This window comes from Canis aureus, chromosome 22, assembly GCF_053574225.1.
Source record: "Canis aureus isolate CA01 chromosome 22, VMU_Caureus_v.1.0, whole genome shotgun sequence".
Classification (NCBI taxonomy): Eukaryota; Metazoa; Chordata; class Mammalia; order Carnivora; family Canidae; genus Canis; species Canis aureus.
Window position 1 is genome coordinate 3,690,276 of NC_135632.1, and position 1,153,433 is coordinate 4,843,708.

The 1,153,433-nt window shown below is 37.6% G+C and overlaps 5 protein-coding genes, 5 long non-coding RNA genes and 2 pseudogenes across 29 annotated transcripts; 8 read left to right on the forward strand and 4 right to left on the reverse strand.

The window, feature by feature from the left end:
- Nucleotides 1–12,953: 12,953 nt before the first annotated feature.
- Nucleotides 12,954–40,887, forward strand: LOC144294277 (uncharacterized). Its single transcript, XM_077866071.1, has 3 exons — nt 12,954–13,202; nt 29,690–29,822; nt 40,689–40,887. The coding sequence occupies exons 1-3, from the start codon at nt 13,125–13,127 to the stop codon at nt 40,811–40,813; spliced, it is 336 nt and encodes a 111-aa protein (XP_077722197.1). The 5' UTR covers nt 12,954–13,124; the 3' UTR covers nt 40,814–40,887.
- Nucleotides 40,888–77,415: 36,528 nt separating this feature from the next.
- On the reverse strand, nt 77,416–447,699 carry LOC144293670 (uncharacterized). 3 transcript variants are annotated; one of them, XM_077864645.1, is made up of 14 exons: nt 447,058–447,699; nt 446,089–446,190; nt 445,310–445,402; nt 439,867–439,956; nt 327,563–327,733; nt 194,798–194,895; nt 152,403–152,441; nt 134,723–134,834; nt 114,674–114,742; nt 97,922–98,073; nt 97,403–97,492; nt 86,632–86,784; nt 78,136–78,265; nt 77,416–77,805 (listed from the first exon to the last, which is right to left on the reverse strand). In XM_077864645.1, exons 5-8 carry the CDS (start codon nt 327,709–327,711, stop codon nt 134,809–134,811), a joined length of 312 nt encoding a protein of 103 aa, XP_077720771.1. In that variant the 5' UTR covers nt 327,712–327,733; nt 439,867–439,956; nt 445,310–445,402; nt 446,089–446,190; nt 447,058–447,699; the 3' UTR covers nt 77,416–77,805; nt 78,136–78,265; nt 86,632–86,784; nt 97,403–97,492; nt 97,922–98,073; nt 114,674–114,742; nt 134,723–134,808. The 3 variants fall into 3 exon arrangements, with proteins under 3 accessions (XP_077720771.1, XP_077720772.1, XP_077720773.1); XM_077864646.1 differs by lacking the exon at nt 114,674–114,742; XM_077864647.1 differs by lacking the exons at nt 114,674–114,742; nt 134,723–134,834.
- LOC144293671 (uncharacterized) lies at nt 271,269–359,416 on the forward strand. 2 transcript variants are annotated; one of them, XR_013360889.1, is made up of 4 exons: nt 271,269–271,373; nt 334,361–334,496; nt 358,737–358,815; nt 359,335–359,416. It is a non-coding gene; the product is annotated as an uncharacterized LOC144293671 (long non-coding RNA). The 2 variants fall into 2 exon arrangements; XR_013360890.1 differs by lacking the exons at nt 358,737–358,815; nt 359,335–359,416 and adding an exon at nt 349,156–349,237.
- GPR149 (G protein-coupled receptor 149) lies at nt 368,545–433,893 on the forward strand. The gene is made up of 4 exons (XM_077864644.1): nt 368,545–370,149; nt 371,085–371,277; nt 376,158–376,615; nt 432,041–433,893. Exons 1-4 carry the CDS (start codon nt 369,187–369,189, stop codon nt 432,614–432,616), a joined length of 2,190 nt encoding a protein of 729 aa, XP_077720770.1. The 5' UTR covers nt 368,545–369,186; the 3' UTR covers nt 432,617–433,893.
- Nucleotides 435,277–498,870, forward strand: DHX36 (DEAH-box helicase 36). Of its 4 annotated transcripts, none has more exons than XM_077864642.1 (27): nt 435,277–435,375; nt 439,269–439,400; nt 446,998–447,100; nt 454,660–454,784; nt 455,497–455,728; nt 458,810–458,848; nt 460,803–460,973; nt 462,751–462,830; nt 463,554–463,628; nt 463,774–463,940; nt 465,325–465,406; nt 469,256–469,396; nt 469,632–469,734; nt 470,099–470,186; nt 473,469–473,524; nt 475,746–475,810; nt 476,533–476,676; nt 478,535–478,652; nt 479,400–479,498; nt 487,210–487,383; nt 487,549–487,635; nt 488,548–488,631; nt 491,617–491,716; nt 491,818–491,908; nt 493,976–494,096; nt 494,992–495,144; nt 495,548–498,870. In XM_077864642.1, the coding sequence occupies exons 3-27, from the start codon at nt 447,020–447,022 to the stop codon at nt 495,731–495,733; spliced, it is 2,862 nt and encodes a 953-aa protein (XP_077720768.1). In that variant the 5' UTR covers nt 435,277–435,375; nt 439,269–439,400; nt 446,998–447,019; the 3' UTR covers nt 495,734–498,870. The 4 variants fall into 4 exon arrangements, with proteins under 4 accessions (XP_077720768.1, XP_077720767.1, XP_077720766.1 ...); XM_077864641.1 differs by having other exon boundaries at nt 447,006–447,100; XM_077864640.1 differs by lacking the exon at nt 439,269–439,400 and having other exon boundaries at nt 435,321–435,375; nt 447,006–447,100.
- Nucleotides 498,871–502,398: 3,528 nt separating this feature from the next.
- On the reverse strand, nt 502,399–614,805 carry ARHGEF26 (Rho guanine nucleotide exchange factor 26). Its single transcript, XM_077864535.1, has 16 exons — nt 614,452–614,805; nt 613,906–614,361; nt 612,006–612,045; nt 608,081–608,226; nt 586,382–586,438; nt 585,061–585,221; nt 550,931–551,083; nt 547,325–547,454; nt 543,633–543,707; nt 535,558–535,647; nt 528,507–528,661; nt 512,590–512,799; nt 506,183–506,250; nt 504,836–504,940; nt 504,180–504,364; nt 502,399–503,410 (listed from the first exon to the last, which is right to left on the reverse strand). The coding sequence occupies exons 1-15, from the start codon at nt 614,803–614,805 to the stop codon at nt 504,222–504,224; spliced, it is 2,343 nt and encodes a 780-aa protein (XP_077720661.1). The 3' UTR covers nt 502,399–503,410; nt 504,180–504,221.
- Nucleotides 614,806–653,164: 38,359 nt separating this feature from the next.
- On the forward strand, nt 653,165–669,430 carry LOC144293673 (uncharacterized). Of its 7 annotated transcripts, none has more exons than XR_013360896.1 (6): nt 653,165–653,404; nt 655,104–655,331; nt 659,691–659,862; nt 660,688–660,769; nt 661,489–661,572; nt 662,360–669,430. It is a non-coding gene; the product is annotated as an uncharacterized LOC144293673 (long non-coding RNA). The 7 variants fall into 7 exon arrangements; XR_013360894.1 differs by having other exon boundaries at nt 660,688–661,572; nt 662,360–662,557; nt 668,395–669,413; XR_013360895.1 differs by lacking the exon at nt 653,165–653,404 and adding exons at nt 654,435–654,547; nt 654,836–654,907 and having other exon boundaries at nt 654,980–655,331; nt 660,688–661,572.
- A 90,493-nt stretch (nt 669,431–759,923) lies between these two features.
- LOC144293674 (uncharacterized) lies at nt 759,924–973,346 on the forward strand. Of its 8 annotated transcripts, none has more exons than XR_013360903.1 (6): nt 761,461–761,545; nt 766,120–766,223; nt 768,283–768,385; nt 774,764–774,873; nt 936,636–936,680; nt 972,806–973,346. It is a non-coding gene; the product is annotated as an uncharacterized LOC144293674 (long non-coding RNA). The 8 variants fall into 8 exon arrangements; XR_013360899.1 differs by having other exon boundaries at nt 768,283–768,345; XR_013360901.1 differs by lacking the exon at nt 972,806–973,346 and adding an exon at nt 946,393–946,875 and having other exon boundaries at nt 768,283–768,345.
- Nucleotides 829,658–830,568, forward strand: LOC144294278 (centriolar and ciliogenesis-associated protein HYLS1-like; annotated as a pseudogene).
- LOC144293675 (uncharacterized) lies at nt 832,169–882,154 on the reverse strand. Its single transcript, XR_013360909.1, has 3 exons — nt 881,843–882,154; nt 859,156–859,314; nt 832,169–833,273 (listed from the first exon to the last, which is right to left on the reverse strand). It is a non-coding gene; the product is annotated as an uncharacterized LOC144293675 (long non-coding RNA).
- Nucleotides 937,167–937,266, reverse strand: LOC144294454 (U6 spliceosomal RNA; annotated as a pseudogene).
- A 50,427-nt stretch (nt 973,347–1,023,773) lies between the features above and the next one.
- On the forward strand, nt 1,023,774–1,073,107 carry LOC144294280 (uncharacterized). Its single transcript, XR_013361706.1, has 4 exons — nt 1,023,774–1,023,889; nt 1,066,566–1,066,601; nt 1,072,069–1,072,130; nt 1,072,880–1,073,107. It is a non-coding gene; the product is annotated as an uncharacterized LOC144294280 (long non-coding RNA).
- Nucleotides 1,073,108–1,153,433: the final 80,326 nt, after the last annotated feature.

Below are 1,153,433 nucleotides of genomic sequence, written 5' to 3' on the forward strand. Positions count from 1 at the left end.
TCTGATTGTAGAAAGAATGGACATAAAGTTTAATAGAAAATCCTCTCTTGTTTGCTATTGATGATGTGAGGAGTTATCAGTGAACCTTCAACCATCAGTGGAACTACAACGGTGGTATTACTGAGTGATTGGATTATGAGTGATTTTTCATCTTTGCTTCTTTGTGCTTCTATTTTCATAAGAAAAATGAGGTGAGAGTAGTCAATGAGTCAGTAGATTAATCAATAATACATGTGGGAAAAGGATACTGTTTTGAGAATTTGGGGAAATAGAATAAAAATACCTTCACTTAACTCCTAGGGGTTGCTTTTGTCCATTATGTTCTGAGCCTTTTCTGCTCAGAAGTTAGATTTTTCTTTTCCTGAAGCAGCTCTTTCTGCCCATCCATGGATCTCATCAGCACAATCTGTAGGATTTATACACAGCTGGCTTTCCCCGTTTTTACTTTTGAATGGGTAGATTATTTCTTTCCAGCAGTTCTGTTTTTTTTTTTTTTTCTGATTGACCCAAAATGGGTGCAGATGTGGTAAGCACATGCTAAAAGTTGTTGAATATTATTTTCACCCCAAAGAAAGGCCTGACATAAGCAGTTTCGGATTGTGTGAATTCTTGATTTCACAGTGGCCTTCCAACACTGGCTCTGTTGCCAGTGATAACAGAAACCAGGGAGAGACCTTGGGAGGTAAACCACAGATTTACTTAGTTTCCAAGAATTGATGACCTCATCTGTTCCATGGTGTGTGATTTTGTGAAACGCAGAGGTGTCAAATGAAGTTTTGCTTTTCAGAATTGGTGCTGGGGGCTCAATCACAATGGATGGTATTTTCCCTATATTTTTTTCCTTTATTTTTCAGGGCATACTTACAGATGCCAACTTCTCTTATTTGCTTATTTACACCAAAGATAGTCTCTTTGTGCCAATTCCAAATTCCAAATTTTTTATTTGGTTCTAATACCTTTCTGTTAGCTGCATGGTATATTGAAGAAACATCAAACTAGGAGTTGAAAATCTTTTTTCTTCTTGTGTGTGAAATGAATATATATTGCAAATATGTAATTTCTGAAAAATAGGATAATGTACCTTCTACCCAACACAATCTTATTGTGTTAATCTTATTGCTCCTAAAGTGTTTTTTAATACTTATGGAAACATGTCGTGAAATAGCATCAGTGTGACTACATATTTTTTTCTTTTTTGGTCTGGAGACGAAAATTATACATTCCAGAGGTTCTCAGAGAGAAAGCTTTCATGTTCCCACAGATGACTTTTTTTTTTTTTTTTTTTTTTACCTGAGGAAATTAATAGCTTCCTTCTTGATAGGAGATAGTCAAGGAATTGATTGAATTAGTATACTTCTTTATTGTCTAAACATCCAAGAGCCAGATTAATGCACTCATTCATTCACTTCTTTAACAAAAATGTATTGAGTACGTACCAGGTACTTTGCCAGAAATCAGGGACACAGTGACATTCAGAGAAACAGTTCCTGCAGCCTAGTGTGGAGATGGTCAAATAAGCAATTGCCATAAGACATTGGAGAAACCCCTGAACCTAGATTTGGGGGTCAGGAAAGAGATTTTGAGAGGAAAAGGGATCTAAAACACAAGGAGGTGTTATCCAGAGTTTTGCACTGTTGGGAAAGGACAAGTGACAGGGTGTGCACGTGTTTGTACGTGAAGGAAAAGGAGAAAAGAAGGGACCGGGGAGCATTAGATAGTTAATTGCTTAAGTCTACATTTGGAATGAATTAAAATAACAATAAAAGCTGGTGGAAACTTACTCCATGATCATCATTAGGGTCTTACAAGCTTACTGGCTAGTTCCAAGGTTTGCTTTCTTGGAACGTATAAAGAGAATTTAATAAATTTCCCCTTAAGGGGAGGAGAAAGTTAATAGACCACTAAAAGGGCCTAATTTACCTCCCAGGATTAGATTACTCAGAGTTAAAATAGGGCAATTAAGATGCAGAAGCCATGTTTAAAAAGCTAGGAAGTATACTCAGTGCAACGCTAAAAGGGCCGAGTCCTTCAGAAGGCACTACAGTTTGTTCAATGTACTGAAGCTTTAATTTCTCAAGAACCTCACACCTTGGTTTCAGCTAAAAAGAAAATGAAGCAAGTCATACTGATTCTGTTTTTCATTGTCAGATGCAGTCTTCCCTGTATTAGATTGTTTGGTTTCACTATTGCAAGGATCAAATTCATGCTGTAAGAGGAAAATCAAATGATCTTTCTGAAATATGTCTTGGATTTCTTTTACCAGCTCCAAATGAATGAGTCATAATGATTCCATATGACGGAGCCACGTTCTAAGCTCAACTGCTAGCCCTGAGATAATCCCTCCTGATTATTTGGCCTATTTTCCTAACTTTTCATTTGAACCGCCATGCAATGTCATTTCTTATCCATCTGAGAGTCCAGTGGACCTCTTGGTGGAGCTGGTTCTGGATGCCACGATGCTCCTTTAACTTTTTGTAGAGAGATCCAATCCAGTTTCTAAACACACCTGGTCTGGGAGGGGTTTGAAATTCTGCAAGTTCTTTAAGATGCTTAAATTTCAATTCAAGGACTGGGGCATGCATTAATTTAAATTATTTAAAAGACAGTGGACGCTTCAAGTGGTCCTTCAAACTTGGGATTTATTCGTTCATTTAAGACCGATTCACTGAACATCTATGACACACCTAGCACTGTGGCTGAAAGTCTAGACATACTGATTCTGAGTCAGGATTTCAGTATTAATGACACAAATTCTACTGATCTGTCAAACACGGCAGGGACCATCCTAATCCTGGCTCTGCCACTCAGTAGCTTTGTGACCTTCAACAGACCTCTTCTCTGTGAACTTCAGTTGTCACAGTCTTCAACTGTGCTCAACAACATTCACATTTACCAGTAGATTGGAAAAGACTGGAGGCGACAAGCTGAGCAGAGGAGGAGCTGCTTTGTGAGCTCTGGCTTCTCACTGTTCACCTGCCAGGTACTACCTTCCAGGACCAGCCGACCCACGGGGCCGCCACGGACAATCTCCTCAGGAGTCACTTCACGAACTCCTACTTTTACATCAGGCCTGACCTTTAACAGGACTTCCTCCAGAAGCCTTTCTTGACATCCTCTGTGGCTCTACACCCCCAGGAGGCATTTGTATGGGCCCTGCACTACCTCTGTCATAGCCCTTACCATGATTTATCATGACGGATGTTTCATCTGTCGTCTATCTCTCTGCTGGAGTCGAAGCTTTAGGAAGGCAGGTCATGTATCTGCTCTGCTTTGTGTTATAGCCTTAGTGTTTAACACAGTCCATTTATCATTGTCGAGTGAATGAATGAATGAATGAATGACTGTATCCTTCCTTACAGGCTGGCTAAAGAGGCATTTGCAAAGGAGACCAGAAGGGAGCACACTTGGTCCATATTGGTTGCCATGCGCTAGGACACCTGCAGTTTAATTGTAAGGCTTATGACCATGTTATGGGACAAGAGGTAATGGTATTTTGATCCCTGTCTTCTGCAGACAATGAGGGTCAGAGAGTCGTCACAGTGTTTGCTCTCCCAGAAAGTAGGAGGCCCAAAATTAGAACTCAGCTCAGTTTGATGCCAAGCGCTCTGTTCTTTCCATTAAATCACAGCATTTCTTAGCACTGAGAAACTCTTTTGGAACTTGCAGCAATGGTAACCGGGATGAAGGCCACCTGGAATTTGATCTTCGTGGGTGCTTTCTCATATAGTTTATTTTTCATTTCTATCTGCTGCTTTGCTCTTATCAAATAAAGATAAACAGCAGCTGCTACTGTGCTGTTGATTGGGATTTCTATTTGAAAATGAAATCTTGGGCATCTGTTCTTTCCTGTTATATTTTATTATGGAAAAAAATCTATTTTTTAAATTTTTTTTTCAAGAGGTAATGCATGTCTATGGTAAAAATGTAAGCAATACAAAAAGTCATTTCTTTTTTTTAAACACATGATAGCATACTGTGCTTATCTCTGTATACTTTGCTTTTGTCAGTGAATAATATATCTTCAAGATTATTCCATATTGGTTCATAAAAATACATACTTCACTGTTTTAATGATTGCATATAATTTCATCTTATTTGTAACACATAACTGGTAGGTGTAATAATATGATAAACACAAAAAGTACGCCAACATCAGAGGTTGTGCTATTTACCTGGTGAGCTTGAGACTGTTATTTTCGTGAACGCAGGTTAAATCAAACAATATGACTGATAAAAATAGAGTAGAAAAGTACAGTTTATTTTTATATTGAAAAAAATAAAAATATTTAAAAAATTCCATTCTTTTTATTGTTAACCATTATGGTCAAGTATCACTTAGAGTCCCAGAGTTTTAGAAACAAGAATCATATTAGGGGTGATTTAATACTGTGGTTTTAAAGAAATGAGGGTGTATGTGTGTGTGTACATTTTTCTTAAAAAGTAAGCTTATACAGAGGCAAAATCGTGATTGTTTGTTGAGCACATGCTTTGGGCCTGGAACAACATCATCATCATCATCATTATCTTATTGCTCACAACAATCTTAGAGAGGGGTACCATTATCATACTTATTTTATAGGTGGGAGGCAGAAATGCAAATTCTGATTCTAAATCCTATGCTTATAACTGTCACACACCATTTTGTCTACCAGCTACAAAATGACTCAATTCCAGAAATGGTCTCCATGGCTACCCACTTAGCCCCCAAATTCAACCTTGAAGTTCCCCGAAGGGGCTCCTCCAAATCTTTAAGGATTTTTCAGAACATTTTTTTCTAATACTGTTCATTATTATTTTTTTATTACTTTCAGAGGTAGAATTTAGTGATTCAGCCATTGAATATAACACTCAGTGCTGTTATATCACATGCCTTCCTTAATGGCCATCACTCAACTATCCCTTCCATCCTCCTTCCCCTTAGCAAACCTCAGTTTGTTTCCTAGAGTTCAGCATTTCTTATGGTTTGTCTCTCTCTCAATTTTCACCTTATTTTATTTTTCCTCCCCTTCAGTTATGTTCATCTGTTTTGTTTCTTAAATTCCACATATGAGTGAGAACATATGGTATTTGTCAGAACATGTATTTAAAATCCTCACAGAATCTGTGCCATAATTAATAATCAGCCGCTACTCATTGGTATGGCTGTACCAGTTTTAAAAATATTAAAATATTTTTGAATGGTCACTAAATAATCCCACAGGAACCCAGCCACTCCCTGAGACATGCTGGTTGTTATGGTCTGATTTGTGTCCTCCCCCCAAATTTATATGTTGAAGTCCCAACCCCCTATCCAGGATCTCAGAGTGTTTAACTATGTTTGGAGATAAAGTCTTTGAAGAGGTGATTAAGTTAAAATGGGGTCATTAGAGTAAGGCCCTAATCCCATCTAATGGAAGTCTTTATGAGAAGAGGAAGAGATACCAGGGCTCTTTTCTCCGGCTCCATGCATGCACAAAGGAAAGGCCGTGTGAGGACACAGTGAGAAGACTTGCCATCTGCAAAGCAAGGAGGGAAGCCCCAGAAGCAATCAAATGCATTGACACCTTGACCTTGATCTCCAACCTCCCAGAACTGTGAGAAAATAACCAACTCTTGTTTTAGGCACCCAGTCTGTGTATTGTGTTAATGGCAGTTTGAGCAGACTAACACACTGGTCCTGCTCATAATTTGGAGACTAGAGTCAATGCCCGGCAACCAGCAGAGGGCCTTCCCAAGGGAACTTGATCTGGTTGGTTAATCCATGTAACTGTGCCCTCCCTAGGAATAGATATTTTGCTTGTTTGCAACAAACAATGCTACCATGAGTTATCTTGTACATATGTCTGTATGCTCATTGTATTTTAGTATTCGTTTCCAGAAATGAAATTGCTGGGTTGGGTAATTTCAGACATAAACTACATGTATTTTAACATTCTTCGTAAAATACTTAAAAACTTTTCTCTGGGCAAAGCTGCATTGTGGAAGACACTAGCGTATTGGTTGAGCTTGTTCTGGCTTCCTGACATTCACAGCTACCTTGCCTTTGAAGAAAGAGTTTCAAAGTAGGAAGTCTTTCAAATGCATTAGGGAGAAAGAGTTTGATATAATCCACCGCCTGATAAATGAAACCCAAAGCCACAAAGGGAGGAAGTGTCTAAGCAGCTCTGACAATGGCTTTGGGTGTGAGCAAGGCCACAGAGCACCATCGCTGAGAATAGAGGCTTAAAATGATGCCTTTTTCCCTTGGGCGTCCTTTGCCCACAAAACTTATCCATGATGACAGTTTACATTATATTCATTCCTTCAGGAATAATTACTGTGCCTCCATGTGGAAGTTTTTTCATTCCAAAGAAGCAGGATCATCCATCATATCAATGTGATATGGTTTTGCCAGATGCCAGATGAATTAGCAAATGGTATTCAATACACACATTCATCAATTCTGACTAGTGCTTAAATAAAATCATAAGGATATAGCTTTGGAAAATACTAGTGGGCTTTCAACATATTTGAAAACACTGTCCAGACAGATAGATGGTTCTTTTAGTCCCTGGAAAAAAATTTAGAATTAAAATAGCTTTTGTCAAAAAACTGGCTCTTCTTGAATTTAAATTGAAAACGGCCAGAGCCAGAAATTCTCCAATGGGAGTGTACACCAACATCACCTGGAGGGTTTGTTAAAACACAGATTACTGCGCCACACCCCCAAATTTTACACTCAATAAGTAGAGAGCGGGACCGTGGTTCTGCATTTCTAATAAATTGTCAGATTACGCTGATGCTCCTGGTCACACTTTCAGGTTTGTTATTCTCGAGGAGCCTTTTACAAAATTTAAGTCACATATGAATCACCTAGGGATCTTTTTAAAATGCAGATTCAGAGACAGCAGGGGCTCAAAATTCTGCATTTTGACAAGCTCCCCGATAATGCTGATGCGCCTGGTTTGCCGATCACACTTAGGGAATCAAATTTCTATACAACCTATAGCACATTTTAATTGTCTGACAGTTTGGGAGGTTTCTGATGAAAAGATAAAGGTAATTAAAGGAATGTTTGAACTTCACCCAGTTTCTCTGTTAAATGTGAAAGAATGTTTTGAAACTGATTGCCAGGCCTTTTACTATAACTTGGCTCATGATCCTCTCACGCAGGAAACATACTCAGTTTGACCCATTCTTGCCACTTCCCAATATTGCTGAGGCCTACTTTGATTGATTTTCAACTATATGTCAACAAACAGAAACCGGGCATGGAATGTTTTTGGTCCTTGAGACCACATGGAATGTGGTTAGAAACTAAGGTTTAGAATAAGGTCTCCTAAGACACAAAGCCCAAGACAAGTGTGCTACTTCCTCTCTCTCTCTCTCTCTCTCTCTGTCTCTCTCTCCTTGCTTAGGAGAGGCAGGATGGTGGAGACAGATTTAAAGACTGTGAAAGGGAGAGAGGGAGATACTTGATGGTGACCGTTTTCTTTTTTTTTTTTTTTTTTTTAGTAGGCACACAGTGAGAGAGAGAGGCAGAGACATAGGCAGAGGGAGAAGCAGGCTCCATGCACCGGGAGCCCGACGTGGGATTTGATCCCGGGTCTCCAGGATCGCGCCCTGGGCCAAAGGCAGGCGCCAAACCGCTGCGCCACCCAGGGATCCCCTGGTGACCGTTTTCTAGGAGTAAAGAGTGGACTTGCTGGAAGCTAGTGCTCCAGTGTGGGGCAATTTCCCATAGACCTAATGTCTCCAGCTGAGGTCTTTGAATTAAGAAAGTAGAGGTCTCTCAGTTTCTCAATCTCAACGCAAAGTCTCCAGGAAGGATGCTAGACTTTAGTCGTTGGATTCCAGGACCCATCCTCTGTCCCATGCTTCACATACAGGTTATATTCTGGGGAATTTGCATTGCAGAACCACAGACTCTTAGAGTTGAGAAGAACTTGAAGAGTTATCCGAGGCTTTTTCTCCTCTGAGACTGCTTCTTCACTCATAAAACTCACAAGAGATAGGTTTACAACCCATCTATCTCCAAGGTAACATTTGCTAGATATCAGAACATTTCATCCAAAATTATATCAGAACATTATACATCCAAAATCTGGGGATGTTCCGACTCATATTAGGACATCTAGGAAGTTTGATAAGCATGGACTCAGTTACTGCTGAAGGAGATGAGAGATTTTATGAAACATTTCACCCAAATGTAGAAGAATCTGAGAAGAAACTTGTTCCACTATTATTTTTGCAACCCCTAGCTCTGGATTCTCTGAGCTGGTGTTAGATTCAAGCGCTCTATCTTTTACAGCAGGCCTCCTTCTCAGACTGCATGTCACTGGCTTTGGTTTGGAAAATATAGTACATAACTAGCAAGTTCACTTTTCTGGGGGTTGACATCTCCTTGTCCCCAGAGTGTCTCTCTCTGGCCTGATGGATCCTGTCTGTCCCCCTGTCCTGGATCCAGTTTCTATGTTGACACCCCCACTCTCCTTGAGGCCCTTCAGACTCCGAATCAAACACTTGGGAAGCTTTCTGAGCCCCACGCATCTATGAGCCACAATTTGTGTGGGTTCAGAAAGGTTAGCCCAGAGTGTTGCAAGGAATAAAATACAGATTCTGTTTTTTAACTTTTTTTTTATTACTTTTAAGCATCATCAGTAAATTGCTTCACCTCTTATGACTTAAAACAGACCATCAAGACTTAAAAAATTCACAGCCATTCCTCAAATCTGAGTTCCTGAAGGTCTCCTGTCTGTATTATCTTTTCCAAAACTATATAATCAAGCTGTGTAACCAACTGTGTAACTGAACTCTAAGCAAATATTAAGATATGTTCAAGCTTAATATTTTCTGCGGTGTATAATAAAAACATAATTATTCATTGTTTAATCATTCATTAATGGATCATTTATTCAATGAGCACTTATGTTATTCTGTACCCACAATGTTAGATACAGGGAACACAAAAACCAATGAGGCATGGTCTCGCCCCTGATGGAACTCACTGTCTGGGAGGGGGGAGGTAGGCATTAGTTTCTTCATTCATTCATTCATTCATTCATTCCAAGAATATTATTGAATTTCTATCATGTTCCAGTCACTGTTCTAAGCACCGAGGAGCTTACATTTTAATGACAGGGGCTGGGGGCACGGGAAGGAAGGAGACAGACAATAAAAAAGTGAACAAATGAGATCACATTGGGTAAAAAAATAATCATAAAAAAATAACAACAACAACAAAGGAACAAACAAAAAAAATTTTAAGACAAGGTAATGGGACAGAGTGGTCAGAGAAGGCGTTGCTTACCAGGTGATAATAACAATGAGATTTGAAAGACGAGGTCTTGCAATGGTCTGGAGGAAGAACATGGCAGGTGGAAAGAATCAGTGGTAGAAAGGTTTGGAGTCCAGGAGAAACCCTATATGTTCCAGAGAACAAAGTCCAGGAGAGTCATGACTCAATAAGGTAGTGGGAGGAGCTAAGATAGCATAGATGGTCTCGGAAAGACGGGCCTGCCTAACACTGAGGAGGTCACGGCAGTCTTCACAGGCGAGATGGCTTTCACAAATTCTTTAAGGGTGGGAGCCTGTGGTGGCTCACCTGGGATAGTTCTGGGACTCTTGCCTGAGGAGATTGAAGCAATGAGTGGGTAGGGAGCTGGGTGGAGAGGGAACATGGTAGCTGGGGCCACACAGTCGGAAAGCTTCTTAAAATTTTATGCATTCCCATAAATGATAATGTCCCAGACAACTTACATGCCTAAAGATACTGCTTTCTAATGATTTTCCGTAATTAGATATACTTTGGCTCTGTCCTTTTCTGAGTGATCACAAATTCCAACTTAGAAAGTCTTCACTAATGAAATCTTCATACAGTCATACCGTGTTGTCAAGGCAGTTGCGATCTACGCCAAAAAAGCTTTTTCTTATCATGAAAAAAAATCTATCTTTAAAAAAACATGTGTGTATATGTTGTGTATTATTTTTTTTTCTTTTTAACGGAGATATTTAGGGATAAAGAAAAATAGTGAATTTAGTCACCTTGATTAGTCCTTCCTGATAAGGACTGTGGGTTTTCTAAAAATGCTATCTCCCTTGTGGCTGGAAAAAATTTAATGACATTAATGCTTAAAAATAAAAAGGGGTTTAATGCAATACAAGATTAAATAGCAGAAGTATTTGTATGGAAGTGTGTGTGTGTGTGTGTGTGTGTCTGTGTGTGTGTGTGGGGGGGAATTCCAATATTTTAAGACAACAAATGATCCAGGTGTGCCCGTGGGTTTGAGTACCACCATCGCCTCGGGATGTTACTATTCCTCTTCTTTCAGGTTCTCAGCACATCTGGGGCTTTATGGATAAAAATGACATGTAATGGAGCTCATTTTAGCATCACCCTAAACCATCTGATGCATTCAAACCTCTCTTCCATAGTCTGAGAACAATGTGATTCTGGGTTTTAAAATCCCTCTTGAGTCTATTCCTGCCTTTCTGAGTGAGACCAACAATGAAGCTGGTGTTGTCCTCCCCGAGCTGCCCAGCACAGGTGAGGGCTTTGTGAAATAGGTTTCATAATTCCTGACACATACATTCATCTATGCATTCATCTACGCTTCCTTGCATCCCTGGGCAGCCCTCCCTCCCCCCCATCCCGAAAACTTTATTTTTAACTAAGAGGATTGCAAAGCTTGGTATTTTCGAGAATTGTGGTAGTGTTTGTGGTCTTAAAAAAATAAATTACATTCTTATGCATAAGCTAAGGTTAGGAAAGCATGTAATATTTTCTCTCATGTTTTATCTTTTAATAGAAAGATTATAATAATAGCACTTTAAATTCAACTCAGATAGCAGTTTTTTAACCAATTTTTTAGGAACCGTATTTCTCGTTCTATCTTTTCGGTACACATTTGAATTACTTTTAAACTTCCAAGTACACCACGTTCCCCAGAGGTTGCCTTCATGGAGGATGGAGCATTTTCCAGTTAACCCTGCTTAGTGGCTGAAATTGCTCAATTTGTTTAAGATTGCACCTGAATTAATGCAGTGAGTGAATTACCTATTACTTTTTAAAATTCAAGACACTGTGCAACCTTTTCAGTTATTCAGGGCCAGCATGAAAGCATAAGTGGAGTGAATGATGTGACATATAATTTGAAGAGAGATGCTAAGAGACACTCCTTTCCATTCCCTACCCCTTTCTCTCTCCTCAGGGCCCCAAATCTCTCTATTAGAAGGACTTTGGGCCTGGAAGTATGAGAATAGAATGCAAATACCTATGTTAAAGAGTTAAATGCAAAGCAATGATTAATCTCTGACTTCTCTGTGGAAATGTAGTCCTCATGTTACTTGGCAAGAACTTGGTGGGGAGGGATCACATTGGCAAGTGTTTTATTTATTAGAATAGTAGAGGGCAGGGGCACCTGGGTAGCTCAGTGGTTGAGCATCTGCCTTTGGCTCAAGGCATGATCCTGGGGTCCTGGGATTGGACTCCCTGTGGGGAGCCTGATTCTCCCTCTGCCTGTGTCTCTGCCCCCTCTCTCGGTGTCTCTCATGAATAAATACATAAAATCTTAAAAAAGAAAAGAACAGTAGAGGACATACAAGTCCTAATTTTCTTACCCTTTTTTAAAAATCCAGAATGTATGTGAAGAACTGGGGAGCTGTAGAGGGAAAAAAGGATTGTGTAAGTAAGTGGCAGAGAGATGAGGGCTCCTCATGTGCCTGTTTGACTCAATTCTTCCAGAAACTCTTTCCATCTCTGCACACTCATTCCATTTTTCAGATTTGCCCTTTCCGACCTCCACCCAGCCTCTTAATGGAATTCTCTCCGTCTGCAAGTCTGCTTGTTTCCAGAACTCTTCTCCAACAGTGATTCCCTTCCTCCTCTCTTGATTCCTGAAGTGCATCCCCTCTACCTCCACAGCACAATGTGTGCCTCTCTTGCAGTCAGCTTTTCTTACAGGGATTTTTTGGTTCTCTCTCTCTCTCTCTCTCTCTCTCTCTCTCTCCAGGTTGTGAGCTCTTCAATGGCTGAGACGAAGGGTCCTTTTTTCTCTGGAGGACCTGGCCTAGTTAGTCAATAAACGGAGAATAAATGCATTTCCGTGCGGCTCTTGTGTGCTTCCCCACTTGTTTATGCCCTATATTAGATGATAAACATTGCGGGATCAACTTCCATTTCAATACCTTTAATTTTTTTTTTTTGGTTTTTTAGTCATTACTACTTTTTTTTTTTTTTCACTCTGAGTTCCTCACAATCCTTATAAAATGGAAACCACATATATAAAGTCTAATTCTGTATTTATCACTGTCCTCCAGCCCTCTGGTCAACCTGACGGCTGTTCCCTGCTTGACAGAAGAAGAGCAGCTATCGGTCGGGTTGAAAACCTCCACCTCCTGACCTCTCTCACTTGCTAGGTTTTGCTTCCCTCTTCCACATGAGACTCCTTCTTCACCACGCTACTTTGCATTTCATTTGTTGTGTGTCCTCTGAGAGATTGTTTCATCATGCTTCTCTTCTTTTCTGTATCTCTTGGACCACTCCAGTGAATGCTCTGGCCAGCATGTAAATATACGCAAGTCTTTTTCAGTAAAAAACTCATAAGCACATGTTCTTATATCTCTGTTCTTCCTTCATCTTTATTCAATAAAATAATAATCATTACTCACAATCCGAATCTCAGTTTTCATTTACTCCTGACAAATGTCATTGCCAAAGTGAAGGCTCGTTTTGGTCTTCAATCTTACTTTTATCCTTGCTGCATTTGACTATAGGGAGCATAGTCAAATTTCTGAAACTTTCTGCTTTTCCAACTTCCCGATTTTCACTTACATCTCCAGCCAGTCCCTTGAGCTGACTCTCTGAGCCACTCTTTTTCCATTTGCTGCCTCAACGCTGATATTTTCCAAGGCCCTGCTCTTGGCTTGCTTCTCTTCTCACTTTGCACATTCTCCAAGGGTAATTTCTTCATACACATGACATCCACTCCCAGCTGTGCTGAAGGACTCTCAAATATCTATGCTCATCCAGATTAAACTCAGCAGGTGCCCAGTCTGGAGCTCAGGAGTCATCTCAAGTTTTTCCTTTTTTGTTGTCCTACAGCTAAGCTGACGCCGAATAGCTTCTTTCTCCCTGCTTTCTCCAAAAGAGAAAAGAGGGGATCGGGATGAAGAGAAGTTTTTCTCTTGTGGAAGAAACACGGCCAGAGATTGGGTTCAGGAGCACCATGTTTGACCTTGCCTTGGTGAGCATAGTGTACGTGAGTGAGGTCTTTTCAGGATGTGTTCTTCCCTTCAAGGGCTGAGTGACAGCTCCCAGGAAGCCTCCTTATAGCCATATGTCTCCTCTCCTATCTCCTCTGTCTCACTCTCATACCTTCTCCCTATCGTACCTTTTCTTCCTTTGCCTCCTTCCCTCTCCATACATGTGACTTTCTTCACATTGGAGAAAACATTGCATATTTGAATGGACTAGAGATAGAAGGTCTTTCATCCTGCTTTTATTGTAGATTTTTAAGATTGAACTTACTTGGTAAGAGGAACTCCTCAGGGAAACAGATGGTTCATCAAACCTCTGCTGGCTTTTGAGTCAACATCTCTAGACAGAAATAAAGGGGGTCATTTTTATCTTGCTTCATCCTCTGTGTATATATATTTTTTCTTCTAGGAATCATAGTGGGGAGGTAGGTAGCCAAAAACAGGAGTCAATTATCCATGGACCTCTAGTCAATATAATTTTTTTTAAAGATTTTATTTATTTATTCATGAGAAACACAGAGAGAGAGAGAGACAGAGACAGAGACATAGGCAGAGGGAGAAGCAGGCTCCATGCACCGGGAGCCTGACATGGGACTCGATCCTGGATCTCCAGGATCACACCCTGGGCCAAAGGCAGGCGCCAAACTACTGAGCCACCAGGGATCCCAAGTCAATATAATTTTAATGTGAGCACGTCTCTCTTTACCAGCAACCACCACTTGTTTTGATTCCATCTCCTAACTATCCCAACAGTCGTCTATGATCACGGTTCTTTATGGCCCTCGTATCAAGAGGCTCAGTCTATTTCTCTATTCCTTGAATTGGGCCAGACTTGTGACTTGCTTCAGCTCGTAGAACAAGGCAGAGAGTGTGTGCATCCTGACACAGGGTTTCGAGGGGACTCACACATGTCTTCTCAGTTTCTTGGAACCCTGCCTCCACCACATGCGCAACTCTTAGCCAGCCTGTTAGAGGATAGGAAATGACGGGGGTCAGAGAGGAGGTCACCAGAGCCACCTTGGATGAGCCAGCTCTCAGCTGCCAGCTGGCTGAGATACGTGCATGCATAGGCCCACCGAGATGGCAGTCTGGCCCCAGTCAGCAGAATCCCAGCTAAGATCAGACCAAACTGATGACCTTCAGACTCATAAACTAATTTCTCAACCTCAGCACAACTGATGTTTTGGGCTGGCAGATTCTTGGGGTGTGTTCTGTGATGGATGGTTAGCAGCATCCCGGGCCTCTACTCACCAACAGCAGTAGCACTGTGATAACCAGAAATATCTCCAGACACTGCCAAATGTCCCCTGATGGTGCTGGTGGGGGACACACTCCCCCCAACACACACCACAATTAAGAAACAGTGAGCTAAATCAATAGTGGTTGCTCTAAACCTCGAAGTTTTGTGGGATAGTTTGTTATATAGAAAAGCTAATTGGGCAGCCTGGGTGGCTCAGCACTTTAGTGCCTGCCTTCGGCCCAGGGTATAATCCTGGAGTCCTGGGATCGAGTTCCGCGTTGGGCTCCCAGCATGGAGCCTGCTTCTCCCTCTGCCTGTGTCTCTGCCTCTCTGTCTCTCTGTTTCTCATGAATAAATAAATAAAATATTTAAAAAAATAAAAGAAAAGCTAATACAATCCCTATTTTTCTAGTACCAGTGCCGTTATCTTAGGTCAGGTCCCTATAACCTTTGCCTAGATCACTGCCAGTTGCCTCATCAGGCCTCCTACTTCCTGTGGTTTGTTCCTTTAATCCATCCCACACATTTCCACCAGTAGTTAAACAAATAAACATACAAACACAAATCTGATCATATCATGTCATCCTTAAATAAACTTTACTGGTGCCTCATTGCCTACATGGTACAAATCCAAACTCCTGGCAGAAAAGTCCTTCATCATCTGGTCTCCCTGCTACGAATCTGATTTCCCATCTCTCCCATACACAACTTGTGTCAGTGTCAACACTATTTGCACGCTCTGGAACGTGTCTTATCTTTTCATGCTTTTGTACCTGAAAGTTAACTTCAAATAATTCAGATCCTGCTTTCTACTACCTGTATTCTGAAGGCTTTCATATATATATATATATGTATATATACAGCTAATTGCTTCCTGCTAGATTCTTGCTTTTTTTTTTTATAACAAATCTTGGAGTTATGCACAAATATACAAATATACATGTATAATTACTACACACATGCACTTACATAGAAAATAGGGTGAGATTGGAATTCAAATTCCAACATTTTCACTTTTGTGGAAGTTTGTGGGCACTCTTAAAACTTATTAACTTTATGACTCTTCAGAATATATCCTATTATAGCAGATATTTGTTTTATTAGATATTCATTGTGCTATTTTTATCTTGACTTGGTAAAAACAATCCAAATTCTTTTTAGAAAATTACCTTTCTTCCCTAGTGTTCACGACTAATACAGCAATCAATCAGGATATCTTGACCCTCTCTAGCTAAGGGATGGGAGTGTGACTTAAACTAAGGCCAATCAGTGGTCACCTCCAGGATGATGACTATTGAGCAGAATGAAGTAAAATTCTAAAAATTGGTTAGGGCTTTGGGGTGCCTGTATAGCTCAGTTAGTTAAGCATCTGCTTTCAACTCAGGTCATGATCTCAGGGTCCTGGGATCAAGCCCTGCATGGGACTCCTCCATCAGGATCCCTGTTCACTGGGGCACTGGGGAGTCTGCTTCTCTCTCTCTCTGCCCTGCTCCTGCTCTCTCTCAAATAAATAAATCACCTTTTATAAAAATTGGTTGAAGCTTCCTTATCCTGTGATGGCTGACTGACTCCTACATCTTGGTCTAGTTCCTAATGCCTTAATTCCTGTTGTTTTTAAGCCTAGTGCATGTTTTTCTTTGGTTTTGTAACTATCTGTGATCCTTTCAAAAAATTCTTTTTTCTGCTTTTCTTATTTGGAGTTGTTTTCTATTGCTTGCAGCCTAACAACCCTAAATGATATCCCAGGTTGCCTAATTTATTTTTCCCACAATAGAAAAATAATAATTAAAGCATAAATACAGCAAAAATGAATAACTACAATCAATGTGTCTTTTATGACCTTAGATACATTGATAAAGCTTCCATTGCTTTTCAAATGAAGATTAGATTTTATTTCTTTGAAGTACATCCCAAACATAGATTTATTGTAAGCTATCTGAACCTTTCTTGGTCCAAGGAAAAGTTGGGCTGCCACGAAATCAATAATTCAATAGTACAGACATCATTGGGTCTAGACGTTCCTGACTATGACATGCTAGATGTTTGGGATGTATTACATTCAGATTATTTAAGTTCAATATATCCAAGCTAAATCTCATTATTTGGCATTTTGTATGGAGTATTTTCCCTTGAGTTTTTTTTGAATAATGACAGTAACGTCATTTTCTTAAGGACTTGGAAAGATAGTACTGACATTCATTCAGAGGTATAACAACTTAGTATTAGTGTTTCCCTTTCACCAACTGTTATACAGTTGACATCTCTGTGACTTTTTTTTTCTCTGTGACTTTTTGGAAGAGAAAATTGCAACTCACTTTTTTAATACATGAACTTAGTCCTTAATACATTCTTTTTTTTTTTTTTTCTATTGGAGGAAGCTCCTTGGAAGCCTATTTCCAATAATACATAATTGCCCTAACTAGTTCTTATATTTATTTTAAAATAATAATATTGAATTAATTTGCAAATGTTTAATAATATATATCTTTGAGTAAATCCGTGTGGATTTTCCCCAAGCCAGTCCATTTAGAATTTATTATATCTTTGCTTTATACATATGGCATATAAGTATATATACATATATATTTACATGCTGCAAGTATTTATAAGCTTTATTATAAATCAGGAAGTTTAAAAAGGGTTTTTTTTTTTTTTATATTGTATGTTACTTCTGTTTTAAACTCCCCACATACAAATAGAAACAATACTATGAGTTTTCTTCCTCCGGCCTACAATGAGACTCCACAGGACTTGCTCAGGGTTTTGAGAGACCCAAGGATGTCCTCTTAAAGTAGTTATTAGTGCTATTCTCCTAAAGTTTCCTGTTATCTCCTGTTCTGGGTACATGGGGTTATTGCTTCTCATTTCCACTGTGGCTCGGTGGGACTATGTGATTGATTTTGGTTAATAATTTTTATGCAGAAGTAATGTATGTTACTTATGGGAAAATCACTTAATTGCCAACACAAGAACTTTTACTATTCTCTTTCCCCCTGGCATGTTTGAGGGCAGGACACTCATCAGGATGTGTGGTATGATGGGTGCTCTATGACTGTATACTATGAGCAGAGTAGGTGCATATGTAGATTGAACACGCACCAAAAACTTGAGTATTTTAAACCAATAAGATTTTGTTGTTTTTGCAGCATAATGTGGCTTTTCCTGCTTGATACACCTCTCCATTTCTGGAGAGACATTCTCCTGGAATCTCTACCTTTTCTTCTAATGATAAACTGTATTGGACAAGCAAAAAGAAAAGCTGAAGCTCTGTCTCTTTTGCCAACATCTAGAGCTTTTATCTTGGCCTTCCATAAATTTTTTTGCACACACACACATCCTTCCTGCTTCTCTCTCTACCCGCTTCCCCAGACCCATAAAGCTCCTGAAAGCTTGGAAATGCCTTAGGTAAATTCCCATCACACAACCTCCACTCCCAAAAGGTAGAATGGGAGGAAAAAAAATCTGCCCCTAACGTCTACCACATTTCTTTTTATCTTTTAAAATTCTTTCTTTTCACCAAATGAAGTTTCTAATACTTCAATCTGTTTTATATCTTTTTGCAAAAGGAAAAGAGGGAATAGCATTTGCTATCTTTTCTGACCCCTAGATTTAATAAAGAGTCTTGCTCTTTCCCTCAGTCTTTACATTTCTGTCATTGTTTGCTTTATCTTGCTGCCTGCCATGTCCTCATTCTGGAGAACGCTTAAGCAAAATGTGGATGAGGACACAACACATGGTTTCCCTAACATTTTCTTCTTCCAGCATGCCCTTCTTCATGCCCTGATTTAGAAAAATTTGCTCTTAGAACTGGTGGTTACATTGAGACTGTTCTGATTGCATTTATGAGATTTGGAGAGCGATAACCTTCAAGTCTTGTGATTCTAGAGGGGTTATACATCTGCAAGTTGACAAGAGGACTAAGAAATGTTCATTCTTCTATTCCTTCTATTTAGCTTGAGCTTAGTGGTCCAATAGAGACCAGTGAAAGTAGGAATAGAAGGGAAGGGTAGGTCTTGGGTCACAGGTAGTGAATGAAGGAGAAAACAGTACACAATCTGCAGTTTCATACTTTCTACGGCTATAGTGGGACAACTGAGATGTTTTTATTATGAAAATTCGGGTTGAAGCCTTTAAAAAAAAACACAACACTGATTCTGGGGAAAAGTAAATTTCTTCAGGATGTATTATTTTTTCCTTTATAGCTTCTTAAATTTTTTTTAATCTATTGCTTTTTACAGAAAACCAGTCTTTTTTTTTTTTTTTTTTTTAAGATTTATTTATTTGAGAGAGTGAGAGAGCATGAGCTGGGAGGGGGGAGTAGAGGGAGAGGGAGAGAGAGAATCTGAAGCAGGCTCCCTGCAGAGCTCAGAGTCTGATGCAGGAATGGATCCCATGACTACTTGAGCCCAAATCAAGAGTCAAAGGCTTAACTGACTTCACAAGCCCAGGCGCCCTGGGTTTTTTATTGGCCTTTTTTGGAAAAGGATGGCATATAAATAAAATTAAATGGTTCATGTATCTCTAATTTACTCAAACTGCTGGGAATGTTCTGTAGGAAAGCATTCTGAGACTCTGGTTTGACTCAGTGGTGACTGACTAGCCAGGACAGCCAAAGATTTGGGTGATCTAAATGTGTCATCCTTGTTCTAGAAAGTACCTGAGGGATAATGTTTTATATTCTTCTACATCAAGGAAGAAATGTTCTCTGTTCTCAAAATACAATTATCTATTTTCCACTTTAACACCTCTAGAGAAAGAGTTAAATTAGACATTTTTGCAGGTTTTTTTTTTTTTTTAGTCTAGAACTTCAGAAAGTTGAGCTAGAGGCAGCATTGTGTAGTAGAGCATCTTTGAAGCTTTCTCTGGAGAGTTTTTGTTTGCCTGTTTGTTTTTATTAAAATCTCACACAGATCTCCAGTACAAAACAGGCAATAGTGGAACTATTTGGTTTAAAGAGGAAACAATGATCTAAGACCCAAATTCCCTAGACCCCTCCCTCTTGCCCTTTGGCACACTTAACACTTAAGGATCTACCGGGCTTTATCAAATGCAGTTGGAAGCTCCAAAAGTGACCTGTGAGCCAGATAAGCTTGAATTCAAATACTTTGCTTGCTTCCAACTATGTTAAAGCTCGGACAACTTGTTAGCCCATCAATGTCCTGTTTTATCAAATAAATAGAGATAATAGCCCTTCGTTTTTGAAATTCTTGAGATTGAATTGAGACGGAGAATGTGAAAGATGCTCAACAACGATGATTTGTATATCTTCTGCTTGAAACTAAATCCAATGTAATGTACCTAATTCTTTAAAACAATGGTTAAAAGTAATTTCTTGTCATTATCCTTCAAATATTTGTAGATTGCTATGGATTTTCCTTCATTTTTTCTTTGTTGCTTCAATCTGCTCTAATTTTGTGCTTTCTTTTATTGTTGATACTATTCATTCATCTGGCGAAACTGTATAAAATATCTTCCCTTTTATTTTATATTTACTACATTCCCATCAATGGTAATATCTTACTTTTGGTAATTCAAATAACCAATACCACCAATAATCAATGTCAGTCTTAGAATTACACTGTTGGATATAATTTAGTTGGCTTTTTCATAAATGATGTCCAACATATCTTCTATAATTGCCTAATGTGTATTTCAGTAATTTTCCTCTTCTTAAATTATTTGCTTAGAACTTTTATATATATGCTACTTTCATGAATCTCAAGGTTATACATTGTTATATCATGTGTATGTATGTTCTTGATATGAAGAAAGGATCAGTGAAAATATAAAATTATCCCTTAAAGTATTTTCTCCTCACAAAATTAGCTCAAAGGTATAATTTTCAAAATTAGCTCAATGAGTAATGGGATGCTATTTGTGAAGCCTGCCTGTTTGCTTTTCCCTCTACTCTTTAGACTTAACTATTGTAAGATGCTTTTTCTTCTTTATCTTTCCATCTTTAAGCCCATTGTTGGCACCTTTGCCATAGTCATTAACTATTGCAGGTTTTTAAAATGTTGGGCATCATTCTGATTTTGCAATATTTGTTATGAGCCAATGCCTATTTCCTGCTTTCCAGTAAACTTTCTTCTCTAATTGTTTTTGCTCAAATGTTAAGCAATGTGGAAAATAGATTCTGTGAAGAAGGTTAACAGTTCCTAGACTGATTAAAAAAAAATTATGGTGCTATTTATTTATGGACTTTCAAAATACTGACTTTCATGGGACTAACCCTTGAAAAAGTCCCATCTATGTAAAAATGAGACAGACTGGAACAGAATTTATTGTAAAGAACTAAAAAAAAAAGTCTATCTTTTTCATTAAGTCATAGTTTATTTTAAACTGAGTTCCCCGCCTAATGAAAGCACAATCTTTGATGCTTTTTGTTTATTATAACTTCTCATCAAAAGGGAATACATAAATGTGAGAGATTTGGAATGACTTTGTTGGCCAATGTAAGATAAAATACCCTCTATACATAATGAAGAAACAGTAAGACTTTAACAAAAAAATCCAGCTTCTAAAATGACCAGGGAAAATAGGATGAGAAGAAAAAAAAAAAAAAAAAACTTAGCTTAGGGCAAAATTATGAGAGTGAAAAGATCTACAACGAAAAATTTTTAGCAACCAAAATCAAGTTTACATTCCGGACCCATTAGCTAAATCTAGAAAGGAACTTGACATTCAAATGAGGAGCTGCTTGAAGAGTTTAGACAACCAACCTTCTCTGAGTAGATATTTAGATAAAAGAAAATTAATGAGCATGTTTTACCCCCCCCCAAAAATTCTCTTTGACATAGATTTTATTTTTTGTTTTTTATTTTTTTGACATAGATTTTAATGGGAGAAATGTATGCTCTAGAAAAGTAGACTAAAGGAAAACAGCTGGAATTCTTGTAGGTTATACCTGAGGTGCCTGAAGGAAGCCTTAATATAGTTTGCTAACTGTTGCCAAAGTGTTACCAACAGGTCTCCGCATCTTTGAACTAAAACACACCAAGTTTATTAAGGAAACTCAAAGTAAGATCCAAGCTGGCACGGCGTTTCCAGGCCATGTGATCCAATGAATTAAACTTCAGTCATCACTTCCTAAACAAAGGGGAGCTGAGGTTCTCCTGTGGGCAAAGCTTCCCCCTCTCAATGCTCAGGGCTGCCTTTGAAAGGCCCTGTGATGGGGCCCAAGGGAGTTTTGATTAGAGAATCACAGGAAATGTTTTTTCCACCTTCCAATAAAATTCAAGGTTTTTATAATAGGACCATTCAGGCTTTCTAGAACTGTTTTTGCTTTAATAACTTATTTTGTATGGTGGTGTAAATAATTCACAGTGTAGAATGAAAAAGGAATGTGCGTGTGTAAAACTATTTGCAAGGAACTTGTATTAGTAATTGTAGCCTTTTAAAAATCTCTCTGTGATGTAGTAGAGATGAGTCACTTAGCTGAACATTTTTATGTTGCTTAAATAAGGAGGGAGCTGTTTACAAAATCATCCTGACAGGAAAAAAGTCCTGTGGTTGACGACCTTTCACTTAGCAAAACACACATTGGCATTTTACTACCATATTGGAAAACGTCTGAGAAAGTCTCTCTGTGTACTTTTAAAGTTATTATCTTTATTTCACAGGCGAAATTTTAAAAAGTCTTCTACCTATGTGTATTAATATTTCATATTTAAATATAACCTATTTAAATATTTGTTACAAACCGGTCTTGGAATCAGGAGACCAGTTTGAAAAAAAACAAAAAACAAAAACAAACAAAAAAACCCCCAAACAAACAAGCAAACAAAATCCCTTTTAAGCTTGTGGCTTTCACCAGTACTTTTGTTATGTAGGAACTTTAACTCTTTTATGAATTTTAAAAATCTGTATATGAAGCCATTTAATAATCGAGTTGTAGGTTTTCTTTTTCTTTTTTTTTTTAAGGTTTCTTTTTAGATTAGAAAAAATTAAGTCAACTCTACACTAAGAAACTATGGTGTGTCACGGATACCAGAAAGATGATGGTCTACAAAATTTGGATCCCATACCCCAAATCAATAAAATATTTTGAGCCCACAGGATTACTATACATTTATTTCTTTACGTACATTATAAAATATACATATAAAGTAAGGTGAAAGTATGATATACACATAAAACAGCATTTTCTTAAAGTTGAGTGAATGCAATTACTATAGATTGGAAAAGTTAAGAGAAATTTAGTGTAGAAGTTCTGGCACAGTTCCAGAAAGCCCCTCGAGGCAGGTTGGGGTGGGGGGTGGCACACATTGCCCAGCTTTTGTGGCTTAACGGGTGAAACATGGCAGGGGCAGGTAGGCGCTCCCCCACCCAAAGGGGGGCCCTCCACACTCACTCGAATCAGAGTCCCTTGTGTGTTTTTTAAAAATACTGATACCCTGGTTCTAATTCTGGGGATTTGGCTTCAATTAGTTTAATGGGGGAAAGGACTAGGTTTTGCTATTTAAAAATCTCCCCAGGATTTTTGTATGTCTGGAGTTGTTGAATCACTATGCAGTGAACCTGAAACTAATGTAACGCTGCATGTCAACTATATTTCAATTAGGGGAAAATAAAAAAAAGACAACTTTCTAGTTCCTTTATGGTAAAGAAGGTAAGAGAAAGGGGCCTGTGGGTGGCTCAGTCCATTAAGCCTCTGCCTTTGGTTGAGGTCATGATCTCAGGGTCCTGGGATGTATCCCCACATCTCATGGGACTCCCAGCTTCTCCTTCTCCCTCTGCCCCTCCCCTCCACTCATGTGGGCTCTCTCTTTCTCTCTTTCTCTCTCTCTCATAAATAAATAAAACCTTAAAAAAAAAAAGATGTCAAGAGAAGCATAGTTTACACAAACAATGTATATAAGAAAGAACTGGTTTAGGAAATGGAGAAACAAGCCACTGTCCAATAAATAAGACAAAATAAATCTTCCCAGGAGAAGTCAGTGTACAGCTGGGGGTGAGAATTACCACCCGAGACCCAGGACAGCTCCCCTCTCCTTGTGTGGGCTTCAGTGGATGTTCCCAGCAGGAAGCGGCTGCGGTTCCCAGCCCAGGGCCTGGTGGGACACCGCAGTGGCCGAGGGGACAGGATGGAGGCACCGATGTGCATAGTCTCTGGTGACTGCACTGTCCTGGGAAGGGGTTGGTTTGAATCAAGGGAAGCAATAGCCATGCCCCCCAAGATCACAGCCAGGGGCTGTCATGCAGCAGGGGAGGTGAGGGCCGGACTGGCTTCAGAGCTCAGCTGGGCCCGCAGGAGAATGTTCCAGGGCCTGAGATCCTGAGTGAGCAGGTGGGAGCAAGGACTACCCATCGCAGCTTCAGTGAATGTCATTCCCATGTCATTAAGCCCCCGCCAGCCCAGGGAAACTCAGGTTACAGCATTAATATTGAAACAATAACCAGCTTCTACTGAGAGCTTCACGATTGACAAAGCTCTTTTGTATATATTATGTTACTCGATCCACGCTCCATCCCTGGGAGGTACCAGGGTAAATGCTCTTAGTTCCATTTTATAAAAGAAAATAATGAAGTTCAGAAATGTTAAATATTTGCCTGAGGTCATACAATACTAAAGGGCAGAGCTAGAACTCCAACCTGGGTCTCTCAGCGCTCAACCCTTTTTTTTTTTTTTTCTTTTTCACCGTGACTCCAACTGGTAGAAAATGCTGGGTTGATGCACAGATGAGAATTCCAGTGAATTTGTGTGCTTATCGATTTCCTTAGAAATGGGATAAACCTCTCTCCAGGCTTGCCAGTGTTGCTCTTTGCCGTAGCCAAAGCTAATGTTTAGCCACATCGGTTGTTAAAGTGCTGGAAGGCCTCTTGCTTGTTTAGTAGAGACTGTCCTGAACCCCCTAACTCTTTGCCACCACAACCCGGGCAACCCCAGTTTTTCCTCAGGAATCCCTTGGATCTCTCAATGATCCAACAGTGAAGGGGTTAGTACCTGGCAAAGCGAAGGTACCCCTGGCTCTGGCTCGGTGTTCAAAAACCAGAATGAGTGCCTGGGCTGTGCAATCTGGGGTTGTTAAATTTTAGAAATATTACCCCTCCCCGTAGGCATCCACTTGCAAATTCAGGTGTTTCATCTGCAAATTGGTTTCATTGATAATGATGGGGTTTAGGGAATGAATCAGCAAAGCATTGATCCCTCCCTCCTCCATCCAACAATTCGTTTAATCTATGATCGAGTTTTTAGATTCTGTCTCCTTAAAAATCTCTCTGTGTGTTTCTTTACAAGATTTTCACCACCTCTCACTTAGATTTGCTAAATAGTCCATCCTTTATCTACCCTCCCCACCCCTCCCCAAGTTTGTTCTCAAGCTGCCTCCAGTTAGCTGTAAAATTCGAATCTGATGGTGTCCCTATTCTTTTAGACACTATCAAACGCTGCCCTTTACCAATTGAAGTTTTTAACACTTTATCAACATATAACAGTGTTTGTCAGGTGTACAGTATTTTTTTTTTTTTGTATTACATTGTGAATTTTATTTTCCAATTTTGGTCAATAAAAAAGAAAATAATAAGCTTAACCAATCAAAAGAAGTACCAACAAAAGACATTCACATACACGAAAGGTATAAACAGTGTAGACTCATTTCCAGTTGATTGAATTCTACTTTCACATTTAAAATACAAAATACATCTTAATTTGTTAGGAAATGACCACGTTTAGCATCAGGAAAGGAGCTTTAACTTTAGCTTTTGATCATGACTTCAATATCTTGTCAAAAGAAATTTCATGGAAACTCTATGTATGTATCACTGTCAATTAATAAAAGATTAATTTTGAAAAATAACCAGTGATTTGACACACATGTACTTTGCAATATGATTACCACAATGAGGGTTAGTTGTCACCTCCATCACCTCACCTGATTACCTCTTTGTGTGTGGGTGTGGTGATAACATCTAAGATCTGCTTCTCAGCAACTTTCATGTATCCAACACGGTACGTTAACTATAGTCACCGCGCCACGTATTAGATTCCCAGAACTGATTCATCTAATAACTGAAAGTTTGTACTCTTTGACCCATTCTTCCCTAATTCTCTCATCCTCCAGCCCCTAGCAACCACCATTCTGCTCGGTTTCAGAGTTCACCAAAATCTGATACAAGACGCCCTACTCCGGTCATGCTCACTTCTGCAGCTTCATAGGTCACTGGACATAATTCTTGTGCTCACGTCACAGTGAAACACCCTGAGCTCTCCAGCTGATATACCTATAAACGTCAGCTGGCAGGTACCGCTCAATGGTTTTCAAAGCAGTAGGAATCCTGAATCTAAATTTGTATGCCAACTCCCAAACGAGAACTGTGTATCTGCATGCTGCAGTTGATGGCTTATTTGGAGCTGGATAATCTGCAAGAATGGAGACATCATTTTCAGGAAAGGACTAATATTGAGTGAGTTCTGGGAGGTTTCTTTTTCATGTAGAGATGGATTTTATTTATCTATTTTATTTTATATTTTTATATATTTATTTTATTTTATTTTATTTCGTGGAGAGGGATTTTAAGCATCACTTGGATATTTAAATAGTTAGAAACACATTAATGTCAGCCATTAGTTGGGAATAAGCCTGTGTTATAACTTGCCTTTTCTTTTTTTCTTGCCAGAGTCTAGTCTAGGCAAATGGAATTTGAAAAGGGGCTCCACTCACCAAGATTCTGTGAAAAGCCACACAAGTAGAGGAATATAAATTTTAAATTTATAATTTAAAAATAAAACCATTTTCCCATCTCTCAAATGATGTGAGGAATTCCTATTTTAGAAATCAAAAAAAGAAAAACCCCCTCAATTTATAAGTGCTTGGCTAAACATGTAAGTCTCCTAAGCATTTTATGGTTTGTTTTTGATACTCTTTAATTGCTAAGATGTAAACTAGGACATTTCAATAGTCTCTTCACTATTTACCCTAGTTTATAACCTTGAAAGAAACAGATTGTCCCAGAGCATTTTTAGTTGGGTTGATATGTGTGGAATCTTTGCCTTAATGGATTTCAGGGTTAGGGGTGATGCTCCAGATCTCTTGTAGAAGAGGCAATAAGCATTTCTAGTGTTTTATCCACAGTTCAGGGAATCAAGACGTGCTCAGTTCCAACCCTTCTACTCTTTGCACTGAAATAACCACATAGCCTCTCTTACCCTTGAAGTGCAAACAAGGAATTATATGCCAAGTGCCATATAAGGCCATGTGAAGTAGTACGTATATGCAAGAAGCGTGTACATTTAAACATAATTAGGGCGCCTGGGTGGCTCCGTTGGTTAAATGTCTACCTTCGCCTCAGGTCATGATCCCAGGGTCCTGGGATGGAGCCCCACATCGGGCTCCCTGCTCAGTGGGGAGCCTGCTTCTCCCTCTACCCCTCCCCTTGCTAGTACTCTCTCTCTCTCTCTTTCTGAAAAATAAATAAATAACAATCTTTAAAAAAAATAAACACACATAAAGTTTCACAGTTCATACAACATGGCTTTTAATGTCTAGTCAGAACAGGAATGAAGAAACACTGAATAATAAAACAACTCTCTCTATATAAAAATATATATTTATTTATTTACTTTTTAAATTAAAAAGCATAACCATATTTTGTTGAAGTTCTTCACAGTTTGCTGGAGGTAGAGTTCAAAGGGAGTTTTGTTAGAAACTTGGGCAAGGTGAGAGTGGCTTTTTAGTGCACAGGATTCCCATGTTGGGATAGGCCTGGGTTTCCTGTGCTAACTTGCGTATCTGCTCAACGCTGATGCACAAATCACCTTTACTTAGTAGTATGGTTTCGGAGCTCTCCCAGGGCTTCTAAATTAAAAGAAAAATTAGGTCAAAAGACCTGACAGGTTTGTATGCACTTGTGTGTGTGTGTGTGTGTGTGACTTGATTTACACAGAGCATCGGTGTTAAATCACATTCATTCGTAATCTGGCGAGCAATGTCAATGAGAAGAAATAAGGTTATATGAAGTTGGGACTATTTTGAAAATTCCAGGACGTCTGGAAATTTTGTGAAATGTTATCTCAACCCTTTGACAATTCTCGTCCAGGCTTCCGATCATGTCGTTGCTGGTTCTCTCCACCTAACGGTATATGAAGATCCTTCCTTCCCTTTCTTGAAGGTCCCTTCTCTCCTTTTAGAGTTTGATAGTATCAACCGGGAACCAATATAGGAACCTAGCAGGCAAAGTGTATCCGCTCCCTCTATTATTGAAACTTTATTGGAAATACTGACATCCTTTGGTATGAGAGAGAGAAATATCCCCACAGCCACAAATTGTAATGTCTGGTTCAGTTCTAATTTAAAAATACTGGAATTGGCAAAGAAAGGACATTTTCTACTAGCAGTTCTAACTCCAGCCATGCTCTACATCTCACGCTGTGTTTTCCAGAAGCACTGTAGGTTGGATATAGCACAGGTAGGAGTCCTGGTTCTGCTTTTGATGCTTGCTTGAATGCTGCGCCATCCTTGGTAACTTCTCCAAGCCTCAGTGTTCTCATTTGTCAAATAAGAGTAAAAGCGTGCGCCCAGCTCCCTTTCAGGTCAGTGGAGAGGTTTCCCGAGAGAGCATGGACACAGAAGCACTTCCATAGCAGAGGACATCGCAGTTCCACTGAGGAACCAGCAGGAGGCACGGTCCAGGCCTTGGCAAGAACATGGAGTCTTTGCACCCTTGCCTTTGCACCCTTGCCTTGTCACACTCACAGCTTCTTTTGGAATTTGAGTCTGAACCATTTCTATCTCTTTTCACGAGAGCAGGAGCCTCATTCCAGCCTCTGGCTTTGAGAAGTGAGAATTTCCATTGGCTTCTTGCATGAAATATTGTTGGGCCCCCCTTCTCAGCATGGCTAAACCCATGGCTGCTGTTGCCTGTTGGCTTTGTCCCTGCTTTTTTGCTTTATGTTTCTGTCCAATAAAAATGCTTATCTTGTTTTGGAGATGGGCTATGTTTTTGTTGTTGTTGTCTCTGTTACCAATATGCGTATGTGTTCGGAGTAGAGAGTGTGCACCAAAGCCTGAAATTATGCAGCCAACTTGGCTGGAATGAAGCATTCCTTGGTGCCAATGTTTTATAAATTGTACATAAGGTTCAGTCAGTTATAAGACATCATATTGTTGGGTTTAAGAAAGAAAACCTAAAGTTCATCTTTTTCTGAACTCCACCTGGCATCACTGAGAGTATTTGACAGTTCAATGATGAAATCACTTTTAGAGTAGGAAAGGTCAGTAACACTCAAAGCGTGGTTTATGAACTCTGCTGGTCCACAAGCTGCTACTGGTCCAGGGCAAGATAAGTTCAGAAAGTTACAGAAAGTGACAGTAAGCACCGGGAAACATTTAAAGCATTTGACAAAGTAATTTTCGATTTGTTGTATCTAATAACTTAAAGAATAAGCTTAGGGGAACATGGGTGGCTCAGTGGTTGAGCGTCTGCCTTTTGCTCAGATCATGATCCTGGTGTCCTGGAATTGAGTCCCACATCGGGCTCCCCATGGGGAGCCTGCTTCTCCCTCTACCTATGTCTCTGCCTCTCTCTCTGTGTCTCTCATGAGTAAATAAATAAAATCTTAAAAAAAATAAAAGAATTAGTTTATATTTTTTTCTTCTTAATTTCACTTTTTTGAACTTTACAAAATACTTATAATGGCTTAGAAATTAGTAAAATTAGGCCCTTTACCACGGATAGTTTAAGAAGTACTGGTTTCTGCTGTTACTGATGCTTATCATATTTTCATCAATTTAATTCATGCTATTATTTTATAGCTCACAAAAGAAGAAAACAATGCAGCCAATTAAGCTGTACACAATCTTTCTAGATCACTTAGATTTTTTATTTTATATTTATTGGAAGATCTCTTTAAGACTTTTAACATAATTTAAAAAATCATTTATGACTCTAATTTAGGTATAAAAAGGAAAATATGAATGCAATAAATTAATGAAGATTTTTTTTTAACTTCTTCACATTCAGAGACCAATGTTTCTGACTCACTCTTCAACTTAGAGTTACTGATGTCTGTGTTTTTCTACACCATATTGCCCTCTGGGTTTTCGGAAATGTTGAGGACATGGAATTTCTTTAAAGATTTTTAAAATATAATTTGTAGGTTTTTTTTTTTTTTTTGGTAGGGTTTTCTTAAAAATGCCTAAACTACTGATCTTATTAGAAAGTGTCAATAGACAGTTGCATGTATTTCAGGAAGGAACCATCATAACGATTCATACTTGTGTCATCTTTTCTTAGGTTTATAAAGCATTTGATTGTTGCATTGCAAGAAAAAATGGAATCGTGAATATCCCTTCAAAGATGAACATCTGCCTCTTTAGTACCAAATGTATATTCAACTGCTGTGTCTCCATGCCTTCCTGTACACACGGTAACCTTGGGGGTTTTAATGCTGAGTTATACTGTAATCTTTTAAAAGACATTCAAAAAGACAGTTAAACTGAACATATATGGTATCAACCAGGCATGTAGGTCAACTGAAGTGATGAGAATATGAAAGCTGAAGCTGAGCCCTAGATGCTCAGGGGAGACCTGGCTGACTTGACTGTGGTTTATGGTCATATATTGTAAAATGCATCCTAATATCATAGAAGATAAGATGTGAAAACAATGTGTCTTTAAATTGATGAAATATGGTAATTCGGAATTAATAACTGTTAAGAATGATCTGTTATTTTACCTGAATAACTTAAAGACACATAAATTCCTAATTAATATTCCTAGGGGAAGCTCTAAGCATATTTAACTCATCTAAATTAAATTCTTTGAATTTAAAGGAGTATCTGTATGTCGACTGCAACATTCCATTGACTACTTCAACTGGCCAACTACAGAGTTTACTAAATATCTAAGTGGTTTAGTTTACTGAGTTATTTACTCCAGAGATGGAGTGTGTCTAGCACTCCATAACAAACATTCAGCACTTAATTGTGTGTATGGTATTAATCATAGCAACCTTTGAAGTTAGGTAAGTATTGGTTTCCCCATTCCCCAGCTACACTTTTCTGTAAGAATAGTCAACAAGGGCACAGACAGGTAAGCAGATTGTGGGGCCAGGACTCAAACAGGTAGTATATTTGGCTCAAAGGTCCAAAGCCTGAGGTTTTCTTAAATTACACTGTACACCTCAACAGGTGAAGTTATTTCGGCTATATCTGTAGTTCTCAAAAGAGCCTGTAGTTGATTAAAAAAAAAAAAAAAAAAAAAAAACACGCAAAACAATCCCTTAAAACTTTCCAGATCTTGAAAGCACATAATGGGGGGGAAAAAACAACTCTAAATTTAAACAAACCAACCGACTGGGCTCGCTTGACAAGGTCTTGAATATGTGTGGAACCGGTTGAAGAAAATGTAGTCCATTTAGAGCCTTTATCAAATCTTAATAAATGCCTTTGGCAAACAAACACAATCAGAACAAAAACTACTTTCCAGTACCACTGGAAGGAAAAAATGTTGGCAGAGACTATGGAAATGTGGTGACTAGTAATTATTCAGTTGAAGGGGAATATAAACTGGGACTTACATAGAATTTGGATGCCAAGCAAAACTATTACAATGAAATTATAGGAGACCCAATGTAAGCCAAAACTATTCAGGCTATAGTGTTTCTCCACTATTGTAAATACAAAGGTGAAACTGAATCACCAAGGAGAACAAAGCAGATAATGATACCAGCTATTTCTCAGGATGAAATTCTAATAAAAACGAAACTGAGTTTGTTAAAACTCAGTTGTCGAAGTAGACCCATTTCCTCTTGTTGGAGGATTTAAATAATAAACTTTTCCTTACCCAAAATACAGCATATAAAAATATCCATTGGCTAAATATGAATGAATTTTAGACTTCTCTGAAGGTGTTTATTTAAGAAATACAGTGTATAAACATAATTAAACAACAGGGATTTTACATGTTTTAAAAGGAAGCAGTTATATTTCACAGAAAATTTGGATTCCCATGAGTTAAATGGCTTTCCAGATCATTGTTTGATTAGGAGGTTGGGTTCCAAGAAACTTGATAAGGTAGGCAATGGCTAAGTATAGATTAATAAAATTGAATTAAAAATGAATTAAAAAAATTGGAATGATGACATAAATCAATACCAAAGATTTTATTTTACCAATTTGTTTAAACTAAGACACAAATTCACTTACGTTGGTACTACTTTTTTTTTTTTTTTTTAAATCGTGTATCATTTAGAAAACAACACAGTGGGAAATTAGAAAACTATCCACTTTGGCTAAGAGATAATATTACAACTTTTATTTGTATTTTAAAATATTCAAATTAAATTTATATATACATATTATGTATCATGTTTAAATAAAAAACTAAGACATTACCCTTTATTAATTTTTGAAACCTTTATTGGTCTGAGTCCTCACTTGGTCAAGGTATTAAGGTTGGGAGATGTTTTCTTCCCAAAGGATGAATTCCACCCTATGATGGTTAATTTTATGTGTTTTTTTGGCTAGGCTAATGTGCTAGATATTTACACATGTACACACACTGACACACACACATACGCACATCTATATCCTGTTGGTTCTGTTTTTCCTGATCCAATTAGATATAACCAGCCTGTTGTAGAAGTTCGATTATCAGGAAGTCTATTTGTAAAATGAATTTACGTTAATGATGAATCTTGCCCTAAGTATATATAGGCTGGGAAATAATAATTCATGATTTTAAAAAATTACTTCTATAGTCTGTAAATAAATAGTGGGGATACATACAAAATATATTTTAATGAAATGGATGGTTATTCCAAAAAGTCTGGAGAATAATTCCAAATAACTGTCAAATGGAGTGATTATTTTTAAAAAGTTGACTGGTAAAACCAAATATGTTAAAATTAATTTTTGCTATTTGAACTTAGAATAGTGGTCACTCTTAGAGGGGGTAGGTAGTGAAAGGTGCAAGAGGGGCTTCTAGTGCTGGTGAGATTTTGTTTCTTGATCTGGGTTTGGGTACATGGGTGTGTTTAGTGCATGAGAATTTATTGAGCTGTGTGAACAGCTTACTTTATCTTTGGTAAATTTCATTAAAAAATTAATAAAAAATGGCCTCAAACCTGGAAAATGTATCCCTTTACAAGTTCTAAGAGCAGATTAAGGCTAACTTTGTATATATACCAATTTTGACTATAAAAGAGAACACAGAGAGCAATTACTTTTAACCATCAAGGATATATTGGCTAGGACTTCATATTGCTTGGAAATTTTGCATCAGTGTTCGTGAGGGATATTAGTATGCAATTTTCCGGAGTGTCTTTTCAGAATTTGGTTTGAGGGTCGTGCTGACATCATATAATGAATTGAGGAGTGTTTCTTTCTCTTCAACTTTCTCAGAGACTTTGGTATTGATAATATTCCTTCCTTCAATATTTGTTAGAATTCCATTTTGTGAGAAAGTTTTTAACTATAAATTTAATCTTAAATAGATATTGGGCTATTCTAGTGATTTACTTCTTGAGCGAGGGTTAGTAAACATTTCATGATTTTTTTCATCTAAGGTGAATTTATTGGCATAAAGTTGTTTATAATATTCCTTTTTTATCCTTTTAGTGTCTGTAGGATGTGTAGTGATGTCACTCTCTCTCATTTCTGATGTCTTCACTTTGCTTCTCTTGATCAGTTAGTCTGGCTACAAATTTTTCAGTTTTGTTGATCTTCTTAAAGAATTAGTTTTTTTTTTTAATTTCATTGATTTTCTCTACTGTTTTTCTGTTCGTTTTATCCATGTTTGCTTTGATCATTTCCTTTATTTTGATTAAGTTGAGTTACTTTGCTTTTTTCTAGTTTTTTTTTTTTTTGTTTGTTTCTTAATGTATAAATTGAAATTATTAATTTGAGGCCTTTTTTTTTTTTTCAAATATAGTCATTGCTGCTATATTTTTTCCCTAAGTACTGTATCCCATATTTTCATTCAGTTCAAAATATTTTCTGATTTCAAAATTTCTTCTTTGACTCTTGGGTTATCCAGAAGTATATTATTTATTTTCCAAATATTTGGGATTTTTTAATATATCTTTCTAATTCTACTACTGCTACTACTACTACTACTAACACTAACACTGATCTAATTTAATCCCATCAAGGTTATACAACATTTTTTGGTATAACATGAATCTCTTCAGATAAATAAAGCTTGTTTTATGGCTTTGACTATAGTTTATTTTAGCAAATGTTTAATTTGCACTTGAAAAATGTGCATTTTGTTGTTTATAGGTGGAATGTTCTATAATTTCCAATTAGATCAAATTGGTTGATAGTGTTATTCATCTCCCGCATCCTTATTGGTTTTATGTCTTCTCATTATATCAACTATTATGGTTGATATGTTGAGATCTCCAACTATAATTGTGGATTTGTTTATTTTTCTTTGCATATTTATCAGTCTTGTTTCATGTAACTTAAAGCTTTTATGAGATGCAAAAAAATTATAATTCAAGGTTCTTTGAATGAATGGAGTCCCTTATCATTTATTAAATAACACTTCTTATCCCTGGTAAACTTCTTTGCTTTAAAACCTATATTAGCTGATATTATTTAATTTTAGTGATCAGTGCTAAGCTGGTATATATTTTTTCCCATCTTTTAACTTTTGGTCTAGTTCTGTTTTTATATTTAAAGTGGTTGTCTTCTAAGAAGCATATATTTGTGTCTAGATTTTTCTTAAATCCAATTTCTATCCTTTAATTAGATATCTAATAATTAACTATTAGATATTAGATAGATATAGATATTAGATATCAGATAACTAATAATTAATGTGGTTATTGATATTGTTGAGTGTAACTACCATCTTGTCATTTGTTTTCTATATTCCCATATGTTCTTTGTTCTTCTTAATTGCCTTTTCTGACTTCTTTCAGATTAGTATTTTTTATTATTTCATTTTACCTTTTTTTATTGGTTTGCTAGGTATAACTCTGGTGTGTATGCATGTGTGTATGTATACATATTTAGGGTTGTTTAAGGTTCAAAGTATACATATTTAACTTACCACAGTTTGCCCTAAGTTATATACTACTTCATATATACTATAAGAGCCTCACAACAGTATATTTTCATATCTCTCCTCCTGGCCTTTGTGATATTGTTGTCATACAGTTTATTTCTACATATGTTATATACCCCACACAATACACTATTATTTTTTCTTAAGCTTTCTTTAAGCAGTCCCATGTTATTGGGATACTTACACTCATCCGGGTAAGCATCTGCCTTCAGCTCAGATCATGATCCCAGGGTCCTGGGTTGGAGCCCTGCATTGGGCTCTCTGCTCAGGGGGGAACCTGCTTCTTCTTCTTGCTCTGCTCCTCCCCACATACTCATACTCTCCCTCAAATGATTAAAATCTTAAAAAGAAAAAAAAATCTTAAAAAGAATAGTTTGTTATCTTTTAAAGACATTTAAATAATAAGATAGAAAGTCTTTCCAATTACTTTTTCTGTTTTTACTCTTTCTAGTGTTTTTCATTTCTTTGCATGGACTCATATTTTCATCTGGTGTCATTTTCTTTCTACTTAAAAGACTACTTTTAATATAGTCTTAGAGTAGAAAGTCTACTAGCAATAAATTCTTTCATCTTTTTAAGTCTGAAAAAGTCTTTATTTTACTTTTGTTTTGAAAGATATTTTTCTTGGGTAAAAAAATTTAAATTGGCAGATTTTTAAAAAGTTCACTCTCTATAGTCTATAGTGTCTTCTTAATTCCTACCACACCAATTCAAATTTTCTTTTTTTTTTTTCAATTCAAATTTCCATGCTTAAATTTTAAGGCTTATCTTATGAACTTAATTGATTGTCCCACTATTGCTTAAAAATAATCTTCAAATCCAGGCATGCTATTCTCCTTCTTTGTCCAATGTTTATTCTCCTCCTCTTTTCTGTCATATTACGCCCATTTTAAGTTTCTGTCTTTATCATTCTTCAAGTTCTATTAAAAGCTTAAAGTTGGGGTGCTTGGGTGGCTCAGTTGGTTAAGTGTTTAACTCTTGATTTCAGCTCAGGTCATGATCTCAGGGTCATGAGATCAAGCCTTGCATTGCGCTCCATGTTGGGCATGGGGCCTGCTTAAGATTCTCTCCCTCTTGGGGGCACCTGGGTGGCTCAGTGATGAGTGTCTGCCTTTGGCTCAGGTCATGATCCCAGGATGTTGGGATCAAGTCCTGCATAAGACTCCGTGTGGAGAGCCTACTTCTCCTCCTGTCTATGTCTCTGCCTCTCTGTGTAGCTCTCATGAATAAATAAATTATATAAACATATTTTAAAGTCTCCTCCTTAAAAAAAAAGAATCCCTCTTCCTTTGCCCCTCCCCCTTGCTCACATGCACATGTATGTGTGCATGCACATACACACATACTCTCTTAAAAAAAACCTAAAGTTTACCTTTGGCTTACCTTCCCCAAGAAGCCTTTTTTTGCTAGTTATTTTGATTTATTTTTTATCACAACATATTTTTTAAAGATTTATTTATTTGAGAGAGAAAAAGTGTGCACAAATGAAGGGGTAGGGACAGAAGGAAAGAGAGAGAGAGAATCTCAAGGAGACTCCTCAGTGAGCATGAAGACCAATGCAGGGCTCAATTTCAAGACCTTGAGATCATGATCTGAGCCAAAATCAGGCGTTGGATGCTTAACCAACTAAGCCACCCAGGTGCCCTTTACAATCTTTTTTTTACAGCTCTTGGACTATCAAAATTTTTTGTTCTTAATTATATAGTACAGCTTTTTATTGTTCATGGTCTTATCTTGCCTATTTGATGAATGCTATTTGAGAAAAATGAGTAATTTGTACTGTTTATACCCTCTGTACCAATCCTCTCCTATGCTCTCTGCCCCTCTCAGTTTTGTAGGTGTTTTTAAAAGACTTGATTAACAAGGGACTAAATAATACACTGAACTGCACATATATTAACTTTGGGAAAGTGAGAGTAATTTATTAACAAAGTCAGGAGTTGTACCAGAAAGTCCAATTTCCTAAACTCTAACCCCAGCAAAAGATACACATTCCAAATAGGAGCATTGAGCTTTGGAGGGAAAAAATTGCAATTTCAAAAATCGTGGTCTAGTTTTTGGTTTTCATGATTCTTATAATTGTTCAAAAGCAATGAGACTAACTTTCCAGCAGGGATTGTGACACTCATTTGGCCGAAACATTCTTCACATGCAGATGAAGATGTGTTATTAGTAACAATATGGGCTATATTAGACCCCCTTGGGTCTCTTACCAAATTAATTTCATGAGAGGAAGACAGAAGTCTGAAATATTGACAATTGTATTATGTCCTCAATTTCCAGTTTTAGAAATAGTATTCCTTTCTAGCTCTAGGTGTTCCAAATTAATGTTATGTGCATTCATACCAAGGCTTGCACGCATATTTACAAATTGAATAGGTAAGAATTATAATAAAGTGACCATTTTGGATTTTCTAGGCATCATTTTAGTTTTCTAGCTATAACCTCTAGCCCATAAACAAAGACCTCCTAGTAACAACCAAAATATTTATGAATACATTAAAATTTATCATCAACATCAGTTGACACATTTAGACATTTTTGCTCTCAATTTAGCATTGACAATCAGTTCTTCTGCATTTATATGAATAGTTTTCTGATTCAACTCATGTACCTATCAAACTACTACATTAAAAATCCTAACATAATGACTCATGCTAAAAAAGAAACTGGGTTTACACCAATTTATTTGAGCTATCTTTAGTATATAGACACTGCACTGTAATATATGAGACATGCATTTCCCCCTCTGCATGAGGTCAGAGGTGTTAAAAATAGAACAAGGGAAGGACCCAACCCATTATGTCAAAAAAACAGGATTTTATTCACGATTGTCCAGAGATTTATACATTTATGTTCATATTTTATGTGGAAGGTTCCTCTGCAGATAGCATGTAGTTAGTGCTCATATAGCCTGAGTTGCTCCACTGAAAAATGCTTAAATATATTTGGGAAATCTTTCATACTAAGTATCTTTCTTGGAGATTCTTAGTGAATATTTATACATTAAGAATTTTAGATGTCTGCATAAAAGGAAGCTTGTTTTAAAAAGCATTTATTTAACTTGGCATTTTTGAAATATCTCAGTGAGTATAGGCTACAACTCTATGTGCCCTAAGTTCAGTATTTTACAGGGCTAGCTGTGGGAAACCCTGAGCTAGCATATTTATTGGATTATTTATTTCTTATCAAATAAATACCAGGAATTAATTCCCTTTTATCCTAACCTGAACACATGGGAAATATGTGGATAAGTTAGTGCAGGGCTTTCCAGTGTATGGCATGTGCTTCACCTGTGTTCTGTCTGTTGGAATAATTAGTCATCTCCTTCAATACGTCAGATTACTCACTCTACCACACATCTCTTGAAATTTCTGCCTAATGCCTTTTTTTCCTAGAACTCATGCTCACAGCAGCAGCAGGTGCCTACTAGTTACATTTGTCCTACATGATGGTAATTTCTAGCAGAGTTGATTAGATCAGAAGGGAGCATCTGACCCAACCTGGACTTGTCCATTTCTTTCTTTCTTTTCTTTTCTTTTTTTTTTTTTTTAAGATTTATTTATTCATGAAAGACACAGAGAGAGAGAGAGAGAGAGAGGCAGAGACATAGGCAGACGGAGAAGCAGGCCCCCCACAGGGAGTCCGATGTGGGACTCGATCCCATGACCCCAGGGTCACAACCTGAGCCAAAGGCAGTCGCTCAACCGCTGAGCCACCCAGGCGTCCCTGGACTTGTCCATTTCTTATGAGAGTTAGGAATTAGGTTCTAAGAGGGACAGTTAGTCTCTGTGTGAGGCTGGAACTGTATCATGGTCACAGTATGTTATGTGAATGGAGTAGAGAAAGCCAGTATTGAGAAGGGTGGAGAAAAAGACTCTTCACATTGCTGCCCTTTGGTTTTAAAATACAATATCTGGGATCCCTGGGTGGCGCAGCGGTTTAGCGCCTGCCTTTGGCCCAGGGCGCGATCCTGGAGACCCGGGATCGAATCCCACGTCGGGCTCCCGGTGCATGGAGCCTGCTTCTCCCTCTGCCTGTGTCTCTGCCTCTCTCTCTCTCTGTGACTATCATAAATAAATAAAAATTAAAAAAAATTTAAAAAATAAAAATAAATAAAAAAAAAAATAAAATACAATATCTATGTAACCGTGCATCTATCTATGCATCTAAATATCTATTATCTCTCAAACTTCTCTCTCCCTATCTATCTGAAATGCCTACATATTAATCAACGCTTCATTCATTCATACATTTTTAAATTTTTTATGGTAAAGTTAACTCAAGTTGTTTAATATTTCTTACTTCTCCAAACCACGACATCACATAACTTATACCCTGTTCCTTTTAATCTCAGTTTAGAAATACAAATTAATCCAACATTTCCAATCATGTTCACATTTACTCAATTCTCACTAAATTTTTGAAGTGTTTTCTGTGTCACTCTTTAGGAAAGATCCTTAACTACTTTTAGCTTCCTGAAATGTGACCAGTTAATACGCCTGAGAGCATGTTCATATTTATTCTTATTCATATTTATTCTTTATTATGAGGTGAGCATAAGGCTGGAGTAGCTATAATGCTTTGCCAGAAATCTTTTTGTTAAGGCAGATACAAGAAGACTAAGGTGTCAAAAACAATGAAGGGTCAAAGATTTTATCACCTGCAAAGTAAAAAATTAGTCTTCACAGTTTCATAAATGCTAGTAGAAGACACAAGACTCCTAAGTCTGAGACAAAAGATTTTATTACAGTAGTATCAGAAGCCAGAGTATCAAAATTATTTTGTGCCAGTCCTCTGAGCCCTGATTCCCACAGGATAACTTGAAGAAGGTCAAGTGATACCGCACACATAGTGGATTGCATTGTCCGAGAAAAATCTTGAGCTTAGAGAAACCGTATATAATGGGCAATAAGCATGCCTGTTTTTAACTCTACAGGGAAACTCTATCCCTATCTTCCAAGGCTATTTGCTCTGCAAATATCCACGATAGGGCACCTGGGTAGCTCAGTCGGTTAAGTGTCTGCCTTTGGCTCAGGTCAGGATCTCAGAGTCCTGGGATCCAGCCCGGTGTCAGGTTCCCTGCTCAGTGGGGAGTCTGCTTCTCATTCCCTCTCCCTCTGGAACCCTGTCCCCAACTCCTGCTCTCTCCCTCAAGCACTCTGTCTGTCTCTCTTAAATAAATAACTAAAATATTAAAAAAAATATATCCATGATAGTCCAGAACCAAGGAAATCTTTGCTTATAGGAGTGTAAAATCATGAAACACCGTGAATTGTCTTTAACAGGGAGAATATTGGTTTGAAATTTCTTCTTTGAAATCAAGTCTTAAAAAAAAAAAAAAAAAAAGAAATCAAGTCTTATAGAATAAACAGACAGATCAATGGGACAAAAACAGATTCTTCCCTATGGAAGGATCGAGTTGGTTTTTACTGCCTGAATGAAAATGTTATTTGCTGTTATTTTTGCAATGCAATTCTGACACTGACTACCCAGAGTTAGTATGGAATTCCCAGGTTAAGGACAGAGTTCTCCATGGTTCTCTCCTCATTTACATACCAGGCACAGGCTCCAGTGTCCTTAGGTTACCTGCACTTCTGACCTACTACAAATTCCTGGGTTCCCACAGTCCCCTCAAGTGCAGTAATTCAATAGAATGACTCACAGAACACAGTCAAGCACTATACTTATGATTACAGCTTTATGATAAAGTATATAAATGAGTACCAGCCGAAGGGAGCAGTGCATAGGGCAAAGTCTGGCAGGTTCCTAAATGTGAAGCTTCCATGTCTTTAGAACACGTCACTCTTTTGACACATCAGTGTACAATAACCAACCAGGGATGTTTACCCAAGCTTCAGGTGACCAGAGTTGTTTTTTACTGGGTTTTCATTAGACAAAAATGGTTGATTGAATCACCCATCACTCCTCCTTTCTCAGAGGTTGGCAGATTGAGTTGGTATCATGTGGCTCAGAGCCCCAACCCTCTAATTACATGGTTGGTCTTTCTGGCATGACCAGCTCCCATCCTGAAGCTAACTAGGAGTCCTCCTTGAGTCACTTGTTTTGCATAACTCAAGTGTCATCCGGGGTCCATCATGAATAACAAAGACATTTTTATCACTCAGGAAACTCCAAGGGATTTACAGCTCTCTCCTAGGAATCAAAGATCAGATAAATTCTTCATTATATAACAGTTTCTTACTTATTTTCCCAGATACGTACTGCAATAATTTTGTAAGGCAGAAGAAGAGAAAGAAGAAGAAGAAGAAGGAGGAGGAGAAGGAGAAGAAGAAGAAGAAGAAAAAGAGGAAGGAGGGGGAGGAGGAGAAAATAATATAGAAAGAAAGGGAAGAAGGAAGAAAAGACTATAGATTGGCATTGTAATAAACTAATAAATAATTTGATAAAGAATACATGACTTTCCAATTATTTATTTTTCCAACCGGAAAAATGATGTCTCTATGCCACGCTCTCTGATAGTTTTTTTCTCCAATCGTTTCCTCAAATAGATCTGACTTTTCTAATCAAGGCATTTTGTATTTTTATTATTATTATAAATTATATTGTTATTTGATTTTCCTATTATTAACATATGGGGTTATTATTAGCTGAGTATATATCTGTATCTAGGCATTTGAATTGCTTAGTTATTTATTTATAATAATTTTTAAGGAATTCTTTTTTTCTGTTTCCTATCCTTGTGCACAGTAAGAATTTCAGGAACAACATTGAGTAAAAACGGGTGATAGCGAACCTCCCATTTTCTTTGTGGTTTTTACGGGCATTCTGCCAAAATTTTGTCATTTTATCCGTCATGTGATTTTGCTTTCATCCATTTTACATTTTGATCCTCTGCGTGACATTTCAGTTAATGACTTCTGCTCCATGGACGGTCTCAATAGAAGCACTTACCTTAACAGTATTTTGGGTAGATTATTTTTTATTATGATGGACCGCTCTACACACAGCAGGACGTTTAGCATACAAAATAACAATGGTGCCCCTCTGATAACCTGTGACAACCTCCAAAGTTTCCACACATCCTCACTGGTCCCCAAAGAAGCAGTACTACCGCTTTTTTGAAAATACCTGCTTTAGAAAATGTAAAAAGGCCAAGGCCAACCCATGTTCTAGGCCCATGAGAAAATTCTCCTACCCTGGCATCACCACATGCTGTAAAGGGCAAATGGATCTTGAATAAGAAATGTTCTAAGGTTTGCTATATCATTAGGAGGATATTGAAAGTTCTGGCATCCAGATTTCAAAATTTTTGAGTTGGAAAGACTGTGACCCTTTAGGGAATTACCTCTGTTCAGATGCATCGTCTGTCCACCACTGGGAGCATCCAGAGCACACTCTTTCCTCCTGCTTCTACCCTCAGCCTGGCTTCACTCTCCACTTTGGGAGGAAGCTCCATGGCCCCAGACCATGGAAGGTACAATTCAGATGCCTCACGGTGTTAGAGGCAAAAAGACATTTGAGGAATGAAGGTTTCAACAGTGCCAATTTATTTCCTTCCTCCAAATCAACGTGTTTCTGTTTTCCCTGAGTTGAGGACAACTGGAGGGGTCTCAGCCTGGTTCAAGGGGTTGAATGTGCCAGCAGTAGAATGCATCATGTGTTTTTATCAGCTCAATTCCTCAGCTGAGTAAGAAACACTAGTTTCTTGCAAATGATTGGCCTTTTAAATTAAATTTTATTTTATTTTACTTTTATTTTCTGGTCTGAATGTGATCTCTGCCCTGTATTATTTTTATATTTCACTTTAATAGCATTGGGAAGAAACCTTTCTTCCCCTTGACCCATCTTAGATTCATTGACCAAGGCCTAGCAAATAAGACTGATAAAAGACAGATAAACAAGAGAAAAACAGAGGCTGATGAACACGTACATTGCACATACACATGGGAATACTCAGGGGTGAGTGAGTGACTTAAAGGGGTGCTTAGAATTTGAGCTCCTACACCCTCTTAGCAAAAGAAAAATAAATTTTTAGAGAAATGACATGACAAAGGAAAAGGACTGTATTTTCACAATGGCACATGTGGGAAGGTAAACGTGTAGGGAACTAATGGAAAATAGGGCTAGTTAGTAGGATTCCTTATGTAGGTTCCTCTGGTGCCCTCTCTGGGCTGATAAGCATCTAGAGCTAGTCTTTGGGGATTAACTTTCCATCCTCTGGCAGACAGGAGAGGGGCATCTTTGCAAATTTATGTTCTGCTTTTAGGCAAATGGAAGAGGACAGAGAGCTTTTCTTCTATCTGCTTCTTTTCAATTGCCTTCAGCTCACAATAATCTGTATGCCAGAGTGGCATATTTTGGGTGGCATAATGTTTTATCCTTAATAGGAAATTGAAAGAGAAATTCAAGTTTTTATGTTATCGTATTCAAAGAAACACACTCTGCTTTTTTGCTTATATGGCAAGATGTATTTATTTATTCATTCATGTAAGAAATATTGGTCAAATACCTACTGTGTGTATCAATCATTTTCAGGGGAGCTGGATTCCCAACTCTGAAGCTACTCCCTTGGGGATTGATTACCTAAGAACGAATCTGCTAAGATAGAGTGAGATGGGCTTCATGTGTTGATTTTTAAAAATACATTTGTTCAACATTTTGACTAAGGCCGTGTTTAGTAGAATACCTCATGCTGCATGAATAAAAGCAAGTTATTATGACAATCTTTGCTGTTGGAACTGACAGCATTGGACTTAGGGATACAATGAGTAAACATAAGAATTATTATGCTGGTATCATTGCTAACCTGACATATTTTAAAGCATATTATTGTTAAGGTATATCTTATGTGCCAGAAAATTATGTTTTTGCTAGGACAGACATATCTCTAATGACTGAAGGATATTGAGTCTGTGTGCTGAAGGCCTAAGTCAAATATTTAAAATTTATCTTTAAACAAAGCCCATCCGGGATCCCTGGGTGGCGCAGCGGTTTAGCGCCTGCCTTTGGCCCAGGGCGCGATCCTGGAGACCTGGGATCGAATCCCATGTCGGGCTCCCGGTGCATGGAGCCTGCTTCTCCCTCTGCCTGTGTCTCTGCCTCTCTCTCTCTCTCTCTCTGTGTGACTATCATAAATAAATAAAAAGTTAAAAAAAAAAAAAAAAAAAACAAAGCCCATCAGTTGGCACCTTTAGTAAATTATTTATTTTTTAAATGTGGGATAAGGACTCTGGCTTCCCAGGCCTTCTTCAGAAAGCTAAAACCAAAAAGAAAAAAAAAAAAAAAGAGCTAAAACCATTTTTTTTTTCCTCCAGTGATATTTGTCCCCTAAGAATTACATTTTAATATTTTGTTGGGTATTTTTTTTTCCTGGCTCTATTTAAATGTTTAGTTCCCAATGAAACTTTTAAAAATTATATTTTGATTTTAATTGTCATCTTTTTATTTTAATAGGATGTCATGCTCATTGTCTTTTGATTTTTTTTCCCCACCCCAACACTGCTTATTAATTCTACTTGTTCGCTTTGGTACATCCAGTGAATCAGTATTGATACAAGAAATGTCTTGTTTTAGTTCCACTCGGAGATCTCAGCCCTGAATCTTGTGCTCTTGAACATGGAAACACCGCAAAGATAATTAAGAGACACTGTAGCTTAGTGCTTGTGAGTCTAGCTCCAGAGTCGGACTCCCTTGGGTTGAAGTGACTATTCTCTCCAACTGTAAGCTCGTTTCCACATTTGGGTTTCCACATCTGAGAAATGGAATTTATAGTAAAACTCAGCTCACAGTCTTCTTGGGAAGATTAAACGTGTTAAAATATATGAAGTGTTGAAAGCAGTAGCTGACTCACAGTAAATGCTATGTAAATGTTTACTATTACATAGCTTTGAATTCAGTTTTATCTTTTCCCTTGATATACTTTGAATTATTTCCTTGTATCTTGACTTGCATTTTGCGCAGTCATTCTGTGTGCTAGGACAGTTAGTTAAAAAAAAAAAAAAAATCACAGTTTTGTTAGGAAAGATCAGCATCTATGGAACTACCATAATACATTTTAAAGTTCTGCAATGTCAGGAGATACTAGAGAGACTCTCTTTAAATATCACAAACATTTTTTTTTTCTCATACAAGTTCGAGAATGAAACCTCCAGTCATAGAAATCTAAGTTCCTTAGGAAGAGGTGGTGTTTTCTCCTCAGACTGTTGCCTATGAATGATTGTTATGGAATTCTACTTTCCAAATCGGGGAAGTGCCTAGTTTCTGGCTAGATGTCCAACACATCCTGTGGGTGAACTGGCTGTAAATCTCTCCAATATTGTGTATTCCAGTGATTTCTACAGGGTCATCCTCCTAGGGCACAGTAGCTGATGAGTGTTTCTCTGTGAGACCCTTAACTGTTTCTCCCACACCAATGATCACCTTTAAATACATTTGCACTATGAAAACATTTTCTGTGTATCTGTGATAGAATATAGGCAAGATTGGGTTTTTGAACTAAGGAAGAAAAAAATTTATGGAAGAAGGTCTTCAGGACAAAAAGGTTCTTGAGGGATACTTGGGGAGAGTTGAATTCCATTACTTTATTATGTTTTTTTTCAAGGGCATTACCACGGCCAAGATATGAAATAACCAGGAGGAATATTACTGAGGTGATGACAAACTTTTCCAGTAATAGCTACAAATGATATCATTTTCTTCCAAACCAAACTATTGCAATATTTTTAAAGGGAGGCCTAGTAACATCGTAATATCTAAAGGAAAATAAAAAGGTAGAGAGGCACCCTCCCTAGTAACTGATTGCACCCCAGAGACCATAGGAAATTGAAAGCTTTCTAGATAAGTGGTTTAAGGTGAGATATTTCAGATGCGGAAAGAATGTTGAGGTGTCTGGTAACGAAAACACATTGAAATAGTGATACGTAATTAGAGTTTTGAAATTTCAAGTATCCCCTAACATTCATTCAGTTAAAAGTAAGAAACATTTACAATTATAAAAGAATAAAAAGACATTAAGTCGAAACAAGAATTTATTTGGATTAGAGTTATAACATGATGAGACATTTTCAGGCTGAAGAATATGAAAACACAATTGATTTCATAATTAAACTACAAATACTTGCAATATACTACTGTGCGTTAGAACTGTTTTTAATCAATGATAACATTGATATTTTTATGGGAATTAAGGAGCTATTGGATGCTAATTCTGACTTCCAAAGTAGAGTTAAAAGAACCGTGTCTAACACAGCTTTGAACACTTTAACTCTTATCATCAATAACTGATAGGTAAACATTTTCCAAAGGCTTTGCAACCACACGATTTGGGGAAAAATACGGCTTTGACTATAATTAGACAGAAAAGGTTTGTCCAAATCAGGTGTAATAGAGTCTGTATAATGAATTTCTTTATCAATGTGATGACTGGCTTCTGCTGCCAAAAGGATGTAAAATCAGTTATGCCACATACTATGCTTGTCCCTGCTGGAAGGGGCTAAAGCAATGGATCTTTTCTTTTCTGGGTCTTTATTTAAATTCCAGTCAGTTAACACACAGTGTAATATTAATTTCGGGTGTATAGTACAGTGATTCAGCACTTGCATACAACTCCCCATGCTCATCCCAAGTGCCCTCCTAATCCCCATCCCCTCCTTCACCCATCCCCCCACCCCTCCTCTCTGGTGACCATCAGTTTGTTCTCTAGAGTTAAGGGTCTGTTTCTTGGTTTAACTGTCTTTTTTTTTTTATCCCCATTATATTCATTTGTTTTTGTTCTTAAATTCCACATATGAGTGAAATGATATGGTGTTTATCTTTCACCGACTGATTTAACTTAGCATAGGACTCTCTCACGCCATCCACATGGATTTCAAGCAGTGGAATTCTTGGCTCCATATCCATTGAGGAGTGTGTTTTTCCCTGACAAAGGTGTCTCCTGGCCAGAACAGCAGTGATAGGCGACAGTTAAGGGAAGCACAGAGGAGCAGCCTGGGTGTCCTCTGGCAGCCCCTCAGCTCTCGGGCCACGGGACCTATAAGCCATGGGACCCATGAAACAACCCCATGCACAGAGCGGTAGAAAAGAGAACGAATGCTGAGCCTCATGGCTTTTTCACTTCCAGAACTGCAAATGGCTTCATGTAACTACAATAAGCATTTGAATTTGTATCAATTTAATGTTGCAAACATAAAACACACACACACGCGCACACACACACACACACACACACTCCCCTATTGGGTTTAGAGTCTCCTCATACCCTACTCTATTAAATTACTGATTATATCTTAATAGTATTGATTTGTTTAAATCTTTTAGCCTCCAGTTTAATCATTCAAAATCTACACTATCTTTTCTTATTAACATATACAATTGTTTTAATCTAATTTTCTCTTCACTTATGCAGTTCATTTCGTTTTCTTTCATAACTTTTGTTTTCACTCCATTGTGTTTATTTTTATTCTGGTTTCTTATTTTGTCTTTTATCTGGTAGTATCTTCTTTCAGCTTACTTAATTTGAACAATGCTAGCTAATGTATTACGTCTCTTCCCTTTAAACATCTTTTATTACTCTCCCAGTTTATTAAATTATAGATAGGAAACATGGCTCATGCTATAAAGTTAATTTGTGCCTCAAGAAGAAAGCTGATGGCTTTTGTCTATGTCGCCTCGGCTTTTTCAACATAGCCTATCAAAGTGACCCCCCAAAAAACTGGTAAATGAATTCAATAGTGAAACTGAATTTCACTTATAGTAAGTATTCAGTTCAACTTTAGGCTTCAAATTTGGGGATAAATATGAAATTTTTCGTAGTGAAATTTTCCTATAAATTCTGCCCAGTGACTTCATGCCTTTATATATTCCATACTGAGGGCTTGTTGGAGCATGTTTTATATATTTGAATTTTGCTTTCATGTGTTAATTTATTTTTAAAATTTAGATATAGTTGACTTGCAACATGTATTAGTTTCAGGTGCACAACACAATAATTTGATATTTGTATATATTGTAAAATGATCACAGTGAGTGTAGTTAACATCCATCACCATACATAGTTAGGCAATTTTTTCTTGTGATGAGAATCATGTGTTTATTTTGGAACTGAGGGAACAATGTACAGGAATGTACAGGGTATCTTTTGCAGCTTTCAAAAATCAACTAATCACAAACAATAGTCATGCAATAGCTTTTTCTAATTGAGGCCCTATTTGTCCTTTCATAATCGACTTTTCATTCTCAATGTACAACGTGAACAAGTTTGTTCATGAGGCTGTAGGGAACTCACCAATGTCAACAGAAGAACTGAACGAAACCCAAAGCAAAAGTGCAAAATAAATGTAAAAAACTACACATTAAGAACTAGAATTTGGTTGGAACCCAATGAGAACTGACACAAAATTTTCATCTATTCATATATAATGAATTTTGCAGATGCTAGTTAATGATTTTCACTTCTGCATTTTTCACAAGCCCTGGAATTCATCAGATCTGGAAGCAAATGTTTCAACAGTTCCCAGAGAATTTCTGGCCTACCCATATCCAGGAAGTTATGGGAGTCTCATGAGGAATCCTGTTCTTGTAATAGTTATGGTCCATTTTGCAAGCTCTAAAGAGTTGAATTGGGGTCAGCAGCAGTCACTATTTATTTGTTACTCACCAAGTACCAGACACTGTGCTAAGCACTTTTTATGTATCATGCCTTTTATGTCTTACAACAGCTCTATTAAATAGGTATTATTTCTCCATTTTCTAAGGAGAACTCTGAAACTCAGTTAACTTACCTCAAGGTCATATAGCCAGTAAGTGGCAGAAATGGGACTGGAATTCAGGTCCTAAATGCTATATTCCTTTTTTTTTTTTTTTTTTTTAAGATTTGTTTGTTTGTTAGAGAGAGAGAGAGAGACAGACAGACAGAGTGCTTGAGCATGGGGGGTGGGCCGAGGGAGAGAGAGAGAGAATCTCAAGCAGACTCCCCACCTAGTAAAGAGCCTGACTCAGGGGCTTAATCTAATGACTTCTGAGATTCTGACCTGAGCTGAAATAAAAAGTTGGCCACTCACCATATTGAGCCACCCAGGTGCCCCAAGGCTACATTAACTACCAGTTAACACTGCCCCCAATAAGTACAGCAAAATTCTGAATACTTAAACTCTAAGAAGAATCTTTAATGGGGGAAAAACTGAGAGTTTTCCTCTAAGGCCAGGAATAAGACAGGAATGTCCAGTCTCACCACTTCTATTCAACATAATACTGGAAGTCCTAGCCACAGCAATCAGACAATAAAAAGTAAAATAAAATAAAGCAAAATAAAATAAAATAAAATAAAAGGCATCCAAATTGGTAAGGAAGATGTAAAACTTTCACTATTTGCAGATGACATGATACTTATGTAGAAAACCCAAAAGACTCCACCAAAAAACAACTAGAGCTGATAAATGAATGAATAAATAAATCATGTGAAGTCACAGGATACAAAGTCAATCTACAGAAATCTGTTACATTTCAATGCGTCAATAATGAAGTAACAGAAAGAGAACTCAAGAATCAATTCCATTTATAATTGCACCAAAAATAATGAGATACCTGCAAATAAACTTAACTAACCAAAGAAGTGAAAGATCTACACTTGGAAAACTATAAAACACTGATGAAAGAAATTGAAGATAAGACAAAGAAATGGAAAGACGTTGCATGTTCATAGATTAGAACACATTGTCAAAATGTCTATACTACCCAGAGAATTCTGCACATTTAATGTAATCTCTTTACAAATACAACAGCATCTTTCACAGAACTAAAACAAACAATCCTAAAGTTTGTATGGAACCACAAAAGACCCCAAACAGCCAAAATTATCTTGAAAAAGAAAAGAAAAGCTAGAGGCATCATCACAATTCTGGACTTCAAGCTTCATTACAAAGCTGTGATCATCAAGACAGTATGGTACTGGCACAAAAACAGACACATAGATTGATGGAACAGAATAGAAAACCCAGAAATAAACCCACAGCTATATGGTCAATTAATCGTCAACAAAGCAGGAAAGAATAACCAGTAGGAAAAAGATAGTCTCTTTAACGAATGCTGCTGGGAAAACTGGACAGCAACATGCAAAAGAAAGAAACTGGACCACTTTCTTACACCGTCCATAAAAATAAATTCAAAATGGATGAAGAACTTTTATTTATTTTCTATTTTATTTTATTTTTAAATTTGTTTTTATTGAAGTTCGATTTGCCAACATATTAAATATGAATCTGAAACCATAAAAACCCTAAGACACAGGCAGTAACTTCTTTGACATTGGCCATAACAACTTTTTTTCTAGATACATCTCCTCAGGCAAGGGAAATAAAAGCAAAAATAAACTATTGGGATGACATCACAATAAAAAGCTTCTGCACAGCAAAGGAATCAACAAAACTAAAAGACAACCTACTGATTGGGAGAAGATATTTGCAAATGATGTATCCAATAAAGGGTAAGTATCCAAAATAGATAAAGAATTTATAAAACTCAACACCCCAAACCCAAATAATCCAATTAAAAAATGGGCAGAAGACATGAACAGACATTCCTCCAAAGAAGACATACAGACGGCCATTAGACACATGGAAAGATGCCCAACATCATTTATCATCAGGGAAAGCAAATCAAAACTACAATGAGATATCACTTTGCACCTAACAGAATGATTAAAATCAACAACACAAGAAACAACAGGTGTTGGCGAGGATGTGGAGAAAAAGAAATACTAGTGCACTGTTGGTAGAAATGCAAACTGTTGGTAGGTGCAGCCACTGTGGAAAACAGTATGGAGGTTCCTCAAAAAGTTAAAAGTAGAAGTATCCTATGATCCAGCAACTGCACTAATGGCTATTTATCCGAAGAATACAAAAACACTAATTCAAAGGAGTACACGCACCCCTATGTTTACGACAGCATTATTTGCAATAGCCAAGATATGGAAGCAGCTTAAGAGTCCATCGATTAGTGAATATACACAATGATACTGTGCATATACACAGTGGACTATTACTCAGCCATAAAAAAGAATGAAATCTTGCCATTTGCAATTACATGGATGGGGCTAGAGAGTATAATGCTAAGTGAAATAGGTCATTTTAATGTTTTTATTTAAGAAAAGTTTGAAGAAAATATAAGATTTCAGTCATATGTGGAATTTAAGAAACAAAACAAATGAGCAAAGGGGAAAAAAAGAGAGAGAGACAAACCAAGAAACAGACTTTTGACTATAGAGAACAAATTGATGATTACCAAAGGGGTGCGGGGAAATGGATAGAATAGGTGAAGCGGATTAAGGAGTGCCTTTTTTTATAACATTTTAAAAAAATTTTAAGTAAACTCCACATCATGTCATCATGATGAACACGGGGTGATGTATCGAGTTGTTGAATCACTATATTGTACACCTGAAAGTGATATAGCACTGTATGTTAACTAAATGGAATTAAAATAAAAACTTAAGCCAAAAGAAAAAAAACACCAACAACCTTGAGAAGAGCAGGCATATAAAATTGTTGCATGTTTTCAGGTTAACTTTGAATTGTTTGGGAGATAAGCAGATGGATTTGGAAACAGTTCTCCATTATCATTACTGTGATCCTATCAGCATCATTGAAAATGTAGTGACATATGGTACCATATTAAGATTTATGGGCCAAACCAGCCTAGAAGCCATAGTTACCATGGCAAATGACATACCATATCAGGTGATAAAGCCAAAAATTTCAATCTGTAAAAATTAGATAGGTGTAATTTCTTAAAACTCCATAAATCATAAGAAGTTAATCACATGCATAACTTTCCTTTTAGAACTCCAGGTTTGCCCTGGCTTAAGCATCCTCAGGGGTTTAGCTCCTCTACCTTGACCTTTCCCTTCCTCCTTTGTTGTCAGTCCCTTCCCTTCTCTTTTAATGACGATTTGCACAAGAAACTCTACTTAAATAAAAACATTAAATGTTACTATAATTCTCATTAAAATATCTGAATTCATAAATAGAACCAAAATATTTTCTGTGTGAAAATCTTGGATTCAAGGACAGGGTAGAAATTCCGTTAGCCTCTGGTTTTCACCTCATGATTACTAAATCCTAAAGCATTCTTTCTTACATCTCTGAAATAAGAAATGATCTCTTTTATTTAGGTCTTTGTTTCTTCATCTGGGCATAACTTTAACTTTCACTCACTCTTCCTGCAGCTGCACTGGCTTTCTACAAAGCCGCTCCTTCCATCTCATAATGGTCACGTCTAAGTAGGACCATTTCCCTCGTCCTCCTTTGGAGGGTTGGCCTTGGAGCTTCTCTCTCAAATAGCATAGTTCATTGTCATTCAACCACCATTTATTGAGCTCTTCTCTATGCCAGGCAGCGTGTTGAGTGCTGGCTGGGGTATAAATATAGGAAGACGAGTGTCCTTTCCTAGGGAACTTACAGTCAGCAGATGCGCTTTTCCTATCTGACTCTTATTTTCTGGTTCCCACAGTCCATCCAAACCGAATTTTCCTCCTGGTCACCCTGTCTGCTTGGTTATCCTTAGTTAAACCTCGAGACATTAGTTGACAGCAATGTCTGAATATCTGAAGGGAGTTTCTACCACAGTCTTCTGTGGTTTCCCTGGAAACTTCCTTCTCAGAACTTCTGCTGCTTTCAGCAACATCCTAACTCGGCCTCTCTGGCCAGCAGGCTCCATGATGGCTTTCGTGGTACGTTGCTGACACCCATGTTAGAGCATTCTCGTTCATGGAAGGAAGCAGATAATGAACAGTAAGTTAACATTCTATCAGGGGAAGCTTTGCTACTTTTCTGCCTGAGAGCTGACGAATTTCTATCTTTTTAATGGGCAGGTAGTAGTGAAGCATGAAAGTCCTGGAGTCAGGTTGCGTAGGTTCGAATGCTAACCTTGACCACCCCTACCTGTGACCTTGAGCCACTTATTTAAACTCTCTGGGCCTCACTCTCCTTTTCTGTTAAATTGGATTTTAGATAGTGCCTACCTGTCAGGGTTGCTGGTAGGATTAAACGAGATCCAGCATATAATGGATTTAGAAGAGCTCAGGTAAAATGCTAAATACATTATCTATTATTAAAAAGGATTCACATTCTTTCATGGCTTCAGTGAAGATTGATGTGAAATTGGCTTAGGATTTGCTATAGTCCCCTGTATCAAGATCCCCAGATAATTATAACGCACGAAGAAAGTTCTAATGATTTGATCTAATATTTCCACTTGGGAGATGTATCCTAAGGAAATAATTTAAGATGCAGACAAACATAGCACAGAAATATTCACTACTTCAATTATTTCAAAGAGCATAAAGCCACCTCTAGATGTATCTTTCCCTTATATATGAATATATATTGATGTACTAGTAAAAATTATATTAAAATATATATTGAACATATATACTTAATATGTAAAATATTTATTAAAGATATACATATATAAATGTATTTAAATATATATTAAATGCATTAAATATATACATTAAAATATATTGAATTTGCTGACATATATATTTAAATATGTAATTAATTAGAAAATTTTTCTTGAATTTCAATGAATGTTTATTATTTTATCTACTAATATAACATCAGTTACTTTTTATTTAATAGATATTCATCAAAACTCTCCATATAAATGTTTTCTGTTGAATGGAAATGATCCTAACATTAGTGAAGAAAACAGACTAGAAAATTGTATACATAGTACAGGCACAACTCTGAAAAACAGAGCAAATTTACTTGAGCTTTTGGAGGTAAGACTTTGGGTGATCTCTACATTTATCTATATCTAAATCAATATTTTTTTCTGCACTGAGCCTGTTAATTCATAATCTTAATGAAAAAATATATTTTTTAAGTGGACATGGACAACATAGTAGTTTTATAAAATACTCCCTGCAAATGGAAATCCAGTGGGAATTTTAATTTTTGTAAATGCTTTGGGGATTCTAAAATGTCTGAACAAGGGGACTGTCTGTTTTTAATAATGTGCCTCACTTAGTAGAAGGCTTTGTACTCTGTGAACGTTTGTATTATGAGTTTTGACATACCAACAGACTGGTTGATGAAATCTTTAAAGGTTTAAATTTTAGTAGTTAAGCAGAGCAAATGAAAAAATTATGAGTTCTTTAATACATATATATGAGTCTTTTTCTGATTCCTCCTTTCTTTTTCTTTCTTTCTTTTTTGTTTAATGAGGCTACTGTGTCTGATAAAAATCAGCACACTACATTATGTGAGTTTTTATAGACCTAGAAGCAGATAGATGTAAGGGGACAAAGAAAGAGAAGCCTTGAAGGACAAGGAAGGAAAATATGAAGAGGCCATCAGAAGCTAAAGTAAAAGCTCCAAGAGTGGTCCCTGGCAGCATCCAGGACAGGTGGAAGTTGTACAGCTTCCAAGACCCCAGGATATTTCCTTGGAGAGTGACAGGGGTAGATTTCTGCAGCTGGATCTAGAAAGGAGGTGAAACTTAGTTGGGCTGCCCCTACAACAGCTTCCCAATCTTAAAGTCATTGGCCTTGTCATCACCATTCGCCAAGATGAGGCTCTAAGACAGCGCCTGAATATTCTGGAACAGATCCAAGTGGGTAGAATCAGAAGATGGTTAAGAAGCTGCAGAACCATTGCTGGCTGTAATTTTACCCAGTGCCCAGAGCCTTATCTTGGTTTCTCCCCTTCCTTCCAGGAGTAGAGACTGTCATGTTCAGAGGACTGGTTTCCTGGGGCCACTCAACTGTGATGTGAAACCACAGCACTCTCACAAAGTTCTCTCGTCCACCACTCTCATTTTCTGTGCTGAAGCTTGAGCCCTCACCTAGGAGTCATGAGAAGAGCTGTTGTTTAAAGAAAAACAGAGCTGTAGCAGAAAACCTCCAGTTTTGGCAGGAAAAAAAACCACAAAGATATTCAGCAAAGATAGTTGAGTTCTGTAGAGACTTTGGTGTGGTTCGAATCCTTTGCCCTATTTGTGAACATCTTTTTCTTTACTGCTCTTTGTTCATGACCGTCATCATCATCATCTGCTGTGATGCTCGACAAAATGCTTTCATGTGCACTATTCCATTTAATCTTCACAGGAACCCTATAAAAATTATTATCTTTGTAGAGATGAGGAAACCAAAACTCAGAGATAAGTGATTTTTCCAGAAAGCTACTCAAATTTGTGTTTTCTGACCCTCGTTCATCCATTTGGTTCTAGAATTGACATGCCTTATCATGTCAACTGTCCCAAATGACAAAATCCTGGGGCTGACTTTGCTCACACTCAGGTGTGTCCCAAAAGCTTCTTTTGGCCACCTTGGTATTCTATTTATAGATGCTTATAACATGCGGGAGTCTGAGTGGGATAGGAAGGACTCTGACAGAGAGCTGTTGCTTGCGTCTGGGACATTATTTTAATCTATTTCCACTATACTAAAGTGGCAGACCGTTGGCAATATTGTACCCTTAAGACTTTCTTGATATAGTCCCCATAAACACACAGTTTTTTCCAGTGCTTACTTTTGGTAGTAAAAAAAGGAAAAAAAAAATGTTATTTTAGGCCCAGAAGCAAAGACTAAGAAGGTTATGGGCACAAAATGCATTGTCACAGTTCTCCAAATCTTCATAGACCCAGTAAACATTTCCAGTCCCAGAGCCCATGTTGGCTCTCGACAAAGAACTCCAAGCCCTGTTTATAACTTAAAAAGAACTCCTTTACCCAGATAACACCTTGGTGTCAGACTCTGAAAAAACAGAGCTGTCAAGTGTCAACATTTAGTGGAGAGGGGTCAAATTAGCATTTCCTCCTGAGAATTTTCTCTAGCTTTTTCTGTTACTGGCTCTGGCACTCAAAGAAAGGCAGAGCTGTTTATTATTCCCTAGACCTGGATGAGAAAGGACTCAACTGTTGCTCTCAGAGGATGGCAAAACTACTCGATGGCAAACGTGCAGGGGAGGTGAACACTCCCAACTCTGGCAGGATCTCATTTTTTTCCTGTCTGTGTTGGCTTGTTCAGTACAATACAACAAATCTTAGAAGGTTGTAAAAAGGGGTTAGTGAAATTATATCAGTTTGAGTCTCACTGAAACACATTTTTATAGGATTTCATGTTTTTAATTCAAATATTTATTGAGCACCTACTCTGCGTAAGGCACTGTGGGAGGTAAAAAAGATGACTTAATCAATCATATTATTCCTTCCCTACACCTACCTCAAGACCAAGTACTAAGCTGTAACCTGAGGGCTAAGATTTAAACAGAAAATACATGAATTAAAGTGATATTGCATAGCTCTGCTGAACTAAAGCAAAGGTGGAGATTCAGGGAAAGACAGGAATGAGGAGTCCAGGTGGTAGGAAAGGGAGGGCAGTCTTTTCCATCCTAAAAGTAAACACCTCTATAGACTTTAGGTCTTTGCATTTTGACTCATGATTTAAAGTCCTTCAAAGGAGAACCCAACTGGTTTAGCCTGCGTCATGGGCCTACCACTTGACTATAGCCATTTGGATACATGATCTCAGCCCACACATCAATGAAGTGGGAACACACTCAGAGGGGATGAGAATGCATCACCCAATCGAGAGAAACAAATGCAGACAACCAAACCCAACAAACATACATTATGCATGACAAGACACAAAAAGGCCTTTCATGTCTAGGTTCTGGAACTTTTTTAAAAGGGGAATTCTTACTTTAGGTTATTTCCAGAAGGATTAACTCTCTTCTGCTCCCCGATTCCTCTCATTTGCCCTGGTGTCGGCTCAGGAGGAATCCGGAAATGCATGTCCACAAACGCGTTGCTGATGTGTAGTAGTAAATTAGGCGGACTGCGGATGAGTAAGCCACAGGATCCTTAAACAAGTCATGCTTTTGGCTTTGTGGTCTTCTAAGAATTCATTTGCTTTTTATCTGTGCATCTGTGCTGAATTGTGTAGTTTTTCTAAGTAATTTTTTTTCCCTTTAATTCAGAAAAGTGTGTTCCCTCACCTCGGGGTCCTCATTCTTTTGGGCAGTATGATGGCTACATCATTCAACATCTTTAAGCCTAATTTTTCTCACTTACCAAATAGGCAATAGGCCAATATAAGTAAAATGATCTCTTCTGGTCTATATACTTCCACAGACAGACAAGTCCTTACCTTCCTTCATGAACCTTAGTCAGATTGGCTCAGGGGAAAAAATAATTGAGAGTCGGTCAAGTTTAACTCTGGTGCTTACCCTCTATACCTTTTGTTTTCCTGTTAGTTTTTTGTTTTGTTTTGTTTTCCTGTTCTTCATGCCCATTTCCACATTACCCATTTTCCCCCTGAGTGAGCTCAGTAATACAAAAAGTGAATGGACACATATTTTAGGAGAGTAAGTCTTAGGAATACAGACATTACGTCCTGAATCCCACTTTTTTTTCTCAGGTTGCTCAAATCTCACTGTAATTCCAAGACCCATAGTTGTGATTTGGCTTTCAACTATGAGAAAATGGACTTCTCCACTGAAGCTGTGAATCAGATGATCTCAAGATTTGTATAGTTGGCTGCTTCCACATTCTGAGGATTTAGTCACTTATTTCTCAGCAAGAAGAGGGATTCCAGAGTGGTTCACATCATGTAGTACAAACCACATCTGATTATGTGACACATCATGAATTTGACTCCCTAGGCAAATCAAGATTCCATATAGTATTACATTCATTTTTTTATGACCCATAGAAATTTTTCTTCCTTTGTAAATTTAAATAGAATGGTTTTTTAAAATCCTTAGGCAAGTCCTGGTGGTTCCTAAACATTTGCTATTCCTTGCCTTTTTGTCTTGAGAAAGAATGGGAAACCCCTGCTCTTTTATTCTTGGATGCACCTCCAAATCCTTGTTGCTCACTTAATGTCCTATCACTTGTGTGGCTGATTGGGTTTCTAAACCTAAAACCAAAAGCTTCATTTTTGGAGTGAAATCATTTCTCCAAATCTCTAGGTATCTCTGGCAAGCAACAGAATTTCCCCCAGAGTAGTATTTTATAATATTTATGATGATTGATAACAAATCATGACTAGGACAGTATCTCTAGATTTATCTGGCTTCAGTGAATTTAAAATAATTGTTTGTTTAAATATACTAGCATCCAACATCTGTATTAATTTGCTTTTGTTGATAGTGTAAGATTCTAACACACCTAGGAGGACCAAAAGCAAAACCTCTTATAAACTTTTCATAACCATGTATATTGATGAGCTAGGCCTGGGAGAAATATTAATAGTAACTTTTGAGAAAATACTCTCTAAAAAATTTATTATATTAAGAAATAAATAAAATAAAAATAAAAAACTTACCAAATTGAAATAATTTCAAATTTTATTTTAAAAAAATTTTTAAATATTTTTTATTTACTCATTTGATGACAGGGAGCAAGAGATCTCAAGTAGGGGGGTTAGCAGAGGGACAGGGAAAAGCAGGCTCCCCACTGAACAGGGAGGGCTGTATCCCAGGACCCTGAGACCATGATCCAAGCTGAAGGGAGATGCTTAACCGACTGAGCCACCCAGGTGCCCTAGTAATTTTGAATTTTAAAAAGTGTAATAGAAATAGTAAAAGGAAAACTTATATTATCCTTTTATGCAGGTTCACCTCTTGTTACTGTCTTATCTCATTGACTTTATCATTCGTCATCTGCTCTCTCATTGAGTACCTACTCTTTTGCCATGGTCTTTATCTGCTTGCTATTTCTAATCTTACCCTAGATATGGATTATATTGCATAAGGTGCAATATCATCTATATCTAAGATATAAGGGAACTAGGCTTTAAAAGATAAAGTGGACGTGTGATTTTTTTGCCTCTTCACCTTAAAAGTATGTCCTCATTTTCCATTGGAGAACTTGTATTCTCCATCCACGTGGTTCAGATGGTTGGCTCCTTCCCTGGCTCTATGGCATTCCTGTTCCGGGCTTAGCAAATGAGGGCAGGGCATCCCTTTTGCTGCAGCAATTGGTTCAGAGATGGGCATATGACCCAACTCAGGTAAATTACAACCAATCAGCATTAGCCTCAGGACATTTTTCTGGAACACATGGGAATGCAGTTCTTTTCCCCTTGGAGTTGTTAAGCTATCAAATGTGAATTTGGAGCTGTTAGGAATCTTTCTCTCCCACCTTGAGGAGAGATATCCTGAGACTGAGAATAAAGCCAACAGAGAGGAAAGGAGGACTGACAAAGAGAGCTAGATATTTCCAGAATCAATATTTACAAGGTAGTCAGCCCTGAAAGCCAACAATTTTCCTTTTCACTCAAACCAGGTTGATTTCGGATTGTGTCACTTGCCACTCAAAACATTCTGACTGAATAAGAAGCTATGAACTTCTCCAAGATTATGAGACTATTAATTATTAGGATCTGGGATTTGAACTCAGTTCTATTTTAGGACAGACTATTCCCTCTTTCAAGTAGAGAATATGTCTTTCAATTGCTACTGAGAGCTGAGGAATAAGGAGGAGAGAATTGCACACATGCAACTTTTTAAGAAGTATTATTTCAGGAAACCAGTTTGTTTTCCAACATGTCTGGCACATGTCCCTGCAGAATATCATGCTCATTGTAAAATTCACTGAAGAAAGAAGTAGAAATCAGAATAATTCCTGTGTAACAGTTATAAATTAATGAGGGGGGAGACATAAAAGTCATAAAAAGTAAAACAGGAAAAAAGACAAATCGAGTAGTTTGATCGTTTTAAAATGAATGAAAAATTACTGAAAATTTTCTGTCTGAAGTAAAAAGTCAAAGGCCATATCATACCCTCAAATCATTATTCATCTCTAGTATTTCCAACACTATCTGAAGAGTGACTGGCCTCAGATCCTTTCGGTACATAATACTAGAGTTATCTTAGCTCTCTCTTTCTTGACTCTATTAAAATGTCCTTAAATAACTTCTGATGGTTCTGTTTCTAGAACATAATTTTGTCTTTAATATCTTCATGAGCTGAGGCATTTAAAATCAAGCCAGGACTGCTGCAGTAATATATTTGCCATACTTGTAGTTTCAGACTGTGGGACTTTGTCACCTAAGAATGTACTAAACTAGGTTGTTTTTTTTTTTTTTTTTTTTTTTTTTTTTTAGCTGTGGGCCTGTATCCACAAGTACATCATAGAATTAATTTAGTAGGACATGACCAGTATTTATTTTTAAATGGAATGGAATGGAATAGAATAAAAAAAAAAAACAGGAGTGTTGCAAGGATCGGTTTTGCAATGGAACAATTTCAAGTAGATATGGGGATGAGTATTGATATAGGCATCGAATTAGATCTGGGTAATAATGGGAATGTGTATGTGTGTATGTGGGTACTGAGTTGTCATAAAGAATATATTTCTTTCAGTGGGTTTGAATGTTTGAATGCCAACGAACTGAGCGGTAATCAATCAAATCAATCAAAGAGAATATATTAGCAAAGTGTCTAGCTTGTGCAGACATTGCTGTAGGAGTCATCATTGTAAAATACAAATTTGCTTTTGCACAAGTCTCACTAGGAAAATTACAGCTGAATACAAATTTGCATAAGTTCTAAGCACTTTCAAATGTGCTTCAAAGTTGGCCACCAGATGATACTTTCTGTGAAATAATCTTTATCTGTCATTACCCTCTGAACATTGCTTCTTTCTTCTTCTCTGCCAAGTGACAACACTACTTCCATTCAGAATCTCTTTCAAAATATATCATCTCCACAAAACAATGGGGAACTTTGTCCTTGGAGAAAATTAGCTTATACCTTATTTAACCAAAATATTTTTTACTTATTACTAAAACAGAACATGTTTATTGTAGAAAATACAGAGGAAAATGAGTAGAAAGAAAGAAAGAAAGAAAGAAAGAAAGAAAGAAAGGGAAAATCATCCATAATGATCTAGAAGTATCCATTATTATCATTTTGGGTAGTTAGAAATTTTTCATTTTAAGATATTGAAAGGGGAAATCATCATATTTCCCTTTAATTTTTCCTTAAAGCTTAAATAAAATATAAACAATATGGGCACAAATATTTGATAACTAAACGATTATTATCACTTTGAGACTTAAGTACTAGAACAGGGATTTCATCATGATTACCTGTGATTAAAAGGCTTTTATAAGAATTGATGTAACTTACTATGTTTCACTGATCGAGTCAATTTTGCTTTAATTCAGAAAAGCTGATTTTTGAGTGTGACAATAATGTTTTGGCTTGGCGAAAATACGATACACACAGTGGTTAAACCTGGTGATGGGTTGAAAAATTCATGAAAACAAAACGTGGGAAATGGTGGACTAAATCCTTTAGAGAAAAACAGGATTGGACTTGTAAATCTAGTTCAAGTTTCTACAGTCTTCCCTCTCATCTCTGCTAACTATCCTTCCAAATAAATTAATGAGAAAGTTAGCAAGAGTAACAAGAGTTTTTTCTTTAATGTTTATGTATTTTCATTCCCTTACTTGAATATCATGGGAAGTAAATCTGAGTTTATGAATATTTAATTTCACGGTCTAGTTTACAGTCTCATCCCCGTGTCTTGTCCCCACACTTTGGGCCACATTTGAGCTTCCTTTCACGTCAAATGGTGCTTTGCCCCGAGGCAGAGAACTGATGGGTTTTAGGAACAGAATGAGGATTTTTCCCCACTGGGAATAAGTAAAGGAAAAGAAAGTTAGCTTTTGTCGAAGAAAGCAAAAAAGTCTGTCTAGAAGTTAGAATAAAAAATAAAACTTTTTCAGAAATCTTTGTTATTTGATGTAGAAACCAAGGCAATGTTTGAAGTTAACAATTTGGCAGTTTTTATTCAATGCCTTCCAGAAACAGTAGTATCTATCTGTAAGCAGCAGTGTCCTGGGGTCTCTGTGGTCTTCTCTAAAAGTCTTTCCTTATCACAGGTCATGAAAACTTGTGATGGGAATTTGACAAAACACTCAGTGTTTAAGAAATTAAGATTTCTTTCCTGGGGGAAAAGATTTTTTTAAAAGTACTGCATATTTCAGCAAATATGACCTTTAGGGAACTGGAAAATCACCAAAGAAGTGGAAAGAAAATCATTCTGCTACATCCCTCTAGGAAAGATCTGTAAAAATAGAGGCCAGAGCCAGCTTTTGATTGATTTTCTACCAAAACTAACAAAAGCAAAAAAATCAACTACCTTAGATGGAGGACGGAGGTTAGTATCCTATGCTTACAGTCCACCTTGTTTTCCATGGACTTTGCATGAGATACATTGCATTTCATCTCAGGCAAGTCATTTGCCCTGTAAGTCCTGCCTGACTATCCTCTTGAAGGCAGCATCTGTTGAGCTGAACTATTTGAAATTGCTTGTAATAGGTAGTAGGCACTTTAGATATGTTATTGCTTTACTCCCTACAATTCTGCTTTGAGGTGAGCGCCACTACCCACAGGAAGCTGATGAGAAAGGAGGTCAGAGGGCAATGTAATTTGCCTAAACAAGGGTCACTTAGCTTGTCTGTGTTGGAGTTGGGGTTCAGATAAGGTCTGACTCTCACAACAGTGATGAGCTCATCAGGAAATAAAAGTTATAAAGACATTCCTGAAATGTTTTCTCAGAGGTTCAAAATTAAAAGTGATTCACTAAATGTGTTAAGGTGGAAAGGGGATCTCTTCTTCCTGAAAGAAACAGGAAAAATGGGGAAAGCTAAATGTAGAAGATCAAAATTAATTACTGCAATGAAGAACGAAGTCAACTGTGTACAACGCACAATACACCTGGGGCAGAATAAAAGCAGTGATTTGCCTTTTAATGAAGAATGGCAAGATGTAGTATATAAATGCAATGGTATTTCGGAATAAAAAAGGAAATTTAGAAACTCAAGGGAACACAGACTGCCGCTTTTTTAAGTTTTGGAATTCTTTATTGTCAAGTGTTAGAACACTTTAATAGTGTCTGACCAATCAGACCCAAATTATGATTCTAGGACTTTATTTTTGATCAGCTGTGGGAAATGAGTGCATGAAATGAATTTTCTGAGTTCATTTACAGGCTGGATAGGCAAGAAACTTTGAAACTTAAATCAGTCTTAGATTAATTACAATAATAGACAGACTGGGCTGGGATTAGTGTCATTTGCCTTGGAGCAAAATTTAGGGGGGCACGAAGAGACTCAATAATTAAAATAATATTTTAAAAATAAATTAAAAACAAAAAATCCATGATGTACAACATTAAAATTTTAAATAAAGATGAGCTATTGTTTGTGTTTTACTATCTTGTATTATTGTATGACTGGAATAGTTGTTTCCAATCAGCCCATCGTTCCCAGCCAGTGTGGCCCTCATAGCACCTGCCAGGTGTGTGGATGAGGATGGACAATGGTGTGTGAACAATATTTTGATTGTAGAACTTTTTCCACATGGTTTAAACTATAAGGGGATATTTTGATAAATACAGATGCACACATATTTTTACTTTTTTCTTTTCTTTTTTTTCCCCACATATAGTTTTTTTTTTCTTTTGCCTCACCCCCAACATGGCTCTCTGCCTAGCACTGATCATTGAGTTCTAAGCAGTTGACAATTCAGAATTCCTCTACTCACATTTAGGTTTGAAGATAGTCGTGTTCAATGTTCTAGGGATTTGCTTCAGACAAGCTAGAGTTTATTTCATGGGACTCTAAAGGAATTAATTTCCCTATCAGCATTTGGAATGGATAGTACAGTAATGTATAGTGTATTTCTCCTCTGAGCACATAGATATATGCCCAATCCTAGCATAGTGCTTGACATGAATTAGCTGCCCAGTACATGTTAGTTCTCTGAGCTTGCAAAATCCCACAGGTGGAAAGAATATTGGGGCTTTAATTGAGAAGTAATAGTAGTAATAAATAGTAATCATTACATCCTTTTTTTGGCTGGTCTTATCTTTCAAGGCAAGGAAGACCTGGGTCCCATCTCTCGAAACCAAAATTAATTATAACCAAATATCTGTTCCCTAGCTCCTTTCCTCTACAGGCAAAAACTAATGAAAGACACAGCATCTAGGTTTCTACGAGATTATGACTTATCTCACTGTGTGAAACTCCTTGAGGTCATGTTCGGTGTCTTCACTATCATACAGTCTTTGGATAAATACCCATTAAGTGCTATGACTCTGAATTGCAGCAATAGCCTGACTACTAACTTGTGGCTTATTTTTGCCAGGTTTCAGAGGATGGTGGCTTTCACGTGCCTGGCTGGTATCTGTCTGGTGAAGCATAATGCTTCGTGTGAGGATTATCAAAAGCACCTGGAGAAAGCCAAGTCCCCAGGAAACTCAGCCTGCACTGTGCTGTGTGGGCTCCCAGGGAGAGACTAAAAATATTCCTAGGCAATATTACTTGTTGTTTGGTTAGAAGGGTTTGAGGTAGCCTGGATCCCTTACCTACATGGTGAAGATCTTTTTCCTGCATCCAATATCAGATTTAGAGAAAAATGAAAACTTGTGTATTACAGAAAAGCCCAGAAATAGAGTGAAGAGCAAGGTGTGATGCAATTTTTTTTTGAGTGGAATATTAGCAACTTACCATGCTGGGAGCTTAAAGATCTACAAATAAATTCTGAGTTTCTGGTACCCCCCAATTGTCCCCAGTTTGCAGATTTACCAATGTTGTGAAAAAAAAAAAACACAATCCAAAAGTATAATAATGATGATGAAAATTTTAATCTCATTATCAGGCTGATAGGCCATAGATTAGGGGATAGGAAATTTCAGGGGTCATAAGCAACAATCTTGAGTATGTATAGTCTTAGAAACAAGTCAAGGAAAAAGCAATCTAGATTAAGTAATGGAGAATGTTTTCTCATATTTACCTTCTGGTTTTAAGGGCAGCCCAAGGAAATATGCCTAAAGGAACTCCTTGAGGATTCACAACGATGGTTATTTGTACATGCCCCCCTCCCAAACACGCAACTAGCCTGTGAAAAAAACAAAAGTCAACCACATGATGCTGCTTAAAACCTAGTGAGTTGTTATGCATACAAGTATGTATTTAATATTTTTGAAGTTAGATTTTGATATTGGTTAGGCTTATATGCAAACCTCCTATTCAGTAATAACGTTATATGCTTTTGAGTTTTGCTTAGTAGAGAAATGTATATATATTTTTCTCCAGATCAAAAGACTTTTTTCCCTCTTACTATGTGGTCATTAATAACCCTGCTAAATTTAAAATGTATTCATTGATTCACAATGTGCATTTAAATGATGAATCTCTTACTGTTGTTTTCCCAAGATATCCAAAATCTGAAATGAAATACCATCTTGTCTTCTTGCCAAAGAACAAAACACAACCAAAACAACCCCTCAAAACAAAACCCAAACAAAAACCCAACTGTAAACCTTATAAAATAGTGTTAGTTATATAGGATAAAAATTTGGCCATGTATTATTGATTTTACAGAGGTAGTCTTGAAGAGTATAAAGCTGGCTTAGAGTGTCCTAACATAAAGTTATTAGAGGAAATATTTTTGGTGCCTTGAGCACAGAACAATTTGACCTGGATCTCGAAAGCCATAGAGCCTAGTTTAAAAGTGATAGGTAGTGGCTGAGCTGGTATTACTGCTGCTCTAAAGGGAAAAAGAATTTTAGTAGCATTTCGCACTTGAAGTCCATTGATTGAAATGGAAGGAGGGTCTGTGAGAGAAACTATAAAAGCTAAGGATCAGTCGCATTTTCTTTCAGTCTAGTTGGCTGATGCAGTAATAGGTCAAACACTTTAATGTACAGCATTTGAAAATAGAAACTTCTAGGACTCCCTGACCCTCTCAGTGTATTCCCAATAGAGATGTCTATGTTGTGATTCCAGCAGGAGAGACACGGTTGGTGTACTCAGGCCCATGCGTTGCTCAATGAGAGAAGAGAAATCTCTGGCTTTCACGTGTTTTTAATGAAGTCTCTGACAATCTCGACACTTAGTTTGGTTTTCAGCTGGACATTGAGAGGTTGTTAACTTCCCAGATCAATTTAAGTCATGTTAAAAATACTCTGGTATGCGTGGTTGGTTAACTGCAGGTGTTTGGCTGTGAACGTTGAGGAAGCACAAATATGCAGCTAGAACATTGTGGTGATATGACTGGTGTATAATGATGGGAGCGGAAGCTCAGAGAAAACATCGTTTATTACCAATTTATTTCCTTTTCAGAAGTGTCTCTGTGATGCCAAACATCTGGACGGAAAGCAAGAAGGCTTTGAGAATTCTTTGCAAAGATTGTTTTTCTCACCCATCCATCCATCCATCCATTCATTCATTCAAAAAAACATTTATCAGGTATGTATTGTAGACTCTCCAAAGAGCTTAGTAGGGGAGGAAGCTATGCACACATCGTAATATTATTATAGAACTTAGAAAGAAATTGGAGAGTGCCACAGGAGAAATGCAAATAGACTATTACACCTGAGCAGACTAGTTATCTAGAGGTGGGAAACTCAGGAACGCCTTCTGGAGGAGACAGCATTGAGCTGAACTTTAAAGTGGATGTTTTCATTCTAATCAGAATTTAGGCTACGTAATAGACTTTTGATTTTGATTGCAAAGTGTAGAAAACACAACTACAACCTGACTTAACCTACTGAGGAGGGCACAATCCATTCGAGTAGGATGGTTCTCATTCAAGCCACATGACTGGAATACAGTAGGAGCATTTTCTGTGAGATTGAGATGCTTGCTCCAGAACGTGAGGAGAGATCGGCCTATAAAGCTGGTATTTATTAAACAATAGTGTAAGATGTGAGGTTGTAAAGGCAGGTGCATCTGTAAATGTCAGAAGAGAGAAGAAAAAGAGGTAGAGAGTAGGAGGGCAAGGGAAGATATAAAGGACTTGGATTTTGATCATGACAGTGAAGTTAAAAGAGCTGGATATGTATTCTAGATCCTCGATGTGTGTGTGTGTGTGTTTATATGTGTGTATATAAAAATATATAAATGTTTTAGTGATTTCAATACCTCCATTTTCACATGGTCATCTTTTCTGTGTCTTTGTGGACAATGATTTTAAGGCCAGCTGCTTGTGGACTCTCAAGGAATGAACGAACCCATCACATGAATATACTCTCTTATCCTCTGTAGGTAAATCCTTAAGACACAGCATAATCCACTTTCAAAAAGAACCAATTTTGGTTAAATGTTTTAATTTTTTTCCTTGGCGCATCTGACCCTTAAGAATTCAGATAACTAACTCAATGTTTAGGAAATGTTTCTCCTCTAATCAAAAACAAAGGAGCTAAAAGAAACATGTATTTTAAGGAAAATTTAATTATATAATTTTGGATTACCAACAGTTCCTTACACACACACACATGTTGTTTTGTAAAAACTGGAAAGAACTCCTTGAGCATTTTGTCTTAAGAATAGGAAGTTCTATTTTGCCAAGTATAAGGGAATGTAGATGCCAAGAGTTTCAAGTTTTTCTTAAAATTAAGTTACAACTCATATTTGAGGAAATTTGCCAAAAACCTGGCAAAATGTCATCATTGGGAAATGAAAGCAGCTTATCACTGATGGATTCCTTGGTACCTAACAAAATAATCAAAAGGGCGATACAGCAAATGCAGATGGAGACCTGGTTCTTCAAGACTGGCAGCTAAGCCATAATGATCTCCGAAAAAAAAATTCTCACAAATTGGGGGAAATTTTTTTTTTAATGTAACCTTTCATCAAAACTCTGCAATCATAACCACTAGCTTACATTTCTTCAGTGCCAGGTGCTTTGATAAGGGCTTTGTAAACTTAATTCAAGGTAATTCTATCAACAGCAGTAGGAGGTGGGTGTATTGTCACAATCACGTCACTGGTGAGAACTCTGAGGAGCAGAGATGTTAGGTAACTTCCCTAGTTCATATGGCCAGTAAGAAGTGGGTCTGGGATTTGAACCCCAGGATCTGCTGTCAGGGCCAGGCTTCCATCTGGTTATTATGATGTGTACTGCTAGAATATAAATGTATATTTTCTAAGGAAAGAGCATGAATACTAGTGATCACTGAACCTCGCTCTGGTGAAAGGGATTTTTGGTATTCCACTGGTTCAATGTGGAAAGTTCAGTAGATTAAATTATGGAAAATTTTCTTAATTCTAATTTATTACCCTTATACCTGTACTACTGAGTATTTTCTGCATTCCTGACTGCTTTAAATAAACAAAAGCTAAGGGTTTTCTTTCCATTAAAACAAAAACAAAAACAAAAACATGCGCATCAGGGCACCTGGGTGGCTCAGTCTGTTAAGCATCTGCCTTCGGCTCAGGTCAGGATCCCAGGGTCCTGGGATCAAGTCCTGCGTCGGGCTCCCGGCTCAGCGAAGAGCCTGCTTCTTCCCTCCCTCTTCTCTCTGCCCCTCCCCTGATTGTGTTCTCTCTCTCTCTTGCTCTGCTGTCTCTCCTGTTGCTTAGAGCTGCAGAAAATTTATGGGTTCCAAGTAACTTAGAAGGTTAAAGCCTCATCTTCCCCTGTAGCATCACCTTCTTAGGAAATTAAATTTTGGCTAATTACCAGGCTGGAGGAGTCCCCCGACCCTGCCACAAATGTCACTTATTTATTGGATGTGTTACTTATTACATCAATAAAACTGTAGGACTTAATTACTCTTGCTCTTTTCTAAATATAAAGAGAATTTGTTGACTTGAGCAGGTGTTCATGAGAGAGGGTAGATGTTTGAAGTGAACTGGGTCATCTCATATGCCACTTGAAAAATTGGCCTGAATTTCAAGGATGCATTAGAAATTTCGCTGTGTAGTGTCTGAGTCCCCGTAACCAGGAGCTCTCCAACTCCGAAGGGCATTAAGTGCATGACTTGAAAATGCTGAAGTCTACTTGGTGTCCGTCAGCCCTCGTTTCACCTAGTCCTGTCCCTGCCAGTTGCTGATGGAGGCTGGGATGCCAGACCGCAGAATCGAGGAGCTGTCACCTTGACAAAGTATCGCTCGTTCTCCTTCCTCCATCAAATGGGGGGCTTAGTCAAGCCTGATTTCTATACATAGAATTGTGACTTCTCTAAATTGCTGCTGCCTTTCTGACACCAGGAAAAACCCAGCCTTGTTTCTGATGTTTCTCACTGCATTCCAGGAGGATTACCAGCTCCTGCATCTGGCACACTGACTTTCTTGGTTCCACACCCTCCACTCTTGGTCACCCCTCATACACAGGTGACCTCTAACTAATAATAATGAACCCATTCTCCCTGTGACTTGGTGATTAACCGCCAGGTCTTCCCCGGGAAGAGTTTGGAGGAGGAGGAACCATGACCTTTGTCTTCACATTTCCCTCACTCCATATCGCTCTCTGCCTCAGTTTCATCTTCTGCAACATCAGGACAATAGGCACAGTCATCCATAGTACTTGATGTGTTTACGGTTGCCTGGGGGGTTGATGTATTAATATTTTAAGTACTTTGGGGTTGAATAGCCTCCCTTTCTCTAACTAGACAGGTCAGTGAGATAATGCTGAATGCCTTCCCAGTGCTCCTGTCTCTGAAATGCTCTAGTTAGTGAGGCTCACATGAGTTAACGCAGGGCCTGGCGCTAGCAGACTGTTGCTGGTGGTTGTTATGAACAGTCTTGGTAGTATTTTTATTGCCCTGGCTTGAGCTCAGTCAAAAAAGGCATGTGGCCAGTTTCCAGCGACAGTTCATGGTAGCCTACAGTCAACAACAGCCTGTTTGAGAGGAAGAACTCAAATATACTCATTCGATAATTTTCATGATATCCACCATGTGCCAGGCACTGTGTTGTCCGGTGACAACTCCCATGACCTAATAAAGTCAGAGGAGCTGTGTTAAAAAAAAAAAATAACTGAAAGTGTCACAAAGATACATCCAGAAAATAATGTGACGCGTGCCTAGGAACTCGGTCAATGGTATTTTCTTGTCTACCATGGTTGAAGCAAAGATCCTTTCCCCAACAGAACTCCTGCCCTTGTAGCCGACAACATTTTTTGTTCTCTTCTCTGCTCTTTCTCGTCCTGGCTTCCCATAGACAACCTCAGTGTCTCACTTGCGTAGGGCCATTTGATCATTTCTCAGACATGGTGAACAGTTATGCTAAGTTCTTCTGACCTTCTGTATCACAGTTCTTGACTCTCCTGTTGGTTCTCTAAGTCAATTCAGTCTAATGGATTTGTTTGGTGTTTAACCCGTGTTGGGTATTGAGGTAAAAAGTGACTATTAAGCTGTTGTTGTCCTTTGAGGACCATTATAATTCCACATGGAGGAGACAAACTCCAAAGTAGGGCATCTCACTATGCTACGGCGAGCCTGAGTCCACAGGGTACCACGGCGCCCATTGATGTTACAGCTTTGCCTCCACCCCCTGTTTCTCATCACGGCTCGTACCACCCATTATGTGAAAACACGGTGTTCCTGACTCACAGTCTGTAGGAGTTGTACTCTGAGTTTTATATTCTGTTTTTTTCCAGTACTGGTAATGGGGTTGTCCTGAATCATTTATTTATACTCTCTTGGCCAGTTTATTTTGACATATGACATATATTTACTGATGGAGAAAACACATGTAGTTGTGAGTGTGGTGCAATGTTTTTCCTTTGGAAATAGAAACAAGGGAGACGTCATGTAGGTTTTCCTAGCTGAATAGTTATCTTGATGTCCTTCGGCGGACCCAGAGTACTTCTGCATTATCCCTTCTGTGTGTGTACGTGTGCACACATACATGTTGTGAAGGATGGAAAGAGTATGATAACATCTATTCAATGTACTTATTTGAATAGTATTTGGGGTAAAGGAAAAACGTGGCACATCACTAATTTGGACCCTTTGACATGTTTATTGCCAGATTCACTTCTCTGGACTAAGCATCTATATTTTCATTAATCCTTAGTGTTTGCTATAAAATAATTTCTTATTCCGTGCATTTTAAAATCAATCTGGATCTAGGCTCAGTCAACATTTCCTATAGTGCAGGAATTGCTTTCACTTTATTGATTTTTGCATGGCTTGCTGAATTCTGGAATAACTTTTATTTCCTTACGTTTATTGTGCTTGTATTTCTGGCTGGGGAAGCAGCCCCACTGCCAGGCTCGGGTCTCCTCCCAGTGCTTCTGATCCCTCCTTTACTTTTTCTCCATCAGTCTCTGCCCTCTTATTCTTTCCCATTTGGTTCATGCTGTTTATTCCGTCTGGAATGTCCTCTCTCCCTCTTCCCTTTTCTCTGCCTAGAGAACTTCTCCTCTCTCAAGGCCCATCTGACATGTTGTCCACTCGAGATGCCCTCTCCACCATTCCCACAAGTGTGGGGGCTCCTGCCCTGGGTTTCCACTGCATCCTATACCAACCGTGGATGTGTGCAACCCCCATAACTCAGTACTTTAATGACTCATTTTTGTTCGTTTGTGATCTTTTTTTTTAATCAACAAAAGTTGAACTCCATTTGGAGGAGGAACACAGCGTCTGCCGTATACAGGACTCAACTATGAACCAAATGAATAAACTTTACAGTAATATATAAAGAAATATCAAGAAGAGTATTATGTGGCTCTTTATTCATAACCACACTCAACTGTGTCAATCATTGATTAGTCCTTCTTCGGGCTCACTCACTCTTCTTTAATATTGATCTCCATCTTTCTTTCATGCATTTGCTTTTAGTATTGCAAAGCATTAGTACTTGATGTGTTTACAGTTGCCTGGTGGTTTGATGTATTAATATTTTAAGTACTTTTGGGTTGAATAGCCTCCCTTTCTCTAAACTAGACGCATCCGTGAGATAATGCTGAATGCCTTCCCAGTGCTCCTGTCTCTGAAATGCTCTAGTTGTTCTTCCCTTATTGGAACTCCTTCAAAGGCAGAAGGGGTTTTTTTTTGTTATTATATTAATTAAAGAATGATTTTGAATCATGTTTTCCTACCTTCATGGTTCCATATTTTTTTTTGTGACCAAAAATGAATAAAGATAAGGACACTTAATTTTTCTTAATCATCCTAAGCTTCATGATCCCCTTTTTCCAGTCAGAGCAAAAATGGTCGCCCAAGTTGTGCGTCTCACTGTACCAACTCCTCCTGCATGATGGCAAAAACTTCTGGACATTGAAGGGGCTTCATGTACTCTGTCATTATTTTTAAAGCTAGATCTTGTCAGACACCTGCTTTTTGTTCACAAAGAAGCACTGCCATTTTCTACTGAATGTAATAAGGGCAGAAAATGCCCCTCCAAAAAAAAACATAAAACAAACTTTTTTTTTTACATATGCTGAGAGAGAATGTAGTGTTAAAAAAGATTTCCTTTTGTGATAAATCAAACTCTAATTCATGAATTTTTAAAATTATCCCTTTCTGCTGTGGACATGAATTTCTAAAGTGTGTGTGTATGTGTGTGTGTGTGTGTAGACATTAATTATTGACAGAGTTGGAGTAGAACAAGTCACGGCAAAATATTCCTTTTAATCATAATTTATATATCCACGTCTCCTTCCTCTTTCTAATCTTGTTTCCTTATTATTTCAATGGTTTCTACCTTTACTACTAATGCATGAATATGTCTTTGCCAAATCATCTTTTTACTTGAAACGAGAAAGCTGTGAAATACAAACACACTATCAAGTTAATAATAATAAGCTAATATTTATTGAACACTTATCATGTAACAGGCACTCTAGTAGGGATTTCTCATTTTGGTCATGAATTACCATCAAAATGGAAACACTAAATGAAAATACTTAAAAACAAAATAGAAGCAATACATTTATAAGCCATAGGCATACCCTGATAATTTCTTTTGTGTTTATATAAGCACAGCCCTCATTCTGTACTTGATCTTCAGTTACCACAGACAAATTAATCTCCCTCTTTACTTGCCTTCATTTCAGTCAGAGAGCATTAAGGAAATATTTAGTATTTCTGGGATACCATGCCAAACAGACATTCTTAGTGTATCAGTGCCCCATACACCTTCAGGGAAGTTGTGAATATTTACGAGAAATTAGACCTAGAAAAAAAAAATTAGGTTGGTTTCTCACCCTACTTGTTTATTTACTCACCCTACTTGTTAACTATTTTAACTCTGAAAATGGGCAGTACTTTTTTTTATTTATAGTTTTAAAATTTTCCAGTATAGTTAACATACAGTTATATACTAGTTTCAGGTGTATAATATAGTGACTCAGCAATTATATACATTTCTCAGTGCTCATCATGATAAATGTACTCTTAATCGCCATCACCTATTTCACCCATCCTCCCCCTGCCTCCCCTCTGGTAACCACCAGTCTGTCCACTATAGTTAAGAGTCTATTTTTTTTATTTGTCTCCTTTTTGTTGTTCATGTGTTTTGCTTCTTAAGTTCCACACCAAAGTGAAATTATATGGTATTTGCCTTTCTCTGACTTATTTCACTTAGCATTATATCTTCTAGATCCATCCATGTTGCTGCAAATGGTAAGATTTCATTCTTTTTTATGGCTGAGTAATATTCTATTATGTATAAATACCACTTCTTTATCCATTCATCTATGGATGGGACACTGGGGTTGCTGCCATAGGTTGAATATTGGGAATAATGCTGCAGTCAACATAGGGGTACTTATATCTTTTCAAATTAGTGTTTTTGTATTCTTTGGATAAATACCAGGTGGACTTACTGGATCATAGAGTAATTCTTTTTTTGATTTTTTTGGAGGAAACTCCACACTGTTTTCCGTAGTAGCTACACCAGTTTGCTTTCCCACCAGCAGCTCATGAAGATTCCTTGTTCATCCACATCCTCACCAACACTTGTTGTTTCTTATATTTTTGATGTTAGCCATTCTGGCAGTTGTGAGGTGATACCTCATGGTAATATTGACTCTGATGATGAGTGATGTTGAGCATCTTTTCATGCATCAAAATAGGCAGTATTAAATTAGTACTTTGGTGTTTCGATCAGCCTAATGTAGCAAGTTCATTATTTTTAAGTTTTTGGTAGTAAACAATAGCAAAAGAAGAAACAGAGAGAGGCAAAAATGTCTTTTCTCAAGGGATTTGAGAAACTGAAATGATCTTACACTTCTGAGGCAAACTGATTTTACAGAGCTGGAAGTGTAACCCAGGGAGACTTGATAATCTGCTAAAGTCACAGAACCAGCTAGTCATGGGGGAGGCTAAAACTCATGTCTTCTCTCTCCTTTCTTCAAGAAAGAGTTGCATAGAATATCTTTTTCTAGAATTTCTCCTTTTCCTTTTGATTTCCTTATGCCAATTATTTTATTTATCTTTATTTTATTTTTGTAGCAACATGATATATTTTATTATTTTTTCTTCTACTTCAAATTTGTCTTGTTGGTTTCTCTATACCCTATTGCTTTTTGCTTTCTTTTCTTGATTTATAAACAGTTTTATTTTCCCTTCAGGTTTTCTTGGCTTGTAACGTTTTACTGATTTTGAATACCTTCTAGTTTTTATGTTTTCAGTCAGAGACTCTGGGAAGGGGTTAGAAATTTTGGGATGTTGAACATCAATTGTCCAACTCAAATTCAGCCAAAACAACAACCAAAAGCCAATAATGAAGAAAAATGTTGTTTAGCAAAATATGTTCATAGAAGTTTTGTATTTGCTCTTTTTTTTTTTTTTTTTTTTTTTTTTCTTTGAGTGGTACAGCTGTTGCAGCTGAATCCTGTATGTTGAAATTTGGATGGTTTTCATTTTGGAAGATAGTGATAAATCTGGGAGTTGAATAGTTATTCCAATAAAAATGTTTTTTTTTAAATATTACTTACATAGGAGAGAAAATAAATATAATATTATGGGTTATTTATTGCTTTTAATTCACAATTTAGCAGTTAATTACAGCACAATCTTGTATTTATTCTCTGGCTATTTATGTTGGTTCTGTGTTTTGCGAGTGCCATAAGACCTTCCTGTGCCCAGTTTATATGCTAATTTTAAGTTTTAAATGTACTGGTATTGTGCATATGCATTTAACAAAGACATGCATCTGCTCAAATAAACTCCATTTTCTGTCTTGTCTAAATCACTTGTCAGGATCAAGTTCAAATAAGAGGGCAGAGAATGACCCATATGCCCCCTTGACTGAAGAAGTAGAAAATGTTTCTATACACAAGAGCTGAGAAGTGGTAAGATTTCCTTTATCTTTCTCTTGTTTCCCCTTGGTGGTCTCTTCTCACCTTCACCAGCGACCAGCACACGTGAGGCCCGCAATGCAGCACAGGAAGGTAGAGATAGAAAAAGAAAGGAAAAAGGGAGGTTTGGGGGAGACCTCTTATGAGCACAGGTACCTCACATTTTAATACCCATCCTCATCACCATTAAATGTAATGGTTTGTTCAAGCTGCCTTGGGAACATTTCAAAAATACAAAAACATTTAAAAGGCATTTAAAAGCCCTTCAGCTGTGTATGCATGTGTATTTAGTTATTTTGTTTGGCCCACAGAGGATTAAAGAAACCAAGGGAATGTTCGCTCATCCTATCCAACTTTGCCGTTTTGCAGCAAAGTGTCATTTTTGATCACTGGTTTAGTTAAACATGTGCATGGAGGACATAATTGTTGTTCAGGTTAATCTGAACAACATTTCCCCAAATTTCTGGCAGGATTCATGACCAGAACACAACATCCATGAAAAATTAGACTTGGCCCACAACATGTTCAGTACACAAAGGAATCCAGACAGTGAGTTTAGTAAAAATGAGGAAATGGCTCTAAAAGAAGTGTCACATATTCACCTCACGTTTGTATTCCTTTCAATGGCAGTTTTTATGGAAATTTCTTGTTTCCTGTCTACCTGCCTTTAATATGTCTTCTTCCCTCTTAATTGTTCATTCAAATCTATACTACAACTGAGTTAAAGAACTCAGTATTGAAGAGCATCTACAGGACCCAGATGGAGTAATGGATTTTTAAAAGATAAAAAAAGAACAGTACATTGCCTACTACTCCAGTCCACATTGGTTTCTCCCTTCCTTGTTCTCTGTAATATTTTAATCTGTCCCACAATATCAGTCCTGATTATCTGCTCTATTATGTTTATGCCAGTTCAAAAACAGAGTAGTAATAAAATCAAATAAGGTAAGTGTTCATGGTTATGCTTTGTAAACTATCAAGTAATGTGTAATGCATTTAAACTTATTTCATATATGACCTCTGGTTCTCAAATTATGTCATAATTATTTTTAAAATTCTCTCTTATCTAGCACCATGCTGAACAAAAGGAGGGTCTATATTATTGACTCACTTAATAATCACTGTTGTATAGTTAAAATTTTTGGAAGTTATTCTCAACCATCGAAAAGCATACTGACTCAAGGCCAATATTCTTCAAAGTGGACTCCATTAAAGCCAGATATAGTTCTGAGAGAAATGTTTAATTTGAAAGGTAAGAGTTCAGGTTAAGTTTCCTTTATTCCTAAATACATGTTTCTTTTTTCCCTTCGAATATATCAGTTAGATTTTTCCATTTGAAAATGGTAGTTATTTCTACATTGGTACATAGGTTCTAGAGGACCAAAAGACTTTGATAAAAAGAAAGCAATTAAAAATGACCAATAATATCCTTGAACAGTAATCTCCTTAAAGACAGACTCTTGGATATTATTTTTGAATTGTTTTTAGCACATAGCAAATGATGTTATAGACACTTAATTAAGGTATGTTGGATAAATGAATAGAGTTCTAATAGTAGGGGGGGGGGGTACATCTGTGACCAGCAGACCTTGGCTGTAACTATTGCTACCAGAGGAGAATTAACAGCATGAAAGGTATCTTATCATCAAATGAAAAATGGCATGAAATTCCCTTTTAATTTACGAGTCAGATGCCTGGGCTAATCACTGAGCATAAATTTGTCTATAATAAAAGGACACTTCCTATGAAAATGATTTGTTAACATTCATTTCATGATGGAGGTTTTATCGCACAATACCTAGGTTTGCTCTGATAAGGATATCCAGTTGGAATTGCTACCTTATTTATATGTTATCTTAATAATGGAAATGTGTCTAAGTTAATTGGGAAAGATAAAGCACATACAAAGTAAAGAATGAAGAAACATCAGTGATGGCAGGAAAAATCTGTAACCCGAGATAAAGGATTTCTTGATATTAAACCCAATAAAAGGAAATACACTATTGCGCAGCACTCCATCAGCTATCTTTCTATCTTCTCTGCTAAATCCAGCTCCTCCTCCTCCTCCCAAAGTTTCTACTCCTCCCCCAGCATTCTCTATTTATCCCATTTCTCACTGAAGCCACCACTACAGTTTGAGTGAAGGCCATGTTTGCAGCTATATGCAGGAGATTTCTCTTTTCACATCCATTTTCATTTCAAATTTAAAAACAGAAAATCTGAGTCACTTTAAAGTTATTTAAAGTCATTTTAAAATAACTCTTTTACCCAACTTCCTTATTTTCTTCATCATTTCATCACCTACAGAGGAACTTCTTCTTTTATTTTCTATAGAAAATTCTCTCTGAAACATGTGTTTTTTCAAACATGTATGGGAAATTTGTAGGCAAAAGACACACTTACAAGGGTTCTCCTCCCTCACAGCAGTAAAGCTAACCAAAAGAACTAATAAACGAAAGAAAGAAAGAAAGAAAGAAAGAAAGAAAGAAAGAAAGAGGCAACAAAAATGATCTATATTGACCTTATAAAGTCTTAACCTCATGCTACAAACCCAACAATTATTATCATGACACAAGTTCAATGTAACGTATAGCTTCTCAACACAGTGCCGCAAGTGCCATTTCTGCAAGTGTTGCAGAAATTAAGGTGTTGCAGAAACAAGCAAACAAATATGAAAGCCTCCAATAATATCCACCAGCTAGGGAGGCATGGACTATACACATGAACAAACTGTGGAAAAGAACAGAAAATATTTTGTCTCGAGCCAATTCTTCCATGGCAGCTAAGTCAGAATTGAGAAGAAAAGCTCTAAGCTAAGCAGCTCCTTAGTCGGGTGGGCTAAGATCTAGAAGCGGGTCTGTTGTGAAACAAACATCAGACAACAAATGACCAGATACTCAAGGACCTAAAATCAGAAGCATAAAGTGCCAGTCCGGTGGCCTTTTTTATTCACGGGAGCAAGGGAACAAACCACTTCCCAGCAACACTGTATGTGCTCTTGTGGTGCCAGATGGACTCTCAACCAGCCTGAGTTCCAGTGATTTTGAGAAAAACAGCAGGAGAAATTTCTCCTGCCTAAGTCTCCACCTTGCTTTCTTTGGTCCTCAGGAAAATGAATGATAATATGCCAACAGCACTCAGACCTCCATGTTGTTCATGAAGAGGAAAATCTGAAGGGAGTCAAGGAGATGTTTCTCACTCTATTTTAGGAAAAAGAGCAGAACATAGAGATCTGCCCCCAGTCAACAGTAAGGGACTTGTACGGGAGAAAGTATCATGTTGGTTCTGTTCATTATTCTTGGTCAATACCTCTGGCAGTACCTGGGATAGAAAGGGCTCAATAAGGATTTGATAAAAAAAAAAATTATTATTGCAGAAGGCTAAGAGTCTGGATGTTGAAATCAGATATGGTTAAGAGGCTGAGATCGGCAACTTTTTACCTTTGTGTCTCTAAACAAGTTATATGATGCTTTTTTATCTTTATAGATAAAATTCAGGTAATAATAACACCTATCTCACCGTGGGAATTAAAAGACATAATATACTTAAGGTGTTCAGCACATGACTCTGCTGCGTATTCTCCCTTTGGTCCCACCCCCCCCCCCCCCCCCCCCAGTGTGGCTCTCTAGTAACCCTATTTTCTCCTCTTACCTCTTCAAGTCTAAGGTGTGGTAAGATTTTTCCACCGTTGTTGGTCTCTGTAAGGTCTACTTACATGAAAATGTCTTCAATCTTCTGAATTGGATTTTGTTTCCCGATAGTATTTTGAGTGATACAGAGTCTAGAAAAGAGCGATAATGAGAAAGGATGAACTTCTGGTGGTAGTGGTAGACGGAGTACTCTAAGTAATGGTCATGGCAGTAGTGACCAGAGTAGTACAGCAATAAGAATAATGGTAAATTCTACTGCTGAGGGCAGAGAGACAAAATATGACAGAAAATCTGTCACAGAAAATAAATATATAGTGCCTAAAATCAATATGATATTCCCTATGGCCAGAGACATGTTTTGATAATAAGAGTTTTGCACTATCAAGAAAATTAAAGGGGCGCCTGGGTGGCCCAGTGAGTTAAGCACCAGACTCTTGACTTCTGTTCACGTCATGATATCAGGGTCATCGGATTGAGTCCTGTGTCAGGCTCCACACTAGGCATGGAACCTGCTTAAGATTCTCTCTCCTTCTCTCTCTGGCCCCTTCCCACCTCTCTTTAAAAAAAAAGAAAACATGAAATTTTTAAATACAAACAATCCAAAATTTTCATATAAAAGGTTAATTGATACACTAAAAATATCAGTACTGACAAAGAATGCAGAAAATCAATGTTGTTACAAAATATGAGAATACATTTTAAATCAGAACACCTAATTAGTAAGCTAAAAAATAAAATCAATAACAAAACTGAGAACTTAACTTTAAAAATTCTAAGGAAAAATTTTTTAAATGAGAATTGGAAAATAGATACTAGAATTGGAACACCTAGGTAGCTCAGTTGGTTAAGAATCCAACTCTTGATACCTGTTTGGGTCATGATCTCAGGGTCCTGAGATTGAGCCCCATGTCAGGCTCTCTGCTTAGTGAGGAGTCTGCTTCAATCCCTCTCCTTTTGTCCCTCTCCCTTACGTTCTTTCTCTCAAATAAATAAATAAAGCTTTAAAAATATGTATAAAAAAGATACTAGAATCCAATATATGGATAGTTGCTTTCCTGAAAAACAGAACAGAAAAAAGTATTCAAAGAAATAAAAAGAATAAAGAATAAAAATAAGGGATGCCTGAGTGATTTAGCTGTTGAGCATCTGCCTTTGGCCCAGGGGGTGACCCTGGAGTTCCTGGATCGAGTCCCACATCAGATTCCCTGCATGGAGCCTGCTTCTCTCTCTATGTCTCTCTCTCTCTCTCCGTGTCTCATGAAGAAATAATTTTTTTTTAAAGAATGGGTTAAAATGGTAAATTAAAAAAATTTTAATGAAATGGCATGATCTTTAATTCAGAAAGTCTCATTGCCCATGAAATAGAGAGAGAAAGAAAGAGATGAATCAGAGGCAGAGACAAAAGCAAGGTAGAAAAAGAGAGAGAGGTTATCCTAGTGAATTATTTATCTTCAGTCATTTAAAAAGATTATTCATAATTCAGGTAAACAAATAAGTTTACATCGGACTTCTCATTAGCAATTTTATTTATTTTTTATTTTTTTTTAATTTTTATTTATTTATGATAGTCACAGAGAGAGAGAGAGAGAGAGGGGCAGAGACACAGGCAGAGGGAGAAGCAGGCTCCATGCACCGGGAGCCCGACGTGGGATTCGATCCCGGGTCTTCAGGATCGCGCCCTGGGCCAAAGGCAGGCGCCAAATCACTGCGCCACCCAGGGATCCCTCATTAGCAATTTTAAATAAAAGAAAGCAGTAGAACAATGCTGTTAACAAGTATTGAGTATAAATTTGAGCCAAGAATTAAATACTTAATCAAGTTTTTCATATGTCAAAGTTGAGGAAAATAGACTCAAACAATAATTCAAAAAGTCCGTATGTTTCTAGTCTAAAAAATGGTGTTTTCCATTTTTTTGAATAAAAAATTTGAAGGTGTATTCTAGCCACAGACACACACACATACAAAATGCATTAAAATAAAGAATTCACAAATGGTCAAGCTAAGGAACTAAGCAAATGAATACTGGCGAGTATAAGGTAATAAAATTGCTTTATTTTTTTTTAATCCTTCAAGGTAAAAACCAATAAATATATCATTACTCTCAAGTTTATAAATGGAGATATGTATTTAAATTTTAAGTAAAGGCAACCACTAATGGAACATGCTAGAGTCTGTATCCTGCAGATGAGTAGGATAATGTGTGTGGATTTGGGGTAAGAGTTGAAGATGTTAATGACACACAGGGGTATGGAAAAACAAACCACAGATTATATAGCAAACCACAGAAAACAAAAATAAACAAAAATAAGATGGAGGATGGAAAACCAAATATAACTGCTTAGTAATAATTACAAATGCAATAGTCTTTTAAGAGAAAATGATTCTTATTCAAAGAACTAAAAATGATGTGCAATCCACAAAGAAGATACTGAAAATAAGTATTTCAGAAAGTTTGAAAATTTAAAAGAAAAAATGGTCCAAAGAAAATTAAACAGGAAACTAAGTAGGAAGAACGCTCACTTCAACAACTTGCTTATGATGTGCCTTGACGTAGTTTTCTTCATGTTTCTTCTTCCTGGGGTCCACTGAGCTTCTTGATTCTTGGCTTTGTGATTTTCATCAAATTTGGAGCTTTTTTTGGACATTATTTCATCAAATATTTTATTCTGTTTTCCCTTTTTTTTTTTCCAGGACTAACAACATGCATGTGTTAGACTGTATAAATATTGATTCACAGTTCACTGTAGTTCTAACTTTTGTTGTCTCTTTTCCTCTCCATTTCATCCTAGTAGTTTCTGTTTCCTTTTCTGCAAGGTCCTCCATCTTTTTTCCACAACATCTAATCTAGAATTGCAGAATCATTTCTCATCTCTAGAATTTTGATTTGGATATTTTTACATCCTTCATCTTCCCCTCATCATGTTCATGTTTTTCTCTACCCTCTTGAACACATGGAAAATTTTTTAAAAATATGTTTTAATGCTCTCATTTCATTTTATTATCTATGTCATTTTAGGATGTGTTCTATTGACTTCCCCCTCCTAATTATGGAGCATATTTTCTTGCCTCTTTGCATGCATATTAAGTTTTGACTGGATACTGGATATTGTTTCCTCTCTGTCTCCTATGCTGAATCTCACTCTTTTTTGGGGGTGAGGGCTTTTTTCTGGGGCTCAGTATGACTTGGAAACAATGGATCCTTTCAAATCTTGCTTTTAAGGTTTGTTAGAGCAAGTCCTGGACAGCCTTTGGTCTAGGACTTGTTTGGCCCCACCACTGAGGCAATGCTTTCATGATGAGGACTGACAAATGCTCTATGTATTAGGAGTCATTTCCATTTGGCTAGTTGGGAGCACAAACTATATTTGGTCCCATTTGAGCTCTGGGGATTGTTCTGCTTATTCCTTTCCAGTGGCTCTTTCCTAAGTCTTGGGCTGCTGTCTTATACACAGGTGCATATCAACACTGAGCCAAAAACTTGAAGGGACCCTTCAAGCAAATCTCTCAGACTCTTTCTGTGCATCTTTCTCCTTCCTGGTTCTCTGCCATGAAAATTTTATTCATCTTGGCTTTTATAAACTGTAAACTCTTTCTTCACCTCAGCAAGACTGCTGGGCTCAGAGTTGGTCTTCTTTCTGGTACAGTCCAGAAACTTGCTATAAGCTGGAGCACTCATAAGTCTAAAGTCACTTGTTTTCCTTCTCTTATAAATCACTATCCTGTGTTGTTTGTTGTTCAATGTCTGAAAACTATTGCTTCATTTTTGCATGGTTTTCTATGTGAACAATGTGGAAGACCAGTCCCCATCCCTGTTATTCCATCACGTACAGAAGCAGATGTCCTCATATTAAATTCAGACAAACTTGAATTCAAGACAGAAAGCATTACAATGGACACTTATTTTATTACCACTATAATCTGTATGAAAGTATATTTGTCTTATACTTTTTATACAGAATTAATTCTTTCAAACATCCCACTCATTTTGACTATCTACCATGTGCCAACACTTTTCTGTTATGGGCAATTTAAAAAGAGAGTCAATGTTCCTGCTCTCAAAAAGCTTCTAATGGAATGCAGAAAGATATTAATAAATAAACACTCCCAGATAAAATGATCAATAGTGAGTATTGTAGAGAGAAGTAAAATAGGGTAATGTAATAATAAGTATCTATCAGATCCAGAGATTTTTGAGGCATTGCTAATTTCAGATAAGTTATGAATAACAAGAGGGAAACTGCCATGCACAGGACAGGAAGAGAAACATTCTGGAAAGTGGGAATAGTTACGCACCCTAATATGTAAGCTTGTCTTGCCTGAGGAAGAGACAGAAGGCCAGCGTGGGTGGCGGGTGCTGGGATAAGTCACTGAGAGAAAGGCTCAGGCCACACCTATATACTTTGTGAGCTGAGTCAAAGTGTAATTCACTCCAAGCAGCATTTAGATGGAAAGCTGTTGGGAGATTTTGAGCAGAGGAACAAGGAAGTTCATTCTGACTTCCATGTGAGATTCAGGAATGGAATCAGAAGATTACTTGAGGGTTGATTTCAGTAATCCATGCAAGATAGAACTGGCTTGGGCTAAAATAGTGTTAATAGGATGAGAAGTGGATGGATTTGAAATTTGTATGGAGGTAGACTTAATAAGACTTAGTATTGAATTGGATGAGGAAACTCTTTTAATTTTTGGTTGGAGTAACTGGGTTTGTGGTCTTACCATTTACTTTTAGAGAGAAGAGTGGAAGAAAATCTAATTGGAGGATATAAGAAAAATAAGAACATAAAAAATAATGAGAAAAAGAGATACACACCAAAAGAACTTTAAGGCACTTACTGACCAAGAAAAAGGAGGAAAAATATATATAAAAAGAAAAACACACCAGGTTCTGAGTAATACAAATATGTATTTACACCATTTCAAAAGAGAATATATCTTTCAAAGACTCTTGAGATATTTATATAAATTATCTATACATTAGGCAGGAAGGGAAATGTCAACAAATCCTAACATATGGAAATAGTAGAGACCAATTTCATTGTAGTACAATAAAATTAGAAATAAACTAGGAAATTAAAATGAATAGCCAAATACTTGGAAATTTCAAAATATTTTCTAAATAATTCTTGTGTCAAAAAAGGAGCACAAAACCACAATGTAAAATATATATATATTGTTAAAAATCTACAAAAAGAGTAAAATTTCAGTCCAGCCCCACTTATATTCATGTTAAGTATCCTAAACAAAATGTTGGCAATTAGAATCCAGGAAAACAGGGGTTCCTGGGTGACTCAGTCGGTTAAGCATCTGCCTTTGGCTCAGGTCATGATCCCGGGGTCCTGGGATTCAGCTCTACATTGGGCTCCTTGCTCAGTGGGGAGCCTGCTTCTCCCTCCCCCTCTTCCTGTTGCTCCCCCTGCTTGTGCTCTCTCTCTCTCTCTCTCTGTGTCAAATAAATAAAATCTTAAAAAAAAAATCCAAGAAAACATGGAAAGTCTTAGAAATTCATGATCACAAAGATTCTTTCCAAGAATCCTAGGCAATTTATTATTAGACAATTGTTATAATGAGCACGGGAGGAAATATTTTACCCAGTGATTTCCCAAGAAGTATTTGGTAAAACTATTTATTTCTGATTTTTAAAAAAAGATTATATGGGTTATAAGTCATACACACACTCATGGTATGTATTTTATACATAAAAGTCTGTATTGGGCTTAACTGTGCATCAAGATGAGTAATTCTGGAAAATATCAAATAACTTAGGAATTTCTTCATTAAAAATGTCTTTCTTAACAATTCATAAAATGTAAAAAGCACATAGCTTTTGAGACACTGTATAAAAGAAACTTATTTAACTCTAATGGATCAACTAATAAATCTGAGACTTTTTTCTCAACACACCTATTAATACGCCCTGAAAGTTTTTTCATCATGATCAGTTTTGAATTTATGTACTAGAAAAGTTCCATTAAATTCAAAAGCACTACTGTCATGTTAGCCATTGCCATTAGATAATACAATAAAATACAATATCTTGATATAAAAAAGAGATAAGTGAAATTATCATTCTTGTAGGTAATATAATTATGGGGAATTTTCAAGAAAGCACTAAAAATTGTGATGTAAAGTAAGAGTCTAGAAAGGTAGCCAGTAACAAAATTAATCTACAAAATTGTTTTCTTTATAAACAGTAATTAATTAGAAAATATAATACAAGTAAAGATATAATTTATAGTATTAAAAAACAAAATATTAAGTTATGTAAATAATATTAAACTTAGAAATATGTAGAGCTAGTTTGAGGAAAACTCTGAAACCACCAAGGACCATAAAAGAAGACTGAAAGAGAGTTCTTAGTCCTACAGTTAAATGCTAAATATTTTTTTAAAGATATATTTATTTTAGAGAGAGAGAGTATATGAGTGGAGGGAGGGACAGAGAGAGAAAGAGAATCAGTGTTATGGAAACCTTAGTGAAATATACATTTGAAGGACGCCTGAATGGCTCAGTGATTGAGCATCTGCCTTTGGCTCAGAATGTGATCCCGGGGTCCTGGAATCGAGACCTGAGTTGGGCTCCCTGCATGGAGCCTGCTTCTCCCTCTGCCTGTGTCTCTGCCTCTCTCTGTGTGTCTCTCATGAATAAATAAATAAAATCTTGAAAAAATAAATAAAATGATTGCAGGCTTTGGTGACCTGCTAATTTCTCAACATGAAGGCCTTTTCCATAATTATTTACCTTCTGTTCCACTTTAAAATTACGTTATATAAAGAAATAAAATAAAATAAAATTGTGTTATATAGACATACCTCTTTTCCCCTAAATTTAAATATTTCACAATGTTAGTAATTATAAAAGTTATCCAAAGTATTTGTAAAAACTCCAAAACAAAACAAAAACAATTCAAAGAAGTAATGAAAATCACTCTAAATTCCATAGTTCAGGGCAAAAAACTATTAGTGAACCTGTTTCTTGACATTTTTCTTTTCATGGATATACACTCGAAATTTTATGTCAATGCACTGTTACATACTGTTTCTCTAACTTGCTTATTTTTTTATTTAACAATGTCAATAAAGATTTGCATCATCAGGGATCCCTGGGTGGCGCAGCGGTTTGGCGCCTGCCTTTGGCCCAGGGCGCGATCCTGGAGACCTGGGATCGAATCCCACGTCGGGCTCCCGGTGCATGGAGCCTGCTTCTCCCTCTGCCTGTGTCTCTGCCTCTCTCTCTCTCTCTCTCTCTGTGACTATCATGAATAAATAAATAAAATCTTTTAAAAAAAAAAAAGAAAAAAAGATTTGCATCATCAGTCTTAAGTAATGATCTCTCTTTTTAAATTGAAGTATAATTAACAGGGTTATATTAGTTTCAGGTGCAGAATATAGTAATTCAACAATTCTATGCATTCATTACTCAGTGTTTGTCACAAGTGTACTCTTAATCCCCTTCACTGACTTCACCCATTTCATTTATACTCCTGTACCTATTTCAGTTGCTTTTCTTGATAAAACAGTTCCATTGTTTCTCCCTTTTTACCAAAGTGTTTCAGAATGTAGAGAAGGAAATCAGAATTCTTTGGTTGAAGATATCAGAATGCTGGTCGTCAAAACTGACAGAGCACAACAAAGTAAAAGCACACACTCTCTTCATTTATGAGCGTTGATGTAATGCAGGATTACTTCCTTAGTTTTATGTATAGTGGTCAGATCACCAGACTAAAAGATGTCTTTACATTTAGCAAATATTCTAAATGCGGTTAGAAAAGTTGCTTAAATGTATATTTCTCTCTCTCTCTCTTTTTTAAGATTTTATTTATTTATTCATGAGAGACGTACAGAGAGAGGCAGAGACACAGGCAGAGAGAGAAGCAGGCTCCCTGTGGGGAGCCTCATGTGGGACTCAATCCCAGGACCCTGGAATCTAGTGCCCCCACTGGATTGTAGGATTTTAAGAACAGAATAAGAAGAGATAGAAGAGATAAATTTGGAACTTAGACTATTTTTTACTTTTCTCCTATTCCATTACGTCGTTCATATTGCTTCAGTTTTCTCATCTCTTCTCTGCATTTTCTGCATTTTCTGCATTTCAATATTAATCTCCTCTCCTGTGGAATGATGTCTTGCTCCCTGTTTCCTTGCTCATATTGCACTAAATGATTTGCAGCACTCCCTCGCAAAGTGCAAGCATAGGCAATGTTTATGTAGGTTAACAATGCACAAACTGGGGCACCTGGGTGGCTCATCAGTTAAGCACCTGACCCTTGATTTCGTGTCAGGTCATGATGTCAGGGTTGCAAAATCGAGCCACAGGTCCAGCTCTGCACTGGATGTGGAGACTACTTAAGATTCTCTCTCTCCTTCTCTAAAAAATAACAACAACAAAAAACAATCCACAAACAGGATGTTAGATAGAAATACCATGCATTGGAGCATGAAATATACTGATTTAAATGCTACTTTGCTGTTTTTTTTTTTTCTTCAAAACAGATCCTTACCTTTTTGACACTCTATGTTCTCCTTCTTGTTTCTGTCTAGTTCCCCAATTGCTTGCTATTTTTTCTATGGCCTGCAGACTTTCATCCAGCTCTTACACTGAGCCCAGCTCTTCTCATTCTTTCTTTCTGTTGCTGTTTCCTTCCTTTTTGCACCTGTGTGACATAATAAAACTGGAGACCTAGAGTTGTTCTGAGTAGAAAGGCTATTAGGTAAAATACAGTAGTTAATTTTTGTTTATAGTGAACACAGCACATCAAAAACGAACAACAAAGGATGAACTAAAGAAACAAGACCACACAGAGTCAATACCACTTCGCAAACAAATAGCATACACTGGAAATTTAACCAAGCAATAAATGAGTTGTGCTTATATTTTCAACCTTCTTTACCAATATTGATAGAAGAATTACCATTTTGTGGGGAGGCGAGGGGAGGGAATCTGTACAATACAGTAGTATAAACATGGGGCTGGGGGTTCTGAGGGTTGACCTCCTCCTCCTCCTGTACAGTCAGAAATCCTTGGGTAACTTTAGAGTCTCCCAAAACTTAACTACGAAGAGCTGTTGTTGACTGGAAGCCTTACTGATGACATAAACAGTTCATTAACACATATTTAACACATATTTTGTGTTACATGTACTATATACTATATTTCTACAATAAAGTAACCTACAGAAAAAATAGTGTTACTAAGAAAATCTTAAGGGAGGGTAGTGCCTGGGTGGCTCAGGTGGTTAAGCATCTACCTTTAGCTCAGGGCATGATCCTGGGGTCCCGGGATTGAGTCCAATATCCGGCTCCCTCCTCACTGTGGAGCCTGCTTCTCCCTCTTTCTCTCCCTCCCCACTGCCTGTGCTCTCTCTCTCTCAAATTAACAAATAAACAAATCTTTTTTTTTTTTAAAGAAAGTAATGGGGGAGAAAATACATTTACATAATGGTGCAGTACTTATTGAAAAAAACAACAACAACAACCTAGAAACCGTGGAGTTCAAACCCAAGGAGTTCAAACCCACAACATTCAGGGTCAACTGTAATTAGTTCTTATTTATAGTAAATCTTAATACATTGTCTCCTCCCTTAATTCCTCCCAAGTCCTGTTGATTCTCTTCCCTTAGGTGATGCCTTGAAGCATTTTGCTTCCTTCTGTCTCCCATCACCGGGTCTATAGCAGAAGCCACCCAAAGGCCTTCCTCATCTTTCATCTGGATCCCCTGCAAAATCCATTCTACACACAGTAGTCAGTTACTTTAAAGAATATATGAGCATAGTAATCCTCACCTTAAAATCCTTAAATGACCTCCAATGCTACTTAGAAAAAAATTAAAGTTGCTAAATTTAAAAATGAAAGTAGTTAACAGTGTTAAGATGTTGTATGGGCTCCTGCATGACCTGGCCTGGGCCAGCTCCCATGCCTTCCTCTCAACATTGTGTGCTTCACTCACCGACCTCCAGACTCACTGGCCAACTACTCGGTACCTCAAGGCCCACATGTTAGCTAATCTCTCTCTGTGATTCTTTTCTTCTCACTTTTCACTGGCCAACACTCATCCCTTAAGTCTTTGTTTCCTTGGGAAGGCCTTCCCTTACACCTGCGGCAGATATTGCGGTTCTCTCGTTCATCACCCCTTCCAACTTTTCTTTTGGTGCAGCCTCCTCACCACATTACTCATATCACTTTGCTGCCTGAATTTTGACTGTGATTTATGTTTACCAAATAGAAGCTCTCATGGAAGGCTTGAATTCAGAACTGAGTTGACTGGGGAGGAAATTAGGGTTTGAGGTATTTATTTTTATGAAGCAGATCTTAGTCCTGGGGATATAGTTCTGGGGTCAGCTGCAAGAATATCAGCTCTCTGATTCTGGCAGAAATAATAGCTCCTTTCATGGTCCCCATGTGTGATGTGGCTTTGCGGACCATTCATGGCAGCTCGTTGTAGGGTCTTGTAGCTGAACTCACTTATTTTGAAAGCTATTTAACATCTGCAATGAATACCTTTGTGTTTAAGCTGCCTAACACAGGTTTTGCTATCTATGGTTGGACCTTGACTGATACATGGTCCTTCCTTAATCTAAATCAGACCTCTCTGTTGTACTCTTTTATTATTTTTTTAAAAGATTTTATTTATTTATTCATGAGAGACACAGAGAGAGAGAGAGAGAGAGAGAGAGAGGCAGAGACCCAGACAGAGGGAGAAGCAGGCTCCATGCAGGGAGCCCGACGTGGGATTCGATCCCGGGACTCCAGGATCAGGCCCTGGGCTGAAGGTGGCGCTAAACCGCTGAGCCACCCGAGCTGCCCTCTCTTTTATTATATTTGACATTGTTTTAGAGTACTTGTTCTAATTTTTAATTACATATTTACTCTAATGTTGGTCTGTCTCAATTGTTAGATTCCCAACTTCACGAGAACATAGTAGTTGCTTGACACATAATTGTTGAAGAAATTAACAAAGCAAAAATATATTAAGATTTTTCTTTGCTTACTGCTTGACTACCTGCTTTCCTGAGATTTTAGAACTGTAGATATATTAGTTGTTTGGATGTAACTACTATTGGTGATTGTCCTTATTATTCATTCTGCATCCATCCAAAGTCATCTCGTATTATTTTCACCATGGCAATCCAAACTCCACTAGCAATTCCTTCTTGGATCTGATCTCATTACGACTGGGGTTAAGCTAAGTTTCCCTAACATCCACTCTTAAATATATAAGAATGCACGTTGCAGAGAAAGTTTGCAAATAGTTCAGCACAAGAAATATGAAATTTGGACAATGAGATGAAGGTATTCCTGCTATACAAAAATCTTTGGGGTTTTGATATCCAACAAGAAGAAGGGGAAAAAAAAAGTTTAGTGACAGGAAAAGAGCAGAATTATCATTGAAACATGTTTTCCTCAGTTGTATCATGTATCTTTCATATCAGACAAATTTGCACAGATGTTTTATGTTAAAGGATGAGACATATTTAGATTTAGAAAATCATCCACTATTCTATATCTCATACAAAGAAGATCAGTGGGTAGGTAGGCAAGTTGAAACAAAAGGAAATAAGGCAGCTAAAGTATGCGAAGAATGAGCTAGCGGACTCAGGCTTACCTTTCATGACTGGCACTTAGTGTTCCCATATGCAGATCTAAGTCATCTTTTGTGACCTTTGAAGAGAGCAAGCCTGCTCCTCTCCCTGGACTCCTTCTATCAGCAAATGAAATTATTCACCTAGGAACCCGGACATTAATCTAGATTCTTCTTTTTCTCATGGATTCATTCATTTCATCCCAATTTGATCAATAACCACATTTTTTAAAAATTTCCCTTTTCTTAATCTTTTTTTGCTCTACTTTATCAGTATTATTAAAAACAGATTCCTAATTGTTTTTCCATCACTTCAATTTAGAATGATATGTCTAAAATCAAAATATTATCACATTACTCCCTGCTTAAAATCCTTTAGTCGCCTCCCTTTTCAGTCAGGCAAGACACTTTATGGCCCCTTCTCATGCTTTACCACTCTCCGCCCCCATGCCCTCTTCCTACTATCTTCACTGAAATACTTTAAATTCCCAGAATGCACTGGATCCTCTCCCTAGTCCCTATCCCCCAGGCTTTTGCACATACTGCTCCACATCCCAGATACCCACTTTCCATATTTTTGCTTGGCTGACTCCAACTCATTTTACAAGATTCAGTTTATTTATTTATTTTTAAAGATTTATTTATTTATTTATTTATTTATTTGAGAGAGAGAGAGAGAGAGAGCATGGGGGTGGGGAGAAGGAAAGAATCTCAAGCAGATTCCCCCTGAGTATGAAGCCCCATGTGGGGCTCCATTGCATGACCTTGAGATCATGAGCCAAAATCAAGAGTCAGATGCTCAACTGACTGAGCCATCTAGGCACCCTCAGGATTCAGTGTAGACATTACCTCTTTAAGAACCTTTCCCAAACCTTTGTGCCTGGGTTACATTCGAACCTCATACTTCTCTAAAAATTCTATCCTCATCATAATTTATCATCTTTCTGAATTTGCCTCTTTACTTGTCTACTTTTCCATAAGGATTAGGCTTGGGCTAATATTTAAAAAATAGTAACAGTGATTTAAACAAGTTGGAGGCTTATTTTTATCTATGTAAAGGAAATTCATAAATGGACATTCTTGGGCTAGTGTGTGATAACTTCAAGGTCATCAGGTTTCTGGCCCCCTTACATCTTTCTGAACTGACATAGCACATGGTTTCCATCCCTAAGTTGCCACATGCCCAGGAGAACTCCAGCAGTTACATCTGCCTATTAGACAGCAGGAAGGAAGAGAACATAATGGATAAAAGATGAATTTAGGCTGTTTAGCTTCCTTCTACAGCACTTTCCTGGAACTCTCACATAATAACTTCACTTACTTTTTATTGGCTACCCCTAGCTACAGGGGTGACCAGGAAATGTCATCTTTTAAGAGGGCACATTGATGCTTGCCTTTACATTGTAAAGAAGAAGGTAAGGAGGGATACTGAGTAGATGGCCAGCAGTCTTTGCTACCCTGGGCTATTTCCTCTTCAAGGACAGGGACTGTCTCGTATCAACCTCAAGCCTGAGCACCACACCGCACTCTGGGTAGATGTTCAATAAGTATTTGCTGAGCCAAATACATAAGCAGTTTAGAAGTAGGTAGTATAATATTGGGCACACTAACAGACTGGATTTGTTACAGACTAGATCTCCAAAGTTTGTTTTTTGAGCTTTGTAATTACTTTTTATTTTCTAAGTACAATCTTATCCAGAATCCAATATGAAGCAATAAAAGTAGAATGCGTGGGCTGGAGTCAAGCAGCCTTTCCCTTCTAGATTCCCCAAGAAGAGCCCTGCACTGTCTTTTTGGTAGTTCGGGGCTCCAGAGATCACAATTTGAAAGCGATTGGACCCAGGATCCCACTAGCACAGGAATCTCTGAATTCCTGTGATATATGATATGATATGTTACTATCATGTCATTAGGAAATAATCACCCCAGATTGTTATCAATAAAAATCAAACCAACTCTTTTGTCCTTGACAATGATGTCACCCATTCTTGGAAAACTGAAATGCTGTATGAAAATGCTGAAGTAAGGAAAAGTGGAATTATAATGGCAAATGCAAAACAGAACTCGGTGGTTTATTTATATGGATGGAATACTGAAAAGCAAACATAGAATCCATTTTAATTTCAAGTGTGCCTGTCCCCAAGATGTAGTTCATACCCTAGTCCATCCATAAAGTTTTCATGGATATTCCCTGACCATCCACTTTTAAACTAGATGTAGAATTTGGGTGGAACTTACTTGTTAAATGCAGGTCATGGAGCCAAAGGGAGACATAGTACAGAACACTGAGGAGTAAAACTGGGATGGGGAAATCAAGTAGACAATGGAGCCCAATCATTCTTCAGATGGTCAGAGAGGTAAAAATCAGCAAGAAGTTAAATACTAGCACAAAGCCAATGATTTCGAAAGGTAAGAAAGAGAACACAAAGCAATTGTAATACAGGGGCTTTTCACAGGCTACTTGTGACCACCATTGTAACAGCTACAATTTATTTTAACTCTAACATGTGCTAGTATCTTGATGTAAATTTTACATGTTATTCTTTGTCCTCATACCAACTTTGAGGGAATGCTATTATTATCCCCATTTTTATCAACAAAGAAACTGTGGCTTAATAAAGATAAATAAATTCTTCATATCCTTTGTGGGAAAGAAGGAGCTATGAAACTGTAGTTCAGTACATCTTATTCCAGTGCTACTCTATGTTCTTTCCAACATCAAGATGTTGCTGTGATTGCTGAATTATAGTGCTTTCCGTTAGGATCTTCTCTTTCGTCAGTTTGGCTAATGGCTCTTCAGAGAGGTGCTTAAGACTGCTTCTGTAAATACAGCCTTTAGAGTGAGGACTGCAAAGCTTGGTATTTAATGGTAATTATTTCTATTTACTCTCACCTTATGAACTCAGAAGTCTGCACAAACATTGACTCACAAATGGTGAGGTAAGGGGTGCTAAACAATATTGGTATTTATTATTTTCATAGTACAGTCTATCTCCTTCCTTGATCATCTCCAAAATATGCCATTGCATTCCTATTGTAAAAATTTCCTTCCATTGCTCAGAATGGGCGCTGTCTCAGTGGGCAAAAGGACTTTCTACTGGGACTCCCTATAGGGGATTAAATTATGAATTTAAATAGTGGTTAATCGAGGAAACAAGATGCTACAGTAGTCCTTCCCCCTGCTCCCGCCCCTCTCCTCGCTTCACTCATATAGTAACTTTTCTCATCTTACATTTTCCTGTTTTCCTCATACTCTGGATCTCCACCTCCATCCATCACTGGAAACCAGGTTGAACTCAGCAGTGATTAAATCTCTGAACCATCTCATCTCAGCTAATTCATTGGTTGCTGATTGACTGAAAGGCCAGCTTTTCCCTTTTAGACTATTTCTGTAAAGTTCACCAGTGAATCATGCATCATCAAATGGCCATTGAGTCTCCTTGACAAAGAGATAGATGTTACCAACGTAGAAGCAATTGTGCTGCTTTTTCCTGGAGAAGTTGTTAGAAAGTTGTACAAAGCTTTCCACAGCTACACAGGAGGGCTACTAGAGTGGTTCAAGGTTCTAATTTATCAATTTTCTGAAATATTATTCTGGTTTGACCTCCCTCCCAGAGGAAGAATGCCTTGGGCTCTTTCTTCCCAGATGAGCACCTTTCCCAGCCTTCTGGGCTCTGAGGCCTTCAAGAGCAAGATGGTATGGGAACTAAGAAACAACTATCTCAAGATTTTTAGATTAAATAATTAGCCCAATTAATCTTATAAAGTGAATAATTTACTTTCATCTGAATTATTCAAGTGTTTTACATTCAGTAGTTTTTTTTTTTTTTTTTTTTTTTTTTGTAACTTCAATGATATGAATCATTGGTTCAAGTTATTCTGGGTGAGTAGAGATTGCCTACATTTTTAAACCTAATATATCCAACATATAAGAACAGGATTTTGAAATCCTATGCTACCTGAATTTCAAGCCCCTCTTAGGAAAAATGGAGCAAGGAGAAAAAAGGACTCATTGTTATTTTGAACAGTCCAGTCCTCACTGGATTGTTAGCATTTTTTTTTTTTTTTTTGCATATGATCAGCTAATATTTTTCCATGCCGTAATGATTTATGGTTTTAGATGTGATCATTTCTTTGGTTATCCTTACAATCTTAGCATAGTTTTGGGCATATCCATGGCACTCAGTAAAAATGTACTTTGAAACTGATTTTTAAAAATAAAATATTCTAGTGGGTGGATTAAATAAATATCAACTTCTCTTACTGACCACTAGTGATAATGGTATGATATATTCTCATGGAACACTTATAGTAGGATTTTGTTTCATGATGGACATTCTTAAACATAAGCAAATAATGGGCTATTTTAAAAGCTTCAAACACTTATGTTAAATACATCTGTTTCTTAATTGCCCTGAAAAATCCATCTCAGTCTGGGTGTTGTAAGTGGGGCTTCCCTAAATAAGCAAGAGTTCAAACTTGGCCATAAATCAGCGCAAACAGAATAAATTTAAAATGTGTCTCCCTGCCATCTTGTGATGTTCATACAGTATATGGGAGGTTCGGTGCCCCCTCCCTTAACTATTCTTTGGCTGATGGCTTTTCTTGGGAATATATTTTCCTAAAGATATCCTAAGTGTGGTTGTTTCCTTGAAAGGATGTGCACTTTTGCTGGTAAATGTTGATATAGGAAGACGATGAAAGAAATGTGAAGGACTAGAAAGGCCCCACAGTTAGCGTAGGGGAGGACAGCAGGGAGAGATTAGTGTTTGTTGAGTCCCTATTTTGGGTAAGTGCTGACACTGAACATAATTTTTATTCTGTTAGATGATATTACTGCCCATTTTATCGATGAGGGAAAATTAATTAAATTGCCTAAATTCAACTTTCTTTCAGAAAAAAAAAAAAAAAGAATTTGAAGCTAATAGATTGAAACAGAACAGTAGTAAGTCTGTTGAGAGGGACCTCTCTTCATCAGCCTATGAGCAGACTATCCAGGGCTGGATCTCTCTGGGGCAGGCATGGGCCCTACATTCTAGCTTCATCTGCCTTAATGGATGTCTAATTAACAGAGGATTATGTCTTTAGCACCATAATCAGAGAGGAAAGTTCACATACAAATACCCCTAAGAAAGGCAGCACATAGCTTTCAATTAACATTCAAATGTTAATAACAATTTAGACTACTACATTTACCAAGCACGTGTCAAGCACTTTACATATAATTTCTATTTAATTCATAATAACCTTAAAAGTGTTATTATTTCCATTTTAATATGAAGCAATTGTAACGTAAATAATTATTATGTGGAATGAAGGGCCACATCCTTGCAGACTAGTATTTGATATCTAGTCTGTATTCTTAAATGTAGTAGTACTCATGTTTCAGTATCACATGTGAAATTCAAAACAATTATTATCTGGACATTTATTGTTTGGTCGTTTTTTGTTTTTTGCCACCTGAACCCAAAGTGGTAATGTTTTTTGGTAATCTGACCCTCATCTCCTGGCTCTCAGCCCAAGTGCTCTTCAGTGGTTAACTCCATTTTCAGAAATAGAAGTTGGCCCACATTAGCCTAAAACTGGTCAGCATGCCCCAGCTTCTCGGCCACAGTTATGGGTTCAAGATAGGCATGTATGAAAATGAGGACCAATGAAACACAGAGCTAACATTCAGCCTCCTGGGGAAGAGAAACTTTCTCTATTTCCTGCAGATTTTGTATTATGAGTGTGAATTCTGGAGCTGCAGTTATTTTGTAATGATCAGAATGAGTCCAAAGCTGCTAGTGCCCACCACCTGGAGTAGGAGAATGAAGAATGGCATTCCCCCTTATGAGCTAGAAGAGAGAGATGAATCGTGATGGTCGTTTGTGTCTGAATCAAGTTGTACCAGAAAAATAGCATTGTTGAAAGATTTTGCTTTCCTTTTCTTGTTTATGGCAATTCAAATTGAGTTTCCTATTGTTTGGAAGTGAACAAATTCTGATACCTAATTTTATTCAAAAACACTCACCAGAAAAGCAATAATTAGACTAATTAACTGGTCTACACTAAAATTAAGCACTTATGTGTGTGAAAAGTCATCATAATTTGGAAAACAAAGTCTCACACAGTAAAAAATATATATAGCACATAGAATTGAAAGATTAATATCTAGACTATGTAAAAAATCTTACAAATCAAAATATGACAGGAAAAATTAATTTATATTCATAATAAAATTGGCATATATACACAATCTTTTTAGAGGATTTAAATGAAAAGTGAGTTCCTGTTAACATTCCACTTCTATTCTCAATACTCAAAGATATCCTTTTTAATCCTTTTCTCTTTGTATTATTCTAGTGGTTAAAAAAAATACATACTAACGTGTACAGGTTATATCATTAAAACTGTGTCATGATATGGGTATGCAAATGAGGCAGGATCCCTCAGTCTGGCTGTTCCATATACAACGCATAGCCCAAAGCCCATCTCCCTTTAAACATGTGGACTTAGAGATTATGGGCTTTCCCCTCGGCTGCAGGATCCTGAGTGCCCAGAGAGTAGTTTTTGTTTTCTCAATTCAGTCTTTAGCTTTTCAGTGTGATCTCCAGAAACTTGTCAAAATAATCAGTGCACTAATCTCACCCCTGCCAGTTTTCAGTGTTGCTATGGATTTGATGTCAATGGTACAACTTTTATTTTTATTTCCATGGGGCGTAGAGAAAAGAAGTAAACATATTTCCTCAGTTTTTAATTTGGAAGCTGTGGTAGGCAAAATTTTCAGATGGCCCCCAAATTCTCATCCCCTGGTGTACATGCTCCTCCTTGTTATCAGTTCAACGCGAATCTAGGTATTGTTGGCAGTGATTTTATAGATGTAAAGTCCCAAATCAGCTCACCTAGGACTGTCTGGATGGGCCTCATCTAATCACACCGGCTCTTACCATTTGAGTCTAGGGGTCAAAGATGGAGGAGGCCAGAGATCTGAAGCACAGTGATGGTGCGCCACCACTGGCCTGAAAATGGAGGGGCCATGTGGCAAGGAGTGCAGGTGATCTCCAGGAGCTGAGGGTAGACCCCAGTTGACAGTCAACAGGGATATAGGGTGCCTAGTCCTACAATCACAAGGAATGGAATTATTCAAACAACATGAATGGACTTGGAAACAGATTCTTCCTCAGAACTTCTGGAGGGCAAGTCAGCCGAGCTGATCTTGATTTCGGTGTTTAAGCCATGAACGGAAAATCTAGCCACATCATGCCTGGACCTCAGAACTGTGATGCTAATTAATGGATGTTGTTTTAAGTCACTGAGTTTGTGGCAGTTTTTACACAGCATAGAAAATGAATAAAAAGTCCAACTTCAAATATCTATCTCAAAACTGCTATACTTTTAAGAAGTTCCACCAGTATTTCTGATACCTACGAGGTTTAAGTGCTAGAACTGCACTCTGCTGTCTTTGTTTATGCTTTTTTCCTGAAAGCAAGTCTCCTGTGGAAGATTGGTTAATGAGGAAGCACCATGGCACTGGGTCAGTGTCATGATCTTTTCTCACAAGAGGACATTTCTCAGTAGCCTTAGAAACCTTGAAGTTTGAGAAAAGCTGAGAGTCCCACTCAAATAGTGAACTTTATTGGAATATTGGCACAATATTGGACAAAACTTGTGGAAACAAATATCACTGCACCATGCAGTCTATGGTATAATACCTTGCTCTTCAAAGTGTGATGTACTTGGAAGTATCTGAGAAGTACTGAATCTTAGACTTCACCCCAGACTACTGAATCAGAATCTGCATCCTAAAAAGACACCCAGAAGTTTGGTGAGCACATTTAGTTTGAGGAGTACTTCCATAATACTCTAATAAAAAAATAATTTAAAAAGCTCAGGTGGACAGTGAGGATAACTAACTCCACTTGCAAGGGCTTGTCTTATCCCTGCAGAGGCACAGGGACAGAAGTTGTTTTGTCTTAATGCCTTTTAGAAATTCACAGTAAATGGGAATTTGGGACAACAAGCCCAGATTGCTCTGAGAAATAGCAGAATTCAAATTAGACAAAATAAGACAAATATCCCAAGCAGTTGCTATAATAAACCAAAAATGTGTTTGAACTATTAAAGTTAGCTTCAGTCAGAAAGATATTAAGTGTAGTCCAAGGAAGAGATATGCTCTAGCTCTTAGAAATTAAAGTGATGTTATTGATTACTAATAGCATAATAATCATTACCTTTGGCCAGTGGGTTAACTCTGAACTTTATCCACAATAACAAAAAATGTTTGACATCTCTGTTGTCCTGCCCAACTTGTAGTAGATTTCACCTATTACGTTCCTCATAGAGTTCGACTTTTCTCCAGACTAAGAAATTATTTTGATTTGTCCTAAGGGAAAAGAATAGAGAGGAATTTTGTGAAGTGAAGAGATAGAAGGGGAAGCTGGGACATAGGTGAGCAGTAACACGATAGATCTTCAGAAGGGTAAAAATCAAGTAAGATTAAAGATATTTTACTATACGACAGATGGATTGGTGTGAGTGATTTATATATCACTTCTATACCAAAATTACTTGGAAGTTATTGAGATGAAAACTTGACGGGCTAAACACTGGTTGAACCTGAACTATCAAATTAAGTGAACTCTCATTCACTGCTTCTACCGATGGTAACTAACTCAGCCTTTCCAGATGTACTTCTCAGATCAGAAATAATTAGGGGTACATGAAAATATAATTTAGAATACTGCGAACCTGAAAAATGACTGTCCTACATCTGGAATGATGACAAGTTTCTTGAAGATAGATGCTGATATTTCTTTTGTACTCCAAATAATACCAAACGCCATAGCCTCTTTTATTTTGTTTTGTGGAAAGGTAATACAGTAGAAACATGACAGCTGAATGCTTCTTTTGAATAGATGGGCATGATGTCTACCGAGCATGCAGACATTTGACCTACTTTGGTGATTTCCTGCCATTTGTAATTCCATAGCCTGTGTACCCCACTGAATTTGGTTTGAGTCAGTGATTGGGTTACGAGTGTAGCGACATTGAGATAAACCATCTCTAAGGGAGAATATTGTGTTTTATGGTGTTCTTTGCACATGGGAATTAACTTTGCTCAGATTAGTAAAGCAGATAATCATATAACAACTTCTTTGGAGTGTAATATTGATCCTTCCCTATCTCTGCCACCGACTTTTAATATGAGAAACACTTAACTTTGGATTTCACTTTGAGTCATAGAAGTTACCAACAAAGGTAGCTGGCACAATTAAAAATTCATTTTGTATTTTTTTTTGCAATATAAGCCAAAGATTACAGTATATTATAAATTCAATTTAAGTCTTATACTAATATTAGCTGAGTTTTATATCTTCTGTTTTACATATTGGCTCCCCTAAGTCTGAAAGAAATGTTTTGTTGTGGGATAATAATGAAGGCAATGACATAATGACTTCATGACTTCCTGGAAGAAATCTTTGTGTAGGAGCTTGCTGTAATGGAAATCGGATTTTTATGCAACTTAATTAACTGTTATCTCCCTTTCTCTCCATATAGTAAAATTAAATGAAGTTTCTTCCTTAAATGATGGAAATATAGTCTCTGTAATGGAAAAGTTGGGGACATCCCCTTAATAAACGTAAAACCGCATACTTAGTTCTTATACTTTCTCAACATCTAAAAAATGTTTATTAGGACCATTTTATAGAGTTATTCAGAAAGAAGCATTTAATTTAGAAAGAAAAAAGTTAATTTCAGGGAAAAAAGGTCTGCCTTTAGATATATATAACTTGCTAGTTCATGAAAAATATGGACTATGTGTTTTTCTCCCTAAAAATTGACCTCTCAAACTACATTATCCTCACCTCAGAGTCAAATTCTTTTGTAAGCCAAAAATTTTATAAAAGAGGTGTAAGTTTTCTTTAAAAGAATCTTTGACATACCTTAGTTTAAGCAAAAAAGCAACTTAAAAACATTTTTAAAGGTAATTTTAATGATTAACAATTGTTTGGATAAAGGGCTCATTTCTCAAATCCTATTTCTGCTGGTATAATAAAACATAAAGAAATTCAGAAGGCATTATCTGTTTTAAATAATATGTTTGAACATCACATATTTTAGAACACCACGTACTGATGAGTATAATAAGGTAGGGAAATAAAATAACCACTGTAAATATTTGGAAGGAAGAAATGAAATTATCTTGTTTTGCAAATTACATCATGTTATAATTATAAATCTGAGGGACTCTAGTAAAACTAACTCATTGAATCATAAAGAAAACTAGATACATTTCTGTATGCCAGTTGACTGTATACAATGATTGATAGTTTTTCTGTATACTAGTAATAAGTACATAGAAATTAAAATTTAAGGGAGTGGGGGGAAAAAAACCCTTGTTTTAGTTTCGCAGACTTCCCTAATGTTTCCAAAACTCATCCATGTTGTTGCATGTATCAAGTCCAATCTTTCTGAGTAAAATTCCATTGTATGACTAGTCCTGTAGATTCCTTGTTCATCTATTACATTTTGATAGATACTTAGGTTTTTTCTAGTATGTATTCCTTTTTATGGTTTAATATTTTATTGTATGGATATACCTCATTTTGTTCATCTATTTTTCAGTTGTTGGACATTTGGGTTGGTTTTACTTTTTGGATATTATGAATAATGCTGCTATGTACATATGTGAACACTTTTTTTTACAAATATGTTTTCAGTGGTCTTGGGTATATTCCTAGGAATGGAATTTCTAGGTCATATGATAAATCCAGTTTCACTTTTTGAAGAACTGCTAAACTTTCCTAAAGTGGCTACACCATTTTACTGTTCCAATTTCTCCATACCTTCACCAATACTAGTTTTCCTTTATTTTTTATTTTTTTACTGTAGCCAAGTTAATGGGTATTAAGTGGCATCTCATGTGGTTTTGATTTACATTTTCTTGATTAGTGATATTAACATATTTTCCATGTGCTTATAGGACATTTGCATATATTCTTTGGGAAAATGTCTATTCAAATTCTATGCCTTTCTTCAAATTGGGTTCTCTGTATTTTATTGTTGAGCTCTAAGTGTTCTTTATATATATAGATACTAGACCCTTATCAGATATATTATTTACAAATATTTTCTCCCATTGTAGAGGTTGTCTTTTTACTTTCTCGACAGTATCTTTTAATAAATAAATGTTTTTAATTTTGATGATCAACCACTTACATTTAAAGAAATAAGATAATGAGGAAAAAGCATTTTATATTTACCCACATATTAAACACTCTAGCTCTCTTTATTTCTATGAGTAGATTTCAGTTTCTGTCTGTTAACATTTTTCTCCAGCTCTAAGATCTTCCTAATATTTTTTATTGTATAGGTCTGGTAGCGACAAGGTCCTTCAGGTTTTATTTATCTGGTAATCTAGTGGAGAGAGGTGAGATAGTTAGCTTTCCTATTTAAAATCTCTGTTTTATTTTTTATAACAAGCCTGTTTTAATATTATCAGACAATAAGAGTTTAAAAAGAGGAAACTATATTCAATTTCAACAAGGGTTGAATTTATTCTTTAAGGTGATCTTGCTCTTATTACAAATAAAAAAGATAACAGAATTTCATGTTTGGTCTTTTAATTTTTTCCAGATTAAAGTTTCATGTCCTTCTATCCACTAAAACTTAGCTATTCTTCAGCAAACCATTTATTGAAAATATTCTTTTTTTAAAGATTATTTATTTATTTAGTCATGAGAGACACAGAAAGAGAGAGGCAGAGACGTAGGCAGAGGGAGAAGCAGGCTCCATGCAGGGAGCCCAATGCAGGACTTGATCCTGGGACTCTGAAATCATGCCCTGAGCCAAAAGCAGATGCTCAACCACTGAGCCACTCAGGTGTCCCTAGAATATATTCTAAATAAGAAATTCACTAAGGTATTTCTAGAGGGGCAGATAAAGTCAAAATAGAGGAAAAAAGATTTTCAGAAAATTAGGTCATCCTGTTCTACTATTATGACTATATGGGTGGAAACATTTCAGAATAGAATCTATTTTCTAACTTAACTATTCTTTATTGTCAAATGTTCTTACATATATTCAATGATAATCATAAAAGCATGAAATAATGTTGATATTATAAAGTTACTTTCTATTCACAAATCTATAACTTTAAAGAGTAAAGTCCTACAGAGAAAAACATTGAAAGCAATATAAAAATATAGGCTCCCAGACACTTGAGAATTATTCATAATGCTACTTTACATGATGCTATCATGATGCTAATTATTCATGATGCTACCCTAAACATTCTCTGTATCTAGTCTGGAGGAAAGAGTAGACACGTAATTCAGCATTTATTATTTGAGCTATTTATAGTTCTAGGTGATCAACTGGTATTTCACAAAGTGAGCTATGTTTTGACAACTTGAGGTTCTTTATATAGATGATGAAAAATATAATTTTTAAAAGTGAGTTTAATCTATACAGGCAACTCACCAATACACTGCAATTTAGAGGAGGAATGATATTGTGAGGTGAAGGTTTGTTATGCCTATTCTCTATAACAACTGGATGATTTATTTTTTTAATAATAATTTTTTGAATATAAATCATATTCTCTAAGCAAACATACAAATAATTAAATCCCTCTACAAAATAACAGATGTTCGGTTACATTCCCATCTAATTATTACTGGTAATTATAGATAGTTTTTAAAAATTGCTTATAATTAAATATATGATCTTTGTAACATTTTATTATGTTTTATTTGGCATTGTACAATGAATATTTTCCCATGTCATTAACTATACTTAAAGCAATTTAATGACTGTCTAGTATGTCATCATGTAGTATACAATTTATTTAATTGGTTCTCTTTGATCAAACATTTATATTTTAAGACTTTTGTGACATGCTCCCAAAGTATTACTTACTATTTCATCATCAACATTTCACAAAAATAAAAGAGATTTGTTTCCTAATGGAGGCCCCAACCAAATGGGTATTATATAATTTTTTCCTACTACATTGTTATCTTTATTGAATTTAATAATTTATGTGTATTGCAATAGCTTCATAAATTCTCTTCTCTTTCTACACTTACTATCAATCAATACTCATAACAGTAAATTTAAATTTTAAACTGAAATATTTTAACAGATTTTAATTTAGATATAACTTACATACAAAATTTGCAATTTGTAGTATGTAATTCAATGGTTTTTAGCATACTCACAAGACTATATAACCGTTACCACTATCTAACTCAAGGAAATTTTCATCAGAAGTGCTTCGTATCTATTAGCAGTCACACTCCTCATTCCTTTTTCTTCCATTCTCTTGTCAATGACTAATTTAATTTCCATCTTTATGGTTTTGCCTGTTCTGGACATTTTATATAAATGGAATCAGAGAGAACGTGACTGTGCAGGAAAAAGCACATCAGGCTTAGGTTACTTTAACTGTGCACATGACCAAGAAAGGTCTATTTTCAGAACTGGCCCTTGACCAGCTCCTGAGTCTTGAGTTCTCAGCCCTTAAAATGTTCAACTGGATGACTGTTTTTGTACACCAAAGGCCTTGCACCAGGCTCTATCAGTTTGCCCCTTATATTTTATGTTAACAATGCGATTAATGTGAACGCCTGTTTTTTTGCCCTGCAGGTCTGGAGTCTGAGTAGCTGAATGTGAGTAGCCTGTGAGACTGACTCCAAGGAAAAGTCCTGGATACCCAGGCTCCTGTCAGCTTCCCTGATTGACAACACTTTGCATCTGGTGGAGCCCATTGTTGCTGTGACAATTGAGTGCATTCCAGGTGACATCACCAAGAGCATGCACCCGGAAATTTACCCCTAATCTCTTCCAGACCTTCTCACAGACACTTTTTCCTTCTTCCAGTCAGCATCCTTTGCCGTGGGAAATCATAACCATAAATATAACAGCATCTAGTTCCCAAGAGTTTTTCTAGTGAACCATCAAGTCTGAGGATGGCCTTGGGAACCATCAAAACAGGGACTTTGGCTTCTTTCATTTAGCCTCATGTTTTCAAAGTTTATCTATACCTAGCATGTATCACTACTTCATTTCTTCTTCATTGTTGAATAATATGTCACTGTATGGATATACCACATTTTGCTTATGAATTTATCTGTTAATGGACATTTGGGTTATTTCTACTCTGGGTATTATGAACAATACTACTATGAAAATTCAAACACAAGTTTTTTTCTGTGGGCTTATATTTCAGTTTTCTTTTGTATATCACTAGGAATGGAATTGCTGAGTCACCTGATAACTCTATATTTAACTTTTTGAGGAACTACCAAATTGTTTTTCAGAGTGATGCATTATTTCACATACCTACCAGTACGAGAGTTCCAATTTCTACACAACCTCATCAACCCTCATTTTCCATTTTTTTATTATAGCCATCCTAGTGGGTACGAAAAGGTATCTTGTGATTTTGATTTGCATTTCTCTAATAACTATTGATGCTAAGCATCTTTTCACGTGATTATTGGTAACTGTGTGCCTTCTTTGGAGAAATGTCTATTCAAATCCATCCTAGTGGGTACGAAAAGGTATCTTGATTTTGATTTGCATTTCTCTAATAACTATTGATGCTAAGCATCTTTTCACGTGATTATTGGTAACTGTGTGCCTTCTTTGGAGAAATGTCTATTCAAATCCTTTGTCCATCTTTTGGGTTGTCTTTTTATTGTTGAGCTGTATGAGTTCTTTATATATTCTGGATACTAGACTCTGATTATATATATGATTTATAAATATTTTCTCCCACTGAATGGCTTGTCTTTTCACTTACTAGATGGTGTCCTTAGAAGCACAAACACAAGCACAAACTTATTTTGATGGAGTTCAAAATATTTATTTTTTCTTTCGTTTTTTGTGCTTTCTATGTCATATGCAAACTATATTAAACATTCAGAAACTCCCCAAAATAATATGGCATAGAACTATGTACATAAAACAGAGATTTAACATATTTACTTATTCTGCAATACTTGTGTATTTTTTAGAAAGTAATATATGACTTAACATCTGTCTTTCCTTGCTCTTCTTTTCGGTCAGAGTAAACACAAATCCTGAGTCTGGTATGTGCCATTTCCACATAAATTATTTTAAATAATTTTATGATACAGGTAAAAATATTCACTTTATTATAGGATTATTTTATTGTTTAAAACATTTTCATAAATAGTGTCATGTACCTAGCTTTTTTTGTTTTTCTCTATAGTAATGTTTTTAAATTTTATTCATGTTCTCATGTAGATCTAATTATTCTCACCTTGGTATCACGTTCACTTACATACATACATAAGTTAATTTATTTTTTCATTTTCTACAAATGTAAGATTAGGTTGCTTTCAATTTTTTTTTGCTTTTATAAATAATGTTTTGATGTACATCTTTGTACATGCCTCTTAGTGCACAAAGGGAAACGTTTTTAATGGTATCTACCTAAAAGCAAAATTTTAGATTAAAAAATATACTTATAATAATTTTACTATAAATTACCACTCTGTTGTAATAATTTATATCCAACCAGTAAAGTATGAGTCAAGATATTTCTTACTTGTTCATCAACATTTTGTTAGAATTTATTATAAATTTATCATAAATTATAAATTTTGCCAATGAGATAGATATAATTTGGTATCTTATCAAATTATAATTTGAATTAATCTGTTTAGTAGTAATATTGGTCTTCATATGTACTGGCTACTGGATTTCCTCTTGTAAAATTTCTGTTCATATTTTTTGACCATTCTACTATTGTTTTTTTCTCCTGATAGCTTCTTATAGATTTGTTACAGTTTTTAATATATTCTGGATATTAATGCATACCAGTTGCATGAATTGCTCATACCTGCATTTTTATTTTTATGCTACCCTTTACAAAGAAAAGTTTTAAATTTTAGTTTAATTCATTAATCTTTTCCTTTATGATTTGTTTTGTGTCATGTTTTGAAACCCTTTCCTACCCCACTTTCATGAAAATATTATATTTCTCTGAAACAGAAAGATTTCATTTTATTTTGGGGTATTAATCCATCTTGATTTGAATTTTACATACCATAGGCATCAGGAAATTAATTTTATTTTTCCATAGAGAAAGTCAAGTATTCCAACTCTATTAATGAAGTAATTTATCATTATGCATCTATGCTGATATGTTATTCACTTATATAAGAAATTCTTGCATATGAATTATCTGTTTTTCCATTAAGTTATTGAATGACTTATACTAAATCTGTCCTTGGATTTTTTTATATGTTTTATTACTCTTGTGAATGCTATCTTATTTCTATTTTATTTTTAATGGGATTTGCTGTTTATAATTTTGTGCTTATTTTGCATTAAAAACTATCTATTAAAAATTTCTTCTTAAAGTATATCCTTTAATAACACTGACAGTGAGGGTCTATGAGTGGCAAATTCTTTTAATCTTTGACTGAGAATGCCCAATTTCATCCTTACCCTTGCAATATATTTTTTATCTGTATATAGAAATCTTGGCTGATAGATTTTTACCTTCAGCACTGTCAGGATATCATTCTATAATCTTTTTGGATTTTTTTCTTTTTGCTTTCAAGAGGCTGTTGCCAATCAATTTTTTTTCTTTGTTGGTAATGTAGCTTTTCTTTCTGGTAGCATTTATGTTTTTCTCTTTACCCCTTTATCTTCTTAATATACATAATTTCACTAAAATATGGTCACAGTTAATTTCTTTTTAATTATTGTACTCAGGACTTTTTAGCTCTTTCAATTTTAGGATTCATATCTTTTATTAATTGTGGAGAGTTCTCTGCCATTATTTTAAAATTATGATTTTTCACACATAGTCATTCTCTCCTTCTGAAATTTCTATTTTAATATAGTAGATCTTTTTATCCTTTATTCAATGTTTCTTTCATATTTTTCATCTCATCAACTTTCTATATTGCATCTAAGAGTAATTTCCTCAGATATTTCTCCTAATGCATTATCTCTTCAACTATTTCTAATCTTCTTTTAAACCAATCCATTAAGTATGCTGTTTTTTATTTCTGCAACTACTTTTTGGATTTCTGGAAATACTTTTTATATGTTCTCAAAATCTGTTGACTGTTTTAAAAATGTACACTATTTATCTCTTTATTTATACTACGTATTTATTACTTGTGGTTTATATTACTTTATTTATCTTCAGTTATTTTAAACATTCTTCCTTTTGAGGCCCTCAGAATATGGTTTTACGTCCTAAGTTCAAGGGATGCTAACCCTCCTATTTGTTTCTGCTGACTCTTGTTCATGGGGAATTTTTTGTGGCATGCTCATCTTCGGTAGAGACAGTTTTTCCTTTAGCAAACTCATAACATTTGAACTGTAATTTCTCTCCAGAGAATATTTTGCATTAACTTACCAGGAAATAAACTGAGAGGAGTTTATATATTGATTTATCAGCTTGGGGATTCCTCGACATTCAGCTGATACAAATTTCAACTCCCCACCAACTTGTGATGCAATAATTTTTACTTTCTATTCTACCTAGAACCCTGTAGCTTCCATGTTTCAGTGGTTAGAGATTTTTTTAAAAATTACCCTTTTTCTGAAGTCTTTAGAAAAAAAATCTCAATGTTACCACTTTCCCATTTGGGAACCCAAGGCCATATCTCTTATTCCTATTGGACATTGAAACTCCAGGCTCTGACATTAGGTCTTATGTCCATGTCCAAGTATCTCTTTACTTTGGTGACAATCCCTGAGCTTATATTACCTATTTTCAGTTTACTTGGCTTCTATCACTTGAGGATATTCCTTTCTTTCTTTTGGACTGTTCCATATATTTCAAATTTTGGTTTAATTCAGCATTTCTATGTGTTGTTATCAGAAAGGTTCAGTATTAAGTCAGTGTTAACACATTTAGTTCTAAGCAGAACAGTACTGGGAGCAAACAAAGCACCTGTAATTTCTCTATTTATAAAACTTAACTGCTTCATTGTGGGCTACTATGGTCAGTTTTCGTAAATGACACATGGACTATTTAAAACAAAGAGGAAATCTCTGTATATTAATATCAGTTTATTTAATCAAGTTTGGTAAGCTTCTCCAATTCAATTTTATAACTTCACACTTGATTTGCTAGGCTGAGAATTCTATGAAATTTCCTTAACAGTATTATTATATCTGTGTCCATTTCTCCTTGTGTTTTCAACAGCTTTTGTTTTATGCTTTATTAGTATATTTTATTGAATGCTTTCTTAGTGAAAAGTTACCGCATATGTGCAATTTATGTTTAAAACCTTAAATTAAAAAAATTTTTTTTAAAAATAAAAAAAATAAAACCTTAAATTTAAACTTAACTTATTCTAATACTCTGAGCCCTTCTTTCTTTGTATTGCATTTGTTTGGTAGATATTTAAATACCTTTAAAGACCCCAAGTCAAAACCGAGTGTGCCTCTTACAGACATAATATGGTCCATTTTTCAAATCCTAACTGATATGAACATACATTATTTGAGTATTTGCTATCATTATGGCATGGGTCTTTTGTCATCTTATTTTATGCTTAACAGGTTGACCTCTAATATTTTTCACTGCTATTTCCTTTGATATATAATTGTTATTTGTTTCAATTTCTTCACTGATAATTTAGAAAGAATATATATTTTTATTTATTTCAATAATAAGTGGATACCCGTATTTCTGAATTAGTAAATTAAAAAATCAAACAATATATAATGTTTCCCTGTACATATCTGTAGAGGTTATAGTTTAACAACTTGTATATGCCCATGAGTATTTTTCTAGTCAGATACAATTCTTTTTGAGTTAATGCTGGTAGTATATATTTTTCACCAAATTAAATAATTTCTTAATATTTCCTTCTGCATTTTATGTCTTTGTAGAGATTTTTCTTTCTTTCTTTTTTCTTGATTAGACTTCTGTAGGGGTCTATTATACTGCCTTTACTATTGTTTTACCATAAAACTCTGATTCCTAGATTTATTATTTAAGTTTACAGCTTTTCTTTTAAAAATGCATTATATTATATTCTCCTTTTATTTATGTTGCTTTATCCCTCTCGCTTTCCTTCTTTGTATGCTTGTTTTTCTAACTCCTTCAGTTCTTTATATATTTCATTAAAGGCTATAAATGCACTTCAGAATAGCTTTGTACTCAATCTCCTGAGTTTTGATAGATATCAATCTTAATGTTGGCGCAGATATTTACAGTTTTAAATTTCCTCTTTGGCTAAAGAGTCATAAAAAATGATATCTTTACCTTTTATTTAATTTGCTTATTAAAAACATCTTGTTAATTACTAGTTGTTTTTTTAAAATATTTTATTTACTTATTCATGAAAGACACAGAGACAGAGAGAGGTAGAGACACAGGCAGAGGGAGAAGCAGGCTCCCTGTGGGGTGCCAGATGTGGGACTGGATCCCTGGACCCCAGGATCATGCCCTGAGCCGAAGGCAGATGCTCAACCACTGAGCCACCCAGGTGCCCCTAATTACTAGATTATTGTGTGTGATTAAATATACAATCTGCTCACAATTTCTGTTTTGTGGAATGCATTCAAGTTTGTCAACATTTGGGGCAACCCGGGTGGCTCAGCGGTTGAGTGCCGCCTTTGGCCCAGGGCCTGATCCTGGGGACCCGGAATCGGGTCCTGAGTCAGGCTCCCTGCATGGAGCCTGCTTCTCCCTCTGCCTGTGTCTCTGCCTCTCTGTGTGTGTGTCTCTCATGAATAAATGAATAAAAATTTTTAAAAGTTTGTCAACATTTTAAGATCACCTGAAAATATTGCCTATTTTGTCAGTCTTTTTTCTACCAATCTACATTAATCGAGATTGTGTAAGTGCTTACAAAAATCAATAATGGTAGTGGCTTAACTGAAACAATAAAGTTTATTTCTTGTTCTTTCAACAGTCCAATGTGGCTATGACTAGTCTGGTAATCTGCTCGAATGATTCAGGGATCCAACTTCCTTTCACTTCCTTAGGGCACTATAACCCTACCCTTTGTGAAGCAATCTACAAATTGTTATCTGCCAGCAACAAAATAAGGAGCTTATAGCAACATATAAATCAACTGCATTACTTATCACAGTGTTTAATTCGGTCAATATATTGTTCATAGCCAGACTTTCTCAGTGAAGGAAGCAGTGCTGCTCTAGGCCCTTCCAGTGCTCTATGTGTTTTCTGTATCTTATTGTAGACCAGGAAGAGAGACAGCACAGAGAATTGTTAGGAGACTGCTTTTAGTAGTAGTTATGCCCAAAAGTGGCATTTATCATTCTGTCTACATTTCATTAATCACAACTCACGTAACCTTAGGCAACAATAAAAGAAGCTGGAAATATATGGGAAAGCCAATGCCCAAGAAAAAAAAATGATTTTTGTGAACATAGTATAGTGTCTCTGCCACAACGTTTTCTGTATTTTCTTTTCCCTGTGTTCATCATAGGAGTATCTGTAGCACTTTTTATTCCCAATCCATTATTTGTGTGTGTGTGTGTGTGTGTGTGTGTATATATATATATATATATATATATATATATACATTTCTTCATTCCTAAAACATAAAGAAGACTTTCAATTGATACTTATTTTAAGACACAATGTTGGGCTTTGTTCTTCTGTTTTCTTCATCTGACCTTGTTTTCTCAGTTTACACGTACTTTTTAAAAGACATCATTAGGTTGGTTTTCTGCCAACAGTAAATAACAGGACTAGCTATGTCCACCCTGCTGCCTTGAAGACTTTTTCCAGTTCTGATCACATGTCACACTGTTGCTGTTGGTACATTTTAGAAACAGACATGAATCAGATGCCTGGTGAGTATTATTTTCTAAAGTTTTCAACTTGTCTGAATGGTGCAAATAAAAATTTTAAATGCTAGTCTCACCCTGATTTGTATTGTTAGTCCCACTTTACACAAAATAGTGTAGTTTCCTCTAGATTTTTAGAGTTTGGGGGGTTACAAAAGATTTCTTGATTTTTTTTTCTTATAGGGCCAACAATTTTCTAGAATAGAAAAATTGTTTCATTCATTTAGACAAATGGTTTAATTTTTCCCCCTTCTAACGGCCCAATAAGAATCTTCCACAGCAACTTGAAGAACACATTTTCAAATTCATGGTTCTTAAAGAGCCACCCCAAGAATCTCCAAGCACGAAAACAAACCCATTCTATAGAATCTCTGTGATAACTCAGCTGAAAGCTAGGAATATAAACATAAAATCTAGTGGGGCGTAAAGATCTAAGGAAGCAAGTTTACTACAATTAGCCTTACAGGAGTGAGGAATTTATCTCTCAGTGAATTTTAAGCAATTGTATTTTTACTTTATGCTTGGTAGCCTATTTTGAAAAATAATTGCAATAATTTATCTAACTTGTTTTGCTGCAATGTAGTGTGTTTTAAATGGACTTGCTTTGTTTGAGCTGCTTTGTCAATATTATAGACTGGGATATCTATATTTGGGTGCCAATCACTGGGTTTTTTATTTTTTATTTTTTTTGCTGTCGTTACTTATTAATCTTAACATCACAAATGATCATGTTTTTAAGTGTCACATAGACCTATCTAATGATGTTTGGGTTTTTTAAGAACTCAAGACTATTCATAGTTATTATAAGGACTCAGTTGTCATTGGATTATCACTGTCTCTCTTATATGACCAATGTATGTTTTATTACCTTGTATTTATTTTATTTCTCATATCACTTTTTAGATGTAGCAATGATAGATTACTCAAGGTAATAGGACTGGAGTTCATTTTCTTCAGCAAGAACTTTCTAACCCTTTAGCCTTCTTTAAAAATCAACACCTTCTTTCCCATAAATACCTATCTTTGGTAGCCATGCCTTTTTATGTTCACCTCAGAAATAAGATTGGAAGGCAATTTCCTATGGTTGGTCAAATTTCTGGGTAACCATGGGATGAACAGAACTTAGTCCTATACTCCTATGGTATAGATTGTGATGACAACACATTGGTATCCAACACAATTGATCTCAGAATTGTTTTCATCTTTTTGTTTATATTGAGTATTGGTCATAGGCAAATGTTTTCTTCTTTTCATGGCTTTCTCTTTAGAGTTTTATAAATCTATGTTTGAAAGGAGTTGGGAAAATCTGCAAGACGTCGATACTAAAAAACAATGGAGCATCGTCGTATTTTGTCATTGTCATTCCTAAATTGTTTCATTTATTCTACAGCAAGACCAAGGTAGATTTTATATTAAGATGGCTTGTTTTCTCTATTTATAGCATCCTATAGCAGCTACCATAGCATTTATTATGTGGTAGATATAAAACTAAATATGTTTTTAAACTCACTTGTGGGTGAAGGATAGTCTTATTTTAGGCAGCAGTCAGTAAGTTCTGAATACTAGTTGATAGCCTCAAGGGCTCTGGGATGTGTGTGTGTGTGTGTGTGTGTGTGTGTGTGTGTGTGTATGGTGGCAGGGGCTGGGGGTAGGGGTGGGGGTGGGGGTGGGAGAGTCTGTATATCTCCGTGATTCGGTGGCCACAGGGTGTAATAGAAACAATGTTGAGTCAGCGGGACTGGGTGGCGATGCTGGGATTCTGTCTCTATCCCTTGAGCTTTGGTCTTCAACTACGACCTTGGGAGGCAGGACTAGATTGTCACTGAGGGCATTTCTACCTCTACAATCATTCAGTTTATGACAGGGCCCTGAAATATGCCATTTCCAAAGCTGGATATTTCTCAATCCAGTTCTAAATTATGATAAATGCTCTAAATTAAAATATTTATTTAAGAGAATCATGAGGTGATCTATGTATTCATTATTAAACACTGACCATTCTCTCTAATAAAGAGAGTCAGCTCTTCTAAACTGCTTCACTCAGGAAGGTTGATGATATTTCCCTGTGTAGGTGGCTGACACCTTTGGGTACTTTTGATTTTCTATTCTAACTTTACTGCATCCTAATGTTTCTGTGATACTGATGAACAATCTGGATTTCTATCTTCTTAAAGAGCTACACTGGATACTAGATGCATTATTCTTGAAACAACTTGTTCTTTTTATTAAGGCTAATCTTTGGGGTATAAATATATACATACATGCATCCTTCAGATTTGTCTTTGTAATTTCTGTTCCTCCTTCCTCTCATTGCTGGTCTCATCTTTTAAGTTTTGAAACTTTTTCTGATCCATATCCTACCTTTCAGAAACTTAAAGTAATGCAGCCATTTGTTAGATACCTATCCTATTCTTAAAGCATAACTCTGAAATATTTGCCAGTTATACCAAAAAAAGGAGACTTTAATTCATTTCACTGAAAGATACTATCTCCTTTTCTTCCTTCCTCTAGAGATATCCCTATGCTCTGATTTTTTCCTTCATCCAAGCCACCTGAGACATCCCCTTCAACTTCCCTTCCCCCTCCACTGCGCATAAGTTTTCAGGTACCAAGGTGGTAAAGAACTATCATGTGTTAACTGACAACTGTGATTAATTCATAATGACCAACCATCAGGAGAGTATGGCAAAAGATGAAAAGTTGCATTCAGGCTCCTCAGAAAGGTGACCTAAGGTAAATAATTGAATTTTGCTATAGGCAACGGATGGCTAAATGAAGGGAAAGAGGTGTGCATTCAGAGTCTAATTCTAATTCTAATTCTGCTTGAGGACCACTCACTGCAGATAGTCCAGTCTGAATGTCTTAGAAGGAATGAAGTGTTACGTGATATAATACATTACTTCCATTATCGTGCTTCCTTTGTAATATGTAAGGTCTATTTCTTGGTGAACTGAAAGATTTTAGTGATAGTACTTAATGGTATAGATACTGTAGCTTTCATCTTGTTTTCAATGATATAAATAGCACAACCTGTAATTCTAATAGAATTTGTCCACTTGTCAGGAGGATGTGTCTGACTAATGAATAAGAGTCAATTACTCTGACGGTATTTCCTCATATTGAGATACTATGACTCTAGGACAAATTTGGAGATATATTTCAACCATTATCCAAAAGGCAGTGCTTATGTGCAGATCAGGGGTCTGCAAACATTCTTTTGTACCGGGGGCTGATAGTAAATATACTTGGCTTTGTGGGCCACTTAAGAGATCTTGGTTGCATCTGATTCTTTTTTTTAACATCCTTTAAAAATGGAAAAGGTATTAGCACATGGTCCTTACAAAGTTTACCAACTTCTGCCTTAGATTGCAAACATTAAGAAATTGCCATACAAAAAAAAAAAAAAAAAAAGAAATTGCCATACATAGATCTTTATGAGCTTGCTCCCTTAGATAACAATATTCTCACTAAAATAGACTAAACTTAAATATTACAATTACAAAATTAAAATATAATCCCAAGACAATGGGATGGAAAATACAGCTATCTAATTGTTAATAAAGCTTTGATTTTTGTTCTCAATATAAGTAGGCTAAGGAGAATATATGAAAATGAAAAATGAAAAAAAAAAGCTATTTAAAAATTTTCCTATCTGGACAAGTTCAAGAACACTAGGAGTTTTAAATCACAATGGAAAAATGATCATCTTTAGTCAAACCCAATTTACTCTTTACTTGAAACTCATTGTTATATTCATATCTACACCATCTTAATACATCCATTTGCAACAAAAACAATTTATTAAAAATTCCATTCTGAGCATAAAAAACATCTAGCATATATCAAATCAACACTCAAAATGCTGATGGTCAGTGATAAGAATCAGATACCATAGAGAAGTATTCTCTTTGTAGATATCAGAGAGAGTCTTTTTATCTCGGGAAGAGAAAACAAGGGATGCTTTCAGAAATACTACAATTAGTTGGTAGAGTCCAGGTATTCATTAGATATGATCTAAACAAATAGAAATAGCTTGATTTGTAGCTGATTTTGTAATAATGTGCAATCATTCAAAATGGTGAATAAAAAGAATGCACTACTTATAAACTGAAGTTTTACATTAACTGAACACAGGTGACCAATTGGACAAAACTCACTCCTTGCCTTTTCTGAAACTCTTCCTCTTCCTATGTGGTGCTGGTATTCTGGTAAATAATTTAGTGATTCTGAAACCAAAAAGAATTATTGGTTTAAGTCTCCTCAATTCTAAGAAGGAAGGGCTTTTTTTACATCAGCAGAATGTTCATAGCAGGAGAGAAATACAATTTTCCTGTGTAGTATAAATAAAGCAAAGAAACATTTATCACTGAAGTTCTCAAACTATTTGGTGTTGGAAAGTCTGATCAATCATTTGTGTATGTGGTTTATTATTTTTGTTTTGCTTCTTTTTTCCACATATAAAAAATAAGCAACTTATAAGTAACCTGAGTGAAGAGTCAACATGAGTCACAAATACACATTCTAGAACAGAAACTGCACCGTATCATTTAAAAACTCCTGAACAGAACAGAAAATTTCTATTACCTTTTTGTGCTTCAAAGGAAACCCAGTGTACTCATATCTCAAAAGTCTTTTGGTGCAGACTTGTGTTTTAAGCAAGTGGAGCAACATTGATTGCATGTTCTCTTTTCTAAGGGAGTTTTTTTTTTTTTTTTACTAAATGCTTTTAATATTATTAATTTCTTCTCAATTATGAATTGCTCTATTTGTGAGAAATCATTCTGGGCTGAATACTAAAGCAAGTGTGTAATATGGAAAGGCAACTAAATGCATTTCAGTCTCATTGATTTTGTTTTCTTTTACTTGGCAAAGTATATTTCCATTCAATGAAATTTAATTACTCACCAATTGTGTGTGAAGTCTTGTGCTATAATAGATATATTATAGGATACCAAGACAGATCAACAATGGCCCTGGTTCTGAAAGTCCTTAGCTCTAGTGAGCATGACAATCAAGATACCCCAAACAGTGTTAAAATAGGCAGACCTATTTTTGTTTGAAATATCACAAACAAAATAAAGCTGCTTCTACCCTGATTGTTCACAGTGGCTATCTTGGTCTTGCTGTACAATGATTGAGCAGCTGTTGTCTAAATGTGTCCCTCATGGCTCTCGTTACATATGTGATGATAAGAAAGCTTACTCTTAAAATTAGTAGCTGATATACAAAGAAAAGGCAGGCACAGAGACAGATACAAAGCAAGAAAGTTGAAAACTATAAATAGTCAAGCGACTCTGAAGCCAATTATGAAAATGGAGAGTTAACAGAAATGCTTTGAAAATACTCTTAAATTTCTAAGGCAACTCATTCAATCTCCCTAAAGATTTGCTAATGTGCTAGTGCTCTGATAACAAGCTAGGTGCATAGATAAAGAAATCTGTGATTCTCTTATTTAGAAATGGTTTTCTATTCTGTAGAATGTGTAAGGTATGATTGTACATTTTGGGAGCAATTAAAGCTCTACCTCGTCATTAGAGTGAATCCATCCAGACAGAACCATAAACAGCCAGCCCAGTCCTCTGTGGGAGACGAGGATGTACACGTTTGATTAATGGTTGGTACTGATGACACCTGGAATCCGAACAGTTGGAGTCATACCTCAGGAAATGCTTCAAGGACACAAGGAAGCACCATCTGAAGCAACACAGATGCTGATAACAGAGAAATAGTTATATCCAGGATGAACACTGTGAATAAAGGAAGCAACTGAATTTAAATAGAAACCAGAGGGCAGAAAGCAGAGCAGGAAAGAGCCTAAGAAAGAACAAAAGCAGTGGGCGGGGCAAGCGGCACCTGCTCTCATGAGTCACAAGCCTCTTTCCCCTCCCTGAGGGTCTTTCTTGAGCGGGCTCCTCTTCAGTCTCCCCTCCTCCACTTGGGGCCCCCAATCATTCTCTCCTTTAACCTCTGTTCTTCCCTTATTTTAACTCCATCTCCAAGTCTTGCTCATTTAAACTTTTGTTTTTCCTGCTTGGTTTCCCCTCCCCCACCCCCATTCTTTTTTTTTTTTTTTCATGAAGGATATGACCCATATTTCTATGATTAAAAAGTTATGGATTCATTTAAAAAATGGATATTTATTTCTAGGTAATGACATTTATACTGATGACATTTTACCGAGCCAAGACTCATTTATGAAGAGGATCTATAAGTGCAAGTCCCACATGGCCACAGTGGTCACGGTAGGATTTCCGAGGAAATAGAGGTCATGGTTGCTCATCAAGCCTTATGTTCAGGTACCTTTTCTGAGGCTCGGTTTATTTGTATCTAAAGTGGCGCTGATATTGCATTTTTTTGAGGCTGGAAATTTATCTCACCGAAAGCTGAGGTTCTGAAATGACTATTTATGAAGAAATTGCTTTATATCTGTTTCTTAAGAAGTTTTTGTTCTTTTGATATGTTTTCAAAATTATGCTCTGTTGTAGCTCGGACATGTATTTCCCAGCCCTCAAAGAAGAATTTTTATCAAAAGAAAGAAAAGCACCTGACCTTGCTAACGATGGCTGCTGAGAAAACAGACAAAATAGCTATTTTATATGACTCTCAGCTGAGCCAGTGATCTGACTGTAGGAGAAAAAAGCTTGAAGCAATTTACTTCCAAATATAAAGACCGAGAAAAGTCCAGATGGATATAAACTATACTCTTAGTGAAAGATACACAACTACAAATATTCATGTTGCTGGTGAGCAGATGCATGATATAGGTGTGATTCCTTGTCAGCCTCATGAGTAAAAAAATGAGGCTTCTCTTTACAATAAATTTAGAGAGACTAAGTGTTAGTAAAGTGAAAAAGCCTTTGCTAATTGGAAGCTTTTTTGGCAAAAGAGTTAAAGCTCATAGTAAATGGAGAATTCTGGAACCAACAAGGTGGACAAGCTTCAGGAAGACTCTAGTCACTGAGCTTATGCAAGATTAGGGTCGCCCTGTTATTGTATTGATAAAGCAAAGGATTTATGAGTTTTACAACTATTTTCAGAAAGTGATGTTATCTATATTTTAATACATACATCATCGAATTTAAGTCATGGTTCATTTTCTTAGTTGACCATCAGAGGTCACGTTCACTCAGTGAATTATTATCCGTTATGACAACATACTTCAACTATAGTTACTGCATCAAGGGGAAAAAGGTTCACCTTCTAACTCCCCAAGCATTGGCTGTGCAAAACACAATCTATTTGTTTAGCCTGTTATTGACCTAACAAAAATTTGAGTTTATGCCCTAAGCATTGGGGATGCAATAATAAACAAGAAAGACACAGTTTCTTCCCTTACAGAAAGGAAGAGAGAAAATTAAATTACAATTGATCCTAAGAAGGGTAATTCATAAATATACATAATCCTGTTTGGGATGGCCTGAAAAGGGTTGTTGTTTTGGCAAAGGGTTGTAATAAAATGCAATTAAAACTTTTTAAACAAGGGAGAAGAGTGGTCAGATTTGCAATTAAGAAAGACTTTGTTGACTACAAAGTGAATGAATGATAGAGGATGACAAGAGTGAAAGAAACAATATTTTTTGTAGTTTTTCAGGTCTTTCTGTCAATAACCTGACAGGGTGGTGATTGTGGGTAAGGAGAGAAAAAAAGAGATTCAAGAACATTAAAGGCTAAATCAAGAAGCTTTGGTAATTTTCTGGATGTGAGAGGTGAAAGAAAGGAGAGGACTCAAGAATGGTATTTAGATCTAAGCGCTTGAGTAGATGATCTATTAAGGATAGTCAATAAAGAGTTAGATCTATAAACTGAAGGCCCAAATATACACAGTGGAATCACCAGCATAGAGATGGTGCTATGTAGGTTTGTCTGTGATGGGGATTAGTACTAGAAAACATCGCAAGTACTTTTGATGGGAAGAACATGGCAAATTAATAATTCCCTAGGCTTTAAATATAGCTTTTCACTTTTGTTGGTTTTCAAGAAAATCCTGCATAAGGGAATTAATTAATTTCATGGATTTGCTTAAAAAGTAATTATTTAAGAATTATGAAATTATAAAAACTATTAATTTGACTGCATGTATACCATCAATGGGAATATCAATCATATTTTAAAAGCATATTTTTTCTTATTTTTTTCCATTTTTAATTTATTTAAATACACTTTAAAACAATGCATATTATCAATCTTAGATAATTTGTCTCTAACAGGACTTCTAACTAGGAAATCACCAAGTATTCATACAAAACCACTTGTAGCCCCTACTAATTTAGGCTCTAGGGCAGGAGGGGTGAGTTCTGTAATAACCACTAAGTGGTTGATTTGGTTCATTGAAGACAGCCATGTCATAGTTATTTTAACCTGCTGGATTGAAAAGTTTCCGGGGCCATTGATGATCAAGCTATAGCTATCAACAAACTTTCAAATAAGATGGATTAATTCATTTTAGTTAATGTTATTTATCATAACATATTTATATTATGTTATTATGTTTCCCAGCATTTTCCTCTAACGCATTATCAGTTTGCTCATGATTTCCCAATGTTTATCTTTGACCCATATTTCTCTTTTGAACTCTAGGAAAATTGGGTAAGATAATATTTTGAGATAAGATTTAAGATTTTTCCTCTCAACATTTCTTAAAATTTTTGCTCTGCCAACAACGGAGTCATAGTAATTCATTACCCCAGGGAAGGGATAATGCAACAGAAAACAGAAGTAAATTTGGGGGCTTTTCCATTTCAACAGTCCGTCTCTCCAGAGAATGCAGGGAAGAACTCAGAACATAAAAAGCGGATTTGGAAAGGATATATGATCAAAGAGGACCAGTTTTCCATTCTGGAGACCAGATTGTCTCTTGGCTGGGAAAGAAAATGAATCAGAGGAGAAGCAAAGAAAGCTGAGATACTGATGGATCCCTGAGAAAGGTGTTTGTGCCTGTCTCTCTCCCATTCACCCCACTGCACCCAAGCCAGGACCAGGTCCCGAGCAGTGTCCGGAATCCTAGCATAGACAGAGCTTGTTCCTCAGATCCTCTCCAGACTTGCACTACAGTACAGTAAGACTTACTTAAAAGCAACCGTAATTAAAACAGTGAAATATTAATATACCCCAAGGATTTAGGATAAGGAGACAAAAGAACCGATACACGCACAGACACTCAAACACCGATGGAGAAATGACAGTTTCCACAATAAAACTACTAGGTCAATGAAAATATCGACATTGGGAAAATTGGGACTTCACTCCTACCTCAAACTAAAGTATCAAGTCAGGCGGCTTATTTATCTAGTTGTGAAAGTTGAAGTTTCCAAAAGACAGTCCAGGAGAATATCTACATCACCTTAAACTCAGAACAAGGAAAGATTCCTTAAACAGCATCTAAAAAGCACTAAACATAAAGCAAAATGGCACAGCTCCAATCTGAAAATGGCCTTGGCACACTCTACAAAGATCCTTCAGCTGCCTCTCAGGCCTTTTCAATTCCCTGGGCACACCGATGGCAGTCACTATGGGTAAGACATCTTCCAGAAACAATGCTGCAGCAGTTGTTGGTATAGCTTCTTTGAAGATCTCCTTATCTCATCATCCTCGTAGTTAAGGCTGACTTGGCGGGTTCAGGGACAAAGGTAAGTATCTCAAATATTTAAGGGAAAAAAAAATCTTGATGCTGCATCAAAAGAGAATTTAGGAAAGGAAAGGCTAATTTTCTGAGATCCAGGAGTCCTGTGTTCTATGCTGCCTCTGCTGCTAGCTTAGAAAATGTCAGTGTTTCTGGGCTTCGTATTCATTCCCAAGTGGAATATAATAATGTCAATTTGTGCTTGACTATTCAAAGGATGTGATAAAGATAAATGCAGTATTAAAGATCTGTGAATTTCTCATGGAAAATAAATGCCACGTAAATCCAGCAGTGCCATGATTAAAGCATGCTTTATCTTCCCTACATTTCTGGACATACAGGTTATTTACATAATCCGTCCACTCCCTAGAAGAGCTTATGCTTATATCATTTCACTTAAATTGATTGCTCTACAGAACCCCCACATATCTGTATTCAGTTTCTTGAGTAATAGAACTGCTGTAGCTCAACTATAATTTTTTGAAAAGGAAAATTCAAAAACAGTGTCTTTCCTAAACAGGTGAAATTTACATTTCAGAGAATGAAATTTGACAAAAATCCCTTAAATCATTCAATGCTGTACTGGAAGACCTCATCAGTATGATAAAGTAAGAAAAAGAAACAAAGATAAAAAGTTCAGAATTTTAGGTGGTGGGATGTTATCTATAGACAACCCAAACAAATCTATAACTAAATTATTAAAACTGATAAGTGAGTTTTACAAGTTTGGTAGACAGAAGGTCAATATCAGCAAAAAGTGAATTGTATTTTTAGTAGTAGCAGCAAACAGTTACATTTGAACAACAGTGCTTTCATAAGAGCATACAAACATGAATATTTAGGAATAAATCTCACAAATGATGTCTAAGACCTCTATCCAGAAAACTATAATCATTGCTGAGGTCAATTAACGGAGGTCAAAGTAAATAAGGTAATATGGGAAATTAAATCACTGTTTGGGGCACCTGAGTAGCTCTGACCGTTAGGCATCTGCCTTGGGCTCAGGTCATGATCTCGGGGTCCTGGGATCGAGCCCCGCATTGAGCTCCCTGCTCAGTGAGGAGTCTGCTTCTCCTTCTCCCTCTGTGCTCTTTCTTTCTCTCCCTCCTAAATAAATAAATAAATAAATATCTTTTAAAAAATCACCGTCTCAAAAAAAAGTATCTGCCCCCTAATGTTCACTGCAGCATTATTCACAATAACCAAGACATGGAGACCACCTGAGTCCATGGAGAGATAAATGGATAAGGAAGCTGTGGTGCGTGCGCGGGCACACACACACACACACACACTCACACACGCACATACACACACAGAACTATTCATCCATAAAAAAGAAGGAAATCCTTCCATTTTGTAGCAACACAGACAAAACTGGAGGGTGTTACGGCAAGTGAAATAAGACGGAGAAAGACAAACACCGTATGAATCTCAATGACATGTGGGATCTGAAGAAATCAAACTTAATAGAAGTGGAGAGTGGATTGGGGTTGTTGGGGCTGGACCGGGGGAAGTGACTGAAGGTGGAAAAAGAGTTCACACCTTGATTTTGAGGACGAATCAGTCCTGGGAATATAAGGTACAGCATGAGGACTGTAGCTGTGTCGTAGGTGCTAAGAGAGTCTATCTTAAAAGGTCTCACCACACACACACACGCACACACACACACACCTGTGTAGCTATGAGGTGATGGGCGTGTTGATGAACCTTGTTCTGGTAATGATTTTGCGATGTCTACGTGCATCAAATGTCATCCTGTACACTTTAAACTTCACGTGCTACAGTTATATCTCAATAAACCCAGAGGGACAAGTGCGTCCCTTAATGCTTTGTAGTAGTCGTGTAGGCTCCTGAACTTCAAAGTCAGCCCTCCGGGCCCAGGCGTAGTCAGATGCAGAGGTGTCGCAGCTGTCCCTGTCCTGACCCACGCACGGCCACCCGGGTGCCCCGGGGATGGAGTCTGCAGAGCAGCTAACAGGCCATCTGGGCATTGGGGCTGCATCACTGGCGGCCACACGTGCCTCAGTCTCTATCCCACTCACAGTTGGCTTTGAGCATTTCCTCCAGAAACTTCCTCTCCACTGCTGACTGCTCCAAGGCACCTTTGGCTGGCTGTGTAATGCTACTGGGTCTTCATTTTTTTTTTTTTTTTCTGCTTGTTTTGTGAAATGGCCTCAAGATTGAGGTCTCTGACTCTCCATCCCTGCTCTTGGTGCTGGAGACTCAAGAGTCTGATGCGAAGTTGCAAAATACTCCATAGTGATAGGTTTTGAGGGAGCTTAGGGCAGGGATTAAAAGGACAGTTCCAAATGGGAGTTTGGAGCCTGATTCTAATTATGAATTTGGCATCTTGCTGTTCTTGCAAAACTTCCTTTCTTTGGGTTTTGGATTTTCAGTGTGCTTTTTCTTTTCCCCCCATCAAAGCAAATTAGTGCTGTAGTGATGTCCTAGGAAGGAGACTCTGCGCACAGTGCACCCTGCAGCAATGGCAAGTGTGGCCTGTGAAACCACAGACGCTGGGGTGCTGTTGGCAAGCTGGCGGGGAGCAAGGAGCAGCAAAGTCCTCGACCCTCGCTTACAGCCAAGGGCCAAGATGTGTTGGGTTTCTATTCTCCACGTATGATTTGGTTCCTTGGGATGCTAGTGAACTAGTCATATAACAAACATACAGACAACGAATCAACACAATCCTTCTGCGGCTCATGCTGCTGTGTTGGGGGGAAAAAAGTTGTACACTGGAATTTTCAAAAACGTAATTCTGTGCCAACAACCAGCTAACGACATCAAACAGTGTTTCTCCACCTCGTGTTTTTTATCACTGAGTCACATCAGGATATATAGCAGGATGTCAACACAAAAGGCTTTCCCTCCGGGGTTTTACCCCTGACACTGATTTCTAGGGGAACCCAACAGAATGGCGTTCCACTGGCCAACTTGCAGGAGGGGTCAGGAGACATCGGAAGGAAAGAAATTTGAGGTACGCAAGCTAATTCTTTGATCAGACATACAGGCCATATGGCAACTTTGAATACAGCGGAGTGTCTCCTTGCTGGGGAGGAGTGGAAGAGAGGTGGGAAAGGGCAGGCAGCCGAAAGGACAGGCGACCCTATAAGATAAAAATGACTTTAAAGAAATTTACCTCTTTGGGGCACCTGCGTGGAGCAGTCGGGTAAGCGTCCAGCTCTTGGTTTCGACTCAGGTCATGGTCTCGGGGTTGGGGGACGGAGCCCCACGCTGGGCGCTGTGCTCAGTGTGGAGTCTGCTTCAGATACTCCCTCCCTCTCATTCTCTCTCTCTCTCTCTCTTTGAAATAAATAAATAAAATCTTAGAAAAGAGCAGACAAAAGAAAAAAAAAAGAAATTTACCTCCTTGAATGAATCACCTGGGGATGTGGGAGGGTCCTTTACCCACTTGGGGTCCCTGGGTCCCTGAGAAGAGACGACAGCACCGAGAGAAGCAGCACATGGACGAGCCGTGGGGGAGGGAGCTGGATGCAAGACCCACTGAGGCTGGGGTGCGCACGGCGGCTCCCCAGCATTACCTTAGCAGTTAGGCCAGAAAAAGGAAGAGATTGGCTCCCATCTACATGGGCAGTGTCCTGTGCATTAAAAGAAAGCCGGCCCAGAAAATTAGTGTTTGTTTCTCCTTTCCATTCCTATGTTTGGGGCCAGGCCAGTATGACCTGGGAAATGCAGATGACATAAAAATTGAAATAGTCTCTTGAGAAAAAGCAGGCATGCTCTTCAACTTTCCCTCGGCCGACAGTCCTTCATGATTCTCCATCTTCTCAGATGCCTTTTTCTTACACCTAAAACATTTCTCTGCCCCCTCCCTCTGACAAGCCGCCTAAGATAAGGCTTCCGGAGCCACCCCAACTCACCTGTCTGCTTCGCTCTCATCCTGCCCATTGCACACTTCTCTGCCCTCTCATGGGCTGTCCTCTGCTCTTTGGCCCTCACAGCCAGCCACAGGCACTTCTGCCCTGGACTGCTAACACAGTTTCCTACCTGCCACCACCATCCCCTCTTGTGTCCTCTGGAAGCCACCAGAATAAAGTCTGCAGAATGCAAATCAGATCGTGTCGCTTCTTTAACTTAACATTGCCCGTGGTTCTACAAAGGATACACTAGATTTTTAAAATTGGGAGAGATGCCTGACGGTTTTCACAGAGGTCTGTGAGCCCTCCGATACTGTACTCAAACCCTTGTCTTATGAGCATGAGGCCTGATTTTCATAGAAATAGTGTCAGTGTCTTTCTTCTCATGCCGTGACATGGCGTGGGCTCCCCTCCCAGTCAACTAAAACAGTGTAGTGTGAGGACAGGTGGCGCAGCAGGCCATGCTGAGGGTATCATCAGATCTTAGAGGCAGGTGGTCCCGGGGTTCAATTCTGGCTTGCTCACCTTGCTGGCTGATTGGACAAATGGGATAATATCCCCTCTTCTCGTTGGACTGTTTTAGACATTAAATTTAAGGACAGTGTAAGGTAACTGGGGAGTAACAGACACTCAGCAAATTGTAGGTTCTTCGCTGCCCATCTTTGGATATCCAGGGTAAAGACACTACTCTCAGCCTCCCCGGTAATAGATCCGGCCTTTATCAGTTGGCTATTTTTGTTTCAACTTATGAAAAGTCCATATCAAAGTGGCTACGTCATTTAAGGGAATATATTAGCTCACAGAGCTCAAAAGGTTTGGAGATAGAGCATGCTTCGGGTCCATTTGTAGAGGACTCCACCTCCAATTTTCTATTATATTTAGCTCTGTTCTTCCTCATGCATTGGCTTCTTCCTCAGGCTGGTCTTCCTCACAGTGATAAAGTGGTCCAGCCCTCACAACTGCACCCCCATGCCATCTAACAAGTAAGTGTCTTTGCATTCCGGAATTCCTAGCCAACATCCGAGATTCCTTCTGCTTGGATTGAGTTCCCCTCACTGTCCCCCCTGCCCCCCCCCCCCCCCAAGTCTACCTCTACTGCTGAGGCGACAATCTTTAGTCTTAAGCATCTCTTGAGCCAGTTGAATCCACAAAGGGAATTCAGGGCCATTGTGAAGAACAATAGCTACAATATTTAATAATTTAATTTCACCTCTCTCACACACAGATACGTATTACTTGATCTTAATGATTTCAAGCCATTTTTGGAAGTTCAGCAATCCCGAATCAATTTTCAGTCTACACCGGGAAGACCATTTAACACTGCTTGCTATGGTTTAGCTTCACTTCCCATGAAATTATTCACAAATCACTTTTCAAACCCAACCCAGGATTCCAAGCTGTTATCGCAAAACAAAGCCACACATGACGGACAAACATAACTGGGCAACTTTGCTTCTTCTCCTTTGCCTCCAAGTTCTGTTTTTCTCAGCTGTGGGTCTGGAAGCTTTCCAGATGCCAACGGGGCGGGGGAGTTGTAACACGGGCTTGGCCTGTGAACCTCACCACAGATTCTTCAGCAAAACGTCAAAGCAATAATGTGAGCGCGCTGGAATGCGGTGGTGGGGGGAGAGTGGCAGCTGTTCCTTAATCTTCAGTAGTATTTTCTTTGGAAAAATCAAATTAAAAAGAGAATGTGTGTCCAGAGTAGCTGGTGTGAAAACCCTTGGTTCATTTGAAGATACGAAGGAGCGTTAACTTCTCTCAGAGGCAAGGATAAATCTGTTCCTGTTGTGCTTGTACTGGAGTCAAAGGATGCAGTTACCCCGGAGGAGTTCCACCAGAAGAATGACTTACTTTAGAACTTTATGTTAAATATATTGGGGACATATGACCTTGCTTTGTTTTACTCATTCACTTATTCACTCATTCATTCCTTTCAAGAAATGTCTTCTGAATACCCCTGCTTGCCAGGCAGTGTTCTAACTCCTGAGGATACAGAATACAAGCAAATAGACTGAGTCCTTGCTCTTTTAAAGCCTGTATCCCACTGCAAGGTGGGCCAAAACAAAAACAAAAACAAGCTTTAAAATCAATTAGATAAACACAAAATATATGTCATATTGTGATAAGTGATAAGAAAAAAGTCAGCAGAGTTAATGAATACCAAGAGGCAGGGATCATTGAGGCTCCCTACCACAAGAAGGAAAACATAAAAGTAGAAGCTAGGTAAATTCACATAATGATTGACCTGGCTCATCTATGCAACATAGACTTTTAGTCTTTTTTAGAACAGTCTTTTCCTTTGCTTTACAACCATCTAAAATAAGCATGTTGGTGTTTCTTTCATCAATCGCTTTCAACATGGAGTGCCTGTTCCTTATACCATCTATTTTTATTATGAAATAAAATTTCTTCTTTTTTAAAAAAAAAAAAATTATTTATTTATGATGAGAGAGAGAGGCAGAGACCCAGGCAGAGGGAGAAGCAGGCTTCATGCAGGGAGCAGGATGTGGGACTCGATCCCAGGACCCCAGGATCATGACCTGAGCCAAAGGCAGATAGATGCTCAACTGCTGAGTCACCCAGGCGTCCCAAGAAATAAAATTTCTTTTTCCAAAGATCCTATTCAGGATTTTCTTCCTTACATGATTAATTATAATTCTACTTCAGTACAGATAGAAATATCCATTATAAGGTATTACTAAAATCCTTGCTATCTTTTCTAGAAGTACAAGGAAAACCTCAGGAAGTGCTCTCAAGAGTACTCACAAGCAAGTTTTGTGGCCTAGATGAAAAATACCTTGGACTATGCCTATGTTTAATAATCTGTATCATCAATTAATCTTTTGAAGCCACCTCTAGACCGATGAAGTTGAGTGTATTGCGGAAGTCTGTTCACCTGTCTGTATTCTTCACCAAACTGAAAGCTTCTGGAGGGCCACCCTTGTATACGCAGTGCTGGGCACACACAAGTCATCTATAAACACATGCTGAATCGGTGACCAGCAGTGGCTTCAAAGGGAACCAAAGGAAACTCTGCCAAGACAGCCATATCCAAGTAATTAGAAAAATTATTACAGTCTTTATGTGGTAACATACTTCAGGGAAGAATTCAAGGATTTATGTATCAGGTAACAGTTCCAAAGGATCTTGGATATCAGATATTAGCTCCTCCAGTTGGTCCAAAAGTAAAAATGAAGAGTTCAGTGAATATAGTCCAGAAGTTTCTCTAACGAGGGACATATGACCAGTGACTTGGCACTTGAAGGAGATTGTGAAGACATCAAGAAGATGGAGTAGAGGGCCTTCCCTCCAACTGCAGAAGCAGCATTTTAAAACGATGTTGCTCAGTGTGCTGCTCAGGTTATGGGGATTGAATGAGATTGGGTGGAGTTCCAAGACTGGGTTCCATCTAGATAGTGGTGCTTTTAAAATATTGGATGTGGGCCAAGAGAAGGAAATCATGTGTAAAGAGATTTAAGGAACTAAATAAAAGAAATGCTAGAGCAAATGTGTCAGTCCAAACAGTAGCACATTTTCTGTTCTTTCTTCCTTTGTCGTGGATCATTAGAAAAAGTTGAGGAAGGGAACCATACCTGGCGTTTAGTCTCCCAAATCCCAGATCCTATTTATTATCCTGAGATGCCATTAGCTTCTCTCAGCCTCTTGCCAGGTATTCCCTCTGCCTGTATTTCAACTTAAAAGATTGTGAGGGGGTGGATTATGGAGCTAGCAGAGATGACTATCAATGGCTAAGCTTTGCCTTGCCCTCCAACCACCACTGACCTCCGTGTCCTGCTGTGACCACCTGCCACATACAGGATTTACCCTCAGGCACACTAGTAGCTGACTAGATTAGGGCTAGAGGTTTTCTGGGTTGGTTGCTTTTTTTTTTTTTTTTTTTTCAACTTCTTTTTTTTACAAAAAACATTTTGAAGCAATCAAATGCAATATATCACAATGGTATCTATTCCGCAAGGTTTTTCCTGACCAACCACCCCAAGCTGATTCAAATGAGCCTCCTCTTTCTGCCTTTCCTGCCCTGGGTATCTCAATCCCAGTACTAACCTTGCTGCACTGTCCTCCCTGATTTACCTGCTCTTCTCCCCACTAGGGTGACCATTAGGAACCTGGCATATTAGACATGCTGGATGCCATAAGCACTTAATATTATTTGACTGAAACAGTGAAATGAGTGAATGAAAGAAATGAAGATTTAATTAAGGGCATCATCCTTTTTCATCCCTAACTCTGCTTACACACTAAGCTGAGTGGGAAAGAAGTGGATAAGTATTTCCGGACGGTCTCTCTTACTTTAACAAAATGTTGAGAAGCAACTTCTTCCAACTCCAGCACCAGGCAGGTTTTGTAGGAATGCTCGAACCCATCAGTGTGGAAGCTGTGGACGCTATTCGTATGTAATTTGCTGAACTGTTATTTTGGCAGAGATTGAATGCAAACTGACCCTCCTGAGCCAGTACAACTGTCACTGTTTATTATCTTAAAGAGGGGATTACATAGTGTTTACAGTATATAGTACTTATTGTACTATATTACATTTATAGTATTTACAAAAAGACTTTGGTGCCAGGCATGGTTTCTCTACTTAGAGTCATGTAATCTCGGTCAGATCACTTAACTGTCTGAGTTTCTCCATTTGTACAGTAGAGCTAACAACAACAACAACAACAACGAGAAATAACATCAACAAACACAGCAGCACTTGCTTTCCCCCTGTGATTTAGTTGTGAGAAATCAAGGTGAAGAAGATTGTGCAACGACTTCCTAACTCTAAAGTACAGTGCCCACCATTTCTGCCAAGAGCCTCCTTGAGGAACAAACAGAGGAAGCAAGAATCGACTGGTTGGGATGAGTCCAAGATGTGAACACTCTTTGTTTTAGGAGAGGGACTTTCCAAAATCATAGTGCTTTCATGACTCAGCAAAGAGGTCAAGTTCGAACCCTCCTTTCACATATGAATATGCCTTATCTTTATTTAATATCTCAAAATGTTGATGGGGAACAAAATCTGAGTAAACACACCAAGTGGAGCCTTATCTCCCGGGCTATTAATGAGTTTTAAGTTCCGAGCACCTCTTGAGATCTTACAAAGGCTGATAGCTCTTGAGTAAAGGGGAATGATTTCAAACAAATAATCCAAGACTACTGCCAACATTTTTTTCCTTCTTTCTATTTTTTTTTTTTTTTTACTGCCAACATTCTAAGAAAGACATTGCATATTTCTACATCACTAAATGTGTCTGCTTTAGCGTGCTATATGCTAGACTTCTACGGCAAAACTTCATAGCTCAGCATAGACACGTTCTACTGGACCACAAATATTGCTCTCTTGCTGGGGCACACTCCATCCCCACAGTGCCAGGTGTTTCTTAGAAAGGAGCCAGAAACTCTGCACTCTTTTATAGGTTTTTTTTTTTTTTTTTTTTTTTTTTCTGTTGCTTTACCATGGGCTCATTGCAAACAGCTTCTCTGGAAAGAAAAAGTAGAGTGGGATTTCCAGGAGAAGAGAAACTTGTAGCTCAAGAGAGGTGACGTATGCTGTGAAAAGTGTGTCTTGAACATATTTAGGCAATTTAAGCACCACCTTTCTTTGACTTCTCCTTTCTGAAATAGGCAAAACAAGAAAAAATGGCTTTTACTGGGGTATCTGGGTCACTCAGTCAGTTAAGTATCCAACTCTTAATCTCAACTCAGGTCTCAATCTCAGCTTAGGTCTTGACCTCAGGATTGTGAGTTCAAGCCCCATGTTGGGCTCCATGGCGGATGTGAGGCCTGCTGAAAGAAAGAAAGAAAGAAAGAAAGAAAGAAAGAAAGAAAGAAAGAAAGAAAAATGGCTCTCACTCACAAGTACTTCACTGTAAAAATCAGAGTGGGAAAAATGGATGAAGGAGGTCAAAAGTTACAAACTCCTTCTTATAACTAAACCATGAGGATATATTCTACACCATGGTGACTATAGTTAACAATACTGTATTGCATTTTTGAAAGTGGCTAAGAGAATATATCTTAAAAGTTCTCATCCCAGTAAAAAAAATCATAACTGTGTATGGTGACATTCACTAGTCTTATTGTGGTGATCATTTTGCAATATACACAAATATCTACTCATTATGTTGTATATTGTATACCTGAAACTAATATAAGGTAATATGTCAATTATTCCTCAGTTTTAAAAAAAGAGAGATTAGTTAGCTTTAGCTCATTCTTAAGATATCAGCAGCTACTGACCAGGTTCCCCTTTTTCCCAAGTCAATCATTATATGTTCTTGTAGCATTGTACCTCTTTCCTTCATAATGCTTAGCCTAGTGGTGATTTTATAGTTCAGTGTGTGATTCCTTTGTTTAAGAGCACAGGCCCTGGACCCAAACTATAAGCGTTAAAATTCTGACTCTACCACTTACAATGCTGGGTGACCAAGTGCCTTACAGCTCTATACTGCTATGTCTTTTGTTTTTATTTTAGGTTTTTAAAAAAATTTAAATTCAATTAATTAACAGATTATGTATTATTAGTTTCAGAGGTAGAGGTCAGAGAACACCAAGTGCACATTACACCACATGCCCTCTTTAATGCCCATCACCCATTACCCCATCCCCCCATCCTACTCCCCTCCAGTGACCCTCAGTTTGTTTCCTACGATTAAGAGTCTCTTATGATTTATCTCCCTCTCTGATTTCATCTTGGCTTTTTTCCCCTCTCTTCCCCTATGATCCATTATACTGTTACTTCTTCATCTGTAAAATGGGGACAATAATAATCCCTACCTCATAGAGTTGTGAGGATTAAACATGTACAGATAACATGTAGAGCCCTTCTAACAATGCCCTTCACAGAGGAAGTGCTTAATAGATGTTAACTGCTTTGTTTTGTTTTGTTGTAGCTCCACCAGGTTCAAGTTTTATGAGAGTGGGCATATCATTGCCTAACAACTGTCCTAGTGTCATAGCAAAGAACCATTTTAAGTAAACATTTGTTGAATAAATGAATAAATAAATTATTCTGTACAATTTCATCCAGGTTTACAAGTACTCCATTTTTTAGTGACTCCAGAAAATAGAGTAGAAAGGAAAATCAATTATGGTGGAGGTCAATACTAGAACACTTGACATTTGACCTCAATTACTTCTCAGATTAATACAAGGTAAAATGAATAAAATGCTAAACACGTAGTCTAAGGATAGTATTTCAAGTTAACTCAGCCTACTTGTTAATTTTGTATTATGGTTAAATAAGTCATTTGTTTTTGTTTTTGGGGAATGAGAATCATTAGAATACATATAAAATATCGATACATGTTATCTCCAGGATCTAGAACTAAAAATTTATGGAAACTTTTAAGATCTACTAAGATCTACTCTCTTAGTATTTCGAGTATGTAAAACAGTATTATTAACTGTAGTTGAAACATTAAAAGAAATAGCAGCACATGGTTCAGATTGGCATGCCCAAAACAGGCCTTGATGACTTCCCTACAAAGAGCTTTCTGGGATAACAACTGAAAGGACCATCCTTATTATCATTAAACAAAAAATTATGAGATGATTTTTTAAAACCCTTGGTTGTAACATCATCTTGAGGAGAAATAACTCTCAGATGCAAAAAATCAGAGAAAATAAGTCAATATACTAAGAACATTGTATACAATCCAAAATAAGTGATTAAAAAGTGAGCCCTCAAACAACCTCCCAAAGGATTATATCATTTTTGAAGCTTTTCCTGAAAGTATCTCCTTTACATTTTCCCATCTCTGTGAGCAAAGATGAACTGTATAGGCCCCATTTTGCTATACTGGAGGAAAGTAATAGCCAATTGGGAGATCTGGCTTTCTTGTGACATAATATTAGGTGCTCCGGGAGCACTTCCTTGAAAATAGTTTTTTTCCCATCTCATTGATGACTCTAACATTTCTTTAAAGAGAGAAAGCCTATTTATTCAATGATTGGAATGAAGGCATAAAATGCAAATAGTCTTACTGACTTCTAGTTAAAATAACATGTTGATGACTGACGCAGCCACTTGCTGAATAGGTTTTGACAGAAAACAAGAGAATGGGGAAGCATTTTGATGCAATAAAATAGATTAAATATTAGAAAGGGGAGGTTGTTGACCTCAAAGGCAAATGTCAACATAATAATCTTGGCCAAGAAAACCTCTGATTAAATCTGAAATTAAAGCCATAAATGCTCTCTGAAAATAAATTCTTGGTTGGAAAAGATCTTTTTTTTTTCCTCCTTGGATTTTCTTAGGATTTCCTTCTACTTTATTTTTAATCTACATATGGAAAATAAAACACAATATTGTTATGGTTTGTCAAAGAAAGTTCAGCTCTTTTGCTTCTACTGTTTTTGGCAGAGATGAGAGAACCTTAACAACATAAATATTTTCATTGTATTATTGAAACAACGGACAGAAATGACAAGTCATAAACGTTTATTTACTCAATTAATGAATAAATGAATGGATGGATGAGTAAAAGAATGATGAGGGAGGAAGAAGATATATAGGTTTTGGAATGGGCACAGCTTTACAAGTGAGCAGTCACAGAAAGAAGGGTACTAATTTGCAGAGAGGAATTGGCATGCAAGGACTGTACGTAAGCATTACTTATTTCATAGTTTTTTTTGGACCAATGGTGGTTTATACTGGCACAAAGGGTTCGACTTGTGCTGATACTTTTCCAGTTTACAGTTTAAGTCTAGAAATAATTTTCTATTTAAACCATTGAACTAAATAGTGGATAGATTAAGAGGATGTCAAAGCTTAGGCACACTGTGAAAGCCACATTTTCAAAGGTCACCAATTATTTCCTGATTTACAAGTTAATTCATCTTTTCTTTATTCCTATCCTCCTTGACCTTTTGCAAGAACTGACATTCTTGACTACCCCATCATTGAAGACATCTCCCGTAGTTTCTGCATCACTTACCTCTCTTGCTCCTTTTCTCCTGATGACTTCTCTTTCTAGGCTGCCCCCTAATGGTGTGTATTGCTTTAGTTTCAGTCTTCCATCCTGCTCCCTTCTATCCCTTGGAGCTTCCATTGGGCTCCAACTCCGTCAATAAATTCCTCCTGGTCAAAACCTGTATTCCATAGTTCTGACCTGCCTCCTAAACTCCTATCCCACATTTTCAACATTGGGATATGGGGATATTTCTGCCTGGAGGTTGCATTGGTGACTTACAATTAACAATGAAATTCATTATTCTCTGTGAACTGGTTGCTCCATTTGACTGCCTTTGTTTTTCTGAATGCTGCCTCCAGAAGATATGTTTGTGAGAGATAGAATAAGCTACACTGGGAGTGACCAGAATGAGGAAGCTAAATGTGGTGCTTGGGGGAGGGGGATAACTAAAAAACAAGTAGAGAAAAGAAATTTGGCCAAACCATATCTAATGTCCTAGTGATACTGGAAGTTCTAGAAGATGGTTTCAGCTTCATAGTTTTGTTTTGTTTAGGGTTTTTGGTTTTGATTTTGCGGTTTTGAGGTTTTGAGGCTTTTTGGTCCTGGGCAGGTGATCATATCTAGGGCATAGGCAGTAAGATAAGGATTTTGTCATAAGAACTGAAGTAAAAGATCAGAGTCTAAATCAAGGCAAGTTATTTAGCTTACCTGAATGCTCTTCTTATTACTTAAAAATGGGGCAACAGTTAACTCGTAGTGTTTTTTATAGGGATTAAAAATGATACACATAAAACATGTGACTCATAGTGGTGCTCAGTATGTTCTAGTTATTATTACCACTATTACTTGATTTTCCCAATTTGAACTTGAGTTGGTTTTGGTTGTTTTCTTTAGCCAACTGCCCCCTGTCTAATTGAACACTAACTCTTTCAGGTCCACCGTCTTCTTTATCATTTTTACTGAGTCCACCCCACCTAAGGGCAAGTCCTGTGGTATCAGCATTCAAATATTTTCTTTCAGTGGCATAATTCCTATTATAATAATTCCCTATCCAAATGTACTGCCATGGCTTACCTTTGTTTTCCAGATATGATCTGTTGTTATCAGCACAGCACAAAGAGCCATACACAATGTGGCCACATCCTCATTTTCCAGTCTAGCATAATCTGTCAACTCACTGTTGTATGAATCCTACTCGATCCTGTCTCTATGCCTTTTGTCACATTTCCCCCTTTTCCCAATATCTTCTCCCTTCCTCTTTAGCTCTCAAATCCTAGATAGTTTTTCCATCTTGGCTTAAATTACTCCTTCAAAAACCTTTACCAAATCACTCTAGTTCACCAGTCTCTGCCCCTGGATTTATAGCTCTTACTGTAGAAGCATTTAGTTGGCCATTAGTTATATACATAAGCCTTGTCAGTTTGTGGCCCATATTGTTAAGTACTCCTACCATCATTTGTGTCTTTCATGCCAACTATTTTAAGTTACCAACATTGTTGACTCTTTCCCTTGATTTAGGGACCCAATGAAGAACATGCTTGAAAAACTTTGAGGTCAATGTTAGATTTTTACATTTGTTATTCATTCAATATGTGTCTATTTTACAACCTAACGTGTATAAGGCACACTGCTGGCTACAAGACATAGAATGAATCAGTTATAGGTTCAAGATCTCACAGTCTAATGAGAAATATGGACAGGTAAATAATTGATTAAAATGCAGCAGAAATCCTAGAGAAGACACATAACACAAAACCAACACTATCACAGAGATCAGTTACTCACCTCTGCTTTGGTAGAAGGGAAGGCCAGAGGAATCTTCTTAAAGTAGCTAATGCTTGAGTTGCAGTGAAAGGATGAGCATGGGTTCTTCATAATAGGAGGCAGTCAGGGACAGCTTTGCAGAAATAGCAAACAAGAAAAACATGCAAAGACATGGATCTCTAAGTACAATTTTGTGTGACTGATTCATGCATAGGGTATATAGTAATGAGGTCCAGAAATAAGATCAGAGAGAAGGACCCTAAAACTAAATCATAAAGAAACTGCATATTAAGAGGCTTGGTCATTAGCTAGAAGGCAAGAGTTCAGAGGAAGAAAGCAAGGAAGGGTTTACTAAGGCCTTTCAGAGAGAAATGATTAATTTGTGTTTTAGGAAGATCACTTGGAAAAGGAGGGAGTGAGAGTCTGATGGCAAGAAGGCCCAATAGAAATCAATTTCAATAGTCCAACAAGAGGCTATGGCATTTGTGGTGCAGAGGAGCCATCAGATTCAAGGAATATTTCAGTGACAGATTAAATTTAGGAATATTTGGGCATAGGTAAAGTCATGGAATTGGGAAAATTCAGAGTGATCCAAGTTTTCTAAACAATGATAAACAATGATACCATTAGCCAAGAAAAGGAAGAGAACGCTAATAGTCCAGTGTTTCTCTTGTAATATATTTCTCTTCCACTTCTTTTAAGAGGCTATATGTAAACAGAGAAGCCAAAACCATCCAAGTGAAAAAGGTAATACTTTATGTTTTATTCACATTAATTCTTGGGAGCAATAGAAAGCAATTATCAGTTGGAAAGAACGTATTAAGCATAAAAATTTTATGAGAGTGACTTAGTATATACAGTAATTTATGATAACATTACATCCTGGCAGTTCCAGTTTTCAGTTCTCCATTCTTAATCGAGACCAAGGAACTTTATGGAATAGAAAGTAAACTTTCGAGAAAACTTCACAAATTGCTTTAAAAACATTATATCACATAATTACATATTCTCGCACTACTATTTTGAGGTTCATCGAGGTTTTCTTAGGAAAAGACCATTTGAGTCTTTTCCTAAGTAGGAAAAGACTATGATTAAAGACGACTCTATCCATGAGTAATTCTTCATGCTAAATAAGAAAAATATGTCAGCTTTAATATCTCAGATGCAGCAGAAGTTGGAAGAATTTTAATTTGTTTAGTATTAGGACTAAATAACCAAACATTTTAAAACCTGGAAATGGCCTAAAGAATTGTCTAGTTCTGCCTTTTTATTTAACAGATGAAGAAACTGAGCATTTTTTTTTTTTTGAAACTGAGCATTTTTAATGCAAGTGACATAAACAGGGCCAAAATTGGGTTTAAAGCCACTGTCTAATCCATTAAAAGTTTCTTAAATGTCAGTGTGGTAGAGTTGAAAGGGAAAACTATTTCAAATCAAAAGAAATATATTTCAGTTCCAGCTCTGACACTAGCTGTGTGGTCGGCTGCAAACCATTTAATCATTGTGACACCCAGTTTCCTTATCCATAAGACAGGAATCATATTTTTTGTTTCACAGGATAATCATGAGGAACAAATACAATGATGTTTGTAAAAACTCTTTGTGTAAACTATAAAACACTCAAAACAGATTATATTTGTAGAGTGAATATTTAGCTACAATTTAATGAAACAACCTAATATTTATTGTGTAGCCGCTCTATGCCAGAATCTTTTTTTGTATGCTATTTTATTTCATCCTTATATCAACCCTTGAAGTAAATGCTGTTTTCCAGTTCTATAGATGAAAAAGACGAGGGAGCTCAGTGAGAGTAAATAACCTTCTCTAGGTCACACAGCAGGCAGGTAGGGGAACCAGGATTGAAAGCTACATCTACTTGGTAATGACTTTACCGATGGACTTTGTGCTACTACATAATTCTGGCAGTCATGGAAAAGAAAACCACTTCCTACATTTGGGATAGCTTGGATGAAAAAGAACGAGGGCTGGGGGACAGAAAGAGACCCTGATGGACTGGAATGTGAACATGAATTTTACTCCAGGCAATAAGAGATAATCCAGGTGAGACAAGATTATATAGCAAAAGATTTTGTAATTCATGGTCCGAAGGGGAGCTAGATGAAGATTCAAGGGAACTCAATAAGGATGATAAGTTGGGCTTTTGGGTGGGTTAAAAACTGGTGTCCCTTCAAACTTTTATTCTTTAAGTAGGTGTTCGACAGTTTACAGTCCTGCGGCTGAGAGCTGTGTGGAGAAGAGAGAAAGAAGACCCCAGGCAGTGGAGATCAAATCTCTCCTCTCTTGTCCAGGAAAATGGAGAGTTTGCCACAAATGAACACATTCCTTTTAGCGAAAGAAAATCACAGAAATTAGCCAAAGCAATTTGAATTGAGATGATTGGAGGTGGAGGGGTGTGTATGTATGTGTGTGTGTGTGTGTGCGTGTGTGTGCTGTAGTGTGGAAGTATGTGTGTGAGCATCTGTGGGAGGGAATATCTGGATGAAATTCTCTCCTTTTGCCTTATTCTAAAGGTATATTACAGGTACTTTATTTTAATTTCCAGGAGAGGAGTTTGGAAAAAACACATTTTATTTTAGTATGCCACTGAAAATCCACCGTCTCTCATAGTCAAGTACTCCAACAATTTCTTATTTTACCCTTAATCTGGCTCTAGTCAAAAATTTAGTTCGATCCAAACTAGATAAAGGGAATATTGTGAAGGTTTGCAAACAGAATGGGGGTGGAAGGTGATTTTATTTAAAAAAATTCTTCAAAAATTTTAAATAAACTCAATGAAGGACATAGGGCTCAAACTCACAACCCTACGATCAAGAGTCACCTGCTCTTTCGATTGAGCCAGCCAGGCACCTATGGAAGGTGATTTTAAAGTGAAACATTGGGCAGATTATAATAAAGAGGAATGGAAGCTAAGAGCCATCCATAGGACCAATAACTAGGAAAATTTAGATTGAAAAAAACTAAACAACTCTCCCAAAGTTTAGACCAACTTCTTACTATTTTTTTTAAAGATCTTTATTTATTTATTCATGAGAGACACAGAAAGAGAGGCAGAGACACAGGCAGAGGGAGAAGCAGGCTCCATGCAGGGAGCCCAATGTGGGACTCCATCCCAGGACTCCAGGATCATGCCCTGAGCCAAAGGTAGGTGCCAAACCGCTGAGCCACCCAGGGGTCCCAGCCTACTTCTTCCTCTTACAAATAATGTAATTTTAGGTCAAATCCTTAAAAAAGTTTCATCATCTAAACCCGGGGTATTTACTTAGTGTTTTTCTCATATATGTGTGCGTGTGAGTGTTTTTCATGTATGTGCTATATATAAACATATATATGTATATATAAACATATGCTTAGTCCTTGCCCCACCCCACACACCTTTTTTGGGGGGTGAACTTTGAGAACAAAATATTCTGATAATTGAACAGCAACAGCTCACAGACAAGATGGGTTCCCTCATGTCAAGGGAGAGAAAGTCAAATCTTCACCAGGTCGAATGACCATGAGGCTGAATGACCAGTCAGTACAACCTGAGGGACCAGCTTGCACAATATTCCACAAAATTCGCAGAGAAGCCCTTGCCACACATCTTACCACGCTCTGCAGAGGCTGCCAATCGGCAGGCTGCTGCTACCAGGGAAGGTGAGCTGTATCCTCTTGTCACATGGCTCCTAAAGTTAGTTTTTGGAACGTGAGCCTGGCCAACCTCACTAAGGATGCAAAACTTGAAGGTTCTGCGTATTTAACCCCACGGCTAAACCTTCCTTCCCCTGTGGTATTTTCAGTTTGTAGCCAAATGCTGTGCCTCCCCAGTTTGCAAGCTGTAAGGCAGTAAAGCTTTCCCATGCATCTGACCAAATCTTTGCATTCCAGGCATTTGTGTTGACAGCTTTATTGAATATATTTATCACAGAGCAAGGACTAAGCACTTTGTAAACACTAACCCATTCGTTCCTCACGGCAACCCTATGGGGTAGGTACTGGTACGCATGGCGTTGTGCAGATGAGGAAACTGAAGTACAGGACGTTAGGAGGTAAAGCTAACAGGTGGCAGAGATGGGACTGGAACACTGGCTGGCTGTTTTCAGAATCCGTGTTAACCTTTCCACTATGATACTTGGCCAATTTACCGAATTACCGTGAAAATGGAGTGGAACAATTTACCTTTCCATAAGATAATTGTTTTAATAGCCTTACCTGTCACTGTCAATGTTTTGAGTTTCACAGACTGCTTTGAGGATCTGATGAAATCACTGATATATGCCAGCCTAGATATACCGAGTGTAAAAATTATTGTGCCATTTCCAAGATTTTATAGACCTCAAGAAAGTCCATTTGTGGACATCAGGTTGACAAAAAGCCTAACAAACTTGATTGGGTCGCCTAAACCTCAGTCTCTTCCAACAAGAAATAAGGCTGAAGATACAGTGATCTACTTCCCAGCTACCAATTTCAGGGCTGAGAGATACACATATTATTTAGGGATAAACTCTTATACCACTTTGGATTGCTTAACTGTGAGTTATGCCGAAACGCATATTCAAATTGGTTTTAAAGGTATAAATTCAGGGTTAAACATGGAGTTAGGGAAAAAAGCGTTTGGCCACAGTGTTTAGTCTTTGTGGAATCCAAAATACAGTATTTGAAAACTAGTCTGGAGGGGTTGGTGGCATCTAGCCATCTTGAGTTCCAAGAATCACATCTTGTCAGCTTTTGAAAATTTGCTTTTTGACCTCAATTATCTCTTCGTCCCTTCTTCATTACAATACATTGGGTGAGTCACAACATGGCGCCACTCAGGACCACATCAAGGAAAACCTTTTCCTGCAAAGTTGTGCATCCCTCCACTTTTTCTGATGCTTAAAAATTCTGAATAAGGTTCTTATGTTGTTGGAAACCCCATTGTGACTCAAGTCAACGAGTTCGACAGAGAAAACCCACTTAACAATTAACTCTGCTTTATACTAGCTGTTCACATTCTTGCCAGCAGACACAACAGCAAACCCGTACTGTTTACCACTGATTAGTAAGACCAGAAAGCGAGAAAGAAAAGGCATTGTCAACTCTGTTTTGTTGTCCAGTTGGTTGTTTCTCTGAAAAAGATGCAATTGTCTTTTAAATCAAATCCTTCCTTTTGGGACCCCTGGGTGGCTCAGCGGTTGAGCATCTGCCTTTGGCTCAGGGCGTGATCCTGGAGTCCTGTCCCGGGTTGGAGTCCCACGTCGGGCTCCCTGCATGGAGTCTACCTTTCCCTCTACCTCTGCCTCTACCTCTGCCTCTCTCATGAATAAATAAAATCTTAAAAAAAAAATCCTTACTTTTTTTTCCTACTTCATGTTGATAGGTCTAATTATAATTAATGAATAAATAAAGGACAATTGTGTAACTTAGCAATATTTGAAATTTTCTCTAGTTGATTCATGAGCAGCTGCAAAGTTACTGACAAGAATATTTTATGATTGTAAAAGCTTAAGGTGAAAAGTTATGGTGTATATAAGAAAAGCCAAAATTTCTGCTTAGTAGCCCAAAAATACTATCAAAGGAAGTTATCATTTGCATTTTAAAAAATGTATGTGAGCCACTGACGTCAGCAAGAGAAAATCTGTGTGTGTGTGTGTGTGTGTGTGTGTGTGTGTACATGTTTAAATTGGTTTAGACTAAAGCCTAGTTCTTTATTGCTCAAGACAATTTTACCTATTAAGTTTTCACTCTCCTGGTCAAACACATTCTACCAATTTCAATTCTATTTCTAAATTAGGGTTTTGCTCGGCTTGAAAAGATATTCATAAAGAACTGGTAAGTATTGATATCTATGTACCAGGAAAAGTGCAGAGACACAAATTAGCTCAACCAATAGTGGAATTTAGCAGGTTTTGTTCCAACTAAGAATTCTCAAGGAAACAATGTGAATTTAGTTAAGTTTCATGTCATACGTTCTAGTTAATCAAGACTATTGGCCAGTGATATTCAATGAGATGATATATAGAAGTACTTTTGTCCTTAGAGGGAAAAGCTGCTAAGCTGGTGGTATGATTAGAATACTTATTAAAAAAATAGGTATTTCTCACATACATCAGTATGATAGAAACAAGAATTATAAAAAAGAAAATTTGCTGGCTCAAAGAATATCTCAGATTCTCTCTCTCTCTCTTTTTTAAGATTTTATTTATTTACGAGAGAGAGAGAGACAGAGAGAGAGAGAGAGAGAGGGGCAGGCTCCCTTCAGGGAGCCCGATGTGAGACTCGATCCTGGGACCTGGGGGACCCGATCCCGGGACTCCAGGATCATACCCTGGGCCAAAGGCAGGCGCTAAGCCACTGAGCCACCAAGGGATCCCCCTAATGTAGTAGTTTAGCGCCAGCTTCAGCCCAGGTCATGATCCAGGGTCCTGGGATCGAGTCCCACGTCGGGCTCCCTGCATGGAGCCTGCTTCTCCCTCTGCCTGTGTCTCTGCCTCTCTCTCTCTGTCTCTCTCATAAATAAATAAATAAAATCTTTTTTTTTGAAGTAGATGCTTATGTTCTGCATAAAATGCAAAGCTGTTTAAAACATGTGACTTGTGGTCAACAAGTTCACAGTGTCCTTGGTAGAGATAAAGAACTCAGTCCAATTTCTTCAAACTCTGTAAAATGACTGCCTTAACGTAAATACTTTTATTTTCATTTTGTATTCACTGAAGATTAGGCATTTCAAAGTAACACAGAAATGTTATTTTCTCCATCAAATAAATAGGCAATTTAGCCAAAATCTTGTTCTCTATTCTGAAACTCTGCTTAGTATATTGTACCAGCTGAACAATGAAAGAATTCTGTTTTAAAGAAAATGAAGGAAATTTAAAAAACAATTAAAAGACTGTGGACATCAATTCTACTATGTGAAATTAAATAATGCCACATAAAAATGTTTATTCCATTATCAAAGTAAGAATATCAAATATCCTCTTGGGAATAGAGGTTAACAGTTCTTTAAGGAAAATTCTCCATTCATAACGTAAAGAAAGTATTTGGTAAGAACAATTTATTGGTAGGAAATGAGAGTTTTTTGGAAAGGTTTGTGTTTTCTAAACACGAATAACAAAGTCTTCTCTTGTTTTTCTACATTCCTACCGTAATTTTATGTAAAACCAGCTCCCTCTAGTGATGACAGTCATGTTTTTCACCAAGAAAGCAAAATGTTTTCTTGACTCTGCATATAAAACTCTTCAGAATTGAATCTCAAAATATACTCCTGAGAAGATCAAGTTTTGTTACAAAGAAGATAAAAATTCTAACAACATCCTGAGACATTCTTTAACAATCTTTCTTATTGGGACACCTGGGTGGCTCAGCAGTTGAGCGTCTGCTTTGCACTCAGGCCAGGATCCTGGTCCGAGGATCAAGTCTCGCACCGGGCTCCCTGCATGGAGCCTGCTTCTCCCTCTGCCTGTGTCTCCGCCTCTCTCTGTGTCTCTCATGAATAAATAAATGAAAATTTAAAGGAAATATTTCTGATCTTAACACTATTTCAAAAACATAGTACTATAGGGATGACCTGGTGTATCAGATGCATTTTTTTCTGTTTGCTCCTGGGAAAGGCAAGCCCAGACAACTGAATCAACTCTTTTGTATTCAATAGAAATCAATTGAGTTTTTAAAAAATCCAACAAAGAAGGTAATGATTCAAGGTAAAAATATGAATTTTAAAATGCTGATTTCTATACATAAAAACAGTCACTTAAATTTACATTTTTAACATCCAATTGCTTTGATATTCTTTGATATCATTGAGGATGAAAACTTGTATGTGTAACTTTAGCAATGTGAAACATCGGACAGCTATTGAAAAATAGACTCCTCGCTGGAACCCCTGAAGTTTGGCCTTAGTTGGTATGATGCAGACCAGCAATTGGTAACTTTTTCTGCAAAAGCAAAAAGGGCTAAATAGTAAATATATTCAGCCTTACAGGCCAGATGGTCTGCGTTGCCACCACTCACCTAAGCATAGACAACACAGAGATGCATGAGTGTAGTTATGTCCTGTTAAAAAAAATTTTAAATAATTTTCAGAAAAAGGTAAACTCTGACTCTCACATAGACATAAAAATAAGCTCACATTGTGTAGATTTGATTCTACTTATATGAGTGAACAGACAGATGTTACAAATAGTTCAAAGGGGAAAAAAGGCACCAGTTTATATAGAATAAATGAACTGACTGATTTGCAAGTGGATGAAAACATTTTTTTCTGCAAAGGAATTAGAAGTCAATCAAAACTCTGCTGGGCAAGAGAAGTCTGCATGTCTGTCAGTCACCTATAATTTACACAGAGTTGTAAATCAAGGAAAATGAGAGTCTAGAGTCTAAAGATGCACAGCATGTAGAAAATGCATAGTTTCCCAAACCACAGGAAACTCTTAAGGGTACAGAACAAACTAAAGGTTGATGATGGTATTAAAGAGGTCACTTAGGATGAGCACTGGGTGTTGTGTGTAAATGATGAATCACTGAATTCTACCCCAGAAACCAATATTGCACTGTATGCTCACTAACTAAAATTTAAATAATAAAAAGGAAAATGCATACTGTCCAATTGAACACAGTATTTTTCTATAGTTTCAATGAATTCTGTAGACACTGAAATTTTTATTTTTACATAATTTTCATGTCACAAAAAATTCATTTTTTTCACTATTAAGAAATGTAGAAATCATTCTTAGTTTACAGGTAATACAAAAACAAATCGTGGCTTGGATTTGAGTTGTGGAAAGTTTGCTGATCCCTGGACCTTTGATCTACAGTCTGCATTTTCTCAAATAGGAAAAGATAAAGTATGTCATAAAACAAGCAAAAATATAAAAGACAAACCCCACAAACAGAGTTTTGAATGCATCATCTCTCTGATCCCTTTAGGACTAATTTATAGGCAGGAGTAAGACATTTGAAAAGCAGGTTGGTAATATTTATTGTTAATTTTTAAAACATTTTGTCTGTAGGCATGTATGGTGTGTTTGTATGTGTAAGTATGCATATAGAGAAAAAAATGCAAGAAAATGACTCTTAAAAACTAATACATAAAAGAGGAAATATTTAAGTAGAAAGTAGCAGAGTAATTAGATGGTAGTAATTAGGGAAAGAAACTGGTACTTTGAAAAGGCTCAAAGGGAGTTACCAGCTCCCTGAGTTTTAAGAAAGAAAAAAGGAAGAGACAAAACATATTCACAATTAAGAAAAGAACTAAATATAAAAATACTTAATATAATTCTACATGCAATTTTATCAGAAAGATTTGAAATTCCAGAAGAAATGGCTTATTCCTAAAAGTATTAATTATAAAAATTGACTTAAGAGTAAGTAGAACTTGGTAGCCAAATTAACACAGAAAAGATATTCCAGATACTAGAAAAAGATATTCCAGATACTAGAAAAAGATGAAAAAAAATCAATCTTCAGTTGATTTTATGAAGCTAACATAGTATTAATACCAACATGTAACAAAAATAGAATGGAAAAAAACCCCAAAACTTTAGTTCAATGTCACTTGTGAGGTGTAAGTAAAAAACTTAAAAAATATATTTAAAAATACAATTCAGTAAGATTTTGAATGAATAAGACAACACTGAACTTGTGGGTTTACTATAAGGGTAGTTTAATATCAGAAATATATTAACAACAAATTAAAGCAAAAATGTATACTTAATATATTCTGAAAAATATATTTTCTACATCAAATGAAGTAAGAGAAAACTTCCTAATATGATAAAGGACATAAACCCAAACCCGAGAGCAAACTACCATTCTAAGTTTGGCATACTAAAAGTTGTCTTATTATTATTTTTTAAGATTTTATTTATTTATTTGAGGGGGAGAGAGAAAGAGAGAGAGAGAGAGCACACGCATGCACAAGTGTGTGAGCACACAAGGGGGGCAGGTGGCAAGGGAGAGGGAGAAGCAGAGTCCCCGCTGGGGCAGGAGCCTGACTCGGGGCTGGATCCCAGGACCCTGGGACCATGATCTGAGCAGAAGGCAGATGCTTAAATTGGCTGAGCTACCCAGGAGCCACTAAAACTTGTGTTTAATATCAAAAATGAATAAAGGTAGCTTCCTTTCAGTATTAGCTGTTCAACATCTTTTTTGGATATTTTTGCCAATGCATATGACAAGAATATGAAAAAAATGGACCCGAGTATTAGAAAAGACAATATAAATTCACCCTTTTTGCTGACATACTATGGTAGTTCTACCTAGAAAATTCATGAGACTATAAATAAAAATAAAACAACCAGAACTAATGAAAGAATCAAGTAACTAGAAACCAGAAACATTACAAAAACCAATATCTTTTCTTGAGTAATAGATTGGGGGAAACCACACATTCCATCTACTCCAGTGTGTGGGGGTGGGGTGGTGGGGGGAGGTTAATCTATAAAATACATTAAGAATAATTTAGAAAGAAGTAATGGTACATATGGGAGTGTGGGGGACTCTGAAATCTCAATGACATAAAACTGAAGAAAAAAAGAGAGATAGACATTTAATATTCTCCTTTTTGTAATTTATAAAACAAGTAGATAGTAAGGATATAGAAAAGCTGAACAATTGTATCAACAAAATGGACATATCTGAAACATATAAAATAGTTTACCCAAACTGAGCAGGTTATATACTTCTTTCAAGTGTACACCACCAAGATTTAGCCAACATTGATTCTTAACACAAGTCATAAAAACTTCGGAAGAACTGAAATCATAGAGTATATTCTCTGATCATAACGAATTTAAATTAGAAATCAATAAAAACATATCTTAAAAAATCTCCGAATATGACCAGATGCTTCCAAATAACACAGGGAAGTCACAGGGAAATTAGAGAAGGTTTGGTGATAGAAATTTCATGTGGTGGTACCTAAATAAGCTAAATACATATGTTATATACATGTGTTAAAACAACTGAATATGCAGATTTTATCATATCTAGATTATAACTCCATAAAGTTGATTTTTAAAAAAATACTGATGGAGGAAAACAAATTTTGTATTGTGTTAATTCTATAAAATTATGATTTCACGTTAGTAAGATGAAAATTTGGTATGCTTAAAATATAAAATATTTTCTAAGGAATACTTCTTGTGCATTTGTATACCTTTTATAAAAAGACGAAGAAAAATGGGAAGAAACACAAAGAGAAAATTCACAAAGATAATAATAATGGCCCTTAAATTTATGAAAAAAAAAAGATGCGCCTCACTTATAATTAGAAAAATGCAAAATAAAGCTTCACTGAAAATGGTTTCACATACCATTTTTACCTGTCACAGTGCCAAAACTTAAAATGTGGGATGACGCTTTCTATTTGTGAGGTTGTGGGTACTCTCATTCACTGCTGGCAGAAATTAAAACAGGTACAAATTTTTCGGAAGGGAATTTGACGATATCTAACAAAACTACGTATCATTATATTTTGATCCTGAAATTCTACTTCTAGGAATTTACCCTAAGGACACACACTTCAATAATAAGAACATATATTGGGGTGCCTGGGTGGCTCAGCGGTTGAGCGTCTGCCTTCGGCCCAGGCTGTGATCCTAAGGTCCCAGAATTGAGTCCTGTGTCATGCTCCCTGCATGGAGCCTGCTTCTCCCTCTGCCTGTGTCTCTGCCTCTCTTTCTCTCTGTGTCTCTCATGAATAAATAAAATCTTTCCAAAAAAATTAAGAACATATATACATACAAAGTTACCCCTCGTGGCACTATTTGTAATTGCAGAAGAAAGAATCTAACTGCCATATGTAGGACTGCGGCTGACCCATCCATGGCATAACCATACGATGACATACTATGCAACTATAAAGAAGAATGAGGAAGATCTCTCTGATTAGAGTGAACTGATTTAGAGTGATTTCTGGAAATATTAAGTTAAAAAAAGCAAAGTGTCAGGGAACCCATAGTTGCTACCTTTGTTTAAGAAAGACTAGGATGTAAGAATATACACACATCTGCTCCTTTGCTCAAAAAGAAACACAGGCAACACAGCCAAGAAACTGATGGGATTGGTTATCTACAGGATATAAGTGAGAAAAGAGGATAAAGAATGGAAGGATGAATGAGGTAGAAGTGATGGGGTAGCAGCACTTCGACGAGTGTAAATTTGTGCAAAGACTGAACTTTTAGAATCTTGTTTTGCAGACTAACAAAAAAGAGAAAGAGGGGGCACCTGGGCAGCTCAGTGGTTGAGCATCTGCCTTCAGCTCTGGCTGTGATCCTGGAGTCCTGGGTTCGAGTCCCACATCGGGCTCCCTGCGAGGTGCCTGCTTCTCCCTCTGCCTGTGTCTCCGCCTCTCTGTGTGTCTCTCATGGATAAATAAATAAAATCTTAAAAAAAAAGAAAGAAAAGAGGAAAAAGAAACAAAGAAAAACCGAAATACAGAATAAAAGTAAATCTATTTCAAATAAATACCATAACCACACTGAAGTGAGGCGAGTGGGAAAAGAGGTAACTTAAGTCACATTTGGAAACAGTAATTTGATTAACTTCAGACTGAAAATAAAAGAACTATAACCTAATATTGAATTCTAATTACTAGGCTTGTTCTTCACAATGTTACAAGTTAATGGGTCTGAAATTAACTAATGCATATTGTAAAATTGAGGAAATAAATGTATATAGTGGCATTAAAGTCTCCTGTTGTCAAAGGAAGGGGGAAGGCTGGAACCTTTTGTGTTGAATCAGAACTTGAGTTATCTGCATGAGTATTTTTAAAAATGATATTGATATAGACAGAAAATACAGATGCGTGTATTTTCTACTCTCTGCTCAAAGGACCTAGGTGCCATGACATCCTAGTAATGGAATGACTCCGTCAATGATAATTTCCTGATCTGGGTGACTTGTACTGAGGTTATTTAAGAGAGAGTCTTATTTATAGGAAAAGAGGCATCATGGGTACAATTTACTCTCAAAAAGGACAGAAATGTGTTTTATACGTGCATATATGTGTATATAAATACACACACACCTACGGAGAGAGAAGGGGAAAACAAGTGTGGCAACATGGTGACACTGGAACCCGACTAAAGTTATGCAGCTTTTTTTTTTTTTTGACAATTTACATTAAGTTTTCTGTAAGTATGAGAATTTTTATTTTATTTTATTTTATTTTATTTTATTTTATTTTATTTTATTTTATTTTATTTTTTATTTATTTTATTTTATTTATTTTTGGTGGGGGGAGGATATTTATTTTAAAAAGTTTTTTTAGGGCTGTCGGGTGGCTCAGTAGGTGAAGCGTCTGCCTTTGGCCCAGGCCATGATCCCAGGGTCCTGGGATCCAGCCCCATGTGGGGCTCTCTGCTCAGTGGGGAGCCTGCTTCTCCCTCTCCGCCTCCCCTCCCCTTGATCGTTCTCTCTCTCTCTCGTCTCTTTCTCAAATAAATAAATCAAAAGTCCGTTCAGTTGGAATGTTTTCAGCTGCAAACTGGTAGACACTGTCTAAAGTAGTGCACAAATAGTTTTTTTTTTAAATATCATAAACCATGCCTCCCAACTTTTGCTCAACCTTCAACTCTCCATTTAGATGTCATCACCTTAGAAATGGACAGTTCTTTCAAGAATTTCATAGCTTATTATTATTTTTTTTTATGATCTATTTATTAGAGTCAAGATCCAAAGTCCACTAATTGTCACTGGTGGATCTGTCTCAGGGCTCTTTTAAACAGGCGTTCTTTTTTCCCCTTGAATTGGGTGAAGGCGCCAACAGTAAAGGCCCCTTTGTGTTTGGTTTTTCTTCCACCAGCAAGAGCAGGGAGCAGGTCTGGCCTGCTGCATCAGAGAGAAGTTTCCAGTCACAGCTTCATGAGAAGATGCTGGAGAGACAAACTTGCCACCCACACTGGGTTTTCCTTTGCTCTGTGTAGCTCCCTGCCTGCAGGTTAGTATCTCTCATCTAGCTCTTGGCCGGCCTGCCCGTACCCCTCTCCCTTGTCACTCAAATTGAGAAAAGTCCCACATTTTCAGTGAAAATCCCCTCTCGGGCTCCCCAGGACACATACTTTCCGAACTTCAGTTGCCTGGTCCCGTCTGTGTCACAGCAGACAGCCTTCAAAGCCGGTGGCATGTGGATGGTACCTGGCTTCTACTGATGACATAGAATTTCTTCTATTTGTATCTTTCCTTGTCGCTTCAGACAAGTCTTAGAGAAAAGGAAATATGTTTTCTTTTTTTCCCAGAAATCTTATACATGGTCTTTGCTGGCCCTCTAACCAAAAAGCATGCAGTAAAGAATCCAAAATAGAATAATTGGAAAGAATTTAAGAATTTAAGAATTTAAGATTATCTCATACATTCTCTCACTTTATATAACGGAGACACCAAGTCAAGCACCTTGACTAGAGATCTTTTGCCACCTTATCCAGCTCTTTCTCTCTCTCTCTCTCTCAACACAGTAAAATATCCAAGTCCTGCTGCCGTGGGGGGCTTTTTTCTAGTCTTTATTCTTCTCTCTTCAACATTTATGAGAAACTATCACATTTTTAGGTTTTCTTACAAATAGTCCTCTTCTCAACCTGAATTAGTTTGCCAGATTTCAAGTCTAAACAGAACTTTATCATTCCAGTGTTTAATCTTTGGAAATAAATGGTTATATCATAAACATGTTCATACAACTTCAATTGTATGCAAAGCACACTGAGGCAGTCATGATATTACTCTAGATATCTAATTAGTTTCTTTTTATAAATTACATATGCTCAGATAAAAATGATTAAATGCATGGTTTTTGAAAAGGTGTGAGAAAATCCAAATCTTTTTGTCAGGGTAGCCTCATTTTCCCATTTATCTTTTCTGAGAAAGCCTATTATCTTTTATCACCCTTTTCTTCACTTGATAACGTTGAATTAGCTAATACCATATTGTCTTTATCACCTGTGCCAGGTAGTTTTATGTAATTGAAGTTGATTAATTTAACTTAAGAAAGTCCAGTTTTAAACAATGTACAATAAGCATATAACAAAATGTAAAACATATTGTAGTAAACTATAATATACTATAAAATATTCAGGGAAATTATACTTAAGTGAGGTTCAAATGCATCTTGGTAACAAGTTAATAAAAGAAAAAAATATTTTTGGTTGCACTGAATAAAAAACATGTTAAATTATGTGTTAAAATTTCTGGTATTATAATCTATTAAGCTATGTAATATATTGCTATAAAACTCTAAACTTCAGTGCTTTTACATTCAATTAAACTCACCAAAATGTCACAGGTCTAGATTAGTTACAATTGGAAATTGTCCCAACAGCATAATTTACTGCCATTGCTCACAATATCAAGTAGTGTTTTACTATATTCTTTTTTCCTTTTAAATGGAATAAACCTTATCCACTGGAAATAAAGGAGACTTTAATTAAGTAATTAACTTACTAAAGAAAAAATAATCTCCTTTCCAGGAAAAGAATTGAAGTAGAATAAAGAGACAATAAATAAAGACTAACTGAATAATTTACTAGATTTTTAAATAGTTACATTTTTTGGTCAGTGTATAATTTTCACAAAGAATTTGTATTTATATACTGAGTTAAAAGATTAATTAAAGGAAGATAACTTCTGTTGAATAGAAAGTCCCATATTAAAACCACACTTTTCCATTTCATACTGAATCTAAAGCTAACTCTCAACTATTTATGCTATTGGTATATGTTAGCAAAATTTAATTATGGTTCTTATTTAAGACACAAAGGGGTTGTTTAATTTTATTTTGCAGTTTCAACTAGTTTATTTATTTATATTTTATTGTTTTTATTTTATTTTATTTATTTTGGATTTTATTTATTTATTCATGAGACAGAGAGACAGAGAGACAGAGAGACAGAGAGAAACAGAGACACAGGTAGAGGGAGAAGCAGGCTCCATGCAGGGAGCCTGACATAGGACTTGATCCCGGGTGTCCAGGATCACGTCCTGGGCTGAAGGCGATGCTAAACCACTGAGCCACTTGAGCTGCCCAAGTTTTTATTTTAATTCCCATATGCTCAATATACAGTATTACGTTAGTTTTACATATACAATTATAGTGATTCAACGATTCCATACTATTGTAACTTTTTGAGGAGTCATTCACTTCAAAGTCTTCCACACCAATTATTTTTCCAGGATTGTTAAAATTGCAGATTAGATTGATTAATGTTGACTTCATATTCCTCTCCTTTTTCATCAGATGATAGTGATTCATGAGGAGTGAGGTGGAAGAGAGAACAGAGAACAGGAATAATAGAATTTGCTAATCAGGCCTTAAGTAATGGAAGCTTGATTGCATTTGAAAACTGACGTAATGACGGAGAAATTTTAAAAAGCTGATTTTTTTTTAAGAATGTTGAATTGGAAAATACAAAGACAGATATTCTTTCAGGCAGCTCTTAAATAGATACTTATTTTTAGCTGTAATTTTTCCTAAAAACACAACTATTTCTGATTTAAAAGTTTAGTATATGTAATACATGCTGGAGTATATAAATACATTGCCCTTTAGGGCACTTGGCCAGCCCATTAGAGATTGAATTATCTGTGATTTGCTTGCTTTCTTCTTGTTATATCAAAGGAGGGAACAGTTTCATGGTGTCTCATGCCTTTTCACAATTAATTCCAAATTAACAGAATATAGTTTATTCAGGGCAATCAACTCAAATCAACTTGATTACTGACAAAATACACTCAGAGAGAAAATGTTAAGTCAGAACTTTTATTCAAGAATAAATAAGAAATGGGAAGACACTCAGAAAAAAACAGCTTTATATTAGAATATAAATCTCCCATTCAATTTTTATATCTGGTTTAGATAGGTTTTCTTTCCCCTCCTTCTCCCACTTCTTTTCTTCATAGATCCTTTGTATAGGTTTTTTTTTAATTGATTATTTTGTAAAATATGAAAAACATAAAGGGCAATCACACACCATTTCATTTTGAAAATAGTGAACCCATCCCAGGTCTAGAAGAGTTTTTATAAATGCTGGAAAGTTCATGAGCAAATAAATAGTGCTTGAATGCCATTTTAGTATATTAACAAAAATAATACTATTTTTAAAAAAATGAACAACAGCTAATGGCAATATGAAAGCCCAGAGTGGTTTCCTATGAAATTACTGTCGATGTCATCCTCCAAATTTTCCAGTAGTAATTCTGGACTGCCAAAGAGTCATCTGCTGTGAGGCCAAAATTAAGATTAAATGGGGAAAAGTAAACCAAAGGAAAGTTTTAGAAAGCGAGAACTGGTAAGACTTTCTATAAGAGAAAGGTTCAGAACTATTAAGTTCACTGGGATTACCACCTCCAGACTCTAGAAAAAGTGTGGGTTAATCTTTAGAAAACTTAATTGAGGAAGAAAAATGAAATTTCCCAAGATTTTTTTGCTTATCACCTAAAATTCAACACACATAAATATCAATCTCATTGTCTTTCTCCCAATAATAAGTTAATGAAATGAGCCAGTAACCTATCAACTTGACAAGAAACAATGGAGTCTTTCTGGATTAATCCTTCCCCCTCATTCCTCCCATTTCTACTGACCCCATAGATCTCTTATCCATTTTACTTCCTTAACACTGTTAATATCCGTCTCGGTCTCTTCATTCCCATTGTTTTGGAGCAGGCTCTCATTGTCTGCCTGGATTATTGAAATTCCCTTCTAAATGATTTGTTTAACTTTAAGTCTCTGTACCTTGCAATCTGTTTGTCACATGGTCAGCAAAGTATCTTCCTGAAAAAGAGAAATAAGGTCATATCATTATCCTGATTAAAACATTCAACTACAACTATTTGTATAGGATATAAGGTCCTCCAATAATTGGCCATTTCCTTTCTCTCCCCAATTTCACCCTCTATTGCTTCCCCTGCTATACACACACCTTATGCTTATCATATTAAACTATTTACAGCACCATATTTACAGTCCCATCTCTCAAAAATGTTCTTTCACGTTCCCATGCATTTGCACATACTGCTCCCTGTACTTAGAATCCTTTTATCCCAACCCCTTCTAGTAAACTCCCACCTACTATTCAAGACCCATGCAAGTATTGCTTCCTCTTGGAACCCTTCCCTGGCCCTTCCTACCCCACTACATGATCCTTTGTTCTACCACTGTACCTTGAGCACATGTGTCATATTCCTATGATACTAAAATATAGTGACTTCTTTATATATTTCTCTCTTTTCCCAGACTATGGATTTCTGGAAATGATATCTTTTCATCTTTATATGTGGGTACCTTATGGCTACTCACAATGTGCATGAATGAATAAATGAATTAATAAATCAATGTTCTAATGATGCTAAGACAGAGAGGTATTTAGAAATTTGTCCAAATATACTGCATGAATCAGGGGTTGGTCCAGAAATAGATTCTGGTCCCTCCCATTCCTTTCTATTCCTCAGACGCCCAGACCATGATTCACTGTTTCATTAACAACAGAAGATGGAAAGATTTTAATTTTTCTTACATAAAATTACCCACCCTTAAGAAACTATCTACTGTGCTCCACTGTGTGGCCTTTAGGAGTAAAAATGGGTCTTGATGCTCTAGTTGCATTTTTTGGAAACGTTCTTTCATTCTAGGCACAATATGCCCAGAATAGATTCCTGTAGAACTGGTATTTGAATAAGGGAACCAAACTAAAAATGTCATAAGTAACTCAAAAGAGAATTGATGTCAACAATTAACTGTTGCCTGTTTTTCTTTTTATTCTTCTAAAATAGCAGATTAAGCATTCCTCATTCTTTCTTGCCTTGAATTAAACATTTGCCTGGATATTTTAGCTAGGATGTCCTTTGATCTTTTAATCCGGGGGCAAGGGGGAGTAGAAAGCACTTACTTAGAAGTGGTAGGTTGATATATCCTTGGGTCATTAAATATGTTTAATTTTTTTTTCACATAATGTAACTCTGCTATAAAGTAACTATGACTTGAGAAATCTTTTATTCCAAAAAAAATTTTTTTTGGACTCTCTACAGAAGCACTCAAGAAGACTTTTTCAGGGCACCTAGGTGCTTCAGTTGGTTAAGCAGCCAGCTCCTGGTTTAGGCTCAGGTCCTGATCTCAGGGTCCTAATCTTGGAGTTGGGAGATACAGCCCTGAGCTGCGGGTCTTGTGTTGCATCAGACTCCACACTCAGCGAGGAGTCTGCTTCTTCCTCTCCCTTTGCCTCTCCCCCCTACTCATGCTCACACACTTTCTCTCAAATAAACAATCTTTTTTTTTTAAGAAGCATTTAATGTGATTAATCCTGTTTTTTTAACTACATATAATGAGGCAGCAAATACATTTCTCTTTATCATGAATATAAATAAGGAAGATATCAAAAACTCATGAAAAGAGTTAAAACATTTGGGTAGGTAAAAAATTGCAATTTTGCTTCATATACACAGTGTAGTTTTTTTTTTCTTTTTCAAGTTTTTATTTAAATTTCAATTAGTTAACATACCATGTAATATTAGTTTTAGGTGTAGAATGTAGCGATTCAACACTTACATACAACAGCCAGCTCATCACAACAAGTGCAAAATTATTAGCAACTTTTATAAGCTTTATAAACCTTCATTCCCTTGTGCCTTAAGTCAGTGCATTCAAAAGAAACACACATCTCATTTTTTATAACCTTGAAAAATATTGCTATTCTTTCAATAGGTTTTCCTTTGGAAATACCACAGGAGATTAGCTAACATAGTGCACTACAAAATTTGCTAAATATCATCTGATATTCCAGATTCCCTCAAGGATTTCACTTTTGTGGCAGCTCTTTTATTGCTATCCACAAAGTCCCTTCCCTGCCATAAGTCCCTCCATCTTCTCCTTGTTCTCTGCCTTCCACCATCTGATACTCACGCCTCTAGCCCATGACCCTCTCTACGGAGTAGAACCCCCAGGAATGTGCTTTCTGTTCCTTGCTCCAATTGCTTATCATAAAAAGAACAGTTCTTCTGAAATTCAGGTGGGTAAAATTCCCCATCCTTTTAAATATCACACTGCAGAATATGATGGTTAGGTAAAAAGGAAAACAGAAAAAAAAAATGTGCTATGAAATTCACTATTGAACTATCACCCTGGATTAAAAGACTGATCTAAGACTTTGTGGAAGAAGAGAGAATCTTCCTAGTCAGAGGAAGAAATAAAACATAGCTAAGATGAGATAAGCAGAGAGGAGGTGGTCTAGGTGGGATGGACGTATGAGTAATATCACATGGATCGGGAATGAATGTGAGGCTGGGCAGACAGTTCTGATGGGTTGGAGGATTTGAGAAAGCTGGTCTTCATGGAAGACAATACTGAAAAGTTACCTGTAAACCTAGAATGCCCAAGACATCTAAAGTTCCCGGACAATTCTTCAATTCTATTATCCTTTAGGTCATAGGCAGTCATTACAGGTTTCTGTGGCCAAGTGACAGTGGAGATAATGTGATGAAAGAGGAATCGAAGAGAGGGATATCTTAAAAGTCAGGGGAATTGACACAGATATGAAATATGGAAAACCAGCTGGCAGATATGCATGGAAATGTGAAAGAAATTATTTGTCTCTCTATTCTTTTGACTTGTCTTGGTAGTTTCATCAAGAAATTATTCAGTGGACTCATTTAAATCCTTCATTTTTATAAGGACCCAAATAAAAAAAGACAAACTTGTTTATTCACTTCTTTCTCTTTGGCATTCCCATTGTACCTAAGGAAGAAAGAAGAGGCACAGGATAATTTGATAATTAAATACATATGTAATTTTTACATTTTCAAGGTTTTTTTTAATTTAGAAAAGTTGATGAAATTTTGAGGCAGACATAAATCTAAGTCATTTTTTGCTACAAAATCATTTTCATGAACATCATTTGTAATGTTGTAAAAATTGTTTAGTTCTTTGAGTATTTGTGCAATGTCTGAGAATATTCAATTTTGTTTTTTTAAATCTAAAGCTTCATAGTTCAACAGTCTGGGAATTTTGAGAAAAAATAAGTATTTATTTTCTGCATCTTTCAATTCTGCTGCATCATTCCAAAATAGGCCACAAGTACAGTGGATATCCTTAAAATACATAAGCAATTCAATAACAATTTTACTATGACAAGCACCAGTGCACATTTAAAATATTTTGACTAAAAGCCTTAGAAGGTTTTCATTCATTTTTCCCGGTATTTCCCTATAGACTCGCTGGTTTAATGACCAACAATGTAGTAATTAAACATCACTTCAGTGACATATGAAAGGGAAATATTTTGCTTTCAACTAGAAAGCATTTTATAACTCAGTCAGATGTGGGTGTATATGCATATGCAAGCATGAGTAAAGAGGAGAGAGACAGATTATGGAGAATTTTAGATTCCTTTTCAAATTAATGCCATTAAGTCCACTTATAAGAATAAAATATGGAATACCTGAAGGTGTTATGCTCAGCTGGTCACAGGAGAGTGCTACAGCACCATTAAATTACCTGCTTTAAAATAACTGAAAGAAATCGTGCACTGGAGAATGACTTAATGTGCTTGAGCGAGCTTTGCCTTGCATGGTTGATTGAAAGAAATAATAGCACACGCTGGTAGAAATTATAGGAGAATACCAAATCCACTTCATAATATCTCCAGATGTTAAGAACGGAATGATAAAGTGTGACAGAACTATCTTGTGCTATAATTATTTTAATCTTTGCAGGGCTATTATAAAAGATTTCAATTTTGTCAAATTACCCTGTGCATTTTAAAATTCCCTTTCAGCCGGCTCTTAACGTTTCCACTAAATTGTTCTACATTCATTGCAGGCAGCATCCTCTTGAGCCAGTGGGAATGCAATATGTGGACAAGATCACATTTAACAACTTTGTTCTTCCTTGAAATAAAAGCTAAATAACAGAGATATGATTCTGGTCCTTGATAATGGAAATACTTTGCAGTCAAATATTTCTTTCATAGAACCTCAATAACTTTCTGCATCACAATTCATTTTCATGACTTGAAGAAATGAACAATATATGATTCTTATTTTCTAGACAAAAACTCTAAATCACCTCAGAATCCAAAAGAATTCATGCCAGTAACTACAAGAACTGCAAGCCAGATTTTCAGACGTCTAGATTCCACTAGGGAAAATAAAGCTCCTTTGCCAAGTTTAATCATCAATTTTATAAGGATCACTTCATGATACTAAATTCACACTTGAGTGAGCCAAGTAACATCATCGAGCATGATAATTCACTAAGCACAGAGAATGCTTGGAGGGATACTATGGAGAGCCCTATGTTGGGCTCCTATGGAAATTTTGAGATATTAAGGAATATCCCCAGGACAATTAAGCCATAGACATATTCCCCAGAGCACAGACCTATTCCCCAGAGCAACTAAAAAAAAAAAAAAAAAAAAAAAAAAAACCACAGTGAGATTAAACCTACATATAATCTCAGGGATTTGGGGGCTGGGTTACTCCAGAGCAAGATCTTCAACTCTAATGGTTTTGTCCCTATGCCATATGGACTGGGGTGGTTGGGTGTAGTTTCTGCGGAGTTCTGGGTTTACTCTTAGTCCAAGCCACATCCTTTACCTTTCTTCAACTCCTATGTCAGGTTATCTCAACTTAACATCATGCTTATTAGACTAGAGATCTGAGGAGAAAGAAATATTAAATATTTTCTAGTATTTAAGAGGTTTAAAATCAAATGTAAGAGCAACTAAACTTGGTTCCAGGTTCATCCAGAAAGATTGCCAGTAAAGTCAGTGAGAAAACTCAAAACCCTATTAAATTGATTTTTTCGAATCAGCTACATTGAAATTTATAGAAAGAGCCTAAGATAATATTTTGAATGTTACATAGTCTTTAATATTTACCTAACAGTAAATATGAAGACCTAAAGTATAAAAACCAACAATACGGAAGAGTTATTTATTGAACCATTAATCTGTATGCCCCAAGCATAACTTAGAAGCATTGAAACTGTGGGACATGGAAGGGAACATGCAGGCTGGCACAAAAGATATCGTGGTGATAAAAACATCTGGAGAGTACCTCAGTGACTGGTAGGGCCTCCTTGGTCTCACATGAGACCCGGAGACTAGACAGCCCAAGCTCGAATATGTCGCCAACTCAGAGGGATAGGTACTCAGAATTAAATTTGTAGATTTAAAGAAAATGAAACAATGTTTTGTTTTGTTTTTCTTTGCACACCTGAATTTCTGTCAAGACAGGTTTAACTTTTCTTATTACTTATTACTTTTCTTATTACTCTATTTACTTCCATGGCTAACTAAACTGAGCAGCCTGTGCCACCATCTATACAAGGCGCAAGCAGTTTTTAGGGCTCTAGAAAATGAACAGTCCTATTTAGTCCTGTTCAGCACCTCAACGTCATTTCCTACAAAATACTCTTCTGGTTCTGTTTATTTCATATGGGGGCGGGGGAGGACTATCAGAGTGGCAGCAGACTCTCATTAGAAATAATGGAAATCAAGAAATAGATGTGACTCTTAACCATAGGAAGCAAACTGAAGGTTGCTGGAGGGGAGAGAGATGGAGGGATAGGGTAACAGATTGTTGGCATTAAGGAGGGCACGAGATGTAAAGAGCACTGGGTGTTATAGCCAACTAATGAATCACTGAACTCTATCTCTGAAGCTAACAATACACACTATATGTTAATTAATTGAATTTAAATTTAAAATACATAAATAAATACATAAATAAATAAGAAATAAATCTGGAGAACAAAAGCATATGTATGGCTCTTCTAGCTACAGACTCCAGTTCTGCTGTGAAGGAAAGGACAGAAAATACCCCTTATTGGACTGACCAGACTTTCATCTGCCTCTTCTCAAAAGGTAATAGCACCAAATTCACACTGGAGAGGGTAGGGAACAGAGGGGACTGCACGACATTCACATTGGGTCTCACTTGATTTTTAGTACCTCATGTGGCCCACTCGCACCCCTCCAGCTTCTGGCTACAAAGGACCCCAATCTATTCCTGCAATAGCCAATGCTCTGAAAATGACTTTTTCTCATCCCTAATCTTTCCCCAACTCTACACTCACATATCACAAAAACTATAATTTCTGCAGCACGTCTTAACTAAGTTAAGAAAGAAAGATGTAAATTAGAGTGTGGAAATGGCTTCCAAGGGTACTTGGTAAATAAAATGTTGATATTTCAAGGACTAGGGATGAGTAGCCATGGGCTAAATATCCAAGATTTTGCCTTTGGACATTAAAATAGCTTTCTGTTCTACAAAATGTCCCACCACTCAAGAGGCTTAAAATCAAATGTCCCCTTAGCTGAAAGAAAGTATGTGAAAGCCATGATTTTTGTTCCTTTTACCCCTGTCTGAGAAGGCCTTCTTTAAGTGGAAATACCCTTGGTGTTAGAGCTTAATGACACAGATTGTGGAAGGAATCTTCAGAGACACTTCAGCATAGCCTCCTTTTCTACAAGATTATGTGGACAAGTTGTTTGGGCAAAGTTAAAGCCTTTTAGTCATTTAAGTTAGCTGTTTGCCATGTACGTCCACTTACTATAGCTTAGAAGCTTACAAAACATAATTTAAAATAAATAATGATGGGTGAACTTCAAGTTTATTTGGTTATAATGCTAAATTTTCTTTACCTAAGCATGTCTCGTTCGTACATATTGAATGGATTTCCAATCAAAGCCTCAAAAATTTAAAATGTAACCGTGGACTGTGATTCTAAATCCATTGGTAAATTGATATTTTGGAACTCAGCATACATCTTTGCACAGAAACGGAAAGAAATGTTCGAGTGACTCTCCTAATTACTGTGACTCGATACATAATGAATATTCAGGATCCAACAAGGAAATTAAGGTGATGGGCCCGTATATATATCTAAAAGGAAATACAGGAGGTATAAGAGAGCAAAGAGATTAAGGATTTAAGGAACATGGGACACAATTCCAGATGTGGCCAGTAGGGATGATTTCACTAAATAAAAGCCTCGGGGTTTTTATGATAGGACAGGCCTGGGTTCATAGCACATGGGCTGGAGTGTGTTTGGTACAAACCTAGAGTTCTGGATTTAGGCATCTGATATGCCAAAGTATGAAAACCCCATGCTTTTGAGAAGAGAGAACTTATTTACAATCTGGTTCTTGTAAACTAGAGGCCACTGTAGTATCAGTTTGTGGATTCAGGGTGGGCAAACTCCTTGGATAGGGAGTTTGAATAAAGCATTGTTGAAAAAAGTACAAAATTGATGGGGCTTCACAGCAAATGCTCATGTATCAGTTAGGATTGCTTCATACCAAACTAAACACACAAATTTAAAATGGAAACCTGCCATTATACCTGCGTGCTGTGCCATATTGCTAGTTGATAAAATGAACTTATTACCAATGCACAGAAGAGTGAAAGCCTCTTCTGCAAAGGCTTATATGATTGCATCCATCTTTTTGTCTAGTTGCATTGAAAAAAATTTGTCAGAAACCAATTTATAGACTAAAATACATATTTTATAACTTCTTACAAGATCCTAAAACAAAATAGCATTTAAGTTGATCTAGTTTTCCAGGATAAGTAAATTGGCATTCGTTATAGCAAGGGTATATATGAGCTTTTAACAGGTTACTTATACCCGAGTAATGGAATAATATCTCTTCATGATGATTTTGTAGTGTAATGAGTTCTAAAAGGAGTATTAATTTTATGGTTTTCCATTTTATGTAATGTGTTAAATCTTCTGAGGTGTCAATATCTTAATGCCGAATATAGTCTTCAAGAAATCAGGATTCTATTAAAATTCTAATCAACTTCATGCAGACTTTAAACATGATTGTTTTCTCCCTTTGGAAAGCAATCCTTTGTTATTAATTGAAACCACACTTGCCCTAAGTTTCTCTTATTAAATAAAAGTATTTTCTGATAACCTAACGAACTATTTTTGTTTTACTAGTTGCTATGGGTTGAATTATGTCCCCTCAAAAATATATGTTGAAATGCTAACCCCAAATACCTCAGAAAGTGACCTTATTTCAAAATAGCGCTTTTGCAGATGTCGTGGAGATGAGGTTGTTAAGGTGAGCCCTAAATCTATCAGAATAGTGTCCTTCTAAAAGGGAAAGTTTGGGCACAAACACAGACATGCACAGAGAGAAGATACTATGAAGAGACACAGGAAACGTGTCACTTGAAGACAGAGGATTGAAATAATAGACCTATAAGCCAAGGAATGCTGAAGATGACCAAAAAACTACCAAAAGCCATGAATAGACAAGAAAAGATTCCTCTACAGATTTCAAAGAACAGCCCTGCTAACCTATACTTCTAGCATCTAAACTGCGAGACAATAAATTTCTGTTTTTTTTACGTCACTTAGCAGTACCTTGTGAAAGCAGCCCTAGGAACCTAATAACAGTAAAGTTGAGACTTTTTGTCAATGAAAGAATGTCTTTGTCCACTCTTCTTAGCAAAGATACCACCTCTGTGGATTCCTTTACTTCTGGAGAGAAGCCCAAACACAATATCCAGCTGTGAGCTGTCATCTCACCTCCCTCTGCCTTTCTGACATTTCCCCCCACAGGGTTGCAACACAAGCATATTGCCACAAAGGATCACAGAACAATCAAAATCAGGTTACCTAAAGCAACCCTAAAATAATCTTAAGAGGGCAGACATTTAATTTTCCAGAGGTCCTTGAGGACTACTTTGTGTAATATACCAAATTGATAATAAAATAATTGTGAAGAGAAAATACAAAGAAGTAACTCAAAGAAATAAATTTTACAGTTTCAAAAGTAAATAGGGTAGAGATGATTAAATGATATCTTGACCTTATCTATATTTTAGTTTTTCACATAGATAACACATTCATGTTTTAATGTATAATTAAAAAGTAATTGTAGAAGCGTGAATAGAGCTTTCGGCTTTGTTTATAATTATAATTTTTCACATTAAGATAAAGATTAATCCAAGAGAACAGTCTAACAGCAGACTGGTCACAGACAGTTATCTTAATTGGAGAAAAGAAAAATGCAAAATGTTCTCCAAGGGCCTCTGGTCATCTTTATTTGTTTCAGAAAATATCAAAACTATGTGAACTGTCTTCTTGATAACTAGGTATGTCAATGTTGAGCTATCAAGTCCTCATCTCCTCATCTGAGAGATAGGTGGGCTTCATCTCTTCTTACCACCAACCTCATGTTGCTCTTTTTCCACGCTGGGCCTGAAACAACATTCAAGGATGCATAAGTAGATTAAGGTAGAAAGGACTATTCCTTCATGAAACAGAACCAGAATTGTGCTTAGAAAATGGCTTCCTGGTATGTTTCCATGGAGCCCCTGCTGCCCACATTGAGTGAGAGACCAGGGTTTCCTGTTTATCTGATAAGAGTGGTGGCCAGGCTCACAAATACTCCCTATTCAGCTTCCATAGTTCCCTCTGGGTCTTGAACAATATCAAAACATTCATTCTGGTGGGGGGTGGGGGTAGGGGACTCTGGCATCTGTCACTGCAGGCCTAGGGCTACAGAGCAGGGGTAAGAAGAGTGATTATGTGCTTACAATGTATTAAAAGTGTCATGTCTAGGGGCACCTGGATGGCTCAGTCTGTTGAGTGGCTGACTAGATTTCAGCTCAGGTAGCAATCTCAGGGTAGTGGGATCGAACCCAGCGTGGGGCTCTGTGCCTTGCACACAGTCTGCTTATCCCTCTGCTCCTGCCCCTGCTCTTTCCTTCTCAAATAAATAAATAACATCTTTAAAAAAAATAAAAGTGGCATGTCTACTTTTCTCTCTCTCCTTTACTTTTTGTGTTTTTCATCTTTTTAACTGTAGTATAAAGCCTGAAGTCTCTGTATCGCAAACCAGGGAAGACAAAGGGAAATGGGAGTACCAGGGCCAGGATTGGATCTGACCTCTGATCAACTGGATCAGGTCAGGCGGTGAATGGTGGAACACTTACAAAGGTCAGGCATGGTGAAGAAGGAGCACAAATATACTGAACATAATTCAGGAAAATAGGTGGCTCCTAGTAGGGGGCTAAAGGTCCTCACAGACGGGCAAGGCCCAGGGTGGGATAATCTTGGGGCAGAAGCTGCCAGTTATTGTCCAGGTGTTTGTCCACAGAAAATTGGAGTTCCACGTACCAAAATTGGTTCAGGGACATAGCTCCAGACTGTGAAAAAGGAGAGCTGCCTTCCAAGGAAGACAGAATGACAAAAATTAGGGGACCAGGTAAGAAGTTCATGTCTGAAAAGTAAGACCGAAGGTCCAGGAAGAGTTGCACTTCAGGGAGGAACACAGGTCGTCATTGCTGAAGCATGTGGTTCTGAATCTGAGTCTCATCAGCACGGAGCAGTCAGCAATGGGACTTTCACCCCATGGGGTTAAGAGGTGCTAACCCCCACTGGAGATGTAAGACTGAGGTGGTTGAGACTGCCTCACTGATGACTGGTTCAACATCTCAACATCTCTATCTCTGATGAGACAGCTTGTAGGAAGATGGTCTTGGTTGAAGACTTAGAGAAGTAGAAACATGGGCAATGGGGTTGGTTTGGGGAGTGATACTACATTGAGAGGATATCTCCTGAGTTTGGATTTTTTTTTTTTTTGATATTGAAAAAATTTTCTCAGTTAAAGTTTTTCATATCATGACATTCATAAAATGCCTCTCTGGTATTAATTGTCCAGTGCATTATAAAGTGTAATGGTGGGATTTTTGCCACATTCATCCTTTCTAGATTATAGTTTTTGATACATAGGAGACTACCAGCCAAGTTTCCTCATTTCACTTTCTTATGGAACTCTTTCTGGTAAAACCTTGATGCTTGGCAGTTTAGGTCACATTTTATTTGAGCCTCCAAATAACTGTCTCCAGAATCAACATCATTACCATTCTAGACCCAGCCTCTAAACTACTCCCAAATTTGGAACTCTTTAAACAAGGATAGACTTTCAGGTTGCCATTTTGTTTTTTAAAAAAGCATTTTGATGTAACAAAATCCTGGTTAAAATTAAAATCTAGATACCACCTGCTTTGCTTGATCTATTTCCATGCCTCATAAAATTTTCTTAGTAATTTTTTTCCAATTGCCCACATAACTTTCTTGGATAAAAATTACAGACTGTATTTAAGAAAGACATTGTATCTGTATGGTATTAGGAACTATGTTGATCTATGACTGCCTTTCTTCTTCTCGTCATAGTTAGGCACCAGGAAGGCTCTACAGTATCTCCTGCTTTCTATCAACCTAGAGCACCTGTCTCCAGCTCTCATCATCCCTCACTTGAACTTGGCACTCCTGACTCATTTCCCTGCTTTCAATGTCTTTCAGTTTTAATCCACACAGATTCTGTTTACCTTTCTAAAGTAAGGTAATCTTACTTTAAAGTAAGTAAGTACATATCTGTATCGATGTTTATTTTCTTTTTAAAATATTCACTAGCTTCTGCTTATCCACAAGATCAAAAAATGTATTCCATAGTGTGGCACAAAAAACAAAAACAAAAACAAAAACAAAAACAAAAACAAAAAACAAACTCCACTTTATAGTCTAGCCTTAACCAATTTATTTTTCCTGATTGCTTCTTTCATGTTACACACTCTGGTTACATCAAAATATTGCTGTATCTCAAACTTGGTGTCCATAATTTGCTTAGATTGACTTTTCTCTCTGAGACCCCTTTATCCCTCTGTTTTTCTTGCTACAAACCCATCGGAGGGAGCCTAGATTAAATGGCACCTCCTATGGAAAGCCTGCAGTACCCTATCCCTTCCTCCCTCCCTTGCCCAAATCAAGTAATCCTTTGTGTTGTACAGCTCTCTGTGCAGATCTCTCATAGCATTCATCACATCATTTTTATTTCATACATCCCTTCCTCCACTAGACTAGTTTCTGAAGATTACGTAACATGCTTTATTTATATTTGAAAATTTCATATCTTTAAAATGTTTATGATTTTATTTATTTGAGGGAGAGAGACGGCAAGAGAGAGCACGAGCAGGGGGCAGGGAGAGGGAGAAGCAGGCTCCCTCCCCACTGAGGAGGGAGCCCAGTGACTTGGGCTCAAACCCAAGACCCTGGGATCATGAACTGAACCAAAGGCAGATGCTTAATCAACAGAGCCACCCAGGCGCCTCTGAAGATTTCATATTTAAAAGGTACTTTTAAGGTACTTACCACACCTGCTAGGTATTCAGTGTGTATTAATTAACTGAATAAAGAATAAATTCACATAAAAGTTAATGCCATGATTGTGACAGTATTAACTCTTTATCTTATTGTCATTCATATTTAAACAAATCGAGGAGGAATTTTACAAACACAGCGGTTAGGAGTTTTTGTGATCTTCTGAGCAATTTAGCAGCAACCTACAAACTGCCCTAATACATGCTTACATATGCATAATTATTCTGAAGGTCAAAACAAAGCCGAAGACATTATAATAGGTCCTCAGTAAAGGATGCCAGACATACAAAGTATATCTAGAATCATTTATGTTCTTCATTGCTTTTTGTCAATTTTTCATGTTGTTTATTTTTAAATAACCTTGAATTGGTATGTCTATGGTAACCAGAACTGTGCATAGCAAATGTTACTCATTCTCTCCTTGAATTTCAAGAAGTACTTCTCTATGACGCTAACTGCCTAAGTTATTCGATTTTCCCCCCTTTGAAAGTCTCTTTCTAAAGGGAACTTTCTAACATGGAAATTATTTCTTTTAAAACAGCAAAAATTACACAGCAGAGATTTCACATTTACAGTGGATAATCTTTTAGCTGCAATCACTCATAAGCTTCACGGTCTTATTTGTTAAATAACACCTCTTTTGATTTTTCAGTAGGTTTGGTAAAATTATCTTAATATCCTTTTTTTTTTTTTAATTGAAGTATAGTTAGGACACAATGTTACATTAGTTTCAGGTATACAACATACTGCAGTGGCATCATCTTACAGAAACAAAAGATGAAGGTGGCCTTGATTTTAAACCGTGGAGGGACACCTGGGTGGCTCAGTCGGTTAAGCATTCAAGTCTTGATTTCGGCCCAGGTCATGATCTCAGGGTTGTGAGATAAGCCCCGCATCAGGCTCTGCACTGGGCATCAAGCCTGCTTAATATTCTTTCTCCCTCTACCTTTCTTCCTCTCCCTCTCTAAAAAAATAAATAAATAAAAATAAAAAGGTGAAATGGGGATTCTTTTCATAATCTATTATGTGGACTTTCAAGCTCAAATATACCAGCCAGAATAACAAAGTTTCCAAGAAGAAATACATCTATGTGAAAATATATGTGTGCCTATGTAAATATATACGTGTTTGTGTGTACACATGCATGAAAACACGTGCACGGGAGACTCATAATTTATCACAACAGCATGTGATGTTAAGTACACTATCCACCACTTAAGAAGTAAATGATGAGTCCATTTACTGTAAAGAGAACACGGAAATTAAACAATTCTCAAAAATCTGGGGCCTACCTGAAAACAAAAACATCCTGTTGGTAATCAAGAAAGGAGCCCACCTAAAATGGTGCATTGTTGGTCGAGTTACATTTAAATGTACTCCACATCTGCTTTTACTCATTTTTCAAAGAAATCATTCCTGGAGATGGGAGAGGTTGGATTTGTGGTATTTGCTTCAGGTCACTTGGGATGGCGAGATGCTAGGTACATTTTTAAAGTTTGCTGATTTTTAAAGACTAAAGGGAATTTTCACCAGCCTCTATTTTTTCCAGCTTTAGTGACATAAAATTGGCAAATAAAATTATTTATATTTAAAGTGTGTGTGATGATTTGATATATAGACACACTGCGAAATTGTTATCACAATCAAGTTAATTAATATATCCATCACCCCCCCCCCCCGTAGTATCTGTGTGTGTGTGTGTGTGTGTGTGTGTGTGTGATGGGAATGCTTAGGATCTGCTCTCTTAGCAACTTTGAAGTATATAATAAAGCACTGTTAACTGTAGTCATCCTGTAATTACCTCCTCAGAACTTGAGGTAGTTTGTGCCCTTTGACCAGCACTTTCCCATTCCATTCCCCCTCCCACCTTCAGCCCCTGGCAACCATTATTATAATCTCTGTTTAGGAGTTTGACTCTTTTCTTATTTTATTATTCTACATGCAAATGAGATCATATAGTATGTCTTTCTCTGTCTGCCTTATTTCATTTATCCCAATGCCCTCCGGTTTCTTCTATGTTGTTGTAAATGGCAGCACTTTCTTTTTTATTTTTTTTTGACTTTCTTTTTTATGGCTGAATAATATTTTACATATATAAACATTGTATGTTAATAAATATATTTATTTTTAAAATAATATTTATATTTAATGTTTTTTATGTACTCATCTGCCAGTGGATACTTAGATTATTTCCATGATCTTGGCTATTGTGAATAATGTTACTAGTCTCATAACTGAAAACTATTAAAGTGTATCCCTGTTATTAGAACACATACAATTCATATTTTGCCTTACACACCTAATTTGCAGAGCCACTGAATTAAAGGTCCTTCTTGAAAGGTGAATTTGTTGCTTATGAGAAGACTTGCTATAATATCTATATTCCTAAGATAAATTCTAGTCAATGAAAAACATGTCATCAGCATTTGTTTTTCTCAAGGAAGAAAATGTAAAATGTCAGTCATTGTTAGTATCAAAAAAGCCTTCAAATTGTGCTCAATAAAATTGCTCTATTCTGCTAATGGAGAGACTCAACTCAGGGTAGGAAATTCAATTTCTTTAATGAAGTTTGCGGTGGAGTGCCAGTCTACCATCTAGTTGTCCCTTTTCCTTTCCTTTTTTTTTTTCTTTTCTTTCTTTTCTTCCTTTCTCTTCTTTCTCTTGCTTTCTCTTTCTTCTTCCTTACCTCCCTCCTGCCCTCCCTCCCTTCCTTTTCTTCCGTCCTTCCTCTTTCTCTTCCTCTCTCTCTCACCTCCTTCTTTTCTTTCTTAAATAATCCTATAGTACAAACAAAGATGCAATAGACATAATTAAACTCTCTTAAGAGTCAAGCTAAGTCTCTGCCTTTGGAGGCATCCATGTGAAAGAGGGGAGGATTTCAGCCCATTCTGCTTCTTATTCTGGATCTGCTTATTCTAGCCCCTGTCAGCTTGCACAGTGCAGCTGGAACCTTCAGGGGCCACCTCAGTGGTGGGAAGTGTAGGGGATCCTCTTCCTTGGTACAATGAGAGCAGTACTGCTTGTATAAAGGAGTGGTGACAAGAAGAGAAAACTGTCATCATGCCAAAGTATGCCAAATTACCACATAATATGCTGCATCTTAACTCCTTTGAGCAAAGCATAGTGATTGAAGAATTCATTAATTTGAATGTGCAGGCTAATTTACCTTAATAATAACAAGCGAAGTTTGGTGCTTTAAAAAAAGAGGAGATAAGATAGGAGGAGAGAGAGAGTGATTGCCCTTGACATCATAGCCAGTATATTATCAAATTGTTTTGTGGTGTTATTCATATTAAATATCAATTCTTCATTATTAACTTTAATATAATCAGATGCCATGTATTGTTAGAAGAAAATCATTTTTCTTCATCTGACTTTCATAGGAAGTACAGGAGACACTGCAGATTCTTAGCAGGGAGGAATCTGCAGGATAGAAGTCATCCCACCCTCTAAAAATGTATCCTTCAAAATTTTGTCACAAATGAAATAGAAAGTTCCATAGTTACATGAAGTAACACTGAGGGCTGAATGAACTAGAAACCAAATAGCCCCTGTGGCCTTGAGGTCATCATTGAACATTCTGATGTGGATACACAGTGCTCACAGAGTGCCAGGGTGGCCTGCCATCAATATTATGCCCTTTACAAATTCTAGAACGTTTCCTCCAAAAGTCCATGGAAAAGGCACACTGCAGTTTCACAGACTCCGTTGTTAATTCCTTGCAATCCTACCTTTGTAATATCAATGTGTCTGTCCTCTTTGCAATTCCTCCTCCTCTGGTCCACTTTCTCATCTCTGACCCACTAGTGCTTCCCCAGATAGGTTGGTAAAATCAAGAGACCTTGGTTTAGTAGCAAAAGATGCAGGTCTGACTTCTGGCTCCACTTCGTTCTAATTGTGTGACCTTGGAGAAGTTATTTGTTGGGCTTCTAAAATGTATTGGTGGCTTTAATTCACCTTTTCTCAATTAATCCTCACAATAACTCCACAAGCAGGTTTTTCCAGATTGGCGAGGGGGTAGGGGTAGGGATGGGGGCGGGCGGGGATCGGAAGGTCACTGATGCGAGAAATCCCACAATTTCACCAACCTAGTTAGTCAGACTAAGCCACACTGTGAACTCAGCTTCCTCAGGACTTCAAAATCTAACATTCTGCAAAGCTTCACCCTTGGTCAAACTACTTCTCAAGGCCCAACTTTAATTTTCTCATGTAGGGACTTGTGCTGATCCTGTAATTTCCCAGGTAGTAAATATGTTGTGTTAAATAGGAAACAAGATGATGTGAAAGTAGGAAGCATAAATACTCAATAAGAGTTATCGTCTCTTTCTCTATTCATCCTAAATATTCTCTTTCCTTCCTGCCCCTTGCTTATCCAATCCATTCCAAATACCATGGCTAGACTGATCACCCATCTTTTCGCATCTTTTCACCCACCTTTTCACTCATCAAAGGTGGTCTTCAGTGGCTTCCCACTAACTAGAGGATCCTGCTCAAGCTCTTTCCTATGGCATTCAGGACCCTTTACATATGGTGACAGTTATTGCCTGCCACTCTTCTCAAAAAGAACTACAAGTTCTCCTTACCTTTGGGGATGCTCCTCTTCTGTATTCAGTGCCCTTCACACTCTCAAAATCCACATCCATGTCGTTCCCTCCCCTCAATCTGAATTTCCCTAACATTTGGGTAACTGTCTTTTCTGACACTTTCATCTTCTGTCTTAAGTATTATTTCCTATAGGTGTTCTATATTTTCTATAATAGTTGGCATTCTTTGAGTACTGGTTCTACTCAGGAATTCTTTTTTAATACCACTTTACAGTTTGCTTGTTTAAACTCAATTTGCTTGAGTTTCTGCATACTAGGACTTATCCTCTGACTTGATTAAGATTTAAACTGTCGTGGAATATTTTTCCATGCTTTATAAGGCATATTACATACATATAAACATATTACAAATAATGGCCAATAGACACGTAGGCCATAATGTGACACAAATATTGAAAACCTCGATTGTGGCATGTTACATTGTAGGAATCTATTAATCTCATCCATTGTCTGGATGGTGACACTGTATTGTATGGTTTGTTGCTGATCTGCATGGCATAGCTATCTTTTGTACAGGTAAAAAAATCTTTTTTTCTGACATATTTTTAAAAATCCTCAAACTTTAATTTGTGCGTTTGAGAAAACCCTAGAAATAAAGTCAATTTCAAACATGGGATGATTCCAGAAGATTTTTTTAGAGTGTTTTCTCTGGATGGTTCTAAGTTCAGTAGACACTAGTGATTTAATAAACTGAAAAATAATGCCTTAGCTGTACATTAAATGAAAGAGAGGAAAGAAACTCAATTCTACTTTTCAATGTTCTGATCTTTCCGGACATTTATTGTGTAGTCCTGAAAGATATCTGCACATTCTATAAGAAAAAGCAATAATACTAAATTTCAGTCCCTTGAGATTAGAATTGGGCCTTAACTGCTACATTTTTCAAAAGCTGTGCATGAAGATCTTTTCTGCCTTTTGACAAAACTTAAAATCAATTCCCAAAAGGCTTGGGACATTCATATATGGAATCATATGCTATTTGCTGAGCATGCATTTCACGGTTGATGGTATTACATAGACATGACATGAGAAAGGGTAAATCCACAAGCAAGCAGTAAGGAACTTTCATTTGAGGACATGCAAAGAAGTGACTAGGACATTAGACTAGATGGATACTTAGCAAATGGTGGACTACATACTAAGTACTAAGAACAAGAGGAGTGTCTTGATTTTGGAAGGCACTACAAATAAACAATTAAGCATAGTGAAACTGAGGCACTTGTTCCTTTTGCCAGTGGTAGAAAGAGAAAATGGATGGTGTTTCAAAAAGGTTTATATGCACTTATGCATGAAAGTGTTGAAATTTGGTTGCCGAAAGAAAACATAATAAGAATAGAACTGGAACATTGGCTCTGATATCTACACTTGATATTGATGAATGCTTAGTAAATGCCTAGCACTACTTACTGTTTACCTATATTAGCTTAATTCACCCTCAATATTGAAGATAAGATTTATTATTCTCTCCATCTTATAGAGGAGGAAATGGAAGCACAGAATGGTGAGAGACTCTCCCACGGTGAGGTCTCTAGTAGTTCTCAGAGCCAGAATTAACCTCCATGTATAATAGTTGCAGGGCCATTGTAAAGAAAAAAAAAAAAAAAGATGGACGATGGGAAATAGAAAATTCAACATTTTCCTGAAGGTCAGTAGTCTTTTTTTTTCTTCTCAAGGATCTCTCCACCAAACTTGTGGTCCTTTGATATGAACTGGCCAATGTGTATGTGTATTCTTTCTTTCCATCAAGGTACAGTTGAGCTCTTTGTGTATGGGTACCAGGATAGGTGACCCCACATCTCTGAACTTGACCCACATCAATAGATGAGGATTCACCAAGCCTGCAAAATCATGCATAAAATGTAAAGATTTTCAGCTCTATCAAAACATACCCTCTGCCTCAAAAAACTAAGAGAACACAAGATATGAGAGATGGTACTGTCTATGGCATATGAATTGTCCATGTGAACAGAAGAGAAGATGAATGCAAACCCAAACACCAAAGTCAGTTTTATGTATTCTCTGTGATCCACTGATAAAGGATGCAAGGTGTTAGAGAGCAAGATGCTACAGCATCCTTTAGGGGAGCAAAGAAGAGAAGAATGCAATCCAACTTAGGTTCAAAATATCCACTCACATTGACTGATTCTGTTGAGCTCATTTCTTCATCCCTTCAGTCCTGCAACCCTTTTGAAGTTCCTCCAACATGGTTGCCTCTTTGAGAGGATAACATTAAGGTTATCTCTGAACCAATGAGCAGAACCTAGTCTGGTTATATTTTATGTTTTATTACATAAAGCTATTTGCAGAAGCTAGTCTGGTTATATTTTATGTTTTATTACATAAAGCTATTTTATAGAATTATAGTTATACTATACACTTTCCTTTGATGAGCTACCATTGGCTGATCTAGTCAGATTACGGAGTAATCACATTTGCTGCTTCTATTCCAAATGATTAGTGCTGGCTTTGTAACACAATACAGTGGTATGATCATCCTGAAACCACATTCATTATTAATCAAGGATGGTCATATGCCTGAATGACTCTATTCCAAAAGCATAAATAATCTATCAAGATTCGCCAAGGGGTGATTTTGCTTCCTCCACTGTTGGAATTATTTATTTTAAGATTTTTTAGGAGCATGCAATTTCCTTCATTTTAATAAAGATCATTTATTCTCCCTCACTAGCCACCATTTTATAAATAACCCTCCTTAATGGTTAAAAATGGATCTAACACGGCTTATCTTCTTCCTTTGTACTGAGTATTATGTGCAATTTATGTCTCTAAATGATTGAAAAATGGGAAAGAACCTCATCCGTAGGCAGACTAATCAGGAGCTGGTGTAGTGTATGTGCTTACATATACTACTGAAATGATCAAGGGGCAGATGAGATGTTGTCCATTATTATAATTGTTTTTCTGACATAGAATGAGGCTTTAATATGAATTAAAGTAAAAAAAATATTTCCCTGGTAAAATGAATATGGTCTCAACGGACTGTAATTTTGGAATGTCGGACTGAATCTACACTGTAGGGACAGATGTGGTTTCCGGCAACTACAAGTTGCTTTGCAGGCAAACTTTCCTCTTCCAGAGAAAGTGCTGTGTGATGTTCTCTGCAAGAAAGTCTTTTCAGCTAACAATTTATAAACAAAGAATAATGCAGAACCCGAGCCTCTCTAGGCATTCTAGAATCACATATCCTTTGAAGGGAAAAAGAAACTTAAGAAGATGTTTTTTTAGTGAAGAAAGGAGTTAAAATAATACAATAAAATATTTGCATAATTTTGCTTATGAAAAAAAATAGAAGCTGAAAAAAGCCAACTACTTTTAAGTCATCTGTGGAAACAACATTTGAAGTGAAACTTCTGCTCTACAAATCACTTGGGAAATGTTAGTTATTGTTTTATTTTGCTAAATTCACCATATGATTTTTTTAATAAAAAGTTTCTTGCAAAGAAAGAATTTGAACTCTATAATAACCTCATTCTCTCTTGAAATAAAAGGAAAATCAGGAGAATATTAATAACTGTAATAGCAAAAATAACATGATTTATAAAAGAAATTTTCTTGTCTAAAAAACCAAGTTAATATATAATATAAATATATAAATATATATTTATATATTAAATTATATATTTTATATAGTAAATTACATAAAAATATAAATATATATAATTAATGTTAGCATTTTTATAAGCTCCTTATGGAGGAGCTGAAGAATTGAGGTAAACCAATTATGAAGTAAAAATCTCTGCTGAATAATGCATGTGGATTAAAATATGTGAAACACTGCAAGGGGCTAATTACAAAACCTCTTTTAAAATAGTTGTATGCCTCATTACAAATGCATGTTATTCTAACATTTGGGGAAGGTCTATTCAAAAGACTTAAAACTCAATACCCTTCCAGGCCCATCACCACTAACGTAACTTTTACATTTGTTGAAAATAAGAATATTAACTTCTGCCAACTTCCCTCTAAACCAAGAAGTCCATCAGAATGATTGCAACAGGATACAACTGTCCTAAGCACAGCATATATTCACTGATGTATCAGGTCTGCAGATATTTAATTTTGTTTTTTCATATATGAACTTGGTTTCTATTTTGAGTCCTCATTTCTACCTGAAGGTAGAAAAATTCATCTAGTCACTTGTAGTAAACTACCATTCTTTTAGTCATTTAAATTTGAAACTCAGTCATGGAGGATTCTTCCTGAGGCTAATTCTCTGCTATGAGTGTATTCAGTGGTGTGAAATTAATGGGTGAGATATGCATGTCTTAGTTTTTAAACTTCCCCACACTGGAATCCATGGGGAAGCAGCATCTACCACCTGGCCTGCAGCTCACAGCCCACACCACCCCATTAGCCACTTCCCAGAGTCCCTTTCACCCTCCAGCACTGACTGTCAAATCTGGGCCACCTTTGGTCTTACCAGAAAGTCTTTGGCTGTTTAACTAGCACTTTAGGGGACTTGGACTCTTTGAGGGTGTACCCAGACCTCCATCTAGATTGCTTTTATACAGCCAGTTCTACTCTTCTACCCACCGAGGAGAAGGAAACCAAGGAGATCAAGATACTTGTTCTTTCAATGCTCAGATCCATACACTGTTTTTTATTCTTTATTTCAGTCCCAAGGAGGGGAGGGGCAGTCCCCTCCTTTGCCCTCCATACACATATATGTGTATGCCAGCATCAAACTCCTACCTTATAAGCTTGTCTTCTTCCCAGCTCAAAGGACACTTACATATTTGAAGGATAAGTTAAAAACGAGTTTTGTCGAATCCCATCACCATTCAAATCTTTTCCAGACTATTCATTTTTAATTTCTAAGGCAATAATGTGACTTCCTTTAGTTTCTGATTCTGTCTTCCTTCCAGGAGATAGAGGCTCCCATCTATGAGCTTAGATGAGAAGGATCACCAGGTGAAGATAAAGAGACAAAACAGAATGCTGCCCACCTGTATTTCACTGCATTATCATACAGCCACTGTCTGTAACTGTCAACTGTGCTAGCTTCCTTCTTCTCTAGCTGTAGAGTCAATGCTCGCCTATGGCAGTCAAATAAGGAATCAGAAACCAAGTCACTGGTGGTTAAACAATACACTGAAATTAATTCCCTAAACGGATAGAGCCCTCCAGGAAACCTCGCTCTCTCTCTTTTTTTAACGAGGCTCATTGAATCTACAAACCTGAGCTTTCACTGGGATTGGTCCCAGACCTACCCCACCACAGACTGGCTCAGACTAATGCTACCGTTACAGTTCCATATGCTGACAAGTGAGGAAGCAGAAAAATGAGCCCATCTTCAGGTCCTAGAGAAGGCTTAAATGGGGAAAGGTCACAAGCAGGCAGGGCTTCACTGAGCTGGATAGGCAGGAAATAAGATCAAATGCCATAACATTGTCTTTACCTCATCCCATTTCACTAATTGGAAAGAACCTCTCAGGATTAACAAATAAAAAAAGGTAAGAAAAGAGAAGGCCCATAATGAATGCCAGTTCCTTGATAGCCACTCAGCATTCACATATACTCTTCAGCCATATTGCAACTTACAAACTGAAACAGAAACTATGGGTTCACCTACCTAATGCAACTATCTCTTGTATCAGATACACTCATCATCTCCCAAAAAGGGAAGACCCCAAATCCCACAAGTTACTCTTTCTATCTTGAAGCAATGTGCATTCCTCTTCCAGTAAAACCATAATTCCCCTTTGATACCTTTGACTTCAAGATTATTAGATTCACAACTACCAATTCACCTTATATTATATTGTAGGGAAAGAAGAGATGATACAGATTAGTTAATATACACAAATATCATATAGAAAAGTTAACCTCATATTAAGAGAAAGTGAACCTCATTATACGTTATATAAAAATTAACTCAAAATAGATCACAGGCTTAAATGTACAATAAAAAGGATAAGACTTTTAGAAAAATAACATAGTAGAAAAAAAACTCTTTGGGATCTAAGTCTAGGCAAAGAGTTTTTAGACTTGACCCCTAAAGCATGAACCAGAGGAGGAAAAACTGAACAATTGGACCCCGTGAAAATTAAAAACATCCTATTTGCTCTGAAACACCCTATTAAAAGGACAAAAATAAAAGCTATATTCTGGGAGAAAAAATTTATAAACCACATACCTGACAAAAGACTAGTATCTCAAACTTTCAAAATATAAAGAACTCTCAAAACTCAACAGTTGAAAAAAAAGAGGAAAAAAGAAAAAAGAAAAGAAAAAGGCCAAAAGCCATGAACAGACATTTCACATAATAAAATATACAGATAGCAAGAGGGACATGACAATATATTCAACATCAATAACCAGTGGGGAAATACAAATTAAAATCATAATGAGATATCATTCTGCATTTATCAAAATGGCTAAAATAAAAAGTAGTGATAACTCCAAATTCTGTGGAGAGTGCAGAGAAACTCAATCTGTCATATATTTTTGATGAAATGGAAAATGATATAGCCACTTTGGAAGACAGTCTGGGAGTTTCCTATAAAATTAAACATGCAATTCCCATGTGACCCAGCAACTGCATTCTTGGGCACTTATCCCAGAGAAATAAAAACTTACATTCACATTCACATAATCTATACAGGACTGCTCGTAGCCCCAAAATGGAAGCAATGCAGATGTCTCTCAATAGCTGAATCATTAAAGGAACTGTGGTGAATCCATACCACAGAATATTATTCAGCTATAAAGAGGAATGAAATACTGAATTATGCAATAATTTGTATTAATTCCCAGGGAACCATGCTAAGTGAAAAAGCTACTCTCAGAAAGTCATAGAATATATCATTTCATTTATATCACATTTTTGAAATAAAATTATAAAAATGGGAGAGAGATTAGTGATTATTTCAGGAATCAGGGATAGAGGGTGGAAGAGACGTAGGTACGACTACAAAAGGGCAACATAAGGGATCTTTGTGTGATAAAAATATTCTGTATCTTGATTATATCAGTGCCAATATCCTTGCTGTGATGATACTGATGGCAAGAACATGACAAATAGAAAAAGCAACCCTTTATCTATAGCAACTATCTATTCCAGGGAAGCCAATTTACTGTTCTCTTCATTAGAGAATGGCTCAGTGCAATCAACCTGTATCAGATGATTGGCTGGTACTCCTGGGGGAATTGGTACCATACTGAAGTCTCAATACCAGACTCTGCAGTTGGCAGTAGGCACTCTGCAGAGATGTTATTCAAATTAGCCTTGGTGAAGGGAAATTCCCATAGTCTTGGCCATGCAAAATATTTATCCAAATCTTTTACTTAAAATCTACTGAGCAAGTAGATTGATCTATACTGATCTATATTCCTGATTCTCATCCATGTAATGGGTCCCCTTGTCCACCTGATTATCGAGAATCTCCTCTGCAGTGCCTGTCCCTTGCTATCCTGCTCTCCTTCTGTTGGCATTTTATTTTTTTTTATATCTGTATGTCATTTGTTTTATTTTTAAGTCACTTTCATGGCTCATCCTATTTTTATCTTGTTTTTACTCAATCTGACATTCTTAACTTTTAATAAGGAAACCTTACTCATTTGTATTATAGTGAATTACCAAAAGGAAATAAAGTAAATAAATGTAATGACAAAAAAACATGCTAACATGGTTTGCCTACCTACTATGACCAAAAATAACATCTTTGGAGGAGCCTTTAAATCATGCCTAAAGCTTACAATTTAATGACTATAGTGCATCTAAAGATAAAGCTACTGAAAAAATGCTAGTTGGTAGGTTAGTTGTTTAGTTTTGAGTTACAAAGTATAGTTATTATGATGTTTAAATAATATATTGCATATATTTAAAATGTTACAAGATAATTACAGCCCCATATTTGAGTCACCTTTGGAGTTTTCTAGTATCATTCACAAATTCATTTTCATCATCAAAAAATGAGTCAGAGAACAGATGGAATGGTTTTGCAAAACTCATTTTATGAATGAAAGTACAGAGATAAGTAAGCAGCTGGATATTTGTGGGTGAGACTCGGGAGTGAGTTCTGGGCTAAGCCTTAAGATGGGAAGTGATCAGCATTCACATGGTACTTAAAGCTGCGAAAGATGAAAGGATCATAAAGGAATGAGTGTTAGGAAGAAGGGAAGTCAAGATCTAAGCCTTGTAGGGCTGCCCAGGGGGCTCAGCTGTTTAGCGCCGCCCTCAGCCCAGGGTGTGATCCTGGAGACCCTGGATTGAGTCTCACATGGGGCTCCCTGCATGGAGCCTGCTTCTCCCTCTTCCTGTGTCTCTGCTTCTCTCTCTCTCTCTCTTTCTGTGTCTCTCATGAATAAATAAGTCAGATTAAAAAAAAAAATCTAAGCCTTGGAGCATTGCAAACAAGGACGCTGAGAAGGATCACCTATACATATAATTAGACCAGCCTCCTAGAAGGTATGTGCAGAAATGTTTCCAGGATGAGAGATCAGCTGTGGGAAGTGCTGATTTGAGGTGTGAGGATGAACCAGTGACTAACATTGGAAGTCTGTGACAAATTAGAAGGAAGAAACCTGGTTTTCTCTCTACCAAACGACTTCCTGAAGGAGACATACCCATAGCAACTACCACCCCTATATCCTTCCAGGGAAGCTAGTCACTTAATTTCAGATTATGATACATAATGACTCAACAATAATGTGATTATGACACATAATGACTCAACAATAATGTAGATAACAACTCTGCATTATTCCTCTGTGTCTAGCACTGTGTTAGGAAATTAGAAGGCATTAACTTGTCGACATAGATGTTATAACCATCAATTTGTAGTTGAAGAAATTACCTGGGTAATTGGCCTATGAAGAAACTGACATTCAGACAACTCAAAAGATTTGCCCAAGTCATTCAGTTAACAAACAATAAAGCCAAAATTTGAATTTGGCTTTTCATGATTTCAAGGCCTATGCATTCTACTATACCACAATTAAATACTGATAGAAATATGCATCTGCTCATATGCATGTGTCTTTATAGCAATACTTCCAAGGAAACAAGAAGAATGACAAAGAGGGACACTGTGGGGGGAAGTTTTATACTAGAAGAGCCAAAGCCTGAGGGAAAACCTTGTGTCTAAACCAATTAATATTGGTTACTATCCAAACAACCTGGACATTTTGCAGAAAAAAATTTATACATTTATAACCAGGTCAGGTATCCCTCCATAACATCATTAGAACTGTGCCAGTTAATTAAAGGAAGACAGTCTTACTACTTCCATTAATACACACATGCTGTGCCAATCTTCATGGATTATTAAAAATATTATTCCAACAATCATTGTCAGAAGTCTCTTGGATTCCCTTTTCTTTATTTTTTGCATCTCTATTACTGGTTTTTGATTTGTCGTTCTCATTAGGTCTTACGCATATGGCAGTCTATATTAAGTTGATGGTTGCTTAAGTTTGAACCCATTCCTTGCCTCTCTCCTTTCCATGTTTTAGATATATGATGTCGTAATTTTCATCCTTTTGTTTTGTGAATCCCTTGACTTATCTTTATAGATATACTTAATTTCACTGCTTTTCTGCTTCCTATTTTTCTTACTCTTGCTTATGATCTTTCCTTTCTACTCAGTTTTCTTTTGCATTTCTTGTAGTACCAGTTTACTGGTCATGAATTTCTTCAACTTTTTTTGTTGGAAACCCTTTAGCTTTCCTATTCTGAATTAGTTTTGCTGGATAGAGTATTCTTGGCTGAAGGTTTTTTTCTTCCAGTGCTTTAAATATGTCATGCCATTCTCTTCTGACTTGCAAAGTTTCTGCTGAAAAATTATCTGATAGCTTTTTGGGGTTTCCCTTATATGCAATCATTTTCTTTTCTCTTGATGCTTTGAAAAGTCTCTCTTTATTACTACTTTTTGCCATTTTAATTACTTTGTCTTTTGGGTGTGAGCCTCAGGTTGATTTTGTTGGGGGTTCTCTGTGCCTCCAAATCTGAATTTCTGTTTCCTTTCCCAGATCTGAGAAGTTTTCAGTTATTTTTTTCTTCAAATAAATTTTCTGCCCCCTTTCCTCTCTCTTCTCTTTATGGGATCCTTATAATGCAAATGTTATTATGCTTGATGGTTTTACTGAGTTCTTTAAGTCCATTTTCATTTATTATTGCTTTTTCCTCTCTCTTGTTCAGCTTGATTGACTTTCATTACTCTGTCCTCCCTCCAGTCACTGATCAATTCTTCTGCTTCCTCTAGTCTATTTATTCCATCTAGTGTATTTTAATTTCAGTTATTGAGTTTCTTCATCTTTGATTAGTTCTTTTTTATATTTTCTATCTCTTTATTAAACATCTCAATGAGGTCCTCTAATCTCTTCTCAAGTCCAGTATCTTATGACCATTACTTTAAATTCTCTCAGGAAAATTACTGATTTCTGTTTCATTTAGCTGTCTTGCTGTGATTTGTGCTGCTCTTTCATGGGCCTGGGGTCTGGTCCTTGTTTCATTAGTGGGTTAGTCTGGGGCCGCCTCAGGCTTGAGTTGAGTCAAACCATGCACTTGCTAGAGATGTGGTAGCACCGAAATGGTAGGTGCTTTCCCTGTGTTGTCTCCCAAGAAGCTCCATTAGTGGGTGGGGCCTGCAGTCAGACCAGATATCTGCCCCCAACTCACAGTTGGGGCTTTAGTCAGACTAGTATGTGTGGTTACCCTTTCCCCAGGGTAGGAGTCACTCTGGAGTGGTCTGGTTCCTGTCAGGGCTGCTTGCAGCCTGCCAGGCTATGGCACTGCTTTGGATGGGCTCTGGCTAAGGGCATTCTGCAAGGAACGGATCTGCAGGAGAACATGGGGGCAGGGCATGGGTTGTTGGCAAGGTTTGCACAGGTCTCCTCTGGGAAGGGACCTGGGATAGAGGCCTAGATGGAGGGGTGTGTCTCTAGGAGAACCTAGGTGACTGCTTTGTTAGCAAATTGGGTAGACCCTGTACTGGTTCCTGCAGGTGCCCGTGTATCTAGGGTGGGGAGGGAGGAGCAGGGGAAGGGGAAGGAAAGAGCATCTGCCAGTTCTTTGTTCCTAGAGAAGTCTCCAAATCTCTGCCTTTCCAGGACACACTCTGAAATTATTGAACAAATCCCCCTCCTGCACACCCTAGTCATTTTTCAAATTGCTGCTTCTATGCTGTATCTCCAAGGGCTGTTTGTTGTGTTCTATCTCCAAGGGTGGGGACTCAGTTTCCTTTCACTCTTCTGGCTCTCCCAGAGCTGAGCCACCTGAGTTTTAGAGTTCCAGGTTAAGCCCTGCTAATCCTAAGAACTCACAAAATTATGCCCCTCTGGTTTGCAAAGCCGTATATTATAGGGATTTGTTTTCCCTGTGCAAGCTCCCTAGTGTGAGAGTCTGTTGCTCTCCCCTCCCTATGTCTACAACCTCCCTCCCTCTGGTGGACAGTCTGATGGGTCCATTTAGGTTCTGGCCAGTTTTCCACACTTCCTACCCTCCTCAATGTTCCCTCTTCTATACATTTAGCTTAGAGAATATGTTCTTTGGGTCTTTGGGTCATTTTCTGGGTTATTTACACTGACGTGGGTGTTATCTGGTTGTATCCATGGGATGAGGTGAGCTTAGAGTCCTTCTACTCTGCCATCTTCCTCTCAACTCAACACATAGTTTTGGAAAGAAGTCAGCTGTTAACCTTATTGGTGTTTCCTTGGATATGATAAGACAGTTTCTCTTGCAGTTTTATTTTTTATTTATTTATTTATTTATTTATTTATTTAGATTTTATTTATTTATTTATTCATGGGAGACACAGAGAGAGAGAGAGAGAGAGAGAGAGAGAGAGACAGGCAGAAGGAGAAGGAGGCTCCTTGCAGGGGGCCCTGACACGGGACTCCATCCTAGGTCTCCAGGATCACACCCCGGGCCAAAGGCAGGCACTAAACCACTGTGCCACCCAGGGATCCCCTCTTCTGGTATTTCCACTATACATATTTTAAGGCAACCATTGAGGTTCTCTTTATTTTTCCTCTCTATTCTTTAGATTGCATAATCTTTATTTATCTATCCTCAAGTTCACAGATTTTCTTCTCTAAACTCAAATCTTCTCTTGAACCCTCTAGTGATCTTTTTATTTCAGTTATTGTGTTTTCCAAATCTAGAATTTTCATATGGTTCTTTTTAAAATAATTTTTACCATTTGACATGACATTGTCATTATATCTATCTATAATCAAACATTGTTTCCTTTAGTTTTAAACATATTTCTATAGCTTCTTTAAAGTCTTTGTCTGATAGGTACAATATTTAGACCTCTTCATAGGTAGTTTCTATTACCTGATTTTGTTTTTGAGTATGAGTCACACTGTCCTTTTTCTTTTCACATCTCATAATCTTCTGCCAAAAGCAGGAAATCTTTGATAATATATTAAAGCCACTCTGAATACTGATGCCCATCTTCCATGTTCGTTGATATTGTTTGGTTGTTTTTTAGTGACTTGACTGCACTACTTTGATGAAGTTTTTTTTCTCCAGAGTATTCGGTCTCTGACATCACTCTTTTTTTTTTTTTTAAGATTTTATTTATTTATTCATGAGAGACATAGAGAGAGAGACACACACACACAGACATAGGGAGGACCAGACTCCTTTCAGGGAGGCCGATGTGGGACTTGATCCCAGCGTCCTGGGATCGTGACCTGACCAAAAGCAGAAGATCAACCACTGAACACCCAGGCGTTCCTCTGACATCACTCTTGATGCAGTGTAATGTGGGCCCCACACGTAGTCTTCCTGAACACCAGGGCATGACTGTGGTTTTAACTTGCTTTCCTTGACTATCTCTTTCCCTGGTCTCCCCATTTAGTTTCTGATTGGTTTCCTTCACCTTTAGCCTCACCTAATTGCTAGCTAATTATTCCATTTAAAGAATAATTTTCACACAATCTCATCCAATCGAAGTCAGGAACCTTGTTAAGGGCAGGTTGTTGTCAGGAAATTTCTTTTATATATGGTTTTCAACTGATAAATGATAGATATAGATTGTTACTACTCTAGTGAATGAATGGATTTACACAATGAATACCAAAGGCTGCTAAAATCACAAAAATGGTCAACCAGAGGTGCCTGGGTTAAACGTTAAATGTCTGCCTTTCGCTCAGGTCATGATCCTGGTGTCCTGGGCTCCTTGCTCAAGGGAGACCCTGCTTTTCCCTCTCCTGTCCCCCTGCTTGTGTGCTCTCTCTCTCTCTGTCAAATAAATACATAAAATCTTAAAAAAAAAAAAACCAACCCTGTCAATTAGTTATTTTATATCTCCAGGTTGAAGAACATATCTTTCACCTTTGAATTATTCTGGTAAAAGGAGGAGGGGGCAGTCTTATTAATGTTCTAAATCTAACTATGATATTTTGGGATATATAAAGAAAAATTTGTTAAATGACACCATGAGAGTATAATTAACAAAATCCAAATGTTGGCGGTTCTAGGACAAACCATTCACTTTCTTTAAGAAATATATCAAGAAGTAGAAGAAAAGAGATGGGAAGAAAATAACCTAGAGATTATTAAAGACTTAAGAAACTTGTATCAATGAATCTTCTATACCGATTTTAGAAAACGGTAAAATAAAATGAGACACTCGTGGAAATTTTTAACACTGATTAAATGTTGTATATTGTTATGTAATTATATTTATTTTTAGGTATAATAATCTTATAGTCATCTATGTTTTTAAAAGTATTCTTATATTTAGAGATATACAATGAAATATTTAAAAATAAACAATAAGTTGTTATACAGTAACTTCAAAATGATCCAAGATGGAAAATATGTAGAGACAACAATGTAATAAAATTGGAAATGAGTTGATAATTGCAACTGGCAATGGATTAATTGATGGCTTCCTCATATTACTTTGAAATTTTTTACAATAAAAAGTTTAAAAGTAAGCAACACATATTTACCAACCATGTACTCATCACCACGTTAAGCAATGTGGAACAAGAAAATAACTACGCATTATGATTTTGAACTACAAGAACTTTTGATCTAATTCAGGTGAGAAGATTAAAGTCATAAACAGAATCAATGGAATTAAAAGTTAAGATATTTGGTGCAGACTGTAGGTATCCAGAGGGGAAGTAAATGCCAAAGGCCTGGAGAAGTTAGAAGACAAGAGATTTGAGCTGGTATTTTAAAGGATAAGACAAAGTTGAACAGAAAAAGGAACAGAGAAGAGCTTGGGCAATTTATCAGATTCTGTAAAGGTTAATAAATAAAAATCTCCTCTTACTATTTTGCTTGGGATATACTTCCCAATAATCCACCCTTGGGCTCTCAAAGGCAAACTAGAAGGTTTAAAGACTTAGAAATTCTTCCTTGAATTAATCTCTGAATATTAAATTATGGAAATTTCATCGAGTACACATAGTCCTTCTGTCATCATATTTTAAAGGTCATCTCTTATTCTCTTGAAGAGAAATTGTCTCTTCTCAGTAAAAACCAAACTGAAATACACATTTCAAATAAAAGTAAAGATGGATGTCTTCTCCTGCATATGCTATCACTTTCCAAAGGAAATCATTACACAAGTTAGCCAGGAGTTGAATACCTTAAAGAAAAGGTATCATCTGTTTTTGTTGAATGCTACGCTTCTAATTGAGCCTGGAACAGTATATGCTATAAGTAAATATTCGTCAATTCAATTCTGAGTGAAATCAAGAAGAAAAAAATAGACTCAACAGAAGAGTGAGCAAGTGATAATTCAAAAATTAATAAAAGATAAAAAGATGTTTGCTTATAACTAAGATAAGCAAAAAAGTTTGCAAATATTAAATAATTGGACAAAATATGATGAAGCAGGCACTTTCATACACAGGAATGGAGTACAAACTGAAGAGGAATTTGGCTTTGTTTATTAAAGTTAATATTCTTTTTTTAAAAATATTTTATTTACTTATTCATGAAAGATCACAGAGAGAGGCAGACACAGACAGAGAGAGAAGAAGGCCCCTTGCAGGGAGCCTGAAATGGGACTTGATCCCAGACCCCGGGGATCACGCCCTGAGCCAAAGACAGACGTTCAGCTGCTGAGCCACCCAGGTGCCCCTAAAGTTAATATTATTTTAGTACAATGAGCTATTTAGAAATTTTACTATTATACTTACACAAGAACAGAAAAATATATGTATACATAGATGTATACTGAAACATTGCGCATAATAACAAAAACTTAAAACAACCAAAATGTTGAGAATTGGTTAAATAAATTATGGAGCATAATGCAGAATTTAACAGAGAAATGTAGATCCATAAAATGGTATGAAAAAATGTCTTAGTAATACTATCAGATAAAAAGCTAGGTTCAAAAGAATAGGTATTGTAGGACATTGTTTTCTGAGACCATACACAAACTTACATATATGTAAAACATTTCTGAAGAGATATAAACTCACTTTCCAACACACATTGTGTAAGTAATATTAGGAATGTTTTATTCAAATTCTTGTGAGTTCTAGTGATTATTTGATCCTCTATAAAATGTTTTTCAAACTTACATCATGAGTAGTCTCTAAGATAGCAATCATGGTCATACTTGGTCTACTGAGTATTTTTTTAAAAATCTGAGAAGACTTTCTTTTGTCAAAACTTTTTTTTTTTTTTTTTTTAATTATCTTTAAAAAATCTACATCTTCAGACAATAGTGTTGTTTGACTGGAACCCTCTCCCCTCCAACCCTCTCCCCTACAAATTGGGTCATTAGTGACAAATGTTGACAACAATAATACTAATGCAACATTCAAAATTCCTGAATCTGAAAAAAAAAACTTTTAAATCACAATTTCAGATATTTAGAATTATTTTATTTTAAAATTATTTTAAAAACCCTAGAAGACCAATAATTTAAAATATCATTTATTTATAAGAAAGAAGGGACTATCTGATCACTACTATATACCAGGGGTAGGTTCTTCAAATTTTGTTTAAAAGTATTCATTCTGGTTAACTTCTGTTTCAATCTAGCTGCATTCTAGTATAACTGAATAACTGAAGAATCATCAGAATGTCAACTTTTGTATTCTGTGCATAAGATGAAAAACTGTAATTGTAGTGCTACCTTTCCACTAAACTGATTATAAGAAATAGTATGTTTAAGGCTAACATTCAGTACTATAAGTAATAAAAAAACATATAATGGAAACGTCATGAAGCATGTAAGGAATTCCAAATAACCAACCTGGAGTTGCCTACTTTCTGTCTATCATGTGATTTTGATAGCACTGAGTGGAATGACAAGGTCATTTTGCATCTTTATTTAGATTTTTACATTAAAAGAAAAGGTATGAACACTTCTATTCCCACTCCTCAGTGCAGCTGATCATTGATAAAATGTCACAACCTATACAATCTTTGCTGGTTTGGCAAAAACACTTTTTTTTTTTTTAACTGCCACATTGTAAAGTAAAACAAATTACATTAAAAAAATGCTTTACAGCTATTTCCTAGCTCATGCCATTTTAGTGAATTGTGTTCAATATTGTGCCTGTAGTTGTTCAGCTGTAACTTGCACAGCTAGTGCTCAGGGGACAAAGAGCTGTTTTATGAGGACCGCAGGAAGTGATGTCATGCTGGGTAAGTAGAGAGAGATTAGTCCACTCCAAAAGGGCTTTCAAATGTGAAATGAGAAGGGAAGTGGATGAATAAGACATTAACTCTACAGAGAAAACAACCTTAACAGGGAACTTAGACAAAAGTTTCTCAAAAGAAAGTGTTGAATTATGAGGGTTCACAAACAGATGCCTGAAGCAAAAAGCACCCGTCCAACCCAGAATTTGTGAGGGTCAAGGGCAGAGGTCTACCATAGTAGCTCATGGGCAACATCCGGCCTGTGGGCATGATTATGTTATATGTTTGAGTAAGTATTTAAAAATTAGATTTTGCATAAAATGCTATATTTCTAACTTCTTCTGGAAAAAAAAAATGTTCTTCAATCATAGAACGACATTTGATATAATGACATAGAATGGCACTAAAACAATGGACTGCCATTGAGTAGCAACTGCCCTCCCCCCAAAGAGAGGATACTTTCCTCCCCATTATCCATCATCCATTGTGTCTGCTCTGCTCCTAGTCCAAACGATTCCTTCCTGTAAGTTAGAAAGGGCTGCCCTTTCTCAAGATAATTTACTACTATTACCCAGAAAATTTTCTTTATAAATATACTCATCTAGAGAGATTACAAATGTGAACAGTTAACTGGACTTGCTCGAAGCACAGGCTGCACAATGGAGCGTGGAGGCGTAAGGCTGCTTCACACACTTATGGCCCCTGCTTTCAGGGGACTTACAATAACATGGGATGAAATGAACAAGACAAACCAGACCAGCACAGGATCTACTCCTTTGACACAGTCATCAGGATTAGCATCTTCCCTCTTCATTTTTTCTCCCTTCCTTTCTAATTTCCTCCCTCCCTCCCTCCCTCCATCCCTCTATTCCTCTCTCTCTCACACACACACGATGGTTTTAAAGGTTTTATTTATTTTTTATTTTTTATTTTTTTGGTTTTAAAGTGTTAAATTTGCTACCTCATTTCTTGATAATAGTTTATCTGATTATCAACAAAATATTTTTTAAAAAAAGGTAAAAATGTCATTGATCTCTAGTTCACTTACATTTGCTGAGACCAAACCAAAACATTATCTATAGTCTTCAGTGACTCAAAGATCATGAATAAATAAGTTTTCTTCTAGAAATTACTTCAGAAGCAGGAGGAGAAAAGTCTGTAAAGTATGTCCCTCTTACATAGTAACCTCAAAGATGATCGATTTTTCTCTCAATCTATCAATATGCTTTCTGAGGGTGTATGTGAGGGGATGGGAGGAAGACATTTTCCTGAAGTACATCTACCTGGACTACAGAGTACTCAAATCTTACTTTCCAAAATGTAAGAACAAGAAATAAGGTCAAAACAAAATAAGAAGAAAAAAAATTATGTCAATATCCTTTGACTTATTTGTTTTGCTTTCTTCTCTCTTCCGTCAGGTCTCGGTTAATATATAAACTCTCTGGTGAGGGTTAACGGGAACACCCAAGCTAAAGTTGACCTCCCATTTTTCTCTGTGTCATCACCCTATTTGTTTCCTTCCTAGTTCTACTATGGATATATTTGATCAATTTATTCAACTCCTTAATTGATTGCCTGCCACATCAGACATTAACCGTGAGCACTGGGAAGACCGAGGATGTAAACCTTACTGTCTACTGTGAAGACACACAAACAACCGACAGCACATACGTAAAATCATCACCCACCATGGTACAGTGTAATCCTTAGTTCATGTTTCTACGTTTCTGGCCCACTCGCCTGTGTCTACGTGTATTTTGTTTTCTACTATATCCTGGCACCAAGGACTATTCTGGTACATTCCCTGGCTGAGTGGCAGAGTGATTTAATGAACATTTTTATCTTAGTGAAATGCTATTTCTGTGATAACATAAGAGTGTGAGGCCCAGCGTATTAGTGATTACAAGTAAATATAATCTATGTGAGAGTGGTGAGGGGTTTCCACCTGACACCTCTGAGTCCGTGTAAATATTAGCTACATTATAAAAGAGGTTTTTGGAAAATAAATGAGAAAATGCTTCTACCGCTCAAACATCACCACAGCTGATACATGAGTGCTTATCTCTCCAGATCTTATTGTGTGAAATGAATATTTATAGATATTTATTTCCTTAACAAAGTGATATCGTACAGTATATGATGCTTGGAAATCTGCTTCTTAAAAAATAAATAATGTCTGCTTTGACATTTCAGTAAATATGATGAGGTTTTACTTTATTTCCCCTGAAAACATGACAGTTTGGTGAGTGCGATCCAACAGGTAATAATTCTGAGTCACAACCAAGCCAAACAAAACATTATGGGCTATGATCTGTTTGTGCAACCAAGATTTTAAAAGAGTGTAGATTTTTAAAGGGAAAAAGGGAGGAGAGGAGAGAATACACACCCACTCAAGCCAATCAGGGAGCAAACTAATGCTATTGCTATTTGATGAAAATAACCAACCCCTTGGCACTCAAGTGGCTATTATCCTAGATAGAATGTCAGTGCTAACATTTCTCCATTTGAATTGTTTAATTTGTTTACCTGTACCCTATTGTTCCAGGAAAAAAAAGAAAAAAACTTTTTTAAATGAAATATCACCATTGGTACTTCTCTACTTAAAAGATTTTCTTTTATAATTTATCCATGTGCCGTATTTCTCCAAAAGCAAAGAACTTAGGGTGGGTAACAAGGATGTATACATGTGTAAAAAAGCATAAATAGGAAAAATTATAGGTCAGAAAAGAAATAGAGTCAAGAATTAAGTTACACAACGAAATACATCCATCCGTTCTAGAAACATCATGTCAACAATGTCATTTATAAAATAAAAGAATAGAAAAATAAATACACTTTATGAATACTGTTCGACTGGGTATAAGACACGAGTCTTCTTTCCTAAAATGTTGCTCGTGTGTTTATAAACATGAAACCAGTGGGGGAAAACGGCATGTATCACTAGATTGAGTAACAGTGAAATATATTTTTGGGATGGATGACATATTAGGATCTCTTTCAAATCAAATTGCTTTCATTCTCTTTTGCACCCTGCCCTTGATTGCCTGGCCTTCCCAGAGGCTTTTCCATCCTGAGAGTTATTATTTCTCTGCAGCTATGGCCTGAAACTACCAAACTCCCCCACCTCCTTGTTTTGGAGAGCTGCCTCACAGAAGGAAAGCAGTGGCCATGCAAAAGGAGAAATTCAAAGCCTTGACCCTGCCGATCTCCCTTGCCCTGGACTCTGCTTTATCCCACTTGTTTTTGTTCTAACTTTTGATAAATCTCGGCTCTGTTACCCCTAATAATTACCAGGTGGAATGAAAGGGGCGGGGGTGGAGACTGGACTATTAAAATCCCACTAGCTTCTTGACTCTGATTGGTTGGCCCTGGTGGAAAATAGGTCTTCAAGGACCTCTCAGTATATTTTACCAGGCACAAGTAGGATGCTATAGACTGAATATTTGTGTCCCCCTCACCCCCAAACTTGTAAGTTGAATGTGATATACAGTCTTTGGGAGGTGATCAGGTTAGGAAGGTGAAGCCCTCCTTAGTGGGATTAGTGCCCTTGGAAAAGAGGTCCCAGGAATTTCCCTTGCCCCTCCTGCCACGTGAGACATCAATAAAACAGCCCTGCATGAACCAGGAAGCAGGCATTCACCTGTCGCTGAACGTGCCAGTACCTTGACCTTGGACTTCTCAGCCTCCAGAACCATGAGAAACAAGTGTTTCTTGTTTATAAGCCAACCAGTCCAGGGATTTTGTTATAACACTCTGAAGTGACTACGACACGGCAGACATTCCAGATCATTTCCTATATCTTACCTTTACTAAAAGTAAGGGAAAATTTAATACACAAAATGCTAGTCAAAGTTTATTTTCATAGTTGGTATAGATAAGAGTGTGGTTGAAACAGCAGTGAGAAGACATGTTGCATCTGTCACTTGTAAGAGTGACAGGAATGGGGAGGATAGAGGATGAGGGGGTCCTGCTCACTGTGCACTTTGATTTATTTCTAAAAAATCTGAAGCAACTCAGAGTTAATAAGATCTAACAAAGAAACAAACAAAAGGAGGAGGAAGGTAAGAGGGAAGGAAGAAAGGAACGCATGAACGAAAGAGGGAGGGAAAGAAAGAAAGAGAGAGGAAGGAGGGGCAGCTATAACATGCAGAAATGAAATATCTCTAATGTGGAAAACAAACACCATACAAAAAAGGGGCGCCTGGGGGACTCAGTGGTTGAGCATCTGCCTTTGGCTCAGATCATGATCCCAGCGTCCTGAGGTCGAGTTCCTCATCGGACTCCCGGAGGGAGCCTGCTTCTCTCTCTGCCTGTGTCTCTGCCTCTGTGTGTGTGTGTGTCTCTCATGAATAAATAAATAAAATCTATATTAAAAAAATCTCTAATATGGGAAATGGAAGGAAAAAGAGAAGCCTGTATATATTGCTTAAGTTACTGTCAGTGCTAAATTCTCATTTTTGTGATTAATTATAGTATATATAATTATAGTACACAATACATCAGCTAATCTATTATAAATTAACTTAGCATCAGAGACAGAAACTAAAAACTATTAATTATTCCTGTTCAGAATGGCAGGGCCAGGTCACAATATAAATGTGTACATTTAGGAGTGGCTTTTTACAGACCAGTATGCCAAAGATTGTGACATACATACACTCAGAATAAATCCAGTTGAATTGCAAGATTAATTAATTTCTACTACAGAGACTATTATTTTAGGCAACATTCTTAAATCTAACTCTTTTCTTCAGATTGTACTTCTTTTGTTTGTCCACATTATAAAACTCAAAAATTCAGTATGCAACTCCAACTATAAACCTTCTGAGCCAGTATAAACAAGTCTGGCAATTCAGGAGTTGCCTGAAACTCAAGAGACCTGCAGGAGCCTCTTCAACATATTTTTCCAGTCATGCAATAAACCCCAAACCTAATTCTTTTCCTCTTTCTTCTGGCAAAACAGAGAGAAGGGATGGCTTTTGCGAAAGACTCCAAATAATTAAAATAACATAGCCAGCTTGGTCTCTCGGTGCCACTAATACGTGACCGCTTTTACAAACCAAAGACATGTGGAACATAAATTTGTTTCTAGTCCAAATATTTTTTCAGCGATGTGCTAGTAAATCTTTAAGAAGGACGTGGGGAAGTGACCAGGGAGCCAATTCCTGTGTTTGCCAATTTCTGTGGAATAAGGATTCCCACCATGACTGATTCCAAACCACCAACCCTTTACATTCCACTCACCGGTGAATTATCCTCTTCACTGTTCCTTGTCCCTTCTCTACTTTGCACTCCCATCATCTCACTTTAGTCATCAGTGTTTCTCACTGAGCACTGCAACCATTCCACTCCAAATTCAGTCCCTGAACTCTCTTCATCTGTCCTCAGCAATGCAGCCAAAAATATCTTCCTCAAATGCAAAAGTTCTTGGGGAGCCTGGATGATGTGGTCAGGTAAGTACTGGACTCTTGGCTTCCTCTCAGGTCATGATCTCAGGGAGTGAGATGGAGCCCCTTGCTGGGCTCCACGTTGAGCATGGAGTCTGCTGAAGAAGTCTCCCTTTCCTCCTGTCCCTCCCTGTTGCACTCTCTCTCTCTCTCAAATAAATAAATGTTTTTTAAAAAAAAATGAAGTGCAAAGGTTTTGAAGCAATGGGATTCAGTGTCTTCAGATAAAGCCCAAAGACCTACCATAGCTATAGATGGGCCTTTTTGATTTGACCCATATCTGTATCTTATCTAGTCACCCTGATTGGCTCAAAGTTTCTTGAAAATTCCCCCTCAGGACACCTGGGTGGCTTAGTGGTTGAGCATCTGTCTTGAGCTCAGGGCCTGATCCCAGGGTCCTGGGCTGGAGTCCACAAAGGGCTCCCTGCAGGGAGCTCCCTCTGCCTGTCTCTTCCTCTCTCTGTGTCTCTCATGGATAAATGGATAAAATCTTAAAAAAACAAAACAAAACAAAACAAAAAACTCCTCATGTCTCTGTGTTTGTGTACCGTGTAGTTTATTTTGTTACTAGTGCCTTTGTTTTGGTCATTTCATACCCTCAAAACATATTTCCTTCCTCCTCATCATAGGAATTCAAGCATGTTCTGTTGGAATACTCTCCTCTCAAGCTTTACCAAAATATAATTCCTAAAACAAACTTGTGGGATGACTTAAAATCCTGTATTGTAACTATTCACATGTTTACCTTCTCATCAGACTGTGAGCTTCTTAGAGAAAGAGGCCAGGTTTATTTTTCAGCTGTAATGGAACACAGTTGAAATATTGATGTCATGTCTAAAAACTGAAAATAATGTCAGTTTTGAGAATCTATCTTTATAGTGTGTTCCCTGATAGAATGAAGATAGTAGGATTCAGTCTAAAATAAATATTCTTAAATATCTCAAATTTTGCTCTTTGCATCAACGTATGCCGTTCTTGGTAATTCCTTTAGAAAATTAAAAAAAAAAAGTGTCTGGAAATGCACATTAAATTTGCAGATGATCCTAAGCTAAGAATATATATCATCTTGGACTTATGCTCAGAATTCAAAACAACTTTAACATTTTCTTTTTTTTTATTATTATTATTTTTTTTATTATTTATGATAGTTACACAGAGAGAGAGAGAGAGAGAAAGGGGCAGAGACACAGGCAGAGGGAGAAGCAGGCTCCATGCACCGGGAGCCCGATGTGGGATTCGATCCCGGGTCTCCAGGATCACTCCCTGGGCCAAAGGCAGGTGCCAAACCGCTGTGCCACCCAGGGATCCCTCAAAACAACTTTAATAAAGAGAAATCATCAAAAATAAAACTTAGCAGGGACAAGTTTAGAGTGGCATACTTTGGGATAAAAAAATGAAATTACACAAATTGAAGAAAATAGAGGAATCATAATAAGATACATATGTACAAAAGCATTACATTTGAAAAAGCACAAGACAGCACTGTATAAACAAGAATAGAACTTTAATAATCAGTCATGTTTTGATTAATTCAACAAACGTTTCTTGACAGTCTACTCTATGCAAAGCACCAACTGGATGCTGATCATTTATGAGTTGGTACTGAGGAAGAACTATGTCCATTTAATCTACTTTTAATAGACCACACAACAGTCCTTCAAGAGATACTCCTAGATGATGAAAATGAGGAAATGCAATAAACCATATAATAAGAACTGGTCAGATGTTCACTTCTGTTTTATATCCAAATTTGGACTCAGTAACTTTAAAAGAAACGTGAACAATTTGAAGAAAGTTCAAAAGAAGTCATAGGGAACTGACAGCATAGATTTAAAGGTTAAAGCAATTACCTTAAAAAAAGAAATAAAAAAGAATCGGTATTACTTAAATGGAGAAAGAAGGATGAGAGCTGATACTAACAGAACCACAATCTTCTATCTGAAACTCTTAGAAACAAATATGTTTCAGACTTCAGAAAATTTGAGATTTTTTTTTTAAATTTGAGATTTTTTTTTTAATTTGAGATTTTTATAAGTTAATACCTGTATATTTAATATAATACATAAACCAATTCTATCCTGCAACATTCTCCAGCAAGGCCTAGGATGAGACTCCCAACACTTACATATTTCTACCGTCAAACCTATGAATTGTCTAATCAAGTGGGATAAGAAAGACTATGCATAGCTTCATGTAGGTTCAGACCAGATCAGCTTTTGCCATCAAATGAGTAACTAATAAAATTTCAGCTTTCAGAACTTTTTGGATTTCAGATTTGTCTTTGTCTTGCTGAGAGATTTGGGTTCAGGAAAGCTTTTAAGTGTTGAAAGCTTTAAGGTGGCTTATTTGTACTTATTTGTAAATGGAGTAGCTCTGAGAGACATTCTCTAAAGTGCTTCTTCAATTCAACATTAAATAAACATAGCAAGTAGGAAATATCACCTCCCAAGATCTTCTCATCTCACAATTACTTTGCATTTTCCTTACATGACACCATTTCTCCTCCCTTCTTGCCTAGAACAGTTTTTCCATCCCTCTCCCACTGACTCATTCTAAATCAGCAACTGGATCTATGAAGTGTAAACCCTTCAGAACTTGCTTTGCCCTTTCTTTTTTATCTAGGCTCCAACTACACATACATATGACAACTCCTTCCTCATTAATGGTCTGGGCTTTATAAAGTAAAGAAAATTACATGCATTTCAGGACAGGGTAAATTTTAAGTTAAGATATTTTTAATAGAAAACATGCTTTTTAAATATCCTTTTCATAAGCCAGGACTAAAATGTCTAAAGCACTTTTAAAAACATATATTTAATATTTGAGCAGACTTTCAAATCACAAAAGTTACAGTTCACCTGAAAAAGTAAATTTCCTTTTACTTCAGATTCAAAAAATACTTTGAGATTCTAAACAAGCAAACAAATTAATTAGTCATGATTTTCATGCAACCCTTAAAATTTAGCTTATGTTAGAATGTTATGTTCTACATTATGCATATATATCTATATATAATGTGTGTGTATATATATATAGTATTACAATTACAGCTGTGACCATTGTTTTTGCCATATATATGTAAAAATATGTGTTAATTTTCTTAATCACATGAAAAACAGATATTTTAAAAGTATTTTTGTTATTGTATAGATTTTTCTTTGTATCAACCATAGATTAAAAAAAAACCACAAGAAGAAATTTAACTTATTTAATCTAGTAAATATTCCATTTATAATATTTTCATTCTTCCCATTATATAACAAATATTTTGGAACTTAACATCTAGCTTACATGGTATAAAAATTTACTCACCATCGTTCTTCATCTCTTTCTTCTTTCCCGCCTTTGCTTTTGTTTTTTTCTCCAAAGGAAAAATTTCAGTGCTGACCATAAGAAGCAGTGTTTGGTCTCTGTCACAAAAAATACAAAATTTTTTAAAAAGTTAAAATGGTCTAACATTTCTTTCAGAAATCAGAGGTTTCTGATGCTGTTATTTTCAAACATATTTTTTGGTTTCTGTGATTTTTGCTACAAATAAGCTTGCATTATTTATTAGGTATTTGATACCACTTTTTTGATAAGATTCTTAAATGTGCCAAATTAGAGGCAGACAATCCAAGCCTAGGGCTGAAAAGGCATATTGATGTTATTTCATTTAGCAGAAAACAACAGATGGTTTCCCAAAGGATGTATGTGGAGATCACAGAATCAGCTTTTAATTGTGTTAATGAAAGAATCAGGAAGTGGAGGCTATATGGACAATATACACTCTTATTCATACATGTCTTAGAAATCACATTTTCATTAGGAAAACAATAATTATCTCTGGTTATTTTGTGAAAGCCGAATGCATCAAAATGATGTATATGTGAAAAGAACTGACAGCAATGTGAAATTCAGACTGCTCTCTAGGTAGCAGTCTGAAGGAGCAGAACACTGTGTTTTTGTGAAATTTCTGCCAAGAAGTCATGAGGCCAAATGACTATTTTACTTAGATTTTTCCCAACCACAGGAAGTTGAAAACTTTATTCATTTTCTAGCCCAGTCTTATACCCAACAAACCTATTTGACTTTTGAATAGATCTAAGTAGATTCCAAAATTCTCATTGTCTTCCAGTACTGTGGTAGACATTAAAATAGAATAGTTATTCATATTCAAACATTCCAATCACCTGTTGTAGAAAATGGGCGTTTTTCCTCCTTAATTGGCCTATTCATGAATAGTAATGGAAAAATCCAGTTAGGAATCCTTAAAACCTTATCCTGTGACCATGAAGTGGTTATGGCAGAAGAGAATGTTTTATTTGAAATTTTTGGGAGTGAGGAGTTTAGAGACTGGGAGGATCAGTTTCTGATTTGTAAATGTCTATAGACAATGAGAGATAAATAAAGGTGATGGTAACAATTATAAATGAGGCATGTATGTCAACAATTCATTGGTAAAACCTGTAGGACATGATATATATTGAATGTGAAGTATTGAGAGAAAATGAAGAGTTAAAGACAATGCTTAAATTAGTCCTGATCTGAATTTAACCTTTGTTACATTCCCCTTGCTCACTCAGCCCCAATCATCAAACTCTATGCCATTATACAAAAACATCAGGCACATTTGTGTTAGTGTCTTTGAACTGGCTATTTCTTCTTTTCTTCCTTCAGACATTTCCATAGCTTGTTCTTTTTATCAAGTGTTTGTTCATCTTCTCAGTGAGAACTTGCAAGACCTCCTTGTTTAATATTGCAACTATCACTAATCCCCAACATGATGATGATCAGGAATCTGATGGAGTTATAATAATTATGGGAGAATAGAAGGTAAGTTCTCTTTTGAACACATCAAAAATTTTTAAAAACGTGTTGAAGGCAGTTACAAAAATAAATCTGTAGCATAAGAAAGAGATAAAATTTAATTGTATGTTCTTAGAGGTACTCAAAATAAAGGTAATATGGCTATTAGGACTGCTGCTTCAGGGCAGGATGAAGTATTCATGCCAACTAGAAAAGCCAAGCAAATTATAAATTTTTTTTTAAGGTATCAGAGAGCCGCCAAAGCAAAAAGTCTTGGGAGAACTGAAATTCCAGGGAAAACAGAGATAAATTCAGAGGTAGACTGAGGATCTATAGTTTCCTTTTTCTCTGGGGACATTTGCTGATTCCAGGTATAAACAAAAGGCTTAGAATATGAGCACAAAGAGAGAAACTGCTGCTTAGACACAGATAAACAATCACAGTTTGGAAAGTTAAATGGGATAGAATGACAAAATTAGAGGCCCAAGAGACCTCAATGCACAGCTAATCCCCATCTCAAGACTTTGCTATATTCTGAAGATGTGCAAAGCAAAAGCTTAAAGAATTAATTCATAACTCTGAAAAGCAGAGGGGGATATTCCAATTTCTAAAAAGACAAAGTACTAAAAAAGACAAAGACACTATATTCTCAGTTAAAGGCTTATTGAAGGCCATACCAGAGGAACAGATACAGATCATAAGTAGACTGAATCTTAGCAAAACTGTACCTCAACTGCAACTTCCTGAGCTTAGTCCATAGCTGGATGAAAGTGAGCAGTTCTCTATTATATAGATATGCTTTTAAGACATAACTTTTTAAAAGCAGATTGAAGTTCACAGCAACACTGAAGGGAAGGAAAGGAAAGAGAAGGGATTTCCATATACCCTCAGTCCCCACATATGTACAAGCTTCCTCCACTATCAAAATCCCTCAACAGGGTAGTACATTTATTATACCTGATGCACCTACATTGATACATCATAATCACACAAAATCAACACTTTTGGTGTTGCACATTCTATGGGATTGGGCAAATTTATACTGACATGTATCCATTATCATGATATTATACAGATATATTATACAATATATTATATATATTTTCACTGCCCTAAAAATCCACCTATTTATTTACCCCCTACACTTATCCCCAACCACAGGCAACCATTGATCTTTTTACTGTCTCCATAGTTTGCTTTGTTTTTTTTTTTTTGAATGGCATATAGTTGGAATCATACAGTATGCACCTTTTCAGATTGGCTTCTTTCACTTAGTAATAGACATTTAAGTTTTCTTGTTTTTTCATGGCTTGATAGCTCATTTCCTTGTAGCAACGAATAATATTCCATTGTCTATAATATACCAGTTTATTTTTCCATTTATTTATCCTAGTGAAGAATATCTTGGTTACTTCTAATTTTGGCAGTTATGAATAAACTTGCTATAAATACCCATGTGCAGGTTTCTATCTGGACATAAGTTTTCAGCCCTTCTGGGTACCTACCAAGGAGTATGACTGACATGTTTTTGATAGAAACTGAAAGAATTCATTCCCAGTAAGCCTGCTTTAAAAGGAACATTAAAGAAACTTTTTTTTGGCAGAAGGAAACTGAAACAAGGATACCTAGAAAACAAGAGTATCAGGAGAATCAATGTGTGGATAAATTTAAATGAATGCCAATTATACGAAATGATTCTAGTAACATGCTGGGAAAATTAAAATATATAGAATTAAGCTTGAAGACAATTATTACTCAAAAAGTAGGCAGTGGTATATGAAACCAAAGTTTTATAAGGTTAAACATTAAATGTGGAAGTGATAAAAGGAATACCCTGTATTAGACAATCATTATCAAGGATATATCTTAAAATCCTAGAGCATAAAGTATAGAAAGAATAGCAAAATAGTGTATAACTAAGAAGTATAGAATAAAATATGGAAGAATTAAAGAGTTCTTTATCCAAGAGATGGCAAAAAATTAAAAAATATATCAAATAGATTAGTTAAAAAATAAGTTGTAAAATGGTATTTATGAGACCAGTATTACAATCAATAATATTAAATATAAATGGATTACATATTACTAGTAAAAAGTTAAGATTATCAGATTGGATTAAAAACACCTACATGCTATTTATAGGAAACACATCTTAAATATAAAACACAGAAAGAGTGTATGTAAAAGGACTGAAAAAGATATTTCTTTTTTTTCTGAAAAATATATTTCATAGAAACTCTAATCAAAAGAAAACTGACATAGTTATATTAGTATTAGAGAAATCAGTCTCAAGGGAAGAACCATTAGTAGAGATAAAAAAATAACATTTTATAAATAAAGGGGTTGATATAATCGTAAGATAGCAAAATTATAAATCTATATATATCCCATAGCATGGCTTCAAAATATATAAATTTAATTAGCAAACTGAAAAGTAGACAAATTCACAATCATAATGAAAATTTTAACACATCTTTTATGACAGCTGATAGAAAAGGCCAAAATAAATAAATGCAACAATATAGAATGTATATGAACAGTATAATTAAATCTGACCTAAATGTACACAATATAAATATTGTCTTATGCTCTGTATTGCTTAGTATTGGTCAGAGTTCTCCAGAGAAACAGAACCAATAGATTGTGTGTGTATATGTGCTATTTATATATATAAACCTATCTATAACATAGATACATATATTTTCTATTTATATAAAATTCATATATAATATCTATGTACATATAAAACAGAATTAATAGAATATGTACCAAAAGTGGTAGAATGTGTATATTCTATATTCTGTATTATACACACACACACACACGCACACAAAGTGGTTTACACAAGGAATTGGTCATGTCGTTACAGAGGTTAACAAGTCTAAAATTTGCAGGGCCAATATACACATATATACAAAGTGGTTTATATAAGGAATCGGTCATGCAATTACGGAGGTTAACAAGTCTAAAATCTACAGAGCCAATGGTCCAGTTTGAGTCCAGGGGCCTGCAGGCTTCTATAGAACTAGCAAAGCCAATGTCCCACTTTGAAACTAGACAGGAGAATTCTTTCTTCCTTGAGGGAGGCCCAGCCTTTTGTTCTCTTCAGGCCTTCAAACAGATTGGATGACGCCCACTCATATAATGGATTGTAATCTGATTTACTTACTCTATCAATTTAAAAATCTCATCCAAAAACATTTTCACAGAAACACTCAGAACATTTGACAAAAAATCTGGGCACCCTGTGGCTGAGTCAAATTGACACACAAAATTAACCATAACACATTCATTATAAAGAAATGTTCCTTGTTGTCAAATCATAATATAATCACACTAGGCTCCAGAAATAGAGAAAGAGAACACAAATTATCAATGATAGGAATGAAAAATGATCCTTTACTATAAACCCTAAAGACTTTAAGATAATAAAAATATGCCTGATGATTTGGATAAAATGAATAAATTCCTAAAAACACAAGTTTTTAAAATTAACAAAAAATAAATAGAAAATTTAAATAATACATATCTGTGAAAGAAATTGAATTTGTTAAGTTTTTCTTACAAAGAAAATCCTATTTAGACAATGTAATTAGTGAATTCTTCCAAACATGAAAAGGATAGTGACAGTAGGAATTATTCACAATCTTTCAAATAGAAACAGAGAGAAAACTTTACATAATCTTGATTCCAGAACCAGATATTATAAGCAAACTTATAGCCTCAAGGAGTCCAAGGTCTTAGAGGAGTCAGAAATAAAAAAGGAAATCAATAGAGCAGAAACATAGCAAATAAGGGGAGCAGGAGGTAAAATTGGAGAGAAATAGGGGCCAGCCATGTAGGACTCTACAGGCCCTGGAAGAAAATTCTGAAATTTATTGAAGCCAGTACTCATCAGTTCATTTATATTCAAATATTTAACCTAATTATGAGATCTCAAGTCATAATTAAACTTATCAAGGAGGGGGATCCCTGGGTGGCTCAGCGGTTTTGCACCTGCCTTTGGCCCAGGGCGTGATCCTGGAGTCCTGGGATTGAGTCCCATGTCAGGCTCCCTGCAAGGAGCCTGTTTCTCCCTCTGCCTGTGTCTCTATCTCTCATGAATAAATAAATAAAATCTTTTAAAAAAGAAATTATCAAGGAGAAGCTTCACTGAATATCACCTCAATGTGATTTGAAAGATTATTTTTTATTGAATCTTTTAAATTTTCAAGAAACTGCTCATGTCACTTTTGAAAAAAATAAAAATATAAAAGGTTTAATATTTCCATTTGGATATCATACTATACAAATTTTAATAATGAATATTTAACAATATAAAATGGTTCCTCTTAAAGGTACACATAAGTTGTATCATCAAAAAAACACAATGCTATCATCTCAAAAGCCTTATTTTATTGACTGATTTTTTTTCCCCCTCTTGGCACTGCAAATTACAAGAAAAAAAAAAAAGGTATCCAGTAAAATTTCCCTCCTTCCTTTTCTTATCTGGCACCTTCTCTTTTTGTCCTTTCCTAACTTTTTCCTTTTTTTTTTTTTCATGGAATGTATACTTGAGGTCAAGATGTAGCCAAACATACTAAAACAAAACAAAACAAAACAAAACCTTCTTTCACTTCTCAAGTATAGTCCAACTAGGATTTTTAACAAGTCAAATGAGAAGAATGTTTATCATATTAGCACATGAATATAAAGTGGTTCCAAAATTTTTGAGTAAATAGATGACTTACAAGAAAAATTCTGAAACCGCAAGCTATGTTAGCAAAATCATGTAAAATGTTTGACTATATCTGACCACAGAAGTATATTCTCTTGAAATTCCTAAAAATCAAAATCATGACTACCATCAATGAGCTATTAAAAAACCCTCAATTTCTTAACATGGAAAAAGTTTATCTCCTGTTTCACAAAGAATGGTACAGGTGAGGAGGATCTTCTACTGATTTACATTCTGAGATGTCTCAAAGTTATCTAGGCTTCTAGTTGTGTCTGCCATCTTGGGGGTCCTCGATCCTTAGGATATCAATGAGAGTATGATCATGAGGACCTTTTAGAAGTCAGGCAGGATACATCTTTCCATTCACATTCCATTGCCCAGCACTATTCATATGGCCCCATTTAAATGCAAGTGATCTGGGAAATGTCGCTTTCCTGTGTGCCCAAGAGGTGTGGTGCCCAACCATAGAAAATGGTTTGGTGATCACATAGCATTATCCTGGCACAAGCTGAAAATACATATTCAAATAAATTGATAGAATATGTAAATCTATACTGAAGGCCTCACAAATTAAATATATGACTGTTCTTATTTTTTTAAAAAAATCATACTGGGGTGCCTGGGTGGCTCAGTAGGTTAAGCACCCAACTGTTGATTTCCACTCATGTCATGACCTCTGGGTCCTGAGATCAATCAAGCCCATGTGGGGCTCTGCACTCAGCATGGAGTCGACTTGAGAATCTCTCTCCCTCTGCCCCTCTCACTGCTCACCCTCATGTGCACTCTCTCTCTAACTGAATACATAAAATCTTTTTTAAAAAAATTCAGACCATAGAAATAGGAGATAGAGTAGGGGAAGTCAAAATGAAGGGACTATACTTTGCCTGTGACTATCGGGCCACCTATATCCACAGATAAACAGAGTAAACAACAACACATCATTTATTTTGCTTCTAGGCTAATCATGTATCCAAACTGCAACTTTTACAGGCTTTTCTCTCTGGGAATATCTCAGATTGTTTTGCAAAATGGGACGAACCTTGAACAAAAGGGTACAAAAGTCTATTATCTTGCTCAAAAATAATACACACATTGGGTTTTTTCAGTAGTAAGTAGTCTTGTATTTCAAAATAACCTTTTTCTTTCAACTACATTAAAAATACACACACACACATACACACACATGCACATATATGTCTATGAATGTATGCATACACTTCTGGGAATTATGGAATACTTGAATCTGCCTTAGTTGGCTGAGAAATGAAAAGTTATCATCTCTGTGGCTCAAACAAATAAACAATGACAACAACACTAAGATCCAATGCTTGGCAAAATAATAATTTAATAGCAGGGAGTTAGCATGTAAAAAGTTAATTATTCTCTTATGAAAAACCAATTTCTCTCTGTCCTCTGCGAGGGATGTCTGGGTTAGTAATTCGAAGCACTAATTGCCTGAGTTTAGAAACTCCTGGGATTTAAAAGTGTCAGAAGGTCAAAATAGTAGGACAGGTAAGTGAAGGCTTGTTAGCATGAACTAGCAATTGGGTAAATGAAAGGATGAAAAGAAAAAATAACCCAAGGGAATGCTGAGCTAAAAGCTGGTGGCAGCAGGAGGGCTTAGAGCAAGGCGATCATTAAAAGTTCTTTGGCATTGGCTTCTTTACAAGAGCTAACAATGCTTGCTGATGACACGCTCTGTGGTCTTATCCAATTTTTTTTTTTTTTTGGTTTTGGTTTTCCTTTGGTGACACGAATTCACTGCTGGATTCACTTATACACCCAAAATTCACTTTTTCGGGCAACCCTGGTACATATTGGAAGGTACAGGCGGATGACTCTGGAAAACAGACATCTTGCCGAATACCTTTTCCTCTCTGTGCTTGACCCTTTATATCTTTCTGTTGAAACTCAGACCTGGTTTTCTTACCCATCCCTTCTCTTCTCTGTTTTCTTTTCTCTGATGTGCTCAATTTCTGAACCCACCATCTCCAGCCAGCCCGGGTAGTGCTGGATCCTTCACAGCTTCCCCAGCCCCACGGGGAACAAAGCCAAGGAACCTCCTGGAGAAGAGGCACCTCTATCAGAGTTGAGAGGCAGAAGGGACCCCTAGGTGGCTGAGAGGGTGTGTGTCTGCCTTTGGCCCAGGGCCTGATCCCAGGTTTCCAGGACCGAGTCCCACATCGGGCTCCCTGCAGGGAGCCTGCTTCTCCCTCTGCCTGTGTCTCTGCCTCTCTCTGTGTGTGTCTCTTGAATAAACAAAGTCTTAAAAAAAAAAAGTTAAAAAAAAACAAAGAGAAGGGCAGTGTTAGTAGGGAGCACTTCTGTTCTGAAGCATTGAAAACCAGCACACTTCAGGATTCGATCTGCATTTTAAATTTATCTTTTGATGTTGTTGTAAGAGTAATATGTTCATAAAAGTTAAAATAAATATAGAATGTATAAGACTTCTCTTGCATCCTCCCCAGTCAAAATAGTTTGATAGGTAGTCCTTTCCAGTACTATCCCATGCGCGTGTAGTCGTGTATATGCCATACATACACATAACCTGTGCACTCGTGTTACATTTGCAAATTGTGTTATAGTTTATGTAAAATAGAATGCACACATTTTAAGTATATGATTTAATGAGCTTTAACAGATACTCCTGAGTAACCATTACCCAGTGAAGATACAGGACCTGCCCATCATCCCAGAAAGTTCCCTCATGCTCCTTCCGAACCTATTTCAACAGCCCTAGATGTAACTAATACTCATATTTCAAAAATCTTAGATTAGTTTTGCCTCTTCCTAAGCTTTGTATACCTTTTGTTTATGATTTCCTTTGCTCAATATAATGTTTTCGGGTTTCCACCTTGTTGCAGAATATATCAGTAGTTCATTCCCTTTTTTTGCCAAGTAGTACTCCATTTTGCATGAATCCACAATTTTTTTAAGATCTTCCTATTAATGGAGATGGACATAACACTGCACTATGCAACAACTTTAATGAGTTTTTTTTTTTTTCATTTTTCCACTCAGAATTACAACCTGGACATGCTTCCCTAAATGTCCCTGCCACTCAACTGATTCTTTACTAAGACTGCATAGTCTTCCTCCATAGGGATGCACTATATATTATATACTTGATCCCCTATTTATAATTATACACTTTGAATATTAAAATAGTTTTATAAATTAAGGTTATCCTTGCAAATAGTTGCAAAAATTACCATGGTAAAGATGTGTCTAAGACACAATATGGAATGTCTAATAAATCAAGATCAAGATTGTTCTCACTTTGCAACCCCATTACCAAGATAGGATCACATTTGACAGTTTTTTAAAAAATTATAAACTAGTAATTATGAAACTATTCTTTTAAATAAGAATACGTATTCCTATGCTGGATTTATCAACTTCAAAAATATCTCTTGGCCCTCTGATGTGAAAGATGAGAATTTTAGTGTTTTTGTACTATTCTCACTTCCTTTACTTGTCTCTGCCTCTAGATTTATATTTTGGTTATGCTATTATTTTTACATTAAGCATCTTTACATCCTGTTCTACAACAATAATTAGCCCTATTCATTCTGTCTAGAATTTGGTTCTGTAAATGTACACATTTACACCTAACACAGCTAAAAGTGCTCCAAATCTATCATGATATAAATTTTATACACTCAAGAACTAAATATAAACAGGATTGAAAAAAAGAAAAAAGTGTAATATTATATCAATGAACCCCTATTAGTTAAAAGTGAATATTCCAAGTTTGGAGAGCAGAGCAATCTATTTTGTCTACTTTCATCAGGCTTTTCAAAATCTTCTTCATTGTAATCAACTAGAATTTGTATGTTATTTTAACTTTTTTGGTGGGGAGGATATTCTTGCTTTATTTTGTAGAAATGTCTCCATACAGATTATTTTTTCTTGCTAAGCATATAATTAACTTTGCGCCTTTGCAAGTTCAAAATATGAATTTGCCACGTATTTGAGAGTTTGGAATGAAGTGCTGAGAATCAGAGGTCCGATGTCCTCTATCTCATTCTGTCTCCTTCACAGGGAACTTCCCATTTCTCTCTGCATGCTTTCGGGTTTTTTTCTCCTTTACTCCCAGTGTTCTAAAATTTCCAGCACCTACTTATGTTGGGGCTTCATTCATTTGTCCTGTCTGCCACTGGTGGACTATTTTTTATCTATACTCTACTTTCTTTTTCTTTATTTAAAATATTTTTTTAGGGCACCTGGGTGGCTCAGTGGGTTAAGCGTCTGCATTCAGCTCAGGTCATGATCCAGGGGTCCTGGGATGCAGTCCACATAGGGCTCTCTGCTCAGCAGGAAGTCTGCCTCTCCCTCTACCCCTCTTCCCTGCTTGTGATAGCTCTCTGTCTCAAATAAATAAATAAAATCTTTTAAAATGATATTGATTTGAGACAGAGACAGAGATAGCAAGAGAGAGCATAAGCAGAGAGAAGAGGGAGAAGCAGACTCCTTGCTGAGCAGGAAGCCCAATGTGGGGCTCGATCCCAGGACCCCTGGATCATGACCTTAGCCAAAGGCAGATACTTAACCCCCGGAGCCCTCCGAGGTGCTCCTCTTTATTTAAAATATTGTTTCTTCTTCTTCTTCTTCTTCTTCTTCTTCTTCTTCTTCTTCTTCTTCTTCTTCTTTTTTCTCTCAGCCTCCATATCTCCTTCAAACAGATGGTAAAGTACCTGAATTGATTCCCTTAAGCCCTGTTAATGTTATATTTTCAGCCTCTGTTTTGGGTCTACATTCTGAGCAACTTTTCCTATTTATCTTCCAGATCCAGTTTAAGGCTCTGTCCATTATTTTATTCAGCTCATTCACTTTCTTTTTTAATTTCAGCAATTATGGTTCAAATGTCAATGTAGTTGTTACATGATTAGACCCTTTACAAGGATATTTTATAATATCAAAAGTTACAGGACTTACCATGTGTCAGGCATATTTTAAACATTTTGTATGTAACGACTTACTTATTCTCACAGTAACCCTAAAAAGGTTTCCATTCTTAACCCCATTTCACAGATCTGAAAACAGAAACACAGTTAAATGTCTTGTCCAAGAACATAGCTGGCTTCAGTATCCATGCTTTTAACTACTGTGCTAAACTTTCTCTCTTGGTTTAGTGCAGTAACTTCACAAATCTTTTTGAAAATACTAAATATAAATAAATATTTCATAGGGGTTTGTTGTTGTTGCTATCCAATTTCTCTTTTTTCTCCTTCAAGACTAAAACTCTTTTATATTAGCTTTTCCTAATCAGTTAATTAGGTTGAGTGCATTAATGTAAGTTTGCCATTGACTATTGATCCTAAAATATAGAATCCCCTGCCATAACCTATGGGTTCCTGGAAAGCTGGCCCCTATTTCCCTCCAGTTTGATTTCCTTTCCCCTTATGTTTAGCATGCTTTGTCCTACTAGCCTTCATATTTCTTGTTGACTCTTCTAAACCCTTCCCTCTATATACGTATTGTATCTGTTAATCTCTCTATCCAGAATACTCTTTCCCCAGTTCTTTGTTTAGCTAGCTTTTTATCATTCTTCAAGTTTTTCTGCTCAAATGCCATCTTTTCAGAAAAGATCACCCCAACCTTCTAATCCAAAGTGGACCCCATCCTGACACCCTGCTTCATTGATAATACTTCCCATAATCCATGATAAACTTGTTAATTTCTTAGCTTACCTGTTTATTTTTATGTCCTATCTAGAAAGTTATGGCAGAGACTTTGAGTGCCTTAACTACCATTTGCCATCCCATGCACTGAGCACTATGCCTGGAGCAGAGGAAGTGGTCTTGATTTGAACTTAATTTGAATTGATATAAGCATCACTGCTCAGGTAACTGGTGTTCCTACCCAACTAATTGAAACATAACAACCAACTCTCACATCAATTTGAATAGACAAGGAGAAGAACCAAGTGCAGAAGGATGGCAAAAGCGTTTTATAATTTATTGAGCCCTCTTTTACATTAAAAAAAATCCACAAAGATTTATTCTCTTATCTATAAAATCAAGCAATATGTTTTTAAAAATTATTTATTCATGAGAGACACACACACACACACAGAGAGAGAGAGAGAGAGAGGCAGAGACACAGGCAGAGGGAGAAGCAGGCTCCATGCAGGGAGCCTGACATGGGACTGGATCCCGGGTCTCCAGGGTCAGGCCCTGGGCTGAAGGCGACGCTAAACAGCTGAGCCACCCAGGGATCCTGCAATATGTTTTTTTTTTTTTAATTTTTTTTTTAATTTTTATTTATTTATGATAGTCACAGAGAGAGAGAGAGGCGCAGAGACACAGGCAGAGGGAGAAACAGGCTCCATGCACCAGGAGCCCGATGTGGGATTCGATCCCGGGTCTCCAGGATCGCGCCCTGGGCCAAAGGCAGGCGCCAAACCGCTGCGCCACCCAGGGATCCCTCTGCAATATGTTTTAACTGAAAATGCCTTACTGCAGCTGAATATTCATTGAGCATAAGTTCTATTTTTCTTTCCATTTTCTTTATGTACAGTTGTGTTTTAATTAAGGACAATATCCTACACTAGCAGCCTTTGGGATATATCTCATTGATCAAAGGTGAGAAACAAATAGGCGACATTTACAAGGACCCCAAAGCACATATGTCTTTCATGTGAAAGGAGACCAATTTAAACTCTCACAGTGTGGTGTTACTAATGGTCCTCAGCTGGGCAACCTTCTGAAAGTACAGTTTTGATTAGAATGCAATTACTTTTCTGCAAGTAATGGAGAAAGGATCGACTCATCAGAGAATACAGGAAAGGAAATACGGGGGAGGGAAGGTAAAAAGAGAGCAGCTGTTACATGAAATGTAGAAATTGGAAATATAAACCTTGAGAAAATTCTTCAGTTACTATACATAAATATTGCAGAAATATTTTCTTCAAAGCCATAGTTTGAAGGAGCTGTTTTTAAGGGCAATTTTGTTAGGGCTAATGGGTAAGCCAAATAACTTAATATCTAATATAGCCAATGAACTTTATGTATACTAAGCTAAGACAGCTTCATAATAATATGACAATATCTTTGGTTACTACTCCCAGACATCAAGCAATCAAATAAAAAAGACTCCAAACCTTCTCTTTTACATAGTCACTAATTAGTTCATAAGATAATCTTTTGTTTTTCCAAATTTCCAAAATCAAATTTCTTATCTTAATGAATGACTTCAAGTATAGAGCTGATGTCATTTTAAAAATATTGGCCAGACAGTCTCTTTTTAAAGGTTATTAGAAATCCCACTTCAACCAAAGTAGTCAGGCAAGAGTTCCTGCTCCCACAGCCCCTGAAGAAGGTAGATTTATCCCTGGGACATACTGAGCAGGAAAGGATGTGGATTTGGGCCTACCAGATCTGGCAGAGGCTGAAGATGAGGAGCCACACTGAGAATAGGGGGATGGACTGGATAGCTGCAGGCTGTAGTAAGTCCCTTTGCCATCTCCCTCCCCCATCCTCTCCAGTTGTCTTCTCTGCCTGGCTTAAGGAGTATACCAATACATACATACACATGCTCACACATGCACACACATACACACACAGGGCTGATCACTGGAAGATTCATCTCTAGAGAAACTTCACAGGTCCACAGACAAAAGACCTGTGGACTTATATACTATCCAAAGAGAACAAAGCCCAGAAGAGAAATTCAAGAGGAGAGCAACACTTAAGGCACTAATAGAAAAAAATAAAATTCAAGGAAAAAAAAAGAAGGAAGGGAGGAAATGAGGGAGAGAGGGAAACAGAAAGAGAGAAAGATGGATGGAAAGAAGGAAGAAAGGAAGATAGGAAAGAAGGATGGAAAAGAAAAAAAAGAAAGAAGGATGGAAGAAATGAAGAAAGGAAGAATGAGCAAGCCACAGAGGCAGAAGAAGCACCAGAAAAGTAAAGGTGGTTCAGTATTAAGCCAAGAAAAGAAGACATTGTCCAGTATCAAATGTTGAATAGATGTTAAACTAAATGAGAATGGAAGAATGCCTGTGGAATGTCACCACTCTTGTGTGTGTTTTGTTTTGCTACCTTCTCAAAAGCATTTTCATTAGAGTACTGTGAAGGGAAGCCAGATCGTAGAAGAAGGAATGAATGGAAAATGAGAAAAATCAGAAAAGTAACATAGGCAGTTCTTTCAATATGTTTAGCTATAAAAGAGAGGAGAAACCAGGAGGAAGGGCTGGAGGGGCTTGGGAGGGATGAAGAGTTGGAATGAATGAATGGATGGATGGTTGGTTGGTTAGTTGTATTTGCCATTTTGTTCTTAAAGAAGAGGTAGTAGCTCATCTAAGTCCTCATTAAAAAAAGAAAGGCGCAAAGAAGTTGACAAAAGAAAAGAGAGATAGGGTACCTAATGAAATTAGGTTATGGAAAGAGATAGAACCAGAGCCTGGGTGGAAAGATGAGATTGTGCAAGAGGAGGAATCCTCTTCTGATTGCACAGGAAGGGAAGAGAAATGGGAGAGTTATGGTCACAAGTAAGCTTATAGGCTTCGTAGCAGGAAGGCAAAAGGGGTCCTTTCTCAAAGTTCTCTTTTCTCTGTGAAGTAAGTGGTGAGGTGCACACTGAGCACCAGGAACAGTAAGGAAGAGATTTCAGGATAGTCAAGATGGAGAAGAAAAGCAAGAATTGCCAAAGAACTAGCAAAATTGCCAATGTTTGAGTTGCGATGTGAGACTAGATGTATTGTGTGTTCTGAAGAAGTTTCCTCATGTGATGTTTCCACAGTCCAAAGTACCACAAAGGGTGAGCAGTTTGGTGAATGTTTTTCCAGACAGATACAATGGGAAGAGAATGGGGTAAGGGGGTTGAGGTGTTCTTAAGTTTGGCGGAAATAACGAACCATAGGTCCAAGCTTCATGGGGGAGGAAACGAGTGCAGGTAGCACTGATAGGGAAATACTAACGAGCCAGTGTATCAGTGGGTAAATGAGATAGAAAAATTGGCATATTGAAAGGAAACTGAACAGAGCATGAGGATCTTAGGAAATGGCACCTCCATATGCTTAGAGATCACCCTTGATTCGCTCCCTAGTCCTATATCTACTCCGTAAGCAGTTCTCCTTAGCTCCACTACAACCAAAGTATTTCTTGAGTCTGTCCATTTTTCACCCCCCCTTTGCTGACACCTTTGTCTAATGCACAATTAGACCACTATGACATCCTGCTAACATCCAGCTCCCACTTTGTCCCCCTGGTCTCCTCTTAAGGCTGTCTCTACATAATAGCCAGCGTGACCTGTTCCAGGTTCAGTACTGCCTCACTTGCTCCCAACCACACTTTAAATAAAATCTAAATTCTTACCAGATCCTCCAAGATTCTAGATAATCTGTCCCTGCAGACCTTTCTGACTTTTGTCTTCTACCTTACTTATTACTGATGAGGAAGTCAATGAACTGAGAAGACCAAGATGCTGGATGGGTCATTCGCCTGGCATTGAAGTCACATACGTGAGGGAGGTACGATGAAATAAACAGCTTGTAAGAGGCTTGGACTTTTGTTTGATCATTCATTTTAATAAAATGATTAAATTAACTGAAAAGTAATAAAAAATATCCTGCACTGTAAACCCTTTAAAGATATGAACTACAACCTATTCATATTTCTATCTCCAGCAACTAGCACTTTGCCCGGTTGAGCAGGCAACCAGGAATTTTTGATTAGTTGAATAATTGTGTGAATGTGTAAACACAGAAGTTTATAGGATGGATGTATTAGAGTCTGTTGTTTTCACTTGCCATATACCTATCTATTCCCCCCTAATTTTGCTTTGGGGAAAACATCCCAGTCTTTCCTTCATGAAGTCTCCTTAAACCTGTCAGGGAGTTCTATCCACTCCTGGCATATGGCTCAGGAAAGCTCATCCTTGTTCTTCTTTAGGGAATTTCAATCTTGACCAGCATGATGTTGAAACTGGAAAAACTGTTGGAGCTGGTTCATGTCAATGGCAGTGCACTAAGATTTCCTCTCCTAAATACCTAAATACCTGGGACAACCTGCTTTCTTTGCCTTTTGAGAGATAGTTCTTTAATTTTTCCTTCACTATTGTGAGTTGCATCAAAGATTTATAATAATTTTTTTTTTTTTTGGCATAAGCTAAGCAGACTCATTTCCTCTTGCTTACGACCAGAGAACGCTAAGACACTGGAAATGTAACACAATTAGGAGAAAGTATATTTCTTTTAAGAATTATAGAGTTCTGCTAGGTGCAAAACAAAATATCAGAAATTCTTCTTATCAAAACATCTAAAAATTCTTTCAGAAAGAGTTGTCATCTTTACGCAACTTAAAGGGCGATAAGGAAAATTATCAAATAACTTGAATACGATAACATGAGATTAGTGTGTATAAGAGATACAGGTGAAATACCAAAGGGAATTGAGGAAAGGGATTCCTCCAGCTGGGGTAATTGTGGTAGAACCAACATTTGGTGTAGGTTTAGGACTTGGGCATGCTGACTTAGGAAAGGCACTCGGGATCAGCACAGCAATGCAGAGGGATGGGAAAGCATCAAGTATGCGCCATGGTCAGCGAGTAGATCAACTTGCTACAGCACAGGAGCCATGAAGGAGAATAATACGTAGCATACTGGAACTGAAAATCCAGGCTAGGAGAAGTCTGGCTTGGAGTCTGAAGGCAATAGGGAGCCATGCACACTCTCTGTGCAGAGTTCTCTGAAAAAGCAAGGTGTGTAAGGTCACATGTGATGTCCTGGAGCAAGGTGAGGAACAAATTAAAGAGACAAACTTTCAATGTGCTCTGATAGTTCAATCAAGGCATAATTAGTACCAGAACGAAGAAAATTTCAAATACTTTCTACTTAATTGATGCAAAGGTAAGAATCAAATAAGGCAGTGAGACCTGAACAGAAACAAGATGCTGAAACTGATATATTCCACAGCTCTGTACTGTGACCTCTAATTTTTCCGCCTTCCCTCTCCCAAGTTTCAGTTACCCATCTCCAACACACTTTCACTGGGATAAACCAGCGTTACCATAAACTGACATACCTAAAAACAAATGTCCCCTTTGATTCTCCATCCCATAAATCACTTTCCCTTCCCTTTACTCAAACTTAGAAACAGCTCCGCCTCTTTCTGTCCAGAGGTGTCTTTCTGTCCAGAGGTGAACTTCCATTCACCTTTGTATCTTATAATTTAGGAAAGACCCTTATTTGTTCATGCCTGGCTATCACTGCAGCCTTGTTCTGATAAATCTCATCGTTCCCCTTTCTCCCCACTATATAGCAAGACATCAATAAACTGCCTGAAGTTGATAAATTAATCTGGCAGACGCAATGCAGCACTCACTGCCGTACAGGCATGTTGAAAACAGTTAAAAATAATAATATTACTTCCGTGCTCAAAAAATTATAACAGATGCTACTACTTACTCCAAGTAGTAGTGAGTAACAATGACCTTTTCTCTTCTTTTTGATTTCTTACAGTCCACTATGTTACATAGGTGTGTGTTTTTGTGTATGTGGAGGAGCGTGGCTGTGGGTATATGCACACATTAACAATAGAGCCAGAGGACATAGGAGATAGAAACCCAGATTCCCTGGGGGGAAGGCCTTATTACCCAAGTAGATACCACCTTTTACCTTTTTTTTTTTTTTTTTTTTTAGATTTTATTTATTTATTCATGAGAAACACACAGAGAGAGGCAGAGACACAGGCAGAGGGAGAAGCAGGCTCCCTGCAGGGAGCCCGACGTAGGGCTCAGGGCTCCATCCCCAGGACTCTGGGGTCATGACCTGAGCCAAAAGCAGATACTCAACCGCTGAGCCACCTAGGTGTCCCCCACCTTCTACCTTTTAATTCTGAGTGCCATGATAGGTAAAGAAGGAAAGTGAAAAGGTAGCTGTTCTACTTATGTTTAGTAGTAGAAAGGGTGAGCTCTGGCAGATTAAAAACTCCTGCTTATCTGTTCATGTATTCAGCTGCTTCATCTTCAGAGGTTTCTCTTGGTCCAACCTATCCACATAATGTCCAGCTTCAATCCACACTATTCCAAAAGGACAAACCCTGTGTACGTGTACCAGTAGATGCTTAAAAAACAAACAAACAAACAAACAAACAAAAACAAAACAAAACAAAACAAAACAAAAACTGGTTTGGTCAAGTAACCGTAGATACTGACACCTGAAAATCACCAAAATACTAGAAAAGAACTAGATTCATTCACATATAAAAGAGATAGCCAAGGGTAATTTAGTGTGGTTTTGGTTTATTCTTATTTAGAGACTGACGACAAGAAGAAATAATCTCAGTGTCTCCAGTTTCAGTTAAATACTCATTGAAAAATATATTTTAAAAATGTTGTGGAATCATCTTTTAAGAATATCTTTCAGGGAACAAGGTATTTGTTTGACAGTAGGGCTGAGGTGGGGGCCTGTCTGAAGTCAGGCTGAGAGACAGGATGGGAAGAGAATGAGAGTCTTCGCAGCTCAAAGTCCTACTGTCTGACATCTTGCTGCAATCCTGTGCACTCAGGAGAGGGTTAAAATGAAATGGCAATTTTCCCAAATGTAGTAAGTTGGGAATGAACAGATTTGTGGGTATTTCACGCGGGCACTGCCTGCAATGGGCACAGGAGAATAGGATGACAAATGTGTTTGTTACAAGATAAAGAGTTTATCTGAAAGCATGAATTTAGCAATTAAGAGACTTTAAAGTATTTTCTCTCTCTTAAGTATTCTCTTTTGAATTTACTATTGATAGTCCATTTAGAGAGATATCCTTCACAAAGTCTTGCAATAGATTCTGAATAAGCTCAGGTTAGAGCCCACGGTTCATTGCTCAAATGCCTCTATGCTGGCAGTTTCTGACTTCATCGTTATTAAAAACTTGGCCTTGCTCCAAACATCTGGGCTGTCTTAGCATGAAAATAAAAGCCACAATGGAAACTGTGACTAAAGCCACTTAAATATATGTATATATATATATAAGATTTTATACTAAAGCATATGATTGTTATTTTTCATTCTTTGAGCCTTGTTCTTTTCTTATCTCATCACCAAAACATAACTCATCAGAACTACAAGGATGGACTTCGCTGCTGTTGCATTTTCTCTCGAGGAAAAACAAATAGCTCACTGTGGCTGTAGTAAACTCGATCTGCAGTGCTTTTCCATGTAGATTTATGTTTTGTGATAATGAAGCTGCTATATATTCCTCTTTCAGTCAAAATTCCTTAGAGCTAATATTCACTTATTTATTTATTCACTCAGCCAGTATTTACTGAGTATGTACTACATGCCATCATCACTGATATTCAACGACTAGAATAAATTTGTCCCAGCTCTCAAAATTATATGTAGCAGGTATTATTGAAATTCTTGACTCAGTTACGAGCAAACAGGAAGGCCAGTTTATTCTCTTGAATATATATGTTCATAAGAATTCATACATAGGGGCACCTGGGTGCTCAGTTGGTTAAGCATCTGCCTTTGGCTCATGTGGGGGTCCCAGAGTCCTGGGATGGAGTCCAGCATCAGGCTCCCTGCTGAGAGGGAAGTCTGCTTCTCCCTTTCTCGCTGCCCCTCCCCCTGCTTGCGCTCTCACTCTTTGTCTCTCTCTCTGAAATAAATAAAAAAAATCTTTTTTTTTAAATGAATTCATGTATATTTGACTGGCCTTACCTACTAGTATCCTTCATATTGTGGGGGGCTCTCAACTACTAACATCAAGGATAAGTGCTGGAGAGAGACTTTTGTTAAATCACACAAAGCTGTTACAATTGTTATGTAGATGAGGAATGGCGCTTGAGTTGCTATAAAATCATATAAAAGAAAGGAAGGGGGACCTCCTGCCCCAGGAAGTAGTTTTTAAATTAGAAGCTGAAGGATGAATAGGGTTAAGAAGGTGCAGTGCAGTGAGTTGAAGAAGAAAATCTGAGGCAGAGAGTACACCACTTACAAAAGTCCTGTGCTCAAAGGGAGTGCAGTATCTTCCAGAAACTGAAAGAAATTCAGTACAGCCGGGGACAGAATGAGAAAAAGAGATGGGGAGCACTGGAGAATCTAAGGCTGGCACATTTGCTGCTGGCTCACCGTTCTCTTCCTATGACTCCGAAGTATGGAGTCATCTGTAGCAAAGGAGAAAGTTACGTGGTTGATCAGCTGAAGTTTGTTGAGCGAGTTCTACTAATGTGACTGAAATGTGGTAGGACCATAAGAAGTGGTGAATGGCACAGGGTTGACCACTGTCCTCAAACTTTCCCCCCTTTTCCCTGAGGCAAGTTTGGAGGAGCTGGGAGTGTTACGTTTCTAATAGAAACCAAAGTTAAAATGTGTCTCAAATCACCTGCTGTCCCAGTCACATTGCATATAACACACACAGGACACCAAGTCCTCCAGCATGGTGGGTAAGAGGAGCAAACCATACCTCAAGCTTCTTCAAGGTAAGCCAAACCACCCACCAATGGTCCACTGGGCCACAAGGTTAGGCCAGCCTCCAGGGTGTCCGCACCACGGCAGCAGACATCTGAGCTCTAAGGTTACCAGCCCTTGGAGTCAGCTACTAGTATGTTTATGAATATATATTAATAAATGAACCCTTCTGTTGACCATAACTGAGTAAAGAATATCGGGAATAGCTGCCACATATAATTGTGACTAAAGAAATTACTGGGTAATTATTTGTTTAATATCTCACTTACCTGCTGAAAGACAAATTCCGCACCCACCCCCCTGGCGGGGGGACCATGTCTTTCTCATTCAACACTGTAGGCCCCCCTGTGGAATGCCTTGCATGTATCTGTCACCCAAAACTGTTCTATTTTTGTTGATAACCGATTGGTGTCATTTCCTTTGATGGGGGACAGTGAAGAAAGGGTATGTGCGGAGGGAAAGATCAGACACCTAGAGCTCAGATGAGAAATCTAGACCCTGTTGATTATTTTAGAAATGAAAACAATCTTAGACATAGAGAAAAAATATCTTTTAAATTGCCAGACATGCAGTGTAGATCACATAAAAGAGGGTTTTTCTTTTCTTTTTTTTTTTAAAGCCATAAAGCAAAGTTAGTGAATATTTTGTGACTCTACAAAAGGAGATATTCAAAAGCTTGAAATAATGTAGACTAATTTTGGTTTTCTTAATAACTCTTTTATCTGTATTTGTGATATTCTTAATCTAATGGCTCTGAAACCACTGAATTTCTTTTTTTTTTGAAACCACTGCATTTCATATGTAGTCAGATCTCTATACTTATTTCAAACTTCTAGTTATGATGTTCAATTACCATACCCTACTCTATGATAAATGCCTGTCATCATGATCTACAAAACAATCCCAAGTTCAAGACTATTCTTTGAGTTTGACTGACTTAAAATTCTTAATGTATTGAACGGGCATTTTGCTTTCACTAAGGAATTCTCCAATTTATAGCCAGAAAATCATCTCCAATTTATAGTCAGAATGTATAGTCATACTCCTCTAAGGCCCAGAAAAAGTAAAAATATAACACATAGATATGTAGCTAGTGAGTAAAAAAGCCAGGACAAAAACTACTTGGTGTTGTTCTTGTTCTACTATCAAAGTACTGCCACTGTGCTCATAACATTATAGTTTTGGATAAAATTAGATTAATTGAAAAATAAATACTTAATTCTCACCCTTCAAAGCTGCTCAAGATTTCAGACATGAAAATGTTTGTACTTTATTAATATTGCATCACACAAATGAGCATTTACAGCTTTGAAGAGCATAGCACTTCACAGCTATGCTCTTTTGGAAAATTTTTAAACCTCCTTTAAAGTTATTTACTTAAGGCACATGGCATTTTCTGCCCTTTCTTTTTGGTAAAAGATTATTTGATCCAAGGTAATGAGAAGTATCCCTCTGAGGTTCAAAAATACATTTTTCCCTCAGAGAGAGTCATACATCAGAGGCACATTTCAATATTTTAAATTGCTTGGTCAAAGAGTTTGTGCATGGTGAATATTTGCTGGTTGGCTGGCTTATTAGATTTATGGATTAATTGAAATATAAACTGAATACATTTACGATTCTAGGTAAGATTAATGAAATGAAATATGGTTGGTGATCAAATAGAAATAAACTGGCCATGGAATCTTGAATTTTGCAACTTTCACTTTTAGAAAGTGACATTTTCTTTATTTTTTAAAGTTTTTATTGAAATTCCAGTTAGTTAACATACAATGTAATATTAGTTTCAGGGGTACAATTTAGTAATTCAACACTTATATACAACATCTGGTGTTGATCACAAGTGCACTCCTTTATCCACAGCATCTATTTAACCCATCTGTCCACCCACATCCCCTCTGGTAACTATCAGTTTGTTCTCTACAGTTAAGAGTCTGTTTCTTGGTTTGCCTCTTTTTTTTTTCCTATGATTGTCTGTTTTGTTTCTTAAATTCCACATATGAATGAAATCATATGGTATTTATCTTTCTCTGACTGACTTAGTTAACTGAGTATAATACTCTCTAACTCCATCCGTGTGTTTGCAAATAGCAATATTTCATTCTTTTTTATGACTAAGTTATATTCCATTGAATATAGAGGCCACACCTTATGTATCCATTAATCAATCAATGGACATTTGTGCAAGAAATTTTAAGGGGGACTCTTAAAATTCCCCTTTAAGAAGAAGTTCAGTGGAACAATCCACAAAAACAAGGACTGAATAGATATCATGATGACACTAAACTCATATCTGTCAATAGTAACTCTGAAACGTGAATGGGCTTAATGACCCCATCAAAAGGCTCAGGGTTTCAGACTGGATAAAAAAGCAGGACCCATCTATTTGCTGTCTACAAGAGACTCATTTTAGACAGAAGGACACCTACAGCCTGAAAATAAAAGGTTGGAGAACTATTTACCATTCAAATGGTCCTCAAAAGAAAGCAGGGGTAGCCATCCTTATATCAGATAAACTAAAATTTACCCCAAAGACTGTAGTGAGAGATGAAGAGGGACACTATATCATACTTAAAGGATCTATCTAACAAGAGGACTTAACAATCCTCAATATATATGCCCCGAATGTGGGAGCTGCCAAATATATCAATCAATTATAACCAAAGTGAAGAAATACTTAGATAATAATACACTTATACTTGGTGACTTCAATCTAGCTCTTTCTATACTCAATAGGTCTTCTAAGCACAACATCTCCAAAGAAATGAGAGCTTTAAATGATACACTGGACCAGACAGATTTCACAGATATCTACAGAACTTTACATCCAAACTCAACTGAATACACATTCTTCTCAAATGCACATGGAACTTTCTCCAGAATAGACCACATACTGGGTCACAAATCGGGTCTGAACCAATACCAAAAGATTGGGATCGTCCCCTGCATATTCTCGGACCATAATGCCTTGAAATTAGAACTAAATCACAACAAGAAGTTTGGAAGGACCTCAAACACGTGGAGGTTAAGGACCATCCTGCTAAAAGATGAAAGGGTCAACCAGGAAATTAAGGAAGAATTAAAAAGATTCATGGAAACTAATGAGAATGAAGATACAACCGTTCAAAATCTTTGGGATGCAGCAAAAGCAGTCCAAAGGGGGAAATACATCGCAATACAAGCATCCATTCAAAAACTGGAAAGAACTCAAATACAAAAGCTAACCTTACACCTGAAGGAGCTAGAGAAAAAACAGCAGATAGATCCTACACCCAGCAGAAGAGAGTTAATACATATTCGAGCAGAACTCAATGAAATCGAGACCAGAAGAACTGTGGAACAGATCAACAGAACCAGGAGTTGGTTCTTTGAAAGAATTAATAAGATAGATAAGCCATTAGCCAGCCTTATTAAAAAGAAGAGAGAGAAGACTCAAATTAATAAAATCATGAATGAGAAAGGAGAGATCACTATCAACACCAAGGAAATACAAACGATTTTAAACACTTATTATGAACAGCTATACGCCAATAAATTAGGCAATCTAGACGAAATGGACGCATTCCTGGAGAGCCACAAACTACCAAAACTGGAACAGGAAGAAATAGAAAACCTGAACAGGCCAATAACCAGGGAGGAAATTGAAGCAGTCATCAAAAACCTCCCAAGACACAAAAGTCCAGGGCCAGATGGCTTCCCAGGGGAATTCTATCAAACGTTTAAAGAAGAAACCATACCTATCCTACTAAAGCTGTTTGGAAAGATAGAAAGAGATGGAGTACTTCCAAATTCGTTCTATGAGGCCAGCATCACCTTAATTCCAAAACCAGACAAAGACCCCACCAAAAAGGAGAATTACAGACCAATATCCCTGATGAACATGGATGCAAAAATTCTCAACAAGATACTAGCCAATTGGATCCAATAATACATTAAGAAAATTATTCACCATGACCAAGTAGGATTTATCCCCGGGACACAAGGCTGGTTCAGTACTCATAAAACAATCAATGTGATTCATCATATCAGCAAGAGAAAAACCAAGAACCATATGATCCTCTCATTAGATGCAGAGAAAGCATTTGACAAAATACAGCATCCATTTCTGATCAAAACTCTTCAGAGTGTAGGGATAGAGGCAACATTCCTCAAAATCTTAAAAGCCATCTACGAAAAGCCCACAGCAAATATAATTCTCAATGGGGAAGCACTGGGAGCCTTTCCCCTAAGATCAGGAACAAGACAGGGATGTCCACTCTCACCACTGCTGTTCAACATAGTACTGGAAGTCCTAGCCTCAGCAATCAGACATCAAAAAGACATTAAATGCATTCAAATTGGCAAAGAAGAAGTCAAACTCTCCCTCTTTGCCAATGACATGATACTCTACATAGAAAACCCAAAAGCCTCCACCCCAAGATTGCTAGAACTCATAGAGCAATTTGGTAGCATGGCAGGATACAAAATCAATGCCCAGAAATCACTGGCATTTCTATACACTAACAATGAGACTGAAGAAAGAGAAATTAAGGAGTCAATCCCATTTACAATTGCACCCAAAAGCATAAGATACCTAGGAATAAACCTAACCAAAGATGTAAAGGATCTATACCCTCAAAACTATAGAACACTTCTGAAAGAAATTGAGGAAGACACAAAGAGATGGAAAAATATTCCATGCTCATGGATTGGTAGAATTAATATTGTGAAAATGTCAATGTTACCCAGGGCAATTTACACATTTAATGCAATCCCTATCAAAATACCATGGACTTTCTTCAGAGAGTTAGAACAAATTATTTTAAGATTTGTGTGGAATCAGAAAAGACCCCGAATAGCCAGGGGAATTTTAAGAAAGAAAACCATATCTGGGGGCATCACGATGCCAGATTTCAGGTTGTACTACAAAGCTGTGGTCATCAAGACAGTGTGGTACTGGCACAAAAACAGACACATAGATCAATGGAACAGAATAGAGAACCCAGAAGTGGACCCTCAACTTAATGGTCAGGTAATATTCGATAAAGGAGGAAAGACTATCCATTGGAAGAAAGACAGTCTCTTCAATAAATGGTGCTGGGAAAATTGGACATCCACATGCAGAAGAATGAAACTAGACCACTCCCTTTCACCAGACACAAAGATAAACTCAAAATGGATGAAAGATCTAAGTGTGAGACAAGATTCCATCAAAATCCTAGAGAAGAACACAGGCAACACCCGTTTTGAACTCAGCCACAGTAACTTCTTGCAAGATACATCCACGAAGGCAAAAGAAACAAAAGCAAAAATGAACTATTAGGACTTCATCAAGATAAGCAGCTTTTGCACAGCAAAGGATACAGTCAACAAAACTAAAAGACAACCTACAGAATGGGAGAAGATATTTGCAAATGATGTATCAGATAAAGGGCTAGTTTCCCAGATCTATAAAGAGCTTATTAAACTCAACACCAAAGAAACAAACAATCCAATCATGAAATGGGCAAAAGACATGAACAGAAATCTCACAGAGGAAGACATAGACATGGCCAACACGCACATGAGAAAATGCTCTGCATCACTTGCCATCAGGGAAATACAAATCAAAACCACAATGAGATACCACCTCACACCAGTGAGAATGGGGAAAATTAACAAGGCAGGAAACCACAAATGTTGGAGAGGATGCGGAGAAAAGGGAACCCTCTTACACTGTTGGTGAGAATGTGAACTGGTGCAGCCACTCTGGAAAACTGTGTGGAGGTTCCTCAAAGAGTTAAAAATAGACCTGCCCTATGACCCAGCAATTGCACTGCTGGGGATTTACCCCAAAGATACAGATGCAATGAAACCCTGGGACACCTGCACCCCGATGTTTCTAGCAGCAATGTCCACAATAGCCAAACTGTGGAAGGAGCCTCGGTGTCCATCGAAAGATGAATGGATAAAGAAGATGTGGTCTATGTATACAATGGAATATTCCTCAGCCATTAGAAACGACAAATACCCACCATTTGCTTCAACGTGGATGGAAATGGAGGGAATTATGCTGAGTGAAGTGAGTCAATCGGAGAAGGACAAACATTATATGTTCTCATTCATTTGGGGAATATAAATAATAGTGAAAGGGAATAGAAGGGAAGGGAGAAGAAATGTCTGGGAAATATCAGAAAGGGGACAGAACATAAAGACTCCTAACTCTGGGAAACAAACTAGGGGTGGTGGAAGGGGACGAGGGCGGGGGGCGGGGGTGAATGGGTGATGGGCACTGAGGGGGGCACTTGACGGGATGAGCACTGGGTGTTATTCTGTATGTTGGTAAATTGAACACCAATAAAAAATAAATTTATTTAAAAAAATCAATGGACATTTGGGCTCTTTCCATAATTTGATTATTGTGGATAATGCTGCTGCAGGCATTATGGTGCATTTATCCCTTTGAATTAGAAACTTTGTATTCATTGGGTAAACACCTTGTAGTGCAATTGCTGGATCATAGGAAAATGAAAAACCATTCATTGGGTAAACACCTTGTAGTGCAATTGCTGGATCATAGGAAAATGAAAAACCATTCCCTGATCATGGGTTGGAAGAATAGTAAAAAGTCTATAAATAAGTAAATAGTCTATACTATTCTTTTACTAAAAGAATAGTAAAAAGTCAAAGCCACCTACACACCTCTTTAGAGCTTAATTTGAATTCATAATGTGGAATAATGTTTTTATTAAAGAAGTCCAGAAAGATAGTCTAAAAGCTTTATTTTGGGGCTGAAAATAATTTGTCCAAAGTTAGAATTCTAAGAATCTAACCAAACAACTTCTGAACTGTTGATACAAATAAATGCATGTGAACATGTACTGGAAAGCAACCAACACCAAGTAGTTCTGATCTTGGGTTCTAGTCTCATTTTTGCCATCAGATCATGAATGTCCCAGAAATCATTTTTTGATGATTAATTTTAATTTTTTAAAATTCTGTAATCCAAGTGTCTTACGTACTTTCTGGCACACACTAGACACACAATAAATGTTGAAGAATGAATGAATGAATGAATGAGTGAATGAATATGCTCCATATTTAACATGGAAATTTGCTTAAACCTTTTAAGATTCAAATTCTTTAAAGAAGATTAAATAATTTTAAAGGTCAGTAGGTTTGTTATTGGATCATCAGTGGGGTCATTTCTTCCTCTAAAGTTCAGTGGCCCATGTTGAATATTACTATGATGTTAAAACTACTTTCTAAATTCAAATGTAAACTTGTTAATAATAAGTTTGTCTATGTCTTCTAAATTTAGCATTTGACATTAAATGATTAAGACTCATTTGCATGTTCATAGCTATATTTGAAATTAAATAGTATTGAACATATACGTGCGTGTTAAGGGAATATTTTTCTTTATTTATTGCAGTGATGTTTTAAGATAGTTTTATTGAAGATTACAAAGATAAGTTTTAAATAAATGCAGTATAAAACTATATTTAGTTTCAATATTTGAGAACTCCAGTTTCAATTTCTGGTCAACCAGAATCAAGACAATCAGATTGAATGATAGATTTATATCATACATTTTAATATCCTTCATTCTGGAAGCAAGATATTCAATATCCTTTATAGATGACTCTTTCAAAATATTTTTTGACAATAAGACATAAACCTAACCTTGGAATAATGTTCTCTTAGGTCTTCTTCACCTTTAAAATTTTTTGAGGCTCTGCTTATCCAACTAAGCTATGAAGATTTAAAATGATTAATATTAATAGCAATTCTATTCATATTGAGTGTACATAGGAAAAAAGTTTAAATCAAAGTCTTTATAAAATGTATAGTAATATCTTGTTGATCTTAAAGACATGTATTGGTAACCTCATTGTTCAGAATATGAAAATACATTTAAAAAGCCCTTTAGCTGGTAAAATATTCCTTAAAAATATCTATCTCTCTGCATCTTATAAGGACACTTACGACTGCACTTGGATTATCTAGAATAATCTTTCCATGTTAAAATTTTTAATTTAATGACATTTTCAAAGTTCTTTTTTCCTTTTAGGGTAACATTTGCAGGTTCCAGGGATTAGAACCTGGTATCTGTGGTTTCTATCATTCAGCCTACTACAGTAAGGTAGGTGAAAATTAAATGCACAAAAATTCTTAGTGAAGTTGTCCGCATGTAATAAAAGCTAGTCACCAAACAGTAAAAATAGTTGAGTACTTACCATGCACAAGGATCTGCAGATACATCAGTGAAAAAAAAAATAAGATAGATGGATGGAATCTTTACCTTTGAGGAGTTCTCATTTTACTGGAGGAACATATAACCAAAAATAGATAGACGGATACATAGGATGGATGGATGGATGATAGATAGATAGATAGATAGATAGATAGATAGATAGATAGATAAAAGGACAGGGAAAATAAAGCAGAGCAAGGAGGCTAAAATACATCAAAGGTATGCGGAGAGGAAGGCCACACTTACAAGATGGCAATAAAGTAGATACTTGCTCACGGAAAAAAATCCATCAAAATTAGCCACTATTATTATTAGCATTCATTACAGTTGATAATTCTGTATTTATCTATATTATGATTTGTTTAACATCTCGTTCCCTAATTAAATTTCCATAAAGGCAGAACTGGATCTATTTGAGAAATCACTGCATTGCAGAGTACTTATACATAGGGGATGCTAAAAAAATATTTGTAGAATAACTGTAAAAATAACCAGATTAACAAATATTTTTATTTAAATACAAGATGACATTCTGTCAGACTTCCATTTCTGGCTCTGATTAGAGCAGCCTGAAGCAGTCTAATACTTCAACTATACGGTTAGATTTAAAACAAACAATACAACCCCACAACTGTTTGTAAAAGGAAAGCTCTGAAGAGAGGTGGTGTGTGGGAGGCCAAATCAGAGACAGAATAGAATCTCAAGAAAGGTGAACTGACATTCTTTAAGCCACTTTTCCCCTTAAGGCATTTGCCAATTGTAAGTATAGGATAAGAGAAAACAAGCAGAGGAACTACAGCCAAGAGTCAGAGGATTCATATTTGGATAACCACAAAGAAATAAAGAGATATTATGGGGGTTTTCCTACTGATACTAACCAATTCTTTGATTGCTCAACACCAACTGGTGTCCAACAATTCAGTTCAGTTCTGACACTAGTTATCTAGAGTTAGCACAGACCCTATAGGTTAAGGGTGCAGTATCACAAGACTGCTCCCACTTCAGGAAATAATAATAATAATAAGATAATTATAATAAAAATTAGATATTATATAATATAATAAAAAGATAATAAAAATAAATATTCTTACTTTTGCCCAGCTGCCTATAAGTTATAGGGTTCCCACAGCTTCATCTCAAGGTCAATAACTCACTAGAATGACTCACAGAAAGGAAAACAGTTACCTAACTTTTACTGGTTTATTATAAAAGATACAACTCAGCAACAACCAAATGGAAGAGATACATAGGGCAAGGTATGGGGGAGGATCACAGAACTTCCATGCCTTCTTCAGGTGCACGACTCTCTCAGTACCTCAAAGTACTCACCAACCTAGAAATTCTCTGAATCTCATTATTTAGGGGTTTTTATGGAGGTTTCATCACATAGGCATAATAGGTTATTAACTCAATCTTTAGTTCCTCTTCCCTTCCCAGAGGGTTGGGGCAGGGGGCTGAAATATCCATGTTTCTAATCAAATCGTTTTTCTTCTGGCAACCAGCTTCATCCTGAAGCTATCTAAGCACTCACCATGAGTCATCTCATTAGAACACAAGATAGTCCTATCACTCCAATCACTAGGAAATGCCAAGGGTTTTTGGAGATTTGTGCCAACAGGAACAAAGACCCATATCTTTCTATGACACCAGATACAAAAATTGAATTTGGGGCTCAATTTCCACTTCCAGGAATATGAAGTAGTTGGAATTTACCCTATCTCACCCACTAAAAGCTCTGGACATTATATATAAAACAAACTTTAAAAGAGTCCTATGACCATATGACACATGACTCAGCCATTCTATTCCTAGGTATTCACCCAGGGGAAGTGGCCGCATGTGCCCATACAGACTTGCACACAAATGTTCATGGCAGCTTTCTTATAATAGCTAAAATTGAAAAGAGTTCAAATGTCCATTAACATGTAAATGGAAAAATAAACTGTAGTATAGCTATACAGTGGAATAGTACTCTGCAATAAAAAAGAACACAAAGATATGAATAAATCTCAAAACAATTTTGTTGAGTGAAAAAGGCCAGAGGAAAAAATACTACACATTGCATTCCATTTATGCAAACTTTTAGAAAATGTAAATACGTAAATATGATGACAAAAATCAACAACATAGTGGTTTGGGGATTTGGAGGCAGAAAAGGATGGGAGAGAACAATTAACAAAGCAGCAAAAAGAAACTTGGATGGTTTCACAGATACATACATGTATCAAAATTATCAAATTATATACTCTGAATATGTGAAGTCTATCATACATTAATTAGACTTCGAGAAAGGTATTAAAAACCAATTCCATATTTTTCTATGTGTACATGCAACTGTAGTAAAGGGTCCACAAGCTTACACATCAGAATGGTATGGTTGGAATTGGGGTTGATAAAGTAGAGTTTTCCAGAAAAGCACATGCTTATTTTAAATATTTAAAAAAATATATAAAACAATGTAATAAATTCTATTATCCTGTGAACCCAAATTAGGAAGTGACTAAATCTACAAGATAAGCAGAGAAATAAAAGAAAATTACTTTCGGCAAAAACTTCACAGAAACAATAATACTTAGTCTGAATCTTAAAGAATATTTAGGATTCTTTGAAGAGAAACAATTGAAAGATAATAAGCAATATCAGAGAACAATGCCTGAGGGATCAGTGCTGCACAGTGGTAGGGTGTGGAGTACAGGGTGGGAGAGGTTGAGGTCTGTGCCAGCCAGGGAAGAGTTTGGGGCTTAGAAAGCAATGGAGAGCTCTTATGAGTTGATATTTTGTTTGCTTGTTTGTTTAAGATTTATTGATTTGAGAGAGAAAAAGAGCATAAGAGCAGGACTAAGGGGGCAAAGAGAGAGGGAGAGATAAAAAAATCTCCAGCAGACTCCCTGCTGAGCATGGAGCTGGAGGCAGGGCTCTATCTCACGACCTTGAGATCATGACCTGAGCCAAAATCGAGAGTCAGATGCTTAACCAACTGAGCCATCCAGGTGTCCTTAGCCCCTAAGGGTTTTAAGCAGAGGGGTGCCTGGGTGGCTCATCAGTTAAGCATTGGACTATTGATTTCTGTTCAGGGTTATTGGATCGAACCCCAAGTCTGGCTCCAAACTGGGCATGGATGGACCCTGCTTAAGATTCTCTCTTCCTCCCTCCCTCCCTCTCTTTCTTTGTTTCTAGGGGAAAAAAAAAAAAAAAAGTTTAAAAAAAGGAATTTTAAGCAGAAACATACTACAATAAAATTTGTGTGTTTAAAAAAATCACTCTGGTGGCACTATAAAAAAAAAAGATCATGATGATTTGTGTAGAAGAAGAGTTTTCTAGCTCAGGCACTGGAATGCAGAGAAAGAGATTAATTTAAAAGATCATTGAGGGACACCTGAGGGGTTTGGCAGTTAAGTTCATCTGCTTTCAGCTCAGGGCATGATCCTGGAGTTTTGGGATTGAGTCCCACATCAGGCTCCCTGCATGGAGCCTGCTTCTCCCTCTGCCTGTGTCTCTGTGTCTCTCATGAATAAATAAATGAAATCTTAAAAAAAAAAAAAAAAAAGATCATTGAAGTGTAAAAGGGGGTTTTAGGGAAACACAGAAGTTTAGGGTTTAGGTGATTGGGGAAATTATGGCACAAATACCAGAAGCAAGGAATTTTTGTTATGTTACTTTTTGTTTTATTGTTTGAGATTTAGTTTTACAGAGGTGGAGTGGTTGGTTCTAGGCAATTATAGGCACAGACATTTTTGAGATTTTTGCAATATCTATGATTGACTACAAAAGCCTAACATTTAGGGGAGAAGTTAGGTTATCAGCCAACAATATGAATGTATTAGCTGACACCAAGAGACTGGTCAGAATCATCCAAAGAAAACATGCAGAAAAAGACTAGAAATTAACTAGTTAAGGTATTTTTAAAAAAGAAAAATAAAGAAGTTGATTGAAAGGTGGGGTCGTGGCAACCAAGAATGCAGAATATATAAAGAGCATGGAGGGGTCAAGAGTTTCAGCAAAGAGAGCAGTCCAGGAGGGTGAAAAGTGAGAGGGATTATTGGAACTGGCCATTGAAAGTCACAGGTGGTGACCTTGGACAGAGTCTTACAGTGTGAGAGTGGAGACCAGATTAAGATTCTTGGGATACGATTGATTCAGTGAATATAAGTTAGGTGTTCAGATGGTCTGGAAGAGAAGAGAATGAGAGAATTAGGGTGACAGCTCGAGAGGAAGACTGGGCCAAAAAAGGAGAAGCAGTCTGTGGAAGCAGAAGTAAACACAGATGGGGGATTGATTGGAGCAAAATCTAGAAGAAAGCAGAGGATAAAAATCAAGGGCACTCGTTCTGGCCGATGAGGAGGAAGGAGGGATCCAGGAGGTTGCTGGTAAGGGAGGGAAATTGAAGAATTTAATTCTAGGTGGCTTTCTTTCCTTTCTTTTTTATAGGAGGTAAGACTATCTGTCAGGGGTGAAGACAATAAAGGTGAAATAATATGATGAAGATTTATAAGGGTTTAAAGCTGGCCTCCATGACATATGTGAAAGGCTAAATAAAACTGCATTAAAAATTATTCAGGGGCACCTGAGTGCCTCAATAGGTTAAGGTCTGCCTTTGGCTCAGGTCGTGATCCCAGGGTCCCTGGGATCGAGCCCCATGTCAGCCTCCGTTCTCAGCGGGGAGCCTGCTTCTCCCTCTCCTCCCTGCTCCTGCTCTCTCTTGCTATGTCTGCTGCTATCTCTGTCTCTCTCAAATAAATAAGTAAGTAAGTAATTGTTCAGAAACTTGCATGGCCCAGCTGGGTTTCGACGTGTGTTTATAATGGCATGCATCAGGCCCTTTAATGACTATAACCCAATTAGGTCTTATTAGTAAAAAGTGGTTCTCGGTCATGGCTACATGGTGAAATCACATGGGGGGAACTTTAGAAAGCACTTTCGCTTGGGTCATATTTCCAAATACTCTGATTTAATAGGTCTGGGGTGTGACCTGGGTATTAAGAACTTTCAAAACTCATTAGGTGATTCTGATGCGCAGCCAAGCTTGGGGAACACAGCACTAAACTCTCACATCTTTAATTCGTCATACCCAGAGCTGAATTCAAAAATGGAATGTAGTTGGGTTTAAACTAAAAAGTGAAACATGGGTCTCAAAGGTAATAATAAATACATGTTCATGAAAGAGCTTCAGAAATTGTAACATCTTTATGCTGCACGCATTCCCATTTTACAAGTTTATATTTTCAGTGCCCAGGCTTGCTGCTGTGGCAAACCAACATCAGCAAGACTGTCATAAAATCTAAGGGAATTTCTAAAACTTATCAACTACCTGACAAATAGTGGAACAGGGTGAATGATGCCAAGGCTGCATTGTTCATCTTTGAGTCACTGATTCAGCCTATACATTAACCAAAGTATCATGATTGTTCTGAGCTTTTTTTTTTTTTTCTCTCTTCTCATACTGATTTTTTAATCAAAAACAAATGCCATATATAGTTATATAGTGAGTGAGACAAGAGGAAGTTTTAGCCTGGGCTTTACAGTCCTGTCACTCAGTTTTATAGATTATACCCTTTGATTTGATAAATCTGGTAAATTGAGTCATTTTTAATAGTTTCAGGAAAAAAAGATTATAACACAAAATAATAGTTTATTAAATTGTAATAAGGAATGTGATTTTCATCTGGGCCACATTCTTGCTGGTCAATCAACTCATTATTCATTCTTCATCAGGGATGGGAACATTTCATTTATATGGAGATCACATGACTCCATCTTAAGTGTCTGGAACAAAACCAAAATTTAAAAACTCCTCTGAGCAGTCAGAACAGATTCAAGTAGACCCAGACACTAAAACTAGGGTAATTTTGTCATTGGATGGTCCCATGATCCTTCATTCAAACATATGTTTTTGGATTCAGAACACTAATTCTAATTGAAAACAACCAGTTTGAATCAAGCCATAGGTGACTAGAAATAGCAAACTGAAAGCAAAGAGGAGGGCATCCGGGGTGGCTCAGCAGTTTAGCGCCGCCTTCAGCCCAGGGCCTGATCCTGGAGACCCGGGATCCAGTCCCATGTTGGACTCCCTGCATGGAGCCTGCTTCTCCCTCTGCCTGTGTCTCTGCTTCTCTCTCTGTGTCTGTCATGAATAAATAAATAAAATCTTTAAAAAAAAAATTAAAGCAAAGAGGATTGCTAGAAGGAGTCACAACACCAAAAGCAAGAAACTGAGACGCAGAAGACTGCCTCCCACTCCTAAAAGAAGCAGACATTAAGATCTCACAAAACAGGAGTCATCTCAATTAAATACAAATGGCCTGGCATGCCTCAAGATTCTCTGAGGCCTAATAGAAACTCTGAAACAACAAAAGATTTATTTATTTTTAGATAAATAAGGAAACACGTGTGTGTGTGTATACGCATAATACACATATATGTGTGTTGAGGGCTTAAAACTACATTTCTTAATTTAGAGAACTAATATATTGGCTATATCCATCTTTGAAAATCACAGATAAATAAGTGACTAGTTTATTTTAATCATGTTATGGCAGACTAAAATCCTTGGCTCTGATAAAAGCAGATGTGGTGTCAACCTGTTAAGGCACCCTTTCTTCTGTACTCTACCAAACAAACAAACAAAACAAAACAAAAAAAATCTGCTTTGGTTTCAATCTTTTGGATCCATGAACCAAAGCATCATCCCTCTTCAACCCGAGAGACTTTTATTAGCGGTTATTATGAGCTTACATTAGTCTTAGTTCATTTTGCAGGATGAAGGGTTATCCTCTTCCAGTCTACATCAAGTCAACATCATTTATATCTTTCCAGTGAGTTAATTCCAAATCAAAATGAAAGATGAATTACTCCGAGGCAACCTCCCTGCAGTCAGTTAATGTCATCTATGGCAGATAGTATTAACTGACTTTCCTTACTACTCCACAGATTTGGAGATGCAATTTTTTTTGGGGGGGCGGGGAGGGACCTGGAAATTTTTACCTCTTAAATTTATCAGTGTTCATACAGTTATACCACCAGCATTCAATCAGTCCAAAGTGAATAGAGTAATATATGGCCACAGAAGATATTAAGTATTTATTAAGGTATTTCCTAACATCCAAAAATGCACATACTCCAGCAAGTTAAATATAAATGGATTTGTAAACTTAAGAAGATCACAAGGAACAGTTCACTTCCAAAATTGAGATCTTAGTAGCATTCAGAAAGTTTTTTTTTTTTTTTCAGATCAGAATAGGGCCCAAATGAAAAAGAGTAAAGCATATGAAAGAATTCATGAAATAAAAAGTATCAATTTCCAGAAAAATTATAGAAAAGATAAATGCCCTGGATAAAATCTGATAAACATCTTTTTAAATATATAGGTGAGCTCACAAAAAAAGGAAAATCCTGGAGGGTCAAAGGAAAACAACTCCCTGGAGAATTAGCCATCACAGGCTTGGGTTCAGATTTATAGCCCTGATTCGGTCAGTAAAGTTTAACTAGCAGAGAGTCTAATATAAAATATATTTTAAGATCAATGATACTCATAGGACTACAGGCAGAAAAAGAAATGCAACCTATCTCAGGAAAGACAGTCCCTTAATTCAAGTGAAAAGGATCTCTTACCTATAAAGTTTTGCTGAAAATGGGTTTATCCTCATCCTCCAACCAAAAAATATAATGAAATTATTACTCTGAAACAATGTGCCACACTGAGTAGCTGTTCTTACACTTATTTTCTCTATAGTCACTCAAAGTGATGAAGTTGGTTTTGTCCATGTTGCTTTCAGTTCTAAATTCCACTCACTGTTCCTTTTTCTCACTGTTCAGACATAATCATTCCATATTTATATATATATAATCTTTCCACATTTTACATATATTTTAAAATATGTTTATATATATCCATTTTAAATTTTATATATATATATATATATCCTTAAATCTTATCATGCTTGTGAAATAGAAGAAAGAAGCATGAAAAGACATAGAAATATGGCTTTTCTTTTTCTTTTTCTTTTTCTTTATTTATTTTTTGGCCTTTCTTTTAAAATCCAGGCTTACTCAATAATCAACTAAGAATGTGATTCACCTAATAAGGTAAAGGTTAAACAGTTACATAGCTCCAGAGGAAAAATAGTAAATAGGTAAGGGTAATTATCTTTTTTGAAACAACCTTTTTTTGTGTGGTTATGTCATAGAATTATCACATGTTTGGTGTGACTTCCTATACTTTCTTCATGCATATATACATAAAATGATAATGGATTAGATGTCCCAGGCTGTTGAAGGACTAGAATCTGAAAATTTTTCTCAGTTATCAGAAGAGTGGATTGCTTGCTCTATGTAGTTTAAGTTCAAAGTATATTCTACGCATTCAATTTGCTCAAACATCAGAAATCCCTACAGGGAATTCTATTTACCAAAATACATTATTTCCTGACTCTGACAAATTGGCATTCTTGCCCACAGATAATTAACTGACTAAAATCTTTCTTAAGAAGGTATATTGAAAACTTCTGGGTGGGTCAGCTACTCTTATGAATAGCAAAGATAAATTTCTGAGAACAGCAGCCCTGAATGTCCTCCAAAGCAAGAAAATTCCGTTATCTGTGAGGAGTGAGGGCTTTTGTGGTGGGTGCTCTTCACCTCCTGATTCTAAGAGTTGCCTCACAAAGACATTCCAGAGTGTTCTAAGAGGCAGGTTCACAAAAGGTTCTGTCTTCTTTTAGCACCTTCCCTGGAGAGAGAGAATCTGTTTACGGAACAGCCAACTACCTCAGTATATTTCAGAATTATGTGGGATAGAGGTCTGAGATTTAAACCCATCCTGTGAACACTTCTTTCATTTAACTTTTGCTTTTCAGGATGCTAAAAAAAAATCTTGAAGCCTTCATACATTAAGAAGACATAACAGAGACTTCTACACTTCAAACTACATGTGAAGAAAAGATTGGATATAGTTAATGAGTAAAAGGACAGATATGTGGATTTCCTGACACAGATAGCAAAACTTATGTATTTATTTATTTTTTTGCCAATTTTTAAAAAGATTTTGTTTATTATTTATCTGAGAGAGAAAGAGAGCACATACAATGTAGAGGGGGGTTGGGGGGGAGGAGGAGGAGGTGCACAGGAGAGAAAGAAGCAGGCTCTCCGCTGAGCAGGGACCTAGATCATGACCTGAGCCGAAGGCAGATGCTTAACATCTGTATTTATGTATTCACTTAGCAAACGCTTACATCATATCACTTGCCAGACATGGTGCTGAGCACTGAGGGAATCAAAGGTGAATAAGACATTGTCACCTGCTTTCGGGGAACTCACAGGTTAACGTAAAGGGAACATGGTGAATCTTCACTTGGGGTAACTGTGGTTGATTTTTCTTTTTGCTTCTCTCTGGTTTCTGCAAGAAGCAGGTTGCTTGGAACCCCTGTACTTGGTTCCAAATCTTAAGCAGTGGCTTCAGGCAACAAGTGCTTCTACAAAGTGTTGCTACTGAATGAAACATGGTCAGGATAACTTGTGCTCCATATTTTTTTAAGTCACAGGAAAGTGACACATGGTAAGAATGAAAACTTCAGCAATGATTACTTGATGCCAAAATAACTGATTTGGTACCTAAAGAGAAAGACATCATTTAGCAGTCAGTTCACTCCCAGGCTGGGAGGATGGAAGGTAGAAGGAATAATCCCAAGCCATGTATTACTCATTATGGCACTTATAGAACCACATCTATTTTTACTACATCCAAGTGTCGCCATATTTCTTTATTCCCGATAGACTGAACCTCTGAAATATGCTTCTTGCGTTCCACAGACTCTCCATATCTCAGGCCACAGTTCCAGGACCATGTCCTCATGATTCCTAACTATGCCAACTCCATAATGGTGCCACCATTTCTGTGCTCCTGCAGTATTCACAGTCTGACCACCCACCCTCAAACCCTACTTTGGGGTTGCCCATTGTGGTTTTCTAGCCATGAGAATTGCCCATTGTGCCCAATGGTTGCCCATTGTGGTATTCTCCTCTGCAGCTACCACAGCTCTGAGGAAAAAGTAGGTTCTCATTAATGCCAATTCGATTCCTTAACAGAGTTTCTAAATTATAAGTAGTAAGGAGAAAAATCTTAAATCTTATGGGAAAGATAGTTCTTCCAGGTTATGCAGTAACTTTATTAGCAAGAATTCTGATCCTAACCACCCAGTGTAATGCTGGACAACAGAAATTTAATAAAAGTTTATTTGTTGGGTCATAGATTCACAATAAGTAACAGGATGACACACAACTAAAGATGTGTGAACGCGTATATACCTAAAATCATCCTGTATCTTCAAGGCAAATCATAATTTCAGTTTGCTCGGCTTAAGTAAATCTATACCTGGGGAATTATAAGTCGCATTCAGTATACAAAAGTAAATTATTAGCATTTCCATTTAATTAGTGCATTAATATCTTACATGTCATCATAATATTTACACATAATGGGCAGTAACATAGACTAGAGAAACTGAAACCTGCTCAAGAGACTGGGTTTTTATAACATATGATAAATGAATATTTCAGCACCAAACACTAGTAGTATTTATTCTCAAAATCCAAAAAGAGAGGGTAAGGGTGAGATTGAGCAGGAAAAAGAAATTCTGATTTTGTTGGGAGTCTTTCATATTATTTCAGTTCTACCAACGAAGAAAGCAGGGTTGTATTTGTAGCTACCATCGATTCATTCTTTACTGACTTAACTTCAATCTCCTTTTTAATATTCTGACACTGACATCGTAAAGGCCACAGAAGATGAACCAGTGCCTCAAACAGGCATTTAATTTTGTATTTAAATATGTTCTGATTTCATGATCATGTTTTTATAAAGTCCACTTTTTAAAATGTTTCCATTAACATTTTTTAGCTTCTCTAATAGAACTTATCTGGTCTCTAAAAGAGTATATACAGCTTGTTCTTCCATCAGAAAAATTAAAGAAAATGTGATAATTTATTTGAGTTGGTATGTCATTAGTGTGTTTTAGAACATCAGAAAGTCTTTATTTCAAATCTTTTAAACTCGGCATCTTTTCTCTTTCAGGGAAAATATTATTCTTTATAAAGATGTTAATGTAACATGAAGTAATTTGAGGAGGCATAGCTCACTAACACTTTAACATCTAAATGTCGATCCTTTAAGAAAGATTTTGCTTAATCTTAAGTAACGTTTAAGATGACAATTCTTGCTTGGACTACCGCTTTCCACATTGAAGTCCCACCCAACTCCACCATTCAGATTTTTCTGCCTATATTTCCCAGTCTTTAATGCATCTAATATTAGCCAGAGGTATTGTTTAAACCTCATTCAGTTTTGCCACTGTGCTCCAAATACCAGTAGCTTCCTGTCTCATTCAGAATAAAGGCCAAAGTCTATGTATTTCCCTACCAGGACCATGGAGTCTTGTTGTTGCCATGACCCCTTTTGGACCTCATCTCTTACCTCTCTCTCCCTTGCCTATTTCCCTCCAACCTCTTGTTCCTTAAATATGCCTATCCCACTCTATCACAGGGTCTTGTGCTCACTACAGCCTCTGCCTAGAATGCCCTTTACTCAGATATTCGCAGTTTCGCCCTCATTTCCTTCAGGCTTCCGCTCAAATGACATCTCCTCATGAAAGTCTCTCCCCTGGCTACCATTTAAACCAGCAACACAACCTGTCAGTACTTAATCCCTGTTCCCAGCTTTATTTTTCTCCATAGCTCTTATTACTAAGTAATACCATCATAGACTTACCTGTCATTGATTATCTTCCTCCCCCACTAAAATGTGAGCTCCCCCAAAGCAAGGATTTTTTTGTCTTTTCTGTTCTCTGCTGTGCCTTCAGTACTTGTAAGAATGCCTGGATATAGCTGGAACTCAATAAATATTTGTTGTATTAATGGATTCACTGTTGTGAATAGAAACACTTATTAATACTTATGAAACTCCAGCATGCAAATGTAGCATGACATTTCTCTCTCAAATCTGTTCCCTACAAATTATATCTGCATTAAATATAACCCAGTTTTCTGTCGTTAAAGAATTAAACCATCCTAACACAATAAAAGAGTACAAATGGAGGCCGACTTGTCATATGTCTAAATATTTAAGAATTACTGAACAAGTTAAAAATGTTAATATATAATATGCCTTCCTACCTTGATAAATATACCACATAATGGCAAAATCTTCCAGCAAGATATTTTTGAAATTATTTTGAAATAAATGAAAATTCCGTTTTTTTTTTGCTTTTGTTTTGGAGTGTGTGTGTGGGGGGGGGGGGTGGTAGAAGGAGGAAAGGGAGAAGAGACTGTGTTGTTCATTTTTGCCAAGAACTGACAATTTTCCTCAAAGTGAGAATGTGAAGTGTGGGCTTTTTGAAATGTTCTGATAATCTCATCCATAAAAGCAGTACCAATTTGGTCCTAATAGAACCAAATTTGGAGTAACTTTTCACGTTGGCCCAACAGCCTTAGCTATTATTCATTGTGCAAGGAAACTGAACTGGGAACTGATACTGAAAATACTTTCACTATAATCCAGTAGATTTTGATGCCCTTCTGTCAAAATAAAATTTGAAATATGATTAAGAGAAACCAGTATGCAAGTGAAAAAGAATGAAAGAGAGATTTTTAATTCATGTGAGAGAATTATTGGTTCTTTTGGGAAATAATAAAATGTGGCCAACATGACCTAACCCAAAGGACAAATCCAGATGCAAAAGCAAGACTCCGAGATATGAATAACTCACCCAACAATATAATTCTAGGACAACTTATAAATAAGACTTAGCAGTGTGGTATAGTTGTATTTGAAAATCTTGAAATAAATATTAAAAGTAGAACTCAAAGTATTAGCTTTTACAAGGAATACAGTAATAATAACAGGAATAATTTTATATCATTTATTTTGTGTCAGGCATTGTTCTAAGTGCTTTTCATATATGAACTCAGTTAATTCTAAAAGTGATTACATTGAGAAATTGTTATCCTCAACTCAAAGCAAGGAAAACGAGCCACTTAAAGTTCAAGTCATTTGCCCAAAGTAGGGTAGTTGAAATTTGAATTTAGCCACGTGGTTCTTGAGCTCACGCTTTTACCTACTACTGCTACTTTACATTGCCTTTAGCCTAAACAATACAAACATAATTAAAATACTAATAGTACATTAGCTGTTTAAAGTGATTTATGACACACAATATGTCACTCTGCTTTCATTACTTTATTATAGACTTACAACTACTCTGTAAGTTGCACATAATCATGTTATTCCTGTGTTACATGTAAGGATTTTTTAAGGCTTTCCTTTTTGGATAAGCAAAGCAAGAAAAAATATTCCACATGTGAAGGAAAAATTAAGGATATATAGGATTAGTAAAGTAATGGGATCTCTAGTCCTAATTTCCTCAGGGCATCACCTGGATAAAGTACATATATGGCTCCCAACCAAAGGCGATTGTTCAGAGCTTGTCCTTTGTAGACTCTCAACTAGAAAACACTGTCAGCCTGAAGGAGGATTCCCCAAAGCTGTGTATATCGTTTTTATTTTCAACCAAAATGGATTCACATGAATAAAGAGAACGCCTGTCCTCCAGTGAATTCAATTTTCTCTCCTAGGTTAGTCAAATGATTAAAGTTTTAACATAAGAATTTTCAAATTAAAACAATTATTAAGTGTCATTACTCAATGGCAATGACTAACATGGATTCTGGGTTTCCTTTTTGTTAGGCTCTGTGCTAAGCACTTTAGATCATAGTTTCACTCAACTCTGGGCAATGTGAGAGAGGAAACTTTTGCAATACCCATTTAATAGATAAAGGATCCAAGTCTTAGACTTAAATGATTTCCCTGATTTACACTCTTGTATGAGCACTTGGACCCAAATCTCTCTATTAGTCCACGCTATCCTATTATCCATTAGAAAACTATCTGAGGTTGTTTGCTGTACAGCACAGTGGAAAGAATAACTACAGAAGTTACAAATTCAGAGAATAAAAAAATTAATAGTGAGCTCTTCTTATAGCAACTATAAAGAGGAAAGTACATTCTGTGGTGAGTCACTTCTCCTTATAAAGCTGTATTTAGTTAAATCATATGAAATGGCCATTTATTTAGGTCACAAATAAATAACTGGTAGTTCAATATTAATAGGACATGAAGTAAGGAGAACTGATGTTAAATTCAGTTAGCCCAAGTGTCTGGAGTGAGGAAAGTATTTCTTCAATGGTGTTGCTTTGGCCACAACATCTCTCCCTTTCTTTATGAAATAGCAAACTCACTTTTGCTTTGGGAAAACAGTTCTTCTGTTGGATACAGTCTTATGGTACATGATTTTGAGCCACACCAACCATGCATTTGATAGCACTGAAGTTGATTTTGCCCCTCTCCCCCAGCCAAAACAAAAACAAACAAAACTGTCTACATGTTTCTGCTGTAGTTACTCTAGTTCCTATCCTTTTGAAGCTTAGTTCTTAACCTCTTCTACTGCATAAGCTCTCTCATAAGCAGAACATTTTTTTCTGATTGATTTGAATCAGCTTAATTCTAGTTAATTCTGTTTCCTTCTATTAAATAAGTTTAATTCTAGCTAATTCTGATGAACAAGAATCACTTTCTGTTGCTTGCAACCAAAGTATCTTAACAGATTTTATTTAGTTAGTTACTTGTTTATTTATATATGTCACCATTTTTAAAGTTTTTATTTATTTATTTATTTATTTATTTATTTATTTTTAAATTTTTATTTATTTATGATAGTCACAGAGAGAGAGAGAGAGAGAGAGAGGCAGAGACACAGGCAGAGGGAGAAGCAGGCTCCATGCACCGGGAGCCCGACGTGGGATTCGATCCCAGGTCTCCAGGATCGCGCCCTGGGCCAAAGGCAGGCGCCAAACCGCTGCACCACCCAGGGATCCCTAAAGTTTTTATTTAAATTCCAGTCAACATACAGTGTACTATTGGTTTCAGGTATAGTGATTCAACAATTCCATGCAATATCTGGTGTTCATCACAAGTGCATTCCTTAACCCCCATCACCTATTTTATCCATTCCCCCACTGACCTCCCCTCCGGGAATTATCAGTTTGTTCTCTATTGGTAAGAGTCTATTTCTTGGTTTATTTCCTCTCTTTCTTTTTTTCCCCTTTTGTTCATTCGTTTTGTTCCTTAAATTCTACATGAGTGAGCTCACATGGTATTTGTCATTCTCTGACTAGCTTATTTCCCTTAGCATAGTACTCTCTAGCTCCAACTACATCATTGCAAATGGCAAGATTTTGTTCCTTTTTGTGGTTAAGTAATATTCCATTGCATACCTATGTCACATCTTCTTTATCCATTCATCAGTCAATGGATATTTGGGTTCTTTCCATAATTTGGCTATTGTAGGTAATGCTGCCATATACATCAGGGTGGAAGTGTCCCTTTGAATTAATATTTGTTGCATCCTTCGGGTAAATACCTAGTAGCACAATTGCTAGATCATAGTATAGTTCCATTTTTAACTTTTTGAGGAACCTCTTTACTATTTTCCAGAGTGGCTGCACCCACATTCCCACCAAAAGTGCAAGAGGGTTTCCCTTTCTTCACATCCTCTTTTAGCAAGACAAAGCTTGTAGACTAAGGGCAGTGGATGATATAGGGTTATGGTAAGGATGAAAATGAGGGTAACAAAGAAAAGGTGAGTGGAGGAGGTAACAAGTCAGTATATGATACAGGAGGTCTGAGATCATTTGGAACAGGCTAGTACAAGACTAGATGGAGCAGCACCTGGGTGGCTCAGTGGTTGAGCACCTGCCTTTGGCTCAGGGCATGATCCCGGGGTCCTGGATCGCATCCCACATCAGCCTCCACAGGAAGCCTGCTTCTCCCTCTGCCTATATTTCTGCCTCTCTGTGTCTCTCATGAATAAATAAATAAAATCTTTAAAAAAAAAGAAAACTAGGTGGATGTTAGTTCTTATTGATATTCTAGTTTTTGTGTTGGGTGAGGAGTTTTGGGGTGCTTATTTTATAATAAACAAAACAAATAAGGACTTTACATAAACTAATGATGTAAATACATCATGAAATAAGACATATTTATGTCTTATTAAGATATAATTATCTTATTTATTTATCTCTTAAATAAGACATAATTATCTTGGGGTGCCCGAATGGCTCAGTCAGTCAAGTGTCCGACTCTTGGTTTTGTTTTTTGTTTTGTTTTGTTTTGTTTTGTTTTGTTTCCGACTCTTGGTTTTAACTCAGGTCATGATCTCGCAATTGTGGGATTGAGCCCCACGTTGGACTCTATACTCAGTGTGCAGTCTGTTTCAGATTCTTTATTCACTCTTTCTCTCTCAAATAAATAAATAAATAAAATATTTTAAAAAAGGAATTATGGGGATGCCTGGGTGGCTCAGTGGTTGAGTGTCTGCCTTTGGCTCAGGGTTTGATCCTGGAGTCCCGGGATCAAGTCCCACATCGGGCTCCTTGCAGGGAGCCTGATTCTCCCTCTGCCTGTGTCTCTGCCTCTCTCTCCCTCTCTCTCTCCCTCTCTGTCTCTCATGAATAAATAAATAAAATCTTTTTTTAAAAAAGGAATTATGATTATCCTAATTTTATGCACTTCAGGTAGAAAAATATTTTTTGAAGAGGTAAAAATTTTAAAGAAAATTTTAAATTGGGAAACTACTGAAAATATAAATACAATTTGCAGTTTAACTCCAAAAACCTCTTTTAGACAAATAATTGCAGCACCTATTAAATAAGAAAAACTTAAAAGGAGTTCACTCCAAAAGCTATTTGATAACAGTCTAAATCCTAAAATAGTTTAATAGTGGAAACTTAATAAATAAATATTGAATTAAATTAGATTCTTTGAGTTTTCTTTCTGGTCTTTTCATTCTTCCAGGCATGATTCTTTGATTCAATAATGAAATGCACTCTAGCAATCATTTCAGTAGGGTCATCACCAAAAATCTCATGTTCTTCCTTTTATTTAGTTTTAAGCAAAGCATTATTTGTACACAAGCCCTATTTAGAAAAAAAATCCTATTTTAGAAAAAAAAAGTGATATGCAAATAATGCTTCTGATAGAAAGAAATGGTGAGTAGGGAATCATCTGGATAGATTCCAAATCACAATCAATATGGAATGCAATGACAAAGGCAGCCAAAGGGCAAATTTCTTCAGATACTATCTCTATTGAGCATTGACCATAATTCCAAACAAGGTCTTGACTAAAATTCTAAAGAAAATACTTAAAAAAAATATCATGTTTTATCAACTTTAAAAACTTTCACTGTCTAACAAATACACAGATATAATGTCACAGAATACTTACATCATAAATAGTCAGTAGAAGAAAAGAAATAATGTTACAAGGATCCCAAATCCCAGTATGTTTTTGGGTATATATGTAAATATTTCTATGTGATTACTTAGAGAACAATTAAAAGTAAGCTATACATCAAAGACTTAGATACATCAAACTTTAGAACTGAAAATGATACATGTGTTCTTTTAGTCTGATTCTCTCACTTCTTTATTTTAAAAATAATGGATCTGGAAACTCTGTGGATTCTATAGTTTTGCTATCATTTTAAACTATGAGGATTCTTAAGTCCAGAAGACTTAAGTAAATTGCTATGTCACATAGGTAGTTAGTGGCCAGCCTCAAAATGGAACTGAGGTCTCCTAACTAAAAGTATGATGCTCTTCTGACAAATATTTATTAAACATCAACTGTATACCAAAGGGCACAGAGACAGTAAAGAAAGAAAGATTTCCCCTGAAGAAGATAGTAAACAAGCAAATAACAGCAACAATGAAAATCAGTAATTTAAGTAATAATAAATGTTGTTAAAATGTTAAAAAGTGGAGGAAATGGTAAACAGCACCCTAGTGGAAATGAGGATTTTAAATATGGTATTCAAGGAAGGTATCTCTGAGAATTCAGGGCTGGGATATGAATCATGAAGAGGAGTCAGATGTGATAAAGTGTTGTGAATGAGGTAAATGTCAAGGGCAAAGCCATTGATCTCTCTGAACTTTGATATAAAGTATAAAATAGCATCCCAGAAGGACCTTCTTTTAACCTCCATTTGATCCTAAAACTCCGTTTCTTTCATTATACCACATCGTTTACATGTGGCTTAGTTTCTCATGAAGTCTTCCCAAAAGGGAGAGATCACCTATACATTTAACATATATGCACATAATTTTAGTTTTGTAAAGTGCCTTCAAACACATTTTTTTAAAAGATTTTATTTATTTATTCATGAGATACACAGAGAGAGGGAGAGAGAGGCAGAGACACAGGCAGAGGGAGAAGCAGGCTCCATGCAGGGAGCCCGACGTGGGACTCGATCCCGGGACCCCAGGATCATGCCCTGGGCCAAAGGCAGGCGCTAAACTGCTGAGCCACCCAGGGATCCCCTCAAACACATTATTTTATTTGATATTTACAAAAATCCTATACAATAGGGAGAAGCCCATCCCACACATGGGAAAAACCCATGATGGAATGAAATGAACATCAGTTTTGAAAATGGAGTTCAAAACCTGGTCTTACCAATAGAACTATGTTAATCCTTGGGTATATATAACTTTTAAATTCTCTGAAACTAGGTTTTTTTCATTGATTAAATAAAGTGTAGCTTTTTTTAAATAGGTTGTTGTAGTAGGAATGTAAAGATATTCTTCAAAATGTGTCTTACAAAAGGTACTGAGGAATTTTATTTTATTTTTATTATTTTATTATTTCACGTAGGCATTTATTTTTTCAATGAGAGAGAGAAAGAGACTGAGTGCACCACCTAGAAAGGGAGGGAGAGAGGGAGAGGAAGAGAGAGTATCCCGAGCAGCACAAGCCAGACACAGAGCTCAATCTCATGACCCCAAGATCATGACTCCAGCCAAAATCAAGAGTTGGACACTTAACGGACTGAACCATCTAGTGGCCTCAGGAATTTAAAGTAATGATTCTGGATAAATGCAATCTTCAGGTAAGAAATGAATGCTGGAGCCCTCAAAACTTCCAGTGGTATATTACCGTCGCACTACAGAAGTGTGTTAGAAGTTTAAATATTTGGCATTTAGAATCTCTATTCTTATCATTCTACACATTGCCTAAGAACATATAAATGAATTACATAAGGAGTCTCTAAGCTATTGAAAACCACACCTAAATTACTTCTGAGTGTCTGTTAGTTACAGCTTGGGCTTGGCTTTTTGTTGCAGTTGGTGATGGTATTGGTGATTTTTTTTTTCATTATTTTCCTTGGAGGTCAGTTTGGGTTTTTTTTTTATAACATTTTTCTTTGCCTTACTTGAGGGCCGTATAACATTTGAAAATGCAAGAAGAATGGGAGAAGTGTGACATTAACAAACCAGTGGTGTTGGTTGTTTGGATTTTGTACTAATTTAATCTCAGTCTAGAGGATTTTTTATGAAGCTAGGGAAGACTAACATGTTATAGGTAAACTAGAAAACAAATATATAGAAGTATTCTCTCTCTTATTTTCACTTAAGCTTTTATATACTCATCCAAATAGTCCAACCACCTTTCTTATCATACCGTTCTCTGAGGGAAGAAAATTATTCTGTTTTTAAGATTTAGTCAGAGTTTTGAATACCTTCAACCCAGAAATAACCCAGCTGCTCCTTGGAACCTCCCCTCAAGTGCACTCAGATTTATGCAAGAATAATCTCATAGAGAAAAATATAGAGTTTTCAAAGATAGAATGGCATTAAAAACTGTATACTTTGCCACACTTAGACACCACAGTTTATACTTTCTATGACAATTACATTATAGAGTAACTATTATACATCCTTGATCTCTGCATCAAAAGGTCAACGTTAATCTTTGGATGCCAAAATAGATGTAGAAGAGGAGAATATCAAGATGAGGTTCTAAATTTATGGAGCATCACACAAGGACGTTCCATAATCCTCACAGTCTAGAATCCATGCTGTCTATGATGAGAAAATTGAGATTCAGAAAAGATAAGCTATTCATCCAAGGCCACACAAAATGTGACAGAATCAGGATTTGATCCCCAGTCTATCCACAGGGGATTTTTCTATTACGCAAAGTCTCTCGGTTTAGAGCATCTTAAAGATTTCATAGCAACGTTGCATACATTGGCTCATCTCCGATCTAAACTGAGTTCATTTAATTTGCAATGATAAATACAGAAAGCCAAATGCTAAATAGAATCACTTCAGTCAAACCCTCCCATACTCATCATTTTCCGTTTATACTGCAATTACTCTTTAATCTCATAATTTCAGAATACAAACTCATTTGTTAGGGGGGAAAAAAGGAGTTGAGGGGGATTTATAAGCACTGATTAATTTTTCAAATATATAGCTGGAGAAGGCAAATTGCGTTCCTGCTTCCTTATTATGTTAGCTAATGCTTATCATTTCATACACATGTCAAATGCTAATTGATTAAACTTTGGAAGAGGAAGGGAAAGAACAGTATCTCACTTTGAAATATCTTTGAGAACTTCAAATTAAAATGAACATCAGATAATCGGGGGTGGAGGGAAACTCACACTCTCTTCATTTCAAACCAAGAGCTCACAAAAGATACCAATTCAAACCTCCCACCTGCTTGGCAATTTGAAAAAAAGACCAACTTACTAATACGCTCTTTTTGTTAATTCTAACATCTTGATGATAAGTGAGCACCTGTTTACTTGTTTTCAGTCAGTAATCTCTTATTTGCATCCTTTTCCACACAATGAGCCCACCACTCCAAGCAAGTTTGATGTGTGTTCATAATAAAGCTAATTAGGCAGCAGGCAGTTTGGAAGGCTTTTCTGCATAGCAAATTAGCAGTTAGGTAATTTCTCCAGAGAAGAGTGGGAGGAGCCCTGGGTCTTTTAAAATGCCAAATAGTTCATTATTGTCATCATGTCTTTTTTCCTTAACAAAGTTAACTTCTTTAAGTGCCACTGAGAGAGAGCTAAGGTCCTTTGAAAATGAATGCTGATTCCATGGTGGTGAACTCAGGATCATAGGTCCATGGCCAGAAACTAAACCAGATTTCTGAGCAACTACTTGGCAAATACATAGCATTATGTGTAATGGAGAATTGTCCGAAGTGTGAAGAGCTCAGGGTAAGTAAGCGCTCAAACCACAGAACACACAAAAGTCAATTCAAGATCCCTACTGTCTTGATTGCTTAGTGGAGGCAACACACGGACTTAATCGGAAAAACGACTACATTTCGAGGAGTGCTGAACACTCACGGCAGTCACTAAGTCTTCCAGGCCGTGAAGAAATCATTTAATGTCACAATCCATTGTTTCCATTTTCTTTTTTTACAATCACCAAAATGTTGCAGTGAAATAATGGTACTCCAGTTGCCTCAAATAATTAATATATTTCTAATGTGTCTTTCCAATAGAACAAGATTTAGCCATTAGCTTGATTAAAGGCTCTTATTAGTGCCTTCTATCAGGAACCAGAGTGTCTTCGAATGTCAGAGATTTATAAAGACCATACCTTGCAACATTCCATTTTATATCTATCTGTAACTGACTTCTTTTAATATTGCAATTTTTCTTTAATGCAGACAATTAGCTAAGAAGGCTAGTCCAAAATTAGTTCAAGTCTGAAGAATCCACCAATTTAAAGGAAAGGCAATTGTATTATACTTTAGTAACATATAATTACAACAACAAATAATAATTAAAATCTTAGGAAGAGGTTTCCAACTAGAAATCAGTTTTGCATTTATTCTCTATATAGAGTAGGTAAAAATTGATTGAAAATAGTTGTCTTAAAGAGGCTATTCTTTTTCTCCCATTCCAACTTAAAAGATAGTTACCAAAACAACAAAAAAAACCAATATGTTAATAGAAAATGTAAAGATGAATCTCATCTGAATCCAAGAAGAATTACCACAAATTCTGAATTAGTAAAAACTTAGATTTTACTATAATAAAAACCAGGTTTAATCATCTTTTCATCATTTATTGAATATTGAACACATATGAAAGCTTTTTCTGTAAATGTAGTCAATACATTAGTGGAAAAAAATAATCTGTGAATGAGGGAGACAGATAAACAATAATAATGTTGGTTAGTGCTAAGCACAAAACAAATTTAAAGAAAAAAAAAATAAGGATAGGATAGGGGAATTGAGGGCAGTCCTGGTGGCGCAGCAGTTTAGCACCACCTACAGCCCGGGGTATGATCCTGGAGACCCGGAATCGAGTCCCACGTTGGGCTCCCTGCATGGAGCCTGCTTCTCCCTCTGCCTGTGTCTCTGCCTCTCTCTCTCTCTGTGTCTCTATGAATAAATAAATAAAATCTTTAAAAAAAAAAAGAAAAAAAAAGGATAGGGGAATTGGGAGTGTTTGAAAGTTCAAATTGTAATTTGAGATGACCTGGCCAGACTAGGCCTCATACAGTAGATAATATGCAATCAGGATTTTAAGTAAGGAGGGAATCATGCTGGGTCAAGAGTTTTCTGACAGAGGGAAGGCAAATGTGAGGTCCCCAAAGTGTAAACATGCTAATAAGTTTGAACATCATCAAAGGATTAATGTGGCTAACAGCAGATTCAGCAAAGGGGAACATAGGAAGAGAAGAAGACAAAGAGGCAATTTATGGTGGGAGGACACAATCATGAAGGATTTGGAAAGGGCTCTAGTTTTTCACTCAGTGAAACAAGTGGCCAACAGGTGTAGGGGGTGAGGTGAGCAAAGGAGGGACATATTCAACACATTTCTGAAGGTATCTTCTGGCTGCTGTGTTGAGAATAGATTACAGGAAGCAGAGATTGAAACAGGGGGACCAGTTGGAGGCTATTGTGCCAAGCAAGGTAAGAGGTGACAGTAGCTTGATGCAGCAAGATGTAAGAGGGACAGGCTTCAATGACTCTCAACTTCAATCTCTTTGCCTCAAGTACTTTGTTCTCCCTATATAACAGGATTTAGTGTGTTGTATTGTCATATATCTTTTTATAATATTTCTTCCTCAATAGGCTGTGAACACCTCAAAGACAGGGACCATATCTTACTAATTTTGTACTTTCAAAGCGTAGCACTCTGCCAAGCATATGAAAGTACTCTATATACATTTGTTGAATAACCGAGTTAAAATTAATTACAATAAAACAATATTGGGTTTTTGACTTGGGGATAATTTTTTTAAATGTACTTGAGAGGCAGAAAATATATTATATATAAAAGAAGTTTCAATATTAATAAGCCAGCCAGAATTACTGAACTGTGAGATAGAAAAAAAAAATATGTATTTTGTGCCTTATCCCACTGTGAAGTAATTCACATTTAATGGTGATCTGTGGTTCTTTAATAGTATCACATATTTTCTACAAAAGTATAAAAAATTTTACATTCTTTAAATTTGGCTACTGAGGAAAGAATCCTAAACCCTTCAAAATCCTAACTGGTAAGAAAGATGATAATGTTTTCAGTAGTAATTAGTCAGGAAAGAAAGAGTTCTTTTTTTTTTTTTTTTAATGTGTTCTTTTTTTTTTTTTTAATTTTTATTTATTTATGATAGTCACACACAGAGAGAGCGAGAGAGGCAGAGACACAGGCAGAGGGAGAAGCAGGCTCCATACACTGGGAGCCTGACGTGGGATTCGATCCCGGGTCTCCAGGATCGTGCCCTGGGCCAAAGGCAGGCGCTAAACCGCTGCGCCACCCAGGGATCCCAAAAGAAAGAGTTCTTTAAAAAAAAAACCCACAGACTAAATGAATGTAGTTACATTACAGAATTGCAAATAACATATGAATGTATAGACTTATATTAGTGCTCAGGGTGCCTCTAAGCATAGGAGAAGCTATATGATCATAGACTTGTTGAGTCTATTTTGAAAAATGTTTCATGGGACCCAAAGAGTATAAAAATGCCAAAACCTTCCATCAAAAATGACTAAAAGGATGAATTGGAAAATAATGGTTTGTAATCCTTATTTATGTCCTAACAGGAATCTAGAAAAGGATATTGATTTTCCTTTTAGAATAATTCATTTCTTTTCTGATCATAAAACTAAATCACATAGTCTTTTGGCAACAAAAATATTTTTTCTATTAACATTTTGGTATACCTCTCATCTTTTTTCAATGTAAAAATTTATATTTTCTTATTTTATAGAACTAAAATCACAGTATACATAATCCCATAACATGCATTCTTTACTTATCATTATATCTGATCATTGTCCCACATCATTAAATGTTTTTGAAGACAGGTTTTACTACATTGGTGTTACCAATTTACTATTTTTTCAGTTGATCAAATATATACTGAGCACCTACCATGTGCCTGATAATACATTAAGCACAAGAGACAGACTCATGGAGTTCTTGCTCTTGCAGAGCTTACATTCAACAAACAAGGCCAATAAAGCGTGATGATGCTATAGGATGCTAATGGAAACACAGTGGATCACCTAACCTAGTCTAGGGAAATCAGGCTGCAATTAAACTGAGATATACAGGATAAATAGGAGAGTAATTAATATCTGTTGAGGGATTTCTGGATTGTTTTCCAAGCAAAGGAAAATGTGTGTATAAAGGTCTGCAATCAAGAAAAACTGTAACTTGTTCTAGGTTCTGAAAGAAGTTTGCTGTGGCAAGAGGGAAAAACAGAGTGGTTAGGAGAGGGATGTGGAGCTTGAGGATCCATGATATTTCCAAATGACAACTTCCACCAGACAGCTTAAGATGTAGGTCTCGTGTTCAATCGAGGTCACTAAACTGGAGATGAGGATTTGGGAGTCTTTATTATACCCATGGTGATTATTCACCACTCTAAAATTATGGGACTATTTTAGGAATGTAAAAATCTACTACACATGTGGTTTGTGCATTATAATAATATGTTCTAATTAGTAAATGCAAAGGTATAATTTGAATGATAAATATTTGCTATTTGAATATTGTAATGATTATTTGGGGTTGCTGTTGCTGTAACTAAAACTGGTGAATGTTAGAGAGCCTAATTTTTCTTAGATTATCAAAATGCAAGAAAAACTGAGAATACCAAAAATTTAAAACACTGAAAATTATTTTCCTCTTAGAAGTATCTTCTACCTAGATTTTATCCACAGATAGTAAACACAAACAAAGTTTATAACACATTAAAGAATGGTAAATGTTACAGAAAAAAAAAGTAAAGAAGGAGAATGGAAATATGGGGTGTGAGTGGGGTAGCAATTTTGAATAGGGTGATCAGGAAAGGCCTCATGGGAAAACTTAAGCAAAGAATCCATGTAATGGAGAGAGTAAGTCAGGTAGATATCAGGTTTCTAGAGGGAAGAAAAATCAAGGAAATCAGAGGCTAGAGCAGAGTGAGTTCAGCAAGGGGGATCATGTAGAAGATAAAGTCAGATAAGTGAAGTGCTGATGGGGGTTGGGGAATAATGTGTGGCCTCAGGGTTCATTCTAAGGACCTTGGGTTTTACTCTGAGTGAAAAGAAAGAACTGTCACAAGGCTCTGGACCAAGGAGTAATGTATCTGACTTACAACCTGCTGTGCAGAGAACAGGCCTAGGGAACCAAGCCAGGAACAAGATCAGTGAGAAGCTACTTAATAAACGGGTCAAAAGATGATACCATCTGCTCTATGATGGAGTGATGACGTTGATCATTTCCTCCACAAAAAGAAACACATCAGAGAAAAAAATTCAACTTGCCGATGCTATTACAGTCAATCATTGCTATTTGTGGTTACTTATGTTCTAGTAAGTCTACGCAAACACTAATGAGAACTGTATTAACAGGTACTCAAGCATTGCTTCTGGGGGAAAAACAGGGCTTAGGTTCCTATGAGCTTCTTTCTGGTCACAACATCTGCATCAGCTGATAAATACATAACCTTGTTTTTTTTATGTGTGTTTCTGTGTCTTTATTTAATATATGTTGTTGATTCATTAGCAATGAAGTCATAGTCAAGAGCACTAGAACTCATGCCTGAACACAGCTTATCTAACATGTATTTCATCCAGAAGGCAAATCCTGTCCTTATGCTTAGGAACCTACCCAGCACCTCAAGCACTATGCATGGGGGGGTGGGGGGGGGCACTCGAAATAGCAAAGTCAACAAAAAGAAAAAAAAATCAAGAAACACGACACAAAAAAAAGACTGAAAAGTATACCTCTGTTTACAATACGAACACTGAAATAAGAAGACGGGCATTACCTTGTTCAACCTCAGCGGAAAACATGTGCAGTGGGCAACCCAAATTTACTGCAGCTCTGAGAGGACCCACAAATGACCACAACTGCGAGTGCTGATTAATTTTAATGTGTAGGTGAATTAGCAAATACGAACTCTTCAATTAATGAAAATCAACTGTATTTCTTTGAATGTACTTCCTTAGTTCATACCACGTTTTAGAAAGATCTTAGAAACTAAAGGCATGGTATCACAATATGGTTCTGTTGTTAAAAACGGATTTTTTATTTCTATATTCATAATATTAATTATGTACTTATAATGTTCATAAATATAAAATACAACTTTACCATCCTACCCACTTGCTATGATCAGGTTTTTGTTTTCGTTTTTCCTCTTGGGATCTTTATAGCTCCACAGAAGTATTAAAAATAGAATAAAAAACAGCCAATTGTATGTATAGTTTCAAAAATTCAATCTTTCTCTTCCATGAATATTTTACTTTGTTTAGTGTTTCTGCTCAGAATAACACCCTTTGGAAAGTTGCAATATTGTTAGGAAAAGGATAGGTAGGGCTTTGGATGTGTTTCTAATTCACGTGTATAGTCAATAGCCATTCTACCCATTAAATTGGGATTTCAATTGCCTTCAAGAAAAAAAAAAAAAACTCTGTAAAAACTCATTCTCAAAACTTCCTATCAAGAAAGTGGACAATTTCCATTTTGAAGATGAGAAGTGTCTTTCTTAGAAAGAGGAAAGGTATAATTCTTTCGTTCCACTAGTCTTTCTCAAACTAAATCCTGCCCATTTTTCTTCCAGAGATGCCTCTTCCACAAATTGTTTTGACAGTTGTACCGGCACATGGATGTCTTCCACTATTCTGTTCCCACTGCCCTACATACAGTGCTGTTTGAGACCTATTTATTAATCATTTCATTTAGGTTCATCTTATATCCTTAAATATCTGAACAACCCTCAACAGGAGACAACATACCTCTCTCTCACACTCTACATTTGACATTTTGGCTAGAGGATTCTTTGTTGCGGGAGGGCTGTCCTGTGTATTGCAGGATGTTTAGCAGAATCTCTGGCCTTTCCCTATTAGGCACCAGGAGCTAACCTCCTTGCCCTAGATCCCCCCAAGTTGTAGCCACCAAAAATATCTCTAGACATTGCCCAATGTCCCTTGGAGGACAGAATCACTCCTAGTTAAGAACCACTGCTCTATATAATTTCCAATAGTCTGGAGTAGAAGTTTTAGTCAGTTTTAGATAATTCAGTCAAATTTATTCACTCAATAATTAACATACATGTGAATTAGATTCAGATATCCAGAAGGCTGCTTGCCCCTTATTGTCCACGTTCTTAAAGAAACAAAATATTCTAGGTGTTAAAAGAGCAATCACTATAAAATTAGTACAAACAAATAGCTCCCTAAGTAATAATTTTAATGTCTTTATAACAAAAGAATTTCTAAACCACTCTATCTGCATTATTATAAAGCAAAACAAGTGACATTATTAGCCTATCCGTATTAATGGTTCTTCTTCATCTGTGTGGTTTTACATAAATATCTTTGTTTTCAATCCCTGATACCCAAAGCATGGTCTAGGGACCAGAAGTTGGCATCAGCTGGGATCTGTCACAAATTCCACCCCAGACCACCACCAAATCAGAATCTTCACTTTAACATCTCCAGCAATTTGTATTCACAGTAAAGATTGAGACAGAGTATGTTAGATGAAAGCTTCTCTCCCACTACCCACTCTAAATTAGTATAATGCAACTTTTTTCCTGCCCATATAAAAAATGTTCACATTTTTATGCTAATAATGCTTTTATTTTTAATTTCCCATCCATTTGAAAATAACAAATAATTGGCTACAGCCAGTAGAAGAACACTGTTTTTGTGATAAGCACTTTGAGCATCAGCTAAGTCATATAATACGTTTACATGCAAAAGCAAAAGTCATATAATACGTTTACATGCAAAAATGACAAAATTGATGACTTAAGCTGGTATATAATCAGTATTTCAATTAAGTGGCTAAATATAGACAAAAATACTTCAGAGAATTCTTGACCCTTATTCTTCACCATTTACGTTTACGCTTTTTTCAATATAATCATGTACTACTCCCGGATATATCACTCACTGTTGTATGATTTTTGGATGTTTAAAAATACATATTTTAGATTTTGAAAAGTAGGTATGCCAGTGGTTTCTATTGCTAAATCATGTTTATATTCTGCTTAATTAGTTTTAGGGTCAATAAATAAAGTTTCAAATATAAAATCATTTTAAAGAAAAATAACTTTACTTGCATAATCTTTTCCCTTCCCTCCTGGTATTTTTACTCTCAATTTAGCAACAGTGAGCACAGTAAACATGATGTTGAAGGTTAAAGGAGAAGGGAAAATAATCAGAGCATATTTTTTTTTCCTGTTTTCTTTTCATTTATGGCCCACGCATTTTAAAGCATCCAGTGTCTTTCAATGGGACAGAAAAAAATCAGTGACAGAGTTAAAGTCTAAAGTTCCCATCCTGGGATGCCTGGGCGGCTTAATGGTTGAGCATCTGCCTTGGGTTCAGGGCATGATCCTGGGATCAAGTCCCGCATTGGGCTTCCCGCAGGGAGCCTGTTTTTCCCTCTGCCTGTCTCTCTCTCTCTCTCTCTCTCATTCTGTGTCTCTCATGAATAAATAAAATCTTTTTAAAAACAAAAAAGTTCCCATCCTTTCTTTCTTACCACTAATGTCAATAAAAACGGCTTTGCCCCAGGCTTCCCATGAACTGAAGAAGAGATAAGACAGAGATGATATGCAAATTTGAAAGGTGACCTTTTAAGGATCCTCTGCAGTCCCATTTTTGGAATTAAGAATCCAGATGTTGACGGGCCAGACGGCCGAACCACTATAGGGCCAGGAAGCCTAACAACTTTGTTTTCCTGTCCCCCCTGAACCCTCAATTAAGAAATCAAAACACAGAGGAAGTGGATGGATTGTAACGGAAGGCAGCTCCCCAGAGACAGAAGGGTAATTGCTGAGTCTTACCTGTCCTTTTATCAGTCAAAGGGGGGAAAAAAAACCCTGATTGTTCCTGCAGTTACCTATGTGTCCCTCTGCAAGGACAGTAGTCATTCCACAAAGTACTGGGAAAAGCCAAATTCCCGTCTTAAAGAAGACAGGAAAAGAAGTGATGCTTAATGATACAGAGGGAACATGGTTCTGTATTTTCTTCCCAAAGAATATACGTATTTAGAAAGTAGAAATGCACAGGGGAGGATCATGTGAATAAATACGAATGAGTTCAGCATTTGTCCCGATGTAAACATTTACATGTCTTTCGAGTGATGGGTGCAGAAAACATTGCCTCCCACGCTAGGCAGCCAGAGCTTTCCTTCTGCAGATTTACACAGGCTCCATAACCCATCATTACTCCATCTCACAATCTGATCTGACCTTTATAAGCTTTGCTTCTTCTATCATCCCTTACTCTCCCATGTCTGGCTGCCTTTATTTCACAGTTCAACATCCCACCAAACTGAACTCTTTTTGCAAATCATTAATCCTTTATCCTACCATCTACACAGCTGTGAATCGATGCATGTTTTCAAAGAATATTTCGTGAACTGAGCGTTGGCTGACTTATTAATTATAGCACCTACTAAAAGAATATGTGTGCTTCTTAGAGGTTTTGTGTGTGTCTCTAAAGTCTTCTGGTAATATGTTTCTCATGGAATGGAGAGGTTTTTTTTTTCTTTTTTTTTTTTTTTTTTTTAGAAAATACTTAAGCAGGAAAAAGAAAGACATTAAACTGAGAGAGAACATAAGAGATATGGCCATTAACTCGGCATGATGTAGATGTGCTGCCCAGAATATCCCTGGCTATGGAAAATGTCTTTCGTATTTTTTCTTCTTTGAATCCTTGTTTCTGATGACTTTGGGCTCTCACTTAGTGATAGTAATAAGTGAAAACTACCTAGAGAGGCTTTAGTTTTCTGCCCTCACATTTGGAATCCCCCAGTAATTTTTTCAACTCTTCTAAATTAAATATGTATCTCCTTCCCAAAGCAAATATTACCTTCATATAGACTAGTATTTATATTTCATTTTTTTCTACTTAATATTTTAATGTAGATGTAAAGACATAATAATGAGTTCTATCAAATCCTGGAACATTTCCTTTGGCTCCAAATTATTAAGTTCCTCAGTGGCTTGGGCCATAAAAGCTTGTACTTTTCATATATTCTAAGACTATGGGGGATTTCTGAAACTCCAGTGGGGTGAAGAAGGGGCACTGATCCCCACTTCTGTCTAGAACCACAGTTGGCACCATAGGCCTCAGCTTTCTCATCTTGAAATCAACAGGCCTGAAACTGGGTGATCTCTATGGTTCATTCTAGTTTTATTAATCTTTGATTTTTTTTAAGATTTTATTTATTTATTCATGAGGCAGAGACACAGGCAGAGGGAGAAGCAGGCTCCCTGCGGGGAGCCTGATGTGGGACTCGATCCTGGGTCTTCAGGACCACGCCCTGGGCCGAAGGCAGGCGCTAAACCGCTGAGCCACCCAGGGATCCCCTAGTCTTTGATTCTAATGACAATGGCTTTTAGATGCCACTTAAATTGAGTAAACACAAACTGTAATAATAAAAAGGCTTAAATTATAAAAACAGGTATTTGTTCAACATATCTGTTTTGTGAGAGCTTCATTAAATAGCCCAGGGCACCCCTTTTATGAAAGCACTTGTGCTTCATTTAAGGTTGCCAAATTTAGTAAATAAAAATACAGAACACTCAGTTCAGTCTGAATTTCAGATAAACAGTGAATAACTTTTTAGCATAAGTATGTTCCATGCAATATCTTAACTCAAATTTAGCTCAGAGTCCTATATTTTATCAAGTACCCTAACTACATTTTCAACCTAAAGTTTACTGTAATTGTTCGAAAATAGACAATTCTTAGCGCCTATAAAATAGTTCTTTGCCATTTTTGCCAGTGAATTGGCATAATTTTGCAGACATTATTTAAGAGCATCTAAATTCTTCTTGTGTTGTGCTCCTGACTGGTGCAGTTAATAATGAGTACAATGCCATACTAAACTTCTGTAATTTGAAATATTGCTTCAATGTGCTCCCACCTATTCAAGATAATGAGGGAGTAGTTCTGGTTACGTTGCTACTCTTCAGTGTCTATCTGTGTCTCGTATGGAATTTTCCATTTGTCAGAAGATTTTAAGTTATACACCTGACATTAGAAAGTACTTCACGACACCAAAAATGTAACAAACACATAAAAGGAAAAACCATCTGATCATCTGAACCCCATCAACACGAACAACTTCTGCTCCGTGAAAGATTGTGTAAAGAGAATGAAACGACAAGCTTCAGGTTGGAGAAAATGTTTGCAACCCATATATCTGACAAAGGCCTTGTATCGAGACTGTAGGAAGAACTCCTAAAACTCCCATTAGAAATGGGGGAAATTAAATACCATGAAGAGGAGACATAGCTGATAGGTAACATCAGCCATTAGGGAAAGGTGACGCGATGTGCTCTTTTACTGTTTTGTCTTGTTTTGAAAGTGAAAGTACATACAACATGCAAGTAACAACCATTTTAAAGTGTACACTTCGGTGGTGTTTAGTGCATTCACAGTGTTGTACAACTATCACTTCTCTCTAGTTTCAAAACCTGTTTATCACCCCGACATGACGGATAATTTTATGTATCAACTTGGCTGGGCCATGGTGCCCAGATATTTGGTCATATATTATTCCGGATGTTTCTCTAAAGGTATTTTTGGGTAAGATTAACATTTAAGACAGCCCTTTAAGCAGATTGCCTTCCATGGTGGGGGACTTCATCTAATCATTTGTTGTCCTGAATAAAACAAAAGACTGTCCTCCCTGCACAAGAGGGAGTCCTGCCAGCAGACAGCCTTCGGACTTAAACTATAGCATTGCCATATCCCAGGGTTTGGGGCCTGCTGACCCACCTTGCAGATTTTATACTTGCCAGCCTCTATAATCACATCAGCTAGTTTCTTAAAATAAATACCTTTCTGTATATATACACACATTATTCTTCTGTTTCTCTGCAGAGCTCTAACAAACCCCTGAAGAATATCTCATATGCTTTAAGTGATCATTTCCTATTCCTCCCACTCCCCCATCCCCTGGCAACCACTAATCTGCTTTCTGTTTCTATGAATTTGCCTATATTTGGTATAAAGTGAATCACATGTGCCCTTTTGTGTCTGGTTTCTGTCACTTAGCATAATGTTTTTGAGGTTCAACCAAGTTGTATCAGGTTATCAGTTCTTCATTCCTTTTTATATTAGAATAATATTCCATGACATGTATACATGACATTATTTATCCATTCATCCGTGGGTAGACATTTGAATTGTTCCTATCTTTTGGTTTTTATGAATAATGCTGCCATAGATATTTACATAGTTTCTGTGTAGACATATATTGTCATTTCCCCTGGGTACATACCTAAGAGTGGAACTGCTGTGTCGCATTGTAATCCTATATTTAATATTTCAGGAACCACCAAACTGTTTTCTACAGTTGCTGCACTATTTTATGCCCTCATCAGTAGCATCCAACAGTTCCTATTTCTCCACATCCTCATCAACACTTGTTGATTTTGTTGTCTGATTTTTGAAAATTTATTATAGCCATCCTAGTGGTGCAAAGTTATACTTCATTGTGGTTTTGATTGGCATTTCCTTAATGACAAGTGAAATTAAAGAGATTCATGTGCTTGTGGGCCATTTGTATATCTTTGAAGAAATATCAAGCCCAGTGCTCACTTGTTAAATGGTTCATTTGTCTTTTTGTTGTTGAGTTACAGGAGTTCTTTATATATTCTAGATACTAAACTCATCCCAGAGATATAATTTGCAAATATTTTCTGAGTTTTGTAGGTTATCTTTAAGTTTTCTTCTTCGGGCTCCTGGATGGCTCAGTCAGTTAAGCATGTGACTCTTGATTTCGGCTCAGGTCATGATCTTAGGGTTGTAAAACTGAGCCCTGCATTAGGCTCTTTGTAGGGCATGGAGCCTGTTTTAAATTCTCTCCCTCTCCCACTGCCCCTCCACCTCCTCCTGCTCACTCTCTCTCTCAAAAAAATTAAATAACATAAGTTTTCTTGATAGTATTATTTAAGGAACAAAAGTTTATAAAATGTATGAAGTTCAATGTATATATTTTTGTTGTCTCTACTTTTAATATCAAAAAAATCTATACCAAATCTGAGGTCATGAGGATTTATTCCTTTGTTTCATTGTAATAGTTTTATAGTTATATCTCTTAAATTTAGGTTCTTGATACATTTAAAGTAACATTTATATGTGGAACAAAGTAGGAGCCCACTCTCATTCTTTTTCATGTAGTTATTCAGTTGTCTGTCCAGTATCATTTATTAAAGAAACTATTCTTGCCCCATTGAATGGTGGTGTCACCTTTGTTGAAAATCAATTGACCCTCTGTTTGGGTTTCCTTCTGGACTCTTAGTTTTACTCTTTGATCCACATGTCTACCTTATGCCAGCACCATACTATTTTGATTACTACAGTCTTTTAGTAAGTTTCAAAATAAGGAGGCATGAGCCCTCTAACTTTGTTTTTATTTTTCAGTATTATTTTTGCTATTTTGGATCCCCTGAAATTTAATATCAGTTTGAGGATCAGCTTTTCCATTTCTGCTAAAAGATCATTGGGATTTTGGTAAAGATTGCATTGAACCTTTATTTCATTTGGGAAAGTATTGCCATATTAACAATACTCTCTTCCAATCCATAAACATGAAATATCTTTCAATTTAATTAGGTCTTCTTTAAGTTCTTTTAGCAATGCTTTGTAGTTTTCAAGGTACAAGACTTTCACCTCCTTGGTTTAAATTTATTCTTAGGTATTTTATTCTTTTGGATGCTCTATATATGGAATTGTTTTCTTAATTTTCTTTAGATTTTTTTTTGGTATATAAAACACAAATGAGTTCCATATGTTTATCTTATGTCTTTCCGCTTTGTTAAATCTGTTTATTAGCTCCAATAATTTTTTGTTCGGTTCTTTGGGATGTCCTATATAGAGAATCATGCTCCCTGTGAATAGAGGTAATTTTACTCCTTCCTTTTCGATTTAGTTACATCTATTTTTTTTTTTTTTTTTTTTGCCCAATTGCTCTGGCTAGGACTTCCAGAATGACATTGAATAACAGTAGCAAAAATGAGCATCCTTGTCTTGTTCTCGATCCATGAAAAAAAGCTTTCAGTCTTTCACCATTGGATATGATGTTAAATTGTGAGTTTTTCATAAATACCTTTATCTTGTTGAGGGAATTCCCTTCAATTCCAACTTTTTAATGCTTTTTTTTTATCATGAAAAGATGTTAGATTTGTTGAATGCTTTTTTTCTGTGTCTATTGAGATTATTCTTTTTAAAAAAAATTAAGTTAAAGTGAGATTTTTTTTTACTAACAATTATAAGCATCATCTATAATTTTGTTTTTCTTTTCTTTTCTTTTCTTTTTTTTTTTTTTAGTTCTCTTCTCACAGAAATTGATTTAGCAAGTTGCAAGTTTTACTTCAATGAATAATAATTGACCGTAAGTTTGGCAAGGAAGTCCTGAGAAATGCCTCTATTAGATCACTCTGATTTTATTGGCTTTATGTCACTATTATATAGGTCTTGATTTATCTCAAGCTACAAAAGGTTGTGGGTCTTAAACAATGAGAAATAAAAATGAAAAAAAAATCTTTACTTACAGTTTTATCTTCCTATGCAGGAACAATACTGATGTGAACAGAGCTGAGAAAATCCATCATATTTTCTTTGCATCACATATTCCTTTTTGTCTCCAGAAATGATTTCAAGGAAAAATACTTGTTTGGGGTGAATTCTCCCTTGAAGTCCCTACTGGTTTCTAGCAAATCTTGTCCAAAATCTGATGCCATCTGTTCCACAATACTTTTTCTGAGAAAAGATCAATTGAATGGGAAGGGGAAATGTCTAATACAGCAAAAAATAATAGTGATCTATGAAGATTGTAACCAGAGAGGCTTCAGCTTTCCTTTTGCTCTCCCATTTGGAAGCTCTAAGACTTTCATTCCTTGACATTTGAGAAAAGATTTAGAAGTAGAGTGCAAGTGTGCAAATTCAGAACAAGATCAAGATCACTGTCCAGGGGCAGCCCGGGTGGCTCAGCAGTTTAGTACCACCTTCAGTCCAGGGCGCGATCCTGGAGACTCAGGATCAAATCCCACATCGGGCTCCCGGTGCATGGAGCCTGCTTCTCCCTCTGCCTGTGTCTCTGCCTCTCTCGCTCTCTGTGTCTCTCATGAATAAATAAAAAAAAAAATCTTAAAAAAAAAAAAAAGATCACTGTCCAGTCAGTGCTTTCAGGATCTCCAATAGTTCCCTGTGCTTTTTCATGTACTCCCCTAACCTTCAATGCTTTTATAAAACAAGAGAAATAATCAGATTGAATGTTAATGTGACAGGTAAGTATCAGATCAGCTAGGTTGTCATTCCCTTGAAATTTCTTTCAATCTCTTTTTCATTTCTTAAAATTTTTGAAAAACCGTTTATTTCATCTTTGAGGTTATTTATTCTTTAAAGGAGAACAGAGTATGACATAAAGAACTAAATGGGTAAGATTATTCCAAGTGTCATTGAAAAAGACAGGAAATTTGGAAATGACTACTTGAAGAGGAATGAAATGTAAAACAGAGAAGGGGAAAACTACTACACACACATTCATGACAAAATGGTCAGGGATATTTTGGAGGACAGAAAATGAAAGCACTTCCTTCCCTCCTCACTCTATAAAACATCTTTACAATTATATGTCCACCATTTTGGTAATTCTGACTAACAGATATATAAGATTCTGGTAAGAAGAACTGTGATGATTAAAAGAGATGTCATTTAGTCTGTTTATAACAAAGTCCATTATCATCACTACCAGAGCTTTGGGAATAAAATAAGAACATTAGAGTGCTTTCTTCCAGTTGCCAATAGCAGACCCAAGAGGCTCTTGTTTCCACAGGGAGATAAGGGCAATTACACTATTGTTCACCATTCTCCAAAAAAAATCCCAAGTAATTTCCGGTAAGAGACTTAAAACCTATTTTCCCTCCTTAGCCATTCTACATGATAAATTCAAAGATTTTCAGAACAAGAATGTACAAGAAGCCCTAATTGTTAAAATTGGATTTTTAGCAAAGCTTTTCCATTTTTTCCGAGTGCTCAATAAGATTAAATATTCATCAGCTGAAACCAAGAAATGCCTGTAAACCCAGTGCCCTGTGTACTTTATTGTATGGAGGTTAGTGGGATTTGAAGTGTCTAATACTCAGCAGCCATTAATGAGAGCTCCAGCAGCATGCTTTAAGTCTGGGCACCTGATGCTGTATTCTGGATTAAGTAAAATCATAAAAAGAAAGAGACTTGCTCCATTGACTCCTTGTGTTATCCTTGCACTATCCAACCTATGCTGCTGCCTACTTCTCATTTCCAGCAGAATCAGTGAAAGCAGCAAAGCTCTGACTTGAGACCACTAGAACAAGCATCAGCTAAACATCATTAATAAATAAGTAGATGAAGCATGTAACAGGATCCACAATATTGGCTTTAACAATGAATGGAGTAAACCAACAACATACATAAAAAGTAATGGGATACACTGCTATTCTGTGAAGTTTTATTGTTATCATCCACAAAAACTCACTATAAAATACCCATTTTTTCATAATCACATAATCTCAATTTAAAAATATTTATATGTATAAATACAAAATAGGTGGTTTTTTTGCATTACAGAATTATTTTATTTTATTTTTGTTTCAAGCTTTTATTCAATTCTAGTTAGTTAACCTAAAGTATTAGTTTCAGAAGTAGAATTCAGTGAATCATCACTCACATAAAACACTCGGTTCTCATCACAAGTGCCCTCCTTAATACCCATCACTCATTTAGCCCATATACTGTCCATCTCCTCTCCAGCAATACTGTTCTCAATAGCTAAGAGTCTATTTTATGGTTTGCATCTTTTTTTTCCTTTCCCCTATCTTCATCTGTTTTGTTTCTTAAATTTCACATATGAGTGAAAACATAGGGTATTTGTCTTTCTCTGAATGACTTATTTCTCCTATGACAATACTCTCTAGCTCCAACCACATCATTGCAAATGGCAAGATTTCATTATTTTTTGTTTGTATCTTACTAAAATTAAGAAAAAAATCCCTCAAATACATCCAATTGATATAAGAATATGATATTCTTACAGTCTGGCAATTCTATACTACCATGTGTGATGACTCAACTCTCACACTCTATTTAAGGGCCTGCAAAACCTGAGTTTTTATTCAAGGGCCTGCAAAATCTGAGTAATATTCATACACACACACACACACACACACACACTACCCCTTTATCCATTCATCAGTTGATGGATACTTGTGCTCTTTCCATTCTTTGTCTATTGTTGATAAATGCTGCTATAAACATCATAATGTTGTTCTAAAGATTCATGGCAGCCATACTCTCAGTTTCAAAGGGGAAAAAACACTTTATTGATATTATAGAAACTTAGATTTTTATGTTTATGTTTATAGACATAAAGAAGAAAAGGGAAATCTACACATAGATTAGGACTATAGTAAGCAGTAAAGGAGAATAAGGCAAAGTTAAGTAAAATCAGATACTTAAAACATCCAACCTCTTTAGCTGGGGAAGCCCCATGAGGACAGGTGGAAGGCAGTTCTGATTCAGAGGTCTGGGTGGAGCATCCTTCCCTCTGGTGAGACTTCCAACAGACCATCCCTATAAGGGCCATATTTAAAGGGCAAGTGAAAGGGTCTGATGTTAAACATTTGTTCACCTATGTGCAGTATGGAGCGAGCTGTATTTATATATTATCAGGCCTTTACATATTAAAGGGGACTGGGCTAGGTGTGCTTGCCTCCTGTCCCAGATTCCATTCCAGGGGACAAGCCCAGATTGGAATCAGAGAGGATGTAGGCAAAATTTACAGCTCTTGGCATCCAGAGCAGAAGAGCCAATTCTGACCTGGGGGCCAGCTAATGTCAACTAACTAGGCTCCCAAGGCCATTTATGCAGCACCAGTCTCACAAACAACATCCCTCAACCTGCCTGCCTACGTTCAGGTAGTTCAGGTCGGGGTGGTCAGTTATTCACGACAAATCACAGATACCTCCAACCATATAGTACAGGTGCAATGTGTCCTTTCAAATCAGTACTTTTGTATCCTTTGGGTAAATGCCTAGTAGGGCAATTGTTGGGTTATAGTGTAGTTCCATTTTCAGCTTTTCAAGGAACCTCCATACTGTTCTCCATTTAACAAAAATAGTTTCCATCTAACAAATGGAACTTTAAAAGTTAATTAATAAAACAAAAATTAATTAAAGTTAATTAATAAACAAAATTTTAAATTAAGGCTGATATTCCAAGCCAGGTTACAAAGTCTTCCTAGAAATTTAATAGCAGTTTTCCAAAATATCACCATATTTTCCCCCAGCATTGAATATTAATGAACTCTTTAATTAATGCTGGAGCTTCATATTATAATTGCTTAACAGCTTTTTTATCTTTTTTAAAAGAAATCATTCAAAAATAAAAAGTATTCTTAAAATACCTGCCATGATTTACTCTCTTTATGACTTTGAGATATTATTATGAGCATTCTCTGTAATACGCTGATAATTTTTCAGATGGCATGGGGCATGGGATTGCATAGGCACAGCTTACTCCTCTTGCTCAATTAACTTATCTTTTGAAATTGTAATAAGACAGAGGTAGCTACAGAACCTCTACAGCAGAATCACGTGAGGCATTTTCAACAAAATTACTTAGCAAATTAAAGCAAGAGCTCCTCTTCAAAGTGATAGTTTTACCCTCTAAAATGCATTTGTCTTGGGGCACCTGGGTGGCTCAGTTGGCTAAGCATCTGCCTTCAGCTCAGGTCATTATCCTGCGGTCCATGATCCTGGGGATGGAGCCCCACACTGGGTTCCCTGCTCAGGGCAAGAGTCTACTATTCCCCGCCCTGCCCCACCCCTCCACCACATGTGCATGTTCTCTCTCAAATAAATAAATAAATGTATTTCTCTTCTGTTGTTTTCAGTGAACTTTGCCTTCACAGCATTCTAAAATATAACTAGAATCTAAATGGTTGGAAAAAATAATTGAAACTTGGAAACTGATGAAAGAGAGATTACTAAGTGTACTTTAAATACAGTATTAGCCTTGACTTTCTCTTGACTGAGCCAGATCTGTAGAGGAAGAGGTTAACTTATGGACTTTTGTCCAGTAGAGTTGAAGAATTACAAGATAATGTCCCCCACCAAAGATGGCCACATCCTAATTCCTGAAAACTGTGGATATATTATGTTATAGTAAAAGAGACTTTGAAGATGTGAAGTGAAGCATCTTGAAATGTGAAGATTAGCCTGGATTATTCAGATGGGCTCAATGCTCAAGATCCATGATACAATATCTTGATCTTCTGGAAATTTCATGTAAGTTAGATTGAACAAAACAGGTATATAAAATACTGATGTGTATATTTAATATTTTAATATACACTTGGAATCCCTGTAGAGTGTATTTCAGATGCTTCAAATTCTAATTTTTTAATCAACATTTTGTATTTATGTTTTATATTTATATTCAGTACTCCAGAGGGTTTGGGAACAGAACTGTGCTTGGCAGGGCATTGAAGCCAGAGAAATAGTGGTTATACAATTTTCTTGCCAATGAATAGATGCTTTATGATTCACTTGACATTAGCATAGTACAGTCATATTCTCAAAAAAGAAATCTAGTTGTAGGTGACTTTCTGTGTTTGACCTCATATTTTTTGTTGTAGTCTTCTAGGTCAAGTGTATATTTACAAGGGCCTCAATTATTTCAGCTGTAAGCTAAGAAAATTGAAATAATCCCCAATGTCATTTTCAGTTCTAAATTTCCACATATTTTTATTTGTTCTTGGCAACAAGAAAGTAGTCAGAAAGTTTAATGCTGTCATTCACCAACAAATTCATGCAACAAACCTTTATAATTTAGTGCCTGTTACTATGTGCCAGGCAATGTTCTAGGCACAGAGATTATGGCAATAAGCAGCAGGTTCTGTCATAGGGTTTAAGTGTTAAGTGGAGTAGGAAGACAATAGACAAATATACACAGATTAATATAACTTCTTTTAAAAAATATTTATTTATTTATTTTATGATAGACATAGAGAGAGAGAGAGAGGCAGAGACACAGGAGGAGGAAGAAGCAGGCTCCATGCTGGGAGCCCAACGCGGGACTTGATCCCGGGACTCCAGGATCACGCCCTGGGCCAAAGGCAGGCACCAAACCGCTGAGCCACCCAGAGATCCCCTAGATTAATATAACTTTAAAGTCAGGTTGCATAACTGCTACTGGAAATATTTAGCAGGATAAGAGGAAGTAAGAATATACTCCAATGTATATCAAGCATCTGTTTTTTATAGAATCAGTCATTCTTAATCTGTATTGCTTCTATAGTCTTTCAAATCTTTCATTTGTTACAGCCTGAGATTTTTATTGTTTCTTTACCTATACCAGTTCCTTGGCTCTGTGACTGTTTTTATTTTTATTTTTTATTTTATTTTTTTAAATTTTATTTATTTATTCATGAGAGACAGAGAGTGAGAGAAGCAGAGACACAGGCAGAGGGAGAAGCAGGCTCCATGCAGGGAGCCTAATGTGGGATTCGATCCTGGGTCTCCAGGATCGCGCCCTGGGCCAAAGGCAGGTGTCAAACCGCTGCGCCACCCAGGGATCCCCCTGTGACTGTTTTTAAATGGTGTTGCCACTTGAATTATTCTGAAATGTCCAACATCTTCAGAGAAACTGAGTATAATAAGTCAAAGCTAAGATTTGGGTCTCATGTATTTGAGATCCCCAAATGAATTAGATATGCAAAGTACATTCTTCTGATCAATATTATTATTGTTCCATTATTCACAGGACCGATAAGCTTCTTTCAGGCAAAAGTTGAAGGAATGTGAAGGAAATGACATAAGTAGTGTAATACTCCATGTTCTCTACAATCAAAAAATATCTGTTGTAAGTTCATGCATGAAAAGATGTAAAATCTTCTGAGGCCCAAAATAGATTCAGGAAATAAAATGAAAGAAAATAAAATGAGTGTTGCTTCAAAACATAAAGAATTTCTAACTCTGTGCTGTTAAATATGGCTATTGAGCACTCGAAATGTGGCTAATTCAAATTGAGATACACTGCTAGTATAAAATACATACCAGGTTTCAAAGACTTATTATGAAAAAAAATCCCAATGATTTTATATTGATTTCATACTGAAATGATAATATTTTGGATATGTTGGGTACATAAAATATGCTATTAAAATTAATTTTATCTTTTTGCTTACTTTTTAAAATGTGGCTAACTAGAAAATTTTAAATTAAACATAAGGCTCACATTATATTTCTACTGAATAACACAGCCTCTGGACTCTGTGGAGGATATAATCCTATTCATTAGAGGGAAAATGGATGACTTTGAGTTCACTGAGTTCATAGGGAGTCCCATGGCTTCCTCAGTATAGCTACATTTAATAAATGATTACAAATGTAAAATGCTACAAAATATAGCCAGGCTGAATATGCATGCTGAATTTAGAATGTTTTATTCAGATGCCCCTCATTTTGAAGTAATCAATGTGGGGACAATTATCCTTCCTGTCTCAGGCCTTCTGCCCCCAAAAGATGGATTTAGCATTTTAATCTTAAGACTGCTAGACATAAAAAAGACATAAATCTGAATGATTTACATAGCTGTCATGAGCTCTTTGAGGGCTTTTCCAAGATACAGAGAATAAATTTAACTGTTTTTATGTTATGTTTAGGTAAGAAAGTATAACAATGAGGTCTCTGAAAAATCGAGGACCAAAAACCTTAAAATGCACATTATATAATTATAAGAGAGCATTTAAGCTGAACAGGAAAAAGAAAAAAGATTAATAAAAATGATAATAGATTAAGGAAACTCTTCAAGCATAACAACATTCACATTAAAAAAAAAAAAATTCACATTATAGAGATCCCAGAAGGAGAAGAGAGAGGAAATAGGGCAGAATTTTTTTTTTTTTTTTTTTTTTTTAGGAAAAAATATCTGAAAACTTTCCTAATCTGAGGAAGGAAACAGAAATTCAGATCCAGGAGGCACAGAAAGCCTCAGTAAAATCAACCCAAGGAAGTCCATCTCAAGACACATAGTAATTAAATGGCAAAAATACATAGAGAATTTTAAAAGCAGTAAGACAAAAGAAAACAGCTATGTACAAGGGAAACCCCATAAGGCCATTTGCTGATTTTTTAGCAGAAACTTTGCAGGCTAGAAGAGAGTGGCATAATATATTCAGAGCTGAAAGAAAAAAAAGAAAAACAAAACCCACAACCAAGACTACTTTATCAAGCAAGGCTATCATAAGGAAAGATAGATAGTTCCCCAAACAAAAGTTAAAAGAATCCATTACCACTAAACTAGTCCTACAATAAATATTAAAGGAAGACTCTGAATGGAAAGGAAACACCATAATCAGGAGTAAGAAAAATGGAAGCATAAAATCAATAAAATTAAATGTATCTATAAAAATCAGTCAAGGGATTTACAAAACAGAAGGATGTAAAGTATGACACTATATACTAAACTTTGGAGGGAAGAGGATTAAAAATGTAGTGCTTTAAAAAAAAATGTAGTGTTTTTAGAATGGGTTCAAACTTAAGCTACCATCAACTAAATAGACTGTTATAAGCATAAGATTTTAAATATAAACCTAATGATAACCATAAATTAATAACTGGTAATAGATATGAAAAAAATAAAGAGAAAGGAATCTATCTATATCACTAAGAAAACCAGCAAACCATGAGACAAGAGAGCAAGAGAAGAAAGGAACAGAGAGGTACTACAAAAACAATCATAAAACAAATTTTTAAAACGGCAATAAGTACACACTTATCAATAATAGTTTTGAATGTAAATGGACTGAATGCTCCAATCAAAAGACATAGGGGGACAGAGTGAATTTAAAAACAACACCGGTCTATATGTCGCCTAGAGAGATTAACTTCAGACTGAAAGAAATCAACAGATTGAAAGTGAGGGGATGGAGAAACATTTATCATGCAAATGGTTGTCAAAAGAAAGCTGAAGTAGCAATATTTATACCAGAAAAAAAAGATTTTAAAACAAAGACTGTAATAAAAGACAAGGTAGGACACTATATAATAATAAAGGGGACAATCCAACAAGAAAATATCACAATTGTAAATATTTATGCACACCACATGGGAGCACCCAAATACATAAAGCAGCTAATCACAAACATAAAGAAAGAAATCAATAGTAATACAATAATTATAGAGGACTTTAACACTCTAATTACAACAGTGTATAGATTATTCAAACAGAAAATCAACAAGGAAACAGTGGTTTTGAATGACACATTGGACCAGATGAATCTGACAGATATATTTAGAACATTCCATCCTAAAACAGACAAATACACATTATTTTCAAGTGCACATGGAACATTCTCCAGAAGAGATCACATTTTAGGTCATAAAATAAGTCTCAACAAATCCAAAAAGATTGAAGTGGTACCATGCATCTTTTCTAAACACAATGTTATGAAATGAAACTAGAAAATAATCACAAGAAAAAATCTGGAAAGAACACAAATATGTGGAGGTTAAAAAAGCATGTTACATGTTATTAGCATGAATGGGTCAACCAAGAAATCAAAGAGGAAATCAAAAATAACATGGAGACAATTGAAAAGGAAAACACAACAGTCAAAAATCTTTGGGATGCAGCAGATGCTGTGCTAAGAGGGAAGCTTATAGCAATAAAGGCCTACCTCAAGAAGCAAGCAAAATCTCAGGTAAACAACCTAACCTTACACCTACAGTAGATAGAAAAAGAAGAACAAAGAAAAGCCAAGACAAGTAGAAAGAAAAAAAATACTAAAGATTAGAGTGGAAATAAAAAAAAAAAAAGAAACAAAACAAAGCAAAACCAATAGAACAGATCTATAAAACCAGGAGCTGGTTCTTTGAAAAGATCAACAAAATAGATAAACCTTTAGCCAAACTCATCAAAACAAGAGAGAGAGAAAGAGAGAGAGAGAGAGAGAGAGAGAGAGAGAGAGAGAACTCCAATAAGCAAAATCAGAAATGAAAGAAAAGAAATAACAATGGACACCACAGAAATACAAAGGATTATAAGAGAGTACTTGAAAAACTATATGCCAACAAATTGACATAAAAATGGATAAATTCCTGGAAACATTCCTAGAAACCTCTCAAAAATGAATCAGGAAGAAATAGAAATTTTGAACAGACTGATTACCAGCAATAAAATTGAATCAGTAATAAAAAACTCCCAACAAAGAAAAGTCTAGGACCAGATGGCTTCATCAGAGAATTTTACCAAATATTTAAGGAATAGTTAATACCTATTCTTCTCCAAAGACATTCTATGAAGTCAGCATTATTATCCTGATACCAAAATCAGTTAAAGACGCTACAACAAAAGAGGACTACAGACCAATATCTCTGATGAACATGAATGAAAAAAATCCTTGACAAAATATTAGCAAATCGGATCCAATAATACATTTAAAAAATCACTCACCACTATCAAATGGTTTTCATTCCTCAGATGCAAGCGTGGCCCAGTATTTGCAAAACAACCAGTGTGATACCTCACATCAATAAAAGAAGGGTGAAAACAATATGATCATTTCAATAGATGCAAAAAAAAAAAAGAAGCATTTTACATTCATTCATGTTAAAAAACCCTCAAAGTAAGTTTAGAGGGAACATACCTCAACATAAATAATAATATATGAAAAACCATAAAAATCCTAGAAAGGCGCACAGGCAGCAATTTCTCTGACATCAGCTGTAGCAACATTTTTCTAGATATATCTCCTGGGCAAGGGAAACCAAAGCAAAAATAAAATATCGGGACTACATCAAGATTAAAATCTTCTGCACAGCCAAGGAAACAATCAATCAACAACACAAAAGAAAAACCTACCGAATGGGAGAAAATATTTGCAAATGGTATATCTGAATAAGGGGTTAGTATCCAAAATGTATAGAGGATTTATACAACTAAACACCAAAAAAACTCTAATAATTCAATTAAAATGGGCTGAAGATATGAATAGTCATTTTTTTCACTGAAGACATCCAGATGGCCAACAGACACATGAAAAGATGCTCAACATAACTCGTCATCAGGGAAATGCAAATCACAACCACAATGAGACATCACCTTACACCTGTCAGAATGACTAAAATCAGAAACATAAGAAACAGCAAGTGTTGGTGAGGATGTGGAGAAAAAGGAACTCTCCTGCACTATTGTGGGGAATGCAGCAGCCACTGTGGAATACAGTATGAAGGTTCATCACAATATTAAAGATAGAATTACCATATGGTCCATTCTACTACTGGGTATTTACCCAAGGAATACAAAAACACTTATTCAAAAAGATATGTGCAGGGATCCCTGGGTGGCGCAGCGGGGGATCCCTGGGTGGCGCAGCGGTTTGGCGCCTGCCTTTGGCCCAGGGCGCAATCCTGGAGACCCGGGATCGAATCCCACGTCGGGCTCCCGGTGCATGGAGCCTGCTTCTCCCTCTGCCTGTGTCTCTGCCTCTCTCTCTCTCTCTCTGTGACTATCATAAATAAATTAAAAAAAAAAAAAAAAAAAGATATGTGCAGCATTTTTTACATGCTGTGTTTATTGCAGCATTATTTACATTACCCAAGATATGGAAGCAGCTTAAGTGTCCATCGATAGATAACCAATACAAAAGAGGTGATATATATACAATGGAATATCACTTAGTCACAAAAAATGAAATCTTGTCATTTGTAAGATGGTTGGGTGTATAGGGTATAATGCCAAGTTAAGTAAGTACAATCAAAGAAAGACAAATGCCATTCGATCTCACTCATATGTGGAATTTAAGAAACAAAACAAATGAACAGAGGAAAAAAAGAGACAAACAAACAAACAAACAAAAAAAACCCAGACTCTTAAAGATAGAGAACAAACTGATAGTTATCCAGAGGGGATGTGAAGGGGGAATGGGTGAAGTAGGTGCAGGTGATTAAGAGTACATTTATCATGATGAGCACTGGGTAACATACAGAGTTGTTGAATCTCTATGTTGTACACCTTAAATTAATATAACACTGTACATAATTATACTGGAATAAAAAAGAATGCATGTTAGTTGTCCTATTTTTATATAGATTCCAATGTACAGCTCCACTGTCCAAATGATACCCCTTTTACATATGTAGATTAAAATACTTGAGACTTTTAAATGGTCTTAGACGTCCCATTGGGAATTAGGTCAACTCCATTTCAAATACTTCCCCTTTTACTTTTTATCTCAGAACCCACTTTATTTTTCATCATGACACCCGTAACTATCTGACGGTATAATATAAATATATATATATTTACTTATTTCTTTATTGTCAATCTCCCTTTCTGGAATGTGAGCATATTGAGCCAGGGACTTGACTTTATTCACTGCTGTATGCTTCCATCAATAATAGTATCTGATGCATATTTATTTCTGAATAAATATATGCTAATCAATGAATGAACAAATAGTAATTGTATGGAAATCACTATGTTTCCTTACCCTAAATTCACTACTCTACTATGCTGGTTTACCAATCTAAGCATTCTAAAACCCACCATATTTTTAAACATTTAGAGACTGAATTAAACATCTGTCTTCTATTGCTTTTCGGAGAGTTCTCTGTGTTGGTGTGAAAACAAAACTCTCAGTATAAAAAATCAAATTATCTCCGGGCATTTTACACAAAGAAAAGGAGCTTGTAAAACAGCAAGAAAAAATAAAAATCTATTCAATTAGTTAAGAAATGTTACCGATGACCAATTTGTTTTTAAATTAAGATCAGTTTTGATACTTTTCTTGCTCTTACCTTTGTCTTGATGTTGCTTTTCAACAAACTCTTGAAAGGATCCAGGCATACCATTTTAGAGTTGATCTTCTCTTCTCTGTCCTTGCTTATGCCTAATATTAAGTACCTAAAATGTCACATATATTGTTTAATCTATTATCTCTCTTTTTAAAAAGATTTTATTTATTTATTCATGAGAGACACAGATAGATGCAGAGACACAGGAAGAGGGAGGAAAAGCAGGCTCCATGCTGAGAGCCCAATATGGGACTCAATCCTAGGACCCCAGGATCACGCCCTGAGCCAAAGGCAGATGCTCAACTGCTGAGCCACCCAGGCATCCCTTAATCTATTCTCTTAAAACCATCAGCCATTAGTAGTCATCAAAAGACTATTGTATGTGTCATCACAGGTGTTGGCTTGTGGCAAAGTGGTTTGTCATCAGAAGCTCCCCACCAGCCTGCAATGGATGCTACTAGCTAAAGGGGACACAATCTGGCTGCTTGCCATCACAACTCCTTGTCTTAGAACCTCTCAGATCATGCCAGGAATCTGGGGTAAGATATGCAAATTACTCTGATAGGACTTCTTTGATGTTTTTCCTTTCTTCCTCTTGCCTTAAGACAACAGCTTGTATTCTCTTATCTAGACCACCTTTCATATTACACCCCCACATAATAGTTATGTTTTTCTTTAAGATTATTGTGAGTTTTCCTTCTCCCCATGATAGATGGTATTAAGTATCCATAAAGAGAATAAATATTAATATTATTTTTATCTAGTCTCACCTATACATTTCTATAGAACAGTTCTAAGGAGAGTTGAAATCTCAATTCAAATCTCAATTGAAATCTCAAATATAAAAATAATATTTATCTAGTCTCACCTATACATTTCTATAGAACAATTCTAAGGAGAATTGAGATTTCAACCTTGGTCAAAATTTATTGGCTATTTTTTTAGCACTTTATGAATTTCAAAGAGAAACATTCACTCAATAAGTATTTTTGTAAATAATGTGTAGATTCTGGGGGTATAAAATGCATAAGACTGATGGTTTGGGAGAAGTTAAGTTGACAGCTTGAAGACCAGTAAGAACAATAATTGGTCCATGGAAGAAATTCCAAGTGCCTGAGCTTAGGCAGAGATAGTCAGAACAAGGTAGATTGAAGCAGGGAAGTTTTTTACACGTGGGTTGGACAGGTGATAAGAGAGGATGTAGTTGAGCATGACTCCGAGGTTTCCAAGTAGCAAGTGGTGGTTCTGTTCACTAAGATGAGAAGGGGAATGCAACAGAAGGTGTTCTCCGCAGATCCTGGGATGTCTTATCTACAATCATAGATTCACTTACCTGCTATTGATTTCAAAACCTGCATCTTTTGCCCACATTTGTATTTAATGCTTTTTTGACACATAGAAAGTCTGCTAAGGGACAGCTCCATTTAGATGTTCCACAGGAGTCTCAAGCTCAACCTTTTCAAATAAACTCACCATCTTCTCCCAAAGCCACTCATCCTCCTGCATCCTGATCTTAGGAATTCCTTTATCATTTAAAAAGTAACCAAAAATCTATTATTTCTTCTTCCCATTCATGTTCTATTTCCACTTCATCATCATATCACGTTAATTCTATCTACTATACCTTTACAATATTCCCATATTTCTCTATACCTTGTCTACCTTAGTTTACATAAATCACGTTCTTATTCTAGAATTATGCAACAATCTAATTTCCCTTCCTTCCAGCATTGCCCTATTTCATTTTGACATGCTATCCAGTCTTGCCAAGTTCATTCAGAATTATGTTCTTAAAATACGACTTTTCCTATTTAGACTGTTTATACACTCTCAATTGCTTTTAGGATAAGTTTGATCTCCTTAATATGGCCTACTGATTTCTATAAGAGGTGGCCCTAGTATACGGCTCCAGCTCTGTCTCAGCACTGCTCTCTTCCCAACGAGGCCACTTCCACTCATGCATTGCTATTAGAACCCTCTACATGACAACCACAATGAATTACCTCTATCATCCCATATACTTTAAGTGTTAAGTTAGATAAGAACTAAAAATTGTCCATGAATTTGGCAGTTTACATTACCCAGAGCAATTTTAGATTATTAATGGAGGCAGAAAGCAAAATACAGTGCCTTCAGGTATCAGGCATCAGGAGTAACAAGGAAGTGGTATCAGAAAAGTAGAAACAACTCATCAAGTTATCAAATTTTTATTGAATTGACCAGGTAGGTACCAGTTACCAGCATATGACAAAATAAGTGGGTACATGACACCAAACTGATCCTTGAAATTTAAGTATGTGTTAGCTAGAAGAAGCTGTTAAGGGTATCCCAGTTTAAATTTGGCCAAATAGTATCGCAAAAATAAAGTGTTGGAAGAAAGGATTCTGTTTACAAAGGAAGACAATTTCAAGAAATCTTGTAACAGTAGCACATAGAATATGAGAATAGAAAATAATGCAAGATGAGACCCATGAGTAGGAAAGAGTCAGACCATAGAGGGTTTTGTTTATCATGTCATGTCCTCAGATATGATTTTTTTAGCAGATAAAATGTCATGGGAAGTTTAAACAGGAAAATAAATTTCATTTCTGTTTGATCTCTGCAGGGTGGAGGTAAGCTTTCAGGGGAATAAGAACTAGAGGCAGGGAAGAAGATTAGCTATGAAGAACAGAGAGACACTGACAGAGAGAGATAGAATCAAGACTTTGATTAATCAATTAATTATTAATCCCTGAAACCACCTGGTGACCTAGATAGGACAGGCATTATTATACCACTTTTATAGGTCAGGAGGTAGAAACAACTGGTTTCTAGCAAATGTGGAAGCATAACACATTCTTCATTTAGAGTCTACTGTAATGAGAGCTGGAAAACTTGAAAATTTCATTTTTCAAGGATTTCAGTTAGAACAGCTTATATGACAATTAAGCCCAATTAGGTTGAGGTATCAGTATGAACTTGTGTTTATTTAACAGATACAGAAAAGAAGAAATAGGTTGCACAGGTTGGTACACATATATATATTACCAAGTTTGTCTACTGAGAGGGCCTAGGAGCAAGGACACACACCTATCATCCAGATCTTGATTTCTGAATACCATTCTCTGAAAAAGAAATCAGGGCTCTTTAAAAGTGAGGCAGGAAAAAAACACAAAATAAGCCTGGAGGATCTTGTGGTTCCAGGAAGTAAAGAAATGTGCTCCAGTGAGGGCACATCAAAAGGACACAGGAGCTAACCTGAAGAAGTTCCCAATGACCAAAGCTGCAATGATAGGAGAAATAAAATAATGATGATATTGGATTATAACTCATAGAATAAAATAAATATCCATGAGTCCATACCGGTAAATAGAAATAATTGAGTAAGAAAATAAATCTGAGATAGGGCCACCTCTTCCATACAGAATTCGAATTGATTTATGGAAGGAAGGGGGAAATACAAAAGTCACCATGAAGCCAACACCACAGTAATAATTGTTTCAAGCAACATCTACCAATGGATACTAAAATTAGTAGATAAAAATTTCAGAAAAAAAAGAAAACAGGATCTCAGTGTTCTCCCCTCTAAGATATTTATTAAAAAATCAAAAAGCAGCGAAAAGCAGCAACTTTAAAGTGGAGGAAGCTGGCAGACATCATCTCAACTAAGTGATCAAAGTCAATATTACCAAGGGATCTCTGGGTGGCTCAGCGGTTTAGCGCCTGCCTTGGGCCCAGGGTGTGATCCTGGAGTCCCGGGACTGAGTCCCACATCAGGCTCCCTGCATGGAGCCTGCTTCTCCCTCTGCCTGTGTCTCTACCTCTCTCTTTCTCTCTGTGTCTCTCATGAATAAACAAATAAAATCTTAAAAAGAAAAAAGTCAACATCGCCATTAAGATAGTGATGTGATTCACCGAGAAGGGCACCATCATCACTTTGGTGGTATTCTTGCCAAGGATACATCAATCTAACTATGAATAAACATTACACGAGCCCACATTGAGGGATATCCTACAAAATAACTGACCAGTACTCCTCTGTAATCTCAAAATAATGAAAGACAAGGTAACACAGGAATTGCCACAGATTGGAGGAAACTGAGGAAACCCAACAACTAAATGCAATGTAGGAAGCAGGACTGGATTATGAAACAGAAATGGAATGTTGGGGTAAAACTGGTGCATAACTGAAGCCTTAAGTTTACTTAATAGTAATCAGCAATATTAATTTACTGATTTCAATCAATGTGCTATGGTCATGTGACATGTTAACATGGGTGAGGAAATAAAGGAGCTTTAAAATTATTTTAAAGTTAATATATTTTTAAAAAGTGATGGCAGAAATATATTTTTCAAAAAAAATTTCAGACAATAATGAACTGTATCCAATATAAACCTTTCTTTAAAAAAATTCATCAATATATTGAGTTAGTTTCAGTTTTAGTTTTTGTTTTTTTTCTGTTGATCTTTCTCTGCACTGGAGCTCAAATTCATCTAAATAGGAGGCAGCCTTGTGGCTGATGCATGTTTAAATTAGCTTTCTGGGGCCATAAAAATCCTGAGAAGGCCCTTGGCATTGAAACAGGTGCTTTTACAGATTAGGCTTCTTTATAGAGAGGGATCCGGACTCAAAAGACAAATAAGTACATTTTAAAGCCATTGAACAAGTCAAATGAACAAAGAATTTAGCATCTGAAGCCTGTGTTTGAATATATCAGTTCTTCCTTCCACTTGTAGATGTGTAAACTGAACCACTTGGAGCCTCTGGTCCTTTATTGGTTAATTGGAGACACCACAAATACTGACTTCCTAGGACTGTTATAAGAATTTTGTTTATATTTAATGTAAAATCATACTCTGTTCATACCAATTAGATGTTACTAATGGAAAATGTAAAAGTCGTATTTAAAATGCTCTGTGAAATATAGATCTGAATGAAATGTAGTCCTTTTTAAATTTTATTATTGCTGTTTTTCCCTGCAGTTAAATGAACATTTGGGAAAGCAAAAGTGCTGCTAGCTTTTCTGACTTGCACAGAGCACATGGTCATATTTCTATTTGGCAGCTAATGAAAACAACTGCTGGGATTTAGAAGCCTCCTACTTAAAAGGACTATGATAGATTGTTAAAACTAAATTTAAATGTTATTAATATGTGTCTGAAGATAATTGTAAGGTGGTAATTAATTACAGAGTCTCTGGAACTAAGACATATTCACATTTATCATCTCTACATTCCTGAAATAACAGGATGATGCTGATCGATTAGCCTCATTACCCATACAAACTTCAAGACATCTCTTAAAAAGTCTCCCCTTAAGGATGTTTGCTCCAATTCCCTTTCCCGGAATTACTATTGAACTATTGACAACTGACCAAGCAATAGTGATAACTTAGGGAATGCTATGTCTTTGCTTTGTTTTAAAAAGAAAACCACTACTTTATTGTAACCTAATACAAGTATCAAAACACTTTCCTCCTCAGGCACATAAGTAATGCAGTGTAACATTTAGCTTTGGACTCCCCTTCCAAAATATCTCCTGGTTATACTCCCACCACTTCATTGTGGATTCTCTTTCTTCAACTTATCTCTTAAATGCTATTTTCCAAAGAATTTCAGGTTCTCTTCCCCTCAAATACTATACGTTCTGGTGAGTAGTCTTGTCTATAAACTGCCTCTACTTACTATGGACACCATCATCTTTGCTTGAGTTATCATAATAGCTTCCTAACCAGTTGCTATACTTGCAGTTTCTCTGCAATCTACTCTCTGCACGGCAGCCAAAAGTGATCTTTCTACAATACTAATGTATTAATGTTAATCCTCTGGTTAAGCCTTAAGAGTTTCCCACTGCCCTTAAGATTGAGCACAAAGTCTTAGTTGTCACCTTCATGATCTACTCCTCTTAATCTATTAAGCTCTCCATTTCCAGATCTTAACCACTCCATCTGTTACCAATACATCCTACAATCATGCATATTTTTCTTTTCTCTTTTATTTCTCCTGAACTGGAGAGTTGTATTGCATTTATGGTGCCTAACACTGCTCTAGGGACATAAGTGTTCAATAACTCATTGTTAAGTGAATGAATGAGTGAATGAAAATGATTATCTTTACAAAGAAGGCAAGTCATTGCAAAAATTAACAGCTTAAATCTAAATATACAAAAATAAATAATTGGACAGTATGACTTTACAGTAATAAAGAAAGGGAAATAAACATTAAACATTATGACATCATCCTAGGGGTAGAGTATGCAACTCTTGATCTTAGGGTCATGAGTTCAAGCCCCACATTGGGCATAGAACCTAAAAAAATAAAAATTAAAAAGGATAAATAAAATGATCATACTAACGTCATATTTTTAAATAGGTTTAAAATATAAAAAATAGGGATCCCTGGGTGGCGCAGCGGTTTAGCGCCTGCCTTTGGCCCAGGGCGCGATCCTGGAGACCCGGGATCGAATCCCACATCGGGCTCCCGGTGCATGGAGCCTGTTTCTCCCTCTGCCTGTCTCTCTGCCTCTCTCTCTCTCTCTGTGACTATCATAAATAAATAAAATAAATAAATAAAAAAGAAAATAAAATAAAAATAAAATATAAAAAATAGCAATATATTCTTATCAATCTATTACAAAGAGAATCTGCAATTTTATTCTCTGTAAAATAAGCTTAAATGATTTCAGGACAACTTAACTTATTTTGGCACCTAAAATACAAAATGTGTGTTACTGACATTTATAAAACTGCATAGTTGAAGAAACCCGCTGCCTATTCAGTTTTACAGAGGAAAAAAATTGCTTGCTTCATAAGAAATTTGAAGAAGTTACTGGCTCAAGAGATGAAAAACAGCCTCTTGATGGAATACTAAGTACTGACTACTCTATTATACCACAGTTCTATAGAAACACGAACAGATCCCATAAGCATTTCATGAATCTGTATGGATGTGTGAGAGTTTTCATTTGTTTCTCAGGAAAGTTTCTTATTATGAAAAATCTATTGCCTAAGTTAACTGCCCTCTATTTTCCTTTTCAGAGAAGGCAGTCGGCAATCATATTCTTATCCAGTAACCCTCTGATTTTAACTCACTCTAAACTAATGACTTTATTTTTGATATTATAACAGGAGATTAAAAAAGGTAAGAAAATTGGCCAATTCCATATGTAGCTGTAGCCCTAGTGGGAATATGGAGTGGCAAATTTTATTCATACTACAACTATTCATCATTTATTTATTGATAACCATTCATATCCAGGTCATTGAAGACACAGTTCACATTCATAATTTCTCAATCATTGTCACTTTAAATTTTAATAGGTAAACTCATGAGGTACTATTCTTCCTGTGTGAATTATTCAAACGCAAAGGATACAACCTCAAACAACATGATGTTATATAAATGGGACATAGAACATAGATAGGAAACAGGTCAACCATGAAGTAAGAAGTCATTGAATTGACAAGTCTCCTCCAGGAATAGTCCTGGTCTTTATGTATGTACTTGAAGATTTAGAGGTGACTTCTGTTACAAACTGGTTTGTTAAAAAGTATTCCAAAAAAGTTCTATAGTATAACTGCCTCTCTGGTATTAGTATTAGTATTATTAACTTCTGGTCTTGAACTCTTTTCCTAGGCAAACTCTTGAACAGTATGAAGTATAATCAACATTTTTTCATGTAGCAAGCCAATCTTGCTACTATATTTGAATTTAATCTAATTACTGAAATGTAATTAATTTCATTGGAAAATTATTTGTGAACAAAGAACACGTTGCTCTACACTACACTGCAGCTGCACTAGTTAGACCATAGTCTATTATGTCATGTTTATTCTAGAAAAAGCACTTAAGAAATTAACAAATAGAGAAGTCTCCCTAAAGTTATAAAGAAGGACATCTATTCATGTCTCTCATGAACAAATAAATAAAGTCTTTTTTTAATTAATTAAAATGATAGTGATCTTTATTTTTCACTGTAATGTACTCAACATGTAAAACGTTGCTTGCACATAAGTGCTCAACAAATAGATATTGAATAAATTAACAAATGAATATGAATGAAGAACTGGAAAAGATATACTTACAAAGCAGTCATTAAAAAGGGATAGATAACTGAACTCATACTAACATGGTACAATAGCCAAGATATATTATGTTCAAAAAACAGACTGCAAAATAGTGTCTATTTATATATAATTACATAAGTATATGTTTATAAATGTAGCCTAAAGTTCACCAAGAAAATTAAGCTAGAAACTAAGGGTCTTTGTATATGCTATGAACAAAATATAAACACTCTGTGATTTACTAAATTCTGTGGGTTTTTTTTTTTAAGATTTTATTATGTATCCACGAGAGACACAGAGATAGAGAGAGAGGCAGAGACACAGGCAGAGGGAGAATCAGGCTCCATTCAGGGAGCCCAATGTGGGACTCGATCCCGGGACTCCAGGATCACACCCTGGGCAGAAGGCAGGCGCTAAACCGCTGTGCCACCCAGGGATCCCTAAATTCTGTGTTTACAAATGATATTTACTTTTAACAAAAGTAAATTGATTTTTATATTTTTGGGTTGAACCCAATGGCACTTGTAAACTAAGTGAATATTAATATTCAGATGTATATTCACTTAAGGTAAAACACAAACAGTGATTTGCACTTCTTTTCATATGGAAGTCATGAAAATAAATATCAATTCTGTAGAGGCACATAAATTTTGTTTCTTTTTGTATGTCAGCAGCAGTTGGTAAGGTACCTGACAATGTAAATAAGGGCCAGGATCGAATTTTGGGTGTTTCAGTACAGATGTATCTAAATTTAAAGACCATTTTTTAAAAAAGATTTATTTATTTATTTATTTGAGGGAGTGGGTAAGGGGCAGAGGGAGAGGGAGAGAGAATCTCAAGCAGACTCTGAGCTGAGTGTGGAATCTGATGAGAAGCTGGATCCCATGGCCCTGAGATCACAACCTGACCCAAAAGCAAGAGTGGAATGCCCAACCAACTGAGCCACCTCAGCGCCCCACTTAGAGCCCATTTTTTATATCTTTTACCCAGCCAAGTTTTTCTTTTCACTGCAATTGCCCAGAATATTTTCATTGTTTTCTAGTCCTACAAACCACTTTCACTTTTCTTCTAATCTCTTCAACTGCCTCAAATACCATACTTCTGAAGTATAAGATGGCACTGATTGAGACATCATTATTTCATGTAGCCCTAAGAAAGAAAAAGCTCCCAATTAAACTAACAATGAATTTATCTCTTACAATTTTTATTCAAAGTTTTCTTTAGATTTATTTAGGTATAAATTTTTATCATATAAATACTCTGGAGCATACTCAAAAAGGATAAAAAGTGATTAGTCTACAGTATTCTTTCAATTATCTTCATGATTGACTTGACTCTTCTGAATCACTTTTCAACTCAGAATGATAGATGCCCCTATTCTGCTATCCAGTACATCCTCTGTGCCACCATGAGCATGGGTGATGCAGACAAAGGAGTGCCTTTCTTCTGCCTTAAGAATTTTCTTCTTAAGGGCACGTGGGTGGCTCAGTGGTTGAGCGGCTGCCTTCGACTCAGCGCATGATCCTGGAGTCCTGGGATCAAGTCCCACATCAGGTTCCCCACAGGCAACCTGCTTCTCCTTCTGCCTTTGTCTCTGCCTCTCTGTCTGTGTCTCTCAATCAATAAATAGAATCTTAAAAAAAAATTCTTCCTAGACACTGACACCCATTTTGCAAGTTTTGATGCTGGGGCATTTTTTGATCTTCTGAGAAGATGTCAATAAAAGGTTTTGGACAACAACCAGGATACATGTCTCTTCCTTATTTGATCCTTAAATTGTTCACTGAATCACCAATGGCTTGCAGTGGTCTAACCATGACAGCGGGAGCCTAGTTTGTGCATAGGCGGACAGTTAACTATGTCACAAAACCCACCTGGCTCGCTCCAATGACAAGATGTCATCAATTGTGACACACATTCTCTATTTCAGGGATGGTAAAACATAAACAAACATGCTCCTTGTAATCAATGAAATATAGCTGTGGTTCCATCATTTTATGGCTAGGAAAGCAGGATGCTTAAATCTCTCATTTCCCATAAAATCACACTGCCAGTAAGTCAGCAAGCCAGGGCTTAAACCTGGGTCTCATAAAATACTATTTCAGATCCCTTATCTGGTATTCAGGAGATGAACATTATGCTTAACTCCTTTAAATGTCAAGAATTCTTACAAACTAGATTTGTGTGAATTATTCTTCTCCAACCCCCACTCCCAACCATGCCTTGTTCCCTATTTTCCTACTAAAATTTAAAGCCTCCTCAATAGACATCTTTGCTTTGCATTTAGTACTTTTAATTTTCCTGCTGATTGAGAAAAGATATACAATCATGTACAAATAAGATCAGTGCTTTTATCTGGGATCACTATGTTAGCTGTTAATGTTTTGACTTCTGAATTTTCTATTAGGTCCCTGAAGAGATTTTCTTTTAGTTTCCTCTTCACCTCTAACTATTTTCTGTATGGTCATGGATGCCAAATGTACATCCTACACATAACCACAGCTATATTCTTTGTTGTTTGTTTACAATTTTTATGTATTTCATAAGATCTATAATTCTTTACTAATTTAGTCTGTGCTATAAAATTTCTCATCTCTTGAACCATAAAAGGCTTAACTGGTAACAACTACTATTGATATGTTATTAAGGGTACTCAATAATTTTAACCAGACAAGTTATCTATGTTATCTATAATTTATGAACTTCAAAAAACCCAGAAGTATAAGTATCAGATTACTTCTATAATTGTCCCAAGTGACTAAAAGAGCTGTTATAGTTATGACATAACTTATAGATTATGATGTATTATATGTAGGATGTATATATTTTAATCACTTGGCTTTCAATTTATCACACGTTTTCTCTTAGATATATAGATTTTTTTTTCATCACTAATGAATGCTCCCTTTGCCCTTTGCCCTGGAGTTACTTAACAAGCTATAACAAAGCTTGTCACAACAGAACTCTGGGGTAAAGAAAGCTACCAGGATTTTTATTTACATTGAAAAAGAATATAAAGAAAAAGATGAAGAAGATATTTATCTCTAATCTAGTTTTGGCCGTATCTATCTTATGTAGCAGCAAGATCTCTTCTATCTTATCAGTGTCGTCCTGCTGAAATGGCATTTCTGCGTTCTTCCGCTAGCTACCTTCAGTTATTCAGATTGGTTCCCCATTCTTATGTTGTATATTGGCTGCTTGTCTGTATCCCTATAGGATATTTTCACCAGTCTGAATGCAGTATTGGATTATTGGTGTGTCTCATGAAGATCTCATTCTTCCTCTCTCAATAAAATGCTAATATGTTGAAAGCTGTGCCTACTGTTAAATCTCAGTCTTCTGTTTTGACAAAAGCCCCAGAGTCGTATAATTTATAGAGACTGACTCCTCTTATACACACACAGATATCTGACATGCTTGCCTTGACATTTATGGGCTAACCGATGGGGGCTTCCCATTTAACAATAAGGCAAAACCCCCCAAGTTACATTGAGTGGTTCACTTCTCTGCATAAAACACAAGAGTAAAGAAGAACATATTTGAATCATTCAGCAAGCAAACCATGGATCTTTTCTGCTGTCAACTGTACTAGTGTCCTCAAAACACAAAGGGTCTCATGACCTTCTTAGAATCTGTGCATTTATTGAAGGCTGTGTGTAAAATTAAAGAACCACCTTCCTGTTCTTTAGATCTGGAACTCAAATAATGTGATTTCATCCTGTCCTAGCCTAATTTGAGGATAGAGGTATTTATTCCAAAATCAGGTTATTGTTTTGTTTCTTTTTATTTAGAACCTAAAATATCAATGTCCTCAACTTATTTATAGTCATCTTTTTGATGGGTGTATGTCACAAATTCCCTACCACATTTCTCTACTCCTAACCTTAGAGAATGAGAATCATTATTCTAAAAAAATCTTTTAGGTCCGCAGTTCAGTAATATGGTAATACTGGTAAGTCTGTGATCTTCAGGCTACAAAAAACCTTCAATAGTATACAGATATCTTGAAGAAATTGTTCATTATGAGTTGTTTCTTCTACCTCACCTCTGAAGTCCAATCTACTCAGTATCCAATCCCCACTATTCCACTGCAGTTCTTACCAACCTAGCCATTACCTCCAATATATCTAATCAATGGATTATTTATATTCTCAGTTTTTAATTCTATGAAATCACTCTCTCATAATAGCCTTCCTATCTCTTTAGTGACTCCTTTATAGCCTGCTTTGCAAACTTCTATTCGTTTACCCAACTCCTAAGTACTGGTATTATCCAGCCTTCCTTCTCAGCATTCTTTTCTTCATACCCTACCCTCTCTCTTCCTTTGCCATTTCATCCCCATGTGTGGTTTCAAATACCACCAAAATATTGATCATAATGTCACCTATATCTTCAGAATCTAATCTTTTACTTCAAATTTTCTTTGGATTGTCAAATCCATGTTCCCAACTTCCTACAGAACACCTCCAACTGAATGTATCACTGGTATCTCAGCATGTTCAATCTGAACTTATCATCCCTGTTAATCGTCTCTATTTTTCCTTTGTTCCCTATTTCAGAATAGGGCTCATCATGTATTCAGTTGCCCAAGCAAGAAATGTGAACATTACCTTTATGTCCTTTCTTGCCATGACCCTACAACCAATTAGTCACTGAGTCGTAACTTTACTATTTCCTTAATACTTCTCAAACTTGCTCTCAAAGCTCCATTTCTACAGCTCGCTATGCGAGTTCAGCCATTGTCAGCCCTTGATGGACTCTCTACACAGTGTCCTAACTCTCTCTCCATCAATCCTTTATACTTCTCCAGAATGACATCCAAATGCACAAACTGGATTACCTCATTCCACTGCTTAGCATCTTTAATGGTTACCATTCAACTTCAGGAGCAAAAAAATGTAGTATCATATAAGATCTTTCAGGAATGAAATATTCTCTTTTGTGCAGTTGTATCACTCTACAAACCTTCACTACCATATGCACCTTTTGTGGCCGAGCTCAAGCTCACTCTGAGTCCCAGTGCTGAATTATACTCTGCAGGGCTGCAATCACACCTTAGCCAAATAACTATAGAGGAGTCATTATGTAGTACCATAATTATTTTTCCCTTCATTCTCAGTCCTTTAAAAGGAAGAAATTTATTTCATTTCTGGACTCCCCAACACCTGGTATATAATAAGAATTCAACAAGTCTTTGTTGAGCGTGTGTCTGATTATAATTGTGAAAATATAAAAATGTCTCTTCTTAGTATATTCAATACCCATTCTTTACTGAAAAATATAGCTTAACAAACAACTTCTGTTGCCAATTCAAATTAATTCAGAAGTTTGAATAATCATAGTGGAAGAATAATAAAAAGGTCAAAGTGAAAGTCAAGAGAAAAATCGAATGATACTGTAAACCAAAATGATGAATTACACAGTCTTTGAGAATAATTTTTAATTCTAAAGATGCTTTTAAATAGTTTAACTGGCTTATGCCTAGAGGTGATATTTGATTTTATATTTGAATCTAAAATGTTAAGAGCATAAGATCTGGCATGCTCAAGGCAAGAACAGGCACAAGTGTCACCTATTCCACCCAACAACCATTTTACAGCCTTCTAGATTTGCAAAAATCAATGAGGATTTTCAAAGACTTATATATAACAAAATTTTCCTCCAAAGTTTGTATGGTCCAGTCAGACAAAACAGAGCAAGAAATTCAATATATCTGAATTTCAACAGCATTAGTAATTTCTATTTCATTTTCCACAAGCATCAACAAATAGAAACGTCTGAAAATGTGTCTCCTAGCTAAGGTTATATATCATCTCAGTTGTACTTAATCTCAAGGGATGCCATAAGATTAAAAAAAAATCTAAACTAGAAATTCACTTTCACGTTAAAAATGAATATCACCTTTTAGATATTATGTTGAGGACTGCCAAATCCAACAGTGATTTGGGACTATAACAGGCAGGAAACCTAGAGATTCACACTGAAAATATGATATAAAATAATAAGACCTATACGTAAATAAGGGGAATTTCATTGTTTGGTTTTCTTACAAACAATGTACATTATATATTGATTTTAATGTTTTAGATGAGATCTGAATACCCAAAACAGGCACACAATTTGTAATTATGAATATACTTCAGTGATAGCTATTAATGTAAGTGCTTTGATCTACAGAATAGCTCAAAGCTATTTCCACAGAGAAAAAGATCAGTATAGTACTAAAGAGTAAATTATATACTTCTTCCTTCTTAAATATGTGGATAAGTAATAAGATTCCTAATTAAATTATTCCTTGTAGATTAGGAAATAAAAACCAATGCTTAAACATTTTTAATATGTTAGAAAAAATTAAAGATGCACTAAGTAATTATCATAGAAAAATCATGTACCTAAAGAAATGTATGATGGAAAATTATAGAAATGGCTGAAGTCTCTTGAAGTAGGTTAACATATCCTGGAATTGACATGGAAGATTGAATATTAATTTACTATACAAATAGAGTGACATATAAAAAAGGAAACTACTTTTAGTTACAATGAAAAAGGAATAAAATAAGAAAAAAAAATGCTATTGGAAGCCATGAAAGTTTCTGGAGAGTTGCTAAAACATATATTGCCTTACAAAGTACATGCCTCTGAACATAGGAATTCACATCTAGGAGTTGATCCTGATTAGATTTGGGGTAAAATATGCAAATGTGTTTGAAAAAGGGTATTCACCATTTATAATGATGGAAACTGAAACTATACTTCCAATAGATGATTTATGCAACAAATTATACTATATATACATAATGTAATGTTATTCTATCATTAAAAGTTACTCCAAAGTGTACATTTATTTATTCAAAGTATACTTTCTACAATCAATATGACTAACTCAAAGAAATAATCAACTTTTTAAAAATGTACAATGAAAGAAATAGGCCAAGGTTAATATTCAATGAAGTACGTAGAATCACATGAAATAACAGTGAATGAACAGATTTAGAGCTCAATATCATAGATGTAATTAATGAATAGAAGTATCATAAACTGTGCTGTAGTAGCAGAAGTAGTAATAGCCTATAAATCTGGTGAGTGATAGAGGCATCATTCAAACCTAGGCAGTTTGGTTCTGGAGACTAAATACTGAACTGTTTGCTGTGCACGCTGCTTTTCTGCAAATAAAAATATTCAAACCGTTTAGTAGGAAATAATATCATGCACCTACAATCATACTAGGTAAGAATTGAGAATTATTGGGGTGTTTGGGTGGCTCAGTCGGTTAAGTGTCCGACTCTTGACTTAGGCTCAGGTCATGCTCTCAAGGGTCGGGAGATCAAGCCCTACATTGGGCTCAACTGGGCATAGAGACTGCTCAGGATTCTCTCTCTCCCTCTCCCTCTGTCCCTCCCCTGTTCTATAAATAAATAAATAAATAAATAAGAATAATCAAGAGAAAAAAAAGCTGCTACATGAGTATATAGATGAGTATATAGGAAGTAGGCTTGGAAATTAAAGTAATAGTAGACTTAAGAAGTTGAAAGTAACTTTTGTAATTTATGAAAACACAGAAATGGTGGGGGGGGGGTGATACAAGCCATAAAGTATCTAGTGGTAAACAAACAAACAAAACGAAATAAGCAAATACAAAACAAAAACAACAAAACCCCTCACAGCCCATGCAGGGATCTCTTCCCTAGGAATATTTGCAGCCAGTTAGCCCAATCTCCTGTGTATTTTTGGTGAGTCAGTCCTATTTATTTCACATACTCTTTCAATTCTAGCTGTAGAGTTCTAATTTTTAGAAGTTTCTTAAATTGAAGAAAACCTCCCTTTCCCAATGTCTACAGTTAACCCAGGCGTATTCTCAAAGGAAACAAATGTTTATCTCTTCTATATAATGGTATGTAGTCATTGAAAATTACTATCTTGGGTATTTCACTTTAGCTTTTTTCTTCACACAAAATATCTTTAAGGTTCTCTCATAAATACAGTACCTGTTTGGTGAGTATATTCTGTACTCTAGGCATTGAAGAAACAAAGACAAATAAGGAAGTTATTGTTCAATCACTTACACTCTAGAGTAGAAAATCACTGTATGAAAGAATGACTAAATATGCCCTTTGCTGCCAGGTCAGGGTGTAGTGGGAGTACAAAAGATGGAGTAGCAAACCCTGACTCAGACGGAACCAAAAGAGTTTCATCATCAAGGTGAAATTTTAGCTGATGCTTTATTAAAAAACTTTTCTAGCAGACACGGCATCAAGCACAAACACTTATTTGTAGAACAGAAACTATTGTGCCTGAGAAGTCATCAGCAAAAAGAATGGTTAAAGACTAGGTTTAAGTGATAGGAGAAAAAAAAAGCCAGATCATTGGGGCTTTGGGGCTGGAGCAAAGAATTTGCATCTTCATCTATGAAGGCACTGAATGGGGGAAAAGTGGTTTTCTGATGAACATTTTTAAATAGGCATTCTGGCAGCTGTGTAGAACATAGACTTCAAGGGAATGCATGGAAGTAGGGAGATCAGTTAGAGGATAATGCAGTCATACAGCTGGAAAGGACGGCAGTTTGGTCTAGGTTGGGGGCAAATGCAGTCTAAGAGACCTAAATTCAAATTGCTCTAGAGGTAAAATTGACAGGACTTGCCAATGCATAAAGAAAGAAAGTGAAAAATTAAGATTCTTAAGAATTTGGCTTGAGCAGTGGTGGTATCTTTTACTGAGATGAGAAAATTGAGGGTGGAACAAGTTTAGAAAATAAAATCAACACTCTGGTATTAAATATGCTTTTTAAATATGTGTGTGTGTGTGTGTGTGTGTGTGTGTGATACGTCTATCAGACATCCAAGTGTGGGTGTCAGGCATTAGAATTCTCAGGGAAAAGTTCTTGGATAAAGATATGAATTAGAGTATTTAAAGCATCAAACCAGAAAATTTCATCTAGAGAAGAGAAGACGACCAAAAACAAAGCTCTGCTTCCTACAGGCTTTAGAAATCAATGAGAAGGGAGGCCATTAACCAAAGGGCATGGGAAGAAATGGATGTTAAGTATGAAGAAAACTAAAAGTATGAAGTGTCACAAAAGATAAGAAAGGAGAGTGTTTCAGGAAGGTGGAAATGGTCAGTTGTGTCCAGTACCAAAAAGAAAATAGAGAAACGGCTATTGGGTCTGATAGGATGGGAGTTACTGGTAATCTTGACTGACTGGGGTAGGGAGTGAGGCAGACTCAAGCCCATTTAAAAGAGGGGGAACTGGGGCACCTGAGTGGCTCAGTCAGTTAAGCATCTGCCTTCAGCGCAGGCCATGATCCTGGGGTCCTGGGTTTGAGTCCCACCTTGGACTCCTGCTCAGTGGGGAGTCTGCTTCTCCTTCTCCCTCTGCCCTCTCCCTGGTCATTCTTGCTCTGTCTGTCTCTCAAATAAAATCTTAAAAAATAATAGGTGGAACAGACCATGGAAATGAAGATACCTCTGTGGGGAAATTTTATAAATTATTTCCTGAAACTAGGAACCTATTCTCTTTATAATGTCTTCATCGGCTACATTACATAGACTATCTAGAAAAATAAGATGCTAAGTGTAATATATATTGTCTGGCATATCCATGCATTAGATATTCTTTGCCTTTTTGGATCAATTCTGCAGCCTTCAATAACCTGCTCTGTGCTCTGGCTCCAGCCAGGGTCTGTTAACATTCAGCTTTCTGGTTGGGTTAGCGGATGGGAGACACCAGTAGAAGAAGAGACAGTAGAAGGAGGCAGAGAAGTCAGGGTAGTTATTCTCTGCATTTTGCCTGATGGGCCAAGGTTTGGTAGTAGTTTTCTCTTGTTCCTAAGATCTCAGGTCCTGCTGAGACCTTGTCATATATGGTCACCCACTGGCTCCCAGAATGCCTTTCCTTGCCCTTTCAAGCGTAAGGAAGATAAAGGCTTTCTGCTCTCTGCCAGCCAGTTCTTGAGTATTTCACTATTCGTGAGTAATTCCTGCAGCCCTACCTACACTTCGTATATAGCTTCTTCACTCAAGTTTTTTCAATTGCCCTTTGGAGTGTGTCCTTTCCCACCAGATCTCTGTGTGATGTAACCCTCCAAAAAGGGTCTGTTGAAAGTGGACTACATTTTTCCATGTACTCTATGATCATTGTCAAATATTTCAATCTTTTCTGGAACAAGGCAGGGCAGTCAGGAACAATGGGGAAAGCAAAGAAGAAAGAAAGGGAGAGGAAGAGAGGAAGACCAGTTACCTCCCTAGCCATTGGAATTTTTTTCACTCGTCTTCAACTTTGAGTGAGCTGTCTCAATTTTCTCTAAGTCAAGCCTCTTTTGGCACAAAAGCCAGCCTTTCAGGATGCAATCTCCAACATGTTAAACACATCTCTCTTTGTGGGATTTCAGATCCCTGTATTTTTATTTTATTTTTAAGATTTTGTTTATTCATGAGAGACCCAGAGAGAGAGAGAGAGAGAGAGAGAGAGAGAGGCAGAGACACAGGCAGAGGGAGAAGCAGGACTGCCTCGTGGGACTCGATCCCGGGACCCCAGGATCACACCCCGGGCCCAAGGCAGGTGCCAAACCACTGAGCCACCCGGGGATCCCTGATCTCTGTATTTTAAATAGCCTTAGATATATTAAAGTGTATTGTAATCAGATGAGTCATTAAAGAATAAAATTTCCTCAGGTATCTAAGCTGGATAATACAATATCTCAGCCTCCTGAGCCAGATGTATAGTGCCAGGTATTTGCTTCCTGACAAGATGTTTTATATCAAGACAACTTTCTGAGAAAGCTTCCCTAATTTAAATACTCATGTTACAACCACTGCTCTCAGTCACAAAGATTTTAGGGGACTTAATTTTTTTCCTCAAGAGGATACATGGATTCTTTGGGGTGTTTCCTTTAGGAAATAAGGAGAAAAACATACCTTTCAGTGAGACCATGTTTCGCGGATTAAAAACTATTTAATTTTTGTCAGGGAAATGGAAAGTGCTTTTTTTTTTTTTTTTTGCATTTTTTTTTAGCTTTTGTGTTGACTGTAAAGTTTAAGTTTCTAGGGAAAAATCTATACTGAAAAAAACTCTAAAATATATTAAAGTCTTTTTATAGTGGACATGTCACTTTGCCAGTCACATCTAGTTCCCCTTTTCCAATCTCAACATAAAAATTGGGTTTAACAACACTAGATTTCCATCCTCCCAAATCGGCAGAGAGCCTGCTTCTCCCTCTCCCTCTCCCTCTGCCACTGCCCGTGCTTGTGTTCTCTCTATGTCAAATAAAAAATTAAAATCTTAAAAAAAAAAATAACCTTACGGGCAGCCTGGGTGGCTCAGCAGTTTAGCGCTGCCTTCAGCCCAGGGTGTGATCCTGGATACCCGAGATCAAGTCCCACATCAGGCTCCCTGCATGGAGCTTGCTTCTCCCTCTGCCTGTGCCTCTGCCCCTCTCTCTCTCTCTCTCTCTCTGATGAATAAATAAATAAAATCTTAAAAAAAAAAGCCCCTTACATGAACAAGGTACTATCCTTGGTTTATCTTGGAGAAGGTAAAGGTACTATCCTAATTATTACAAAGCATCACAAAGTTTTGTGTCCACAGCCTAGGAAACTAATTTTTGAAATAAACTTTGGATGAATGGGTTGGGGAAATAATTTCATCTATTATCTAGCTAGATATTGTTATCTAGCATTCAATACGATGTTCCTTTGGAGTAAGCTTTCATCAGAGATGTTCTCAGCCAGTACCAGAAATAGAGCATTTTCATTTGGAGGCTCCAAAATTGGATTTAGTACTTTAGAAATAGATATAGACAGATGCATTTGCCAGCACATTGGTTTTCCAAATAATTTCTGAGGAAGCTTTCAGGCCTGGTACCCTATTATCCAACTTTTATTTAGACTTTGGGGGTTATTTGGGGGAGCAGCAGCAATGCAGAGGCTAAAAACAAGAGAGGCATAGGAATTTTGCTTTGGTTGTGATTAGGCTGCCAGTGTTCTGGCCATGGGTTGAATGAATTGCCAAAGAGACTTAACAGGAATACAGCAAAAGGATAAATTGGTTTTACCAGTAAGAGTTTTTCTTCTGGAGCTCCAGAAATAGTGGCTATATGGGCTTATCTAATTTTCCTACAAAGTGTTTCACAAATGCCTTAAATTTCTGTTTTAATAAAAAAAAAAAAAAAACTACAAATGAGTAACATTTCTTATGACCTTCCCCATCCCAACTGCTTCCAGAATTAATGATTACTGGTTTTCTTAGTTCATTCAGGTTGTTGTAATAAACTACTATGGACCAGGTAGCTTATAAACAGCAGAAATTTATTTCTCACAGCTCTGGATGCTGGAAGCCCAAGACCAGAGGAGCTAGCCAGCATGGTAACCTCTTGTGGGTTGTAGAGTGCCAAACTTTCTCTGTAAAATCACACAGTGGAAAAGACCAGGGAGTTCTTTGGGGGAGATCTATTATAAGAATACTAATTCCATTTGTGAGGATTTACCCTTCATGACCTAATTACCTCCCAAATACTCCACCTTCTAATACTACCACCTCCTTTAGGGGTTAGGATTTCAACATATGGATTTTGTGTGTATTGGAGGGGGGATACAAGCATTCAGACCATAGCACTAGTTATTCTATCACAGTGGATTAGAAAATGCATGTGAACACATGGGGAAAGGCATGAACGAGAGACTAAGAAGATAGAAATGTTAATCGTTTATAACTAATAGTATTTAAATTACTATATAAAAATTTATATTTTTGTCTTCCATAGCCTCTCCTTCAAATGGTTGCCATGTAAACTGTGAGTTTTAGAAGACTGAAGAAGCCCTTGAGATTCATAGTGTTTATTGGTTAAGACTGTGCCTTTTAGTCATTTGATTAAGGACAGTGCTAAACTCATTCAAATAGCAGCTGGCAATTGTCCTTGGAGTCATTGTCCTTGTAGTCACTGGTTAGAAAAGCCTGCAAAAGCAAGCTCTGAAAAATTAATAGAAGTAGACGATTTCTCAGCAATTATGGTACAATAGTTACAATACTTTTTCTATATTTGAATGAAAAATTCATAATAGGTCAAGGGTAGAATCTGAGTTTTGCACAGTTATCAAAACATGTATGTGTGCTTATGTGTGAGTATATACATATGAAAACAGAAAAAAAAAGATCATTCCAGAAGTTTGGAATCAAAAGGGAGAGTTATAATGGGACAACAGCATGAAATTAAAATGAGGCATATTTTATAATGTTGACAAATGAGGCTTTGGGCTTTATTTCTATCATCAACTGAGATTTAAAATGTGAATTATCTTTAACTCCACTACTATACTAATTTACCAAGGAACAAATTCCTAAGTGACATTATTTTCCTCATCTACTTTGTGTAGACAGCTTCTGTCCAAGTTCTACTGCTTTGCAGATGGAGCTTTCTCCAAATTTACCAACCTTTCCTGCACAACTCACAGGTCTCTGTCTGAATGGAAACTTTTATCACGGAATCAAGGAATCTTAGATCCTCAAGGACATGAAATGGCATCTAAATCAACCCAGGGTAGAAATTCCCTGTAGAGTAGAGCATCCCTGACGGCCACCTTGTCTCAGAAGAAACAGAAGGAGTGAAGGAGCAAAATCTAGGTCATAGTCTGCTGATTGGATGACTATGAAATAATTACTTGGCGGTCAATGAAATATAAACTAATGCCCATTTACAAAGATTTTATGTAAAAAATTCTTTAGAACCTCTAAAATACTACAAAACATGCTATTATAATTTAATTCTTTATTATTTCACCAGTCAGCCTATTCTGTTTATATTTATCTCTGGTTATCAGTTTTCTTTCCTGTCTGAAAAATGACCAAAGGTGTGTCTCTGAGGCTCCATCTTGAACAACACAGAACAGTTTACTGATGTTGCTGTCCTTGAATGTCATGAGGAGTAGATGGATGGTCATGTCAGTAAGGTCAGGCATAACTACAGCATCAGTAGGGAACAATGTCCATTAGATAATTACAAGCTTATTTCAAAATCTTGATGGAACATTACACGTTGTGCTGATACATGTATCTCAGTTTCTGAGTTCTTCTAGCCAAGGTCTACATATTTAAGATTAAGTACACAAGTCTGAGGTATGGAATAATAAAACTTCTGCTTTAAAAGGAGCCCAGGAGCACCTGGGTGGCTCAGTCAATTGAGCGTCTGAGTCTTGACCTCAGCTCACGTCTTGATCTCAGGGTCATGAGTTCAGACCCTATGTTGGGCTCCATACTAAGTATGGAACCTACTTAAAAAATAAAAATACATGAATAAATAAAAAGAGCCTTGGCAGATAAATCTTGGACTGCTCTGTTGAAGGCTGCTCAAGCTCCACAATATTCCATTTTTCATATTAGGACCCACATGTGGTAGATACTTCTTTCTAATCTCTTATTTTTTATTGGCTGCAATAAATCAGTTTGGTAGACTTTTACTAGCAGATTGGGGGGGGATTTTCTTACACCAATTAGCCTGGTGTAAGATTAGCCACATGTATCTACACCTTCCTCCATATGGTTTCCCCATTCTACACTTCTATGTTCACCTCTCCCTGCACTCCCACACCAGGATTTTCATCTCTGTTACAGCACAGGCATTTGTCTTACACCGTGGTAAGCCATTTTCTTGTCTGTCTTTCCTAATAAGTCATAAGCTCCTTAGAGGGTTGATAACGTGATAAATGGATGAAGTATAAAGAATGAAGGAATGATTTTTTAAAATGGCAATGAAAGAATATCATTTTTCCTTCTATTGTGTAATATTTTTCATATTTTCTGTGCCCTTTAAATAGGATAATATTTCTGATCCTAATTGATCATTCAAGAAATCTGAATTTTTTATCATTTAAATTTTATTTTAATATAATATTTCAGAATTCAAGCTTATAAATGTGTTATGTGGGGAAGCAATCAAGATGCTCATAGTTGAAAAGCGAGCTTTGTTTCCAGAGATAGCTTGTTGTTGAAGAGATGTATCTTAGTGCCACATTTATCCATTATCCGTCAGAAGTTATAAAAATCCTCAGGATACATAAAATGAATATTCTTGGACTATCTAATTTAATTGAAGGTTTAGAGAAAAAAATCATGTTTATAATAAATATAGAGAGATATTTTAACATGTATTATATGTTTTGTATATGGTTTATAATAAAATATTCATGGATAATAGGAAATTCCACATTTTTAAAATATGAAACATAAACATATTACAACTATAACAATCCCTTCAGACTAAGCTTCCAGCCTCTGGGGATCTTTGTTCATTCTGTGTTTTTAGGTGAACTTTGGTAGAAAACCGTAGCCTATAAAGGGAATGAAAATAGTTGTAAGAGCAAATGGATGACAAGTAACTGGTACATATGAGTAAGTTGATACACTACATAATTATGCAAAAGATTATCTTACTTGCCTTTCTCATCAATTTGTTGTCTCCCCTGAATTTAAACCTGCGATTGATTTATTCCATAGACATGTTTTCCCTCACCATGATGCAGGCACTGACCAGTCAGTGAAAGTACAAAGACAAATGTGCATGGCTGCCCGCCTGAAGGAGCTTTCCGATGACTCAGTGGTAATGGACGTTCATCTAGTGGCACAGGGGTTATGACACAGGGAGGCCCAAGGAAGAAGGCAGTCAGAATAGTCTTCCTGAAGCAAATATCTATGAATTATACTTTGGGATTCTTAAAACTGAGCAAATTAAAGAAAACATGAATTGTAAGGTAAGCCACAAAGAAGCCTTTTCTGAATTCCTAAAATTTTCTGTCTACAAATATTCAGCGGTTAATCTGTTTCAGATAGGATTTTATAAGTAAATTCAGGCATGACCTTCATTTGGTTTGTGCTCTGGCAAGAGGAACAAAGCTCCTATAGCCACTGAGAGCCCCTGGTTCCATGTTAGTAACAATATAGAAAAGCCACAGAACACTGAAAAGAGATTTTGAATACTTTAGAACTACTTTTGAAGCCATGGCAACCATGAAACAATTGTAGAAATAAAAAAGTTTTGAATTCTTGACATACCTAAAAAAAAATTTTAGGTTTCTGGATTTGCACATACTTAATATTATACTTGAGACATTATGAATCTGAAGTAGCCAAAGGCCTAGTTGTCAAGGATTCACTGAATAATTTCAAGTTGAATAGGAATTTTCTAATGCTTTGTCATCTTGAAAGTTTTTGCAATACCTTGCATGAAACCATTAGCCATTCAGACATTGAGTAATGTCATGGGCTTTTGTGGATTTTATTCCATACCTTAATATGAACCATGAGTAAGACAAATCACTACATTAGTGAATAGATTTTTACGTCACTGAAAATAATATCTGGATTTTTCAGACTTTAATTTTTATAGACCATGGCCAATGGCCTCAAAACAGCTCCATGACTTACAAAAAAACACCTCACTAATCTATTTAGAAGCGTCAGTATTATGTTTTCATGATTGAAACTAAAAAATGAAATAAATTTCCTTTTTGTACAACTTTTCTCTAGGATTTAATACCACAGTGTCTAATATTAGTTCAGTGACCTTTCTTGTTATATTTATTCACAACTGAAGGAGAATAAGAGTGAATCCTTAAACAGAATAAAAAGACAGAATTCATTTATCTTTAAAAAATAAAAGAAAAATATGTATTTGTCTTTATGTTTTCTTATCATGAACAGCCAAACTGTATGCATGTGATTTAGCTCCATAATGAAATTATACATTGCTCAGAGACCACTCTGTACAAAGACTTTATTATTATTAATGATTTTGACATCACAAAGATTAATGTATCATTACTAAAAATCATTTGCTTAAAATAAGTTTCAAAAATGACTCAGTTGAAAGACAATTTGAGGCTGCATCTAAACAAAATGTTTCAGTGCCAATGGAGCATGAATCAGAACTTTTAAGTAAAAAATATATGGTTTTACATTTTTCACATATTCTCTAATAAGATCAGCATTAGAAACGAATGAGTGCAAGTTCTATCTCCATACCCAGTGCTGACAAACACCAAGAAATTCAGGTTTTATGTCATCATGTTCATAGGAACTTGCCAAATCTTAACTGCAGAGTCACTGTCAAATCTGGGCTTTTGCATCTGCTGATTTCCTTAGAAGCACCAGCCATTAGAGATACTGTTTTCAATAGATTGGTCAAACCATATCAATATGTATGTTGTTGGTCATGAACTAAATCTATCACAAAGCTGGAAAAAAGGAACAATTCAGGATGGATGTCCTTCTGAGTGGAGTCTCCTAAATCATGAATTCCTGGCAAGAAGGATCAATGTTGCCTTCTTTGTTGAATCCTCAGTGCCTGGCACATAGTTTTGATGAAGAGATGTTTGTAGAATAAAATTCACCTAACCACTGATTAGCCATAACAATATGAAATATGGAGAATATCTCAGGCTCTAAACTGAAGGTTACTGCTGCCAGTTTTCTGTCCTTCCTCTGAATGGCTAGGACACTTGTCTGGAAAGCACAGATGGAACTGTACTGTCTTATAGGATACTTGTACTGTCTATAAGATGATACTTTTTTTCTTTCTTTTCTTCTCTTTCTTTTAAAATTTGATATATGACATTCTTTAAATAGGCTGTAAACACCCAGAGAGCAAGAACTCTTTCATATGTTACTTTCTATTTCCAAACAATCTTATAAAGCAAAAAGTTCAAGAAAAATACAGATTAAAAAAAAAGTTTTATTTTCTTCCGGATGTATACTTATTCTTTTATGATTTTTACAGTTTTATCAATCTATATGACAACATGTAATGAGGGCAATCTGTTAACAAAAATGTACTGAATTCACATGTATATAAGGTAAGACTAATCAAGTTCTGATAATTTTAAAGATATTTGGGATAGTAAGAGGATTTTCAAGAGCAAATTCTTGTAGCATGTGACCTAAATAGTTCCTTCCCTCTCCCCATCCATTATCAACTTTAAGCTATTACACTATCTTTCCTGGCCAAATGCCTCCTGGAATCTATAGGTTTGTAGAATTTGAACCCTTTCTGGCATAAGGAATTAGTGTGGGACTCTATCCAAGTGACAGGCCAAGAACAAAGAATGGAAAGCAACGAGAACTGAGAAGACCTTGTCTCTCAGAGTTCCGAAGGCAACTATGCATTCTATGAATGTGTAGAGTGTTCCTGAGCCGGAAAAGACCAATAAAGGATGAAGGGGGAGAACAAAGTTTTTCCTGCAGTTAATGTTTGGAGAGCAAAGGAACAAAACAATCAAAGTAGATTTGCCAGATGCCTCAATAGGCAACTGGCAGCCTGCCTGCCTCTACAACAGAAGGCCACAGAGATAGAAATCCCTCTTCCACATCCCACCACCTCTGGAACTCCCACAGTTTCAAATACTCATACACCAGACCTGAGCTGTGATGAGCCAACAAGGAAAAAGGTCACATCTAAAAGAAGCCATCAACCAAAAGAATCACAAAACAAATTTTCAATGAAATAGAATGGCAGGGGCAGCCCCGGTGGCCCAGTGGCTTAGTGCCGCCTTCAGCCTGGGGTGTGATCCTGGAGTCCCAGGATCGAGTCCCACGTCGGGCTCCCTGCATGGAGCCTGCTTCTCCCTCTGTCTGTGTCTCTGCCTCTCTCTCTCTCTCTCTCTGTCTGTCTGTCATGAATAAATAAATAAAATCTTAAAAAAAAAAAAAAAGAAATGGAACAGCTGTAGGAGAAAATGCAGCCTTGAAATAAAACATAAGAACAACACCGAAAGGGATGTCAGAATGTAACCACTTCTCCACCACCACAGCTACTCTGTTCCATGCCACCATTGTCTCTTGTCAGTGTCACCTCCTATCGCTCTCTTTATTGTCTCTTCACACAGAAGCCAGATTTTTCTATCGAAAAAGAGAGTCAAAGAGGAGGCTCTGTGGAAGATTTTTGGCAGCAAGGACTGGGTTTATGAATCTCTCAAGACCTTTCATAAAAACAGGGAGCAACTAGGAGAGCAAAAACAAAAGCCATGGATAACATCAATACCAAAACCAGGTGATAAGACATCCCCACAAATAAGGAGGTGGTAAAAGCCACTCAGATCCATGTGGTATCAGCACTGTACGAGAGGAAGCAGAGAGAAGGCACTTAGGCTTTAGTGAGCCCTGAGCATAGAAGCCCCCTAAAATCATGAATAAGTACCTTCTGGAAAGTGCAGTGGACCAATCTAAGAGTCACAAGGAAACTTTTGATTCACGGTGAGTGAAGGGGCTAGAGCCGTCTGGGTCTTATAAACTCCTGACACTAATAAATCAAAACTATCTTTCAAGCCAAAGCCTTACACTGTAGAAAAAATTACTTTTAGTATGATATAAACTGAACAAGACAGGGAAATATGGACAAAGAAAGAGAGAATCCATATAATGTTGGAGGAGGGAATAAAGGAAATAGATTGCAACTTCCTTGACCCAGCCCCCCCACCCAGAAAAAAGAGAATAAGAAGAACTTAACAAAAAATATAAGTCACAAACATAAAGGCAGAGGGAACAAACCAAGCAAATCAGGCATTACACTAAATGTGAACACTAAAATCTATTATTAATCAGACAAGTTGAAACAGTAACAACAACAAAAAACATTAAGAGAGAAGATCTTAATAGTTCTCTTCACTAGGAGAATTTTTTTTCTTTTCTTTTTATTGTATTCATAGGAGATAGATAATGGATGTCAACTAAATTCTAAACTTGTGGTAATCATTTCACAAACCATCATGTAATACACCTTAAATGTATATAGTAGATCAATTATCTCTCAATAGAAAAAAAACAGGCTATTTGTTGCTTCAAAGAAATACATTTATAACAAAATTATGGTGGAAAATAACAAGTTGAGAAAATAAAAGAAAAAAGAACAGGCAAAGGAAAACAAGAAGGAAGTAGGAGCAGAGTATCAACAGGGTGAAATGTGAAACTAAAAGCAATAAATACATACAAATAGATACTAAATCCAAATAGAAGTTCTTCTACAGCTTATGAAGAAAATACAGCAATTATAAATCAATATGTACAAAACTATCAAGTAATGAATTATATAAAGCAAAAACATTCAAAATGGAATCAGAATTTGATATGTATACTATTAAAATAAGAACCTACAATAGGTGTATTTCGGAATGAGGTAGATCTAGACAACAAAAAGTTTACAGCATATATTTACCAAATTGATGATTTGTCTGACTATAAAGAAAACCCCTTGTCAGAATAAAATTCAATTAAGTTAGTGACAGGTGTTATTTTATTTATTTTATTTTATTTTATTTTTATTTTTTTTTATTTATTATCTAGGGGGTGGGGGAGACAGGGAGAGGGAGAGAGAAACTCCAAGCAGACTCTATGCTGAAGCACGGAGCCCAACTTGGGGTTCTGTCTCATGCCCTGAGCCACTCAGGTGGCCTAGAGGAAAAAAAAAACCCTCAAGTATTCAGATATTAGGAAACACTCTCCTTGAGAGCACTTGCATCAAAGATAATATAAATGTGAAACAATAAGCTATATAGGAAGCAATGAAAAGAGAACACTTTATAGCAGAAAAAATAGTATGCAAACTTTACTAGAATGTAAGCACATTTACGGCAAGAATTTTGTGTTAATGTGTTCCTAAATCAGTGAACATAGTAAATGTTCAATAAATATTTACTGAATACATGCCAAAACTAATGAGACACAACAGAAACATTATTCAGATAAAAACTAAAAATATTTGGTACTCACCATCAAAATTACACAAGGAATAGCAAGTCAAAAAAAATTATAAAGATGAAATTAATAAGAAGAATCCCCAAATTAGTTTTTAATGAAAAAAAAAAATCCAAGGCTGGTTCTTGAAAATAGGAAGGTTAGTGATTAATCTGATCAAGAAAAACAAAAGAGGGGTAACTGGGTGGCTCAGTGAGCTGAGTGTGGACTCTTGGTTTCAGCTAGTCATGATCTCATGGTCATGAGATCCATCCTACGATGGGCTCTCAGCAGGGAATCTATTTAGGATTTTTTCTCTCCCTCTCTCTCTGCCCCTCCCCATGCTCACATTCTCTCTAAAATAAATAAATAAATAAATCTTTTATAAAAGGAGGGAAACACACAAACGAGTTTAGAAATGAGAATGGAACCATAGACAAAGGAAAATAAAAATAATTACCAGAAAATATTATGTAACTCTGTAACTTTAAATATACAAACCTGTAGAGAAAGAAGATTTCCTGGCAAAAGAGAAAACTATGAAATTTGACCTCAAGAAGAAATTGAAAATTTGAATAAATATATTACACTAAGGAAACTATAAAGGTGAAAAAACACACTTGAATTATTAGAAATGCAATTCCCAGGAGGAGATTCAAAAGAGCATAGTTGTAAGCATTGATTTGAAAATCTGTAAAACACTTTTATGTTTGTGTCTATGTAAGTAGGCATCCCTCCATAAAACAGTTAGAACTGCCAAGAAGAAAAACTTTCCTAGTGTCCAGAAAAGTAGCTAATGGGCATTCTCTAATACCTAGCAACTCCTTAGAGAGGCTTTCCCACAAGAGCATAAACAGCCTTGATCATGAATATTGACTTATAATGGTGAACTTCTGAAAATAATCTAAATGTCCATGGGAGGGGGATGGATGAACACATTGTGATGAGTGACTTTATGCAGTAGTTAAAATGGATATACCTCAAAAATATGTTGAGTGAAGAAAGCAGGTTGTAGAAAACTATTTGTATATGAAACCGGTTATGTAAATCTTTAAAATAAACAGGACAATGAATATGCTGTTTGTTTCAGACACATATGTATGCAATGAAAGCATGAAAATATGCACTGGGGATCCCTGAGTGGCTCAGCGGTTTAGTAGCTGCCTTCAGCCCAGGGCATGATCCTGGAGTCCTGGGATCGAGTCCCACATCAGGCTCCCTGCATGGAGCCTGCTTCTCCCTCTGCCTGTGTCTCTGCCTCTCCCTCTCTTTCTCTCTCTCCCTCTGTCTCTCATGAATAAATAAAATTTAAAATTTTTTTAAAAAAAGAAAATATGCACTGGATACATAGTAACATCACAGGGATCATCTGCAGAGAGAACCAGCAGTACACATACTAGAAAGGGAAAGATGGGAACCTCAACTTTCATCTTCACCATTTAAAATGAGATCTAAAATAAATATGACAAACTGTCAATATGCTTTAAAATTCTGGAAATATGCACAGTTTTCTATAACTTAGTCAAAGTTTTAAATTTAAATTTATATTTATATTGTCTCTCAAAAGCTCTTTTCTGAATTCCTTTTGTCCTGTGTGCTCTCAATTTCCTGGGAGGCACGCAGTACTACTCTCTTCTTCCCTATACCAACTCTCCGAAAACAATCCGATATCTGCTATTGGTATTTAGTGGAATTTTTTTAAAAGATTTTATTTATTTATTCATGAGAGACACACAGAGAGAGGCAGAGACAGAGGCAGAGGGAGAAGTGGGCTCCTTGTGGGAAGGCAGATGCAGGACCCGAGCCCAGATTCCGAGATCATGCCCTGGGCCGAAGGCAGATGCTCAACCGCTGAGCCACCCAGACGTCCCAGTATTTAATGTAATTTAAAGCAGCTTATGACTCTCAGAGATATCTAATTACCTACTTGTTGAATCTATATCTGTATGTATTTTCCAAATATTAAAACATCAGAACAGGTAGTTGCATCTTCGTCATTGTAGTGCTGTTTTTTTTTCTGGGAAATGGGTTTCCCCAAGCTCCTGGAATCACATATGCTAGGGAACCTTTTTTATGTCTGCATGTAATTCAAGTCCAACTCAATAGAAAGCAATTAACTTGAGCATTGTTTTACTATTACATGAATGCAAGAGACTTGCATAGGGACGTTCTAGTATTCACAATATTGCATAAAATTGCATAAACACATGTCTCAGGTCCCTGGATGAACAGGGTGACCAAACATGTGACAAACCTCAGCTTTACTTAGACAATAGTTTGCTAGTGAGTATGCATTTAGAGAAATATAGGTAGGGGAGATGGTTGAGTTTGGAATTAGGAACTTGATACTAGTGAGGTTGCTGCTTCTTCAGAGACCAGAAGGCTATTTCTCTATAATGTGCAAGCTGCAGAGCAGGATACAATTTTTTGGCTGTGCATATGCAGGCAGATTGCTACTGGCTGGAACAGAAGCTCAATAACTTCCCCATTAACACTGGATTTAGACTTTTACTTCGGCTTGTTTTAAATAATTTTGAACATAACCCAAGATTCCTTTAATGAGTACAAACAACAAACACTTTCTAATAAGTCTGGTAGATGTACTTAGATTTCTGTACCACTTTAATGACAGGTGGTACACAGTTTATATTAAATAACTAAAAGCTTGGTTGACTATAGTTTTATTAATTTTTTTCTTAATTGGCCTATCATATTCATTTATAATATCTGAATATTTCTAATAAAAGCTAGAAACTTCTGTTTCTGTTATACTGAAGCCAGATAAATGACTCATGAAAATGTTAGAATCATATGGATAATTAAGTATATATATACATATATATAAATATACAAAAATTGTATACGCTTCATTGATATATATATATATATATATATATATATAAAATCTTTTATTACCTAAATTTAAACCATTGTTTTTGGGAACAGTATATTTAAATGTATAATATGCCCATGCATTCATTATTGGTTCTTAAATACCAATATCCATGCTTCATAGTAGAAAAATTGCTTAAATAGTTTAGGGATAAAATTATACACTCCAGATCAAAATCTCATCCACAAAAAAGGATGAGATTTTGCCATTTATGACAACATGGAAGGATCTAGAGGGTATTATGCTAAGGGAAATAAGTCAAATAGTTGAAAGACAAATACCATACAATTTCATTTTTATGTGGAATCTAAAAAAAATAAAAATAAAATAAAAAAAAAAAACAAATGAGGGATCCCTGGGTGGCTCAGTGGTTTAGTGCCTGCCTTCAGCCCAGGGCGTGGTCCTGGAGTCCCATGATCGAGTCCCACATCAGGCTCCCTGTATGGAGCCTGCTTCTCCCGTTGCCTATGTCTCTGCCTCACTCTCTCTCTGTATCTCTCATGAATGAATAAATAAAATCTTTTTTAAAAATTAGTAAATTAATTTAAAAATAAAAAAACAAATGAATATACAAACAAACAAAAAGCAGAACCAGACCTATAAATGTAGAGAACAAATTGATGATTACTAGAGGAGAGAGGGGCAGGGGGATGGGCAACATGGGTGAGCAGGAGTGGGAGACCCAGGCTTCCAATTGTGGAACAAATGGGTCACCAGAATGAAGGGTATAGAATAAGGAATGAAGTCAATGATAGTGTAATAGTATCAGATGGTGGCAGATGGTGATTTGCACTTGTGGCAAGCATGACACAAAGCACAGAAGAAGTTGAATCACTATGTCATACACCAGAAACTAGTGTCACACTGTATGTCAACTATGCTCAAAAAAATAAATAAATAAGACAGTGTTATCATCAAGATTGAGACATGCTATAAATAAACATTTGCCTGGTTCCCATAAAGATTTTTAAATAAATAGTTCTAAAATTCTTTAGAATAAACATTTTATTTATTTTTTTTCTTTTACCAACTTTTACCTTTATTTTTTTTAATTTATTTTTTATTGGTGTTCAATTTACTAACATACAGAATAACCCCCAGTGCCCGTCACCCATTCACTCCCACTCCCCGCCCTCCTCCCCTTCTACAACCCCTAGTTCGTTTCCCAGAGTTAGCAGTCTTTACGTTCTGTCTCCCTTTCTGATATTTCCCACACATTTCTTCCCCCTTCCCTTATATTCCCTTTCACTATTATTTATATTCCCCAAATGAATGAGAACATTTTAAAAGGCTGAGTTCTCAACCTTGGTGGAGAGGAAGGACATGGCTTGCATCTAACTGAATAGCAGAAAAGTCACTGTGGTCCTGTGTCAGCAAAACCTTCCAGAAACCTGCTGTCTAGGGTGTCAGAGAAAGCAACCCACAGGGAAATATCTCCCCAGAGGCATTCTGTGAGAGTATCACCAAGGGAAGCTGTTGGCCCCTGAATTCTGCTGGCCACCAGCTGCCGCAGGAGGCAGAGGATGGAGAAGCTGCAAGTGCGCTAGGAGCCTGCTGAGTGAGTACACACTGGAGCCAGGAAGCAGAGCCGTTCTCTCCTTCCATAGCTCTCCATCTTCTCCTTGCAAAGCCTCAGTGCCTGGCGGCAATGAAAAAAATACTTGGGGGCCCAAACCCGTTTTCACAGAGTAATATAAAAGAGTTGAATTTGTCTTTTTCTACTGTGTTATTTTTCTATCTTCTCCATGCAGTGCTCAATGCCCATAGCACTTGCTTATATCGAATCAGTCAAAGGAGAAGGATCATGAAGGATTTCGTGAGAAAGGTTTCTAAGGGCGAGGTCTGGAAGTGGCATGTCTCGTTTCTACTTACGTGTCATTGACAAGAACGCAGTTGTATGCTCACCTCTAACTGCCGAGGTCAGCTAGGAAATGTAATTAAGCTGGTGCCCGGGAGGAAGAAATGGTTTTGGTGACTCGGTTAGTCTCTGTCATAGATTATTTCTCTTAATTGATGATTTTATTATTCTTGGAAGCAACGCATCTTCCTGCTGCTCACCATTACCCCCTGGCCCGGATGATAGTAATGCATGTGTGCAATATTCCCAGATGTCAGATGGGGCCCCTCCAGCCCACTAAAATCTGGTGACGATGGCAATGTGTATATGTGTATATTGAGATGTCAACTAAGATTCCTCTTCCCACTGAGTTCCAGGCAAGACCTGCCCCAGTTTCATACCCCCAGAGAGGTCTGCAAATTCCCAGAGTTCTTAGACGCTTACAGTCTTCTCTATTCCTCACTGCTTTGATCCAGATATGAAATCCAAATCTTTCATCAATTTCCACCCAAAAATATTTGATTTTCCACCACATTTGTGGGGAAGGAAGACTTTCCTGAAGATCTGAGGATGACAGAGGAGGTTTGCATGATAGCAGGAGGAATCATTTCAAACTACATACTATGCAACCTTTGTCCTTTGGTACTGACTTCTGGGAAATTTCTGAGGTTCTTCACCTCATCTGGTTTCCCTTCTTTACATCACCTCGCTGCTCCCTTTCTCCCGAGTCTCTTTACCCGTCAAGAGGAAAACAGATAACCTTTTGCTTTGTCATACAGTATAACTTAACCATTTTTATTATAGTTGTTTCTTAAGCTCCTACTGACACCCTTGTTCTTGGGAGTCTTATTTTCCATACCCAAGGTTTCTAAATCTACTTTAAGAGGAATCCATATGATGTTGGTTGTTAAAGCTAAAATTTTCACATTATTTCATACAAAGTCAAATGACTTGACACTGACTCTGTCAAGTGAGTTCTAACAGATCGGCATTCCTGACATGTATTCTCTGGTGGACCAGTCCTATGAGATCATCTGTAGACAAAAATCAATAAATAAGCAAGATCTATGATCAAGTGATTTTAAGAATCCTTGTGCACTATACTCCCCTTCTTGGAAACTGACCATGCATCTTAAGCATATTGGGAGCTGGGAAAAGTCACGTAATTGTGTAGCTGTGATAGTAGCTAACTCACTTGATGGCATAACCTTTTTATCGTTTCACAAAATGCCCTCTAATGAATGTACAGAATGTACAGAATGTAGCAAGTCACACCATAAAGAAGATGTGGTCTCTATATACAATGGAATATCACTCAGCCATCAAAAAGGACGAATACCCACCATTTGCTTCGACATGGATGGAACTGGAGGGTATGATGCTGAGTGAGGTAAGTCAATCGGAGAAGGACAATCATCATATGGTTTCACTCATACATAGACTATAAGAAATAGTGAAAAGGATTATAAGGGAAAGGAGGGGAACTGAGTGGGGAAAATTAGAGAGGGGGACAAACCATGAGCTACTCCTAACTCTGGGAAACACACAAAGGGCTGCAGAAGGGGAGGTGGGTGAGGGGATAGGGTAACTGGGTGATGGGCACTGAGGGATGGGATGAGCATTGGGGGTTACACTATGTGTTGGCAAATCGAACTTAAATAAAAACAAATGTAAAAAAAAAGAATGTAGGAAGTCCCTTCTAGCTATAATGTTCTGAAACACTATAATTCATAAGAACATACATGACTAATGACACAAGAACCATAAAAATAATCAGTGTGACAGCCTGGCCAGAATGGGAGCTGTTATACACACTTTCTTACTGTAGGAGCCCTGTCAGATGACACTAAGTTTTAAGTCATCTGGTTATTCTAAGAGGGTGAGGCAAAGCCTCTCCGAATCTAGTCAGAAATGAACGGGAAAAAGAAAAAGCAAATTTCCCAGCTGGTGCTGGAAGCTCCATGTTTCTAGGCTTTCATCTTCACCACGGCTACTTGAGGCAGGGCTTTGGCTGTCTGCCTGACAAACATCCCCTCCCTCTCTCTTCTTTGTGTCCATCCACTCTAGGGTTCCTGTGTTCTCTTGAGATAAGCTGCGTCTGCTCCCTGCACTCCTTCCAAGTCTCCTACCCTCTTCTCTCCTCACCATATTTAACCTTTCACTAATCCTGGTCTTGACAGTTTGATCTTTTTGGCCAAAAGTACACTTGGGTGTAATGTAACCAAATTTTATTAGCAAGTCAGCAGTCTAGACAGTAGGTGACTTTCACCGGCTCTTCCAACCTTGACACTATAAAGTAGTTAGACTTTTGCTCTGATAGAACGTATTGGCAAGTAAATTTTTGAAAATACGTCTTAGATGAGAAATACTGTTGGGTAGCACAATACACTTGAATATTGTTCACCAAGGCACAGGCCCACATTTTTATCAGTTTGAAAGTGTCTTGAAAAACACAAAGTGTGATACAAATACAGTAAATCATTAGTATTTCCTGTCACTTTCTTTGAAGAAGTATTTATTTCTACTGTTTGAGTACTTCAGACTCTGAAGTAAATGTACTGAAGTCTCCTTCTCCTTTCAGATAAATTTACTTTTTTAAAAAAAGTACAAATCTTTATTTTACTGACTATAAGTTCTTTGCCTGATGTATGTGTCACAAATATTATCACCCTGTCTAATGGCTCAGCTTTCATTTTCTTAGTGGAGTCTTTTAAATAGCAGAGTTTTAAAAACTCTAAGTTCAATTTATCCTTTTTCTCCCAGAATATTTATATTTTTAGCTTTTATGTTTAAGTCTATAATCCATCTCAAAAGAATGTTTGTGAATGATATGAAGTAGAGATCAAGGTTAATTATTTTTCATATATTTTTCTGGTTGTTACGGTACTATTTGTTGAAAAAATTTCCTTTCTCCATTGAAATTCTTAAGCCCTTCATTAAAAATCTATTGACCATAAATGGTGGATCTATTTCTTTCTTTCTTTTCTTTCTTTCTTTCTTTCTCTTTCTTTCTTTCTTTCTTTCTTTCTTTCTTTCTTTCTTTCTTTCTTTCTTCTTTCTTTTTAAATATTTTACTCATTTATTCATGAGAAACAGAGAGGCAGAGACGGGCAGAGGGAAAAGCAAGCTTTCCACAAGGAGCCCAATGCAGGACTTGATCCCATGACCCCGGGATCACACCCTTAGCCGAAGGCAGACACCCAACCGCTGAGCCACCCATGCATCCCAGTGGATCTATTTCTGAGCTCTATTCTGTTCCATTAACTTATCTTTCTATTCTTATTCTAACATCACAGGCTTAATTACTATAGCTATATAGTAAGTCTTGAAATCAAGTAATGGAAGTCTCCAACCTAATTCTTTTTCAAGATTGTTTTATTTATTCTAAGTTCTTTTATTTCAAAATAATTATAGAATCACTTTATTTATATTTGCAAATAAATAAATACAGACCTATTGCTGTTTTAAGTGGGATTGCACTGAATTTCTTTGTCAATTTGAGAACTTGACATCTTAAAAATATTAGATGATATCATCCATAAAAATAATCCTCCATTTGTTTAGATTTTTTTATCTCAGAAATATTTTTCATTTACTGTATAGAAGTTGTGTACACTTTTATTAAATTTATTCATAAACACAAATTTTGTTTAAAGACTTATTTACTTATTTTAGAAAGAGAAAGAGTAAGCCTGAGCTGGAGGGACAGAGGGAGAAGGAAAGAGAATTTCAGGCTCTGCATTCAGGTTGATCTTGCAGCTCTGATACTTGACTGACTATGCCACCCAGGCACCTCTAAAATGTTTTTAATACTATTATAAAGCATTACTATTTTAAAGTTTCATTCTCAAATGTTTGTTGCTAATATGGAGAAACACTAATATTTTCACATGAAAAAAATTTAATTAAAAAGAAAAACAATAGGGGATCCCTGGGTGGCGCAGCGGTTTGGCGCCTGCCTTTGGCCCAGGGCGCGATCCTGGAGACCCGGGATCAAATCCCACGTCAGGCTCCCAGTGCATGGAGCCTGCTTCTCCCTCTGCCTATGTCTCTGCCTCTCTCTCTCTCTGTGTGACTATCATAAATAAATAAAAAATTAAAAAAAAAAAAAGAAAAACAATAAATTTAACTATGAGAAATATAAACCAAGTGCAGTTTATTTTCACATAGGATTGATTGTTCAGAATTTATTTCCCAGTAATATTTTCCTAAGTTGATTGGCTCTTCATCCATGATAAAACTATTAAGGAAAATGTGACAGATGGCACCAGAAATAAAGACTCTTAAAGAATTTAATTAAATGTCTCAGTTTCTAAGTTCTCTGTCCTTGGCCTACCCATGAAACTTTAATGTAGTAAATTTTAACTTAATATATTCTTTTAATCTAGTAGTTAATCCGTGGTCAAATTCACACTAGAAGTTTATAAAAGGCATTTTAAGCTAGTCAAAAATATAATTGTAAGGCATAAAAACTGATTAATAAATCTAGTGTTAGTGATACAAAATTCACACACTGCCACTTCAACATCTCTTAAATCCTGTGACTATCTTCTCCTCCTTCTCAGATCTCTAAATTTCTTGTTCCCATACGTTTTCTTTTTTTCCCTAAGGGATTTTTATTATTCTTAATGTCTCACCATACAATGGTTATCTTACTTTTATTTAAAAGGTAACTAGATTTTTCTTTTGTTGAGTGAACCTTCATAAAAGTGGCTTCCTCTGGCCCACATCATCTTTTTCTCTTGGCTCATCTCCTTGAGTGTTTTCATCAGGTACAAACTTTGCATATTAGTACATGCCCAGAACATAGAAGGGGTCTGGATGAAGATTTTATTTTTTTTATTTTTTGGATGAATATTTTAAATGAATGAGTAAATGAATAGACATAAAAATGAAATAAATCTGGGTTATATTCTCAACTTTCCCTAAATTCCCTAACTAATATTAACAATTCAATAAGTTTTTCAACCTAACCCTTGCTGAACATTTTCACTGCACTTGGTACCACCGACATCTTCCTCCTTCTTCATATCTTTGTCTTATGCTTGCTTTAATCTCTTCTTTATTTTCACATTATGTTTCCAACATATTATCCTGTTCCTTATCTTTTTCTCTACTTATATTGACCTAGTTCTTTTCTTTCACATGCATTTCTTAAGAGTTCTTCCAATTTCCAATTTAAATTGATTTTATGGATCAGGTCTGCTACCACCTCATAAAATGCCAGTGTGAATGAAAAAAAAATCAGACTTTCTGGGCACACACAGCTCTGTAGATGCACAGATTGTGACTATAAGCCACTTTTGTACAAATTTGAAAGCTCTGCACCTTCCCTGAACTCAGCCAGGTATACCATACATAGAAGTCCTGTGAATGGGTCCCAATTCTACACTTCTAGCCAAAATACCAAGCCTGGATTATCTATAAAGTATTCATATGAATACTCCTACATCATGTGGGACTTTATAGGTCAAAAAAAAAATCAAAATTAGCCCTTTCATCCAAATTTCTTGTTCTTTCTAACTTCAAGATTGCATTAGCTTATCAATGACCAAGCCACTCTGACATATACTTAACTTTATAACTTGTCTGATCATTTCCTCTCAGAGACTACCCACACTAAAACAAGACCCTACAATCTGATCATTTTGCTATTCCAGTGGCCTTATGTTGGAGGTGTTAATCTTTCAGTCTCCCTATTTGGTGACTTTTCATTGCACTCAGAATAAAATCCACTGAAAGCCCAAAGGACTTTATTTGATTGAGCATTCACTTCTCTTTTCCAACCTTCATATAACAATTAGTATCCTTGGTATCTCATAAACCTGCACTTTCCCTTGACAGTTCATCATCATTTTACTTAAAGAAACATGTGTAAAGTTATGTTTTATATTTGTCTCCTTCAGACTCACATTCATCTAAGAATGTAAGGAGTTTATCAACTTATGCAATCTTTATTCCCAGAATCTAGTATAATACCCAGCACATAGTAGGCAATGTGTATTTGTGAGAAAATAAATTAGTATCAAAAAAGCATCATTTTAAAAATGGGAAATAGTTTGGCTAAATATAGCTTATACTGAAAAAGCCAGAAATAATAGGGTTCAAACTCTGCCATGTAAACAGAAGATGAAGTACTCATTAATCATTCCTACAATTTTCAGAGGCCTTGATTCTTCCAAGAACACCATTAGTCATTGCTCCTGGAGCAGACCCTGTATCTCAGTATCTCAAAGAACAGTCCCTAGTACTCATCATTTAACATTAACGTTTTAAACTAACCCATCTCACTTTATTTTTTTATTTTTTTCCCCATCTCACTTTATTAATGAGAGTGAGCACCCTGACACAAACAGCTGGAAGAGCTGCTTAAAAATGAAACGTAATTTTTATTCATTTAATATTTTAAAGGGAAAAATGGCAGAAAAGTAAATGGAAATACACAGGAACAGAAAGTATATTGGTGGTGCTTGCCAATGGAAAAAGAAATGAGTATTGATTTATTTATTTCTCCCTAGGTATGTGAAACAGAAATGCCAGAGCTAAAACTCCCCTAAGCCTGCATAGTCAGTCCTCCACCACAGAACTCTCTGTATCCAACTTCACTGCTTACTAATTAAGGATGTAATGACATACTTGTGCCTCATTTTGCTCATTTGTAAAAGTGGGATAATACTAATATTACCTATTCATATATAATGAAATAGTGCACTTAAACTATTTATGACAGTGGTTAGTTAGTGCCTCTCTCTCTTTCTTTCAAATGAATAAATAAAGTCTTTTTGAAAAAATGGGGCTCCTGAGTGGCTCAGTTGGTTAAGCATCCACCTTTGGTTCAGGTCATGATCCCAAGATCCTGGAATGGAGCCCAACATGAGGCTCCCTGCTCAGCAAGGAGTCTTCTTCTCCTCTCCCTCTGTCCCTCCCCCTACTTGTGTTTTCTCTCTCTCTATCTCTCTTTCAAGTGAATAAATAAAATCTTTTTTTAAAAATGACAGTGGTTAGCACATGGCAATGAATCAATAACTTCTCTTATTATTATTAATATATAATATTTGTGGTTGGAGATTTGATAAATTTCCTTGGCATCAAATTCCAGCACCAGTCACCAGTTCTATCAGTTTTTTTGACCAGTTAAACCTAAAAGTTTTTATCTACAATTCACACTCATCTGAACCATTTACAAAGCTATCATTTAGTCCCATTTACACCAGTCACTACCCTTTTGTTCATTGAGAAGATCTTGGCTCGTTAGGCTGTCCAATTACCTGGCCTTTAGCCCCAGTGCACATTTTGCATCTTGGTTTTATAGGGTACTATTTCAACACCTCACTTTTGCAACTCATCATGCAAAGAGAGATGATCAGCTGATACACATAATAAGGACAACAAATATTTCTACTCTTCTACTGTTTTTGTAGACAATGCAATTGATCCACATTCCAAGTCACTATGGGATATAATTTCTATATTGAACATCTTATATCATAGTCATTTCCATCTTTGCTTCTTTGCCATTTTTTCTCAACAACATGGACATCTGGCTGGTATCTAACAGAATTAAGGAATTTTTCCCTCTGTTAAGAGAACCTCTGAAACAGCCTCCAGCACAGGAAGAGCCAAGTACCAAAAATATCTAGAAGAAATGACATCTGCCTCTCCTAACATGTATGTATTGCTCATCTATGACAGAAATCACAGCCCCACCCACTCTGAAGAGTGTTTTCTGGTCCTATCTGAACAAAAGGGCTGGCAACAACTCCTGGAAGCTGTGAAGCCCCGCAATACTTAAGAAGCAGGTGGACAGAGCTGATCCTCTATAGAATAGAAAGCCAGCCCCAGGCATGGAACATTCCTGTGTTATGCACATACAGGGGGGTTAAATCTTAGCCAAGGTTGAGGGTAGCTCCTGGCCCCTTCCAACCAGAGAGCCTCTTATGGAAACAGAGTAGCCTGAAGTGGCCCCTTTTCATCCCACCCAAGCAAGGGAGCTGAGACATAGTCCCATCCACTATGGATACTTCTATTCAGGGCTGGGGACAACTCCTAGAAGCTGTGTAGTCCAGTGGCACTTAAGTGAAATAAATAAGTGATGGGGATGAAAATTAAAGCATAGGGAATATAGTCAATAATACTATAATAACTTTGTATGGTGACAGACGGTCACTACACTTGTAGTGAGCATTGTGTGACATATAGAATTATCCAATCACTATGTTATGCATCTGACTCTAATACAACATTGTATAATAACTAAAATAACAAAAACAAGTTTTAAAGAATTAAACCAAAACAATAAAGGGAACAAAAGATATTTTCCTACTTTCTTATATTAATCTTTGAAAGACACTTATGGCAATTATTAATTTGTTATTTAATAATTACTTAATAATCAATAACCAATTCTCTTCAAATTAAATAGAGCTAAATTCTTATATAATTTTAATTTAAAAACAAATATATACTAAAAATGTTTTCTTTTGGAATTCTAAATTTCTTTATGACCCTCTTTTTAACTTCCATAAAGTAAGACATATATATAACTTGGAGTCAAATGGTTTCATAAGGCCTGTGGGGTGGGAAGGGAGCTTGTCTTTCCCCATTTCTTGCCCCACATAAGCAGGTATTTTTCAACTCTTTGTGATGATTCTACTGCTAAACGTCTGGCATATTTTTGTCTTTCTGTTTTAGATATTTTTCTATTGATTTACAAATAATTAATTGACAATTGTGCAATTTTGAAGAGAGATTTTACCTAACATAATAATTAGAATTTAAGTTTTCTTTTAGAAAGTTTACACACAGGTTCCCATTGCACAATTGAGTGATATGGTATAGTTTAATAATTTTCTCTCCATTTGATATTTATTTCCAACTTAGCATAGAGATGGAATTATTTAAAGTAGAAATTAAAATATAATCCTAATTTAGGAAGCCAGGCAGAAAGAGGACATTAACTTTCTCACAGAAGGATTTTCAACCCTAGAGTGATAATTCCTTTTGGAGTCTTGCAAAATGGGCATTTGCCACAAGAACAGAGTTCAATAGAGCTGGAAGATTTACTAATGTGTCCTTGAGAACTAACACCAGTGTGCCAGCTGGCTGGGGAATGTGACTTCTGGTGTCTTGCTGGAAAACAAAAGCAAAAATAAGTAAAAATACAATCTATTTTTAAATGATACTTTTAACATATCTGATTCAAAATGCTTACGAAATTTAAGGTTTGTCAGCAGGAAGACTATAGAAGGTGATGAGTCATTTCAAATATGGCAATTCTTCCTCATTGACAACAGAATGAAAGCCATCCAAAACTGCGAGGCAGGTGACCTGCCTTGACACCTAAAGCATGAATGGCCTGCAGAGAAGATATGAGTGATGATGAAGATGACAAGCACTGACATCACAAGGCTTGTCAAAGGTCAGGAAAACCAGCCAAGAAGCTGTCACTTAAATAGGCATCAGATGGCAGGTTTTGAGCTCCATCATTTTTAAAGCTTAAAAAACTTTTTAGGTAGGAGGATGTTTTGCTTCCTAAATTTTAAAGAAAGTTAAAACTCCTATCACTATTGGTATCTAAAGACATTTTTTTCAACTTATTAAATAACAGTGAAAATACACAATGCCATAGGTGATAACAGTAGTGGCATTAAACAAGAACCATGGAAACACTTTTCCCAGCGTGAATACATGAACTGTCGTAAGCTTCTGTGCTTTGCAAGTTCAGTTTGTCTACCTAGAGTCCTCCTCTTTCTCCCCACAGCAACTTCCTATTTTGTCAGTGGCCAGTGAAGTACATTTAAGAACCAGGTCCAGTAGTCTCCTCTCCTTTGGGTTATCTAGAAGCTAATTCACCTCTGCCCAGCTGGCAGAAACTGATCTACACCTCCTTCAGGCCATACAGCCTGCATGCTGCCCAAGAACTTGCCTGTGTTTCCATTCCCTAGCTGTCCTTGTTCATCCTTCTCCCAAGATCATTGTCTTAGTTGAACAAGCTCTTCCCACATCTCTATGAATTTCTCTGAGAACCTCTTGATTGTAGCTAGAGAGGACCTAACCCAGGCATCTGACTGATATAGGAGGCTCAGTGGGATATTCCTGTTATATTCTGAGTTGAGAGAACCACCAAAGGCCATGTTATCCACTTCATTGTAGGAACTACTTAGAAGTGTCTAGTTCAAAGGCTATGTCCTAACACCAACCAGGACTGTACCCTCAGCACAAGACATTTTAAGAAGGTATCTACGAGAGAGAAGCTGCCCTTTTGAGTAGTGTAAAGTTCTTAAAAAGATTATTCCCATCATCTCATCCCAACCATCCCATGGTGGTAGAAATGGAGGGGGTCTTCTTTCTCTTCCCAAAGCAAAATAAGAGGAGTCCAGGAGCATTACTCATAACACAACTAGAAATATACTGTACAATTTTATTTTCTTAATTTGGGTTCTCCTAGAAAGAAAATCTTGAGATAAGAATTCAAATACAGAAGTCATTTATTTTAGAAGTACAGGAAGTATTGGGTAAGAGAGAGGGGGAGAAAGAAAGGGAAGGGAGAGTAACAAGAGGTTAATCCTCCTAGGGAAATTCAGAGTCAGAGTCAAACATATACCTGAGAGTTTTCCCTGAGGGGCAAGGGAGCTGGGGTATGTATACACCAACTCTAGTCAGGAATTTGCTAAGGCTACTTGGGGAAGGGTGATAGTGTTATTATCCTGACACTGGAGCCTTCCTCAGGGGACACAGAAGTCACAAAGTTGACTCTGAGGCAAGAGAGAAGGCCCTCGGGTAGTTGATTAGAGTCCTACTAAAGGTCTTACCCAGTAACTGAGCAGGAGTCCACGTCTCCTATATTCTAGTAGTGCTTCAACTACACCAATTAAGCATTTTTAACTTTTCCATATCCATTGATTTCTTTATTTCATTTAACTTCCTTCTACATACGGAATAACATTTCAGTTGGAGAGGAAACTGAGTATTACATTCATGAGTTTTTAAGGAGTCAGAGCTAGCGGCAGTTTAACTTAATATCCAAGACTCCTAATTCTCAAATCAGTTCTCTTTAGAACTATGAACCTCCTGGGCCCTTCCTTGACATTTAATCTTTAAAATTCTTCAGAGCCCGTGGACATTCTGACCACATTAACATCATTATACTGCTATTGCCTTGAATATGATGATATGGATTCTTTGTCAAACTGATGTTCACTTGATGATATCTCTACTAAAACAATACACCCATACAATCTCAGACATGTTAGGATGAATTGGGGGATCCACCTACTCAGATGAGTTGTATACTAAGTTTCTTCAAAGTATGCAGGCAGGACCAACAAGATGCATAACACTTTCAGAATGGGTTTTAGAGCCCTCTTTGGAAATATAAAAGGTAATAAACTTTTTTTTTCTATGATCCCAGATATTCCAATAGTGGGAAGAAATACCATCATGAAACAGTTGGAAAAATACTGTCTAAATTCAGAGCCATGCAAGAGTGAGCACTTTAGGTGAGCTTTCTCTTGATCAGGCATTTTCTTATATTCCTGAAAAGGGGAATTCAGAGATGTGAAAAATGGAGGGAGAGGCCCAGAACATAACCCTGCTGTAGTCAGCAAAAATTTCCCTTATGAATAAAAGTTTTCCTGTGTAAGAAGTCAGCACAGAAGCTTTGGGTGAATGATATCTTCATTTCTTCCCCTTCTAGTGTCTTGGTTTTTATTTTCTACTCTTGGCTTTTTGGTGTTTTCTACCTTAGGGAGTAGAAGGGCTCACATTGGCTTTCTGGCTGTAAACATTTGATTTCTTTTTTGGTATTCCACTTAAGCCAATATAATGATGATTGATAGTTATTTAGTAAGAATAGAACTCAAGAGAATGATTCATGGGTGGCTATGTATTTTCAAGAGCTTCAATCATGATGCATCTGAGGAAAGACAAGTACCACAGAGAGCTATGAGGCACATATATTAATGTACAAAGCTTTTGCTTAATTTCTAGAAAGGAAATAAAACAATTTTTAGAAAATGGTTATTATATCTATCAGAGATTTTTCTTAAAACTTTAGAACATAATCTGAACCTCTACATAAGAATCAGAAGAATGTGAATGTTCCCATCCTTCAAAGTTGAAGTTGTTTTTTGTGGTTTGATTCAGAATAATCTCCTAACGAAGAATGCCTGGAGAGTGGCAGTTACAGAGCATGAATAGCTACAAAGCATGAGTTCTTTGGGGAACAACATGGTACATCATTTATCCAACAAATATTGTTGATAGGCACAAGGGATATAAAGGTAAAAACCTCATAGTCTTTGACGTCATGGAGCTGAGTTCATATGTGGAAGGCAGTTAACTGAATAAAAAAGTATAATGTAACATAAGTACAAATTAGGGTGCTGGGAATAGAGGAGGCATAGTCAACCCAGTCTTGGGGATTTAGGGCAGGCTAACAGTTCGCGTTGGGGGACATGGAGAAGATAAAAGAATACATCAGGCGAAAACACTGCTGCAGAGGCAAAAGAAAGTACAGCACTTTGGGAAACCATGGCTAGTTCCATTGAACTGCATGGCAATGGGCAAGGGCTGTAAATTAATGACAAATGGAGCTAGTCAGGCAGGGCCTTGTAGGTCATGTTAAAGAGTTGGAAATTTATCTAAATATAATAATTACTTAAGAAGGCTTAAAAAAGAAAGTATTGTAATCTCGTGTATTTTTGAAAGGTTGCCCCAGCTGTACCATGGAGACTATTCTTAGAAAATGCAAGACAAAAAAAGAAAAAAAGGAAAAAAAAGAAAACGTAAGACCTATAAGGCAGGAAGATTCATAAAGATCCTCTGGCAATAACTCAGACAAAGGGCAGTGGTGGCCTGAACTACAGTAGTGATAGTAAGTACAGTGAGAAATAGATTTGAGAGATATTTAAGAAGTAGACTTTGTAGGCCCTGGTGATGGTTCAGATGCCAGTAGAAAGGGCAAGGAATAATCAGAATTTCTGGCTTGGACAACTGAATAGGTGCTGTGCCATGTACTGAAGACTGAAAACTGAGAAAAAGAAGTGGTTATTATGTGTTTTAGCCACTCCTTAGAAATTGGTATTTTTATAATAACATTTATAATTCTTTTTTAAATTACCTCAAGGTCCTTTACTTTGCCACCAATCACATGTAATATACATTTTACAGGTTAAAAATTCAGGGCTTAAAGAAATTAAATGACTCGTCCGTGATCACATACATCATAAATGGCAACATCAGGACTGCAGCAAGATCTTATGTTTCTAACACCATTGCTTACTGCACTCTGCCTCTGTTCCCTGGAAGCTGCATTAACTCTTAAGAACCACAGGGATACTATCTTTAGCAATATTATCAGTGATTACTAAATGATGTTCTGATGACCTGAAAGAGATGATACTGCCTTCCGAGCTATTCAATCCGCTCATCCTGCGAGGCAATTTCAGTCTCCCAGAGCTTTATGTCTTTACAGCGATCTTATTTTTAAAAAGAACAACCTTGAAATAGTTTTCCTACCTTTCCCCTTAAAAGTATTCCACAACTATGTTAGAAATAGATATTTGCTTCAAAAGGAATAAACATTCAGAAATAGGTCCTCATCAGATAATGAAATCATCATATTCTTATGATATGTACGTGGCAAAAAATATCATGGAGTCTATTTTCTGGCTATAGGTAGATTATTTACCATGGCTATCTTAAAGTATTATTTGATTTTCTATGATTATTTTCCCTATGTTACTGTCTAGCTTCGTAGAGATTTTCTGAAACAAGTATCCACTAACAAAAAGTGCTCTGTTGTTACAAATAAAATAAAACGCAATTTTCTGAAGTTTTTAAAAACACTACTACTACTACTACTAAGTAATGAAAGAATCTTCTCAATCTTAATTCTCTTCCATACATGTTTATTAAAATTAAAGACCTGCTACAAATTATCTATACCAAAATCTAGCGTCAGAAGATTCTGGAATGATGAAGACAACATCAAGCCATGAATAGTAACATAAAAACAGACAGAAGAACCATACTAAATAAGTCATGGAAAACATTAGGTGACAGACTATACTCATGAACCTCAAAATACAAAGCAGATGAAGACAAACTATAGCCACAAGAGTTTATGGTATTAGCACGTGAGCAAGGGAGAGCAGAGGAAAGAAACAGGGAATCTGATGGATCTAAGAATAAGAAAATCCCAAAAGGGCCAAGAGCTAATCATTGGAAAGCACATCAAGCTGATTTGGAAACAAGAGCTAAAATCTGGAGAGATTTTGCTCAATTCAATATTGGATAAATAAAAGGATTCCACGAGGGGGTCTAAAAGGGCGGAAAATTTTAGCCCCTAGAGCCTGGGTACTCTTGAAACGAACTTGCCATGGCTCTTTTTTAGGAGAGGGCCCACACTGAAGAGAAACTTCTGGAAGTAGAATCAAAATCAAGCATGGTATGTGAAACAGAGATAAAGGAAATAAAAGGTCTAGGTAAAAGTGGGGAAGAGGAAGAGAGCCAGGAAATCTCGGAAAGTGAGTCATCATCTTTTAGAATACTATGCAATAATGAATGAAGTGAGAGAGTGTTATGAAAGGAGAAAAGCTATTTGAGCAAAGATCCCTTCAAAAATCACAGGGAGACAAATTTCACATTAAAATGTGAATGATGAAAAAAAAAAATGTGAATGATGAGGGCATCTGGGCGGCTCAGTCAGTTAAGCATCTGCCTTTGGTTCAAGTCATAATCCTAGGGTTCTAGGATGGAGTCCCCCTCAGGCTTCCCGCTTCTCCCTTTCCTTCTGCCTGCTGCTCTCCCTGCTTGTGCTTTCTCTGTTTCTGTCATATAAATGAATAAAGTCTTTTAAAAAAATAAAAATAAATAAAGATGAGCCTGTCCAACCATACAATGAAGAAGCTATCACAAACTTCTAAGGTATGTCAAAAGGACTCAGGAGCCACCCAGGTGGCTCAGTGGTTGAGCATCTACCTTTGGCTCAGGTCGTGATCCTGGGGTCCTGGCACGGAGTCCTACATCAGGTTCCCCACAGAGAGCCTGCTTCTCCCACTGCCTGTGTCTCTGCCTCTCTCTCTGTGTCTCTCAATGAATAAATATATAAATTCTTAAAAAAAGAAAAAAGGACTCAGGAGCTTACTTGATCACTGAGAATTGAGCATCTTCTAACATCACAAAAAATACATAAGCTGACATTACATTTTACATTTCAAGTAAAAATTTTAAAGAGGCAAGACTACACTATACTCTCTAAGGAATTCACACTAGGGTAAGAAAACTATAAAGAAAAGAAGGAAGTGGTTATTTTAGGAATTGGGATAAATATTTTTAAAGTCTCTTTTAATTTTCAGTTTTTTTCACTTTATGTCCCCCCAGCTCCCACTTACATCCTATGTAGTGAAAGACTCAGGACATTTGACTAGTGAAGTCGTGGTAACTTTTGAGGTTGAGGGACTGCACACTTGGAGGAACCTCTGGGGAAGGTGACAAAATTCTATTCCTTGACTTGCTGCTGATTACGTGGTGTTAACCTTAAATATATCAATAAATTATCCATCTGTTTGTGAAGAGTTTCCATAACTGCATTTTACTTTTAAATAAAATGGTTTTGTAAAAATCCACTATAACATGTTACTGATGTAGGAGGAAATAATATATTTTGTTATTTCAAGTATTTAAATAACTCATAATTAAACCATGATTCATATGACCCATAGAGACCTCTGTGATTAAGTTTTGAGATAATTCATTATCTGACATTTGAGGGCCACATTAATGAGCAAGAACTTCCCCCAGTGGTGACTGCCTGCTTTCTGTTGACATTCCTACAACCTGGTATGTAGTAAATAGTCAATAATATTCACTGAAATAATAATGGCTGCTTTTCAAATTGCACATTTGGTTTTGAATTTTAAATCATCTTGAAATAGACACTTGTTCATTTGCCAGCCTCCATAAGAACAGAATTATGGTAGCAGAAATCTAGTTCATTCTTCAAAAGCTCATCATTAATCTGGGGACAATTCTAACATTTGAAAAATAAGTATTAGTATTGTTTTCTTCCATGAAAATTTTCATAAAAACAACACTAATTTGTTTTAACATTTTAATCCCTTAAAAATATAAATAAGGAAGTAAAAAGGAATGGTAGGTAGTATTATATAAATATAATGCCCATGACACTAGACATTTAAAAACAATTTTTTTTTAGTTGGAGAATTGGCAGTATGATAGGAGTAATATTCCATTTATCACCAGGAAAATGCACAAGATTTTATAAAGTAGAAAAATGATAACCAATATGAAACTTCCAAAAAAGTGATGTGTACTTATGGTAAGCTTGATATTAAAACCTTAGAATCTATTTCAGGTATAGATTTATTTTTAATTACGACCTGAGATCATCCTAGTAACTTTCATCATAGTTATTGAACCATTTTATACACTTTTGTCTCTACTTTGTTCCTTCTCTTTAGAACTCTGATCTCATTTTTAAAAGTGCAAAATCTATCTTACTTCCTGAATATGACAATTACATTAGATCTTTTTTAAAGGAGAGCTATTCTGAGCTGTTGCATTTACTTTTCAAAATCATTACCTTTGTCATGGACAGAGTAACCTCAGAATAGTCTAAGTCTCTAAAAAGTAATTGTCCTTGATTTTTTTTTTCCTTGAGAATTCAAAGCCATTTTTATCCAAAACCCTTTTAGATAATGACTCCCTGATCAATTCTAATTTGCTATTTCTGGCATTATTTGTTTCTGAGATTTGACAAATTTATACCATCTCCCATCTCTCCTGGAAACAGCTTGGCAAATTCTAAAATATATATATATATATACACACACGCACACACACACACACACACACACACACATATATATATATATATTATGTTTAAGTTTATAATCACAAGCTTTTCTAGTCCTAAGTGCTAATTTGGCCAGGCAAGATTTTTTTTGTACCCTTATGTTTGTGACCACAGAATATCATCCCAGCAGAACTCAGTAAATACTGGTCTATTCAGAATAGACAATAAAATTGCTAAGTTGGTAATTATTTTTATTAAAGTTAAAGCTATTAATTTTACTTACCCATGAAAACTTCAGGTAAATCTGAAACTTAGGAACACATAAACGGTACATGTAGAAAATATATTTATTTTGTTTTAATACTTGGCATCATATAAACACAGGTAATAGAAGGGGGTCAATTCTATACAGCACTAGAACATATCCAATAGAAAAAATAACTCAGAAATTCTAGTTTCCCTATACAAATGTTCATAATGATCAGAGAGGCACTGGCCTACAGCCAACATTCACTTAACAAGAGTTTTTAGTAGAATGGCACCCCTAACAATAACAGAAAAAGAGCATTTTTGAGATGCTAAGACACAGGGCTACTTTTGGAGGGCCTGCACAAATGTCTGACCAAGGAGGAAAGAATGCTAAAATTCATCCCATGCTCTAACTGCCCAGCCCCATACCATGGCTTGGGACTGCTTACCTCAGTGTGTCTTTTGATAGATAAGTCATGTCTCCAAATGGCAGCATCCTCAAAGGGGGGTCTGTTCCTACTGCCACAAAGGAAATGCACTAGAACTACTGAATTAAAATATACAGAGTGGGCCCCCATCACTGTTTTAAATTTAAACTCAATTAGCCAACGTACAGTACATCTTTAGTTTCAGATATAGAGTTCAGTAATTCATCATTGCATGTAAAACCCAGTGTTCATCATATCACGTGCCCTTCTTAATACCCATCCCCCAGTTACTGCATCACCCCATCCATCTCTCCTCAGCAACCTTCAGTCTGTTTCTTATTGTCAAGAGTCTCTCATGGTTTGTCTCCCTCTCTGATTGCTTCAGTCCCTTCAGTAGTTCAGCTGGTAGAGTGGAGGACTGTGGCTGACCCTCCCATCACTTTTTATTTTTAAATTCTGATGAGAGCACCTGGGTGGCTCAGTCAGGTAAGCAACCAACTCTTGATTTCAGCTCAGATCATGATCTCAGGATCATTAGATCAAGCGCCGCACCGGGCTCCATGCTCAGCAAGGGGTCCGCTTGAGTTTCCCTCCTTCCCCTTCTGCCCCTCCTTTCTTTCTTTCTTTCTTTCTTTCTTTCTTTCTTTCTTTCTTTCTTTCTTTCTTTCTTTCTCTCTCTCTCAAATAAATAAATAAATAAATAAATAAATAAATAAATAAATAAAATCTTTTTAAAAAATCTCCTGATGATTCCTAAGGACTTCCCATAGCTAAGAGAAATTTTAGAAACAGCATCACCTCTCATACCACATCCTATCAACACATTGGAGTTAGTGTAGGGTGGATACATAAGTGAACGAATGAATATGCTCAGCTGAATCAGAAGTCTTGTGTTAAAGTGCTTTATCTCCATAATACACGGGTTAGATCTAGGCAGCACAAAATCAACCCAATGACAGTTTAAAATTTTAGTCACTCTACAATATGCTAGATATACATATTAAGCAGATAATTTGATTTTCCCTCAGTGGATTACATAACAAATTGGTCATTCTGACATTGTATAGGAACAACTTGAATCACAACTTACAGAAATTATAACACTAAGAATAATATAAGAGAGACAAAGAACAACACATGAATTTTGAATACTTTTAAGCAGAAGGACTTGGGGGAACATTTTACTTATATAGTCTCCAGACTGAGATTGCTGGCTCAAAGAAGATAGACAAGAAGGAAAAAAAAGAAAAAAGTTAAGGCTTAGCTGATTTAATAAACTATGTCAAAATTAAGTAAGATTTATGCTTCAATATTATTTAAAAGCATAAATGGATTTCTCAAGGGAACCATGAACAATGACCGTAGTTAGGCTTATGTATAAACAGATCCTACAAATGGTGGTAAAACAAGAGTCCTTGACAAGGTAACAAACATGGAAAAATCAATGGTTTACAGATGCTTTTAAAAATTCCATTTCCTTCAGGTATATCTGTATTACATTAATCATTACTTTTCTTCTTCAAGCTACAGTTTTTCAACTATATGTCATAGGATTATGTGTGAAAGACAAACAAAAAGTGCCTAACAGTACACAGTACAGAGTAAACACAAAGTAAATACTAATACTGGGGCATTGTCTGAGTAATTTGCAATTGCTACTCCATAACAGCATCGGTCTCTGGAATACTGAGAGGAAAGTCAACAGGAAACATCAGAGGCAGAGATGATGCAAATGTGCATGGAGGGCTAGGCATGGAAACTTTGGAAGTGGACAGTCAAGAAAAGAGGGCCTGATTTTAATGTCAAATTTTCAGTTGTAAGCTTACAAACCACCCTAAAATATTCACTTGCTTCTCACTCCCTTAAACTATAATTTCTTTTAGTGTATTTAAAAACATTTTTTAATTCTCTCTAATCTACTTCTCTCTCTAGTTTATTTACTGTAGCATCCCTCCCTCTACAAATCCATCCGCCTTGTGGAAACCTCCTACCCACTGACTTTAAGGAACATTAACTCCTTTATATTCTCACTTCCCTCTTTATCCAGTATTGGGAATCCTTCCCTGGTATCACTCTTATATTAATCATTCATTTCCCTTGTTCCTCTCTCTCTCCACCCATCTCTTTTGGAAAATCCTAATTCTGTTTAATTCAACTCTTTACTCACTCTGCAGTGCTGTGAGAGTGAGTAAAAATTTGGGTACTGCTCTGTTCTGTGCAGTTGAGCAGAGCAGGAGAAAAAGACACACCATTGTGGTCTCCCTTGAAGTCTGAAAATACAAGTGGGTATTGAGCACTGGCCTGCAATCTTAGCTGCATTCTCCTAGTAAATGAACGTTCTTCTCTTGGAAAACTAATTCACACCTTCTTTCCTATACTCAAATTTCTATTATCTCCTCCCTCCTTTCCCACTCTCTCTCGATGACCTTGACATCTATATCACTCAGAAAATTAGAAGCAATAGCACTAAAACCTCTCCAGTGCCAAATATGTTCAACTCCCTGCTTCTGTATCTACATACTCTGCCTGCCTTCATGTTGCAATAGTATTCCTAACCTTGTCTGTGTGCCTATGCACGTGTGTTTGTGTGTGTACATGTATGCACCATGAGGCCTTTCAGGTCTAGTGAAGCCTAGGGATTCTTTTCAGAGTAATGTTCTCAAATGCATAAAACACAATGCTTAGGAATACAAAGGAAACAAATTATATTAAAGTTCAGCTATCAAAATGTTAAAAAGCCTATGGTACAGCAATACATGTGTTTCCTCATTAATGCATTATACAAAGATGATCTAGCAGGTAGTCTAATAACAACCATATAATAATATTGTGAGGAGAAAAATATTTAAGATATTTCTGACAGTTGTTTTGCGATTTGAAAATAGCTATATTGGTAGCCAATTCTGATTTGTTGATTCATTACTGAAGGAAACATTAAATTTCAGCTAGAGATCAATAAAAATAAAGATGTAGTTTTTTTGCCCATTTGAGTTCATAAACTTCCTGAATTCTTATTATTGGGCTTCTTGAAAATTGGTGGATATCAGATTTTAAATCCCAGACAAAGCCAACTATTTCACTTTTACAAAAATTGACTAATATATTGGGTGAAAAGTAAATTTCAAGGGATTAAATAAAATCTGACCTTAGTGAAGCTAAACCTTAGAAATCAATAATAAAAAAACAACTCACAAATATCTCTATATTTGGAAATTAAGAAATACTAAATGACCCATGTGTTAAATAATGAATTAAAGTAAAAATTAGAAAAGTTTAAGTCTAAATTATAATAAAATTATAACAAAAGATGAAATAACCAAATTTTTGTGATATAGACAAGGAAGTGTTAAAGGACATTTATAGCTTTTAAATTTAAATGTATAAATCAGAAAGGAAGGGCTGAAAATTAATGAACTGACTATCCATCTCATGAAGTAAGAAAAACAAAATAAAGTAAAAAAAATAGAAGAACGATAAGAGCAGAAATTAATGAAATAAACAAATATACATTTAGAGGGAAACAACAAAGCCACAGACTGGTTTTTTGAAAAGACCAACCTTTGGTAAAACTCTTGGAAGAATAATCAAGAAAAACAAAAGACAACACATATCACCCAAGGAACATCACTATAGATCCTATAAACATTGAAAATATATATGAGCATGTTATAAGCAACTCTATACTGATAAAATAGTGAATAAGTAAGTGGTATGGACATGATTCTAATAAAGAACATTCACCAATATGAACAAAGAAGATACAAAAACATGATTAGTCTTGTAATTATTAAAGAAATTAAATCCATAATTTAAAATCTCTTAAAGAAACTCTAGACCAAGATGGCTTCCCTGGTAAATTTTTCCAAGCACTTAAGGAAGAGTTGTCCTCAATCTTATAAAAGCCCTTAGAATATAAGGGGAAAGTGAGAACTATTTAACTTGTTTTGTTAAGCTACCATAATCTTCATATCAAAATCTGACAAGGAAATCACAAAGAAAGAAAATTAAGTCCAACCCCACCCATACACATAGACACAAAAATCCTAAACAAGACATCACCGAATCATATTCAATAAATACAAAATAAAATATAATAGTCGAGATAATAATAATCAAGTTTGTGTTAACACTTAAAAGTAGCATAATTCACCACATTAACAAAATGAAGAGAAAAAAATGTGATCTCAGTAGATGCAGAAAAAAAGTTTCATAAAATTTGACATCTATTTTAATAATTTAAAAATAGCAAACTAAGACCTCCTTTAGTATGATTTTTTAAATGGATAACAAAGATATCTACAAATATAAAATTTATCTAAGTTAATGAATATAAAATATTCATTAAAACATTTTTTTTCAGCGTACCAGCAGCAATAATTTAGAAAATAACTTCTATAAAATACTATTGCTCAAAATAGCATGAACTCATATCAAACCGGCACCTTTGTTCCCATTTTCTGGGCAAGGGGAAGCCTAAAGCACCCAAAGAGAAGTGAGTAGGAGTAGATGGAGGTGGAGTAGGGATGGCATTTAAGGCAGAAGTGCAAGGGAGGTTGGAGCTCTTTGATAAGAAAGTGCCACAGACTGTCTAACCAAATATAAGAAAGGATTGTAGGTGCTGCAGGATGGTAGGAGCTATGGTAGTGCTTCTACTGACAGTTTATGTTACATTTTAAATACTTGAAATAAAAATTAATTCAAGTTTAGAAAATCAGTTTGCAGGATCAGAATCATACACAGCTGCATATTCTACAAAATCTCCCAGATCAAAAGAAGCATTTTTAAAAACAAATGTCAGGTTTATTTAGCTACAACAAAGACACAGTAAAATTGATTCCTTCTTTTGTATCTGAGTTTTGACAAACATGTTCAGTCATGTAACCAGGACCACAACCAAGTAGAAACTATGGCTTCACCCTCAAAATTCTCTTATGCCACTATGTGGTCAACTTTTCTCCCTCCTCCCTAGACTTTGGCAAGGATTATTATGTCTCATAATTTTGTCTTTTTACAGAGTGTCACATGCCTCTTTGCTTCCAGAAATATTTTTTAAAAGAGTACAGGTATTGGGGCACCTAGGTGGCTCAGTTGGTTAGGCGTCCAACTCTTGATTTCAGCTCAGGTCATGATCTCAGCATTGTGAGAGCAAGCTGAAGCCCACACTGGGCATGGAGTCTGCTTAAGATTCTCCTTCTCTGTTTCCCTCTCCCCTTACCCCATCTTGTACAAGTGTGTGTACAGGCTCTCTCTATATATGAAAAAAAAAAAAAGGTTTTAAAGAATATAGGTATTTCTTTTTTTGAATATAGGTATTTCTGAAATACTATGAAATTTTCTCGCTACAATAGGATTTTGCTATAGAAATTTCGTATAACTTCATATTCTGAGCAAAATTTTAAGTAAAAATCCTATGCACAGTACAGCCATGTATAATAAAACAGACAAAAATACTAAATACAGATGAAAATACAAGTCCCCCTTATCTGTGGAGAGTATGTTCCAAGTGGATGCCTGAAACTCCAGATAATACCAAACCGTATATATATATATATATATATATATATATATATATATATATACTGTTTTTTCCTATGCATGCATACCTATGATAAAGTCTAATTTATGAATTACACGTAATGAGAGATGAACGGCAATAACTACTGATAAAATAGAACAATTATAATAATATAGTAATAAAAGTTATGTGAATGTGGTCTTTCTCTCAAAATATCTTATTACTCTGTACTCACCCTTCTTGTGATGATGTGAGATGATAAAATGTCGATGTGATGAGATGAAGAGAGGTGAATAATGCAGGCAGTGTGACGTAGCCTTGGGTTACTACTGACCTTCTGACAATTCGATTCATCAGAAGGAGGATCATCTGCTTCCAGATCATGGTTGGCTGCTAGTAACTGAAACTGTGGAAAGCAAAACCACAGATAAGTGGAGACTACTGTATATGAAAATAAGTTTAAGAGCATGCATATCATCTCTTTTATGTGCCAGATACTCTGCTAAATAACATGTATTAAACCATTTCATCCCCAACTATTTTTTAAAGATTTATTTATTATGTTTTAAAAAGATTTTATTTATTTATTCACAAGAGACACACAGAGAAAGGCAGAGACACAGGCAGAGGGAGAAGCAGGCTCCCTGTGGGGAGCCTAATGTGGGGCTCGAACCCGGGACTCTGGGATCACGACCTGAGCCAAAGGCAGATGCTCAACCACTGAGCCACTCAGGTGCCTCATATTTATGTATTTTAGAGAGAGAGAGAGTGAGCATGGGCTGGGGGGAGGAGAAGAGGAAGAGAGAGAGAGAATCCCAAGTGGACTCCCTGCTGGGCACAGAGCCCAACACATGGCTCAACCTCAGGACCCTGAGATTATGACCTGAGCTGAAATCAGGAGTTGGTTGTTTCACTAACTGGGCCACCCAGACGCCCCCATCCCCAACTATTATAAGTATTTTTACACATAATAACTCGTTTAATCCAACAATGCTATAAGGAGACTATTATAAACCATATTTTATGGATGGGGAAATTAGGGCTCAGACAAAGAAATCTGCCCAAGGCAAATTTACCAAATGGCTGGTAAGTGGCAGAACCACTTGGCAGACAAGTTGGTTCTATATCTAGTCTCTAAAACAAAACCAAACAAAACAAAAACTGGAAAAAAAAAGAGAATATATAAAGTTCAACCAAAGTAGATTGGATCATAACACCCTGGAGATTGAGGATGACCTAGAATATATACTAGGTATGTACATCTACGTAGATACACTAGAAACTAGATTAATCAAATCAGCACGCCGTATGTGAAAAGCAACTTGCAGGCATCACATTAAATTCCCTCGCTTTATCACTGGGGAAACTGAGGTCCAGAGAAAAAGAAAAATTTGCCCAGTGTTACTAGGACTAATTTATGGTTTACTTGACAATAAAAACACAGGAATTCTTTTCTACACTCTCAAAATCTCCTTAATCACTTTGAATTAGACACTCCATGCAAGTTGCCTGTCATGTACAGAGCCCTCTTCTGAAAATCCTTTAGTGTCTTCATTCTCACAGACCCCTTCTAAACAAAGTTAGATGAGATGCGTTACACGTAGGTGCTTATGGCTTATTCTGCATGACCTTGCAAGTCCAGAATCTTTGCATGACCAAAGGGGCCTGTCAGGTGTTTATTACGAGAGCTGTGCCCTATAGGGTTACTCTCTACTGAAGGGTGACGGGAATATCTTAGGGGACTTTAAATGAGAGAAACAGACTCAGCTGACAGGTACAAATGCAGAGGAAATGGAAAAAGCAGAAGTGTTGAGGCACTAGACTCTCTCGAGTAAGCCGAGGACTCAAGATAAAAGTAAGAACTGGTATCAGGATAAAATGAAATAAGACTATGGAAGCGAAGTTGAAGGAACCAAGTGACTAGTCCTAGACTGCCCTATGGTCAACATGGTGGCTTTTATCTTACTAGGCCAGGGTGCTTAAAGGGCAGACCCAGTCTAGCAGGATCAGAATCACTTGAGAACTGGTTAGAAGTGCAGACTCTCAGGGCCCACACAGATTTACTCAATCCAAAATGGGGTGGGGTCCAGCAACCTGTGTCTTCAGTAAGCACCCCGGATGCTTCCGCTGTACCATAAAGTTCAAGAACCACAGCACTAGGTCGGCCACTATACCCTGAATGGTAGTCCGAATGACATTCCATTTCCTTACTTTCCCTAAATCCTTTAAAATAAAATCCTGCATCCTAGAGTAACCCTGCAATTTTTGTTCCTTGCAGCGATCTAATTAACACTCAGCTTCGAGTGTTGGAGAACTGTATATAATTAATTTTAATGAATTGTTTGAGCTTTATTCAAATTTGCTACTCTTTTGCATATTAATTTCTTCTTTCATTCATTAATTAATTCAGTAAATATTTATTAACTGCTTGCCATGTGCTAGACAGTACATAGCAGTGAATGTACAAAAATTCTTGCCTTCATAGAACTTAGATTTTGGGGAGAAGAAAGAGAAAATAAACAGATAAATAAAACAAATAGATCAGATAAGCTATGGGAAAAAAATGAAGCAGCAGGGAAGGTGATAGGGTAGAGCAGGTTTTGTGATTTTTAGAAAGGGTGGACAGGAAGGCATCTCTAAGGTGACATTCCAGCAAACACCAGGCCAGCACGGCTGGGGCTAAACGGGTGATGAGAGGTGCGGTGGACAGAAAGCCAGGAAGAGTAACAGGAGGTCAGGTGGTTTAAGAGTTTACAAGTGGTTATAAAGATTTGGGGTTCGTTCACTAGTTTTGTAAGGCATGGATATTTTATTTCTCCAGTCACATAAACTTCAGGATTCTTTAGCTGATAGGAATGAACTGCCTCACTTGTTAACCAACATGTGCAGTATGTCTGTGCCATTTGGGAAGGCCAGATTGACCTGGCAGCTTTACGATCATAATTGCTGGCTAGCTCTGGAGAGAGTAACACCAACAGAGGGGTCTAGACCACTCTAAAAGGGAGAATCAAAAAATAAGTCTCTTCTGGTGGTCCAGAAATAGATGAAATCTGTACAGCATTTTGAATAAAGTGACTCTTTCTGAGGCGAAAATGACTTCCCAGAGAAAACCATTCTCTTTGGGGTGGTTCATCATTAGGCTGGAAGGATGCATGTGGTACTTTCTGAAACCTTCTGTTGCCCAGGACATAGAGAGTTATGTGAAAATGTTCAGCTTGACACATCTCTAAGACCTAAATCCATTTGAACAGATGTACCTAGAGACAAGAATGATTGTAAACAGCACATTCCTTCATTGTACACGTTCCATACATTGGGGGGTCAGCAATGAACACAACAGACAGCAGTCCCAGCCATGTGGATCTCACGCTATAGGACAGGGATGCAGAAAACAACACGTAAATCAGAAGCAGGCAAATTCCAGATGATCATGAGTGGTATGAAAAGGGAAACAGAGCAAAGAGTGACTTGTGGAGGCTGTGGATTTCTACCTTAGATAAACTTGTCACGGAAGCCCTTTCTGAAGAGATGACATTTAAGTTAAAACCTAAAGGATGAGAACCCAGTCTTGCAAAGATCTAAGGGCCAAGAACAATTTGAATGGTTTCTGATCCACAATAATTCTAAACATTTATACTGTGAGCTGTGGCTTTCCCTTCTGTTTCACCTACATTGATTTGATTTTTTTTATCCTCACGATAATACTGTAGACAATCTACAGTTGATATTATGTGGCCTATTTTGCAGGTGAGAAACCAGGTTTCAGAGAGGTCTAAGGGCTTTCCAAAGTCAGGATCAGTAGATGGTCCTTGGCAGGCTTTCCTTCCTGACCCAGTTTGTTGCTACTGTGATTCCAGAGAAAATGAATATTCTCAAGCTGAGTAACACCAATGTCACATAGAGGATAGGAAACAAGAACAAAATTACATTTAGGTTTCAGTTATTTGTAAAAGATGAAAGATAGGCAATTCACCTGTAATTTTTTAGCTATAGTTTTTAATTGCTCTTTATTTTTCATTTAAGGGTTTTAGTTTTGGTAATCTAGGTTTGAGGGGTGATAGTTCTCTCTTAAACTGCCTTAATTTTGGGGTGCCCAGGTAGCTCAGTAGGTTAAGCAACTGCCTTGGGCTCAGGTCATGATCACAGGCTCCTGGGATCGAGCCCGACAACAGGCTCCTTGCTTAGAGGGGCGTATGCTTCTTCCTCTCCCTCTGCGTGTGCTCTCTCTCTCTCACTCTCTCGCAAATAAATAAATAAAATTTTAAAAAACTACCTTAATTTGCACTTCCTTCTAATTTAAACAATAGATACTTTAAATATTATGTACTGGATACTGAGAGATTTAATAAGATTTTAAAAAACAAAGATATAACCTACATAAAGTTCAGCTACATTTTGACCTTACATATTTTCCTTACATGTATGGATTTTCAGAATAAATCCATGTACAATTTCCAAATCTAGGGTTATCAGGGCAAGAATATATCTGATCAAATGAGATCATGAAATTTAAAAAAGTTTTGAAACATATCAACTACTATACTCTATCATTGAAGATGGTAAACCTTTCTTCAATTCCTAGAGGCCTATATCACAGGGAAGACTATTTTTCTGAGGATTCTCTTGTTCCCTGAGGATTCTGACATCAACAGTATAAATAACAAGAAGATTTTTTTCTCTCTATTCTAGAAATGTGTAGTTCTCTTTGTCATTTTACAATGATAAATTTCAGGGAATAAATTTAAGAAATATCCTTGTCATCTTTTCATGAGATGAGAAATTCTTTCTTTGTCTCACAGAGTTTGGAGGACTACAATTGTAAGTTCAGCTACTACACACCGTAATTAAACGAGAAATATTTCTAAAATTTACCGAAACATAATATTTTGAAATTATAGGATACAATGTTATCTCATTTAACATTAAAGCTGATTTTAATCACTGATTTTAGCACAGTGATCTATATCAGTACATAATAATAGGCTGTTTGAAAGTCATAGCACACGGCAGGAAAACAGAAGGATAATGACAAACATTGGTAGTGTTAAAGTCAAACAGAAATGCAAGTTATGATAATAACAGTATTACATTAAAAGACAGTATGTGCCAGCAGCTGCAGTATATCAGGTGCCAGGCTAAGCACTTTGTTTACTTTATCTTATTTAGTCCTAACAACAATTCCATAACATAGAGACTTAGAGAATTACTGTATCAATTTTATATATGAAGAAAAAATGATTCGTAAAAGATTAAGCAACTTGCCCAAGACCACATATTTATTGAGTAGTAGAGCCAGCATACCATGCAGGGGAGCCTGGATCTGCAGCTGTCCCTATTGTAATTATAGAGTAATTCTGTTAAGCATATATGGCACATTTATATACTAGTGCAGCACTGGTATCCTACAAAACACTAGTGAAGGCGAATGGTATTCTTTATCAGAAAGATCCCATGGCCAAATTATCTTAAGAAACCCTGCATATCAAAATCCCTTCTTGCAGATTTATAGTGCACATTATTATATGGAGGCCCAAAGAATTCCTGCAACAAATAATTCTGTTTAACTAGAATTTTTCAAATGTGTGTGAGTATGTACGTACGTGTGTGTGCGCATTATAACACTTTGTGAATTTCTCATGATACATAGTTTAGGAAACACAACACTCATATTTTTTTTTTACCAATATCCCAATACTTCAGGATAGGTATTAAAATCCAATTCAAAATTTGCCATTAAAAAAAAAAAACTATGGAAAATTTTCAACAGTTTTTTGCCTATAGCTATCATCCCTAGTTCACCCATGTCCCATTTACCAGCATGCTAGACCTATGAATGTATAATACTCTCTAGGATGTCTGCAAAATTAGGAAGCATAGGACAAACTTACTGTTAAACAATGTTTGACTTTCTTTTCTTTTTTAAGATTTTGTTTATTTATTTATTCATGAGAGACACAGAGAGGCAGAGACACAGGCAGAGGGAGAAGCAAACTCCATGCAGAGAGCTGGATGCAGGACTTCATCCTGGGTCTCCAGGATCACGCCCTGGGCTGAATGAAGGCGGTGCTAAACCGCTGAGCCACCTGGACTGCCCCAATGTTTGATTTTCAAATATCATGTTCAACATATTTCCAGATGGGATACTTCTGAAATTAAAGATATGAGTTTAATTGTTCATCTAGCACTTACAGACTTTTGGATTCCCTATGTTACTATTGTGTATCAGATTACTCTAACCTGAGAATTACTGCTAATGAGGAAAATGTGGAAAAAGATAGATTTATCAAAGCAAAACTTCCTCCAGTATGTAAAATGAGTTGCTATTTGTATTAGAGAGCTACCCATTACAGGAAGTAGTCAAGAAAATGTTGACCCTCCTTGTTACGCATGATATGGATATATTTACATCCTTCATCATCCCATACCTAATGTCAGAGCACATCTTTGTACCCAATTCCCTTCCTCTCCAATGCATCCACTCTGTATCTACCAGGAGTATCTTGTATAGAATATCACTTCTATTATAGACTTTCAGGCTCCGTGTTAGCAAATCAATATCTCTAAAAGTGAACTCTATGGAGTATAAGCTCCTCAAAATGCACTTGCTATTTCAACAGAGAAAAAGATTCCAGTCAAGAAAGTTAGAATTATCCTGGATTAAATAAAGTCAAACTCGTCCCTTTACTGTCAAGTCTGTTAATTATGAATCTATGAGAGGAGGACATATTGTGCAGTTTCTGAAATTTGTTTGACAATGGAGACCAGTTATCAAAGAGCATCTCATAGTCCCAGCATTCTTTAGAAGTCATTTGAAAAACGGCTTACTTGAAATAAGAAAAGCAAGTTCTTGTGCCTGGTTTCAAGGTCATTATTGTTTGGCTGCATTCTCTTTTGTTCAGCCTTATTTCCCAACACTCTCCTTAATAAGTCCTTCATTAAACCTCCCTCTTTACTCTATCCCATGTGTGCTACACTTATTACTGCTTTATTCATTTACTAAATATTTATTGAACATCTTTTATATATTATGCAGCATGAAACACAATCTCTGCCTTCCAGTGAGAAAGGAAACAGGCAGGATTTGTGCATAAAAATGAGTGCTCTGCTGTTGGTGGGAATACAAACTGGTACAGCCACTCTGGAAAACAGGATGGAGGTTCCTCAAAAAGGTAAGAATAGAACTACTCTATGACCTGGCAATTGTATTACTAGATATTTATACAGAGGACACAAAAGTGGAGATTCAAAGGGGCACATGCATCCCAATGTTTATAGCAGCACTATCAATAATAGCCAAATTATGGAAAGAGTCCAAATGTCTGTCAACTGATGAATGGATAAGGAAGATGTGGTATATGTATACAATGGAATATTATTTGGAAGCCATCAAAAAGAATGAAATCTTGCCATTTTCAACAACATGGATGGAACTAGAAGGTATTATGCTAATTGAATTATAAGTCAATCGGAGAAAGAGAAATATATAATTCACTCATATATGGAATTTAAGAAACAAAACATAAAGAGTAAGGGAAGGAAAATAATATAAAAACAGAGAGGGAAGCAAACCATAAAAGACTCTATAACAAAGAGAACACACAGAGGGTTGTTGGAGGGCAGGTGGGTAGGGGCTTGGGCTAAATGGGTGATTAAAGAAGGCACTTGCTGGGATGAGCACTGGATGTTATATGTAAATGATGAATCACTAAATTCTACTCCTGAAACCAATACTACACCATATGTTAACTAACTTGAATTTAAATTTAAAAAAGGGGGCTCTGATGGAAGGAAATAGTGGGTTCTACAGCAAGCATAGGCAAACATCTAGCCCAACCTTGAGAAAGCTTCTCAGAAGAAGTATCATCAGAAATAAAGAAAGATGAGTGAGCGAGCAAGGTGGGGATAACAGGAAACATTGCAGGCAAAAGGCATATGCAAAGAAATGAGAAAGACTATGTTGAATTGGGTACCATCAAATTGATCATGTGGCAGTAATGTACTCTATGTGGGCAAAGTACACAGCAATAGGTTGAAGGCAAATTTTGCTGGCCCTAGCATACCTTCCTATAGGATTTAGATTTTATCCAATTATATAGGCAAGAGATTGGCAAACCCTTTTCTGTAAAGTGTAAGAGTAAAAATTTTAAGTTTTGTGGGCCATATGGTCTCTCAACTATTCACTGCCATCACTGGAGTACAAAAGCAGTCATAGACAAGGGGTAAACAATGGATGTTCCTGTGTTCCAATAAAACTTTATTAAACAGCAAATGGTAGGCTAGATTTGATCGATGGGCTGTAGTTTGCCTCACCCCCATCCCCTCTATACTGAACTTTGTTTCTCAAAGTTTTATTTGAGGTCCAGCAGCAGCAGCAGCAGGAAACTTGTCAGACTCCACTGTATACCCACTGAATCTGAATCATTTAATTTAATGTGCTTATTTAAGTTTGAGAAGCACAACTGGTAAACATTGAATGGTTTTAAGCATACAAATGATATAATCAGCTTTGTTCTAGCTGTAATGTGAATCTTTGGTTTGGTCAATGTGAATATTCCCCATCCAATATTTTCCATATCTGCAAATCATCTATTGTTCAAACCCCAGTGTGAATCTATACCTTCTATAAAACCAGGGGCAGCCAACCTGAAATGATCACTTCCTTCTCTGATATCTTAGAGCACAAAAACACATTTTACCACTTAAGTGTTTCTGTGAATTTTCATAGGTCATTTTCATAGGTCATAATCTGCTCAGGAATAAGAACTATATCCACCCGTGCATTTCCTACAAAATCTAACAATAAAATTTATGGAGTTAAAAAATGTATTCCAAAAGAATGTGCTAGTTTAGTAATTGGTGTTGATAATTTAGACTAGGGCCACAGAGATGTTAAGTATAGCACTGGTGTTGTCTTGGGGGCATGGTTTCATATTTCACAGAAACCTCCTATTATTGGGCTGGGAAATTCTCTAAAAAGTACACCTCTAAGCCATGAGTACTCTAAGCTGCAAGATGGCTGGGTCAGAGGAATTGTAAGATTCAGAACAAACTCATCAAAAGTTTTGGCGGGAGAAAATCAACTTGGAACAAGGGCATTATTTTTGGATATTTCTTTAACTCTTAAAAGTCTGATCTTCAGAAATAGCAATCAAAACTTTGTTTCACTATAAAAAAAAAAGGCCTGTACAATTCCAAATCAAGGCTCTAAAGTGTGGCTGCGTTCACTTGAGGCATTTATGGAATTTGTTATAATCTTACAACTATCAATCGAAGGTATCCAGCATTTCAGGGTCATCTCATTTTCTCTTATTTGGTGAAGGAGTGTTGGTGGCTAAGGTGACCCTGAAACCCTCATTCACAACCCTGGTTCATGCTACATAAAAAGGAATGTGAACTTTAAGTTCTTCAGGAAAATCCCTTAGGGTACCTGCTAACTCCTTGTATCTGGACAGATAAACTTACCTTCTAGAATAATTTACCAGAACCAAGATTCTGGGGGCCAGGACTAGGGATGAAGTAGAATAGTGCCAGTCTATAGGCTGTAGAACACAAAACCCAAGAGAAAGAACTGAAAGAGAGATTATCTAAGGGTAAAACCAGAATCAGAATGACTATCCTGTCCAGTACAAAAAATCTGGATAGTTACAGAAGAACGTAGAACGACATAGCAGAGTAAACACATGACCAAAGAGTGGAAAGCAGAGCCAGGAGTGATTCCCAGAGGTATGGGAATTCAACTACAGGACTTAATGGGGTGCCAGAAATCTTTCTTGTGGAAGAGAAGCTATTACAGATGTGCAGCATTTTGGAACAATAGGAGTTTGGTCTAAGTTGAATGTAGTTCATCTAGTTCTATAGAGTAGAAGATGGAGAAGATGCTCTATTTAACCCAATAGTTGCCTCCATATAATGATTATCAAAATATTTTTAAAATTTTTTTCATGAGTGGTTTTGGGAAGATTTAGATTCATTAACTTTTAAAAGGAAACAGCTTTTTTATTTATTTATTTATTTTTTTGGGGAAACAGCTTTAAAATCCCTTTTCTGGCCAACTAAGACCTTCCTCATGCTCATCTAGAATGAGGATTGCCACATAGAGAAGTTCCATCAGAATTAAGATCTGGCAGCCCCAGTTCAATTTAATGACTAAATATTATAAGGTTTTCTTCAAAGAAATGCCATTAGGGAGGCATTAGAAAAGCAATGGTTTAGCATTTCAGAAACTGTCTATGAAGATGGTACCATAAATTATAGTAATGGAATAAAAGTTAACTTTGAGCACTTACAATATACTAAACCTCAGCACTCCATACAGATGATCTCATTGTTTTCTCACAGAAGCCTTTTAAGTGATATTATACTCCCCATTTTACGGATGAGGAAACTGAGGTACCAAGTGGCAGGTTCACACAGAGCCAATCTGACCCTCGGCTTTTAGCCAACACATAGAATGGCACTCCACCATACTGTGTAACTCAATAGCCTATAGAATCTTGCCTTCTTAGGTGATCACTTGTCTAATGAAAAAGAATATCATCAACAGTACCAAAGATTGTTTGAGACATTCCTATTTTATGAATAGTTTCACTGAAATAAAATACTTTTAAATTCACAAAGTTTCCAAATATCAATGAGCTTTTTTCTCACAAAATCAGCCTTAGTTCTGAAACTTGTAAGTTGATTTATTTTTGTGTTTATAAGGCAGATAGGCCTACATGTTTTTCTAAATAGAACGTCCTTCCATCAATTATCTTTAGATATCTTTCTGTAAAAAAAGAAACTAAGATTCTAACAATACTGAATTTAATTAGCATGCAATGATTTACAGAACATTTCAGCATTTTAGCCCAGAGTTTCTATATGAATGTTTGAGATTGGAATATGACAAAGTTCAATGAAAAATAAAGATGAATGTGCTGAAAATACAACAACTAATTGATATAGACATGGTGAATATTAACCAAAGAAGCTCATTTTAAACAGAATGAAAATGTTTTATTCCCTATAGAAATCTATAGGGAGGGGCACCTGGGTGGTTCAGTGGTTGAGCATCTGCCTTTGGCTCAGGTTGTGATTCAGGGTCCTAGGATTGAGTCCTGTTCAGGCTCACCACTGGGAGCCTGCTTCTCCCTCTGCCTGTGTCTCTGCCTCTCTTGTGTCTCTCATTAATAAATAAATAAAATCTTTTAAAAAAAGAAAAAAAATCTATAGGGAAAATGAGAAAAAGTTATTTATTAAAGAAAGTGACTATTTTTAACTAATTGATTTTTTTAGATGGGGCAGGGAGCAGAGAGGAAGGAAGAGAGAATCAAGCCAGCTCCATGCCCAGCATGGAGCCTGACACAGAGTTCAATCTCACAACCCTGAAATCATGACCTGAGCAAAATCAGGAGTCTGATGCTTAACCAGCTGAGCCAGCAGGTGCCCCAGAAAATGACTATTTTTAACAGTATATATATGTTTACTTAAGTTATCCTTAAGAAACATAGAAACTACAAAATTTTGCGTAGCTATTCTGATTTACAGATCTTGTTTGGAATGAAAAAGAAAAACTACTTTAAAACATCTCATTTTCTTATTCCTTTCAAATCACTCTCAACTGTATAATTCATCTTTTACAAACTTATTTTCATAAACTCTGAGTTAGAATAGAAATATGGATCACTTAATAAAGATTTTTACTGTAAGTATGTGTACAAGGTCCTTGGAATATTCTGAGCTTTCAGGATGAATAAATTAAGCTATTGAATATAAATTATGTCATGGGTATCTGTTCCTTTACACACTTTATCAAAGAAACCGTGTGATACATATTGCTATCTCCATTTCATAGATGAGAAAGCTAAGTGGTTTATTCAAAGTCACCACAGCTAGTAAATAACCATTTGATTATTCTTATTCTGAATATTTCTGCCTTCTTACTGACATCAAGAAGAAATCTTTGTATCATATCAATCTACAAGAATCTAGAGTATGGGACACCTGGGTGGCTCAGTGGTTGAGCATCTGCCTTTGGCTCAGGGCATGATCCTGGAGACCCAGGATCAAGTCCCATATCAGGCTCCCTGGATGGAGCCTGACTCTCCCTCTGCCTATGTCTCTGCCTCTCTCTCTCTCTCTGTCTCTCATGAATAAATAAATAAAATAATTTAAAATAAATAAATAAATAAAAACATGAACTTTTATAAAAAAAGAATCTAGAGTAAAATAAGAATTAGGTCAGAAGAAATGGTAATGATTATAATGATGTTGATGGTATTTAAAAACTTATTACAATAAAATAAAATAAATAAAATAAAATAAATAAAATAAAATAAAAACACTTTACATGCCAGTCATCATGTTAAGAATCTTATAGGCATCGTTTCATTTAATCTTAAGAATATCATATGAAATAAGTAGTTTGACTATCTCCATTTTATAAATAACAGAGACAAAAAAAAGTTAAGAAACTTGTCTCACTCCAAAATTAAATATCTTAATCTCCCCAGAATTAGACATGAAATTGTGCACTATTTTTAAAAGTAAGATACAAAGATGAAAGAGGCATGGATACTTAATCTTTCAAGGAGTTCATAGTTTAACGGGGGAGAAAAACTCCTAATTGACGTGATGGAAATAGGTATAAAATTCAGTGGGGCTCCAAAAAAAACCAGTAAATGGTCATCTTAAGGAAAGAAGTGATGCTTAACTTAACTCTTGAACAATAAATAAATGTGTACAAAATTGGGAAAGAGCATTCTTGGCAAGACAAAGGTATGGATAAAGATAAGAAGGGGTAAAAGAGCATAACATATTTAGGGAAATACTAGTTGCCAATATGAATGGAGAGTAACAATAAGTAAGTCAACAAGGAAAACATAGATTTCCAGATGACAATTCTTTCAAGATGAAGGAATTATGGTTTAGCTTTGAATGTGAAATATGAAGACTTATAGGTGAGATGTTTAAGTGTAGAAGTCGAGGAGCCACTCATATACAGGTTTCTGGCTGAAGGAGGCTATATCTGAGTTGGAGAGGTAGACTTCAGCATCATCAGAAATCAGGTGTTAATTGAAATCCTAGAAATAGATTAAGTCACCTGGAAATTTATAGGATAACTAAAGAGTAAGCCTGTACTAGGAATCTTAGGGAAACAATATTTAAGATGCAAGATAGGAGCACAAGAAAGAAAAAGAATAATCAGAGGGCTCGGGATCCCTGGGTGGCGCAGCGGTTTGGCGCCTGCCTTTGGCCCAGGGCGCGATCCTGGAGGCCCGGGATCGAATCCCACATCGGGCTCCCGGTGCATGGAGCCTGCTTCTCCCTCTGCCGGTGTCTCTGACTCTCTCTCTCTCTCTGTGACTGTCATAAATAAAAAAAAAAAAAAAAAAAAGAATAATCAGAGGGCTAAAGAACAATCAAGAAAGCATGACACCTTAGAAGTTAAGAAAGTGAATATATTCAAAAATTGGAAAGTAGTCAACAATGTCAAATGACACCTCAAGGTCAAATAAGAGTGACCAAGTAAAATGCAGATGGTCAAAAGAAATCCACTCAGTAGGTGAGAAGAAAAAGATCAATGATCAATTCACACCAAAATTCTTATGTTCATCAACCCTCTATGATCATCTTTTTAAAAGACTTATTTATTCTCAATGCAGGGCTCTATCTCACGGCCCTGAGATCATGACGTGAGCCAAAATCAAGAGTCTGATGCTTAACTGACTGAGCCACTCAGGTGCCCTATGATCACTATTTTTATTAGTGATCACTATTTTTATTAGTGATCACTATTTTTATTAGTTTCCAAATGTATGCACTAGACTAGTAACTTGCCAAATATCACACAGCTTGTGGGTAGTGGAGACAACACTTGATTCCAAAGTTTTGAGATCCCAAAGTCCATTTTTGAACTCTAAACATAAAGGTTGGGTAAAGTTATTAAAATGGTAATGGTGGCTCCCAAAATAAGATGTCTACATCCTCACCCTTGGCACCTGTGAATATTACCTTACTTGGAAAAAGCATCTTTGCAGAGGTACTTAAGAATCTCAAAATGAGGACATTCTGGATTATCCAGTAGGTCTCAAATCCAATGACAACTGTTCTTAAAAGAAACACAAGGAGGAAAGAGACCGGGAGAAGCAGCAGCCATGTGAAGACAGACAGAGGCAGAAGTTGGAGTGATGCAGTGACCAACCAAGAGGTGCCTGGGCACACTAGGAAGAGATGAGGAAAGATTCTCTCCTAGAACTTTAGCCCAGCCAACATTATGAGTTCATATTTCTAGCCTCCAAAACTGTGAGAATAAATCTCAATTGCTTTAAACCATCAAGTTTGTAGCAATTTGTTATAGCAGCCTTAGGAAATTCATGTAGTTAATAGCTTGGGCTGCTATAAAAAAAATATCAAAAACTAGGTGGGTTATCAACAACAGAAACTTATTTTCTCAAGTTCTGAAGGGTGGAAGTCTAAGATCACGGTGCCAGCATGGCCAGATTCTGGTGAGAGCCCTTTCCAAGCCAGTAACTGAAGACAGCCAATGTGCTTGTATTCTCACATAGCACACACAGTAAAGAGCTCCTTGAGGAATATAAGGGCACTAATCAAACAATCCAATCATGAAATGGGCAAAAGACATGAACAGAAATCTCACAGAGGAAGACATAGACATGGCCAACATGCACATGAGAAAATGCTCCGCATCACTTGCCATCAGGGAAATACAAATCCAAACCACAATGAGATACCACCTCACACCAGTGAGAATGGGGAAAATTAACAAGGCAGGAAACAACAAATGTTGGAGAGGATGTGGAGAAAAGGGAACCCTCTTACACTGTTGGTGGGAATGTGAACTGGTGCAGCCACTCTGGAAAACTGTGTGGAGGTTCCTCAAACAGTTAAAAATATACCTGCCCTACGACCCAGCAATTGCACTGTTGGGGATTTACCCCAAAGATACAAATGCAATGAAACGCCGGGACACCTGCACCCCGATGTTTATAGCAGCAATGGCCACGATAGCCAAACTGTGGAAGGAGCCTCGGTGTCCATCGAAAGATGAATGGATAAAGAAGATGTGGTTTATGTATACAATGGAATATTACTCAGCTATTAGAAATGACAAATACCCACCATTTGCTTCAACGTGGATGGAACTGGAGGGTATTATGCTGAGTGAAGTAAGTCAGTCGGAAAAGGACAAACATTATATGTTCTCATTCATTTGGGGAATATAAATAATAGTGAAAGGGAAAATAAGGGAAGGGAGAAGAAATGTGTGGGAAATATCAGAAAGGGAGACAGAACGTAAAGACTGCTAACTCTGGGAAACGAACTAGGGGTGGTAGAAGGGGAGGAGGGCGGGGGGTGGGAGTGAATGGGTGACGGGCACTGGGTGTTATTCTGTATGTTAGTAAATTGAACACCAATAAAAAAAAAAAAAAATAAGGGCACTAATCCCATCCATCCAGCCTCTAACCTCATGACCTTATTTCCTCCCAAAGGCTCTATCTACTTCCCAATACTGTCACACTTGGAGTAGGATTTCAACATAGGTATTTTTGTGAAGATATAAACATTTAGTTCAAAACGGTAATGTGATTTTTGTTTGGTTTTTGTTTTTGTGTTATTTTTTTTTTTTGGTCACATTTTAAAAGAACTGTTCCCAGGAAAAAGGAATTCCATTAATCAAATGAATCATTTTAAAATAAAAACTTCTTGATTATTGCTATTTAAAGGAGTTTTACTATGCACATTTAAGAATCAAAGGTGCTTTTATCCTTCAAACTTAGTATCTATCACTGGTGTAGCAAAACCTCATAATAAACCATCAAAACAATGGCTTTCATTTAACGTTTTTGATTATAATAAATAACAAATGCTTCCAGAAAGGTAGAATATTTTAAAAAATATCTTAGTACTTTACAGTAATAATCCACTGTCTTCTTTTTTTTTAATTTTTTTAAAATTTATTTATGATAGTCACACAGAGAGTGAGAGAGGCAGAGACACAGGCAGAGGGAGAAGCAGGCTCCATGCACCGGGAGCCCGACGTGGGATTCAATCCCAGGTCTCCAGGATCGCGCCCTGGGCCAAAGGCAGGTGCCAAACCGCTGCGCCACCCAGGGATCCCCCACTGTGTCTTCTTAAATCAGATCTAATCAAAAATTTTAAAGAAAAATGATCTTATTCCACAATATTGAGATATTCTAGCATCATGCAAAACTGACTTATTTTGACTATTTTAGAAAGTATGTTGGTGACACAAATTAAGAAGTAGTAAGTAGTGATCCTCAACCAAAATTTTCCCAATGACTCAAACTCAAGATTTCTAGCATTTAATTTTTCAGGTTTATCCCAACTTCTTTTTTCTGTCAATATATTTTCATTGATGAGGCACCAAAGATAATACATTACCTTTTCCAAGGTATTCTAGAGACCTCATTAGTACTCTTTTCACCAGATTCATAAAAGATAAATGATTTTGCATCATATATGTGGCTTTGTTCCCTTTTGCTATTTGACATTATGACAGATTTTGATTTTAAATACTTTACACATTCAACATAATTATGCCCTATTTTATAGTTTGCTACATTATACTTTAAAAGTACATTATTCATTGTAGTCTGAAAATTTTCAAGTAATAAATGTGAATGTATTAATTTAGTTAACAAAGCTTCAAGCCAAGTAAAAATAATATTAAAATTGATGTATTCTCTGCTAGAACACACACATAATGGCAAACATAAATTAAATTACTTATTTTGAAATCATATTATACTAATTTTATTAGTACATTATATTAATATATCATGGTATATTACATTAATATACTATATTTATTAATATATATACTAATTTTATTTGGTCATGTTGTACTAATATCCAACAAGTAGTGAGAAAAATATCAGAAATTAGATTTTATTTTAATGCAACATAAGTAAAAAGGAATAGGCGATGGGATTAGTGTATGAAAAATAAATACATTTTTAACCTCTTAAGGCAATTTCAAGATAATGTAGTGTTAATGGAAAGACTATGAACTTTTTATTCAGGGAACTATGATTTTCAACTTCTGCACCACCACTAACTAGCTGAGTGATACAGCATAGAGTAATTAACCTCTATGAGACTTTATTGTTATCTGAATCATGGGAGATTCCTTACTTTCTGGGCCACTGTGGAAATTAAATGCAGTAAGTGAATAAGGTATCAATGGAGACTGACAGATAGTAAATAATCACTACATGAGAGACATTGTTGTTGTTGAATCTACCTTTAGGATTCGAAGTGCTATAAGGGGCAATTGCATGATTTGTGAATCTTCCTAGATACGATATCATGCCTTTTCTTAAGATCTCTTTTCACATTCTGAAACCATTTCTTTGTAGATTCACCTCATTGCTTATATGTTGTATTACAGAGAATTAATCACAACTTTGAGATGTCTTATATAACTGACTATATCATTATCATGGGGCTTCTTAATGCTTTTAGGCAACCAAGCTCACTGAGGAAAAAATGGAGTCCATAATGAGTGAAGAATAACATACTTAGGAAATGCTTCCACAGATGTTTTCCTTTTACCTGATATGAGGCAATGATAAGTGTTGTGTACCTCCTTCCATATAGTAGAGTATGCAAACATTGGAATACTGTTCAAAGTGTCAACAGCAGATTTAGTCAAATGTAGCACCTCCCCTTAAAAAAGATAAATAAGTCAGAGGTTTTAAGTTTGGGAGATTTACCTTCTTTTTTCTGTAGTAAAAATTATTCTTGGGGCACTTGGGTAGCTCAGTCAGTTGAGCATCTGACTCTTGGTTTCAGCTTAGGTTGTGATCTCCAGGTTGTGGGATCGAGCCCCCAGCTGGGCTCTGCACTCAATGTAGAGTCTGCTCCCCATTCTCTCCCCCTTGCTCATTCTCTCTCTCTCAAATAAACAAATAAAATCTTTAAAAAATATATCCTTAAAAAAAGAAAACTATTTATAGGCTTTTGGTCCAAAGTAGTATCTTTCTTCTCCCACAAAAAAATAAGTGGCAAAATCATATAATATCATCTTTTCAGGTGTACTATTTGTTGTCATATCATAACGTTGACAACAAAAATTAAAATTCCTCTGTAAGAACGAGAGAGAACAGAAGCCTAACTAGGCTGGGGTTCTGAGGGGCCAGCTTAAATGAGGAATGAGGTGGGGCCAAGCCTACTCTGAATGGCAAGGAGTGTAGGCAGAAGTGGAGGCAAGAGAGGAGGGCCAAATAAACTGTGGCCAAGACCACAGAGATAATCAACCCCAAAGGACCAAGGCAGAGAGATGAAAAAATGATTTCAGAGTACTAGGTCTGTAAATAGAGCTGAATATATAAAAAGAATAGATTAAAAAAATGACCCTGACATATAGACCTAGTAGGTAAAAACAGGGGTCTTTTTTTTTTTTTTTAATCTTTCCAGTTGTCTGTGGTCTTATCTTTCCACATGAATGGAGCCATTAAAGGCACCAAATCAGAACAAAGAATACAACCAGGAATGACCATCACTCCCTCAAAAGCACACTTCCCAAATGTTGTTTTAAAAGGGGGGCTTCAGTTCTATCTTCACCAAATATTCTTAATCACTTATATGACAGGATCATCTATTAAGTGACTTTCATTAGTCACTTCAAGTTGACACTAAAACTTTCCTCTATTAAAAAATAATAATAATTCATTGCTCTATCTGGAGCCGAACACATATCAGATAAGCCTAGAATATTACTTCTTATCCATATACCAATATGCTAGGAAACTATCAAAGACTACTAGAGTTGTGTGAAAAGAACTCAAGAGCCAACTTTAAGAGGCTCTCACTAGCCAAAGATGGGAAAATTCAAATATCAATAAAGAAAACTATAATTGATAGAAAAAAAAATAAAAATGCAAACCAAAAACTCATAGTAATATTTCAAAGATAACAACTGGTCACATTTGGAAGATCTTAGGATATTAATTCATTATTTTGAAAACTGGAAAACAAAGGGAAAGAATCTAGAACCTTTTCTGCTGCTTTAAAATATATGATTCCTCATGATAACACAATAGCTGATGAGAGAGTTTCTGTTTATAATTATCGCAGCTAATAAATGAAGATGAACTGACAGATTTTTGTAACCTCTAGTGAATTAACAGAATCTGGGAAGTGAACATCAATGGTTAATGGTATTACAAAAAGCGAGACACCCAGATACTATGCATCGCCTGGTGGAAATACACATCAACTATGCGGTATTTAGGGGGAAAAAAGGTGAACCTGAATCTTACCAAACCTTTAAATAACTATCAATTCACAGAGGACAGAGAAACTTGTTAATTAAGAGCATATGAGACAATCTGATATACAAAATCCAGTCTATGAAGAAGATCTACAAGAAAAATGATGTGTTTCTTCAACAAGTAGACTTTAAGGACAGAAAAAAGACATTTACGGAGAATCTATGGATCAAGAAACACTTAAGAGATATAGCAACTAATCTAAATACATAGATCTTATTTGGGCACTGATTAAACAATCTGTTAAAAAGAAAGAAAAAGTAGGGGTGGGGAGAAAAAGTATTAGGCAATTGGAAAAATATAAATCCAGTCTATGTACTTGATATAATAAACTTCTTATTAATATTTCTTATTTTATATGTGATAATACTACTGGGATTCTGTTTTAAAAATCAGTCTTTAGGGGCACCTGGGTGGTGAAGTCAGTTGGGCTCTGAGTCTTGGTTTTAGCTTGGGTTACAATCTCAGGGTCATGAAATGGAGCCCCGATATCGGCTCCACACTCAGTGTGGAATCTCTTGAGATTCTCTCTCCCTCTCCCTCTGCCCCTCCAACTTGTGCTCTCTCTCACTCTTTCTCTCTCTCTCTAAAATAAATAATCTCTCTCTCTCTCTTTTTAAAAGTAGATTTTATTCTTGAGAGTTACATACCAAAATATCTACAATGGTTTGCAAATCAGAGTTGTCCAATAAATAGTGGTTATCATCATCATTATTATATATTTGACCTGGGAAGCATCCAAAATTAGCACTACTATAAAGACAAAGTAAAATCTTCTTGGAAATGGAGTAAATTGAGATTATGCCAGAAGCATCAGCACTGCACACAAGAGAGAGGTGATGCCTCAAAAAAGAAATATTGGAGTGTTTCACCACAGGTAGGAGAACAAATGCTGGGTAGTAAAAAAACAACATCCTACTATATGGAGAAAGAAGGAAACTTTTTTTTTAAGCCTAGTATGTAATTTTACATGAACTAAGATTCAGATAGAGTAGCATTGCCCTTTATAAATTTCAGTTACATCCTAAATCACAGCTAAATTTCTACCCATGCCATAGTCTTTTATTTTTTTAAGATTTTATTTATTTATTCATGAGAGACACACAGAGAGAGAGGCAGAGACATAGGCAGAGGGACAAGCAGGCTCCCTCTGGGGATCCTGATGTGAGACTCAATCCCAAGACCCTGAGATCACAACCTGAGCCAAAGGCAGATGCTCAAGCATTGAGCCACCCAGGTGGCCCCCCATGCCTTAGTCTTTTGCATTGCAAAGCAAAGCATTAATTAGACACTCACGTACTTTCTCTTTTTATCACCTGTAAATATATGTGTATGATTTGATTGTAACAGTGTAAAATCTACCTCCAAAGGAACACTGAATCAAGTACTATCCTTTTGGCTTTTACACTAAACTTGTGTATAAGGATTATTTATGTATTGACAGAGAGGAACATATTGAGCCAACATTTTGATCTCAATATGATCCATGTATTTAAGAAGAGAGAAATGTACCTTTGTGTCACAAATTAACTTAAATATTAATTTATTTACTGATCCTGAAGTATGGGAACCTAGATTTAGACTGACTCTGGAATAGTTTAGTAGCAAGAAACTAATTAAAAAGATTTTCAAAATTTGGTCTTTATAATGACCACCATCCTGTTGGTGGCTGATTTTCTTGAGATTATGATAGTCAAAGGTGTCATTTGGCTTCACATCTGAGCAAACAGCCTTCTTCAATCTCATTCCAGAGTAGAGTGATAACCTATCTTTCTGTATGGTTTTTATTATTATTCAATAATACAGAGGAGATTGCAACAAAGATCTAGTAAACAGTTACCTCTCTCTTAAGTGTTGAAAAACTACAGGGAATAAGTCCCCTTTAGGAGTAGTTGAAAAGTTTACAATTTTAATTTTTTTTGTAGGCATCAAAATCACTCTGAGAACCTGTTATAGATAGGTGCGCCACTCCCAAGAGATTTTGATATGTTGTGTTTGGGTGTGGAGCAACTTGTGAATTATTATAAAGTTCTCTGGTTGATTCTGGTACACATAAAACTTGGAAAATTACTTGAATAAAATATAAATCAACATGCAAAAAAACCCTTAAATTTCTACTCAAAGATGTAGAGTATATGTAATTATGATTAATTTTAGTCAGATCTCACAATTTAGAGTTTTAAGTAGAGCTCTTAAAAATATACATCATTATATTCCTTCTAATGTCAATTTGAGAAGGTGTCAATTTCTCACAATTTATATAAACAGAATAAAATTTCACTGCCAAAGTTGTAGGATAACGTTTTACATGGTATACTTAATATCATAAATACATCCCATTACTGAAAGGCCATAATTTATTTTGCTATGCACATACAAAAATATCTGCACATATCTGACTGTAATAAAGAAAACCAAAACCTAAATATTTTAAATTATATTTATACAATGACTTACGACATTCCATTCTGGGGAAAAAAAATGTTAATTTTTTTAGATGGTGAAGATTTCAAAAGCTCTCAATTTCTTTCAGAAGGCAGCCTGTATCAAAAAACATCACTACAGGGGCTGGCTCAGTCGGAGGAATGGGACGTGATTGACCTCCAAGTTGGGTGTACAGATTACTAAAAATAAATAAACTTGAAAAAAAGAAAAAGAAAACACCACCACAGTGATAATTACATTGGCGATGATCAAGTGTAAATTTCTGTTTACTCAAAGCCTTCCTGAAGAATTGTCCAAAAAGTATAGGAGAAACTTGGAGTAAATTAGTTTACAAATGCAACCCACTAATTCAGCAGATATTTATCAGACTCTTGCTTTCCCCAAGCACTGTTTTAACTCCTTGGTATACAATGATGAATCACATGCAATACTGTCCCCACCTACAGTACACAGTGAAGAAGGGAAGACTTTTATCTAAATAATCACTGTATGACGTAATGAACAGTATGACAGAGGTCCAGAATCAATGCTGTACAAGAAAAGAGGCGCTAAGATTTTCCTGGGGGGTCAGGAAAGTTGGCTAGAAGATAGAATAAGTAGTAGAAATATGGCTGACTATAAAAGAGTCACTGGATTTCACACTTCAGATAATTCGAACCTGTAGAGTCATGGTCACATAATATACATATTTTTAGAAAGATTACACCGGCAGCAATGTGGAGATGAATTGGAGCGGGTGAGACTGAAAACAGGAACACTGGGAGAAAGCTATTTTAAGAGGGGAGAATTAGGACAAAGAGAATGGAGAGGAAAGCTGGATGTGAAGATCTTTGGAAGGTAGTATTATTCAGGAGACTTTGGGAGTGATCAGAAAGGGGGTTATGGAATAAGAGAAGCGTAAAGCCAGTGGTTCTTAAAACGGTACCTGGAACAGAAGCATAAGCATCTCCTAGGAACTTTGTAGAACTAGAAATTCTCTGACCTCACTCCGGAAACTAAACCAGAAACTCTGGATATGGGGTCCCATCATCCATGTTTAATAAGGCCTCTAGGGGATTCCAATGCTAAAGTTCGAGAAGCACTTGAAGCTATTGGTTTCCAAACATAGCTGCACATTAGAATTGCCTGGGAAGCTTAGAAAAAGAAATTCCCACCTCAGAGATTCTGGTTTCATTGGTCCAGACCCTGACCCACCTACCAGGGTTTGTAAAAGGTCGCCCCAGTTGAATTCAATGAGTGCCCAATTACGGTAGACTGTTGGTTCTGGTTGAGGAGGCTGAGTGGATAATGCTGATACTCACCAAGGAAAGGGAGGAGGTTTAAATGAAAATCTGATGGCATTTTCCAGGCTGTTTTCTGTTGAATCTCAAAATAAGCATGCCAGGCCTTTATCCAACTAGCTTTTTAATGATTTACTGTAGGCAAACAGACCAGCACATCAAATCTTCAAAAGTTCTCATAACACCCTTTTCAATCTCTGAAATTTTTCTTAAACTAATTTCCAGACGTTCTAATGTCCTTCTGTTCTCCACTCCCTTTTATTACTAAAAAGAATTCATCAGTGCTCCCTCTTCATTTAGTCTATGTTCTTAATGCAGTGGTTAAGCACACAGGCTACCTGGGTTCAAATCCTAATTTCACCACTTACTAGCTCTGTGGGCTTAGGCAATCTGCTTAATTTCTCTGTGCCTATTTCCTCATCTTTAAGTGGGAATAACCATAGAACCTACCTCTTAGGGTTGACTGAAGACTAAATGAATTACCAATTGAGAAGTTCCTGGAATAGTGCCTGGCACATGGGTAAGTGCTGTGTGTTTGTTAAATTAAAAAATAATAATAATAATGGGTATGGAATATTTTGTGTGAACTGTGAGACATTCGAGGCTTCCTAGTAGGAGGGAAGTAATTCATCAAGTGAGCCTCACCTGTGCCTCCAGGAGACACATACAACATTATAACCCCTGTAACTAGACTACCAAGTTCTTGAAGACATGCATCATGGATTATTCCTTTTTGTATCTCCACTTCCTAGCACAATGTCTGGCCTACAGTAATTTTTCAATAAGTGATTGTTGAATAAATGAATTAATGAAGGATTATTCATTTCATTCATTAATTTTTACTTTATATAGAAAATAAGATCTCAAATGATATCTTCTAAAAACAAACAGCTTCGGGATGGTGGTTTAAGCCAAAGTGTCCCTAGCTGGAGGCAGAAGATAAATAGCACAACTTTACACATCTTACCTCATTCAGATCTAGCCAGAAAATCAGGTGGATCTGGGCCTGCAGAAAAATCTATTAGAGATGCTGGGAGGAGTGGAGGCAAGGAAATGAAGGTGGACAGACACTAGGACTGGAAGAAGAAGAAGAAGAAAAGACTTAGAGCACCAGAAAGTCATTTCTGAAGCAGTTTCCATTGGCCTAGCAGAACTGGGAAATTTCATAGTCTTAAAAATGCTGCCAAAGAAATTAAAACATTATTTAATTCTTGATGGACTTAGTATCAGAGCCAGCTCTACCATTAGCTAGCTTCTGACCTTGGGTGAGTCACTTGCCTCTCTGAGCCTCAGTTTCCAACTCTCCAAACTAAGGCATTGATTAATGATCCAAAAGGTCCTTTTCAGCTCTATAATTCTTTGATTATAATAGCAGATTGCTAATTTAAGCTCTTCCAAGGAAAAATAATATGCTTTTTTTTTTTAATTCATCGGGCTATTGCAGGGACCCTATACCTCTTTTCTGGGTATAATAATACTGTCTACTATTAAAATATATTCATTCTGTGTTTTAGACTTTTATATATAATGATATGGACTGACATCCAATTTAGATAATTACCAAAAAATAGTGCTTAATGCACTAGACCAAATTTATTTTTAACTTTGAGTCACCCATCACAACTCTGTAATAGCAAAATGCTACGAAAATCTTAACAGTCTTTAAAGAGCCTTTGTGAAAACTAGCTTGAAAATATCATGATACCAATTTAGTTCTTGAACAATTTATTGGTAAAACTGAAAAGGCTGTACCCATCATCTAGGTTATAGTTGCTCTCTAGACTTACGAAAAAAAAATTACAACCAGTAACTCTGGATAGGTAAGAAGTATGAGTCATGATTCTATGACATTTAGGCTTAGATACAAATTGCACATAGCACATCTAGGGATTTGTGTCAAACTCAAGTTTAAATGGTGGAAACTGATTTATCTATTTACTTAGATTACAAAGTTTCAGTACCTCTCGGGAATCGATCTCTTTGTAGAAAGTCATCAGTTATTTGAGATTTTTACCACAAAACCTACTATGCCTCCAATGTGCTATGTCTGATTATTCTTAAATGAAATCTTGGTTTGCAAAAAAATTTCACTACACGAGGGATATTGATAGCTTCAGAAAAACACTTACTTCATTAGATTCTAAAGCACTCAAGCCATACTTCCAAAGCACAGACAAACCTCTAGAGTCTCCTTCAAAAATTACTCACAACCCAGCTACTATTGTAGCCATAAAACGCATGTTCTCAGAACCAGAGTTAAGGAAGAAACCAGTTCTTTATTCTGCTAACTGCACAAGGAATATTTTCCGTGTTATCAAAATCTCTAAAGCTCCATAAAATATGATGTTCCTGTCAACACCGACTTCAGATAAACACTTCAAACATGAAAGCAGTTCCCAGCAACTGGAAGTCAATTCTTTCTTTGACACGTAGCTGGGGCATGCAACATTCATCATGTTGAGTATTTATAAGCATCCAAAAGGTTCATGCCATGTATTAATTTATCAATAGTTCTGCCTAATTTGTGCATGACAAGTCTTTTGTGTAAGAGCGTGGCATTTAGCTAGTGAGTAAATCTAGTTGAACACCCAGCATCTCAAACTCTACAAATCTTGCTGAAATTTATTTGTAATCACAGAAACATTGTTCTTAATTTAAAATGTTCTCTGACAGTCAAATATTCATGACGGTGACTAAAATGCAGAGAGTCATAGGCTTCCCAAAAAGAGATCATTCTTGATTAGAAAAAAAGAAAAAAATCTGTAAGGGAAATTATATGCCATAGTAATTTCTTGTATACACTGAAAATTTGGAAATATAGCTACTGTAAATGTCAAAGGTCTGTTATATGCAAAAGGCAAATGATAATGAACTTTGGTAAATATTTTTTAAATCAACTACACTATAGGAAGAGTAAAGACGATCACCATGTAGGTGAAATTGCTCAGTAAACTATAAAGTACTTTGCAAATAAAAATATTAAAAGTAATGTAGAGAAAAGCACCAAGATGCATCATCATTTAAGGATGCCAGACTGTAATAAAAGCTACCGAGTCCATTTCTGTATTCCTTCTGAGAAAACAAAAAGTTCTAGTTATATTTTGCCTCTATGCCATTTCTGTTTCCACAAGTTCCTAAGAGAAAATTCTGTGTTTGGAAGAACTACATGAGAAACAAGAAGAGAGAGACAGAAACAGAGACTGAGAGAGAGAGAGAGAGAGAGAGGGAAGGAGGAAGAGAAAATCTAAAGAGCTAGATTAATATATTGCATGTATTTAATTGTGGATAAGTGGAACTATAAAAAGAATATTTCACAGTCTCATAGCATGCTTGTTGTCTTTTCAACAAATTAACTGGATCTGGATGTTGGTTATTGGCTATGTTAACAGTAGAGTAAACCTGTCTTCTGGGGCTAATGTTTTAGAGACAAGTATGTTTTGTTGGTTTTATTAATCAAATACTAACTAGCCTGCAATTTACTACTTTAATGTGTATCTCAAAATCTTCTAGGATAAGTCTAAATTTACTGACAACTTCGACATCTTAATGTCGAAAGTTTGTATTTTTATTTCTAAAAATGCATTACTTTCTTTAAAGAGATCCGACAAATAGGTCCTAGAATCACAGATTTTCAGAACTGGGATAGGCTTTCTATGTCACTCAATCTTACCTTCAATTAAAATTATGAAATATCTCTAAAATGTCCCAGGCCTGGATGCTTTTTTGGACCCTTCCCATGACATGTAACCTCACTATTTTGGGAGAGCGTCATTTCAATTTTAAAGAGTTCTGGTGGGTTCTTTTTAAAATTCATATACTCACTTTAAATCTGCCTGTTTCTAATTTCCACAGTGTGGTCTTAATTTCCTCAGATGGAGAATCAAAGAATAAATCTAATCTCACTTCCTTATGAAAACCCTACAAATGTTCAGACGGCTATCATAAGTAAAGCATTTGGAAGTAAAGCATTATCCAATCAATAAATGCAAGCTATTATCACTTTTACCATCAAAACCCTAAATATGTTTCTTTCTCAGACTTTTTCATACCCAGTTTCTTTAAGAGCCTTTTATTTGGAATATTTCAAAGACTCAAACTCAACATCAAGCCATGTTCAGGACATCCAATTTTTTTTTTTCAGAGGTTGAGAACCTGACCTAAAATAATGGAATGCTATGACTCCACCTTCATCTTTATTTCTTCACTATTTTTCGTTTGTTTACAAAGGCAGTTTAGTTCACCTCAATAAGACAAATACTGAATGCTTACTCTTATGAGTGAAACAATACAATCTGAAGTCTTTCCTAGCAGGTGATTCTAAAAGAAGAGAAATCATCATGCAGGTTTTTCTTTGCTCTTTCATAATTATTATTTATATAACTGTTTACCCATTACCAATATATGTTAAAATCAATTTTTTAAAAATATTTATTTATTCATGAGACAAAGAGAGAGGCAGACACAGGCCGAGGGAGAAGCAGGCTCCACGCAGGGAGCCCAATGTGAGACTTGATCCTGGAACTCCAGGATCACACCCTTGGCTGAAGGCAGACGCTCAACCACTGAGCCACCCAAGCATCCCAAAATCCATTTTTATATTCGAGATTAATCAGTTCTTTTACCAACTGGTTTTATGTAAGAAACTTGACTATAATATTTACATGAATATTATATTTTAAATATTTATAAAATGCCAATGTTGGGTTTTTTTATTTGGTCAAATCCCATTATAACCAAATGCTATAAACATGAATGAATGAATGAATGAATGAATGAGACATTAGTCCTCAATTTAACAATCCTCTAAGAAGATTCCAAGAATCAGAATCTTCAAGACAATAAAATTTTAGTGTAAAGAGAGAATTGGAGGAGTCTTCTGAGATATTTTCAAGACTTTTTAATAACAATCATAGGTGCAACATAGGTTCTCTGTTTTCACTTGAAGCAAATGAATTCTTGAGTTCCATATATTTAATTTGGGCTTCATTATCATTATTATCATCACATTTTACTTTAAAGCATTTATTAGGGGGATTTCCAAACAAAGATTATAGTGAAAACGTTTTTCTACTCAACTCTCCAAAAAATCTAAACACCTCTCCCCGCAAAAAAGGAGAATGGAAAGTAGTGAACAAAACTCCATCTTTAATGAAGGTGTCCAAATCAGTAAGTTTCGTATGGAAGGTGATGGGAAGAAGACAAAAGCAAACACATGTCTCCATTGTTAAACTAATCACATGAGGAGGCCATTAGGTGGAGGTGGCTCTAGTGCCATGGTGGCCTACATAAGCAAATCAAAATCTAAACCTGTAAATGCCTCCAGGTTTGGAAATGGAAACCTAAGGACAGCCAGTTACTAAAAGCCAACTAGGCTTAAGCTATAATGAGTGGATCATTTCCTTTCTTTGCTTCCACACCATCTCCCTGTGAGTAGTTCCCCTGGCTCCTCTCAGTTAAGTACTTCTAACCACTTCTAGTCAAGGGCTACTCAATTCAATCAATTTTTGGTAAAATAAAAGTTTTAAAAATTTTATTACACCTCAGTTTATCTTTGAACACTGTAATCTAGAGCAGAGTTATACAAAAAGTCTATCAAGTGCTATATCTTAAAACAGAGAATATATCTTCTTTTTAAGTGCCCATGGATCTTTCACAAAAATGAACTAAATATTATACAGCCAAGAAAATCTAAATTCATTCCAAAATTTATAAATAATGTGGGTCATTTGTCTCTCATCCAATATAATTCTATTAGAAGTATGTAGAAAATATTTTTTTAAGTTCTCCCATCTGGAAATTAAAATGAAAACTCTTTCAAATAATTTTAGATCTAAGTGAAAAACAGCCCAAATTGCATATAATTTTTTAAATGATAATAATGAAAGTAATATGAATCTCTACATTCTCCTTCATCTCCTCTCCTGTGCTGCTCATTCTATGCATATCTGTTGCCCATTCAATGAGGAGGCATTGAAGAAGACTCTAGTGTTCACCACAGCCAGGAAAAGCCCAAGGAAACAGTCAAAACCCAAAATAGAAAGCTATTTGTTTTCAATCAGCAGATAAATCCTATTGTAATTAGTAGGGCTTCTTGTTGAAATCAGAATAAGAATTTAATTTGGTGGTCATTCAATAAAATAAACATATCCATAGGTTGGAAATTAAGGAACAATATTAATTTGAGCTCCAAAGAGAAGATGCTACTTTACTCTAGAATTATTCTCCCATAGACAGCAAAATATTCACAATTGGAAAATATCATCTGGTTCCAGTACATACAGACTAATACTTCTGTTCTCACTCCAAACTAAAACCTATGAGACTTAGCTATCACAAAGTATAGATTTTAAAAAATAATTTTATTATGTATATTTTTTCAAGCATTCCCATTGCTATGCAAAAACAAATGGAATTAATTAATTATGCAATCCAAGAAGTTAAAAAACAAAAATAAGTTGATTTTTTTAATTTAATGAGTAAAAGAAGTAAAACAGTGAATTTGTAAATAAATCCATTGTTTTAAATGGATTTAAATAGAGCAATAAAATAGATTACCTACTACAATCTAGTCAAGAAAGTAAAGTGCCAAAGCAAAAAATATTCAAAATGAAACTTGGAGAGAAATAGCCAAGATATGAGAAAATCATAAATCATGAAAATCATTGGAGAATGATTTACTCAACTCTATGCAAATATATTTGAAAACCCAAATGAAGTAAATTCTTTTTCTTTTTTGTCTTTTATTTCTATATCCCAATCCCATTTTTCTTACTCCTTAGGATCCAATGTGTTCATTATTTACAATACATTGCTGTTAGCCATTTTGAAGAGACATCTGCACTTCCATGTTCATTGAAGCAACATTCATGACAGCCAAGAGGTGGAAACAACCTAAATGTGCCTTGGCAGATGACTAGATAAAGAAAATGTGCTCCAGGGCGCCTGGGTGGCTCAGTTGGTTAAGCATCTGACTTTGGCTCAGGTCGTGATCTCAGGGTCCTGGGATGAGCCCTGCCTCTGGCTACTGCTCAGCGGGGAATTGGCATCTCCTTCCCCGCCGCCCCCCGCCTCCACCCTGCAACTCCTGCTCTATCTCACTATCACATAGATAAATAAAAAATCTTTTTAAAAAATAATAGCCCCTATAATATACAAGGGGCTATTATTTGGCCTTAAAAAAAAGGAAATTCACCAATATGTGGTGATATGAATGAATTTTAGGGACATTATGCTATGTGAAATTAGCCAGTTACAGATGAAGCTACTACTTTTAATAGACATTACTCATCTTTTGTTTTTCTTTGGTTTTAGTAATTATAAAAATATTCTTTCCTTTTGTGATCTCTTATAAACCTTGTCCATGGTATTTGGTTTTTTTAAGCAGAAATATTTCTTAATTTAAATGTAAAAAGTATCATCAATGTTTTTCCTTTTTGAGTCATATGTTTTCAGCTTTAATTAGTAAAACCTTGGGATGCCTGGGTAGCTCAGCGGTTGAGCGTCTGCCTTCAGCTCAAGGCGTGATCCCAGAGTCCCTGGATTGAGTTCCTCATCAGGCTTCCTGCATGGAGCCTGCTTCTCCCTCTGCTTGTGTCTCTGCCTCATTCTTTCTGTGTCTCTCATGAATAAATAAATAAAATCTTTTTTAAAAATTAGTAAAACCTTCACTGCTCTGGATTACAAAAGATCTTAGTAGTTTGCCTTTTACATTTAAGTCTTTCATTTACCCCAAATCACCTTTAAATGTGATACATGGTCAGGATCTATTTAAATTTTTTTCCATAAAGTAAGACATCATCTACTATAGTTTGTCCTTCATGGGAACATGTTTGTAAAATATGTTGTCAGATATCCACAGGTCTGTCTCTGAACTCCCTGTTCTACTGCATTGGTAGTTCATGTGTTCTTGTCCTAATATCACACCACTTTTAGAGCAATGGCTTCATTGTATGTATTATTTCTCTTTTATAATGCTGACTTAGCTATTCATGGACCTCTATTCTTCCAAATAAGTTTTAAATTGTTTATTGAGTTCTTCAAAAAAAGTCCACTAGAATTTTGATCAGAAATGCATTGTATGGATAAATTTAGAAAAAAAATTATATCATTGTAATAATGTAACTTTATACAGAATCACAGAAATCTCTCCATTTATTTAAATCATCTTCCTTAGACTTTTGTTAAAAAGGTTTTCCTAAGTAGGGCTTGAATGTTCATGGTCAAATTAATTCCTCAGACATTTCATGTTTTTTAGTGCTTCAAGTGCTGAAATTATGAAAATAAGTATTTTATTACATTTTCTAGTTGGTTAGTGCTATTGATTTTTAAAAATTGATCTCTTGAACAACAAATGAATTCTTTCTTTATGATTTTATTTATTTGAGAGAAGGAGGAGAAGCAGACTCTCCACTGAGCAAGACCTCCATGCTGCTGATCCCAGGACCCTGAGATCATGACCTGAGCCAAAGGTACTTAACCAACTGAGCCACCCAGGCACCCCAAATTCTCTTTTTAGTTGTAATAATTTGTCTGTAAGTTCTTTTGCTTCCCAGGTTTATGATCATATCATTTGCACATAATACTAATTTTCTTTCTTAACTTCCATTCCTTCCAAACTCATTTTCTTTTCCTCATTACAGTGGTTAGGACCCTTAGCAATATGTTGAACTGTAATGGTAATAGTGGGTATGGGTATACTTGTTCTGTTCTTACTGGGAGACAATTATCCATGCATATCTCATGTTTCTGCATGTCTTACGAGCAGAGAATTGAATGCCTTTCTATATCCTCTTTGTAGTGATGTCTGTATTCAAAGTAAAAGGCAGGTTTGCTTATAGCCTTGGAAAAAAACAAAACAACACAAAACAAAACAGTGTCTCCCTCCAGAGTGAAGGGCAGGCATACTCACTGACCATAATAAACTATTTGTATTTCCTAAGCTAGTTCAGGGTTTCTCCCCTGTAACACAATCTCTATTGTGTGTGCAGGAGGTCATTTGGCCTTCTGCATGTTAATCTGTGGAAATTTGGGCTTGGGAAGCTGGCACAAGAAAATACTGATATTCTGCTACTGTTGTGAGTAATAAAATTCTTTATTTCTGAACCAGGAATCCCCTGTATATTGCCATGAAACTCTAGCAACCTAACTTATTACCTTGCAAATAGGGTAAAATCTGCAAGTGTTTGTTTATAATAGCCCCAAACTGACAACAACACTAATGTCCATCTATGTTGGAATTGATAAATTATGTGATATTCATAAAGTATTATACACCAGAGAGAAAGAACCACTATATTTAAAAACATGGGTAAATTTCACAAACGTGATGTTGAGCAAATGAAACTAGATACAGAAGAGTGCATACTTTATCTCTTCAAGGAAAACTAGTCTATAATAATAGGTTAAAAATCAGAACATTGTTGACCCTTAGGGTAGGGGAGAGTAGCAACTGGAAGGGACACGGGGGCTCTGACATTTTGGTGCAGTATTTCTTCATCTAGGTGCTATTTACATAGGGGAGCTTACTTCGTGAAAATTTATTGATTTGATTTTTATTATTTGCACACTTTTCATATGCATGTTATACTTCAATGGAATTTATTTAAAAATATTATTTTATTGGAAAGAAATCAACAGGAAATAATCTGTGAATGGAGGATAGAAAAAGATGTAAGGGTGGCCCGGGTGGTTCAGCAGTTTAGCGCGGCCTTCAGCCCAGGGCGTGATCCTGGAGACTCGGGATCGAGTCCCATGTCGGCCTTCCTGCATGGAGCCTGCTTCTCCCTCTGCCTCTCTCTCTCTCTCTATCTCTCCTGAGTAAATAAATAAAATTTTTTAAAAAGAAAAAAGATATAATAGATATAATTCATATGGGAAATTATATCTGTATATTAAAGGTGTCATATCAAACACGTTGGGAAAAGATAAATTATATAAAACTATGTTGGATCAACTGGAGTTACCTGGGAAATAAAAATCAAGCAGAATCCCTTCCTAAATCCTTGTCCCAAATATATTCAACAAGTAAAAATATAAATGCAAAAAGTGCTTCCATACTAGTACAAAAAATGACAAAATTTATTTTAAATAAAATAAAAATACTTCAAAAATACTTTTCATGTATTTTCTGACACAAATGAAAATATTAATAATTCACCTTCAAAGTAAAAACTTCTTTAAAAATATATAAATAGATTAACAAGTACCCTTCAGAGACAAGAGATGATTTCTTAGATCCTGCTTCTCTCCACTCATGAAGTCTTTGATTACCTCTAAGTTGTTCAGCGACAAAATTTATTTTGAACAAAAGGGGAACACGACAATGTTGAACTTTATCCCAGCCCTTTGTTCCAAAAAAACAGTAATGGTTGAGAAATTCCCACCCTTTATGTTCTGCAAATGATTAAATACAACAGGCCACCATATTCTGGCATTTTTCTGGATAACACTACTTTCAACTTTATCAGTAGTTCCATTGTTTACTCGCCTCTATATGACCCAGTCCCCTTCTTTTTCCTTGAGCTCTTTCTCATTAATGAATAATCTTCCAAGTTCAGTAACCTAAATAAAATAATCTTTAAAAAAATAAAAATTAATATAAACAAGATCAAATGTAATTGACAAATTCAGAACAAATATCTGACCATATAAATGTATTTCCTTTATACACAACAGGCACTTATAAATCCATAATTTTTAACCTAGCACACTGACCAAAAAAAATTTTTTTTCATAATGCTCAGTACTGGTGAGAATGTGAGAAAAACAGGTGATCTATATAATATTTGGGTTATGAAACTGTTATTGGTGCAACTTCTTGGTAGGCACATAGTCAAATCTGTCAAAATTTAAAGTGACTTTGTCCCAGCAATTCCAGTGTTAGGAATTTACCTTGTAGATGTACTTATAAAAAGATGCTTTGCTTTGATATATGTACAAGGGTGTTCATTCAATATTATTTTTAGAGCAAAACAATCTGGAAAGAAAACTTACATATTCTTCAATAAGAAACTAATTAATTAGAGCTCATTCATATAGTCAAAAACAAAACAGTTATGTAGTAGGAATGAGACACTGATATGAAGTGATCTCCAAGGTGGTTTGATCCATGAAAAAAAAACACCAGAGATGTAAGTGACTACATATGTATATATTCCATTTGTGTGTACACAAGAAACTGCTAATGGAATTAACTTTTGTACAGTGAGAGCATAGCTTTCTTTTGTTTTATTTGTTTTTTTTTTTCTGCCATCACTTCACAACTGTATCTAAACCATTTTCAAGTCTGATTTAATGGGTTTCATCTTGAAAGGATGATGAACAAATACATTTTAAAATATAGAATCTATGTCTATCAATTTGTCTGTATCTCCGACCCCTGAGCTTGCTAGGTTGGCCATATTCCTCCAACCCCAATACCTGCCATCACCAGGACCCCAATGTATCAGCCTAGATACCTCAGGTCTACTATAATCCCCACCCCACTCCCTCACACACACACTCCTTTTTTCTTCCCTCTTTTCTTTTTTCTTTTTTTAAATATTTTATTTATTTATTCATGAGAGACGCACAGAGAGAGAGGGAGAGAGGGAGAGAGAGGCACAGACACAGGCAGAAGGAGAAGCAGGCTCCATGCAGGGAGCCTGACGTGGGACTCAATCCCGGGTCTCCAGGATCAGGCCCTGGGCTAAAGGTGGCACTAAACCACTGAGCCACCGGGCAGCCCTCTACCCTCTTTTCTTTGCACATTTTATTTTATTTCTTTTTTTTTTTAAGATTTTATTTATTTAATCATGAGAGACACAGAGAGAGGCAAAGACACAGGCAGAGGGAGAAGCAGGCTTCTTGATGGGAACCTGATGTGGGACTCGATCGCAGGATCCCGGGATCATGACCTGAGCCAAAGACAGACGCTCAACCACTGAGCCACCCAGGCGTCTCTTCATTGCACATTTTAATTTGAGCATCAAATGGGAAATGGTATAACATACAGAGTGTCTGTTGGTTCTGACCATGTATTGGATATGGAAGGAAAGGAAGGAGGTAAATGCCTCATCACAACTGTTTCCCCTTCATTGTCATCTACCAGAGAGCCCAGAGCTGGTGATGTTTTGAAGGTAACTGTCAGTTATGAAGATAAGCATACCAGAGACTCATCATTATTTATTCTAAGCTCTTATGATGCTTTTCATCTGAACCTTTAAAGTTCTTCAGGATAAGTATTATATTCTGTCTATGAAGATAGAGGAGCTGAGCCAGAGACAAGATTAAGTGGCTTGTTGAAAGATTCAAAACAAGCCTGATGAGAGTTAGAAATCACATCCAGGTTGTTGGATTCCAGCTTCTCAACCACAGTGACCAGGGAATCGATACCACTTTTCACCTCTGTAGGATTATTATTTTTAAGCTCATATCATGACTGTCTTTCATTCAAGATTTTATATGTCCTTCATAAATAAACTTTCCATTCGATTACACCCAGAAACAGCCCAGAGACACCTCTGTCTTTTCGAAAATGACAGATGAGGAAAAGAAAGAAGGTCGATTTTTATTTCAGTCACTGAATTATAGAGTAACATCTTGAATACGTGATTTTGCTTGCATGCTCTGACTCCTCAGTTGTAGAGTTTGGATAAAACTTCACTACTCCTTTGGGAAGTAAGAGTTACTGAAATAATTTCTTTAAAACCCTTGGAGCTCAATGATACTAAATGAAAAGAAACAACAGGAGGCCATCTGCATTATTCTATTTACTGAGTTAGGACCTCAGAAATGTTGCCTCAGGATGTTCTCTTCCCAGCAATCCTTCTGATTTATTGGAGCTCACAGGATGTTTGTTGAAGGAAGAAATCTAGAGAATAAGGCAGAAAAATAAAGCACCTACAGTCCTGCCTCTGTAAGTCAGGGTTCTGTCTCTGGTTTACCAGCGTTCAAAAACTAACCCTTTCGCTTACCAGCAGTGTGACTTCAGGTGGGTTATTTATTCTCTATGAATCAGTTCCTATGTCTGGAAAATGGTGCTAAAACTAATACATCAGAGAATTGTGAAATTGATTAATACGTGTAAATAACTCTGAAGAATGTCCAGCACATTTAAGAACTATATAAATGTTAGCCATTGTTATTATTATTACTAATTACATATAAATATATAATTTATTATATAATATCGTATATATTATGTATATTAGAATACACAAGATATGGATATGCTCTCACAAATGAACTAAACATTTTACCAATTTGAGATTAGTTTGCATTAAAATGCTCTTTTATATAAACCAAGTATTGACAATTTTTTTCTGTAAAAGGCCAGATATACGTATTTCTGCACAGTGGACTTTATGGACTGCACAGTCTCTGTCACAATTACTCAGGGCTCAACTCTGTTGTTGTAGCTTAAAAGTAAGCACAGGAAGACTTAAATGAATGGGTGTTGTTATAGTCCCTTAAAACTTTACTTATAAAGGCAGACTCTAGCTTGCCAACCTTTAAAATAAACCAAGAAATCTTTCAAAATCATTCTCTTTACTTAATGAAGTAACCTGAGACATCAGTAAGGAAAATACCCTTCCTGCCAAGAAATACAAGATAAAATATATTTCCCATTACCGTGCCACAGATATCATCTCAAGGCAAGACAATGATGCTCCTACAGGGCAGAGTGCTCAGGTGAGAAAGCAAAGCCACAGTACTGAGCACAGAGGAGTCATTCCTAAGGAAATGAGTGGCATTCATTTCACGAAGGACTGTAAAGAGCAACCATTTTTGAGAACACGGTCAATGAAGTTTAGGTACTTAAAGAAAACCTTGAGCATTTATAGATACAGAGAGTGAAAAGTTTCTGAAAATACTAAGAAAGTCTAATAAGGAATAAGGAAGCAATGTCCCAGCACACACTAGTGTGGAACAGGAGTAATGGTGGCAGGGGAAGGGGAGGGGTGTTCACATAAAAATTGAGGATCAGAATAACAGTAACTAATTCAAGATGAAAAGAAATCCGGACCAGACCAGAACCAAGAACTAACCTCATGGCTGCTTATACATTTTCATCTACTCCCTATTGAAAAAAAACTAAAAGTTAATATCAGAATTCTTTTGTATATCACTCATAGTGATAGTACTTAGCTCAGGATATTATTCTATCCTTGAGATACCGAAATGTTGGAACAATTTCAACATTTGAAATTGAGACCATGCAGCTCAAATCGACTACAGGGTAACGAGGTACAGGGGTTCCCCTGCATTACTTCCTGCATTACTAATTTAAGGCTTGTTCAGTTTGTTGTACAGAAGCACATTCTAATCCTAGCCATTAAATATTTATTGTATTGAATCTCTCAGAATGAAAGGTTAAGCAGAAGGCAATCTAAGGAAGAAGATAGTATGAAAAATGACTGGATCATAAGCTTCACAAGGGCAGAAAACATAATGCACACTGACCTTTAGACATCAAATAGATGTGGAGCGAATGAATGAAGGTTTATAGTTACCACGTGTAGAGTAGTCAAATATTATTTGTATATATTTTTAAAGCTTTATTTATTTTAGAGAGAGAGAGTACAAGAGTGAGTGGGGGGAGGGGCAGAGGGAAGGAATCTCAAGCAGACTCCTCGGCTGAATGCAGGGCCCAAGGCAGAGCTGGGGTGGGGGTAGGGGGTGGTGAGGGAGACGTCCCTGCTCCATCTCATGATCCATAAGATCATGACCTGAGCCAAAACCAAGAGTCCAATGCTTAATTGATTAATTAATTAATCTGGATACTTGCTGTAAGTACCTAAACCTCTATGCAGGGAGCCCAATGCAGGACTCGATCCCAGGACCCCAGGATCACACCCTGAGCTGATGGCAGATGCTTAACCACTGAGCAACCCAGATGCCCTGAAGACAGAATTTTAAATAATTGAAGACTAAGGCTTTATTGTAAGTGAGGCAGGGGAAGGAGGTTTACTCATAGGAACGGAGTAAATTTTTTAAGGCACAAAGGAACCTCTTAGAACTTTCTTTTCGGCCTACTAAAAGTTATACTGGCTATTTGAAAAGTATTGAGTGAGTTTTTAATTTTTTTTTTAAACTCCAGAGGATATTGTAAAGAACATGAGATCATGACTAAGGGGAGGGCTTACAAGGTTCAAGAAATGCATGTATATAATATATGCATTTATAATATATATTATAAAACATAAAGCTTGGTAGAATGTTGTTAATAAATCAACATTCTGAAAAATGAAACACTTCAAACGTTCTTTCTGAGAAACAAGTCTATGATAATAATATCCATTGGAAGTATTCACAAGCATGAGATGCTAAGAGGGGCTAATTCAAAAATGTATGTCTGTAGTGGGTCAGAATGCAAAGCCAGATTATGATTTTTAAATCCGACTCCACCACTTCCTAACTGTGTGGGGGCAAGAGTATACCTAACCATATTAGGATGAGGCATTATATCCTAGTAAAAAATCAATACCCCAAATCAGCTGACTCACACAATAAATTTTACTTCGCACTCATACAAGGCCTATACTGGTTCCCTCGGCTCTCCAGGGCAGCCACAGTCCTCCAGTCCTCCAGTCTGCCCAACATTCCAGGCTGCCTGACTCTTACACCATCTTCATATTAGTAAGGGCCTCCATTCCACGATGGCAAGGGCAGGGATGGCGAATCCAAGCATCAGGTCTTTAGGCTTCCTCCTTTTATTTTATGACAATATTGATTATTGTGAAGTAGGTAGAAAAGAAAATTGAGATAAAGTTAACCTGGCTTTAAAATTGTATCATCTAATTTTAGAACTTGAAAGGACCTAAAGATACTTCAGTCGAGCTCCCTTATTTTATAGATGTGGAAACAGACATGGAAACAGGAGAGGAGGTATAGTGATTTTTGCCCCAGATTACACAGCCAGCAACGGCAGGGTGTGAGGTCCACATTCAGCTATCGTTCCTAGCTCCATACTGGCTGCCATTCTACCTCCAACCTTTGCGGGTGTGCTAACATTCTTGCCTCTTCTGTCATATTCTAGAGACCAGGGCGACAGGGTGGTTAGGTGCCTCTTTTTCAAATTTGTATTGAATGGAAAACCCCAAACTGATGGTAATGATAGAGGAAATGTCTCCAGGCCTCAAACGGTACTGCAACAGCTATTGTCAATTTCTACTCTTTGTATTTTAATGGTCATACTTATTGTCCAACTCAACAGAAAATCCAAGATTAAATGCCACACTGAAAAGTAGTATTTTGGGCAGCCCGGGTGGCTCAGCGGTTTAGTGCCTGCCTTCATCCCAGGGCGTGACCCTGGAGACCCTGGGATCGAGTCCCACGTCGGACTCCCTGCATGGAGCCTGCTTCTCCCTCTGCCTGTGCCTCTGCCTCTTTCTCTCTGTCTCCTCTCTGTGTATTATCATGAATAAATAATAAAATCTTTAAAAAAAAAGAAAGTAGTATTTTTGCTGACAGGAGGGAGGAATAGGTCTCAGAAAAAGACACAGAAGAGCATATGCAGAACTTTGAAAAGGATTTTAAAAAGAAAAGTCCTGCTTATCATTTTGTGCTTTCTGAAGCCACGTTATTTTAACATGAAGTTATCCCCAGACTCTTCTAACTGCAAGACCTGCACTGCAGGGCCTATAACATATCAGTAGGGAGGACTGGAGTGCTCAGCTAGCTGCAACAGGCGGGTTTTGTTTCTGTTTGCCGAGAGAAGGGGACATAAAACAACATGTGAAGGTAAGCAAAGTGCCTACTGTGTTTACTGAGGGTCTGGGGGGCAACGGCGAACACCGTCACTTCCCACATGAGCAGATTCAGGTTTAATTCATAGCTCCAGTTACCTCTAAAATAAAAGGAATGATCAGAGTTCTATCACCACGTCCATCCACTTAGGTCATTACCATATCAGCTTCTCCTTCCCTGCTTTCCTTCGGACCCCAGCTCTGTACAGGGAGGGTGGGGGTGAGTGAGGAGTGGGGAACCCTCAGCTCTCCAGGCCAGCCAAGGAGGAATGCTACCCTAAAGCGTTCAGGGAGATCCCTGACCTGAACTGAGACAGTTGGGGATCAAGCCCTAAGGGAAAAGCATTATGCACTTGGGGCGCTTTCTGTTGGCTATTGTTGTTAAACTGTTTCTCTTAGAGAGCAAAACTGGGATGTGGATCCGCATCCAAGCCAGATTTAAAAACAGAGCCTCCCTCCCCGCCCCAGGCTCCAAAAAACACTGACTAGCTGTCTGAGTTGCCTGCCAGTATCAACCAATCGGGATGAGTCTGCTCCAACCAATCGGGAGGAGGCCCTTATTTTTCTTCCTTTCCCTCCTTAGTATATTGGTTGGGGACACTACTTGAGAGGGGACTTTCTATATGAGGGCCTCTCTAGGACCTCGGGGAGGCTAGATTGATGGTGTGTCACCCTTCAGCTGAAGCTGTGGCCCCAATTAAGCCTCTCCTCTGCCTTTGGTTTTGGGTCTGGCCTCCTTTCAGTGGTCGGGCTCAAATACCTGACTCCGCTAACAGAACCACTGTTGCTGCAACTTCTTTGCTAAGTCACTCATCTTGCAAAGCTGACAAGTTTTTGGTGAGGTCAGAGATGCAGTTACTGTATGCCCCACTGCAAATACTCTGGTCAAAAATGCTTTTGTGGGGTCATCGCCCTTTACACCCTACATACAGTCATCGGACTTTATCAGCTAGAAAACATGAGTTATTCAAATGGCAGCTTGCTTACCGGACGACATTGATAGAAAATAGTTACATGCCTGAAGCTAGTATGGATGGCTCTGCCCGAAGATTCTGCAAAAATTCCTTTAGTGTAATGAAGACCACTGTGACATTAAGTATAATATATATTTTTTTTTTAAAAAAAAAGCTGGTACATTCTATTCTTTTAAAACTGGCTCTGAGGCTATTCTTCCTCTGAAGCATTATGAATCAGAGAGGTCTAGATAAGAATAAAATGAAAATCTCTTAGCGTAGTAGCTTGGACCTCTCAAAGATGGTATTTGTCATTCACATCAAGTCTGAGCAAGTATCTGGGCTAGTTTTATATGTCAAAACCACAAAGGAAGGCTCAGCAAGGACATTGTTTCTTGCCTTGCATGAGGCAGGCTGAGAAGATGTACATCATTTTGCTCATACACTGAACTCCCCTCCCTTTTGTTCCTGCTTCTCTCCTGCTTGGAGTTGACTCCTCCTTCCTGCAGCTCCGAGGATCACAGGCTGATTGAAGAACACAGCGGTTCGACGGGGAGCTGTGCTCAGTCTCAGTCTCAGTCTCTCTCTCTCTCTCTCTGTCTCTCTCCTTTTTGCACGTGTCTCTCTCTGAACCTGCAAAGCTGAAACCTACCTGATAATCTCCCAGCCTTTGAATCCAGCTCTGGAACCAAATGCATCGCCTTCCTGCTCTTAAAAAAGTGAATAGAGTTTGATTACCTCAAGCTACAAGCTGCTTTGCTCCATAAGAAGGACACAAAAGGAGCCAGACATCATTGTTTTTCAGTCTACCCGAGGAGGTTTTTTTTTTGTTGTTGTTTTTTGTTTTGTTTTTGTGTTTTTTCCTTTTATGCCAGAAACTTAATGGTTTCGGGAGCAAGTTTCTGGCTTGCTTGTTTTTAATCGGAGTGTCGAAAAGTTTCTTGCTGAATGCTTTACACGGAACTCAGTTTTTTAAATACGGGTTGAGTCTGATCTAAAGGAGACACGCGTGATCATTTTCTGCTGGACTGACGGGGCAACATCTAGAGGGGAACTTGGTAGGGGAGAATGAGATCTGATTTGCAACGGACAATCATGCCTTCTTCTGACAATAGTCACAGACCCGCTGAAAGGGGGGATTGACTATTAGCCCAAGACAATGTCTGGATCTTCCAGTAACTTGTCAGCAAACGACTCTAGCCTGTGGAAAGGAGGTGGTGATTCGACGGACCTTTTAAGTCTGCCAGGGACTCTGAATATCTATCTCTTCTGCCTGACATGCCTAATGACTCTCGCGGCCCTGGCGGGCAGCATCTACTCGCTGGTGTCCCTGCTGAGGATGCAGACCCGGACGGTCGTGTCCATGCTCGTGGCTTCCTGGTCCGGGGACGACCTCCTGGGCGTCCTGTCGGTGACCATCTTCATGGTCTTGCAGTGGCCGAGCGAGGTCCCTGCGTACTCTCGGCCTCTGTGTGCCACCTCCGCCCTGCTGTACCTGTGCCAGGGCCTCTCGAGCAACTTGAAGGCGACGCTCCTGGTGTCCTACAACTTCTACTCGGTGCACGGGGCGGCGGGGGGCGGGGCGGCCTCCCGCAGGTGCGGCCAGGTGCTGGCCGTGGTGCTGACGGTGTGGGCCGCCAGCCTGGGGCTGTCCGCGCTCCCGCTGTGCGGCTGGGGCGCCTTCGTGCGCACGCCCTGGGGCTGCGGGGCCGACTGCTCCAGCTCCTACGTGCTGCTGCTCTTCGTCGTGTACACTTCGGCCTTCGCACTGCTCGCCGGCCTCTCGGTGCCGCTCACCCACCAGCTGCTGTGCTCGGAGGAGCCGCCCCGGCTGCACGCCAGCTACCAGCACATCTCCCGCGGAGCCTCCACGCCCGGGACCCCTCCGGGCCGGTGCGCCGAGGATGCTGCGGGCTCGGCGCCGCGGCGCCCCGGGGCGCGCTCCCAGGGCCCCCACGCGGCGCCGGGGGCACGGCCGGGGCGGGGGCCGCTGCCCGGAGCCTGCGGGCGCGCGAGCCGGGGGGCCCCCTGCGGCGCCGGGAGCTTCCCCGCGAGCGTGGCGCAGAAGCGCTTCTCCCTGATCCTAGCGCTGACCAAAGCCCTCCTCTGGCTGCCCATGATGGTAAAGGTGCAGCCGCTGCGGCGCGCGGGGGCGTGCGCCGGGGCAGCGGGTCGGGCCGGGCCCGGGACGCGGGAGGCCCACGAGGCGCGCAGCCCCGTCCGCTTGCACCTGCGGCTCGCTCGCTCGCCCTTGGAGACGCACCTGCAGGAAGGCAGCTCCTCCTTGCGCCTAAGGCTTCTCGCTTCCAAACTGGGGAGGGGTCGTGGTGGTGGTGGTGGTGGGGGGAGGCAGGGAGCGCTTCGGGGCGCGGGACACAGTCTTCCCCCCCATCCATCCCGGTGGTGGCCGGGGGTGTTCTCCTCTCTTCTGGCAATAGCTGGGAATATTCAGAAAAGAAGGGAGGTAGTAAAAGTCGTTCCCCACCCACCCCGGTCCTGCCTTTTTCTCCACTCCATTCCTGCCGAGTAAGGACGCCGCCCATCCTCAGCAAGGGGGAGAGATTGGAGAGGCGTGATCTGAAGTAGAAACAGAAGACAGGGACCAAACAGGGGTTTCTGTTCAAGCCTTCAGGAGGGAGCCCAGTATTGGTGTGGGGAGGTGGCGCCCTGCTGTGACAAGCAGGCTGGGGACGGGGAGGGGGGAGGTGAGGGCCCAGGGATGTGACAAAGGCCATCTGGAGGACCGGGTGCAGGTGTCCAGTTCGTCTGCCTCTTTTCCTCGTAGTGTCCCCAGCATTGTAAAGTGTGCTTCCCTGAAGAGACCTGAGGCAGCAGGGGGCACAGACCTGGCACCCAGAGGGCAGAAACCATCCTGTGGTCTAAATCATCCGGCCTCATCCCAAGGGATCCCAGTGGTCCACCACCAAAACAGAGCTTCTGGCTCTCAAGCAGGAAGGGAGCCTGGAGAAGAGGGCTGGGGCAGCATGCTTGGGGGAAAGACTTGGCAAAGTGGAAAATTTTATCCTGGGATAGGTCTGAAGCTCTTTGCCTTTGCAGATTCACATGATGGTTCAGCACGTGCTGGGGTTTCAGAGCCCTCCCTTCGAGACGCTCAGCTTTCTACTAACCCTGCTGGCCACCACTGTAACCCCAGTGTTTGTCTTGTCCAAACGCTGGACCCACTTGCCCTGTGGCTGCATCATCAACTGTAAGCAGGACGCCTATACAGTGGCATCGGATGGGGAAAAAAGTAAGTCCTTGACAGTGTGGAGGTTGGGAGCAATAAGCATACAGTCAAACACAGAAAAGTGGGCTGTTGAGAAGTTGTCTGAGTAGTGAATGACGAATCCAAGGACAGATGGAAATGGTAAAGTCAAGAAATTATAATGTGAAACAATTCTTAGCACAGTGCGGAGATAAGTTTTAAAGGAGGCAGGTTTAAAACAACTCTGTAAAGTGCTAGGACATCGAATAATTATTTTGGGGGAAGAAAAGAAAGAATTTATTCAGCACAGCATGAAGTCAACAAGGCCCTTAGGAGTCATATCCATCCACCTTAGTTCTTAGCCCAGAGAAGAAAATAGATTCCTTTCCCAAGTCTACATATGAGAAGCCTGCATCTGAAAAGAGATTAACTCTTTGAGGTGTTAAAAACACATTATCTGACAGCCCATTATTATTTTTTAATGGTACAGAATTTTTATTCTTTTCCTTCTCGTATTCTTCCAGGGTTTTTAGAAAGTTTTCAAAGGAGAGTGCCTCAAAACAGTTCAAAAATTTTAAAGGGCATCTGGCTGGCCCAGTTGGTAGAGCACATGACTCTTGATCTCAGGATCTTGAATATGAGCCCCACATGGGGGGTAGAGAGATTACTTAAAATCTGAAGGAAAAAAAAAAAGACAAAAAGAAAGTAACTTTTGTAAGTGTATGGCTCTGCTTTCAGAAAACACAAAAAAATTCTCAGTTTCAAGAAGGGAAAATGTGACAGATTTGTCTATGTATGTTCATGTATGAATATAGCCATGCTAATTACAAACAAACAAAAACAACAACAAAAATTATGTTCTAAAGAGTATACGTAGAATGGGAGTGGGGTCAATTATGAAACTCTCTAGAGTGTGATGTTCTCATACTGAGGCAGGAACAGTTGAGGAATGACCCTTTATTTTGACTGTGCCAGGAAGAAAAAGGATATTCGTTTGTCATTCCAGACAAAAGATAGGATGGTCTACCATTTAATAAACCTAAAAATGCATGAATGTTTGCTGAATTACTGTTCCATTTATTATCCTTTGGTCAGAATAAGCAAATATATCACTCTTTAACAGAGAGAAAAGAAAGGAAAACAAAATAGTTCATCTCAGACTATTTCAGAGATACAGAAAGTGGAGAATATTAAAGTATATTCTGCAATCAATTCTACAACAGGGTTATTTTATAAACATCAATTAATCATGAACTGGTCATTTTCCATGTATTGGTTACATTTAAAATGTAATATGTCTAGATAACTTTTCAAGTGACCAGAAGATTTCTTTAGTTTTAAGGACACTGTAAAGCTTTTTTTTTTTTATTAATAGTTGCCAAATTCATCTAGGTCTTTAAAATAAAATAACTATGGAACTTATATAACAAGTATGTGATTCTGGAGATTAATATCTGGAGCAACAGTGACACAGAAAATTAGTAATAAATCCCATTGAGCCCCATCGAACATACATAAAAATCATTTACAAGCCTGGAAGTTCTAACATTCTATCAAATGTTAACATTTGACTACTACATTAGTGAACCAGCATTGTCTTATAGTATTTAAAGTTGTGAGAGAGACGATGAAAGTCCAATGTCAGAGAAAATGAAAAGTCTTAGGGAAGTGACATAGGGAGTCATTTTAAGAAGTAAGGGACACCTATATCAGAGCTGAAAACAAAACAACGCAAGAGACCTATCACCGCAAATGGCCTAGGAAGTAATTCAATCTTGTACTGCACAAGACAGAAGAGCCTACGGCAGGCTGGAACAATCAATCATTACATTAATATACGATGTTTGAAAATAAAACCATGCCTTTTCAAGAGCAAAATAATATCTTCCTCCAAATTTACCATCCCTCTTATTTCTGTTTAAAATTTCAAGGAATAAATTCCCTGAAACGTGTAGGTTTATACAAAGACACATAGCTTTAAGAATCGAACATTGTGAGAAACATTACTCTAAAATGCCTGTGGTCCAAATGGTTCCATTCTCTTTTATGATCCCAGGTCTCCCCACAGGGAAATTCTGAGAACAAGAATGATATGTTTTCATTGTCTGAGAACCCATCATATATTTTCCTATTGCTAGGATGACACGAGAACAAAATTGCAAAATCCCAAAAATGATCATCCTCAAATAGGCAAGTGCCTAACCAAATGCCTTGATTCTTTGGGAATATGGCTCCAGTTTTACATTTCAGCTCTTTCTCCTTAACAAACTAAGATTCCCCCTTTTACATTCTTTGTCAGTGAACTCCAGAAGCAAGGAAGCTTCCTAATTAATATCTGCTATAGGTTCATTTTGCAGATGTAAATATAATTCTACATTTCAGCTTTAGTGAATGGAAATGGAGAGACATGCAATCAAAAGAAAATGCATGTCAGTAATGGGAAATACTTTGCAGATTAATAATTCTCTCCTGTTTCTAACATAAGCCTGTATTACTAATGTCTCAAAACAAAGGTGTTAAAAAAATGATTTTAACACAGAGGTCTCAGGTGGAAGACATATGGGATAGATGTGGCTTTCACAATCATTTTGTTTACATGAAATGCTGTTTCCTTTTTTAATTAAACAGTTAAACAGGTATTCAGTCTTTATTTTATTTTAAACAAAATCAAAGTGTCTGCTAGGTATCATTCTGAAGAATTATTTATTTTTGTAAGCTGATATAATTACTTATGTCTAAAAATGCAATTAGCAAGATATGGTTAAAAGCAAAAGACTAAAGCTGATTCATGTTTGGTCCAGGGTTTAGCCTTCAGAACAAATACAAGATTACATTTTTTTTAAAAGTATAGTATAGTATAGACTTCAAAAGATCCTGATTGTGTTCTGACAGTCCTTAAGTTTCTGGTAAGTTATTAGTCAAACATTGTCAACTGTTACACTGTTATGACCTATTATCTCCATTAATTACCTTAGTCAGAAATTTACCTTTAGTTCTCCCATGCGTCTAATTAGCAGTAAAACAATTTCACATACAGGTTGGTAACTCCAATTCTAGAATCAGTTGGCTTTTAAATTCAAAACCCTTTACCAGTTAAGTAATCTTAAGTAGGTTTCTTCTACCAGCCTCAGTTTTCTCAACCGTAAAACAGAATCAATAAGCCTTTTCTTATGTAGGGTTGTTGCCCATTAAACGACAAGACCCATGTGCATAACTTAGCCCTGGAGTTTCCTGCTTCTGCATGGTGTGCGTCATAATTGCGCTCCCCCCTCAGAGCCTAACTCAAACTACCTCTTCCACTTCATGACATGGAGATTCCCCATTGACAGTATGCACACTACTTCGAAAACATTACTCACTTTTGCTTTACATATTTCATAATTATAACATACAGCTAATAAGGTACATAGTTGGAAACATCAATTTTATTGTTATATGTTAAAGGTGGGATTTATGTGTTTTTGTTTGCCTACTGTCTTTGAATTGACGATTTGCCACTTTGTATCTTTTTTAGAGAAAAGGGAAACCCATCCATAATTAATACATCCTTTTAGTTCCTTCAACTTTCACACTGTTGAAGTAAGTTAAAAATCCCAATTTAATTTTACTGGACATATTAGTAGAAAAAAAAGTAAGTAGAACTATACATAAAAGTATATTTTAAAATATTAACTATGTTTCTACTTTTCCATTTTCTTTGGACAGAAATTCTTGTTTGTGTTGTGGCTCAAACAATGAATGTTTTAAACACTCAAATAATGAATGCTACCTCTAAGTTCTATTATCACTTAGTGGAATTGCTTTGTAAATCTTCAGTAGTGGGAAAATTTTAGTAATAGAATCAGCATGTGAATGGCACTAGGATATATTGTAAAATGAATCAAATTTTTTCTGTTGTTCCCATAGAATTTTATAGTTTTTCATAGATTTTTCCACCAAGGATAGCTAAATGTCTGGTATATGACAGCTATCTAAGAAGAAAAATACTTTGAAATGAGCCATATTTTGAAAGATGAAAACCAAAACATTAAATTGCATTTTGTCTACCACCTTAATACATAAAATTATCCAATATTTTATTACATTCACACATAAAAATTGTGTCATTTTCTGTCACATTCTCACTTGTTATTCTACTAAGAATTTGTACCATATCTACTAACTAGTAGTACTTTACTAGAATAGCATTACATTTCGCTTGGTTTAAACCATAAAGAGTTTTATGCACTCCTGCTAAATTCACCTTGTATTAATCAGGTTTAGAGACATGCTGTAAAGTGCTTTAGATCACAAAAATATAAATCTATTCATTATTTTTTACAACTTATTACAAATTTATTTGTATCAGAAATACATATGCTATTTTAAAAAGTTTAAAAACCATATTGTGGCATTTTCTAATTTTTAATGTATGCATTTATAAACATATAAATGGAAGTGTCATACATCAAAATATTTAACACAGTCATTTCTGTTGGTGATATTGTCAGCTGAATAACTTATATAATATTAAGACCTCAACAATTTCCAACAAAGTAGTTTATAAACAATATCTTTTATCACCAAATAAAGAAATATATAGATAATTGGTAAACTGAGAAAGTTAAAACTAAATATATGTGAGAATTTCCTAATTTATGGTTAAATTATTGTTCATTAAAACTTCTCTGAAAACTGCAGCATTCTTGGAATTGTAAATATTTTAAGCCCGTCATTGTGCAAGTGAGAAAATTTAGGCCCAGAGTGATGACACCTTGGATTTATAAGATTTAATTACTTTGCATAATTGGCAGGAAATGAAGGTAGTTTTTAAATTCATAGTAATCAGTTTGGATGCACTTTCTTATTCTTATTCACTATGTACACCCAATTATTGTTTATAGCTACCTTCCTAACCACGGGACTTTCCTTTTGCTTTTACGTAGCCAAGAGGAGAGGCTTTGAATTCAATCTATCATTCCAACGGAGTTATGGGATTTATAAAATAGCACATGAAGATTACTATGATGATGATGAAAATTCTGTATCCTATCACAATCTCATGAATTCTGAATGCAAAACTGCAAAAGACTCTCAGAGAGACACTCACAGCATCTTCAATGCCATAAAAGTGGAAATCAGCACTGCACCCTCCCGGGACAGCTCCATACTAAAAGGGATCAACAAATGTACCAATACTGACATGACCGAGGCTGAGCAGGATTGCCACGGTGAGAAGAGCGTTGATCCATTGCTTTCTGAAAAAACGGGACATGATGCTAACTATGAAGAAACCACCTTTCTGGAAGGGCCAGAAAGAAGACTTTCTCATGAGGAGAGTCAGAAACCAGACCTTTCAGACTGGGAATGGTGTAGGAGTAAGTCAGAAAGAACTCCTCGTCAGGTACAGTAAAGGCTGTTCTTTCTGTCAAATTAAAAATGAGACCAAATACGATAGGCATGAAAAAAAAAAAAAACAATGATCAGTTGTTTATTTCATTCAATCAAGTCTAAGGTTAATTTCACTTGCTTTAAGTTCCATAATATTAAATTTTATTTCAAGGTATTCTTTGGAGGGACTTTTAAATTTTTTAAGTTCTACATTTCCAGTCAAAATCTGTATATTTTGGGATTGGCAGAGCTAACCAGGCTCTTGAGAAGGTTAGAGCTTTCTAGTTTAACCTCAAGTAATCTGTCAAAATTCAGACTAGCCTCTCAGAACTTGTTTCAAGTTAGTTAACTTGCATGCTTTATTTTTCCCTCTTCCACCCAAAAAAAAGTATTTCACAAGTGCCCAAGGGAAGTTTTCTTTTTTACCATAAAGGAAAATATTTATACAGCTAGTGGTGAGGAGGGTAGTCCTGCTGCAACTATACTAGATAGCTTGCCTATTAGTCTTGCTAGAACTAGTCCCTCCAGTATTCAACAGGGGGAAAAAAATAAAGATCTGTTCCAGAATATATCCAAGTGAGCCCTTGCAAGCTCTGCTAAATGTCCTATCCCTTTAAGGATAGAAGAATGGCTTTATGTTTTATAAAACTGAAAAGAATTTGCACCTTAATTTCATCCCATTTTCTCCTAGGTTTCAGCCTGCCTAGAATGATGAGAGATACTTCTTATTTTATTGAAACTGTAGTGTAATATTGATATGAGATTGTTCTTTACTCCAAAATCTCATATCTGGTAATTAAAATTGCTTTGGCTTCCCACACCACTGATTTACTAGAAAGATGAGCTGTTTTCTGCCAGATTCAATTGAAATCAAAGTCCACTTGTCAAAACAAAGTCATAATTCCAAAAATATGTGCAAAGAATACTACATTTATTGACCAAAATATGACCATATAACACCAAGTATGAATATGGGCAGAGTACTCTGAGATTTCCTTTATTCTCAGTGATAATTAAAGCTACTAGTCCTACTCTTAATATCGTTTAAAAAGTAAGTTGGACAATAAAACAAAATATACAAAATATATTATTAAAAATAATTATTCATACAATTTAGTGATTAGGTATTTCAGAAAAACATCACTAAATATTTGCCACAAATTACAAGATAATATGAAAATGTATTATTGACTGGACACAATGCTCAGTATTTTTAGAACAAAATGGTACCCCAGCTAAGAGGAAAATCCTTACAGTCTCATTATCAATTTGTTCCTGAATAATATAAACCTCCTGGTTTTCTTGCACTTAAGAATTGTTAAGTAATACTCATGATGAAATGTTTTGTGTGTGTGTGTCCATGATGTACACACACCAATAACTTGCAACTACCTTGGTGTGCTACTCCTCTATCCCATCCCCATGCTTACCCCTTAGGGATTACGGTTATCCTGAATCTTGCTCATGCTTTTTTATTTTATTGTTTTATCACAAGTGAATGCATTTCTAACACAGCATATTATTTAGTTTTGCTTATTTTGAGCTTTCTAAAGATGGCATCATACTGTACCTAATCTTCTGGGATTTGGTTTTTTCCCCACTCGACATTACTTTAAATGACTCCATTTTTTAATGTATTTTGTTAAAACATTGGAGATTATTATTAAAATATCAGAAATATAGTCCTCATTTAAAAGTATTGATTATAGTTTGGAGAGTATAATCAATTAACTACCCTAGAAACTTGTGAAAGGATCAGACACTTTACACAATAATATACTGTACCTTGAGCATAATGAAATACAACTTACCCACAAACCTCTATAAATAAAAAAAATAAATGATATATAGAAAGAACTAAATTTTGATCAAACCAGATCAAGTATCAATCGACACCTTTCAACTATAACGATTTGCTGAAGTATTAATATTTTAACATCTGCAAAGAACAAGTAGTTCAGAAAACTGACCTAAAATGGTGGTTATAAAAAAAATGATTGGTGATAAAATAGAGAAAATTCAGGAAAGATAAAAATCTATATTTTGGGGACTGAAATTAAATGAAATACTATAATAAATTTTCAAGCAGCAGTAAGAAATCCTTAAATTATAGGCTGATGTTATTGACATGACTTGCCTTTGGCAAAACTGCCTCTGGACTTTAAGGCTAACATGTAACCCAAATACATTTAGGGCTTAAAAGCTTCTGATAACTTTTCCATGACCAAAGACAGGTTTTAACCGGCCACCTATTCTTCACCAGCAGATACTTCATGGGAGTAGACGGTGACTTAGCACTTTCATGTCATCATCCTTTTCCTCCAACTTCTCTGCTCTATGTATCTTAAAGTGGTACATTACACTGCAGTAGACACTGCAGTAAGTTTATAAAAATACTATCTCTTTTGATTTCCCATGGCTGTACTTTAAATATTTAGGCTCAATCTATCAGTTTGTATTTAATTGTTGTACAATTTATAGTGTGTTCTTTGTTCTTAGGCTTAAAAAAAGCAAGTTTGATTTAAAATCTATTTAGTGATCCTTATTTTCTTTTTTTTTTTTTTGATCCTTATTTTCTTTTGACAATACATGTTGCTTAATTTTTTATTAGAGTTTATGTTAGTAAACGAATTCTCATTGTATTTTGTTGAAAATCCTGGAAGGAGTGAAAGCATTAGGTAAGGTTAAGGTGTAAAGAAGATGGCAGTAGTAGAATGGCTTCAGCAGGTTTAATTGTGATCTACTAAAATGTATCAGAGTGGGAAGTGCTTGTAAAACTAAAATTCAGTGTTAAATTTAACCATACAATTACTTCTTTTTGGATCCCTAGTAGGTAGAGTCCCAAGAAGTTTGCTATTAAAATGTTCATTACAGGACAGCCCAGGTGGCTCAGTGGTTTGGCGCTGGCTTCAGCCCAGGGTGTGATCCTGGGGTCCTGGAATCGAGTCCCACGTTGGGCTCCCTGCATGGAGCCTGCTTCCCCCTCTGCCTGTGTCTCTGCCTCTCTCTCTGTGTGTCTCTCATGAATTAATAAATAAAATCTTAAAAAATGTATTCATTAAAAAATAGTTAGAAATGTCAGAGCTCTTCAGTTACAAAGTTTTACTCTGGTAGCCATGATTTGACTGTTCCTGAAAAGAAACAGTTATTTTCCAGAACCTAAAAGTTTTTTTTCATCTGTGAATAAAGGACATTTGGCATACGAAATAATTTGGTGGCTTGTGGGTAATCACTCTAATTTTCTCTTCTAAAACAAAGCCCATCAAGAAAAGCCATTTTCTTTTCTTTTAATATGTTGTCTTAAAGCTCTAGAAACTCTTTTATTATAAAAAATCAGAAACAAAGATGTGCTGTAACTATGTCACTCCATCCCCTTTTTAATCCATTCATCAAAGCATCTGAAAGATGAATAGTCATCCACTATGCCAGGAAAATACAGGAAAATAGAGTCTGTAACAATCATTCTCAAATGAGAGGCCAAGCAGGGGGAAGTGATTACATTTGAATTAGCTACACAAACCACTTAGCATAAGGATGGATAAACAAACAAGAACTAACTTTAAAGTCACCTGAGCATCAAAGAAATTTTACTCTCATGTTAAGGAAAATGTTTTAACTGTCTAAAAATAGTTTTACAAATCAAAGTTGTGTTTTCTATCAGAGTGACACAGCAACTTTGGTTCCTATAACTTTTAAATATTATTATTTCTTTAAATAATTTTCATAAAGAACTGTGGAAACCAAGTCAAACTAGATTATTCTGGGTTCTTTAAATTAGAGCTTCTCAAATTTTAATGTGCAAATAAGTCAAATGGAGATCTTGTTAAAATATAGATCATGACTGAGTAAATCTGAGATGGGTTCCAAGATTCTGCATTTCTGACAAAACCCTAGCTGATTATGGTAAAAATAAAAAGTCCCAACCCAGACCTACAGAATCAGAATCCCCCTGCCCCCGTTGGTTCAAATGAACATCAAAATTTAAGCAGCTGCATTAGCATCCAATCACTAGGAGATAAATACTAGTTTAAAGGGAAGGGCAAAATCAATTCTTTCCATTTACTATATGCCTCATAAAGTAAAATAAGACTGGAAGAAAATACTCCAATACAGTAGGGTCCCTCTATCTGTGGGCAATGTGTTCCAAGACCCCCAGTGGTTGCCTGAAACTGCAGATAGCACTGAACTCTACAAATACTATATTTTTTCCTATACAAACATACCTAGATACAGTCTAATTTATCAGTTAGGCACAGTAAGAGATTAATAATAACCAAAAATAGAAAAATTACAATAATATATTGTAATCAAAGTTATAAGAATTTGGTCACTCTCAATTTCAAAATATCTTCCTGTGATGATGTGAGATGATGAAATGCGACATGATGAGATGAAGTGAGTTGAGTGACATAGGCTTTGTGATGCAGCGTTAGGCTACCACTAACCTTCTGATGGTATCTCAGAAGGATTATCTGCTTTTGGACTGTGGTTGACTGCAGGTAACTGAAACCACAGAAAGTGGTATCTGGATAAGTGAGGGGCCTACCTCTCCTAAAAACAGTGCATCTTCTCTTTTCTCTTTTTTTAAAGTATTTATTCATTCATGAGAGACACAGAGAGAGAGAGAGAGGCAGAGACACAGGCAGAGGGAGAAGCAGGCTCCATGTAGGGAGCCCAATGAGGGACTCGATCCCGAGACTCCAGGATCAGGCCCCAAGCCGAGAACAGGCGCTTAGGCGTCTGAGGCACTGAGGCACCCAGGCATTCCCATTTTCTCTTTTCATTAAAAAAAAAAAATTAAAAAATTAAATCAGGCATAAAAAATATTAGTGTTTCCTGTGACACTGTTAACTTAATAACTGCAAATGCTTAAACCTGTTCTCTGAGTAGTTTTTCACATTTTTAACTGAAGTGACCAAAGGAGAAAAATTCACTTATCACCTTCTATTTGTAGCCTCAAGTAACACAAATAATTCTCTGGAGTATAGATAGTTTATATTTAGCTACATCCATTTGTTAGAGCAGTTAGTCCATTACTCACTGTTACATTGCTTTCTTAAAAAAAAACAAAACATTTATAACCTTTATTGTTTTGTAATGACAAAGTAATATAATTATTGTAGGAAATTTAGAAATTGCTGATAAGCAAAGAAAAAAACACCCAATTCCAACCACCCGAAGTTAACTACTGTTTACATTTTATCATATAAAACTTCAGGCTCTTCCCCATGCATATATTTTTATTTTTGACAAAAACAGGATCAGGCTGCAAAAGCATGCATATGCATATACATATATGCATGCCTTTCTTTGCATAAGAGTATAATTTCCACCTGCTTTAAATTGTTCAAGCACTTTCTGAGATTATCTAGTATAGTTTAGAATGGCTGTTTGCAGTGCAGCTGAAAGCTCATCCATGAATGCAAATTCATTCTCAAGTATTTAAAGTCTTGAAAGTGGAAGCTAAGGGGGTTTTGTTGTAAAACCACTTCAAATATTTCATAACAAATTTGTAATCCTCACAACATGTATCATTTGCTGAACTGAAGTAAAACTCAGCTAAGTTTAATTGTTGACTTTCTCAAAATTCAAGGGGGCTACCATTGGATCAAAGCTTGTGTGGAATCTTATAATTCACCTTTTAAACTAAGAATTTTGTTGACATTCTCAAAAACGCCTCATGGTTTAAGGAGACCTTAAAAGGCTACGTATTGGAGCTTCCCAGTTACGGCTCAAATCTCTTCTATAACCTCCTACTGAATAGTTTCCCTTCCTTGAATGCAAATGCCTGGAAAGTCACTATACTTTTTAAACTTTTTAGTGTGAACTAATTTTAGACTTACAAAATAGCTTCAAAAATGGTACAGAAAGTTCCTCTTTTTTTTTACATTTAAAAATTTTATTTAAGTTCAATTAATGAACATATAATGTATTATTGGTTTTAGAGGTAGAGGTCAGGGATTCATCAGTCTTATAGAATACCAAGTGCTCATTACATCATGTGTCCTCCTTAATGTTCATCACCCAGTTACCCCCTCCCCCTTCCTCCTTTCCTCCAGGGACCCCTAGTTTGTTTCATAGGATGAAGAGTCTCATGGTTTGTCTCCCTCTCTGGCTTTGTCTTGTTTTATTTTTTCCTCTCTTCCCCTATGGATGGAACTAGAGGGTATTACATACTAAGTGAAATAAGTCAATCAGAGAAAGACAATTATCATATGATCTCATGCATATGTGAAATTTAAGAAACAAAACAGAGGATCATGGGGTACAGAGAGTTTTAATATATCATCCATTTGGCTTCCACTAATGTTAACATGGTATTTGACAATAATGTAATTATCAGGAAATTAGCAATTAATTCATAGACCTTATTTCAATTTTGCCAGTTGTCTTGCTTATATCTTCTTTTTGGTCCAGAATCTAATTCCAGATCCCATAGTGCATCAGTTGCTATGATTCCTCAGTCTCTTCTAACCCGCAGCAGTTCTTCAATCTTGTCTTTTATGACTGATGTTTTTAGACTACTGGCTAGTTTGTTTCTGGAATATCCTTCAATTGTGTTATGTTTTCTATTGATTAAATTGAAATTATGCATTTTTGGCAAGAGTACTACAGAAGTGATGTTTGCCCTTCCCAGCTCATCAGATCAAGAAGTACATGATGTTGATATGTCTTATCATGGTGATTTTTGTAAAGGTGGTATATTCCAGGTTTCTCCATGCAAAGCTACTATTTTTCCCCTTATAATTTATAAGTATCTTATGGAGAGATGACATTATGAAACTATGCAAATATTCCATTTCATGTATACTTTTGTCCACTACTTTCAACATTAATTGATGAATCTTGCTTGCAATGATTATATGAAGATAATTTTTCTATATCATTTCTTCTATATTTATTATTGAAATCCTCCTGTAAGAAAACGCTATCTCTTCCCCTTTGTTTGCTTACTTATTCATGTCATTTTGGGCTCAAAGATTTTGTTTTAATCTAGAAGTTATAAGCCATACTATTCATTATTCCTTATTTTGTTACTCCAGTTGTCCTACTGTTGACTATTGGAAGCTCTTTCAGGATGAAGCCAGATCCATCCAGTGTCCTATCCTCATCTTTCTTACTTTCTAGCAGTACAAAAGATTCCAGCCTCATCTTGTATTATTACTGACCCATCCTTAGAATCAGCTATTTTTTCAGGGAGTTTTGGTTTCTTTTATTGAAAAATGGTATTTAGAAACCAACATTGGATTCTAGGTATGCTCATTGCTACTGGAGTTTCTTGCTTTTAGACTTTGTTGGGCAGATCTAGGAAACAGATAGATGTATACTCATGTACACATCTATATTTCTATAACAGTCTCTCTGTCTAAATAATTTAATACTATGAGTTTGTACTGATAAATTCCAAGTCCAATCAAATACCATAGGATTCATTCGTGCCTTTCCCTTTTCTTGTTTGTTATTTCTTTTTCTGACAGCGAGACAACTGGCTCTCACTCTCCACTAATGTATTTAGGTATTTGGTCAATTCTGGTATACATATAAAGTAGTCTAAAAACTGTAAACCTACACTCTTGTGAGGAAAAAAAAAGTATTGACTAGAGTATAATAATTTTGTATAGTTTTTTTTATGTTTAACCTTACAGTTTATGGCTAAAATACAATCTCTCCCATTTATTTAGGTTATTTTCATTTTAATTCCTTTCATTTTATATTACGTTTTGAGTTCCTCCCACTTTCTTTTTGATTTCAATTATTTATGTTTGGGTATGTGAAACATTACCATGATTCTAAGAGTCAGAACTACATTAAATATGTGCTTTCCTCCCTCATTTCCTCCCTCATTCCTTCCTCCGTGTTCCCATTTTCCCATTCTTTCCTTTACCTATCTGTGCCCTCTAAGTAATCAATCTCATTGTTTTTGGTTTAACTACCTTGTATATCTTTTTGCACAAATGAGCAGATACATGTATAACTTCTTATTTTTCCTTCTTCTTTACATATAGGCTTTTGTACTTTACTTTTTCCATTAAATGGTGTATCATAGGAGTCACTCCGTATCAGTTCATAAAGATATTTCATTTTTTATAGCTGTGCAATTATCCATACTGTGGATACACCATGGTTAATTCAGTCACTCTCTTATATGGGCCTTATGATGCTTCTAGTATTTTGCAATTAAAAAATATTGCAGTAAACATTATGCATCTGTATTTTCATATTGCTGGAGGTGTATCTTAGAATAAATTCCTAGAATTAGGATTTTTGTGTCAAAAATAAGTGTAGTTTTGTTAGGAATTGCCAAATTCTCTCCCGGAAGGGTCATACCAGTTTCCACTCCCATTAGCAATATGTTAACAGAAGGCTCTTTTCCTCACAACCTCATTATTATGTTTTTAAATGTCTCTCAGCCTGAGAGGATGCAACCTCAGAATTGTTTTAAATTATATTTATGTGATTATAAATGGGTCTCAATAGTTTTCATATGTGTAAGAGACTTATTGTCTTTTTATTTTTTTGTAAATTGTTCATATCTTTTCCTTATTTTCCTATCAGGTTTTTGTCCCTTTATCCTGTGATTTTTAAGAGTTATATATTAGGGATATTATTCCTTTGTCTGTGATGTATATTGCAAAGGTATTTACCAAGTTTGTCAGTTATCTTCTGTTTATGGTAGTTTTTTTCCAATGCATACTTTTCAAATTTGTTTACAGTAAAAATTATCAGTCTTTTATTTACTTGCTTCTGAATTTTGAGTCATAGTTAGAAAACCAGTTTAAAATGGAATTCGCCCATGTTTTATTCTATTACTTGTATGGTTTTAATTTTTACATTTGGATTCCAGATACATTTGGAATTTATTTTTGTATTTGATCTAGGGTATGAATATAATTTTGTCTTTTTTCTAGATGGCTACCCATTAAAAAGTAATTTATTTATAAGTCCATCATTACCCACAGTGTTTTGAGGTATCATTTTTATCTTATACCTACTTGGGTCTATTTCTGGGCCTTCTATTCCATCCCACTATCTATTCATGCACTAGTATCTCACTGTTTTAATTGGAGAGGCTGTTATAGTGAGTTTTAATGTCTGGTAGGGCTGGTTCCCCTACCCTCAGTACTTTTTTTTTCCTTTTCAGTATTTTTCCATGCTATTCTTGAACTTTTGTTTTTTTCATATGTAATTCACTTTCAACTTGCCTAACTCCATAAAAAAGCTTTATCAGGATTGTGTTAAATTTATAAATTAGTTCAGAGAAAACTGATAATATCTTTACAATGTTTAATTCTCCCATCTGAGATGAGAACAGGGTATGTCTTTCCATTTTTGCTAGTCTACTCTTGTTATCTTTGTCCTGAAAGATTTTAAAGCTTTCTTCCTACATATTTTATGCCTTTTCATTAAGTTTTTTCCAAAATATTCAATCTTCTTTGTTTTCATTGTAAATGAGGTTCTTCTACCATTATGTCCTCTAACTGGTTATTGTTTGTATATATTAAGGATATTGATTTCTGCCTGTTGATATTATTTCTGCTACACTACTGAATTATTTTATTGTTTAAATAAAATCATTGATTAGGGTTTTCTAGGTATATTATCATATCATCATCAAATAGAGATAGTTTGCTTTTTTATCCATTCTTTTTTATCCACCTCTTTTTATTTTTTCTTGTCTGGTTGTATTGGCTAATACCTCTAGAACAATTCTAAATACTGGAGAAGACAGGCATCCTTGCCTCATTTCTGATTTAGTAAAAGTTTTATGATGCTTTCTCATTAAAGGAGATACTGGCTTTCGCTACTTTGTAAAGCAGGTAATTTAATCTTTTGATGATGATAATGATGGTGATGATAATACGATGATAACTAATACTTACTGAGCACTTGCTATGTGCCACACACAGCTCTAAGCACTTTACATATAATTTCTCATTTAGTATTCACAAAGACTATCTGGTAGATTTATTATACAATTTTACAGATGAAAATACTGAAGCATAGAAAAGTCTATCAGAGTCTAGAAGCAAACTCAGGCTAACTGACTCCAGAGATAGTCCATACATGCACTATCATAACTGCTTTAGAGAAATAATTTTCATGGTTAGCAAATCATTTCTTTCTAACTCCTATCTATTCACACTGGCAGATTAGTATCACCTGTGGAACTTTCAAAACTTTTAAAACTGACCCAATTCTACCCACACACATTCTGATTTAACTGGTATGCAGCAAGATTTGTGTAATGTTTTTTTAAAAAACTTTGTATGTAGATATTTCCAAAATATATCAGCAACAAAGAACTTGCATTTAGAATATATAATTTACAAAGAACACCACTAAATGAACAAGAGAATGACAGACAACCCAATAGTATATGACCAAAGATTTAAAGTCATACTTCATATAAGAGAAAATCAAAATAACTACACACATATATATAAAGGTATATCACATCATTAATATCTGAAAATCTTAATTAGAATAGCAATGAGATACCACTACACACCCACAAGAGTAGCCAAAATTAAACCATCTGACAATGCCAAGAGTTAATGAGAAACAGTCTGGGAACATCTACAAGAGTTAAATATATACATGCCTCACGCCCCAGCAATTCCACTCTTGGGCATATCCCCTAGAATTGTGCTGTTCAATACAGTAGCCACTAGCCACATATATCTACTTAAGTTTAAATTAAATAGGGGCACCTGGGTGCCTCAGCTGGTTAGGCACAGGACTCATATTTTGGCTTAGGTTATGATCTCACAGGTCATGAGATTGAGCCCTATTTAGGGCCCCACATTTAGTGGGGAGTCTGCTTGGGATTCTCTCTCTCCCTCTCCTGCCCCTTTTCTCGCTTTCTCTATCAAATAAATAAGTATTTTTTTAAATCAATTTTTTATTTAAATTCAGTTCCTCAGTTGTGCTATTCATAGTTCCAGAGCTTAATATCCAAATATGGATAGTGGCTACTGTATTGGACAACACAAATATAAAACATTTCCATCATTGGAGTTCTGTGGGACAGTGCTACCCTAGAACATATGTTTATGTTTCTGGAAGCTCTATTTGTAACAGCCCCAATACTTAGGGATAGACCAAAAGTCCAGCAACCTTAGAATGGATAAATAAATTTTTGAATATTTTTACAACAGAATACCATGTGCAGAAGTGTATTTTACATAAAGCAAAAGAAGTTTGCCTGATGTCTTCAAAGGCTGAGAGATGATTTAGCAATGTGTTCATATGGACAGATGCTTTTGTAAAATTAACAATAATAATATTTGTGTATTCCTTTTCTTAAAGGAGACAAGCAAATATTAGCTTCAAGCCCCTCAATATCTGGCTCAACCCCTAACCAAAAAATAATGAAATTTTAAAAACTGAAGCTATGCAAGCTGTGAGGAAGTTTTGCAAATATATGAAAGGAACATAACAAAAGGAGCATATACTCTGTATTCAATAAAGCTTAAAAGCAGACACAACTAAATTAAATGATTTAAGGATACATACAAAAATGGTAAAACCATAAAGAAGGATTGAGAGGTAATTATCACAGAAGTCTAAGTAGTGTTTGTTTTTAGAAAGAAAGTACATAAGAAAGTACACATATGGTCCACCGGGGTGCGGGAAATGTTCTATTTGTCATCTTAGGGAGTGATTATATTCTCCTATACTGCATAGTTATCCTTTATGCTGTCTTGGATGTGTGTTATGTTTCACAATTTTAAAATACTAAACATAGTTTGCTCGGATGGTTTCTGATGAGCATCTATTGCTCTAGGCCTCTTACATGTCCTGCCTCTGTCTCTTGGGACCATCCAGAATAATTCTCGTACCTCTGCCACTTGCTGTTAAGCTAATGGAATATAGTTATCCAATTCATCATATTGCTGTCTTTTCTCATCCATGCTAACTAAATGTTTTTACTTACCTCAACCTTTCTCCTCATAAATTCACTTATAGGAGCCCATGGCCCTTCATGCAAAACCCATAATCAAACAGAACATTCAAGTTCTTTCCTCCTTTATGCTATAACCTATCAGTTGACCCTTGAACAATGTAGGGACTAGGAGAGCCAAGCCCCCGTACCGCCCAAGAGTTGAAAATCTATATATAACTTTTGACTCCCCAAAAACTTAATAGCCTACTATCGACCAGAAACCTTACCAATAACATAAACAGTCCATTATCATGGACTTTGTATTAATATGTACAAAATATGTATTATATACTATATTCTTACAATACAGTAAGATAGAGAAAATAAGATATTATTGAGAAAAACATAAGGAAGAGACAATGCATTTATAGTGCTGTACTGTATTTATAAAAAAAAATCTGCATATAAGTAGACCCGTGTGATTCAAACCCATATTGTTCAATGGCCAACTGTTCTCCTCTTAATGCATCTTAAGATCACCTTTGCTTATTAAGCAGTCATATTGCACTGCTGGGTGTGTTTAATATCAGCTAACACCCTTATATCCTTTTTGCTCATGCTGCTGCTTAGCCATTTTATACATTTGTAGTCGACTCTTTGGACCCAATTATATCTTATCTCTGTTCAATTTCATCTTGTTCCATTTAGCCCACTCTTCCATTACTTTTGGTAGCCTTTTCTAGTGCTATCAAAAAATGCCTTCAGATGATGCTAAGACATGAATTCTATACTCTCGTTCCCGAATCTGAATCACCATGGATTTAATAAGTCACTCTTTATATTTTTATTTAAACTGTTGTTTTAAAAATGTGGAGTGAGACGAGGCCAAATAAAGAAGTCTGCTGCACACTACCAGAAACAAGTCCCCTTGTTCATTTTGGTTTATTAAGAAACACCTTTAGTGTTTAGGCTTTGGAGCCTGACACGTCTTTTTCTGGATATGTTCTTTCCCATTTGACGTGGCTAAATCTGCTTGTTCTTCAAGGTCTCCATTTGAATACCTTATACACTGGGAAGCCTTTCCTAGGTTTCCAGTCAAGACATTAATATTAGGCCCTCTACTTATTAAATACTCATTTATTTAACTTTTCTGTTGGGAATTAATTTCATGATGACAGAGTGGATATTTCTTTTGTAAGCTGCTTTATCTCTCATCGGCATAAAGCATAGTGCCTGGAAGCTAGTATGCGTGCAATTGGTTAGCTGCTGAATGGAAGAAAGAAAGGAAGAAAGAATCAAAGAATGAATGAAAGAAGAAAGAAAGAATAGCAGAATAGTATTAAATATAGTGTGTTTGTTCTGCATTATACACTGAAATAAATATGTGATGTACACGATCTGACCTAATCTTCCTAATATCAGTTTTGTTATTTCTCTATATGATAGATGAGGATACTGGGGTACAGAGGTAGAAGCAACACTGAACTCTGGCCTGCCTTTTCCAAACATGCCATAGGAGACTCGTCACTACTAGAGTGAAAATACATCATAATCCATGATTAAACCAAAAGTTATTACATATCATTTGTTTAGAATAATATTTGTTTCAAAATGAATGGTTGTCAGTAAAGGCAACTATGTTTCAAACTGAAGTGTGGAAGTGACTGAGGTGTTGGTAATGCAGTTATTATTTTCCTGTTCTCTAATAAAGAGAGCTCAGTGTGTCAAAGAACAAGGACTTCTTATTAATGGTGCCACAGAGATACCTCAGGCCATGCCTTCAAATACTTCTAACAATCTTACCGGGACAAATGGACCATTTATCCTTGGGACAGAGAGGAAAGCTGCCAACACCTCTGAAAACACTTAAGGGAATTTTTTACTCTAATATGGAGTTAAGTTCCAGGAGGGATTTGGGTTCCAGATAAGATCCAGAGTACTGAGAAAGGAGTCCAAGACTAGTCAAGGATAAAAGTGATATTTATTACACTAAATGTTCATTTGTAAAACATTTGTGGAAATGATATTAAAATAGATACTACTCTCCATTGTAAATTCTGCATAGCCCCCATAGTTGCAACTGAAGATAGATATAGTTCTAATATGAACATTGGCTCATATTCTCATACATTAATAAGATGAAAGTGAAACAACTGGCTCTCAAGATTCCTGAAATTTTTATGGGTCATACAAGCCAGCTTCATTATATCACTGGCACGTTCCATTCAACATAAAACCGTAACACTCTGTGTCTGATCACATGAGCCACACAGTCCCTCTAAGCCAGCTGTCCTGCACTCTCCTTCCCTCCTGCTTTTATGTGGTGTGTTTCACTTTATCTCTTCTTAGAATCTGATTCTTTCTCTGTTTTACCATTTATGAGTTGAGTCTGTCCTTTACCAGGCATCTCACCCCGGAATTGACTTAAGCATTTGGTCTTCTTAGCTTGATTCTCAACTTTTCCTGAACAATAGGGGTTGAATTTGCTTCCATTTCAAAGGCAACGTCTAAATCATAAACACTTCCTTCCTTCCGCCCGTCATTCCCAATGGACATACGAAACAGTGGAAAAGATACAAACACCCAAGTTATATGGCTAGTATTGCAAGCTTAAAACTCAAGGCTGGGGCCGCCTGGGTGGCTCAGTCAGTTAAACATCTGCCTTCAGATCAGGTCACGATCCCAGGGTCCTGGGATCAAGCCCTGTGTTGGGCTCTCTGCTCAGCAAGGAGTTTGCTTCCCCCTCTCCCTCTGCTCTCCCCCTGCTCGTGCTCTCTCTCTCTCTCTCTCTCCCTCTCTCTCTCTCAAATAAATAAATAAAATCTTTAAAACATTTTTAAAAATAAAACTCAGTATCTTCAGGTTCAATGTTTAATAATCTTTTTAAATCTATAATATCTAATAATAGATAATCTAATCTAATAATCTTTTTAAAAACTATATTCTTTGAAGTAAGGAACTGACAGAAGAAATCATCCTCTTTCTCCCTTTTTTTTTTAAAAAAAAACCTGTCTCCTTCCCTGCCCCAGCCTGGTGGAAATGATTGAAGACTTAAAGGCTTAAAAAGACAAAAGAAGAGAGAAAGAATCTCTAACACCTACAAAGTCCTTACATATATAATAAAAAATCTGATCTTAATATTTATATTCCTAAAAAATTTTTTATTAGTATCAAGCTTTATTTGAAATTGTGTTTATAGAATCATGGTATTTTATTCATCTTCAGGCATAATTTAGAATTTTAAACCATCTGAATATGACATCTCATCAAATTATATAATGTTCAATAGAGCTCCTTTACTGAGTTGCAATAACCTTTAGGTTTAGGGAGTCTTTCAAACAAAAGAGAAGTAATAAAATCAATTCATTATAGACAAACTCTTTTAAGTCTCCCGTTATAGTAAAAGTCACAACAATATATCTATATATATTTTTGAGTTTATATATTCATAATTAAGAATACTGTTTCTTTAGCTATGTCTTGAAAATATAAATTCTTAAAGATAAAAACAAATAGCATGTGATCTCTACTATTCCTTGACAATTAATTTATCTCTTAGTGTCTAAGTTGACTCATTTATAAAATGGCAATAGTTATATTGATCCCATGCTAAACAGAGATTCCCAAATAAAAAATGGAGGTTGATATGAAGAAAAATTTTACTTTATTTCTTTATTTATAAGTTGAAGCTCATCTGGGCAACATTTAAAAAAAAAAAAAAAAAAAGCTTGCTTGGAATGAAATGTTCCAGTCAGACTCTTACAAAACCCTAACTACTCCAGCAGTATTTAGATTTAGGTTCAAAACTAGATACACGGTATTAGCATATTTATAATTCTTGATAGTGGCCGCCCCTATCCGAGCCTAAGGAATTAGGAAAAGTATAAATAGTCAAGAAACATACTATTATTGAATATTAAATAAATATTCTGAATTCCCCAACTGTGTTCTCCTATCAAGAAATTACTTTTATATGATTTTCTAATTTGCACATCTGGGTTTTTTGGCTGTATACATGAAGGTTTGGGAAACATTACCTTTAATTGACAGATTATATGATTTTTTAGGCATTGATGGTTTTAGTCTCGGTCTAGAAATTAAACAAGTTGATTTAAAAGATATTCCCCCCCTAAAAAAAAAAACATATTTCCCCAAATCTACCTCCTTAGCTTTCTGTTCACATCCTAAGAACAAGTCAGCTCTTAAGGGTATTATTTACTTTTTTCAGGTCAGTATCTTCAGGCCTATATTAGCTTCCTACAGCAGGGAATCCCAGCCTTCACTTTTCCTTCTAAAATATTCAAATTTTAAAAATTTCTTCCTTATTATAATTTTTCATATATAAGAATTAGACTTAGTGCATCTAAGACAATCTATTTCAGACATGTGATCTATAAGAAAGCGATTAATCTTTTTTTTTTTTTAAAGATCTTATTTATTTATTCATGAGAGACACAGAGAGAGGCAGAGACACAGGCTGACGGAGAAGTAGGCTCCATGCGGGGAGCCCGAAGTGGGACTCGATCCCAGGACCTCAGGATCATGGCCTGGGCCAAAGGCAAGATGCTCAACCACTGGGCCACCAAGGTGTCCTGCAATTGCTCTTCTTACCAAGTCAGAAGGGAGGACTCAGCTTGAATGGTAACTGGTAGACAGAATCTAATCATAGGGATGTTGGAATGTGAGTTAGAAGACAACTATCATAAGGCCTCTGACAGCTGACTGGTTAATGCTAATCAATGAACTGCGTATCTATATACTTGGGATGTTTAAAATACTTATACTCGGACTTAAGCTTTATAATATCCAAAACTTTCTCCCAATTGTATTTTAAAATAACTCATACTTGTTAATTTAGTTATGCTCGATTGGCCATTCCATCTCAGTTTTCTGGGATCAGGTCTTCTATGCTGTAAAGATGCACTGCCCAGTAATGTAGCCACTAGCCACATATGGCTAGACTTAAATTTAAATTAAGATTAAATAAAATTTAAAAATGATTTCCTCAGTATCACATTTTAAGTGGCTTGAAATGTGGCTAGTAGCTTCTGTCTAGTGGCAACTTCATTGGAGTGTGAAGTCATAGAACATTTCTATCATCACAGAAAGTTCTGTTGGATGGAGCTGCTCTATAGCATCTATGTTCTAAAGCTTCTTTAAATAGCTGAAGTGCATTTTTTTTCCTTTGCATCCATTACTGCCAAAATCAGGTTATTATAAAGAAGAAATCAGAGACACTCAGTACTCAAATTCCATCCTACCCACTCCTAATCCAAGATTAGTGCCCACCCAAACCCAGGAGGCTTTAGTCTGCACTGAAACATCTACAAAACATTTGCTTTTCTATATGATGATCCCAGCCGACCCACTGTTTCCCTTGTTAGAAGGGAAGACTCATAGGAGATAAGGGCATTTCCAAAAATGATTTGGAGCATTTCCCAGGTGACTTGAGTAAGTTTGGATGCACTCTGCTCCTAGCATAAGTGATTGTTTTTTCCTCTATGCCTTTTTAAATGCACCTCTCTCTCTCTACCCTTTCTGTTTTTGTACTTATGTATTTGCCATCTTTACAATTGAACTTTGCGTCTCCCAGAGTCTTGTATGGTACTTGCTGTGAACTTAGTACTCCATAATGATGGACAAAAGAACACATGATCTGGGTGGGGCTCAACCACTCTCTCCCAGATTTTGCTACAAGTGGTTACCATTTCTTGGAACTCTGAGGAAACCCATTTGTTGTTCTTACTCTCCTATGTTAACCCCCACTCTCACTCACTAGGTAGTGCCCTAATAAAGGCAAATGGTTCCATTACTTTATTTAAATACATGTTTATATTTGTAAAGTGTTTAGCGTAACAGTGATTCTATCCTGCTTTTCCTGAGAGTGGTTGATCCATCAGGAAGAAGGCTGCTCTTCCTCCGACTGTGCCATGAATGATATCGTTCTGTGCTTATATATCCAACTTCCAGGTCACATGGACTGGTGTCAAGGTTAGGTCAACAGAGTTGGGTGAAACAGAGTCAAGGATGGTAAGTGAAATGATGGCCTGTCTGATCTTGTTCTGTTAATTCTACAGGGGAGGGCAGGGGGCAATGGCTAAGTTTTCTGAATGTCACTTCTAAGGTGCCAGAAAGTCATCTCTAACTGAGTTTTCAGGTAAAAACATAGTTGGGACCCAAGTATTTAGAGAGCCAGAAAATTGAGAAATAAGAGCTTGTAGTGTTGTGGAAAGCTGGGGAAAAACAGAGAAAGAAAGAAGTTGTTTGAAATTCTCCTGATAAACTGGATTCCAAATTGGTACTTTTCCCATAAATTACAATTCATAAGAATACACATATTTTGGAATGTTGCTCTTTACTCAGCAATTCACGATTATTTTGTGCCACAGTTCATTTTTATAGATGAGAAAAACTAACTGTAAGGGTGCTTTAAATGCAAAGTAACAGAGAATCATTGGGATTTTCCAAATAACTTGTTGACTCAAACATGATTTTTCAAAACCACCTGAAAAGCCAGTTGTATTTTTTTAATGCACTTCATTAGAAATTATGTATGGTTTACATATCAGTATGCGTTCCTCCAACTCAAAGAAGGCAAAAAAAAATTATTTTAAATACCTCTGCACACCTAGAAGTGAGTTACAAAAATCAGTGGCCCTCCACAAAAATAGTGCTTAGGCTTATTTTTTTTTACATTTATCTTACCTTTTGCTTCATTCTTCTAGAATCATACCATAGGGGTTCACAGGATGTGTACTGTTTAATAATAGAAAACAGCACTGGTAGGATGAAAATGTTTCCAGGTTGTTTTTTTCTTCTTGGAGTAGATTTTTCAGCTCTCAGGAGAGCTTGCTTGATATGATAATAATAATGTACTCTCCAATAAGAAATCCTGGTTCTTTAGATGTGGTCTTATTTATTTTCCACCATTCCCATGAGGTAGGAGAAGGTACAGCTTTTTGAAGTTTAATAAGACATCCAGAGATAGTAGATGATTGAACTACGAAAATAATTTAGGATCAGCAACTCCTACTCTACCAAAATTAAAGAAGATGTGAGATTTGACCTATTGCTTGGGTCCAGTCAGGTTTGAGTCTGTGTCAGGTCACTGTATCTCAACCTCAGGTAGCGTGGGGAGAATGTGAGGGTACCTGACTGTGCCTATATCATCCACTCAGCAAACATTCTTTGAGCCCAGGGCTTAGGTCCTAATATAATATTCAAGGCAATAAGATAACTTGCTCTCATTATTCAGAGATCAGGAAGGGCAAGAGGTACAAATAATGACAATATTTCCAGAAAACTGATGACTGCAGTTTGTGCAGAAATGCTATAGACACAGCTAATTCTGCCAAAGGGAGAGCAGAAATCATCACAACTTTCACTATGAGCCTTGAAAGGAATGACAGTCTACCCTGCAGAAGGGGTGGGAGGAAGAGAGCACATTCCAACACAAAGAGGCACAAAAAGTCCAGGAACTTTCCACATTATATATTTTTTTTCCACATTATATTTTGGTATAAAATTTTAGTTCAAAAATTGTAGTGATAGATATTGTTGTATATTCAGTTATACATTTAAAAATTTAACATGTGGTTAGTATAATCCTGATATAATCCTGGATTTTTTTAAAGGAAAAAAGAGAGGGACACCTGGGTGGCTCAGTGGTTGAGCGTCTGCCTTTGGATCAGGTTGGTGATACCGGGGTCGTGGGATTGAGTTCCGCATCAGGGTCCCCCTGTAGGAAGCCTGCTTTTCCCTCTGCCTATGTCTCTGCTTCTCTGTGTGTCTCTCACTAATAAATAAAATCTTAAAAAAAAAAAAAAAAAGGAAAAAGGAGAAAAAATATACTTCCACTTTTTCTTCCAAAAGAAAAAATCTGAATTTATCCCAGATTGTTAGGAGGGAAATACATAGATTATAATATTTTTAAAAATATCGACTCTCTTATTCAGACATCCTCAACTTTATTAATTAGAAATGCCCTTGCAAGAAAAATTATAAATTAATCTTTTTTAAATAACCAAATCTTAGTGTCAGCTCCATGAGAATTATATCGGCAGTGGCCATATTTGTTTCTTGGTTTGTTGTCCCTAATTCTGTATTTTCTCCAGCAACATCTTTCATGGGGATGTCTTGCCCATAGAGAATTCACAGTCTCTCTATCACAAGCCTCAGTTGGAGTCAAAGAGTGAGAGGTGTTCTCTCCTGGGGAATGATGCACATTGCCTTAAGGAATTAGTTTACACTACAAAAGCCTTCCTGTGTAATCCAAGCATTGAGTACAGGCTCCACTGGAACTCTAATGCCTTAAAATATTTATACAAATAACCCTTTCCAATGATCATGGAATTGCACCATGATAAGTACCAAACTCCTCCCATGGTAGAGTATTCCTTTGAGGTCAGATCTAAATCATTTTGGTGGGAATTTGTCATGCTGAGCCTATACTGCTGAAAACAGAGATGAACAGTTATTCTTGGATCTTCAGAAATGACATGTAGCTTTTTGTAGTTGTGTAAGTTGCAACTGTGGGTCTCTGGAGTCAGAGCCATGTGCTTCAAAGGTGGCGCTTTCTACTTCTGATCCATAACTATTGTTCAACCTTTTCTTTGACCTTCAATACCCTCGACTGAAAAGGGAGATAAAAATACTCACTTCACAAGGTATTGAGGTGAAACAAGCTAAAAGTATGAAGTATCTTTCAAATATTAGGTGTTTGTTGTTAATTACATAGGTATGTATCCATGAATTCATTCAACTAATATTTGTTATGAGCCATTATCAGCCTTATCTGCACCAGAGTCAGAAAGAATAGAAATTTGTGACAGTTATTGCCTTGGAGATGCATTGGGGAGGTCTTTAGATTTATGTCTGTCTCTCAAGCAGTTTCTCAAGGAAGAATCTATGTGTAGATTTAATGGCAAACAGACAAAAAAAACCAAAAACAAAAACAAAGACAAAACCAGGAGCTCTCCCCAAATCACACGCTGGTAAACAGCCTAGTCAAGACTCCACCCAGAGTGTCAGACTCGAGGACTCGCTTTTATCTCTCTTCTTACCCTACTCACTACCCCACTATCTATGAGAAAACCAGGCAGTAATTCACAAAGAGGACACTGATTGGCTTACCGAAATTTTACAAAGAATTTCCTGCCTATGTAAGAGTTCCTCTTCTGAGTTTTAAGTTGCTTAGTACTCAGAGACATTATGAAGAATATGAATGCCTACTCTGGATTTTCTATCTCCAAAGGGTCTCCAAGGATAGGGTACAAAAATCAAGTGAAATAACCTTCAAATTCATCATCCTTTTACTGTCATAAAGCAGACGTACTGCAAGTTTCTTTCCAGCAGATGACTTCTCTACCTGACAACAGCTACACACCAAGTGCCCAGACACAGAATGACCCATATCTAATCCATAGTTCAGATACGTACTACACACTCATATACTTTAAAAAATAGTATTTCTCAAAACACAACCACACTCACAAAACAAATCATATGCATTCAAAACTGTAGTCTACTTACATGTCCATCTGGGGGAAACTCATAGAAGTTGGTAGAAGAGAAGGTAAAAAACAGTTGGCAGTGGCTCACGTATCACCCTTTCCTGCCTATGAGAAGCACTAAAAACTATTCCATAGTTACTCTATAGCTTAAAAAAAAAAAAAAAAAAAAAAAGTCATCCTCCTAATGATGGAGCTCCAACCATGGACCCTACACTAGCTCTACTATGACACAGAATAATTAGACATGAAGGCACATAAGCCCAGAACCCTAGATAGCTTTCTTGCTGCTGGACAGAATTTGGACTCTAGCTCTGGTTCTGTGACTATGTGACACTGAGTAGGCTCTTTGCCTTTGTTTTCTTATTTGGGAAATGAGAAATATGAGGAAGAACCTATGATTGGAACTAGGTGACCTCAGGGCTTTTCCAGCCCTAAAATGCTATGCTCTATCTTTCTTTCATATATGGCACAGTCCCCAGATTTCAGTTCAAAAAGGTTCTCTCTCCAGAGTACGAGGGTTTTCTCTATTCCAGTTATATCAGCCCAATATTTGGATTTCCACAGCAACTATGTAATTGCCTCAGTTGGTACTTTTTATTGAACATGTTTCTATCTATTATAAATCTATGTGCCTTGAGGCAGTATTGATGAGGTAAACAGATTTTGGTTTTGAATAATTCTTTCATGTTTGAAGTGTTCCTAATTTGTATTATATTAATTAAAGCCTGGAAACATTTCTACATGAGGAAATGGCTACACCTTTGCTTTACCAGTAATAGCTATTTATAACTTAAATAAAACCACACCTAAGGCTTTGGGGAAGTGCCTGGGGCTTTTTAGACTTCAGGAATTTCTAAACCTCCTCTGAATTTTCAGCACCCTGAGTGCAAAGAACATGGTTTCAATCAAGTATCTTGTAATGTAACTTTATATCCTCCTCAAAGGTCAAAGTCTGACTTTAGCACCTCTGTTTCTCAAACACATGCCTATGGAATATGGGATTCTCGAGTACTGGAGAATTTGCCATACAAAGCATAAATCAGAATTTTTGTCATGGGAAAGCCTCAAATGACTTGACAAAAGTTTTCAAGAGTCCGCATATTACTATATCAACAGGATTTTTTTTTTTTTTTTACCTACTTCAGTGTGCCCAGTACCGTGCTCCATATTCATTGCCAGGGATTGAAACAAAATAAGAACTGCAAATGTTGCTTCCTTTGAAGGGCAGAAATCTATACAGAAGCAAGTGCTTGCAGCTTCAGCCAAATCCTACTTGCACTGTCTCCTACCTTGGGATAACCCATGAGTTGGAAGAAGCAGAGATGATAGTATGCGGTCTGAGATGGTGTAAATGTGGCCTGCTCAGTGGAATTTCTCAGCCCCATGCCTGTTTTTTGAGCTTCCACCTTCCCCAGTTCTCTCACAGCTGGGTCAACTCATTTCATCTCTGTAAATCCAGCCTCACTATTTATTTTCAGAGCAATTTGAGTTTTAGTAGGCTATAAATGCCTCCATTCATCCAGGCTTATTATAGTATCCCTTCTCCTGCAGGCTGGCCCCAGTCACAGGGCTTGGGCACTGTGTCCTGAGTTGCCCTCACTACATTCTAAACTAGAGCCATTTTCTACTCTTTCCAGATCCTGATACCCCCCATTTCAGCCCTACTCCTACCTCCAAATTCTAGCTCACACAGAAGACAGAGCAACTTGAATTCCCTGAAGGAGTTATTTTCTGAATAACTAATTCACTGAATTTAATACATTTATCAATATATCAACAATTTGTTTTAAGGAATATTCTTTTTGAATATAGTAAATGAATTTTGAGATATTCATATAAAGCCTATATTCAGAAAAAATATGTCTTACTTTACTTAACTGTGATCAAAATGGATTCTTCTTGAAAATGTTAAATTCTACTTATGGAACTATTCTTCAAAAACATATTCATAAGAAAATTTAATGACCCATATGACCCTCAGCATTTAATAAATTGAACATTAATTAAAATATAGCTAGAGTAAAATTTATTAATTGAATATATTCAAGAAAATGATTTCTCAAGATAAGCACTTGCTGATTGATAAATTTGATGAAATCATCATTTGATAAATTGATCTTTTAATAAACTGAGTTTTAAGTTGCTCAGCACTGATTTTTGGTAAAGGGATATGGAGCTCCCTGGGTGGGTGCTGTGCTTCCACAGACAGACCTTCCAATGATCAGCCTTCCTGAATTTCAGAGTATTTTCTATATCAACTACCCAGGGCTAAGCTCTGCTACATATGGCCCCTGGTGTTGATTGAAGAATACCACTTCCTGAAGTAGCTTGGTCTTACTCATGACCAAATAGCCACTGCTGACTATCTTATCTTACCCAAATGGAGCCATATACTAGAGACCCAACTCTTCCTACTTATTGTGTTCAGCCTTATTGACAAATCTCAAAATGATAATAAAAAAAAGGCCAGAGGCCTGTCTTCTTTCTCTTTCAAATACTTGTTTTTTAAATATTTCATTGTCTTTCATAGTAGTGGAGTTATCAGAAACCTTGAAAACCCACAGGGAAATATATTAACCCCCGATGTTGAAAAAAAATCTTACCAGCTTTTAGCAGAATAACTTTTGTTGGAAGATTTCTTATAGTTTGGAGTATAATAGAAGTACTTGGGCAGCAAAATAGACAATTTTAACATCAATTTGATTCATTTAGGTTGAGAATAATATTTCCCCTTACTTCCTTGTAAAGACACATACTCTCAATATGCTTGTGGTAGGAAGTAATCACATCTTTTTTTTTTTTTTTAAAAGGGGGGTAGCTAACTGGAATTCAAATAAAAACTTAAAACATAAAATAAAATAGTCACTCTTATAAAGAAAGAGTATATATCACCAAATTCAATTTTCAGTGCTACAATTTAACATAGGACCTCACTGCTTTTGCATAAATGGACTTCAAATCATTACCTCTACTTCTACAGTTAAATCTTAGTAAATTGTTCTATAACATATATCTTAAAGTCTGTTTTATCTTGCAGTTCCTCGCCCCCCTCACTACCAAATATAATGACTTTATATTCAATATCTTAAAGCAATTAGACATTTCTGGTATGGTAGAGAACATTTTGAAATAATTATTCCTTCTAAGAAAAACTAAACCCTAAGTATTTGGAGACCAACAAAATTGAATTAACTTGAAATACAGAAATTCAAATAGTAAAACCTTATTTTGTTGGCACTCAAAAATAATGCTAGCTGGAAAAGCTCAATTTCTCAAGTATAAATGATATAGTGACTACTGATCTGAGAAGTTATGTGAAAAGCAAGTACATGATGAGCAACATGAATACATCGATTTTTCAGATTATTTTCTGTTAGATCATGGGTACATGAGTGAAACAGATAAGATCACATGAATAGCATCGGGCATGGCAGTCCAGTGAATGCACCTTGATTCTGCAGTAAAATTCTCCTAATGGTATCCATATTGTTTTTAATATAGGTTAACCCATTAAAAAAATCTCACTTGTATTAGTCATAATATCACAATTTGCTGCCTTATTGAGGTTTTATTTAGAGCAAAATTCCTTAACCCTGACTGTACATTAGAATCATTTAAAGATGGTCAGTCCCCACCTAGACTAATTATATCAAAATGTCTGAGTGTGGAATACCGGTATTTGTATTTTTAAAAGTTTTAGAGATTCTGATGAATATGTAGATTTGGAAACTACTGATCTAAAACATTGTATCTGCTAGACTCCAAAAATACAACTGTAGGAATTTTCTTCTAACTTTTTCTGCCCCAGGGCTTAGTCTTTGGCTTTTATGTTCCTAGTTTAAAATCCTGTATCTAACATCGATTTAGCTCAGAAGATGTTGGATTTGGGTTGGCTTGGGACTTATATGGACATACAGCCTAATACCAGGTAGTTATTATGCTAATGGACTTAAAAAAAAACTCCATATGAATAATCTAATCCTTAAATGCTTTTACAGAATTGGATATTGGCAGTTTGGATTTAATTTACTTAGGCACAATAATTTTGAGCTTGAAATAATTAATTTACATTAATTATGAGTTCAGAATATTATACTTGAAACAATGTCAATTTCTAAAAGAAGGATTGGAAAAGAGAAATTGATCTGGGGAGGTATTAAAAGGATATTTGCAGATTAAAAGAGCCTATTTGCTGAAGTACATAATGAAAGAGTGACCTCTATTTTTCTCAGCCATAGTAGAACCTGCATGATTTTCATCAGTATAAATGTTTACTTCTATTTTTAATCATTAATGAGCTATTATCTCCACATTTTAAAGTTCAAAGAGAATCACAGAGTACCTCAAGAAGATTCAGCAAATAGATTTGTCTCAGTTCTTTGAACAAACCTGATAATAATGAGGACAGCCAACTAGAAAATAAAATTGCTACCTTTATAAGTTAACTTGTTATTCATGCTTTAATATTTCCATATTGTAAGAGGAGCACTATGTTTATGTTTGATCTCTTACCAGTAGACTGAACATGGCATATTGTATGTATATACTGGGGTGAGAGGTAGAGGAGAGCACAACAATTAAGACCAAGGGTGTATCATAATAATCTTTTACTTTTTTTATGTAAAAGGGAGTTTTAATGGAGACTTAGATGAAATAATATTGTTTTTGTTTTATTAATAGACAGTGTTATATTAATTTCAGGTGTACAATATGATTAAACAATTCTTTTTTTTAATAATAAATTTATTTTTTATTGGTGTTCAATTTGCCAACATACAGAATAACACCCAGTGCTCATCCCGTCAAGTGCCCCCCCAAGTGCCTGCCACCCAGTCAACCCCATCGCCCGCCCTCCTCCCCTTCCACCACCCCTAGTTCTTTTCCCAGAGTTAGGAGTCTCTCATGTTCTGTCTCCCTTTCTGATATTTCCTACCCATTTCTTCTCCCTTCCCCTCTATTCCGTTTCACTATTATTTATATTCCCCAAATGAATGAGAACATATAATGTTTGTCCTTCTCCGATTGACTCACTTCACTCAGCATAATACCCTCCAGTTCCATCCACATCGAAGCACATGGTGGGTATTTGTCGTTTCTAATGGCTGAGGAATATTCCATTGGATACATAAACCACATCTTCTTTATCCATCATCTTTCAATGGACACCGAGGCTCCTTCCACAGTTTGGCTATTGTGGACATTGCTGCTAGAAACATCGGGGTGCATTTCATTGCATCTGCATCTTTGGGGTAAATCCCCAGCAGTGCAATTGCTGGGTCGTAAGGCAGGTCTATTTTTAACTCTTTGAGGAACCTCCACACAGTTTCCCAGAGTGGCTGCACCAGCTCACATTCCCACCAACAGTGCAGGAGGGTTCCCTTTCCTCCACATCCTCTCCAACATTTGTGGTTTCCTGCCTTGTTAATTTTCCCCATTCTCACTGGTGTGAGGTGGGATCTCATTGTGGTTTTGATTAAACAATTCTATACATTTCTCAGTGGTCATCAATCTGCTTTATCTGTTTCACCCATCCTCCCACCCACTCCCTTCTGGCAACCACCAGTTTGTTATCTGTGTTTAAGAGCATGTTTTCTCATATGTTTCTTTTTTTTCTTGGTTTGTTCATTGTTTCTTAAACTCTACATATGAGTGAAATCATATGATATCTTTCTCTTACTGACTTATTTCACTTAGTATTATACTCTCTAGGTCCATCCATGTTGCTGCAAATGAGAAGATTCATGTTTATGGCTGAATAATATTCCATTGTATGTGTGTGTGTATGTGTGTGTGTGAATGTGAGTGTGTGAATGTGTGTGTGTACTTTATTCATCTATGGTATGATTGTTTGGATTGCTTCCAACAATCAGTGTTGGCTACTGTAAATAACAATCCAAAAACATAAAGGTCCACATATGTTTTCAATGTGATTTTATTAATATCAATATTGTTTAACTATATTAATATTAATATTGCTTTATTTCTATAAATAACAAAGAAATAATTTAATGTAATCATGTAACTACAGGAATAAGTAGTACAAGAGCAGTTTCTTTGCAAAAAGGACAACTTTTCTGTTTACTTAATTTAATTTTGTTTTGTTCCTTATTTGCATTAAATGTGACAACAGAAGGGTTTTGGATGAAATGAGAATTGGTTCAAATAGTAGAAAAATCTTTCCACTAAACAAGAATTTTTCAATTACTTACTTGGGTTTATGCGGTACAATTTAATGCATGTGGTTAACTCCCCAGAAGTAGGAGACTGCCTGAATAAAAGTTCAGTATCCTAGAAACTGCATACCATTGATGCTTACAAGTTTCACCGATAGTAAAACACAGACACTTTATCAGAGATAGTAGCAAAAAATGAACTAATGTAAGTAATATACCCAAACAAAAAAACATATATTCATTTACCACTTGAGCCTAATCTTTATTTTCTAGAAAATAGAAGAATAGAAGAGGGTTGAGAGGTACTTTGTTTTTTGTCTCCATGTTGTTGATTTTGTTGTTGGCAGATGGGGGTAGTAAAATGTGGTAGTAAATTTAGTTTTTAGTCAAAATTAAACAGAAAACCCATGCACATGTGTACACACACACACACACACACACACACACACACAAATACACCCCAGGATTGACTTTATGTTTAAATCTTGTACTTTTAAAATGTAAACAGGCTATAAATAGCAGTACAAAAGGAAGAACAGCTTGGAGGTCTTGCACTATCTGATTTCAAAACTTACTAAAAGACACAGTATTCAAGACAGTTGGTCCTGACATAATGATGGAGATACATATATATGAGAAAGAATTAAGAGTCCAGAAAAAAATTACATTAACAGGCAACTGATTTTTGACAAGGAGGCCAAATAATTCAATAGGTAAAAGACACAGACTTTCAAAAAATAATGCTCACAATTACATATCAATATGCAAAAAATAAAAGAAGAAATTAGACTTTACTTGAGATCATACATAAAAATTAACTCAAAATAGATCAAAGGTATAACTACAAGAACTAAAGCCACAAAACTTATAGAAAAAACCACAAGTAATAAATATTTATGACCTCGAGTTAGGCAAAGAGTTCTTAGATATGACACCAAAACAGAATTCATAAAAAAATAAATAGATAAAATTATATCAAAGTAAATAAGTTAACTTATAAAAGTAGGTAAGTATATAACTTTTATGCTTCAAAAGATACCATTAAAATTAATAAATAAGCCACAGACTGGGAAAAATGTTGCAAATCATACATTTGATAAAGAATTTGCATCCATAATATGTAAAGAATACTTACAGTTATGAGAAGAAAAACAACCCAATTTTTAAAATGATCATAATATTTGAACAGATAGTTAACCAAAGATGGTACAGAATGGCTAATAAGCACATGAAAATATCCTCAACATTATGAGAGAAACACAAATTAAAACCACAACGAGATACCACAACACACCCACTAGAATAACTATAATAAAAAAGACAGTAATAAGTGTTGAAAAGGATATAAAGAAACAAACAAATGAAAGGATATAAAGAAACTTCAACATTAATACACTGCTAGTGGGAATGTAAAATTGTATGCACAAGTTTATATTTAACAAAAAAGCTAAATATAAACTTATATAGCACAGCAATTCCACTCCCAGGATTATATGCAACATAAAAACACATGTTCATACAAAGCCATGTACATGAATGTTTACAGCAGCACTAGTCATAATAGCCAAAAACTCCAAGCCATCCAAATGTCTTCCAAGAAGGGAATGGATAAAAGTTGTGGTATACCCATAAACGGATTCTATTCAGCAATGAAAAAAAGGAGCGAACTACCAAAACATACGACCACAGGGATAAACTTCAAAAACATTATGCCAAGTGAGAGAAGCCAGACCCAAAAGACTACATATTGTATAATTCTATATGGAATGTCTGTAATATTTAAAATTTATAGAGACGGAAAGCAGAGTAATGGTTTCCAGGGGCTGAAAACCAGAACAGGGATTAACTCTAAGTACGTATGAGGAAACTTTTTTCTAGGGGGATGATGGAAATGTTCTAAAACTGGATTGTACTGATGGCTGCACAGCTCTATAAATTGACTAGAAAACACTACACTGTACATTTACAGGGAGTGAATTTAGCAGTATGTACATTATACCCTAATAAAGCTGTTTGTAAAACTAAAATAATAATTGTAGAGGACGGCAGGAACATGTTCTAGCCCAGGGTCATACTGGCCTACAGATATGCTTAGAGAGGGGAGTCTGCTGCGGGGCTCCATCCCAGGACCCTTGGATCGTGACCTGAGCTAAAGGCAGATGCTTAACCGACTGAGCCACCTGGGTGCCTGACTGTTATCTTTTGATGTGATTTGTGTGTGTGTGTGTGTGTGTGTGTGTTTAATTCAGGCCTATCAATGTTTAGAGCTTATAATAATAATATTTCTTAAAACATACACTCTTCTGACTACATATGTTTTATTTACTTCTTGCTTTATTTTATATAACTCTCAAAATAACCCTATAAAACAGTCATTATTGTTATCCCTATCCATTTTCATTACAATAGCATTGTTGCTTTGTGTATTTTTAGATATAGGTCCTTAAAATAGAAATGCCCTGTTGAATGTACTGCTCCTTCCCTCCAGCTTTCCTAAGACAAACCATGAAATATGTGGACACATTAGATGAATTTGCTATCCATTTCTCCAAAATAACATTTGTTTGGTGTTAGTAATTGGGAAAAGTTATTAAAAACACATACAAACAATCTAAATAAACACACACACACACACACACACACACTTAAAACCATTTATTTTACTTCCTGATAGAACTTTGAATTTTTATTCCAATAACCAATTTCTTTATACACATGGCTTTGTTCTGGCATATATAAGTAAAGAGGAGCCATTTGAAAAGACAAAATTCATTTATAAAAGTACAAAGCTACTATAGATGCATTTTTAGAAACTTTATTGCAGAGGAAATGTGTCTCTAAGAAAACTGAAACTCTGGCTATAAACTTTATAAGCAATGAGAATACCATTACAGGTTTTGTGAGTAATGCCTCTTCCAGCAACTAAAGGTTGAATTAATCAAGGAGTAAACAAAAACAGGAAGTTTTTTACACTTTCCATAATCAGATACGAAAATACACCCAATTCATCATAACTCATCTTTTACAATTTTTGTTTGGACTGCCTGCCACTATATGAGGAAACATAATTCATATTAACTTTCAGATTAAGATCTGTCCAGCAATTTAAAAATTAACATTCTGGCACATCTAGTCCTCTGGTGAAAATAATGTTCTAGTTTCAAGTTGACAAAATAGCCCAAGGGTATTTTGTACAGGAATTTATACAGATTTAATACTGACAGTGATGTCCTGGGGTTAGCTTTGATGATAGCATTGAACAGATTTCAATGGGGAGAAAGAAAACTTTTAAAAAGATGAAAGTAATTTGAAAAAAAATACAATATTTGCACAGTGCCATATTTTGGCATGGAACTATTGAGGACAAATGTTCTCAAATCATTTAAGGTTGTTTTTTTTTTTTAATTTTTTGAGGTAATGTTTCCTACTTAACACAAAATTGCATATTAACACAGATAGCGTACCCCTACTAGGCAAAGGAAAGGAAGCAAGCAATATTAAAAAGTGACTCTTGGGTGAACATTTGGATTAAAATTTCATATTGAGTATTTCCTAAGGAGCAAAGGATATTAGAATTTCTACGAACAAACCTCTATCAAAAGCTGCTCTACAGCTAGTTCTAACTACTTATCTTCAAACTGGATCACACCATGTACACAGACTTGGAAGGCTAGCCAGAGAGAACAAGGCTATTAAGTGGCGCTGCAATCACATGCTGTTAGAAAGGACTGGTGAGTTGTTGGAAGTGCCAGCAAGTCTGCTCAGCCTGTTCCAAGGTTTGAGAACTGAAACCTGCATTACCAATGATGGTATCACAAAAAACAAGAGACAAACCAACAGTCAACTGCTTTTCAATCTTTCCCTACTTCCTAAGATTCACCAAGAATAGTTTTCTTTTTTTAAAAGATTTTATTTATTTATTCATAAGAGACACACAGAGAGAGAGAGAGACAGAGACACAGGCAGAGGGGCCCGATGTGGGACTCGATCCTGGGTCTCCAGGATCATGCCCTGGGCCAAAGGCGATGCTAAGCCGCTGAGCCACCTGGGCTGCCCAGAATAGTTTCTTTTATTAAATCGTGCCCTCGAGATATATACACTAATTCAAACAAATTTGACATGGCTGTGTTTTTTCTCCTTTGATATTTGACCAGGCTTGGTTTGAGTTGGGAACACCTTGTTATTTCCGAGTATTACCAGGGACTAGAGACAGTCCTTGCCCCCAACACTTTGCCATCTGGGGACTCTTGGAGAATGTTAAGACTTGTGTGAGCCACTTTAGATATGTGGTCAAGCTCTCAAAGAGCTGATATTGGGGGGGAGGGGGCTCATAATTTTTTGCAACTGAAAAGGCAAAAACTCTAGGATATTTTCTCTAGCAGTTTTTTTTCTTCTTTTTCCCCATTCTTCTATTACACATAAAGATCAAATTAGCTTCCTCCATTTTCTTTTCATTTATTCATTTGATAAATATTTATTTAGGGCCTACTCAGTGCCAGGCATTGTCTTAGGCACTGAGAATGTAGCAATGAAGAGACATCTACCTATTTTGATGGCATTTTATTGTTCCTTAAAATCCCACGCATCATGCTGATGAAGAATTGTAGATGCCTGACAAAAAAAAAAGGAGTCCTGAGGGAAGCAGGAAAGGGTACAGAATTGGAACCAAGCTATGTATGCTCTCGTTAGGCCTTTGGTATACAAGAAGGTAGAAGGCAGGATGAACTGTATCTCTTGTTCTCATCGTATGTATTCCTAAAACATACAGTGACCACATTTCCTTGAACAGCAACAAAAAAATCTGACTACCACTTCTGACAAAAAGAAACATGCATGACAAAAAAGGATTTTTCAAACAAACTGTCAGATAAAACCAAGCTATTTGATCAAAGCATTTGGCAATCAGTGTTGAAGGCTCATGAACTTCTTTTAAAATTTCCCAAGGGCTTTCCAACGTGGCTTTCATCAGCCACCGCTCTTGTTTTGGGCCCTGAGGAGAGAGTGTATATGTGCATTTTTGCACTGATTCCATTTGTGATGACTTGGTTCTCCATCTTGTATTCTCTACCTCTTGAGGGATCGATGACCTTTTCAGACCTTATCCTACCTGACATCTCAGTAACATCTACACTGTTGTATCTTTCTTCTACTTCCCTTGGTTTCCATTACATTTTACATTTCTGATTATTCTACTACTTTGGCTCACTCCCTGGATTCCATTATGCTCTCCCTTATCCCTGCTCATTCCTTAAATGTTCATGGTCCTCAGGATCCTCTTCTCATTTCACACACTGTCCTAATTCAACTTAATCTCAAGTATATACCCAGTATAGATTCAAAGATAAATTCCAGGTCAAATCTCTCCTGAGCCCTAGGCCCCAGTATCCAATCTCCTGCTGAATTTCTCTAGTTGGACACAGCACAGGCACCTCAATTTCAGCTTTCAACACTGAATTCCTGTTCTCATGATCCCCCCTAATCCCATTCCTCCAAACTTGCTTCTCTTCTGTGTTCCTTCTCTCTGGAAATAACACCATCATCCATCCAGTTGCCCAAGTCAGAATATTTGGTCAATATCCCTGACTCCCTTTTTCTGTCACAATTCATATCAAATCAGTCACCAAATCCTATATCCTAAATATGTCTTGCTATTCCCATGTCTCACACAGCCATTGCCTTTCCAAATGTAAATCACCATTCTCTCTCAACGGCCTCTTTACTGTCCTCCTGCCTCTGGGTTTGAACGTTTCCAATCTATTTTACTGATCAAAGTCTAGAATACATTTGGCAAAAATGTAATTTTCATCATGTCAGATTCCTATTTAGAAACTTTGGTGGCTCCTTTCTCATTCAAATCAGGGTAGAAAATCCTTAATGTGGCCTATGTGATTGGCTCCTGTGGCTTCATTTTTCCTCAACCTCCTCTTGAAGTCTTTGCCCCAGCCATTCTAGATATTAATAATTTTAATTCTTTGATGATGCCATGCTTTTTTCCCCACCAGACCTTTGCACCCTCTATTCAGTCCCTCTTAGAGGATTCTTCAAAGATTATCCAGTACTGTGTATTATTAAGTGATCTTATGTCTAATGCTTCTCCAGTGACATATCTCTAAATAAGTCTTATATTCCTGCTGTGATTTCTTAATACTGACTGACTATTGAAACAGGCATTCATACAGGTTATGTGGGACTTGAATATTGCATCTTCTGGAGGACACATATTTTTCTTAAAAAAGTATACAAATCATGAATATAAAATTAGGTATGAAAATGATTATTTATTTAGAACAAGAAGAGAAATCACAACAAATGTACTGATACCTTGGAGACTGAAGTATCTTTCTTCTGAGATCTCTTTATGCCACTTTCCAGATATACTTACCTAGAAATGCCTTCTGATTGCAGCTTGGCTTCCTCACCCTTCCAGAACACTATAGCTTCCAAAAGTATTCAGCACTCGGGTTAGTCCATGCTTGTGAGTGGCTCTGGAATTTTAGCTTCATGATAAATTTATTTTCCTGTCTCTTGTTTTGATATTTTAAAATAGTCTTTAGGTGTTCTAGCTAATACAAATTCCCAGTTTATTTTTTACTTACAATTGGGAAATCTGAGAATATACACAGAACAGGATATTTCTTAATGTCCTTTTCTCAATGTCTGTAAATTAACCAGCAAATTATCTACTGTGACATCACAGCTCTATATTCACTTTCTAGTATCTTCCTAAGTCAATGGTTCCTAAATCTGGCTATATATAAGAGTCATCTGGAGAATCCTTTAGAAATATAAATTCTTAGTTCCAGTTCTAAGCCTACCAAATTAGAATTTTCCATAGGGAGGACAAAAAAAAATCTGTATTTTTTAATACGTTCTCCTGGCGATTCTTATGTGGACAGTTTAGCACTGATCTCTAAGTGGCATTTGAAAACAGCTGGTCTAAAGTACTGAACAGGCCAGGTTGTAGGCCTGACTTATTGAAGTACAGATAGTCTCAATCCATGGATTTAATTTTCTTCAAACACTTATGATACAAAGAACCATTTGATCTAAGAACCCAGATGACCTATTGCCGATTCCTAGGACTGCCATGTTAGGACAGCCAACTTATTGTGAATCATTAGTAGTTACTGATAGAGTGATAGCAGGGAAGAAAAACACTACTGCCCCAAACTAAAAAAAAAAAAAAGAGAGAGAGAGAGAGAGAGAGAGAGACTGGAGCATCATCAGTTTTCATCTTGTGAAGTTAAAATGTATTTGTGCATATGGTTGTCCTATCCACTACACAAATAATGTGAATTAAAATCAAAATCCAAAAAAAATTTAAATGTAAATATCTTAGTAATTCCAACAATTAAAAAAAAAACACTGTCTTGCATGTTACAAACATGTAAATTTTATTAGGACAAGGACTTTTATCTATTCCTTATGCTGTTGTATATTACTCTTTCCCCAGGAACAAGAAAAACTAGCCAGATATGCCATTTTCACTTTCACAGGGCTTATCTCCTCTGAAGGCAAGGGGTTAATTTTCAGAGTGTGCATATGAGTGATGTTCCATGCATAATGCATCATTAGCATTCTCCTTTTTGGAGATCCAATGATACCTCTAAAATTTTTAGTTAATTTTTTTCTAAAGAACCTTTGTAATGTTTTTAAAAAGAAGTGCTTTAGTATTTGCTGTGTGGGATGAGAAGATTTTGGAGACCTTGCCTTCTAAATCAGTCTTAGAAAACAATTTCCACATGTCATGTTCTATTGGCTTTGTAAGTAATGAGAAGAAAGAAAATTTAAGTGTGACAAGAAAGAATAGAGCCCTCTTTTTTATACTCCTTTTAGTTTAAGATTTGAAATTTTACTTTGCATTTCTTCAAAAGAGCAATGAGTTACATTACGTTTTGTCTTAAGAATAATGACTTTATTGTTTTTATAAAAATAACATGCTCACTATTTTTCAAACTCAAGCAAGTACGGAAAGGAAGAGAGAGGCAATTAGCCTATAATCATACTACCCGGAAAGAACCAGGGTTCTCTACGCACATATACAGAGATAAGTATGATGGGTGGGTGGATGGAAGGAAGGAAGGAAGGAAGGAAGGAAGGAAGGAAGGAAGGAAGGAAAGAAGGAAGGAAGGAAAGAAGCAAGGGAGGGAGACCATTTTATATCCTCAGTCCCCAGAAGAGTGTCTGGCTCATATTAGGTACTCAATAAAAAATATATAGTGAATGAATGAATTGGATTATATAATTTTTTTCTAGAGCTACACTGGCCAGATTAGAATATAATTTCTACCATTTAGAAACTATTTGACATTGAAAAAAGTACTGAGGGGTGCCTGGGTGACTCAGTCAGTCGAGTGTCTGACTCTTGATATTGGCACAGGTCATGACGTCAGGGCTGTGAAATCAAGCCCCTTGTTGGGCTCTGCTAGGTGTGGAGTCTGCTTGAGATTCTCTTCCTCTCCCTTTGTCCCTCCCCTGCTGTGCATGCATACTCACTCTCTCTTTCTAAAATAAATAAATCTTAAAAAAAAGGAAAAAGGTACTGAACATCTTCACCAAGGAAAGTCCTTCACCAAGGACACTAAGTAAAACTAGACTGTGTGTGTGTGTACACACATATACAGCTAGCAAACATATAATGTCTACTAGTAGAATTTGATGTCACTGTCTTGATTCCTGTTAAAGTGCCAGCAGTTTTACCCATCATTGCTTTTGCACCACCAGTGAACATGAAACATGTCAAAACACTAAAAATGTCAAACAAAGCTTTAGTATTAGTATTACAATGAAAATGGTTTTGACTATATAGACTCCCTCACTTAAGTACCTCTGCTTCAAACCATCTTCTTGCTAAAACAGAGTTCATAGAATTCTCAGGATACTTTCAAGTCATCTTCTTTCTGTACAGCTGCTTAGAGAAGTGGGTCATCATTTGTTTTCTTTTTGTGATCATTACCTTCTCAAGCTTACACATGAGGCTGAGTCTTTTATTTGGTCTCTGCTTGAATCCATGGCTATTCTTTTTTTTCCCTTCATTTTATTATTGGATGAGATTCTGTGATTGGACCTCTATCCATAAGTATATTTGGGTTTTTGAATTAATTAAAAACCAACTCTTTTTTTTTTTCTTTTAAGATTTTTCTTCCATTGGAGAGGACTTTGCATCACTTAGGATTTAGTCAGGAGAGCAGAAGCACTATGAGTGTTACGGAGTAAGAGACTTATTAAGAGTTACGAGAAAAGCTGGGGAAGTAAAGGTTTGAAAGAGAAGTTGCAGAGTCAGGGATGGAGTTATCAATAAGTCATAGTTTGAGAAGCCAAGTATGTCAAGTCACCAATGTAGGAACACGAAGGGGGAATCTGTGTAGAGGTCTGTGAAAAACCATTGCCTATAAATAAACCATGACCTCAGTGAGTCCACAGCCAAGCACCTGGGGGTGAATCTGTGGCCACTGATGGCCCATAGTCAGGAAGAAAAGCTAGATGTGGAGCAAGAGAGGGAAATGGCAAGCTGGGCACCTGCCGGGCACCTCTTCTGCCCATCCCTGTGTCTCCCCACGAAAAGAGCTCCAGATGGTTATGGCTACTGCCTTGTTTCTACCTCCCAAATACTGAGCTGATTCTAACCGGGAAGCATACAAGGAAGGGGATTTTGGAAAATATAATTTTCAGCTTATCTACATTCATAGAGCACAAACCACAAGAGTCTAATTGCATTATTGTCTTTTTTTTAAGGTATAAATTGCAAAACTTAAGCTGTAATGTATTATTTTTATCATCAGAAAAAATTATTATACACATGTATATAATATTCACATACACAAACCCATACATTTATATACACATACACATACATGTGTGCAAAATATTATGTGGTCTCTTATCTATGTCTAGTGTTCAATAAAAGTTTCTTATGATTGGAGATTTAAATCAGAACTATTATAGGCATTGTTAAACCCTCCTGACAGGTTTCTTTCTAAACATTGGTTTATAAATTGCTTCACTTTCTTTCTTATTATTTTATCTTCCTACAACAGACATTATTATTGCACTGAGTGCATTGTGGCTTACATTTCATATACTTGGAAAGCAAAGAAAATGATCCATCAGCAACAGTGCTTTATTGATTTAAAAAAGAAGGGTCTTTTAAGGGGCTTGGATCTATAATTTCTTTTGGCAAATTTTTAAAGTAAATTTTGCGATCTTAATTTCTTTCAGAAGAGCATCTCTACTTAGATATCTTTCAAGGAATAAAAGTACTTTCTTTGAGGCTAACTTTGCCAAAATGGAGTCACAGAATATTGAAATGGAAAAAGACGAGAGATACTTCGGTGTGCATCTGCCCAATTCCCCCTTTTATATGGATAATGAAATAAGGGCCTATAGTGAGTACACTATTTGTGTAGGGTCACACAGCTATTTATTTAGTGGCAGAACAAGTGCTATATTTCAAGGTATCCTGAATATCAGTCAAATGCTCTGAAAAAAAAAACACAAAGCCTTATTGAGGGATATTTTACATATCATATCACTCTTATATTTCATATGTACAATTGAATGATCTCTAGTAAATTTACCAAGTTGTGCAATCACTATAAATCATTTTAGAATATTTTCATCACATCAGTTAGATTTTATGTGACCATTTACTCACAATCTATCACCACCCCCTTGTCCCAGGATGCCTCTAAACTATGTCTGCGCAGATTTGTTTTTTTGGTTCGATCTTTTTACTATAGTACACTGTCTGATAAAACATTTTTGTCTTCTATACTTTTATGAATACCATCAACATGGATTTTAACACTTTAGAGTATAGTAATATTACCAGGAATACTGTATTCATCCTTTGAAACATGAAACATGAACATTGAACATCTCTCTTAAACATGAAAATATGTATCTTCTTTCTGACCTAATCTGGTCAAGGAGATATGAGAAAATTTTTTCATGCAACCATTTTTAGTAGGATATTTCTTTTTTTTTTATTTTATTTATGATAGTCACACAGAGAGAGAGAGAGAGAGAGAGGCAGAGACACAGGCAGAGGGAGAAGCAGGCTCCATGCACCGGGAGCCCGACATGGGATTCGATCCCGGGTCTCCAGGATCGCGCCCTGGGCCAAAGGCAGGTGCCAAACCGCTGCGCCACCCAGGGATCCCTAGTAGGATATTTCTAACTGACATAGCAGTCAATTGAATGAATCTATATCATTAAGATTAAAAAAACTATTTTTTATCTTTTAGGATTCATTTATTCCTGATAGAATTTTATTTATTTTCTCAATAGAATTAATGTGTGCTTCCTTTCAAGCTACAGTTTATTCTTTATTTTGTTATAAAAACAGAAAGATTGGAAACATATGGAAATAAATTTGGATATATCATATCTGAGTTGAAATGTCATCATTAGAGATAAGACAAGAGATTTTAGTTTCTATTAGACCAGAGAATAGAAAAACCTATTCAATAATCCCAAGAGTAACAGCACACTTAAATTTAAAACTCTCACAAGATTTCTTGTAGACTTTGATGGTTGTGCTCATGGGCTCAGATAAAGTCAAAAAGTATGAGTTGAAAATATGAGAATACCAATTTCCATAAATGAAAAATAAAGCAATTAAATGCAATGGTATATTCATTTCAGAAGCTTACATTATGGCCATAAGATTAATATAAAATAAAGATTGATGCTGAAACTTGATTATTTTTCATCAGAACGGTTCACCAATTGAAATGAGTGCCATTTGAATATGGCATTAGAATATATTGAAGGGTTTTCAAAAAGGTAAGATTTTGTTTTTCATTCTGTTCAGCTATAAAGTTGGCTTTTGAGGCTTTCTGTCATTCTTTTAATTAAAATTGAGTTCTCTACTTCTCTAAATTGCCAACATGATAAAGTTAACAAAATCTATTTACTCACTAAATCATGCAGTTTTAGAATTATAAGGAGCCTTACAAATTGTACATCCTCTGCTACCCAAAAAGTACAGCACATTTTTGTTCTGTGCAAAGGACATGGATCAGCAGCCTCAGCATCATCTGAGAGCTTTTACTAAGTGCAGAATCTCAGACCACCACAGACCTACTAAATCTGAACCTGCATCTGTACAGAACAAAAATTTTTTAACTTTAATGATGTCTAATTATCAATTTTCCTTTGTTGGATCATGCTTTTGGTATCAAGTCTAAGAACTCTTTGCTTAGCCTTAGATCTCGAAGATTTTCTCCTATGTGTTTATTTTTCTTTTTATTTTTTAAAATATTTTATTTATTCATGAGAGACACAGAGAGAGGCAAAGACAGGCAGAGGGAGAAGCAGGCTCCCTGCAGAGAGCATGATACAGGAATAATCCCCCAGGATCATGACCTGAGCCAAAGGCAGATGCTCAACCACCGAGCCACCTATGTTTTTAATAAAAGTTTTACATTTTACATTTAGGACTGTGATCCATTTTGAAGTAATATTTGAGTAAAATATAAAACTTAGTTCTAGATGTTTTGTTTGCCTATGGGAGTCCAGTTGCTCCAACACTATTTGTTGAAAAGGCTATCTTTTTTTCAATTGTTTTTGCACATTTGTCTAAAAGCAGTTGGGCATATATGTGCAGATCTTCTATTCTGGGTTCTCTCATTTATCTCTCCACCAACAGCACAGTCTTGATTATCATAACTATATTGGAGTTAGGTAGGTTTCATTACTTCCACTGTATTCATTTTTTCCAAGTAGGTTTATTATTCTAGTTCATTTGCCCTTCCACACAAATTTTTTTAATAATCATGTCTATATCTGCAAAAAAAAAATCTTGATGGGATTTTAAAAGGAATTATGTTAAACAATGTGGAAAGAACTGAGATCTTTATTGAGTCTTCCTGTCCATGTATGCAATATGTCATCTCTCCATTTATTTAGATCTTTGGTTTCCTTTATGTAGTTTCCAGCATATAAGTAATTTTTTTTTCAGCATATAAATTCTATTCGGGTCTTGTTAGATTAACACCTAAGTATTTCACTTTTTTTTTTTTGCCGTTCTATTTTTTTTTATTTTATTTATTTTATTTTTTTTTATTGGTGTTCAATTTACCAACATACAGAATAACCCCCAGTGCCCGTCACCCAATCACTCCCACCCCTCGCCCTCCTCCCCTTCTACCACCCCTAGTTCGTTTCCCAGAGTTAGCAGTCTTTACGTTATGTCTCCCCTTTTTTGAGCCAGTAAATGGTATTGTATTTTTTATTTTGATGTCCATATGCTCATTGCTACCATATAGAAATATATATGATTTTGTAGGTTTAACTTGCAAATAATCTTTTTCTTTTTTAAGGATTTTATTTATTTATTCATGAGAGACACACACACACAGAGGCAGAGACATAGGCAGAGAGAGAAGCAGGCTCCATGCAGGGATCCTGATGTGGGACTCAATCCCAGGTCTCCAGGATCATGCCCTGGGCCAAAGGCAGGCGCTCGACCGCTGAGCCACCCAGGCATCCCACTTGCAAGTAATCTTGATTAGCTCATTGGTTAGTTGCATGACTTTTTATATTCTTTGAGAATTTCTAAATAGGCTAGTCATGGCGTCTGAAGTTTTAGTTCTTCCTTTCTGATCCACATCTGATTTCCTTTTCTTGACTATTGCACTGGTTAGAAGTTCCAGCACTTTGTTGAACAGGAGTGGTAAGAACTGACATCCTAATCTTGTTCATGATCTTAAGGGAAAAGAGTTTCTCACCATTAAGTAAAATGTTAGCTAGAGGTTTGTTTTGTTTTTTGGTTTTCTTTATCAAAGTGAGAAATTTACTCTCTATTCCTACTTTTATCAAGAATGGATGTTGAATTTTGTCAAGTTGTTTTTCTATATCAATTGATATAAGCATGTGATTTTTTTTCTTTAGCCTATTAATATGGTGGATCACATCAGCTTATTTCTGAATACTGAAATTAGCCCTGCAGTTCTGGAATAAACTCTTAACCATGGAATACAATTCTTCTTATTGACTGAATTCCATTTGCTAATATTTGTTAAGGATATTTGCATATATATTAATAAATAATATAGATCTGTAGTTTTTTGTTTGTTTTTATTTTTGTTCATACTGTCTGGTTTTAGTAACAAGGCAAAACTACCTTCCATCTTTTACTTTCAGGAAGATATTGTGTAGAATTTATATTAATTCTCTTTTAAATGTTTGACAGATTCCTCCAGTGAAACCATCTAGGCATGGTGATTTCTTTCTAAGAGTTTTAAAATTATGAGTTCAATTACCCTAATAATTATAGGGCTATTCAAATTATCTATGTCATACTGGGTGCATTATTATAGTTTGTGTTTTATAAGGAATTAGTCCATTTATTCTAAGTTGTCAAATTTAAGTACGTAAAGTGGTTTGTAACATTTCTTTATCCTCTGCAGAGACTGTGATGATGGCTCATTTCATTCCCAATATTGGTAATTTGTGTCTTCTTTTTTTCTTTGTCAGTGTTGCCAGAGGTTTGCCAATTTTACTGATCTGTTAAAAAAAAAAAACAAAAAAAAAAAACAGTTCTTTGCTTCACTGATCTTTCCCTACTGTTTTGTTTTTATTTCATTGATTTCTGCTCTCATCTTTAGGATTTTTTCCTTAATCTTGCTTGGATTTTATTTTGCTCTTCTTTTCCTAGATTACTGAAGCAGGAGCTTACATTATTGACTTGAGACTATTCCTCTTTTTTAATGTACGCATTCAGTCCTTAAATTTCCTTTTCAGCACTGCTTTAGATGTATCCCCCAAATTTTGATATGTTGTTTTAATTTTCATTCAATTAATGTTATTTTATTTCCCCTTAAGACTTTCTCTCTGACTGGTGGATTATTTAGAAGTGCCTTTACTTTCTAGAAGTTTGGATATTTTTCCTGTTATCTTTCTATTAATTTCTATCTTGAATCCATTGTGGCTGGAGAACACATTCTGTATAATTTTAATTCTTTTAAATTTATTGAGATTTATTTTATGTCCCAAATACAATCTATCTTGGTATATGTTACATTGAAATAATCTGTATTCTGCTCTTATTGGATAGTTTTCTATAAATAAAAGTTTTTCCTTCTATAAAATTTTCAACAAATATTGATTAGATCATGTTAGTTGATGGTATTTTTCCATATCCTTGCTGATCTCTGTTTAGCTGTTCTATTAATTATTGAGAGAAGGGTAGTGAAATCTCTAGCTGCAACTGTGAACTTGACCATCTCTCCTTTCAGTTCTATCAGTTTGCTTTATGTATTTTGTAACTCTGTTATTTGGTGTATACACAGTTAGGTTTGCTGTATCTTCTTGGTAGACTTATATTTTCATCACTATGTAATAATCCTCCCTGTGTCTAGTTATATTCTCTGCTCTGAAGTCTATTTTATCTGATATTAATATAGCCAATTCTGCTTTCCTTTGATTGATATTTGTGCGCTATATCTTTTTCCATCTTTCAACTTCCAGCCTGCCTGTAGCATTATATCTAGAGTGAGTTTTTCATAGACAGTGTGTAGTTGTCATGTTTTTAACCCATTCTCATAACCTCTGGCTTTTATTTAGCATCTTTAGACCATTAGGACAAAATACTGCAGAGGAACATGCTGCCTGATTAGGAGATGAAGACTGCAAAGGTAGTATTACCTTATGTACATCCTCCTGATCTCCTTATTGCAACTACTGGCACTAGAAATCTGAAAGACATCATGGGTTCCTGTCTTACTCACCTCCCAATAATACCTAATAGCTAATACTTATGGAGCACATTGTGTGAGGCACTCAGCTAATCATTTTACATTCATTAGCTCATTTATTCTTCATATTTTACAAATGAGAAACTGAGACTTAGAAAGGTAAGGATTATAACGACAGTGACTCAACTGAGTTCTATGATAGGTGTATGCAAATTTTGCCTCTGCAATTCCCCTGGAGCCCATCTCAAATTTGCCATTTCCACTACCAGTATTGAAACTCAGATTCCCTTACCCTTGGCGCACAGTGGCTTTTAAAACCTGCTGACTGATCTCCCTGACGCCATGGTCCCCTTCCTCCAATCTATCTTTCACAGGATCCCCATCATCTTCTTAGACTTTAAGTGGGATAGTAGAAAACATCTGGAGTCTGGGTTGAATTTAGATCACAGTTCAAAACTTAACATTGTAACCTAAGAAAGTTGGTTAACCTTTCCACACCTCAATCTGCTTGTCTGCAAAATAATTTTTATCTCCCTTATAGATTGTTGTATTAAACTAGATTTCACATGTAAAGTGCCAAATGCACTGCCTGCACATAGTAGACTTCCATACATATTAATTTCTTTCCTTCCATAAGTGTGAAAACAAAAATCACATTTGCCCCTTGCCCATGGAATATAATCATAACTCATTACCCTGGTATACAGGGCTCCTTGCCCTGGGCCCAACCTCTGTTTCTAGTCTCATTTCCTTGTACTATATCATTCCCACCAAATTCCATTTGCCTTTGGTCTTACTATTCCCTCATCCTGGAATTCATTTTTCTTACTTTCTGCCTACTGAAATTATCTTTTAGGACCTGTTTTAAAACCATTTTCTCAAGTACCTTCTCTAAATACTCCTTTCATTTCTTGGTGTGAATCAATTAATCATTCACAGGACATAGTGGGTTCTAACTGGGTTAGGAGAATGAGATATTATTCATATTTTATTACAAACATTATGACTTGTAGTAACAGAATGGCTAAGAGCAGAGTGTTTGAGATAATCTTGGATTGGGATTTGACTATGCCATTTACTGACTTATATCCCCATGGCTCAATTACACTATTTACAAAATTGGGATAATGAGTGTCTCTATTTTGTAAGGTTGATAAGAAAATCAAGTAAGAAAATGTATATAAAATGCTTGGTAAGTAGTCTGACATATGGCTTCTGTTTAGTAGAATCAATAAATATTTGTTACGATGGATATAAATCCTAAATTTGTTATTCAGTTGTGAAACTTTAAATCATTAAAAAAAAAAGGAGGCTTAATTTACAGTTTAAAGATCTGTGAGGATTAAGTCAAATGTGTTAAATAACCTAGCACTTTCAATGATACATGGTGCCCTTTATAAAGGTCCTTATTTTCTTGCCCTCTTTAAAAGATTTTATTTATTCATGAGAGACATAGAGAGGCAGAGACATAGGCAAAGGGAGAAGCAGGCTCCCTGTGATGAGCCTGATGCGGAACTCAATCCCAGGACCCTGGGATCATGCTGAGCCAAAGGCAGACACTCAACCACTAAGCCACCCAGGTGCCCCTTATTTCTTTTTCTTGAGTAATTCATGTGTCCTCCTTATTCTGGTGTACTAAACATTTAAATGAAGCTGGGAAGATGACACAAGGAATATTTTAGAAGTCGAAAATATTGCAATCACACAGTTTTAAATAAAATTCCAAAAGTAAATTATTAAAACTCTAGTTTATTGTTTTCTCACAAAGTTCTCATTCTCCCTCTTATTTTTGTTTTTAGTGTCTTTATCTCTTCTCCTTCAAACCATCTTAGATGGTCTGCTTGACTTATTTTTTCAATGTCTGTGCTTTTAGATGCCTAAGACTCACCTAAATAACCTAAAGATCATCTATATTTTAATTTAGATTAAAATTGTTAGTCACTTGGATTACTCATGAGTTTGTGATAGGATTCTAGCTTCCAGGGCAGAAAACCCATGATCTACTCTTGGCTAAAGCAGACTTATTTTAAAGTGACAACATGGTACATTGGAAAGAACACTTAACTGGGCATCAAGACATCTATCCTACTGTTACTTGTGTGACCCTGGGAAAGTGGCTTCATCTCTCTGGCTGCCAATTCTCCCTTTATAAAATGAGAAATAAGAACTCCGTGGTTTGGTAAGTGCTATGATTGTACGTGTTATAATATGTCTTTCTTAAATTGAGTGATTCAGATAACACAATACTTCACCTTGTTAGGAGAGAAATTTGGAGCAGCTCTTTTATATTATAATTTCACCCTGAACCCACCGAGGCTTATAGTAAAGAAATAAAAAGTTCAATATGCCCAAGGTCAGTAAGTCTGAATCAATTATCACAGCAGATTATTTGTGCTAATGTGTTTACATGGCACGCTCTCTCCTCCTGAAGCATTTGTGAGGTTTAGAGACTGCTTTTCATTTCCAAATAAAAAAGCTCCCAGCCACCTACGCTCAGGGGTACAGCAATAATGGATTATCATTATTCCTGACAGCATATGCTAATTCATAGACTTTTAAATGGAAAGAAAGTAGAGACTATGAAATGACTAGTTTTATGCTCTCTGAATCTTATCACTTTTTTAATCATGCAGTAAACATTCACCTATAATTCATTCCCATAATGTTCTTTTATTTTTATAAAAAGGATATGTTTAAAATCACCTTCTGATGCATCTGCAACTATTATCTTTTATTATATAGGGCTGTTAAAATATAAAAAAAATAAATTTTAAACACTAACACTTTTGAAACATGATCTTATTGTTTTCTGCTTTAGTAAATTAAAATATGGAATCTAAAACAAGGTCAATGTTGCAGATTCATTCATTCATGCACATGGTTACTCATTCAACAAATATTTTTTGAGGGCCTACCACGTGTCAGGCACTGGCATAGATGATAAAGAAAATAAAGACCCATAAGGAAATATTCCTTTCCCTGGAGGAGATTACATTCTGCTTGGATTTGGCAAAAATGCTACACAGTTCCAGTCTCCAGAAGAAAATGGGCAGCTGTAGAACTTTGCAAATGTTTTTCATAAGTATTTTTTACCTGTTTGCATAAAACACTGTATTAATTTCCTAGAACTTCTGTAACAAATAATTACTGCAAACTTAAGACAGTTTAAAACAACAGAAATCTATTGTCTCATATTTCTGGAGGCCAGAAGTCCAAAGTCAAGGTGTCAGCAGGCTCTAGGGGAGGATCATTTCTTGGTTTATAATAGCATAGCTCTAAGTGCTGTCTCTTTCTTCACGTGGCCATCTTCCCTCTATGTGAGTCTATGTCCAAATTTCTCTTCTTAAAAGGATATCAGTCACTGGATGAGGGCCCACCCATATCCATTATGACCTCATTTTAGTTTGGTTATGTTTGAAAATACTCTATTTCCAAATAACACTATATTCACAAGGTATAGGTGGATATAAATTTGGATGAGACACACTAGTCAACCCAGTACAAAGATAAAGATAAGTTAAACCAATAATAACAGGGTTTTTTTTTAAATCTCCTCACAATTAATGTTAAATTTCACTTAAGATTTAATGCTTTTTACTTTTAGTCTTACTTTGAAATTATTCTTGAACTTTTTGAATGGCTTACAAATCTGTGGATGACATTGCAGTTTGTGATTCAAATTATATGTGTTTTTTCTGAAGTGGGATTCTTTATTTGAACTTAATGTTTGCATTGAAAGATTGTTGGACTCAAATGTTTATACTAGTTTTCACAGTAAAATTAGTGAAGAGAATCTGACTCATGACAGACCCTAGTCACTTTATTTTGTCTTCTTAGGTCCATATGATTGATCCTTTTCATTTCTGATATTCTAAAATGTTTATTTTTCTTGTCAAAAGCACCATTTGCTACTCTTTAAAAAAATGGGGGAAAAAGGGGATAGAAAATAAACTATACCCCAGTTGGGACTCTCATTCTAATCAATCAACCATCAGAGTAAAATTTTGTGACAGTGCTCTGCACGCACCTTGTGTCCTCTCTCCTACCCTAAAAATAGCATAAACCCCAAATGCAGCAGAAACAAACCTCCAATATAGCACAAACCCCAAATACTGCACAACCTCCAAACTGACTACCAAAGTGAACTCTGAGCTATCATCATAGACAGCACCCACTCAGTAGCCTACCCCACATCCTGGATGCCCTTCTAGTAATATTTTGCACTCTCTGCCTCCTCTTTTACCTAATAGACTTCCATAAGCAAAGTCATCATCATCATCATTAAACAATTTAGACATATAAAACATAAAAGTTGAAGTCCTCCCCCCCCGCCCACTTCCAGAGGAAACAACTGTTTGGAATGTAGCCTTTCAGATATTTCCTGTGCCTAGAATATATGTGTGTGCTGTGTGTCTGTATCTTTTATTCTGGTACAGGTATCGCTTGCTGAGTTGCTTTCTGGTAGGTGTTTTTCCTACAAGAAAATTAGATCATACTTTACATATTGTTTTGCAACTTAAAGTTGCTATTATCACTCCAAATGTATCGAAATTATTTTACCCAGGCAAGACTTACAGCTTTATCTCATTCTTTCAAGACAGTTTTCCAGTACATTTAGGTTATTTCTATTTGGGGACTTATAACAGTGGTGAAATAAACAATACTATGTGTTGATATTTGGTGGTGGGACTGACTCACAGAAATAGGATTGCTGGTAAGTATATGTAGTTTTATTTTATAATCAACTACAATCAAAATGTACTCTAAAGATGGCATTCTAGCCTTTTATTTCTTCCTTTCTTTCTCCCCCCCCCGCCCCTTTCTCTTTGTGGAGGGCAATCTGAGATGCTAAAAATGAACCATTGTTTTACTTACATTTTTTTGATTATTGGTGAAATTGAGTATCTTTTCACATGTTTATTCTCCACTTGTATTTCTTCCTTCAATTGCTTTGCCCACTTCCTTTTTTTCTTTTGGGATGTTTATCTCATTGATTCGGAGAAACTCTTTATAACTATAAAACTTTGTCTTATGTATGCTGCAAATATTTTCTCCTAGGATGCCATTTGTTTTTTTACCTTTGCTTTCAGCATCAATTTCTACACAGACATTTTCAACTTTTCTGCAATAAAATCTGTCCCTTTTATTTTGTCATTTCTGATTTTCATTCCAGATTTGTAAAGGTCTTCCTCAAACAGCATTTAAAAGGCATTATTAAGACTCAAGGAATTATTTTTGCTTATAACATGAAAAGGAATCTAATTTAATTTTATAATGGAAAGCCAATTGATTCTATTTTGAAATGCCATCTTTGTGATATACTATATTTTGTTTCTTGACTACTTATCATATTTTGCCATTATCAACCTGTATTAATTACTGTAGCTTCATATTATGTTTGTAAATCTACCTTATTAGTCTGTTTCCAAAATTTCTTGGTTATACATAAACATTGATTCTTGCAGATAAATCTTAGGAGGAACTTGCATGTGCCAAGTAAAATTTCATTGATATTCTATTAAGTTTTTTTATTAAAATTGTACTAAATTGATGAAATAAAATTGCCATATTTACAATAGAGTTTTCCCATGTGGAAACATTGTCTCCTATTTATTCAGGAGTTCTTTCATTATAGTGTTTTTTCATATTGCTCTCACATATTTCTATAGGTTTATTACTATTTTGAATGGGACCTTTTTAAAATATATTTTTAATTGGTAACTGCTATTGATGTCTTAACATTTACCCACAATTTAGCAACCTTACTAAATTTCCAAATTAGTTCTTTTTTAGAGTCTCTTCTTCAGAATTTCTAAGTAGACATTTTCACATGAAAATTGTGATAATTGTATCTCTTCCTGCTCAATATTTATGTTTCATATTCCTTTTCCTTGACTGTTATCTAGCTAAGAACAATGCTAAAGAGTAGGACTGATTTCAAGTATTTCTTTTCATCTATAAAAACTGAGCCCTGTCCAGGTCTCCTTTTCCTTCAGTCCACCTTGGTTACGTGCTTTTATTCCATATTCTTATAATTCTCCAGCCTAGGTCTTTGGTAGCATGAGTCACATGGAAATGCAATTGTTTACGAGCTTGGTATTTGTGTATTCTATGAACTCTTAAGATATGACAGCCTCTTCATTCCTTGCTACAGACCCATCAGCTAACCCAATCTTAATACATAATAGTGGTTCAGTTAGTCTGTTTTTTTTTTTGCTACTTATCTCTCTCCATTTTAGCCTTCCTTCCATATTGCAAGACAGTTGGAAATTGTTTATTTTACTCAAATTGTTAGATGTCTTCCTGAATCTCTATCCCTTTTACTTCTCCCTTCATTCAAGGTCTCATTTTCCCTCACCTGGAGGAATGTTTCTCTAACTTAAATAACATACAGGTCTCTCTGAAAGAAAAGAATAAATCCATGAATCTTACTGTCCAATCAAATTTTTATGATTTTGTTTAAGGACGTATAAATAATATTCAGTAAAACTCTTTACATTTACAGTCCTTATACAAATCTAAAAGCAAAATAAATTTATACATGAAATACTTTCATAACCAGTAACATTAAAATTACCAAATTGGCTTAAAGTGACAGTACCATTTTGCTGAAATTAACATGTCAATTGTGGATTAAAAGTGTAAAGATGTATGCTCACATCTGCTTCTGTACAATCTGTCTCTGTGTTTTGACTTGTGTGACTCTCAAATGAAGACTATCCCTTTGAATAAGAATGTTTCACAGTTGGGGATCCCTGGGTGGCTCAGCGGTTTAGCGCCTGCCTTTGGCCCAGGGTGCAATCCTGGAGTCCCAGGATGGAGTCCCATGTTGGGCTCCCGGCATGGAGCCTGCTTCTCCCTCCTCCTGTGTCTCTGCACCTCTCTCTCTCTCTATGTCTATCATAAATAAATAAATAAATATCTAAAAAAAAAAAAAAAGAATGTTTCACAGTGTAATTTTTTTTTAAAGATTTATTTGAGAAAGAGCAAGCCCCATGAGTGTGCGAGTGGTGGGAGGAAGAGAAGGAGGGAATCTGCAAGCAGACTCCCTGCTAATCATGGAGCCCAACGTGGGGCTCAGTCTCACCACCCACCCATGAGATCATGACACTTAACCAACTGAGCCACCCGGGCACCCGTCAAAGTCTAGTTTTGATAACACAAGACTTTGTGTACTATTTTCAAATAACAGACTTCGTACTTAGCTAAACTCTGGCACTATGCAATTCTCGAATGTCGTTAATGTCATTTAATAACTCAGTAAAGCTTGTTTGTTCATTTAAGTAAAGTTAACATGAGAGAATTACTGAAATCACATTATGTGGATGTATGATATCAGATACAAAAAAATCTTTATCACATCTGCTTTTATATGAACTGCTCATCAGTGATGCACAATTAATATAAAGATACAGATAAAGATACGGTCATACTATTGATGCTCTAGTGAAGGTTCTTTTAAGACAGACATGCCAATACTGCTAAACACTGTATGAGGACTCAGTTTCTCATCCCATTTTTCTTTTTTAAACTAGTGTACTCCATAGGACTTTGTTTATATAGTGTACTATGTCGAAGAGAAAACAATTTTTTAAGCACTGAGATGGGGCCTTTTTTTCTTCTTGCAATAAAGTATAATGTAAGGAAGTTAAGTTTTCATATTACTAGCTCTCAGAATGAAGAAGGAAGTATTTATAATTCACATCATTAAATGACAACTTTTCTGATTAAATAACATTTCAGGGCAGCCCTGGTGGCACAGCGGTTTAGCACCGCCTGCAGCCTGGGTTGTGATCCTGGGGACCCTGGATCGAGTCCCACATCGGTCTCCCTGCATGGAGCCTGCTTCTCCCTCTGCCTGTTCCTCTGCCCCTCTCTCTCTCTGTGTCTCTATGAATAAATAAATAAAATCTTTAAAAAAAAATATTTCAGTCCATTTTTATTTTTATTTCAGTCCATAGAAAAAGCAAATTTCTGTCTTTGATAAAAATTGTTCTCAGGATAGGAAGTTTTTAATTTCTTCTTCTCATGACTTACGACTCAGAAAGCAAAGCTTTTGAAACTGTAAATCTTTTAATTCTTTTTTTCATTTTTTTAATAATAAATTTATTTTTTATTGGTGTTCAATTTGCCAACATACAGAATAACACCCAGTGCTCATCCTATCAAGTGCCCCCCTCAGTGCCCGTCACCCATTCACCCCCACCCCCCGCCCTCCTCCCCTTCCACCACCCCTAGTTCGTTTCCCAGAGTTAGGAGTCTCTCATGTTCTGTCTCCCTTTCTGATATTTCCTACCCATTTCTTCTCCCTTCCCCTCTATTCCATTTCACTATTATTTATATTCCCCAAATGAATGAGAACATATAATGTTTGTCCTTCTCCGATTGACTCATTTCACTCAGCATAATCCCCTCCAGTTCCATCCACGTTGAAGCAAATGGTGGGTATTTGTCGTTTCTAATGGCTGAGGAATATTCCATTGTATACATAGACCACATCTGCTTTATCCATTCATCTTTCGATGGACACCGAGGCTCCTTCCACAGCTTGGCTATTGTGGACATTGCTGCTAGAAACATCGGGGTGCAGGTGTCCCGGCGTTTCATTGCATCTGAATCTTTGGGGTAAATCCCCAACAGTGCAATGGCTGGGTCATAGGGCAGGTCTATTTTTAACTCTTTGAGGAACCTCCACACAGTTTTCCAGAGTGGCTGCACCAGTTCACATTCCCACCAACAGTGTAAGAGGGTTCCCTTTCTCCGCATCCTCTCCAACATTTGTGGTTTCCTGCCTTGTTAATGTTCCCCATTCTCACTGGTGTGAGGTGGTATCTCATTGTGGTTTTGATTTGTATTTCTCTGATGGCCAGTGATGCGGACCATTTTCTCATGTGCGTGTTGGCCATGTCTGTGTCTTCCTCTGTGAGATTTCTATTCATGTTTTGCCCATTTCATGATTGGATTGTTTGTTTCTTTGGTGTTGAGTTTAAGAAGTTCTTTACAGATCTTGGAAACTAGCCCTTTATCTGATACGTCATTTGCAAATATCTTCTCCCATTCTGTAGGTTGTCTTTGAGTTTTGTTGACTGTATCCTTTGCTGTGCAAAAGCTTCTTATCTGGATGAAGTCCCAATAGTTCATTTTTGCTTTTGTTTCTTTTGCCTTCGTGGATGTATCTTGTAAGAAGTTACTGTGGCTGAGTTCAAAAAGGGTGTTGCCTGTGTTCTTCTCTAGGATTTTGATGGAATCTTGTTTCACATTTAGATCTTTCATCCATTTTGAGTTTATCTTTGTGTCTGGTGAAAGAGAGTGGTCTAGTTTCATTCTTCTGCATGTGGATGTCCAATTTTCCCAGCACCATTTATTGAAGAGACTGTCTTTCTTCCAATGGATAGTCTTTCCTCCTTTATCGAATATTAGTTGACCATAAAGTTGAGGGTCCACTTCTGGGTTCTCTATTCTGTTCCATTGATCTATGTGTCTGTTTTTGTGCCAGTACCACACTGTCTTGATGACCACAGCTTTGTGTACAACCTGAAATCTGGCATCGTGATGCCCCCAGATATGGTTTTCTTTTTTAAAATTCCCCTGGCTATTCGGGGTCTTTTCTGATTCCTCTTTTCTTAATTCTTAAGATCAATTTCAAATGCCATCAGGTATGAAATCTCTTTACCAAAAGTGGTCATTCCTTGGATTCCATAGAGCTTGGTTCTTATCTCTACTAAAATAGTTGGAACTAAGATTTTATTTTCTTTGTTACATGCTTTTGTCACCCAATTATATCTATGAGGTCTTTGAAGGAAGAGATAGTACATCTGTGTACCAATGAAAGTTCAGAATCTTATACGCACTGTACTCGCCCCTTATCCGTAGGGGATACATTCCAAGACCCAAAATGGGATGTCTGAAACCCTTGTTAGTACCAAACCCAAAATCTATTATGCTTTTTTCTATACAAACATACCTATGCTAAAGTTTATTTATTTTTATTTTTTTATTTTTTTTAAAGTTTAATTTATAAATTAGGCACAGTAAGAGATGAACAGAAATAACTAATAATAAAACGGAACAATTAAAACAGTATATAAAAGTTATGGGAATGTGTTCTCTTTCTCAAACTATCTTATTGCACTGTATTTATTCCCTTCTTCTTGTGATGAGATGATAAAATACCTACATGATGAGATGAAAGTGAGGTGAATGACACAAGCACTGTGACATAGCGTTGTGCTACTACTGACCTTCTGCAGAAGGAGGATAGTCTGCTGTCAGATCACACTGAAATTGTGAAAAGTGAAACTGTGGCTAGGGAGGACTACTATAACACTCAGCAAATGTTTAATGAATGGATAAATTAAAAAAAATAAATAAATGAAGGCCATTTCCCCTTTGCTGAAAGTTGCTACCACTCAAACAATGCTTTGGTATAGTAATGAACCTAAGTATTGTCCCTATTTCCCTGCTTCAGTCACACATGTGAAGTTGATGACGTTCTTTGCCTCAGCAGAAGGGTAAGCTGAACTTTATAATGTAAGTGTTCAAAGTTTTCAACCCTTTATGGTACAAAGCCCTAAAATCAGGTTCCCAGGAACCTTTATGGATAAAGAGGATTCAAGATCTCTCCATAGAGAATAACTGCAAAAGACTGGTAACATGTCTCATATATCCTAGACTGTATTTTTCATTGTCCTTAAATTCAAAGAATTGGGCATGAAGGCACCTAAATGAATCTTATGATACATCCTCCCTTAAAAATTTCTTTTAGTAGAAGAGAAGTCCTGGCCTTCTTCCAGCCACACTTAGGTCCATTTACAGAATGCCCATGGCAAATAAGGTGACCAACTATCCTGGTTTTTCTAGAACTAAGAGGTTTCCTGAGATGCAAGAATTTCAGTGCTAAAGCTGGCATAGTTACAGGCAAACAGGAAGGTTGATCATCCTAAATTGGCAAAATATGATGAGCCCTCATGCCAATTCCCCTGTAAAGACACATTTAAGCCAATTTAGTTAGTAACTCAGCTAAAAAGTAACTTTTAGGTAGACAGCACATGTATAAAAAGTGTCTATTGACCATCTTCCTACCCTTTCTTTTTCCAGACTAAAACATTTCTTTAGTTAGGGATTGCAAACCTTACTGTGCAGCAGGATCACTTGGAGGGCTTGTTAAAATAGATCACTGGAACTCATCCCCGAAGTTTCTAATTCAGTAGATCTGGAATTGGGCTAAAAAAATCTGCATTTCTTACAATTTGTAAGGTAATGCTGATGACACCAATCTGGGAATCTAGCTTTCAGAACATTGCTCTAGGAGTTTGGTATCTTCTGAGACTAACGTAATTGAAAAAGAAAACAAGTCAACTGAAGTAAGAAGGCATGAATCAATAATATAAAATACTGGCTATTATAGGATTTAGTCTGTTTTCTTTCATTTCTTAAGTACTTATCCATGGTGAGTACAGATTTTTAAAAATCTTAACATGTGAAGTCTTAAATATAATATAGAAGGTTCTAACCTTAAGAACATTTTTTGCAGAGATGTGAGGAAGTTCTCTATTATTGGATTTACTTTAGTGACTGTGATTTCTCTGTGAAAAAGCAAGCACGGTGTAGCACAGTTTAGCACTGTCCTGGGACATCTGGTTCCTCTTCTGTATGCTCAAACCTAACAGCTGAAATATACTTCATACTTAATCTGAATCACAGTTTCACAATTATTATTCTCTCTGACATACTAAGCAGGAAGAAAGTGCATTTTGATAACAATCTGCATTTCTTTCAACCTATGCAAACTTTTTAATGTAACAAAAACATAAAAGCAATTCCAGATTGTAAATATGCATTCAATTTTTGGCCCACATTCTGCCTTTGGAAACATCTACTGCTGCGCCCAGCAATACTCAAATTTGCCTTAAACTACAAGAATATGTCCTCTATCTTCAAAAAATAGGTTCCTGGATGTCCTCATTTAGATGTTATATTTGACTAGGAGAAACTGAACTATAGGTTTTAGATGGAAGAATTTAAATCTCATTGATAAACGTTTCTAGGGAAATGCATTTTGGATAAAATGGAAAAACTTTACCACAGTGATAAATAAAATGAATTTCCAAATGGCCTAATTTCAGAAACCAGTTTTCAATAATAACAATTTGTTTTTGTCCCCAGCGTTCTGGTGGTGCCCTGGCCATTCCCTTGTGCGCATTCCAGGGGACCGTGTCTCTCCAAGCGCCTACAGGGAAAACCCTATCTCTATCTACCTATGAGGTAAGTGCAGAAGGACAAAAAATAACCCCAGCCTCCAAGAAAATAGAAGTCTATCGATCCAAAAGTGTTGGCCATGAACCAAACTCAGAAGACACTCCCTCCACATTTGCGGACACCAGCGTGAAAATACACTTGGAAGTTCTCGAAATTTGTGATAATGAAGAAGCCTTGGACACTGTGTCAATCATTAGTAACATCAGCCAGTCCTCGACACAGGTCAGATCTCCATCCCTACGCTACTCAAGGAAAGAAAACAGATTTGTTTCCTGTGATTTAGGGGAAACAGCCTCATACTCTCTCTTTTTACCCACGAGTAATCCTGACGGTGATATCAACATCTCCATTCCGGACACTGTTGAAGCACACAGGCAAAACAGTAAACGGCAGCATCAAGAGAAGGATGGTTACCAGGAGGAAATCCAGTTATTAAATAAAGCTTACAGAAAAAGAGAGGAAGAAAGCAAGGGTAACCAGTGATCATTTGGTCTAATAAAGGCAAGAAGGGAGTCTGTGAGTTCAAACTGCTCAACTAAACATTTTTGTTCTGAGGCTATTTGATTTCCTTTATTTCTTGTTGGTTTACATAAGCATTACAGATTTTGTAGTTAATTGTTTTTAGGCTAAGCAGCTGGAACTTGTGTACACACTTAAGTGCTTTTGATGTATTATCTGTAGATCACACACTGTGGTAATTAAAAGATTTGTTTCTTATCCGATTCCTAAAGCTGTTTTCTAGATTAAATATCAGCCTCATTTACTAAAGTTTTTGCCTTCTGGTCATCCTCAGAGTAAAGAGAAAATTGCAAAAATTCAGTGAATATACTGTTCACATGCTCATGTTTCAACACATAATGCTGGCCTTTACTGCAAGGGGTGAGAAGATATTTTGGGAATGGAAGAAATGTAGCAAAACTCTGAGTTTATTTAAAGAGACTTGCCTACATGTGCCTAGCAAAACAAGCTTATTACAGTTACTGCTTTAGCTTTACACTCATGTCTAGGAAATATATTCTCATGTAAAATGGCAGACTAGCTTCCAACTTTGAAACATGCATGCCTGTAGTCTGTAAATAATTGTTTCCTTCATTTCTATAAAGTACAAATTGCTTACTAAATGTTTTTCTTCCTTTCACTCTTAAATGTATTTTCCTTTCATCTTTTCATTATGTCAAGACTGCCCTTGACACAAAATGCTGTGTGTTACAAGTGGAATTAGTAATCCATCACTCAAACATTACTGGAAAAAGGTTGTAAATGTACACATTATCATTTCTAGAATTGTTTTATTTAAGCAGAAATTTGGGAAAAACACTGCCAGATTAAGTTCTGTGAGGTATACTCAGCTAGATTAACAAACTTCTGGGTAAAGTAGAGGAAAATCCACTAAGTAAAAAAATAAAAGTGTGTTTCTAAAGTTGCAGATTTGGCAAATTTTCTCGGCCATTCTTGAAGTACAGAAAATTTTAGTACAAATATTGTTCTAACTTTAGGTGCTTTTGAGTTTTTTTTTTTTCTCAAAGATATGTATATCTCAAGCAAATTCAATATATTTTATTAAATGAGTGTAAGGTATACATTTCAAGACTAATTTTAAAAGTAGTTATGCAATGTTTGCAAATGTTATATTGCATAAAACAGGAATCACCTTGTCAGAATATTAGCAATGTATATTTCAAAAATTACAAATTGATTTTACTTCAAAATGCTTTATTCTGATCTTCCTTTAAACATACATTAAATGCATTACTGAAATATTTATTTTCCAAGGTTATTGAGTTGACATTTTACATGGTATCTGATTTTGTGTGCCTCACTCACATATCTTATTTACTATTACTATTTATTACTATTATTTACTATTACTATTTATTACTTATTTACTATCTTATTCACCTCACTCACATATCTTATTTACTATTTACAGATGGGGTTATTATTTTTTTTAATAATTTACTTTGGTTTCTATTTTATTATACTGAGTCAGAATTCTAAATTACTTGACATGAACTTTCAGAATGTTTCATCTTCAGAAGACTTTTTTTTTTTTTTTTTTTTTTGCCAAAAAGAACTTATTTTCAAAGTAATTATCTCAATGGACTTTATCTTTCATTTAATCTCTCAATAGCTCATCTTCTAAACTTCGGAAACAAAGGTAATGCCATTAATAAAGTTTGTAAAGCAAGACTCAAATAATGCATAACATATAAGTTCAAATTCAAACATATTATCATGACAAATTTATTTAAAAAGACTTTTTATATCCTTAAAATTGAGGGCTACTTTATTTTATTTTATTTTTTAAGATTTATTTATTTAGTTTAGAAAGAGATAGAGAGACTCGGGGGGGGGGGTGGAATGGCAGAGGGAGAGAGAGAATCCTGCAGCAGACTCCCCACTGAGCGCAGAACCCAACTCTGCTCTAAGCTGGGCTTGATCCCAGAACCCTAAGATCATGAGTTGAAATCAAGAGTCAGCTGCTTAACTGACTGAGCCACTTAGATGCCCCATAATGGAGGGCTATTTTACCATAATGACAGATGGCTAGACAAATCAAATATTATAGATTAATAGCATTGAATGCCTGTTTTAAAAGTTGAAAAAAATAAAGATAAAAGTTGAATATTCTAATAGTGCTTTGATATATTAAATTAGGTGTATAGTTTTACAAAAGAGAAAGGTGATTTTTGTTGCCTTAAAGTACAGTTTTTGGCAGCAAGGAAATTAGAAACAGAATCATAATAAAAGTGAAGAAAATAATAAAGATTTAAACAGAAACAAATCCTTTATAATTGCTACAGCTCTTCAATGCATAGGAGAAGATGATGGAAATCAAGATCTAAAGAGCACAAGAACTCAACTGGAAGACAGTAATACTCCTTTTCCCTCTTATGCATTATTTTCTTTTCATTGGATTTGGGCCTATGCTGAGAGAACTGGAAAAAACAAAACAAAAAAACTAGGATATTTCCATTTAAGTGCCCTTAGCTATTAACTATACACTAGATACACGTAAAAGTTTTGCTGTATTAGGGGCACCTGAATGGTCCAGTCAGTTAAGTGTCTGCCTTCAGCTCAGGTCATGATCTCAAGGTTCTGGGATTGAGCCCCATGTGGTCATTGTGTCGTCATCATCATCGTCATCCAATCCAATTGTAGTTGAAGCTATAAGAAAAATCTACAGGGGCTACGACTAAGCATGAATGGCTCCTCTCAATCCTTGTTAAGAAAGAGTAAGGGTATGTAAGCTACATCAGTATAAAGTCTACTTACTATTTAAAGTGATTATGATTGTTAAAATGTGTTTCTGGTATAGGAAATACCTTTATAGATATCCTATGCTGTATTTAAATACCTTACCCTGTTAGGCTTTATTAGTAGTACTATACTCTGCATAATTTATTTTCTCTATAAACTGATCAATCTGAAGACAAAAACTATTACCTAATAAAAATATCACCATCTGGTGGTGACTTCTACAAACTGAAAAGACATAATACCTAAGACTCCCAGTTAATATAAACATGGATATAATCTCAAAGAATTGTGATTGGCAGAGGCAACCATTTTGAAATCCACAGCATTATTCAGAATATAAAAACCATTTGGTTATACATTATTTGGAAGCTTTTCTCAACACGGTTCTTTAATATTGGATTTTATCAGATTTTCTCTTAATTTCTCATTCTATTCAGTTACTTTCATTCATTTATTCATTATAACATTTAATGAAAGCCTACTATATGCTAGAAATTGTTCCAGGTACTTAGGATTATGGATGTGAACAAAAACAAAACACACACACAAATATACATTATATATGTATAATGTATATACATAATGAGTTTGAGCCAAGTGCAAATTTAGAGAATACAATCCATACAAGACTTCCTTCACTTTTTTTTTTTAAAGATTTTATTTATTTGTTTATGAGAGAATGAGAGACAGAGAGAGAGGCAGAGACACAGGCAGAGGGAGAAGCAGGCTCTCTGTGGGGAGCCTGATGCAGGACTCGATCCCAGGACCCCGGGATCATGGCCCGAGCCTAAGGCAGATGCTCAACCACTGAGCCATGCAGTGCCCTGACTTCCTTCACTTCTGACACTGATTACAAGTTTGGGATATCCCCAAAACCATGATCAGTTTCAATAATTCACTAGAAGGACCCACAAAAGTCACAGAAATCTGTTTTCTTACTTACAGTGCATTACAGGGAAAGGATACAGATTAAAATGAGCCAAGAGAAGAAGCAACATACAACAGAGTCCAGAAAAAGTCTATACATGTGGAGCTTCTGTTGTCTGCTCCCCATGAAGTCTTAGACAGCATTACTTTCCCAGCCATCAGTGTAAGACAGCATACAGGGAATATTGCCAAGAAGAAAAGCTCATTTGAAACTTGGTGTCTTTACTGGGGCTCCATCATGGTAGGAGCAGAGGCAAGCAATGGTTGACTGCTCACCTGATTGATTTCCAGCTCCTCAAGAAGTCAAGCTCTTTAGGAATGATGCAAAGTCCCACCTGAAATCACACGTTACTATTTAGCTGATCCACCACGCCAAAGTCACTCGTATAAAGCGTGATGTTCCAACCTCCTCAAAGGGGAGAGACCTCTCTTTGGATGGGGTTAAGTTCCACACTACACATTTGCATACCATACACGTGTACATGTATATCTCAGGTAATGCTAAATGTATTGACAGAAAGTAGGTACCAGAGGTAATAAAAATGGTAAGAAAAATAACAGGACAATGATGGAAGGAGTGCTTTTTCAAATACTTCAGCTAGGAAAGGCTTCACTGATAAGGCAATATTTCATCAGTCAAATACAGTGATGAAACATGCTATGTGTTTAGGGAAATCATAGTTCTAGCAAAGGGAACATCAAGTTTCCAGAAGTGAGAGTATGCCTTTTGTATTTTGTGAAACCACTGAGGAGGTCAATGTAAATGCAAATGAGTAAGAAAGACAAATAGTGATTGGAAATAAAACCAGATAAGGGCAGGGAGGGACAGTTCATTAGGGCCTTGCAGACCAGGTACCTGTGGACTTTGAATCTAATTCTAAATGAGGTGGGAAGTGATTGGAGGGTTCTGAGCAAAGGAGTGACATATTTGAATACAAAATTACTGTCTTTAGTTGTCAAGGAGAAAAGACTATACAAGTAGAAACATGATTACGGAAGAAACAGGAGGAAATATTTTAGTAGTTTGGGTTGAGATATTTGCTAGGATTAGGGTTTAGCAGTGGAGATGGTGATGGTATTGTATTCTGAGTCAATAAATAGGAAGGATTTCCTTGGTAAATAAATAAATTACAAACTTCTTATACGTTTTTCTATGGAGCCTGTAGCTTGAGAGAAAAAAAAATTACCTCTGGCGTCTATTTTCTGTTACTACTTTGGAAAATCCCAATGTTTCTAATGTCCTCGATTTTTCAGAGGCTAGAAGCCTGAAAACTCTATTTTCCAGTCTTTCTTGCTGGCAAGTTTTCAGGTTTAGGACCTGCCAAAGAGAGGTATTTGTGCAAGATTTGGTAGAGTTGAAGAAAAGCAGCGGCAGTTAAATGAATGTTCCTTACTAGTTGAGCTTCTTCCTTTAAGATATGGTTCAGGGTTTAGGCTCTTTCTATCTTGTAGGTCCAACTTTTCATGATCATTATCCTTTTTATGATCATTATCCTCATTTACAGTAAGCTGGCAGGAGGGGAAAGGGCATGGAGGATCCTACAAGGACACTTCCAGGGATGGCCTGTAAGAACAGCACCTCAGTCACTGCAGCTTTTGCTATGGTGGAGACATACAGCCATTCCTAACTTCAACAGAGACTGGGAAAAATATCTATTTGTGCATAGGAAGAAGACACCTAAATTTGGTGAACGGCTAGCTAGCCAGTCTGTGCCACAGGCTATGACCCCTCACTAGACAATCACACGCCAAACTATAATACAATGTAAATAGTGCCTCCCCCCTGGTGTCATGAGATGCAGAGATACTGCATACCACAATCCAAGAATGGCACCTCTTCCCAAGGTTTGAGTTATTTGGTCTTGATTCTAGAACAGATTATATTGGTCCAAACCCTAGGTCAGTTTGTTTATATGATCTTTTTTCCAACTTAAGATACAAAGAAAATCATGTTTGTATGTCTTTCCTACAGTCTTGGGATCTCCATTTTAAAATGTATAAAGAACATATGTACATTCACATATACAAAAAAAAAAACAAAAACAAAAACACATGTTCTTCTCAAGAACAAGCAGGAACTTCCTGGCATGGGGCAATCAAAATCCAAATACAAAATGACCACAATGACAATCTTTTGCAATATTATGCAAAACAATTTAAATTCTTGGATTCACATGGTCTTGAAACACTTCATTACAGAGGAGAATGTTTACCTTCATATAAGCATAGTTTCACTGAGTAATTTTTTCAGAAAAAAAAATATCTCAGAAGCAAATTTTAGTTTCTACCCACTTGACAGAAATACAATTACCAAAAGCTTTAAAATATGAGGGTCAAAAAATAGTAGGGTTGAGACAAATCCATAGTCATTTGGTTATAGTAGTAAGATATACCTACTTGCTTAATAGAAGCTTTAAGACTTTGTATTTTCATTATTTAGAAGAAAATTAAATGATTTTAAAATTTGTTTCTTAGTACTCATTCATAAAATTTTTTTCTAAATTCAGAAATTGCTTACATTGGACAGAGAAAAATCGACCAATTTAATGAAATTATGTGGTTTTCAAGGGAAAGTATGCTATGTAAGACACTCAAGATCTTTAACATGGATCCTAGAATCCATTTTTTTTCTTTTCATGAGAAACAGATGGAATTAGCAGACATTGACAATAATTCATAGTTACAATGACAAAATGTCTGGTTTGCCTGGAATAGTCCCAATTTACAATTGTTTCCTTAACATAACAATTTATAATGTCCTCTTTAACTTTTACAGAATTGCACAATAATTTACACACTCACTCTAGAGTTGTGAAGCAAGATATACCTTATCTGTATGTTTTTTTCCCCAAATACAGGATACCTATAGTAAATAAAAAGGAAACTAGGTAATGCCTATAAATTTCCTGCTAAAAGTACTCATTTGTTTTTTATTTTTCTATTACAGAATTTTAAAAATTCTCTTTCAGTATTTTGAGTGAAATAAGAAAATAATGATTGTATATCATCAAGACCTACCTTTAAAGAAGGTAATAAAAGGGGGACAAGTACATCACGCCTTCAGAAATTTAGCTTAAAGGTGAGGACATCCCCACTCCTACTGCTAACTGTAAAATACCCCAAGTCACAAAGAAAGCAGTGCCTTCTTGAGCCACTGAATGTTTGGACAATTAAATTAAAAGAGGAGGCTGAAAACAGATAATATCTTCATTTGATAGAGAATAAAGGGACAGAAAATTCTCTGATTTCTGCCTCTTATTGAAATATTTACAGTTCACTGCAATTAAAAGCATCAAAGGTATGCTCTGGACCAGAGCGTGTTATGTTAACTTTTCTTCCGCAAATTTCTCTACTCTTCATCCTACTCTCTGCACCAAAAGCCTGACTTGAACCAAACCATGGCAACAGACAGAAGCAAATGTTCTCTGCTTCCTGCTAGGTTTGGCCACTGGGGACTTCCAGCAAGAGACAAGAAACAAGGAAGAGAGTGAGGTCAGGGTATTTATTCCTCTTTCCCTGAAAAATTACCTTGGACAGGATCTTACCCTTTATCAGCAGTCACTGATTCTTGTAGAAAGCTGACTCTGCCACTTTGTTTCCGGAGGCTGGTACTCCCTTTCTTCATCCACTTGGGCCTAGAAATAGTAACATCTCTATTACTACTAACTCCAGCTTAACGAAATCTTCTATAGTCCCTTTAAAAGATCTTTTGTCCCTGCATATATACTTTAAATATGTATATGTACAAATGTCCCCTGAATAATGAATTACCCTGTTTTAAGATTGCCATCTATTTTCTTTCTTTTTTTCAGAATTTTATTAATTAATTTATGAGCAACACAGAGACACAGGCAGAGGGAGAAGCAGGCTCCATGCAAGGAGCCTGATGTGGGACTCGATCCCTAGACTCCAGGATCACGCCCTGGGCTGAAGGCAGGCGCCAAACCACTGAGCCATCCAGGGATCCCCAAGATTGCCATCTATTTTCTATAGAGACTCTAAATGACATATCCACCATCTATAACAGTTCAAGTGTGTTAAGTGTGTTCCACTTCAGCTGTACAGAGGAAAGAGCACTGGGCTAGGAATCAGAAGGCTTAGTTTCAATCTCTGATTCTAATTCTGACTCTACTACTGTGTGATCTACACTCAAATTCTCTAGAGCTCAGTTATTCTCAAGTGGATGTTAGAAAGATTAGGGATGAGGAGAGCCCAGGCAGATATGATTACCTGTAAAAACTCTTAGTCATACCATTATTTATAAAGTTTTAAAATACTAAATGAAAGTTAAGAATCTGCAACTTCTCTGTGTTATATAAAAACCCTACTATGACGAACATATGATTCTCTTCTACATTCAAGAAGAATACCCTTGGTGGATCTGGGTAAGACACAGGTTTGGTGTTCATTGATCAAGAGACCTCAGCGTTTACCAGTTTTAGAAAGAAAACCAGGACAAAATCCTGACTTGTCCAAAAGATTCTGCGAAGGTCAGAGAAGCAAGGAAACTGGTGATGGGAGCTGACGAAATTGGCATAAAGGAAGACAGATCAATTTGAGATAACAAAAAAGTAAAATCTCCCAGAATTCCAGGGGAATGCAGGAATTCAATAATTAACTTTTTCTTTAGCACAAATGCTGGATACACTAAAAAACTATAACCAGAGATTTTTTAAAAATTATTTCAAAATATGGTGTGCTTTCAGATCTGTAAGCAGGAAATGTGAAAACTGAGATGAAGGAGGGAGGTCAAAATTCAAACACATCTTCCCTCTCCTTCCCCCACCTAACCCATATTCTCTCACACTAGTAAGACTTCCTTGTTCTTCTACTTTCTATGTATCAGGGATTTTCATTCCTTCATATCATCTTTCCTAAGCCTTTCACACTCTCTCCTCTCTGGAGTTATAACTGAAATGTCCGCTGGGGGACATGATTTAGAGGGGAGAGAACCAAAAATAGGTTGATTATTTCAAAAGTGTCTCTGATAATAGATAAATGAGATTTCAGTGATTGAAAATGGAAGCTTTATAAAGCAAGGAAGAATGAATAATGAATGCTGCTGACACCTAGTTTTTTCTGACATTCACAAGAATATGTTACTTCTTATGAAATATATCAGGTACAATGGTATCCTTGCCTTGGGTAGGTCTCATTCTTTTTAGTCCTTCCATCCCTGAGTTTCTTACTCTACCTGTAATAAAATAAAAAGAAGCCATAGAGAAAAAAAAATATGGCTATTCATAGTATCTGACGTTTAATAAGCACTCAATAAATGTTACTTATAGTATTATCATTCTTTTTCCTACTTCTAGTTGTCATATGGATAATAGCAGATGTGTCTGTCATACAACATAAGTCTGTAAAACTGTCAAAACGGTGGTGCAACATGGTTTGAAGAGGGCCTAAGTTAGCACGTACAGCAAACTGCATCTTGTGAAGATGGACACAATATCTCTCATCCCACATGCTCTTCTCCCATCATGTGATGAGGTCTAACCGCCCTTAAACCTGGGTGGACATCTATAACCATCTCAACTAGTAACTCGTTGCTATAGGACTTCTGAGGTTAGTTACTAAAAATGTCACGTACTTCCACCTTGTTCTGTGACAACTGCTCTTGGAACCAGGCTGTCGTACTGTGAGGAGACTAAAACCAGGCCACACAGAGAAACTAAATGGAGAGGCTAAACTAAGTGTTCCAGCCCATAGCCAGCTACAGTTCCAGAAAAAAACCAGGATCGATGGCCACCTCTTTCAATGAAGAGGCCTCCAAATGATTCCAGCCCCCAGCTACCAAGTCTTCCCCTAAGAGAGGGGGAAGAAAGAGAGAAAAAGGCCTAATATAAGAATTTCATAATTACCTGAAATAAGGAAAATTAACTATCAATTTTAAGACGTTTCTGCCATTATTGCCTAGCAAGAAGGGAATTTAGACATTAGATCAGTAATAAAAAATTATGATAATAATGAAACCTTACATTTTGTCTACGTGAGTTGTGTTTCAAGTAAATTTATAATTTTACTATAATTGTTATAGTCAGGAAATGTTCTCCACAAATTTTCTTTCAAGGTAACTAAAATTTCCCAATTTGAGTTCCAAAATTTTATGTGACAAGATACTCTGAGTTATTTATTAATCCTCTTGTATTTTTCCTGATTTCAAAAGAGCCATTTGCTCCATGTCCCCTACCCCACCCCAAAACAGCCAGATTTTTATATATCTAGGATTACTCTTATCAGCATGGTCCCTTCTTTATGTCACCAGGAATAGGTAAGGGTCCATTAACGATTCCATTTTCCAAGAGGAACACTAAAAAGAATTTTCACCCAGTCCCTCAAGAATATGAGATCCATGAAAAAATTATGCTAAAGTTGTTTCATGGGGTTGGGGTAACGAAAATGGAGAATAAGAGATTCCCTAAGACTGGGAAATCTGTGGTTGGTTTCCCATAGTGGTGTGGTCTTGTGTGGCTCACCCTTGCTGCATTTTAGAAGTGGCTGGATTGGGAGGCCCATGCCTGTAGGCCTAGAGACCAAGCGCAGTGGGTTTAAAAGCAATGGTTCTGCATTCTGTGCCCAGCCCATGATCAGTGGAGACCACATTTATGAAAGACATCTTTTGGCCTGCCCAGAGCACAGGACAAAGCAGAGCATCAGAAAGAGTGACAATGGCAATTACAATGAGCCAGTCAATCCTTTTGCTTTCTGTCATTAGGAAACTTAAGAATTCTTGCAGATTCTAAGCAAAGCAGAAACACACACACACACACACACACACACTAACGAAAGTACTAACTGGTAACTTTTCTTCCCACTAATATCTTTGTGGTCTTTGCTTAGAAATCTTCCTTTTGCCCAGATTTTTACTACAGGGTCATTTGTTCCAAAGTGTCTGCCTAAAGCAATAGCCTCAAGCAATACCGTATTACTTCGTGCTGAAGAAGTTAGGAAAAATCAGTAATTTTAAATTTATAACTGAGATTCTGTTTAGGACCAACAAACATGAGGTGAAGAGAAATAATAGAATTTATCAGGAAATAGAGATAACACTACCTTTCTCTGGGGTTATCATTGGATCATGTGAAATCTAGAATAGATTACTTTTCTATTGCTGCCATAAGAAATTACCAGAAACTCAGAGTCTTAATTAGCACAAATATACTACCCTACAATTCTATAGCATAGACGCTTTGATAAGGGTCCTCCCTAGGCTAAAATCTAGGGGTTGGTAGGGTGTGTTCCTTTCTGGAGGCTCTAAAGGAGAATCCATTTCCTTCTCCAGCTCTGGATGTTGCCTGAATTCCATGACTTGTGGCCCCCTTCCTCCAACTTTAAAGTCAGCAGCAGTTGCCTGAGTCCTATCCCATCACTATGAAATTCTCTTCTGCCTCTTTTTTCCACTTTGAAGGATGCTTTTCATCACATAGAGCTCATCCAGATAATCTAGGATCATCTCCCCATTTTAAGGTCAGCTGATTAGCACCCTTAATTTCCCTCGGTCACGTAATTTAACATATTCATCATTCTAGGGATTAGGATATGGACATCTATGGCGGTCATTATTTTGCTGACCACAAATGTGAATTGCCTAGACCAATATTTAGCAAATGGTAGGCAACAAATAAATGCTAGTTTTCTTCCCCAGTTACTATTAGTCTTATTATTCCATTAGTCTGTTCAGTCTGTCCTAATAAAACACTACATATTTTAGTGGTATTACACTACTTTATTGGTCTAATAAATAAACACTATTAATGAATAAATAAGTACCATCTATTTATGCTATTTTTCTGTCTTAAATAACAAATTTCTTATAGTTCTGGAGGCTGGGAAGTCTAAGATCAAGGTGCTGGCAGATTTGGTTCCTGGCGAGAGCACCCTTCCTGGCTTATAGACAGCCTCTTTGTCCACCCAGGGTCTTTCTTCTGAGGAAAGAGAGAAGGACTCTCTGATATCTTTTCTTATAAGGACACTAATCCTGTAATATTAGAGCCCCAATGTGATGACCTCATTTATTTGTTTCCTTAGAGGTCCCATGTCCAAATACAGCTACCCTGAGGGTTAGGTCTTCAACAGAAATTTTGAGGAGACCCATTCAGTTCATAACACTCTCACCTAACAATCCACATTATTTCCTTCGAATTTTGCCCCGACCATCCCCAATAAGCCTACTCAATCTTACCTGTTGAATAATTAACATATTTGTCATATCAGGTATGTCCAGTGAATTTCAATACATTTATTGGAACTATTCATTCCTATAGTCTTAATCTTATTTGTCAAGGACTAACCAAAATATATCTCAGTCTGCTCTCTCTGTGCTTTTAACTCACATCATCAACCACTATCTAGACATCTCAATTTTTTTGTTTCACGGGCTCTTCAAACTCCACATGTATTATTTAAATGCATTAACTCAACCCTTCCCCAATTAAAAAAAAAAAAAAACCCTCCTCATCTGTGTTCTTCATCTCTGGTTATGGTATCTCTTTATTTGGTAGTCAATCAAATCTTAAACTCAAGAGTTATCTGATGCTTTCCTCTATTGTCCACGTTCAGTGAAACATCAAATCTGACATTTTTTTATCAGTCAGTATCTCTTAATTCTAGTTCTTTCCATATGTCATCTTGCCTCTCCTAAACCAGAGCCTTTTAACTAGCCTCTCCATATCCACTCTTGCATCCTCCATTCCTTTCTCCTCAAAATAGCCAAAAAAAATCACTCTCCTGCCTAAAGTTTACTGCTGTTCTCTATGTGGCATATAAGGTCTCCATGATTAGGCTTTTTTCTACCTCTTTGGTCTTCTCCAACAGTGTTGACATTTAAGGGTAGACTTTCCTCACTCTCCAATATCTTCTTATTTCTCTTCTTATACATTGTTCCTTCCACCGCTAAGCATCTCTCTCCCCTCCCGCTTAGTTTGGCTAAAGTCTCCCTCGCTCAAAAGTCACTGCTTAATCTCTCCTTCTTTAAGAAAGACTTACCTGACATCAAAATCAAATTATTTTGCCATAACCTCTTATGGCTGTTGGGAAAGAAAATTGTTTCCTCCCCAATCTTAGGTTTATTTTTGGGGCCTGCAAATTAAACCAAGAAGAGACAGATTAGCAAAAGAAGGGGCAGATTTAATCACATACCTGTGGGACTTCACATAAAAATGTGATTCAAGGAGATGGTTGGAACTTGGGGCTGATCTACTGTCTTAATAGGGGAAGGGGAGGAGGAGAAAAGTACTCATGGGAAAACGACTTCTAGGAAGGAAAAATGGGCTCTTATGAGCATAGATGGAATATACAATAGTTTTGTGACAATTCCTGCTCAGGTGTGATGCTGATTTCTAGTCTCCAGAGATAAGAGTCAATCTTGCAAGCTCTCAGGGGAAGGGATTTATGATGATGGAATTCTTTTGGGAGGCTCTGCTTTTAGGCAGTTAAAATATTTCAGGAACTCAAATGTCTCTGCTCAAAATAATTTGTATGCTACAGGGGTGTAGTCTGGACCCCTTCAGAGCATACAGTATCTTCCTTTCTTTGCTCGTCGCACAATCACTTCTTTGGCCTTTACTGTCTCAAGAGCATAAACAAATGAAAGCTGATGCCACATTTGTCTTGTTCAGTATCCCTGGCACCTTTAATTTAAACCTGTTAAAAATCTGTCAAATGAACTGGATGTCCTCTGGTGAATATCTGGGCCTATGTGGCCCAGTCGCTTGATTTATTCAAGAAGAGTTTGTGCTCAACACAAAGTGACCTGGTCAACCAACCGTACATGGCTTCACAGGAACATGTGAATCTTCGGCTGCCTTTTTATTCAAATTTCCTAAGAGTTTCTGTACTGATTTTTGGCATCCACGCTCCTTGTTATGCTGTTGGATAAAGGCAATAAATAATGACAGCTCTGTAAGAGATGCAGGGACAGTCTTATTTGAAACAAGTGTCGAACTGTTTTCAAGATGCTGCTACCCCCCCCCAAAATATATATATATGGTGAGCTCATTTTTTGGGGGGGGTAGCTACATAAAAAAAAATATATGGTGAGCTCATTTGTTTGGGGGGTAGCTACATAAAAAAAAAAAAATATATATATATATATAGTGAGCTCATTTTTTTTTGCGGGGTAGCTACATAAAAAAACATATATATGGTGAGCTCATTTTTTGGGGGATAGCTACATAAAAATATATATGGTGAGCTCATTTTTTGGGGGGTAGCTACATAAAAATATATATATGGTGAGCTCTTTTTTGGGGAGGGTAGCTATAGAAAATAAATATATATATGGTGAACTCATTTTTTTGGGGGGTAGCTACAAATATATATATATATATGGTGAGCTCATTTTTTGGGGGTAGCTACATTAAAAAATATATATATGGTGAGCTCATTTTTTTGAGAGGGTAGCTACATAAGAAATATATATATGGTGAGTTCTTTTTTTTGGGGGGTAACTACATAAAAATATATATGGTGAGCTCATTTTTGGGGGGTAGCTACAAAAAATATATATATGGTGAGCTCATTTTGGGGGGATAGCTACATAAAAATATATATATGGTGAGCTCATTTTTTGGGGGGCAGCTACATTAAAGAATATATATATGGTGAGCTCATTTTGGGGGGGTAGCTACATAAAAATATATATTTGGTGAGCTCATTTTTTTTTTCTTTTGGAGACTTTTAGGAGAAAGTGGAACCATGCACAGGTTGTCTCATGGTGTCAAGAGATGTCTTACTGTCCAGCGCCTCGTTGGAAGCAAACTGCAGACTTCACTACGGGTAATAAAGTACAAAGCGAACCCCACTTCCTCACACGCTGCGCGTCGGTAAAGGGCACCTGCGAGGCTGGGCAGGTGCAGAGGCAGACACCTGGGGACGCACGCGCCGTCGCCCGAGCCACCTCGCGGGCCACCGCGGCCGCCCGCCCGCGCCGTGACGTCACCGGAAGTGGGTGCTGTGACGCCCCGACGGCCCTCCCACTCGCGCCGGGCGCCGGAAGCAAAGCGGAAGTGGACGTGCACCCGCTTCCGGGCCCGGGCGCCATTTCTAGCGGCTGCAGGTTCTCACGAGTTGCGGTCGGCTGGGACCATGAGCTACGATTACCACCAGAGCTGGGGCCGGGATGGCGGGCCCCGCAGCTCCGGCGGCGGCTACGGAGGAGGCCACGGAGGGAGCCGAGGCCCCGGCGGCGGCGGCGGAGGCGGCGGCGGCGGCGGTCGAGGCGGCCGAGGCCGACACCCCGGGCACCTGAAGGGCCGCGAGATCGGCCTGTGGTACGCGAAGAAGCAGGGTCAGAAGAACAAGGAAGCGGAGAGGCAGGAGGTAACCCTGAGACTCGGTCGCGCACACGGGAGCACGGGGCCGACTCTGGGCCCCCCGCCCCCCCCGCCCCTGGCTTCCGGTTGCTTTGTGGTTTCTGCGCCTGCGCCGAGGTGCCGGCGGGGACTTCCGGTGCGGAGGCTGCGCGGTGGGAGCTGCACCCCGGGAGCTGCGGCCCGCACCGCGGCCTCCTCCATCATCGGTTTGCGCAGAATCAAAGCTGCCAAAGCGCCGTTGGCACTTGTAGGTCGTTGAGGAAAAAATGGTCCAGCTTTCATTCACGTTTATCAAAATAACCACAAATCCAGGGCTTTTGTGTTCTGTCTGTCCTTTCTGTCTGTTTTTATGTTGGGCGGGGGGAGTTCCGGTTCATCAGCAAGCTCCTCTTTGGGCATCAAACTTAGGATCCTAGAAAAAAGAAAAAAAAAAAAAAAAAAAAAGGAAGAAATTCCAAATTCCAAAAGATGTTTTGATTTAGTCTCTTCAGGCTTTGTATCGAAGATCTGTAGCGAGGGAAGCATAAGTGTCTTTGAAAAAAGAAAATTTTTTTTTCTTTGTTAAACAGAAGCTTTCTTACCAGGAGTGGAAAGCTTTTTAGTGACTTCTGTAGAAGCACCTTTCGTATTAGACACAGAATGTATGCAATTAAATCCTCGCTTAGGCTTCTGTTTCTTTCTTTATTTAAAGATTTATTTATATATTCGTGAGAGGCACAGACTGAGAGAAGAGAGGGGCAGAGACACAGGCAGAGGGAGAAGCAGGCTCCACGCAGGGAGCCCGACGTGAGACTCGATCCCGGGACCCCGGGGTCACGACCTGAGCCGAAGGCAGGTGCCCAGCCTCAAGCTGAGCCACCCAGGCGTTTCTATTTCTTTATTTGTCTTTGACCCGTGTCATTTTTATCCAAGTGTTTTTGTTTTTTTGTTTTTTTTTTAGATTTATTTAGACAGAGAGAGGCAGAGACACAGGCAGAGGGAGAAGCAGGCTCCATGCAGGGAGCCCGACGTGAGACTCGATCCCGGGTCTCCAGGATCACACCCCGGGCCGAAGGCAGGCGCTTAACCGCTGAGCCCCCTGGGCTGCCCTCCAAGTGTGTTTTTGATATCATCCATCTATCTTCACACCTTATCACATTCTTCTCTTAAAGAAAAAAAGTGTGTGTGTGTGTGTGTGTGTGTATTTGTGAGCCCAAATTTGTTCATTGGATGAACTTTTTTTTTTAAAATGAAGCTCATCTAAGTCATCTTGAAATTGGAAGAATCATTGGCTGATTGCTGTAACTAGAAAGTTAAAACGGGCTCACATTTTATTTAGCCCATTTCCCACATGATGTGATGGGGATCTGAAGAAATTAGACATTGCCTGGGAAAATAAGACGTAAACAGATGAAAAGTTTGATCAGGAAAAGTCGTTCATTGTTAATTCCATCTAAAGCTAGTTGTGTGATGGATCATTGTGAATGGAACTCTGGATTTCTACCCTCTCCTCAAACCTTCTTTATTTTAGTAAATGTTACTATGATTTGTTTACTTAAAAGGCCAAAATTGGATTTATCTTTGTTATTTCTCTTTCATTTTAGCAAAATCTGCCAGCTTTGCCTTCTTAATATATCCCAAATCCAACCTCTTGTCTCCACAGCAGTTACCATAGATCAAGCCATTATTTTGTTCTAAGAAATCTTCTAGCTTCCACTCCTGTTTTCTACTGAATCTGTCCTTTGCAGAACCATTTGTGGTGCTTTCAAAAGCAAAAATTAGATCATCTCATTCTCTAACTCACAACCTGAGATTAGAAGCCAGATCACTTCTGAGTTGAATACATTTCACTTGGATCCTAACATGTTTTACAGGAAACCTTGGTAATATAGCTTCAGTATACCAGGTTTCCTTCTTCATGTACTGAGCCTGTGTCCCCAATCTGATGTAATTACAGCTTTTGTAGATATACTTCCAGTTTTGCTTTTTATTACAGGTCTCAGACCATTCTCTCTGAAATGCATCTCCATCTTAATCTAAATAAGACCATTTGTCAATGATTGGCTCACTTTTTTTTTTTTTTTTTTAGCCACCTTCAGCCCATGTGATTGCTTCCCAGTCAATTTCCTTAGCTTCAGTTACTTTTTAATTAATTCCTTTGTTTGCCAAGCTATTGCTTTCTAAGGATGTGTCCTTTTCCTTCCAACTTTCATTTCTTTTTCCTTTTTTTTTTTTTTTTAAATTGAGGATCTGATATATCTGAGACACAGCCTTAAGCACTGTGTTAATAGAATGTAGTCATTACCTTACAGAAATTGTGGTGTGTTAGGGGCTGTTAGAGGGATAGAATATAATGTTAAAGTATTAAAATGAGAATGTGGGCCATTCCCTAACTCAAACTAAGAAGATTCTAGGTTTTCCAAAGATGTAACCCTTAAGCAGAAAGTTGAAAGATAGCAAAATGTGGGTGTGTTTGGAATTGAGGGATTTGGAAAGGGATTTTCAGGCAGAGGCAGCAGCATGTGCCACAGTTTAGAGGTTAAGAGGAACATATTCATATTCTTGAATATTCCATATTCAAGAGGAACCAATAGAGCATGGGGGTGGCGTGTCCTGAGATGAAGGTAGAGCAGTGACTTTCAAAATGTTGACTGCTTCCCACGAAAAGGAGTATATATTAATTTGCAACCCAGTACACACATGCATATAATTGAACCAAATCTTCATGAAATAATACTTAATTATCTGTATGTTGGTCAGGGTGTGTTGTTGGTACCTGTTTTGCTCTTTTTATTAATACTGGTCATGATCTTGTAATTCTAAAATTACAATATGAAAAGCCTAAGAGTAGAAAAATAAGCAGAGCCTTGAAATTCATTAACTTTTCCCTAAGAGCTCTTATAACCCATTAAATCATTTGAAACAAAAAAAATTAAATGATTGAATTTGTGTTTAAATTCATTCTGGCAGCAGTATAGAGAAAGAGTTGATAAGAGACAATCCTGGGGCAGTTGAGTAGCCTTTGCATAATTAAAGTGAGGAATGATAGCTTGAATTAGGACATTGGGAGAGAGATGGAGGAAAGTGGACAGGTTAAAGTGATTTAGTGCTTTTATCTGGAGGCAGGGAAAACCAGGTATTAATAAATGGAATGTTTGTGGCTATATAAGGAACAGACTTGATGAAGGAAGATGATGGAACTCAGCTTAAGGAGAGTTTGATTTTTGTTATAGGGCATAAAAAGAAGGATTTCTGGGTGCCTGTGTGGCTCAGTTGGTTAAGCATCCGACTCGATTTTAGCTGAGATCTAGGCTCTCGTCAGGCTCTGGCTCAGCTCAGAGTCTGCTTGAGATTTTGTCTCTTCCTCTCTCCCTCCCCCACCTGTGTGTGTGTGTGTGTGTGTGTGTGTGTGTGTATTTGCATGCGTGCTCTCTCTCACAGATCTGAAAAAAAAAAGGCGAGAATTTCAGGGAGGTAGAAGGCCATGTGGATCTGATATCTAGAAAAATCTAGACTGGCAGTTCATGGTCCTTTGAATACTAGCTAGTGACTGGAGAAGATAAGGAGTGGGTGCAAGCCTAAATTCTATAGACTATTGTTTTCAAACTTGCCCCTGGTACCTTGTTAAAATGTGGACTCAGGTAGCGCCAAAGATTCTGTTTTCCTTGCAGACACCCAAATGGTGTCAGAGTTGCTAGCTTGTGGATCACTAGTGTTGTTCAATGTAGCACAAGAAAATTTAAGGGATGGAGCAAGAGAAGATTCTTAGATTCGTAACTAGGAAGGAGCAGCCAGAGAAGAAAATAAGGTGGGTGTTCCTTTAGAATCCAAGGACAGTGTTTCAGGGAGGAAAGTATATAAAAAAGGCAAAGTCGTCAGTGGTGGCAAATGGTACAGAGAGGTCAAGTAAGGTAAGAGCTCAGAATGTCTATTGAATTTAGCAACAAAGTCATTGGTAACCTTGATGAGAGCACTTTCTGTGGAGCAGTGGAGGTAAAAGCCAGGTTGCAGTGGGGTGGCTAGTGAGGAGATGAAGTGGAATGCTTTTAAAGTAGTTCTACTGTGAAGAGGAAGAAGAAAGGGCAGTAGCCGGTAGGTTTGGGAGAATTCAAAAGAGGATTTTTTGTTTATTTTAAAAGTAAGATATTCGACTATAGTCTTGTTCATGGACCGGTGGTAAGGAGTCAGTGGAGAGGAAACACCAGGTAGACTAAATTATGCTGCAGTGGTAAATAGTCTCCAAGTCTTAATGGGTTGGTTTTTCTACTCACTTTACTAGGCCATTGGGAGTTAGGTTGAGAGTCCTCCTTAAGAGAATGGCTCACAGAGCTCTACCCATCTGAGAAGCAGCAGATTTTGGTAGCAGTGGGAAGGAATACAGTACATTGCCCTGATTCTTAGAGACTTCAGTCATGTTTCTCTGGCCAGTAAGTCACATGCCCATGCTTAACTCATGGGTGGGAAAATCCAGTTCTACCATATATTTGGAAAGAAGCAAACCAGAATATTGATCAGCACACTAATGATTACCAGAGAGAGAGATTTAGGAAAGGAAGGTAAATCTCGATAGGATTAGCCCTCAGGAGATGAAAGGGATTGGGCAGCAGAGTTTAGGTGGTGAGATTAGCCTTAAGCAGGAAAACTGACTCCACTTCCCTTTTAACAGGAAGGAAGAGAGCAAAAAGATTCTGATAATGGTGGGCTTAGGTTTGGTGGCAAGCACTTGATTTTCCTTGGGTTTTTGTTTTCTTTGTGACTACTGTATTTCGTGAAATGTGAACAGAAAGGTGGTATGGGTTTAAAATACTTGTAGATAATTAGAAGCTGATAAACATAGACAATTTGCAGGCAATCACAGGATCTCCTTTGCCAGGAATTTGTGACTCGAAGCTGCAGGAGGAATATTTAAGGATGTCCAAAAAAGGGAAAAACAACAAAATTAAATAGCATGATAAAATAGTCATGAAACACAAAACATGACTGCTATTCTCCATGCTGGGGCCAGGTAAAGTGAAGGGTGACACAGCTGGAAGGTTAGGGGAGGTGACCTACCCCCCCCCCCCCCCAAAAAAAAAAAAAAGCTAGGTCCAGGTTTGGAATTTTGGCACTCCTAAATTCTCCACTGCCCGGAGCTTCTGGAGCCTCATTGTGGGAGGAATCTTGTTAAAAATAATTTATAGAAAGTGTAAATTATGTATTCAGGGGCTATTTTGTTTTTTAATCATCCTTTTTGTGAATATCTAAAATTCATACTGTAGGGTGAGGAGAGCTTGTGTTCTGCTAGTAGAGGTAAAAACTTCAAAATGTAAGGTTTTGGTAGGTTGAAGTAAAGCTATAAGTGTGAATTTCAGTTGGAAATAAATAGTTCTCTGATAAAAAGTACTTCATCTTGTCTTTCTCATTTTGAAAGTAAATGGTAGAAACAGTGCCTTTGAGCCCTTGAGGTGTTTGGAAAAATGAAGGAAACTGCTTGATAATGACTTTATGTCCTGGGGCCTCTTTCCCAGAGTAGTCTTTAATCATTAAAGTGTCGCTGTAGATTCTAACCAAGAAAAAACTTACTTGATAATCATCTCTTGTAGGTACAGAAAGCAATAAATGTTAATGAGTGCTGAAAACATTGCAGAATTTAAAGTATTGGACAAAAATGTTCTAATGATCCTGTATGTTGGGTTTCCCCAAGACCATTCGCAAATTCTGGTATTCTCACAGTAATTTTTTTTTAATAGATGATTACAGATGAAAATCTTCAGAGGTAAAAAAGATACATAGGGGAGAGCCTAGGAGAAACTGGGTATAAGCTCCTAGTCCTAGTGAAGTACCTATGCCATGAGAAGAGATACATTAGTCTGATCTAGAAGCCAATTCAAAAAGATTTTCATGCTGTAACATTTAAAAAAGAGAGAGAAAGGGCTTTAGTGCCTGTCAATAAGCGTATTTTGCTATCATCTCTAATTTCATGAGGCTATCAGAATTTTACTATATTGGACTTTTAATTGTATGATAAAGACGGTTTTTGTAAACTCTTTGATTGTATTTTTGTGTATTTCTTTTGAGAGAAAAATGGTTTTAACACTAACGTAACACATGCTCATTGTAAAAGATAGGTTCAACCATTCATCCATTTGACAAAGTTCACTGCAGCATCTACCATGCATCATAAATATAACTGGAAGGAATACTGCAAAAATGTAGAATCTAAAATGAATAACCTATTTTAATATCAATAATAATGAAAATAAGATCCTGCTGCATGTATTTTCTGCAGCTGGATTTTTTCCAGTTAATACATTAGTTCTTTTTTCTGTCTGCACACTTAAAGAAAAATCTACCCTCTCGTAACTACTAGGTTTAAATTCAACTAATTATAACATACAATTGTAAAAGAACAGTTTTAGAAAATTTTATTCTTACTGTGTACAGTGTAACTCCTATCTTCTGTTTTTTTGTTTTGTTTTGTTTTTCTTATTCTGTGAAGCAACTATCAGGCCCATTGGACCATCTGCAGAGTGTTGATCAGTTTTATTCATTCTGTCTCAGCTCCACCTTCTTCCCCAAATATTCATCCTTTTAGTGTGAGCATTTAAAATGCTCATTGTGAGCAAAATATTTTTTTTTTGTGAGCAAAATATTATTTCCAGTTTTCAACTTGGCCTTTTTGATTTTTTTTTATGAGCTAAACATTTGTGTTTTAATAACTTTAATTGTGAGTGTCTTTGAAAACTTAAGATAGGGAAAAATTGAAATAATCAGTGTGTGAGAGGGTAGAAGATAAAGTAACCAAAGTTTTAGTAAGGTACATAAATGTACCTTCTTTGCGATCATATTAGAAGTAACTTTATAGATAACAGAAAAAGGTTTAGAAGGATATACAAAAATGTTCACATTAATTAGGTTTATGAAGTGAAATTGGGCTAGAGGGCAATGTGGGGTAATTTTAACTTCTATATGTTTGTCGAACATATATTTACCTTCTTGTTATGAAATAATTTTGCACATGCTTTTTAGTGTTGATCAGAATACTTTTTACTTTGCACAAAACAGAGAGCTGTTGTACACATGGATGAACGTCGAGAAGAACAGATTGTGCAGCTGCTACATTCAGTCCAAGCTAAGAATGATAAAGATTCAGAAGCACAGATCTCTTGGTTTGCTCCCGAAGATCATGGGTAAAACAAAACATACTCTTTTACAGAATGGACAGAGTAACACTTCTTCCATAGCAGTGGCTAGGGAAAGGTTGATAATGAAAGTAACATCTTTAGACTCTTCAGTAAGTGAAATTCAACTTTGAAGTAAGTTTTTTTCCTTATGTAGACTGAGCATATTTGGTGAAAGATTGAACATGTTCATTACACAGAAAGCTAAATGGTAAGAACAGTCTATTTGGGTATTAGATTTATTAAGTTATTATTTATTGCTTTCCTACTCATCCTCTTTGTATTTCCAAAATTCTCCAGTGAGAGAGATCTGCAAGAAGTTAAATTGTTGATGTTTTTAGGATGATCACAAGAACCGTATCATTTAGTGGAAAAAGTAGTAGTGGGTTTTCTGGAACTATGTAAAGTAGCAGCCGGTTTAGAGCAGCCTCTATAGCAGCCGGTATATAGCTCTCAGAAAGGGTGGCAGGAAGAAGATAAAGTTGTGAAATAAAACAAAGCTCAGAAAATCCGAAAAAGAAAAATACTGTAACTCACTGCAATGGAGAGATGACTCTTGTGTGAATTTTAATTTTTTTAACTATCACAAGGAATAACTTATCTGGTAATGTAAGAATCTAAATATTTCCTTAATTGATCTAAGAAAAAAGCTGATGATTTTTTAAATAGCGTATTTTGTTTCAGGGCTCTAGCGGCTCATTTTTTTATTTTGTCAAAATAGATATGGTACTGAAATTCCTGGAGAGAACAAACCAAACTCAGAGAAGAAGCTGGAGAACCAGGAAAAGAAATTGATAAGTCAAGAAAAGAGAACATTTAGAATCAGGGACAAATATATTGACCGAGATTCTGAGTATCTCTTGCAAGAAAATGAACCAGATGTAGCCTTAGACCAACAACTATTGGAAGACTTACGAAAGAAAAAAAGTGACCTTCGGTATATAGAAATGCAGGTAATGGAAAGCAAGATGTGGAAAAAGTTTTTACTTGTCATTTCTTCTCACATTTGTGTTTAGAGGGTACTACATGATACAGATCAGTGGTATTTCAGTAGACCATCCTCTGGGAATTCTTTCTCATATACTAGAGAAAAGCAGTAGGAATGGGATTGCACAATATAACCTAAGGTAGCCTGTCTCATCTATGGCAGCTTATATAGTGAGAAAAAATTAGTTTTTTAGGCCAGTTTTGTGAGATGTCATAAACAAGGTAGTTAGAATTGTAAGGTTTCTAGGCCATTTAATCCAACTCCTTCCTTTTACAGATGATAATACTAAATCCCAAATTATGATGTGCTTATTTTCAACACTTTAAAGACAGGACTGTGACAAGAGTAGATATTCATGGAGGCTTTCATGTTCTTTCCATGCTAGACAATATTTTTTTTAAAACATTTTATTTATTCATAAGAGACATAGAGAAAGAGAGGCAGAGACATAGGCAGAGGGAGAGGAGAAGCAGGCTCCATGCAGGGAGCCTGACTTGGGACTTGATCCCAGGTCTCCAGGATCAGGCCCTGGGCTGAGGGTGGCGCTAAACCGCTGAGCCACCCGGGCTGCCCTAGACAAGATATTTTAAGGTTTCTTCCTGTTAACACATAAAATTTGTTTTGTGGACATTCTAGAGATAGATGTAATAAAATGTTCATGTATTTTAAGAGAAAAATACTGAGGAAACTTTGAGGCCATATCTTTAATATGCACATATGTGTTGCCGTTTGTAAAAACAAAAAAAAAAAGGCAGGATATCACATCTTCCATAAAAAAGAAAGGATCCATTGACTGTAGCTGATGATCAGATTGGGTATCAGAACAGGTGAGGTGAGGTTGTCCAGGGGTGGAATTGTGTAGATTTTGGTGCCTATTTAGTGAAAATAAGATTTGAGGAGAGGAAATTTCAGGTTGAGTTATTTCATAATGTTGTGATTGAGAGAAGAGCTTCTTTTATAGCCTTTGGAAGGAGAGTTAGTTACTGTCTGCTTTGTATAGAGGACAGAACTCAAATTACTGAAAATGAGTAAGTGATCAGAGTCAAAAGAAGTTAGGAGAAGAAATGTGTAAAACATAAAAAAAAAGTTGGTGATCTTTCTGTTGACTAGACACTTGCAAACACTTCACTTGTGCTACATCATTTAAACCTCCCAACAACCCTGTGTAAGAGATTATGCCTCTGTTACAGAGGAGGAAAAAGAATCTTAGGTTAAGTGACCTATCTAAAGGTTGTACAGTTAGTAAAAGAATCAAGCCTAAAATTCAGATGTTTAAGAGCTCAACTTTTTAATCCTTTTTGGTAATGTTCCATCTTTTTTTCTTTTTTGCTTACATTCATTTAACAAACGTTAATTTTCCACTTACTAGATGCATGTCATTGTGCTGTGTTTCTGAAGACTAAAAAAGACATGTGTCCTCAGATTGTAATCTCATTGTTCCTTATCTCAGAGTTAAGCCTAAAATTAGGAAATTAGAATTTAGGTTTGTCTGTCTTGAGAAAGAATATTGGGTTATTACTGTCTTTATCAGCTTTACATATTTATAAAGCAAATTGATTAATGTTTCAAATCTAATGGGTTAGCTTATATATACTTAAATATTGAGATTGTTACATTTGAGTACGTGAAGTACTTTTAGAAATTGTTAAATGGTTTTAAATAATGTTAAAATAAAAGACATTACTAAGAAAATAATGGCAACCTGATCTTTTAAATTACTAGAATTCATTAAAATCATCAGATTGACTCTCAATTTTTTTGGTACTGTTAAGAATTACCTGATTGGCCATAACAGGAATGGCATATACAGCATGGTAACTACAGTTAATAATGTTGCACTTTATATCTGAAAATTTCTAAGAGAGATCTTAAAAGTTCTGATCCCAAGGAAAAGAAATGCAAACTATGTGATGATGGATATTAATTAGACTTTCTGTGATAATTACTTCACAGTATACAAAGATATTGAATCATTATGGTGGTACGCCTGAAAGTGATACAATGTTATATGTTAATTATATCTTAATTTAAAAAAATCAGGATTTTTTTCAGTCTTCTGTCTTGACAAATAGGCAAAAAATAAGGATGATGTTTTAAATAAAAATTAAGAAAAATACGGCAGTTATACTAGATTACTTAGGACAGTTCTAATTTTGTGTGTTTTTTTTCTTTTAAATAAAGGGAGTTTGTTAAACCTGTGGTTTATTTATTTTTTTACCATTGAAATTTTCTCATTTATGTAGGTTATTATAAACCATAGCACTCCTAAATGTATGTCATTTTTATGTAGCGTAGGTTTGGGATTCCGTAGTCTTCAAAATTAGACATTATCAAATAAAAGATAAAGGAGTTAATCATTTCCTCTTTGGTATTCCAGTTGCAATTCATGAAAAATTTGTTGAGTAGCTTTTATGTATTAAAAACTGCTATTTGCTTTTTTTTTTTTTTTAAATTTAAATAAAGGTTTTTCATTCAGATTTCATGGCAACCGTATGAGATAAAACCTTTGAAGGATGTAGGATCCAAGTTGGATTTAAGATCACAGTTCTTAAATGGCATTAGCAGATTTTCCTGTTTCAGATATTACTTGTTTAAAGTTTTATTCTCAAAAGCAAGTACACAGAAATAATTAATCTTCTCCAGTGCCTAATGGATTAGTAAATGGTGGATCATTGGGTGGGAAAATGAATGTGATAAAGAAAACAAATGTAAGATTCATATATAAAAGAAACAAAAAAATGAAAAAAAAATGGGGATTATAAAAATGCTATTAAATGACAGATCAGATTTCATTTTACTGGCACTTTCAAGAAAGTGTTTCCATTCTATTGAATATAATAAAATTCAGTATTTCAGAAATAAAGGGGATTGCCAAATACATTAGTTCTTTTTATAAAAATTCTTTTTTAAGTCTTGATACTTGACATAAGCTGTGAGGTAATAAAGTATTTGTGGATTCTAGCATATTTTTGATATATTCTGATTACCATGATTATAATTTGATTAATTGCTTTTGTGAAAATTAAAAACTATTTTTAATTTTCAGCATTTCAGGGAAAAGCTGCCTTCATATGGAATGCAAAAGGTAAAATGAATATACACTATTTAATTTGATTTGTAAAATAATTTTTTTAAACCTCTGTATGAAGAAAAAAAAAATAAACAACCTTCCCCTAAAAGGTATTATTGAAAGTTCCTTTTAGTCTTGAATTTTTGGAAGCCCAAAAGTAAAAAATGGTCATGAAACAATTTTCTTGAGGTTTTCTCCTTTCTGTCTGTAGTTGAATTTTTTATATAGATGTTACTTTGGGTAGAGGCACCCTGGGTGACTCAGTTGGTTAAGCATCTGTCTTCCTCTCAGGTCCTGATCCCAGTGTCTTAGAATCAAGCCCTGCTTTGAGCTCCCTGGTCAGTGGGAAGACTGCTTCTCTGTCTCCCTCTGTCGTGCCCCCTGCTTTTGTGCCTGCAAGCACTCTCTGTCTCTCAAATAAATAAGTAAAGTCTTTAAAAAGGAAATTACTCAGGTAAATGACCTTGCTCTTAATATGAGACCAAACATTTTAATTAAAATTGAGGCTCTACTGAAAGTAATGCTTAAATTAATTCATTGTGCTTTATTATGCCATTATCTTGGAGAATATAGTCTCCCATCCCTCTCTGTTGTCTCAGCCTTAATTTGATTTTGGTTTGGTTTTCAAAGCACTTAACCACCACCTGCCACAATGTCTTTCCCTCCTAGGCCATTGTAAGTTCCTGAGGACAGAGTGTTCTCTGTGTGTTACTTGGAACAATACCTGACATTCTGTGGACCCCCAGTGAATACTTGTTGAATGAATGAGGCACATGCTGCTTCTCTGTGTTTATAAGCTATAATTTAGTGTTATAATTTAGTGTTAGTATAAATAATGTGTTAAGAGTAGATGGGAAAAATTTTAAAGGTGGGTTTTCTAATACTGTCTGTAGATAAAACCTCTCATATCTCTTTGAAGAAGTAGGATGGTTTTATTAATGCAGGAATATTACTATTAAAAATTAGTGTTTATCTAAAATTTTTAAGAAAGATTTTTCCCAAATACAAGATTTTCCAGATAATTGAAGTTTACCAATTTAGATATTTAAAATCTTTAGATATTTAAAATCCTTATTATAATTACTTGAGAGGAAATAATCTTAAGGTAAGTCATATTCTTGATCTCTAAAAACAGTATGTAAAAGTTCTGCAGATGAAACCATATTGTATGAGTTATGATATAACTCCTTAATGTCCTTAGTGTTAATTAAGTATTGGGATTTGTCTTTATTCAGTACCCTACATATCAACAGCATTCCATGCAGGGAGCCTGATGTGGGATTCGTTCCCGGGTCTCTAGGATCAGGCCCTGGGCTGAAGGCGGTGCTAAACCGCTGAGCCACCCAGGTGGCTCCTTTTTTTTAAGATTTTATTTATTTATTCAAGAGAGAGAGACAGAGAGAGAGAGGCAGAGACACAGGCAGAGGGAGAAGCAGATTATATGCAGGGAGCCTGACAATCAACATTCTCTTTAATTAATGTTTGTTCTTATGCATAAAACTTACCTGCTTTCTCTTCTTGTTCTTGTTGGTGTGTTTTTCTTTAACCACACCTGGCTTTGTTTTATAATTTGGTGCTGCTTTTTTTTTTTTTTTTTTAAGATTTTATTTATTTATTCATGAGAGACACCTGGGGGTGGGGAGAGACAGAGACAGGCAGAGACACAAGCAGAGGGAGAAGCAAGCTCCATGCAGGGAGCCTGATGTGGGACTCGATCTCCGGACTCAAGGATCATGGCAGCAGAAGGCAGGTGCTAAACCGCTGAGCCACCCAGGGATCCCCAGTGCTGGTTTTCTCTTGAAAACTGGTAGATCCCAGATATCCAAACTGCCAGCATTGCATTTAACTAAATTTTAAAAGCATTAATATGTTTGCTAAAAGTAATTAACTTCAGTTATTACAGAATTGTGATCACTATCGAATTTCTTCACCATGTGATATCCTTCACTTATATTCCATTTTGAAATAGGAATTGGTAAATATGATTGATAACCATCAAGTGACCGTAATAAGTGGTGAAACTGGTTGTGGAAAAACTACTCAAGTTACTCAGTTCATTTTGGATGACTACATTGAAAGAGGAAAAGGATCTGCATGCAGGATAGTTTGCACCCAGCCAAGAAGAATTAGTGCCATTTCAGTAAGTAATGTCTCACTTTTTAAAATTCCCATTTTTTTTTCCATTCTCCCAGTCTTGCTAGAAATAAACTCATTTTGAAGGTTTGTAGTGATTCTTAATTGGGTTTAGGATATATTGTTATGAAAGTAAGTACTTGGTAGTAAACACAAAAAGTTTAAATGACCTCTTACTGATAATAGGTGTTTGAGTTTAAGATCAATTATTAATCCAGACAAATTGTAGTATAAAACTAGAAGAATAGAAAACTGATAAATTTTTATAGGATTGTAAGTTCCAAAAAATGTCCATCCATATAGATGCTTTAAATTTTACTACTTAATTCATTTAGTATCATTTTTTGGTTCTTTCTGATTGTTTTTTCAGTACATGAGTACTGTGGTGGTGAAAGCAGGAAGCATTGCAATATTTTAAGTTGCATTTAAAAATTTTTCTAATGCAGTTATTCAGTAAGAGGGAATTTATCATGAAAAATTAGCAGTTAATTCTGTTCACAGTTGTAATTACATGTTTAGTGCAAACAGCATTTTTGTTTAGTTAGATGACTTAGTTAATATATGGGTATATGTTCTTTAAAGTTGTTTGGGTTTCTGGCAGCATATGATGAGTATAGTAAATTAATTTCAGTGTTACATAATTTTATATGCAGATTTCAATTATAAAGGTTTATGATTATGTTTAGTTATATGATGGTGCTGTTTATTATCTTTAACTCATTAATACAGAATCTGGTTAGGAACTGCATTACCAATTATGTCAGTGTTTTGGAGGGAATAGAGTATACATTTTAAACTAATTTCTAAGAAATACTGTTTTTTTGTTTTGTTTTGTTTTTTCTAAGAAATACTGTTTTAAAGAAGTATAATAGCAATCTTTTTGGTAGAGTCCTATTCCTAGGAATTACATAAAATCAAAGAACAGTGAAAAATAACCACTTTTGTCATAATACAATTATATAGCTAGATTTAAGTAAATTAAAAACAATCTTATTTTCAGTAATACAGGATTTCAATATATAGACAGTAGGAAGATATGTGCACTAGGTTGTGTTTTGTGTATTTTTCCAAGATCTATTAGTACTTGAATGGGTAAAGTAATAAAGAGTGAAATAATGATCTAAGTCTGTGAATACAAGAGGTGCTGATGGGAAAGTTTTACTTCTGAAGTATTGTTTCTTAATTGTGCCGATTTTTCTGTTTCTAATCTCATAAATCCACTGTTCTATGAGATGACTGTGGTGGGTTACTTTTAGTTACATAAATCGGTATTGGATTATAATAACATTTCATCAATTCCAAGTTCATCTTTGCCATCCATAACTTTTAGAACACAACCAAGAACCAGGAATTAAGCAACACCAATCTATACCAAGAAGAAACCAATAAAAAACTGGAGGGAAAAAAAAGTATCAATATGTATTTACCCTCAAATTACACAAAAGTATTATAAGCTTAGACCATGATTTTAATTAACTCTTATAGAATAGTCCAAAGAAAGGAAGAATCAATGAAAGGATGCTCTAGAAAGGCACTTTGAAAATAATAATGAGAGAATTGGCCTTGGAGGGCTTTCTAAGAAGTGAAAAGTAAATTTAAGAAGTAGTCTGCAGTTTTTAAGAAACAAGTTTTAAATCCCTGGGATTTTAGTATCTGCTTCTCTTTTTTTAACTCAGGAAAATCTGATGAACATTTTTTTCAACAATCTCAGATTTCATGGATGTTCAAGATTTTTTCCTAAAGGAAACTATTTTCTTTGTAAATATGTTTCATTTTGATTAAAGGTTGCAGAAAGAGTGGCTGCAGAAAGGGCGGAATCGTGTGGCAATGGTAACAGTACTGGATACCAGATTCGTCTACAAAGGTAAAGAATGTTCACCTGTTGTGGACAGGTAGATTTCAGTGAAACTTTGAAGTTAGATATTCAAAAGAAATATGTCCCCCATTTTAATGTTGATTACAATTAAAATTAACATTAAAAGTAACTACAGCAGAGGAGGCTTGCAACTTTTTAAAATCCAAATTCATGTTTGGATTGCCTTTTTAAGATAAACTTTACATTATGAAATGATGAGAGAAATTACTTTTTCCGGGATGTACATCATTAGACCATCACTACACTCAAAAGGAGTTGGTGTCTTTTATCTTTTGGTACCAACACTGACTTTATTGATTTTGGTATTTTTACCCCCCATTCACTCCACCATATTTCTGTGGTCCTTTTCTGGAGCTTAAGATTCAATTTACCTCTTTTAAGTGAACTGACTTTCCAGTTACTAACCAAGAGTTTAGGCCCCTAAGTATTAAGTTGTCTTCTGAATGTTAATGGTTATGTCTTTAAAAAGACATTAAAGTTATGTCATGAAATGTGTCATTTCATGTATCATGAAAGTAATGTATAGTGCACTTGAATGTGGTATTTCACATACTCTGTTGCAGTAGGCATTCCTAGAACCAAAAAATTAACTGAAAATTTTGTTTAAATTATAAGTTTTTAAATTGAAGATTTCTTTTAAATTTTTGTGGCAGTGAGTAATTTGTTAGTAAAGAAAACCAAAAACTGTTAACTCATGTCTTCTGTTCACAGCCGGTTGCCAAGGAAGCAGGGTTCTATCTTATACTGTACAACAGGAATCATCCTACAGTGGCTCCAGTCAGACTCGTGAGTATGTTTCACTTCAGGACAGACATTTAGTTAAACATTATCAAGAGATGTAATTATTAAATTGGACTTTATTAGTTGTAAGGTAGAGTGATGCAGTTTTCAAATTTTGTACTAAGTTACATACTTCACACTTTTGTTTTAGGCATTTGTCCAGTGTTAGTCATATTGTGCTTGATGAAATTCATGAGAGAAATCTGCAATCAGATGTTTTAATGACTGTTATTAAAGATCTTCTCAATTTTCGACCTGACCTGAAAGTAATATTGATGAGTGCAACTTTGAATGCTGAGAAATTTTCAGAATATTTTGGTGAGTAAATTTTATGATTATTGTTTTAGAAAGTTGTCATAAGGCCACTGAATTTAAAGCTAAAAAAAATAACATTGCTAGGTAGAAAGTAGTTAAAATGAGTGTTAAGCAATTCTTTTAGGTATTCAGAAAAATATTTAAATTGTCTTAAATAGTTGAGACTATCCTAGTCTCAGCAGATTAGAGAAGTGGGCCTATTTTTTTTAAAGGTGGCATTATCTTTAAGGTGTTATATGAAAACATGTAAATTTATGGTGCTATCGGATTAGGTGGCATCACTGAAGTCAAAGCACAGGTTTGAATAATTTTTTTGTGATTGTTTCGTGGCTTTTATGTACTTTCACAGACTAGGGTGGCAGTTTGCCAATAATAATAATACCACTTAGGGAACACCTTCAGTATGCCAGGTGTGCTATATTTGTCACTTTGTCTTCATTAATCTTCATAACACCTTGTGAGGTAGGTGCTATAATTCCCATTTGTATAGCTATTTCCCAGTATTCCTTATAATGGTTGCGTAAGAGTGGTAAGAGGATTTGAAACTAAATTTGACTAGCTGTAGAATAGATTTGTTTTTAAATTACACCTCTCTTGCTTACACTCATGGGGGAAGTAGAGGAAAATCAGGATGGGGGGTTGAAATGGAGAAGAGCTGTATTTTAGTGTTCTTATATTCAACCCAGTTGATCCTCAGACCCATGAAATTAGTTGTATGTCTTTTCTTTCTGTGTGTGTTACGAGGTATCCAGAACTAATATTGAGTAACTCCCTCAAACTTTTTCAAGTCAGAGGCAGAGCTGTGATACCGCTTCAGATACTTTTATCTGTGATGCAGTGTTGATCTTTGTTTACCATGTCTAGTGCTTGTTTGCTTGGTATGAAATAGAAGTAGTAGCGTAAGTAACTAAGCACTAGAGACAGTTATTTTAACTAGTGATTCTAGAATGGTAGGAACAATTTAATTTTTCATTAGGTCTTGTTTTAACTATTTTTTCTCTTCCTGATTCTGGGTGACATAGGAGTAGTACTTTTTAAGTTAATTTCAATAAAAATTGGGTTCTGATGGTACCATCTTGGCTAATGATGGAGAGGAAGTAGATTTCCAGTAACGGGTTTTGAGTCCAATAAAATGCTCTATTCTTTGATATTTTGGGTTACTTTGTAGGACTGTGAGGGATGTGTACTGTGTGGTAGCAGTAGAATGATAGCAAGTGGAAGAGTGGACTGCTAGTTCTCATTAAATTCTTTATATGAAAAAATAGGGTAGAACTCAAAGTGCCAGGACCATTTTTTGAGCTTAGGAAAAGCATTACTGGCCTATTTACAGTTTCTGATTTTTTTTTCAACATTTGAGTACAGATTTATGTTTTGTCTGCCATAATAGGTAACTGTCCAATGATACACATACCTGGTTTTACCTTTCCGGTTGTGGAGTATCTTTTGGAAGATATAATTGAAAAAATAAGGTAAGTAAATATTAGGAAATAAAAATGTTAAAAAATACTAATATGTAACCTTTTGTACTGTCAGACTGTAGTCTCAGAAACTCTTTTTTAACCACTTCCTTCTACAACATTGTTTGTCCTTAAATTGGTAATTCCCAAACTTGGTTGCACATTAAAATCACCTGGAGCCTTTTAAAATCCAGATGCCCCATTCACACTCCCTACCTTAATTACATTATAAATTCTGGGCTGGCAGCCAGACCTCAGAGTTTTCTAAATATCCCTGGGCAGCAGAGTTTGGGAACCTTTGTCCTTAGCGCTTAAACCTCTCTTCTGGTTCTCTTACCTGCTTTTTATTCTTCTTTGCTGGCTTCCATTGCCTACCCTTTAAATAGGATTTCCCTTGAGGGTTCTTAATTAGCCTTTTCTGTCTGTTGTGGTTTCACTGTGCAGTCCTGTTTCCAGGACCATAGTTCTATATTTTCACAGCTTCAGAAGTGAAGCTCTTCCTGAACATTAAATTTGGGATTTAACCCTATACTCAGCAGCATTCTAACACCTTAGATACCCTGAACCTCACATCTTTCCCAACTAAAATTGTTATATCCAAATTTAAAAGGAAAAAATAGAGGTTACTAGTATTATCCTCTACCCAGTGTCTAGGCTGTGAATCAGAAGAGCTAGTATCAAGCAGGTTATGTTAGCTGCTTTATGTGCTTAGTAACTAATGTAGTCTAAATCATTCTGTGCTCTCACCTGCCCCCACAACGCAAACCCTGAAATCTTTCTCCTTGAACTTGCTGTCTTATATTTATTTCTCCTACTTAAGGTCCTTATTATCTCTCCTGGGCTAATATTTCCTCTGTTGTCACTGAGGTCTTCACTGTCACATGTGAGAGTGCCTTTAAAACTTAAGGACCTCTATGTTTTGTCATGATCTATTGCCAAATACCTCAGCTGGTATGACCAAATTATTGATTAGCTATCAGCAGCCTCCTCCAGGGACCTATAACCAAATTATATTTGAATTTCTTGATGAGAGAAGGGCTGGGAAAACACAGCTCATAGGATCAGGTTCTGGTCCCTTGCTAGTCATTGCGAGGCTCTTTACAGTTTGGCCCCATCCTTTTTTTTCTAGCCTTATGCACCTCATGGCCTACCCAATGCTAAATGCACCGTTCCCTAATATGCCAGCCAGTACTCTCTTTCATTCATGACTTTGTGCTTTATTACATGCTGTGTTCTCCTTTTAGACTTACATATACTACCTTTTCCATTTTTTTATATAAAAATTCAGGGCTGTAAGAACAAATCCCAACTTCACTGCCTTTTCCTCCTTCTCACAGAGTGAGTCGCTTTCTTATCTCAATTCCTATAGCACTTTTTATCATCTTTCAAAATACTTACCATATTGTCATGTAATAAATCTTTATATTTTTCTCTTGCACTAGACTGCAGATTATTCAGTGTCAAGGATTTTGTCCTGTTCATCTCTGTACCAAGTGCACAGTACAGTGCCTGGCCTGTAGTAAACGTGAATAAATAGACAGATGTAGAAACATTTGTGATGAGATCTTTCAGTATTCCACAGCCTACTTGTTAAGAGAAAAAAACAGGAAGTGATAATGGGAAGGTGAAAACAAAGACCCTGTAGTATATTTTAGATGGAGAAAAGTCAGCTGAATTTTGTGTGAACATGTATTTAACAGATTCTTCTTAAATTTTATGTCTTGGCACTGTGCACTGGGGTCTGAGCATAAAGAAGGAAAGACTTGGCACATCTCTTCAGAGCTTACTTGTAGACAAGGAGACACACAAGCTGTCATATAAAGTATGACTGACCCATTATGCGGGAAGTAAAGAACATTGGGAATGAGATTATATAGTAGGGATAGACTGGGCAAGTCAGGAAAGCAGTGAAACTCAGAGAAGGCAAGTATGGGAAGTATGTATGTCAGGGTAGAACATACTGAAAGTATAAGAGAGAATCTCGGTCTTCCATGCTCTGGTTTTGTCATCAATAAGTTCTATTATGCATTCCTTCTTCGATTCCACCATTCATCTCACTTCCTACTGTGGCACCAATTGTTTTCTGATAGAATAACGGGGGGCAGCTTGACAGCAGTGAAAATGAAGTTTCAGGAAACAGTACTCTAAAGTTACTTAGTGATGAATTGCTTTATTAAGCTCCCTAGAAGCCAGAGAATGTTCAGGGAACTGTAGCTAAAGGGTCTCTTGAGGCAGAAGGATGGTGTCTTTGCACTTCTCATCCCCTAGTCAGCTGTAAGAGGGAAGTTGAAAGAGGGTAGTCCTTGGGACAGAAGTTTTCAGGCAGTAGCCCCCAGCTCTCCCTTCACAAAAGAGCTGCAATACAGGGAAGGAAGAGGAAAGGAAACAGAGTGTGATGATACAGAGGGTTGTCATTGGGCACTTGGGCTGGAGGGTTGAAGGTTACCTCTGGTTCTTGGAATTGCTGGGAAGGGAGCCAACTGTGGGTCCATCCTGCTGACTAGGACTAATCTCTGTCTCAGGTTGTCCTACCTCAAGTTGATGCCTCTATATGTATCGAAGACTTAGGGGAATCCTGGGTCACAGGTACTGAATAGGGAAGGGGATTAACATTTTTTTGGGTGTCTACTATGTGTCAGGCACTGTGCTTTTATTGGATTTTTCTTTTATTTTCATGCCAATATTATTATAAGAGTATTAATTTCTCAAACCAAAGGACAGAGATTTATACCTGGTTCAAGGCCACACAGGGTAGTCAGTGGCAGACCAAGGACCTCAGTCCAGTTCTGTTTAATTCTAAAGCCCACACTCCCCAGTTTCCTGTTGCGTCTAAGTGCTCTCCCCTAGGCAAAGTCTGAGAGGCTTTGGAGTTCAAATCAGTTAATTTCTTTTTCTTTCTTTTTTTTTTTGGTCTTTTCCCACCTCCATGCCTCTCCAAACCCACTTACATTAGGAGATGGCATTCTGGGGATCCCTGGGTGGCGCAGCGGTTTGGCGCCTGCCTTTGGCCCAGGGCGCGATCCTGGAGACCCGGGATCAAATCCCACGTCAGGCTCCCAGTGCATGGAGCCTGCTTCTCCCTCTGCCTATGTCTCTGCCTCTCTCTCTCTCTGTGTGACTATCATAAATAAATAAAAATTAAAAAAAAAAAAAAAAAAAAAAAAGGAGATGGCATTCTTAGGCAGATACACCCTCTATTTTTAGCAGTCACCACAGCATGGCGGAGTCCTGACATGATACTGGACTGACACATAAGAGACTTGACTACTGATTCTGGCTATGCTGTTTAGCTTTGACAGTAGGACTGAGCAGAATTAAACAGTTCTCAAGTTTGGGTTTATAAACTATCTGAATTTCCTGGGGCACTAATTAAAATTCCTAGATAGCAGACCCCAACCAGACCTACTGAATCGAAATCATCAGAGATCGGATGCAGGATTCTGTATTTTATAAGTTCTCTATGGGATTCTTATGTGCACTCAGGTTTGTAAACTATATTCAAAATCGGAGTCTTCCACTAGGCATTTACTATTATTTTGGACTTACATTAATGTTAATTTTGTAGAGCAAACTTGAAAGGTGTAAAAAGTGACTCTTAAATTTTTTTATTTCCATTGCTAATGATCTACAAGGTTTTATATACTTCGGTAGAGAAGGATTTTTATCTAAAAATTTTATCTCATTTTGTATGTTAATGAATAGTTGCAAATAAACAAGTATTTAATAGCATTCACTAGAAAACATAATGAAAATGTTCTTTAAAATTTGAATGTAAAGAAAAATTTGAATGTAAAATGTCATATTTGCTAAAACCAGAGAGTTTCCAAAAAGTGAAGCTATTTAAGAATATTTTAATTTTAGATATGTTCCAGAACAAAAAGAACAAAGGTCTCAATTTAAGAGAGGTTTCATGCAAGGGCATGTAAATAGACAAGAAAAAGAAGAAAAAGAAGCAATCTATAAAGAACGCTGGCCAGATTATGTAAGGGAACTGCGAAAAAGGTAAGTAGGGTGTTTGTTTTGTTTTTTAATTAGCCCAGAGGATGAATGACTAAAACAAAAAGGCAGAGAATTTGAATTGAATCTTGAATTTGTTCATAACTGTTGTTATTCCAGTAATTCTTTTCTATATGTTTTCCCCATTTGCTGATTGAGTTCATTTTAAGATATTATAGCAGGTTGGACCTTAAGAAACTTCTATTAGGTAATTTCATGATTTTCTATTTAACTTTGATAGATATTCTGCAAGTACTGTAGATGTTATGGAAATGATAGATGATGATAAAGTTGATCTGAATTTGATTGCTGCCCTTATCCGACACATTGTTTTGGAAGAAGAGGTTAGTTTTTTGTTTTTTGTTTTTTTTGGTGAAATAGTTTTAATTTTATTAATGTAACAAGAATAATTTTCTTACATGTTTTTTAAAAATAGCATATAGAAGAAAATCCTTTGACACTAGAAGTAGAAATATCAAAATACCAAGATTTAGGCATTTGATCTGTTTAAAGGAAAGACTAAACAAATGGGAATACTTGGATTATAAATCCTATTTTTAAAAAGTGAACTTGTATTCTTTAGTTACAATCAGTAACTAAATTTCCTGAGCTAATAGAATTTTAATGGATACTCAGGTGTGCACAGAAGTTTACTTTTAGGGTGTTTGTTACTTGATCCTTTGTAATGGTTATTTCCCCTCCATACAGGATGGTGCAATATTGGTCTTTCTACCAGGCTGGGACAATATCAGCACTTTACATGATCTCTTGATGTCACAAGTGATGTTTAAATCAGGTACTAATTTATTTTATTGCAATTTCAAGAATAGCATTTAAATCATTTGTAGCATGGTTATGTTCTTTTTAATTGTATTAACTTCTAAGGCTACCTCACTGTAGGATCTTGATGATCTTAAGCCCAGGCTGAGTATCTCTCTGTTTCTTTCCCTCTCTCTCTCTCACTCTCACTCTCATTTCTCTTTTAAAAATAAAGTTCTGAGTCACAAGATGAAGGTGTTAGGTATATGGTAAAGTTCTTTATTTGGTATGATGATAAGAATATTTTACCTCTTTTCCTAAATTTGCCTAATAATACTGAGCCCTTAAAGTTAAGATGTTGGGAGCTTGAGGTTGTTTTTTTCACTCACTGCTGCATTTAGTTGGGCAGAAAAGGCTGAATTTATCCCTTAGCCCAGTGTTTTTCATCTGGGACTGTACAACAGAGTTGCTAGTGGTGCTTCTTTAAAATTCAAATACTTAGGGACGCCTGGGTGGCTGGCTCAGCGGTTGAGTGTCTGCTTTCGGCTCAGGGCGTGATTCCGAGATCTGAGACTGAGTCTCACATTAGGCTCCCTGCAAGGGGCCTGCTTTTCCTTTGCCTGTGTCTCTGCCTCTCTGTCTCTCATGAATAAATAAATGAATCTTTAAAAAAAATAAAATTCAAATACTCAGACCCTATCCTTACTCCAAATCTAAGAATGTGGCTTAAACATCTGTAGTTTTTAGAAATTCGTCAGGTGATTCTGATGCTTTAGTAGCATGTTTGAGAAACAATCTCTTCTTAGAGAAATACATGAGGCCGTTGTTCTCCCATAAAATTCAGCCAGAGCATTTTCAGGAATAATTATTTTAAGTCAGTAAAATATTAAGCATATTCTCTGTAGTATTTGATAGTTCTGATTATAATTTCTAATCTTAATCTATTGAAGTGCTTTTGACACATATTTTCCAAAAACACTAAAAATATTTCTACCTGATTCTATTGGCTGAAATAGTAGAGCTGTATTTTTCATTCTTCGTTAAATCCCACTATAGTAATGCCCTCTGCATTAAAATTGAAATTATTTACTATTCTCTAGTTGGAAAATGTTCTTGTTTGATTACTTTGATTGCTCTGTAATGAAATGCTGATTTCTCTTTCCTGGTCAGTGATAACGTTTCTCTAAAGAAGAAGCATAGTCTTGATTAAACAATTTTTTTTTTCTTGAAATAACTGGATTTTTTTTTTGGCTGAACCTTCTAATGTTGGCCTCTCTTACCCCCAAAGTAAATGCTACTGTATGATCTACTTTAAGTTTAAAAAAAAAAAATTTGAGTATATGTGTATGTATTTACCAAGAAAAATACAGATATACCAAAATGTAATACTATAATTTTGGAGGGAATGTGGAAAAGGACGTGATACTATAGATTATTGTAATTGATTATTAATTTTCTAACTTAGTAATTCTCAAGGAAGGAAGTATTACTTTATACTTTCACTACCAGCTCAATTCTTTTTAAAGAAAATCTTTCCAAAGTTTAATGTTTTCTCAAGTTTTATTTTTTAAATTTAGCCTTAATATTAATACTTGGTTACACTGTTAGCCATTTTTGAAGGGGCAAAAAATTGGTCTAACTCTACACTGACTGAAAGGTGAGTCTTAAAACTCAATTTATCAAATGCTTAACAACTATCTTATTTCTTAAGAGTATAGACTTTGTTCCCATTAACTACTGTAGTTCACAATATCAGCACTATAAACTATTTTTATCCCAGTTATAGTCTTCAGTGGAATTATTTTTACTTTCATTGTTTTACCTGGCAGCTGATTTTTTTTTTTAACTTGTAATGAAACATTTTAAACTGACAGCTAGAGAGTCATCATGTGTATCATACTCCATTGACTTCAGTGCAGCAGTTATTTTTGTATTCTAATTTTTTCCTTTTTAAAGTAAATTGCAGATATCACATTATCCTCAAAAAATATGCATCAATAAAAATAGAAAATTTTGTATATAACCACAATGTTTCTATTAACTACAATGTCATTATCATACCTAACTCTTAAGCATTGTCTAGTAACCCAGTCTATATTCCAGTTTTTCCTGGAAAGTGTCTTTTAGAGCTAACTTGTTCAAATTACAGAAAAATGTAAACCACATAAATCTTTTACTCTAGATAATCACTTTCATACCCTCCTCACTTTCCTGGTAATGACTTGTGGAAAAAACTAGGTCCACCTATACTTTCTAGATTTTTCTGAATCTGAATCATTATAGTGTCATTTCATTTGATCCTTTCTTACCTGTACTTTTTATAAACTGGAAGTTACATATTACGGTTCCAATTCAAGGTAAATATTTTTGGCTTGAGTATTGACTGATTTGATGTATTTCATATTGTGTCACAGAGACAAGTAAGTCAGAGCATCCTTTTAGTAGTATCAGTTGCTTGACCACTTTTTACTACTTTTTAAGATTTGTAACCCTTATTCAGAGGGTCCTAGAGAGTTGGGGAGCATCATAGCTCCTTTGAATAAAAATAGTTTTGTTTTGTTTTGTTTTGTTTTCTCCTGGGGAAATACAGCTATCTTGAGTCATTTGGATACTTGCTAGATATTTAAGTCAGGTTGCATTTTTTTCTAACCATAGCTAAACGTGAAATCTACCCTTCCTTAATTAACACTCCCTCATTTTCATCACTAATACTATACCAAATCCTATTGGCTAAAATCACGAATGGACTATTTCATTTTGGAACTTAAAAATAGGAATATGATTTCTTACATTTCTATGAAATTATGTTTAAAAATGTGGGTCACTTCTGGAATGCATTATATTTACCCAGTGTTGTTTCATTATTTTTTTAACTTAAAAAGGGACGTGGAAATTTCATAAGTAATGTGCTCTAAAAATTCACATATTCTCTGTTGATTAAAATAATAAGGATCACCCAGAGTCTATAAACTTACATTAATATTAAGGGAAAATTTTTTGGTCTTCAGTTAAGTGATGGGAATGGAGTTAATGATGTTTTTCTATCACAATTTGAAAAGATATTCCTAACTTTAAGCATTCTTTAGGAATTTGGGGAATGTACTTATCAATGTGAAATAAATTGACAGCATAAAATGTGAGCAAGAATTTGTTGGAGCACTAAGGAAAGAAGAAAATAAAAAGAATAAAGTTACTCTAATTATACTAGGAATATAAGAATTATGTGGCTTAGCATCTCATCTCATTTTTCCATGTCTGTTTGCTGGAGCTTTTCTGCAACTATATATCTTAAAGTTTAATTTTCTTTTTTAATTTTCAGACAGGTTTCTTATTATACCTCTACATTCACTGATGCCTACAGTTAACCAGACACAGGTATGTTGTTAAGTTTATTCAACCTCTGTCTTTCACACTGAGATGAGCTTTAAGGGCTGCTGGTTGTGTGTTTTATTATCTTTTATGTTTTTAAAGGTGAGTTTTCAAGTAGTAATTTATACAAAAGTAGCTTTTTAAGAACTTTTGCAAATGAGTCTTCGGGGTATAATTGGACAAAAACTTTAATTACCGAGGATAATTAACAGATGATAGTTTTGTCAACATTAGGGAAATTTTTTTTTATTTTTTATTTTTAATATTTATTTATTCATGAGACACACGGGGGTGGGGGTGCAGAGGCAGAGGCATAGGGAGAAGCAGGCTTGCTGCAGGGAGCTTCATGCAAGAAGTCTCATGCGGGACTCGATCCCAGGATCACAACCTGAGCCAAAGCCAGATGGTCTACCACTGAGCCACCCAGGTGCTCCTAGGGAAAAGTTTAAAGATTGGTTTCACCAATAACTAGCTTGGGTTTCAGTTATCTGTGACATACTACAGCTTGATGTTTGAGATTTTGATTTAACAGAATTAGTATGTTTGTAGGTATGAGATTTCCCCTTTTATTAATAATATATTAGTATGGCTTTGAATGTTCTATCTCGTCAGATTCAGGAATATCCCTAGTTAGAATGAACACCACATTCTCAAAGGCAAGGTAGTTTTCTGGACTGCAGTGTTTGTAGGCCCAGGTAAGATGAGATGGATCAGAAGAAAATCCATCTTCCCTTCTACCTTTTCCACTTCCTTTGTAAGAAAATATCAAGACAAGGTGCCTGGGATGGTTCAGTCGTGTAGGCACCTCTTGATTTTGACTCAGATCGTGATCTCAGGGTTGTGAGAAAGACGTTTTTTATTGAGGGACTTTTAATATCTTTTCTGCTGATACCATAGGCCGAGTAAGGCCCTGCCAGTTTATTTAGATACAAAGTACATACCTAAAGGAAGACAAGAGGAAAGAGAAAAGACTTCGTTCAGAAGACCAGACAGAAAAGTATCCAGGGTGGAAGTACTTCCTCTCTGACACCCTAATAGTAAATTACATTTTCCTTTGCTAGAGATTATATGACTAGATTGGAAAACACATTTTCTCTTGTGTTTTGTATAAATGAGGAGATGAATTTATGCATTTCTTTGCATTATAGGCAGGTGGTACTTGATTATATGTCTTGTCTTCTACTTGGCTCCTGGTTTTTTGTTTGTTTGTTTTGTTTTTTTTTTTTTTAAGATTCATGAGAGACAGAAAGAGGCAGAAACATAGGCAGAGAGAGAATCGCTACTTGGCTGGCTTTGTAAAGGGTGCCATTGTTTGTAGGATTTGGTATTTGAAGACTTTTTTTTTTTTTTTTTTAAATCAGTCTGATCTCAGAAGCTTATATGTGATGGTATAACCAGACATCCATTCTGATGAGTTTGGCATTTACCTGGTTGGTTGGTGCCCTTACTCATAGTTTTGGATAATTCCTAATTCTTACTGCTAAACTAACTCTCTCTTCTCTCTCTCAAAAGTTTGACTACATAAAAAGACATATACTTTCAGCTTTTTTTTTTTTTTTTTTTAAATTTTTATTTATTTATGATAGTCACAGAGAGAGAGAGAGAGGCAGAGACACAGGCAGAGGGAGAAGCAGGCTCCATGCACCGGGAGCCCGATGTGGGATTCGATCCCGGGTCTCCAGGATTGCGCCCTGGGCCAAAGACAGGCGCTAAACCGCTGCGCCACCCAGGGATCCCACTTTCAGCTTTTGTTAAAAAACATTGTGTAAATTTAAATAATGATTTTTTTTTAAGATTTTTTAAATACTTATTCATGAAAGACACAGAGAGAGAGAGAGGCAGAGACAAAGGCAGACGGTGAAGCAGGCTCCATGCTAGGAGCCTGACGTGGGACTCGATCCCAGGTCTCCAGGATCAGGCCCTGGGCTGAAGGCGGTGCTAAACCGCTGAGCCACCTGGGTTGCCCAAGTAATATTTCATTTGAAATCTTGTTTGTGATAAGGTTCCAGAATCTGGGAGATTTAGTTTGTGTTACCAGAAGGGAATTCTATAGTATTGAAAATGATGTATACCTATAAAATATATCTGTAGATACTAGATGCATATGTAAATGAGTGAACACAGAATGCTAAAAAGTCAGTAGTATATTATGTGAAGTAATTCTTCTAATTGCAAGAATAATGTATTAGAAATTAATGTACTTTTGGGTTTTGATTTGTTTTTACAGGTATTTAAAAAAACTCCTCCTGGTGTTCGGAAAATAGTAATTGCTACTAATATTGCAGAGACTAGGTAAAGATTGTTTTAAATATCAACTACTGATAATTGTTAGTTTTGAGTCCCATAGATTGTTAATATACCTTATACTTTTTTATCTCTAAAAGATTTTTCATAATTTCTTTACATAAATTCATTTTAATTTAGTCATGGCATTGAAGAGAGCATAGGTTTTGATTTTTGTTTTTTAATCCCATAATGTTTTAGCCCTCTTTACAAATTGCCGTTTTAGTGTTTTTGTTTAAAGCCTTCTTAAAGAAGTGTGGGAGCTGAGGTCAATTTTGTTTTTACCTTTTTCTGGTTGGGGGTCATGTTTGAATCAGTTGTGAATAGCCTTTAAATTTTTTTATATTCATTTGGAAGTACGAATATGTCTGTACAGTCCAAATTTTGCTCTGGAAGCTGATACTAAACCTTGGCACGGGGGCCCACAGTGCTAGGTGTACAAAAGTCATTAAGTAAGCTGTGAAGTTTGTGGGCAAATAAAAATTTATCATGTCATCTATAGAATTAGCTGCCACTGCAGCTCCATGATGCTGCCTATTGAGGCAGCATCAACTGCTTAATTAACTGCTTAATTCCTGTAATGGTAAATACGAGAACAATAGGGAAAATCCCAAACTGCTAAATCAGTTTGACCAATAAGAAAATGCTATAAAATCCCTATCTGTAGGCCTGTTAGAGGTTATGTACTTTTGATGTATTTTTAATATTTAATATATCTATTTTCCAAACAGCATTACCATAGATGATGTAGTTTATGTGATAGATGGAGGAAAAATAAAAGAAACACACTTTGACACACAAAACAACATCAGTACAATGTCTGCTGAGTGGGTTAGTAAAGCTAATGCCAAACAAAGGAAAGGTCGAGCTGGAAGGTAAGATGGAACATTTGTCTGAAAGTGCTTTTAATCATAATTTCTTTGCTATTTCATGATTCTTCTGCTTTTAATTCTTCCATCTAGTTAAGTAAAATTATTCTTTATTCTTAATTTATTCTTACTCTGTTATGTGTAATTATGTTGTATTCTTTTTTGAAAGCACATATTACTAATAATCATGAGAATGAGTAATATTTGAATATCCATTCTTCTCACTGCAGTGCAGTGAGGTATGGTATGATGCCCTTTTTAAGGGTATGGAAGTTAAGGTATAAAGAAATTAAAAGTTGGTCTGGCTCCAGTCTGGGCTCCTAGTCTTTTACTTTACAGCTATACTGATTTTTCACTCAGTTACCAGTGAAAACACAGGGAACATACCTTTTCTCCCTTGATGTGGTAGGCATAAGAAATAACGTCTCTCTTAATGGTGGAAAAATGATTTACCTTAACTCAGAGAACTGCACTTACTCATTTTAATGCATACTTCACAGTATTTTCACACCTGTTACTCTGGTAGGATCTTGTCTGGAGTTGTAGGAGAGAGTTGTTCTTTTGCCTCTTAGAGCTAAAGTATTCCATCAGCCTTCAGATACTGATTTAAGTAAGGAAAGAAGAATTGAAAGAAAACTTTATAGGTCATTTTGTTTGGAAGAAAACTATATATCATTTTATCAGTGCTTTGTTTTATATTTGTATGTAGTAAAGCTGTCTCACCTGTAATCTTTGCAGATTATCCCATTATAACTCGGAGACCGTTTATTTAGATTATACAGTTGGTGCTTTTGAGGCAAAGTCATGGCTTACTCTAAGAATTTGTACTCTTCTAATCAGCTGTCGGGGGATAACTTAATTTCGGGATCTACCAAGACTAAGATTTTGTCCTTCAGACTTACTACTACTGGATACTGATTGAAGAAGTAGTTACTGTTTGGTACACTTTTCTAATATGATTAGTAAACATATTAGTCTTAGATTTATCCTTAAAACAATTAGAGAAATTAAAGTATTATATTTCATTTAATTTTTCATTCCTGCTAGCTTGATAGAAGTTAACTATAGAATTATAGTGTTTTAGTTCAGATGGAACATAGTTCCTTGTAGGGTCCATAAGTGTAAATTTCTTTAGCAAAGCCTGATTGATAATTATTTAAATGCCAGGGCAAACTATATGGTCCTCAGTGAAGGCACTCTTAGTTTCTATGGGCATGTTATATTAATGAATGATGGATCATTATAGAGTTGGGACAAAAATAGCTAAGATTTTTAGAATTTATTTTTATTAACATAGGAAAATGGCATTCCCCTTCTGTAGCAGCAAGAGCTCATAAAATATTTATTCTGCTTGAAAATTTATGAATACCCTCACCCCTGCACATCTATCCTTAACATTGTCCATTCACATCACTAAAGAAAAACTTAACAATTAAAAAATTTCCAGCATCCCTCTGAAAGTTCACTAAGCACATACTTAAAAGCTTTTTAAATAATACAGACAGGTTACATAATGCTAGGATATGTTACAGAAAATCATAAAATACTCACAGGACAGACAGAAGTAAACCTCAGAAGACTGCTGTTATTAAGTGCAGCAATCTGGAATCTGTAAGTTAGAAATAGGGAACCAAATAGTTGTTTGGAGGAGAAAATCTTCTCTTTCTTAAACTAGGACATAGGGGTAGTGGATCTAGGGTTATTAAACAAATGGGGAGAAAGAATATGTGATTAATAAAAATGAAGTATTAAGTAAGTTATGGTGTAGCTTACTGAAATATAGATATTGGCTACTTTCCCTACTTATTCTCTGGAGTTCTAGAAAATCATTAGTAATGCTCCTCTTATTTATTTATTTTTTAAGAGTTCAGCCTGGTCATTGCTATCATCTGTATAATGGGCTTCGAGCAAGCCTTCTGGATGACTATCAACTGCCAGAAATTTTGAGAACTCCTTTAGAAGAACTTTGTTTACAAATAAAGGTAAATTAGGTGGGAGAGTTAAAATAAATGGAGGGTAGGGTTGTAATTTTCAACATTAATAGAGATGAAAGTATCATATTAATCTGTGAAGAAGAATTATTACCATGCATTAGTGTTTTTGTGTGTGTGTGTGATAACCAAAAGCCTCAACAAAATGGAAGTTTCCAGGCCTTTCTGGGCATGCATGAGATTCAGGGACACCAGCCCCCTCCCCTGCCATAGGCCCCTGTTCCTTCCATATCATCTGGAATGGGGGGGGGGGAGGGGTTAGTACTGGTTTTAAACTTCCTTCACATGTTTATTAACCACATTTTTTATCATGTACACTCTAGAGCTGTACTGCCTGTGTTTGAATCCCAGCTCCTCCCCTGACAAGCTAGTTCTATTAGTTGACAAGTTATTTAAATTAAGCTTATATAAAATTGTTAGAACAGTAGCTGGCATATAGTAAGTGTTCAGTAAATGTTAGTTTTGTGCACTGTTACTACATGATAAACTACTCACCATTTTTCACCACCTTCTATATATTCTAATACAATTAACCTTATTTTGAAGATGATTGGTAATCGACTTAACTTATGAGATTTTAACCAGCTACTTTTACCATCAATATAGAGCTGGTGAGTAATTTACAAAGTAGTGACTTAAAAATCATGTATGGATTTAATGCTTTATTCAAGTGATTGACAGGCAGGACTAAACTGTTAATGTCAATATATCTGTTTAATGATATTTGTCTTCCCCCAGATTTTAAGGCTAGGTGGAATTGCTTATTTTCTGAGTAGGTTAATGGATCCACCATCAGATGAAGCAGTGTCACTGTCCATAAAACACTTGATGGAACTGGTAAATTTTACTTTATTTTTAAAAACTCTAACTTAGATATATAATGTTAGTGCACATATGGGATCCGTGGGTGGCTCAGTAGTTTAGCGCCTGCCTTTGGCCCAGGGCATGATCCTGGAGTCTTGGGATCGAGTCCCACATCAGGCTCCCTGCAGGCAGCCTGCTTCTCTCTCTCTCCCTGTGTCTCTGCCTGTCTCTCTCTCTCTCTCTCTCTCTCTCTCATAAATAAAAATCTTTAAAAAAAAATAATAAGTAAGCTACCTCATTAAAATTTTTATTCATTACTGTAAGGTAGACCGAAGAATACATCGTGCTGAATTTGATAAATCCTTTGGCTGTTCAGTTTAGTATATGAAATGTTAATTAGAAAGATAGGAAATGATACCTTTGTGATGTTTTTCTCTTTCTGGGCCCTTCCGACATAATTTTTCATTCCAGGCTTGTTTTACAATTACATAAAATTTTGAAATCTTTGAATTTACTGGTCTTTGTCTTCATTTGTATTCTTCAAATGACTTTGGTTGGTTTATTGACTCTTCTGATTACTGTAATGTCAAATCCAAGTAATTTAGTGACAGTGTGGATATCTTATAAAGGCAACTCCTGTGTTTTTGAAAGAAAACTAACAGGTGCCTTATATTCATATCCCTGCCTTTCATTTTGTTCTTAAAGTTTTTTGTTTTAGTTGGTTTTGATGAAGTCAGTGTTTTGAGAAACTAGTTTCAGTGTCTTAGGCAAGTGACTACTTAGTTGGTAGCCATCCCTGCGCAAGACCATGTTGACAAGAGTCACAGGACTGGCTGTGAGTCCGTGCCCAGAGAAGGGCTCTGTGAGGTAGTGCTCAAAATAGAAAGTGGTTTGAACTGTGCTGTCCGGTGAGGTACCCGCTAACCATATGTGACTATTTAAATTTAAATTTTGAAGTAAATTACAAATCAGTATCTCTAGTCACAGTTGTACATTTCAGATGTTCAGTAGGCCCATGTGGCTGGTGGGGTACCACATTGGACTGCACAGAAGTAGAACATTTTAGTCATTGCCACAAATTCTGATGATTAGTTCTTTGTTAGAGGTTGTTGAAGGTGTACTTTACATATTTCAGTTTTATTTAAGCCATCTATACAGTTAATTTTGAGAATTTGGGCCATATTAGCATTGTAGTAGCTTTTAATATGAGTAATAATATATTTAAATAAAAAAGTATTGTAAATTATCTATCTCAGAATTTGTATTAGATTTAGTGAGGTTACTTGTATTTTAGGGAGTAGTGTAGTTTTACCACTGACTTGTCTGTCTTCCCCTCCAGGCTTTTATGTAATAGAGCTTTGTTGCTTTTTTATCTAGTAGCATAGAGCTAGGTGGCAATTAGAACCAACTTACTATTTATGTTAGAGATGGACAACCAGAGGCTAGCTGGGCTCTGAAGCCTAAGTAGATGTGACTTCCTCTCTCTGAACTGAACTTTAGAGCCAGTCTTAGCCATTTGCAGACAGCAGAATCATGAAGAGGCCAGGAAATAAATCCTTGTCAACAGTAGGGTCTGAAGCCTGTTTGTTTGGTTTTGTTTGGTTTTGTTTTTTAAGTATGTATGTATGTAAGTATGTATGTATATGTATTTATTTATTTGATTACAGTTAACATACAGGTGTCATATTAGTTTTAGGTGTGCAGTATAGCAATTCAGCACTAACATATGACATCTGGTGCTTATCCCAAGTGCACTCCTTAATCCCCATTACCTGTTCATCTTACCTCCCCACCTCTCCTCTGGTAACCATCAGTTCTCTGTAGTTAAAGAGTCTGTTTCTTGGTTTGCTTCTCTTTTTTCTGTAGGCTCTTTGGTCTGTTTCTTAAAATCCACATATGAGTGAAATCATGTGGTACTTGCCTTTCTCTGATTGACTTGTTTCACTTAGCAATAATACTCTCTAGCTCATCCATGTCCTTACAAATGGCAAGATTTCATCCTTTCTTGTGGCCGAGTAGTATCCCCCCCCCCCCCATATAAAATACGCACTATTTTCTTTATCCATTCATCAGTCAGTGGACACTTGGGCTGCTTTTGTAGTTTGGCTGTTGTAGATAGTGCTATAAACATTGAGGGATGGTGTGTGTATCCATTTGAATTAGTATTTTTGTATATTCTCTGGGTAAATACCTACTAGTGCAGTGGCTGGATCCGAGGGTGTTTCTCTTTTTAACTTCTTGAGGAACCACCATACTGTCTTCCAGAGCGGCTGTACAGTTTGCATTCCCACCAATGGTACAGAAAGGTTCTCCTTTCTCCACATCCTCACCAGCACCTTTTGTTTCTTGCGTTCTTGATTTTAGCCATTCTGACAGGTCTGAGGTAATACTTCATTGTAGTTTTGATTTGTATTTCCCTGATGATGAGTGGTGATGAGCTTCTTTTCATGTGTCTGTTGGCCATCTGTATGTCTTTGGAAAATGTGTATTTGTGTGTTCTGCCCATTTTTTAATTATTTGGTTTTTGGGCGTTGAGTTTTATAAGTTATTTATATATTTTGGATACTAAGCCTTTTCAGATTTGTCATTTCCAATTATCTTCTCCCACTTTCAAGGTTGCCTTTTAGTTTTGGTGATTGTTTCCTTTCCTTTGCTGTATAGGATAAGGAATTATTGGATGAAGACCCAGTAGTTTATTTTTCCTTTTGTTTCCCTTGCCTTGGGAAACCTATTTAGTAAGAAGTTGCTACAGCCAGTGTCCAAGAGGTTAATGACTGCGTTCTCTAGGATTTTGATGATTTCCAGTCTGACATTTAGACTTTAATCTGCTTTGAATTTGTTTTTTGTGTGGTGTAAGAAAGTAGTCCATTTTCATTCTTCTACATGTTGATGTCCAATTTTCCCAACACAGTTTGTTGAAGAGACTTTTTCCCATTGGATATTCTTTTCCTGCTTTGTCAAAGATAAGCTGACCATATAGTTATGGGTTAATTTCTGGATTTTCTGTTCTGTTCCATTGATCAATGTATCTGTTTTTGTGCCAATATCATACAAAATTTAGGATCGTTTTAGCTCTGTGAAAAATGCTCATGATATTTTCATAGGGATTGCATTAAATGTGTAGATTGCTTTGGGTCGTGTAAACATTTTAATGTTTGTTCTTCTAATCCATGAGAATGGAATGTTTTCCCATTTCTTTGTGTCATCTTCAGTTTCTTTCCTCACTGTTTTATTAGTTTTCAGAGTACAGGTCTTTCACCTCTTTAGTTAGGTTTATTCTTTAGGTATCTTACCATTTTTGGTGCAGTTATCAATGGCTTTGATTCCTTAATTTTTGTTTTTGCTGCTTTATTATTGGTGTATAGAAATGCGACAGATTTCTGTATGTTGATTTTGTATCCTGCAGCCTTACTGAATTCATTTATCAATTCTAGCAGTTTTTTAGAGGTATCTTTTGGGTTTTCTATATAGAGTATCATGTCATTTGCAAATAGTGAAATGTTTGACTTCTTCCTTGCTGATTTGGATGCCTTTTATTTCTTTTTGCGGTCGGATTGCTGAGGCTAGGACTTTTGGTACTATGTTGAATAACAGTGGTGAGAGTGGACATCTCTGTTTTGTTCCTGAGGGGAGAGGAAAAGTTCTCTTTTCCCCTTTAAGAATATTAGCTGTGAGTTTTGTGTATATGGCCTTTATTATATTGAGATATCTGCTCTCTAAACCCACTTTGTTGTGGGTTTTTAATCATGAATGAATGTTATATTTTGTCAAATGCTTTTTCTACATCTACATACGGTTTTAATGTCCTTTCTTTTATTAATATGGTATATATCATGGTCCTTGGTTTCCGAATATTGAACCACCCTTGCAATGCAGGAGTAAATCTCACTTGATCATGGTAAATGATTCTTTTAAAGTATTGTTGAATTTGGTTTGATAGTATTTTATTGAGAACCTTTGCATCCATGTTCATCACGGATATTATCCTGTAGTTTTTTTTGTGATGTCTTTGGTTTTGGTATCAGTGTAATTAATGTTGGCCTCATAGAATGAATTTGGTAGTTTTCCTTCCTTTTCTATTTTTTGAAATGTTTGAGAAGTATAGGCATTAACTCTTATTTAAATGTTTGGTAGAATTTGTTTGTTGGGAGATTTCCGATTACTGATTCCGTTTCTTTGCTGATTATCCATCTATTCAAGTTTTCTATTTGTTTCAGTTTTGTAGTTTATATATTTCTAGGAATTTATCCGGTTTTTTTTTTCCAGGTTGTACAATCTGTTGACATATAGTTTTCATTAAATTATCTTATAATAGTTTGTATTTCTGTAACAATGGTTGTCATTTCTTCTCTATAATTTATTTGTGATTTTATTTATTTGGGTCTTTTTTCTTTTTGATAAGCCTGGCTAGAGATTTATCCGTTTCATTAATTTTTTCAAAGAACCAGCTCCCGGTTTCATGGAGCTGTTCTGTTGTTGTTGTTACTTTCTATGTCATTTATTTCTGTTTCAGTCTTTATTTCCTTTCTTCTGCTGGTGAAGCCTGCATTTTAAAGAAGTAAGAACATTCCCAGTATCCCTAAAAGGTCCCCCTCCTACCCTTTCCCAAGCACTCCCCTGTCCCTCAGTCCCAAAGATAACCTCTATCTTGACCTTAATGGTAATCTCTTGAGTTTTTCTTGATTGTTTTACCATATAAGCGTACATTTCTATATATAAAGAGTTCAACTTAATTTTGTCTATTTCATGAACTTTACATGAACTCACACAGGATATGGGGGATGTTTTTGAAGGGGACGATGGAGTTCTGGATTCTTTGACTTAATATTGTGGATTTCATCCACATTATTGCTTTTAGCTGAAATTTATTTTATTTCTTTACCATATTTTATTACACGACTACTCAAAGGCATTTTCTTATTTCCAGTTTGAGGCTATTACCTATAATGTTGAGATGAGTAATCTTCAATATTCACTTTCTTGATGCACATACTTATATGTATTTTCATGGATATATACTTAGGAGTGAATCTACTGGCTATTAAGGTATGTATTTATAGACATATATATAATCAACTTTGGTAAATAACTAATAGTTTTCCAAAGTTGTCGAACCACTTTATATTCTTCCAGTGCCAGTGGTAGGTGAGAATTCTCGTTGCTGCACCAGCCCTTAGGAATCTTTTGTTCTGAGGTTGCTGGTAGGTTTGCAGTAGTTTTAATTTATGGTAGTTTTAATTTGCATTATCATGACTTAATTTGCCAACCGCTTTTCGTAGGTTTATTGCTCATTTGGATAGCCTCTTTTATAAACTGCCAATACCTGTTTTTCTGTTAGGTTTTAAGGAGTTCCTTTTATCCTTCTTGTGTATTCTTGATCTGAGCCTTTGTCAGCTGTGTCTGTATGTTTGTGCTTTGATAAATAAATTTCCAACTTTAATGTAGTCACATGTCTTTTTTTACATTAGTAATTTTTGTTCTTTAGTAAGTCCTTACCCCAGAGTCATGAAGATAATACTTATTTAACTTTAGTGTTTAGTCTTTCACATTTAGATATTTAACCCATCTGCAGTTGATTTTCTGTGTGTGTTTAGTAAGGTAGGATGCAAAATTTAAGCCCTATTTATGGAAAAGTTCATCATTTCCTCTTTGTTCTGCAGCTTTTGTCCTACATCTAGTGTCTGGATTTGTAGACTCTGTTCTACTATAATGCTTTTGTATGTCTTTGTGGAACCAGTGCCATGCTGCCTTAATGAACAGTATGGAGTCTTACCAGACAAGAACATGATTTATCCCATTTTTTTAGGTATTTAACATTTCTTGGTATTTTGGTGTTTTCTTTGTAGGGTTTTAGGAGAGTTTTTAAAGATTTACTTCTCAGTTAGTGGTATTTTTGGATTCTATGTAGCAGATTTTTCGTTTTCTTATGACTCTGACATACAGAATTGAAACCGGTTTTTGTTTTGTTTTTAAGGATTTATTTATTTGAAAGAGTGTGGGAGAGGCAGAAAAGAGGGAGAGAGAATCTCAAGCAGACTCTCCGCTAAGTGCAGAGCCCAGCAAGGGGCTTGATCTCACGATCCTGAGATCATGATCTGAGCCAAAATCAAGAGGCAAGCACTTAAAACCGACTGAGCTACCCACTGAAAGAGCCACACCTCTGAAATTGGTTTTTGAATGTTGATCTTGTAATCAGTCACTAAAACCCACTTATTCTGGTGATTATATGTAGATTTTTTTTTTCTGCACGCACAGTTATATTTATAAATACAGTTTCTGTGTTTTTAAGTGGGTGTGAGGCTCAAACTCAACCACCCTGAGCTCAAGACCTGAGGTGAGATCAACAGTCGGTCACTTAACCAGCTGAGCCACCCAGGCACCCCTGTAATACAGTTTTATACATCCCTTCCCAATATCTGGGCCCCCTGTACAATGCCGAGCTGAAGTGGTATGATAGTGTGCATTCTTATGTCTCTGTTCTTAACAGGAAAGCTGTCAACAATTTGTTGCGCATGTTTGTTAAAAAGATTTTTTTGTGGAAACTATCAAATTAAGGAAGCTTCTATTGTTAGTTTACTAAAAGATTTTTATCATGCATGGATAATTGATTTTGTCAAATCCCTTTTCTGCTTCTGATAAGATTATGATACGATTCTTTTTTTCTTGCTTAATTTGTCATGACAAATGTATTGGGTTACATTGATTTTTAAAATATTAAACCAACTTACGTTCCTGAAACAAATCTGACTTGCTGGGATTCACTTTGCTATTTTCCTTTGGTTTCTCATGTGTAAGGTTTTTCAATAGTGTTCCTTTCTCCAGATGTCCCTGTCACATTTGATGACTAAGATTATGCCAGGGACAAAAAAACAAGTTGGGAGCATTATATATTTTTTGTTTTTCTATTTTCTGAAAGAGTTTTTGTAAGATTAAGGTTATTTCTGCCATAAACGTGTAGTAGAAGTCTGTCTAATGGGATACATGTGTGTTATAGTTCTTATTTTTTAAAATTTTTTGTTGATACCTTCTTGTAGACGTATTTTAATTATATACTGGATATCGTATTTACATAGTTCTTTGTAGATACAAAGTTGAAGCCTGGGATGGTGATAACTTTCTCCAAAGAGGATTTATATTGCTTTTGCCAGGAAAAGAAGCCCCGATGCTGGGCTCACCAACCTGGACTTCTATTCCCTAAATTCTATTTTTATAATTCTTGTACTTTTTTTAACTCCTCAGTGTCTTCAAGCAGCTTTTCTAGCTATGCTCAGTGGGATGATTGGACCAAATTCCCTAGGTAATCAGAGCAGTAGTCCACACCCATTTTTCAGTGTTCTAGATATGCCCATTTTTTCTTGCCTTCCTGTCTGATGTCTCTTAAATTACTAGAATCAAGGCTCTGTATTATATATTCCAAATATATAATAGTTCTTTTTTGTTGTTTTTTTCCCCACAAATCTGGTGAGTGATTATCTTTATTTGATTGAAGGTTTGCTAATGTATTTCTCTTCTAACATTTAGAGTAAAGTGGGGTTTTTTTGTTTTGTTTTAATCTAAGTTTCTAACCTTTGCTGACCTCAGAACTTAAGTTTTGATGAAGAAAACAATATTGAATGATATTAGGGCATTTGGGCCTAAGAGGGTGAGGACTCTCCTGCTATTTATTTATTTTAAAGCAAGCTAAAATAGTTTTGAATATGATGCTTTATAATGTCTATTTTAAACATAAATACTTGCTTTACAGAATGCCTTGGATAAACAAGAAGAATTAACACCCCTTGGAGTCCACTTAGCACGATTACCAGTTGAGCCACACATTGGAAAAATGATTCTTTTTGGAGCTCTATTCTGTTGTTTAGACCCAGTACTCACCATTGCTGCTAGTCTCAGCTTCAAAGATCCCTTTGTCATTCCGTTGGTAAGAAAGATACAAATAAAAGGCTGGACATTTTTATATACATAGAATAGTTGTTGTTTAGGTCCATTTTTCATTAGCTTTTATATTAGGATGCCTTTCTGTGTTTACTTACCATCAGAGCTTTTTAAATTGCCTTCATGAATTTTTTTCCCCTCCTTTCTGAAGGGCAAAGAAAAGATTGCTGATGCAAGAAGAAAAGAACTGGCAAAAGACACCAAAAGTGACCACCTGACAGTTGTAAATGCATTTGAGGTAAAAAGTAAACAATGACTTATCTTAGATTGTGACTATTCATTCAAGTGAAAAGCTGATAGAAGAGGAACATACTCCCTTTTAAAAATCTATGTTATTATAGGTATCTATTATTATAGATATTAGGATTAAATTACTGAGTGTTTAAAATTAGGTGAACACTCAAATTGTGTTTACACAATTGAAATTGAAAATTCCAATTTTCAAAAATTGAAAAAAGGTTTTTTCAATTTTCTGGTAATTTGTTATATTTATCCTTTTGGGAAGAAAGTCTGTTTTGATAACAATAGACAAGTGGAGAGTTTGTCTCAGAAACCTATTCGATGTTATTTGATAGTATTCATTTGTATCTTTGACTTTCATGAAAGATAATCTCATTTTGTTCATTAATAAACTATAACTGCTTTTAGATTTAACATTTTGATAGCGTATTATAATCCTGTACATTATTTAGAGAGATCGTTTCTTCTCCCAAAAGTCATGCTTACTTGAGAAAAACATTTATCACCCATCTTTGCAAAATTTAAATGTAATTTGGTTTTTAGAGATAGCATCTTTTTACTATAGTTCTTGATCCAGTTTTGTACTACATATTATGGGAAAGTTTATATTCTATTTATGAAGTTAAAAATATACAATAGCATTGGAATTCGTCCAACAGAGTATTCTTTTTGATTGATATATACTCTATATATTTATATCTAGTATAAAATACCCAATATATTACTATATAACTTGTACTTGTTTATATGAAAAAAGGTCTGGAAATTTATTTTGAATAGCTATCACTTAATTAGAATTGTAGAAAACTTGAGTTTTGTTTTTTTGCTTATAAATTTCAAAATTCTTTGAATTTCTTTTACAAAGAAAATGAAATATCAGAATAGTTCTCTTTATTTCTTTGCCCCATAGGGCTGGGAAGAAGCTAGGCGACGTGGTTTCAGATACGAAAAAGACTATTGCTGGGAATATTTTTTGTCTTCAAATACATTGCAGGTAACGGTGATGTTTTGAAATGATTCCCAAATATGTTAGAGTATATATGTATCCATTTTGTTTAGTTATTAGATTTGTAGCAAAATGTTGATTGTGTTAGTTTGTCATATGAAGTTGAATGATTATACAAAATAATAGAGGCAATCTATTAAATTAACTGCAACAAAACAAGGTTTACACTATAATAAACATAAAGCTACTATTAGCTAAGGAAAGAACGAAGATTCCAGAGTATAGCAGGAAAATGTAGTAAAGCTTGACTCCCCATTTTTCCCCGACTCCCTAGTTGCTGTTTTGATGATTTAGCCTGAAAATTTTCATTAATTCGAGAATCTAGGGACACTTGGGTAGTAGCTCAGTGGTTGAGTGTCTTCATTCAGCTCAGGGCATGATGCTGGGGTCCTGGGGTTGAGTCCTTCATAGACTCTCCGTGGGGAGCCTGCTTCTCCCTCTCGAATGTCTCTGCCTCTCTCTGTGTGTCTCATTACTAAATAAAAATCTTAAACAAAACAAAAACCTCCGAGGATCTATTTTAAAATATTGGATAATGTCTGTACGTTAATTTTGGGGTAGGTTATATTTAACTGTTTTGTGTCATAAGAAAACACTGGACAGGACGCATTTGTGAAACAGAAGATAATCAATAGGACAGCTATCAGACTGAAGGCTATACTGAATTGGAGAAGTGTAAGAATAGGAATTCCTCACCTTCCCCTATTACGTGTACGTTCCAGCTATGTGGCATGAACCCTGGTATTGGACATTTAACAAATTCCCAAGGAGGTAAAATAATCAAGAAACTAGCAAATCTGATCAAAACTGCTCAAAGATTAACAGAATGAAGAGTTAGAAAATTCTGAAAGTTACTACAATTAGAGGGGGAAAAGAATGAAATAGAACATATCGTAACAGAAAATACCTTTCAACTCCTTCATAGTAGAAACCAGTTTAAGAAGATTCTGAATTCAGTAAAACAAAGAAAAGAAACCAATAGAATGGATATAAAGACTGCAGGTAGACCTAAGAAGACACAGTGACCAAGAGAATCAGAAGGCGCAAAGTAGAAGTCCCTTTAAAATATTGCCATAGAAGAAAGGCTTTAGATAATCACAATTTGTAGGTTCAGCTGCAAAAGAAAAAATTGTAGACCGGAAGATTGGACTGATCCATCATGAAGATAATAGATGTCTCTCCAAAGAAAATTCAGGTGTATTTACAAATGTGTACATAGAGATACGTGCAAGAACATTTCCCTGAAATAGAAAAAATAAAATGAACTATAGGTATGAAAAGGTGGCCTAATTTAAGTGTTGAGAATATTACATCCAGTCAGCATATTAATTCAACTATAAAGACAGAGGTCAGGTCAGGTCAAGTGCTTGAAATACTAGACCCATGAACTGATGTTGAAAAACTCACCAACAGTGAAATGCTGCCTATTAAGAGGTAAATCAAAAGAATTTCAGGAATGGAGAGTGCATGCTAAATCTGAGCGAAGTGTGTTAATATTGTTTAAACACAAAATGAATACAAAACAGTATTGGGAATTATAGATCCAGAATAGAATATAAAGATTACCTTGAACAATATAATAAAAAAACGAGGTGGTCTAGAGAGTCAGTGATAGGAAATTAGTTGGGGAAGCTAAAGTCACACAGTTCATAAAAGGGGCATACACTTAAATAAGACTGACTATGTTTCATCATTTATTAAGTTTACAGGGATCCTTTATTATACTATAATCATGAAAATTTAGGATTCATCAATTTAATTTCTATCCCTATTTAGTTTTCCTTTTTTTCTTTTTTTTTTTTTTTAATTGAACTAAAATTGGGCGCCTGGGTAGCTTAGTTGATTAAGTGTCAGCCTTAGGCTCAAGTTGTGGTCCAGGAGTCTGCTACATTGGGCTCACTGCTCAGCGGGGAGCCTGCTTCTCCCTCTCCTACTCATTTGTGCTCGTGCTCGCACTCTCTTTCTCTCTGACCCAGATAAATGAATAAAATCTTTAAAAAAGATAAAATGAGTATTTTTTAAAATTATGTATTTGAGAGAGAGAGAGAGCACACATGCAGGAGGAGCCAGAGGGAGAAGGAGAAGCAGACTCCCCACTGAGCATGGAGCCCAATCCCAGGACCCTGGGATCATGACCTGAGCTGAAGGGAGGTGCTTAACTGACTGAGCCACCCAGGCACCCATAAGAAAAAAAAAACTTTAAATTGAACTAAAATTACCTGGCACCCCCCCCAAATTGAACTAAATTAATTTTCATACTTTTATTAAAACAACTTTTATACTGTTACCACATTGTTACCGTAGCATTTCTGTTCAGTTCTGTCAGTAAATATGTGTAAGTGTCTACAGTATTTCCTTAGTTAATGGTTACTTCTGACAGTACTGAGTTCAGGGAAATTTCATATGTACATTTCTGCATTGCTTATGTGCTTTATGAACAATGCATCATTTGTACTCAAATTACAATTCTCCTTCAAAACAAACAGACCTTAAGCCTTTGTGCCAATGTGAAACAGTAGTTCATTCTCAGCAGTAGAAATACAGATGTTATTTTATTTATGCTTTTCTGTATTTTTTGTTTCAAAATATTGGAGAACAACTTTTAAAATTAGTGACTCTTTTTTGCAAAAATTGGCAAAAATAGTTAAACACCAGTGGTTATTCCCTATAGCAGGTAGATCTTTTCTGAAAGGAAATCAGACAGTAAATATCTTAGGCTTATAGCCCATATAGTCTCTATTACAGCCACTCACTTCTGCCTTTATAGTGTAAAATAAGCATATGTAATAGGTAAATGTGACTTTGTCCAATAATAGTTTATTGACAAAAACAGGTTTTTGCAACCTCTGCTCTAAAAACACCACATTTTTGCAAGTGTTTATAAAGCAAGGAGAACTAGCTATTGATGAGTATATGCCTCTATAAATCTGTGTGAAAGATCTTCTAGTTCCGTTTGTTACCATTGATCTCTAGATGCTGCATAACATGAAAGGACAGTTTGCTGAGCATCTTCTTGGAGCTGGATTTGTAAGCAGTAGAAATCCTAAAGATCCGAAATCTAATATAAATTCAGGTAAAGCAGAAAATTCAGTGTAAAAACCTTGTTGCCATTTGCCATTGTTGTATCTGTACTTTACTTTTTTTTTTTTTTTAAATCTTCCTACCCCCTAATAGATAATGAGAAGATAATTAAAGCGGTCATCTGTGCTGGTTTATATCCCAAAGTTGCTAAAATCCGACTAAACTTGGGTAAAAAAAGAAAAATGTAAGCATTGAAGATTATTATGAGTTACTTAATGCTCTCCTTAAGCTTTTGAAATAATCTTAATGCAACAGAACTTACGTTGTAAACTTGTTCTTATTTATATTTGGACCCTATTCTTTGTTCTTTACTTTTGATCACTTAAGAGAAGGCCGACTCTTTAATATAGGCATCACTTCCCCTCATAGCACATACCTGGCATCAGCTATTATTCACACAAAATGTTAGTAAAATATAATACTAAGGTAAATATTAGGAAAGTAAGCCAACTACTAAAAAATCAGAGGTGGATGGATATTACCTAGAGAAGATTTTTTTTTTTTTTTTTTTAGGATTTCTTCTAAGACATAATTTTGTAATTTACCTCTTTGATGAAAATTGTGGTGATTTCACTATTTTGAGAAATAAGCTGTAACTTTTACTGTATATATAGATAATCAGCCTTAGTAGTAATTGGAGAGTGTAAGGCATGTTTTTGCCTAACAAATGAGTTCATTCTGGTGAGGGAACAGAGAAACTAGAAGTCACAAATGACTAGTAGTATGTGAATTGGTACCACCCTTTTAGAGGCACACTAGATAGAATCAGTTGTCAAGTCATTAAAATAGTGGCTCAGTGGAGTCATAAGTGAGTATGTTAATTTGAGCACTCTGTCCTAAGGAAGTAATTCCAAATGTTTTTTAAAAGCTGTACTAAAAAAAAAATAAATAAAAGCTGTACTATAAAGAACATGGATGTCCAGTAGCAGTGGGGAGATTATTTGATAATATCATATGGCATTTAAGCTCATAGGCTTATGAAAGTTACTATATAGTAGTAACAGAATAGTTTTACAAAATAATTTCAAAGTAATTTCAGCAAAATAATTTCATTTTTCATTAAATGAAAAAGTTTGGATACCCTATGATTATAAACATGAAAAAGTACAAGATCTCAGATAAGCTAAGTGCAGACAATGTTTTAGGGCGGTGTTTCTCAACTGGGGTGACTTTACCTGCCAAGGGACATTTTATTTGGCTCTGTCTGGAGATCCTGTGGTGGTTACAGCTGGGGCAGTACTGTTAGTGTCTAGTAGATAAGAGGCCAGAGATGCTATCAAACCTTCAGTAATGAGGACAGCACCCACAACAAAGATTACTCAGTTTAATATGTCAAAAGTGCAGAGGTTGAGAAACCCTGTTAAACATACGAAATTGTGGGTTACCTGAATTTTAATCATGGTGGCTGGATTATCCTCATTCTAAGTGATCCAGGTACTTCTCTGATACCAGTCCTTGTCACATTTCTTTTTGTGTCTACTCCCTGACTTTACAGGTAGTATAACAGAGAGACTCTGAAATATATATTATATGTCTCTGACTTCCTAGGAAGGATTTATGGGAAAAATGTAGTTTTGTTTGTATTTGGTGCTTTATTTTGGTCTAGACCAGGATTCAGCAAATTTTACTGTGCTTGGCCAAAATATTGTTTGTGTAAATTTTTATTGGAACACAGCCACACCTATTCATTTACATGTCTGTGTGTCCTTTTCTGCTACGCCAGCAGAGTTGGGTAGCTGTGACAGATCTCAGGGCCCGCCCACAAAGTATTTTCTCTGTGGTCCGATACGGAAAGTGTTTGCCAAACCCTGCTGCTCTAAGTGATGTAGGATTCTAGGGTGGCATTGGTTAAATAGACTGTGGCGAGGAAAAATAATTTCTGATTTTATTCTGCATAATGACTCGTGACCGTGATTCATTTTGGTTAGTAGCATTTATGAATTCCTAGTACTATGGAAAAGATGCTCTTAGAAATGTAGAAAGGGTTAACAGATTACCAGCCTTTATGCTGTCACTTAGTACAGGTAATTACCATGGACCATTTAAACAGTCAAACATCTCTCTGCTGAATTCTATTAATTAAAGACTCCTACACACTGAAGTAAATTTTTTTTGTTCTCAAATATAGATTTGTACATTTATTTCACAAAAATTAACTGACCTCAACTGGGGAGGTTTTTTTTAGATTCTAGGATTGGTTTGGAATCTCCTGGAATTTTTTTAAAAAACTACATTTTGCCTTTTTTTTAAGGGTCAAGGTTTACACAAAAACTGATGGACTAGTTGCTATTCATCCTAAATCTGTTAATGTGGAGCAAACAGAATTTCACTACAACTGGCTTATCTATCATCTGAAGATGAGAACAAGTAGTGTAAGTGAATATTTTAAGTAATCCGGAATCTAAACATCAGTGTTGATGTATTTTTGCTGTTACATACTTTTCACAATTAAAATTTGTCCTGAAGTATTTTTTTCTGATATGAATTATAACTTCTTGAAGTAAATCTATACTTTTAATGTGCAGCTGGTCCATGATGATGGATCTTTGTATTTTAATTAATTGGGACAGTTATTTGATTTGCCTGGTTTTCCTTCAGAGCTTGCTTTCAAGAAATACTGGCATTTAGGGTATACAGGAGTTTACACCATATGGAGAATTTTATGGATATGTCAATGTACCTTATTAGTACTGGTGAGAACACTAAGATTCTGTTTATGTATAGATAAAAGTAATTGCAGATACATTAGTGTTTTTGCTTTGTCAATCAAAATATTTTGTTTGAAGAACAATGCTGTTTGAAACAAAAATATAAAACTCCTTTGTTCTCTGAATTAATGAATACAGGCTAGTTTAAAATGGTATATTTTTGGAGGCACCTGGGTGACTAAGTCTTGGTTAAGGTCTTCCTTCACTCAGGATCGCGGGGTCCTGGGCTCGAGCCCCATATCTGGCTCCCTGCTCAGTGGGGAATCTGCTTCTCCCTCTACCCCTTTCCCCTGCTTGTGTGTGTGCGCGCTCTCTCTCTCTCTCTCTCTCTCTCTCTCTCACACATAAATAAAAATCTTAAAAAAACATTAAACGGTCTATCTTTAAAATTAGTCTCCGTAGTTGCAGTAGTAGGAGGATAATACCTAATTTAGTAGGAGGATAATACCTAATTTAGAAGGAAAGCACTAATGATAGATGAACACTGGTGCTAGTGAATTAATGTGGCAATAATCCTTTCAGATTTGTGAGTATTAATTTGCTTTAATTCTCATTACAGATATACTTGTATGACTGCACAGAGGTTTCTCCATACTGTCTCTTGTTCTTTGGAGGTGATATTTCCATCCAGAAGGATAACGATCAAGAAACTATTGCTGTAGATGAATGGATTGTCTTTCAGTCTCCAGCAAGAATTGCCCATCTTGTTAAGGTGACTGACTTTACATGATTGTCTTTGAATCTACATGCAAGTTAGCATATAGTCTTGTGGTTTTGTGCCAAGTGTTATGTATGTTATATGGAACATTTCTTGCTCTATTTCAGCGAAGCAAAAAGTATTGAGAAATTTATGTGTAGTTTTTTCAATTTTTTTTTTGAGGGATTTATAGACTACCCATTCTAAATGGCTCAATGTGATTAAAGTTCGAATTTTTTAACTTTACTACCCTTGAGTTGGCTACTCTCATAACCACACTTTAGTTAGTTGCTCACTAGATATTTCAGTGTATAATAGCTTATGAAATTTCTTTCTAACAGTTAAAGTCACTTTTATTTATTATGATGCTTAATAGTGTATCTACCTTTGTTGAACATGTGGTTTTTCCCAACCTTAGGAATTAAGAAAGGAGCTAGATACCCTTCTGCAAGAGAAGATCGAAAGTCCGCATCCTGTAGATTGGAAGGACACTAAATCCAGAGACTGTGCAGTACTGTCAGCTATTATAGACTTGATCAAAACACAGGAAAAAGCAAGTCCCAGGAACTTACCACCACGAATCCAGGATGGATATTACAGCTGACGACTTTTCTGTGGTGGTCTGACAATTTGACAGCCATTTTCTATCATAGTTTAATTTGGGGCTAGATGCCAAACCATGGGACATGAATAATTTCCATATGTAAGGTAGAAACCTTCAGTAAGTAGTAAAGACGTAATGTGCATGATTTAACAATGTTATCTGTAGCTATCATAAATATACCATAAAAAGCAATATGTTCTCTGATCATATATTCTGTTGTGGCCATGTCCACAGTTTGGGAGGACTGCTCTTACATCTATTGAATGTTGTACCACTGGAGAAATTCCTTTGTTCTGAGAAGTTAATCTTTCTGCCCACAGTGACTGAGTATAGAAACCAGTAAAAAGAGAATGGTTAGGCGCAAAAGGCAGTGTCAAGTTAAAAATTTGAACACAGCCACATTTTTAAATGAAACTTCTATCAGAAGTAAATTAATTTGTTGTAATAAAGCCCAGTATTTAATAAAATGTACAGTGTATAAATGTCAGCTAACTTTTTGGCTTGGTTTCTACATCACTATCCTTTGGCTTATTTGATTTTTTAAAATCTTTTTAGAATATATTTGTACCCCTTTTGCATTTCCCTGTGCAGCATAATGTAGCAGTTGAAAAAAATGAGGCCAGACTTGACCACCTAAGTTCAGATTTCAGCTATGACTTAACAGCTCCCATGGGCAAGTTACTCAGCGTCTCTGTTTTCTTTATCTGTAAAATATAGGTAACAATTGTGAGGATTAAATATGTTGATAGATGTAAAATGCGTAGACTAGTGTCTGGCACACAAAGCGTACTCACTAAATCATAGTTTTTATTTGTCGCTGAATTTTTATTTTTTTATAACAATCCATTATATTCATTTCCATGCTCTGTTTTACTCTTCAGACAATGGAAGTTAGTGTGATTTTAGGGCCAGTGAGCAATAGGCTAGTGTTTCAGGCTTATCAGACTGACAAATTGTTGGTTGCTATCCAGTAGCCATTTGTCTCTCCTCATTTGCTTGATTATTCAAGTGTTCCTCCTCTGTGTAGCCTGGTGCCCAGGGATATTGGACTCTACCCCAAGGGTGAATCAGATTGTTCTAAGCCAGTCGTGCATGGTCTTCTCTCCTTACAAGTAACTGTTGAGGCACCAGGATGTGAACCTGTGTTGTCGATTGCAACTGACAAGAGCTCTGCAAGAGGACATCTGAGAAAGATTTTCTTCACTAGTAGATTCAGAGGAGCAAGTTTTTCTCCTTTGGACATTGTCTTCTCTGAGTCTGGCACTGCTGTAGCCACTTTAGGATTACAGAGGATAATGATGTTGGCTCAGTGGAAAGATGTAAATCACCAGGGTCCTTGATAATGCTAGTGAGCTGCTGAATTACGCAGTTCCAAACCTGCTTTGCACATGGACTTGTTTTGATACAATAAACCCTCCTTTATTGAGTTGGCCACTTTTGGGTAGTGTGTTTTGTTTAACTTGGCAGAAAGCTTATTAACTGAACATCAGCTCCATCATTGAGTGTTTGCTGAGACCTGTTTCTACCATTTCTTTTGTGATCTAACGTTTTGACTCACATGTCTGACAAAAGGTGTAAAAGTAGTCCTGAACGTACTGCAAAAAGAAATGTAGGAAGAGAACATCCTGCTGCATCCTTAAAAATACAGATTTTCTTGTGCCTTCCAACAATGCAAAGAAACCAAAGGAAGAGTGTCAAACTGACTGGGATTTATTGATGATGCTATGATGATCTTATGTAACAGCACTGGTTCAGGTACTGCTCCCACTTCTGGGAATGTATGTCAACCTATCCTTGCCTTCTAAAGGTTTTGAATGTACTGTGTGTCCTAAGTCCATTCTCTTAGCTAGTCTCCCAAAAGTGATCTCTTACTGAATTCTTGAATCAAGTCATATCACGATATTGTGGTTTTGTCCCTAAACTCAAGGTGATCATTAGGTCCTGCTTGCTTTGTAAGTATGTGTCTGTTTGTGTGTTTTCTTCCCTTTACTCTCCAGTTTAAATTCACAGTGGGCCAGACTGTTCTTAGAAGATAGCCTTTACGGAAACTTAAAAAAAAAAAAAAAAAAAATGGGGGGGGGATTATTAGTTAATTGGTTCTATGTTCCCAAACCAGTATTTAACCTCCAGAAGAATGAGGAAAATGTTCCTGAAGAATTGTTTAAAGGAACTCCTGAGAGCGATTAAAGCAGTCCCTGTCACCCCCAGTTTCTGTCTTCTGTATAGCCGATCCGGATGGAAATCTTGATTCAAGGTGCTATTTGTGTTGTTTCTTTTGTTTACAAAATAGTGTATTACTGAGTGGAGAATTTATTCCTAGTCTAAGAACTATTTGTTATTTAGTAGTAGTTATTTAAGACGTTAAAAAGAAAAATATATTTGCCTCATTTTCTTTGTGATACCTAGAACAATTCTTAAACCCTGAAGTAGAAACTTAGAGGGGGGAAGAGCAAAGAAACGACCAAGTAGTCTTTCAAAAATGTCTTTGCAAAGTGAGTACATATAATGCCTCCTAATTCATTAACTTGGGCAAAGCTCCCGATACATTTATACCTATTACAACAAGTAATTTTCTGTTCTGACTGCAGTTTTAAAACAGAGTCTATCCTAAAAGGTAGAAAGTATTGAGAAGCTTTAGAGGGAATTTATTTTACCCCCTCACCAAAGTAAATCGTACATTTCCTTTCCACTCTTCTAGCTGAGTTTGTGTATATTTATTTTTAAGTAATTAATGATCATGTGGTATAATTATATAATATACTAATTGTTTTTAAATGACATTTTTATTCTGATTTTAAAATAACCCCCTTATTGTAGAATACTTGGGAATTGAACAAAGCATGTTGCCACTGTTACATTTTGATGTATTTCCATGTTTTTTTAAGCTTTAAGATATTATTTGATATATAATAAAATTTGCCAATTTAAGTGTTTAATTCAGTGAATTTTTTCAATTGTATAAAGTCATGTAATTGCTACCATCACAGTCTTGATCTAGAACATTCCTATCACCTATGTTTCCCTTGTTCCCTTTTGCAGCCAATCCCTTGCTTCTACATCTACCTATTGGCAGCCATCGATCTGCTTCTGTCACTGCTTTTGCCTTTTCTAGGATTTCCAATAAATGGAAAATCATATTTAGTCTCTGGTCTCCATTTCTTCTGGTTAACATGCTTCTGAGGTACTCACGTTGTTGCATGTATTGGTAGTTCCGCTTTTATCATTTAGTTGTGTTTATTCATTGAGTAACTGAGTAACTGATGGACCTTTGAGTTATTTTCAGGTTTTTGTTGTTTCAAATAAAGCTGCTATGAACATGTATGTGTACGTGAGGCTTCATACAGATACGTATGATTAAGACCATTGTAGCTTATGGTAAGTGTGTTTAACTTCATAAGAAGCTGCCAAACTGATTTCCAGAGTGGATTTTCTAGTTTTACATTCCTACCGGCAATATAGGAGGGGTCCCGAGTGTTTCAAATCCTCAGCAGTTTCTTGGTATTTTTAGTTGTTACTTAGTGGTGGTTAATGTTAGCCTTCAGTGGATGTGGGGTCATGGATCATTGTGGTCTTAATTTGTATTTATTCGTATAATGAATAGTCTGGGATACTGATCTGTAGTTTCCTTTTTGTGGGGTAACGCTCCCCTCCTAAAATGAGTTGGGCGGTATTCCTCTTCTAGTTTCTGAAGGAGGTTATACAGAATTGGTGTTAATTCCTTAAATGTTTGGAAGAATTCTCCTGTGAAACCATTTGCACCTGGATGTTTCTTTTTCAGAAGTCTTTAGACAAATGCAATTTAGTAGTTATGGGACTGTTTAGAGCTTTGATAGTTTGTGGTTTTCCGTGAATTTGCCCATTTTATCCAAGTTGAATTTAGGAGTCTCTAGGAGTGTAAATATCCCTTTATCCTTTTAATGTCTAAGGAATCTGTAATGATAATCGCCTCTTTCATTCTTGACACTCGTGGTTTTCTTTTTATTTTGCTGAAAGGTGTGACAGTTGTATTCATCTTTTCAAAGAACCCGTTTTTTAATTGATTTGTTTTTTAAAGATCTTATTTTTTAAGTAATCTCCACACCCAACATGGGCCTGGAACCCACAATGCCCACCGACTGAGCCAGCCAGGAGCCCTAATTGAGTTTTCTAATTGTTGAGAATTAAGAGTTCTTTGTGTATTTTGGATGCCAACCCTTCATCAGATACTTGTTTCGCGAGATTGCCTCCTGCTCTGTGGATTATCTTTCATTCTTCTTTCACAGAGCAGATATTTTTTAGTTATTTAATAAAAGTTCAATTTTTTTTTCTTCCATGTATCATGTTTTTGATGTCAAGAAAAGTCCTTGCCAAGCGTAAGTTCACCTAGATTTTCTGTGTTACCTTCTAATAGTTTTATAGTTTTGTATTTTACATTTAGGTCTACGTTTCCAAGTAAGTGGTTATTTATTTTTGTTTATTGACTTCTAACCTAAACGTAGCCCCTAGAGCTCTGTAACTTCAGGCCTTTAAAATTTGTTCAAACTTTATGACCCAAGAAATGGTCAAATGTTTTAATATGCTGTGTGTTCTTGAAAAGAATGTAAATGCTTAAAGTTGTTGCAGTGCCCTATATCTATCTGCCTATTATTGTTCAGGTCTTGCCTACTGTTACTGACTTTTTTTATCTACTTCTACGCTTTTATGTAGCAAACGAGTGTTAAAGTGTCCTATGGTTTGGGATTTACTTCCTGTATTTCTCCCAAATTTTGTTTTATGTATATTGAGACCATATTATTGGGAGGAAATACATATATGGGATTGTTATCTCTTCCTGGTTAAATAAACCTTGCAGCATTATCTAGGCTCTCTCTAGCTCCACGTAGTGAATATTGTGATGTTCCGCCCAGATTCTCCCTCACTGACTACAAGTGCAGTCACAGGACAGCCTTCACCGGTCAGCCCTCTGCCGGGCTTGTCCTCCGCTGGGGAGAGCCACTTTCCCCAAGGCCACTTTCCCTCCCTGGGGACAGCCTGCTTCCTGTGACCGGTCAGAACAGGTTACAAAGGTCCCCTTGCCAATGCTCCCTCCCTCTGCTCTCTGCGGACTCCACCTGCATCTTTGCGTGCTCTGTATCTCTGCTCTCCACGCTTCCTTGTGGGCTTTCCTCTGGCCTCTCCCCCACTTCAGCAGCGTCCTGTAACCTCCACCGTCAGGGAGTTTTATCTGTTGCTTCTTACAGTTGTTAGCACTGTATTGCCTTATAAAGTTTGGCTTTAGCTCTATAAAAAATGGCAATTATAATGGTTCAGTGTATCACATGATTTCAATATCTAGAGTCCCTGAAGTGTCCATTTTTTTTCCCTCTATCACTGATGCGGGATGTTTGCCAATTTGCTGAACCTTTTGAGAATTTATTTTTGGAAACAACAGAACTAAGATAATGCCAGTTTCCTCCAGAGTAAGGTTTTTGTCAGGTCCTTGGAGTGTGCTGGAAGCCCAAAGGGAAAAGCTGGAGGTCCCCCCCAAGGTCATGTCCTCCAAAAGAAGCCCTTTGAGGGGGATTCAGTCCACAAGGGTGGTTACCGCAGCACTAATAAACGCTGCCCTGCGTTATGTAGCACTCCAGGCCCCAAGTAGCTCTGCCGCTGCTGCTTTCTAAAGGCCCAGGAAAACGTGGCCGCCAAGAGGGGAATATATCTTGCTAGTTCTAGAGAAGGTGCACCCATATTTTTCCCTCTTCCATCACTAACTTGAGTAGAAATCCAACAGGGCTTTGATTGGCGTTTCCTACCACATGCCGTATGTTAGTAAATAGGAGATACAGGGAAACTGAGTATCCAGCATTTAAAGTTTACAGCAGTTTTGAGGGCAGAATTAATTATAAGATGATCCCCAATGTCACACTCCCCGCCCCCCATGTTAAACCTGTGATCCTGTCCTGCTGCATGGTCAAGGAATCTCACGATCTAATTAAGGTCACACACATCAGTTGGTTTTGAGCTAATCCTAAGGGTGACCATCCTAGAGGCCCAATATAATTCTACGATTTCTTTAAAAGCAGTTTTCTCCAGCTGGTTTCAGAAGATGGAGTCAGATTCCAAGTGTGAGAGAGACTCAACATGCCACCGGTGCCTGGAAGATGAAGGACCCCGTGGCAAGGAGTAAGCACAGGTTCAAACCGGCATGAGCAGGAAAGACCAGCGCTGGCTGAGCAAGCAGCCGACGGACGCTCTAAGCCGAGAAGCTGCAAGCCGTGCCGGCCTTCCCACTGCGGGTGGAACTGAGGGACCGGAAGTGGGTGTTGGTCTGGAAGCCTTTACGTTTGGGGTGATCTGTTATGCGCAGAAAACCCAACCCCTTCCACCAAGACTCACAAGGTGATGAAAACTTCACAAAGGTTCGGACAGTGGGTAGCCAAAGTCAGTCCGATCTGGCAGCTCGGGAACCACGAACTATTAAGGTAACTCGCTCCGTCTGCGCAGTTTGGTGGAAACTGGAAGAAACACCGGGGCTCAGCTCTTAAAAATGTTGCAGCCTTCAGGGCAGCTGATGCCAACAGGGACGCCACAAGGAAAGGTCGGTGCCCTTTAACGCTAGCTGTAGGTCCCTCCTGAGTGGATCTCCAGCAAATTACATATTTAAATGAACATATGCTTGAGTGAATTAAATCACACAGATACACAAGAACAGTTATATACAAAATCTTTATAAATTCACTTATTTCACCAAAAGTATACAAGCAGTATCAATTCGTTGGGACAAAAAGGAGTACTTTCATTCTCCGCAGGCCACGGAATGAAGTCCTTGGACAGCTCCAAGCAGCTCTCCGTCCGTAGGAACTGAACTAGGTTTGAAAACAGCGCTGTCCGAGAAAGAGGACAACTGAGGGTGGGAAGGAGACCCTGAATGTGTTAAACCCCCGCCGTGTGACCCCACTCTACCCGAGAACCGTACCGGCCTGCTTTCTCCATAAGGCTGTGATTTGTAAAATGCACACGTTTCCAAGACTGTTTAACATCTCTACTTATAAATTAATTCACAGGATTCATATCATTGCTTTTTAGCTTCAAATGGATATTAGCCAAAAATTACACAAAACGATCCCTCTGCAAGCAACACCTTTACTCCTCCTTCCTAAATGCAAACGTCACGAGATCAGATTACAACGTCCTAACCTCTAAGAGGCCTGTGACCTGAGACAGGAGACCCACACCTCGTTCTACCAACCTGCAGACCTCTCCTACCGCGTCCACCGCTATCACTTCGCTGCCGGGCCCGGATCTCAAGGAACTCGGGGCCTAGCTTGTCTTTTACACCCGGAAATGTGTACGTAAGTAAAGGAGAGTGATCCGGGGACGAGAGGCCCCGGGTGCGCCACACGGCTCACTGCTGAGAGGGCAGGTCACGGGGTGTGAGCCAAGCACACTTCTTAGCAGCCACGCGCGCGGGGCTTTACTTCGCTCGCCTCATCCACGATCTGGGTACCTGGCTGGCAGGCGGCAGGCAGGTGGGACGAGCCACACGCAGATCTGAGTCCTTGAATAACGTGCCCTTTGCCAGGTTTTCTCCCTTTGTAGAAGAACACGGAGAATCGTCTCTCCTTGCCCCAGTGGAGCAGATGAAGTTCTGTGGACATCCACAGCTAAGGTCTCCAAATCCTGCCAGCAAGACCTTTAGTGCACATCAAGTGGGTTCCCCTAAAGACCAAATGGTACGTTTCAGTTAGGTACCATGCTGGCATCTGGAGACCTCGGGGAGCCCTACTTTGACCTTGAGATTGGGTTTTAGCCAACTTCCTGTTGAGGAACAGGAGTAGGAACAGCCAAAAATCTTTAATAAAGAGATGGTGAAAGGCGGAGAAAGCAGCCTCGTGTCAGTTTATCAGCTCATTCGGGACGATCTAAAAAAAGTAGGACCCTCTCCTGTAGGCAGGATTTTTTTCACTTCTGTGAACCATTGAAATTCTATCTTATTTGAGTAGCTTGGGTTTTATTAGAGACCAATATCGGGTGAGATGGATTTAAAACGAAAATCTCTACGGCAAGCATCTCGCCTACGAAGGAGGGAAGAGGCGGCAAAAATTCAAGTGTCCATTTCCCTGCCCTGGGAAGGGTCTAGAACAACGCAGCAGCTCCCCTCGGAGCCCTGCCTTGCAAGATCCTCCGCATCGGAATCCGAACCAAGAAGAGGCGACACAGGTATTTACAAAACCGGGCGTTTCTCCCAAACCGAACCTCCTGCTCATCCTGGGAGAACCCTACGAAGGAGCCCTTAAAGGGGGGCAGTGGCGTTCTTGGCCACGCGGGGAAGGCGCCAACCAGGGTCCGGCATCTAGCACCCTTGCTGAGTACCCGGCAGCAGCTGAGCCCCCACACCCGGCCCCCATGCAGCCCGCGAGCCCCGTGTGGAAGTGACTGGCCGTGCACACGCTGAGCCACGCGGCCCCGCGTCGGCAGCTGTTCTCACTCGAGCTGCACGCAGGCTGCGGCCGAGGAAGGCGGCGTTGGCCTACACGTTGGTCTCCAGCCCCAGCAGGCGCCCCATCCTCTCCACGTTCTTGTCGATGGTCGCCTGGCAGGTAATCTCCTTGGCGCATTCCATGGGGAACCAGCCCCTCTCCCCGTCCCGCAGCCGTTCGCCTTCGTACCAGCCTGCAGACGAGAGCAGGGGCCTCCTGAGGCAGCCGGGGGACGGCTCTGGGCCCGGGACTGCAGGGCCGCCCCCCACCCGCCCCCAGCTCGTGTGGCCGCCGACGGAGGCGAGGAGAGGGCAACGGGGGAAGGCCTCAAGACAGAATGAGCGACACCCCGAGGTGGGACGCCATCGGGGGCGGCTGGCGAGCCCGTGGTGCAGGGCGGGGAGGGGGGTGCTGGGCACAGGGCCTGCAGGCAAGGGAAGGAGTGAGGAGGGAAGAGCCTCTGGAGAGCAGCACGGAGTCACCGAGGGACGGGGAAGGGGGGACTCTTCCAGTCGCTTTTGACTGTGACTGCTTCACGTTCCAAAACATTACAAGAACATTACAGAACATTACAGGCAGCCGTGCTGCCAAGGGGAAGCCGGCGCCCGGGAGGCAGCCCCGGGGAGGCGGGTGATGCACGCCTGTGCCAAGCTGGGCCACTCACCGTCGCCGACCCGCTGGTAGATGAGAACCACGTCGGCCACCTGCAGGGACAGCTCGTCGGGCTGCTTGGCGGTGAACGACCGAACGACTTCCACCTGGGTCAGCGCTGCGACAGGGAAGGCGACAACGCTGAGCGTGGCGGGGGCAGCCGTGCACCTCAGGCCCAGGCAGAAACGCTGCCTCAGACGCCCAGGAGCCCCAGGGGCCTTCCACGGTGCCCGAGTCCCCGCAGCCAGCAGCCCGACAAGGAGCCGCGGGCCCGGCCAGAGAGCACACAACAGCCGTTGTGCGTGGGGAAACCGAGGCCAGACACAGGCTGTGGCCCGGCCCGGCTGCAGGACACCTGTCCCCCCGCCGCCCGGACAGGGAGGCGCCGCTCTGCAGCTCCCCCAGAATGCTGAATCGGAACCCGGCCAACCCCAGGGACTCCCCCAGAACGCTGAATCGGAACCGGCCATCGGAACCCCAGGGACTCCGCACGGACGGCAGCTCTTGGTGTTTTAACAAGAAACCTGCTTTGTGGGCGACGCTCAAACCGACCACGGTAGCTGCTGCTCTAAGCGCGAAGCTGTGACTTTGCGGTGCTCCGGGATGAGCAGCGGCGCTGCCCCTGGTTCTCTCCACCTGACCTCCGGGGAGAAATATCCAGAGGCAGGAATCTCGGGGGGAAGCCGCTCATCCAGGCACGTGACCCCGCCCGACTGCAGCGGTTCCCACTCCCCAAGCAGAATGGATGCTCTTGGATATTCTACTTGATGTAAATAATCCATGTCCTCAGTGCTATCACTTTAATAAATAAGGCCACAAGGGATGGCCTATTTTTTTTAAAAAATACATTTCCGCTTAGATTCAGAGCGTCTGGAGAAGGCTCACACGTGCGGCCCCTGCCCTCTACCGACCGCTGAAAACCTAAGAGCTTCACAGTGCAGGAGGCCTTTCCATACAGGTTAACCTAATCCTGGCAATCACCCCGTACTTTCTATGGTGATGCACCTGCCTTTGGGGGTGACTAAATTGCCACGTTTATACAAGAGAGTGAACCTTGGATTTGGATTCAGATCCCGTGGCTTCCCAAGCAGGGAGCAGGGGTGGTGGCCGGTGACTATCAACCCAGCGGCCCTGGGACGCCTGGTGGCTCAGTGGCTGAGCGTCTGCCTTCGGCCCAGGGCGTGATCCTGGGGTCCCGGGATCAAGTCCCACGTCGGGGTCCCTGCACGGAGCCTGCTGCTCCCTCTGCCTGTGTCTCTGCCTCTCTCTGTGTCTCTCTCATGAATAAATAAATAAAATCTTTAAAACTCATACTAAGCCAGCGGCCAGCAGGGGGCACAGCTGCCCTCCCGGTACTCACAGGTTCGGTCCAGGGGCGGCTTCCCGCTGCTGCGTCCCAGGGCGGTGATCCAGCGGGCCCGCTCGCTCCTAAACAGAGGGGACATCCAGGTTCAGGGTCCTTGAACAAAGAAGGAGGGAACCGAGACAGGGATTCCCGGCGGGTTACGGGGCTGGCCTTCAGGGTCGGGGAGGGCGCTGGGGCCGAGGGGGCGGGTATCTTATTTTAAAAAGATAATCTGGGGATTGTGGGCGGAACACTGGTCATCCTGTTAGAAGATTCTGGATGAAGTTGGCTAATTACTGGTCAACTGGGATCTGTCCTGCGACGGTGCAACGTTTAATAAGGAGCCGATTGCACAACACCTCGTTGCAGGAGATACTCAGTGCACTTGATCCGATTTCACATTTCAAAAGAGTAAATTCCATTTTAAAAAATTCCGAGGCGGTCGGTCTGTCTGCATCCTCCCCGCTGCCCCCCCGCCCCCCAGCCACACCGTTTCAGACCCGACAAATCCAGACCTTAAGGTGCTTGAGCTCCCCTTGCAGCTAATACCGTCCAGCCTGAGCCTTCCTGAACTAAGTTCTTTTAACCTTTTTTTGGACCATGTGCAAGTGCTCCAATGAACAGAGCCAAAAGTTTTTTTTTCAAGGAATAACTGAGACTTTTTAAATAATAAGCTTTGCGATGATACGGAACAAGGTAGTCATTTCACGAGAGGTCAGAAGTCTCGCTTAAGCATCTCTCCAGGATAGAGTCCTCCCCGGTTTTTGATCTGGAAAGTCACGTAGCAGGATCGCGGCTGATACGGTGCTGGCGCTCCTGACGCGCACCTGCCCACGCGCCGCCTCCTCCTCCAGGGGTCCCACTCCTGGGGCAGAGGGACCCCGGACCTCAAGGAGCCCCGCTCGGGGGACCCTGGGCCTCAGGACCTCGAGGAGCCCCGCTCGGGGACCCCAAGACTTCAAGGAGCCCCGCTCGGGGACCCCAGAACCTCAAGGAGCCCTGCTTGGGGACCCCAGGACCTTGGAAGCCTGAAAAACCCTGAAAGTGGGTCAATCCCTGTTTCCTCGATGACCAAAGACCTGCTAGTGTCACCTGCCTGCCTGTCTTTCCGGGGTGGGTGCTGCGGTCCCCGGAGGACCCGAGCTCCCCGATGGGGCTCCTGGAAGCGGATTCCGGATGCCGCGAGGGGCACATGCTGCCACTGGTAAGACCTAGGTTTGCTCCAGGTAAATGAGCATCTCTCCTGGGCTCTTCTGGGTGGACACAGGTCTTGGGAGCGTGTCACACACGAAGACAGCGGACAGTGTCACCCCATCCCACGTACTCCCCGTCGCCAGCGAGATCCCTAAGGGCGGCGCGGCGGCCAGGCCAGGCTCCCCCGACAAGGCCCTTGGTCAGGACGCGGGGGTCGGGCCCACAGCCCTTAGGCCGCTAGGTCCTGCGGAGGGACACGTTCTGAGGAGGGTCCCTGGGGACGGGGTGAGGGGACCCTATGCTGCAGCTGCAATATGAAGGGCAAAGAACCCGGGCGGCCCTCCCGGGGCCCGTCCCCGCGTCTCAGGACCGCAGCCGCTCGGGCCCAAACGCCACGCAGATGCCACCGCAGACCCAGGCGGCCGGGGCGCCACCTGCCGCTGCCCTCGGGGCCTCGTGCCCAGGCCCCCAGGTGTCCCAGGAGGGCCCAGGTGGGGAGGGCGGCGGCGCCCTGGACGCACGTCCTGTGGCCGGAGGACCGCCACCCAAGCCACCCCAGCCCCGACGCCTACGTGGCCAGGCCGGCGGAATCCAGAGGCAGCTGCGTGTCCGGCAGCGCAGAGGCCACGGCGGGGACACGGGCGGCGGCCAGGCCGGCTTCTGGGCGCGAGTGTGTAAGACTCGCAAGGGGCTCGCCTCCAAACCTACGTCCTGGGAACCTGCTACGCCAGGTGAGACGGACACAGCTGAGCGCACGGAGGAGTCCTCCCACCCCGCAAACGGACGGGGGTGCGGGGGGGCACCGGGGCGCAGTCTCGGTTGTGGGGTCGTGCTCTCACCCAGAGCCTCCCTCGGGTTGTCTCCCTCTGGCCCCCCACTGCTTGCACACGCGCGTGCTCTCTCCCCCACTGCTCGCACACTCTCCTTCCCTCCCTCTCCCTCCCACTGCTTGCACACTTGCTCCCTCCCCCCCTCCCTCTCTCAAATAAATCCATCTTCAAAAAAAAAAAAGATGCAGCAGCTTTGCAGAGGAGGGCTCGTGGGAACAGCAGCAGGTCTCGGGGCCGCGCGGACCGCACGGGTGCCCAGGGCTCCCCTAGAGTCCTGCGGGCTTAGGGACAGCAGTGGGGGCTGGCCGGTCACGACTGGCCGCCACCAGGGGAGGCTAAGAGAGCTCAGGTGACAGGTTAGGGCCCCGCGGGAGGGGCTAGGGTGCGAGGGCCGCTGGGGGGGCTGCGGAGGGGCCGCCTGGCCTGCGGTGTCCGCCGCTCGCCGCAAGTCGCAGACCCAGGCACCCACCTGTCGGACACCCCCAGCGACCCTGACCCGGCCAAGTCACGGTCAAGCCCGGCCACTCAGGCCTCGTCCCAGCGTCCCCTCAGGCCAGTGGGCCCGCACCGCCCACTCGGTACTTTAGTCCAAAGGCATCTCAAACAATGGGACGCCCGAAATTCACCGCCCTGTTGTTTCCACAGGCATCGCCCCCCCCCCCCCAGCTTTTTTTATTTATTCATGAGAGAGGGAGAGAGGCAGAGACGCAGGCAGAGGAGAAGCAGGCCCCATGCAGGGAGCCCGATGCAGGACTCGGTCCGGGACCCCAGGATCACGCCCCCGGCTGAAGGCGGCGCCAAACCGCTGCGCCCCCCGGGCTGCCCTTTGCTACATTCTCAGCTAATCGAAGCTGCGATCAGTTCCCCAATGTCACCTTCTTCCAATGCGTGACCTGGCCTGGGGTCCAAGGGCCACACCCTTCCTACTGACAACAGTTTTTCCAAGAAGGTCAATAGTTATGTCTTTTTTTTTTTTTCCTTTTTCCCTTTCTCCCAACCGAAGAATAAGTAACCAAAGGACATACGTGACCAAAGTTCTGCAAGTATGACAAGTCCAGAATGGGGCGAAAACCTTGTTCTCCCAACCAGTTTGCTGACAGACCGTATGAACCACATACAACGTAAAAGAGGGGACACTTAAAAACCATCCTCGCCTACACGTTTTTGCAAAATCGGAGAAGCAAAGAGAATTAATAGTCTACACAGACCAAAACCCTGATGGCTCAGGATGAGGTGAGGCCAGGGCTGACCTGCACGTGTCCACACGCCACATGATTCGGGCCCCCTCAACAGCCGGGTGCTGCTTCGGAGAGAAGTGCCTCTGGCCCGTAACCGGCTTCGCGTCCGCAGCGCTGCCGTCCCAGGTCCCAGGCCGTGTGCGCTCCGAAGGGCCCGTTTATTCACTTTGCAACTGAGCTGGAGTCGGAGGCGGGGGCTCCTCCACCCACGGAGACCTGCCCCGCGGCCCCTTTCGCCCGCAATCAGAGAACTGCGGATCCGAGAGAGCCCCACGGCCCAGCCCACGTGCGGGCGGCCCGACGCGATGTCCTGAGCACCTCCGTGACGAGGAGGCCGACATCCTCTCCGTCCACGCCGACGTCAAAAGGCAAGAGGGTGAACAGATGCTACGGCAGGTGCCCGGAAAGGAGCCACCGTGGTATGCACGAAGGGCCCGGCGTGTCCGTTTACGGCCTACGCTCCTGGGACGACGTCAGGAACGAGGTGGAGGTGACATCGGGTATGAGAGGGACAGGGGAGGCTCTGCTGATCCGGCAAGACCGGAATAGGGAACAGGCAACCCTCAATAAAGAGAAAAGGAAAACGCAAAGCGAAACCAGTAACGCTTCCACCGCTTCCACCGTTGCTAACTACGACCGACCGGCCCACGCCTGTTCCGGAGATTCCCCTAGCAGGTCTGGACAAGCACTAACCTCCAAAGCTTTAAGACGTTTTCATCCTTAAAGTCATATATGAAGGGGGTGCGGGGCCGGGGGAGCTGGGCGGCTCAGCCAGTTAAGCCTCCGACTCTTGATCTCAGATTAGGTTTTTTTTTTTTTTTTTTTTTTTAAGAATTTATTTCTTTATTCATGAGAGACACAGAGAGAAGCAGAGACCCAGGCAGAGGGAGAAGCAGGCTCCCTGTGGGGAGCCCGACGTGGGACTCGATCCCGGGACCCCGGGGTCACGGCCTGAGCCCAAGGCAGATGCTCAGCCACTGAGCCACCCAGGCGTCCCTCCGCTAAGGTTTTGATCTCAAGTTTGTGAGTTCAAGCCCCACCGTGGACTCCAAGTCAGGCATGGAGCCTACTTAAAAAAAACAAAATAAAATAAATAAAATATTTTTTAAATTTAAAAAATAAGATAAAAAAGAAATAAAAGAAATAAAAAATTTTAAATAAAATAAAAATATTTTTAAATTTAAAAAATAAAATAAAAAATAAATAAAATAATTTAAATAAAAATAAAATATTTTTTAAATTTAAATAAAATAAAATATGAAATAAATAAAATAATTTAAATAAAATAAAAATAAAACAGTTTTTAAATCTAAAAAATAAAATAGGGATCCCTGGGTGGCGCAGCAGTTTAGCGCCTGCCTTTGGCCCAGGGCGCGATCCTGGAGACCTGGGATTGAATCCCTCGTCAGGCTCCCGGTGCATGGAGCCTGCTTCTCCCTCTGCCTGTGTCTCTGCCTCTCTCTCTCACTGTGTGCCTATCATAAATAAATAAAAAATAAAAAAAAAATAAAAAAATAAAATAAAATAAAAAATAAAATGAAATAAATAAAATGATTTAAATAAAATAAAAATAAAACATTTTTTAAATTCAAAAAATAAAATAAAAAATAAAATAAAATAATTTAAATAAAATAAAATATTTTTTAAATTTAAAAAATAAAATAAAATAATAAAATAAAATAAATAAAAAAATAAAATAAAGTAAAAAATCCTAGAAGATCCAAAGCTCAAACAGATGAAATTCTCTTTAAGAGAGGCTTCCCCCCAACAGAGGAAAGCCGGGTCTGTCTTCACTGGCCAAGGGATTTAATCACTTTCGGGGTTGAAGAAGGGCCGTCCCGAGCCCAGGTGCTGCACGGGGCTCCTGCTGTCCACCTGCACAGACCCGCAAGCACCCGCACCCACACCCGCCGGAGGAGCGCGCCTGGAACGCGGTGGGGCTCTAGCAATTCCATGGAAGCGCTGTGGGACCTCAGAGAGAGGCCTTTCTTTGTTTTATGGATAAACACAGAGGATGAAGCTCCTTTGCCCATTCCCTCTGCTACCTCTCACGTTCATTTGGAATACTCCGTTTTGGCTATTTTCACATCCCAAGTAGATTTTACATCAACCTGTCCCTCTCGGTCTCCTTCAGCCTTTGAAGAGTCACGTCTAGTGCCAAAAGAGATGAAACGGCCCTTTTGAAACGTTTTCGGTGGACGCTTTATAATTTCACTCTTTTTCTGGTGTCTCTCTTTGAGGGAGGCTGTTAAAATACTCGCCGGAGCCAGAGATGCCTTCGTGGCTCTACTTTCGCTAAGACTTTGCTACAGCCTCAGGGTTGTTACCCACCAGCTGCTGACCCACTCTGATTACACCCTGGCCGACCCGAGTGGGAGGGATGTGCAGGACCCCTGGGGACAACGAGCAGGGGACTCTCCTCTCCTCTCCTCCTGCTCCACCTGCCTGTGAGGACTGTTTCCGGGGGAGGTTTCCAGTTTCTAAGCAAATACATAGGGCAACCGTTGCCTCCGAACGGGCCAAATATGGGCCAAATCAAAGGAGTGGATTTGAAGATGAAGCTGCCTTGCCCTTGTCCAGTGTGAGGCTGGACGGCACCCTGCCCCCGGAGCCGCCACAGATGCACACAGCAGGCAAGCTTAGTCAGCCTCTGCATCAACTCTGATGGGAAAGTGGATTCATTAAGGTCTCCCCAAACTGGGTGTCTCTTCTGATAGAAATCACTGGGCTCTTGGCTGTCTGGCTGACGGGAGGGGATTGCAAAACGGCCTCTTATCTAGGAAAACTCATGGTCTAGACTCAAACTACCAGGTGTCAACTACCCATGGCTCATGGGTCATGTCTTCACCGATGACTAAAATGAAGGGACGTTTAAAGCACTCTCTAAATACAAAAGGACACCACCTCAAGCACCACAATGCATCTGTCAGGACTCAAGAAGATGAAAGTAGTAACCTCCATCTCTCAAGACAGAGAGGGCATCGCAAGGGAAAGATGAGCTTGCGGGAAGCAAGAGATCCAGTGCTCGGCGCATAGTAGGTGCTCAGCACAACAGAGCCAGTAGCTCCCGTCGCTGTTTTCAGGGCGTCTCAGGCCAAGGGCAACAGGCAGGGAACAGTGAGAGCAGGTGCTCGGAAGCCCAGTCCCTGCACAGACTTACTGCGTCTCGGCCCCGAGCAGCATTTCCACCCTCTCACTCGCGTGGTTGCTGAGGACCGTCAGGGTGAAGAGGTGGCTAGCAGAGCTCTGTCTTGAATAAAGCATCGTAGAACTGTTCTTCCCTGGAGAAGAATTAAGCTCTTCACTGTCACAAGACTCCACCAGCAGCTGATCTCTTAAGGAGTAATCGTTGACGTTGTAACTTTCTTCGCTGCGGGAAAAGGGAAAAGAACGTGTCAGCGACTCCGTGGACAAGACAGTGACACTGTCCGTTTTCCAGTCACGTGCGACTTGAAGTGTGGGGAGAACGTGATGGGGAGGGAGGCAGGAAGGAAAGGAAGAGAGGATTTATTTAAAAAACAAAAACAAAACAAAACAAAACAAAAAAACCCACACCAGGACCCGGAATCTGAATTCCGTATGCTGCTTATGAATCAATAGCCCCTTCCCAAATTCAGCCTGGGAATGACTATTTCCCCATCATATGCTAAGTTAAAAGCAGTATTAAAAGGGAATCTGAACGCGCGAGCTTCACCTTCCGTTATCCTGGGGCTGTGATCACAAGTGAGACCCACACGCGGGGTCCGTGGCCCACGGAGCAGGGAGGGCGTCCCGGACCTGCCCACGCTCTGGGTACCAAGGGCTCACCCCCAGCCTTGTCCAAACCACTAGGCACAGGACGGAAGAGCCCTAGGGGTCTGCGGAGACTCCTCCTCTCCCAACACACGCCGCCCCCCCACCTGCTTCAGGGGCCAGCGGCACGGACTTCGCTCTCCCTGCCTGCACCCCAGAGCCCCAGTAGTCCTCATTCCCCCTGACTCGTCCTGTCACACTGTGACCGTGCTTCATCTGCCTCCACCCCCCACCCTGAGCACCCCCCGACTGGTTTCTGAACCCTTTCTACTGTGTCCTCCCAAAACGGATCCCTGTGGGGAATCCAGCAAAATCCTATAAATCCTCAGCCTTAGCCTTGAACCCTCCCCTTCACCGTCCTGCCTTAACAGAAACTTGGCTCTCGCTAGAAAACCTGGCCTCCCCTGGAGGCTCTCTGTGGGCTTGCGTCTCGTCGCTGCTGCTAGAAAAGGATCACTTCCTCCTCCCCAAAAGTCTTGAGCTTTGAAGCTCATGCTGTCCGGCTCTATCTCATAATCAAAGTTGGGGACAGACTCCTGGATGGGTTAGGAGTCGTCTGCCCTTATGAGTCACTGGCTCACTGTCTCTCTCCACCACTACTTTCTTGAATTTCCACGGAGGGGAGCCTCCCCTTACCCTGGCTTCTCATTTCCTTACTCCCCCCCTTCCCAACCATCTGACCCTCTGCCCTCCCACCCGACCATCATCACACCTGAGACCTTGTCATTGCCATCGACCGCAACCTCTCTGCAATCCCAATGTCAAGCACCCTCTCCAACCATCTGTCTCTACAACTCGCCTCCTCATCTTCTAATCCTCAACCCAACCATTCTTTAGCTACAGACTCTACCACCTTCCCCCTGTTCTTAAACACTCACTTTGCGTCCTCTCCTTCATGCTTATTAGCTTACCCAGCTTGGATTTCTTGGTACGTAGTTAAAATCACTCCTTGCAATCACTCCTTGGCAAATCCCAACCCTGGTTAGATCGGGCCCTCCCTCTACTCTGCCTGCATCTGTCTCTTGCAGCTGAACATGGGAGACCTCAAGGAATAACTGTTGAATAAATGGATGATTATTCAATATATTCTAATATATTCTAAGAACAAAAGTGACTATTTACCTTATTTAAGAATCAATGTAAATGTACAAACTCCAAGGAAACTCTTTGTGCCTAGTCAATTATACTAGGAATTTCAAGATAGGCTATTTTGCTCAAGATTTCTTAAATTTTGGGACACCTGGGTGGCTTAGTGGTTGAGCGTCTGCCTTGGGCTCAGGTCCTGATCCCGGGATCCATGATCGAGTCCCACATCGGGTTCCCTGCCTTTCTCTGTGTCTCTCATGAGTGAATAAATAAAATCTTAAAAAAAAAAAAAAGATTTCTTAAAATTTCTTTCATTCAGTGGTATACATTTCCACCTGTCAACCACTTCCTTGTGACTCTCCTTAGACAACTTTATAAAATCTTTTCAAAATTTAATTTGATACCCCTGCCCCCCGCAAAAAAAAAAAACAGCAAACACAGTTATGAACGGTAAGCAAAATCCTGACTTCTGATTGTCTCACTTGTTGCTACAGTAATTCTCTGTATTAATTAAAAGTTCACATGGCAAGATCATTTCCAAAGCTCTTCTGAGATTCCCTACAGAGCAACAAAGCCAGGAGTTAGGATATATAAAATATTTCTCACACCACAATACGGTTTATCAAAGTTCACATGGTTTCTATAAAAAGAAGAAAGCAGGATAATATATTTTACAAATAAACATTAAATATATATATACACACACACAAATTTGAGAGTGAGAGACAGAGCATGAGCATGGGGAGGGCCAGAGGTGGAATCTCAGGCTGACTCCCGCTGAGCTCAGAGTCTGATGCGGGCTCAATCCCACAACCTGAGATCATGGCCTGAGCTGAAATCAAGAGTTTGACGTTTAACTAATTGAGCCACTCAGACAACTCCAGGTTAAATAAATAAATAAATAAATAAATAAATAAATAAATAAATAAAATCTTGTTTACCAGAAACAAAGCAGTCAATTTTTGGCAGAGCAGGAAAAGTTTATAATATTATCTAGATCTCTTAAGCATGGATTTAATAGCACACGACTCAGGATAAAAACCGAACTGCCAAACACAAAAGCAAAAAAAAACCCCAAAAAACCAAAAAGCAAACCTCAACAACATCGAAACAAGAGAAAGAATAAGATGAATGAGGGCTTCTTTGTTATCATCCTCTTTCTCTACCTCCTAGTTACTTCTTTTGGTCCAACTCACAAAAGTTAAACAAGATGACCTGTTAGTCAAAGACACTCATTTCCAGGTAAAAATAGTTTTTTGTTTCCTCAGAGAAATCCAAGCATCCTAATGTTGTGAATAGGAGTATTCAGACAGTGCCCTAACCAATGACATTGCACAAATATTCTTCATATTTCCAAAAATAAAAAAATAAAAAAATAAAAGGTAAAGGGCTGTATCTGCCATAAAGCCATCATTCGAGATGACTCAAGTTTCAAACTGTCATCAGCTTAAAGTGGTTCCATCTATTCGGTGGTCCCCAGTAGAGTTCAAGACCCAGAGGCCCCAGGAAAGCTACGTAAATGAGCATGTAATAAACTAGTTCAGTCTTTCTTTTCCTCTTAATTTTTTGAGTTCCTCAGAATTTGTATAGATACAAATAATATTCTGCGAGTGTGTTTCACGGATGCTCTGAATCTGCGAGTGTGTTTCACTGATGCTCTGAATCTTTATCCTTTGGGAACAATGAAAGCCAGGAAAAGTAGAAAAATCAAGTGTTTTTTTTTTTTTTTCTCATTGTTCTCTTAAGCAATGACAACCACAACAGCATTAAGAGCTGGGGTGACCGTGTGACCTCATTTATGCCTGTTGCCTTCTCAAATGTCCAGTTGGGAAGACGAACTGTGGCCACTTTATTTATAGCTATGTGAGTTCACCTCGAGGTATCCGCTTCTACACACCTGCACATCTGTGTCACGGACTGTGCCCGAACAGGGAACTTGTCCCACTGTTTGCACTCCTGAATCCAAAATAGGATGCAGGAAACGTGGTTTGGTTTTGTTTTTAACAGATTCAATAGCCATCACCCAGTACCATTATTTCATTTAGATCTGTAAAACGTCTTCATGACATAATCAATAATGTTTGCGACATCTTCACTACTCTTTCAACAAATTTATATTTTAAGAAAAAAACCCTGGTTTCATTTAACAGTAGCGAAATAAATTGACTACTTATTCTCACCCTCTACTGTTCAAACCCAATGGAACGAAACTAAAAAGCAACTTCCTCTGGCTAGCACGTCCACACTCTCCCCGCCCCAATACACACTCCCACACTCACTCTCATAAAGGTTCAAAATAACTGTATTTTCTCCTCTCTGAATCTGCTAACTACTGGAGGACGGGTAGCCCCGGTGGCGCTGCGGTTTAGCGCGGCCTGCAGCCCAGGGCGTGATCCTGGAGACCTGGGATCGAGTCCCACGTTGGGCTCCTGCATGGAGCCTGCTTCTCCCTCTGCCTGGGTCTCTGCCTCTCTCTCTCTTTGTCTATCATAAATAAATAAATAAATAAATCTTAAAAAAAAAAATACTGGAGGACATTCATTCCACTGATGTCAGCCGGCACCTACTCACTCATGCTACTACCAAAGGATAGCTCTGCATCACACTATGTGCCTCAGCTGAAAGAAGGGGAGAGAACCCACAGCCAGACGCGGCTACTTGCACACTATTCCCTTCCTCCGCTTCCTTACCCGCGTCCAACAAGGATAACGCAGGCTAAACCAGGCTTAGGGAAAGCCACCCCTTTCCTGAGGGAAGTTGATGCTAATCAGACTTCCCCATGTTTGTCTCTATCATTTAACAAACATATGGTTTACATAGTCTCTGAAACAATCTGGATCATGTAATTAGGAAGTTAAATTGCTCAGAAAAGGGCAAATGGAAAAACCACCTTTCCTTGCATGGGGAGGTTTATATGTAGACTTCCTCTGATTGTCTTATACGTGCTCCAAGTTTGCCAGCTGCTCATCAAGGCTGTCTGCTTTGTGCAAGCAGCGGCTGCTATCAGGGGCGGCAATCAAATCTATAGAAGTTTGTTGCTCTGTGGTGTAAACAAGGATGGGTCTCCCTGTTGAACCCTACCCAGAGTCCCAGTAGCCTCTGCTGAGATTCCTTTCTCGCTTTCTTTTTCACCCAGATAGAGAACCATCGGTAGAGAACAGGACATGGTGGTAAACACATACCTCAGTCATTCTTCCCCCAGGAAGGCCTTCCTTTCTTAAGTACTTCAGATAGTGTTGGGTCCTACTATCTGCGGCCTCACAGCGTGGGTTAAACATGACCTACCTTACTGTGTGTAGTAGCTTTCTTAGAAACATTACTATGGATCACTTTTAGCTTTCCGTCTCCTCGAATTTCTCTAAAGGTTGGAATTTTTCATAATGGGCCTATATTTATTACTTTGGAATCAGGACGGCATTTTCCAACTGCATCCAACGTGCACACGTTCTGAAAACACCGAAACCATATACAGACGCATGCACTGGTGAGTGCAGGATGACCGACACCCATCTCGGTGCAGGAGTTACTCTGGGGAGAGGAGGAGGAAGATGGGATGGAGATACTGTAGATGCGTCTGCAGGATTACATCAGGCTTTTTTTGTTGAAGGAGGAATGATCTGAGAGTATTATTATGGCAAAAAAAAGTATCTTAAATCTGGGTGATAGGTATCTCAGTGTTTGATAATTTTCTGTATGTTTGAAATACTTTACAAGCCACGCTTATAAAGAAAAACTTAAAGAATAATAAGTGCATCATGTCTGTGGATGTGTGAGGGTCGAGTTGAAGTGACTATTGCACAATGGAATTTTTTTTTGGCCCTACAAACAACTGATTATTTGCAGATGACATCATTGCCTGAAAAGCTCTTATGAAGTGAGAGTTAATTCAATAAAGTGGTTAAGAAAAGAAAAAAAACTTTCCTAGGTATGAATGACGCTCAGAAAGCGTAATCAGAGTAATCATCTTATTTATAATAGCCACAAAAGCCATAAAACATTTAGGATTAAACCTCACAGGCTGCTATAGAAAGCCTCCAGACACTTGAGAAGAAGGCCTGAATGGATAGGGAAGTTTGATATTACAGACGCATCAATTCTTCCTAAATTAAAATACAATTTTATCACAACCCAATGAAATACAAACAAGGTTTTTTGGGATGTTTTTGAAGAGGGGGACTAGTCCAGCTGATTCTCAAACATAGAAAAAATAAACGCGTAAGCACGGTCAGAAGGAATTATAAAAAAGAATGAGAGTGGTCCAGCCTTAGGACATACTCAAACCATGTTGTAAAACGACAGTGAGTCAAAGACCGAGCCTGGAGCCTCAGCTGACAGATGGATTAGTGAAACGGAACAGTGGGCTCATGAACTGACCCAAACACATTTGGGAATTTAGGACATAGTAAAGGTTACATTGCAAATCTATGGGGCATTTTAACAGGTTAGTCAATAAATAATGTTGGAACATCTGAAGAAATGTGAAAAAGTCAAAAAAAAAAAAAAATGGACCCAATCTCATTCAGCAACAAGGATATTTCCTTAGACCCAAGCTCTGTGGACATTGAGTCATGAGGAAGAATGGGGACAGGACAGGTCTTTCTCCTGGGCCCAGACCATCAGGGCTTGCCTTGTCACTGGGCAAGGAGGTGCTTTTTTTTTGGGGGGGGGAGGTGCTTTTAAACATGCAAATACCTTCAGGAGAGTTCCTACCTTAACCCTTATTAGCAAACGTTTTACTTCCAGTACCTGCTGAGGATGCCCAGTCCTGGGAAACAGGCTAGTTGGCCACGAAGGAGCCAGACATGGGAAAGGAAAGATGTGGGGGGGAAAGGTTAGACTGTGAAGGCCAGCTTTCCCACCACCTCACTGCACCTCAGGCCTAACTGTGAGTCCTCTCCCATTTGACCGTGGCCTTGTTCTGGAATTTTTTTTTTAAAGATTTTATTTATTTATTAGAGAGAGAGAGAGAAAGAGGAGACAGGAGGAGTGACAGAGGCAGAGGGAGAAGCAGGCTCCCCAGCGAGCCCATCCCCTGGGACGTGGGGGCTCCATCCCAGGACTCCAGGATCATGACCTGAGTTGACCGCAGACGCTCAACTGACTGAGCCACCAGGTGCCAAAACCTGACAGATGGAATCCCAACCAGCGCCTCCAATCCTTCCTTTCATAAAAGAGCGACATTTAGGAGACGCTATCAAGAATCATCCAAAACAAAACACGATTTTCTGCAAATGTCAAGACAGCGATGTGTATCTTTCTTACTAGCAGTAGTAGCTCCCTTTCCAGAGACTTCGTTTAAAATGTGTGCACAGGTTCCCTGTTGTGAAAGCCATTTACTTGGCTGGTGCCAAGACAAAGGCCTCCCGAGCTAGCGGCTGCCTGCCTTTTCTGTTTCCTCAGACCCTGCCCCGGCATGCCGGTGGGATCGCTCCCCAAGGCCATCACGGCCGAGCACCCCACCGAACCCAATGACCTGGATCTCAGCACCATTCTTGGCATCTACAAAATCGGATGGTGTTGAGCTCCTGTGGCACCCTGGAACTCTATCGTCCTCTGCTAATGACCCTGTGACGTCATTTCTCCATCAACCTTCTTTCGGGTCATTCTCAGGATCCTCTCCTAGCCCCTTGCTTTTCCCTCAGGGATTCATAATAGCTCTGCCATTCTGCTGGAGCGCTGACTCACACGACCTGATGCGATTTTATAAGATCAAAGGATCAAAGATTAATACTTTCCTTCAAGACAGGTGATAAGACGTCTTCGGGTGCAGAGTTCAATTTGCTTCTCTTCCCTCTCTAAATCCCCATATTGGATCTTGTGCTTCACTAGAATAAAAACACTCTAGCTGGGGCACCTGGGCGGCTCAGCTCATGATCTCAGGGTTGTGGGATCGAGTCCCGCGTGGGGCCCATCAGGCTCCCGGCCCGGCAGGGTGTCCGCTTCTCCCTCTCCCTGTGCATGTTTGCCCTCGTGCACGGTCTCTCTTGATATCACCCTCAAATCAATCAACCCATCAGTCAATCTTTAAAACAAATACTCCAGTTAACACTTCTGGGACGAAGACCACTGATCTGCACCGAAACTTATTTTGAGCGAAGAGGCTGAAACACTACGTCGCCACACACTGATGCTGCTTTCCATCCTAAGGCTTGGTTTCAGATTAATACAAACAAGTTCTTAGTCAAGTGACACACGATTTTAAAGTACTGAAGTGCAGTAGAGTAGGTAAGAGTAGAGCCTTGGACGAGAACGTCTGGTAAGAATCCCAACTCTCTCACTCACTTTGTGATCCTGAGCGGGCTAGTGACCCTCTGTGTTCTCCCATCTGTAAAATGGGGATAACGGTACCGATCTCCTTGGACCGTCGTGAGGATTAAGTGAGAGAATGCACTTATTTTCTTTCTGCACGCGGAGCTCTTGCACGCACGCCTAGCGCACCACTCAGCAGACGTCAGCTATTCTCTTTAATTTTCCTGACAGATAATGCATTTTGATGGCCTGACGTTTTGTTAAAGGCTTGATAATTACAGGCACTTTGCCAATGGGCAGGCAAGTGGACCAAGCATGATTTGAACTGAATACCTAGGGTCAAGAAAGTCGGGATTTGGCAGGCACTCCAACAAAACAAGGCACGGTATTTATTCAGAAACTGATTTCAGCCAGGCTTACTCGCTCAGTTCATCAAAATAATTCTGAAGACTAACAAACAGGCCACATGCTTCCTATTTCATTGTCAACGATTTAACAAATGGTTATAAGGACCACATTTGTGGGGCAGATAAGGATCTAACGGGCTCCACTGTTGCCAAGAAATGTGGCTCGTGGCCCATCATGGACTAGACAGGCCTCATTCCTCTCACCACAGATCTCCGCATCCCACGACGCAGGCCCCTGTTGTGCAAACCCCTGAACCCCTGGTCCTTGAAAAGGGGAAACGGGCGGCTCCGAGAGGCTGTTAGCACCGAACCGAAGCTTTCTCCCCGGCATAAGCAGGACTAGACAAGCTCTGAAGAGCAAGCAAGCAGCTTCCTAAGTTGGTAACAGGATCATTACAAATGAGTAAGTAATCCTCACATTCGGGTTTACTTCCATTGACTGACTCTCTCTCTCTCCCCCACGTCAGAGGCCTCAGCCATAGAACAGAAACCCTACTACTACTAGGTCGCTGTGACAACCCAATGGTGCGCTGTGTCTGCACTCTGAATGCTGCTAAAGGCACCTGCTCCCCAGCACAGGTCTCATCATCACGGCTATTACTACTCACTTAACTGCAGGGAGTACCTGAAAACATCATGGTTGGAGAATTCAGAAGAAGAATGAAAAAAAATAAAAAAAATAAAAAGAACACGATATACTTTCTGGCACAGACAAGAAGACTAGACTAGGTTTCTGCATCCCTTCTGCATTATGCCCAACACCCAGGCCCACGGATCCGTGTGCTCCAAATGTGAAGGACACAGGTGGCCCGATGGCAACCAAGAGGCATGACCGACCGACAGGATACTCAGGGGAACCACAGCCGGGTGACCAGCACCAGCCAAACCAGTGGGTTCGAGACCTCCAATCACCTCCGGCTTCTTGAAACTCAACGGCCCACCCTGTCCTGCGTTTATCCTAAAGGCAAGCGTGGATTCTCTCGCGGAGCTCTTTCTGTTTCCCAGGCGACTTGGACGTTAATTAGTGCTCCGTGGACAAGCGGGCTTCCTGGCTGCGGCTGGAGCGGTCTCCCATCGAATCAGCCGTCAGCCTCCCCTGCTTCTGGTCCACCACGTCCCACGGTGTCCAGCCCCGGGGGACGCAGCACGGCTGAGCCTAAACAATCGTGCCTCTCCTGCTCCCCTTTGTCCCAGCCTCCCCTATGATGACACGTCTCGTGACCCATGAGACCTAAGTCTTCTGGCGATTGTCTGGAAAGGCTTTCCTCTGCTGATTAAAAAAGAAAAGAAAAGAAAAGCCACTTGAGGAACGTGCCCCCTCGGTCAGCCTCTGTTTCTCAGCCGTGCCTCCATCCTGGGTCTCTGAATGAATCTTGATGCCTGGGCCTGCCGAAGCCATCTGCAACCACGGAGCTACACGCGTGGGGGTACAAGTGGCCGGAGCACAGGGCAGCGGACGATCGGACAAGGGCTGGGCTGCTCCTGGCCACTGGGCCCGAGCCGCCCTCCTTGGTAATATCCTTGCAGAGAGAAGGAGCCGTCCTTAGGATTCGAGCCACTGTTCTTTGCACGTTGTTACATACAGACCAGAGCTCTCCCAAGTGACCCAACTGGGAATCCCCCAAAGAGGAACGGAGCACGCAGGGTTTCCTGAGCTCACCGGACTTGTGTGTGTGATGATGATGATGATGATGATGATTCACTAGTTTTATTACTTAAATCCTTTGGTTTGATTATACTTTCACTTGCAGCTCAAAACATTAGTTGATAGGACAGTACAAAATAAAAACAGGCCTTAAACACACTTCCCCTGTGGAGCACGGGGTTGATAAACAAAGGTCCAGACTTGGTTTTGCCAAAATTAATTAAAAATGGGCATATAATGGAGCAGAACTACAAAAATTACATCCTCTAAATATAAGGAAAATTCAAAGAAATTTTAGCCAGCATGAGGGGTCCGCCCAGTGAGCAGTGCATTCACTCAAACTGTTTATATTTACAGAGTTGGTTCGAATCGAACATTTATAAGTGATCGTCATGGGCCAGGTGCTGGGCCATCCGCTGAGGGTACAAAGGTCAGCAAGACAGACGTGAACACAGTAACACAAATGATACGGCAGAGAAAGTACGGGTTTTATGGGGCCATAGAGCCACAGAAATGACCCGCTACAGAGGACTGGATATGAACTGCTAGTGCATGTGACAATTAATCTAAGACCTACAGAATGAAAGGGACGAGGGCACCTGGGGGGCTCGGTGGTTGAGCGTGTCTTGGGCTCAGGTCGTGACCCCGGGTCCTGAGATGGGGCCCACATCCCTGCTCGGCAGGGAGCCTGCTTCTCCCTCTCCTTCTGTTCCTTTCCACTCATGATCTCTCTTCTCTTACTCATGCTCTCTTTTTCAAATAAATAAAATCTTTTAAAAAATAAGTAAATCAGGCAGCCCCAGTGGCTCAGCGGTTTAGCGCCGCCTTCAGCCCAGGGCGTGATCCTGGAGTCCCGGGATCGAGTCCCACGTCGGGCTCCCTGCGTGGAGCCTGCTTCTCCCTCTGCCTCTCTCTCTCTGTATCTCTCATGAACAAATAAATAAAATCTTAAAAAAAAAAAAAGTAAATCAATCAATAAGAGTAAAAAAGGACTTTGCCTCGATCGAAAAGGCTTGGATGGAACAGATCTGTGGGAAGGGAGGCAATTCAGGCAAAGAAAGAAACATGTGCCAGGCCCTACAGGTTAGAGAGGTGGTTCAGTAAGGCTGAGTACAAGGTGAGACCACACAAGGGCCATTTGCAAGGGATGGACTGAGTAGATGGGTCTTTTAAAAAGCACACTTTTACGTTGCACCGTGGGATGTAAAGTGGATGGAGGGATGGTGGCATGAGTCCAGCCAGGTGTGTCTCACAGGTGAATTCAAAGTGGTGCCACACGGGCACTCCCAATAAGAGACGGGAGAAGCAGTGATTGGCTGGAGGGGGGAGAGCAATGAGGACAAGGAGCCAAAGTAGCCTTCTGGGTTTATTGCAGAGCAACCAGATGCATGGAGGCGGCCCTAACAGGACGGGAGAGACCTTGGAGAAGGAACAGGTCTGAAGCAGAAGAAGTAGATAAAGGTAACCTATGGGCCCTCCAGATAGAAGCGCTCGAGTCACAGGACCATGATGGCATCTAAAACTGAAATGAAAAGACAGCATCCGTCATTGTTTACAAAAAAGGTGTGCTCTCTACCGCTGGCTTAGAACGCTATTCCTAAGCACCTTTATTCATTATGTGATGATAATCGTAACTTCACAGTGCTGACGGGTTGGGGGAGCGCAGGGCATTGAACCGTGACCTCCAAAAGTCTGTTCAAGTCCTAAACCCCGATACCTGCACACGTGACCTTATTGAGAAATAAGGTCTTTGCAGACGTAATCAAGGTAGGGTGAGATCATCCCGGAGTGGAGGAGGCCCTGAATCCAGGAACTGGTGTCCTTGTAAGGAGAGAGAGAGAGAGATTTACAGACAGAGAGAGAAGAAGGCCACCTGAAGACAGAGGCAGAGGTCGGAGTTATGCTGCTACAAGCCAAGGAATCGCAGGGGCCAGAAGAAGTGAGGCAGGATCTCTCCAGAGGCTTTGGAGGGAGCACGGACCTGCCAACATTTTTATTTCAGACCACGGCCTCCCAACGGTGACACTATCCCTTCCTGTTGTCTTAAGCCACCCAGTTTGTGAGCCTTTTACTCTAACAGCTGGAGGGGGGGAGCGGGGAGAAAAAGAGGGGAAACTGCTTTTTGCTTCAGAAGAAGAAACTGGGAGAGAAGACTTAAGCCAGATATTAGGCTCTGCATGAGAACAGGGCAGTGGACTACCTGACAGAACAAGGTTTCTGAGAGTCTGAACCTGTTTGGGTCTTCGATTCAGTTTCCGCATCTCAGAACTGGACACGACAGTACGTGGCCCCTAAGGCTGGACACAGGGTATGGTTTATGTAAGGGTAACGGATACCTACAGAGAAGTTATTACAGGGCACGGATCAATTGCCATTAATGGGGGAGTAAAACCTGGCAATCTGGTCCCCTATCACGGCTTTGCTATCGTTGCCACGTCAGGTCTGATACATCGGCGCACCTTCACCGTCCTCAAGGCAGCACTGGCTGCCAGTCTGCCATCGCTGAGGCACGGCGCTTCTCAAATGGGGACCATTTGGCCCTCGCAAGGGACAGAGAGCCATGTCTGGAGGCGTTTTGGGTTGTCACAGCTAAGAAGGAGATGCTACTGGCAAAGAGTGGGGATAGAGACGAGGCGGGCTGCTAAAAACATCCTACGAGGGACAGGGCAGCCCCCGCGACAAAGACCGAGGCGGGGGCACCCGGGTGGCCCAGTCGGTTAGGCCTGTGCCCTGGGCTCAGGTCATGACCCCAGGGCCTGGGACTGAGCCCCGAGGAGGGCTCCCTGCTTCTCCCTTTCCCTCTCCCCTCGCTCATGCGCTCGCTCGCTCTCTCTCAAATAAATAGAAAAAATCTTAAAAAAAAAAAAAGTGCCGTGGTGAGAACCGTGCCCTAGAAGTGCCCACATAACCTACCGTCAGAGCTTCAACTACCAAAGAATTCACGTTCTCATCCAGAAGAGTCGGACTGGTCACCCATCCTTCAGAAATTTGGTAGAAGAAACTATTAAATACAGGGGCCTGCAACCAGCCCAGAGCTAATGGGAGACTTTAAACTCCAATATTAAAAAAAAAAAAAAAAAAAAATTAACATCCCTGGCCTAGAAGAGAGCCCCAGGGTTGCAACCCGCTGTGCAAGGCCTCGCACCAATACCCGCACCGCAGAGCTGTGTGGCCGCAGCCCCGGCCACCTGCTGCAGGACGGAGGAGGAAGGGCCTGCGGCCCCCCAGGTGGCCTCCCCCGGGCTGGGGCCTCCCTTGCGGCGCCCTGGAGCCACAGGGCGGCGGGCCCAGGCGGGCCCAGGCAATGCCCCCGTCTGCACCCGGCACCGCCTGAGTCACCGGCGCTCCGGCCCTTGCAGCTCCTTCCTGCGGCCCCGGCATGCGAAGCATTCGCCGTCGCCTCCCTGACGCTCCAGTGTAAATAGGGCTGCGCGTTCTGCACATTCTTGACCAGGCCTGTTTATCAAGTCTCCGCGCTCTGCCTGTCACCCGCACCGCGTATTCGGGCCGCAAACAACTTGAGCCTTCGGTGCTATTCTCCTGGTCAAGAGCACCTTAGAAATAGGGTGAGCTCGTGGGTAAGGGGGGGAAAACAATCCCTCTTTGGGTAAAGGCAGAGATAAGCACCAAGCTGGCCCTCTTCACTGGAGCTCTGTTTTTCTTTCATTTACTGATATTTCAAGTTCAAGCGCAGCGGAGCAAAGAAATGCGGGACAGTTTTGAAAGCAACGTTCCACATAATGGCAAAATCTGCCGTGGAGGGCAGAGTACACGGCTAAGTGGAATGGTGTATGCCTTAATTCTCAAGTTCCAAAAGCCTGGATTTACAGGGTGGTTCTAGGCCAGTTCGAGAGCAAAAGTTTGTACTAAACTGGTTTAAAGGGGATCCCTGGGGGGCTCAGCGGTTTAGCGCCTGCCTTCGGTCCAGGGTGTGATCCCGGGATCGAGTCCCGCATCGGGCTCCCTGCATGGAGCCTGCTTCTCCCTCTGCCTGGGTCTCTGCCTCTCTCTCTCCGCTGTGTGTGTGTCTCTCATGAATAAATAAATAAAATCTTAAAAAAAAAATAAACTGGTCTAAATACCCTTAACGTTTTCATCAACTCAACTGAAGACATCCTAATCAAAGCTACATTTATATTTAAAATTGGCCTCATCCTGTCAATGTATATTTTATCAACAGTCAATGTATATTTTATCAACAAAACGAGAAGTTTAGTTCAAGCTTTTGGTCCATCGAGATAGAGCCAGCATTTCAGCAGCTGGAAGATGTTAAAAGTCCAGAGTAACTGCATTTGAAGAGTCATATATAATTACTTTCCCCTAAAAACAAAACATCTCAAAAAAAAAAAAAAAAGCCAAGGAAACAGGCGATCTCTAGGAAACCAACAAAACATAAGAATACAAAATTATAATCCGTCTCCAGTTTTTATTTATAAAATTCACTTAGCTATTAGAACTACTTAAACTGCGCCAGGTAAGAGAAATTCTTTCTTCTTGAAGTTATGGCAACACTATTTTCCTAAATAGTAGGAGAAACAGTCATCAGCACCTTTATGTATTGATTTGTAGTCGAATTACGGCTTTTCAGGATCGACCCTACACAGTATTCACTTCAGCTGGACAGCCAAGCAGCTGAAATAGCACCTAATGCAGCTCGATTAAAAGGAACAAAAAGAAAAGCTCAAACTCTCATTTAGCTGGAGCTTTCAAGCTAAAATATCAGCAACTCAAAAGCAGCACCTAAATAACTATCTCATGATAGATTTATACATTTATTTTATATATTCTAGAAGCCTGTTACCATGATTCTCTCCCGCTTTCCAGATAAATGCAGTCCACCATCATTGCCTGCCTATGTGGAAAAAAAAAATCCCACAGATTTATGTTCTTTCTCCAAGTTCATATTCTAGAAAAGACGGGATATTTAAGGGACGCCTGGGTGGCTCAGTGGGGTGACCCTGGGGTCCTGGGATCGAGTCCCACGTTGGGCTCCCTGCATGGGGCCTGCTTCTCCCTGTGCCTGCGTCTCTGCCTCTCTCTCTCTCTCTGTGTGTCTCGTGAATAAATAAAATATTAAAAAAGAAAGATGGGACATTTATGAAGGATCAGTTGAAAAATACTCTACAATCCTCAATCCACTGAGTACACCTAATGAATGTTCCATAAAGAAAGAGCTGAGGGGAGCATACAGGTGCACGTGCACCTGCACTTACGGGTGCGGAATATGCTGCCCACGGATTTACTTTATTCTTTCAGAAGGAAGTACTGGGTCCAGCGACCAGTACTTCCTAGACCAGCGACCATGAAGAGCAGTGGGTTTTAAATTCAGCTGCACACACTAGCATGGCATCCCAGCTCATTCTCAACTGGAGCAACTTTGATCTGCTTTATACAAAAATTGTACGGTAGACGAAGTCGGAAAAATGCCGAAGGGGAATAATACGAGTGCTACCTCCCCAGGGATGTTGGGAGAATCCAAGGATATAAATGTGCAAAATGCTCAGAAGAGTGGCTTGCATGCCAGAAAAGCTCAACAGAGCTGCTGCTGATGTAAGTCCTGACGGTGTGTGTGATTTAAAGAAAGCAAAACACGGATGCTACTATGACTCCACATGCAGAAACTATGCGTCTATCATTGCAAGCTTTTTTAAAAAAATTATCTTTATGTATTCATGAGGGGCACAGGCAGAGGGAGAAGCAGGCTCCATGCAGGGAGCTCGATGTGGGACTCAATCCCGGGACCCCAGGGTCACGCCAAAGGCAGACACTCAACCACTGAGCCCCCCAGGACCCCACCCCGCCCCCCCATCACAAGCTTTTAAAGGATGATCAACCCTAAAAGGCATTTGAATCTTAGAGCTTAAAAGCTGGAGGTACCAGCACCAGAAAATGGCTTACCTCTTCTTCTTGGTGATAATGAGCACGTCGTTAAAGAGAAAGAAGTAGACTTGCTGTTTAGACGTCCTTCTTGAGAAAAGCACAGTGTCTTCTACGTAGGCTGTTAACTCACCTCTTTTCACCAACCACCGGGAAGAGGAGACTAGAGGAAACGGCTACAGAAGAAGAAAAATTCAGTATGCACAGCCAAATGCTTTCATTTTCCTTTTAAGATTATTGAAGGGAAAATTAAAACTCACAGCTAACCAAACAGCACATATCAGGGTGTACACCATTATTTTAAAAGTATGCCACAGTGAAATATAATTAAAGAAGTACAGTACATTCTCCAAGAGAAAATGAAAAAAGGACAATTATTTTCCTATTAAAAAAAAAACTATTAACTTGTCTATAGGGCAACGAAAACTCAACGAGAAAATATTATTGCGTCAGCCGAAAATGATCCTTTCATTAACTCTGAAAAGACTGGCGAGGAGTCACTTAAAACTGAAAAGCCTCAACACGAAATCCCTCGGTATCAGCTGCTACTGTTTTAAATATCACAAATCAGAATCTGATAATTGGGAGTTAACAAGAAACAAAAAAGTCTGAGTTCACTTTATCAACTAAAGAGACTTCACTCAAAAGGAAAAGCTACCCCCCAACCCAGAAAAAAAGGAAAAGCTCCCCACAAACTATGTTTTGTCTACTGATTATCTACTTAACTATATTCTGGAGGACACGTGTCCTGAAGTTTTTGCCGCTTTCCTCACGGAAATTCATCCCTGAAAGCATCATGTCACTTTCTGGCCGTGAAAACGATGCTCTTCCACAAATAATCCATCTTCATCTCATGGAAAAGGCGATATCCAAGGAATTACGTACTGCTTTTTCTTTATTCAGTGCCCAGTTTCCAACTGGAAAACTCTCAAAACTGCAGAGTAATCTTACCTTTAGGAGCGCTTTTTATTTTGTTTATTTTTAAAAGTTATCAGAAATGCTTACTGCCAAAAATATGATTTTAAAAACTCTATCCAGGGACACCTGGTGGCTCAGCAGTTGAGCGTCTGCCTTTGGCTCAGGGATCCCGGGGTCCTGGGATTGAGTCCTGTATCGGGCTCCTTGCATGGAGCCTGCTTCTCCCTCTGCCTGTGTCTCTGCCTCTCTCTCTGTGTCTCTCATGGATAAATAAATAAAATCTTTAAAAGTCAAAAAATAAATAAAATAAAAACTGTATCCCTAGAGTAAGCAAAAGGTCTTAGACACATAAAACATAACCATAGTAGTGCCAAATGTCATCCTTTTCAGGGAACAGTGATTAAAAAATAGCTAGAGGAAACTGAGGATACTAGAGAGGAAATAAGAAAGCTAAAAAAGGATTTCATATACGTAGATATCTATTTTTTTCTCTTTATAAAGGGACTTTTATAAGGGGGTTGTTCATCAGTTATATACTATTTTCCTGAAGGTTTATAAAAAGGAAGATGAAAGATTATGGCTGACCTCAACCTTTCAAAGCTGACTATTAAGGGATTTCCAGCCCCCAAATCTCAAATCAAATGATGATCCAAATGGGATGGCTGAGACTTAAAAGGCCGATGGCAGACGGAGACGCTTGGATAACTCAGGACAACCCTACCAGCACACCCAAGAGGTCACCACAAGGGATCACGTGTCGGGTTTGGTCCCAGGGAAGGGCTATAATTACCGAGAACACAGTGCTATCTTGCTGGTGCATGTAAGCCTACGGGATAAACCAAGGGTGGTATTGTGGTTAAGGTCCTGTGTACACGCCAGCCTACAACTGTTCTTGGTTTACGAGATAGGGGATGAGAGGTTTTTAAGCTCCATTGTTTTTAAAATAGATGGATTTCTATGGATTCCTCATATCCCACTAGGCAAAAATAAACTTCTAATACAGATCCAAAATGGACAGTTTTTAAGATGTCAGTGCTTTTTAAAGAAAAAAAAAATCTGGTATTATATTTTTTGTTTCCAAATTTATTATTAAAAGATTAAACTCATTTCGGTTGTTTTTTTCTTTAAAGAAGAAACTATGAAAATGACCAAAGAATCCAAACAATCTAAAGTGGAATAAATGAATTCCTCTAATTAAGAAATTCTGACTAGAACCAACACCAGAAAAGAAATGCATGCACAAATAAAAAACACTGATAGAAGTCCTATGGAGAAAAGACTTTTCATTCTTTTTTTTTTGTGTGTTAAGCAGCATCCTAGAAAGCTAGTTTCAGCATAGAATTTAATTTTACAGGCCAGTGAGACAACGAAGAGCTGCTAAAGAATAATCTTTCTCGGTGAGATAAAATTAATCATTTCACCCTATTAATTCCGTGACTTTTTACGGACTTTTTACATTCACAACACGGTGCAGTGATCACCACCACCATTCCAAGCGCATTTTCATTACCTGAATGGAAAGTAATCAGAGAGGGAGACAAACCATGAGAGATTCTTAACTCAGGGAATGAAACTGAGGGTCACTGGTGGAGGGGGTGGGGGGAGGACGGGGTAACTGGGTGATGGGCATTAAGGAGGGCATGTGATGCGATGAGCGCTGGGTGTTATATGCAACTGATGAATCACTGAAGTCTACGTCTGAAACTAAAGATGTACTATATGTTGGCCAATTGAAGAAAAAGAAAGGAAGAAAGGAAGGAAAAAGAAGAAAGAAAGAGAAAGAGAAAGAGAAAGAGAAAGAGAAAGAGAAAGAGAGAAAGAGAAAGAAAGAAAGAAAGAAAGAAAGAAAGAAAGAAAGAAAGAAAGAAAAAGAAAGAAAGAAAGAAAGAAAGAAGAAAGAAAGAAGAAAAGAAAAGAAAAGAAAAGAAAAGAAAAGAAAAGAAAAGAAAAGAAAAGAAAAGAAAAGAAAAAGAAAAGAAAGAGAAGAAAGGGAAGGAAAAGAAGAAACCCTACATGCAGCAAGCAGTCACTCTCCATTCTGCCCTCCCCTGCCCCGCCAGGCCCTGACAGCCAGTAATCTACCTTCCAACTCTATAAATTTGCCTATTCTGGACATTTCATATCAACAAAATTATATAATATGGGACCTTCAAGTCTGATGTTCATTGCTGGGGTACCATATATCAGACCTTCATTCCTCTTTTATGGTTACACATGACCTCATTGTATGAATGTACCACATTTTATTTATCAAGTCACCTATTCTGTGGATGGACTTTTGGGTTGTTTCCACTTTTTTTGGCTATTATGAATAATACTATGAACATTCACATACCACTTTTTCACATAATGCAATAATGCCATGAACATTCACATACCACTTTTCATCTGAACGACTGTCTTCAATTGAGTGCATGTATATACCCAGGAATGGAATTGCTGGGTCACGTGGCAATCTCATTTTAACTTTTTGAGAAACCACCAAACTGTCTTCTACAATGTACAGATGTCTCAATACCTCAGAGTTCTTCATTTTGTCCGCTAGATCGTGGACTTCTACTTATTAGCAAGGCTCCTCCCAAACACGATCCGCAAATCCATCCACCCTCCAATACGCCACCCCACTCCATTACCCTTAATTCATGGCTCATGGTAGAGGCTGACAAGCCTCAACTTTCCCACATGCTTACTCATGAGGCCAAACTTTCCACGACAAGACAAAAAAATAATAATAATAACCTTCCCTAACTCTGTGGACGCAACGTTTAGAGAAAGCTGTGGTCTAGTGGAAAAAACACTTGGATTTGAGGCACAAACTGACCTTAGTTTGGTGCCCGACGTTTTCTCTCCAGCCCTGACCTCCTTCCTCCTGCCAAGGTTCTTGGATGAAAAGTCTAATCTGTTTAAACAGTTCACATCCTATTCACTCTTCGTCACTCTGCAACATGCCTACCGGGCCTGTCAAACTAAGACTCTGATCGATATTTCCTACTTGCTTACATGAATCAGATCTGTTCCAAGTCCTTTACGTCTAGTAATTAATTTAATCCTCACTATAACTCCCAAAGGGAAAGTACTGAGTCCCATTCTAAGGTTCAGAAAACTAAGACATAGTGCAATGCCCACGCTCACACATCTAGGAGGTGGTGGAGTTGTTTCCTAATTTGCAATTTGCTAATGTTTTGGTTCTTTTTTTTTTCCCCTTAACTTTTTCTTATCTCTTTGAGCTTACATGTCGAAGATATCAACCTCCGATCTATATGAGCTGCAAATATTTTTCCAGTTTGCTATTTCTTTTTTCAACTTATTTTCCCCTCTAGAGAGAGATTTTTTAAATTTCTCAGATAAATGAGCTTATCAAATTTCTTTCTTTTCTTTCTTTTTTTTTTTTCTTATCAAATTTCTTAAATGACTTCTGGATTTGGAGTAAGTTCAAAAGGCCTCTCCCATGTTGCTGAAGTGTCATTTCCCTGCTTAGAACTTTTCAGTGGCTCTCAAATGACCTTGCTCAGCTGCTCCTCTTGGCACACAAGGGTCCCCACATGAGCTGCTGTTTACTGCTCGGCTCTGCCTTGCTCCCCTTGCACCTCATGCCTACCCATAGATGCATACAATTGCTGGGCTACAGCAGCTGAAGCCATGCTCTGGGCATTTGTTCCTACTCTTTACTTCTACAAGACCCTTCCTAACTCACCTTTCAAGATTTGGCTCAAACATCCATGAAGACCTACCTGACTGCTACAAGCACCCAGTAGCTTGTGTATACTTCACAGGGAGAGCTGACCACCCCTTCCCATTGAGCCTGTTCTCAAAAAAAAAAAATAATAAAATAAAATAAAATAAAATAAAATAAAATAAAATAAAAAGAGAGAGAGAGAGAGAAAGAGAGAGAGAGAGAGAGAGGGAGAGAGACAGAAGCCATAAAACAGATTCTTAACTATAGAGAACAAACTGAGGGTTGTTGGAGGGAAGTCGGGTGGGGCATGGGCTAGATGGGTGATGGGGATTAAAGAAGGCACTTGTCATGATGAACACTGGGTGTTGTTTATAAGTGATGAATCACTAAATTCTTTTAAAAATTGAATATATATATATGTATTTTTTATTTATTTGAGACAGAGGGATATGGGGAGGGAGACGGAGAGAGAGAGAGAAAAAATACATGAGCAGTGGGAGAAGATGGAGGAGAAGCAGACTCCTCACTGAGCTGGGAGCCCAATGTGGGGACTCGATCCCAGGACCCGGAGACCACAATCTGAAACGAGGGCAGACACTTCACCATCTGAACCACCCAGGCGCCCCTAAATTTTTTTTTTTAAAGAAAGGAGAGAGTGTTCTCAGTTGTCTTCCATCTACAGTGACAGCTGCAGACGTAGCCAGCTCTGTGCTTCTGTAGCCTCCTATCAGACAGTAAGGTCCCTGAGAGCAGGGATCATGTTTTGGTTTCCTGGCTGCCTTCCACAAAAAAAGTACTCACAAAATTTGTTGAGACAACACACGGGCTTGCGCAAATCGTTTAACTTCTTCGGACATCTGTCTCCTCATCTTTAAAATGAACTGAATAAAAATGTCCACGGTTGTCCATAAAGTGTTAAGGAAATAAGATCCTCAGATTTTACTGGTATTTCTAAGTGGTCTGAATTAAGCACCTCATTATAAATCTAAACACAGAATATCTTCCTTTAGGCTTGCAAATATTTTCATCGTTGAGCCAGGAGAAAACAAAGAACCCAAAATTGATGAACTCAATTAATGTCACTTATTTTCAAGGAGCCCTGGGGTAAGCATTTTTCAATTACAAATTAATTTGGGGTTCTAGAGAAACAGCTTAAAGATCTCTTAAGCCAACTGAGTTTCAGTGAAGAAAAAAAAATGGCTAGGGAAGGGATTTATCATCTTTAAAAATCAAAATGGTTAGGAATTTTTAGCCTTTAAAAAAGAGGAGAGAAAACTTTAGATGTCTAGATACGTTTTCTAAAATACTGAGAAACTCATTACAGAGAAGGACAAGTTTCTTTTTGAGGTATGAGGGGAAGACGGGTTTGGAAATTGCTGTAAATTTCTGTAGAAGGACCTAACAAAGTGCATGTGTGTGTGTTTTTAGCAAGCACACATCATCTTCCGTTCTAAGAAATTATGTGTCACGTCCCCGCATCTCAACCGTTACAGTCAGGATGTTCTAAGTCCAAGGGTTCACACTGACCTGCGAGTCAAGACGTACAGGCCCTCGGCCTGATTCCCGCACCACTAGCCCCGTGACCCCCTTAACAATCGAATATTCTCTGGCCTTTATTTTCCTCATTTATAAAATAAAAGCATGTAGCTACCCCGCACCCGTGGTCCTCCAACTATAACCATGAAGCACCGATCCACCACAGCAGTGTAGACCCCCCACACAATTCAGGAACGCTTTTACTACGAAAAAAATGACCCGTCATTTTAACTTGCTTTAATTCAATGTACAAGTCGCAGAAAAAATAAAATAGAATCCCACTTGTGAGCACTCACATCCATTAAGAACTCGGTTGTGAGCCAACAGGGGACTACGACCTAGATTTGCCATGAACAGGCATTTTCCTCTTTATACATCCTGCCATCCGCTCCGGAGCAGTATCAGACAAAGCAGTAATAGGGAGCACATGTTCAAAGAAGAATTATGGAAGAAAAACAAAGTTGAAGAGAACACCCCACTACTAATCTTGTTTGTTCTGCAAACTGGAAGAGGAGCGTCTTTATCTGATTTAGGAGAACACGTGGTCCAATTCCTGGGATATCACCGTTTTTTGCAGGATGCTTTGAGAATTGCCTTTCCATTCTAAAAATCTGGGTTTTTTGTTTTTGTTCTGCTTTTTTTTTTTTTAAACTACCCTTTCCCCCTAAATGTTGTTGGGGGTGAAATGTGCCAGTTAGAGAAACCTAACACCTTGTGGCCTGGAGAAAGGCAACTTTATCTTAAAGGTGACCATAAGCAGGAACAGAGCTGCCTGGAGCTTCTGCGACTCCCTCCGCCAGTCCAATCCCTCTGCAATCGATTTATGGCCCTTCTTTGAAAAGCAAATTCCTATCTGCTTTGTTGCCCTCAACTATCTTTCTCTATTTATGTAAGATCTAAGCAAGAGCAGTAATAAATCTGTTCAAAGAAATGCAAGAATACCTTAATTTTAAACTCCAACTGGGAGTTAATTGTGTACATCATTTCAGTCCTTTCCATCTTCCGAGCGCCTTCATTGCACAGTCGGACCAACTGAGGACACAGAATAATAAGGAGGGTTAAGAGGTCAGGGAGGGAAATCTCAATTTCAAATGCACATCTCTCTCTCTCTGTCTCTCTCGCTCTCTCTCTCTCTCATGTAAGACATGATTTGCACTTTGGAAGCTCCAGAGACTCCCTTCTGACCATCCCACAGTTAAGATAATGTACCCAGCTAAAGACAGTGTCATTCAGGGTTGGAAAAGGTCCTGAAGTCCCCAGGACACGTGTCCCCCGACGGCTCTCCCACCGCCTGCCCCTCGGCCTTCTGCTCCCTTCCTCCGGCCCCTGCTTCTCCCCTCCGCCAGGGAAACCTCAGCCGCGTCAGGGCAGGCGGCTGCAGTCGTGGCTGGGCATCGGCCAACTTCAAAGGCAGATTCCAAGCCGAGCGCTACCTGCGGAGCATGTGGCCAATACCCAGGACGCCAAGAGCGGGGACTCTTCAGGTACAGCCTGATGCTCAATGATCTTTCGAGAGTGGCCGAGCTAAGGGGAATCCAGGTTAGTCAGAACTAATTATTTAGGAACCGAATGACTTCAGAGTCCTCTCTCCGATGAGGGCCTGTGATTGATAAGAAATACCTCTTTGGGCTCGCTCCATAGCTCCCGGCACACAGTCCCGTCGGCCCTTGTAATTTCCTATATAAGAGCCAAGCGGGGCAGCCCGGGTGGCTCAGCAGTTTAGCGCCGCCTTTGGCCCAGGGCGTGACCCGGGGTCCCAGGATCGAGTCCGGCGTCGGGTTCCCTGCATGGGGCCCGCTTCTCCCTCTGCCTGTGTCTCTGCCTCTCTCTGTGTTTCTCATGAATAAATAAATAAAATCTTAAAAAAAAAAAAAAAAGAGAGAGAGCCATGGGGGCTCCCTAGTTGTGATGCTCCATTTTGTTCCCGGTTGCTGAAAGCTTCGGGAAAACCCACCTGCGGTGACTGAGGTGACGCTGGTGAGGCAGCGTTCGGAAAGCCCCTGAGGACCAGGCTGGCCGCCGGGGAGCCGGCCCAGCGGTGGGGGGAGCTTGTGGCCTCCAGGCCCCGCACCCTCGCTCACCGACCTCTGGGGGGACAGCGCAGGCCGCCGGCTGGCCTGACCACGATGGCCACCGGCGTCCTCCATCACGCCGACTGGAGGGAGCCTCGTACCAACCCCCGGACCACGTAAGGTCGGAGCGCCCAGCCCGGCGCCAGGTCTGGGCGGAGGGGACCCCGCGAGCCGAGGGCCTACGGGCCCGGCGCTGCCGTGGCTGAGCGACAGACCCGGGGACCGGGGGGCGGCACGTGGGACTCCCCGAGGCCGGGGGCCGGGCACGCGGCTCCCTGGAGCATTCGGACCGCGCCCCACATCCCAAGCGGACGCCTCGCAGGCGGCCTTTCGGCGGGACAGGGACAGGACGCGGCCCGCGCGGCTGCCATGGCCCGCTCTCGCACGCTCTCCGCTGGCTGCCCTGAGAGGACTCCGGCCGCGTCCAGGGCTCCAGGTCAGGAAGGCAGCCGTGCCCCGAGCCAGCCCTCCTGCAGGTCTGCACCGAAGGAGCCCCCGACGCAGGGGCTCAGGCTCCCCGCGCCCCCGCCTGCAGGCCGAGCACCGGGTCACCCGCCCTCCCAAAGCCGAGCCCCGCTGCTCGGCCCTCCGTCCGCGTGCCTCGTGCCCGAACTCAGGCCCCAGCGTGTCCCCGGGCCTGCGACCCACCTGCTATCTGCCAACCGCGGCCTCCACCCGGCCTCCACCCGGCCTCCCGTGCCCCGAGGGTCACGGGCCGTCTCAGCTCACATCGAGCAGGACACGCCGCGGCTCCAACGGCTTGGAAGGCCCCTTTGTCAGCCTTCAGACCAGTCCTGGCACCGCCGCCACCTGGCAGCTGCTCTAGGCCCGGCCCGGCCGGGGCTCCACGGTCGCCCGGGCCTCGGGCCTTCTGCACCTGTGCCCTCCTCCGCCCGAAGGCCCTGCAGCACCCCCTGGGCGGCCCGCCCGGCCGGATCTGGGGTCCTCCCGCCTTCCAAGTCTGCCAGCACTTATCTGCGGCACGTCCTTCCAGAGAGGAGGGGCGGCAGAGACGGTGAAATGTCCGTATTTATAAACCCAGTGTCCACAGCCCGGCACCTACAGATGCAGCGAACGCTCGGCAAATGTTTCTGCGTAAACGGCCCTCAGAGACAGTGTATAAGTCACTTTAAAAAAAATAGTAATAAAGGTGGGCAGTAGTAGGGGGGAGATCGTTCCTTTATAGTTATTCTGTTTTAAAAAGAGGGGGAAAATGGCATTATTAAGTTTGGGTTATTATCTTATTTCCTAAAGTTCCAAATATCAACTCTATTAGCAAGAGATGGAGTCAGCCGCCACGTGGGAAGACAGGGCTTCAGGAGGCATAGGAAAAACAGAAAAGTTCCCCAAACGTCTGTCTTAAGCAATGGTCTCATCAGTGGAGCCCACTTTAAACCATTTCGAAGGGACAAGCATTAATTTGCATGTGTGCCCTGGTGTTTTTATTACAATCAGGCTCCGTATATTAAAATAATGCCTTCCTTCAGCGGCTGCCAACGCTTGATTAAATTTATCTCACTAGGTATTTTTAGGCCAAACTTATGTTTCTTCTTTTTTTTAAAAAAAAAAAAAAAACAAAAACCTGTTACATAAAGAAATATAAATTAAAAATAAAATATTCTCAATCTATCAAAACCACAAAGCTTACATAATATTTGAGCTGGGAAACATGCACTAAGACAGACATTTACAGATCTTCTGGTGGCCATGGAAACAACTTTTTCTGAAGGTACTTGGGGGCCTTTAAAAGAAATATCTTACATTTTTGTTCCAATAAACTGACCTATAAAAGTTTGTCTTTAGAAATAATCAGACGAACACAATCATTTGTGCAAGACAATGTTCCAGGAAGCACTAGTAGAAATAGTAAGTGAAATGGGTCCCGTACAAATCCGTGTTTCTCTGTACATTTATACCATACACTGGTGTTGGATTAGACATCCCAATGGAAGGATATGTTAGCAGGGTGACAATAATCATTACCTTTGATAAAACGACCAATACGGTTTATCTTCTCTTACATTTTCCAAATTTTCTTTGACGTACACATATTATTAAGAATATACGTTTGCAGACCTTATATGCATTCCTTTTTTTTCTTTTTAAGATCTTATTTATTTAGTCATGAGAGACACACAGAGAGAGGCAGAGACACAGGCAGAGGGAGAAGCAGGCTCCCTGCGGGGAGCCCGGTGTGGGACTCGATCCCAGGACTCCAGGATCATGACCTGAGCCAAAGGCAGACGCTCCACCACCGAGCTCCCCAGGCGTCCCCCTTAAATGCACTGACTGAGCAGAACTCAGAGTGGAAATGGAAACCCTGGGAATCCCTCCCTTCCACGGAGCGCAAAGCTTGATGCGCAGGATTCTGGGACTATTTCTCTATACTGATAACACACATGGTGAGCGTCAACACACTTCATTATCCGGACGTCATGACAGTATTTGTACTGTTCTGCAACTTAATGCTCCTCCCGTAATAATGTAGCTTAGGGATCTTTCCATGGTAAAAGATACACATGTCTACCTTTCTGCAAATGGCAGAAGCAATAGGTTACAGGAGAAGATTAAAGAGACTTGGCTCTTTCGCTACCAGGAGGAAAGCTGAGGACTTAACAGTATGTCCAAATAGCATTTTTATGAGGTGAGAGTGAACGCTTAACTCCCTTCAGCAGAGAGTAAATGAAAGAACGGCCGGAAAGACTTCACTGGCCTAAGAAACCACAGTCTGGCCTTCGCTCCTTGGACACCAGACAGCGCTCTGCACCCGCCGAACTTCGGATTCCCTGCAAATCGCCCTCCTTGCAGCTCCACCCCAGCATGTGAACAGAACATCAGGAAGTAAACACATTTTATTTAACAGAAACATCTTGCTTTTGAGTTGCTCGGCGAGGTCAATAAGTCTTTTTTCCAAGGCCCCGATTTCAGTAAGCACTTACACTCGTTGCAGCAACATGTATGAGGAATTTCAGTGACATATTATTCACACTATTGCAAATAAATTTCATTAGCATTTTAATTACCAGAAAAGATATTACTCATTCTTTTCCAAGAATGAATAACCATCTAGAGACGCTTGCCCAAGGGCCTGAGGCAGAAAGAGTCTGCCTCTAAAAACTTAGACGCTGATAGACCAGGTTTCACTTTCTAAAATAAATACTGGGATCTCCCCGTATCTTTCTTTTCACGGAAAGCAAACAAGTGAAATTCTGCATTGTAGTTGTGAACGACAAATGCTCTATTTACGCAATCTGTTTGTTGCAAATACTGATACCGTCCCTCCCGGAATCTATAAAATCCCATCAGTAAACTTCACAAATGAAAAAGAAGGTCAACTCCTGAGCTGGCTCTATCAGTCGAACCACTAGGAGACTCGGGGAATAATCCTGATGTTCATAACTTGGGCTCAAGAGAGAGAGAGAAATGCAGAGGAAACAAGTCACCAGAACGGCATCTCCTCACAGAGGGCCTTTTATATGCTTATCGTATCAGATTAAAGCCATTCTCTGATCGGTCTGTGCCTGCCAGCCTTTCCTACGGGTACCAGTGTCGAATCCAGTGAACAAGAGACGCCTGAAGGAATGTGGTGGTTTACTGTAACTGGGATGTGAAATTCTTGAAAAACGCTAAATATCATGCTTAGCTCAATTCGACAGTGATCACAGCCTTCCTCTTGCCTCTTCTGTGTGAATTCTTAACTTCTCAGTAACCACCAGATAGAATGTGATGACATTTCTCGCCAGTCCAACGCTAGAACTTCACTAGTAGCTTCTCCCAAAGACTCTCACCCTATTGCTTCCAGGAACGCAACAGAGGCTGTGGGGTCCCGGAGGAGAGACCCTCTGGTGGCAGGACCCTAGGAAACTCTACACCTGCCACGCTAAGTTTTCTTCACTTAAGTGTTTCCCCAAGTGGGATGTGCAGATCACTGATGGGGCAAGTGGTGAGTGTAAGTGGCTGACAGATAGCGAAGGTTTAATTTTTATATCCCTCCAAACTCATATGGTGAAATCCTAACCTCCAAAGATGGTGGTACTGGGAAGTGGGGCCTTTGGGGGGTGCTTCAAAAGTCATGAGGGGGGATCCCTGGGTGGCTCAGTGGTTGGGCACCTGCCTTCAGCTCGGGGTGTGATCCTGGAGTCCTGGGATTGAGTCCCATGTCGGGCTCCCTGCATGGAGCCTGCTTCTCCCTCTGCCTGTGTCTCTGCCTCTCTCCCTCTCTCTGTCTCTCATGAATAAATAAAATCTTAAAAAAAAAAAAAGTCATGAGGGTAGGGCCCCCATGATGAGATTAGTGCTCTTACAAGAGAGGCTCAGCTCCTTTCAGTGTAAGGCTCAAGGAGAAATATGCCACGCAGAAGACACCCTCACCTGACCATGCTGGCACCTTGATCTTGGACTTTTTAAAATTTTATTTATTTATTCATGAGAGACACAGGTAGAGGGAGAAGCAGGCTCCATGCAGGGAGCCTGATGTGGGACTCCATCCCGGGTCTCCAGAATCACGCCCTGGGCCAAAAGCAGGTGCTCAACCACTGAGCCACCCGGGGGTCCCAATCTTGGATTCTTTAACCTCCAGGACTATGAGAAATAAATTTCTGTTGTGTATAAGCCACCCAGTCTGTGGTATTTTGTTACAGCAGCCCTAATGAAGTAAAACACAGATAAACTTACTTTTAATAAAAAAAATGCATAGTAGAAAAATAGACAATGAGGTCACAAAATCCATGATTTTGTAGGTACTATTAGCAAGAATAAAGATACAGAAAATAGAGTCACTGAAGGTTGATTAAAAGAAGGAGCACAGGGATCCCTGGGTGGCTCAGTGGCTTAGCGCCTGCCTTCAGCCCAGGGCCTGATCCTGGAGTCCCAGGATTGAGCCCTGTATCGGGCTCCCTGCATGGAGCCTGCTCCTCCCTCTGCCTGTGTCTCTGCCTCTCTCTCTCTCTCATGAATAAATAAATAAAATCTTAAAAAAAAAAAAAAAGCAGCAGCACAGGGGCACTGGATGGCTTAGTCACTTAAGCAGCTGATGCTTGATTTTTGGCTCAGGTCATGATCTCAGGATCTTGGGATAAAGCCCACACCAGGCTCCATGCTCAGCAAAGAGTCTGTGTGAAGATTCACTTTCTCCCTCTGCCCCTCTCACTCACTTTCTCTCTGTGCCTCTCTAAAACAAATAAATATTCAAAAAAAAAAGGAAAGAAACTACCTCATAGCAAAGTGGTGCAAAGATGTACCAGACTCGAAGGTGGTTTGGTAGCTGCAAGTGGGTTTAGGAAGCTCCTGGTGCTACCATCGTCTCTGCGCCCCTCTGCCCAGCTCTACAGTATCTTCATTAACTCCTACACCTTCTACTGCTTTCCCTCAGCTAGATATTCCTATCGGCATTTCAATGCGCCCACGTCCTTCTAATTTTTAAACAAACAAACAGGAAGATGTTCCCACACCGCCCTTCCAGCTAGAGCCCTCTCTTTCCACTGACAGCTCCCGTGTTGAAACAGCTACCCTTGCTGGCCAGCTGCACGTCCACACCTCCCACTCATTCCTCAACACACTGCAATCCAGCTTCCCCACCCACCACCGCGGGGACACGGCCCACCCGATGATAAACCCATGACCGCCTCACTCGTTATTCACGCTCTTTCAGGAGCCACTCAACAGGGCTGACCGTCTTTCCACCAAAACATCTGCCGTTTGCCGGGCCATTATGGTTTTCCTCCTTTCATCGATGGTTTTTGTTTTTTAAGTCTCCCCTGGGAGGACTCCTCTCCCTAAATGAGATGAAGGGTGGTAGTGTTCTTCGTGACGGTTGTGGCTCAGACTCACTACTTTTCTCAGTCTACAGGCTCGTTCTGGGTAATCTCATCCACTCTCCCAGCTTCAGAAATCATCGCGTGCCTGGGATCACCAAAGCCAGGTCTCCCAATTCCAGTGTCTCCAGTGAGCTCCTGACCTGTTTATTTCGGCCAACTTGAACATTCTGCAAGAACCTCTATCATCACACATCCAAAGTGGAACTCATCCGTTTCTCCCTAGGTTTCTATTGCAAAGGTATGTAAGTAAGCGTCCAGCTAGTTGCCCAAGAAGCCTGGGACCATACTCCTTGACTTCTGATCTCCAACACACTCACTCACTCTCTGTGCCTGCCTCCTCAATACTATATATTGCTTCTCTCCCTTTACTACACACCCATAAAGGCCACTGTCACCACTAGACTAATCAACTACAAAAGCCTCATAACTGGTCCCATCCCCACTGTCCCCTTCACAACACATGAATTTATAGCTTCTCCATCATCCTAAGAGAAGGTCCACACTTCCCTACATGGCTCCCCAGCATTCTTTCCTAGACTGGGCTCTACAGCTACATGAAGAACATTCCAGTGCTTCAAATCCTCCAAATATTTTTCTTGCCTTTGTGTTTCTACCCATACCTGAGACACTCTCTTTCCTCCCCAAGCCCTGGCTCAGAGCTAAGCTTGATTTAGGTTTCAGCCTCAACATCACTATGTTCTTCGCTACCATATCATTCATCACCTTGTAATGTAATTTTTATTTAGCATCTGCCTTCCCCTTTATACAGCACAGTGTATGAGGGTATTAACCACAACTGTCTTACGTGCGCATCGCCATATTTTCAGGGACTGGCATCATGCCTGGCACGGTAGTTGATACTTCGGTAAGTAGCTGGTTGATCAAAGAATGAATAAACGACTATTCAGACACCAAAAGAAAATGAGAGGTCTGTTGGGCCTTATAGCAAGACAATAAAAATACTAATTTCATTTGAGTACAGAAAACAATATTGTTTTTCAGCTCCCGAAGGAATGCTGGCCAAATGGCTTTGAGAACCACCAATGTTCAGCATCAGATCCAGATGCGCGCTCTTCGGAGACGCTGAACAGTTTACTGTGTGACTAGCTCGCTATTGTTCAACAGTTACCTTGCTTACTTCCTTTAAGGCTCTCTTGCAGACCTCATACTTCGGAGAGTCCTTCGGTGTCTTCTGACAGATAGTCTGCAGCAAAGTAAAAGAAAAACAAAACAAAAATCAATCAGTTTATTTTATTATGTGAAATAAAACCAAGGTCCAGCCACATCCTCTTGCTCATAGCAAACTTAACAATGCTGAGCACAACATGATGGATTACATTAAAATCTGGAAACAGTCTTTAAATGAACAGGATCCAAGTAAAGCCAGCAAATGATGAAATAAGAGATAAGACTTCAGAGGTGGATGAACCTGGTTTCAAATCCAAGTCCTGTTGCCTACTAGGTATTTGACTGTGGGCAAGACGGCTACTCTGTCTCTATCGGCCTCAGTTTCCCATCTGTAAAATGTGGATAAAGCCAACTACATCACAAGGCTGTTGCCAGGATTAAATGATAATACATGTACAGTTATTTTGTTAATATTTTATTTATTTATTCACGAGAGACACAGAGAGAGAGAGAGAGAGAGAGACAGGCAGAGGGAGGAGCAGGGCCCATACAGGGAGCCTGATGTGGGACTCGATCTTGGGTCTCCAGGATCACGCCCTGGACTGAAGGTGGTGTTGAGCCACCCGGGCTGCCCAAAACTACTTTAATTATTACCATCATCATCACTAAAGAGAAATATGTTTGTAGACCATACCACTGAATAAAGAAAAAGATCAAGAAAAACAAGCTACTGGATTTTCTTTTGATATAGGTACACTGCAGTTTTGGCGATGCTAAAATGAACTTCGAAGAGGATCGATTCCTATGGAGTTACAAATACTCTGTGAAACCACATCCATTCAAGGACGATGGAGTCATTTTAATTGTTAAAAATGTCCATCTCAATTAACAAGTTTAACTTCCCAAATGAAGCAGGACTGAAGAGACGACGCTTTAGGTACATTTAGATTCTACCCAGGTGGCCAGATTCTCACATTTGGGAAACCGGTTACAGCAACAGGCATCAAACAGAGGCGGAACTGTTTGAGGGGGTAAGTAGGGAACTGGTACCTTGAACGTAGGTGAGTACCAGACCTACAGATCCGAAAGTCAGGTGTCAGGACTGTCTTATGTGCTATGTGAGAAGCAGAGAGTGTCTCATCTGTGGGCTTTTGTTAATGGTTCTCCAATTTTGGACTAAGACCCACGGTAAGAAATACATCTACATTAGCTACCAGTGCATATGTACGTAGAAATGAAAAGGGTTTTTTTAAAAAATATTACTTAATCACATTATGAACTCTGTATATATCATATCATTCTATTCTATGTCACTTTTTAAATAAACACAGCTCAGGATCAAAAATCAGCTTCATGACCCACTAATGTGTACAGAGGCAGTGTGAGAAATACTGGTTTATGTCCGTGAAGGCATCCTGGGTCCTGAAGGGTCTTTGCACACTTCAATTTTATGTAAATTTTGTGCATTGCTGAACTTTCTAGGGCGAATGACTGTAGCTTTACTCAGAATATCAACAAGGTCTTTGACCCAGAAAGTTTTGAGCTTACTGGACATTCACGGCATTAACCTCCAACATGGTGCAACATGGTAACACTAGCTTCTGTGAGTCCCAATCTACTTAAGCAATTTTCTCAAAATTAAACAGAAAATATAGAAGGCTGAGAGATCACAGAATATACAGGATCTAAAGAAATACGGCTAACATACATTTTCTGAAGAGAAAGAACCCTGAAACTTTGTAACGTTGCGAGAAATGCTGTATTTAGAAAGCACCCATTTCTCATTTTTAAAAATAGCAAAATTTGAAACAGCATTTCTCTAGACGGTTCAAAGTTTCGTCCTTTACGAAAATGCCAGAAATCCTATGAAATAAACTCATTTTTTAATGACTTTTTACTGCTTATAAAATCTAATGGAAGAAAGTGCAATATCAAATGTATCTTTGAAAACTTCAGTGTTTACATGACTCAGCACAAGCCTGTATAGTATCTACATTCATTTAGTTAAGAAATACTGAGCGTCTATTATTGTCAGGCTTAACATTTACTACTTCACCCGTTTTCATGCCAATCTTGCAGGTATATATTATACTGAGGCTTCAGATGAAATCAGGCAATTTGCCTGGGATCACACTATCGGGGGAAGAGCCAGAATTTGTGCCCAGATCGTTCTTACTCCAGAAGTCACAGGACTTGTAGGACACCAAGCTTACATAGCAGAGTCCCTTCTCTCAAAGTGCTATGGGTGTTCAGATGCGGAGGAAGATGCATCTGCGAGGGAGGGCACTGAGCAAGGCTTTATGAAAGAAGGAGCATTAGGGCCAGTGCTTGAAAGACCTGCTTGTTTTAGTTGTGAAGCTGAGAAGTGACAGCCGGCGACAATGTGAACAAAGATGCTCAGTGGGAAAGTCAGGAAACAAGGGTGGTTGAAACCTACAAATAAACCTTCTTGAAGCCAAAATCTGGTTTTGATTACCTGACTGCATTCTATCCTTAGGCCCAACGAATGTTTTTCTCAATCAATCCATCAATCAGAGAGCTGAATTTTCAAAATTCTGCAAGTTTTCCAATATTTACAAGGAGAGACGCCCCTAAATCACAAGGGAAGCATGCAAAGGCAGGAAACTGAGGGGAAGCTAGAGGAGCAGGGTGTTGGGAATTCTGAAAAAACAACTACCAACCCCCGTCCAGGCAGCAGAGCCAACAAAGTGACTGTGATCGCATGCTTTTACTCACTGCAAAATGTCAGTGCTTTTAGAAAATCTCTGAATTTATGATGGAATATGGGAAATGGAATTTATTTTGTAACCTTACTCAATCATAATTTTTTGCTGTATTTTTATCCTGTGTTTTGACATGCAAAAATCACGTTCGTTGAAACTGACACTAACATTATGATCCAATTGTGAAGTACGACTATGGCAAAATATTTTAACTTGATCAAAAGAGACACTATTTGGCCCACTAGCCAGGTGGGAGCTGTGCCGGGCCACCTGGTTCTTCTCTCGTTGTTGCCGCTGTGGATCCGGCCCAGCCGGTGTGCAGGACCCCTGGCCTGCCGCCTAGCTGTCTTCCCCGCTGCACTTCAGACCAGGAAGTCTCTACTCGCTTCTCCCAGCCATGTCTTGTCACTATTTAAAATTAAATCCTTGTTTTCTTCGTGAATGTTCCCTGAAGTATGAAGGATGCTGGCCTTTCCATACCCTCCTTTGTGCAAAATAAAGGCAAGTCCATGCCTTCTAATGCTGAACAGTATCTCATTCCCATGTGCACTGGGAGCACCACAGCATCTTGGAACTCTCTAGGGAAGGGATCTTGGTGATCAACCCAAAGAAACTGAGGCTGAAGATATTACATGACTTGCCCAAGGCCACATGGCTAGCGGCTCAGCTGGAACCAGCATCCAAGCCTCGTGTCTCCAATAAGCCCATGTTTTTCCCTTTTGAAAAATGTTAAGTGAGTGACGTGATCGGAAATCTTCAGGGTGCCTAGACAAGCCTAAGTTGAAGGTAATTTCCAAAGATACTAGACACAGTGAGATGTTCCAACTGAATGGCCCCTTCTCATTTAGGTGGAGGATTTTATAGAAGAGATATAGTACATTGATCCAAGTGAAATAAGAATAATGTTCTTAATCAGATTTATAGCAGCACAGCTACCCGCAGAGGAAAGAGCCAGCAGACCATGTCTTACATCCATTAGCAGGGGCAGGCGAGTCACCCTTTGCATGGGGAGGATGAGGAAGGAGATCATGGGTAAGTTCCTACAGTCTTCGTGGGACTCAATTCGTGACAGTACTTCTTTAAAAGATGGGTTGGTGGCTCTGAGAAGAAACAAAGAAAGAAGAAATTCAAAATACTTTCTCTTCAAGGTAAGAAGCAAAAACATATTACAGACATTCCTCGAAGATATTGTGGATATCCAGACCACTACGATAAAGCAAATACTGCAATCAAGTGAGTCAAAGGAATTTTGGATTTCCCAGGTCATGTAAAAGTTATGTTTACACCACACTGTCATCTATTAAGTGTGCAATAGCATCGTGTCTTAAAAAAAAAGATGCACCGTGCCTGGGGGGCTCAGTCGGTTGAGCACCTGCCTTGGGCTCAGGTCATGGTCCCAGGGTCCTGAGATCAAGTCCCACATAATGCTCAGCTTGGAGCCTGCTTCTCCTCTCCCTCTGCCCCTCCCCCCAGCTTGTGCTTGCTTGCTTGCTCACTCGCATGCACTTGCTCTCTCTCTCTCTCTCTCTCTCAAATAAATAAAATATTTTAAAAAATGATGCACATACCTTCATTAAAACATACTTTATGGCTAAAAAAATGCTAATCATCATCTGAGCTCTCAGTGAGTTATAATCATTGACCACAGATCACTGTAACAGATATAATAACGAAAATATCCGAAATATTGTGAGAATCACAAAAATGTAACAGAGATACCAAGTGAGCAAATGCTGTTGGGAGAAATGGTGCCAACAGACTTGCTCGACGCAATTTGTAAAAAAACAGATCTGGTAAAAGTGAGATAAAGTGGAGCTCACTAAACCTAGGTATGCCTGTTAAAACACTGTGATAAATTCACATATTATGATTTTTAATATATAAAACAACAAACAATGACAGACACAGACGGCCTGCCTTTTATAGTGAAGACTAAATATAACAGGACTTTAAGATAATATGAACAATAAGAAATGTATGAGCTAGAAATTTATAGAAGTGGGAAGTAAATAAAGAGGCGATCTAACGGTGAACATATCTGTGAATATATTAATTATTAACGCGTACAGGCTAGATCTGCAATCTGATAATCTATAGACTTTCCACTAAAAAGATAACAGATGGTGTTTTAAGTCACTTCTCTAGCCCCAAATTATAATCCCAGAAAGAAATATCATATTTATTTACTAGTAGGTTTCTGGCCTTTTTCAAAGCTTCTAGGACAGAGAACTTTCTGACCATGCCAGCTGGAGTATTTCTCCCCTCCTGGTGACATAACAACAGTGATAATACTGCCACAACGTTTTTATGGAACTTAGCCAGACATACCAACATATAGGACCTCACATGGAAACATTCAGACAATATTTAAGGAAGGCCAAAAGGGGATTCCAATAAGAACAGAGTCTCAGAAGGATCCTCCACTGGCCAAGCAACAGCCCTAGCATCTGATGAAGACAGAGGTCAAATCAAGGCCTTTTGAGTTTCAGGGGGGCCAGGACCCCCATATCTCTTGCTTTCGCAGCTCACTTCACCCCAGAGGGACTCCGAGGAGTTCCCTTGTGACTTACAACAAGGAGGAGACAGGGGTCGGGACTGGGTACTGTAATCTCATGCTGGGGAGCAAGAGGCCAAGAAGCAGGGCAGTTGCGGTTCCAACTTAAAAAAAAAAATGTATTTTGAAAATTAGATGTTCTGGTTCACAAATAAGTAAATGCCCAGAATAGTCAATTAAAAGAAATTACACAGAAATGTTTTATTTTCATTTTCTCAAATGAGGAATTTTAAGTTTCCTTTCCTACTAGCTTTAAAAAGATGTTTAAGTAAGTTAAAAAAAAAATCAAACTCCAAATCAGTTGCATATTTAAAATCACTCAGGTCCCAGGACCCCTTCCCCCAAATATTGATTAAATAGTCTGGTCTGGGATGGTCCCTGGGGATCTATTATATGTTTGTTTTCAAAGATTCTCAAGCATTTCCAGTGTGTGAATTCACGATACTTGCTACAAAACCCCTGAAAACACAGCTACTATTTTCCATGTGAAAGCTCAAATGGTATCATTAAGTTAATTTAGACAGAATCTTTATTTTTAAAAGATTTTATTTTTAAGTAATCTCTACACCCGATGTGGGGCTCGAACTTACAACTGAGATCAGTCATGCTCCACTGACTGAGCTAGCCAGGGGCCCCCTAGAACCTTTACTTCTTAAGTTACAGCAGTGCCTATTCACATTTTTAAAATCCTGCAAACTGCAATGACACAAAATGAAACTTAGCTCTGATTCAAGGCTTTGTTTTCAAACACGTAACTTGCATTTTCTAGCAGTTACACAGCACCCTCTCTATTGGCAGTCCCGGGGCTGTTGGGAGGTTAAGAAAACCTGGGGTGAGATTATGCTCCCAAGAACATTTGGCAACGTCTAGCACCATTTTTGGTTGTTACCACTGGAGTGAGGGGCATCTAGTCCACAGAGGCCGAGGATGCTATAAAACATGCTACGATGCACAGGACAGACCCACAGCAAAGACTCATCCAGGCCAAAATGTCAACGGTGCCAACAAACCCTGCTTTGTACTTAAAAACTTCATTTGCGGTTGCCAGCTATTAATTTTCCACCCTGCCCATTCAAGAGTTTCATGAGGTTGTGGAGGGAGGAGCGGCTCAAGGAGCCCTTCCCACTGACTTGGGAGCTTCAGTGGGCTGTCTCTCCCAGCACCAACCCCAATCCCCCTGCAGGAGCTCACACCCTGCAGAGAAGCTGAGCAGAGCTCCACTGCTGTGGTCATAAATGCCACAGCCTATACAGGGCCTGTGAGTGATAACAGCCGTCAGCCCCCAAGCCGAGTTTATGGCAATGTACACTGTGGTGTAAAACAGATAGCTACTTGACATAAACAGGGCTCCCAAAATAAAACATTACTGAACAATCGCTGACTTTTAAGGCTAAAGCCATATACATCACATAAAAAAAAAAAGAAAAAAAAAAAGGAAAACACAAACTATAGGTTAAACCTAAAGAGGACAAAGAGAAAAAGTGAGGAGGGAAATTTAAAGCCTCTTTGTTGTATTCTTAATGCCTTTAAGAACATTTTTTTTTCTTCTGCTTTCCTTCAGTCCTTCCCTGCTCTCCTCATTTCTAACTACCCAGAAGGGGAACATCAAAAATTCCTATAAAAAACTTCTGTTTCGTCATCCGAATGGAAGAAGATTAGAAGAGTAGAGAAGTTCTGGATCTCAGACAGGAGTTCAACTCAAATACTTTCTTGGCCTCAGGCAAACTATTCAATGGCTTATAAAACTGGGGAGTTCTAGAATGATGATCACTCCCATAGCTCGCAGCAAGCTAAAACAACAAGGAAAATAACAGAAACCTATAATTTTGTAATTGCTTTAGAGAGAAAGTTGTCCACAGAATAGATTTTTCTACTGCAACATCCTCACCCTGAAAGCAATCCTGGAAAATAGCCCACCAAGTGTCATTTCTAAGTAAGATGTAAGAGATCAATGAATTTCAATCAATGTGACCTAATTAAAACATGGTTAGGCTATTAAGGGTAACATTCAACATCTCTTACAACAATTTCTGTAGTGTTCGTTGTTGGTAGACTTCATTTGTGCAGTATTTCACATACGGGTCAAATGTGGATGCTGTGTGCTTCTCCACAATGTCACTTATGTCATCGATGAAGATATTATTCTGATGTCTTGCTTCCAACTCCGTGAAGAATCTAGAAAAAGAAACTCATTTACATTTTCTTATTTATAACTGAAAAACATTGAAGATCATTCTCATTTCATGTTATTTATTATACATGGCTTGGAAATATCAACAGTGCACAATACCAACTCAAAGGGATACAATGAAAAACTATAAAGATTGTCTGAACTCAAATCTATCGTATTAACATCTTATTACTTCAAATGTTCAACTGAAAACACTGATAACATAGGGCATTTCTCTGCTTTCAGGTAACAATTCCCTAGATATTGGAGGAGATGGGGTCATGTTTCCGTATTTCATTGTATTGAAAAGCCTATGAGCAAAACAACTAAATAAGTACTTAGAGAACAAGTCGGAGGGGCGCCTGGGTGGCTCAGTCAGTTAAGCATCCACTCTTGATTTCAGCTCAGGTCATGATCTCAGGGTTGTGAAATCAAGACCTGTGTCTGGCTCCATGCTGCTGCTCTATGCTGCTTAAGAGCTTCTCTCCTTCTCCTGCTGTCCCTCCCCCACTTGCATGCACTCTCTTTAAAAAAAAAAAAAAAAAAGTCTGAAATAAACCTAATTCTGTGTCCTTTCTCTGCAAATAATACTATTTTAAGACATTTAAATGTACTCAGAAATTATTAAGATGGCATTTTTGGGTTGCCAGATTTAGGGTGTGCTTGAATCTATCTATCTAGTGTCTAGTCCTTTGAAAATTAAATTTCTGGTAAATGAGTTATTTTATAGTACAAGTATGTGCAAAAATAGTGAATGGGACATCTTGAGCAACCTGTATTTTATCTGGCAATCCTACACGGCATTCAATTTTAACAGCACATCAAAATCAAATATTTGAACTAGGTTTCTACCAAAAGCATGGAGCTCAAAACGTAGTCCATAAACCAAGCATCTAAGAGCTAGAAATGCAGAATCTCACTGCCTATGTCCCCCAAGCCAAACCTGCATTTTATCAAGATCTTCAGATGATTTGAATACACAGTAAAAGTTGAGATGAACCACCCTAGAGCACACTTATTGTCCAAGTTGGGAGGAATAGGAAAATCTATTAGAAAGAACTATCACTGGGTGGCCAAAGCATCTTCCAAATGTAAGGAAGGTGAAAATAACAGTAGTTTCTCTAATGTTGAGTTCTGAAATAGTCCTACAAGAGAAATTTAGTTTTCAATAACCTCTTTAGCATTCATCACATCATAACTCCTAACGAGTTTGCTAGGTGGACTCCAAATACAAAATTCAAGGCAGACAGTGAATGAGACAGCAGAAATCTACACAAGACGGTTAATAGTAAATATGGGCTAACATTTTCTCACATTTGCATCTCAATTATTTTCAAAGAATATCCTGGCACCCAGCAATAAAACAATCCAAATTTTAAGAGGTCTTGAATTTATATATTTATGTGTACATTAAACACACTGTGCTATAAATTGTATTTGTATTAGTTTGTCATCATTACCTATTTTATTTTTTAATATTTCCATAGGAGCTTAAAAAAATGAAATATACCTTAAATCCTAGAAGAGTAAAATTATTTACGCTGGAGAAAGCATTAAAAAAAAATCTGTATTTCCTTTAAGAAGGATTTAGGGAAAATAATCAGTAGGATTCTCATCCATAGCTTGTAAGCAGCCTAGTTATCCAAGCCCTTTGTTTAAAACACAAGAAAAACAAACAAACAAACAAACATAAAGCACACTTGGCTGGGCTACTTGGTTTTCCTTCCAAAGGTATTAGGGTTAATATGCACAATCTTAAATAGTAGGTCAGAAATACCAAATTATGTTCCAAAAAAGCTTCATATCACTTTGTCAGGACTGAATCTATTAACATTCAAGTAAAATATCAAATGCTCTCCTCAGAGTTTCAGCAATTGTAAAAACAACCTACTCTAAACCCCTACTATGTCTGTTAAAGGATATTTAAAAGCCATGTTTCTTAAAGGATATTTTCTATATAGACAGGTCCCTGACTTCAAGAACTGCATGTTATATTGGGAAGGTAAGGCTACACAGATGATGGTGGTGGTGGTGTCAGTATCTTTTTTTTTTTTTTAATTTCAAGAACTATGTATGTTTTTAATTAGGGTAAGATATATGTACAACAAAAGTTGCCATCTTAACCATTTTTAAGTATACAATTCAAGGATATTACATGCACAATGTTGTACAATTTTCAGCACCTTCTATTTCCAAAATATTTTCATCACCTCCAACAGAAATGCTATACCCATCACCTAATAATGTTCCATCCCCCCTCTCCCCAGCCTCTAATCACCTTTTTTTCTTTTTTGAGGGGGGAAGGGATTGAAGGAGGAGGGGTTGAGGAAGAGAGGGAATCCCAGCAGGATCCACACCTAGTGCAGAGCCCCATGTGGGGCTCGATCTCACCACCCTGAGATCGTGGCCTGCGCCGAAATCAAGAGTCTGGCATGTAACTGACTGAGCCATCCAGGTGCCCCTGCCAACACTTTCCATCTCTATGAATTTGCCTCTTCTAGATATCTCATATAAGTGATCATAAAATCTTTGTGTTGTCTGGCTTATTACATTTAGTGTCATGTTTTCCATGTTAATCTATGCTAACACACGTAACAACTTTATTCCTCCTTATGGCTGAATAATGTTCTGTTGTGTGTGTGTACATATATTATGCTTATCCATTCATCTGCTGATGGACACTTAGGCTGTTTCTACCTTTCTGGCCACTGTGAATAAATGATGCTGTTATGAACATACGTCCACAAGCATCTGTCTGAGTCCTTGTTTTCACGTCTTTGGGGCTATATACCTACAGGTGGACCTTTAACTTCACTGACTCTGCTAAAAATGATATATGTATCAAGAAGGGCTAGTATCCTGCCAAGAACCAGTACAGAAGAAGTTGGGTTATATACCGAGGAGAGATTATTTCATTAAATCAAAGCTGAATAGGAAATGATCCCTCCCAACACGCATAGACGAGCAGCCCATAGGAGGCATGGAACCACTTAATTACGATACAAGACCTGTAACAAAGGCATACAGTGCAAAGTCCAGAGGGCCGGGTGACTGACTGCAAGGAAAGAATGGGAGGAGGGTCATCAGTGATGAGGATGGCATTAGTGGGAGCAGAGCGGCACGGGAAATAACATAGGTACAGGCACAAATTGGGAAACTGGGATTCAGTAAGGCTGAGGTGTTGACCATGGGAGGACCAACGGCAGAGAATGAGGGTTGAAATGCATGTCAAAGCCAGACTGCAAAGGTCTGACTGTATGCTGAGCAGCTTGCACTTCGTCTGTGGATGATGAGAACCACTGGAGGTGATGAGGACAATACATCATCCGATCGGAGAAAACTGAGGCAGAGAAGTGCAAATGGGGAGAGAGGAGACTGCAAGCAGACCAATGAAATGGCTAATGTGGGCACAAAGCCTGGCTTTATGGGGAAGTCAAAAAAGAGGGGACACAGATTAGGGAAACAATTAGGAGAAAAAATTAACAGAAAGAAAAAAAAAACCTCATCAGAGGGGAAATCAAGGAAGATGCTGGGGTTTCTATTCAAGATTTCCACCTGGGCATCAAGGTGGGCCAAGAAACAATCACAAAGACAGGGATTTAGGAGGAGTGACAAGGAGCATGAAGGAGCAGTTTGATTTTGTCTTAGACGTGTCAAAAGGACAGCTAAAAATACATGTCTGTGAGAATTCAGAGCCACGGGAGTTCTGGGTAGTATGTAGTCAGGACAGGTTCACGTTTAGCTGGTTTTCATATAAATGCAAAATAGTTACTCATTGTTTTAACTCCATGTGTCTTTCAGGAAAATGTTCAGAGAAAACTGAAAAAAAAAATTAAGAAAAACCATTCAAAAGGCCATTATCATGTAAATCTAAGAAATAAATGTCTCAGAGGCAAATATCCCTTTCTTGTCTTTAACTAACCATTGTAGTCTGAAGGAATGCAACTACATAACCAAAAACAACAGTAACTTGGCTTTTCCCAACGAAAAGGAAAATTCATTTATCACAGTACAAGCCCTGCCAAAGTATAAGATTAAAAACAAAGTACTAATGAAATATGTGTTTATGCTACTTACTTTAATATAACATAAACTGAGCCACCCATCTTTTATTTTGACAATAGCATAATTAAGACATAATTTAAAGCTTCCTATGTTAAATTATCTATTGGTTATTTTGGCAAATTTGCATAGTTTACTAAGTGAGCTGGGCTACAAAAAGACCAAGAAAGTTATTATTGAAGAATGAGATATTATTTCAATAACCGAGAATGCTGGAAATCCAAATCAAACCTGAAGCCAAAGTAAAAGCATTCCGGTTCCCTCAATGAAATTTAAATGAGTTTGGGAAGTAATTTGGCTTATTGGAAGGACAACATTTTAATGGAAATACATGTCAGCCCTGTGAATTCCACCCCCCCACCTCGGGACAATACCTTCATTATTTCATCTGTGTAGCATCACCCAGATGATCATGTTTTATAAACAATCATGCTCTACAACTTCTCTCATGTCTCTTTTCTCCAACAAAATTCTAAATCCCATCGCTAAAGTCCAGATGTTGAGAAGATTCTGATGGACCAGAAAAGGCTTCCTGGAAACATTGCCTCCTAACCAGAAACCCTAGTAGTTAGCCCTGTTTGACTGTTGACTCTCGGGCACCAGGCACAATCACACCCATGCTTCAGAGGATTGCAACCTGCCCAGATGAGCTCCCCAGCTGTGCAGAGAGTGGTCAGACCTTCAAGGACACCATGGTGGCCTCTCGGGAGCTGGGTCTTCAAGAAAGACGAGACTACAGGGCAGCCCGGGTGGCTCAGCGGTTTAGCGCCGCCTTGGGCCAGGGTGTGATCCTGGAGACCCGGGATCGAGTCCCACGTCAGGCTCCCTGCATGGAGCCTGCTTCTCCCTCTGCCTGTGTCTCTGCCTCTCTCTCTCTCTCTGTGTCTCTCATAAGTAAATAAAAATTAAAAAAAAAAAAGACGAAACTACATTAGAAAAGCTTAATCATGGCCTATATCCTTTCCTCTAATATTTCCTAGAACTGCAAGGACTGCATAGTCTCTAAGCTCTGTGTGGCTGCGTTATCAAGCGGTAATCTTAAATGCAGAGCTGCACTGTGGGGTTAAAAAAAAAAAAAAAAAAGCCAACAAGGAGGTAGCTGTTTTTGATATAATCAGCACCTGTACTTTTGTTAGCTTCACCTTCTCCCTTCTGCAATGGGTAGAAAAGACAGATGTGAGCTATATACGTACCCATATCATATTAACAGCCTTCTTAATATTCGATTGATAATGTAACTGGCAAGTCAGATATGAGAGTTCCTGATAGTTCCTGATAGCTTACTGTAGGGTAAATCTACCAATCTATAGAGGAGATTACAGTCTATTAAATACAGACAATAAATCTGATTCAATCAGTCAACCAGCGAAATCTCCTCCTATGTGTCTCCCTCAAAGTGACAGGCTTTGGTAAACATCAAGGAGCAAACAACTGATATTTATGACCATTAAGCTCAGGGCTACATGCTTCCCATATACCGCCTCATTTAATTTAACCCTCAAGCCTGCTTTATGGGAAGGCTTTTATACCCACTTTAGAGATAACAAAACCAAGGCTGAGAGAGCTTACGTCAAAACTCAAAACCACCAAGCCTCAGTTTGAACCAGAGCCCCACGCCTGTGATCCAACCACACCAACGCCTCTGCTCACAGACACCCGCTGAGCTTGCCTGCTACGACCAGCCATCCTTCCACCGAGACATCCAGCAAAAAGACGAGCAGCTGGAGCTGAGAAGGAACCACAGTATCTTCCAAGAAGACCAGCTGTCGAATCATCTCAGCACGTAAATCACACACATCAACACAGTAAAGGCTTCCACAGTAGATTTATGCTGTGCTGAGATCTGCAGGGCGGCCCGGGAGTGGTCAACCACCCCTTGTGTGTGGCCTCCAGGGAAAACAATCAGGAAGGCCACAGCCAGTGATGTGCTCTGGTCCTGGCTGACACAGTATAAGCAAATGCTGCTTTCCAGGTGCCCTGCGAAATTCAGAGTCATTCATTTTTGGCTGCCTTACACCCTGGGGCCCTCCACTTTGCCTCGCAACCCCCCACTCATCTTTCAAGAGTCCTTCAAGAAGCTTTCCCTGCCCCACTGGACTGGGTTAATTTACATCTTTATAAACCCCTATGCTTCTCCTTTGGTAGTCCTACCTGTGATCCTTACTAATTATATTATGATTGTGTTTACATCTGCCTCTCTTAGCAAACTCTAGAGAAGAGGGACCATGTCTCTTTTGTTCAACTACCTGACCCTAACCAGGGTATGACCAAAAAAAACCTGGCCATGGTACCTGAAACACAGTCAAATATTTGACGTGCATAAACCAAATTTGTGTTCTAAATAGAAAAATTAAAGATGAAACATGTTCAAGTAATTTTGTTTTACCGGTATTTCACCAAACATGTCACCATGTCACACCCATAAATTGGTCAGTATCTTTGCTTTACTCACTGATAAATCAAGTGAATGTACTGTTTTTTTTTTTTTTTTTTTTTAACCACAAACTGGGTTCCCAGAACTATGCAAGACACAATGAGGGTCACCAACCAATGAAGACACAGACGCCTTTTATAATCCTATCACGCGGGGTCACCGAAATGAGACCCAGTCCAGCCCCAAGTCTCTTCAGTGCCAGCTGCACTCTCCAAAAAACCTGCCAGGACCCGCGTCTCCCCCACGCATGCAGCCGAGGGAAGATTCTAGCCCCGCTAAGGAAGCTCTCAGCGCTCTTGCAGGAGAAGCCCAGAAAGCAGGGCTCTGGTTATAATCAGCGCTGTCCTGTGCCCTTCCTGGAATGGCATCCTTTCAAGGTACTTTTCCTTCATTAATATCCATCTGCCTAAAGCAAACTCCGAACCATTCTTGGACGTCTTCCTCACTCGAATGAGCCGTCAACTAAACAGCTGCAGGATCCCACCAGAGAGGGTCATATTCCCTTATGCTGAGCCATGTGACATACCAGGCAGGTTTCACATGTCTAAGTTGCTGCTGTATCATAAAATATCTCTACTAAACAAAGAAATAGTCCAGATAAGTGGCAGCAAACTATTTGCTGCTGGAAGTACTTTTCCTAACAGAGCACCAACAGAAGAACATTCTGTACTCTACCAAAAATGAATTCATATTCTGTGCAGATAAGGGAGATTTGGGGCTTTGAGCATTTGTTTGGGGCTTTTTGTTGGTGGTCATGTTGACGCTAAAGATCAGCATCAAGTTCTGCTAATACTCTGCTGGGTCGGGGACAGGAGTGCGTGACAAGAGGATGCCACTAACCTACGTGGCGCTCTGCCCAGAGGCATGCTCCGCACTCTAGCAGGACATCACCGACCAATCACAATGGATGAATATGATGAAGCCCACCTAGGAATCCTCCACCAGACTAGCCATGATGGAAAATGTGCTACTTTGACAAAGACAGAGGGCTGTTGCTTCTCAACATCCTGATCTGGTAAAGGCCTCATGAGGGTTCCCTCCTCAGCAGACCATATATCTTGTCCTGTTCTATTTCAGCTTTTCCTTCTGAAATTTTGCCTCTGAATTGGCAAGGGGTAAGAGTTGGAATGAAGAGAGGCTGGGAATGGGAGATTAAAAAAAACAAAATTCCAAATAAAAATATTCTGGTAGCCTTAACTCCCATTCAGATAGCTCCTGCTCGATCCTTAAAATCTCTAGGATGGATTTTGTTAAGAGATTCTTATCATCCTCACGAAACCTCCAAGATCAGCCCAGGCATAGAACAGAAGAGACTGGAGTGAAAGAGACGGACAAAGGATTTTTTTTTTTTAAACCTCCATCCCGCACAACACACAGCATGCTTGGGTTTCAATCCTACTCCTCCAGATACCTTCAGTTCAAGGCACCCAGCAAACCCCAAAAAAGGAAGGTGGAGCTGGGGGCCAGGGAAGAGAAAGGCAAAAACAGACTAGAGAGCTAAGTGCCCCCGCAAGACCCCTCCACATCAGTCAAGCCTCCCCTTTAACTAGTTCTTCCTCTCACCGAGAATGTATATGCTCAAAGGAATGTAAACTGGACCATACCGAGATAGAAAAACAGTATTTTAAAAGTTCCTGCGACATTAATGCCATTAGGCTATTTTCACTTAAAAATGAGAATTTCAAGTATTTATCATGTGAATCTGCTTCACAAAAATATACTGGAGAAGAAGCCAGTTCCCATGGTAACTCACTGCATACTGGTTTCTTTCAGCACCGCTCACGTGCCTTCACCCATATTGCAAATCCTTCCAGAATGAGGGTCTCATGCTAATGAATGACGGAGAGCAAGTGCCAGTGCTCTTATCAAGACGTCCTTAGAAGAGATGAAAGCCGCTAGATGAGTGGGCCTGTGATGCCCTGGCTTATTAGGGACAATTTCTACAGTTTTCATTTTTTTTTTTTTTTCCTGGAGCACAACTATTAATTGCCACACAATGGAAAAATCACTTCCAAATTTTATATAGGACCCTGGAGACTGAGACCAAGTATTCCTGGTTCACCACTGGCTCTCCAGGACTTAGCAAAGAATAAGCACGCGATAAATGTGCCAAATGAATCGATACGAGATGCCTGCTATCCTCCTTTGCCTCTTTGTTCAAGTTCCATCTTCCAAGGGGAGCAACAGTGAGTTATAATATGAAGCAAGCATCCACCAGGGCTGATTTAATAATGCCCTTAGATCACCAGGGTGCTCACGGCAGGGGTGGGCAGGGGCGAGGTGGCTCTGCATAGCTCGGCTGGGTGGCAAATATGCGCACGTGCGCATTTATGTGGCATCTGAGATCCTGGCTTGTGACCTCAAGAATAATTCTGCTAATCCACTGCCTGGCAAAAATCCTTCAAGAACTCAGAACCTAGGCAAGATTTATGACTTCTGAGGAACTGTTTCCTTTCATGGGATGACAGTTACATAACCAATCCTGTGGCCCCTTTACCTTGGCTACTTCTAAAAACATTACTGTGTTTAACCCTCACTCCCAGAAACGCCAGCAGGAGAGGCAGCTGAGCACATCGGCTCTCCTCCTCACTGCCTCCTTTTCTATTTCCCACTTAAACGGCCACATTCATTTCCTACTCAAACATGTCATTTACTGTAAGTTGCCTTGAGCCTTTTGTGGATGCAGTTGGGAATATAAATTATCAATTATAAACCAACCAGGAAAATGTGCATGCTTGGTGGCTGCTGGGAAAGAGCACCAAGAGTAAATTTATAGAACACTGGAACGAAGTCAAGTCAAACACAACGGTCTTCGTGCTGAAGCCCCCTTTCCTATTGTGCGCTGGTCATTCTGGAATAAAATCAGCACACGAAAGAACACATTTGTCTTCAGGCACTATTTCCAGATCCTTTTAGGTGGTGCCCACAGTCTTTCAATCCAAATTCAATCCACGGAGAAGAATAACGTTTAAAGGAAGCCCCAAATCTCTGCATCTCTGTTTTTCTTTATTAATCATGCCCCTAAAAGTTGTCTTCCTAAAGAAAGAAATGCTTCCTCTGGCATCCCATCAATTTCATCAAAAAAAGACAAAGGGACCAGGACACAATTTGGAAAAAAAAACCCATAAAGGTCAGCTTCCTAAGGCATAAGGCCCTAAGAAAAATGATGCTTGTCTATGCAAGGGAAATAGAATTTCATATCGTCTCTGACATTTTTCAAACCTGTTCCAGTTTACGCTGCAGCAGCTGGCTCCCGTCCTCTCCCCACTGCCCCCTCGGATCTTCATCAAGGATTTTTAAAAAGCTTTCCTTTTAGATGGTTATTAGCACTGGTTAGCTAAAGTATCCGAAAGAATGGGATCTATGGGATAAACAAATTCTCATCCTGGCTGTAAGTGGATAATGATGAATTTTCTGTTTCTTCACTCAGTAAAACAAAACGAACAACTGAACAGAGAAGATGACCGGGTCAACCTTTGGTCCTGCCACCCACAGCAACCAGCCCAAGAAAGACCACCAGCAACACAGCAGAGGGAGAAACACTCCCGGAAAGGAAGGAAAAAGAGTCCACAGGCCAATGGGAGGGGAGCACGAAAGAACAAAAAGAGGGAACGCCAGCTTATTAGCTTCCAAATCACCTCCTCACTACCAAACACCAGGGTTCCTGCTCTCCCCTTTCTCGGTATTGGGGTTCTGTGATCTCTTATCTCACAAGCAAACCCTGTTAGATAACAACAGCTGTGCGTGAGTAATACCTCCAGATAAAGTCAATCTCACATGCACTGCGGCAAGGCCCACTGTGCACCCTTACGACACACCTCTGGAAAACGTGTGCAGGCTCAGAAGCCAAATGGCCTCGGTTCAAACCCAGGTCCTCTCTTTTATTAGCAGCGTAACCTTAGGCAACTTGCCTAACATCAGCCGGTCCTATTTCCTCATTTGTAAAATGGGAATAATAATGGTGTGACCTCATGTGGTTCTCATGATGACTGAATGAATTAAAACATGTTAAGTGGTTAGAACATGATCTAGCCCATGGTTCATGCTCATTAACATTAATTATCATGTAAAGGGCAACGCATACCTCTTTTAAGTAATGCCAGTAAGTGGTCTTGCTTTTCCAGTCCATTCTGCTCGAGGACAACAAAGCCCAGCTCCTATGTTTCCATCCATGACGTTCAGGTGGCAGGTATAATGTAATCCTGCCATCCACCAAAAAGGCTCAAAGTCACAGGGTATGCACGTTCCCAACAACTTTAAAAATGTTTCTAATGGGTACTTATCAATGACAAAATTAAAGGAGGATCTAATTGGTCCATTTCAGGTCCTGTGTTTTGGTGCCTCTTCAGGGAGTGACAAATGGGTAAACAACAGACCAGGGCAAACCAACACTTTTCTGCCAAGAAGGGATAGACCATTCCCTTACGCTGTGAGGAAGAGGTCATGTCACAAGTAAGAAAGAGGCTTGCAGCCAGGCGAGGCACAGACACAAAGGCAAAAGTGTCACAGTGGGCAAAAACACAAAAGGCACCGTGTTGTGTTTACCTGTAGAGCGCCCTGTGGCAGGCTGAATCGTGGCCCCCAAAGATGTTCGTGTCCTGTATGTTCTCCTATGTGGTAAGAGCGACTCTGCAGATTCGATTAAGGATCTGGAGACAGGGAAGTCATCCTGGATTACCCAGGCCCAATGCAATCAGGAGGGTCCCTCTACGCAGAAGACAGGAAGATCAGGATCACAGAGAAGATGTAAGGATGGAAGCAGAAATCAGAGAGGAAGGAAAGGGGGCACCTGGGGGGGGCTCAGTGGTTGAGCGTCTGCCTTCAGCTCAGGGCATGACCCCGGGGTCCTGGGATCGAGTTCTGCATCAGGCTCCCTGCAGGGAGCCTGCCTCTTCCTCTGCCTGTGTCTCTGCCTCTCTCTCTCTCTCTCTCTCATGAATAAATGAATAAATGAATAAATAAATAAATAAATAAATAAATAATAAATAAAAAATAAATAAATAAATAAATAAAATCTTAAAAAAAAATAAGAGAGAAAGCACAATGCAGTTGGCTTTAGAGATGGTCAGATGCCAAGGGATGCAGGTGACCTCCAGGTGCTGGGAAAGGCTCAGAAACACATCATCCTCGGGAGCCTCCAGAAGGAATTAGCCCCAGTGACACCTTGATGTCAGCCCAGTGAAATGGACCTCAGACTTCTGGCCCTCAGAATTGTAAGAGGAAAAAAAAAAATCACAGACTTCTGATCCTCAGAATTGTAAGAGGAAAAAAAAAAAGCATGTGTTGTTTTACACCGCTAAGTTTGCAACAGTTTGTTACAAAAGGAATATATCCCCTTAATCCATCTGGGAATCTCTATCTTCTAACCTCTGTTTCTTCTCTAATATCTAATACCCAGTTTCTATATGGAGGCTCCCCCATGACTCATGACCCTGACCTTAGAGCTTTACCAATTCCAGAAAGACCCAGCTCCCTCTCCTACTCATTCACTCACTGACTTTTCACTGAACACCTATTATGTACCCAGACAGCCCAGGGCAGTTCCAACAAAAGTCCCCACCTTCGTGGCACTCACAGCATAGCTCCTAGGGAGGTGAGCTCACTCCACTCCTCCAGGACCTACAGGAGGCCTGGACAAACAGCTGTTAGCGCTGCCGATGAAAACCAGAACAAAACACTTTCTCTTCTACGTTCATCTTAAGTAACTACCAAAGAGGAGGAGGGAGATGGGGCAGTGAGGGAAGGAATGGTATGAAAGTTCCCAAAGATGGGAACGCACGGTTTGTGCCCAGGGAATGGGGGTGGTGGAGCTCAGGTTTGTTAATGGCAGGCTTTTATTATTATTATTTTTTTTTTTTTTAATTTTTTTTAATGGCGGGCTTTTAAAGGAGTCCATGACGCAGAGAAGTTTAAGAACCACTGGCTTTGGATAATGAAAATGGTTAACACAGAGAGATCCTCAAAACTCGGGAAATTACTAGAAGATGAAATTATAAAGGCAGCCCAGCCCTAGACTGTGAAGAACTTAGAGTCCCATGGCAAGGAGTCTTAATGCCTTAAGTAATAGAGGACTACAGAGATTTCTTATATTTTAGGAAGTCAAATAGCTGGATAAGGAACACAATGTAGGGGTGAAGACTGAACTGTGGTGTAACGAAGAAAGCAAGGAGGCCAGCCACCCTCTACATGCATCATCCATGTAGAAGAGGAATCTAGCAGTTCCTCAAAATGTCAGAGTTACCATATGACCCACCAACCCCCTCGTAGCCAAACACCCTAGAGAAATGAAAACATGTTCACACAAAAACCTGCATACAGATGATCACGGCAGCGTAATTTAAAATGGCAAATAGGAGAAACAGCCCAAGGTCCACCAAGTAATGAATGGATCGATAAAATGTGGTAGGATGAACCCACAGGTGAACACACTACATTAGGCAGAAAGAAGCCAGTCACAAAAGACCCTATATTTTAGGAGTCCCTTAATATGAAGTGTTCAGAAGAGTCAGATCCATAGAAAGTGGAGTGTTAGTTGTCTATGGATGAAGACGTTTGGGGGAAAATAGGTAGTGAGGGCTAATGGATACAGCCTTTCCTTCCGAGGTGATGAAAATTTTGGAAGACTGATTGGGGTGATCTTTGCTCAGCCTGTGACTATACTAAAAATCACCAAATTCTACAACTTGAACAGACTATTTGTATGGCATATGAATTATTCTCTTAATCAAGCTCTTTAATTAAAAGGGCAACAGCTGGGAAATAGACAGCAGGGTTCAAAAGCCGATATCCAGGAGCTTTCATTCAGAGATAAAGCACTCTCTTTTCCTACTTTCCCAGAGAGTGATTTTGCATGTGTTCCATCTCTTGTCAAGGGACTTTCATGAAAAGTTCCAGGATTTAAACAATATAAGCGAGCTGTCCTGGTTGAGGTAGGGTCAGGAGGCCCAGAGTTTCTGTTGTTTGGCTTCCCTGACACCCAAGCTGGCCAACCCGAAAGTGCCTTCAAGGAATTCCAGGCCCCGTGGAACACAATCTGAAACCACTCCACATATCCAAAAGGGCTGAGAGATGTGGGAATGCTAAGCATCTTTATAGGGTCATGGAGAAGGAATCTAGCCAAAATCTCCCTAGCCACACCAGGCAATTGGAGACAGTACATCCACCCCAAAGCAGCCCTGCCCCGCTGCACGGGCCTTTGGCCCAACTAACAACTGTTGGCCTTCTGCTCCCTCACCATACAAGATTCCCCAACCAGAGGGGATAATGGTTTCCTTTAGAGAAAGCTAACAAAGGTTTGCTTTCACACCCTTCCCATAAGACTTTTGGAGAGGTCCGGTGATGGCAATTTAAGTCCAGAAGAATCCAAATGTTCCAAAAATTTCACCTAGCATTGGACCACAAGGAAGATGCTTACTCTTTTTAATGATGCTAAATTTAGGATTGTAAGGCACATGATCTATTCCTTCAGAGAAATTTCTCTAGTATGTGTGTACATCTTAACTTTACATTTGCTGCTGCTAGTCAGTAATTGATAAACCACGAGCAGTCCCGTTTCCCCACTGTTTGTGTTCCCTTTTATGCACGCACCCCCTCCTTCTCTTATTTCCCTACCAAAACACACATCTTCTGCAATGGTATCTTCCTCTTGCTCCACTCTTTTTTTTTTTTTTTTTGGCCTTTGCTTCAATCTACTTTTAAGGACCTACCAAAACCCCTTCTTAAAAAAAAAAAAAAAAAAAAAACCTCTGGTCCCATCATCCCCTTCTTCTAAACCACTGATGATACCCAGCTGTCCAAACTAAATTTCTAACTTTGGCTTCACAACACAACTCCCTCTAAGAAAGGCCCATGGACGCATACCTCTTCTTTGTTCCTTCCCCACCTGCTCTCTGAGCCACTTTACAAAGCCAGCCTACATGCCTGCAGCCACCTGCACACTGTGGACGGACAAGATCACCGCAGAATCTTCTTCCAGGGGATCCCTGGGTGGCTCAGCGGTTTGGCGCCTGCCTTTGGCCTGGGGTGTGGTCCTGGAGACCCGGGATCGAGTCCCACATTGGGGGCTCCCTGCATGGAGCCTGCTTCTCCCTCTGCCTGTGTCTCTGCCTCTCTCTCTGTCTCTCTCATGAATAAATAAATAAAATCTTAAAAAAAAAAAAAAGAATCTTCTTCCAGTGCTTGCTAAGAATGTTCACACAAAATCACCACACCTGTGTTGCTTGCCAGCAGATGCAGCAGCTGGACCATAGAGCGGTGACCACTTACAGTCTGCAGGGAGTTTGTCATCCTCTAGCCTTCTTCCTTTTTTATTGACATCTTAATCGCTGTAGTGGAAACTCCTGCATAAAGCTTAATCTGGACTTTGGTCAACGTACACACACACTTGCATTGGGTGGCTTGTCCATCGAGCAGGCGCTCCCAACCATACTCTCCATCCTCCCTTCCTGCCACAGAAGCAGAGCCGGCTCTCGGCCAGTTGTAGGAATTTGAAAAAGAGACTGCCTATCTGTAGTTTACTCAAGGGGAAACTGCACTGTGATTCCCTTTGTAGGGTGACGGTCTCCACTTCAAAGGAATGCAAGAGGCGACCGCCTGGGAGGGAAGGGGAAGGGACATGCTACTGGACGCAGGACTGCAGGGTCTAGGTCCTCCTGCGGCACGCGACCCACCGCTCAAGTTGTCAGCAGCTTCTCTAGTTTCTGTAACGCATCAAGAACTGGAGACGCCTTGGCCCCTGTGCTAACAGAGCCAACATGAATTTCAACTACAGAATTATCATCTGCTATTATACCTGAGAGCTTAACTAGACTTTGCAGAGTGCTTCACAGTTTCCAAGTGGTTTTGTGTTTTCTATTAAACATGAGTACTTTTTCTAAGGGCTTTCCTTTGTACTCATTATAGGTATACCAAATAAATACCCACCAGCTTCTTTCTAAAGCAAAACTAAACAAGACATTGAGCAGGAAAAAAAATTGGGGCAAACTAAAAAAATCCCAAATTCGGCTATAGAGAATTATCCCCTGAGAAGTGGTTTCTGAAATAATAACTCAATTGGGAATTATATTATTATTATTATTATTATTATTACCAATTGGCAATCTATTAATAAGCCAGGCTGAATTTACTGTTATCTCTAGGAATGTTAAAAGTACTCAAGACTATTGAAAAATATAATTTTAATAAGGCTTACTTTTCTTTTACAAATTTTCAGGCTTCTGTATATTAATTCCTTGTATGCTTTTGTTCTTGTTGTTGTTTAAGGTCAGCTCGAAGATAAACAACAGAGAAAGAAGAAGAAGTATTTTACTGCCTTGGAAGGTTAACGACACATGAATGAGTGCCTGCCCTCCCTCCCCAGCGGCCGACTTGGCCATGGCCGCAGGATACCCTGCCTTCTGCTCCAAGCTGTGCACGCAGGCCAAGTCAGACTCAAATGGTTTGATTTAAGTAGAGCTGCAGGTGCGAGGGCAGAGGTCAAAAAATCTAACCATCACCTTTCCTAGAGACCTTTAAAACAAGATGAAAGGGATGCCTTTCAAAACCTGAACTTTATCCTCGACTCCGTGACATGAGTAGCAAAATTTAATTGTTGAAAAAGTGATGCTGAAAGCATTCTGGGTAGGAGACCCTTCACCGGGAAGTCATGACTCGCACGCCGTGGGTATCTGCACCACGTCTAGGACCTCCCAGGATTCAACGTAACGACGGTCTCCATTGTCCTCCTTCTCTGCGTGCCTACAAGGTAGATTTCTCTTACCTATGTATTTTCTCATTTTAAGCATTTCTTAGTTTTCTGTGGTTGCCTCACCTTCTTACCAGACTAACACCTGGGAATCAACTCAAGTAACTCTTTGGATTAGACAAGCAAAAACTCAGTTGTGTGCATGTGCATGTTTGCACACATCTCCCTCCCCGTTCTTTTAAACAGCCGGGCCACGGGCACTGTGTTTACTTCTACGTTAGCACCATAAAAAAGGCGAGTCTACTTGACCCTTCCGTTGCTCTATTGTCAAAAATTTGACAAAGTCGTATTATTTAACCAAGGGCCCATCCAAGTTTAACAGAGTGAGGAATAAAGACAAGCATGTGTTATTGAGAATTATACAAGTGTGTTTTCTTAATGCCTCAAATTACATACTATTAGACAGAAGTGTACTTGGAGTTCTTTATGCTTAATCTCCCTAAGTCCTGGTGACAGCATGTACCCTAATAGATTAAAACATATTTCCCTTTCCTCTGTCCTCCAATGCTGCTAAATTTATAAAGTCTCCGAGGAACTCCACGAGTGTGACTTTGTGCATGGGCACAAGGCCAATTGATTTTATCAGGCTAATTTAAACCAACAAAACGTGCATCAGAGCTCTCAAATGGGTGGCCAATGGGCTGAAACCACGCTATGCACATATATTAGAAAAAAATCAGAATTAGCTCCCAACATTTAAAAATCAAGATATACTGCACCCACACATCCAGATTTTCCACTTTTCTTGAAATATCAGATCACAACACTGAGCTCAAATTCCACAGTGGCTGGAGCTGCACTCACACCCCTGTTTACAGCGACTCCACCACCACGGAGAACCATCTCACACCCATCCTGCTGTACTCAGCTATGTGACCTGGCTGCCAGGGCAGGGATTTGAATTCACCCCCTTTAGAGAGGGCTCTGGAATCAGATTTTGGTCTGAATTTTGGCTTGCCACTTAGTATCTGAGTACTCATCACTCTAGCAATTTACTTAACCTCAGTCATCTGCTAAAAAAAAAAAAAAAGGATATAATACGATCTGCCGCAGAGACCGTGGCAAGGATCGTATAACACAAAAATAGAAAGGACTTAGCACAGCACCTGGCACACAGGGCTGGATTAATGGTGGTTAGTGTTCTCACCAGATGACAAAGCATCCAAAGGGTACTTAGAAAGAAAGATGCTAACTTCCATTCAGGTCGAAAAACGTTTCTGAAATCACTATTTCTACCTCCTCAAACTTATGTATGATTAGAAGCTGACTTTTCAGGGGCTTATTAATAAGCTTCTGTTTCCATTTGTCAGGAACGTGCAAGGCCAAATTCCACATATGTAGAAAAAACAAAAACCTCTGCAACCTCTGGTTTTCATTCAGTTCGTAAGAAAAGCAACATGGTGTTGATCAGAAATAGTTTTATAGGGGGCACGAGGGTGGCTCAGTTGGTTAAGCATCTTGCCTTCAGGTCAGGTCATGATCCCCGGGGCCTGGGATCCAGGCTCATGTGGGACTCCCTGTCGGGCTCCCTGCTTCTCCCTCTGTCCTTCCCCCACTCATCTCATTCATTCTTTCTCTCTCAGATAAATAAAATATTGAAAAATTAGTCTTATACACATACAGATTGTTCCCTATACCTTAAAAGTTTCCATTAACCTGAAAAGAAAGAAAACAAGCACTTATTATTAACCCACAAAATGTTATTTAAACTGTGAGGAAGAATTAATTGCTGCAATTAGCATCAAATTTTGAAAAAATATATATGGTTGTAAAATGTCCCTCATTATCAACACTTTGGGGTTTGCAAATTGCAGTAACTGATACCTCTGTAAGAACTATGATTAATTGGGAACTTTTACGCTTCAGATACAGAAGGAATAAAGGAAGAAAAATTATACTCAGCCATCTTTTTTCATAATCTTAGTGCAATCCTAGTGAGCAAAAATCAGTAGAAAAGTCCTGTCAACTCATATTCATAATCTGAGCCAGAAGAAAGTAGATGAGAAGCTAAATCCAATTATTTACGGCATGCTGGCAAAAGCCCAAGGCAGGACCATAATGTATTTTCAGAGGGGCTGGGGAAGGAAGGAAAAAGAATCCATGGAAACTTTACTAATAAATTCTCTTGCGATGGCATATTTAGGTATTAATAGCACCTGGCTGAAGGCAGACATTCTGAGGATAAGTAAACTGTGTTGTAAAGCCTTAACAATGTCCCAAATGTTGGTTTTGGCTACTGTGTATGTGAGAGTTGGTATAAACAAGGACGAAACTATGATCCTTATGAGCACTTCACTTCAAAGTCAATAGCAGTAAAGCACAGCCTATCGTTTACACAACAATATTTGAAGTTACAAGAACAGGTACCTTATTTCTCTAACAGATGTCTGTATAAAGCTAATACTTTTTGTAAATCAAATCACTAACAAATGACAAAACAGACAAAAAACAAACAAACAACAAACCAACAAACAAAAAACCCAAACCCTGGATAGTTCATTTGTAAAAGGGGAATTTGGGGATGGAGATGCTCCCACTTAGAAGATCTCTATTCTATATGTCTGTATCTTAGGCCAACCTGCCTTTATACACCTGTCTTTGCATTCAGAAAGCAAATTAAACCAGGAAGAAACACCTACATCCGACTGTCCCAGGGAAACTTAAAAGGCATCTTGCCATTTTGAATCGAGTGCTCAGTCCCTCCTTTCTCCATCTGGCAGGAACGCCATTACTCTGATGATCCTCTGAAGGCACAAAAGCCGCACCGAGACAAACAGGTTCTGAAGATGATGCCTCCGTTATACGCCCATGGCACAGAGAAGTGACCCTACAGCAAGTGCTTCTGGTGCAGAACTTTGCAACTCACAGACACAGGGCAAAATACGGGCCCTCCAAAGGATTTTACAAGATTGAAGTCCTTTGTAACATAGGTTGATTTGTTTCCTTTATAAATAGGAAAAAAAAAAAAAAAGCAAGCTTGATGCCACTTGGCTTCTAGAGCACACCATTCCCCTGGGCCTCCTCCTACCCACCCCCACCGGCTGCTCCTTCTCAGTCTCCCTTGCTGGCTGGCCCCTGCCCCATCTTCCCAATGTCTTAGTGTTGGAAGGTCCCAGGGCTTGGTGCTCAGCACTCACTTCTCTATCTCCATCCTTTCCCCAGTAACCTCAGTGAGTCACCCTTGCCTGAAATTCCACCTAAATGCCAACCACTCCCAAATACGTGCCCAACCATCGAACTGCCAAATCCAGACGTACGTACATAACTGCTTATTCAACTGTGCCTCAGGTCTCACAGCCATCGCAAAAGGGCATGTAGGACAAATAACCACTTAAAATATCAACATTGTGGTAAAAGGGAAAACTAGGGAGACAATAAAAGGACCAGTGGTTGCCAGGGGCTTGGGGATGGGGAGGGATGAAGAGATACAACACAGAGGATTTCTGGGGCAGTGAAACTAACCATATGATACTATAATGGTGGTATGTGTCCTTATACATTTGTCAAAACCCACAGATTGTGCAACACCAAGAATGAACCCTAATGTCAAGTAGGATTTTGGGTGAAATGATGGATCCACATGGGTTGGATGGTCACAAGCGTACCACTCCAGTGGAAGGTGCTGATAGAGAGGGAGGCTGTGCTTGTGGGAGGTCAGGGAGTATGTGGGAAGTCTCTGTACTTAGCACTCGATTTTGCTGTAACCTAAAACTGTTCTAAAAAAAAAAAAAAAGGTATATTAAAACAACGGCAGTAAATGAGCCACGTGAAGAGGGACATCCAAAAGCTCATCAATCCATCTCTGTTCCTGTGTAACAGGGCGCATTTACAGGCTCCTAGCTAGAATGGTATATAATACTTTTTCTAAAGATTTCAAGAGGAATAAGGGTCCTCGTCATCCTTCCGTAGCAGTAGCATCTGCCACCAGTTTATACTTCCCTCCATCAGTGGAGTCCGTGGGTGTCCTGAATCTTCTCATCTGGGTTAATATGAAGACGAGTTTTAATGGGAACCAACGCCGAACTCTTAGACCCCTTGACCAGTAGTGTTTCCCACAAGTCCTTCCTGGCTACTGGGGAAAGAGCTGACCAGGGGGAAAGACGTAACTCTCCAACCAGAACTAGACTCCAGGCTACTCTTTTCCACGGAGCAGGAAGCAAAATAAGTAAAAGTCACACACCTTCCTGCCACACCGGAATCTTCAACCTGTTTTTCACTTCCGCTTCACCTAGCAGCCCTCCAAAACTAGGAGAAGGGAGCTCCACCTTGGTTCTTGAAGAGGAAAACAAGAAAACAATCATCCCGGCTTCTATTTATAGAAGTAGCCACTGATGAGGTATCGTCTGATAATGAAGAATCATCCTCACAGCTGGCTGGCATCAACGCATAATTTACCCTCCAAACTGGGTACCTCTTGAGAGTGAACGGGGACAAGTAATAATTACACCTGAACAACTGAATTTATCCTGGGCAGATGAGAATGTACAATTATCCTAATAATCTAAAGAGCACTTGCTGCATACCGGCAACTATTCTAACTCCTTTTCAGGTACTGACTAATTTAATTTCCACGACAACCTGAGGAATCAGGTGCCGTGATCATTTCCATGTTATGTAGGTGGATTCTGAGGCTGGATGATGTTAAAAAGCTTGCCCGACATCACACAGGTCAAGAGGGAGAACAGGGACTGGAATTCACGCCGACCGATGATGCTCTTGATCAGTCACCTTGCCATATGGTACCACTACTTCGGTGACATTCTAGAAGTCTCGATCTTTACCGTGTCTTAAAACAAGCAATTCAATCTTAATCACAGGTTTTCATAATCGTGAATTATTTCATTGCTGTGTAATGTCCTTTCTTTTACATCCAATTGATTTTACTCCTGATATACCTTAGGGCTGAACGAGAGAAGACAAACCCAAAGAGAGCTAGCAAGGAACTGGCCACTTGAGTTTTGCATGTGTTGTCGATTCTTATTATTTATGGTAGTTATGTTCTATAAAGTTACTGTGAACACTAAATTAGTGAGTACGGGGAACCATTGCTCCTAGTGGAAATATGGGGTTAGCTTCCTATCAGCCTCTGGTCACCACATTTTCATCAACTGCGCAACACATAACCTCATTTTACGTATGTCTCTGTTTAAAGACATTTCACTTAATACTATTAATTACCTAGCATTGAACTTGTGGCCAACGGCACCATAACTCATGCCCGACAAGGCTTATCTAACGCAGATATTTTCTCCAGAAGTCACAGCACGGCCTCCTTGAACCAAGAAACTCCAGACAGCACTTCAGTACTCTACCTCTCGGGGGGCCATTTTAAACAGCAGGATCACCAACCAAAAAGGTGAAATTTTTGAAATTTTGTTGGTGAAATCAACCAACAAAAATGTGGGGAAAAAAAGTGCCATTAAATAGCCTACATGTCTGAATGACTGCAAAAGCACAGCAAGTATTAATTCTGGGTTACACATAAATGTTAGTAAGTAGTAGGCCAATTTGCTAATATGGACTCCACAAATCACAGGTATCAACTGTACATGTCACTCACAAAGGTATCATAGTCCCGCAGCAAGGACTTCGATACGGACGGGCAAATGTGCGGGCCGGTCCCCACTCAGATGCCCACTGGTAGGGTGAGTGGGGTAACTTACCTCCCTCTGAGCCTTCTTGTCTTATCTACAGGGTAATCATGCCCAAACCATCTCTTCTTTGGGTCAAGTAATAGTAATTTTAGTAACTTTTCATCTTGAGTTTTATTTTCCACTTCTAATAATTTTTCACTACATGGTCTTTACAAAGCTAAACCCCCATAGTTCTCATATATACTATGGAATCAGGCTAAATAGAGGAAGCTGGCTCTGATCTAACTATAGTAAATGAAGTGGGATGTAGGTACACCAACTCTTCTAAGGGAGCCTAAATTTAAACTCCAATGAGAGAAAAAAAGGATGCAGAATAGAGTAGATAATCAATATGCTCCTTCTTAAGAAAAGAAGGACAGCAAGAAACCATTTATATTTGCCTATACTTGCATAAAGAAATGCCAGCAGGACAAACAGGATATCTTTCATGGTTAAAGAGAGTGAGCCGTAACAGGGTCAACGGGGAGGAGGGTGTGGAGGGCATCTCAGTATAAATCTATACAACTGATATTGTTTGCATTTAAAGCCATGTACACATAAGAACGTATTAACACAATGAAATATCCTTTCCTGTAAAACAATGAGCCAAGCAAGGGTCAGAAGTCTGGGTTCTAGACTTAGCTCTGATTCTTATCAGTTGTGAGGCCTGGGAGACTATAAGTTACAGACTGGGATACATGGCCTCTAAGCTCCCCTCCAATCCCAAATGTCCATGGAAATCGTTTATTAATCACAAAACAAAGTAAAAGTGTTCATCGAGCTCAGTGGTACCATAGCATTTACTGTGAGACACAAATGAACAGCAAGTGGGCTAGATCTTAGTCAAGCTAATTATCTAACATGTAGGTTTTACAATTTCAGTTTCCTGTACCAAATAAATTATCTGGAAGTTTAAAAAACAAAACTAATCATGAGTTACAGAAATTTTAACAAAAGTAAACATTATCTAAGGACGTGATATGAAAGGAGTTTCTAGTAATGCATAAATCAGATGCCTTTCCCTGAAGCTAGATAAACTGACAGTATCCAAATCCCCCAGATTTATAAATCACTCAGAAGTAAGGAAATTGAAGAATTATGCATTCAAACTAGAAGCATATTTTGTATTTTGAACTGTGACAGAACCCAGGCTCTGTTTTTCTTTAAATAAAAATCTTCATACTGCAGTTACATGATCAATTTATAACATTACAGAAAGGTCGGTTTGCTAAGCCCCATTTCATATATGCCAGTTGCCCATTTAATGAAGTTATTTGCTAATATAAAATAATTAACAACATATGACTAGTACGGTATTTCTACATATAAAGACAAAACTAAATTATATGCAAATTAAAACATCTATTAAAGACTATTCATCTTATGAGATTAATCCAATAAAGAAGCATAAAGAAGGAAGAGTAACTAAGGGTTAGAAAAGTGACTTTCCTGATTTCCCGGGGGCCATGCTGAGTCCCTACCCTGTTTCCCAGGATGGCAACTGTGCCTGTCCTATCCATTGTTACATTTCCAATGCCTAGCACATTGCCTGGTACACAGTAGGTGCTCTATAAATTATGCTAGTGGAAAAAAAAAAAAAACCTCCTTCTAAAAGTCTCATATTCACAGAAATGACTATTTCCCCAGGAAAATAAATTCTATAACTCATGTGGAACCATTCATTCATTTAAAGTAAGGGGAAAACAAAAAACAAAAAAACAAAAAACAGAGGAAGCCCTGGCTTATTTGGGGAGTACAGAAAGAAAAAAAAAAAAGAAAAACATACCTCGTGCTAGTCTTCATCTAGGACTCTGGCTGTTTGACAAACTAAAAGGAGAGTAAACAGGTACTGGTGTGTGACAGCGCGTGCAGAAAGCTATCATGGTAGGAGAGAAATCGTACTTGCACGTGCAGAGAACATCTCTGGAAGCCACGCAGCAAACCCGTTGGCAGAATTTGAACTTTTCACCATCTGTGCGGGTTATTTTGGGTGGTGGTGGGCAGGACCTCCCACCCACTCTTTCTTGGGTTCTAACAGAGCAGCCTTCTCCAGGTGGATCCGCCTCTAAGCCAGCTCTTCTCGGGGGTATACGCAGCTCACGGGGGGAAAAAGTGGGCATTTCAAACGGATCAAAGCAGGTCTAGACAAATTAATCTTTTACCTCGTCACACTATGGCCTACTACTGAATTCCAGGCTCCTTAAAAAGAAATACACCCACTAAGATAATCAGAATGTTATGCCTCGTTCTCCTCAAACATGGTGTTGAACAGTCTGCAGAGGAAAGGGAATGCAGTTATGCTCACAGAGCCCTCCGCCCCATCTGGTTTTCATAGCTTGGATGTTGACTCTTGGAAGACCGTTTTCACATATTATCTTATTAGCAGGTTATTCACATCTTTACTGCTTCTAGCCAATCCTCCCCACATTACAAAACAAAACACTGGCAACGTGTACAGCTACATTTTTTCATACCATCCCCAAAAGGTTCCCACCACATCCAGGCCCTAAGGGAAGCCAGACTTCTGAGCCTAAGATAAAGGTTGCAGACTCCTGAGCCTAAGGTCTCACCCTCGTGAGACCAACTTTCCTGAATTCATACCATGGGGAGAATATACGGCCTAGGGAAAGCACTGGTAGGAGCAAGTAATTCTCCAAGTGTGAGGTGGGGAGAACAGACTCCCAAGCGGACGAGGACCTCAGGGCTCCCGTTTTTAGATTCCTTAGTCTAACAGACATCAGCTCCATGCTGATGGAAAACTCACTTAAGCAGCTGACTTGGGGAAGGATGAAGTGATCTGCCTACAGATGAGATTAGCATTCCTTACTCTAGTCTCAGGAGAGAGAGAGAATGAGTGTGTGTGATCAATAAGAACCAGTCTACAAAATTAGGAATCCGTTCATGCCAAGAAAGTCTGCAATGAAACAGACAGAGGCAGGCCAAAATTTCTCCAGTGTGAACATCTGAGCTTCCAAACACAGGGGTCTTCAAAGAGTCCAGAGGAATACATCTTATTTAAAAATATGCCGGAGGAAGAGTGTTTTGAGTTTCTTTCTTTCTTTCTCTTTCTTTCTTTCTTTCTTTCTTTCTTTCTTTCTTTCTTTCTTTCTTTCTTTCTTTCTTTCTTTCTCTTTCTTTCTTTTTTTGTGAGTGTTTTGAGTTTAAATAATTATACATTCTCTCTTCTCTCTCAGTTGGAAAGGATACATAATAAGCAAAGAAGCAGATCCCTACCCTAGTGTATACTATTTTGAAATGTTAATAAAATGATATCCCCATCTTGGAATTTATTAATAAATTGGTTAACTGATAGTCTGAAATCCTAAATTAATAAAACTAAAGTCTGATCACAAAACTAGTGTTGTGTTAGTAAACTGGACGTTGGCCAGGAAGACTGACAAAGAAAAAGGGAAAAAAAAATACAAGGGTCCAACTAAAGGCATTCTATCTAATACAGTGATCCCACAGATGGCACAGACAAGGCAAACCAAACTCTCACTGATACGTAATATGGTTTAAAACCTATAAACACAGATTCTCAAATCTCCAGATGCTCCAAAAATCAGGGATAAGGCAGCAAAATCTGTGATATCGATTTTTGAAGAACAGTCTTCCTAAAGATCTTACTTATTACACTGAAATCCAAGAGAATAATCTCATGGCTTGATCATGTCTGCTCTCTTTTCAACAGAACAAACCTCAAGAAAAATTTCAACGTACGAGAGCGGCTATCAGAGATGTCCTGGAAAACATGTTATTCTTTGCAGATTTTTCAAAGATCCCTACCTACGTATGCAAACATATACACGAATGTATAACTAAGTGCTGTGCATGAAGTGTACACAAGAGACTCAGAAGTAGGAGTTCCATGACAGGACAGCTTCAGCGGGTAAACACAAGCACTGCTATTGTGCCCTGTTCTGGTTGTTCGTATCACTCTCCTCTGCTAGAAAAGAAATTCCAATGAGCTCCCGATACAGAGACAGTTTTCTTGCTACAAAGGGACCTTTGTTTGAAACCCCCACAAGTGACAAGGTCAATCTTAGCCAATCTTGACATTTCGATGGAACCTTTCCACCAGATTTTTTTCTAAACGCAAATCACTTCCTGAAACCTTTTTGAAATCCAAAGAAAACACTTGTATAGATAAAGTATCCGTTAGGTTCTTTCAGAAATACCATTCACGATACGCATTTTCCTCAAGACATTATTCTATAAATATACTTGTAAAATCTAAAATCGCAAGGTTTGTATGATTTAATCCACATCCTTTAAAACATAGGCTAAGAACATGGTAATAATACACGGAATTAATATTTAAAACAGTATTCACCTGTCTTCTTAGCATATAGAAAGTGCAGATTTTTTTAATAAAATCATATTTTCACAGCTTTTACATAAAGTTGACATTTTTAAAAATTAAAGTATTTCCCTGCAAGGTTGCTCTGTATTTACATTACCACCTAGGGGACAAAGAATTCTTTCATTTAAGTCCTAAGAGGGACTTGCAAACTCATTTTCTATGAAAATTTACTTTGAAAACATTAGACTTTTCACAAAGCAGCAGCAAATAATCTGAATTTATTTAGTTCTTTTTCTTTTTTTAATCTGAACTTAGACACCACTTTGCAAACATACATTTCCTTCTCTTCCCCCAAATCATTCTGAAAATAGTTTAAGGACTTTCACGTAGTTGACTTGGATGTCTTTTAAATTTTATTGTATAGTTGCATGTTAAGGCTTCTGATAAGATATAAATTATAGGACACTTTCATAATCAAGTAGCTTGTGTCTAGAGGACACTGTCAACACTTCAACCAGAGGGCCACATTCAGGGACTGCCTGTGGACAATGACCACGGGGAAATGACAAGATGATTTCTATGATGTGCCGTGCACGAGGCAGTGTCAGAGAACTAGATGCTCTTTGCTTTTAAGGTTTCCATATTCTAGGAGGTCAAAGACATCCAAATACCAGAAAAGAGTCTAATAATCATGCATGCTCTATGACTAGCTCGAAGGGTGATGTACACCAAAGAGCAAATCCTAATTATTTTCCAAATGCGCAACCCTTAGCAGAGGCCTCAACTGAAATTTAGTTTTTTAGACTGAAACTTTAACAGTACTTAAAATACTTAACTGTATTAAGTTAAGACTTAAGTTTTTAAGACTTAACTTTAACTGTACTTAAAATATATGTGTAGTTTAGAAAGAGTAGCTTCAAGGAATGCATTCTGGAGAATCAAAAAAAAAAAATTACTATTTTCAATTCCCTAGAAGTGAATGACCTTAGACCAATTCATAGAATTTGGGTCTCGATCTCCTTACCTGTAGCAGAGAAATGATGGTACTCCACAGGATGCTTTAAAGGATTAAAGCAGATGAAATAAGAAAACCACTGTAAAAACATAAAATTCATGCCCAGGTGCTAATAATTAATGCATAGCATTCAGAGGCAGCATCCCACAATAAGCGAGCAATCTGCAAGCTTAAAAGAGCTTGCCTTTGAAATCTAATTCATCAACCATCTTCCTCATGCTTAAATCAAGTGCTAGATTTAACTTGGCTAGATCGCAAAGTTTACGTTAAAATCTTTTCCATCGGCCAGAAAAACTGTGTGGTCCTGCTTGTTTAACTCACAACTGGCAGAGTCAAAAACCCATGTAATGGTTCAAAATCTCCAGCTGTAAATGCAATGCAGATGAAATACTGCAACTAAACCCCAGCCATTGTTTCTTTTTCCAAAGTCCTACCCTAGTTTAAGATTGATAACAGCTAATGACTAAGCTGGGTAACACTTTCATCGGTCTCCACCAGGATCATTGTCCAAGTTTAAATCTCCATGTGACAACTCGGAATCCACAGAGTCTTGGAGCTTGCAAAAGCAATGCAAGAAGGCAAAAAAGCATGTAGTAGCCCCAGATGTCTGCAAAAACTAACCAGGAGAATGGCCTAATTGGCAGCTGGCGCATGTCAGGGCCTGTTCTGAAGTACTGGTCCAAGGATTCCACTGCTTGCAAGGCAAACACCAGGCTGAGAGGAAGCCAACAGCTCAGATTCTAGTCCTAACCTAAGTCAGGACTAACACGCTTTATGATTAGGGAAAAAGCCACTTATCTGGACTTCATTCAACGACAAAACGAAGGTGGCTCTTACCATATTGTAAGACATGCCACAACCAGCCTTAAAAACAAACTCATGCCAACCACTGAGGAAGAGTCTATAAGACAAGACAAGTGCTTGAACCTAGTCCTGGAACAATGCAAGCAGAGGCAAATATAGACAGGACATCATGCAGAAGTCATTACATAAATCCAGACACATTTCGGAATACCAGGCAGAGATGATCAAAATGACAGTGATAATATCTACAAAATCAGTGCGACTTGAGAGCTTACCTCGCCCTGTGCTAAGTATGAGCTCCTCTAATTCTCACACCAACCCTACGGGTTAGATAATCTAGGGACCCCATTATAGGGAGAATGAAGATTTAGAGATAATACGTAGTTGCCGACCATGTTGCTAACGAGATATATTTTTCTTTTTTTAAGATTTTATTTATTTATTCATGAGAGACACAGAGAGAGAGAGAGAGAGAGAGAATGGCAGAGACACAGGCAGTGGGAGGAGCAGGCTCCATGCAGGGAGCCGACATGGGACTCGATCCCAGGTCTCCAGGATCAGGCCCTGGGCTGAAGGCAGGCACTAAACCGCTGAGCCACCCGGGCTGCCCGAGATATATCTTTCTTTTTTTATAAGTTTTATTTTTTTTAATTTTTTTTTAATTTTTATTTATTTATGATAGTCACAGAGAGAGAGAGAGAGAGAGAGAGAGAGAGAGGCAGAGACACAGGCAGAGGGAGAAGCAGGCTCCATGCACCGGGAGCCCGATGTGGGATTCGATCCCTGGTCTCCAGGATCGCGCCCTGGGCCAAAGGCAGGCGCCAAACCGCTGCGCCACCCAGGGATCCCGAGATATATCTTTCAAAGTGTGAGGCTTTACATGTTGTGTGATAATCTTCAATGGGCTGCTTCCTGCAAAACTTAATAGTGGTAGTGGTAGTAATAACAGATTTAACATGAATATTGTTGACAAAAATTATAAAATATTACTTAACTCAAAGCAATGCCAATTGCCATTTGACAAAAATAGAATGAAGGGTATACCTGTACCTGGCTACTGGTATTCCAAAGGGAGAGGGGGGCTTCAAGGTGTCAACTGTCACTGTCCCTGGTTTGGGGGTTTTCTTCCTCCTTTAGGCCAGAGTGCACCTATTTCGCCCTACTGCTGAGCGAAGCAGGGCATCGTCCACCTGTGTAGAGTTGAAGTGGGGATCTGGGCTCTACTTCTCAGACTGGCTTTCACAAAAATCCTTTTTAGTCACACCTTTACTCCAACTTCATCAATTCCTGCACCTTCCAGAGGTTCTGGGGTTCAAATCTGGTTCTTTCTTGTCTCTCCTCACTACCGGCTTACAGGTAACCTTCCCAGATTGCCTGAACTAGCTACTAGGAGTCCATCTGTTTTCAGGTTCCAAAATATTGCTGCTGTTATCTCTTTCTTATTGTTTTTCTTGTTTTATTTTTTTCTTGTTTTTGTTTTTTTGTTTTTCTTGTTTTCTTGTTGTTTTTCTTTTAATCCTTGGGGGTTTGTGCATTGACTATCTGATCCTTTTTAATGGGATTTCAGAAGCAAATGAACTTCAGGGCATGTGTCTCATGAGTCATCTTTCACGGGTGGCATCAGTTACGGAGACTTTTTATAAAGACTTCCAGACCCACTGCTTTTCCACAGTCTTAGCTGAAAGGACTGGGACTATTATTCCGACACCTGTAGTCTTTCTTCCCTTACTTGAAATGGTAACTTAAATAACGACTTATTTCTTTTACTATGACTTCAGATACCGGTTATTGATAAAAGCTGAACCATGTGGACTAAAATATTGATAAATTTCCAATCAGCCTCTTCCACTATTTATTTCAGGACAAAGAAAAAAAAGGCAAAGCACATCGTAAAAAGGGGCTTCTGAAAGTCACTGCCGTTCAGCTATCAGCTGAAGAAGTTTGGTTTTGAAAAGGACATTTTTCTGTCACATGCAGAGTAACGGGCCAGCTGCTTTATTTACCAAAGATTCTGTGGTAAACCCGTATTGCCTACTGCCTAAGAGAAGAATGTTTGCTAATGAAAAAAAAAAAAATGCCAACAGCCAATACTTCAGGCTTTACAACATAAAGAGTTCCATATTCTCGCCTAGTTAAATTTAACATGTTTTTCTTTTAAAATTTAGCTCCAAAAATTAGTCAGGAAGGAAGAAATGCTGATATTAATACTAGAAAGCTTTTGAAGGTTTCCTGTTGACGCATTCGAGCTTGGAATTTTTAATGACCAAGTAGGAAATGCATTTTACAATGCAGATACGATGCACCCTTATTTGAGTAAAATTTTTGAACTATAATCTCAACAGGTAATATTAAAGCATATGCATTTAGAGCAGGGTTCGGTGCCGCACGATATTTGGATGTTAATATAATCTGATGAAAATCAGGAAGGAGAGTCTTCTGGGCACCAAGTGCTGGGGGCTACTTTGCACGTTAATGATTTCCGTCATTTACTCTTCCACGCAAGGCAGAAACTGAAGAGTCTGGCACTGGCTGCTCTTTCTAGGTTGGGGAACAGACTCAGTTCCTCAGGACTCGAAAGCACACTGAGGGATGTTTTTATTTTACTCTGAAGAAACCGAAGACAGCGCAGTTGTAGCTTTAAACTGACTTCCTAAGAAATACCGCAGTTTTAACCTGGCGATGGGAAAAAGGAGAAGCAAGCATCTCGCACGTTCTCTAGCACAGGCCGCGGCCACCTGGGCAGACGCCTGGCAGGCAAACACAACTCCTCTTTCTTGCCAGCTCCTGGTGACTCCAGGTGCCAAATGTCCCGCAAACCTTCCTCGCAGGCCCTGCCTCAGTTTCCCAGCGTGGCGGGCTCTTTCACTGTCGTCCCGTCGTCCCCAGGGCAAGCCCGAGCGCCTGCCTGGGCGGCCCGAGGGTCCCCGCAGCCTCCAGGAAGCCCTGGACACCCCTGGGTGGGCACATGGGGGCCTGCACCATCCCACCTCAGAGGGAGCCAGGCCCGCGCACCCCAGGGCCGGTGGCCCGCAGGGGACCCTCTGCACACACTGTGCATGTCCAGCAGCTGACCCCGGGGGACAACAGCCCCTGGGCGGAGGCCGGCAGAAATGCACCTTCTAGAAACCGGGCATCAATTCTTCACAAAGAGAAGAACGGAGCGGGGACATCCCACGGATGGGCCCAGCATCCGAGCGCTCCTGTTTCTGACTCCCGAGGGCTTCTGACTCTTACTTACCAGCAAGCAGAACCTCTGCCGATGGAAAGGGGACCAGACATCGCATCAGTGAATCCCCAGAGCTGAATATCGAACATATTCTGACCTTACCCTGCTCTAAACATGCCATCACCTCCGGCTATGATCTTCCAGCAGGGGAAAGTACAACAATGAAGACAGTGTGCATCTTCCTTATGCCACACTGAACAGCACCACGCTTCGCCGGTAGTCACTAATTCAACACCAGTCATTGGCTTCATTCAACATCTTAGCATTTTCTGATGACCGCAAACCCTTTTGTGGGTAGCACAGTAAGCAGTTGTCCCTTTAGAGTCAGTCACTCGGGGACCGAATATGAGAAGTTCAGCAAGAAGGCATTATGTCATGAGATGAGCTTTGCAAAGCTGAGCATTTCCGAATTTTTAAAATGCTGTATCTGAGTGTTTCAAACTAAATCAAAGAAAATTTCTGTAATATGTTTCTATGATACAGACATCAGATTATCATGCAGAAGATGAACATTCTCAGTTGAAATACATCATAAGAGAGATTGGGGATCACATCAGCAGCGATCCAAATCAAAACACCGCCTCTTGGGGCACCTGAGTGGGCTCAGTCATTTGAGCATCCAACTCTTGATTTCGGCTCAAGTCATGATCTCAGGGTTGTGCGATCGAGTTAAGAATTTTGAATTTTGTTTTAAAAATAAAAAATAAACAGAAATGTCCAGAATGGTGTCTTACGATAAGCCAGTATAGAAATGAAAACTTTTTACAAAATCGTAAAAGATTTAGATTTTGCGAAAGATTGAAATTAAAAATAAAATATTAATCTATAATCCAAAAAAAACGAGTTATTTCGGATGAACCAGCTATAGATTTTTTAAATTTATTTTTTAATAAATAAATAATTGAGGGGGTGAGGTTTAGCAACCTGCTCAAGGTTAATCAACTACCAAAAGGAGAAGCGACTGCTTGAGCCCAGGTCCCTTATGAATCACACTGATACAAGCAGTGCTATCAGGACCCAAAGTATAAGGGCCCAAAGTATCCTCTCTTCAAGGAACTGTGATTAATTTACAACAGAATTTACTAAAAGCTTTCGCTGGAGTCATTCATACACTGTAAGAAGCTGACTGATGCCAACACAATTCAAAGCACAATTCTGTGGAGGCATGCCACTGTGGTTCTCAGAAAACATATTCCAATTAAAATCATGACTTACATTTTACAGTTATCAAAACAGTAATAATTCTTGGTAGCTGAGCATCTAATACAGAGCTTTGTTTCTGTAGATCAACCAAAGCACACGATAAAATGAAAGAGACCCATTTTGAAATCTGAATACCTTTCAAACAGGGACACATCACTGAAGGCTCTTGTTCTGAACCTCTTCACTGAAGGAGGAAAGAGATTTTCATTTCTTTTACTGAAACTTGCAAGACTGGTACCAAAAGGACCAGTGGGGCTGAACACAAGTAACAGCTTAACTTCTAAACAAGGATTCCCAAGTTGTGGTACGTGCCACCATCTGCACACCATGAGCCCAGTGTGCCCCGAGGCCCAGTGTGTCCTCTGAACATGTATTTTTAATTATCCGTGTCGGTATCAAGATTTCCAGGAACTTTTCTCCTGTGGCAGAGTCTGGCTTCTGAAGTCCTGCCACTATCATGCAAATATGAAGATCTCATTGATCTGACCACAAACTCCAGCTCTCTGAAGTAGCCCCAACGTGCATGCTCAGCTGTTCACCATGAATGTTCCATCTTGTAAGTTCAAAAGGTAGATCCTACCTGCACACAGCGATGGAGTCAGCAGGCACAAAAGCAAATATTTAAGAGGTACCTTTCCAAATGAGAAGCTTTGAAGCTACTAAACCTTCATTAATGATACGGTAAACCTTGGACCCAACTATAGAAAACTGCCAATATTCGACCGTTTTGATCTAACAAAGCAGCAACTTAGGATGGCACACAGCTCCCCTGTAGGCTCTGTCGTTCACTCAGAAGAACGTAAGAGCCCACTATTGGTATATGAACTGAGATTCCTACGCTCATTAAAACTAATAATGAAGGGACGCCTGGGTGGTTCAGGGGTTGAGCACCTGCCTTCAGCCTAGGGCATGGTCCTGGGAATCCCAGGATCGAGTCCTACACTGGACTCCCCACATGGAGCCTGCTTCTCCTCTACCTGTGTCTCTGCCTCTGTCTCTCTCTCTGTGTCTCATGAATAAATAAATAAATAAAAATTTTAAAAAAACCTAATAATGCAAACTCCTCTCTAATAGTGCCTTACGGAATGTTAGATAGGGAAAACCTAAAGAAACCATTATGGTCACTATGACTATATTTTCAAAATAGTATTTACAATATATGAACAAAAAACCATGTAGGTGTAAACAAAAATAATTTTTGTATCTGAATAGTACTACTATGAGTTATTTTCCCTCATGATGAAAGGTCATTCTATTATTCATATAAATATTTAAAAGGAAGAAGAAGAGGACAGGTGTGAGGAGAAGAGGCAGGGACAGAGAAGGACTGAAGGACCTCAGATAAAACTATCCGCGGTGACGATTCATTACGCACCTGCCATCCATCTATACATCAACAACCCGAAATAGAGCTTAATATTTATTTCAAAAGATGAAGATGAAAGTCACTGAATCAATGAGAGACCTCATACTTTTAAAGGTCTTCCTTTTGAGGTAACATAGACGTTTGTTGGTAAGTAAGGTCTTAGAATGCCCAAAGGCCAACCAAGTTGAACTTACTTTTTGCTTGCCTCACAGACATCTGTAATGTTGGAAAAAAGATGATGACTCTCTGTTTTGGTCATTGTGTCACCCAGTTCTTTAGAGTTTTTAAACATTCGTATCAAGATCTCCAAGCTAAGTAAATAGGAATGTTCAGAGGATATGACTTCAAAGATAGCCTGATATGAAGGAAAAAGAGACGTATTATTAATTATGATAATTGAAGAACTAAATAGTTTTCATGATTCTCCTATAGAAAAAAAAAAACATTACCTTGAAAAGCACAAAAAGATAAGCAGAAGAAAAATGCATCATCAAAATACTGTTTATATAAGGCACATACACCCAAACCATAAGAAATAAGAGTCCATGCCCACAGTGTAAAAAGGAAAAAGCAAAAGCATTCAGATGGCTTGAGATTGCATCCTGAGGTCATGCTTTGTCAAGGGGTAGAATTTATGGAAGGAAAGCTAGGTCATGTCATAAAATCTCAGTGAGACATTAATTAACCTCTAGGGTCACCTCCTCCAGGCCTATTTTCAAAGTATGCTGCTCTGGGACACTAAGGATTTACAGACATCACTTGGGATTCAGAGAAGATCTCTCACAAATACATTTCTTTGCTCTCCTCTCGTGAGGGCCCCTTCTCTCCCCATATTTTAATCCAACAAATTTGTTGTCAATTACATCAAAGAGTCCGGGCATAGTAAAAGAGCGTGACTGTATCTAGCCACAAAAGGTTCTTATCAGCCACAGGAATTCTTTTATATTAAACTCAGACAACTGAAAGTAATTCTGCTCATTCAACAAGACGCCCAGTCTGCTTCCATCAGTGTCTCAAGAAGGAGCGAAGGACACTCTTGCAGAAATGCTTGGGGTCAGGCACACAATCCTTTACCTGATAAATGTTCATTAATGATGAAAAGCCAACCCACATGTGCGGATAGGCACCAACATCCTGTGTAAGGAATTCATCTAGCTCCTTAACAAAATCAACTGCGGATCCTCCAAAATTGGCAACACTGGCCAATTTTACATCTCTTCCTCAGGTAGGGACAGTAAATAAATATCCTCGCAGGCCTGAGATTCACATCCTTCCTAGAAGATCTCCCTGGTAACACTGCCATCATCACTCCCCTCAAGCCCTTGGCCCAAAAGGCACAGGAGATTCTGGGCTTTTAGGTGTAGTTTCCTTTGACAATGACCACATACCTCTTATGCAAAAAGAACAAAATGAATACATTTTCAAGGAAGACACTGAACCAGTGCACACAGTGGGTAAAAAGCACACACACACACTCTTTGGAGCTCTAAAGCCTCTGCTCAGTAGAAAACATACCTCCTGTCTCTTTCTTTCCTCCTGGCTAACTGTCTGTGATAATCCATTTCTTTTCACCTAGAGGAAAAAGCAAAATAAGCTTGAGCTCATTTACTTCAACAAGCAATTTATTACATAAGGCCTAACTCCGTGCCCTTGGAGGAATGAAAATTATGTAAAATGTGTGACTTCAGCACGTATGCAATTTGGGGTCCCTCATGTAAATATTTAATCACTTTAATAAATTAGCATCAACACAAAAGAACTGCCAAGTGTCTACAACTCTACTCCACCAGGTTGTGCTAATCTGCGCTAGTCCTAGGTCTAGATATTTCTAAAGTGCTTATCAAATTAATTTCCCAAATCATAAATGAAGAACGCTGACAATAAAGAAAGCGAAGCCACCCTTCTGAGAGTTTACCACCCAGGATCGCACTCTGAAGAAATAACTTTAATGCCATTGTTCACCAAGACTTCCTGGAATACTCGTGCTCTTCACAGAAACCCAATCAAACAAGAAAACAAAGTCTCCTCAGCCCCGATTTCAGCATTCTTTCCAGCACATGGAAATCTGACAAAGAGGAAACGCCTAGTGGCTCAGTCCATCGAGCACCAGACTCTTGATTTCTGCTCAGGTCATGATCTCAGGGTCATGAGATCGAATCCCACACCAGACTTTGTGCTCAGCAGGGAGTCTGCTTGAGATTTTCTCTCTCTCCCTCTCCCTCTGCCCCTCACCCCCACCACTGGCTCACACACGCATGCTCTCTCTCTCTCAAGATTAATTAATTAATTAATTAGACAAAGAAGGATGCTAACCCGACATTCTTTGGAGAAGCAACAGTACCCACAAGAGTAATTACTTGAGGGGATTCCCGGGTGGCTCAGTGGTTTAGCGCCCGCCTTCAGCCCAGGGCCTGATCCTGGAGATCCAGGATCGAGTCCCATGTCGGGCTCCCTACAGGGAGCCTGCTTCTCCCTCTGCCGGTGTCTCTGCCTCTCTTTCTCTGTGTGTGTGTGTCTCATGAATAAATAAATAAATAATCTTTAAAAAACAAAAGAAAAGAATAATTACTTGGAGTAATGCAGGGGCACCGTTAGCGGAATCACTGCGATCTCTACCTAAATGACCACATTTTCTTTTTTTTTTTTTTAACTGCAATGCCTACCATGATTCAGCTTTTCAACCAGAGTAGAGGCTGACCCATAAACTCCATGAAGGCAGGGCCTGGTATATCTTCTGGTACAACTCAGCACTGAGTCTGGCACATGAAAGATACCCATGTATCTTTCAGCTAAAGATTAAATCAGCAAAAGGTAAGGCATACATAAAATATCGACCAATTAAATTCTGTGCTTAACAGAAAGAACAGCAAGAAAGGCTCTAAGTGCCCTCCTCTTCTGTGAGAAACTAATAACGATAAAATATAACAGGGGTCTTCAAACATTTATAAAAAGCAGTGATTTGATATCTACCATATTCCATTTAGAGATAAATGTGCTTTCCGTTAACAGTTGGGAGATTATTTTTCTTTCTCCTTAAAAAAACACATTTCTATGTCAGTTTTCCCCCCGAATTTCCTAATGTAATTCTATGTGTTTAGGGTATCTTATTAATCACCCTAGCATACTTTGATGCAAAAATACATTTTTCGATTCAATTTACTGAAATTTCCTGTGTGACCATTGAGCTTTAAGTATAAAAGAGACTCTTCAGATTATATAATCACCAAAAATATCACTAATAATGTATGACCAAAATAATAAAACAGCTTCCAATTCTAATTCATTAGGCCCTAAAAATAAATTTTCCTGAGAATGCAATTTTAATAGGGTAGGAGGAGGGGGTATGGTGGCTTCATTAAAAGAGGCTTCACTGAAACCAATTTTTTTAATTGACCCTCCCAATATCTTCTGCCCCAGTGGTTTGAGACTTTTTAAAAAATATTTATTTATTTATTCATGAGAGACAGAGAGAGAGGCAGAGACACAGGAAGAGGGAGAAGTAGGCTCCATGCAGGGAGCCCAACATGGGACTCGATCCCAGGTCTCCAGAATCACACCCTGGGATGAAGGCAGGCGCTAAACCGCTGAGCCACCCGGGCTGCCCAGTTAGAGACTTTGAAACAAGACACCACACTACGATTTGAGATGAGTAAAAGTAATGCCTTTCTTCTCTGTTTTTTCTAAAGGATTTTATTTATTTATTTATTTATTTATTTATTTATTTATTTAATTTATTTGAGAGAGAGAGAGCAAGCACAAGTAGGGCGAGGGACAGAGGGAGAAGCAGGCTCCCCACTGACCAAGGAGCCCGATGTGGGGCCCAGCGCTCTAGCACTCTGGGATCACGACCTGAATCGAAGGCAGATGCCCAACCCACTGAGCCACCCAGGTGCCCCGAGATGCCTTTCTTTAGTAAAACTGAAAAAAGGGCAATTGTGAGAGAGGAGACTGGAAAAAAAAATCCTGGGGTGACACTTAGCACATGCAGTCAGTTTCAGAAAGGAGGATACCTGGAACTTAAAGATCTGAAAAATGGTGCCCTTAAGTCTATCCCTGTCCGCTTTGCATAGTCTTCACGGATCCTTGGCGGGGTAAACTGTAAGGCGAAGGCCCCTGGTGCATAGCACCCCGCATTGTGCGGAAATAGACACATATGTCACAGTCTCTAACCTGATTTTTGGAAAAGGATGGGAAGCAACAGAGTAAGTGTAGAAAGAGTCCTAAGCCGGGGGTAAAATCAGCGATCATTTACTGAATATTTACTGTGTGTCTGGATGGGTGGTAAGCATTTTATACCCCCTTTCCCATTGAATCTTCCTAAAACCTCAAGAAAGTAAAAACAAACAAACAAACAAACAAACAAACAAAAACAAACGAACAAAAAAAAACCTCAAGAAAGTCAATACTACTCTTATCCCCAGTTCAGGTGGGAATAACAAAGTGTAAGGTCTAAGATCACAGAGCTAACAAGGAGTGAGGGCAGGATCTGCATCCAGGCCTGTCTAACTCCAGAGCTCAGGCTCTCTCTTTTTAAGATTTATTCGTTTATTAGAGAGAAAGAGAGACAGAGAGAGCTGGGGGCAGGGACTGAAGGAGAGGGAGAGAGAGTCCTCAGCAGACGCCACACTGAGCACAAAGCCCCATGAGAAGCCTGATCCCATGACCCCAAGATCATGACCTGAGCCGAAACCACGAGTGGGACCCCCAACCGACTGCACCACTCAGGTGCCCCAGGTGCTGAGGGACCCCTGCTCCCTGTGAGGGGCACCCCATTCTAGGGTCAGGTGATCATTACTGAAACCCCTTCTAGGTCAGGCCTGTATCGAGTCTCCATATGTTCTTTTTCATCCACCCATCCTGTGGAATGTTCTTAGCCTTACCCACCATCCTGACCCTGGGTCAGCCTGTCAGCAAGAATTCATGGCTAAAAAGGCTTCTTCATCCATTTTAATAAGGGAGGAGACAGGCCAGAAGAATGAAACCCTTCAGCACCGCTCCCGTTTGGTTAACCCCGAGCAGGAATGTCACAGGATGTCCTTCCTGACACACAGTCCTGGCAGATCGATATCGGGGCACCATGCCCACAGTCTCTGCAGGTGAGATCACCTGGCAAGAACTTCCATACACCGGCGCTGTCATCCAGAATTACTCACGAGCTCAGACGCAGAAATCAGAAGGGAAAGAGAATGAACTGTGTGGACTCAAGAGACCTACGCAGGTGACAGCAAGTTTACTGAGGGATTAACAGTACTTCATCCCAATAAGGAGAACAGAACAAAACAAAACAAAACAAAACAAAAGTTTCTCTTTTGAAAGGGAAGAAAGGTAGTTTTGAAAAAGGCAAAAATGTGAACTCCCAGAATCATCATGTTTCATTAATGCTTAATACAAACAATGGTAAAACGCCCCTGTAACCAAAACGTCATCAGTAAGAAACCAGCAACCCATACAAAACTACTGAGACAGGAAAGGAAAAGATTCCCAGGGAGCATTCTTGAATCATCACTAAGAAAACTGAAGTGCAGCACATGGGAGGAGCCTGAAAGTTTGCTCCAGAGAGTTATTGACAGACCAGCCCCTGCTGGCTGGCGGCCAGGCCACGGCTCCGAGGCCTGTCCTCTCGGCCCTTCTGTACCCTGTGCAGGGCAGGCTGCAAGCTTCTCCCTGCAGAGCCAACAGGGATCGTTATGTCCACTGGAGACTTCATTCCACGGTCAACTCTAAGTTCGGCAGGACCTGACAGCAGGTGCCTGGCTGCAGAAGGTCACGCACAGGCCAGATGCTTCCAGAGACTGAGCAGACTGGAGAAATGAAACCCAAGAAAGACAAGGGAGAGAATGATATGTGGAGACTGGTGAAAGGCAGAGAACAGAATATTAGGGTAAAACAGACACACTGGAGAAAAATATCAAACAGAAAGAAACAAGGAAGGAAAGGAAGAAGAAAGAAGGAAAAAAAGGAGAAGATGTGCCAAGTTTTTAATACAAAACACCTCTAGTGGCACCTGGGTGGCTCACCTGGTTAAGCATCCAACTCTTGATTTCAGCTCAGGTTATGATCTCGGGATCGTGAGATCGAGCCCCATCCCATGTTGGGCTGTGTGCTGAGCTCGGAGCCTGCTTAAGACTCTCTCTCTGCCCCTCCCCAGCCCCTGCCCTGCTTAGGCTCATTCTCTCTCTCTCTCTCTCTCTCTCTCTCTCAAAAAACTTCTAGAAACATTCTAATTCAAAAACAGCAAACCTTATCAGTAAACTTAACTCACTGGACCTGGACGGCTCAGGCTTTTTTTTTTTTCCCCTAGGGGGGGAAAAATGTGTGAAAACCCTATGTTTATACCTATAGTTTTAGAATTGACCTGCTTTTTGCAGTTTGCACATTCTTGTTAAGAGAATCTGAAATAAAAAAAAAAAAGAGAGAGAGAGAATCTGAAATATTACCAAGTTTATCATGCTTTTTTGGGTGTTCCTCTTGTTTCCATATGTGGAAAAGAAAAAAAAATAGTACAGCAGCTTCTAACACCTGATTCCTATTTGCTACTCTATATGAAAAAAAAGTTAAAACTGTACAGGCTCCTTCTACATTTTAATAACCTATATTTCGTATTGGTAGCTCTGTTGGCTGAGTACAACTAGGCGCCCACAGGGAGCCAGAGCAGCACTCCTCTAAAAGCCTCGTCTGACTTCACTGGAGCTTGCTTATTCCACACTGACTTAAATTTTTATTTAACTATGTCATCGGTGAGTAGACCTGCAAAAGTAGTTTAACGAAACACTAACAACTGGATTCAACGTGGGGTTCTTGGTTTTATATAATCTAACCAATTCACTAAAAGTGTTCAAATCCTACCACGGCAGATTCTAGACTCTAAGGAGAAAGTATGATGCATGTCATTATCTTCAACATTTTAAGTGGATAAAAATTAATTCAAATAAAACAACAGGCCTGAGCCCACAACTACAGTTTCAACATAAGTTAAAAAACATACACAGATATGTAACTTATCAAGATAGGGGATACAGAGAACTCACTAATATTCTAATAGTTTTATATTTATCATTATAGATTATATATATGCATATATTTATATATGATATCTTATATATAATATACAAATGTATATGTTATATATATTATACATGTTATATATATTAATATTATATATTATACATATACATGTATATATCATATATTAACATATAAATGTATATTTATAACATACATTTATATGTTATATACATATATACACATATATTATAAATATACATTTACACATTAAATACATATTATATATATTATATATGTGTATAATATGTTATATATTAATATATAAATGTATATTATATACAATTATATATAAATTATATGTGATAACTATTGGTAATTAATAATTATCATAATAGAGTATATATGATAATACACTGTATTATATAAAAATATATAACATATAATATATATAATATATGCCATTTTATATATATTTAATATATTTAATATATATTTAATATTATATATTGTATTTATATTTTGTATATATTTATAATATTTATATACATGCACTGTTGTTATCAGTATGGAAACTCTTCACTCACGATCTTTGTAATGGGATATTTTGCATATTCAAATGAGATAGAAATTCACAATTGGCTAAAACTCATGAAGAATAGTATAAGATACTTTATCTATGGATATGATATTATCTAGTTAGAACTAAAATTTTGAAACTGATAAAAGGGTAAACTCCCTGAAGTATGAAGCCAAAAGTTAATTATTAGCTACTCCACCTAAACTCGGTGCCTGGCTCCTTCCTGACATCTTGCAAGTTTGAGCTTCTGGGAGAACTACCCTATGAGGGTAACAGGCAGACTTTGGGCAGTTCATTCCATTCCTGCACTCAGCACAGTTACAGGATTTTTCACTTTGCAGAGAATTGTGTCAGGACACCCATAAACTTTGTACAGTTATTCCTTGGCTTTTGACTTCACCGACTGCAAGTGTTTATTTATGAGCCAGTAGGATTCTCAGGGCCAAACAGAGCCCCGGTCCCGACACTTACACAGAACCTATCTATAGAATAGAGCCAGTCCTATATCTGTGGAGGGAACCGACCTTAATAACACCAGTCTCTCGGCCACCCAGATGAACATTTTCCGTATTCTCAGACCCTCCGTGAGCTGACACTGTTTCTAGAGGAGATGGGCAGCTGGCACATTCCTTCCATGTTTCCCCATCAGCCACGGAAACCAGGGGGGGAGGGCCCCAAAGGACTAACCGTCCAAAAAGGCTCAGAAATATAGCTAGTTAAAAATCAGATCAGATATTTATAATCCAAGATCACTCTGGCTCCATAAAGCACTAATGTAAATTGAATACTCAACCTGAGCTAAGACTTTTAAACTCGCTGGAGTTTAACCACTTGCTGAAAATCAGCTGGTTGTTCATGCCTGTTGGAGATTCCCTATTCACGGGCTTTTGTTCTCCAGAGTTCAAAAGTGGTAAGGGAATGAATTGCCAAGTAAAATTATACCATGGGACACAATCACTCCCGGGGCCTTTCTATAGACTTCACACAACCCGAGTAGCCCCTGAATTACAAATGAGTTAGACTTCTTTCACTGTCAATAACATGGGGACAGCCATCCTGAGAGTATGTCTGAAGTCCCTAAAACTAAAAATCTGCCAGGATCCGGAACGTGTCCTTGTAACCAAGGCCTGGAGGCTCTCTCCAAGCCCACCGCATTCCACGGTGAACAATCCTGAGTCAAGACCCCTTCAGCTAAGCTATGAGCTGCCATAGGACACCAGTCTAAAGGATCAGAGATACGGGGGGGCCCCCCCAGGGAGGCTCAGTGGGTTAAGCATCTGCCTTCAGCTCAGGTCAGGATCCTGGGGTCCTGGCATCCAGTCCTGCATCAGGCTCCCTGCTCAGCGGGGACTCTGATTACCTCTTTCCCCTCCCCTCCCCCTCTGCTCATGAGCACGAGTTCTTTACCTCTCAAATAAATAAACAAACTCTTAAAAAAAAAAAAAAGGATCAGAGATCTGTGTCACCAAAGATCAGATAAATGAGATGATGAGGACAGTGTCGACACTTTCAGGGAGGGGTAGGTAAATAAATAAAATACTAGTTTAAAAAAAAATGGAGAGGTAGAGGACAATGGCCCATGTAATAAAATCATTTTTAAAATATGTCCACAACCATGCCAGGGACCTCCTAATTTGTTTTTGAGTTAAAAAAAAACTGATCTCCTCTTTGATCTATACTCATGATAATTCCGTAATCCTTGCCAACGTTCTTGGATCTTAAGAAGCAGCAAGCCTCCTGGAGGTAACCTCAGGTCTGCTAAATTAGTGGCAAACCCAGATAAGGCAGGCCAGGGCTTGAGGCTTTTGCTCCTCGATGGCCTGCGTCACCTTCTACAGAGCCAGGATTCCTGAATGAACCCAAATTATTTCAATACAGACATGAGGCTGAAAGTACAAACCACAAGCAGATAGGTAATAATAATAATAAGAAGAAGAAAGGCACAAGAATAAACTGTCGTCCTTTGTACAGTCGAGGAGATAAGCATGCAGTACTTCATTGCAACCAGCCCGCTTCTAGTTAACTCTCCACATCTAGCCCACTCCTGATTCAGAGTTCTTGTCAGTCCTCTATACGTTTATTTCTCCAACTACCGCTGCATCAAGTGCTTCCGTGCACCAGAACCTTACAGCAACCCCACAAGGAAGCTGGCACTGTCCCTATTTTACAAACAACACACTGAATCACAGAAGAGTTAAGTCATTGGCCCCTGTAAGCAGTAAACTTGGGATTCAAATCCAGGCCTGAGACTCATCCCCAAAGGCTGTAAGCTCTTAACCTTCCCAGACAACTGCCTTCTAACTCATCTGAATTCCTGGGAGTTGTGAGCTGCAGCTGCTCTTCCCCTACACCAGGGCCCTCCTCCCGAATGCCCCAGACACTTCCTCTCCCACCGGGCTCCTAGCTTCTGAGGCTGTGAAAGCTAAGCTGTCAGCAGGGTGCCCTGGCAATTCAAGTCCTTCATTAGTCTCCACATTGCTCCCCCTAAACACATTCCTCTCTTTCACTTGTAGCTCTTACTGGCCTCATTTCCCCGTGGGCTACTAAGCCCCGACTCCCAGGTACTCAACCTCGAGCCTCCCCACCCAACCCCCCAGAAGTTAGGGAAACAGCTCTCCTGCTTCTATCAACACTTAAGAGAAGAAAATGAAGTGAGGCAGGCATGGAAAGGTAATGACACGGAGTAGAAAGGGTGAAAAAGAAACCGGTTTTAGGTTTTATTTTTTTATTAAGATTTTTTTTTTTTTTTTTTTTTTATGATAGAGAGAGAGAGGCAGAGACACAGGCAGAGGGAGAAGCAGGCTCCATGCCAGGAGCCCAATGCAGGACTCAATACCGGGACTCCAGGATCACGCCCTGGGCCAAAGGCAGGCACTAAACCGCTGAGCCACTCAGGGATCCCAAGAAACCAGTTTTAGAAGAGACTAGACAATCCTCTACAAGTATTTAATAAAAGATGAACAGTTTTAAAAAGTAGGATGCTTAATGAAACACTGAGGAGTAGTGTTAATAGTGGTAAACAGGGGAAGGGATTGGGAATGGTCGTAAAATCAAAGCAGATTTCCATCTGAATGGGTGTGGTTGATGTTATAATAAGGAGAACCTATCTGTGTTACTTCTGTGATTCATAAAGATTGTTTTACTTTTTAAAAAATATTTTATTTATTTATTCATGAAAGACACACAGAGAGAGGCAGAGGGAGAAGCAGTCTCCCTGCAGGGAGCCCGATGCAGGACTCGATTCCAGGACCTCGGGGTCATGCCCTGGGCTGCAGGTAGATGCTCAACCATGGAGCCACCCAGGTGCCCCATAAATATTGTTTTAATAAACTTAATCACCTTGAAATCTTGCATTTTAAACTGAAAACTAAAGAACAAACTAATCATCAACAATAAATAATTGGGTAAAGGAACCAAACATCCACTTATTTGATGAAATGCAATGCGGGCTTTAAAAAGGTTCTTATGAAAAAAAATTAAAAAAATAGAAAAAAAAAAGGTTCTTATGGAAGAAAGTTTAATGACATTTCCCAACATGGGTAAGAGAAAAAGAAATGTGTGACAAAGTAGCAGGTTTAATGACATGAAAAGATATTTACAACACTGTTAAGGGGAACATATGGGTAAAAAGACAATATTATATTATTGAAGTTTTGCTTTAAAAATTTTTATATTTACACACACACGTGCAAAAACAAAACAAAACAGAAACAAAAACAAAAAAGACCTCTATACTTGTACATACAGACCAAAAAAGTCTGAGAAGATCTATACGAAAATGTCAACAGTGATGGGGAGAGAAAGAGATTTCAACTAATTTTTATTTTCTTATTTTTATCTATTGGTAATTTTTTATTTTTGCATAGGAAACATGTCTCGGCTGTGCAACTAAAGCCTCATTTTTAACAAAAACTAAAATAGGTTTTAAAGTCCTTTCTCAAGAAAGGAAGACAGCGAGCAGGACAGACAAATGGAACTGTTTAAGGATGCCCATAATACCTGCATTTTCTTTGTCGTTGCCCCCAAGGAAATCTAGAGACACGGCAAGTGACCACCAGCAGATAAAAGAAGTCAAGTAGCTAAGGGCAAGAGAGGCAACAAGAAAGAAGACCTCAGTCAAGCCCAAACCACACGGTGGCCTCGGAGGCAGGGAGGCACGTGCGGGAGTGTGAGGACGGGCAGGTGTGCAGGTGTGCAGGTGTGCCAGCGGCGAGGACGGGCCGGCGTCGGGGTGGGTGAGCATGCTGGCATCACTGACTCAGAGCGAAAGGCCGAGTCAGCAAGGCCTGGGGAGGGCAGAGCACGGCTGCGGTGCTCCTCTTGCAGGAGAGGAGGACCTCCGTTTGTGAAGGTGGTGCCAACACCTTGGTGGCCGTTTCATTTTTATTCGTTGTTTTTGTCAAGTGGCAGATGGAGAGGAACGATCGCACTCCAAACCAGTAAGCAACTTACAGCATCACTGACAATAAAGTTGGTTTCTGAGATGTGCGGTGACAGTCTAACCTGAGCAAAACCTGTTCTGGAAAATCGGAGAAGAAAGTGAACTGATGCTTTTTGTTAGATGGACAAAGCATGTGATGGCTCCATTGGCCAGGGAGCACCTCATCGTACGGAGATCTGAGACACTGGTCACGTCCAGTGACCTATATATCAAACTCCATCCAGCCGTACTTCATACAGCTTTCCTTTCCTACTCATCTGCCTACCTAGTCTTAGTCAACCTCTCTAGAGAAAGCCTCCCTGACCCTTACGGCTCTCTGGGATGTCTACCTGCGTCATTCGCTTTGGCCCCTTTCAGAATCACCGTTTAGATGTTTCACGTCTATTGTCTTCTGAACCAGCTCCTGAGTTCCTACGGTGCAGGTGTTGGGACTTAGGCTTGCTTTGTTTGCCACACCCACCACGATGCAGCGCAACACCAATGCATTCCTGAATCGGACACCAGCGCTTTCCAAACTACAAGTGAATGACACGACCAAGTCCGTGCATTTCTGGTCAACATCTATTTAAATGTAATGAAACAGAAAAGACAGAAAAAGGCATAGTACAATATAAGTATTAAGGGTAACTTCTAACTCTTGTTTGAGACACACACACACACACACACACACACGATGACAAGGCAAAAGTGTATTTCTCATTTGCTAAGCCTCTGATATACCCCACTTGTGCAACATCGACTCCACTGTGTGTAAATTTACAACTAGATAAGTCAGCCACGTCACTGAATGGTCACACAGACCCCTACAAGGAAAGCTGTTCTAGAGGCACTTGGGTGGCTCAGTAGCTGAGCATCTGCCTTTGGCTCAGGACGTGATCCCAGGATCCAGTCGCACATCGGGCTCCCTACATGGAGCCTGCTTCTCCCTCCGCCTCTGTCTCTCGTGAAAAAATGAATAAAAATTAAAAAAAAAAAGAAAAGAAAAGAAAAGCTGTTCTACTCACAGGATCCATAAAATAAAGAACCTAAGGTGGCCACATTTTGCACCATAACGCATCATGGAGGCCAAAGCTGAATAGAGCTTTGGAATAGAGTAATAGTTAGGCACCTGTCCCAACAACAAAAAGTGGCCTAGTAAGTGGCAGGAAAGTGCTGAGCTGATCTAATCCAATATGATTATCTCTCAAGAAACTGAACGGGTGGCTGTATCTGGAAGCCAATAGGTAACATGAGGTGGCTAGGCCCACGCTAGGTAACTTCGAGTCCACGTTAGGAGAACTCAGAAACAGAGGATGCAGGAGCTCTCAGGAGAAAAGACAGCCATGGTAAAAAGGGGAAAGAAGTTCACGACAAGAAGAGATAGTTACTGAGCCACATCATCAGCCAAACATCAGAGGGGAAATATCGTTCCTGCTCTCCCAGAGCCCTGGGCACATGTATCCATGCATGATAAAGAGAAACTTGAGAGGCTCCATTCCAGGTAGTCTCCAAACCCTAACAAAAATAGGAGAGGAAAACAGTATTTAACACTCCTAGTTTCAGCTGCCTCGATACAAGGTGGAGAAACATTACTGCCCTCATGCTGTTGTCCTGAGGGCTACATGACCCAGCACAGTCCCTGGTGCACAGTAAGTCCTCTGCAAATATTTGGTCAATAATTTAACTGCATGTCAACAAATTATCCTCATAATGACCAATGGTAGAGTTCCTGAGCTACAGCCATCCCGCAAGTCAGCTGCTGCACTGCATGCTCCTCCTGAGACCTTGAACCCTTGCGGATATAAGGATATAAGGGCTCCCTGTTGCTCAGTTGAGCAAACAATCATACTCCTTTGCGTATCACCATCTGAAACAGAGTTTCCTGCCACTTCAAAATGGGAACCACTCCATGTTCGGGTGACTTGGGTTGGATGGGTGGCAGTGTTTGTTTATCTCCCACACCAAAAGGGAAAATAATCTGCCGTTTCCTTTCACTGGCAACCATACTTCTGTAGAAGCTACCCGTGGGCTCTATAGTCTTTACCTCTTCAAGTAATAGGCATTCAGATAACGAATGCCGTGATAATCTTAAGACAGAGCACGGACTAAAGTAGAAAATCAACAGGCTGGATAAATCTACAAATTTTGAGAAATTTTTAAACACAAGTTCTGTATTTAAAGATTCACTAATAATTTTTATAGTCACGACTTCTCAATTCGTCATGGAGACAAATCACTCCGAGGTTGTGGTCTTAAGCAACAGTGCCGTCATCGGACTATAGGAGCAGACGCCACAAGGGCACATCTTAAGATCGAGAGGGTAAATTCGAGAGTCTGATAGATGATTTCCACAATCCAAAGCTCAGTATGATGGAGCCTTTTCACACAGTTATTCAGAACTCCTCAAAGTAGCAGAACCTTCCGTCCTTTTACCTAATTGCACCTTATTCTTACCGAGTGCTATTGTTCTTGAATGCATCTCATTTACCTCCCCAAAAGCAATACCAAGTGAAAAACCAGACAGCCATTGAATTTGATTTCATAGTAGCCAATACCTACCACAGGCTAACATAATTTTAAACTATGAAGATGCCAAGTTCCCCAACGTATCAAAGACATATATTAAATCTAGGATGCAGGGGCACATGGGTGGCCCAGTGGTTGAGCACCTGCCTTGGGCTCAGGGCATGATCCCAGAATCCTGGTATCGAGTCCTACATCAGGTTTCCCACAGGGAGCCTGCTTCTCCCTCTGCCTCTCTCTGTGTGTCTCTCATGAATAAATAAATAAAATAAAAAATCAATCAACCTAGGATATAGCTAACCAACCATTAAGGATTTTTTTTTATATAAAAATTAAAATCAGTCTCCAAATGGTCCCTGAATAGGAAACTTCCTCGCTGTTTTCACTGCTCAGTAACTTTCTATTAATTTTCATTTGTGGGATTGGATTCTGCATTTATTCATTTATTTATAGATCCATTCATAAACTCAGCTAATAGTTACTACACACCTACTGTAAGTCAGATGCTATTTCATGTGCTACGCAAATAGGAAACAAAATGAACCAAAACTTCTACCTTTAGGCAGCTTTTATTCCAGCAGAGCAGATGGACAATTAACCAAAAAAAAAAAAGAAACCACACAGTATGTAAGAGAGGTAAGCGTCATGAAGAGGATAAGAAATATTCAAAAGGTGCTAGGGAGAAGGTGAGGGAGAAAACCATGTGGCTCTCTGGAAGAAGAGCTACTATAAGCTGGGCAGACCACTAATGCCAAGGCCCTGGCACAGAGTACACCTTGTATTCGAGGAACATCAGTGTGACTGAGCAATAAATGAGCAAGATGTAGGAGAAAGCAGGAGATGCGTCCAGAAAGGTAACCAGGCCAGATCCCATAGCCTCACCGGCCACTGTAAGGCTTGGTCTTGACTCTAATGAAGATGCAAACACCGGAGGGTTCAGAACAAAGAGACAGTATCTCAGCATATTTTAACAGCATCACAAATAACAATATAATTATATGCTGCTACATGGACAGGGGATGTAGAGGGGACCCCAGTAGATACAGGAATTGAGCTGAGAAGCAGTGTGGATAATTCACTTCTGAAGGTAAAGGCAACACACAGGCTTTGCACCAAACTGTAAGAGGTTAAGGGATAAAGAGAAGAGTGGGGAATGGCTCCAAGGTTTTTGACCCTGGCATCTAGAAAGATGGAATTGTTATTTGCTTAGAAAAAAAAAAAGTATATTGTGGGAAAAAGCAGGTCTGGGTGGGAGAGAAGAGAATTAGCAAAAGTAAACTTTTGGCCAGGTTAACTTTGAGATGCCAAATATATTAGAAAAGAAGCTGGGCATGCTTGTCTGAAAGTTGCGGGAAGGGTCCAGTCTAGAGAAATAAACTTGGAAGTCATCAGAGTATGTGATGTATTTAAATCCACGCGATTGGATGAGATCACTAAATAGGCACGGAGAAGAAGCCCAAGTAGGAGCCAGGGCACCTCTGACATTTAGAGACGGGAGGAGGAAGTGCCCACCAAGTAGAGCAAGAACCCCCAGCTGCACCAATTTTTTTTTAAGATTTTATTTATTTATTCATGAGAGAGAGAGAGAGGCAGAGACACAGGCAGAGGGAGAAGCAGGCTCCATGCAGGGAGCCCGACATGGGACTCGATCCCGGGTCTCCAGGATCACACCCCAGGGCTGAAGGCGGTGCTAAACTACTGAGCCACCGGGCTGCCCCAACACCAATTTTTTTTTTAATTCCACTTACCCACCATTACCCCCAAAGGGTCTCCATACAGGGCAGTATCTCTGCCTGGAGCTCCTCAATTCTGTCCCTGGCCCCTACCACCAACTGCACCCAGACACCTATCTTGACATGCCAGTGATGGTGGCTTTTGTCTCTTCCTTTGCCACCATCTGCCGGTTGACAGCACCTTGCCCAGACGGGTGCCCTCCCCGAACAGGATCTCAGAGCAACACAAACATTCCTTCATGGCATTAATACAGTTATAAGTCTTTCATTTGTGGGGTTATTTGATACTTGTCTCACCACGAAGGGCGTCTATAAGGACATGAAAGCAAGGTGGAGTCTGTTCTGCTCTATCTCCGGGCATCTAGCAGAGCAGGCTCTCCATAAAGACCAGATGAATGAAGGAATCATTCATCCATCTCTCTCATTGGTTTTCTGCTCAATGAAATAATGAGACCCTCTTTGTATTGGGTCTCAAATCTAGATTTCTGGTTGAAATGTCTTTTTGTAGTTATGCCAATCAAAATTTAATAACTCTGTGCTCATCTCCTCCCACTTTCTTGGAGCACCTGTCTTGTGCTCTGCCTCCCTAGAGGCATGGTGCACACATACCTACATTTCACACCCTATTGTTCTCTCTGGAGAATCAAGAACATAAACATTGGCATATCTATTATTCAATTGTCCTTTCATTACTCAGCTGCAGCTTGAGCAGTTTTTCCCTTCAATCTATATATATTATTCAGAAAGGTTTATAAAGTTCAAGTTCCAACTCTGCTAGAATTCAGAAAAAAGGAAAAACTTCTAAAGGTGATATGAACAACATGGAAATTATACGTAATACATAGAGAGCTCCAGGGGTACCTGGGTGGCTCAGTTGGTCGAGCATCTGGCTCTTGATTTGTCTCAGGTCATGATCTCAGGGTCATGGGAATGAGCCCTGCATCGGACTCTGTGCTCAGTACAGTCTATTTATCCCTCTCCCTCTCCTCCTCACTGCACCCCCACCCCAAATAAATAAAATCTTGAAAAAAAAATAGAAAGCTCCAGTAAGGTGTTCCCCATATTTGGAGATAAAGTCAAGAAAAACAAAATCCTCAAACTGAAATATTAAAAAATATATATAAATGAATAAACATAAACGTGTGTGTGCATTTTTCTAAAGATGCATTCCTCCAAGTTTTTATTATATTCTCAAGGTATGTGTAACTCCCAAAAGGAAAGGGGAAAAAACTATATGCATTGTACAGAATAATGCAGAAACTAGAAAGAACCCTGAAAATCAGCATGTATGGACACAAAATTATTTATAAGACACATAGTTCAGAAAAAAAGGAAATTGTAAAAGCCGTGGAGTATATATTTAAGTAAACACATGCAATCTTTATATTTCCCTTAAATGTATATACGGGGATTTTGAGAAGAACATTACCAAATTGAGAATAGCATTCCTATAGGGTAGGGGAAAGAGATTGAGATCGCAGATATGATAAAAGAGATTTTAGTCTTATCTGAAATGTTTTTTTTTTTAACATGGAGAACTTATTAAATCAAAATTAATTTTCAGAAATGTTAAGAGAACACCATAATCTAATAATACTGAAAGGGCAGGAGCATAAAGGCCAATCCTTGGCTCAGCTAAGCAGGCCCCCAGCTCCAGCCCTCTTAGCTAGAATAGGATCTCTGCATGGGTCTCAGGTGTAGGCACATGATCTCTATTTCTGTTTACAAAGATATAAACATTCCAGGAAACCTACTGTCCAATTTAAAAGTGTGGACAAGTATATATCTAAAGCCTTGACTGTTTCCACTATGAGTGCTAAAAGCATGCCAGACGTGAAAAACGAGTATTAAAAAAAAAAAAACCACAGACACAAAAGATAGATATGGTAAAAGGCATTAATCACCATGTAAGGTAAAAAAAATAATTTTATGAGACCACAATGTTGCAAAACATGAGTGGAAAGTTATGTGATGTGACTGAAGAGATTATTTTAAGCAGCAAGTCACTGAACCCCTGAAAATTCAGACAAGTGTGAAAATTTAAGGAAAAGGGACACAATTTTCTACGACCTCTAAACGCATAAAGCATTTCTGCCAAAAGGATGATATTCAGGTTTATTACATCCGTGGAGCTCTGGTTTTTAGTAGAACACGGTAGGTCTTTCACAATAAACACAGTGTAAATTCTAAAAGAATAAGTCCCATCAGATCCAACGGCTAAGTCTCCAAAGTGTCTGTTATACGTTCAACTGAATGAAATTGTATTTATAGAAAAATCACCATTTTTCAAATCGTCCTGTCTCATTTGGCAGTTCCAGAAAGTCATCCAGAGGCAAACAATGTGCGCCCGAAGAGCGGAGCCAGGACTCAGAGACCCAGGTCCTAACGTCAGATGGCCCGTTGGACCGTTAGCCACACTACGCACGGCTGCAGGAACACTCGGATGGAAACAGAGAGACCGGATCCCAACTAGAGAGTTTCAAATTTCTGAACAAACTGAAGAGATACCCAAAAGGATCTAAGATTATTGATAAAGCCCCATGTCAGCAAGTGCCAAAGGGGAGCAGAGCAGAGGGTGACCGTATCAGGTGCTCAATTCCAGCGCAGTTTGCCCACGTGCTTGTTGCTGCCTCTGGGGTCTGAACACCCTTTTCAAAAGTACCTGATATGTCAAGGTGATGGAAATTACACAAACGCACCCCATGGCAAAAAAGAAAAGAGAAGAGAAGAGAAGAGAAGAGAAGAGAAGAGAAGAGAAGAGAAGAGAAGAGAAAAGAAAAGAAAAGAAAAGAAAAGAAAAGAAAAGAAAAGAAAAGAAAAGAAAAGAAAAGAAAAGAAAAAATAGGGTCAGGGCATGGCTGGCAAGTGTGGCTTTGGTGCTGTTGCTGATCTTGACAAAACAAACACTGGTTTCACAATCAGGATTTTTTCAGTACATGCACAGTACACAGTACGTGATCTCGAGACCTCGGGATGAGGAGGTGTGGTTAGGAGGAAAAACAAAAAGACTCCAGTCAAGATCTATCTTTTATTTTCTGTCATACTGTAAATGCTTCCAGAATCCCATTAAAGGATGAACTTTAGGGAGATCACTTTGCATCCAGGACTCAAGTGCCTGCCCACCTGGCACTCACCGTAACAAGTCCTTAGTGTTCCATTCCAGAATAATAATATCAATATTTTTCTTCAAACCCACAGGCTTTTCCCAGAGATCTAAGAACTGTTGACTTAGTCCTCATGCTGCCATTCCAGGTGAGTCACTGGGCTACCGACCTGTGGGTGGCAGGTTCCGAGTCTCTGGGCACAGATCTCTGGAAGTCAACAATGACTTTCCACATTCAAAACCTCATATCACATGCCCTTCAAAACTGGGAACCATAATCATTTTAAATGATTTCTCGTGTAATTAGTGTTCTCGCAGGACTCAAGAGCAGCACAACATTATATCCCCTGGAATGAAGACATCCTACTGCCCACCAACCTACTTTGTATCGACTGGAAGAGATGGGATCCTACCTCCTTTGACAATCAAGTGAATGAAGAGTAAACCTGTCACTGTCTTAGGATCCTAAGGAGCCTGGGGTTGTATTCCTAACTATTGGAGAAGAGCCATGGCTAGATGGGAGAACCTGCTGGAGGAGGCACCCCTGCGAAGTACATCACCATTAATTTGCTTTAATCTGACTCCAGAAGTGTGTGGCAGCTAGACCTTCCCTTTTCTTGAAGTCCAAATAAACGCCTCTTACACCGTTCTAATTCTCCCTGATTGTGAGATAATCCCAACACTACCGTGAAACCTATTCCCAGCCATGTAAGTGGGGACACTTGTCACCTGTGTGATTGTCCAATGGAACCAAAGGAGATGTATGAACAAGCACACTAAGGCATTATACGACAGATTGGAGGCTTAAAGACCTATGTAACAACCCTAAGTTACTGCAAGCTGCTGCATACTGAATGTTCCTCACAGTCAGCTGGTAAGAGAAGTTCCATCATTCCAGGAGGCAAGCAGGGGTTTGCAACAAAGAGATTTTTAGAAAATAAAACCACCAACCAGAGCTAATGCACATGTGGGCTCACACATACCCTCACACCCAGAACCACCCACCACCACCACCACCACCACCACCAGCATCCTCCTCTCTTTCTGGGATGGAGGCCATACTCAAATAAGGGTTTTGTATTAAAGTGACATGACAAGATGCAAGACGAGATGGGGACTACCCTATTAATTTGGCACATTAAAAGTATGCATGGGAAGAGTGGATGTTTCTGAGATCCACGCTCACTGCTGCAGCCCCTCCACGAAGGAGGATTAGGACATGAGCTCACACAGAGAAACAGAGGTGCAGATCCCTATGGAAACATCCTGACATTGTTCCTAATTCACAAAGCTTCCTCTCTTCAGGGTCCTAACTGCAACTCGGACATGACAACTGCCAGGCTTCTAGAACAGTAATGACCACTTTTTGTGTTGAAATATCTACTTTCCTAAAAGCCAGAGCTGCTTGCAATCTTTTTAGTGGGTAGAAAACCCACGTGGGAAGTACAGAAGAGAACGTCAGGACAGTGATTATTTTGGGAAGGCAGAAAGGAGAAACATACTGGAGAGGAGGGTGGTTAACTGGATATTCCTTAAAAAACAAAAAACAAAAAACAAAAAAACAAAAAAACAGAGATCTGCAGTAAACATACTGTAATGTTAACATTTGTTCAATGTGGGTGGCAGGTACCCAGAAATCTATTACACACATTTATTTTTAAGCTTTTCTGCATGTTTGAAGTACTTTACATATATTTTTTAAAAAGGTAAAATGTTTTAAGTGTGAAAAGGAGACACGAAAAGCGCAAAGAAAACGCAGGCTGGTGTCTAAGAATGGGAGGTGGCAAAGTCCAAAGCTGCTCTGATTAAATGTAATTGCCAAGCAACACAATAAATACACACGAGCCTCCTGGGAGCACTAACATCCGAGATAACACACACCAAAGTTAGAACCCACTTTATAGTCTTACATCTTATCACTAGTCTTTTGATAGCAATCTTGTTAACAAAAGGCACCATTGGTACACTTACCCTTTGCCAAACGACATGCATGCCCCTATTTGATAATGTACTGAAGGAAGTGTAGTATTAGTCTAATGTGCATTTGTTAATCTAGATGAAAGCCAAACTTGAGGGGGCCTAAGGAAGGCAGCTTGCCTGTCAGCACTAAAGCCAGGTAGGATGAGAGCGTAAGTGGCACAGAAGTATACATTTCTGTTTAGCATTCAGAGAACAGCAGCAAGATTTAGGCCCGTGCTAACAAACGCAGCTGCTGGCCATGGAGAAAGCGCAAAAAATCCACAGCTTTCTCCTCAAGGATCCTCTGCCAAATGGTCCACACCAACAACGGAATGACAGCCATTTAGAGCCAACGCGGCCTCCAAGGGCCTTGTCCCCAGCTCTTCCACATATGTGCTTCGGTATATAATATCATGAGATCATTAGATCAGGATACAAGGCTACAAGGTTACCACTATGTCAGCTCTGTGAACAGGTGTTACCACCTGAACATATGCAAAACCTAGAAATATCACAGGAGTTCCAAACTGTTGGCATAGGAGACAAGACCGGCCCATAAATACTTTGTTAGCCTCACACGTCACTTTTCTAACCCTTGAATTAGGACAATACTAATTGTCCTAATACTAATAATACTAAAAACTAATCTGGATTTCTGCATTCTCTTCTCTAAATATCAGAAGGTCCAGCAACACTGGGCTGGTGCGAGCTAAGTGGCAGCTGCTCAGGTTATATGGGGTCTGTTCACCACAATCCCCACCAGGTCTCAGCATCCACACTCCCCAGCATCCCTTATAATGCTGCTTGCCCTGTCCCTGCAGGCATTGCAGTCTGTGGCATATACTAAGCATGCCACACCTTGGAGGCTTTGGAAAAGAATAAACTCTCCTTAGAACAGAATCAGGGGTTAAGACGGAGATGGAGAGAAAGGGCTCAGTTTCTACAATTCTGAATTCTAACGCAGGGGAGATGAAAGGAGGAAGAATCCGACCAGAAGTCATTCCCATCATCAGCGTCCGTCCATTCCCATGGCCCGGTTACGAGACCAACTCCTTTTCTTAAGCCGGCGTGTCCCCGGACTGAATATGAGATTCCAGACTCCGAACAATGCTCATTTCAGCTTAAGAGGGAATCACTTCTGCACCCATGTTGCCTAAGGGACTCACAGAGGTGTACTGGCTTGTTTTTGATGCAATGCTCCCACCACCCAAGCCAGCCATGGAAATTCCTTTCTACTTGGTAATGCATCAGATGCCCACAGATGCTGTGCCCAAACTCCTATCAAGTAAACTCAGCAGCACACTGTGACATTTGTTAAGCCAGGAGGAAGAGAAATTATAGCTACAAACAAAAGAGGTTTGATGCAGAGAAGATAAATTACTCATCAACACAAAGTGTCAGACACGCTCACACAAAAGATGCACAGAAGGAAATCAGCTGTGAGAACACATACATGTGTCTAAAGTAAATGAAATTTCCAAGGAAGAGCCATCATAAACTCCCTATTGACCACAGACAAGCATACATGTTTGTATATATAGAGCCATGATTATGATAAAGTTCAGGATAGATTAAGTTACCTCTCTATATACACTGTATTAAAAAAAATATGAGAAAAGATTATCAAGCAGGAAAAAGTTCCAGAGTATAGTATATCGGTGTCACGGCACCCCATTTTGTCAAAATCTAATTTTCCTAATCAGAAGTGTCAAAATCCATATTCTCACTAGTGCTCGAAGAGTTTTAAGAAACATTTCACGACCTAAAATGAAGAATCTTTCTCTTTCGGGTCATAGGATCATTAGCAGAAAAAATTAAAACCACATCCAGACCTAATTTCCACAACTTGGTTTTCTCCTGCCCACAGATTGGAAAGAAAAAGGTAAACACTTACCGCAGAGAGCTGGCTCCATGTGGACCTCAGTGGCTTGTGGTGAATCACAATTTTTTCATCTGACTTCTGCTCTTTGGGCTCTGACTCTTCATCAGAGTCAATGTCAAGAGCCTTTTCTTTGTAGTTCTGATATAGGACAGCATTTTCTGCAACAAATACAAACCCCATATGTCACTAACTGCCATTATCATGCTACTTGTTCTAAACAAACATCCAGGTTTATACAATGTTTGGTCTCCAGGTTAATAAACAAAGAATTGAATGGATTTTGTTGCTGAAGAATTATTAACCAAAAAATGACTTTTCTCACTCATTTAGCTCTGCCTCAAATTCATGGGTAGGGCAAGGGGAGGGATCCATACATGAAATAGCAACTGAAGCAAAGTTCCCATGTCTCTGTCTACCACTCATGGAGGAGAGCTGTGCCTGTTAAATCACTATTTTGGGGGGTGGTGGGGGTGGTTAAACTGGATTCACACCCTACCTTTCCTTCAATGTCCATCACCATTCATTACCTATTTTACAAACATCTACTGTATACCTACAATGTGCCAACGGCTGGGAGTAAATGGAAAATAGAAGACTTTTCTTGTGCCCTCATGAGCTAAAAGTAGGAAAAGCTATTAGTCCATGTCACTCAATCATGTATTCATTCGGCTGATGTTTAGAAAATGCCTACTTGATGCCAACAATGGCTAGGCATTAGGAATACAACGATGAACAGAAAGATAAAAATCTCTGTCTACATAGAGCAGACATTAGGGTGAGCAGAGAATGACAAGCAATAAGCCAAGAACTTATGTCAGATGCTGGTACGTCATGGAGAAAAATAAAGGAGGGAAAAATAAAATAAAATGGAGAAAAATAAAGCAGGGGAGCGTTACAAGGGGGTAATGTAGATTGTAAATAGGGTGATTTAGGAAGGCCTCACCATGATGCCATGTAAGCAAAGACCTGAAAGAGGTAAGAAAGCAATCCACCTTACAGCTGGGGAAAGAATACACCACTGGAGGGAGCAGCAAGTACAAAGGTCCTGGGACAGGAGTCTGTTGCATACTCTATACGTACAAGGATCAGCAAGGAGGCCTAAATGGATGAACTGGGTGAGGGAAGGGAGAAAGTTTAAGACATAAGGGCTGGGAATGTACAGGGGGAGATCATGGAGGCCCTTGCCTCAATGCCATTCAAAGGGCTCCTCTGGTTTTCACTCGGAGTGAGAAGGCAAGTTATCGTTGGATTGAGAACACAATGATCTTGTACATAAACCTACCTATAAACTGAATGATCTATATACAGGTGCTCTGAGAACAGTCTCAGCAGGGTGTGACCCAGTCTGGGAGTCAGACAGGTAGGTGTTACTAAGAAAAATCTAAGATCTGAAAGCTGAGAAGCTACAGAGATAAAGGAGCGAGCATATGCAAAAGCCCTGAGGCAAGAAGAAACACAATACCTTAGAAGAACAAAGGCAAAAGTCCATGGGTAGAGAGCATGGGTGTCTAGCGGACAGAAGGGCAAGGTGAGTTTAGGGAGATGAGCCAGATGGTCTAAATCAAGCAGAAGTCTGCAGGCAATGGTAAAAAACTGGATTTTATCCCAAGTACAAAACAACTGGATTTCCTTCACACAGCCAAGACTGTATTTTATCCTGCCGGCAGTGGGAATCCACGGAAAGGAAAGGTTTGATTCTATCGTTGGAGCAAAATACTGACTGTGTAGGGGACTGACGAGGATTACTATGGAAGAATAGAGAATTGGGCTATTAGGGATGGACTGGAGGTGGGGCGGGGGGGGGGGGTGTCAGAGAAAGGGATGTGGTAAGGATGTTCCCTAGGTCCCTAAGTCTGCAGGCGCCAACAAATGCACAGCAGGAGATGGCAACCCCTGAAGACCTTCACCTTTAGAGGGAAAGACCATGAATTTGGTTTAGGACATCCTGAGCTCACAACGCCTTTCCCACCTACCAAAGCTGGCAAACATCCGCCTTCTCTCTCATCAACTGCTGCGGGTTCTGCAGGCACCAGGACTAAAATAATACTGGAGTCAACTGCGCGATTTTACTGTCCTCTGATTGTTTTGCACATGTAAAACCGATTATGAGGGTAAAGACCCGGTTACCACACCTCTGTAGGGCTCTTTGAAGTCCTCAGTGGTTGACACAAAACACATGCATACACTGCTGATAAGATTCCTCGTTTGTTCCCACAACGCAGGCAATAGTATCGTTAGCCTCCTCTCAGACATGATGAAACTAAGGCTCCGTGAGGTTACGATGCTTTGCTCATTGTCACTCCACCGATGGACAGAAGCAGTAGGATAGGAACCCAGGTCCCGGGCTCCACCATCAGAGGTTCTTACCACTTTACTGCACCTGATCCAGAGCTACATTCTTGTTAGTCATTAACTGCAGGCATTCTGTATTCCTCATGTACACATGTGTGAGAAAAATTTCTAGGTCATTATATTTGAGAAGAGACACGAGAGTGCACAGAAACAGCTCCATCTAAAAGGAGACAACACAGAACTGCAAAAAAGCTGTGTCCTCTGACATTAAAAAAAAAAAAAAAAAAACCCTCAACATTTCTGACCCTTTGAGACAAAGATCCCAGAATCAACGTCAAATTCGAGAAGATGCAAAACACCTCTCTAAATACCTATTGGGTAGATGCTCTGTTCACTTCATGGTCACAAAGGGATATAAGAGGAAGTAACCTGGGGCAGCCCAGGTGGCGCAGCGGTTTAGCGCCGCCTTCAGCCCAGGGCGTGATCCTGGAGACCCGGGATCCAGTCCCACGTCGGGCTCCCTGCAGGGAGCCTGCTTCTCCCTCTGCCTGTGTCTCTCTGTGTGTGTCTCTTATGAATAAATAAATAAAAATCTTAAAAAAAAAAAAGGAAGCAACCTGGACTAAGAACCAGTCACATGTCCTAGGACAGGCTGTGTGACAGTGGGCAAGGCACTAAACCTCTCCAAGTTCCCAGTTTCCTCTAATTATAAAACCAGGGAGATGAATTTATCCAAACCAGCTAAAATACTGTATCAGGGTTTCTTCTCCACATAGTTTCCTAAGATTGGTGCAATGAAAACTGTTTTTTTAATCTGATCCTGTGTAACTACTCCAAGGGATCGGATGTTGATAAGAATTATTATTGGGAAATAGTTTATAATCACCTAAGATTTACGTATTTTACAACTCTGGGTGATTCTTTATTTATTTACCCTTCTTCATGACTCTTTAAAGGTCAGAAAATCCTAACATTTCAAAGTATGATAGGAAGTGACTACCTTCAGCTCCACTGTGCTCTGCAGGTGGGGCTGTTCACTCGCTTCCCACTGCTCTTCCAGTCGGTTGACACTTGACCCCTCTGTTTACCAAAGTCCACTAATCTGATTAGGGCTTGAACACCTGGTTGAAGCAGCTTTTCTATACGGGTTACAGATTCTTAGGACTATGTTTCTAGCAGCCAGGAGAGTTAGATTTCCCTAAAATTGAAACTTGATAAGCAAACAGGAAGTCAGAAGTGACACTAAAATGTGGAAATATGGGGAAGGGAATAATGAAGTCAAAGGGAATATGACTTAACAGCTAAATGCCAAAATTGGGATTTTTTAACTAAAAAGCTAGACTAGCTCTCACCCTTTTTCCATTTTTCAAGGAAGGCGAGGATAGAGTCAGAGTAGATAAGAATTAAAAATCCAGGACACTGGCAGACAAAGTTATCAGTTTACAAAGAATGCCGTTAATTCCATTCACTGCTGGTATTACTGGATGAAAATTTAGCTTAGTGCAGAGCTTTGTACTGTATAATTTGGGAAGAAGTTGGACATTTTTCTCATCTTAAGTGTTTTTGTTACTGCAGTTGGATTTCAACTTATAATTGATATTCCACATTGAAGCAGCAATAAAAGTCTGGAAAATCAAATGCTTACCTTCCCCATCAAATGTTCCTTGTCCTTTCAGCATTTTTTTCTAAGAAACAAGCAAAAAAAAAAAAAAAAAAAAAAAGGAAAAAGCAAAGCAAACTATGTATGAATGAGCCAAATAAAAAAAATACAGCTATTTTAAGAAAAAGTACTTGTTACATTCATTGGATTTCCAAAAGCATACAGCAGATGATCCCTTGAGTAGTTCACTCATCTGACTATAACCCACTAAAATGGTGAAATAAAATGTACAACCCACTAAACGGTGAAATAAAACGTACAATGTCCCCCACACCCCAGCAAAACAGCTTGAGAATCCTCAAATGACCAGCACTTGAGCTCATTTCACTACTCAGGGTTCACCAATCACTGTTAAATTGAACTCTGCTATACTTGCAGAGGTGAGGGGGTTGGGAGGGGACCCCTAAAATGTTATGTCATTTCTTTAAGGCCATGAGAGCAAAAATAAAATAGCCTGACTTGCGTATTACATATTGACGCTTACACAAACTGTTTCCAGTTCTCTGATTAATCAAGAAAAGTGGTGGCTGCCAAAATGAATTTCTGCTGAGATCTGTCTAAACTGTTCCCAGAGAAAGCGGCACATGCACACTCCAAAATATCCTTCTTTAGTTTTCCCCGTCCCTTCGTCATATTTGGCAGTATTTTAATACGCACAACTCCCAGGCCTTTATCAGGGAGTAATTAATACACACGGCTCAGTTGAACCTGAAGTTCTGAGCTACCAACTTGTTAAATGCATCCAAGAATAAACGGGCACAGCATGGGCATAAAACACAACCACAGACGGTGGCGAAAGACACCAGCAACAACAGAGATGACAAACTCTCTGTATCTTCTGTAATTCTGGCAAATAACTTTAAAAATCACATTTTGGGGATCCCTGGGTGGCTCAGAGGTTTGGTGCCTGCCTTTGGCCCAGGGTGCGATCCTGGAGCCCCGAGATCGAGTGCCATGTCGGGCTCCTTGCATGGAGCCTGCCTCTCCCTCTGCCTGTGTCTCTGCCTCTCTCTATGTCTATCATAAATAAATAAAGTCTTAAAAAAATAATAAAAAAATAAAAATCGCATTTTGCCTGAACGCTATGTAGTATGTTATCAGCACTGACCAAACCATTCTGTAATTGATTCACGTAGATAAGCCGCTTTCAATAAAGTAATCAATACGCTCAAAAGAAATCAGGAGTCAGTCGCCGGTGCCCCTGACAGGTGTCCCTAAGTGACACCTCTGGATGAGCACCAGGTTGAGCACAGCGCCCAGGGCACCGGGGCTGCTCTCCACCCTCTGTTCAGCCCCCTGTATTCAGAGCGTTCAGCACTCAGCCCATACCTGACTCGCTGTATTTCTTTCTTCACGTTAGTCCCCCCACGTGTTGCCCTAAAAAGTTACAACAGCACTAAGCGTTTCCCTTCTTCCCACGAAGGTGCATTATTACCCTGGCTGTGACAGCCAGCACTGGGAGGGCCAAGAGGTCGGTGTGCACGGGTCTGACCCACAAAGAGAATTAAAAGAGAAGGATAAGGGATCCCTGGGCGGCTCAGCGGTTTAGCACCTGCCTTCAGCCCAGGGCATGACCTCGGGGTCCTGGGATCGAGTCCCACATTGGGCTCCCTGCATGGAGCCTGCTTCCCCCTCTGCCTGTGTCTCTGCCTCTCTTTCTCTCTCTCTCTCTGTGTCTCTCATGAATAAATAAATAAATAAAACCTAAAAAAGAAAAAAAAAAAAAGAGAGAAGGATAGCTTCAGGTTTCCTGCGTGGCCCTGGCCCCCACCGCCAACCCCGTCCAAGACCCTGGCTTCCAGGGGCAGCAGCAGGAGGAGGGTGTGTGTGTGTAGGGGAGGGGGGAGGGGGGAGGGGGGAGGGAGACACACCTGCCTACTCTCACCTTTATCCTTCCCAGGCTGGAAAACCTCTCCTTGTCTTCCATCACCGCTCTGAGCACGGGCTGGGACATCCTGTTCTTCTTCTTGGACGTGGTGGGGCTGTCCAAGTCCAGGCCGCTGACCACGGCGCGGCGGTAGGACGTGGAGCGCAGGCCCCTGCGCAGGGAGCCCGGGCTGCCGGCGTCGTGCTCGGGCTCGGCCTCGTCCTGCGCGTCCTGCGCCCGCAGCCCCTCCACCATGCTGCGCACCTTGAGGAGTCTCCTGTGGGGCTCCCCGTTCTGCAGGGGGGCCTTGCTGGCTCGGACCTCGGAGGCCAGGCTCCTGGGAATGAGCTGCTGCTTGCCCACCTTGAGCGCGGCGGGGCTGTTGGTGCTCAGCACCACGCAGGGGCCCCCCGGGGGCGCGCCGTCCTGGGCCGGCCGCCGCGGCGGGGGCGCCCTGCGCTCGGGGGACCGGCTCTGGGGCGCGGCGGGGGCCCCCGGGGGGCGCGGGGCGGGCCCCTGGGCCGGGGGCGGGGGCGGGGGCGGGGGGCTGCAGGGCGAGCTGGCGGTGCGCGGGGGGCGCGCGGGCCCTGGCGGCCTCGGGGAGCCGGCTCCGAGGTCCGGGCGCAGCGTCCTCCCGTCGGGCACCGGCCCGCGCTGCAGCTGCGGCCGCGGGGGCGGGGGGCTGCCCTGCCCGGGGCTGCCCGCGGAGGCGCCGCGCGCCCGGGGGGGCGGGGGCTGCGGGGCGGGGGGCGCGCCCCGGGCCTCCGCGGGGCCGTCGGCGCGGGGCGGGCCGCCGGGGCTCTGGCAGGGCTGCGGCCGCGGCTTGCTCCGGGCCAGCGGCGGCGGCCGAGGGGTGGAGCGCCTCCGCCACAGCGGGGTCAGGCTGCCCGGGAAGTCCACGCGGCTCTCGCTGTCCATAGCGGGGTCGCCGGGGCGCGGTCGGTCGGGCTCGCCTGGGCGGGAAAGAGAGCGTGGAGCCCGCGCGCCCCCCGCGGGGCAGGGCAGGGCAGGGCAGGGCAGGGCAGGGCAGGGCAGCCCCCCACCCCCACCCCCCCACCCCCCCAGGAGCCCGCCACCCGCCGCGGGCTGCCAGCCGCTGCTCCAGGCGCCCGCGCCCCTCCAGCCGCCCCGGGCCCCCGGGGTCCCCCGCGCCCCGACCGGCCGCTGTACCTCCGCGGCTCCGCGGCGCCCAGGGCCCACGAGCATCCCCGCCCTCGGGGCCGGGGTCGCGCCCAGTCGCCGCAGCCGCAGCCGCAGCCCCGCCGAGCTCGCCGGCCGCCCGCTGCCCCGCGGCCCCGCCCCGCCCCCGCCCCCGCCCCCGCCCCGCCGCGCGGCCCCGCCCCCGCCCCGCCCCGCCCCCCCCGCCCCGGCCGCCCGCGGGCTGGGTGCCGGCTCGGGGCTCCGCGCGGGGAGCCGGGGGCGCAGCGTGGGAACCAGCGTGGGAGCGCGGCCGCTTGCAACTTAGAGAGCCCCGGGGCGGGCCTGCGGGTGACAGCCGGGCCTCGCCGCGCTCCCGGGGCCTGCGAACTCGCGTGTGCGGGCCCCGCTGCCCGCGGGCCACGGCCCGGCCGTAGCGGAGCTCCCGGGGGTGGGGGGGGCGCTGCGTGCGAGGAAACTGAGGCCAGCGGGCGTTTGCGTTCAGGGATTTGGGATATCTCAGGCTTTGCCGGGGTGTGTGTGTGTGTTTAGAGAAGGGAAAGGGCAGAGAGACTGAGAATCTTACACTACACCCCCCGCTATGGGGCTGGATCCCAGGACTCAGCTCCATCCAGACCTCCGGAGGAAAAGAGGAACCATCCAGGTGCCCAGAATAGTTTATGCTTTTTTTGTTGTTGTTGTTGAAGATTTTTATTTATTCATGAGAGAGAGAAAGAGAGAGGCAGACACCCAGGCAGAGGGAGAAGCAGGCTCCATGCAGAAAGCCCGATGTGGGACTCGATCCTAGGTCTCCAGGATCACACCCTGGGCCGAAGGCAGGTGCTAAAGCGCTGAGCCACCCGGGCTGCCCATATTTTATGCTTTGAATCCTGAATTTTACCAATCAAAGATAAATGTAACTAAAATGTATATGTACATGTGCTTCCAAGCAGACATCGAATAAAAGTTCAAAGTCCTCCGTAACTTACAAGGCCTTGCACAACCTGCCTACCTCTGCAGCAGTCTTTTCTCCCAATACTTTATCCTTCATTTTTTTTCTTAGGCCACAGCCGCCTTTAAGTTTGACCACCCTAGAACCTGCCCTTGTGTTTCTCCTTGACCTTCTGACGGGTTACCCCATCAAAGACGACTTCCCTGAGCCCTCCAGAATCAGCCCACCGCCCTGCTTATTTTCCCAGCCACCTGTTCTCTTCCTTTTCTATATTTAATGAGAATCTTCATGCATACACACTTATTTTTGTGTTCATGTTTATTATCTGCTTTATCTTCTTTAGGCTGTAAGCTTCAAGAGGGCAGGAGCTGTCGATTTATTGCCCCTCTGGATTCCAGACACAGAGTGGGCACTTAGTAAGTATTTGTTGAATGAATTTCTGAAAGGAATGAAGTAAGGACAGAGAACATCTTTCCAGAGTGCTCCATTGCCAAATAGTGGAAAGTTGGTTGTATCCTGGCCAAGCTCCTGCTATGTGAGAAGAATAAGGCAAACTTGAGAGGACAAATGACCTTAAGATCTATGTAATTAATTCTATCAGCAAGACATATGGGCTGTTCTCCAAGTTCTCTTTCAGCATGCATGCATTCATCCAGCAGAGATATAGTGAGCATCCACTGTGTGCAACTTAAGCTACTCGTTTTTGCCTTACCTACATTGAATGTAATGGCCAAAAGTATTGAGAGGAAAGCTCCGGGTTGTGAATAAAGCATGAGGTTTTTCATGTTTTATACTTTACTGTATTATCCAATGCTGTGCATTGAATATATACTACTTCGGTCAGAGATATTTCTGTAAAGAAGAAATAGCATCACGAAATTTTTAAAAACATTTTTTTCAGAAATTTAAAGAAGAAATACAGCGGGTTACACATTCATACATACCCTCTTTTTAATACGGAACATTTTCTTTACTCACATATATTACTTTTATATTGGAAAAGTATACTTTTAAAATGTTTAACTAGAGGCACCTGGGTGGTTCAGTGGTTGAGCATCTGCCTTTGGCTCAGGTCGGATCCCGGGACTCTGGGATCGAGTCCTACATTGGGTTCCCCAATGGGAGCCTGCTTTTCCCCTCTGCCTGTGTCTCTGTCTCTCATGGATAAATTAATTAAAAAATTAAAAATAAATAAATAAATAAATATGCTTAAATAATGATAAATGAAGTGTTGCCTGATTCAGAATGCAATCTGTGACTTAAGTTATACGTGGTGCTAAGAGAAACTAGCTTCTCTTAAACCTATGGTGGGTCTGCAAACAAGTATAGCAGAGGATTGTAAAGAAGTCCCAGGATCTTCCTTCCTCATTCCTAGGCAACAGCATTATTCATGCCCGCCAAAACAATAACAAGACACCAAGTTCTGTTCCTTCACTAGGGGAAGTTTGGAAATTCACAGACTTACTGCCTATTTTAGCCTCCATTCAATTTATCATATCCAAATCAAAGACATCTTCAGTTGTACGAACCACCAAAAAAAAGAAGAGTTGCCAATTAGACTATGACACAACATGTTATCATGTAGGATTTTTGTTTTCTGCTTATTTAAAGAGCGCTTTTAGACTTAGATATCATATTTTACAGTAATATGCATTTAGGCCAGTGGGAAAGGCAGGCAAAATAAAGTAAGTATTTCTAAAAATTCTGTACACTCAATCTAACTCTTCTGAATCCCTTTTCTCACAGAGCATCAATATATGTGGTTTTCTTCTCAATATCATTGATAGGGCAGCATTTCTTAAAATAATATTCTAGTCTTGTCTCTGGAATTTGCTTCCTAGCCAATGACACTCATTCTGCATGCAAGTCTGATGCTGGTGCTATCCTATTTGACCAAAAGCGTAGTTTTATTGTTCAACTAAATCATCTGCTACTATAAGCTCTGCAGCTTCTCTGTTAATGGCCACAAGGAAGTTTCTGACAAATTAAATTCCGTGCCTTAACTATAGTCCTTCCTGTATGATACATGAGTGGCTTATATCAGCCTCTTGTTGCTTTAAATTTTCTTTTTTTAAATTTATTTACAATCTTTATTTTATTCATGAGAGACACAGAGAGAGGCCAAATTTCTTACACCTAATCTGACACACTGGGCGGTTACTTCTGCCTTCAATAGCATCTCTTATCATATGACTTTGACACATGTAGTATTGAGTTGCATAGAACTCAGTGAAATGATGACAATTAGAACGGTTAGGGCCATGCTCACAAATACAGAGGCAAGGCCAACTACATGTGACTGCCACTTGGCCAATGTCTATTTCTTAAAGCAAAACATATCCCAGTTTCAGATACATTGAAATGTGGGGCCAGAGTATTTCTTAGAACTGGGGAAATGCGTATAGTGTGTTAATGAGGAAAGATACATTCCAGTGACATATATATATTTTTCTAATTTTTAAAAATTAAAATTTCCTGTTCTATTGAGTTATAATTGACATACTGTTGTACTATTATAAGGTGTACAGCATAATGATTTGACATATGTATATATTTCAAAATGATTACAAGTTAGGTAACATGCATGACGTTGGTTGTAATTTTTGTGGATGATGAGAACTTTCTCTATTTGCTCTTAGCAACTTTCAAATATACAATAAAGTATTAACTATGATCACCAAGCTGTACTCTGGATCCCCAGAATTCACTTACAACTCTTAAGTTTGCACCTTTGACCATCTTCACTCCTTTCCCCCAATGATATTAAAAATATTCAATGGTATAAGATACCAGAGGCTGAGATACCAATTATTGCTGTATTTATGAAACCAATTTGCCTTGATCACTAATTACATGCCTGGCATAATAATTAGGCTATTCTTAAGTGTCATTTGTTAGCCAACTAGATCTGAAACATTAAAATAATAATACAAGGCACCCAACCTGAATAAGACACGTGGTAAGCTCCCTGTTCCTTGAACACCTTTGAAAAGAAGTCTGGCTAGAACGAGGCCAGAATAATAGGAAAAATATTGTGATATGCAGAACAAGAGAAGGGTAACCCAGAAACATGTCCCAGCATGAGCAAAAACATGGAGGGATGACTGGAAAACATATTTCTTAAGTGCCAACTATATGTCAAACATTGTCCTTCATTACCTATAATTCAAACTCATTAATCCTGTCTCCATTTAAATATGAAGTGCTGAGGTTCAAAATACTCTTCTCATACTGTTGGTGAGTAGTTGAGTCAGACCCTAACTCAGGTCCGTCAGACTCAGACTTCAGAGCCTACAAGCTCCACACAACCAGAAACTAAACTCACAAGAACCGAGCGTTTGTAGTTAGAAGTAGTGGGAGACTGACATGGCTAAATACGATGAGAACAGAATGTGGTGTGTGGCATAAACTGAGGGACCTGGATTTTTACGTGGATGTTATCTGACACCCTGAAAACACTTAAGCTTCACTATTGTTTAAAATGATAAATCTGTCAACACCAGTCTCAGAAATAAACAGATTTGTTTGTGGACTAAAAAAAAATCCACCTAAGCCCATAAACTCTGTGGGAAATCTTAGAGAAAAATATTGATATATATACAGAATAGACAAAGCATTAATATCTATATCGTTCACAAATCAGTAAGAAAAAGGTAACAATGGAAAAATCAGAAGAGTGAGAATGCAGGTTTTAGAGAAGACATGAATCCTATCTATAAAAATATAGGGACGCCTGTATCTATGTTGAGCGTGTGCCTTGTGCTCAGGGCACGACCCCGGGGTCCTGGGATCCAGTCCCACATCGGGCTCCCCGCGTGGAGCCTGCTTCTCCCTCTGCCTCCGTCTCTGCCTCTCTCCGTGTCTCTCATGAATAAATAAATAAAATCTTTTTTAAAAAAGAAAATATATTCAGCCCCAACAGTAAAAATACCATTAAACAGTCATGAGATCATAGGTCTTCTTCCATCCAAATACAAAGGTATTTTAAAAACCCACTGTTGGTAAAAGTGCAGGCAGAAAAGAGTTCTGACTCATTTATGGTGAAATGTAAATTGGTACAACCTTTCTGGAGGGCAGTCAGATGATACATACTCAAAACCTTGAAAATAAATGTTTGATTTATTAATTCCATTATGGCAGGAAAAATAATCCTGAGGAAATAATCCTTGAGGTGTGCAAAGAACTATGTTCAAGGATGTTCATCAAAGCACTTCTTACCATGGCAAAAATTAGAAGCACACTAAATGTTTACTGGTAGGAGATGCATCAATAAATCACGATGTACAATGCAGCTACCAAAAATTATACCATAGATATATAAATATTCATTAAAATTCATAATATGTTACATAGGAAAAAATTGCTTTAAAGCACATCACGCAGCATGCCCTACTTTGCATTTTTCAAAGTGCAAATAACTATGTGTACAGACTTCACATCTGGATTCGGAATATTTAAAATGTTAGCATGTCCATCTCTGAACCGCAAAATTTCTACTGTGTTTTGCTGTGAAAAAAAAAAACACCTTACCACTTAGTGGCTTGAAAAGCAACTATTATTATTCATGGTTTCTCCCCCTCCTGTGGGCTGGTGCTTGGTGCCTCTGCTGGTCTCCCGGGGCTCTCTCCTGTTGCTGCAGCCAGCTGAGGGATGGGCTGGATCAGAAGGACACAGATAGCTTCACTCACGTACATGATGGTTGGTGCTGGCTGTTATCGGGGGCTCTTCAATTCTCCCTTTCTAGGACCTTAAAACATTTGGGGCTGGCTTAGTAGCCCTGGTACAATGAAAAGATAAAGTCAAAATGATAAAGAAAAGTCTGAAGAGGATATGTGAAAGGAATTTTGGAGAATTGATTCCCAGTTCTCCCTGGGGGGAATAAAAAGGTTCTTAAAAGGAGACTTTCTACAGCACTTATATTTTAAAACATTGTCGAGCACTTACGATATACCAGACCCTCTCTGAAGTGCTTCAAATGCATTAAATAACTTAATCTTCACAATCATCTTATGAAGTAGAAACTACCACCGTCTCCATCCTATAAATGAGGAATCTAAAGCACAGAGAGGCTAAGTATGCATGGAGTCTTGCTCCCATCCTGCTCATAGCTGTAACACTAGTATCATACTGTACTCTATTATTCATTTATATTCACATTTTTCACAAACAAAATATAAGTGCCCCAATGTCAGACTAGTTCTTTCTCTGTCTCCTACAGTTCTTCTGTAATGAACAGATTGATCAATTGATGATAACGTCCAGGGAAAGGAACTAGAGCAAGGAGACTGTTAGAAGGTGGAGGAGGGTCAGTAAAGTATCCTCCAGACTGAGAAACAAAGTTTGAGAGTGAGAAATAAAGTGAGCCATTTCATACTAATCACAATTTTATTCAGAGTAAGTATCAGACAGGGAATCCATGGCACTAGGCCCCTAGTCCCTATCCCCATTCAGACCTTAATCCACAGAGCAAGATGACATGGTGATGAGGCCAAAGCATCTGTGCACCAGAGGGTCTCCACCACTTAGCTGAAGTGGGGCATTCTATGCACCAGGGATGTCTGCTAGTTGCCTAAAGTGGTACCTGCAGTGTGCCATGTGCCACTTTAGGAAAGATCAGAACAAGCCTTCCTGCCTTCCAGTCGGGGCACACAGTTATATCCACGGAGCCTGGAACGTGTAGCCCTGAGGGAGGTCATTGCACGCTCATGGACAGGATGGGGGGGCCCAAGATGTGACGAGTCCGTATGGTCAGCACTCCTTCAAAGGATCATCCAAGTAGGAAGACAAACACAAAAGCCTTCAAAAGGGAGAGTTTTGGCAACAGAAGTCAGATCGACAGTCCTGGTCATTAACTAATGTTCATTCGGCTCCTGGTTGATGCCAGGCCCTGGGCTGGCTATAGATACAGGAGAAAAGGAAGTCCCTGCCATGGTCCTGCTAACAGTCTATCAGGAAAGACCAAAGGCACTTAACTGCAAGTGTGGGAATTTTGACAGTGAAAGGGAGGAGAGAAAAAAAGGGCAGTCACTTGAGGGAAAAGGAGAAATAAGCAGTTTTATTTCAAGACTGGGGACACTTGGCCAGAAGTCAGGAAGCTGGGTTTCAGTCGGTGCCTGCCACTTTCTTATTCTGGGAATGAGTACAAGTCACTTAATCTCTAAGCCCATAGTTTCTTCAACTATAAATTGAAGTTGTTCCTCCTCCTTGGTAAACACTGGTAAAGACAGAATAATAGTCTAATGGTTGGAGGAAAGGGAGACGCGGAGGTGGAATGGGGACTGTAGGGGGACCTGGACAGATAATTGTACAAAAACTAACTCCTAATTAACTTGCCCTTTATCTTGAACAGCCACTCATTAGAATAACACTCTGTGATTCTAACTCTAGAGTTAAACAAAATATATAACATAATGAGAAAAGGGTTTCAGCAAGTTTAGAAGTTGGTGATAATAGCTCTGAGGACTCTTCTTGTCAGAACCCAAGGAAATGGTAGGAAGACTTGCTCAAGAAAGAGCTTCTTTCTGTTCCTAGTCCTTGCAGGCAGCATCCAATCCACTCATCTGTGACTACAGTGAGAATGATTCACACTTAATATATTGACCCTCCAGTGAGGGTCTTCATTTAACTAGAGAGGTTAAGATCCCAGGTAAACCACAAGGTCAGTGTGGACAGTGCTTCTCAGAACTGATCAGACCCCAGGAGCTTTTGTTTTGTTCTTTGAATTGTAGGAATGAGAGGAGCAATGGGCAGCTACTTTCTTCAGTGGGTTCTAGTGTGAGATCACTGCATGCCTTGAATAGACGCTTCACTTCTTTATACAGTACTTTCCTTGGTGGTTTGGCTTTTTCCTCCCTTTAAAATTTGAATATGCGGACATCTGAGTGGCTCAGCGGTAGAGCGTCTGCCTTTGACTCAGGGGGTGATCCCGGGGTCCTGGAATTGAGTCCCACATTTGGGGTCCCTGCAGGGAGCCTGCTTCTCCCTCTGCCTATGTCTCTGCCTCTTTGTGTGTCTCTCATGAATAAATAAATAAAATCGTTTAAAAAATAAAATAAATTTGTATATGTTTATGGGGTAAAAGTTGTACAAAGTAAAAAGTTTCCTACTTGGCCTTCTAGAGGCATCCACAGTAAACAGTTTGTTGTATTTTATAAATTTTGAGATTTATGGTGGGACATAAACAAGCCTATATACCCCCCACATAGTGTAGAAACATACATGCAAATATTCTATAACAGCATTCTGTACCTTATAATTTCCCTTGGATATCATCCTATACCATATCATGCCAGTACTTAGAGAACTATCCTGTATTTCTTAATGTCTGCTTAGCCTTAGTTAGAATCAAACGGAATGGTCATTTTTGTAAGTCACATACCAGAGATTCCATATGGTTCTGAAACCTAATATTGTATCATTGATGAGCAAATTTGCTGCTGGTAAATCTTTATTTTTTTTAATAATAAATTTATTTTTTATTAGTGTTCAATTTGCCAACATACAGAATAACACCCAGTGCTCATCCCGTCAAATGCCCCCCTCAGTGCCCGTCACCCACTCACCCCCACCTCCCGCCCTCCTCCCCTTCCACCACCCCTAGTTCATTTCCCAAAGTTAGGAGTCTTCACGTTCTGTCTCCCTTTCTGATATTTCCTACCCATTTCCTCTCCCTTCACTTCTATTCCCTTTCACAATTATTTATATTCCCCAAATGAATGAGACCATATGTTTGTCCTTCTCCGATTGACTTATTTCACTCAGCATAATACCCTCCAGTTCCATCCACGCTGAAGCAAATGGTGGGTATTTGTCGTTTCTAATGGCTGAGGAATATTCCATTGTATACATAAACCACATCTTCTTTATCCATTCATCTTTCGATGGACACCGAGGCTCCTTCCACAGTTTGGCTATTGTGGACATTGCTGCTAGAAATATCGGGGTGCAGGTGTCCCAGGGTTTCATTGCATCTGTATCTCTGGGGTACGCTGGTAAATCTTTAAAACATTTATTTGTAAAACCTGAGCACCGATAAGGAAAAAAAAAGTTCTTTCTCACTCTAAATTTCCATAATTCTTTGCTTTGTTTGCTTTGTTCCCATTCTTCGATGCCTGGAATAGGCAGGGCAGTGAAAGAGAACATTCTACTGAACAACGATCCAGGTGTGGTTGAATTCTATTATGTGTAATTTGGAGTCTGCTCTTAGCACAATCCTAGTGGTGAAATATGATGAACACACTCTAAGCAGAGTTCTGTTCCTTTTGGGGGAAATTGGATGAAGGGTGCCATCATCACTATCACTGATTCCCTTCTGTGATAAGGTCCCAGTGTCTGTTTCTCTTTTCTGTCCTTTCCCGGATCCCGCTCTTTCTCTGGATCGTTAAGACAGAATGTAGAATCACAACTCTTGTTTCTTCAAGTTTGTTAAGTAATCTGAACGAAGAGATATCTGAATAGGCCACACTGTTCCTTTTGTGTGAAGAATTTGGTGTTTGCAAAAGAACTTGAGATTAAAAAAAAATCTGCTGGGTACACTCCATTTTTCAGGTAAAACTGTATCAAGAATCATGCGGGGACACTTAAAACTGGCTGATACTTTCAAGTTTTCTCCTGCCCAGATTTGTTTGGAAGAAATCCAGTCTTACCTAGCACAAAAATTCAGCAGGAAACAAAAAAATAGCTGAAATAAATTAAGCCCATGATTACAAAATTGTGTGTTTACCTAGACATTCTGGCATTTGGTTCAAAAGGCAAAGCTTTTTAGAAGTGTTATTTAAACTCAGTTTTGCCATAGATTTTAAATTGGAAGAAACATGGTAAACCAAACACATTTGGCCTCATTACCAACCTACTCTCACCAAGCAGTACTAATAGAATTTGAAAAATGCTTTCCAGAATTGAGATCCGCCACCTAGCAACCACTTTGAAATGCTTCCTGCGCTGGCCTGAGACTACTCAAAATGCTCAATTTTGAAATTGGTGGGGTGTTTTGTTGTGCATTGGCCACAGTCATTGAAGAGAGGATTAGAACTTTGTTTTTAGGGCAAAGACATGCAGATTAGAAAGACTGTTTAATATAACTGCTCAACTGGGTTTTGGAATAGGGTTGGTGAATTAAATACAGATTAAAGATCCCATCAAGCATACTAATACTGAAGAATTATTTGTTATTTATCTGAAGTTCACATTTAATCTGGGCATTCTGTTAATTAATTAATAATTAACTTATTTTACTTTTTTTGTTTGTTTTGTTTTATTTAAATTCAATTTGCCAACATATAGTATAACACCCAGTGCTCATCCCATCAGGTGCCCTCATCAGTGCCCGTCACCCAGTCACCCCAAACTCCCACGTCCCCTTCCTCAATCCTTTGTGTGTTTCCCAGAGTTAGGAGTCTCTCATGGTTTGCCTTCCTCTCTAATTTTTCCCTACTCAGTTTCTCTTCCTTCCCTTATGGTCCCTTTCACTATTTCTTATATTCCACGTGTGAGTGAAGTCATATGATAGCTATCTTTCTCCGACTGACTTATTTCATTCAGCATAACACCCTCCAGTCCCAAACACATAGAAGTAAATGGTAGGTGTTCATCCATCCTTTATGATGGCTAAGTAATATTCCATGTGTATAAACCACATCTTTATCCATTCATCTGTTGAAGGATATCGTGGCTCCTTCCACAGTTTGGCTATTGTGGACATTGCTGCCTCCAACACTGGGGTGCAGGTGTCCCATGTATATTTATTTGTTAAATCTAGTAACCTGGGGATCCCTGGGTGGCTCAGCCGTTTAGTGCCTGCCTTTCGCCCAGGACGTGATCTTAGAGTCCTGGGATCTAGTCCCACATCAGGCTCCACGCATGGAGCCTGCTTCTCCCTCTGCCTGTGTCTCTGCCTCTCTCTCTCTCTCTGTGTCTCTAATGAATAAATAAATAAAATTTAAAAAATAATTAGTTAAATGATACTATAAAGAATGAGCAGAAAACAATGGAATGCAAGAAAATGCCTGTGATTTGCTTAACTGGCAAAGGACTAGTATCTATAATACTAAAGAACTCATTCCAATCAGGAAAACTGGCAAAATACTTGAACACACATTTTATATAAGGGTAAACCTTAATGATCATAATCATATGAAAAGTACTTTCTCATTCAGTCATGAAAGAAATGAAAATGAAAACCACCCAGTCACCAGGTTGGAAAAAATATTGAGGTGTCATAATACTAAATGTTGGTAAGGATCCTGAGCAACAAGAACTCTCATATATTGTCTGTGAGTGAATAAACAGGTTAATCCAGTAGAAATCATTCCTTAGCATTATCTTTTAAAGCTAGAATACATAGCAATTCCACTCCCAGGTATCCAAGTGAAATTTATTAACATAGCAGCAGTGTTTGTAACATGCCCAAACTGGAAACTACCCAATTATCTACCGACAGAGGAGTGGATTTAAAATGTGGATATAGTCCTATTACGGAATTCTACACAGCAATGAAAATGAAAAAAAATGACATCTTCAGAATAAAACCCACCAACATAGAGCTGTTATAGAGTTTTGTTATGATTTCTTTAGAGGATTAGCAGGTCATTTCAGTGGACAGACTCCTGCAGCAATCTAGAAATGTCCCAGCACTGGGATATTCCCATCTAGACAGCCTGCTTCACCTAAGGTCTGCAGTGTCACAGGGGTTGGGTGAAGAGGTACATACAGACCCGCTAAAGGAGTTTGTGGATGAAGGAAGAGAAACATTCAGACAATGGCATAAAGTCCCTGACATAGAAATTAAAAAGTAAGTCTTGGACTGAGGCTACCAGAACCTCTACTGAGGTCTGTGCAGTGGGGCTCCCAGGCCGGGCTGTGGATCGAGAGCTTGTTCTGCTGTGGTGGGGACTGTCAAGCATCTAGGCAGAAAGGGGTGACAGCAACCTGGGGTCCTTGAGACTAAGGAAACCATAGAGGCAGAAGTTCTAGGTGACATGCTCGGCTCCCTGCCTCTAGCCTAGGGTCTTCATTGCTGTTCTCATGACTGCTGTTGCTTCTGCTGCTGAATGTCTTTGGCCCAGTGTTCTTGAACCCCATCTGAACTTGAGCTCAACTCAGGTCAAATGTTCCAGCCAGCACCTCCCTTTCTTTCCAAGTTGACTATCATCTTCTTAAAGTGCCTCTAACTCCTGTGGATGTCTCGTTATAGGGGTATGTTCCTGGCTGTGCCTTCTGATCATGCACCTCTCTGGCCCTCACTTCCCACATCAGAGAGCCATGAGTTCCCGAGATGCTTTCATCTTTTGTTTCTGCTATTTCTGCCTGTTATTATCAGCTTGTTTTGAACCACTGTGACTTTGCTCAACAAACATGAAGAAACGTGAATTTTAGGGGGTTTATGAAAGTGGGGGTGGAGCTGGAGTTTGTAGTTGTGTAAAGACAATCAAATCGGAGCTTCACCGTTTTTGAGGTGAGTCTTCAAGCAAGTCCCTACATCTCCCTGAATTTTATGTCTTTATTTTTAAACGGGGCTAATGGCTCCCAACAATCACCCAGATTAGGTGTGAGAATCGAACTAGAAAGTATTTACGGAAAATACTCTGAACTCTACAGAACAAAGGCAGACATTTTATTATTGATTCACAGGGGCAAGGTTCTCAAGGTCAAGTGAACATAGAAATCACCTGAGAAGAATTTTCAACATACTCAAGGTCAGCTTCTGTCTGGGCCACCTGGGTCTGCTGGAGATCTCATTCTGTGGTCTGCAGCAGGACCCATGAATTTGCATTTTATAAAGTGTCCAGGTGATTTTGATGCAGGTAAGTAACCCTTTGACCTCACTTTGAGAGAAATGCTGGTTTCACTCTGGGTAATATTAACTGTTTCATATGCATACATTATTTGTTCAAAGAAATTCTTAGTATTTCCAGATGAATGGTGGGGGTTTAATATTGAGTAAAAGGGGTGCCAAAGGAGCTCTTTTGGAAGACTGGAAAGCTTTCTGGAGGACATGATAAATATAATCTGAATAAACAAACAAAAAAAAAAAGATTTCCTGACACAAACTCTAACATGTGTATGTGTGTATATGCACATATATACCTACTTACATACATATTTCATGATTTTTATGTTGAGTGGTTGAGCCTTTTTAAAAATTTATTATTTTTTTTTAAAGATTTTATTTATTTGTTCACGAGAGACAGAGAGAGAAAGAGAGGCAGAGACATAGGCAGAGGGAAAGCAGGCTCCATGCAGGGAGCCTGATGTGGGACTCAATCCCAGGATTCTAGGATCACGCCCTGGGCCGAAGGCATGCACCAAATCTCTGAACCACCAGGCGTCCCATAAATTTTATTTATTTATTCATGAAAGACACAGAGTGAGAGGAAGAGACACAGGCAGAGGGAGAAGCAGGCTCCCTGTGGGGAGCCCCATACAGGATTTGATCCCAGGACCCTGAAACCACGACCCAAGTAAAAGGCAGACACTCAACCATCAAGCCACCCAGGCATGTTGGTTGATCCTTTTCTTACTGAATTTGAGCTCCTGGCATATCTAGACAAACAGCCCTTTGCTGATTATATGTTTTGCCAGTTTGTTGTCTTTTGACTATGTGTCCATTGCTATAAAAATCTAAATAAAATGTTACAGCATTTTCTTTTATGTCAAACTTGGAAAGGCCTATCCCATTCTATGATTATAAAAAACATAAAAACATAAAACATGATTATTTGTTTTCTTCTGGGACACTTCTTATGGCTAGTGCTGAGATCCAGATCTGGTTGAAAAGGGTGCTGTCCTGGCTTAGGGGATGGCACCACCGTACTGGTGAATTTTGCTGGAAATCTGCCCTCTAGTGTGTCAGAAAAAAAACTTTTCATAGGGAGGCGCCTTACCAGAGGCACTTTGCTTCAAAACTACCCAAGGGAGGTGCCAGGGCAAGCTTCTGTCAATTGCACATTACAGGACCTTAGCACTGGAGAAGCTGAGAGTAATGCAGGAGCCTAGTGCTGGAGATGCTAACAACTCTGCAGGAGGCAGAAAAACCTGTAGGCACCAAATTTAGAAGGAAGGGTGCAATGAGGGACTGGGGTGGGGAGCTGCTGACCTCTGGGTGCCGTTGTCACTAGATCTGGGTGCTGCTGACCTCCATGCACTGCAGAAGCTGAACCCTCGAAAAGCGATAAGTGTTGCAGAAAACCACCCACGACGCTGTAGAAGCCTGACAACTACACCAGAACCAGGAAGCAAATCCCTTCTTTAAAAATAAATAAATAAAATTTTTAAAATATTTTATTTATTTATTCATGAGAGACACAGAGAATAGAGGCAGAGACACAGGCAGGGGGAGAAGCAGGCCGCCCACAGGGAGCCCGACGCGGGATTCCATCCCAGGACCCTGGGGTCACGGCCTGAGCTGAAGGCGGATCCTCAACCGCTGAGCCACCAAGGTGCCCTAAGCAAATCCTTTCTGCAATGTCTCTCCAGTTCTTTGCTGATACAGTTTAAATGCCAGCTAGCCGAGGATATTTAAAGGGCTCAGGTCTATTTTCACAGAGCAGTCAAAAAGGATAAATTTGGACACGGTCAATTAATAGGTAAATGGCACATATGGCTTCACTAATTCTTACTGAACAACAAAAGCACTTAAAGATACGTGTTTTGTTCGGAGTGCAGTTGTATGCGATTCTCATTGAACCTTGTGTTGTCATGTTTATATGTTATTGCTGCTTTCCAATTTGAATGTTATTGATGCTTTCATTTTCTGTGATTCAGTAGTTACCTACATTCTATTTTAAGTTAGTAGGCGGATTTTTATTTATTTTCTTGCTAGACAAATATTTACTTATCACATTGCAATAAACAATGTGTCTTTACTAGTTGTACTATTTAAGATTTGTTAAGGTCTGCTTTACAACATTTAGTAAATGCTCCAGGGGTTTTGAAAAGAATATATATCTATATGGCAAAAAGCTCAATACATAGACTAATTAAGCTTCAAAATTATATAATGTGTATTATAGTCGTTAATTTGGTCTGTAGAAAGCTGAGAGAGCTAGATTAGTGTCTCTGATTTTTTCAGTTTGTTACTCTAATTTCTCACAGATTTTATTTGGAGGATTATTTATTTGAGAGGGTACACATGCATGAGTGGGGGGAAGGGCAGGAGGAGAGAGAGAAGCAGACTACCCACTGTTGAGCAAGCAGCCAAACTCAGCCTTGATTCCAGGAACTGGAGATCCTGACCAGAACTGAAATCAGTAGTCACACGTGTAACCGACTGAGCCACCCAAGCGCCCCTTGCATATTTTTATGCGTTGTTGTTTGATACATAAACACTTATTAATGTGATCAGAAGAGCATATCCAATTTTTGTCATAGTATATTGGCCTAGATACCTGGCACAAAGCAGAAAATTAATACTTATCTAATGATAGTCTTTAATTTCTTAAAAAATCATTTTTGAATGCTACTTGTTTACTAGCATCAATATCATATGATTTATATTGCTTAGAGTAAGCTTTAAAATATGTTAACCAGAAAAAAAGTATATGCAAGAGATGACAAAATCAGCAAAAATGTTGACAATTGCTAAACTTGGATGATGATCCATGAGAATGAATACTATTTTCCTTTTTTTGTTGCTTGAAATTTTCCATAGCAAAAAAATTCAAAATTATGCAAAAACAATTACTAATTCTCTCCTCTGTAGGATGAAAAAGGCTATTCCTTCTAATGATTTCAGGTTAGAATTATTTTGTTTGGAGTCAGAGAATCCTTCATAGCAATGCAAGGCTTGGGCTACATTCATCATGCAAACTGACATCCAGTATTCTCTAATATTCATCCAAAATTCTCTATTGTGTCCCCCTTTGAAATATTTATTTAAAGGCTTATGTTGTTTGTTTGTGTTTCTTTAATTAGCATTTAAGCCTTGAGATGACTATAGTCCTGGATGAAAACCTTGATGGCAGCCCAGAGCCAGAGAACCCAGCTCAACTGTGCCACTATGGAAACTGTGAGGTAATAAATGTTTTAAACCACCAACTTTTGAAGTAATTTGTTATGCACCAGTAATACTTAATATAGTACCCACTATACATCCAATAGATTCATTTTCTATTTAAATCTACCTGAGTTAAATTAACCTAATTGAACTTTTGTTCTTTGGTATCTTATACCTTGGCTGATACAAATAAATGCTTACTACATTTTGTTTAGTACATTTTGTTTAGTCTCATTTTTTCCTGTTAGTCAACTATCATCTTCACTGGAGTGCTTTTTCAAAAAATGATATATAGTTGATAGATTCTGTAGTTCTCTTCCTCAAGCATTTTCAAATACAATTTAAACTAAGAAATGCATTTTATTTTATTACCCAGTGGCATATACACTTAAAGACACATACATGCACACACACGCCAAATTTACCTTTAATATGTGCTATATACTTTTACATTGCTATTCTATTCTATTCTATTTGGGTTTTTCTAAAAGATTTTATTTATTCATTAGAGACAGAGAGAGAGGCAGAGACACTGGCAGAGGGAGAAGCAGGCTCCTCGCAGGGAACCTGATGCGGAACTCAATCCCGGAACCCTGGGGTCACACCCTGAGCCAAAGGCAGACGCTCAACCTCCTGAGCCACCCAGGCGTCCCCTATTCTATTCTATTTGACTTAGAAATAAATGCTGGTTACTATTTACTAAAGTGATTTCATAACTGACTAATAAGTCAGTGTTTGAAAAACAGGACTATAAACTATGCTTCTTTCTCTTTCCCTTTCTCTCTCTCTTAGCATTTTGAGCTGTGCAAGATACATGTGAGTCCAATCTGTTTTCTTTTTCCTTAGAGAAAAGACCTGGTTTTTTCCCACCTGGGTACTCTTAGGAAATTTCTTCTGTTACCCTTGAAAGTAATTTAATTTTCTAGCTATTCCATGCATCCTTTCAGTTTGAAGAGTGACACGTTTTCTGAGTTCAGAAAAATTTATTATGATAAATTTCTTCAATTTATCATGATTATTATTTTTTAAGATTTTATTTATTTATTCATGAGAGACCCAGGCAGAGAAAGAAGCAGGCTCCACGCAGACAGACCGAAGTGGGTCTCCATCCCAGGACCCCAGGATCACACCCTGGGCTGAAGGCAGACGCTCAACCACTGAACCACACGGGCGTCCCATTTTTTTTTTTATTATAAATCAAAGTTTCTTTTCTCCTCCACTCCCTATAGCTCAGGTCTTTATCCTTTGATCAAGGTCTGAAGAGTTCCCTAAATCACCTTCTAAATCACCATGTTTTTTGCAATATCTAATAGATTTTTCATTACTGACACTATTTTAAAATTGGACGGTTGCTTTTGAATCTATACAAGATTTTTTTGCCATCAGATTGTATCTATACATATTTGCACAACACATCTGATAAAGGACTTGTATCTGGAATATATAAATTGCCAATGTGTTAAGATACTCAGTAAAAACATGAGCAAATGATATGAACAGATGCTTAACCAGAAAAAATATCCTACACCATTAGCTATTAGGGAAATGCAAGTTAAAACCATGGTGAGATGCTACTATGCACCTACTGGAATGGCTAACATTAAAAAGAATGACAATACCAAGTGCTGACAAGGTTGTAAGCAACTGAAACCCTCATAAACTGCTGATGGAAATCAGTTTGGCAGTTTCTCATGAAGCTAAGTACATACTTGCCGTATGACCTAGCAATATCACTCCTGAGTATTTAACCAAGAGGAATGAAAACAGACGTTCCTGCAAAGACTTGTATATGAACATTCATAATAGCTTTATTCATAATTGCAGCAAACTGGAAATGATCCAAATTTCCATCAACCAGTGAATGAATATACAAATTGTAGTGCATTCAGTGAGGTAAAACAGACTACTTATACATTCAACAACACGGATGAATCTCAAAATCATTAAGTGAAAGAAGCCAAATAAAAAAGCCTATATACTGTGGATGAGGCAAATCTATGGAGACAGAGAAAAGATAAGTGGTTGCTAGAGGCCTCAGTGTGGGGCAGGGAGCAGACTACCAAGTCGCCAGAAAGAACTCTTTGGGATGATGGAAATTTTCAACATCTTGACTGTGGTAGTGATTACGTGACTATATATAGTTGTCAAAATTCATGAAGACTGTGCACTTAAACAGGGTGAATTTTGCTATGTACATTATACTTGAATAAACTTGACTTTGAAAACAGATACAGAAAATGGGGTAGTTGCTTCTCCATCTGCTAAAATTTCTCCTGACCTCAAAACGTACTCAGAGAGATGATGTCTTTTTGACCCTTACAGAGATTATGAATTAGATGGTTTTTAAATTTTGACTTCTTAGAATAAATTTGTTTTCCAAAGAATGTTTGTTATGATTCTTCAGAATAATCCCTTTCCTTTGAATGTTTGGCTGCTTTATTCGATTATGGATTTTTTTTTCCTACTCATACTTAATGAGTCCCAGATTAGAATTTGCCAATTAAAAAAAAAAGTTTGAAAAAAAATAAATAAAATAAAAAAATTAAAAAAAGTTTGTCTTATTAAACATCATAGTTCATAGAAGAAGAGAAGGTGGAATTTCCATTTTTCTCTGCTAGATTGGGTATTCAGTTGACTCTGCAGATGGGGATTCTGGAAAGTAGCTCTTGACAAAATAGTTACTTCTTAGCCACAGTTTACAGCATTTTTGCCATATGGAGTCCAGGGTCAGCACCCGGGTAGGCTCGATTGTTACCATATTGAGAGCACCCGCCTAGTGGGTGGGCAAGTTCATGAGCAGACTTTCACACAATGATCACAGATTAACAAGCCTACAGAGGCCAAAAGGTAACCTACCTGGACAAAATAGTCCACAGAGATCTGTGGAAACCTGGGAAATGCTTGCCTGGTTGAAAAGGAACAGCTGCTACTCAGACCCAGTCTATTGCTGCCACGTGGGAATGTGGGCTCAGCACTGCCAAAGAGAGCTTCTGATTCAAGAGAGGCCAGAAATCCAGATTTCTTATGCGAATATCCCAATTTTTAAAATGCTGGCAATTAATTCTAAATTTTAACAATACTACGTGGACCGATATTGTGTGGTCCTAACAAAACCCATCTGTGGCCTACCAGTGTGTAACCTCTGCCCTAAGAGTTGTTCCAAAGGAGGCCAGACATTCAGAGAGGGTGGTGGTAAATTGAGGTTTACTCACCCACGTCCTAGAATAATTTCAAGAAATGCTGAACAGCCACATTGTCCATCACGGTGGTTATTTTGGGGCACAACAGAGGCCCTTTAAAGGCACCACATGATCATCGTGGTGGCGTTCTAAGCATCTATTGTGCCCCTCCCCTAATGTGTAAAAACCAGGTGGTTTGGGTGGGACAGACCCTTCCATCACAGCATCTCCTTTGCCCACATCAACAGACACCCAGGCTGGGGCCAATCCGCAGACACCATCTCTCAGACACAGGGACCAGACCACAGTGACTTTACTGGATGAGGTTTCCAGATTTTAGAGTAGAAGAGCCCTGAGAGCTCAACCAGTTCAGTCCACTTATTTCCAGACAAGGAAATGAACCCCCCGGCAGATGTGTATTTGGTCAGTACGCGTAGCTGTGTAGATGCAGAACGGAGAACATAAACAGTCTTCTTACTCTTCCCCCTTCTACTTAACCTCATTATGCCATTAACTCTATAAACAACTTTCTTTGAGGCAAATTGCATTGACCATTCTCTTGTAACTATTTTTATCACTCTATGTAATCTCTGCAGTATTACCATATTTCATCTCTGTATGCCTACCTTCTCTCAACTCAAGGTACACGTTAACACCACTCATTTTACCACCGTGTCATTCAAGAGTTTAAGTTACTAGAGGCAAAAAAAAAAAAAAAATAAATAAATAAATAAATAAATCAAAGTTGCCTTAGCCAAAACATTTTTCTTTTAAACCCAGAAGCCTAGTGATGGCACGGACTTTACAGACTGCCAGATGCAGAAGCTCAGGCCTCTTGGTCTCTTGGTGTGCTGGTTTCTTTCCCTTCTGGACCTGAGAAATTCCTCTGTGTCATTTAGGAAGATGACTGCCAGCAGCACCAGGCTACCTAGTTGTAATTTAGCAACCACACGAAAAGAAGTACCTTCTTTTCAACTTTGTGTGGTCTGAGAGAGAGAGAGATTGTGTCTGCCCCTTGGACTTACTGTCCAGAAAAGTATGCCACTATCGTCCACATCCAGATGGGATCCTGTTTCAACCCCTGCCAGGGGAAAGGATGAGTTACTGTGATGAAAACCCTCATGAGGACATGAAGTTGGGGAGGTGTTCCCTGAAAGAAACAAGAGGGTAAGGAGTAGGATGCTATTAAAAGAAGACTAGAGTCAAGGCAAGAGTATTCTTATTTGTTGTTTACAAATAACAGAGTCCACTAAAGTAATTAAGCAACTGATATTGTTGTGCCCTAGTATGATTGTGTTGGTTCAGCTCCTGTGCATCCAGGAGACAAGTTGAGGTCCAGGTGAGTGTAGCCAGCGATGGCAGGAATGTTACTGGTGTGAAGAAATGGAACACCCTAAGGAGAGACGGAGGGCTGTATCAAGGACAGGGATGACATGAGGGTGATGGGAGTTGGAGACAAGGCACGGAGATGCTTTGATGAGTTTTGCACAAAACCAGCTGGTTGGTCTTACCATGATGGCAGTAACTTGTTCTATGAATGGGTTTTTAAGTTATTAGAAAGCTTCTGACAAGTAACACCCCATTTTTACAGATGCAGATTTGGAGCAATTGCTAGAATAAAGTGTATGCCCTCTGACTTAGCCATTCCTCACCTCAAGATTTGTCCCAAGGAAACATTTACACATGGGGGTTGTGCTTTAACTTGTGAAATGCTGTTATAAACAGTGAGAACATGAAAACAACCTAAAGGTCTCACGATATAGGACTAGGGAAGCAAAGACATCATTAAAAATACAAAGGAATGCAATGTAGACATCTACGATGCTGTTGTACAAGAGTATTTAAAGAAATGGAGATCTGTTCATAATATCATGTTACATGAAAAAAAATGACCTCCAAAATGGTTTGATGTTAGCTTTCATTATGTTTTACTATATACTAGCCAGTTATACTCTTTGATTTAATCCTTGCAATTCTATATGGGAGGCATTATCATTTTTCTCACATTACTTTAACTTCTCAGAAGTTCATTTCCTTATCTATAAATGCCATATGGTTGAGACAGTCAGCAGCCAGCCACGTGTCTGGATTCAGAGCTGGCTCTGTTATTATCCATGAGGCTTTGGACAAGTTATTTTTTTCATCACAACCCACACTAAAAATATATGCTTTATAATATTGCAATCAGTACTCACATGCACACACAGACACAATATAATGGAGAGAAAAATTTGCCAATTAATGCTCTTTCTTACAAACTTGCATGCATCCTGAATATTTATTTTCTGTAGATTTCTGATCGACTTTATTCTATTCCTTTTATTTTTTAATGATGGCTATAGCCCACCCAGTATAACCCACTAACAATATCATGCCTGGTACTCAATAGATGCTCAATAAATGGCAGCTATTCTTCTTGCTGCTGTTGTTGTTGTTATTATTATTGGTAGTAGCATTGAGATTGTGAGAGGAGCTGGTTAAAGGGAGCATCTTTTAAAAACAGGAGGTGAGTGGGAGATGCAACTTATTTGGATCTTACCATATGCTTCAAAGTAAGGAAGCAGTCCACAAACACAAGGCAAATTGCTACAACTACCATAAATATAACGGATCTAAGAAGGCAATGGAGTTTATTATGTACTTAATAATCTCAATGATCAATTATGGCTGTGAAGCTGGAAGTTTGGTCTGGGGAGGCAGCCAGCATTAACAGAAGTGACTTAGAAGGCTGGATTGGCTGACAAACTTCAGAGATGTTAGAACTCTTTCAGTGACAGGTGACACAAAATCAAAACCAGGCTAACAGAACAGAGAATTTATTGGCTCACTGGGGAAAAGATTCAAATAGTAGACCTACTGGTTTCAGGTACTTTTGGATCTGGGTGCTTAGAAAACTGGTGGCTGTTGTTGTTGCTATTGTTTTTCCTATCCTTTGGTTAGGCTTTATTATACTGGCTTCATTCTCGAGCAGGTATTTCTTTAATAGTGGCCTCTGGCAACTGAAGTTCCATGTTTGGAAGAAAGAGAAAGTCTCTCCTGCCTGCCAAGTTCCAATACAAGCCTTGGACCTGGCTCTCCTTGATTCCCACTGTGCTCCACGTTGAACCCAACTGCTCTAGCCACAGGGATACGTTGTGGTGACTGACTAGAATCCCCAGAACCATATGGACTGAGAGAGAGATAGATGGATTGCTGAAGGATGCAGGCTGCTGCTACCAGCAGTCAGGAGAAAAAAATATGTGGGTGTGGACACAAAATAAGAAACGTCCACTTTGGTGAGTTATAGTCCAAAGCTGAACAGAAGGTCAAAAGTTCATGTAGAAAGACAACAGGTCCCAGAAACCCATACAAAGTGAATAGTCCTAAGGGGCTAAAATTCAGGCACAAACCACAGACAAATGCTCGAACCTGCAATAACAAAAATATTCAGAACTCCAGTAACCCTGAGGTGCTTCACCTGTCTGGTGTGTGCAGAGAAGCCTCGACAGGTGTAGCCTCCTGAGACAAGGAAGAGACCTAGGGCGGGGGAGCTGTATTATACTAATGAGTATTATGTCATTTAATTAAAAAATAATGGGTCCTCAGACACCCCTGGGGTAGGTGGTGGTACCTCCATATCCACATGTGAGGAAATGGAAGATCACACAGCTGTAAAAGTGGTGGAGTCGGTGTTTCAGCAAAGCTTTGCTTACTCAAAGCCCACAAAAGCATTACCTCTGCCTGAAATTTCCTTTTCATGTTTTTATGTTTTTCCCCATGGTGATTTCCCAATCACACTTAAGACTATGGAGACTCAACCACGCATCTCGGGGTTCCTGTTACACTTAATTCCCACCCCTCACTGCGGAGACTCTTAAATCATCGCTGTAATTAGTTAACGCACCTGTCAGTGGTCCCTCAACTTTGCTGATCATGCACCCCGATTGCTCAAAACTCTGGGGGCAGCCTCCACAATGTGCATTTCTATTATTTATACTTACTATAAGTATATACATAAGTACATGCATATGTATGTATACTTATAAATAAGCATTTCATTATTTGTTCAAATGCTAAAGTGAGTATGGATGTCAGGCAGTGAGCCCCTTGAAGGCCGTGGCTGTGTGTCATCTTTACCCAGCGCTCAGGGCAGGGCCTGGTATGTGCTGCGGCACAGGATTCTTAAATGAATCCTGAATGAAAAATTTCATTTACCTTGAATAAAAAATTCTGGACATACATTTTCACATCTTTATAGCTAGGTACTTGCTGCACGTTATCCCAGAACATGTAATCCTCACGTTGAACTCTAAAAGGTAGGCACTACTTTTCCCATTTTACGGATGAATAATCTGAAGTCCAGAGAAATCATGAGTGCCTAAAGCCAAGCAATAGGTGCCAAGGATCACATTCTAATTCGGCGGGATACTATGCTGTGGACTATTTTAGCATATGGCGTGAAAATGCATCCTAATATTTTAAGTGGATGCGGTTCTGGGAAATTTAGAATTAAGCAAATTAATATTAGGCAGCCTTGTATTATTGACATCTTCCCTAGCTTGATGCTTTTTCTAGCTAGACTGTAAGGCTTATGTCCATGATAACTTTTTTCCTAGCCTCCCTTACCTGATTCAGATGCTTAGCAAATGTTTTCCGCTGGATAATTTTGAGACGGAGAAGAGAAGGTGTGTGAGGGTGGTGGAGCTAGCTGTAGGATGTAGGAGCTCATTTCCAGTGAGCCTATCCTCAGTCCGCTCTCCACACACCACACAGCACAGGCTGCTGAGCCTGGTACTAAGGAGCCATGGAGAAAACTCTTGTTCCCAATTGCTCTGATTAACCTAACAGGAGTGTCTCCTTGAAAAAGAAACTTCCACAGAATATTAGAGACTAGGATTTCAAGACTCTGCTATTCAGTAGTGGGAACAGTACAGAAGTGATCGCTCTGAGTTACTGAGGAAGTCTTTAAAAAAAGCTCCTTCGAGATTAATTCCCAGGACAAAGGTGAAAGTAAAACACACGGAAAGATGTCAGTGAGGGAATGGTGTCTGCTGTGCCAACTAAAAGTTATGAAAAGCAAATGAATTTTCACCATAAAATAGAAATCACAGGCAAATAGACATATTGTCCTGTTTTAAATGCCACAACACAACAGATGGGAGAATAAAAAAAAAAAATGACATTAAAATCCAGAAATGAGAGAGTGTTTTAATTTGCTTATAGCATTTCTCCCCTCCACCACCAAATCATCTGTATTGGACATGCCACCTACTTGGAAATGAACTCATTTATCTGCCGTATTTCAAAGGTGAAGTCATGGTAAAAACTCCTTTTAGATATAAAATTGAAGAAACTCCTTTGTATACACATGCCTGAGAACAACCCAGCTGTGCCCTCTAGTGATCACGGGGTCCTGTTGCTTTATTAGGAGACCTGGAAAACACTGAAAACAAATTTACTCTGGGTGCCTCTTCTATCTTAGAAATTAGCTTTCTGTAGGGGATGATTGCAACTCTGGAGATAAATGCTGCTAGGAAACAGGAATAGTGAACGTGAAACAAAAAGTTCTTTATTTTTGTCCTCTGGAGCTCCATTTTTCTTCACTTATAACTTCCTTTATAAATTTGGGTCATTAGTGACAGTGCCATCTTCAATTCACGACACTAGTTACCAGAGGATTGTATTTAAGCATAAAGAATTCCTCACAGATACAATATCCAAATAAGTTGGATCCAGTTAGAGGAATCATTTTTTAAAAAGGGGTATTAAAAAATAAATAAAAAGGGATATTAACCTTCCTTAAAACATGTTGTGATCTATCTATCCACACACACACACACACACACACATATATGATTTGGCAAGAACTCTGTCAGTCTGGAAGAATTTTCAGTCAAATTTGACTCTTGGCTCAATTTAATTTCACCAGGAATCTATGCGGAGGTGTCTCATTTTTTTTTGCTCAGTTGTAAATTCCTTGTACGCAGGCCTCGTATCTTCTAGAACTTGGCATTTTGCACTATATCTCAAAGTATGCCTTAAATACAGAAGGTTCCAATGTTTTTTGGAAACAATCATAAGCTTAGAGAAAAGAAGCAAGCAGGGTTTTTCCCACCCCCTTGACCACTTAAGGGAAAGTTGCCAATGTAATGCTCACTTTTCACTGAATATTTTAATGCACATTCCCTACAAATGAAGACATTCTTCTACATAATCCCAATGCCATCAAAATTAGAAAAAAAAACATTGACATTGATATATTATTAAACCAAACCTTAGAGTTCATTCAGGTTTTTCCAATTGCCCTAATAATGTCTTGTATAGCAAAAGGATCAATTTTAGGATCATGTGTTGCATTAAGTTGTTTCTCTTTGGTCTCCTTCATTCTGAAACCATTTTTTAGCTTTTTTTTTTTTTTTTTTTTTTTTTTTTTTTTTACTTTCATGACTTTGATAACTTTTGAAGATTAGCTAGCCAGTTGTTTGGTAGAATGTCCCTCAGTTTGGGTTTCTCTGATGTTTCTTTAGGATTAGATTTAGGTTATATGTCATTGGTTGGGATATCATAGGAGTGACGCTGTATTCTCACTGCATCCTGAAGGGTGACATATGATTTCAGTTTGCCCTATTCTTAATGATTTTCATTTTCATCACTTGACCTAAAATTATGCCTGCTGTGTCTCTCTCCTCCAGAGTTACTCTTTTCACTTTGTTAATTTATAAATACTGTCGGGAGTTCTTTTAGACTATGTAAATATGCCATTCTTTAGATTCATGGTTTAGATTTAATTCAATTGAACTCTTACTCGGTAGCCCTTTAATATCATTATTTATTTTGTTCAAAGTTTCCCTAATTGGCCAATGGAAGTACCTCCAAATTGACTTCTGTGTCCTTTTGACATGTTTCTTTTTTTTTTTTTTTTTTTGACATGTTTCTGTTGAGTTTTTGCTTGTTTGTTTTGTGTGTATGTGTGTATGTATTGATCATCTCATACTTTCCCCAACCCAGCCCTGGAATCAGTCATTTTTCCAAGGAATTCTTGGATCTTTTTAGTAGAGAATGGGAGTTAGAAACCCATCTGGGCGCTAGGCATTCTTGTTGCCCTCCTAGAAAACTGAGCTAAGGACTAGACGTATGTACGTGTAACACACACATCCATATTTATTCAAAACAATGATTTCGTACTAATACCTCCAATTCCAGTCTGTCACAGTTCAATTTCTTTTCATAATTCCTCTGAGAGTGACAAACTTAGTCCTTGTCTTTCTTGATATATTTAATCAATTTACTTGAAAGTTGCTGAGTTACATTTCCCCTGCCAGCCCACTCTGCATCTGCGTGTTCCTATGTGTTTGCCTTCCTAACCCCGGATCCCATACCCCATGCCCCTATGTGGCACTCTGATTTTCCATTTGGAGCTTTCCCCCTCGAGTGCAAGCACTGCTCACCTTGATCAGTCTCTGACACCTGTCCCAAGCACCACCTCACTCCCCTGCGGGGATCCCTCCTCACACCAGCTGGGTTCCTACACTTTGTAGTTGTAGGGGGACTTAGTAATGATCCCTAGAGCTTTAGGACTGAAATTTCAGGAAAGGAAAGGAAGGAGGAAGGGAAAGAGCTTTTCTCTGTTTTCTTTCAATGTGTTTGAGTGAGGGAATGGTGTATTTGTTTCCTAGGCCTGCAGTAACAAATTACCATAAGCAGGTTGGCTTAAAACTGCCAAAATTGATTGTCTTGCAGTTCTGGATGCTGAGGTATTGCCAGGGCTGTGCTTTATCTGAAGGTTCTGGAAGAGGGTCCTTCCTTCTTGCTCTTCCTAACTTCTGGTAGCTGCTAGCAGTCCTTGGTGTTGCTTGGCTCTTGGAGGCATAAGTCAAACCTCAGTCTCTGTCCTCAAGGGCTGTTCCTCCTATGTATCTGTGTTTCTTCTCTAAGGACACCAGTCATACTGGATTAAGGGCTCACATACTAACTTAACTAATCACATCCAATTAAGAAATGAGTAAATGAATAAAATTTAGAAACCAAGATCTTGGGTGCTAGGCATTCCTGTTGTTTGGCCACTTTAAAGAGGTCTCCTCTGCCTGACTTATAGATGCTTTAGTTCCCTAGAGCTCTGTCCTGAGCCCCCTTGCCTCTTCCCCTTCAACTCTCAACCATTTTCATGGTTTCATAGAACATCTCTATAATAATATCCAACATTAGGTTTCTTTTCTTTTTTTAGATTTTATTTATTTGAGAGAGAGCGAGCGAGAAAGCACGTGCGAGCTCAGGCATGAGTGGGGAGAGGGGTAGAGGATGGAGGAGAAGCAGGCTTCCCACTGAGAAGGAAGCCCAACCTGGGGCTCAATTCCAGGCCCCTGGGATGCTTAACTGACGCTTTACTGACTGAGCCACCCAGATGCCCAACTTGCAACACTAGATTTCTTGTTTTTAAAAAATATTTTATTTATTCATTAGAAAGAGAGACACACACAGAGAGAGAGAGAGAGAGAGAGAGAGAGGCAGAGACACAGGTAGAGGGAGAAGCAGGCTCCATGCAGGGAGCCTGATGCGGGGCTCGGTCCTGGGTCTCCAGGATCATGCCCCGGGCTGAAGGCGGCGCTAAACCGCTGAGCCACCTGGGCTGCCCCCAACACTAGATTTCTATTAAGTTTTTTCTATTGGGTTTTTCAGAATAGACCTCACTTCTAGGGTTCAGATTTTTATAGCACACGCTATCTATAAACCTCCATTTGCTGTTTCACCTGTTCAAAACCAATTTTTAATTCTCCCACTTCCTACTTTCATCCCAAACTCACCGTCTTCCATCTTTTCCATCATAGGTAGGTTGCCCAACCCAAACCAGCCAGTCATACTTAATTTTCTTTCAAATATTTTTCCCAACCATCACCACAAATTATCCTATCTTCTGCTTACTGTTTCTGTCATCTTTCTATCTCACTATTATTCCAGTCAAAACCTCCATTATGTCTCTCCTGGTTGACTCTGTTGTCTCCTAAATTCCAGCCCCGCTTCTTATATTGCTCCCCCCTTTAGTCTATTCTCCACAATATACCCAGGGAAATTATTTAAATAAACAAGTTTTTTAAATAGGTGATTTACATCAAAGGGTAGAAAAATAGAGTAATGACTGCCAGATACTCATCAGACAGGTTCAACAATTACCTACATCTTGCCATACTTGCTTCCTTGTTTAATCTTTTTTTCTACCCTCTCTCATTACTTTCTTCCCTCCCTCCTTTTTTGTTTTTAAAGGTTTTATTTATTTATTCTTGAGGGACACAGAGAGAGAGACAGACAGACAGAGGGAGAAGCAGGCTCCCTGCGGAGAGCCCGATGCGGGACTCGATCCCAGGTCTCCCCAAGGTCATGACCTGAGCCAAACCACTGAGCCACCCAGGTGCCCCTCCTTCCTTCCTCCTTAACTCCCTTGCTTTTTCTCCCTCATTTCTGTGAATGTATTTTTAATGGGAAATTCTTGATACTGTATCATTTCAACACAAAATGTTTTAGAAAACATCTAAAGAAATAAAGAATATTTTCTTATATTGCCATAATACCATTATCACAGCAAGGCAAATTAAACCAAATTAAAAATAATTTCTCAATTATCATCCTTTCCTTAGTCCACATTCAAATTTCTTAATCTCATAAGTGTCTTTTTAAACTTTGTTTGCTTGTTATACTAATCACTTAAAAATATGGACCATGTTCAAGATGAAATAGCTCCATTCTTTCAAAGTCCTCCCTTTTACAACTAAAAAAACCCTGGAGATAACAAACCAAACAAGCACAGGAAGACTGAAAGGAGGAAAGAAAAAGGCAGATGACCTAGGGACCTCAGGACTTGTGGAAGGACATGGTGAGGAGTTTCCTGAGTTTCTTTCTTGCCTCTCCTGTGTTCCAGACAGGTTGTTGCCTCCAACCTGGAACTGTCAATAGGCATTGACAAAAAAGCTCTAAGAAAAACCTGTTCCCATAACCAAAGGATCAGGAAAAGGGTGGCCTCACAGCAGAAAACCTTTCTGGTAATACCTGCTCTATTCCAATCAAACACCAACAGAAAAACTGCTTGTCTTCCTGTAGTTTTAGTGAGGCCAAGCAGGAAGCTGATCTTCCGTCCATCCCTCCTTTGTCCTTGCCACCCCCACCCTCCACCCCCTGAAAACAGGTGCTGGTGCTCTGATTCTTCCGCTGGGGTAAGGTCAGAGCAAAGTTAGTGAAACTGAATGGGGAGCTGATCTTCCATCTCCCACTCAGCAGAAGCAGCTGGTGCTCTGATTCCCTTGTCTGGGTTGCGTTGGCGGGACTCAACGAGGAGCTGATCTTTTCACCAGAAGCAGGCATTGCTCCAATTCTTCTGCCAAGGTAGTATCAGGGAGGTCCAGTGGCAAGCTGAACTTCCACTCCCATTTGGCAAGAGACTGAATGAGTCAGTACTTCATTTTCCCCCACCCTTGAGTATCAGCAAGGCTTAGTGGGGGGCCAAGCTTCTGCCCAGATGCTACAGCACAAAGCAGTGTGACTCAGTCCTCTGTGCTTTCCCCTGCCCTGGTATCAGCAGGGCCTAAAAGGAGCTATGCTTATGTTCCCACATAGATGCAACAAGACAAAGCTAGTGTGTACCCTGCTTTTTTTTTTATTAAAAATTTTATTTATTCATTCATGAGACACACACACACACAGAGGCAGAGACACAGGCAGAGGGAGAAGCAGGTTCCATGCAGGGAGCCCGACATGGGACTCGATGCTGGGTCTCCAGGATCATGCCCTGGGCCAAAGGCAGCGCTAAACCACTGAGCCACCCAGGCTTCCCTGTACCCTGCTTTCAATGGGAGCATGTCAATGGGGCTTATGGGGGAGCTGGATTTCCACCTCCCCATCTGCAATGAGGTAGTGCACATGGGTACTCCACTTTTGGTTGGGACGCTGTTGGCAGGGCAAAGCTAAGCATGCATAACCACTCAACCATTGCACTATATCTCAACAGGGTGACTATTGGCTACAAAAGAGGATTAAATAGGATCCTGAGTCTCATTATATAATACCCAAAATATCCAGGATGTAATTGAAAATGAAGATCACTTGTCATACCAACAAATCACAACTTGAATGAAAAAAGAAAATTGACAGATGCATTACACCAAGATGAATTAGAATTAATGAATTAGATGAATTAGATGAATTGTTAGATGAATCTAACACTGATTTTAAAGCAACCATCATAAAAATGTCTTAACAACATCAAATTCTCTTGAAACAAATGAAAAATATAAAGTATCAGCAAATAAATATGTCCTAAAAAAAGAACCAGGTGGAAATTATTGACGGGAAGATACAATAACTGAAAAGAAAAACTCTGTGGATGGGCTCCATAGTAAATTGGAGATGGCAGAGGATAGAATCAGTGATATTGAGGCCAGTGAACAGAACTTATCCAATTTGAAGATCAGAAAGAAAACAGACTGAAAAAAAAATGAATGAACAGAGTCTCAGAGACCTGTGGGATAATAACAAAAGAGCTAATATTTATATTATTATTGGAGTCTCACAATGAGAAGAGAGAGAGAGAGAGAGACAGGGGCTGAAAATTACCTAAAGTACTAATGGCTGAAAACTTTCCATAGTTGGCAAAAGACATAAAAATGACTCAAGAAGGCGAGTCAAATATAAACAGGATAAATGCAAAGAAACCTACTCCAAGACACATCATAACTAAACTTCTGAAAACAAAAGACAAAGTCTTCAGATAGGGATCAGCTGATGGCACGCTTCTGTTTCAAACATCCAATGGCTTTGCTGCACCCACGATCCAGGACTAGGTTTTATGGTGGTGATTTGGGACTCCTCCTCTCCAGTGCTCTGAAAACTCCCAGGGGCCAGCCACAGAAATAGCCAGTGGCTTGGTTCCGTTCCATAAGGCTGTGCCTGTGTTCTCTCATCTCCCTGGTCTCAGCTAAGCTATAATCTTAGGCAGCAGGACAACTTTTTAATGCTTCCTTTTACAAGTGAAGGGACCCCCATCCATGACCCTCATTTAAGCAGTGAGCCTGGCTCTGGTTGCTGCATCCACCACTCATCACTGATGTGAAAAAATTTTTAAGTCACCATTACCTGCCCAACTCCCCAGAGTCCCTGCCTGCTTCTGTCCCAAGTCTAGCGGGCCTTGAAACCACTTACTGCTTTTCATTTTTCACAGAGGGACGGGTTTATCTGATTGTATAGATAATTCATTGGCTTACGTATTCATTCACCCTGTGAATAAATATTTAACAAATATGCAGTATATGCTTAATATTTAGATGGGAAGAACAAACACCAATGAGACATAGATTCGGCTCCAGAGATGCTTAGAATCTGGTAGCAGAGATAGCACAGGAACGTGAATAAGCAGCGTTGCGGACTGCTTGCTCCACGTGAAGCTCCTTACAGGGGCTCGCTCATGTAATACCTATAACAACACCGTGAGGCTAGTGCTACCATTATACTCTCCCATTATTTTCAGCTGATATAGAGAAAGCCTGAGGTAAAGCGACGAACTCACCCAAGGCAACCCAGCTTGTTCACGGAGGAACCAGGAAGCAGGCCAGCAAAAGGAAATCGGTCTGAGGCTGGATGAGTGACTTTCAGGCCAGTGCACTTGGCTCTGATGTGGTGGGTGATAAGAACTTTTGAAGGACTTAAAGCAGGGCTGTGATCAAATGGTAAGAAGGTCAATGTGATTTTAGCAAACGGGCAGTGTAGGTCATACTTAGGTGTGGAGATTTTGAGGCAATAGGCTCCCAGAAAGCAGGGTGGCCATGAAAATGGACCAGATGATACAGAATAACAGCATTTAGGGACAGATTAGAAATGCATATAAGAGAGATAAAGCCATCATGGGGAAGGATGTCAGAGTTGTCTGGATATGAGCTTTGCTAGACTTTTGCTATTCACTGGTTGTGTGTACCTTTGACGTGACATTTTTCTTCGTAATCCTGCTTTTTCCATTTTCAAATGAAGTGTAATTAGATTGGAATAGAGGCTTTCAAGTAGAAGCTACCATCTTTTACTATATTTTTAAAAAAGAAACCGATAAAGAATTTTATAAAAAATTGAATTAACTGTCAACATCTTAACATTGAGACTATACACAAATCTGCATTTCTGGCTTTTCTTGACAAACTCGAAGAACCAGTAAGACTAGGCTCCTGATCTCATACAGCAGCGATGTACTTGATGTACTTCGCCCTGAGTAGAAGCTGTCCCTCCAGCAAGGTCACCACAGTCTTGCCTCCCCACCCCTCTCGTCATGTACATTTGCTTCAAACGTATATCAATCATATTACTTGTCTGGGCCCTATACACATTTGGATATTTTTAGTCCTGGATTGTGTGGTTTTCCAGTTTCCTCCATTTGTAAATCTTGTTAATCTGTAGATCTCATACAGAGTCTGTAACATGAATCCATAGGCTTAGGAGCTTGTTTTGTGTAGTATGTTCTAAATGCTTTATGTATATATGATCTTGTTTAATCTTCAAAACAACCCTTTAACATCAGAATTATTTTTATCATTATTTCCATGTGACAAGTGAGAAGTAAAGGCCTAGAGAGGCTAATTTGCTCAAGATCATAGGTGACTAGGTGGTAAGTGAGGATTTGAACTCAACAGTCTGACTCCAGAGCTAGTGCTTCTACTCATTAAGTTCCTCAACAAGACATTTAGTGAATTTTGGGAAAGGCCTAGTTGTTTCTAGGTGCGCAGGAAAATGATGATCAGCATATCATGGCCTTGAGAAGGATGAAGAAAATCAATATACTTCCAATTCTGGGTAGAAAATCTTCAGCTATTGTGATTCCCCGTGTCGACTATTAAACCAGCAGGAGGGATCCAATGCAGTCCTAATGGTAACGAAGAATTAAGGGATAGGATGAGAAAGTCTTTGAAAAAGATTTATGAATTAAGGGGGGGAATAGAAGCCAGAGTGACAGCTTAAGGTGGGGGGAAGGGTAGCACAGTAAAACTAGACAAATGTTATCCCTTTCCTTGTATGAGTACAACTTAGGATCCGCACTAGAGGTTGGGCAGGTCAGATATTGCTGTATACACACCAAGTCAAATTTACAACTATGGTGAACAAGTTGTTTGTACAAGACTATTCAGAATGCTTCCGGCCAATGGAGCTCTGAGGGCTTAATGACTATTTTAAATTGCTGACTTATTAACTGTGGATATCTAAAACATATAATGCATTTTAATATGGAAAAATGTACATAAGTCTTCAGGAACTTATGACCTATGAAAAAGCTTAGAAATAAAACCACAAGGGGCTTATTTTTCTTAAAACATATATGTAAGCATTTTCCTTATCATAATTTTCCTTTTTTTCTCTCATTTTTATTCCTTTTGTGAAAAATATAGTACAGAAAATTATCTAAAAATTATGTGATCATAAAAGGCAAATGGGGCATATGTTTCAATGGAAAATACAGTCTTTTGTAGTACCTTGGCCAAGTGAGATATGGATTAGAGAAGTGGCTTATTTGCTATGATATGTTTTTGGAAAAGTTGATAATAAATTAAGGTCAGAACTCTATTTTTCCACTTAAAAATATTTATTAAATGCTGATTTTTGTGCTGGGATTTGGGTGGGAGGCAGAAAGAAAAAGGTGATGTGATTAAGATTTAGTGCAGGCTTCAAGGAATTTATAATTTGCTCCAGGTTATCTGAGGCCAGATGACAGCAACTAACATTTACTTTGGCTGTTTTGAGGTGGATAATCACCTACTCCAAAGTATGGGTTGATCCACTGCCCCAGAATATCTTCCCCGATTTACCTGACACTATAGGCCATCTCAGGGTGCAATTGGACAGAACCCTGAACTGGCATCAGATCTCCAGTCTGATACATTAAGCCATATCTTGCACTCCCTTCTTTCAAAGTGTGCAAACTATGTGTAAGTTATAATATTAAATTCCTGTTTTTCTAATCAATTCATAAAATGGAAAATGGTTGAGCCAGTTCTTCATAAACTGGCCCTATACACTACTTCTGTTAAAACAGCTTTTAAAACTACACAGAGTATTTTTAGGGCAGTACTCATGGCTTATGCTGACTGATTTTTACTTCAGGAAAGGTTGAGGCAACTGTGACCAGCATTGGGAAGCCAGAAATTCGTGAGAAAGTGAGACAAGATTGTAGATCATCTCCTATTCCCCCAAGTGCCACCAATTTTGAAAAGTGCTGTAATCAGCTAGGGGGCTTTTGTATTCAAGGGGGCACTTGGTCTGATTTCCATCATTGTTCCCAAAGCCACCATAAACAAATTTCCTGGAAAAATCTATGTAAAAAGGGTGGGTTTTCTAGGCAAATTCAGGTTCACAAAAAACCCCATAATACCCTCTTCCAACCAGAATGACTCCTCTGAGGGCCTCTTACATAAAAACTCTGGAGCAGCCACCAGCTAAAATTCATTTTACAGAAGTTGTAAAGCCGCTGCCAAGCCCGGACCCTGAACTTGTCCTGGTGCTATCATTAGAGTTGTTCTTTGGAGCTAACAAAACTCTTTTAACAAGCAAGCCCTCCGGAAAGGATTACATCAATGATGCGCAGTGAAGGATGGATTGGTTTAACCAATCTGGTTAGGAAGGCTAGAAGAGAAAGGTGTTCTGGTGGTGGAAAAGAAAGAATGTGAGTCTTTGTGCACCTGGAAAAGCAAGCCTGTTTGGGGCTGTATGAAAATGCTGGGGGAAGAGTGGGACTAAGCCCCCAAGACATGTTTTTTTTTCATTTCAGAATTCTGCCACAGGTAAGGAGTAACCAAGGAGCACTTGCTCTCTTTGGTTTAGTTAAGGTGAGTTGGTCCTTCTCCTAAAACAGGCACGTGGTCATTCATCCAAGCTCCTTTGCTAATTTATATGCATCCTTGAGCAAGTCACTCAATTGGTGCTAACCAGAGTTTTGTCCTCATCTGCAAAGTGCAGGCCCTAGATTCCTCGATGTCCATGGCTCCTTCCAGCCACGCAGGTATGTGTTTCTAGGTGGGAGCCTCTGCGGTTGCCTGAGGCCCAGGGGAGGCCAGTGATGTCCAGACCAGATGTCTGGAATGGTTCTGTTCATTACAAGTGACAAAGGATCCTGCTGATATAAGAAAGGAAAGAAAACAGCCTGGTGTCCTAGCTTTGAGCAGACTAAATTTTGGCGAGCAAAGTGAGATACATTTGGTTTTGGGTGTTCAGAGTGGGTGCAGTTCTTTATTTCATCCGGGGCCTTCAACTACACACAACTGGCTAGATCGCAGTGGATTCACTGCAATAGTCAAAGGAAACATGGCTTAAGCCTTATAGAATTAAATAGGCCATAGCAGAATAATCTGTTTCTTTTCATATGAAAGAAAAGCTAACTCTTGTCATTCTCAGAATAGGAGTCCCTTAAATTGTTCATATAAACAAACCCTTTTTTTTTTAATTTTGAGAAGTAAGTTTCAGATATAAAACTCTGAAAATCAATGTGACTAAAGCCCCACATTTATACATCTCAAACGTTTCTGTGCTTAGTTAAATCAAGGGTATGTAACTAATATTGTGAGAATATGGCAAATGGGATGGAGAAGGAAATGGTTTATAAATTTCAGAGTCACTGTAATTAATAGAAGGAAATACATAAGCTATTTTCATGTAATCAAATACACATGAACAGTTTCCACTTGCATCATAGGCGTGGATTCGAAGGCAGCATGCAGTCGGGAAGGAGCCAACTTGAAAGATGTGTATTTTTTTCCAGCACATGAGGAACATGTGGAATTAACTATACAGAAATATACATCTGAACGTTAAATAGCTACATCAACAAGTTAATATTCCAGCCCTCGAGGGCAGAGATGGTTTTGCTCATTCTTCCAATTCTCAATACTTCCAACGGTCCTTGCTACCACCCAAAGGGTGTTTGGTACGCTTTTGGGAGAGGAAGGAAAAGCCTTTCCTCATAAAACAGTCGGGAAAAGGCTTAACTGCCTGAATCTGCGGAAGAACTCATCATTTTCAAAAAAGGGTAAAAACTCGCAAATAAGAACCAGAGCAGTGTGTCGAGCACCATGGAAGTTACTCTTTGAGCAAATACTTCTTTGACTGGAACGTACTGGAATGTACTGGGACGTACTGGGACGTACTAGAATGTACTGGGACATACTGGGACATACTGGAATGTACTGGGACATACTGGCATGTACTGGGATGTCCTGGGATGTACTGGGACATACTGGGACGTACTGATATATACTGGGATGTACTGGGATGTACTGGGACGTACTGGAATGTACTGGGCTGTACTGGGACATACCAGAATGTACTGGAATGTACTGGGACATACTGGGATGTATGGGACGTACTGGAATGTACTGGAATGTACTGGGACGTACTGGGATGTATGCATGTGTCGAGCACCGTGGAAGTTACTCTTTGAGCAAATACTTCTTTGACTGGAACGTACTGGAATGTACTGGGACGTACTAGAATGTACTGGGATGTACTAGGACGTACTGGAATGTACTGGGACATACTGGCATGTACTGGGACGTCCTGGGATGTATTGGGATGTACTGGGACATACTGGGACGTACTGGAATATACTGGGATGTACTGGGACGTACTGGGATGTGCTGGAACGTACTGGAATGTACTGGGATGTACTGGGACATACCAGAATGTACTGGAATGTACTGGGACGTACTGGGATGGATGGGACGTACTGGAATGTACTGGAATGTACTGGGACGTACTGGGATGTATGCATGTGTTGAGCACCATGGAAGTTACTCTTTGAGCAAATACTTCTTTGACTGGAACGTACTGGAATGTACTGGGTCGTACTGGGACGTACTGGGACGTACTGGAATGTACTGGGACATACTGGCATGTACTGGGACGTCCTGGGATGTACTGGGACATACTGGAATGTACTGGGATGTACTGAAGTGTACTGGGATGTACTGGGACGTACTGGGATGTGCTGGAACGTACTGGAATGTACTGGGATGTACTGGGACATACTAGAATGTACTGGAATGTACTGGGACGTACTGGGATGTATGGGATGTACTGGGACGTACTGGGATGTATGCATGTGTCGAGCAAGTTACTCTTTGAGCAAATACTTCTTTGACTGGAACGTACTTGAATATACTGGGACGTACTGGGACTTACTAGAATGTACTGGCATGTACTGGGACGTGCTGGGACGTACTGGGACGTAGTGGGATGTACTGGAATTTACTGGAACTTACTGGGACGTACTGGGATGTACTGGGATGTACTGGAAGGTACTGGGATGTACTGGGATGTACTGGGATGTACTGGAAGGTCCCCGCGCTAACGCAGGTCAGGCGAACTGTGGTGACTGCCTTGATCAAAAGGATGGAGACGGTGCCTGAAGGTACAGGGGGTGTAAATACACTGGAAACCCATGTGTGCGTGAATACATTGAGGAGGCCCACAGAGGGGAGCTCGCCCGACTATTGATTATTGATTACTTACTGTGCGCTAGGCGTTTAGCCGGAAATCCTCCGTCTCGCAGGATGGGCTCTTACCTCGGGGGCGGGTGAGGAAACTGAGGCTCGGAAGGGCACGCCCGGGCGGAGCTCGGCGCCGTCCCCGCGGGCTGGGGTGCGCGGCCGGGGCGAGGCGGGGGTCGCGGGGGGCGGGGCGCCCCAGGGCCCCTCAGAGGCCGCGGGCTGCGCGTGCGCCCGAGCGCCCCGGGGGGCGAGCCCTCGGCGGGGACACTGCGCAGGCGCGGGCAGCCGGCCCGTGGGGGGAGGGGCGCCCCCCGGAGCGTGGCCGCCGCCGCCACCACCACAGCCACCACCGCCTCAGGCCTCCACAGCCGCGTCCGCGCCGCGACCCCGGGCTTGCAGGTCGCGCCTCAGCACTGCGGGGGCCGCGCCGTGGGGGCCGCGTCTGCACCCCCTGAGGGAGCGCCCCGAGCTGCGGCCTCGCGGGGCGGCGGCGGCCCTGTCGTCGAGCTCACGCGGCTGCCGGTGCCCCTTGGAACGACCCCGCCCCCGCCCTCGTCCGCAGGCCCGGACCTCTCCGCGGCCGCCTCGCCCCGCCGCAGCGCAGGCCACGTGTCGGGAGCGCGTCTGTTCCTCCACGGGACAGGGGAGAGGAGACCCCCGAGGAGGAAGCCTGGCGTCCTGGAGGCGAGCGAAGGACCTTCCCGGCCCGACGCGGTGGGCGGCCCCGAGGCCGAGGACGGCTGCGCGCGGGCCGGAGGCTCACCCGGGAGGACTCAGCCGCCAGGTAGGGAGGCTGCGCGGGCCGGCGGCGGGCATCCCCGCGCTCCTGCAGCCGCGGCCCGAGCCCGGCACCTCCTGCGATGCGGCGCTGGGCCTCTTGTGACCCAACCCCGGGAGGCTCCCGCAGGTGGGACGCCGGGGGCTGTGGGCCCCTTGGAATGACCCCGCGAGGCCTCAGGGGCTCAGAGGGGCTCCCGCAGGTGTGACGCCGGGGGCTCTGGGCCCCTTGGAATGACCCCGCGAGGCCTCAGGGGCTCAGAGGGGCTCCCGCAGGTGTGAGGCCGGGGGCTGTGGGCCCCTTGGAATGACCCCGGGAGGCCTCAGGGGCTCAGAGGGGCTCCCGCAGGTGTGAGGCCGGGGGCTCTGGGCCCCTTGGAATGACCCCGCGAGGCCTCAGGAGCTCAGAGGGGCTCCCGCAGGTGTGACGCCGAGGGCAGTGGGCCCCTTGGAATGACCCCACGAGGCCTCAGGGGCTCAGAGGGGCTCCCGCAGGTGTGAGGCCGGGGGCTGTGGGCCCCTTGGAATGACCCCGGGAGGCTCTGGGGCTCAGAGGGGCTCCCGCAGGTGGGACGCCGGGGGCAGTGGGCCCCTTGGAATGACCCCGCGAGGCCTCAGGAGCTCAGAGGGGCTCCCACAGGTGTGAGGCCGGGGGCTCTGGGCCCCTTGGAATGACCCCGCAAGGCCTCAGGGGCTCAGAGGGGCTCCCGCAGGTGTGACGCCGGGGGTTCTGGGCCCCTTGGAATGACCCCGCGAGGCCTCAGGGGCTCAGAGGGGCTCCCGCAGGTGTGACACTGCAGCCGTGGGCCCCTTGGAATGACCCCACGAGGCCTCAGGGGCTCAGAGGGGCTCCCGCAGGTGTGACGCCGGGGGCAGTGGGCCCCTTGGAATGACCCCGGGAGGCCTCAGGAGCTCAGAGGGGCTCCCGCAGGTGTGAGGCCGGGGGCTCTGGGCCCCTTGGAATGACCCCGCGAGGCCTCAGGAGCTCAGAGGGGCTCCCACAGGTGTGAGGCCGGGGGCTCTGGGCCCCTTGGAATGACCCCGCGAGGCCTCAGGAGCTCAGAGGGGCTCCCACAGGTGTGAGGCCGGGGGCTCTGGGCCCCTTGGAATGACCCCACGAGTCCTCAGGGGCTCAGAGGGGCTCCCACAGGTGTGACACTGCAGCCGTGGGCCCCTTAGAATGACCCCACGAGGCCTCAGGGGCTCAGAGGGGCTCCCACAGGTGTGAGGCCGGGGGCTCTGGGCCCCTTGGAATGACCCCGGGAGGGCTCTGGGGCTCAGAGGGGCTCCCGCAGGTGTGACACTGCAGCCGTGGGCCCCTTGGAATGACCCCACGAGGCCTCGGGCTCAGAGGGGCTCCCACAGGTGTGACACCGGGGACTCTGGGCCCCTTGGAATGACCCCACGAGTCCTCAGGGGCTCAGAGGGGCTCCCGCAGGAGTGACACCGGGGGCTCTGGGCCCCTTGGAATGACCCCGGGAGGCTCTGGGGCTCAGAGGGGCTCCCGCAGGTGTGACACCCGGGGCTCTGGGCCCCTTGGAATGACCCCGGGAGGCTCTGGGCCTCAGAGGGGCTCCCGCAGGTATAACATTGGGGCTGAGCCTTACTGACTCTGTACATAGCACAGGCCCTGCCCTGCGAAGTTTCCCCTTGGGGTCAGGGCTCTAGGACCTTCCTTCCCTCCCTTTCTTCTGATCTGTCCTAAGGTCAGCTGGAGTCTCCTTTTGAGAATCCTCCAGAGGAATTTTGAGGAGCAGAAGCAATCACATCGGGTGCTAGGAGCCGTGGGAAATGCGTTTTGGGAATTCCAGACACCATGGCCCTCTCCACGTGGCGGAAGCTGGACCAAAGAGAAAATTAAGCCGATGCTGATATGCCAGTCAGAGCCGTGCTGAGAGGGAGACGGAGACGGGAAGGAGGAACACGATGATGAGGTAGGTGCTTTTTGAAGGCAATATAAATTTAAGTTTAAAAAAAAGAAAAAAGGGAGGGAGTATGAAGGAATCTCTCAGTCTGGCTTTCTGAGAAAGCAGAGCCTGCGGCAGGCAGTTGCATCAGTATTACGATTTATTAGTGCAGTCCCAGGGGGCAGGCATGAGAGAGAGGGGAGAGAGAGACGAGAGGAGAAGGATGCAAGGAAGATGCAGCATTGAGCAGGCCGCCCCTTCGTATTCAGTGACACTGATTTTTCTAACTTCCCAGGGGAGGAGTTTATCCACTGACTCCTACTTCCTAAATGTCAGAGATGCGCCTAATGGAGCATTGATGCTCTGCTCCTCTGAGTTGCACCACATATTTGCCTAGGGAGGTCACAGTATCAGTAAGCACAAGGCGGCCTTGGGCAGAGGAGAAGTGCATGGTACAGGCACGGAGTGAGCACTACTGAGTTGTGTCTGCGTGCAACTGGTCAGAGTTCATGCAGAGGAGGTACTAATACCACCTCCGTAACAGCTGACATAAGAAGTAAATGTTAAGGTAAGTAAAGTACACAGAGCAGGGCAGGAGAGCTAGTTAGCATTAGCATTAGTAGATGTTAACTATTGCCGTTGTCACTACTTCTACGACTACTAGTACTAAAGGATTTAGAAAGGAGTGAGCACACTAACCCATAGGATGGGTTAGAACGAGGGAGAACGTGGAGATGGAGGGATCCGTTAGATCCAGGAGCGCACATTTGAATGAATTAATCAGAAAGTTATTGAAATAGTTCAGGTGAGCAGATAAATAAAGCAGGTTGGCATATTTTTAAGGGCACCCCAGGTGGCTCAGCAGTTTAGCGCCGCCTTCAGCCCAGGGTGTGATCCTGGAGACCTGGGATCAAATCCCGCGTTGGGCTCCCTGCATGGAGCCTGCTTCTCCCTCTGCCTGTGTCTCTGCCTCTCTCTCTCTCCCTCTCTCTCTCTCTGTCTCTCATGAATAAATAAATAAAATCTTTAAAAAAAATCATGTGGGCCTTTAGATCTGTCTTTGATGTTCTTTTTTTTTTTACTTATTAAAACCACAAGAACAACAAAAAAACAAGAACAACAACAACAAAAACCACCACAAGCCACAAAAATACTTCTATACCAAGAGTATCAATGCAAGTATAAATGGCAACTGATTCTCAGTCTTGGGATCAGAGAATAATAGGGAGCAGTAGGAATCGAGGGAAACTGGAGACTACATGTCCTGTGTAAAGGAATAACTATTGCTTAGCAGCAGTTGATTAATACCATATGAGAACTCAGGCCAAATGCTGCCAGGTTTTCTGATATTTCAAGAGTAGCTGAAATCCTGAGATTGGTATGAAATCATCCACAATTTAAAGTTGGTTCAAATTTTTCTATTATGTAAGTTGGAAAAAAATCTATCTAAAGACCTCTTGGAAGCCATGGTTGTTAATTTGCGATCCTTTTGAGGACTGGGAAGGCACAGAGGTCAGGTTATAAAACTGTGGTTTCCTAGAATACAGAAACCATGTCTTATTAATATCTGTATACTCATTATTATTTTTTTTTTAATTTTTTTTTAATTTATTTATGATAGTCACAGAGAGAGAGAGAGAGGCAGAGACACAGGCAGAGGGAGAAGCAGGCTCCATGCACCGGGAGCCCGATGTGGGACTCGATCCCGGGTCTCCAGGATCGCGCCCTGGGCCAAAGGCAGGCGCTAAACCGCGGCGCCACCCAGGGATCCCTGTATACTTATTATTAATAGTACCTAACTGACTCAGATATTAGTAATAGGATCCCTCCCTTATAACTTAGATGGGAGACAAACACGTGAGCATATAATTATACTACAGTATGATAAATTCAGTGATGGAGATGTGCCCAAGATATCTTCAGAGCACAGAAGAGACTATATCCAATAAGACTTCTTAGAGAAGGTGACACAGCTCTAAGCTAAACAGTAAATAAAACCTAAGATCAGACGTATGTTTCTTTTCAATATTCGCTTTATCATTTAAGGTGATTAAAAAATACTGAAATTTACAGAAATTTCTAGTAAATCTGTACCTTTTTCAGCTTCATGCTATGGTAAACAATAAATACATTAACATTTTCACCTCGTATTATAAATGAGCAACCAGAAGAAGATTGCCAAACAGTGAAATATTTTATTTCCCTAGAAAATAACCACATTATCTGACAGGAAAAATTATTTCAAAATGATGAGTACATACTCAGCCAACATTAAAGGGGATTGACATATTTATTTTCTTATTTGCTTCTCAGACTTGCAAAATATGGTGGGCCTTTATCTGATCATCAGATAAAACTGCCTTTTCTTTGGTAAGAGACACAGATTTTATCTTCTGGAGACAATAGAGAACTTTTATATGCATATTTCAGCAGTGAAACAAATATTTTGGAAATAGTTCACATGTATGGTTGCATTTGCAAATTTTCAAGATCTTTTTGAAATCTGAAATTGTTTTTTTTTGTTTTTATGAAAAAGACAATATTTTGTACTTGATACAGATATATCCCATTAAAATGAAACCTGAATACAAGTGAAATCACAAACTTGCTTAATTTCTTTAATTAGCATTTTATTGATCACTAATGTGAACAGTCTAGAGGATCTGAAATGGAAGGATCACATTATTTTAAGTCAGTTACAATAATAGATTATTTTAAATTCTATTTTTCTTTTTTCTTTTTTTTTTTTCTATTTTTCTTTTGATGAAAGATCTAAAAGAGTCATATTTTAGAAGGGAATACTTAACTTCAGTTGAAGGGGAGAAACCGTCTTTGGGAGTGGTAAACCACCTAATATGCCTTAACCACTTACAGAATCAGTTCCTGGTACCATAAAATGTTAGTAATTCTGGCTTTAGCTAATTAGCAGCTTATAATAAACCAGATGTGAATAGGGTAAAATTTGTTTTTGAACCATTTAGAAGAGGGTGAAAGGGTTTTAAAGCAGCTTACTGTTAGAAATGAGTGTAATGGATGAGATGTTTAAAATGGTGAAAAAAGAACAAGCTGTTCTCAAACATTCTAGAAGTGTGGACCTAAACAGATGAGCCATGTGCAAATTATTTAAACCTATTCTAAATCCTATCTTATTTGGAAGGACCCGAAAGATTATTCAGTAGTGTTCTAGTTTCATCAGCATGGGGCCTAGCTTCCACTCGCTCTCCTTTTTTTTTTTTTTTTTTTATCCTACCACAGTTTTCCTTTGGAAAACCAACTAGATGGTGAGCTTGGAATTGATCCCATCTTGGTCTTGGGGTGAATCCTGAATAGTTTAAACCAAGAGGCATGTTATCCATGACATGGGCTGGATCAATAGTGAACTTCTACAAAGACTGCTAGAATGCAGATCTGCTTTTCTCTCTGACGCTGTCACCTAGTGCTAGTATCATGAGGGGAGCCATATGAAGAAAAAGCTGATATAAGCAGGTGGGTGGGTGGAACTGTAAATCAGCCAGGAAATGAAGACAAAGCCCTCAGGATACAGTCAATCTGAATCTTTTGATGCCTAAAAACAACATTGCCCCAGGACCTTTTAGTTGCTTGGACCAATGCATTCCTTTGATTGAAGATTAGGATTGGTTCTAGAATTTAAAGTGAAAATTGAACTTGCAGAGATGACAAAAAATTTGATAGGAGCAAGGTGGGCTAAGAAGTAGCCCCGGCCTGAGTCCATTTATAGCACTCTTGAATTTGACTTTTTCCTGGAATCGGGAACAAAATTTTTGAGTAGGACCTAAACTTTATTTTTATAATGTAGGACAAAGGAGAACATAAATGCATATAAATATATTAATTAATTGAATACTTAAAAATGGATTTTCTATATAGCTAATATCTATACCAATAAGTGAGACAAATCTATGTAATTATTCTCTTTTTAATTGGCACTGAAAATGCACATGGAATAATATGGTGACAGTTATAGTTAGAGGTTAAGTTTCTTGGCTATCCTCTTCCAGAGAGGTAATCCCTATTTTATTTATTGTTATATTTCCAGTATCTAGTACAGTTATTGTTTGGCAAATTAAATAGATAACCTGGTTGTCTACCTATGGATTCCCTGAAGCTGACCTTGACATAAGGACTCGGGTATAGGTGGTTTATTTGGGGTGGAGCTTAGGCAGCCAAGCAAGGCAGGAGGAAAGTGAGACAGGGAAAGGAGAAGAACCGATAAAAGGTGTGCTAATAAGCCAGCTGTCATTGTAGGCAGCAGGAGTTCGGTCCCAGTGGAGACATTGTGAGGAACCCTGTGGAACATGCCTCAGAATTGTCCCCTGGACAGCGAGAAAGCTAGGACTTTACCTTCCATACCCCGTTCTCCACTAGGTAAAGGTTGACTGCATGCCCAGAGGTTAACTTGCCAGTACTTCTACGTGTTGTGCCTGTCTGCAGTGGTGCAAGCTCCTATCATGTGGAGAAAGCCCTCAGGCAGAAGAACGGAGAGAGCCAGGAACTTGATGTGGGGAGCTGCCAGTGTGCCAGGAGCCATCTCTCACAGGTACAGGTGAACTCAGAGGTGCGCCAAGAGGGTATGGGATGGAGACCAACAGCATTTACCACACTGATAGTCAGGATATCTGTTTTTATCTGGCCAGTATCACTTGCCCACTTGAGGCCATGGCATCTCCCCTTCCTTTGGTAAACTAACGCTCCCCCACTCCACGCATATCCGATGTCTGCCAACCAATGACTGCTGGGTTCCATCTTACTGCCTTAGAATTTTATATGTGGACACTGAGAGGAACAGAAGATCTCTCTTTCCTCTGGCTTCATTGACTGAATTATACATACCTGGAGTTGTCTGTAGCCTCGCTTCTCCTTCCCTGGCCACAAGGAGGAAGCCATTTATAGTAGGAGAGAATTAAGCCAATACATACAGAGAGAAGCAAAACCGAGGAGTGAACAATGACAGACAAGACTGAGCCTTTTTTTAGGTGAAGTCATTCTATCAGGCTGATCTGGTTCTGTCAGGAAAATACCCCTGACCTACCCAATCTAGTGAGGAAATCAGTTTTCCACTCTATTCCTCGCCAACTCCATTTTTTTCCCCTTGCGTCTGCTAGATTGAATTAGATTTATCTCACAACCAAAATAATACTAACTGATATACTTAATGGATGTTAGTATATTAATATCCAATATACTTAATGGATATTAAGTATATTTCTCTAACACATATACATATTTTGTTCTATAATGTGCCAAATAATTGGTTGCAATAGGGCAACCATTAGATTCTAGGAGGCTGAGAATCCTAAAATGAGCCATACACACCTCATCCACACTAACAGCTGGGAAGAAAATAATCTTATCTCTGCTCTAGGAATAGAAGAAAGATGACATGAATGTTGTGGTCTACAGAAGAGCAAATCCTTCAGAAGATCTTGGGTCTAGCACATATAAAGGTGGCTTTTATACACAAGTTTTATTTAGGATGTCAGAGTACGCAGGGTTGGCAGGAGTCCATCAAGAAATGCTTTGTATCCATTATGTGTCCTTGGCTTTTGTGTGTTCTACATATTTTTTGAGCAGTTGTTTTACTATGTATTTATCATCTTAAAATTATGATATAATACTTCACAATGACATCTTAAAGATAAACATTCCTGCCCTTTCTTCTTCTTTTTGCTTTGCTTTAGTTGACTATTGGGAACAAATTTAAAAAGTAAATAGCTTGAGGATATTGTTACCTACAATCTGAGGCTTTTTAAATTTTTTCTTTTGTTAAATAGAAAATTCCTATAATTCTTGCAATATGCTCCTATAAAACCCTGTTTATTTACTGCTTAATTTTCTATTTGACATTTTCACGATACTTACTCAAATTGAAAAACAGCTTCAAACTGATTTGTATTTATATACACAATCCAGGATATTTCATGTAAAAAACAGCAAATCATTTTAAAGCATAAGAAATTGACTTTCTGTTTGATTCTGATGAGAAACAATGGTGTTTAATGCAGTTTTACAAACTTTTGAGTAATTTGTGTTGGTCAGAGATTGTGCTAGTTCCAAAATAATAGACTGCACACCCAGCTTTCATATAGAGCATGGCAGATGATTCTTGTTATCGGAAAAAGTAATACCAAGAAATGACTGTGAGATTCAGCTGTTTTTCCTGCAGTTGAGTTCTGAGAAGACAGACCTGAAACCATGGGATTGACAACCTGATATTTCAGTCCCATTGCCAGGGGTACATTTATTTCAGGTAAACCTTGCTTATGTATGGATTGTGCCACGGTAGGGAGAATGGGAGGAATGTTTACCAGGAACGATGGAAGCATAAGTCATAGTTAAAGGAGGAAAAGGAAGTCACAGTAGGGCTGAGCATCAGGTCTGGAGGAGCTTAGGGCAGTAAATAGGAAATTAGTTTTGAGAAGAGATTGGGAAGGATTGGGAAGAAGTTGGACCAAGGGAGTGGGTGTTAGTTATGTAAATAGAAGGAGGATTGAAAGCCCACTTTCCTGGGATGCCAGCAGGAGCCAATCTGATAGCTCAGAATTGCCATTGAGAGCCAGATATTATCCACAAATCAAGTAAGTGAAAACCAAAACAGTGAAGGCCATCTAGCAGTTACTTACAATATGCCAAGTAATTTACTAGATTAAAGTGTTTTTCCTAAAGTAGTTGTACCAATTTACATTCCTACCTGCAGTGTGTGGGAATTCCAGTTGCTCTACATCCTCGGCAACAGCTGGTATCATGTCTTTTTTTGGTTCAGGATTATGAATATTTTTAAAATTATCATGTATCTTATCAGGAGCAGGAGTGAAAACCAATATCTTATAATCTGAGAAAATCATATAGATAGATAAGAATAAGGACTGACATTTAAAGAAATCTTGCGGGGGAAAATTACTTAACCTCTGAGTTAAGTCATCATTCATGAAATCAGTGTAATACTTTGTAAGGCTGTTGTGAGGATTTAAATGTGTTAAGACATGCAAAGTACATTATGTTTGTAATGTCACCTATTATTATTATATCTTTTTCAGTGAGTCTACCAAATAGTGAAGAGTCATTCCTGTGTACATTCTTCCATGGAGCTGTGCTAGCCCTCCCCAGATTCCCTGTGTTCCGCAGTTTGGCCATTTACCCATTCATCAGATGGGAAGATCATAATGGGCACTTTTCTAGTCATTATGTGACAATGCCAAACAATTCCACGAGGAAAAAAAAGAGTTGGATGAGAGGCAAGAGAAAATAAGGATGGGTTATCTTCTTCATAATTTCCATTATTATAAATATCTTCAGAAAAATTATGAACAGCCAAAGATAATGATTTTCCCACAGATTCAAAACACTGACTTAAGAAATATTTCTCCTATTTTTCTGAGAAATAAAAAGGAGGAAATAAAATTTAAAAGTCAGTTGGGATGCCTGGGTAGCTCAATGGGTTAAGCATCTGCCTTCAGCTTCAGATTGTATCTCAGGGTTCTGAGATCGAGCCCTGTGCTGGGCCTCCTGCTCCGCCCAGAGTCTGCTTCTCCATCTCCATCTCCCTCTCAAACAAATAAATAAAATCTTAAAAATAAATAAATAAATAAATAAAATCTTAAAAAAATAAAAATATCATTATTGTACACACACATAAAATAATTTCTACCAATTTATTGCAGTTTCAGATCTAACTTCAGAAGTAAGAAGACATGCCAGATGCTGTCAGTAGAATCAGTGTAGGTTGAATTTTAGCCTTATGAAAGCAAATTACCTTTATGTCGAATCAACACATTGTAAAAAATACCTTAAATATGAGTATTTTAATTAGAAGCGATAACTAAGTATCCACACCAAGTATAGCATTAAATCGATTGTACTTTTTCCCCTTAAGTTTGTTTGTTTATTTTTAGTGATCTCTACACCCAATGTCAGGCTTGAACTCGAGAGCCCAAGATCAAGAGTCATATGCTTTTTCAACGGAGCCAGCCAGGTGCCCCTAATCCCTTGTACTTTAAAGCAAAAAATAGCATATTTTGCTTGTGGTTATTCAGCACTCACAGAGCAAATAGATCAAGTTTACTTCTGAGGCAATATTGTGAAAAAGCCAACAATTTTTATTTGCCTTTGCCTGCATAATCAAAGTATCTTTGGATAGACCAGAGTCAGACACACACTGTCATGTATTTCATTCTAATTATTTCAATATTGCTATATAAATAATTCAGACAATATAGAAAATTGTAATAGAGATAGACATAACCCAAAACCTTACCACCATTAATACTTGCACATCCTCATTTGAATGTTTGTTAAACTCTAGTTTCTCATTAATATTCTCATTAGCTTACTGGGCTACAGTTTGGTTCAGATACAACACCTTGGAATAGCCAGCATAGTGTGTTTATTTGTTGGTTGCTTCCTTCCCTTCTTTCCTCCCCCCTCCTTTTTTTTTTCAAAAAAAAAAAAAATCAAATTTCCCGTACCTGTGTGGGTTTTAGTAGCTGTAGGTCACCATACACCAATCAGCATATGAGCCCCATTGGGTACTGGTGAGTGAGGCCAATCAGGACCAAAAAAAGCCTATGTTCTGGGATACCAGTTGTGGAGAGCAGACTTTCTCTTTTCTGCTGGAAACATGTAGCCTGGAGACCTTAAAACTTCAAGGGGAATGCATGCTGGGAATGGAACAACCGCAAAGGAAATATTGCTGAGGAATGAGAGGCAGCAACTACATTCCAGTCACGTTGTTTTAATCACTGGATTAAGCTTCTTCTGAGACAAGACCTACTCTAGACTTTTCGATTATGTGAGCCAATACATGCTCTGTATTGTTTAATCCCGTTTGAGTTGGAATTTTAGTGACTTGCTACCAAAGTCATTCTGACAAATATATTGAGCTACAGGTAATTCCAGCTTTGAAAAGATGTTCTTTTCTATTTATTTTTTATTTAATTGAGAGAGAGAAAGTGAGCAGAGGGAGGGTTAGAGGGAGAAGCAGGCTTCCCTGCTGAGTGCAAAGCTCTGTCCCAGAACCCTGAGATCATGACCTGAGCCAAAGTTAGAGGCTTAATTGACTGAACCACCCAGGTGCCCTAGGGAATTCCATTTTACATAACAGCTCCATGAGGTAACTGGAAATGCTAGGAGGTCTACTCTTGCATGTATCTCAGCTCTTGCATGGAACCATTACTTCTAGAATGTAGAATGCTATGTAGATCATTGGGTTTTCTGTTAGGGAAAGTAAGTTTTAGTCTTTGTTCTGATAATTTTTGATCAGGTTAATTGTGTAATTCACTTGACCTTGGTGTCTTTATCTACAAATTGGGGAAGTGGGTTTTCACCATATTTCTTTACCTATGAATCGAATAAGAACCCTTTTTCAGAAAAAATCTTATGTGGAACCCCAACAAATAAAATATACAATTGTGAGTTGCAAGAAAGTTACGTGTGCTTTTAAAGATTTTATTTATTTACTTGAGTGGGAGAGGGAGAGGGAGCATGAGCAAGGAAGAGGGGCAGAGCTCCAGAAAGGGAGAAGTAGGTTCATTGCTCAGCAGCGACTTAGTCCTGGGACCCAGGGATCATGACCTGAGCTGAAGGCAGACACTTAACCAACTGAGCCACCCAGGCACCCCAAGAAGGTTAATTACTTTTTCTTGTTCCTACACATCTGTAGCACTGCCATATCTTTGGCAAAATGCATGTGTCTTGCAAATAGTTGCTAGATAAATAAAAGAACTTCTGCATTGAAGGGATGCCATGAAGTCTGGACCCCTACTCGCTTAGCCTTTCCCTTATCCTTCTGAGGAATGAGGCCTCCTGAGGGAAGTGGGCCCTTGAGGATCCACTAAGGTACTTCAGGGGTTAACAGAGCACAGCCTGACAGCAATGACTAAATGATCTGTTAGGCCCTTCCAGTTCTAACATTGTGTAGTCCAACCTAGTGATTCTCAGCTGTACCCATGTACATGTTGATTATGTCATCAGGATTCTGAGACATTTCCATTTTTTTTCCTACTCTGCTGAGTTTTTTTTTTTCCTATGGCATTAGTCAATTAAGTACTATTAACTAGTCATGTACTATTTTAATTAGCACTTGATTAATGTTACCTTTTTGAGAGCCTACCATGCCCAGATATTGTGCCTGCTGGTAGAGCAGTGAACAAGATGGAATGGTAGATATGGTCCCATTGTCTTAGATCCTCCATGGACATACATTAGAGTATCCCAGAGGGTTTTCAAAATCTTGATGCTCCTCGGTCTCACACCCAGAGAATCTGATTTAATTGGTTTAGAGCCATAGCTCAAAATGGAGATAGAGTGATGTTTTTGCCCAAGGGCAAATATCTGGAGACATTTCAGATTCTTACAGCTGGGGAGAATGGTACTTCTAGCATGGAGTGAACAGAGGTCAGGGATGCTGTTAAACGATACACAGCATAGCTCCCCAGCAAATAATTATCCAGTGAAAAATGGTAGCATTGCCAAGGCTGAGAAATCTTGCTGTAGGGTTTGGCCTGGTGTTTCTAGTGTGCAGTTTAGGGTATATATCACTGTTCTAGAATCTCCCAGGAAAGAGTGTTATGGTGGATGAGGGATCTGTAGCAGGCTGTGTGATTTGGAAAGAGCTTCTCCTGTGATTCTCTATACCTTCCCACCAGCCAGGTTGAAATTCATGGTTTAAATATTTACAAATTCCCAACCACGTGCAATAAATTTGAAGGCTAAAAAGATAAACAGGATATGTTCTTAGAACTCAGGGGAATTATAATCTAGAAAATAATAAAAAGTCATCCACAAACTATTTTACAATGGAGAGAGATGGCTGGATTGCAGGAGATTTCTATTATTTTTGCTTAGTTGTAGCTTCTAAAATGTCTGATATATTTATATTAAAGAAGCAAAACAGTGAAAATAAAAAATAATATAAATACATTTTAAATACATTTAAAAAATAAAAGAGGATGTAAACTACCATTTTAAAATGAAAAATATGAGCTCACAATGGATATTGGTATTTGTTGAATGACAGCTAGTTGAATAACGTGTGTATATATATACATATATACATATATATATATGTATTTCAGAGTCAGACGTTAGGAGTTGGTTTTACGAATTTATCTTAAGTGTATGAAATTAGCAGATAGCCCCTCTTCATAATGAATTTTTCTTTGGGCTTTCTGGAGATAATTTCATGACAATGAGGAGATATAAGAGGACAGAATCTTATTGTTCCTCCTGTGATGCCTCTGCATGCACTCGTGTGTGTGTGCATGTGTATATGTGTATGTGTAGGAATGGCTATGTTTGTAGGAAACAGATCTGAAAAGAGTGAGGGCCTCAGTTTCTTGGCAGAAATGGATCTGATAGGAGGTCCCTACACTTTAAATATGTGGAATAGGAAACATTTGAGGTATTGGGGTAGTGGAGATAGATCAAAGTTTGACAAGAAAAGCTTTTAAAACCAGCATTTTTGAACCTAATCTAAGCTTTACCTGGGGTTACAAATATGTCTATGGGATCATGAAATTCAAAACAAAACAAAACTCAAACTACTCTACTTGTCTTAAAGGATGGGAATCTCTGTATTAGTTTAGGTGCTTTCCAGAGTTCTTTCTGTTAGATCCAATTCTGGTATTTAAGTTTATTTGGGGGTCGGGGGGAAGAAGAATGAATGAATGAGAGAGAGAGAGGGACAGATAGTGTGTCAAGCAGTCCTTGGAGATAAATATGAGAGCTAAAGCTGCTTGCTATTTTCAAAACGGGTACTTTGATCATTATTTCAGTGGGATTTCAGGCTGGGGGAGGGATTGCATGGCGATGTGTGCTTCTCGCTTCCATGCATTTGCTTATATAAGGCTCAGCTCAACTGACATTTTCTCCTAGGAAGTTTTCTTTGATCATGCCAGCACAGAGGACTTTGACAATTTTAAGACATGCAAAATAGCCACTGTTACATTATTTATTATTTTTAACAATACAGTTCTCCTTAATTGGTTGCGAACTCACAGAGGCAGGACTTTGTTCCTATCTTCCCCAGCAGACCAAACCCAATGCTTTCACATCATAGGTCCTTAAAAAAAGGTTTGTTGAAAGGGATAATTCTGTTTTCTTTCCCTAACCCAATAATAAGAGATATGATGCAATCCTTCTTCATTCTGGCTCTGATTGTAAGAAGCAACCACAACAAATTTTTCTATAAACCTCTCCATTTAGATGTAGTAGTTCCAGTGTGCAACCTCTGCAACCAAACCAGGAAAAGGACACTATATATTAATGTTAGAAATCCACAAATGCTTTGGTTTCAAATACTTTCCACTGTTTTTTTTTTCTTCTTCTTTCTTTCACCAAATGAAATCTTTCCGTGTTTTAGCTCTAAGAGAGATTTTTTTTTTTCTAAGAGAGATTAAGCACATTCAATATAATTATGCAACCTACTGACAAAAGCAATCTAAATGTGAAACACTCTGCTGGTTGTATTTCACAGTTGCCATTGGAAACAGAGACAAGTTTGGAAAACTGTAAAGTCAAGTCTGAGCCTTGGCATTAGCATGCCTCTAAGGGAAGGCATTTCCTGGGTCTGTTCTTTCTTTCCTTCATTCTTTGTATGCATGCTGTGTGTGTCCAGTCAGGCTCTACAAATAACTGGAAAGACTGTATCAAAGTGGGAATGCTACATACATTAAAAAATGGAGAAATGCTCTAAAAGTTAAACAGACAACAAACAAACAAAACCCAACCTGCCAGGGAGTTGGAGACTTGATATTTTCTGAAGCTGGATAAAACAGCCAGTTGTCATGGCCTTTAAAAATACCCAATTCAAAAAAATAATAGACAAATAAATAAAAATAAATAAAAATACCCAATTCCATATATCCTTGGTGACTCCTGAGGCTAATGATTCAGCCTTGTGCATTATAGTTGTTAGCTGCAGATTTTGTTTCTCACCGTGGTGGTTTGTTATATTCAGATACCAAGATGTACTGTTTCCAAAACCGGTTTCTTAAGTATTTTCATTCACTTTAGGTTAAACATTGAATAGTGGGTTTCCTTCTAAAAATAATTTTGCGATGATTTTGAATCATAGGCTAGGTTTACATGACAGCTACAAAACCTTTTGGAAGTGGGCAAAAGAGTGCTGGCATCATGGTGGGGAACGTGGAGATGCGCACAGTGGGTTCCTTGAAGCAAGAGCGCTCAGCCACGTGAAGACAGCTGGTTTGACCAGCCAGCCAGCCGGACCGGTTTCTTCCTCCCTGGACTCTCCAGGCCCTCCTGTGTGTTATCTGATTGGAAAGTCTTAGCAGCCGACTGACAGGTGTGGCAAACCTGCAGGACAGCTCTTTGTAACAGAAACTGAGCTCTGTGCTAACCTCTCCGTCAACTCTGAGCATCCGAGCGTTAAACCGAGAAGCCGAGACTGATTTCCTGAGCTCCTCGCCTCACATCAGGCCCTCCACTATTGTGTGCTGTGGGCAGGATATTCTCTCAGGTCCTGGGTACCTCCCCTCTTCTTCTGGCCTGCAGTTGTGAGATCCCAGAATGCCTTGAGGCAGGGCCCACCCAAGGGATTGCTAAATAGACTTTCTAATTTACACAGATCTTGAAATCATTAAAAATCCAGTTTCTACATTCTATTTCATGGCTCAGACTTGTACTGTTAGCCTCCACCCAAGACCTCCCAGCTGGAATCATAGTGGTTTCCAGCTGTAGGATTAGCATTCATTCATTCATTTATTTCTTCACCCATCCAGTTATCTATCCATATCTTTATTTAACTAATGTATCTGTTAATCATTGCTGCAGACTAAATGTTTATGTTACCCCAGAATTCTTATGTTGAAACCCATTTCTCAGTGTGACGGTATTTGGGGGTGGGCCTTTTGGGATTAGGTCATGAGGGCAGAGCCCTCAAAAATGGGATTAGGGTTCTTATAAAGAGACCCCAGAGAGCTCTTTAGTACCTTCTATTGTGTGTACACCCAACAAAAAGTCTATGAATCAAGAAGATTCTAGGCTTTCCTTAGATATCAAATATGTCGACACCTTAATTTTAGACTTCTCCCTTCCAGAATTATAAGAAATAAATACTTGTTGTTTATAAGCTACTCAGTCTATGGTATTCTGTTAGAGCAGTTCAAACTGACTAAGAAAGTCTTGCACCATATACTGGGCACAGAGCTGTGAATACAGTGGTAAGGAAAAGGAGATACAGTCCTGTTTACACAGATTTTATAGTCTACTGAGGGTAGGGGGTAATCACCCCCAATCAATTAAAAATGAGCTAAGTTCTATGAAGACAAAGTGGATGGTGCTAAGCAAGAGGATACCAGGTTGGAGAGTGGGGAGGATGGGCAGCAAGGCTTTCTCCTGGAAAAATTCCAACTTGTTGGAGATGAGTTGGAGTTGTGTTGCCAAAGGAGTGAGGTGGGGGTAAGGAGAGCATTTCATGTGGAGGGGGCCACTCACAAAGCTCCTCTGGCAGGAGGAGGGTCCGCATTGCCCAGGAAATGAGGTAAGGGCAGTAGAACAAGAGCACGGGGAACAAAAAGAAACAATAGGAGAGAATCTAAAGGAAGCCTTGTAGATCATGACTAAGATTCTGATTAGTAAGTTAAGAGAAATGAGTGAAGCCTTTAAAGCCTGACAGTTGGAAGGGCACCTGGCTGGGTCAGTTCTTGGAGCATGTAACTTGATTTGGGGATTGTGAGTTCGAGCCCCACCTTGGGGGTAGAAATTACTTTTAAAAAAAATTAAAGCATGACGGTGGAAGGACCACATTATGAATTTTTAAAAAGACCACTTGGTTATACTATATTGAAAATGGATTAGAGGGGATCCCTGGGTGGCACAGCGGTTTGGCGCCTGCCTTTGGCCCAGGGTGCGATCCTGGAGACCCGGGATCGAATCCCATGTCGGGCTCCCGGTGCATGGAGTCTGCTTCTCCCTCTGCCTATGTCTCTGCCTCTCTCTCTCTCTCTCTGTGTCTATCATAAACAAATAAATAAAAATAATTAAAAAAAAAAAGAAAATGGATTAGAGTAGAGGAAGGAGTGAGATAGGTGATAGTAGTCTTGGTGTAGACGAAGACTTCTAGACCTTGGTGGTGGTGGATACAAATAGTAGTGGATAGACTTGAGAGACTTTCCAAGGAAAATCCATTTGGCTTAGTAACATATCGCACATGGAATGTGAAGAAGAGGATTCTGGGATTAGAGAGCTTTCTGACTAGTGTAGTCATTCACAGATAGGGAGAACTGGAAGAGGGTCCATGCAAAGGAGAAGATTATGAAGGCAGTTGTGGACATTTTGAGTTGGAGACATTTAACTAGAGATGTCCAGTAGACATTTGAATATTTAAGTCTCAGCTTCAAGGGAGTGATCTAGAAAGGAATTCTACATTTGTGGATCCCTGGTGGTAAATGCATCCATAACTATAACTGAGTCCTCCCAAGGAGACAGTGTGAAGTAAGTCAGACAAGTGGACCTAGGACTGAAGACTAGGGTATTCTAACATTTAATGGTGATAAAGAAGAAAATGGAATCATCAGAGATTGAGAAGGGTGGCCAGAGAAATGAAGAGAAATCCAGGAAAGAACAGCATACTGGATTTCTCCATTTCTCTTTCTGCCTTTCTCTATGCCTCTCTGTGCCATGGGAGGCTCCTTGCTATGAGCTGTATAACACAGGCTTTCTTGCCCCTGGCTTGATGTTGGGCTTGGCCAATGAGAAAACAGAGAGATCAGATGCATTTTCCTGGCTCCCTTCCTTTATGCTGTAGTTTTACAGTAGCTTCATTCTTCTAATGTCTACAGTTTTTATATTAGAGTGAGTTGAGGAGTATATGAAAGGCCAAGAAAGAGTAAGTATTGATGCAGTGGTGAGTCTTAAGGCCATATTTTGTGTGGCCTCAAGAGAAGAATGCAGCCACTATTGAATCATAACACAGCAGATTGGCTTTGATGCTCCCCTACATGCAAAATGTCTTGTATGTGTTCTTTATCCTATTCTGTATCTCCCATTTATTCTTCAGTTTACTCCAGTCTAACAAATTTGCCAACATTTTGTGTAAAGGAGAATAGTCATAGGAAAGTAGCTGGAGGTGAATATGGGCTCAAAGTAGAGTCAGGAAACAACACAAAAATCCATAATCGGGTCAAGAAGTATACTCAGAGTTTCAGGATCAGCATTTGGTGGAGATTTGACTTAGTTTAGTTGCTGTAGGTCAAGTGTCTGGTATGTAATAGGAGAGATTTATACACATACCAGAGTTACCTGAAATGTGTTCTCTGTTGCCCACCAGGGTGGTTCAACATGTATGATTAGGTGACTGCTTGCTTACCTTGTCTGGCTCTCTGGGCAGCAGGGTCTTGACCAAAATAAAGAAATGGGTCCATATAATCATAATAATTATCTACACCAATGGTTGGAGGGTTCTTAACTTGCAACATTCTAGCAGGAGAAGGGAACATTTGGAAATTACCAAGCCTGTATTTTGGAAAGAGAACTCTATGAAGTATTCTGTAGAGTTAGTGATAAAGCATGAATAATGAACTAATCCTGAAATTAATATTCCTATTTCTTTAAAAAATTACTGCTGAAACTTTTAACAAATGAAGTTATACATTTATCCTTGATCTTGTTTTATTTCCTTGAGTTGCCTATGTTGGTCTGACACACATCTCTTGTTTCATGCCTGTCTGTGCTAGGAAAGTTATATTCTTGGGTCTGTGCCTTAATTACTTAGTATAGAGGGTTTTTTTAAAAAGTATTATTGCTTTGAGTTCTCTTTAAGTATAAGGATACTATTAATAATTTTTAAAGAGGGTGGCTTCTATCCAGGGATTTCTGCTAAATGCCTTCTGCTAATTTTACTTACTCTGAAAATGATTTATTTTTTCATTTACTGGATTGCAACTTTTGGCTTCCTTTTGAATACTCTCTATTTATTACCTTTGTGTTCCACCTGCATGTTTCAGTATTAGATTTACTTCACTTACTCTGTGAGGGAAAAATAATTTGCAGTTGAGTCTGAACTGAAAAAGATCCCCATTGGGCAAGAACAGTAATGTCATGATCATTCCAGTCTGTGTCTGTTAAACATCCTTCCTGGATGCAGTAGTTCAGGAATTTAACTGTTTTAGAACCAGTATTATGTAAGTTTTGTAGATGCCAAAATTAAGCTATATACAAAGTTTTAATTCATAAAAGTGCAGATGTGGAATTTAGAGCTGGATTAAAATTCAAACCTGAAAGATTATAATTCCAAACTCGTTAGTTTCCTAGAAATTTTGTACTTGGGGATAAAATAATCTTTTTATGCTGTTAGGGCTTTTTCTGATGGTGAAAGCCTGGAGGCCTAAGGCTGCGTATGCAGAATGGAAACAAGATAGTCTGTGGATTTGGATTGGAAATTATCATCTTGGATAACAGACCTATTCTTGTTTACCCCCATGACCTGAACTCTAGACTCTGCCCAAGTGTCTACTTCCTGACTGTTCCGCATTAGTCAAAACTCACTGGATTCTACTACTTGTCTACTCCAAATTCTATCATGTCTCTTCTGATTTATCAGACTTCCCAGTCTGGGCCTTTCATTGCAAAGCACTACCCTTGCCACATCCTACATGGTACTAGCAAGATCATAGGACATCATAGAAAGGCACAAAGTTGGGATGAAATTACAGGTCACATTAACACATTAAAACAAATAAAATATCATTTTTAATAAAAGTTGACATATTCTATCCTCACCTATGTGCATAAGGCCTATGAGCATAACGCTTGTAGGCAAATTTAATGTAAGCCATTGATTGTATAAAGATGTTCAGCCATGCTTAAGAAAATATCAAGTTCAAGACTTAAGAAACACTTTCAGCATATGAAAATGACCTTATTCTTAACATCACAGGCTGCAAACATGTTTGTTAAAATTAAGATAAAAGTAGATGTCCCTTGGAAGATGCCATTGTAACTAAGCAAATACAGTTTTTGCAGTCCTTTGGAGATTCTGATGAATTAAAAATTTTTTTGTGTTTGAATTTGAAGGTTTGAGAACTAGCATAGAATATATGTGTATATTTTAATATTTTAGCAGCATTTTTTTAGAGGAAATTCTGTCTGGAAATCTAACATGGATGGGGTAGTTACTTTGGTCAACTCAGTGGGAGTGTGGTTGTGTTCTACCCATTTAACTTCCCTCTTCCCCTTGAGGGGTTCCTGGGAACATGGCTTGGAAGTTATTGGGCTAGATGATCCCAAGATCCCTTCTACTTTTAATGTTCTATAATTCAGTGTAACAAGCTTATTTGGAACTGTCTGAGGCTCCATTTGCTTCAGAAGTTTAAACAACTGGTGAGTAACAAACCAGACTATCTGGTTCCAGAGCCCATAATCTTAACCACATACTAATACTGAATCTAGCAGTGGTGCTACTATCTTTTTTTTCTATCTGTAAAAGGTGGATATACTATATTTTAAATTCACTGAGGAACAAATGAACTTCGTCTATTTATGCATGAATGGTATTCCTTTGGGTGTGCCCATAGATTTTGTTTGTTTATTACCACATAACAAATTACCCCCAAATTCTGTGGCTTCAGACAATAATAATTTTATATATTCATGTCTTTCTGGTTTGAGGATTTAGGCATGCTTTGGTTGGGTGATTCTTATGCTCCACATGGTGTTGACTGGGGTTACTCAGTGTTATAACAGGAGGTTGGTGGTCTGGCCTAGAGGCTTTCCTAATATGCCTGGGGCCTTAGCAATGGCTGGAAGGTGATACCCAGTTGAATCCTTCTCCTTTTCAATGTGGCCTCGGGTCTTTCTATTTGGTCTCTTCATCAGAGTGATCTGCTTTTTTCACATGGTGCACTCAGGGTGCCATATGTGAGTCTTCTAAGAGAGAAGTAGAAACTATCAGTCTCTTAGTACCTGGTCCCAGAAATAGTCACAGCAATATTCCTACCATATTTAATTTAATCAAAGCAGTCATAGGACCTACCCACATTCAAGAGATGGGAACATAGATCTAATCTTTTGATATAAAGTGTGTCAGATAATCTGAGGCCATCTTTAACCTTCCACAGATCCAGTTGAGAGCACAGGCAAGCAAGCACAAATGGGTTGTAGTCTGGATTCATATTTTCCCCTCTAGTTTTAGAAGTTCGTATGCTAGAGGATTTATGAGGCGATTCACTTCATCAACCAAGTATGAATGTTGTTCTTTATCTTTGAGAAGGAAAATCTGAATATAGGGAATGCAGGGGCCTATTTAAAGAAATCACTAGTCCCAAGGAAAGTGGGAAACTAGCTTGAATAAAATAACTATGGCAAGGTCAGAAGAGCAAGATATATATCATTTTAGGGCAGAGAAAGTTGAGGGGTAAATACTCTTACTGTGGGTTAAGGAATTACCTAACTGTCAAGTATTGAGGTCTTGATATGGAGGAAAACATATTCCAGTGTCTTCTTTAAAAGATGGGACTGTGCTAACTCCTGAGAAGAGAGGACTAGTTATATGAACGCTCAGGATTTCCCTGGAAAGAGAGGCGGTAGGAAGAGGTAGCCTATCTTTACGAATGTAAAATGGAAGGTACATTGAAACAACCAAGTTGTTGACAGCTACCAAATGAATGAGAGGCACTATTTTGTGGCTTGAAGAGAAAGGAAGAAAAACAGTAGATTTAGTTCTAAGAATTAATACAGGTAAGTTCTGGATTTCGGAATGGACGTGGGGAAAAGCGAAGGTGGAATTGAATGTGAGATGTAGCAAGAATGTAAGAAGGCAGCTCCTGTAGGTGAAAGGAAACAGTGAAACTTAGCTTTGTGAATAGGAGAGGGAAGGAAGAGGGCAAAGATTCCAGAGGAACCTGTGGACAGAAAGACCAGAACAAGGGAGGCCAACAGGATGGGGCAGACAGATCGAGGGCCCGAGAAGCTATCTGGAGGGGCAAAATAGAGGACTGACAGTTATTATGTTTATAGTGTCATTCTTTTTTTTATTGTTGTATCTATTGTTATTGTCACTTGTGCTTGTCCAGAGCAGGTACTTCAAACCTTTTTTAAATTTTTTTTTTTTTTTTTTTTTTTTTTTTTTTACTCTCTAAGCTTCAATATTGTCCTGAGCCAGTGACAGCATCGCCTGTTCTGTTGTGAAGAATAAGATGGTGAGTGGCACCGTTCACTTTTTTCAAGTATATATCAGATTGTGGATTTTGTAATGTCTCCTTTCTTTATTCTAATTATAAAACGTCTCTTCCTTTTCAGGGTACCTTCATGCCACTTTTTCTTGCCTCTTGTAGCAATTGCTTCTTTATCCATTTTCTTTCTCACCTATTCAGTGCCTCCTATTCTTCTGACTTCTTTCCTTCTGAGGAGAATCACTTTTGTGTCTGTCTTGTGCTGAAAATATCTTGTCCCTCTATTTGCTATTATTAAGGACTATACATTTTTATTCTTTCATTTCTCTGCTATGCTTGCGAAAGAAGTCTGAGTCTATTCTATCCACAGGTTAAATATTTAAAGTTTTAAAGCAGGGAAGATAAAAAGGTCATACTTCAAAAGAAAAGGATATGATTCAGGAGCATTTATATTTTAAAAATTAATTCAGAGCATCTGGGTGGCTCAATCAGTGAAGCATCTGACTCTTGGTTTCGGCTCAGGTCACACAGTCTGATGGTGGTCATGAGATTGAGCCCTGAATGGAGCTCCATGCCCAGTGCTGAGTCTGCTTCAGATTCTTTCTCCTTCCCTCTCTGCCCCTCCTGCTCTCTCTCAAAGAAATAAATAAAGTCTTTTTTAAAAAAAATTAATTTCTTAAAGACGTAGAATTCTTACTGTACCTTAGCCAAAGATGAAAACAGTGGAGCTAGGTGAAAGAGGTAGAGATAAAAGGATGGATATAGGGTGGATGAAATGCATCAGCAAAGAGTTCGTAAAGATTCGATGCCAAACAGAGAAAAAGGTTGACAAGAGAATCACAATTACACAAACTCTAATGCTGTAGAAAATGAAAAATATACAAAAAGTGATACATGTATGAAAGAGAAATAGAATAAGAGGAATATGTGTGTGCATGTGTGTATATGTCTTTGGGTGGGTATACATGTGTGTTTTATAAGAAAGTGAAAGATAATATTTTGAAATGTTTTCAGTTTGAAAGCTAAGTTGTAAATATATACCATATGTAGTAGGTATTAATCTTAAGTCACATAGTCAAAAATGATGCATTACTTTATTTCCTTTAAATCGACGTAGACCCTAACCTGGTTTCCCCACTCTGAGAAGTTGCTGAGGAATGCGGTATCAATCCTGATGGCAGTTCTCTCCCCTCTCCAGAATTATCCAGAAATCCAGAGTCTCATACAGTGCTTAGAAACAAAGGCAGGGTCTTGACTCTCTAATCCGTTGTTGTTGCTGCTGATATTCTCATGACCCAAGCACCCACAGACCCTTGAAAATCCACAGTTCTTTTCTTCTATGCCATGTCTTGGACAAAACTCATCATCCATAGGCTTGTCACTTGCCCTAGGGAGCAGGCTGTAGATCTTCTAGACTCTCTCTCCACCTAAGCTACCCACCCAAAATCCATGCCCTACCTCCCAACACACAGACTCATACTTCAAAGGGACTTCAGAAGAATTAGTATGATATATGTGATGAGTGTAGACTTTCACAAAAGATTACCTTCAAATAGCTTTTGCTTCTACAAATATCCCCATGGACTCTGGTTCAGGTTTAAGGGCAGATGAAAACTATAATATGGACTATGTTTGCTCCTGGAGCAGGGTATAAACATAAATACAAAGATACGAGTATATAGGTATGGCTCTTTCCTGACTCCCTTGTATCTAACTGCCATACAGCCAATCTCTGGGGTCTTGGCAATCCCTGAAAAAGGAAATGAGGAAAGGGAAATGTCCTTCAGGTGGGATGTAGGCTCACTGCCCTTTATATTTCCAGCCACATCAGCACCCTGAAATAACCTATTACCATAAAAGGCCATACTTCGGCTTCTCCAAGAGGCCATGTGAACCAGATTTAAAAAAAAAAAAATCTGGGTTTCAGGCCTTGAAATTGTTGCTTTGCCAGCATGGGGACTTTCTCTCCTTATCTGAATTTCTCATTTAAGTCTGCTTAGGGACTTTCTGTGGACAGGCCTGGCAGTGGCCACCACACCGAGGGAAAAATATTAAAAAAAGATCCTGTCTACCTTCTTGGAAAGGGGGAAGGGAAATACAGAAGAAAAAAAACACACATTGGTGCAGCAATAACTTCTGCCAAACATATATATTTTACTGTGTAGGAGAGCAAATTAAAGTATGTATGTGGAAATACTCTGATAAATGCGCGGTTGCCCTCGGACATATTTGATTTCTGTTTTTCAAATTATAGTTTCCAAATACCCTGAGTAAGTTTTATGACAAAGATATAACTTCCATTTAGACAGTTGGATTTGTAGTAGTTTATTTTAATCATCTATTTTAGGAATCCATTTCTGGCATAATGAATAAGATAATGTCTTAACTTGGAGTCTGAGCTTTGCTCACTGAAAGAAAAGTATTGTCAAAAATTATAATTAACTGGAATTATATACTAGGTTATTGGCTACAATCATTGCTCAATCGGTATTTTGTGTTTTCTTTGAAAATAGCAAAGTATGATTGATTAGATTTCTGTAGCACCTTTACTCTGGAACATTTAAGGAAATAATAGAGAGTTTCCAAGCTCAAATATTTTTCTACAAACTAGGCAATTATTTCTAGTCTTTTTAAATAATTAACATACTTTTTTAAAATTTATGATATAGCAGCACAGTCCTTAATATGAAATGATGCTTAATGTACTCACCATTCTCAGTAAGGCATGGACTTTGAGTTTTTCCTCAGATGGCATGGAAATGGCTTTATATTGAGAAATTCATGTTTCCCCACAGCTTCTCCTGTGACTAATCTTACATATCTATGAGTTGGCTGTAGGTCATAATGCTGTCCCTGAAAGTCTCTCTACTAAGAAAGGGACCAGAACACGGCAGTCTTTTGAACTAACTGGAAGTTAAATTTTCCCTCTGATGTAAATCTCCTGAAGGGCAGAGAGTATGAAGAATGAAAAAGAATCACTATGTAAAAAGATGATGGTTGATAATCATTAAAGGTGATGAAATGTACAAACTTACAGATTTAATAATTACAACAAATTCTAATCATACTTGAATACATCACAGGGAAACTGAAGAAGTCTAAAAATAAAGAGAAGATTTTTAAAACAGAACCACAGATGACACAAAGAAATGACAATGATTCTTTTTTTCTATTTTTAATTTTTAGATTTATTTAAATTCAATTTGCCAACATATAGCATAATACCCCATGCATGCCTTCCTCAGTGCCCATCTCCCCTTCTGCAACCCTTTGTTTCCCAGAGTTAGGAGTCTCTCATGGTTTGTCTCCTTCTCTAATTTTTCCCACTCAGTCCTCTCCTTTCCCTTATAATCCCTTTCACTATTTCTTACATTCCACATACGAGTGAAACCATATGATGATTGTCTTTTTCTGATTGACTTATTTCATTCAACATAATACTCTCCAGTTCCACCCGCATCAAAGCAAATGGTGGGTATTCATTGTTTCTGATGGCTGAGTAACGAGTCCATTGTATATATAGACCACATCTTCTGTATCCATTCATCTGTTGAAGGACATTGTGGCTCCTTCCATAGTTTGGCTGTTGTGGACATTGCTGCACATTGGGGTGCAGGTGTCCTGGTGTTTCACTATGTCAGTATCTTTGGGGTAAATACCCAGTATATAATTGCTGGGTTGTAGGGTAGCTCTATTTTTAACTTCTTGAGGAGCCTCCACACTGTTTTCCAGAGTGGCTGCACCAGTTCACATTCCCATTAACAGTACAAAAGGGTTCCCCTTTCTCCACATCCTCTCCAACATTTGTGGTTTCCTGCCTTGTTAATTTTCCCCATTCTCACTGGTGTGAGGTGGTATCTCATCGTGGTTTTGATTTGTATTTCCCTGATGGCAAGTGATGCGGAGCATTTTCTCATGTGTTTGTTGGCCATGTCTATATCTTCTTTGGAGAAATGTCTGTTCATGTCTTCTGCCCATTTCTTGACTGGACTGTTTGTTTCTTGGATGTTGAGTTTGATAAGTTCTTTATGGATCTTGGATACTAGCCCTTTATTTGATATGTCACTTGCAAATATCTTCTCCCATTCTGTAGGTTGTCTTTTAGTTTTGTTGACTGTTTTCTTTGCTGTGCAGAAGCTCTTTATTTTGATGAGGTGCCAATAGTTCATTTTTGCTTTGGTTTCCTTGCCTGCATTAGATGTATCTTGCAAGAAGTTGCTGTGGTCAAGTTCAAAAAAGTTGTTGCCTGTGTTCTCCTCTAGGATTTTGATGGATTCTTATCTCACATTTAGATATTGCAACCATTTTGAGTTTATCTTTGTGTCTGGTGTAAGAGAATGGTCTAGTTTCATTCTTCTGCACATCACTGTCCAATTTTCCCAACACCGTTTATTGAAGAGACTGTGCTTTTTCCAGTGGATATTATTTCCTGCTTTGTTGAATATTAGTTGACCATAGAGTTGAGGATCCATTTCTGGGTTCTCTATTCCGTTCCATTGATCTGTGTGTCTGTTTTTGTGCCAATACCACACTGTCTTGATGATCACAGCCTTGTAGTATGGCTTGAAATCTGGCATTGTGATGCCCCCAGCATTGGTTTTCTTTTTCAATATTCCTTTGGCTATTTGGGGTCTTTTCTGATTCCTTACAAATCTTAATAAAATAATAATAATTAAAATAACTATTTTATAATAATTAAATTTATATATAAATATATAAAAATATATGTTTATATATTTATATATAAAGAAATTTATAATAATAATTAAAATAATTATAATAATTATTTAAATAATTAAAATAATAATTAAAAACTAATAATTTTAAAAATCTTAAGATTATTTGTTCCAACTCTGTGAAGAAAGTCCATGGTATTTTGATAGGGATTGCATTGAATGTGTAAATTGCCCTGGGGAGCATAGACATTTTTTACAATATTTATTCTTCCAATCCATGAGCATGGAATGTTTTTCCATTTCTTTGTGTCTTCCACAATGTCTTTCATAAGTGTTGTGTAGTTTTTAGGGTATAGATCCTTTACCTCTTTGGTTAGGTTTATTCCTAGGTATCTTACGGTTTTGGGTGCAATTGTAAATAGGATTGATTCCTTAATTTCTCTTTTTTCAGTCTCTTTGTTAGTGTACACAAATGCCACTGATTTCCGTGCATTGATTTTGTATCCTGCCACATTGCTGAATTCCTGTATGAGAGCTAGCAATCTTGGGATAAAGTTTTTTGGGTTTTCTATATATGACATCATGTCATCTGCAAAGAGGGAGAGTTTGACTACTTCTTTGTCAATTTTGAATGTCTTTTCTTTTTGTTGAGAAATGACAATTATTTTAATAGCAGACTTCTCAACAATAGTAAAAGATTCAGAAAATGGTGGGATAATTTATTTAAACTTGAGAGAAAATAAATGTTCATCTAGAATTTTAAACTTTGCTAAATTTTAAAGAATGAATACAAAATAAAGACCCTTTCAGACATTAAAACAAACAAACAAATAAAATCCCTGAAAACAACTGCAACCAATAGGTACTATAGAAAGATTTAGAACATGTGCTTAGGAGTATGGTATTCCTTTTGGTAGGGGATTGATAGAAATGTTTTAAAGTTGATTGTGGTCATGATTGCACATCTATATTCTAAAAACCATTGTCTACAAATGGGTAAATTATATGGTGTGTGTAGAGGTTTGTGTAGTGTTTCCCTGGAACCTCAGAAGGTGGCTATTTGGGAATAGGGTCTTTTCAGATGTAATTAGAGTTCAAGCTGAAATCATTCTGTGTTTAAGGTGAGCCTCAAATTCAATGACTGGTGTCTTAATAAAAAGAGAAGACAACAGAGACACAGAGAGAAGACCTTAAGGCAGACAGTGAGTTATGTTGCCACAAGCCAAAGAATGCTGGAAGCCATCAGAAGCTGGAAGAAGCAAGCAAGGTTTCTCCCCTTCTGCCTTTGAAGGGAGTGCAGCCCTCCCAATACTTTGACTTCAGACTTCTGGCCTCTATAGCTATGAGAGAATAAATTTCCATTGATTTAAGTCATGAAATTTGTGGTAATTTGTTATAGCAGCCCTAGGAAACTAACCCTGTCTGTGAATTATAGCTCATCAAAACTAATATATATGATATTTTTGAAGAAGAAAGTAAATTGACCTCAAAGGAATTCTGATATGCAAGGATGGACAGATGGGCAAGGAACTTGGCAAATATGTGAGTAAATCTAGAAAATATAATTTTATGGTATAAATATTAATATTGATTTGGGTAGTTAAGACAGAAAATAACTATTTAGCAAAATTAACATATAGGATGAGAGGGATGTGATAGGAGTTAAATGTATTTGAGTTTGTGAGAGAGAAATATTGAAAAAAATTTAGATGTTAAAATAATTTTACAGGTTAAAAATTTAAGATTAACAATTCAATTAATAGAAATAGCATATATATTTTTCAAAGCTGTGTAAAAAATAGAATTTAAAAAATTAAACTTAAAAAAGAAGAGGTTAAATTTTCCATTAGAAGGCAGAGATTGTCAAGTTAAAAAGAAAAAGTCTAATATATGCTATCTCTAAGGGGAATCTCAAAAGCCAAAAGACACAAAAAGTTCAAAATGAAAATACAGAAACAATTGCAAAATGATTAACCATTTTGGTTTGCACCAGTCTTTTTGCTTTGTGATTGTTTGAAAATGTTCATAATAAAAAGGCAAATCAAAGAAAAAAGATATTGTCAGAAGAATGACAGATATTTAAAATAAAGAGATTTCTGTGGACGAATCCATGCCAATAAATAAATAAATTACAATTTCCTAGAAAACTAAACATAACTTGGAAAAACTCAAAATAATAATAATAATAATACCTTAGTATATAACTATTCCATCATTGATGCAGCAGTTTAAAAAAATGTCCTCACAAAGAAAATACTAGTGACACCTGGGTGGCTTAGTAGTTGAGCATCTGCCTTTGGTTCAGGTCGTGATCCCAGGGTCCTGGGATTGAGTCCTGCATCAGGCTCCCTGCAAGGAATCTGCTTCTCCCTCTGCCTGTGTCTCTGCTTCTTGCTCTGTCTCTCTCATGAATAGATAAATAAAATTTTAAAAACAACAACAACAAAGAAAATACTAGACACCAACACTTTAGTGAATTCTATCAAGCCTTCATGGAGGAATTAATTGTGATGCAATTTAAGATGTTTTTAAAAATGCAATTTAAAGCTTTTCTAGAGAATATGAAAAGAGTGAACACTCATCAACTCATTTTATGAGGCTAGTAAACTCTGAAACTAAAACCAGACTAGGATATTATGATGAAAGAAAATTATAGGACAATCTCGTTCAAGAACACATGTTCAAAAACTCCTACTAAACAAACTCCAGCAAACAGATTCCAGCAAAGTGAAAAACATAATGTAAAAATACAAAAACATGTTCAAGTTGGATGTATCTTAAAAAATATCATGTGCTAAAAATTGGGCTCCTGTAGTTTTTAATCTTTTACAGACGTACTTCAAAACCGTTGGACCTTTCCTGATTTCCTTCTCAGCATCTTTGCTAATAGTCTTTCCCTGAATCAGGCTTTGTTCTCCCAGGATTTGGCAAAAGCCCCCAGAGCAGAAAATAGCCAATGACCATGATCAACGTCTCACCTAGGAAGGACTCTTCTGTCTTTGGAATTTTAGTTCATCGAATTGTAATTGTTTTGCAGTTCTTCATTTTCTTTTCTTTCTTTTCTTTTTTTTTTTCTTTTCTTCTTCTTCTTCTTCTTTTTTTTTTTTGCTATTCAGCTGAATGAAAATATTACAATTTATTCATCCATTTATTGTTTATGAACACTTGAGTTGTTTTCAGTATTTGGCTCTTATGAATAATGTTTCTATGAACACTTGGCACATGTCTCTTGAAGTTCATGTAGGGGACATACCTAAGAGTGGAATTGCTAAGTGACAAGATATATGTATGCTTAACTTAGATAATGTCAACTGATTTTTCAAAGTGTTGATCAATTTATATTCCTATTGATGGAGTGTAAGTTTTTCATTGTATTTATTCTAGTCATTCTGATAAATATGTAGTGAGAACTTACTGTGTTTTTAATTTCCATATCTCTGATTACTGATAAGGTTGAGAAACTTTCTTCTATCTACTGGCCGTTTGGATGTCCTTTATTAAAATATTAATTTAATTTAATTTTAGTTTATTTTTAAATTTTTGTTTAAGTCTCCCGTCCATTTTTTCTACTGTGGTCATCTCATTTCTTATGGATTTGCAGAAGTTTTTAATGTATTCTGGATCTGAGCCCTTGGTTACAATTATGCATTTTTTTTTATCACTCTATGACTAGCATTTTTGCTCTATAATGGAGTTTTTTTTTTATTAATGGAAGTTCTTCATTTAATTTATTAATTATTTTATTTTATTTATTTCTCTTTTTTTAACTTTGACTAGGTCAGCCTAAATACTGTTAAATAGAAGCAGTGACAGCAGATACCTCTGTCTTGTTGTCAATTTCAAAAAGAAAGTGTACTTTCAGTTCCACATGTAAGGATGTTAGAAGTCAGCACTCTGTCCTAACAAGTAAAAAGCTGAACAAACTGAAAAATTGACAACTGTTCTTAGATCTGTAAGAAAAGTAGAGCCACAAGGCAAATGACTCTCCCCCAAATTGGGGAGACAGACAGAAGGATACAGAGAATCACAACATACCAGAGCAGAAATCTCTCTGGGAACCAGAGCTGTGGAAGGAAAATGTGAACTGTCATTGGTGAATTACTGGCAGCTAGGACAGTGGACAAATCTGAGAGTTAAAAACTCCAGGGGACTCAGTCATAGTTGGGGGACATACTTTTGTGGTTTTACCTCCAGGAGCTCACACAGGTTTTCACAGTAAATGTCAGAGAAAAATCTCCTCATGTTTCCAGCAGTGGGAGGGAAAAAGGACCATTTTGGAATATGACAGAGTGCTGTATTCTTAACACGGCCTCCTCTCCATTATGTGCATTATTTTCTGTATATGATTAAAGACGTCATCTTCTACTTTTACTTTGCAAATAGTTTTTTTTTGATTGGATATTGAAGTTTATCAAGGGCTTTCTCTCTCTCTCTCTCTCTCTCTCTCTCTCTTTTTTTTGCAATGATTGAGATATTTGTATGGTTTTTAACCTGCAGTTTTAAAGAAACGCTTCACTACACTTAAAATTCTTGGTTAAGAGCATTTTTCTTCTGCCCTTTGAATAGGTCATCCAATGTCTTCTGACTTTCATGGTTTTCTGAGAAGTCAGCTCTTCATATTATTATCCTATTTAGGGGGTCAGTTTGCTTTCAAGATTTCCTCTTTATCTTTGACTTTCAGCAATTTGACCATGATGTATGTGGGAGGGGATTTCTTTGTATTTTCTTGTTGAGTTTTGTAGATATATAATGAAAAATTTTTAATCAAATTTTCAGTTTTCGATCAATATTTTTTCAAATACTTTTTTTCTGCCTTTTCCTAGGATTCCAACTACTCATGTGCTTGACTGCTTTTTGTTGTTCTACGTTTTTGTGGTTCTGTTTACTTTTCTTCAGTCTTACTTTTTTCTCTTTTTCAGATAGGGTAATTTCGGTAGCTGCCTTTAAATTCTCCTTGTCTTTCTGCTATCTCCAGTCTATTGTAGTGCCCAAATAGAGATTATAGAACTTTTATATTTAAATTCTACAGATTTAAAATTATCATCTAAAAATAATGTTTATTTCTGGTTGGAGATTACTTATCTGTTTATTCACTGATACCATATTTTCTTCAATTCTTTGAACATATTTATAGACATGATAACCCTCACTGTGGCGAGCCCCATCTATGCTTGAGTACTTGGTTCACTGCCAAGGTTTTTAGGTATAGGGGAAACCCACAGAGGACCAGGTTTGAAAAGCAGAACAATGACATAAAAACAGAGCAAAAAAGCAAGGGTAACTTCTAAGGATACATGCAATTAACTGCTGTTTTGTTTACTTTGAGCCCTGTATTCTCACCTTTAGGTTTTCTGCTACCCTGTATTCTCACCTTTAGGTTTTCTGCTACTTGATTTTCCCACAGTTTGGAATGTATTTTTTTAAGAAGAATATCAAATTCACATATTCAGCTCTGCATCACTGCTTTTCTTCAAGAACAGATTTCTGTCTGCTTTCCACCTGCTTCTCTGTAGTGTCCATTGGCATCCAGTAATACATAGTTTAGCTGTCAGGACTTTTAGGGCAGTTTAGATTCTGATTTTAGCTCTGTTGTTTTCATGCTGTGAATTCAAAATTCTTAGCCTTTCCGGCATAGGTTTTTGAGTTTATTTGTATTTTTAGATATTTCTTAGTGAATCTCAATAGTTTTATTTATATATTTTTCCATATTTTATCTATTTTATCTTTGTTATCTGCTGTGGGCTTATGGCACCACTCTTTCTTCCACTATTACTGAAAGTTGAGCTTGAATTAACCTTGAATACCCCCTCGGGTTTTTTATTACCTGAGAATGTAGTTGTTTGACTTTGTTTTTACAGAACAGTATTATTGTGTATAAAATTCTACATTGGCAGTTATTTTTCTCTCAGTGTGTTAAAGATACTTTATTCTTTAAGCTTCCATTGTTGCTTTCGGGGAGTCAGCTGTCACGTGAAATTTCAAACACTGTTTCCCTCTCTTTTGATATACTGTCTGTTGCCTGTATTCTGTTTCATCTCTTTTCATAGCAAATATTACTATCTGAACCACTGTATATTTTCGTTGTATAAAAAGTCTTAATTGATGGCTCTCTTTCATCTAAAATGTAAGGTCCACGGAAGCAGAAATTTTTCTATTGTGCTCATTTTTCTACCCTCAACATAGAAAGTGGCAGCTGTCATATTTGTTAAGGGAGTGATGGGGGACCTAATCTGCGTTCCTGAGAGAGGCTAGTTGTAGGTTCAAATCTGTTTAAGGAATGCTTTTCTGAGTTCCTTAAGGAATATAAGTCAAGACTGATTATGTATTGTTTTTATTAAGATTCAAGTATAAAGGGGAAAAACAGTGATCTATTACAGCTGGTGAATATTATACTAGTAATTAGTGAATAGTAAAGCAGAAGCTTTAAAAGTTTAGTTTTTTAAGAATTACCTGAAAATGCTTAATAAAATAAAGGTTCCTGGTCAGTCCTTTTCTTCATAGATTCTAAGTCACCAAAGATGAAGTGATACCCAGTAATGTACACTTTATACTAACATCTCAAACTTGGAAAACCTTGGTCTGAAGAATAACAATTTGCTCCCTGAAGCATAGCATTGAGTAGTTAGTAGCTGAGTATGGAAAACATTTTCCTCTATGAAAATTGTGATTACACTGACCAGTGTATATTCTCCTTCAGCATCCAGTTTCTAACCTTCATAATGACTAGAATTTCCAGAAAAAGCCCAACATCTTCATGCCTTGATTTTCTTCTTTGTTATAAATTATGTACTCATACTTACTATTTCATGTTTACAGAGTGCTAAAAGTGTATTCCTGGAGCAGAACTGAATACATTAAAACATCTGATAATAAATAGAGATTACACTGGAGAGGAGCTCATGGGGACATGCTTCATTCTCTTGGATTTGCAGTATTAATATACTCACCATCTGTGTTCAATCAATATTTATTTCTTTTCACATTTGAATATAGTCTCAACCTGGAAACAGAGGGCTAAGAAACATATTCTAAAATTGATCAGAAAGAAAATTAACTACCTAACCTCATGACTATTTTCTGTTGACCTGTTTTCTGAGTTTCCATTTCAGTAATCCACAAATTCTTGCTACCACCTGATACTTGAATAAAAAGCATTAAAGTGTTGTTTGCAAATATTTTGTTTGTAGGGGTCAGTAAAGGGGTAGGACATCCTGAATCTGGATTTCATTGTTTTCTAGACTTCCTGTGTAATTTTATGCTTCTCCATTTGTATTCAGTGTCCTATATAGAATAAAGGAGATATTTCAATCACTCTCTTCCATTGGTATGTAACTGCATTTCTAATAGCAACTTCCCAATAGAGGTGTAGGTGCTTTTGTGAAGAAGGGTCATTCTTACTGCATCTTGAATTTGGAATAATGCATTTAGGAGAGTAAAGTATACACTTTCACTCAGTATATCTTCTTATTTTAGTGTTAAAAGGTGCAAGTGTTTCCCCAAAGCTGTTGTAAGATTTTCTGTACTAATCTACTGAATTGAAGCATCTACTTTTTGAGGGTCTATAAGAATGGTTGTTACAGGTTTTAGTCATACAATAGCTTTCCTTTGTGTCCCTCCTAACTTCATATAATAGACCCCTTCTTTATTCACTCTGATATTAGTGGGTAGGAATGAGACACAGTCTTATGTAATTGGAGCAACCACTCCCTTGGCTAATAGATTTGTTCAGAAGGTTACTTAATGATATCAGCCAACCATTCAGACTCCTTGGTATATTTCTACTAGGACAAGTGTAGAAAATTGTCTCTTGCTTCTGTGGTCCCCTTGCTTGGAGGATACGAAGTTTAGACCACTGACCACTGTCTAGCTTATAATGTTGATGGAGTCTGTGAACAATAGGAGGGAATGAGGCCCATGTGTAAGTAAGGATCTTGACCTTGTCCTGGATATATTTATGCTTGCTGGGGCCATTCCTTCCTTTCTCAAGTATATAAGTCAATATGTTTTTTCTTTTTTTTTACCCTAAGCTAGTTTAATTGGGTTTCCATTACTTGTAGCTCAAAATGTCCAGACTAAAATCAGCAACAACAAACAGAAATGGAGATTTTTTTAAAATGCAGCAGTTTAGTAATCCCTTAAATTACATAAATGATTTTTTTTGGATATGTTGCAGGCCTAGGCATTTTCTTTAATGAGTTAGTTTTCTTGTCAGGATTCTATTACTCCTCATGTATCTGACATTAATAAATTGCTATATCTTGATTAGAGATATAGGGAATTCTTATATTATTAAGTTTAATCAGATCCTGGTAAAACAGCCTTCCCAAAGTCTTTTATAACTTGGCTACACGGTCACGTTAAGTCAAAAATCATTATGGAAACAGACATGTCTCTTTATTAAGGGGAGAATTGCCGAGTAGCTGAACAGATTCACTTTCTTAGGGCAGTCCCATGATCTCTAGCTCTAGTTTTTAATACTTTAGGGGGAACTTTGCGTTTGCCATTGGAGATGTTATTTCAGTGCTTACAAGTCAGATGAATTAAAGATAAGGTTAGCTTGTCATACATTCTGGGACACTTTTAAAAGTGAAAGGAGCTTCTATTAATAATTAGACCTGGGACCACAGATGCACACCAGGAACATTTTGGGATGTCATTGGGATGGTCCTTCTAGCCAAAGACGATTGGCTCTTTGTCCAGACTAGTAGTTTTCAAACGGATTCCATCTTGGATTTGTCTGGGAAAATTCAAGAAAACAATAAAAACATAGAAGCCAGGTCTTTCCACCCAGGGATTTTGATTGAATTGTCTATGGTGGGATCTGGGAATTCCACTTAAATAAATATAAAAAAAAATTCCTCTGGTGATTCCATTCCATTAGCCAGATTGGAGAAACACGACACCTTAGTTTGAGGTTAGCTATTTTAGTTTCAGTTTTCATGTATGTAAACCCGAGACTCAAAAGCCCAGGACCTGGTCTCTCTTTTTCCATCAGCTAGGTGTGTGATCTTGGATAAGTAATTTTCTGATCTTCGATGGCTTTGTCTATAGGAAAGTAGGGCTTAGACTAGAAAACTCCAAGATCTATTGAAGTTTGATAGTCTGCAATCCTGATCCTGCTGAAGAATTCTTCTTTCAAGGGATTAAAAGGTCTTGAAATCAGAACCTACTTCCCCCTCAGTCTTGGATCATGATAGAACATTACTCAGAGGAAGGATAAATCAAGTTCATGTTTTAAAAGCCAAGGATTTGTGGTATAAATGAAGTGATAGAACATACCCACATATTTCTTCCAGTGCTGTTTGACAGTGCTGAGCTGCTTTTATGCCAGCTGAGAGGATGAAAGGCCTGCAGCCCTCAGAGAGATTATGTAATCTTTGCAATCTAATCCAGTACAACATCCAACAACCCACATGTTGAAGGACAGGGTTACTTTTCCCAGAAAGAATTTTCATGGTTTTGTAGGATGGGGAGGCACTGCATTGGGTGTGTCTTGCTAATGACCTAATTCAGTGTGTTCTTCTGTCTATAAATGGGAACAATCTGAGGGATATACAACTTGTCTGAAATAGATAGGCCTAGTTCAAGGTGCGAGATGTTGTTTTGTTAAGTTATTTTACAACTCAGTTTCTCATGCCCTTTAAGAACAAAATCCTTTAAGGCCTTAATACCAGCATTGAATTACTTTAAGAAATATAACCCAGTAAAAACCCTCTCACCTCTGTCTTCTCTGTTTGCCCTGTCTGGGTTAATGCATCAGGCAGGACATAGTATACGTGCCCTTTCCACAACACTCTGGTGCACCTTTTCCTCAAACTTGCCAACTGACAGTCCTTCTTTCCCTTAATTGTTCTTTCCCTTCTTGTATGGAATACTTCCTAGTAAATATAAATGAGAGGGACCATCTCGGCACTTAACATTAATTCCTGAATTACTCACATACAGCTTATTTGTCTAAAACATGATTGAATTCCTACTGGGTCTTCAGCAGACCCTTAAGATTTATATGGTTTGTTGGGTTGGTTTCTTCCCTGCATCCCTGCATCTCAGCCTGTAGGACCCTCACAAGTGATAATGTTGCAAAATAATGTTCTTTACCTACATTTCATTCCCAAAGACGAATTGTCTTTCCTGGCAACGGTATCAGCTAAAAATTGAGAGGAAAACAATCAGATTTAATTAATTTACATTACTGTATAAATGACTAATTGATTATGTTGTTTTTTTTATTATTTTTTTTTATTTTTATTTTTTTTGATTATGTTGTTTGAATAAGATAATCACATTACGCATTCTATTTAGCTACTTATAGTGCTTTTTCTTTTCATATTCTCTACAAAGAGTCTTAAGTGTATTTTCCTATATTAATTTATTAAAACAAGTTCAGTTTATATTTTGGGGTAGTTGGTGTGCATTTCTTCATGAAGAGGGGCTATTAGCTGATAAATCAGTACCCCCCCCCAAAAAAAAACACAAAAAAAAACAAACCCATTTAACTCTTCTTGTACTATATAAACAGGACTTTGAATAAATACTGCATAAGCGAATAGCTGAATACATATTAGGCAGAAAGGAGGGCTGGTCCACAGAGGGGATCTGACGATGATATTTAGTGCTAGAAAGCATTTTTCTCTAATCCTGGGCAAAACACTGACCCTTGGCAAAATTATAATGCTCAGAAGTCTTTTTTTTTTTTTTAGGATTTTTAAAAATTTATTCATGAGAGACACACAGAGAGAGGCAGAGACACAGGCAGAGGGAGAAGCAGGCTTCCTGCAGGGAACCTGATGCGGGACTTGATCCCAGGACCCTGGGCCAAAGGCAGACGCTCCACCACTGAGCCACCCAGGCACCTCACAAAAGTTTTTTGTATCATACCTCCCTATGTATATTTCTTTTCAAACTCTTCAAGACCTCTCTACAGTATCTTCCTAGGTTCCTAACCATAGTTTTTTTTTTTAACCTTATCTTTCTCATGGAAGGCCTCCTTCCTTCACTCTTGACTATTTCTTCCCTACTCAGATTCTTCAAACCTCTCTAATGCAATCCATATTTTTTGAAACTCTTCCTATGCACATTTTAATATAACAGTAGTAATCTGATTTAAATATTATACTCCAAGATTGTGCATACTTTAGGGGAAGGTATATATTAATCTGAAAGTATCTCGAATAGTGGAGTTTAGGCAGACTGGAGGACTATATTTTGGTCAAAGGACCAATCTACAGAATGTCTTGCCTGAATAGTTCTCTTTAGAACTACCTCCTCTTTCATACATACTCTCCATATCTTTAAAAACAAACCATGAATTTTATATAGAGAGATCATTTATCTGGAAGATGAAAATTGTTTTAAAAGTTTTAAATTTTTTTTTATTGTGAAAATGTTTAAATCATTGTAAGTTGGTTTGCTATTTGCTCCTGTGTAGCTGTGGTAGTGTCAGGCAATGGTGTCATCCAGGAGGCTGAGAACCACACAGCAGGTGTCATTGCCTTCAAAACATGGGTGTGATTAAGCAGATTGTCACGCATAGATCAAAGGTACTCTAAGAGGCCATTTTATGAAATAAAAGTGACAGATCACGAGCAGAGGTACCCCAGTTGTCGAAGCGGAAGGAGAAATTTGCTCAACAAAGGTGAGGGAGAGCAAATGGCTGGTGCTGCTGGATCTTTCCAAGAACTGCATCATGGTTTCCATAGGCTTCTGTAGTGATGTATTTATATTCCTGTAGTAAGTGATTCTGGCACATTGCATGTGCACATCAAGACACACTTCTCCCAAAGTACACACTTTATAGAGCTTCAATGACTATGGGTTTTTTTTTTTTTTATTAGTACTGTTTTTTAGGAAGTAAATGTTCACTACAAATTTTTATTTTTGTTGCAAAAATGGTAAGTAAAGTGCATTTGTTATGGTTTAGCAAGTTAACATTTAGTGTTTTTCTTTTCTTTTTTTAAAGATTTTATTTGTTTATTTGACAGAGAGAGCGAGCACAAGCAGGGCCACCCACGCACCCCTCTTTTCTAAAGGTAAACTTGAATGACTTCAATTGAAGCAAAACTATTCAAGAATCCTGGAACTCCCAACCTGCTTTCACTCTTCTACCCATACTTATATCCATCACTACTATGAGGAAGGTAGGGGACCCAGCGAAAAGTTAGAGTTTCTACTTTCTAAAGACTAGGGGCAGAAACAGAAATAGTTGCGGACCAGAAATTGAAGAGAAAATATTTCTTTCTTTGTTTATTGTTTTGATTTCCCCCTCCCTGGAGGAAATGAAAGGCTCTTGGAGGTATAGAATTTAAGAGAACTGGAGAGGAAAGATGGGATGATTTGCTGAGTGCTTGGAAATGGATTGCCTTTACTGTCTTTACAGAGGTTTAACTAAGGAATAGGATTCCATTTAAGTCTCTTTTTGTAAGTTTGAACTGTGAATCTTTGACAGATGCTACTCTGGGGCTAACTCTCATAAATTACAATCCAACAGAGTTAGACTTCATCTCTTCTTCAACTGAATGCATGAAATAATTGTATTAAGAAAAAAAAAAAAACGAAGACTGAAGACATAAATGCATTTAGTACTCATTTATTTCTTACCATACCTTATATCCCTTAGTGTAGCTCTATTTAAAACTCTGAAATCTGTCCTTTTCCTCCCAATATTGATCTTTAAATTTTTTTTTTAATTTAAGATTTTATTTAATTGAGAGAAAAAGAGAGAGACAGTGTATGCACAAGCAGGTGTGAGGGGCAGGGGGAGAAGCAGACTCCCTGCTGAGCAGGAAGCCTGATACTGGATCCCAGGACCTTGGAATTATGACCTGAACCAAAGGCAGATGTTAAACTTGACTGAGCCCCTCAGGCACCCCACCGATATCGATCTTTTATCTAAACTCCAAAAATGTTGTGAACCTGGAACAGTATATATTCTCTGAGCATTCCTAAAAACAGAATTCCGTTGTAAAAGCAATAATATCACATTGTAGAAAATTCAGAAAAAAGGAGGAAAAAATACTACCCACAATAGCATTATCCTGATATAAATAGCTGTAAGCAAATATACTGTTTCATCTATTTTGTTTCCATGTTTTTGCTTAATAAAAACCTATTAATTATTTTTGGGGTACTTTACCTCATATTCTCCTTTCACACTAACTCAGTGGCTCTCAGGGCATTTCAGATCTAAGATGAATGATTATTCAGTAGCTATTTTAAGTGCTTCAAGAGTTTATATGTTAGGCTGTCAAATAAGTTCATGTTAATATCTGTTAAATTCTGAAAATCCAGAGTCAAAGTCTAAATTTATCTTTAGATAAAAAGATAATCTTAAAAGTACTTAAAAATAATTTCTTAATGAGAAACCATTGTAATATTGATATTTTTCATATAGTTAACATTATGTTGTATATTTGCTTCTACATTTTTGTCTAAATAATGAGATGATGTGTCAAATTGCCTTGTCAAGACATCTCTACATAATGTAGTCAAAGATACTGGAGTAGGTGGAGTGACCCTCTAATTACCCTTTTTGGATCAATCCAGTTTCTTCATTTGTAATAATGGAACTGAATTATTAGAACCTTACATGATCTAAGGCTCAGTCATATTTTAGCAATAGAATATGTAGAGTTGAAAACTTGAAGTCTCCTTGATGTAATATACTTATTTTTGACAAAAATATCTTTTGTGTTCTCAAGACATGACACTAGTGGGTTAATATTTTTTTTCTTAAATATCTGCTGAAAGAATTTTTGAAAACTACATATCCTCTTGCCCATCTAAATGTACATTTTAAAAATCTTATCATAATTATAAATAGTCACAAACGGTATAATTTCCAGCATAATGTAAATATTGACCTTTAAAAACTGTTTAAAAAGCCCTCAATATTACCTAAAGGCCACAAGAGTGTGTTACCAACTATAATCCATTCAAAAATTGGTGAATAGGGGCACGTGGGTGGCTCTGTCAGTTAAGCATCTGACTCTTGATTTCAGCTTAGGTCATGATCTCAGGGTCGTGAGATTGAGCCCCACTTCAGGCTCCATGTCCAGCATGGATTATCTCACTCTTCTTTTCCCTCTGTCCTTCCCTGCCCAAAATTGATCTATAAACTTTTCAAACCAGAAGGTTCACTTTTCTTTTTCTTTTTTTTACCGGTAGTTCTATTCCTCAACAGAATTTCATCCTAAATTACATTTTTATGCTTCAAAATACTTTATTAATCCTTAGATTACTTTTAATAAAAATATGTATACTATTTGGAAAATTTTTTAAAAGATTTGTGTTCATAAGCTTCTATTAAAATTTTTTTTGAAGTGAGTTTTTATTACAGTTATTATTATGTAATTGAACTATAAATAGCACAAATATATTGCACATTTTGACAAGAAATTATTGAGGAAATACATTTCTTAGGGAGATGGATGGAATTTTTTTACAAATGATCTTACATAGACATGGATGAATATTAACTTACCGCTAGAATAAGACCATATTGGGTATTAATTCTGCTTTAATTTTTATATTTACAGATGGAAAGATTATGTCTATTTAAATAAATGGGAATGGAAGTCTTATGATAGCAGTGTCACTCAATTTGATTTTATTGATTCTATTTCTCTGGAGGAGCCTAATACAATCTCTTATTAAAAATATTTTTAATCATCTACCATTTGACAGTTGGCTTAATTTCTTCTTAAATTTTTTCAAGGCAAAGAATTGAATACTCATTGATTAAAAAAAAAAAAGATTTTATATCCAGTTCTTAGCTTTCTTAACACCAACATTCCAAATAGTGTGTTTGGTGCCCCAGAGGTTTTTACATCCCTAAGGCAATGTTATTATGAAGTAGAAGGAGGACTGTCATGAAAGAGAACCATTTAATTTAATTTAATTTAAAGATTTTATTTATTTCTTCATGAGACACACACAGAGAGAGAGAGAGAGAGAGAGAGAGAGAGAGAGGCAGAGACACAGGCAGAGGGAGAAGCAGGCTCCATGCAGGGAGCCCGATGTAGCACTTGATCCTGGGACCCCAGGGTCATGCCCTGAGCCGAAGGCAGATGCTCAAATGCTGAGCCACACAGGCGTCCCTAACTTAATTTAATTTCAGTAGAGTTGACATATGATGTTATATTAGTTTCAGGAGTACAACATATTGATTCAACAGCTCTATATGTTATGCTATGCTCACAAGTGTACCTACCCTCTGTTGTCATACAACGCCATTATACCATTGACTATATTCCCTACACTGTGTCTTTTATTTCTGTGACTTATTCATTCCCTAACTTGAAATCTCTATCTCCCACTCCCCTTTACCGGTACATTTGTCCATCCTCCTACCTCTCTCCTCTCTGGCAACCATCAGTTTGTTTTCTGTATTTATATGTCTGATTCTGCTTTTGTTTGTTTGCTTATTCATTTGTTTTGTTTTTTAGATTCCACATATAACTGAAATCATATGGTATTTGTCTTTCTCTTTCTGACTTATTTTACTTAGCATTGATGTTATTGCAAATGGCAAGATCTTATCCTTTTTTATGGCTGAGTAATATTCCTCCTGCCCGCGTGCATCCGCACATGTGTGTATAGCATCTTCTTTATCCATTCAACTACCAATGGACACTTCGGATGCTCCCAATTCTTGTAATTATAAATAATGCTGCAGTAAACATAGGGGTACATTTATCTTTTTGAATTAATATTTTTGGTTTATTTGGGGGGAGGGCGAATAAATACCCAGTAGAGGAATTATTGGATATGGTATTTGTATTTTTAACTTTTTGAGGAAACTTCATATTGCTTTCCACAATGGCTATATCGGCTATACCAATTTACATTCCCTCCAACAGTGCACAAGGGTTCCTTTTTTCTCCACATCCTTGCCAACACTTATTATTTCTTTTTTTTAAAATTTTTATTTATTTATGATAGTCACACACACAGAGAGAGAGAGAGAGAGAGAGAGAGGCAGAGACACAGGCAGAGGGAGAAGCAGGCTCCATGCACCGGGAGCCCGATGTGGGATTCGATCCCAGGTCTCCAGGATCGCGCCCTGGGCCAAAGGCAGGCACCAAACCGCTGCGCCACCCAGGGATCCCCAACACTTATTATTTCTAATCTTTTTTATTTTAGCCATTCTGAGAGGTTTAAGGTGATAAATTATTGTGGTTTTGAGTTGCATTTCCCTGGTGTTTAGTGATGTTAAATATTTTTTCATATGTCTGCTGGCCATTTGTGTCTTTTGAAAAATATCTATTCATGTCCTCTGGCCATTTTTAAATCAGATTATTCATTTTTTTGGTGTTGGAAACCCATTTTAAATGGATTTCGGTAAAACTGTTTTTGTTCTAATACCTTATTGGAAGGTATTGCCTTAGAGCTACTATATCCTAGTCTGAAAACAGCTGATGTAAACCATCTTGCTGTGTACATTCTTAAATATTTTTTCTCCTGCTATTTATTTATGGATAGCATTTTGACTATGGCAGAAATAAAGTATACTAAAATGATTAAGCTCAGAAAAAGGAAAAATCAATGCTGATCATTTGTTTGAAAAGTGATATTTTAATGGTATTAATGATGTTCTTGATATTAAGTTATACATATTTAAGCAAATCTGAGCTCTTTGATCAAATTCCTTATGATTCATTTACAACTTCATTATTCATCTTTACATATTTTTCCTTGATACATCACACTGACCTGAGTAATTGCCTTAAGTTATGCTTTGGAATTACTATTTGGTGCAACATTGAACCGAAAACTGTCTTTCAAGTCATAAGTCAGGAAAAGGGTTAGAAATAACATTTCATGACACTTAACCCAAGTATTTTTTGTGTTATAGACTAAGATTTCTCCCAGACTTAGCATAGTATTTGACACATGGTGGGAGTTTATAAACATCTGATGAATTGATTAGAAGTGCAAAATAGATTCTCAAGTATTAAGTACTCAAAATTATGATTGTGGGTATTTGAAAAAAAATCACTTTCATGAAAATAACTCCTTTTATAGATTTACTTGGAAGATGTTAGAACATAATGACAAACTGAAAAAAGGGCCCTCTAGTAACAAAAGCTTGATACCCGTTATATAAGCTGTTTTATTTCAGTTGGATAGTTAATATTGCCAGTACTGTGGAGTATTCTTACTAGTGAAAGATAACTGTAATTAATGAACTTTATAAAATATAATCTAAAAACCCTTAAGCAAATTAATATGCAAAAGTGTTTAGTGTTAGTTATCATTTACTGTGATTATTACCTGCTAGTTTGTTTTGTTCTTTTCTAGGGGGCTATTGTCCTAATGACCAAATTTCCATGGCTGTGTCAGTTGAACTGGGAGTGCTGATTGATGTTTGAGGCATCATCTGAATTCCTTTCATTCTTAAAATTGTTTAAGTACTGCAATTTCTTTGGAGAGTTAATGTGAATAGAAAGAATTCTAATTTTTTTCATGTGTGTGTATTTTTTGGTATAATGCATAAAACTGAATAGAGCAAAATATACTGATGTTTGGAAAGTGATGTCTTATTTCAAAAATTTGAATAACAATTAGGTGGTACAATAACTTAGGGAAAAAATGAGGCTTCATGCTCTCTAGTTTTCTAATTAAAAGGAGCCCATTTTGAGGTTGGGAGAAAATGTCAGTAAGATCATTTCTCCTATTTGAAAATCATACAAAGCTTTTCAGAGTCACATAGGCCAGGAGTCAGGAGTGCAGCTCAATGACTTCTCACATCTATAAAAGCTGTTGTCTGCTTTAAAAGGAAAAGCTCTCAGCATGACTTTAATGTTGCATTTCTGAAATACAGCTTGAAAAGCTCTTCTCAGGACTGAAGAGAGCACGAAGGTAATGGTTATTATCTACTTCACAGTTTTAAAAATGAAGCAAACCAGTACAAAGACCTATTTATTGTCTTTAGGCTGTGCTTTAAAGAGCCCTGGAAATATTTCTTTAAAATCTGCCTTTATTCTGCAATGTTGCCTACTACTTTAAGTGTTAATTTTTTTCTTGTGCTATTACATTTAGCCATCTGTCTCTGAAGTCTGATAGTTTAAAAGGATGATATCTGTGCTCCAGAATTTTGCATAAGTAAAAATATAATTGACCAAAGCATCAAACATAACATTTACCATAAGTCATATATCCTAAACTACATCCTCAGAATAGCAAGACACAGATATTGCCACCAATTCAGTTTTGATGGTTCAAAAGCATTTCCGCCCCCCTAATGTGCTGGAACTGGCTGGCTCTGGCTTGTGAGAGCTGATTGTTACATTTTCAGGAATCTGGGTAGCTTGACATTGATCATGGAAGGGGTATTTATACCATGGAAACCAGCAAACATTACAAACCAAGACTTTTTTTTTCCCCCAGATAGGCCAGTTCTTAAACATTAACCAGAATATCACTACCTATATGTGTACCAGGCACACACACACACACACACACACACACACACACACACACAGAATTTGTATGACTGGGTAAATGATTAATATTCAACTGGCTAAAAAAAAAATATTCAACTGGCTATTAAAATTCCCTACAAGTTGTGAATCAAATACACTATATTCTTTGGAGGAAAAAGATGAAGACTGGACAAAAGATGAATGTCTAACAGAAAATTTATGAATTGGTATTAGAACATACAGTTCTAGATTTTCTCTCCAATTGAAATCATGTTCAGTGAAAACGAATAACTGGTTTATTATCTTAGTAAACAAGGGCTCCATTTACAACGGAGCAACTGCCTTTTTTTCGGGGAAATGTCTTATAAGATTCTTCCTCTTGCCTCAAAAAGGAACCCAAACTTAGACTCAATTCTCATTTAATGTGAGGCAATGTTTCTTGGCAAAGCAAGATAATTGTAGCGCTACTCTGCCAGTATAGAATTAGCCTCAAGGCACTCTGTTCCAAATACTGTTGCTTATATTGTCCCCAGTTATAAGGGCCTCTATTGTACCGATGTAATACACTCACAAGGAAAGTAAGGAGCCAGTGTTGGTAGTGGTAGTACGAGCTGAACACATTTGCTGCCTGGACAGTTAGGTGCAACAGGATTGTGTGAAGTAGCTGACATTAGCAGCTAGTCTCCCTAAATAACCTTCGGAAGTTAATGCAGAGATGCCTCTCTTCTGACCCAGAGTTCACATGGTAAAAGTCTTTGATTTTAGCGACTTCTGGATTGATACACAGAGCCCTGCAGTCCAAGATTCTATCACTGGGCTGTTTATTAAGAAAACTTGTAAGACTTAGGTCATTTTTCTGTTCATTCAACATTTGTTGTTTTTTCACACAGACTTCCTTGAGCAAAAATAACTGGAGCTTTATTGGGGTCTTGCATAATTTTATTCTTTAATAAACCAGATTGTAGGTATAACAGAAAAATTCATGTAATTATTATGGTAATAAATTTTTCACTCATGATTGATACAGCCGCCTATAATTTTATGATAATTTGTCTTCTTATCTCTAGTAAAGGACTTTTAAATTTCATTTTATAGGATTTGAAATAAAATTATGTATGGTATAATTACATTTTGTAAACGTTCCATTTATTTTTGAACAGAATGTATATTTTCTGTTTGAGAGAGCCCATATTAAGGTTTCCTCATATGATTATGGTCTTGTCATTTTCTCTATTCATTTCTATATTTTGAAGACATATTTGACTGTCTTTACTTCTTGGTGGATTATTTCCTTTAAGAAGTCTGAAATATCAAGGTCCTTTTTAATGTCTTGAAATCTACTCTTTTGCTATTAAATATTAATATACCAGATTTCTTTTGTTAATGTTTGCCTGTTACATTTTTCATCTACTATCTCAAATCTTTTGTGCAATTTTATTTAAATGGGTCTTTTATAAATCATAAACTAAATTTAAAACTGAATTATATTCAATATATATATTCAGTTTTATTAAAACTGAGAACTTCTGTCTTTTAGATGTAAATTTAAATCACTCACATTTTTAAAAAGTGGGTTTTTTTGTTTTTTTTTGTTTTTTTTGATTACTCTTAGGTTTGGACTTATTTTTGCCACATCATGTTTTGTAGTCTGTTTACCACCCTTTTTATTCCTTGATGTTTCCTTGTCTACTTATTTTTGGGTTGATCAGTTATTCTATTTTCACTGCCATCCATAGCTTGGAAGTTCTACATTTTTAAAAATAAGTTCTATTTTTTTAGGGGCTCCCTAAATTTTTGAAAACTCTATTGATTTTTAAAAAATATTTTATTTATTCATTTGAGAGAGAGAGAGCGTGCATGAGCGTGAGGTGAGGAGAGGGAGAGGGAAAGGCAGATTTCCTGCTAAACAGGGAGCCTGACACAGGGCTGGATCCCAGGACCCCAGGATCATGACCTGAGCTGAAGGCAGACACTTAACCAGCTGAGCCACTCAAGTACCCCCAAAATTTTACTAATTTTAAGGCAAGAAGTCATAAACGTGCAACTTGGTGATTTTTTTTGAAAGATAATTTTTTAAAGAGCAATTTTAGGTTTATAACAAAATTAAGTAGAGAAAGTATAGAGATTTTCCATATGGCTCCCGTCTCACACATGGCCTTTTCCATTATTCACATCATTTACCAGAATGGGACATTTATTGCAAGGATTATTATGATGTATCCTATAAGAACACATCATAATCACCTAAAGTCCATAATTTACTTTAGACTTCACTCTTAGTGTCTTGCATCCTATGGGTTTGGACAAAAGTATAATGACTAATATCTATCAATATAATATTATACAGAGTATTTTTTACTGCCCTAAAATGCTTATGCTCTGCCTTTTCAAACCCCCTACCCCTCAGCAACCACTGATCTTTTTATGGTTTCCATAGTTTTGCATTTCCCAGAATGTCATATAATTGGAATCAAATAGTGTGTAGCCTTTTTGAATTGACTTCTTTTACATTGAATATACAGTTAAGTTTCCTCTCTGTTTTTTCATGGCTTGATAGTTCATTTATTTTTAGTACTGAATATTTCATTCTCTGAATATAGCACAGTTTATGTATCCATTCACTTACTGAAGGTTATCTTAATTGCTTCCAAATTTTGCCAATTATGAAGAAAGCTGCTATAAACATGCATGTGCAGGTTTTTGTGTGGGCATACATTTTTAACTTTTTTTTTTTTTTAAGATTTTATTTATTTGAGAGAGAGAGGGAGAGCATGTGCCTGAATGTGTACAAGTTGGGAGAGGGGCAGAAGGACAAGCTGACTCCACGCTGAGCACAGAGCCAGATACAGGGCTTGATCTCAGGACCCTGAGATCATGACCTGAATCAAAGTCAGATGCTTAAACAGACTGAGCCACCCAGACACCCTAGTTTTCAACTTCTTTGGGTAAATACCAAGAGATATGATTACTTAATCATATTAAGAATATATTTAGTTTTGTAAGGAGCCAGTTTTCCAGCTGGCTTCCCAAATGGCTGTGGTGCATAGTTCTGGTTTTGGCCATTCTAATCGTGTGTTGTGGTATCTTGTTTTGATTTGCAATTCACTAATGTATCACGTGGGGCATTGATTCATATGATTATTTGCCCTTTGTTTGAGGTGTCTTAAGATATTTGGCCCATTTTTCAATCAGATTGTTTGTTTTCTTATTGTTGAGTTTTAAGAGTTCTTCAACTTGATTTTTCACAGCCAGGGCAAGACTGAAAACAACCAGCATCCCAGAGGTTCCCTGAGCTTCTCTCGCATTTCCAATCTCTTTACTAGGAATAGCAACCTATAATGACTTATAATGTATAGTTTTGCCTCCTTTTGACCTCTGTATAAATGGAATCATGCAGTATCTTTTTTTTTTTTTTTTTGCTAACGTTAATGTTTGTGAGATTCATACATACTATTGCATGCAGCTTTAGTTTGTACTATTGTATAGTACTTCATTGTATATCAAAATTTATTTTTCCATTCTATTGTTGATAAGCATTTGGGTAGTTTCCAGGGTTTGATAATTAGATGCAATGCAGCTGAATATTTTAAGACAAATCTTTTGACTTACCTTATTGCTCATTTCTGTTGATTTTATTTCTATAAATGAAATTACTGGGTTGTATACTATATGTATATTCAACATTGGACATGGACAATTTCCCATAGTGATTGTACCAATTTGAACTCCAACCAAACTGTATATTCTAGTTGTTCCACATCCTTGTCAACACTTGATATTGCATGTCCTTTTTTTTTTTTTATTTAGCACTTATATTTTAAATCTTAAAATTTTAACACTTATTTAAACAGTTTTATAAATGTTGGGTTAAGCCTATCCATGACATCCAAATTTCTCCCCCTTTTTGTCTAAATGGAGATCATCAGAGATTTTAGTTACATATTTTTATTAATATTACTCCTTGTAAACAATACTGAACAATTACTGTTTCTGCTTTTATTTCATTATTGATTTTTTTCTTAATTCCCTGGTTAATTTTTCAAGGTTTGTGAGAATTACATTTTAATAACTGAAACTATATTTTGCCTTTTCATGTAAATAATTTATGTAATATCTAGAAAAATATCTAACTACGTGTAAACGTGGCTGATTCAGAGAGATTATTATTATTGCCTGTCTTCTCTTCGAGGATGTTTATGGTTTCAAGTTTCAAATTTAGGTCTTTAATCCATTTTGAGTTTATTTTCATATGTGGTAAAAGAAAATGGTCCAGTTTCATTCTTTTGCATGTTGTTGTCCAGTTTTCCCAACACCAAATTTTGAAGAGAGTGTCTTTTTCCCATTGCATATTCTTTTCTGTTTTGTCAAAGATTAATTGGCCATAATATTGTGGGTTTATTTCTGGGTTTACTGATTGTGGCATATAATTTTTTAGAATATTATTGGATTCTGTATTTTTTGATGATTTTTGTATCTATGTTCATGACAGATATTGGCCTATAGATCTCTCTCTCTCTCTCTCTCTCTTTTTTTTTTTTTTTTTTTAGATCTCTTTTATCATGGTATCTTTATCTGGTTCTTTCATGGTAATGCTGGCCTTATAGAATGAATTTGGAAGTTTTCCTTCCTTTTTTAGTTTTTGGAATAATTTGAAAATAGATATTAACTCTTTAAATGTTTGGTAGAATTTTCCTGTGAAACTGCCTGGTCCTGGACTTTCGTTTGTTTGGAGGTATTTTTTTGTTTTTGTTTTTGTTTTTAATTTAATTTAATTTAATTTTTTATTACTGAGTCAGTTTCATTGCTGGTAATTTTTCTATTTAGATTTTCTGCCTCTTCCTGATTTAGTTTTGCCAGGTTATATGTTTCTAGGAATTGTATCCATTTCTCCCAGGTTGTCAAATTTATTGGCATGTAGGTTTTCATTATATTCTGTTGAAATTGCTAGTGTTTCTGTGGTTTTAGTTGTTATTTCTCCTTTTGCATTAATGATTTTGTTTATTTGGGTCCTCTCTCTTACTTTTTTTTTAAATGAGTCTGGCTAGAGGTTTATCAATTTTATTGACCTTTTCAAAGAACCATCTCCTGGTTTTTGTTTGTTTATTTGTTTGTTTAGTATCAGTATCATTTATTTCTGTTCTAATCTTTATTATTTTCTTCCTTTTGCTGGGCTTGGGTCTTGTTTGTTCTTCTTTTTCTAGCCCTTGAGGTATGAGTTTAAGTTGTTTATCTGAGATTTTTCTTTCTTCTTGGTTTAGGCTTTTATCACTATATGCTTTCTTCTTATAACCATTTTTTCTATATCCCAAAGATTTTAGATCATTGTATTTTCTTTTGTTTCCATGTAATTTTTGATTTCCTCTTTCCCTTCTTGGTTGACCCATTCATTGTTTAGTAGCACGTTATTTAACCTCCATGTATTTGTGATCTTTCCAGACTTTTCTTGTAGTTAATTTCTTGTTTCATAGTGTTGTGGTTAGAAAATATGCATGATGTGACTTTGATTTTTTTGAATTTATTGAGACTTGTTTTGTGGCCCAATATATGATCTATTCTGGAGAATATTCCATGGGCATTTGAAAAGAATATATGTTCTACTGTTTAGGGATGGAATGTTCCAAATATGTCTGCTAATCTATCTGGTCCAGTTTATTATTCAAAGCCACCGTTTCCTTGTTTATTTTCTATTTGGATGATCTGCCCCTTGATGGAGGTAGAGTGTTAAAGTCTCTTACTATCATATTAGTATTGATTTACCTTATGTTTGTTGTTAACTGTTTTGTGTATTTGAGTCTCCCGTGTTGGATGCATAAATATTTATAATTGTTATATCCTCTTGTTAGATTTTTTCCTTTATGATTATATAGTATCCTTGTATCTCTTGTTACAGTCTTTGTTTTAAAGTCTATTTTCTCTGCTAGAAGTATTACTATCCCAACTTCCTTTTCACACCCATTTTTCTGACAAATGCTTCTTCATCCCTTCACTTTCAATCTGCATGTGTCATTAAGTCTGAAGTGAGTCTCTTGTAGGCAGCATGTAGATGAGTATTTTTTTTATATCCATTCCATCACCCTATGTCTTTTGATTGAAACACTTAGTTCATTTACATTGAAAGTGATTATTGATAAATATATATATATATGTGTATATATATAGCCATTTTGTTACTTGTTTTATACTTGTTTTTGTAGTTTTCTTTTCATTCCTTTCTTTCTTTTCTTACTTTCTTCTCTCACCATGAGTTGGCTTTCTTTAGTGATGTACTTTTTCTCTTTATTTTTTGCATGTCTATTACTGGTTTTTGATTTGTGGCTACCATTTGGTTTGTGTATAATATCTTCTGTATATAGCAGTCTATATTAAATGAATGGTCACTTAATTTTGAGCCCATTTTTTAATCCTCTTCCCCTAATGTTTTATGAATATAGTGTCATACTTTACATCTTTTCATTTTGTGAATCCCTTGATTGATTTTTACAGAAATTCTTATTTTTATTGCTTTTGGCTTCCTATTTTCCTTACTCCTGTTTATGATCTTTCCTTTCCATTTAAAAAGTCCCCTTTAACATTTCTTGTATGACTTTAGTGGTCGATAATTCTGTTAACCTTTTTTTTTTTTTTTTGGTATGGGAAACTATTTCTTCTATTTTGAATGATAGCTCTGCTGGATAGAGTATTCGTGGTTGCAGACTTTTTTCCTTTCAGCACTTTGAATATATTTTTCCACTCTCTTCTGGCCTGTAGCATTTTTGCCGGAGTCAGCTCATGGCCTTATGAGGTTTCCTTTGTATGTAACCCTTGCTGCTTTTAAAATTCTTTATCACTAGTTTTTATATCTTAATTACTATGTATCTTGGTGTGGACCACCTTGTGTTGATTTTTGGGAGGCTTTCTGTACCTCCTAGATCTAGATTCCTGTTTCCTTCTTGTAGTTTTGTAGTTTTCCTTCTTGTAGTTTCGGATTTGGGAAGTTTTCAGCTATTATTGCCTCAAATAGATTTTCTTTCACGTTTTCTTTCTTTCTCCTTTCAGGATGCTTATAATGCAGATGTTGTGCTTGATGGTGTTGCTGAGATCCCTGTCTGTTCTCATTTTATGTATGTGTGTATAATATATATTATACACACATTATGTGCATACATACACATATATATATATATATATATATACACACACACATATGTATGTATATATATATACACACACACACACACTTTTTTTTTTTTCTCTCATCAGCTCAGCTGGATTACTTTTCCAATACTCTGTTCTCCAGGTTGCTGATTCATTCTTCTGCTTCCTCTGGTCTATTATTTATTCCCTTTATTGTATTTTTAATTTCATTTATTGTGTTCTTCATCTCTGATTAGTTCTCTTTTATTTCATTGTTTATGGTCTTACAGATGTCCTTCACTCTTTTCTCAAGTCTGGTGAGTATAGTTATGATCATTTGTTTAAATTCTCTATCAGAATTTAAAAATAAAATAAAATAAAAAAATATTACTTATCTCTGTTTCACTTGGGTCTTGTGATTTTTTCCTATTCTTTCTTTGGGACATAGTCCTCTGCTTTTAATTTTGTCTCTCTGTGTCTATTTCTGTGTGCTGAAATAGACAGCTATGTCTCCTGCATTTTAAAGTAATGACCTTGTAAAGGAGATCCAGTATGCCCTGCTATGTGTTGTCCCCTTTTCACCAGAACCTGGTATTTCAGGAATGTCCCCTATGTGTGATGTGTCTGCCCTTCTGTTGAGACTAAGCTGCATTTTCCTTTAGTCCAGTCATCTGCAGTGGCTCTCTTTGCCTGTTGTGGACAGGGTTAGGTCCCTGTGGTGTTAGTGGGCCAGTCTGGGGATGCCTTGGCTTGAGTTGAGTCAGACCAGTCATTTGCCAGAGATGCAGTAGTGCCAAACTGCAGGGGACTCTTTCTGTTTTGTCCCCTGAGAAACTTTCATTGGGGTGGGTGGAGCTTGTAGTCAGACCAGGTGTCTGTTGCCAGTCCACTGCTAGGGCCTCTGTTTCACTGGTGTGTGTAGCTATCTTTCCCTCTCTCTGGGGCTGAGTCCCTTTGGAGGTGCTGGCCACTGTAGGGGCTACTTGCATACTGCCAGGCCTGTGGCACTGCCCTCTATGGATGGTGGCCAGAGCCTAGTGGAGAGGGTGGATCTGCCAAAGCACAGTGGGGCTGTTTGGTGGGGCAACCAAATTTATTTTTTTCTTAAGTCTCTTTAAGAAAACGAGTGGGAAATATCAGAGAGGGAGACAGAACATGAGAGACTCCTAACTCTGGGAAACAAACAAGGGGTGGTAGAAGGGGAGGTGGGCGGGGGGTTGGGGTGACTGGGTGACAGGCACTGAGGGGGGCACTGGATGGGATGAGCACTGGGTGTTATGCTATATGTTGGCAGATTGAACTCCAATAAAAAGAAATTTAAAAATAAAATAAAATAAAATAAAATAAAATAAAAAAATAAAAAGTCTCTTTAAAATGCCTTTTATCAGTTCCAGTACATACACTTCTCATGGTACGAGAGTGTACCTCTATTTGTCTGAATAAATAGAGGAGATGGGTTTAGAAATCTCCTTCAATAGCATTTGATACCAAGTTCTTCTACTCTCTTGCAAGGATCTCAAATGAAACCTAAATTAGAATTTTAGTCCCTGGGTCGGGGGGTGGGGGGAGATGTTTTCCAGCCATTGAAGCCTTAGATAAGCTTTAGGATCTAAATAATCAACAGCATTAATTAAGTAACATGCTGCTCCATAATGACCTCAAGCAAACAAATAGAGGAGATGGGTTTAGAAATAAAAGAATCCTTCTGGAGGAATTACTTTGGGCAGTTGTGTCACTTATTGCCACAGCTGGTCATGAATGAGATGCAAGGTTCTACTCTGCTAAACTGATGAAGCAACTGTGGTTGAAAATAACTCCAAATGGAACTGATGGGGGTTGGGGAGCGAGGGCGCCAAGAAGGGCCGGGTTTCTCTGCAATGGCCAACACTGTGAGAAAGGGTAGTAGCATGCTTTGCATGCCATTGGTCCTGTGCTGGAAAGGCTCTACAGTGCCAGGACTGATGCAGGCCATCGGGAAGGATGGATCCCTGGAAGCACAGTGCACTGAGGTGGCAGTACTAGCAAGCTTTTCATGCCCCTGGTCTTCTGTAGGAGGGGACCTGCAGCTCCTGTACTGAGGTGGGCTCTTGGGAGGGGTGGACTAGAGAAAGCATAGCATGGAGGCGGGTGGAAGGGCAGCTGGGGGGTGGGGATGGATGGTGGTGGGGGTGGCTGTGCTAGCTAATTAGGTGTGAATCCTGTAGGTTGCCATGCTAAAGATGGGGGATGGGGGAAGAGAATGATTCCTGCCAGTTCTTTGTCCCTGGAAGAGTTCCCCAGAGATTTCTGACCCTCTAGGACATCCTCTAGAACATGGGGAAGAGTAAATAACTCTGCCTCCAGGATGTCCCAGGTCCCTTTCAAACTTCTGCTTCTATGCTGTATCTCCCTGGGTTGTTTGTTGTGCTGTCTCTTTAAGGGTGGACTCAGTTTCCTTTTGTGCACCAGCTTTCCCAGAGCCAAGCCTGCTGTGTTTTTAAAATTCCAGGTTTTAAGTCCCACTGGCTATGAGAACTCATTTTAAAAGTCCCCACTTATTTTAAAAATACTATTTTTTTATTGAAGAAATGAAGTTGTTTATCCTTTAGAACGTCCTATATTTTGGGTTTTGTGGATTGTATCCTCATGGTATTAATATGTTTTTCTGTCACTTGAATTTCCTATAAATTAACATTTTGATATAGCATTTTGATGAGATTTAGGTAGAATTTTTAGCAAGATTAATACATGAGTTGTATTAGATATGTAATGAAAGTGCACTATCTTGTAGTGAAGTTAAGATCATTTAATGGGTGCAGGACTTGTGTGCCTGATCCACCCATTATAAAGATCCTTATCAACCCTTTATCTAGTGTTTTTAGCAACCATTAAGGAATGTCGTATTAACCATTATTAGGGGCAAAAAGATGTTGATTTTTTTTAATAATAGAAATGATTATTCTACAAAGAGAACTTTCCCTCATCAAATTTTAGTTACCCTAAAATAGTTTGTTCATAAAAGATAAAATAAATGCTAATTATTTCACTTTATTTTTCAGCTTTTGGGATAAAAAAAATGATGCACTAACAAAGTTCAAAGGTTGTTAGGCGTAGACTTTAGGAGTTTTATTACAAACTCATGGATTTTTATATATTTGAAATATTTCTATCCATTAGAGTCATGATTCATTTTTCATGTTCAAATTTCTATTCTTTAGCTAGTGGTATTCAAAGCTGGCTTTGTTTCTTTTTAAAAATGACACTAATCACCCCGGATAGCTGCCATTCTTTCTAGCACAATAGGATGTCCCAGGCTTATCTAGTGTATTTTCTGTCCAGGCTTATACTGGGCATCATTCAAGGAAAAGATCTAGTTTAGAGACCATGATCTGGTATTAGAAGTACTCATTGCTACTGCTTTATCATTGCTTCCATGCTCTTCAGTAGAAAGAGGTAAAAAATATGTATCTACTGATATTTCCAGTTTAAAAGGGATTTTTACTGGATATTTTTTAGGAGAATACTACAGATTTTTAACTTAATTATTTGGTTTTATTTTCTCTTCCACTAAAATCTTAATTATTAATTCCATTATCTTAATTTCTGATTTGCTTTTCCCATCATGTATATTTATTCCAAAATTACCATTAAATTATGTATATTTTTATGTTATTTTGGAATAATTATGTTTTTATAATGAACGTTATTTTCTCATGGAAGTGGTATCATCTCATATTCATTTCAGAATGTTATACTTCATTTAAAATTTTCTTTCTTTTTTCTGTTAACTTTACTGCATCAGGTACTATTTCTTCTACTTCTTTTTAAAAAGATTTTATTTATTTATTCACGAGAGACACAGAAAGAGGCAGAGGGAAGAGAAGCAGGTTCCATGCAAGGAGCCCGATGTGGGACTTGATCCACGGAATCTGGGATCAGGGCCTGAGCTGAAGGCAGACACTCAATTGCTGAGCCTCTTCTACTTTTTTTTTTTTTTTTGATACTTCACTTCCATAGTTGATTTTCTTAAAACAGCAACAGCAACAACAACAAAAACTCATCTTTGTATTGGGGATTCCCTTTTATACTGTGAGTATAAGCGCCATACTGCTTACTTCAGCCTATCTTGAGTAATTGTGGGCAGATACAGCATATACAGCAGGGCATGATATGCCAGGAGCTAGAAAGATTTCCATTTTCCTTATGGGTCTTAGTAGACACCTGGGTGTCTGCCATTTTAGTCCTAGCATCTCCAGGCTTCATTCCTACCTGTGTCTGTGGCATACTGTCCCATGATTGGCCCAAGCAAAAAGGAGGAGTGAGGGCTATGGTGGCACGTAGCAAACTGGCTGGTTGGTACCTCAGCAGTCTCCCAATCAGTTGCTCTGATCATTGTCCCAGAGTTAGCTCACCACTGGGAAGCTTGGGGGAAGCATTATTTGTAGTAGATCTCTCTTTTGCCTCTTTTGGGTTGTGCTTTCATCTTTCTTTTTTTTTTTTTTTTTTGCTTTCATCTTTCAATTCAATCATATTTACCTTCTACCTTTCAGTAACTTATTATTTTTGGTCCTCTACTATTCCTGTTTTTCCTTTGGAAATTTTAAATTCATATCATGTGTTTACTATAAAATATGTATTTAAATGTATATGTTATCATATGGAAACATATACTGTCATTTGGAAATATATAATATGGTAGCATAAAGAAATATGTCTTATGTAATCATATGGAAATTTTAAATGTATATTTAACATATATTCAAGAATTGTGGTAATCTTGTTTTATACCCCACTCCAACCTTTTTTTCTGGATTATTTTATAACAAATGGTATGCAGGTTTTTGTTTATTTGTTTGTTTTTGTATAAATATGTACTATCTGGGCCGTGTAATGGGATATCTTACAGAAACATGAGTTCAGCAGTCCAGAAGGCTGTGATCCTCCTTGATAAAGAACATTTTCATCCTAGGTCCATATACTAGTTTGTATTGCTACATGACAAATTGCCACACATTTAGTAACATAAAACAACACTCACTTATTATTTCATGGTTCTGTAGATTAGGAGCCGAGGCAGTCTTGACTGGGTTCTCTGTTTAGGTTTCACAAAGTTGCAAAAAGTATCAGCCAAACTGGGCTCTTATCTGAAAGCTGTAGGTAGGAATCCACTTCCAGATCATCTAGACTATTGGTATAATTTCGTTCCTGGTGACTGTAGTACTGAGGTCCATATTTGCTTGGTGGCTGTCAGCTGGGGGCCACTCTCACTCCTAGGGGCCTCTCTCTTGACCTCAAACATGATCCTTTCCATCTTCACAGCCAGCAGTGTTGCTTAAAATCCTGCTTGTGCTTTGAATCTCTCTGACTTCCTCTCCTACCACTACTAGACAAACTTGTCTACCTTTAAAGGTTTATATGATTAGATTAGGCCCTCATAGCTGACCTTAGTTTTGATTAATTCAAAACCAACTGACGAGTAACTTCAACTACTTCTGCACAATCCCTTTGCCACATAAAATAACATAATGGCAGATGTACTAGTTCATATTTATACGTGTGAAGATTAGGGTCCAGACATTCTTAGGAGCCATCTTAGGGTCATAACTATCATGGTCATGCTTAGTTTTACTTCACTTTTGCCTTTAGGATGAGTTAGCTTTAAAAATGTTCTGAAATATAGGCTTCTGGTGGACTCTTCCCCTCTGGCTTGAAGATTTCCATATGTATTAGGATTGCAAATTCCACTATAGTAGAGACATATACTTCATATATATGAAGGTAGATACATATGTCAAAAGAGTTTTTGAGTGTTAATATGATTCTTTTACTTAGAGGAGTGCTTAAATCTTCCTCTATAAAAACTTTAAGCTCTTTTTATAATATTGCATTTGAGAAGACTGTTATTGACAGAAATAGGTTCAAATGGTTACTGAGAGTCTTTAAAAAAAAAAAGATTTTATTTATTAATGAGAGATGCACAGAGAGGCAGAGACACAGGCAGAGGGAGAAGCAAGCTCCATGCAGGGAGCCCGGTGTCAGACTCGATCCCAGATCCCGGGATCATGCCCTGAGCCTAAGGCAGATGCCCAACTGCTGAGCCACCAGGCATCCCAGTTACTAAGAGTCTTGAAGTATGTACAAAATGTTGCTAAATCTTTTCTTTTCAAAATGCCAACGGTTCTTGATAAATAAAAGGTCATGTTAATGCTTTTGGCATTTAAATCAGCACTTCTAACATGATTAATTGACTTGCCATTTAATACATGATTGTACTTGTGTTCCATTATTATATGGAAATACTGATTTGGATTTAGATGAATATTAAATAATTATTAATTGATTCTGATTGTGCTAATCTCTGCATTTAATTCCCTCCCATTTGTTGAATGAAATAACTTTGCTTTTATAAAAGGAAAACCACTTTGCATTTTAACTTACACTTGAAAAATAAAGGTTCAGAAATAGTTTCATGATATAGATGTAATAATAACACTAGCCATTTCCAATGTGAAAGTTATGTGACCATTTGTGTCCAAAGGACAATTTTTTAAAAATAATATTTTACTTTTCAAGGAAGAACAATTGCAGAAACCTAACTTTTTACCCTTTATTCTCTAAAGATGGTTTATGCTAATTTAGAAAGTGGAAATTCTCTTATCTATTTTACTTCCTATCCATATTATATTAGGAGGAATAAAGTAGATGAATCTGTTGAATAGAATGCAAGCTCTGTTTTGACCCTGAATCTCTTTGTAATATTTAATTCCCCTAATTGGTGCCTTATTCTTCCCAGGGAAATGGAACCTAGGACTTTGTAATTTTGTCATTGTGGTGAGCATTTCTTGACTTTCCCCAGCATATATGGCCTGTTCTTTTCACAATAATCATTGAATTTCCCTTGGGGAGCTCCCTCACACCTTTTACCAGTGCCTTAGTCTTCCTTAAGGCATCAGATGCTCTCTTCCTGGACAAAAACTAGTTGAGACTGATTTATTCCTGGTCCTGATACTCTTAAGAAATAGCCTAATAATTACTACTGCTAAGATCTCTAGAGTGTCCCAGGTTCCTGCCTTTGCTGTTGCCTTGCTCTTCAGCTTTACCTTCAATTTGAACTCTCCTTGTAGGCTTTCCGTATATTTCTTTTTTACCCTTCAAGTTACTTTCCTTTGCCTGCAGTCAAAGAATCCAATTGACGTATTCATTTAACTATATACAAATTAAATTCAATTCTATATCCACTAAAGTTATCCTATATTTATCATGTTACTATCCTCAAAGGCCCTGATGTCCCTAGGCAGTAAGAATTCAGCTGGACTTTGCCAAGTTACCCCTGCCCCCAGTACTTGTTTTGATAACTGATCAGTGCTCAAATGGTAACACAAAGGGAATTTTCAATAAATTTTATTTTTTGTGTTAATGAAATACCAAACAGTAGGTTTGACCATCACCAACAAAAAGATATGGAGGTCAACTCCATGTTTTTTGTATGTTAACCATGTTTGGAAAGGAATTATTAAATCATTTGGTATTTTGAAAAACTAGTACCACATTTGAAAGTTAGAAATATTTGTCCATTAGTTTCAGGCAAGCCAATTCCAGGAAGGTATGTTGTAAACATACCTTGTTTGTAAAGGGGACAAGCAAGGTTTTCCTTATATTGTGGCATTTCTCAGATGTTTCTCTATATTTAACTTGTATTTTCACACATTCACACCACATTGGTGATATCTTAAGATTGCTTTTTAGGAATAATGGATAGCTATAATTTGTACAAAGATTATGTGAAATTTCAGCTGATTTTTCAGAAGAATGTATCTTTTCTAAGGTTACTATAAGTTGGTTTGTCCTTTTTACAACTTACTTTAGAAACAATTCGTGCAATTTTGGCTTTACTTTAAAAAGTTAAATCCCATTTGGTAAAGTATATATTTCAAGGCAAAAATGGATGTTTTGTAACAAGGCTGATGGCTACAAAAGTTATGTTATGAAAGGAATGCCAATTCAAAGGGGTATAGATATAAAAAAATATGGAAAGGAAGACTATTAGAAACAAAAGAAAAATGAAATGTTTTAAAAAAGAAAATGGAAAAGTTTGAAGCCCTCCAAATGTCTAGGAACCTAAAACATGTGGCCATTGGGTCAAATTAAACCTTAAAATGTCATTGCCACTATTTGTTCGGATCCTATCACTGTAGGATTCTCAACGTTTTCACTCAACCCCTTTCTTTCTCTGGCTTTAATTACATTATTGTAAACTGGAAGGGATGAATTCTAGGATAGTAGCAATGGTCAGGTTTCAGGTCAGCCCTGCTTCTTACTGTATCCTGAGTCTGTCTTTATTTCCACTAGCTGAAATCTTACCATGTTTTTCTCCTATACGTCCAGCTCTAGAAACTGGGCCATTCTTCGGTTCTAGTATCAAGGACAATTTTGACTACATATAACAGAATTTCTGAATACAATGGCTTGAAAATTAGGAGTTTGTATTATGTCTATCATGCCTCACATAACATGAAATCCAGAGTGAGACAATCTAGGACTGGTATGTTGCTTAACAATGCGTTAGACATTTAGCCCTTTTCTTTTTGTTTGAGCATCTTTAGCATCTTTATGTGCATACTACTTGGTTGCGAGATAGCTGTCACACTTTCATTTACTCATTTTAAGCTTAGGGGAGGTAGGAGAATGAATAAGGTATTGTTTTATGAAAGCAGAAACTTTCTCAGTGTCTCTCCTTTCCTTGCCTTCAGACATCAACATGTGTCTCGCTGGTTAGTGTAGTGGTTTTTGGTGCATAACAGATAACTACAGAACCTTACTTGCATACAACAATGAGTACATACACTTATCTATCATGCTATGGGACTTAGCTAATCAGGAATGGGCTCATTTGGGTGGTTCTGCTAAGTTTTGCTGAGCTCACTTATGTATCTGCAGGTTAGGCAGAGCACCTTCGCTGAGGCAGCTCTACATCATTGCTTTATTTTCCTCTTTTTGGAACTAGTGAACCATCACAGGTAGAACAGAAGTGTAAGAGTAAAAAGTATAAGCAAAAATGTTCAAGAACTCTTGAGGCCAAGCCTTAGAAGTGGCAAGGATCATCTTATTAGCCACAGTAAATCACATGGATGAGCTCAAAGTTGGAATAAGAGAGCACAGCAAATGTACATGGAAAATCACATGGCCATAGGGAGAGTGAAGAATTGGAACCTTTAATGAAATTTTCCACTGATTGAAAGATGCCACACTATTCCTAGCTATAGGGAGGCTGGACAATAAAAGTATTTAGCTGGATACATTGACATTGAAATAACACTTATTTCTGCCTTTGTTTCTTTCTTCTCTCTTCTTTTTTTTTTCTTCTCATGCTCTTCTTCTTTCCCCTCCTCTTCCTTCTCTTTCCTCTTCTCTTCCCCCCTCTTCTTTTTGTAAGGGAAGTGGTACCAATGGATATTGAGTAGGCAGCCAATATTGACAGTCATCTTTTGTTATATTGTACTGTCATATCTTTGGTGTAATAGTCAGTGAATATCTCTGACATCCTATCTTTTTTGGCTTTTGCTATTTCTATTTCTGGCTACTAAAACTCTGATACTGAAGTTTATCTCCTTGCCAGATTTCCTACTTGTTGCCTTTTGCCATGTTTCCTTTGTGTCATCTCTTGCTCTCTGCTGGAGTTTTCTGATTGCCTGGCTGTGGAGCAAGGAGTTTATACATTCTAGTCATTTCTAATATCCCCATTTAATTTTGACCAATACTGAGTGAAAGAAAAATGTAATGTTATTATTGTGAATGTTAAATATAGATGATCAAAATTATAATCTCACCTGACTAAATGTGATAATCAAGAAATAAGATGAGATAGGCAACAAAAGAGTAGGTAAATTAAGACTAAAGATATAAAGCTAAGGCAGTAATAAGAATCTCAAATCAATAGCTAATTACTAAGAACCTAATATGGACAGGGTTTCTTGAATGCAATAGTTATTGACTGAATTCGGCAGAAGAAGTAGAGTGGAAAGTCCAGGGGGAAAGTATGAAGGTTGATATGTCCCAGGAAGGATAAGTCAGGAGAAAACAATGGTGTGAGATCCCAGCTGGAATCAAGACTTGGTCAGCTAGGCTTGTTTCTGTCATTTTAGAGATAACTTTAAAAAAAAATTAAATATTTTATTTATTTATTCATGAGAGACACACACAGAGAGAAAGAGAGGCAGAGACACAGGCAGAGGGAGAAGCAGGCTCCATGCAGGGAGCCCAACGTGGGACTCGATCCTGGGTCTCCGGGATCACGCCCTGGACTGAAGGCGCCGCTAAACCGCTAAGCCACCCGGGCTGCCCTAGAGATAACTTTTGAAGCAATTTGGAAAAAAAATTTTAGTGAACTAGACTTTGATGCTGCTGCTTATGTTTTTCTTATAAAATCAAAGCTATCAAATCTTAAATAATATGTTTTTGAAACATTGGCTCCATGCTGTCCCCATTACATTGGAGTATTTATAGAATTTAGATAGCAGTATGGTTATTAAACCCAAAGCAGATTTTTGGCTGTGAAAGAGAACATTGTGAAAATATGCCTTAAAAGCTTTTTATCAAACTTATCAATCAAGTAGTTTCTTTCACTAATTCTCAAAACTTAAAGTGGTTATATTTTCTTGGAATTCTGGCTACATCCAGTTAAGTATGTATGTGTGTTTATAGTATATATCCTGATCAGAAAGTATAGCCTAAAAAAAACAAAAACGCTTATTGAAACATGGGAGACCTAAATTATGCCACTGGCTCTAGTACTATTTGGACACGTGAATTTGTTCAAGTCACTTAATGTCTCGGGGCCTCCGTTTATATCTGTAAAGCTGATAGTAAAACAGCCATTCTATTACTTTGTTTTTAAGAAATTACACGATTATAAATTATTAAAGTAAACTCATAATAATAAACTTAAGTAGTACTAAAATTGCAAAGGTGAAATACTTGATTCTTTAGTCCCCAATTCTTATTTCTTATTCACCGGTTACAATCTCTTTTTACCAAGAACTTGTACACTTTCAATAATATTATGTGCATAGATTAGCATGGGAATTCTTCGGCCCAGGTAGCAATGAGTGCTGGCCCTGGTGCCTAACTCCCAGCGCAGAGCCTGACACATAGTAGGCCTGTCAGGGGATGTAAGATGACTGATGCCTGAGTGCCTTCACACCTGGACCCCAGTTGTGCCTTACAAACCGCCTGGTGTTCAGTTTTCTTCTTCTCCTAGATCCTGGCTCCATCACTGGGCTTTGAGCTGTGCCCTTGAATCTCAGTCTTTAGTGAGGGTTCTGCTAATTCCTGACAGACTTTTTTTTTCTGAAGTCAGGCACAGCTTCCCATCTGGTAACAGCCCAGTGCCACTGGGCACACCCAGTACTTGTTTCAAACTAAGCAGTCTCCTCTTTGCCATATGGTTGACTTTTCAAGTGTGGTGACTGTGTTGTAAGAAAACATATAACAGTAGGGGTATTTTTAGGTCTGCAGTATTTTCTTATGTGTCTGCTGTACAGTTGGACTCTAAATGGGCGCCGGAGACCAGTGCAATCATCTGGAGGCTATGACATAAGTACAGTGGGGCTGCAATTTATTGGCTCTCAGTTTTCCCAGCATGACCTCAAACTAGTACTTAGGTCTTTATAAAAGCAAACAGACTCTTGGCTTCTTGCAGGTTCTAGTCCAGATGCCTAAAGGAATGACATAAAATATGTTGCAGATTAACTGTCTAGAGGGACTACATGTGGAATTTGAAACCATCAGAATATCCATGTGCTTTCTCAAAATAACGTTTCTGGAAGGGATGTTTCTGTGTCAGCTAATCTACTCTTCGGACAGACTATTGTAATAAACAGGCAGGGCCATAAAAATGCTCTTGCCATATTTGGTTTGAATTTAAAATTTCATTAAGTATAAATGCTATTGTACTACATGCTATTCTTTTGTAACTTGATTATTTCTCTCCACGTTGTGTGATAGACATTTATTTATATTGATGCATGTAGCTTTAGTTCATTCATTTAAAGTGTCACATACTAGGCTGTTGTTATATGAATATACTGTGACATTCATCCATTCTCTCATTGAGCTGTGAGCATGAGAATAATTTTCACTCCATACCACTGGCTTTTGGGGTGGTTTGTTTGTTATACAGCCTTATGATGCAATAGCTAACTAATACACAAGATATGTACACTAACTTTATTGCCAAATGGCTTCTCAAGGTGTTTGTACCTGTTTTACAGTCTTCTGATTGGTTCTCAGCATACTGGCCAAAACCTGTTATTTAGATTGTTACATTTTTTAAAAACTTTTTTCTTTTTAAGATTTTATTTATTTATTCATGAGACACACGGAGAAGAGAGAGAGAGAGAGAGAGAGAGAGAGAGAGAGAATAGAGGCAGAGGCACAGGCAGAGGGAGAAGCAGGCTCCGTGCAGGGAGCCTCACAGGGACTCTATCCCTGGTCTCCAGGATCAGGCCCTGGGCAGAAGATGGTGCTAAACCGCTGAGCCACTCAGGCTGCCCAGATTGTCACATTTTTAATATGATGGGTAGTTAGCAAGTTTTGTTAATCTTACTATTTTAGTTTGCATTCTCTCATTGTTTGTCAGTTTATCTTTTCACGTGTTTGTTGGCCATTTAAATTTCCTATTCTGTGACTAGTATCTGTTCCAATCTTTTACCTATTTTTAGGCTTGAATTTTAATAACATTTTTATTAATTTTTAGGAATTCTCATATTTATTCTGGATACCAGCCTTTTTTCAGTTATGTGTATTGCTAATAATCTTCTTCTAGCTTTTAACCTTTGTTATGTTGAAGTTTTTGTTAATGTCAAATTTATTCATAACTTCCTTTAGGTTTTGTGCAATTTATGTCTTATTTAAGGAATATTTTCTTAAAATAAGGTCTAAATATGAGGTCAAATATTTACAAAAATTTTTAGATATATTTTTTAATCCTTTGGGGTTTATTTTGGTATATGGTATAAGGCAGGCATATGGTTTCATTTTGTCTCTTTGGATAACCATTTAGTCCCATTTATGGAATTATTTACAATGCCACCTCTATCATATATCAAGTCCATATGTTTCTATATCTGTTTCTAGACTGTATTCTGTTCCTGGTCTGTTAGCTTTTCCCTGTGGTAATGCTCTTCTACCTTAAAGAATAACACCTTAAAATAAATATCTTAATATTGGCCCTTTACTCCTTATTCTTTAAAATTTTCTTTGTTATTCTTCCTCCTTTGATTTTTCATATTATTTCAGGTTTAGTTTTTTAAAATAAAACCCTGTTGGGATTTAGACTGGAATTACATTAAATTTAAATGTGAATTTGTGGACACAACACTGTTTTAGGTCTTGAGCCTTGGCACCCATAAACATAGTGTTGCTGTTCTTTTATTCAGATATTTAACGATAACTTCCAACTTTCTCCATAAAGATCTTGCACAATTTTTATTAGTTTTATTTTGGATACCTTTTAGATTTTCTTGCTATATTTCTGACTGTACTCTGACCAATACATCAAGTTAGTGAAGTTCCAGTCCATTCTTGTTTTCCTGATGGCTTTGTTTGCTTGTTTTGTTCTGTCTTAAACAAAGCGATCTCAACCAACAGAGCCACCCAGGCATTCTTTCTCTTGGATTTTCCATGTAGACAATCATATTGTCAGTAGATAAGACTAGTTTTGTATACTTCTTTCCAATTATTACATTCTTAATTATTTTTCTAGGTGTTTCAATAGGATGTTGAATAGAAGTGGTGGTGAGTGTATTCTTTTTTTTTTTTTTTTTTTAGCCACAATTTCTTTTTTTTTTTTTTTTTAATTTTTTATTGGAGTTTAATTTGCCAACATATAGCATAACACCCAGTGCTCATCCTGCCAGTGATCCCCTCAGTGCCCATCACCCAGTCACCCCAACCCCCTGCCCACCTCTCCTTCCACTGCCCCTTATTCATTTCCCGGAGTTAGGTGTCTCTCATGTTTTGTGGTGAGTGTATTCTTGTATTGCTTCTGACATTAAAGGAAGATCTTTAAAGTTTGTGTTGTTGATAAATATCAGGTATGCTGGTCATCTGTGTCTTTGTTTTCAGGTCTCTACCACTTTCCTGTAAACCTACATATCCCAGATACTCCCAACTAGCATTTGGCTACTTTGGGCCAATAAAATGTACTCTTTGTGCTCCATCTACTCAATGGTATCACCTCCTACTAGACGGTCCCTTGTTTTGTGATCCTAGTTTAAACTAGATAGTTTCCATGTAGATCTAGCTGCTTGATGGCATTAAGTCTTGGACTCAACTTACACTTCTTCATTTTGTTCCTCCTGTAGGGATGTAATAACTGCCTGCTTCACTAATTTCTGTCACTTTTTCAGCTTTCGGCTCTTCCCACATCTTTGTAACTAGTTTTTTAGGTTAAATTCCTTAAATAGGACTATATTTCTGACTGTACCCTGACTAGTACATCAAGTTAGTAAAGTTCTTGCTTTTTAAATGGTTTTGTTTACTTGTTTTGTTTTGTCTTAATAACAAACTAAGCATTATGTTTACCAAATACTTTTTGGTATTGAGGTGCTATACATGAGCAACTATTGAGAGGTGTCTGTGTTACTTTTAAAAAATTCTGTTAATGGGGTATATTAAATTTAATAGGCTTCTTGAAGATAAACCATCTTTGCACTCTTTGGGCAAATTTTATTTATTTATTTATTTCTAAAACTGCTGAATTCAATTGTTTGCTATATTTTAAAAGGATTTTTACATTTATGTTTATGAGTATAATTGGTCTATAATTTTCTATTTTTTATTTTGCTCTTTTCTAGTATAGTAATGAAGTTTCTATATTCACTGTTAGTTTAATTTTTGTCCCATTGAAAGGAAATTTATTATTTGTTTTAGCTTTTAGGATTAATGCTTCATTAGAGTAGTTTTCTAATGAAAATAATTATTCATTAGTTAGAATAATTTGATGCTTTAATTATTTTAATTGGGACTTACATTTTCATAGGTTGATTATCTTTCTTTTTTAGAAAGTATAATAACATTTAACAACACACAGAATGGGTTTTTATCTTTTTTACTTATAGTTAAGATTTCTTCTACTCACAATTGTGTCCAGGCATCATACCCTCTACTTAATCATCATTTAGAAAAACAGGAGATATTTCCTCAGATGACTCAAAGAGTTTTATTGATGTGAGTTTTTTTTTTAATTTTAGGATGGCTGTTTCATAAAGTATTTAAAAGGCTCTCATAATGAGTATTACAGGGAGGCTATAGGAAAGTGACTGTACTATTTATTTTCATTTCTTTTAATCTCAAAAAGCTCTGAAAGCACATCTATTGAAATATGGAAGGGAAGTTCCTCTCTTCATAGAACTGTTGCCAAACTATGTAAGCCTAGAAATAATTAGCTGATTTGTACCACTCCCTATGGGCACATACCAAGTGCCCACGTAGGAATGGAACTGTTTGAGGGCCCTCTTTATCTGTTTTACTGCTATATTTGTCTGTCTTTATAGCAGGTGTATTCATGTGTGGATTTACTTCTATTTATGCTATGCTACTCAAGAGTCATTGTGCACATTTTATGTAGAGGTTACATTTTTCTGCAATTCATAAAATTATCAGCATTGCCTTTTCAGTTGTTGATTCTTATTCATTATCACTGTTCTTTATGTCTGTAATTCTAATTATTCTCATGTTGGAACATTTTAGTTAATCCTCCAGGACTCTTCAATTCTTTTCTTTTTTTTATTTTTTTCAAGATTTTATTTATTTATTCATGAGAGAGACAGAGAGAAGTAGAGACATAGGCAGAGGGAGAAGCAGGCTCCCTTTAGGGAGCCCAATGTGGGACTCGATCCTGGAACTCCAGGATCATGCCTTAAGCTGAAGGCAGATGTACAACCCCTGAGCCACCCAGGCATCCCCAATTCTTTTCATATTAAAAAGCTTTTCTACAGGAATCCATCAAAATCCTAGAGGAGAACACAGGCAACAAGTTCTTTGACCTTGGCCATAGCAACTTCTTGCAAGACATGTCTGCAAAGGCATGAGAGACAAAAGCAAAAATGAACTGTTGGGACTTCACTGAGATAAAAAGCTTTTGCACAGCAAGGAATCAACAAAACTAAAAGGCAACCTATGAAATGGAAGAAGATATTTGCAAATGATATATCAGATAAAGTTCTAGCATCCAAAATCTATAAGCAACTTCTCAAACTCAATGCCAAAAAAAAATTCCAGTCAAGAAATGGGCAGAATATATGAACAGACATTTCTCCAAAAAAGACATACAAATGGCCAACAGACACGAAAAAAAGCTCAACATCACTCAGCATCAGGGAAATACAAATAAAAATTGCAGTAAGATACCACCTCACACCAGTCAAAATGGCTAAAATTAACAAGTCAGGAAACAGCAGATTGTTGGTGAGGATGTGGAAAAAGGGGAACCCTCTTACACTGTTGGTGGAAATGCAAATTTGTGCACCCATTCTGAAAAACAATCTGGAGGTTCCTCAGAAAGTTAAAAATAGACGTGCCCTATGACACAGTAATTGCACTACTGGGTATATATCTAAAGGATACAAAAAGAGTGATTCGAAGGGCCCACAAGCACTTCAATATTTATAGCAGAAATGTCCACAATAGCCAAAATATAGAAAGAGCCCAGATGTCCATTGATGGATGAATGAATAAAGAAGTATAAAGCACACACACACACACACACACACACACACACACAAATATACACACATTGGAATATTACTCAGCCATCAAAAAGAATTAAACCTTGCCATTTACAACTACATAGGTGGAGCCTAGAGTATATTATGCTAAGCAAAATAAGTCAGTCAGAGAAAGACAATACCATATTATTTCATTCATATGTGGAATTAAGAAACAAAACAAATGAACATGGGGAAAGGGAAGGAAAAATAAAATAAGATAAAAACAGAGTGAGGCAAACCATAAAAAACTCTTAACTATAGGAAACAAACTGAGGGTTACTGGAGTGGAAGTGGGTAGGTATATGAGGTAACTGGGTTTTGGGCACTAAGGAGGATACTTGATGGTATTGAGCACTGGGTGTTATATGCAACTGATGAATCACTAAACTCTACCCCTGAAACTAATAATTCAGTATATGTTCACTAAATTGAATTTAAATAAAAAATTTAAAAAGCTCTTCTTATCTTTGTGCAACTTCTGGTTCATTTTTTTCTGTACTATCTGCCAGTTTATTAATACTTTCTTTGTCTAGAATTTATGTAATTTATTAATTTTCTAATAATAAATGAAACTAAAATTTTAATATCTAGGATTTCTAAGTGCTGCATCTCCTTTCATTCATATTCTCTCTTCCTTTTCTTACTGCCTCATGGTTTTTCAGAATCTATTGTCCTCAATATATAGCATCTTGTTTTGTTGCATAGTTTTTATTTATTTTTTATTTTTTATTTTTTTTGGGGGGGATGTTATTCCTTTAAAAATTTTTTGAGGACTTAATTTTTCTAGAAGACTTTTCTATTTTTGCATTTACTTAAAATTGAGTCTTCCCATTTTTAGATGATTTTTTAAAAAAGATTTTATTTATTTATTCATGAGAGACACAGAGAGAGAGAGAGGCAGAAACACAGGCAGAGGGAGGAGCAGGCTCCATGCAGGGAGCCTGACGTGGGACTCAATCCCAGATCTCCAGGATCACACCCTGGGCTGAAGGCAGTCCTAAACCGCTGAGCCACCAGGGCTACCCCATTTTTAGATGATTTTAAATTAGTTTGGTTGCTTTTTATTTTATCATCTTTATATATGCTCTAGAATTTTAATTTGCAAGTTCCTCTTGTGTAGACATTTGTTGTGTCTCCCTCTCCACCTTACCCCCGTCCCTGCCATTTTCCTGCTTCTTAGTATCTGGTAGATTTACAGTTGCTTCTACTGCTCTCTGTAAGATCCTTCATTAAAAAAAAATAGTCTTAGGTTGGTGGATCAGGACTCTTACAAATTTGTAATTTGATATTACAAATCAACTTCCTGGGAAGTAAGAAATTTGGTGCAGGTCTTGTACTCCTTCGTGGCCACTCTAGGCAGTGACTGCCTAAAAGCCTCTACAGAGAAGATAACACTGACTTTGGTCAGTAAATGGCAGGACACTCCAGGATGCAGTAGGTCTGTTTGCTCTATTTCTCCACAATTATGGGGAACTTAAAACCCAGTTACCACAGTAGAGGGAAAAATTCTCTGCCTATTTTGGGTCTCACAGCCACTGCTTATATCCTTCTGTTTTTGTTCATTTTCCCCTCTCCCTATGGAGCTATTTGTCTGTGAGGATGACTTATGTTTGTATATTTTCTTGTATTATGTCTTTGCTATTTTGAGGTGGAAGTGGGAGCTGGAAGGGTGGTCTTAAATCTGAAATCACAGAACATCTTGATCAGAAGTCCACATTTATAATTTAGAAAATTAAGTCTGGAATGAATGTGTACTGGATTAGAGGGTGGTGAAGCTTGAGACATGAGTTTCATTCTGAAGGAGTCCAGGAAAAAAAAAAAAAGATACAGAATTGTCTGAGACAGGAAAAATAGAGGAGAGAGGATAAATTACAGATTTTTAGAAAGGGTATCCAAGTAGAGATGGAACAGGGTTCTCAACAGAGCTATGCTGCCCCCTCGGGGATATTTTGGAAATCGATGGTAGTATTTTTGGTAGTCGCCGGTAATGAGGGAGGGCTTCTGATATTTAGTAGGTGGGAGGCAGCTGTGGTTAATGTCCTAGAATATGCAGAACAGTCTTGTACACTGAAGGACTATCCTATGTCCTGAATGACTTTCAAATATCTCAGACATTCAGGTGAATGAAATACCTATTGAAAATTATGTGAGTGATGAACTTGTTTTATATGTTATTACTAAGGTTTTTTTCCACAAAATTTTATTACACACTCAATTTTCCAAGATAACAACTGTCATGTTAATTCACTGAAACATATTTTATTTTATTTGGGACTTAACATGAATTATTCACCATTTCAGAAAATCAATCTGTTAACAGCAACAGTTGCTTATGTTCTAGAAATCTCCAAAATCAGAAATCTGGACTATTTTGTCATCTCTGACTTTCGTGTGTAGTAGAAAAAATAAGAGATTATTTTGAATAAACTCAAATAACTATCATTTAACAAATGGAATCATGTGAAATATGAGGATCTCACTAAATTTTACTAGTAAGTTGTTTCTTTAGAGAATTTCATGGCCTTGTATATATTTTCCTAATATGCTATTTCTTAAAGAGGTTCATAGTGTTCTATGTACTTTTATTTGTGTGTGTGTGTGTGAAAATGATAAAGATATATTTTGAAAATATACATAATAAGTTATTTCTTTTGGACTGCCTATTGCTTTTCAACATTTCTCTGATATTGTCTCCAGAGGCCCTGCATACTAATTCTATTTATAAATATGGTCTAGTTCATTTGCAAGTATATCTTACTCATTTTTTCCACTTTGACAGTGTATAATTAATCTTGGCATTTATCCCTACTTCATCCAATGCTATTTTCCTCTTTCCCTTATCTTGTACAAAAAAAAAATTCTGGTCCATTATTACTTATCTTAATAGGTTTTACTCCAGTGCAGCTCATGCCACTGCTTTTCTTTTTCTCCATCTACTTTGTAGAATTGGCTTCTGATCATCTGACTTTTCTTAAAGCTATGTTTTCATTATTAAGTAGATAAGCATCTACATAATACTACTACTACTAGTAGTAGCATCTGACTACTTCATTATATCTTCTGTTACAGTGATGCTCAAGAATTTACACTTTGAAATGCACATAATTTTATCATAAATTTCTTTCCTTGTATTTTCCTTTCATACTACAGGCATGGCACTGCTTATTTTTGATATTGGTATGGACTGATACTGTGTCCCCTAATATTTATATATCGAAGTCCCAACCCCTGAGTACAACCTCAAATGTGACTATATTTGGAGAAAGGGCCTTTACAGAGGTAAGTAAGGTTGAATGAGATCATAAAGTTGGGGCCCTAATAGAAGAAGAAAAGAAAGAAATAGCAAAGATGTACAAGCATGGAGAAAAACCCACATAAGGACACAGCAAGAAGTTCAATCATCTGCAAGCCAGGGAGAGAGGCCGTAGCTGAGAGCAGACATGCCAACACCTGGATCTTGGACTTCCTGCCTCCAAAATGTGAGAAAATAAACTTCTTTTGTTTAACCTACCTAGTGTATGGCAGCCAAGCAAACTAATATAGATACTATCTGTAAAATTATCCATGATTATCTCTTTCATCCATAGAAGTTAATAAGGTATTAAAAAAACATTTGTTTTAAGAGGGGTTTAGGAGAGTCACTGAGTGCTCACAAACAGCCACGTGCTCTCCTGCATTTCCTAGCCCCCGAGTAGCTAGGTAGGGCCATAAACCAATTCTGACCTATGAATTGTGAGCAGAAACGACTTGTATTACCTTGGAGCTGGGCCATAGGTGAGTCAGGGTGTGATCCTGGTGTCTGAAGTGTGTGTCTTTACTTTTTGCAGTAATCAGCAGGGCTCTGTGTTCACGTGATGGAGCACAAGAAGCCAGATCTCTGAGAGAAATGCTCTTGAGAGTTGTGAACCTCAAAATGGGCATTGTATAAGTGAGAAATACACCTTTCTCAGAGTCACAAGGGTTAATTTGTTAAGATAGCATATCTCCTTTTTACACTTGACTATACACAGTTATCTAAACTATATGTTATTGGCTGCACTGTCATAAGGTGGGTGGGGGATAATCTATATTATGCAGTGTCAAAACATGTTATAACTATCATCTTTGATAATAGACAAGGCTAGTAAGTATAAGAAAGTGGTTGGAAAGTAGGAGGAGCTATGGGTTCTATTCAGCAGGAGGTGAACTGGGTAAAGCATTCTGGCAAATAGGGGATGTCGATGGCCTTGCATTATTGGAAAACTTAACTAGCTTTGAAATCTTAACTGTAAAAAATAATAACACAAAGAAGTCAGAATTAAATGCCTTGAAAACCTCTCAGCAATGAAAAACCTTCAGAAAGATTAGGTTATGAGTATGGTCTTCCCATATGTGATATTGTAGTTTATAAAAATATATTTGGTCACTCAGATTACCAACATATATTTCTCGTATATATTTGATCTTTTTCCACAGTTCCTGGGAGCTGGTTGTCAGGAGAACCAGTCATGAGCAGAGGGTTGGAATTTGTGGTCCCACCACCTTTAAACTGTAGGGAGGAGAAAGGGGCTGGAGATCCGGTGGCTATGATTTAATCAGTTCTGCCTGTTGTAGTGAAGCCTCCATAAAACCCCAAAAGGATAAAGATTCAGAGAGCTCCCAGGTTGGTGCATGTGTGGAGATTTGCAGGGAATGGCACAGCCGGAGAGGGCATGGAAGCTCTGCAACCTTTCTGCATATCTTATGCTTTGTATCTTTTCCACTTAACTGTCCCTGAGTTATGTCCTTTTATAACTGGCTGGTGATCCAGTAAATAAAATGTTTCTGTGAGTTCTGTGGGTCTCTCTGGAAAATTAATCAAACCCACAGAGGGGATCCTTGGAACCTCCTATGTATAGACAGTTGGTCAGAAGCACAGGTGACAACCTGAACTTGTGACTGGTATCTGAAGTATGTGTGGGTGTGTGTGTGTGTTGAGGGGGGCAGTCTTGTAGGACTGAGTCCTTAACCTGTGGGGTCTGATGCTATCTTTAGGTAGGTAGGGTCAAAATTGAATTTCTTGGTAGTATGGAAACTTCCCTTACCCCGTGCCTTTGGGATTGATTCCAAAATTGTTAGTTTGTGATCAGAAGTGGGATCAGACTCAGAACATAACCACATTAGCATAGCACCTTCAAGGTAGCAGTCACCACATTAAAAATAAACAAACAAAATCCATGTCATATGAATGAGAGAAAAAAATAGATAAATATTGATGAAATCTCAAAAAGAACTAAAGCTGAGCATATCTTTACATTTATTGACCATTTGAATTTCCTCCTTTGTATCTTAGATATTTATATTTTGCTCATTTTTCTCTTGGGTGTTTCATTCTTTTTAACTGATTTGTATATTGTTGATATAAATTGTTTGTTTCAGCCTGGGCTCAAAATATATCCCTCTGTCTCTCACTTGCTTTCTAACTTTGCTTATGTTGCCATTTTTTTTAATATGAAAGTTTTGCTTTTTTCATGTGGTTTAAATTTGTCAAACTTTCACTTTGTGGATCTTAAAACTATCTTCTAAGTGGTTTTTTTTTATACATAAAAAACTTTTTTAGGGGGGATCCCTGGGTGGCTCAGCGATTTAGCTAGCCCCTGCCTTAATCCTGGGGTCCTGGGATCGAGTCCTGCATTGGGTTCCCTGCATGGAGCCTGCTTCTCCCTCTGCCTATACCTCTGCCTCTCTCTGTGTCTCTCATGAATAAATAAATAAAATCTTAAAAAAGCTTTTTTTTTCTGGTTTCATTGGGTTGCCTAACCCTGTGGAACAATGTCAGACAGTGGCAGTAATAACAGGCATCATTGCCTTGTTCCTGACTTTAACTGGGATATTTCTAAACTTTCACCAAAAAATAATATATTTACTCTAGAACAGCTATGATTTGTTATTTGCCAAACCACTTTTCTGTCAAGTTCTCTGTCCCAAATCTCCCTATGTGTAAATAAGGGACTGAGGCTGGATAATCTCTGAGGTTCTTTCCACCACAGTTCATCTTGAAACTCCAAGATACATTTTCAGAAAGTCTCATGTCATTTTGTCAACCTAGATAAAGAACAGTCTTCCATGTGAAATAGAACACGTAAGCACAAGTACAAGGGAGCCCTTCAGCCATCTCAATAACTCATATTTAGGTATATAAAGTAGTCTGAGGCAAAAACTGATCTTAATTTTAGTACATTTCCAGTTGGTTTATAGAGCTGTTTGGCAACTTTCATTCAAGGGAGAAAAAAATACGAAGTGGAGAGGAAGTGAAAATGGAACAAGGACTAGAAAATCATGTGTGAATATGGCAATACCCTAGTTTCAAAGCCAGTTGCGATCCAGTCAGTCTTGGAGTAAAAGCCGGTTTTATCATTATTATAATTTTTCCCCTCCAAATGGGGTGGAGACTCAGTATCAGGGGAGTAGTAGGAGGGAAAATATCCAAAGTGGGGATAAAGTGATTAATTCTCTATTTCCTATAAAGACACACGAAGTAGAGGGAGGAGGGAAATGCTCCCTGGAAAAGCTATTGAAATTGCTAAAGAATGAGAAGGGAGAAGCAGCCAGAAACTATGCTGAGCAGAGGAGCAGACAAAGATTGCAAGGAATTGGCAGGGAGTCACAATCGATGAAGCCAGAAAGGAACACAAAAGGGCCTGGAGTGAGTCAGACATTGTAAAAGGAGTTACAAGGGAGGAACAGGCAAGCATGCCTGTGGGCCCTGGGACAAGGGAGGTGAGGAGAGTGGGGAAAGGGTCAAAACACAGCAACTTCAACAATACAAGTTCAAAGCTAGTTGGAGAAGATGCCTAGAGACAAGGAGCTGCTCAGCAGATTTTCAGAGAGTAGATTATGGATGAAAATTGACAGCAAATTAGAGTACATGCCATCACCTAAACTCCAAGAGGCGGGGGAGACAAACAGGTGAGATGTAGTAGAGTTAAGAGCAAAACCACGTTCACTGAACCAAACAGGACACAGGCTATAATGGGAGGTGGGATGAGGTGAGGAGCAAGGTGAAAACAACTCTCACATTGTTTTGTATGTGAGGACTAGAGCCAGAGACGGAATGGAAGCCCCACGTATGGCATGCATAAATATTTTAAAACTTAGCTACCAAACTGTCAAATAAAATGCTCTATTCATCTACCTTGACAAATACACCTTCTTAAAGACTCAGCCCTTCCATCCCTCACTGTGTCCTGCACCATACGGGCCCTCTAGCTCATGGGCCCAAGCTCCATTCCCTACCCTTTCTGAAGGAGCACTCTGCTCACGTCTCAGGCCTAGGTGCTCCTTGGGAAGAAAGAACAGATCTGAGGAAAGGTTTATGAAACTCTTGGAAGTGTGTTTGAGGCTCTTTGGAAAAGGAACTCCAGCTTCTTTGCACCCAGATTATGGTCTGTGGGCAGATGCCTCCTTAGAATGGGGATGACCAAAGGAAGGGTGGAATGGATGTCTTTACAGCATGGGGATCAGGACAGGGTAACCTCTTGCCTAGGTCTAAAGGTAGTTCTTGTTTCTAAATCTTGGAAAATGAAACTAGGAATTCTTATAGTAAGAGGAATAAAATACAGTTTCTATCAGAGCAAAGTTTTTCTATGGAAAGCACAGGTATTTCGTTTGTTGACTCTCAACTTTTCTGGTCCTGTTTGGCTTACATTGGGTTCCAGAGGCTTCTTTTCCCCCCCTTGGTGATCATCAGGTTGAATGTTTGCTGTGTCCAGAGATGAGAAAGAACCAAATATAGACAAATTGATCAGGTTTGAAAGGAAATCTGTACTCAGATGCATACGAAGCCTGGGTTGCAGCATTCTTTAGTATGTAAAGATATAACTTGTGTAGCTGGATACACATTTTGTCATTCTCATCAGGTAAAAGTATATTTATATAATTTCCATTAAGACTTGTCTCATTCATTACTTTTCACATCCCTTTCCTCCTTGAGAATATTGTCATTTCTGAAATGCTTCTCAGCTCAGGCCTCATTGATGCCGGAGCTTCTGAACATCTCACAATAGGAATATTATGTCCCTGAGCTGATCTTAGGTGCCAAACTGAGAAATTAGGGGAATGGGGATGGCAGATATACACAGTTTATTTTTCAGCAACCATATCCTGAAATATCACATCTTACTACTTCGTGTCTGAGGGAGATGAGCATTTTAAAAATTTCCTAAAGAGTCTACGGGTGTGTGAATCTTTCTGAATCAAGAATTCTGATCAAACAGTTTTGATCTTTCATACTTTTTGCAGAAAGCTTAAGGTTAGAATACCAGGTGTCCTTAGGACATAAATGGATTAACTTACAGGTTTTTCAGTACTCTGCAGGGGAATCTGAAATATTCAATGAAGAAAGTTATACCTCCGACTATTTGGCAGAGTTCTATTTTAAATTTCTTGGATACACAAGGTTTTCATTTCTGAACAAAATCAGAATCTAGTAAAGACTCTGAACCCGTTTTCGACAACTCAAGTTTAAATTTAGGTCCCCTGAAGCGTGGGAGTGTCTGCAGCCTGGCAAAGCATAAAACACTCCCACATACATCAGTTAGCCTGGGTCTTTGCAGGTGATGATCACAGTGGGGCCAGTTACCTGGAACTCAGTGTTTCTCAACCTCAGCACTATGGACATTTTAGGCCAAAGAGCTCTTTGTCGTGAGAGCTGTCCTGTGCATTGTAGGATGTTTAGCAGCATCCCCAGCCCCTACCATTAGATCTCTCATTATCTTGTGCCTCCTGTCCCCAGATGTGACAATGAGAAATGCCTCCAGACATTGCCAAATGTCCCCGCCATGATCAAAATCACTTCTGAATGAGAACTACCCAGTAACTGGTTCATTTTCTACTCTCTTCTCTGCATGTTGGACAGGAAGAGGGAGAGAGAAACCTGTCAAGTGATGGTGATGATGGGAGTAACAGTAGCAGTAAGTGCTGAAATTAGCTTTGGGGACTTTCTTTGTTTTGAAGTCCAGAAATCTGAAGGTTGGAGGGTCCTACCATTGATGTGGCAGGGAAGATCAAATTGTCTTGAGTTTTCTAGGAAGCCCAAGATGAGGACAAACCAGTGAAAGTACCTCGCAGCCACAAACTGTACTTCCCTGACGCCTTGGTAGGACCCTCCCCACCTTATTTCTTTTTTCCCCCTGTGCTGTCACCAGAGAATGAGGGAGACTCAGCTGCCTGGTCTTCTTTGGCAGGGTCTTGAAGCAGTTTTATAGTCTGTCTTGTTACCTTCTCTCCAGCTAACTCCAGAAATGCTTAATTTGGCTGTGTGAAAGTCATGCTAATTTGAGTCATTTACGTAATACTTTGCCATTTATGCCAGATTGCTGTGTAATGCTACAGTGGTTATGCATGTCATTACACATGTGTCGCATTAGCCTTATAATGGGTTTTATTCAATTATAACACTAAATCGTGGTCAGGATTCTTAGGTTTCATGGCTGTTTGCTTATATGATATAGTCATCATTTCATAACTTAAAAACTTAGAGTATTGCCGTCGAGGGGGAAGTTTGATAGACTATGTATAGCTTCTCCTTCCAGCCTAAGTATGTCAAAATTGACAACCTGTGTACCATTGCCATTTGTGGGGGGTCTCTGAATTCACCTTTTTTGACTTCACAATGTGGAATGTCTACACAAGGTCTTTTTGATACGTTTAAAAAATAATCTGTTTTAGAAGGGACGTGGGTGGGGGATGGTTAAATAGGTGATGAGGATTAAGGAGCACACTTGTGATGAGCACTGGGTGTTGTATGGAAGTGCCGAATCACTGTGTTGTACATCTGAAACTAATATAACGTCATATGTTAACTAACTGGAAGTTAAACAAAAGCTTTAAAAAAATCTGTTTTATATTATACTTGAAAAAAAAAGGCTTACCTACTTTTCCTATTGGATCAGCTAGATTTTTCCTTTTTATGTTCATCGTGAGTTCCCCCCTTATGCATAATATAACAAATTCAAAAGAATAATTGCTCTCCTCAGATTGCAAATAGTTTCTTCTACCATGAGAAATAAAAATCTTAAAATATTTACACTAGATGTTAATAGTGCTTATCTGTAAATCTTGTATTATGGGTATTTTTTTTTACCTTTTTTGCATATTTGGTACTGTAAGTTTATTTGCTCGTTTTAACAATATGTGTTTTGTTACACTTCAGAAAGTATTCTCTTAACACTGGAGTCTTTCTTGAATACACGTTAAACTGTAATTTCCTAATTGACTTCTTCAATACTAATTACACTCCAATATCATCTTTAGAAAACACATGTGGTATTTCAGCCTTTGATCATTTTCCTTTGTGGATACAACCATAAGCTTAATATCTTGTAACTATTATGTACGTTAAAGGTACCAAGTTCTTATCCTCTGTATTTAATACATTTTAATTAAATTCTCCAAATATCTGCTCCATCCCATATCCAGAAGTAATGGGCCCCAGTCTTAGCCCACCATTGGATTCCTCATCTCCTGTTTTTTTTTTTTTTTAACTTGATTTTATTACCTTTTTAAAAAATTATGATTTTATTCTTTTTTAAAAATTTATAAGATTTTTCACATTATTTTTCAAAGTAGAAAGGTATGGAAAGTAGTAAGTTTCTACCCTGATATACCAGTGCTTATAAGAAAAAGATCATTGTTTTCTGATTACTTTATGCTGGAACCAGAAGCAAATAGCTGCTGTTCTTCCTTTTTTTCTATGTGATGTTCTATTCACATTCTGGAGGGCTTTGTGGAAACAGTTGTCAAAGTCAAGACACTTCAGCTGCCGTGGGGTGGCTCAAATCTGTCATATGAAGGATGACAACGTTTTGACTTACACTTCAATTCCAGATTTCTATTAAAGGAGAAAGAGTGAGGATAAAGGAGAGTGAAGATAAAGAGCAGGCCAAGGTGTGAACTTATGTTTTGGACAAAGTTATCTAAAAAGCACAATTTTACAAATAGAACTATTTTCCTTTTAAATTAAATTACTGAGTTTTGCACCTGTCTTTCTTAACTATTGAAAGAATTCCAAATGGAGATGACATGACTGATGGCTTTAAGTGTTTATCCATTGTGTCTCCTGAGCAGCGATAAAACAGCCACCTCCTGTCAAGGTTGCTTGCCAAGTTTTAGACAGATTTTTTAAAGAGTCTGACTTGGGTACTATTCTTGACTTTGGCTGCAATGATCAAATTTGCCACTAGACAGAGCTGTTTGTCTTATTTTTGACCTCGCAGAGTTGAGGATTTGTGAGAAAACTGGAGTCCATGAAAAGAGAAAACTAAAAATGATATTTTTTTATGGGATAGACACTCTTAAAGTATATACTTTGTGCCCCTTTTCTGCTAGTAGTACATCATTTCCAGAATGTTCAGTGTTATCAGCACTTAGGAGGCTGCAACTCAGTTCTTACACTTCTACTCACCAGGAAGATTTCAATAGCTAATAAGGAATAATCAGGATGTATCATTCAATTTATTTTTTCTTTTATTTTACAGTAGCTCAAGTCAGAGTGACATCCTAAGTCCTGAACTTTTTCTGGAAACCTCTTGCTAATTTATTCTCTGTTCTTTTCTATGAAAACTCTATTTTACAAGCATAAATTTTGATATTACAGTAGTGTGACATTATGTATTTATGTTTTATTTGCATAGCAATTTTCTACCAACATGCAAAATATGTTGAAAATATTAGATCACTACCATCCAGAGTCAATTCTGAGCCCAATCTACAAAACACTGAATTTTGGGGTTTATTAAAATCATGGCTACAGGAGTTCTGAGGAAGAGTTTGCACATAATACCCAGATCAGGTCATTAATCTTTATACAACAATGAGTCATCTTTACCCTTCAAGGTATATAACTCCAGGTACCCCAAACAAAAGCTTGGTTTCAAGCAGCATCAGTAGTGCCTGCCTGGTGACTCATTAGAAAGGCAAAATCTTTGGCCCCACCCCAGACCTACTGAATCAGAAACTTATTCAGAAACCTACAGAATGCAAAATCTGGGGAAGAGGCCCTGAAATCTGTGTTTTAATAAGCTTTTCAGATGATTCTGATGTAGATTAAAATTTGAGATCTGCTGACATAGAGAAATAGTTTCCAAATGAAAGAGAGAAATCAAATTAAGAAAAAAAGAAACTAGATGAAAAAAATAATACAGGAAGTAGCAGAGAAAATCCAAGAAGCTATACTTAATGATCCTAAAGATATAAAAGTCTGAAAGAGATTGAGAGCTAGCTCCTGGAAATTAAAAATATAACAAATATTTGATTAGAATAATTAAATTATTTAAAATAATGTTGCATGTAAAATAGAAGAAAATCTAATTAGAAATTTAGATAAAAAGGCTTAAAGATAAAGTTGAAAAAAGCAACTTTAAAAAAAGACAAAGAGTTGGGAAATTGGAAAGAATAAGCAAGAAATGGAAAGAATTCATATAAGACTTCCAAGATCTACTTATTAGGAGTTCCTTGGACACTTAGAGGAAATTATCAAGTAAACAGTATAAGAAAATGTCTCAGAGTTGAAAGGTATGGGTCCCTCAACAGAAATAGTCCACTCAGGGCCCAGCCCACAAGAAAAGGCTCATAATAAGACAGATTAATGTGAAAGTTCAAAATATTTGACGAAAGAGAAGATTCGGGCAGCCCAGGTGGCTCAGCAGTTTAGCGCCGCCTTCAGCCCAGGGCATGACCATGGAGACCCAGGATGGAGTCCCATGTCGGGCTTCCTGCGTGGAGCCTGCTTCTCCCTCTGCCTGTGTCTCTGCTTCTCTCTGTGTGTGTCTTTCATGAATAAATAAATAAAATCTTAAAAAAAAGAGAAGATTCTAAGAGTTCAAGAGAAAAAAGTCAAAAGTCATGTAAAAAGAAAGGAGAAAATTAAAATAGCATCTGAATTCTCATTAGCAACAATGGAAGTTAGAAAGCAATAGAAAGTTAGAAAGCAATCCTTCAAAAATTAAAGTGAAAAAATTTAGTCTAAAATACTGAATCCAGCTAATCAAAAATACAGAAGTTTTCAGGTATGCAACAACACAAAATTTACCTCACCAATCCCCTTTCTTTTGGTGCAACTGTAATATATGTTTCAACAATGTAAGAAAGTAAATCAAGAAATAGGAAGGCACGGGATTAGGAAATAGTGGATCCAACACAGGAAAATAACAAAGGAACTTCTAGGATAAAGATTATACAGCAAGCCCAGGAAACTACTTGTCAGATTCAAATTGAATTTAAATTTAAAAAAATTAATTAAAAAAGAATAGGAAGCTGGAGCGGGGTCTCTGAGGAAAATAATTGCACTCTTTGATCATCCATTACATTTGATCATTTGGAAAATATTATCACTAAATATTTGAAAGATGTAGCACATTAGTGATAGGTCATAGAAAACGGAATTAAATATCTAAATACAGAATCACTGGTGTAAAATTAATTCAGATTCTTCAATTTTATTCTGACATTTTCTGCAATATAACCTGTTAACCATCCTTTTTAAAATTTTTAAAGAATAAGTGAGCGTTTACATTTATATGATTAGATAAATGTTTCTTGCTGATCTAATAAGCATTATGTGCATTATGTTTCCTATTTTATTGTTCCTATTTTATTGTTTTATTGTTATTGAACTCCAACTTCAGTTAGGAGTCTTAGAGATTCCAATTGAAATGGTCAAACTGGTCACAAACTGGCTCAGGAAACTCCTGCTGATCCATAGTGGCTCTTAAATTATGGTCCCTAGACCAGCAGCATATACATTACCTTGAAATTTGTTAGGAATGCAAATTCTTGGGGCCCACTAAAGACCTACTGAATCAGAAATTTTGGGTTTGATCACCGGCAATAACAAGCCTGATTAACAGGGTGGTTCCGATGGTGCTAAAGTTTGAGAAAACTTGTTCCCAGGTAGGGTCGGAAAACACTATTTAGAGTTGATTGGGGTTTCTAAATTGTTAAAGATACAAAGGAGAACAGATTTAGGTACCAAGAATTTAACTACATCTTACTAGCATTTTCTCTAAAACCCGTATTATTCTCCATTAGCCTCTGATTTGATAACTGACTTGCAATTTGGGGTAAAAGTGTTAAACCTTGCTAGGTGAAAAGTTGAGTAAATGACAAATAATAAATAAATAATCTACGATTATTTGCCAGTCATTTGTCTATTTATACAAGACCCCAAATAGAATTTCTAAACCATATTTGGTTTTAAGTATCCCCATCACTACATGCCCTGTGCCGTGCTCAACAGTGCGGAGGTGCTGACATCTTACTGATGTATGTAGATGTACGGTCTTACTGACTTGTGCCTGTATCAATTGTTGACTTTTAGGAGGTAGAGCAAGCTTGTAGGAGGGCAGTGAGGCAAAGGGGCTCTGGTAAGGGTGTGAGTGATATGGGCTTTGTCAACCTTATAGCCTGCTGTAAAGATGTTAGCTTTCATTTTGAGTGAGATGGGAGCCATAGCAGGTTTTGAGCTGAGGAGTGACATTACTTGACTCATCTGTTGAGAATGATTGCATTCTCTCTCTTTCACCCCAATGGTCAGTCACCATGGCTATCAATTCTATTTTCTCCCTATTTATTAGATCTGTCCCGTCTTTTTCCCCCCCTCTTATCATCGTTGCTACCACACTAGTTCAGATGACCTTAATTTTTATTTGAGTCATTTTATAGCTTCTTAGCAGGTCCTCCTGCCTATTTGCTTCCTTCTAATTCATTGTCGACAGTGTTACTAGAGTAATCTCTCTGAAAATCGAATGGATTGACACCTCCTGTTCAAGCCATCAATAGCCTTCCCCCCACTCCGAGAATAAATCCCAGATTCCTCAACATGACTTTCATTGTCTGTTTCCCAGTCTGCAGCCTCATGTATCCCCTATCCTCCTAGTTCACATGACATGCTGTGCCCATACTGAACTTTTGTGCCTTGAATATAAAATATTCTTTTTTTTTGCTTCTGAAGCTTCACAGATCATTTAATTTAGGAATCCTTCCCTGATATCAAAATCTAGATTTATTTACCTTCTTTCTGCTCTTTTTTTTAAAAAAATTAAATTAAATTCTACTATTTTTTATTTGAGTCCAGTTGACAGACGATGTTGCATTCATTTCAGGTGTACAAATTAGTGATTTGACTAGTTTATTCACTATGTTATGTTCATCACAAGTATAGCTACGGGGATCCCTGGGTGGCTCAGCAGTTTCGTGCCTGCCTTTGGCCCAGGAGTCCCGGGATCGAGTCCCATGTCGGGCTCCCTGCATGGAGCCTGCTTCTCCCTCTGCCTGTGTCTCTGCCTCTCTCTCTCTCTCTCTCTCTCTCTCTCTCTCTGTCTATCATAAATAAATAAAAATAAATCTTTAAAAAAATATAGCTACCATCTGTCTTATTACATCACTATTACAACATGATTGCCTATATTCTTTATGCTCTGCTTTTTATTCCTGTGACTTACTCATTCCATAACTGGACGTCTGTGTCTCCCTCTTCCCTTATCTTATTTTATCCAACCTCCCATACCCCTTCCTTCTGGCAGCCATCGGTTTGTTCTCTGTATTTATAGCTCTAATTCTGTTTGTTTATTCATTTTTGTAAAAGATTCCATATATGAGTGGAGTCATAGGGTATTTGTCTTTCTCTGTCTGACTTAGTTTACTTAGCATACTACTATCTAGGTCCCTCCATGTTGTCTCAGATGCCATGATCTTATCCTTTTTATGGCTAAAAAATGTGTGTGTGTGTGTGTGAGTGTGTGTGTGTGTGTGTACACCACATCTTCCTTATATATTTCTCTACTGATGGACATTTAGGTTGCCGCCACATTTTGGTATTGTATATAATGCAGTAATAAGCCTACGGGTGCATATATCTTCCTGAGTTAGTGTTTTCATTGTCCCTGGGTAAATACCCTGGTGGAATTATTGGATCATATGGCATTTCTATTTCTATTTTTATTTTATTTTTTTGAGGAACTTCCATACTATTTCCCACTGTGGCTGTACCAATTTACATTCTCATCAACAGTGCATGAAGGTTCATTTTTCTTCACATTCTCACCAATGCTTATTATTTCTATCAATACTTGTTATTTCTTATCTTCTTGATTTTAGTGAATCTAACAGATGTGAGGTGATACCTCATTGTGGTTTTGATTTGCATGTCCCTGATGATGAGTGATGTTGAGCATCTTTTCACGTGTCCATTGGCCATCTGGATATCTTCTTTGGAAAAAAAAAAGTTTATTCAGATCCTCTGCCCATTTTTTAAATTAGATTGTTTGTTTTTCTTGCAGTTGAGTTGTATATGTTCTTTATATATTTTGGATATATGTTTTTAAATATTTTATTTATTTATTTGAGAGAGCGAATGACCATGAATGGGGGGAGGTACAGAGAGGCAGGGAGAGGGAGAGCAGACTCTTCCCTAGGAAGCAGACTTCCTATTGTGTGCAGAGCCCCATGTGGGTCTCGATTCTGTGATCCTGAGATGACAACTTGAGCTGAAATCAAGAGTCCGACACTTAGCCAGCTGAGCCATCCAGGTGCCTCTATTTTGGATAGTAATCCCTTATCATATATATCACTTGAAAATATCTTCTCACATTTAGTAGGTTGTCTTTTTGTTTTCTTGATGGTTTCCTTTGATATGCAGACACTTTTTTATTTTGATGTGATCCCAATAGTTTATTTTTGCTTTTCTCACCCCTTGCCTTAGAAAAATTGCTGTATCTAGAAAAATATTGCTATGGCTGATGTCAGAGAAATTATTGCCTGTAATATCTTCTAGGATTTTTATGGTTTCCAGTTTCACATTTAGGCCCTTAATCTATTTTGAATTTATTTTTGTGTATGGTGTTAGAAAGTAGTCTCGTTTCATTTGTTTATGTGTAGCTGCCCAGTTTTCTCAGCATCATTGAAAATAACTGTCTTTCCTCCATTGTATATTCTTGCCCCTTTTGTTATAAATTAATTGACCACATAAATTTGGGCTTTTTTCTGAGATTTCTCTTCTTATCTATGTGTATTTTGGGGGGGCCAGTAGCATACTGATTTGATTACTACAGCTTTGTAGTATATGTTGAAATCTGGAATTGTGATACTACAGCTTTGTTCTTCTTTCTCAGGATTGTTTTGACTATTCAGGATTTTCTGTAGTTCCATACAAATTTGTTCTATTTCTGTGAAAAATACTATTGGTATTTTTATAAGGATTACATTAAATCTGTAGGTTGCTTTGGATAATATGGTCATTTTGCCAATATTATTTCTTCCAGTCCATGAGCATGGATTATCTTTTCATTTGTTATAACTATATTACTCTTTTTGGTACAGTTGTAAATGGTATTATTTTTAAAATTTATCTTTCTGTGACTTCACTGTTAGTATAAAGGAATGCTATTGATTTCTGGGTATTAATTTTATATCCTGCCACTTTACTGAATTCATTGATTACTTCTAGTAGTTTTATGGTAGAGTCTTTAAAATTTTCTGTGTATAATATATTGTTTGCAAATAATGACAGTTTAATTTCTTCTTCATTAATATGGATGCCTCTTATTTCTTTTTCCTGTCTAATTGCTGTGCCTAGGACTTCTAGTATTATGTTGAATAAAAATGGTGAAAATGGGCATCCTTGTCTTTTTTCTGATCTTGGAAGGAAAATCCTCATTTTTTTTACCGTTGAGTATGGTATTAACAGTGGGTTTTCATATATGGCCTATGTTGAAGTATATTCTCTCTAGTTCCATTTTACTGAGAGTTTTTATCGCATATGAATGTTGAATTTTGGCAAATACTCTATTTACATTGATTGGATGATCATATGATTTTGATCCTTTGTTTTATTGATATGGTGTAGGACATGGATTGATTTTTGCATCTTGAGCCACCCTTGTGTACCAGGAATAAATCCCAACTGATCATGGTGAACAACCTTTAATATATTGTTGTATGTGGTTTGCTAGTATTTTGTTGAGAATTTTTACATCTATGTTCATCAGGGATAGTGGCCTGTAGTTCTCTTTTTTTGTGGTGTCTAATTTTGATATCAGAGTAATGCTGGGCTCATAGGATATATTTGGAGGCTCTTCTTCTTTTTTATTTTTTGGAATAGTTTGAGGATAATAAGTATTAATTCTTCTTTAGATGTCTGGTAAAATTCACTTGCGAAACCATCTGATCTAGGAGTTTTATTTTTTGGTAGTTTTTTTTTATTATTAATTCAATTTTGTTACTTGTAGTCTATATATTCAGATTTTCTATATTTTTCCAGTTCAGCTTTGGAAGATTGTATGTTTCTAAGAATTTATTCATTTCTTTTAGGTTGTTCAGTTTGTTGGCATATAATTTTCATAGCATTGTCTTATAATCATTTGTATGGCTGTAGAGTCAGTTGTTATTTCTCTTCTCTTGTTTCTGATGTTATTTGGGTTCTTTCTTTTTTCCTGTTGAGTCTGGCTAAGTGTTATCTATTTTGTTTATATTCTCAAAGAATCAGCTCTTGGTTTCAGTTTTTTTTTCTTTTCTTCTTCCTTCCTTTCTTCCCTCCCTTCCTGCCTCTCTCCCTCCCTGCCTGCCTGCCTGCTTTCTTGTCTTTATGTTATTTATTTTGGATTTGCTCTTTATTATTTCCTTTTTTCTATACCTGTTGGGCTTTTTGTTCTTCTTTTTCTAGTTCCTTTAGGTATAAGGGTAGATTATTTAAGTTTTTCCTTTGTTTCTTGAGGCAGACCTGTATTGCTATATACTTCCCTCTTAGAACTGCTTTTGTTGTGTCCCAGAGGTTTTGGATCATTGTGTCTTCATTTTTATTTGTCTCCATGTATTTTTGGAGTTCTTCTATGATTGCTTTATTGACCCATTGGTTGTTTAGTGTCATGTTTAGTCTCCATATGCTTGTATTTTTCCAATTTTTTTCCTAGTGATTTATTTCTAATTTCATATCATTGTGATCAGAAAAGATGCATAGTATGATTTCAGCTTTCTGAAATTTATTGAGGCTTGTACTATGGCCTAATATGCTATCTGTTGTAGAAAATGTTCTATATGTGTTTGAGAAGAATGTCTATTATTTTTAAAGATTTTATTTATTTATTTATTCATGAGAGACACACACACACACAGAGGGAGAGACATAGGCAGAGGAAGAAGCAGGCTCCATTCAGGGAGCCTGATGTGGGACTCAATCCTGGGACTCCAGGATCATACCCTGGGCTGAAAGCAGGCACTCAACTGCTTAGCCACTCAGGCATCCCGAATCTGTTTTTTTTTTTTTTTTTAAGATTTTGTTTGTTTATTCATGAGAGACACACACAGAGAGGCAGAGACACAGGCAGAGGGAGAAGCAGGCTCCATGCAGGGAGCCAGATATGGGACTCAATCCCTGGTCCCAAGATCATGCCCTGGGCTGAAGGCAACGCTAAACTGCTGAGCCACCAGGGCTGCCCTATTTTGTTGTTTTTGAAGGGAATGTTTTGTATATACTGTAAGGTTCATCTGGTGCAACTGTGTCATTCAAAGATATTGTTTTCTTACTGATTTTCTGTGTGGATAATCTATCCATTGATATAAGTGAAATGTTAAAGTCTTCTAATATTATTTGTATTACCATGTATTACCATCAATTTATTTCTTTATGCTCATTATTATTTGCTTTATATATTTAGATGCTGCAGTGTTGGCTGCATAGATATTTACAATTGTTATATACTCTTGTTGGATCAGTCCCTTTATCATTGTATAGTGCCCTTTATGTCTTATTACAGTCTTAGTTTTAAAGTCTATTTTGTCTCATATAAGTATTGTTACCCTAGCTTTGACTCTTCTCTTTTCTTTTCTTCCTACTTTTATGTGTGTGGTGAATGTTTTTCCATCCCTTCACTTTCAGCCTGTATGCATCTTTAGGTGTGAGGTCCTTTTTTCTGATCTTATACCACCATCTACTTCTCCTACATTGAATTTGTCATTCTGTATTTTCATTGTTTTATTATCTGTTTCCCCATTCTACCTTTAGGCTTGGTGAGTACTCTATTTTTGTTTGTTTTGCTTTTTTTTTTTTTCCATTTTATCCTCAGTGCTGCACCGCCTGTGACACATAGAACGTGCTCAGTAAATATGGAGTGAATGCCAAAACTACTGGATGGATAACCATACTTTAAGACCCTTAATGAATTCCTTTTTGTCACGAGACACTCAAATAGTTGTATGCACGAAAAATGGAATCAATGAGGAAAAGATCATTTGATTCTTTGAATTCTGCTTATTTCCCTGAGTATCCAAATGCTCGTCAATAATAGTGATGTGTGGCCTCCCGTTGATCATATACATATGTGGAGCAGGTAGTGGCTTACACAGTGTAACCTTGTAGTTTTTGAAGCATCTCTCACTCTGAATACTCCCTAATTTCAGCCCTGGAAGCAATGATATGAATGGCAATGATTTTGGTCAGCTTTCAACACATGATAGGCTGCAGAAGGTGATGATGACCTAAGTGGTGGGCAACAGGGCTAGTGACTTTAGGGAAAGCCAATAGTTTCTAAGGAGAAGCTGGGCTCCAGTTATAGTACCATATCCCTCACTAATTTTTTTTAAAGGAAACCTGAATAAATCAGGGACTTTAATTAATGCTAATATTTTATATTTGTTTGGGTTTTATTTATTTATTTATTTATTTATTTATTTATTTATTTATTAATGGAGTTCAATTTGCCTCCACTAATCTTTTAATGCAGCAAAAGTCTCAGAATTGAGTGGATACTGAGAAAACTTGTTCACAATTAAATTTGAGATAGACATTATGTCTTCTAGAAATAGTTGCATACTTTTAGAGAACTTGAGATCCCTAAATTCAGACCAAATAAAAAATATTTGGTTCCTATGTTAGCCACTATTTGTCTGAGAAATATTATTTCTTGAAAGTTTTATTCCCAGGTTGTTGTGACCTAGAGAAACATGGGTTATATCATCTTACATGTAGTGCTGTTGGACACCTCCCCACATCACAGTTGACGTATTCATAAAGCAAAGCTAAATTTGTTAGAACTCACGGCAGCAAAGTAGTCCACCATCTCACTGTCCTAACAGATGGATGGAGTCAGAAGTGGTATAATTTTAGGGCTTTCATGTCAGAGATCAAATGGTTTGAGGTAGGTTTTTCAAGATGAGGAATTGATTTGGATTCAGCAAAGTTTGTGATTTTATAGTTTGTGATTAATGGGTCTTGTGATTGAGACTCTTAAAATAAGCCCTGATAACTAAACATAGTGTGATAAGCAAGTGTTTGCCAAGGTGAGCAGATTCTTGTCTCTGATGATTAATTGATTTGTGGGAATTTCCTGAAGCAAACAGCAAAGATTGTTTCTTCTTTTCCCTCCCTAATTGGTTGACAGCTTTATCTTTCCCAAGCAAAGTTCCCTGGAACAAATAAGTAATTTATGTTGACATAGCTAGTCTATATTCTTAATTAATTCATGTTAACAACCACAAATGGTCTTAGCACTCACATCTTTTAATTGTTTTCATTCTTGAATACCTTGAGATGTTTGTATGTCTCAGTGGGTCTCAAGAATAGGTTTTGAAAAAGAGAAAGGATAATGGTATAAATTCTGAAAAGGGAGAAGCACTACTGAATGAGGGAACTATGGACAGCATTGAGAAAATGAATGTGACAATAATTTTTGTACAATTTTATTTGAGATAAGGCTCTTGCTTCAACCTAAATAGCAAACACAGATTTCATCTTCTCTTCCAGAGTTATCACCTATAAAAACCAACCACTAATCTTGAAAACTTATTTTATTTATTTTTTCATCATGATAAGTGTACTCTCTAATTTCCACCTTTAGTTTCCCCATTCTCCCAACACACCTCCCCTGTGGTAACCATTTGTTCTCTATAGTTAAAGGTTAAAGTCTGTTTCTTGGTCTCTCTCTCTCTCTTTTTACTTTGCTCATTTGTTTTTTCTTAAATTCCAAATAGGAGTGAGATCATGTGGTATTTGTCTCTCTTGGACTGATTTAATTCACTATTATACTCTCTGGCTTTATCCATACTGTTGCAAATGGAAAGATTTAATACCTTTTTTATGGCTGCATAATATACTATTATACACATACACACACCTCTGATATCTGCTCATCAGTTGATGGACACTTGGGCTGCTTCCATATCTTGGCTATTGTGAATAATTCTGCAATACACATAGGGATGTATGTGTCCTTTTGAATTATTGTTTTTGTAATTTTTTTTGTAAATACCCAGTAGTATGATTCATGGATTGTAGGGTAGTTCCATTTTTAATTTTTTGAGATGCTTCCATACTGTTTTCTTTTCTTTTTTTTTTTTTCCATACTGTTTTCCACAATGGCTACCCAGTTCACATTCTCATCAACAGTGTATGAGAATTCATTTTTCTCCACATCCCGGCCAACACTTGTTGTTTCTAATGTTTTTGATTTTAGTATTTCTGGCAGGTGTGAGGTGATATATTGAGGTTTTGATTTGTATTTCCTTTTTTAAAAAATATTTTATTTATTTATTCATGAGAGACACACAGAGACAGAGGGAGAGACATAGAGGGAGAAGCAGGCTCCCTGCAGGGAACCTGTTGCAGGACTCAGTCGCAGGAACACGGGATCATGCCCTGAGCTGAAGGCAGATGCTCAGCCACTGAGCCACCCAGGCATCCCTGTATTTCCTTGATGATGAGTGATGTTGAACATCTTTTCATGTATCTGTTGGCCATCTGTATGTCTTCTTAGGAAAAATGTCTGTTCATATCTTCTGCCTATTTTTTAATTGGATTTTTTATTTTTGGGAGTATTGAGTTGTATCAACTCTATATATTTTGAATAGTAACACTTTATCAGCTATGTTGTTTGCAAATATCTTTTCCATTCAATAGGTTCTTTTAGCTTTGTTGATTTCCTTTGCTGTGCAGAAGCTTTTTATTTTTATGAAGTCCCAATAGTTCAATTTTGCTTTTGTTTCTCTTGCCTCAGGAGACATATCTAGAAAAATATTGCTGTGGTTGATGTCAGAGGTTACTGCCTGTGCTCTCTCCAGGAATTTTTATGATTTCGGGTCTCAGATTTAGGTCTTTAATCCATTTTTAGTTTATTTTTTGTGTATGGTGAAAGAGGATGGTCCAGTTTCATTGTTCTGCAGGAGGATTATTCAGTTTTCCCAGCACCATTTGTTGAAGAGACTCTCTTTTTCCCATTGTATATTCATTCCTTCTTTGTTGAAGATTAATTATAGGTTTATTTCTGGGTTTTCTGCTCTATTCTATTGATCTATGTGTCTATTTTTATGCCAGCACTATACTGTTTTTAATTACTACCATTTTGTAACATAACTTGAAATCTGGAATTGTGATACTTCCAATTTCATTTTTCTTTTTCAAGATTGCTTTGGCTATTTGAGTTCTTTTCTGTTTCCATACAAATTTTAAGATTCCTTGTTATAGTTCTGTGAAAAATGCTGTTGGTATTTTGATAGTGATTGCATTAAATGTATAGAGTGCTTTGGGTGGTACGGACATCTTTGCAATATTTATTTTTCCAACCCATGAGCATGGAATGTTTTTCCATTTCTTTGCATTGTCTTAAATTTCTTTCATCAGTGTTTTATAGTTTTCAGAGTACAATCATTCACCTCTTTGGTTACCTTTATTTCTAGATAGTAATTGTTTTTGGTGGAATTGTAAACGGGATTGTTTTCTTAATTTCACTTTCTATTGCTTTGTTATTAGTGTATAGGAATGCAACAGATTTCTGTACATTGATTTTGTATCCTTTGATTTTACTGAATTCATTTATGAGTTCCAGTAGTTTATTTGGTAGAGTCTTTAGAGTTTTCTATATATATAGTATCATGCCATCTGCAAGTAGTGAGAGTTTTATTTCTTCCTTACCAACTTGGATGCTTTTTATTTCTTTTGTTGTCTGATTACTGTGGCCAGGAGTTCCAGTATACCATGCTGAATAATGTGGTAAGAGTGTTCATTCTTGTGTTGTTCCTGACCTTAGGGGAAAAGCTGTCATTTTTTTCACCATTGAGTATGATGTTGGTTGTGGGTTTTTCATATAAGGCCTTTATTATGTTGAGATTATGTTCCCAACCACTACTTTCAAGTAATTGAGATTGAAGTCTCCTGCCTCACTTCAAATGGATACAACCCATGGAAATAGACATTCTGTGCATGGTGGTGGTCTTCGAGATAGTTTCTCAGCTACTTGTCTTTCCCAATGCAGACATTTGAGCATTGTGTTGATGAATGAAGGAGTTAGCTTGGGGAAATGATAATGTACTACTATGCCAAAAAAAAAAAAAAAGATTAATGTTCTGGTATTAAAATACTTGTGGATGTTTGACTGATCTATCTCCATGCTCTGAAACTATGCCTCTAGTTACTAGCTTAGGTTGATACTGTCTCCTCTACTTATTTAACATGGCTTAATGTATGTTGACAGAGAACACTTGCAAAGCTGTAGATTTTAGCAATATATAAGGCTAAAGCTCTGGAGAGAGATGGAATTGGATATGAATCCTGAGCTAAAACTTATTCATTTTGTAATTTTAGGTTAGTTGCTACTTAGTTGCAACCTTAGTTTTCCATGTATAAAATGGATATATTTAATAGCTACCTGTGGAGGTTGTGGTAAATAACAGCTATGTAAAACTTTCAGGCTAGTTCATATTGTGAACTCAATAAATGTTAGCCATTGTTATTATTAAATGTGAAGTATGCTTTTGGGCTCATTTGAAGATGAAAGGCCTAAAAACAGATAGAGTTGAGTCAGATGTCCTGATCTAGCATCTTTGTTTTACAGGAGAGGAAGATCAAGACAAAAGAGAGAAAATAATATCCAGGATGAAATAGCCAGTAAGCAGAAAAGGAGGGATCACATTTCCATCACAGGCCAGTGTTTGTCTACACAGGACAGCTGTAGGAAACATGTCTCTGGATTCTGTTTGATAAGCACTTGTACAGAGCTTTTTGTTCACTATAGATGGTTAGAATTCTAGTCTTATTGGCAATTTTTCTGTGGAGATGTGAAAGTGGTCAGAGATAATTTGACTCTTGGAGCTTAGATTCTGTGGTATGTTAGACACAATTTCACTGCTTGGAAATAACTGGTATCTTTAGAGTGTGAAGTAAATATTTAAGATTTAAATAAATCCTATATGAATACAGAGCTTCTCATTTGTTGACATGTTCTTCCCATACTTAGCAACTTTTCCAGCAGCTTTTCTTGCCAAGGAAATACTAAACATTTTTGAAAGAAAAAACAGCTGCAAATATTAAGAACCTGGCTTTTTAAGAGGATTCCAAAATAAATGATTGGAAAACTTTAAAAGTGATTTTACTGTGATGTAAAACACACCTTTAAGAAATTAAACCTTATTGTATTGAATTAATAAACTATTATTGACCACTTATTTTGTACAAGGCACTGTAGGTGGTTTAAAGATATGTGTTTTTTGCCTTTGAGGTGCTAATAATTTAGTAGGAAAGATGAAATGTAAGCAGATTAATCAAAAGTTACATAATAAAATCCAACTTAAATAACATTTGAGAATGAAAACTAGAGGGCATTGGTAGGCAGAGCCTGATGAATTGTCAAATGAATGGTATAGTGAACATTTGCCTATTCACTCCCCTTTATTTCAGGACAGTGCTTGGTTTTGGTTTTGGAATTATCATTTCCTTGCAGTCTTGGGGAGCTATAAACCAAGGTGCTATGCATTTCTCCAGCTGAGGAGTGATCTCGGGAAGGGCATGCCCACTGCACTGTCTTCCAGAGTGTGACTCAAGAATTGAAATTGCTGATGAAGTTGTTGACCTCTTTGGTTGAGTTGGTTGCTTTGTTTGACTTTGCTAAGTCATGAATCTCTAGACTTCTAGTCAATTCCAATGCTGCCAGCTTGGAATAAATTCCTTTCCTTCCTGGTTTTTATCAGACTTGGTCTATGCAGTAGTGGCAGATAGAAGAGGAGAGGCTACTTTGAACACAGGTGTCAGGGGAGAGATGAGTGACATTTAGGTGGGCCTTGGAAAGGGGGTAGGGTAAAGTGAGTGAAAAGACTGGATTTGTTAATATCCTATTATTGCTAATTCTAGAATACTATTATAACTATTTCTTAGTTTATAAACTAATTAGAAAGCTTGTCCACAAATCCTGAGGATTTAATGCTTTGACAGGTACAAAACCAGGGCAGTAGAGTTGGAAAATATTTCAGCTTCTTAGTTAAAAATTAGAATAGGCTGTGAAAAGACAGGGCTATGGATGCCAACTACAGCTGAGATGAGGCTTAGGTCTATCCCGAAAGTAGCTCTGGTGGTCTCTTCCCACTGTTTGAAGTCTTTTTTTTAATCTTGGCTCTGTGATAATCCATGTTTAATCGTGGGTAAACTCAATATTTAGTCTATCAAAACTCAGTAAAATCTAATCTACACTTTCTTCACTCAACAAGATAGAGTATTTGGAAATCATATTATCCCCATTCAGCAGTTCTTGTTAATATTTAAAACCACATATGGTGCTTGTAAAGAGCTCCCAGACACTGGTGAATATAATTCCCCAAATTCACCTTACATGTGAAACAGTTGTATTCCTTGATTAAATAATATGTGTTAAATTCTGTCTGGAGATACAGATCTAATTCCTAAGCCAGTAAGGGATAAATATCAATGTTCTGGGCTAGATTTTGGTCCAATCGGTACTCTAAAAAAAATAATTTTACTGTTGGCAAAAGGGAAATGTGCTAAAGAACTGGGAAAAGGAAAATGGGGAGATTAGCAAGGTCTACCTTCCCTTTTTCTCTTCTGTCTTATTTCTCTAAACCAAGTTCTCCTTAAATTCCAGAATAGGAAAATATTTTTTCTTAACATGATTTTTGAGGGGAAATAAGTGCCTTTCTGCTTTTGCTTGTGGAATTAAAACATTCCTTACCTTGATTTTTATAGCAAACTAGTAATGCTTACATTTGAATTTCTGGCAAGCCTTAGAACATAACACTATACTTGTTTTGCATTTATTCCTCACTGGCTGGATGAATTTTTAAAACATGAGGTAAATCAAGTGGGAAGATTAAAATCAGATGGTTTTGCATAGACTGTCAGTAATGAGGATAAAACTGGCATTTTTCCATCTGCTTATTTGATTATACATTTTGTACTTATTTTTAAGACCAAACTAGAAGAGTTGGAATGCGTTGTTGAAGTCCAAAATGGAAAGCATTTTTTAGTCATTTTTGTAATGAATTGTGAATTTTTAAAATGCCTATGTCCAGACTATGCTGGGACATGATCAAGTAGGTTTTTCTTTCCTCAAAGAATTTATCCAAAAATATATTAGTGGCAGAGGCTTTTCATTTAACCTACCTTAGAGAGATCTTTGGGAATTTTTCCCTTGTCTGCTTGTGTTGCTATGGGAATGTCCATTTTTATATCTTCAGAGAGATACAGCAGAGAGAACATGGGCCTTACAGTGAAGAAATAATGTATCTAGCTCTGGTTCTCCAAGCCTAATTTTTACTTTTCAAATGAAATTGAAGTATTTTTATTTCTGAAGGGTTACTAGGACCATTAGAAGTGATGGGTGCATAAGAAAACATTTAGTAAATGATAGTCATTGTTATATTGATGTGATTGCAAAAAGATATCTTAACGTGTAAATATTTTCTGCCTCGCTCTCTGCTTGCATTTCTCTTAGCTTTCTGTCTTTGTCAACTCAGTCCCTACATCTCTTTGTGATACAAAATTAGAAAAGTATAGTAGAAAAGGAGGTGAACTAAAGTGAAAGAAAAGGAAAAAAAGGTTGAAACAGTGTCTGCCATTTCATTTCAAAGAGGTGAGGAAGTATGAGGGTGCAGATGGCTACCTGGGTGGTATTAGGAAGAGGCTAGGGGTTGTTGAGGTGAGGCCTTCAAGCAGTGTTTTCCAGTAGAACTTTCTGCAGTTATGGAGTTCTGTTTCTGAAATATCTGATAAGGTAGCCACTGACTACATGTGACTGTTGAATATTTGAATGTGGCTAGTGTGACTACAGAAACTCTAAATTCACTGCATTTTAATTAATTTAAATAGCTAGATATGGCTAGTGGCTACTTTATTGGACAGTACTGCTCCAGAGAATCTAGGGATATGAGAATCTGAGGGAAGAAAGAATAGGAGAGGAAGTTTTAGCAAGTATTGTCATGGATTGTGAATTAGATCCTTCTTAATATTTCTTGAGAAATGCAACTAAAAACATTGAAATTCATTTGAAATTAGTTTTGTGAGCTGCCTATATATATATATATATAGCTAAGAATTCAAAGCTTACAGGGCACAAGGGGCCCTGATTAATATTATGATTACAATGGATAACAATAAAAATTTCCTTTCATTAGCATGATGATAATTGAGGAATTTTATGGATGTAAAACTCATAAGGGAAGAGGTAATTTATATAAATTCATTTCAAACATACAGTCATACCCACACTCCTCATCTAGAACTCAACTTGATATATAAATAAGTTTAAATATATTTTATTTAGAAAATATAAATAAGTCTAAATTTTTTTTACTTAGAAAATTAGAACTAATTCTCTGTAGGCTTTATATTGCATAGTAGGATTCATTTCTTCAAACAATGATGACAACCACCACCAACAGGAACCACCCCCCCCCCCTTTTTTTTTCCTCTAGCAGTCGAACAGATGAGTCTACAAGATTGAGGAACCTTCAGAAATGAATAAAAAACGTTGTGTGTGTATATTTTTTTTCTGGGAAGAATCTACATTCATTAGAGACTTTGTATTGGGTATTTATCCTTTAAATTTTCCTTTAAATTTTCCTGTATCTGCCTTGGAACTTGTAGTGTTGCTTACCTCCCATTGTTGAAACTAAAAATACCAGACAAATGTTTTCCCGTCCTCCTCTGCAGCTGGGGCAGGAACACTTTGTCCCCTTACCACTGTTTCTGAATTGGAATTGGAACTAGAGACACAGTTTTGGGGGCAGGTGGGGAACTCTGATGGTGGATGACATTAACAAGAGTGAGTCCTGAGGCCACAGCAGATGTCAGAGATGGCAGCAGTGCTGTCCTCACTGACACCAAGTCTGCAGAAAGATTTGGCTTCATTCCTGCTTGCCTAGCCCCAGAGCTGATTCTTCCACCATGACTAGCAATCCTGTAAACCACCAATATCCCTTCAGTGAGTCAATATTCCACTTAAACTTGGCCGACTTGGCTTTTATGGCTTATAAATTGAAACCTTATTGATATAGATACTAAAAGGGGTCTGTAACCCCCGAATAGTTAAGGACTATCCTATAAAATCTCATTTATTATGACAGTGAGACCATCACAAATGGTATAATTAAGCCAGAAACACAACAATCCATAGCTGGAGAAAAGGTATGTGCTCCCAAGTGACCACTAGTGTTTGTTCAATAGTATAAGCTGCACTAAAATGTAGACAGAAGGAAAGAGAAGTGGTAAGGCTTACTTATGCATCCTTAGTTTGTAAAGGACAATATCAGGATTCTGAGTTACCTGCATTATAGTGAACACTTTAATAATCAAAGAACCTAAAAAAATAATCAAAGAACCTTTTCCATCTAAAAGCTCATGATGCCTGGGGTCTGACATTTTCTGCTGCCCAAACACTTGAATCCAATCACACCCACTATTCTCCATCTTTCACTCTGTCTCTGCAAATGTCAATGATATTTCTAGTCATTTCTATGTATGACACCCTATCTAAAAATTCAGCATATTCAAACATATATTAACCTCAGTCTGCAATTTGACCATGCCTCTAGATTTGTAGAAATTAGTATAAATATATATCGTTAAAGGATTCATCCTTGGAAATTGATATGCAATAAGTAGATTATGAAAGTGCAGTTTTCCCTCTGTATATTTTAATGGGAGTTTCAGTTAAAAAAGCAGATTGGGTTAGAATTTTAATGATATTAAGTAGTTTCATCTTGGGGCTAGAAGTCTCAAATATAATCTCTTTTTTCACAAACAGAATAATGATGTTTTATTAAAGGAAATACGTTCTTCCATCATTTGCTCTGTGTTTATGCAACATTAGCATCACTGAATAGTTGACATATACATCAAGGAAGGAATAATGAGCATTCCATTCTTGTCACATAATGGAAGTTCTAATTTGCCACATACTTCTTATTTGATTATGAATAAATTCAGAAGTGTGTGTTATATTTTTTTTTTGTGTGTGTTATATTTTTAATTGAACTCTTCTGTGCAGATGTTTTCAAACACATTATAAATTAAAATCTCCAATATTCCCATTCTTTCCCAAAACAGGAAAGAAAAACATCAGGAAACTTGAAAAACAATTTTTCCTTTAAACATTTATTATGAAAATTTTCAGATGTACAAAAAAGTAAAGCCAGTAGTCATGTGCACTCCATACTTATACCAGAGCTTTAGCATTTTGTCAACATTCAGCTATATTTATTTCATTTCTCTCTCTCTCTCTCTCTCTCTCTTTTTTTTTTTTTTTTTTTTTTTTTTTGCATTCCTGCTACCTAACCTCACCTTTTCTTTTCTTTGGCTGCAGTTGTTTAAAATAAATACAAATCATCATGCCATTTTACTCCTAAATACCTTAACACGAATTTCCAAAAAATAAGGATATTTCCTAAAATTGCCACTGTAGCAATATTATACTTAATACAATTAATAAATAATTATCTAATATTATTTAATAGCCATTCTATATTCAAATTTCATTGATTTTCTTAAAAGTGTCTTTTTATAGTTCATTTAAATTAGGATCTAGCGGTACCTGGGTGGCTCAGTCAGTTAGGCAGTTAAGCATCTGACTCTTGATTTCAGCTCAGGTCATGATCTCAGGGTGGTGGGATCCAGCCAGCCCCCCACTGGACTCTGTGCTTAGTGCAGAGTCTGCTTGTCCCTCCCCTTCTGCCCCTCTGTGTTTGTTCTCTCTCTCAAACGAATGAATGAATGAATATAAATAAAATCTTAAAAAATAAATTAGGATCTGAAAAAGAGAGTTCACAGATTGTTTATGGTTGTTATTTATCTTAAGCCCACTCTCCTCCTTTCTCCCCACCAACTTATTTTTTTAAGTCTTTGGAGTATTAAGCAAATTAGTCTATTGACCTATACAGGGTCCCACTTTCTGGATTTAACTATTGCTTCTTTGTGGTGGAGTTTAACTTATTGTATAGGCTTAAAGTTAGATCTAAAGTCAGACTCCAATTTTTTTGGACAAAAATAATTCATAAATGGCATGTATCCTGAATTTTGTTCAATTATGGAGGCAGATAATGTCCCACTTTTATGATACTAAAATTAATTCATGAGTTGAAGGGATAATACTTTGATCTTTTCACTATGAATTACTCTTCAGTGTATTCACTAATGATTTTGGCATCTATTGATACTGTTGTTTGAATCTGATTTTTAGTTAGGGCTTATAAAGTGTTGATTTTATAATTCTCTTATTTCTTTTGCCTTTGCTAATTGGGATTCTTTACAGAGAACTTCCCCCATTCATTAATGCTATATGGTTTTTCTGCTAATTCATTCCAAAAAGGCAGGATAACTTTTTTAAAGTTTATTATACATTGCTCAATGTTCATTATGATAAGTGCACTCTCAATGCCTTTCACCTGTTTCATTCATTTCCACTCCCTGCCCCCCAATAGTTTGTTCTCTATAGTTAAGAACAGTCTGTTTCTTGGTTTGTCTCTTTTTTCCTTTGTTCATTTATTCCATTGTCTTTCTCTGTCTGACTTATTTCACTGAGAATTATACCCTCAAGAGCCATTCATGTTGTTGCAAATGGCACATTCTCTATGACTGAATAATATTCCATATATATACATACATACACATACACACACACAAACACACACACACACATATATATATACACACACCACTTCTTCATTCATTTATCAGTGGACACTTGGGCAGATTCCACAATTTGACTATTGTGAATAATGTTGCAATAAACATTGGGGTGCATATCTTTTGGAATTAGTGTTTTTGTATTCTCTGGGTAAATACCCAGTAGTGTGATTACTGGATCATATGGTAATTCTATTTTTAATTTTTTGAGGAGCCGCCACATTGTTTTCTATAATGGTTGCACCAGTTTGCATTCCCACCAACAGTGCATGAGACTTCCTTTTTCTCTACATCCTCACCAACACTTGTTATTTCTTATGTTTTTTATTTTAGTCATTCTGACAGGTGTGAGGTGATATCTCATTGTGGTTTTGATTTGAATTTCCCCGATGATGAGTGATGTTGAGCATCTTTTCACGTGTCTGTTGGCCATCTGTATGTCTTCTTTGGAGAAATGTCTGTTCATGTCTTCTGCCCATTTTTTAATTGGATTATTATTATCATTATTATTTTGGTGTTGAGTTGTATAAATTCTTTATATATTTTGAATGCTAATCCTTTATTGGTTATATTTTTTGCAAATATCTTCTCCCATTCTTGCCTTATAGTTATGTTGATTATTTCCTTTGCTGTGCAGAAGCTTTTTATTTTGATGTAGTCCCAATATTTTATTTCTGCTTTTGTTCCCCTTGCCTCAGGAGCCATATTTAGAAAAATATTGCTATGGCTGATTTCAGAGAAATTACTGCCTGTGGTCTTTCTAGGATTTTTAATTTTTTCTTTCATGATCAATTTTCAGAAGAAAGAGCTGGCGTCAGAAGTTGATTTTTTGGTAAATCACCTTTCTCCCTTCAGGACCAAGACATTCATTACCCCAGCGATGGAGAAGGTTGGATGCTGCAGGCTCACAGTTGAAAGCTCCCTAGAAATGTCAAGAGAAAGAGCTATCTTATTTAATGTTGCATACCACCCTTCTCCTTGAGGACATCCAGACCCAATGACTGGTCACTAGGATTGGTGTGTGTGTGTGTGTGTGTGTGTGCGTGCCTGTCTGTCTGGGTGTAGGAATAAGTCTTGACTTGCTCTCCTTAAATTGTGACAAATCTGAAAAGCCATCCCAACTCCCACACACATAATACTTAAGGATAAACCAAACTCTTTATCATGTTAAATAAATGTTATGGTGATTCCAACAATTGTCTTATTTGGAAGTTCTTACAGTGCTAACCACACAATGGCATGTTTACTTATGTTATATTCTCCTGTATTGATTGTAATAGCAATCGTGTGAGCAAAATCATAATTAAACTAGAAGGAAATTGATCTGCAATATGTAACTGATAAGATGAAGTAGTAAGAAAGCAACTTTACATATAAAAAAGTATATAATGATACATTTGCAAAAGAATCACTATTTTTCAACATGAAGTTTGTGTTTCATTATCATATACTCTCCCATGAACATTTTTACCATATTTGTTCACAGTACAGCATCCTCTTGATAATCATATGGTGTTCTATTAAATAGAATTCTCTATTGGATAGCACTTCTACATCTTTAATAATAAATGTAAAATTAATGTTAAGCAGGATGTGAATCTGAATCTTCATAAAAAATTAGCATTATTGTCATATCATTTTAATTCCAAGAGCCCTCTACTTTTTTGTCCTTCTATGGTATTTGGCAATAACAAAGGTCAGTTGTTTTTGAACTGCTTCACAGCACTGCCACCCCGACTCCCGACTCCTGGCATTATCTATGGTGGTGAAAGGTGGTGACAAAACAAGGGACAAAGTAGGTGGAACTGTTGCTTCAATCAGAGCAATTCTACTTTTTGCTTGTTTTATATACTGGCATTTCTTGCAAGCTTTCATTTGCAAAAGATGTTCCTATGTGAACATCATTTTGAAAACCACTAATAACGAGGATAGATGATACAAGAAATATTGAAATAAAGAATTCTATCTTTGATTCAGAAAGTAGTCACTATTTTTTAAAAAAATATTTTATTTATTTATTTGAGAGAGAGAGAGAGAGAGAGCATAAGCAGGGTCAAGGCAGAGGGATAAGAGGCAGGGCTCCACATGGGGCTCAAACCCAGGATCCTGAGATCATGACCTGAGCCAAAGTCAGACACTTAACCAACTGAGCCACCCGGACACTCCTGAAAGTAGTAAGTATTTTAAAGAGTTTCTGTCTTTCTACTTTTCATGATGCAGAAGCACATGTGCATCTCATAATACCTGCTTGCTGGATCTCTGCTAGATTATACATTTTCCCACTAGAAAATTAGTAGTACTTTTTTTCTGGTCAAAAAGTGGCTGTAATGTGTAATGCAATCATGTTCAACTCTATTTTAAATGAAAATCAGTATTTTCATAAAATACATTCAAATAAACACATTTTAATATCCAATAAAAATACATTATATATTAATAAGCTTATAGAATATAATATGTTGGAAAATCACAGCAAAATTTGTGCCCATTATTGCTACCTCAGATTTTCTGATTGGATGTAAAGGACCTGTTAGGTTCTATTTTCTCCTTTCACCTTTTTTTCAAACAAAACTCTTTTTTCATGTATCTTTCCTTCGGAAACCCTAGGGCTGGATCTTGATTAGTCTGAGTATGAGCACATAGAATATACCAGGGCTTTTATTGTGTCTTAGGTTTGCCCAATTTGACAGAATGAGCATCCTACAATCTCCAATTGGGGGAGATGTTTCTTTGCCTATTGTGATAGTGTGATTAAAGAAACTTGTTCTAGTTCCTGCTGGCTAGCAGCCATGGCCTTGAGGTGGACTGGCCTCAGAGAGTAGGGAAAAGCATGGCCAGCAGAGTAAAACAATGGAAAGAACTTGTATTCATGTTAACATCACAAGGCTGCTCAATCAATCTCTGTTCTTCCCTTTATATAACATAAAAAACTTTCGTATTGCTTAACCCAGTCTTAATTGGCATTTCTGTTATTTTCAACAAAACCACTTGGAGGATTTACCACCCAAACAACCAAAATATCACCCAACAGACAAAATGGCACCATGAATATAGAAATAGAAGGTAGTCTGTTTTTCTTTCTTTCTTTCTTTCTTTCTTTCTTTCTTTCTTTCTTTCTTTCATTTTAGATTTTACAATAGAACTCTCTTAACCCTATTCTGTGTTTAAATTCAGTTCTGGACAGACATGTTTTCTGGGAATTCCAGGGAGCCCATGATTGTAGAATTCAGTTTTGATAGGGAGAAGTAGAAATTGACACAGGGCACTGAAGCCCTGCTTCTGCCAGTTTACTTTGTTCTCTTGCCTGGGTTTCCTTTTATCTTGCCTCAGCTTGACTTCCCAGGCCCTGGTGTTTGGCTTGTGCCTTGCATTGGTAGCTCTCATTAAAACTGATCCCATCAGTAAGCCTGCAATTCTATTGAATGCAATTTTTTTTCGCATTTTACTTTATTTTGATGAGTCAGTAGTTTTAAGATATGAATTGGTTATCTGTGTAAGAAGGAATGCTAAAGACACAGGAGGAAATTCAGATAATGTGGTAGGAAATAAAGCAATAGATAGTGCATTTGCTGTAGATTAAGTAAAACCAACAATGGGAAAAACAATAAGGATCACTGAAGGGAAGAATAAGGTAATAGAGTGTACCTGTGGAGCTGAGAAAGAATTCTTTTCCAGACAATTTACTCCTGTTCAGGCTAGAATAATTTAAAGATGTATACAATTTTTTCTTGAGAAAGACTATTAAGAAAATGTGTTGGCATGAAATTTTCCTCCCTGTTTCCCAGGCACACTGTTTAGCCATATCCTCAGTACTGGGGGAAAATACCAAGATGTGCCCATTCCTCACCTTTTCTTACTTACCATACATGTCTTCTGTGTGTGCTCTTAACCATGCTCATGACTTCAAAGTCCTGTTAAATGGAATTCTCTATTGACTAGTATTTCAACATCTTTAATAATAAAATGTAAAATTAATTTTAGGTAGTATGAGCAATCATAATTAAACTAAGATTTGTGACTGCAAACCTTAGGTTTAGCTAAGATGTTTTCCCAGCTCACGTATTCATTCAACTGTCTGTAGGATATTGCCCCTAGATTTTCTGCAGGCAACTCACTTTTGTCATATCCTAAAACAGAATCCATTGTTTTCTCAGAAACCAGCTCCTTCATTCCTTCCCTAAGCAAACATTTACTGAATGTCTAATGTGTTCAGGCTTTGTCTTAAGAGAGCCAACCCTCCAGAAGTATAGAATAGTGAGGAAACAGATATATAAAACAAAAACTATAATGTTGTAGTTAGTGCAGGGCTTGTTATGGGAGGAGGATATGTGACCTGGGACATTGTGTATGACTTCTCTGTGTCTCAGTTCCTTTATCTGTAAAATGTAGACAATAGGATTTCCTCAGAGCATTAACGTGAGGATTAATTCAATCAGTATATGAAAGGCACACAATACCCTACGAATTCAGTAGCTATTAGCTATTATAATAATTATTATTAGTGACATTATACACAGACTGAAAAGAAGCCTTAATTGTCATGTTTAGTGGTGAAGTGTTAGGGCTGTTCTATCATTTCTAATATTTAGTATTTTTCTAGAAGTCCTTGCCAACAATGCAATTACATGAGAAAAAGATGTGATATGGAAATTGAAGGAGAGAGGCAAACAACAATTATTTTCAGATGAGTTGATTATTGTCTTTGTCTGCTCAGGCTGCTACAACAAAATACTGTAGGTTGAGTTGTCTAAACAACATAAATTTACTCACACTTCTAGAGCTGAAAGTCTGGCACCAGGGTGTTAGCGTGGTTGAGTTCTCTTCTTATAAGGGCACTAAACTCTCCATGGGGGCCCTACTTTCATGACTTCATCTAAACCTGATAACTTACCAAAGGTCAATCTCCAAATATCATCACATTGATGGTTAGGACTTCAACATATGGATTTTGTGGGGGAATATAATTCAGTCCTAACAACCATATATAGAAGCCACAATTAATTATCTGATAAAATAATATAAGCAATAGACAAGAGCTCCTTAAAGTAGCTTATTACTATATTAATATGCAAAAAGCAATAATTGTACAAAATCTAAAAAACATAAAACATAATGAAAAGATTACATTTACAGTAATAACCAGAGATATAAAATATCTATGAATAAACTTTACAGAATTTTGTAAAATCTATGTGAAAATGACATTTTTAAATGACTTTAAATTACTTATAAGACCCCCAGGACAAGTTGACCAAATGTCATGATATATATCTTGTTCTGAGAGAAAAAGATATTATTGTAAAAATACTTCTATATTATAAATTATAAGTTCAATGTGAACCCAATAAAGATACAACACATTAATATTCAATTTTTTAAGGTTCACATGGAAAATAAACATAGAAGAATAGCCAGAAAATTACAAAAAATAATATATAACAAAACAGTACATACTGTAGATGTTAAATTGTGTTTATTTAATAAACATTTGGTAGTGTTTAATATGTATTATACATGGTTATGTGTTTTACATATATTGAATATTATCATGTAGTAATTCTTATAACAAACCTACTAAGAGGGTATTATTATTATTATTGGCATTTTACAGATAAGAAAACCAAGGCACAGAGAGGTCAAGTAACTTGATCAAGGTCTCACAGCTTGTCAGTAGAAGAAGCAGGCTTCAAACCCAGGTAATCTGGCTCCAGAGTCTAATGCTCTTTATTAGTACACTGTGCTGCAGTAAATAAAATTATACCTTGACATAAGAATAAACATAGTTTGGAGTAAGAGTAAACAAAGAGATTGATAATATAAAACTGAATCAAGAAATGGACATGGAAATATACGAAAATATAGTTTATAATAAAACATGCATTTTAAGAAAGGGGGAAATAATGGATTATTTAATAAACTGTGTTAAGAAAATTGAAAAAATAAAGGTGGATCTTTACTAATTTTTATCCACTTTGATTTCATGTGGATCAAAATTTAAATGTAAAAATAAGTTGAAATCATAAAAATAATATAAGTAGTATAAGAAAATATATAAGGATTAAAGAAAAATAATCTTTAGGTGGTAAAACTTTCTCAACAATGCACAAAAATCCAGGAGCCATGAAAGAAAAATGTGATAAATTTCATTATTTGAAATGAAACATTAATTTTCTAAGGGTACTTCACTTTTCCAGGAAATTAATTATTGTCATGTGGTATAAGCATGTTCAAAATTTTTTATCTTTCTTTATGAAAGTCAAAGCAAGGTCAAAGGGAGTTTTATTTTCTGTTTGTTATTTGGAGTAATATTTCTAGGACTATGTCACTTAGGAAATAAGCGTTAGGAAAGAAGTTAGGAAATAAGTACTCATTTAATAGTGTGGTGGATTGGGGAGAGAAAACTAAAAGTATTTTGTATATGAAGTGAAATGAGCTATATATAAAGTATTAGGTCAGTGATTCCAATTGGATACAGAAATTAATATTTAAAATAAAGAGGAGAAAGGGTGCAAGTATGTTTTTAAGAAAACTTCCAATTCATGCCAACCTGACTCAGAAAAATTCCATTTATAATATCTTCAAAAAACTAATATGAAATAAATAGAATTAAAATACTAAAATGAGTATAAAATATTGAAGAAAGATTGGAAAATAATGAAAAGGAAAAATGTTACTTAGAATCCCACTACAGCATAACCACTTTCATGACTTTGGCATATTCAGCTGGATCTTCTGCTCAGGGTCTCACAAGACTGCAATGAAAGGTCAGTCAGGGCTGCAATCTCATCTAAATCTCAGGATCATCTCCCAAGGTCGTTTAGATTGTTGACAGGATTAAATTACTTGCAGTAAGAAGAGAGGGGTCCCTATTTTCTGTAAGGCTATTGGCAGAGACAGCTCTCAGTTTTAGAGGCCATCAGGTCCTAGCTATGTGGCTTTCTCACATGTCAGCTTACTTTTTCAAATCCAGCAGGAAAATCTCTCTCCAGTCTATACTAATGAGTCATTTAATTTAGCATAACCACAAGTGTGGCTATCCAATCACCATGGCCGCTAGTGTAACCTAATCAAGGGTGGACTATTCCATCATAAGCACAGACTTCATCATTGCAGGGGATTATACAGACTATATATTGCCAGGATAAGAGGGAATTGTACAGGGTATGTACACCAAGGGGTAGGGGTTTCAGGGGCCATCTCAGATTTTGCCTACCACAGCTACTTTTAAGGTATTTTTTTTTGTTTTTTGTTTTTTTCATTGATCTCATTATGATGTATCTAGATGTAAATTTTTAAAATTTATCCAACTTGGAGTTCATTGGTCTTTAACCTGTGGGTTAAACAGTTTTCATTAGTTTTAAACAATTTTTAGGAATTATCTCTACATATAGTACCTGATCCATTAATTTTTTTTAAACTTTCCTTTTGAAACTTTTGTAGGTTATGTTTTCACTGTAACTTTTATATCATTTACACTTTTCTGTATTTTCCATTTTTTGCTCTGTTGTAGGTATTTTCTTTTTAGCTATCTTCCAGTTTGCTAATTGTTTCTTCAGCTAAGTTTTTTTGAAACCAAACACTGAGTTCTTAATTTCTGTTTTAATAGTTTTTGATTATGGAGTTACTATTTTGTTCTTTTTCACATTAGCTATATAACTTTTTATAGTTTTTAATTCTTGTTACAGTTTTTCTTAAGCCCTCAAACAGTAGTAAGTACAGTTATTTTAAAGTCTATGACTGATAATTCTTGAGCCTCTGTGGATCTCTTTCTACTGTCTATTGTTTTACTGTTTGTCATTCATGGTCTTTTCTTGTCCTGTCTCTCTTCATGCATGGTGTATCCCAACTGATGATCACTTGATGTGGTATTTGAAAACTTGTTTATAGAAATAGTTTAAGAGTTTTTTAAAAATTTTTATTTATTTATGATAGTCACAGAGAGAGAGAGAGAGGCAGAGACACAGGCAGAAGGAGAAGCAGGCTCCACGCACCGGGAGCCCGATGTGGGACTCGATCCCGGGTCTCCAGGATCGCACCCTGGGCCAAAGGCAGGCGCCAAACCACTGCGCCACCCAGGGATCCCTAGAAATAGTTTAAATTCAAGGATAATAATAACTTTATAGGAAATAAATGTTTTATCTGATTCTTCTAGACTCAGTTCAGTAACAGTCTCAAATATTTTTCTTTTTTCTTTTTTAATTAATTTATTTATGATAGTCACAGAGAGAGAGAGAGAGAGAGGCAGAGACACAGGCAGAGGGAGAAGCAGGCTCCATGCACCGGGAGCCCAATGTGGGATTCGATCCCAGGTCTCCAGGATCACGCCCTGGGCCAAAGGCAGGCGCCAAACCGCTGCACCACCCAGGGATCCCCTCAAATATTTTTCAATTCAATTTTAAGGAATAAAATTTTCTGAGTTATCTGAATGATGCAAAGCTGAGCTGTATTACCTGCTAACTCTTCTTTACCTCTGGCTCTCCATGACTGTTAGGGTACAGTCCTTCCAGATTCCTGTCTTAAAAGATAATGTTTTATCAGGACATTGGCTATTGTACTTCCAACATTTGCTCCCTAACTTTGCGAGACTTTCAAACTTACTCAGTCTTCCTGCTGCATCAGCAAGGGTAGGAGTGGCCTTGAATAACAGGTTCACCTTTTTGAATTTCACTTTTTGTTGGATTTTGGGAAGCCAGTTATTCACTATATTTTAGCTTTTCCTAGCTTTTTTTTAAATCTTTTTTTTTTTTTAATTTTTATTTATTTCTGATAGTCACAGAGAGAGAGAGAGAGAGAGGCAGAGACATAGGCAGAGGGAGAAGCAGGCTCCATGCACCGGTAGCCCGACGCGGGACTCGATCCCGGGACTCCAGGATCATGCCCTGGGCCGCAGGCAGGTGCCAAACTGCTAAGCCACCCAGGGATACCCCCAATTCAGTATTTCTAGTTGTTCTCAGCAGGAGGGCTTGTTCAAATTACTCAGCAAGTTATGTTTGAAAGTGAAATCCCTCAACATTTATTGTATGAGATTTCTGTATGACTTTTAAACTATTTAAGTTTTTAAAAAAATTTGTTTTTGTATGCTTCATTTGATTTATATATTTGTACCCATTTATATATAGATATGTGTACATGATATCTTCAGTCCATTTCTAAGTAATGCTTGGGTATGTAATTCTCTGTTAATTACTCAAAGATTTGACTAAGGGACAACTACATTTATTATTCCATTAAAATCTCAAATATTCTTTATTTTTCTTTAATTAACTTTGAAATTACTTAAATAAAATGAGAATGTTATTAGCTTAACCAAGAAATTTCTACCAGAATATAATAAATATATGCACTCTAATAGCTAAGTTAGTTGTTTAAGCTAGTGACTGAGAATTGATGCACATTTTAGAAAAAAATTCATGAAGAAATAACTTGATAAGAATATTAGAACATGGTGTATTATAACACTTCTAACAGACTATGGAAACTGCTTTCAAAATTGATGAGCCAGGGATCCCTGGCCTATATGCCTGCCCTTGCGGTCAAAGTTTTTTTCTGACACCAAGCCTGGGAACACTTCTGGATGAGCAGCTCATCTTTGGTCAGTTTTTGGATCTGCTAACAGAAGTTGGCTTTGGTGATTTCATTGGTCTCATTGGAATCCAGCCAGACTTTTTTTGCTACAGTGGAGGATATTGAAGGCAAGCCTCTCCTGAAGCCTGAGTGTACTCATGGCTGTAGCCACAACACTGAAAAGGCCATATTGTATGTTTTTAATGATAAGCCACAATGACAATTTCTTTAAATAAGTTAAAGATTAAATAACAAAATTAAATATATTCTCTTAACCCAAACTTCACCTATGACCCAAAACTTTCATTATTTTTTTTTGTTGTGATGAGAATTAAGATCTACTCTCTTAGCAACTTTTCACATATCCTTTTTTGTAGCATTTCTTTATTCATTAAGACTCCCAAACCTATTGGGGTAAATGCTGTCATTATCCCCATGCTACAAATGGTAAAACTGAGGAATGAAATAGCAAGATGACCTACTTTTGGTTGCATGGGTTGAGAGTCAAACCAAAGTCCTCTGACTCTTATTTCTGTATTCCTTCTGTGTCACCATAATTTCTCTGTCTTTTTTATTCCTGTCTATTGCTACTTTAAACAAAAATAATTTGAGGAGAAAAAAAATTGGAATAAGAAAGTATGTTAAATACTTTTAGGTCAAAAGCTTTGTAGGTGTGCGGCTATCTCTATAGGTATTTCTCTAAATGAAATTATTTATTTTTTTTTTTTAATTTTTATTTATTTATGATAGTCACACAGAGAGAGAGACAGAGACAGAGACATAGGCAGAGGGAGAAGCAGGCTCCATGCACCGGGAGCCTGATGTGGGATTCAATCCAGGGTCTCCAGGATCGCGCCCTGGGCCAAAGGCAGGCACCAAACTGCTGTGCCACCCAGGGATCCCCTCTAAATGAAATTAAATGAAATGCACCAGTACCTCTATAAACATTGTTTCAAACACATTAACTTTATTATGTAAGCATTGTTTTACAAAAAATCATCATGTAATGTATGATAGACTTACAGGAGGCAGATATCCCTGATCCAGAACTGTGCATGTGTGCGTGTGTACACATGAGTCTATGCATACATTTATGTGGTAGCATGTGGTGAAGGGAGTCTATGGGAGAATTGTTGATAGAATATAGCTTAGGGATCTTACAGAGCTGGAGACATAATATGTTCTTCCTTGTTTCTATCCAATTGAATAATTCATAATAACCCGTAATAATCATAACCAGAGATACCACTGAGATTTTCTGAAGTGACTGAGTTTAACATTTGGCTTAATTTTATCTTCACTTCCCTGACCTCTGATTTGTGCAGGTCAGAGCTGGATTTCTATTCCAGCCCTATTTATTTCCATTGAATGATCTTGGGAAAGTTATATAACTTCTCTGTGTCTCCTTTTCTTGATTGTAAAATGTCAATAATAATACTATCTATTTCATAGGACTATTGGAAATATTGAGTGAGATAAAATATGTTAGATGCTAAGAAGAAGGTCTTGCTCTTATCCCTGTCAATAATTGTAATTACTTAATCTTAAAATATCACACCTGGAAGGTATTTTTACAATGCATTGGTCTAACCCCTTGGTTCTACAGAGTATAAAACTTAGTTACTGAGATATTAAGTTCTATTTCAAAGGTCATAAAACCACCCAGAGTAGAAATAAAATGTAGGGCTACTGACTCCTAGAAAAAAAATGTATATTTCTATTGCAGAAATTATTAGCTACATGAATAAATGAACAAGTAAGTATTGTAAATAATTTTCCAGATAATAGTTAAGATAATTCTATATCTAATGGTGAGTTTAGAATATAGAGAATGAATCAAGTTTTTTTGAATAGGTGAGACTCTGAAAGTATTTTAGATTGTCATTACTGGATAGTTTATAAAGGGCTCTGCAATCCATATGACAATTTCTGTCTATGGGGGGGGGAAGGAGCAAAAGGGAAGGTAGCATATAAAACTTTCAATGCCAATTTTATGGTTGCTCATAAAATAAGGCTACATATATCTAAAAAGGTTGAGAATCATGATAGTATGCCCTGGATTTTACAAAAAAAATATTTGCAGAGACACGAAAGGAAAGTAAGGACTGAGTGGTTCATTTAAATGAGCATTGAATCAGACCTCCCTTGTAAATGATAGGCCAGTATTTCCCATTTCGAGAGCTAGATTATTACAGACTTATCACTGCTGACTTATGACTTCAGTCATGTTTGTTTCTAGCATCACTGGGATTCCATGATGTTAGATTGCCCTCCATGATCATCACTGAAGTTGATTTTAGGTTGCTCTTTCTTTTGGACAGCTATGTAATCGACATAAAGGAGGTTAGTGAGGGTAGAAAAAATTATGTTTTATAATCTTTTAGCATCTAACTTGAAGTCCTTAGAGATGACTAGTTTGTTTTTTTTTATAAAGATTTTATTTTGTAAGAGAGCATGTGTGCGTGGGAGCGCATAAGTGGGACAGAGGACGAAGGACAAAGCAGAAGCCCCACTAAGCCCCAACCCCAACGTGGGGCTTGATCCCAGGACCCTGAGATCTCGACTTGAGCCAAAATCAGACACTTAACTGACTGAGCCACTCAGGTGTCCCAGAGGTGACAAGTTTTTGCATGAATCCATTACTACAGAAATACAAGCATTACCTGAGGTCTTTGAAAAAAAAAATATGATAAAAAAAACTAGGCTGATGCACATTTAGGAAGAGATCCTGTGCTGTGTCACCAGAGTATCAAATGTGCTGCTCATGGCCAGATACCACAAAAGAAAATGTGGAGGCCCTGTGTCTGCCTCAGCAGTCTCCTTTCTCTGAAGTCTCCCTCTCAGAGATCCACCAATCCCCATTACAGAATAATTATGCCACATAGCAGATATGGCTTAAATTTCTTCACATAGTATTGATGTGTTTTAATGGTGGGCACTGTGCTAAATGTTAAGATGGCAGAAAAGTGGTAGCATGTCTCTGTTGAGTGGGGAGAGAAAGTAATTTTACTGAATTTAATGTATAAATTGAAAAAGTTAAGATAGGATGGTCTGTTTATGTCTAAAAATGGAGTCAAGACTGTTGACTTCTCCCTGTCGATAGGAGATAGATTGACTCTCATGCCTCCATTCTGTTGTTACTTTGGTTTATTTATCCATTGCTATACTTATTGAGTCATTAACCAACATCTGTTGAAGATCTGTGACCAAGGCAGGCAAATGAACTCAAAGGAGATGATGGGGACAGCCACTCATCGTATACTCATAATAGAAAATCAACTGTGATGTATGGAGGTAGAAAGAGTATATGATAGGGACACTCAACTCCACTGAAACCCAGTCAGGGAAGGCTTCTCTAAGGAAGTGATGTTTGAGCTGACATCTGAGAGGTGAATAGAAATTAATCAAAGTTGGGTGATTAGAGGAAGTTGGAGGAAGAGGTGCAGAGTGAAAGGAATGTTTCCGTTTGGGCGAACCTTAGGCTCTGCATCGCTTAACAGAAAAACCATGGTGCACACTACACAATGCTAATGATGACCCCATACCCTAGCTCAGCAAAATGTCCTGACCTGGCACCATCAGCTTACCCATGCATATCACTTCCTATGGGCACTGCGGTGTTTTCTTCTCAGGTTCCTTTCAGGTATTTTAGGACTGTCTTGAAAATTTAATATGCTATTTTTACTGTACCATCACCTTGTCTCCTGTCTCTTGCCTCAACTCAAAATTCTTTTTCTTTTTTTAACCACTATTACAAGAGAAAGCAACAGAGGTTTCACTGAGCTACACAATCCAGGATTATTGATATTTGGCAGGATTCCATACCATTCAATATATTTGCATTTTTGCATTTTATAAAACATAGAATTAAGCCCTCTTCAATCATTGAGTCATTTGCGCCAGAGATGTACATATTGTGTGACCCTCAAAACCCTTGGTTCAGAAAACTGAACACTAAAATTATTCCTATCCTCTATTTTTTTTTTTTTTGTCAAGCAGCTCTTAAAAGCATGACCTAGAATTTCATTCCCCACTGGGTTTTTTTTTCTTCTCATTTACTTTGTACATTTCAACAATTTCTAAGCTGGCTACAAACCTTGAACCAACAATTGGAAACACTTTTATAAGTCTCAGCTGAGAGCTTATAAACTATTATGTAGCTCAGCAAGAAAATGTGTGACAGAGATGTACAGTTACCTTTCCACTGGAGTTCCATTTCTTTCTTCCCTCCATCCAGCTGAAGGTAAAAAGGCTCTCGAGGCCACCAAATAAAGAAATGTTCTGTTCTCAAAAGAAGAGGTACACATGTTCTAAGTAAACCAATATGTTCCCAATGAAAGCATTTCCTGGTAAAAAAAAAATGGCATGAAAATGTTGAAACCATGTTTCATTTTTGGTTCAGGTTCTGCCAAGACGGCATTCTTTTTCACAAGGCTGGGAAGGCAAGCATGTTGGAGCTAGAAAGGTGAGAACTCCTGCTGGAGTCACACTGAAAAACCTGCCAGGTAATGATGCTGTTTCCCCTTTATTTCTGTTTGAGCAGCAATAAAGCTGGTACTTTTGAAACACAAAAGCCAGGTTCCTGCTGTGACTTCCCAAAGTGCTTCTTAAAATACTTATGCAGCAGCTGACCATAAAAAAAAAAAATGTACATGAATGTCTGGATGGCTTTTCAGAACCTTTCTGAAAGCACACACCTGTTTTCAGGCAGGTTTTTATTTATGATGCTTTTGCCGTCCGTTTCCCAAGAGTCAATGATTTTCCTATGTAGTTTGAGGTTGTGTTCTAGCCTGAGTCCACAAGAAAATCCACTGCTGACTTTGGTTAGGATTGCTTTCCTATCCTGGAGATGACCAGGGATGGTGGGTAGAGTCTTCAGAAACCATCATGAATCCAGAGTTCTTTTTTTTTTTTTTTAATTTTTTTAATTTTTATTTATTTATGATAGGCACACAGCGAGAGAGAGAGAGAGAGAGAGAGAGAGAGAGAGGCAGAGACACAGGCAGAGGGAGAAGCAGGCTCCATGCACCGGGAGCCCGACGTGGGATTCGATCCTGGGTCTCCAGGATCCTGCCCTGGGCCAAAGGCAGGCGCTAAACCGCTGCACCACCCAGGGATCCCTGAATCCAGAGTTCTATCAGGGCTCTGCTACTAGGCTGATGTTTAATGTCGATCTTTTACTAGATGTAAATTTCTTTATCATGAAAGGAACAGATGTAATAGGGCCAAGTATAGAAGAATAACAAGATTGCAGTATAGTCCACTAGAAACCCACCTGGTTGATGCCAGAACCGTCTGGGCACCAGGAAGGCTTTATTCGGGCCAAGTTTCCATCAATGCCAATAATCTGAAGGAATCTTTCAATCCAAACTTTAAGAATACATCATAAGGATTCACTGAGAATGAATGAGAACTCTGTGCATGTTACTAATATATTAGTATAATATTGGGTTTCTGACACCTTGATGGATGGAATAACTATTTTAAGTTTTTCCTCTATAAAGAATTGATCTAAAACTGTACTGCACTTTTTCTTGTTTTTCTCAAACTTAAGCCATTTTTGAGTTGCTAACATAGCATTATTCAAAACTATTCTGAAACGGGATAGCACATTTGGAAGTTTGTTTTCTTTTTTAAAAAATTCTAACTACTAATTATGAATAAAATAGTCAGATCCTATAATATTGCTCAAAATTTCCTCCAAATATCAAGCTTTAGTATGAACATTTCTTTTTTTTCAAAAAGACATTTATTTATTTGAGAGAAAGAGTGCATGCACACAAGCGGGGGTGAGGAGTGAGGAAGGCCAGAGAGGCAGAGGGAGAGAGGGAGAAACAGGCTCCCCGCTGAACAGGGAGCTGGACACGGGCTGGATTACGGCCTGAGCCGAAGGCAGACACTTGACTAAGTCACTCAGGCGCCCCTTGATAACAGAATTTCTAAATAATATACTCTGGAAAATGCCTGCTGCCTACTTGTTCTCTAGTCCCCCAAAGACTTCATTTTCTGCATGGTGCCCCTCTCTCTCTGATAGCAGTCAGCATGTCTTGTGTCACTGTGTCACTTCACTTACTGATCACAACCCCATTAATTAGATATGATAGTTATCCCATTTTAAAGATATGCAAATGAGGCTCAGAGAGTCTCACAGGGTCGCACAGCTAGGGTGGGAGACACACATCTGACTGTAAAATAAGAAAGTTGAGCCGTCTTTCTGAACTAACCCTAAACCTTTACACTTTCTGGTTTTACCTGGGGGTGTGCCCTCTTTGCTTTCTGAGTTAGTGTTTTGATAAGCAATGAGTTAAAACTACTTTTTGTAAGAAATATAACTTCCTGATTAAGGGAACAACTGAAAACAAATTCTCTCATTGACAGTGCTATGACTGCCATGACATATCCTGTGCAGCATCATTAACTGTACCTCCCTTCCTGAAGCAACAACAATTCAGGGTGCTACTCTCTAACCTTTTAACACGGATTAACATGCAAGAAAAAAAAAACTCTTTAATGAAAGTCACAGCAAATGTACACTACAGTAATTTTCAAAGTGGGAAAAAAAAAAAAACAAAAAAAAAAAACAAAGTGGGGATAGACCCCACTGCATAGTTGCCATTCATGTGCTTCTCTTTGATTTGCTAGCAACCAACCACCCAGACTTTTTTGATAAGCCTTTGCATTAGAAATAGCTCCTGGGTTGAGCCCCTGTAGCTAATGGGAGTGTGCATCCTCATGTGTGGGGTAAAAGGAGGTGGAGCCTTCTGATATGTAGCAAATCTTGCTATTACCCACCATCAGCATGAAACACAGACCTTTACATAGCTTATAAGGACAGTCTGCTTATTCATCAGGATCTATAAACAGTGTCTGGGCTGTAGGCCCTCTTTCAGAGTCTACAAAAATGTTTATGACTAGAAAAAGCAGTTAATGGACCCAAAATACAAAAGGGAAATTGCAAAATAGAAAAGAATAAGTTTAAGTAAATATCTACACTATCACAGGTCAAACTTGTTATTTTTTAAATTTAGTGTTCATAAAAATTTCATTGCATGTAGAGAACAAACTTGTGGTCACGAGAGGGGAGGGGGATGGAGGAGAGAGGTGAAGTAGGTGAAGGGGATTAAAAGGTAGGTACAAACTTCCAGCTATAGATGTGTCACAGGGATGAAAAGTTCATCATGGCAAATATAGTCAATAATACTGTAATGACTCCATATGGTAACACATGTTGACTACACTTATCCTGGCAAACATAATATATATCATTGCTGAATCAGTATGTTGTATATCCAAAATTAATATAACATTACATGTCAACTCTACTTCAATTAAAAAATTTAAAAAACTAAAATAATTTCACCATGCATACAAATAATTTATGGGTTAGATTTTTTTCCTTGGTATGTAGAATGATGGCTTAGAAATCATAGCTCATTATAAATTAAATGGCTTAATTATAGTCTCTAAGATCATCTCACTGATTTTTTTTTCCTATTGCTTACCTGTTTCTTTCTAAAGGAATATAAGCTCTATGGGAGCAGGAACCTTGTCTTTCTTTTTCATTCTTGTATCTACATTGCCTAAAATAGGACTAGCATATTTATGATACTCAGTAAATATATTTTGATGATGAAACTCACACACACAGACATAAACACACATGATTAATTGTTATAAGGAATTCTGTTCTTAGGAGGCTGTGTATGTCTGCTTAAAAGAGGCGGTGAATAGGGTCCGAGGGTAGGAAGACCCTGAAGATGATAAGGATGAGATGGGTCCATTCCTCATCCATTTCAAGTTTGTTACTAAGAATACAATATAAAAATTTGATTTTGAATATCCATAGGGCAATTAATTTGAAAAACTTCAGACAAGTTAGAATTTGACAGATTTTGACATAAATTAAAATCTGAATTCAAGCTGGGAGAATTTAGTTCAAGTATTTACTAACTTAAATCTTTGAGGGGTAAAACTAGCTTAGATTTTAAGTAAAATGCAAAGAAATGTTCATTAGTTTTAGATTTACCTGGAATTCTTATTCTAAAAGATTTTATTTAGGCCTTTACTCTTCCCTATGCTAAACCATGTTTTTTACTGTGAGCTTTAATCAGAGTTTTAGATGAGAATAATTTTTATACTTATTTAAGAACTAAATTTCTTGTTAAAAAAAAAACCAGATGCCATTGAAATTAATTGTTCCATATGAATATAATTCTTTTTAAAATAGGAAAAAGTAATGGGAAGATTACTTCTGGGAAAAAGAAGTTTAAGTGGTTTATGGCTTAGAGGAATATTTTATGTAAATTAACTCAAGTTACCTCTGGGCAAGAAATAAAATTGGGCAGTTGAAATTTTCCCAGAGGATCAGTGTGGAAATTTTTTTATAATGTCATTTCTGAAACCTAACAGGTATGTAGATGGCTAATCACAAAACACATGTCTTGGTAACTACTTTAAAAATGATTCCAACTTTTCGTGGAGGAGATTGGAGGGTTTGTTGGCATTTGGAGCTTTTAGTCTGTTAAAAGATTTGAATGATTATTTGGTTTATAATACTTCATGCCCTATTGCTCTGTAAAAAAAAAATATGCATTTTGAATGTTCAAACCGCATCTTGGTCCATTGGTCTTAAAATGACAAGTCTCCTGTCCAACTTGATGAACACATGGAATCTAATGATCTTTAAAAGAGAATCATGGGGCTCTGTGAGGGGATCCCTGGGTGGCCCCAGTGGTTTAGCGCCTGCCTTCAGCCCAGGACATGAACCTGAAGTCCCGGGATCGAGTCCCATGTGAGGCTCCCTGCGTGGAGCCTGCTTCTCCCTCTGCCTGTGTCTCTGCCTCTCTCTCTCTCTCTCTGTATGTATCTCTCATGAATAAATAAATAAAATCTGTTAAAAAAAAAAAAATAAAAGAGAGTCACATATGAAAAGGAGGGAAAATAATTTATTACTCCTAGGGCTGTTGGGAAGGAAGGTGGAATGAGCTAACTGAGGCAAGATTGATGATTTTAACCTTGGCCTTGTCGGCAATGTTGGGCAACTTGGGAAGGCACCTCACCTCTCTGGGCTTCATCATAAAATGGGCAGACTCCTTTTAACTTACCTCATAGTAAAAACTAGGCATTATACATGGTGAAGGAAATCTAATAAATGCCACTTTGGCATATGGATAATTTTGAATTAAAGGCACTTAAGAAATAGCAGGTGCAAAGAAGACACTTTGATACTCCATTTTCTTCCTGAAAGTAGGAGATGAAACTCTCCATTAAAAGGTCCCCTTTCTGCACTGTGAGGAAGGAAGACACTCTTATCAGCTGAGGTAGGGAACTTGGGGTTGAGAAATCTGTACAAACAAATCTTGTTAAGCTAACTCTCATCTTCCCAGTTAATTCTTCATTTACTGCCCTAGCTCAAGCCCCTTTGTTTGTCAAGTGTTCACAAATTTATTGTTTATTTGTCTAAAAGGTATAAAAGCCCCTACTCTGGTTACTTCTTGGGGTCTCATTTTCTTGTGAAAGTCTCCATGTACATGTAAAAATTCAATGAAATTTGTAGGCTTTTCTCCTGTTAGTCTATCTTATGTCAGTCTAATTCTTAGGCTCAGCTGGAGACCTGAAGAAGGTAGAGGAGAATTTTTTCTTCCTCTAGAAAGAACATGTCTTGAAAAATATAAATGCTATAAAAGTTAAGATGAATTACGTGGGGTTGCCACTTTTACAGGTAACATAGGTCAAATAGAGGCAATTTTATAAATAAGGTTTTTGAGTCTATCAGAACCAGATACTATATTTTTGCTAAACTACATATGCTTTACTATTTTAGTTAAAGAATGGGAAAGCAGCATTGGGTGGAATATCATATTATCTAGTAAATGCTGTATCAGCAAATGATGCCGAAGCACTGATTTTGTGCTAGACCCTGAGCTGGGTACTAAGAATACAAAGTGAATGAGACACAGTTTCTGCCCTTAAGGAATCTGAGTAAGTGCTAATATTAAAATATATCAGAAACTTCTTTTAGCCGAGTTAGTGGCCGCTCTCTGAAAGATCTGAAGTTTTGATATGAATGAGACCAATTTGATGTTTCACATTTAGCCTTTGTAGTGGCTCCCAGAAAACACCTTCCACAGGATTGAGTACAGAGGAACCCAAGAAGCAGTGGATTTGGTTCACTAATGGGGCATCTTCCCAGCACAGGGCTTCTAGATGAGCTAAATCTAACTAGGTTGGCCCAGGCATTTCTCTCTGCATTATCACTCCTGGGGACTCCCAGCACTGCTCCTGGTTCTCTTTCCATAGCCCCTGGAAATAAACCCTGAATTCAGGTGTGGTACTAACCAAGGCGCTGGGAATGACCCCAGGTTGCCTCATGCATTTGGTATAACTACCAACTCCAAGATGGCAATTTACTCCTCTTAGTTTTCCCTGCCTGCACCAACTATGACTTGGATCAGGAAAAGCAGAGTCTTCCAATTGTTTCATCAGTTTTCAAGGATGGGGAAACTTGATATAGAATATTATATTACTGAAATGACTAATTGGAGAAATTTGATGGTCAATTGTATCAAAAAGTCGAACAGCTAAATGTTCTCTTATATCCTACAGTGTTCATCAGTAAAGCCTTAGGTGTCTACTTGATGGTGTAATTCTTAGGTAGTTTTATAAGTAGCATTTGAGCATTTGCAAAAAGACTAAAATAGTTCATTGTTTTGATTTATATCCACAAGTATATGTTAAGTGTCAGAAATCTAGATGATCTGACAAAAAAGGTCTCATTTTATTTGTTTGTTTATACTAAGAAGCAAAGGTTTATAGCATTTATTTTTGAATTCACCACAACGTGGCACCCTAGTAATTTCTATATCCCCGGATGTTTCTGGTAGATGGAAATGCCTTCAGAATATTGGATTTTTGGCAAGAATTCTCTGCCTGAAACTGTGAGTCATTCTCAAAGATCTCTACTTATGAAGTCATGGAGGATGCAGTTAATTAAGTATGTGGACTCCACTTCTAAGGGTGTTTTTCTGTGCTTTGCTTAAGACACAAGAACAAATACAAAATACATTTGCTTGATTTCTTAATCCTTCTCTTTTCAGTTTCTTTCTTGGAAGCAATCAGGATTAAAAAAGATTAAACTATCACTGTAATGGCCATGGAAACAAACATAACATAAGAATGTGAATGTAGAGATGTGGTGTGGAGCAACCCTTTTTGTTCATGGAAGACATTAAAGTACACAGAGATAAAAAATGATTTAAATAGAAGAAAATATAGCAATTTTATTGCAGGAATTATGGTGGATTCTCACCAGATAACTTGGTTTTTTGACATGTCTTCAGGCTCAAAGACCTGGTCTCTTCACCATCTGTAGGCAAGATCATGCATCACATCTAGGGACAAATTATAAGAGGGAGGTGTCAACCTGCTTCTCCACCAAGGAGAATATGAAAGGTCTCCTTTTGGAACTTTGACTAAACCTGAAATGAAAGCAATTATGCACATGTTGTGTTTTGATTCTAAGTTAGAAAGAAGGAAACCTAAAAGTAAGACTAACCAACAGGAGGTAGTAGTCAACATGTCCCTTTCCTGCCATAATTACTATTGCAAGGGAATGTCCTATCTTCCATTTCATTTTTCTGTATCATATTTATATTTATATTTATATTTATATTTATATTTATATTTATATTTATTTATATTTATTTATATTTATATAAAAAGGAAATAGCAGGAGTAGAGAGAAATGGAGGAAGGAATTGAGAGAGGAAAATGTCAAATAAGGTTTTCTTAGCTTCTAGAATTTTGGCTTCATCTCCACTTGTAGTTCAACAGAATGAAATGGCCAGGATTTGCCAAACCAGGACAATTACCAGGCATTCCACACAGCATTTGTAGGAGGTGTCCATTATGCAAGAACTAAAAACAAAACAGAGAAATAAAATAGGGGTACTTGCTTTTACAAATTCAAATGTAAAGGAATTGAATTTGAAAGACGGACCTTCCTGCCTAGCCATTAGTAAGCCATCCCTTACATTTCACACTGTTTCCTTGTACAGGAACCACAAGTTCACTGACCCAGGCCTATTCCTTATTGTCATAAAATTGTGAGGTACTCTGTAATACCCAGCATAGTTCTCTTGATTTATTGCCAATGAACTGTGACTAAGGGAAGGCTTGTACTATATTTCCAACATCTGGTTTTAGAATCTTGCAAAATTCCTTGTATTTTGAGTATGCATATATGCAAGCAGTCTCCATCATATGAACAATTTCATTACTCTTGCTTTTTCTGTCTTCAAGATTCTAAGCTTTCACCCTAATTTCTCTCTGCTCATACTGCATCTGCTCTTCACACTGAGTACAGCCTTTGGTCCTTTGTCATAATTTTATTTTCCAATTTATCTGATGATATTTTCACTTCTACCTAGACTGGACCCAATAGAAAATTCGCTCTCAGACTGCCATGTTCTTTTGACCTCCCGCCATACTTGTTTTCCAGTGTCCAAGCCGAGGCCTCCTGTTTTCCCAGCAGAGTGTCATGGAGAGCTTGAATGTTTCCTGAAGTCACGTAGACCTGAATCACGTTCCAACTCTACTATTAATGAGCTCTTTACTCTCAGAAAGATGATTTAACTTTTCTGAGCCTATAACACTTGCCTCAGAATGATTGTGTGGTTTAAATGCAAAGGTTCATTAAAAACACCCTCTTAATGAGACATATTATAGGCACCCAATGCTAGTCTTCTTCTAACTTTACTCCAGATCTGATAGATGTTGCTGGAGAAAGTATAGACTTAAGCCCACTATAAATTCTTGCCATCTAATCATACATTAGATTGTTATTCATTTCTAATTTATTTTTGGTTTAGTCAGCGTTTCTGGTTGCCAGCAACAGAATTCACTCTAGCTAATTTGCCTGCCTTCCTTCTCTCCTTCCTTCCTTCCTTCCTTCCTTCCTTCCTTCCTTCCTTCCTTCCTTCTTTCCATCCATCCATCCATCCCTCCTTCCTTCATTCCTGCCTGCCTGCCTGCCTTCCCCTCATCCTCCCTCCCTCTCTCCCTTTTTTCTTTCTAAATCGAAGTATAAATATAGCTCAATGACATTTTACATATGTATACACTGTGTATTCAGCACCTCTGTGAAAACATAGAACATTTTCAGGAACCCAGAAGCCTCTTCTTGTGCCCCCTTTTCCTTACGTAGCTCTCTGCTGAGGTGACCACTATTCTGGCTTCTATCACTAGAGATTATTAGTTTTAGTTTTGCCTATTCTTAAACTTTACATACATAGAATCATATGGTAAATATTCTGTTTCTGGTTTCTCTTGGTCAACAATGTTAGTGAGATTCTTCTATATTGTTATGTGTGGTAGTAGTTTTTTTTTCTTTTTGAGGGGCAGGGGATGTGTTATTATACTATATGAATATATTACAATTTATCCATTCTATTTTTGATGGACATTTTGGTTTTTAGTTATTATGAATAGAGCTGCTCTAAATATTTTTTACAAGTCTTTTGATATATATATGTATATGTGTGTGTATATATGTGTATGTATGAATGTGTATATGTATATATATTCATACCTATTGTGTACATACTTAAAAGTGAAGTTGCTGGATCATAGGGTAGATATAGTATAAACTTTAGCAGAGGCTTACATTTGAGCTAATTTAACCAGAAAGGAATTTATTAAGGGGTATCAGAGAGTTCATGGATTCAATGGACAGTATCAAAGGCTGAATTTTTAGGAACGTCTTCCAGAGCCACACTGTAGAGTTGGCCTGGGAAGAACAGTGCTGACCCAGAATCACGTTGTCTCTGAGGCAATTGGAAACCAACCTTCATTGTCACCAACCTTGGAAAACCCCTGCTGGGTTGAAAAGGAGGATTACTTTGCTGCCCAGTGTGTTTGGGGGACCTGAGTGGCTAACTTCTTAAGAAAAAGAAATGACTTTCAGCAAATATTCCCTTTCTAGCCTCATCTCACTATTCATGCCTCCAAAATACCTGGTATTTCATATTCCTGTGATTTTCTGTAATGAAACAATAGGGTACCTCTTATTTTGACCACTAAAAGCTTATGCTTCAGTTTTCTCAAGATTTCTAAGTCAGTTACCATCCATTTGCTTGCTAACTTTCAATTTTTTTTTCTAAAACCTCTTTATCCTCTACTTAGCTTTACTCTTGTAGGTTATTGCCTTTTAAAAATTTCTTTATTGTCACTTGGAGGGGATTTAGGATGAAAATTTCCGGTGAATAGTTCACTATTTTTAAGTGGAAATCTTTTTATTGCTTTCTTCAAATGCTGCTCCAAACTTTGTCTATTCTTTCCAGTCTCTGCCTCTTCTTCCCCCACCCCAAGTCTAACAGATGCTCTCAACTTCTACTGTCTCATTTACCTCATCTTCACATCAAACTTCTCTGGATTTTTATAAATGTTACAGATGTGGGAAATTAAGAGGAATAATCTCTCTTTTTCAATGCTAATTCTTTTGTTTGTACCCATAGCTTCCTCTGGATTCTTGTTCCATCCCACACATACATCTGTTAGCTTGTATTGTACATTTTTGGAAATGAGGGTACAACTGCATCAGTGCTATATGTAGTGTGTATGGTATGATATCTTCGAAAGTTGTTTCTAGAATTGTCCTTTGACAGAATAGCTTCTGTTTCCTTCAAATTCCTTGAAGTCATACTGGCCTTCAGGCACATTTTCATCAGCTACAATTCACATAATTGGTGCTCAGTCCTCTTAGGCTGCAATGAACTTTATGAAACCCTTCTCATAGGTCTTGTCTTCTGCTTATTACCTTCTGTTACCTTGACCGTTTCCATCATGGTGTCTGGAATTGTTACATAGCTTTTATGTTTACATCCAGTATGCTTTTCTTTGTTTTGTTGTGGTGGATCTAGCCTCGGCACACTGTTCGACATTATTAGTTAAAACTGAGGGCTAGATATTTTGGTTTTCTCTGTCATAGAATATAAATGCCAGAGAGGGAGGTTGTAGTCGACAGAACTACAACACAGAATGCTGTGCTCACTGAGATAACTTAGTTTTTGAAAAATTTTGATTCCAATATAGTTAACATACAGTACTATATTAGCTTCAGGTGTACAATACAGTGATTCAACAATTCCATACATCATCCAGTGCTCATTAGGACAAATGCCCTCTTTAATCACCTTTACCTGTTTCACCCATCCCCCTGCTCACCTCCCCTCTGGTAACCATCAGTTTGTTCTCTATAGTTAAGAATCTATTTTTTTTGTTTTCTCTCTCTCTCTTTTCCTTTGCTCATTTGTTTTATTTCTTAAATTCCACCTATGAGTGAAATCATATGGTATTTATCTTTCTCAGATTCATTTTGCTTAACATTTTGCTCTCAACAAAAATAAAAGGCAACCTGATGAAGAGGAGAAGATATTTGCAAATGACATATCCAATAAAGGGTTACTACCCGAAATACATAAAGAACTGATGCAACTCAACATCCAAAAAACAAATAACCCAATTAAAAATGGGCAGAAGAAATGAACAGACATTTCTCCAAAGAAGACATACAGGCAGTTGACACACATGATAAGATGATCAACATAGCTCATCATCAGGGAAATGCAAATCAGGTATCACCTCACACCTGTCAGAATGGCTAAAATCAAAAACACGAGAAACAACAAATGTTGGTGAGGATATGGAGAAAAAGGAGCCCTCTTGCAGTGTTGATGGGAGACAACGTAGATTTTTAAGCACTTAAACTCATTGGCTAACAATCCAGAATGGCTCTTAGAGCCAGGGAGATCTGAGTTTACTAGAGGTCTGTAATTAATTGTTTGTGCATGTTATATAAGTTTACATGCATATACTCTGATTTTTAAGTTAATTGTTTCAGAGACAAATAGCAGTATAACCTGCACCCCTTTGGAATAAGGTATTCAGGAATTATCTTTCATCTTTTTTCACTCCACTGGCTACATTCCCTTTGCCCTGAAAAAATGGTTACATTCTCTTTATATGTATAAAAACTTCTCCTCTACTTTGATTCTTGTATCATTCCCCTTTTAAAATTCAAATCTCTTAAAATAGAAGTTTGAAAGCAAACATACCCCTTGCTTCTCAGTTACTTGGAATCTACTTTTCACCTCTCAGCACTTCACTTAAACTACCCTCACTGATGAACTGATGGCCCCTTAATCCTGGAATTCATGCCATCTTTATACTGTTGATTTCCTTTACCTTCCAGGAGCACTTGTCCTTTTATCCTTCCTCTCCTGCATGAAAATCTCTCTTCTCTCATCATCATTACACTTTTATATCCTAGTTTCCCCTTTCTTCTGAATCTTCACTTGATTTTTTTATCTTTGTCTTCTTTACTCTTAAATATGCGTTTCTTAAATCCTCTACCACCTCTTATATCCATTTCTTCCTGTCCTCACACTCTATTCTCTCTTGATATGTTTAACCCTGCTCCAGTCTTTGGTTTTCAACTATTACCACTGTGTGAATACAAACATCTCCATTTTGGTATGTCCAGCTGCCAGGTGAATTTTCTCACTCAAATGCCATGCCAGGATCTATGTCTGAAACAAATCTCCTTTTGACCCTGAAAATATTTCTCTTTTGACCTCTTTATTTGAGCACCTCATTCTCAGAAATTCTAACTTATCCTGTGTCCTCTTTCTGGTTTTCCTATATTGAGTCAGTGGTCAAGGCCCCATGGATTTTACTCCTCCAATGACACTTGGAGTCATTTCCTTCTTTCCACCCCCACTGAAACCTCATGTTCACCTTCATTGACTTTACTTTAATTAATGCATATGTTTCTTAACTGGTCTTCTTAACCTCCTACAACAGATGAATTCTAGATAGCTCCATCAGCTTCACTTCATTAAAACACAGATATGAAGGTATCTTTGCCTTGCTTGAGATCCCTATGTCTCAGTTAACATTTTTATTTCTTTAGCAATAGAAACCTTGATACAACTGCCTTAAATAATGATGTTTGTCTCAAATAATCAGGTTAAGAGATAGAGTAGTGTAAAGGCTGATTAATTTGGTTGTTCAGTGATGGGCTTGAGAACCTATTTTCTTTTCATCTTTCACTCTAATATCCTCAAATTGGGGCCCCTACTGGTCACAGATTAGGTGATTATCCCAGTCCAGTCATATTATTTAAATATAACAACATCTAGCAGAGGAGCTAAACACTTTTTTTGCATTTGTTTCTTTTAAAGTGTCATGAAACTTTCCATGATTCACCCCTGATGTAGTTCTCACATTTTGCTGGCTAGAATGACATGACATGTGGCTGCCTAAGTAGTTAATTGACAAGGGCCATGAAATTACAACAACTGTCTTATCCCCAGATTCCTATAAAATACTTCACTGTACAAACTTAGGTTTGGTTAAAAAGGAAGAAGAGTGTGGTGGGTGTTGGATAGGAAACCACCAGGTCTGAACTGCCATCTCCACACCATCCCTTTTCTTCCCCTGCTCCTCCTTACTCCTCTCCTTTTCTCCATCATATCCATTATTTTTTTTTCTTTATTCTGTTCTTGATAGTGCACATGTGATCATGTCCAGGTTTGATGAAATTTCTGAATCATGAAGAGTTCTAGGAAGAGGAATAATTCCTTTTCTATGATTCTATAACATATTTTGGTATTATCTATTGTCCAGTGCTATACCTTGTTGTCATCTATAATCTCAAAACTTTACTCTAAATACTGTAGGAGTATGACTCCTCTGAAAAGTATGACAAGGCTCTTTTCCTCAGAGAATTTAAGATTGAAGTGGGGATATATGACAGGTGAAAGTATGAATTGACAGTATGCTTAGATGTGTATGTAATAGAGAGATATTCAATAGGAAAACATTGGCATATGAAATCTACATGGACTGTAGCAACTTCTCCCCTTTTGGAGTGGCAGTAAGTGAAGGCAAAATTTGTATCGGTGAGATAATAAATCTATGTCTCTAAATCTCTTAGGGATGAAAGGACAGGAATTTTAAAGTTTTCCAGAGAAAAATATATTAATAGAATTTTGAGGGAAAGAAAAGGAGTCAAGTCACATGGCAGGATGTTGAGCCTCAGTGAGAAAATATTGAAAAGTGAGAGATTCCCAGTGGCCGGAATGCTAAAGGTATTTTGAAACCAAGGAAATGGAACATTTACTGTTGAATTGTTTGTGTTTCTGTGGTTTAAACAGACTCCATGTCTTCAGTCTGAGGTACAATCTTTTTAAGTCCATGTTTTAGGGGAAAGCCAAGGAGTTCCATGTGTGGGTGGATATGGAGCAAAAACTACACACGAGGATGGAGAGACAAGAATATGTTGAAAGTTTCAGCAAAACCCACAAATTAAAGTCAAGACATGGCGTTGGAACTCTAAACCAGTGCAAGAGAAAATACTGTCTTGGGGCCATACTGTTCTTTCTGCAAGATGAGGAATAGAGAGTTCTGGCAATGTTTATTATTTCTCAAAGGATAGGGTGACCTCAATTGTCATCTGGATTATACATATAAGCACCCAATTAATTGGAAAAAATTGGGACCAAGTTAGGACCTGCATAAAGTGAGGTATTCCATAAATGCCATTTCCTTCCTCTTTTACCTTAACCTCTGAGGGGAATATGCTGAAATTAAAAATAAACGAATGGCACTAGCTTTGGAATTGGGCTGAACTACCTTAGAGTCTTAGGTCTATCTGTTACCAGGTGTGTAGCCTTTGGTAAACTTCCTAACCATTCAGGGCTTTATTTTTCTTACCAGTTAACTGATCATAATAATATCTGCCTTACAAGGTTACACCAAGCATAGCATTTGGGAAATAGTAAGTGCTTAATTATTTATGACTGTTGTCATTGTTGTTTCTACTAAATAAAATAAAACAGTTATCATATACTTAGTATGTGGTGGGCACTGCTCCTAGCACTCTACTTGATTTCTCTCATTCAATACTTACAATGAACCCATAAAGCAATTGAAATTTTGTTTCTGTTTTACATATGAGGAAATGGAGACAAGCTGGTTGGCAACCTTCCCAAGGTCATATAGAGTACAAATGAGGGTTTGAAACTAAATGGAGCCTGTTCTCCCAAATGGTATGCTGTGGAAGACAGTAATAGGTCTACAGATCATCAAGGTGGACTTCCCTGATGAGATGGGCTTTGGCTTGGATGGAAGAATCTAGAAAGTTTGCTAAGTCATGCTTCAATTCTAAACAACATAACGAGATAGGAATACCCATAGTATGTACGGATGAGAAGGGAAGACATAAAAATGGAGCTGCAGAGGTGTGTGTAAAGAGGTAATAGGAGTAAGGTAGGAGAGATGGCTGGGACTTCAAGCAGGAGGTTTGTAGGTGCTGTGGAAATGAGGTTGAAGGAAAGTACATTGTTTTGAACTTGTAGATTATTAACATACTATGAGTATGTTTTGTGATGAATTGACTGACTTAAGTTAGCTGAAAAACACTACAGCTTAGGCAACATGAGGCTAGATCTTAGTGGCTAGATGATTCAGTCCTTAGGTTGTGCAAACTAAGCTTTTCCTGAGGACTCCATTAGAAAGGTCACATGGACAATTAGCTGGAACCAATCTCAAGCAAAGGCCAATGAATGCAAATTTATGCTACTGACCCTTTAACAAGATCAGTTAAGTTCATATGGTAAGGGCAAGAAAACACAAAGAGAGGAGGGGAAGAAGGGGAAAAGGGAGCCAGCACAACACATCAGCTGGTCCCACAAATAAGCCGTGCACATTTCAGTGCCTCTAGCTTTTGCCTGTGTGTACCCTGGACCAGCAATCTTTCTGCTCATAGCTCTTGTACTCTTCTGGACTGTACTGGAGCATCAGATCAAGTTAATAATACTTTCCACCATACTTTTTTGGTTGTATTCTTGGAAACATTAAACAGCAAGTTACACATTGCCTTTCAATATTATTACTGAAGATGTAAAAGTTATGCATTTGAGCTAAATGGTGTGGGCAAGTATGTGTCATTATTCCCATTTCCAGATGAGATTATGGGACTCACCACAGTTAGTGTTTTGACCTCTCACCACAGTTAGTGTTTTGACCTCATGCCGTTGTGACTGGAGCTGAAATGTACCGAAATGGAACACTGTGCTTTTATGTTGCATTGCAATTCTCTCTTTATCTGACCATTTCTCCGGTTTGTGTGCTGCAGTCACGGAGCTCAGCATACTTGTGACCAACACAAAGAAGGGGCCGGGTAAATCCTTATTGAAAGAGTGAAGACAATTATATTGAAAAGTGGCTGCATAAAAAGTGAGTACGAGGTACAGGATGAAATGTTCAGCAATACTCCTGACATGACCCATCAGTTGCCTATATAAATTTGTACCATTGGTCTGTTAGGATTATTTTCTTAGTTCTCTCCTCTCTTGATTTCACTTATATACTTGACATTTCTTTCCATCAAATCTATGCCCTGGCTTTTACCACATCATTACACCAGCAAATGTTTGTAAACTCGGTATTGTGAACAGCTATAAAAAGTAGCAGTAATTCCATGGGGATAGAAGCTGACTTTTCAGGATATGTCCTATTTGTGAATCAGATTAATTATTTAACAAACCATAAAAATAAATCCTATAATCATTAAAGGCTGATCTCTCTTCTTCCTTAAAAGAACTGTCTGAAAGAAGAATTTTAAGCCTCAGAGATGCCCTACACTTGTAGCTGGAGGAGACCTTAGGGATAATTTAGTCTTATGATGACAATGCTTATTTTTTTCTCCTTGGTGTTAAATTCCACTCTGAATTAAAATTAGGAGGCTAATGCTAAGCCATTATTTCACAAAAAAATGAGATCTTAGTTTACAAGGTTATAGAAAGCATCAGTAGTGTTACAGGATTAAGAGCCACATAGAGATTTTCCTTTCTCAAAAATTGCTGCTCTTTCAAACCAGTAGAGATGGCCTATTTAAGTAGAAATTGCTTTTCACCCAAATGTGTCTAACATATAACTTTCAAACGCTGAATTCTTTTTTGAAGTGATGATAGATGACATAATAGATTTGTAAATGTTCATTTTCTTTTTACTCTCTTCCTCAAGTCATTTGATATATATGGCCATACAATCCGAAGAGAAAGTCACAGATGCTAGTGGATGCTAATGCTGGTGACCTGGAACAGGTGCTTACGTAGGTGACCTACCATCTCAACCCTCAGAAGCTCCATTCTTAGCTATTACCTGCTGAGTCCCCAAATCACTTCTCAGTCAGTTTGTGGCATCCTTTTGTTCTTCTCAATGTCCCACAGATCTCAGGGATTAAGTTTTATCTTAATTCCTTCTTAAATCTGCCCTGGGGTTTCTCTTACCTTCAAATAAGCTTGTCAGGGAGAAGTTACAGCTTTTTATCTCTTACCTTCTTTTCCATTTCCCTTTCTACCACACTGTAAAATGCAGAGGATCCCCTTCATTTTAATGTCTTACAGTTAATTATTAAAAGGAAAGAGATACCAAAGGCCAAAAAAATAAATCTCACACACACACACACACACACACACACACACACACACACACACTTTCCCAGAATCACTGAATTAGATGTGACAAAGAGTAGCTTGCAGGGCACCTGGACAAAAACAGGCCTTGATAAACTCCCAAAGGAAATTTTTATGTTTATGTTGTACCATTTAAGACCTCAAAACCTTAAATCTAATAATCATTCATATATACTTACTATTTAATAACAATAATTGATGAAGTTTTTTTTTAAGTTCTGGACTTGTAAAAGAAAAGGATTTCTGGGAATAACTAAATTCATACGTTGTAATAAGAATCATATGTTGTCTACTAATTATGGTGAGTCTATGAACGGTCAATATATATATCATATATATGATAATATCTATCACCTCATTAATCCTTATTATTGCAGAAATTATACTGAGTGGTAACCACCTTCCTCACAAACACTGGCTCCATACATGTCCACTTTGTAGATGACCTTGCCACCTTTCTCACAGAGAAATAGAAATCGCCTTGGTTTCCTACCACTGAACTACACATGTTTATTCCTTCCCATTATAGTTGAAAAGGTGTCCCTCCTTTTGAGACAAACCCAGCAGTGTTCTGATAAATGTTTGACAATCAGCTTTCTGGAAAAAAAGGTCCTGATTCATAATATCTGTTGATTTTTATGTTGTAAATATTTCTATCATGGCTGATTTCAAACTACCAGTATGACACGGTGGAATGATGGGTGGAAAGAAATGTACACACAGGCTCTTAAAAGCCCCTACTGGGTCCATCCTTCCTGTCTTCTGAAGAAGCAGAGAATGATGGTCTGTGCACAGATACTATAGTCAGATTTACCTGAGTGTGTGTCCTGGTTCTACCCATTAATATATCTATAGTTTTGGACAAATCATAACTTTTCTGTGTCTCAGTTTCCCAATTGGTAAAATGATAATTTTTTTAAAGATTTCATTTATTTATTCATGAGAGACACACACACACACACACACACACACACAGAGAGGCAGAGACAGAAGTAGGTTCAATGCAGGGATATTTGCCAGTGTGTTAAATTCTATATCATAGGGGAGGGCTGATCCAATTTTGATAAACTCTCCTTTATCCAAGTTTCTGTTCCATTCTCTCACCTCCACCTTAATCTAACATCCCCAGGATCCTATATACACTCTTCTGACTCTTGCTGCTTCATGTTAGTTAGGTCCTAAAGCTTTGTTGTTATATAATTCCTTTCATCCTTTACAGAACTTTCCTTACAATATATGTAGTGAACTATCTCTAGTTATTGGCCTGAAATTTCAAAGGTGGTGCTAAGTCCCGATGGGCATGCGTGTTTTCTTGTGTAATGGTCAGTTTTATGTGTTACCTTGGTTAGGCAAGACCTAGTCAAGGTCTTACTGTTGGAGATATTTTATAGTTGTGATTAAAGTTATAATTGATATACTTTAAGTAAGGAAGATTCTACTTGTATGGACTTAATTCTGTAAAGTGAAAAGCCTTAAGAGCCAACTGAGGCTTCTCAGAAAAAGAAATATCACCTGTCTATTGCAGCTTTAACCATTGCCTGATAGTTCCAGCTTTTCCTTCCTGATGGTCTGCCCTATGGATTTTGGACTTGTCTAGGAACTCTGATGGATAAATCCTCCAAGATATTGCATCATCTTTAAGAAAGGAGGCACTGATAATCTTAAAAAGAAACAACTGATCCAATTTTGCAGGTCCAGAGGGTTCAAGGACTTTGGGGATTCTAGATTTTCTAGTGTATGTACCCAAATATCTTCATTCCAAGTCTCGGATCCCTACCCTTTTCCAAAAATGGCTCTCACTTTGGTATAACACACTTGAGGGGTTAAAAAAATTCAACTTTCTCTGCAGTTTCTGCACATAATTAGGTCCTGGGTCGGATCATCAGCTTATTCTGCTCTCTAGCTACAGAGAATGGAAGTTTCTTTATATGCTACCAAAGGCACTTGCATTTTGCCTTAAGTTAGTGAATTAAGGTTTTCTTCCTCAGTCTTTCATTGTTCAGTATACTGTTCAGTGTGTTGATAGCCTCCAGCAATAGCTATCCAAATCTATAGTCTTTATAATGACTAATTTTTCGGAAACCTGAGCTATTGTATTCAACAATGCATGCTCTTCCATATTATCCAATCTCAGTTCACCATAGCTAACTGTTTTAATAGTCGCAAAGCTGTAGCATGCTATGAATTGTCTAATATTCCACCACCAGTAAGGAGATCTTCATCGACGGTTCTTATTTTAGAATCAAATTTCTAGCACTACTCTTAGCACTAAGTGTTTTAGGTTGGATAGGAAACAGACTCTAATATAAGATTTTGAGTGAAAGAAGTTTATTGAAAGAAGTCATGTTCTCATGACCAGCAAAACCTGTAAGGGAATGAGGGCAAAGATTTGGAAAGAGGAAGAGTTTGAAAGGTGATGGTATTGTACCGGAAGTCTCAGCTAATTCAATGGAAAGTCTGGAATAGGATGGCCCTTCTGAGTAGTTCTTAATTGAGCCAAGTGTGTCAGTCCTTTGTTCCTTAGCATTAACCAATCATGATATGTGGGATGTTCACAAAGAGTACTGCCTTCTTGACAAGGAGATCTGGATGGTACACTCTGTCAGCCATTATGCCTTCAGGGGAAATTTTCTCCCAGTGACCAAAATTTTTTTTTGTATTGATTCTGTGATGTCATACTTTCCTGGTTATCCTCCTAACCTGATATAAAATGTGAGTCCTTAAGCCTGGGTCCTGTGCTCCCTGCTCATACCATTTCATACTCTCTCCCTAAGTGTTCTACTCATACCATGGCTTTAGTTACTCTCCCTATTCTCTCTAAAATATATCCAACCTGTTCTGATGTCCTGAGGATACTTTAACCTTATCATATCCAAGAATAAACTTATCTTTCCCTCCAAACCTGATGTTCTTTAATTATTCCATAACTCTACGAAAGACTCTACCACCTATCTAATTCTAAAAACTACAAGCATGGATTATTTGTTAGTTATTCTGGATAAATCCTCTCCTTTATTGCCCTTATTATATCAACTTCTGAGTCTAAGTATCATTTCTCTGCTAAATACTGTTACAGGCTCCTAACTGACCTGATCTCCTCTGTACTCCAGTGCAACTAGGGTGGTCTTCAAAAACCCCACCTCTGATTATGTCATTCTTCTACTTGAAATTCTTCTCTGGTTTCTTATAGATCTTCAGGTATTGATCAAAAACCTTAACCTGATCAAGGCCCTGTTGAGATCTCCTGTTTTATCTTGGCACATGTGACCCCCTGCTTCTTCTGTGTCAGCTATACACTTAAGAGTTCCTTGCAATTGCCACTTTCCTACCAAGCCCTTATGCATTCTGTGTTTTTCCCCCAGAACACTTGTCCCAACACATGACCCCTTCACTTAGTCATATTTCATGTGTAAGTACCAACATCACTACTTTATGGAAATACTCTAATGAAATGAATTTATAGAAGGGGTGAGGAAGGCCTTTAAGTATGAAGAATCTCTTTCTATTTGGAGTCAATTGAAAATCTAAAAACGGATCCCTTATTTGAAGAGGCCTGGCTCTTGCTTGGGTGGCATCACTGAACATTTTCAGGAAACTAGAAAAGGGCATTGCTTTAAATCACTTTCTGATTACTATCATGTGGATTACAAACACATTCTAAAGTGCTGGCCAAATACTAGTTCTTACTAGTTTTTATTTCACACAACAAAATCTGTGATTCTAATGTGGATAAATATCTTATGAACTCTTTTAAACCCAAGAGAACTACAATGAAATGGGAATGGTTACTCGTGTTTTTCCTATTCTTCTTTTCCTGCAGACTGAGCTCTAATCAAGCATAAATATTTCATATCAGATTTGATATGCCTGATAAGACTCATGTTTCCTGGGCCTGGAATGTCCTCTCTCTTAACCCCTTTCTTCTGTGTATCCATCCATTCCCAACTTGCATGTATATTGGGTTTTCAAATCCTATCCTTCTTTACTTTTCCCATGGAAAATGTTTTCCTTCTGTGTCCCAAACTTCCTCTCATCCCAATAATCCCTTTTATCTCAGAACTCACATTGTCTGCACTTCTTTTATTTTTTGTTCATATAACCTTTTTTATTTATATTTCAGTCTTATGTGTATAAGTTTTGCTGCTGTACTGTGAGAGAGATCTTTGGAATTATCTTTGTGTGATTTAAAAAAAAAATTCTCCCTGCACTCAGAGGGAAATTAATCAAAATTTGTTTAATAAATAAATAATTCAATTTAATGAACAAAAGATTTTGAACAGTCAGGAACCAAGAAGCACACAGAAGCTGGAGATTGATTAGACCAACAGACAAACAAAAGAAGGCAGTGGATTAAAAGCTAAGTAAAGGAACTACGAGAAAGAGAACAGAGACAGCCTTCTAAGGAAAGGAGATCTTGAGAGGAAAGCTCAACATTATGAGATGAGTCCATTGAAATAGCTGAAATTGTATGAATTCCAAAATCAGGTGCAAGTTAGGTGACTCATGTATCAAGTCATGAAACCTTTCTGCTTAAAAGAAGGGTTTGAATTATTACATTATTTTAGGTGGTTTTCATTTTCTTATTGTCAGAGGAGGAAAATGGTGTGGTCTTTGGGAATTTGGCAGGGAAGATGTGAGGAGATACTTCAGCAGTGAAAGCAATCTTGGGAAGTAGAATGATAGACTGAAAAGAAGAAACAAAGGCAGAGTAAGAATTTTGTCAAACTTTTCAAGGATAAATGAGAATGTAGTCTCTCACGCAGAAACTTTGAATTCCCAAAGAAAGAGAGGGTACAAAGTAAAAAGATTCAGTGGAGTGGTATTAACTGGGAACCTAGTGAGGCAGAAAGTGTAGGGACAACAAGAAATAAAACATAAAAGTTTTCTGTGAAGCTGTAGGATTTATATTTTGTTATCCTCCATTTGTATTTTTGGCGTAACATAGTAAGAAATTTCTGGTTGACTGAATTCAATTTTCATCCTGACGTTCTGATATTATGTAGGCACAGTTTAAAAATCCACTGAAAACAATACCAAATATATCTTTAAAAAGCGCTAGCTGATTCTTCTGTGTTTTCTTTTGATTACAGTAGTCACTTTGGACAAAAGGTATTAAAAGCTAGAAAAATTAAACTTCAGATGACTGTAACCACATCATTCAGTCTTGCAGTCCTTACACTCAAAGAGTCAAGGGAGATAAAGATCTTTATCTCACATCAAGGCATACCAATTTTCAATACCTCAGTTCACACTAATACATTTTATGCATGAACTCATCTCTTCTTTCATATTATATGCATTCCTTGGTGCTTGTAAAAGTTTCTCAACACAAGACTCATTGTATTCTATCACTCTTACATTCTAGAATGCCAGCACCCAAATAGTAATGATCTCATAGTTGATGAATCAAGTCTTAGATGTAATATGAAAAGGACAGATTATTGCTAGAAGAATTAGGGAACATGAAATGCAGTGGCATTTTGAATTATACATGCACAAACAAAAGAGAAGCTCAATTTTGTGCAATATCCGTGATCGTGCATAGGAATGTCTTTCCTTTTCTTTGAAGATAGCCTTAATAGTATACATATTATTTACTTATCAAAGTAAAAATTAAAAGCATTAAGTATAAGATAAATAGCTGAAACGATTATTGGAAAAAGTATTCTAAATTGCAAAGTAATTTTTTAGGAAACAAGAAAGCTTTGGTTATAGTTTGGCATTTAGTCTAGTTGTGTAGAATATTGTATGAATCTGTTAAATGTCAGAAAAGAATGAAAATAGCTCCAGCAAGTACTTTCTTGGTCTATAATGTATATATCGTTTTTATATAGTATCTTAAAATTTCTTGTTACTTAGCACCAAATTCTTACTTGTTTTTAATCTTAATAATTTTAGGATACATCTTTTTTCTCTTTTTTCTTTCTTTTTTTCTTTCTTTCTTTTTTTTTTCCTTTTATGGGCAGAGAACTTGAACAGAAATGTGAGCTTATAGTGTCATTACAAATAAATAACTTGCAGCAGTATCTGAGACTTCTTGGAAAAATATTTCTCAGAATATCTATCATATTGAAAGTCCCAAGGAATCAGTGAAGCATAATCATTATTATATAACAACAAATGTTTTTCATTAGGATGCAAAGATCATGTGAATCAGCCATTTGGGATAATTGTTCTTACTGAGGATTAATGGGAGAATTGAATGCACATGGGGCAGCACATTGTCCAGGGCTGAACACTTTTTGAAATGACTTATTTTCTGAGTAGTTCTTATATTATGCCAGCCCCAAATTATTTTGTTTTTTGTTTTAATTTCATTTTTTTAAAGTTATATATATACATAATTTAAGAGTCAAAGAGTTGTATAAGATTTGTTACCAAAACAGCAGTGTTGACGCCTTTTGTTTTTTCCCTTGCCCAGATGAAACTACTTTTATTTTCTTTAGCTAATTTTCTTGGTGTGCCTTTTGTCTAAGCAACATGTTTTTAATTGTTGCTCTTGATTTTTTTAGTTTTAGCTATTATCTTATTGCATTTCCCTATGTATGGCAAGGATAAGGCTGTTTTCTCCCTGAGCCCTCACCATCCTCCCCAAACATTATAAATGTGCTTAGTTGAATATTCAGTATTTATATTATTATAACTATAAAATGTAATCCATAGCTGAGCCGTGTAGTCAGCTGCTATTTCTTCCTTTTCTACAGAGCTATTTGTTTTCACTGGAGATGATTATCATTCCCTATATTCTTTTTCTTTGTTTTTAAACGTAATCTCCAGCCCTTTCGGCAGACATTTTCCATAAAGACTTATACATCTTTTAGGCTTTTAGTCTTTTAAACCTTGTGGTCTCTATCACAACTACTCAACTCTGTTATTGTAGATTGACCCCTGGGGTGCAGTTTGCCAACCTCTGAAATCATACCTTGGGATGTTTCCTTGCTTCATATCCCATCAATTTTCTCTTTTCTCCAGAGAAGTTTCTCAGTGGGGCTCCTAGGATGCTCTCTACACCCATGTGTTAGATGTCATCCTGGGGTATCCTTTACCATTATTCTGGGGATTTCCTTTGCCTCTTTTCTCTTGTTGGCTCTCTTGTTACCTGTGTACCATGTCTTTTCTTTTCTGTGGCCAGGTCCCATATTTTAGTGGAAAACCATTTCCAGAAGCTTTTAGTGAAAGAGTACAAAGCAGATAATGCAAATTCTCTCTTAACACTCAGTCTTCCAAGAATTCATTGTGATGCAAGATGTTTTGGTTTGCTTTTAGCCACACTTACCATTGGACTTTACCAGAATTTAAGAAAAACTGAATGAATTTTATATAAAACATTTTATTTTATTTTTCTTATTTTAGAAAGATTAGGAAACAAAAAATCAAACATGTGTGGGACCTGTAACTACAACACTCTACTGACTCATAGTTTTCATCTTCAAGTAAAACCTTTTAGGAGGTAGAAGGGACATAGTGGAAAGAGTTGTGAGGATGGCAGCACATTAAAAAATGGAATGGAATTAAATTAACAGACATTTGTTCTTCTCTTAACCTTCTGATAGCTCCAAAATGACCTTCACTATGAGTCCCATTATAATGTTGGACTAAATGGTCCATAGTATAATTGTGCTGTGAATTTTCAGGGAATTAATATTGATGCTCATACAGATGTTTCCCCTGAACACATGAGATCAGCTGTGCATTTTGGGGTCTTAGGAAAGAAATAACTTCCCAACTTGAAATTTGTTGATAGCACTTAGAATAATTGTTGATTATAGTATTGATATTTTAAAGCAGTTGATTTTCTACGAATCAAATACTTAATATATATTAAACTAAAATATGTTAAATTGAAAGATAATTTTGTAACAATTACATTGGAAATCAACAGGGGAACATATGGTATTCTTGACACCAATGAAGCCTAGTTTGTGATATGCTTTTAAGAGAGCACTGCTGATCTAAGAAACATTCACATTAGGAATGGATTAGACAAAAACTAGATATATTCCTGAGTTCCACTGTTCTATGCTGACAACTTTGTGAGTAATTTAAATACAGAACTAAGTAAAAATATAGAGTTTCTGAGGTGGATAGGTGCCTTCAACTTTGACCTTTGTGGCCCTGGTAGGTTTCTTTCCTTTAATGTTATTTTTATGACCTTTAATTTTAAGTGCAGTATGGGTGTAGATGTGTCATGTAATTGTGACTTTTCTATAGTAATTGCTCAACATAATAGTAATTATGAAACCCCAAAGCTGTTGTGCAAATAGGTTAGATCCATCTCTCATTAAAGATTTCACCTGAACTATTTTTAATTTATGCACTTATATATGGTTTGAGTCTAGACCTAACATCCATCTCTCTTCTTTCTTCATGGTTAGGAAAGCTATGAAATTCATGAAAACCTTATTGTTCAGGATATGTTTTTCCAATTTTGATTCTATCTTTGAAAAACTTCTTGGGGGGGATTATTTTTAATTCTATTTTTTATTTTAGATGTAAGTAATAAAACTCTGGCTATGTGTTAGGATGTTATGCACAGTAAACTAGGAGCATTTTTTTTAAATAATAGTTTTAACTACTTTTGGGTGAAAAATTACTCTGTATTTGGCAAATTATGGACAAAATCTAATTCTGTTTTTTGGGAAAATTCTGTTGACTTATGGAGGCTATCCAAAGAATCATATTAAAATGCATTGATAAAAAGAATCACAAATTTTAATAATATGACTTAGGAAAATGTAGCCTACTATTCAAATGAGAACAGGTAAGAGCTCTTTATTCAGAGCTTGCTCTATAGCAAGAGAGTCAGCCATTATTTGTGTTTTGGCAGAAACTCAAAGGCAGGCAGAGGGGTGGAAAATCTGTATAGTGGGGAAAATGGGGGAAGATTCAGGCATCTCCTGGTTGAAGGCTATTAGTGTGGGGAAGCTGCAGGACAGCTAACTAGAAGTAGGACATTCTATGAGATTGGTTGGAAGAGCATATTTGTTTTTTTCCCATTGGTCCTAAGTTGGAAATAGGGACAAAAATTTGGGAAGTTTTCAGTTACTAAGACCTGACTTTTTGGGCTGATTACTGGAGAGATTGTGGTATACTGCAGGTAGTGGGTCAGAATTCTGCTTTAATATGTGGTCTGGCTATTGTCTGTCTATATATTCATTTTCCTACAAGGAATCAGAAATATCTGTCATCATATAAAAAATTACCAGTAGTTCACAAGAACTAACTTAAAATTCAGACTAAGTTTTCAATCATTGTATTGTTCTAGGTATTTTTATTCTTCTTATCAGTGGAATAAAACACAGTTGATTTGTTCCCTTTTTTCCAGTTAAGGAGGATTCTTGACAACTATGTCAAGTAGAAGTCAATTTCTATTCAGGAAAATCATGAATCAGTAAAATGGCTTAATCATAAAAGACTTTTCCTTGCTTCTGAGTAAGGATAAAGATGACACTCTCATCTATTTCAGGGTTTGTAAACACACCGTGCTTTGAATTCCTTACAAGAAAATTTCTATGCTAGTGAATAGAATGAAGCAAAGGTCATTCTATAAAACTTTCATCAGTTTTTTTCCCTCACATTTAACTTTATTAAATCCTTTAAATATAGAACTTTAAATGTTTACAAAGCCAATTACACATTATTTCTAATTGCAGTATAATTAAGTGTTACACTAGTGTCAGGTGTATAGTATGATTCTATAATTCTATAGTTGACTCGATGTTACCAATATATTTCGTGCAAACCAGAAACATTTTTACTGTGCAATTTTAAAATGTCCCCAACTGCTACCCTCTTGTCACTGGATCTGGAAAATCTGTTGTGTTAGATATGGGTAAATAAGAAATAATACAAAAGAAGACACAAATCATGTGTACAGGCAAAGTACATTAATGGTAGCTCTACTTTCTTGAAATACATCACTCTGACATGATAGTTAGCTGTAATTAATAAGTGATAAACAGAACAATAAAATGTCAGCCTGTAAGTAACCTTGCCAGACTCCTGATGCTGCTCTGACCTCTACCAATCAGTCAAGCTTATTAGAAGGATCAGACAGGCATTAATATCTTAATGCCTGTGAGACAAACGGCATGTTCTGAATACTGTAGAGCTAAAGAGTCTGTGTTAAGGTGTGAATATCCCTTGAGCAGTAACCAACAGAAAAAGAAAATGCTTCTCCAGTTGTTTCCTCCCTGGCTGCTATTTGTACCTCATTCAAATAATGTGCTATTCAGATTTTATCGTATTAGTGGCCCAAGGAAAGCATTATGTATAAATATTATAATTACTCAGTTGTATCTTTCATACTATAAGAACATATGAAATGTGTACTCCTTTCAATTTTCATAAATATTCAATATTTAGGTAGCTCTTAATTATATACGGTGTTAGCATCCACCTTACCTTTGTAACCTCTCATTTTAACAACAAAGGATGTGTATGTCAGTTACTAGCAATGAAAAATGATAAGCTCGTTCCACTTAGTATAATATGGATGATCAATAATTACTAATTGGAAAGTGTAACTTCCCCAGTGCATCTTTGAGACATTGTTGGGCTGATGACTTAAATAAAATCATTTCTGTTTGAATGTGGCAAATTTACATTGAAGACAATGCGTTCTTGGCACTAGCTCCCAACTCTGAACCTTTGCAGTAAATAAGACAAGGTGTTAATTAAGAGAACTGCCAATCCAAATGAATAATGGAGTGCTGGAAATAGCGTGGTGAGGGCTTGACCTTCTGCCTCAAAGAGGTGCTCCAATGCTGAAGTCTCAATTTTGGGATGATGACTACAGAATAATGAGAATATGGAAGGGTGGGGGGAGGAAAGGATAGTGGGATCTCCATTAACTCATTTAGCTGTTCCTAATTAGTTTTCAAAAACTGTCAGGCAATGTTTAATGAAAGGCTTTTCAGGAATAGGAAATGAATAAAGGTCACAGCACAGCAGTCCCCCCCTTTCCTGCAGAGGATCTGCTCCAAGACCCCCAGTGGATGTCTGACACTGTGGATAGTACCTAGCCCCATGGATACTATGCTTTTTCCTCTGCATACATACCTGTGATAAAGTTTAATTTATGATTAGGCACAGTAAGAGACGAACAACAATAGCTGATAACAATAACAATATAACAATATGCTGCAATAAAAGCTATATGAATGTACTCTCTCTCTCTCTCTAAATATCTTTCTGTGCTGTATTCGCCTTTATCTTGTGATGAGGTGAGATGGTAAAATGCCCACATGGTGAGATTAAGTAGGACGGATGATGCCAGCAGTGTGACGTAGCTTGAGCCCCTGCTGACCTTTTGATTTATCAAAAGGAGGATCGTATGCTTCTGGACCATGATCAGTGGCAGAGAACAGAAACCACAGAAAGCAAAACCAGTGCTAAAGGAAGACTACTGTATATACGATTTCTTTAGCCCACATGGGTGTTAATTAAATATTAAGGGGGAAGAGGTGCTTTTCAAGGGCGTTTCATAAATACCTTGCATTAAGCAACAACCTGTAAAGGCAGCCACCCCCTTCCTGACACTCACTCAGGCCACGTTAACTCTGCACCTCCGTGCAGGAGGAGAGGTGCATTCCTCGGGGGAAGTGGTGGCCACAGACAATCCAGAGGCCGCTACCTCTGACACTACACATGGCCTGCAGAGACCTGAGAGTTCAGGGCCATCCAAATCAGTGACCTTTAATTAAGCATTCTACTCCTGATTCTAACGTCACAATGAAGGCGGCAAGTCCCTCTGGGCTCTGGGGCTGTTTGGATTGTGGGAAGAGGTCGTCCAGAGGATGGGACTGCCAGGGGATCCTAGAGCTAAAACCCAGTGATTGGAGGGTCTTCCTCCCACCCCAACTCTTGTCCTTAGAGTGCTCATTCTGCCGATTGTACGGTGGAAGCCATTTGAGGGACCCAGTTTCTAGAGGGTCATGTGTGTTGAGACCATCTCCAGTATCATCCGATCGTACCATCTGACGGAACCCAGTTAGGGCCTCTGTGTATACTTTTAAGATGCAGGCGGGAAGGTGCAGAGGTCTACGTGACTTGCTGCTGCACAAGACAAGCCTAGTATGTCCATTTCCTTGCTTATTCAAAGTGCCACCTACCAATCTGGAGTGACCAGCCTCTTTTCTCAGCCTCTCCTTGCCCTCTGTGAGAACAGGGGCCAGTTTTCAAACCAGCACCACTTGAAGGAGACACCTGGTCTCCATTTAGTCAGGACATTGAATTATATACATCTTTAAGTTTTTTTTAAATGTTTGAATCCTAAATCATTGTGAATCTATTATCTATCTATCTATCTATATTTAATATTTTATTTATTTATTTGACAGAAAAAGAGAGAGAGAGAACAAACAGGGAGAGCTGCAGAGGAAGAAGGAGAAGCAGGTTCCCTATCCCTACTGAACAAAGAGCCCGATAAAGGGCTTTATCCCAGGACCCCGAAATCATGACCTCAGCTGAAGTCAGATACTTAACTGACTGAGCCACACAAGCATTCCATGAATATTTTTCTGAAGCTACTAAATACCTCAGGCCATGAGAATAGAAAACATTTCAGTGAGGCCAGTATGACAAATGACTTCGTTGCTCTAAGAAAGTTGCTTTGGCTTTGGACAATCTTCCTCCTTTTCTGGGAAAGCTCCAGATTGAACAGAGAATAATATAGTAGTAAGACAGTATGAGGAAAATCTTATTGTGAAAAATGAATGGCATTTATTGTTGGCCTATTATGAGCAGGTGCTGTTTTACCTTCGTGACAATTTTATGAGGTGAGTGCCATTATTATGCCCATTTCACAGATGAGGATGCTAGAGGCACAACAGGTAAAGCGATTTGCCCAGGAACACTCTTCTACTCAAGTGCCTGGCCTTAGGCATGAGTCATGTGTCCAGGGTATTACAGGGATACTTTGTGATCATTTGTTTTCACCTGGACTCCACAAGCTGTGATATTTGACTTGGCCTAAATCCTAGCCTATACCCAAACTCACAGGAATATCGGCTGTTTCCATCACACACCAACATGGATACACTGAGCAGTCACACATCCAGGATCTCAAAGCAGAAGCATGATTATTATAATAAGGGAAGCACCACCTTGTCCCCACCTGTGCCCCTAGTGATTTTCCTAACCCAACATCCTCTTCCAAGTTAATCATGAATGGAAACTGACCTTGTGGTAGTAATTTCTCTAGGACTACCGCTTGGCCATTGCTCAATCTTTGGCAAAGATTCATGTTCTTTTCCTCTCTTTTCTTTTCTTTTTTCTTTTCTTTTCTTTTCTTTGCTTTTCTTTTCTTTTTTCTTTTCTTTTCTTTTCTTTTCTTTTCTTTTTTTTCTTTTCTTTCTTTCTTTTTCCTCTCCTCTTCTCTTCTCTTCTCTTCTCTTCTCTTCTCTTCTCTTCTCTTCTCTTCTCTTCTTTCTTTTCTCTTCTCTTCTCTCTCTTCCTTTTCTTTCTCCCCCTGAGCCTTAGCCAGTGACCAGGGTTTAGGAATTTTAAAATCAATTTTCCCTATTTCTGTGTTAAAATATTTGACTACTTAATTGTCATTTCTCCCAGCATGCCCTATGAACTTGGAGACTCACTGCCCTATGGTTTTTTAAAAAAATATTTTTATCCATTGCATATTTTACATCTAGAGTAGAGTTACCAGATAAAAAGCACATGACACTTAAATTTAGCTTGCAGAGAATTTCAGAGAAATTCAGGTTTGACTGGGCATCATGTACTTTTATGTGTTGAATCTAGCAAGCATTTCCTCTAGCTTACCAGAAGTGAGGCGAGGGGCAAGCTACTTCTTACTGGATAAACCATCTTGTTTAGCGTAGATTCATTTAATAACTCTAGAAGCTAAGGCATTTTTATGTTTAGCATCTGCGGGCAGGTGCAAAGTTTTCTCTAAGTTATTATATTCAGGATCTAAATCTAAACGTTTTTAATATGATTCCCACGGTTCATTTTCTCAGGGTAAGACAATCACCATAGCAATTTCTAGGTACTTTTCCCTATCACTTGTGATTAAGGTATCCCATAATGATGAATTTCCTTAATACCCAAACTTTTAAAGTTTGATTTTTTTTTCTCATATAAATCTTTCTGAAGGGTATTTCACATTACTTTATCCACTTGAGGGTGATCTATTGAACATGACTTCCTCTGGAAAAAAAAATCAGGGTTATGTTTATTAATACAAATTCTTTTGCCCTTTAGCACAGTGATATACCCCCCAACATCTGCTGGCCTGTGTACGACTATAATTCCTGTCTACAGACAGTCTCGTGGTGATTGTCAGCATGCTGCAGCTTGCTCTCCTTTCTGTACACCACGGGGAGACCTATCTCTTCACCACCAGTGGGCCTCGGCTCCTGAGTTGTAGCCTTAATTTAAAGACAGTTGTGCTGGTGAAGAACTGAGGGAAGTTCATTTATAGACTCCAGTGCATTTGCTTTGTGCTAGCTATTTTTCTTGCAGTACTTCAGAGGGCTGCTTGTACTTTAGGTCTATGCTTTGTTCTTTACAGATGAGCTTGGCTATGTATGTGAAATGCTCCTCTGTGCTTGTCATTATTACTGCTCAAGATATGTTCTGTAGGATACAGGTTTGATAAAGTGTTGGTAGATGCCTCAAGAAAAACTGCTGTGGTTGAGCTTGAGAGACAGTGAGCTAACCTCAGTTAAACCCATAAAAAGTTAAAGCTGCTTTTACAGAGATTTTCATATGCTAAGGGAGATTATGAAGCCCCAGGTGCAGAACAGGAAAGATGGCAAATTTTGATCTTTATCTGCAATCCCCTTGGTTGGAAGATCTTACTGGAAATATTGTGACATTTTGTCATGACTTATAGTTGCCAGGTTAGCATGGGAGTTGTACACAGAAATAAAAATCTTAAGCGTGACATAGTTCCATTCTAAAAACTTAGAGGAGAAAGGAATGAAACGTGGTGAAATGATTTGTAATGGGGATAAAATTAATACCCTTTATGTAGTCAACTAATTGTGTATGGGAGATAGTTCTTTGAAGTTAATAGATAGCAAGTGTACAAATCTTTAGGACATTAATTAGAAGACAGGTTTCTCCTTTAGAAGTGAAGGGTTAAGTTTCCAAATGGTAATATATTAACAGGAAGTAACATGTCAGAGTTTGGGAGCCATAAAATATAATAACAGAATTCCTTTCTGCTCTCTGGACAAGTTCAATGAGAAGATAAAATTAAGGTTAAATGGAATTCAGTGCTTCAAAAAAAAAAAAACTTAAAAAAAAGCTAAATGATAACTTCGCTTCTTTTTTTTTTTGAAATAGCACCACTTTCTCCCTCTGCCATTAAAAATATATTTTTTTGGATTAATGTTATTGCTTTAATCAAGTGTTTTGATACAATTTTGTCATTGCTTTTGGAAGTTATTACTACTAAGTTTTGAAGGAGAGGAGTGTTACATTTTGTAGAGAGGAGCACACAGATACTTGGCCTAAGTACGTATGCCATTTGTCTTTGCCTAAAGACACACAAATATATTTGTAATAATTATATTGTGAAACACCTTGTCGTGTATAACAGTGCCTTCTGTTCTCTGTTTTGTCTCATGTCAGAAATATATTTTAATGGCTTAGCATCAATGATAAATTGTAACTTGGGTATATAATCTGTGTTTAGACAGTTGCTGCAAAGACAAATCCATGACTGCCTGTAGTTATTTTGGCACCAACCAGATGGACCCTGCATCTTAAATGATCTGTGTGGAGAGGTTAATTTTAGTAATAATAGCTAACACATATATCAGCCATGCTTCTTAATTGTTTTCCATTATTAATTGATTTTCACAATAATGTGTTTATGTTTTTTATTTTAAAGATGAGAAAATCAAAGTGTACTTGCCCAAGATCAACAGTTAGTAAGTGGCAGAGCTGGAATATGAACCCAAGTAGTCTGATTCCAGAGGCTGTTCTTTTTTTTTTCCCCCAAAGATTTTATTTATTTATTCATGAGTCACAAAGAGAGGCAGAGACATATGCAGAGGAGGAAGCAGGCTCCCTGCGAGGAGCCCGATGCTGGACTCGATCCCAGGACTCTGGGATCACGACCTGAACCAAAGGCAGACACTCAACCAGTGACCCCCCCCAGGTGCCCCCCAGGGGCTGTTCTTAATAACCATTAAAAATGGAAATATGGGAATGGTACTTAGGTTAGTCCACGAAACTGTAATCCTGAATTTCTAGAATGTTGTCATGTGTTTTCTTGAATCCATATAACCATTCGACTGAGTCCTTACCTTCTTCACAAAAGTAAGAGGAATGAATAAAGATTTCTTCCCTGGGCTGGGGATAGCTGATGAGGTTTGACATTTCCATTAAAAATAAAGAAGTGCTAACTTTATCAGTAACCAATGTTTTTGTTTCCTGGAGATATTTCCTGGAATATTATATTTCCTATTTATTTCCTGGAATAAAAACATAGACTGTCCTAAATTCTTGGTGGGGGGGAGTGTGGGCTCTATCTTATACTTCTTTAGTATCCTACAGTGCTAACTAGAGAACTATAGAATGCAATTGCTTTAGTTGTTTGACAAGGGCATTCTGAATGATCCTTAGTGTATTGATGAAAATGAAGTCCAGAAAGCTGAGGTCTCTAAGTTCTCATAGTCCATGGCAGAAATTCCTCTCACGGAGGCAGGTCTGTTTCATTTCTCACACTATTATGTTGACGCTTGGTATTCATTTCTTAACAATTCATAGAAATGTTAAATCACTAGAATTATTGAAACTCATATTGATTTCTCAGGCTTACTATGACCATATTAGAATATATATATTTTTCTTTATATGACTTGATCTTACTGGTAATTAAGCTGATCCATCTAATGGTTGCTAGAGAAAATGACTGTATTTGAGCCATATTTTTATTTTATTATTTTTATTATCATATATATATATATATTTATATATATGAGATTTCATTTATTTATTCATGAGAGACAGAGAGAGAGAGGCAGAGACACAGGCAGAGGGAGAAGCAGGCTCCACACAGGGAGCCCGATGTGGGACTCGATCCTGGGACTCCAGGATTATGCCCTGGGCTGAAGGGAGCACTAAACCGCTGAGCCACTTGGGCTGCCCTTGACCAATTTTTAATAGGTGACTATTCTTTTTGTGTGTTTGAGTCTTATCCATCCTAATATTGAGAAAGCCAAAAGTATAGGCATCAATACTTTCAAATATTCCATTATTCCAGCCTTTTGCTGTTTTAGGAGCAAATGTGTGCAAAATAATCTCATCAGATTTCTGGAACAGACTATGCATAACAGAGGGTTTTGGTATCACTGACTTTGCAGTCAGATTAAAGTTGGATTAGACTTTTGGCTCTGATAATTACTGTGTGACCTTGGGCAAGTTATTTAACTGTTTTACAGTTTCTTTATCTGTAAAATGGTACTGATAATAAAACTTAAATTGTAGGGCTGGTGAGCATTAAAGGAGATAATGAATGCAAAGTGTTCAGCATGGTACTACTTTGTACTAAGCATAAGTGTTAATTACTTACATCTTCCACACTGACTAACACAGAGAGTAGTTTTTTGAGGTCTTTCAAATGGGAAGTACTTGGGAAGTACTACAGGCCCAGAAATAAGGCTGAAATATCACCAATATAATAAGGAAAAATACTGAAAGGAAAAGTCTATCTATAAGAGCTTCACAGGTGTTGTGAATAAGTGTCAACGGCACTGGGCAGACAACTCAGTGTGGTACATACACATGCATACCCACACAAAATAGAAGCAAAAGTTGGTATTTCACGAGCATTTGGGTGGTGCAATCGGTTGAGTGTCCAACTCTTGGCTTTGGCTCAGATTGTGATCTCAGGGTCGTGAGACTGAGCCCCTATACTCTGCGCTCAGCTCGGAGACTACTTAAGACTCCCTCTGCCCTCGCAAAATAAATAAATCTTAAAAGTTGGTGTTTTGACAGTCAAAAATGCAAAAACACAAAGAAAATGTAAAATCTCCATTATATTTTGGGAACTGTTATCTTTCTAATCTTATATACTTAAATATGATTCATGCTTTTAGTTCCTCTTGCCACGTTAAATGCCTGCCTTTTTGATTCTACTTGTAAACACCAATATAAAATTCTGTCTTTGTGACTGAAAGCGCACATTCATTTGTGAAACATCCCACACTATAATTAAATTATGAAGGTAAGAAATGATTTGTGTGTGGATAAGGAAAATGGCTTGGCGGTGGGCATGTATCGTTTTGTTCTTTCTTCTTCTTGGAGTGTAATAGACAACCTAAACTTGTAGGTGCCACCTTATTCTCCTCCCTCGCCCCCCAGGCTTTCCTCAAAAATATATTCTATTTTATTTTACCAAGTTCATGGGCATATATATGTTTATAGGTTTATTTCACTTTTTTAAAAGATTTTATTTATTTATTCATGAGACACAGAGAGAGGCAGAGACACAGGCAGAGAGAGGAGAAGCAGGCTCCCTGCATGGAGCCCGATGCGGGACTCGATCCTAGGACTCCAGGATCACATCCTGAGCCAAAGGCAGACGCTCAACCACTGAGCCACCGAGGCGTCCCTATAGGTTTATTTCAGTACCAGCACCCAAAAAAACAGTAGGAAATTTTAGGTCTAAAAAAAAAAAATTAGATGCTGGGCTGTGTAGACATTAAAGATCAAGATCTTTTAGGAGAACTTCACTGCCAATCTCCTGGTTTATTCTTTTTCTCAATTGCTTTTTGGAGAAATCACTTTTGAAAGGCTCTAAAAACATCTGATCTTTTCTTCTAGATGAGACCATATTGTCTAAACAAAAATTAGTAATTATGACTGCATAAAGATTTTGCTTCTGGGTTTCAAACAGTCTCTCAAAAGTGACATAATGGACACTTGAAATGCCCTCCAGATTTATGGGTGTGGTGTCCAAACTTATTCTGGGGAGTGATAGGAATCCAAGATGGACCACTGAACATACCACCAGGAGTAGAGGAGTTGGTATGGGGCTTTAGGCCTCCCTCACTGTCTTCAATGAGAATACATACGTTTTTATTTAGTTTACATATTGGGATTCTGTGGGTTTTTTTAAATTGAGATAGAAGATTCACCATTTTAAAGTGTACAATTCAGTGTTTTTTAATACATTGACAAGGTTGTGTATACTGATCACTGTTACCTAGCTGTAGACCATTTTTAATCAACCCTCAAACAAACTCCGTCTATACTCATTAGGAGTCACTTCCTGTTCTTCCCTCCCACTAGTCCCTGGCAGTCTCTGTAGATTTGCCTATTCTGGACTTTTCATAAAAATGAAATCATATAATATGTGACCTTTTATGTCTGGCTTCTTTCCCTTAGCATAATTTTCAAGCTCCAACCATGCTGCAGTGTGTATCAGTACTTCATTCTTTTCTATGGCTGGACACTCTGTGGTATAGATAGACTGCCTTTTGTTTGTCTAGTCATCAGCTGATGGATGGTTCCACTGTTCTTGCTTTTTAGCTATTAAGAATGTTGCTGCTGTGGGGATTCCTGGGTGGCTCAGTGGTTTAGCGCCTGCCTTCAGCCCAGGGCATAATCCTGGAGTCCTGGGATCGAGTCCCAGTTTGGGCTCCCCGCATGGAGCCTGCTTCTCCCTCTGCCTGTGTCTTTGCCAGTCTCTCTCTCTGTCTCTCATGAATAAATAAATAAGATATTTAAAAAAAAAGAATGTTGCTGCTATGAACATTCATGTTCATGAAAACGTGTTTCCAGCTCTCCTGGCTATATACCTAGGAGTGGAATTGCTGGGTCATATGGTAACTCTGTTTAGCTTTATCTGGAATGGTCAAACTGTTTTCCACAGAGGCCAGAGTGTTTGCATTTCCACTGGCAATATGTAGGATGTATATAGAGGATGAACAAATTTTGGACATGGAAAATGCAGCCAGGAACATTTTTTTAATCTTCCAATTTATAGGTAAAAATGAGAAATCAGTTAAAATCAGGATGATCTGATAATAACGAAGACATAACTCCCCATCACCACCTTTAGGGCTTTCACAATAATGCTGCCTAACTGCATGTGTTATATGTCAACTTCCTGTATGGTTAGCAGTTCATATTTTATGGATTAGCTCACAGGGTCTGTTTTCTCTCTCTGCCCCAGCCCAATCCTCTTCTCTCTACTTCTGTGAATATTATTTAATTCTTTTCATTCCATAAGGCTCAGCATAGTTGTTTTCAGAGTCATTTGTGATTACTCCAATTTCTGGGGTGAGATACCACTCTTTTTTTAAAAAAATTATTTATTTATTCATGAGAGACAACACAGAGAGAGAGGTAGAGACACAGGCAGAGGGAGAAGCGGCTCCATGCAGGGAGCCTGACGTGGGACTCGATCCCGGGTCTCCAGGACCATGCCCTGGGCTGAAGGTGGCGCTAAGCTGCTAAAACCACCTGGGCTGCCCGAGATACCACTCTTACCTGTCTAGTACCTGGTCTATCCATTTGGCCTTAAACATGCTACCTAATATTGCTTGTTTTGTTCATGAGTGTAGATGCTTTGTCTTCCTCACTCTCAGAACAGTACCACATGTAATATTTCTTTTGCTTCCCCAAGGTATATGTTCCGGTATTGTGATTATTGTATGCCTATTAAATACTCAGATGATTGGCCTTTTTGGAAAAAAAAGATTTTTGAGAAGTGAACAGGGAATTACCATTTTGTTGAGTACCTCTTATATACCAGATTCTAAGCCAGGGAGTTATCAGTTAATCCTCCTCATAACTCTATGAGCTGGCTATTTACATTTTCTCATTCACTGGAGGAGATTGAAGCTTAGAGAGCTTTCCCTCAAATTACACAACCAGTAAATGACAGATATGAAATTTGTATCCAGATTTGATTCCACCATGTTACAAATCTTCATTAGGCTTTAAGGATTCCCCCCAAACTCCATACTCCACGTGGAGTCTGCTTGAGACTTTCTCTCCCTCTGTTCCTCTACCTTGCACTCATGCTCTCTCTCTCTTTCTCAAATAAATAAATAAATCTTTAAAAAAATCCCTCCCCCCCAAAAAAAACCCTATTTAGAAAAAAAAAACTTTTAAAACAGTAGATTCCTATGCATCTGGAATATTTTAAATATAGGGATTCCTAGAAACATGGGGGAAGAATACATATTTTTAAGACTCTGCAATCTAATTTTAAACAAATGATGCTAAATTCCTTTTTTTCCCAAACATAGAGCTCTCATAAGAGCTCTAATTTAGAATATTGGCATAACTAAATCTATCAAATAATTTTATTATTTTCTTTACAAGATATTAAAAATTTTGGATCATTGATTATAATAATCTGGCTAAACATGTACTAAAAGCTTCTCTACTGCAGGATAAATGCAGACATGACAGTGATCAAGGCTAATTTTCCTGTTTCTTTTAAAGTATATTTGCACTTCTTTGCACATCGCGTGTGGTGTATAATCACAACTCCTGAAAGTCTTGACACGTGAATACAATTTATCAACATAATTCATATTTATGATTTTGAAAGAACAAGGGAAGCACTTAGATGTAGTAGAAATAGCACTGTAGTTGAAGGAAGGAACCCTGGGCTTTGTCCTTGCCTTGCCACCAAGTGGGCTTAGAGGTTTGACTAATCCCTTCTCTCTTTCTGGAGCCCTGTCTCTTCAGTTACAAAATTATAGATTTGGACCAGGTGCTCTGCAGGGTCCTTCTAGTTTTAACGTTAATGATAACCATAATGAGGGAATCCTAGAGAACAAACACTACACGAAAGAGGTTTTGCACACTCTGAGCTGCCTTTTAGAAAGTTGACAATAGCCTTTAAATCAATCATAAACCCGAGGGCAGAGCTGCAATGGGTGAACTGACAAGCTTCTTGCTCTTAGTTTTTGGGTGCGTTTCTGACACTTCTGGGTGGTTTAAATGTCTCTGAGTGCCCTAATGCCACACAAAGCTCACATCACTCTAATCATTATGGAACCGTCACAGATGTGCACTGGAAAGATTTTCTGAGGAAGTTGGAAAAATGAGACCGTAAATGCCTTCCAGCTGGCATGCCTAAATGTTCTTCATCTCATCGGAGGCATGTTCAGGTTAATTTCAGTTGATGACTGATAGCTTATCCAAATGTTACTCAGGATAATATGGAGCAATTTTTCTCTCCTAGTGATGAACTCAGATAAGAGGGTGATTATTGAAAAAGAAAGTAACTACACGTCTCAACTGAAAAAAAAATGGTATCATTACAAAAACACAAAACTAAATCATAACATCTTCTAAAAAGAAGGAAAAGACTCAAGGTTGGGACATAAAAAGCATAAGGCTAATTACACACATGCATATGGTGTAGATTCCAGTTAAGTACTGAGGGAGTTAACACCTTCGTGCCCAGCTGGTTTAGGTCATGCCATTTACATCCTGCTGTTCACAATGATATTGATAAGAAATGGGCTGCCTGCTATCGCTGAGTGCCAGATATAGACCATATGGCAACAAGGCAACATGCATTAAAAAAAAAAAAAAACAGTTTTCTTGAGATTTAACATACTTTGATAGTTTAAGACATGCAATCTATTGCACATTTTCTTAATTCCTTTAAATTCCTCTTCTAGTCCTGGCATTGCTGCTGGCTGCATTTCAGCTGTGTAATGTGAATGTGAAAACAAGCAAAGAGCATGATTACAAAATCACATATTCTAGAATCTAAGTGTTTTACATTAGATGATATCCTTCTTTAAATGATAGCTACTCTCTTTATAGAAATAGTAGAATTCCAGAGAGAAAAACACAAAAAGGGATGACAAGCTATTCATATATATGCATATAGGCATATTCATACAATAGGAAGTGATTTCTTAAAAGTAGAGATAAAAGTAATGTTAAAGCTGGAAGTGATCTCAGAGCTCTTTAGATTCACCCTTCCGCTTTATAGAAAAGGAAACTAAGGCAGAGCTATTAAATCATTTGCCCCAGAGCACATGGGACTTACTGACAGAAAAGAATCTGTAATTTAGGTCTACAGGCTTGCATTCCAGTATTTTTTTTTTAAATCTATTTCATATGTTGAGAGAGCTAAAATAATAAGATTTCAAAGAATTAATAATGATGGTTGATTGAGAAATTGTTTTGATGTGTAACAGAGAAGCAAACTCAGGACTTCATCATTTTTTAAATGGTATATATTTTGAGGAAAAATTGAATACTACTTTAATGTGATTTTGTTAATTGAATTAGTTGGCTGTCCTTAACCACCCCATGCATCAAAATTTTTTGGTATTGATTTCGGAGTCATTCCAACAAATCCTCTCTACACAACCTAAGAATAGCATATTTCACATGGTCTGATGATTGATATCCTCTTTTATAAAATGGCCTATGTGAATTCATAGATCCCTTTTAGCTCCAGCAGCTTATGGTTCTAAGTACCTTGTTCACAGTGAAGCATACATTCTGAAGCTATGGTCATCTAAATTCAAGGTAGCTTGAACCTTTGCTGGTTTGGAAAAGGCACTATATATATGGACAACTATATAGTCATGTTTAAAATTACTTTTTTTGTTATTGTTGTTAAAGACAGTTTTTTAAAAAAAATATTTATTTACTTATTTTGGAGAAAAAGAATGTGAGTGTGGTAAAGAGGGGCACAGAGAGAGGGAGAGAGCATTTCAAGCAGACTCTCTGCTGAGTGTGGAGCCTGACATGGGACTCAGCCTCACCACCCTGACATCGTGACCTGAGCTGGAACCAAAAGTCAGGCACTCAACCAACTAACACCACCCACAACCGACTGAGCCACCCAAGCACCCATTAAAGACAGTTTTATAACTTCAAATTATACTGAGATACTTTAGAACATTGTCCTCAAGATAAATGTTCAGAATTTTCTATCTACTATTGATGGAAATATTACCTGTTGGAGTTTATCTGTAAGTCACACTCCAATACATATAATAGGAAGCCCTTGAGACTCTCTATCTGTGCAGGACTTTTTGTACTTTTTTTGTATGTGAGAGGCAATGTATTTTTGAAAGAATTTAAAGGGAAATATGATATTTATTATTGAGATTGCGTTAGTCTTTTTATCTATGTTTTCGTATTTGAACTCCATGATTAAAACAAATCTGAGATATCAGAGCATCAAGAGGACAGGTAATGGAAGTGAGGGGAAAACCATGGGTAACAGAATTTATAGTTACAAAGCAGAGTGAAAAACTGAGCGTAGGGGTTTAAAGGTAACTTAGGTGATTTATTGAAAAGTATTTTGCTATTCAACTTTGATTGTAAACCACTCAAGGTCTTCAGAGGATAAAGAGAAATGATTATGAGAGACCACAGTATGAATTATGATAAAAATCCTTCACTGAATTCCAGAAAATGTATTACCTTTTTTTATGCTGGTCCTTTTTTTTTTTTAATTAAAGTGTAATTGGCACATATTATTACATTAGTTTTAGGTGTACAACATAGTGATTCAACAAATTTATACATTATGCTCTGTTCACTATTAGTACAGCTACAGTCTATATCACCATATAACATTATTACCATTGACTATATTCCCTATGCTGTAGCTTTTATCCCTATGACTTAAAAAAAAAAGACTTTATTTATTCATGAGAGACACACACAAAGAGAGAGAGAGGCAGAGAGACAGGTAGAGGGAGAAGCAGGATCCCTGCGGGGAGCCTGACAAGGGGCTCCATCCCAGGACCCCGGGATTATGACCTGAGTCTAAGGCAGATACTTAACCACTGAGCCACCCAGGTGCCCCTATCCCTATGACTTTCATTCCATAAATTGGAAGCCTATATCTCTCCAGAAAAGTCATTGCTTATTTCAGTTTGTGTTAAGGCCTCTAGAGCATGGTGGGACAGCTCTTCTATTCATTCCAATGTACGTTTGGAAATATTACTGGCAAAATACAAAATACGACAAAAGATTTTCTATGATAAAGGTTTTTTTGTTCTTTAACACAATTTTCTAACAAAAAGAATCAGGGCTCTTTGGAAGAAGCAGCTGATTTGAGGGCTGGAGCAATGAATGTATAAGAAAAGCTTAGAACATCTTGTAATCCCAGAAAGAACAAGAGTGTTCAAAAGCCCAAACCCATGATGTGGGGATAGTATGTCAAGAGGACTCATGAGCCAAACCAAAAGAACTCTCAGTGGCCAAAGCTGGAAAAATTCGAGCAACAAAGTTTAACTAACATAGTATGGAGTTGTAACTCAATATATAAAATATCCAGTAAACAGTAAAGAAACCTGGTAAACAAAGTCTGGTGAATGTATTCACAGTGGTTTACTAGTTGTGACAAATGTATGACACTACTATACTAGTAATAGGGAAAAGTGGGTGTGAGGTAGGTGATAACTCTCCATATTATCTTTGTAACTTTTCTGTAAATCTAAAACTATTCTAAAATAAAAAGTCTATTTAAAAGCAAAGGAATTTGATGATTTTGTTTTCTAATGTTGCCATAAAGTATGTTTCATGTTTTGACTGGCATTTTCTATTTGTTTAGGTTAGGTCTTATTTGAGGTTAACCTATTTATTTGAAGTTAACCTTAACCTATTTGAGGTTAGGTCTTATTTGCATTTTATTTTCAGAATAAAAGACTTGCAGGATGGCAACAGTCAATATGAGTATCATATAGAGAAATGAATTGTATTTCAAATGATGCCCCCCCCTCCACAAAGCTCAAAGCACTTTATAGAGTCATCACTCATTCCTAAAGTGATAAAACTTATGAAAGTATGTTGTAAATTGTAAAAGATGATAAAACGTATATGACAATTAGTATCGCTGTACAATTTTATTATTATTCCTGAGAGCTCAATAATGTGTTAGTTGCTAGAGGGAGTTTCTATAGGTTAGAGAATCCTTATCATCATAAAGTTGATGCAAAAAAGAAAATGGTCCCATTTATCCCCATAAAGTAACACTTAAGGTGATTTTAATTTTATAGATGTGACCTTAAAATTAGACATAATTGTTCAGTTTGGTTGGTTTCTCTTGCCTTGGTCAAACCAAGTGTTTCATATCTAAGTGTCATATTTGATGAGCCATTTTAATAGCAAAAGCCAAAAAAGCTGATAATATATTTTATATGCATATAATCTGACCTTAAGCATACAGATGTAGGCAGACTGACCTTGGCAAGGTAAAGATGGAGACGATAAGGCAAACTTGCTGAATATTTATTTTCTTGGGAACATACTCTACAACTATGAGTGGGTGATAAAAAAAATTTTTTTAATGAATTTGGACTTTAGCCAACTTTTATAATAAATAAGTGGGAAAGTGAGAAGAAAACTAAAGCTGAGGGGCACCTGAATGGCTCAGTGTTTGAGTGTCTGCCTTTGGCCCAGGGTGTGACCCTGGGGTCCCAGGATTGAGTATTGCTTCGGGTTCCCTGCATGGAGCCTGCTTCTCCCTCTGCCTGTGTCTCTGCCTTTCTCTGTGTGTCTCTCATGAATAAATAAATAAAATCTTAAAAAAAGGAAGGAAGAAAAAGAAAGAAAGAAAGAAAGAAAGAAAGAAAGAAAGAAAGAAAGAAAGAAAGAAAAGAAGGAAGAAAATAAAAAAAGAAAGAAAAGAAAAGAGAAAAGAAAGAAAAGAAGAAAAGAAAAGAAAGAAAAGAAAAGAAAAGAAAAGAAAAGAAAAAAGAAAAGAAAAGAAAAGAAAAGAAAAGAAAAAAAGAAAAAGAAAAGAAAGAAAACCAAAGCTGAAATGCAAATACACTGTTGGGATAGATTGGCAGTGGTGGGAAACTGCACCCCTGCTGTGAACTTTCTCTATGGATTAAAAATTTTAAAAAGATGTATAGAGGTATAATTAAATACAAATACAATATACTGCACATATTTAAGATGTACAGTTTGGTCATTTTTTGACATATGTATGCAACCATGACATAATCACCACAATCAAAATAGTGAACATATCCGTCATCCCAAAAAGTTTCCTTGTGCCCAGTTGTACTTTTTCCCTCTTGCTCCAACTACCTCACCTCTGTTCTTAGGCTCAATGACTGATCTGCTTTCTGTTATTCTAAATTGATGTGCATACTTAAATAGGATCATGCACTACTTACTCTCATTGCTTGTATATGTGTTTTTTTAAATCTGACTTCTTTCACATGAATTTTTAAATCTGACTTCTTTCACATGAATTTCCTAAGAGTGCTAAGCAGCAATCTTAGGAAATTCATCCACGTTGTAGTGTGTATCAGCACGTTGTTCCTTTTTTTTAAAATTTATTTATTCATGATAGTCACAGAGAGATAGAGAGAGAGAGAGAGAGAGGCAGAGACACAGGCAGAGGGAGAAGCAGGCTCCATGCACCGGGAGCCCGATGTGGGATTCGATCCCGGGTCTCCAGGATCGCGCCCTGGGCCAAAGGCAGGCGCCAACCACTGCACCACCCAGGGATCCCCTGTTCCTTTTTTATTCCATGTATGGATATAGCAAAATGGTCGCATTCATTACCTGTTTATGGCCATTGGGACGATTTTCCAGTTCTTGATTATTACAGGTAAAGCTGCTGTGAACACTGTTGTACACGTGTTTATATGAACATTCCCTTCTTTTCTCTTGGGTAGATACTTAGGAGTGAAGTGGCAAGATCACATATTAGGGTGTACATTTAGCTCTGTAGTAAATGAATGAACTATTTTCCAAAATAGTTGTACCATCTGCATTCCTACTAACAGTGTGTGAGAGTTCCAATTTCTTTATGTTCCTAGTGATACTTGTTTATAAAATGCAGACGTTCTTATTGATGTATAGTGGTAACTCATTGTGATTTTAACATGCTTTCCCCTATCAATGAATGATGCTGAACATCTTTTCATGCGTTTATCTGCTCTCCATATATTTTTGGTGAACTGTCTGTTCAAATTTGCACATTTTCATTATCGGGTTGTTGGTTATAATTTTGGAGATTTCTTTATTTTTGATTCAAGTCCTTTATCAGGCATATGCTTTGCAAACCCCCCCCCCAAAATTTTTTTTCATGTCCTGTCCTTTAATTCTCCTAATGATTTATTTAGAAAAACAGAAATCGTAATTTTGCTGAGGTCCCTATTATCAGTCATGATTTCACAGTCATATTTAAGAAATCTTTACATAAGATAATGAAGGCTTTCTTCTAGAATTTTCATGCTTTTAAGTTTACACTGTAATGTATATAACACTTCAAGTCAATTTTTGTATATGGTATAAGGTGTGGAGGGAAGTTCACATTTTTTGTATATAAGTATATAATTGTCCTAATAAGAGTTACTATAAAATCGATTTCTTTTTTCTCAACTGAGTTGCCGTTGTACTTTGTTAAAAACCGTTGTTCAGTGGGTATAGATCTATTTCTGAAATTTCTGTTCTGTTCCATTGACCTATTTCTTTTCTCTTGATTCTAACAGCATATTGTCTTGATTACTGTAGCTTCACAATAGGGCCTTGGAATCAAGTAGTGTTAACCCTCTAACTGTTCTTTTTCAAAGTTGTTTTAGCCTATCCTAGGTTCTTTACATTTCCATGTAAATTTTACAATAAGTGTTTCTATTGCTACAAAAAATGTGTGCTGGGGTTTGGACAAGGATTGTATTCAAACAGATTAATTGAGGGAGAACTGACATCTTAATACTGAGGTTTTCAACTGTGAGCAAGTTATCTCTCTATTTTGGTTTTCTTTAATTTCTCTCAGCAGCGCTTTGCAGTTTTTGGTGTACATGTTTGCCTATCTTTAGTCAGATTAATCTCTAAGTAGTTCATATTTTTTGTTACTATTATAAATGATATTTAAAAAGTTTTAATTCCTACTTATTCTTTGTCAATTAATATAAATAAAATTAACTTTAGTATGTTGATCCTGCAATCTTGCTTAAACTCACTTACTAGTTCTTTTAGTTTTGTCCTAGAATACATTGGATTTTCTATGAATAATGACAATTTCCCTTTTTCCTTTTCTTTCTGGATGGTTTTTATTTATTTATTTTTTAAAGAACCTTAATGCAATGGCCAGAACCTCTAGGACAATGTTAAGGAGAAGAGATGAGTAGGCAATCTTGTCTTGTTCCTGATGTTAGGGGCATTTGGTTTTTCACTATCAAGTATGAGGTTAGCTGTATGTTTTTCATACTTTGCTTTTTAAATGAGGAAGTTCCTTTTTATTACTCCTTTTCTCAGAATTTTTAACATGAATAATGCTGAACTTTGTCAAAAGCTTTTTTATCTATTGATATGATCATATGGTTTATTTTTTAGTTTGATAATATGATAAATTACACCGTTTCACTTTTGAATAGTAAATTAGCCTTGTATTTCACGTGGTTACAGTGTATTTTAAAAAATATATAGTTGGGTAAGATTTGTTAAAATATTATTTAGTATTTTTGTATCTGCATTCATTTTTTAAAAATTTGTTTATTCATATGAGAGAGAGAGGCAGAGACACAGGCAGAGGGAGAAGCAAAGCAGGCTCCATGCAAGGATCCCGACGTGGGACTTGATCCCGGGTCTCCAGGATCATGCCCTCGGCTGAAGGTGGCGCTAAACCACTGAGCTACCTGGGCTGCCCCTTGTATCTGTATTCATGAGGAATATTGGTCTGTAGTATTCTTTTTTTTTTTTTTTTTAAGATTGTATTTATTCATTTAAGAGAGAGAGAATGAGTGGGGGGGAGGGGTAAAGGGAGAGGGAGAAGCAGATTCCTCTTGAGCAGGGAGCCCAACGTGGGGCTGGATCCCAGGGCCCCGGGATCATGACCTGAGCCGAAGGCAATTGACTAAACTACCCAGGTGCCCCTGTTGTATACTTTAAATATATACAATTTTATTTGTCTATTATACTTCAATAAAAAAGGAAGAAACAGATAACCTGTATAGCCTTATATCCATTAAAGACATTGAATGTGTCATTTGGAAACTTTCTCATAATAGTTGCCCATATGGCTTCTTTGGTGAATTCTGCCAAAAATGTAAGGGAAAAATAATACTAATTTTCCACAAAGTCTTCTAGAAAATTGTAGAGGAGAGACTATTTTATAAGGCCAAGATTACCCATTTGTTTATCATTGCTTTTGTTGCTTATGCTTTTGGTCTTATATCAAAAATATTATTGGCAAGGCCAACATCAAGGAATTTTTCCCCTTTCTTTTAGGAGTTTTATGATTTCAGATCTCACATTTAAATCTAATCATTTTTGACTTATTTTTTGTGAGTCGTAAGTTGTGAGATGGGGGTCCAGTTTCATAGTTTTGCATGTGACTATTTATAAATTGACTCTAGTGTCATTATAAAATGAGCTTCCTTATCCTAAATAATGTTATTTGTTCTGAAATCTCCTTTTCTGATATCCATACAGATACTCGTGATTAGTGTTAGCATGGTATATCTTTTTTATCCTTTTACTTTAGCCTATTTGAGTCTTTATATTGAAAGTGTACGTCTCACAAGTAGCATATAATTTTATTCAGTCTGACAATCTCTTCCTTTTAATTTGGGTGTTGAGATCATTTATATTAGTGTGATTATTAATATTTAGGTTTAAATAGATGGGTTTAAATCTATCCTTTTGCTATTTGTTTTCTCCTTCTTCTGTATTTTCTTTTTTCCTTATTTCTTCTTTTGTCTTATTTAGGATTAATTAAGCATTTTTTTAAAATGATTCCACTTATCTTCTCCTTTGTTCATTAGCTATAACTCTTTGTTTTGTTATTTCAGTGGTTGCTTTAGAGTTTATGATATACATCTTTAGCTTATCACAGTCTACCCTCAGCAGTGGTCAGTCAAGTGCAGCCAAGAGGCCAAATCCATCTCACTGCCCAGTTTTTGTAAATGTTTACGAGTGCTTTCTTAGGTGATGCTGCTGAGGCTACTAGTTCCCAACCAAAATCTGTTTCCCAGTTCTTCCACAGTTTTAGCATTGTAGTTGGCACATGGCTGCCCAGCTGAGGGCTACATTTTTGGGCCCTTTTAGAGTACATGTGTCTTGATGGCTAGTGCTCACCATTTGAAATGGAGTCCAAAGGAAATGTGCCAGTTCCAGTATTGACCTTACACATGCTCTTCTCCATGACCTTTCCTCTTTCTATTTGCTAGACTACGGGCCCATCTTCAACGGGGTAGGTGAGAACATGTTTTAAGGCCATAATTCTCAAACATCTAGGTTTCACCATTCCTTTATATTTTACATATTAATGAGGACCCTAGAAGTTTGCTTACATAGGTTATAGTTACTGATATTTATTATATTAGAAATTAAAAGTGAATAGAATTTAAATATTTATAGTTCATCTTAAAATAACAATAGTAAACCTATTAAAATTTAATATGAAATACCCATTTTTTGAAACCAACTGTATTTTTCAAAATAAAAGTTTGAGAAGAGTGACTTTTCTTTCTAAAGATCTATTTATTTATTTGAGAGAGAGAGAGAGCGAGAGGGAGAGAGCCATCAGAGGGGCAGAGGGAGAGAGGGGAACAAGCAGACTCCCCGCTGAGCAGGAAGCTGGAGCAGGGCTCCATCCAAGGACCCTGGGATCATGACCAGAGCTGAAGGCAAACGCTTCACCAACAAAGCCACCCAGATGCTCTGAGAAGAGTGACTTTTTAAAATATTTCTGCTGTGGTTGGCTCCATAGCTCAGGGGTTAGAGCACTGGTCTTGTAAAATATTTCTGCAAACTTTTTTCATGTCTGCTTTAACAGGAAGAACCTGTATTCTCATGTCTGCTTCTGAACTCTATCCATTGTGAATGTTGTTTTGGTTGAAGTATGCGAAGATAGTCCAGGCTCATGCAAATATGCATTTGGAAAAGAGAAGGGTGTTTTCATAGCCTTTTAGATAATTTGTGTATTCTTTTTTTTTTTTTTTTAATTTCCACCAAAACCCAGTAAGTGGTAATTTGTTAAAAGTAAGGTTGTAGAATTCAAAACCATGTCAAAGAACTTTTCATATTTTCTTATGTTAAAATTCATTAGTCTATCTTGTACTTTTAGTGTATTTCCCTGCATGATGTTATAAGATGGGACTGTAATGTAATCATTTGGAAAACATTGCTTCACTGAATTAGGTGGTCTCCAAATGTTGACATTTTTCATTAGCTAATATAAAAAAAAATGACATTTATTAACGTCATTACCAATTTCATCAGAAAAATTTTTAAATACTGAGAAGTGACTACAATTACAATACTTGATAAAAATTTTCCAGAATTCTAATTTTTGCTTAAAAGCTTAAATTTTATTATTGGCAACAAATGCTGTCAGTTGTTTTACTTAAAATGATAAACTCACTTTGCTCATTTTCAAGAAAATGTTGACAGATATTGAAGGATGAATAACTGGTCTCTCAGCCCTTCTTTCAGTTAAATGCCATTCCATGAAAAAAAGTGGGTAGTTTATCTTGTAACTAAATAACCACAGAAGTGTTTTTTTCTTTTTTTCTTGAGACAGCCATTATATTTTGAGATGCAACAGAAGTGTTTTATGTGTACTTTCCATTTTGTCACAAAGAATATTAAAAAAAGACAACAGATACTCAATGCTCAGGATTTAATAAAACTAATAATATTTACTGCTTCATTGGAGGTATTCTTAATTAAGTAAAGTAAATGTGGATATTTTTTTAAACTGTCAGTATGTGGTGGTCAAGAATCCAATGATTACTAGTGCAGTTTGTTGCCATTACTTTTTATTACACCATTAGAGCTAATGTCAGCACTAGGCAAAAGGCAAGGAATGTCTTGTTATTTGCATTATTATGAAGAGTATTAGTAATATTAATTATCATCACCTAATTAATTTATATGAATTATTAATTACTAATTAATCACTAGTTTAGATGAATTATTGATAATATTATTATTATGAAAATAGCTTTTACATCATAATTCCCTTGCAAAGGTCTCCTAATTCCTAGGGAGTCTATAGACCACATTGAAAACTACTGCCCTGGGGCACCGGCACCTGAGTGGCTCAGTGGTTGAGCATCTGCCTTTGGCTCAGGTCATGATGCTGGAGTCCTGGAATGGAGTTCCACATCGAGTTACCCCTGCAAGGAGCTGCGTCTCCCTCTGCCTGTGTCTCTGCCTCTCTCTCTCCGTGTCTCATGAATAAATAAATAAAATCTTTTAAAAAAGAAAGAAAAGAAAACCACCATCCTATGTATTGCCAGAGAAACAAGATGGAAGTACCCAATTTCCGGAATGATCATATAGAGTAGAGCTGTTCAGTCTCTGGGTTACTCACCTGAGACTTAAATCAAAGGGGAATACATATCTGTCTTTTTAGATATCACTGAATTTTTTGGGGATCTCTTTGATGCAGCAGCCTAAGCATACATAAAATAATAGAAAAACCTTTGGGTAGAGATCTTTATTTGGTATCCTCATTTGGAATATTGCCATTTTTGCTTTTCAGTTCTTATGGTTAATTTTCTTGAAGCACTTGAAACATGTTCCAGGGATAGTATCATAGGAAAAAACACTAAACATATCTTTACTGATGCTCTGACTTGGACCCAGTACATCTTGATCTCTTTCTTCTGCCCTAAAATACTTCCTGCCTATTCAGTATGTCCACTAACCCACATGAGTGATGCCCCCTCATCAGAACCTGAGACATTTATTTGAGAATATTAGCCCTGAGATACCAGGAGGCTGATTTCTAGTTCCAAGTTGCTCTTTACCATTTAAACCAAAAGATGTAAGATTCTTCATGCAAATAAGACTCATAGAGACTTATTTTGATATCTCCAAATTCCTGGGGTTAGTATGTTATTAATTTCCACCATTACCTGGCTAAATTAATAAGGTGTTTCATGATATCAGTAATTGAACTTAGAAAAAAACACATCAAATTGATTTACTGGAGATGGTTGTTTGAAAGGTAAAGCATTGGTAAAATCAGTATGATTATGTTTTAGACTTGCGTTTGTACAAAATATTCTGAAATAGTTGGTACTTAATGCAAACTAATAGATATCAGTGAATAAGTGTTGAAAATGCACTTGTACTTCAGATTATGACTTCTATCTATATTCCCCAAATACCTTGCATTTCCCCGAAGTAAAACCTATCTGTTACAAAAAAAAATTGAAAAAATATTTTGTTAGTGTGGAATTATAGCTTCAACTATTTGCCTTAGCTAAGAATCTAGAAACACATTTCAAATAGTTGTTATTTTCTATTGTCTAGTCATTCACACCAATGAATATTGTTGCCTACACGGTTTACCTTCAGGTCATTGCCATGGATATAGGTTCGTTTCACATGCTTTTTTTAAATTCACATCATTTCATATAGCTTTGTTTTGCTCCATGAAAACTACGGTAGTACACAGGGCTGTGGTATTAAGCAGGGCTAGACAAGGGTTGGAACAAATCAATAAACCTAAATATACACTCTCCCAGTAATGTGTAGTCAACTTGACAACCTCATTTTCACCTGTATCTATTAACATGGTGTTAAAAATTCCTCTTAAATTTTGTTGATTTTAAATTAGTATTTAGTTTAGGAACCAAATAATATTTCCTTTTTTTTAACCAAATAATATTTCCAATATCTGCATCTGTTTTAGGTCATTATTTTTCTCTTTTAGTTATTTCGAATATAAAAGTTATCCTTTTCCTCCCTGCCTTTCCCTCAAATATTGGAGGTAAATAGAAATTTCAGTAGAGAGGGGCACCTGGGTGGCTCAGTGGGCCAAGTGTCTGCCTTTGCCTCAGATCATGATCACAGGGACCTGGGATCAAGCTCAGCATCAGGCTCCCTGCTCAGCTTAGAGTGTTTCTCTCCTTGCACCTCCAACCTGCTCATGCTCTCTTTTTCACTCTGCTTTCTCTCTTTCTCAAATAAATAAAATCTTTTACAAATTTACAGTAGAAGGAAAAAAAACAGGAGTAATACTTAACTTCAGGGTACTCAAACTCTTTGATGCTAGTTCTGAGTATAGTTGTGGGTATTCAGTAAATATTTCATAACAGATTGAAGAACACTGTGATACTATAATATCAATGAGAGAAACCAAGTAAATTATTCTCCTATGAGATCTCCATGACATAAAAAGACCAATGTGGCTATTAGTGTTATAGATCTGTGTCCCAGATTCAGTAAGTAAGCTTGCACATAATAAATTGTATATATAGTGAAATCTTGCAGAGTGTAAAGTTAGGACTGTAAGGGCCTTAAAGTCTAAGTCATAAACATTTCTTTAGTTCTGCTCTACTATTCCAAGTATATTGTGAATCCTAAGGAGAAGGTAATGGACATTTAATTCTATATTGGATTCAATAAGCTGGTAATGTTTTTTCTATTTTCTATTACTAAAGGCCTTTAAACAAGCATAAAAATTTGCCAACTCACTAATAGCTTTTGTTTCCCTTTGGAAATACACCTAAAAATATATGAAGTCAATATTTCTTGTATCACCTAGTAAAAAATTATTAATCTTGATAAAGTTATTGAGGTCTAGTGTCATGGCCACATTAACTATCCTTAGTTATAAATTATTATTCAAAACTGTTGACCAAGAGCCCACTCATGAAATAAAAACTGCTGACAGGTCACAGGGAAAGGAGTTCTCTCACTTGTACACACATAAAATCCCTAAAAACTATGGTTTGATGTGGCAACTGCTGAACTACTTTTCTACAAAGGCCTTTAAGCACATTCCTACCCTTATACCTCCTCCCTGGTTCTTTCCCACTTCTCTGATCGGAACCAAGAGATTAACTAATTCTATGATATTTGATTCTATTCCAAGAATGAGAGGTCATTTTAGGATACAGCTAGTGTGAAAGGGTTAAATGCGCCTGTGAATATGTATATGTATAAATAGCTTTGTGTGTGTGTGTGTGTGTGTGTGTGATTAGAAACCTGTCAAATCATAATTGATTAAATGTCAGCTCTTGTAAAGAATGAAGTATTATGAAATATTAATACATTTTGATGCAAAAGATTATTAGAAGGGAAAATTAATAGATTTTATTAAAAACTCTTTTTAGCAAATATAAAAACCAAGAGATCAATATCTACATGTGATGGTCAACTTTATGTGTCAGTTGACTGGGCCATGAGGTTCCCAAGGCATTTAGTCAAACATTACTCTTTGTGTATTTATAAGGGTGATTCAGGATGAGATCATTTGAATTGGTAGTCTGAGTAAAGCAGATTGTGGGTGGGTCCCATCCAGCCTGAATAGAGCAAAAAGGCTGACCCTCCCACAAGTAAAAGGGAATTCCCCTAGCCTGACTGCTTTCAAGCTGGGACATCATTTTTTTTTTTTTTTTCCTGCCTTCATACTTGGAGTGAAACATTAGCCCTTCCTGTATCTAGAGCCTACTGATCTTAAAACTGAAGCTATACTATTGCCTTTTCTGGGCCTCCAGCTTGCTGACTGTAGTTGTCGAATATATAGGAATTCTTAGGAAAATACTGCATAAGAGGAAAAAAGCTATGTGCATAAAGAAGATTGCACTTTTATATGTAACAATGAAACACTGGAAATAGACTAAGAAATAAAACAGAAATGGTTTAGGAACCTAGTGAAACGAATTTCGTGTATCTACTAAAATGATAATTATGATGGTAATTTTAAAAATACCTCTTATAATCAAGCTTTTTTTCAGGAAAGAATTTGAGGTCCATATAAAGATATGTACACTATTGTAAGAATAAAATAAGCTAAAAATGCATATGAGTTTTAGGGGAACTGGAAATTAAGATAGGAAAAATGAGATCTTGGGCTAGCTAGAAGCCCAGCATACCTACCCTCTTATCCAATTTGCTTAATTAGAAGTGGGCCACAGGTTTAGCTCTGCATTTATAGCAGCTAACTTGGTGGGGGGGGGGGGGCAGTCTACATTGTCTAAAAAAGCAATAAGAACAAACCAGCTGTTAAATAGCTATTTTTAGTATGAAGTCTGAGGGAGATTTTTGCTAGTGAGTTTCTGCAAAGAAGACATTCTATAAATATGGTTAATAGGGTCCTACATTTTAGCAGGAGGGATTCTTCTCCATTTCCCCATGTTTCCATGGAGAAAAAGGAATATCCACTCTCCACTTCAGGGGGCAGAAGCAGAAGACCCACACTCGAAACTTCTCTCTCACACCCTTATGAGTATGGAGGAAAGATTTACCTGATTAAGGAGTTTGGGAGAAAGTGTAGGTATAGCTCAGCCCCTTCCTTGTTTAGAATTCTCAGAACCAATCTGTCTTCTAGGAGTCTGAGTTCTCTGCAACCCCAGAACAAATTTCAGGGTGCAGCTCAGCCTCAAAGAATGGGGGATAGGCTACAGTTGTCCACCTTCACCTGTGATTCAGTGGTAGATCTCTCTCATCAGTCTTGGGGGAAGCTTCAGAGAGCCCATTTTGCCAGAGAACAAAGCTCTTCCTGTTGGTTTTCTCAGTAGAAAGCTAATATATTTATCTTCATCCATCAGATGCTTCTGCCTCTCTTGCAGTTGGTCAGGTCTTGGGTTTGAAGAGGAATGTTATTTATTGGCCCTGGAATAACATTCTTGCAGTAGATACGTTGATGAAATTTTTCAAGGATTTTTTAAAATAATATCCCCTCAGGAAAGTTATTTGAGAAATTGTAGAGAAACCAGTGTGGCCAGAGAGTAATGACTGATGAGGAAAGTGACAATGTGAGAAGAGGTAGAAAAGTTGGTTAGGGACAGCCCATGTGTGTAATGAGAGGGCACTGGAATGTTTTTAAATAGGGACCAATGTAATTAAATTTTTGTTTCAAAAGGATCTCTTTGGAGGCTGAGTGTAGCATGAATCAGAACTGATGACTTTGAATTCCACAGACTAGGATTGAGTGTTTGTAATTTATTGGGAGATTCAAGGAAGCATTGATAAGGAAGGGAAGAAGGTGAAGTGAGATGGAGAAAGGAGAGAGCAACAGAGGATGCACGTAGACACAGAGCATTCACCACTGTGGGCAATAGGGGCTCAATCTCCATGGGGGACTCTGGAATCCAGTAGAACATACCTCGAAGCTGTCCCACTTGAACTACATGGAAGCTGGAAAGTTTACTGCCAGTTCTCATCTCTTATTGGTTGAGGGCTATTCCGGGGTTGGGGGGTGGAGTTCACACCTCAGCATTTCAGACCATGCTTCTGCATCCAGAGAAGGCCTTAGCCAAGTGGGTCACAGGTGCTTATGGTAGGAGATTTTGGTAGAATGGGAACAGTGAGTGCAGAATTGGGAAAATGCTCCCTCTCTGGGTCATGTTTTGGCACTGGGTATCAAGTAAGAAAGCTTGCCTTCCCCTCAGCATCCACAATCCTCAGGAAACTCTTAACAACCTCTATTTCTTACATCTCTCTCCAGTGAAATTCCCTGGGTCAGGCAAAGGGACTAATCATTTTCCCTAGGTTCCTCTGGAAACTCCCCTTTTAGTCCAGTTTTGCTCATAGAAATTAACTCACATCACCTTCTAGAATCCCTCACCAGTTCAACTGATAAAACTCAAATAAAGATGTTTCCATGAAAGCTCAAGTTATGACACATTCCTGCTGACATAATGCTTGAAGCTAAGTGCATATATTAAACTGAAATATCCATATGTCTACTAAAAAATAGAATCTTTGATCAGTTTTGAGGGAAAAATGGAAAATACAGTAATTAAAATTTCAAATGCATTACTGGGTTATACTACTGTTTATATAGTAACAATGTAAAGAAGAATTTCTATTGTTTTTCGAAAAAGTTTGAAATTAACTTATACTGTTTTTAATCAACAATTTATTTTCTCCCCATAACTGAAAAAAATGAGATTATGTCTACAAGCAGAGTAGATTTTTGAAAGGTAGTTATTATCAGTGCTTGAACCAGGGCAAAATGCTGCCTGTGGAAAGATACCAAGAAATCTATACCAAAGACAGACATCCTTCTCATTAACCATTCTTCTAATTGTTGTATTGTAATTTTGGTTAGACCAAAATCTACTGTTTACATCATTATAACTATTAATGGCTAAACTATATATAAATAATAATGACTTTTCTTTTTCTACCCGACTTTTTACTCTCCTGGAGATCTTAAATTTTTCTCTGTCAGGGCTTTTTTTTACACATAATTTTTCCTCAGCTTGCAACACCTGTCTTCCTACTTTCCACTTGTTTTACAAATATATGTTATTAGTTTCCCTCCTTTTGAGACAAAAGGTAGCATGCTGTTAAAATGTGATACATTCTTGGTATTAGAATCTGCTTATCTGTGGATAAATATTCATCATATGACAAATGTTTATTGAGTGCCTACTTGAGGTAGGCACTGTTCTGAACCCTGGGGATCAAGCTGTGAATAAAATAAAGTCCTGCATTCTCGTAGAATTCAGATACTATAGGGTTCTAAACCAACTGGGACAATTGCCTCTATAAATGCAACACTTTTTGTTGTGTTTTTGCTTTCAAATGAGAAACTGATTTAATATTACCTAATGTGGAAATATATGCTTATCTGTATTGAGCTCATAAATATGCAGGTAGAATGTTTACCCAGCTGAGGTTTATCATCTCCTTTAAGCTACAGGTTTTTAATGAGTCAAGTTCTTAAAGTCACTGAACAGAACTAGAGGGTCCTAAATTAGTGCACATCAGAGCCAAGCCAAAAGCATTTGGAGCTTTACAGAGTAATTAAATATAGAAATAACTAGTTTCAATCCCAAATCCTCTTAGTGCAGTCACTGTCCTACATAATTAAATGCTTTATCTTTTAAATTTATTTTTGAAAATAAGGATGAGGTGACATGTGTTTGACAAAACTTGATTTTTTTTCCCCTACTCATTGTGCCCTACCTAAACCAACCCTTTTCCTATCCTATGTCCGTAGACTTTATTATTTTCTACAAACATGCTGAGAGCCTTACCTACCTGTCCATCATCTTAATCTATGTAGTTTGCTGTCCATTACCCAATTCTCTGACAGCCTATGGGTGACCGATAACATAGCTGGCTAGTTCAGGAAGACCCAGATCATTGATTCAAGACATGTGACAAACAAAATGACTCCCATATTTTACTTCCACTTCCAGAAGAAAACAGCTCCTCATTACCACTATTGATTCTGTAAACATGTCAGTGCTGGTAAATACCTTTCTAACAATAACTGCCTAATGAAACTCTGAGAGAAATGACAAGCCTGCCAGTAACCTTTAGAGTAACCGATAGTAGTGGAATCAAAATTTATCACTTATAAAAATTACTTGTCATTGTTTCATAGATCATTTATCTAAGAGATAACTATTAATGAAGTAGGTTTGAACCTTGAAGAGTTAAACCTGCAAGTAGGTTGCTAAAATAATTAAGAGAACAATCATTAATCCTAATACTGGGAAAGAAGCATAGATACTTGCTATCTGAATTCAAAATTTCCTGGCTTCAAATTCAGGGACACATACTCAATATGATACAATTTCACCCTGATTGCGCAGAAGCTCTATCAGAAAAGCCATATAAAAGTATAAATAAATACTTTATACTTTTAAATTTATACTAAAGTATAAATAAATAAAGCATATATTTCCACATTAGATCATATTAAATAAGTTTCTCATTTAAAAGCAAAAGCACAACAAAAAGTGTTGCATTCAGAGACAATTGTCCTGGTTGGATTGGAACCCTGTGGTATCTGAACTTCTTATAAAACCTGACATTTATCAGATTCTTTATAAATAGTTTGTGGATTTTACTCTGTTCCTTCTCTTATTTTAGTAGAATAGAAAATAGAGTATATCACAAAATCTGGTTACCTAGGATTTTATGTTTACCACACCTTTCCAATAACTGAACATAAGTGCTGTGGGATCCACTGTGAGGTCCTAAATACTACTGAAGCATTTCATAAGGTTTTAAAATATGTTTAATAATCCCATTCTTTTCATCATTTTGCAAGCCTCTCAACTGGTGGTTCTTGGACATCTAAGATTTTATTTAATTTTTTAGTTTTTATTTAAATTCTAGTTAGTTAACATATAGTGTAATATTGGTTTCAGAAGTAGAATTCAGTGATTCAGCACTTACATATAACACCCAGTGCTCATCACAACATGTGCCCTCCTTAATGCCCATCACCCATTTAGCCCATCCCCAGCCATCTAAGATTGTAAAGTCTCCCTCATGGATTCAATATGTAGCCAGAGTTGAGGCCAGGGGTCAATGTTTCTCAAAGTCTGGTCCCAAAACTAGTTGCCTCAGAACTACATGGGATCTTGGTAAAAATGCAGGCCCTTGGCTCCTACTCTGGATCTTTGGGGTGCGGCCTTGGAATTAATATTTTTTAGAAGACCTCTCCATTACAGTCAGGGTTGCTTTAAGGTGAAGTAGAAATGTCACAATGAATTATAATTTTTTTCTTTCTTATTATCAGAAGCTTTCTAAAGTACAAATGACAGTCCCAGCAGCTACAGCTTTACTTTGGTCTATAGTGATGGGCTTGCTATCAAGATTTGTTTCATTATTTATTCATTTACTTATTTTTGTCTCCCCTGCTCGCTTAAGCCTTTGAGATCCCAGACTGGTTGATTTCTTAATTCACGCATCACTTTTATCTTTCAGTTTTGGCATTAGCTTGATAAGAAATATAGAGTTGAATTCTTTGAGCAAAAGAAAATTAAAGTTTGTTGGAACCCAGCAAAATGGGCAGTCCCATGGACTTCTAGTTGGGAGGTAAACTGGCATGGTCTTTGGAATATGGCCCTTTCATCTTGGGAAACTTAGTAAGATCGTGCTTGGCTCTCATGGCAGGTGGCTCTGTTCCTATGAGTCAGCCCTGCTTCCCGCAAACGCACCCCCTACCCCTGCCATATTGTAGATTCTGGGAATCATCAATCTCCAGGTTTGCTTCTGCCCACATTCCTGAGTCAATACGAATCAGAGACACTGTCCCTCCCAGTGGTTTAGTTTTGCTATCCACTGTTTCATGTTCCTGGCATGAGCTCTTGCATACTGGCATGGGTTACATGATTCCCTCTTTGTAGTGTCCTTAAATTACTTTGCACATGCTACTACAAAGATAGCTGATAAGTGTTTCTCTACAACTTGATGTATTTAGCAGTTCCCTGACAACTCTTTGTCACATAGATAGACTTGTAAAGGGGGCAAACACTTTTTACTTATTGAATTTTTTTTTTTGCAGATTTTAAAGATACTGAAAAGCAATTTACAAATTAATAATATTAACCACTACTTATCTGTGACTTCTGTATTTTAGGCCTTATGTTGTATATTTCAAATATGTTATCTCTCATGTGTAAGATTAAAAACTGCAAAAGTAGGTAATGTTGTTTCTATCTTACAAGTAAGGAAATAGAGACCAAGATAGATAAATCCAATGCCATACAAGTGAGTAGATCTAAATTTTAATTTAGATGTAAGCCCAGTAGTTTAAAATACTATATCCAATTCCACTTTTGTTGTACTTTCATTGAATAGTGTTTAACAATTCCCGGTATATATGGTAACATTAAGGATTCATGTGGAGCCAGATACATAGGACTTTGATCACTGCCAATGTGAATTTGGGCAAATTTCTCAATCTCTGTGAGTTTGTTTCCTCACTTACAAAATTGGATTATTTGAAGATTAAACAAGAACATGGGTGCCATGAGCCTAGCCAATAGGGGTCTTTATTATTTACCTGTTCTCATTCATGCTCAATTTTAGTGTTTGCCATGTCCATATTATTATTATTTAATAGCAAATCAGAAACTGAGGATAAAACTCACAGAATCTAATCCAAAACTTCAGGTTAAATTAAAAATAAAAGATTTGGATTCCTACCCTTTCTAAGAAAGGAAATAATTCTAAAATAATCTCATACCAAAACCATAATATGAGCCCTTGCTTACAAAAAGCCAGGGCTACCTGACTGTCATACTTCTTTAAAAAACAGCTAATCGCCAATTGCCATATGAGGAAGGACGTGTTCTTTTCATCTAGTTCTTCCAGAAAAATTCTATTATCACTTTGCCAAAACACTGACAGTGTAACAAGGCTGGGAAGTGCAAACAGACAAAAATAATGTTGGTCTGAAGTAGAGAAATAGACACCTAGAGAATTTCTCACTTCAAACTTTTCTTCACGTATTTTGTCATTTAATCCGCTATCCAATTCTCAGAATGTGGAGATGTGTTTGGAGGGCAATTTAAAGAAACATTAAGAACTAAATGAAAGAAGAAAGAGGCACATGTAAAAGTGCTTTGTTTTAATAAATTATGAATGAAGCAAGCAAACCACAGCTTCATGTAATATTTGCACAACACCAAGAAAATTAATGAGAGGCTTCTCTAACCTTCGGGAATTATAGAATAAATGACTTAAGCCTTGAGATCTTTTCACTGAAGTCATGGCAGGAGTCACAGTGAGCCTCAGGTGCTTGTCATAAATACAGTAATTAGTCATTACTCTTTACTACTTAACGAGAAACTCGTTTCTGTCGGAATGCTCCCCCCAGAGAAAACATTATATTAATTCACATCCATAAAACTGACAAGTGCTACAGTTCTTATCAGACAGTGTATTAGGCTCTGGTTTGAAGCGGGTTGATAGGGAAATCCTCAGTATTAGGAAAAACTCATTACAGAGTTTGTGTGCGTGGTGGTTAAGCAGTGGTCTGTAGAGCCAAGATGCCTGGGGTTTGGTCATAACCCTGACATGTACTAAGAGTGTGACTTTGGGGAGAATACTTAACCTCTCTATGCCTCTGTTTCCTCACCTGGAAAATGTGAATAATAACCTACTTTCTTCATTGTCATGTGGATGTTGTACATTGAGAACCGTACCAGGTATATGGCTGAGGCCATCCAAACCAGTTTTCCTTGCCATATGCAATTTGTCAGCATTGCTACCTAGGCACTTGGCCTTGACTGAGTTACTTTTCTGAGTTTGATTTCCCGAATCTTAAAATAGGGATAATATTTAGCTGAAGAGTGAGGATTAGAGACTGTCTTTGAAACTTGGATGTACAGGCTGTGGGCACTAACGGAAGCCTGCGGAGCTGTGCTAGCCAAGCAGCCCTTGGCGGGGTGGGTTTTTCTTTAACTTGGAGACTAATGGCAGTGGATGTACATTGAAATAAGTTCTGTCTTAAAGGTGATACAGTAAAGGCTGGCCTGATTGACGGAACTTGCCAATGACTGTATTTCATATTGGAAATAAAGCCTGAAGTCAAGACTTTCCCACTCTAAGTAATTTCGATGGCAGAAGTTAAGAAGGTCCTACAGCGGAGGGGAAGCAGTGGAGGAACTCATGGGGCCCAATGGACAAAAGTGGGCTAATATGGATCCAGAAGAACAAATGTTGGCAGCCGCTACAGCTTTTACCCACATCTGTGCAGGGCAGGGTGAGGGAGATGTCAGGAGAGATACCCAGTCTATCCAGTATGACCCTACAGTAAAACTTCAGTAACCCCAGGACAGCGACTTGCTCTTCCTGTGCAACTGCAGTAACCACATGTAGAAAATAATGCCACTTCAGAAACAGTCTCTGAGGCCTCCCAGAGACTCCAAAAGCCAGTGATGAAGAGAAAGGTGTTGCAGAGGAAGCCAGGTGGAGAAGTGTTAGTGACAGATGAGTTGATTATCAGTAAATCAGAGTCTGGTACAGAAAGTGAGATGGGTCTCTGGGACTTAAAGGCTTATGAGTTCCAGGAAGTTCAGGGAATCCCCAGTTGACATTCCACAAAAATTTACCCTACCACATGAATACCAAGGAATTTCTCAAGATCAGCTCACTTGTTATCTACGAAGAGAAGGAATGGGCCCTCCAGCTTATGAACAAAACATGATCGTTGCCAGCAGACCCACGTCCTTTATTCTTCCAAGGCTGGACCAGTTGAGCCAAAATCGGGGCAAGGTAGACTAGGTAGTCCAGTATTTTGAGTACAAAGAAGACTGGGACTCAATAAAGTTACCTGGTGAAGATCATAGAAAAGAATTACGCTAGGGTGTCCGAGAGCAGATGCTTTCGTGACCAGAACCCCAGGCCAAACCTCAGCACATGTATGTTCCAAACAATTACCTGGTAACACCTGAGAAGAAAAGATCTGCTCTTCTCATTGGGGTGTTCGTTGTGATCTTGCAAATGGAGTCATGCCCAGGAAGCTTCCCTTCTCTCTTTTTCCTTAAGTATCTTTTAACCTCTTTTATGGGATTGTTTGAGGGTAACCTGGTTCTTTATCTCTGTCCTTCTACTTAAATAGAAACAACTAACTTGAAAGCCCATGGAGCATTATACAGTAAGGACTTCACCCATCATTGGTCTTTCCTAGGTCTATATCACATTGGTAATCAAATACCACTTCACTTCCAAAGTACCACTCTCAAATCCACTAACTGCAAGAGAAATAAGGCCAGAGAGAGAAAAACAGACCTAGTCTTTCTACTTTGTCAGATAACACTGTTTCCGTTCTATACTGTTTTTAACCTTTGGCCAATGTGAGTTGCTGTTTTTAAAGTTTCTGGGCATTAATCTTATTCATCAAAGAGTTGGGATTTTGTGGACTTGAAAAAAAAAGAAACTTGGATATACATAGCACAGTTGTTCATTACATCATAACTTGTTGTGGCTCTTTATCTGGGTCTTTATATCTCTCTTCCCACCTTCTACCTATGGGGTGTGTGTGTATGTGTGTGTGTGTGTGTGTGTGTGTGTGTATTCTAGATCATTAATTCCTTGAGAAATGGAAGAAATATATGTTTATACTCCATGGCACATATATCAGTATCTTAAATGTAGTAGGCTCTCAAAAATTTTTATTGGGTAACTGAAAAAAATAACAGTTTATTTCTTTTTAAAAATTTTATTTATTCATGGGAGACACACACACACACACACACACACACACACACACAGAGGCAGAGACACAGGCAGAGGGAGAAACAGGCATCCTGTGGGGAGTCCAATGTAAGACTTGATCCCAGGACCCTGGGATCATGCCCTGAACTGAAGGCAGATGCTCAACCACTGAGCCCCCCAGGCACCCCAACATTAGTTTAATTTTAGTACTTTAAGATGTGCTAAATTTCATGTGGGTTGCCTTAACTTTACGTTATTAATTGTAAAATACTTCTCAAGAACCTGGAAAATCAACATGGTGATATTTTCCATATCACCTTGGTATAGGAATTAGAGTATTTATGAAAATACTAAATATTTTATTTTTCCTTTGGTAGTTTGCTATCATTTTTTTCCCCTCTCATAAACTCACAACCCCCTGGAACCCAGATGCATTATTTTCCAATACTTAAAGTGTAACTAATCCATATTCATCTTAGATATTTCCCCAGGTAACTGAAATTGCTCACATGAACAAGAAAGCCCTGCTGCTACACCTTCAGTCAGCTTTCAAAGTCCTATTTTAGCCCTGGGCTGTGCTGTATTAGAGTCCCACCTTAGTATACACATACTGGTTTCTCACTGTGGAGCTGTCTTGGCACAGACATACCTTTCAAATTCATAAAGTCTGAGGCCTTCAAGTATTCACTCAGTGTATCTTTATTTATTTTATTTTATTTTATTTTATTTTATTTTATTTTATTTTATTTTATTTTATTTTATTTTATTTTATTTTATATTTTCAGTATATCTTTTTAAAAGCAGTCTTTAGGCAGTGTATTATTTTCCTATGGCTACTGTACACATGACCACAGACTCAGTGGCTTCAAACAATGTGATGTGTTGTCTTACAGTTCTGTAGGTTGGAGAAGTCTGACAGAGGTCCTGTGGTCTAAGACAAGTTATGGGCAAGGCTGCATTTCTCCTGGAAACTCTAGAGAGAATCCATTTCCTTGCCCTTTCTAACTTGTAGAGGCCACTCACATTCCATGGCTGGTGACCTTCCTCCTCCACCCTCAAAGCCAGTTACCAGCAAGTTAGTCCCTGATATATCATTCCAACTTTTTCTTCTGCTTCCCTCTTTCACGTCCAAGGACCCTTGTGAATACCTTGGGCCCAACTGGGTAATCCAGACTAATCTCCCTGTTTTAGGGTCAGTTGATCTGCAACCTTCATTCCCCTTCGCTATGTAAGGTGACATTTCCATAGGTTCCAGGAGTTAGGATGTGGGCATCATTAGGGAACCATTTGCCCACCACCGCTGTTCAAAACAATGTTTGACCTCTTTCAAAACTGTGCCAGGTCAGCCAGCACATGTTGGAAAGTTGATGTTTTACAATTTGGTTAAGTAACTTGGGGAAATCAGGCCTCTAGAAGGGAAAGACCGCTAATTGTTGGAAGTGCATTCCTAGAGCAATGCTATAAGTAGGTTCTCTTCTCTCAGAAGTCTGGTTTCCACGGTGATCAACACAGCATTATCTGTTGTTTTGCAGCCTGCATTGTAGGGCACACACCCTGATTCCAGCATGAACAAACAAGTGACAAAACACAGAGCTCTCCTGGCAAACATTCTTTATCTAAAAGTGCACAGACTGGGAAATTTGATACATAATTCAGTCTCCTCCAGTTTAGTGTGTATTCCACGGTGAGCTAGGCAACACACTGGAGTGAACAGAAAGACATCCTTCACGTTGGATGGTTTCTGCTGATGGACGAGTTGACTGCAAAGGGTAATGTATGACAAATGGAGAGCACCTCAGGTTCACCTAAGGATATCAGAGTGCCTAGTGTCACAAATGAGCTACAGTCTGAATGTGGAGATTTGCTTTACGTGGAAGCCAGCTTTCTGGAGGCCCAATTTCCATTTTGGTGTAGCTTGTGATTAGTAGGATGGCCTTGGAATCAGACAGCCACATGCAAAGCTTAGCTTTTTTTTCTCAAGAGATTTGTCATCATAGGCATTTTACTTTTTAGCCCTCAGTTTCTGCATCTGCATCTGTAAAATTAAGGTAATTATTGTCACCATATAGGATGATTATGAGGAAAAATGAGGTATTATATTAATATAATATTTCAGTACAGGCCCTGGCACACTGTAAGCCCTTATTAGATAGCACTGCCTTTACCGTTTCTCTTTATAATCTGTTTGACTTTACTCCCATAAATTCCAGCTAAAATATTAGGGAGAACATGCCAGGTTGTATCTTTTACCCATGACAAAAAGCTACTGGATTTTTATTCCATTAATATACTATTTGTTAAATTATTTCATTAAATAACACCTTGATTGAACATCATATTAAATCAACAAAGTGAAAACTTAGTTGAAATGGCTTCCCAGAAGCATGGAGATGAAAATTCTTATCATATGTTGAATTTCATTATTTGCAAATGTAGTTTATGGCTACCGGTTTCCTCATCTCTGCCCGTTTGGGTCTCACACCTGAATTCCAAGTTGTGTTCCTCACATTGGTCTCTTATTTGTCCCTATTCATCACTCATACTCAGAATCCACCACATTCTTGGAGTCCATTCCAGATTGTCATGTTGTCTGTGTGACCGTGGACATATTAAAGAAGGAAGAGGAAGCTGGAAGAGATAGTTGATAGAGGAATATGTGTAGAGTGATGGGATCTATTTTTAAGGAAAGGACAGATTTTTAGGCTAAACTTGGTCTCAGTTGCCCTTACAGTCAAAAAGACTAGCTAAGCAGGAGCTAAATGAAAGGCCTCTGGTCATGAACATAATGTAGGGGTAGAATGATTCGGGACCATGGATATCAAAAGAGAAGTGGGTCGCCAGTAGGAAGTAACCCCCACCAGGCACTTGGCAGCCCTCTCATAACAATAGAATTGAGGAATATTATATGTACAGTGTTCTGGAAGCCAGAGCAATTTTAAATAGAACAAGGGAATGGATGTAATAGCAGCTCAAGATTGGTTGGTAGCATGAGACATTGGGAAGCCAAGGGGTATGACAAGGAGAACAATCTGTTCTGGCCAGAGCAGACCAAATCATATAGGTAGTGAGCAAGTTGAGAAAGTTCTAGAAATTCGTCTCAAAGTGTAGCTTACAACATTTGTAATTTCTTTATATATAAAGTTTTTATGCTAAAGTTATGTGCAAATATTGTGTATATAGTTCTTATAGTTCTTAAGCTGATAATATTATTTCTGGATGTCTGGACATCACATTAAGCACGATTAGTAGTTCAGTCCATTTCAGTCACTTCCTTTTGTGGTCTTTGTGAAGCCATCAGTTAAAGACTCTCTTCAGAAATTTCTCCAGATAGATATATACAGTAGGTTATGTGTCACACACACAGTTTATCCAAATACCATTTCCATGGGGCCAGGTGAGTCTGCTTAATCTATCTGCTTGTTTTTCCTTTTATTTATTCATTTTTTTTTAGATTCCCTTATTTCTTCTTTTGCTTTTTTTTTTTTCTTTTTCCTTTTTCTTTCTTAAGTCTATACTGATCAATGAGTTTGACCTCATGACCTCATCTGTTCGACACATCCACAGAGGCTTAATACAAAGTCAGGAAACAACCCTTATAATGAATGGGTTCCATACCGGCTCAGCTGGCAAACTTCTATCGTCCTGTGTTGATGGCCCCCCAGAATGCCTTTTACCTGAGCTTAGGTAATTAAGTATAGGTCTTCTTAAAAATTAATGATGTTTGTGTCATCTATCTTCAAAAATATAACTGTAGTTCATGTAAAATGCAACTCCCTATCGCTTTGTCTACTGAATTGTCCCTGCTAGAAGGTAAATCCCCCCAGGGCAGGGATGTTTCTCTGCTTTGTTCACTGATGCATCCCAACCGCCTAGAACAGCACTGGGTGCATGGTAGGTAGAGAGATATTTACTGAATGAGTTGCTGTGGGGGAACAGGAGGCCCACAGGCGTTCAACATTATCCGAAAGGAAAAGTGATGGGAGTGAGATCACCAGAACGCTGTATTGTCGTTTGCCTGGCGAGTAAACCTAAAAGGGGTGCTGTGCTTGGACTGCCCACTCCAAATATCTCATGGTCTTGCTTTCATACTGTTTTCTCTAAGATTTTTACATCATAATTCTAAAAACTATTGAATTAACATAGTGTCTTAAACATTTGTCTGCGATACCACTTTTGAAAATATATTCGGGGGCCTCTGGGTGGCTCAGTTGGTTGGTCATCCAACTCTTGATCTCAGCTCAGATTTTGTTCTCGGGGTCCTGGGTTTAATCCCCACATTGAGCTTCCTGCTGTGTGTGGAGCCTACTTAAAAAAAAAAAAAGAGAGAGAAAGAAAGTATACTCAGTCAATGAGACTGTGGTCCCTGCTTCCACTATCACCTTAGCTTCTCATCTGTGCAGGATTATTTCAGGGAGATGATAGCCACTGTAACTTCACCAAAGTACAAATTATTAAAGGAATTATTAAAGCAGAGTACAGAAAAATATAGTAAATATCCATTTATGTGTAAACTGCTTAACATATTCATAAAAATTGCCCTGTTAACCTTCAATGCTTAGGCTAGATGTTGATTCCTACCTATGAAATCATCAGCTAAAAATGATAATTTCAGTCTTCGATATTTTCTTTTCTCCTCTTTCCTTTTTTCCTCTTGCTGTCTATATTTTCTCTTCCTCCATCCTATAAATATTCACTAAGAATATATAGTGTCTACAGTATGATAAATGTTGGCTTGCAGTACAGAGTAAGTGGCTTAGTGTTATAAGGCACTAACTCATGGTCTAATGGAGGGATCAGATGTTTTAGACAATGGGATCCTGTGTGGTAAGTTCTCTAAGGAGGTGTGTGTGTATGAGAGGCTGTGTGAGCACAGAGGAGATCAGCTAATGTAACTTGTGGGTTTGGGAAAGGCTGCCCAAAGGAGAAAACTTGAAAGATGAATGGGATTCCTTCATGAAGTAAAGGAAGATAAAAGGATTTTAAACAGAGGGAATATGTCCCTCGTCCCATTGATTGCTCCTTAACCACCATTTCCTCTAATTTTTCCTTGCTCTCAGAATCTTGATATTGTTTGTATTTCTGGTGGCTTCATGCATCATTTAAGGTTTGGGTGCTCTCTAGCCTTGGGAGTTAAATCTTGAGTATTATAAGATAACTCAATAGAAATAGTTTCTTTGTCATGGTAGGATGTAGGAAAGGTCACATCACACAGTTTTGTCCCATTAGATTTGAGGGAATATTGGCTGTGGGGATTCTGGGACATCCTACGTGAAGATAGGATGGTCTCATCTGATTTTTGTATGCTGCTATGTCACTGGATGAAGTTTGAAACTAATATAGACATTTGCCACCACAGAAAACAAATTTAAAGGTGGGAAAAAAAAAGCCATGTGTCTGAGAGGGCATTAGGTCATAAATTAACCAGTCCTGGAATCACCAACCAGAACTGACTCTGATATCTTCTTGTTATGTCTGATAACGAATCACTTTATTTTATGGCTGATTTTGAATTATGAAATCGTTCAGACTGATAAGTCTTTAATTTTTTTTTATTATTATTTATGATAGTCACACAGAGAGAGAGAGAGAGAGAGAGGCAGAGACACAGGCAGAGGGAGAAGCAGGCTCCATGCACCGGGAGCCCGATGTGGGATTCGATCCCGGGTCTCCAGGATCGCGCCCTGGGCCAAAGGCAGGCGCCAAACCGCTGCGCCATCCAGGGATCCCCAGACTGATAAGTCTTGGTGGCACAAATTATCATAGTTTCACATACTTAATGCTAAGAACCTGGCCAGTGTTTTCTGGGGTCCTTCTAATTTTCGTGAGGCTGAGGACAGAGGAGCAGGGCCTGTCACAAACATGAGATGCCATTCGGACTTAAAGACTAGTTTGATTTTGTGGGGAAATGCAAGGTGCCCTGGTCTAAATATGAGTGCCAAAGATAAATTTTGCTAAATTTATAATTATGTATTTCGGCCTCTCTGGAAGTGCATAGAGATTGCGTCTGGCAGGAAAAGATAGTTTGGACTCTCTGACTTTGGTTACTTGAAGCCAACAGTCTCACTAATTAGATTCATATAAAAATTCGTACTGAGACCATCAAAGCTTTAACCCTGAACCACTTGCATTGATTTTGCCCCATGTGAATCATCTTCAGTTTACAGTTTTACCATGATCTTGGAGTCTAACATGCTCAGGACTTCCTCACTGTTTTTCTCTCCTTTCTTCCCCTATACACATACACAGTTTAGAACTCCCTCTTTTGATATCCAAGACTGCTTCAAAAAATATCCCATTTTGGTCCAGTAGGACCACCTCCTCTGGCACAGACCTCTCTGAATGACAGATTTGCTCCAGCTTTATGCAGATTCTGAACAAGATCCACCACAACCCCTCCTTTTAGAGCCAGAAAAGTGACAAGGCTATTTTTAAAAAGCTTATCCTTTTAGTTTACCAATATTCAACTGTACTTGGTTTTTGAACACGTAATTGTAGAAAGTAATTATCGAACTTTTGCACAGAACATTCAGTTATCTCAAAGTATATATTGCAAAATTACAAAGGGATTATTGAACCCACATTAATTCATATGGACATATTTAGAAGATATACCAAATATTAATACATGGGTATGATAAATTAAAGGTAAATAGTATTTTTCCTAAAATGTGGTTCACTGGTGCATGTTCCTTAGAAATGTACTTAGATGTTAATAGGACAAAAGCATTGTTTCACAATATGTTCATAAAGAAGGTACAAATATTCAGGATAAACTTTGTAATTTTTTCTTAAACATAAGAGAAAATTCCTACAAAATGGACAAAAACATATTTCCTTAGTTCTCATTGTTTCCCAGAACTGTAGGCTATAGGTGAAAAGCCATGTGGGCAGGAACCTCATCATCCTTTTGCTTCTGAAATCTTAGTGCTTAGCAGAATGTCTGACATAAAATGGGTGTGCTGCCCCCAAAATATATAAATGTTTTGGAATCAGAAGTCTGAATGATGCTTCTGATGTATGTCTGATGGTCTGAAAGCTCTGTGGGGTTGCTATGCTCCTGAAGATTATGTGACAGACCAGTTTCTGATTTGACCATGGACTCTTAGAGGTGAAGGGGTGGGAAGGGGTCATCTTCATTGACCCCCTCATCTACTCAGGTGAAATGCCAGTCTCTGCTCTTCTTAGCCTCAGGGTGCTTGTTAATAAATTCAATCATTTGTCTGAGGAATTCTTTCAGAAGAAAGAAGGGGATCCCTGGGTGGTGCAGCGGTTTGGCGCCTGCCTTTGGCCCAGGGGCGATCCTGGAGACCCGGGATCGAGTCCCACATCGGGCTCCCGGTGCATTGAGCCTGCTTCTCCCTCTGCCACTGTCTCTGCCTCTCTCTCTCTCTGTGACTATCATAAAAAAAAAAATAAAAATAAAAATAAATAAAAATAAAAATAAAAAAAAGAAAGAAGCAATCTACTGCAGTCTCCGTATGACTGAATTTCAGATCCAGAATAGTTGTCTCTCCTACATGTGAAGATTCCAGTTTTTTACCTGACCTTGTTTCTTGATCCTCTCACTGTCCTAAAATTTGATTCTCTCACCTTTCCCTGGAATACGGTAGTCTCCTTTAAAATGTGTTAAGAATTGAACTCAGGGGCACTTGATTGGTTCATTTGGCTAAGCATCTGACTCTTGATTTCTGCTCAGGTCATGGTCTCAGAGTTTTGGGATTGATCCCCTTGTGGGGCTCTGTGCTCAGCCCTGAGTTTGCTTGTCCCTTTCCCAACCCCTCTGCACCACTCACCCCTCGCACTCGTGGGTGCATTATCTCTCTCAAATAAATAAAACCTTAAAAAATAATGGAACTCGATATTCCTGATGTATTCTTTTTACCCCAATTAAAACAGAAATTTAATCCCAGAGAAGAGCTGATGGAATATTACACTGAACACTTGCATATTCTTCACTTGCATTCACAAGTTTTTCATATTTTGCTGCATTTGCTTTATTTCTCTGCATATATAGACAACCTGATTTCTTAAAAAAAATTATTTATTTATTTATTTATTTATTTATTTATTTATTTATTTATTGGGGGGCAGCGCAGAGGGAAATGGACAAGCAGACTTCTTAAAATCCCCTCATTTTGCTTTTCTTTGAGTATTTTAGAGAATCTGGGAGTGGTTTCTTACAGAATGTTCCACAATCTGGATTGATCTGAGTGATTTTTCGTTAGTAGATTCAGATTAAACATTTTCACCAGAAGACTACATAGTCAATGTTGTGTCATATCCGTCTATCACTTTTGGGGGCAGATGTATCAGTTGGTCTCATTATTAGTGGCAAACGTTTTGATCATTCATTTAAGACAGTGTTTCCAGACCCTCCATTAAAAAGGTCAGTCGTCTTTGTAATTAATCCGCAATATGTAGGATAATATTTGAAGACTGTGTGAGTATCCTGTTCTCCAACAACTTACACTTATAGTTTTAGCATCCATGATGATCCTTGTCTTCATTAGTTATTACACTGGCAGTTGAAAATATTGTTACTCCTTTAACCTTTATAAACCAGCATTCTTCTTTGTAGAAGAGCTTTGTCTTTTTGATACTTTTGATCTCCTTTACTCTGGATATTATACTCTCCTTATTGCAGCCTAAGATTATAGTAAATCATTTTTCACAGTCAGTTCATAGAGTTCATTCACTCAAAGAACAAATTGTAGCTCCATTTGAACATGTAGAATTTTAAATCATTCATCGTATATTAGAGCATGAAAGTGTAGGAATTAATTAGAAATGCTCATATAATTCATAAAAGATATTATTGCTTTAGCATCCCAACTTCTTTAGTTTTTATGTTTTCAAAGCCCTCTATTGACTTAGTGTATTTTTCTGGCCTCTGATATACTTCCTACTAGAGGTTTACCTACCTTCTGTCACTGGACTGCAGGTACATGCCAAGCAGTAAAAATGATCACATAATATTTATGAAAACTCTTATAATTCTACCCTTATCTACAAAGCCATCTGCCAGTGATTTTTCTCCATTTCAGTACTTACTGGATGTTAACATGTCAGGACATAAATTTTTTATCACATGCTAAAATTAAATGAGAATTATAAACACTAAACATAGGAATCAGATGATACAATATTGCAACTTACACTATGTAGAAACCCTTGAGATACTGTTAATATTTAAGCATATTAATTAATTAGAAAATGGGCTAAGTAATTTGAAATTAGAATCATCTGGCCCACTTTTTCTTTTTTTCCTAAAGAATACAATATAGACTGGAAAAACGAAAAATCATTTATCTTCAATGCTGATTGGTTTTTTTTGTTGTTTGGTTTGGTTTGGTTCATAAAATCACTTGAATTCCTGGATTGGTGTTTCTCTCATGAGTGTCATCATCCCTCAAACAAGCTTACAAAAGAAACAGATGTGGCTTTTCTTCCTGTGAAGACTGTACGAGGCTGCGGCAGTTAAACATACTTCTCAGCTGTGTCTTCATAACTGCAATTTGGCATTGCTTTTTAATTTATCAAATTGAAAAAAACATAAGGCAAAAATTATGAGTCATTTCTCTCGTTATTATACTGATTACACAGATTCAGCATGAGCAAGGCAGATGCTAATTTGTGCATAAAGCATATTCCTTTTGACAGGAAAATATACATAAGTTGTGGTTGAAAAAAAGGCAACAGGGGTACTGTTAAAACCATTTTTGGATTTATGTGGAAAGCTGCCAGTGAAAGACATGAGCTCCTGCACTATCACATCAACAATGATTCCTAGACATAGAATGTCAGTAAAGGCACCCAAATAAAACTTTTCCCTTGGAGCCAGGTATCTTGGTGATTAGGAATTCTTTAACCAGTGGCAAATCCAAGCAAATCAGGGAAGGTGGGTGTGATAGAGAGAAAGCAGCAGCATGGTCAATTGGAGTCCCAATTTCTAGCGCCACTCTTCTACAAAAAAATCTCAATGTGACCTTTGGCAATTCCCTTAACATCTTTAGACCTCTGTTTCCTCATTTCTAAATTCAAGATATTTGGGTTATATGCTGCCTTGTGTACCTTTTAGCTATAACATTTGATATATGAATTCTATTTTTTGAGTTATGTAGAATGAGTTTGTGATCTAAGCATCTATGAACTGATATAAATTTAGAGTCAAATGACCCCCATGACAGGTGGAATTCCCCCAAATCCCATTATAACCTAGAAAATTTGGTATTAAAAGCAACTTCCTTCCTGATAATCTTATAAGTACTTAAGTGCCATAAATTCAAGACCCAGTCAGTGGAACAAGGATGATGTCTGCCAAGAATGATGGCAAAGCAGAGCTTTAGAGGAGTGTAAGATTAAAGCTTAAAGCTAGAAGAATGTCCGTTGTGATGGATGAATTTCTCCTATTTAGCCTGTAATAAAATCAAACTCTTCCTTCAATGCCTAGGCAAAAATGCTGTTTACCACATAAAACCTTCTCAATTGCTCCTCCCCCACCCAGTTTCTCATTATTTCCCTACCACTTTGTTCTTTGTCCCTTTGATGTGGTCTTAATCTACAATTAACTACTTCCATGTTAATCCTTCCCACTATTTTGTAAATTTCTTGAGCATCAGATCCTTCTCTTTCACTTTTGTGTTCTTTCTTCCCTTCTACCTTTGCTCACTATCCCCACTCCCAGACCATGAGGTCTAAATATAGGACATACTTAATATTTCCTTGTCAAATTGAACATATTTCAACTGACAAATGTGAATATATATGAAGAGCATCAAAAGTCATGAATTTGAAGAGTTTCTTGATTCAAATGATTAATTTGGCCAGTTGTCTTAGTGTTCCATAGAGGCAAATCTAAGTATCAGCCTTATGACTTGACGTAAACATCTCCCACTACTTATAAGAATCAACTCCTCTGTGCTACAATTGCTATTGATGAATAATTACTGACGTGTATTTTTTCCACTCTTTGTTCTCACTGTGATTGTGGATAGTTAAGTATCCTTCAGCCCCTGGCAGACAAATGCTAAGATTTACATGACTCTGAATTTCTTGTAGTCAGGGGTCATATCCTGTCCAGTTTTGCACTTCTAGCACCAAGCATGGCATCTGGCACTAGGTATGTGCTTTATCAATCCTTACTAAATGGAACAATTCTGACCTATAACCAAGGTTAGGATTGGGTAGAAAACTATGTACACAGAGATTAGCTTTTTGTTGGATTAGTTCAAAAGAGAAGAGACTTCCAAGAACATAGGCAAGGGATCACAGCTTTCTATGAAGCCCATAATATTTTTGATATTTTCAGGCTAATTAGTTTCTAACTAGTCTCAATTCAACAATTACATTTCTTTTTAATCAACTCACATGGTAGGGAGTGTGAGGCAGAAAGGATAAAGAGGTGTTAAGAAGCAAAATTCAACTGAGAAAATTTGAAGATTTAATTGCCTTTAGTCACTGATTCATGAATTGGGCAGTATCCCGTCTAACAATAGGAAGTTCAGAGGAGCTGTTTAAAATGGAAGATTTTATGGGCAGAAGAAGGAGGGGCAAGGAAGCTTCTAGCAAAGAGTGCATTGCTTTAGGCAAGGTCACCTTCCTTTGGGGAAAGGTGGGATCAGACAGGTTACCTCACTAATGGTGACCAGGTAATTCCAGAATGGTTAAAGGTCACATGCCTGGAGAGGCTGAAACTGCAATTAGTTAGGTATTAAGTCGTGGTTTGCTGACATGAGGCCTAGCACAAGTAACTCTTTTTGTCCCCATTGTTTTCCTTTCCTTTCCTTTCCTTTCCTTTCCTTTCCTTTCCTTTCCTTTCCTTTCCTTTCCTTTCTTTTCCTTTCCTTTCCTTTCCTTTTCTTTTCTTTTCTTTTCTTTTCTTTTCTTTTCTTTTCTTTTCTTTTTTCTTTTCTTTTCTTTTCCTTTTCTTTCTTTTCTTCTTTTCTTTTCTTTTCTTTCTTTCTTTTCTTTTCTTTCTTTTCTTTTCTTTCTTTTCTTTTCTTTTTTCTTTTCTCTTTTCTTTTCTTTCTTTTCTTTTTTCTTTTCTTTCTTTTCTTTTCTTTTTTTCTTTTCTTTTCTTTTCTTGTCTTTTCTAACAAAGGGAATTATATTAACATTCTAGATCAAATCATCTGCTTAACTAAGGTTTTCATCTTATTTTCAGATTTATCTGGGCTGCTGGTGAAAATCAAGTTTATAATTATTATTTTTTTCTTTCTAGCATGTGATTCGGATTTTTTTTTCCAGTTAACAATCTTATAAAAAGTTATCAGAAGTTTCTCTTAGTAAATATTTTCCAGTTTACAATATTATTTCTTAAGTTTCCATTAGATACTAATAAAGCTAGTAAAAAAGAGGCATTAGTTCTCGTATTATTGCAGGAAGAAAATTATCTCCAGGTTGACTCAGTAGAATCTGAACAATCCTTTGTTGCTGGAGTTAAGACTTTGGGTAAGCTCAGTAGTAATAAATATTGATTAATCTATTTTCCTGTTAGTCCTCCAGGTCTAAGGCCATGTATAGGTAGGATGTTTATCTGTCCAGCAGAGTATCTACCAATTTCCTCCTTTCCCATAAAATGAATATCAACTGTGCCATTCACCTACATAATGTCTAAATTACAAGAGGCCTCCCTCAGCATGTAAGGGGGCATATGGGAAACCACAGACTAGTACTGCTGGCTGTATATTGATCAAATGCCTGATGTAGAGCAATGATGTCTGTGGTAATCTTCAAGATATTCAATTTATTAATTGCTCAGTTTCCAATCATGTGATCTATATGGAAGAATATATAGACTGTTATATAGAATATTATTCCCTTTAAATCCTAAATGAGAATGAAGAAAAATATTAACTCTAAATGCTCAAAAAAATAGAGGGAACTTTGGGGTCAGATAAATGGAGGAAATACTACATGCTATGTGCTTCTCTGGGACATTCTACTAGTGGTGGGGAGGGGCAGAGGGAGAGGGAGAGCATTTTAAGCAAGGTCCAAGCTGAATGCAGAACCTGTCTCAGGGCTTGATCTCACGACCCTGAGGTCATGACATGAGCCAAAATCAAAGTTGGACACTTAACTGACTGAGCCACCCAGGCACCCCACTCTCTGGGACATTCCATTTTTTAAAAAATGATTTTATTTATTTACTTTAAAGAGAGAGAGAGAGAGAATATGTGAGCAGAAGGGAGGGCAGGGGGAGAGGGAGTGAGAAAATCTCAAGCAGGTTCTGCTGAGTATGGAGCTTGATTGATGTGGGGCTCAATTCCAGGACTCCAAAATCATGACCTGAGATGCAATCAAGAGTCAGCCATTTAACTGAGTGAGCCACCCACCTGCCCCACTCTGGGACGTTTTTAATGTATGTTATCATACCAAGAACCTTTAAGAAATTGTTTAACATTGTTATCCCAGCATTCCTAATGGTCAGATAAGTTGAGGCAGTAAGCAACAAATGTCAGATAAGTTGAGGCAGTAAGCAACAAAGGATTGTTCAGATTCTACTGAGTCAACCTGGAGATAATTTTCTTCCTGCAATAATACGAGAACTAATGCCTCTTTTTTACTAGCTTTATTAGTATCTAATGGAAACTTAGGTATCTAATGGAAGTTAAGATAAGAAGTTCTCCTTCTTCCTTCCTCTCCTTGTCTACTCTTTCTTCTTTTTCAATAGACCACCTATTATTACCACAACATTTTAGCTTTGATGCATTCTTTGGGAAAACACTAGAAAAGTTAGAATTTATTTGGAAATAAAGTCATACTAGGAAAAAATATAGCATTGTCTAAATTGTATAGCCCTGATGGTTTGCTCTCTTGGAATTGCTTTTTGATGCTATATTCTCATAGAATTCTTATAAAATCTAACTCTACACTTGCTAAAAAAAATATTTTTAGGATATTGTCCATCCCAATGCTTACCACCTTACTTGTGAAGTTCTGTATAAAAATGTTTTTAAGAAAATTTTCAGTTAATAGTTAATTACTAGAGAAATTTCACTTCTCCCGAAGAACTGATATTTTCTCTTCCTAAACAAAGAGCATTATCGGCAACACCCTCTCCAATAACTAAAGCATCAATAAATGTATAATCTCAGTTAACAAGACATCAGAAGATAGTTTGGTGTAGAGTATGATTAATTCGGCAGCTCAGTGACATTCATGGCATGCATGACTTCTCATTTTTCTCAGCTCTGCCACCATTAGTGTCAAACTTGTTATCAGGCCAACCTCAGTGATGATTGTTAGATGGTTGCAGTAGCATCAGGAGTCCAATCTTGAGGCAGTAACATCCAGAAGAATAAAATATGCCAATCTCTCTCTCAGTGTAGTCTTGTTAATTTCAAGGAAATGTCTCCTAGAGGCCTCCCAGGTACCCCCTACCATCTCATTGGCCAGAACCAGGCTAGGTACCCACCTCAAGCAACTACTAGCAGAGGGAGTGAGATTGCATGACTGGCTTAGATTTGTCAGAATCTGTTCCTAATCCACATAGTTACCTGAATAGAAGAAAGTTTTGTTAATCAGGAAGAGAGAAGAATAGATGTTGAGTATGAACTGTAGTGTCTACTAGAAACAGTTTAGGGAGTCTCCTTTTCATTCTAAAATAGAAAGCTTATAATTAAACTTGTAAGACACGCATGTGTCTTCATGGCCTTTCTACATGCATTCTATTTTTTTTCTCTTACTCTCGATATCAATTTAAATTTCTTTTCTCCTGCTTATGTCTTTTTGTATACCATTTTTTGGCATTATTTTTGATGTTCACTTTGGATATTTTTCAAAATGATGTATAAAATATGAAAACTACAGCTAACATATCAGGTGCAAATTAAGGAATAGAAAGTGAGTGAGTGACTACTCTGGGTTTGTACATATAGGATTCAGTGACATTCTAGCAGAATAGTTAGAGCTTGTCAGTTCAGAGTGACTTTGGTCCAAGCCTTTAAAAACGTGGCTATTGTAACTGACTTCCTAAGCATGGTGTAACACTGAATATTCTCATATAATTAATATTTATAATTTATAGACAAGCAATAGGGGTACTTATTGTCACAGGTAGAATTTAATTAGCCAAGACAAATAAATTAGATTTTATACTTTTATCAGTATAATGGAATTATAGAGGCTGGTTTGGAAATTTCAAGCCATTGAAAATACCATTTGTCCTCTCAAGGAAATTAATTTTCCAACTGTCATTTTGAAAAGTTTTAATTAGATTAAGCCATATCAGCATTATTGATTTATTTACTACAATGGATGCCATATAGGGTACTTAGAATTTTGGAAAGTCCTTCCAGTTGTACATTTTTACTTGATGTACAACTGTTTGCCAGGTGGAATGGAAGGTACCTTGGGACTGGGTACATGTTATTTGGACCGTAGGGAGAGAAAATTTACAGGGACTAATCATATAAAATTAATAAATAAAAGCATAAAATATGAAAAACACCTCACTTTATTCTTGTCACATGGGATCCTAATTTATATTACATTTCTTTTTGTATAAGAGTCTTATAAAATACAGAATTCACAGTTAAATATATTTTGAAAAAGTAGCCTGTGTGGTAATGGGAAATATTGCCAAGGAAAGACAGATGTTGGAAAGGCAATTTTAGAGGGAAATAAATAAATATTGGGAAGACTTATGCAATGTATAAGAGTGACAGTAGTGATCTGGAGAGAAATGATTCAGTCATATAATATACAGGATAAGTATTTCAAGAGGATTTGTAGGTAAAGAGACATAATTAGTCATAGTTATGCAAACCTGGGAAGACCTTATAGACTTGGTTGCTTGAACTAAAACATACTGAATTAATACAATTACTCTAACAAAGTAAGAACATGTTGGAATCAACAAGAATCCTAGAGGCACAGATGTAATAAAGAGGACGACAAAATTTGGCATTTTACAGCCAAAAAAGAGGGAAAGGAAATGAAAGTATGATTGTTACTAAGTCACTCCCACGTGATGTGTAATGTCTGTTTTCTTGGTCTCCCAATGAAATGATTCATAAAAGCTGAAATTTCTGGCGAATGCTTTGTGAGTGGCTTGTATGTCAGGAGTGTGACAAAGACTGAGTCCTGCTCTCAGATTAGTTTAGTTGAAACTTGGGAAGAGAGCCATGTATGTGTTCCTTTAGTTGGATTTTGTCCTGTAAGTGGGCATATCTCATGTTTTTATTTATTTCACTTTTTTGGAAGAAGATCCTCCTTTTTATCTTTCTCCATCGCAGAGGCCTAAAATTATCTTGGGCTCAGCTCTGTTACTCTTTCTACAGTACTTATATAGGGAGCACATTCCCCACGTCACCACAAAACCAGCGCTCCTTCAGAAAGGCTTGAATGTTTGCCATTGGGGCAGCCCCTGCTCATGGACGACTTCCTGTGAACTCCTGGAGAACTTCTCTGGAGTTCCTCAGTGGACTTTTGGAATGCATAGCTTTTATCTTTGTAGTCATCTTCTCTGCCTGTTTCAGGTTGTGTATGTGTGTGTGTGTGTGTGTGTATGTGTGTGCATGTGTTTTAAACACTCTCTTACTGATTCCAACTGCCTTCCAGAAAATTCACATCATTTTTGCCTGTCAGGGTAATTTCTACTGTTTTCTAACTAATATCTGTTTATTTTTATTGAATTTTGAAGGGAAAGAGAAATATAAGCAATTAGTCAAGTCAGCCACTTTAAAATAGTCACAGGTGTATATTCTTGACACTTCAAAGTACCATATGTTCAGTGTGTGCATTGAGTCCATCCAATGAGCTGGTATTGTTTATTTCTTAATAGATTATCAAAACTAAAATAAATGTAGTTTTTGACACACATTTTTTCGTACTAAGGGGAGAACATCCATTTAGCTCAGGAAAGCTTTTCCTGGAAATGACCTGAAATATACTAATTTTTGTGTAACCCAACTCATGTAATTCCTATTTTGGTTTTAGACATTAGCTTAAAAGTGGGCTCTGGTTTTATATTTAAATTTTTGTCATTATTGACTCATAGTATTGTGTCTGAATGTAGAAAGTATGATAAGTAAAAGGAAGATTGATGGAATATGAGCTGTACTTCCTACTTGCTGTTACTTTTTCACTCTCTTTTTAAAGCTGAAATATTAAAGTTTGGCTCATTGATGGCTTTTTATTGAAGTATAATTAATGTACAATTTTATATTAGTTTTGGATGCACAACATATTGATTCAACAATACTATACATTACTCAGTGCTCACCATGGTAAGTGTAGTCACCATACAAAATTATTACAACATTATTAATTCTATTCCCTATGTTGTATTTTTCATCTCCATGACTTATGTAATTTGTAATTGGAAATTATGAGTATTTATGAGTATTGCTAAATGCATATTCAAGCTAATAAAGAATTCTCAAATACACTTTGTAAAGAATCAATTTTCAAAATGTTAGAGCAGACCAAGAATCATGGAGCAGGTTTTGAGCATGGAATTAAAAGACCTGGGACAAATCTTGATACTGTCACTCTTCATGCTTTTTTTTTTTAATTTAAACAAGATAGTTCTCTATGCCCTGCCCTCCTCCCAGCTTCCTCCCCTGGGAGGAATAATACCTTTTTCCCATTATTGTTGAGAATAAAATGAGAAAATCCCTGGTATTTAGTAAGTGCTCAGAAAATATAATTTAAATCTATCAGTAATTGCCTAGCAGTAATTACAATTATAGCCTCTGTTGCTGCCTTCTATCCCAACATTTCCCCATTCTCTTCCAGCTTTGGTTCTCCCATGCTTTGGGATTACTATGATATGAAGTGCTTCTTCTGTCACTCTGGTTCTTGGATTTTGCCCTATTCATCTTTTTCTTGACTTACTGATAAATATTAGATCAACCTTAAAGCCAATAATTTTATTTTTTGTGTTCTTTTTTCAGCCTTTCCTGGCCAAGTCCCCAAAATTATATTTGTGGTTCTTTCACTTCTCCTCCAATGTCTGCGAAGGCCAAACAGCATATTGGATGACAGACTTCCTGCATTTATTTCATTCCTTTAGATAGATCATCAAGTAACAGGTCAACTGTAGTCATTTAATTAGTAAAACAAATTTAAAACATAGGAAATGTAGAAATGTTACAACTCCTACTAAAAAAGACAATCATAAAATTGTGTATTTGAAAAGAAATAGATTGTTAGTATTTTCATGTTTTCTATTTACTGTACCATGTAAATTTTTAAAGTCATTTATGAACCAACTTTTCTTTAACTATTACTATAAGATCTGTTTTGACTTTAATAATGCCAAATGTGCATAATAATAAGAAATGGGAGTAATAATAACATGGCAAATTTTAAGTTCAAATTTCATACACTGCACTCCTCCCTACAAGATGCACACACTCCCTGAAGTCCCGTCTATGCAAACTCTGTTTCCATCTCAACTCCCCCGTCTTTTGGACATACACACAAATGCATCAGGTGCAAAAATTCATGATTCTTATATAATACTTAGGTTACACACACAAAAGTGATTGTGCTCTACTAATGTAAGGGTTAAAAAGAGATATCCAGTGTCAAGTTGGGTTATGAAACTCACACCGTCACTCAATAAGGTGAAGAAAAATTTAGGTAAGACATTCTGTACAAGTATTTTTGACTTGATTTAAAATTCTTTCTCTTCCTATATTCCCTCAGTATTTCGGGGGAATGGAAAACAAAGGTTAAATTATTGACCTACTTAGGGGTGCCTGTGTGGTGCAGTCAGTTAAGTGCCAACTATCTGTTTCAGCTCAGGCTCCACGCTCAGTGAAGAGTCTGCTTAAGACTTTCTCTCTCTCTCTCTCTCTGTGCCTCTCCACTTACCTCCCTCTCTCAAAAAAAAAAAAAAAAAAAAAAAAAAAAACACCAAAAAACCAAAAAACCCCGCAACTATTTAAAACTCCTAAACAAGAAGTAAAGTTATTACATTTCACCATAGAAGAGATAAAAAATGTTCAAAATGCCCATTCCCATTTGTATTTTACATATCCATTGGGGTAGAGAAACCCAGAATTTAAAGAAGTTTTAGAAGAACACAATTTGAGAGAGGAAAAGGAATAATTTCTGTTTGTCATAGACCTATATGTCAAGTATTGTTCAAACTCCAAAATATCTGCAAGATTTACACATAGAGATATTCTGGTAGATTCCTGGAAAAAACTCTCTGATATTTGTTCTCTATATAACTTGGATCCCTGTCTTGGATCTAGATAAGTAACTGCTACCAGTAAATTGGCAGTTCAGTATGAGTTTCTAGAAACCACTTAAGCTGATTGGTATGTTTACAAACTCTAGAGATTTCTATATGAGCAAAAAATTGCTTAAGCAACACAAACAGGCAAAATTTATCTTTAAAGTTGGTCTAATCATTGTCAGTGATTAAGAAATAGATGGACGAGCCTAAATGCAAGAAAACCAACAGCTGTAGAACATACGTGTTCTACTATGACTATATTCTCTAAGTTGTATTTGCACATAGATATCAAATGTTTTAAAACTAAAAACAATGGGGTGAGTAAAGTAGATATTTTATGTGCCATTTGGGTGGATATCTTTCCTAGGTTTGGTGAATTCCTTACTTTATGCATCCCACTTTCATAAGATAAAAGTCAGAAATTTCTTTTCCAGATTCCCTTGCATCTAAGGTACAGGTGCATGACCTTGATTTTGCCAGTCACATGTTAACATAGGAGGTCTCTAATTGGTAGAGAGTGATGTGAAGAAGGCCGTACAATGGGAATTTCATTCTGATGACAAGCGTAGTGGAGTGTGGCAAGGAGAAGCCCAATTTCAGAAGTGGCAATGGTGGATGACCCGCTTCTAACAAGATGTTGGAAAAGTGAGGTATAGAGCCTGTGCCCAGACTGCAGGTCATAGTGTTTCCCAGAGGAGTTGTCCTATTTATTCCTGGTCTTATAGCTTTTAAGCCTGATTCTTCAGAAGATTGTGAAGTGCCTGACTTCCTTTATTTAATTCATTCTCTACTTAAACTGTCAGAATGGATTCTATAGTTTGCAACTTACAATTCTGATGAGTACAGTACATAAAATAATGGTTTTACCATTACTATTGCCTTATATTTGCATAGAAATTTTTGAAATTCTGAAATGGTATCTTTAAAACCTTGTTTTAAAACTGATCTATTTAAGTTCTCTCTCTTTTTTAAACATTTTATTTATTTTAGAGAGAGACAGAGAGATTGACAGTGCACACACGAGTTGGGGGATGGACAGGGACGGGGAGAGAATTCCAAGAAGACACCCAACCCAATGAGCCACCCAGGTGCTCCTCTTTCAATTCTCATATCAACATTAATATTTGGGGTATGGAAGTATTCAAATTTTCATGCAACATATATGGAAGCTGTGAATTAGTGAGGCTAAGTGACTTGTCCTGTCACAGAGCTACTTGGTAGGGATAGGAGTAGAAACTAACATCATTTTTGTTTTGACTCTATTGACTTTACCATAATTTAGTTACACAAAGAAATGAGCTTTTCCCCTATGCTTGCTTAAGCTCCTTGATTTCGTACATGGTTAATAGAAAATATTCCACCAGAGAGACATTTTGAAAGTAGAATTATTGGATATGTAAACATTATGTGTTATAAGTGGCTTACATCCAGCATCCATTCGCCTTTCTCCAAAGCAAATTTCCTCTAGGGTTTTACCTTATTTCCGCCATATGTCTTGATCTGACTCCTTCTGGCTCCAGGGATGGGTGAAAGTTATACCTGCACATCACTTTACGTTAGTGATTAGTTGAGGGAGAAACAGACACATGATCCAATGAGATGCCTTCTGGATATTTCTACCTCCCCTCAGAGAGGCATGCTATTTTCTTCTGGTTTTAAACATGCAAAGTTGTAGGCCCAGATTTCTGGAATCTGTGTTATCCTTATGTGGATAAAGCCAGCCCCTAGGAGAGAATTGCTGAGGGATGGCTTCTGATGCTATGGTGTGAGCGCTTGAATTCATCTGTGCAGGCTCCCTACCAGGAGACTGATATAGGACTCAATCTCAGATCCCAGGATCATACCCCGAGCCAAGGGAGGATGCTCAACCATTGAGCCACCCAGGAGTCCCTAATGCCTTTAGTCTCTAGTAATTATTCTAGAGGTCGAAACTGATAAAGCATGTCTCAAAGGTCCCTTATAAATCACATTTTTAGACTTTCTGGTGGCCAAAGGCCCCCAGCTACCAGATACTCCTACCAGGCAGGATAATGCAGGTGCCTAGGTATTGCCTCTCAGGAACCAAAGGCAAAGAACAGACTCTTTGAGTAAGGTTAATTCTTCACCATACAGCCCCAAAGTATGATTTCTTTAGTTCTGATTATCCTAAACATTCGTTAGCTGATTCTAAATCCTCATGAGTTTGAAAGACATTACACATTTTGGAAGGTAATTACTGTCCTAGCATACTAAGATGATTTTCCCCTTGGCTTTTCACTGGTTTTCAGTGTGAAGCTGTGGACGTATTAGGCAATTCTTACTGTTCACTAAGACAATTACAGGGGATCCCTGGGTGGCTCAGTGGTTTAGTGCCTGCCTTCGGCCCAGAGCGTGGTCCTGGAGTCCCAGGATTGAGCCCCATGTTGGGCTCCCTGCATGGAGCCTGCTTCTCCCTCTGCCTGTGTCTCTGCCTCTCTCTCTCTCATGAATAAATTTTTAAAAAATCTTTAAATTAAAAAAAAAGACAATTACAATTATTGGCTTTGTCTTACAGCATTCTAGATTTGCATCAAATTTAGAGTTGGCTGGATTAATATTTAGAGGAGTACCATGAGATCCACAGGCAAAAGGGTCTCTATGGGTAAACAGTGCTCAGACTCTGCGATATGGCACATAATGTTGATCTTATATTATTAGCATGCTCTTTGAAAGAGGAACAGTAAGTTCTCATCCTGCTGCAGTGTGAGTGAATTCTTCGTAAAGCTTACTTAGCAGCCGCAGTTTGGACGTAAAGAATATTAATAACGCTTTGAGGTAATTTTGCAACATAATAGAAAATCAACATTTTGGGATGCTCTGGTTTTTGAAAAAGCTTAGAGATTTATTTCTAAAAAGCGTGATGACAACATGCAGCTGCCATTATGTGCTCAAAACAAAGGGAAATCACTTGATTGGTGAGGACTTTGGAAATAGCACCTAAGCACACGGTTGGACAAATTCTGCCCAGATGGCTGTATGACACAATTCATGGTGTGTTTCTTGTCAATAATATAGCAGGATGCCTCCAAGAGTGGGAAGCTCAGTTAGCAAACTCTTCGAGCTATGTCTTTGTGGTTAGGGAATATATTATGTACTCAGCCTCTTATACTCCAGAAACCAATTGCAGCATAGCTGATGATTTCACAGATTTACATATGCCTCTCTTTTTCCTTAGAGAAATCGTTTCCTAAGAGTAGATGGTGAGGTTTTAAGAAATACATTTATTCATTTATTTACTTATTTATTTATTCATTCATTCCTTGCTTCAGACCCTTTTGTTAAAGAAGAGCTTCATTTATCATTGTGACATGTCATAGGCAGTGTCAGTATCAAATATTGCCAGCATGTCAACCTATCATATTCAAATTGAAGTAAACAGGGTGTTACAGCCATGTGTGCAAAGTAATGTGGAATTTAAATGGAATAATAGGGATCCCTGGGTGGCGCAGCGGTTTGGCGCCTGCCTTTGGCCCAGGGCGCGATCCTGGAGACCCGGGATCGAATCCCACGTCAGGCTCCCGGTGCATGGAGCCTGCTTCTCCCTCTGCCTGTGTCTCTGCCTCTCTCTCTCTCTCTCTCTGTGACTATCATAAATAAAATTAAAAAAAATTAAAAAAAAAATAAATGGAATAATAACTATCTGATATTTTCTATGCATAGAGCAAATGCATAGAATTACAAAGGAAGCCCACTGTATGGGAATACAGGCATCAAAAACCCAAATTTGTAATATAGGATATGCTTTCTATTAAAACGGTGAGTAACAAGACCTACATATGGTAGGTCTAATAGCCACCTTAATTTAAAAGTAACAAGGAGCATTAAACATTATTTGCGACAATTATGAAGTGACAAAGACTCAAATAATGTTATTGCTACTGTGGTAATAAATAAGGAAATGCTAAATTTTTACTTAGAAGTTTGTGAAAATATGAGGTGTCTGGGTGGCTTGGTTGGTTAAGCATGGGACTCTTAGTTTCAGCTTAGGATCTTAGAGTTGTGAGATCAAGCCCCACACTGGGCTCTGCACTCAATGCAGAGTCAGCTTCAGATTCTTACTCCCTCTCCCTCTGCCCCTCCCCACTTGCCTTCTTTTTTTCTCTCTCTCTAAAGTAAATAAAATCTAAAAAAAAAAAAAGAAGTTTGTGAAAATTAGGATGTAGTGTGTGTGTGTGTGTGTGTGTGTGTGTGTGTTTTGGGGGTGGATGATGTTGGCCCAAAACTGAATTCTAGGTAAATGCATTTCAGAAATTTTCAGAAACACAAACTACTATCTTTTAATAGGTGGCTCTCTAAATGGATTTTTAGAGAATGTCTTACACTTTGTAGCTTTTCCCACTTGTCTCTCTTTGCTATTCTCATCAAAACTATTGAGCAGTAAAGAAAAAGAAAGAAAAAATACCGAGGGCCCTTGAGGGAACTAAGGGAGATTATTTTGCACCTTACACACAGCCTGGGCGGTGGAGAGAGTCAAGGGATGAATAGGATGATTCCTTCAGAGAGGAAGAGAATAGGATGATGCCTTCAGAGAGGCAAGGCTTTCAGAAAATGATAGTAAAACAAATGGAACGCCTGCAATCTGCAACAGAGAAGGAAGAAGAATTGGGGAAATTGGTCCCAGAAGGTGAGCAGAGGGAAGGCCTACAGCACTTCCTGACAACAACTGAAGATTCTGGGATGATTTCTGGAATGCCAGCAATCATCAAATATATGAATTTTATCTATTATAGAAACATTGTGTATGTTTGTGAATGTGTGTTGTGTCTGTCAGTGTCTCAATATATGTTTGATCTTCTTAAAAACACTTATTGTGGGTATTGTTACTCCTTGTAGGTATAAGGAGACTGAGGCACAGAAATATTAAATGCTTGTAACATATTTTGTAAATAACCGAGCCAGGCTTGAAATCTAGAGCTTATTTCTGAATACCTTCCCATGTAGATAGTTGAAGGGATTGGGCTGCCTGGGCTTAGTTTTGGTATGTGGAGTGTTTCTGAGAAGCTTCCAGAATGTCCCATATTTTTCAGTCTGCTGGGTTTTCCATCCCCCCCCCCCCTCAACTGGCATACAAGTATCTTATGCTACAACGTACTTAAAATCAGATACTTCAAGTATGAACTTTTTCTGAAGTCATTCGAATTTGTGGATTTCTCCCTGAGCTAGTATTTCACATGCTTCCAAAGTCTAAGTCTGTGCAGCGTGAAGTGAGAACACTGCTCCAGCTATCCATGGGTTCCTCCAAATTACCTGCTCAGCCCCACTTAGAGTTGGATGTGTGAGCTAGCAGTGCATGAAGAAGTTCATTAGAAAACGGAATTGGATTTGATTAATTTTTTTCTAAACACTGATTGACTAAGACAGTCCATTTTGCTAACATTTACCTTGCAGTGAAGTTTAATTATGGATGATTTTGCCATAAGGCAAACCAGACTGACATAAAACAGAGAGTGAAAATTTACAGCACTGTATAAATATCTTATTTCTAATTTTCTGCTAATTGCTTTTCTATTTTATTTATGGTTGTAGGGAAACATTTTTATAAATACACACAATTGTATTCCTGAAATGAAAAATTCAGAAAATTAATAAAGAAATACAAGAAATGCAGAATCAGTATCCAATATGACAACTTTTATATGTATTCATTAATTTTACTCTATTGGCTTGGCATTAATGGTCAAGTCAGTCAAAAAATTGATAAACCAGTATCCCATCGGGTGTAGCTGTTTCAGAGTTTTGATTTTGCTCTTGCATGTCATTAGCTGTGTGGATGGTACAAAGCTTCTCCAACTGCAGGACACGAGCCTAATATATTTTGTCGTTAGAACTTGTTTTTTGTCCCCCCAAATGCTTCCATATTGGTTTGCTTCTTACAGTGATTAAGGTATTATAGATATGCTTATGCTTTGGAATTAATCAGGCTCATTAAAGATTTTTTGCTATTAGTTAGAGAATAGTTTTTTAGTGTGAAAAAGAGCTCAAAAATATTTTTTTTAAAAAGGTGATCGGATGGGGAAAGGAGATGCCGAGGAAGATATTTATAATCAGGGGCAAAAGTCCAAATTTTAATTGTGTATCCAAGTTCATACTTGGTAATTGCTGTTCATGTTGCTTTTTGACACACACGACTTTGGATAGGTGTGCCAGTCAGACAAGCATCAAATGGGAAGTGCAAGCACATTAATCTCAGGTCCAAAAACAATTCTGTTTTACTGACCTACCTTGGGTAATGCAGGTTGTAAAATAATGAGTAAGAATATATTAAATTGTAAATCTGCAGTTCTCAAGTTTAACTCAAATCTTGTCCTTACTTGATCACCAAGACCCCCAATAAAAATGATTTCCTGGTTTGTAGCAGCACAATAAGGCATTTGAGGAGAGTCAATAGGTTCAGTTCATCATTATAATTAGCATCTGGGCTTATAGCTGCAGCAATAAAAATTCTAGTTTAACAGAAGAAGGAACTAACTTGCTCAAAGGAGTAGGTGCATGCCTTTCACTTTTCTTTGGAAGATGAGTTTTTGTGCTAGCATCTTACTAGTACTTCAAGTGGAAACTGATGTTTTCAAACTTTCTTCAACTTTGTTTTATTGTACGCAAATATCAGTTTGCTCTAGAATCAATTTAAATAAATAATTGAGATCAAAATAAAGAGGAAAAAAATTGCCTGAGAACTTTCTCCTGCCTTTGTTTCATCTGAAATAACTGTTGTACACATTTGGGTCTATATCTTCCCAGACATAGACACAGGAGTATAGAATATTTCCAGATTTAAACATATATGCCTGATACAAAAAATTCAATATGTACATTTCAGAAACAAATTCAGGAAGTTTCATCTTTTAGATTTTGATTCAATTTTCTGGTTTCCTTCTCATTCTTTCCTAATCTCTCATCATTTAAGCCTCCATCCAACAAAGATACAACTAAGCTAATGCTTATTAACTAGCTAATGGCAAACGAAACATCTTTTTCTTTTGGAGAATCAGACATGCTTCAATTTCCTCTTAACTTTCCTGAGTTCAAATCAATATATTTAAATATAGACATTGGATATTTACAATAAGTCTAGAAATACATTAGAGGCTGGGAGCGATAACAAAGTATGATAATGGATCACTCTCTTTAATAGTGATGCTACTGTGCTAAGAAATACAAAACAAACAGGTTTGAGAAGACAGAAGGAGCAAACACTGGGAGTTAAAGGTGCCTCTGAGAAGACGTCACCGCTGGAAGGAGGCTGCCAGCCTGAGAAATAGAAACTGTAGGAAGGAGAGGGAAACCATTCTAGGCAGAGAAAGCAGCACGAGCTAACCCATGGCATCGATAATAAGTCTGGCATGATGTGCCTTCCTAAGCTGGAGGATGTCTAGAGGAAAAAGGCAGTTCTGAAGTTTTGATGAGAGAGGTTATAAACACAAAGTAAATCCTTCTTAGTTTACAACATTTTGACCCAAACCTATGTTTTGCCCATCTGCATGATATCTCGATTGATTGATTAAATATTTACTTAGTTGAGAGAGAGAGAGAAGGGAGAGGGGCGGAGGAAGGGGAGGAGAGAGTCTCAAGCAGATGCCACACTGAGCGTGGAGCCCGGTGTGGGGCTCAATCTCACAACCCTGAGAACATGACCTGAGCCAAAATCAGGAGTTGGATGCTTGCCTGATTCAGCCACCCCAGTGTCCCTGACTTGATTCATTCAAAGCCTTTGAGGGGCACCTGAGTGGCTCAATGGTTGAGCATCTGCCTTTGGCTCAGTGTGTGATTCCGGGTCCTGAGATCAAGTCCCACATCAGGCTCCCTGCTTCTCCCTCTGCCTGTGTCTCTGCCTCTCTCTCTGTGTCTCTCATGAATAAATAAATAAAATCTTAACAAAAATTTAAAAAAGAAAGCCTTAGAAAATATCTTTTTCTCTATCATCTCTTTAGCTCTCTGCAATTTCTCAAGTACCTGCTGATAGCCCACAGGTCTTGCAAATCAAATATGTCCCACCGTGCACTCATGTTCCCTCTTTTGAAGGCCCCACATTATAACCAGGGCGTCTATTAATAAGCACAACTTAAGTTTAACTTGTAATAAGGGAGAGTATGGACCTGTCAGAGTCTTAGCATTTCTCAGAAGTTTAGCAGTTTCTCAGATCTTTGCAGAATTATGACATCTAGGCTTATGTGGTTTGAGGCCGGCCTTTAAAGACGGGAACTGATTGGCATTGCATGAAGTCTTGATAAGCAAACATTTGTTGGAAAGTGGGCTGTTTGCTCAGGTGTACAAGCTCTTATCTTTAATAAATTTATCTGTAGGAACTTCCTAAAACAATTGGTGGAATTAATTTTTTGCTTTACAGTCTTATCTTTTTCTGGAAAAGTTTTCCTGGAACAAAGAACAATGTCATGTTGACATCGGTGGTCTTACAGACGTGTCTAAATCATGTGGACACAGATGGTCTCAGTTCTCACCTCCCTAAACCAGGTCCCACTAAGGTGTTTCCTGCTTGCTTCGCTGGTGACGCCCACCATTCCCCTTCTCTTGCAGGGAGAAGGATGTGCTATTATTTCCACCTCCCCGTCCTCTAGATGCGGGCTCTCACCCTCAACTCCCATACTTTGAAATTGCTTCCCAAATACTCTTCCGGTATCTCTTTCATCTACACTCTTTCTTTCACACAAAGGTTAGAGTTTCATTTCTGAAATAAGTAACTTCTTACATTTCTGAAATAGGGAACTTCTCTCCTATAGATTTTAAAATAGTTTCGCCATGTCCATGTATACACATCAGGTTGGTTTAATATACGGATACAATATACAATACGTATAGATGCGATTCCAGCAGACAATTTTCATTTGTCGATTATGCTTCAGTAAACCTGGGGGAAAAAATTTCTACTTAAGAATAAGACCTGAACTTAATCACACTGACTTCCAGACCCATCCTGAGCTGATTGCAACCTCTTAATTCACTTCATACTATTTTGTGTGTGTGTGTGTGTGTGTGTGTGTGTGTGTGTGTGTGTGAGATGATTTCCTTAACACAGCATAGAGCTTTCAGGGTTTGCTCCACTTTATATGTTCTTATCCCCTTTCTCTGCCCAGAAGCCAACATTTTGGTCCCCTTTTCCCCCCATATGATATTGTTCTCTCTTTGTTCACTTCCTCTTTCTCTCAGCCTTCCTTCTTGTCTCCTCATTCATCAGTTGTGTTGATTAGTGTTCTGGGATTATGTCCTTGGCTCACCACAGTTTGTACTTTCTGTCTTCTTATCAGATGATATCAGCTGTTTTATTGCATCTGTATCATTGTATTTGATGGCTCTCCAATTCATGTCTCTCTTCCTTAACTCTGCTCTGAGTTTCTAGATGAGGATTCACGCGTGTTGCACATGTCCGCTGGGATTCCTGCAGGTATCTCAGAATCAGCATGCTCAAACCAAACTTTTTATCCTCCTTATCACAGTATCACTACCCAGGGAACAAATCTGGGTGGTGTTTCTCTCACCTATCATGTCCCATCACCCACCTTGCCTAGCCAATTTTACTTAGAATTTCTTAGCCCTTTCCCATCAGCTGCATCCCTCCATGTTTACCCTACGTTAAGCCTTCCATTGCTTGCTTGAGATTATGTGACAACTTCTTACTTGCCCTCTCTGACATTATACCATTTCCAAATAAAACTGCATTGAGCCACCTGTTTCTAAGATGCAAAATTGCTATTTCTCAAAACCCTTCGATGGTTCCTAAGAGCCTACAGAACAGAGCCAAAGCTTCTGAACATGCAATATTTTTTTTAAAAGATTTTATTTATTTATTCATGAGAGGCAGAGAGAGAGAGGCAGAGACACAGGCAGAGGGAAAAGCAGGCTCCCTACAGGGAGCCCAACATGGGACTCGATCCCGGGTCTCCAGGATCACGCCCTGGGCTGAAGGTGGCGCTAAACCGCTGAGCCACTGGAGCTGCCCAATATAAAATATTCTATAAAACTTTAACCCCCAGGATCCCTGGGTGGCTCAGTGGCTTTAGTGCCTGCCTTCCACCTAGGGTGTGATCCTGGAGTCCTGGGATCAAGTCCCACATCAGGCTCCCTGCATGGAGTCTGTTTTGCTTCTCCCTCTGTGTCTCTCATGAATAAATAAAAAAAAAAAACAAAAAAAAAAAACAAAAAACTTTAACCCTCTGAATCTGTCCTATCTTATCTGTCTCATGTTTGCTTTTCACCAATTATGACTTTTTAAATTTTTTGCCTTTGGGGTTGTATTTATGATGTCTCCTTTGCCTGGAATGTATGTATTCCTCACTTTCGAATGATTCTGTTATTCTTCAAGACTCCACGGAGTGTCTTTCTTAGAGAGACTTCTTTTGTGATAAGGTAGCCTAGTTTCTGTATTCTCATAGCACCAGTGTCATATTATTGAAAACACTGTAATGAAATTATTGTGTGTTACAGGCTGCCTCTGGGGAATTTTTTTTAGAACTTTGGCCATGTCCTGGTTTTGTCTCTTTCAGTTAATCTTCACGAACATACAACAAAATAGGTTCTTTAATTATTATTATCACTTTACATATGAGAATTTGAAGTTTACAGAAATTTAGTAATTTTCCCAAGTTATGTTGCTAGCAAGTGACGGAGCCTGGACTTGAACCCAGATTTCCTTGACTTTAAACTACTGTACTATACTGAGATGATGTTATAGTGAGATCAGTGTTAGTACACTGTAAATGCTCAATACATGTTATTTATTATCACTGACAAGGAACATTTTAATTATTTATTTTGTATTTATAGTACATAACCTATTATAGGGGCTCAGTAAATGTTTGTTTCCTTGAAATAATAGATGACTTTCGTCTTATCCTGAGTTGAATAAATAATTTCTTAGACTGTACTCCAAAAACACTCTTTTTAATGTCTACTGCACTAATTTGAATTGCAGTAATGTGAATTGTTTAAATATTTGCTCCTCATTTGATCACAAACTTGATGTCAGAGTATGTCCTTCAGATTATTTGTCCATATACATTCTGTGTGCTTTTTTTTTTTTTTTTTTTTTTTTTTTTAATTTAGTGCAGGGCTTGAGCTCATGATGATGAAATCAGGACCTGAGCTAAGACACCCAGGCACCCTTCTATGTGCTCTTTGTACAAAAAAATCCCAGTAGAATTAGATATCAAAGTATAATTTACATACTTAAGTATGTAAGATCCTAAGTGTGTGGTAAGTGATGATAAACACAGACACTCACACCATTTAGTTACAGAACACTTTCATTAACTCACAGAGTTGCTTTATGCCCCTTTCTGGTCAATTTAATATACGCTGTTCACTGTTGAACACTATTTGATTTCTTTAATCATGAATTGATTCCTGTGAGTAGAAACTTCTTATCAGTAGAACTTCATGTAAATAGAATCAAACAGTATATATATTTTTTGATATTTTTTTGTGTTCTGCTTCTTTTGCTCACCTCAATGATTTTGAGGTTAATCCCTCTTTGTGTACGTTCTGAACCTTTTCATTGCCAAATACCATCCCATTTTATAAATATAACACAAATTGTTTATCCATTCTTCTCTTGATGGAATGTTTTGGTTATTTCCGGTGTTGGGCTATTAGAAGTTGGGCTGCTATGAACATTCCAATACAATATTTCTTATGCATATGTGTATTTATTTCTCTTGGGTAAATGTGTAGAATTGAACAGTTGTGTCACTGAGTAGGTATATGTTTGACTTTATGAGAAACTGCCAGCCCAGTTTCCAATTTGATTGTATATTTTATCCTTTCACTACCAACACTGAGAATTCCAGGACTCCTTATGTGTGCCAGCATTTTATCCTTTTTTTTTTTTTTTTTTTTTTTTTAAGAAGTAGAGAGAGAAACTTAAGCAGGCTTCATGCTCAGTGCTGAGCTGGACGCTGGGCTTGATCTCATGACATGACCCTGAGATAATGAATGACCTGAGTCAAAATCAAGAGTTTGCTGCTTAACCGACTGAATCATCCAAGTACTCTTTTACTCTTCCTCTTTTTAATTTTATTCACTCTGTTTCAGGTATCTCATTATAGCTTTAATTTGAATTTCCTGATAATTAATGATGGTAAACATACTTTCATTAGCTTATGGTACATGTGGTATATTTAGCTTCATTTAAGTGTCTGCCAAAGTATTTTGTTCACTGTTTATTGAGTTGTTTCTATTATTATTATTATTATTATTAATTTAGTGTAATTGTTTTTTATATATTTTGGGTATATCTTTGGTCAATATATATATTGCAAATGTTTTCTCCCAAGATGTGCCTTTCTTTGTCTTTTTAACTTGTCTTCAGAGGAATAGCTTTTTAAAAAAATTTTGATAAAGTCCAATCTATGTACTTTTTTCTATTATGATTATTGTTTTCTGAAAGCTTTGGAAGAAATCTTTGCTTACCTCAAGTTCACAATATTTTCCTACTTTTGCTTCTAAGTGCTTTATACTTTTAGCTTTTATGTTTAGATCTATGATCTATATTAAATTCCTATTTGTATATAGATTGAGATAAGTATCAAAGATTATTTTTTTCTATATGAATATCTAGTCTCAGTAGCATTGGATAAAAAGACTTCCCTTTACCCACTGAACTACTTTGGCCTCTGTATTGAAGAATTCAATTTATTATATAAGATTGGCTCTATTTTGGACACTCTATTGTCTTCCATCGACATATTTGTTTAATTTATGCTAATATTACACTGCTTTGATTTCTGTAGCTATACAGTAAATCTTGAAGCAAGTAATGATATTACCCCAATTGGTTCTTTTTCAAGTTTTTTTGACTTTTAGTTTCCTCGCATGTCTATAGAAATTTAGAATCAGCTTGGAGCTTTAGAGAGCATTCTGGAATTTTGATTAATATTGCATAAGGGACGGGATGCCTGGGTGGCTCAGTGGTTGAGCATTGGCCTTTGGCTCAGGTCGTTATCCCAGAGTCCTGGGATCGAGTCCCACATCAGGTTGTCCTTTTGGGAGCCTGCTTCTCCCTCTGCCTATGTCTCTACCTCTCTCTGTGTCTCTCATGAATAAATAAATAAAATCTTTAAAAAATTGCACTGAATCTAAGATGAATTTGGAGAAAACTGATCTATTTTTTTCTGTTTTTTTTTAACTTTTATTTTTATTCCAGTTAGTTAACATATGATGTAATACTAATTTCAGGTGTACAATTTGGTGATTCACTTACATACAACATCTGGTGCTCATCACAACAAGTGCCCTCTTTAATCGCCATCACCTATTTCACCCATCACCCCCCCCCCACCTCCCCTTTGGTAATATTGGTTTGTTCTCTATAGTTAAGAGTATGTTTCTTGGTTTGCCTCCCTCTCTCTCTTTTTTTTAAATTTTATTTATTTATTTATTTATTTATTTATTTATTTATTTATTTATTTATTTATTTATTTATTTTTTATGATAGTCACAGAGAGAGAGAGAGAGAGAGAGAGAGAGGCAGAGACATAGGCAGAGGGAGAAGCAGGCTCCATGCACCGGGAGCCCAACGTGGGACTCGATCCCGGGTCACCAGGATCGTGCCCTGGGCCAAAGGCAGGCGCCAAACCGCTGTGCCACCCAGGGATCCCTGCCTCCCTCTCTTTTATTCCCCTTTGCTCCTCTGTTTTGTTTTTTAAATTCCACATGAGTGAAATCATATGGTATTTGTCTTTCTCTGACTGACTTACTTCACTAAGTATTATACTCTTTAGGTTCCTCCATGTCATTGCAAATGGCAAAATTGCATTCTTTTTATGGCTCAGTAATATTCCATTATATATACTTTTTCTTTATTCATCCATTTTTATCTATCCATTAATAGCCAAATTAGGGACTATTTCCATAATTTGACTATTGTAGATAATGCTGTTATAAACAGAGTGAATGTATCCCTCTGAATTAGTATTTTTGTATTCTTTGGGTAAATTCCTAGGAATGCAGTTGCTGAATTATAGGGTATTGCTGTTTTTAACTTTTTGAGGAAATTCCATACTGTCTTCCAGAGTGACCGCATCAGTTTGCATTCTCACTGACCATACAAGAGGGTTCCCCTTTCTCCACATTCTCACCAACACTTTTTTGTTGTTGTTTTATTGATTTTAGCGATTCTGACAGATGTAAGGTGTTATCTCATTGTAGTTTTGATTTCCCTGATGATGAGTGATGTTGAGCATCCTTTCATGTGCTTTTTGGCCATCTGTGTGTCTTCTTTGGAAAACATCTATTCATGTCTTCTGCCCAGTTTTTTAATTGGATCATTTGGTTTTAGGGTATTGAGTTTTATAAGTTTTTAAATATATTTTGGGTACTACCCCTTTATCAGATATGTCATCCAGAACCTGTCTGGCTCAGTAGGTAGAGCATGTGATTCTTGATCTTGCAGTTCAAGCCCCATGTTGGGCACAGAGATTAATTAAAAGAAAAAAAAAAGACACCATGGGATCTCCAGTTAAATGATGTAATTTAAAATTTCATTTTCTAGTTTCTTTTTGCACACACACACACACACACACATATGCATAAAAGTAATTTTCTGTGTTGACCATGTACCATATGGCTTTGGTAAATTCACTAATGAGTTCTAGTAAATTAATTTCTTACCAATTCCTTAGAGTTATCTGCACAACCTTGTCCTCTGCAAATAAAGATAGTTTTACTTTTTTCTTTCTAATCCATGTGACTATCCCTACTTTTCTTGCTTTTTTGCATTAGCTAACACCTCTGTTACAATAAAGGTGATGGGAGTAAACATTATTCCTAATCTTATGGGGAAAATATGTCTTTTACCATTAAGTATGATGTTTGCGGCAGGGTTTCATAGACTCCCTTTATTAAATTGATGAAGTTTCCTTTAACTCTTTGTTTATTGACAGTTTTTATATCATAAATGGGAGTTAAATTTGTAAAATGCTTTTTTGTACTTGTCGAGATGATTATATGATTTTTTGACCTTTATTCTGTTAATGTGGTGAATTGCATTGATTAATCTTTTAATATTACATCAACATTTTATTCCTGAGGTTCTTTCATCCCAGATATATTTGTTATATTTTGCTGGATTTAAATTATTTAATGCTGTTTTTCAGTGTCCTCATCTATTAATTGAATCATCTTTGTAATTTATAGTTTTGTTTTTGCTTACTGATTTTTTTCCTGATTATGGATTTATTCTGCTTTGTTGCATGTTACAGAATTTCTATTGGATCCAGATATTGTGAATGCTGGATTTTGTTTCCTTCCTTAAAGTGTATTGAATTTTATGTCACACCCTTAACATATTTGAGATAAGATTTATTCTATTGAGGCTTTTCCAAGCTTTGTTACTGCAAGTTTAAAGTAGCTTTTGCTGAACTAGCCCTATTCTTCCACAATTGTCTTTCTGGGGTCTCTTCTGAATGAATGTCCTGGGTGTTTAAGAAGGACTCTCCACACAGTTGGTCAGAACTCAGATGTCTCTCATCCTTATGCCATTCCTAGTGGTTTTTATGGTTACATAACTCTAGGTAGTTGTTTCCTCCCCAGCCTTTTTTTTTTTTTTTTTTTTTTTTTTGCCTAGTGTCATGTAATCTCACTGTATAGGTTTGTGATTTAGTATTGAACCAAAGATCTGAGGGGACTCTTACATTGATTTCTGGAGACTTTTCTCTGAAACGGATCTCTCCTTGCCTCTCAAATTCTGGGTGCTTTCACCTCTCTCATCTCTGATCTCTGTCTGCTAAACTCAATGGGAACACTGCTCTACTTCATTTTGGCCTAGAACATTTTGGTTCTAAAAATGCATTCAATAAACAATCTTGGTCAAGTATGGGGTTTCTCTCATCTGTTTACCTTCTCTCATGGGCCAAAGTCCTGTGATTCCCATTGTTTAACACCTGAAAAAAATATATTTTCACACCCCCTTTATCAGTTTTCTAGCTGTTATAGCAGGAAAGATAATCCAGAATCTGTTAACTTCATTATGGCTGAGATAGGGGGTCTCATTAAAATTAGATTAAATCATAAAAAGTGGATGCCAGTGGTATGAATTTATGGACTAAATAGAAATTTGTGGTGTCAGGGAATCAAAGCATTATTTATTAAATCATGTTTTAAGTATATATTGATTACTTCTTCATTCTTATTATAGGGACTTATTCAATAGTTATTTTTTCTCTGCTGTCATTTAATAAACACTTCAACTTCGACAATGTCTTTCTTTTGCTCTATTAAGCAAGTTATTATTTAGCAACAAAGCTGCTGAAGAATACTGCTCATTGATGAGTGGGTGGCTTTCTGCAGTTTTTGTTTGTGCTAAAGCTACTCCTCATTAATCATGAAATAAAAAACATAGCTTGTGCATTAAAAATACTACCAGAGAGAGTAGATTTGGGGGGTATTGATGGACAGGATGCATCTTGCTAAACTCATCCAGCCCACTGAGCTGTGATGAGCATCTCCCTTCATCTGGATGAGTGAACACATGGTGTGTCTCATTTAAAAACCAAAACAGTTTTCAGAAATGTATGGTAGCATGAAGCCATAGTTTTAATAATGTCCTTTTGATGATAAGCATATCTATAAAAAATGGCTTGAGTTGACTAAGGGAGGACCTTTGGGGAAGATTTTAAAATGCTGATGTTGCAATGATATTGGCTCTGGTCAGTAGCAGACGACAGCCAGGAAATCAAATATGTGGCAGAGAAAATGAACAAACTGTGATACCTACTCTGGACCTTGACCATTATCAAATATTTTATGTTTGAGGCCAAAAATCTTTTTGACTTCAGGGAGAAATACAGAACAATCAAAGTTTTGAAAATATAATATATTAGGGTAGGTTTCATGGCCTGAGGTTGCTCGGAAATTAGAAGCCTTAGAGTGGAAGGTGTTGGTCTTACTCTATCAGCTTTGGAGGTTAAATGGTAGACATTATGGAAAGCCAGTTATGTGCTTTCAAAGCCTTCTGCATACCAGAAAAGAGAAATGGGATATTAGAATCCCTATCACAGGTAAATCTTTGCTTTTCAGATGTGCCTGTGACCCCTTTCAGGTCTCCATTTTAACAGACTCTTGAGGAGATAGATTATTCTGAACCATTTGAACTAAAGTGAGAGTGGAATAATACTTGAAACCTTTTGCCATATTCAGTGGTTTGGTGATAAACTGGTTCTCTGAGGTGGGGTGAAGCTCTTATTTGTAGTGCTTATTGAGTTCAGTGGTGTAAATATTCCCACCATGGCCAAGTTGAAATGACCAGATTTTAACAACTGACTTGCAAGATAGCTGGATATTCACAATTGGCATAGGCCCATATGGGCAGCTCTAGCACACCAATGGCTATATGATATTCTACAGTGCAGAAGAGGAGTTGTGATGAACTTAATTTAGAATTCTGGCCCCATTTTTTTTTTTTTTTTTTTGTGAAGTATGACTGAGAGAATAACCTTTCTGGCTGTATCAATAATTTGTGATTTATTAATACCACAGAGTGTTGCTGTGAAAATTGAATGAGATAATGATTGAGTGCTTAACACAATTCTTGAAACATAGTAAGCCTTCAATAATTGGTAGCTATTATTGACTGGAGGTAATTTTGAGATAATCTAGTGCAGTGACATGACAATCACTGTTGTTTTAATCTGAGGATTGAGAAAACAGATTTAAAAACTACTATGAATTTTCTTGACTTTTTGAAAATATTTTTTTAAAGGTTTTATTTATTCATGACAGACACAGAGACACAGGCAGAGAAAGAAGCAGGTTCCATGCAGAGAGCCTGACGTGGGACTCGATCCCAGAACTCCAGGATCACGCCCTGGGCTAAAAGCAGTGCTAAACCATTGAGCCACCTGGGCTTCCCTGAAAAATATTTTTGTTTTAATTATACCAGGTTCTGTCTACATTTGAAAACTGATTTCTATTATCGCTTATTTATTCTAACTACAGATAGTTAGATTTTTAGATATGTTTTAATAAATTAATGACCTCACAAGGAACCACCATACTGATAATTGTGCAGTAGAAAGTTGGTAAGAAGGATCAGTTGTCAGAGAGGTGGGTAAACCCTCTGGGGTTTACTCTGGAGCCCCTTGTGCTTTCACAAATGTAGTTTTCCAGTCCAAACATCCAAGCACTTTTGTAGACTTGATAATAGAATTGCAAGTAAGGCCAAATTTTATGTAAATTTGGTGGGACTGATTTTACTTTTCTAAGATTATGTTTTCATGAAGAATAAGTGCTTTTATTTTTATTTTTTTCAGAATCCTATTCTTTTGAGGAGAATATATATTTTGACCTCTGAAGAAAATACTGATGAAAGTGGCTTATGTAGTAGTTTCTTAGGATGGAAATGTCTTTTTGTCAGAATCCTTGTGGAGTTTTGAAGTTCACTCAATTATTATCATTAAATATTTTGTTCATATCAGGTTCAACCAAAAGAATCTCTAAAATTTTAACTCTAAATAACTAATATTTTGTTCTTTTAATAATGCAAATACCATGAAGATTTTATTAAAAATATTTCAAGAGATATCATAAGAATATTTCTAATGCTCTTTTTTTTGGTAGAAATAACAAGATCACCTTTTTTAATGTTATTGTGCCAAGCCTATCAAAATACATATACTACATTTTTATTCATACTTAACAAATGACTCTGATTGTATTTGAATTCAGATCTGTTGGTGGTAACAAGACAGCAGCTACAATAATTCAAAATAATACAGACAGCATCCATAGATTTCTTTAGCCTTCCACTTTTGTGTAATCTTAAAGCTTCCCTTCCCAATTACGCTGTTGGAAAATCACTGAAAAATGCAAATGGATAAGAGGTTGTCAAGCAGTTGTGTGAACTGGCAGGAATAATAATGTTGGCAGTTCTGTAATCACTGAGCATACAGAAGCTGACAGGTCAAATACTTTCTTTCCACCAATTGACTAAATGCGTATTATTGCTGCATGCTTTAGAAAGCACAGGTGAAAACACACCGTTCTCTGAGTTGGCCTTTTAAGCATTTTCAGACTCATCATGGCTTACTGACTTAAGAAAAGAAAGAATACTCTTTGATATTGAATTAGTTATTCCATAATTAGCTGTGTGAAATGCAATATAAGGACAGAGTTCTTTTTCAGCTAAGGAACAAACAATGGCCAAAATATCTTACTGAAAATGGCCTTTTCAGAGTCAGTCTATCCTTATCTATTGATTGCACATCCTCCAAGGAACTGCCAGGACTGCTGCTCTCCCTGGAAAGTCCTCCTTGCCGAGTGAGCCATGTGCAGGACCTGGAGGGCTCCATAATTGGCTCATTTATCAGATAGCCTGGGCCACTGGTGCAATGATTCTCAGGTATGATGGGAAAAAGGCAAGAAAGATCACTGAGGACCAAAAGAGATGATTCTGTTGTTTGATCACTTCTCAGGCTCTCATTTTATCTGCCTCTGATTACTTTTTAAAATATTTGTATTAGTTTCCTAGGGTTTCAATAACAAAGGACTATGAGCTGTGTAGTTTAAAAGAACAGAAATGTCTTCTTTCACAGTTCTGGAGTCCAGAAGTCAAAGTGTTTCTCCCTCTGAAGCCTCTAGGGGAGAATCCTTCCTTGCCTCTTCCAGCTTTGGTTAGCTCCAGGTGTTTTTTGGCTTGTGGCAACATAACTCCCAATTTCGGCTAATGCCTTCACGTGGCATCTTCTATCTATATCTGTGTCTTCACAAGGTGTTCTTCTGTATGTATATGTCCAATTTTCCCTCTTATAAAGATACCTATCATATTGGATTAGGGCTCATTCTAATGATCGTTATCTTAAATTTTATTATATCTGCAAAGACCATAGTTCCAAGTAAAGTTACTGTCACAGGTACCAGGAGTTTAGAACTTTAACATATCTTTTTAGGGGTCATAATTCAATCCATTATAGGACTCAAGGAGACAAATTACTTCTTCTGACACTACCCAAGAAGGTTAAGTCAATTTTAGCAATAGGCTATGAGTGTCGCAAGTGTTTGTGACAAAAAATAAATTAACGGGGTGTGATTCAATTATTCATTCATGTAGCCTTATATTATTGTGGACCTACTATGTGCCAAATATGCACTGGACTTACCTAGGCAGTGATAAATGAGACAATACGGTACCTGCCTTCATAGAGCTTGCAGTTTTGTGGGAAATTATATAAATACTTGAATAATCATGGTAGAGTTAAATTTAATGAAGGAAGAGCTTGGGGTGTAATGAGAGTGTATGGTGAGAGGTTTGATATAGTGTGGGGAATCAGAGAAGGCCTACCTGAAAGGCAAGATAATTATGGCACTGAAGGTAATAATAATATAATGATGCTAGCATCTACTGAGGGCTCAGTATATCCCAGGCCCCATTGTAATTGTAATTGTAAACTCTATTTTCACAGCTACTCCACTTCACAGATAAGAAAGCTGAGGCAAAGAGAGGTTAGGTAAATAATTAAAGGCTGTACAAGATGTAGGATTTTTGCTGAGGGCTGATTAGGAATGAATGAGGTAAAGAGGTAGAAACAGAGCTTTGCATGGAAATAGGAAGGATGCCTGAAGGCTCTGAGGCAGGATGATCTCCTCTATGGCTACAATGAGTTCAGCAAGGAGGGGAGAAAAGCAGTTGAGTATTATAGAACGGATGAAGATCTTTGTCTTCATTTTAAAAGCATTGTGAAGCTATTGATAGGTTTATATAGGACAATGTTTTAAAAACAACAACAACAGTATTTTAAAAGGGAAAAAAGAGTTGAGTTGTAATGTGAAGGATTGGATGGAGACCAGAGTCTCTAGGAAGACTCTTATTGTTAAAATGTTTGTAGCCCAATGCAACCTACAGATTTAATGCAATCCCTTTCAAAATATGAATAGAATTTTTCACAGAACCAGAACAAATAATACTAAAATTTGTGTGAATAACCAAAGACCCAAAGAGCCAAAGCTGTCTTGAAAAAGATGAACAAAGCTGTAGTAATCAAAACTGTATGGTATTGGGACAAAAATAGACACACAGATCAATGGAACAAAATACAGAGCCCAGAAATAACCCCACAAATATGGTCAGTTAATCTTTGACAAAGCAGAAAGAATATCCAATGGGAAAATGATAGTCTCTTTAACAAATGGTGTTGGGAAAACTGGGCAACCAGATGCAAAAGAATGAAACTTGACCCTGTTCTTACACCAGACACAGAAATAAATTAAAAATGCATTAAGGACCTAAATGTGAGAGCTAAAACCCAAAAAGTCCTAGAAAAGAACATAGGCAGTAGTTTCTCAGACATTAGCTGTAGCCACATTTATCTAGATATGTCTCCTAAGGCAAGGCAAACAGAAGAAAAAAATAAACTATTTGGACTACATCAAAATAAAAAGCTTCTGCAAAGCAAAGGAAACCACCAAAAAAAAAAAAAAAAAAAAAAAAACTAAAAGGCAACCTACTGAATGGGAGAAGATATTTGTAAATGACATATCCCATAAAGAGTTAGTATCCAAAATAAATAAGGAACTTATAAAACCTAATATAAATAATATAAATTTTTAAAAAGATTTATTTATTCATTTTAAAGAGAGAAAGCACAAGCAGGAGTGGAAGGAGGAAGGGAAGAGGAAGAGAGAAAGAATCCCAAGCAGACTCCCCACTGAATGTGGAGCCCGATGCGGGGCTTGATCCCATGACCCTAAGATCATGACCTGAGCTGAAACCAAGAGTGGGATATTGAACTGGCTCTGCCACCCAGGCACCCCAGATAAAGAGCAGGTTTTATAGGAAAGATTGTGGCTTTGGTTTGGACACATTGAATTTAAGAGTCTATGTGTAGCCAAAAGGCTACACCAAATTAGCAATGGGAAATATAGTTCTGCAGTTGAGAAAGAATGTCAGGATGGATCTATAATTTCTGAGGCCATTATAAGAGTGATAACATTTGAAACTATGGGAGTGATTTTCACCAGATGGAGAGAGAAGACTTTGAGGAAGATAAAGGTTTTGTATTGGGTTCCCAAAATCTTTAGTATTTGAAGAATAAGTAGGGAAAGGGAAGCAAGTTTTGAAGAGAGGCTGAGAGGTAGGAGAAGGTAAATCAGAATAGGTGACATGATGTGACCGAAGCCCAGGGAAGAGAGAATTTCAAGGTGTAAATATATTTACAGAATATAATCCACAAACAAACAATATTCCCAAATAAGGTGGCAAATGAAAAGTGTTGAGTAGACTTAGTCGCATCAAAGTCATTGATGGCCTTATCAAAAATAATTTTTGTGGTGTGGAGAGGGCAATGAGTATATTGGAATGCACAGACTGGTGAAATAAAGAAGCTGAGAAGAAAGGATTTTGTACCATCTTAAAGAAGTTTGGTTGGGGGAGAAGATAGGCCAGTGGCTACAGGCGATGTAGACCTTGGGGTGTGTATGTTTTAAGTAGGGGATTCCAGCTTAGATCAAGCATAAATGCTCATAATAAAGGATTAGGTGGAGAGAGAGAGAGAGAGAGAGAGAGGAGTTATTTAGGGCACATGATAAAGAGGGGAAATTGATAGCCTAAGATTCCAGGAAGTTTGAAAGTGGTGAGATTTGTAACAGGCAGAGAGGAAAGGAGGGTCCAGAAGCTGATTTAGCTGCAGGAAGCTGAGGGAGTTTATATTTCATGGTTTCCAATTGTTTTGAGAGATAGGAGGTGAAGTGATTTCCCGCATGAGAGGAAGAGGGGCTTGGCAGTTCGAGGAGATGGAAATAGTCATTGCAGAGAGTGGGAAGACTGCTGTAGAAATCGAAGTGAGAAAGTCTACTGATTCAGAGATCTTCCTCATTTTGTTTTTTGGATGTGTTCCAAATGTCTGGGACAGAACCTAATACATAATAAACAGTGTATTTGTTGAAAAAATGTTTTATGAATTTGAGGCTGTGAGTTGACTGTTGCCTAAAGGCTGAAGCACCAAGCCAGCATTCCCTCTTTGTCTATATTTGACTTTGAGGTCCCTTACACAAGTTTACACAAGTTGAAGATCGTTCTCGGCCTACTCGGAAGGAACTACTGGCTCTGAAATGATGTGAAGAAATGTGGCTTCTTCTGTTCTATAATTTATAGACACGAGAAAGCATTTATACATCTGCACCCTAGTTCCTTTAGAAAGTCAGTGCTTTTCTGCAAATGCTTCCTTCTTTCAGACACTTAGTTTTTCCTTTGAGAACCATTTGTCATGGATACTTCCACACTATGGAAGCTTTTGTCAAAGGATTATTATTTCTTTTGAAAAATGTGTCCACGGTAGAAAAAGATTTGTCCTGAAATGGGTAGCGATATTTCATGTTTGGAATTATCACTGCCAACAGAAGTATAGGGGTCAAGCACAGGCTGCCCCAGATGGGCCACTTTGGCATGGATGTTATTTTGATTTAAAAGTCATCACAACCTAGCAGATGCAGGGAAAGCTCTCTTCTCAACTGCCTAAATTTACACTGGAGAGAAGAGCTTTTACCAGGAAGAGAGCTTTTAACAAACTCATCTTTACTTAAGAAACTTGCCTACAGAATAGGGCAACCTGTGTTTTTCAGAACATCTCCTTTCACCTTCCTGCTAATGGCCTTCCATTGTATCCTCTGTCCTGACTCCTCTCCTTAGCTCCTAGAAGCTTTACGTTGCCTCATTGTCTTTGGAACTTTCTGTCAGTGTGGATTCCCCTTACGTATGCTATTAAATTTGATTTTTCTCTTGCTAATCTGTCTCATATCAACTTGATTCTAAATCCAGATAGAAGGATCAAAGGGCAGAGGAAGATCCTCCTCCCCCACAGAAGGGATAATGGCATGTCCCTTACCTGCTTTCCCTGTGTCAGCTCAGTGTCTATGATGTGCCAATTGGCTTGAGTCGGTTTTGACAACTTTTGCCACTTCTCATGGAAACTTCATAAGTAATTTGATAATATTCATTTTTATCAAGGCAGTTGACTAAGTTAAGTGGTTTCACTTCCAGTTCTGTAATAAATCTCTTGTATCACCACACAGCCTGGTGATATTATTTAGGCTTCTCTCTAAATGCTTATATTTTGTTTGGAGTTGGGGTTAGCACAATCTTTTGGTCATTTTCATTCTTGATAACTATTTGATATCTTTGGGTTCAAAGAAAATCTACTCAAATTACTCCAGGAGCATCTATGTGAATACATCTGATGTCTTGATTAATTCCTGCATTCTTCCCATTCCTTTGTCCAGCCTCATTGTCTTCCTTCTTTCTAATAGTCATTGAGAGCCCTCCTTTGACAATGTTTGTAAACAAAGGCATTTTATTTTCTAGATTGCCTTATTAGAAAAGGCATTTTTAAATATTTCATATTTTAAAAGGTGATGCTGGTTCGTTCCACCACAGAACCAGAAAAATTTCAAAAGTGTGTGACATACCATCAAAAATAAAATACTCTGAGTATGGCTGTCAAACAGATTCAATTATGAGAATCATGTCAGTAGGCTCATAATAGCTTTTATTTGGTAGTTTAGAAAAATGCTGTTCATCATCTAGAATTACCAGCTTTTAGAAATTTCAATGCAGTTTGTTTTCCAAGAGGAGTGACTTGTACATGAAATGCATTCCAGAATAGAGCCTAATACCCCTTGAATGGCTTGCATATAAGTGACTCATTATGGGCTAAGTGACAATTACTTCATTTTCATCATTGATCAATTCATTTCATCTTTGGTTAGGCAAATGAACCACCTGAGGTGCACCTGTTTGAATGCATGTCTTAGGTCTGCATGTAAAGTAACTACAGGAAAAACACAAACCCGTTTCTACATCCTACAGGGACATGAGCAGAGTGCACTGTACATGGTAAATGCTTGATAAACAGTTACTGAATATGTGGAAATTTGCTCAAATTCTCATCATTACTCATTTTAGGGGAAGTGCATGTCTCTTTTTTTTTTCTCAGATTTACTTTCATGCTATCAAACTGTCTGTGGGCATTGCAACAACTATTGTTAAAACATTCTTCCACTGAGTGTCTATTGTATATTTAGAGTGTATGTAGCATCAGATCAGGTCTTTCCACTAACTGCAAGAGATGTGGATCTTTAACTACAGAGAAAACAATTTTAAAATTCCAATGGCCTTAGTGCTTAAGACTGTATTTGGCATCAAACAATACTGTATTTACCAATAGATACAACAGTGCAGAGGTTTTGGATTGCTTAAAGACATTACCTTTTAAAATATTTTATTTATTTATTTGTGAGAGAGATTGAGAAACAGCACAAGAGCAGGAGGAGGGGCAGAGGAACAAGCAGATTTCCCACTGAGCACGGAGCCCCGCAGGAGGCTGGATCCCAGGACCCTGAGATATTGACCTAAGCCGAAGTCAGACACTTAACTTACTGAGCCACCCAGGTGCTCCTAAAGACATTACCTCTTAAAAGAGAACATCAAAAATAGTTATTGCAGCCACTCCATACAGGATGGGCCCCATCTAAAATTTGGTTCATTATCAAGATTGATGATGACACACATACACACACACACACACACACACTCACACACAGTGAAAATGTATGAAAAGATTTTTTAGTAATGTCCCATGCAGGTCCAAAATGACAAGAGAGAACAGAGAAAGGAGACTGGGCTGGGGTCTTCCTGGCAGTTAGGAGGTGGGGCTCGGCTGTGGCTTCCTGCATGGTTTGAACCTCCCTGCTGATGCCAAGGCAGGCAGCTGTGGGGCTTGCTTATCAGCTTCCCCAGATGGGGGTCAAGAGGGAAAAAAAAGAGGTGACACTAAAAAAAGATGTTTGCTGTCAGGCAACCAAAATAGAATCAGATTCTTTATTGCAGAAGCTGCATGGGGAAGATCAGAATTTTGTGGGGGCAGTGTATGTAAACTCATCTTTGTAATTTTTTTTTTTTTAATGATCTATTTCATGGCAGGTGAGGAATCTTTTTTTTTTTTTTTTTTTTTTTTAAGGCATCAAAGGTTGTGGTTGGTACTGGGCTATAACTTAACTTCTTTAAGCTTTCTTTCCACTATTCTCCTTCTTAACCAACCTTTTGCCACATGGAATTATGTGTCCACTCTCCAACCCTACATTTTTGCTCATGCTCTTCTCTTGTCCTGCAGTCCTCTTCCTACTTCATTTGGAGGTGTGAGTCTTACCTGTTCTTCAAGTCCAGTTTAAAGGCTTGATTGAATCCTCCCCTCACCCCCACCCCGGTTCTGCCTCTGGGAAATAATTGCTGCTGCATCTAGTCTTGAAGAATATTTTGTTTCTTCTTATAGCACTTTTCATTGTCTAATTAGTCTCTGAAAGCACCTGGAGACCAGAATCTAAGAGACTGACTTATTTTTATATCTTCCACACTGTCTTTCTTGTAGAATGTCAGCGCCAAGAGGGTGGGAACTTTGTTTTGCATGCTGGTATTCCTTTACCCTTGGAACAGTGCCTGGCACAGGATATATACACACTATACAGTATTTAGTAAATGAAGATGACAAATATTTGTTGAATAAATGAAAGCTAAATTCATAAAAGCTATCTGATTCAAACTTGTATTAGATCCTTAAATTGTCCCTTTATGCGTTGCTTAAAAAAAGAGAAGTGTGTATTTTGTTGAGAGTGTAGGTTCAACTGGTTGACTTGGTAGTTGAATTCATTTAGAGGAAAAGTCAATATTGGACCAGGCATTTACAACTGGGCATCTCTGATGTGGTTCTGTAACATTTTCAGAAACTGAGACAGACTTTGATTGAAACAGGGAGTATTAATAAGCTGTAGATCATTGTGAAGGTACTTGGCAAGCATAGACATTTTGCTTTTGCCCTGTCCCTGGTTTTCAGAGATCTATGCTAAATCTGTCTTTTTTATCACAGCTGTAGGCAAAATTAGCAGATGCTGAGAGGCTGGCTCCAGCCGATGCACACTTCCCTTGGCTGTACTTGTGGCTTCAGCATTTACAGGAGACCAACTTAGGATAGTCTAGAAGATAAGAAGTCTTATGATTCTCGTGAACATATAACAACATCAGGCAGGTCAATGTGAGTGAGGGAAGTCTAAAAAGGAAAGGGAAATCAGGAGTGTATATACCTCCCAAACAGTTTTTGCCTCTGTGCTTAAGGCCTTACTTTTCCCCAGGGGAGGACAAACCAAACACTGTCTGCAGAAGGTGATAGCATCCGAACTCAGATGTGGACTCCCAAATTAAGGGTGTCAAAATCCAACATGAAAAATTCCTAGCTAAGTCAGATTTCAACTGACAGTTGATTTTTTAAAAAAGCCCTTTTCCCTTTCTGCTTCTTTGTGTCTTCACATTCAAGAACTTCCTGCCCTTTATTCTTAAATTACAGATGTCATAGTGGAAAGGGCAAAGAGGAAAAGAGAATACTTGATTATAGAGGGGATGATTGATAGAAACAGGATCGGTAAGCTGGTTACTAAGGAGTCTGGGATATTTTCCCAGACTCTGCACCCGTCTGTGATTTATTCCGATGGAAGTGACATTGTATGGAATTCAGAACCCAGGCCTCACACAATCTTGCAGCTTCTGCCTTTGTCCTCACGGATGCTTCCCTGGAACTTGTATGTCAGAAGCGGATCTAGTTTACCAGAAGGTGAAAGGCTATGAGGCAAAGAACCAGCCAAGGCTCAGCATCAAGCACCAGACGTGGGAGAGAAGCCATCCTCGACTTTTTATTTTCTGCTGAGCCACCAGCTGAATGTGTGAGTGAGCCCATGTGAAACCAGCAAAGGAGCTACCCAGCCAGCTCACAGATTCATGAAAAATAATAAATTATGCTATTTTCAGCCACTGAGTTTTGGGGTGACGTGTTACATGGCTAAAGATAACTGATGCCACAGCCTGGTTTTGAATTTCACTTTTATTTAGTCTGACAAGTCTTAATTATTGCTTTCCAACCTCTTAGCTTTTTCAAAATAATGACATTTCATCATCTTTATCTGTTATGTATCACTGAAGTATTCCATTGTTCACTCATTCACTCAGTATTGTGTCACTTGAGTATCATATATATGTTAGGAACTAGTGAAATGAGACTTCAGAGGTAGGCTGATACAGGACCTGTGCTTTTCAAGTCAATATGGGCTGACAATTAAAAGTGAAATAGAATGGAATTGGTGTCACACATAGTAATGGTAAGCATGGTTTCAGGTATCTAAATATATGTGTATGAGTCATAATATAAGTGTTCCTGTTTCTGTAGGTCTTTATTTTTAAGTTTGAAAACCACTGAACCATATCATGGAGAGCATCATATGTTATCCTAAGAAATTGTTGTTGTTGTTGTTTTTCCTATGCTTTGAAGTGTCATTGCAGAATTTTAGGCATGGTTGGATTTTGTCTTTAGGCCTGCTGTGCTAATGGCTGTGTGATGGGTTTATTTGAAGGGGGAATGACATAGGTAGGGAGAGGAATTAGAAGTGTAGACTGAAGTAGAGATAAGCAGAGAGGCTCTTTTAAAAAATTTTTAAAAATAGACACATAATTTTATTTATTTTTTATTTAAATTCAATTTGCTAGCATATAGTGCATCATTAGTTTCAGATGTAGTTTTCAATAATTCATCAAGGCTTTATGAGTTAGGAGAGAAAGGAGTAGACTTAAATATTTGGGAATTTGAATCAGAAAAACTCTGGTGGAGGTGAAGGGAAGGAAAGAATCAAGGGAATGATTGATATTAGCATGTTCTGACAGATTTTATGCAGGAAGTAATGTTAAGAAAGGCATCAAGGATGACTCACAGATTTCTGTCTTGTATGCTTGGGGCATAGCACAGGTAGAGAAACAGGGATTCCTGGGTGGCTTAGTCCATTAAGTGTCTGACTCTTGGTTTTGGCTTAGGTCATAATCTCATGGGTTGTAAGATAGAGCTCTGTGTGGAGCTTTTCACTCAGTGGGGAGTCTGCTTGATAATATCTCCCTCTGCCCCTCTTCCCATGCATGTGTGCTCATGTTGTCTGTCTCTCTCAAATAAATGAATGAATGAATGAATGAATGAATGAATCTTAAAAAAAAGGAGGTAGAAACAGATGGGGCATTATTATATGTTGATTGAAACCAAGATGGTAGGGACACCTGGGTGGCTCAGTGGTTGAGCATCTGCCTTAGGCTCAGGGCATGATCCTGGGGTCCGGGGATCAATTTCTGCAGTGGGCTCCCCACGGGGACCCTGTTTCTCTCTCTACCTGTGTCTCTGCCTCTCACTGTGTGTCTCTCATAAATAAATAAATAAAATCTTAAAAAAAGAATAATAGTAATAAAAAAAGAAACCAAGATGGTAGGTATGTAAAGAGAACATAGAGAGAAATGCGTCCAAAGAAAGAACTCTTAAATGTTGGGGAAACCCTTAAGTGGTCAAAGTAATAGGATGACAGAATGATGGTAGAGGAGGAAGGCTAGAAACTACAGTGTGCCCAGTGAGCAAGGGAAAGGATATTTTCAAGGAGACTGAGTTTAATAGTCCAATGAAACAGAGAGATGTAGGAAAAAAAAAAAAGATGAAAAGTAGGCTTCAGATTTGACAATTAGGAGATCACTTATAAGCCAGTCAATGGGGTGGTGGGGCCAGTAGCCAAATGGCAGGGGGTTGAGCATTAGTAGAAAGAGGAAGGCTACTATATTAGGATATTTGAATGAGATTAAAAGGTGAGCTTCTCTATGGCTGTGGGGTTCAAGGAGGTTTCTGGATTTTTGATTTGCTTGTGTGTGTGTCTGTGTGTGTGTGTGTGTGTGTGTGTAATAAGAGGGAGAGAGTGGGGAGAAGGAGCAGAGGGGGAGAAAGAATCTTCAGCAGGCTCTATCCCCAGCACTGAGCCTGGCATGGGGCTTGATCTCACAGCCCTGAGGTCATGACCTGAGATGAAATCAAGGGTCAGATGCTTAATTGACTGAGCTAATAGGTGCTTCTGATTTGCTTGTTTAAAGCCCTGGAAGAAGGAGGTAGTAGAGGAGGAGGAGAACATGAAAATAGAGGGCAAGAGGGGATGAAGTGGAGTGATAGCTGTTACACCCTCCAAAGGCAATGGCCAAATCCTACCGCTTGTTACTTCCCCAACTTCCCTTGCACGAGTTCCTTCTATCCACTGCTTCTACTCAATCATTGTTCAGGCCTCCATGGTCTCTTGCCTAGATTAATGCCTCCTCACTGTTGACTGCACAGACCCCTAAGAATTAAAGAATTATAAGAGTTGTAGCAAATAGGGGAAAAAATAGTGTATGAATTGCCCTTATAGAACTCTGCCCACTGTCATACAGGCTGAGGGCATCATGATGGCAAAGACCATTTAATTTTCCCTGGGAGGCATGGGAAACTTTACAGTGAATGTGGCATTAGAACGGATTCTTGAAGGATGAGTGCCATGGCTATTGCTGTTGTTGCTTTCCAGGATCAGGACATTTTAAGTAGAGGGGTGGCATGTGCAAAAGGAATAGCAGAACCCATGGCTAAAAGGCGGGTGCGTGCTTTCTTGTACTTGGGCTGCCACAAGGAACATCACAGACAAAAATGACTGAGACATCAGGAATCTATTCCTCTCAGGTTCAGAGGCTGGATGTCCAAGACCAGGTTGCCAGCATTGTCAGGTTCTGGTACACTGTCTCCTCCTGGCTTCCAGACGGCTGCCCTCACACATAGGCTCATTTGGTGGTGAGAGAGAGAGAGCCTTCTTTTCCTGTTAGGGCACTGACTCCAGCATGGAGGTACCTCCTTCATGACATTATCCAAATCCAATTATCTCCCAAGAGTTCCATCTCTAACAGCTATCACATTGAGGGATAGGGCTTCAACACATGAATCCTGGAGAGATACGATGTAGTCCACAGCACTCTGCTTCTGGGCTTCCAAAATCCATGTACTTCCATGTCATTCTTTCATGCAAAATCCATTCATTCCATCCCCAAATCCCCAGAAGTACTAACTTATTCCAGCATCAACTGTAAAGCCTGAGGTTCAAATTCTCATTTAAATACCATCTAAAGCAGGCATGAGCGGAGACCCAAGTCATGGCATGATTCACCCTGAGGCTAAATTTCCCTCCAGCTGTGAACTCATGTAAAAAGTGTTCGGAGACCTGTTTTCCAATGCAGATGTGTTTGTGTGTGCTACCACCAAGCAACTTCGTAGACATCAGCTGGGTGTCCTATAGTTCAACTCAGTTCTGACACTACCTACACAGAGAGAGGTAGCATCAGATCCCACAGGTTAAGGGCTCAGTCCTGCAAGACAGCCACCCCCACCCTTGCCCTTCCGATACCCCTTGTAAGCCCAGATTGTTTTCTGTACTAATGGCCAACTAGCTGTAAATCAGAGGTTCCCATGATTCCCTCCATTGGTTTGATTAATTTGCTAGAACAGCTTATAGAATTCAGAAAAACTTTTTGCTTACTAGATTACCTGTTTATTATAAGAGAATGTGACTTCAGAACAGCCAGAGGGAAGAGATGCAGAGGGTAAAATATAGGGAGAGAGTATGGAACTTCTGTGATTTCTCAGGGCATGCTATCTTCCCAAATCTCCACACGTTCACCAACCTGGAAGCTCTCCAAATCCTGTCCTTTTGGGTTTTATGGCTTCATTACATAGGCATAATTGATTAAATCATTGGCCTTTGGTGACTGATTCAACCTCCAGCCTGTCTCCCTTTCCTGGAAATCAGGGGGTGGGATTGAGAGTTCTAACCCTCTATTCTTGGTTGGTTCCCCTGGCAACCAGCTCCTCTGCTTAGGCAAGGTCCAAAGGCTCCGTCATTAACATAATAAGAGACACCTTTATCGCTGTCATCACAGATATCTCTAAGGCTTTTAGGAGCTGGGTGCCAGAAACTGGGATGAGAGCCACATGTGCCTTTCTTATTATAAATCACAATATCATACTGTGAAACTAGATAAGTTTTGTGCTTCCAAAATACAGTGGTGGGACAGGTGTAGGATAAACATTTCCATTACAAAAGGGAGAAATCAGAGGGAAGAAGGGGATGATGGGTCCCAAAGGAGTCCAGTACCCAGCGAGGTAAATCCATCAGATCTCAAGCCTCAAGATTAATTCCGTTTGGTTCGATGCCTCACCTTCTGGATCCACTGCGGTAGCATATCTGCCCCGTGGCTCTGCTTGGGGGCGGTTGCCACTCTTAAAGCTCCAGGTAGTCTGGCCCCCATGGCTCTGGATGATCCCACTCCTGTAGCTTTGGTTAGAAGTTGTCTCTGTCTCTCTTACTTTTAGTCTAATCTGACAATATCTGCGCATACAATCCTATCATCTCTTTATTGGGTGATAATCCAGCCTTTGGTGTTCTCTTCTGAACATACTTTCTCATTATTTGCAATAGGGGCAGGATGAGAGCTTTTCCAAATCCTCAAGTTTTAGCTCCTATTTGTTGAATAATTCCTTCTTTATTTCATCTCTTTCTTCCTGCATTTTCGTACAAGCAATCAGAAGGGACCAACCTTAAACACTTGTTTAGGACTCTCCTCAGCTAAATACCACTTTCATCACTTGCAAATTCTACCTTCCAAACAGCACTAGACCCCAAACAAAATTCAGCAAGGTCTTTGCCATTTTATGACTAGGATTGCTCTTCCTCTAGTTTCCCATAACATATTCCTCATTTTTGTCTGGCATCTCAGCAGATATGGCCCCTAATGTACGTACTTCTATAATATTTTGTTAACAACTATAATATGTGTCATATATTATATAAGAGAGAGAGTGTTACAGATTGAGGTTTATTATAAGGAATTGGCTCACGGTGCAATGGAGGCTAAGAAGTCCCAGGATCTGCAATCAGGAAGCTAGAAACCCAGGAGAGCCAATGGTGCAGTTCTAGTCTGGGTCCAAAGGCCTGAGAACCAGGAGAGCTGATGATGTAATTTCAAGTCTGAGTCCAAATCTGAGTACAAGAGAAGACCAATGTTCTGACTTGGGGAGATTCAGGCAGAGAGAGCAAATTCTCTCTTATTCTGCTTTATTGTTCCTTTCAGTCCTTCCGTGGATGGGATGCAGCCCACCCACATTGAGAAGATCAATCTGCTTTAGTCTGTCTATTGATTCAAATGTGAATCTAATCCAGAAAACTCTCAGAAACACACCCAAAATAATGTTGGACCAAATGTCTGGGCACTCCATAGCCCAATCAAGCTGACACATAAAATTAACCATCACAGTATATACGGAGGTTTGTGGGGATTGAAGTCAGATGGGCAGGCCTGGAGCCATTTACTAAGAGCACACATGGTAAGCCTCCTCAGAATTGTTGTTCTCTTTTAGCTAATAAGGGAACATTTAAAGGTCTTTAGCAGCAAAGACACAAGATCACAACTGTGCTTTAGTTTGTTTTGTTTTGTTTTAATGAACATTAATGGTGGTGGTTGAAATTTCTTCAGAAATTTACCCTAAAGACCCAGAAGTCTGGTTAAGACAGAACAATAATGGGAGGTTCTCAAATCTACAGTCGCATCCCAATTTCAGCACTTATTTTTTGGTGTGAATTCGACAAGTTACCTAACCTCTTTCTAGGTCTCTGTTTTTGCATCAACAATATAGGAATTTCAGAGTCATTGTGTGGATTAAACGCTACGATGCCTAAAGTACCTAGAGAAAAAGTATTCTTTCCGCAAATGTTGTGGCCTACCCTCTGGTTGGACACAGTCAGCCTAAGATAGGCAGCCTAGATCAGGATATTTTTAGGTTTCCTCGATATAGAAACCACAGTATTAAAGAATCCTATTTCTGTATTTGAAATTTCTTACTACTATTCATAAAAAGAGTGTTGATTGATAGAAGCAAGTGGATTGATTTTATTATGAAAAATTTCAAACATGCACAAGAGAGAATAGTTAATGAACTTCTGTATACACATCATCCATTATTATCAAGATTTTGCACTTGTGCTTTATTGATGCCTTTCTATAAAGTAGTTTAAAGACCTAGAGATTATGCACATCCTAGTGTGCATCCTGAAAAATATTAGGTAAATTGCTATATAACTAAAATGCATCATCCCACCTTACCACAGGTAGTAAATGTCCATGTGTTTCCAACCATAGTGATAGTTCTGTGTGCTTTTAGAACTATTCACATTTTAGGGGCTTCATTAATGAATGCATGAAAACTTGTGGATAAAGAATAGTTAGTTACTCCCAAATATATGTGTGATTTTGTTAGTCCAAAAAAAAAAAGCACGGTCTAGTGAGTTTGGCTTAGTATTTGAAATATAAAATTTAGTGTGAGTCAATCATCTTTACACAAAGGTTCATGACGTTGATAACAGTTGAAATGTGGAAAATCAGTACTAATACAAACATAGATGTTGTTTTCACAAGGGAAGGTTTCAGAGCATTATCAACAGGCTAGCTTTGCTTGTTTTATCTGCACAAACGTATGTTTTATCTGAATCAAAAATCCATTGACATTCAATTCAGTGATGTGTGTGCGTGTGAGAGAGAGAGAGAGAGACAGAGACAGAGACAGAGACGGAGAGTGGGTGGGAGGAAAGGAGAGGAAGACAGAGGGAGGATGTATATATTTTCTCTCTTTTTAAGTGAAGTTACTGGAGGGTGATGACTTTCTTCATGAATTAGATACACAATAACAAAGCCTTATTGTTGAAATTGTTTTTCTGTAAGTGTTACAAACTACTCAATTCAAAAATGTCTTTATCCTTGAAACTGACCTTATCCTAGTCATGGATTGTTGGCATTTAATATTCAAGCTTCCTAATTCTTTTCTGAAAGGCTGGTGCAAGAGAATTGCATGTGGAATATGTAATGATTTATTTCATCTCACAGTCCCTCGTAGCTGAGAACCAAAGAAAAAGGGAAGAAGACAAGCTGACTCTTTCATATTCATGGAAACAATTGCCTATGAATTAATTTAAAGCAATTAATAGGACAAAATTAAAAATAGTAGCTCAGTCCATTGAGCTTCTGACTCTTGGTTTCAGCTCAGGTCATGGTTTTGAGATTGTCAGGCTTCACGCCAGTGAGGAGTCTGCTTGGATTCCCTTTCTCCCTTTCCCTCTGCTCCTCCCCACCCCTCTCTAAGATAAATTAATAAATCTTTAAAAAAAATAGTAATAGAAGTATCTGATTTTTAAAAATGTTTTTGCTATTTGTACTATCCATCCATATTTGAAACATCTGTATTTTTTTTTAAGTGCTTCAAGGTAAGATACTTTAGCCTTTCACTGTTGCTGTGAAATTAGATTCACAGAGTGCTGGAACCTCAGAGTTCACTCAGCCTCTGTGGTAAATTTCAGTGAATTCATCTCGAGAAAATAATATTCACAAACACAGAAGTTGTGAAATAAAAGGGTAATGACGAGACCGGGCTTGTGCCACATTCTTTCCCATGTGAGTCTAATAAAGGAAAGCAAAAAAAAAAAAAAAAAAAAATCAGCTCCATCAACACATTTAAATGTTTGAGTAATTTAGCCAGACAACTGGTTATCTTTAACAGGAAAGAAAAACAAGATTTAATTCAAATACTTTATTATTTAGTTCAAGTAGCCAAATTCCATCTTGTTCTCCCCTCGGTGTTTGTGTTTATGGTTGAAGTACGTGGCATAAAAGTCCAGTGTGCTCTCTGGTATTGGTCATAGAAGCAAGATGACTGAGAAACTAAGGTCAGCTGTATTTTCTTATTTCCAAGTACAAATTTGGTGCCTGGGACGTACTTTTGGAACTTCTGGGGGTTATATGTAAACCAGTTAACTGCAGCAGCAATCCATGGGAAGTTACAGCTGCAGGAGCCAGGCCTGTCTTTAATATGGGTGCAACTGGGTGTTATTCTGTATGTTAGTAAATTGAACACCAATAAAAAATAAATTAAAAAAAAAAATAAAATAAAATAAATAAAATGTAAAAAAATAATAATAATAATAATATGGGTGCAAGATTTTGGCTTCAAAAAGACAAGAAGCCACCTGACGTCACTATTAGGATGTTTAGTGGGTGCCTCAGACTTAACCAGTCCAAACAAAACCCATCTCCTTGGAATCTCCTAATGTCACAGCTTCTCCTACTTCAGTTGCTCGGGCTAACAAGCTTTGCTTTACTTAGAGTCAAGGGTGACTTTCTTGACTTTCTTCAAGATCAACAGAGAATCCTGTAGGCTCTACCTTGAGAATGTATTCAGAACCCAACCGCTTCATCGTCACCATCTGAGGCCCAGCCATGCAGTCTCTCACCTGCATTACCGTAGGAGGTACCTACCCCTCACCGGTGATCCGTTTTCACCCTGGTCTCTCCGCAGTCTTGTCTTATCACAGCAGCCTGGATGATGTGTTTCCATCTATAGATTTCCTACCTGAAACCCTCCCAAGCCTTCTCCCTCGGAGTAAAATCCCAAGTCTGTATTATGGCCTAAAAGGTTCTATTTGACCTGATTATGATCCTACCCCTCCTTAGTTATCTCCACACTGATCACCTTGCTATTCCTGCAACACACCACGCACTCATGCCCCAGGGCTTTGTGGATGTTAGTTTTGCTGCCTAGGACATTCTTCCCCCAAATATCCACAGAGCTAGCTCTTTCAGCTCCTTCAGATCTTTGCTCACATACCATCTTCTTAGCGACACCTTTCTTGGCCTCCTCATTTAAAGGCGTCATCACCACCACAGTTTCTTCTTTTGTTTCCTAGCTCCCTCCCTCTCTCTCTCTCTCTCTCTCTTTTTTTTTTTTTTTGCCTCTGTAGCATTTATTATCCTAAAGCATGACTTGTTTAACTTATTTACTTTTTATTGTCTGTCTCAACTAGAATATTATTAGCCCCAGTGGCAGAGGGTTTTTTTTTTTTTTAATTGCTATACCCTTTGTGTTTTGAAGAGTACCTGACACATGGTAAGTGATAAGTGTGTGTTGATTAAATGAACAAATGTACCCACGGAACTATTTGGTAATATTTCATGTTATGTGTTTCAAAAACATGGTGCCATACTGTGCTTACAGCTCTTACTTTTCATGTTCAGCACTACAGGTGAGGGCTCCTTCTATGTTAGTGCATTTCTCAATCTCATTTGTTGGAATTGTAGTATGTCTTAGATGGATATAGCTCAGATAGTAAGAGATCTTTAAATTATCGTAATTTTTAAAAATAAATACAATATAACCTTGATATTCTGTCCCTGATTCCTTGGCCATATTCCTTGACCATATTCCTTTAGGGCAGTGCAACAGATTCGCATTTTTTCGACTTTGCTAAGCTGGAGCTATGTTTCCTGGGTTTCTCTTTCCTACACGGATACTATATACTGCAGGTTCTCAGAGACATTTTTCTTGAGATTTGGAAAGTAGGAGTTAGCAGGAGCCACATGCTTTTTTTTTTTTTTTTTTTTTTAATTTTTGGACAGTCAGTCCTGGCTCAGGTGATTTCGCAGCTCCCACAGCCTGCAGCCTAACTACTGGCTCCTGTGATTGCCTGTGGCATGAAGTGGGGCCACCTCTAGGCCTGCTCCAGCCTGATGTTCTACTGCAGCTTTTCTTACTCTGGGTTTAGCTCCATGATGCTAAGTACCTGTTTCTCCTGTAGGACATTCTAATCGTCCACGTGAGAGATTTGGTGGTGATGAGAGACTTGTGCAGATTCCCATTTTCCCTTGTGGCTTCAGGTTCACCCTCTGAGGTTCCGGTTCATTCTTCCTTCCCCAACATGACTTCTATCTTTCCTTCCTGAATGCCCACCCTGTGGATTTCAGGCTCCAGCACCAGACACAGAAACAGCTACACAAAGACTACACAATCAGGTCCCACAGGTGCATAAGGCCGAACCCCAAATAAATGTATTTATTTCCTACATAAATACCCATAAAATCTTCTAGAGGTTCTGCTTCTCTGATGAGTTGTTGACAGATGAGGGTGGAAATGGAAAAACAATTTTGCCAGGCAATAGGATTTGCACATTTTTTTCTACCTTAATAGATTAAAAGTTTGATCTGTCTTGTATGAAAGATTCGAAGCATTTTCCCCCAGGGGTCTGTAAATTGTGAATGGATTTCATTTGTTTTCACCTTAATGCTACTGAGCAGATAGTATAATGTGTGTGTGTGTGTGTGTGTGTGTGTGTGTGTGTGTGTGTGTTTCTGCTGGGAGGGAGCCTCTAGAGAGAACTGGGGAAGGGAAGTAAGAGTGCTCTGAGAACAAATGATGTCTAGTCCTCATCTGCACAGCTGGCCTCAGTTAACAGGACCACTGTGAATCAATTTACATTTTAAATACTCCTTTTGTAATGCCAGAAATCAAAAACATAATTTCCACAAAATAAAAGCTTAGATTGTTGGGTTTTTTTTGACTGTCACTGAAGGTTTGTTGTTCATGAACAAAAGCAATTTTCCTCAATGTGTGCATTCTTACCCTTGGCAGATGTTGGACAGATGTTTTTACTATAGACACATGGGGAATTTCAGGAGAAACACCCTCCTAATTACTCAAAGCAGCCCCAAACTGTGTTTCATAACTTAGTGATAGAATCAAAAAATGTCTCATGCCTTAAACTACTCTTATTAAGATAACAAAAGCTTTGTTTCTTTTATCACATCTGCATTCTCAGTGTAAGTTCCTTAGGCCTCTGTCTTGAGAGTGACCTGGTAAGATGTTTCAATCATCTCTTGCCTCTTTATTATTACTGATTGGAGTGGGTTCTGGAAGATACTGTCCTCATTTGATTCCCTACTTTTCCTCTAATATAAGGAGTTTCTATCAAGCAGTAGCTCCTAAAGATATCAATAACAAGGGAACCTGGGCAGCTCAGTGGGTTAAGCATCTGCCTTCTGCTCAGGTTATGATCCCCGGGTCCCAGGATCAAGCCCCATGTGGAGTCCTGCATTGGGCTCTCTGCTCAGTGGGGAGTTGGCTTCTCCCTCTGCGCGTGCTCTCTCTCTCTCTCTCTGTCTCAAATAAATAAATAAAATCTTAAAAAGATGTCAGGACACCTGGGTAGCTCAGTGGTTGAACGTCTGCCTTTGGCCCCCAGAGTCCTGGGATCAAGACTACATTGGGCTCCCTGCATGGAGCCTGCTTCTCCCTCTTCCTGTGTCTCTACCCCACCCCCCCGTGTCTCTCATGAATAAATAAGTAAAGTCTTAAAAAAAACCCAAAAGATGTCAATAACAAGAACTTATTTTTACAAAGTGAAACAGTTTTCTCCTTTGGAAGAATGTGTATGTGGGGGTGAGGTGGGGGGGATTGTGCTTAACAGAAGCAGGATCTGCTTGCCTTTAGCACTGAGTGACCAAGCTTCCCAACAGAAACGTGACTATGACTGACCCATAGAGCGTCCCAGATGTAAGGTCCATCTACCCGTGTCTTTAACAGAATCAACATGGCTTTAAGTTCAGCTACTAAAAAGAGCAACTTCTTGTGCGATTTATATTTTGTTTTGCAAAAACTGGACAAGTTTAAATAACCAACGAAGCCTGGAGTTAATCATGATCTCTTTCCTGAAAGCTGAACGCTCTAGAGCACAGAATGCATCTCTGTCAGTCTCTGAGGAGCCCTGCTTCTTTTCTCGCTGCTGGCAGCTGAGCAAGAGGTGAAGCTGCTCGGCAACGAGGTACTTCACTAATACAGTCCTGTTTGTGTTCCAGAGGTGTCGATGGTGACCTCTCAGGCCTCTCTCCAGGTAATCTTTGAACACACGGGAGCTTCCTCAGGTGAGGATTAGGGATGCATTCAAGCCCTGGAACGGCTTTATTGGTAATGTGTAAAATAAAAGTATGAACAGATTTGCTGAAGGCCTGCCCTGCTCTGATCCCTGATCATCAAGTTCTTAGAAAAAGTCTTTTCACATCTTAGAGGGATTGATTGATTGATTGATTGATTTATATCTTTGAAACAGCATTGAAGCTCACTAGAGTTGAGAAATACTCCATTTCAGAGCACTTTTATTCTAGGGTTCTTCGCTTTATCCTTCTCTTCACCTAAGTGTTCTGTGAGTAGAGGCACATTCAGCATGGTCATTCCTGGTCGGCTCTAGAACACTTTCTGCCTCTGTACCCAACCACCTTAGATTCAGGTTTTCTACTCTTGAGCTGAAAATAAGTCATGTCCTGGCTTTGATTTGATGTCATTGTTTTTCACCCTTCAAGCCTCACAGGGTCTCCATTCTGGAAGACTGAATCAGGTTTATGACGAGTTATAGTGTAAAGTATGGCATGTGCCTTTCCTATGCAGCTTTGGGGGTCCAGAATAGGCCTTGACACAGCAGGAACCTCAGATGCTAATCTGATGACAACCAGCTCATTCTCAGTGTCCTCCTCCCTCTACCAAATGGCACCTCCCACGCACACAGACATACCCACAAATGCAGAGTTCCACACCTGTCTTCCCCTGCCTAACTGCTCATCAGTGCCTGAGAGACACAGATCCAAGCAGGGGTCTCTGGATCTCCTTCCATGAGGAGTGGTCAAGAGCAGTGATCTCAGAGTCTGGCTGTGTAGGGTTCCAGACCTGGCTCTTCATTCACTAGTTGTAGAGTCTCAAACAACTATTTAATCTCTCCGTGTCTCTAGTTCCTCATCTGTAAAACAGGGCATAAGCTTGTATATTTACCTCATACTGTCAGCATTTATTGAATTTGATACATGCTCATTTTCTTGAGTAGTGCTTGGCCAATAATAAGTACTATGTAAATGTTGGCTATTATTTTCTGACATACTTGAAATACATCAGGTATTTCCAAGGTATTTCTTTTCTTTTAAAAGGACAATTCAGGTTTATTGATCTTTTTTTTTTTTTTAAGTTGAAAGAATGTCCAGACTCTTAAAATCTTTCTTTCTGTTTTCCTTTCCCTGTTCCTTTTCCTTCAGTCTATTCTCTGTGCCCATGTAAGGGAGGTAAAGCACAACAGGGGTCCAGTTGCTGACTCTCACCATGCAGGGTTCCTTGTGTAGCACTGTGGGATCTTTTACCATTCTAAAGATATGTCTCCTGATGCATCTTGATGTTTACAACATGATGTAGATGACTTGCTTCATCTAACCACAATAACGACACAGAAGGACTAACTACTTACTGTGGAGTAGAAGACCCTGTGATAGATGGTTATACCTACCACTATCTCTTTATAATCTCTTTAATCTTATCTTGTAGAAATATGGTCGTAAATACCACATGAAGCCATGAGGACTGAAAGTGGTTTCCTCTGGGAAAGAGAGATTGGAGGTGGGAATGGGTAGGGTGAGGGAATTCATTTGTCTTGTTGATGTACACTTCGTAGAAGGATTTGATTTTTAGCTATTTCTTCTGGGATTTATAATCATTATCAAAAACATGCTTATATTTTTATTTGATTATTTTGTAGTTTTCTATATTATCTCATGGTTGCTGTTTCTGGGAGGTGAGGATTGAGCACTCTTACAGCCCTCCTTCCATCATCCCAGTATATTTGGTTAGCTCACTACTGCATTCAGATGTATACTAACTGTAAATATTATCCACGGCTGAGCCATACAGCTTATTTTTCTTTCATTTTCTTTTGTTGTATGCTGTTGAGTATCCTGAGGTTAATAGCTATAATTTTTATGTACTTTTTAATGTATCAATCATTTATTTATTTATAGCTTCTTGCTATCATTAAACCTGACAGGCGATCTGCCAGATTTTATTTTGTTAGCAATATCTTTTCCTCCATCTTCCTACTCTAACCCAGTTGTTATCCCTGGGCTGTTCTTGCCGCCCCCAGGAGATGGGATGTGATTCCCTCTGTTTCCCTCCTTTGTTAGATTTCTTGTTTCTTAAATCTCATGCCTTCTTTTTTTGGTCAAGTGGAACACATCCTCCTGAGAAAGAGGACAGAGAAGATACATTTTTTTTGAGACTTTCTATGTGTGCATGTCTATTATCATTTAGCCTCACAACAACCTGAAGATAATTTTTATTATACTCATTTTATTGATAAGAAAGCTGAGGTTTAAAGAGGCTTATTTATCTATTTATTTATTTAAAAATATCTGCCCAAGTTTGTGAAGCTGTTATGAAATAGAACTGAAAGAGAAATTGGCATTATATATATATATATATATATATATATATATATATATATACACACACACACACATATATGCATATATAAAAATAATGTATGTGTGTATATAAAATACTAAATTGCCTAGAATTTAGAACAGAATAGAATTTATTAAATGATTTTGGTTTTACAGAAATGAATTTTAGGTAATTAATCTGAGACATAGTATATATTTTTCTTTTCTGCATTTAATCTCTTATTCTAGTTTTGCCTAGCAAATTAATTTACCACTCCTTTTTTAAAAAGTTTTTATTTTAATCACACAGTATGCCTCATGACAAGTATATACCTTCATCCCCATCACCTATTTCAACCATCTGCCCCCCACTTTCCCTCCAGGAACCATCAATTTGTTCTCTATAGTTTGAGTCTGTCTCTTCGTTTGACTTCCTCCTTCCCTCCCTCTCTTTTTTTCTTTTTTTCTTTTATTCACTTGTTTTGTTTCTTAATTTCCACATATGAGTGGCATTTGTCTTTCTCTGACTTATTTTGCTTAGCTTTATACTTTCTTTTTTTTTAATGATTTTATTTATTTATTCATGAGAGAGAGAGAGAGAGGCAGAGACACACAGGCAGAGGGAGAAGCAGGCTCCATGCAGGGAGCCTGACACGGGACTTGATCCTAGGTCTCCAGGATCAGGCCCTGGGCTGAAGGCAGTGCTAAACCACTGAGCCACCGGGGCTCCCCAGCTTTATACTTTCTAGATGTATCCATGTTGTTGCAAATGACAAGATTTCATTCTTTTTTTATGCCTGAATAATATTCCATTATATCTATATATCACATCTTCTTTATCCATTCATCTATTGATGGACACTTAGGCTGCTTGCATAATTTGGCTATGGTAAATAATGCTGCTATAAACATAAGGATGTACGTATCTCTTTGAATTAGTATTTTTGTATTCTTTTTACCACTCCTTTTAAATGATATCCATAGATAAAAATGTCATTTTCTGTAATTATGATGTCAGCCTGAATTTTATTTTATTATTTTTTTTAATTTTTTAAATTTATTTATGATAGTCACAGAGAGAGAGAGAGAGAGAGAGGCAGAGACACAGGCAGAGGGAGAAGCAGGCTCCATGCACCGGGAGCCCGACGTGGGACTCAATCCCGGGTCTCCAGGATCACGCCCCGGGCCAAAGGCAGGTGCTAAACCGCTGCGCCACCCAGGGATCCCCAGCCTGAATTTTAAAAGATAATAATCAATGGAGACATTTTATGGATATAGAAAACTGAGTTTGACAATAATATACCATATAAATGTTGGTTTGGATACTTAAGATTTTCTTCATGGGCCTAATGCAGATAGTAATAGGACTATTAGTATTTATAAGAGCTGAGTAATTAGACAACATAGAGATACTGACTACAATTCTTATTGGAGAAACAGTTGTTCACTCCCAATTCTTTATAGATTTTTTTTTTTTTTGACTATTGAACTTGAAGTTTATGCAATGACCTAAATGACCACTAGTTGACTCCTTTAATCTTAATGTGTTAAAAATCACTTCATATAAAAATAGGGGCCTACTAACAAAATGTTAGACTAGTATCTAATTTTGCATAACCACTGTAGACTAAATGTGTCCCTTCAAAATTCATATGTTGAAGCCTTAACTCCCAATATGATGATATTTGGAGTTGAGACCTTTGGGAGGTAACTAAGTTTAGATGAGGTCATGAGGGTGGAGTCTCCATGTTGGGATTAGTGTCTTTATAAGAAGAATAGAGACCAGAGTGCTCTCTTTTTGCCATTTGTGAACACTGAGAGAAGGTGGCCATATGCAAGGCAGGAAGAGAGTTCTCCTAGGAACTGAATTGGCTGGCACACAGATCTTGGACTTTCCAGTTTCCACAATGTGAGAAATATAGTTTTGTTGTTTAAACCCCACCCAGTCTAAGGTATTTTATTATAGCAGCCCAAGTATACTAATATAATACTCTTATTTATTAAAATAGGGATACTTTAAAAACTAGGGTGTAATAATATGACAAGCAATATTTTATATTTTAAAAGAATAATTTATATCCTAATTTAAGATATGTTATTTGGAGGGTTGTATAGTGTTTTCTCAAAATCAGAACTTGCTAGGTGGTGGGGTTAGTAGCTGACCATTGAGTAATGAGGAAACTGGGACCTGGGGAGGCCACCCTCTGCAGGAGTCTAGTCCACTTCTGGCTCTGGCTTGGACTAGGGGACCATAGATCACTTATGTGCATGGGATAAAGGCCAGGGAGCTGGCCTGCTAGATGACTAGCTTTGCAGGATCCCGAACATGTATATACATGAGGCTGGGAACACAGACCTAGGCTGGGGTCTGCACTGTCTAGGGTAGACAGTAGCTAACTTAGTTGAGAGGTAGAAAGAGTGCACTATAGCCAAATATTGGAGAAAGGTACATCCTTTTGGAACTCAGCACAGGACAAACTGTCAAGTCTCCCTCTAGCACCTTCTACTGACAAGGCTTACTGTCTTGCTGGGTGACAGAGAAGAAATATTTACAGGGCCCAATTATGTTATAACAGAGCATGCAAAAAAGAGTGAATTTGCAGTTGAGCTGTAATACATTAATAACTAGTACCATGCCTTGATCAAAAACATACTACATACAAAGAAATCATTAAATTAGCATGACTTTTCCAATGGGTCTGGCACTATGTGCCCTAGAGAGATCAAGTACATTAATCCCTAAAAGGGTGATAAATATGACAGGCTCCATAGTTAGTGTCTCATATCAAAAAAAGAAATTTAAAATCCAGTCCTCAAAATAGCTTAAAGAATGGCTGGAGAAGCAAGAATATAACACAAGAAACAATTGGACACAAACAATATCCCATTGAGTGTTAGTGTTATATAATCCTTTTTTGCCGAGAAACTATAGAGGTGACAGATCTTTTTTCACTGTTTTCATGATCTTATGTTACCCTAATTCTCCATAGACGCACTCAGACTGCTTTCTCCTTAAGTATTATTAAATCCCATGATAAAGTATATTTTTCTACAAGCTTTAAAAACCATAAATACACATTACTTTAAAATCATAGAAAATCATTATAAAATATTCCGCAGGTACACCAATTCTAAATTTCTCAAAGCCTAAAGATCATTACTTTGTAGATTAGCCAGATTTTTTTTTTGTTAAATAAATATTCTTATCTCATCACAATGATTTCTTATTTGCAGCCAACTTGCTACTTGTTTTTCTTGCTATTGCTTCTCTTAAGAAATGCATCTTGGTAATGACAAGAAGGTGTTGGAAATCCAATAGACGTGGTTTGAATCTCAGTTCTGTCATTTATTAGCCTTTGTAGACTTGACCAACTTGCCTATCAGTTCCTTCACCTTTGAATGGGAAATAAATGAATAAATATGTATATGTAACCATATTGTCATAAAGATTACATCATTATGTAGTTTACATATATACAAACATATTTATAGAATTTGGCATATTGGTGGCATACTTATAAACATTAGTTACCTTTTCAAGTTTTAGCAAGCGCAGGAAGAGAGAAAACAAAAGGTGATCAGTTTATTTTCTGCTTTGACAGTATTTGTGCTGATAAGAAGTGAATGGAGGAAATTTTGAAACTCATGGATAAATCTAGTTTGGCTGTGATCAACAGCTTGATGCCCTGTATCTTCCACATATTGACAGAGACACAGAATTGGCCCTACCAATCTGAAAGTCTTAACAAACCAAGCTGTAAGTTTGCGGTGATGGCAAGTCCGTTTATTCATCTCTTTCCTTCTCCTAGGACTATGACTGCTTTGGTGCCCTCAGGAAATGAGATAATGTTAGAGTTAGATATTCTGTGTAGACTGGGTTTCTGGATAGTAACATCCCAAGAGCACACAACATGCTTATATATGCTGGATTCATCTGACTTATTCATGGTGATCTGAGGCCAACTGGAATAGCTCATGCAGCTGAGATGGTATCCTGATAAGTTTCCCATCACCAGATTCTCTACTTTCTGCTCTCTCCCACCTGAAGATAAATGAACCCATCAATATCTTGATTAAATGGAACTTAATATTCTGTCCAATTCACAATGCTAACTTCGTAAGTCACCTACTCTACCATTCTTTGCCCTGTACTCCCCTGACTATATCACATACGTTAAACCAGGGAATAAGTGTCAACAAATTCCTGGAAAAAAAGCAGAGCTCCTTGAAGAAAACAGAACTTAGTTGTCTAACTTTCATTTTTCTTGACTAATTGGAATAATTTAGAAGCTATAGATAATAAGAAAAACATAGTTAAGAAGGAATCAAGATGCAAGATATATAAGGAGCTAGAAATGGAGCAAACATCTGTAGTGTACAACTTCAGATGTCAAGCACAGGTCAATTTTTTCATGAAAACTGGAAGAAGTTAGTGGAGGTTCACAAAACCATTTTGAAAAATGATGGAAAAAAGTGACTGAAGACCCACTTTTGAAACAATGAAGAAGTTGGATTCTACAAACTATGGAACAGAATCTTCACCACAATCTTGGTAGAGATGCTGCAATGGATTACCAGATGATGGTTTGTGAGCTGTTAGAAAGGAAGCAAAGGGGATCCCTGGGTGGCTCAGTGGTTTAGTGCCTGCCTTTGGCCCAGGGCGTGATCCTGGAGTCCCGGGATCGAGTCCCGTGTCAGGCATCAGGCTCCTGGCATGGAGCCTGCTTCTCCCTCTGCCTGTGTCTCTGCCTCTCTCTCTCTCTCTCTCTCATGTATAAATAAATAAATAAATCTTTGAAAAAAAAAAAAAAGAAAGGAAGCAAAGCTCTCTGGACATCAGTATAAATTCCTGATGATCAAGTTATGTCGGATTAATCATGTTTACCTTACTTACGAGAATTTTGAACTGGATAGGACAATAAAATGCATTAGAAATAGTATATGTTAATTTCAGAAAGACATTTATCAAAGTATCTCTTTATATGCTTTGGGCAATTCATTAATTTATTCCAGATACAGTTATCAAACCTATATTGAATTGCAGCTATTATACTAGAACTATAGAAGATAGAAGAATACAGCCTAGATGATGGTAAAGCTGAGTGGATTGAAAGCTTTCTAAACTCTGTACTTCCAAAGTTTGTATTATGGGGCGAAGGAAGGCTAGCTGTAGTAGCCAGTAAGATTGTAAGAGTCCTGGCTGCCCTACATTTTTATGAAGATTGTTAACTACCCAGAGTTGCTTGAGTTTAAGTGACATGTTTGAAAACAGAATCAAGGCTGAGAGGTATCTTGAGAGGCAAAAGTAATAGGACAAAACAGACAAGGCAAAATTAATTGGAAATGACACAATCTCTTGCACTTAGTTTAAAAAATCAATCACACAGGTAAAAGAGGGCCTTCATTAAGACAGATGTTCATATGAAAATATCTTAGCCATTACATTTCCCTAGAAGGGTACTATGATTTATTAAGTGTGACCTCTCTACCAAAAAGTTAACAGAATTTGAGCTGTCAGAGGCTTGGAGTCAGAATAAGAGTCCAGAATCAGGACTCAACCTCATATTTGTCAAACTCCTTTTCATCATGTTGTACTCAGTCTTGGGTTCTGCATTTTAAAAGGGACATTATATATTTACCAGCATGCTAGGTTGAAGGCAAACAGTATACTGTATGTTTTGGCAATTTTGTCACAGACAATCAATTGAAATAATTGAAGGATATTGGCAGAGAGAAAAGAAGTCTCCCAAAGGAGACATAATAATTATCTTCAAATGTTGAAAGGCTACGACGTGAAAGAGGTATTTAAGTGTTTGCGTGTTTTTGACCTTCAGAGCCCAAACCCAAAGGTACTAAGAAGTCTTTCTTGCTGTGTGGGGTATTGAGATTTTAAATAATGGAGAGAGGGAGTAGAAAGGGTTTACTTGAAGGAAAATCACTGTAATAAAGAGCAAAAGGGTAAAGACTGTTTTGCGAGTAAAGCCTTTAAGATCAGACACATCTGAATTCAGATCCTGGCCTTGAACTAACTGTGTGACCTTGGGAAAGTTGCCTAACCTCTCGAAGGTCAGTGTTAACTGTGAGTTTGGAACAATAACAGTATTTAATTCAGAAGGTTGGTATGAGAGTAATATGATGCGTGTGCACAGAGATGTGCTTGTAATGGGATCAACTACTATTAGCTTGTCTTCTTCTGTAATGCAATGGAAAGAAAGCTAGGATTAGTATTTGGAGGTTAAGTTAAGTCAGTTTTTGGCTTTCCAAAGAGAAACCTGTGATCTCTTTGGAACTGATGGGCTTTCCTTCACTGTGGTGTTCAGACAGGGTTTGGAAGGAGTTTTACATTATTATGTAAAACATTATTCTAGAATGACCATTAGTTCCCAGCTTTTATAAGTATGAGGATCTATATTTATCATCAAATATTTTCCATAATTTTTCACTGGATAGTATTTTTATTTTTATTATTCATCTGTTGAAATAAGCACAACAAAAACTCATATAGAAAATATGAATGATTGCTACAACATACTAAGTTCTTACTGCATGCTAAGCATTTTATAATAATTCTATAATAAACTTTATTGCAATAAACTTTAAAATAAACTCTTTGAGGAAGATGAGCAATCTGAAGCATGTAGGACTTCAAAACATTGGACTAAGGCCACAAGATTTGTGGAGGACTGTATAATTTTAAAATATTAAAGACTACAATGCTCATACAAATAGTGAATGTGTATCAAACCATTATTTAACTTATCAGTTAGATATCAAAAAGATGGAAACTTTGGTTTAATAGAAGATATGATAAACTCATGGACATATATGGAGTCAGTGAAAAAAAGAAAGCTGGGGAAAAATTGCTAAGTTGTATTTAAAACTGGTTAGTTCCATGAAAGCAATGAAAACATAATCTCTGGATTATCTTCTCTCTTGGACAGAAGTGACTTTCATCATTATTGAATAGTCACTGTTAGTTTCTCCAGGGACTAGTCTATGATACCAAATTTGATGTGTAGGATATTTGCTAAAAATGCTTCTGGGATCAACTGCTATGGTAGAGAGGAGAAGGAAGATCGAACAGAGGAGAAGTTGGGTTGTGAGTCCATCTAAAGGAAGGCTTGGATGGTCTAGCTATTTCTTGAGCTGGGGAGCAGGAGCTGGACCCTTATATCCCTTTATATACCTGAGTTGACCAGTCATGGGAAATTGGTTATTCTTGTAAGGAGGCATGATCTTGGACAAGCTGGTTTTCTTCAGGTTGCTCCCTAAGAGAACTGACAACTAAGAGTTGTTTTCCTATAGTATTCCCAGCAGCTGAGGGTATAAGACCTTTATTTCTGAAGAGAGATCTGGACAATATATCATAGCATCCACCATAAATAGAAATTATTTGCATCTCATCAGTTTTCTACACATTGAAATCTAACTTTGAAGTGTTGTTAAACGTCTGAGCCCTAATTGGTAGTAAATAGTAAGTTCAACAAACACACTTACACTTTCCAGATCCTAGAGAGTTACAGTGAGCTTACTAGATCATCATTAGCATGAGAATCCAAGGATATACCTCCATCTTTTGCTTCATTTAAAAATTTTCTTAACAATTGCTGGGAATATATAACTTCAAAGAAAGCTCTTAGTTAAGACAACATCATGAAGTAGCTAAGAATTTAACATCTTCAAATGAACTCTCAATGAATAAAATACTAGCATAAATGAACTCAACGTGTGGTATTGCTTCAAACTATGGACATTTCTTGGAGAAATATGAATGTGTAACGCTCTTCCCAGGGATTTTCAATACACAGACTGCAAATGAAAGCATTAGCTAATTTTAAGGCAATTGCTACCTTACATATTCCGAAATGCCTTATTTCCCCAGAGGAAGAACACATCGTGGATATTTACTTTTTTAAATTCAAGTATAATTAACATACGGTGTTGTATTAGTTTCCGGTATACAATGTAGTGATTCAACAGTTCTACACATTTCTCAGTGCTCATTGAGTTAAGTGTACTCTTAATCCCCTTCATCTATGTCACCTACCCCACCCCACCTTACCTCCCTTCTGGTAACCACCAGTTCTCTGTATTTAAGAGTCCATTTTGTTTGTTTGTTTATCTCTTATTTCTTTATTCATTTGTTTTGATTCTTAAATTATACATATAAAGGAAATCATGTGGTATTTGTCTTTCTCTGGCCAATTTATTTCACTTAGCATTATACTCTCTAGATCCATCCATGTTGTTGCAAACGTCAAGATTTCATTCTTTTTTATGGCCAAGTAGTATTGTATACATAAAATATAAATACCATTTCTTATTTATTTATTCATCTGGTTCATTCATACTTGGTTAAGTATCCATCCACATATCCATCCTTCCATACCTTGGCTATTATAAACAATGCTGCAATAAACATAGGGATGCATATATCGTTTTGTTTCCTTTGGGTAAATACCCTAATGGAATTACTGAATCATATGATAATTCTGCTTTGAACTTTTTGAGGAACCTCTGTAAATTTTTTTGTGCAGTGGCAGTACCAATTTGCATTCCCATGAACAGTATGTGAGGGCTTCTTTTTCTCACATCCTCACCAACACCTGTTGTTTCTTGTGTTTTATAGCTTAGCTATTCTGACAGGTGTGAAGTGATATCTCATTGTAGTTTTAGTTTGCATTTCTCTGATTTATGATGAGTGATGTCGACCACCTTTTTGTGTGTCTGTTGCTATTTGGATGTCTTTGGAAAAATGTCATTCAAGTCCTCTGCCCATTTTTTAATTGGGTAATTTGGGGGCTTTTGGTTTTTTGTTTTGTTTTGTTTTGTTGGTGTTGAGTTGTAGAAGTTCTTTATATAGTATAGATATTAACCCTTTATTGGATATATCATTTGCAAATATCTACTCCCACTCAGTAGGTTGTCTTTTTGTTTTATTGATATGGCTTTCTTTGCCATGCACAAGCTTTTTATTTTGGTGTAGTCCCACTAGTTTAATTTTGCTTTTGTTTCCCTTGCCAGAGGAGACATATCTAGAAAAATGTTTCTATGGCTGATGTCAAAGAAATTATTATCTATGTTTTCTTCTAGTAATTTTATGGTTTCAGATCTCATGTTTAGGTCTTTAATCCATTTTGTGTTTGTTTGTGTGTGTGTGTGTGTGTGTGTGTGTGTGTGTATAGTGTAAGAAAGCGGTCTGGTTTCATTCTTTTGTATGGAGCTGTCCAGTTTTCCCAACACCATTTGTTGAAGAGACTTTTCCCCATTGTATATTCTGGCAAAGCCTTATTCCTAAAAATACTTTTTTTTTTTTTTTCCTTCCTCACTAGTGTTTGAGATTCTTTAAATGGGAACAAAACCTTGCATTTCATCGGTAATATTAATGCTCAAATTTAAATGACCTTATAAGCAGAAACATTATGTAGAGGACATTATTATTACTGATCATGATTTTTAGAAATTCTCTCCTTGCAAACATACTTTGAAGTAAGATGTGATTTGATTGGTCAGTGAAATGTGAATGCAATTATTTCCAGGCAGAAGCATTTACTAGCTGGTGCATAGTTTCTCTGGTCTTTTCCCCCCTTACAGTAGTCATAGAAGCATGCATTGATGTAGAAGTGCTAACATTTTGAAGGGGCCTGGAATGCAGAGCCTCCACATGGAGGCTGGCCACCCTGGAGAATTGCCCAAATCCTGCAGTCATTAGTTTTATTATTGATCTTGTGAAGGTTAATACCTTTTTGTCTCAGCCTTCTCTTTTCCTTCTTTCCTCCCTCCCTCCCTCCCTCCCTCCCTCCCTTCCTTCTTTCCTTCCTTTTTCCTTCCTTCCTTCCTTTTCGGTTTGTAAAAGTTTTATTATGATGGAGTTGTGTGGGTTTTTTTTTATTTTATTTATTCATGATAGACAGAGAGAGAGAGAGAGAGAAAGAGAGGCAGAGACACAGGCAGAGGGAGAAGCAGGCTCCATGCAGGGAGCCCAACGTGGGACTCGATCCCAGGACCCCAGGATCAGGCCCTGGGCTGAAGTTGGCGCTAAACCACTGAGCCACCTGGGCTGCCCGGAGTTGTGTAGTTTTTTTTGTTTTTCCAATTTATCTGTGCTTAGGGTAATAATTTTTCATGAGTCTTCTGCTTGATTACTGTCATTACTTTTGAAACATTCTCAATTATTTGCTCTTTAAATATTACTTATGCTCTATTCACTGTTTCTCATTGTGTTATAAAAATTAGATATATAGGATCTTTTTTTATTGTGTCCATGTGATGTTTATGATTTTTTTTTGTATTTCCCTTTTTCTTTTTTTTTTTTTTTTTTTTACTTTCTGTGCTTCAGCCTTTCTTGTCTTTCTTGACATAGATATCTTTTTTTAAATGTGTCAATCTGCTGTTAAACACATCTGTTGAGTTTTTATTTTAAATACTAAGTTTAGTTTTACAGTTTCCTTTTATAGATTTCAGATCTCTGGGTAAATTGCCCATCTCACCCTCTGTTATCCTGAACATATTAATTACCATAAATTTAAAGTCTTGGTTTTCTACTGCAATAGTCGGCATCAGCCATAGGACTAATTCTATTGTCTATCTTTTTTCTTGGACATGTTTCTTGGTATGCCAAGAAATTTTTTTTATGAACTACAGTCATTGTACATGAAAAATTCCAGTGGTTCCAGATGATATCTACCTCCAGAGACTATCTTCCTCATTTTCTGACATATAGTTAGACTGCTGGCAGACTGTCTCAATCTAGGTGACTTCAGGCTATATTTCAGTCACTGGAAGGCTTGAACTCTATTTCCTAGCATATAAAACAATCATCCCTCTCCCCAGAGTTTCCTTGCTGAGAGCCTGGGGTATTTACCAAAGCCTCTCCATTAGGGATATTCTTTACTTCAATTTTTGTCTCCCCAGCATGGAAGCCAGACTACCAAAATCTTTGCTTTATTTTTAATTTTTGGTTAATTTTGAATCTCTTATCCTAGATGAATCAACAAATGTGTTATGAATCAACAAATACCTGGAGGAAAAAATAGCCCACTTCTCTTTTTACCACTTTCAGAAAGAATGCTTCCTTATACCCTCAAATCCTGGTCACCATCACAAATCTGTATTTCTTTTTTTTAAATATTTTATTTATTTATTCATGAGAGAACAGAGAGAGAGAGAGGCAGAGACACAGGCAGAGGGAGAAGCAGGCTCCATGGAGGAAGCCCGATGTGGGACTCGATCCTGGGACTCTAGGATCATGCCCTGGACTGAAGGCGGGCACTTTAACTGCTGAGCCACCCAGGCGTCCCCAAATCTATATTTCTGTTTTCATTTCCTCAACACTATGGAATTGCTGAAGGTTCTGCTGGACTTTTAGCTCATTAGCATTTGCCTCATACTCTCATTCTACCAAGTTTAGAAGTGGCTCATGCCCCTAGATTGTCACAACATGCAGAATGGTGGGCCCATGTCAATGAACTTTCTATCTCTGAAGATTGTGGGCCAAATTCTGGCATTTCAGAAGCTCTACAGCATCTTTCAATGGGCTGTGTTTGTGGATAGATATGTGGGCATCGCATCTATTTTCTAATTCTTCTCAGTGGGGTGTTCATCGGCTATAAGTTCCTCCATCATAGCCAAAAGCCGAAGTCCCTGGTTACTTATGGGAGGTATTTTACCACAAATCAGAAACAAAAGAGAAAGTTGATGGCTACCCAAAAACTGCATAAAGGAAAGAAAGATTTATGATAGCAAACTCCAGTCAAATCTCCTATCTGTTGGTGATAGCTGTTATCTTTGATGCTACTACATTGTCCCATATTAGCTACTTAACTGATGAGTTGATCCTACCAACTAGTTAGATATTTTTGATTTAGATACTCATCTGCCTAAATAAATGGCCCGAACACAAAAATCTCTTAACCCCCCTACAGCTTCATAATACATTAACTAATTTATGGTCATTTAAAAGACTTAGTAGTTTATTCATATGCCATATGCTAACAAATTAAAAGCCTTGTTAATCAACTAATGAAGCAGTAAAGTCAAAAGAAAAATCTTGTAAGATTTTTGGCTCTTGACTCTTAACACTTCATTCTTATAAGAGGAAGTTGTCTCTAAGTGACAATGCCATGAGGGTGTTTATTTTTTTTTTCATGAAAGCAACTGTTTTCAAATAAGTGGGCAGAGAGGAGCTACATTTTAAAAAGACAAGATTGCTTCCTTTTTTGCAATTTTGTGATGCAATTATAATGCTTTTCCTCAAACATCTGTCACATAATCTAGATTCAGAATTGCTTCATGCATTCAACACTTTGGAAACATATTTCACTAAGTAATCTGTTACTCTTTAGTGACTTATGGCATAAAATCACCTAGCCGATGGGATGATTAATAAAGCTAAAAACATGGACATAGTATTTGTCAAAATGTGAAATCCCTTATAAGTTTTATCACTGTTCCAGATCTAAACTCTCAGGAGTGCCTCAATTTTCCTTACCTAGCCTTTGCTGGCAGTTGTGTCTTACTGGAATACATGTATATTTTCTTGATACCATAACTTGTTGAATTTTCCTATATTTGTCATTTAATATTTATAGAAGTAGAAATATGCTACTGAAGCGACTCTTATAACAGGAGATAAAAACCAGCTGTTGGTGTCTTAAGCTTAATAAGATGTCTACCCTTCACCCTCTGTGAAAGTCAAAGTTGTACATTTGCTTTGTCAGGTAATAGAATAATACTATTTAACTGGATACCCCTTTCCCGCAGTCCCCTATCCCAAAAGATTTGCTCCTGCTTCAGCTTTTTCCAACGTAGAGAAAGTATTTCTTCTACCAATTTCTCTCACACTTACTGGGTATGTACATGACATTTCTAAAATTTTAAAATCTTTACCTTAATTTATTGACTGAACATGTAAAACTTTTAGGTAAAAAGTTCATTGTAACTGCTGCACACCTATTAAAATGGTCAATGTTCAGAACACTCAGAATACCAAATGCTGGCGAGGATGTGGAGCAGCAGAAGCTCTCATGCATTGTTGGCAGGAATGCAGAATGGTACGGCTACTTTGGAAGACATAGCTTCCTATACAACTAAATACACTGATATCAACACTTCCTTACGTTTACCCAAAAGAGTTTAAAAATTAAGTCCATATCTAAACCTGTTCACAGATGCTTATAGCAGCTTTATTCATAAGTACCAAAACTTGGAAGCAATTAATATCTTTCAGTAGGTGAATGGATTAATAAACCCTAGTACATCCAGAAAAATAGGATCCTAAAACGAAATGAGCTATCAAGCCACAGAAAGACATGGAGGAAACTTAAATGCATATTACTAAGTGAAAGAAGCCAACCTGAAAAGGCAACATAGTGTATGATTCCAACTATATGCCATTCTGGAAAAGGCAAAACCATGTAGACAGTAGAAAGATCAGTGATTGACAGAGTGCTGGGGAAATAGAAGGCAGTGAATAGGCACAGCACAGAGGATTTCAGGGTAGTGAAAATACTCTGGATGATATTATAATGATGGATATATATCATTATACACTTGTTCTATTCCATATAATGTGCAGAACCAAGAGTAAACCCTAAGGTAAACTGTAGGCTTTGGGTGATTATGTGTGTCAATGTAGGTTCCTCCTTATTTTGTCTTTTTTTTTTTTTTTTTAAGTACCATTCCAGTGAGAAATACTAACAATGGCAGAAACTACACATAAGTGTGGCAGGGTGTATCTGGGAAATCTCTGTCCTTTCCTCTTGATTTTGTTGTAAACCTAAAACTGCTATTTTTTTTTAAGATTTTATTTATTTATTCATGAGAGAACAGAGAGAGAGAGACAGAGACACAGGCAGAGGGAGAAGCAGGCTCCATGTGGGGAGCCTGATGCGGGACTCAATCCTGGGACTCCAGGATCACATCCTGGGCTGAAGGCAGTGCTAAACCACTGAGCCACCTGTGTTACCCTAAAGCTGCTCTTTTATTTCTTATTTTGAATCTTTTTAAAATATTTTATTGATTTATTTGAGAGAGAGAGTGAGCAAGAGAGAGAGAGCATAAGCGGGGATGGAGGGGAGGGCAGGGGTCAAGGGAGAAATAAACTCCCTGCTGAGCAGGGAACCCAATGTGGGACTGGATCCCAAGCCCCTGAGATCATGACCTGAGCCAAAGGCAGACGCTTTACTGACTGAGTCACCCAGGTGCCCCAAAACTGCTTTTTTAAAAAAAAAGTATTAAAGTGCATTGTACTAGGCTTCTATGTGGTATGCTGCTGTTTCCATCATTGTAATCTTGCCTTGAACCATTTTCAATTAATATTTTTAACACTCTAAATTTAGTTTTCATTTCTAGCAGCAGGGGAGATAAGATAGAATTTTTCAAAAATTTCTCCTATAAGACACCTAGAAATGTGAGAGAAAAAAGCGTAATGAATATCCTTATCAATACGTAGCTAAAATCATAGGAATGTAATGGGAAATCCCCAAAAACCTAAATGAAGAGGGAAGTGTAAACCAGAGTGATAAGCAGTGAAATGAAGTTGCGGGTATCTTTGCAGGTTTTATTAAGTATAGCAATGAGTAAGCTTTTTAAGCCCATGAGAGAGCTAGAAACAAGGCAAAGGGTCCACCCAAGACAGGGTTAGAAAACAGATTCCAGGCAGGGGCGCCTTGGGGGGCTCAGTGGGTTGAGCAACTGACTCTTATTTTCAGCTCAGGTCATGACCTCAAGGCTCTGATACGGAGCCCTACGTAGGCTCTGTGCTCATCAAGAGTGTCCTTCTAGATTAAATTAAATACAATTTAAATTAATAAATTTTTTAAAAAAGATTTATTTATTTATTTATTTATTTATTTATTTATAATAGACATAGAGAGAGAGAATGGCAGAGACACAGGCAGAGGGAGAAGCAGGCTCCATGTAGGGAGCCCGACGCAGGACTCGATCCCGGGACTCCAGGATTGCGCCCTGGGCCAAAGGCAAGCGCCAAACCGCTGAGCCACCCAGGGATCCCTAAATTACTAAATTAAATAAGAGTCCCACGTCGGGCTCTGCATGGGAAGCCTGCTTCTCCCTCTCTGTGCCTCTCTCTTTGTGTCTCATGAACAAATAAATAAAATCTTTTTTTTTTAAATACATAAAACCATAGGTTCACAAAGTTCAACAGGTCTTGAACTGAATAAAAATAATAATAAATTAAAACCTAGTTACATACTGAACACAGCAGATCATGAACGGCAGAGAAAAATTTTAACGCAATAATTCAAATGGTTATTTATCTTGCTTTAAAATCAACAAACAATTGCCATCACTTCATGGTAAGAACCAAACAGGTGCGTGATTTTCTCAAACCGGATCAATCCTGTCTATCTGAACTTTTTTTTTTTCTGCCATGCACAATAAGTACATCTTACTTAGTGTACAGACTTTTTTGTATGTCACATGCGTTCCAAACTCAGTCTTCTCATTGGTCTTCTTCCAGAGTAGCTTGTTCTCTGCCGTCATCACTTAAAGTCCTACCCGTGGTCTCGCCTCCACTTTGAGACCACCCTGATCATGCCAGCTGACATCTGTGCTATGCACTATGTCACAATCACATAGTGGCTAGCATTGTTTCTGTTTATGGGTGTGTATCTCCATCCTCAGTTCAAGTGTTATGTCTTAAAAGGATACATGTAATGGCAACGGTTTAAAGCTGTAGTTCTCTAACTCTTGGATCTAACAGATTCATAACATTTTGGGGGAAATAAAATATTCTCAGCTCTTCTTTTTGCTGAACATACATTAAAAGCCATCATCTACTATCTATGTCATTTCATAAGAGAGAGGACATTTTAAAAATCAAAATCTACTAAGTATATAATTTCATGTAAAAGTTAATGGATTTACCTTAAAATGAAGCTCACCTATATTGTTCTCATTTTTTTCTCTCTTTACTAAAAATAGCAAATAAAATCCTGATCAATGGCAGCCTCAGCTGCTTCTAGACCTGCATTTAGAAATCAGTGCTCTACTGTTAGGTTGTTTCTCCTTCATCATGCTGCCAGATTTATGGCAGAGAAAAGATAAATAAATACTTGAATGATCAGATTAAGTAATAAGATCTGAATTTTAAGATCTGATCACATTTCTTATTCTTAAGTAATAAGATCACATTTCTTATTCTTATCATGGATCTCATTTCCCCTCTTCACCCTTCATCCCCTGTCAGGTCATTGAAGGTTTTTTTGAACACACAGTTTACCAATACAAACAAAATTTTGTATTTCAGAATTTTTAACTGAAAGCTTTCTGTGACTCTTTGTTGCAGAATCAGTTATTTGCAACTCTAACCCATGTAGTTAAAGGTGAATGTCAACATCTACTTCCAGCTTTCTTTTATTGTCTCTTATGTTGACCTTTATTTCTTATGTTTTTTTCTTTTTTTTGTTGCAACTCCAAATGTATTTACTATTTTTTAGCACTCTCTTTTCTCTAAGTTGGCCTGGTTTTTACTTTTGTGCTTTTCTCAGCTATATATAGATGCTTACATAACTTTAATCACTATTTCACCCATAGTTCTTATTTACAAAACATTTTTGATTGTGCACTTAGAATTCATTATTTTCATAATGTTAATTTTCTATTGTTAAAGCAATGCAATTATTTAGAGAACATTTTAATCAGATTTTTAAACAAAATAAAATCACTCACAAGACTTACTCCCAAATATAACCATTGTTAGCATTTTAATATATTCAACTATATTCTCTTACAGTTTTTTTTTTTACTAGGTCTTAATACCCTTGTCTCTCAATAGAAAAAAAGATTATAAGTATGATAACTAACAAATGAATATCAGAAGTCCTATAGGGAAAAAAATACAAAGAGAGAATGCATTTGTCTGTATCTATCACTATTGGTCTGTTACCATGATTAGAAAATAAGATACATCAAATCATGCTATTTGAATTTTGAGGCTGAAAAAAAAAAAAAAAAAAAAAACCTATTGCCTAAGGTCCTTGACAATCAAAAGGACCATTACCTTGATCTATTCAACTCTGCTTTTGAGCATAGCAAAAGAAATGCTTTGGGTTTAACAAGTATCCCAGCAGTGTCCCCATCGTGAATTCTGTTAATAAGTGCTATACCAGGATATCACCAATTATTGATTTCAGAGATTGCAGTACGCTTGACAAGACAATTTGCCTGCCTCTTCTTAGAACAAAATTTTTCTGCATCCCAGAGGCGTTCTATGGGGTCATGCAACCCACCTAGCCAGTTCCCTTTAACACTCCTGCACGTCTATCTCAGCAGCCTCTACTGATGGGGCCAGTTGTCAGCACTGGAATTCTCAAAGCCAGGCCTTCCATAAAGTGGCTTTCTTGGTTTTGGTTTTTATTTTTCCCAGAAATCAGACTCAGAGAATGACTTACATCAGAATGGAAGCCAAATAGTCATGTAGACGAAGGGCAGAGGTCTTTCCTTAGTGTTACAATACTAGACTACACATAGAGACAAACAATGACAAAAGGCTGTGTAGCCTAAAAAGAAATGTCTTTGTTTTTCTAGATCTGATGACTTCCTTATAGTAGGCCCTCTCTGTTCTTCATAAAGTACACCTCTTTTTTTTTGTCTTGCATTTCTATGCTTTTTTGTTGTTGTTGTTGAGCTATTTTCAGTTTGTTTTTATTCCTTGTAAATTATGACTGAGTGACAATCTCTAGATAAGGGGGCAAGAGAGTCTATCTGGATAGTAGAAAGATGAATGGAGGTTTAAGAAAACATCTCAAGGAATTGACAGAGAGAGGAGTTGAGTAGGGGAGACCCAAAAAAGAAGCAGAACCCAATGGAAGGAAACCCTCTCTGCACAGAAAAGCTATCTCTGGACTGATAAATTCAATAAGGAAATACCTACAAGGGTTTTTTGTTTGTTTTTAAATTTTTTTAAGATTTTATTTTTAAAATTTTATTTATTTTATTAAAAAAGCAACTTGGCTAGTTAAATATGTGTGTCACAACTGGTACTGAATATTGCAGAGAATATTGGAGAGAGAGTCAATGAGATAGAAGTTTGATTCTAACAAAGCCATACTATATGAAAGCAACAAATTCAAGCTATAAACATGAAAATTATAGTTGACTAACACATTTTAAAACTATGGCATATCCTTTGGTTGCTCTAGATAGATCACCTCTCCATAAAGAATGGCGAAAAGCAGTAGCGAAATATAAAATACAAAGTGAAAGCTTTATTAGGCGGGATTCACAAAACAAAACAAAAACTGATACAAGAAAATAATTTAATAAAGGGAATGTTTTACCAAGGTGTGGGCAGAGTAGGAAAAGGTTGGATGGAGCAGGTCCCCAGGGTTAACAAGCATAGGGAACCATTTCTACCCCAAGTCTGGGCCAAGTCCAGGGAACACCTAAGGGAGTCCCGTGCAGGTGCTGTGCTAAGTCTGAACAACCCAGAAGGAATGAAGGCAGGGAAATAAATACTCCAGTGTCATTTTGCTCCTGTTGTCCAATTTCCTGCAGGTGCTTCCATTGGCTGAACTGAACTGGAAGCCACAAGGTTCTCTAGACTCCATAAATATTAGCTTCACAGCACACACTATGAGGGCACACAAGGTGAAGGAGAGTGAAGGGTGGGCTTAGAGGGTAAACAAGAAAACGACCTCAGTGCAGAACTTAAGAAAAATTTACTGTAGATGAAGGGAGAAGCGACATCGTCCTAAAGCAAAAATGAAGTGCAGACATCTGAAAAACATTTACTATATGAACTAACAGAACATTTAAAAAATAGGTTTGGTATTTTCAGTAGGATATGAGAGGAAACAATCTCTATGAAACAGAAGCAGAAAGCTTATAAGAAAGAAAAAATTAAGATCCGAGTAGAGCTCAATAAAATAGTGTGTTTTTAAAATTAGATATAGAAGCAGAAGAAATAACATGAAAAATCAATATGTTAGAAAGTCAAGTTTTAGTCAGTATAGAAAACCTTAAATATAGAAATTATGTATTGACATTATATTAATGAAATATAGCCAATAAAATTTAAATCCAAAGCCAAGCTTAAAAGTAGAATGAGAAATCCCTGGTGTCAGATAATAAGAGAAAATTTGAACAGTGAGTGATACTGAACATATCCTATGGAACATTTGGATTTAATATACATCTAAATGACTGGATTTTAACAACTTCACCAGCCATGGGCCTGCTGTCTCAGAGATAGAGCTGAGCTTCCTAAATAAAGAGAATACCCTACATGAGTTATCTTGTCCACTTCAAAGGGCCAGAGACACTGCCCACTGGCCTTGGGACATAGCAGAGGGCATCTAATGTCCATGGGTCACTGGAAGAATAGATGTAACCTGAAGGAAATAGAAAACATAAACTTGAGGATGTGATGTCTGAATTTGCATATTGACTCAGTGTACCAAGGGAAGCACAGAGTCAAGATATTTACCTAGAAACTGGAAGGACTCCCTCACAACTTAGGTCACTCAGTCCTCCAATAGGCAAATAAATTCCACTGACAGTGAGCTCATTTGTACAAATTTCAGCATACACAAAGGAAGTAAATTGCCAAAATCAGCTCCAAAACTAGGAAAATTCATACCTCATTAATCCTTTTAGACAAATCTAAAAGAGTTATTATAAAAGTTTTAAAATATTCAGAGATGAAAGTAATACAACCACTATTCAAGAGTGAACATAATAAGGGAAAAAGAAGAGTCAGATATGAAGAAAGAAATATAAATTATAGAATTAAACAATGTAGCTATTAACATTAAAAACTCGAATGTTTAAGCAGTTAAGTTGGCCCGTGCTAAAAAGAAGGCTGATAGACTGATACATGAATATGAAGAAATCACTGGGACTAAAGCCAAACCAGATAAAGGAATGGAAATGTGAAAGCTGAGATAGAAAGAATGGGATATTCCAATTTATTTCTACTGTAGTTCTAGGACAGATTCCATAAAATAAGGGCAAAACATTACCTGCAGAGATGATATTGGAGAATTTTCCAGAATTGAAGAAAGCATGCGTATTCAGATTAAAAATACCTGCCAAACCCTAAGTAGAAGAATTTAAAAACAAATCCACATATAGAATAACATCTCATCCAACTACAGAACATCAAAAATGATGACAAAATAATGAAACCTTAAAGAATACAGATCACTGCCAAGTAATGATCATTCGACTGTCAGTAGACTTCTCAGGAACAATGATACATGCCACACCCGAATGGAGTAGTATCTCCTACTTGCTGAGGAAAAATCGTATTACCTCTCCCACTCAACCTGAACTATCATTTAAAAGTAAGGATAAAATAAACACATTTTCAGATATACGCTCAGTAAGAGACTTTATATGTACAGAAAATGCCATTTCAGAAGGACATATTTTACCAGCAAGGAAATTAAATCTACAAGGAAGGAGTACAGACATAGCATTTTAAGGTCCTCATCTCCTCTTGGCAAAAATATGATGTATATTGATACAAGCTTTGTTATAACATATGTGCATGTGACAACTTATAGATACTCTTTAAAATGCTTCTCAACGGAGAGTGTGTTTTCCACCTCTGGGACATTTAGAAACCACTGGAGATATTCTTAGTCATCATAACTCAGGGAGGGGGTGTGCTACTGTCATCTAGTGGGTAGTCAGTCATGCTGCTAAGAAGTATCTTACAAGGCACAGAGCAGGACTGACGACCAAGAATTATCCAGCCCCAAAGGTCATTTGTGCCACAGTTGAAAAGTCCTAATCCGGGCAGCCTGGGTGGCTCAGTGGTTTAGCGCCGCCTTCAGCCCATGGTGTGGCCCCGGGGGCCTGAGATCAAGTCCTGCATTGGGCTCCCTGCATGGAGCCTGCTTCTCCCTTTTCCTGTGTCTCTGCCTCTCTCTCTCTCTCATGAATAAATAAATAAATAAATCTTAAAAAAAAAAGAGAAGTCCTGATCCAAATAAATAAAATAGAAAGTATAACTTTGAAGCCAGGAAAGGAAAAAGTTAAATAAGGATGTTATCAAAACCCCAAAGAACTCCAAAGAAATAAAGTACTTAACACAATGGAGGAAAAAAGATGATAGAAATGTCATCATCCCCAATATAAGCAAAGTAAGCTTACTGAAAAATATTCTCAACTCGATGAAAAAGAAATAAAATCCAGCTATTTACAAACTCGCATTTAGAAGTTGATGGCAATAGGAAGTTTTAAAATAGAAGAATGGAAAATGATCCTAACAAGGAGAAAGATAAGAGCCCATAGTATTACCATTGGAGTAAATAGAATTCAGTTAAGAGCATCATTATGCATCATTACTTGATGATATAATAATTGTGATCCCATATGCACATAACAGTGTAAACCCAGTGTATAAAGGGTCTTTATCAAACAGTTTTTATAAGAACTGATAAATTCTGCAGATAAAATAAGAGGTGATTAAGAAGTACAAACTTCCAGTTATAAAATAAATAATTCATGGAAGTGAAAGTGCACCACAGGGAATACTGCTAATAATATTGTAATAACTTTGTATAGTGACAGATGGCAACTACACATATTATGGTGAGCAATTCTTTATGTGTATAATTGTCAAGTCACTATGGTGCATACCATCACTATGTCTCAACACTGTATTGAAACTAATATATTTAAAAAAAAAAAGAAAAGTAAAGCTGGGGGTAATTTGTATAATATGCTTAAAAAGCTTGATCATATATAACGAGAAAGCAATGAAAATTAAGCTGTCTTCTTTTGTGCTGGCACAACAGCAACATGAAACACTATACACAAAGATTCATGGCTCCGGGCTCGTAGGAAAGACCTGCTTTGCAAGTAATAAGATTTTCCATTTTTGATAGAGCATAAGAATATTGCCTAGAGCCAAAACTTAAACCTAGGATTTATTTTTAAATTCTCAGTGCAGTAGTTTTTCCACTCTATGGTAGAAATGAGAAAGATGCACAAATATATCATGACTTTAGATACCTCTGTAAAATTCTGTGTTTCTGTAGGGAAAAGGATGAAAAGTTTCAGCTCTTTTTTTCTGAGACTTAAGTAATGAATGTAAAATACAAATGCTGTACTCTGCATAATTAAACTTCCCCTCCTTTGTCTAACTTTCCTCAAAAACTGTAATCCCTCTCTGCTTAAATATAAAGTTAAATTAAAGAAACATTGGGGAAAAAGGAATACTTACAACATTACAAAAAAAGTTGATTGTGGTCAGGGAAATTTCCTATGGAATCCTAAGTAGATCATTTAATTATTTCCTGAGGGAACTAGGAAGTTCCAGAAACTATCCTTAAGTTTTTCACAATGTCATCAATCCTCAGCTAATGGGAATAAATCAAGTCATGCCGAAGTTCTAGCAGAGTTAAGTAAGTATAAATTTTACATGATTTTTACGGATGGGTGCAAGACTGCATGTTGATATGGTCACATTTTATGACTCTACGTCTGCATCACTGTGAGCTATTGAAAAGCTATGTGAAATGAAATTACTAAACTGTAAGTTTCTATGTGAAGTGATAAACGTAGAATAAGTTTGAGGTGAAAATTATGTAAAACTTTCATGAAAGAAGAAAAGCGCTTTGAAAAATGATTTTCCAAATAGCATATGTATAATGGCTAAACTCAGGGGAATTGGCAGTTACAGATGTTTGTTTCATGTATACTAAATACATGAAAAAGTTAAAAAAAATATAGTAATGTGCATCGTTCTTCCTTTATCATTTGTGTGATGGTTTAAAGCACAGTGTTTGTGTCTGGACTTGAAGGACAGAAAAACATATTGAATATTTTTGCTGATAGATACATCAATACCCCCTCCTCCAACTGAATCACAGCGTTAAAATACTGTATTTTATGAATGGGGCGGGGCTGGGGGGGAGATCTTCTGGTAGCAAAGATATGATGTTGTGATAGTTGTCTCCAACTGAAAGAAAAATTCTTTCATCTGTATTAGAAACTATAACCCTCAAACCACACAAAGGAGTGAGAACAAGGGAAAAAATATTAAGAAACTATACAGAAATAATATTTCAGATATCTTCCCAAGTGATGTAGTATTTTAAAAATATTAACTCTATGTTCACATGATTTCAATATCTGTTGGTTCATCCTTAGTTTTAAGAATCCTTATGAATTTGTATTTGTTTTCACATTACCAGAAACCCTCATTTTACATATTATGCTATTAAATTATTCTGCCTTCTACTTAAATTTCTCTAATAAAATGGCAATTCATATATGTATTTCTCTCTTTTTTTTGAGTTTTTTTTTAAGATTTTTATTTCTTTATTCTTGAGAGAGAGAGAGTCAGTCACAGACACAGGCAGAGGGAGAAGCAGGCTCCATCCTTGGAGCCTGATGTGGGACTCGATCCCAGGTCTCCAGGATCATACCCCAGGCCGAAGGCAGGCGCTAAACCGCTGAGCCACCCCGGGATCCCCATATATGTATTTCTCAATCATTGGAATTCTCAAGGGATATATGCCAATACCTGGATGATTCTCTCAACTCTTAAAAACATAAGTATAACCAACTTGCTTTTTTACTAACACTTTGTTTTTTCCCTGGCATGTCCTAACACTGAAAATTAACTACATTTATTTTAGCATCTTTCTCTTACTTGACGGCTATTTTTCAGAAATAATATAAATTTATGTCATTTAGGGTAATATAAAGGCTATGAAATGACAAGGCATAAAACTGTGTTGCGATTGCTCACTGGCTAGGTAAACAGTTTGCCAACAGAAACCAGAGTTGCAGTGTGCAAATAAAATCTATGAGTTGGCAAAACTATAAATTTCTACATGCCCTGTACTTCTTAGTCCTTGTGGAAACTGTGAATGTTGAATCTTCAAAAATCAAAAGTGTGTGTGTGTGTGTGTGTGTGTGTGTGTGTCGTGTCTGTCTCAAGGGTTGACATTTTCTTTGTAAATGTCCACATAGTAAATATTTTAGGCTTATTCATATAAACAGAAATTTATGTACAGTGCAATCTGTATAAATGCATATACTGTATATACCTACACAAATGGACATTTATCTACCAATTTCCAAGTATTTCAAAATGCTATTTTCCTGTGTCATACATAGCATATTAAATTAAACTTTGTATTCTGAGATAATTGTAGATTCACGTGCAGTGTAAAAAATAATACGGAGGGAGCCCCCTGTCTTGTACCCAGTTTTACTCAACAGTAACATCTCGCAAACTAACGTGCAATAATACCACAGCTAGAATACTGATTGATGTGACCGAGCTCCTGAATATTTCTATCTCAGAAAAAGCCTTTATTTGCACTTTTATAGCCATACACCCTTTCTTCCCACCCATAATCCCTTCTTAATCTTTGGCAACTCTCAGTCTTTTCTCTGTTTCTAGAATGTTGTTATCTCAAGAATGTTATAATAATGGAAGCCTATGCCGTGTAAGCTTTTGGGACTGTTTTCTTTTTCAGCATAATTTTCTGAAGATTTAGGTTGTTGCATGTACCAATAGTTCATTCCTTTTCATCGCTGAGATGTATTCCCTGGTATGAATATATGACAGTTTGTTTCATCACCCACTGAGGGACATACATCTGAGTTGTCTCCATTTTAGGGCTATAAATACTAATGTATAGGTTTTGGTATGAACATAAATTTTAATTTCTCTATGATAACTAACCACGAATGCAGTTACTGGGTTATATGTTAGTTGCAAGTTTAGTTTTTTAAAGAAACTATCGAAATGTTCTCAGAGTGACTGTATCATTTTACATTCCTACCAGCAATGTATGAGTGATCCAGTTTCTCAGTGTGTGGTTGTATCTCATTGGCTTAATGATGTTGAATGTCTTTTATGTGCTGTATATCTTCAAGTAAAATGACTCTTCATTGCTTTTCCCATTTCTGACTGGTTGGTTTCTATTTTTACATGAGTTTGGAGAGCTATTTTATATGATGAGGACACCAATTCTTTCTTATATAGATTGTAAATATTTTCTCTCAGTTGGTAGTAGCTCCTTTTCTCACTTTTATAAGAAATTTTCAGAGGGCAATTTTTAAAAAAATTTGTGAAGTCCAATTCACCAACTTTTCCTTTCATTTTATTATCTGCTAATGATGATTCTTTTGGCTGTCAAGTCCAAGATACTTTGCTTAACTATTGATCTGGAAGATTTTCCTTTATTATTTTTTTTCTTAGAGGTTTATAGTTTTACCTTTTGCAGTTAACTCTGTGACCCATTTTGAGTTAATTTTTATATAAAGGTGTCAGAATTACTTTGGGTTCATTTTATTTGTTTGTTATTTGGCCCTGCATATCTCATTGTTGCAGGACCTTTGTTGAAGTAGTTCTTCCTTCACCAAATTGCCTTTGCACCATTGTCAAAAATCAGTTGGGTGTATTTATTCTATTTCTGGATTCTCTGTTCTAGTCCAGTGACCTGTGTATCTATCCTCATGTCAATACACACCATTTTGGTTACTATCGCCATATAGTAAGATTCACAAAACGAATTGGAAATTATTCCCTCCTCTTCTGTCTTCTGGAAGAGTTTGTGTAGAATTGGAGTCAGTTCTTTAAACATAAACAGTCAATAGAATTATCCAGTGAAAGCATATGGCTTTTGAGATTCTGCGAGATGTGTTTAAATTGCAAATTCAATTTCCTCAATAGCTACAGGGCTTTTCAAATTATCTACTTCATATTGAGAAGTTGTGGTAGTTTGGATTTTTCAAGGAATTGGCCCATTTTATCTAAGTCATCGAATTTATGTGTGTAAAATTGTCTGTATATCCCCTTTTCATCCTTTTGATGTCTGCAGGATCTGTTACTTTTATTTCTGATCAGAAATATTGGTTTCATTCTATTTCATTCTTGATATAAGAATTTTTTAGTTTTGTAGTTCTACAGGGAAGTTAGGTATGAATCAGAGCAAAATATATAGAAAACTAAACTAATAAAAAATAAGATAATTATAACCTCCAGAGAAAAGAAGAATTATACACAAAATAAAATATCTCATAATATACTACATGGCTCAGTTGTGAGTATTTATAGTCATAGTTTTATCAGTGAATACTGATTTCACCTAAATTATATTTAAAAGGTAAAGGAGGGCAGTGTGTTTAAAGGGATGGTATTTGGGGGCAATGAGAATTCAATGGAATTAAATCCTCATTCTTATTAGTGCAAATCAATATGTAATATCTAAAATGGAGAAAGATAACTATAAGCAGTTATAAGAAATTTTGAAGGTAAATACAAAAAACAGCTAAGAGATTTAAATGTGTTTCACTCTTAAAAAAGTTGAAATTAGCAGAGGTAGTGATAGAGTGGAATATACAACTGTGGTTTGGTTGTTATTGTTATAAGCCTGTATGATTCTAATCAAAATTAAGATTAAGTGCTTCAAAACTGTATAGATTTTAAATCACATTTTAAAAGTGTGCTCTCCTGGTAACTAATAAACCTTAAGTGGCCCTCGGTGTGTGCTGTTTGTAGTTGGAAGGATTTCTGAATTGTGAACCACTTTTCAATAGTTACAAGTTGAACAATGATATTTATTTTAAAATCCCATAATATTCTGTAAACTGGTGGAAAGTCTTTATAAACTTTTTAAAGACTTTCAACTAAAATCTTCAAGATTTCTCTGCTCCAGTTTCTTTGGAGAGAGAGAGAGAGAGAGAGAATATTATAAAAATACTTTTAATAAACTACATCAATGAAAAGTTGTCACAGAACAAACTTGTAAAGATTTGAAAGTTTTCCTTGTCCTGCCTATACAGTTCTCTTTTCTCGTGACTGAATGTCCTCATAGATGCCTTCCTGGCTTTCTGTGACATTCCTTTCTGTCAAAATCTGAAAAGAAAGGAGATGATCTGACTCAATCATACCTTACCATACACTTAAGTCTTTGCTTCTGTTAGTGAGTTAAGCTCTTGTGCTTAACTTAAAGCCAAAATCTCAGTGGCTTGACACTGAGTTTCTTTCTCAGTCCCACACCTTTATCATTTATGTTCCCAGATGCTTATAGGCCTTGAATGGCAAGTTTAAAAAACAAAATAAAACAAAACAAAAAACTTCTCATATAGGAAAGAGGATGTTTTATGGGATTTTGTGACTTGAATAACCACAGGATCCCCAAACTACAGACACATACTGAAAGGAAGACTGGGTCTCAATGTCTAGTTGGTTTTTAAATACATATACCTAATATCCAGCCACGGCTGCGGTCCCAGTTCAGAAATTTGGACATGTGTAGTCAAGGATTACCCAGAGTCTGCCTGGGACATGCCATTTCATTCCACAGGCCAATGATTTGTTGCTATTTCAGATGGATATTCTTTAAATATTTGTTTAATATTTACTAATGGGGACAGGAAAGGCCTAACTTTTATTTTTATTTTTTTAAGGGCCTAACTTTTAAACTAATGAACTGTCTACCCATTTATTTGTGTTTATACTATGCAATTTATTTTAGCTACTGAACATTATATGGTGTTTTATTTGGAATTATCTTTTATAATTTTTCTGTTACTCCTAGCTTATAGAATGTTACCGATTCTCAATAACTAAGAGAAATAATGCATATAATTACAGTCTTGTTCAAAATAAATTTGAATGTTCTTTTTGGTTGCTTTAATGGTGGGGAAAAAAATGTTCCCTACTTCTCTCTAGTCATTATTCTCTGCTTTTTCTCCTTCTTCTTCTTTTTAACAATTTATTAAGTTTATGGTGTACAGCAGTGTTGATTTGATTCATTTATATATTGCAATATCATTACCATCTAGTGTTAGCTAACACCTCCATCAGGTCACATAAGTATCATTTCTTTTTTGTGGTGAGAACAGTTAAGATCTAGTCTCTTAGCAACTTCATAATACAGTATTGTTGATTATAATCACTAGGCTGTGCATGGATCTCCAGGACTGAGTCATCTACCGGTTGCAGGTTGTATCCTTAAACATCTCCTCACTTCTCTATTGAAAGTTCCTGAACTAGTTGCCTTTATAGAAGGCACATTGAATGTTTAAAACTGAGATGATAAATTCTGCTGGCTCCTGGTCATTGCTCTGTGCACGTGTGATTTTTAGCTGGAAACTTCTGCTGACAATGACTACTCACTGTTGGCTGGTCTTCAACTGGCTGGTCTCATCACAACCAGCAGTTGTGATGTGTGCACAGCAAACTTGTGTGGATTTCAGAACCGTCAAGCAAGGTAGGGCGGTCAGTGAGGAGTGTTTTGAAACCTGTGTCCACTTGAGGGCACTGTCGACTTCGGTGGGAGTATAACCAAATTACATTGTCAGTTATATAAGGAATTCTATGAGGAAAGCCCAGTAAATTGGCACCAATGCCTGACTTACTGCAATGGCACTTTAGCACTCTTTACTGGTGTGGTCTTAGGGTAGCTTCCTAGCTCAAGTGTGCTTTTCCATCTAACTTTACCGATGCTGTGACTAGTGGTATCCCTTCCCCCTCTCTCCAAATACCATCTTCTCTAAGCTTTATTTTTCATAATCTTAAATATTTTTGCCATTTAGTATATCTTTCATGAGCATATGAAGATGATGATGACAGAGTTTCAGACTATACCTTCATGTAAAAATGGGCCTAAGTGGAATTGTCTTTCCAGCATTTATTGACACTTCTATTATTTTCAATATAGTATCACCCCTTTAGAATGAGCAAAACTCAACATATCTTAGGTTAAATTACATAACCTATAAACCCAAAGCAGTTGAAAAAGGTTACACTTATATGGCATCTTGCAGTTTATAAAGAATTATCCATTGTGGAAACAATCTGACCCTGTGAACAGTGGCAGAAAGAAAGAAAAAGAATGGAGGGCTCTGACTATGGGCACTGGGTGGCTTTCTTCTCAGTGTCTAAAATAAAATATACTTGGACAAACAAAAATGAATTTATTCTCTTATTCTCTTATCCAGTTCACATTGGAAGTTTGTGCTCTTCCTAGGGTTGGATGTACTTTGATTCTGTGGTACATGTGTGTGTGTGTGTGTGTGAATTAATCACCTTAACTTTAAATTAAAGATCCATCTTATTCTAGGGGTGCCTGAGTGGCTCAGATGGTCAGGCCTCTGGCTTTTGATTCCAGCTCAAGTCATGATCTCACTGAGATTGAGCCCTGTCAGGCTCCATGCTTAGCAGGAAAACTGCTGGAGATTCTCTCTCCATCTCCCCTTGCCCCTCCCCCTGTTCATGCTCCCTCTTTATCTCTCTAAAATAAATAAGTCTTAAAAAAAAAAAAGAGCCATTTTATTCTCATTCTGTTTTGTGTCACATTTTAGTATTTCCTGTCATTAACTGAACATAAGTGGTACCAGACCCATAATTATTTCTAATTCCCAAGCTGTTCCCTTGACCACATGGAATGGGGGCAGGATGAGATAGGGAGATATACGTTACAGATATACAGATATAAGTTTACAGTTCACCTCCAATCCATTTGACATATTTAAAAATATTTAAGTACATGTTATCAAATTCATAACATTTTTGTGAACATGGGATTGTTTTATATCATTTTTTATTTCTTTAGTCATTATATCTTTTTGAACACTTAAAAGACTAGCTAATTAGAAATATTTAATTTTGAAAGATTAAAGATGTTTCAGGCTCATATCATGTCACATGATATTGAAATGTTTCAATATATTTATTCCCATGGAGGAACACTGGGATAATACAACACAATTCATATTTGGACTATATTAAGATTTCACATGAATTAAGTATAATTGATTATACTTTATGACTTAGTATTCTTGGCAAGAATTGATTGCTAACCTTTTTTTACCTGAAGAAAGTTTTTTTTTTTTTTTTCTGAGTGTTAATATATTTAAAAAAACGAGAAAATGTTAAATAAAACCTGCAAAGAAGCAAAATATTTTCACCTTTCCAAAGTGTTACAAATCTAATTTATTTACTAGGTATACAAAATTAAGATAAAAATACACTAAGAACTGAATAATTAAAATACTAAATATTGCCAGAATGCAAAAAGTAAGAGTAACTCTTTCAAACATGTGCAAACATATTAAAGGGAGTTTGAATTTTTGAAAAAAATTTAGGCAAAGGAGTTTTAGTAAGATAAAGAAAGGTAAAGTGGCTTTGGGAAAAATGGTCTATTTCTGTGACTGTAACCTTAAAGTTTCTAAGTCTATTATAAAATTTATTCTCATATATGTAAATACTGCACATAACTATTCAGAAACATATTTTTACCCTCCAATACATTTCTAAGTGTTTATACTCTAATGTATGCATGTTTATATATGTGCGTATATCCTCTTTACATGCATAGATATCCGTTATCTCTTGTCATGAAAACACTGCATAACAAACAACCACAAACCTTAAAGGCATTAAACAATGCACATTTACTTATCCATGTGAGTGTGCTCAAGTGTTGGTGACTGGGCTTGCTTGTTCTCCAGCAGTCAGCCAGAGTGAGGAAGTAGTTCTGCTGATTATGGCTGGCTCACTCATATTGGGGAAGAACTCAGGCTGACTGATACAGTCGGCGTTGGCTGGAATGACTGGGATGATATGGTCCTTCTTCATTTGCCTTCCAACTGCCAGCAGACTATCCAGGCCAGTGCAAGAGCAACGGCAGACAATTATTTGCTTTTTTTTCAAGTCCTGAATGTACCATCATGACTAACATCCTACTGAGAAAAGCAAAATTACATAGCTGAGTTCAAAATCAAGGAGGAAGGAAATACATTCCATCTATTTTTGAGAAAAGACATGCAAAGTCATATGGCAAAGAACGTAAATGGAGAGATAAAGAATTGGGGGCATTAAATCAGTCTACTGAAACTTTTATATTTGGATTTTTAAATAAGACTCACCTTAATAGAATTAGAAGTTTTTATAACTATAGCTCATACAATGACTATCTGTAGTGAAAAAAAAAAAAAAAAAAGCCTTGAAATTTCCCTAAGGTTAAGTAAAGATAACAGTTTTGCTTTGACAGATATTTTAATATTAAAATTTTCTTTTAATTATAAATAAGTAAATGCAATTAATGAAGGTGGAATTGAATGTGTCCTATAAGGATTTGAAGGTAAATGGCAAGAAGTCGAGGGAAAATATTGAACACGATGTGTGTGATGGCTTTCTGGAATTCTGTGACATTACTGTTCCTTCTTCACTAGTAATATATCTTGAACTTCTCTTCTTCCCTCAAGTAGACATCATAGAAACACTTAATGGCACTTAAGCTGCATCAGGCCAAAGAAAACAAATGAACAAGCTAAAACAAATGGATTTCACTTCCAAATTCAAAGCATGAGACTGGGAAAAGAATTCAAGGGTTTGGAAACTAGTCCTGGCAGTGAGCCATTTAAAAGGTTTTTGCCTGGGGCTTTTAGGCCCATGTAAGATATACCAGAGTAGGAGGGGGAAGAAAGTATAGATCAAAGCTGTATGATCTAAATCATGAAATTGCAGAGATGGAATATAATGAAGTGAAGCTGGTATCCAATTAGACATACAGGCTTAGTTTCTCAGAACAAAGGAGTTTGAGTCTCACCCCTCTAATGCTTGTTATTGTTAAATATTTGTAGGCTTCACAGGCAATGCTACAATTATCCCTCCCAGTTATTAAATCCACTCTGCATTAGTAATACTTTTGGAAACCTTGTGTGCGGAAGTTGCTTCCCCTTGGAAAAGCATACTTTTCCTCCTTAATGCCAGCTTAAGAGAGAATAAAGATAAGTAGAAAAAAAGAACTGAAAGATGAAATATGCAGAATTTACCTGGAATATGACTTCATTGTAAAGGAGGGTGTTCTGGGAAACAAGAGAAAAAATGAATTACTATTAAAAAAAAAAGGAGAAAACTCATAAATCTCCTATAAATTGTAAACATGTGGAATATCTGAAAAATACTTGACTGCTGAATATTTTGTACCCAAACCATAACCAGGATGGTTATAATTAGACAGTTTCTAATTAATTGGTCTGAATCATTTATTCTTGGGATTCTTCCTAGATCCATGCAGTTATTTTTAAAAAAGAGAGAAAGTTTAAGGGACCAATGGATAACAGAGATAACATAAATCTGAATTTGTTAGCACACACTTTTAAAATCCACAGCTCCTGTGGTTTCAAAACTACCTTCAACAACTGGTTAGGCGGTTCCATTCCACTATCAGTGGTCCTTAACATTTTTGAGATAAAGATCTCTTGAGAGACTAATCTAAACTCTTTGCTTAGAACATTCAGAGACCAGCTATTTTAGATACACTTTGTAGAAAGGAACTAATGATTTTTAGTTCTATTGAAAAATAGTATAACTGTGGAGTTTAAAGACAGAAAAGCATGTACAATGTTGCCAATTATAAATGAAATGACCAAATGGAGAATGTTTACAATGATAATAATAATAATAATAATAATGATAGATTGCTATAATGCTTTATAGTTAAAGCATTTCATGCATGTTATGTGAGTTGATCTTCAAAGTAACACTGTTAGTATTATTTTTATCATCATCATTATTATTTTAGGATTGAAACTACTGAAACCTCAGTACAGTTTCTTCAAAATAGCATTACACGGCAGAGGTGGAATGTGAATTGAGGTTCTCTCTTTTTAGGGACTATTACACTACTCCTTTCTGTGTAGTGCACTCCATATTCCTCATCTGTAAAATGTGCTTAATAATGGGCCCTACCTCACAAAAAAAGTGCTGAGAGTGCATTGGTTTTTAAAACCAAGAAAATTCCCCAGTCAGTCTAGAATCAACAAGTATTTATCCTTGTGACTTCTATATAAATATCGGTTTAAAGCTGGCCAGTAATTGTTTAAAATCAGATGGGTTTAAAAAAAATAAAATAAATAAAATAAAATAAAATCAGATGGCTTTAATAAAAGATTCAGTTGAATTTAACCACATTAAGTACATTTTATGAAACTAGTAGTCTATTTAGTTTTTGAGCCCTAGTGAATTGGAATTTCTCTTCTCTGAAGCCCTGGATACAACCAATAGGAACGTGTGCTAAATGCCTAAGCGAGTTGTGTTCTAAAAAAAACTCCTTTATATGGTGGTGACTCACCCCAGGCTCAGTGTCTTCGAAGGATTACAAGGGGCACATCAACAAATAAACAGGCTTGATTTGGGAGGAGCCTCCTACCTGAGCCCTATAAGGCTTCTTTTCTTTCCTGGTATCTAAACAGACTGTGTGACCTCTTTAGAATTCTATCTCAAGGTATCTCACTGGTTCTTCATCTTTGATGTACACCTGTGCACTCAAGGATTTTCTACGTGCTTATACCTAATATAGAAAGAGAGCAAGGAAGTGAAAGAATCCTGTCAGGGTTGATAACTTTTGCATTTTGTCCAGAACTATAATCCTAATTGTTTTGTCTTAGTACTAGTATTAAAGGGAATGAACATTCATCACTAGTTTGGTTTGTGTGTGTGTGTGTGTGTGTGTGTGTGTGTTTCTTTTTTCCACTATGTTTCCATTTATTCCTTCAGTAGCTAAAATCACTCTTAAATGGTTTCTTCAAGAAGAATTCATAGGCATTTATACTCTGAGGTTTTGCATGTTTAAAGTCATTTTTTAAAAATTCTTACATGAAAGTTTGGGTAGTGGTAAAATTACTGAATTACTGAGTCGTACTCTCTATCTTCATGGTAGGCATTACTCTACTGTCTTCTAGTGTTCCTATGGAGCTTTTGGAAACTAGCCTGATGATTTACCATTTATAAATATCTTAATATTTACACTTATACATGTAAAGGGCTCTTTCATTACCTTTAAGATCGAATAATTTTATTATTCTGTAATAAAATTAGCCATTTTATACCCATTTTTTTTTCCTAGGATAAGCTGTGTTCTTTCTGTCTCTGGATTTAGTATTATTCCTTTTATTTTCTGGAAAGCTTTCTTATGTTATATTGTTAGTTGTTACATTTCATTATTTTGATTCTCACCTTTAGGGAAACCATCTATGTATATATTTGATTTCAGAGTGATCTTGTTTTTTCTTTCTTTTGTCCTGTAGCCCTGTTTGACTCGTTATTTTTTTTTTTTTTTTAAGATTTTATTTATTTATTCATGATAGTCACACAGAGAGAGACAGAGAGGCAGAGACACAGGCAGAGGGAGAAGCAGGCTCCATGCACCGGGAGCCCGACGTGGGATTCGATCCTGGGTCTCCAGGATTGCGCCCTGGGCCAAAGGCAGGCGCCAAACCGCTGCGCCACCCAGGGATCCCGACTCGTTATTTTGGATTTTTTAAAACTATTTCCATTTCATTTTGCTATCTGTTCTCAATATTATGCTCCACGTTCTTTGCCATATTTTTTCCAATGTAATTATGCCAGAGTAGCCTCCATTTCTGTAATGGTTTTACTTTTTAGTCTGCTCCTTTCCTAAGTTCTTTTGGTTCATGTTTCACTCGTTTGTTGTATGGGTTCATGTTCTATAATCTTTTATTTGAGCAGTTGCTTTATGTAACTAACCACTTCATTTAAATTTTAAGACACTATTTTTTGTCATCTGCTCTGTGGCAAGATTAGTTTGGTGAGTGTCTCTTGCATTTGCTCTTCCTATTTCTTTTCTCCTTCATATGATATTCTATTAGATGAGAACCAATGCTAATTAGCTTTTGGCCTTGTGTTATCTTTGAGTGAGATTCTCATCCTCAACCAGTTATTTATAGGAGGTTCATTTATAGGACTGGACAGTTTATAGTGTGATTGAGTTGTTCTTTTCACTACCCAGCATAAATGAAAACAGCTGTGGGTCTGCCTACATTTATGTCACTACCTTTTGCTCTACCTCACTGACTAAATGCTTCCTAAAAATGTGGCATGTCTGTGGAATTCTTGGTTAAGCCTGACCCTGATTTTTTGTTGCCATGTTTTAGTTCATGGAAGTCCACAGTTAGCTCACACAGACTGATGTTTCAGTTGAGAGATATTTGATGTGTGATACTCAACCTTGGAAATTCTTCCAAGTTACTATGAGCTCTACAGCCAGAGGTATCCAACCTTCCCTGTTTACTTTCTCCCGTTTTGCCTTCTCTGAATTTTGGAAGTCCTTACTCATATTATTGTTGTTCTGATTCACAGACGCACCTCCTGTTGTTTATTAAAAGTCAATTCTTACAATGTGTCTTATTCTCTTTATTTTCTCTGCCTTAATATTAGGGCATAAAAATGTGATTTTTTAGAAACAATTTTACAGACATTATCCAAAAGCATTAGGAAACCTTCATAAATTTGAATTAATTTTTCAGGGTAAATAACTCTTCCATTCCTGAAAACATGATTTTTGTGATAGGAAATGTCACAAGGAATATTTATAAAATACAAGCTCCCATATGATAACCCAGATTCATTCATTCACTTAATAAAGAATTGTATCTAGAAAACTTTTGAAAGATGAATGGATGAAGAAGATGTGTTATGTATATATACAATGAAATATTACTCAGCCATTAGAAACGACGAATACCTACCATTTGCTTCGACGTGGATGGAACTGGAGGGTATTATGCTGACTGAAGTAAGTGGACAGATTATTAATTTGAAACAAGTTAAAAATCTAATGTTACCTCAACTTAAATAGTTGATAGCGGGAGAGACTTCTCAGTAACTAACTATGCTGGACTTACTTCCACGGTGCACATAAAGATTCTTAGTTACAAAGGGCTTTATTCTCATGTAAAACTTCCCACAGATTTTTCATGTTGGTAGCATGATAAATACTCAATATCTGCAACAAGGATAACAAAATGGATTTTTCCTGAGCATTGTCAGAGATGTGTCCATGAATAAAAATCTATTAAAAGAGCATTTGAAGTAGAAGTATGTAAAGAGAAAAAATGGAAAATTTTTTAGAGATGAACATGTTTTCAGAGGAAGGATTTGTCTGCCTCAGAAGTAAATGGAGATACATATGAGGGTGAGCCTGCATGAGCGTTAGACTACCTTCTAGGTTCCTGTGGTTCAGAGTTCTGGTTTGGCTCAGATTTCTGCTCTTCCTTGTGAGAAGTATGGATCTAAATAAATGCTTATTATACATTCAAAGGAGGTCATGAATCTGAAATATATTGTGTGCTGTAACATTGAAAGATATGGTAATTACACTTGAAATCATTGTTTAGTTTCATCATCCTATAGTCAGGAACAACAATTTTACCATACCAGTCTGGTAATAACCAATCTGATATTAAAGGGGCTACAAAATATATTTGCTGAAGTTAAACTAAATGATTAGGTTTGTAAAAAAAAAAATCAAAGACATGTTTTTAGAAGAATCATAGACTGATAGGATTTTCAAAATAAATCTTTCTTTCTTTTAGTTTGTACCCAGCATTCTGTCCTCTTCTTGGATATATAACACTTTTTTCATGGTTTCTTTTTTTGTTCTTCATAATTTTTATGGCCTATGAAATTTGCTCGTCTATATTTTTCCAGATTCAATATCTCACTTTTGTTTTAGAATGTTTACTATATAACTTTTCTCCAATTGTCAAAAATCTCTTCATTCTAAAAATATATATATTTTTAGGCTACACAGTGGCTCCATAATGCTTTTGATCAGAGAGGGATTGAAAGGGGCTAAAAGAATGTTTGTATTTAATAACAACAAGAAAGGTCCCAACTATTTATACGTAAAGTCTATATATTCCCAGAACACTTTATCTTTCCTGTCTTTTGAAGTTCATGTTTCCTGACCTTACTGTGATAAGATTTTATTTTCTATTTTTACTCCTTCTTTGTAATCTGCCCTACTTTACCATGTCTTGTCTGTGTGCTCCTGGGGGCCCTCTAGCCAGCCACTGCTATCACCTACAAGATGAGAGGTGAGAGTACCTGTCATTTATTTATACCCTGTAGTGTTGGTATAGAGCTAATTCAAAAAAGAGTATTTTATAGACATATACGTGCTTTTGATCACTTGATCTTAGCTTTTCTAGTGATAGAAAACCCTTAATGGGTTCATGTTTTCTTCTATTCCACCCCCACTCACAGCTTTACTATACATAGGATTGCCTCTTCTCTTTTATCCTATAATTATTTTTCTGTTGTCTACTCAACTCCTTTAGGCAATTTATCTCATCATAGCCTCATATAATCTTATTCCATAAAATCATAGGCTACCAAAATTTTATTTTAGCCATTATTTTTGGATATGCTGTTGCTTCTTTTTTCTGGTATTATTAACTTTCTTTTTGTCTGCACTATCGTGGTGTTAGGGTACAAATGAATTTACAAATCCATATTCTTCTGAGAACTCTAACCCCCTTCAGGTTCCTCACATGTACTCAAATGGATTAGCTTGAATGATCTATGCATCTTTTTTCTACTTTTCTCCTTTATTTCCACTAACGTTTGTGATAGATCCTCTTTTTTCTTAACTCCAAAGGAGCAGCTTTGCTTACCGTGCCCACTAAAGATTCTGCTGCTATTCCAGGTCCATATTATTGATTATTGAATTGAAGCTCCACATCAAGGATACTGCTGTGTGTACCAAGAGCACTCTACTGCATCCCTGATGAGGCATTCGTGCAGTTTCCTGTTGCTATAACAATTGGCCCTATCTTCCATTGCTAGAGAAACTAGACCCATTATAGGAAATGACTTGTACTTGCAGTTTGATTTTTACCCTTTTAGGCCTTACATTCTTTTTGATTGCAATCTGGTATGGCTTAAAAACAAAACTGATTAAGAAGCATTTATACTATGCTCAGCCCTACCCTGATAATTGCCCTATGACCAGTCTAGTTCCATGTCAGAATGTAAATGCACTCAAGACTGACTGATGGCTTAAACATAATCTTTCTTTTAGAAAACTAGTAATGAAGCAACATGAAGTTATAAAAAAAAAAAAAACAAAACTAGAAATTTACCATGTAGTTCTAAACACAGATGATAAAACATTTTCCTCAATTATTTTCTTTATGTGCTTCCTCTTCATTTAGAATATAGGAAGAGAGTCAAAGCACTTACCTCCTTTGAGGGTTATCTGTGTTTAACATAGAGCTATGAAAGTAGGGAATATGTTATCTATGGCAATGATAAAATTAATTATTAGATGCAGAAGCTTATTTGAAAAACATTAGCATGGACAAAGCATTTTCACAAATTCAGTAACTTTGTCTATTAGTTTGGCATAATCATGACTAATAGATTGACATAAATGCCTTCATACACATGAGAGAAAGTTTAACTTTTCTCCACTGATTGCAACATAGAGGAAAAAGAAAGGGATCTCAAATACCAGTGAGAAAATGCTGATCAAGTGCTCATAATACTAGAAGCTGGGGATCATACATCTAAATCCAAAGAAAGGTTATGTAAGCTTCTCTTGCCTATGTTTCTTTAGGAATTTGATAGATCATTATCTGCCTTAAGTTTCAACAGTCAGGCCTGGACAAGTCAGAATAAAGAGAAAAAATAGTTTTCAGAGATTTTTTTCTTCCTAAGCCCTCTAAAGGTCATGGGCACACTCAATACCCATGGAGACTGAGGGTTTTTTTGTTTGTTTGTTTTTGTTTAAGGTTTTATTTATTTGAGAGAGAGAGTGCAAGCATGAGCAGGGGGCATGGACAAAAGGAGAGGGAGAAGCAGACTCCCCGCTGAGCAGAGAGCCCAATGTAGGGCTTCATCCTGTGACCTGAGCCAAAGGCAAACATTTTACTGACTGAGCCACACAGGCACCCCGAGGATGCTCTTTAAGTAATGGCTTATGTCAGTAACTGTCACTGTAAAAACTCTTCCTGATGGCATTGAGGGCAATTGTAGCTATGGAAATATATAGCCTTCTAGACTTTTTAATTACATAATTACAGAATGTTAAATTCCTATGCCTTTTGAGACTTCTGGTTAAATGTTTACTAAGGTGTGGACATTAGGATGCTAGTTCATGGGAAAATTATCAGTCATCTGCTGATGAATAAGTTTGAGAAATTCCCTGTTAAAGAAAGTTAAATAGATTTCCTTATCATGGGACTTTTCAGGGTTTTTATTAACTAGTGAACATATGAATGACAGAGAGATTTTGAGTCATTGGGACAGCTGCATCTAACAGAAACCCAATTAAATTGGTTTAACTAAAGAGAGGTATTTTATTTTTTAATGAAAAGTCCAGGAGGAGGTAGCTCAAGGCTGATTCAGTGACTTCACTAAGTCTTCATGATCTGAGCTCCTTCCGTCTTTCTGCTCAGCTAATGTTATTGGGTGATTTTCCACCTAATGTTCTCAGGCACATTTACGGGCACTGTGTGACAATTACTTTACTAGGGGTCTCTCCCAATAGGTTTTTGCTTAAATTTCATGGTCAGAACTAGGTTAAATGTTCTCGGGAAGTCTGAAGTCTGTGAAAGTAAGATTTTTAAAGCAGAAATTTTGTCTTTCTGAACCAAATCAGGATTCCACTGGTGAGGAAGTTGGGAAAAGTGATATTGGAAACCCGATAACAATCTTTGTCATGTAGCATTTTCATTGACCTAATTCCAACTCATTTTAAAAAAAATAGATTATCCTCTAGGGCATATAGGATATACTGTTTCTATTCCAACTATTTAGATTTACAATTTTATTTTTAAAAATTTTTGAAGATTTTTTGTTTGAGAGAGAAAGAGAGCGAGCATGAACAGGGGGAAGGCAGAGGAAGAGAGAAAAGCAGGCTTCCCATTGAGCAAGGAGCCCAGCATGGGGCTTGATCCCTATAACTTGAGCCAAAGACAGACACTTAACCACCTGAGCCACCCAGGCACCCCTAGATACACAATTTTAAACTGAAACTCATATATATATATATGATTTATATATATATATATTAAAAAATAAGTTCACATGCTTCATGCATTCATGGTTCTATTAGTTTCTTTAACAGATTTAACAGTCTTTTTTTTTTTTTTAATAAAGTTATGGAGAATTTAAAGTAAATGTCCAAGAAAATAGCCAGTAGGTTAAAGAATTTGTCTTGAAAAGTTTGGAAGCATTTTTTTTAGCTCTTACACCGTTAGTCACTTTAGGCCTCTTTTTATTCTGTTTTACAATTCAGGGTCTAAAAAATTATCTTAGCATTTATCTTCATTTGCAGATTGAAAGGTTTAGTTATTGAGATCATCATAAAAGGAGCAATTTTAAAACTTCGAGCAGACATTTTTAATGTGGACCATTTGTCTCTGATATCAATTTTATCTGATTACTTTATTACATATGCATGCTACAAGTGACAGATAGTTTTAATATCTCCATGATTAATAGAATATTTTTCTTAGGTTCTCCTACAGAGAAGAATATCATAATGAAATATTGATAAAGTTCCAAGAACAGCAAAATTGTCATGATACTTAGGGAAGTCTTTAAAACTAAGATTGTATTTTCTCTGATGAAGCAGGTTGGGTATTTTACAGCTGAAGAATCAAATACTCTATTGATTTTGTTATTGAAAAATCATCTCATGAGATTTCTGTGTTCAAAAAGAAAAAAAGTCTTTCCAGTGACCTTGGTTTTCATGTACTTCATTCATATTTGACTAAATAAGATTAAATTTATGAGTGAGACCAAATTTGAAAATTAGTAACTTAGAAATTCATATTAAGAGTCACAGTTCACACAAAATTGGGGAAGAAAAGAATAATTAAAATCTGGAGAACATTCAGTAGAAACAAGTGATGTGTACTTAGGGAAGAAAAAACTTGATAAAAAATATAAGATGAGTCATTTATAAATTGGTGTAATCAGTAATGGAAAAGATCTTAGATATAGAGATCTAGAAATATAATACCTATGTATTATATGGCATTACTCACTCTCTGATCTTGCCCTGGATTCCTATATGCATTGTTTTTCCCCATTGACATTGATTTGATCACGTCACTGGCTTTGGTTAATGGAATATGAATAGACATAATATTGAATGTGCTTCTGTGGATAGCCCATGTCCCTCTTTGAGCATCTGCTTTCTGTTAGGGGAATAGCATGACCCAGATGGTGGCCGTCCTTTAGCTTGGGACCAAGAATGTGAAGATACATAGAGCTAAGTCAAGCCCGGCAGAGCTGCAGCCAACCTGCAGCCTTCATGTCAAGTGAGCAGGAAATAAATGCTTCCTCGTGTGAGCCACTGAGATTTGGGAAATGTTGGCTATAGCGCTGTAAACCAACTAGGAAACCAGTCAGCAAGATGGGGCTGGAATACCGCAATGTGTGGATGTATGCTTAATGTCAAAAAACATTAGTTAATCCTGCTGTTTGCCTCTGGTATCTTTTCTTCATTTTTTTATATAACTTTGTCTTCATCCTCACAGGGAAAATACTGAGGGATGTGTACTTAGGAACTGAAATAACAACAGTTCTGGAATTATACATTTATATGTTAGAAAAACTATTTATTGAAATACAACTATTGCCAGGCTTTGCCTCACACGTGGGAGAAGGCAGCAACAAACAAAAATGGTGAGTCCCTCCTCTCTGGGAGCTTAAATTCTAGTCATGGAGACAGACGATAAACAAATCAACTCGTCAGTGATCAGTATGAAGGAAAACAAGGCAGGGCAAGAACAAGGAGTGACCGGGGGCAGGTATTGTTCTAGGTACGACTATCAAGAAGGACTCACTGAGGATAGAGCGTTTACACCAGGTACCCGATGCTATAGAAAAACCTGGGCTTTGCTGTTAGGCAGACCTGAGGTTGACGTGTAGCTCCTGCACTAAATAACCGAGTCACTGACCTTACCTACGTCATCCTGTCTTTTTTCTGATCTTAGTTCCTTTGACGGTAAAATAATAATTACAACATAAATGTCATAGGCATATTGGAGGGTCAAGAGTTGAACACTTAAAGGGATCAGCACTATATTTAGCATAGGAAATTCTTAATAATTGGCAGTTAGTATTACAAGCATTAAAACCGAGGGATGGCCTAGGGCCCCTGGGGTCAGGTATTATTCTTACTGTGAAGTGTGATTGGGAGTGGCTATAGCGATGCAAGGTCCACAAGAGGGATTTATACAGGTCTTCCAAAGAATTTTTATAGGATGAGGGGGGCAGGCAATCAGTAAATTAAAGCGCTTTTACTGCTTAGAGTGGTGAACAGAACAAGGCAGTCAAGGCAGTGGGCAAGTGAGTCATACAGCTGCAGGTTATGTAACCCCTGAGGGAGCTCAGGAACCACCAGTAAGAGGAAGGAAGCATAACTGGAGTCTAGCTGAATAAGCAAGTGTCTGCTTCCACTGGCTTTTGCTGCCTTCATTGGCTCACTCTGTGGCTCCATTGACAAACGTCCTCCTCTAGCAGAGGGCATCATTGTTCTAATTTCTCTAACTCTTCTTTTTTATTTACTTGTTTAAATTCAATTTACCCACATATAGGATAGCACCCAGGGCTCAGCTAATCACGTGCCTTCCTTAATGCCCATCACTCAGTTACCCCAACCTCCACCCACCTCCCCTTCTGCACTCTTCTAAAGACACAGAGTGATAGACTGAAAATGGCAACTAGTTGGAATCAAAAGACTGAAGTTGGCAAATGTTTTCTAGGGGCACCTGGGTGGCTCAAGTCGGTTAAGCATCCAACTCTTGGTTTCGGCTCAGGTCATGATCTCATAGGTCCTGGAATCCAGCCCTGTGTTGAGCTCCACACTCAGGGGGGGAGTATGCTTGAAGGTTCTCTCCCTCTGCCCTTTCTCTCACTCAAGAGTTTTTTTTCTCTCTCTCTCTCAAATTAATAAATCTTAAAAAACAAAAAGAAAATATTTTCTAAAAAGGTACTCAGTTAATACCCATAAACATCATTGCCTCTGTGTGAATTAAACCCAAATAACAACTCTCCCTGTTAATCTGTCTTCTAGACATCTCTTATACTTCCAGCTACTTGATGGATATTCACATTTGGGAAAAACATTTCATTTGTTTTAAATTGAATTAATTTATCTTCCAAAACGTGATCCTTATTCTGAGCCTTCTCAGAAAAATCTAGAATTACTTTTAATCAGTGTCTTTCCCTTTCTTCCATGGCCAGTATCCTCATCTTACTCTACCTGCAGTATGCCGTGTTATGGGAGCCCCTCCTTAGCCTCTGATATCATGGGGCTATGGCATTACTCATCTCTCTTGGGAAGAATATGGTATTAATAAATTGTGACTAATAACCAAGTTGCAAAAAGACCCCTGTGCCCTTTTCCCATTCATTTCCCACAAGATAAATTATACATACTGTAACAAGGAGAGAAGACAAATTACACATATTGCAAATTCCTGTGAGAAATCCCTCTTTGTCTAGCCAATTATGTATATTTGCTACTTGAAGTTTATTTTAGAGAATAGAAGAAAATCTTGTCTTTTGGCACCCAAGTGAGGTTAAGGATGTTGTGATTTGGTGTCAGCATTGAACATGCCTCAAATGAATTAAGAATTATAATTGGATGTCACTTGGGGTCTTGGTTTCTGCCCCAGGGAAGGTAATAAAACAAGTTGGAACGTATTACCACATTCAAGTCATTGCTAGGTAATTGCTTGCAAGCCTGTCTGTGGGCTGTAAGCAAAGCTGTTTTATGTGTTTGCCCAAAGACCAAATAAGCGAGGTGAGGTTAAGTGTCCAGGGACTTTGAAGAAATGTCACCTTTGCCAGAGGACTGTAAAGACTGCATGTACTATCTGCTTATTGCTTAGGATTTTCTTGACTTGATAATAAAGGAGTAGAAAAAAACCTTTTTAAATGATCTCTTGTCTTAATGTCCTAAAACTTTTGTCCCACTGTAATGGAACTAAAACAAGCAATGGTCAGACAAATGCCAGCCTCTAATTTTTGAAAGTCTGAGACGTTAAAAGAATCATCACCTATTAGTTAAATGCCTATGTGGCCATGGAGAAGCACTCTATGTAGAAGCAGAGTCACAAAGGCGCTATTCTCAGTCCTGAACTGCCTACCCAGACAGCTGAATCTCTCTTTTTTTTTTAATAAGATTTTTTTATTTATTCATGGGAGACTGAGAGAGAGAGAGAGGCAGAGACACAGGTGGAGGGAGAAGCAGGCTCCATGCAGGGAGCCCGATGTGGGACTTGATCCCGGATCTCCAGGATCATGCCCTGGGCTGAAGGCGGCTCTAAACCACTGAGCCACCCCGGCTGCCCCCAGACAGCTGAATCTTAACACACAGAATTTGAAAATTTTTGATAGAGTTATGTATTACTAATTGGCATTCCTTTTTTCTATCTTCCAGATATGATAGATGCTGAAAGAGATATTAAAATCTCCCCTCCCAAAGGTATTTCATGATATTCTCTTGATAGATATTACTAATAGTATATTTTATAGGAGTGTAGTTGCCACGTTATTGGATGCATAGGCCTATGTTTGCTGTATTTCTTTCATGATTATGCTTTGTATTCTAACATATTGTCTCTCTGTCCTATTTTCTTATCCTTATATTTCACCTGGACTGGTATTTGCCATTTCTGATTTTTTTATTCGAATTTCTTAACATCTTTTTGATCATCCCTGTATTTTCTAACTCTATCACAGGGCTCTATCATATCATTAAGTATGGTTGTTGTATATAACAGATAACCTTTTTTTTCTAAAACCAAATTTGACATCTTGTCTTTCTGTAAGAGACTTGAATTAATTTGTGTTTAGTGTATAAAGTAATATACTTGATGTTACTCCTTTATTCTTTCTTAGTAACGCTCTTTATTTAGTTTGTTTTTCCTTTATACTTTTCCTTCCACTAATGTGAGGGTTTTTTTTTTTTTTAATTATGCAATACTTCACAAAGTGTGCACCACCCTTGTGAAGGGGTCATGCTAATCTTTGCATTATTCCAGTTTTGATAAATAAGCTGCAAGAGGCTGCATGGATCAAGTGTGTTAGTTCCCAAAACTAAATTCTTGACCTCTCTTTCCAGAGCTTCTGGAAAGATCACTCTTTCCTGATCTTCTCCTCAAGCCAGATCTTGGGAATCAACTGTCATTCCTGCTTTTTCCTCATATTCACTTCCACTCTTTCAATAGGTCCTGTTCTCTGTGTTTGAAATTCCCATCCATTCCTCTGCACTAACATGGCTACCACCCCAGTCCAAGCAGCTCTCACTTTTCCCCCTAGATAGCTGCAGTAATTTCTACTGATTTCCCTATTCCCAATAAAGAAGAATATGTAACATTTGCAAAGTTCTTGTGAGAAATTCCTTTTCAGATTTGTCTTATTTCCCACCAATACATTTTCCATACAACCTTTTAAAAAATATAAAACCTGATCATATTGCCTACCTTGTTCAAAGTTCTTCAATACCTTCCTTGTGGGAAGAAATGTCAAATGCTATGTGGGACAAAATTTCAAATCCTTAGAATGACTTGGTATGGATTTACATGATCTGACCCGCAGCCTTTTTCTTTAACCTCATGTCATATATACATATTCTTTTTGCTCAAAATGCTCCAGACACACTAGCCTTCCCTCTGCTTCTTCTTCTTCTTCTTCTTCTTCTTCTTCTTCTTCTTCTTCTTCTTCTTCTTCTTTTAAGATTAATTTATTTGAGAGAGAGAGAGAGAGAGAGAGAAAGCATGGTGGGAGGAGACAGGGAGAGGAAGAGGGAGAGAGAATCTTAAGCAGATTACACGCTGAGTGTGGAGCCAGATACAGGGCTCGATCCCATGACCCTGAAATCACTACCCTGAGATCATGATGGGAACAAAACCAAGAGTTGGACATTTCACCAATTGGGCCATCCAGATGCCCTTCCCTTTGCTTCCTAAAGGCACAGATCCCATTTATACTTCTGGAACCTCTAGTGCCCTGTTCCATCTGCCAGGAATAATCTCTCCTCCTGACATTTGCATCACTTTATACTTCCTGTTGGTCAAATCTCTTTATAAACATTCCGACCTGAAAGGATTTTAACTTGTTATTCAGTCAACAGTAGGGTCTTGTTCTCCATCATGCTTACTTATTACAATTTATAATTCAGTCTGTCTCTGGGTGCTTACTTATACATTATCTTTTGTCTGTTGTTTTTCTCGTGAATCTATATATGCCGTGGTAACAGAGACCCCTCTGTCTGGTTCAGTGATGTACCCAGAATCCAGTATCCCAGTACTCAACAGAGTTTCAAGCACATCATCAGATAGTGTCCAGTAAATATTTGTTGAATGAACAGATGATTGAATACATCTACAGTCAGTAAAATCCCAGTTATACCATAAGAATACAATTAGGCCCCACAATTAACGAGATATGCAATATAAGAATTCTGATTAATTTGTGTTTAACTCAAGCAAATGCAGTTAGGAATTCCTTTCTTAGAGCCACAAACATATTTCTTTGGCATCAGTGCTTCCTAGGCATCCAAACTCTGCAAGTTTTAGTAGGTTCTGAATTTGGGAGTCTCTCTTTTCTACTTCTACTTATCAATACTTATTATATACAATAACAGTGACTTAAACTACTGAAAGTATCTTGTAACATGTTTTAATCCTATTAAAAATGATAAATTTAATGAATACAGCTGATTCTTATCTGAATATATATATATATATATATATATATATATATATAACTATACCAATAACCTAAACTTTTTTTTCTAATAGAAAATGCTCTATATGTTTAAGAATTTGTTTTTTTCTTTAATTTTTTGTTGCTTTTTAGAAAATGTATTTATAAACTGGTACATTCTGGAATGCCTTTCTTTAGAAACAGGACTATAAGAAAGAAAAAAAAAAAAAAACCAACAACATTCAATTCCGTACGATGATTAATGGATGAGGGTAAGAACCATAGTCTTGCCAGAAAAAAAGAAAAAAGAAAAAGCCTGACAACTAAAATTTAGGATTGTGTCTGAAATCCCATTCAGGAGGAAACAGTAAAATATAAAGTTTAAAAAGCAGACACCAAAGAATGAGGTCAAGGTCAAAGTAAAGCATTCAATGAGACTTTAAAAGAAGAACTTTTTTTAAATAAAAGTACAATAGCCTATGATGTAGTTTAAACTAAAGAAAAATGAAATGTCTCAACAAGACATCAAGTAGAACTTATCATTTTCCTGTTGTATGCTTCTCACTGATGGCACTTTGCAGATAGATACCCAGCTAGTTTCATTAACGACTTTTTTTTTTTTTTAACCATATTTGTTCCACCATTTAAAGAGAATAAATTGGGCAGCCTGGGTGGCTCAGTGGTTTAGCGCCGCCTTCAGCCCAGGGTGTGATCCTGGAGACCCAGGATAGAGTCCCACGTCAGGCTACCTGCATGAAGCCTGCTTCTCCCTCTGCCTGTGTCTCTGCCTCTCTCTGTGTGTCTCTCTCATGAATAAATAAATAAAATCTATTTAATAAAAAAATTAAAAAATAAAGAGAATATTTTTTCCCCTTTATTGAAAAAGCAAATTTGTGACTGCAACATTTACCATTGGGAAAGAGTATCTTAAAAGAAGAATTTTGATTCTTTTTTTTTTTTTTAACTTTTTTAGAAGAAAAAGAATATTGTCTAAATACCTTAGCTTTAGAAGCAGTTGACTTCACACCCAATAGATAGAATAGAAGAAAGAAGGTGAGAAATACATAACAAGATGAGGGATGACAGGAATTTTTGGCTAGCTAACCCGTGCCCAATGCTCCTCTATTGCCTGCCAACAAAACAGGAGATGGAAAAATTAAATACTCAATATCCCAGTAACCCACATAACTAGAAGGTGGAAGTATGTTATAATTGTCTTTAGCTAATAAAACATAAGTGGAAATCCACTGGGGGAATTCAGGGAAAAATATAATATTTTTTTTCTGACAAAAATACTCGTCTCACCATTGGCAGTACCCTGACCCCCCTTTTCTGCCAGGAATTTGAATGTATAGTCTGATGTTATGGAAGCCCTCTTGCAGTAGAAAAGCTTAGTGCTGCCCTCATGCTGTCGAACACTAAATCAATGTCAGCAACTACTGAACTCCAGACTTCTTGTTAGGTGAAAATAAATTTTATTTCTTAAACCAGTTTTTTTTTTTTTTTTACATGGAATCAAAGGCATCTGTGCCTTTACTTGAGAAAAAAGACTGAAACAAGACCTTTAATAGATAGTGGATGTCAGCAATCTGATGCAGAATTCAACTATACAAGTACTGGTCCCTTACCATTCAGCAAATTCCTAAAGTTTTAGTGTAGTTATAAATTTTAATATTTGCACATGTATAAATACTACAAGCCTACAAATAAGAAAACTTGAAAAAAGCTCATTACTTTTCTTTTTTTTTAAGGATTTATTTATTTATTTTAGAGAGACAGAGAATGTGTGTGAGCATGGAGGAGGGACAGAGGGAGAGGGAGAGAGAGCATCCCAAGCAGACTTGCTGCTGGGCCCAACTAGGGCTCCACCCCAGGACCCTGATCCGAAATCAAGAGCTGGTTCCTTAACCAAATGAACCACCTAGGCACCCCTACTTTTATTCCTTCTACACTTTTTTGATTTTGTATTTTGAATAAGTACATTTATATATTTTATATTATAAATAACATATATTTTGAATAACATTTTAAATTTTTACCTAATTATGAACTTTAATTAATGCATACTTTTATTATTGAGCTAAATTAATAGTTTAATTAATTTCAGGCAGTATTTGGCACCTTTATTCAGAAAGACTAAATCAATAAACTGAAATTAAAAGTCTGTTGATTGGGGCACCTGGGTGGCTCAGTTGGTCAAGCGGCTGTGTGAGCAGGTCAGCTCAGGTCATGATCCCAGGGTCCTGGATGGAGCCCCAGCATCTGGCTCCCTGTTCAGTGGGGAGTCTGCTTCTCCCTCTTCTTCTGTCCCTCCCCCTACTCCTGCTCTTTCTCTTTCTCACTCACTTTCTCTCAAATAATTTTTTTTTTAAAAAGGTCTGTTGATCAGAAGTCCTAGAAATAAATAAGTATATGTGAAGTTGAAATAGAACTTTCACATGAGGCTTGTTGTAAATTAGTATCATTTACACTTTTTTAAAAAAGATTTTATTTATTTATTCATGAGAGACAGAGAAAGAGGCAGAGACACAGGCAGAGGGAGAAGCAGGCTCCATGCAGGGAACCTGATGTAGGACTCGATCCCGGGACTCCAGGATCATGCCCTGGGTTGAAGGCAGGCACTAAACCGCTGAGCCACCCAGGGATCCCCTCATTTACACTTCTAAAGTTATTAGAGCTTAAATTGCACAATGACTTTTAAGAGGCCTCATAAAAGGACTGGTAATCAACTGGGATAAAAAGGAAACAAAGGGGGCCCTGGGTGGCTCAGTGGTTGAGCATCTGCCATGGGCTCTCCTGGGATTGAATCCCACATGAGCCTCCCTGCATGGAGCCTGCTTCTCCCTCTGCCTGTGTCTCTGCCTCGCTTTCTGTGTCTAGCATGAATAAGTAAATAAAATCTTTTAAAAAATGAAAAAAAAAAAATAAGACATGGTTCCTAAACTTAAGAAGCTCACAATCTAATGTAAAGTTTTTCCATCCTGGCTGCAAACGACTACTCCCCACCACATAGTTTCCAGAGCCTGCATCCCTAGGATTATGGTTTCCTTGGGGTGGAGCTCTTCATCAGCACTGTGTATTCCCCTGTGATTCTAATGTCCAATCAGAGTTGAAAACCAGCTATCTAGTAGGTAATCATTCATATTAATTTCCAACTAAAGGTGAACAAAAAAGCTTTTTTTCCAAGGAGGGTTAATTTATGAAGTAGAGTAGACTAGAATGTGCTTGATGAACATAATCAACATGGGAGGTGGCGGTCATCCTTAACTCTCAGGACTTCAAAATGGCAATTAATCATCATGAGTGGAGTGTCTGTAATGCTCTTGCTCATGATTTTTTCTGGGTAAACAATGGGTAGCCTTTTAATTATATTTCATTTATTTGAGATTGTTTCCTATATTACATTGTGTACTTGAGAAAGGGATATGAGGGCACAGACTAAGAGGTTTTCTATATTTAGCCTTCCTTGTGAAGTTAGAAATTAATAATAGATGTACAGTGATGATGATAATAAGTAGGTATGTTAATATTTTGGTTATTTTATATGAAGAGTATTGTCCATGTAACAAATATTGGTTGAGCACCTGCTTCATGATCAATATCTTTCTAGACACTGGGAGCACAGAGAACAACCCAGAAGAGATCCTTTCTTAGAGGCCTATAGTCTAATGGGGTAATTCTATTTTGTCAGAATGTCTTGCTTAAAAATATATAATTTCTCTAAGAAGCATATTTTTATAAAAAGTTCGTGTGCATTTCTTTTTTTAATGAGTAGCGTTTTACAATGTTTTTTTTTCAATTTCAAAACAACGCAGATTTGTTTTTGAGGCAGAGTTGGCCATACTTACTAGTTGTTAAAAATAAATAAGTAAAATACAAAGCAAAAAGAGGAAAAATTTAGATTAAAAAATTGCATAATCCCAGAATTAATTGTGGATAATATTTTGGCATATTTTCCAGACATTTTTCTAGAATACACATAAACACACATTTTAGAAGATGAAATCATATCTTTAGGAAGTAGATTAAAACATTTATAATTTAGAGGCACCTGGGTGGCTCATGCAGTTGAGCATCTGCCTTTGGCTCAGGTTGTGATCCCAGGGTCCTGCATTGGGCTCCTTGCTCAGCAGGGAACCTGCTTCTCCTTCACCTGCTGCTATGCCCCCTGCTTATGCTCTTTGGCATTCTGTCTTTCTCTGTCAAATAAGTAAATGAAATCTTTTAAAAAAGACATTTGCAATTTAAAATACATAGTAATCACATTCATATATTTTGGTATAAACAAAGTATATTTAGCTGTTTTAAAAAGAAGAACTTCTAAAATCATATCCCTGTCAGAAGAAATAGAAATTGACCCAGTTAGATTCAAAATGTGGATTCATCTTAAGAATTCATGTAGCAATAAGGGGACTGGAAATATTTCCAACATACAGAATGAGATGGCACTATTGTTTAGGAATTGGACAACTTTTCAGGTTCCAGACTAATTTTATATATTAGGTAACTGTGACTCTTGCTCAGCTTTGGATGCTCTTCTTTAGGGTCTCCTCTTACTGCTCCACCAATGTGACTCAGCTTCACTCACTCCGTTTCCCCACTGGGTATCTTCCTATGTCCCTTGTCACTGTCAACTCAACTATGCTTCCACCTAAACACTTTTACTTATTTTAATACCTTTCATGCAACCTGACTTGCTCTACAGTTACTAGTATCATCCTATTCCTCAGACACACACACACACACACACACACACACGTGTGCATAAATCCTGACGGAAGCATTCCAACACAAGAGACTTGATTACATGTTCATTTGAGCACATTTACATGTTTTCAAGCTTCCCCTGTGATTTGACTGCATTCAAGTTTTCAGCCAGGAGAAGCTAGGACTTTCTAACTTCAATTTCAGCCGATGGAAAAGTAGTACAATACACATTTGGCTGATGAGCTTTCTCTACCATGCTACCCTCATCATCAGAGGTGGGTGGATTCTGCAACATACAGTTTCTAAGTCTTGGTCTTTATTTCTGTCATGTATTTTGACCTTTAAAGGCTGACAAGATGTATGAAAATGATAATTGTGGATCTTTTACAAAAACTAAAGCCAAAAAAAAGAAGAAGAAGAAGAAGAAGAAGAAGAAGAAGAAGAAGGAGAAGAAAGTATGCTGGTGGATGAAATGAAAGTGTGGAGACTGTTTGAGATGCCTTGGAGGAAATGGTCAAGGCATCCGAAGGGACAGATAAGGTGGCGTGGGAGGGGGGAGTTGTGGAAGCCTTTTCATTTCGGCAACTACTGTTTTGTAGCAGCAGCTCCAAGAAATGGCTGGAGGCAAGCCATGATGTCAGGTGACTGCTAGTGTTTGATGTAAGTGACAGTCCTCACATAGGCTGTATCATTGGGCTTTGAGCTACAGAATACTTCTGTCTGGAGGGTACGTGAAGACGTGCAGGGGCACAGATAGTGTTAAGGGAATTCAGTTTCCAGAGCCTCCCGGGGATACACGTCCCTGAAACAGATATGCTTGAATCATGTCAAGATGTTAAGTCAGTTCTCCTTTCTCTCACAATTGTCCTTCTCCTCCTTTACTCCCACTCACACGGAAGCTTTTGTTTTTCCCTTTTAAAAAAGGTTTTATTCTTGCTACTTGAGACGAAGAATGCAGGAGTGGGATGAGGGGCAGAGGGAGGAGGAGCAGACTCCCCACTGAACATGGAGCCCCACTCGGGGCCTGATCCCAGGACCCAGAGGTCATGACCTGTCCTGAAGTCCAATACTGAACTTACTGAGCCACCCAGATGCCCCCTGAAACTTTTGCTAGGATGTAAAAGCCTCCACATCCCAGTTAATAGGAAAACTTAAAAGAACGTTATCTTTAAGTCTTTTAAAACCAAGACACCATTGTATAAGGCTTAGCTTTCCTTTTTTTTAAATGCAGTTATTTTTGTAAGCAGAATTCCAGGATGGCCCCCAAGATTCCCACTCTCTGATACACAGCATTCTGTATAACCCTCCCTCCTGGAGAATGAGTAGGACCTGTGGGTATTATGGGGTAGCCACGCCTAAGATTACATTACTATGTATAAGACTATTTAACAGAGCAAAGGAAGAGATTCTTCTGGGAGGGCTTGTGAAGGCAACATGAAACAAGGAGCCAAGAGTGGTCCCTGGCTAAAGCCAGCAGCCAAGTTTTAAAGCTGCATGAACTGAATCCTGCCCCCCCCCCCAAAAAAAAAACCCAAAAAACCCAAAACCAAAAACAATACCCAAACACCAGGGATCCCTGGGTGGCTCAGCAGTTTCACGCCTGCCTTTGGCCCAGGGCGTGATCCTGGAGTCCTGGGCTCAAGTCCCACATCGGGCTCCCTGCATGGAGCCTGCTTCTCCCTCTGCCTGTGTCTCTGCATCTCTCTCTCTCTCTTTCTATCTCTCTCTCTGTGTCTCTCATGAATAAATAAATGAAATATTAAAAAAAAAACACAACCAAACACCTTGGAAGAGAATCATATATTTCAGGGAATAATGTGGCCCAGCTGACATCTAATGGGATTATAGCAGCATTATGAGACCCTGAGCAGAGACGTAAGCCATGTCGGACTCCTGACCCAAGGAAAACTGTGAGATGATAAATGCACGTGGCTTTAAGCTGCTTCATTTGTGGCAATTTGTTACACAGCACATAAAACTAATGCAATCTCTCGAAAAGTATTTACTGAGCACATACCATATTTCAGATGCTGAGAGATCATCTCTTTCATGACACCTGCCAAAATCTCTACCTTCATAAGATTTACCTTGTGGTGGGTAGAGTAATTGTAAATACATTTATATATAAAACCTCTAGCACATGGGATCCCTGGGTGGCGCAGCGGTTTGGCGCCTGCCTTTGGCCCAGGGCGCGATCCTGGAGACCCGGGATCGAATCCCACATCAGGCTCCCGGTGCATGGAGCCTGCTTCTCCCTCTGCCTGTGTCTCTGCCTCTCTCTCTCTCTCTGTGACTATCATAAATAAATAAAAATTTAAAAAAAATAAAATAAAAAAATAAAACCTCTAGCACATTAGACTGTGATCGCCCTTAGAGAAAAAAAAAATGAAATAGGGAAATAATTTATGGAGGGACAAGGCTGGATAGAGGGAAGTTTCGAAAGGTGAGCATCATATAGAAGGTGTAAGGTCTTGTAAGAAGGAAGGTCACTGGCAATGTTGAAGAGAGAGATTTCTCCAGGCAGAGAGAAGACCAGTGCTCTCAGAGTTGGGTGGTGGGAGGTGGGAGGTGGGAGGTGGGAGGTGGGGGCACACGTGACATATGGTGCAGGGAGGCACAACCAAAGAGCTGGGTGATGAGGTCAGGGAGGAAAAAGGAGACCAGATCCTGCAGAACTTCAGAGGTTGTGGTAAGCTTTTTTGGTTTTATTCCAGGTGACATGGAGAGCCAAAGTATTTTTAAGCAGAGGAGTGATGATGATTTGCCTTTCCTTTTAACAGACTTTGTTGCTGTTGAAATACCATGTGGTATAGTGTGGTGTCGATGAGAATGATGTGGGATAAATCAACAGGAGGCAAGATTGGAAGCAGAGACACCAGCAGTTAAGAGATGGTTATAATAACCCAGCAAGAAGGGATAGTGCCTAGATCAGGGCAGTGGCAGTGCAACGAAGGTATTAAATTAGAATCTTTTCTTTTCGACAAAATTGAGACCAGATATTATTGATAGAGAATCGAAATCTCCTTCCATTCCTTCTACTGATTTTTGTAGAGAAGCTTTCTCAGAAGTGGTATCTCAAAAAAATGAATGTGTAGGATAGAACTGATGTTAAAACCCCCTTCCAGCAATAAGTAATATGTATCCATGGATACATGAACTAATTAAAACCTCAGCTATCTCATTAAGAGATATATTTTTGTATTTAACATTTTAGCAACACTTTAATGTGTTTTCATAATTTGTATGTTAATAATAGTAATAAAATTCAGTACAAAAAAGTGTCTTTGACATATAAAGTCTTACAGATACAGTAATAAAAATTGATTTTTAATTCAGGGGCACCTGGGTGGCTCAGTGGGTTAAGCATCTGCCCTCAGCTCAGATCATGGTCCCGGGGGTCCCGGGATCAAGCCCCATGTTGGGCTCCTTGCTCAGCGGGGAGTCTGCTGCTCCCTCTCCCTCTGTCCTTCCCCACTCTGTCTCTCATGCTCTCTCTCCAATAAATAAATAAAAGCTTTAAAATTTATTTCAGTTTACATACACTTATAGAAAGATTATTTGCAATTCTTTGGTTTGACTTCCATCTAGTTGCCCGTGGAAAACAAAAATGGTCTAGCTATCCCTATAGGCAAATAAAAAGGTAATATAAATATCGTTTATTGTTGATAAATCATCCTCAGCTACACAAGCGCAACTCTTGTGAATACCACTTTAATTAGAAATCAAAGAGAGGGAAGAAAATGGGCATTTGACCCTATAGGAAATATCACTTTGTTATTGCAAGAATATGTTGCATTCATGCCATCTGGCATAGGGATTTGATGAGTTAATTAATCTGGCCTTCTCTTACTTAAGCACTTTGTCTACACAAATCCACCCTCCTCTCCAAAGCAATGTCTGACTCAGACATCGGTAACAGCCCACCCTACAAGCCTTCATGACACTGAGAGGCAGTCTCTGTCTGGAGTGCGAGGCCACAAGATGTGCAAAAGCAGTTCTCTACGCCGTGACAGTGTTGGTACTGAGAACAGATGTTAAGAGCTCTGTGTCATTCTGTGTGAATGTTCAGTGCCAGATCCTGAGCAACAGAGGACCATAGGTGTTTTTTTTTAATGTATTTATATATTATACTTTCATGATATGCAGGGTCCTTCTTGCTCAAGTCTAAGGATTCTATTTCGTTTAAAGGACACATCATTTTTATTTTAAAACCTTAATATTTACAAATGCAAAAAAATATTTTCATCTGTTTACATTTATGATAAAAATCGTACACTTCAACTTAAAATGGAATATAGAATACAAAGTCTGGCAAAATTGTTTTAGGGTTACCAGAGCAAAAAAAAAAAAAAATTGAAAATATCTGGTGCTAATTCAATAGCTTTCCCACTTTTTATACTAAATGTACCTGTGTCTCTAATTCAAATGTATGAAATGAAATTTATTTGGTCCATTTAGTTTCCTTTATACCTCTTTGAGCTTTTTTCTGTCAGGATGGCTTGTGACCTGTGGTTTCACCTATTATTTGACTACCTCTGGTCTAATCAGCTGTGCCTGGGATTTGAGTCGGATGTCTGGGACCTCTCCCAACAATAATGGTCAGAGATTGAGTTCCAAGAGTGTATGTATTAATATAAGCTATGAATTTCAAGTGGGTTTTGTACTACTGTCATCTTTAATTGGGCAGGGACAAATCCTAGGAGACACATATTAGAAAACAAACAATTGCTATCCTAGAAAAGGCCAGAAAAAGATTAGTATTTGATAGATACTACTATTGGATGGCATGATATCAACTCAGAGGAATAAAGTTGAACCCCAAATGATCAACTTTTAAACACTCTCAAGAATAAGAGTGTTTCAACTAATTTTTCAGCAGAACTCTTTTTGAGAGGCGCAAAACAATCCACAGTGAAGTGTATATGGTCTCTGTGGAGTCAGAATGCCTGGGTTCTCAGCCTTGCTTCACCACCAACTACCTATCTGCCCCTGGACAAGTTACTTAGTCTGTATCTCAAATTCCACATCCATATACCAGAAATAATAATAGTAACTTCTTGATAGGACTGTGAGCATTAAGTGAGATAATCGTTGTTAGTTACTTTGAATAGTGTCTGATACATAGTAAAAACTTGAGAAATGCTAGCTAGTACTATAAGTAAAAAGCTTACTGGAGCCATTAAATATTTTGAATGTAACATATAAGATAGTGTAATTCTCAGTCTGCATTAATGGAGGGATGGAGAAGCGTTGGTAATATGCACAACCAGAAATTGAATAAAAGATGCATTAGCTCATCTTTCCATGATTTCTGGAAATTTTCATCAATTTTTAAAAAAATACTTTTCTCTTTTGTACTGTTTCCTTTTTTACGAGCATTTCTTTTATGACACAGAAAGCAATAAACATCAAAAAGCAATTCATTACTAAAACTGAAATGCTTCTCTCATTTGCCAATACTACCACTAACTCTTTCATACTCCCATGAATCCTCTGAAATTATATACATTTAAAAATGAATGGTAGATTCATTCCTATTCCATGATCACTTAATATGCATATGGACGCCCTTTTGAGGAGGAAAACAGTGAAAGATCTGTAAAATACAACCAAGCGATTCTAGAATTTAAATTCAAAGTGAAAAGACGAGCATTCTGTGGTAAAGTAATACTAAAACCAACAAGAGTTCCTTTATTAGCAATAATTTCCAAGAGCTTCTTGGTAGAATGATTACGCAGTAGTCTTGTTTTATGATCTAAAGAGGGGAATGAGGATATTTCAGTCCTGCTAAGTTGTTATTTTAATTTTAGAAAAGCAAAAATCCCTCATATTTCCAAACCACAGAGAATATCAGACATGTGTGTGCATAGACACACTTTTAAAAGCCATGCCACAAATTACTTTCAACTGTAAAATTCAAGAAACAACCACTGGATCTAAAAAAAAAAAAAAAAAATCCATATGAGTAAGAAGGAAAATTAGATTTGGAAATCCCAGCTGGAATTTTAGCAACTTGAGAGTCACTATACTCCTTTTTTGGGCACTGGGCTTATAAATATAGATGCTGAATACATTCTTTCTATGGAAAAAAAGTTTTTTTCATCAAATTATTATATTTCAGATAGACATCACATTCTAGTTTTCAGTTAGAAGTCCTTTTTAAGGTAGATGAATAATTATTCTCATTTAGTAAATGTGCAGAAAGACATAAGAGAGAATTGAAATGTCCTGATGTAACATGACACATTTTATTAAAATGCTGTGTCAGAATTTAGAATAACTAGATATGGCCCTGATCTTTGAACAAAAGAGAATTTACTTCTTACTAGTGGTATAAGTTTCTTAAAATATACATCATGCCAAAGCTCCAAGGCTGTGGTTTCACAACAGATTGGAAACAGAGGCCCACAATGTATCAGAGTAGCTGAATCCTAATAGAGAAGTGGAACGCAGGCTGCCTGGGCTCAAAATCCTGACTGTACCCCATTCTAGATAAGCGAGGTCTTGAAACTCTCCAGTATGAATGCACACAGCTAATTGGATGCTGTATGACCAAAGGTCTAGAGAAGGGGTTGGCAAACTATGGCTGTGGGTCATACCTGGCCCATTGTCTGTTTTTGTAAATGAAGTTTTATTGGAACATAGCCATTGCCACCATTTGCATGTTGTCTATGGCTGCTTTTGTGTTATAATGACAGAGCTAAGGTGTATGGCTTGTAAAGCCTAAAATGGTTACTATCTGGCGTGTGCAGAAAAAGTCTGATGACCTCCCTCCACCCCCCAACCAAAGGAGGTTTTACTTCCTGTGCCTTTGGTTTAGTCCTAACACAGGGCTGGATAGAGGCTGGAACAAGGAACCAAGCAAGCCAATGGTGTTCTCAGCTTCTTAATAACATAAATATTTCAGGAAAGGATATCGTATTATTACTTACATCTCATCTCATCTCATCTCATTTCATCTCATCTCATCTCATCTCATATTGCAATGTGTTAGCATTTAGTATAACACGGAAGAGGTGAGATGACTGGTGAAGTCATTGCATGTGTATGTGTGTGTGTGTGAGTGTGTGTGTGTACATGCTATTTACATGTGGAGGGGAGCAGTCTGTAGGTGGGGAACTGTATGTTGTGGAGTTGTTGAGAGGAATGCTTAGAAACAGAAGGAGCAAGGGAGATTGGGTTGTTGGAGATAGACTTTTCCTCTTCTACAGTATTGCTTCATGTTGACCCAATCCACTAAGTTTTAAACATAGTTCGGTTTTGGAGGCAACTCCCCATCCTCTTCGTATGCCAACTGAAATTTTCTGTGTAGCATAGAAGAGAAGCAAAGATTCAGAAATTAGTCCTCCTAATTAATTCAGTCAATGGACAGTTTATACTGATAAAATAGGAGTATTTCTTACCAATTTTATTTTAAAAAGAATGATAAAAACATGCTCAGAGGAAAAAAACCGCGGTTCTAAAAACAAGTGTGTTTATTAAAAAATTTAAAAATACTGTCTGCAAAATTCTAGGAACACAAATTATAAAAGCCTCCTTTTAAAAAATTCTGAATGTTTTCTCGTTTCAAATAAATAATCAAGATCTTATAAAATGAGAAGGCTTTGGCATTTTAAGCATATTAAAGGTGAACAAAAAAAAAAAATCAACATCTACAGAGATGTAAGCCTACCTCCATATCGAAAGGAAGAGCTGCCAAGCATTGTTTTCTTTTGATTTGCAGAAAAATTAAATTGAAAGTAGTTTGGGAGACTAATTTCAGTCTAACTGTTTAAATTTATTTAACCTTTTGTCTGCTAGCAAAACATACACATATGCTAAATCCATAGAGTTGCTTTTGCCACCAGAATTATCAACAGGAAGGTTTGACTTTTCAACACTGTTTTTTTTTTTTTTTTCACATTTTGTATGTTAATGTGCCCTTTAATTCTTTCCAATTTTCATTGACAGAGGAATACATTTGTTTTAGAAAGAGACTTAGCCTAACTTGAAATCCCTCTAAAATAATTTCCCCAAATTAGCTAATTTAGGAAGAGATGTGAAGGGTACTATTACATCAACTTCCAAGATGATTGCTTTAGTAAAAAGCAAATTAAAGGTGATCAAGTGTAAGTTTATTGCCTTTTTTAAAACTTATGTTTGTTCCATTTTGTATACAACAAAGGATGAAAATTCTGCTTTAGGATTTAAATCATCTCTAGTTGAATGTTTTTCATTATAAACTGGGAAAAGAAGTAATTGTAAGAACATTTACCTGCAGCAGTAACTTCAGACAGTCTCAACCATCAGTAATATCCCTGAAAACTAAGAATAAATAGTGATGCAAGCTATAATAGCAAAGTGCATTGTCTACAATAGCTACAATGAGGAGAGTATCCAGAAATTACAAAAGAAATCCTAAAAACTGGTAATCAATAGGAAAAGGAAATAAAATCAATAGATTTTTTTCAGCGAGCAGAGATTTAGAGAAGCCAACACACTGAACAAGAACCCAAATAACAATGGAACATTTCAGATGATATCCATCCTTACCAATAATCAAAAAAATGTGAATTTAAACCTCAAGATACTATTTCATACCCCTCAAATGGTTTGTAATGTTTTATTTATTGCAGTGTGAAAGTAACTTATGCTTGTGGTGAGGATATACAGGTAGTTACTTTGGAAAGTATCTGGGCAATTTCTAATGAAGATAAAAATGTACAAACTAGATGGCCACCCCTGAGTATAAACTAGAGGCCCCTTGGGCAAATGCGCCAGAGATAGGTCTTAGTGTGTACATGGCAGCCTTATATGAATATATGAGCAAATTATTGGAAACAAGCAGATGTCCAACAGCAGGGAATAGGAAATTACATGATGAAATATTTACACTTTTGTGTACTACATAGCAGTGTGAAATGAATGAATTAGATCTATAGAGATCAAATCAAGAGCTCTCCAAAACAATATTGAGTTTGAAAAGTAAGTTGCATAAAGATATATGCCTGTCTGAGTACAGAACAGGGAACAGAATTTTGAAGGACTAAATTTAAGTAAATACATAAAAAATAATATTTACTAGTAGTAGCCATTTGATTTTTATTTTATTTTATTTTTTAGTAGTCATTTTATTTTAACAATCCTGAAGTAAATATGGCAAATTTTAACTTTTTAAATGCTGGGTGGTAGATACTCAAATATCTATTAGTGTTATTTTTTTTGTAATTATGTATATTAGAAATAATTTCCAAAGGAAAATGCAACATACTCTGAAAGGATAATTTAAAATGTTAAAATGTTTTTTCGAGGAAAAATGCAAGTCTCCAGTTGGGTCCTATTTATTTTTACTATTAATAAATTTAAGAAGCTTGTTTATATGGTTAAGATTCCTTGTTATACAGCAAGAGCACATCATTGTGCAGTATTGTGTCTATTACTTAGGCTATTTGATAAAAATAGATATTACAAGGTTCCATCTCATAGCCAGGGAATCACAGTCATCATGGAACAACCTGGAAATCTGTATCATTAACAGGGTCTTTGACCAATTTTGAAATTAAACCAAGTTCAGGAAACCCTATTTGATTAAAAAGGGTTGAGAAGGCAAAAACTAACTAGTTGAAAGACAGTAAGTAGGCAGTAGTACAGGAGAAATGTCTGCCTGAACCTTGAATGGGAAACTAAAACTTTGGAGTCTACATGGTAAACAGACATCCAGTCTGGGCACAATTAGTGTTGTAGCAAACAAGCCTATGTCCCTGCATGGTACCTGAGGAAGTCTTTGAATTAGAGCAAAGTACTGTAAATCGTGCTCCTAATGGTGACCCTGAGTAATTCAGAGGAAATTCTCTTAAAGGAAAGAAAAAGCTAATATATTTCATAAGGAATTCCATAGAATTGTTTTAAAACATTTGTACATAGGGAGCCTGGGTGGCTTAGCGGTTGAGCATCAGTCTTTGGCTTGGGGTGTGATCCTGGAGTCCCGAGATCAAGTCCCAGGATTGAGTCCCGCATCAGGCTCCCTGCATGGAGCCTGCTCCTCCCTCTCTCTGTGTCTCTGCCTCTTTCTCTGTGTCTCTCATGAATAAACAAATAAAATCTTAAAAAAATCAAACATTTGTACATAAAAGTCCTTCTATTGCCCTCAGAGTAGTTGTATTCTGGATGTCTTCGAGAATCCACAAAAGGCCGTAAATGGCTAGAGACAGTTTTTCTGAAAACTCAGACTGTGCTTCCGTGAGGATCTGGCCCCTGAGTTGTGAAATAGACCATGGAGAACATCCACTTTGGGGTAGTGAATGGACTCAGATTTAGCATATAATAATATTAATAAAGTAAAGAACAGATATTTGAGTGATTGCAATGTGCAAAACACTATGATAGGTGTTCTCTTGTTTTTCTATTCAAAGAGCTTGTTCTTTGTTTCTGCCACCTAGAGGGCTCCTGTGATAAATATAGATGTCATACCACTCCCATCTCACACAGCCTCCTTGACAACACACTTGCACAGCTACTCAGAACAATGTAGAAAAATGAAGGCATAAATAAATAAAACAAACACCCCCAAATCCAACATCCAAGCTAAATGTCTAAAATATCTCTGTCTTGCCATTATAACACAACTGGCTGGCATGCATCAGCACATGATACTAATTCCTACCTCGCCACTAATTGAGCCCAGCATAATCCAGAGTGGAGACATACACGTTGGGAAAAATTTATGTGCACAGATCTCTGTTCATTCTGAGAACTTGAGACTTTGAATTAGATTTCCATCACAAGGTAACAAGTTGCTTGTTTCCATTGCTCTTCATGTTAGAATTAATATATAATCCATTAAGTGTGTGTATATCTTTTTTTTCACTCCTGCTATGAATTAAAAATAAAAATAATTTTGAATCACAAGCATGTGGAAGTCCTGAAGTACAATTATGTACTTATTAGTTAAGAAAGCAGTGGCTCAGGCCGAGAAAATTGAGGCTGGAAGCATGGTCCAAGTTAATTTAAGGGAAACACTTCCTCTAAGTCTGAATTTTATAGGTTCTTCTTTTCAGCCAGGCCTTTTTAATTTTCTTCCAATGGGTTGCTTTATTATTCTGAATATATTTTTTATCTATATCCCTAAGCTGGCATTGATTTGATGACCATCTTGGATATTCTTCATTCATGCCCAAAAGTGCTTCAATATAGTTGATGTATAGACCAATTTGAGAAGCTTCCTCTTGACCATGTCATGGATCTGGTTTTCAGTCACTCACTCATATAACTAACTCATAGTACTAATGCCCTTTCGACTAGATAAGACATACTCATATCAACAGGGTAAGCCAAATGACAATTTTTTAAAGATGTATTTATTTATTTTTGAGAGAAAGAGAGAGGATGAGCACGAGTGGAGGGAGGGGCAGAAGGAGAAGCAGACTCCCCACTGAGCAGGGAGCCTGACAGGGGGGCTTGATCCCAGGACTCTGGGATCATGACCTGAGGTGAAGGAAGACTCTTAACCGACTGAGACATCTGGGTGCCCATCCAAATGACAAACATTTTATTAATCCTATTCATGGTATCTGAATTCTAAAATCAAGCTTAATTCAGCATCATTAACTAGACCAGGGAATAAAAACATGAGTGTGATTTCTCTTTATTAGACCTACTTTCCTAGAGCTATCTGGTTTACCGGACCATTTCTAGCTGACAGAGAAAAGCAGCCCCTCACCCTCAGGAGTTGGCCTGACACTATCAGCAAGGCCTTGGTGTTGCTATGACTTGGCCCGGTACTCACAGCTAGGTCTTGGCATTCTCTCATTGGAGACAGTTCCAGAGAGCATCAACATCAGGCAGGCCATTCTGTGACGATGCTGGGTGAAAACCAAACAAAACAAAGGACTACTCTGTGATCATGTCTAAACACAGGCAAAGTGTGAATTCTGTCCTAACTACAAAAATGAGCGAACATTCTCTTCTTCTGGCTGATAGGAATGGTTGCTGCTTTTTTATTAATCACAACGTTTAGCCTCACTCTAGTTTGCCTTCTTGGGAGGTAAATTCTTTTAGTGGTGTCCTATTATTGATATCTGATTGTAAAATTGTTTCCACTTTTTGATAAAACCCAATCAGTAGCAAATCTCCACTATCTTGGAATATCCCCCAGGTTACCCAACCAAAGATCAACTCCTATAATAAATTCTCTAAACACTGTTTTTCTGAGATGCCCACAGTTTCTCCTTTTCTGCAACAATACACTCAACTTGTCTCTTCCTGTGGTCTTTGGCTAGAGGACATTGGCACAATTCTTAGTCTCTCCAGTTTAGTGAACCAGAACATTTACTCACTATGCCTTATTTCTTTCTTGCCCTCCTGATTTTATCTACACCTGATTCTAGCACTGCCTTAGCCATAGATCATCTCTTAAATCTTTTAACTGCTTTGATTTCTCTCCAAACTTGACTCCACTTGTATCCAACCTCTACTGACTCTTTTATTATGACCCTAAACTATCAGCTTAATTTCCCTGTTCGTTTTTCTATATATGTCAGACATCTAGAAAAGTTTCAATGTGGGTTAAATAAAGATTATTTCTATGAGTAGTTAAGATAGACTAGGCAACTTCTAACCTCTTTTCCGATTCTTAGCCTGGATATGTCTCTGAGCCTCACTTAATTGTACCCACAAATATACATAATCTCATGGCCAAACTAATGAAAATAAAGGAGGCCAAATTGCATTTACTTTTTTAAGTGGTGAAGAGGGAGAAACTTCTGCTAATTTCATTTGGAGCTCATGTAGCTAGCTATGTGGAAAGAGCATGATTTTATCTAAGTAAAAACTCTCTACTCACCGTGATTAGGTTTCATCCATCCTTTTTGACTGGCTCATACTTACAGATTTTCATTAATTTGCTACTTTTACCTTAAATTTTGGTGTTCTGGAAGGCATTACTACAAAAGAAAGGGAATATATGTGATGCATGCATATATGATAAAAGTTTTGCTCACAGTAATACATAAGCTGTCATCTGCAGATTGCTAAATTAAGAAAAAATGGTTGTAAAGATACAGGAGATGTGTCTTCTTGTCCCAGCTCTATCACTGAGTTGATTAAATGGCTCTAATTTTTAGTTTTCTCATTTTTCAAATGAGATAATCTGGCAAGATTTCTAAATTGCTCTAATTTTACTTAACAAATATTCTATAAACATAAATTCGGCTGTTCTTAGCCATGTACAACTGTCCAAAAATTGCATAACTAACTGCTAGGAAAATTAGGGTTAGTTAATGGCATATATCCCTTTCAATTTATTTGTATATGACTCAATATTTGGTAAGTGTTCTTTTGGTAATACCTCTCCCCAAGGTTGAGAGCTGCAGATAAATATGCATCCAGCAAACAGTGGACTAGGACATTTTAAGGATTTGCTTAAAGTCCAAATGATAGAATAGTGTTTATAATTAGGTATCTTGTTTCCTAATCTGTTTATTTTTTCCCATCTATATTTAGATACTTTGTTGTCCTTAAAATGTGCATTATAAATGTGTGTGTGTGTGTGTGTGTGTGTGTGTGTGTGTGTGTGTGGTGGGGGTTCCTTCCCATTATAAATTCCTGTGGAAAATAGAAATATGCTTCTGGGAAATCAACTATAGTGAAAATACAAAATCAGATCCTGAGAAACAATCTAGTCTGCCAATTTTAGTTTATAGGAGGAGAGTGAAGGAATTGCTTAGAGGGCTGGGACAGCTTAGTTGCTTTGCAAAGCTCTTAAGAAAGGTCAGATAGGCCTCTCCAATGATTTAGGATTAAGTGGAGACACAAAGAATCCCCATAGAATTTTTCTCACTTCAATTAGGATATAAATTATAGAAGTTGAGTCACAGCAAAAATCTCGTCATGTGTTCCATGCCCTTTTCTCTAGGATCCCCTGAAGGTCTGACCAAGACTGAAGAAAATTAAATTAGTTAGTGAAAATTAAAACAGAGCAAAACAACAGAAAACTTGGGGCATCTTGATAAGTATCCTTGTTTTTAATAAGAAATACTACCCAGTTCCTATTGTTTAAATATTTTAAAAGTAAGAATATGAAACGAGACTCCTGGGAAATTAAGCAGATCAGCTGAATGAGATACTGTACATTCTGTAGTTCTCCTGATTTCTCTAAAACTAATTGTTAAATTTTCTATAGCAGCATCTTTTTAGTGATGTATGCAGGAAGTAGAAACAGTAAGAGAGGTGAAAGTAAAGGAGCAGAAAAAGAGAAAATATAACAACCAATTTAAAAATGAAATATGGAACATCAGGATAATAGAATTCTGCTGCATCTCAGTTTGACAACTTAGATGAAAATGGGTCAAGTCTGGGTTGGCTGGGTGGCATAGTCAGTTAAGCATCCTAGTCTTGGTTTTGACTCAGGTTATGATCTCAGGGTCATGAGATCAAGCCCCATGTTGGGCTTCACATGGGCGTAGAGCTGCTTAATATTCTCTCTCCCTCTTCTTCTCCCTTTGCCCCTCCTACTTGTGTTCTATTTCTCTTTCTCTAAAATAAATAAATAAATCTTAGAGAAAAAAAAAAAAGAAAAAGAAAATGGATCAAGTCCTCAAAAATGCAAACTACCACAACTCATTCAATATAAAATAGATCATTTGGATAATTCTATAGCTAATAGGGAAATTGAGTTCAGAATTTTAAAACTTCTCATAAAAAAATATCCAGGCCCAAGAGGTTTTTGGAGAGAATTGTACTGAATGTTTCATGAATAATTAATATCAGTTCTACTCAATCTCTTCAACAAAACAGAATAAGATGGAGCAGTTTTCAAATCATTTTATGAAGCTAATATTATCCTGATACCAAGACCAGATGAAGACAACACAAAGATAGAAAATTATAGGCTGAATATTCTCATGAATGTAAATGCAAAAATCCTTTACAAAATGTTAGCAAATAAGATACAGCAATATGCAAAAGAGAATTATACACCATGACTGGGTGGAGTTAATTCTAGAGATGCAAGGTTGCTTCAATATTTGAAACTTAATGTAATCTATCATATGAACATGCTAAGGAAGAAAAGAAAGTGCATGATTATATCAATCAATGTAGAAAATGCATATGACAAAATTCAGCATTCATTCAGGGTAAAAACTTGGAAAGATAGGAATAGATAGGAAAGATAGGCTTGACTTGATAAAGAGCATCTATAAAAAAATCCTACAGCTAATTTATTTTTATATTTATGTATTTTTTATTTATATATTTATATTTAATGATAAAAATTCAGTCCTTTCTCCTTAAGATCAGGATCAAAATAATAATGCCCATTCTCACTGCTCTTCTTCAAAAGTACTACAGGTTCTAGCCAGGGTAATTCAGCAATAAAATGGGGAAAAAAATCATGTAGATCAGAAATGAAGAAATAAAAATTATTCCTATTTGCAGATGACATAATTTTGTCTATGTAGAAAATTCTAAGAAATCAACCAAAAAAACCTCTTAGAACTAATAATTAGTTCAATAATGGCATAGACCACATGATCCATAAATAAAAATCAATCACATTTGTGTATATACTAGCAATGATCACATGGAAACTGAAATTGAATATACAATACCATTTACAAAAAAAAATGATAATATTTAGGTATATATCTAACAAAACATGTACAAGACTTATATGATGGAAATACACAATGCTGGTGAAAGAAACCAAAGATTAAAGAAATGGAGAGGCATACCATGTTCACAGATTAGAAGACTCAGTGTAGTAAAAGGTCAATTTTTACTTGATACACAGTATCAGATTGATACAGGTTTAGCACAATTTCTATCAAAATTCAGGAACTTTTTTGTATATATAAAAAAGGTTATTATAAAACTCATATGAAAAAGTGAAGTGACAAGAATAGCTAAAACAATTTTTGAAAAAGATGAATAAAGTAAAAAGGATTAATCTAATGAATATCAATGCATACTATACAGCAACAATAATCAAGCCTGTATGGTGGTAATAGAAGTATAGAAATATAGATCAACAGAACAGTGCAGAGAATCCATAAAACCCACAAAAATATGCTCAGGTAATATTTGACAAAGGTGCAAATACAATTCAATGAAGGAGACAGCTTTTTCAACAGATAGTACTGGAACAATTGGGCATACATAGGCCAAAAAATAAACCTTGATATAAATCATGTACTTTCTCTACAAAAAATAACTCAAAATGGGTCATGGACTTAAATGTAAAATGTAAAACTATAAAACTTTTAAGAAAAGGGGAGAAAAATCTTCAGGGTCAGAGCTCGGCAAAGAGTTCTTAGACTTGACAACAGAAACATGACCCCTTAAAGGAAAAAAAAAAGATAAATTAGACTTCATCAGCACATTTATTTTTCAAATTGCTTTATGAAAGATACTATGAAGGGAATGAAAGGTAAGCTATCTACTTGGAGAACATATTTGCAAACCACATATTTGACAAAGGATTAGTATCTGGAATATATAAAGAACTCTTAAAACTCAACAGTAAAAAAAAAGCAAACAATTCAGTTAGGGCATGAGCAAAAGATACAAAGAGACATTTCATGGAAGAAAATAAACAGATGGCAAAAACCACGTGAAAAGTTGTCCAAGTTCATTAGCAATTAGAGAAATGAGAAGTAAAATCACATACCGATCAGAATGGCTGAAATAAAAAAAGTGACTCACTAAATGCTATTGAGGATACAGAGAAACCAGATCACTTATTACACTGATGATGGGAATGTAAAATGATACATCCACTCTGGAGAGCTCTCCAGCAGTTTCTTACAAATTAAACCTGCAAATGTCATAAAACTCAGCAATCACACTCCTGGGCATTTATCTCAAAGAAATTAAGACTTATGTTTAAAGTCTTATGTACAAAATTCTTTATGTACAAAATCCTGTACGTAAATGTTTATAATAGCTTTATTTGGAATAGTCCAACCTGGATACAACCCAGCTGTCCTTCGGTTAAAGAACTGTGGCCTGGGGCACCTGGATGGCTCGGTCAGTTGGCCATGGGCTCTTGGATTTGATTTAGGTTATAATCAGGGTCATCAGATCCAGCTCCGTGTCAGGCTTCATGCTCAGAGGGGAGTCTGCTGGAGATTCTCTCCCTCCTCCCCCTGCCCCAAATCGTGCACACACTCTCTCTCTCTGAAATAAATTAATTAATTGGAAAAAAACAAACAAACAAACCTGTAACCTATCCATATCATGGAATACTACTCAGAGATATAAAATGAATAAACTATTGCTATATGCAACAATCTAGATGAACCCCAGAGAATCATGCTAAGGGAAAACAAAAATATCTAAAGGTTACAGAGTGGATGATTCCATTTATATGATTTATATGATTTTTGAAGTAAGAATTAGAAATGGAGAAGAAATTAGTGACTGTCAGGTGTTAAGAATAGCACAGTGAGAGTAGGAAGGAATTGGGCTTGGCTATGGAGAATAATATGAGGAGTCCTTGTGATGGAAATAGAGGAGGAAGGAACAGTATTTTTCTTAACTGCAAAAATGTCAGCTTCTTGTTTATAATCTTTAACAATAATTTGGTAAGATGTTATCTTTGAGAGAAAACTGGATAAAGAATATATGGGATATCTCTGTATTACTTTGTACCCGGCAAGTAAACCTTCCATTTGTCAAAATAAAATGCTTAATTAAAAATGAACAAAACAAATTTAGTAATTTTAGTAAGTTTCTCCTTGTCTTCAACAGAAACAACTAGTTTACATATTTCAAAAGTTAAGAATGTTAAACAACACTCCTAGAAAATCAAGCAAAGCATCATCTGAATCAGATATTGTATGTTCTAAGTTTTTCTGCTTTCCTCTGAAATTGTTTGTCAAATTGTTTATAACAACATCTTTTTAGAGTTGGAGGAGGGAATAGAAACAAGTTTCAGTTCTTTCCAATAGCCTTTAATTAACCTAATTTCAATAATTTTAAAAATCATTTTTCCTCCAAACATCAGACTCCCATATTAAAGAGAGTAAAAATTCCTTTTATTTTATTTTAATTTCAGAATAAACATGCTTTTCATAGTAAACTTAGAAAGTAGTAAAAAGCATAAAGAAGAATTTTTTTAAATACCCATAACCTTGTTTAGTATTTTGTCTTATTTTCTTCCTACCATGAATTTTTTATGTAGTTAAAATCATGCTGTGCATAGAATCTTCTAGCTTTGTTTTTTATTCAGAATTATATAATAAATATTTTAATGTTTGTGTAATATTATCATATGCTTTTCTTACAGTTTACTTAGCCATTTTCCTAATTTAACACAAATGATGTTTAAATTTTTTCACCATTATAAATAATTCAGTTGAAACACTTTTCTACATAAATAACTCGTTAAGGTTATTTCTTTATTTTCTTTCCAGATTTTAGCAGTGAAATTAATGGGTCAAAGTATATGACTGTTTTAAGGTTCTTGGGCTACATTACTGTTCGCCTTAGTCAAATTCCTCTTTACAATACCCAAAAGTTGTTGATAGCATTTATGGAAAGATTTTTTAAAAATATTTTCTCAGGAAACAGGAAAATTATCCGGGATGATCCCATTTCCTATTATTTGATTATCTCAGGATCTGTGTACCCTATTTTTTGTTCAGAATAAGAGATTTAAAAAAAAAGAATAAGAGATTTTTTTTCATTAAAAAGAGAAAAAAATGACCTTTGGAGATTGTACTGGGTGGAGACTATGTGAACAGATATACACCATCCACTTAAACTCTTTTGTAGTGTACTTTTCTGCACTGCAGAGGCTGGGAAACTAAAAAGTATGATTTATTTCCAAGATTCTCTTGCATCTTTGGTTGTGGATTGCTTTAGGGCCGAATTTAGAAGGTGGAAATGCAATGGAAGCCATCTTCCTATTGCTAGCCTGCATGGTCATGGAGATGTTGCATTATTTCTTCAGCAGCCTTCTAGTGCTGTGTCCCTCCCTTCCTGTTTGCTGAAAGGACTTTGTGGCAGCAAGAGCTTCTTGATGATTATCCTGCAGCCACACAGTATGTTTTGAAGTCTATGGTGTTAGCTGTAGCCTCCTGGTTACCAGAGTTGAATGTATGTTCGACCGTAAAGAAAGCCTCAAAATTACAGAGGACTGCAATCATTCAGTCTGTTCTCAGAGTAAAGCAGAATTAAGTTACAAATCAATATCAAAGAGACAACTTGAAATCTTCAATTGCATTAAACTAAGTAACATACTAGTAAATATTCCATGGCTCAAGAAGTTATAATGCATGTTAGTTATTTTATTTCTTAAAAGTACTGTATGTATCCTATACTGAAGTTCATTCTCCAGCAGTCTCTTTTTCTGAAGAATTCATTTTGAATGGGGAGACAGTTTAAGTCAGACATATTGTACCTATTAAAGTAAGGTGTGTAACAAGTTAAACATTGAATTTCTTGCTTACTGAAAAGGAGCTGAATAAAATTTTGACTCCTTGAAGTAGTTTCAGATTGGAAAAAAAAAATATTTTGAATTAAATTATTCTGAGGACATGGAATCAAAATTTATGGAATGTAACTAAAGTGATGCTCAGAGAAAACTTTAAAAGAAATAAAAGTATGAGAGAATAAGAATGACTGAATATTAACTGTCTAAGCTTCCCTCACACATCCCTAGAAAAAGAACAGAGAATCAAACCCAAAGAGAGTCAAAAGAAAGAATGAGGTGCAGAAACCAATAAAACAGAAAACAAATATACCATAAAAACAATCAACAAAGCAAAACCTTCATAAACCTTTAATAAGATTGATCAAAAAAAAGAAAAAGGGAGTGCCTTGGTGGTTTAGTCAGTTAAGCATCCAACTCTTGATTTCAGCTCAGGTCGTGATTTCAGGGTGTTGAGATCGAGCCCTGTATTGGGCTCTGTGCTGGGTAGTGGAGCCTGTTTAAGATTTTCTCTCTCCCCCTCTGTGCTTTTCCTGCCCCCTTGTGCCTGTGCATGCTCTTTCTCTAAAAAAAAAAAAAAAAAAAAAGAAAAGAAAAGAAAAAGAGAGAGAAAGAAAGAAAAGGAAAGGAAAAAGAAACCAATAGCAATATCAGAAAAAGGGGGAACAAAACTGAACCCTCTACAGATTTTAAAAGAAAGGAAGAAGAAATTATAGATACTATTACAAGGATAAATTTGACAATTGTATAAAATGAACGAGTTTTTTGAAAATCAAATCTTATCAAAACTGCCAAAAAACATTTAAACGTTAATAGTCATATTTACTAAAAAAATTGGAGCTACTATTTAAAAAACAAACCCATAATGAAAATGCCAGGCGCTAGATGTCTTAACTGGTAAATTTGTCCAGATGTTGAAGAAAGAAATACTGGAAGCCTGTCCAAATTCTTCCAGAAAATGCAAACAGAAAAAATATTTCCCAACTCATTTTGTTAGGCTGGACAAATCTTGATACTGAAATCTGACAAAAGATTTTACAAGAAAAAGAATTATAGAACAACCTCTCTCATTAGTATTAGTGCGAAAGTTCTAAATAAAGTACTAGCGTCGGCAGACAGTTCTCCATGAGTCTTTCATGTTCGTGCACACCATATAACAGAAATACTAGGAAGTTTTGTTCTGAATCACCTTTTTGGGAATTCTTGTATAACAAATAGCCTTGGAAGATAGATGTGGTGTCTTTCTTGAGCAAAGGGCATATTTCCTTACAGCTTGGGAAGATAGAAATACTCTGTCTCTCTAAGTTTTATTTAAAAAAGACCCTTGTCCCCCTTGCATTTGAGCCTTTCAGATGGAAGGAATAAAGTAGGCAAATAGAGGATAATTGGAAAAAAGATGAAATTGTAGCTACTAGAATGGAGCAAAATCAATTTTGGCCAGTGGTGGAAGAACAATGCTGGGGCAAGAATATCTTAGGTTCTGGGAAGAAGGGGATAGGAAGGGACAATAGTGGTCTTTTTACTTTTCAAAGATTCCCCTGGTGTTCTTCCCTTAAAGGAAAAATGCCCTCTCCTAAACTTTGCAAACATTCTAAATTTAACTGGCAGCAGGGCCTGCCATCTCCTGTCCTGATAGCTTGATCACCACCAGACTTGATCACAAGTCCATCAAAAACCATACGGGATAGTCAACTTCTGTACCTCTTTTGCGTTGAACTTGTCAAGACATTCAGATGTCTTCCCAATTCCCTCTCCCAGCCATTGCTCAGTCATCTTGCGGGTCAGACACGCCTACCTGATTTGTGGGTGGACAGACAGGCTAGGATGGACCGACTACCTTGGCAGTTTTCAAAAACAAGGACTAGGGATCCCTGGTGGCTCAGGGGTTTAGCGCCACCTGCAGCCCAGGGCCTGATCCTGGAGTCCCGGGATTGAGTCCCATGTCAGGCTCACTGCATGGAGCCTGCTTCTCCCTCTGCCTGTGTCTCCGCCTCTCTCTCTGTGTGTCTCTCATGAATAAATAAAATTAAAAAAAAAAAAATAACAACAACAACAAAAAAACACAAAAAATAAAAAACAAGGACTAAGTCGTTCAAAGTGAAGTGGGAATCCTAAGGTCTGTTATCTCACCGTGATAGTGAACAACACTTTATGTCCAGAGGTACAAGATGCACCCCCACCCCCAACACCTATACTTACATGAAAACCAGGCCTTAATTTGTCTCCTTTCCCAAAACATGATGAGTTATGCTCTAGGAATGGTCATAAGATACCTTCAGATGTGGGGAAACACACTCCTAGATCATATATCCCTCATGTGATTGTAGAGACCTCTCCGATAAGGCTAGCCTTAGCTAATTGGGGGAGCCTTCTGGAGGCATACGTGAGTCAAATTTACATGCACCCTTCAGGACAGTGACCCCATGGTGACAATCAAATATTTAAAATATGTGGTATAAAATTTGTCTCTGACGTTATCTAAAATAATTAATGTTACTCCCCCAGCCCCAGAATCTCAACTCTCTAGCCCGGGGCTTTATGGATGATTGAATTGCCCTAAGTGTTCTCTCCTTATAGGCCAAGGCAGAGTATGCGTAATAGCTAATGCATCCTGCTGTACATGGATTAATGCCTCTGGTCAAGGGAAAGGTTAGGTCGGATATTTTAGGAGAAAGCCATCTGGGTTTCTAGGATAGATCTTGATGGTTTATGAAATTTGTTCACCTGGCTGGGTCTGGGAGTCTGAGGAATACGACTGAGGTGAATACTTACAGTTGGCCTCATTGTGTTTAAAGTCCTGTTTGTAGTATACTTAATTAAATGCTAAATTAGATAAATTGAGCAGATTTGCTACCAGCCTCTGTCATTCAGATTAATCAGGGTGGTGTACTCATGACCAAATTCATCATTGTATGAACATAGTTGGGCAGGAATTCTCTAAGGACCTCTTGCATTTCTGCACATCTCATGCATGAAGCACCAGCTGCCTTTTTTTGTTTGTTGTTTGACTCTGTTACAAACTGGGTTGTATCCTCCAAATTTCATGTGTTAAAGCACTAACCCCCAATGTGACTACATTTGCAAATGAGGCCTTTAAGGAGATAGTTAAGATGAAAGGAAATTAGAAGAGAGGGACTCTAATCTGATATAACTGGTGTCCTTACAAGAAGAGGAAGAGATGCCAGAGATTTCTCTCTTTTCCTGAATACATATAGTAAGGGTCACATGAGGACACAGCCATCTGCAAGCCAAATAGAGAGGTCTCACCAGACACGAATCCTGCTGGCATCTTGATCTTGGATTTCTAGCCTCCAGAACTAGGAGAAAATAAATTTCTGTTGTTTAAGCCACTCAAACTGTGGTTTTTTTTTTTTTTGTTATGGCAACCTTGAAGACTAACACAAACAGTGTTTTCTGGAAGACAGCAAACAGACTGTACAGCAAACAGCCTCTAAAGATAGAGATAATATCTCTTCAGAGCAAAGGGCAACTCACTTACTTCCCATTATAAAAGATTTGGGTTCTCTAAATTCAGAGCTCCCCTTTTGTGATGCAACCCACTGCTTGTGTAGGCTTTTACGTATTGTTTGACCTTCTTTGAATTGCCCTGGGAGAACTGGGACTCAGGGCGCTGACATGAAGGATGATACTCTGACTATTGCTATTGCCATGGATGAATAACTGTTTGTTTTCTGTGACCCAGTCATCTCTTATCTTTTACCAGCACCCATGAAACTATGGCAGACTCACATGTTAAGATTAGTAGGTTTAGTAAGGTAAATTCTCAGAGCCTTCACAGTTCCTGGGTAATTAGCAAGTTCAATCCAGCAATATATTAAAGAGGGAATGCATTACAACCAAGTGGGGTATACTACATGAATGTAAGGATAATTTACCATTTAGTATTCAACTAATGTACTTCATCATATTAAAGGAGAAAAATTCCATATTAACATTGTGCCAGATACATAAAAACGTTTGAAGAAACTCAACATTGGTTCATCATTAAAACACACACACACACACACACACACACACAAACATGCATGCCCACAAATCTCTTCATAAACTATAAATAGAAGAAACCTCCTTAATTTGAGAATGAGTGTGAAACCTTAAAGGAAAAATTATACTTAATGGTGTGATGTTGAAAAGTTTTTTTCTAAGATCGTAATAAGAGGAATCTGTCAGCCATCATCAATTTTATTATGTCGCATTGTATGAAGATACTGACAGATGCAATCAAGCAAAAAAAAAAAAAAAAAAGGAAAGGAGGAAGGAGACAAGGCACAGGATTGGAATTAATAAAGCTGTCATTATTTGCAGAAGACAAGATAATGGCAGGAAACCTGACAGAGGTCAAAGTACTAGAATTAATAAATGAATCTGGCAAGATTACTGGGAACAAAGTCAATATACAAAAATATTGTATTTCTATATATTAACAATAAACAAACAGGAAATACAAAAATGTTAAATAATGACCCTGGCAATTGCATTAGAATAATCAAATATCTGGGATCCTCACTGAAGAAAACAAAAAATTTAATGTGCTACTAAAATCTCACCAGAATGCCTAAAATTAATAAGATATATTCTCAAGTGTTGGAAAGGCTATGGGAAAGCCAGAACCCCCAAACACTTCCAGATGGAGTATAAATGTGTACAATTCCTTTGGAAGACTATTGGCAGTGTCTCCCTAAAGCACAGCAATCCCATCCCTAAGTGCAATACATGCAATAGAAATGCACACATATGTTTACAAAGGAAACGCATAAGCATCTCATGGCAGCACTGTTTGCAGTTTCCCCAAGGTGGAAATTACCCAGATGCTCCTCCATCGTCAAATAAATAAATTGCAGTACATTCACATAGACTAGGGGTTGACAAACTTTCTATAAAGAATAGGAGAGCAAATATTTCAGCTTTTGTAGGCAGTATAGCCTCTGTCCCAACACCGCAACTCCGCCATTGTAGCATGGAAATGGCATAGATAATACATAAAGGAGAGGGATATGCTATAGTCCAATAAAACTCTATTAATTGGTGCTGAAATTTTCCTTTCATAAAGTGTTCACATATCTTGAAAGAGGGTTTCTCTTTTGATTTTTTTCAGTCATTAAAAAATGTAAAAACATTTCCATCTTCTAAGTCATCCACACATAGGTGGCTCACAGATTTGACATGCACACAGATTTGGCTCATGGGCTGCGTTATGCAATGTCTTGGTGGGTAAAAATGCTATCAAGAAATGGGAATGAAGAAAACAGCAAGGAATGGCAACAATATTGAAGAATCTTATAAATAGTGCATCCTGTATGATTTTACTTACGTAGAGTTCAAAAATCGGTAAAATTAATTTACGATGTTAGAAGTTAGATTACTGGTTACATTTGTCAGAGGTGATTCAAAGTTAGCACGAGGGGGGCTTTGAGGATCCTGGTGATGGATCTTGGCATGGGTGCCAATTATATGGGTGTGATCACTTTGCAATAATTTATTGAGCTGTGCCTTATGATTTGGGTAATATGGTTCATTGTACTTTCATAAAAATTCAAAAATGCTTATAATTTTTAATTTCCCACTGTCATTAGTTTTTTTTTGTTGTTTTTTTTTTGTTTTTTTTTTTACTCCAGGGAAATGTTTTCCTTTTTTAATGGATAAAAACCCTGACAGCCCTATGATTTTCTAGTCTCTCTTGAGTAATAGATGGTCCTGTGCAAATTATAGCTTTGACTTAGAAATTATGATATATTAATCACACATCCATCTTTGCTCAAACATACACTTTCTCTCTTCTCTGCTCCCAGCTGTAGTCTATAGAGAATCACTACTTGGTTTCAGACTCTAGAATGTCTAGTTTCATTCTTGTATTTACTCCCCCACTTGCCAGTAATTCTTAGCAGCCATTTTGGTTGGTGCACAGAGAGAACGGAAACAGAAAGTTCTGGTTTGACTGGTATTATTGGAGTATGTTTTTTGGCTTTATGGATGTGTCAGAAAAACTGGCCTTTCTATCATATGTGCCTCTCATGGGGTTTTGAAAACTTTCCTACTAAGATTCTCCAACTACAACTCAGCTGATCTTGATATATTCTATTTCTCTGGTGGTTACTTCACCTTTAATCTTTGGATTTCTATTGTTTATGCCCTGTAGACTTTCTCAGCTGGAGTCCTATAGCACACCTAGGTAGTTTTCTTGGGAAGAAGCCAAAATAGCTCCATGTTGGCTCTCTCCCTGGGCTGGCCTACATATGGTCCACAGTCAACGCTGGTGTATACTTTGTTCAAATCCATCCTGGAAGCATAGGCAAACCCAACATAGAACTTCCCCTTCCCTCTGCACTTTGCTTGGCAGTCCATCTGCTCACACTCTTGCTTGGCAAAAGTCAGATGTCAGTCCACTGTCCTTCCCAAATTCTTAAAGAATGGTCAAACTCATGGAGGGTCCTGTTATCACCCCAATCTCCAGACTTGAAGAAAGGAGAGCTCTACCCATCCCTAATCCAGTGGGTACTGACTGTATGTGTGTGTGTATATGGGTGGGGGGAGGGGGGAACAGTGAGAAACTCATACATGGTATCAGTTCTCTCCCAAAAATCTCTTTACAGATCCTCACAACTAACCACTTTTTGACCTTGTTTATATCTCCTTGAGAGTATGAAGAATTTTTAGAGTTATGCAACATGTTCCTAGATATTTCCTTTGAAAATCTACATTTTTGGGTTATCTCATGACTCGTTTGGCACCACATTTGAATTTAACTTGCAATTACATTAAACTTTATATTATAAAAGTAAAGCAAAGCCCAGAGAGGGAAGTCATTCCTATATTTAGAAAGTTCTTGAGATAATTCAGTTCTCAAATTGATTACGAGAAATATACCAAATTAAATTTCTAAGAATATTTGAGAATTCCTGACTCACCTCAAGAAAATTATTATTTTTAACTTCCTAATCTGTGCATAAAAATTAGCATACTATTTTTGCTAAAATTGCATTTATTATTATTATTTTTTTTTTGCTAGTGAGCAGTTTTCATGTATCTAAGAACTCTTGGTTGAAAAACAAAATAGCTGGACCCATCTGATTCTGCTGATTTGGTGCTGTAGATAGCCACAGACCTTTACAGTGAATCTGACTAAAAATACTGAATAAAAAAAAAATTTAAACCCACATTTTTAGATGTATTAAATTCTAAGAGCATCACTGAAATTCTCCTAGTAAATAAGTCCATCCAAATGCACAGTGGGACTTTATTAACTATGTTAGGCTTTTAAAATTCTACTTAGAAAAGCAGACTTTAGATCTAGAATTCTGGGTTAATTCATACCCACAAATCAATTCAGAAAGTAAATAAATTACTTAAACTGAGTGTTTTGGCCTCTCATAAGGATATTTCCTTATCCCAGAGGCTAAGCAAGTAACCTAAAGACTGAGGCCAGGTCATGGGAGGCACAGGGGTAGGTACCAGATTTCCCAGTGTCTCACATGTTTTCTTTTGCTTGTCACCTGTTTGCCATACTTGCGACTCCAACAATAGATTGGGAAACTTCTCCTTCCTCTCAGAACTCTGTAGATATTATTCTACTGTCCTCTGGTGTGAGTGTTGCTGTGAATAAATCTGCTGCCAGCTGGATTCCCTTTTGGACTGCCTCCTCTCCAAAACCTTTGTTGATACTGTGATATTTCTGTCTATACATCTGAATAATTATTTATCCTAGAAGTTCACTAGCTTCACCAAGATATGCTCCGGTGTTGATAATTTCATATCAGTGTTTTCTAGAGATGCTCTTTTCATCTCCAAAGTTAGCCTTTCTTTTATTTTTGGAAAATATGTTCTATTACATCATTATATACATTTTCTGTACTGCTGTCATTTGACCTTCTCATCTTCATATCCATTAAATACTCTTAAGTTCTATTGTTGTTATCCATTACATCATGTTTGTTATCTTTCTTAAATGGGACTTTATCACCGTTATTTTCTTCTGCTAGTGGTGATTACCTTGAACTTTGCATCCACACTTCTAGTTAGGCTGTAACCGTTCCTGTGCCATTTCTTGTTTCTAGTTTATATATTAGTTTTGTAGTAGAATAGTGTTTTGTCCTTATTTGACTGACTTAGCTCTGCATTATTCATCACATTCTGTTGGTGCAATGTCTCACTTTGTTTCATTGATTTCATTTTCTTTTTAAATTTTTTTCTATATAAAAAAAACAAATGTTGTGGAATATTTTCTTCTTTTTTCCATTTTGGATTGTTTCTCTCTATGTAATTGAGTTTCTTTCCTCTATTTTTCTTCACTTGAATTTTTACATAGTTATCATGCTATTTCTCTTTACCTTAGCATATTTAACAGGGTTGACTCTATCCAAACCTTCTGTTTGCTCAAGTATAGAATGGATAACTTTTCTAGACTCCCTTTACTCATCTGGGATCTATTGGTATTCCCCTGAGAGCACCTGGCGTTGTATGTTTCTACAACTTGTCTGTTACATGAGAGATGGGAGAGTAGGATTTAACTACAGATATGGGCAACTGTAGTTAGTAGACCATATATATATATATATTTTTTTTTTATTCATGAGAGACACATGCAGAGAGAGAGGCAGAGACACAGGCAGAGGGAGAAGCAGGCTCCCTACCAGGGCCTGATGTGAGACTCGATCCCGGGACTCTGGGATCATGACCTGTGCCAAAGGCAGATGCTTAACCACTGAGCCACCCAGGCATCCTGCTCTGATATTTTTGATAATTATGTTAAAAATCCTGTATTGACATTTAATCTAATGTTTAAGTGCCTCTCTATTTCTGAAGGAGCATACAATCAGAGAAGCATAAACACTAGGGGATATATTTAGGATTTGGCCTTATGTAGCTGGTTAAGCAGTATCTGAGGCTGTTTTCTTCACATCTGGTGTGACAGTTTAGGGTCTTCAGAGTAAACACCTGGGAAGGGAAGATAAATATAAAGTGAGGGAGATCAACAGCAAACTAGAACTCAAAAGCATGAGTTAAAATTCCTCGGGAACGGACTGGGACCCATCTCAATTCTTGTTGCCTTTAGTGTCTGTGGTGTGGCTATTTTGCAGAAGTCAAGCCATTCCTTACAAAACTAAACACACACAATGGCCCTGGAGTCAGAGAAACAGAAGGAGAATGGAGGGGCAAATAGAACAATTGTAGGCTCAGTTATACTTCACACCAGTGAGATGAGTCAGCAAATCAGCAACATATTTGACCCACAGAATGGCTGCTGCTTTTCCTCTTCCTTCTCAATCTCCCAAGAATCTGTCTCATGGACCATCCTAACTAGAAACACAAGAAAGCGAATTCTGGGAAATGTAGCTCAGCCTAGCTAAGTGGACAAAATGCAAAGATATCCTTGGATTTTTTATTGTTATCCTCAAAGTCTTACCTTGAGGCCTTTATTTTTGATAGACACAATCAGACCCAAGTTTTATTTTCCTATTTTATGCACTTCTTCCCCAAAGTCAATCAAGAAAGTGACAAAATCTAAGCAATCATGATGTAAATTAAAGTCAGATTTGCATTTTCATGAGCAAATAAAGAGAATAGCTCTGATGATTTATTATACTCTGTATTTTGATTGGATGATCAAATGCACACAAATGCACTCCAATGACAATTATTTTATTCAGGGCTATCTATGAAGTTGGCATTACTGTAACTGTCCTTTCCATATGCAAAGAGAAACCAAAAAAAGAGGGTTTTAGCCAAACTTACCTTCACTGAACTTTTTTTTCTTTTCTCAAAAGCTTTGTATAATCCTGAACTGAAGAGTCCTCATCAAAGAGCTTCCCTGAAATTACCTTAGCTACCAAAAGCAGTTTTACTCAATGAAAAGCCTTGAAATGACTCAGCTCCATTAGACAGTTATTTCAAAAGCCACAATTAACATCCAACTGTGAAAAACACAATAGTGACTTAAAACAAAATTTAACTGGTGATGTAAAAACAAGAGCAAAAAACTCATAATGGAAAAAAAAAAGAATTGCTGCCAAATGGCCAAAGTTTAAAGAAATCCACGCACCTAATTTAGCCTATGGCTGAAGAACATTGCTACTTCTGTCAAGAACCAAGAACTTGCTTGATGGCAAATCTGCAAATTAAAAATCCAAACACCGAACTTAAGCATCTTGAATCACCCAATGTTTTCTTTGTTGCCAGATTTAGCCATTATGAGTTGTTAGCTGAATATGTATGGAAAATAAAACAATTTAAGAACCTAACTCTAGCCTCAATCTTGGTTCTGTGAGTATGAGGCTTGTATGTATACTGTTTGTGTACTTTTTAACTTTGTGCTATTAAACTCTTCTCTATTAATTTAAAATGGTCTCTATTCTATTCTCTACATTTTGTGGAGAATGCCACAGCCAAGCCACTTCAGAATTGCCCAGTAGAATATATGACGTTTCCCAAGAGAAGGCCTGGACCTGTGTGTGTGTGTGTATGTGCGTGTGTGTGCGTGTGTATGTTTTATATGTAAAATGAGGATAATAATGCCTGTATCTGATTATCCCACACAATTTTCTTTTCTTCTTCAAAGTGTTATTTTTTAAACTGCCCTGTAATCATGAAAAGTGAATCATCATGGCCAAGCTTGGACTGACAGTGATTTTGAACCTTTGTGTAACATACCAACAAAGCTCTTTAAAATTTAAGTAGTTACCTCTTTTCTGAGAAGTGAAGATTTGAATTTACATCTTCAGTCTCAATTGAACTATTTAATTAGAATCCTCAGAAATATCTGGAACACATGAAATCACTGATTTCCTACCAGTCAACCCACACATTAAAAGGAAATGAGACTTACTTTGCAGTCAAGTAGGTGAATATAGGACACGTAAGTACTTATCAAATATGATAATTATAGATTATTTTGCCTATTCTTTCCTTTTGCTTGAGGTGATTTGTTACAGTTGTTACCTTTTAGATTGTCATCCTAAAATGGCCCACATTGCAGTATCTCTGTGGATTTGTTCCAGTGACTGTGAAAATCAAGTTCTTCATTTATGTAATGGAATGATGGCTAAATAATTCCTGAGAAAGGCAACTGACATATCTTAAAACATAATTCTCAAAAGGTTAGAAATCATGGCTCTTATAAAGGCACAAAATCAACATATGTCAGAAATTTTATTTAAATCATTAAATGGTATTTAATTCATCAATTGATGAGGACACCAATAATACATTAAAACTGTCTCAACTGGCTCTCCAGGAAGCAAACAAACAAACAAAGAAAACCCCTGATTTGTAGTGTCTGGTGTAGAAAACAAAGGCAGAAGAAAAAATATTAAATTTCCTTACTACCTATAGTCCATTGACAATTCCTTGAAACAGGCAAAGTGACATTCCTCTCAACTCAACAGCCTTGATGTTAATACTTTGCTAAGGGCAAAAGGCAATTTTAGCCCAAAGCACAGGACCTGTAAATCTACTTTAATATATAAAAATTCCTTTAGAAATCTCCTTTATCTGTAAACCCTCCAAGATATGTGTTGGCAATCATCCCCCAAGCATATGGCCCACCGATATCCATCTGAAGGGTCTCATGACTAAGGTTTTATTTAGCAGTAATAAATGACCTTTTCCCAACAATAGCTAACTCCCTCAAGGTCCAGGAAGACTTGCTCCCAAAATTCCTTAGAGACTTATGCAATCCCTAACCCCCTCCCAACTTGAAAGTATATAATGGGCCACTCTTCATGACCCTGAGTGCAGCTCTTTCTGACAATGGGTCCTGTCCCTGTGCTTTAATAAAATCACCTTTTTGAACCAAAGATGTCTCAAGAATTCTTTCTTGGCCACTGGCTTCGAACCCTAACGTCTTTTCCTACATCAGTGTGTTTCAGTTTTTGTAGTACAAGTACTCCTGTGATTGCTGATTTTAAACTACGAATGTGCAATCAATGAGCTTTCAAAATTCCCATAAACTTAACAATCGGTTCTCATGAGCCAATCTGAACTGGCTCCAGCATACCAGTGTTAAAGGTAGATGTGTAATTTAATGAAGGAATGTTAAGATAAAGTATGCAGATTATGCAACCGGTTAATGTCTCAAGGAGAGATAAACTTTTAGAGTTATTTTCCACCAGACAGAAATTATTTGCATCTCTGCTGAACAAAACCTATAACTTAACCTCTGCCCTTGTAGAGTTGTAAAATAGCCCAGTCAGTAAATTCAGCTCAGCATTTCACTAGAACACCTAATAATTTCTTTTGTCTTTTCCAGGTTATGAATAATATTTCCTGATAGAATAGACTGTTAAACCTATAATGAATTAATGTACCTCTGACTCATTTTAGAAGTGTAAGTTCCTTTACTATGCTGTGAGGTACTTGAAGATAGGAAATAGTTTTTAGTCCTTGTTTCTGTAGCCCTCAGCAAGTATCTGGGGCCCTGTAAGTTTTCAATAAACGTTTGGTAAATTGATGGGTATAATTTTGTATGGGAAAAGTAGATGCTAATTTCTCAAAATGAACAATCTTTTCCTCCTTCCTTTATGAATTCTTGCCAAGAAATATAACTGAGCCCAGTTATGGGTAATAGATGTTCTCTGGTGTCAAGGGAAGCTTTAAAGGCAATGAAAACAAACATTTTAAAGGCGAAACCCAAACATTTTAAAGGTGAAAAACATGGACAAGTGGTGAAAATGGGAGACCATAAAATGATGTAACAATTTAAGCAGTTCTTTGAATTTTTACTTTGATTCATCATGAGATTATTAAAATAGAAATTATAATTATTAATGGGATGAAGCAGTTGAGGATTAAATTCACAAAAGAAGATGATTTCTTGGCCCAGAGTTGAAACACAATGGACACCAAGCTTATTATACCTAAAACTAAATAATCAAAAAATAAAGCAATAGCTGATAATAACTTGTCTCATTAAGTGATTACCAATAAATATAATCTAAAAAATAATAGGAGAGTGAAAACATTAGCACCGTAGTTGGTACTGGGTCTACCCGTTATTTACCAAAAATTTATTTAATGCATACTATATGCCAGATATCATTTTAGTGTTAGAGACATAATAGTGAATAAAAAAGATAAGGTTTCTCTTTTTGTAGAATTTGCTTGCTAGTGTGAGCATTTATAAAAGTTTCAGAAGATGAGGACAATCCAGAAGATTCTGAGGAGAAGGTGAAAGAGTCCTACTAAGTAGGGGAATCAAGAGGGTGGTGTCTGACAGGCCAGGTCAAGAAGTATTTCAAGGAAGAAGATGTGATCAACCAGCTAAATCTAATGCAATCGCTCTGTTGAAAAAGAAATAACTGAAAATCGAGAAGCTGTAGTTAACAATATGGAGGTCTTCGTTGAATTGACAAGAGGACTTTTGGTGGAGTACTGATTAAGGCCTTATTAGATGGTTTAGGAAAGAATGGGAGAAATGGAGACAGTAAGTTTGGACAACTCTTTTCGGAGTTTTGCTTTGAGCAAAACAGAAAACAAAAAGTTATCAGAGTGTGATGTCAGGACAAAGGAGTTTCTTTGTATTTGTTTTTTATTTATTTTTTTTAATTTTTAAATTTTTTTTTATTTTTTTAATTTTTATTAATTTATGATAGTCACAGAGAGAGAGAGAGGCAGAGACATAGGCAGAGGGAGAAGCAGGCTCCATGCACCGGGAGCCCGATGTGGGATTCGATCCTGGGTCTCCAGGATCGTGCCCTGGGCCAAAGGCAGGCGCCAAACCGCTGCGCCACCCAGGGATCCCCTGTATTTGTTTTTCAATTAAATAAAACAGGGCTATTGCACATTATGATTGTTGAGGAGAATGGCCCTCTGGAGAAGGAAAGGTGTTGATGCAGGAAAGAAAGAAGCAAAGCCCTAGAAAAAGAGGGAGGGGATGGCATGTAGTGCACCACTGGTTATGGATGTATTTACTGAAGCCTGCAGTCTTCAGGCTTTAAAAAATATTATAACTATAGAGTTATTAGTATACATAATGTAACACCATGCAATACATTTATATTTTTTGACAATAGTGAGCCATGTGTTATTGTGAAACCTAAAGTTTGAACTCTTTTAATATTTTTATTGTCAAATAGAATAGAGACAAGTACACAAGATAAAAATGCAGAGCCAAATGATTTATTACCATTTAGGTCAAGAGATAGAAAACTGAAGGCAACCAGAAGTAACTACTGTGCCCCTTCCCAACCATATTCCCTCTTCTCCCCCAAAGTCACCACCTTCCTGCCTTTAATGGTAACCATTTCCTTGCATTTCTTTATAGTTCAAGCACACAGTACGAATCACTAAACAATGTAATTTAGTTTTCAGCTGCTTTAAAGATTTTTAAATCAATGGAATCATATATATGGTTTTATATATGGTTTCTCTCACTTTGTATTTTTGGGATTCATCCATGCTGTTTCCATAGATTGTTTATGACCCTTGCTTTCTCGTGCTTTGTTGAATTTCATAAGTATTATCTCCTTTCTATTGCTAAAGGGTATTTAATCTTTTTTTCTTTTTATGAATAGTACTGCTACGAACAGTCTTGCATTTATGTCCCGAAAAGTGTTTGACTTTGAACTGGGTATGTGCTTAGGGATAAATTGCTGGGTTATAGGGTTTATGTGTCTTTGGCTTTGGTAAAAAATGCCTGAGCATTGTCTAAAATGGTTGTACCAAGTGACATGCTCATCAGCATCCATGTGAGAGTTCCCATTGTGCTCTATTCTCTCCAACACTGAGAGAACATGGGAGCCCTTTTAGTTTTTTCTTTTCTGGTGGATGAGAACTAGTATTGTGATTTCAAATTGCATTTTTCTGATGATAAATGAAGTTGCTCATCTTTCCATATGTTAATTTTCCCACTTGATGAAAGGCATTTTCTCTTGATAGTGTTTTATATGAAAAGAACTTTGTAATTTTAATGTGGTCATGTTTATGAGTCTTTTTCTTTATAAGTAATTACTTTTATATCCTAAAAAGTCTTTTCCAACCCAGATACTATCAAAGATATTCTTTTATGTTACCCTTTGAAGCTTCATTATTTCATCTGTCACACTCCAATCTTCAATGCCTCTGGATTTATAAATTGTATAAATATAGTGTGCATGTAGTGTAAAGTACTAGTCAAATTTCTTTTTTTCTATGTGTATATTCAATTAATTATCATCTATTGGATACAATACATGTATCTTTCACTACTACTCTTCAGTGACATTTTTGTCATACACTAAGTCTTCATTACAGATGTACATGTATTTCTGGATGTCATAGTGGATTCTGATTACCTGTTTATCAAATCTTTCACAAAAGTATGATTTCGGGATACCTGGGTGGCTCAGTTGGTTAAGTCTTCAACTCTTGATTTCAGCTCAAGTCATGATCTTAGAGTTGTGAGATTGAGCCCCAAGTTGGGCTCTGCATTGAGCATGGACCCTGCTTAGAGTTCTCTTTCTCTCTCAATCTGCCCCTCCCCTGGCTGTGTGCATTTCCCACCCCCACCCCCACTCCAGAAGAATCCCAAAAACAAAACCCCATGATTTCTTATTACTATAGCTTTAAAACCAGTTTTGACATTCAGAATAGGAATACTTTTCACCAAATTTTCTGTTTTAAGAATGACTCAACTATTCTTTATAGCATATTTATGTATTTAAATATCTTGACTATTTTTTAGTCAAGATGTCTTTAATTCTTTGTTGTCATGTCTGCTCACTAACTCAAAATATCTTAGCATATATATCCATGCTAGCTTTTCTAGGTTATCAACAGAAGGATTGATCCTATTCCACCAATACAAAATGTGCAGGGATCTATGTATATATATGGGTTTTTATATATATGTGTGTATTTATATGTATATACATGAATATATATGACAGATTTATATCATATAAATATATATCATGCACATGACTTAACTTTTTATGCTCAGAATACTTCAGACATCATTAGGAAGAGTTATAGTTTTTTAATATCAACATTGTTTTTACTTAGAAAAATCTCAAGTTCTCATATTTTCTTTTTTTCTTGTGTCAGCTTCCTCATATTTCCCTGTCCATTAAAAAAAAAAAAAAAAGGTTTTTTTAAAAGAGAAAAAATAGTCTGATTACTGGCTTCTCTGAAGGGACAGGATCTAGTGTTGACAATATTTCTGTAGAAATGAAGAAAGAGAAAGATAAGTACAATGTCTGCATGCTCCTCTTTCAATTTAAGGTTGGGTTGTTGGGCGCTTTCTGCCTTGATTTAGAAGACCATGACGAGGGCATAAAGGGCTCTTTTGTGAACTTAGCTATGAATTGTTGAATTCTAGTAGGATTTGTTCTCCTTCACAGAGACATATGCACATGCATACATCCTATGGGAAAAAATATGAGTTTGGTGGTTTGACTTCAGTATTTACTCTGTGATCTCTATTTCAGCACTCTCATGCTTACTTCCCTCCTTCAGTCCAATGCATCCTATAAGCCCCAGTGCCCACCTGAGTGCCTAATCCATGTTATTCAGCTTTTCCCCTTTCCCTGGCACCTCACTGGTACCAAGGCATCCAGCCATGATAATAACATCCTGGCAACACTTGTACTTTATATCAGCTACAAGTCTCAGCCTTTGACCTTTGACTCTGACTCTGACTACAATTACATGGGTAACGATAAAATAAATAAAAAAGAAGTAGCACCTACCTGCCTCTATAAAATCCTTTCCTTTTGAAATTTCCTGCCTCCATCTTTCTGAGTTGATAAAGCAATATTGAGTACAGTAAAATTATATCTAAAATATGAACAAGGAGGCACTGAGTGTATTGAAGATGAGATCTTCCTTAAATAAATGAATATATTTTGTGTTTTATAGTTTAGCTGGTTTGGCATCTCTCTGCTTTTCTGGGTTTTGGTTATTTGAGGTTACTAGGTAGTTGGTCTCTTGACTAGTGGAATATTAACATGTTAGACTTTGAATCTATCTTGTAGGGCTTTGGAAACAATCTGATTTATAAACCAATTAAACAAAACAGGGATTAACAGATATTTCTAATTATGTTTTGAGAAATAATTTAAACTCAAAGTATATTTAAAATATCAATTTCTTGGCAGTGTTTTGTATCAGTGTTTTGAAGTGATTTACATGTCATTATAAAGCCTGCTCCTAACAATCATTTTCTTTTTAAAGTTTTTTTTTTAAATTGTATTTTATTTTGAGAGAGAAAAAGTGCACGCATGTGCAAGAATGAACAGGAGTGGGAGAGGGGCAGAGAGAGAGAATCCCAAGCAGGTTGAATTGAACCAGGTGCAGGCTGATCTCATGAGATCATAATCTGAGCTGAAATCAAGAGTTGGGTGCTTACCCACCTGAGCTACCCATGCATCCCCTAACAATCATTTTAAAACACAATTTAGTCTTTAAAAAAATTACTAGAAGTAAATAGAATATAATAATTTGGGGAATAAGCCTGTCAAAATTAGAGTGATAGATATTTTCTTTTATTAGAGTAAAAGCTCTGAGTTTCTCTGAATTTAACACATCTCATACCTGGCTCGGGAGTGCATTTTCCTCTTGCAAATTTTAGCTAGATTATCCTGTAGATTTCCAAGGATGAGTTTAAAGCAAAATACCATCTCCTTGGTATTTCTACATGAGAGACTTTGAAAATGGTTAGACATCATCAGAGTTTTCATATATAGGTTTTGGGAAAGGAATACTACATACCAAAAGAAGCACTGGCTTATATAAAAGAAGTCTTTGTAATATCTTCTAATGACCTCATTTGATGTAAGGACCATTTACTTTACATCATCTTCTGCCTAAACTTTGGTTTATTATATCTGATGTTATTTGTTTCTAGAATCATGATAGTTGGGTATTCTCCTTTCAGGGTTTGAAAAGAAAGCAGTTATTATAATGTTATGGCTGAGAACCAGTAGCTGTTTTAATTCAGGAAAGAACTGGTGTTTGGAAAGGAAAATATCTATGCTTACTTTCTTCAAGCCTACATAGATCTTAGTATGCTGTGATATGAAGGAAGCCCATTTAAGTTGAAATAAAGTATCTCAGATTCAGAAAGGCCCATTTAAAAATCACAATTTCATCACTTACTAGCTTGGTTGCATTAGGCGTTTTCGTTGCTCTCTAGAAGTCTTGATTTTTCACATTGTAATGTGAGTTATTACAACTCATGTCATGGGAAAACCATACAGATTATGGTACCATAAAATATCTTAAATAGCATGCCATTCACAAGTGAATTTAGTTAATAAGTTTAAGAATGACCTGTGCTGCTAGCAGTGACTCTAAAGAATAAATGTCTTATTGGCTCTTAAAAGGTACTAGTCACACACAATTGAGGGTTAGGTTATTCCTGTTTGTGGTAACAGCAATAAACTTCACCCAGCATTCCACTTACTTCCATATATTTCCTGGTGCCCTTACATTTAGAGCCTTGTGATTGATTTTGGCCAAGGAAATGTTAGTTGGGTGACCTGTGAGACTTCCAGGGATGAACCAGTGAAAAAAAACTGAAAGATTCAAGACTTTCCAGCTCTTCTTGGCCATGCCATAATAACTAAGATTCCTGGGTTTTAGATGATGTGGAGTCCCCGAATCCCTGCCTGACAATGTGGAAATGAGTACCCCACCAAACTGCAATGAACATGTCATGTGAGCAGGAAATCAACCTCTGTTTTGTTAAATACATTAGGATTTAGGGCTTAATTTATTATGCTGACATAAAGTAGCCCATTGTGAGCAATACCCTGGTTTCGAGTGGCCACATTTTCAAATATATTTTCCCTTATGAGTTGTGAAATTTAATGAATGGATATTTGTTAAGAATTAGATCACATACACTGAGATTTCCAGATTGACAAAATTATGGAAGTTATTAAATATTATCCTTTAGGCTTTCATGTAACATTCACATACTCAAAAATCAGTGAAAATGAAGGGTAAGATCAGGAAAACCTGTAAAAACATCCTTGAGTGCATTAAGGAGCATCTGTGACCACATGAACACTGACAAAATAGGTTGGTTGCTAAAATTTATGGTTATGTTTTGAGTTTGCTTAGCATTTTGTAAAGTACCCAATTCACTACTTCTCTTCAGATACAATTCTGGATCCGAGTGATGCTGAACTCCGTGGAGGCAATCTAAGAATAGCATACAGGATTGTTAGTGGACTTGAACTTCAATTTTTAAGTAGTTAAAATTCTCTTCCTGAAAGCAAAAAGAACCCCCTAAATCTATTGTATTTATAAAAAGATAAAATTTCCATTAATACCTAAAGAAGGCTTCAAAGCAACCCAGAAACATTAATTAACTGAACATCAGAACATGCCTATGAAGTAGGAAAGAACTATGTGTCCCCTTTTTAGGACAAGAAAAGGCAGTGGGTAGTAACTAGTTCACCTGAAGATAATTAATTTAGTAGTAAGATGAATAGGCTTTTGATTTCTAGAAATTAGACCCCATGGGGTCTTACAGCAGAAGATGAGTGCTAACTGTACCAGAGAAACCTGATCTCATGTCCCAATCCTGCCAATGTGATCTTGAATATATTCACTTCTGTGTAATAGAATAATTATATCTTAAAAGGTAGCATAAGACTTAAATGGCAATGTTGGCAAAGCACTTCATATAGTGACTGACCCATTGCAGGCATATTGGAAATGGAATATTTCATCTTTATTTATTTACCTTTTATTCCAGTAAGAGAGCTAATGAGTTCACTTTTTGAGGGTGCAAAAAAAAATCAAAACTGCTATTATTTTAGCCAGCAGGGAACTCTCAGTTGATACTGCTCTGAATGTACATGGGAACTATTTATTTAATATACTGCACTATCTTAGGGTCCACCAGATTTTACCATTCTTCTCCTATCTGATTCAGAGTCTCAGAACCAAAAGGAATCACTTTCAATTTATGGAAGATTAAGACAGACTCCCAATTTGAAAGCAGCAATTAATCTGCAAAAATGCTTAAGAACTGTCACCACAAATGGTTTATTTTATAATTCTATCCTTGATTTAAAACTTACATTATGGACTCAGGGTCCCCATCTGAAGAATCCTCAAAAGTCCAATCCCTTATTTACTAAATTGCTATTCTAGAGGTACAACCTAAATAACTCTGGTCGTGAAGTTACATTTTCAGGACTGGTTGGTTTAGGCACAGTGCTGGGACATGGAAGGAAAAAACACTTTTTTTTTGTGACAGAAATTATCTACTTGAATTAAGAATAGATTAGGAAAAATAATCTAGTGCTATTTTGTTTCAAGCTTTAGGAAACCTTTCAGGCTATACATACTGTAATTGTATTGTAATTTTTATTTCAAGGGAGAATAATTTTTTTAATTTTGGAAATTAAAAAAATAGTTGAAGTATAATTGACACACAATCTTACATTAATTTCAGGTGTACAACATAGTGATTTGACAAGATAATTTTTTTTAAATTTCTTGTTTGTATGGGCTTTTCCTGCTCCTTTCTTTTGTCTATTTCCCCATGACTATTCTTACAAAATTTTATTTTAGTTTTGTTTCCTTTAGTCTCTATGGCAGTAGTCAGATTTAGAAGCTCTTTAACATAAAATCCCACGTTACAGAGAGAGATCACAAGGTTATGTAATCTATAAAGAAGAGTTGTAATTTATGTCTCTTTTCTCCTTTGTGGCCTCCTATCTAATCATACACCCTCTTTGGTTGACCTCAACTCTTTCTTCCAATATACACAGTAATTCTCTAATATAGCCTTTTACTTTCTCTGTAAATAGAAAGCAAAGCTCTTGCCAAATAATACAGACTACACTGTGGTTCTGAGATCTGTGGAGATCAAGAGAACCCAAGGTCATCTATTCAGACACCTATTTTGCACACAATGAAATTGAGACACAGACCATAATGATATCCAAAGACCAGAAGCCAATGTGAGGCAAAGCTGAGATTTGAACTATCTTTACTTTTGGGAAAAGAAACAAAAAAGCATCTACTCTTCATTTTTATTAGTAGGACTGTATATTGTTGGAAAGATTTGGTTGGTTGGGGTAACATAAGCAACATAGTGGCATAGAATTTCTACCCCTTTGTCTTCTCCATCCTCTACCAGAGACATCAATTTGAACAAGTATCTGTGCATAAAAATACCTTCATAAGAGCCAAGGATTCCAGGTAAAGGATTACAGCACCTAGGTGAAGCACAGAAATAGGAAAGTACATGTTAAGAAGGGTAGAAAAAAATACATTCACACTACCCCCATTACCCAAGCCTGGACGGAGAGAAGCAGACACCTTTGCCATAGAGGACAGTAAAATGTGCCAGGTTTCATGATGGACTCCAAATCCAGCCAGCCCTAGCAACAGGCCTATTGCTACAGCCCTAGGTGACTCCTTGTGGTCTCTCATGAATGCAGGATCCTGCCTCCAATAACACCACTGGTGTCCACCAGCTCTTGTGGGGTCAGGCAACTCCAGTGGCCCTAGATGGCATCCTTGGCGCCAGTCCTTTATCTCACCTGAACCTATCAACTCCAGCCACTTCAGGTGGCTCCTAACAACCTAGCAGCTCCCATGTACCCCAGCCCCTGGTCCATTCTGGTGCCTGTCAGCTCCAGCAGTACCAGGCAGTGTTTGTGGCACCAAGTTGCTGGTAGACCCCTATGAATCTGGGCCCTAGAGTCATTCTCTTGCCTCTGGATCCTGTGGCAACAGGCTACTAGTAGGCTCCTGTGAACCCAGACCTGCATTTCAATCTGGCACCTGCCAATTCTAGCAAGCCCAGGTGTCTCCTGTGGCCCCAGGCCACATTGTTAGTACCAGGTTCCTGGGGAAGGAGGTCCTGTGTCTATGCCTTTGGCTCACCCCCCAGAACTTCTGGCTCTAGCAACCCCAGGCAGCTGCCACAAGTCCAGGTGGCTTCTTTGTTTCTGGACTCTCAGAGAACCTAGGCTCCTAGCCTATACAGTTTCACCAACCTGGAGAGCTTAATGCCCATATGTGGCTTCCATAGCTCCAAGCAGCTTCCATGATTTCAGGCTCCTAGAGGACTCCTGGGAACCCTACCTCCCAATTCACTCCAGTATCTTCTAGCTCTAACAGACCCAGGCAGATCCAGTGACCCCAGGATCCCAGGCTACCTCAATACCAGCTGGATCCTATGGCACCAGGTATCTGCATGACCCTCTGAAACCAGGTTCTTAGCTCACCCTAGCACTGGGTCTCTCCTCTGATCCTGGGTGGCTTCTATGGTCTCAGGATCCCAATCAATGCCCATGAATATAGGTTCCAGGAGGGATGTTGTGAACCTGGGATTCTGGTGGGGTCCAGCACCAGGTTGGCTACTGCCATTCCCAGGCTTTTGACCCATGCCAGCACCAGGCTATCTAAGAACTCCACTGTACATACATGTGTGGACATCATGAGATGCCCTCCCAGAATCTCTGGATAGGCTGACTGGTGAAGAGTTTTGTTTGTGAAGGCAATTGTTAAAGACTGGAAGAGGAGCATCCATCCTCAAATGAGCACACACAAATGTAAGGCCACAAAAATCATGAATAATTAAGGAAACATGACACCACAAAAGAAAACTAAGAAAATTCCAATGACTGACCCCCCAAAATGAAGATCTCTAAACTGTGTGACAAAAAGAAAGAGAATGAAAAACCCTATACGAATTATGCAATACCATTAAAATTAACAATCTACATATTATTGAAGTCCCAGAAGGAGAGGAGACAGAGAAGAAAAGAAAGCTTATTTAAAGAAATAATGGCTGAGAATTTCCCAAATCTGGGGAGAGATTTTAGATACTTCTAGATAAGTTCAAGAGGCTAATATGTCATCCTCAAATTTCAACCCCCAAAAATCTTCAAGATGCATTTTAATAAAACTGTCTAAAATCAAAGACAAAAAGAAAATTTAAAAAGCATCGAGTGAAATAAAATTTCTTATATGTAAGGGAAACTATAAAACTACCAAGAGACAGCTCAGCAGAAACCTTACAGGCCAGGAGAGAATAGGATTATTAAAAGTGCTGAAACAAAAAAACTGCCAGTCAAAAAACTTTACCCAAAAAAAGTTGTCACTCAGGAGTGGAAAGATAAGGACTTTGACAAATAAATAAAAGCTGAGGGAGGGCATCATTACAAGACTTGCTCTATAAGAAATACTGAAACTTCATCAAATAGAAGAGTAAAAAATGCTAACTAATGATCAGAAAGCATGAAAATATAAAATATGCTGGTAAGACAAATATGTCATCAAATTCAAAATATTCCAATACTGAGGGCAGTGCCCCTTGTTTCAACAGCAGAACCAAAAATGTAAATAAGATCCGGAGCATCATAACTTAACCAAAATGTCTGGGATAAGATTTTTTTTAAATGACTTATACCAAAAACAAGGAAAATCTCCACTTGAGTTAGAAAAGATAATCAGCAAAGGTAAGACCAACATGACACAGATGTTGGAATTATTCAACTAAGATTTTAAAGCAGTCATCATTAAAATACTTCAATGAGCAATTATGGACACACTTGAAACCAATGAAAGACTAAAAAATCTCAGCAAAGAAATAAAAGATGTAAAGAAGAACCAGATATAAGTTTTAGAACTGAAAAATACAATAACGAAATAAAAGGCTCAATGGATGGTCTCAAAAATATTGTAATACTATAGTGTGGTGTGTTAATCACTGAACTCTAGTATAAAAGTTTAAAGGAACGGGATGAGCATGTTATACAATATGTTGGGAAAATCGAACTCCAATAAAATATACAAAAATAAATAAAAGTTTAAAGGAGAAAAGTATTAAAGAATAAGTATAGCTATAATAATTTGTTAATGGACACAAAGTATAAAAAGGGAAGTTATGACATAAAAAGCACAAGTGATGGGGGAAGGATAAAGGGATAAGGTTTTTGTATGCAAAGTTAAGTTTCAGTGTAAAATAGACATCTGTATAAAGTGTTTTATGTAAGCCTCATGGTAACCACAAAGCAAAAACCTACAGAAGATACATGAAGTATAAAGAGAAAGGAATCTAAGCATACAGAAAGTCATCAAATCAAAGGAAGAGAGCAAGAAGAACAAAGGAACAAAGGAATTACAGCACAGCCAGATAAAAATGAACAAAATGGCAATAGTAAATCCATAACTGTCAATAATTACCTCACATGTAAATGGGCTAAATTCTCTAATCAAAAGGCACAGAGTAGCTAAATGGATTAAAACCAAAACCCAACTCTACACTGCCTATAAAAGACTCACAGGACACTCATAGACTGAAAGTGAAAGGATGGAAAAAGATATTCTGTGCAAATGGGAAAGAAAAGAGAACAGGGGTAGCTATGTTTATATCAGATGAAATAAACTTAAAGTCAGAGTATTAATAAGAGACAAAGAAGATTATTATATAATGATAAAGAGATCAACTCATCAAAAAATTATAACAATTATGAATATATATCCGCCCAACATTGGAGTATCTAAATATATTAAGCAAGTACTAATAGGTTTGAAGGGAAATATAGACAAGAACACAATAATACTAGGGGACTTAATGGATATTATATCCACACAAAGAATCAATAAGGAAACACTGAACTTGAACTATACCTTAGAACAAATGGACCTAACAGTCCTATCATTTCATCCAACAGCTATAGAATACACACATGTATTCTCAAGTACACAGGGAACGTTCTGCAGAATAGATCATATGTTAAGTCACAAAACAAGCCTTAGCAAATGTAATGAATTTGAAATCATACCAGGTATATTTCCTGAATATGATGGTATGAAACTAAAAATCAGTAACAGGAGGAAAACTAGAAAATTCACAAGTAAATGGAAATGAAACAGCACATTCCTAAACAATCAATAGGTCAAAGAAGAAATCAAAAGAGAAATTAAAAATTATCTTGAAACCAAGAAAAATGGAAACACAATTTATCAAAATTGCTATAAGAGAAAGCTGTTATAAGAGGAAGTTTATTGTGATAAATGCCTACATTCAGAAGGAAGAAAGATCATAAATAATCAAACTTTACATCTCAGGAAGATAAAAAAGAACAAACTAAGCCTAGAGTTAGCAGAAGAAAAGAAATGGCAGAGATCAGAGCAGAGGTAATTGAAAGAGAGATCAGAAAAACAACGGAGAAGATCAATGAAGATAAGAGCGGTTTTTAGAAAAGATAAAATTGACAAACTCTTAGACTAGCAAAAAAAAAAAAAAGAGAGAGAGAGAGAAGATGTTAATAAATAAAATGAGAAATGAAGAGGAAACATTACACTGAGAGCACAGAAATACAAAGGATCATAAGAGACCAGTATGGACAATTAAACACAAATTTGATGACCTAGAAGAAATGGATAATTCCTAGAAACATTCAACCTACCAAGATTAAATCATAAAGAAATAGAAAATTTGAACAGACTAATAAGTGAAGATACTGAATCAGTAATCACAAACCTTTCAACCAAGAAAAGCCCAGGACTAAAATGTTTCATGGTGAATTCTGCAAAACATTTAAAAATTTTTTTTAACTTTTATTTATTTATGATAGTCACACACAGAGAGAGAGAGAGAGAGGCAGAGGGAGAAGCAGGCTCCATGCACCAGGAGCCCGATGTGTGATTCGATCCCGGGTCTCCAGGATCGTGCCCTGGGCCAAAGGCAGGCGCTAAACCGCTGCGCCACCCAGGGATCCCCTGCAAAACATTTAAAGGACAATTAGCAGCAATTCTTCTGAATTCTCCCCCCCCAAAAAAATGAAGTAGAAGAAAGACTCCTAAACTCATTTTATGAGGCCAGCATTATCCTGATACCAAAGACAGATAAAAGCACACAAGAAAAGAAAATTACAGGCCAGTATCCTTGGTGAATGTAAATACAAAAGTTCTTAACAAAACACTAGTAAGTAAAATTCAGCAGTTCATTATAAGGATCACACTCCATGATCAAGGAGGATTTATAGATGCAAGGATGATTCAACTTATGCAAATTAATAAATGTGATATACCACACTAACAGAATGAAAGATTAAAATCCTATGATCACCTCAACAGATACAGTAAATGCAGTTGGAGAAATTCAACATCCATTCAAGATTAAAAAAAAAAAAAATTCCTAACATAGTGTGTGTAAAAGAAATGTACCTCAACATAATAAAGGCCATGTATAAGAAACCCATAGCAAAAATCATACTCAACAGCGAAAGGTTGAAAGCTTTCCCACTAAGATCAGGAACAAGACAAGCGTGCCTACTCTCACCACTCCTCTTTAATATACTAGTGGAAGTCCTAGGCAGAACAGTCAGGGAAGAAAAAGAAAAAAAATAAAAGGCATCCAAATAAGAAAGGAAGAACTGTCTGTATTTGCAGATGATATCATCTTATATAGAAAGAACCCTAAAGACTGCACCAAAAAAATACTGGAACTAATTAACAAATTCAGTAAAGTTGCAGGGTACAAAATGAACATGCAAGAATCAGGTGCATTTCTGTGAATGAACAAGGAACTACCTGAAAAAGAAATTAAAAACAAATTCTCATATATAGTAGCTTTAATAAAAATAACATGTTTAGGCATAAATCTACCGCAAGAGGTGAAAGATCTGTACCCTGAAAGTTATAAGACATGGCAGAAGAAATTGAAGAAGACACAAATAAATGGAAAGATATTTCATTTTCATGGATCAGAAGTCAATATTTTTAAAATGTCCATACTACTACGAGGCCATCTACAGATTTGACGTAATTTCTGTTAAAATTCCAATGATATTTTTTTACGGGAATAGAAAAAACAATCCTAAAATTCACATGTCATCACAAAAGACCCTTAAATAACCAAAGTAGTCCTGAGAAAGAAGTACAAAACAATTCCTAATCTCAAATTTTATTATGAAGCTCTGGTAATAAAACAGTATGGCACTGGCATAAACACAGACACATAGTCCAATAGAACTAAATGAAGAGCCTAGAAATAAACTCTTGTGTATATGATCAACCAATATTTAACAAGGGAGCCAAGAAGACTCAAAAAGGAAAGTATAGTCTCTTCAATAAGTGGTGTGTGGAAAACTGGATAACCACATATTAAAGAATTAAATTGGCCCCCCATCTTATACCGCTCACAAAAAATAACTTGAAATAGATTAAAGACTTGAATGTGAGATCTGAAACTGTAAAAATCCTAGAAGAAAACTAGGGAATAATCTGCCTGACATTGGTCTTGGCAAGGACTTTTTGGATTTGACACCAATAGTGCAAGCAAGGAAAGCAAAAGTAAACAAATGATACTATATCAAATTAAAATGCTTCTGCTCTTAGTAAAAGAAACAATCTGCAAAATAAAAAGGCAATCTACAGAATGTGAGAAAATATTTGTAAACCATCTATCTGATAAGAAGTTAATATCCAAAATATATGAGGAATTCATACAACAAAATAGCAAACAAACAAACAAAAAAGTAAAAACAAAAACCCAAATAACCCAGTCTGATTAAAAAATGGGCAAAGGACCTAAATAGACATTTTTCCAAAGATGACATAATACATGGCCAACTGATACACGAAAAGATGCTCAACATCAGGGAAATGCAAATTGAAATCTCAGTGACCCATCATCTCACACCTGATAGAATAGCTATTACCAAAAAGCTATTATTAAAAAAAAAATAGCTATTATCAAAAAGACAAGCACCAACAAGTCTTGGCAAGGCTGTGGAGAAAAGAGAACTCGTGCATTATTGGTTGAAAGGCAAATTTGTACAGCCACTATGGAAAGCAGCATGGAGTTTCCTCAAGAAATTAAAAACAGAACTAACATTTGACCCGGCAATTCCAGTCCTTGGTATATATTTGAAGGAAATCAAAACACTATTTTGAAGAGTTAACTACACCCCCATGTTCACAGTTATTATTATTCACGGTAGCCAAGACTTGGAAACAACCTAAGTGTCCATCAACAGATGACCAAATAAAGAAAATGTGGTACATATAGGTAATAGGTGGAATATTATTCAGCCATAAAAAGGAGATCCTGTCTTTTGAGACAACAACGGTGGACCTTGAGGGCAGATGCTGAGTGAAATAAGTCAGATAGAGACAGACAAACACTTACGTTTTCACTTATATGTGGAATCTGAAAAAGCTGAACTCCTAGAAATAGAGTAGAATGGTGGTTGCCAGGGACCAGGGGTGAGGGAAACAAAGAGATGTTGGTCAAAGGGCATAGACTCTCAACTATAAGATAAATAACTTTTGGGAATCTAATATAAAGTATCGGAGTATAATAAATATCCCATCATATCCTTAAAACTTGTTAGGAGAGTAGATTTTAAAAGTTAATGCCACACACACACACAAAAGGTAATCATGTGATGGGATGGAAGTGTTAAATAACCCTATTGTGGTACTTATTATGTAATGTATGTGTATCAAATGATCACATTGTATACTTAAATTTACATATGTTAGGTGTCACTAATAAGTCAATAAAGCTGGGGGTGAAAAAGAGAAAGATTTAGTTGATTGGGACTGATCATGTGACTGATCATCACTCAAATGTGCTGAAGTGGCAGTAAATGTGATAGGGCGGGTCTCCTTCACATTTAATGTCCTCTGCCTTAAACGCAGATCTTGGTCAAGAATACAGAAGAATCTTGATAGTAAATCCTGCATGTTCTTACATAATCTCGTGTAACAATCAGGAAGATCTTTGATCATCTATATTTTCATTTGAACTTGGCAAGAAATCTAGCATTGGGCAAACTCAACAGCAGTGGTTCATATACGTAGCATGAGTCAAATTGATAACAGAAGATTCCTAAATAGCTTCATGTAAAATTTTGCGTGAGACTAGCTGAATAGAGAAAAACTGTCTTCTTCAACCATCTAATCCCGTATCTTTCTTATCTCCCAAGAAAAAACTGTTTGAATATTCAGAAGTTTCTCAAGACTGAATGCATCTTGCAGACAGTTTGTGTCTAACATTTGGCAAATCTTAAGCGACACTAATTTGGAGAGAAGTCCCTAATTTAGTGCTCAGATCCCAATGCTGCTTGCAGTTCTATCCTTCTGATATGCAAAGCCAAACTGTCAAAGCAGATTCTGAACATTTGGGAAGTGTTTCTGATGGGAGACAATCTTTTCACTTGAAAGTGGAACTGAATCTATATTTATAACATGAGATGTGTTCTATTTATAATAGGTTGTAAAAAAAAATAACCAACCTTTCCTTTGTATTTAAAAATATTTAAGAAGCCCCCTTCTCTCTCAAATATTTCTCCATATCAAAGAAAAAATCATTTATTTATTAGTGATAAAGCAAGCTACACAAATGATGTCAATGTTAGCAGTGGGTGCTCTTATTCAAATCTGATAAGGTACTGTGACTTATCAAAGAGAAATAGTACCTACAGGAAACCCGAGAATCCTTTTTTGCAATAAACTGTTTTACTTCCTCACTGTATTTTCACTCCCATTTACCACTCTATCTAACAGAACCTGGAAACAATACATTAGGTAACTGAAGATGTCAGGCAAATATATACATGTAAAGTCAATCATCTCTACTAGATTGTCCACGTTGTTTCATCAGTTGCAAATCATGCTTCTGAGTTCCAGTAAACATGATGGTTTTCTGCTTTGTTGGCTCTGGTTCTGTTCCGCGACAAGGAATCTGGTCTATTTATTGTAGTTAAATTAAGCCCTTACTTGAGACTCAGCCCCCGGGAAGTTTGACTTTTGTTGTTTTCTCTGTGTGCTCCAAGATCCTTATTTTGGTCGCTTAGGGAGTAAAGTCTTAACAACTGTTTCCTGTAGTTTTGTCTTTTCCTTTCTTTTCTTTTCTTTTCTTTTCTTTCTTTTCTTTTCTTTTCTTTTCTTTTCTTTTCTTTTCTTTTCTTTTCTTTCTTTTCTTTTCTTTCTTTTCTTTTCTTCTTTTCTTTCTTTCTTTCTTTCCTTTTTTTTCTTTTTTCTTTTCTTTCTTTCTTTCTTTCTTTCTTTCTTTCTTTCTTTCTTTCTTTCTTTCTTTCTTTCTTTCTTTCTTTCTTTCTTTCTTTCTTTTTTCCTTCCTTCCTTCCTTCCTTCCTTCCTTCCTTCCTTCCTTCCTTCCTTCCTTCCTTCCTTTCTTTCTTTCTTTCTTTCTTTCTTTCTTTCTTTCTTTCTTTCTTTCTTTCTTTTTCTTTCTGCTTTGAGCCTCAGTTCCAAACACTGGGTCCCCTACTAGCTTGCAAACGCTCCCCAAGGCTGTTTAAATGCTCCCCCAACCTAATTCCACCTGCCCCTGGCGGGCAGGGTGTGCGCATGCGTGGCTCCTCCAGGTGTTTCCACGCAGGTAAGTGCTTGCTTGTCAAGCTCGGGGAACCAGGTGAAGATCTTGGCAGGAGTGCTTTCCGACGTGTGAGCTGCTGATTTTCGGCAATGAGACCTGTCGTGGGAAGCTGTTGATCCCCTACTCCCTTTGTGCTGTTGCCCACGTAGGACTTCCAGGCTCCTGCAAACCCTCACTTGCTCCCCTTCCAGGTGCTGGAGGTAGGGGCAGGTTTGACTGGAGAAAGAACCCCCCTCCTTTGCCCCTCAGCCAGTAGCCCATCTTGAGCCTTGTCTTGTGCTTTGGATCCGTGCACTCCACCCCTTGCCTCCTTGACCCTCAGTTTGCTTCCTACACCCCAGTGTCAAGCACATACCTGCTTACTACTCACACCGCTCCCGCACTCTTTGGAGGTGAGGGCTATTCTTCTCACCAGGAGGTTTTTCATGCACATAGGGTGACCTATAGGAGAGCTGTCAAAAATCATGGTGAAATGGCCACCTGTGTACCCAGGTGTTAATAAGAAATATCGTATATCTATTTATAAATATGTATAAATAAATTGCATATATTATTATATGTAATAATATATTAAAATAAATATTTTAATGATATTTCATTTTCTGGCAGTAAAATTCATAAACTCACACTTTTTAAAAAAAAATCAACTTAATGAAGTTCTTAATAAAAGAAAGAGAAAGCAAAACAAAATGTGTTTCAATCTGTAAACGTTTGAGCACGTCTATTATAGCTGCCATGAAGCAGTTGCATTCTTCTTGCATGCTTAAATTTGTTTTGATATAGAATACATGAGATCAAAAGTCATTTCCTACATGAACAGAGTTAAGGATAGACACGATAGATAGGTAGATAGATAGATACAATAGATGATAGATAGATAGATAGATAGATAGATAGATAGATAGATAGATAGATAAATAAAAGTTCTTTAAGTAATTACAGACCAATGGAAAGAAGAGGAGGAAAAACAAGTACAGAAAACTGGCCAAGGCAAAACACAGACTGCCAAAGTGGAGAAAATAAGAACCATAGTCTCTCAAGTGATATTCTGAGCTGGATTTGAAGCTGTTGTGTGAAAATTACTCCATTTGTTACAGTCGAGGATACTGCCATAAGCACATTATATGCTGAAACACTTTTCAATTACATATGTAGCTGAAAATGCTCTTAGAATATATTGAGTGGGTGGAATGTGCAAGTAAAACATTAGTTTTTAAAATGTCTTTATTCCATTTAGACTTCCTTCTCTGTAAGATCTGTTACATTACTGAACTTCTAGAGTAATTTCTTATAAAAATGTTTTAGGACTATTATGCATTAAAATACCACCAGTCTGTATGTGTAAGGATTTAGTTCAGCAAGATAGTCAGAGGTCCAATAAGGCCAGTCGTGCATACCTAATCTTGAATTTCTGAAATGCTCCAGAAGAGGGTGTTACTACTCACATTAAGAACTCGGAGGTCCCCAGAGTTTCTTTTGCCCTCACAGACTCCTGCATTCTTGCCAAATGCTACCCTGGACCTTGTAATTCTACTGGGTTTTGTGGAGGTTTAATATGCATGCATGCATTCCTAAAAATCTAACTAGTTTTGGATATTTATGAAATTTAAATATATGTAATATTATACTACATATTATTTTCTGATATCTTCATTTATTCATACATGATTGTGGTTGTGAGAATCATCCATGTTGATGCACATAGCTCTAGTTAATTCATCTTGAGTGACAGTGTTTTGGGGGATGAATATATCCTCCAATCTGTGGGTGTTTGGGTTGTTTCCAGGGTTTCTACTTTTATATCTATTTTATTTCTATCATTATTAACATTCTTTTACATGTCCCCTTATGCCTGTACTTGAGAGCTTCTCTAGGGTGCATATTTAGGAATAAAATGCATAGGTTATAGGGTAGGCTTATATCTAACTTTAGTACCTAATGCCAAGTGTTTTTTTTTTTTTTCTTTTTTCTTTTTTGTGATTTTACTTGTGGTCTTACCAGTGTTTATGTATGTTCCTATTATTATACATCTTAACCAACACTTGGTACTATAAGACTCTCTAACTTATTTTTTTTAATTGAAGAATAATTAGCATACATTGATGTATTAGTTTCAGATGTGAAACATAGTAATTCAATATTTATATACATGACAAATGATCACCATAAGTCTAGGCACTATCTGTAAGACTTTTGTTTTTTATAAAATATGATATGAAATGGTGTTTTATAATTTAAATATTCATTCCCTCAAGTACTAATGGTATTGTCTTTTAATATGAGGATGAACTATTTGAGTTTTGCACTTTTGTGAAATTCCTGTTTGTATCTTTTGCTCATTTTTCTATTGGATTTTTTTTTTTTTTTACAACTTTTTAATTCCCTATGTGTTCTGGATATGCATCCTCTGTTGCCTATGTGAACTGCACATATCTTCTCCCAGTTTTTGGCTTAACTTTCACTTACTTTATGATGTCTTTTGGTGGACAAAATTCCAATTTTATTTAGTAAAATTGACCAAACTTTTAAAAAATAATGTCAGCAACCATACCCTTCTGTAAGGTGATAGATTCTTTCTCCAATTTTTATTAAAGTATAAAAATTTTGTCTTTCCTGTTTAAACCATGAATCTATCAAGTATTGATTTTAATGCAAAGCATAAAGTAATCAATTGTCCCCTCATCATTCATTGAGTATCATTCTCTCCCCTTTGATGTGCCATTCGACACCATCATATTAGGATATGACACATGAATAGATATGTGTTTCTGCTTTCTATTTAACTGTGTTAGCCTGTTTAGCTCTGTAACAATGACACACATTTTGAGTACTAGAAATTTTTAATATGTCTTAATGTTTTCTAATCCCCGCAAATATTCTACTTGGAGAGTATCTTGGTGAATTTTGGACTTTTGCTCTTCTGAATGCATTTTATAATCTATTAATCAAGTTTAATCCTAATATATTTTTATTTATAGTTCTATTTGGCTCTTTTTCAGGCCTGTCCCATCATATTTGATGATCTCTTGTTCCTAATTCATTCTTAGAATTATTTCTTTTATCTCTTTAAATATATGACATGTATTTTGGGGAGGATTGATTCCAATATCTGACTTCTCTGTAGATTTCATTCTTTGTTTTTACAGATTCATGGTCATGTTCATTCTTTTTCTTTATCATGTTTTGCATAGATCTAAGATGGGCCACAGCCTCATCCAAGCACAAAGTTGGGGAAACAAGATATTGCACAAATTCTTTGCAACTTTTTAGCTACTAGTTAGGATTTCTTGATGTGATTTCTAGACTTTGTATATTTGTTCTAATTTCTATGTGCCAATATAATTTCAAAATTATACATCATTAGATATTTTTCTTTCTCTTCTTTACTATGAGAGTGGTTAAGACTATAGACTCTATGATCATACTGTCTGAATTCATATCTAGACTTTGCCAATAACCAGCTCTGCCAAGTAAAGTTTACCTAGATGAGCCTCAGTTTCTCACATCATGCTAGCATAAATTTGATTGGTATATCGGTTTATTGGTAGTACTGGATGAGTGAATGCATGTAAAGAATGCAGAGTACCTAGTACACAATAACAACTCAATAATATACATTATCATTAGCTCTGTTTTTCCTTCTCTAAGCCCCTGGTACTGAATCTTTCACAAACTTGATGTCAAATAAGGGTGTGGATTGATTGACAGGTGTTGAATGTCTGGTACTTGAAAACCACTCCAGAAAGTGAGGATGAAGGACTGAAGAGGAAAAGATTCACTATACAATGTACAAAGGCAGGCCACCTATAGAGTCAGATGCATCTTAAGTCCGATGGCGGCCTCAGGGCAGTCTGCCCATGGGATGATGCTCTTCTGCTTCTAACCTAGGTCTGAGGTTATCAGGGCAGTGGGGGAATGCAGCAGGGAGAAACAGAATCTTTAGGTCCTCTAGAAAGTACCTAGGTTGTTATGGTAATTTCTAATCTATTTTACCCTTAAATTCAGTCTTGAAAGAACAGATGAATCATCGTCACCATCTTTTCCTCCCTTTACTTCCAAAGAGATAAAATTACAAATTTAGGTTAATCTTAGTTTATTTTGTTTAGTGTATTGAGAGAGAGAGAGAGTGTGTTTGTGTGTGTGTATGATTTTAAATGTAATGAGTAATGCCCATTTTTTTCCTTTGGGTAAATTTAAACATTTTAGATGAATTTAAACTGAAAATGTAATTTAAAAACTTTTTTGTTTTTAAGATATTTCTCCTGTTATGCCCTTTCTTGCTCCTTGCCTTTTCATTACTCATTTCTTCCAGTGTTTTGAAACTATAGGTCCTTGCTAAAGCAAAAAGGATTTTGAGGCTCCCACTTTCTTTCAGCACTAGTTCAACTGGTAATTTTCTTGAGGATCATCATATACTACTACTGTTAAAATATTCATTACACATTGAATCAGACCTCTCAGTACAAAATTATTCTGAATCTACTAATTAGTCAAGGTGAGACATTTAGCACTTATATTACTTTTACTTGGTTTTATTACTATTAATGACTCAGCTTATTATACTTGAACAGTTTTTAGATCCTTTAAAACAAAAATCCCTGCAGTTCCTTAAGAATCTGCTTTTATTTCCTAACTTTGGGCTTTATTTGTTCTTCTTTCTCTATTCTCTTGAAGTGTAAAGTTAAGTTGTTTATTTGAGATTTTTTCTTGTTTCTTGAGGTTTCAATTTGTAATGTTTAAGCTTACTGCTGTGGTTTATACTTAACTCATCCATGTTGCACACACTGCAAAAAGTGTTGCAAAATAAGAATATTTTAAAGATGTTTTGTTTGTGAAAACAGCATTGGAGAAGACGACTTTTGTAATAAAGAATTGCCCAAATGAGTGTATGCCAGGGTCAACTCCTCACTTTCTCCCCCATAAATTTGCTGATTTATTCTTATTTTCCTAGTTATATGGAAAGATTTTTTGGTTCTCTTAAGACAAAGATTTTGAGATTTGTGACTGAATTTCCCCTGATACTTGAGTGTCTGGAACTTAACAATGTAGAGATGATATCTTGGGGCTCACTTCTCTTTTAAAAACTTATTCTTAGATTTGAAGACAGAAATTACTTTTAAATGAATAAATATCTTTTAACTGAATTCCTAAAACTATATTTATTAGCAATCCTAGGAGAACTTACCATTCATTGAAATATAATGTTTTTGATAAATGATGACTAAATGCAGTATTTTTTTTATTAGAGTAAATATTTGCATTATGGGTTAATCTTGAGATTGAGAAAACATTGGCAAGAGGAAACAGAAATTTGTTATGGTGATTTCATGTTTATTGATTATGGTATCTTCTAGTGGCCTCTCTGAGGTGCTGCCTGTGGTTTTCATTCTGCTACCTCAGTAAGAATCTTCCCAAAATCGATCCTGTTTATCCAGTGTCAGTTCAGGAGCTTCACTCATCTTTTCCATCATCTACGGTGTATATGAAGATGTCTTTGTAGTTATTATTCCCATGTACCCCAGTGTGGTAAAGTCTTGTGTTTAAACATTGAGTGCAGTCTGCTCTAAGAAATACATTTAATTTCCCAGTAATGTACACACATATATGTGTGCTCACCTTTTGCAACTGAAACAAAATGTCAAGAGATAGGCATAATTTTACTATTTAACTATTTCTCAATATTTCTATTTTATTTCATTAAAAAATACTAGTTGGGACCCACTAAGTTAATGATCCATAGTTTGAAAGATGCTATTCTAAAAAATGTGTACATAAGAAAAATATATATTTATGTGCTGATTTGTTTTCCCTTTCTCTATTTATTAAAATGTATATTGCTGCCAATCAGAACATAAGATAATCTGTAGTTTCTATAATACGGTGATAAAACTCATCCCAAAACAAAGAAAGCTCTCATTTTCATTTCTATTATACTCTGTGAAATAATAAAATCACCTGTTGACCCAGTACCTCTCTCTAGACCCCGGGTTTGAATCATCATCCTATAGGCTATGGGTGAAGTACCTGATGGGTCATCCTATAGCTGGAAAAAATATATTTGCCCAACATTTATAGCTTACTTATTGCTTTGCAAGCTTTGTGTAAAAAGTTTCTGACATCCGGCTACAAGGTACACAAGGAGAAAAAGAAGTCTGCAAAGGAAAAGCCATAAGGAGAAAGATAGAATACTTACATTTATATTGTGTATATCAGCTTTCTTGGTTGTAATGAGGAAAAAAATACAAATTTATCTCCTCTGTGTTTTTGAGGGAAAAATTGCTGATGATTTGACAGTGCTGCAGCTGCTATTACCAGCCAGTCAGACTCAGTTATTGGCTGTTTCATTCATATTTTGCTATTAGATGAGTTGAAATTGACCCTGGGGATGGAAAGTGCTTCTCACAGTTAGGTCATGGGGTTGTAGAAAAGAGCAAGAAGCTATCATATACCTCCTCATCTCGTGGCTCATCCAAGTACTCTTAGAACTTAAAGCAGGGGTTCTTTTTCATTCTTCTTTCTGTTTGAACTTTTTCGGCAGAAAAGAAAAAATAGATTTAAATGCCTAAGAGATGAAAAGCTTAAAACCAAGGTTATATTAAGAAGGTTCACATAGCATCATGCTCTCATACTATTTTAGATGAAAATCAAAGAAAAACTTGAAAAACTTACCCTTGACAAAAAATGATGCCCCATGGAGTCTTTAACTATTCAAGTCCCCAGTCATGACCAATATCACCCCTTCGATAGTTATGTCTAGGATCAATTTGCCTGAAGAAATTCTATTTTGAGAGTATGGAAATAAAAATAATAAGAATTTTAAAACTTTATTCAAATAGCTTGCAAATTATGGATGGTATTTTGTTTGGAACCAGAATACCAAGGATTTTTCTAGGATATTTATACCAAGGGGTTTTCTTTTTTTGGGAATTTCTTGCAAACGTGCAATTTAAGGTTGACATAATTGGTATTGACTTTCTCATTCTATTCAGTTTGGGCTTGGGAATAACTATATCATGTAATCTATAAAATACAATTTTTCTTCCACTATAATAGAAGTTCTCAGAGTTCCAGAATTGACTCTAAATTTATACATTTTCAAGAAAGCAAGAGCTTCCAATGTTTCAATTTTCTAAAGCTTCATAAAATGGAATGCCCTTTCTTATAAATGAGAAAACAATGCAAACATGAAAATTTTAAAAAAAAGCACACTCATCCCTTCCAAGACATTACAGATTATTTTGTTAGTTTAAGTAAATATAAAGCTCAGTCACTTTACCTGGGAGCTTCTATGACAGACTCCACATGCTGCATCTCCTGGCACTCTGTACTGTGAGGGGGCGCTTAATTTTGACACCAGGCGTCTGTTTTCAGCCTTAAGCCTAGACGATTCCACATCACTGCCACTCACAATCACCATTTAATTGATACTGTTGTATCTCTTGTTTTTTCTCATATTCTCAACCCCATAGTAGTCTTGCTTAATCCACCTTCCCACAACTCTCCCCTCTACCAAATCTTTCAGTTTTAGCATCTAGAACCTCTATGCCACACTGAACAAAGCAATTTAATTGCTAAATCTTCTTCACTCAACATAAGTTTTGTTTTTGTGTCCCTAGCTAAACCCTGCCTTTCCTTGTGAATGCTCATGTCCCTGGAGGACTCTAGGTAGAAGCATTCATTTTCTCAACACACCCTTTGTGGTAGGTTGAATGATGCTCCCCCACTCTATGCTATGCTTAGGGCCTTGAAGATAGAGGACAGGGAGAGGAGTCAAGAAATGCAGGTGACCTCTACAAACTAAAAAAGCAAGGGAACAGATTCTTCCCTAGATTCTTCCCTAGATTTCTTTCCCTAGATTTCAATTTAATATGGGATTACCAGCCTCCCAACATCTTGATTTTTAGCCCAGTAAAACCGATTTCAAACTTTTGACTTCAAGAACTATAAAACAGTAAGTTGGTATTGGGTTAAACCACTGAGTATCTGCGGTCAACTGCTCCATCTGTGTTCTATTATTTTCTGTCTTCTCCTTGGAAAGCTCACTCCATCGGCTTTTTCTCTTCTCTGCTATATCTTCAATGTCTCCCTTTCTCTTTCCATTCTGCCTTTCCCTCCTAACCAGAAGTCTTTTGTTGATTATTTTCCTTCCTATTTCTCTTTCTCTCTTCAAACGTCTTCATGAAAAAAAAAAGTCTATACTCATTTCCCTCCCTCAAGTTGCTATAGTTTGGGTTTCCTGTACCCCAAATGCCCTGACAAGTTATTAGTGATCAATGCCTTATTGAACCCCATTATTTTAGATAATATACTCATGGCCTTCTCTCCTGCAATTTAAGCTGTTGGAAGCACTTTCCTTGAGACTCACTTATTTTCTAATCTTTGTCATATTGCTCTGACTGTTCTTTTTTTGGTTTCTTCATGGAATTTTTTTCCATTAATCCTTTGAGCCTCTGTATTTGCTATTTATATTAGTTTTCTACTATTTCCTAATAAATGACCACAAAGTTAGTTTATAACAACTCTCATTTATTATCTCACAGTTTTGTAGGTCAAGAGTCCAGCCATGGGTTAGCCAGGTCCTCTCTTAGAGTTTCACAAGCTGAAATGAAGGAGTTGGCAGGGCTGTCCTCTTTTTTGGAGGCTCTGGGGAATCCTGTGCACCAAAGCTCATTCAGTTTGTGCTAGAGGTCCCCCATTTTCTTGCTGGCTTTCAGCTGAGGCCACTCCCAGTGCCTGGGGATCATCTGCATTCCTTTGTCATGTGGTCCTTTCTATTGTAAGCTAGCAACAAAGAATTTCCTTTCTCTTGAATTCCTCTCAGACTTTATAAATACCTTTCACCAAGAAGAGCCCAAATGATTTTAAGGTTATGTGCTGCTAGGGTAAATCTTCCTATTCTAAAATCAACTGACATGGAACCTTGATTACGTCTGTAAAATACCTTGTCCCATAACAATCACTCGAGTGATATCTCATCATATGCAGAGGCCTGGATGCACTCAATAGGAGAGGATTGTATGACGGAGTGAACATTAGAGATCTCAGAACCCTGCCTACCTCACTGCTCTTCTACATCTAGGTGTTCTCTTGAGATGGTTTCTGTTACCACCTATAAACTGGCGGCTCTCAAATCTGTATCTTCAGCCCCAATCTCCGATAATTTTAGGCTTCTGCATACCAGCAGACCTTCAGATGCCAACTGTTTTCATTTGCAAATCTCATAACCATTTTACATTTAACATGTTTTAGAATGGACTCATTCTTTTATGTCTGTCCTTTATTATCTGCTCCTCCTGCTATATTCCCTGTCTCATTTAATTTCTCCAGTTACTGAAGCCATGAATCATAGTGTTATGCTTATTCTTTCCTTCCATTTATTGCACATATTTATGCATATACATAATATGCACATTAAGATATGTATGACCAATTTAACTTTCACAGCCCTCTCTTCAATATCTACAAGCCTGTCTTTTCTGTATTTACAACCATTGCTCTAGCTCAGGTTTTCATTCCTTCTATCTTTAGTATTATCATACATTTTCATTGAAGTCTAATATATGTGCAGAAAAGGACACATATCATAAGTATGTGGCACAATTGATTTTACAAAATCAGTGTATTCGTGTAACCAGTACTTGTGGATATGCAGCTATGCAATGGATACAAGAGAGACTGGATCTCAAAGGATTCTCTCGGTTGCCTCTTAGTATTTCCATCTCCGTCAAAAAATTTAAAGGACAATTAGAACAACCAAAGCATCATGCAGGATTGTGCAGGATCATGAAGGATTCGGATAATTTAGACATCCCTCAGGAATAAAGGTTTAGGTCAACCTACAAAGGTGTAAACATTGGCCAATTAAACATTGGTTCTGGGTATATGTGTGTATGTTAACTATTTTTCCCCCCTCTCTCTTACCTCTTACTATTTTATATAAGATTGTTACTGGTGGTTAACCTTAAAATTTAGTTGTTTGGAACAGAACATTCAGAGAGAAACTGACTAAATTTGAGAAGAAATTAACAACGCTTAGAGATAGATACTGTGACTATCTCAGGACAAAGGATAAGATGATTATTGGGATTTGGTGTCTTCACTTTTGGGAGAGGGTAGGAGATCTTTGGATATAGGATAGGTGTACCTTGTTAGGTGAAATGAGGTGGTTCTGTTATTGAATAGATGTTAAAATACATGTAAAAAGGTGGGGGGGATACCAAGTAGTCCCAGGGGTAGAACATGCTGGTTACCATGCTGTTGTATCTCTCTGATTCATCTTTCTGTACTTAGTCTTGTGGTGCTGGGGGTGGGTCCCTGCAAACCACATTTCCTTTGTTCAGTGGCTCCCACTAGACCCTGCACATAGGGAGCATGGGAGGGAGATTGAAAGGTTGGAAAATGGAGACAGGGACCTCTTTCCTCTGTTTGCCTCTTATTCCTGTCAGTATCAGTTCAACAGTGGCCCCTTAGTCTGACTGTGACAGTTCCATTTTATCATTTTCCCATACTTTCTAAATACAGACTCGTCGCGTTCTCCTCTCACCCATTACATACATATTCCCTCAGCCAGCTGGCACTCTTTCCTCTGTGTAAGCTCTGGAAGTTTTCTTATTTCAAACATATATGCTTCAAGTTGTAAGAATTTTAACCTCTTCTCTTTCCCCTCTCTGTTTTTGGGGTGAAAACTTTCAGAAGTTACAGCATCTGTAATACCTCCTTCCTGTTTTCTTGTTTCTCCCTCCCGCCCTTCCTTCCCCGTTTACTATTTTTCAAAAAATTTTTTTAATTTTCAAATCAATTTTATGTAGGTATAATTTTCATGCAGTAAAATTTATGCATTTTTACTGTGCAGGTGATTTATAGTTTACTAGTTAATTGGTGCATTAGTGGAATCAAGATATAAAATACTTCTAACACCCCAAAATGTTCTCTTTTGCCCTGGCAATGAATTACCACCCATACCAAGCCCTAGGCAACTTTTGACTTTTTTTCACCACTGTATATTAATTTTTTCTGTTCTAGAACTTCATGTAAGTAGAATCATATAGTGTATATTGTGTCTGGATTCTTTTTCTCATAATGATGTTTGGGGAATTTTTACATTTTTTGCACTGATTTATAATTGATTCCTTTTTTATGGTTGAGTAGTATTCTATTGAATGAATATGCCAAAATGTGTTGTTTATTCATTCACCTGTTGATAGACATTTGGATTATTTCCAGTTTGGTGCTATTATGAATAAAATTGCTATATGCATTCATATTCAAATATTTATGTATGTATATATTTTCATTTCTCTTGGGTAATACCTAGGAGTGGGATTTCCATATCATATGGAAAATGTATGTTTAATTTTTGAAGAAATTGCTAAACGATTTTCCCAAGTATAAAACAAAATAGTTTTAACACTTTCATCTGCAATGTATGAGAATTCTGATTGTTACCCATCTTCACCAACACTTGATATTGTCAATTAAAAAAAATTGTAGTCATTGTAGTTAGCAGTTAGTGGTTTATTATTACGGTTTTATTTTTTTCATCCTTCTAATGAACAGTGATACTTAAAATGTTTTGGTTATTATTAGCCATTTATGAATTTTATTTTGTGAAGTGTTTCTTAAAATCATTTGGACATTTTAATAATTGAGTTGCTTGTCTTCTTATTACTGAGCTGTGAAAATTCTTCTAGATATCAGCCCTTCATCAAATATATGCATTGGCAATGTTTTTTCTTCCAGTCTGTGGCTTGCCTTTTAATATTTGAAATGGCATCTTTCCAGGAGCAGTTGTTTTTATTTGGATGAAATTCACTTCATCAGATTTCTTTTTCCTTTTATGGTTAGTGCTTTCTATATTCTAAGAAAAAATCTTTGCCTAATTTAGGTAGTGAAGACTTTATCCTGCATTTTCTTCAGAAGCTTTTAGCTTTAGATATACAACCCATCTTGAGGGTTTTTTTTTTTTTTTCTTTTTTCTGTGTGGTACAAGTGAAGGATTGAGTTTATTTTTCTAATAAACCCAATTTTCCCTGTACCATTTGTTAAAGAGGCTGTCCTTTCCCATTAATTTACCTAAGTACCTTTGTTAAAAATTAATTGATGGTGTATGTGTGAGCCTATTTCTGAACTGCGTATTACTTTTCATTGATCTATATGTCTATTTTAACACCAATACCATGTACTAACTTTGCTACTATAGCTTTATAGTAAACCTTTAAATCAGGTAATGCCAGCCCTTCAATTTTTTTTTAATTGTTTTGATTATTCTAGGTTCTTTGCATTACCATGTAAATGTATGGTATATAGTATGGAGATTTTTACAAGAAAAAATCTGCTGGGGCTTTATTTGAGGTACATTGAATCTAAAAACTAGCTTGGGGGAAAATTGGTATTGAGTCTTCCAATTCATGGAGTGATATATTTATTTACTTAGGTTTGCTTAAATTTTTCTAAACCTTGTTTAGTAGCTTACAAAGTGTACAGGTTTCATACATATTTTGTTAAATATTGTTAACTTTGATATTTTTGAACCTGTATCATGTAAATTATCACACCTACTTATTAATTTTAATAGTTTTATGTCCCCCAGATTCCTTGGGATTTTCTACGTATAAGATCAAGTTAGCTGCAATTACAAATTGTTTTACTTTATATGTTCCAATCTATATGTCTCTGTTGCTTTTTCTTGCCTTATTACACTGGATAGGACCTGAAGTGCAGTGTTAGATAGAAGTGATTATAGCTTATATCCTTGCTTATTCCTAATATTAGAGGAAAAATTTTCATATTTTAATCTTTAAGCATGATGTTAGCCATACTTTTTTTTAAATAGGTGCTGTGTTAATTTCCCAGAAAAAAATACCACAAATTGGGTGCTTAAAACAACAGAAATTTATTTTCTCCAAGTCTAGAGGCTAGAATTCTGAAATCAAAAGATCAACAGGGTCTTACTTATCCTAAAAGCTTTAAAAGGAGAGTCTTCCTTGCCTCTTTCTAGCTTTTAGAAAAGAAAATGGCCATGTGAAGGCAGAAGCAAAAATTGGAGTGATGCAGCTATAAACCAAGAAATTCTAAGGTTTGGCCATTTTTTTCTTTGTGTCTGTCTTCACATTGACTTCTTTGTGTCTTGACATGATTGTCTTATAAGGATATCAGTCATTAGATGTAGAGTCCACCCTAATCCAATATGACCTTACTTTAACTTAATTACAATTGCAAATACTCTATTTCCAGATAAGGTCACATTCGCAGGTAGCAGGGATAAGGACTTCAGCATATCTTTTTTGGAGTCATCATCCAGCCCTCAACAAGCATCTTTCATTGAGTTGAAAAAGTTCCCTTGTATTCCTGGTTTGCTCAGGGTTTCAGTAGAGTTTTGTCAAATGCTTTATCTGAATTTATTAAGATAATCCTACCAATTTTCTCATATCTTTAAAATAGTAAGATGCAATGATTAGTATTTTATTATATCATGGACATTTTTGAGCATTCAACAAAGTTGAAATAATTTTACAGTAAATATTGGTATACCCACAATTTGTATTCTAGCATTAGTATTTTATTATATGTATTTTATCACATATACATCTCATTGCCTACATTTCTACCTTTCATTAATCCATCTTTCATTGATGCATTTAAAATAAAATCAGAGGGATGCCTGGGTGGCTCAGGGTTGAGCATCTGCTTTTGGCTCAAGGCATGATCCCAGGGTCCTGGGATCAAGTCCTGCATCGGATTCCATGCAGGGAGCCTGCTTCTCCCTCTGCCTATATCTCTGCCTCTCTCTCTGTGTCTCTCATGAATAAATAAATAAAATCTTAAAAAAAAAAAATCAAATAAGAAATTACAGATACAGGTGGAGTATTTAGTAAAAAATACTCCACCATGCATTCCATTACTAAAGTTCAAGTCTTTGTGTAATCTTTTTACTTTTGAGAGAGAATTTACATACACCAAAATCAGTTTCAAGCAGATTGTAGATGTATAGGTGAAAGCCTAATACAATGTTCCTATAAGTAATAAAAGATAATATCTTCATGATATAGTGGTAAAGAACTATTTCTTTAATAGGATACAAAATGTCCTCATTATAATTGAAAAACATTGTAGTTAATTAGTAAAGACTTCTTTCTGTTCATTAAAAGATGCTATTTAAGGAATAAAGGCATAAGCAACAGAGTAGAAGGAGGTATTTGCAATGTACTTCATAAAGAATATGTCCTATGATAATATAAGAATTCTTGCTAGTTAATAAGTAAAAGGTAGACAATCCAGTATAAAACAACAAAAACAACACAAGTCTGAAATAGGCCTCTACAAAATAGCATACCAAATGACAAATGAAAATATTCAAACATGTCCAATGTCATTAATTATTAAAAGTATAAAGAGAAACTCCTAAAGTCCACCAGAATAATGAAATAAAAGATAATGACTACATTAAATGTTGGTAAAGATGGAGAACAATGAGAATTGTAATATACTGCTAATCAGAGTAGAAATTTTTGTCAAAACCTGTCATTATCCAATAACGTTGAACATATGCATACCTTATGACACAGAAGTGTTACTAATAGGTACATATCCAACAGAAATATGTGCAAATATTCACTAGAAGTTATATTAAAAAAAAAGTTCATACCAGCATTATTTGCAATAGCTCCAAATTTGAAAAACCCAAATGTTCATGAATAATAGATTAAATAAATTTCATATTTTCACACAATAGGATACTAAACACCAATAAAAGAGCAATAATAGCTACAGGAAACAATGCAGATGAGTATCACAATCACATTGCTTAGTGAAAGGAGACTTACACAAAAGAAAACATGCTATATGCTCTCATAGAAAGTTCAAAAACAGGCAGAGGTAATCAATAGTGTTTGAGGTGCAGGAGAGGGATTGAGAGCAGACACAAGAGGTTTCTGGGGCAGAGGAGCTGTTAATGTGATGATTTTTAATCTGAGGGTGGTTACATCATTCATGGAATTATTATTGCAATAATCCATACAGTTTATGTAGTTTTCTGGGGCTATTTCATTTTTTAAAAGAGAATTTAAAAATAAATAACTGTTATATTATGCTAGCCATTATTCCTCCTCTTTACTAGCACTAGTCACCAAGATTTCTAATTGGGTGGCCCCTATTTTTCAACACTTTTCTCCTTGCCCTTTATGTTCTAGCCATACTGGACAACCTGTCATTCTTGAACCCACACAGTATATTTCTACTTCTTTACTTTTGTTCATCTTGCCCCTCTTCCTTCAGCCTCTAAACTGCCTCAAATTATTTTTCAAGTCCCATGCCAAATGCTTCTTCTCAGTCAATATTTTCCTAATCCTTCCATTTAGCATCATCTTTTTTTCTCTGATATCTTATGCTATTTTCTACTTATCTTTTCATCATTCTATTCCATTTTTAGTGATAGTAATTTTAGCATTTGTCTTATCTCCAATCCAAATCCCAGTTAATGGAAGAAGTATGCAAAATGAATATATGAAATAAAAAAATATGGACCTGGGATTTAGACTAACTTTTTAAAAGATTTTTTATTTATTTATTAGAGAAAGAGAGAGAGAGAGAGAGAGAGAGAAACAGGCAGAGGGAGAAGCAAGCTCCATGCACGGAGCCCAAGCGAAAGGCAGGGTCTCCAGGATCACACCCTGAGCGGAAGGCAGGGCTAAACTGCTAAGCCACTGGGGCTGCCCAGATTTAGACTCCTTTTTAATGGAAATTTATTATGGAAAGTTTCAAATATGTAATAAAATAAAAAGAATAATATAGTAAACTCCTATCACCCAGTCTCAGCAATAATCATAATTCTGGCTTCATTCAGTTTTGAATCTCTTATTAACTGATTTACCCTGGGCAATTGAGATGGAAATTAAAGTACTACCTGTAGGGTGGATATAAAATGCATAGAAACAAGGGTAAATTTGGACCTGGGTATAGTTATAAGTTCAGTAGCATCTTTTTATTTGCATACATGAATTTGTATTTGACTTATTTTAACTGTAATATTATTGTGCTAATAGCTCAGTTTTAAAGTCTTCTATCCTTCTTTATAGATGAGAGTCCAAATGGTTTAACTAAGTTTCATAATGGGTTGAACAAATGACTTTATTCTGTACTTAAGAATAGTGTGATTTTATTTTCCTTTTCCTTATCTCTTTCTCTCTTTGCACCTTCGCTTCTTCCTTTCTTACATGTTTTCTGGGGCTACATTTGCAGAACACTCAACTCAAAAACAGAACACTCAGGGGATTTCTGGAATGTTAAAGATAATGGGACTTTAAACCATTGAGTTTCCCACTCCCATCCCTTCAATTTGTGTGTGTGTGTGTGTTTACATATCAAATAGCAAGTGCTGGGATCCCTGGGTGGCGCAGCGGTTTGGCGCCTGCTTTTGGCCCAGGGCGCGATCCTGGAGACCCGGGATCGAATCCCACGTCGGGCTCCCGGTGCATGGAGCCTGCTTCTCCTCTGCCTGTGTCTCTGCCTCTCTCTCTCTCTCTCTGTGACTATCATAAATAAATAAAAATTAAAAAAAAAAAAAAAAAACAAATAGCAAGTGCAAAATGTATTATAAAAGTGGAAGAGGGACACCTGGGGGGCTCAGTGGTTAATCATTTGCCTTTGGCTCAGCTCAGGATCTCAGGCTCCTGGGATCAAGTCCCACATCAGGCTCCCTGCAGGAAGCCTGCTTCTCCCTCTCTCTGTCTCTGCCTCTCTATCTGTGTCTCTCTCTTAGAAAAAATAAAAGTGGAAGAGAGCCCTGGGTGGTTTTGTGCTAAGAAACTAATTGTTAAATACCTATAAAAAGGTGATTTTCTTCATTGTTATATCCAAAATTATTTTTAGTGAAGAAAGATAGAATTCATGTTATTTTAGAACTGAGGAGTTTGGAACCTAACAGGATGGTTAGAGAACACGGTCTTTGAGATCTTTTAAAAAAAAATTTCTCACATATTTTTAAACCTATATATTTAGGCAGTTAGAATGCACTATGAGAAGTATAAATAAGACTTTTGATAGTTTAACAATGGAGGGTCTTAGTTTTTCTATCTAGGAAATAAAAGGAATATTTTTCCTTTTATAAATTAAAAAAAAACACAAATCTAATTAGCACCAGTCATGTTTTATTATAGCTCTTACTGAATACGTACACAAAAAACATTGTTCTCACTTTTCTTACAGTAAGAGCTTATTTATTAAATAATCACGACTACATTCTTGACAAACTGTGTGAGCAATATATGTCAGCAGCCAGTTATATAATAAACTGTGTAATAAATAGGTTTAATTTTAAGTGACTAATTAGGTCCTTTTAGAATATTTGAATATTTGAGTGAATCTCTGGGAGTTGTGTGAGTGGAAGGTGAAAGAAAAGAGTAATGAATAAGTAGTTAGCAATATATTTTCCATGGATCTATACAAAGCCCCAAAGATGTGGTCATTATTAAAAGTGTTAAACTACAATCCATGCAAGTTGGTTTGGATGATGGGTGAGCACAGTGTTCATGGGTAACCAACCATGTTTCTTGTTAGCGTTCCTGAGGTATTTCATTTGTTAATATTCACTTTGCATAGAGAAGCCTGTCTTTTAAAAGGTTTTTCAGCACAACATACATTTTTTTTCCCCTTCAAATTATATTCATTTTCTGCTGAATCTTGCTCAGGAAGTTGACATTGTGTGCTAGCCAGCCAATGTGACTCACACATTTTGTTTTGTCCACACTGGTTCAGTAACTCTTGCCACCATACTAACACAGTCATTATTCTGGCTTGCACTTAAATTGAGTAGTTGATTAATGCCTTCTCCTTTTCATCTGCAGCAAAGTAAAAGCATTTGTACAAGCATTTTAACAACCACATTACAGATCAGAAAAATAGACTACAAATATTAAGGCAATATTTGTTCCAGAGCAGCAAAGGATTTTAATGTTATATTGTTGCTAGGCAAAGGAAAGTTAGGGAGACAACTGGAGGTGAGACCAGATGATTTAGTAAAACCTTTGAAAAGAACATCTCTGAAAGCATTAGATATAATCATTTTGCATTTAGCTCACTTTAGTTTCAGCATATAGTTTTTAATGTCTTATTTCCAATGTTTATTTACTGAGCTAAGGTTAATTAAATGAAAATGTAGTACTTTGTAGTCTTTAGTAAAAAGCAAAACAAAATAATTGTTTGAAATGACATAGAAACAGGAAAAACCCTATATAGTTTATTCTTAAGCAATATGGATTTGAACTCTATGGGTCTACTTACATGTGGATTTTTTTCAATATCATGCAGTAGTATAAGTGTATTTTCTCCTCCTTGTGATTTTCTTAATAACTTTTTTCTCTAGCATACTTTATTATAAGAATATAGTAAAAAAAAGCAAAACAAAACAAAAGAATATAGTATATAGGGGATCCCTGGGTGGCTCAGTGGTTTAGCTCCTGCCTTTGGCCCAGGGCGCGATCCTGGAGTTCCGGGATTGAGTCCCACATCAGGCTCCCGGCATGGAGCCTGCTTCTCCCTCCTCCTGTGTCTCTGCCTCTCTCTCTCTCTGATAAATAAATAAATAAATCTTTTAAAAAAAAAGAATATAGTATATAATACATATACAAATATGTGTCAGTTGACTTTATGTTTATCATTAAGGCTTCTGGTCAATAGTAGGCTATTAGTAATTAAATTTGGAGAGAGTCAAAAGTTATAGGTGACATAGGAGACTCTAAATACAACCCCATCACAGAACACACCAGTTATACTTAGTAACACACCACTTCAATTCCTCTTGAAGAAGAAAGAAGGGCTGCCTGAACAGCTATTGAACGACCCAAGACAAAGAGAATGGAAGAGAATAGCAAGAGAGACAGAGATATGATAATATAGGGAACATGCATCCCTGATGCTATAAATGGTAATGGGGAAGGATAGTACTGAGGCACTGGGAAGAGATCCCTCTGTTCTTAATAAGCACAGAAAACAAAAACAGAAACATGATTTAAAAGAGCAACTAATATGTAACAGAGACAACACTAAAACTCTGTCAAGTGGTGGAGGACCTGCAGGAAACCTCTCCAGGTCAGAGGGACTGAAGAACAACATGGTTTACATTCCCACCCCATCTTAAAAGCCTAGACTTGAGCATGATCTGGATAACATAACAGGCAGGTCTCGTCATCTCAGTGAGCTTGAGACCATAAAGGCAGGTTCTAAGGCCTTAGCAGGTAGGTCCAGATGCCATAACTGGCAGATCCAGTCATCACAGAATGCTTGTGGCTTCAGCCCTGTTGCTGTCCCAGCCCTGGTTGCCAGAACACAGGAAACAATGCCACAGTTTAAAATGGCCAAGGAACTATAGAAACATTCTCTCCCCACCCCCAGCCTTAAAGACCCAGACCAGAGAAGGGTCTGTCTCATGATGAGCTTTAGACCTCAGCAAGCCCAGCATCCACAAGCCCACACCAGCCAACTTGTGGTACTGGGGCACAGAAAAGAAGCCATGATTTTGAGTTTTGTTTGCTTATTTTTTTAATTTTTGTTTTAAATTTAATTTATTATTATTATTTTTAGTTTTTATATTTGTCTTCTCTTGTTTTTATTTATTTTTTCTTTTTGGTTTTGTTCTTTCTTGTTCTTTTTCCTCCTCTTTACATTTTTTCCTTGTTCTCTTATTATTTTTTTTTCTTTTATTACTATTATTTTTTTCTTTATTCTTTTCCTAAAAAGCCACAGTTTGAAAGAGTAACTAGCATATACAGCCACAGGTTCAGCTAGCTGGCAAAAATCACCAAACACACACAGTCTGCATAGGGGACACCATACACAAGCCCACTCCTTAGCTTCAGAAGTAGCCATTTCACTTATTCCATAGAAACAAATACATAAAGTCAAGCAAAATGGGAAGTTCCAAAAGCTCCAAAGAAAGAACAAGAAACAAACCTCAAGAAAAAAACCTGAATGAAACAGAGATAAGCAATATGCCTAAGAAAGAACTTAAAGTAATTTGTAAAGATAATCACTGGACTGCAGAAAAGAATAAAAGAACTCAATGAGACCTTCAATAAAAAGACACAAAGTATTAAAAAGAATCAATTGTACCCAGCTACACCTGGGTAGCTCAGTGGTTGAGCGTCTGCTCTCGGCTCAGGGTTGTTGATCCTGGGATCTAGGATCAAGTCCAACATCGGGCTCCTTGTGGGGAGCCTGCTTCTCCCTCTGCCTGTGTCTCTCATTAATAAATATATAAAGTCTTTAAAATAAATAAATAATTAAAAAGAACCAATCACATTTGAAGAATACAACAACTAAAGTAGAATAAACACTAGAGGGAATCAGCAGTAGATTAGAGGATACTGGACATATCAGTGATCTGGAAGGCAGGGTCATAGAAAGCATACAAGCTGAATAGCAAAAAAGAGAAAATAATTTTTTAAAAATGTGGATAGATTAAGAGATCTATGGACAACATTAAATGAACAAACATTCACATTATAGGGATCCCAGAAGAAGAAAAAGGAAAAGGCATAAAAGAAATAACTGAAAATTTCCCTAACCTAGGGAAGGAAATAGACATCCAAGTTCAAGAAGCATAGAAGATTCTAAACAAGATGAACCTAGTGAGGTCCACCCCATAACACATAATAATTAAAATGTCAAAGGTTAAAAATAAAGAGAAAATTTAAAAAGCAGCAAGAGAAAAACAAAACATTACATACAAGGGAAAACCTGTAAGGCTGTCAGCTGATTTTTCAGCAGAAACATTGCAAGCCAGAGGGAGTGGCATGATATATTCAAACTGCAGAATGGAAAAAAACGTGCAACCAAGAATACTATGCCTGGAAAAGTTATCATTCATATTTGAAAGAGATAAAGAGTTTTCCAGACAAATAGAAGATAAAGGAGTTTATTACCAGTCAACCAGCCTTAAATGAAATGTTAAAGGGACTTTTTTTCAGTGGAAAAGCAATGGCTATAATTAGACATTAAGAAATATATGAATAAAAAGATGTAAAATATGACAACATATATATAAAATGTGGAGAGGAGAGTAAAGAGGGAACAGAAGAGGAAAAAGAAAAATATTTTTTCATGCTTTTTGTTTATCTTGTTTTGATTTTTATCTTAGAATGTGTTTGGACTTGAATGATCATCAAATTAGTATGGATTGTTATTGACTTAGGGTGTTATATATAAACCTCATCTTAACCACAAACCCCAAATTTATGATAGATATACAAAAAGTGGAGGTAAATAAAGCCAAACAAAACACTATAGCTAGTCATTTATCACAAATGAAAGGAGCAAGAGAAGAAGAAAGAAATAAGAACTGTAAAAAAAATAAACAAAAATAACAACAAAACAAAAACCTGAAAACAACTTCTAAAAATGGCAATAGTGCATACCTATCAATAATTTCTTTAAATGTAAATGGACTAATGTTCCAATAAAAAGACTTAGACTGGCAGAATGGATTAAAAATAAAATAAAATAAAATAAAATAAAATAAACAACTAGAACACCCATCTATATGCTGCCTATAAGGAACTCACTTCAGATCTAAAGATGCATACATACTGAAAGTAAAGGGATGGGAAAAAAATGCCAGAGTAGTAATACTTATGTCAGACAAAAAAGACTTAGAAATTAAGATTGTAACAAGAGATAAAGAAGGGCATTACATAAGGATATAAAGAGATCAATCTAACAAAAGGATATAACAATTGTAAATCTCTATGCACCCAACACTGGAGCACCAAAATGCTTAAAACAAATATTACTGATACACCAACCAAAGACACCACCAAAAAAGAAAACAGCAGGCCAATATCCCTGATGAACATAGATGCAAAATTTCTCAACAAAATATTAGCAAACTGCATATAACATATATTCAAAAGATCATTCACCATGATCAGATGGGATCTATTCCTGGCATGCAAGGATGGCTCTATATTCACAATTTAAACAGTGTCATATACAAGATCAGTAAAAAAAAAAAAATGAAATCATATGATCATATCAATAGATGTTGAAAAATCATTTGACAAGATGCAATATCCATTCATGAGAGAAACTCTCAACAAAATGGGATTAGAGAAAGCATACTACAACATATTAAAGGCATTGGATGAAACATACTTCAACATAATAAAGGCCATATATGAAAAACCCACATTATCTTCAATGTTGAAAAACAGAGACTTTCCTTTAAGGTCAGTAATAAGACAAAGATGTCCACTGTAGTTATTTCTATTCAGTATAGTGCTAGAAGTCCTAACCACAGCAATAAGACAAGAAAAAGGAGTAAGAGGAATTCATAATGGTAAAGAATAAGTTTAATTGCCACTGTTTGCAGACAACAGGATACTATACAAAGAATCTCCTAAAGATGATACTGAAAAGTTACTGGAAGTAATACACAAACTCAGTAAAGTGGTAGGATGCAAAATTAATACCCATAAATCAGTAGCCTATCTATACTTAGCAACAAAGTCCCAGAAAGAGAAATTTTAAAAATACCACTTATAATGCACCAAAAAGAATAAGATACCTAGGAATAAACTTAACCAAAGAGGCAAAAGACTATACTCTGAAAACTATAAAACACTCATGAAAGAAATTGAAGATAATACAAACAAATGGAAAGTTATGCCATGCTCATGGATTGGGAGAACAAATATTGTCAAAATATCCATATTATCCAAAGAAATCTACAGATTCAATGCAATCCTTATCAAAATACCAACAGCATCTTTTGAAAAACTAGAACAATTAATATTAAAATTTGTATGGAACTACAGAAGACACCAAATAGCCAAAAGAACAAAGATGGAGGTATTACATTCCAGATTTCAAGATATACTACAAAGTTGTAATCAAAACAGGTTGGTGCTGGCACAAAAATAGACATATAGATCAATGGAACAGAATAAAGAGCCCAGAAATAAACCCATATTTATATGGCCAACTAACCTATGATAATGGAGACAACAATATACAATGGGGAAAATAGTTTCTTCAATAAATGACACTGGGAAAAATGGCCAGCAACATGCAAAAGAATGAAACTGGACTAGTTTCTAACATCATACACAAAAATGAACTCAAAGATCTAAATGTGAGACTTGAAACCATAAAAATTCTACTAGAGAACACAGGCAGTGATTTCTCTGACATCAGCCACAGCAGTAGTTTTCTAGAAATGTCTCCTAAGGCAAGGGAAATAAAATACAAACTAAACTATTGAGACTTCATAAAAAATAAAAAGCTTTTTCACATCAAAGGAAACCATCAAGGAAACAAAAAGGACAACTCACAACTCACGGAAAAGGAGAAGGTATCTGACAAGAGGTTAATACCCAAAATATATAATGAACCTATACAGCTCAACACCAAACCAAACCAAACAAAAAACACAAAGAATCCAATTAAAATTAGAGGATAGGAGTAGACTTTTTTCCAAAGAAGACATAGCAGATGACAGACACATGAAAAGATGCTCAATATCACTAATCACAAGGAAATGCAAATCAAAACACAGTAAGACATCACCTCACACTAGTCAGAATGGCTAAAAAGCAAGAAGACAAGAAACAACCAGTGTCGATGAGGATGTGGAGAAATAAATAACCTGTGTGTATAGTTGGTGGGAATATAAATTGACACAGCTACTGTGGAAAACAGTATGGAGGTTTTTCAAAAATTAAAAACAGAAATATATGATCCAATAAGTCTACTATTGGATATTTACCCAAAGAAAACACAAAAATACTGACTTGAAAAGCTTTGTGCACCCTATATTTATTGCAGCATTATTTATAATAGCCAAGACATGGAAGCAACGTAAGTGTCCATCAACAGACAAATAGACAAAAAAAAAAAAAAGTTACACACACACAGACAAATATACACACAATAGAATATTACACGACCATAAAAAGGATGAGATCATGGTATTTGAGACAACATGGATGGACCTAGAGGGTATTATTTTAAGTGAACTAAGTCAGACTGAGAAAAACAAATATCTTATGATTCTACTCATAAATAGAATCTAAGAAATGAATCAACAAACAGAATCAGATCTATAAATACAGAGAACAAAGTTATGGTTGCCAGAAGGGAGGTCGGGAGGTTAGGCAAAATGGGTGAGCTAGTTCTCTACTTATATAATAAGTGAGTCACAGGAATGAAAAGCAGGGCATAAGGAATATAGTCAGTGATATTATAAGAGCAATGACATGAGATAGACGGTAGCTCTACTTGTAGTGAACACAGCGTAATGTACACACTTGTCAAATCACCAAGTTGTACACTTGAAACTAACGTACCATTGTATGTCGACTCTACTTAAATTTTTAAAAAGTTCAAAAAAATCAGGATTGTTATGTAGCTCAAATTTAAGTGTTCACTACTGAATTTTTACTTTTTAAAATTTATAAATTGTTTTAGATTTACTAATTTAAAAAGGTCACTGTAAAAAGTTAGAATTAAAGAAATCCCCGCATAAAATGAGACATTAGTTCAAGGGTTCGTTTTTGACATGAAGTATGCACTCCTATTTTATACCCCTTGGTATTCATGTTTCTCTGCCTACCTTATCCTCTCTCTGTTATACTCACAGGTGGGTCACAGCTCTCTGGAATTACCCAGAGTTTATATTTCCAACAACAGCTATTTCTATAGGTGCTGCTAGATATAGAACCCCCCGTCTCTTAACGACAGTGCCGAAGTTCAGGTTTATATTAAATTTAACCAAAATACTAAACTCATTCTATGTATATATTCATACAACCATCACTTTAGAATCAAACAGCAATATATATGTTCTTACAAATATAAGGATTATTTTGTGTGTGTGTGTTAAATAAAAGCATATTTAATATGATTATCTTTGAATAGCCAAAAGGTAGAGGATTTGAATATCATAGTGGGTGCAGATTAGGATCCAGAGTGCTACCTAGGTAATGGTTGGTTTCCAAATGTAGAATTACAAAGTCTATTCTAATAACAGTCTTTCATTATACCATTACATCACTTAGACTCAAAGTGAATGATCATTTAAAAGCCTTTCCACAATGGAACTTGAGGTCATTATTCTAAGTGAAATAAGACAAAGACAGGTACCACGTGATCTCACTTATATGTGGAATCTAAACAATAACAACAACAACAACAACAACAAAACCAAGCTCATAAATACACAGAACGGATTAGTGGTTGCCAAAGGCAGAGGACAGGGGTGGGCAAAATAGGCAAAGGGGATCAAACAGGGCAAAACTTCCAGTTATAAATTAAATAAGTCATGAGGTTGTCATTTATAGGATGGTGACTATAGTTAATAATACTGTGCTGCATGTTTGGAAGTTCTTAAGAAAGTAAAACTTGATACTTCTTATCATAAGAAAAAAAAAATCCGTGACTGTAGTGAAAGATATAACTAGACTTATTGTGATTATTTTGTAATATATACAAATATGAAATCATCATGTGGTAAACCTGAAATAATATAATGTTATATGTCAATTATACCTCAATAAAAAATTATAAAAGGCTTTCCGTACGATTGGCTTTTAAACTTTAAAAAAAAGTTATAGGTAGATTTTCAGTGGTTTAGGGGGTCAGCCCCCCTAACCCCTACATCATTCAGGGGCCAACTTTTATTTTAATATCACATTGAGAAGCATGCTTGTGCTTCATCTATAGATTAATATTCAGTGTATGGTTTCTCCTCACTCATGTTTTTACAAAGACAGTTTCAGTCCATCCCCCCCACCCGATTCTTTAGCAGTATGATTGTTATTTAACTTTGAACTTTTTTTTTAACTTTGAACTTTTTGAATCAAGAGTCTATGATTTATTTTCACTGCTAGCCTCCCTTGCCTAATAAACAAAGGAAGCTATCTTTGCCTTGATTCTCAGTATTACCTTTACTCCTACCTCTTCTCTTCCCCATCATTAGCAAGCTCTTACGATGTATTATGCTAGTAGCAGCTTACTGTGTAATCTACCCATTATAACACTTTACTTCATGTCTGGTTTATTTAATGGACTTATGAAATGCAGCCAGCAGTGTCAATCTATAGCATGTTTCATTCTTTTATAATAATAATTATTATTTGGTATGTATGTGCTACATCTCCTCTCAGGTATTCATAGCACTTTAACCAACCATTACCTTTAGCAGGTCCTTAAATCAGTAATGAAGGCAATAATTCGTACAAGATTACAGAAAACATTTTTCCCCAGGGCTTACTTATTTCCAAAGAATAGAAAGATGCTGACACTTCTGAAATGAGGAAATTTAACCACCCTCCATGTTTCCTGAAATATTTGATATTTTTAGCAACTTAATTTCTCCCCAAGCAAGTTAACATAATATTAAACTTAACTAGCATTGTTAGTCATCAGAGAAGTTAAGTAAGTTATTATTTGATAACTCTATATAGTTGAGAGGACAGATTCACTTAATATTTTCATCACTACCTTGTCTTTTCTAAACAGCGGGAAAGCAAACCTACAGCTAAAGAAAGTTACAATAGTCTCTCAACTGAAGGTCAAAGAGATTCACCTTTCACTCAAATTAAGCATAAATGACCTGAGTTGCAAAGGTGAGATGAGAAGGTTCAACAGTATATGAAACAGCCCCAGATTATCCATTATAGAGTGATGGGAGGATAAAAATGAGGCTGTTCAAAATGTAATAAAATTAACCTGGAAGTATGCCAGCCTGTCTGTAAAAAGCAAATGATGATAAGAGAAAGGGGGGAAAACGGATGGAAAAGTGCCCCCATGAAAAAGGAATATGCAGTTGGGACTCAAATTGTGTTTTCCAACAGATTACTGTGAACCTAGGTCAGCATTCTCCAGTTAGCCCTTATCACATGTTATCATTTCTTTATTCTGCATAATCAGTTTATATGGTTTTCAATATATTGGTTTATGCTGTAATCCAAATATAAGTGCTGTTCATTATTGCAACGAGCCCAAGAGTTTATTATCCAATTAACCGGCTATCCACTTATTTCAGATATGCTCGGCAAGTTCTGCTTCTTGCTTCCTAAGAGTTTTCTGTTGTAGTAAAAAGTGAAAAAAACTCAGCCCCATATAGAAACCTGTTGTATAAATGTTTGGTACCATACTCTTGCAGTTGTATTTCATCATTTTCTGGGCAAGAACTATTATTGATGGAATTAATGGGATATTTTGGGAATAATGGAATATTTTTGCTAGTAGATCTTCTTTGCAGGACCAGCAAGTGAGGAGAAGGGCAAATGAGTAGAAACTACCACTTTCAAAAAACAATGAAAATAATGTGAGCAAGGGGCATTCCATGTTTCTAAAATTCTATTTGCGAATGTTACACATTACATCTCTCTTTCTCGAAGATATGTAGCATGGACTGAAATATTGAAGGCTCTGGTATTAAACCTTGTGTAGCCTACAACTTCCCAAACATGTTTGGGCACGTAACACTTTTTACCATACACTTATTAATGTACCCAGGACATTTTCTTCATTCCATACACACTTTGGGAAAGAGTATATATTATCACTTCTGAGAAACAATCACAGAGAGAAAGATGGCCAGAATGGAAGTAGAGGAAAGTAGCTGGCGGACTGATAGACTGAAGCCACGCGGGACGTCACAGAGCAGCTCCGGAGGGGGTGAATAAGAGTGTTGAGCAGAGCTCTGATCTAGGCAGAATAAGAAATAGCTTGCTGTTCAAGCCACATTATTTGACTTTTGCTTATGCCCTGGGTGGAAAACTGCAATGTTGACAGAGAAGAGGTGTGGGAGCAAAGAAATGGGGTCCTGCTGCAGAAATCCGTCTCAAATCAGAGTTTGAGGAGTACTCTATTGCTTACATAACTTACCTGACGTTAACCCTTTTATAAAAAAAACCCAAAACTTTGCACTAGGACATCTGTCATCCAAATCACCGCCTGGATGAGTAAGCATCTTAGATAATCCATTAGCATTATTATTATTATGGCCTCTCCCTTCAGGAGAAAAGACCTTGTATGGGAAAAATAGGAGCTTCAGGACCAGGCTGGCTTCAGTTTGTATTCTGTATCATAACTTACTAAATGCACGATCTTGGGCAAGATATTTCATTTCTTTCTCTTTTTTTAAAGATTTTATTTATTTATGAGAGACATAGAGAGAGAGAGAGGCAGAGACACAGGCAGAGGGAGAAGCAGACTCCCCACAAGGAGCCCGATGTGGGACTTGATCCCAGATCCCAGGATCATGCCCTGAGCTGAAGGCAGACGCTCAACCGCTGAGCCACCCAGGCATCCCAGATATTTCATTTCTTGAGTGCATTTTTTTTTCCAGTGTTGCTGGGACTATATACCTCACTACACTATATTTGCCCATATTTTCTTGATGCCCAAAAAGCAATAGAAGGCTTCAGGAGGCGTCATGATGAATGTTTCTCTTGTATTATTTCATGTAATTCTTGTGATGACCCTATGGTAAATAGGTACTATTATTATCTCCATTTTACAGAGGTGATAACTGATAATCAGAGAAATGTCACAAGGTTACCTAGATATTAGATGGTGCAGTTGGAATTTTGGTCTGATTCTGAGTTTATTCTTAAGACGATGCTACCCTGCCTAGATATGCAGTTGCAGGAGGGAGGTGGTGAAATGTAAAGTGCCTGTATGTTCCCAAGTATATAATATTAACATATGAACAGCTAAACCAGGATCCTCATAGCTCTAAATCTCCAACTACATGAAGAACTCCGGTCTACCAGAGACTTCTCTAAGCAAGCTTAGCCTATCCCAGGTGATCAATCTGGTAATCAGCTCTCTTCAAAATACCTCTCTCGGGATGCCTGAGTGGCTCAGTGGTTGAGTGTCTGCCTTCAGCTCAGGGCGTGACCTCGGGGTCCCGGGATCAAGTCCCACGTCAGGTTCCCTGCATGGAGCCTGCTTCTCCCTCTGCCTGTGTGTCTGCCATGAATAAATAAAATAAAATCTTAAAAAAAAAAAATACCTCTCTCAAAAGCAGGGAGAATGGATTCTCCCCCAACTTAAAAAGTTAGTGGAGCCTGCAGCATGTTTGATCCTGAGTTTAGTGATGCAAACCATATAGCAAATTCATTAGGTCTAAAGGACTTTATACCTCTGTTGTCATTCTGTACTTGACTAACAGTACCAACTCCTCTCTGACTCTTAGGATTTATTGCTAAGTCTAGCACACAGAGATCTTGCTTTTTGGTAGTATCTCTTAATACCACTAAAGTCTTATTTCTTTTGTCCACAGATAGATCTATATATTCCTGACCCCAACTGTGGATAAAACATAGTTCAAGTGTCCCCATCCAAAAGTAGGTCCTCAAGTCTACCGTAAATGAGAATTTTCCAATTGGTATTTGTAGGGAGATAGCCCAAGTAATATGTCAGATGTAACTAAATCTCAGTTGTCACCAATCCAGGCCTCTGATACATAAATATCTTAATTTCACAGTGGAGCGCTGGAACTAGATCATGCTGGATCACAAGATTGTTAAATTTTCTAAAACTTTGCAAGACAGTTGGTCAGTCTTGGTGGTAGTATATACGCATTAGAAATCAGTCAATGCGGGATCCCTGGGTGGCGCAGCGGTTTGGCGCCTGCCTTTGGCCCAGGGCGCGATCCTGGAGACCCGGGATCGAATCTCACATCGGGCTCCCGGTGCTTGGAGCCTGCTTCTCCCTCTGCCTGTGTCTCTGCCTCTCTCTCTCTCTCCGTGTGACTATCATGAATAAATAAATTAAAAAAAAAAAAAAAAAAAAAAGAAATCAGTCAATGCTACAGACCAGTGCTTCCTCCTGCCCCCTGAGAGCTACTTGTTAAACATTTCCCAGGGCACTAGTCTTTCTTCATCTTCTTTTGTTGAGTGCTAGAGGAGATGGGGGTGGGGTGGGGTGAGCTTCTTAGTAAAGAGGAATATTAAAAGTAGGAAAAATAGAGTCACCCATTTGTAAATCCAGTGAGGGATTTCTGAGGAGCTAAGATTTTCCTTCTAGCAACCGTGGTCTGTGTTTTGATGCTAGGATAGGAATTTAGGTGTTTTCTGATGCATTTAATATGACAGTTGGCCAAAAAAAGAAAAAAAAAAGTCCGAAATTAAGGATATGTTATTTATGTTGCCAAGATTTCAGTGAGATAAACTTTAAAAGCTTGTTTCCTAAGTAAAAATTAACACTTGATAGAGAAATTAGAACCCATTTTACTGTAGTTTGAATCAGTTTTAGGTCCAGAGCAGCGGTTTTCAGCCCTGTGTGTAGAATAGAATCACCTGGGTGCTTCTTAAGCATTCCAACGTTATTAGGGTCCCTCCCCAAGTCACCTAACTCAGATTCTGGAGGCGGGTCACTGGCCTGAAAAATTTTGTTTTTCAAAATTTCCATGTGATTCCAGCGTATACCAAGGATTGAAAGCAGCTGTGCAGAGCTCTGGACCCTTCTCTCCTGATGTATTTAAGATGCCAGTCAGTTTCCTGAGATGTTGGCGTTGCCTCAGACTGGAGGTGAACACAAAACTGTAAGCAGTTTGAATTTAATTTTTGGCATTCTTGAATGTTTTTAGTGATGTAACGTACGTTGCCAACACACTTTGAAGTTGTAGTAAAGTAAAATTGGTGTAAAAACCGTGGGGAACAAATAGAAACTCTGGAAAATCAGTAGTGAACCAAATTTACTTTTCTTGTTGACTGTAGAAATAAATCCTAAGTAGGAAGGAGCAGAATTTCTCTGAAGGCATGTCGTGGATGTTTCTCCCTATCTCTATGATATCCTTTCACTTAGAGAGGCTGTTGTAGAGACTAAAGTAGTTCTATCCGGATTTGCATCTTCCTTGTCGCAAGGTCTCTGCTTGTAACTTTTCTTCTGTAGTTGTGCTGCAAAGACACATAGCCCTTATCTAGAAGTGTGTTAAGAGGGGGCCCCAATTCCTCTCCTGGCCCTATGCAATAGAAAAAATGGTTTTCCCACCTCAAATATGTTTACACTTAAAAAAATTAAGCTTTAAAATAAGTAGGAGAAATTATGAAGAAATTCTTTCTTCTAAAATATGTTGACTACCTTTTAAAAAGAAGTACAGAACTCCTTAAAAATGGTCTTGGTGCCCCTACATTTTTCACAGGCTGCCCCTATGGGCTGAGTAACCCAGCACTAGATTCAACATGATTCTCTGTTTTTGCTGACTTTCTTTCCCAGAGATTTATTAACCATGAATTTCCAATTCTTGGTATGACACAGTGACTGAGATTACAGTGTGAAGATGATAAATTATCACATAAAAAATGATAGATTTTGAAGGGGAAAGCATGAAAAGTCAGAATAATATTAGAAATCTGGTCCCGATGACAAATGCTGAAATAAGAGGGAGTTTTGCCAGTTAATCATAGTTGTGTGAAAAGCCACGGAAAGGTTTAAAGTCCTTTCTTTCTAGAAAGCATTCTGCTTCTTTAAAAAGCTTAAAACAACTACATGAATTTAACTTACATAAGATCTTAATTCACGTTTCAAGAGTAGGTTGGACTTTCGATAGGCTTTTTCTGGAAATGACCTTTGTTTTCATTTTATTTCTATATGAGAGAATACCACTTAGTAGGCAAAACAACAAAAACCTCACGATAATACTCAAAAAAGCAAAAATCTATTTTAGTGCAGTTATCATGTTCATTTCATATTAAAGGGGTTAAATTTAGCCCTTTAGTTTCTAACATTAAGTGGATTTCTATGAAGAAATTGGAAAGGCATATTGAAATTCAAGTATACTGAAAGAAGGGGTCAGGAGAGTAGTTTCCAGCAAAAAAAGTCCTAAGGGTATTTCTGTGCCTTCTAGAACATGGTTTTCAAACTTCTTCATGAACAACATGAAAAATCTAAGCGGCATGTGTCAAACTATATGGCCGGTAGCTTTAATATGCAGATTTCTTTTGGTCTCTATTTTTAAGTTCATCTCGAATAATGAGTAGTTATTACTTTATATAGTTATTTAGTGAAGCTGACAATCATGTGACCGTTAAGTGTCTGCGGATCGTTCTAAAAGGACAAATACCACACTGTCCGATTAATAATAAGAGGACTTTAGTCTTAGAAACTTATGGTTCTGTTGCTCACAAGAGGAGAGCATGGGAATGCATTTGAATGTTTAAACTAAGAAAGTGTTCGGGAAATGTGTTTTAATTAAAATATAACATCAACATTAAGGATGGACACATCATCCTGAAATATATCCTAATATATCATAGATGATATTTTAGGAGTGGATGATATTTTACAAAGTGGACACACCTATGAAACCACCACCCAGATGAAGACGTGGAGCACTAAATACTCCAAAAGTATCACTAAAGGTAATAGTTGTCATGACTTCCGTCACCAGAGATTTGGTTTCTGTTTGGGGCCTTTTCATAAATGAAATCCTACTGAATGCCATTGTGTTTACTTCTTTTGCTTAACGTTCTATCTGTGAGATGTAACCATGTTTTCCGGTACCACACATATTCCATTGGAAGAGTATCCTGCACAGTTATGTATCTCATCTATTGATAAATGTTTGGGTGGTTTCCGGTGTGTGGAGATAATGCTGACATTGCTATGAATATTCCTACATGTGTCTTTAGATGCACATGTATACTCACTTCTATTGGATATGTGCCCAGGAGTGGAATCCTGAGCCATACACGATAGGTATATTTTCAGGTTTTTTAGATACTAAGAAATACTTTCCAGGGGGATTGTGCTAATTTACACTCACACCAACAGTGTGTTTGTATTTCAGTAATGAAATCAGGAGAAAATTTGTGTATGGACAACCAGTCAACGCTATGTTTTTGCAAAGTGAATACGACGTAGTAGACATCTGTTTGGGGGCTGGAAATGTGGATTTGGGACATGGATGCTTCCATGGATGGCATGTAGGAAAGAAAACCTGAGAACTTCAGGAAGTGCCTACATTTAGGGGAATGAAAGACCATGCCTAATTTAGGAAGTGCCTAAATAAGGGCCATGAAAGAGACACGTCAGAGGTTTCAAGCAAAGAAACTTCAGTATTAGACTGATGAGTAAGTTATACACATAAAAGGAGGAGCCTGCATTATTATGGTATATAGCAAAGTGTTTGAGGTGAAGGAATATGCGTAAGCTGCTATTGGATTTGGGAATCTGGGTTGACGTCAAGGAAACCTTTGGGGAAAAAAATGAAAGGGGATTTCATTGCGAATTCCACTGTATTTGCAGTGGAATGAAGAGAGATGGAGGAATTGGTGAATGTAAGCTGTCAGTGCTGGAAGGATTGAGAGTATAAGGTTTTAGGGGGAGAGCACTAGGTAACTTAAAATGATGAAATGGAAGGTACATTAAGGAGAGTTGTAGAAGACTTGCTTGAAAAGCTACAAGTTGGTTTTAGAGAGACTTGATTGGCTGATCAGTGTGTTTATTACTTTTCCTTTGGGTTAAAGGGATCTTGATGGGATTGGATAAAAGAAAAAAAATAATACCCTTTGACAAGTTTAATGTCTCATTTTCTGGTTGGAGTACTTTGAAATATTTTGGGAGAGCTAACATTTGAAATTCAACAAAAATGTGCATTGATTAGTGAGGAGGCAAAAAAAAAAAAAAAGGGATTCAAATCTTTCCAGGTCTTCCCTTTTTCAGAAGGCTTATTTTCTAGTATTTTTCCCCCACATTTTATTTTTTTAAGCCAAGGTTTCTTAGTAGTGATAGTGTTGACATTTTGGGCCAGAGAATTCATTATAAAGGGGCTGTCCTGTGCAGTGTAGGGTATTTGGCAACAGCTGAGGCCTCTACCTATAAGATATCAGTAGCCTTGCCCTCCCCTCTGTCATGACAACCAAAAGTCTCTCCATATTGTCAAATATTTCCTGGAGCAAAACTGCCCCCCTCCCCAGTCATAGAGAACTACTGGCATAAACCCCACTGACCAATGAGGTGATTATACATTCTCCAAGTAAGTGCTGGGAAGAATAAACAATCAGCCTCAGACAATTGATAATCCTTAATGTGCAGTACCAGAGGAAGTATTTGAAATCAAAAGCTGAATGTTTTGCCCATTAAACTGAATTTATTCCTTACTACAGTAGAGCCGTGGTTGTTAGTCTCTGAGTAAAGCAAAGAGCTGAACTTACATGGAATTTGTGAAACCCTAAGAGTTTCAGAATTGGCTGATTTTGGAAGTAGAAGATATTTAAGGGTAAGTTGCCCCAGCAGGGACTATTGATTGACTTTTTTTTCAGAGGTGTGATTGCTGAAGTGCCTCACATTGACAGATTGGGACTGGTTTATAACTGGTGGTTACTTATTGTTATAAATCATGAGTCGTTTCCAAGTAGGGTAGGAATTTATTATTTTAAGTATAATGTTTTAAAGTCTATGAAGAAACTTCAAAGTATGAAAAAACATTTCGTTTTGAAGTCTCCAGGCTTTGGAAGGCCATAGTTAGGCAGCCTGATTAAGTAGTGCCTCCCAGAGTTATTGTTTTTTTTTTTTTTTTTTTAAACGAATGTAACAGTTTTATGTTAGTGGCATTACTAAATGCCCCTTTATGTATTGGCTTACCCAATATATAGAAATACTATAGAATCATTATTCATAAAATAAGCATCTGACCACTTTAAAGACTTGTATGCAAAACCCATTTTTAACCCTAACTCAGGTCAGGGTTATATGAGGCAAGGCATTTGACTTAAAATAATTTTTTTCCACTCTTCTTTTTAATGTTGACTATTTTATCTTATGACCTTCCTAGTGTATTAAAATAATCAAATGGAAAAAATGTTTCCTAGTTCTCACTCCTTGACTTGGTTGGGTAATATCTCATTTTAACTATAAGGAATTTAGGGAGAGGGCTGCTAGTGGTACAAAGGGGAGTGGTCTGTCAAACTCTTGAGTAATAGGCAATTAGATGTAATTCTTAACAGCATTTTCCTCAAGCAAACATGATCAGTTTTGGGTTTTTTTTTTTTTTTCTCCCTTAGACTTGCATTTCTCAAAATGTGATCTTTGGACTAGCAGATCCAAAAATGTTAGCACTTACATTTGTTAGAAATGCAAATTCTTGGTCTGCTCACTCCACATCCCTCTTCCCCAAATGAGTCAGAAATCTCACACTCAGATTCTGGTGTCTGCTGAAGTTTGAGGACTACTCCCTAAACCTACGGTAAAGTCAATGGCATCTGTCAATTTGTACCTCTTCATATCTGACTCGCTCATTAATTATTCAAACACTGTAAAATGAAATGAGATACTTAGAAAGCGCTTCCCTCATTCTTGTAAACTTATCCCATCTGTGCCGTGACACATTACTAAACACACATCAGTTTTAATTATTAGAAGGGTGATTTACCTGGCTAATGCGTTACTCCTGTGTTTGTGGTTTCCAGTGTGGCAGCAGCCAACTCGTGCTAGCAGGTGTGCTGGTGAACTATCGCTAGGAGCAAAATAAGTCCTGTTTTCTTTGCTCTTGTTACCTTTCCTTTGCTTGCTGCTATAAACTTTAGACACTGTCTGCATTAGAGTTGTAGAGAAACAGAACCAATAGGATAGATAAGAGGAGATTTCTTACAGAATTGGCTCACACAGTTCAGAAGGCCAAGAAATCCCACGATCTGCCCTCTGCAAGCTGCATAACCAGGAAAACTGTGGTGAAATTCAGTCTACTGACTCAAATGCTAATCTCTTCCTAAGACACTCGCACAGACCCACTCAGATATGTTGACCAGTTATTTGGGCATCCCTTTAGTGCAGTCAACTTAACAAGTAAAATTAACCCTCACACTGTCTGCCCCAAGTTTTGGATAGTTGCACTCCTTGGTTTCTTTTCCCATTATTCCCTCACCTAGCTCATCTAGTCTCACCTTTGGGGTATGTATGGTTGGGGGGGGGGGTAGGTTAATATTATAACAATATCCTACCTCCTTCCCACTGCAGGTCTTTATTCCTTTCCTTCACATTTACTGAGAGTCCTTCATTTCCTCTCCCTACCACTGATCTAACTTCTCACCATTTTTTGGTGGGAGCTCAGCATACAGGTTTGTTTCAGTGAGGAAATCAAGTAGAACAAGTATAATTAAAGCAAAGACCTAAGCCCAAGTATTGGACCACTGGGCAAGCAGTGTTTAGGTAGCAACCTAGTGGATATTAAGGACTTGGGCTCCTCTGGCAGATACAAGTTCTAAAAGTAGCAATTCTCCTGTGGCTCCTGCTGACTGTTGAGGCCTGGGTACGGATAGGATGGAACTGGGACTGGCAGAGACCAAGCCTATAGGTGGAAGACATCCACGAGTCCAGTTGATAGATTGATTGGAAAGGCCCATAAGGATCAGCTCCAGTCCCAAATCCTCCAAAACCTATTCTTCAGTCACCCTCACTTTCATTGTTTTTGACCAAAGCATATTAAACCTCACAATTTAGGACTTAGTAACCTGCTTGGTTTTCTTAGATGGTCATTATTAGCTCAAGCTGCTATAAAAAAAAAAATTACTATAGACTTCATAATTTATTTCTTGCTGTTCTGCAGGCTGAGAAGTCCAAGGTAATAACACTGTGATTTTTTTTTTTTTTAAATCCCCAGGGAGGGTTCTCCTCCTGGCTTGTGAATGACTGCTTTCTATGTGCTCATATGGCAGAGAGTGAAAGAGGGAGAAACCAAGCAAGCTCTTGGGTGTCCCTTTTTTTTAAGGGCATTAATCCCATCGTGAGGACCCTACCTTTAAGAACTCAGCCTAATTCCCTTCCAGAGGTCTCCTCTTCAAAGACCTTCATGTTGGAGATTAGGGCTTCAAGAGATGCATTTGCGGGGATGGAATTCATTCCATAGCAGGCATTTTTAAGAGACTTTTTTTTTTTCTTTTCTAATATCCCCACTGAACACACTGCAATGGTAAGCACAGAGTAGGCAGTTAAATTTCGCTGGTTAATTGAGACCTACATCCTATGTATATTGGGCATTTATTCAAGATTTTATAGGTGTTTCTGCTTTTCTGTAAGTCTGGACACACTGCCTCTGAAGTTCCTGCTGTATCAAGCATTTACTTGTCATGTAATTCACGGTGTTCAATTTAGCTTAGGAGGGTTGGGGGGAGGCTCGAAACAGCACCACTGATAGCAGCTTGTTCAAAAGGCCGGGGACGTAGCATAATTACCTTTAAGATTCGCTTGCAAATCTGAAATTAAAAGCAGGTTGAGGGTTGTTGATTTTTTTTTTTTAAATCTAAATGAATTCTTCCTCCTGTTCCTCATTCACTTAAGATCTAGCCCTCTTCCTGGTAAAGCATTCAACAGCTAAAATAGACAAAAACACTTACTGAACAAGCACTGTGCCAGATTCATCCTGCTTACATGGGTAATGAGTGGAATTACCTTTTCAGAAAACCTAGTTAAAATTTCTATTGGATTAGGAGGTCAGTAAGTAGAGGAGCTATTTTTGGACCTATAGACCAAAGCATACCATAAGGAAAGAAGAAACAAATCTCTGCAAAGAAACCTTTCTCTATATTCAAAAGAACATAAATTTCTCTATTTGCTTATCTGTTTTAGGAGAAAAATACCAACTCTCTTGTTTTATGCTGCGCACACTCAGTTCCTCATGTAATAGGGCTCTGCTTTCCCTTTAAATGTGAACTATGGATTCTTGAACAAAAATCATAAAAATTCCATCAGATTAATACACAATTTCAAATTTTTCCCAAAGGGCTGTTGCCTAACTTATTTTTATCAGCATTAAAGCCTCCTGAGAATGTGGTAAGCTCTTGTGTCTTCCCAGAGATTCCACAGCCGGGAGTCTGGCAGCATTTCCACTATACCACCCACAGAGCTTGATTTTTTTTTTTTAAGTTGTTTTCCTCAATATAACGAGACCAGTGATTTCTAACTGTAGGCACATCCAAGTTTCTTCTGGAATTGTCAGCTGTGTATCTAAACGTTCTGTTCCTGATGTTTCTTAAAAAAAAATGTTTTGAAATGTAGATTTATTGAAGAGTTGTGAAGATAAGAGCTTTTTCTATATATCCTTCGCTCAGCCTCTACTAAAGCTAGGAAATTAACCCTAGTACAGTACTACTAACTAAGCCTCATGTTTTGTTTGACTTTCTGAGTATTTTTACTGATATCTTTCTGTCTGTTCCAGGATCAAATCTGGGATGCTATCTTGCATTGAATCCCATCTCCTTAGTCTCCTTCAGTCTATAACCACCTCAGTCTGTCTTTGACCTTGCCACTGTTTTTAAAGCTCTTTCCAAATGTACTTTTTTTACACATGCAACATATTTTATAACCATAGACTAGAGCGTCTTATTATATATATTTAAAAATAATTTCTATATATTTTTTGATATTTTTGTTCCTTGAAAGTTGGAACAAAATATTTGAATGAAAAAAAAATGAATCACTAAGGAAGACTTCACCTGTTGGTATAAATGCCTTTGTACTGGCTTTCTTGCTTATCACACTAACCTGATCCAATGAATATATCTCAAACAATCTTAAATATTCTGAATAATCTCTTTAATGTGTGAACTTCTCATGTGATAGTTGTGCAGAGTGTTCTGTGATTGCATAAATTCCAGATTCTTTAACATGGCCTATAAGGTCTTTCATGATTTGGCTCCCATTTGTACCTCAGAAAGCATCTCTAGCTTTCCTGTCTAGCCCTCTGTTGTAGGCATCCTCTGAGCCCGCTCCTAATAATCTTCATTTATTTTTCTATGTAGATCCCTGTGTAATCCTTCCCTTGAGTCTAGGCTAAATTTATTGACTAGTTTCTAAGGAATTGCATATGATAGAAGTAAAGGTCGTAAAGATTGTTATAAAAAGGACGGTGGCTTCTGTCTTGGGAGCATTCTCTCATTTGAGAGAAGCCAGTCACCATTTGTGTGCACCCCTGATGAGAGGCCTACTTGAGGGAGGGTTGAGGTCTCTGGCTATAGCTAGTGAGAAGCTGAGCCCTGCTAATAGCCATGTGAGGAAGGCTGGAAACTGGTCTTTCTCAGGCAAAGCCTGGATGTGACTGAAGCACTGGCCCATTGTTTGATAGCAGATTTCTAAGAGACCCTGAGCCAAAGGACCCCAGTTGAACCATGCCTGAATTCCTAACTTACAGAAATGGTGATTTAATGAATTGTTTAAGCCACTGAGTTATGGGGTAATTTTTAATGTAATATGTTCTATCCAGTTGGATGACCTGAAATAGCCCATCTTAGCTGATTTTTCTCATACTCTGATGCCTTGATGGTTTAGTCAGTTTTGGGGGGGGGGAGATTTAATCAATTTTCATTTAGTCCCTGTTGAATGACAGCCAGACTGTATGCTAGGTGCTCAAGTCAAAGACCCCAAAATACAGTTTAAGAAGTTCATGATTAAGTGACAAAAAATGTTGGCTACTAGTAATGTGGTAAGTGCTGTAGTTGTGGAATGAATTTCTGTGAAACAAGAAGAATAGAAGCAAAGGAGTACCAAGAAATTTTTGAACTAGATTTTGAAGGCTAGTGGGGTTTCCTCACCTGGGAAAGGTGGCAGAGGGAAGACTGTGAGCAGGAGAGTGTAGGTATACACGTTGTTTTGGGGGATGGCAAATACGACCATGTACAAGGGATGGAGGCATGTAGGATGAGCCCTGCACAGAGAGGGGACTTTTTCCCATTCTCTTTGCTGCCTGTCATGATACTCTGGTCCATCCCTTAAGACCAAGTCCAAATTTCATCGTGTTCTTGAAACCATCTCTGACTATCCCTGCCTCTGTGTTTTTTGCCCATTCAATTACTGTTCTCTGAAAGTGTTCATAAAGTGCTGTCCTAGCAAACTCTTGGAAATGGCAAACAGCAGCTTTTTCTTTCTGTGTATCCAGAACACTGCTAAGCACATAAAAGTTAAACTCTTATTAATTGAAGATGGCATTTAACTTCTGTGTTCTTGAAGACTTTTTAAAATCTGAATTCAGTTAGCCAGCATATAGTACATCATCACTTTCATGTGTAGAGTTCAGTAATTCATCAGTTGCTACACCCAGCACTCATCACATCACCCAGTTGCCCCATCCCCCTCAACCTCCCCTACAGCAACCCTCAGTTTGTTTCCTATATTTGAGTCTCTTATGGTTTGTCTCCCTCTCTGATGACTTCCCATTCAGTTTTCCCTCCCTTCCTTTAGGATCCTCTGCACTATTTCTTATATTCCACATATGAGTGAACTCTGTGTTCTTAAAGTCAAGTTAAAATGCTTAAGCTGAATAAATATACACAATGGACATGTCTAAAGTGATACTGAAATAGATGCCTGATAAGAGGCTGAGAATGCAAATACAGGGAAATGATTAGGGTAATGTCTACTGGTCTGTAGAAGCACCGACTTGATATCAGTAGGCACACGAAGATTTGGGTTGGGAAGAGCACACGAGAAAATGCACAGATGGAGCCAAGTGCTGCATGGATGGGAAGCTGTAGCCTAAGTGAAATAGAGTTTTGCTCTGGGGAGCAGTGTGAGAGGTGGTAGGCTAGGAAGGGTGAGCCCAACTGAGATGTATGCCCTGATCAGTGAAGGAGAAACTGGTTTGACATTGGCCTGGGCGGTCTGCCCCATGGGTCTCAGAGAAGGGATTTATAGAATTGTGGCACTGGGGCACCTGGGTGGCTCAGTGGAAAAGCATCTGCCTTTGGCTCAGGGCGTGATCTCGGGGTCCCGGGATCTAGTCCCACATCAGGTTCCCTGCATGCAGCCTTCTTCTCCCTCTGCCTGTGTCTCTGCCGCCTCTCTCTCTGTGTCTCTCATGAATAAATAAATAAGATCTTAAAAAAAAAAATTGTGGCACCAAGAGTCCTTTAACCCTAGCCAAAGTGCATATTCTGGATGCTACATCACTGTAACCCTGCCTGTGAACTCTCCTGTCAATACCGGGTCCTAAATAAACTCCTGAATGTCCCACAGAGTATTTCAGGGGAATCATAAGAAGTGTTATACCTGAATTCACAAATGAATCTAATTCATTTGATTTAGAATGAATTTGGCATTTGACATCCACATTTGGATTGTTTGGATTGTTTCTTTCCTCACGCCGTTCACCTCTTCCCTAGAATGAAACCACCACACCTCAGGCCCCGGCCTAACGAGCTGTTGTACCACCCCTCCCACAGAACTTAAGCTTGTGCTGGGTAAGCTTTTCCTACTGCCTCTGAAGTATGGAGCTCAAGGCACTCAAGCAAGCTCCTGGCCATCTTTGTCATTATAATCCTTCGTCATGTTCCCAGTGTGCGCCATGTGTTAGACTGAAACAGGAAAAAAAAAAAGTTTTCGATTTCTACTTATAGTTTCTCACAGTACTAACAACTACTGCACCCCAGGATTTGATCATGAGTCCCGCTGGGGTAAGCAGAACAGGGAAAGGTCCTGGATCCAAAGAAAAATCTTAGTGATAAACATGATGCTCTAGTCATATTTTTCTCCTCTTGACTACGAAGGATGCATTCCTCTATCGAGTGTGTATGTCTGATCCTTTCCTGATTTAGGGACATCAGAGTCCCTCATATGTAGACTATGGTGGGTTGGCAAGATCTTCTCAGGCATCTAAACTCCTTGGTGGGCATCATGGCTAGAGCTTGAGCCAGGACCACACCTATACCATGCTTGTATCTGAACAAGGGAAGCCAGGCTGGCATGCATGTATGTATAGGTGGACTTGAGCAAGCAGGAAGGTGAGCTAGGAAAAGCAGATAATCCAGGCATGGAGTGATGAGCATGCTTCCTACTTTTCTTGTCTGCCAGGAAATGAAGTAAGTTTTGTGCGGACTTGTAGGAGCTGTCATTTAATCCAGATTTAGAATGATTACCTCTCATCTTTATCTTTCAAATCCTATATATGCCTCTTCTGTCTTATTGGTCTTTAGGTTTTATTTTCTTGAATTTTTTTCTTATATGTTACTACATCTTTAGAAGTAGACTATAAATGATAAAAATAAATGAACACAAAATGTATTGGCAGTGATGGCAAGAATGGAGACGGATGATACTTGATGTGAAGCTTTCATAAAGTACTGGGGATTCTGCAAGCATTGGGTTAAGAGATGTCACCAATAATCTTGCTGCTGGTGACGGTGCGACTGGAAGTTAGAGAATGAGATGAAGAAGAGGATATGGTGACTCTTAAGCTTCAAATGGTGAGAAGCTTGGGCTATGGTTTGGAAACCACTGTCGAACTTCAAGGATGGGCTGTGTCTCCACACCTACTTTAAAGGTCAGTGATCAAGACTGGATAATGGCCTGAGTAATGAAGGGTTTCTTAAGGCTCTACTCTTTTACAAGGTTGGGGGCGGATGGAGAAAGTAAGAAGTGTAGTATGGATCGGAGTTCCCAGGCAGTCTACACTGAGCAGATGTCTCAATCATTAGCACAGAGTAGGGACTACCTGTGGTAGGTGTTAGAGTTTACTCATTAGTGATGACTCTTGATGTGCAAAAGCTTAGAGGCACCTGGGTGGCACAGTTGGTTAAGTGTCCAGCTCTTGGTATCAGCTCAGGTCGTGATCTCCATGTCATCAGATGGGCTCCTGCTCAGCATGACATCTGCTTGAGATTCCCTCTCTTTCTGTCCTCCCACTTATGCTTGTGTGTAGGCTCTCTTTCTTTAAAATCTTAAAATGTTTAAAAGCTTAAGGCCCAGCATAGTGAATAGCGAACAGAAAGGTATAATTACTAAATCTGGGGGTATGTAGCATAAGAGTGTTTGCAAACCCAAATGCCTATAGAGTCCAGGAAGTTCACCTAAATGAGTAAGGCAGGCAAGATGTAATACAAAGAGGTGGGCGCATGACTACCTGGAAAGGACCCAATCCACCAAGGAGAATAGCTGCTATCAGCCCCAACTTACCATACTGTCAAATACTCTGATTATTTAAGGGAAGTCAGAAAATTGGATTTCTAGTCAAACAGCATTAACGAAGTATGGGCTTCCTAAGTATAACCCACAGACCAAAAAAAAAAAAAAAAAAAAAAAAAGAAAAAAAATCTATGACTACATTCAACCGGTAGGCCATTGCTTTGTGGTCTCTGGAAGAGGATGGAGTCTCCTTTCTCCAGGGATATAGGACACATACTGTTACTTAGAAGACGCCGGCTGGAAAAATGGAAGGGGAAGGATAGTGCTTGGTTATCCTAGGTAATAGGTAATAGGATAGGGGATCGTCAACATGGGAAACAAATCCCATCTCTTATAGGTTCAGAAGGATGGTGTGGAGTTCTCCTATAAAGTAGACCCTTTCACACCCTATGTGAAGACAGCACCTCTAATAAGATTTTATCAGAGGCCACTCCTTAGTCAATGCGAAACTAAGGCAATGGTGGGTGATGAGGATGAGGAGGCTGGACTGACTATACGAACAGGAACAGGAGTTAAGTCTTCTGGTAGATAGCTAAAAAATGTGGCTGCTACAGCTTCATATATGGCAACTAATCCCAAAGTGAAGGGACTGTTCAGTGAAATACTCACAGTTTAATATTTCACCATATGTGAGAAAGGTAACTCACAAAACCTTCCAAGCTTCCAAAGGTTTAGATATGAAATGTGAAGTTCGATTTGGGGTTTCAATCCTAGTCTTATTTTATGGCTATAATATTTATATGGTTACTAGGTACTAAAAACTATAGAGCATTTTCTGCATGCATTATCTTAATTCTTTAAAATCCCTAAAACAGATTTTTTAAAAATGAAATGGTTATTATTCCATATTTGATACTTCACAATAGTAGGATTTTGACAGATGAAGTAATTCGCTCAAGGTCACACAGCTAAGTAAGTCGTAGTGTCAGGTCCCGAAGCCAGACTGGTCTGATTCTAGAGTGTGAGAGCTATTACATAAATTTTTTCCATTTATTTGACTATCACAGGTTTCTAATTTTCCCTGAGTGAGTGGTGAAAACCAAATGTGATATTATATTACATATTTCTTTATAAACTGTAAGACAGTGCTGGTTTAATTGGCATTTACCCAACACCTACTAGATACCATGGAAGTTGCTAGGTGATCTTACTTTTGATGACTATCTTTTCCTATCTATTTTTCTTAATTATTCCTCGTATGAAAATCCTACCTGTTAATTTGTTCCCACTGCCTCCATTTAAAAGGGAAGACCCCTTGCCCTATCCTTTTTGTTCTAGTACAGTTTACATCTTTATATGCCCAGTTTAAACTAATTATATGGTTTCCCTCTGGGACCAGCTAGAGATGGAGATGAAAAGAGACTCAGCCCACCTGAGGCTTCTGTTCACTGAAAGATTATATTACCCCTGTGCCATGAGCCCAATGCTGGGGAACTTTCATTCTAAACAGTGAACACTCTTTTCTTTTTAAAATAAAAAAATCATGGCCCACTGCTGAGCATATATCCAGAGACACTTAGTTAGTGAAAACCACAGGAAGAGCTATTGCACAACGTGGAAACTTTGTCCTAACACAATTTCATGTGAAATTTTATATTCTTTGACTCTCTAGGGGAGAGAAAGAAAGGAAATAGAAACAAACGAGAGAATGGGAATGGATATGAGGAGGAATCCAGGCAAGCGGTAGGTTGCCATGCAGAAACACAGAGCATGGTTTCTACAAGTCAAACAAAAGCCTGTCCTAGGACCAAGAATCAGAGGAGCAGGACCTGAAGACAAGTACCACACATCATAAAAAAAAAAAAAAAAAAAAGGATCAATCGTGAGAGGGAGAAAAGTAGGACAGCAATTCTTTTCCTTTCCTAAAATGGCTTGATAACTACATTGGTCTGGCAAAGAAAATTACTTCTTAGTATTTGGTCAGTAAAGTGATAGCAGGTCACCAGAAAAATAGCCACCCCACCCCCCATTTCATCTTCTTTCTCCTTACGGAAGGAAAATAGATACTAGGGAAAGGGGTGGTGGTGGCAGGGAAGCTATTGCCGTAGTGGCAAAGAGCTATTTATTTGGAGCCTGATTCTAAACTACACTATTAAGGAGCCTAGAAATTACTTTGGAAGATTTATACCTGACTGATGAAAATTGTTAAGTACATCAGACCCAGGAATCATCTGCCCATAGGTGCATCTCTTAATTAATGAAATCATTCAGCAAGATTTAAAGTTAAACGTGATAGGTATTTCTTTACCGCTACATCTTCAAGATGAGAGACGTCTTGAACGTGAAAGGTATAGAGGTCAAATATGAGGCTCCTCCCCTCAAAGCTTATTTATGTATAAGGCACAGTCCTGGGGCTGGAACTCAGATCATGTCCATTCTTTAAAATCTTTGAGTCTTCCCGTTGAAGTTGAGATTAAACCCAAACTCTTGGGATGACAGCCATGGCCCCGTGTGATCTGGCCTCTACGTCTTTCCAACTTGATCTGTATGGCTCTCCCTCCTACTTGCTGCTTTCCAGCTGCCTTGGCCACCTTCAGCTGTGCCAACAAACACTCCAGGCCCTTCTTTCTATGTGTTTGTTCTTCCTGGAATATCAGCATGCATGGATATGCTGGGAGGGGAGGTGGGTGCAGAAAGGGGGAGAATTGGCTCCTTTATACTCTTGAAATCTCAGCTGCATATCCTATTTTCTGAAAGGCCTTCCTTGATTCTTTTTAAAACAGCCTTCGCCTCCACCCCTCAAACCTTGCCCTGCATTGATTCTACTACAACCTTTCATTGCCTCATAGAACTTGTCAGTCTGTTTTTCTTTGTTTTGCTTCCTTAGTTACATTATAGGCTTCGTGAGGGTAGAGGCACCATCATTCTTAATTTCTGTTCTATCAAATCCTCAAATGATTCCTGGTATACTGACATCTACTAATTTGCTAAATGAATGATTCTGGGGGAATGGAACCCCCTATTATGTCAAACATTCTGCTAAGTATTATTACCTATTTTTTTTAAAGATTCAATTTATTTAGTTGGGAGAGAAAGAGCGTGAGTGGGGAAGGAGCAGAGGGGGAATAAGAGAGGGAAAGAATGTCAGGCAGACTATGCTCAGCAGAGCCCTGCCTAGGGCTCGATCCCATGACCTGAGATCATGACCTGAGTTGTACCTTCAATCGACTGAGCCACTCAGGCAGTCCCCCTCCTTTTTTTTTTTTTTTTTTTCTTTTTACCTTTAAAATTTTTAAAAACATGTGTTTAGTGGTGAGATACCGATTTTCTCTACCTCACTAGTGGAAATAACTGGGAACTCTTAGGTCCTGTGTTTCGTCCTCCCTTAAGGAATGCCTAATCGTTAAAGAGTGAGCTCATTAGATAATGGATCCATATTTTTTGTTCTTCACTGGGACGTGCTGAAATCTCATATAGCAGGCTGAAACGAAGTAGTTGGATTTAGCCCTATTCTTCATGCTTCCAGTGAGTACATGGGTTTACAGATATGAATATATCTTCATAAAATAAGCATCTTTAGGAGCACAGACATGGTCTCTGTCTCCATTTGAGTGGAAAGGTGCCCATGATATCAACATTTGTAATCCTATAATTGTAGTTCCTTACATTAATATCATGAGTTGGGGAAGAATTTTCAGGCATGTTAGCTCCTTACATTGCTTTTGTGTCTCCAGTAGGCAAGCAAGACAGGTGTTGTCATTATCTTCCCACTACAGATGCTACTGCTCAGATTGTGTGGTATTAAGTGGCTTGTCCAAGGTCACCCAGCTGTTGGGTGGTAAAGAGTCCTCTTGGCCTCCATCTTCTTTCCCCAAAGCATAATTCTGTTGTCCAGGTGCTCTGAAATACTTTTGTTGGTTCTCCTGTTCCTCCCATAACCATCTTTTTCTCCTCTTTGAGCATTTTCTGAAAGTCAGCATTGTGTTTAAACCTACTGAGAATTCAAACAGAGGTGATTACAAAGGGGTTCTTGGTTGGGAAAACAGATAGGCAAACAGATTGATTTGCCTGCTTTCCATCTCTCCCCCATGGCCCCCACCCCCTCTCCCCGTTAAACAGCGATATTGTCTCCATGGAGCCTTCAGAGTGCCCCATAATAATGGTGACAGTGAAGAAGTAAATATTCTTTGATCATCCGATCAGATAAGCTAACGAAGCACATCTCCAATTGTCTTTCAGATAATTCCTTCCTCGCTCTCCCCACTAGCCCTGATTTCAGTTATCATAATCTCTTGTCTGTTTTTCTTCTGACTTCTCTCCTTCAGCTTAGCTACTGTCCATTCTATTCCATCCTGCAAATAGAGCTTCCATTCTAGAGCACAGATCTAATTATAGTGATTTTTACTTGTGACTCCCCATATGATTATATCCTAAGTCCACACTCTTCAATGTCCTCTAAAGCCCTTGACAACTGAGTTCCTCGTTGTTCTAGCCTCCCCTCCTGCTCTGTATTGTACTCCCATTTTAGAAGACTTTTGGCTGGCATCTGTGCATGTCATGCAATCTCCTACCCTTGTGCCTTTTTGTTCTTGTTCCTGCCTCCTGAAATGTTCACTTTCTACTTCTCTATAAAGTTCAGATCAGGGATGCCTGGGTGGCTCAGCGGTTGAGCTCTGCTTTCGGCTCAGGGCGTGATCCTGGAGTTCAGGGATCCAGTCCCACATCAGGCTCCCTGGGGGGAGCCTGCTTCTCCCTCTGCCTTTGTCTCTGCCTCTCTCTCATTCTGTGCCTCTCATGAGTAAATAAATAAAATCTTTAAAAAAGTAAAGTTCAGATCAAAAATAACTTCCATTCGGTGGTTTCCTGGATACTCCTTTATATATTCTTCTTTCCAAAGTAATTTCTTTTTTTCCAGCCTTGCTCCCATGGCCATTTGCTTAGACCTCTATTAGAGCGACATTTAAGATACTCCCTTTTTAAATATGGTAGCATGGTCTGTCAACAAAGTAGAATGTCTAAGTAGTGATGATAGTTACTTCTCACTGTATTCCATTCAGGGTCTTTGCTTCACAGATGTGATTTCACGGAGAGCAGGGTCACTGCTTTCTTCCTCTTTGTGGCATTAGAACCTAGGATAGTACCTGGCATGTCGTAGCGTATCATCAATGTTGGGCTGCAGGCATTCTTTTAGGCATGTTATATATGTTCTTTCTCATTGCAGTTCCTAAAAAGTGGCTATGATGCTGCAATGTAGCAGATAAGAAAACTGAGGTTAAAAATAATATTTTCACCGGGATATCATTTGAATTGATGTGTGTGCCTGACTCCTAGACCGTATTTTCCATTATAGGCAACTTCCTTATACAAATTGATCAAATAGGAAATATCCTCTCTCCTTCGATACATAGAAGATACCCCCACCTTGTCCTATGAAAGCTGTTAAAAGGTGGGTAGGAATTAATTTAGTACTTGCAGTGATTGAGCATCAAAGCCAGGAAAAGAAAATAGGAGAAAAGGAGTTTCTTGGGGGGTTTATAGAATTAGGTGATAGATTACATGGGACAGATCAGCAGAACTCCATGTAGGATGAAGTCCCTGATTTACTGGGATTGCTTTCTGCCGCCCAAGTGAAAACCTACCTTGAGTGAGACACACTGGTAGGAAATGAAAAATATTACTGTTAATAAAGATATAAAATATTTTTTAAAAACCCTAACCTGTAACCTGTCAGAGTCCTAATCTTGTTACAAGACTGGCAGAGAAGGCTGACTTGCCAGGTCTGACCTACTCTCTGTGGCTTTCATTCTTTATTCTCTGCAACCTTCAAACCATGCAGTATTTGGCAAATTCAACAGACAAGTCACGTAAATACAGCATTTTCCACTGAACATCTGCAGCACTCTTATTTGGCAATAGGAAGTGCCAGAAAAATCTGGTGGGGCCTTGAATGAGAGGTCATAAAAACCCCTAATAAATTCTTACACAGTGACATTGTTAGAAGTTATTACAATACTTCCAGGTTGGTTTAGAGATTTTCAGAATTTTCAATATTTTAAAAGGAACAATACGTTTCCTTTTTTTAAGAAGGACATTTCTGACCAAGGAAGCTGCAGTGACACACGGTTCCGGAGATGAGAGAATAGAAAGCACACACACATGTTCACCAGTAATTTTAGAAAAATGAATGAGAGGTTGGGGCAAATGCCGTGTTCTCTACTTGAGAATGGTCATAAAGGGAACGGAAAGGACTGCGTCTTTAAAGGAAGCAAATTAGTTGCAGGCAGCTTCAGACAAGTTGAAGAAACATCTGGAAAGGCCGATAATAGATTGACTTCCTGAAATGTGGGTTTGACTACGATGACTTCAGACAGGAAGCTCCAGTTTCTTATCGTAACATTGGAAAAAGACCTAAAATCACAAACTGCTTAACTGCATACGGAATCATAATTCTCTAAAACAGCGACTTATAAAGTTACGGAGGTTTAAAATTCTTTCAGTAAGATCGAACAGCTATCAAACAGTTGCATATTGTCTCCTTCATAGGGAACATTTGAAGAAAAATACATGCACCGTGTCTATGAAGTTCTAATAGTATGATCTCGTCAAATCACTATATCTTAGAGGCAATTTTCATGGAAATGGTGTTTCATTCCTCCAAACCTGATTATTGACGTGGAAAGTTTTGACCATGATAAAGTTGAAAGCACTAACAAGGAGAAATCAAGAACCGGGGAAAGAAATGAATCATGTCCTTCCATGGTTATTGGCCTTTCTAGGGCCTTAAGGTAGGGCTACAAGAAGAATCCTGAGAGTTAACAAATGTATATGCTCTATGTAATTTTTTTTTTTTTTTAGACCTCGCACATGACAGTACTACATGTGAGTTTATAAATTATTGAGGGCATTCTCTTGGGATATCAAGAAAATCCCTTAGCACCCCATTCCACCATGTTCCTTCTTGTTTCCAATGAATTACAGGGCTGTATTAATGTAAAGGACTCCTCACATTCTTAGAAGGAAGTGTTTTCCTTCTGTGTTTCAAGGAATATGTAAGAACCTAAATGTGAATACTCTCTGGGGCTTCATGTTGGCCAACTCTATAAGTCAAAGTTAAGCTGCCTTACAATTTCATGTTGAAAGAGTAAGAGTTACCCATTATCTTCTCTTGTCACAAAGAGAGACACAAAGGCCTTTGTGTCTTTCCAGGCCTTTGACCACAAGGTGCATATAATTAGGAAAAAAACAAAAACAAAAACAAAAAGCACTGTTCTTTCACAACAGTCGAATCATGGGGAAGGATGCTTTTCCACGAAAGTAGAGTCCAATGTAATATGGCCGTATATACATGCTTTTGAAGAGTATGCAAAGTTTAAACATTGATTTCTTGCCAGCTACATTTTATTTTATTTTGTTTATTTATTCATGAGAGACACAGAGAGAGGCAGCGATATAGGGAGAGGGAGAAGCAGGCTCCCTGCAGGAAGCCCAATGCAGGATTTGATCCCAGGACCCTGGGATCACGCCTAGAGCCAAAGGCAGACACTCAGCCATGGAGCCGCCCAGACATCCCACCAGCTACATTTTTTACACAGAAAATTAAACCTTCAGCTGTTAGTCACATGCAGGTGTTCTTCTACACTTGTTAGACACCTATTGTCCACCTGTACTCTGTCCAACCAAGCCAACTTGCCCGTCTTCACCTGACCACCTCTGCTTCCCAGTGTCTTTGCTCACACTGCTTCCTCTCCCTGCAACATGCTTTCTTAGTCTTCTCAAAGCCTTCCTCCTCTTTTTAGAATTGACCAGATCAGATGTATCCTCCTGCTTAAAGATAGATTTATCACCTCTTCAGTAATTTTTTGTTGTTCTTTTAGTAGTTCCTTTAGTTGAGCTTTTTAATTCAGAAAATACTAAGAAGCTGCCCTGGAAAGGGCAATTGTCCAATGTCCTGTGTGTGGTCAGGAAAGTAAGAAAACACCTACTCTCCAAAATTAGAGTAAGATGTACAGCATAACCACAATACAGATTCATATTCACTGTTTTCTACCTAATTGGAATTAAAGGATTTAAAATTGCAGATAAATATGAGCATGTACGCACATAGATGGTTCACCTAAGAGTGGATTTTAAATAGGAATTTTATGGCAATGTGTAGGAGATTTGATGGCACTCATGCTTTTGCCCATTCGGATATTTATTTATCTGCTTAGATATCAATATATTTACGACATGTCTTTTATCACTATAAAAATAAGCATTTATTGTAAAATGATTTAAATAATGCAAAAGCTTATAAAAAGTGAAAGTTATTTTATTCCCACTCTTATTCTTTATGGGTACTGTGTAACTGTTTCTCACTTGCTAGAGGGATGTACAAAGTATTAGTTTATGCCTACAGATATTTCAAAGTAGCAGAGCTGAGATCTCTGCCTCTTCATATAATTGTCTTCAAATTTGTTCCCTAATGTTAAGGTGGCTTTCATTCACAAATTTTAGTCTGATCATTGCAGAAACCCTCTGGTCCTCTCAGTAAAATCCTGAAGTGCTTTATCCAAAAAAAAAAAAAAAAAAACAACACCTATTTGTCTCTTAGAAAATTTCACCTTATGTTTTCCCTAGTTATATCCTACATTTAAAAAGAAGTCTGAGGGACATCTGGGTGGCTAAATGGATGAGCATCCGCCTTCAGCTCAGGTCGTGACCCCGGGGTCCTGGGATCAAGTCCCACGTCGGGCTCCCTGCATGGAGCCTGCGTCTCCCTCTGCCTGTGTCTCTGCCTCTCTGTGTGTGTCTCATGAATAAATAAGTAAAATCTTAGACAAAGAAAAGAAAAACTACATCTGAAACTAATGAGGTACTCTATATTGGCAAATTGAATTTAAATTAAAAAAAAAAAAAAGAAAGTTCAACAGGACAAAGTCTATCCTTAAGGAGAAAGAGAGGAATCTGTCTACAGCCTGGGCCTTTCCCATGTCCCTTGTATACCCGCCCCCATATACACCCTGCTGCCACCTGAATCTTGGTCATAATGCTGGAATTGCCACATTTGACATACTCTCCACCTTTAGAGTCTCTTTTCCTTCTAACTGCAGAGATGGAGTCAAAGAAGTGGGCTTGGTTTTTTTGTTTGTTTGTGCATCTGAGGGATTAAAGAACAAACACACCATGTGCACCTTCCTTGCCCCTCAGAGGATGCAGACAACGGCAGAGCCCCAGAGAGGAGGCTTGTGTTGGCATTCAGGACCTCCCCCAAGGCAAACCTCACTCTACAGGGTGCCCAGGACCCTAAGGCCATAACATATCTACAACCCCTGGTTACAGGGTTGTGGTTTCAAGTACATTTTGGGCACCTGTAGACCAACCAGAGACCTACACGACTACTGAAAACAATATTCCCAGGATAAATTTGCTTTTAAGTTCAAACAAGAATTCAGTTTCACACAAAGCTTTTGAAACAGCCAATATATGGGATATGTGTATAAAATACCAGTGCAAATTAAATGCCCAACTTCCATTTTGCAAAAATTTTCATAGTCAAAGGAATGCATGTGAACGTGGAGTTTCATTTTCAGATAACCCGAACAGTGTTTATAGAGTAAATTCTTACTGACTGGTTTTAGAAGGAACCAAAGGAAAACACTTTGCAGTCCCAATAGTTACAGAGAAAACCAAATGACTGTAATAAATATTTCCTAGGCTTCTAAGCTCATGTCTCAGTTTCTCCATCTATAAAATTGAAATTATAGCAGTACTTCCCTCGTAGGGTTGTCAAATGATTAAAGGAGTTCAGGTGTAAGAACCACTTAAGAGGGCGAGGCAAATACTAGATATGTTAATACTGGCCATCGTTAGCACTGATTGATAATCTCCAAACCCTTATTATAGACAAATTTACTCTATAGGGTACTCCTTCACACACCAGAGAGCAATTTCAGGCTACCCCAGAAGCACATTAAGCAGCTAGGTCTAAACAACTAAGCTTTTATTTTTTTTTATGATTTTATTTATTTATTCATTAGACACACAGAGAGAGAGGGAGAGGCAGAGACACAGGCAAAGGGAAAAGCAGGCCCATGTGGGGAGCCCGATGTGGGACTTGATCCCAGGACTCCAGGATCAGGCCCTGGGCCTAAGGCAAAGGCTAAACCGCTGAGCCACCCAGGGATCCCCAACAACTAAGCTTTTTAAAAAAGATCTTATTTGAGAGTGAAAGCCTGCATGTGAGCAAAAGGAGCAGAGGAAGAGGGACAAATGGACTCTGCACTGAGCATGGAGCCCAGCTTGGGGCTCCATCTCACGACCTTGAGATCATGACTGCATTGAAACCAAGAGTCAGATGCTTACCTGACTGAGCCACCCAGTTTACCTTAGCCTTTTATTTGTTTATGTGTTTTTAAGGGAAGAAAAACTGCCAAGGGTCTGCCATTCTTTTTTTTTTTTTTTTTAAGATTTTATTTATTTATCCATGAGAGACACAGGGAGAGACAGAGACATAGGCAGAGGGAGAAGTAGGCTCTCCACAGGGAGCCCGAGGTGGGACTTGATCCCGGGACCTGGGATCACGACCTGAGCCAGAGGCAGAGGCCCAACCCAGGGCTGAGCCACCCAGGTGCCCAAGGGTCTGCCATTCTTGACTGCCACCATGTATGGGGTTTCTTTTTGAAGCTAAAAAAAAAAAAAAAAAAAAAAAAATCCTAAAACTAGATTATAGGGATGGTTGTCCTGGTACTACACTAAAACCGTTGAAATGATGCTTGAAGTGGGTGAGCTATATGGTATATGAACTATATCTCAAACTCTTAAAGTCTGGCACTTAGATTCCAGTGTCTAGAAAGAATCTGCCCTGTTTGAAAAGCCAAAGCAGGATGAACCTTGCCAGAGGTTTTTCCAAAGATAATTTTCATTATTTGTGAAAACCTACATGCAAACTGAAAGGTCCAGGCATAATATCTGAGGCCACTTTTTTGCATCAAGTAAACAATTTATATCTGAAGGACTTTAGTATTAGGCTTTTCAGATTTCACCAAGAAGCTTTCCTCTTTTTGTTTCTAGTGCTAGCGTTAGTTTTTGTTTTTGTTTTGTTTTGTTTTAACCCACGTGCCAAGTTACAGAGAAACTCTTATCGGTCACCTATGTCCTATTCTGAAAGAATAAGACAATAAAATCGGATTCTGATCACTATGACCTTCTTTACCAAGAGGTTGTGCCTCATTTTTTTTTAATAGGGGATTTGCACTAAATCTTGTAAACACTCACCTGGGGTGTCTCTAACACACTCTAACACGGAGCTGAAACAACGGGGAGGAGAGGTTTCAGATCTCTTGTTACCCCCCTGCCTGAAGATCCAGTCCCACCACAGTGGCTGTCCTGGAAGTGCCGACTTTATCATCTACATATGTAGCTGGTAACTCTTGGTGTTGACATCAGCCCAACTGAAAAGAGTGGGATGTATGACCTTCTTTTTCACACTCACTTGTCAGCAGCTATGATCTCGGTGAAGGCTGGCTCTACCCTGTAAGAGGAGATACCATGTGGCTTCTGTTTTCCACTTTGTGAGCTTGATTGCCAAAAATGCCACTCATGGTCTTCCGATGATAAAATTTGTAGAAAAGCACACTACAAACTATTTGACTATTTCCTGTTTTTAATCTTACCATTTTAGTGATTCTTCAGTTTCAAAGTAATATAGAAACACATCATTTCCTGTTTTTTTTTTTAATCTATTTGGACATTAAAGTCAAGGACAATGGAGCTTAACAAAATAGTAAAAAGAGTCTGGTGATGGCCCATTAAATTCAGCAGGCAATTTCAGAATATCTCAAGTTATAGAGGTAACTAGAAACAGGTTCAGTATATGGCTATAAATGAAATGAAAATAACTGGATATATAAATAATATGAACCAGCCTTTCTAAAACGACATAGTTGTCTGATTTCCTGCCCTCCCCCCACACCCAGCATACATATAACACACCCCCAAGTGAATTGAATCAAACCATTTTGGGTTTGAACTTTACCAATTTTTCTGCTCAGATCCTACTATTGATTTTTCATCCATAAGAGATGGGAGGCCAGTGCCAGCTGAAGAGTCTCTTTCTAGGAAGAGAAAATGATCATGCTCACCTGGGGATTTGGGGTTGCCCATTTGATTATTCATCCCTTTCCTTCAGCCATGGCTTCCGGGACTGTGACTTCTGTTACTGTTTCTAACAGGGCTGTGGTTGACTGTAATACAGCCACTGTGGTGGAGGAGAAAAGATGCCTGACTTTCCAGGTTCATTCCACTGGACACAACTTTTAATCTATTTTTTTAAATCAATTATTAGTTTGCATTATTATGGCTTTATAAATGTTATTACAGTCCACCTATATATCTGTGGTTGCTATGGTAATTCTTTTCTTTTGTGTCTGGTTCCCCCCTCCCCCCAGAGTTAATATCTGTTGCTGATTTTGGTGGGTTATTTGGCTTTCTACTTACCTGGCACTCAAATCTTAATTTTCTGTTAGTCCCGAAAATCTGACTCTAGAAGATTCAGACCCCAGGTAATCTCTTGTGTTCTCTTGTCCTAAAGCTGCTTCTCTCTTCCAATGTGGACTGATTGATCTGTAGACCTGCTGTTGCTAGAAAGCTCTTTATACCATCCTCCTGGGAATTCCCTCATCTCTGTTAGAGCAGAAGTTTCCTGGATCTCCTATCTTTTCATTTACTCTTTCATTTTGATATGTTCTATCCTCTAGCTGCTTCCTAAAAAGGAAGGTAAATTTTGAGGTATTATGTCTAGAGTGCCTTAATCCCACTATTAATTGATCCTTTGTCGAGATACAGAGTTCTATATTGGAAACATTTCCTTCAGAATTTTGAAAGCATTGTTCCATTTTTTAACTTCCATATTTATTAATAAGTCTGATATTCTTAAATTTACTATATTGCACATGACCTTTTTTTTTAAACCCTTCTATAGAAACTCTTAAGATTTTTCCATTATTACTGATATATTTAAAGAATTTTAAAAGTCACTTTACTAAACATTTGACCTTTATTATTATTATTATTTTTTAAGATTTTATTTATTTATTCATGAGAGACATACACAGAGAGAGAGAGAGAAGCAGAGACACAGGCAAAGGGAGAAGCAGGCTCCATGCAGGGAGCCCGACGTGGGACTTGATCCGGGGTCTCCAGGATCACACCCTGGGCTGAAGTTGGTGCTAAACCGCTGAGCCACCCAGGCTGCCCAAATTTGATCTTTTTTAAACTGGAAATTCATATCCTTTAGGTAGTGGGATGGAGGAAGTTGTGTGCTGGTTTCATTTTCTGTTCATATCTATACTTAGCTGCTGTTCCTGCTTCTAAAACTTTGTTCCCATTTATCACTTGGTGTGGTCTTGTCTCCTATTCTGTTTGACCTTGTAGATTTGTATATTTTTAAAATTCCTTAACTGTCCTTATAGTGGAGCTTTGGAAAAATGAGGAAACAAATGCATGGGTTCAAACTACCATGTTTAGCTGGAAACTCAGAATTCTATTTAGTTCTCTTGAGTGTAATCTTAATGGTTCTAGCCTTAGTTTAGCTTTGACAAGATCTTCCAGATACTGTATTTTTTAAAAAAAGATTTTATTTATTTATTTATTTGGCAGAGAGCACAAGCATGGGGAGAGGCACAGAGAGAGGGAGAAGCAGGCTCCCCACCAAGCAGAGAGCCCAATGCGGGGTTTGATCCCAGGACCCTGAGATCATGACCAGAACCGAAGGCAGGTGCTTACCGACTGAGCCACCCAGAGACTGTCATTGACCACTCTTTGTATCACCAAGCTTTGTGGCATCTGCAAATACATCCTCTTGGGGAGTCCAGGATGACTATACCTATTTCATGAGTTTTCTAAGGTTTTCAGACACAACAGGTAGTCATTTCTGCTCCCCTCATAAAATTCGGCTGCCCTTTGTGAAAACTCTACTTAGTTATATATGACCTTTTGTTTGTGAGTTGTGACCAAAATTTTTGAGAGAAGTTTATCAGGATATTTAAAGCAGATGTGCCCCCCCCCCTTACACCCCAGGATGTGTTTATAACACAGAGTAGTTGATCATCTATCTACAATCAAAAGTATCTATAACTTCTGGATTTTGAATAGCTATAGCCTTAATTGGTATGGCTAATCACAGTGCAAGTAGCTGATAACTTTTAATAGTGTATCATTGCCTCACCCTTTTTAGAACTTTCCATTATGGCTGCTGGTAGCATCTACTTAGTAGGGATTGGAGGTGCCCCATATGGTGCACACAGTGTTCTGCATGTACTCTTTTTTACCTGGAAGGAGGCTTAAATCAATTGGATGGGAAATATCAATATCCTAGAAAGAATTAAGGCTTCCTCACAACCTCAAGAAAAGCCAGATTGGAGCAGAATAATGCTCTGAATGTGATCAGATTCCATTTCATTCAACTATTGAAAATAGGTAAAATTCAAGAGCTACAGCTTCTCTAGAAATCTTGTGTTTATAGCTTTCAAGGTCAAATATTTCAGTTTTTTTTTTTTTTACCTCAAACTAGCTTATCATAGTTTGTGACTTATGTCAACCCTCGCCTGTTTTTAGGTTGATATTTGTAAGATTTTTTTGTTGTTGTTGTTGAAATCCTCATTGTATATACCTCTTCTCTTTCTATCCTCTTAGGTGAAACTAATTGATCACAGGAAGCCATGACACCTAAAAATGAAATATCCTAAATGATAACACTTCTTGTCTTTCACTTTCAAGTTCCAAAGACATAGCCCAAATTATATACTAAAGAGACTTAGCAGTTATCCTTTTTGAATCATCTATTCCAGCATGGGGGGGGGGGTAAGAGGGGGGACACCAAAAACCTTCAACCCTCATCCAAGCCAGTTTTATTTTTAAATAGCCATTTTGCATCTTTGCCTACATTCAAGAATTCATATTTTTAAAAAATCATAAATAGATTGATCTGGCCAAAATAAATGTTGGAAAGATATTCAGAAAGATTGACAAGAGTGCTGCAGTAGTAATACTGCTGTTTGGAGGCTAAATGAAATGTTTTACATCAACTCAAAACCTAAAATAGCAGTGAATTCAACTATAACAATGCATAGTCCTCCTTTACACTTCCTTAGTTCTGATAAATCTTTCCTAAAATAGAGTCCCCAGAGATGGGCAAGCCCACCAGCCAACTGCTGTACCATCCCCAGGACAGCAACTTGTCCTGCTGATAATTAGTAGTTTCTCTGAGCAGTCACTCTGCCTTGTAACTTTAGCTCATTATTTCTCTTGAATTAAAACAGGGAGGACCTGACTCTCAGAAGCAGATGTTGGTGTGTCTGAAGTCGAGTGTGGGGAAAATAAGAGACACATCACTGTGCTTGATGATGCACTAAAGACCGTGATAAAGCCATCACTGCTTTTATTGTGAAGGGTTTTTTCCCCCCTCGTTTCTTAACAGTAGTAGTTTATGAAAGAAAGGAAGAAATACTGTACTTTTATCTAACCTCATGAGAAGCATTAGGTACTTGGGCACGTGGATGCATTATTAAAACAAAATGGTTCTAATTGTAGAGCAACCTGTAATTACACGTTACAATTAGGCCAGGGCAGTTCCGGTGTGATCCATTATTTCACAAATGCTACAATGTTGCTGCTTTCTTCTTTCTTTTCTTTCTTTCTTTCTTTTTTTTTAATTTTTTTATTGGCTGGGGAGATGGGGGTGGAGGGAAATAACAGCCAATTTTTCTTTGAAACAATTTAAATACACAAAAGACTGTTACAGCAAAAGCTTAAAGTGAGTTCTATTAATACTAGATTAGGCTAATCTGAACAGAAGTATTTGTGCAGCATATATAATTATCATTACCAGCACTATAACTAATAACAGCAGACATTACCATTAGCAATCAGAATGGAATAAATACGTACTTAATGTTGAAAGATAATGTAAATGTAGATGTTTTAAATTATTTCCCCCCCCCCCCCCCAAATTGTGTCTATAATAACTGGGTTATTTTGGAAGGGTACAAATGTCACATTTCCAGGATTAGTCCCCCAAATTGGCTCTATACTTCTAAATGCCCAGCAGCAGAGAACAGAGGGGTTTGGTTGGTCAGGATTTAAGATATAATTCTGTCTTGGAGAATGAGAGGGGCTGAAAGGGGTGCAAGATTGCTGCCAGAGGGAGAAAAACATAAACTGTTTTCAATTACATAAAACTGAAGTGGGCATCTGACCGAGCTTTTAGCCTTGGAAAGGATGTGATGGATGGAGAGCCCTACGGATACTAAAAACTGTTGTATTCTTGCCTCTTCTCCCTTTGGGTGCAATATATTCAATAGTACGTTTGGGTCACATGTGCACTGACTGTGGGCAATCTCACTGCAGTCTTATCAGACTGCTGCTGTTGAAATTTCCTACACCAAAATTTGCCTGCAGGAACAGAGGGACTTATGCAGAGGTTTCAATGGCAGTTCATACAGGTGGAAAACCATTTGGAAACATCCTTTTTTTCCTTTAATATCCTATAATTATTGTCTATGTTTCTCAAAAGAAGTTCCCAGCTTAAAAGTAGCAGATAAAGGAGCATTTCTTTTCGATGCGACTCTAATTTGGGTAAATTTTAAAAGAACCCATATTCCCTGTGTAGTGAAACCTCTTCCTTCTTTAACTCTTTCAAGCAGATGAGAACTGAAATATGAAGGTGTATAAAGACAGGGAGCGTTAGTTCCCTTTTTTTTTAGCATCTGCTATAAAATTCCCACCCAATTCACTGACTTGTAGATTTCTTTTGGGACACCTGATTATTTGTATGGCTGTATTTAATCAGAAAATTATGGGTTATGGTGTTGGGGCATAAGGTGAAAGGTTAAAAGCAACTCCCATAAAATACAGCATGTGGGTTGTGGGTTTGTGTTGCAGGTAAGAGAGATTCCTCCCTAGAAGTAATGGTGCTAGAGAAGCTGGGCTCTATGAAGGGAGGAGCTAGGCCAAGGTACAGTCAGCTGGGGCAAGATGCTGGAACCAAGGAGGCCAGTCACCCTTATGTGGACATATGATAGGGATTTGGGTTGAACCCTCAGGGTGCTGTGCCTTCTCTTACTAGGTGTTTCCAGTGGATTCTCTCTCTCTCTCTCTTTTTTTTTTCCCAGTGGATTCTCAAAGCACTCACCAGTATTCGGTCACTGGTGCTTTTTCTATATAGTTAAAAGCTTCAATAAAGAAGCTGTCATCAAAGCACTTATAATCTAGACCTTGATATAATATCATTGGCTACCAAATTCTCGTCAAGCTCTAATGGGATAATCTCTGAAGAAATAGGATCATCTGTGAATACCTTATCAAAAGTCAACTTATATTTGCTTATGACATCCTTGCTTTGTGAAATCTACTTATTTTACATTTATACTAGAAAAGGATAACCGGAAAAGCGGAAGGAGGCAAGGAGATATGAAAGCAGAGTAGAACAGAAAAGATAGGATATGAAATGTTTAAAACCTTAATTTAATAAAAGGTCAGCTTTCCTTTATTTTTCCTCTTAAGATTTTTAAAAAATTTATTTATTCATGAGACACACAGAGAGAGAGAGAGAGAGAGAAAGGCAGAGACACAGGTAGAGGGAGAAGCAGGCTCTGTGCAGGGAGCCGGACACAGGACTTGATCCCAGGACCTCGGGGTCTCGCCCTGAGCTGAAGGCAGACGCTCAACCACTGAGCCCCCCAGGCGTCCCCGTGAGCTTTCCTTTCTTATAGGAAATCCTACATGGGCCTTTCCACTCTTTAGTTCCAGAGCCCCTTCTCTCATCAGAGGCTGTTTTTCTTGTGTTCTCCTTTGAAGTGTCACAAAAAACACTTCATATTTTGGAGACCTTTAAAACCAGGGACACCCAGTGTATTCTCTCTGTCTGAACCAGGTGTGACTTTAGAGATTCCCTCCCAGAATCATTAGTGTTCAAGAGTCTACCTGCAGCTTCAGTGGTTGGGGTTTCTGGGGAGTGGGTTTTAAGGACACAACTTGGCATGATGCACCTTTTGCTTGTCATGTCAGATTGCAACAACCTTTAATTGGCTTCTTGTCTTCATCTGTTCACTGGTTATGAAAATCCATAACCTGAAATCTCTATGCTCTTGCCAACCCCGAAATAGTAGTTTCAACTTTTTTTTTTTCTTTTACTGTCATAACAAATCTTCAGGGGAAAAAAATGTGGCACTATTGAAAATCTACAAGATATAGATAACCTCTGCTTTCCTGGGATATTTATTGCTGCATAACTAAGTCTTTATCCTGTTACTTTCCCCAAGTTTTTAATTCCTACTAATCAGGTTTATAGAATTCCATGTGATTTGACAAAGACAGCAAGACTTTTCTTTTTGGTTTGAGTGACAAGAAGTTTCTGAGGGGCAGGGCCCTGCCCTGTTCTTCTTTATCATTTCTGGGCCTTGACACAGAGCTTCATTTCCATCCGGTGCTCTGCTGATGTGCTTGAAATTGAAGTGTGAGCGCATTTAACTAAACTTTATACGTAAACAGTAGAGATAATTTCCCATTTGTACCCTATAAAGCAGTTTCATACCAATTTCTTTACTGTTTTAGGGCAAGATTAGTCTCCATCTTTTTTTTTTATTTTATTCTCATTGCAGTATTAATGAATTTGCTAGTATTGGACTTGAATTATTGTCATAATTCAAATACCCCATGTCTCCACTACAAAGCAGTTGTTTTTTTTTTTCGTTTGTTTGTTTGTTTGTTTGTTTGTTTTTCAGTTCTTCAACATGGAGAAACATCCCCTAGAGTTTAGGTGGTCTTCTTTTTTTTTATTTTTTATTTTTTTTAAGATTTTATTTATTTATTCATGATAGTCACACACACAGAGAGAGAGAGAGGCAGAGACATAGGCAGAGGGAGAAGCAGGCTCCATGCAGGGAGCCTGACACGGGATTCGATCCAGGGTCTCCAGGATCGCGCCCTGGGCCAAAGGCAGGCGCCAAACCGCTGCGCCACCCAGGGATCCCTCTAGGTGGTCTTCTTATGAGCAAGTCCCACTCTTAGGCTAGTTAGTCCAGATATTTTACACACGTTTTGCTTTGGAGGAAACACAATTTGTGTAAGACTTGAAGTAATTTAACAATAAGCTATTGGAACAGATGGTGCTGGGCCAGTGATCTTACACTAGTGAACACTTCAATGAAACTTGGAAATTGCGTATAAAATTCCCTGCACGTAAAACCTGATAGGTATGATTTTATCACCCTATATGCTTCAGTTAGTATTGCCCAGTTCAAATTTATCAAACAACATTGACTGCAAGGATAGTCAAGTATGAGTATTTCCCTCCCTTATTTCTTTCAGCCTGTAAGCACTGTTAGAACTGTCTATGTTGAGATACTATCAGAGAGTAGACAAGGAAGACCTTTATAGTTAGATCTAGACTTGCGACTCAACCCCGTAACTTTCTACCCATGGGGACTTGGTAACTGGATTCACTTCTCTCAGACAATTTTCCTCTGTAAAAGAGAAAACACATAACTCTTCAGGGCTATGAATAAATACAACTCGAAGTTTCTAGCATGGTGACTGTCAAGGTAAGTTCAGTGAAAATAGTAGATGACCCTCTCCTCAAATATATATGGTATTGATCTTACTATTTACAGTGGGAAATTAATGCGTGCTGAAGAAAATGTAAAACTCCTAAGGATGAGCATTTTGGTCAGTTCAAAAAGACCAGCATATGCAGTAATTTGTCTTCTAAAAGTGTAAAGTAAAATGAGAATTTTTTTTTTTTCATGGAAGATGATAGATCAATGGGGAAAAGTCTTTGGGAATTAGAAAATGCATTCTCTAATTCTACATCTTTCCCAAACACAGTGTATCAAACATGAAATCTATCTTTAACTTTTTTCATCATCCTAGCTCTTCCTGTGAGGCATTCTCCAAGCCATCTGTAGTAGACACTATGAGATTGCTTTCTTCTTCCTCCCTGCATCTGACTCATTGGTTTTGCTGCTGCTTGCTTCAAATGGCTTTGTCATCTTCTTCTTCCTTTTTATTCCCACTGCTAGACCCCAACCCGACCTTTATCTTTGCAAACAATTGCAGTAGTAGCCTAATTCAGCTTCCTTCTATACAACAACAACAACAACAAAAAAAGCCACAAAGCAAAACAAAACAAAACAACTGCTCCAAGTTTTTGCCCAGATTATTGAAATTAAATATCTTTTTAACTATCTGCAAAATTTTCTCATACTTGATTAGTGTGGCCACATTATCCAACCCAGGCAGATGCCATGGACCACAATATATCTGGCAACCCATGGAATTGTGCAGTGTGCAGCCTATAGCCTGGCACTCAGGTCCTTTCTGTAATATATGCAAATCATTCAAATGATTCTTGGCCCTTCTACCCGTTGACTGACTTTCCCTCCCCATACCAGAGAATCCAGAGAATAAGAAAAGCCTAGGATTCAACATCCTTCATAATCAAAGCCTGACATGCCTTCCCATCCCTATGTCCCACGACTTTCTGGTAAGAATCTGTTATACCATCCATACTGGCTTTGCATGACTCTCATTTAGAATAAACTAGTCTGGAGGATCATAGGGAGCACCACTTGCAGAAGTAGTTTTGGGGGCTTATTTCTTCCTAGATAGTTTTCCAGACACCTCACCAACTTGGGGGTTTTCCCTAATGGTGAATTCTGAACTATTTGAGCAGTCCAAGAGACATAATTACATGAATATCTAACCTTCTTCAGCAAAGAAGTTAAGTCATAAATATATATATTTATATTTATGTATATAAATTGCAGATATAAAATACATTCACTAATTTTTTTTTCATGTGTTAAAAATACTCCTACATAGTGTCTTTGGGATGACTTTTTATGTTTCAAAATCTTTGAATAGGGTATATTGCCTTTCATATTCGCTGTATCTGTGCAGGAGTAAAAAAAGCATAGCAAATATATCATTTGAGGATGGAAAATCTCCCTGGAGATCATTACGTGTGAAAAGTCAAAAAGTAAAAGTGAAAAAGCAAAGCCTGATTAAAGGCAAATTGATATGGATATCAAGTATTTATGATATTCATTCAACAAATACTACATGTCCGTGACCTACTAGGTGCTCTTCTAGGCACTAGACATTGGGGGAGAGATCGTTACTTTTATTGTCCAACTACTACCTATTAACTGGAAAGAATTTCACTGGAGGGAGGAAAAAAAACAAGTGAGGACTCGCCCTTTTAGGGAGGATTGAGAAAGACTTCTCTATTAAAGTCCTGGGGATTGAGGGTCTGAGCCTGGGAAGTAGAGCATTGCAGACAGAACAAGTAGCATGTACAAAGGCCTTAGGGCAGGTGACACTCAAGGAATAAGGAAAAAAGCAAAAGTTATGTATGGGCCTTGGAAAACACTCAAAGCCCTTGAGCTTTTTCTGACAAAGATGGAATAAACAGGAATTTTGAAGAGAATAATAGCATTATTTGACCAGGATGCCATGACTGTTCCAAGGAGAGAATGGTGATGCTAACAAGTATGGTAGCAATCAAGGTGGTGAGAAGTGGTCAGAGTCTAGATAGACTGCAAACATAAAGGTGTTGCTCGTTCCTGGATATGGGAGGAGGAAGAGACTTCAAAAAGTCAAGTCATTGTCTAGGCTTTTTGGTACATGCAACTGGGAGAATGAAGTTGCCATCTATGGAGATGAGAAGAGTTGCAGAAATAGCATCTTGATGTGGAGGCAGAAAATCTTAAGTTCATCCAGGTGCATGACACAGACATCCAAGTGGAAACGTAGGATAGACAGCTGGATATACGGGTCCGGAAGTCAGTGGAGGGCTACGGGCAAGGGATGTGAACTTGCGGTGGTCAATGTTTAGAGATTAGGGCAATAGGAAAGAAGCAGCAAAGGAAACTGAGCATGACTGGCTGGTGAGGGGTGGGGGGACAGGAACCAGGAAAGTGAGATTCTAAGATTGTCTGATGTAATTTTACCAAAAGCTATCTTCATTGTTGCTGTTAATATGTGTTTGATGTATCATTTCCTATTTTATTTTCTCTGAAACCTCTTTCCTGAAGTATAACTGACATTCGATAAGCCACACATACTTAAAAGATGTGTAATTTGGTTGGTTTGACATGTGTATATACCCTGAAACCACCCCCACAATCAAGATGATAAGCATATTTATAAACCCTCAGAAATTCCTAATGATCTTTTCCATTTGATTTTTTTTTCTTCATTGTATCTTACATTTTATTGGGGTCTCTTGTAAATAGCCCAGAGCCACATTTTATATGTCTCTCTATCCAACCTAATGTTTTTCTCTTTTAATAGGCTGTGGTTCTTTCTAAGCTACTCACTGGCCAAAGTACAGGTTCTCTATAATAGTATGATGGCACAAATGCCTGTAAGTCTTCATTTGCATGAAATTGGGAGTTATTTTGTTGTCTTTCTTAAAAGACAAATTTGTAGGATACACAATTCTAGGTTGATCACTCTTTTGTCTGTTTTATTTTTATTTTTTTAAGAATTTATTTATTCATGAGAGACACAGAGAGAGAGATGCAGAGACACAGGTAGGGGAGAAGCAGGCTCCCTACAGGGATCCTGATACGGGACTTGATCCCCGGACCCTGGGATCATGCCCTGAGCCAAAGGCAGACGCTCAACCACTGAGCCACCCAGGTGCCCTAAATTTATGACTTCTAAAATATCTTATTTTTAAAAATCTGCTTATTTCTTAATATCTATTGAGTTTTCCCCATTCTACCCTTTTAAAAAAATTTCATAAAGTTATTTTCTATTCAGTATTTCAGTAACTTATGTTTCCAATAAATGATGTTCACATGTGGCAGTATTTGTCTCATTGTCTTTTACTCAAGGTGGCTTATTTTTCCATAAGTTGGCTGAATTCGGAATTTTTAGACTCAATGGAGAATGCTTTCCTCCAGTGAGAGTTTCTGTTTCTGTTTGCAATATTATTTAGAGCTAAAAACATGCAGAGGAATTCTAAATGAATACGAATAAGTGAAAGAAGTGAATCTGAAAAGGCTACATACTATGATTCCAACTACAGGATGTTATGGAAAAGGAAACAATATAGAGGGAACAAAAAGATCAGTGGTTATCAGGGGTCAGATGGAGATGATAGGTTGAACAGAGGTTTTTTAGGGTAGTGAAAATACTCTATGATGCTATAATGGGTACATGTCACACATTTGTCCAAAACCCATGGAATGTATAACAGCAACAGTGAATCCTGAGATAAACTATGGGCTTTGGAGGGTGACATGTATCACTTTGCCCCTTAAACTCTAGTAGTTTATAAGCTTTCATTACTCCTCACTTTTATGGTATGACCAGAAGTTTCAGGTTCATCTCTTAATTTCTCTTCCCAGTTCTAGAATCAGCTAATTCTCCAAAAGGCTGTTTCCTTTATTTAGAGATCCCAATCTGGGTGCTAAGTATATTCATTGTTATTGTTTTGTTTTGTTTTGTTTCCATGAGCAGAGCTAGGAAATACATATTCTCAACATAAAATGCATTAAAGATTTATACTAGTAATTTAAATTCAAATTCAGGACCATTCATGGTTTTTACATAAATTCATTGCTCTTACATGTGTACTTCCTCTTTCTCATACTGAAAATCCTGATTCTCAGAATGACTCCTTTATTTTTCAACTCAACAACAAACATTCTTAGAACAATACCAATGCTATCCCTAATAAAATGAGTTTCGAAAACAGTATAACTTTTCCAGTTCTTTTCATTCTTAGATTATATGCCTCTAGAGATATAGATACAGATTATGGTCTAAAGTCACTTGAAGTTATTTTATATATAGTTATGCTACCAGTAGGATACACATTTATGATCCGTTATTTCATGTGACTTTTAGGAATCCTAAAAAAACTGTTTTCTGGTTCTCCAAATTTTCTCATGACTACCTATTAGTAGTCTTGTATCTTTCCTATTTTCAGGCCACCATGTGTCCTGGTATTATTTCTCCCAGTTTCTGCCCAGGTGCTTATTCCATATGGATCTTAAAGCTATTAGTAGTTTAGTCCTATATTTAACAATTTTTGTTTTGTTTTGGCTTTTGGGTTTTTATTTGTTTATTTGTTTTGTTTTTGTTTTTGTCTTTTAGAGAGGTTACTTTTTCAAAGTGTTGTTACTTTTGAGATATATATATATTTTCTATGGGTTTTAGGTTTCACTGTCCTAGTTCCTGGTATTTGGTTTTAGTTAGTTTTTTGTCTTGGCACATGCAGGAAGAGTTGGAGATTAAACAAAAATGCCATGAGTTAGGATATATGCACAATTTCCCTAACTCTATTGAGGCTGAGAGGTCAGTGACACCCAGTAGTAAGGAAGGTATTGAGATCTGGATCTTGGCTTCTGAATCCCATTCTCTGTATATTCATTTGTTACGATTTCAAATCCACTTGTTTATGAATTAATTGAAGTGGTTTTTTTTTTTTTTTTTTTTTTGAGAGGGAGAGAGAAAGAGTGTTGGAAGGAGGGGCAGAAGCAGAGGCAGGGGCAGATGAAGAGACAGAGAATCTTAAGCAGGTTTCATGCCGAGCATGGGCCCTGACTTGGGGCTGGATCTTACCATCCTTAGATGATGGTCTGAACTGAAATCAAGAGTTGGATGCTTAATTGAGCCACCGAGTTGCTCCGAATTAAGTGAAGTTTTAAGGGTGAATTTGTCTACATTGAAGAAGCTATGTTGGGGCACTGTCATTGACATCTGTTTTTGATAAGCACTCAGCTCAGCTGGTAGGGGTACCACTGAGGACTTAGCCATAAAAACATATGGAAGAGTGGCTAAGACATAATTGACTTTTAAACTTTAAATACCAAGTATTTGTGAGGACTTTCCAAGAGTGCTCAGTCTGGGCATAGTTACTCCTTACTGATCTAAATAGTTTTCTGAAGATTTTGAGACACTTGCTTCTGGTGTGGCCGGGCAACTCTTGGATGGTAATGGTATTTAAACCATGCCAGCAGTCTCAGGAAGAGAAACATCTATTCCTGCTTTGGTGAGGCTACTTCTCATGAGCAGTGGTGCAAACCATATAATGATCCCTGGAGTAATAACCTACAGTGCAGCACATCTTGTCTACCAATACCAATGCCACTGCCTCCTAGCTTCATGCCCTAGCAGTGAGGGACCTAAGCCAGCAGCCGATACCCAGTTTTTCGTTGGGAGGACTAACATTACTGAGAACTAGCTTGAACAAAGGTACACCTCAACTAAATTTGGACTCCCTTCTCCCCTATGCCTGGAACAACAGTATAATTAATCCATCATTGGTTTGGAATATGTTATTTCTTTAATGGCTTATTAAGAGACATTATCCTGTATACTATTGGCTTATGAAATACAATTATAAATTACAATTTCCACAGTGAACCTGTGTTAAATTGGCAACGATATTCTGTCTCTGAGCATAATTTTCCATGAATAAAACATTCTCCAATAAAAGCAACCAGGGGTTCTTGAAGTGGCATATTACAAGGTTGGCTCATATTATGGAAGTGCTCAAAGAAAGATGGGGGCAGGTTGCAAAAACATAGCCAATTTGCAAGAGTTACCAATGGCCGAATATACAATAACATAACAAATAATCCATGTTATATCATAGACCACAGAATAATGAGCGATAAATAACTGAATAAATAAATGGGAGAGAAGAATGGACAGTTCTTCCCTACAGAAGAATTCGAATTAATGTAAGAGGAATGAGAAGAATATAAAGCCACCATTAGAACAGCAAAGTAATAATTATGGCAGGAAACATACACAATTGATGCTAAAAATTAACCGGTAAAGAAGGAATTTGAGGAGAAGCAGGATAATGACCTAGTCCCACAGGCTCTCCCCAGACATCTATATTAGCTAGTAAGGGAAAAATAATGACTTTGTAATGCATAAATGGATAAAGAGCAACCTGACCAATCAAAGTTAATATTGCCGGTAAGAAGACACACTGATGTGTACCTTTTGATAGGATGAAGTATCCGTTCTGTGGTATGAAGAGAAACGCTGAAACTCAATCTAATGATGAGATAAAATCCACACAAATCAAAAGTAAGGAACGTTCTTTAAAAGGACTGACCAGGGGGATCCCTGGATGGCTCAGTGGTTTGGTGCCTGCCTTTGGCCCAGGGCGTGACCCTGGGGTCCCAGGATCGAGTCCCGCGTCGGACTCCTGGCATGGAGCCTGCTTCTCCCTCTGCCTGGGTCTCTGCCTTTCTCTCTCTGTGTGTGTGTGTGTGTGTGTGTCTATCATGAATAAATAAATAAAATATTTTTAAAAAAAGGACTGACCAATATTAAGGTTATGGAAAGGAAGGACTACAGAACAGTTACAGATTGGGAGAGACTGAGGAGATGGGAAAACTAAGTGTGAAGTGGTCTCATAGATTATCTTCTAGAACAGAAGGACATCGGTGGAAAAGCTGCAAAAAATTGAGTAAAATATATATTTTAAGGATTCTAATGTCAACTTTACAGTTTTTGTGATTATACTATGGCTGTGCTATGTGTTAACATTTAAGAAAAGCTAGATCCGGGTGTTTAGCAATTAAGTACCTAATGGTAGTTACCTAATTTTTCGTTTTCCTGATTATGTTTGTGTTTGGTTACTTTTTAAAGCTACCTACTGAGTTTTTAGATTGACTTCACCTGTTTTTGTGTGTGTGTGTGTGTTTTGTTTTGTTTTCTTTTTTTCATTTTCTATAGATTTTGGTCCTTTCCCATCATTTTTTATTTACAGTAATTTATTGTGCTGATATCTTGTTATATCTCCAAGTTCTCTTTCAGTGTTATGTCACACCCCCTTCCAAATTCAGAACCAGTGGTTTCCCGGACAGTGATGAATGGAGGGATTTTTATTTTTTGTCATGGGCCCTGAAGGGTCCAGTGATCCCAGTTTTTCATTTTTTAGGCTCTTACTTTGGCTTCTTGTGCACTTACTCCTCTCCCAACGCCCTGCTTCGGTGAGAGAAGTTTTCTAATTCTCTCCTACAGGACTAGAGGGCTTCCTGTTCCAGATCTTCCACCTACCATGGGTGAAACCAAGTTTGATGTCTGTGGGCACTGGAAGCCCAGCCCCTAGCTCCTCAAGTCAAAATCAAGAACTAAAATCCCTGTGGCCACCCTGGCTTTAGCTACAGATAGAAGTTCTGGCTTTATTTTCTTTCTTCATTTATGGTACCTGGGGGTTTTCCTTTGTTTTGTGCTTAATACCTACTTGCTCTTAAATATAGCTCCTCCTCCTCTTCTTCTTCTTCTTCTTCATCTTCATCTTCATCTTCTTCTTCTTTTTTTTCTTTTCTTTTCTTTTTCTTTCTTTTCACTTTGCTTTTTCTTTTGCTTTTTTTCCTTTTCTTTCTCTAGCCTTTTTGTGTTTAGAACTGGAAAATAGGCTTGTCCCATCATCCTTGTCTGTCATATTTCCAGAAGCCTTTCAGTTTATTTCTTAAAGCAGTTCACCTGTATTCTCTGAAAAACATTAATAGATTTTAACATATTAGTGCAACTTAACAAATTGTTTCCCTCCACTATAAAATGGTTCTTCTATTACTTATATGTAAGTAATTTATGTGAAGGTGTCTATGATTCTGCAATCAAATACAACTTTTTGGGAATTGTTCCCAATAATATTTAAGATTATTTTAGCAGAGAATGTTCTTAGATGTGATATGAATTCAAAGGTTCTGTAGTCCTCCTAGACAGGATGCTCCTTTCTCTAATTTGGAAGCATGAGAGAACATCAGATTCTTTTATATGAAGAATATAATTTTTGCTCTAATAGCACACACTGACTTTTTTTCTTACATAATGAGGAAGAATCATGCTTTTTTTTTTCTTTATAGCCACACAAGTCAGGAAATAACTTTATTCCATAGCAAATTATAATAATAGATTATATTTATGTTCATAAATAGATTTTCACATGGCTTTATTCCAGTAAAGTTACGTGTGCATGTTAATTTTGAATACTTCAGACCCTTAGTACACATGCAAATACCTCTGGATGATCATACTTTTGTTCACATTGAGAGGAAAAACAAGTCCATAGTTTCAATAAGTGCTGGTAAGGCTCAGTCAGATGCATTGACTAAGCTGAAAATTATCTGTCAGATGCATTGACTAAGCCGAAAATTCCTGCATCATCAGCTCACCATGTGAGCCTGTGCCTTGGTGGCACCAGGTAGAGGTTTAATTGCACGTCTTTGCTTGGGGGCTAATGATACCAGCTTGCCTGGTGGGCAGACCAACATGTGTGCTGGGCATAAAGGAAATGTACAGTGCATTTTCAAAAGTTTGCTATGGATTTGAGCATACTTGTCTTAGGAACACTTTCCTTTCTTAACAATGGAAAAACACGTGTCTGTCAGATACTTGTGACTGTGCCTGCCAAACCTAGCTTAAGAACAAAGATAGCCGATAGCAAAAGATATGCCAGAGGATTCTAGTAATAGGAGCTGAGATCATATCCTCAGTCTTATAAGATGCTGAATAACAACCACAGAGGAACTTAAATCTGGAAAAGAAGCAGCTACTTGCAGAGTTAAAAGAACACTGTAACACTTAAAAATTTGTTTTAAGGTGAGGTTTTCTTAAATAGATTTAAAGATATCCAAATTAATAAGCTCTTTCTACATTTGAAGAAAACTTTAAATACAAATACGAGGAGAAATTAAAATTCTGAACTACCTAGGAACAATTTTGAAAGTACCTTAGTCACTGTTAATTGAAAAAAAATAAACTTAAATGTAGTCTAGCTTCTTTCTTATCTCCAGTATTAACTGAGGGGTTAAATAATATAGTAAGTTGTAGGGAGGCATGGGCTTAAGGGAAGTATGCCTATAGATTGGGAAAAGGGGAGAAATAATGTTGAGTGTTCTATATTTAAGAAGCTTTTAATTCTTAAAATTATGCAGCAAAGAAGTTACCACTGTTATCTCCATCTTGCAGATGAGGAAACTGAGGCACAGAGAGATCTAAGTAAGTCTCATAGTAAGTAATAGGATCAGGATGTAGCTCCCTGTATTGTCAGAGTTAAGGAAAAGAATGACAAGAGCAACATGGGTTCCTAAGTGGTTGAGGTAGGTGTTAGCCAGGGATTTCCATAGCTAATTATGAAAATGCCAACACAGAGAATATATTTCCATTGCTTCATTTTCAGGCTCCCCCCCTTTTTTTTTTTCTATTCAAATTTCTAGGAATTATTTGGGTACGATGTAAATCCTCACTATTTCATTACTAGTGTATTGAATCAACTCTTATAGAAAAAAGATGCTTTGGTTCCAGAACCAGGATCACTTAAAATTGTGAATGTTTCTCAGTATATTGTGGACCTTGCTGCAAGATAGAATATAGTTCTCTAATCACCTGAGTCTCTTTACCTCTTTGTATCGTTAAACTTCCTCTACAACGCTCTGATTGCTTTTTTTTTTTTTTTTTTTTGAGGGGTGGAACAATTTCTTTATCTTATGTGTAATTTTATCTTACCCTTGTGAGAACTAACAATGATTCTCTGAATTCGCTATTAAATATTTTTTAATCCCAGAAACTCTTGCCATGTATTACCTCTGTGACAAAAGCAATTACAGAGTTGTCTCTCCTTTGCTTTTCTCTTCAGTTGCCACACTACATGATAGCTGTAGTCTAGTTTTTGATTTTAGTCTGGAGTCATAGCATGGATCACAGAAAGTCTTGTTTCCTTCTTAATAGCTATATTTGTGTACTTGTTCATGTTTTCCTTCTACTGAGTTGAGATCTGTCTTTCAATCACATTCATCCCATGGGGTTTTGCTTTTAGTATCATCAGACCCAGTCTGGTCTCTTTTAACCTGATGGCCCGTGAAGATATTTTCGGTCAGCTGTCAGGTAGCCTCCACTAATTACTTTTGTTTGTTTTCAGGTGAAATATCCCTAATTTTTCAATAATTCCACAAAATGTTTTTTTCTTTTTTTTCTTTCAACTCATGACTTGTCAATCCGGCCTACTTTGCCAATTACCCACTGAGGGTGCTTCCCAGGTGCAGTAGCATTCTGCGGATTTGGTCTGACCAGCCAGAGTGCAGAGACAGAACTTGTTCTGGATGTTTTCTTCTATTAATGCATTTAACAAAGCCAAGAGATCCCTGGACAGATCCATCTCTGTAAGAAAATATCCCTCAGAGGGGACCACATAGGCAGGATGTGGATCAAACTTGTATAAAAACATTGTATTTTTATTAGCAGAGGAAGCCAATATGAGGAAATTTGTAAGTATTAGACCTTGAGTACTCACATAGCTTTGCTTTTCTCTGCATGAAATGTTCTCCATCTCACGCAACTACTTGACAAATGTCTACTCATCTTTCCAGCTCTTTGTGAGGACATCTTGCCTGCCACGCCCTTGAGTAAGTAACTCTGCCTTAAACATACAGCTGCTGATGAGGGGGTTAGTTGTGTTCCATTTGCAGGCACAGATGGGTGGGCAAAGGGATGTTAACACCTAACTTAATGGTACACATGGTGTGGTCCAGCTCAAAAAGCTGCGTGGAGCCTAATAGGCATTCTCTTTGGGGAATGTGGAAAACAGACTGAACATTCTAGCTTCAGGAATAGCCGGGTCATTGGTTACTTGGGGCAACACTGGCACTCTTGTTCAATGCAGGCCAAAGTCCTGGGGATGACTGTCCATAGAATACAATAGAGCAGATGTATAGGCATAGATGAAGATTCTATGAGCAAGAGACCATGTCTCTGAAGATACTGCCCAGCTTCCTTGGGGTTTTCTGGTTGTTTCCATTTCTAATCCATGACTGCATTTCAATAAAATGCTACTTTGTTTGAGGTAAAGGGAGAGCCTCATTATTTAAAATAAGAGCCCTTGCCAAAGCATTTTCCACATGGAATTCCCACTTTGAATCTGTACTTTCCCAGTGTGCATAGTTTTAGGATAATACCTGTCTCCCTTTTGCCGCCTACTTGACTAGAAACTTCTTGAGAACTAGCATAGTCTTGGTACTTATCTCTTGATGTAACAGGTCTTTACTGTATGAATTTATTACATGAAATATTATTTGTCAGGTTGTAGATTCTAGGTTATGATCTTCTGCTTGAAGTATAGGTTGAATTTTTGAGTGTTTGTATTCCTATAAAGATTATTGAACTTCGTTCTGGAATTCAGTTAAGGTATTTGGAAAGAGTTTGGTCTTCTTGGGACTTAATTCTTCCCCATTATTGAAATAAAACCATTCTGAGTACTATTGCCTATAAACCTACGAGATTTTTTCCAGCATGACTATGGTCACAGGGACTATTCTGGCCCTATGGGGGCTACCATGCACTATTTATTCCTCTAATCTTTTTGGAGGGTTCTTTTTCTGGCTTCAGTGGTTCCTTCACATGCATGTACTGACAGTTCTGTATTAAATTCTAGAGACGGACCCTCTGCAAATCTCTAGAGCTCTCCGTCTATGCTGCTCATTCGTCTTAGGTGTTCCAACCGAAACTCGAGCTGCCTGTCTCTTCAGACCATGGGCATTGACTTAGCAAGTAGAACACCAGGCTCTATTTGGGTTCCCCTTCCCTGCTCAGTGGCCTGGAAACTGGCTCAAGACCATGCCGGAGCAATCTTGACCTCCTATTGCTTCCTGTCTTAGACCTTACTGTCCTTCATTTCCTCACATCCAATGTCTTAAACTTTAAGATGTATTTTAACTTGTTGTTTGGGGTCAGAGGGTAAACCAGGTTCCTGTTAGTTCTATCTTGGCTGGAAACAGAAGTTCTATAACTTGTTAACTATTTAGGAAAGTTTGATAAATATTGCAGTCGGTATACTTGCTTACATTTTGTCCATTAGGAAGATTTTCCTTCACTGGTACCTTAAGGAGATGTATGGAATTCTCTTATTTTAAAACAGATCCTTTGTGCTAGAAGTATCTCTGACATAAGCATAACATGTTACATATTTGGTTTCATTGCTGTTCGAATCAAGGCTGAAGTTAAAAGCAATGAGTTAATAATGGATTAAGATCTTATCTACATTTTTTGTAGAGGAAATCATTCCAGTGAACCGTTTGAGCAAAAATAGTTTCCCAAGAGGAACTTAACTCTGGAAAGATAATGATCTGTTTTAGATGTCTGTAATTTACAATTATGTTTGGTTAGCTTCTGAATTGTGAATATGGGAAGTGTTGCAAGACTTAGAAAGTTAGTTGATATGTAATTCATGCAATTCATTTCTGAAGCTCAGGGGAGCCAAACATATTTAGGGAGGGAGCGTGGGCCTGCATTTAAGAAAGCCATTCAAAGACGAGCACGCATGGCTCTGTGAGCATGAAGCTACATAAGAAATATTACTAATATTGTCATCAGAAATAGTAGCATTTTCCTTAAAATATAAGGGAATTGGCAAAATAACTTAACATCTACCTAGAAGAGCATCCTCTAATCTCCTGAAGTCCTGAAGGAAAGAAATCGATCTTCTTGCCAGGTGCTTATGCCTAGAGAATAGACTCCAGAGGCTCACAGTTCCTAAAATAATTCCTCTATAACCAAGCAGGGCAGAGGGAGATGAATCAAGGTAAGTCTTTACACCTAAGAGCAGCACCTAGGGTCTCTGCTATGGAAAAAGCCCCCACTATTTAACTGGCCTAACAGAGCTGCCTTTTTTTTTTTTTTTTTTTCATTCTGGACTAAAAGGATGCTGATTGCTGATACTATAGGTAGTTTTATTCATAAAACCTGTAATTTCTCCAAACTGCCTTATAGAGAACTGATCTTAGATCATAGGCCATTCAGTAAGAGAAGAGCCTAGTGATTGGCAAATGCTACATAAAAAAGTATTTGGAGAGGGAGGGAAGCAGACCTTTTTATCACAAAAAGCAAAATGGCTCCTGAGGATAAGCATGCAGGGTAATTCTTTGAGTTGTCAATCTCTGCCTAACCTCACTCTCCTATATCTTATCCCAGATCTTTGCTCTGGGATTGCAGATGCTACAGCTTTCCCTCTAGGGATCAATTAAAAATTCTGGATATATGATTTCACTTATTATCTCTAAAGCTAAAAACCAACTGTTACTTCTAAAATGCTACAGAGTTAAATGTCCTTGATTCCTGGGCCTCAGAAATAAAAATCAAGACCATTTTTAATATAAAAAGTTACAGTAGAAGGTAGATTAAAGGCCCCGGCATAGCCTACAAGCTCTGATGTATGTACTTAGGTTTTGGGAGCCAGGCCAGCTACACTTGGGTCCAAGGAAGCGGTCTTCTCCAAGGACTCTGGAGGCTTGAGGAGTGGCAGGAGCTAAGTGATTAAGTTGTAGGGAGTGTAAGCCACAGGGGTGACCAAAAGGACTTTGCTGGCCAGTTTACACATTAGGCTCAGAGAAATCTGACCCTGGGCAGGGAAGTAAGGTGTAAGGATTACAAATTGATGTTTAGGTAGTGGACAGACCGTTGCCTCCGTCAGATTAGTGACCTTGCAAGACTGAGTGAGTCTTATTTGTTTTGTGAGTCTTATTTGTTTTCCTGAAAGAAGTGCCCACCATCCCAATCTGGAGAGGATCTCTGTGTGGTAAAAGACTCATGTCCAAGGGCACCTGGGTGGCTCGATTGGTTTAAGCATCTGACTCGGTTTCACCTCCAGTCCTGATCTCATGGGTCCTGAGATCAAGCCCTGGTCAGGTTCCACATTCAGAGGGAATATGCTTTGGATTTGCTCTCCTTCTGCCCCTAGCCCCACTTCTGTCCCCATCCTTGTCCCCCTATTTCCCCCCCTCCTCCTTCCTCAAATAAATCTTAAAGAAAAAAAAAAAAAAGGCTTGTGTCCAGAGTGGACCAATGGTCCATATCTTTTATCCTCTTTTTCCTGAAGTGCTGGGCATGAGTTTTCAATACAATAGGGTCTGGGTTGCTGATGATGATGTTCATCATTTATTAGATGGGCAAATCTGTCCAATACCATGCTACTGAGTTCTTGTTCTCACTGCTCAGTCTCCAGGCCTGGGTCCCTAAATTTACCTAAGTCAACTTTCTGAAATACTTAAATACTTAAATACTCTTAAATACTGCTAAGTATAAACACCTATGAAATCTGATTTATCCTGTTAGTGTTTTTCTAATGGGAGCCCTACTGTTATCTTGAGTCTGACAGTTTTTCAGTGGGTGGGACTCTCACTCCTTGCTTAACTTGTGAGATCTCTGTTCTCAGCACTGAATGCCAGCAGTGCACTGTCACCGTGAGAAGTGAACACACTGTCACATATTGTTAAACCTTTTACCTTCATCAAGGGTAATGCCCTGTTGCATTTCAATCTGAACCTCTCATTCCTTGCCTGGACACACTTCTAACCTTTAGCATACCCACTCCTGCTCACTCACTCAAGTTCTAAACCCCAAGACTCTCCTTTGGAGAGCACCATTCTCTTAACCTAAACTTGCTGTCCTGCCACAGCTCTCCTTTATAAATCCACTGTCAGCTGTCCTCTTCAAATTCAGAGTATCTTATTTCCACAAAAATTCAAAAGGGGCTAATGCTCACTTCACGGGACTGGTTTTGCTTATCTGAAGTCAGAGCCAATAATCCTAATGGTTTTTAAGGGCTGTGAATACTCCTCTGAATTTGGTCAGGTCTGTTAAATGTTCTTCACACATAGATATTTTCAACTTACTTATACAAGGGGATGTATGTGGGTATATATGTAGAGAGAAAGGTCTAGAGATATATAAACTAAGAGACTCAAATACAATAAAAACTAAAATTTAGTAAGATACCCTGGTTAAAAAAAATTCACAATGAAAAGAAATCTAGAGCATCTAGATTTATTTATAATGTAGTGGACTTATTTCTGAAGAAGAGACTGGTATTATAATTTCATAAGGTAATACTGTCTAAAGTCGGAGAGAATCTTTTCCTTGGCCTCACAAGGAGAACACATGAAGGAGGATCCTAAATTAGAGCAATTGTAGAGTAACCTATGAGAACTTCTCTTTATCAGTGACAATGGAATTTGAAATATCAGTGACAATGGAATTGTGAAATATGATGGAATCCATCTCCTGATATGCACAGTGTACTGTGTGGCCTGGTCTGAGCAAATTTTGGGTAGAAGCACAAAGACTCTATCAATGGCGGGGGGTGGGAGAGGATGGTCACTGTTGGTCCCCAAATCTAAATAGTGCATGGGTGTTCTTTCAGTTCACTAACTTGGGTCCATCGGGCTTGTTGAGAGCCCACCATGTGCAAGACCCTGTGCTGCAGCAGTCCCAACTTTCTCACATAAACGGACTTCTTACCTATAACCTTTCCTGTATTTGAAAGTCTTTGTAGTGAGTAACTGGTAAACCTGGGGCCAGAATCCAGGCTCTAGGCTAGGGTCCAATAATCTATCTAATTCCCCAAATCACATCTGATATTGAAGATCCGGTGAAACTGATCATTGCTACCACACAATGATAGAACCATTTGTGTCCACAAAAGGAGAATTTTTTTTTTAAAGATTTTATCTATTCATGAGAGACACAGAAAGGGAGAAGCAGGTTCCCTACAGGGAACCCAATGTGGGGCTCGATCCCAGGACCCCGGGATCACTACCTGAGCCAGAGGCAGATGCTCAACTGCTGAGCCACCCAGGTATCCCCAAAAGGAGAAATTTTATAGTAACAAATGAAGGCAGAATAGACAAGCACTGTGAGCCTCCCAGAATATTTGGAACCACCAAATAGGTACATAGGTAACACATGTAGGGTATCTTCAATCATGAGAAATGTACGGCGCCAAGACACTAGCTATAGTACTATGGGTTTTCCAAACTGGGGTGCCGGTACACGATTTTATGAAGTTTAATGGTGAATTTAAATGTATTTTTAATATGTTAGATTTCAAGGAAATGGCAGACATGGAATAGCTGAACCAGGACCATCATCCATATTCCTATAAGGTATGCTTATATTACATCTATTAACTGAGCTACTTCAGTGGCAAAGCTAGCAAAACACTACAAAGTGGCTTGTTTCCCTGCTAAACAATAAATGTATCTACATAGATCTGGCTTGGTAAGATGAAAACCCTTATTTCATCTAATCAAATCTGTTTCCTCTTGCAAAGAGAAAAGGGAACAAGGAAATCAAAATCAATAAAAATCCTGCCACTTTATCTGTAAACAAGTATGTTCAAATAGAAATTCCTTCAGTTAGAACTGTTTTTAAATCTGATCATTGCACTGAGATGGGATTCTTCTGTATCTAATACAAGTCTTATTATCTCAGCTCCTTCCTAGTCCTACCACTGGGTAACTTTGAAGAAATGGATGTTCCGGTTTCAATTCTTTATCTATAACAGAAGATAGATAAAGAAACCAAAAACAAACCATTTTTAAAAATCAAGAGAAAATGAAAAATTTATCGCATTTCAGGCTTTGACCCATAATAGAATTATTTGCTCAAGACATTAATATGATTTGAGTCATGAGGTGTGAGCATTTTATTTATTACCTCTAATCTTCCATAGGGAATAGTGACTGTTAATTTATGTGGGCTAATAAATTTTCTATTGTTATTAATAAGGATTAAAAAAGATACAGAAGAAATAAGATTTGAGGCCATGTACCTGAAATTATATGAATGCTTAAGTACCATGTTTATTAGAAAATGCAGTAGAAACTTTAATTTCTATTTGACCAACTTTCAGAGACTTCCTCAGATGTTACTGCGCAAGTGTTGAAGATGCTTTGATTCTGTACCAAGGTGCTACTGCTGTTCCATTGACAGGAAATGATTTCATGTCTTATTTCTGCCCATTTTAATTACTACTGGTAGAGATCAGAAGTTGGACATTTGAAAGCAAACCAAAATCTCTTTTGTGAAATCAGAACAGGAAATATGCTATATTTGAACTTCAGTTCTCCGTATTAACTCAAGAACCAATATTAAATAAGAACTGATTTTTTATATTGAGTTCATATGTACAGTAGGCTTAGCTTTTTAAATTACACAATTAACAAGTTTACGTGATGACTTTGGTTGTACAAATTGTGCTGCCTATTCCTTCAGCATTCAGAACTTGGCCTGGTATCCTTCTGGCAGAGCAATAATTTTCATATTGTAAAGACTAAAATAAGTCATAGAAAATTAAGTAAGATTGCATTTGACAATATCGAGGTATCTACTAGACACTTAATTCTTGCTGTGGATGTCCTTGCCCCCGTGTCTGTGAAACTAAACGGATTTTAGTGACTGTGCAGTTTGACTTCCGTTTCAATATAGTCATGTATCTGAACGTGACTGTCAAAGTTGCTCAACAAATTCTGCCTCGAAGAAACCTTTCCATTGACTAATTCGCAGAATTAGAGTATTCCCTTTTGACTTTAGCTGCAGGAAAGATCACAATAGGTGCTGTATTTGATTTAGATTTGAAGGCCTAGTACAAGGTCACAGATGCAGCATACTTGTACAAATCATATGGGCAATGGCCCAGTTGAAACTAACCCCTTTAAATCGTAAAGGTGTGCACTCCTCAATACCAAAGGCCTGTGAAAGCTCATACAAAAGTTGCCAATACCAGTAATACCATTGATATATTATGTAACAGCTACTAAATGACAAGGGAAGACTGACAATATCTTTCATTGGTAACTCATATATGAATATGTAGATAATTGGACTCTAAGAGAGACTAGGCTTAGGTGTCTATGACCAAATATGTGCAACATTTCTGCTATGCCTGCCTAATCATTTTGCCTATCTATGGTTTATTCCAACTAAATATCTGAACTCTAAAGAATATTCTATAGGCAAGACTTTTCAACCTCAGTACTACTGACATTTTGGGCCAGAGGATTCTTTGTTGCTGGGGCCCTTCCTATACATAGTAGGATGCTTGGCAACATCTTTGGTCTCTGTTGAGCAGATGCAGATAGAACCATCCCCTTGCCATCCCACCCAAAGTTGTAATAATGAAAGATACCTTCCAACATTGCCTAATGTCAACTGAGCAGTAAAACCATCCTGGTTGAGAACCACTGCTATAGAGCCAAGAAGGGAAGAAGTCCTTTCTCCCAACTCCTTCTCTTTCAATCCTCTTGGAAGATACTCTCTCATTATTACTTGGCATCCTACATAGTTATTGAAATGCATCTATTAAAAAACACAGCTATATTTTAATGAGTGTTCAGGAGCCAAAATTTCCAACTCAAGACGATGTCTTTTTTTTTTTTAATGAAAACTTGCCCCCACTGATTTTATGCAAGAACTAAATCTTACAACAGAGTATATTACCTCAGTAGTATTTTGTACAATAATATTAATAATAATCTTTACAGAGGAGAAAGTGGATTGCTGCCCAAATTTAGCTACTTGAATTCAAAATAGGGACATTAGAAATAGAATGCATGAGTGTAACAGAGATATGTAGCAGTAAAAATGCTTTTAATGACTTTTGGAATACAGTGTGAATAGCTCTTCATCACTTGTTTCTTCTTGAGCTTTTGCAGTGTGTCTAAGTTAAGAATGGGTTTGTTGGAAGTGACTGATTACAACCCATTGTCTAAAGTCAAGGGAAGCACCAGGTTTGGGCCAATTCCATACAGGCATAGGTAGTATGGAGAACACTTTCTCACAGCTTACCTCTGTTTTCTTTCATGTATGGTGTTGGCGTCTTTTTCAGATAGGCTTTCCCATCATACTTGTGAGATAATTATAGTTTGGAGATCAAAAGTTCCTCCAACTTTTGATCCAGGACGGAAGGGAGGACATCTGCATCTAAGGGAGATTGGCTGTCTTATCCAAAGTGCTTGAACCGTAATGGGTAAGAAGGAATTTGTAGTACTTACTGGCTGGAAGTAAGTTAATTGGTTTTTGAGGACAAAAAATAACATTATTTTTAGGTATTTCCAGTCTCACTAGAAAAAAAAAATTAAGCCATTGACAGCAGGGATCATTTCTTAGACTTCATCTTATTCCCCTTGAACTTCCGTAATGCTTTGTGTTCAATCAACCTACAATGCAGAATTTGTAGGTTAAAAAGGCTTGGAAAGCCTATACCTTATTCTCACAAAGAGTTCAAAGCATTTTTTAATGTTTAAATCAAGGTACAACTTTTAGAGAATTTCCAGGGAGTAAGAGTACAAGGAGAGAAAGAGGCTATCCTATTTTAAAGTAGTAATCATTCAAACGACTTACGTGAGGTCACAGTAAGATGATAAAATTTCCAGTTATTTACAATGTCTTTGAGAGAAGACAGATAAAAAATAACTTGCATGTAGGGGAAGAGAACACACATAGGTCATTACTAAGGATTTCTTTCAATAACAAAGTCTACTTCCGTGTATAATATAAAACCACAAAGGGAGGCTTAATGAACATCTGGATTAACACAATGATCTAGGTATCCACAATCAAATTACATAAAAAAGCTTATTTATATCGTGTGCTTTGAAGTTTATTTGGATAAGAAAATTAAGCTTAGGAAATATCCACTCCAACTTCGTATCTAATTAGATATATTTAGAAGCTACATTGTTTTGATACCACCTTAGGGGGGACTGAAAAAAAAAAGGCATTTCATCATCAACAAGAGTCATCGTTTTGATCAATACCATGCTTCATTCACCTCAAAAAATGATAGCATGGTGCCCCCATTGTGCTTCCTAATGACATATCTCTGTATGTGAGAAATGTAATTGTCATTTCGCAAAACACAGAGCACATTATGTCAGATGGGGTCTTACAATTCTACATTTTGGCAAAAGCAAGAGCATTCTCATTTGTACAACAAATGTATTTAGTTTGAAAAACATTTTTTTTCTACTGCAATGAAGACAAGATTCAAAGTAATTAATACTGAAAGCTCTAAGTTTATTTATGGAAAAACAACATAATTCTAAATTATGTAAATATGTTCAGATGCACTCTATACACATATCCAAATGTGATTCATTGAAAACAATACACTTAATTTTTTGCCAACTCGTGACAAATCTAATCTTGTAATATTTCAAAAAGATTCCTTTTTGAAGTCCATGATTACATGTTTATAACTTAAAGCAGCAGATACTGATTTACATAAACAATTTAAAGAATAAAAATCTTGTCAGAAACGTTAGGAGGAAGAATATATAAGCACCTTTGGTATATTTTAAATAGGTTTGATGTTTTTTGTTGAATAAAAGCTTTTCAAATATGCTACTTTGCAGCAGGCATGGTTAATTATCTGGGAAACCTTTCTTACGAGATAATTACCGTGCTGAGCTTGAGCTGATAGAGTTGGGTGATGTTGGTAACCAAAAAGAGTCACCAGTCCATTGAGCATTTACCTTCTGGACAGAGTGGTTGAACCTGGGGTTCTCAGTGTTTAGGGAAATGTTCTAGCAGTCAGCCAACCATTTGTAAATTTTTTTTTAGTGATATGTTCCTGTGTACTTCTTTTATTCAAACAAGCCTCTTGAATTATTTTTTCAATCTATAAAATGAGAATGGTGAAAGCTATTTATAGGCTTGTTTGGGGGATTATGTGAGAGATAGGATATGAGAGAGTTTAGCTCAGAGTGTGGTATCCCAGAGGCTCCATGCATGTTGGCTCTTTTTTCTTTCCCAATATCCTCATCCTCTTAGGTGACTTCCAGCTTCTGGTTCTCTCTTGCAACCATGCAAAATGACCTCTTCCTGGAGGTATTTATGGTTCTGCCTTAGACCAAAGATTTCAATGAGCAGGGTTATATTTGCCGAGGAGAATAGTAGGCATCCCAAACCAGCTGCTGTCGTTATATTGTAATATACCCAGAGCAGGAGAACAAACGTCTTCTGGTGTGACTTTCAAGAAACTTTAATTTTCCTCACATCCCTATCTTATCTATAGCCTTAGTGGGAATGGATATCTTTAAGTTCAATAGGCAATATAAAGATGAATTTTTATTTTTTTATTTTATTTTTTAAAATATTTTTATTTTTTTATTTATTCATGAGAGACACACAGAGAGAGAAAGAGAGGGAGAGAGAGAGAGAGAGAGAGAGAGGCAGAGGGCGAAGCAGGCTCCATGCAGGGAGTCTGATGTGGGACTTGATCCCGGGTCTCCCGAATCATGCCCTGGGCTGAAGGCAGCACTAAACTGCTGAGCCACCTGGGCTGCCCAAGGTGAATTTTTACAGGGCACCAGTAAACTGTGTGTTAATTTGGGCAATTTTCCAAAAAATCTAACTCTAATTGAATCAGTTTCCCAAAGAAGAATGATGTGAATAAAGATCCAAAACTATAGGTACCTTACTTTGGCAATGATAATTGATTTTCTACAAATCCTGTTGTTCTATAAATAGTTTGTTACTGGTATGAGCATTTCTAGCCTTTTCTGATAGAATTACAACAATGACCAGAATGTTGGTTAGTTAAGTTGTTTAATGGTAGACAAGGTAAATAATCTGCCATTTACCATTTGAAAATAATCTTAGCATGAAAAGTACAAATGAATAGTTATAGCTCCTTGCCATAGTTTTAGTTAAGTGATTTATCATGGACTTTAGCAAGAAATAGTCAAAAAATAAATTGGTGGCATATTGAATTTTCAGTTGTCACAGAAACTTGGAACACAGTATTAATGACAAATGATTTAATATAATAAAACAGTATTCTTCTAAGGGTTTCTAAGATAAATGGGAATATATGAAAGTGAACTAAAAGTGTTTCTTGGATACAAAGGGCTAATATATTCAGCAAATTTAGGAACAAATTTAATTAACTAAATGTAATTTTTTTCTCATGCTGTTAACAATTCTGTATATGCTTTATGGATAAACTCCATAAAAGCAAAATCAGAAATCTCAAATACAACTTGACAGAAGAAAACTCTATATAGTACTTCCATAAAAGGCAGAGCTAAAAGAATCTTAAAAAAAATCTTCCTCCTCACTTATGTCTGGGACCCTGGAGGCATCAACAGAAAGAAATTAATATTTTCCCAATTCAGTGTGAGCTCAGAGGCCCAAGCAGAATTTTACTTGTGGATATTTTTGTATTTCTAACCTTACATGAAGAAAGAATTGGACTTCTAATAACTGAAAAGTAAACATACAGAAGACTGCAAGTCTGAGACTATTACATAGAACTCTTTGACAGAATGGACTACCAAATTTTATATATAACATATAGAAACCAAGGAAACAAGTTATAAAGATATGAAGTAGAATACTGGAAAGCCCTCATAACAAGAAGAAATAAGGCCACCAGAGAGCCTAATCCTGAACGCTGTATTTTCAAATAATAAAAAGGCAGCAATGTCTCCTTCTGGGACTTCATAATCAGACTTATTGTTTGTTGACAAGGTGAAACAGAAGAGAAGCTACAAATAAATGTTCCAGAGGTTTTCTAATAGGCAATATTCTTTCAAAAGGATAAAAAGCTACAGAGGAAAAGCTTCAAGCAAAGTTCACTGCAGATTCTCTAGGAGATTATTTCTAGCCTCATAGGAAAATAGGTGAGATTGGTGGATGTTGAGTTGAACATCTGGAGATGCTAGGAAGAAGAGCTAAGTGCTTTCCTCCCTCGCGTCTTCAGCTGCTGACAGAATGCTGACAGCTGTGAATGAACCCGAGGTGGAGCAAGGCTTAAGCCAAGGATGTTAGGTAAGAAGCTGTTATGACAGCGTAGACAAGAGCTAATGAGCACCTTGGCTATAGTTGTGTGGATGAACTGAAGAAAAGTGAGAGGATGGATTACATGACTATTTAAAAGTCAAAGCCTCCAGATTTGGATTTGCTGAGTAAGTGGAGAAGGAAACAGCAACAACAACAACAACAACAACAACAAAAAAAAAAAAAAAAAAAAAAAGGAGAGAAAGAATGAAAAAAGAAAAAGAGAAAAAAAGGTAACTGAAGTAATCTAGTATGACACCTAGGTCACTGCTTGAAGAGGAACAGATTTGAACTTATGTAAAGTGACTTGCAAATAGCAGTGTGCAGTGGGCAGTGTGTGTGCTATGTTGACCCACAGCCTGTGTGCATGAGCACCAGGGATGTCAGGTGATGTTTTCTTAATTTCTTTGGCATGCGTGATACATTCTTATAGGGTAGGGCCTTTCCTGGGGTTCACTCGTGTCCAAATGGTTTCAATCAAGAGACAAGGACATGCATGAAATAGGTAGAGATGAATAGGTGGGACACAGAATTTTTAGCAGTGTAAATCACTACTCTGTATGTTATTAGAATGGATACAGGTTATGTATTTGTCCAAACACACAGGATGTAGAACACCAAAAGTGAAGCCTAATGTAAATTACGGATTTGGGGTAATAATGATATGTCAGTGTAGGTTCATCAGTTGTCACAAATGTACCTCTCTGAGGGGGGTTGTTGATAATGAGGGAGTCAGTGCATGTGTGGGGGCAGAAGGTATAAAGAAATCTCTAGATCTTCTAAATTTTGCTATGAACCTGAAGCTGCTCTAAAAATAGTCTGACTTTTAAAAAAGCAGCAATTGGAGCCAATACAAATGAAGTATTCACAAATCTAATGTCTTAGACTCAAATCATGGGGGTGAGGTGGTAGGAGGAGGGTATTAAGTGGTAAATAAATTATGACCTATGTTGATATAATGATTGAGGCAGCACACAAATTTGTTTAAGGATCAGGAAAAAAGTAGTATAGAGACATTTTAGGAAAAGCATCCCAGAGAGAAACTGAATGGCATTAGTTTTTTTTTTTTTCCTTTTTATTTCTATATAAATACAAGATCTGCAATTGCTCCATGGAGGGAACTCCTATTCCTGTGTTATAGAAAAACTCAAGAGCATATATACACTACTATTTTCTAGGATTTTTAGGTTTTGTTTTTCAAGGTACATATAGGGTGATACATAAACATGAGCAGGTTTTCTACTTTGAATCCCTATGGAATAATCTCTAGGAATTGAACAGTAATTCATTCCAACACATTTTTAATTGAACACCTGTTCTGTTCCAGACACTGTTCTAGACATTGAGGATATTCTAGTAAACTTTCCAGCTTCATGGAGTTTCCATTCTTCCTTGACTTAAATGTAAATAAACATATTGCCAACTAAGATCGTAGTACAAGAAGCTAAGAAGAATAATGAGGCAGAAGGAGTTGACGAGCGATCAGAGAAGGAAGATGGTTGCTCTTTTCCACAGAGTGGTAAGAAGACTGCACTGAGTGAGGGAGTCGTGTGCAAATTGGGAGGAAAAGTATGTTGCACTCAGGCAAAGAGTGGGCCATACTTGTGTGGTTGAAGAGTAGCAAAGAGACCAGAATGGTTTGAAAAGGGAAGTGGGAAGCAAGACAGGGAGGTACCCAGTGGTCAAATCATTCAGCACCTTTAGGCTGTATTAGTTATCTGCTGCTATATAGAAAATCATACTAAAACCTAGTGTCTTAAAACAGTAATAGTTCTCACAATTCTGTGACTTCTGTTGGTCTTGCCTGGTGTCCCTCATGAGCTGAAGTCAACGTGCAGCTTGGTTAGAGCTTAGGACCTGGAATATCCTCCCTCACTTGTCTGGGACCTTAACTGACATGGTTTTCCACCTTGGCCTTGTTCACATAATGGCAGGAGTTATCCAGAAGGATGAGAGTTGGGAGCTATAGGCCTCTTGAGATCTAGACTCAGACCTTGCTCAAGACCCTCTCTGACTCATTTAAATAATCAAATGAAGTCACAAGCCCACCCCAGATTCAGAGGGTGGGAAGAGACTCAACCTCTTAATGGGATTATCAGTAAAGTGTCTGTGGCTGTTTTAAAACCACCTCACAGGCTGTAGTGAAGACTTAGACTTGCACTGGAAGAGTCATAAGAAGTGATGGGAAGATCTTGAGTGGAGAAGTCCTGTGCACAGATTTGTTTTTCAAAGATCACGTTGGCTTCTGTATGAAGAATAAATGAGAGGCAACGGGGAGGCTAATATCGAATAGCATTTTCTCTAGCACCTCTTGAAGCTATAGAAAGATGTGGACAGCTTTTAAGTGTGGTTATGGTCCTAATCCATGAGGTTTTTTTCATGGTTCAGCTCGCTGCAAAGTAATGTTGAATCAAGACATAAAATTAAAGTTTCCCAGAAAAAGACCATGACCTTCATGTGCTATATTTTCACTTCCATTTATTTTTAGTTAAATTTAGTTTTTAACATTCAAAAATCAGGAACTTTCCCATAAGTCTAAATTCCTCGCTTCTCTTGAAAAATCAAATTATCTTGGAATACTGGACTTTTTACAGCTTTCCCCACCAAGACTATCACAATAATTCCAGTGCTGCTTGAACTGTCACCTTTTGTTGCAACCTCTGGGTCACACAGACTTAATGCTAGAGATGAGGCCAGAAGCTCTAATCTCCGTGTTCTTTTTGGTGGCTCTTTGCCTTTCTTTGTGATTCTAGTTTTACTAGACCAAAAAAAAAAAAAAAAAAAAAAAAAAATCATTAAATTCTCCTCCAATTGAATGGAGTTTGTGGATATTGCATCTTAAAGGGATGGGGAGTGGCTTTATTTTTCAAAAAAAAAAATATATATCTTTGAAAAGGCAGATAAGCCATTTCAGAATTAGGATCCTGGGGAATCATCAGCTGATAATGAAGGGACAGTGATTCTTCCCTGCTCCCCCAAGAACACGGTGAGAATGACTCCAATAGAAGAGCAGCCATTGAGGAACTTAGAGTAATCATATATTGTAGTTTCTGACATCAGATTCTACTCCTTAGAAAGTCTCACATCTTCTAGAATCTTATGAATGTGCTATTGAAAAAAAAAAAAAACATTGTCTTATGTGTGCAGAGAAACTTGGGCATACCATGGAGTAAGATTCCTGCAGCAAAGCAACAAATTAAAATAAAATCTGCCCATGTAGAGCCTTACCAGGCTTCACTGTTAACTTTAAAATGTGCTTTTGGGGCAGCAGGCAAAACTCCAAAATATGGTTTCGCATATTATCCTTAGATATATTTATATGGAATACTTGTCGCTTCTTTTCAACTTTATTTTGAATTAAATGTCTACCCCACCGTGGCCACTCTGCATGTCCCAGGATGGTTTGCGATGAGCAGTTTCGTTTCTTTGAGGCTTGTGTTAAAGAATTCAGAGAGCTATTTCACGCATCATACTGAGGGGAATGCTCAAAACAGCACATCTCGTGGACCGTCACTGAGGTAATCAATTGCCTGTTTCTATACACTAGCACGTACGGGTGACGTGACCAGCACACCTACGCACACTCAGAAGAATGTTTCTAGATTTCTCCAGAAATTCACTAACTAGCACTTAAACTATTAAAGCCATATTATTGGCTAAAGAACAGTATGTTTTGTAAGAGGTAGTCAATATATTGTCTCTGGCAAAAATATTTTGGTTCATATCCTTGTAAGTGTTCGCTAAAATATTGTCCATTATTTATTCTTTCTGTAATTGAAAGGACTAATAGTTCACAAACATTAGTCTTAGGATGTCTAAGATGCCTTTGGACAACTTTTTTTTCCCCCTCTTACTTGGCATATAATCAAACCGTATTGCCTTGGAGACCTTGCCCAGAGATTTCCGTGCCTCTACTCCCTGACCTGCTAAATATGAAGCTTACAGTATCCTTCTGTGCTGTCATCTGGCTCTTCCTCTATGATACTGGTTATTGAATCAATATACGTGTGATTAACAGAGCCATGTCTTTGCTGTCAGTCCTCCAGTAACTCCCAGACTGAGTGCATAGCATGTGCCAAGGTGTATAAAAAAGGTGAATGCGATCAAATTCCTTCAAAGGAGGATGCTGGCATTTCTCTGTGTTATTAAACCAGTCTCCTCCCAACCCAGGTTTCAAAGCCAGCCTCTATTTAAATGTCTCTGCTCTAGCCAAACACCCCCTGAGCATACCTTCAGCTTTCCTGCTTCTCTTAGAGCTGGGAATTTGGGTCGAGTCCACCTTGTCAGATTTTACTCATCTTTTGAAACCTGGCTTATATCCCTCAGGCCTTGTTTATAAGACATGCCTCTGCACAGTGGAGCTGATATCTGAAGTGTCAGTCCCAGGCCCTGAGCAATGCACTGGAGCTCCACAGGTGGAAACACTTGGCTCCCGTGCTCAGGGAGCTTACTGTCTAGTAAGAGACATGGTCACACTGTGTTTCCGGTGCTTTGACAGACCCCGGAGGTGGTGTGTACTCAAAGAGAGGCACTGACCCCAAAGGTCATGCGAATCGAGGTGATGCTGTGGATGATCAGAAGTTGCCAGAGGAAGGGGGCATATTGGGATGCCACAGGTGAGATGCAGTGCGGGGCAGAGGCTCGGAGGAAAAGGAGAACGCTGCCCTTGGACAAGTACAAATCCTAAAGAGGGAGAGCAAAACCTGGTGCGAGATGCAGTCACATCGGTGCACAGGAAGAAAACTGTCAAGATCTCAGTACGCTGTATGAAAGAGTTGGAGGATTTTTTTTTTAGGTGGGGGAGAAGCAGAGGGAGAGAGAGAGAATCTTAAGCAGGCTTCATGCCCAGCACGGAGCCTGTCATGAGATCATGACCTGAGCTGAAATCAAGAGTTGGATGCTTAACTGGCTGAGCCACCCAGGAGCCCTGAGAATTTGAATTTTATCCTGGGTTAACAGGGAGCACAGAAGTATGAATTCAATCTCTAAGATGCCTTCCTGCTCTGAAATTCTGTAATTTTTTGGCCCCAACTCTCATTTAAAACCTGTAGTGCCCAGGACCATAAATGTTTACTGAGTGAGTGAATCAAAGCCATGGAGTGAGGCCCCAGCCTGAATCCATGGCATCTTCCTTCCAGTAGTTACCAAGCCTTGGGAACTTGCATGAGAACGCATTTTCCTTCCTTTTTTTTTTTTTTTTTTTTTTTCTTTTTTTGCTACAAATACTGAGAGCCTGTGATGCTAGTAATGGCATATAATTCTAAACGCAGCAGTTCCGGTTTCTGCCCTCTTGGATTTTACATTCTCCCTTTTTCTTGCCTTTCTCCCCTTAGCTCTGTCTACCCTTAGCTCATTAAAAAGGTTCAGGAAAACTAGAAGATACTCTTCCCATGTAAGTCATCGGAAATAATTTGAAAGGACCTGGAACCATACTTGAAACTTAATCACGCTTTATATTGTTTTTATTGTTTGCAGTGGTTTTTGTTGTTACTGCTGCTACGAAGACTTTTGATATAGTGGAAGGAGCGTGGAGTGTCATGGCAGACAGTGTGAGTTTGCAATCTCCCACTGGCAGGTGTGTGGTCTTAGATAGTCTAACTTCTCTAAATCTCTTTATCCATCAGAAAAACTGATCTCCCTAGGAGAGCATATGGCATTTATTGGACATCTCGTAGATGTCAATTACTGTATTTTCTACAATGACTTTGATTTCTTCCTGGAAGCAGTGATGAGAAGAATGTAAGGCCATTTGATGCCCTTACGGTTCCAGATGTCAAGGCAGCACACGATTTCAGCCCTTACCCCACACTACACAACGATGAGAAAATGCCAGCAGATCTGTCAAAGCAGATGGGTCGTAAAAATGGAAGCTTTATCTCTTATCTGCTGTGAGTTTTAAGTGTCTTACAGTAACTCTGAGAGGAAGGTATTAGTCATCTCCATTTCATGGATAAGAAAACCGAGGGTCAGAAGCTAATTTGCCAAAAGTCCTACAGAAACGGAGATCTGACTCAAAATATATTTAACATCAAAGGTCCAAGCCTTCTCCAACAACCATGACCTAGTGATGCTGTGAATTATGGGAAAAGTGCTATTGTCCATGTTCGAGTCTACTACTTGATTATAAGATATAAAAGGCGGAAACCTTTTTTTTCCTAAAAGTCCAACAATATCTGAAAGAAATTGTGCCACACTAGTCACGCTCCGAAGTCCAAGTCATCACGTTGTGTGGTGAGTTAAATTCTGACCAAGAAAGCTTTTTGAACATTTGGGTTGAAGGGTGTTGAGCAGGACAGTAAAATGTGAGCTTGGACACTTGATGCACTGCTCTGGAAACAAAAATTTTAATTGGCTTACCTTGTGATACTCTATGTCACAAATATGTTCCATTCTTGTGTCTTTAAATCTACATAAGGAATAGCATAGCTTTGTACTCCTGGGCTTTCACAGTTGTCTCTCCCAATGTCTACTGCTGATGATAAAAGCTGAGATTCCTACTTTGCAAAATGTATAAAGTAAACAGAACTGGAATTTAGGGTGTCCTTAGTTGTTTTCCAAGAATCTTGCTCATTCCCTAGTGATGCCTCTGCTTTCTTGCCAGAGCCTTACCCATGCCCTAGATTTCCAGCTCTACCATGTTTCCCTGTGTACCTTCGTGACCTCAGATCCCACTAAGGCGTCCCCTCTGCCCACAGTGCCCACTTCTGCTCTAATCTGGTGTGTGGAATTGACCTGACTGCTCTGTGAGAAGAAGGTAATTTATCTTAAATTACTTCACTTTATGAATAACAGGGTATTTGCAACCAAAGGAGAAAAAAAAAAAAAAAAACATGGAGTAGTGAGAACTGGTGCATCAGGCACACTGGGCGGCTCTAGTGTGCTTAAAGAGTAAAGGCCTGTTTGAATAAGTAGTGAGAAAGTCTGTGGGAAAATTCTGTATTAAAAAGAAGAGTTGAGGTGGGAACTATGAGTTCTCCTAACTTTGTGGGTCAGGGAGAAAAGGTGAGGAAAACAAATTTGTAAGGATCCACAAAGTGGGGATCAGTGATCTTGTTCTCCAGTCGGAAAAATACATTTGTAATAGCGGCTCGTTACAAACACACATTTTTGTGATAGCAATATTCAAGGACGAAATGGGAACCCTCTCATGTGTTCCAAGTGACTTCTGTCTCCCAGGTAACGTAGAGACGTAGGGAGATCCCACAGCAGATCAACTTCTGCTACACCTCAGCCTGTTGCCGCGTCTCCTCTTATCCTAATACCTTTGACAGATGGCACTGTGTGTGTTACGAACTTTGGTTGTGCCCAGCTACCAGGGTTAGCTTGTCTGAATAGCTGCCTACACCACCTCGTTAGTTGGGGCCCAGTTACTACAACGTGTTTAGTAGATTCTAGAGCCCAAGAGGCCTTATCTTGGCCTTATTCTAGAGGCCAAGAGGCCTTATCTTGAAGTCCTCACTGGAACTCCAGGGCAGTTTTATAGAGGGGACAGGGCCTTTAGACGACGCTGGCAAACGCTTCCTCACAGCTGTACTGGAAGCCAGAAAAATAACGGAGCCATCACTCTGTGGACATGGGGAAGGCATCAGTTTTCATTTGCTCACCCGACTCTGCCTCTTATTTGGAAGCTTCCTGTGAGTTCCAATACTTATGAATGTAGGAAAGAACGAAAACAAAACCCCAGAAAGCGAAACGCATTGCTCATCTACTAGAGTCTTGTAAACTGCCTAGCACACAAGGCACACTGTCCCCGGTGCACTGTTCTGCTCATCGCCGCCCCCAGTTCTGCTCAATGTCACGTAAACTATGTGGGGAAGCCCTGGCTCTCTTCAAGCTTTGACAGGCGACCATTCACAGGGCCTCCCAGGATGACTCTGGCTTCTGGATGCAGAAAAGAGTTTTCTGTCAGCAGGGTTCATTTACATTCTAACTGACAAGGTTTTGGTCTGTGTCTTTGTTTTATGCCACGATGTCTGTTCAAATTAACAGTAAGCCCAGTTGTGCTCTTTTGACCAAGGGTCACATTCTCATCTGGTGACTTACTCTGGATGCATTACAACAAAGGCAGTGGCTGTTAATGTGCTGTCTTGTACAAGAGAATATCAGAAGAATCTCCTTGGGTATAAAAATTATTCCATTGATTTGTGTTTGTGGGCATTAACTTTACTCCATGTGCAGCCTTATCTATTGTCCTTTTTTGGGGGGGGCGGGGGGGGTTAGATTGAAAATTCTATACGAGAGTGTGGGGCTATTAGAACTGAATGAACAACTATGATTTCTCTGAAAGACAATTCTTTGCAAGTTGTATGGTGATCCATTTAATATTATCCAGTATGAATTGAGAATTACTGTAGCTTCGATTCAGCTGGTTTTGATTCTGTCTTGTGAACTAATGACTCCATAGGATTCCCTATTAGAATTGTAATTTGCACCAGCATATTAGGGGTGAGTCTGGGCATATGAGGCCAGATATGTATTTAGGAAATTCTTGGACCATTATAGTGAGGAATGGGGTGGATAGTCATGTGAGTAAACTAGTAGTCTGTGTATAACTTGATCTACCTGGAAAAGGCCAAAGCATTTGCAAGTTAACAAAAGAAAATTCTATTAAAAATCTTTGATTTGCAATTAAAATCCTAAGCCTAGAAACCTTTCAGAATTTAAAACATTTTTTTAATTTGTCAAATGTATTAAAATCATATATCCATTCATTTGGTTTTTAGGTCTTTATTTTTTAATTTAATGATATCCTGTACTGAGACATGTTGTCATATTGGCCAAATTTGCAAATGTGATGTTTCCTTTTAACGTGGTCAATTTCTTTCTACATGTGAGTTGATTTCTTTGTCAATTGGGATGGATTTAGTTAGAACTCTCTTTATATATATATATATATATATATATATATATATATATATATATATATATATGTCATGTCTAGAGCAAAGCTTATGGTTCAGAAAGAGCTTCTGCTTTGCTCATGGCCATTATAATAAATGAGTCTTTCAGCCAAAATTTTATAAACCCTTTAGCTTGCATCAAAGAAACCCATTTAATCACTGCATTGGCATGGCTATTATGGCTTAAAACACACACACACACACACACACACACACACAGAAACAAAAACAAAACACATTTTTTTTTCCTACTTGGTAAAACTAGGCAATATACCTCAACATTGTTTGAGTTGAGTGTAGCCATGACCCTCAATAAATGATGACCAGAAGTGATGTGTACCATTTGTGCATTATGAAGACGCCACAAAGCTTTTTCTTTCTTTCCTCTTCTAGCAGATGCTTGCACATGATAAAGCCCTGGAGTTCATAGAGCCACACAATGAAAAGAATTTGGTTGGCTAATTGCCAGCCAGCTACATACACAATCTTGGACTGTTAGAGGATAAGAAATAATTCTCTATTCTGTTTGAACTACTATGTATTTGAGTGTGTCCCATATGCCTGGCATTTGTTTTCTTATTTAATCTTCACGTAGAGTTGTGATGGCATAAGTATTTTTATTCCAAGTTTCTGGATGACTGGAGATTGCCAGTGATTATAGGACAACTAAGCATGTGCACTGGAATTTTATGGCTCATAACGACTGTGGGACACCTTAAACCTTCAGGAATTCTGAATTTTTCTATAATTAGAATACTATTTAATCTTTAAAACTTTCATAAATTGACTGGATTTTGCTTACCAAGTGACTTCCTTTAGCAGAAATAAATAAATAAGGTTCTAGTCAACATTATTAGGAAGTTCTTATTTTATGTAGTTTTCAAATAAGCTTCTGTGTAATCCACAGAATCTTCAAGATGTTTGAGGTGCTCCACCAACAGGCATATTTTAGGGGCACCTGGGTAGCTCAGTTGGTTAAGCATCTGACTCTTGATTTTGGCTCAGGACATGATTTCTGAGTCGTGAGATGGGGCTCCACGTGGAGTCTGCTTGTCTCTCTCCTTCTGCCCCTCCACCCATGTGTTCATGCACCCATTGTCTCTCTCAAATAACATATATGCACACACCCCGTTTTGAAAAAGATTTTAGCTAGATTTCTTGTGTTCTAGTCATATCTAAACTATAACTATGAAACTAAGTTAACTTAATTGAGTTTGGTGAGTGATGAGAAAAAAATATTTTTTCTATGACTCATCAGGGAGGTCATCTTTCATCCACTTACAACATTTCGGGAGGCCTGTTTTTAAAAAGTTGGTTTCATGTACATGCTAAATTACCTTATATTAGTTGTTATGTGGACCTCTGCAATATTTGCCTACCTAATAACCACTTTATTCTCTGGTGGTAACAATGCATTTTTGCCATAGGGAAAAATCCCCTTCCTTGTCTCTCAATTTGTATATTTGTGTGAGCTTCTCTTTCCTGGTACCCCAACTTCTACAGGCCTTATGAGCTCTTGGAAAAGGGCTCATAGTTTAAATCTGACTATTCGGTGCTTTCCATCTCACTGATTCTGATGGTGACTAGTACAGAAAGAACCAGGGATCTTGATTGATCCAACAGTACATAATCTAGGACTTCTGTTGATACCACTAACTGGAAGATGATTTCTTTACTCCAAGTTATAAGCCTATAACTCCTGGGGGCTGCCATGTGAAGATGTTGGCCTGAGAGTGGCCTGTGAGTGGTTGATATGGAGGAGATGGCAGAGAAGTTGACCAGAGAGAGACCAAACCCTGAAAATAATATCTGCACCCTTGCCTGAAACTAAGGGTCCTGTCCCTGGACCAGCCAGTGTGCCTTACCATTGTGAGTTGGGTTCTTGTTACTTGTGAATGAGCTCCTGTTAGTTGTTTCGTGAACATATATAAAGAGTGAAAGGAAGCTAAGCAAATGCTGTATAAATCACCCTGTTTCATATGCCATAATCCTATTTCTAAGTGGTTATCATAAATATTTTAATTCCTGCCAAGTAACTCCCCAAAGGAGATGGGAGGATTTACAAAAGCCAGAAATAGTCCAATAGGATTTTTAGAGAGTTTTTTTAATAGCAGTTCCTGATTCTGTTAATGTCTGATTAGCAGAGAGTTCTTCTATAAAACTTTTTTTTTTTAATCTCTGACTTTACCTGCACCTTCCCATGTTCATAATCCCATAATTCTACAACCACCAATTTGGGTAGCAAAATATTTAAATCTTTTTCATAAAAATGCAGAAATTATAAAATATTTTTGTCAGAATAAGTTGACAATAAGTTCATAGAGAAATACCTACTCAAAAACCTTTTTTTTAATACCCCTGGATAGACTCCAACATCCAGCACATCACTGAAGAAATAAAAAGAAAACCAATCCCTTCTGGGTGTTTGAAAATGCTTAATAGTTTTAAGCCAACTTCATTTTATTCAAACAAAAATGTTGACTGCAGGCGTGAATTTGATAATTTTTTTAACAGTTTAGAGACTTAGAAGAAAACTGTATAGAAATAAGCATTGCATATTTTCACTCTAAGTGAAAAGTATATAAAACAATATTTTCTTAAGTTGCTTTAAGCTTATAAACTTATGAAAAATGGTACTAAATAACACTTAAAATGTGTTTTAGAATAATGCTAATTAAATGTAAGATACTTTTGTAGGACTTGCAAAGATTAGGGATGAAAAATAGGAAGAAAGGTTTACATTTAAAAATATGACTATATGGGTGGCTCAGTTGGTTAAGTGTCCAATTCTTGATTTTTGACTTGGGTCATGGTCATGGTTGTGGGGTGGAGCCCTACATCAGGCTCTGCACTCAGCAAGGAGTCAGATTCTGTCTCCCCCTCCCCATGACTCTGTGTCTCCCCCTGCTCACTCTCTCTCTAAAATAAATGAGCATTTAAAAAAAAATTAAAAACAATATATATAGAATAAAATTTTACTTAGAAAAAAGTCCAATTTCCTAACTATGATTCTGTGTCATAGGATAGCCAGTGTCTGAGTATCTTTAAGTTAAAGTGGCCATAACTTTTATATATATATGACCTTGACCTTCCAAGTTAAACATCGACATCTAACCCATAGATTTCTACAGCAGAAGATTTTAGAAGTACACAAACACATATTCACATATTTTAGGTCAATCCATATAAAGTCAAATACACACCTGATTTAATCAAGACTTAAGGAATAGCAAGGAGTCAAAATTCACTCAAAATACACTTCAGTGGAATAATTTAACAGCATATTCAGAACCAGTGAAGATAAAATTATTGAACCAGAAAATCACAATAAAGTATCTTGAATGCCACAGAGAAGAGGTAGCAATGATATCACAAAACATGAAGATTAGAATAAGAAGATCTAATAAACATTTAAATACAACTTAAGAAGAAGAAAAAGTGAGGCAAAGGAGATATTTGAAAGTGGAATACCTGAGGGTATTCCTGAACTGATAAAAAACACTAATCAAAAGATTCACAAGGACCAGTAAGTCCCTAGAAATACTTTAAAAATAATCTATACCAAGACAGTATAGTAAAAATGCAAAACAAATGAACTCCAAGGTGGCCTGAGGAAAGGGTATTGTATTAAATCACCCCATATGACATCCATGTCATAGGAGCTTCCAGCCAATGCTCTGATGCTTTCTAATTACTAAGATTGACCATTTTCAGGTAGTTCTGATGATACTCTAAGATAACAAAGAACATGTCTAGGCTTCCTTCAAGGGATAATCTGTCAGATATTTAAAGACAATAGACAATAATTGCTTACCCACCGTATTATTTTTTCAATCTTCAGATTCTATAATTATCTTACACATGGCACAGATTTAAGGATTTGCATCAATCTGTCACTGTCTTTAAGCTGTCTTTATAGCCCCTGGCACAGAACACCAGGTTCTTGGCAAGGTCTGATTTGGGCAGAGTACAGGGAGGAGATCATCTCTTCTCTTACCGCTCCATTTCTGTAAAGTCACCTTGAAAGATTGGCTAGTCACACTTGGGTTATAGACATTTAAAGATTTTAAGTAGTTTCCAGATAGGCTACTAAGTCATACCTGTTGGTCTTTAATTGTCTTTGGGGGACACAAGTGAAACTTCTGATTTTCAGTTTCCTGAAACAAATGAAATAACTATTTTCACCTAAGATCCAATGAATGTAGCTGTATCTGGCTTTATAGAAATATTTAGTATATAGACGTTCTTATTACTGATTAAATTTATCTTCCTGTCATTCTGCAGAGTGACTTTCATAATGCCATTTCACTACCATGTGTTAGGTGATATCATCTTAACATATGAGGGAAGTAGAGCTCATAATGGCCAAAGGAATATATACCCAGTAAAAGATCTGGATTGACAGTCCCTACCCACACCCCTTTTAACATCTTTTCTTGTACAACCCATTAGCTATTCCTTTCAGCATTGTAGCGAATTTATTTGGTGTAAAAGATTTCAAAATTCTTGTCCAAGTTAGCGGATAAAATAACCTTTACAGTCCCCCAAATCAGTAATAAGACCTATATTGTTTAGACTCTTTCCTCAAACCTTTCATTCTGCTACTATACACTGCAATGCATCCTTCTGGGTTTAAGCATGTCATACTGCTATATGGGGGGATGTCAACACATAAAGCACAGCTGAACTCGAGCAAGGCATCTGCCAGATGTCTTGATAACCTATAATACTTGAACATCTCTGGGATCAAGCTTACTAATTGATAGTTAAAAGACATTTACTCTTCTCCAAGAAGAATTACAGCGATTTTTAAAGATTGGCATTTTCAAATGAATGCAAAATTCGAGGCAATATCATAGCCGAAGATAGGTCACTGTCACTCAAAAAGGCAGTAGCCTTTCTTAAAACAACTAGCTAAAACTGTATGCATATATCAAACTAAGGGAAGATAGAATTTTCAGAGTTAGTATGTTCAGTAGGTCTCAAAACTTGACCTTATGGAAAGAGAGCAATTGAATTTTGACTTGGTTTTAATATTAAGATAGTTTGATAGTTAGTAAGTCAAAGGTCACAACCTATTAAAAAAGGAGATTCTATAATTAATACCTATTCCTCAGTATCACTTAAAGTTTTGAGTAGATTGTCACTGTGGTAAGACATGTCCTTTTTCAATGTTCATTTTTGAAATGTACCTGGCACCCAGAATGGACATGCTCAACCTTGGCTTAAAGTTCTAATCGCCACCGCTAACTAGACTAAAAGAAAATTGTCTGTATATCGAGGATTCCAATTTTGTGTGGTAACTTCCAGGAATAGGTATAAATGTCACCCAGGCAACTGTCTTGCAGGAAATTCATGAAAGAGGGGGGAGAGCTTGGTAATAACAAGAGGAGCTTATTTTACAGTCAGAGGAATGTGATGTTTCCTGAAGTGACACAGTGTTATTAAATATTTGTAGGTGAAGAAGAGTGAGAGAAGGAGCAGCAAAGGAGTGCGAGGAAGAAGAGGTGTCTCTGAGTTAGGAGATCTGTATCTGTGACGAGGAAATAAAAACAAAAATGGTCATTATTACTACCACTCCCTTAGTTTCTGTTGGAACTAAATAAATGCATGTAAGGCATTTGGAATAGAATAGAAAAACTATAGGAACATTCATCCATGGAGCAGCAGCAAGAGGACACAGCGTCAGAAATCCTTTTTACATTAGAGTGATTGGTCATCCTAGTTCCTTTTATTTTACCTCAGGAAGAACCTGTAGATATAAACTATGTTCTATAAAAGGTTAGTTTTGTGTGATGTGTTGCCTTTTATAATGAGTCATTTACAAAATAAGTTTCAATAGGATTGATTTCTACTGTAACAAATGATAACCATGAATGTAACCTTTAATTTGGACTTAGACGATGCTGATGCTTGTTTTGAGCACCCGAAGTCTTCATCTGCCCTTCAAATTATTGGTGGGATATCAGGCTTCCATTATTTAGAGTTCTGCATGCCTCAAGTTTCCCCTTACTTGCCTTCTGTTTGTTACTGTCTCCTAATACACATTTGCAAAACCCCAGTCCAACTCTGACACTTTCACAAACAGTCTTGAAACTCATTTTCCCCTCAAGTTGGTAGCAGGCAAATTTGAGAAATGGATGAAAAGGGCACAGAGAAATAGTACTTAGATCATTGCCAGTTCCTGATGATTACCTATAAACCAGGCTTTGAAATGTCATAGCTTCCTCCTTTACTTGGAGCTTCCCTCAAACCCTTAGAGAATATGATATGACACGCCTCCTGCCAGATTTAGAAAACACTGCTATACTATAAATTCACAAAAATTACTTTTTCTACAAGCAGACACTCTACAAAGATGATTTTAATGGAAAAATATGACTGTTATTACTCTTTGTTAAAGTTGAACCACAATTGCGGACTATGTGAACATTTGGCAAAGGGAAGGAATGGAGACGCTGTCATCTGGAGAAAATCAGTTTTTCTTGTCTAAATATCAAACATTAAAAAAAATAAATAAAAAATAAATATCAAACATTATTGATACAAATAATAACCATCTTACATATCATACCAAGAAACAAAATCAAAATTAGTATAGTTCATTCCTTTGCATCCTGAGGAGAGTGGACTTTGAATATGCAGCTCTGTTATATTTTATGAGACTTGTTTTATAAAGTTACTTTAAATTAAGAGTGTATTCTGTTTTGTAAGACACAAAGAATTACTTCTGATACAAAGAAAGAACTTCAAAATTCTTAAGCAAAACATTCTGGAAAGATGCACGGTTCTTTGCTTTTCTGAGCAGACTATACAGCTTCATCTTGAGTTTCCTGTACTCTATGGAATTATTCTTAAAAATGAAGTTCCGAAAACCCACAACCATCACTTCTACTTTTTCAGTAGACAAGAATGTGTATTTGGCCTGGCATTCATGTAAATGTATCGGCACTATTTCAGAAGGGGGAAAAATTGCTATCAAACTTCATTGAAGTTTCGTGGGAAATCATCTGCAATTAGCAACTATGAGATATTATGAAAATGAGCTCCAACAACATCTGAGGCATATATTACGGGGGGGGGGGAGGGAGAAAAGCTTAAATATTACACTAGTCATAAGATTTATAAATCAATTTTAATTTTGAATTTCATCTTGTTACAGCCTCAAAATAAGTTTGGCTCGTTGCCCTTTGATATTTAAACAAGTCATCAGTTACACTGTCATACTATATTGTTCTTCTCTTCCGTTGGTTAAATGGTGAAACTGGGGGAAGATGGGTAGTTACCAGAATGATTTCCAATCTATTTTCACTTTCTCACCTTGCTACTCCATAAATCTGGTGGCTGTGACAGGTTAATGGTGTAAGACATTAGTTATTAAAAGCTGATGTCTGAATTATTATTTATGAAGCCTTCTTATTCAGATGTTGAACTAATAGTGTTTTTCCAAAAGTAATATATCAAAATTAGACTATCTAGAATGGAAATGAAGAATTTATAATTAGGATTTTTTAAGGATTTTCCAATAAACTAATCATAGGCTTGGTGATAGAGATAAGTTTAATTGAAAAAGTGTGTATTAGGTGATTTTTATCATTGATTTCTGCACTTATGACTTCCAGAAGAAATTTAGTGGACTTTATTACTAAATGACTTTTCTATTGACAAGTTAGTTTATTCAAAATACGTGAAGGAAAAATTGAAATGAAGATGACCTTATTTTTGAGCACTACCAGGAATCAGAGGACCTTGATTATACTTACTTGGCAGATATTTACTGCCTCTGTAACTCTTTTTTTTTTTTTTTAAGATTTTACTTGTTTGTTCATGAGAGAGACAGGGAGAGAGAGGAAGAGACCATAGGCAGAGGGAGAAACAGTGTCCATGCAGGGAGCCTGATGTGGGACTTGGTCCCAGGACCCCCAGGATCACGGCCTGAGCCAAAGGCAGATGGTCAACCACTGAGCCACCCAGATGCCCCCTCTGTAATTCTTACCAAGTTATTTTTTTCTGGTATTTGTTAATGCTGTCAAAAGTCTGATATGTGTGAATGCCTGTTAGTTCTGATTGTCCTACATTTTCATGCTGAACACCTTTGTTCCATATTAGCTGTATACCATTCTCACTTCTGAGCTTAAGCTTGAAGCAACCAACCAACTAGAGTTATGTTGGCATGAGTTAGAACAGTCAGAATGAAGGCCACTTCAAAGCTTTAGCCACCTAGTACAGTTCAGACATTCCAAGACTAAAGTATCTAGGATAGTACAGCAAAGTATCTAAGATCTTAGGCTCCTGCAACAGGACACGATTCAAATTCCAAGGAGCTTTCTTTCAAACTCAGGGAACATGGGGTCTTAGAGCCCCAGTGACCTCTTCTTTGAGAAGAGGTATGGTAATATTAAAAATTACAAACGACTAACAGATATGATGGTTATTATGTGCCAGACACAGGCTAAATTCCTCATCCATCAAAGTACTTACCCCAGAGAACTGTTGGGAGGAGTTCAATAAGATAACACAGAGCACAGACAGACGGAGCACTTGATAGTTTGCTTTTTCTACAAGTAGTTGGTGCTTTTGCTTATGCTGCTCTTCTCCTCCTCCTCTTCCTCTAGATGATAGCTCACACCTGAAATCAAGCCTTCTCTATAGGGTTGCTAGATAAAGCTCAGGGTACCCAGTAAACACAAATTTCAGATAACAAGTAGGTTTTTAGGATAAGTATTGAATGGGATACACTTATGCTGTATCACATATTTGCATGGGATATACCCTAAAGATTTATCTGAAATTCAAATTTAGCTGATTAACTCGTACTTTCAGTTGCTAATCTGGGACGCCGACTTCTCAAATATGTGTTCAGTTTGTCTTAGTGGCGGAAGCTTGAGGATTGTTAATGTGATGTAGTCATCAGCACTGTGAAATGCCTTGAAGAAGGCATTTCAGAGCATTTCCTAAGTGTGGGAGGGGCAGTGGCATCTTCTGTATCCCCAGTGAAGAGCTGGGGAGTGCATCTCATATTGGGTTATGGCTATCCTACATACAACACCTTTTCAAGGTTATAGACTCTATTCCTGGTTGTCTGGGTCACTATTTTAATGCAGTAGTTGTATGTGCATGACCATGCATAAATCAGTAAGAGTAAAAAAAATAATTATTAAAGGTAAGGATTTAAACAGCTGTTCTGAGTTCATCAAGCATTTCAAAGAAATTTCCAACTTTTTATATGGATACCAATTTTTTTTTTTTTGCCACATAGAATCTTTTGATTATAAAATTTATCTCTTTTAAGGAAACCTAAGCCTTCTATTTCTAATAACCTCTTTATCTTTAAATATAAGGATGATGTTCACAGAGGTTATTTTTAGTGCTTTTAAAAGCTTTTGAGCTTTGGGACGCCTGGGTGGCTCAGTGGTTGAGCTTCTGCCTTTGGCTCATGTCGTGACCTCGGGGTCCTGGGATCGAGTCCCACATTGGGCTCCCCACAGAGAGCCTGCTTCTTCCTCTGCCTGTGTCTCTGCCTCTCTCTGTGGGTCTCTCATGAATAAATAAATACAATCTTTAAAAGATAAACAAAACAAAAACCTTTTGAGCTTTTTTGTCTATTCTCAATCTTTTGCTAAATTATAATTCATGTATTGCAAAAGTGTTTTATTCTCAAATTGTGGCAAAATACTACACACCAGGAAAAGGTGCTAATTTTCACGGTTGAGAGACATTTGTGCCCCGTCTTCCACATCACCCATTAATCTAAAGATAAGACATGCCTCACGCACCATTTAGAAGTTATTCTCCAAAATGTCAGAGTTGGGGTACCTGGGTGGCTCAGTCCGTTAAGTGTCTGCTTTTGGCTCAGGTCATGATCCCAGGGTCCTGGGATCCAGCCCCCCACCAGGCTCCCTGCTCAGCAGGGTGACTGCTTCTTCCTCTGCCCATCCCTTTGCTCATGTGTTCACTTTCCCCTAGCTCTCTGGCTCTCTGGCATAAATAAAATCTTAGAGTTGAGCATTACCTATAAAATCACCCATTTGAGCATTAATATCAGTCTAGTTATGTACTTCTCAACACCGATGGTCATGGGGTTGCTGTTATTTTACTGCATTCATTTGCCAGCTAGTAAATCAACTGAGCACTTTCTCTAAATAATGACAAACTTCAAAAGTTTACCATTTTTTTTAATACTTCTTAAACCTTTTGACAAAATACCATTTATTATTACCCCATGCTTGGAAATTGGTAACATTTATGGCATCCTCAAATCAATTCCATCTTTATTCATTGGCATGAATGAGGGCACAATCATGAAGCAAGTTGGCCTCTTTGTGACACTCTCCCACATATCCATGACTTTGTTTCTCCTCTTTGACACTTTCTCAAACGTTTGTGGAAGAAATGAACAAATGAATATTGAAGCAATCAGGTGGCCACTGTAGAGACTGTAAGTTTCAAGGTGACTGAGAGGCATAGTATTTACTTTCTTGCTAAGACAGCTGTCCAGGATGAACGGAGGGAAAGGGTCAAATATTCATCACTGTCACCTCTTCCATCACCTCCAAAAACTGCTTGGGGGAAACCATTTTTTTAAAGAGTATAGGTTCTGTTTAGACTTTTAAAAGAGATTTCCGTATTATTGTGTGAAGAAATCTTATAGCTGCAATATTATTATCCTGACATTTGATTGACATTTGATATTTTATGGTTCGTAAGAACTTTTACCAATCATTTTTGGGGAATTCTTTAGCCAAAGATAAAGACAGACACTGTCTCCCTGTGAGACTCTGAATTAATCAAAGTTTCTGTTAGGTTTGTTTTTATATTTGTTTTAAATAAGATAGGAAATAAGAGAATCAAAATCCCAAGGGACAGAGTAGTGAAAAATATTGTTTTTTGGTGAAAAGGTTTTTTTTTTCTCCCCCAAGATAATATTAAGAATCAGACATTTATCGTCAGTCCTCTGCTGGGTGTTACTGCTTTTATTTCAAAACAAGAACAGGGAAAAAACCCTTATCTCCCTTTCCCTTATTGGGGAAGGATGGAAGCACAGAGTACAAGACGATTCAGCCATTGATGCAATCTCTGACACCTTGTCACCATTTCCAAGGGGGCAAGGTGGCAAAATGTCATTTCTTCTATCCCAGGCAACTGATAGTGATTATATTTAATTATAACTTTTCTCATTTGGGAGACACTTAAAGATGCCATCTTTTATTCTTAAACCAGAAAATGCTTAAATGGATACCATGTTTAATGTCTCAAGACAGTTTGGAAATTAAAGATGTTTATAGAGCATCGCAAACTTTCATTCTGTTTTTGTAACGTACATCATATCTTTGGGTAACGGAACGGCCCTGTCTGTACAGAACTCTGCCCTAATACATCACCGATACTCATCAAGCCCCATGGGCCCAAAACTTGTCACATAGCAAGTAGCCAAGAGTCACTGAAACTAAAAATATAGAATTTTCCAGGAGATTCATAGCATCTTGTCACTCAGTGTGGTACCTGGACCATCAGCATCTTCTGGAAACTTATTGGAAATTCAGAAATTTGTTAGAAATATCCCAGGCATGATGAATTACAAGCTGCATTTTAACAAGATTCCAGGTAATTTAAACTTTAAGAAATACTGTGTTAGCACAAACGGTATTTTATTAAAGCCTTGCAGCAAACCCATGAGGCAGATTATCGCTGTTACCTTTAGCATTGTTCCAAAGAAACGGAGGTATTGGGATTTGATTGAAAACCATCTGAAATTCCTCAAGAATATAGCTGTGAGTTTTTGCATTATTATTAATATTAATACTAAGAAAAAAAGCAGCAGCAGCAGCATAACACAGAAGTGGCTAAGATTCCCGGCCCTGGAGTCAGACTACTTAGGTTCAAATACTAACTCTCCTACTAAGTATAAAATCTTCAAGTTGCTCAACAATCTGTTTTGTTTGCTTGATGGTGAGGTAGGGGTTTCAAAAGAATCTACCTCCTGGTGCTGAGGAGGATTAAATGAATAAATAAATTGCTTACAAGAGTGCCCAGCATGTAGTACCAACTCTGATATGTTAGGCCGTCGTGATGCTAGGAATCATGGTAATTGTAATAGTAACATTTTTTTTTCCAGCGCTTACCTTGTTTCATTTGATGGAATCCTCCAAATAACCTTGCTGTCCTCTCTACTCTGTGGTGGGGGGACTAAGCAATACTTTTGCCTGAAGTCACATTACTGGTGAAGATGATGGTGGCACTGAAACCTCAAGACCTGGCTACCTTTAGTTCTACGCTTTCAGTGAGTGCCTTAAATTTAGGTCTTTTGAATGTAAGCTCTCTGTTTTTCCACCAAACTGTCTTCTCTCCAACCATAAATGAAAAAACACATTTTCAGATGACCAGTGACTCATTAATGTTATTTGATCCAGAAAGCAATTATCAGACCTTTAAATCTGCCTCTCCGTTTTGCTCCAGGTCATGTTCCTTCCCTCTTTGCCGGGCCCCAGGGGAACACTGTCATTCTTTGCTTGCCTCAGGTTTCGAATCAGCATCAAAATACTCTTAGAAGGTAATGGAATCCTAGCTGAGAGTTCCAGCTTCCCCAGGATTCTTCCGGATAAATAACCTCTTAGCGAGTCCGTTTCAGAGCCATTTGAAGGAAATTTGCATTTTTATAGAGAATTTCTGAAGATGAGAAGCCTTAGCCTATGAATGACTATCTACTGATAGTATATCAAGTACAAGAGGGCAGTGCCCTCTAGGGTAAAATACAATTAAAGAGGAATAAAGTTTTTCCAGAGAGCCTCTGATCTCAGCCCGTAGGCACACGGTGTCCCAGATAACCACACACCTGCAAAAAGCTTTACAAAGCAGGGAAGTGAAACATGATAACCTACATGTTTTCGGAGGTGGCAATTCTGATCGTTAACTTGACCTTACCGGTGGTTTCCATAACTAAATATTCACAAATTATCTTAATGGCCTATTAAGTTGTAAAAGCTACCTCTACCAGTGTATGGTTGAACATGGATGGGCTTAAGCATGATGTGGGTGCACAGATGGGAGGACAAAATAGATACTATTTGCTATCTCAAAGGAAAAGCAGTCTGAATTGAGAAGGCAATACTCTAGGAACCTAATCCTGTCTCAGAGAATGGAGGTCCAATTCTAGGGAATCTGGAATTATTGGCATCAGGGAAACATACACACGCTAGGGTATCTTGTCTAATGTTTTTATATATAATAGGATGGGCTTAGAGGTCTGGAGAAGTAATACATTTGGTTCTTAATGAGTACATGCATAAAAGAGGCTCGGGTATGTTGGAAGTTCACTTAAGAATCGTAGAGTATTACTGAAATATAAACCTTTTGTTATATTAGACAGAGGTCTTTGACAAGACTGAAATTCTAAGTCCTTGAATAAGATGAAAAAATTATCTGTTGAATCTTGAAAAAGAAAAGCCACCTACTATCTGGATGCTTTGTTCGGAAGGATGACTGGAATTAGGCTAAAGGCTGACATTTTATAACTACCCCTCTTCAGTACATGAGCAGTTTCTCTCTCTTACCTTCGATAAAGCAAAAGAGATGCTACAGTTGGTTAATAAGACATATTATCCTGAAATCAAAGAAATGAGTGTGTGGGTGCCTTTAGGGGTCAATGTTTGAGAAAGGAATACTCCCAAAAAGGTGTAGAAGGTTTGTTAAAAATACATGGCAACAAAAGAGAAAAACCTGTAACAAACCTTTAAAAAGAAAACGAGACATTCATTGGATCCAAGAGAATATGTAGTTGATGATTCAGTTTCACACAATAGCTCAAAACTTGGAACAATGGAAAAATCACGATTGGTTTTTCCTTTGCTCTATCTCAACACACTGTGTCATTATTTCTTTTGCAGAAGTGAGGAGAAAGTGACCTAGGGGCAAAGAGCAGGCCACCCCAAGAAAGGCCACTTGGCATGAAAATAATTGTGAGGTTAAAAGCAGTTGAAAACCCAGCAGATTCAGGAAAATCTCTTTACCTCCCCCACTGAACTGCCTCAAAAGAATTTAGATGGAGAAAGTGCTTTGGGAAGGAGCACTCACCATAGAAAATGACACAATGTGATGTGAACTAGGTTGCATAGACGAGGAGCAACCTAGCAAGAAGACCTCCTTGATCAAAGTCCTCGATGTCCCATTGCATGAGTGGCCCTGTAAATACTTGTTTACCAAACATTTACTCGTTTTCATTTTCCTATGAAGGGCATTCCTTCCTTTTGAAACCTCTACCCTCTACCCTCTACCTCTCCTCAAACCTCTACCCTCTTCTCCTCAGTTCAGAGTGATACATATACCTCACTTCCATGGACTCTATTTGGAATTTCTGGGTCTGTGTGGATTCTCTGTGAGTAACCCATTACATTTGATTTTATCGTGATAATCTGTCTCGTGTCAATTTGACTTCTTAGTTCAGCTATAAAAGGACCTTGAAAGAGACAGGGAGTTCTTGCTCCCCGACCTTATATAGTTACTCCTTTTTAATGAGTTTTGAGTCTGTATCTAACCAAATAGCTCTTTCTTGCTAAGAAATGCTAGAGGGTAGGAGAAGGGAGATTTGTGATTGAAAAATGACTTAGCACAATGCAAATACAGAGAAATACTAAACAGTTAAGAAATAAAATTGTAATTTATTGAAATGGGGTTTACTCGTTGAGTCTGTTTTGTCACTTGTATGATTCAAGGACGTTTAAATAACATTTGCTTGAGGAAAATGTAATCCTTAAACTGCTTTTTTTTTTGTTTTTGCAATTTTATAACAGTACACTTATTAATAAGAAAACATGGTAAAAAATACAATTTACAAAAATCAAGTTGTACTACCACTTTAAAAAGTAGAATTGTTTGGGAATAGTTAGCTCCTTGGAATTTTATATCACCTTCCCTAGTAAAAGAAAAGAAAAATAAAATGATTTAATATTGCACTTAAAAAAGAGATTACAGACTTGCTAGTGCTGAAATGAATGAGGGATGAAAGGGTCAAAGAAATTATCAAAATTTTATATGGGAAACTAAGGGGGGGGGATACAGTCAAGCTAATAAGGATGATTTCAGATATCTTTCATGTTAATGATAAAAACACTCATTATTTTGGAGACCTGGAGAAGAATTATTGAGGAAGATAACATGAGAAGACTTACCCAAGATAGATTTGGACTGTACATGGCAATAGACATTATTTTCCTAAACTGGATTCTCAGTACAACTCAGCAAAATTCCTTTTGATTATCCCCTTTTAAAGTAAGCCCAGTCGTAAACAGCCACTATAATCACGGCCTAAGAAAGTTTGTGTGTATTAGTGTAACATGGAAATATTCACACAAATATTCTATTGCTGAAAATAGTTCTAGAGCTATGGAAATCCTACAAATGATATTTAGGCCTATTGTGCAGCAAGGAACATTCTGAAAGCTTAGATTCAGGACCATCTACCTTAAAAAATTAAAAAGTCATAAAAAAAAAAAGAGCACCACTTGTAGCACCTTACTGCTCGAAATCCAAGCCAAAAAAATATATTAATATATAACCTAAAGTCCTCATATACTTAGGTCTTACACACAGAAGTATAGCCTTTTATGAGAAAGTTTAATTTGGTGAATGGATATGTTAATAAAGCTTTTAGTGATTTTTTTTTTTTTTTTTTTTAATCATGTCTGAAGAAAACCTGCTTGCTTATGAGGCCAGAACTGGGACATGTATTCAATAGCTACTAGTTACAATACTTGTGTGAATTGAGAGGTCCTCTAAATGCAAGCTACATGCCAAATCAAAAGACTTACTTGTCAAAAGTAAACAAAAATATAAAATATCTCAATTTTTATACAGATTATATTTTGACTTGGTAATACTTTGGATGTATTGGATTGAATAACCTCTCTGCATTTTATCAGGATCTTTTTACCTTTCTAATGTAGCAACTAAAAATTAGAAAAACATCCGTAGCTCACGTTATATTTCGACTAGGCAATGCTAACCTAGACCAGAAAGATCCATAAATAAGGAACTAATTGTGGCAAGGTTAGCTATTCCTCCTTCCCCCCCAGAGAAACCATGTTGGATAAGTTTATGGGGTTCCCAAGAAAGTTGGCAAAACATGCTTGGCCCTTACTGTCCCTGTAGTATAATATTTCATGTCACTACCGTAGAACAACAATTGATATAATATTGTTTCTGTAAGAGAAAAAAAATTACTAATTCTAGCTGGGACAGCAGTGGCACTCCTCTTCCTGGGCAGGAAGTGTTTGGGCAATGGGGTTGTAAGTACATGTTTGTGCCTGTGTATGATCATGTATGTGTGTTAGGCATGACTAGAAACGTAATATGTGAATAGATGATTGCACCTGAATTAATAAAAAGGTAGTTTCTACTTCTCTATAGTATTTACAAGAAAGCAAGTCTTTATACCACCATTTGGCAAATGCTGTCAAATCAAAGATGGAAGCGATGGGTGGATTCCATGGGATAAGTTCTGGCAGGATTGTACAACATCTCTTCCCCTTAAGGTTTAAAAATGTGTGAGTTCCTCATAAACTTATAATTAAGTATGAATTACTGGCTTGATGAAAAATTACTTAGAAACCATTCTTAAGTTAGCAATTACCTACTTAAATTCTTCGGCATATATGAACACCAAGCAGCAAAATTTCAGGGAATTAGAAAATGCTAATTGGACTGAATGAAAAAATGTTAGGCATAAAAAATGTATGTTTCTCTGATTATCTGTACACAGTAATTAAAGTTTATTGAAAATCTCTAATCTAGTGGGAAAGCTTAAATCGGTAGTTCTCAAGCGTTAGTGTACACCAGAAATATCTGAAGAGTTCATTAAAACACTGGCTGCTGGGCCCCATGTCCAGTTTCTGATTCAGAGGTCTAGGACACGGCCTGAGAATTTGTGCTTATAAATTTCCCAGGTGATGCTGCTGTTTCTGTGGGTATGGCAACCACATTTTGTGATCTATTGGGCTGATCCAAGAGCATATCACTAAAAAGTTTTCCTTCAGATTGCCCAATTGTTATAAAAATCACATAAAAGATAATAGAAAAACTATTTGAACAAATGTCTATTCTAAAACTAAGCATTATGACCCTAAGAAAATTATTTTTACTTAAAATCATTTTACTTAAATCATCTCTCAAAATAATGTATATGTAGTTTTTATTAACAATCAGCTTGTTTTATTCTTGAAAAGCTACTGCTTATTTCTAACATAGAAAGGATTCCAGAATAAGTTATTCATTACATGGAACAAAATTAGTTTTAAATACCCTATGGTGAGAAAATACATGATTTTATCATCATGTGAAGGAATTAAATTTCCTAAAGCAAAAAAGAAAAAAGAAAAAAGAGATCCATTTCAGTTCATAACCAGGACTAATGACACTTTGCTTCAGGACTTCATCACCACTTTATCATTTGAGATTGAGGTTTTTGTGTTAGCTTAATAGTTCTGTGGTAAAACCATTTAAATCTCTAAAACACATCAAGAGAATAAACCTGTCATTTTCGAAAATCAAATTCAGGAAAGTTGCAATGTTTCGCATTTTTATTTATTTTATTTATTTATTTATTTTTTTTTTTTTTAATTTTTTAAGATTTATTTATTTATTCATGATAGATGTAGAGAGAGAAAGAGAGGCACAGGCACAGGAGGAGAGAGAAGCAGGCTCCATGCCGGGAGCCTGACGTGGGACTCGATCCCGGGACTCCAGGATCATGCCCTGGGCCAAAGGCAGGCGCCAAACCGCTGAGCCACCCAGGGATCCCCTGTTTCGCATTTTTAAATGCATTCGCACTGAATGAAACTTAATTTTATTTTTAGGAAATGATACTGGGAAGCAATTTTGTGTTCTACATATTTTAGTCTAAATATCATTTTGACAGTATATTTACATCTAGTTCCAGTGTTCAATATTTAGTACTTAACTGTTTGCTTCACATCTCTTAATATGTAAGCCGTTACTAACATCAAAACTGTTCTGTTATTACAGCTTCACTACAATCTGAACTTAATCCATTTGCTCATAGCTATTTCCTCAATATAAATTTTGTGAAATTTGTTTACAGACCTCAAGATTCGCTTTGTTATCTTGCTTTTGAGCCTCAATCAGAAATTCCCTGAAATTCCCTTTTTGTCCTATACAACTGACTTACCTTCCTCCACAAAGTCTTTGCTTACCTGAATGTGGTCTCCTTGGACATTCGATATTGCACAAACACTTTTGGCTAATTTTGCTTGTGTTAACAATATATAACTACCATTTTCATGACTACTATTTAGCAGGACCTAAAGCAAAGTCTTTTACTTACCATAGTCATCAAAATGGTGTGTAAGATACTATTACCATACCCATGTTAATATTGAAAATTCAAGCTCAGAGAGGTGAAGTAGCTTTCCCAGGTAAGTGGCTGTTAAGTAGCAGCAGAACTGAGATCCCATTCCAGATCTTTGTATCTTTGCAAAGTCAAGTAGTACATATAACCAACCACTATCTCACATTGCATGACAGCCTCCAAATTTATAAATGGGTTATTATATTTTTTAATATGTAAGGAGTATTTTAGTATGTAGAAAAGTAGATATAGTTGTGCTTTGGTTGGAATTCAGCCTATTAAAGTATTATACTTTAAAAGAGGTTTGTAATTCTTCATAAACCTTAAAGCTCAAATAATTAAGCCTCTTGTTTATGAATCTAGCAATTTTGTGTTAAAATTCACTCTTACTTTGATAAATGCCTAATTAGTAAATTGGATAGATTAAATTCCCAGAAATAATAGCATTTATAATAAAGTTTAATTAAAGTTCCTTAGCTGTTTCAAGCAATAGTCCCAGATTTATCTGATTTTAAGACCTTCCAACAACAGGACAGATTGGTATATCTATACAACTACATTCTTCCAAGCATGTAAGCAACTCTTAGAAATCTAATGAAGCAAACCTCAAAATTCAATAGCTGATGTCCTTCTGAGTATGTATCTAAACATATTTAAAGGAATAAACAAAGTATTCTTTAAGCTTCACAATGATTTCATGCATATGTATGTGTGTGTATACATATATATACTGCCCCAAATAGCCATTTGTCAGTTCATTTTTTATCATATATTTTCGCACTTGAAGGAGGTAACAAGATTATTATATGGACATAGCCACTTATTAAAATAACAAGCTGGGGTTGGCAGGCAAAATTACCATCTTGGCAGGACTGAGAACACTTGATCAAAGATTCAGAACCATGATGGATTCAACGATCCTTTAAAATTAGCAACAGGGACTGGGGTGCTTCGGGGAATCTCATAGGCCTGCGTGACCTGAGCTGGCACTGGTTGAACTGGAGCTCTTATCTGAGAAATACAAATCTTTGAATCCCTTATGCTCTTTTTTTTTTTTTTTTTTTTTTTTGCCATCTGGTATGTTATTCACTACCCTCATCTATTCACTGAACCATAATATCTTTTATAGATTTTATTACGTAATTTGAGTTGAGATTTTATACTACCCAACCACACTTTAATTCTTTAAATCAATGTTTTGTGAGATTTTACCCCTAAGGGATTTGCAGCCTAGGTGTTTCTTTATAGGTGTTTAGAAACCCATTTCTGCCTTTTCTTTTTTTAGCATATCTCAGAGTATTTGCCATGATCTTGCACAAAATTACTGTTCAGGTTATCATAACTTGACAACGAAAGTCCCTTTAAGCTAAACCCTTCATTGCTTTATGCAGCAAAATGTCCTGAACTTATTTTTATTTTCATTGCAGGGAGCCATGCAATCTGCTGGTCTCCAAGGAGCTCTGATTGATTTTAGTCAAGACTAACATTGTAGGCCAACATGTAGGTGCTAAAGATGAGTATCCAGTGAAGGTTGATGCTGGACTGATGCCAAGGATATCCCATGTTAGTAGCAGAGCTAAAGAAGGCAAATGTTTTATAATTTGAGTTTACATCAACTTTTCCAAGCTTTCTTCAAATCATATATTAAATTAAAATCTCTTATTTTTCCTTTTTTGAGTTAGAATCTTCTCTGTGTTCTTTTACCAACTTTAACATCTAATGCTACTTAAATGACACATGAAGCCACATGTTGATTGTAAATATTCTCTAGCCCCTCTTTGAAGTGCCCTGACTGAGATCGTGAATGTCTCACTACGACCTCAATCACTCCATCTTGTCTTACAATTTTCATGTGTCTCAGGCATCATTCCATAGGCATGATATTGTCAAGATAATTAAAACAAAGAGTTTGTAAGTCATCTCCTTTTAACTTACAACTTATTTCCCAAAGAAACAACTTTTTTTTATAAATTATTAGAGTCTCAAAAATTCCATGAAAATCTACTTTACCCACAGGGTTGCTGACCTGTAGCAGTGAAAACATAAGATTGTATCCTGAGCCACTGGGTTAGAGAAGGGAAAAGAACAGAAAGTTTTATTTCCCTTCTTTCAGCAATGCTCTTGAACACAATTTTGAAAATCCAGTAATATTTGGGGATTACAGTCTTCAATAATTTATTTAACATATATTCTTCAGTGTCTCTGTTAAACACTGTATGAAATTGAGGACAGAAGAATTGAGAAGTCATATTCTTCACCCTCAAAACAGAGGCATAATTTTGGCCAGCTGATGTCCTTAAGCAGGGGAGAAGGATGGACACAGCGAACATGCCCAAAATTTGATGCTAGACCCAAGTACTGATGCTTCATCTGAGATAATTGGCAGAAAATAAAGAATGTGGGAATGCAGATGCCTGTATGGGGTAGATGTAGTAGGAAGTAGTTCTTTTCTCCTACATCAAGCTATCTATGGGCATAAAACTATTTCTTGACTCTCTATTCCCCTCTTCTTTTTTTTTTTTATCGTTTAGCCTATATTACATTGTCTTAAATTTTATAGTTCTATGTTTTAGTATCTAGTAGTGCAAGCTCTTCACCTCATTCTTTTACAGGAGTGTCTTGAATATTCTTTAATGTAAACTTTTAAGTTAGTATGTCAGGTTACCATATAACAAGATTGGAATTTTTTTTGGAACTACTCCTCTAGATTTACCAGTGGACAATTGCCTTCACAATAACTCAGAATCTTTCTAGCCAGGTGATACTCAAAATAATTAAGCATCAACTCATAGACCCCAACACAGCTATTGATTTCTGAACAATCAGGATTGATACTGCCTGAATGGAACTGTCATGGAGGCATGCTGGATGAATATTCATCTATGTTCCTGTCTATAGGCACTGAATTTTTAGTGTTCTTGAAAGTAGCTTTTGTGTGCACAAGATTACTTAGATCATTGCATTGATTTTCAATTTATTTAAAAAAAAAACTCAGTTCTTTATTCTGTAGCTACATCTTATAAATACGATTCTATTTATATAACCAGGAAAGATCAAAGAAGTTTTTGTGTGATTATTGTGCGTCTCTCCTATAAACTTAACCAAAGTCATATAAGCATTCTAAGTATGTCTATAGACTTTATATAGTCTATTTAAGTATTTTTACTGTTAAACAATAAAAAATATGTACTTAAGTGATTCTTACAGTCTAACAAATATAATTATTTGCTTCAAGGTTACATATACTCATTTCGAGTTAAAACCACGAGTCTAAATCAACTGCTCACTAACACAGTTGGATTGGAACCAGTGTTGACTCACTTACTCTGATAGACCAGACTTCTAAAAGCACAAATACTTTAAATAATCAAAAATATAAAAAGTCCTTGGTATAAAAATATTAATATCATAGTTTTAATTTACTGAAATTGATTAACTGAATTATTCAGGGATTAAAAAGGATTTATACCATAGGGAAATTGGTTGAGATTACACCAAAATCAATGATAAAGATTATTTTCTTTCTTCATATTTTCTTTATTTTTAAGATTTTATTTATTTATTCATGAGAGACACAGATAGAGAGAGAAAGAGAGAGGTAGAGGGAGAGGCAGGCTCCATGCAGGGGGCCCGATGTGGGACTCGATCCTGGGACTCCAGGATCATGCCCTTGGCCAAAGACAGGTGCTAAACCGCTGAGCCACCCAGAGATACCCTCTTCATATTTTCTGTGTCTGTTTTTTTTGTATCAAGATGATGCTTACCTCATAAAAGCCACATACGAAGATAACCTCTTTGTATTCCTTAGAAGCCTTTATATAATACTAAAATTACCTGAGTTATTTGAATACTTGGTAGAAGTCACTAGTCCAACTTTCTAGACCTAGTACCTTCTTTCTAGGAAGATAATAAATCACTGAGTCACTTCCTTTTAATATTTTTAAAAAGCATTCAATTTGGATTTGCTGCATCTTTAAATGTTTATTTACAATTTAATATTGACAATTGTTTTTACTCTGTTAGTATTTCCAGTTGGCAATAATTAGCAATTGTTTTCAAATTACTAACTTTCCAACTTGTCCTCTATAAAAGATATTATGGTTCAGTGAATAGATGAGGGTAGTGAATAACATACCAGATGGCAAAAAATGGAGCATAGGGGATTCAAAGATTTGTATTTCTCAAATAAGAGCTCCAGCTCAATCAGTGCCAGCTCAGGTCACGCAGGCCTACAAGATTCCCCGAAGCACCCCAGTCCCTGTTGCTAATTTTAAAGGATCATTGAATCCATCATGGTTCTGAATCTTTGATCAAGTGTTCTCAGTCCTACCAAGATAGTAATTTTGCCTGCCAACCCCCGCTTGCTATTTTAATAAGTGGCTATCTCCATATAATAATCTTGTTACCTCCTTCAAGTGCGAAAATATGTGATAAAAAATGAACTGACAAGTGACTATATATGGGGCAGCAGGTTAAATATATGTAGTCATTTAATTTGTTTTCTATTTCAATGACTTCTGATACTACTTTTATACTTTGCAATTATTCTTTTGCTCAACTTTAAGTTGAATCCTTAGCTCAGTAAATTTTAATCTCTCCATTTTGCAAACATAAGCCTTGTCAACTTTGAAAATAGCCAGTTATTTTACCATCAACATGGGTTCATTCGAGAATAGAAGAGGAATTGCAATTTGGGACATGCAGCCTACGGCAGACCACAGCTTCAGGCAAGTCTAGAGAACAAAGGAAAGGGAATGCTAGTAAATGGAGAAAAAGATGGAAATCTGAGGGGCTGTTTTGAATGGAAGTCTAGTGGACCAAATTGGGAGTTCAGAGTGTAGTGGCTTTTCATTGGCTGACTTGTGATGGTCTTTCATTGGCTGGGGTATCACAAGGCAAGGGAAAATCTTCCTTCATCCTGCTGGGATAGTAAAGTAGGCCCCTTTTCCTTGGAACTGCAGAGCTGCAACAAGTGGTACTTCATGAGAGCTCCCCCCTTCTGGCCTCCTGACTCCATTTTAGATGAGTTTCCTTTTACAATTTCACTACCTTGAAAGCTATTAACTTTGGTCTTAAATATCTCTTCGGTTTTGAAGTGTCTGCGTGACTCAGATGGTTAAGCATCTGCCTTCAGCTCAGGTCATCTTCTCAGGGTCCTGGAATTGAACACCAAGTTGGGCTCCCGGCTCAACTGAGAGTTGACTTCTCCTTCTCTCTCTCTCCAAAAAATAAATAAAGGCTTAAAAAAAAAAAGAATTAGGGCGCCCGGGTGACTCAGAGGTTTAGTGCCACCTTCAGCCCAGGGTGTGATACTGGAGACCCAGGATCAAGTCCCACATCAGGCTCCCTGCATGGAGCCTGCTTCTCCTTCTGCCTGTGTCTCTGCCCCCCACCCCTATCTCTGTCTCTCATGAATAAATAAATAAAATCTTTTTAAAAATTAAAAAAAAAGTTCTTCAGTTTTAATCCTACAGATTCTGACATTTATCATTATTCTGTAATATTAGGTCTTCTTGATGCATTGATTATTTGTAAATACTTATGTATATATATGTGTATTTGTTTTCTTTGACTCTAATTTCATCTGAACACTATGGTTAGAGAATATGGTCTGTATATTCTTTATATTGACAATGATTTTGGAGCCTACTACATAGTCGCTTTGCATAAGTATTCCATACCTGATTGAAAATGTTTATTTTCCAGTTATTGGAAACAAAATTCTTTATGTGTTGATTGGACTATAATTATAAAGGAAGATGATTAGTTCCTTTGGACAGAGTGAAACCTTTTTATCTATATTTATTTTATCCTATCAGCATGAGGTTACTGATTAAGACAGATGCATGATTTAATTATACAACAATCTTAATGCTAGCTCCCTGCCTCATTTCCCTGTTGGTATAATATATGGGGGGGGGGGGTGTATATCACCTTATGTATTAAAATAGGGGCTCTTTAGTAGAGAACTTGAAAATTATGAATCTTGGAGCTTATATGGGGACTGATGTAGAGATGACTTTCCTCCACTGCTGAAGAGAGAGAGATTTTTGTTATCTAAACAAATCATATCTGGAAGGGATGTGGGGGGTTGGATGTCCCTAAGTTGTTACAAAACCCTTTTTTTAATATGAACAAATAGCTCCAGGAAGGAGAAATTTATAAATATTCCCTGGGTATTTCATTGTCTATAAGGCTTGTTTTCTATTCACTCACCTTTAAACCCAAGTGGAGGATGATGTTTGCTCAGAAATTCTGACCATATGGAAATATGAGAGTATTACTTTCTTAGTAAAGAAACTCTGCCCTTCTTACCTGCCTCGGCAACCTGAACTCTGGTGGGAAAGTAGCCCCAATTGCAAGTTGCTGGTTATTGTTCAATAGGGGTATTGCCTGGGGATCTCAGCCACAGTTTGGAGTGTTAGAATCGATCTCTCTTACCCCTAAATACTTCATGGCATGTCATTCTTTTCTTCTCTATTCTGTTCACGATGACCATGGGGTATGAGATGGGGTGGGAGTTAGGGACTCCCTCTACATTTTGGATGCAGTAAGTCCATGTTCTCCCCCACTCTACTTCCTCTTGCACTATTTCTTCCTAAATTATCTTAAAATTTTAGGTAGGAATTAGAATCTGGAAAAATAAAGTTCAGTGATTCAGTTGACTTTATGCAAAGCTAAGTCAATGAACTGCTTAAATATTTGAATTGATAAAGCCTGATTTTACGTTAACATTTCTTTTAATGACATCTTGTTAATGTATTTTTTTTCCCTCTGTGGATAAGACAGTAAGTGCAAACTCAATAGAAATGACTTTCAAAGACACAAATTTAGACAATCAAATCAGGAATATTCAGTGAATAAAGATTAAGACAAGCTACAACTGAGTGAATAAACATAAAAAAATTCTCTCTGAAAGCAATAATAAGCAACCAAACACCATTTTATTATATTAAGAACACCATTTTATTGCATTAAGACAAGTGGCATTTCTTTCTAATCTGCATTCCATGAAAATCACAATAGAGATGCCAAAAAAATCTCCAATTTCATAGCATTCCAAGCAACACAGGTATAATTCTAAGTGATCCACCCAACTGGATTTTTTTAATCCATTTTATAGTATTTTTAAAAATTTAAAAGACAATTTGGGTATTCCTAATATTTTTAAAAGTTTTTCTATTACATATTCATGGAACAAATACTTAGACAGTTTAATGTCAAGATTTTTAATGTTTGTTTTTTAACTCAAGGATTCAATTATACTTTAAACAATGCAGCAGCTTAACTGTATTTTTCTCTTGGGAATTATGCAGTTGAACAATTTTATTGAAAGGTTTGATTGGTTGTTAGCATTATATAAATTGTCTATTAGCTTCAGTTATAAATCAGGTATTCCTGATGTTTTTTGGGTTGACTTGTGTATTCAGACCTACTACTGGATTTTGGTACAAGGCCTGGATGCTTTCTCAATAGTTTTATCTGCAGGATCATGTTTTTCCATAAATTTGATAACATTTGTTATTACTGTTTTCATGTGTATTAAATTGTAGGATAGGCCCAACAGATCTCTAATTAAGCGGCTACATGTAATTGAGCCGTTAGGTAACAGTCTATATGTATTTGGGAATGACATCAGTAAGAATGACTTTATGATGCCTATTAGTCTAAGATTAATATGTTTAATGAAGATTCTGTGAGCTTTGATGTGGAACATATTTCTTTTTTTTTTCCTCCAGCCACTACAGAATCCTCTTTGACTTACCTTTTTATTTCTATTAGATTATGTGAAGTTAAAGTAATTGATCACTGTGGGTTATATTTCAAAGGAAGATGTGACTCATCAGCAATGAAATAGATGTCAATGCATTACAATTTTCTTTGGCTGATGTAATAATGTTTTATATAGTGCATAATCATGTTCTTGATGTATATTCAAAACATACAAAAATATTTAAACTAGTAATACACATTTGGCAAAACAGTCTTTCCAGAGTCATTGGACTAAAGCAGTGTCCTTCACTTGACTTTTAGTCTGCATGATGATAATCTGAAGGGCTTGTAATACATTATTTACAGAGTATTACTTTAGCCAAATTTTATAAGAGAAAAGTATGACAAATATACCTATGTAAAATTTTGGAGCCATCTGCGTAAAATGGAAATTTGATGCTAATAAAAATTTAAGATGATATATGCCATGAGTCAGAATTTACTCTCTAAGCATAGTAATTACACAAATCTAATAGTAGTAAGTGGGTTTTCCCAGTTGACGTGTGTGTTTTCACTTGAGAAGCATGCACTTGTCACTCTTGTTAAGTTCTGATGAGTCTTGAGAAATGTTTTCCTTTCATCCCGTTTTGATTGACTTGGTACCCATAAGAACATGGGGGAATGATTTTAAGTTGATGAACTGATTGCAGTGTCAAGGAACTACTTCCTAATTGGCCTCATTCTTTCAAATCCTTTCCTATATACTTGTCTTTAGCAGTGATGTATCCTTAGATACATTTGTTAATGTTCCTTTTCTCTTTTTATTGTGAGGGAAAAGTATGGCAGACTAAACACATAGACGAATTTTCAAAATATTAAGACAATTTAAAAAAATTATCAGTGCCAACTGTCATTGAAAAAATATAATTAGTTTTATAAAAATGTGCTGTCCTTTGCTTATGACAGGCTGGATGTAACATGATGGAAAGAACCAAACAAGACTAATGAGAAAAAATTGAGTACGATAGAGTGTAATATCTTGCATTGGTGTGTACACGTAATCTATATTTTCTCCATACTTCAGCTTAGTGTTACTTTAGTGTCCTGATTAGAAATTTTTCTAGAAGAAACATTTGAGAAAGCATTTCAGTTAATGGGGATTTTAATCTTAAGAGCAGTGACCAAGGAGGGAAAACATCCTTGCCTTTGTATTAGATAAAGTAATGGCCTCAGATAATAGAAGTGAGTGTAAGATACAAGGAATCCAGATGATAGGAGGAAACATTTCTTGGAGAGAGGTTTGTTGGATTTTCCATGGTGAGACTGTGAAGAATGTGTACCTCTGAGATTTTGTAAATTTAGCAAAGGTCTGCCAAGAATAACTTAGTGTGTGATTGCTCTGGTGGCAAGATGACAGAGATTCCCAACTTATGTGCCTTGGCATACTGCTGTGCCTCATCTGGTTATAGATGTGCCAACATATAGAGGATCCCTTCAGCCTTAGCAGTGCTTGCGTAGACCTGGGACAGTGAACTCAAAAGCTGTCTCCATTCTTGAGTTGGCTCTGCCATGACCTCAAGTGGCCTAAATTATTACCATTTTCTATGGCAGATACACACACAAATATGTTTTTTATATTATCATTAATCTATTAAATATTAATACAAAATATTACATACATATGTAGAAAAGATGTGTGTATACACCCTCACACACACTGTATATTTATATATATATAAAATATAAAAGGTGGACAAGGACATGAAAGCAAACTGGCTGTGGCATCTGTCACCCCTTTGGTTGCCAGGGTTGATTCACCGGATTTGGCTGCCCCGGCAGTGTCTCCTTCCTCTCTTACCAGTCCATGTGCGTCTCTCCTGAAGCTGCATGCTAGGTTGAAGAGGACAACCTTCCCTGATAGGGGAGAACTGTTCTTCAGTCAAGGGTATACCAGTAGCTGCAGTCCCCTGCTAGAACTTCCAAGCAAGCTCTCAAGGTCCATTTGTAGGATAACGTAGTGTAGTCAGCTCCGGACACCTCCAAATGAGGTGCTGCATATGGTAGACTGCCTACTGAGGTAGGCAAGGTGACTCTTTGAAGTCCTTTCTCTTGACGTCAAGCCAGTCTATTTGCTGTCTTCTGCCTTGTTTCTAGTTTTGTCTCTCACATGTCTGGAATGTCCTCGTCTTTCCAAATTTGAGAGAGCATGCAAGTGTTTGCAAGGGGGAGGGCTGTGGAGGACCAGAAGGAGAGAGAGAAATACCAATCAGACTCCTGCCCACCCTCAACACCCACCCCGCCCAGTGCAGAGTCCAGTGTGGGGCTCGGTCTCACAACCCTGAGATCATGACCTGAGTCACCAAGAGTCAGACAGTTAACCAGCTGAGCTACACAGGTGCCCCTGCGTGGCGTTTTTCTTAAATAGAAGAAACCTGAACCATAATGAAAAAACAAAACAAAACAAAAAACTGTTCACTGAATTACATAACTTAAAACTTCTGCTCAATGAAAGACAATAAGAACAAAGTGAAAAAGATATGCCTTAGGCTGGGGAAAATCCGTGAGGAAAAGAAAGACAAACTAATAAAAAATGGACAAGGGAAGAAAGGAACAGATAGTTTACAGAACAGTAAACAGAAGCATCTAAAAAGTGTTTAACTTTACTAAGCGAATTAAAACAACAGTGAGATTCCAGTTCATGGCATACAGTTGGCGAAACTGATGATCCCAAAAGTAGTTGAGGATGGGAAGAAATGGAAAGTTTTCTGTATAGTGCAAACAGATTGGAAAACAATTTTACAGCTGGTAAAGTTCAAGGTGTAGACAATAACAGTTTTACTTTTAGATATCTATTCTTGAGAACATTTTATACCTGTACAAAAAAGATGTTCCTTTAGCAAAATTGTAAACAACTGCACTATTCTTTAAGCATAGAAATGGATTAATATAGAACTCTTGAGTGTATGAAATGGATCCAAGTGTATCAACATACATAAATACAAAAAACAAAGAAATTGGAAAACGACACAAAATTATACGTACTGCATGATATTATTTATGCAAAGTTTTGAGACTCCTAAAATGTTTTTTTAGTAATGTAAAACCTATGCATAGACCCAGGTGGCAATGATACGCAGTAACAGTGTTTACCCCTAGGGAGGAAGGGAGGGAGGAAGAAAGACAAGGATATTAACTGAAACTATAACATTTCATCTTTTTTTTTTCTTTTGTAAAGAAAGAAAAAAATGCTCAAAGTTAGTATCTATTTAACCTTGTTGAGTATCTTACTGATACATTATTCTACAGTTGTCTATATATTTAGTGTTTCAATTAAACATTTTTTGAATGATAGAAATCTAAAACCAGTCTTAATAAATTTAGTGGATTATACATATACACTCTCTATATAAATAATCTATATCTAATATAAATATAGATCTGTTTCTAGGCAGATCTCTATAAATATCTGTATGTCTGTGAGACTTTATAATTTCTTCTTTTTGATTTAGTTTTTTTAGGTTAATTTTGCCATGAAATTAAACATCCTTTAAGGGTTGAGGGTGTTATTTCTATTTATCTTCCATCCCTTTTAGTGAACATTGAAGTGCACTAGGCATCTTGCATTTTATATATATATATATATATATATATATATATATATATATATATATATAAATAATTGTTAACTGATTGTACAAAATGTATTCATTAGGCTGGAAATCCTCATGCTAAGCAAATTGGTAACACAGGTTTGCAAACTTGCCAGTTCCCCAAGAAGCAAATGTGTTTCCCCCTTTGATCCTGTCCTTGCTGCTTTCACCTCCTCTCTCAGCTACTTTCTCCTGCTGTCCCTCACAACATTCTTCTAGATCCACTGAAATCAAGTAAATCAGGGTTTCATTACAAAGATGAGTTATTACAGCTCCAAAAACCTCTCTGCTCCACCCTCCAGCTTAATAAGTCAAAACTCCTGGGATGAGAATAAAGGAAACCCATAAATGTTGGTGTTGACCCAGAAGCATGTCTGATCCCTGATTAGATAGATGTTTTTGCCAGAAGGAGGGAGTGGTTAGGAAAAAAAAAAATTAAGCATTTCATTGTCTAAGTGTAGAAGATAAACAACTTTAAAGACCGTAAATAATTTTCGAGAAAAATGACTAGAGGAAGTCAGAGTTGTCTTCATGAATAACATCTTGCTGGTAAATTTTCATATCTTCCAATTCATAATCTATCAGTGTTCTGAGATCTACATCTTATTTTAAATAGTTGATGAGTTGTTTTCTGTGAAGCAGTCTGAAAACTTTTGAGAGAGTCAGAATCAATTTTAGAATCCTGTGATGTTGTTGGACCCTATCTCCAGAAAAACTCACAGGGACACAAATAATACACATTTTCATGCGATTTTAGGGAGGCTCTAGATGTGCTGAAGTTCATCAGTAGACCTTTTATGATTCCATAGACTGCAGGTTAACATACCTGTCCAAAACATTTCCTAAACAATTTTAGTAAGTACTTGCCTAAAAATAATCTAAATGTATGTTATTACTAGATAGTACTTAGGAGATTTAATTGAATTGTTGGTTGTTAACTGGAAAAGATTAAGTGACATGATCATTTTTTCAAATTGTCCTGAATTAAATTATAAAAGTTGCTTGAAATAAAATTCTACAGATAATTCTACAAAACCTATATTCTTTCAACTAGATTTCTGATTTTTAAAACTTCATTTTTGTTTACTATTAAGACCATTATACCCAAGTAGAACCACAGTGCATTGAACTCTTTTAGGCTCATCGTCTGATTTTACTTAGACTTGGAATGCATGATAATCAGCAATATTGAATTTGAATGAAGCCAACATAGAGGAAAATAACTGTTCTTTTTAAGGATTTATTTATTTTTAGAGAGAGAGAGAGAGAGAGCATGATGGGGGCTCAGAGGCAGAAGGAGAGAATCTTCAAGCAGAATCCTTGCTGAGCATGGAGCCTGACACTGATACGGGGCTTGATCCTATGACTCGTGAGATCATGACCTGAGCCAAAAGCAAGAGTTAGATGCTTAACCAAGATAGTCACTCAGGCATCCCCCAAATAACTGGTTTTTAATAATAAAGCTACTGCTTTCTTGGTTGGGGTCCCTAATTAACGCAACTATATTACTCATTCTAATACTAGGAGCAAACAGCCCTTCTCTGGTCAGACTTTAGCATCATCAGTACTCTTTTCTTGCTCTTAATCTTTTGGAGAACATACTGCTTATGCTCTGGCTCCCCCACCCCATCTCTTTTCTACATGTTTTTCTGATTTTCCTTTGACTCCCTGGTCACTTACTCAGTGTAGTTCATGATCAGTTCTCCTGATTTGTTCCTTCTAATTAAGATCACTTGACCAGTGAATGACTCAGATATATGCATAACCTTGTGCTTATATATGCAAACCATTAAAAAACCCAGATCTTCTTATGATACTCCAGTAAACACAATAATATTACAATAAAAAATTAAGAAATTTAAACATGGGAAAGAGATATGGACTTTATGGCTGGCATCTATAAGATCTATACTGAAGTCTCTAGAATAGAGAACATGACGGGGCAGAAGGAAGCTTGGTGCTGCCATGTGTATCACTTGAACTCCTGTCCACCACTTTATTTTATCCTTTGACGATCATTCGTACATGTATTATCATGTGTCTTTCCATAGAAGTTGTCACCTACCAATGACCATGATGATGATTAACCTGTATCGAGCACTTCTATGTTAAGTGCTTTGTATTTGGGTCCTCATGTGATCTTCACAATAATTCTGAGACAAGTAACTATAAACCTGCCATTTACCTATGCTCCATGGTCAAAGAATCCATCCATATTGGAACTATGGTTTGAACTCAAACATTGACCACAAAGTTCATGCTCTTATTTGCTAAACTGTTCTCTCTCTCTCATGGGAAACTGAATTCCAGTAGTTGTATTCTAACTCTGTTTCTTTTCCATTCTCCATGTCGTTTGACTCTGTGTCCTTTGAAATCGTATTCAGGCTTAGGGATTTGAATTTCATCTCTACTTTGATAATCCCAAGGATCCCTAACCTTGGGCTATAGGCTGCTGTACTAACAATTCCAATTGGATTTCTAATAGGCATTTCAAATTGATCATATTTAAAACAAAAGCAAAAACAAAACAAAACAAAACAAAACAACAAACCCCTAGGTTTTTCCCCTCAAACCAGCTGCTTCTACAGATTTCTTACCTGAAAAAAGAGCGAGTCTGTCTATGTAATAGTTCAGGCAAAATGGTTAGAACCATCCATCCATAGAAAACAGTCATATATATATATATATATATATATATATATATATATATAATATTTCCAAATACATCTAGAGTTTGACCACCTCCATACCTCCATTGCTTTCCCCACTGGTCTCAGCCACTACTGTCTTTTGCTTGGCTGATTATAATGGCCTCCTGTTCCATGTACCTCATACCAATGTTGCCCAAATAGTGGTGTACAGAAGCTAGAGGGAACTTTTTTGTTTTTTTAATTTTTATTTATTTATGATAGTCACACACAGAGAGAGAGAGAGAGAGAGAGGCAGAGACACAGGCAGAGGGAGAAGCAGGCTCCATGCACTGGGAGCCCGACGTGGGATTCGATCCCGGGTCTCCAGGATCGCGCCCTGGGCCAAAGGCAGGCACCAAACCGCTGTGCCACCCAGGGATCCCTAGAGGGAACCTTTTAACATGAGTCCTCTCACTGCTATTTTAAAACACTTTTAAAACAAAAAGCAAAGGCTCTCCATCTCATTCAGACCTAGGCTCTGGCATCCTAGCTTCTCATTTACTCATTCCATTTGGCTTTCATGCACCCTAAGCTTGCACAGACCTCGGAGCTTTAACACTTCGACCTTCAGTCCTGAGTAATCTTTCTCCAAATATCTGTATGGCTAGTTTTTCTTCCTTTACAACTCTGCTCAAATGTCAGATTTTCTCTGACACACTAAGATACCAAACCCCCTCCTCAAACTCTGACACTGCCCATTCTCCTTAACCTGTTTTATTTTTCATAGCATAAAATATCACCTGTTTTTTTGGTATATATGCACTTGTATCTTCTCAGTTAAAATATAAACCCCAGGATGGTGGGGATTTTGTTTAACACCCTGTCATAGCCCCAGAACCTATAATATTTGTTGAAACAATGAATTTACACTTCTTCTACCAATATATGAGAGGGCCTATATATGAGAGGGCTCCTCCCCAGGAGCATGTGTGTTTTTTGGTTTTGTATATTTTTATCAACCATGGAAAGTGATTCACCATAGACAGCAATTCTTTAGATAAAAACAAAGAATTCAGATAAATATATGAAATGGCTTTTTTATTTTGGCCAAACATTAGCAGGGTCTACAAACTCCCATAATTTAGTGTAAACTCCCATAATTTAGTATAATTAAAGTGTGGAAAAATTAAGGTACATAATACTTTTCCAAATTCAGCAGTGGTCCTATCAGTCACTGACTTTTTTACCTGCTACCATTGTCCTATCGCTGTTTCCGGGTGTCCAGCATCTCACTAGCGCACCATCCCAGCAGCACATGGATGCATCAGGTGGCCAGAGCCTGGTACTTCTCTGCAAAGAGATGTCTATTTCAATTTCTCTTAGAGTTTCCTCTCCTGTATAATTAAAAAGAGCCCTTCAGCAAAATATTAAAGGGAATAGAGAAAAGCAAGCATAAATGATACATACTTCATGTTCAGAAATAGCTTTCCCCATCACCGCTCTTTGGCAAGGGACACTCAAATAAATTTTTCATTTTTTCCTTTTTAAGGTCTCCAGCCTTCACCATTGTGAAGAGGGAGTGGAGGTTGTTCAATCAACAGTAGAAATAATTTAATATCTGCAAAGTTAGGCACTACTGGGGAAGGATAAGAGTCGTAATGGTAAGAGATAATACTGCTATAATATTTATCTTAGAAACTTCTTTTGAATAATTCTTCAAAAGAAGATTGATTCCTCAACATACGCCAAGCCTTGTGCTAGGCATAAGATCAGCTTCCTGCTTCCTGAAGCCAACAATCTAGCAGGGGAGACAAAAACAAGTTATGCCAAGGATGGATTTAAATTGAAATAAATCCCATTATGATGTGCAGGGGTAAACATTAGTGTCACCAATAAATTATGTTCTCAAACTTATATAATAATTCTGGATGAAAAGGAGTCTGGAAAACCTATAACTTAAAATGATGAGTTGATAAACAGGTATTTAAATAGGATACAGATGAAAAGCATTTTTAAATTACTTCTCAGATCAATAAAAGACAGGAAATATCAACACAAGCCACAAGGTGAAAACCATACACACTGTGCCATTAGAAAAGCACGTCATAATTATAAATATTTCTTCCTCAGATAGGCCTTTTCTAGTCAAGTTTCTAAAGCGGTTCGCGCATTATTTTCTATCATGGCACTCTACGTCAATCCAGTTGTTAAGCACAATATGTAATGTATCTGAGCATTTATATATGTGTATATTATACCTGGTGTATATACATAAAATTTGCTATCTATGTTTTTTATTGCTTACCTATGGATTGTCTCTGTATTGGAGCATTCACTTGTCAAAGGCAGGGGCATCAGGTCTCTTGTTCTTTATATTTCTATCATGAACAGGGCTTCACATGTAGTTGATGTTTAACGAATATTTTTTTCAATAGGTGAATTACAATAAAGGAAGCTACCCTGTCAGATTTCTGCTATGTGTCTATTTTGCTGTATATGTGTCAAACACTAAGTGTTCAGTTCAAGTCATTCTTTTTTCTTATAAGACTGTGTACAAAAAGTTCAAAAGCATTTACTTGAGTAAATGACTGTCTCCCACACTTAAACAGTCCTATAGATCATTTAGTACCTTTACAGGATCTATTGGTACAAGTAATTGCTTGTGTTCAAATAGTGCATAAGATAAATAAAATCTCCTTTTAAAAACGTATCCACAGTCTTTGAAAACAACTTTTTTTTTTAATTTATTTTTTATTGGTGTTCAATTTACTAACATACAGAATAACCCCCAGTGCCCGTCACCCATTCACTCCCACCCCCGCCCTCCTCCCCTTCCACCACCCCTAGTTCGTTTCCCAGAGTTAGCAGTCTTTACGTTCTGTCTCCCTTTCTGATATTTCCCACACATTTCTTCTCCCTTCCCTTATATTCCCTTTCACTATTATTTATATATATTTATATTTATATATATATAATATAATATATAATATATAATAAATATATATTTATATTTATCAAATTATGTTTTCATTGTAAAAGCAGCTTGAAGCTGTTGGATCACGTACCTCAATATAAATAAGGACACGAAAATAAGAGGAATGAGTCATAACTCTGTTTTTCTTTTTATACGGAACATATATTTTAGATGTGAAATATGCAACTAGAAAAACATAAACGTAAGGAAAAATCCACTTGAAAATTCTTGAATAACGCTCAGTGACATGAGATCCTTTCTTTGGGTGTTCATATTAAAGGAGGCCATGGGCCCTCCTGACCTTCTCTGCCAGAGTAAATGGCAAGCCCAGCAGGCTGAGCCTTCACAGGTGTGCCCTTGATAAAACATTGTCAAGCTGCATGGGGCCACACAGCTGTTAGAGAGCCCAGGATCCATAAGGTATGCCAAGCACACATGGTTCAGGTTGTGACATTACTTCGATAAATTAAGGGAGGCTGTAGGGTTGGGGAGATTACTGCTACTTCACAAGAAAATACCAATTTCTGAGTACCTTGAATATAGCAAATGTAGCTTACAAACTCAATTTGGGTTACTTATTTGACACAGAATTTTTTTCTTTCCAGAAATATTTATGTAAAACTTTATACAGGAAGGTTTTCTGGTTTATGCTTAAAGAAGTGGATGCATACTCACATTATAAAACAAGATTATAGTCATGTAGGTTTCCAGGATCACCCCTATTCTGTAAAGTCCTTTATAAGAATAAAATATTAGCTGCATCATTCCTTAATGTCATAGTTGTAATCATGTTTGAAAGCATTTGTATCACTTTGTACCCATTTTCGTGAAAGCAAACTTTTGTGTTTAAAAAGACAAACTAAATTTCTAAACCTGTTAGAAAAATGTTCATAGCAGGCTTTTCATGATAGCAACCCCCCACAAAACCCAAATATTCATCATTTGTAGAACAGATGAGGAAATTATTCAAATAATTTGGATACTCTGCATCAGTGACAATGAAGCACAGCTCATACGTAAATTTTGAAGAGAAAGTCTCAGAAGATACATTTAAAAATCATATGAGTAAAGTGCAAAGATAGTTGCCTAAAAAGACATAAATATGTGCTATACTCTAAAGAAAAGCAAGAGAATGATTAACACATATTTAGGATAGTGGTTCCCTAGGAAGGCAAAAGGAGAATTAGATCAGAAAAGGGAAAGCAGAAGGCTCCTCTGGTTCTAAAAATGGCCTATTTCTTAGTAAATGTGTGGTTGTTTATTCCATTATATCCTTTAAACTGTACATATATTTTATATTCCTAGGAATATATGCTATAACTCACAATAAGAAGTAAAAAAAAAAGAAAAAAGGACTCTAGCTAGAGCAATATGAAACATAAAAAAATTAAGTTGACACTATTTGTGAACTTCAAGCATGAATAGAAATGGCTTGAGATCCTGTTTATTTTTTGTGGCATAATACATATGAACAGTTATAAACGAATGAGAATAAATTTTTTGGAATATGCTATGCTTCACAGATGTGTGTCTTTTGGCCATTAGGTCCTTTGGTAGTCTTTCATCCTTGTTAGGTTTTTTAGCAGGGTAGCCCGTGAACAGAAAAGGAGAGAATATGGTCTCTAATTCCTCTAATTGCAGCAATATGTGAGTTTTCATTCATTTTATTAAAAAGGCGTGTAAGTTACTACCAATGTGTACAAATCACTTAAATCATAGACTCGTATAACTTTTTCCCAGGGTAAGAAGAAATGAACAGATTCTAGCTTTGCGTCTTAATTTTTAGAACTTGGGAGTGGAAAACAATATAGCTCTTTCTTAAATCACGTCATTTGTACTGAGTTGAGTACTTGTTTCTAAGTTGGAATTAAAATATACTTAATTTTTTTATCTGTTCTACTTGCATTTAAAGTAGACTTAATATTCTCTCATTTCTTGCCATTGCACTCTCTAGAATGTTTATCAACATTGCCATTGCACTCATCAGAACTTTGGAGAATAAAGCTCCAGAAATGAGCATGAAAAATCACAAGATAACTTAGGCACGACATATCTAATCCACCACTGTAACTTACACATAGGTTCTCAATAAACAGTAGTGGAGTTGAATGGAATGCATTTGAAACTAACACCTAAATAAACATAAATTTCCTTTAGAATCTATTTGAATGAACTTAGAAAAATATCAGTAGGTTTGAAATGGTTTCCTTCAGAAGTTTCTATTTTTCTGAAAATCTCAGGAACTTCAGTATTACAAGATTTTAAAGATCCACACTCACTGATAATTAAATGTCAAATATAGAAAAGTACAATGAATTAAAATCCTTTCTAGTGACTCTGGAGTTGAAAAATCTGGATTTTAGTCCCAGTTCTTTCTTATTTTCTTATTTTGGGCAAGGTAGGGATTTTTTGTTTGCTTGTTTGTTTGTTTGACCTTCAGTTTTCACCTTTCATTGGCGCCAAAAATGAGGGAGATGATTTTCCCCCTGTCCCTAAATCTAACCATTCTTCCCAGTGATAAAGAGCTGGGTTACAGAAACAACCTGGGTTTAGCTCTTGCTCTATCATTTATTACTTACAGGTTGAGTAAATCTTTTAGCCTTTATGAAAACTGTTAAACATTTTGAGAATTAGATAAAATGTATAAAAGTGTTTTATTTATTTATTTTTTTAAGATTTTATTTATTCATGAGAGACACACAGAGAGAAGCAGAGACATAGGCAGAGGGAAAAGCAGGCTCCATGCAGGGAGCCTGATGTGGGACTAGATCCTGGATCCAGGGATCATGACCTGAGCCAAAGGCAGATGCTTAACCACTGAGCTATCCAGGTGTCCCAAAAGTGTGTTTAAAAAAAAAAAAAAAAAAAAAAAAACCTCTTGAGATTCTGAATAGATGTGGATTGAAAATTTAAGAGCCTCAGCTATATTTCTCACTTACTTGTTGTCCAGACCACCAATACGCACAGGCCACTTCTCACACTGACATTAAACTTGAGATGACCTGAGAAAGACCGGCCTTTTCTGCAAGACAAAGTACAGGTGTCTTAATAACTATATGCTCTCAAGATGCCTAATTCTTCTAAGTTTGGGTTTTGCTGTTTGATATTCCTTACTTGGCTGTTTCTTGCTGTCTTTGGATACTTTTTAAATCTTAATAGATCTATGCAGAGTTCTTGATGTTGCTTTACTCTCACAGTTTAGCTTATTTGATCACATCTCAAGGGGCTCTTACCCCGAAATTAGGAAACAAATATTGATTAGGATTTAATCAGGTAGAGAATATGGATATGTCAGTAGGAATTTCCTCCATTTCAAATTCCTTCTTGCATGTTCCAAGTTAATAAAATGCTTTTGTCTGGTATAGTTTGAATGATACAAGAATATCTGCTTATTTTGATATTAATATTAGCTTAACTCATAAATAAACAGTCTTGTAAAACATAAAATCTGTGATCCTAAAGAATTACCACTCCCAGTCTGATACCCCAGTGCAGTGTTGCCCAAAATACAGCTTACTTTAAACCTCACATGTTCTATCCTTGATATCTTTGTCTCTGTTTCTCATAAAAACTCATCAGCCTAGCATAACTCATCATTTACATACTGTTCTCAGTTTTTTGTTCATGTCCAGTTAGTTGTACCTACACCCTTCAACATAGCCAAGGCCACTACCATGGAGTGGTGGTAGGAAAATAAACAGGTACAGCTACAACTTTCGGGAGAATAGTTTATCATTGGGCTCTGGCCTCTGCCTCTCTCTCTGCCTCCACCTCCTACCAGTTACCTCTGTTCTCTAGGCCTCTGGCCTTTCCCCTCCCCCGCTATTCTTCAAACAGATAGACTTTATTTTCCTTTCTTGGTCTTTGTACTTGGTGTTCTGCTGCTTGACTAGATTTTTCTTTTTTCTTTTTCTTTTTTTTCTCTCTTCCTTTTTTTCTTTCCTCTTTTCTTCTATACTAGGGTTCTCTACAGAAACAATATACACACACACATACATATATTTTCACACAGACAATAGTTTTCTTCAGAATCTATGTATATTGTATATGTGTATATAGAGAGAGATGAAAGATTTATTGTAAGGGAGTGGCTCACATGATTATGGAGGATGAGCAGTCCAAAGCTAATGCACTTGGAAGGCTGGAAACTCATGAGAACTGATGGTGTAATTCTGAGTGTGAAGGCCTGAGAACCAGGAAAGCCAGTGGTGTGAATTTCAATTCAAAAACTATTGGGTTCATTCCAGACCCTAGAATAGCCAATGTTCAATTCCAGTTCAAAGGCAGGAAAAGACTGATGTCCCAGCTCAAACAGGCAGGAGTTCCCTCTTAGCCTTTTCATCCTATCAGGACTTCAGGTGACTGGATCAGGCCCAGGTACATTAAGGAGTGCCATTTGCTTTACTCAGCCACTCAAATGTTTGTCAGATTTTTTTGTACCATTCACATTCATTTTTTTTTTCATTTGAGATTTAAATGACACATAACTGACACGACACTGTATTGTCTTAGGTATACAACAGAAATTTGATACGTGTGTGTGTGAAATTATTACCACCATAAGTTTAGTTATCCTTCATCACCACACATGGTTACAATTTTTTTTGTATGAATGAGAACTTAAAATCTATCCTTCTAGCACCTTGCAAATATACAATATGGCATCATTAACTATAGTCATCATGTTGTACATTATGTCACCAGGACTTATAACAAGAAGCAATAATCTAACTGAAACATTAATCTCATCCAGAAACACCCTTGTAGACACACTTAGAATAATATTTAACCAGCTGTCTGGGCACCGTAGGCCCCAGTCAAACTGACCTGTAAGTTTAACCATCACAACTCCTTAGCTCAAACACCTCTCTAGGCCCAATAGAGTCCATCACCTTCCCCTGAGATGCTTAGGAGAACATTGTCCTGCTTTGTATCCTTCAGAGCCCTTATTATCTGAAATTATTCTGTTTTAAAATAAATTATATTGAAAAATAAAGTGTGTTGATATAGAAAATGCTAATGGCACAGTGCTAGGTAGGAAAAGAAAGATACAAAACAGTACAGAAGATACTCAAAATGGTAAATGGTAATAACTTTATGTATTTATATAAATAGAAAAGACTAAAAGAAAAAGGGAGTGTTTTATCTTTATGGTATATTCTGGGTGATTTTTGTTTTTACTTTTATACATTTTTTCTGTATTTTCCATTTGTATATAGTAAATGATTATTAACAGAAAAGTTATTTTTAAAAAGATGGCTTGGTTTATGTTTCATTTGTGTCTCTAAGATGACCTTTCTTATTCATGTATTTATGTAGAGTACTATTCAGCATGCTCATAATAAGCAGTTAATCATCAGGTGAAAAAAAAAGAAAATATGAGAAACAAAGATTTGATTTGGATAACTTTTTTTTTCAAAGTAGGAGGTTTAAAAGGCAAAAATATAGTATCATATTTAATACTGAGCAATTTTGAATATATTAGAGGGAACTGAATATTGTAATTACATGAATAATTAAAATATTTACAAAGCTAACTATTTTTCTCTGTTAGTAAACATATATGCTTTACTGAAGTACAGCTCTCCATAATTTGATGAGCAAAGAAGGATTCCTATATTTTAAAATACTAATTAGCTGGTATAATCATATTTAATAATTGAACAAATTAAAAAATAAATTTAGAAGTGGCTCAGCCAGTTGAGCATCAGACTCTTGGTTTTGGCTCAAGTCATCAGGCTCTGCACTCCGCACAGAATCTACTTGAGATCCTCTGTCTTCTCTCCCTCTGCTCTTCCCCCAACTTGCTCTCTCCCTCTAAAAAAAAAAAAATAAATAAATCTAAATAAATAAATATAGAAAAATCAATAGTAAAGCCTATAACCTAAAGACAGTAAAAATCTATAAATAGGATCATCAAGATAAGGTTGAGTCGAGGCCCCCAAAATGAGTTTTCAAAATGATTCCTCAATCAGTTGAAAGTTTAAAACATTCTCATACCTAAATAATGCATGGTGTATTTGATGCCATAAGAATGATACTTTGATTTTCAAGACACTTATGAATACAAGTATTTCAACTTTGTTAAACAAAGAGCAAAATGATTATTTTTAGATACTGTTCCTCAAAGTGACCTACTGACATTTTTTTATGTAAATTCAGTTAACCAACATAAAGTACATACTTGGTTTCAGATGTAGTATTCAATGATTTATCAATTGCATATAACACTCAGTACTCATTACATCACATGGCCTCCTTAATGCCCATCACCCAGTTATCCCATCCCCCCCACCACCACCCCTCCAGTGACCCTCAGTTTGTTCCCTGTACTTAACATAGTCTCATGGTTTTTCTCCCTCTCTGATGACTTCCCATTCAGTTTTCACTCCCTCCCCCTTTGATCTTCCATATTAACGTTTCTAATTTAAATTTTAGTTAAGCTGAGTTCCAGATGTTTCCAAGCTATACCTTCTGGCTTCATGGCCTACAGCAAATGGAAGAGCTGTGTACCACACATATAGGTGTACAAGTCTTAGAGCCTTCCATTTACACCCTGACCTTAAGGCAGCTGCTCAGCCTGGCATCCACTGTGCTGAGCAGGTAATGTGCAGAGAGGAGAAATCACAGATACTGAGACCAACACCGTGATCCACCTTCACAGAGGCCAAGAATGTTGAGCTAGAGAAAGAGAGATCTCCAAACTGACAAGCCAACGGGAAGACAGGGAGATGAGCTGGTGCTGGCTGGGAGAGAACTAAGAGAGAAGAGAGAGAAGATGAGGCACCTGTTGAGCCACATAAGAAACAGGAGAAGAATATGGTGAAAAGGGACCTTTATGAGAGTAGGTTGTGTGACACAAATGATCTCCTGTGGTATTTTCCAAGAGATTTCAATGAAAGTTTGAATTTCTCACCATGCAGCTTTTAGAATATTGTATGTTGTTTCTTTGAATGTGGACCAAACAGAACACCATCAAACATACTAATACCATGATGAAATACTGTCATCTTTACTTGTAAACACAGCTCAAATCTGTGCATCTCTTCCAGATGGCTACAAAACTGTAACCACTCTTTTTTGACACCCATTTGCTCTACTACGTAATAGCAAGAGTACTTCTTTTAAAATGTAAACCATATTTCCTGATTTCTCTGACTCTAACCCTCCAGTGGCTTCTCATCAAACTCAGAAGAAAATCCTTACCAAGAATTCTAAGGCCTTCCATGTGCTGCTTCCTGGGGACTTCACTGTCCTCTCCCTCTTGTTTGCTTTCTTACTGAATTCTGTCTAAAACAGGCCCCTGCCCCCATCATTCCACCATCATTCTCTCAATCCACACTCTGTTTTCTTCAGAATATTTATCAGTACCTGAAGTTATACCTCATATTTATATATTTAATCCTTATCTGCATCCCCTTCTGGCATGTGTGCTCCATAAGGATAGGAACTTTGCTCTGCATCCTTCTATAGTTCCATGGCCAGACCGGTGTCTTTTATATATATGAGGTGGAATGGATGAGTGAGAGATCAATGCATTTTTAAGAAAACCTCCTGTCCGCAGAAGTTCACAATGCCTACAAGTACTAGGCACTGTATACCAAGGATGTGAAAATAAGACAGAAACTGACTTCACAATGCTCACTGTCTTAGGAAACCTAGAAATTAAATAAAAGGTTAAATAATCACAACCGATTACATGTGTAAGCTAGTAAGAATCCAAGAAAAGCAAACAATTTAAATTGAACTTAATTTAAGCTCTCACTTTAAATTTCAAGGATATATTTAAACAAAGCAGACTGATTTTTCTATAACATTTGCCATTTTTCTCTTTAGTGTTCTCTTTTAGGAAGGAAAGGAATAAATATACAGTGATGCTATCAGGAGAAAAATGGGTTAGAATCCTAAAGCGTAAAGAGAAGTTGAGGTGGGAGGTTTGTGAAAACAAGAAAGTAGAGCATGAGGGAAGAGGACTCACCCTTATGTGTGGGTGGGAAGGTCTTCAGCTCACGGTTCTCCACATGCTCCATGGAAACACAATTCAAGGACCTTGATTTATGAAGTCCCCCACTGCTAGCCCCCAAAATGATTGGTCTTAAATGCACTGACTAATGACCCCCAAATAATGACTTAATAACATATTACATCTAATCATGTGTCAAATGACTTGGAAGGTTTAACAATCTTGATGAAGATAAATTGTTCTCAGGTTATTTTTAAAATGTCAAAAATTCCATGTACAAATATTTTCATATTTTTATGTAACTACTGTTCCCATTATTTCAATTCTGAACATCCCTCCCTCTCCTCACATTTTATTCTGAATTCAGAAATGAGAGATTAACCTCCTCAGATACATTTTTCCCCTACTTTGCCTGTTACCAGATGGTTTATAAAAATGTAAGTAGTTCTCAGAGTATTTTTTTCTATTTTGATGTTTAACATTTCTTCTGTCTTTTCAACATGTTTCTTTTTTAAAGATATAGTTCTTACCAGAGCCTCACTAAATATTTCTCAGGATTCTTTTTTTTTTTAATATTTTATTTATTTATTCATGAGAGAGACAGAGAGAGAAAGGCAGAGACACAGGCAGAGGGAGAACCAGCTCCATGCAGGGAGCCTGTGGGACTCCATCACGGAACTCCAGGATCATGCCCTGAGCTGAAGGCAGACGTTCAACTACTGAGCCACTAGGCATCCCAAAATTTATTCTTTTAATGTTGTACTAATACTCAAAGTTTTAGCTCTAATTAACTAGAATTGAATTTTCACTGTTGCAATGATTAAGATTACAATTATGCTAAAAACAACCAAAATGAAATTGCATGTAGTGTAAAAATATTTTGATATAGTAACTGCTTTTATTTTCTCTATGCTTTTTATTATCTCTCCTCTTTCAAGCAGTAATAAGCAGTAAGGCTATTCAGCACGTACTTTCCTTTGGGAAGAGATAATACAGCAAAAATAGCAGGTGAGGCAAATTCTTGACTAAAAACCAAGGACTAGACATAAGAGTCTAGAAGAACATATGACCAGTCAAGCCTGTTTTTACTGTCCCAGAGACTAAAGTTTGCTAAATGAAACATGAAGAAGGTAGAGGAGAACCATGGGAGTTACATGTTGGTCAGCAAGCATACGATTCCTTGTCCCTGTTTTTGGACAGACCTCGGGACTGGTGGTGTAGAAGGTAATAGAAGCTTTGGATGGGTTGAACCCTTGGTCTCATCAACCAAGTACATGCTAGGGTAAAGGTAAGCTGTGTAGCATTCCCTTAAGCTCAGCCAAATAAAACTGCAGATGAATGATTGTCGCATTCAGAATTTCTAGCAGAATAGCCTGAAATGGACTCAGGAGTCATTGTGTGAAGCCCAGGGTGGTGGAAAGAAGAGCAGACTCTTCCCACATGGTCAGGAGTGGCATAGATAAAATATTGGCAGCCAGTAGGGACAAGGAGGATGCAGATGTGATGTCTGTGGAATAGTTGTATATTATTATGGGGGAAGAAGGGTCCTGTTTATTGTACTTCTCATCTGGGAGAACTGGGCTACCCATTGGTAAAACCTCTGGTTCTCTACTAAAAGCTCTGGTTTTCTACATTTTCCCAGAAAACTAGATCAATTTTCTTTCTCTCATCAGCCTCTGCCACCAACACTGTCCACCCCTCAATGTTCTCAGAATTCTAATTCTAAAAAAACAAAAAAAAAAAAAAACACACACACACAACTCTAATTCTATTGAGAGTTAACCAAAGGGATCTCAAGATTGCAGACACCCCAAAGGCCCTGAAGAGATATATTCATAGCTGAATGAAAGCATACTCCTTCTTTTCTGACACAGAGAATGTTACAAACCAATACACCTAAAAGGAAAATTACATTAAATTAAAATCCGTTTTTACATGACAAATCACAACATACTGGCATATATCCAATCAAGTAGGTTATTTATACCAAATGAAAAGTAGGTAGATGACAAATACAATTGCAAATATGTGTTTCTGAACATGAACAAGATGGTCAGTGTGCAGATGACATCATATATGCAGAGAAAGGATGTCATGAAGTAATTTTATTGAATCTATCCATTTTGAAGAAATAAAAGTCAAATGTCTCTCAAGTAGTTCACAAGAACTGAGACCGATGGAAAGATGCTGTGTCATTTCCCTTAAAATATCAGTTTATATCAACTTAGAAATAGAGATTTATAAATCCTAGAGGGTCAAGCTCCCAGTGTCTGAGGCCAGTTATAAGTCACGTGTAGCCATTTCCTGCTCAGTATTTTGTTTCTATTGCTTTGCCTGCAAGCAGAACGGATTTAAAGTAAAGAAATGGACAAGCCTATAATCTAAGAAATTGAATGGAATGCATTTTTATAGATGACAAACACCTCGGGACACCTGGGTGGCTCAGCAGATGACAAACACCTCAGTTACATAAAGGATCATTATTGAATTTAAACTTCACACACAGACACACACAGAGAGCCTCGCACTCATAGCTACTTATGTAGCTACAATAAGTGATAAACTAATACTTGTGAAATTTGAGATTAGTAGGGGCAGGGAAGACCCATGAGGAGTCGCAGAACAATATGATAAATGTTTTATGCAAATTTACTCCAGAAAGGGAGGGAAGAATAATAAGATCAGATATGCATATTCAGAAGGTCACTCAAAATGATGTGATATTGAACTTGAAGGAGACCAACAGTTCCCACAGGTAGGAGTATAGGACTTTGTAACTGCCCACACGAGAGACTTTGGTAGTGATGGTGAAGAGAAGAGGCTAGATGTGAGTGACTACTCATGTCAAGAAGTAGCAATGAGTGACCCTCATAATTGACTTAACTTGAAATGGAGTCCAAGAAAACACGCAGGATTTCGACATGGGACACAGGGCAGTGTGGAGGAAGATGGCAAGGTTTCTTTTAGAGATGTTGAATAGAAGTCTGCAGGGTACCAAGATGAAGCGGTCCGGTCCGGGAGAAAGTCACATAAAAGGGTTTTGAATTCAGCTTTACGTTTTGGCCAATAGGTAGTAATTTGAGTGTGTTTTGCATTTCAAAGTTGGAATGTGAATTTCACCCTATCCTGTGGACTAAGTATAGATTAAGTGTATCCCAGGTTTTAAGATCCTGGTCATCAGAACCAGAACTGCTGGATTATAAACTAGCTGTGACTGAAGGAATATTCCTGAATGCTTCTGTGGATTATTTTTGTCATCTGTAAAATGGAGATTACCATAATACCTACTGTACCATTTGGTTGTGAGAATTAAGTGATCAAATGCATATAAAATTCTTAGTCCTTAATAAATATTAGCTATGAATGCTGAACAACATGAAATGGTCATTTTGAAAGTCAACTATTAGCAATTGTATATGACTTAATTTTACATATGTCAAAGCATGAATCTAGCTTTTTCTGCTTCCGTAATTTAGCTTCACTTGAAGTAAATCTATCTAATCTACCTTTGATGATATAAACAGGTCTCACAAATCATCTGGGAATATAATTGACTTAATGATGTAATTCTTGGAATAAAATTTAAAACTCATGTCTGACTTTTCCTATAATCTCCAATCTTTTTTCAATGGTGGAACCAGAGTGATGTCTTATTTATTTCCACTAAGAAATAACAACAAAAAAAGCTTGATAGTCATCCCTGAAATATGTGTTTTGTTTAAACATGGCTGTACAGTGAAGTAATCATTAGTATCAGCACCTTTTGGAGGGGGGATAGATATGCTGTCATGGAGGGGGAGAGAAAAAACAAACCCACTTTACCAACTAATCTCTGGGACTTAAAAAGCTAAATAATTATGGAATGGCAATTCAGGTCTTTATTCACCCACTTACCATCTGCTTCCTTGAGGCTATATTCTAAGTAATTGAATCAAAAGATGAAAAACATGAACCCAACATGGAAAGATGAAGCTGTCTTGAAACAGTGTGTATTGCAATATTATTATTATTCAAGGGCAAAAGTAAATTTGCGTCCTAGTGGTATTTCTATAAATCTGAATATTGTGGTAAAGTCATCCTAAATCCTTTGTGTAATAAAACTGAGATTTGAGGTTTTCTTCAGGGCAAAGAGCCTATAAATTTCAAAATCAAAATTGGGAAGCTAATACAAATCCTGTCTGTGTCATCAGATAAATGTAGCAGTTGGAGTTCTGGCTCCGATGGCTGACAAATCCTGATGTGTGTTTAAAATATCACAGAAAAGACCTGTGTGGTCAGGCACTTTGCCTGGTTTTATGGGATGGGGAATGCAAAAAGTATTTCAAGCAACATGAAAAGTAAATGTTAGAATATATATAATATTTAAGATAGTTGACTTCTAAAAAGGAATCAAAGAAAGATAGATGTTACTTGGCAGTGAATATTACAATTACAACAAGATGTTTTGGAAAAATAGCATATTTCCCTACTGTCTCATCTTTTGAGGATTTGATAATTCAGATCCCTTTTATTCTTCATTCCTTAACAGTCTTTAATGAATAGTTCTTTTCCTTTAAAGGCAGTGTGTTCTTTATATTTACCATGTGACTTGGAATTTATTTTTTTTTTTGATTTGTTTGTGTTACCTACCCTTCTTTTTTTAAAAGCAAAGTACAGAAATCTATAATTAAAAATTAAATGCTGAATTGAAAAAAATCATTTTTTCATAAGAGGAAAAAATATTGTTTCTTGATATACTAATGCCAGATAAAGATTAAAATATCAATTGCAAAGTAATTCTATGAATTTGCAGACATGAGTTTTAATTGTGATGATTTCACTAATACAGCAGGATTTAGTTACATGTACTTATGGATGTCATTTAGATGATAAATGTCCCTGTTATGTATTAGAATTTTTTTAAAAAGACAAGTAGCCTTTAAAAGCTTATGTATGGTAAGTTTATATAGTTCTTTACTAGCAGTTAATGGTTACTGCTCTTCTCTTAACTAGGGTAAAGCCTAATGATGACTTTCTCCTTCCATAATAAGAAAGGATAACTATAAAAACTAGCAAATATCACACTTAATGGAGAAGCTTTTGATTCATTTCTACTACAGTTAGGAACAAGAACAAGAGAGCTGCTATGAACACTATTATTTTATGTTGTTCTGGAGGTCAGAGACAACATAATAGCCCGAGGAAAACAAACACAAGAAATGTAAAGTTTATCCATTAGGATTAGCTTCAGCTGCATATGCAGGAAAACCTTAATAACCTTAAAAAATATATAATTTCTCTCACTTAAAAATTAGTCATTGGTCAGATCAAAGTCACCTCTGCACATTTAGTTGCAAAATTGCCGGGAAAGTGTAGTCTTTTAGGAGTGGCAATATGTGTGTCCAGTTGCAAATTGTCATTTGGATTAGATGGCAAGAAATGTATGGCAGAGAAATGGAGAAAAATGTTCCATTCTTTCCAGATGTTAAGATTATCTATATAGAGAATTGCAGAGGTACTCTGATGTACTTTCATAATGAAGAAGAGACTTCATCAAGGTTGTTATATATAGGATCTACATGGGATCAATTGCTATATAAGCAGTTAGGAGAATAGTAAAAACAAATACCCATTCATGAAGACAAATACTACTACATCTAGAAATAACTATTGAGATATATAATTTTGGGGAAAATTATAAATATTGAAGGATTAAAAGTAACTTAAAATGGTGAGATATTTTCATGAATAAGAAACTTCACCATTATAAAGCAATCTATTGGGCAGCCCAGGTGGCTCAGCAGTTTAGCCAGCCCAGGGCGTGATCCTGGAGGCCCAGGACCGAGGCCCACATTGGGCTCCTTGCATGGAGCCGGCTTCTCCCTCTGCCTGTGTCTCTGCCTCTCTCTCTCTGTGTGTCTCTCATGAGTAAATAAACAAAATCTTAAAAAAAATAAAAAATAAAAAATAAAGCAATCTATTCCCAATAAATTTATCTACAAATATGAAACAAATCCAATAAAAGGCTCAACAGTGTTTCCAGTGTTTCATGAAAATTGACAAGTAGAGCTTAAAAATTCATTTGGGAGAATGAATGGCAAAGAACATTCAAGAAAAAGTTGAAGAAAATAAAGAATGGTATTTGCCTAGTAGGTATCAAGAATTATTATGGTATTAAAACCTTATATAAAGTATAGGGTTTAATACCATTGAATCAGCAAAGAACCAGCAGCCCCAAAACAGACCTTTACACAAATTGAATCTTGGAATATAACACAGTTAATGGTACAAATTAATTAACAAATAATGCTGGGGAAAATGATTAGCCAAACAGAAAAAACAAAAGTGTTGCATACCTTTCATTATGCATACAATGGATTAAAAATATAAAAGTAAAAAACCCTGAAGTTTTAGAAAAAAAAAAAAAACTTAGGAGCTATCTTTAGTATATCAGGAGGTGGAAAAATTTATTAATGACACACAAAGCAGTAACCATGAAAAAAAAAGCTAATATAATGGAATACAATGAGGTTTTAAAGCTTAGGTATGAAAAGAAAATTGCAAAATTAAAAGAGGAATATTATTATGTGCCTCATAAGTGTCTTCTCATAATGTTTAACTTATGGTATAGATAATAAGTACAAATTTACAGGAAAATGGCTATCAACCTGGTAGAAAACTGTGTTTGAATGGGTTGTGAGCAATTTGCCAAAGAGCATTCTATGAAAACATACTTTCTTTCCCTCCTAATCAAGAAAGGGCAAATGAAACGATGTTAGCATTTCAAGCTCATCCTAATTTGGCCAAGATTCACATCTTTTTCTGATTGTTAGTAAAGCTATGAGAAAAGAGATTTATGTCCTGTGGAGAGTGTAGATTTGTGCAAATGTTTAGGACAGTTCTTGGACAATAGCTAGTAAAGGTGAAGATGAGCTTATTTTGCAGCCTACCTCTAGATATGTATATATCTGGCGGTAAGTCCATGGCTAGGTGTACACTCTTATGTGTGCACATGGAAACATAAGTGATTTATTGAAGGATTTTTAATAAAAATGGAAACATACGGGATCCCTGGGTGGCGCAGCGGTTTGGCACCTGCCTTTGGCCCAGGGTGCGATCCTGGAGACCCGGGATCGAATCCCACATCAGGCTCCCGGTGCATGGAGCCTGCTTCTCCCTCTGCCTGTGTCTCTGCCTCTCTCTCTCTCTCTGTGACTATCATAAATAAATAAAATATTAAAAAAAAAAAATGGAAACATACTGGTGACTCTCATTGGAAGACTGAATAAATGGCTGCATATCCCACATTTATGAAACCAAATACTTGGTAACTGTCAAAATGAGTGAAATAGAGGTGATATGTGGTGACGTAAAATTTCAAAAAAGTCCATTAAAAATAAGTGACTGGGCAGTATATAGTAGATGACCATAAATACTCATAAAAATATCAATAAAATGCATTAAAGTTTAAAAACATACATTCCCATTCTCTGTAGTCTTTATAGATATGTCCATGGTAAAAATTATTTTTTAAGATTTTATTTATTTATTCATGAGACACACACAGAGAGAGGCAGAGACCCAGACAGAGGGAGAAGCAGGCTCCATGCAGGAGCCCGATGTGGGACTCGATCCCGGAACCCCAGGATCACACCCTAAGCTGAAGACAGAAGCTCAACCACTGAGCCACCCAGGCATCCCGATGTCCATGGTGAAATTATGGAGAGTTCTAAAGTTATGTAGGTGTGGATGCCTGCTTGTTCCACACACTTCAGTGACCTTAAACAAATTATTAATCTTTCTTAGGCAAGTTTTCCCATTTGTGAGATGGAGTGGTGGCCTATCGCTTAGATGACATTGGGTGACGCTCGTGAAATACCTAGCACAGTTGCCTGCTGCAGAGCCAAACTGAATGCATGGGGGCTATCCTCATTACTCCCTGCCATGTATTCAGGATCACTCTAGTACCTCAGAATGGTCTGGACTGGGTCCTAATTCAAAGAGCTTTTCCGTGACGCTCTTTCAACCAGTTTCCAAATACTTCAAGCAAAGCCACAAAGGGTAAAATTGTTTGAACATGCAAACCCAAGAAAATAATGAACTAAAAGCCATATTTCAGTAGATCAGATGATTACATGACATAGTTTCTCTCCTCAAACATATCTTTTTAGAAGGAATGTAGTCGTTTTATTTGAGATAAGAAGGAAGGCGAGGAGAATTTGTCCTAACTGCTGAAACTAATAAAGCCCCTGTGTCCAAATATAGTCATATTGGAGATTAGGGCTTCAACCAAAGAATTTGGGGGGTGGACGCAAGTCAGTACCATAACAGATTCCATACAGTCCATAACCGAGTCAGAAACTGTTTTTGTACCATATTATACATCAGCGTATCTTGCCTACCGTAACTAAACAGCATCCCCCCTCTCCATTAGCCCCATCTTAAAGACAAGGAAAGCAGGACTCTGATTAGTGACCTTGTTCAAGGTTCAAACTGGGAATCAAACTTAAGGCAGTCTGATTAAAAAAAAACAAAAAACAAAAAACCCAAAAACTCTAAAATAAGCAGCTTCAAGAAGTAGGATTTAGCTCTATTTCCAGACACATATCTTCCATCTATAATAAGGTGACCAACTGCTGCATCAAATTAATATTTACCCTGATAATTTACCAAACTGAATAAATCTAAAGGTAAGGCTAGTTCAGTAAAATTCCATAAGGGTTAAAAGCATCCAAAGCCTGTAAGAAACGGTAGGTATTTTTAAAATAGTTGTAAACCATTTAAACATAGAAAGCTAGGGATTGTTCAGAGAAACAGTGTTTAATAGGAAACTTCTTTTCATAGAAATGCAGTTGAAAGAGGCAGGGATGAAAGTGCAAATGTGAAGATGCCTGCGGATCTCGGAAAGCAGAGGACATCCAGGCTAGACGCTGAATCTATGTTTTACCTTGCAAAGCAAACATTGCATTTCTCTTGGATGAAAGCTCAGGAGTTGCCGGGAGAGGACAACTGAATATCTAGGAAATAGAGTGAATACGGTCCGGATTCTGCTTTGCTCCTGCAGATTACAGGCCTACAGTGGTTTCTCTGCTCCTGTAGAGGCTTGAGACATTGCACAGGCCTCTCTAAATCCAACAAGGCCTAGTCAAACTCAAGACCGTGAGTCCCTCTAGGGCAGAAACCACACCACTCATTTTTGTCTCTCAAGCCTGTGTCAATTCAAGGCCAACTAGTAAGTGCTCAACAAGAATGAGTGGATAAAGAGGCCCCTAAATCAGGTTTATTTCAGCTTCCAGATTTGCAGAACCACTTATTTTTCAGTGCAACGGTAGATCAGAGACCTTTCCATCTATGCACGTAGGCCACTCAGTGATTTTTTTTTTTTTTTTTTTACTACATACTACTCTACTTTCACATCCCACAGCCAGTTTCTTACATCTAAATCCTCCTGAATCTTTCCTCTCCCTTGGATTCTCACTAATTCAGGGAGTTTCCCCCCACCCAAGATGATTGGCATATGGTTGTATGTAATTTCTCCTATCTCTGTCTCTCCACTCATTCATCCTCCACACTGATAGGAGGGACTTTTTTTCTTTTTAAATAAAAATTCCCCATGGCATCCAGTGTCTATCAGGTCAGATTCTTACCTCTAGCATGGCTATTCTGAAGACGCATCTGCATTCTCTCAGCACCATATTATGCTTGTCCGTAGAGCTTTGCCTTTGCATATGCTGTTCCCGCTTCTCTTTCCCTAGCAAACTCCTAGTCCTTAAAGCTCAAAAAGTAGCTCCTCTGTCAAGACGTCTCTTAATCCTCCCGGACCCAGCCCTTTCTTGTCCTCACAACTGCTTTGTGTATGTTTGTTTTTCAGTGGTGATCACATTGAAAACTGGCTATTTTTTTTTCTTACAGTTGTATTGAGATGTGATTAACATACAACACCATATAAGTTGAAAGTATACAGCATAATGTCTTACGTGCATTGTGTAACAATTACCACAATAAGTCAACATTTACCATCTTGTAGATAGAAAAAAGGAAAATTCATTTTTTCTTTGTGAGGAGAAATTGTAGGATTTACAATCTTAGCAACTTTCAATTATACTATTCAACAGTGTTAACTATAGTCATTGTGCTGTACATTATGTCCCTAGCACCCTTATAACGGAAACTTTGTACCTTTTGACCATCTTCATCCAATTCCTCCTCCCCACCCGTAGTCTGTTCTTGGTATCTATGAGTTCTATTTTTTTAGATTACACATACAAGTGAGATCATACAGTATTTGTCTTTCCTTCTGTGCCTTGTTTCACTTAGCATAATGCCTTCAGGTTTCATGAATGTTATCACACAGGATTGGATTTCCTTTTTCATGGCTGAATAATTTTCCATTTTAGATATATTTCTAAACAGACACACACTGTATTTTCTTAATCCGTTCAACTCTTTTTTTTTTTTAATCCGTTCAACTCTTAATGGATACTTTGGGTGTTTACATGTCTTGGTACTTGTAAATAATGGTGGGATGTACATGAGAGTGCAGCCATCTCTTTGACAAAATGATTTTATGTTCTTTGGATGCATACCCAGAGGTGAAATTGTTGGATCCTATGGTAGTTCTAGTTTTAATTTTTTGAGCGGCCTCCGTACTGTTTTCCATAATGGCGATACCAATTTACAGCCTCATCAACAGTGTACAGGGTTCCCTTTATAAACAAGACTACTTGGTTTCTGTTTTGCTATTGTTGTTGCTTATATTTTAAGTGTCACATCCAAAAACTCACTGCCAAAACCCACATCAAGGAATCTTTTTCCTATGTTTTCTTCTGGGAATTTTATGGCTTAAGGTCTTAAATTTAAGTCTTTAATCTTGTCAAGTTACTTTTTTAAAAGTGCTGTAAGATAAGGTCTAGTTTTGTTCTTTTACATATGAATATTTAATTTTCCCGGCACTATTTTTCAAAAAGAGTATCTTTTCTTCATTGAGTATTCTTTACTCCCTTTTCAAATAACAATTGACTGTACATGTGTGGGTTTATTTCTAGTTTTCTGATTCCGATCCTTTGGTCTGCGTGTCTGTTTTTATGTCAGTACCATCCTGTTTTGATTATTATTCCTTTATAAAACACCTTGAAATTAAGAAGTCTGATGCTTCTCCTTTGTTCTTCTTTCTCAGGCTTACTTTGACATTCAGGGTCTTTTATAGTTCTGTTTAAATTTTATTTATTTATTTTTTCTTTTTTTTTTTTTATTGGTGTTCAATTTACTAACATACAGAATAACACCCAGTGCCCGTCACCCATTCACTCCCACCCCCCGCCCTCCTCCCCTTCTACCACCCCTAGTTCGTTTCCCAGAGTTAGCAGTCTTTACGTTCTGTCTCCCTTTCTGATATTTCCCACACATTTCTTCTCCCTTCCCTTATTTTCCCTTTCACTATTATTTATATTCCCCAAATGAATGAGAACATATAATGTTTGTCCTTCTCCGACTGACTTACTTCACTCAGCATAATACCCTCCAGTTCCATCCACGTTGAAGCAAATGGTGGGTATTTGTCATTTCTAATGGCTGAGGAATATTCCATTGTATACATAAACCACATCTTCTTTATCCATTCATCTTTCGTTGGACACCGAGGCTCCTTCCTTATTTGCCTATGGGCTTAAAATTCCTATTACAAATAGGAATTGTAAATATTACAAATTTCAACTCTTAAAAATGCCATTGGAATCTTGATCAAGATTACTTTGGCTTTATAGATGACTTTGAGTAGTATGGATGTTGAACGTTTCTGTTAATTTGATTTCCAGTCTTGTTTGATTTTTTTCATCAGTATCTTATAGTTTTCAGTAAGAGATCTTTTACCTCATTGATTAAATGTATTCTTAAGTATTTTGTATTTGATGCTATTATAAATGGGCTCATTTTTTCTTTTTCAGATAACTTGCTTAGTGTACAGAAACATGACTGATTTTTGTATGTTGATTTTATATCCTGCAGCTTTACTTGAATGAGTTGATTACGCTTTTTGGTGGAGGGTTGCCTGGGTGGCTCAGTGGTTGAGCATCTGCCTTTGGCTCAGGTCATGATCCCAGGGTCCTGGGATCGAGTCCTGCATCAGGCTCCCTGCAGGGAGCCTGCTTCTCCACCTGCCTATGTCTGTGCCTCTCTCTGTGGGTCTCTCATGAATAAATACATAAAATCTTTTTTTAAAAAAAGTTTTTTGGTGGACTCTTTACAGTTTTCCACACATAAAATCATATCATCTGCAGATGGAGATGATTTTACTCTTTCCTATCTGAATCTTTTTTTTTTTTTTTCTTACCTTAATTCTCTGACTGGGTTCCAGTGTTGTGTTGAAAAGAAGAAATGAAAAGCACATTTTTTTTACTTCTTCCTGGTCTTAGAGGAAAAGCTTTCAACCTACCATCAAGTATGATGTTAACTGTGGGCTTGTCATATATGGCCTTTATTATGCTGAGGTACTTTTATTCTTTACCTAATTTGTTCAGAGTTTTTATCATGAATGGATGTTGAATTTCATCAATTGCTTTTTCTGCATCTATTGAGATAATCATAGGATGTTTTCTGACATCTATTAGTATAATGTGTCATACTTACTGATTTGTATATGTTGAACCATCCATACATTGCAGGGATAAATCCCACTTGATCATAGTGAACGAGTTTTTAATGTGCTACTGAATGCAGTTTGCTATATTTTACTGAGAATTTGAATCTATGTTCCTTAGGTATATTGGCCTTTGGTTTTCTTGTAGTGTCTTGGTCTGGCCTTAGTATCAGGGTAATGCTAGTTTCCTAAAAGAAGTTTGAAAATATTCCTTTCTCTTCTAATTTTTGGAGGAGTTTGGGAAACATTGGTATTAATTCTTCCTTAGATATTTGGTAGAATTAACCAGTGAAGCTCATCTGGTTCTGGGCTTTGCTTCATTGGGAGATTTTTGATTATGGATTCAATCTTCCTATTAATAATCGGTCTCTTCATATTTTCTCTGTTTTCCTGATTTGGACTTGGTGGGTAATGTTTCTAAATATTTATTCTTTTCTTCTAGGTTTTCCAGTTTAGTTGGCATATAGTTCATAGTAGCTGTTATGATTCTTTTGTGTGTGTTTCTTTGGTATCATTTGTAATGTCTCCTTTGTCCTTTATACTTTTGTTGATTTGGGTCTTCTATCTCTCTTTTTTTTTCCTTAGATAGTCTGGATAAGGGCTTATCATTTTTGTTTTATCTTTTCAGAGGACAAAGTCTTAGTTTTGTTCATCTTTTCTGTTGCTTTCCTGTTGCTGCTTTCATTTATTTCTGCCTTAATCTTTATTAGTTCTTTCCTTCTGTTAACTTAGGGCTATTCTTCTTTTCCTAGTTTCTGAGATAAAAAGTTAGGTTGCTTCTTTGAGATCTTTCCATTTTCTTGATATAAAGGGTTATAACTATAAAATTTCCTTTTAGAACTGCTTCTGCTACATCCCACACGTTTTGGTATGTTGTGTTTCCATATTGGTCTCAAAATACTTTTTAAATTTCCCCTGTAATTTATTTTTTTGATCCATTTGTTCAGGAACTGGCTATTCTTTAATAGTGAAGAAATGTGGGAGATATTGGCATGGTACATTAAAGATAGCCAGGTGGGGTATATTCTTTTTTAACTGAATATGAATGCTGATTCAACCAATAGATTATGGTAGAAGGAGCACTGCCAGTTTGGAGCCCAACCATTAAGGGAGTGGCAGCTTCTAGTTTGGTCTCTTGGAGGCTCAAATTGCCCTGTTTGATGTTTGACTATCCTGAGACCACTCTGTTATGAGAGAAATAAAAAACAGCTTATAGAGAGGCTGAGTAGAGAAAAACTGAGGCCCCTACATGTGTCAATTTCACATATTTGAGTCATATTTCTGGGGTCCCAGATGTGATATCCCATTTCTGTTTTGTCTTGCCCTAAATTCCTGACCCATAGAATCATGAGTTTATTAAATGGTGGTGCTTTTATGCTACTAAATTTTGAGATGTTTGTTACGCATGTTAGAAAATTAGAAAAACCTTCAAACAATAAATGGGTATTATCTTAGTTCTCCTCCTACTTCATCAGTTGCTATAGTGTCATATTTTCCCATCATTTAAACATTGGGGCCAGACCTGCAACCCTTGTGTATCTGCACTCATTCCCTGGAAAAATTTCTTTCAGTAAAGCTTTAAATACTGTCCTTATACTGTGTCTCTCTGGTTTATATCTGCTGTTAGAGTCTACCTAGTGATGTTCTTGACATATCCATTTTAGTGTCTAATAGACCTCTCAAACTTAGCACATTCAAACTTAAGTTCTGATCTCCTTCACCAACACAGTATTTCTAATAGTGTTTTCCATCTGGGTGTATGATACCCAGGATCAATAAATTTCTCAAATAAACATCGTAGAGTTTACCTTTGATTTCTCTTTTTCTCCCACACCTCACTTCATACCATCAGTAAGCACGAAAAACCTATTCCAAGTTGAGTGATATTGTAAAACATTACTGAGATCATTTAATTTCCTGCATTCAACCTGCCAGTGGCTTTTCATCATGCTTGCTGCAAAATCTAAAACCCTAACCATGACCCTATATAATCTAGTTCCAGGTGACTTCTCCAATCTCACAGCCTTTTCATTCCCTCTCTTACTCACTTTGTTCAGCACATTGGCCTTCTTGTTGGGCTCAGGCATCCTGAACGGATTCCTACCTCAGGACTGAAACTCTCCTTTTTCTTGGGTTTTCCCATGGCTCTCTGCTGAAATTCAGGTCTCGCTGAAAGTGTCACATCCTCAGAAGGTTCTCCCTGGCAGCCACATCTACTAGAGGAGCCCCGCTATCCCTTGAAGTTGCTTTGTTTTACATCATTGCACTTTTCACCACCTGCAATTACATGTTGCCAGATTTATTTATTTGCTTGTTTATGCCAGCACCATTATTATGTAAACTCTTTGAGGCCAGGTACTTTATCTTGTTCACTCGTATATCCTGAATATTGGAACAGTGCCGGGGGACACTACATATTGATTGACTGAATAAACTACTTGAGATTAGAGACTATTTTATTCATCTTTAAATTCCTCCACCCACTGCCGTGAGTATTTCTTGATACAAATTAGATAGTCAAGGATTATTTGTGAACATGTTGAAATGAAGTCTGGAAGTGATTCATAACAACTTCTGAAGCAGTCTTCTTTTGATTAAAGTCTTTAATCAGGTAGTTTGTGAAAGCAAATTTCCATAATTTCTGGGTAGCAAAGGTTCTGGTTTCTATCTTCCTAAGTGTCCAGCAAGTCTGAATGTTTGATGTTCCTGTTGCTGACAGACTCCTGGAGTAAGGTTTATTTTATTTGTGTTGATAACTGTGCAAAAATTGTGATATTTGACTATCTTTGGTTACTTTTTTGTAGCCATTTGGGAAGATATATGAGCCGTGCATAGACATATTTGGAGTGAATCATTTCTTACATTTTTAGATGCACATCTGAGTTGTAATAGAACAATGGGGAAAATGTATTCTCTTGAGACACATTTTCAGCATCTTATCTAATTGGTAAGGCAAAGGCAAGGCACATTTGTATTCCAGACTACATAAACGTACTGGAGAAAAGAAGTATATTTTAAAAATAAGAAAATTGAAATTCTCAAATGTTAGGGCTTGTACCTGCCTCTTTTGAGCGATATGTGTGTTTTTAACTGATTTCTACATAAAAATCTTTTTTCTCATCTTTTTTTCTAGGGATTTCTTAATATTCTAGAGACCTGGGGATGCTCATGACAGGCCCATACTAGCAAAAACACATCAGCACGTCTGGGTCATTATTCTTTACCGATAACATTGTCTATCTTAACCACTCTATATTCCCTTTTGTATTTCACTTTTACTACAATATGAAACACTACAGAAATAGGGATGCTAATTTTTCACATACCTCTTTTAGATGCTCCTTTTACTTTGCCAAATAAATTATTCAGTAAATTTTGCATAGGGTTCATTCATTAATCCTCACCTGTATGCCTTATTTTTTTTCTTATTAGAAGTAAAAAATATGGTATGCTGTATTTCTAAATAAGTCTCCCCCCCTTTTTTTGACTATTCTTCGTGCCCTTTCCCTGAGGTGTATAATTGGCTTCTTCAGTCATATATCTCAAAATATACACCACCAACTGAGTTGGGAAAATGTAGCATCACTAAGTTTAAATGCAACAATTCTATGCATTCAAATAAAATACTGCACTGAGAAGATGTATTATCTTAGTCTGCCAGAAAGCCACTTTAGTGTTTCAGACAACAAATTGCTCATGGTACATTTTCTACTCCAACATATTCCAGAACTGAATAAAAATAAAAGGTACAATTCTGACTGCTATCACTAACAATTTGCTTCTTTTTATGGCACATTTTAGATTTTTTTAATGTGGGTGATTTAATTTCACAAAGAACGTTTCATCTCAGTGTCTGGGTGTACCTTACCTATCATGTTTCTGCAGTTATTTTTTTTTTTTTTGTTTCTGCAGTTATGAAAATGAACAGTTGCCAAGCCTAAAAGCTCATATTTTTGAATCCATGAATTATGTTGAATTATGACTAAGAGTTCTCAGAAGCAGTGTTGCATAGTGTTAAGAGTAGGTATCTTGACCACCTCACACCAGTGAGAATGGGAAAAATTAACAAGGCAGGAAACAACAAATGTTGGAGAGGATGCGGAGAAAAGGGAACCCTCTTACACTGTTGGTGGGAATGTGAACTGGTGCAGCCACTCTGGAAAACTGTGTGGAGGTTCCTCAAACAGTTAAAAATATACCTGCCCTACGACCCAGCAATTGCACTGTTGGGGATTTACCCCAAAGATACAAATGCAATGAAACGCCGGGACACCTGCACCCCGATGTTTATAGCAGCAATGGCCACGATAGCCACACTGTGGAAGGAGCCTCGGTGTCCAACGAAAGATGAATGGATAAAGAAGATGTGGTTTATGTATACAATGGAATATTAGTCAGCTATTAGAAATGACAAATACCCACCATTTGCTTCAACGTGGATGGAACTGGAGAGTATTATGCTGAGTGAAGTAAGTCAGTCGGAGAAGGACAAACATTATATGTTCTCATTCATTTGGGGAATATAAATAATAGTGAAAGGGAATATAAGGGAAGGGAGAAGAAATGTGTGGGAAATATCAGAAAGGGAGACAGAACGTAAAGACTGCTAACTCTGGGAAACGAACTAGGGGTGGTAGAAGGGGAGGAGGGCGGGGGGTGGGAGTGAATGGGTGACGGGCACTGGGGGTTATTCTGTATGTTAGTAAATTGAACACCAATAAAAAATAAATTAAAAAAAAAAAAGAGTAGGTATCTTGGAACCAGATAGTTTAGTCTTATCTCCACTCTGCTTCCTACTAGGATTGGGTAAATTATGTAACTACCTAGTGCCTCAGTTTCCCCAGTGAAATAGACATGATACTAGCACTAACCTCCTAGATACGTGTTGAGCTTTACAAAAAAATGTGTACTAGATAAATCTGTATTTCTAAAAACTAATTTTTTATCCGAAATACAACATCAGATACATAGCAAGGATCTAATACTATATCAGGCACTCAGGGATACAACTGTGGTCATGATAGACATGGTCTGCATACTTTCTAGAAAGTCTGATTGAGTTTTAAAACTGTAAGAAGCACAAGGCTACATCTATAATAACTTCTCACCGCTATGACTGCTACCACGTTGTTCCGTCATCTCTTGCCTCCAAACTGAGGCCTCACTCCGTTTTGCCCCTATGATCTACTCTCAATGTAGCAGCCAAAAGAATCCTTTTAAAAGGTTATTCTGATCATGTCCTATCTCTACTGAAAACACAGCAGCAGAGGCTCCCATTTCCACACAGGGTAAGAACTGAATTCTTTAAAGAGGTTTGTAAGGTCTAACATGAACTGCTTATTCCTCTCTGACCTCTTGTGCTGCTTCATACCTCACTCACTCTGTCCCTGCCCCAGTGGTCTCCTTGCTATGTCTCAGCTCCACCAGGCACTTTCCCAACTCAGGACCTGTGCACCAGTTGATCACTCTTCCTGAGTCCTCTAGAAAGTTGTATGACTAATGTTCTTAACCTCCTTCAAAATTTTGCAAAAATATTACCTTCTTAATGAGGACTACCCTGACTGCTCTACTTTTTTCTCTTTTCCCAAAATAGCACCTTCCAGCATAAAATATAATTTGTATATTTGCTATGTTTTCTGCTTCCTTCACTCTCCTAGCAGGTTGTAAGCTTCACAAGAGAAAAGATTTGTTTACGGATATATCCCAAGAACACAGAACAATGCCTGGCACTTAGTAGGTATTCAGTAAATATTTGTTGAAATGAATCAAAATTTTCAAATATGCCAAGTCAGAGTGCTTAAATTCAATGATGGGTTCTTTTCAAAATAAACAGGAGCAAGGAAGAAAGAAGGAAGAAAGGAACTTTATACACTTATTCTGAAGTGTGTCATTATACCAAATAATATTAGGGTCTATTCTAGATATTGCTGTTTATGCCATATTTTTAAATATTTTTATGATATATATTTAAATATCTTTCGAGTTGGTGAGTCTTTATTCATCATGGGATAATTTCATTCTTTGGAACAATGTGAATATGGTAAATGAATAAATTGGTTAAAATAATATTTTTAGGAAGTAAGAGAAGGAAAGATGTGACTCAAATAATGAGACCAATTGACTTGAGTCACTAGTGAGCTGGCAATTTCAAAATCCTCTGGACAATGGAAAGGGAAGACTCACTGGGTAGCATCACATGAAGAATTATGTTGATGTGTAAGACTCAATAAATTTTCAAAATCTCAATGAATGTTACTTTTCCATACATAAAAAACAATGGTATAATTCTATCAGGCAGATTTACCAACTCTAACTTGATAATAAATATTTTAAGACTTACACATTTGGACTGAAGGCCAAAGAGATACAGTGTAATATAGCAGAAAAAGCACGGTTTAAAGCCATGTAGACCTGAGGTCATTTCCCACTTAACCGCCTACGTTGTTATGTTGGATAATGACCTTAAGTGTCACTCAGAGGAGTCTATTTTTTCACTAGTAATATTACCATTAAAATTCCCATTCCACAATAAAAATCAACTGCCAGAATGAAAAGAAATAAACTGCATGTAGTAACGAACATCATGATCTGCCAGGAAACTCATAAGTAAGCCATACATATCTACCAGGTTTGGGTAGAGGACTTTACTTGCATGATCACAGTCAGTCCTTATAATAAGTCCATGAGATAGGTAGCAGTATTATTTTTATCTTGTGGATAAGGAAACTGGAGCCGAGGGAGGCTAAAGAAAACAAAGATTCATTCACTTTGCCCATACCCCCAATTTTCTTTTTTTAACATTCATTAGATCTTTATTAGCTTCAGGAGTACTATTAAGAATAGCCTATCAGCTCATCTATGTTTTTCTTTAACAAAAAATAAAATTGAAGAAATCTGTTAAGTAAACTTAATAGAAATAGAATCCACAAATGTTCTGTTTTGTTTTAGTTTAGGTCACTGGGCATTTTGTGTTTATCATGCTTCTTACTTAAGGTTCTCAATTTATATCTTCAACGTTATATAGGTAGGTTATTTTGCATTTTGGTGCTTATATCGCTAGTTTTGCAGACTTGGAAATTACTCATAACTCTAAGATATCTGATGGACTGAAAGCAATTATAAAACTCACTACATTATTAGGAAATAGTGTGATGGTGTTTTGTCCATTCTTGAAAAGGATCAGAAGTCAAGAGAAATGACTTCTCTCAACATAAAGAATAGAACAGTTGAAAATCTGCTTGTACAAGGAAAGAAACATTTAGGTTCAATTCATATTACTTTCAAAGCATCATTTTTTTTTCTGTCTTTTGGTAATGAAAGTAGGTGTGATGTGAAGCAGATTCTCATATTTTAAGTTTCTCAGAATAATGTTCAAATGAGTGTCCCTAAACATGGCTTTGAAATGATCTGGTCCAAATTCCTCATTTTATAGCTGAGAACATTAGGCTTAGAGACCTGAAATGCCATTCCAAGGCCACCGAATCAGCAGTGGTAGAACAGAACTAAAGCCAGGACTCTGGCCACCCACCCACCAAGAATGGAGCAGACCACTCTTGTCTGCTTCCATATATAGTACAGCTTTCTCTGCAGCATTTCTCAATAAAACTTAAGCCTACAATTCTTGGGTCCAAGGCAGGCTTGTAATTGACCAGGACAACAGGAGAAAGGTGTGATGAACAATGTCATGCTTCTGAAATACCAAATAGGGCCATTTTTCATCTCAGGGGAACAGAGAAGAGAACTTTACACTGAAGACCTGGAAATACTGTGAGAAACACATCTTGACTCTGACAAACACAGATATTCAAAGTTTAGAGGACACAGAGAACTCAGGGACTGGCATTTCAGAATTTACTTGAGGGTGAAAGAGTTCTAGTTGCTTGCCCTTTGAAGAATGAGAGAATTTAGGCCAGAAGGAGTTAACTTCTTGCTATTTAAAGATTGTCCAAATAGAATCAGATGCTTTATTTAGCCTCCTTAATCTGTGAATCTTTGTAGAAAGGGACTATGGGATTTGTTTCTCCCCCAGAGCACCTAATAACAATTTATGGATTAAAGAAATGATTGGTCATTGCCTCTAACACTCAGGTGGCCTGTTTTGGAAGTTGTCCCAACAAATGGTAATACCACAGCTGTTTATTAGGAGGCTGCATTACATCTTCAACCATCACATTTGCCGTTTGGCCTTTAGCCTAGAAAAAACCCTGTTGCAAAGGCCATGGGTATAACTTCTCCGTGGATGCATTCAGGCTGTTCTCATTTTGCCATCAATCAATTTCTTTCAGAGGAAGACAGAAGACATTCCAGACTGCTGTCAGAATCATAAGTCTGTAAATATTCTCTTTCAAAAAAATCCAGTGTATCAAAATCCAAATTTTAAAATAAGTTGTGGGTGGGTGTGAAAAATTATTTTCCAAGAATATTTTCCAGATGATTCATTTAAAATTTTTTTTTTCTGATGTGATGGTGTGTAAATAAGAATACCAAGTCCATCAAATTAAGCCTAGGAAGAACCCCGCATCTACATTTTTAATAAGCACCCTGGAATTCTCATTCAGCTATTCTGTCTTTAATGTATTTAAAATATGTGATCCAGTACACATATATTTAAGGAAGTAACCACTGTGTGAAGTGCTTTGATCCTTTCTCGTTGCCATTTTAAAGCATCAAATCTACTAAGATGCTCTTCCTTGACAACACTACAATCAAAGCTCTAAGACCTCATTGTTAGCTGTTTAATTTTAGAAAATCAAATGTACAAATGCAGGATTAACTATACTAAGAAAAAACTTCTCTCATAGTTACTATTAAAATGGTTGTCAGGAACAATTGACCTCAAGAGTCAGAACATTACAAATGAAACCTGACAGTCTCTTGAGAAAACATAAGAGCAACAGGGGAAGAAACTTATTGTGGACACATAATTGGGGGTCAACCTGTATATTGTCTGGAATGATACGGTTTCCTTTGATCATCGAGTTCTTTTGGCCAAATTGTTTGTCAATAAATACACATGTGAATACTGTGGGGATTTTTATTAAAAGGATCTTAAAAATATATATTATCTGTTTTGAGGTAGAAACACACTCATGTCAAAATCCATCATTGTCTGATATTGTTGCTGATACTGTTCTGATATTGCTGATATCAGTCATTGCTTCTGAAAATTGCTCTTTATGTTTATCCTGGGTATTTAAGATAATTTAGGGACTTTTTAAAACCTTAGACCATACTGAGATTTGTCATAATTCACAGCTTGTGTTTCATGAATATAAAAGTCACCCTCAAGGAATGTGAGAACAGGTGAAATCAAACATGAGTTTTGAGTCCTTCAGGGAAAAAAAAGACATAAGAATTAATTCCAAGCTATGTTTTTAATTAAAAATCACTATATATACAAAAATTCCATGAAAAATAGGATAATGGGGTTGCTTGGGTGGCTCAGTCGGTTAAGCATCTGCCTTCAGCTCAGGTCATGATCCCAGGGTCCTGGGATTGAGCCCCAAGTCAGTCTCCCTTCTCAGCGGGGAGCCTGCTTCTCTCTCTCCTCTGCCTCCCCCTACTTGTGCTCTCTTGGTCAAACAAATAAATAAAATCTTTTTAAAAATAGGATAATGGAGCTGACATTAATTCTAAGCAAAATCCCATAGCAGATTTTTCAAAATATGGTTCTTTGCTTGTTCTATAAAGAAAACTTGCTCAGTAGAAGGCAGCAGAGAGCTCACAGGACTGACATCTTTTGGCTTTTTGTTGCTAGTATTATAGTTATAATAAGGGAAGAACAATAGCTGAAGGGTATCTTGATTTCAACCTGAAAACATTT

Excerpts from the sequence above, each read along its gene's own strand:
- LOC144294277 (XM_077866071.1), top strand. The coding sequence starts at position 13,125 with ATGAAGAGAAGTTTTTCTCTTGTGGAAGAAACACGGCCAGAGATTGGG. Across the intron at positions 13,203-29,689 it reads CCATGTTTGACCTTGCCTTG|GTTTATAAAGCATTTGATTG; the intron begins GTGAGCATAGTG and ends ATCTTTTCTTAG. Across the intron at positions 29,823-40,688 it reads CATGCCTTCCTGTACACACG|ATACGTACTGCAATAATTTT; the intron begins GTAACCTTGGGG and ends TTATTTTCCCAG.
- LOC144293670 (XM_077864646.1), bottom strand. The coding sequence starts at position 327,711 with ATGATCTGGAAGCAGATGATCCTCCTTCTGATGAATCGAATTGTCAGA. Across the intron at positions 194,896-327,562 it reads CTCACATCATCACAAGAAGG|AGACCAAACACTGCTTCTTA; the intron begins GTGAGTACAGAG and ends TTTTTGTGACAG. Across the intron at positions 134,835-152,402 it reads TGTGACAAACAGATTGCAAG|CTGTCCCTGACTGCCTCCTA; the intron begins GTACAGAGACTT and ends ATTTCTGCAAAG.
- GPR149 (XM_077864644.1), top strand. The coding sequence starts at position 369,187 with ATGTCTGGATCTTCCAGTAACTTGTCAGCAAACGACTCTAGCCTGTGG. Across the intron at positions 370,150-371,084 it reads TCCTCTGGCTGCCCATGATG|ATTCACATGATGGTTCAGCA; the intron begins GTAAAGGTGCAG and ends TTGCCTTTGCAG. Across the intron at positions 376,616-432,040 it reads CAGAAAGAACTCCTCGTCAG|CGTTCTGGTGGTGCCCTGGC; the intron begins GTACAGTAAAGG and ends TTTTGTCCCCAG.
- DHX36 (XM_077864643.1), top strand. The coding sequence starts at position 447,410 with ATGAGCTACGATTACCACCAGAGCTGGGGCCGGGATGGCGGGCCCCGC. Across the intron at positions 458,849-460,802 it reads CTTCATATGGAATGCAAAAG|GAATTGGTAAATATGATTGA; the intron begins GTAAAATGAATA and ends ATTTTGAAATAG. Across the intron at positions 460,974-462,750 it reads GAAGAATTAGTGCCATTTCA|GTTGCAGAAAGAGTGGCTGC; the intron begins GTAAGTAATGTC and ends TTTTGATTAAAG.
- ARHGEF26 (XM_077864535.1), bottom strand. The coding sequence starts at position 614,805 with ATGGACAGCGAGAGCCGCGTGGACTTCCCGGGCAGCCTGACCCCGCTG. Across the intron at positions 512,800-528,506 it reads ATTATCACCAAGAAGAAGAG|CGAAGAAAGTTACAACGTCA; the intron begins GTAAGCCATTTT and ends CTTTTCCCGCAG. Across the intron at positions 504,941-506,182 it reads GCCGCCCCTGGACCGAACCT|CGCTGACCCAGGTGGAAGTC; the intron begins GTGAGTACCGGG and ends TCCCTGTCGCAG.